Source organism: Hesperophylax consimilis, chromosome 12 (assembly GCF_061612785.1).
Source record: "Hesperophylax consimilis isolate HC1 chromosome 12, BYU_Hcon_1.0, whole genome shotgun sequence".
Taxonomy (NCBI): Eukaryota; Metazoa; Arthropoda; class Insecta; order Trichoptera; family Limnephilidae; genus Hesperophylax; species Hesperophylax consimilis.
The window spans coordinates 37,464,863-38,500,221 of NC_142847.1; the positions used below are offsets into that span (position 1 = coordinate 37,464,863).

The 1,035,359-nt window shown below is 34.0% G+C and overlaps 3 protein-coding genes, 1 long non-coding RNA gene and 3 other non-coding genes across 10 annotated transcripts; 3 read left to right on the forward strand and 4 right to left on the reverse strand.

Moving 5' to 3' along the window:
* Nucleotides 1-14,706: 14,706 nt before the first annotated feature.
* Nucleotides 14,707-14,780, reverse strand: TRNAV-CAC (transfer RNA valine (anticodon CAC)). The gene has a single exon. It is a non-coding gene; the product is annotated as a tRNA-Val (tRNA).
* Nucleotides 14,781-91,470: 76,690 nt separating this feature from the next.
* On the forward strand, nt 91,471-91,543 carry TRNAV-CAC (transfer RNA valine (anticodon CAC)). Its single transcript has one exon. It is a non-coding gene; the product is annotated as a tRNA-Val (tRNA).
* A 6,585-nt stretch (nt 91,544-98,128) lies between these two features.
* On the reverse strand, nt 98,129-99,226 carry LOC149419588 (uncharacterized). Its single transcript, XM_089637609.1, has one exon. The coding sequence runs from the start codon at nt 99,224-99,226 to the stop codon at nt 98,129-98,131; it is 1,098 nt and encodes a 365-aa protein (XP_089493735.1).
* Nucleotides 99,227-104,722: 5,496 nt separating this feature from the next.
* LOC149419589 (uncharacterized) lies at nt 104,723-107,378 on the reverse strand. Its single transcript, XM_089637610.1, has 3 exons — nt 106,863-107,378; nt 106,472-106,697; nt 104,723-106,347 (listed from the first exon to the last, which is right to left on the reverse strand). Exons 1-3 carry the CDS (start codon nt 107,376-107,378, stop codon nt 104,723-104,725), a joined length of 2,367 nt encoding a protein of 788 aa, XP_089493736.1.
* Nucleotides 107,379-126,893: 19,515 nt separating this feature from the next.
* Nucleotides 126,894-126,966, forward strand: TRNAV-CAC (transfer RNA valine (anticodon CAC)). Its single transcript has one exon. It is a non-coding gene; the product is annotated as a tRNA-Val (tRNA).
* Nucleotides 126,967-235,101: 108,135 nt separating this feature from the next.
* LOC149419591 (uncharacterized) lies at nt 235,102-235,938 on the forward strand. The gene is made up of 3 exons (XR_016302885.1): nt 235,102-235,373; nt 235,454-235,561; nt 235,665-235,938. It is a non-coding gene; the product is annotated as an uncharacterized LOC149419591 (long non-coding RNA).
* A 183,329-nt stretch (nt 235,939-419,267) lies between these two features.
* Nucleotides 419,268-973,562, reverse strand: IRSp53 (Insulin receptor substrate 53 kDa). Of its 4 annotated transcripts, none has more exons than XM_089638410.1 (16): nt 973,196-973,562; nt 913,975-914,017; nt 781,696-782,006; nt 667,209-667,284; nt 588,751-588,843; nt 479,904-479,965; nt 471,745-471,816; nt 461,935-462,075; nt 460,785-460,850; nt 454,660-454,851; nt 453,217-453,481; nt 452,056-452,371; nt 443,527-443,758; nt 425,011-425,462; nt 423,119-424,768; nt 419,268-419,945 (listed from the first exon to the last, which is right to left on the reverse strand). In XM_089638410.1, exons 3-15 carry the CDS (start codon nt 781,738-781,740, stop codon nt 423,130-423,132), a joined length of 3,651 nt encoding a protein of 1,216 aa, XP_089494536.1. In that variant the 5' UTR covers nt 781,741-782,006; nt 913,975-914,017; nt 973,196-973,562; the 3' UTR covers nt 419,268-419,945; nt 423,119-423,129. The 4 variants fall into 4 exon arrangements, with proteins under 4 accessions (XP_089494536.1, XP_089494538.1, XP_089494537.1 ...); XM_089638412.1 differs by lacking the exons at nt 913,975-914,017; nt 973,196-973,562 and adding exons at nt 815,954-816,001; nt 817,491-817,907 and having other exon boundaries at nt 453,229-453,481; XM_089638411.1 differs by lacking the exons at nt 913,975-914,017; nt 973,196-973,562 and adding exons at nt 815,954-816,001; nt 817,491-817,907 and having other exon boundaries at nt 423,127-424,768.
* Nucleotides 973,563-1,035,359: the final 61,797 nt, after the last annotated feature.

Consider the following 1,035,359-nt stretch of genomic DNA (forward strand, 5'->3'; position numbering starts at 1 on the left):
TTAGAACAACACAATAATTATTTAACTTTAAACTATTTTATTATTTTAATCGTAAATAATTGTTTTGGAACTGCGCAATGTATTGGGGTGCGGATAATTATGTACATTGAACGGATGGGTTATCATGACAATTATATTTTATACAAAAATACATATCCAATGTTGTTTTTATTTTAGTTCCCATTTTAATACTTAAAAATGCCCGTTAGTTGCTGCTCAAACACATTATTTAAGGATAAGCTGACATTATAATAGATGTTTCAGTAAAAATGAAACCAATACAACCAATTTTTACTATTACAGTACGTACACAGTAAAAGTCACTCACAGAAGGAAATTAATACCATTGTGTGACTTATTTGACAAAAAATGATAGTAATTGTTTTATATTTACTCCACACAGAAACTGTGACTCTAGACCACGAGGAAAATGATTTCCTTCAGGGCCTGTGTGGGTCGACAGAATCTGGAGAGAAAGAAGAGAAACTGGAGAGGTCAAAGGGTATTCCTCAAACGGAATTTCCCGATGTGGTCTGCCACGCAAGTGTAGCTGGTGGGCAGATGAATGCGCTGCCCAAGACCAGGAAAAACCTCACCCCGCGAACCCGGGCACCCCTGCTAAGTCCCCAAATATAGCGAATCACTGGGGTGACCTAAAGAATGTTATCCGATGATTGGTTCCCGGGCTGCAGTACTCATATCCGCCTCCACCAATAATTTTTCTTCATAAATGTATTTTTTTATATGAAAAATAAACGTTGGTGTCAAAAACAAAAAAGGAGAGCTTTAAACGCTTCATGAGAACGCTCATAAGAACGTTTCAAAATGCTTCATATTAACGCTTCGTGTATGATAAAAGGCCAAGATACCTACATGGAAATGTTTTTTTTTTAAAGAAAGAGAAACATTCCCGGGTCACGAATAACCTGACAATATTTGAAAATCTCCTACTACCACCACAGTAAGCGGAAAATGTTGCTTGTTTTGTGATGGAGGACTTAGCCAGCCGAGGAACTGAACACACTACGCCTGGGTGGGACCCAAAAGCGATGCCAACTCGACCACTGACCGGTGTAGATCTATTTCGTTAATATAAATTTGTTACATATGCATATAATTCTAATTCCTTCCATGATGCTACCTTAACAAGTTTTGGGGTAGAGTTTGTGTACAAACCACTCATCGGATAACCAGCACCTCTGCCATAGGTGAAACCAAGTGGTTGGCTACGTTTCGTGATTTAGCAGAGGTGCCCGGGTTCATTAGGTGAGGTGTGTTCATAATTTGCCTGCCGACCAGCTGCGTGGCATGCCAGATTCTATTAAATTCCTACCCACCCTCATACCTTTTTTCCTTCCCAGACCTTCTTTTCCATAAAAGGCCCCCCCACATCATCCCCAAAGATGATATGGGCTTCAAGGGAGATTATGTTCCGCGGGCTAAGTGTAAAAAATAAAAATGATCCGATCCTCTAATTTGGGGCTCAGGCACATTTAAGGCATCTGTTATATAATTTATTGCTGTTTACGAAAGGTTATGAAAAAAAACAAATACAGAATGAAACGGGCCCGAAAAACAATTTATTCCTGTTAAATTAAAAGAATCTCCTAAAGTATTATTTAAAACAGCATAATTTCATTTTAATAAATATATTCCACATAAATGTTAACCCCTCGAGCCTTTGAAAAATAATATCATATCATCAAATATTCATGCTCGACATTCAATTTCAAATAGATTCGCTGTTTTGAACGTACTTCTAAATAAAATAATGTTGTGAAAGTAGATGAAAGATTCTTTAGTTTTTAGTATTACAAATTGATAAACATGCAATTGAACATTCAACATTTTAAAACCACAAACAGTTTTTGTTATGTCTCTACTTTACTTGCAGATTTCTGTGTTGGGAACTCTTTGATAAAGTAAAAGGTTTTTTTACTATAATTGTGTTTATATATTAAAAAATAAATAAGTCTGAATTTAGCTGCACTGTTCATATCATGATATTTTTATCGTGTAACTGTAAATACCACGAAATATACGAAACGAAAAAAACAGTTTACTTAATTAAATATCAGTTATTATAAAATTTGCAAACCTCAACAAATATTTTTAAATTGTCTCATAGAATTAATCAAAGTTTTACACGAGCGTCTGTGATAGGTATGTCTTTTGTAGTTCCATGCTAACTCAACACAGTGACTATTCAACACACCTTTAAAAAGTGATATAAAGTCATTAAAAATAATGAAAAAAAAATAACCTAACCCAACCTACTTAATTAATACATTTTTTTGTTTCATCACTTTCCATGACTTTATATAACTTTTTAATGATGTGATGAATTACAATTTTGATGATTTACCCGATCACCGTCTTTTGTATAAACTGAGAGCGTGGTGTTTTCTCTTTCTAACTCTCTTGAAATCATATATCACCGTACCCAATACAAAATGTGATCATTTTGACACCAAATTAAAATAAAACAGGATAAGCAACGGGAAATTCTTTCTGTAGAAAGAAACATTTAAGTTCTTTGTTATTGCTTTTAACGATCAGTACTTCTTTTAATTTCAGTTCTGTCAAGCAGCCTGTAATGATAAAATAACAAACATGAATGGGACTTTTACAGAACCCGAAAATGAACGTTGAAATTTGAAGCATTGCTCAAATTCTCCGAAAAAACCCGTCTTTAGATGTTGAACGTAGACCAAAACGTCTTTACCCTGGGCGTTTTTCAAAAACAAGTTGAGGAACTAGGATAATTTTCGACTTCCGATGTGGAATGTTTTGGTTCAATATATTAATTCTGACAAGAAAGGGAATGTAGACTCACAATTTTACGAAATACAAAATAACGAATATCAAATAGATAATTTCTCAGTCTATTATTAGTATTGCGAAAACTGTGTTATTTGTGGGTGTATTGTCTCATTTTCGGAACTTCTAAATGTTTATGTCTTGATGTAATGGGGGTCCGCTCGTATATACCCCCATTTGAATCTTGTAAACCCATAATTTTTATTCTTACTGACATGGACCCCCAGAAAGCCAATATTGACCCCTGGGGTCCATATAAATCACTTTGGAAAACTCTGAGTTTGAAAATTCCCGTAAAGAGCTTTGCTTTTTTTTGCTATGAAGCTCGCCACGTTGTAGGATTAAATCTGTTTATCTCAGAAATAAGGGAATATTTTATAATATTACACCTTATCTACCGCTATCGTTTTGCCAAAACCACGTCGTCGCAATATTTTTTATTTAGTTATAGTAAGACATATTCTACAAGATGTCAAATCAAGTGGTCAAATCTATGTAATGTAACATTTTCAGATTTTCGCTGACGTGTATCATATTTTATTTCTATTCGAGCTTATTTAATTAACATGGAAGTATCTTATTTAGTTAACATTGTATCCTATTATTACAGAAAAGGGCAGCAAATTCTAGTATTTTTTCTAAATCTCTCATTGCCTGTTGACGGGAGAGCGGGCTTTTTCGTTCAGCCAATGAGCGTTTGCTTCGCAAGAACAAGATAGTTACTTGCGTTAAGGCGAGACAACTGCTCTTCCAATTGTTGTGATAAAATTTACCACTAAACGGCAGGGCAGGTTTTTAAACATGAGTTACCTATATGTAGGGCAGGTTTATCAACATTAGTTGTGTGGAAGGTTTTACAAAGTTTTCGACAGCGGTAAATATGACGGCATTTTGTTGTGATTGTTATATTTGATGTACATGTTATGCTGATGACGTTTGATGTAGACGCGATGCGAAATTATTATTATTTCTAACAACACGTTTACTGACTTTCTCATAACATATTCGTGCTTTGATAGTTTGATATGAAATTTGTGAATTCATTCGCAATAGGCATCCAGTAACGTTTTTACAGGAAAACGTATAATTTGACTAGATTTTTAATAAATTAACACATTTTCATATCAGAAAGTTTTCTTCGTGCAGGTAAAAGTTATAATGAATATAACAAATGTCGCGGAAATGGCGACACGGCGCGCTATCTCCGACTATATACTAATGATTAATAATTCCTCTAGGCACTCTTCAACTTTACCAAAGGGAATATACATCTCGCTATCAAAAATCAGGTATTGAGCCCAGTACTTCGTTAAGACCTCTATTGCTCTCTACGAGACAGCTACTCTCAGTATGGCCCAGGTGAAAGATCATATTTAGTCACCAGATCGGAATAGCCAAATATTTATTAACCACCCTTTTTCTCACTCCCTTTCCTTAAGCGTCACAACATACCTTAATTTGGGATGACATAATCAGTTGCTGAGTTGGCATAGCGCTGTCCCAGAGGTCCCATCCAGGCGTCAGGAGCTCAATTCCTCGGCTGGTTAAATCTAAAGCAATATTTTCCGCTTAGTATGATGTTAAAGTAGTCCCAGAGAGAGGTCATACGTACGTCATCGGAGATCGTCCTCTTCATACACACACGCCTTGTACGAAAATTTAAAAGAAATAAGGTACTAGAGCGTTGACGTCACGAACGACCACTCTCTCTCTCTCTCTCTCTCTCTCTCTCTCTCTCTCTCTCTGGGCTCAATGTAGTGGGAGATTTTCAAATATTTACAGGTTATTTAACAACAATTTTACCTTTATATTACTGTTCTGAATAGTGAAAATAGTGCGATGATATATACATTGCAACAATTTAAAACTTTTTCACCTCTTTTTACATTTCTGACCGTTGCAAGCTTCATCCTATCACAGCCATTTTCAGACTGTAGAGGAGGAATGGCGAGACGTGATAGGCTGAAACCGGTTACGGTCAGAAATAATAAAAAAAATGGAAAAAAAAATTGTTTTGATATGTTATTACAATGGATCCGACCGAGAATTGTCAGAATCAAAAAAATATATAAAAAATCTTACTTTTACAATGGACGTGTTTTGCTTTCCAGATATTTGGAAAAATTAATAACTGTGAAATTAGACACTAAAACAAACAAACACTTTCGACAGTGTTTCACCATAATTACGAAATTCAAATGGGATGGAGATCTACGATGTCAGGCGAGTTGTGAGTCAGACAGAGTGCATGCTAAATGGTCTAGAATAGAGGAGAGGCGTATTTATCGTCCCCAGTAAAAGTATCGGTTATTTTCATGCGGTACTTTGTACTTGTGATAAATCTCCAAAATACTCACAAGCCTCCTTGATGTGATTTCTCACGAAAACGGCGCTTTATAAATTAGCCAAATATTATTTTATACTGGGACTAAGTATTAATTACTTACAGGTAATATGTACTTTTAACAGGTATTTTTAAAATGTATTTTAATGGGTATTTTTAACAGATATTTTTAGTAGATATTTTTAGTAGATGTTTTTGAAAGGTAATTTTTAAAGGAATTTTTCGACAGGGAATTTTGTATCTACCGCATAGAATTTTTTTGTGGCGAATTATGTTTAACAGAGAATCAATTATTGAGGGAGTCAATTTTACGTAGAAAAATTTGTGGGGAGAAATTATCTGACTAATTAGTACAGTTTACAAATCTTCAGGACAGTATAAAATACTTATGAGTATTTAGTAACCGGTATTTTTACCAGGTATTTTTTGTAGCTGTACTCACTGTACCCAATAACTAAAAGTACTCACAGAAAACATTTCTAGTCTAGAATTTTTTTATTTATATTGAATACCTTGACTTTTTAACGGTCAAGTGGTTTAAGATGCCTGTACAGATAAGACAAGAGATCCTGAGTTCAAATCCTAGTTGTTACCGTTATCTTTTCATTTTTCTGTGTCTTGTTCTGTTTCATGTTTTGTTAAGAATTATTATTATAGTAATAAAATATGTAGTTTCAACAATTTTTTTTAATTATAAATTCATTGGCAAATTTTTTTTTCTATTCAAATTTGTATAAAAATCACTTCTAGTTTTTTTCGATATTCTATGTTTAAACTTAACAATTACGTTTGGTTTATCTTGTTTTCATGACACTTATCATTCCACTTCAGAAGTCAGTGTCCCCGTCCATAATTAATTTTCACTTGACGTTGATCGTTTACCTATTCAGTGAGCCGACGGGAGAACGATAGGAGATGGGGGTTGGAGACGGGAGATGAGAGATGAGGGTTGGTTGCTGTAAGCTCTAGTGACTTGTGACTACTGTTGCCATGGCGACTGTGACTGGAGGCTGTGACTGGTGACGGCTTTACCTTTTGTCTCCGCCGAGGCAATCTCATTCAAACTCGGTAATTATATTGCGATGCGACTCGCAGGATTCTGGATGGAATGAAGATATTCAACAATGGATGTTCTTAGTGGTAAACTTGTCGTAATATTATTTGCATATCTACAGTGAATGAAAAGTATATAAAAATTCAATAATAAAGGTTTTTAAAGAAAAAATCGTTGAATAACTTACAATTTAATATAAAACACTAACATTCATAATACTCGTACATACCCCTATCTACAAATACCTTATTTTAATAAAATACAAATCTCTATCTATGAACACCTTATTTTAACAAAAAACCTTTGTATGAATACCTTGTTTTAACAAAATACGAACCTCTCTATCTATGAACACCTTATTTTAATAAAAAACATATCTCTTTGTATGAATACCTAGTTTTAACAAAATAAAAACCTATATCTATGAACACTTTATTTCAACAACATTCCTTTAAGTCTAAAAAGTTCAAAGTTGGTGAAAATAAATAGAGGTGAAAAAAAAATTACCTGAAACTATTACAAAAGTCCTTTTTGTTATATTATTAAAAATCTTCCTTTTCTGTTATCGATAAATCTTGCATTTTTATATATATATACATATTTTTGTTAATGTTATTATTAACAATATTTGTTTACTTTTAGGACTTTATCACTAGTTAACATATTAATATATTATCAGATTTGATCCCAACATAAGCGAATCTCCTTATTTTTTTTACTTTAACTACTGCGTTCACTTTAGTGAGATCAAAACCATTACTGAGATTAATGTCGTCTGGCCAGAGTGATAGATACTTTCGGTATCACCGTTTTGAAAGACTACCATTCGTAATAAAATAATAAATATTACTTAAAATGACTTTAGCCGTGTTTGGTGACTATATTTGAATAGACAGCTCCTCCCCATTACATCCAGTTTCGCAAAATACCCCATTTGGGGTTTCCATAGTCTCACCGAGAAAAAAATCTCAAAAAAAATTGTATTCAATATAGGTACCATTTTATTTTTTTCTTACACGAATACTAGAGCCAAAAGGTCAGTGGCGATATTGATTTCCATTCAAATCTACATGGAAGGCATTTCTAGTGTGGATTATTTAGTCAGTGTATAACACGTATGTTGATTATTATCTTTACAAAAACGATCTTCATATTCATATCATTGTTTATATTACTTACTTTTAATGACATATATTATATTATTGTGACAAATCTCCAAAACACTCACAAGTATTTTATACTGGGACTAAGTATTAATTACTTACAGGTAATATGTACTTTTAACAGGTATTTTTGATAGGTATTTTTAATAGGTACTTTTAATAGGTATTTTAACAGATATTTTTAGTAGGTATTTTTAGTAGATGTTTTTAATAGGTAATTTTTAAAGGTATTTTTCATACCCGTAGTCACTGTACCAAGTAACAAAAAAAAAGTATCGGCAAAACCTTTTTTAACCGTTACTTTTTTTCGTTAAGGAATTTTTCGACAGGGACATTTGTACCTACCACATTGAATTTTTTTGTGGTGAATTATGTTTCACAGATAATCAATTATTGGGGGAATCAATTTTACGTAAAAAAAATTGTGGTGAATCGTTTTGGGCAGAAATTATTTAAAAACGATCTTCATATTCATATCATTGTTTATATTAAACAAAGCTGCTTACTACCTACATCATCAGATGTACATGAAAGTGGGCTGTAAATAATTTAAACGAAACGAAATGATTTGGTGATTTTGCTTGAATTGGGTGATGGTATAATATGTAGGAATAAGGTAGGTTAATATGGAAAGAAGGAAAACGGGATAAACGATCACCTACCACTGTATCCCTGCAAAGGAGCAAACAACGCATCATAATGTAGAGAGGTCCACCGCGATTCCTTGATGTAATTATCACCACAGCAAAACGAATGAGTACTCACAACTAAATTACACATTTCTAAGATGGTCAACTTTTTTTTTAACTTTATAACGAGATTATGTACACGAAAAACAACAAAAACTTGCTTCCAAGATAGTAACAATCCTTCTTCTGCTGTCGAAACAAATGCACTCGAATTCGCACTATTCATTCTCCAGCCATTGTTCCAAATTTCAAATACTTTTCCAGCAAGGGAGAGGTAACAACTGGATAAATGACATCCCTTAACTAAGCATATTCTCATTTCAAAACTAAACAATTACTTTTGCCATGGATAAAAACGTCTTGTTTTTGGAATTAAAAAAAATTGTTTGGTTGCAACCGCACATTACTCTGAACTCCACAAAACCTAGCGTTGCATGTTTTCGCTAAGTGTCTCTTAATTGGGTGAGGTATTTTATCGAACGCTTTCTAATTTGAGAGAAGCAACCTACCTACTGGGTTTCCTTTATATTAAGTTGGAATTTCTGCTTTGAATCAGCCCTTTGATAAAATGCCAACTTGTATAATATTGTTTTGAGGAACTCGGATGCAACTTATGGAGGGCCTAAATAGGGGAAAGCACGTATTCAGGAGTAAATGGTTTGGGAGTGTGTTATTAATCAAGATTGTATTTAAATGGAAAAAGGTAATCCACCATAAATATTCTTAATTAGGTATGTACGCAATAAAGTATAATATCCATTCGCTATCACTGCATTTCAAGTTGGTAATTTTCTTGAAGAGAAAATAATAACCGCATATAAATCTTGGAACCCAAAAAAATAATAAGAGAAAAGTTTTTGTAGTTGAAAAACAAAAATTTACTAAACTGAAGTTTTTTTTAACATTTTTTTAATTACAAAGTAAAAAAAACAATATCCAACCTTTTACTTAGATTTAATCCATACGATTTATGCCTTGAGGAACATACTTTCACTCAGGGCCTATTACATCTTTGAGGATACTGCATGGAGGGTGCACATAATCTCGTCTAACCTCAACGAACTTAATCTATACTAAACACAAGTAAAACCTGGAAAACCGCTCAGCAACGAATCGACTAGTAATGTAATGTACAATTGTTATATTCTGTAAGTAAAATAAAATAAATGTCAACAGCTACCATAAGCATTTGGCCTGGTTTAGCACTCACTGCATGTGAAAGAAACCCATTTTATGTACTTCGAGCATTTTTGTCAGGATCCGCAACTCAAAGATGGCAGCGAGAATGCCATCAAGTTCTGAGAATCCAAAAAGAGCTTTCAAACAGAAGGTATGTTTGACGTTTTCCAGAACAAACTCTTTCACTTTCCTTTAGGGTTATTGATGTGTAAACATCTTACTCCCATCCTCGCAAACGTTGATACGAGTACCTACACACACTAAGTGTAATTCTAAAAAAAGACATTTTTAAGAATTTTGTAAACAGCTACTATAATAAAATGTCATCCATTCTTTCCATTTCAATTGGCAAGAATCTAACATAAAAATGGCGATGCCGATACATATACATTACAGTACAAGATTATCTTACATGATTTTTTTTATCTGACACCATGTTAGCTTTTTCTTCAAAACTGCTTTCAGAAACTGGTCACAATGTAAGTGCGATAACGAGAAAGAGCAACTCCGGATAGTGTATAAGCAAATCAAAAAGACAGTAAAGAAAATAGTTGCCTCTGCACAACATGAGGCATTGAGAGAGCTGTATGATGACCTAGAAACACCCAACGGAGTGCAAAGAATATACAAAATCGCAGCACACAGGAGAGAAAGGGCCAAATCTATTAGAACACCCAAATACATAGAAAACACTGACGGTGAGTTGATCACAGACGAAATCAAAATATGTGAAAGATGGAAAGATTATTATTCTACATTACTGAACAAAGAATTTCCAAGAACAATTCATGTGTCAGAGAAACCAGTGCTGGGGCCAGTTGAAGAAATCACTCCGACAGAAGTTAAAGTAGCCATATCACAAATGAAAAAGGGGAAAGCAGTGGGGCCAGACAATATTCCAGCCGAATTATGGAAAGAGTGTGGGGAAGTGGGACATAAATGGCTGTGCAACCTGTATAATAAAGTACTGACCGGAGAACCAATGCCAGAAAGCTTTAGGAAAAGCTATCTTCTTCCATTTTACAAAAATAAGGGAGACTCTAGGAAGTGCGACAATTATAGAAGGATAAAGCTTATGTCTCACACCATGAAAATATATGAGAGGATTATAAACACACGAATTAGGAATATTGTAAAAATACACGACGATCAATGCGGCTTTGTATCGGGGAAATCAACAATAGATGCTATTCAAACAGTCAGAATCATAGTTGAAAAATATCGAGATGCAAAAAAAGATTTACACATGGTATTTATAGACTTGGAAAAAGCATTTGACAGGGTACCCCGAAGCCTGATATGGGCGGCATTGAGATCTCATAACGTACCAGAAGGATATGTGCTCTCCATACAAGATATGTATACAGACGTAGAAACACAAGTAAGATGCACATCAGGGATGTCACCAACATTTCCAATTAAAGTGGGGGTACACCAAGGATCTGTCCTCAGCCCATTGCTATTCATAATGGTCATGAATTACCTAACGAGTCAAGAAATGAACAGTATTCTCAAGACTATGCTTTTTGCAGATGATGTAGTACTGATAGAAGAAAATCATTGTGATCTACAAAATAGCCTGGAAAGGTGGAGAAAGATCCTGGAGGATAATGGACTAAAAATTAGCAGGATAAAGACGGAATATTTGTATTTACCATTTGAAGACCCAAATGCTGTAACTCCTTCGATGCAATTGGATGGAGTAACATTAGCCAACTGTGACTCATTTAAGTATCTGGGCTCACTCATCCACAGAGATGGAGGATGTGCAGCGGATGTCAACCATAGGATAGGAGTGGGATGGATGAAATTTAGATCCGTAACAGGAATTTTGTGCGACACAAAAATGCCAATAAAACCTAAAGGAAAGACATACCAGACTATTGTTAGACCCGCGATAATGTATGGCTCCGAATGCTGGACTATGTACAACTCCTACTCTAGGCAACTCGAATCAGCAGAAATGCGAATGCTTAGATGGACGGCAGGAGTATCATTAAAAGATAAAATTAAAAGCTCACGCATTCGTGGTAGCCTGGGTGTCACTGACATAAACAGTAAGCTAGAGGAACGACAGTTAAGATGGTATGGGCACATAAGACGGAGACCACCAGACCACACAGTGAAGCAGGCAATGTCTATAGAGCTTCAAAGACAGTCATCCAGAGGTAGACCAAAGAACTCCTGGATGACCCAATGCTCCAAAATCCTACAAAGAAACGGCCTAGATGAAAGAACCGAAGAAGCTATAACCTGAGAACGAGAAGAGCCGACCCCAACAGCCTACCTAGGCAATGAGTTAGTAGTTAATAGTGCTAGGAAGAAGAAGATGTTAGCTTTTTCTTCAGTGAGGCTATTTTTTGGCAGTTTACAGGTTCATGTATTGTATAATTTCAGTTTATTTTTTTAAATTCTGATTTCACATTTTATAAAGAATGTAAATCAAAATTGAGAGCAATTTTTCCTAAAAGTTTTTAGGTACATGCCTAAATTAATGATAATTATGAATTATATCTTCTTGATTTTTGCGTCAGTTTCTCTCCAAGATTAAGCAGTATTTAGTCAAAAGAGAAATTATTTTTAAAGACAAAATAAATAAAAATGTCGTAAGTTTTCAACAATTTGTTTGGTTATCTAGAGTCTAGACGGTGGGCTCGATCCCTAACGAAAGCAGAGTATACCTTTGTTATCCCTTCCGTTATCTTGTGTTTGGCCTGACTCAAGTATTTGGTTCATACGATCGTGCCATTTCTTTCTCGGGCGTTCCCGACTTGATTAATTAACTTCTTCTTCTTCTTTCGTATGGTGGAGGGTCAGAGGGGGACATCTAGATCTGCGAGCCATTTTAGGGCCTCAGGCGTCGCCATGTGAACCTCATCAATCCCGCCGGGGAATGAATGGAGCGGGCATTCGTTGACCACATGTTCGGTAGTCTGCACCGCACCACATTCACACATCGCCGATTCTTTAAGGCCCCATCTGTGCATCATGTGGGCAAAGCGGCTATGGGAGCACCTTAACCTATTGATGGCGGACCAGGTTTTGCGAGGCAGTGAGAACCCAGGCTGTCTCTCGGTGGGGTCCTGTATGAGATGGGCATTTCCCACGTTGGCCGTTTGCCACTCAAGTTTCCACCTATCTTCTGGGATGAGAGGTAGTCGGAGGAGCCTCTCTCCTTCCGCCCAGAAGGGCTTTCGGGACTTCAAGCGGCATGCCGGGTGGGAGACGACATCTTCGTGTAGAGGTATTGCGCTTTTTTGCAGAGCCTTCTTGTATTCCCTCAGTGTTGCAATTTCTCGCCTGATGTTTGGCGGGGTTATGTTTGCAAGTACGGGGAGCCAAGGGAGAGGAGTAGATTTTAAAGTCCCGCTGATGGTTCGCATTGTGGCATTAAGCTGAACGTCTACCATGGAAGTGTGGGCGCTTCTAGCCCATACTGGAGCACAGTATTCAGCCGTTGAGAAAACCAGGGCAATGGATGCTGTTCTGAGCGTGTTGGCGTCGCATCGCCAGCTAGTTCCAGCTAGCTTATTAACTAAGTTAAGCCTTGTCCTGGTTTTTTTACGCACTGTTTCCATGTGTTGCCGGTAGTTCAAGCTCCTGTCCAAAGTAACTCCGAGATAGCGGGGGTGGGGGTCATGGTAAATATTTTTTCCATCAAACTGAACACAGAGTTTGGCATCCGCTTGTGAATTGCTAAGATGAAAAGCTGTCGCAACTGTTTTCGACCCATTTGGCTTTAGTCGCCAATTGAGGAAATATTCTTCCAAAGCCTTTAGGTCAGAATTGAGGATATCTTCTGCTGCTTTAAGGGTTTTTGGCTTGAGCTGTGACGGCGATGTCATCTGCGTAAGCAAATTTTCTGCCTTCAGTGTGAGGGAGGTCTCGAGTGTAGATATTAAATAGCGATGGGGCCAGCACTGAGCCCTGGGCAAGACCATTATTGAGGGGTATTTTTTTGCTTTTTCGCCCTCCTAGAAAAACCCTGAAGGTACGGCCAGTTAACAGTTGCTCAATGAGTCGTACTGTGTTGCCATCCTCTATGGTGTCGTACAGTTTAACAAGGAGGCCTTTGTGCCACACCGTGTCGTAGGCCGCAGAGAGATCAATGAACGCTGCCGCAGTCTTCAGCCGTTTCTGGAAACCAGATTCAATGTGTGTTGTCAGTGCTAACACCTGATCGCAGCAGTTACGGCCTGGTCTGAAGCCAGCTTGCTCTTGTGGGACCACTTTCTCCAAAATTGGAGTAAGTCTGCGGAGCACAACTCGCTCTAGAAGTTTGTACATGGTACTTAAAAGTGAGATTGGCCGGTAGCTGTTCGGATCCTCTGCTGGCTTGTTGGGTTTGAGGATCGCAATAACTTTAGACTTTCTCCAGGTATTTGGTATTTCTCCAGTTTTGAAAATTTCAGTAAATAGTTTTGCGATCCATATTTTTGTCCGTGGTCCAGCATGTTTCAGAAAGTCTGGGAGAACTCCATTACATCCAGCTGCTTTCCCAGCTTTTGTTGAAGTGAGGGCAATATCTACATCGTCAGCTGTAACGGCGACCACAGTGTTGGGGTTCACCGGCCATTTTAGCCGCGCCGCCTTCAGAGATTTTTGGACCTGGTGGCTTATGTTAGACCTTGTTGTCGTTTTTGAACTACGGAGTAGTTGCTGAGCAACAGCATTTGGTGACACTTTAGGCATTGTTTTAGTTGGCTGATCTGCAGCTCCAAGTCGCCTTAGGGTTTGCCATGCTTTTCTGCTCGAGTGCTCAAAATTCATTTCCTCCATTAATTCATTCCACCGTTTCATACGCCCGTCGTCCAGAGACTGGAGAAGGTCAGAGGCAGTGTCTGGGTCATTCGTCCTCTTGAATTCGGCTAGAAGCTGTTCACTTTCTGAGCTCCATGTTGGAATATACACTTTTCTGTAGCCTCTAGGTATAAATTTCTTTGCGGCTATAAATAAAAGGTTTGAAAAACGGTCGTAGGAATTCGGCTTTGGTGGTATGTTATCCACAACCCTGTCAACATATTCCGAGAAGTCTCGCCATTCTGCCTTTCTTAGATTCCATCGCGGCAACGGATTGCTGTAAATACACGGAATCTGTATGCCTATGCTTAGCATGACTGGCCTGTGTTGGCTATGTGGGAAACTGTTCAATATAGTTCTCGAAGCCCTCATAGGTTTTCCGTCCGACGCTGTAGAGACAAAACACAAGTCTGGCGTATATTCACTAATTAACTAATTACTAATTAATTAATTACTTTCTCTTTCCATTGTACATTATATATAACTATTCTGTCATAGTAATTATCATTATACTTAATTTGTACCCTGATGAAGAAACAACTGGTTCTGAAACTTGTCGGTATTTATAGTTAAAATAGTGGTCAAAACAAAGTAATTTATAATAATTTCGTGAAAATAATAAATATTTTTTGCAAAAATTTAATAATATAGGTATTTTGTTTCCGCCTGGGATCGAACCGGGGGACCTTGTGCGTGTGAAGCACACGTGATAACCGCTACACTACGGAAACCACACCGACTTGCGATTAACGTCTAAACCAATTGGCTTAGGAAACTAATAAAGTTAGCAAATCGTCAAAAATAAATCAAGGCCATAGCAAGATTCTAAATGTGAGGAAGTTACAAAAGTAACAGAACAAATAAGTTTGCTGGAAATAATTTTAAAAAGGCTGTCTCTGTTCTCTGTATTATTAATTATTTCATAAGCAGACAGCATTCTGCTAATGCTTTAGGGTAAATTATAGGGAGTTTACATCTCCCGAAAATAATGACAACATTAATTTTACCCACATTCTTGTGAGGTTGGTATCACTGTGAACCTGCGCGCGATACCTCGCGCGGCAAATAATAATTCATCTTACCTCCAGCGGTCTATCCGCCGGTTTAGCCATAAATCTCCTCTAACGTACGCGATCTGTTTTGTTCATAAAATTATTGTAACGTGAGTTTTGTTAAAATAAAAACTAAATTGAAGATATCCAAATTATCATTTTTGCACACCGAGAGTAATCACGCATCCTTGAATTATGCGGATTGGAGAACCACAGAATCATTCAGCCAACAACCAATTTTAATTGGCGATAATCACAATCAATAAGAAGTACTTATTGAGTTGTTTTAAATAAGTTAAAACTTTTTCCTCTTCAAATAATAATCCAATTGAGCATTAAATTGGTTTATATTAGTAGAATCGTTGACATGTTGTGGAAGTTAGTTCCGTGCGATCATTATTATATTTGCAACGAAGTGTTTCCTTGGATTGGTTGCAAAAGGTGTTTTATTTTTATTTTTTTGATGTCCACGAAGATAAATATTTTTGTTGGTGATGAAGATTTCTCGGATACGAGGGCAACAATAATTTCCAAATAGAATTTTGAAAGTCTCAATCAAATCACCCCGTTCTCATATTTCTATTAACGTTGGTAATCCTAGCACATTGAGTCTATCTTCATACTGCCGGTCATTTAAGGTTCTTGGTATTTTTGTAAATCGTCTTTATACTATCCCTATTTGATCTATATCTTCCCATATTTCGAAAGCATATTCCGGTGTTAGGTCAAGGAAGGCTTTCCTGATTAAATATGTTATCTAATTTGCTTCTTTGACAAACCCAGCGATATGCGGTTCCCATTTTTTTCCCTCGTCTTTTTGTAACGTCATAGTTACAGAGATGTTTCATTAAGTTTGTAAGCAAACTTATTGTTAGATTTTCAAATATGTAGAACAATGCCTTTTCAACATATAAACATTAAAAATGTTACGGGACCGATTCTAATATTTTTTTATTATCAATTTAAATTTGTTTTACAGGTTTTTTTCGATATCTCTATCACAAGGATATACCTGTGTCGAGAAAAATTATTAATTATTAACTTCGTCCAGACAGTCCACATTACGCGAAACTCACATACCCAACTAACAAATAAATAATTAAGCAGTCAAAAGGCCAAACGTTCTGCATGAAATCATTATGTTACTGCAATTATTATATTCGGACCATAATTGCTTGAAACTTGTTTGAACTTGTCCAGCCCATACGTCGCACGCATCTCGGAGTCTTGACAAAGCAAATGAAATCCAATGATGCTACAGGGAGAAAAATAAATGGTGCTAATCTTTTATATAAATAATAATGTTCGTTTGTTCAAAAATCTTATATCTCCAAAATTTCATAACCCATTGCTTTGAAATTTTGACATAATGTAGCATTTGAATACGCGTGTGTTTTTATATATATTGTAAATATTTTAACTGTGTCAGGTAAAAAACAGCGCCATCTGTTGGATGTAAAAGGAACATGCGCTATTGTTTATCTGTCTGCACATACAGACTAAGCCACATCAGTGTCTTAGTAGTTTTTTAATAATATCTTAAAATGATTTGTAATCCGGTTAAAATCTTTTATCAATTTCTTTTAAATACATTGGAATACGTGTTCACGCACCTGCATTTGCCTTCATAATATATAATGACGAAATGCGAATTAGGATTTTTATAGCGAAACAGCTCTTAGTTATAGCGAAACCGCTGTCACGCGCAGTAATAATTATACTGTTAAATCATAAAAAATTAAATTGTTAATCAATTTTTTTTTATATAAATTGATACGATTCTACAATTTAAACTTGATAACAATATATAACACGTTTAATGATCTCAAATTTTCATTGAACTTAAGTGTCATTTTCAAAATTCGAACTGATTGTTTGACGAAAAATTCAGACAAACGATAATGTGTGTAACCTACCTAAAGTAAAATATAATATATATAATAAAATATAAAATATAATATATATAAAGTATAATATTTTAACAGAAAATAATTTAGATTGTCATTTTCAAAATGGAATTATAATATTTCGTGATTTTTCACGGGTCTGCGGTAGTATTATTATTTAAAATGATATTTTATGTTAAATAATTTTACGAATATTGTGGTTTCCCGTTAAATTAATGTACAAAAGAGCACCATAAAGGATAACATTAAAACCTTCATAATAAAATTACACGTGGGATTATGAATTAATCACGTGTATCTACTACAAATCACAATACTTACCTATCGAATTGAAACGTTGCTCCAAATGGCTTTAGCCGTGTTTAGTGACTAGATCTGAATAGCCAGGTACTTCCCCACCTTCCTCTTTCCCTTCCCCACTTACCTTCAGCCTCACAACATCCCCAATTGGGGATGCCATAGTCTCACTGGCTCCAGACGGGAGCAGTTGGGACTCTTGTGATGTATTCACTAAAAAAAAAAAAAAAAAAAATCTACGGTCAAAAACATTTTATCGTGAGTAATTAAATTATTCTTGTAATTTGATAACGTTAAACGAAAGATTCCATAGTCAAACTCCAGGCAAAGTGCATTATAATAATGCTGCATTGAACCTTATGTTCCCAGTAAAGCAGTTCTGTTGCGAGGAGAAGACAATGCGATTTGATGCGGTCGCCGTCAGAAGTGCTTTACCGGAATACTATGAACCAGATTTATCTTTGGAGAAGTATGGTGCAAATGTCATACTACCTGCTACCTGCTACCTGATACCATGTACCGCGGTTTCATATGCACCTAAGAATTATGTGTTTGTGCGTTATGCAGTGATGCGGTGAAGTGTTGTGCACAATTCAAGAGTTCCCTTTGCATAACTGGAAGATTTAAAACAAAATTAAAAACCCTTTAAATACTTTTTGTTTTCGTGAATGAATTAATGAAAATCTTGGAAATGAAATTTACCCACTTGCCGACTGCCGATCTAGGTGAAACTCGGCAGATCAGAAACTTTTGGTGGCAATCTCGCGTACTTACGGGGACATATACGCATTTTCCGAAATTGAATGACATTACAGACGTCATTAGATCTGTATTGGGTAAGACGCACAAGAGCAATAATTTTAAGAACATGATCACTAATACTGAATTACCGTTTTTAAGTTTATTATAGTAAAACGCACTTGAAGTGAAATAACACTAAACTGCGCTATATAAACACTTTTTTACTATTATTGTTACAACAGTCATACAAATTAAATGTTGGTCTTACCCAAATAGGATTTTGTTTGGTTGTTAGCCACTTTCAATCTTCTGTTGAACCAAATGTAAATCTATCATTAAAAATAGACAACAATAGTAAAAAAAATTGTTTATTTTATATTTCATTACTAATATTATTTTTTCAGGTCATATTATTTAAATTTATGTTTACAAATAACTAATTAATTTGCTTTGTATAAATATAATATATTTTTTCTTGCTTGATGTGGCTCCTACACAACATCTTGAACTTTCCAATTGGGGCAGACTATAGATTTTCCTGCAGCGCATTATAGTATTTCATCCCTTTATATAGTATACTATTCTGAGTATTCGCCTTATATATAAGTGTATCATCGGCAAATAGTCGTACTTTGCATTTTGAAAATATTTTCACCATGTCATTAATATAGAGTATGAACAATAGAGGTCCAAGGACTGATCCCTGTGGTACTCCTAATTTATTTTCCATTGGTTTTGAAAATTGATTATTAATTTTTGTTACCTATATTCGGTCTTTCAAATACTCTTTTATTAATTTAGTGGCTACAGTTGAGAAACCAATTTCTTTAAGCTTTCTTATCAATATTTCTCAATCTATAGTTTCGAATGCCCTTTGAAAATCCAAGAATATTGATAAATTAAAGATAAATTTATTACCATTCATTCCTTCATTCCATTCTTTAACGATTACATTTAACGCTGTTTCACAAGAATTATTAAATCTGAATCCCGATTGTTGTGGTATAAAATATTGTGTTTATCTGTTCATATTTCGGCAAGGTGTTAATTGTTCGAAATTCTTCACATTTTCTGGGATTTTTAACCTCTGGAACCGGTATAATGGTAGATAGTTTCCATGACTGTGGAAATTTTCCCTCTTCAATTGTCTGATTAATAATATTTAATAGAGTAGATTCAATTACTGGAAAATCATTTTTTATTAAACTAATAGTTAATCCATCTGAACTATTTTTTGATTTAATTTTGTTTAAAATGTTAAATAAATATTCTGCAGTTATTTTTCTGAAGACCAATAATTCTTTGTTTGAGTTATTATTATCATTTGTGGGGTTGACAACAATGTTAGGTATAAATATGTTAATTTGAGTGAGGCTTTCTATAAAATATTTATTTAAGCTATTATTATATTATACATTATCGTAGTTTATCTTCAAATATTTTTTTTGTTTTTGTTTTATTGGTTTGCGTAACACATATTAAATAAATGTATGCTAGTGGGTACCGAATTTGGAATTTATATATTTTATTTATACCAAATGAGGTTATTATTAAGATTCGATGTTAATCATAGTATTAATATTTGTGTTAATTTTAAATACCTAGTTATTCTGCGTACAAAAAATAAATTTATTTATTCTATTATACATACACACTGTAACTGTTAATTTCCTTGTAAAAGCTTAATTTATTGAACTACATAAAATAAAGGTGCATAAATAAATAAGAAATGAATCTACTTGCTGTCTGTGCCTACAGCTTCCGAATTCAGTTTAATTCCGTTAATATTTTCATAATACGTTCCACATCTATCTATTCTGTATCTTAACATTTTGGTACGTCTATATTTCAGTCTCTTTTTTTCTCGTGTACCTACGTACCTACCTATTCTGTTCACTAATAAATTTTACTGACCTATTACTACTTACTTAATTAATTTATCATGTTAATTTCACAAATCGTTCCGTTTATATTTTTGAAAACAAATATAAATAACAAAGAATGGAATGACCGTACACCACTGGTACGAGGAATAGGCAATACACAATACAATACACCTGAACGGTGTACACGTGTAGCTGTAATTTCGCGGTGAGTCGGGTTTGTTTCCATATATTGTGTCTTTGAGGGAAGCGACTTACATTTGTACATAATTAAATTGGAATGGGTTATCCTTCCAGAACTTTACATTGCAAAAATAATTACTGGATTTTATGGATAGCACGATGTATCTAATTAATGATATGCTATTTGTTCATACTCTTTTTAATTACAGTATATTTAATAATTTTGGATATCATGTTTCTTTTAAGATAGCGTCTGATAAATGTTCTACTTTCGCCCAAGCGAGGGAAAGTAGGAAAGAAGTATAAATACTTAAAATATGATTATGCGCACAAGAAAATGCCCAATAAAGCTAAAATATATGCTCCAAACATCCAACAAACACACGAAAATGGTCATCGAGATTGCAAGTTCAGTTCATTTTTTTAAATGTTTAACCCTTAGAATCGCTCGCTATTTCCAACTTATACAAATACAAATGTGTGAGATCTATGTCCCCCGGCGCGTATACCATATTTGTAGTTAGGAAACTAACTTTGTATTTTTTTCTTATAATTATAAGACATATATTATTTAAAAGAAAATATTTTTTTTTGAATTTGAAACGTAAAAATGACATTTATAGCGTCAAAATAAAAAAAATACCATTTGGACATGGCGGGTTCTGACGTTTCAATTTTAGTTGACCATCTCGATACTTGAAAGCATCTCGAAAAGTGTGAACCTTATTTCAACAAATTTGATCAAGTTTTTAGTTAGAAATCTCGTCGATCAATAAAAGATGATCAACTAAAGTTGAAAATTCTGAACCGGCTAAAAGGGTTTACTTACCCCAGTAAACCGCATAACGGACAAGGAACATATTATTATGGAATGAAATAGGCTGAAACTTGCTGACGTGAAAATTCTTATGTTTATTTAGAAAGCCTCAAGTACGTCATTCGTCATTCATACGATACCTAGATATATAATGTTAATTGACACTTTTTTTCCTTTCCTGCACCAAACTTATTGGTACACGTCGTGTTAATTGTTTTTCCAGTTAAGTCATTATGTACATATATAAATGTCTAATGCTTAACTACATGAGCACAGAAAACACACCTTATGTCTTGTATCCAACCGGGCAAGTTTTGGGTAAATAAAATAAGGTAAATGTAAATATATTTATATATGTAGAATAATGTTCTCGGTTTACCCGCGTAAAGTAGTCCTTAAAAGGACTTTTTAATTCCTGACGTTTTGGACAGATCTCACTGTCCATCTTCAGAGGCCTTATGTCCTGAATTTCGTCTCAAACTGAACGCTTTCGCGTGTCTGTTCGGTCCAGAAGTCAAGATACAAGTGGGTGCTTATCAATTCTTATGTCTAGGACGAAGTATGCGTGTTGATAGTGATTTGACGGTAGAGGGGGTGGGGGCGGGGTTGGCAATATCAAGCAGTATGTGTGTAGCGACCTAATTGGGTTGCTTTGAACTTGTTGGAAGTGCTTCTAAAAATTTTTCAGAAAATTCTCAGAAGCACTTCCAACAAGTTCCTTCTACCGTCAAATCACTATATATATATATATCGCCAATCACTCGAGTGGGTATACTACAATGATAATCAAGAATTTTCTAGACACAAGCATGCAGCAGGTATGAAATGAATACAAGCTTTCGAGAAGATCGTGGAAGTATGAGAAATGATACTCGACATATCGTATGTTTACAAAACCTATATCACTACTCACTATTACTCAGGATATAATAAATTACCGACTTATAATAAAGTTAAAACATGTGCATGTCGTTCTTATCTAAAGCGTCGCACTCACCTGCGGTAACCGGTCTCTAGTGTATATGCTAGGGCAATACACAATATCGCAATCGCTTTGTCGCGTCGGAAGTGGTTCGCGAACAATTTTTTTAGTAATGGTATTGTCTTACGGGTACAGCTCGCAAGTAAGCACGCCGCTTAAAATACTGAAAAAATAAATTCAAAAGCAAATTTTTGCGAAATATGTATTTGTGAATGAAAATGTCATAATACATAAAAGTCAAAGTAAGGGCGCGCGCGCTTGTAGCTAAAATCGCTCATAGCTTTCGTTATTATTGTGAATGGTAGATAGGTAGGTAGTATATATTTGAATAAAGCAATTCCCGTGCCAATATACACCTAAATATAGGTATAAGAAGATAGAAAGAAGAGAAAGGTTTTATGAGAATACAATGAGAAAGCGCACTAGAATCTGCAATAGTTCAATCACATCATGTTTGATACATACATAAGTGAACCTGAAAGTTCACGGGAAAATTGGTGAAAGACGAGGTTCCTCTATGAAACTTATATGGCTTATACGAGCTTAGATACGTTGAGTTATTCTGAACTGAAGTTTAGATCAGTTTCAACATATCTTCTTAGGAAGATGAAGAAGAAGGTTCATACCACATGGGAAGCTTTGCTTCTAACCAGAGGTCGTAAACCTTTTGGAGTCCATTGCCCACTTTCAGAATTATTTTTTCTTCATTGTCCACTTACCCCCATTTAAGATAAACAACATTTTCCCTGTTCCCCTGTAAAACGGAACCCTCAGATAATACAATATTTTCTACTATTAACCCGCTACCTATTTCTACCCATTCAAAAAAAAATCGTAAAACCAAAGTTTTTAATTGCTAAAATACAATTATTTTTAATTTTAGACACAGTTGTTCCATCTGTTGGGCCAGATAGTAGCTAATTTCTAAGTTTTTGTTGTTGTTTTACTGACGATAGAACCTTCCTGCCCAGGGACTAGAACTCAACACTGCCATCCTAATTGGATAGTACCTAAATTTACTAACTCATTCATTTTTTTTGTTATTTGTTTTTGGGGTGTTATGCCGTGTTTTGCTAACTCCTTCTTTAGCCAACGTTTCGGACAGCATTGCAGTGTCCATCATCAGGGTAGATGTGTTGCCAACACATCTACCCTGATGATGGACACTGCAATGCTGTCCGAAAAGATGTGTTGCCAACACATCTACCCTGATGATGGACACTGCAATGCTGTCCAAAACGTTGGCTAAAGAAGGAGTTAGAGAAACACGGCATAACACCCCAAAAACAAATAACAAAAATACTTTTGGCCGTGAAAATCTTAAATCATATTTAACTCATTAACGGCTGTAAATTTTAAATACAATGTCAACCACTTTCAGACAAAGCGGAAGCTTTTATTTTATGGAAGCGGCGTTATTGTTCCGTTATTGTATGTTACGTAATGTTTTGGAAATGTAAAAAAAAAACATGAATGATCTTAGGCAGTCTTTCTTAAACTGGGCGATAACACCCTCTTGTGGGCGCTGGAGGCTTTCGGGGGGACAGGCTTAGAGAAAAATTAGGGGGCGTTAAGGAAATCTAGAGGGGCGCAAATTTAGAGAAACGACATTAAAAATTCTATGTTTTAAAAATCGGACGGAATCTGGCTGAATTAAATAATAGTGGTTTGTTTTATTTTCTTCAATAAAACTTTGAAAACTTCCACAATGATTTTCAGGAACGATTCCAGGACATTTTAAACATGGACATACCAGAATGGGTGTAGAATCCTTTTTTAAATGTCAACACAGCGGGATCATCAAAGTTAGAAGAACAACTTATAGAACTGAAAAAAAACGAAAAATTTAAAAATAAATTTCCAAAATGGTTACCAAGAATTTTGGGTGGGGAAGCAAATCTCCTAACTGTTCCCTGGCTTATGGTTATGGTCAGTTGTTTAACCGTTTCTGATAGAATTCCCATCATCGTTTTTTTTTATATATTCAATAATATTATATTTCCCACCATCGTATTTGTGTGAACATGGATTTAGTGTTGTAGCAACGATGGTAACTAAAAAGAGAAATCGGCTGCAAGTTAGCCTAAATGCGGTGACGTACGGCTGTTTTTATGTGAATCGAGAAATCGTGTAACGAACTCGTTAAAAGATTAGATTAATCATTCACATAGAGAAATTTTTAAATCAAAACCTTCTTTTAATGTTAAAAAATACTTCTTAACGTGATTAATAAATTTGTTTCATTTTTTACATTAAGTCCTCACGAGAGTCCCCGAGAAAAACAATTGCCCTCAAGACATATGTCATCTGTAGGGTTGCTGTGTGGCGGGTATGTTTTGAGGGGATTTAGGATTATACATGGGTCTTGAAGAGGCCCATGTTGTAGAAGGCGGGAAACACAGAGGCCGGTAAATCGTTCCACAGCCGAGCTGCTCATGTGGCATGACATGTACATATTGTGGACGCGCCTCTGGCGTGTTTCACGACTTTGCACCTAAGACAAAGAGATCAATGACGCAAGTCCCTCGGATCATCTTCCATTGTAATACCGGTAGAACAAGGATAGCATACCCACCTGACGCTTGTGCTCTGAAGATTGCAATCGGTTTGATATGATAGGGAAATTTATCAAACGGACCGCTTTTTTATGCTCATTATCTTTGTATAATTTGTGAGTAAATTATTAAAGCTGGTTAATAATTGCAGTAAATTAATTCAATTGGCAATTTCCTACACTTTGTTCAGTTTAATGGTACTTGGTAACGTCCTTACTCCATCTTCATGTTCTTGGTTACTATCTACATGTATTCCAGGGTACTCTCTTATTAGATATTCTATATCAACTCTGTTCTAGCCCAGATTCAGGTGGTTATACCGCAATGGATATCGCTAGCACCAAAAGCCTTCAGATTTACCATGTTCCTCCTAGATAGCAATAATTATGCAATTAACATACATAACATACACACAAATTTGTTGTATTTTATTTGTATTGAAAAGGCACGGTTTCTTCTAAAACTTTGGCTTTGAAAGGCATTTGTGAAAATAATTATTTTTTTACGTTAACCTCACGCAGGAGGCCCTAAGGAAAATAATTTCCCTCGGGTCCTATGTCATCTTTTGGGATGCTGTGTGGAGGTCCTTTTTGAAAGGAAAGCTGGGAGGGAAAGTTCTGGGAAGGTAACGGGTATGAGGGTTGGGTAGGAATCTAGGGATCAATGTGTCCAGGAATGACGGACATATGAATGGGTCGAGATACCAGTTAGAGAGGTCTAAGGGTCTCCCTTACCACCAACCAGCCTCTTCAGATCTGGCATGCCGCGCAGCTGGTGTGCAGGCGCATCTTGAATACACCTCACATGTTGGTTATCCAATAAATGAATCCATTCTTCGCTTGATCTACAAGTTTTGTTTTGGCTTAATTATTAGGGTAAAACAAAATAGATAGATAACATTCCTTGAAGATTTATAGATTTTGCTGCAAATATAGTAGTACATTGCGTAAACCTTTCGTTGCAAGATGCCCAATTACGTTTATGGCCAGTGAGATGAAGTATTTATCAATGGCTAGTTATGTAAATAATACTTCTTGAATTATGGTTTTCGAATCGCTAATCCAAATTGTATTTTTAAACCACTCATTTTATTATAATGTTTTGTTTAAGTACGCATGACTTCTTAGAAATTTTCGATTTAGTGCATCCACTCTCCGCTTCAATCCAGGTTCTCATTGTTCGAGTGGCATGAAGACGTAATTAAGTTTACCACGGATCATAAAACGCCATAGTTTCCTGGTTAATGCAGTTGGTTCAATGTTTACCTCTTCAGTTCCTGCTCTTCACTTATTGGGTCTCGCGTTCCCTTAGAGATTCTGAGATTATCAGAAATACATCATACGATTGAATTGCTATAATGCCTGTTGCGGCTTAACTGGTCCATACATCAAGTCACAGATCATTTTTTTAAATATTTAAAATTAAGTATCTCTAGTCAGAGATATTTTTAAAATTATATTTCAGAAATCATTTTTCATTTATTAAAATTATTTCATTGTCATTTTTCGTAGATCAGTCTTTAATTTTTTTAATATTTTACATTTTTAAATATCTTTGACCAGAACAATTTTTTAATAGCCGTCATCTTTTTCGCAAGGTACCATTATTAATGTTTGCAACATATTTGAGATTATTATGTAATACCTATTTAAAGATCTATTTAAGACTTGATTATGTATTATTTTAAGCTTAAATATAGGTATCCCTAATATATACCATGGTCAGATGTCATCATCAGGTTTTACATGGAGAAAATTTACCGATATAAAATATTGCTTATTTATTAAGAATCTCTCCAAATAATTCATAAACTGGTTAAAAACGGAATTGCAAGGCTTATCGAATGAATTGATATGTTTCCTATTAAAAATTTTGTGCAAAAAACAAAAGCCCTATCGCTATGTCGGAACATGTGTTCGTAAAAATCATAACTTGTTCGGATTTCGTCATTATATATTATCGGCGCGAATGCAGGTTTATGAACACGTTTTTCATTTTATTAGTAATGTACTAAAAGTTGAACAAGAAACGGCATGCAATCTGGATTTTGATAAATCGGCAATAGTCATTTTTTTGGTGTACACTTAATATAAAACGCAGAATTATAATGTCACCACAATACTTTTCGTTCCTTTCCGTTATTCATCTACCTCTGATTGCTTTTTTAAAATTATTCCGATTGAATATTATGCATAGCTAGCTGAAGTCCCGGCGTTTTTCGTTCCTTTCCGTTATTCATCTATCTCTCATGGCTTTTTTAAAAATTATTCCGATTGAATATTATTCATAGCTAGCTGAAGTCCCGGCGTTCTCGGGTTTTACGCGAGATTTTCGAAATCAGATGTAAACCTTCTATTGAACGTCTGGTGTGTGAAATTTAAAAGAGGAAGGGGGGTGATTTTGGAAGTTATGTGCAGACAGTCAGCTTCATCTTGCTTTGAAGGTCAAGTGTCCATAATTTAAACAGTTTGGGAATAAAACTGTAGATTTGTATAAAAACAACTGACACACCGCCGCCAAGTATTATATTACGTATAAATTAAAATAATTACGCCTTTTATTCAATATTGAATCCAGAAAAATAAGTATTGATTCTTCAAAATCTCTTCAACTTATTGGCAATCCGGTTAAAAACGGGACTGCAGGCCGTTTTCTGATAAACGTTTAGTAAAATCCTAATATATTGGAACACGTGTTCATGCACCTGCATTTACTTTGATAATATATAATTTATTACACAGAGTGGAAGATACTACCAGTATCGCCCTGGTGTAAGACCACCATTCAGAATTGAAACGTTGCTCCAAATGGCTTTAGCCGTGTTTAGTGACTAGATCTGAATAGCCAGGTACTTCCCCACCTTCCTCTTTCCCTTCCCCACTTACCTTCAGCCTCACAACATCCCCCAATTGGGGATGCCATAGTCTCACTGGCTCCAGACGGGAGCAGTTGGGACTCTTGTGAGGTATTCACTATAAAAAAAAAAAAAAATCAAAATATTTATTTTAATATAAACGGTATAAAATATACCATATACAGTAAATTATAAACAGTGACATCAGAAAATATAAAATTAACAGAAACTCTAGATGGATATGCTTCTATGGAAGAGGGGTCCTGAAATATTTTATCATATATTGTAACAAATAAACAAAAATGTACTTATGTAATAAATAATAATAATAATAAATATAAAAAGTTAGAGATACAAGTACATGCAAAACTTATAGGTAAACTAGGTTAGATTAGTATTGATTGAAATATATGATAGTATAGATACATGATATTATAATAGCTAAAATGTATGCATTTATTATTAGGTTTTGGTTGAAAGTAGGTAAGTGCCAATCAAGCTGTTGGTTCACCGTATCGACTATTATTATTGAGCCAAGTTTCCTCAGTTGCCCCAGGCAGTTAATTTTATATACATAAATTTATTTGACTTTTTTAAGTATGAGTAGACTTACATTTTATTGGAAATTAATTAAAATGATTTAATTTACGAAATGCAAAAATATAAGGATTTTCCAGTCCAGTTATTAACCAGATTGCCAATAATTTGACGATATTCTTAATAAATTAGCAAATTTTCTGCGTGTAGTTTTTTATAATACGTAGGGATTATAACTAAACACCACGCTTTACATGTCAGACGTTTCAACTTACCCATTATCCATCTCACTAAAATCTGTACAAATTATATGTCAAATATATTACAAAACAATTTTCAGGAACAATTGCACTTTGAAACTTTAAAATATCTTTTCCCAAAGCTTTCGACACGCCCGAAGAGAATTCTGGCTGTGTGTGTGGACGCTTTCAGATGCCTCGTGGCCTCCGGGCTTCCCGGGCGTCTCGGCGTCCCGGGCATGCATTAACTTCAAACAAGATGTTTTATCATGAAGAACTGAGGAACTATGTACGACTTTTCTATAAACTTCTCTTTTTAAATCCTCTCTCTTCCAGTTCGTGCTAAAGTGTCAGCTTTTGAACGGGGAACTGGGAACTTGTTTGATATTGCATTGAAAATGAAGTCTTTCATTTGTGAAAGTTCATTTAGTAGTCCTTCTGGAAAAGTTTTATAAAGATTGAACTAAGAACTATGGGATACACATAACCGTCAACTAAAAACTATGGGATACACATAATAATCAACCAAGAACTATGGGATACACATAATAATCAATCAAGAACTATGGGATACACATAACCGTCAACTTAAAACTATGGGATACACATAATAATCAACCAAGAACTATGGGACACACATAACCGTCAACTAAAAACTATGGGATACACATAACAATCAACCAAGAACTATGGGATACACATAACCGTCAACTAAAACCTATGAGATACACATAATAATCAACCAAGAACTATGGGATACACATAACCGTCAACTAAAAACTATGGGATACATATAATAATCAACCAAGAACTATGGGATACACATAACCGTAAACTAAAAACTATGGGATACATATATAATAATCAACCGATAACTATGGGATACACATAACCGTCAACTAAAAACTATGGGATACACAAAATAATCAACCAAGAACTATGGGATACACATAATAATCAACCAAGAACTATGGGATACACATAACCGTCAACTAAAAACTAAGGGATACACATAATAATCAACCAAGAACTATGGGATACACATAACCGTCAACTAAAAAATATGGTATACATAATATAATAATCAACCGAAAACTATGGGATACACATAACCGTCAACTAAAAACTATGGTATACACATAATCAATAACCAAAAATAATGGGATGCACATAATCATCGACCCGTCGCGACGTCTGAAAATGTACCTACTTCTAAATTAAGGTCCCCCATGCTGCTTTCATTCTTCGTGAGTTAAAATATATTTACTTGTTTTATAGGACCGAAAAAATCTTTGGAATTAAATAATAATCAAAATATTTTAAATATGATTTAAGATTTTCATGGCCAATAGTATTTTTGTTATTTGTTTTTGGGGAGTTATGCCGTGTTCATCATCAGGGCAGATGTGAGATGTGACGAGATGGACACTGTTACGTTGTCCGAAACGTTGGCTAAAGAAGGAGTTCGCGCAACACGGCATTACACCCCAAAAACAAATAACAAACATATATACATAAGTTTTGTGGACTAGAGTTATACAACTACGTTTTGATTGAAAAATATTAGCGAGATATTTAATTTTTTTGTAGTATTTATAGTCAAAATTTAAAACTCGCAGATTCTATAAAAGCCCTAACAAAATGGTGAATGTTCATTATTTTGGAATATTCGTACCAACGGAATTTAATTATTATATGTACTCACTTTTATGGAACAAAAACGTTTCACTCTGCCGCTTAACTTGTTTTATTACAGAAGGAATTTTTACAGTGGACGTGGAAAGTAACAATTTCCATAGCTTCATTCAAGGTAAGCCAGTGAATAAATTTCACCGAGTAACACATTAATTTCTCATTTATTAAAATATGGTGGGAATTTATTATGAACTGACTTTTAATTAATAATACAGAAAAACCCCATGGCAGTGTTTTTCGTTTTCAAAAACAATGAAAAAAGTCTTTCGAATGTCATCACTGGTCTCTCAGCCGAGTAACCGGCCATCCCACCCCTAACTATCCAATAATACCTAATGATTTTTTTGTTAGTTTTTGAAGAGAAATATGTCATCTACATGTAAAGTAAGCCAGGTACGTCTCTTAACACTCTGTATATATTTAAAATAACCAATCAACCCCATGCATGAATCCCGGAATAAAACCTTTATCAGCTAATATTATTTTGTCACGAAAATACGCGTGGAATCACAGCATCAATTGATTCCAGTAAATGCAAGTGGAAACGTAGAGTGATAACTAATATTTATTAATCACATTCATTCAATGGGAACATATCACAAATACGGCAAAAAATACCTGGCACGAAAATTCGATGTATTCATGAAAATTTGAAGAAATATTATTACAATGGAAATAATATAGGTATGTAGTCGAAATATTCGAAAAGAATTCCATATTTTTTGGGTAAAGTATTTACTCTATCACTAGAATTTTCCCAAATTGAGGGCAGCTGTATACAAATTTGCGATTATGAAACTACTTTTGAAATTTAACAGTATTTTAGTCACATTTTGAAACAATTTTAGATTTTTTCCACGAGTATGTTTCACTTGCTAATAAAAGCTTCAATTGAGTTGGGAAAATTGAAACAGTCTGAAGAAGGCCATAAATTGAATGAAACTGGTAACGTTAAAAAATAAAATAAGTTGAATCAACAATAGTTTTTGCACCAGACGCGTGGGCCTGTACAAGAAAAAAAACTGTAATTAATAAGCAGCGGCACACATCAGCCCTTGTAACGTTTTCACCTATTCCCTTCATATTTTACTACGCATCTGTGGGAAATGAAATTAAAGATTATGACAATTTAAATTTTGAAACATACTCGTGTTTTTAAAAACTGATAAACTTCATAACCAAGACTCTATATTTTATGAAATGAACCTACCTCGGGGTGTGAAAAAGGTTTCAAGAATCCTTGTTAGTTGATAAGAAATTGCAAAGCATTTACTTCGTGACATGTGACATTATTAACGTGAAATACTAACCTTACAAGAGATAGTCGGGCGCCATGTGTGTTATATGATTGACATCACAGTGAGAGTAATTATAACTAGAATTAAGATAACCAGTATAAAGCGACAAGATAACTCTCTTTACGTGTCGACTAAAGATTCACCCATCAGTCCTTCCCAGGATTCACCACATTTCAGTTGTCGGCCGATGCCGCTGCTCCTTTTCCTTTCATACGAGCGGCTACACTCTCGCTAAAGCTAGGCGCTCGATGAAGTCAATGTTCTGTATCAGTAACAGTCAACATTCAAATTACCGGAGTTGCAAGTATAACTGTTACACCCTCGACCTGTGTAATGATTTAAGTAAAACACCCAGAGGTTTTCTGTCCAAAACATTATTAAATTAAAGACTATTCAAATGAGAATTCACATGTTGATTAAATTTAAAAAAAATTATACATTATTTTTTTATTTTTTTAAATATAATTATAATCAAATTTAATGATAAAATTATTTAGTTCTGCAAGTATTTTTTGGTTTTCGTTATTGTTACAACTGTTTCAGCTTTCAAGGCCATTTTCAAACCTTGAAAACCTGGAAAGCCGAAACAGCTGTAACAATAACGAAAACCAAAAAATACTGGCAGAATTTAATAATTATAAATTATCAAATTTGATTTTAATTCAATTTAAAAATAAATAAATAGAGTTCTACGAATTAAACACAGAAACAATAAATAAATACATTTATTTTACTAGTGTACAGAAGGAATAAATTATTAAAGCCTATAGGTACTTCCTATTTTTTACAGCCAACCCAATGTGGAAGAAGTAGAGTGTGTATATATATATATATATATATATATACTATTGTGTTTGAATACACAAATAGAAATAGCGGCAATCGGTTTGTGGACAGCATTTGTCCAAGGCACAGTGACGCCTGTCTAAAATGAATGCTTTGGTGATGATTAAAATTGGAGAATATCGTGCATCTGTTTTGCTTGATCAGCGTACCATACGATACAGCAGATTGCCAGAATTAGATCGTCAACAGTCGGTAACCAGCAGAAATTGGCCAGTCTTAGGTGGCTAACTGCGGTGGCAAGGGGCCGGTAGCAGCAATTGGCTAGCTTTAGGTGACTATCAGTTGTGGCCAGCAGTAGTTTGTCCCAGGACGTCAGCGGCGTAATGTTCATTTGATTATAAGGTCCGGCACATGGAGACGCCCAACTATTGTAATGCCTTGATAGAGATGCGTCTGGCTCAGCTATCTTGGACATCAGCGGTGAAAAAGAAATTCGCTTCATCAACTGTTGGAGTGCCGGCAGTAGCTCGTTAAATGTTGTCAAGCAGCGGGCGGTCCCACTGTGCTTCATATTAATGATTGTTACAATTTGGCGTCTTGTAGTTTTGTTAAGATTTTTGCATTAAGTTATGTGATAAGAATCCTCACACGAGGACAATACTTTATTTTCTAAGCAATGAGGCAAAACCATCTATAAGTATTGTCACCTCACGAATAAATAAAGATTTCCATAAATTCTGGCACAAATCCTCTTCAATATTGGAAACTTATATGAAAACTCTTCTGTCATTGGAATAAGAGGAAAGGAAACTATCGCCAATGAATTTAGTAACGTCTTCTCTATGACTGGTGAAGAAGCAGCAGAAAAATCTCCGAATATTTTTTTTTTTGGTGAAAACCGACGGTAATATTATCACTATAGCATTACTCTGCAAATTAAGATGGAAGAGCTTTAAGAATCGGATAGGAAGGATATGACAGGATAGGAAGAATAAGTTAGGCCATTGGAAGAGCTATAAGAGAAATAGTAACAGGAGAAGCCACAGGAAATGACAGCGATTTATATTATCCTAGTAAAACTGTTTTCAAATAATGTGCGTTATAGGTACATACCAAAAGAAATGACGAAGACAATTATTCGACTACGTCACCGACGCGTTGTCGATATTTGGTCTGGGGAATACGCCACCGATCGTGTCCACCAACTGCGTCGAGCATTGGTTCGGAGTCTTCACTACGACCTCACTGCATTAATAAACTGTGATTCTACACAACATCTTTCATTTGCGTCTCAGATCATTTTGTTTATACGTCCTTCATAATTCGTCAGTGAAGAGTCAAACAGTCTATTATTTGAAGCATTTTAAACCAGCCATAATATATTTTTTTAATCACCGATTACTTTTACGTTTTAAAAACCCATCCGGCTATTCTGAAAATTCAAATTAGATTTTTATTTGAGTCTGTGGTGGATATGTTATCAGAAAAATTTCATTTCGTTTAATTTCTCCTCCCATTGGCGGAACGTTCCTGACCAAACAGTTATTAAAATTTACACGGACTGTTAGCATAAACTTTTAATTAAATCACCAAAACCGTTCAAATTTATAGCAATGTAAAACGGCTCCGGCTAGGTGACCTTTTTGTATACTCTAATAATATCGTATACCTACCTAGTTACCGAGTAGATACGTACATTATTTTTGCTTTGTCCGAGCTCGTGTATTCGAGATTACTTTTGAACTGATAAAAAGGGTGACTAGAAAATCATGAGAAATACAAAGTTTTTAAATGATCTACTTCCTGTCCTTCTGAACGCTTGCTTCTTTCGTAGTGCATGATAGAAATATCTTAAACTTGTAATTTACGCCTAAAAAGTCAGATTTAAAACTGTGTTACAAATAAGGAGATCCGGAAAGAATGTGTGTAAGTGAATGGTAGAGATTAAAAATGGAGTTAAGATGGTTTGGGAATGTAGAGCGGATGAACGAACAAAGGCGTACAAGGACGTGGAATAAGATGATACACGGAGAATTATGAGTAAAGCTAATTTATTAGGAATCCCTTAATATTATTGGTAATCCGGTTAAAAACGGAAATGCCTTTAACGAATGAATTAACAGGTTTCCTGATAAAGTTTTAGAAAGATACGTTATCAAGACGTCGGAACAAGTGTGCAATCTCATATTTAACCGGATTAACAAAAATATGAAGAAATTTTTAATAAATTAGAAAAACGCATTTTTCTCCGTTTAGAAGAAGTCGGAGTAGCCCAAAGTGGACAATGTGGACATTTACTCGATCAAATTAATCAAATAGAAACTCCAGTCGGGCGAGTCTAGTCAGAATAAGGTAGGCGACACATTATGCTATACGTATCATGGCTTGGCATATTTCAGCATATAGCTCGCCATATTCTACCAATGGGAATGTTTGGCGAGCATGTGCTGAAACAGGCCAAGCCAAGAGAATATAGCGTGGTCTGTCACCGACATAACATAATGTTTATAACAGAATACGTTGTGCGAGATGATTATATGAATGTGAATAAACCAAGGATTGTGTGTCGAGACAGAGTTGTGTGGCAGTCTATCCTCTCTGCCTACCCCTGCCGGGAAACGACATGATTGTTAGTTAGTTGGTTAGGACTTAGATTGTATCTCTGTTAACTAAGTAACTACTCGCTATTTTCTACCAATTGTTCATTTCAAAGCCCACGACAAAATAATCATTTCCGTTTTAAGTACGAAAGTGCTCAAAAGATTATTTTGTACCAAATTGTACGAGATACGAGAAACCAAATCACCAGTTAGAGGGCGAGTTCTTTTGTCTCCGAGACAATCTCTCACTGCGTTTGATCATAATTTAAATTTTATGTAAAACTTCATTCAAAAATATAACATAAAAATATTAAGCTTGATTCTGTTTATTTTCAAGAAGATATGATTTACTAAAAATCTATAGATATCCAATCGTAATAATTATAAAAAATATGCTATTTTGAATTATTTTTAAAAAAGAATGTAGTATCTTTCATACAATCAAAAAAAAAGTTTTTATGTGCATATTTCACACGTTTACAAATTAACATATCATTAAAGATAAAGACAATATTACACGGAGAAAACTACCGTTATAAAATACTATTAATTATTAAAAATCTGGTCACATTATTCGTGTTCCTATAAAAAAACGGGACTGCAAGCCTTTAGCGAATACATCGACTACATTATGTAAATATTGTATGCGACATACTATAATACAATACGCATAATACAATAGAATATAATAATATAATAGAATATAATATAATAGAATACAATATTGTATGCAACAATATTTACAGTATGATATTGTCGCATTCCGTCTTGAGATTTATTAGGAAAAAAACACGTGTTCTCCATATACTCTGAATGAGTAATATTTTATCAGGAAATGGGCGTGTTATCATCTTTTTAACCAGATCATTTTTCTCCGTGGAACAAATCTAAACGAATCATGAAACAGAACAAGACAGAGAAAATAAAAAAAATAACGATCTGAACTGGGAATCAAACCAACGATCTCTGTCTTACCGGGACAACGTCTTTATCTACTCGAGCAATTGGACTTAATTATTATTTGTAATATATTGGAATCTTTTTTTTCTATCTTGTTCTGTTTTATGTTTCGTTTAGATTTGTAAGTATTATCTTCTTTGATATATTCCATTCATGGATATATAAACTTATAGAAAAGTAATTAAAATAAAAATAAAAACTGAAATTTATATATTTTAAACATGTTTCACTCGTTATATTATGACATGTTCATTTGAATGCACTCCATGGGGATGTGTCGGATTCGGATTGCACTAAAAGACTACGGAATAAATTACATATTTATTTATTTATTTATTTATTTATTTATTTATTTATTTAGACGCCGTAAAAGGCTTTTACAATATACATGAGTTATGTTTACAGTGGTTCACAGGAGCGAAACAGTATTATGTTAAACAGAATAATTACTGAGAAATTATGTTGAAAATTAAACAAGAATAACATCTGGTATACATAGGTACAATAGCATTTTTATTTTCAATCCGTACAGTAATTTAGTATTGAGGTTATTGTTACCTTCAATATTGGATTTGGTTGAATTTGCTGAGAACTAAGAGTTAGCTCTATTGAAACAGGGCTGTCAGTAAGACATCTCAAAACAATTTTGGGTTACAGTTAGCTAGTGTAATTTCTTTTCAATATTTAAAAAATTAAATTTTCTTAGGCTTGGTTCAATAGAGATGAAATCAATGGTGGATCTGATGTTGTCGGGAAACTGTAAACCAAATGAATTTCAATATTTCATTGTAAATATTTATGACCATAAATTATCGAACAACATTTTTTTACGAAAGAATTATTATTTAATATAATTTACTATTTTATTCGACTACAGCTAATTTATTCTTCAAAATAATTGGTATTTCCTGTTAAAAATTTGATTGCAGGCCTTACGAATGAATTAACACGTTTCAAGATGAACTTTTAGTAAATTACGAATATATTATGATTGCTTTGGAACACGTGCTCATGAGAATTTGAATATTTTTGCATTATAAAGAAAATTCTCTGCATTCTAAGTGAACCTTGTGTTATGTTTATTGTAAACTCTTTACTTACACAAGAAACCAGACAATATAACATGTTGACTTACAATACTTAACTCAAATTAGTAGAATCTTTCCTTACACAAGGAATCAGACAAAATAACATGTTGACTTACAATATTAAAATTATATTAGTTTTAACTCTTTCCCTATACAAAGAATCAGACAATAAAACACGTAGACTTACAATATAAAACTCAAATTAATATTCAAATGTAATTTTAGTGTGAAAATCGGTCATTAGACTTTATTTGTACTAAATTTTTATTTTCCGACTTTATATTAAACATTCGAAGCATTGATAAGAACTATAATGACCTTCTTGTAACACTTGCCGATTTGAATAATATTTTTGACATAATAATTTTAACTGAATGTTGGATCAAATCAAATTACACTCACAAAAACATTACAGGATTTACAGTTTTCAATACACAAAATAATAAGACACAGTCAGATGGAGTAATTGTCTATGTAAAATCTGAGCTGGACCCGATTATCTCTGAATTAATCATTGATAATGCCAACTGCCTTAAAATAAAAACCATCCAAACCACAATTCTTGCACTATACAGGTCACCTAAACACCAAAATATTTCATCCTTCCTTAAATCCTTAGACTTGGCCTTATTTAACTGTACACCAAATGAAGAGCTAATGGTGATCGGTGACATTAACATAGATTTACTTAAACCAAAAGCATCACAAACTCTCGACTATAAAAATCTCATGACTCAACACGGGCTTATTTCTTATATTAATGCTCCTACTAGAGTAACTGATACTAGTAACTCATGTATTGATCACATATTTCTACGAACAAAAAAAAATGCAAAGGGAATTATATATCAATCAACCATAACGGACCATTTCTCAATAGCAATTGGTCTTATGCATAATAAACCCACTACCGGAACGTCACGTAGTAATATAAAAAAGAAACACATTAATCTCGAGAAACTAACTTCTAAAATTATTTTAGAAAATTGGCTCTCCACTCTAAACTCCACAGACGTAGACATTGCTTTTAATACCTTCTCTGAAACTCTCTTGCAACATATTGAGGATGTCACTGAAGAATCCCATGTGAATAATTCAAAAAATAAAAAACTGAAACCATGGATAACAGATGGCCTAATTTTTTGTATTAAAAAACGGGACAAGCTTCACAAAAACTTACTCAATAATCCAGACATTCAAGCCCAAATTTTTTATAAAAAGTACAGAAATATATGTAATAATATCATTAAAACCACAAAAGAAAACTACTACAAAGAAAAACTGTCCAGAGTCGGTAATAATAACAAACAAATTTGGAATATCGTCAAAGAAATATCTAACACTGATCACCCAGTACAACCAATCAATAAATTAAACATCAACGGCCAAGACACCTCCCTAAATGACCATCCAGACACTGTGACCAATCACATAAATGAATACTTTTGCAATATCGGTAAAAATCTAGCATCAAAGATCTTAAATAAGACATCAACCGATGAAAATGCCCTTGCCGATATTATCAATCAATGTGCCAGTGAAACAGATAATATACTCTCCTTAAACCCGACCAACTACGATGAAATTTCTCAAACCATTAGACAATTAAAGCCCTCTCATTCGTGCAATCATGACAAAATTTCCTCAACTATACTAAAAACAGTTGAACCCTTTATAATCCATCCATTAGTACATATCATCAACCTCAGTCTCACTAAAGGTGAATTCCCAAACAAACTCAAACTTGCCCTAGTTCAACCAATTTTTAAGTCCGGAAATCCTACTGACATAACAAACTACAGACCAATTTCTATATTATCATCACTATCAAAAATTATTGAAAAAATAGTAAAAAAAAGACTTATCGACCATCTTACAAAATATAACATACTCTCGTCAAACCAGTATGGCTTTAGAGAAGGACTCAATACAGATTCAGCTATTTTAGAACTAACATCACATATAACACAAGCCTTAGACAAAGGTGATAAATGTCTGGCAATATTTCTGGATTTAGCTAAGGCATTTGATACAGTATCTCATCCAATCCTTCTAGCCAAGCTCAAAAAAATCGGAATAAAGAATAAGGCATTTGATTGGTTCAAATCGTACCTCACAGACAGAAAGCAATGTGTTAAGCTACCATCGCATAAACCATCCCATTCAACTAGCATTAACTTTGGTGTGCCACAGGGCAGTGTACTCGGTCCCACACTTTTTCTCATTTATATCAATGACTTATGTAAACTATCTATTATTGATGGCAATATAATCACTTTCGCCGATGACACTGCCCTAGTACTAAAAAGTAAGACATGGGAAGAAACATTTCACAGAGCGGATCTAACATTGCAAATTATTAAACAGTGGTTGGATGATAATCTACTCACCTTAAACATAACTAAAACGAAATATATAACGTTTAGTCTTAATATTCCGAGTCAGCCTTCAATCAATCATACACTAAAAATACATTCTTGTAGAGATAACTCTAGTTGTCTGTGCAATCCACTAGAACGAGTAGATTCCATTAAATATTTGGGTGTAATAATTGACAATAAACTACGGTGGGAAGATCACGTAATAAATGTTACAAACCGTATACGGAAACTGGCATATATCTTCAGGTCATTACGAAATATTCTTAATAAAAATACACTAAAAACGGTATACTTTTCTTTATGCCAATCAATTATATCTTACGGTATAATAGTCTGGGGAGGATGCTCTAGCACGATATTAGATCCATTAATTAAAGCTCAAAAATTGATAATGCGGACTATTTACAAAGTAAACTATATTCACCCCACGAAGGACTTATTTAACGACTTCAAAGTACTCAACATAAAATCCTTATACGTCAAAAACATATCCTCCTACTATAAATTCAAACATACGAAAAAAAATATTTTTGAATCGACCCATAATACAAGATATTCCAACAAATCGAATTATACTATTCCCCCAATAAAAACCTCAATGGCACAAAGACAATTTAACTTTCTTGCTCCAAAAATATTCAATAATTTAACGTTAGAAATAAAATCAATAGCCAAATACGACAGTTTCAGGAAAGCGCTCGGGGATTTGTTGATGTGTGATTGTTATAGTGTTAGTAGCCTATTCCAAGTACTCAGATAGAGGTGTATATATTGTTTATATGCGTGAGGATGCGTCATATGGGTGTATGTATACATGTGCTGTTATATGTATATAGGTATGTCTGCTGCTATATACACATGTGTGCTTGCATGCACACATATTAAAAATTATATATATAATTATGTACATTTTTACAATCTAATGCTAATTTACTTCTTTCTCCTTTCTAATTTCTATCTTCTACTTTTTATTACAATTTTTCCAAAATTTTAGCTTCATCTATAGTTACTAATTTCATATGTTTACACTAGATTTCATATTTCATACAAATTAATTACACTCAATTGGTCACCATGAAACAGGCAGCCGCCTAGTATGGTGATTCATTATATCTACTTTATGTAAATTTCATAATAATGTAACATGTATTAAATAAATAAATAAATAAATAAAATATCCGGGTTTAATTTTCCCCACGGGAAAAACTAAACCCTTTGTAAAAAGCGCAATTTTCCCTGCGAGAGGTCCATTGCAAAAAGGGTGCCTTAGTACATATCGGCGTTAGCTCAGGTGGTAGAGGTTGAGTTCATGATCATCAGGCGTCAGGTCAGCTACGGCTTTTACACGGGGAACTAATTGCCAAACAAACCACTCCGAATTGGTCAAAGGAAACGCAAAAATGGGGTATGAAAGTATATTCACAAAGCACAATTACAAACAGATACATAAATGAGATGGGTCATTTACATCCTAAATATTCCTAGCGTTTCGTTAGGAACAATCTCCCTCGATAATTTAGGTTCTGGCTGGCAAGCTTGTATTTAGGCATGATTCAAGTCACAAAAAGGCACATAAAGGGTAAAGATAGTTAATCCGCTTACATGAATTTGTAGTAGGTTTCGCGTACATGTTGAACCACAAATGGAGGGTTATCTTCCGTACTGTACGCGCTATTACGCGTACATTTCTCCATTGTGAGTAGGCACAGCAATTAGGTACAGGCTTCGAAAATACTTGTACAAAGCGGGCCGTTAATTTAGGCGCGCAACGATGGCGTCCTGGTTGATAGCAAAACAGACATGTTGACAGGGCCAAGGCTAGATTGTGAGTGTGGGCGGCCGTTGGTGATTTGAATGGCCGGCGTGTGTCGAGCGTAGAGCAGTTTACCAACTTGGCCGTGCACAAAGCGGGCGCACGCGCACAGCGAACAATGGTAACAACTGACCGCTGACTAATTTGAATTCGCGGGAGTTTTGAACGTGTCCGATTCGTTACGTGACACATCCCCGCCCGCCCGAGAAAAAGCGACGTGGCAATGAAGCAACAGGCTTAAAGAATCCTCTTTTACTTAAAACATGCCACTGGCTTCTCAGAGAGATGGCTTGCGAGAGAGAGAGAGAGATTGTTGGGTGTGCTAGCTAATTGATGACAAACATAAAACACATAGTGACATGACAAGACAAGACAAAATACAGTGACATATGACATGACAAGACAAAATACAGTGACATATGACATGACAAGACAAGACAGAACATAGTAACGTATGACATGACAAGACAAGACAGAACATAGTAACGTATGACATGACAAGACAAGAAGAACATAGTAACGTATGACATGACAAGACAAGAAGAACATAGTAACGTATGACATTTTGAAGAAAAAGGACTCTAAGTTTATCATTGACTAATTTGAATTCGCGGGAGTTTTGAACGTGTCCGATTCGTTACGTGACACCTTCCACACACTTTTTCACAAATGATCATCTAGTCAATCCACATTATGCAAGTGCATTATATACTCATAATAAATACAAAACAATACAAGAACAACACGTCAAATCACCGGAGATAAAATGAGGAAATAATTCACCGACTCCAGATATTTTCATATCAGAGGGTTTGGCTCGGAAGAACTTCTAATTGGACATATAAATCATACTGATCCCTCAATATAAATATTTAAAAAATCTTTCGTAATCCTACAAGTATTTAAAATGACTGGTTTTTGCATTTTTACATATAAATTCTTTGACAGATCTAATACGCCTAAATTTTGAATGAGAGAGTTAGGTATAATGCCAGTAGCCGAAATAACAAATGGTAATATTTTTATAGTCTGAGAATGCCAAATTATTTTAATCTCGTTTCCTAAATCTGTGTATTTTCTTATTTTTTCAGAAACAGATTTTTGAATATTACAGGAATTTGGAATAGCGACATCAATGATATAAGTTTTTTTTTTTTAATTTTGTCAAATAATAATAATAATTCATTTTTATAATTTTATTATTTATGCATGTAAGAAAAACTGTTGGTCCTTCGAAAATATTATCAAGCCAAATGATAAAAAATTCTTAAATTGATGGTTTAATAATAAGCCTGTTATATCGTTAGGGCAAAAATCGGTTTCTCTCAGTATAAACATTGGGATCGATCAAATGAAATTTTGATTTAGGCTTTCGATTCACATTTTTCATGTTGTAGTTAATCTTGTTTGCCTATCAAACATTCAAAAAAAGGCTTTTTTTATATTTTGTTTGACGTAATATAGATTTTTTAATTCCAATCAGGCAACCAAAATATCCCTTAAATTAAAAATATCACACAAACATATAACGATAACGAATTTGTGACACAAAAATACAATTTTATTTCTCATCTGGTAAACGTAGAACCGTAACAAGGTTATCTCTCTGCGGAGGTAAAGTAAAACAAACTCCAGTCATTTAGTAAACAGGAGTAAAGGTATGACCGTGGTTTATTCGCCCAACCTCGTGTAGATTAACGTTTGTTCGGTGTTTCTATTACCCCCGCTTTACGACAAGGCAGTTTAATTTTGGACTGAAAACTGGTAAAGTTTTGAAATGCTGAAAATCAAAATCGTTATAACTAGTTTTAGCTCTAATAATTGCCCCTTTAATATTTAAATATTCCACCATTCTAAAAGTATTTATTATCCTTGGAAAGTGATCCCAATATATTTTGGCAAAAGTTATTTTTTTCTTAATTATCATTCAAACCTGCTAACATAATTTTGTAGTTTGTCACAGATACTTATTATGGACAACATTTAACAGCAATAACATGGTATATTTTCATACTGTATGTATATACCACATTATATACATATAATCATGATGAAGGTAAATTAACAGTCAGATCAATAGGTGAAATTAACAGAATAGTATTATACAACAAACAAGTACAAATGTCACATCAATAGTATCATGGGTCCAGGTACATAGATGATGTCTTATACATTAAAATACATGATTTGTATATAATATCTATACGGCCTCCTACTTACTGTTAGGTAAGTATTAAGCCGAAAGTCGCGGATTGACATCCCGTAGTGGACAAGTAAATTTTATTTGATAAATTTGTGGCACATTCCAGAGTGGAAGGTACTCTCAGTATCGTCCTGGTGTAAGACCACCATTCAGATTTATAACGTTGCTTGAAATGGCTTAAGCTGTGTTTGGTGACAAGATCTGGATTACCGGGAACTCCCCCACCCTCTTCTCTTCCAACTACTTCCCCTACCCGCTACCTTTAGGCTCACAACATACCCCAATTGGGGATGCCATAGCCTCACTGGCTCCAGACGTAAAAACAATATTTGTCGACTTTGTCCCAGCAGGCCTAGAAAATCTATCTTTCTGTGGGGTTTATTTTAAGTATTTCTGATGAAAGTATTGCTAAAACCTCAGATATTTTTAGAGAGATCCCTCCTGAAGTTACTAATTCATCTACTAGAAAAAATAAAATCTTGTTAAAACTTTACCGCAAAATTTTATATTTGAAAAACTTCAATCTATAATACGTTCATCTGAAATAATTAAAATGCGTCCAGCCTACCCAAACCTTTTACCTTTTACTGTCTCAGAACTTCATTTTCTTAAAAAAGACCCTATACACAGCATCCTAAAAGATTACATGGGACCGGAAGGAAATTGTTTTCCCTAGGGCCTCCTGTGAAATAATATATATAATCAATTATATTCATTTTAGTGTTGGTAAAAAGTTACCGTGTGATGTAATAATACTTTAATCAGATATTTTTGTGCCGGTCACCTTTTTTGTTTTTTACTGTATTTTATTTCATATAATATATTACAAACAAATTATTTTATTTAGGAAACTTCTCAAAATAAAAGAGTTTTGCTTTGAATTGCAGTTTGAAAAGTGATTTCAAGATTTATAAAAGCATGCGTTAAATTGACTATTTCCGAACCCAATCAACCCGACCAACTAATTGATGTGAGTTTTGAGTACCTACTGATTTAATCGATTGAAAAGCTGCATTTCGCTCACTTGACTGAAAAAACATAGCCGGCTATTTGTGACAGGAAAAGTTTCGTGAGGCAAACCCTCGCGGGGAAATTTGCACGCTGGTTATACGGCCGATGTTTATTCACAGGGTTTGTCAATCTAGGGCCCTATTTTATTTGATTTAAACTTATTAACGTCAAAAGAGGTAGACTTGCCCTAACATGAAATCCGGGTATCATTTAGAGACAAACTACATGAAGGTCATTTTGGAACCAGGAGAGTTCCAGCATAACTTCAAAATAACTCACCTTCCACAGAAAATTAAAGTAATCTTATTTGAGGTAGCGGTTTGCAGCGCACATTGTGGAACTTTTATGCGCAGGGTCTGAATACGCGTGTATAACCGAGCCGACTAATACTGTCACATTGGGTTGTGTTGGTTGTGATATAAAAAACCATTAAATTACCAGAGATTCAAGGATATGCATTGTGCGCTTTAGTAAAAGGATAATTGTTTCTTTTGCCTTGGTAATGTTATGTATTCCTATATGGTATTATTTATTTTAAGTTGCTTTATTTTATTTTTTATTTATTTATTCACAGTAACTATATTGTACCCTAAATAAATTTTTTTTTACAAATTACATATCAATTTTTTCTTGCTTAAAATTATCTCTTAACACTGATGTGTGAGATAATTTACATAAATGAATTATATTTAAGAGGTTACGGAATATGCCATCTCCACTCCCGGCTATATTGTGTGACTGGAGGTAATGATGACGAGTACCTGGCTAAGCATCTCTGGTCACTAAACACGGCCAAAGCCATTTCAAGCAACATTGGCGATACTGATAATATCTGCTACACCTTGGCATAAAGTGTCTACCATATTATAACAATTTATTCGATTTTGGAAACAAGTGGAACTTTTTCGCGGGGTTTGGAATTTGCAATAACGTTCATCACTACTGCTAGCAATTCTCGCGCCATTATATAAAAATAAGAAGTAGGAAAAAATGTTTATTTTATCACTGTGGACAGGTTAATGTTATATATTCAATGTATTGTATTGGACACAAAACTAATATTAAAATAATTACTTAGTCAAGTTATTAACACAGTTTCTGGCAGATTGGTTGATTTGATTTACATGTGCCATATCTACCAGTCAGTACACTTCAGAAATGATATTTTTAAAACGCATACTTTCAATAATAAACCCGCAAATAAAATTGAAAAAATGAATATAGTGAAAAGACCTTTTGTTTCGTACCCCAAGAATAACTTAACCACATAACACTTCAATTTCGAATTAAAATACAACATCGCTCCCAAGTGCTCAGCGGTCCCAAACTGAGCATTGTTTTCATCGCTAGTACCCGGAGATTCTAATAAGTTTATAATTTAAGTCAATGACTTTGGCTGTTTGAGTCGTATTGAAATAATAAACGCCTAAATGCCACAGCCCGCAGATTTCCCAGACCTGGTCTTTAGGGATTACCAAACACGGTTGCTACACTGGCTTACAAATTGCCAAATTGCCTGCAGTAGGGCTAAACACACGCCACCCTCCAACATGTACAGAAATGACCAAACGAGCTCCAGCAAAACGCTACGGAAAGTTTTTAGTCAAATATTCTAATTTTATGCAAAACTGCTGCAAAGATTAAAAACAATGTTTTGTAATGAATAATGGAAACTTAATACGTAACCTAATGAATGTTTTGAAATAATATCATTATATCATAAGGCAATATTACAAACATTTTATAACGTAGAAGAATAAAACGTGCATACGTGAAACAGACGCAATACACATTAAATATATACAACCAAAACCTCACAATATTTGCCGATTTTTAAAATTATTTTGTTTTTAATTGCCGCCTTTATTGTTTTATTTTATTTCATATTATCTTTTTTATTAAGTTGCTAACATACTGCGCCAGGTATGATTTGAGATTTTCACGGCCAAAAGTATTATTGTGATTTGTTTTTGGGGTATTAGACCGTGTTGCGCTACTTCCTTCTTTAGCCAACGTTTCGGACAGCATTGCAGTATCCATCATATGGGGGCCAACTCTGTATTTTTCGGGTTAACAAACCAGTGAACATCGGCTCTAGTTAATATTAATAATATCTCTCTAAATATACTAAACACAGTTCAAATTCTAGTTTTTCCTCAGCAACACATTTATGTATTGTATTAAGTAATTACAACATATAAATATTTACGATTACATAGTACCGGAAGACGAGGAATTTTTAAAAACGGTAAGGGAAGGGTTAATATGGGTTTATGACGTGGCTAAACCGGCGGCAGGAAAGTTTCGAAAGATACAGAGTAGGCCCCCGGGGCAGATGTGTAATCTGATTAAATTTGATCCAGATTACACATCTGCCCTGATGATGGACACTACAATGCTGTCCGAAACGTTGGCTAAAGAAGAAGGTAGCGCAACACCTCACAGTACCCCAAAAACAAATCAGGGTAGGCAGAGTGGACGTACCGCCAAACAACTCAGACTCTGCATACACTTCTTGCCTAATTCACATTCATTCATCGTCACATACTATATGTAATATGCATGTTTATTAGACTGTTACCTAGGGATATAAGTTATAAATATTTAAAATTAATAAAAACAGTACCTTAAAGTCCAAATATTTCATGTAAAACGATTTGACAATTTTATAACTTTTTTTAATTATAAAATTTGCTTAAAGCACCAGATTTTATTTTTTAGCCGATAAATTAGTAACTTCCCGAGTTATTCGTACACAAACATCTGAGATTTTAGTAATAAATTTATCAGAAATTATTAAAATTATCTCTACGATACTTTTACGAGGCCTGCTGGGGCAAAATTCGACCGTAGGCCGCTAGTAGTACATTATTGTACATCGCTTCTTGACTTAAGTCGTTAAGATTCTGAATTTATTTTAGAGTATCGTCTTAATAAGTCTAGAGACTGCTCGATGAAGGTTAGATATAGGGAGATCAGAGCATCATTATATGTAAAGATACTTTACATACTGTTTTTGTTCATTTTTCTTCTTGATTTATTGTTATGAAGAGAAAATATTAATTCAGGTACGAATTAATTTCTCCAGACGGTTGAGAGAAGTAGGGACTCTTACGCGGTTTCACATTTAAAAAAATAGATATTAAAAACGATAATCAACATGATATGTTAAAAAAGATCATGACACCAGATTTTACTGTTGAAGCGTTTTTCTCGCTTTTGGAAAAAACATTTACAAAGACAGTAAATTCATTTAAAAATAATAAACGAGTACATACACTAATTCGAGTGTTTAAAATTGGTGGGTTGTTAATTTATTTTAAATATATAACAAAGATCGCCAACCGTTTGTTATTCTTTACTCAAAAATAAAAGTGGTGTATTACAAAGTGTGTTTTTTTTCATTTAATATATAATGTCACAACACAAAGTTTTTTCTTCTGTCAAAAAAGTATAAAAATCTTTATTCAAAAAAGTAATGTTTCTACAATTAAAATAAAATAAATAACAATTTAATAATTATCACACAATAATCAGATAGTGTTAGTATCTCAAAGCCTAAACATTTTTGATTGTTGTAGACGGAAGTGGCGCCCTCTGTTCAATAAGAACCGTTGAAGTTTTCAAACTGGGTATTGGATAAGAAAATGTCAAAAAAATACTTTTTTCATTTTCAAGAACTTCTAGACAATTTTTCCAATTCAATTCATCAATTTTCACCGTAGATTTTTTTTCTGAAAAATAAATTTCCCCAACATTTATTATTATTGAACTTCACATAAGACAAAAAGAAAAATTTATGTAAATAAAAATGTTCGTTTTTTCAAAATTTTAAATTTCGACACAATTTTGACACAACGTTGCATTCGAATTCGCATGTTATTTTTTATACCAATATTACATAGTTATCAACTGTGACCGGTAAAAACATGTTGTTTTTTTTTAAACAACAAAACAGCGCCATCTGTTGAACGTGAAGCGTGGCGAATTATACAAGTGTTTTTATAAAAAAATAAAACGTTTCAAAATTACCAAACTTCATGAAATATCAAAAAGACAAATCGTTTCATAAAAATTTCCTGATTCATGTTCCGAGCATAAAGTTTCTAAAATGGTGTCTTTAAAAAAATTCCCGACCTATTTTCAGAAAAAAAAAGTTTTCCAAGATCAAAAACATGAAAAATTTACAAAAAACTTAAATCAAAAAGATAAATGTCTTAACAAACAAATATTTAAAATGTCAAATGTAAAAAATTAATATTGAAAAGAAAAAATCTGACTTATTAACTTCGTGTACGACGATATTCCTGTCACGATTTTTGTCCCGATGAGTTTGTTGCCACTGTACTGAGCTGTGCTTATGAACAAAAATATGTTTCTAAAATTATGTATGTCACGTAGGCATTCGCATTTGTTTTTATTTGGATAGAATTTTTTTTTTTTTTTTTTTTTTTTTTTTTTTTTTTTTTTTTTTTTTTTTTTTTTTTTTTTTTTGTTACATACATGGTTTTAAAATACAAATTATGTTTTTTACATACATATTAAAAAAAAGAAAGAAACAATGCGAATTACAGAAAAGTATATGTACACATGCACATATGTATACATATATAGTGTATTACACACCATACATAACATACACACACAATACACGTACACACACACGAGTTCATAAACAGCATATACATAAAAATAATAATATGCATAAATGTATGATAGCAAAAAAATCCCACATAGGCATCGCCAGTTCGTGGGTATACTTGTGTTTCTTTAAGGCAGTTCAGTTAAAATTACTCTAAATATACATATTTTATCTTTGTAGAAAATTGAAAAGAAAAGAATGAAAATATTTATAGTAAAATCATTATTTACTGTATTTACGGGATTAAATATGAAAAATAAAAGTTAATAAGGATTTGTTAAAAGTTAATAGAGATTAAGATCAGATGTTACAGCAGGTAAATATTAATATCTATGGTATTTATCCAAGACTTTATTACATTTTTATGTTTCCTGTAGGATGATATATTTTCACATTTGATTTCTGTATTGGTATAGAGTGCATTATAAATTTTTGGTGTAATAAAATAAGCATGTCTTTGCGCAAGCCTTGTTTTGCACAGTGGAACTTTAAATACATTATTTACCCTATTACTAGACCGATTTTCATTTTTTATAAAAAGAAAATTTCGAGCAAATATATATTTTAAACATTGTGTACAGTAAATTTTTCTTATCTCTAACAATTTAGCCTCTTCGAATAATTGCAAGGAGGGGTAGGTCATATCTTTATGCAACATTATTTTTAGTATTAGTTTTTGTGTTATTTCTAGTGGCTTAATATGGGTGTTATAAATCCCCCCCATGCAATTATTCCATAAGATACTGATGATTGCACCAATGCATGATACACCAATTTGATTCTTTTGATATCTACTATGTTATTTAAACGTTTAAAAATATAAGTTAAATATCTAAGTTTATTAACAAGCTTTTCTACATGATTTGTCCATTTGAGTTGGCTGTCTATTATAATTCCTAAATATTTAACTGTATTCCCCGATTTCATTTCTGTACAGTTAGTGCATAGGACAGGATTGCAAGTATTTTTGTGAAACCTTATACTTAGATGAGTTAAGGGTGCCGCTTTTTTGGTATTATAAAAAGGAATATATATAGTTTTTTCACAGTTCAGAGTTAGAAGGTTTTGATTGAGCCATTCTTTGACAATAATTGTGCACTTATTTGCATTTTTAGAGACCTCGTCCCAGGATTTACCATGAACTGTGATTGCAGTATCATCAGCATACGAGAAAAGTTTTCCCGGAATACTAATATTACATAGGTCATTAATATAAATTAGAAACAAAAGCGGACCTATAACTGTTCCTTGTGGAACCCCATGTCTCATAGATGCTGGTTTACTAATATTTACGCCAATTTTTGTGGATTGTCTGCGATCAAGTAAATAATTTGTTAAAAGTGACAGACAATTGTTTTTGATTCCCATATTATTAAGTTTTCCAAGCAGTTTATTATGATTGACGGTATCAAAAGCCTTTTTTAGGTCTAAGAATATTGTTAAACTTTTCATATTTGAATCTAGATTGGTGTATAATTTTTTTGTTAGATTAAATAAAGCATCATCAGTACTAAGACCTGATCTGAAACCATATTGGTGTGGTGACAAGAGTGCATTAGATTCTAGAAACTCTAGTACTTGTATCTTTATGATTTTTTCTAATATCTTTGCAAGTTGGGATATCAGCGATATTGGTCTGTAGTTGTCAAGTTTAGAGATCGATCCAGATTTATGTATGGGTACAATAATTGAGTGTTTAAATGCATTTGGGAAAATGTTTTTTTCAAGGCAGGAATTAAAAATGTGTTGTAAGGGCATAGAAATGTGTTGTTTAATAGACTTGATTGTGATACAGCTTAATTCATCTGGACCATTGGCTGTATTTGTTTTAAGATTGTCAATGTGTTTTATAATTTCAGATTCAGTTATCCGTTTAAATTGAGATAAATTAGGAGTATATTCGGGGGTGGGTATGTCTATTTGGGTTGATTTATGTATACTGTTTTGAAATGAGGGATTATTATTTATTAAATCTGCGGCAACGTTTGTAAAGAAATCATTGAATTTATTTGCGATTTTTCCTACATCCGTTATGACTATTTTATCGTCTGTTACAATTTTTTCGGGAAATCTTTTTATTTTGTGTGTTCTATTCGTTATTTCATTTATGACTTGCCATGTTTTTTTAGAATCATTATCAGCTTTTTGCAATTGGTTTGCATAGTATTCTTGTTTACATTTCTTCATAAGAATATTAAAAAAATTTCTATAGATTATGTATTGCTGACGTAAATTTCCATTAGATGGTACACCTTTTACCATACAGTAATTCTAAATGAATAGGTACCTGTGTGACAAGTAATCTTTTGCACACATTCTAATAATTGCTGTTGCACATACAAAGAGGCTAAACACCAATATCAGGGAACATGACTAAATTGGGCGAAGTCCATAAAAAATCCGCCTGGAGGGCCTTGCAGCAAAAAAATGCTGTTGGGTTTTTATCTGCTAGTATATAAGATTAATTTAATTAAGTTCAGCATGGAAGAGGTAATGGTTCTCTACAATTATGTTCAGCTTATGATAGCAAATACACAAGTGTACATTATTAGTGTGTTTTTGATGAAGAAATTTTAAATAGTTGTATACATTTACGAATCTTTCTAGTAATAAAATTAAAAAATGCAGAACGATATTTAGAGTTGAATTGCCTTCTTGTTTTTTTCGCTTTCTGGAGTTGGAAGAATTGATGTTAGTCTAAGAATGGATTGTTTCGGAGAATTTGAACAATTCATCAAATTTCAACATTCATTTTCGGATTTTGTGAAAGAAAGTCCTATTCAAGTTCTGTTATAATATCATTATAGGCTAGTTGCTTGACAGAACTGAAATAAAAACAGAACTTAAAAAAATCTTTCGCAGAACTTGAAAGTGAACGTTGAAATTTGATGAATTGTTCAAATTTTCCGAAACAACCTGTCCTATAATTTTTTTTACAAATTGGTGCAGTTTTATTTAGAATATTCTCTTTGTAAATTTGTAATGTTGCATGCTAGAAGTATGATTCATTTAGTTTTCTGGCTTTCAGATCTTTAAACAGAAGTTCTGTGTGTGATTTTTTAATAAGTTCCACCCCGTCCTGTATGGCATATTACATTATTAGTTTCTAGAAAGCAAAGTAGATCAATGAAAGTAAATCTTTTTTTTTAAATATGTCTTAGGCATCTACAGATGTTTGTTAGATTATTTACTGTATGTTTATGTGTTAGAGCCATTTTATGCATTAGTCTACCAAAATGCCTAGGTATTTTATTTTGGTTTTGCTTTCTATTGCTAATCATGAGATATTGTATTGTGTGTTAATTCGTTTGTGATATTACGTTTGCTGTTGACACAATTTTAAGTAAAGTTTAGAAATTGGTTGGACAATTGGACAGGGTATTATTTAAGATAATTTCAAGCTTACTAAACGAAAAGATGCCCACTTAGCACCCTAACATAACCTCGTTATTATTTTTCTTAGTAATATTAAAGTTATATTGAAATTTGACATTTTAATAAGATACTTCTTTTAACTATAGCTAACTTTACACAAGTCACCTAAAGTTACCTTTTTCTCCACTCGGGTATTAGTATATCTATTGACAACACTAATAAAACCCAAAAGCTGAATAAATAAATGGTTGTTATTTATTTTTATGGTATTTTTTTTATTTAAAGCGAGTAATAATATTTTTTTATAAAACTTTTTTCGTTCAGTTTCAAAACATATTTTGAATATCTGTTATGGCGAAAAGATACATGTGCCTTTGGTTCTTTTGCAACACATCACGTTCAATGCCTTTTTCAGATGACATTTAGTTACATATTTTCAAAACTTCGCAAATTTTTAAATTGCAGCTCTGTTAAATTCGCCTAATATACTTTTTGGAACATTTTTATATTGAACTTATAAATGGACAAAAATTAATCTACAACCCTTTGCCACAACACTACCACTTTATGTTTTTGTGTATTTGTCCCCTAGAGTGGATTGTACTACATACTAAAACACTTTTATAAATGCTAATGACAGTATGTACATAATCATCCATATGAATTTTCTATGCATTTCTGTTAACTGCAGAACGGCTTTCAGTTATCCATGCACCTTCACGTTGTTTGTAAATTTATCAAAAACCCAAGTGAAGAGCAAACTTTCGGCACGCGAATATAATAATAATATAACCGTTCCATATGATTATCCAACGCAGAGCCTTCCAAAGCCAGGGGATTAACGAGGCTTTGACAGTGGGGATATATGATATCCTTGGTCGGCATGGCGACTGGCGACACCATCTTTTCAACATAGTTATTGTGAGATTGCCGCCCTCATTACAATGTGATATATGATATCATCCAACCAACGTATCCCGCCCGCAGAAAGCGAAACATCGGCAAAATGTTTTCAAAAGAAAATTATCTTTTTGTAACATACTGTGCTTGTAAAGGAATTTTTGATCATTAACCAAATATTTCATGTAAAAAATATCCAATCTTATTATATTAAATATGAACTTTACAATTTTTTTCAAGGAATGCTATTTTTTTAGACGGAAAACCGTTCCCTGATAACGAATAACTTGATAATATTAATTAAATTTCTTCTATTAGATAGCCTCTGTATGAGCGGAAAATCTTACTTATTCATATTAATGGACAATGATGCACGGAGAAACATGAATATTGCAAATTATTAAAAATGTCTTCAAATTTTTGGTAATTCAGTTGAAACTGGATTGCAGGCCGTTTTCTTAAAAATTTTAGTTAATTCAAGATTCTTAATAAATTAACAATATTCATTATTAGTATTTTTCTCCGGGGGTGGAGGAGTAGAAGACAGCGAGATCTTGAGCCCGTGATGCGTTGTTTAGAAACATGACGCTTTAAACCAATTTGAGTCTGACAGGAAATGACAAAATAAATTGTTTGAAAAGCTGTCAATAACACCATGATATAGATCAATAAAATGGAGACTCACATTTGCAGAGTTTGTAATGTTTTCACCTTTTCACCATTTTCTTTTACTTTGTTTAAAACAATATAAAAGTTTCTTCTCTCTTGGCTATGACCGATATTTAATTTTTTCTCTAAGGCTTTGCATATGTGTTCGCAGGGATGGAAAATTCCTCCCCTACAACACATAAGCCTCCATGAAAATTGGACCCTTTTCTTTGATATCTACAGAAAGCTACTTAAAGCTCTCTTGTACTATATATCTTCATAGACATATGTACTCAACTAATTAATACGTTATTTACGAACTTGAACGCAAATATTTCCGTATTTATATTGTAATTAAATTCCATCAAACGTTGTGTAATTTTTTTGATTTATGATATAGGATTTTAATTACCTTCATTTTTTGTGGTAACCCCCTTGGTTCTGATCGAGGTGTTGAGTTTCACAATTTTATTGGTCTTTCCATTGCAAACCTAGACTTAAATGAATTCTCTGGATGAGCTAACTTTCCTATTGTAATTTTCTGATTCCCTGCACCCTAACAAAATCGTAGTTAAACGCTGATAAAAGATATTATACATGTTTATTTGGACAGGTAATTTGATATAACTCAAATGGTTAATTGTTAGTAAATTTGATTTTGGTAAACTCTTGGGTCTGTTTGGCGCCACTCCTTTTTGATTCTGCTGCTATAAGGTACATGTAAAGATTGATTTAGTAGGTTAATTTAAATTAGTTAATTGCATATTTGACAAACTCGGAATAGCCTATTTGCTGGCATAATTTGGCTCCAAATCCTCCTGCAAGTAAACGAGATGATCGTGAGTCAACAAGAAATTTGCACAATCCTTTGACACGGCTCTTTGATTGATACCTAAGTTATCGCGTCCCAAAGAGCCTTCCACGTCATCATGTACTGCATTCAAGTTTCCCCTCGGGTCTCGATACCCCCAAATTCCGACCCCTCCTTGGACTACAATTTACTTAGGGCGAACCGGTTTCGTCCTATATACAATCATATACTCACGGTTGGTGTGGACTTACGGGTCGTGAATCCTCATTCCACGTTTAAAAGAGAATGCGATAGTGGTCTATAAGACCTAAAATGCAAGCTGTATGCAGGTCCGCATTCTCCAGTAAACAGTACATACGAATAAATATATGTATACATACAGTTTGGGAAAGGTTTATAACTCGCAATACGAGGCTATCTACCTCGCATTCCGAGCTCGGATCTCGCGCCAAGAACTTTGCGAAGCTCTAGGTCTGGTAACCGAATATATACGTACTAATAAGGTGATACTAATAAATACTAGTAGAATAAGGTCATATTTGATAGTTTGTTTTGGAGAGCTATCGAACTCCAGGCTTTTGTTTGTTTGGTTTTGACGTTTTTATTTAAGAGAATCGCCATCTCTATTGGATTTGGTTAATGGTCTTGTTATAGGAGCGACCACTGCCTCCTATTGATGAACTGTATTTGTTTTAAATTTTACCTCCAGGGTTCAACATTAATTTTTGTTCATCCTATCCCGTGATTTTCCAATTGTTTCAAGTGGTTGATTGCCACATTAGAGAGTACTCGACCCTCAAATATCTCAGGCAACTGATGGGGTTTTGTATGAGCACCCAATCAATAATATTCAAATGTTTCGTATAATTATTCGATATAAATCTTCCTACTAACCCGTGATTTTCCAATTGTTGATTGTGAATGATAAGTATTTGTAAGCACGCATCTTCCAGCTGTTTCAAGTAACTAATAAAAACTGTGCGATTATCTAATCAATGGTATTCAAATGTTTCATGTAATTTTTTGATATAAATCTGGCTAACCCGTGATTTTTCAATTGTCGTTTGTGATTGATAAGTATTTGAGAACACGCATCTTCCAGCTGTTTCGGGTAATTTATAAAATCCTTTGTGACTAACTAATTATGGCCAAGGTCGTTTCCAAACTATGCGGTTGACCCAATTCTCCAGTGATCTCTTTATTTGTAAACAAATAATATAAACATCTCCTGACACACTAACCTAAATGTGAGATTTGTTTATTTTAAAATTCCTTAGAAGTCATTTGTGCCTCTTTACTTTTATTGTGCACTATTAATTTAAATATTTTTAAATCCTTTATTGAAGTTAAACTATTTATTTTTCATTTTCCGAATTTAGTAAATTTACTAGGTTTAATTGAAGAATAAATATACATATATATTTAAGTACACATATCTCTATTGTCAAAATATGTTAAATAAGAGTACATATATTAATAAATAAATATAAAATATATGATTCTACATAGTCTGGAATATTAATAAATACATATTTTCTTTTTCAATAATATAGGTATGTCCTCGGGTAGGTATTAAAATCGCTACCATTTCGATGCTTCGATTAATAAATAAAATACATATATATAATTACATTACTCATATATATATTCTTTATATACAATATTTTACTTTACTTTTATATAGATAAATATATATACAAATATACAATATACATATATTAATGTGTAATTCTTTGTTTTGTTGTTTTAATTTAATATTCAATTGATATACTTCCACTTCACAGCCCTTCTGTGTCTCCTGGGACCTGAAAATTATTTATAAAAGGAAAACTCACCCACGTCAAGGTATTTCCGGTCGGGTAGTACACAACAACCTTGATGAAGAAATCCTACCTAATTAATTGTATTTTTCAACTAATTTCAAAATAAATCTTTTCGACTATTTATTCCTATTTAATATTTTATTCTCGCTTGAATCGTATAAATTAGCTGATATTTAATTTTTCTTCCGAACGAAATCCTAATCCAGAAAACCCGTTGATTTAATAACACCTTTCTAGTTTAGGCTTTTGAATGATAGCTGTTTCAAATTCTTTTTCGAAATGATAGACTGATGATTAAAATTCCGGTTAGAACGACAAACACTTTTAACACTGTCGCTATACGCACGATGGATTTTAATTGAACAATTTATTAATTCTAAATTTCTTTTTATATAAATTGATAAGAAAATTTTTTCCGAATTGCGCAGACTTTTAATTATCTTTATTCTTAATAAATTAATTTCTTTTCCGAACTGTTACTTTTAGAACAAAGGTTTGAGCATTTGTTGTTATTTCTTTTCGAACTGTCTAGATTGTGTTTATTTTAAACTAAGACGTAAATATTTATTACTATTATTATTATTTTTTTTTACCAAATTGATGTTAAATTATAATCTATTTTTAAATATCAATCCGCGAACCCGTTCACTCTAGATTAACGATAAAACTCTCCACTAAATTCTAATGTTTTCACTTTGAATGAAATAATTATTTTTAAATTTTAATAATTCACTTTTAACACTTTTTGCACTATCCACTTTTAACACTTTTAAGCACTTCACACTTTACTTTTAAAGCACTGAGTTTAAACTGTATTTATTTTCACTGTTTGATTTAAATTAACTGACTTATTAAATTTCACTGACTCTAGCACTTGTATTTTTCACAAAATTTTCCTAAGTCCAGGGGCTTATTTAAAATTTAACACTTAAAGATTTTTCACTGTTAATCCTACCAAAGACGTAGTACTGCCACGTAACAACTTTTCGAATCCTCGGCGCGACTGTCTCCTGACTGATGTGTTCCATCTTTTATACCCCTCTCAGGTTCCAAAAGACGTATCTGAATTTCTCTTGATGCTTAATTCTATCTCCTATCAACTCGTAAATCCGAACACCCCTTCCATCAATATCGATTGTGCTTCCATAAGATGTTCTGCTTTCCGGCTCAAGGCGGTGGTCAGTTTCCATCTCACAAATCTAAGTCGATAGGGTCCGAATCGGGTAAGTCTGCGTTAATCGCCCAAGCTCCCTTTGTCCTCTGTTCATACAAAAATGTAGTTAAAATCTCATGATTTTGTGTTCCTTTTTTTTCTCAATTCGCGATAGGTCCATCCTCAATAACATATATATAGATCTCAATTTTATGCATCTCGTGCGAAATTGTTTAAATCCATGCTGAAATCTTTACTACGCATTTTTGAATTTCGATTCGTCTAAATTCTACTCAATTTTATTGTCTCTTATATGGGCTTTTCCATTTTCACCAGTACTTTCTCTCTTAATGCCGCAGATTTGAATTTTTCCTTATCTTCTTGGATTTTCTTTTATCCGCGACGTTTTCTTGCACAATTTCTTCTTTTTTTTCTTATGTTATTTCTCATAACTCTATAATTAATTATTTTCCAAGTCGTATTTATTTATTTCACGGATAAATTTGAATTGTATCACTTTTCTCCACTTGGATTATTCTTTATCTCCATTCTTTACCCTTTCTTTTATCTTTTCTCCACTTTTCCCGATGTGTGTGGTCTCCAGGAAAATTTCATACTTCATCTATTATTAATTAATATATAATTTTCCACACTTCTATGGGAGATATACCTAATTAGACTCTGGGATATCTGTCACTTTTATTGCCTGATCCAATCTCCGCCCCATCCTCCATCCCTCACTTACAAGATTTCACATAAATTATATGTCTGGACACCTGTTTACGTTTAAAATTTTGGTACTAGACTCGTAAATTTAATTTAATTTCAAACCTATTAATTTTAATCTCTTTTGCTTAATCTAAATACTTCATAAGGTCCACGTTAAAGTTAATCGCTTTTCTAATCGTTTATTACCTTAACGTAAATAAAAATCATGTTCGGATTTTGATTGTTTATCCTTCAAAATATACATGAGACCGCCAACCTTTTCTCTTGTTTCGATCCCTCCGTAATATTGGGTAACTCTAATATATATCTAACCTAATAATTATGTAAAATGTCTACTTTTCCTGAATCTAATCTATCGCTATATGTTTAGTTTTACTGTCTTCTTCTGATACTCGATTTTCACGTCCCTAGGACCTTCGTAGCAGTCCAAAATCTCTGTATTATCCTTCCATTCGATCGCCGCACTTTTCTAAAATGTGTATTTTTTTTGCGAGATTTTTCATTCAAAATTGATTTACCAATATGTCCGTTTCATCTTAAATTGATAACGATTAATTTCCATTGTTTCCAAAACTCTCACCTCTCTTTAGTACGATTTTTATCGAACATGACACCCTCCTTCTATCATAAATAATTGTACTACAGTTGAAAATTCTGCCAGTGATTTTCCTTCGCTTTTCCCGTCCTTTTTTTATACTATCACGTTTATAATTTTTTTCATTGCATTTTTGTGTGTGCGCTTTACAACTTGTAAAACTTCCAAGCACCCGATTTCAATGGTTCGATACCCCATAAACGTCTCAGTTATTGTAAACATTCCCAGGAGTTTGTCACCTTGAAAGTCGATGTTGACCCTAAAGTGCGTTCACCTCTAATTTCTGTGAGAATCGAAATGTCGTTAATTATCTTTTTTTATTGCCCGATCCACAGTTCATTCCTTTGTCTGTATTTGGTGTACGCCTCTCCGTTCACTGATTGGTTACTCAAAATTTTATAGCTCTTTGTTCAGATCTAATTGGTTGACAAAATTCAATGTTTATTTTTAGGCCTAGGAAAGGGGAAGTACCAGTCGTCCTAGACGATTTTACGACCTCTCTGCTTTCGTCCCGGAACCTTGATTTAATTTCAACTATTACAGGAGTCTACTGCAAGCAAGCTGGATCAATTCTTTCTCCGCCAGATGTCGTTAGCATGTCCGTTTTCATAAATAATTTGCATATTTTCTTGCAGCTATGGTTTATCTGTTTTTTCTTTCACTGTGATTTAAAGCCTTTCATCACAGTTCCCCCCTCTGAACTCAATTTGCTGTGGCTAACGTTGTATACTACTTTAGACATCGAAATTGTGTTCAAATGTAGTCTAACTACTCTCCCCCCCTCGTTCTGTTATTCCTTTTCCTACATCACTTCCTGTTATTTCCTTTCTCTACCTCACTCTATCATTCCCTATCTCTCTCTCCATTCTGTTATTTCCTTTCTCCCCCCCCCCTCATTCTGTTATTCCCTATCTCTCTTTCCATTCTGTTATTTCCTTTCTCCCCCCCCTCATTCTGTTATTCCCTATCTCTCTTTCCATTCTGTTATTTCCTTTCTTCCCCCCCTCATTCTGTTATTCCCTATCTCTCTTTCCATTCTGTTTGGATTGTTAACAACCTTGACTTTGAATCACATTGTATTTTCTATTTTCTTTTCGCGTAGATTTTATTTTATGGAATTTTCTCTAATTTTGATAAACTCAAAATTAATCTCTTTTTTTTTCTGGGAAAAAAACACGCCCCTCGACTCGCGTGTTTAGGTGGTCCTCAACCTGGTTGGACTAAGACCTCCCTCACAATGATTCAGGTAAAGATTGTTTGCAATCTCGCGGTCTATTGACCAACTGAAGGGCGGGTGGTCTCTTGGTGTGCAAATAATTGTTTGTTTTGGTTTTTTAAGTATTATATTTTTGTGAAATGTATATCTTTGCACGACCTCACCCAATCCGACAATCAGTGGTATACATGTTTCATTTAAACTTTTCCAGCATTTTGTTTTTTTTTTCTCTTATTCGCTAAAAATTTTTTTTGTGTAATTTCTAATTGTCTTTTCATAGATCATTCAAACAAGTTGTTCTAGCCTAGGTGTTGTCCATCCTAATTTTTTTTATTTCATAACTGTTCTTAACTAACCTCCAATTTTCTCATCGTTCCTGTTTCCTTTTAAATTTTTTTTTTTTTGAAAATTTTAACCTAACCATATCGTAATTTCTAATGTTCCCTTTTTATCTTTACCTAATGTCTACTCTAAATCTATAGATAACCTTATTTCAAGTTTTCAAAAAAAATTCTAACTCTATGCATTGTCAATTTTAAATCTTGTTTTATAAAACGTACCCTATCCTATTTATAATATATGTATTTTTTTTTTGTTCCTTTTGTGGGTATATAACTCCCATACGCTTTCCTTCTGTGTTCTTACTTATCTAACAAAATTTTCCTACACACTAACACACAATTTTTTTTTCTAAACTAGAAAATCAATATTATCGAAAAATTTTTCTCTTACTCTATTAGTAAATTAGAATATGATTGTCGCTTATTAAAAAAATTTGTTCACTCAACCTTAAAGACTTAAGGACGACCCGCCCCTCGCAAACAAACTGATAGTCTAATATTTCAGTAATTTTTTCTTTCTCCCTCCCTCCTTAAATTCATATCGTATTCTAACAGATTCTTATTTGTATTTCTCAATCGTTTGTTTATTTAAAGTTTCAAATTTTTGTAAATTTCGCATTTCATTCGTTGATTTCCACTATCTCTAAACTCGGTTTTTGTTCCTTATTACATGTATAATATTTCGCTAAATGAATTGCGCTATAATCTCCTTTTATTTCCCGAGTTACCGGATCAATTAGCGTATACGTGTTACTATAAACTTCTGACCCAATTACATAAGGTCCATCGTAAAGCAGATTGAATTTTTTTATTTCTTTTTTGAGTAGGTTTGATTGTGTAATTTTTTTCAACTTGACCAGGGTCCCAATCTCATAAGTTATTAATCTTTTGTTGAGATTATAGTATTTCTGTCGATTTGCAGCGCTTTTCTCTAAATTTTTCCGTGCTGCTAATCTTATTTCATTTATTGTTTTCGTAGATTTTCCGCAGCCTTGAGTATACCTGTCTAAACTATAAGTTGGTGATTTCCCAAAAGCTATTTCATTAGGTGAGAATCCTGTTGAACAGTGTATCGAATTATTGTAGGTTTGTTCTATTTCTTTAAGGAAAACCGCCCACTTGGTATGTTTTTCGTGACAATAAATACGGAAAATTCTACCTAATTCTTTATTCACGCGCTCTGTTATGTTCGGTCCGGGATTTCGTATTGAAGTATGTACGATTCGTATGCCCATCCTATTTAAGTTGCTTTCCCATTTCTTCGATGTAAATTGAGATCCGTTGTCAGTTAACAAAGCATTTATTTGTATTGTTTTATTAAAATCCTCTACACAATTTAACACGGTCTTAGTACTTGCTATCCTCAACTTATATAATTTTACAAATCTACTGAATGAATCTTGGATCACGAAAATGAATTTAACCCCTCCTATTCCTCTCGGTAAAGGTCCGTATAAATCTGCCATAGCTAATTGTCCTACTTCTTTGGTAATTATGGATTTACTCGGCCCTACAGTTGGTCGAATTTCGCGCTTCGCCAGCTGACATAGGTGACACCCTCTCACTATGCGTTTTATATCTCGGTGCATGCCTGGCCAATAATACCTATCTCCCAAAGCTGTCCCTGTTTTAAAAACTCCTCCGTGTCCAATTTCTAAATGTATCATTTTTATTAGTTCTTCAGTCAACTCTTGTGGTACTGCTAACACCGTTTTGTTTAGTCCTGTTGTGTAATATAAAGTCTTGCCTATTTTTTTGTAATTTTTCAAATACCTATTAACATCTTTTGTCGGCGGCCCAAATTTTCCCTTGCGCAAATATCCGGAAATTTCTCCCAAAAATGTGTCTTGTTTCTGTAGTTCAGTTATATTTTCTAAGTGTTTTCGAATCTGTTGTCTACCTTTCACTGCAAAAGCTGCTATCTCTGGGCACGTGTTTTTCTCCTCCTGTACATTTTTTGCATCACAAGAATAACGAGATAAAATATCAGGCCCTATATTTTCCTTCCCTTTGACGTACTCTACAGTGAAGTTAAATTGATTTAAATACAAAATCCACCGTGTTAGGCGGCCACTGTACATCTTCCAGCTCTTTAAAAACGTCAATGCTTGATGATCCGTTCTAATTACTAAAATACTCCTCTTAAATATGTCTCAAATTTATGTAAAGCATATATTATCGCCCATAACTCTTGTTCTGACGTGGTCCATTTCAACTCCGGTCCTCTTAAAGCTTTGCTAATAAATCCAATAACGTGGTGATTCCCTTCCTCATCCAACTGATATAATTCTCCTCCTATGGCGAACCCCGAACTATCTGTCTGTAAATAATAAGTACTATTTGGGTCATGATGATGTAAAATAACTGTCTCTAAAAATAATGTTTTCACCCTCTCAAATGCGCGCTGTTCTGAGTCACCCCATCGCCAGGTTCTATTTTTCTGAAGTAAATCGCACAAAACCCGTGTTGTTTCCCCATATTTATTCGCGAATCTACGGTAATAATTACAAAGTCCAAGAAAGGCTCTAACTTGTTTTATTTTCTTGGGTACCGGAAAATTTTTTATGGCGTCAATCTTTTCCGGATCCATTTGAACTCCCAAAGGCGTTATAATATGTCCTAACATACGTACTTCTGTGAATAAAAATTGACATTTTTCGAGTTTACAAGTCATGTTTGCTTCCTTTAACCTTTCAAGCACTGCGTTTACATGTTCAAAATGATCTTCTTGACTACCACACGTATATATTATTAAATCATCTAAGTAATTAGCGCAGAATTCCCTCACCCCTGGTCCTTGAATTTTGTCCATTCCTCTTGAAAAACTCCCTACTGATGTTTTTAACCCCTGCGGTAATACCTTGTATACGTAAGATTTTCCATTGTATACAAACCCAGTATACTTGCGACTTTCTGGACTGATAGGTATTTGAAAGTAAGCTGAATTTAGATCTATTGTGGTTATGAATTTTACACCATGAAAACGCTGTATAATTTCTGAAGTTAATGGTGGTTTTTCTACTTCCGCCTGCATTCTGGTGTTTAAGAATCTAGCATCTAAGAGTATCCTAACCGTCCCATCTTTTTTCAAGGTAAATGTTAGAGGACTAGAAAACTGCGTGGCCTCTCTACTGATGATTCCTAATGACTCCAATTCTCTAATTTTTTCATCAATCTTATCTCTGTAAGCAAATGGTACTGGGTAGGATCGCTTAACGAAAGGCGTCTCGTCCGTCATCCTTATTTCGTGAGTGTACAAAGTAGTTAGACCCGGTTTGTCTATAAATACATTCTTATGTTTAATTAAAATCTTTTCTAACCTTTCTTTTCCTTTTGAATCTAAATTTAACTCAGACACAAAGGTCGTTATTCTACGCTCGAGGCACGCCGTATTATTTATTTCAGGGTTTACTTCAATACTAATTATTTTTCCACTTGTGAAATTTTGATTTCTAACCTCCTGTTTAGGTTTCCTATGAATTACGGTTGAATTTACTAACTCTATTTCCTTCTTCCCATTTCCTGTTTTTATTTTTAACTTTCTGTTTTCTCCACATTTAAATTCAACTGTATATTCGTCTAACCAGTTGATACCCAATATAATTGGCCTAATTAACTTTGGTATTATTAAACACGGCGTATTTATTATAACATCTCCAAATCGCAACGGTACTAGAACCAACCTAGATATTCTCTGACTTTTGTGTCCTATCGCTACTTTAATCTGTATAGTCGTTACAGGCATAATAGGATAAATTGTTTGATCATTTAAATAATTTTCATAAAACTCTTGAGAAACGCACGTGATTTGACTTCCGGTATCTATTAAACAGTGAACTTCCGTGTTATCTATCTGTGCTTTGGCTTCCGGTAATAACGGTAAAGTGCTACCCTTTTCTACTTCCTCATAATCTCTGTCTTCGAAAATGTTGTTGAACCCACTAATTTCCCTGCTTGTTTTCTCTTCGTTCACTTTCAATTGATTCCATTCATCCGTTATTTGTTGTAAGGAATTGACACATACTTCCACATCTATTTCCGCTTCCGTTCTCGTTTCTTCCGCTCCATCCTTTCGTCTTCTCACATTCCTTTCTGCTTTTATTGGAACAGTCATCCCTTGTTCATTTCTTCCCAATCCTTTCATTGGATTCCACCCCCATTTCATCATAATCTTCAATGCAGTGTTGTGTTTTGGTGCCGGCGTCCCTCTCCCTGTGTGAGTCGTATTCATGAGGGCTAATGAATCAACCCTCGGCCGTTTCCCGAATTGTTTGCGATGACTAGCTCCGTGCCGCTCGTAGTTATTGTAGAACCTCCCTTTGAAGATGTCGTAGTTTCGGCACACTTGCTGCAGCTAGCGCCTCCTTCCACACTCTCTATTGCGTGAATTCTCTTCTTTATAGCGTGGTAACGGTCACGGTATTTGTCCTTCTTGAACTCCTCCCCACTCCTTTTCTTTGTATTCCGTTCTTCCGGTGTGCAAACCATTGTATCTAGTTTTCGAAGAAACTCAGCAGCGACAATCTCATCTCCTGACTGCCCTGAAAACCATAGCGATTGAACTTCTTTAGGGTAATGTCTCATAATTTCGTCAACTACGCTTAACGGTGCTTCTGTGATTTTTAATGCTTTCGCTAAATCCCAATAATTCGCGAAATGAGTGAGCATGGATATATCTCTCTTGGCTTCATATACCCCTTCTGCAAGACGACGGCGAACCTCATTCTTCTTTATGTCTCCCCAATAGGTAGCTAAAAAATCTCTTTCGAAATCCAACATTGTTTCCCATCGCTTGTTGTATAGTTTGGCCCACGTTTTTGCTTCCCCTTTCAAATTCTCCCGCACGACAATTAATGGATCTGTACGTTTCACTTTTCTAGTGTATTCTTTTATATCTTCTAAGAAACTTATGGGGTTTTGATTTCCACCGGAAAATGAAGGTCGTTCTTGCTGCGGTAGCATTTCCACTACTTGGAGAACGTTTTTCGGCGCACTATCCTCTCCTGTCACCGCCACTGTTGTTGGTCTTCCTAATTGTTTCTCAAGTTCCTGCATTTTATTAACAAGTGGTGCTAAAGCTGCTTGAATTATTGTAGTAATATCTCCGATGTTCACTGCTGACGTCCCAGCTGTAGCATTTTCCTCGATTGCCGTCACTAAAGCTTCTGTTTGCCTCCCCATTCCACGTTTTCCCACCATTTTCTTAGCTCTTCCGAGTGTTACCGGCTTATGTATCTATATTTTTTTCTTACTAAGCGACAACCTTAATATTCCTATTTTAATTGTCTTAATTATTTATATATATGTTGCCTTTCTTATTCTATATTTTTTTTCAAATTTTCTCGTTTTTCTTATTTTTTTTTTGTTTTTCTAGATTTTTCTTGTATTTCATCACCTGACTGTTCCTGTAAAATTTCAAGTTCGTTTATGATTTTCACATCACTCTCTTGTATACCCTCGTCTTGTTTGATATCCGAATATGTTCTAGCCTCCCCCTCTGACTGACCCATATTTTCAGGTGCCTTCAAATTCTCGACTTGTAACGAACTTTTTCGCGATCGTTTGAATATCTCTCTTAGTTCATCAACTATAGGAACTGTTTCGGTGCTTACCTTCGCGTCATCGATTTTTCTTTTCTCCGCCATATTGATTTTTGTTTAAGTTCAAATCTATATTCAATTTGCAAAATTTGCAAAATCTATTATGATTTTTTTTTTTTTCAATGCCTAACATGAATTTCTTTTCAATAGGTATATATATACACATATATATATATCCCATCATAAACATTCGTCAACGACATTAAAAATCTCGAGCCAACTCTGAATTGTTTTTTTTTCTTTGAAGTTGAAACTCGAATTCTCAACTAACACTTTGTCTTTTCAAAACAACGTTTATTTGTTTGGCCTATACTTGAATTCTTTATCGAATCCATTGACTGGGTTCTCCGTGTCTTAAAATATGTCTTAATAGTCAACAACCTGATCCGAATGTCAACAAAATTATCATGAGTAAATCTTACGTTATTTCAACTTACCCGTTTATATGGTAAATTATATTATGTAAGATTAATCTTACCTCACAAAACATCAAATGTTTCACCCTCATTAATGTCTCTGTCGATTATCGAGATTTGTGATCCTGACAACAAGTATCTACATTGGCGGCACGTAGCGTGACCATTTGAATCTAACACGTGGTCCTAATGATTAACTATGATGTAATACAATTACACTTTTCTATATTGATATTATTGTTATTATAGATCTATCTATCACATGATATGGGTGTAATATTTCCGCTATTTATTATGTTACAACATGATCATAATAGATTACACCCCAACATCTCAAAATAATTGTTTTTCTTTTGTTTTATAATGATATTAACGTTAATCAAAAAAAAAATTTTTTTTTTTTTTGTTAATCAATTGATATTAATCAATTTTATATTTTTCGTAATTATTGTTTTTGCAAAACCAATGATATCTAGTAAGGTACATTGGATATTGCAAAACATTAAATCAATTTAATTTCTCTAAACCTTTCTATCCTTCTAATAAATCTGTCGAATGTCTAACGATGAAATAATAATTTCTTTTCCTGACTTTGTGAATAATTTGTTAAATTACCACAGACCGCCGCTGGTCTGTATTTTCGGATATAAGATAAACAATAATTGTTTACGTCAATACTCCACGATATCCGAATGCAATGTTTATGTTATATTTGTTCCAGCTATCTCGTTTTGTGTCATTGTTTATTTAATCTCGACGTTTGTTATTTAATTTTTTGTTCCTCGGAGTGATACGTATTATTCAACGATGTTTCCGACTTTTAAAATCTCGATGTTTATCTTATCAATTTTTAGATGTTCTTTGTTGTCCCAATAAGTTCGATGTTTTTCGGGTTTGTCTGTTTATTAAACTTGCTTTATATCAACATTCCGATTTGTTCGATGAACCCAAAACATAAACAATGTTTTTGTTTACGGAACGCATTCCTCTCGAGTGAATGACATCATTAACCTACTTCTTTCATATTGTTTATATTATCGTATGAAAGGTATTTTTATTGACTCTAAAGTTCACGGTCATTTGAATTAACACATTTTTATTTATAAGGACACTTTTTGTATTATAAGATTTATTCGTTAACACTTTCTTTTTGGATTATTGTTTGTTTACGTTAATCTATTATTATTTTTAAATTTTACTGTATATTTATGTAATGTCGCACTTTTCTGATAAAATTTTTTTTTTTGTTAACTCCTTAATTAATTTCGTCCTATTTATTATTATTATTTTCTCCGTTTTTGCAATAGGTTGACCAATAACTTTGTTTTTTTTTCTCTCAAAGACTTATAAAACCTGAACCTCCTGGACACGGCTATTCAGTTGTAATGTTTTCACCTTTTCACCATTTTCTTTTACTTTGTTTAAAACAATATAAAAGTTTCTTCTCTCTTGGCTATGACCGATATTTAATTTTTTCTCTAAGGCTTTGCATATGTGTTCGCAGGGATGGAAAATTCCTCCCCTACAACACATAAGCCTCCATGAAAATTGGACCCTTTTCTTTGATATCTACAGAAAGCTACTTAAAGCTCTCTTGTACTATATATCTTCATAGACATATGTACTCAACTAATTAATACGTTATTTACGAACTTGAACGCAAATATTTCCGTATTTATATTGTAATTAAATTCCATCAAACGTTGTGTAATTTTTTTGATTTATGATATAGGATTTTAATTACCTTCATTTTTTGTGGTAACCCCCTTGGTTCTGATCGAGGTGTTGAGTTTCACAATTTTATTGGTCTTTCCATTGCAAACCTAGACTTAAATGAATTCTCTGGATGAGCTAACTTTCCTATTGTAATTTTCTGATTCCCTGCACCCTAACAAAATCGTAGTTAAACGCTGATAAAAGATATTATACATGTTTATTTGGACAGGTAATTTGATATAACTCAAATGGTTAATTGTTAGTAAATTTGATTTTGGTAAACTCTTGGGTCTGTTTGGCGCCACTCCTTTTTGATTCTGCTGCTATAAGGTACATGTAAAGATTGATTTAGTAGGTTAATGTAAATTAGTTAATTGCATATTTGACGAACTCGGAATAGCCCATTTGCTGGCATAATTTGGCTCCAAATCCTCCTGCAAGTAAACGAGATGATCGTGAGTCAACAAGAATTTTGCACAATCCTTTGACACGGCTCTTTGATTGATACCTAAGTTATCGCGTCCCAAAGAGCCTTCCACGTCATCATGTACTGCATTCAAGTTTCCCCTCGGGTCTCGATACCCCCAAATTCCGACCCCTCCTTGGACTACAATTTACTTAGGGCGAACCGGTTTCGTCCTATATACAATCATATACTCACGGTTGGTGTGGACTTACGGGTCGTGAATCCTCATTCCACGTTTAAAAGAGAATGCGATAGTGGTCTATAAGACCTAAAATGCAAGCTGTATGCAGGTCCGCATTCTCCAGTAAACAGTACATACGAATAAATATATGTATACATACAGTTTGGGAAAGGTTTATAACTCGCAATACGAGGCTATCTACCTCGCATTCCGAGCTCGGATCTCGCGCCAAGAACTCTGCGAAGCTCTAGGTCTGGTAACCGAATATATACGTACTAATAAGGTGATACTAATAAATACTAGTAGAATAAGGTCATATTTGATAGTTTGTTTTGGAGAGCTATCGAACTCCAGGCTTTTGTTTGTTTGGTTTTGACGTTTTTATTTAAGAGAATCGCCATCTCTATTGGATTTGGTTAATGGTCTTGTTATAGGAGCGACCACTGCCTCCTATTGATGAACTGTATTTGTTTTAAATTTTACCTCCAGGGTTCAACATTAATTTTTGTTCATCCTATCCCGTGATTTTCCAATTGTTTCAAGTGGTTGATTGCCACATTAGAGAGTACTCGACCCTCAAATATCTCAGGCAACTGATGGGGTTTTGTATGAGCACCCAATCAATAATATTCAAATGTTTCGTATAATTATTCGATATAAATCTTCCTACTAACCCGTGATTTTCCAATTGTTGATTGTGAATGATAAGTATTTGTAAGCACGCATCTTCCAGCTGTTTCAAGTAACTAATAAAAACTGTGCGATTATCTAATCAATGGTATTCAAATGTTTCATGTAATTTTTTGATATAAATCTGGCTAACCCGTGATTTTTCAATTGTCGTTTGTGATTGATAAGTATTTGAGAACACGCATCTTCCAGCTGTTTCGGGTAATTTATAAAATCCTTTGTGACTAACTAATTATGGCCAAGGTCGTTTCCAAACTATGCGGTTGACCCAATTCTCCAGTGATCTCTTTATTTGTAAACAAATAATATAAACATCTCCTGACACACTAACCTAAATGTGAGATTTGTTTATTTTAAAATTCCTTAGAAGTCATTTGTGTCTCTTTACTTTTATTGTGCACTATTAATTTAAATATTTTTAAATCCTTTATTGAAGTTAAACTATTTATTTTTCATTTTCCGAATTTAGTAAATTTACTAGGTTTAATTGAAGAATAAATATACATATATATTTAAGTACACATATCTCTATTGTCAAAATATGTTAAATAAGAGTACATATATTAATAAATAAATATAAAATATATGATTCTACATAGTCTGGAATATTAATAAATACATATTTTCTTTTTCAATAATATAGGTATGTCCTCGGGTAGGTATTAAAATCGCTACCATTTCGATGCTTCGATTAATAAATAAAATACATATATATAATTACATTACTCATATATATATTCTTTATATACAATATTTTACTTTACTTTTATATAGATAAATATATATACAAATATACAATATACATATATTAATGTGTAATTCTTTGTTTTGTTGTTTTAATTTAATATTCAATTGATATACTTCCACTTCACAGCCCTTCTGTGTCTCCTGGGACCTGAAAATTATTTATAAAAGGAAAACTCACCCACGTCAAGGTATTTCCGGTCGGGTAGTACACAACAACCTTGATGAAGAAATCCTACCTAATTAATTGTATTTTTCAACTAATTTCAAAATAAATCTTTTCGACTATTTATTCCTATTTAATATTTTATTCTCGCTTGAATCGTATAAATTAGCTGATATTTAATTTTTCTTCCGAACGAAATCCTAATCCAGAAAACCCGTTGATTTAATAACACCTTTCTAGTTTAGGCTTTTGAATGATAGCTGTTTCAAATTCTTTTTCGAAATGATAGACTGATGATTAAAATTCCGGTTAGAACGACAAACACTTTTAACACTGTCGCTATACGCACGATGGATTTTAATTGAACAATTTATTAATTCTAAATTTCTTTTTATATAAATTGATAAGAAAATTTTTTCCGAATTGCGCAGACTTTTAATTATCTTTATTCTTAATAAATTAATTTCTTTTCCGAACTGTTACTTTTAGAACAAAGGTTTGAGCATTTGTTGTTATTTCTTTTCGAACTGTCTAGATTGTGTTTATTTTAAACTAAGACGTAAATATTTATTACTATTATTATTATTTTTTTTTACCAAATTGATGTTAAATTATAATCTATTTTTAAATATCAATCCGCGAACCCGTTCACTCTAGATTAACGATAAAACTCTCCACTAAATTCTAATGTTTTCACTTTGAATGAAATAATTATTTTTAAATTTTAATAATTCGCTTTTAACACTTTTTGCACTATCCACTTTTAACACTTTTAAGCACTTCACACTTTACTTTTAAAGCACTGAGTTTAAACTGTATTTATTTTCACTGTTTGATTTAAATTAACTGACTTATTAAATTTCACTGACTCTAGCACTTGTATTTTTCACAAAATTTTCCTAAGTCCAGGGGCTTATTTAAAATTTAACACTTAAAGATTTCTCACTGTTAATCCTACCAAAGACGTAGTACTGCCACGTAACAACTTTTCGAATCCTCGGCGCGACTGTCTCCTGACTGATGTGTTCCATCTTTTATACCCCTCTCAGGTTCCAAAAGACGTATCTGAATTTCTCTTGATGCTTAATTCTATCTCCTATCAACTCGTAAATCCGAACACCCCTTCCATCAATATCGATTGTGCTTCCATAAGATGTTCTGCTTTCCGGCTCAAGGCGGTGGTCAGTTTCCATCTCACAAATCTAAGTCGATAGGGTCCGAATCGGGTAAGTCTGCGTTAATCGCCCAAGCTCCCTTTGTCCTCTGTTCATACAAATGTAGTTAAAATCTCATGATTTTGTGTTCCTTTTTTTTCTCAATTCGCGATAGGTCCATCCTCAATAACATATATATAGATCTCAATTTTATGCATCTCGTGCGAAATTGTTTAAATCCATGCTGAAATCTTTACTACGCATTTTTGAATTTCGATTCGTCTAAATTCTACTCAATTTTATTGTCTCTTATATGGGCTTTTCCATTTTCACCAGTACTTTCTCTCTTAATGCCGCAGATTTGAATTTTTCCTTATCTTCTTGGATTTTCTTTTATCCGCGACGTTTTCTTGCACAATTTCTTCTTTTTTTTCTTATGTTATTTCTCATAACTCTATAATTAATTATTTTCCAAGTCGTATTTATTTATTTCACGGATAAATTTGAATTGTATCACTTTTCTCCACTTGGATTATTCTTTATCTCCATTCTTTACCCTTTCTTTTATCTTTTCTCCACTTTTCCCGATGTGTGTGGTCTCCAGGAAAATTTCATACTTCATCTATTATTAATTAATATATAATTTTCCACACTTCTATGGGAGATATACCTAATTAGACTCTGGGATATCTGTCACTTTTATTGCCTGATCCAATCTCCGCCCCATCCTCCATCCCTCACTTACAAGATTTCACATAAATTATATGTCTGGACACCTGTTTACGTTTAAAATTTTGGTACTAGACTCGTAAATTTAATTTAATTTCAAACCTATTAATTTTAATCTCTTTTGCTTAATCTAAATACTTCATTAGGTCCACGTTAAAGTTAATCGCTTTTCTAATCGTTTATTACCTTAACGTAAATAAAAATCATGTTCGGATTTTGATTGTTTATCCTTCAAAATATACATGAGACCGCCAACCTTTTATCCTGTTTCGATCCCTCCGTAATATTGGGTAACTCTAATATATATCTAACCTAATAATTATGTAAAATGTCTACTTTTCCTGAATCTAATCTATCGCTATATGTTTAGTTTTACTGTCTTCTTCTGATACTCGATTTTCACGTCCCTAGGACCTTCGTAGCAGTCCAAAATCTCTGTATTATCCTTCCATTCGATCGCCGCACTTTTCTAAAATGTGTATTTTTTTTGCGAGATTTTTCATTCAAAATTGATTTACCAATATGTCCGTTTCATCTTAAATTGATAACGATTAATTTCCATTGTTTCCAAAACTCTCACCTCTCTTTAGTACGATTTTTATCGAACATGACACCCTCCTTCTATCATAAATAATTGTACTACAGTTGAAAATTCTGCCAGTGATTTTCCTTCGCTTTTCCCGTCCTTTTTTTATACTATCACGTTTATAATTTTTTTCATTGCATTTTTGTGTGTGCGCTTTACAACTTGTAAAACTTCCAAGCACCCGATTTCAATGGTTCGATACCCCATAAACGTCTCAGTTATTGTAAACATTCCCAGGAGTTTGTCACCTTGAAAGTCGATGTTGACCCTAAAGTGCGTTCACCTCTAATTTCTGTGAGAATCGAAATGTCGTTAATTATCTTTTTTTATTGCCCGATCCACAGTTCATTCCTTTGTCTGTTTTTGGTGTACGCCTCTCCGTTCACTGATTGGTTACTCAAAATTTTATAGCTCTTTGTTCAGATCTAATTGGTTGACAAAATTCAATGTTTATTTTTAGGCCTAGGAAAGGGGAAGTACCAGTCGTCCTAGACGATTTTACGACCTCTCTGCTTTCGTCCCGGAACCTTGATTTAATTTCAACTATTACAGGAGTCTACTGCAAGCAAGCTGGATCAATTCTTTCTCCGCCAGATGTCGTTAGCATGTCCGTTTTCATAAATAATTTGCATATTTTCTTGCAGCTATGGTTTATCTGTTTTTTCTTTCACTGTGATTTAAAGCCTTTCATCACAAGTTTTCACCGAGACCACCGAGGAAGATTGTTTTAATAAGCCTGCAAGAATAAGAGGTCTAAATGAATGCCTGAGAGGCAAACATTAAATCCTTACGATCAAGAAACTGAAGTTATGCACATTAAAGCTCCCAATAGACAACAGTAATTTAAGCAGTCATAATGCTCATACATTCCATCATGAATAATTATGTACTGACAACATTGTCTACTTCGAACCACTGTATCGGGCTTGTCGTCTGTAGGCACCTACAATGCTATTAAATAGAGGGAATCTCGCAATTGAAAACATGTCTAGACTTAAAAATACTTACACTTAACATATCAAACACAAAATTCACAACATACAGTATAAATAGCACGGGACAGCCAAAAAACAACACAAACACCATAAAAATACACGAATGTTTAAACACCAACATCTGCGATTGCCCTCTTCTAGAAAAAACAGAACAAATAAAGTATCTAGGAATCGTAATTGACCATAACCTTAGATGGATACCTCACATCAAACAAATAAATCACAAATAAACTTCTCAAAACAATACACATTTTCCTAAACATAAGAAACATATATAAAATAAAACAATTGAAAACAATATATTTTGCACTCTGCCAATCAATAATAGAATATGGAATTATTGCTTGGGGAGGAGCAACAAACTCGGCTATCAATTACATAGAAACCGCACAGAAAACGATCTTAATACTAAAAAAACATAGACTGACTGATACAGACCAAATATTCAACAGCTGTGACGTACTAGATATACGGCAATTATACGTTAAAACACTACTAAACTACATTTTTGACAAAAAAAAAAAAAATTTCAACATACACAAAATAACACTAACAGACCAGTTAGACAAGCGTACAAAGAAAACATAAAAACTCCTACAGTAAATTCAAGCTTTGGACAAAGACACTACCAATACCATGCTATAAAAGCTTTCAACAGTGTAAAACTTGAAATTAAAGTTGAGGAAAATAAAAATAAGTTCACACACAAAATAACAAAATGGATTAAAGAACAAAAAGACAATATTACCAAAATGTCATAGCATAAAATAAAAATAAAACCTACACGTAACACACAAAACCAATATAAACACACATTACTCACAAACACACAAGATTATTTTCAATGTATTATTTTTTAATTTTCAATATATTATTATGTATTATGTATTTTTAATTACAAATGTATTATTTTTTCTTTAAATGTATTATGTAGATTATATTTTCATATTATAAAATGAAGGCCTCAGCACGGGCAAGCCACCCAGTGAGGCCTACATTACTGGAAAACTTAAAATGTAAAAAATATTGTACCAAATAAAAAAAAAAAAAACGTTAACACAAAAATATAAAAATTAAAATACATCTATAAAAACAGTCTCACATATTTTTAAAGGCAAATTAACCATCTAGTGACACATCATGGAGAATAGTGGTTTTTCTCTTTCATTATGCTTTATATTTTAATTTTTTCTTCATCTTTATTGTGAACATATTCACTGGATTGTTAATACTTACGCTCTTCCCAATGCTAATCTTATAAATATATTCATTTTAACTCTGTTAATGTAACAAAACAAGAAATAAATAAATAATAGAGACGTTTTATAAATCTAAATAATGATGAATCAACTTAAAATAAACATGAAATATTACATTACCTTATCATAAAGTTTCTTGTACGAAGCCTAATTTTTTAAACGTCAATCATTTCATAACCTACATTTCACCTTCATAACCCCAGGTATCTGAAGGGATGAACCTTCTAACAAGTTGTTTTGCTTGATTAACACAAACTAAAGGACGGATTAACGGGAGAAGGGTTGGTCAAAACCTTTCAAGTAATCAATCAACATTAACTAAGAAACAAGTTGGTTTGACTTCAGATTTGTGCTCTTATTAATTAGGTATTCGACGTCAGGAATAGACTGGAAATTAATCTTTGAAGACCGAGCCTGACTTACTTAACTCGAAAATGCCCAATAAACGGACAGATTTTTCTTTCATCCTATCCGAGGATCAATTTGTTGATTGATCTAAGTATTTATTGATATTTAAGGGGATTTGTAACCTGTTCAAGTTGATTATTTTAAAAGTACCGAAGTTTGGTAGAAATCATTATTTGATATTTCGATTCGGTGAATTTTCACCAGAAAGCTTGTTCAGTGGTTTTTTACTCAACCTTCTTGGCAACCTTCTTCAAATCTTTTTTGACATAATTTGCTTTTTAAGGATTTCTTAAACTTTTTATAAAGTTAAACATAGTACCGTAGTTACCGTTAGTTGTCAGATCATCTCCCTGAACCAAAAAATCATGTTCTGTCAATTATTTATTATTGAAGAAAAATATAACTCTAATAGATCTTAATGAAACATGAACCGGTCGGTGGCCGAGTTGACATCGCACTTGGGTCCCACCCAGGCGTAGTGTGTTCAATTCCTCGGCTGGCTAAGTCCTCCGTCACAACACAAGCAACATTTTCAGCTTACTGTGGTGGTAGTAGGAGATTTTCAAATATTGTCAGATTATTCGTAACCCGGGAATGTTTGTCTTTCTTAAAAAAAAAGAAATAAAATCAAAATAAACAAAATACAAAAAAAATAAAAAGGCGACGGTATCAACTGGGAATCAAGCCAAGGATATCTGTCTTACCGGGACAAAAACTTTAACCACTCGACCATTGGGACCTTATTATGTTCCGGCATGTTGGTCGATCTCATATTTCAAATTCAGAATTAACAATGTTTTTCTCAACTAATTTGTCCCATATTTTTGGCTGCTATCTGTCATGAATGATTCCAATGTATTTATTTATAACCTAGTTAGTGTCTCGGATAAACAGTGCAATTAATTATTTAACTTGCCTATCATTAAGTTATAATGATTCTGTCTTGATTTATTTTTAGTCTATTGTAATAATGCCAGGTTGCGCTACCTTCTTTAGCCAAATTTTCGTACAGCGTTACTTGGTCCACTGTCCATCATCAGAGCAGCCTATGTGTAGATTGTAACGAAATGTGTATTTATGTAATATGCAGAAGTCACACATTTCTCGTGCGTCAATCCTCTTAAGGCCGGTATTTCAGTGCAATAATAATTGATTAAATTATTGTGGTTTTCGGTGTTCAGTTTTGGCGTTGCCACCCAACACCGACATCTATATTATATATGATATTTTATTTAATATTATTTCAAGAATAATGAAAAAAATATATTTTGCAATTACGAATATAACCTGAAAACATTTTAACTCTTCCTGCTACCGTAATTAAAGTCGTACGCGGAATATGTTGCTTATGCAGCCGGTCAGTGGCTGAGTTGGCATCGTACTTGGGTCCCTACGCCATGCGTCGTGAGTTCAATTAATTGATTATCTAAGTCTTCCATCACGACACAAGCAACTTCCTTTTCCGATTACTGCGGTGGAAGTAGAAGATTTTAAAATATTGTCAGGTTATTTGTAACCCGGGAATGATTGTTTTTCTTAAAAAAAATGTTACTAGCAAAGGATTGAACCCACAACGCCTGGCCTAAATTCACCTCCTCGTCAATTCATCTTCCTATGTTAAAAATAAAGTTTTTTTATTAATTTCAATATATAAAAATCTCGTGTTACTGTATTCGTATACGCTAATCTCCGAAACCGCCAACGTTCAATGAAATTTTGTATGGTTGGTCAACTTGAAACAAAGTATAGTTTTTAGGCGCTGTTGTCGAGATCAAAATCAGTTTTTTGTTTTACTTTTCAACGAATTTTGTTTTTTTTTCAACTTTATCATCGAAAAATGCATACAACCACTATTTTTCACTTCTCTACACCCCCCCCGTCAATATATTTAATGAGATTTAAAGATTTTTTATAAGAAATAAGGGATCTATGAATCGTATTCGAACGGAAATCTGTCATTTTTTTTGGGAAATCGACAGTTTACATTTAATCAGTTTGTACACAAGTATTATATAGTAAAATAAAACCAATTATGAAAGACATATAATTTAAGGCAATTTTAAGAGAGCGGTAGTATTTTTAATTATTTTCTATCGTACTGAGCAATAATCACAATATGCTGAAATGATCGATATCAAACGTTAAAACAATATCAATGATGGATGTGACTTGCGCATGTATTCTATGTATGTGAAATGCATTAAATATCCGACAGCAGCGAGAACAGATAAAAGGTGGTCTATTAAATGAGGTCTACATAGAAGGTGGTCTGTGGCAGGACAACGTCCGACAGGGCCCATTAGTTTCTTATAGTTAGTTTACTAGCTACGTTATGGCACGCCATAGCGTAGCTAGTGAACTAACAAGTACATTAATAATTAAATAAGAAATTGTTTTCTTCGACGATCTGAGTTCTTCCTCTTAGAAGAAGGTTCGTTTTAACAAGCCGAATCTCTTTAAAGTAGGCGGCTTCAAAAGTGCAACGTTATAGTATATTTAACCTATATTAGTAATTAAACCTTATTAAATCTTCGCAATAATGCAGCTGCACCATTTCTCAGGAACAGCCTCCAGCGAGAGCCGCAAGACGCCACTGGATGGGGGTTTGTTACGGCTTGATTTTATTAGCAAAATACTTTGAAAAACATCACTCTAGGTGAGCCATTCTCGGTACCTACCTATACAGGCTGTTAAGGAACGTACTTGAAAAATTAGTTTCTTCTTTTTTTTATTTTCAGTATACTTTGTATCGCGGTGTATTAGGTTTTGAAATTTGTTGATTACATTTATAAAGTAGTGGTTTTAGTTGGTAGAAAAATTTTAGTAAGCTGTAGTTTTCGTTGGATAGAAAAAGTTTATTGAGTACTGGTTTTGGTTGGATAGGAAAAGTTTATTAAGAAGTGGTTTTGGTTGGATAGACAAAGTTTATTAAGTATTGGTTTTGTTTTGATAGAAAAGGTTTATTAAGTATTGGTTTTGGTTGGATAAACAAAGTTTATTAAGTAAATGTTTTGGTTGAAAAAAAAAGTTTATTTTTCGTATTAAAATGATGCCAACAAGTGATTTTGCAATTACTCATTAAGTTCTTTGTTTTTGTTTTGAAACATAATTACACCGAATAACAAAAATGCATTTTTAAATGTTTTTATTTTATTAAAATAAATCTTATTGCTTTTAACACTTTGTCAACTTTGTTTGTTTCAAGTGAAAGAAAGTTTTATCTTTTAACGGGTCAAATTTTTTGAGTGTGAGTGAATTAATCATAATACATCTAATATTTACAGATTTAATTTTCTCGCATGTAATTAGTAAACGCAATGAATATTTTCAATAATAATCTTTAAAACACAAGCTTTTCACAAAATGTATGTCACCTTCATAATATTTTCCTTTCGTGTTCTTTTGGCGGAGCAATTAGAGTCGATGCGAACAACATATGCCTACCAAAAATTAGAAACGATGCGAACAACATATGCCTACCAAAAATTAGAAACGATGCGAACAACATATTCCTTCCAAAAATTGAGTGTATTTCACAATTTTGTGTAAGTGTTGTCGTTGAAAAGTGTTATTCAGAAACCTAATTCTGTCTTGCTTAGGCATACTTATTGTTTTCAGCGAAAAAGGGACAGCAAGTATCGTAATTAATTATTAAGTTTTACGGTGGCCTTTTAAATATATATATTAGGAAAATAACATATTGATTTTTCACCATTTGAAATATAATGTATGCAAGTAATGTAATTTTTTAGATAATTTCTATGCATTTTCCGAGTTGAAAACTAATTTGTCACTATTTTCGATCAATTTTTAGGACAAACCGGCCTATATTCCTTGCTTTTTCCTAGCTTTCAATGCCGTTTCGTTTAAGTTGAATTTAAATAAAATATAATTTGAAGTGTATGAACGCATATAAGAAACATCTTCTGAAAATACAATTTTATGATTGTCTGTGATCTTCTGTGAGTTCACTTGAATTAATTTTTTTCTTATAAAATTATTCATTAAATAAGTAAAAATCACTTTTACTCTTTTTTCTATACATCTTTTATCTAAATCGTTTAAAAGACGATTTTTATTCCTATTACCTGTATTTGTGGTGATACAAGGACCACTAAGATAACGTATTAACTTACGTAGTACACATCTGGGAACGGTTCACGTGCTTTGTGTAGATTTATTTTTTTATTTATTTATTTATTTTATTTATTTAGTACAAGTGATGATACAATGACACATAAAAAATACTTTGACTGCCCAACTAGGAGGAATTCCCGTTTTAGGACAGTCAAAATTGAGTTAGTATTCATGCGCGCATACATATTTTGTAAGAACAAAAACAAAAAAGGAAAAAAAAAGATATTCAGGATAAAGCTACTCACTCTTTGTTTTTGAAAAATTTATGTAGTAATCATATTATAAGTTTAAGGTCAGCACTGAGATGATTCGAGGAAGAGGGTGATGATATGGAGACTTAATTTAATTTTCAATGCCAAACTTACAACGAACCTGATCGGTATTTTACGATTGGCGGAGGTTGGAGAGGCTGTAATCTGATCCACAAACTTATCGGATTCAGGATAAGTGGGCCAATCTGGAGTGTCCAATTTCGCTGGCTAAAACAGTCAAGAACACTCGTTCTTACAAAGGATAGCATGAAAACAATACACTTCGCTGGTTAAATTTAATTAGCTCCTTGATTCAGGCGCGACAAGTTGTGATATTGTTAAATTTATACAAAGCTCTTGTTTCATTGATTTATGACTTCGTCTAAGAACTCGAGGTCTCTAGACTAATAATAGAAAAGGAAAATAATTGTAAGATAAATAACATTAATTTTAACTTATTTGGAATACCAAAAGTTATACACAACATTAATTATGGTAATCAAACCAAGATCTAAAGCAATTAATGGCTTCCATTTGTATACGCCAAGATTATTACTATTTTGAAATAATTTTTCAAAATATGTTCTAGCATTTATTTTAGTATTGAAGTGATTTTTCAATAACTGTCGAGCCTGGAGGAAAATTATTTCCCTTGGAACATACGTCATCTTTGAGAATGCTATGTGGAGATTCTTTATAAGGAAAGGAAGTAGAGGAAGTAAGGAAGTTAGAACAAAGGAAAAAGGTATGAAGGGTGAATAGGAATCTAGGGGTCAGTGTGTCCAGTAGTGACGGATAAATGATCTATCCCTCCCACTGCAGCGCAAGGTGATGGGTCGAGAGAGCAAGTTGGAGAAGTAAAAGGGTCTCTCCAAACCAGCCTCTCCCGATCTGGTTGGCAGGCGCATCCTGAACACACCTGATGAACTCGGGCACCCCTGCTAAATCGCCAAACGTAGCGAACGACTTGGGGTGACCTATGGTGGATGAACTGAACACCTACGTCAGTGAGGTCGACTGTAAAATGCCGGTTTCCTCTCGGGGGTACCTTGGGGAAGAATTTGCAATAAAACACAACTTCACGAAAGTCTTCGGACAACTGAATGACTGGGCCAGTTGTTTTTTATGTATTTATTTTTTTTAAATTCAACAGTTATACAGAGTATTATAATGCGTCATGGCGCCGAGAATTAATTACTAAGGTCCCACCGTTTTGTCGTGCGAGTAATTCATTCTTGAAATACCGATAAGACACGTGTACGATGATTTAAAATCTTATCAAGATTAGACATTGTGCGGGATAAGCCTCGAAGCATTCGGCATCTTAAAATGTGTGGTAAATAAATATTCATTTGCTTAATTATTTAGGTACCTCCACCTGCTATCCGGTACAGTAAATATATTATTGTTAAAACTAAAGCTGTTAAATGGTTTTTCTATTCAAAATAGATAAAAGGAATATAGTTCCATTTTAAAATACTGATGTTCGAGCTTGTTCAGTCCAGGCAGTTTACCTCTTCGTAATCTGTCTCCAGGTATGGTCGCTTCCACTGGGGCACCCACTTGGTCATGATATTTGGTGTCCTGTCATCGGCCATAGACGGCCCAGTGCATCCTTTGAGAACTAAGTGGTCTATCAAATAAATCCAAGTTCAAGTTCGTACTTCATTTTAATTCTGTAGGATCAATTACCAACATATTTATTATAATATACTCGTGTGTGTAACTAAAAAATTGCAGACCATTCGTACATATATATATTTTTTTATGTTCTTGTAATAAAGTCCTAAGATATTATGTGGCGGGGGGAACTCGTATTGAGATGCTCGCCTGTAGATCGGCTAGCATCGACAATACTTGTAAGCATTCGGGTATTAGACCCAAACGGCCGACATGTTATCTCTGTCATGTGGTATGTCTACTGCCACCTATGGAGACATCTTAAAACTCAATAAACTAAATACTCTATCTTAAATCTATAAAATCTAAGGATATCTGTAGAGCGATATTAAAACTCCATATATTAACCAAACTTCTGTAGGTTACTGTTAACATAAATTTTATTTTAAACGCAAACGCCAATACTTATTTTCTTAATCGAAGCCTACGACGTATTTTTCTGCATGCTATCAGAATTTTATGCAAAATGTAGGTGAGCCAAAATATTTCTGCTTACTGCTGCTGTTGCCAATAACAGTACACCAGGGTGCAATTTTTAATTACCGATATCGAGCCAAAGCAAAGTGCCTATTTTTAATGCATCGACGAATCTGATGCGCAAACTTCATAAAAACATTTTACTATAATAATATTTTTTGTTTATGTCGTCACCGATTTTATTTTCATTTTATAATATAAGACATAATATTATGTAGTTTTCATACTCCAAATTTTTGTGAAAAATCAAACAAGATTCCACAAGAGACATAGAAAATGCCTGGTTTCTCAGATCTGATCACTAAACTTGTTGTAGCGTTTCGAATCATAATAATAGGTTCTCACCAGCGCAGTACTCAAAGCATCTACCATTCTATCACTGTATTTGTAAATAAAAGAAAATAAATTTAAATTTGGACTACCAACTCGGAATTTTGGGACACATCGGTTGCCAAACCTGTGATACAATCTATACAAAACCTGAGAGTACAAATCGAAACAGCAAACCATTTTCTTGTTCAACAGCCCAGAGTAATGGGCGCCCTCTTCAATGGGGACCAACGAGTCCTTTCGATAATTTCGACATCATATTTCATTTTCAAATTTAAGAATCCAAATATATCCTGGAAGTTTACAGGCTCTAGTCTTCGGGACAACTTTCAGAAGGCCATTCTAAAACCATCACGAGGAATATTTATGGAAATCAATCTGAAATAATTTGCTGTGTACGAGATGTATTCAACTACGCTTCAATCATTTTATAACTAAGCAAGCCCTTTTTGCCAGTTTTAATTCACGATACAATATTTTTTTCAATATAAAAGCGTAACTCTTTCGTTCTCTTCACAAAAAAGCTATCCTTTACATTTCAGATGTTAATATTTTGCATTGGAGTACTCAAGGTTTTATTTTAGCTAGCCTTGACAAAATAAGTATTTTACGTATTAATTTTATTTAAACTTGTTGCCACCTAATCCCATGGTAACATCTTTCTGAATCATTTTTAAGATTTTTTTGAGCAAAGTACGAAGATAGTAAAATTACATCCGAAGCCGCCAAATTAGGATTTTACAAATCACGTTTGGATGGCGGCGGCAAAGATTTTATATTTTGAACCTTTCCGAGTGAGGCGTAATAATAACGACTTCCTACAATGCGACATGTGCCGTCACCGGAGGCCTACAGCCCTACACCCCTACAGCCCCGACCGCCTGTCTACTATATCTCCCAGTGGCAGGTTCGATACATGCATACATAAGTTCCAGCCCATTATTTAGTATTCGTCCCGCGACATATAAATCGCTTTGGGGTGGCAAAATGAATGAGGGAAAAGCTAAAAAAAGGGGGTAACGGGCTGAAGAAATGTCAAGTGGAAAATATCACCGCTTAAGCCTGGGTTTAGGGAGGGGGAAGTAGTTTTAGTGAGTGCGTGGATTGGATGGGTGTGCCATGATCATTTTGGAGATAGAATGATAACATGGACGTGTTAAAGGCTTCTAAGTAAGCGTTCGACTAATTCGAGGAACATTGTAACGGCGTTAGTAACTGACTGCTAATATTGTCTTTTTAGGGTAGTTGTTTTTAATAAACAACAAATTTCGAGTAATACAGGATGTCTGGGGGTAAAGTGCGCTTACTTTGGTGGGTTATTCTAAATGATTTTAGAAATAAAAAAACTTTTTCGAAGTTTCGAAGTTCTAAAAAATGTTGAGTTGAGTATGGGAAAATAAATATTCTTCTACGGAAAAATATTTTTGTATGGGAAAATAAACAAGGAAATTTCTAAAATAGTTATTTATCTTTTACATCTACCATCGTGTTGAATCACTTCCCAACGTTAGCGCTCTATTCCTCCGGATACCCTGTATATCCCATGCAAAAAAAACTTACGTACATTTTTTCCACGTGTCGAACATCACCCTAATAATGAACACTGCAAAAAATATAATTTGTAAGTTTATTTACGTGTTTTGTATATCATTATAAATAACTTTGTAAGTACCTAAGTAATTTTTGCACAGTAAATAAACCATGGTCTATATAATATGTATTAAAGTCACTAATACTAATTATGTAAATTATGAAAATTAAAGTTGTATTTTTTAAAAGGTTTTCTAAAAGAAAAATACTAAAAAGACATTTAATTTATTTTTTAAAGACATCGAAATGGAATGATTCGAGAAAAGCATTGGTAAAATTTTCGAATCAAATATTTTAGTAAGAATAATATTTTCACACATTTTCGAGGAGCTGATAACAGCTTGAAAAAAGAACGAAAAAGCTTTATCCAAAATGTGATTTGCATATCTTGCGGTTGGTGGGCATGTTTTTCCGCTGATCACGCGTATTTTCGATCATATTCTATTTTTTAGCCCACACATTTCGTAACCCCTCACCCCCGTTCGGCGTGGCTTAATGGCGTAGTCTATCAGGGAAGAATATTTTATCCGGAGCAAGAATCGGGAGTCCATGAGGAGAGAGGAGGTCGCGCGTGTGTAAAGTTCGAAAGCGTCTTCCCGTGCGTGAACAGTCGGAACGCGTCAGACATTGTCTTCCGCACTACGGTACGCTCGATATCATTGGCGTGCCTTGAAATTTGCTCGTACTCATGTTTCACAATAAATTGCAGCTTTTTTATGAGCAAAACTTCTAGCAGAGGTTTTAATCTACGATAAGCTAAAAGTTAAGTTAGGGTGCTTTAAACTCTATAACATTTAATGACCATTAAAAATCGAAGAGCACCGCCATGAATTTTCGACGAGAAATAGTATAATTATATTTTTGTGGCATTAATTTGGCCACAAAAATATGTTAAATAAAATTAACATAACTTTTTTAAGATGCAAGAGACGTACTATTGTGATTTTTTCTAAATAGGTCGTTTTCAATAACACGTGAAAAAAAAATAAGAAAAACAAGAAGTTACAAAACTTTAACTAACTAACAAACACGCTATTTCTCCGCAGAGGTAGGCCTACAGGACAGAACACACGGTAATGATATGACACGATCTTGGCATACACTGTTCCGAACTTGGCATACATGTTCCTAACCCAAACTAAAACTTACGTCTGACCAAATAATTTGAATTGGGTGTTCAAAAGATTTGTAAACTGGTTGATGGTAAAAGAAAGAACAGATATTAGAAATACTCTAAACATCTAATGCATTTTACAAACCATACTGCACACAAATTCTAACAAAATCACAAAATTTTATAATTAATTATAATACGAAATACTCATTTCATATTTTTATACATAATTTTTCAACACATATAGTACTACACTTATTTTTCTATTTGTATATTACTCATTTTTTTACTATTTTTTTTCTTATTATTTTTATTTTACTATTTTTTACTAAACATTTGGTTTATATATAAATTGTTAATTACCAGCCTCAGAACAGACTCTGTCTAGTGAGGAGGGTAATGAAAAAAAAAACATATGTACAGAACCAACCTTAAATAAACGCCCGGGTTGACGGCACTGAAACTACATGCCTCATTCACACGCATACATAGTCTGGTACACACTTTTCTGTTATTATGACTCTTGACATGACCTAATACAAGTATTTGGTTCAATTTATTGCACCATGTCTTTCTCGGCTGTTACCATTCACAATCGCGTTATATATTCTCCTTTACTCTTTTCTTTGTTCATTTGCTCTACATGCCCCAGTTATCTAAGTGTTTCTTTCTCAATCTTTCATTATATGGTATTTTATTTCAATAAGCGTTTTTCTTCTTTTAAAATAAATTAACATTAAAATTAATTTTAAAACATTCATAAAGTGGCATTGTTGTACTGTCTATATAGGTATAGTAGTGTTGTGTTCCCACAAACAGTTATCCAGCTCGTCGTGGGAGGAGATATTAAATAAAAGGTTCTTTGTGTTAAATCATGGATTTATTAATACTTCACTTATTACAATGGTGACTAGAGATCTGAAAACACCAAGTTGTCTGACAGCGTTCTAACTGGCCCTGGCGACTACTGGCTACTAGCTGCCATCTTGCGGACTTCCAAGCAAGCTCAATGCACTGCCTTCTATGAGTGCATCTGTGAAGCTCTTCCTTCCCAACAAGTAATAAAGAGAATATTTCAGTTTTTTCAACACAATTACACCATCAAAATTAACTCTCAAATCATCAAACTACAAATCAAAAATTCAGAATTGTTTAGTGTATGAAAACATTAAAATGTAGAGCTTAGTTCTCAGTGAAATAAAAAAAATGTATCTAGATGAAGTATATTTAAGGAATAATTATGAATTTAATACATACAAGAAATAAGAACAGTGTTCATTAAAATGTAAAAATATATGTTAATATGAAGTGACCATACTAAGAGAAATTATTTAAAATTACATGAATAAAAAAAATTGTAGGTTTTTTGGATAAATTGTTTCTTCATAACCTGCTTAATAATAAAATAATTAGACAGTTCTGAACAATTCAATCCTTCATTGGTTTAAATGTGCCAACGAGACGTACCAACGAAGCCAACAATACAATGCAGCAGAGAACTCACCAATATTTAATACAAGCGCGATCAGAATATGTTTAACAAATAAAGCAGATGTTTTATTAAAAAAAATTACTAGCGTGTTACATGGCGTATTGCATTATTTTTTTACTGGCGTATCTAGCATGTGCATATTGACCTACAAGCACGCGAGTAGGTAGCATGCCAGCTACTCACCAAAAGCATGCCTTTTCACTGGCATGTGTATCCGCGGCATAAGCGATGATTCACGTTCTAGTGTCATAAACGCATTATTTTGTTCAAACAAAATAATTTTATTTTATTTCATTTTATTAACGCCTAGAAGGCTTTTACATATTATACATGTTATGGGTTTTGTTGTTCAGTAGCATTATAAAATATTTTAATTACATAGCATAATAAATTGAGTATGAACTTACATAACAATGTGTAGGGTTATTGTTATGGTGTTATTATTTTATAAACATAAGCAAGCAAAGTTTATTGTACAAAGTACGTCGGTTGAATATTTTACAGAACATAGGTTAAACTAATACATAAACTTGAGAAAAATATAACAGATATAGGTAGGTAGTTAAGTAGATACAATTCAAGTATATAGTTACGGTGTTATTGGAATTTGGACAATGAGTTCGATAAGTTTATATAAATATAGTGTAGTTACAAGAGTACAATAATATAAGTAGGTAATACACACAAGACAAGTAAGTTTGTTATTATTATTATAAAGATAAACACTACAGTTTGTTGTAAACCATCTTTGTAATCATCAATCTTTATTTTGCCCGATTGGGAATTTTACAAAACAAAGCTTAGTTAATGAAACAATAAAATATGCGTTTGATATAGAGCGGTCTGTCGAGTGTCGCGCGTAGGTACACGGAGCGATATAAGACTCGTCAAATCAATGGCGTCCAGTCTGCCATTCGAAATTTTGAAAAGAGATACTAAGTCGCACACTGTGCGTCTCAATGATAAATCGGTTAAATTTAGTAAGTTCATGAGGAAAGTGAATTATGCGTCCTGTGTCAATAAATATAGCTTTAAAATATCGATTAAAAGAATTTCTCCAAACATTCTAAAAGTCTAAATAAATTAAAAATTCAGACTGTTTTCCACTAAAATTTGATTCATATGACATGGATTCCGTTGGTCCATAGTAACCGGACTCCACTGCTCAATATGTAGGCACACTATATAATTTCACAAAGGCGACATTCTGCGCTCCGGGTTATGTATATTGTATATATTTTTTTATTGCAAGCATTTGCATAATATTCTTATTTTATTCATATCCGAGGAAAGTGTTCGTTGAAGGAACCTCGCATTAAACAAATACGTAGGGCAGGGATGTTTAAAAAGCGTTTAAGACTTTATTTAGAACTTTTACGAATCTTGACAACGTGCCAGATTATAATTCTAATAAATTCTCGATAAATATACCTTCCAGGAAAAAATAAAAATAATATTTGAATATCTAAAGTTTATGTTAATATCGCACAATATTCCAAACGGTTCGGAGCGGGTACGACTATGGTATCAATGGGTGTATATTTTAAGGCCGAGAGTGAAAATGAAAGTGAATAAAATGGGGAGAAGGAAGGTCGAAAGTACCTGGCTTTTAAGAAGCAGCCACCAAATACGGCTAAAGCTATTTCATGCAGTTTCGATTCTGAATGGTGATCTTTCACCTGGGCGATAGTGAGGGTATCTACTACTCTGATGGAGGTGTTTCAACATTTTCATTTCACTAAATCGTCGATCAGCGCCATTCTTAATTTCGGACATTTAAACGGTTCCTGTAAAACACCCATTTCAGTTTTCCTTCAACATGTGATCAGTTGTTAAGCCTAACAGTAATGTACTTGATACTAAAACATCAAACTATCATATATTTATATGTCCTTTAATTTCATAATTTTTATTGCGGATCTAGTTATTTGAAATAAGAATTATTTGTATCACGTTTTTTAATTTTATTCAATGAACTGCTATGTTTTTAAAAATGATTCCTTCTATCTAAAGATATTATAGATATTAGACCTTATCATTTTGAAACCAAAATTATTAGATTTACCGGACCATCCTTGCGTCTGTAAAAGCAAGAGAAACAAACAAATATATCAATTTAGATGCAGAACAATAAAGCAATCTTAAACAATGGTTTTCTTTGAACCTGCCATAATTTGTGGAATAATCGCCAGTATCTCGGAGAGAGAAGATACGGTCTGGACCTGCAAGTGCCATGTAACGTGATACGTTCCTGAAGACAACAACTATGAAAGTTACTTGTTATTTTGTAATTGTTTGAATCAGAATTTTTCTAGGTTACTAAACTTATGATGAAAGAATTTTTTTAAAGGACTGAATCTAGGTGAATCCAAAATAATTTTTTTTAATTGAATTTTTATTTAATAATTTACTGTTATTTAGTGGATTTAAAAATACAACTAATCAAAAACTTGTACCTTTGTTATTTTTCTGTCAAACATCTTATGGCACGCACATTGGCTCAACCCTTTTTTAATTCGATTTTTGAATTAAAAAAAAAATCAATCAATTAATTATTTATGTTCTGTCCGCACCTAGGTAAAAACCTTTGAGGTCAGCCCACTGTACTGTATTGTTCCTTTAGAAAAGATAATGTTTCATTTGAATTCTTGTTGACGTCTAGTAAATTCTACTATTTTCTACTTCTAGCCGAGAGCAACAATCCACCATGTTTTAAATGCTGTGAATTTTGGCACTCGCTTTGCGAAATAAGTAATAAGACGCCAAGTGGTGTGAATTATGAGGGTATTTAGCTGCTAACGAATATGATTTTCAACTTTTTAGCTGTTTTTAACATGAAGAATGATACGTTTAAACTGAAATATTTTTTTTTAATTTTTATTATACGTGCCTGGTATTTACATTAAAAAGTGCCACGTATTAAATATGATCTAAGAAAATATATTTTAAAATAGATATACAAGATTGCGCAGAAATAATTTTTATTAGAAAGACATTTTCCTTATAAATTGGGCACTGTTTAGTTAAGTGTTGTGAATTTAATTATAATATTCTTATGACGGGTTGTTTCACAAGATTTGAACAATTCATCAAATATCAAAGTTGAATGAAAAAAAACAATCGTTAGCAAAAAATTCAAATATTAACGAAAAAATGATTCAACACATGGTAGAATCACAATGGAGAACCATAAACAAGGGCGTGCCACAAGGAAGCATTCTTGGGCCTTTCCTCTTCCTTGTGTACATAAAAGAACTTCCAATAATTTGCTGGCACAGAATGTTCAATGTTTGCTGATGACACTGCTCTGTTATTTGAATGTACTGGAGACGTTGGCGAGTTTAATGAACATGTTAACGAGACTTGTCAATCAATAGCAAACTGGCTGTTATCACAAAATCTGTCGCTTGACACAAACAAAACTGAACTTCTAAAATTTTGTCCAGTACAAGCTACACCTATAAACATAATTGTTATCTTTAATAACAATCATATCAAACCTTCCCAAACTTGTTCACTGCTGGGAATACTACTAGATGCAAATACAAACTGGAAAGAACATGTATCTTAAACATCGAGTGAGTAATCACCGCATACTATGGATACGTATTTTGGATCAGCACCTCTTTTGGATGATAAAAACATCTTTGGCGTTTACTGAGTTTAATTATATATATAATTATTATTTTTTTGGTAAACTAATGTTTAAGACAAGATTTTTTTTATGCAAAACACAAAGGGTAACAATTATTTTATAAGCAATAATTATTAAAATAAAATCCTGCCTTTTCTAGATGTGGAGGTGATGCGAAAACACGATGGTAGCCTAGGGCATACTGTATATAGGAAACCAACCCATACGAATCGGCACTTACACGCTGATTCGCACCACCACCCAGCGCAGAAGAGAGGACTTATCCATACATTGGTGACCCGAGCGACCAGAATATGTGAAGAACATAAAATCGGAGCGGAATTTACGAAGCTGACCGATGCACTGGAGCTTAACGGTTACCCAGAAAGTCAGACAAGGCAAATCAGCAAATCTGCACCAAACGAAGACAGAATTGAACAAGAGTCGAAAGGCTGTGCCTTCCTGCCTTATGTGCACAATGTGATAGACAAAATCGCCAGGCTATTGAGAAAGGAAAGTATCAAGACTGTCTTCGGAACAACAACAAAGATAAAGGACTTATTGAGGTCTGCTAAGACTAAGTTTCCTCTGGAAACAGATGGAGTGTATAAACTCAGCTGTTCTGGATGTGACAAGGTCTATGTAGGCCAGGCAGAGCGGACTATCTCCAAAAAAATTTCAGAACACTCGAGAGCTTGTAAACTCGGCCACCCTGACAAATCGGCAATTGCCGAGCATTTGATTGACACTGGGCATTACTTTGGATTTTTCCCTGAAATCCTGGGGAGACCCAAAACTTATAGAGCACGGCTGATTACGGAGGCCATTGAAATTCATAAAAATCCCGTAAACATTAATAGAGACGATGGAGCTAAGCTCAATAGTTCTTGGTATCCGGTAATTGACGGCTACACCAGAGCTAAACGAAGAAAACCACTTTAAATAAAAAATGATACGCTAATGTTAGCTCAGAGGGTTGGAGCTGGCAACACGGTATCACAACCCCATACATAAGCTCACTTTTTGACACAACCTCAAATAACACATCTGCCCTGATGATGGACACTGCAATGTTGTCCGAAACGTTGACTAAAGAAGGAGATAGCGCAACACGGCATAACACCCCAAAAACAAATAGCAAAAATACTTTTGGCCGTGAAAATCTTAAATCATATTTAAATGGCACTACACTTTAAATGAATACCTTACATAAATTAAATACCTATGTTTTTAAAAAAATTTAATACATACATTTGTTAACATGTAATTGTTGGGTTATTTAATATAATGTGTATGTGTTGGGTTAGCTGGAAGAAATAGGATGTAACCCATAAGCTATACCCTTTTTACTCTGTATTTTTGTGCAGTACATGTTTTTTTATATTTTGAATTACAAGTACTGTTGAGGTTTTATTCAATTTCTATGATTATATCATTATTGGTCAGTTGCTACATTTCGTAGAAAATATGTACTGAAATATTTCAGCGTATGTTTCCGTAGTGTAGCGGTTATCACGTGTGCTTCACACGCACAAGGCCCCCGGTTCGATCCCGGGCGGAAACATTTCTTTTTTTTTTTTGAGTGAGCTCAAATTTACATGATTTTTTTTGACAAGGGGATAGAGAAAATTTTGTCAGTTTTGGTTTCACAAAAATTGAAGATTTAAATTATGAGTTTAAGTTGCACATATTTTCACACAAACGTCGTGTCTTGTTACAAAAAATCATTTTAAAATACACGTGTAAGAAATTGTTAAATTAAGAATTATAATATATTGAGTTAATCGATTTTACACCAAATAAAGAAGTATAAGAAATAGCTCTCATTGATCATTTTTTTGCGTCCAGAGATAAAAAACTGATAGAACATTTTGGTTTCTATAAAGCTGTTAAAAACGGTCACCATATTTGATATTGATTAATTTTTTGGGTTACTGCGCTTCCCACTCTTTACAGTTTAGGACAGATGGACACGGTGCCCTAAAAATTTTTTCTTCAAAGGGATAAATGTATCACGGCATTTTAACCCAAAAATGAATAATACTTTTGGCCTTGAAAATCCTATATCTAATATCTAATCCTATATTGAAATACCATATATCTCATGACATTGTTTGTCTTGGGAATTTAAATAGTAAAACTCTAAAGAGAAGGCTTTCAAAAGCTGTGTTGTAGTAAAGCTTGCACAAAAAAAATCTTTTGTGGCGATAAATTAGTTAAATATCATTATTTCCAGTTTCGATATTAATCGAATAGAATTTGTTAAATTTAGTTTCAAGTTTCGAGGAAGTGTTATCGAGTTTTACATTATTTAATGCTAGAACCGATAATCAATTTTCCAGTTTACGCAGACTTTCTGGTTAACAAAAACGAAGTTTTCTCGTGTTTCGATATTGAATATAATAAATTATGTTGTTTGTAACTAACGAGAAACTAGGAGGCGTATGACAAAACTTTTACACGTACAAACTTGGAAGTTCATTTTATGGTTTGGGTATTAAATTTGTTCTCCGTGTCTTATGAATATGAAAGTTATTATACGGTAATGTAGTGGATACTATCTCTTTATCGGTTTTTAGTTTAATTTGTTCAACTCCGTTTTAATTAAAATATTATTTATAAAATTTTTATTTATAAACAAACTTTACTGTGTTATTATTACTACGCGAGACGTCTTTTTCGCCTTCCGAAGACATTTTCGAACTGTGGTAACTACAATAATAATTAAACAGTAGAATTTTTTTATAAATAACCTCCTTTTTTGTTACTAATTCAATAATAACAATATTAATCAACTTTTTCGGTTAGTTAACGTCAAAATTAGGATATACTAATACCATTAAATTTAACCATCAATTTATTTGAAAAGCTGTGTGGACAGTATTTTTGTTATTTGCAGTGTATCGAGGATAACTATGTTGTACAAGAGAAGAGACAAAATAAGATATTCTCCAGTCAGTTTATGTAGGAGAAACAATCGTAAAATAAATGGTCCACTTTCATTTAACAGATTTATTTATTTATTTGTAAGAAACAAACAGCTTTTATATAATATACGAGATAAATATACAAGTTAACTGAAGTCAAGCCACAGAAGTTTCTTATGTTAAAGTGCATTAGAAATGAAGTTTTAGTATCTTAAAATTAATTTGGTGTTAAAGGAAGGGGAGAGGAAGAGGAAAATAGGAAGAGGATAGGATGATGTAAAACATGTTTGGTATGTTTGGCTTGTCTCCCTTAGACTTAAATGTCAGCATGCAGTGTCATTCATTGAAATGTCAGTTAAACAAACGTACCAGTACGCAGTAGTAGTTATAAGCAACAGTTTTTTTCGGATCTCTAGCTAGTCCAGACTCTAGACCAGAAGTGGCTACTAACATTAACAGTTGTGATTTTTACCCGGGACAGTAGACAACGATGCTGCAGCGCAGCAGACCCTCGTAGAATCTCGAAGTATTATAATTTATTGCAGGATTGAAACCTCATGTTAGCTAAAAAAATGCAAACCCTTTGATAAATCACGTAATTGTTACCTTACCTGTCAAGATTAACCCTAAGAAATGTAAATAAAAGATATTATAGGTACGTTTTTCAAATATAGAATAAAAATAATCGGGAAAAAATATTGTAGGTACGTACGAGTACTAAATCATTTATCTGAATTCTTGACACATCAGCTCCAATTTTGAAAATGATCATTAATTTTCTGTTAAATATTATATTAATTTTAGGAACGTACCAAATAATAAAGAATAACAAAAGAAGTGCCTTGTAGGCGTGTTTCGTGGTCCGAATATGTGCCTAATCGAGGCTCACGTTTCCAATACAAAACTGTGTTTCATCACGGTTACGTTATTCAAATGGGATGGCGATGAGCAGTATCAAACAAGTGTAAAAGAGACCGACGGCAAGTTTCTATTCAAATGTGTTTATAAAAGATTATGTTCAAAGGGACTTATAGTTTTCTCTTTTATTCTATGGTTACTTTATACTATCCTTTATTTATTATTTATCATCGCTTGCCTGAATTTAAAATTGCAATAGTTTCAGCAGCACATATGCTGCTCGATGGACACATTTTAAATCCTAATGTTCTGGAACGTATTACGATTTATTTCCCTGATAACTTCCCCAGAGATAGGCAGCAAAGGTGAATATTTTTTAACAGGCGAAACCAACCTACCAATGATCATGGCTCTGGCAAATGACTACGCTATTAAACCACCTTTCTTCTAAGATTTTCAGCAACATTTCCCAGTAAAATCTCAGTGAATAAGCAATTTATTTAACACAAGGCTGCATTGCAACTGATATAATTAACGTATGCAATTGATTTATATACTCGTATGTAAGTTATTAGTTGTAAATGTTGTGGAATATTACTAAAATCACTGTTTTTTACAATAAAAATAATACATAAATTCTTGAAACTATCAGTGTGTTGTTTTAAAATGAGAATATGTATAGTTCCTACTGAAATGTCATTTATCCAATTCTTACCTATCTCTAGCTCACCTTACTGGAGTTATCATGTTTCCTTATTTCCATAACTTGCTTCATCCTTGCATATATGATCACCCAATTCCAACAAACATCATTGATTTCGTACTCATTTTAAATTCATTTACAGTCCTGAATTCATGTTCATCTGAGGCTGTAATTAGTTGTAATTCGGATGCAAGAATTAGTTTCAATTTAAAAAATGACACCTTAATAAAAAAATCCGAGTTTATTGATGCAGAGTTACACATACACAGACCCAAAACCAATATTAGAATTTTCGATAATGAATTGAAAATTACACTTAAAATCATAACAAATCCGAGTTCATTGAACCAGAGTTACACATAGACGGACCCAAAACAGAAATAATTATTCTGTAATAATAGCCTTAACATAAGTATCAACTAGTAAGGAGTCACATTTAATTTGGTATCCACGATTTTCGTATGTATTGTAAAGAGGAAAAAAGTTTAGTTTTAGATAGGATACAAAGTTACCAAATAAAATGAAAATGAGATAAATCAATACAAATTAATTGCATTTTAAACTACTAACAAAAATCCAATCATAGTAAATGTTCAACATTAGTGTCATTAAACATATTAATTTAAGTAAAACAACATATTAAACGAACGAAAAACATAATTTAAACCTTTATTTACGTTCGAATGATCTGGTTAAAGGCCTCCCTGATTCCGGATTCTGGTTTAATTTATTAACAGAGTAATGTATTATTATCGCTGCTGTCAACATTGTTAACACACGGCTGTCATTCCCCAAATTCAAGTGTTGCCAGCAATAAATCAGGGATTAATCGCGCGAGAAGAAAATTGTTACATTTTTAAATACATTTCACAGAAGAGATTGAACGAAATAAATAAGTGATTTGCAAATTAAAAGCGTAATTTTGAAGGGCCGAGTTGGCTCAAAAGTATGTAAACAAATCAAACAAATAATGCTAAATGATATCTTGCAGCTGAGACGATAAGCTTAATCCCTTGGATATAATGAAAGTAGAATGTATATTAAAGTGGGTCATTTAAAAAAATATATAATTTTAGATTCTGTTAGCGATAAAAAGGTGCCAAATGGGTTCAAACCGACGTGTTTAAAATTTTTTAAATTTCTGATACGATCTTTTTCCTCCGGATTTACTTGAAAGTTTTGAAAATTTTCATTTTTAGAGGTATTTTCTAGTGTGTATAAAAGTTACTACGAATCCTTTATACTATATTTTTTATAATATTCTATATCAAATATGGTACGTATTTACGAATTCATTTACAAAAAATCCGAGTTTTGATTATTAGTGGCTCGAGGTTAGTGCGGGGGAAGCACCGATTGCACTAAGCGCAGCGACTCTGCGCAACCGACGTCGGAGTTTGGAGTCAGTATCGCTACGGCTCTTTAAGCTGTAGGTCGCGTTGCAGAAGTTTTCGCAATGGAACGTACTCGGAATGCGTTAAAAAGTCCCATATTTGGTGAAATTTGCGACGTTAAAGACAATGTTTTACCAACTTATTGTGATGTTATGAAGTTTTTTGAGTGGACCAGGCATCAAATAAAATTAAATCAAGAGACCAAACTAGAACCCAAATTTCAGCAAATAGAGTGTACTGTGACAGCACGAATTGAAGAAATATGGAGAAAGGCTTCTATTTCCATCGTTACACACTCGCGAGTAGCACGCATGTTGAGGTCATATCATTTTAAATGCAAAAACCTTCTTAAGTCACATCCTAAAATACCGGAGAAAAAAATGGAGGAATTCCGTCGCATTAGTAATGTGCTGTTTGATATTTCGTCTTGCAAATGCAAAGATTTCAGTAAATGTGACTGTCCTAAAGATAAAAAAATACCTGTAAATGAACAGAGTTTCATTAGTGACTAACGTACTACACGAAAAATGATTATAGGAAATGAGGATACCGCTACAACAAAACGAATGAAAACTGCGTTGAAAAGAAAACTTCTGAAGCAAAAATCCTTGCGTACGTCTAAAAAGGAAAGCACAGGTAAGCCAACTACCTCTCTAATCGATATTGTACCCGACTAAATGTCGTGTGCATACAGACTGAAAAAAATAGGGGTTAGTTACACGACTCAAACGACTTTGTAAATGCCAATCAATTGACTTTCGTCCTGAAAAGGACGTTTCTGGAATATACACGACTTTGTGCGAAATGCAAATCAATTGAACCTCGTCCTGAAAAGGACGTTTCTGGTATATAGACGACTTTGTGCAAATGCAAATAAATGAAAGATTGCCTTTAAAAAGGCAGTTAAGTATGTCAGCTTCTTAAGCCACGTGGTGCCCGCCGGAATCTTGTCGATGCAGGATTCTTCTGTTGAAAGAGAAAGGCCAATAAAATTCTCAGAACTCGGCAGAAAGGGGCAGCGGCAGGTAGCTCGTAGATGCGAAGGTCCGAGGCGAGGGTGATCCAATGGAGAAAGAGAATTTAGAATTTAAAAATGCTGCTTTTTGTCAAAGTTGCGACTCGGCAACGGCACATAAAAAAAGGTCAGCCAAGGTCCAGCGGACCGTTTTATGGCTTCTCATTGGTCGGATTTCTATAGCCGTTGGAGCGTACCAGCCAGCCTTGGACCCCACACTTTCTAATTTGCTACCCGCCGGCCAATTGTTTATTGTTTATTTTTTTACAAGTTACATTTTTTACATTTCAAGGAATTTGACAATCTTAAAGCTAGGTACACAATGCAGAGTTCCGTGAATGTGGACAATTTCAAAATAGTTTATTAATGTCACATCCACGGATTAACATTATACGCAAACAATATTTATTTATTTCTTATAGTAGTAAATAGTAGCGAAAGATGTAAACAAAAACAATATAAAGTCATTCTTAAATTATAATGAACAAGCGTCCGATATACTCCCCCCGGTGCAGCCCTCTGCGCCAAGCTATTTGAGAGGACGTGAAGTGTTTCGACGATCTGGACAACCGGTACCCCTTGTTCGCAGTTGGACGGGCCGTGTTGTAGATGGTTTTGGAGTGGTGGATTTTGGGGCTGGCAGCAGTACGGCAATCTTAACGGCTGGCCGCACATATATCCCGGAAGCTGTTTGAATGCGGGCGGTCCTCACTTGACCATCAGCGGCGGGTTTTGCATCGATGACTCGGCCGCGCGGCCAACTGTTCCGGGGTAGCGCAGGATCCATGATCACCACAAGGTCATCCTTTTTGATGGGCTCGGCCGGGTGGTGCCACTTCTGTCGGGCGCCCATAGTGGGGATGTACTCTCGGAGCCAGCGCCTCCAGAACATATCTGCAAGTTGTTGCCCGATACGCCATTGGCGGCGGAGACATACCTCTTCTTCTTTTTTGTCATACAGGGACAAATGGGGGCGCTTTCCGACTGACCCCAGAAGGAAGTGGTTTGGTGTCAAGGGGTCTTCATCTCGTGGGTCAACAGAGACGTGAGTCAGTGGTCGGTTGTTGACAACAAACTCAGCTTCTGCCAGTGCTGTGCGCAGGGTCTCTTCCCTCGGCGCCCTTTCCTTTAAGGTAGCTTTCAAGGCCCGTTTCACCGACCGTACTAGTCTTTCCCAGGCTCCCCCCATGTGGGGACTGAGTGGCGGTATGAAACGCCACTCAATGCCTTTGGTAGCCATGGCGTCCATAATTCAAGAATCTTGTTTTAGTGAATCCAAGGCTTCCCTGATCTCAGCGTCTGCTCCATGGAAATTCGTTCCGTTGTCCGAGTACAGAACTTCGGGCTGACCTCTTCGGGCGGTCATTCTTTGCAAGGCCATAATGGCAGAGTCGGCAGTCAACGTAACAGCAAGTTCCAGGTGAATAGCGCGGGTGGAAAGGCAGGTAAAAATTGCCCCATAGCGCTTCTCCCGGTGTCTGCCAACTGTGACCTCCATTGGCCCGAAGTAGTCCAGCCCACAGTGAGTAAAGGGACGCACATGATGTAACAGGCGGTAAGATGGTAGCGCCACCATTAATGGTGGAGAGGGCTTGCTTCTTCGTATGCGGCAAGTGGGGCAGTCGTGTGTTATTTTCCGGCTGATAGTGCGGAGCCGTAGAATGAAAAAACTGCAGCGCATCTCCGCCACTGTCTTCTCGGTGCTAGGGTGGTCTCCCTTCTCATGGTAGTGGCCTACCAGCAGCCGAGCGTACGGGTCGTTGCCATCCAATATGATGGGGGTCTTGGCCACGCTCGTGGTCTTTGTCAGGGCTCGTAATCGGGAACTCATCCGCAAGACATCATCTGGGCCGAGGAAGGGAGTCAAGGAATTAAGACGACTGCCAGCAGGTAGCGCCTTTCCATGTCGTATGGTATGCAGATCAGCTGCGAAGGCGTCTTCCTGGGATTTCCTGACCCATCTGATCTCTGCTTCTTTCAGTTCCTCTGCTCGTAATGTGCCCTCGGCGGGTTTGTGAGACCCCAATCGGCACCGCCTGACAAAACGGAGTATCCATGCTGTAGATCGAATTAGCCGGTTCCAAGATGAGAACCGTTTGATTAAGGGGAACGCCTCTCCTGTAGTGGTTATTAGGCCTACATAATGGGGCCTGACCTCCAATACGTCGTTGTCGGGTTTCTTGGTGGGAGATCGCTCCTTTGGCCACTCGCTTTCAGGAGCAGTAAGAAATGCAGGGCCACAAAACCATCTTCCTTTTGGTGATAGATCAGGCACTTCAGAGTCACGTGTTCCGATGTCGGCGGGGTTCAACTTCGTCGGCACCCACCTCCAGTTAGGTATGCTGGTCATCTCATCTATTTCACCCAATCTGTTTGCCACGAATGCAGAGTAAGCGCGTGGATCAGTACGTAACCATTGAAGGTTACACCCACCCTGTCCCACCCCGGTATAGGTGACTTATGGTCACCCCTTCGGAGCTCTCGCATGAATCTAATTTTTTTGAATAAACGGCTCTACGAAGTACAAAATGAAGCTAGACCTTCAATGTCCCCGCATACGGTGTTAGGAAGCGGTAATGCGAGCGCTTACAGTTACTAGTCTAAGAACAACACAGAACAATAAACATCAAACAATCAGGTGAAAAGTGTCAGGCAAATAGTTGGTGGAGGGAACCCACACTCCAGTACCTGTAAACACAAAGAAGAAATAAGTGACATAATAGAGTGGCGGGGGAGTTTCGCCGAACCACGACTGGCAGTCCTGTTGAGAGATTGGTGGTGGTTGGGGCGACTGGCGCAGGTCAGGACTTCCACACCCCTTAGCCAACCACCCGGTGGAGCCCTGAAGATAAGTATGGGAAAAAGAGGGATAAACCCTAAAGAACCTAGGGGAAAGAAGCGTCAGGAGGTCGGAGGCAGGGTGGAGGTTACCCCAACCCGCACAGTCGCCCCTCTGACCACCAACGCTCCTCAGGGGTGGCGCAGGTGATTGGCGGAGTCCCCCGGTAAAAAAAAAGGAAATAAAAGAAGCTCCAGCAAGGTAATGCGGGGACGAGGCCCGTTGTCCAACCCCTATTGGGGAGAAGTAAACAATACAAGACAAACAACGGAGTTCAGTTCTAGCCTGTAAACTCGTTGCCGTTACTGAAAAAAGAAAAAAAAATACATATAAAAGAAGAGAAAAGAAAAGAGAAAAGGAAAACAATAAACAATCCAAAAGTGCCAAAAAAACAAAGTTGAAAGTGTAAAAATAAAATCTGCATAGTCTGTAAAGAGGACAGCATGTGAAGTATAAGATAACAAAAAAGTAAAACATAAGAAAAGAAAACTGAAAATAAGAAGAAAAATAAGAGACAAGTTATTTAAAAGAAATGTAAACGAAAGAAAAATCATCTGCAGCAGCTGGTACAGTAAGGAAAGAAAAATAATAAAAATAAGAAGAACAGAATAGCATAAACAATAATCGGAGATTTGTAAAAGAATTAGTCATGGAGCAGGAGCAATACACCAGGGGTTCTCAGTTATCACGCTAGTCAGCGACTCTAAGCTCAGACCATCTCTCAACCCAGATCCTAGTAAACTTCCTCAGACATTCGAAATTAACTCTGTTAGAAACAAGATCGGTGTTCCACACCGGTCTAATGGGGACATTCAGACCGTCTATCATTTCGTCTCTGGCATCCTTCAAGATCTCACAGTGCCACAGAATGTGCTCGGCCGACTGGTAAGTATTGCCACAAGCGCAATTGGGATGGGTAGACAGGGCAAGGCTGTGAAGCCTCCCCCTGAATTCCCCATGTCCTGAGAGGAGCTGCGTCATGTGATGGTCCAGTTTGAGGAAGGCCCCTTCCATTCTGAGTTTAACTGATGGGAAGAAGGAAAAGGTCCATCTTCCCATGCTCGACCTATCCCAACGGACCTGCCACTCTTTAAGCGAAAGGTCCCTCATCGTCCGAAGCAGTCCAGGGAGAGTTCCCGGTCCACCTGGTGTCAGAACGACACCAAGATGGGTTGCCGGGGATCCTCTGGAAAGTCTCTGCTTGGTTAAGACTTCCCTAATCTCCAGATCGATTGGCAAAATGCCGGCCAAAACTGGCAAAGCGTCCGAAGCAACAGTACGGTATGCGCCAGATAGTGCCAGCAAAGAAGTTCGCTGGCCCCTAGTAAGAGCGAGGAGTATAAGGCAGTTATCCAGGCGGTGCTCCCAAACAGAGGCAGCATACGAAACTTGCGCAACGTATACGCCCCTGTACAGAGCACGTAGTGCCGGACTGCGTAGTCCCCATTCAGCGGTGGAGAGTCTCCTCAGCTTTAGGAACAGCGCCGGAGCCTTGCTTGAAACATCTTTAACATGAGCCAGAAATGAGGACGATCGATCGAGTGTTACACCTAGGTACTTGACCGTGTCTGCAAATTTGATGTTGGTGTCTCCCATCCGGATGGTAGGGTTTCTTGTTCTACTGAGAGAGCCCTTCATCAGGAGACCCTTTGTCTTGTGGGGAGCGAAGGTCATCTTATTCCTCTCCCCCCATTTAAGGAGGGTGTTCAAACCATCACCAGCCTTTTCTTCAATTTCCTTTCTGCTGTTCCCCGAGACAAGATACATTTTATCATCCGCGTAGTCGATCATGATACATCCTTCAGGCAAGGGTAACCTAGAGGAGTCGTCAAAGTCAATATTCCAAAATTCAGGTCCCAGAACGGAGCCCTGAGGACAGCCCATATTTACTTCGCGTTCTATAGTAAAATCACCATAGGATATCGAGACAGTTCGTCCCGATAGGTAGTTGTCAACCGATTTAAACAGGCGTTTTGGACAATTCCTACTTTTAACCTTTGTGCGTATCATGTCCCACCACGCGAAGTCGAAGGCACCAGTTATATCTAAGAAGATTGCTACAACATACCTCTTTGTGCAGACCTTCACCCAGTTAAGCGCAAACGAAATGGCGTGCACAGTGGATTTACCCGGGACGAAACCAAATTGAAGTTCACTGGGCGGTGATAGTGTACTGCGAAGACGCTGCCGAATAAGTAATTCCAGGATCTTACCGAGGACTGGGAGCAAGGTTATCGGGCGATAAGCCTTTACATCGGTGAGTGGTTTGCCGTTCCCTTTAGGTATAATCCTGAGCACGCCCCTCTTCCATTCAGAAGGGAAAATTCCTCTTCTCAGGCACGATTCCATCACTTGAAAGAGCTCCTCTTTAGCGTGGACCCAGACATACTTCACTATTTCGCCGTTGAGTCTGTCATGCCCTGGTGCCTTCTTTGGACCCAAACCCTTAATTATAGCATCTATTTCAGCTCTAGTGACGGGAGTGATTCTATCCTCTTGGGCGAGGTCTCTAGGTGGAAGCCGTGCTAGATTTCTAATCTGTTTTTGGTGGTCACTTTCCCCAATTACTGACTCTACAGGGACTAACTTGCCCAAAAGTGTGTTGAGAGTAGAGGCCACGTCCACAGTCTCAGCGTCCCTCCCATCAATATTCCCAATTAAACTTGACAAAAACCGATCCGATCCCTTGCCGGATTTTTCAATTGCGCTGTGGATTTCCCACGGGTTGGCGTTGCCCACATCTTTAACCCAATTATGCCAGACAGCTCGTTTCGCAAGGAGAACCGCATGTTTGAAAGTTGCCCTGGATCTCCTGAGAGCGGCCTGAAGGGCAGCTGTCTCCTCCTCCGTACAGCTTCCCCTCCTGGATAGTCCCAAGGCCCTATAGGCTCCTTTGTAGGCCCCCTTTAGCGAAGTCAGCTCAGGTGACCACCACGGCGTTCTAATTTTCGTCTTTGGGTTTGATCTGCCCAGAGAGGAATCAGCCGCAGATACAACGGCAGAATTGAAAAAGTTCCCCAAATTGTCCGGATCATTAGCTGCTACGTGATGAAAATCCCTTAATGTATCTCGTAGCGCCTCCCCAAAGTTATCCCAATTCGCCCTGGAGGTGTTGAAATTCCAGGAGGATCTCGGAGTTTCAGTTTTCTTAACACCTATTGTGAATGTGATTAATCTATGATCCGAAACTATTGCGCATTCATGGACTCTCCATTTAGATATCCTGGCCGCAACTGATCCAGAGCAAAGAGTTAGATCAATGTTGCTCTCTCCTAGTGTGTTTGAAAAGGTAAAGAACGAACTCTGTTCGTTAACGATACAAAGGCCTTGCGCAGCAATCAGGTCTTCGACGGCGTCAGTCCGTGATCGTACTGAATGGGTTTTATTATTGTCAAACCAAAGAGGAGAGCGAGCGTTAAAGTCCCCTCCGATAACTACGTTACGACCTTTAAGCGCGTTTAGGGCGCGCGTCAGACTCAGGATATGTGGTCCTACCGGGTTCCCCCATTTAAAATAGACTGAGATCAGATAGATCTCAGTATCAGCAAACTTAATACATACACAGGTTTGGTACTCATTAGACAGCCCAGCCAGAAGGAGGGGGCTGATCAATGATGTATTGACCAGAACACCCGCCCCTGGGGATGAGCCGACTTCGAGTACCGCTCCCGGAAATTCAATTGGTGTCTTACCTTCCCGGGTGTACTGCTCCTGAATAAGCAAAATGTCAATGTTGAGGTCAGACATGACCCGCTGAGCGTCCAGGGTGGCCAACCGGGATCGCTGCAAGTTAATCTGACCTAGGGAGAGTAAATTATGCGGAGCCATAATCGGTCATACGGACTTGGGCGTTTATGGCGGCCAGGTGGGCAGGACAGTCCCTGTCTCCCGTTGGATGGTCGGCAGTCTTCTTAAATCGGGTGCAGGTAGCGCAGACAGCGGGGAGTGCCTTCCTGGGGCAATCCTCATGATTGTGTCCCACAGCGGCGCAGTGGCGACAGGTTTCTTTCTCCTGGGAGCAGGACTTACTAATATGACCATACTGTTGACACTTGAAGCATCTGGTCGCACCTGTATAATCGCGAGTGCGGCAGGCGTTCCACCCAAGGAAGCACATTCCGCTGTCTAGTAACACCTTACGGGCAGCTGGATGACATGTCACCACCATGTTCATGGTAGGAGTGTCGCGCTTGCCAAACAGCGAGACTCGCCGCATAGGCCGAAGGTGATCTTCCAAAGACAATGTGGTCTGGCCAGATAAATTATTGGAGAAAATCTCAGTGAATAATTCCTGATCTGCGGATTGTTCGCCCTTTGGCACGTTGTAAATCACTATTTTTGGAAGACGGCCCAAGGGATTGATCATCTTCAGGCCATTTGCAGTAAGTCTCGCTTCGGCTTTCTTTATATTCTCCAGATCCTTGGAGTCCTTGGCTTGAAAGGCCATTCCCGCTCCTTTGATTTTCCTAGATCGGACTATTTGGAAATCATCCTTCTTGGGGTTAAGGATTTTCTCCAACGCTTTCTGAGTTTGCTCCGAGGTTTTTCCCTCAGGAGCCTCAGGGTAAACCAAAATTGTAAGTGGCTTTTTAGGAATCGGACGCTCGAACCCATTAATAACTATTTTTTTAGATGCAGGCAGGGACGAAGCAGCCCTGCAGTACGTAACCAGCACAGAACGGTTGAAGAGTCTGTCCAGAAGATAGTCCGGTTTATTAAAGCCTGGCTTTCTTTTAAGATGGTCTTGGCTAATCTAGCCGCCATGAGTGCGGCTTGCAACTCAAGACGGGGAATGGAGAGGGGTTTGAGTGGAGCCACTTTACACTTGCTGGCTAGGAATGTCGCGTGTAAAACTCCCTGCACGTCTTCTGTGTAGTATGCGACGGTGCAGCAAGCTTGTTCGGACGCATCGCAGAATAGGTGTAAGGTGACGCTGCTCTGCTTGTGCCGGAGGGAGCGCCTCGGCACCAAAACGCTGCTCTCGTGAAGCAAGCTTAGCCAATCTCTTCATCTCTCGGCGTGCTCAAGGGTGATCAAGTCGTCCCATCCAACACTCGACCGCCACACAGCTTGTAGCAAGATCTTTGACCGTATTGTGAGGCACGCGACGAATCCAACCGGGTCGAAGATCTTCATTACGATGGAGAGAAGCTGCCTCTTGGTGGGCCGTACAGCTTCTTCGGGGCTGACTGCATTTTGAAAAGAGTAAAGGAAGCAGTCAGTGGATGGGTCCCACACTAGCCCTAGTACTCGCTCCATCTCTTTGTCCCCGCTGCTGATGTGAACTGTGGAGCTCGCCCGGTCTCCGGAAGGAATGTCAACTATGGCTTCCGGACTGTTAGAGGCCCAGTTCGTCAAGTGGAACCCTCCCTTTGCAAGAAGGGCACTCACGCTTTGTACTAGTGCGGCAGCCTCGCTAGCAGTATCTACCGCATCCAAATAGTCGTCCATATAAAATTTGGAACGAACGGCTGCCGCGGCGGCCGGGTACTCGTGTTCGTATTCCCCGGCAACCCTGTCTCGTACGTACTGGGCGCTACTCGGCGAGCATGTGGCCCCGAACATCATTGATGTCAACTGGTATGTGTCAGGTTCGTGACATGTTGGTGACTTCCACAGGTACAGTTGTGACTGCAGATCATCCCTCCTTATCTTGATGCGCAGGAACATCTCCTGAATATCGGCTGCTATGGCAATAGTCCCTTCTCTAAAGCGAAGGATGTTCCCAAGAAGAGAAGACAGCAGGTCAGGACCGGTGAGCAGCTGGTCATTTAGCGAAGTCCCTCGGCATCGACTGGCAGCATCAAAGACTATTCTAATCTTTCCGGGTTTGTTTGGATTGAGCACCGCAAAATGTGGGAGATACCACTTCCGAGGGGCAGGTGTTGATATCTCGCGATTAGACAGTTTCCTGGCGTAACCTTTAGCTACCAGCTGACCCATTTTGTCAGTATAGGCCGCTGCTAGGCTTGCATCTGCTGCCAGCTTTCTCTCGAGGGACTGTAAACGTTTCAGGGCACAGTGGTAATTGTCGGGCAACGTGACTTCCGGGTTTCGCCATAATAGCCCGGTTTCCCACCTGCCGTTTGGTAGAGGACGGGTGGTCTTTTCCATCAGGGCTGTGGCTTTGAGTTCACTCGCATTGACTCTGGCCGCAGATGTTACGCCGAGAGAGTCGACGGCAAAGTTGGATTTCACCAACTCTCTCAGGCGGATGTCTGCGGCTGTCTCCATCTGCAGGGCCAGGGTGGTAGCTGGGCCGTTGCTGCCAGGATCGGTACCACCGTGGGCAATCCACCCTAGTGCGGTCCGCGACACTATTCGCGTGGTGCCGAAATCTTCCCGCACGTCTCTTGATACTATCAAATGAGCATTGTCTTGCCCGATCAGTATCCGAGGGGTGACGCGTCTTCCTGGGACACGCTGCTCCGGTAGACTGAGGTCAGTCACTGTGTGAGCCGTAATATGATACTCATCACTGCTACCTGCACCTCTTATGGTTATTTTCACCCGGCGGGAGTGCAAGTCAGATGTGCACATTCCCTTTGCTCCATGAATTTTTAGCCCCTGGACTGGGCCGCTCGCGCCAATTTGTGCCGCAGTGTCAGCATCAATGAGGGTAACCGTGGAGCCTTCGTCAAGAAGCGCGAACACTGAAGCTTCATTTTCATACGAAGTGCTCAGTACTACTGGCACGATCTTCAGTAGTACACGGCAATCCGTACTCTGGCGTCATAGATTGACGGCACCACTCACGACGGTATTCACTGGCGCGGAAGCGGGCGCGGGGTTGTGTAGCAGCCTGTGGTGGGGGGGCGCGGCAGCCTCCTACTCCACACCACACTTTAGAGGTGCACTCGCGGGTATAGTGTTTTTCTAGGCACTTGCGACACAAAGTACTCGCGCGCACTGTTTCCCAGCGGAGATCAACTGATTTCGCAAAGAATGCCGGGCACTCACGAGTTTTATGGTTCCCGCCACACTGCGCACAATTAATGTTTTCACTATTGTTTTTGTTTTTATTGTTCACTCTTGAGTTAGCGGGCACATTTGCATGAACTTGTTCGCGGCGCGGGGCACGTGCAGACCGTGCGGGGTCAACCATTCCGCTTAAGGGGATCGCGTTTGCAAAACTTTTCAAAAATACCGCGAACTGAGTTATGGTGGCGGGAACTGTTTGTCCGCGCACTTCCGCCAACCAGGCTAGTCGCAACGTGCACGGCATTTTAGATGTGACGTCAGACAGCAAGGCAGGATTAGTGAGGTACCCGTCGGTCCGCAAGATTCGCAACGACGCCACGAGGTTCTGGATTGTTCCAGAAAAATCTGCCAGGTCTTCAAGTGATGCTTCGGCGGTGAGATGCGGCAGTTTTTTCACCTTCTCCAGCATCAAGGCAGCAATTGAACCCGAGCCGCCGTATCGCTGCTCAAGGACGGCAATTATCTCGGGGACTTGCGTTGGATCCATCAGCAGGGGGCCGACGGCCTCTCGGGCTTTGCCCTTCAGTGCACGCTGCAACCGAATGAAATTCTCGCTCGAAGTCATCTTGCAGGTGGCCGTGGATTGTGAATATTGGGCCATCCACGTAGGCCACTCGAGCGGGTCCCCCGAGAAGGAAGGTAGGTCCTTGGCGGTAGATTGCCTGGCTATTAGGGCAGCCATTCTTATGTCATCCTCTACGGAGGGACGGGGGCTATCCTCGGATCGCGAGGCACGAATTGCATTTGTAATTGCAGAAGCAAGTTGCGCCACGGAGTCCGCGCCTTGGTGTGCCCACTCACTCGTGTGTCTAGAAGTCTCATCGGCAGTAGGTGGTGGTGGAAATATTGGTGAGAACTCCTGGCTGGAGGAGGTTTGATGCTGGTAACCAGGATGGAGCTGCCGATTGAGGTGCACATTATACCCTGGCTGAGTAGGTATATCCGCATGGGACAGACTGGCGGGCTGCCCATTCTGCAGGTTGACAGACCGCGGCTCATTGTACGATGCGGCAAGGTGTGTTTGTAGATCAGGGCTCGGCGCATATAGTGGAGGCGCTTGCTGTGGGTGACCGATGTTATTTTTTTTTTTTTTTGATTTTATGGATTCTTTCGTAATCCTCTAACTAGCTAGGGCTTATAACAATACCCTTCATGTTTCTAACTAACTAGTACTGCGGCTGATTAGCCTTATTACTATCACCATCTGATGGTTGTATTTAATTGACTGAATTTATGTTACATTAATAAGTTTTATGAGGAAAAATTCTTAACTGGATAAAAAACCTCATACAAATGACAAGAAAAAGAAAACAATAAGTTCTGAACTTTTTACGCTGTTTGACTTTGTGATTTACTGAATTTAAGTATTTCATTTTTTTCATGTTTTGGCTGCGTCCTTTTCGCTTCGGTGGTCCTGCAAAAAAGTTTGTTAGAGAATTCCTGTGGAAGAAAAAACATATTTTGTTATATTAAAAAAGGATACTATTTCTTCGTCATCGCTGTTATTTTTCTCATGGAGCTTCACGGTGTGATCTCCTTGAGGAGCTCCATTAGGATAATCAGTTTCTCTGTCTTTGATGAGCAGGAGGCCAATTTTTCGCGTACCCTGATGAGGCCTCGCAGTAGGATCATTATGTCCTCGTCATCAGAGGATCCGGTGTTTGGCGCTTGGCGTTGTTCTGGTGTGGTTCTTGGTGGTTCCTGTTGTTCAGGAGCCTGTTGCTGGTGGTTGCTTCGGCCCGCTACGTCCGCCCAGGATCGGCCGTCAACTCTGGCCGCGGGTCTCTGTGCCCGGGGCTCTGCCTCTTTGCGCCTCTGGGCGTTGGATTGCTCCTGTCTGTGCTGGAGAGCAGCTACGTATGCCACCCTGTTGGGGCATTTGCCGTAGTTTGCGGGATGGGCTCCGCCGCAGTTGCAGCAGACGGCCGGCTCTTCTCGATTTGTTTTCGGGCACTCCGGTGTGGCGTGACTTCCTTCGCATTTGACGCAGCGAGCGACGTGTGCGCAATTTCTGGACCCATGTCCGAAATTTTGGCACCTGTGGCACTGTGTTCCGTGTTGTAGATGGTTGCTTCGGTACTTTCTTAATGTAATCCTGCAGTGGCACAGGTAGATCACCGCGGCTCTCAGGTGGCCCATGTTTGTTTCCTGGCCAAAGTGTGCCAGGTAAAGCGGGTATTCTGTTCCCGGGGTGGTCATCATGACCACAGTCCTTGCCGGGAAGCCTTGATTCTCAAGGTCTTCCATTATGTCACCTGGTGACAACTTCGGGAGTCCCCTGATGACGGTCTTCTTGAGTTTCTCTGCTTCTGTGGTGAAGGTGTGGAAAGGCTTCTCCTCTCCACGTAGGGCTGCTGTCAGTTTTTTGTGGGCTTCTACCGAGCTCACCACAACGCTGATTTTGCCTCCTTTGGCATACCGGAAGTTGAAGTGGGCACTTCCAATGTGCCTCTGAACTTCCTTCGTGATGTCTCCGTGCGTCATTGACCCTATGGTCATGATTACGGGCGGGACTCGTGTGCTCTTCCCAAGAGTCGGTGCAGTCGTTCGGCTGGTGGGCGCCTGGTCTCTGCTGGTGGACGCCACTGGTCTTGGTGGCGTCGGGCGTTTCTTCGTCGGTGGCGACGGGATATCCTGGGCTGGTTCGCTTACTTTATGTAAGGGTTCATATTTGTTTTCGTGAACCAGACGAAAAATGGGCTTTGGGGGGGAATGGGGGCGCTTTGAAGCCGTAGCCCTCGTCCATTCCTCTACCATGGGTGATGTGGCTCTTGGTGATCCGGTTGCCGATCCGGAGCCGGTCTGTGATGATCCAAACACGAATTCCTGCTCGTGTGTATCTGGATTGAATCTCCAGCCTGTGGCACCCTCCGGGAAATCCATGGACAGGGGCTTGTTGCGCTTAAAAGTCGCTATTCCTCTTGGCGTGCGGTGGTACGGCATTTTTGGGTTGAATTATTCTGAAACGAGAAAAATTTGGATTAGTTGCGTAATTTGCTGAATGCCTTGAGAAAGGCAGTTGGGACGACGTATGTGAATTGCGAAGATTGCCTTGAAAAGGGCAGTTGGGGCGCGTGCGCCTGCTCCAGGCCGGCTGAATTTCTCCGGCCGGCTGTAAGGTGTTGGGGCCTGGCTGTGTGAACACAAGCCAGACGGAAGCAGTTTTGTGGCTATATTACAAGCCACGAAAAATCCTCAAACTGCGCAAAATCCACAAACTACGCAATCAAAAATTCCATATCTCTCATATCATCTCTATCTCACCTATCGTGACCGATGTTAGATACAGGTCGTTCAACTATGGCAGGCTGCAATACCGTGTGGCCGACTTCAGGTGCCGGCTGCATGCCGTCGTTATAGCCGTAAACGGGCGTAATGATTGGGGCCGAGTTGTAGGCTGGCATTGTACCCCCGTGAGACACGAGTCGCTCGACTACGGTAGGCTTCGATACCGTGTGGCCGACACAAGCTACCGGCTGCATTCCGACGAATGCCGGGGTAGGGGCCGGGATGTTCACCGGCGTAGTTATTTCATGAGACGCCGCAGCCGGGACGATCACCGGCGTGGTTACTCCGTAGGACACCGTGGCCGGGACGATCACCGGCGCGGTGGTTGGTTGCACAGGCCTCAGGGCCGCCAGCAGGTCTGCGATCTGCTGGGCGTGCTGTTGTTGCATGGCACGCATTTCTCGACGTAACTTCTGGACGGTGTCATCGGTTGACGTAAGCCCAGGCGAAGCGACATCATCGGAGCAGATAGATGCGTGGCTCGGGGCCAGGGGAGCCGGGATAGCAGGGCCCGTGGCAAGGGGGGCCGGGACAGCGGGGCCCGTGGCAAGAAGGGCCGGGACCGCGGGCGCGGCAACATCGAGACCTCGGTTGGAGACAGCGTGCTCAGAAGAGCCCGAGGTAAGTGGGCCCAAGTCTAAAGGTGGCGAAGGCCCATCTGGAGCAGCGGGGACAGCGGGGGCGGGCTGGGATGTCTCTGAGGAGCTCGAAACGCCGCGCCCGCTGCGTAGAGTAGGTGACATCCTTCAAGAAGGCGTGAAGGCGTGATGACCTGAAGGCGTGTAGGCGTGTGGACCTGATGACCTGAAGGCGTGTAGGCGTGTGGACCTGACGACCTGAAGGCGTGTAGGCGTGTTGACCTGATGACCTGAAGGCGTGTGGACCTGAAGGCGTGTAGGCGTGTGGACCTGATGACCTGAAGGCGTGTAGGCGTGTTGACCTGATGACCTGAAGGCGTGTAGGCGTGTGGACCTGAAGGCCTGAAGGCGTGTAGGCGTGTGGACCTGATGACTTGAAGGCGTGTGGACCTGAAGGCCTGAAGGCGTGTAGGCGTGTGGACCTGATGACCTGAAGGCGTGTGGACCTGAAGGCGTGTTGAATCCGGTTACCAGAAGGCGTGAAGGCGTGTGAACCCGGTTACGAAGGACCAATTATGTACCCGACTAAATGTCGTGTGCATACAGACTGAAAAAAATAGGGGTTAGTTACACGACTCAAACGACTTTGTAAATGCCAATCAATTGACTTTCGTCCTGAAAAGGACGTTTCTGGAATATACACGACTTTGTGCGAAATGCAAATCAATTGAACCTCGTCCTGAAAAGGACGTTTCTGGTATATAGACGACTTTGTGCAAATGCAAATAAATGAAAGATTGCCTTTAAAAAGGCAGTTAAGTATGTCAGCTTCTTAAGCCACGTGGTGCCCGCCGGAATCTTGTCGATGCAGGATTCTTCTGTTGAAGGAGAAAGGCCAATAAAATTCTCAGAACTCGGCAGAAAGGGGCAGCGGCAGGTAGCTCGTAGATGCGAAGGTCCGAGGCGAGGGTGATCCAATGGAGAAAGAGAATTTAGAATTTAAAAATGTTGCTTTTTGTCAAAGTTGCGACTCGGCAACGGCACATAAAAAAAGGTCAGCAAAGGTCCAGCGGACCGTTTTATGGCTTCTCATTGGTCGGATTTCTATAGCCGTTGGAGCGTACCAGCCAGCCTTGGACCCCACACTTTCTAATTTGCTACCCGCCGGCCAATTGTTTATTGTTTATTTTTTTTACAAGTTACATTTTTTACATTTCAAGGAATTTGACAATCTTAAAGCTAGGTACACAATGCAGAGTTCCGTGAATGTGGACAATTTCAAAATAGTTTATTAATGTCACATCCACGGATTAACATTATACGCAAACAATATTTATTTATTTCTTATAGTAGTAAATAGTAGCGAAAGATGTAAACAAAAACAATATAAAGTCATTCTTAAATTATAATGAACAAGCGTCCGATATAGATATTTCCACGTCTTCTGCATCAAATGAATCCGATTGCAATGATGTTTTCAAACCAAACGTTGTATCTCAAATGCCTCAGAAGCAGGCTGCGGTCACTATTGATTATTCTACACTGTCGAAAACTTGTGATAGATATGGAGTTTCGGATAGAGCAGCGGCAGCCATTGCCTCAGCAGTTCTGTATGACATCAAGTCTAATATTCCAGTTATTGACAAAAGTAAACTTCGCAGAGAACGAAAAAAAACAAGGGAAAATATTAAGGCACAACACATAGTTTTACAAATACCCGCATTATATTTTGATGGCCGGAAAGATAAAACATTAATTATCAGGGAAAAGGGGGGGAGGCATTACAGAGAACTAATCATTGAAGAGCATATTTCAATGATAAAAGAGCCAGACTCAATATATTTGGGTTATATTGCACCAAACTCTGGCACGTCGAAAGTTATAGAAAGAACAATTGTCGATTATTTTTTAAAGGAAGAAATACCATTTGAACCATTAATGGCTATTGGATGTGACGGAACGAACGTGAACGTTGGAAAACATGTAGGTATAATACGTTTGCTTGAAAAACGTTTGGATAAACCATTGCAATGGATAATTTGCTTGCTTCGCATGAACGAGTTACCATTTCGTCATTTGTTCGCACATCTTGACGGTAAGACATCTGGACCTCGAACATATTCAGGGACAATAGGACTAGCTTTAGAAAACTGTGAAAAAAAGCCTATTGTTCATTTTCAGAAAATTGACGGAGAGTTGCCTTAATTATTAACTAAAGACTAGTACAGATCAGTTATATTTGTATAAAATCGTATCTGCAGTTACGGTGGGGGAATTACCTGAAGATTTAGGCCACAAATCTCCTGGAAAAATGTCTCATGCCAGATGGCGTACGCGTGCTAACCGAATTCTTCGTCTGTATGTTGCAACGGAAGCTCCTACAGAGAATCTTATTATTTTAGCAACGTACGTTGTTAAAGTTTATGCTCCGACTTGGTTCAGTATTAAAACTCATCCCACCTGTAAAGATGGAGCACGTTACCTATGGCAGCTAATTTCAGCGTCTAGATACTTATCCCCTGAATTAAAAACTATAATTGATCCAGTCATAGAAAGAAACAGTTACTTCGCACACCCCGAAAATTTATTACTTGCAATGTTAACTGATCCTCACAAGCATATCCGGGAATTAGCTGCGCGTCGTGTTCTAAAAGCACGCAGTAAGAAACTAAGTAAAACAAGGCTGTTCCAACTTCCAAACATAAACCTCGATGCATCATATTACTACGACCTTATTAATTGGCAGCAAAATGTAACCGAACCCCCAATACTGAAGAATATATCGGATGAAGATCTTCAATTATTTGTAGCACAGGGGGGAGAAGGTAAATTGCCTCTTCTGCGTCTGCCATGTCATATTCAAGCAGTTGAAAGAGCTGTAAATACTGTTACTGAAGCCTCGACTACTTTATGTACGAAGTCTGCAAGAGAAGGTCTTATTAAGGCAAAGATTGAGTCTCGCAAAATAATGCCGAAATTTGAGAGTAAGAAGGATTTTGCTGGTATTTGAATACACTGTCTTGAGATAATGTTAATTATAATCATATATTTTTTTAATAAATAAGTCAAAATATTCTCTCTAATTTGTGTTTTATTGAAAAAAAGTTCATTTTTAATTGTTTATCTAATATTTTAAGAGATTTAACAAGGGTGGGTTTTTCTCTATTTTGTGAAATTTCAAACTCAATCCGGAGGAAGAAGATGATATCCAAATATTATTAAAAAATTACGTGATTTTATATCTTCATTTAACACCCTTTTATCACTAACAGACAAACCAAAACAAGTTTTTTTTTTTCCCCCATACAATCGTGACCCGCCTTAATGTATATTTCATTGTAAAGACAGAGGAACTAATGTCGCCACCCTGTTGGCCAGGGTTGTGAGACGGGCTAAGGTAGGGGATGTAGGAAGGGATTTATTGATGCGGTTCTTGAAGAGGCCCGAATTATATGATGATGAAAAAAGAGATACAACGACTTACACAGAAACGTGCCGAAGAAACGATTCGTTCTCACGAAGCCAACATCAACTGTGAACGGGTGTTCCGCTGGTGTCCGTCAAGTTTCATACACCGGGAGTCAAAACCTCTAGCTCTTTTGAGTAAACTCCATTAAAATACCTGTATAAGAGACTCAGATGAACCGCTTTCATCTGCACAGAATTATGGGTATTATTGGGTTCCAGCCCAGAGGTGGCTCACAAATTCAATTGTTGGGTCAAGTTTTTGAGAAGCCAGCTTTACTTCATAGGAGCCCTGATACTTGAGCCTACTTGATATTTACTCCAAACATCTCAATGGAGTCATGGCAATAATTAAATAAAAAAAGATATATTTTCATGATTTACTTTTGAGGTATATTGCCATGTTGCATTTTACTATTCTTTAGTCGGCGAAGTTTCGACCAGAATTACATTTTAAATCATCAGGGCAGAGGTTGAATCGTGTATTTATGTATGTTGAAGCGTTACCGTATTGCGCGCTCCAATTCTCTTAGATATTAATTTCGGTATAATTGGTAAAAGTTAATATTTTTTTTGTTTTGATATTCTAGATTCTTATTTGCCATGAAGTGGTGAATCATTTAAATTGACTGAAAAAATTAATGTTCTGTATACAAATAGAACGACATTGTAGGGGAGCCACCCTTTCCCAACGACTGTCAAGAAACCGATTGTTTAAAGTCGAATATTTTAAAGACAACACGTCGGGACTTTAATTTTTTTGTAAAAAAAAGTTACATTTATTTACAATGTCCTTGCACGCGTGATTGATACAAATAGAACGGCGTAAAATGCGCCCCACAATTTTTACTTCATATGGGTGTTTAAAATTTTACCTGTATAGTTTTCGGCCTTGTTATGGATGTAGCCATCAAGTACCGGATAACATGAACTATTAAACGTGGTCAGTTATAAGCCAGTGGTAAGTTATTAGGGTTTTTGTGGATTTCAATTGCCTCTAAAATAACGTAGTAGTCTAAAAATATATGTATTAAATATAAAATCAATATTTCATGATAATAATATACATATTTAGTTTTTTTTTTCAGATGACAAACATACATTTTTTTCACTTTGATTTTGGTTCAAGATTTTTGTTTATGATAGCCGGCGATCTAAGTCTGAGATGGAGGTATGAAATCGTTGGACAACGACACAATAGAAGAAATTGTAATTTTTAATTTTTTTTTAGATTTTTATTTTTTTTAGGTATTAGAGCAAAGAAGAGGCAAAATAGGCTAGGATAAGAAGACAGCTATAAGACAAAGGAATAGTGTAGAAGATGAACCTAAAAGGGTCGAGAAGATGAAGTAAGTGGCATAAATAGCTAAAGCGTGTCTAAAAGAAACTAAAATGGACTAGAAGATATGAGGTGATTTTGCACATGGACGGCGCTGTGTAAATCATCCAAATATTATTATTAATAGATACTATAATGTTGGACTCGCCGAACGTCACAGCGGTGCTGCCACGGTCTGTAATCTATGTGAGGATATTGTGTCAGCTCTTTATTAGCAGCAGACACACACCTCGTGCTGGCACTGTTGGTGGACGCGGTGGACTCTCGCTGCAGCAGCTGGTCCAGTTTCTTCACCACCTAGAATTCTTGCTGCAGAGTCTCCATCTTCTATCTTCGTGTCACCTGTTCCTGTTATTCATTTTACTTAACTTAACTTCACTTTATTTTTGTAATATTTATATTTTTTGTAATACCTGCATCAACTGTAAAGCGCCCCTGAGGTGATATCTTACAAAAGCGGCGCTATACAAATTATCCAGTAAATGAATTAATATAAAATTACATAACATATTAATATTTGGGTTAACGTCCCGCTGGGCTTTTGCAAACAATATTAACAGTCTGTAAATTTGTTTGTTCGTTCCGCTTCCGTTTAAGATGGTGGAAATATTGATGGTAAAGTAATGATTACTTTTTTCAAATGTTAGTACCTACCTGCTTGATGAAAATTTGAAAAAATAATTGTCATAACATACTGAATTTTCCTTGGAAAAATTGTGTAATTCCTTATTAGAAATATAAAATACATGGTGTATAATTAGGTATGCGGATATTACCTATCTACTTACAAATGTAATCATTTCACAGGAAATTTCATATTAAATAAGCGACAATCATTAGAAATATACATTTTTGGTCGAGAAGTCTATATTATTCACAGAACCACACAAGTATAATGTTATATCAATAAATACGGCTAAATATTCTTCATAATAAAATATGTTTTGACGATTCAGTTTATTTTCATTTCTTTAGTTTTATATAATAATATGTTTTTCTTTTTTTACTATAGAAAACGCACTTCCACTGCTTCAAATTGCTCTTGTGTACAGAAATATTGGGCAGTTCAGCAGGCTGACAAGCTTTCTCTTAATAAATACTCTTCGCGCCTTTTCCCCCATAATCTTGTTATCATTTCGTCTTACGAATGTGTTTGTTTGTCGTACACCTTGTCGCACACCTTGTCGTACACCTTGTCGTACACCTTGTTGTACACCTTGTCGTACACCTTGTCGTACACCTTGATGAAAACAAGTGGTTTACTTTGAATTATTTACCATTCTACATCACATAGTCAAAGAATTTAAGTTTTCTACGCTTAACAAGCATTATGTCATCTTGTTATATCTTCATATGTCTTCGAATCTCTTTAGATATATGTTTTTCTTTCCTTTCAGTAAAAATATTATTTTAGGACTAATCAAACATCAGATAACTTATGGAAACATAAAAGAATCTTCTTTGGGAGGGCAACAATGTTTAAAATAGATATTTTCTGCAAAACCGTGTTTCCTTATACTGACCTAGATATTATGTATGTAAATAAGGACAGGCTTTATATAAATAGATTGGGAATTTATTATAAATCATATTTCATATCATTCGTTTGTATTTTCTGACTTTTTCCATACAAAATGCTTTTGAGAATTTTATTTGAACCCACATTCACGGAACCTTCACAGAAAAATCCATTTTGAAAATATAACTTTCGTTTTAGATAGGAAATTACATAATTTTATTTTTGATTGTTGAAATAATGAAGCATTGTAAACTGAATAGTTATCCTTTGGTCCAAAGAAAACTAAATAGATAATAGAGTTAGGCAGGACAGATTCAGAAAAAAAATCTTACTTTAGTGTATTACCTTTAGGTAGGTTGATACTATAAAGTAAAAATAATGAAAATATGTACATTTAATTTGAAATTACTATATTATTTAACATTATTTAATATTACCATTCGTTATTTCGGCTACTGGCATTATACCTAGCTCTCTCATTAAAAATTTAGGCGTATTAGATCTATCAAAAAATTTATATATAAAGATGCAAAAATCGGTCATTTAGAATACATGTAGGATAACGAAAGATTTTTTAAATATTTATGTTGAGGGATCAGTAGGATTTATAGGCCCTGTTAGAAGTTATACCGAGCCGAACCCTCTGATATGAAAATATCTGGAGTCGGTGAATTATTTTCCCATTTGATCTCTGGTGAGTTGACGTGTTGTTCTTGTATTATTTTATATTTATTTTGCTTATATAATGCGCTTGCATAGTGTTGATTGACTAGATGATCATTTGTGGAAAAGTGAGTGGAAGGGTTTAGTTTTTCCTATGGGGAAGATTTAACCCGGAAATAAAATCGGAAGTAGAAAAAATAACTATATAAACAAAATAACACGACTCCTTCAAACACTCTAATGATTTCAATTACACTATTTAATCATAGCCTTTTTTCTTTTCATTATTTTTTTTTTGTTTTATAATAAATAAATAATTTCTTTCTGCATTTAGTATTTTTAAGTAGCAAACACAATTTAAAAAAACTATTTGATCTTATATACCATTATTTTATTATTATTATAAAAATGGAATTTTTATGATATCTTATTTACGTTTTACAATATGGCTTCTTTAAGATATTTTCCACTGTACCCTAAAAACATTTAAAAACAAATTTACCTTACAATGTAAATTAATCACAACGATTTTTTTTATTGTTCGCCTATTAAATATATATAAAGAAAACAATTTTAAACTTTTTTTACTAATTGTTTTCTTTATATATATTTATAATGGAATTCCACCACGAAATAACAGTTTCAAATATTAAAATACTATGTTCGCCTATTCTTTTTATTATTTTTTTACCAATGTCTTTAAATATCTACTATCTTCCTCACCTGTAACCATAAAAAGTATTGTTAATGGAAATAAACTGGTTTATCTTATATTCAATTTAAATGTAAAATTAATTCATATTTACAACTGTCTGTTTCCTAAATAAACTAAAATTAAAATTAAAAAATAACAATATACAAGAAACTAACTAAATTAACTGTAATTTTGCACATGATAAGATTAGTCTGTTAGAACAGGCATCTGCTTAGTTGGAAACTAATGTTGCATGGGCCTTAGCGTAATCACACCTTTATTGCAGCTTATCCTCATTGAATGTATGATATTTTATCCATTATGCATGTTACCATGACTGTATTATTTAGTTTAATCCTGTCAACTTATAATTTTTTTGTATCACGCTGTATTTAATAAATAAATTATCAGAAAATATCACAAATAAATGATTTTTTTCCAAATTTTTTGCTCAAATAAAATTATTGAAATATTATAAACTAATCCCTGGCAGAATTATTCCTGAAGGAAGATACTCTGGTGACAGCTTACCATTCGGATACCGAAATTTGGTATCTTAAATGGCTTTAGCTTAAGCGCCCTTGAGGTGATTTTCTCACGAAAACGGCGCTATATAAATAATCCAATCATTATTTAGCTATAACAGTGACTAGTTACAAACAGCTAGATGGTTTTTAAAAACACCTCTTTCTTTTTTACTTCCCTCCCAAATGAAGTTTCCTTAGTTGTAGCAGGCGGAAGCGATTGGAACTCTTACATAAAGATAAAAATTCAAAAGAATGAATTTAAAAGTGATTATTTTGTAAAATTTCAGTAGACTCATAAAGTATTTCTTTTTCTGATCTCACCCCTTTGGGAGAAGAAGCGGGCGTTTGTGTTAGTGAGCACGAATACGAAATTTAATAATCAAACAAAAAGACCAATTCCAAACAAAAAAGTTCGAAAGACCAAAAGCCCAAATTAAATTTGTAACATTTAAAAGCTTGTCGCTGCGTGAATAATTTGAACTGGGGCCATATCTGCCGTACAACGTACAACGGTAGAACGTACAACGTACATCCGCCGTATTCCGGCTGGCGTTGATTTCCTACGGGAGGAACGGAGCTCGTTCTAGTTTCATGTAGATTTGTGTATTGTGCTCGGACCTGAAATTAATCAAGGCATAGGGCCCCGAGGCCCCGGCTTGGAAAAATGATATCAACTCCTAGCACTGACTTATCTGCACAGAAAGTAAATCATTATTCTTACATTTTGTGAGTTTTTTGCACACTTTTGAAAGAAAATTTTTACTGTCATATTTTAGTTATAATCTAATCATGTTGCCAACTTTGCTTTGGACTGCGCACTTCACCTGTTATCAAAATATAAGAACATTTTAAAAATACGCTTGGTTTTAATGACTACTGATTGATGAAAAACCATGTAAATAATAAATAAATAGAACAATATTGACATGGCAATATGGACTTGGACAAGGTATTAAAGATAATTTCAAGCTTCTTATACTTATCATTAGCATCTCAGCGCTACTTTTATACAACAAACACACTTGATTTACAGAGGTAGCGCAAGAATAGCGCGGTAGTGTGTAGTTCACGCATGAAGGAAATCTTATTTACCAGCTCTTGGAGTGTCGTTTTGGGTTAATCAAATCCCATTTTTCAGACGTCACAGTTTAGTTGTTAGAGTATCGAGTTGACTTTTGATATGATGAAATGGCATTTTAAATTTCTTTATGTTGTTCATGCCAGTCACTGAACATAAAATCTATAGAAATGTGATTAGTATGTGCTGATTAGAAATAGAAGTAAAGTCGCTAAATATTTACATCAGTCTTCTTAGGCCCTGGACAGGCCCATAAAATTAATGGTGTGTTCTAGAAATAACCCGAAGTAAGGTAAAATTGACCATTCTTTTTTTACATGTACACCGCACAAGAAGCCCCAACTGCTCACAAACGTCTAAAGCCTGTGAGACTATGACTTCTTCTATTGGGGTTGTTGTGAGGCTGAAATGGAGTTCCTGGCTATTCAGAACTTGTCACTAAACATGGCTAAAACCATTTCCAGGAACGTTTCAATTCTGAATGGGGGTCTTACACCCAGTTGATATTAACAGTATCTTCCACTCTGGAACGTGCCACAAGTATACTAAATATTATTTAATTGAATAAATTGTGAAATAACACAAATTAATCAATAAAATTTACTTTTGCACGCCAGGATTTGAACCCGCAACCTTCGGCTTGCTAGTCGAGAGCCACCCCTCAACCACGGAGGCCGTTTCTTCGGACATACATACGGTATGACTATCCGTAGACATCTTGTGTCTTGTGTCAACAGTGATTTAAATAAAATGTTTTGTATTCAGTGGAAAGTTATTTTTAGAATTCGAGAACGGAAATAACGCAAAAAATGTCAACCTCCATCAGCCTGACAATACAGAATTTTAGTTTAATTTTTCGGGTCAATGATCAATTGTGTAAACAAACAAAACCACTTGCGATAGGAATAATGTACGCCATTAACCTGTGCGCCTTTAACCGGAAAATGTAAAAGTTGTCCGGAATTTAAAGGGAATTGTATTTTATCCTTCTCCTGAATATTTGAAGGGTCCCATCAATCAGAACGGGGTAAGACGTGACGCCAACAAGGACATGCCTGTCTTTCTCAATCGGAAAGGATATTTAAATAATGTTGGATGTTTATTGTGATTTGGATCTTGTTGCTTGATTATTTTATTACTATTCTTGTCAATGTCAATTTTATGCCAAAAGACTTTTTCAAAATAAAAAAATAGCTGTATCGAACATGAAAACATGATTTTATTGCATTTGATATTATAAAATTTGCCACTTGAAAAATGTATCAAAACAATCGGTTACTAGGCGATTCAAGCCGGAAAAAAAAGAATATTGAACACCTGACGCTGACTCATACAAACACCTGCGTTTAGAATAGTGAAAAAGTTTTTTTATGTTATTGATGTTGCAAGAACGCTTGTTGGAAAAATTATAAATAGCCAGTTAAAAAAAAATATTGCGGCAGTCAAGTTTAAAAATTACCACGAGTGGACAGAACACCTCCAGTTAAATCACAATCTGTTAATTATAATTGAAAATTATAAATTCCTGAGTGTCAACTGAAATCTGTAGTCCTTTCTGTTCCTCCATCACGGCACAATCATTTTAAAGATTACAACTACATATTTGCAACGAGCTGTTTACGGCTGGCACTCTATCAGCTCAGCCAGACGCATCTGTCATCATTACAATAATGGTATGTGCCGTGTGCCGGCTCTTAAAATAAAATGACCATGCCGCCGCTGAATTCCTGCGACTGAACTGCCCACTGTCGCTGATCACCTAGAGGCTGGCCATTCCTTGCTGCATTGATGATGACAACCTAAGTACTGATGAATTTCTCCTGGCTACCGACTGAACTGCCCACTGCCGCTGATCACATAGAGGCTGGCCAATCCCTGCTGCATTGATGCTGACAACCTGTAAACTGATGAATTCCTCCTGGCTACCGACTGAACCAGCCACCGATGCTGACAACCTAAAGGCTGACGAATACCTGCTGGCTACCGACTGAACTGCCCACTGCCGCTGATCACCTAGAGGCTGGCCAATCCCTTCTGAATTGATGCTGACTACCTAGAAGCCGGCCAATTCTTCCTGGCTACCAACTGAATTAGCCATTGATGCTGATAACCTAGAGGCTGACCAATTCTTCCTGGCTACCAACTAAATTGGCCATTGATGCTGAAAACCTAGAAGCCGGCCAATTCTTCCTGGCTACCAACTGAATTAGCCATTGATGCTGACAACCTAGAAGCTGGCCAATTCCTGCTGGCTACCAATTGAACTGGCCACTGCTGTAGCAGTCGCCCACGCCATTTACTGTATCGTATGGCGCGATGATGCACAATGTGCTCCAATCTGAAATTATCGCTGAAAGATTTCCGACTGTCTCAGTTTTCTATCTGTGTATTAAAACACAGTTGTATTGAAATACATATAACTATTTCTTGTGAATTGGGTCGGCTGTAAAAAATAGGAAGTACCTATAAGCTACACCCCTTTGTACGTTCTGTATACCAGTACAATACTTGTAATTAAAATGTGAATGTTGATTTGAATCGTCTTTTTTTAATGATGGTTTAGATAGAATACCTCCCGGGATTTTACTTAAATCATTACCCAGGTTGAGGGCTGATGTGTGCCGGTGCTTATTATTTACAGTCTTTTCTTGTTCTGGCAAACACGTCCCGTATACTAGCAACGTATTTTTAAAGAGAAAAGTTTTCTGGACAGCATTTAAGTTAGCAAGTATTTTGATGTTAGGTCATATTTTAAAGTCAGTTACTTAATTTCTTCATAATAATTTATCTGTCGATAACTGATAAGATTGGACCAGTCGAATTGGCAAAATCTTTATACTAATGCTTACAAAGAGAGTGTTCTTAATTCTGTTATTTTGCAGTTGCAGTCCCGTAAATGTGTCAAGCCGTATTTGATTTTATGTTTCAGTTTCAATTTCAATTTTTGTGCGGTTATGACTTAATTGGAGTTTTTTTTTTCATTTTTTTTATGTCATAATAACGGCTTTTACTTTTTACTCTTTTTCTTTAGCAGTTTTTGATAGTGGCAATACTTTTTTGCTATTCGTGCCCTCATTCCAACACTTCTGCCATTGCTGACACTTTATTGGCGACAAATTTTTAAGTAAAACTTACTTCGTAAAAACGTGGGGAAAGATTGCCTCGTGTTCACTTGGTTCACATGTGTATGCATATCTATGTAACCTACTTGACAGAAACTGCAATAATATTTCACTAATATAGTTTCAGTTTATTGGAATATTGTTAACAGTTTCATACAACGTAACATAAGTATCTATGATAATTCGCTACATAATTTAATTTTCCTCACATTATTTTCTCATATTATTATACTATAAGTTTTATTACTTTATTTAAATTTTTTATTATATTTCCTTTCTTGCTACGCTAGCTTGAACCGTGTTGTAGTAAATTATATTTCCCTTATTTCTACGCTAGCTTGCGTCGTGTTGTAGCAAATAGTCTACTAATTCATTTTTAGTATGTGAAAAATAAAACTTGCAATTAAACCTGCACACTACTACATATAATTACGCTCAATACAGGAATAATATTGAAGACATCTAAAAAAATAATTTACGTTTTATGTTATGTTGTGATTTAAAGTAAACAATGGAATAGCTACCTCATTTATTCGAATATAATTTGAAATACATATGTATAAAAAATAAGAATTTAATTTAATATTAATTATCTGTCCAGAGTAAAAAATAGATTAAATTAACATGATGGAATGTGTGATTTTTTCAACATTGGAAGGGACCCACCTTTTCCCAACGGCTGTGCGAGGAAACCAATTGTTTAATCTCCTTAGCCGCACACGTCTGGGCTAATTTTTTTTGTTTAAATAAGCTACATTTATTTTTAAAACGATTCTAAGCCCTCCAATGTCCATGCATGCATGATTGTTAATGCGAAATAATATTTGTTTACTTCGGTTAATAGTAACTCAAAATAAGGCCACATCAGAGACGTGACGCCTGATGGTTTGGCATCTAAAGTGAAATAATAAAGAAAAAAAAACAATATTTACAGATATCGAGGGCAGTTTTCCCCACTGTCGTGGAGCAGCTCCGGCAAGAATGAGCGTGGCGAGCGACTTAGCCACAACGAGCTCAATCAACCGCATCCCTTAGCCGGTTTCCCGAGAGTACCTACCCTCGAAATATTAACGGGAGGGGGGAGATACTTCCAAAGACACTAGGGAATAAAGTGAGCCTCAATTGTATTTTATCATTCTCCTCTATATTAGAAGGATCCCATCAATCAGGACGGAGTAAGGCGTGACGCCAACAAGGACATGCCTAAATTTCTCAATCGACAAGATCAATGAGCCTCAGGTCACCGGGGGCAGGACGAAAGGGGATTGGCCTAGCGCAAACATTGCCCAGGCCCGCTCATGATGCCGGGGAGGCACTCGTGGTTCGTGGGACTGCTGCACCTGATTACTGTCACCTGACTGGATGCAGGAACAGGGTCTATCCGCCCCCGTGATGGGGAAATGAACAATACAGTACAATGAAGTTCAATACGACAACCTAATCATAAATCAATGTGTTAGTCACATATTAGATAGGCAAATAATAAACGTAGAAAATAAGTTGTGATGAAAAATAAATTGACCGATCATAATTGAGGAAAAGAAGGAAAAATAGATTTAAAAAGTAAAAACCGAATATACACCATAAATTAGTCAAAATAATAAAACAAATAAATTATAAAAGCATTGCAATCATGTCATAAGACAAGGAAAATGAAAACAAATCGTATATCAAAAACAAAAACCAATGGGGCATAAGCAATATTAAAGTTATGATAGAGACGTAACCGTGAAGGGACAAGAGCAATACACTCGGCATCTGAAACAAAGATGATTTTAATCTAAGTCAACAACTTTAAACACAGGCCATCTCTCTACCCATGACTTAACAAACTTTTTAAAGCATTCAAAATTCTCTCTGTTCGACACGAGATCGGCATTCCACGCCGGTCTTGTAATTCCTCTCAGAGAGATCACTCATTGTAAGGTTTTTCTTAAATCTAATATTGAATACCTTTCATCAACAAGATGTTTTTAGTTGGGATCTGGTCTATTTTATATGAAGGGACAAAGGAAATCTCTGGTATCTCTGTCTGAAGGCAATACAAGTAGATGGTACTTGCAGAAGACCCGTTGTCGCGCTCCTAGTACTGCAGTCGTGGGACACATCTGCTACGTTGGGGCAGTCTTTATAGTATTTAATTAAATAATACATAAATAATTCCTGGACCGAGATGAGTTGGAATTCTTTATATATTGAATTAGTGGAATATCTGTAAGGTGTAAGAGAGTCAATATGGGCGAGGATGATAGAAACTTAATTTTATGCATATGAAAAAACTTTAAATAAGAAAACGAAACATGAACCCATTTCGTAAGTTCAACCCGAACTGACCGCATTACTGAAAGAACATAAAATAGTGTAGTTTCAGCTATTATTGATCTACAGTTAATTCGTTTACGTGTTTTCCCGGAGCCGCTCGTACGTTTTAAAAGAACGTAAAACTCGGCGGTAAATTTACTTGTCCGCTCTTTAAATGAATACTCTGACCCTTTATCTTTGGCTTTTGCAAGTTGCAACCAACCAACCAACAGGAGCAAATGGGTCACATCTTGTATTGGGAAAGAGTTACGGTTTAAACTAGAGAGGTTGTTAATTTTTTTACTATGTACTTTTGAAAGTAGCTATAACTTTCTGGTTATCCATTATAAATAAATGAAACAACGTAACTTTGTTTCATTTATTTATTATGTGTATTCATGTTTAAATAAAGTATGAATTTCAGTCTGAATAAAAACAAAATGTAGTTTATCTTTGCCATTGAATAATAAATAAATAATTTACATGTGATCACTTCAGCACAGGTCCTCACGATTCACTATTACCTAATAAATAAATCATTTACATGTAAAACTATTTAAATAAAATACCTCATTTTCACGATTTGTGACTGTAAAACCTATAATTTGTTCATTAATATTATCATTTCGGTAAACAAAATATGTAACAACTCTTACAGCGTTATCATTTTCAAATTGTCAATAAGAACAAACGAAGTGTAGTAAAGTCAATCCGATAAAAAAAATTCTTTATCATTATTTAGTCAATGTTACTCAGTTGCGGCAAGCTGCTCAAATTAAATTACGTTTTTTGTATTGCTTTCGCTGGTACAAGAAAAATGAACAATAGTGATTTTTTATTAAATCTTACATGTTATGGAGATTGACCAAAATAATTTCATTTTCATTTCACATACATAATTTTAGTAGATACAGCGCTATACAAAGTGGGGTAGGGAAATAAAATAAAAAATAAGTAGAAATAAAAGAAAGTAATACAATTGTAATAGTTTGGTAGAATCCTTAAGAAAACTATTATTGTATTTCTTTATGGCTTTTGTTTCATATTTGTGATAGGCAATTCGTATTTTTTATTATTTCTCTCTTTGGGAAGTTGGGGAGTGAATAATTTATTTTATAGATTTTATTACTTAAACAATATAAGTTCAGATGTGATGTATCTACGTAATATTCATAATTTAGAAAACACATAATTGTTTTATTATCAGTTTTTTTACATTTTTAAATGAATTTACGCCGCCTTTCTTATCAAGTTGGTAGTTTAGTTGGTCAGCAGAGTTAACTTTGAAGCAGCTGCTTGGGGTTTGACTATTAGCGGAGGCAATTTAAAAAATAAAATCAAATTTGTATTTTTTTTTTCTTAATATTTAAATAAATGTTTCGTTTTGTTAAATTCTCATATTTTTTTACGGGAGAAGAGAGACAGATACATAGTTATTAAAAGATTTAATATTATTTAAAAATACTGAAAACCTAATAGGTAAAGTATTTTTCATTCATCCACCTATAATGTTAACATACAACAATGATAATATAAGATACTCGATTCGGTGAAATTATCTGTACTGATGACGTCATGCACTTGTGCTCGAAATATAATGAAATATTTCAGTATCTGTTATCAGTTTCCGTAGTGTAGCGGTTATCACGTGTGCTTCACACGCACAAGGCCCCCGGTTCGATCCCGGGCGGAAACACGTTTTTTTTTTTTTTTTTGATGTCAAAGTAGTTTTTTTATATCATTTCATCACTTAGAGGGAATATTCATAAAATATTTATATTATTTCAATAAATATTGAAATATTAACATAATAAAATATTAATATTTTATATCCGTTGAACCAAAAACACACCTTGGTTTGTGCGCATTGGTGCATATGTGTATATACACAATCGACATTGATGTTCTTGCGAAACGTCGCTGATAAACAGCATTTTGTGTTGCTTACCCCTACTTATTGTTTTAGACGAGAAAGGGACGATAAGGGTATATGTCCGAGATTGATTGAGTCGGCTATTCAAACATATTATTACTATAGCTATTTTTTTATAATTATGTAAGATATTACTAATCAAATTTTAGATTTCAGATTTTCCTCTCTTTCTGACACCCCTAACATCTGGGAAGATAATCATATTAAAAAGACTATTCCAAGAGGAATTAAACACATTCACAATTTCAGAAATTATGTTCTACGACACTATTCCTCGTGTCATGCTATCATGTAGAAGAACATTTGTTCTGCGAGTGGTATCTTGAAGAAGTCGTGGCGATGAATACAGTTAAGTTTAATGACAAAGTTTTCGGGCATGTATAGGACATAGCATTCCTATAGGAATGGGCTAGCTAATAAGCTAAAGCGTTATTAATTATAATAAAGCTACATATTACAAGATTTGAATAACCTCTGATTTCTTCCATGGAACATGAACCTCGTATAAGTTCCAAATCTCCCATAATTTTTCTGGAATCGTTATAACATATTTATGTATTTTGTTTGGTACAAAGTCCACCTGCCACTGTATGCTACCGGCTTATAATGGAAAATGACAATGATTTTTATTTTTAACTTTACTTCGGGCAGACGATACACTTATATCAAACTAACTATTTAGTTGCCGAGTATAAGATATTGTTATTAGTCACAATTATTTCAACGACGAGACATACAGGAGGCCTTTGTTCAGTTTTCACGTTATCATATCGATAAAATTTCTCACATGTTTTGATACAAATCTACCAGTATAAGGCCGCTAAGAGTCTAACGACATCTGGCGGGCGGCGTGCGCCCTGGTGGGGAGGTAAAACAACACTATGAAAGTTCGCTCCGGTTCTCTATTTCAACTGTCAGAAATGATTTGATTAATTGGGCGGGCAGGCCCCCGGGAGTGCGGTTTCGTGTGCGTCTCGGGTGATGGTCACCCTACCCCTGGACGGTGGCCGCACCACGTGCCAGGGGTGACCCCGCTGCGCTGAAAGGGTGACCAATGCTCAAAGTGTTTTGGGAATGGCTTTTGGTAGCATGCAGTAGGCGTTACGTAAGTGTTTGCTGACAAACCGGTTTTAACTTTCTAAAATTTGAGAGAAGTCTATAAATAATTATTCTGTTTTGCTGAAAATTGTGAAACATTCATAAAATCTATCAGTTTAAAGAACATTTTTGACACTTTCTCCGTACAGTTTTATAAAAATAAAAAATAAACATTTTTCATTATTATTATTTTTGTTTATAGATACATTAGAACTATCTTTTTTATAAAATATTATTTCTTAATGTGAGCTTCACTGAGTGTAGACGCCTCCATTTTAGAATTTTATATGACTAAATATAATGGACTGAATTGAAATTATGTTAAATTATACGAATTTAAATGAAATATTAGAAATAAAATCATGAAGGCAGTTACAAAAATTCATTGATTATTGGTCCGGTTGTGTATATTGTTTATGCGTTTTAGATAATTTTGTAATAGGGCTTTTGGTTTTTAAACCATATTGTGACGGACGTACTGCTCCGGGCTCGGCCGCAGACACCCACGTTAGAATATATAAGATGAATTTAGAGAATGTAGAATTATGGAATAAAATTAAATGAAGCCTAACTGTCCTAAAGAAATAAAATTGTATAAAATGTATGTAATAATGTAAAGATGTAAATGTATGAAGCAATGTAAAATGAGAATGTAAACAATAAATGAAAACGTCGGAGCTTGGATAGAGGTATACGGGCAGGGAAGTATTGTTAGAGCTGGTACAATCATGAGAGCATTTAATTCGGGCACGATTATTAGAGTCGTGCTTATACGAGAGGGAACGTTCGGCCCCGGCCCGAAGCAAGGGGCCGTGCGCCGTCGTGGCGTGCGAGGTGATTCGCCGTCAGAACGTTCCACAAGCGCGATTCTAAGGATCGTGCCTGAACAAAGAGAGGCCGTGGTCGCGTTCGACCACGAGCCCGAAATTACCGGCCGAGAGGCGGTAGCCAACCCGGCGGCGGGCCGCGCGTGCGTCACAAACACGGGCTTCGATTCCAGGAATCAAAGAGAAAGCGAGCCCGTGTGAACGTCGCTCGGCCAGCGAAGGCCGCCGGGGTCCTATAAAACGGGCAACAGTCCCTTGGAAAGGCAGATATCCAGCAACCTCCACCAGCTCTACACTTCTCTCTGCTCTGCCTTCTACCTCGCTCCGACTTCTGACTCTACTCGCCTTCTCTTCTTCTTCTGACCCTCGCCTCACCCCGGACCTCTCTGCCCCTACGAAAGACCCGGACTCTACAGCAAGGACGAGTACTAGCATCGGACCAGCTACAACGGCTACAGAGACGCCCCGCTCGACGCCCCGACGCCACTGAAGGAAGACGCCTTCTGCCTCCATGGATTGGGATCACCGGCCCTATTTACAGTCTTGTGTGTCATACACTTCTGTCTGGCACACATATCTTTATTTTGTTCCTGAAATGTTTTTTTTGTTTCCATCATTCTTGTGTCGAGTGTCAGATTGTTGAATGCTTTAATTGCATGGTATTTTGTACAAAGCTTGTCCGTATCGACGGAGTTTGTGTTTTTTTATATACGCTCGTCTAATTGGTGTATTAGTTTGTGTTTGTTGAAATTTGGTTTTTTGGTTAAAATTTTACTTTAGTAGTTTGTGATAATTTTTGGCTTATATGTAGTACGTCAAACATGTTGAATATTTGTTCAGTGTCATTCTAGGTTTTTTTAGTACTACCCTTAAGGCGAAGCTTAATGCCACTATTTTGATTAATCTTTATAACGAATCGGTGTACATTATGAATACCAAAAATATGCTTTAGATAAATTTAAGGTTTTCCTATCGTTTCATTTGAGTATATTACAAAAAAAATAAATTACTCAGTAAAAATGTAAATGTAAACTACCAAAAAAATATTTTTTCAATAGAAATGAATGAACGCGTAAAGGAAACAACTTTTAAAAATACAATATTATAGCTATGATTATCTGTGACAGTATTCACTTGATTAACTTTTTTGCTTTTTTATAAAATTACTTCATTAGTATTACCTACAGTATAAGGTATACCAAGAATATACACATGTTTGGCTTATAGCTTCCTCTTAAGAAAGTTTTCTGTATAATTTACCAACGACCGATAGCTGAGTATGTTGCTCCGCCCCAAGCAATTATACCGTATTCTATAATGGATTGGCAAAGTGCATAATATATGTTGTTTTCATTTGTTTTAGTTACATAAAATATCTTTCTTATTTTCAGGAAAATGCGTATTTTGAATAGTTTGTTTGTGATGTGTTATTATGATTCCTAGATATTTTATTTGGTCTGTTTTTTTCTAGAGGAAGGAAATCACAGATATTGGTGTAAATGCATTATTGTATTTTATGTTGTTTGTCTATTTTTTTGGCCTAGTTTTTTCTTAAGTTGTGACTGACTATTTTGAGGTACACGCATTAAAGTAATCAAAAGTAAGTAGTGGACTTAGAAGAACTTTTTGAATTGATTGTATTTGGAGTATTTAATATGTACCTATATTACGTTATCTCAACTAATTTTCCCAGTTCCAAGTTACAACGATGGCGTCGTAACTGCACAACAGAAATCTGATAGTAGAATTCATATAAATTGCTTCAACAGTAAAATTCTCAAATGGTGCTCTTCCGATACCATGAAATATTGGCAGATTATGTTTCATCTGGTCAGTTGCCGCAGATTTTTCAGCAGAAAACCTAATTTAGCTAGAAAACACGTGTTATTGCTTGTTCAATACTGTTTTCTTTAAGAGAAATAAAGGTTTTAAATATTATGCTTTAAGTAGTGAATAAAGGGAATAAGATTTTTTTCGCCTGCCTACTTTTTTCTTTATGTATATTTAAAGATAGATATATAAATTATGTTAATTTCTCAAGAAATAGAGTAGGAATTTGACACAGAACACTTTTAAAATCTGACTAACTATCTAATTAAATTGTTAGCTTAGCCACAAAAAAACTGTTTAAAAAAATATATTTTTATGACGATAAGCAAGTTCAACACCAGTACAAGTCATATAATAAAAGTTTCGTGCTGCCTTCGGCGATGTTTTGCTTTAAACGGCATTGTTATAACCAGGAAACAAGCGTCGAGGGAAACTGTTTACAATCCCAAAGATATCCCATAAATCCAGGGTATAGTTTGCCGTTTCCTCTAGTAGAAAATTGTTATCTCTTTTTTCTCCCAGTCTCTTCCATACAAAGCTTTTTATTTCATTGACCCCATTCGGGTTCCCAGCGGGGGTTGCACTACTAGGACTGTGGCTGTATTCCGCCAGGTGTAGGGTGGTCATAATTTATGGTATCGTTTATTTCTTCTTCACAATGAGCATAATAGCGCCGCGGAGGATTATAATTAATAATATGTATTGCGTGAATTGCATTTGTCGTGTTTAATATGCAAAGCAAATGAGAACCAGTATAAGAAAAGATATTGTCACAAAGCAGAAGGGACAATTCGGAAGTTTTGTATATTTGACGTGTGTTAGGTCCGAAACGACATACGAATTATACAGCTTCAGACGAACTTGAAAGTGGACTGTAAACAATTTAAACGAAACATTGTTTGATGGATTTGGGTGATAGTGTTTGTAAGCTATACGAAGATATGGGAAGGGGAAAGAAAGACCAATCACTTACCACTATACCATATCTGCAAAGGAACTCATAACAATATGTTGACTTGAATACAGTTAATTCCAGGGCGTTACCTCGAGGTGATTATCGCCAAAAAAATTAGTACTAAAAACGAGATTATATTCAAAAACAACCTGCTTCAATGATAGTCCGAATCCTTATTCTTGGTAAACAACAAAAAAATCGTGAGCTTTGTCCTGATGATTGAAATGATTTTTGAAAGGTATCTTGGATTTTTGCTAAAGTGAACTTTAAGTCTTTATACTTATCTTTATCAGACGTATGGAAACAGTAATGTAATATTTTGGTTACATAAAAACAAAACGCATTACGGCTAACAAATTTTGTTAAAAAAATAAATGAACGACCATTAACTTTTGTTATTTAATATATCTGTTTGTCATTAATAAAAGAGTTCTGGTTTTGGAATAGGAACACATCAATTTATTAATAATTATTAAAATAACCAATTTTGTTATGTTATGTTAAGCTAATTACATAATTATTCACATTTTACAATGATGACATATTTTACACCAAGTTATCTTTGTTTCATAAATACTTTTGATGCTTCATACGTCCTACTTAATGTACAGCTCTCGCGAAGGTGGAATAAGTTGAAAGGCACGCTTACACTAATAAAATGACCTCATCATCTATATTCGTTTATTACCAGAACTGCAGTTGTATTAAGACCAAAACTCAAGAGCTACTTATTAATATTTCATCGAATTACTATGATTTTATAGTTGTAGTTGAAACGTGGCTTGTAGCAAGTGTAAATACGGCCGAATTCATAGATTCACGGTACACGGTGTTTCGAAGAGATAGGGACCGTATTATAGACTATACCGATATTATAACGATTACTGGTAAGATGGACGGAGGCGGTGTGCTAGTAGCGGTGCGCAAAGAGCTCTCAGCTTCTCGTCTCGATGACTGGGAAAAAAATCAGATGGAACAAATCTTCGTTTCTATTCCGGTAAGGTCTCTCAATCTCATCATATATGCTGTATACATACATCCTGTCTCGCCAAAAACGTGTTATGATATTGATACTTCTGGCGTACCACAGGGATCAATCCTAGGTCCGCTGTTATTCATACTTTTTATTAATACTGTTACTGAATGTTTCATGCATTGTTTATTACTCTTATACGCCGATGACATATAAATATTTGCCATTGTTAGGAATTTAAATAATTGTCTACTAATACAACGAGAATTAGTAAGGTTCGAAGCGTTTTTCAATGAAAACAAAATTTACCTACGTTACAACAAATGTAGGCAAAAAATTACTAAAAATCATAACGCTATCATACACAATTATTTTATTGGTAACTATTCACTAGAGCGCGTACCTGCATACTATAAGAGATTTTGGGGTACTTTTGATTCCAAACTTAATTTCGATGCGCACATTAAAAAAAATGTCAATAAAGCTTACTACATGCTGGGCTTTGTTATCAGAAACAGCTGCATTTTTCGAAAACCTGAAACCTACCTTCTGCTTTACTATACGCTGGTCTATTCTCAACTTGAATAGTGCTCCTCTATATGGACTCCACTTAACGGTATCTATAAAGAAAATAGTGAAAGTATCCGGAAGAAATTTCTGCGTTACCTCAATCACAGAATGAGGGCACCTAAACGGGGATACACAAATATGCTATCGAAATATAACGTCTCTACTCTTACTAACCAGCGAACATACCTTGACCTAATGACCTTGTACAAAATCTGTAACTATTTTATCGAATGTAATGGTTTATTCAATCTAATAAACTTTAAAATACCATCCGGAACGACTAGGCTTAACAACTTTTTCCATATCAGCCGGACCAATCAGAAGAATGTGCGATTTTAACATATTTTTTGATACATATGGTACTTTTGATAGGAAATTAAAGTCTGTTTTCTTATAAAAAAAAGAAAATTTGTACATACTTCATTCACTATACTCTATATTTGTTACATTTGTGGTACATATTATGGGTAGAGGTAGTAAGGTGGAAGACATCTGGAACAGATAGGGAGATCTTGAAATCTACATAGATGATTTGTAGACATAGTATATTTTATTGTAATATAAAGAAAATGAGTACTTGATTAAATTTTACAAATTATTAAATTTAAGATAAAATTATTATTGGTTACCTTTTAAAAAAATCAAAAATCTTGTGTCCGATGAGAGTCACGATTCTTACTTTGGTGCTATATAATAATATGTTTGGTATAAAAAATATTTTTTTTTTTTTTTGGGGGTCGAAGGGTTGGTAGGTCGTGGCGGGACACATCAAGCTGGATGATGCGCGCCTCAAGAAATGCTACAAATGACATAGCTGCATCAGCAGCACTACCAACAAGTCCAACTCTCTGGCGTCCACGAGCGGTCATCATGGCCCCGCGATCCCTGGGCAATGTGATCACCGGTGTGGGACGACCATCCCACCATCGAGGTCATAGCCGACAGAGAGGGGGCGAATGGCGAAACTTTGGCGCCATAAAACCAGAACACTCCAGCTAAGGGAAGGAAAACCCCTACAGAAAAACCCTCGCCTCCAGTAAGGGGTTGGGCGAATGGCTAATAACCACTCCCTGTAAAAACAACATTATTACGAAACCGGAAACTAAGCCTCGGACAGCGAAAACACCCGGCAGACAACTTGGCAATCGAAATATGGACTTGAGAATGGCAACATGGAATGTAAGAACGATGTATAGAAGTGGGGCCCTCGGAGAAGTACTTGGAGAAATGGAAAAGTACAACATAGATATACTAGCAGTGCAGGAAACTAGATGGATAGGCACTGATACATTTGATACTAGAACGCATACAATAATGCACAGTGGCAATGAAAAACACCATGAGTTCGGAGTAGCCTTCATCGTTAATCAAAGATTAAAGAATCAAGTAATTGGTTTTAAGGCTGTAAACGAAAGAATATGCATACTCCGCATAAAAACCAAATTCTTTAATATTTCCATCATAAATGTTCACGTTGAGACAGAAGACAAAGATGAAGCAACTAAGGATACATTTTATAACAAACTGGAGCAGACATATGACACCATACCATCCAATGATATTAAAATGGTTATTGGAGACCTTAATGCTAAAATCTGTCAGGATCCGGCACACCAACAGGTTACAGGAAAAAACAGTCTTCATATGGAAAGCAATAACAACGGATCAAGGGTGATTGACTTTGCAGAATCACGAAACATGATAATAGCTTCAACACAGTTCCCAAGGAAGAATATACATAAATGGACATGGACATCACCTGGCGGCAGATACCATAATCAAATAGACCATATCTTAATTGAAAGAAGAGGGGCGACCAGTATCACAAATGTAAGAAGTTACAGAGGAGCTAACTGTGATTCGGATCACTATTTGGTAGTAGCCAGCTATAGATGCAGAATAGCAAGAGATAGAAGAGGAAATCAGCCAAGTATCCCAAAGCTAAACATCGATGCTCTTAAAACACCAGAAGGATTGGATAGATACCACGACTCACTGTCAACAAACCTACCAAACCAACTGAGTGATCAGCTCTCTTCAAACGATTGAGAAGAGGATTGGACCAGTCTGAGAGATGCACTGCTGACAGCGGCAGAATCAGGCATTGGAAATAGACCTAGGCAGGTTAGAAATCCCTGGTTCGATGAGGAGTGCATACAGAGCGTCTGCAAGAAAAATGAGCTAAGAAAATTATGTATAGAAAGAGGAACAAGATCAAAAAGACAAGCCTACGAACAAGCACGAAGAGATGCTAACCATTTGATTAAAAGAAAGAAGAGACTATATTTTAACAACATATTGTTGAAAATGGAAAATGATTTTGTTAATAACAATCCACGTGAGGCATATAAAGGCGTCGATGTATTTAAAAAGGGCTTCAAACCCAACACATCCCTGTGCAGAGATAGTAATGGAGACATAATAGGAGATAAGGAAAAGATTAAAACTAGGTGGAAAGAATACTTCCAACAGCTCTTGAATCCCAATAACAACCTGACAGTCGAACCAACTCACATTCCGGAGGAGCTAAATAATGATGAAACGACTAGAGCACCATCGGTGGCAGAAGTAAGGGCTGCCCTAAATAAATTGAAAAACAATAAAACACCGGGAGGAGACAATATCCCGGCAGAGCTCTATAAATATGGAAACGAAGATCTGAAAAACCTGCTACACAATCTTATTGTTAAAATATGGACCGCCGAAAGAGTACCAGAAGAGTGGCAAACTAGTATAATATGCCCCATACATAAAAAGGGAGACAAATTGAAATGTGAAAATCATAGAGGAATATCGTTACTTTGTAGAGCGTATAAAATCTTCACAACAATTTTGAAAGAAAGACTAGAACGTCATTTAGAGAACTTGCTGGGAGAGTATTAGGCAGGTTTTAGGAGGGGGAGATCCACCACTGATCAACTCTTTACTACTCGACAAATCCTGACAAAATGCTGGGAATTCGATATAGATATATATCAACTATTTGTTGACTTCAAACAGGCATATGACAGTATAGATAGGGAGAAAATATATGAAATACTCCTAAATTTTGGTATACCGCCCAAAATAGTCAAGCTTGTAAAAGCAACGATGGTTGGATCACGATGTCGAGTAAGGATAGGAGGTGAAACAACGGAGGATTTTAACGTCTTCCAGGGGCTGAAACAAGGTGATGGCTTAGCTCCCACTCTCTTCAAAATAGTTCTGGAGCACGTCGTGAGGAAGACAATGATTGCTACCGACTCAAACATTTGCTACAAAAGCAATCAAATAGTTGGATATGCAGACGACCTTAACATTGTTGGAAGATCCTTACAGGCTGTAAGAGAGGTGTTTGACCCTTTGGAGACTGCAGCAAGAAAGGTGGGCTTGCAAATCAATGAGAACAAAACTAAAATCATGATGCAAACCAGAACCCCACACCGCAGAATAAAAGATAAAGTGAATTTTAAAAACTCCTATAACTTTGAAGTGGTCGAAGAGTTTGCCTACCTGGGCTCCATCATAACGCAGGACAACGAAGACCCAGTAGAAGTAAGAAAGCGCATCACAGCCGCTAACAACACTTACTTCGCGTTGCTGCCAGTGTTCAAATCCCGAAACGTCCATAGGAAAACCAAAATAACCCTGTATAAAACAATTATTAGAACGGTCTTGGCCTATGGATGTGAGGCGGGAACACTGACAGCAAAGTCTGCGGAACGGCTGGACACCTTCGAAAGAAAGGTACTTCGAAGAATCTTAGGAGCGGTGCGAGAGGGAGAGGCATGGAGAATCCGCCACAATAAGGAGCTATATGACATCTACCAAGCTCCCAGACTCTCTACTCATTTACGGCTCCAAAGACTAAGATGAGCCGGACATGTGCACCGAATGCCAAGCACACGTGTACCAAAGAAGGTTCTAACAGGACACCCGGGAGGCAAACGAAAGGCGGGCAGACCTAGGCTGAGATGGGAGGACGATGTCAGGAAAGATGCCAGAGGACTACTCCATGTTGCAGATTGGAAGACGACGGCCGAGGACAGAGGGCGGTGGAGGCTCATGTTAAAGGAGGCCAAGGCTCGAAATGGGCTGTAGCGCCATTGAAGAAGAAGAAGAAAAAATAATTTTTTAATTTTGTTTTATTGTATTTTTTATTCTGATTGGTTGATTCAGCGCAATTCAGTAAATAGTGTGTTAAAATTCGGCGTAATACATTGATTTTCATTTGTCGTTCTAATTCTTGATATTCTTTGATATTTCGTTTCTTTACACATTTCGATAAATGAAACTTGCTTAAATATGTTATCGACATTTGGTACTGAAAACAGTTTAAAAGGTGAATTTGTTGAGAGGATAGATTTTTGTTTACTTTAATGATTTCTTGCGAAACTTTAAGTTTAGATTACTTTCTGTAAGATCCTTCCCAACTTATAATATCATAGTAAAGCGAAGAAAATATTTTGGTGTAAATAATAATGAATCATTTGTGAGCCCCCTGTAGATATTTAGTGGCTACTAGGGAGGATACAAAAATAAAAAAAATACTGAAATAATCATATTATATCTCCCGAATTTTATTGATTCATTTCTAATGCGAATTGTTTCTGTGATGTTGTACGTTGTACCCTGATAAATAATATATTACCTTTTTTATTGTCGAAAATTTTTGGCGTTTTATTTGAGGCGTAATTTTCCCCGGATAAATGTCACTTTTATGTCTTTAATTCGATGAAAAAGAGACGTAAAATAACTCTAAAAATGGCTGTGATAAAGGTTCAATAAAAAGCTATATTGACTTAAAGGGTTAACTAGATTTATAAACACACAGCGTGGGACCATTGACATAGGATTACACTAGATGATATACCTACTCTATTCACTGAGAAGGCCCACATTTTATAAACACAAAGCTTTGGACCATTGACATAGGATTGCACTAGATGAGATACCTACTCTATACTTTAAAGCGTGGGACCATTGACATAGGATTACACTGGATGAGATGCTCTATTCACTGAGAAGGCAGCATTTGATAAAGTAAGTAAAGAACATAACAATTTCAAATTGTGTAGTTTTTCAGATCTCTAACGGTTCAACCCAAATTAGTCACTAATATAAGCTATTTTTAAATTAAATTATACCACTGTTGTCTGCCTCTGTTTTTGTTTTAATTATTCAAAGTATGCAGGACTTAGTAACAAAGTATACAGTATTTAATAAAACCTTTACATTTACTAGCCAATGTAATAAATCACATTATTTGTCTATTCAGCAGATTTGCCACCTGATCAGACAATCTTGCGTATTCCACCCCAATGCGTGTGAACCACCCACTCTGTCCAATGATCAGTGAAGCCTCCTTAACCAGCCCCCACCCCCCACCTCAACCCACCCAACCCACCTCCCCACCCGCCCGTTAATATCCTCTGCTAATTCGTACAGTAGTAGCCAATTAAATGCGAACGGTCGCCATTTGTATTCTTCACAGTTTGCCAAGTCTGACGTTCGCACGATGGGGTGAGTACTACACACACGCGTCGCGGAATGTGTGAACTGTGAACCCGTGCAGGTACTGGCTTACCGCCAAAAGCTCCGTTGTAACCTCTCCCTCCCTCTCATTAACATCATATGAAACATCAGGGAAGTTACAGCGTAGCTCTCGGCGGCAGCACCACACGTGCGTAAGTCAGGAATAAATCCAGGCGATAGCGCTAATTAGAACGTACCTAGTAATGGAAAAGGATTAATTCTGTGTTGGGCGTTCACGGCAACGCTGTGAAATATTTGCGAAGTTCAGGGTCAAATTAATGGAGATTAATTGATATAAATTTCATTGTAATCTGGCCGCTTTATTCGTGAAAACGGGGAATCGTTCCAATTAGGGATCGCAAGGTATTTTATTCGAAATTAAATTATAACATAAACCGTTTGGCATCTGGCTTCTAAACCTATACATCTGATATGAGAGCATAACACATTCCCGAATGTTCCAGGATTTAGTAGTAGTATGCATGGTGAATAGTTATATGATGATAGAAAACCTCCAATACGACAGGATACCATCACAAAAAGACGTTGGTATTAATATGGTAGTTCTAAGACACTTGTAGTGGATATAACCAAGAGATTCCCAATAGGTTGAGAAATAATAAATCTTGCTAGGAAAATATATTTAAATCACAGTTTCAAGCATTTTGTAGTCTTGTCAGCTTTATTACGCTTAGTTAGAAATACCCGCAATTACGTTAGCGATTATTAACGGTTATTTGGTTATTAGGTTATGACGGTTGTGGCGGTTATCGGGTATTTCACTAGCTAATCGAACTACGCAACTATTTACCTGCTATTTGCAACTCACATTGTGACAAAACCATAACCTGCAATAAACTCATAAACATGATAACTACTAATAACTGGACAACTAGCGCACGAAATTACTATATAGCGAAATAACTAAACAAACAAAATAACCGTTTTATAACCAGTTATTTAGATGCTCACAAGCAGTTGGTTATTTTATTGAAATTAAAATTTTGGGACACTTGTGCGGTTTCACATTAAAAAAATAAATAGTCAAGTGTCTTCATGACCGGTGTCGGCTTGTACTCACAAAAATGGGTGGTGCGATAAAACATTTTCAATCTATTTATCTCCTAAGCCAGGTACAGAATATAAGCAATTATGAATCCTACTGGAATTATCTATATACGAACTGTGAACTAAAGTGGTGCCATCTCAGCGCGACAAATAAATATGTTATGTCTTTGGGAATTTCCGCCTCGCTGAAGAGTTTCATAGAATTGATGTACCCCGCTCATGTTTCGGAGAAATTCCAAAACAATGATCAGCATCCACGCTCAGAGCTTATACACGGTGTCCGGAAACTCGTAGTACAAGCGGGAAACTGGAGAATCTACACCATATGGGGAACCCAAAAAAACATAAAGTTTTTTGATTTGAGCATTTTCAAAAAAAAAAAAAAACCAAAAAAAAATATTTTTCGCATATTTTAGGGTTAAAGTTTTTTCTGGTGTTTAGGGTTGAATAACAGATGTTTTAACCCTGCAGAGCAGAAATATTTTATGATTACACCGGGTTAAATGAAGGGTGATTTCAAAATAATGCTTCAAATCCGAGTTTCTTCATTTGTTTTACTTTCAAATAGTTTTAATTAGTTGGGTACTTTGATCTTCAGTAAAAATTTATAAGAATTTGATTAAAAAAAAAAAAAAAAAAAAATCAACTTCAAACTCGATTTACTCGATAACGAAAGCTCAAATAAAAAAAAAATATACTACAAAATCGACTCCAAATGTGATGTAGATTCACCAGTTTCCCGCTTGTACTACGAGTTTCCGGACACCCTGTATACAGTTGATGTTCCCAGGCGACACTTCTCAGTAAGTGATATGCAATCTTTTTATGGCACCTATAACTTATATGACTGTTGTTTGCTTTGATTTAGGATGTAATATTATTGGTTGGTAATAATAATTATTTTTATGTTGACTGAAATTTAGGGAGTGCGTAGATCCAACGCTCTTTATCGCTTGCCGCCAGTGTTCATGACTTCCATGTAAACATGGCCGTTTTTGAAATGGATTTGTAGCAATATATTTAATACAATATTGACTTATAAATGATTTTTTAAGGCCATAAACTATTACTAGAAGTTCGGGCTGAACATATAGATTCTCTATTCTATAACAGGCCTTAACCTTTTATTTAAATAATAATAAATTATTTATCATCACATCATGTCGGAAGACATGTTCATGAAAATCTAAATATTTTCGCATTTACACATTATATATTATCAAGAAAAACGCGCGTGGATGAATATGTGCTCCGATTTATTAGAAATTTACTAAAAGTTTATCACGAAACGGCCTTCAATCCCGTTTTCAACCGGATTTCCAATAATTTGATTCTTAATAAATTACCAATATCAACTTTACTAGGTGTACTTAAAAAAAAAACTAGCTACTTTTTAACTAGATTTTCGTAAGCGTCATTCACGTTAAAAGTTTGTTTTTAATGTTGGAACTTATATAACAGGGTGACCACAAACTGCCTCCGAAGTCCAGTAAATTATGCTAAGAAAAGGCAACATGGGAAACTTTACGGCGGTCGTAGGCAAATAAAAAGGCGCTAGGGATGTTTATACTTTGCGCAAAGGAAGAAATATTACATGGTTACCCTTTTTATTTATGTAATGGATATTTGCGGACTTGATTCGTATTTAACAGTGTGTACAATAGTGACAGGATTTTAAAAAGGTTTGCTAGTAAACAAATTAGATAAACAGTGAAGACGTAATAACAGAAAAAAGCATCCAAAAACATCCTTTCTTTGATAGAACTTCTGGAATTTGTTTCTGAAGCAACAAAAACCCTCAAACCGCGAGCTCTGGCAATATCACAGCTTCTTGGTTAAGAATTTTAGTGTCAGCTTTTTGTTTGGCAAAAGCATTTCCATTTTAAGCAATGGAGCTTCTAGATATCAATACTAATTTAAATAATTTAAAAAAACTCGTTTGTTTCATATGTCTTAATATTTTAATAAGATAAATTGGGTTAAAACTTCAGCGCAGATTACATAGTAACTACTCGTTGAATTCGTAAAATAATTGGAACTTTGATATAACGTCACTACCGCCATCGGCTTTTTCACACAAACCTTTTGACATTGAATTAGTGGCGGGTCTTTACTTTTGAGCGTGCTAGAATGCTAATAATGCGATTTTATAGACGTCATTTTAGCCATAAAAAGTTAACCCAATCACTTATTAAAGATTCGTGCATAAAAAAAGTTAAAATACGTTATGAATCGTTTTCTGAAATCGGAAAGATTAAATTCTAGTACTTCTTCATATTGGCTGCACATCGCGTACAATGAGCACAGGGTGTTATACAAAATAGCACATTGAGTTTATTGCATATAAATAGTCAAGCTATGCACTCACTATGCAGTATTGTTAGACAGCTTTCCGAGTAATTTGATTCCAAGTACAATTGCCTTATGGCCGCAGACACATTAATGTTATGGTTCACAATTCTGGTACATACTTGTTTTGAAATAAATGGCGCCATATCAGAAAGTCTGAAAATGAATGCCAATCCATGTATTCGTAATAATTCATTTGTTTTTTGTTGTTTAGTTATGAAAAGATGTATAGCGTAAGCGCTTTACTGTTGACTTTAGAAGCCACCTCTGATCTAAAACCTTATGTCCATTTCTAGAAAAGTTTATCAGCAGAATGAGCATTATTTCTATACGGCCGACATGTGAATAGATAATTATTTTTTTCAAATTCTGCTGTGAAAGGGATGTGTTGGTTTATTCACTTCTGTTCTAATCCTTTTATTGTTGTCGTGTTGTTGAATTTACTCATTTTTCTTATAATAATGACCACTCACCAACTTCCCAAAATAGGACTTTTTAAGGTTTCCTTTATGGAAGTCTTCCATGTGGAGTTACTACAAACATAGTGAAAGCAACTGTGATAACAATATATTTCACCGAGTTAGTTATAATAATTTGCTTGTGCCTTATGTCCAAAAGAGCTTTTTGAGTGTAAAGCAGCAGACCGGGTGTATTTGTACTTAGTGTTTAGTGTTAACAGGCTCAGAGCAGCTGTTGTCCGATAATGTTTAAATCCCGGTCGCGAAAATATCACTTTTTCTAATGGGCGTAAATAATTGATGTAGTTGTATTTAGTCAATGGCGTAAATACATACTATTATCGTTTAATTATTTGATTATGATTTTTTACAGTACGGTAATTTCCACCACTATAAATCTTGTAAAATAATAAGTATCTGTTCAATAAATAATCTGAATGTGATATAAGGCGAATCAATTATTACACATCTGCTCTGATAATGGACACTGTAATATTTTCCAAAACGTTGACTAAAGAAGGAGGTAGCACAAAACGGTATAATATCTTAAAAATAAATCACTTTGAATTAATTATTCTTTATATTGTAAATAAATGTAGAGAACGCTGCTCGTGAATTACATTTCTTGAAATATTATCCTTAATGTTTCATGATGAAATATGAGTGATAATAGTTTTGAAAAATAACGTTTATTGTCGAATAAAAGGGTTCATCCAGTATTATGTATATCAACGCACTCAGTGCATAATTTGGCTGTAACGGCTGATATAACGCCAGAACAAAGTTTCAAATATGCAAATCAGCCGTCTTATCGTGTAATAACTGTATTATAAGCCTTCTATCCTCTGGACCGTAAACACTAGATTAAACTTCCCGGGGAATAATAATTGTATTAATGCAGCATTTGAGTCGTTGTTCTGAGAATCAGCCAAGAAATCTGTGTTCGTGTTCATGTTCGCTATTCACTCCAATAATTATTATTATCTTAAATTGCTCCAGAGTTTAAGACGGATTTTGAGTTTGCTTTTAGCTATGTTTATTGATTTAGCATTACATTGAGGCTTTTTAGGTGAGACTTAAAAACTATTATGATATTTTATATTTTTTTAGTTTATTTAGTTCATGTGTATTTTAAAAATTCATATATGGTGGTGTTGTCACACTATTGTATGTGATACACAGTTTGTGGTTTTATTGTGGACTATAATCAATATTAATTACTATTGGGGTATTATATATCGTCTTATCGATTGATATTATGGCCTTGAGGGACACTGCGTAGTCATCACTGCACAAGCTTCCGTAATAGATTCGAAATAAACACACCAAGGAACATGTTCACTTTAATGGTTTTCCTAACAGTAATGAAAAATATTTATTTATTATTCATACCCCAAACAGAATAAAATATAAAAACATCATCACTTTTGGCTCTACAACCCCTGGTGGGTCTTGGCCTCCTCAAGAGTAAATATAAAAACATGCATAAGAAAATATAAAAATAATAATACAATGTTGTACAAGTATCGGTAATTCGAAAATAGGGATAAGGTTAATAATACATTTTTGCAATGTCACTGAATGTAGGTACTCCACGCTGTCAAGCAGAGACATGTAATTGAGTAACAGTTTGGGTGAGGGAATGCAGGAATACTCGTATATGTTAGAAGAAGATGCGTATAGTTGCGTCAACGCGTAGTGTTCTTAATTTATGAATTATACTGCACAACAATCTCACTAATTGGTACCAGTGTGACTGTTGCACCCAAACATATAAAAGTATGTTAGTCGTTGACACCTCACAATGTGTACATTACATTGTACACTGATTTTTAATATGAAAAAACAAGGTTTATGATCACTACTGCGAGTTTATAAGAGGCCCATATAGTAAATAATTATTTCAGAAGTATCCAAGCTATTCAGAAAACATCAGGACCCACTGTATTACACCAATTTCCATATTTTTGCTATTAACAATATTCTCAAACAAATCTGATTTTTAAATGAAAACTGCACCAAATAGTGATTTCTTCAATGATTGATCTTTTTGGTCTTCTGACAGGATCCCACTTACAAGCATCAAAAAAATCTTGATATCTTAGATAACTAAAAGCCGCAAATTTAGATTTTTAGAAAACAAATACTTGTGTCCTACAAATATGTAAAAAAAAAGTATTTATATTTTCAAGGAATTGTATGTGAAATTGTAAACCTAACAAAGTTCTGGAATACAGATTCAAAATACTATATACATTGATTTTAAAATTAAATAACTAATAAAATTAATTTTAATAAACAAATCTTTTTTTCAGTTTATTTTTTTATAAATTTAACATAAAACAACTACAATTTTAATAAATTCAACTTTAATATATTTAATTTAACAGAATATAATTTTAACAAATTTAATTTAACAAAATATAATTTAAACAAATTTAATTTAACAAAATATAATTTAAACAAATTTAATTAAACAAATTCAATTTAACAAAATATACTTTAAACAAATTTAATTTAACAAATTTAATATTAAGAAATTAAATTGTATCAAATTTGATTTTATGAAAAATCTTTAATTAATAAAGTTTTAATTTCAATAGATTTACTTTTATTTTCATACCTATTAATTATGTATAGCAAAATACCTCAATCAAAGTAAGCTGGACCCAAGTACACTCTTCTCGGCTACACTAGGCCCCTCTTATAGTTGGATATAGATAAATTATTACGGTTAATTTATTTATAGGTACACGTGGACTTGTAGGAAATATTGGCATATAAAACTAGGAAAAACACTGACCTATTCATTTAATTTGCTCCTTTGAAAACAACTCATTAAAGAAAAACATCAAATAAAACCCGTTGATCTCCCGCTACCAAGTTAATTCGTGCAATCCTCGCTACCCTCAGCAGCTACTTCTGTTCTGTGCACTGTAGAGCGGCCCTAAGCAGGCGATTTGTATTCCAGTGGCGTAGCGCGGACTTTCCGCACGCCCCGAGTCAGGTGGTGCGTTGTGTGACCCGGGGACGTTTCATATTCCTAGTACAGAAAGGTAGGGGCTGCTTTCTGGGCTAGTTGGTACGAAATGGCGCAGTAAAATGATGATTTTATAAATTACTGTGTTTGTTTATTCGTGGGACCTACCATGATATTGTTTTAACAGTGTTATTAATAGAAGTTTTTATGGAAACATCTGCAGTGCTGTACTATACTTAATTGGCATTAACTTTGGTGCCAAAAATTAAAAATATTAATTTAACCAACAAAATTTATGAAATTAACGACAGCCGGAGAAATCAATTATTTAGGAAATTTCCTGAAATGTTACCCAGCAGCCAAGTGTTTTAAAATTTGCTTACAATGTAAATTTGAAATATTGATATTAATAATTTCGTTTGCAATGGCATAGTTAGTTAATTTTTATTTTTGAGAAATACTAAATATAGGCTTAGTTAGTAGAGCAATGGCGGCTCGTGACTTTTAAGTGAGCTGGAGTGTAAAAATACGACTTTATGGATATTGTTGTAACTGAAAATGTTTTTTTTTTCAATATTTTAAGGTACCTTTGAAGAATTTTCATAGTCAACATACAAAAAAAAATTTCAGCTACAATATAAAATTAAAAGTCAAGCGTCACCACTCTGTTATACGTTTCGTTGTGTGGTAAAGTTTACGCCCGAATAGCGTAAAGTTTTGAGTTCTAATCCCTGTCCTACCAAAATCATATGTTTTCTATTTAAGTATATTTCGAAAGAATGTGAAAATATTATTCAATTTCATTGCCGGGAAACCGGGTGTTGTTAATGTTTTTCGTTTTAAAATAGTCAAATTTTGAAATGTTAAACGTCTATAAACGCCTGAAATAGGTGATTGACAAATGTTGTCTTAATATTTAATAAAGGCACTTATATTTATTTCACAGTACATAGTAATACTATTGACCTCAATGTGGCCTGACCCTTGAAGGAATAATATTTATTTCTGCCAAGCGTATACCGGAGCTCTCAATTACTGAGTCGGTTTAAAAATTAATTTCTTTGTATACACCGTACAGATAAACCAATAACGCACTTACTAAATAAAATATATTCCATTCGTTTTTATAGTAGAACATAAAATAATATAGACACTTACCAGATGAAATAAATTCGAGCCGAGAAAATGTTTTACCGATTCAATCATTTATAAATCTTTTATTGATGTGTTCGCCACTACACACGATAATCAATTCTTTTGAAGCTTACAAAGCCGCCCAAATATCGTTTTTTCGTGTATTTTTCTAGCCTTAACGAGTCGGCCGACCCCAACCGTTTGGTTTAGTTTAGCGAACACTTAAGGGTTCACTAAACGACCCCAAAACAATAGCCAGATGGGATTCTGACCGATAAAACGCCCTATAAACAAAATATCAGTGGTATTATATTATGCGCATTAGTCTGTAATAGAGCAGTTTCTCATTTTATTGAGTGTGTGATGTGCAAAAATATAAGCCGGGGAGTGAGATTCGTTTGTAACTTCCTTATCAAGTTTTAAAAATTAATTGATTTTATTTCCGTAAGGGTTTTCTCTTTTAGGAAGGAATAATGACTTTCTTATCTTACTCGTTTAGAGTCGTTGATCTGGGTGAATTGAAAAAAATTATTGTCAGGAAAATAAAATGCGTTCACCCTATTAAAAATAAAAATATTTTCGAACAACAAATTAGAAACCGAAGAGATCTTGTACCTTAATATACAAAGCTTGCCTGCACACCATGAAGAGTTACAAATTTTACTCGAAGAACGAAAACCTCAAATGATCATGCTCAGTGAAACGCATGTCACAGAAGAAATAGAAGAAGTTGAAATAAAATTTACGAACTATAAGGTAATAAGATGTAATTCGAATAGTCGGCATACAGGCGGAGTAATAATGTTACTGAAAGATAATATAAATTTTGAAACAATTTCTAACGAAAATTACAAAAACTGTACCTGGATCTTAGCAATAAAAATTAAGAAAGGATTTAGACTAGGAGTATACTGCGTAATTTATCACTCCCCAAATGCCAGTAAAAGTGACTTTATAAATTATTTTGAAAACTGGTGTTCAAATTTTTTAAAAGAAACTGATCTCAATATAATCATTGGAGACTTTAATATAAACATGAAATGCGAAACAGATTTTTATACAAAGAAAATGAAAAGCATCATCAACATTACAGGAATGAAACAGTTGGTCAAAGAATACACTAGGATAACACAATCAACCTGTACACTCATAGATCTTGTTTAATCAAATGATTATGAACTAAATGTAAAAATATTAGATACACCTAAAATAACAGATCATAGCATCATTAATATAGTGATGGCAAAAAATAAAAACATCAAAAATATCGAAAAAGTTATTAAAAGAAGAAACCTGAAAAGATACGATAAGAGTAAAATGATTCAAGAATTATTGATTCAAGATTGGAAAGATGTAAATAACTTAGATTTTCACAAAAAAGGTGAAACTATAATAACCAATATGACTGATGCAATAAATAAAATAATGCCTGAACAACGTATAGTAATTAAAACCAATAATCAATGGTATTCCAAAAAACTAAGACAAATGCAATATGAACGAGATACTTCTTATAAAATAGCAAAAATTACAAAGGATAACGAACATTGGAATAGATTTAAAACAATTCGAAACAAGTACTCAAAACTTATAAAGGATTCAAAAAATGAACATTTCATCAACAAAATTCAACGGGAAAGGGGAGATCCAACGAAAATGTGGAAAACTCTTAAGTCAATGATGAAAAATAAATGTGAAGATGTGGAAAAAGATATCATATTCCCAACCGAAATGGCTGGCGAAAACAACATGGCTGATAAGTTTAATAAATATTTTGTGACAAGTATAGAAGAAATTAACAAAAATATCCCAATCATAGAAGAAGAAGAAATTTTCAATTTTGAAGAAAAAACTTGCGAATTAAAGTTTAAGAAAATAGACGGCCAGAAACTCCAAAGAATACTGTCCAAAATCAAATCAAAGCCCAGCCAAGATGGGATCACTATTCAAATATTAGAACATGCATTACCTGTAATAGGAGAAGAGTTTCTTAGTTTAATAAACGAATCGTTAGAAACAGGGAAGTATCCTGAATCATGGAAAACGTCTATGGTGATACCGATTCCAAAGATTTCGAACACAAAAAAATGTGAAGACTTTCGACCTGTAAATATGTTACCAAAATATGAGCAAGTGATGGAATACATAATTAAATCTCAACTTGAAGAATACTTGGAAAATAATAGCATCATTTGTGACGAACAATCTGGATTTAGGAACAATAACTCATGTGAATAATAACTCACTCAAATATATTTTAAAGGAAAATATTCAAATATTTTAGAACATACGAGTACCTAAACGTGCAGATAGACCACGTGCAACCTGCTAGGGCTTCATTATTCATTGCCCGAGGATCTAACTAGATTTCTCTAATGCCCTTCCAAGATAGGCCTGCGTTATAATTAAATTTGTTCGACTAAAATATTTTACACAAGATTGAACGAGGAAATCAGAAAATTTTAAATAGATTACTAGAACTCGTCTTTGCAAACTTTCATACCTCAGAACATGGTAAGGCGAAGTTAAAACCGTATACAACCAAAGTGACGAACCACTACGCCTCGTAAAAACTGTCAGATAGACACAAAACGTCAATTTTCTAAAGGATCAAAGTGATTTTAAAACCTTGTAAAATAAAAGGAAGAGTATAAAACTTGATGTTAGAACTTTGTCATATAGATAAGTATCTAAGTAGATACAATATACATGGCACTGAAAGTTATTTTGTTTATGAAATGATCAAAATAAATGGTTTTGCATTCAAATGACTTTTTAAAATGTCAGTTAGAACCTTGTGCACATATGGTGACTATAAAAAATGATTTAAAAATTCGAAATTATTTCATGTACATTCATATTCAACTGGCCTGTCTACGGCTCTGGCGTCGAAAGTTCTTATTCAAGTTGGCGACATCAGTTTCTTATCAAATCGGTTGGTGTTAATCACACTTCTGGATATGACTTGTTCAGTGCCCGCAACGTACTTCTATCGGTTCATTTCTTCAGTGTGCTTTAATGAAATAGGTTTTATTTCGCACAATGGAGTTCGTTAGAGGTAATCGCAGGTTGGTCCGGGTTAGGCCGGCACAGAGCCATTAGCTCTAAGAGTTTGGGGGTTGTTTCTAGGCCAGATGGACAAAGCTGCACGGCCAAAATAAAGTAGGGTTAAGTTAATTTTCCTCTTTATATGCAGAATCTCTTGGTATCTTCATTTCGCTTCCTTACAGTTCTCTTCTGGCCTTTCTGCCCTTTCTTACGTTTTATTTGTTTTTTTTTTCATAAATTTATTTTCTAGTATGTACATACGGCGTTAAAACAACATTTTCATTGTTATAATTATAAAATACAATTTTTACTTTGACTGTACCTGTGAAACAAAACTAAACTGTAAATTAACATTTTAATAGGGGTTACTAGCTTTACTATCAAGCTTCGCAAAGGAATTCGACCGAAAAATTGGGAACAAACAATGTGGCTTCATGTCTTACTATGTTCTGAACAACAGCTAATGTTATATTTGTTTCGCAGCTACATAGATCACGACGGAAAAAAGTTTAAAAGAGTTGCGATGGCCAGAATTTTCGAGACAGAAAAGCTGTCCACATTTCAATACATAGATATTATAGACAATATACGCTTATCAACTTAACAATAATAATAAAATAGTGTAATAGACAAAAGGTAACAGGCAAAATAATATACCATTTTGCAACAATTTTGACATCTTTGGTATATATTATTAAATTAGTAAAATTTGATTTAATTTCATCAGGTTATCATTAGATTATTGAGTGTTCTTGACGTGATTTTACACCAAAAATGGCGCTATACAAATCAGTATTTATAATTTTAAAAAATATCATCTGCATAAAAAAAAACTGATTTCTTGAAAGCTGTGAATACATCACCATTTAACAAGGAAGCTTGATAAGTAATAGCATTCGAATTTCATTCTAAATGCTAGAAAACAGCGAAAAATTCCCTCAGTTAGATCAAAAACATTGTTTCCGGCGGCCGGCACCAGTGCCAACAGCATTCGGTTAAACTTTCTTCGCAGCCTTATTTACGAGTGATGCCTTAATCAGAAGTTCGCCTCTGCTTAACTTTTGATACTTGTTTCTACGGGTTTTCAGTTCTCAGGCAAATGCCAAGTCTATCGCCAGAAGGCTTCCTTCTTCAGATACGTGGGTTCTTGGAAATAGCTGAAAGCATTCTTTTATTTGTATTCTTTAAGATCGTTCCACAATTATCATAAAACTGAAATTTTATTTATCTTTCTCACAAACTAGCACTAAATGTAAACTCACGACACTATGCGCTATGCCTTGGTGTTTCAGAATAAAAACGTTGTTTGAAATGGCTATAGCCGTGTTTGGTGACCAGATCTGAATAGTCAGTCACTTTCTATTCCCCATATTCTCTTCCTCCCTACCACCTACAGCCTCACAAAATACCCCAATTGGTGATTCCATGGTCTCACTGGCTCCGGACGGTGGAGAGATTTGATTTGAAAATCAAATGTTTCTATTTAAACACATAATAAAAACACACTATAAATGCCATTTAGGTTTTAATGGAAACCATTGTTGAAGCTGACTGGTAACTTTTGGTTCTTGCCCATCCTCTTTCCGTCATCGTATATCCCATTCAATAATAATATCTATAATAATTATAACAATGATAATTTCATAATTATGATGAAACAAAAATCTGCATACGAAATTTAAGAAAAAAATTGTCAGACTTTTGGATCACGAAAAACAACCACATCGCATTTCTTGTGTTTTTTTTTTACTCAACGTATTTTAAGACATTCATTGAACATTTTGCCTATTTTACTTGAACATAATATCAAATAAAGTATCCAGTCATCATTATTTATACAGGTTCCTTCTTGAAATACACAACTGAAACCGAAAGCCACGATATGGGAGTTCTAGTATCTGCTCGAAAAACTATTACCCCCATTTTTGGCAGCCTCTGAAACACCCCGCAATACAAACTACCCTCGAGTTTCTCCAACTCCGGCCTTGGAAAATAACGTTGCCAGCACTACTAAAACTTTAGCATTCACCGTCGGAGATATTTGTATAAATACCAGGACGGAATGTTCACCCTCTTCCGAGCAGTGGCGGTTCGTGGTTATTCTCAGGGATTAAATCAGAGTTTACATATATACTAAAAATAATTTCAGTTTAATCTAAGTTCATTTAAAAATCATCTTTAAATATTTTTAAAAATGTAATAAAAACGACTCAAAAAAACCCACACAATATTTTTTTCTAATAAAATATTTTCTGCCTCTATAATAATTGTTTCTTATTTATTGTGTTCTGCGACGTACACATTTATAAAGTTGCATGTTGAATATTATCAAAGTTCGGGGCGCCGCACCAAAATATGAATATTTCAGCTATGAGGATAGAGAGGTATGTGCCTTTCACTCTACGAGACAACATTGTTTGTATGAAATATTCCACAAGAATTATCTATCCATAGATGCGTTCTTTATTCCGCTCAAGGACGGATTTTCATTCCGTCAATTTTCCACTACATTACGAGTTTTAGGACGGATTAAAACAAGTTCTGTGAATGATTTTTTCAAGTTCTGTTATTATTTCAGTTCTGACAAGCAACTAGTCTATAACGATATAATAACCTAACATCAATACGACTTTCACAGAACCCGTAAATGAACGTTGAAATTTTATGAATCGCTCAAATTCTGTGAAAGAACCCATCCTTAGTGACGTGCTGTTCCGAATTTAGTAATATTCGTGTTTGTCTTGTTTGCCCCATTGAGAAAACCGCCACTGCGCTATTCGGAGTCTGCTAGCCTAGGTGTGTCGTACGTTTGGCGAGCACTAATATATTGTTAAGTTTTAAGAACTTTACTCGGTGGATATTTCCTATTTCTTGGGTTAAGATGTTGTGGAATTTGCTTTCGTCTCTGGAAGTCGATGCATTAAACTAAATTTGCTTTTAGACGAACCACTTCCAGCAGATATTTTAATAATTTTCTGTCAACATTGTATGTTTCGTCTTTATTAAAGCCTGCGAATATATTTATTTTCTCACTTGATATGTAGGTATACTGCTAGGGTTTAATTTCACTGTCACTTTCATTATTATTCTTTCCCTTCCCTATATGAATGCAATTATTACATTTATAATTACACTTGTAATAAGCCCATCTATAATACAATATTATAAATAGGAAAGGCATAATTAATTGAAGTTAAGACCAAATAAAAGTATGATATTTTCGAAGGCATTTTCAAATCCGTCGTGAGGAAATATGTTTTAAATTTATCAATCTCATCGTATAAAGGCTGTTTCTATTGTGTTTCCAAATATTGAAAGGTTATAAATCAAAATCAGATTTAGTTTTAAATTTATTGGTTATTTAATCAAGTTATTATTCTCTATTGATAGCATGACAAATACAATATCATAAGACTCACCACTGTGCGAAACCGCTAGTACAAATCCGTCTATTAATTGAATAATTTTAACGGAATACGAAGAGAAATATTAAAAAAATACATTATTGCACTGCGATACCAAAGTTCAAATCCATCGAGGATTCCGTCCCTCGACGAAGAGCGCACGCTACATAATGTTATACAACTCTTCATAACGCGAAGAAAAACAACCCAATTCAAAACTCGCTGGCCGTAATAAGGGATGAATTGCATAGAAACGATTTTCTGGGTTTCTTTTTTGCGGAGACATATTTCCCATATATATGGTAATTTAAATAAAACCATACAGCGACCGCCCTCTTCCTCGGCTCTTTGAGATATTATAGAGGAAAGGAAGGAACTCGTGTTAGATAAAAAATGATGCCGTCTTAATAGACAAGTACCACTACCTACCCTATCCATAAAACTTATTTATAAGCAAAAACCTCCTCACTGATACCTACCATTAAATTGAATCTTGTGTGAGAATTATATAAAAGGGAATTGATTATAATATCATTATAAAAAATTAACTATTCCACTGCAACACACATAAGCGCAATTACATTGCGAACTCCCCAATACAACGTTTTCACACTATGGGAAACCAATACTTAGGTGATGTCGATATATTTAATATTAACTTTGCGAATTTTGTGGATTACGTTCAAGACTTATTTCAACACTATTCCTAAATGGAAGTTATATTTTTGTAAACCAGTCAAATCGCTATATATTTTTTTTTAATTTATGTTCTTGTTATTTTAATTTTGTTTCTTGCATATATTATTTTTTAATTTAATTTTATTTTTATTATTTCTTTCCCATTTTTCAAAACTGTCTGTCATTAAAATTGTACCACGTACGTGTAAAAGCCCTCTGGGCGTTAAATAAAAAAAATATATAAAAATTGCCTTTTATACTAAATTTTAGGGGAATATTACCCCCTGGCGGGATAAGGTTATTTTTGTCAATCGTAATTGCTGAACGGTAAGAACAAGACTAGCTAAGCAGGGTAAGAGACTTAAATTCTGGTAAGGACAAATAATAAATAAAAAATTAAGATATAGTTTAATTTTGGATTTGAGATTTTCACGAGTACTATAGTGATTTTTTTGGGATATTATGCCGTGTAAGCGCTACCTCCTTCTTTAGCCAAAGTTTTGGACAGCATTACAATATCCATCATCAGTGAAGATGTCTTAAATTTAAATTTTGTATAAGTTATTTATTTTACAGTTAAATTAAATAAATTTTTACGTAAACATTACATTTATTTTTTTATTTTAGTTTATTTAGGAAACATACAGTTTTACAAAAAAAAAATAATTGAGCATAAAATATAGAACATGATTTAAACCAGTTAAGTTCCATTTATAATATTTAAAAAAACTAGAAATTAATTAAAAGTAATAAAGTACATAGTGTGTGTGAAAAATGATTAAAAAGATAATACTAAACAATACAGAAGTAATATTTTTACTTAGGTACATAGTAAGGTTAATTTGATTTAAGGGTCCAGTGGAAAATTTTAATGTCGCTTAAGGAATTATAAGATTTGCTGATACACCCGAGCAAGGAGTTTTGTGCGTATTTCGATTTGAAATGTTGTATATAAAATAAGGTATTTGATCTGGTATTGCGTTCAGGACAATGAAATGCAATCCTTTCTAACAGGGCTGGGGAGTCAATAAAGCAGTTCACAATTTTGTACAGAAACAATACGTCAATAATTTTTCTTCGTTTGTAAAGAGTAATAGGATTACATTGATGATTTTCAAAACGATATGACAGGTGTTTCAGGAATTTTGTTTGAATATTTTCAATTCGGTTAATTTAAGTTTGGTATTGTGGATTCCAAATGACAGATGCAAATTCAAGATGAGATCTTACGTATGCCATATACAGTAGTTCAAGTTTAAAAGGTTTATTGAATGGTTTTGTGATTCGTAGAATGAAGCCCATTTATAGCAATGAATACGAATTGTATATAATATAATGTAGCGTAAAGTAAAGTTGATGTAGGTATTCAATATATGTATAGTTTTTGTTGTGATTTATTTTTGGAGTTTTATACCATTTCTGCTATCTTTTTCTATCGCCAACATTTCGTACAGTGTTACAGTGTCCATCATCAGGTCATATATGTACTAAGTTATGACAAATTTTATGTGGGTACATTTTGTTTTTACCGAGAACAAAACATTGTGTTTGATTATACATAAAGGTGTCTTTTATGTGGGTTGTATCAATAAACGGTAGGTACCAATAATACTGTATTTTCAATCGTTCTACTTTTAAAAACCCACTTCCTTCAGTCTAACAACAATTTCCATATTTATTATGTCGTAGTCTCATAAGTACCTACTTGTGAGTCAAAGCTATCGGAATATACAAAAGAGTTTTGAGATAGTATACCTTTTAATTATTTCTGGCATTGAAATAACAAGAAATAGACGAAAAGTGTTAATAGTTATATTAATGATGTCAAATAAAATAAAATATATTCAGTTATTGACAAAATTACAAAAAAAATAAGAAATTAATTTAAAAAAATATATTAATATGATAAAATCATTGGTCGGGATTGTTTCTGATTTAATCCACATCGAAAATATATGAAACGAGCAAATAGAAGCGCCGTTGCCACCCTAACGCCACAAAAGGTCTTTGATAAATGCGACGTTGCAAAAATATTATTATTTGCCGGGAGCTTTTGAAAAATACTTCATTCTTCGCCGTCTGATTGTGTCCATATTTCATGCAATGTTCGAGCGAATATTTGATGGTTTCAGGATAAAAAGATTGTTTTCGTCATCTTATTTTACTTCATAATATGTTAAGTCGCAGAGTAAATGCATTTTACAAATAATATTCCTTGAAGGGGAGCTCGATATAGTAAATTAACATTTATTTTATAAAGAAAAACAAAAAATATGACAGGAGCTACAAAAAAACTGACGTACTTCAACTATTCCTTCTACCTTCATTGAAAGCTGTAAGCACACTGTGGCTAAAGGACTTAGCTTGTGCAGAGATAATGTCATGTCAACTATTAAAAACTGACGTACCTACTTCAACTATCCCTTCTACCTTCATTGAAAGCTGTAACCATACTGTGGCTTAAGGACTTAGCTTGTGCAGAGATAATGTCATGTCAAGTATTAAAAACTGACGTACTTCAACTATCCCTTCTACCTTCATTGAAAGCTGTAAACACACTTAGGCTAAAGGACTTAGCTTGTGCAGAGATAATGTCATGTCAAGTATTAAAAACTGACGTACTTCAACTATCCCTTCTACCTTCATTGGAAGCTGTAAGCACACTGTGGCTAAAGGACTTAGCTTGTGCAGAGATAATGTCATGTCAAGTATTAAAAACTGACGTACTTCAACTATCCCTTCTACCTTCATTGAAAGCTGTAAGCACACTGTGGCTAAAGGACTTAGCTTGTGCAGAGATAATTTCATGTCAAGTATTAAAAACTGACGTACTTCAACTATCCCTTCTACCTTCATTGAAAGCTGTAAGCACACTGAGGCAAAAGGACTTAGCTTGTGCAGAGATAATGTCACGTCGAGTATTAGGATTTCCGAGTTAGTTAAAACGTTTAAGCTTTCGGGTATTTTTAAATTTTGGCGTCAAGTCACTTATAATGAATAACTGGTCAGATGTATGATTTAGTTTGAATTATTTCCGGTCGACACACAATTTAAAATAGATTCACTGTTTTTTTAACGTATCCCAAAAATTAAGACTATTTTAGAAGGCAAGTGGAAGACTTTCAGATTTTAATATTAAAAAAGGACAAATGCAGCTGAAAACACAATTTGTTTTAAAGAAAAAAATAGGGCACAATAATACCCAAAGGTAACAAGTTAAACAGTTGAATCCGGTGTTCAAATCCATTGTCGGCTGCAAACACTTTGCTTTGTGATTTTCAGATTTTCATCTACATCTTATAAGTTGAGTGTTAACCTTTTTTTAAATTTTCTATAATGTACTAACTTTTAAGTTATCTCAGTAGGGATAAGGATTGTTATCCTAACTGTGATTATTATTATCAATGTAGCGTCATGTAGGTATCGAATAAAATTTTCCTCATCTCATTTTTAATTTTATCTAAGTGATTGTATCTTAAATATCAATTACGTTTTCAATCTTATACCGTTTAAATCGTCTTAATCGTCGAGCTTAATTGACATTAAAGAGAAAAGGATAAAGATGACATTTATTTCAAGTAGCAATAAAACTCCAAAAGGTGGGACCTCTTGAAACATAATATGGAGATTTCGGGTGTCTGTCAAAGACCTGTATTTTTTGTCGATCGACAGCCTAAGTCTACCTATTTATGAACTCTTTTTTAGAATCTTGGCTTTTCCGATCTGGTCACAAAAAACTCTGGTGGTCTTTCACCAGGGCTATACTGAGAGTATTTTCCACCGTATAACGTGCCGCAAATTTACTATGCATTATTTTAAATACGAAATCATTGTTTAGGAAGGAGCAACAAACTCGTGTATTTTTCAAATGAAAATCGCACAAAAACCTTGTTAAACCAGCAATGGAAAATATATATTGACTGACAGAGATCAAATATTCAATATGTTTATAGCTGAAAACATTACTAAACTACACTTTTACAAGAAAAAAATTCCTACAAACACAAACTATCATTAGACAAAAAACTGTACAAAAACAAAAAGAAAAAACTCCTAAACAAATACACCAGAAATATCAGGCACTGAAAGCATTCAAGAATCTTGAACTCGATAAAAAAATGTTGGAAACAAAAAACATTTCAGATACAAAATAAATGATGGACTAAAGATCAAAAATTAAATATTACAAAAATTTTATAACGTAAAAGAATAAAACACCAATACGTAATACCGTATAAAACCGTACCTCAAAATATTTGCCGATTTTTAAAATAAATTTATTATTAAATATCTATGGACGATTATTGGTATCATCTACGAATACATTATTTTATTAACACTTCAAATTACAATTCTGGATTAAATTAACAGGATAAATGTTTGAAGTTACCGTGATTATGAATTAGTAAGTGATTAAATGGTTAGTTTTTTCATTAGTTGAGGTTTGGTTAAGATACTTTGCAACAAAATGTTGAAAGGCCCTAATTCAACGGATCCCCACTACAAGACGTAACATTCGGCAGACAATGGTTTTAATATTATCAACATGAACGATAGAAGGTGTAATTTGCAGTGTATCCTCTCTTCAGCAGCGAATTGTTGGTAAGAGATATCATTGCTTGTTATTTAATTTGTACTCGGAGAATGTGTATTGCTAATTTATTAAAAATCTCTTCACATTATTGGTAATCCGGTAAAAAAACTGGATTGCTGGCTGTTTCCTCAGTTCCTAATAAATCGGAACACGTGTTCGTGCACCTGCTTGTGCCTTGATAATATAAAATGAAGAAATGCAAAAATATTATGGTTTTTATGAACACGTGTTCCGACATCGTGATAACATATTCCAATTTTACTTAATGTTTACTAGGAAATTTATTAATTCATTCGTTAAGGGCCTTTAATCCCGTTTTAAGCTTATTACCAATAATTTGAAGAGAAAAACGATATTTTTTAATGATAAACCAACTTTTACATAATATGCTATGCATAAAAACCTTGTCTTACAAACATTAGTTTATCATTAAAAAAATAATAATATATGACAATTCAAAATACTTGACCAAACAAATGTAGATATAATATGTCTCATATGACGCCATCTAGTGGGAAATTTAGCACGAACAAAGCCTTTCCTACAAAAATAAAATTGGTTGTTTTCCAGATGGAAAAAAACATAAGCAGTAATTGTTGATTGAAGTACTAGTACATATTGAATTATTTGGCGTGTTGGAAATAAGCCGATGTAGCTCACTGGTCCAGAGCGTCTGACCGGACATCAGAAGGTGCAGGCTCAGTTCCCGTCGGCGGCATTTATTTTTACTCGGGAGATATTTTCAATTTATATTACAGGCGACTAATTATTGCTTATAATAATATTCTTAATAAATTAGCTATACTCATTTTCTCCGTGTAGTGACGTGTTGCCAGGTGTTCAACGTTCCCATAACATTGTGCGCACTGAGGTTTTATTTGTATCAAAACAAAAAACAGGGAAACCTAGCTTTTTTATCCTCGTTGCCAAAATCTAAGCCGATATGGCGTGATGATTAGTCAGTAATTTCATAGCTCCTTATTTCATTACTTCAAAGTGCTGCCAGGTGTATCTTATTTCAACGGATCTCCCTACAAGACGTAACATTCGGCGGACTAAGGCATTAACATTATCAATTGAGGTTTCCCAGTCCACCATTAATTCAAACGGTTACTATCCAAGTTGAGAGCCGAGATATTTAAACAGCACTTGTCCCAGTGTTGATATTGAAATTATTGTCTCATTCCGTGAAGTTGTTAAGACATTAACGTTGTCAATGAACGTCTTGTTCAATAATTAATTATTGTTAGATAACGGAATTTAGAACTAGCTGAGTATAATTGAATAATGCTCGAGACATTTAGGACAATTATAATATTACTTAGTTTGTACATTTATATTAGATTTATATCGCGCCAACTTTACTATAAAGAAAATCTATACAACCAGTTGGACTATTTTGCGGTATTTAGCTATTAAAGTAAAAAAAAAACGACAGTAACTATTTAATCACTAAGGACAATGCGTCTCCCAAACGAAAATCTGAAACAGAAAAAGATTCGGTCGCATCTAGGAACTCAGTATTGCCGGGACTTTGCTCTACCACTGAGCTAATTCGACCATATTACATTCGGTCATATTTAACTGTATCATTCTTCGACTAAGAACTACCAACATTATCTTCATTTTCTTAACGCATATTTTCACTAGCAGCTATATTTATGTATGATTGCAAGATTCTTCCCGAACTTAATTTATTCTAGATAGTGTCTTGAATAAACATATCCATTTTTATTTTTATTTATGTTGGAATAACTTAATGAATAAAACCTTTAATTGTAATATTTAATCATTGAAGACAGTATGAGCGACTCTCAAACAAAAATCTTTTGCAAATTTTTATGTTTCAGATTTTCGTTTGAGAGTCGTTAACAAAGCCTCCAGCGGTTAAATATTACAATTTGTTATTCCATAAATAAAAATAATATTAAATATTCATCCCGGACTTGTTAAAGTTAACACAGATGTCACATGTAGATGTAGATGTAGATGTCACACATTACAATTAAGAGGTTTAACTTATTCCAATAATAAAAAAGTAGCTGTTTAATTAATTTTATTATGAATACCTTCCTTTCACGAATATGTTATAATTAATCTCCCGGTATGCAAATCTCTTCGCTAACATTCCTTGATTCGTATTGCATTCTTCATTTAAGACCGAATTAGCAAATCCCTTATTTCAGCCCCTTCCTTAACCTTAACCTATATTTCAACGTTGTTCAATCGGCTAGCGACATCGTTTCGATTGAAGTACTGTATAAAACCAGGGGAGATCTTATGAAATTACACTTAAAAATATATACTTCTACAAAAAGTCACAATAACTTTTTATGAATGCCACCAGAATATGCCTTCCAAAGATGTGCCGTAATATAAGTATATACAATCATAGACCAATACATCAATGTATACAATATTATATTTATATAGGTTCTCCTGAGTTAAAATTTGTGGTATTTTTAAAAGGAAAATGTTTTAGTGCTTACCATTTTTTCAAGAAAGAACTTCTAGTTATTTGAGAGAGTAGTCTTAATCTGTTGCACCTTTTGCATACCAGCATTACAAGAATAATACAAATACCTCCAACACTAAAGCAATGTTTTGTAGGGAAGACAGTCACGGAACGCTGTTTCTGAACCCCATCTTTGTTTCTACCTTTTTAATATCGACTGAAAAAATTCAAAAGGAAACATAACGTGTTTTTAACTAAGGGGACTGAAAAAACTCCTTTATTTCTAGCAGTAAATAATATTTGTATAGCTCAGAAATAATTGATCGGACATTACGTTTTTGGTATTATACAAGAGAAATAAAATTTATTTTTCGGAATAACTTTATTGAGTAAAACCTCAAATTGTAATAGTTAATTATTGAAGACAATATTAGCGATTTCTAAACGAAAATCTGAAACAGAAAAATCAGAAAAGGATACGGTCACATATAGGACTCGAACCCAGGACCCTTGTCTTGCCGGGACACCTTGTGTCCCAGCAAGAAAGCAATGGTAGATTGCATTAAGTTCGGGTTGAATCTTGCGATCATACATAAAGATAGTTGCCAGTGAAAATGTGCGGTGAAAAAATGAAGACAATGTTGGTAGTTCTTATTCGAAGTATGATACAGTTAAAAGTGACCGAGGGGGATAGGGTCCCATTAGCTCAGTTGGTAGAGCAGTGTCCCGGAAAGACAAGGGTCCTGGGTTCGAGTCCTAGATGTGACCGTATCCTTTTCTGATTTTTCTTTTTCAGATTTTCGTTTAGAAATCGCTAATATTGTCTTCAATAATTAAATATTACAATTTGAGGTTTTACTCAATAAAGTTATTCCGAAAAATAAATAATCATTCTAGACTTGCAGAAAAGTCAATAGATGTCGCAAATTAAAAATAAAAAAATAAGATAGGTTTATTTAAAAAGACGCTGTCTAGATTGCATTTAGTTCGGGTTGAATCTTGCGATCATACATAAAGATAGTTGCCAGTCAAAATGTGCGGTGAAAAAATGAAGACAATGTTGGTAGTTCTTATTCGAAGTATGATACAGTTAAAAGTGACCGAAGGGGATAGGGTCCCATTAGCTCAGTTGGTAGAGCAGTGTCCCGGAAAGAAAAGGGTCCTGGGTTCGAGTTCTAGATATGACCGTATCCTTTTCTAATTTTTCTGTTTCAGATTTTCGTTTAGAAATCGCTAATATTGTCTTCAATAATTAGAAATAAAATTCATTAAAGGGGTTACAGATAAATCATTAAAAAAATAATACTAAAATATTACATTTAGGTGTGACCGAAAACATGAACCTAAAAAGCCGTGGACGGAGTTATTCAAGAACTATTTTAAGCGGGTGAGGGAGAGGATGTATGAAAAATGCCAACTTTATTCTTTTAATGACAAATCCCATTCATTGTCTCATCAAATATCCAAAAAAATCATAGGCCGTTATATCTGTATTAACGACACACACATAAAATTATAATTATGACCCACTTTGCAAAGAAACTACTTCAAAAGTTTGTCAAACAAGATGACTGCCAGACAATTTCCCCTCAGCTTAGATTCGACTTCTATGCCATTCATACAAAATCGCACAAATGCTTTGTCCAGGGGTTTTTATGTCCATGAACGGAATAAGAAGGTTATCAAGTTAGTTTTATAGATTTTTATAAATTAAAATAACAGTTTAGTAGAAACATTGGGAATTTATTTTTTGCATTTATAGGGATTGTGTTTTTTAATTAGACTTTGTTATTTATCCAAGTAAAAATTAAATAAACTGGAAAAGTTGTGATATGAACATTACCAATGTTTTTTTTTATAAATATGTTTATTTAAGCGGAAGAAAATTCTTAGAATTTGGAAATTGCTAAATACGATTCTACTATTTTGGTGTATAATTTTGAAATCAACTTGATATTTTAAGCTAGTCCTGCAAATTATTGAATATTCCTTTTAATTGAATGCTTATGGGAAATACCACCTGGTCCCAATCGGATTCAGAAATCCAAGAAACTTTTAATTTTACTTATTATATATTGAATTTCCATAAAATATTTATCGATTTGGAGTTATTTCAAGTAATAGTAAAAATCATTCCATAAAAAAATAGTTTTTAAAAATATATAAAAGTTTTTTTTTCATTGGTTTTACTGAGAGTCAAGCCTTCCTCACCAGTGACTGACTCCTAACTGCTGTGAACTTTTAAGATGCCTTTTAAAACTTTAAAAAAATATATTGGACTGAGGATTTAACCTTATTCTCCTGGGTCTGGAGTAGACACAACTGAACTAAATCCCGTAAAAAATAGGTAGCACCGGCATTTATTATGTATATCAGCTGCTGTAATGTCATCTTGCGGGCATCTATTATGTATATCAACTGCTGTAATGTCATCTTGTGGGCATCTATTATGTATATCAACTGCTGTAATGTCATCTTGCGGGCATCTATTATGTATATCAACTGCTGTAATGTCATCTTGCGGGCATCTATTATGTATATCAACTGCTGTAATGTCATATTGCGGGCATCTATTATGTATATCAACTGCTGTAATGTCATCTTGTGGGCATCTATTATGTATATCAACTGCTGTAATGTCATCTTGCGGGCATCTATTATGTATATCAACTGCTGTAATGTCATCTTGCGGGCATCTATTATGTATATCAACTGCTGTAATGTCATCTTGCGGGCATCTATTATGTATATCAACTGCTGTAATGTCATCTTGTGGGCATCTATTATGTATATCAACTGCTGTAATGTCATCTTGCGGGCATCTATTATGTATATCAACTGCTGTAATGTCATCTTGCGGGCATCTATTATGTATATCAACTGCTGTAATGTCATCTTGCGGGCATCAGTGCCACGAACATTTTATTGAATGCTTTGTTATCGACAACGGGTCTGTCTTTCGGGTTCCAAAATAAGATAACTTTTAATAGATGTTTAAAAATCCCTCGATGTCAAACCTTTTTCTTTTTTTCGTTTTAGTACTTCATTTAAAACACCTTAAACCTATTTAAAAACATATTTTTACGTATTATTTAGATAGGTGTATGCTCACAATGTGTATTTTTGTACATGTGTAATTCTGGCAGTGAAATTTCAAATACCATTATTTGGTCTAATGACCTTATTGTACTCATTCATGACCATATTATCTCTTCAGAACCAACTTATGACACTTTTTAAAGTTTTCAACGGCGCTGCAACACTTAAGTTATTTCTCGATTATAGTTAGACTTGTAACTAATGACTTCCAGCTAAGCTTTATTTTATAGCTTGCATCTAACTACTGATATTTAAAACTATCGACTTAAGGTAGGCGACACATTACGCTATACGCATCATGGCTTGGTCGATTTCAGCATATAGCTCGCCATACACTATCTATGGTAATGTATGGCGTATGATACGCTGAAATAAACCAAGCCACGAAACTATAGCGTGGTGTGTTATAAGCTTAACGAATGCATATTATTATAACCAAGTGATCTTAATACTTACTACACGGTGAAAAATAAGTATCGCTAATTTATTAAGAATGTCTTCAAATTAATTGTAATCCTTAAATGTTTGTATGCCTTAAACGAATGAAATAACAGGTTTGCCCGAATGGCCTGAAACCCCTTTTTAACTTGATAACTAATTAATTACTCATTTGAAATAAAATAAATTTGCATTTGCGACACGTTCCAGAGTGGAAGATACTCTCAGTATCACCCTGGTGCAAGACCACCAGTCAGAATTGAAACGTTGCTTGAAATGGATTTGGCGGTGTTTGGTGACCAGATCTGAATTGCGAGGTACTTCCCACCTTCAACTTCACCATCTCCTTCCCCTCCCCATTACCTTTACCCACTGGTTCCAGACGGTTAAGAGCAGTTTGTGTATCTTGTATAAAAATAAAATAGATTTTTATTAAATTAGCAGTACTCGTTTTTGGCGGTGAGGGTACACGGAGAAAAGTTGCGGAGAGGAACTCAACTCGAAGGGACGGAACCATTTTTTTTTTTTTAAAGAGAGACAAACATTCCCGGGTAACTAATAATCTGACAATATTTGAAAATCTCCTACCACCACAACAGTAAGCTGAAAATGATGCTTGTGTTGTTATGGAGGACTTAGCCAGCCGAGGAATTGAACACACTATGCCTGGGTGGGACCCAAACGCGATTTCAACTCGGCCACCGACCGGTCTCAACTCGGCCACCGACTGATATTGTGGCATATTTCAATGTACGTTCGACGAATAACTATTAAATATTAGCTACACTATCCGTCCACGGTGTTAAAATGCACCTTTAAATATAAAATTCTAATTCTATCATCCGCCCGAATGCTTTATTTAATGTACTAGGTACTAAGGACCTCTAAACAATTAACCATTCTGATTCTAAAAATGTTGGTACCATGCCACTATTTAAGCGTAATAATTCAAAGCACGATTTACCTGTGGTGTAGGTAATCGATCTTGCTCTAAAGGGGTGAATTCCACTGCATTTACTTTACGCCAAAATACAACAGTCAACGACACGTCACAGCTCACGGGCGCTGTTCCTTGTATTCACGGCGATGCACAATAGAAGCCAAACATGTTGGTAATGACTGCGGGAGTAATTACTTTTCTGGTTAGCTTCTAGTATAGACACTGAACAGAAAATCGCTAGAATGGTCGCTCCATTGCTCGCTCTCTCTCTCTCTCTCTTTAGGGTCTTGCGCTGCATAGAGAACGTGGACACCGACGCTCTATGTTATACAATATAATCATAACAACGCATCGGTGATCTTAATTTGTTTCTCCTGCCTTCCATTTTGTCATTCATCATGGTTCGAGTTCTCAATTTGACGAGCAAGGCTTCCCAAAGTATCATTGTATACATTGTAGGCAGATAGCACATATCTCTTTCAGAACGGGTATATTGATGTGTGCGTGTGTGTGTGTGTGTGTGTGTCCACACACCCCGCCACAGACACTCTTCTTTATATTGTTAGCAATAATAAAACGCTAAGTAAATTTTCATGATTAAATATAGTATTGGCTTCACGGTCTATTACAATAATAACATCCAGTTATCAACGACCGTCAATACGGATTCCGGCGGAACCGCTCGTGCGGTGATCTTCTCGCGTATGTGTCGCATGTTTGGGGGCGGTGCCTGGAACGTCACGGTGAGACCCAAACGGTCGCACTAGACATATCCAAGGCCTTTGACCGGGTCTGGCACCGAGGACTTGTCAACAAATTGCCTTCTTACGGACTTCCCGCATCCCTGTGTACGTGGATTGCTGACTTTTTAAGGGATAGGTCGATTCAGGCAGTTGCTGACGGTTTCGCCTCATCCTCACACTCTATAAATGCTGGCGTCCCACAGGGATCGGTTCTGTCTCCGACTTTGTTTTTGTTGCACATCAATGACCTTTTGACTTGTGCACCGATTCATTGTTACGCGGATGACAGTACAGTTCATGATAGCTTTTTGTTTGACAAGCCCCCAAAGGGCACACAAACTCCAACCGCTCGGAGGGCTTTGAAGCAGAGAATGGACGGTTATCTCCAGAGTATTTTCTCCTGGGGTAAAAATAATCTCGTCGAATTTAATGTTTCAAAGACCCAATCCTGTCTGATTACGTCTAAAAGGGATCTAAATGATAACCTAGTCTCCTTCAACGGAAGCAATCTTCCGAACAGGCCTTCCATTGATATGCTTGGTGTAACTATAAGTGACCAGCTCAGGTATGGGGGCTCCATCGAAGCCAGAGTAAAGCTGGCCTCTCAGAAGCTGGGCGTACTGTACAGGGCCCGCAGATACTTTAATAGTACACAACTGCTGACCCTGTACAAATCACAAGTGCGCCCTACTGTCGAATTTGGCAGCCATCTCTGGTCCGGAGCCCCTAAATACCTGAAAAAAACCCTTGACTCTGTGCAAAAACGGGCGGTCCGTTTGATAGATTCCCCAATCTTAACAAACGGACTGCAATCTTTAGAGCACAGGCGTCAGGTAGGTATGCTGTCCTTGTTCTATCGGTATAACAATGGAAGATGCTCTGAGGAACTAGCGTCATTGATCCCTTCGGCACCGGTACGTAGTTGGGATACACGCCAAACGCGCGCCCAACATTTGTACATGGTTGACATTTGTCACATGAGAACGGGTCGCTTCTACGATTCGTTCTTAAGTTCAACAGCTCGGCTGTGGAACGAACTGCCGGCCTCTGTGTTTCCTCCCTCCTACAACATGGGACTCTTCAAGACCCATGTTCACTCCTTCCTCTCCACAAAAAGACCCTCCACACAGCATCCCTAAAGATGACATAGGCCCCGAGGGAAATTATTTTCTTCAGGGCCTCCTATGTGGAGTTAATGTAAAAAAAAAATCCAGTATTCAGTAAGGTTATATCGCACATTGCGCAGTTCAAAATCCCAGCCGTTGGCTGTTGACCGTTCGCCCCGCGGGCTGCTTCTTCCTCCGTGTACAGCAGGTCAAATCCATCCCTTCTTTACCGGCAGATACGCACGGCAGCTGTAGTAGTTTCTCTGCTGACTCACAGAGCACATATGGCGGCATGAGAGCGAACTAATTGACTGGCGCTAATATTTAAATATGCAGCTAACAATATTTTATATGAAGATTTTGACTCCTATAAGGCCAAAGATGGCCTACATCTTTGAACAATTTCATCGAAATTAAGATACAAATAACCTTACTTTGAACACACGCACGATCTATCGGTTCTATCTCCCCAGTGGGTGCAATATATAGCTGGCCTATCTAGGGGGCAGGTCGTGGAAAAATAGCTTAGTTCAAATCGTAGTTGAATGGTAGTAAAGTCTTTGAAAGAAAGTTTTAATGGAGCTTTTGGAGAATTTCGTGCTGGGTAAGAATCACGATAAGGGTGAAGAAGAAAGGACGAGTTTTGGGGAACACGTAGATATTCAGACCCAGTTATCTTTCGTTAATTAATAAGGTTATGTACCTAGGATCTTATGTACGTCGGTGGTGTGAGGTCAAAAGATCGGTTTGGCTCAACACTGAGAAGTCACTAGTTCGGAACCCGACATAAAGGTATCTTTCGTTAATTAATTAGGTTATGCACCGAGTATCTAATTTTCGTCGGTGGTGTTAGGTAAGAAAATCTGCATGGCTCTGCACTGAGGAGTCACTCGTTCGGAACCGGATACACAAAATATCAAAAATAATATTAAATATGAGAAATTAATAATCGTATTAAAAATTAGACTTTTTAACGGCAACTGCCCCACACAATAAAAAAATTGGTAGAATTTAAATTTTTCTTACAAAATGATCCAATTTTTAAATAATGTTTTCCCTAAAGGGTTCGACAACTTTCAAATTACTACTTTAGGGTTACTATGCTTCAATTCCAAATGCACCTAAAACGTTCTTTTGCAAATTAAGCTTTTCCTATGGACAACTCTGACGATTTTCCAACGATGTTCAGAAAAAAATCATTATATTTTTCGAGTTTCCAATAGTTTTATCAATATTTAAAAAATCTAAACCAACAAGCATAGCATTTTTTAAAAGAAAGTGACAAAGTAAGGGAACTCTTACGGTATATACGTAAAAATAACTATTTTTTCTTAAATATTTCTAATCGGTATTAATAACCAATAGCCCATCTTAGCAAAGTATTTTCTTCCTTATTTTCACAAGATGGCATTGTTATTTTTATTTTATGACTCCAAACCTAGCAATTATTATCAATAATATCTAGTTTTTTTAAGAAATTTGCAAGCCAGGCAATATCACGGCATAAATATTACTTATCAAATACTAACAAAAAACACATTAGTGGTGAAATAAATCAACCCCGCCTTTCCAAACTACACAATAACTGGTCGCATAAATTCGGTGAAACGAAATCGAAAACACGAGATTCTACCTGGAAAAACGTAATAATTAATTGAGAACCTTTTTAAGGGGGAGATTAAATTATCGCTCTAGCTGGTGGACTGTCAAAAAAGTATTGTTTTATCGACTACGTGCAGAGCGCGGAAACACACGCACAGGTTTTGCTAGCCTGTTTCCGACAGCCGCCATCGTTAGTTTGTATTGCAAAGGTCCCTTCCCAATGTGCCATCTTGTGTTGTTATATTACCATGCAAATTAGCACCGGACGTCAAATACCAGTGTGTGTGTCTTCGCGTTTTGTTTTGGGGTGGATGATTTATTAGGAGGGCGGGAATTATGGTCGATCGAGGCGGTTTTCACTGTACCTATCAATTTTTATCAACGGAAGGCAAATAAATATTCATATCTGTGTTTTTTGTTTTTGATTCAATGGCCTTGATATGGGCGAAATGGGAAACAAGGATTAATTGCTACAATGATTAAGTGGTTTTTAGCAGTGTTCTTCAATCATAATGTATATTCATAAATTGTTTTTGTGTTTACTTCGTGGATTTCGATTTATTAATTTTTGTAATTTAACATAAGTCAAACTTAATAATGTTCGTATTAAGTCCCATAAGTATTTTAGTTTGTTTTATTATTTCGACAGCTATTTTAGCGTTAAAGACCATTTTCACTTTAGGCCACGTTGAGACGATTTATTGATTTCAATTATATGATGTCAAAAATCATTTATTACCGGTTAAACCAATTTACTTTAATTGAGAAAATAGATTATCTATTCTGTGAGATACTTCGAAATCTGTTTTCCCCCATTAAATGTTAATGTTTTCTAAATTTTTTTAATAATCATGTGACTGCTATTAGCTTATTTAAATGTGTTATGTTGTTCAGGACTTGTAAAGATACTAAAGATACTGTGAAAGAATTTTTTTTCGTTACTTATATTAATGATATATTAGGATCATTCGTTCGTTTATTAAATTCTAATTGTTTAAGTAAATTAAATCTAACTCTTTTTTTCTATATGTGAGGGTTAACGCTCGTTGTGAAATCCTTCTGATGCTCGTCAAGCGAAATGTGGTTATTCACTAACAGAAGTTCTGCGAATTTTAAAGAACTGCTTTTATTATCATCATGTTTATATTACATAAACAAAGTAGACTAGGTATTGGTGAGTTTTCAATTTTAGTTTTTTGTACTCTTTGAATTCTGCCCTGATGATATACTATAACACTATTAAATGTTGGCTAAAGAATGAGAAAGTCCAACAAGACATAATAACCCAAATTAATGCTTTTGGCCGTAAAAATCTGAAAGCCATTCTTGTTTTCAAGTCAGTGCGAAAAAGTGTTTCCAAAAAAATATGGTTGTTTACCGTGAATCCAATTACAGTATTGTCTGAAAAACTGAGGCGTTATACTAAAATTAGGTTTCGGTTTTGGTTTCAATGTTTGGTTTTTTCATTTGCATGGTCAAAAGAGGCCTACCTCACTAAAGGGTGATTGGAAAAATATAACTCCAAAACATTACCTATATAACTAAGGCGATTAATATTTTTCTACTGATTTCCATTAATGAGATTTTTTTTAATTCTACACCAGAGAGGTATCGGAATAGTTATTTTATCATCAGTCAACAACAAATCAGGAATTATTATAATTACATATCCCAGAATTTAAAAAAATATATATTTAAGTTCCTCAATCTCCGCCCTACATAAATGTGTGAAGCAAAAACACCTTTACGGAGAAACCGGAAATGTCTTCTGACTGGCCTGATTCGCGTGTCGAATTTTTGTTGAAAACCACTGGTATAGGTTACTCATTATAAAAGGCAAACTAAACCTAACATATTTTCACTTTTTATCGTATTGTATTATATTTTCAATCTAGAACACCGATGTGTTTTTTGCACCGAAACACTTTTTGCGGAAGATGCTACTTACCGCAAAATATTTTCGCTTTTGAATAATTTTGTAAGATTGGAACGGAATTAAATCATAGAATAACTATACAATGTAGGTATTGTATAGATCCGTCAATAAATACGAAATAACTATGAAGCAATTGATCGCTTCTGATTGTCCCACACCAGAGAATTTATTTTTTATTTATTTATTTAACGCCCGGGGGGTTTTTGCATGAAGGTTGTGCAATTTGATAAAAGACAGTTTTGAAACATAAGAAATAAATAGTAAAAATGATATTACATTAAAAATACATGCAAAAAACAAAAATAAAAAAGAATTACAGAAGAATTAATTAAAAAATACAGCAATTTGACTGGTTTACAAAAATACAACTTCTATTTAGGAATAGTGTTGGAATAAGTTTTTTACGTGATCTACAAAATTCGCAAAGTTAATATTAAATATTATGTCGACATTACTTAAGTATTGGTTTCCCATAGTTTGAAACCGTTGTATTGGGGAGTTCGCAATGTATGTGTGTTGCAGTGGAATAGTGTATTTTTTGTATTGTTATTGTAGGTATTCGTAAGTTTATGAGTTGCAGAAGTTCGCAACAATCGAATTAAGAGTTTAGAATTTTGAATAATAACGTTAAGTCGTTTATTTAACGCCTGTCTTCCAATATGTATATTTTTAGAGTATTAATAAGAAATAATATTATTTATTGTTATTAAGTTTAATTTGTAGAACTCCATTTTATTTTTTTATTTTTTATATATACAATAATATTATTATTGGGTTTATAAAAACAGTTTGGCTAAGTCCTCCATCACAACACAAGCAACATTTTCGGCTTTCTGTGGTGGTAGTAGGAGATTTTCAAACATTGTTGGGTTATTCGTAACCCGGGAATGTTTGTCTTTCTTTTAAAAAAAAAAAAAAAAAGTTTATTTTTAAACAAGTTCTGCTGTGTAATTATTATTACGCGTGACAACTGTTTCGCCCTCTGAAGGCATTATCAAACTGTGGGTAGCCCACTTACTATTTATAAATGTATCGTCTGTAAGTGGGCTACCCACAGTTTGATAATGCCTTCAGAGGGCGAAACAGCTGTCACGCGTAATAATAATTACACAGCAGAACTTGTTTAAAAATAAACTGTTTTTATAAACCCAATAATAATATTATTGTATATATAAAAAAAAAAAAAAAAAAAAAAAAAAAAAAAAAAAAATAATAATAATATTGTAAGTTTTCCAGTGGGATATTTAATTTAAAATTTATAAAACGTAGAATATTTTTTGTGTTCACTCAATGTTATAAATGTGAATTTTGTAAAGGGGAGACCAAACTACTGAGTTGATAATAATTATGCTTCTAACTAGAGATATGTATAACAGTTTAATGGCTTGTATGGAGTTAAAGTTTTTAGCTGTTCTTAAGTGGAAGCTATAAGCCAAAAATGTGTATATTCTTGGTATACCTTATATCGTTGGTAATAGGCATTAAAATCGCTTGACAAACGGAGTCTAGGAACGTACGATTTCAATCACAAAACTATTTTTATTTGTTTTGTAAATACTTTTATAAGAAAGCAAAAAAGTTTATCAAGTGAAACTGTCGCAGATAATCTTAGCTATAATAATGTATTTTTTAAAGTTGTTTCCCTTATGTGTTCATACATTTCTATTGAAAAATATTTTTTTTGTAGTTAAAATTAATATTTTTTTATTGAGTAATTTATTTTTTTATTTGTATTCTACTCAAGAAAACGGTAGGAAAACCTTCAATTTATCTAAAGCATATTTTTTGGTATTTATAATGTACACCAATTGGTTATAAAGATTAATCTAAATAGTGATTTGGCATTAAGCTTTGCCTTAATAAGAAACCTAGTTATTTTCATGCCTTTGTTCACAATTTGGTGGATATTTTTTTTTATTATCAATATAAAGTTTTTTTACAGGTTTTTTTATGTCTGTCTCACTAGGATAAACCTGTGTCGATAATTGGCGAAACTTAGTTTTTCATTCCAAAATAATTCCGAGATCTCTCATTTCCGTGACTCTTTCTAAAGCTGTATTGTTAATGGAATATTCAAATAATACAGGATTTCTATTTCTGCAGAAAGTCAAGGTTTTGCATTTTTGTACATTCAAAAATAGATTATTTTGTAGGCACCAATCTTTAAACATACTAATTTTTGGCAATGATTTACATCAGTTTTATTTTTGAATAGCTGATGTCATCAGCAAATATCAATACCTCGACATCGTCGAAGCAATTTGTTATATCGTTTATGAAAATGAGGAACAAAACCCAACCAAAGTGACTACCTTGCAGTAGGCCACTGGTCGCACAGAAAACTTTCGAAAGCGAAGATTTTATTTTAACAAACAGTTTACGATTTAATAAATAGCTAGTAAACCATTTTAGTAAGTTATCTCTTATTCCTAGGGCAAATAGTTTTCGGGTTAGTAGTTTATGGGATACTTTGTGAAATGCCTTCGAAAAGTCTGTATATATGCAGTCGACTATTTTTTGAAAAATATTCTAATACCTATAGAGTTTTGAAATATTGTTTAGGTAGTTGCGGTTGATCTGCTTTTGATAAAACTGTATTGTTTTTGGTAAAATAATTTTATTAATTTGGGATAGATTTCATCAAGGACCAGTTATACAAAAAGCTTATGAAGTGATAGAGATTAAGGAATACATATTCCTTTGTGGAATTAGATAATTTTTGTCGCTTAACCTTTAAGTATGGACAACTATAACACTACCCTGGATGTGGAGTCTCACAGGTTCCTATTGCGACATATACATTATACATGCAACTTTTTTAGATAAAATGATTGCGAAACATTTTGAAATCATATCGATATCAAATTACAGGTTTCTATTGCTACAATACTGTGTATGTATAACCAAATTTATTATTAAAAGCACATTTATGAAAAATCAACAATTTTTGCACTTTTCAGGTTACATACTTACAGGTATTTTAGTCAAACTCACAGTTTTATTAAAAACAAAAATTCCTAATACAGACGGTATGTACATTATTAGCAGTCATGCACAAAAGACGAGAACATTGCAGGCACCAAATACAAACTAAGAAATCGTTTTCAAATTCTGCCTTCTCTTCCAGTTCCTCAAGTAACTTTTGTGATGATAAATCAGTTCCGACTATACAATCAACACTAGTATCACAAAAACTGTAGTCCGACAGACTCCGGCCAAGTATTACTCAGGTCGCATGCATTAAGCAACGCAACTTCCTCCTTCGTTGGTCATTTTGCTACTGAAACTGAACCTCGAAGCTCAGTAGCCGCTCAGTCACAGGGAAGAGTGCGAAACTAACGGCCGTTTTTCCCAATCCTACTGATTAACAGTTGATCCAAAATTTTGGCTCAACACTGCTCAAACGCACAACTACAACGGAAATGACTAAGCCATCAACCAATTTAAGGAAACCAAACTACTGGATTAAGCTTGCCTCATTAAATGAATAGTTATAAAAAGTGTCAACAGTTTAAAAAAATATCGGTTAATGTATTACAATATTATAAAATGGGTAGGGCCACTTAAGATAATCAACCATAAAGATTATTATTTTTTAATGATAAACTAATGTTTATAAGACAAGGTTTTATGCATAGCATAAAGGATAACAAATAAAGAAAAAGGATAACAAATAAGCCTCAATTAGTCGCCCAAAATACTAATATAAATTGAAATTATCTCCCGAGTAAAAATAAATGCCGCCAACGGGAATCAACGGGTTTAATTCCCGTTGTCGGCATTTATTTTTACTTAATTACAATTTGGCGTCATGTTTCTTTTATCAGGAGATTTTTCAATGTGGATGAGCGTTTCAGGCGAATAATTATTGCTTGTAAAATAATTGTTTCCCTTTGTGCTATGCATAAAAAAATCTTGTCTTAAACATTAGTTTACCAAAAAAAATAATAATTAATATTTGACAAGTTCTAGTATTTCACCTAAAAATGTAGACAATTTGTCTCGACGCCATCTAGTGAGAGAGTTAGCACTTACAATGCCTTTCTCATATAAAATAAAGTTGGTTGTTTTCAGGTGAAAAAATGTAACAAGCAATAATTGTTGAATGAAACACTAGTATATATTGAGTTATTTCGCGGATAAGAGATAAGCCGCCATAGTTCAGTGGTCAGAGCTGTCGACCGGAAATCGAAGGGACACGGGTTCGAGTCCCGTTGGCGTCATGTATCTTTTATCAGGAGATTTTTCAATGTGGATGAGTGTTTCAGGCGAATAATTATTGCTTGTAAAATAATTGTTTTCCTTTGTGCTATGCATAAAAAAATCTTGTCTTAAACATTAGTTTACCAAAAAAAAAAAAATTATAATTAATTTCATATTAAATCAAATAAAACACTTTGTTTATTAACCACGACTTTATTATTATTACATCTACCGGTTTCGCTACGGTCGAGCTTCATCAGGATGTGAAATATAACTAAAAACTAAGACAGAGGTGATGCATATTTATAGGAAAACAGAGGGAGACAGAATATAATACATTATAAAAGTGGGAGGAGTCAAATATTACATAGGCATAGTGAATTGAAGATATATAATAACAATTAACATTTTTACATGAATTATACATATAATAATACATTTTAAAGACATAAGAAAAAGCATAAACTTATTATTTAAGAGTGGAAAGGATTCTGGGAAACAAGTTAAATATAGGACTATAGAATGTGTTTTTTTGATTAGATAAATTAACTTGTGTATTTAATAAATGGTCTGATAAGTTACTGTTTATAGATTTCCTGATTTCTAATGATTCTAAATTGTCTAACCTAATGCCTATACTATTTTTATGTAAGAGGCTAGTACCTGTTATTTTATCAAATCTATGGTCTGCTGATATTAAGTGGTTGGCGAGTTCCGAAAAACCTTTACCATTTAAACACCGTACATGTTCCTTCACTCTGGTGTTTACATTGCGCGATGTTTTACCTATGTAAAAGGCGGGACAATCACTACAGTTGAGTTTATAAATACCCGAATGGCTTAGTATGTCATCCTTGTCTTTAGTATTAATCAAAAATTTTCCTAGGGTATTGTTTGTATAAAAGGCAGGTTTAATATCTAAAGGAAGGTTCCTAACGCTTTGATTTGAAAAATTATTTATAAATAAAATCCTACGCCAGTGGTGAATAGGGGTGTTGATATTAATTGGCGGAATACTGCTATATAGAAATTTGTTTGTGGAAATATGTTTTTGTTTTTTATTAAGCATTTTATCAATTAAGGCCGAATCATAGCCATTATTTGCTGCTATTTGTTTTATTATTGATAATTCATTTGAGAAATTATTGGTAGATAGAGGGACGGAAATTAACCTATGTATCATTGAATGGAACGCTGCATGTTTATGGGAGATGGGATGATTAGAAGTATTGTGGATGGTTATGTCTGTGTAGGTCGGTTTTCGGTATATGTTAAATTCAATTCTATTATTTATCAGGGTGAGCGTGAGGTCTAGAAAATTTAGAGAAGCATTGACACCTACTTCTAGGGTAAACTGAATTTGGGTATGGAAAGAATTTAAAAGCTGGAGGAAGATATTTAACTGTCGATCCGTACCTGACCAAATACAAAATATGTCGTCAACATATCTTTTCCATATTAGCACATTTTTTAGGAGCGGCGATTTACAAGTAAAAATTTTATTTTCTAAATTATCCATAAATAAATCCGCGATCAAGGGTGAAGTTGGAGAACCCATCGCCAATCCGGTAGTCTGATTATAGATGATGTTATTAAATTTAAAATAATTTTGGTTTAAGCAGACATTAAACAAACGAGAGAGGTCATTACTAAAGTCACATGGTAATTTAGAGTTAGTCAGTAATTCACTAATTAAAGATTTACATTCTGTTGTTGGGATATTAGGGAACAAGTTCACTACATCAAAAGAAATGAGTTTACTGTTACTAGGAATAGTTAGGTCTTTTAAGTCGTTAATTAGTTCTAATGAATTTTTAATAGTATGTTTTTGGGAAAACACTTTAGAATTATTGAACACATTAGTAATAAATGATGCTAATTTAAAATTTGGTGACTCACAGGAAGAAACCACAGGTCTAATAGGGGTGTTAGCTTTATGGATTTTTAGAACTCCATATAACTTGGGGACTTTAGGGTTTTTTGTCAAAAATTTTACTTGGTTATGTGAGTTATCTATAAAGATTGGGGTTTTACATGATTTTAAAGCATTTTTAACATTATTGAGGAATTTATTTGTTGGATCTTGTGATAGGGTCTCCACATTACCATTATTAATGAAATCACCCATTTTTGAATGATAATCACATTTATTCATAATAATAACAGTATTTCCTTTATCGGCTTTAGTTAGAATTAATTGGTCTTTCTCTAACTTTTTACGAATGTTTAACAAGTGGCGTGTTTCTGGATTAGGCATGGGTTTAAATTTCGGTATTAGATTTTTTAATAAATCAGCACTTTTATAAAAGAACGGGTTTGGACTGTTATGCAGGGCGGTCTCTATGTCGACGGCAACATTTTCAACTGCGTCGTTGAAACTGGTTTTGTTATAGTTTAAATTATATTTTAGGCCTTTCGACAGAAGGGCCAGTTCATCTGGAACAAATTGTGTAGACGACAGGTTCTGCACTCGATCAAAGAACTTGTGATTTGTATCAACAGGTATGTTATTGTGGATATTATCTACGAGGCACAAGTTTTTTAGTTTGTTTTCTAAAATTTCACGTTTTTTAAAAACTTTTAAGGATGCAAAGTATCTGACTTTATCGTCAAACATATCCCATTCCACTGGGTGAAGTACATGAACTAACTCCGTGTGCAAGACATGTAATTTTAGTTTAATGCTGTTTCGTTCTTTGTAAGCATTTTTTAAATCTTCTTTAAGCCATGCTATTTTGGCTTTTAACACTGAAGATTTCGGGGTTAATTTGATATTTATGCGGTTGAAATGACCACTTAAATAGTTAGGGAACACTTTGAATTTTAAACACTGTTCCACAAACAAATTTCTATATAGCAGTATTCCGCCAATTAATATCAACACCCCTATTCACCACTGGCGTAGGATTTTATTTATAAATAATTTTTCAAATCAAAGCGTTAGGAACCTTCCTTTAGATATTAAACCTGCCTTTTATACAAACAATACCCTAGGAAAATTTTTGATTAATACTAAAGACAAGGATTGTAACGTTAGGTTATTGCCACATTGGGCGTGAGTGCCTCAGGAATGTATGTAACAACAGTGTATTAAATAAAAGATAAGGGAATTGAATTCCATGACACAACATTTATTTCTACAACACTTCATTAACCTTTAAATAACATGAGAACTCTATATTTAGTGACATTTATCTCAGGCGTGTGCTACTACCGAAGTTAGAGAGCACGATTGCTAATTTAAATATTGCATTGAAATTGACAAAAGGATGGTGACATTTATTATAAACTAACCTGATGAAAGTAATAATGGGCGCCAAGCGATGCGGTGAGCATTGCTGTTATTTTTATGTAGAACGAAGGATGACCAAGGTAAATTATTAAACTGAGGCGTCATCACCGTTCGTAAATTTTGTCAGCTCATTGTGCGGTTCGTGTCCTCCTCTGCTAAGCGATGTTCCGGAAGGCCAGCCAGTTGAATACTAAATTGTCCAGGTGCGCGACTTGACGGCGAGCCCCGGGTGAGCCTCGTTGTCGCAGAGTTGCCATAGTTGCCGTTGTAAATTAGAGATGGCCACTGAATAATGCTAAAACTCTGTAGCGGGCAGGAAATGACTGCTACAGGATGACATACTAAGCCATTCGGGTATTTATAAACTCAACTGTAGTGATTGTCCCGCCTTTTACATAGGTAAAACATCGCGCAATGTAAACACCAGAGTGAAGGAACATGTACGGTGTTTAAATGGTAAAGGTTTTTCGGAACTCGCCAACCACTTAATATCAGCAGACCATAGATTTGATAAAATAACAGGTACTAGCCTCTTACATAAAAATAGTATAGGCATTAGGTTAGACAATTTAGAATCATTAGAAATCAGGAAATCTATAAACAGTAACTTATCAGACCATTTATTAAATACACAAGTTAATTTATCTAATCAAAAAAACACATTCTATAGTCCTATATTTAACTTGTTTCCCAGAATCCTTTCCACTCTTAAATAATAAGTTTATGCTTTTTCTTATGTCTTTAAAATGTATTATTATATGTATAATTCATGTAAAAATGTTAATTGTTATTATATATCTTCAATTCACTATGCCTATGTAATATTTGACTCCTCCCACTTTTATAATGTATTATATTCTGTCTCCCTCTGTTTTCCTATAAATATGCATCACCTCTGTCTTAGTTTTTAGTTATATTTCACATCCTGATGAAGCTCGACCGTAGCGAAACCGGTAGATGTAATAATAATAAAGTCGTGGTTAATAAACAAAGTGTTTTATTTGATTTAATATAAAATGTCTAACCACAAAGTGATTGCTTCCTACGAAAAAATAATTAATTTCAATTTGTATTAGTATTTCGGGCGACTAATTGCTGTTTATAATTATTTGTTAACCGTATAAGATGTTTGGAAACGGGTGAATTGCACGTTACTGTACAAATCACTTGGCTGATCGGAATCTGAGATTAATTGTTCGAAAAGTTAGGAACAACGGCCGTGAGAAACCGAAAATGTTGTGGAGCCGGTAAGACTCCAATTCCATACTCAGGTTAAATTCTTTTTTTTTTTTGATATTACCATAATATTGTATCAACATGTCTTTCGAGCCAATCATGGACCGGTTATAAAAGCATTTCTATAAATGTTCAATATACAATATAATGTTCTTTTTGTAATAATATAAAACTAGCTAAATCGGAACAACAACTAAGATGATTTGTTTCATTTTGTGAAACATTATCTCAAAATCAAGCAAAAGTCTTCAGGCAGTATTTTAGAACCACTCAACTTTATTAGGAAATAAATACGGTAATAATATTCAACGATTAATCAGAGTATTTCATAATGATTAACTCTCAAAACATTAATATCTGGTTCTATAAAGCGGAAGCATTAATCGAGCGCTTAAAATTGAAAATCACTCAAATTTATTCTATATTCTAGACGAAATCTGAATCTTTGATCCGTTTGACAAAAGCAATAATTTATCAGATGATTAGGCAAAAACCCTCTTAGCCGATATTAATTTCTGCTTTCATTACTCTTTGACAACTTAAATCAAAAGATTCTTCCTTAAATTATTGCTTATCTGTGTTCAACAACAAAAGCAAATCAAAAGCTTAGTATCTAAAAGTTTCTTCCTGATTTTTTTTGTAAGAGCCTACCCACCATGTGCGGTCCTTCCATACCTACTTTTGATTATGTTCTAGATTGCAGAGTCAAAAGCTCCATTCTATCTTCAGTGCTTTGAACTTATTTTGTTCTTGCCATAAACAGTAATTCACGGCACGAATGAATCGAAATACTTATACATTCTCAAAACTCGAAAATACACACATACAAACTAGCAACAGCGTCATCAAAGTCTGACTGGGTTTAACACACTCAAAGCGTACGAACTACGAACACAAAGGACGCGGGTTTCGGCTTCCCGGTTCGTCGGCGCGTAGGCTGCCGACTGGCGCAGGGGCGCCGACGAGAATGTTTGTATCTAAACGTACAAGACCGCACATAGTGAAGGCAGGTTCAGATTTCTGTACGCGCGTAGCGGCGCCGATAAGCTTTACCGAAATGATTTATTAATTCCTACTCGCCGGTGACGCCGGTTAGTGACGCTTATTTTGTTAAAATAAGTGTGAAAATGAGTGACCTGTTAATTGTCGCTGTTTTCAACAAATCGCCGGTCAGAGATAAATGAAACACTCTACAAACTGTACATATATTTTATTTCTGAATTTCAATGAGGATTCTCCAAAAGTAAAATTGTTTTGTCTGACGAGCTCGACATTTTGTTAAAACTGAGAGCTGCTGGCGCGCAGATTGCGCAGATTTTACCCGCGTTCTACATGTCCACAACTCGGCGCCAACTGCCGCTGACAAACTGAGACACTGAGCACCGACAATTTCAAATCCGAAACCCGGGTCCTTTGTATTCGAACACAACGACACGACCGTCGCGACGTTTGAATGCTATCATGTACCCAGTACCATCGTAAGCGTATTCACTCCCGCCTGTGTAAGTCTTTCAAGGCCAAGTACGACGTATTTTGCATAGGTATCCAACGTGCATTAAACAACTTCAATACCCATGCTTACAATTCTCAGAATCTTATTACGAATCCAATGGATTATTTTTAGTTCATCTTTTTTTTATTTATTTTATATTTGAAAAAAATATTTTTTTACATACATAAATACAGGATATTAACAAAATATAAAACAATAGAAATTAAAGTAGCCTTTCCTCACCATAAAGAGACAATGCTCTTGTGTTTGGTGAGGGAATTCTAGTTCAATTATGTACATGTTAGTATTAAGGTAAATAAATTATTAAGAAACAACACAAGATTTAAACAATATTACTTCTAGATGTAAGTAGTGAACGTATTTCGGACTTTAATAGTTTAAGGTAATTTTTTAATTTAATGTGAAATTCCTGAATGTTTTCGATATTTTTTAAATTTAATGGAATGCTGGATGCATTTGTAACAGTTTGGCTCGAATAACTAACTGTAGCTGAAGTTGGAAATTATTGAAACATTTAATATTTTTTGATTAGTTATTTAGTTTATTGTCTGAAATTGATGTTTAGGGGCGTAAAGGATTTATATAGCTAATTTAATATGCTGTTTGTGTCTAATTAATTGTAATCGAGCCTTGTTCGTGGACTAATTTGTATATTTAAAAGAAGATATATATTATATACCCAATTATTGTCCAGCATCCTATCTACAGAAAGTCAGCAACCTCTAGTGCTACCTAACTCAACCTAACCACGGAAATATATTATGTACATACATAAAAAAGTTAAAAGAGTTCGTTTGTTAAAATACTTAAATCTCCAAAAGTTCTTCACGGATTGGTTTGAAATTTTGAAACAACGCGTTGTACTCAAAATTATACAAAACCTCTTGATGAGCCCCGCATATGCCCCCGCAGAGCCGAAAAAACCAGTGTTTGGGTTGCCAAACCCAGGTTTTGGTTTATCTACAATTAATCCCATTTCACTTTTAAACCGTTCCTGTAATTTTTTTTTCCCTTTTTTCTAGTACTTAAAATTAGTTTATTTGCATCCCCTCTGACTTGCCAGAGTTGTATTCGATAAGCGATATGCAAAAAACATTCAAAAGTTTTTATCCAGGCATGCAATGTAGATAAGCCAAAGGAATAAAATTCTTGTCGTGGAACTCTATTGATAACCGTAGTATTCATTTCACTGGGTTTGGCACCACAGATATAACACGACATAGTCGACTTGTTTCCATTAAATTGCAAATTTTGCCATCTACCATAGTTAATAACATTTTAAATTTTACATTTTCAAATCTACATCTTCAATGTTAATTCTAAAATTTATCAAATCCGAGAAACTGCGATCCACTTTTTGGTTATATTCAAAGATATTAACTGTACTTGGCTTTTCAAATTTTTCACTGCTTGCACTGAGATTTTGACGTTTAAATTTACTTAAAATATGATTATATATTCCCTGAAACCTTTCTTTCTTGGGTAAACTTCTCCACGTCTCGAACAATTCCTGCCTGGAAATCTGGTATGTGGTGCCTGTGAAATGACAAATTATGATTGGTGAGCATTAATGAGCAAAAATATCGAAACTGATTTGAATAGAAAATTAATTGTTTAATCTACAAAAAAAAAATCACGGAACCTTATTGATACTTTATCCGAAAAAAATTCTCGAGAAGTTAGAAATTGAATATTTTTAAAGCACAAAAAAATACACAAGTTAAACATTATTTTTTTAAAAAACTGTAATGTTTTATATTAAAATTTTACAATTATAACATACTACATACCTTCCAAAGTAGCCTCCATTTTTTTTAGAACCAAAACACATTATTTTAACCACATAAACAACCTTACAGCTCGCGCGACAAGATGCGAATAAAAGCAACTGATAATTCATTAATTAATTTACCTAACTTTAGGGCTCTGGTATGAGTCAACCCGTGCATTAATTACCCCAATTCCAAAAGAATTTGTCACACTAACTACCTGTTAATACCCCCATGACGTCATTTTTCAAGAATTCCAAAGTGACTTTTTTCCGTCTAGCTATATGAAACGAAGCACAGTGCAACGTTGCATTCGAATACGCGTGTGTTTTTTATATAACTCTATATATTATATAGATGTCAACTGTGTCAGGAAAATATGTGTTTAAAAAAAACAGCGCATTCTGTTGGACAAAGATTCTGTTTTGAAAAACAGGGCCAACTGTTGGATGTAAAGAAACACGCGTTATTGTTTCTCTATCTACACAGACAGACTGAGCTACAGCAACGTGTAGCGGGGTGCAGCTAGTATTTTAATGAAAATAAAACAATTGCTCTGTTTACAACCACGTAATTTTATTTATTGAATTTCCTTTCGCTTAGCACAAGAAACTTACACAGGGTAGAAAATTAAACTAATCTAAAAATATGATGTGTTTGTTTATAAATTCATATAAAGTGAGACAAAACATAAGGTGAGATAGCAGGAATTTTGAATATAACATAGTAACAGAGAGAAAGAAAGTAAACAGGTAGTGACATGTACATAATGGGATAAATATTATATGTAAAGAGACAAAGTGTCACTTGAACAGGTGATTAAGGATTACTGGGAATTTTATTATTTGTTTGGAAATATAACTAATATTCGGCTATTGGACACATTTAATTCCATATTGAGAAATTGGGTCCTGGCTTTTTTATTTCAAAAGATTCTAAATAATTTAGTCTGTTGCCATGACCATTTTCGTGCAGAATATTAGCACCGGTGGTTTGATTGAAGGTATGATCTTTATCGATAAGATGATTGTCGAATTCAAAAAAGCCAATGTTCGTAATTACTAAAATTTTAAAGCATTTATTCCCAAAATATTGACGGACTAGGTCTAGGTATCCGCATAGCAATATAATGACAAATAATATCAAAACAAATAGTTGCTGCATTAAGTTTTACTAATATTTCTACCTCTCCGATTATAAACAAAACTCAATTCGTCCTAGCGGTGGAAAACCTGCAAAATCGAAATAACTGGAAAGTATTCCCATCATTTTCATGCGGCTCCGACCAATTCCATTTCATTATAAAACCGTATTATTTTTCAGCGGCTCGGAAAAACGAATAAGCGAAAGATGAAGCCTTTGAAAATGCATCGGCTGCCAAATCTGACGCAGACAGCTCAGACAGTCAGGGAAGCGTGACTTATTAATTAAATATTCCATTATGGCTTGCTATCGCTGGGATGCATTCCAATTACCAATAATTCCTTCTCCAGACATAGCTAATGGACTGCAGAATAAGACTTCGATTCGACGGTTTGAAAACTAACTTCATTGCTGGAGTAACACATTGAAGTAGGTCCTGTTCATTTTCATGCTATTCTAAGGCCTTATTTGTGGGTAGTTTTAATAAGTTGCATACCATCTGTAGTGCCTACCTCATCATTGGCGGCTCGTTACTTTTGTGCTGTAGTAGCAGACTAAACTTAATTTTACTGTATCTGAACACGAAAATTACTACATCCGATATGCAATTAGATTGTACTAACTATTATTATTCAATTATTCATTATTCTCTAGAGACACAAACAGGACATTTTTGAAACATGCTGATTCAAAAATAGTTGATAAAGAGTATAAATGTAATAGACTAATGCCTATACTAATGCGTCTAAATATAAAATAAACATTTCATACATAAAAATTCAGCGAGTGAGAGTACTGCGATGGCAAACACACAGCGTACATTTATCATCCACAAGTACATTAACAGTGCCGACAATAAAAATATCTGCAGTCAATTCGCATTGCACTTGAAAGTCTTTACATAGGAAAACGTTTGTACATACCATGTCAGATACTGAATGTTTTAAAATTGAATATCTAAGAATTCAAGGACATGTTCCACCCTGACCCAACCGTTAGGGGCAGAAAAACATCACTTGAATAACTTGATCATTTTTGACAAAATCAGATAAAATAAAACGAATGAGAGTGAAATAAAATTGGAAATTGGAAAATTAGTCACAACCCTAAATGCAAGAATATACCATCTTCACAAAACCTCTAAATTATATTACCTGTAGTCACCCCACATGTGTGCTAATGATATTAAGAACGCTTTGGATGAGAGGCGTCTAGTTTCGGAAAAAAAAATGATTTTCATTTTTTTTGCATAGACATCCAAAGCTATAGTATACCAGCCCATCAGGGAGAAGGAAATGGAGAGGGAGGGATATGGAGGGAGAGGGAGGGAGAGGGGAAGAAACCAAGTTACGCGGCGGGTAGGCGGCCTGACCGTCTCGCTTTCTGTGATTTGTCAATAAATTAATCTGACAGTACACAAGCAACTCGAATTGTAATATCACTATTTTGTCGTCGAAATTAAAATCTGCTTTCGAATTACCAGTCCTTTTTACAATAACGCGCAAATCTGGCCGCATAAAAAACTTGACAACAAAACAAAAATCGAGTAAACAAAATATCAGACTTATTTCCAAAATTGACTATTTTGTAATACTATTAGTTACACACTTTTACTAATAATGTATTATAATTTACCCATCACAGATTTTATTTCAGGGCAAGTCTATAGTTTTTGCATATTTAATAATATAACTATTATTGAAATGTAAAAATCGATTTATTTGTAAGCAAGTTTAAAAAAAAAACTTCATCACAGTTTTATGACGCCTTCGGAGGGCAAAACAATTGTGACGAGATAAATATAGATAAATAAACCATTTTTTTAATCGAATAATGAAAATACTATTAAAACTAAAACCTTAAAATTGAAATTTATTTCCAAATATAATAAGCAAAAACCAATTTAAAAAACGATTTTATGAATGTTCACTACCAGGCACTGCTCATTTGTGTTTCTCAGCGGGTAAATTAATTTGCGAAGAGAATAAACAAACAACTTCTGCTTTGTGAAATTCCTATGTAACACATTATTGAAAGTATGTGGTAATAATTTTAAAATATTTTAAATATCTCAAGTCACCGCCTATTCTACTCGGAACTGGTGTTTTCTTGACCACCAACGAATTAAGAATTCCATGTATTGTGGGACGTTTTAATATTTTTTCAATATTATAATTGTTTTGCAGGATGGTCTCTATAATAACGGTGTTTGTGATTTTAAATTCGAATGTTAAAGAAATGCTTCGTTCGCGAAGATTATTTTTTTCGAGAGAGACAGCGGATTAGCAGAATAAGAAAACTGGTTAAAAAATGAATATAACGAAAAATAAACACGATCTACAAAAATCCTACGTCAGGGAAACGGAGGATCCAATTTGGTAAGTTCTAAAAGACGTTTTTAATTTACTGAAAACACAAAAGGAAGGAGAAAGGACACGATATTAATTTGGAAAAGGGACTCCGGAGCCTATATTCTATCGCCGTATGTTACATCATGTCACGGGGATTAATTTCTCAAATTTTATTTATTTTTTATAGACCATTTTCAATACATATTATTATATATCATTAAAAATCATCACTACATATCTTAATAATAAACACAAATACAATATTTTAAAAAATTATCTGAGATCAAAAGTGGTTCAATCTAAGCTTAACACTAGCATAGTGAAAATAAAGTAAAAACAAAGCAAAGCGAAATAAAGTAGAAATCTATAATAAAAGCAAAATTTAGAAATAACTAGTGAAATTTAACTAAAAACATAGTGATTATCCAAAAATAGTAGTTTATAAATTGATTAACGAAAAGGTCGTTTAGCTAGCCAATTTAAATTAAAACGACATCATTAAAATATTTATTCGATAACTTCTACTATAGAAGGATGTAAGGTCAGACAGACGAATAGGTAAAATTCGTTTAATATAGATACCCATATTGATGTAACAATATATGTAAACTTAATGCTAGATTTCAGGTCACTTCTACTATATCATATATAACGTGCGTTTTTGTAAATCATTTTGCTTGAATATTAAAAATGTTAATAATACTAAGTTGTGTATAATTCTTTGTTGACTAGAAAAAGTGGCGAACTTCGTAAGCTTTAAAAACCCAACATTAATTCACTCAAATTTAATGTGTTCGTAGATTTCATACTAGTGAAATATTAACCCAGCATAACCTTTATCAATGGTTCAATCGCTCCTATTTGAATAGGAATACAACCTTTCCAACTGCTCCTTGAAATAACAAAACAAATAATGAGGGACTCTGGAAAGTTCGTCCGCGACTGAACAAATTATGAATAAGGAAGTCGATTGGAAGAGGGATATTAAAAAGTTTGTTTGTTAGGAACAAAAAGCAATAACTCAAATTGTTATGGTATGGAAGTTACCTGCTAGTAATTTTATTAAAACGAAGTGTGATGGATTCAAAATGAGTTTTGCCGCTTCCCAGGGATCTATAAACTAGAGTGAGTCTCAGGACTGGAAAATGATATTGTGCGTTGTGTAATGATTTGTACGCAAAAGCCAATGACTCAATAAAATAGGCGAAAGCTTCATTACAAGAAAATTATATTGTGCGTTGTGTAATGATTTGTACGCAAAAGCCAATGACTCAATAAAATAGGCGAAAGCTTCATTACAAGAAAATTATATTGTGCGTTGTGTAATGATTTGTACGCAAAAGCCAATGACTCAATTAAATAGACGAAAGCTTCATTAGAAGAAAATGATATTGTGCGTTGTGTAATGATTTGTACGCAAAAGCCAATGACTCAATAAAATAGGCGAAAGCTTCATTACAAGAAAATTATATTGTGCGTTGTGTAATGATTTGTACGCAAAAGCCAATGACTCAATTAAATAGACGAAAGCTTCATTAGAAGAAAATGATATTGTGCGTTGTGTAATGATTTGTACGCAAAAGCCAATGACTCAATAAAATAGGCGAAAGCTTCATTAGAAGAAAATTATATTGTGCGTTGTGTAATGATTTGTACGCAAAAGCCAATGACTCAATTGAATAGACGAAAGCTTCATTAGAAGAAAATGATATTGTGCGTTGTGTAATGATTTGTACGCAAAAGCCAATGACTCAATAAAATAGGCGAAAGCTTCATTAGAAGAAAATTATATTGTGCGTTGTGTAATGATTTGTACGCAAAAGCCAATGACTCAATTAAATAGACGAAAGCTTCATTAGAAGAAAATTATATTGTGCGTTGTGTAATGACTTGTACACAAAAGCTAATGACTCAATAAAATAAGCGAAAGCTTCATTAGAAAAAAATTATATTGTGCGTTGTGTAATGATTTGTACGCAAAAGCCATTGACTCAATTAAATAGGCAAACGCTTCATTAGAAGAAAATGATATTGTGCGTTGTGTAATGATTTGTACGCCAAAGCCAATGAGACAATTAAATAGGCGAACGCTTCATTAGAAGAAAATGATATTGTGCGTTGTGTAATGATTTGTACGCCAAAGCCAATGAGACAATTAAATAGGCGAACGTTTCATTAGAAGAAAATGATATTGTGCGTTGTGTAATGATTTGTACGCCAAAGCCAATGAGACAATTAAATAGGCGAACGCTTCATTAGAAGAAAATGATATTGTGCGTTGTGTAATGATTTGTACGCCAAAGTCAATGAGACAATTAAATAGGCGAACGCTTCATTAGAAGAAAATGTGTTTTAATTGGGTTAGTAAGTACTTACCTGGTTCACAAAATTTACGTTCGCATGCCTCAAGTGATTTAAACCTTACTTGGTTTTTACTATATGTAAAGGTAGGTTATAAAGTATTACACATTTAGTTGTTTCTTTGTCTATGTTGTTCTCATAAAACTTCAATCAAGAAAAATTTTGTGAAGAACACTGAGTAAAGTTTTTAAATTTAATTTGTCGATATTTTCAAATTATTTGAACTGTAAAAATTTTAGAAAAAAGTGGTATTAAAATCCCGAGTGAAGTCGGGTAGCGAAGCTAGTGAAATATACAAGTATAACTCAAGATGCCATTTGAGATTTTAATTAAGTTTTAAATGCGCATCTTATTTTACAGAACAACTCTGTATAAACGATACAAAACAAATAAAAAAATATATTTTGTATCATGGTACCTAGGATGTACATTTAAAAAGATAGTACTTTGAGATAAAAGCATTATCCAGTCGACTAATTTTCTAGGGTTAAGATTTTGCTTTGAACAACACTGCAAGCCAGAGCGATTCAATCTTTGGCTCTCTGTCTAAAAATATTAAGTTCATAGACTTGTCATTTGCAAATAATTTATTTTAAAATAGGTTATATTTAAAAGTATAAGTTCGTAGAAATACGATCCTCCAGAATTGAAACGTTACTATAAATGGCTTTAATTTTTAAGATAATTTATTATCACAAGAAACATTGTAATGGGTACTTACAGTCTGTTTGAAATATTTTGTTTCATCTTCCTAATGTAATAATCTCTCGTTACGTTTGTTTTGATGCCGTAACTCCAATCAAAATGAAGTCAAAGGCCTAAAATCACGAAGAGTGTCTTCAACCCTCCCACTGCAGCTAAGTTATCTCATAAGTTTATTCAATTAAATACAGTAGCGGGGAGATCCGGGTAAAACAGTCAAAGTGGCTTTACAGAATAATTCTGCAAAGTTAGTTTGAAAGGGGATTAGAGGGGTAAAGCGCACCCTGCTGTCGCAAACAACAATATTCTTAATAAACACTTTTACTGTGATTTAATGGGACGTTATTTAAACAGGAATTATCTTCTCGGAGACAGTAAGTCCACTGAATAAATACTTAAGTCCTGGTTGAAGGATTTATTTTACGGCTTGTCCGCTTAAATTAATATGTAGGTTCGATTTTTAGAATCACTTTTTTCTCAACAACCAATCTTTAAGAATTATTATTTTTTAGTTATGTATGAAATATTAAATATGATTATTTTAGATGATAAAAAAATAACGTTTTGCTTCCCTCTGCCATCGGAGGTTAGCTATCATCAGAGCAATCTTCACCCTTAGCTCAGTCACTTAATTTTAAAAACAATATTATAATTTGTATGTCTGCAACTACTATTTTTTTTTTATATTTCTCCTCATAATATAACCAATAGTGTCTAGTTTTATCCGATATATACGAGTATATTTATTCAATTTGAATTGTTCATTCGTAACTTTAAACTACAAATCTAAAACCTATTGACAGTCCGCGATGCATCTAATGTTTACATAAGAATCAGTTTGTTAAAACCAGTTCGGTAAGGCTCTCGAATAGCAAGCCAAAGGTCGCGGGTTTAAATCCCGGCGTGCGCAAGTCAATTTTATTTAATTTTTTTAAAATTATTTATTAACCAATAAATTAACATACATTTTTTTTGCTATAATCCACCTCACTAGGCTGAGCCTGTTCCGAGGTGGCGGGAGTTTGATCTTATTTTAGATAATGCGAATTTACATAGAATCAAAGGTATAAATAAAAAGATATACATATAGAAAAGATAAATAAAAAAGATAAATAATTAGATAGTTAAACAATTAAAAAAAACATGAGAAATAATGCAAATACAAATAAATTAATGAGAACAAAAGAAAAAAATTCTGGCGTGGAGTGTGCTATAATTTATGGTATTGTAGATGTTATTTGTCCAAATGTATCTGTAAAAATGCTCAGAGACTGTAAAGTTATCCCTGGTGAACCCCTTGCAACACAACATCGCCTACTATTGCTGGAATTACATTTAACTAGACATAAATTGTATAAGGACAAGATAAAACCAACAACCAAAATTAAGTGGTTCAATATCTCAAAAGAAAACGGAAAACAATTAACGTCAAAACTCCAAAACTGGATGCTTGAAAATCTCCAAAATGAAGAGACACAAAACCCAACTAAAATGTGAAAAGCATTTGAACAGGTATGTTTACAGGAAGCCAAACAACATCTGGGAGTCTCCAAAGGTAAACTGAAAATAAAGAAGGAATCATGGTGGTGGACAAACGAGGTGCAAAAATGTGTAAAAGAGAAGAAAACTGCTTTCAGAAACTGGTCACAATGTAAGTGAGATAACGAGAAAGAGCAACTCCGGATAGTGTATAAGCAAATCAAAAAGACAGTAAAGAAAATAGTTGCCTCTGCACAACATGAGGCATTGAGAGAGCTGTATGTGACCTAGAAACACCTAACGGAGTGCAAAGAATATACAAAATCGCAGCACACAGGAGAGAAAGGGCCAAATCTATTAGAACACCCAAATACATAGAAAACACTGACGGTGAGTTGATCACAGACGAAATCAAAATATGTGAAAGATGGAAAGATTATTATTATAGATTACTGAACGAAGAATTTCCAAGAACAATTCATGTGTCAGAGAAACCAGTGCTGGGGCCAGTTGAAGAAATCACTCCGACAGAAGTTAAAGTAGCCATATCACAAATGAAAAAGGGGAAAGCAGTGGGGCCAGACAATATTCCAGCCAAATTATGGAAAGAGTGTGGGGAAGTGGGACATAAATGGCTTTGCAACCTGTATAATAAAGTACTGACCGGAGAACCAATGCCAGAAAGCTTTAGGAAAAGCTATCTTCTTCCATTTTACAAAAATAAGGGAGACTCTAGGAAGTGCGACAATTATAGAGGGATAAAGCTTATGTCTCACACCATGAAAATATATGAGAGGATTATAAACACACGAATTAGGAATATTGTAAAAATACACGACGATCAATGCGGCTTTGTATCGGGGAAATCAACAATAGATGCTATTCAAACAGTCAGAATCATAGTTGAAAAATATCGAGATGCAAAAAAAGCTTTACACATGGTATTTATAGACTTGGAAAAAGCATTTGACAGGGTACCCCGAAGCCTGATATGGGCGGCATTGAGATCTCATAACGTACCAGAAGGATATGTGCTCTCCATACAAGATATGTATACAGACGTAGAAACACAAGTAAGATGCATATCAGGGATGTCACCAACATTTCCAATTAAAGTGGGGGTACACCAAGGATCTGTCCTCAGCCCATTGCTATTCATAATGGTCATGAATTACCTAACGAGTCAAGAAATGAACAGTATTCTCAAGACTATGCTTTTTGCAGATGATGTAGTACTGATAGAAGAAAATCATTGTGATCTACAAAATAGCCTGGAAAGGTGGAGAAAGATCCTGGAGGATAATGGACTAAAAATTAGCAGGAAAAAGACGGAATATTTGTATTTACCATTTGAAGACCCAAATGCTGTAACTCCTTCGATGCAATTGGATGGAGTAACATTAGCCAACTGTGACTCATTTAAGTATCTGGGCTCACTCATCCACAGAGACGGAGGATGTGCAGCGGATGTCAACCATAGGATAGGAGCGGGATGGATGAAATTTAGATCCGTAACAGGAATTTTGTGCGACACGAAAATGCCAATAAAACTTAAAGGAAAGACATACCAGACTATTGTTAGACCCGCGATAATGTATGGCTCCGAATGCTGGACTATGTACAACTCCTACTCTAGGCAACTCGAATCAGCAGAAATACGAATGCTTAGATGGACGGCAGGAGTATCATTAAAAGATAAAATTAAAAGCTCACGCATTCGTGGTAGCCTGGGTGTCACTGACATAAACAGTAAGCTAGAGGAACGACAGTTAAGATGGTATGGGCACATAAGACGGAGACCACCAGACCACACAGTGAAGCAGGCAATGTCTATAGAGCTTCAAAGACAGTCATCCAGAGGTAGACCAAAGAACTCCTGGATGACCCAATGCTCCAAAATCTTACAAAGAAACGGCCTAGATGAAAGCGACACTAAGAACCGAAGAAGCTATAACCTGAGAACGAGAAGAGCCGACCCCAACAGCCTACCTAGGCAATGAGTTGGGATAGTGCTAGGAAGAAGAAGAAGTAGATGTTATCTGTCCGCAGTATACAATGCCTTTGTTGACTATCCATGTGTGGATTTTGTGTCTTATATTTACACTTGTTGCCAGGTCTTTAATATCTTTTTCCATTAAATTGAAAATTTTTGGGGCCAGATTATAAAAATGTCTTTATCCATAGGTGGTATTTATCTTCGGGGTCATGTGTTGATATCTGTTTCTTGTTTCGTAATTGTGTTGTATAGTATGATGATTAAGTTTGTCTTTTTGGTAATATAGAGTTATAATTTTTATGTATAGTTGCTGTATGTTTAGTACGGTGAAGTCCTTAAATAACTTTTTTTGTCGAGAATCTGTAAGGTTTTTTTGTGATAACTTTAATTAAGGCTTTTTGCGCTTTGACAAGAGGGTCCATATTAGTTTTAGCAGCACCACCCCAACCAATCATACCGCGAGTGATAATTGATTGGGCTAGTGCCTAATATATATTTTTTAGAGTCTTCGTTTGCATTATGTTTCGTATGTTCTTAAAGAAATATATCAGTTTTCTAACTTTACCCGCTGTTTTATTTATTTTTTCTGTCCATCTAAAATAGTTGTCAATGTAAATGCCTAAGTATTTAATTACCTGGGTTCGTGTTAATGGGATGCATAGGCAGTTGTTTTTAGATGCGCAGTCATGAATGATTAAGTTTTCATCGAGTCTTGGTTGTCGTCTGGGATCTATGCTAAATGTCATGTACTTTGTTTTATCTATATTTAGTGTCAGCAGATTATTGTCTAACCAATATTTAATCTTGTTTATTCCTTCAATTGCATTTGTATATACACTTGTCCAAGAATCCGAAGTAAAAACAAAAACAGTGTCATCCTCAAAGCAAATAACATCTCCACTTATGTCAAGCTGACATAAGGAATTAATATATAGTAAGAACAGGATGGGTCCTAATGTACTTCTTGGGGAACTCCGTAAGTTATGTATCTATTTGTGCTTGTTATATTGTCTACTTTTAGTGAGTGGCTGCGGTCAGTTATATATGATTTGAACCAGTTATAAGCTGAATTTTTAATACCTATGTTTTCCAGTATTTTAAGGAGGATTTTGTGGGACACAGTATCAAAAGCTTTGCTCAGATCCAGAAATACCGCAATGCAACTTTTTTTTTGTTTAACATTTTTTAGAATGGTCTCTGTTACTTTTAATATTGCATTTGTGTTCCCATATTCTTTCAAAAACCATACTGGTTTTCTGATAAGAATTTATGTTTGTCTAAGTAGTTTACAAATTGGATTTTTACTAGATTCTCGAGTACTTAAGCGAGCACATTTAAAAGAGAGATAGGCCTGTAGTTTGTGGGATTATTTTTGTATCCTGATTTATAAAAAGGCACTATGTTTGCACTTTAAAAATAGCTGGGGAATATATCGCTAGTAATACTGAGATTACAGATATATGTGAAGGGAAGAGCAATTTGATATTTTATTTCTTTTATAAGTTTGGTGTCAAGTTTGTCGAGTCCAGTCGCACAATTGTTTCTCAGTTTGTTTATGTGATGTATTATGTCTTTGGTTTGGAAAGTTTTAATTCTAAATGTATTGATATCTTGGGCATTCGTGATGTATTTGTCAGTAAGTGAATGTTCATCAGTGTTCATTTTATTCAATAGTTTTTGGGCTAATGTTTGACCAATTTCTGCAAAGTAATTATTTAATGTGTTAGTAATATCAGTCTGGTCATTTATTATTGTATCATTATCTTCTATTTGTTTAATTTGTTCTGCTGGTTTCTACTTTATGTTATTGATTTCCTTTACTGCGTTCCATAATACCTTCGGATCTTCTTTTTTTTCTTCAACTTTTGGCTATAATATTCTTCTTTAGTTCGTTTTACTATCGATCGGCAGATATTCCTATATTTTTTGTAGTAATTTTGGAGCCTTATGTTATTCGGCGAGTTTGATGCCTGTTTATGTAGCTTATCGCGTTTATGTAAACATTTCACCAGCTTGTCGTTGATCCAAGGTTTAATTTTTTTTATTTTTGTGAACCAGCGTTCGGAAGGTTGTGTATTTTATCACATTCATATTTATTTGTTCGGTGAAAATCTTCATTGACGCATTAACATCTGTTTCATTCAAAATATTTTCCCAGGTTATGGAATCAAGAGATGATCTAATAGAGTCATAATCTGTGTATTTTAGTTGCGTTTTATTTTGTTGATTGTCGTTTATATTGACTATCGTAATTAAACTGTATAATTTAACAGTTTAATAATTAAGAATAATATATTGTATTTGCGGAATGTTTCAGAGCGGAAGATACTAGTATCGCCCTGGTGTAAGGCCACCATTCAGAATTGAAGCGTTGCTTGAAATAGCTTTAGCCGTTTTGACCAGATCTGAATAGCCAGGTACTCCCCAAACTTCTATTTACCGGTCTCTTTCCCCTCCCCATTAGTTTAAGCCTCAATACATACCCCATATGGGATGCCATAGTCTCACTGCCTTCAGACTGTTGGGAGCAGTTGGGAGAGTGCGGTATTTACATAAAAAAATTAAAGTTTCGTTCAAATCACATTTTTGAATATTCTCAAGACACTTGTTTTTTATTAAAATAAACAATCATTGATGATATTTTGGCTTTGCTCCGAGGCATTGATATAACATTTCACAAAAAGGTGCTTTAAAATCAGTCAACGATTTTTATCCTTTTTAAAATTGACAAACCCCTGAACACTCAAAACAATAAAAAATAAAACTTTCAAGGCGTTTTAATGCTCATCATATTCATTCAAGACGCATTACTTTTGCTCACTTTCTAACGTTAAATCCTCGCACGGCTTCCCAACTCGTAACACTCCTTAAGCTTCGGTTGACATTTAGCCCGGTGCTTGCTCCGCCACCTCTTTCCCCGCCGAGAGCTGCCCGCGAAAGAGGGAACAGTCCTTAACAAGAGACGTGTAATGAGGAAACCGGGGACACTTGACGCAATGTAAAAGATAAAAAATATATATTTTTATGAGAGTTATGAATAGGCCTTTTATAATTGGGAGAGAAAGAGGTTAAGAGTCTGTCTTTACATTATGAGATCTGCTTTTTCAATATACTTAGGGCTCTCTAGAAAAACAAATGTTTTTTTTTTGATTTTTTAATAATACCTGAATATTGTTATTTAATAAAAAAGCGGTTAATTTATAAACAGCTGTGACAGCTATTTAGCCTATCGAAGGCATTATCAAAGTTTCGTATTAGATTATATGTATTATTAAAAATAAAATAAATTTGATTTTTAAATTTTTTATTAGAGTTCTACAAATTAAACTTGAAAAAATAAATACTCGTAGGTACTGACAATAAGATGACTCCATCAAATACACAGACATTTTAGATTTTTGTCAACGCGATTTCGTCATGTTATTATTTATTTATTGTAAAGGAATACATGTTTATCATATATACTTTATGTATGTACCTATTTGATGCAAATTTATTGATCTAAATCATAAATAGTGGAAATATGCCAATAGGCGAACCCGCTACCACACGTGAAAAAAAAACTAGATTTTTAAAACCTTTTTTAGTGACTGCCTCCGTGGTCAAGATGTTGTTTTTTTCAAAATTAATTCTTGGAAAATAATATATTTATGTACAAATATATATTTACGTAAAATCTATATTTGCGGCAAGTTTCAGAGCGGAATTTAGTCTCAGTATCGCCTTGGTGAAAGACCACAATTCAGAATTGAAACGTTACTGAAAATGTTTGTGACCAGATCTGAACAGACAGGTATCCCTCATCATTCTCTCCTCCATCTACTCATCAGTACCCTCCGCTTTACTATATACCCCAATAATTGGTCAATTTCTCCATACGGTTGGGAGAAGTTAGTTCTCTTGTGCGCTACTCACATAAAATTCTTGTAATGGAGTTTAAAAATGCACATTAATTAGGCAATAGCAATAACAAAAAATATATCACAGTACAAAACTCACATGTGGTATGGTTGGCCAATAAGTTGGGTTAATAATTTACGGAAGGATAAAACTAATCTACTTATCTACTTGTAATTAAAATGAAACGTGAACCCAACAACAAAATACTGAGGACAAAGCTACCTTGACGTGCGCTCAAGAAGAAATAACCAAGTTACGACCAAATGCGGACTTGATTTATAAAATTTGTAATACAATGTTTTTTACGTTTCTTGTGAACCAATTTGTTTAATATTTGTGCCAACCCTGTGTTGGTTAGAGAGGTTTTGATGCATTATTCATAAAGCTTGTTCACTACCACTACACTACAGTCACAGCGTCTAGTTCAGTGGTTCTTAACCTTTTTGGGGGTACCGAACCCCACCAGTTACATATGCACATTCACCGAACCCCTCCTAATTTGAAAAATTAGGAGTAAATGTCTATGGTCCGTATATAATGACTATGGTCATTTTCGGGCGGCCATCTTGACCGGTAATCGCAAGCTCTATCGCTGCGTGATCACCTTTAGCCAATGATGGACAAGCGGGGCATGTCACCACGAATCATATAAGTCGGGGGTCTTGACCTCCACCGAACCCCCGAGACTGACTCACCGAACCCCTGGGGTTCGATCGAACCCAGGTTAAGAACCACTGGTCTAGTTGGATTCAAGACCGCGACTCGCGTTATTTCAGGGCTCTTGACAACACTTCACCGCTGTGCTGAAGTAAAACAAACTGTCCGCCAGGATGAAAATGACAAATGCTCATTCATTCATTTTCAACGTTTTCACTTGACATCTACACTTTTAATTTTGTATATATTTATATTTAATAAATCCTCCGTTTAGAAATAACATGTAACTTGAAAAAAATATAGCGTTTGGGGAAGACAAGAGAAAGAGAGTACCTGCTTATTCCGATATTCTGATAGAAAAATTTTCTCCTTCAATAATTGCAAAATCAATTTCTGGCTATACTTAGTACTTATTTGTATATTTTTAAATTAGTTCATTTTTATTACGGTTAGTTTTCATTTTATTTGATTTTCAAAATCATTGGTTTTGAAACACCTATTAAATAGTGTTTTTTTCCTTTTTAATTCTACAATTGAAACGTTAGATAACATTGCGTTTATATGTTATTAATAAAAATTACCTACTAGAAGAAGTAAGATTAAGAACGAGACACTCAGGTGGTTTGGGCATGTTGAGCAAAACGAAGAAAGGATGGTAAGGATCATATAAAAATGTTAATGGTAGGGGAAGAAGATATTGCACGATCAAGCTGTTTATGAGATGACTTGAGGACAAATGACGAAGACTCCCGATGCAAAAGGTGAAGTGTTGATAAATGTGCGGGTCAGTGAGTTGACGCCGCTGCTGATGACCGGACTCGTAGACATGTCAGGTACTGGTAAAGAGCGTGGGTCTTCCGGGTGCTCCAGTGCTGAAGAGGGAAGCCGAAGGGTGTGGTGGACCTGGTCGGCGGTTGTGCTGGAGATGCATAGAATACCGCTTGGTCTAGATGCGTGGATGTAGCGCTGGTCAGATGTGCTGAAACCAGGGCGCTGTGTGATCCGATGTAGCGTTGGCCCCAGAATGCTGGGGCCAGGGCGCTGTGATCCCATTGAAGTCCAGGAATGAACCGTGCAGAGCCGGGTATATCGTCCTGCTCGCAGCGGAGGTGCGCGGGTTGTCACTTGCAAATTGACTTGCAAATGACTGACTGACTGCTCGCTGCGTCGGGCCTATTTACATATACCCGCTGGTGGCGGTAGTAAGTACGCGCGACTGCTGGTAAAATGGAGGCAACTCGCTCAGTCTGGGTGCTTCTGGTACTTTGGCGCTGGAATTATGCCTAGACAGTAGGCTAGAACCTTTTAGAAAATGCGCGTAATGTGATAGTCCAACTTGCAACGTGTCGACGAAGGTAGTTCGCTCGCATGTAGGTAGCTCGTAGGCAGGTAGGTACGTAAAAACGCTTCGCATTGTCTGGAGTGTTTCGGTTACGATGCTTTTTGTATTGGCAAGTTCGACGTTATTGACATTCAAAGTTATTGACGTTCTAGTTTTCAAATTATTGGTAATCCGGATAAAATTGGAATTGCAGGAATTGTGAGAGAATTAACAGGTTTCCTGATAAACGTGCAAATGCACTCCCATTTGCCTGGGTGGCGAAATGCAAAAAATATTCGGACTTTCGTGAACTCCTGTTCTGACATGTTGATGATAAATTCGCGATTCACTTTAAGTTTATCAGGAAACCTATGTATTCATTCATAATTCCTGCAATCCCGTTTTTAACCAGATAACCGTTAATTTTAATAGATTCTTAATAAATTAGCAATATTCATTTTTCTCCATGCACCATAATTATCACGTTAAGTATGTATGTATTACAAAATACAAAGGTACCAACGGTGTAGCAATGTTACAATGTGCACATCTGTGATCTTTCGGATCTCAAGTCGGATCAAATAAAATATGTTATCCCTTAACATAAAACTTTCAAAAAGTTAAATATCTCTGTCGAACCGCTAAGAGCGTGGTTCTGAGAAAATAATCACAACTTATAAAATTAGGTCACGATATTAAAATAATAAAACGCCAATTAAATTTATGTTCTAACTCATTACAGAGCCACTCAAGGTTTGGCTCGAGTATGGATTTCCTCGTTGGGAAGTTATCGATGGCGCTCATAAAAGTTTCCCGAGTTGGTACGTCTAACACGAACAGCACATACTGGAAAGCTTTCAGGAGCTTTCTGTAAATTAATTTCTCATGTGAGTTTGTTATCCCGGTGAATTATTACCGTAAATCCCAACTGCTTTAAGTTATGATTGGAGATTTAATGTCATAATGCAAAATAAATTCATCCATAATTTTGTTCAGGGCTGCAGATTTTAATATAAAACGTTTATTAAAATATCAGATATAAATATAACCACATCTGTTAGGTGTATTAATTTTAATTCATTACAATTGTTGTCGTTCATTACAAAATACAATAGGCATGTATAAAATATGTTTTTTTAATGTCATTATAAAACCATAATATTTATTGCACCAGGATCAGGGATGGAGTTTGAATCTAGACTCCGCTTTTAGCTTTTTAATAAATCGTATAATTTAATTAGATAGATAACATTACAAATTACTTCCGTACTAAAATTGCAGATGTTTCATTCAGAATCAATTTGATTGTTAAAAATTATATATTACCATGGGTAAACCCACCCTCTGTCAAAGCTAAAAGGTTACAAATCATTTTTTGATGTTTGTCAAAGCATCTAAAAATCTCACTTCAGATCAAATTACATACGAAGCTGGGGTTTTTGAAAACATTACAAATTAGACTGTAATCAAAATTCAGATATTATTAAATTCAATTATACGGTACCTACATCTTTCAAAGTAATGAATTAGATTCCATTAAACCTAAAAAATGAAGACACTTTTTAGAAATGCTGCTAATAATAAAACAATACTGGAATTATTAAAGAACTGTTTTCGAGAAAAAAACGTCTCAATGGTATTTTAATAGAATTATCGCGTCAATAATAAAAATAATATTTGGATGACTCTTATATCACCGTTTTGCATACTATTTTTTTTTAATATATTGATTAATTATTTATAATATATTGATCAATCCTATTACTAACTTTTTAGTAAAGAAACTATTATCAACATACTGCTAACAGATTGCACACACCGGTTCGTCATTCACTAATACAAAACTAAAAATGCATTTGACCAATGAAGGTGATGCTGCATTAAAATATACATATATTATTCTGTACAGGCTGTAATATAAGAAGTATCTCTGTGGTAGCGACGTGGCTTTGTCTTTTTTGAAATATAAATCTACAGTTTTATTCCCAGATTGGTGACACTTTTCACATTTAAAAAAACCACCCCGTCCTCTTTTTCCGAATCTTAAAGCAGAATTTTGATGTTCCTGGATGAAATTTGTACACTTTAAGTTCAAAAGAAAATGATTTCTGTTCACATTCAGTTTCGAAAATCTCTCGCTTTAGCTAAAGCTAGCTAGTTGCATATAAAAAATATGAACATTTAACATTTGTCGTTATATTTTATTACGCTTACTCAAAATGCAGTATTCTTATTACACTCTTCTATTCTTTGAATTTTTACGAGAAAACAACAATTTCAGAGTGCGAAAAACAATAAAAAAACAACTTTAGAGTATATTATTTGTAACTTGAACGGTTAATATTACTATTTTATTCTTTGTTCATTACTATGTTCATTACTAATGTTTCCTTGAGTTCTGGAAACACGTACCATTATTGCATGAAAAGGTTTCACATAACTCATGACTCCCTCCTATTGTATTCTTTGTGAGTGTTGTAAATGTATTTCAAGGACTGCGAATCATAAAATGCCAGATTGGACTCTGTGAATAGAGTTTCTAGCACATTGGTTCTGGATCCTAGAATCGCAGGTTGAAATCTTGGCGTAAGTGAATAAAAAATAGCATAATTTAGGATACACGTTGAAGTATTCTTTAATGGAAATGTGAGATCGATAGAAAATAATGTAGATATCATTGGCTTAATTGGTGGAGTGTTGGTACCGGTAAGCTAAGAGGATCTAGGTTCGAGTTCCACTTGCGACCGTTATATTTGTAACTTAATGACAGTGATTAATAATTAATATTATTTATGACTGTTAGAATGTCGTAAGAGACAACAAAAGAAATGGTAGTATCACGGTGACTTTATTAAGTAGACAGTGTAGTTGTATCGGCGTGCACCACGATAGGATGCATATAGTTCACAAACGGCGGGATATAAATCCATGCTCGACGCGCGTTGGGTGTAGACTGGATGATGAACTCTTCCAAACGATGCTCGACAGGATGGTGGTGGAGATAATCGGTGGCTTATCCTCCCGGTCAATAACTCGAAACCGTAGATAGTGGAGATAAACGGAGGTAGACTTTGGTCGTGGCGATGTAGTCACTAGCTCGTCTCGATGCGGGCGGAGACTTGAATTTAATTTGATGTTTATAACTTAAAAAACCACGGGTCTTCTAGGTCCCCCAGTGCGATATGGTTAAATTCTCAACGCCATGCGGGCGGAGGCTGGCCGAAAGGCTGGAGACTCGGTGGACCTCGATGGCGAACATGGTGACGCGCGTGTCGCGTTGCCGCTGAGAGCGAATGAATACTAGACTGAAGGCCGGAGGCGCGAGCGGGCTTCGACGGTGGTCACGGAGTAGGTGAGTTGTAGACAGTACTCGACCGTAGTATAGTGAACTGTGGCGCGGCGCGTCTTGCTTTATATAGGAGGGCGCGCACTGTAGAGCTGGGATTGTTCCAGAAGTCGCAGATAGACTGGCACGCTTTCGTCTCGAGTCTAGAGGCTTCCAGGTGTAATGCTCACTTCCCATACTGAAAATCTCGAACATTCTAGTGGAGTGCCGCTACATTTTTTTTTAAATTTTCGTATCTAAATCTATTTTCATATTTTCGTTGCAGGTTGTTGAGATTATTTTCAATTATAAAGAGTCAAAAAACTGATTTCGGTTGTCTGTGCGTCATGCGTAATTCCGGTTCAATGAATGAAGCATAGGTTTATTTAAACAAAAAACGAATTTTAAAAGCGAGCACATTTGCGCTTCGAGTGACATAAGCCTTCAGTTTCGTCTTGAAAGAGATACATAATTCAAAATTGGATCGTTACTTGAAATGACTTTTGATGTGCTTAGTGACTTTTATCTAATACGCTAATAGCAAGATATGTACTGCCAAAACCATATTTCTCTTTCTCTTTCGCCTTTCTCCATTTTTGTCAGTCTCTTAAAATGTATTTCTCAAATAATGGGATTTCCATCACAAGAGGAAGAAGTGAACCTGTTCTTTGAAACACCTTGAGGTAATATTTCACAAAAAATGGGGTATTAAAATTAAAAGCATTATTTTTCATGAAGAATCTTAAGTTGCAAGAGGGTGAAAACACAATAGCAAGAAAGTCGTAGTAGCAAGGAGTTGCAAAATAGACCTCATGCGGAAAATGTTAACCACTGAGACGGCTTCGACTGACGATTCTGTCTGTTGTGCAACAGTGTCGTAGTAGCAAGGAGTCGTAAAATAGACCCCTTCTCATGCGAAAAATGTTAACCATGGAGGGGATTTCGACTGGCGATTGTGTAAAAGTGTCGAAGTGATAAATAACGTTCATATTTAGAACTGAAGAAATGAAGAAATAGCGGTAGAACAACCAAATTTAATGTAAAGGACACAACGGATCAATAGGAATCGATTTTAACTAGCAGAGGGATAATCTGGTGTATTTTATTTCAATGAATAATTTTATAAACAACCCTTCTGAATGTACCGCTCCACTTCTTTGTTCGTCCCACCGTGTTAACCTTTGGGTGGTAACGTTAATTTAACACCTTTCCTTGTTAACACGCGGGGGTTAATGGTAGCCGTTCCCGGGCATTATCTTAAACAATTAAATTTTAAGCATTTCATTCCAAATATTACTTTTACTTTATTGCGCAATGAAATTTAAAACTATGCTTTATACATTCGTAGCACAGAGATAAGAGTAGACCTTGGCTCAAGGTCAACGATTCAATTATCAGTGGCGTGTTTAGTACTTATAAAAACATTACATTTATTTAAAGCAGCTTAATGACATTTCGCACAAGGTTATATTTATCCCTAATCAAAAAACTTTTTTTTAAAATCGAAATAACTTGTTAACTCTTCAAAATTATTTCCATTCTTTTTAACTAGTATTTTATTGCTCAAAAAATGACACGTGCAATGCTGCAATGGTGTTTTAGACCAATTTCCTTGTTTTAAGGTCTAATTTCCCCCTTATCCTTCTTAAGAAGTTAACTTGTGCAGAAGTTCAGGTGGGATGCTACAGTGGTGTTGTAGACCAATTTCTTCGTTTTAAGGTCTAATTTCCCCCTTATCCTTCTTAAGAATATAACTTTTTTTGCAATTTTTTAGTTGAGATTTCAGTTTTAATTTTTTATCGATAATGATTCCCAAGTATTTAATGTCTTCTACTTCTTCAATATTTTGATTATTAATGAGTACCGCCGCTCCAGGAACCATACATTGGAAAATCAACATCTCTATTCATTTATGGGTTGAGGTCATTTCAAGGTCTTAAATTATGAAGGCATTAAACACGTTTTATTTATAATAACTTGTTTTTATAATTGAATTATAATATTTGGGGTAGCGAAACTGCGACTCCACTGTATGAGTTGGGGTTAGAAGACTTAGAAGGTGCTACTGGAATAGGCCCTGTGCAACTCGCTCGAAGGACCAGTCCCATTCGATGGAATTAGTATGCCTCAATGTTTTAAATCTGGGCTTCTAGACCATGTCCAGATTGGAGTATAGGAAACAAATGATTTATCCATCACAGTTAGGGCCACAAAGTATTCCAGTTTATGGATGCTTAATTCATGTTAAAATATAAAATTCACAATATTTTATTCCACGGTCTTCTTTATGTTATGCATCAAACCTACCTGTCTGAGGTATTATTTTACAGTGAGCTGCGCTGAGCACACTGTCACTTTAGAAGGTAGGTTTTAAACATGTTTTACATCCTTTTTCTTATTGCGACGATCATTTAAGTCATGGTTACTTTTAAGATGGGTCCTTAAAATTAAGTTTTTTTTTTAATTTAATTAAAATCAAATTTAATAATATAATTATTAAGTTCTGCAAGTATTTTTTGGTTTTGTTATTGTTACAGCTGTTTCGGCTTTCAATGCCATTTTCAAACTGTGGTTTTAGCCACGTTTTGACGACTTATTTATATGATTCTATTTTACCCCCTCCCAATTTAAAATGATTTATTACCGGTTAAACCGATGTACTGATAAAATAATTGTGACAATAGATTTCATATTCTGTGGGGGTATTTTTAAGTCAGTTTTCCCCAAATTAATGTTATCTGAATTATTTAATAATGATGTAGCAGTTATTAATTTATTTAAATGAGTTATATTGTTAAGGTTTTGTGAACATACGTAGAAGCGGGGAAAAAATAATTTTCCTTACTTTATTAATTAATGTTATATTAGGGTCATTAGTTCTTTTATCGATTTCTAATTGTTCAAGTGAAGTTAATCTAAGGCCCTTTCTTTCTGTTTGTAAGGGTTTAAGTTCATCGTTGTCAAGCGGAATGTGATTATTTACCAAGAGATGTTCTGCGAATTTTGAAAAAAGTGCTTTTATTATTATGACATCTTATATGTTCTTTGAATCTAGGTGAGAAAGCCCTTCCCGTCTGTCCGATATAAGTAGCGTTGCAGTCGCGTGGTCACATTTCATATATGACACAATTAAAGAGTTTTTAAGGTTTGTTCCTATGTTATATTTGGTTTTGAAAGCTTTATTTTGTCCTCATTTTTTGATTTCTTTTGATAGTTTTATGGATATTAGACCGATGAATTCGAGACATGTAATTTTTTCTATATTTCTATTATTTGCCGGATATATTAAATTAATTTTATTTTTTATAATTTTTTCAATGTTATTTATGTTCGAACATGTTCGACTGTGAAGCAGATTTTATTATGAGGTCATTCAATGTGAGTACGCTGTCATTGATTCAATGGTCACGTGTGAGACCCCACATCTGTGTGTCATCCACATCAGATCAAACACCTGAACAAAATTTGTTAGAGCGCCTTAACGTGAAATAGCATTTCGTCGTAAATTTTTGGTGTTCGTCCTGACGCACTTTTCCTTCCAAATCTAACATGTCTTGCAGATTTTGCATAAAAGAAATGACCACTTGGAATTTGCCGTACCAAAACGTTACGTAAATAAGTGCAACCGGACTACTAGCTACGATCACAGAGATTCACTCTCGCTGACCAGGACCAAGGACTGCACTCTGCAAGCCGCCGTATGTTGCCGTCTCTATTTGTCCTTCTATTTAACATAAGTGCAACCGGACTACTAGCTACGATCACAGAGATTCACTCTCGCTGACCAGGACCAAGGACTGCACTCTGCAAGCCGCCGTATGTTGCCGTCTCTATCTGTCCTTCTATTTAACATAAGTGCAACCGGACTACTAGCTACGATCACAGAGATTCACTCTCGCTGACCAGGACCAAGGACTGCACTCTGCAAGCCGCCGTATGTTGCCGTCTCTATCTGTCCTTCTATTTAACATAAGTGCAACCGGACTACTAGCTACGATCACAGAGATTCACTCTCGCTGACCAGGACCAAGGACTGCACTCTGCAAGCCGCCGTATGTTGCCGTCTCTATCTGTCCTTCTATTTAACATAAGTGCAACCGGACTACTAGCTACGATCACAGAGATTCACTCTCGCTGACCAGGACCAAGGACTGCACTCTGCAAGCCGCCGTATGTTGCCGTCTCTATCTGTCCTTCTATTTAACATAAGTGCAACCGGACTACTAGCTACGATCACAGAGATTCACTCTCGCTGACCAGGACCAAGGACTGCACTCTGCAAGCCGCCGTATGTTGCCGTCTCTATCTGTCCTTCTATTTAACATAAAAATCACTTTTATTTGTAATAGATGTTGCTAAAAAATTACAGTGTGGTGTGGAAAGACGTTGAAATAATGTAGTGTAATTTTTTCTAACTAAATTTATCAAGAATACTTTAAGTTAATAATAACAGTTGTATCATAATAATAACAGTTGCACAGAAAAATATAAATAGATTTTCATCTTCTTTAAGTGTGTCTTTCTTAAAGCCTGCCATACGCAATTTTGTTGTAAAAATAATCAAATTCAAATTCAAATTCAAAAAATATTAACTGCACAAAAAGAGTACAAAGGGTATAGCTTATAGGTTACATCCTATTTCTTCCAGCTTACCCAAAAAATACACATTATATTACATAATCCAACAATTACATGTTAACAAATAAATAAAAATAAATAACAGTAAATAAAAAAATAAAAAAAACAAAGGTGTTTAATTCATGTAAGGTATTCATTAAAGGTGTAGTGACATTTGTTTAGAAGAAATGTTTTACGTGTTGATTTAAAATTAAGTGTGTCGGTTATTTGTTTGATGCTACGTGGAATAGGAATTATTTTGAAAAAAAAAACTATTTTGGACCTTCCATCCAAGATGGCTGATCGCGCTTCCCCCCTCTCCCAGGTCTATTTTTTTCATCATTGGAGACCTGATCTAGACTCGTATATCAAAATCGTTACAACTTCTTTAACGCAAAACTCCCCACTGACTGAACTAACCCGAGAATAGTAGGAATTTAGTAAGACATGTTATTTGTTATTCGACTTTGAGAACCTGAAAAAAAATCCCGATATTTCCAGAATTAAAACCAGTGTAAGAAGTTCTGTCAGCATTGCGACAAATGAACGCGGTAATTATTTTTCAATTATTTGTAAATTATAATTCAATAATTTGTGTAATTTAAATCATTTTTATATTGATACTTGTGAGTGTGCAGTGAATCTATTTATGGATGCATTTCAAATGTTTTCAATAAAATTATTATTTTTAAAACTTTTAACTAATTTTGGATCATTTAAAAAAAAGTGGTATTCTAAATAAAGCTGGTAGGTACATTAATGGATTTATTTTACACCGGTAACCCAATAACTATACAGTTTTCAATATCAAACTCTAAAATGAAAAGTTATAGATCGGTTGGAGGTTAGAATAGTGTTGTCAAAATAGATATCAAAATAACTGGAGAGAAAACGAAATCATGAAAATATTCAAAGTTGGTAAAACATACGTTTTTTGAATGATTGGTGAATATTAGTGATTCTCAAAAGATAGATATATTAAAGACGGATTTCGTTTGAGAATCGCTAAGGTTGTGTCCAATAATTAAAAAAATATATATATGACTTAAGTAGCTCCGTAATTGAAAGTTTTCGTCATGGCTTTTCAAAAATTCTACGTAGTAGGTACTTAAATTATTATAAATATCACAGTAAGATATCGTACGTGACGTCATCGTTCTAGTATATTCTGTCTTTTTCGTTTACAAACAAGAGACGTTAAAAGGAAGAGTTTACTCACAGTCATATCTAATAACCTTCAAGCGTTGTATTTTATCCTGAGCATTGACTCTCGATGTTAGTAACTTACAAGTGTAGTATTCTATTCTGAGCATTGACTCTCTATGTTAGTAAAGTACAAGTGTAGTACTCTATCCTGAGCATTGACTCTCAATAAAAAAAAATAAAACCTGGATGACTTTTATAGCGCCGTTTTTGTGCAAAAACACCTCAAGGGCGCTGAAAGTTAGTAACTTACAAGTGAAGTATTCTATCCTGAGCATTGACTCTCAATGTTAGTAACTTACAAGTGAAGTATTCTATCCTGAGCATTGACTCTCAATGTTAGTAACTTACAAGTGAAGTATTCTATCCTGAGCATTAACTCTCAATGTTAGTAACTTACAAGTGAAGTATTCTATCCTGAGCATTGACTCTCAATGTTAGTAACTTACAAGTGAAGTATTCTATCCTGAGCATTGACTCTCTATGTTAGTAACGTACAAGTAAAGTATTCTATCCTGAGCATTGATTCTCAATGGTAGTAACGTAAAAGTGTAGTATTCTATCCTGAACATTGACTCTCTATGTTAGTAACTTACATATTAGAGTAAGTAAAATTATGAGAATATCATTCCCCACCTACAAACGAAACTCCTCCGGTTTAATTACACATTGCCTAAAAGCTGAAATTATGGCTGAGATATTAAAATTAACGAAGTGGAATTACTTGCTGGAAATGAATCGTAAACTTAAATTGTTTAATACGCAAATGGAATTTCTCTGTTTACCTATAAATTTCCTAATATATTTTTGTGACTTAATGAGAAAATAAATATCTTTTTTTCGACGTTTTTTCAGCGCGAGACATTTATTTTCATTAAAATACTATTTGAAGGCATTCATCTGAGATATTTAAATGCGGATCCTTAATTCTAATGGCGTAAAAGTAAAATATTTGATATCTTTATCACACTCGAGAGCGAAAACAATGGGAAATTAACATTAAGTAGATGTGAAAAAATAGATAATAAAAAGAAATATAGTTTTTTTGTGAATTACTCAATTATTAGCATTTTATTGAGACTATCATATTTTTCCTAAGTCATGCATTATTTTAATCTGCACAAACAATATTCGCGTAGGTAAGTTTTTAGATTCTCACGGCCAAAAGCATTTTTGTTGTTTGTTTTTGGGGTGTTATGCCGTGTTGCGCTAACTCCTTCTTTAGCCGACGTTTCGGACAGCGTTGCAGTGTCCATCATCAGGGCAGATCCGGTAGATCCTAAGATGTGTGCACATGTGGCTAAAGAAGGAGTTAGCGCAACACGGCATAACACCCCAAAAACAAACAACAAAAATATTCGCGTACATCACTATCATCGTTAAAAAACACCGCATAATTCATAACGGTTTTTTTCACTTTTGTTCACCGAATGGGTATCTTTTACGAGCATCACGAGAAATATAGGGACTATATAAAGATAACAGAATTGTATTTTCTAAAATCGTATTCAGCGGTATCGATTAAGCTAATTAAAGATCGATGAGATTTTTTAACAATTTGAATTCATTTGATTTGCAGACATGTTTTGCAAATTTTCTTAACTTGTGATGAAAAGTGACCAGAATGATGATAGCTATGTATTAATGTTCTCCTACAAAGGAAACAACCTTTCTAACTTGCTTTCATGTAACTTCTCTGGTCTTCGTTATAATTTGACAGAAGGTCAGAGTATTTCCGCTTTCCAATAAAATCCAAATAAATCGAATGTTTCTGAACATATCCAAAACTTAAAACTGCTTTTGAAATGTGATAAAATACGCTTTCAAATTTTATTATTTTCCGACCCTATGTCCAAGTTAAATCTTCCCCATAGGAAAAACTAAACCCTTCCACACACTTTTCCACAAACGATCATCTAGTCAATCCACATTATGCAAGTGCATTATATAAGCAAAATAAATACAAAACAATACAAGAACAACACGTCAACTCACCAGAAATCAAATGGGAAAATAATTCACCGACTCCAGATATTTTCATATCAGAGGGTTCGGTTCGGTAAAACTCCTAACTGGACCTATAAATCCTACTAATCCCTCAACATAAATGTTTGAAAAATCTTTTGTTATTCTACATGTATTTAAAATGACTAATTTTCGCATTTTTGATAGATCTAATATATAAGAATATAATTTTCGATACATTAAAATAATAAATGAGAACACAAAAAAATTATATGGATCGCATTAATTTTTTTGAAACTAAAACTACTGATAACAAAAAATATATAAAAACAAATACATTTTACTAGACAATAGTATAAGAAACGTTAATGTCACATCCTTTTGTGTCGTTTCACATAAAAATAATTAATGAAAAAATCACGAAGTCTTATAATTTTTTTTTCAAATTGCGTTTGGAACTTTTGGTTTCATAAAGGTGTACATTTTAATCTTCTGTGGCTGACTATAAAATTAGAATATAAAGCGTGGCGCGTTCTCTTTCTAACACCGTTTAGATAATATTTCCATGGCCATGACACTAAGGGAGAGTGACCAGCTCTGCCAAAAGGGCTCCAACTAAACTAGAATTAGCTAAGAATTTGACAAGCTGGATTTACTATATAAAGCCAGTACTGTACACAACTGCTATATATGTATATGTATATATCTGTGTACAGTCCACATTTTGGCTCTATTCCTGTTGAACTACATTTTCTCTGGAGCCTGTGGAATGGCGTAGAGTCCTTTAGATATCCTTTATCTTAACCCTAGAAGCCTAATCTATTTTATAGGTACATAAAGCCTTAACATACGTCTCAGAGGCGTGCACATGTAAATGACAGCCTGTTGGCCAAAATATACTTACTTATGCCTTATTCTTTGATGGAAAGTTAAGGTTGGTATATAAACTAATAATAAATCACAGTTTTATCAATGAAAACTACTATCACAGGTATTTAATACAACGAATCAAATCATTATGCTTATATTCAAACAAAAAAATCATCATCTTCTAAAATCAACTTAAACATATGTTTTTTTTTAATAAATTTATATTTTTTTAACATTAATTTCTTATTCACAAGGCAAACATTAAAAGTAATCATGCTTTTAATTACTAGCTTTACTTTTAGAGCAATCTACATAGACATCAACTTTGTGCTCAGAAAATACTGACTTTTTGCACTTACAGCACACTAATTTCGACATTCTATTTTTTTAGCAGCAAAAAGCTCAGTATTTATGTTTGTTTGGGCTCTGGTTCTCGTGCCTGAAGTTTATTACCTGAATCAGTAGGTTTTGAGAGAATTTGGCTTATATTTTGTCTTTTTGTCTATATAAGTCGGAGTTTCAAGTCTCATCTCCATCCAAGGCTTAACCGAATCTGTGCTGAGTTGTTTAATGAATTCTCTTTTGTTTGATGGTTTATTTGATCATTTTGTAGCAATAAATTACAGCAGAATTGACAAAAGCCATGTTCAAGATGCCATAGAATACAGTCATTGACCATCTATTAGTTTTGCGGCTGCACCACATTGAGGAGCACATTTGATCAAATTTATCTACTCCTCCTTTTGTTTGGTTCTAGAAATGAAGCATGTCTGGTTTTCCACTTGAATTATTAATTATTGCATTTTCATCACAAGATAAAAGGTAAACCATATTTGCAGGTGGTTTGTACAATAGAAGTGTCAGAGGGCCATCAAAACAAAACGTAGAATTGCCAACAGGTCGAGATATCGAGTTCTTCAATTTTTTTGTGAATTTCCCGCTTATTTGATCAAATATTGCCCAGTAGATTTAATTTGTAATTTGAGCTGGTCCTCGAGAGGTGCGAACTTTATTCATAGCTGAAGTTCTGTGCGATGATTGACCCCTATTTGTTGACCAAACATCCCGCGTCCATTCTTACCGCGAAGAGTATTTCTAGGAACACGATAATTTTGCCCTGAGTTGGCAGATTGCAAAGCATGAGCAGCATCAAATGCTAGGTCAGCTTTTGAAATTTTGAGTCGGCTTCTTCAAAGGGAGCAGATTCTTGTAAAGGGAAAGATTCTTCAGTTACATAGTTATTCTCATCTTCGCTTTGAATGTCGTCCAAACAGGCTGTCCTCGTCTTCAGGAGCTGATTCTCCCAGAGAAATACTATCTTCTTAGTGTAAGATTTTCAAAATATCGTTACTGTTTAATATATTAGACCATGACATATTGGTATCTGAAACAATGCCAAAATAAACATAAAATGGATGAAAAATTAACAAAAGTAAAAACATATAATCTTAGTTAAAAGTTACACAAAGCCTAAACATACGTCTCGCAGGCGTAATATACCTCAAAAACTCAAAAATGGCTGGACTTACCTTAGTGATGCAGGTACCATCGGCGAGCTTCTGTCGGCCACTGAGTTGGTTAAAGACCACGAGGCGCTAACTTCAACCGTTAGAAAGAGAAATAGAATTTAAGATTGTGTGTACGCCTCGCAGGCGTAGATAAGGCTTCTAGGGTTAAAAATGGTTGACCGTCTTAAATACATACAATCTTCCATTGCTAAAATATTATGGATGTATTTGAATCACAAACGTCTCGGACAGAATCTATTGATTGTTAAAAGTGACGTTCAGTAACTTCAAACAAATCATCGTCAGATAACATGTTTACAGAAAACTAACCTTCCGCCTAATTTGATGCAACCGGACTTACCGGTTAGGTAGATACCGGCAGGTACAACCGGTAGATGAAATGAGCATGTATATTTTGTCAAAAAAAACCTTCTTACTTAGATACCAGCTACCAACATATGATACTCTTTCGAAAGAAAGCCATTTCCAAGACAAATAACATTATATCATAAAACGTCTTCGGGTTCATTTCCTCTTCCTCATTTTTCTTTTTTTCGAGGGATTGGATTGAATAGGGCAACAACATTTGCACACATTGACATAGGCAATACTAGTTTTTGCTTTAGTGTTTGCCACTCAAGAACGTCACAGTTTTTATTAAGTTTTAAGAACGTCACAGTTTCATTAAGTATAAGAAAACAAATGCACCAAAGTTCTTACATAATAACTTTACCTGCTCATAATTAGTATGTATGTTATTAAAAGTGCACAAAATATGTAGCAAACAAAGTTCTGCACATTGCGTAGGCCAAAAAAATATATCCTTCGGACGACATCCAGTTTTCAAGACAAAGAGTTAGTAAAAAGTTACCTGATAAAATCTATAGATACTGGATACATTGTGTAAAATGCTTATTTTTATTTAATGTAAAATATACATGATAATGATAATATAATAAGCTTGAAATTGTATCCATGTCATGTCTCGTTGGAATTTTTGTTAAAAAATTACTATTTTGTAATCTTGGTGTTAAGTTTGTTACGGGTACAATAATATAAAATTCCGATGTAAAGTAAAATATGCATATTTAAAGTACCTACAAATTGGAATGGTTCTAGGATTAGAAGAGGGCTCTAGAACACAATATGTACACACCTTTTATACCTTCTCCCACATCTGCAAATTAATTAGACACGTGTGTTCACGTTCATTATACATTATAAGACGTGTGTACACCAACGCGTCGAAACTGGTAGCGAATTATAGAAATAAGTAACAAATTTCGAAATGCCTTTGTATATTAGTATATCAACAAGGACTACTCCATCTAAAATTTTATTTATTGATTATTATTTCATTATTATTCTATTAAAATTACATTGTTTAGTATTTATATATATTAAATACTTGCTTATACCCAGATTACTGGATTGTACGCAATTTGTAAAGTTATACTTTCGCTGAATTTATAGAAGATTTTTTAACTGTACGGAATTTAAATTTAGCAAGGTTAGCATAGCACACCTCTTCAATATATACTAAGATATACAAAAAAAAACATGTAAAATGAAAAAACACACTGTAATTCATCACTATTTTATTGATTTAATAACTGACAGACAACCAGGTTTCGCTCAAGACTATTTAACTTAATTTTTAAGTAAAGCTTAATATAATATCCCTTATGAAGCTTGAGATAAGCGAAACCTGTCACTGTCGACTGTCAGTTATTAATTCAATAAAAAGGTTGTGTATTACAAAGTGTTTCTTTTCATTTAATATATTGTTGTAGCACACAACGCAAAGCATTTACTTCCTTCGTAAAAAAAATTAAATCTGTTCTCTTTGCATGAGCCAACCGTTTATTTAATTACGTAGTAACTTTAGTTAAGTTAACATAAGTTCTACAAGTATTTTTTTGGTTTCTGTTATTGTTACAGCTGTTTCGGCTTTCAAGGCCATTTCCAAAGAACAATTTTTATTTATTATATTATATTATTATATTTGATTTAATTAAGTTAAAAAAATAAATAAATAGAGTTCTATTAGTTTATAACTATTATATTATGTATCGTCAAACATTATGCAAAGCCCGTGTAAACACATGTAATAAATAAATAAATGACCTCTTCAATTGCTTATGTATAGGGTATCTTCTGAAAGAAGACGCGGTTGTTTACGGGTCAGAGATTTGATTCTCATCTCGAACATCAGTGATCCCCGACGCAGGTCTGAATGCCGCACACAAAAGTAGAGTAATTAGATGACAAAACGTTCTCACGGCAGCAGGTCTCCGATGATGGTTTGATAAAATTCCGAATCTTAGCATTGTCTTCTCTTGAATGAAAATTGCTCATATTTTCTGAATTAATTGGGTCAGAGTTATGTCAGGGTATGGTTAACATACTCAGCCGACTAATCATTAAAAGTTCATTTATACCTTGAAGACCAACCTCGAGTTTATTATGTCAGCACATCTTCTCACATGTCGTTGGATATTGTTTTGCTCCTGGTTTATTTAAGGCTTCTACTTCCGGATTTGGATAACAAATGTAACATATTTTTTTCCGCTTTCGCTTCCGAGTCATCGCCTCTCTGAAAGTCTAATGGGGCGCCGCGCTTTCCGCAGAACCCTCTATAATGGAGAATTATAACTTTCAGCTTTTCGTTGTATAAAAAAAAAACTGGAGCATGTGTTTAGTTAATCAAACATGGGCAAAACACTTTTAAGATATCCATCACATATAAAAATACAAGCTGAAGTGTTGGGTAACGGTTAAGTAAACATAAAAGTACACAGTCAATATACAGTAAGTACACAGTAAATACACAATAATTACACAGTAGGTACACAGTAAGTACACAGTAAGTACAAAGTAAGTACATGGTACGTACACAGATAGTATACAGTAAATACACAGTAAGCACACAGTAAATACTCAGTAAGTACATGGTACTTAAGAAAGTACACAGTAAGTACATAGAAAACAGAAAATTATATATACGTCTATTTTAAGTGTCTTATAATTAAGGTAAATCAGAAGGTTTTATTTAAAAATATTTCATATAATCCTTGTCCAGCGATTCCGAATAATTATCATTTTTTGGTTTGACTAAGGATTGAACCTTTACTAACCTCACCAAATACCGATCCGGAGGTACGACGTTTATTTCGTATGGTTAATGGTTATTAATAATATGGTTATGTGTACGTGATTGTCATCAAACGTCATTCATCTTCTTTGACAAGGAGTCTACTTGCCTAGTTTTAGCTCGAGCCTATGTCGGAAGTGGGTTGATTTCCGAAAACAATAGTGAAATTCAAATAGATGTTTTATAACATTATACAATTTTGTTTCAATTTCAAAGACTATTTTTTCTGAATTTGTTATTAGCATTACTATCTGACGATGGTGAACTTATTCTTCAGAAACCGGTCCACAGATGAAACATAAAAAAGTTTTATTTTGCTGTCAATCACTGTGTATTTAATTAAAAATTCTCGGATTTGTTTAGGATTTAAATGTCATTTTAAAAATTAGAATTGACTGAGTGAGGAATTCAGGCAAGTGATAAAGTACTTATTTATAATATAATATTTTAAGAGAAAATTGTTTTATTTGTCATTTCTTCAAATTGTAACTGATGTGTGATGATCAGACAAGTAATATTGTAACTGCATATAAAATATTTTTTGCTACAAAATTATTTTAATATTGTTTATAAAGTGTGTATTTCTTTTGATTAAAATTCTTATGGTAAATCTTGACAAGTAAAGTCAGATTTAGTGATTTCCAAGAGTTTTCGAAGACACAGTCATCAATTCTTTATAATATCTCGTGATTTTTACGGGTAAGCTCTACTTTATTATAGTTTTGCCGGTCAATATGTATTAATAACACATATGGACACATGATTTACTACCGCAAGAACTGATCCGTTGGCACTGCAAGAATTAATATATTGTCATAATATGAATATATACAGATATACATACGAGTTTGTATATATATTCACACGGCATTACATTAATTCATGCAGTAAAAACGGTTCTTTTCTTGCGGTGGTTAGAATTAAGAACACTACTGTATTCACTAAGTCTTCGGACATAAATCAACGTTGCCAATATCGTTGGAATAATGTGATAAGTTTTCCAACAAAAGTAGTTGATCTTAATCAAAACAACAAAATACAGGGTTCTTTGTGAGCGAATCGTCGACCATAAAAAGGTTTCCAATGGTCGATACAAGTTATACTGTAAATCAGGTAAGCTTGTACTGATAGCAATGATATAAAGTGTACAAGATTAGCGCTCTTTCCGCAAGTGTGACAAATTTATAATAAATCATGCTGGTTGAGGAATATTTGACGTCAATGCTCGGAAAAGTAACACAGATTGCTAGAATGTATAATATGCAGGATTTTGGGACATCGATACCTGATTTTCAGTGATTCCTGACATTATTATGAGTAAAAAATGTTAATTAACTTTTGGTCTCTGGTGACTTGATATATATTTTTATTCCTGGCATTATTTTAAGTTAAAAATGTAAATGAGGTTTTGGTCCTTTTTTAATGAACATTTTTACATGCAGTCACTAGTTATTCTGCCGAGAAACCGCCCAACCCCACCCAAACTCTCCAATACCTACTGATTTTTTTTACTCCACACAGCATCCTTGAAGATGACACATGCCCTCAGGGCATAATAATGTGTCATAATAGGAATACTTTCCGCAGGGCCTCCTGTGTTGTAAAAAAGGTCTAAATAACATCAGGAATCACCGATTAATGTAAGTCTGGTACGTCTTGTAACACTTTGTAGATACCTTCATATCTAACGGATACACATCCGTGTATGTAAAGAGGAAGGACCGCCACACAAGTCTATATTGGAAACTCACTCCTTGCTTCATTCGCATTCATACATGGTATCACACATACTCTTCTATTACTCTGACTTCTGTCATGGCCCGACTTGAGTTATTGATTTACTTGCTGGTGCCATGTTTTCCTCGGGCGTCTCGATAAAGATAGTGTAGTCAAAAAACGGCGCTATATAAATTAGACGAATATTATTTACTAACAAATAACACAATTTCTTTACGGCTGTTAAGCAACAAAATATTAACTGCAGATATATTATTAATTATTACTTAGATACGGTATAAAAGTATTTACTCAACTTGTATGTTCATTATTTATTCACCTAACCACTGCAATTACTAAAAATAACAAAACAATACATAGTTCCCTTGCAGGCTACGAATCAATCACTGATTCAAAACCAATCGGATTCCTTAAAAAATACTGTATTCCCTTCGTCAGAGCCATGGATGCCTCTTATTGTAGGGCATCAATATACTGCGAAAACCAATCTTATGGGTTCTGTACCAACGCCAACACCGGTGTTCCAGAAAAGTGAGTTAACTCTTGTTTTACCATTCACTTTAGTTTTCCAAACTTTTCTAAGAGCAGAGATCGTAAATCAGTTACAGATACAACTTATTTTGGCCTTTTGTTTATTTTCTAATACTGCAAAAGATTCCCAATAAGAGGAAAATTACTGTCTGCATCTGATTTCGAAAAACTGCGCTTGAAGTGTGGGGAGCTATACGTCAATTATAATGCTACGAAACAGTTTTCCGACAAAACTTAGTTGAAAACTTCGGAAAACTGAATGAACTTAAACGACACATACTTATTTTCGTGTGCTGTAGCTTTTTAAAGATGCGTAATTTGAATGAGAATCATAACTTAAGTGCGACTTCCACGCGTAGTTAACCCTTCTGTACCAGGGGGGGGAGTAATACACATCCCCCAAATAAGAGTTTAAGGTATTTGAGTCATGCTCGATTTTTTAATATCTTTTTTCCTGTTTCAATAATTTCAAAAGATGTCAGTGGAATAAAGAACTAGCCATGTTTTAAACCCGGGTTGAGTACCATTTGACCTATACTTTCTGCGAAATTTTGATTTGAATCTTGGGTGTCGCTCGATCACACACATGCTTCGCAGCTGCACCACACTCTTGACTTTTCAAATCACATACGTATGCGGCAAAACTCACAAGACACGATCGTCCCGAGATATAAGCGGGATCCTAGTGACCCCTAGTGATATGTGATTTTTATCTTCAATTACGTAAAGGTTAATAAAACGTTATAGTACGTATACATTTGCGAACCGAAACGTGAACCGAGCCACAAATTACGGGAAAAGAACGAAGCAACTGCAAACTGCGTATCGCGCCATTTGAGTTGGCTTCGTTCTTTTCATATAAGTTGAGGTTCAGTTCCGCAGTTCGGCTCGCGTGTGTGTTCGTGGCATAAGTCACCATCCAAGTGGTTTTTGTTATTTTTTAACCTTTTTTACCTACTTTACACAACATTTAGCACACTTGTTTTACGTTGACGATTCCTGTCTTAGAGAAGCATAAAACTTTTCTTGTACCCCCATCGGTTTCTAATATGTTGTTTCATGTGTGTATCATGGTTAGTAAGAAAGGAGAAGAAAATAACACATTAATTTATTTACCTAAGCTGTAAAATAATCCCTTTACATTTTGTAGTGCCGGTAATATTATAAAGTTATCACTAATCATTGTTAATACGATCGAATCAGCTTTTATGAACAATGCGGCACTTAGGGCCGGTCCTGTGCAAGGGCAATTGGAGCAGTCCGCTCTAGACGCTGACATTCCAAGACGCCAAAGAGCCAAGAAGCCAAGGGGCTGACAATACCATTGCACCTAACACAGCGCCCTTGAGGTTTAGCTGGCGCCGGGCGCCGTTTGGCTCAGAGCCGGCCCTGATAATACGTTTTGTCCAAGGTTTTCTTTCACTTATCACACCAATAGTTTTATTACATGGACTTTTACCAAATTAAATATTCTAATTTCAATATTCGGTGCATGGATGCGTGGGCGATTTAAAATATTTGTAAAACGACTCCAGTTTTGATAAAAAAAATGGATCTGACAGTAGGTAACATTTGTATTTGCTTTACCTACATTTTTGACAGATTTACCTGGCAGTTCAATTCAAGACAAACACACTTTTATTTGAATGTTAAAGCTTGGAGATGATATGACTTTGCACAAGCTATATTTAAAACATTACATATAGCATTATTTACGTTTGTTCTCCTCATTCAAAAATTATACTAACACATTTATTAGATCTCTCTAATTTGTTTTTTTAAGGTAATGAGTTTATGATCGCCTGCTCACTATGAAGAGTTATCCGCCAGAGCCGGAAAAATATTCGAAATAAAATCTTAAGAATTAGAAAATATTTTGTGTAAAAATATATCGACGTTTTTTGTGCTAGCGAACGCTGGTTACAAAAGGATGAAGCGACCTCTATCAATTTTAAGGGTTTTAAATAAGATTCAATTTTTGTCGAGAGAGCCATATTCATGGAGGTGTCTGCATTTACCTAATCGAAAACATTGCTTTTACAGAACAAGAAAATGTTAAACAAATAACGAAAGAATTTGTATTATGAATGTGTTGGTGTATCGAACATGAAAACACGAATTTATTGCATTTAATATTATAAAATTTACGAGTTGAAAAATGCACCACAATAATCGGTTACTAGGCGAATCGAACCGGAGAAAAATCAAAATATTGATAAACCAGTCGCTGTGCAAAATTATTATTCTCACCTAAAAACACCTGCGTCTGAAACGAAAACAAGTTGTGGTAAAGATATTGACGTCACAAGAGGGCTTGCTAGAGAAATTGTAAATAGCTAAAAAAACTACAATATTCGGCAGTCAAATTTCAAAAATTAACACGAGTGAACGGAACACCTCCAGTTAAAACGCGATCTGTTAATTATAATTATAAATTCCTGAGTGTTAACTGAAATCTGTAGTCGCTTCTGTTCGTCCATCACGGCACAATCATTTTAAAGATTACAACTATTTCTAACGAGATGCTTACGGCCGGCACTCTATCAGCTGAGCCAGACGCATCTGTCATTATAACAATAATGGGGCGTCTCCGTGTGCCGGCTCTTATAATCAAACGGCTGAACTGCCCACTGCCGGTGATCACCTAGAGGCTGGCCAATCCCTGCTGCATTGATACTGACAACCTAGAGACTGACCAATTCTTCCTGGCTACCAACTGAATTAGCCATTGATGCTGCAACCTAGAAGCTGGCCAATTTTTCCACGGTACCGACTAAATAAGCCATTGATGCTGAAAACCAACAGGTTGGCCAATTCTTCCTGGCTACCGACTAAATTAGCCATTGATGCTGAAAACCTAGAAGCCGGCCAATTCTTCCTGACTACCAACTAAATTAGCCATTGATGCTGAAACCCTAGAAGCCGGCCAATTCTTCCTGGCTGAATTAGCCATTGATGCTGAAACCTAGAAGCTGGCTAATTCTTCCTGGCTACCGACTAAATTAGCCATTGGTGCTGAAAACCTAGAAGCCGGCCAATTCTTCCTGACTACAAACTAAATTAGCCATTGATGCTGAAACCCTAGAAGCCGGCCAATTCTTCCTGGCTGAATTAGCCATTGATGCTGAAACCTAGAAGCTGGCTAATTCTTCCTGGCTACCGACTAAATTAGCCATTGGTGCTGAAAACCTAGAAGCTGGCCAATTCTTCCTGGCTACCAACTGAATTAGCCATTCATGCTGAAAACCTACAGGCTGGCCAATTCTTCCTGGCGGCTACCGACGAAATTATCCATTGATGCTGAAAACCTAGAAGCCGGCCAATTTTTCCTGACTACCAACTGAATTAGCCATTGATGCTAAAACCCTAGAAGCCGGCCAATTCTTCCTAGCTACCAACTGAATTAGCCATTGATGCTGAAACCTAGAGGCTGGCCAATTCTTCCTGGCTACCGACTAAATTAGCCATTGATGCTGAAAACCTAGAAACCGGCCAATTCTTCCTGGCTACTAACTGAATTAGCCATTGATGCTGAAACCTAGAGGCTGGCCAATTCTTCCTGGCTACTGACTAAATTAGCCATTGATGCTGAAAACCTAGAAGCTGGCCAATTTTTCCTGGCTATCAACTGAATTAGCCATTGATGCTAAACACTGAGAGGCTAGCCAATTCTTCCTGGCTACCGACTAAATTAGCCATTGATGCTGACAACCTAGAGCCTGGCCGATTCTTGCTGGCTACCAATGAACTGGCCACTGCTACAGCAGTCGCCCACGCCATTCACTGTATCGTATGGCGCGATGATACACAATGTGCTCCAATCTGAAATTATGTCTGAAAAGATTCCGTTTGTATCAGTTTTCTATCTGTGTTTTAAATCCCAGTTGTATTGAAATACATATAACTATTTCTTGTGAGTTGGGTTGGCTGTAAAAAATAGGAAGTACCTATAAGCTACACCCCTTTGTACGTTCTGTATACCAATACAATACTTGTAATTAAAATGTGAATTTTGATTCGAATTGTCTTTTTTTTATGATGGTTTGGATAGAACACCTCACGGTGTTTTATTTAAATCATTACCCAGGGTGAGGACTGATGTGTGCCGGTGCTTATTATTTACAGTCTTTTCTTGTGCAGGCAAACACGTCCCGTACAGTTGGTATTGAAATACCACAGCTTAAAATGATAATTTGTACAGTTTACTACAATGACTCTGATTTTAATTTTTTTTTTGAACAACTTCAACTTTTACTAAACAAAATTTGCAAAAATAACAAAAAACAAATAATACTGTGCGGAGACATTAATATTGACACAAGCTACAAAAACAAAAATGTTGATTCACTCAAAAACACATTAAAATCTCACAATATACGTTTGATCATTGACAAACCTACTCGTATACAAGGAAATAGACAAAGTATAATTGATCATATAGGTAAAAATATATCAAAAAGCTTTTACACATGGGAAGTCACAGAATTAGCTGTATCAGATCACGTGGCACAGTAAATGCACATAAAATCAGTTCATAATATAAAACAAACATGGTATACAAAAAAACAATTGTTTAACAAAGAAAATACTAAAATGTTTAACAATTACTTATCATGTGTATGTTGGGAAACACTAAAATCATTTGAATCCATTGATGACAGTTACGAATACTTCATTAATGAAATATAAAATAGGACGGAACTTTGTTTCCCCTTCAAACAATTGAAACATCCCCAAAAACGCCAAATAAATTGGATAACACCGGGTATTATCGTGAGACAACAACACAATCATACACTTCAGACGACTATTTGAATGCCCCAACATTAATTTAATCAAAAGTGTAGTAAAAAAGTTAAGTGGATCACTTCAGTTTGTGAAATACAGTGTAGTTTTTTGCGCACTATCATCGCATGATCTTAGATCCTCAACTGTAACACCAGGAAGTATCATAATAGTGTTTTGAAATTAAAACAAAAAACTGCCTACTAGATTTCACAGTTAACTCATTAAAAATTAAAGTTATAAAGACTGCATTTCGATAAGAAGCAAAAACAAAACAAAGAGAACAATAGTGAATAAATCACAGTTTTTCGGTGAAGATAAAAAGTGAAATAACAGAATAAAAAGTGCTAAAACCGTAACAAGTGCGACAATAAATTAATAAAGACAATAAATAAATTAATTTTGAACTTTACACAAGTATATTTAAACGTATCCCACAGCTCTCACCCAAGGCTTCATAGCTCAGTGGTCTAAAGCGTCGGCATCGCTATTCTGTCGATCCTAATGATCAAACAAAAATAACGATTAATTTTAAGGATACCACAAAAGCACAAACCATGTTAGCATCCAAACACAGTGACCCGATAAAAAAATTCAACGGAGAAGGAGCCAAATATGTTTATCTTAATGCGGCATTAACCCAATATTATAAAAATCTGCACTGGAATACCAGAAAAAGAGCCCAAGAAAAAGAATACAAATATGTTTGGGTAAAATCGGGAAAAATTCTTGTCAGAAAATCCAAAGACTCAAAGGTTGTGGAAATAAAACACCTAAACGATATATCTAATAAACTGACATAAACACTACTGTACATCTAACACAACCTCACATCATTTACTTACACAAATACACACCAAAATGGCAGATTACATGGAATATATAGACTCGAACAATCAACACTACTGTGAAAGAACAAATGATATTAACCTCTGGACCAACTTCACAAAAGAAAAACATACAATCAAAATATTACACCAAAACATTAGATCGATCAACAGCTAGATAATAATTTTGATGTCATTGTGCTGACAGAATGCTGGTTGAATGACAAATATATACCAAAAACAATCAAAAACTATAATACACACCATACAAGAATACACAAAAACCAAAATGATTGTATAGTTATATACATCAGTGATAAAAATAACACAACCATTCAAGAAATAAACATCATAGACTCCAACTGCATACAAATTACATATGAAAAAGAAACATGTATCCTAGCTATGTATAGATCTCCATCCAAAAACAACATCACAAATTTCTTAACTGAACTTAACAATACATTAAATGATCTCAACAAATACAAAAATATCATCATCATAGGAGACCTTAATATAAACACTATATAAAACGGACACCCACAAAACATAGAATACCTAGCAATACTAGCACAGCATGGACTGGAGCCAATAATAAATGTCCCAACACGAGTCACACAAAACACTAAAAGCTGTATAGTTCATATAATGATCAAGACAAAACTAAAAACCAAAACAGTAGTACTTGAAAGCACAATCACTGATCACTACATGAATATGAAAGCAATAGACACCGAAAACACTATTTCGAACCAACATAAAATATTTACAAAAAAAATAATTGTCTACTCAAACTTAAAAGAAAAACTCCAAAAAATAGACTGGAATACAATATACCAAATAGATAATGTCGAGGAAGCCTGGAATACATTTACAAATACGTTAACGCAAGAAATAAATAATTACACGACAATAAAACATATAAAACTTACACACAAAGCAAAAAAAATAAACTATGGATAATACAAGAAATATTAAACTGTATTCGTAAATGAGACAAAATTCACAAACACCGTATGACATGGAACAACTTAATTACTATAAAAGATATAGAAACATATGCACGAAAATTATTAGAGTAGCTAAGGAGTTGTACTACAGAGAAAAATTTAAAAAAGAAAACAATTACCCAAAGGAAATATGGAGAATATTAAAGGAAGTTACATACACACAAAAATACAAACAAAAAAATACTATCAAACATCTAAATATTAACTCGAAAAAAATAGATGCCAAAACAAATATAGAAATTATGGCAAACCACGTCAATAACTTTTTTGCAACTATAGGGAAAGTTTTAGCGAATCGTAAAAAACACAACACAAACACACTAACACAAACAAACAGATCAAACATCGATACTCAACCAACACAACACAGATTTATATTAAAAACAACTTCGGAAATGGAAATTAACAAAATAATAAATACATTAAAAAACCGGATTGCTCCTGGATTAGATGAGATAACAACGGATTGCATTAAAATAATAAAAAATGAAATATTAAAACCTATAACACACCTAATCAACCTTAGCATAACACATGCCTGCTTTATTAATACTCTTAAAAAAGGACTGGTAATCCCTATTTATAAATCCGGAGATAAAATGGAAATAACTAACTATAGACCAATCACTTTGTTAAACTCACTATCAAAGATTTTCAAAAGACTATTAAAAAACCAAATAATAAAATACCTGGAAGAAAACAAATTAATCTCGGACAAACAATATGGATTTAGAGAAAAAAGAAGCACAAAAGAAGCTTTGGCAAGTACAATAGATTATATACATAGCAATTTAGATCAAGGGTTTAAATGCATAGCGATATATCTAGATTTGGCTAAAGCCTTTGACTCAATCTGCCACAAAATACTTTTTAAAAAATTAGAAAATATGGGTATCAAAGAACTCCAACTATTGAAAAGTTACATAAGCGACAGAACACAGCAAGTCAAAATTGATAACTATACTAGCAAACCACTGCCGATTACACACGGAGTTCCACAAGGAAGCATACTAGGGCCCGTTCTTTTCACAATTTACATAAATGAACTTTGCAACATGGAAATAGAAGGAGAAATAATTAGTTACCCAGACGACACAGTTTTACTATTTAAATCTAAGGATTGGAATAAGGTATATAACATAGCGAATCTAGAAATCACGCAAGTGAAAAATTGGTTGGACTCAAATACACTTCCACTAAACATATCAAAAACCAAATTCACAACGTACAGCATAACTAACACAGGACAGCCAAAAAACAATACAAACACCATAAAAATACACGAATGCATAAACACCAACATCTGCAATTGCCCCCCTATAGAAAAAACAGAACAAATAAAGTATCTAGGAATCGTAATTGACCATAATCTTAGATGAACACATCACATCAAACAAATCGCAAATAGGCTCCTCAGAACAATACACATTTTCCTAAATATAAGAAATATATATAAAATAAAACAATATATTTTGCACTATGCCAATCAATAATAGAATATGGAATAATTGCTTGGGGAGGAGCAACAAACGCAGCTATCACTCAAATAGAAATTGCACAGAAAACGATATTAAAGGTAATACTAAAAAAACATAAACTAACCGACACCGAAACAAATATTTAAAAGCTGTGACGTACTTGATATACGCCAATTATATGTTAAAACACTACTAAACTACATTTTCGACCAAAAAAACAAACCCCAACAAACACAAAATATCACTAATAGACCGGTCAGACAAGCGTACAATGAAAACATAAAAACTCCGACGGTAAACACTACCTTTGGACAAAGACACCATAAATAACACGCTATTAAAGCATTCAACAGTCTTCCACTTGAAACAAAAATTGAGGAAAATAAAAACAAATTCAAACACAAAATAAAAAAAATGGATTAAAGAACAAAAAGACAATATTACCAAAATTCTATAACATAAAAGAATAAAACATACACGCAATACAAAAAAATATAGAAAACACGCAACACGCACAAACACATAAATCATTATAAATGCCGATTTACATTCTCTTTTAATGTTTTTCTTTTAGTGTGATAATTATATTTAAATTTTTAATCTTTATTTTTAGTTTAAATTTATATTTATTTTAATGTTGTTTTTCTTTTTTTCTAATGTATAAATTCTTATATTATAAAATGGGGGCCTCAGCACGGGTTAACAACCCAGTGAGGCCAACATTACTGAATTAAAATATGAAATATTGTAAAATAATGTATCAACAATAAAAAAAAATTAAAATATCTATTAAACAAAAAAAGCAACTGTACATGAAAAAAAATTCTAAGCAAAGTAAAACATATAGCTAAACAAAATAACAATAGTCAACGTATTCAAAATGCGCAGAATAAACCAATCAAGTATCATGGAACATAATAAAAGAAAACTTAAGCAATTTAAAATCTAAAATAAAACCAAAAATCTGTCTTAAAATAAATGATAACATGGTATCAGAACCAGAAAACATTGCAAATGAATTTAACATTTTCTTTGCACCACCGCCACCACCACAAAATACATCACAGCGTCCAAAATCTGCTAAAATTTTTTATAATTCCTATAAGCAAAGAGGAAATTGTCAGAATTATCGAAAAATTGAAAAACAAAAGCAGTTTCGGCACTAACAAAATTCCTATAAAAATTATAAAAACATGTGCAGAAGCTTTAAGTTACCCATTAGAAATACTAATAAATAAATCATTTGAATCTGGAACTTTCCCAGAACACTTTAAACAATCCGTTATTGTGCCGCTGTATAAAAAAGGCCCTAAAAAAGAAATTTAAAACTATGGGCCAATATCCTTATTACAAAAATTTTTCTAAAATATTTGAAAGAGCCATGTATTCCTCGAAAAAATTGAGATGATTTGTCCACAACAATTTGGATTTCGTAAAGGTCGTTTAACAACACAGGCAGTCTTTAACTTCAGAAACAAAATTCTGGATAATATAAATGTTAGCAAAAAAACCGTAGGCAATTTTCTCGACCTCTCAAAAGCATTTGATAATGTTGACCATAAGCTTCTTCTAATTAAACTTGAACACATAAGGGGCTTAGCCTTAAAATAGTTTTAATCGTACCACAACAATCGTAAGCAGAAAGTTCAAATTTAAAATATTGACGAAAAAATTATGCAACACATGGTAGAATCACAATGGAGAACCATAATCAAGGGCGTGCCACAAGTAAGTATTCTTATTCTTGGGCCTTTCCTCCTCCTTGTATACATAAACGAACTTCCAATAATTGCTGGCACAGAATGTTAAATGTTTGCTGATGACACTGCTCTGTTATTTGAATGTACTGGAGATGTTGACGAGTTTAATAAACATGTTAACGAGACTTGTCAATCAATAGCAAACTGGCTGTTCTCACAAAATCTGTCGCTTAACACAAACAAAACTGAGCTTCTAAAATTTTGTCCAGTACAAGCTACACCTATAAACATAAATGTTAACTTTAATAACAATCATATCGAACCTTTTTAAACTTGTTCACTGCTGGGAATACAACTAGATGCAAATATAAACTGGAAAAAACATGTATCTAAAGTTGTTGCAAAAATCAGCAGCTTTTCTTTTATTCAAGGCACCCTTAGAAATATCTTAAGCATCGAGTCAGTAATCACCGCATACTATAGATACGAATATAATACGGAATAGTTTTTTGGGGAAACTCAGTAAACGCCAAAGATCTTTTTATCATCCAAAAGAGGTGCCTACGAAAAATTACAAACTCTGATCACCGGGATTTATGTAGACCAATTTTTAAAAATCTAAAACTTATATAATGGAGTTGTTATATAGCTTGTTAGTACGATCCTCTCCAGAAAAGTTCCCACAAAAAACTAAACACATAAACACGCTACAAGGTTCACAGAAAACTTATTAATCCCAAAAGCAAACAAAACTATATTTCAAAAAGGGCCACACTACATGGCCATTAAATTATATAACAACCTTCCCACGTAGCATCAAACAAATATCCGACATACTTAAATTTAAATCAACACTAAAAAAAATTCTTTTAAACAAATGTCACTACACCTTAAATGAATACCTTACATAAATTAAATACCTCTGTTTTTTTTTATTTTCACACATTTGTTAAAATGTAATTGTTGGGTTATGTAATATAATGTGTATTTGTTGGGTTAGCTGGAAGAAATAGGATGACTCCTTTCAGCTATACCCTTTGTACTCTTTTTGTGCAGTATATATTTTTTTGAATTTTCAATTTTTTGAATTTTGATCTATCTATATAACGGGATATTATAATCATACAAATATAATAATACGTGATTTTCCACGTGTCTGCACTAGTAAGCTACAGTACTTACGCACAGCTTCGTCAAAATACTGGCAAAACGCAACAACCCACGCCGCTAGAGGCGCTATTGTAGCATGTTGCCATTCCTTCCGAACATTGCGGCAAAATAATTTATTAAAAATAAAGCAAATATTGATGATATTGATAACGGATTTGTTATGGATTCCTGAGTTCCTGAGGAAGTTTATTCCAAGCCTTCGGCCCAGATGCTTCGAAAGCGCGTTCACCAAACTCAGTATTTGGCTTGCTTAGGTTTCATCAGACTGTAGGCGCTAGTGTTGTATGTGGTCATCCCAATGTATAGAAAATGTCAAATTCTGGACGTATCATTTTCTCTATTGTATATTTGCTTCTTTTAAGAATCAGCAGAATAGAAAACAAAATATTTCGTTTTACATTTTTGTCTAAAGAATATTTCTAAGATTTGTGATTATTACTTGTAAATCAATGAGAAACTTTGATGTTTAAATTTTTAGTAGGTAGCCGTGGAAGAAGTGATAAGCTGTTGGATTCTATTTCAGAGAAACTTTTCACAAAGTAACTCAATTTCAATAAGTGACTCTCATCTATCCTGAGGGAGACTGGGGAGGCTGCGGGGCTAAGGGATGACCCTGATCACAAATCCATCCCCCGGCAGCCTTCAATCCTTCCCATGAATACATTAGATCCTTACAAAATATCTCGTGTCAAAACGCCTCCGTGCTTCTAAAGGGTTTATATCGAAGATACATATTACATCAGGAGGGTTGGACACGTTGGACAGGAGAAAATTCTCTGAAATCGTCCTTTCTCATTATCTTGTAGTTTATTAGTTATTTTTTTTTATTTACAATTTTTAGAAAATGTTTGTGTACATTTATAATGAAAAGCAGTTTGATAAATTAACTATAACAAATTAATTTATTTATCAAATAGATTTGTTTGCATGAGAGCTACCTCCTTCTGAATATACTGCTCTCTAAATAAAACAATCACAAAATATATGAACTTTGGTAATAAATAATGTTTACTTTCTTGCTCTTACCGAACTTTAACACACCTTCATAGATTAAAATATGGTATTATTATATTATGATATATTTGCAATATATGAAAGAATGTATTATATTTCCGACATCGATTAACTTCGTTGAATGCATTTGACAAAATATCTTTGCCTTAAAAATATATCACGGTCACATTTCCGATGAAAATATCTTTTGCTATTTCGATGATTTTTGGCTCGAGTCTTTTCGAATGAAAAAGGGTTCCTTGAACGCAATGTTTCCTTTGAAAATATTTGATTCAAGCCTTCATAAATCATATTTCAAAGTTAGCAGAAATCACTTATTCAAATCGTGTTAAATGATTTTCTTAAAGGTTGTATAAATCTTCTAAACACAAATTTCGTTTCGTAATATTGCGATTATTCATTTTAATAATTGTATAAGTAGGAGAGAGACCAATGTAATCTCAGAAGAGTTTGGGTGCGAGTTTAACATTGAATCGGAACATTACTGAATTGATTCTTGTCGCATAAATATACTTTCAAGAATATGTTTTCATTGGTTAATTATTTTGAAGTTTTCTTCCAAACTTGGCGGGGGCTAGAAGATAAATTTTATTAAAATAAATAATATAATACCATTTAGACAAGCGTACAAAGAAAACATAAAAACTCCGACAGTAAATTCAAGCTTTGGACAAAGACACTACCAATACCATGCTGTAAAAGTTTTTAACAGTGTAAAACTTGAAATTAAAATTAAGGAAAATAAAAATAAATTCACACACAAAATTACAAAATGGATTAAAGAACAAAAAAGACAATATTACCAAAATGTCATAGCATAAAATAAAAATAAAACCTACACGTAACACACAAAACAAATATAAACACACATCACTCAAAAACACACAAGATCATATTCTAAATGTATTTTTTTCTCTTTAAATGTATTATGTAGATTATTAGATTATATTTTCATATTATAAAATGAAGGCCTCAGCACAGGCAAGCCACCCAGTGAGGCCAACATTACTGGAAAACTTTGAAATGTAAAAAATATTGTACCAAATAAATAAAAAAGATAAAACTCAGATGGTCTTAAGAAAGTTTCGGTATTGTCCACTACCGAGGGAAAATATTTAAAGTCAAATAAAGCTTTTTATATTTTTCTTGATTTCTTTTTTTTTCTAATTGCAGAATTTTGCGGTAATGTTTTTATTGGAGATGCGAAACAGGTGAGATGTTCAGATGTTTTTAAAACCAGTTAAAAATCCGGTAAAATGTAAAGATATTTTTGTGTGATTTTTGCAGTAATTTAAAATTTTTAAAGGTGAAAAAATATAAACTTTCGTAATTTCATTATTAATTTCGTACCTACGTTTTCTTTGTACAGACGGGGCCACACGACGCACATTCTCCGCTTACAACTAGCAAGTAAGTTAATACATTTTGATTATCAGCTTCGTTCAGACGGGGCAACATGACGCACATCCTCCGCTTACAACTAGCAAGTAATTTAATACATTTTGATTATCAGCTTCGTACAGACGGGGCGACATGACGCACATCCTCCGATTACAACTAGCAAGTAAGTTAATACGTTTTGAAATTCGATGGGAAGTTCCTAATGCACCAATATGATCGCAATTGATTTCATGAAATTTATTTTGCCCTTTTGACTGCTGAATTATTTATTTGCTAGTTAGGATCGGCTCACGAACTTTGCGCGGCCTGCATAAATAAATAAATAGAACCTGAATATTATCTAGTATTAAATTATAATACTTATAATTCAGTGTTAACTGTGATACATTCCTCCGAAAAAAACTCACGCCACTTAGATAAAGAGGAAGTGAAAAAATAAATATAAATCTCTCCACAGGGAATATAATGATAAAGGTCTTAGACATATATGCCAGCGCCGTTATTATTCTGGAACATTATTGTTTCTTACGCACTTTCCTCCAAACTTATATCGCCTTCTTAAAATCAAATCGACCTAAGCTCCACTTGTGCCAGCTTTTCGATGACCTCGACTCTTTTTTTTCCATTCACTTTCAGCTCATAAATCTTATTCGAATTCTTATTCATTTATGTTTATGAAATTGTTATGAATACAAAGGAAATACAGAAATAATATACTTTCTCATACAAATAATAGTAGAGAAACGATTATCATTTTATTCCTTACATAATGGGCTATGTTAATTAAAAAACTCGTATGATATCCGATTACTTGTGCCAAATCATCGTTTCCTAAACTTTATAAAAAAAATAAAATACTTTGTGTACACCATTATTTTCTGAAAGGAACGAAATGTTTCGAAACCATCGGTTTCTTCGTCAAAATAAACAGAGTATAGAAAAAATTAACAAATTTACAAATTGACAAGTAAAAAGAAATAAATACCTACAGATAAAATTTTAAAAAATCAACCTGAAAAGCCTTTGTATTAACATAAGTAATATTGTAGCTGTTTCTCATACAGAATGCAAGTAATTTGATGTTCAATATAAGCTGGTTTTGCATAAGTTGCATCAGAACACTCTAATCAACAAAGCGACTCAACTGCTTTACTATTTTATATTGACCATCGACGTTAGCAACGTCACTTACAGACAGTTCAGCTTATTTTATACTCATCCTTGTAATTTTCTCTTTAATCTCTTGGTGTATTACCGTTTTATGGAGGGCAAGAAGAATAATGACCAGACGGTTTGTTTTAATTTTATCTAAGTTTGCATCGCGTTTGGGTCCCACCCAGGCATCGTGTGTTCAATTGTCTTAGTCCTCCATAACGACACAAGCAATATTTTTCACATACTGTGGTGGTAACAGGAGATTTTGAAATATTTTCAGGTTATTAGTAACCCGGGAATGTCTGTCCTTCTTTAAAGAAATTATATTTTTAATACCGTGTTTCCGTTGAACATGCAAGGAGAATTTATTCCTTTATAAACATGTTCATGATGATCGAAATCTGTTTTTTTTCACTGTCGTTTTAGCAATTGATTGAAAAATGTTTATATACACCTTCAAACTGAAACTGTTTACGAGAGTTGGGAAGGCTGACAGAAATATTGAAAGAAGGCAAATGCAGGTAACTCCATTAATGAAGGACTGAACGCAGTTGGCGCTAACAAAATGTCCAAAGAAGCGAAACTAGCAGTCCACAATGGAGTGCTGGTAGGTAGGTACCATGTTGTATGGGAGTGAGGCATGGAACTGGCAGAGAAAGAATGAAAGCAAAGACTGAATGCTGTCAAAATGATATCCCTGAGGCGTGTGTGTGGTAATACAATGTATGATCGTGTGAGGAATGTGGTTATCCGTAAAAAATGCAAGGCTGATGTAAGCGTTATGAGTAAGATTAAGAAAGGGACGATTAGATGGTTTGGGCATGTAGAGTGAATAAGCGAAGAAAGGAGTGTAAGGAGAATATATGACCCAAATGTGAATGGTAGCAAACGTTGGGGACGCCCGAGGAAGACATGGCACGATAAAGTGAATCAGATACTTGATTGGGCCATGTCGAAAGTCAAAATAATAGAAGAGTCTGTATGAAAAGTGAATGAGGCAATGAGTGTGTGCCAAGACCGAGTTTTTTGGCGGTCCGTCCTCTCTGCCTACCCCTGCGGAGAAACGTGGTGATGGTTAGTTAGTTCAAACTGAAAATCACTTGGTAAGTTAATAAATTTTACAAATCTTGCTAAACCTCCTCGATTGCTGGTTACTGTAACAAAACGCTGTAGGTATCATGAAGTAACTAAAATAGGAACCAGAACAAACGCAACCAGAGTTGTTCCAGACACAGTACTCAGACATTTGCATTGCTTGCATCTTGTATGTTTTAAACGCGTTATTATATATTATACTAGCGTAGTCCCCTTTACGGGATATTATAATTGCAATTTTGAAAATACTATAAAATATTTTTTTGTTAAAATATTATAATATTATTGGTTGGTTGGTTATCGCTTGTGTGAATTATTCTTCACAAAACCAGTTTCAATATTAAAAATGACGTGTCAATTTAGATAAAATTTGAGATCATTGAACGTCAATAATTTCACACAGAAATACTTAATTCACAACACAGAAAATATAAATCTGTAAGTTTGATGAAATATTTCGTAAAAGAAAATTGAAGTGAAAAGAAGTAATTTTTAATTTAAAGAAAAAAGAACAAGCTGTGAAACTATTCGAAGAAATAATATGAAAAATATTTTTTCATTAAAAAGTGTTAATTTGGAACGCACACCTTTGTCCCTTTAAGAAGGAGTAAACCAATGTTAAAGATGACCCCAAAAACAAATAACAAAAAAAAATAAAAATGTAAAAGATTGTTTCTCAGTAACGTTTTGAAGATATTGCATCAATTCACAAAATCCTTAGAATGTGTTGTTTGGGTCAGCTCTAATTGCGCGACCTCCTATGATCTTGCTGCACAGATACTGAAACACTGTCAAATCGAGCCGAGACTAAGACCTTATCAAAATACAATAACCATTTATTGATATTATATTTCAAAGCCTCCATACGAGTACATTTGAAGACCCCAAGGCAAGAAGTTGTTAACTTACATTTTCGTAAAAAATGAGTTAGAATGCTCTCTAAACTAATTCGCATACGCTCTTTCCAATGAACACCATGCCAGAGCTTAAAAACGGCAAGAACATGCTTAAATCAATGTGATGAACATGTTAACTACGTGTTTCTGTGACATTAAGTTGATAAAATCAGGGCAAGAACTTGTTAACTACTAAGTTAGCAAGTTCTTGCCGTAATTCTGTAATTAACAACTTCTTCCCATCTACATTGGTTTAAATTTTTATGGTTAACATGTTATTCACTCACTTTGACGTTTACCTTGGTGGTTTTAAAAAGTTTTGCAGTGCGTGTTTTTTATTTAAAAATCATCGAAAATGAGTTCCAGAGGTGAAAAAATGGTGAAGATGTGTCAAAAATTGATCAGGGAATCAGGTAAGCTGTATAAAACATTATCATTCATCTTAATTTATCCTTAAAGTAGTTTGAAAATGGGTGACTCATTTTTGTTTTGGTGTTTTTCTGTCTAAAATTCAACAATTTTTTATTGTAATGCTTATTAATTTGTTTCAGGAAGTGTTCAAGAGTCCACTAATTTAGTACAACCTGAGAAGCATTTAGAAATACCTCAAAATAATGTAATTTTAATGGATGGTAAATGCAAAAAAAAAGTTTTACTCTGTGACTCTGAATATTCTTTTATGTTTTGAATTCCTTCATTAATGCTTTACAATATCGTGTTTCAGAAAGTGTTCAAGACTCTTTGACTGGTGTTGAGTTTGAGATATTATTAGGAATACCTCAACATGATGTCATGTTAATGGAAGTTAAACTTAAAAATACTTTATAGTGACACTAAATTCTTTTGAACATTGAACTAAAAATGATTATTTTACTGTACTTTGTATTTTCAGAAGATAATCAGAGTAGTCTAGAGTCTAGAGTATATCGCTACTACCACTGGTACAGGAGATATAATTTTGGAATACGTACAACAAGATGAGATACTCAATACTTTAAATCAAACTGGTGAGGATAAGGCTTTATAACTTGAATTGAATTTTATTTTACTGATTTGCATGTAATGAAGATTAAATTATTATTTTCAGATGCAGCTCTTGCTGTGGAAAGCAGTGTAGGATAATATACTGAGGACGCTGAAAGCGAAATTGAAAACAATGTAAACGTTTCTGATGTAGAAAACAGTCATTTAGAAGGTAATTTGTCTTGCTGTACCTAGGTATATAATTTCAGATTAACTTTAAAAAAAATCATTTTTGACTGTTCGCTAACTGATATGAATGTGTGTATTATTTTCAGGCACTAAAAAGAGTAGGAAGAGGCCCAAGCTAGGGCGAGCAAGAGAAATAGCGCGGGACGCTAGGATGAGAGGTGATTCTTATGTTAATTATAAAAAAAGCCTTAAACCTGCTAAAACACCAAAACTGGAAGAAAATCTTTGTGTTAGCAACTGCAGATTGAAATGTAATTCAAGATTTAATGCCGAAGTTAGGCAAAAACTCTTTCTAGAGTTTTATTCACTACATTCAGAAGCCCAATCAACTTTGTTATTGAGATCGATGAATATTAAAAAGATAACCAGGATCACTTCGACCAAACGATCCTGAAATATTACGTACTCTGTTTCAATACAAGGAAATAATGAACAAGTTTGCAAACCAGCCTTAATCCATTTGCCAAATAGGTAGAGGTAGATTAGATATTTCGAGGAGAAAAGTAGCTGCAGGAGTTTCATCACCAGCAGTAAGTCACAGAGGTTGCCACTGCACGAGGCCTAACAAAACACCAGATAACCAGCTTAAAGAAGTAAGAGAACACATCAATATGTTCCCTGCAGTAGCTTCACATTATTCCAGGAACAAAAATCCCCATAAATTGTACCTCGCATCCGATTTGTCAATCCCAAAACTGTATGAGCTCTATAATATGTTTTGTGGAGAAAAAGAGTATGCCCCTGTTTCGTTGAATCGTTACGTTAATCGTTTACACGTTTAACTTGTTGTTTGGTGTGCCTAAGACAGACACTTGTGGGACTTGCGATAGCAAAAAATCTGACCAAATTCATGTAAATATGCATAAAGCTGCATTTGAAATGCAAAAACATGATAAGAAAAAGGCATCTGAACTTTATACACAATACAAAAAACACTATCGGAAAAAAGGTTAACTTTCAAAAAGGAATTCGCTGGATAAGAGTGGAGGAATTCGGGATTTATAAATATCGAAAATCACTCTCCGAAGAAGAGCCTTGGAAAGAAGTGGATCTTAAAAAAAAAGGTGTGAAACATTATCTTCCCTGCCAATGCTGTCATCAAAAGTGAGAGATAACAAAGAAATCGATGCGGCCAAATGGAATGATATCCAAAAATTGTTACCATACCTGGATGAGTTTTTTCGTGGATTTTTTAAGTCTCAAAAAAAATTTACACATGCTCTGCTACCTTTTCTTTTCAATAATAATTATTATTTAGTTACTTTATATCAAAAAAAAGTTTAATTTGTTTGATTAAATAAAACAACAAGAATTTAACATGTTCTTGCCTTTCAATTCTGTATCTTCCTCACCTATCCCTGAAGATGGCATGAACATGTTAACTACATTTTTTTGTAGAAAACATGTTTATTTTAACTTTTAGACTGCAAAACTACTTAATATTACTAGATGTAATGTAAATTTGGTTTGTTTACTACACCATGAAGGATCAGTACATTGTATATGACATTCAAATAAAAAATTATAAGGCAAAACGCAAAAGTCTAAATATCTCAGAATGCCTTCAATGTAAGTTAACAACTTCTTGCCTTGGGGTCTTCATTTGATTTCATTGTTCGATATTCAATTGCTCTAGTCGAACATGTCGATGTTTGTTTTATTTTTTCGTCGTCAAACACGTGCCAATTTCCACAACACACACGTGGCCTATAGAGAAATCCAAATTGATCCTTCCGACCACATATGCTGGCTGATCCTTTCGGAATGGAAAAGACAACCATAACGAGATGATCCATATTCAATTCCTTTCCTCGTCCAAATCCAAACAGATATATTTATTCGGAAAACCTTCACGGAGGATCTTGTTACCTTTTCAGAAAATAATAAGATGAAAGATTCATGTATTCCGAGACTGGGATGGCATCGCATTCAATGATACCTTTTCCGATGTGATCTTGAAATGATGTTCGAAAATAAATATTTTGGCTTCGTGGTTTTTTCTTTCTTCATAAAGTGAATTACGATAAAACGTTGTTCTCCAGAAGTATTTTATTCTATCAGTATGTATGTTTTGTGTGAACGCAAATATGTTGACCTATTTCATATTGATTAATAATTTTTATGTCTTGTTGTGGACGAATAAAACATAATGCATTGCAAATAAAATTTAAAAAATTCAAGAATATATTATGGGTGAACTTAAATTATCAGATACAATATCTTGACATAAAAACATGTCTAAGTACGTTTTAAATATCGAATTTCTTACATTAAAAACGTCGATGTAATTGGTACCTGTCATTTGCTTAACTATGTCGGCGAGTTATTGGCGAGTTTACTACGTAATTTGTTTGTGAATGGTGTCGTTCAAACATGTCGTTATGTCTAATGTTTCGAGTAGGTACTCTTAAATTGACTAGATTTAGAAGTCAAGCAACAGTCGAGCTTCGATTTTACATTTTTGAAAATAAACATATAAGTAAATAAATAAGTCTAGGAGTAAATACAGTATATGACTTTCAATACTGTAAGCAAAATAAATTGAATACGTTTTTAGTAAGTAAGTAGGTTCGTGAGACACGGGTTGGCTGATAAAAACATTGACAGAAGGGTAAATGTAGGAAACTGCAATGTATGTAGTAATGAAGTAACGAATAAAAAACCTAAAAAAGAAACGAGGCTGGCATTCTACAATTAAGTAAATACTGACATCAACCCTGCTGAGAAATAGAACAGGCAGAGGAAGAACAAGAGTTTACCAAAAGTGTTAGAAGTGAAATCCCACGGTGTAGTGAAAGCTTTTTATAATCATATGCAATCATAGGTAAGTTATAGAAATAACAGTTCCGTTAACCTGTAGTAATGAATGCACTTTACAAGTTAACGTTACTTATTACAGCGAACCAACGGTTAGAATGAGGAATATAATGAGTTAGTGTGCACTACTGTATATAATACTTTATATATTGCCATCTCACTCTTACACTACCACAGAGAAAACATGCAAGTGAATATTCGGGGTTGCCCTAAGAAGACAAAGTATGATGATCAAGTCATCATTATCAAAGAATCAGCTCTGAAGTTGCTCTGTTTGAAAAGACAAGCTATCTTGCATTCTAAGTTCTCTGCTTACTCCCGAGGAAAAGGTGTAATAGTTAGTTAGTTGGTAAGTAAAATGTAGAACGCAAGAACTTGAATTGGAGACTGCTTCAGTTCGTCAGTGCGATTGACTCAACGATTACGATCTTCAGCAATCAGAGAAATACTCAAAAAAAGCATTACTCCTAACAAAAGTTTCATCCTTTGTATTTATCTCTATGTTTTCATGCCACTATGGTTTTTAGTGTCGCGGAGTTGGCAAACTTTAGTTTTTCATATCAAAAAACAGATATTTACTTTGCCATAAATCAAGATAGTTCCGCTTTGAGTTTGTGCCAGGCGGATTTGTTCGCTTCTCCTCAATATGTTTGTTTTATCGCATTAGAAAAATAATATGCCGCCTTCAATGTGATATTGAAACGCCTCAGTTCAAAAAATCAGGAGAAAATATGAAATAAAGCACATGCAACTTGAAACTAAATACAAAAGTTAAAAATCTACAGCCCGCCTCAGAACAAGAAACCCTATTGAGGACTGTGAAAAAATTAAAATTTATAATTTAACCTATATCATGTAAAAGCTTTGCAATAAATAAATATTTATATGTACCTATATATATTCATATGCAAATTTAAAAAAAAAATTTTTTTTTAAAGACAATAATCTATATACCTACATAAATATTAATGTTTCATTGTTTTCCCTATGTACTAAAAAACTTCTTCTTCTTCTTCAATGGCGCTACAGCCCATTTCGAGCCTTGGCCTCGTTTAACATGAGCCTCCACCGCCCTCTGTCCTCGGCCGTCGTCTTCCAATCTGCAACATGGAGTAGTCCTCTGGCATCTTTCCTGACATCGTCCTCCCATCTCAGCCTAGGTCTGCTAAAAAACTACAAGACCGAATTTGCTGAATATTTCAAAGTTTATTCTTATTAGTATCAGGAGTATTTAGAAAGTGGTTGATTACTATTAGGTAGAAGAAGTTGGGGATGCCTGCAGTAGACTTAACACATTAAGTTTGTATTGGAATGAGATACTCGTATCGTATAGATAAAACTCGAAATGATGTTGTTTTTTAATGGTAGCAATGTGGTACACAGTAGTGAATGGTGGAAGTCGGGTACGCATGATTAAGACATGGCTCGATCAAGTACAAACAACCAAAAAATGTATAAAAATTAAACTTTTTCAATTCTTTAGAATAATATTATTTCCATCTTAAAAACAGACCCAGTTTTCAGGTACATTAAGATTCAAAACCTCAAAACTTAACTCCAAGCCAATCATAAATCCGAGCAACGCCCTACACGTTAACTAGTAATAATAATAATATAGACTGTGTATGTGTGTATGGTATTGTTTACGCAGAAAATATTGTGTTTATGAAACATTTGTCGTGATGACTATCAAGAACAGCTCCATCAGTATTTTGGGAATATTGTATCTTGGACGAACTAATAATTGTGAAAATTTAATTCTGACTACTCTATGCCAAGAAGGCTGTAAAAATACTAAGGTAAGTCTTTGTCCTCATTTCGAATCGACGCGTCGCGACGAACGCAAGTGGCTTTTCAAATATAATGCATTTAAATGAAGAAAAAAAAAGTTCATTCGATCGTGTTAAAATCACTGGGAATACAAGGAGATATGAAAGAAATCTTATCTTATGATAAAATTGGTTTCTTTTGAGTCCTGTTACAACAAATTACACATAATCATGTTAATAATTAATGAATATCACTGGCTTGAATCTTTTTTCTTCCGTTCTTATCAGATAAGACTGACTTATTGGAAGGACAGGAACAAATAAAATGACAATTTGACATTGGGAATGGTCACAAAACTGTTTCAATATTAAACACATAGCTTTTTCTAATTTTTGACGTCAATAAAAATGTAAATTACCTTAAAATAATAAATATTAAAATAAATGCTTCATTAAAATATATTTGGTGTACTTAGGTTATAAACTTCCAGGAAAATAAATCACGTGCAAGTGAATTAAGTTGATGATGCCCGAGGAAGACTTGGCTTCACTATACCATATTAAAAATCACATTACTAATACTTGTATGGTGTTTTCAATTTCCAACACACACAATTTCACTCCATTCTAATAGAAATTAATGATGAATCAACAAGACAGTTTAAAATTTCCAACATACACAATCTCACTCCATTTAAATAGACATGATGAATCAATAAGACAGTTCACAATTTCCAAAAGACACAATTTCACACCATTCTAATAGACATGCTCAATCAACAAGACGATTCACAATTTCCAACAGACACAATTTCACTCCTTTTTTTACAGACATGATGAATCAACAAGACAGTTCACATTTTTTTTTATAAATCATCAGTGAATTTTCTTACGTTTACAAAGAGCAGTGGGATTACATTAACGATGACTAAAGAGATACAAATACAAATGCGAAATATTATTTTCTCTATTATGTGTTATTACTACAAAAAAATTATATTTTCTTCAACATACTCGTGTTAAAATAATTACACAGAATCCTGAACATGGCCATTTTTCTTATTTCACTACGGACGCCGCTCAGTAGCTAGAAAAAACGCCATTAATCTTCTGCCGGAATGCGTGCGAGGGGAGGTGGGAGGGGGACTGAAAACTCATTAACCCTCGAAGGTCAGGGCGTCACTTGCACAGCATTCTTACACACGATCCTACACTTTACACCCCACACCCAACACGTGGGGAAGGACTGATGGGTTTATAATTCTGTAATTAGCAGCCATGAAGACATTTGAGAAATGCTCAAATATGTACGAATTTCATGTTATAACAATAAGTCGTAAGCGTCAAAGGAAATTATTACTATTCGAGTTATTCTTTTGATAATTACTGTCACAGAGTTGTTATATTTAATATAAAATATAAAATATTTATTTATTAAGACATACCCAGAACAATAAGATAAAGTTAAGGATATTTTTCGTTATTACATAAATATAACAATATGACGAAACACCTATCTCGCGTCAGAACTTGTTTAAAAATAAAATACTTTTTCGAAATTTAATAATAATAACATTAAAAAAATAAAGAAAAAAGAATTTGGCATTCTCAGACTACAAAAATATAACCATTTGTTATTTCGGCTACTGGCATTTTACCTAGCTCTGTCATTCAAAATTTAGGCGCATTAGATCTGTTAAAGAATTTATATATAAAAATGAAAAAATCAGTATTTTTAAATACATGTAGAATTACGAAAGAATTTTTAAGTATTTATATTTATTTATGTCTATTCTTGAATACACATTTTACAAATGATTACCGTGGTTTTTTATTGTAGTAGAGAAAAAAGTACAGAAAAAAGGTATAAAAAATAAAGAACATAGGTTGAAATAGGTAAGACTGTGTGTGGGTGATATTGTATGTTACGTAAACACCTCACTAGGAGAACCTGTGCTGAGGTGTTAACGTTTTTGTGATTAAGGATGACAGGTATTTGTGTTGTGGTAGAAAGTTATTATTTTTTTTTTCACAAACATAATTATATTGAAACATGAAAACACACATTTATGTATTTTTTGATAATTCTTGAAGAACGTGTTTAATATTAAATTTTACTTATTATATTTTGGTCATGTTTGGTTTGGAATTATAATCTTTTGAATAAAGTGAATATCTTGAAATCATTCACAAAATCTGCATAAAGTTGTATTTCCAGAAAAATCAAGATTCCTACGGGCAATAATTTCAGACTTGGGTTCGAACTTTAAAAGCCATTTTTTTAGATTCTATTTGACCAAACGAGCTGATATTTTGGAATCGTGAAAAAAATAATGGTCAAAAACGAAATCATTCTAAATATCTGCATAAAGTTGCATTTCCAGAAAATTCATTATTACTTTGGGAACAAATATTAAACATGGGTTCGAACTAAAATAGCCATTCTTACTGAACCGTCAGAAATTTTGTAATCGTGATAAAAATCATGGTCCAAAACAAAATCAGTCACAAAATCTGCATAAAGTTGTATTTCTGGAAAAATCATTATTCTTATAAACGCTAATATAAGACTTGGGTTCGAACTAAAAAAAAAAAAAAATATTCTCTATATCACCAAACGAGCTGAAATTTTAAAATAAGGATAAGAATCATGGTGCAAATCAAAATCAGTCCAAATAACTGAATAAAGTTGCAATTTCAGACTTAGGTTCGAACTTTAAAAGCCATTTTTTTTCAGAATCTATGGTACCAAATGGGCTAAAACTTTGGACTCTTGATAAGAATCAGGGTCCAAAACGAAATCAATCACAGAATCTTCAAAAATCTGCATTTCTGGAAAAATCATCATTCTTATGGGCACTTATTTCAGACATGGGTTCGAAGTTTAAAAGATATTTTTTCAATCTTTTTGGTACCAAACGGGATTAAATTCTAGAATCTTTATAAAAATCATGAAATAAATCGAAATCATCCATTAAATATGCAAAATTTGCATTTCTGGAAAAATCATTATTCTGCTAGTAGCCGGTTACAAGACTTGTGTACGAACTAAAAAAACCATTTTCTTATGCTCTATGGTACCAAACCAGCTGAAATTTTGGAATCGTGATGAGAATCACTGCCCGAAACGAAATTATTTTTAAAAATCTGCATGAAGTTGCATTTCTTGAAATATTAAATTTCCTAACTGCAATAATTTCAGACTTGGGTTAGAACTTTAAAAGCCATTTTTCAGACTCTATGGTACCAAACGAGCTGAAATTTTCGAATAGTGATAAGAATCATAATACAAAACGAAATCATTCTCAAAATCTACTTAAAGTTGAGTTTATTTAAGAATCATCATTCATACGGGCACCAATTTCAAACTTGTGTTTGAATTAAAATAGCCGTTTTTTCAAACTCTATCGTGACGCGATGAAATTTTGGAATCGTGATAAGAATCACTATCGAAAACGATATAAACCACGAAATCTGCATTAAGTTTAATTTTTGTAAAAATCATCATTCCTGTAGGCACTAATTTCAGAATTGGGTTTGAACTTAAAAAGTTTATTTTTCAGGGTCTTTGGTACGAAACCGTCAGAAATTTTGGAATCGTGATAAGAATCATGGTGCAAAACGAAATTAGACACACAATCTGCATAACGTTGAATTTCTGGAAAAATGATTTTTCCTATGGCCACAAATTTTAGACTCGGGTTTGAAATTAATTAGCCATTTTTTTAGCTTCTATCTTACCAAACGGGATGAAATTTTGGAATCGTGATAAAAATCATGATCCAAAACGAAATAAATCATAAAATCTGTATTAATTTGTTATTGTGGAAAAATCATCATTCTTATAGGCGCTTAATAAGACTTGTGTTCGAACTTTAAAAGCCATTTTTTCAGACTTTATGTACCAAACGGGCTAAAATTTTGGAATCTAATTTGCACTAATTTCAGACTTGGGTTCGAACTTAAAAAGCTATTTCATACTTTTTGATATCAAACGGGCTGACATTTCGAATCATGATAAGAATTATGGTGCAAAAAGAAATCAATTACAAAATATGCATAAAGTTCTACTTCTGAAAAATCATCATTCTTAATGCGCTTAATGCGCTTGGGTTCGAACTTTAAAAACCATTTTTTCAGGCTTTATGGTACCAAATGGGATGAAATTTTGGAATTGCGATAAAAAATATGGTCTTAAACGAAATAAATCATGAACTTCTGGAAAATTCATCATTCTTATAGGCGCTAACATAAAACTTGGGTTCGAAATTTATACGCCATGTTTTAGGCTCTATAGTACCTACTAAACGGGCTGAAATTTTGGATTCGTGATAATTTTGTTTGTTGAGAAGATTTAACCCACCTGTATCATACGTATCCAGACCTCCAGAATATTTCAAGAGAATTCATATTTACGCCAAAATCACTAACAAATCACTAATAACACTCAAACCCCGAAACCGCTTGATACCGTGTCGCCGACACAATTGGAAATCTTTACATCACGATAAGTAAATCAAATGATGTATTATATGTGATTAATCAAGATAATTACATAGCAATATAATAGCAGAACCTGAAACACATCTGAAAATAACCATCCACCACCTCACTCGGAGTCACCAACCCACGGAATGACCGCTGCTAGGAAGGCGACTCAGTATTTACGTAGAACCCCCTCCACTACACCCCGGATGGAATTTTATGATGGCCGCCGTCTTCAACCAATCACAGCCCAGCATGTCACCATGAATTTCTTATCAAACACTGATTACAGATTCAAATGTGATTAATTGTGATATCATCAGACTGAATTTACGGAAAAATTATGCAAGATATAACTACGGATTAAATATCAACATCGAGAAATGATTATATGCTAACATAATAAAATGAATAATTATACCTAAATATATTTGTTACTCTTTGGGAAATGTTCAAACCAAAGATATTTAACTTCAAACCCAATATGAAAATTTGTATAATTATTTATAAAATAAATAAACGGGACTGGGGGAGATGGTTTTGGTAGATTGAACTGACTTGGTCAAAGGTATCATATTAAAATATAACTTTCCTCTCAACAAGATAATTACAGAGAAGAAAAATACCTAACCATTTTACTCCTCACGAAAGAGGATAGAACACCTCCGAGAGGGCTCGATTTGAAAACGTTCTATAAATAGAGAATCGAATCCCATACAAAGTCAGTTCAACAACTACCTCTGAAAGGGAATCCTCTCTCCTGAAAAACCATCTCCAAGTCTCCAAAGTCTCAAGAAATATTTTCAAGTGTTTTATTCAGTATTAAATTCAGTTTTTGCCAATAATAAATTCTTTTCGTCAGCTCAGATCTGGAAATAAATTCCTCTCTGATCGTGGCTTTAAACTCCACTACAAACCTCTACAACATCTACCAAGACTGAAAACGCTGGCAAGTGTACCCAGCTATCTTCGTATCTACAGTTATTGTACGAACGGTATATTGTCTCGTACACCACCTATAAAGTTGTAAATATAAAAGGAAAACCAAAAATTTAAATTCTTCAAATGAAAGTTGATCACAACAAATAATAACATAAAAATCTTCAAAGTAACAAAACTATAATATTTATTCATACGAACGGCATGTATTTTGCAATATTGTCAATTAAATGATTTTATTAATATGAATATTTGACCACCATGCAGAATCAAAACGCTACTTGCAACTACTTGCGTACTTTGCATTGAGGTACATAACTCCTATCTCATAAATGTTCCTTTGTGTCTATATCTAATAGCCAGATACTTATCTTTCTCTTCAGCTTATTTTTCATCCTCATTCCGCAGTTCCACTTCCAAATTATTCCATACGGATTAGTGCATTACAACGCTTATACATAATTGTTTGTGACCATTTTTCATTGTTGTTCAAAACGTTCTGATTTGTTTTAAATGGTCACAATAATAAAGATTTTTAGTTTTCATTTTAAACTGCGTTTCTATCATGTTAATACTTTATTTCCAGTGAGCAAACTTACTACTAGCATAAAAGAAACAATTCTTTCAGTTTTTTATTAATCTAACAGCGCAGTTTCAGCAGTCACTATTCCATGGAAATGTTCACTTTAATGATTCACCAGCTTAAAAGACTATGCTAGATTGGTATTTGCTGTAGCGAAAATCTCTATTTTATCATTTATTTTTTGTCACAATTGATACACTGTTTTACAAAAATACGTTAGTTACATTTTTTTGTTTGCATTATATAAAATGTTATATTATATATAAATAATGCCACTTAAAAGAAGGCCGATTATTGACAAATTCTACCGCAACAGAAAGCCAAACTTACAGAAAGAAAGATTTTTACAGTTCTGAACTTTTTGTTGTTGTTGTATTGTATGACAGATTATTTATTAAACCATTTACAATACAATCTTCTCATTCTCATTATTTATTAAACCATTTACAATACAATCTTCTCATTCTGAGACTCTTAACATCTGGGATGATAACTAAATAAATGATTAAATACTTCCACTGTTTCGTAAATTTCATTCACCAGCACCATTATTTGTGTCATGCTGTATTGTGCTCTGCTAGAACATGTTTTCTGCCGTGTGTTATCTTGAACAAGTCATAGCGACGACTATGGCTTAAGTTTTAGGGCACGTTTAAGAAATAGAATGGTGTAATAGACGTTTCTGAAGATTTTTTTCTGAATTTGCTCCAGCATTTTTATACATTTAGTTTGGTGCGGAGAACTAGAATACTTCAGCGTACTTCTAATAACGCTATCAAACATGGTCATCATTGCATCCTTGTCATTAAACTGTTCACATGTTCTGATGATAAACCCCAAGAGTTTGTAGCTTGCTGGAGTGAGCCGTAATATGTGGTCCTAGAACGTCAGTTTGGGGGCTGTTCAATGATGCTGAGTCAATACTCAACGCTTAATGCTTTACTCAACAACTATGGGATTTTGGAAGCGGGTATAAGTTATTGTTACGTTTTTTTAAATATTTAATTCTAACTTGTTTTTTCCTCCATCAGATTCATTTCAGTTCTTATGGTGGATCCGATACCACAAAGCATTTGAGCACTCATGATTTGAGCTTAACATAGAGTAAAGACATAGTGTTATCTGAAGGTAATATTAAAAATTAAATTTTAACTAACCACCTCTGCCTAAAAACACTTAATAAACCTACTTGATTCTGTGCAAAGGAGGGCGGTCCATGTGATTAAACATCCAAAATCCAACCGATTGCTATCTCTATTGCAGTGACGCAAAGTGGGCATGCTGAGTCTGTTCTAGAGGTATTTTTATGGAACCGGCTCTAAAGAACTATCAGCTCCGCAGCTCCCCGGCGCACTGTTGCACGTTCCTGAAACTCGACATACACGGGCAGAAGACCCGTTCACAAATGATGTTGGCAGAACGGCCGCTTCTTTACTCGTATGTGGAACTAGCTACTGGCATATCTTTTTTTTCCTTCACATAATCGGGGCCTCTTCAAGACCCACATTAATATATTCATTACTACAACCCCTATCTCAATCCACCTCACAACACTGTCCAACCGGGTGGCAATATAGCTCCCCTAAGTGAACACTCTACAGACAGGGGCGCTCTGTCACATTAAAAAGAAAATTAAATTTGGCTTTTGTCTGTACAAAAACAATTGACCTTTATGCCTGCAAGATACCTTAAAAGTACACGCTACATCATTCCCCCTTATCAACAAATATGGTAGAGTAAATCTCTTAATGATGATGTACAAAGCAATCCTATTCGGTACAAGGCCTTAGAAATGTACTGATTGACCTGAAGGCATTAAGAGAGCAAAATAAATTTCGGGGGATAAAAGCAATGAATCTTCAAAGTAGCAAAAACTACAAATTAACTTAAGTAAGTGAAGCTTATCTAGTAATGTCAGTTGTGAGTACCTAACTAAAGAATGATCTCACATTCAATGAGAAGAATATCTTGCGTATTCAATTTCTATGATACCTATCTAGTTGTACTTTTTTACCTTCGAAATGAATGTGTTTTGAGAGAGAAAAAGCCAAGGGAAGAATATGGATAGAGTATTAACCTTTGAAAAGAAAGCGTGTTAAATTCGATCGATAAGTCTAGACTGAATGTACAGATTTTCATTAAATTCACTCAGTTATATTTGTGTGTTTACACAAATGTTTGCTCATTACCTGTCAGAAGAAGACGCTATGGAGAAGAAAGTACGTGCCTTGAAACTAACGAGTCACGCTTAATTAAGGAAAGAACGACATCAAAAGAATCAAAGCAATTTTGGGCCTAGACATGAGATCGAGGGAATAATTTCACTCAATCACGTGTAATGTATTATACATGTGTATACCTTTTAGAATCCTAAGTATGAAATAAAACATGCGTTATGGTGTTGAGTCACCGTTTTTACCAAATATGAATATATCAAATAGATATATTTTGGCTGTAATACTTGTCAAACTACTTAGTTTTCCATTAGCTTATCGAAGAGTTTAAAAAATTTGTTTGTTTTGTTTGTTTGACAGCATCAGCTTTCCAACCCAAAACCAGTAGATCCAAGATATCCCCAATTTGGGTATGCCTTGTGTTGAGAACAAATAGACACGAGGAAGATAAGTATCAGAGAGTATTGCTATTCTGATCTGGTCATTTAAACATAAGTCATTTCAAACAACTTTTTATTGAGAATGGTGTTCTCTAATCGGAAAAATAATTTATTTTATTTTGGGGATATCAACAGTTACACTATGGTTGATTTATGCATATACAATTACTTTACTGAGAAACCAATTTTAGATTTCCTCACTATATTTTTGCATTATGTATTAAACAATTAAACAGTATATTAAGAAAATTACCATATATAACATATAAAATAAAATACAATTAAAACATATAAATTTGTTTTAGACCACTTTAATTTTAATTGCACTCTACCGGTTTCGGAAGCACTCTTCCTTCGTCAGGAGAATATTAAAACTAGGAGACTTATGAGAATTATGACGAGCCACAAAATTAATGCTTATTACAAATATGTATAAAATATTTAATTATAACAAGACATACTTAACTCTTAAACCCTACCTGGGGTACTGGAGTACCCCCCTGTTGTTTAAAATATCAACAATTTTAACAATATTGCACTGTTGCAAAAATCGCTCTAGCTAATCTACTCTCGATAATTGGTGCGTCAGTACGTCAGTAAGCCATGACCGCCCGGCAAGTGCAGTCGCGTCCACAGGTGTTCCGGGGTACCCCAGTACCCCGTGGTAGGAATAGTGTTAGTTCTTCCTTCCAGTTTTACTTGAGTTACTGAAGTTATTTTTGGACATCTCTCCGGTAAGTTTACACATTATTTATGATTTACTTTTCTTTGTGATAATGGTTAGAGTACAGTGTTGATAGGCAGGGCATGAGGTGTTGTATTGTTTTCAGTTATGGGGGGGGGGTGAAATTGCAGCTGCTTTGTTGGTTTCTGATGACGAAGAGCTAAACTTAGGAGAAGATTCAGAAGATGAACAAGTCACATCTCACGAAGAATGTGATCAACATAGTGTGGAAGGAGATGAAGAGTATTTAGGTAGGCACTTGGTTCGTGTGCTAGATTCTCCATTAGTTCTGTACGGAAAATGTCATAATAATCGACATAAGTGGACTGGTGTTAAGCCTTCTCGCTCAAGAATTCCTCGCCGCAATATTTTGTTGCACCCAACTGGTAACGTTTTAACAGAAACCTGACATGTGACAATTGGTTTACGTCTATACCTACAGCCAAGAAGTTACTGGAAAAAGGTATAACATTAGTTGGAACTGTAAAGAAGAATAAACGACAAATTCCTCCTGTTTTCATGGACACTGAAAATCGAGAGAGATGCACATCAATGTTTGCCTACGACGGACCTCTCACACTTTTGTGGTATTGTCTTCTGAAGTCAGCTAAGAAAAAAGTTGTAATCATGCTGTCTACCATACATGACAGCCCTGACAAGAATAATGAAGTCTAACTTCCAGAAATAATACATTTCTATAGTAAAACCAAATGCGGGGTGGATGTGTTCGAACAACTTTGTAAGAAGTACTCGACGTCCAGGAAGATCAAAATGTGGCCCATGTGTCTCTTCTATGGGATGGTTAATGCCGTTTGTGTCAACTCGTGGGTCTTATTTAAGCTGTGAACTAACATTGATAAAGAGAACATAACCAAGCGGCGTGAATTTCTTAAGAGTTTGTCAATGGCACTCAAAGTGTTATATGAGAGCAAAATTACAATAGCCAAGTTTACCCCGGGATATCAGAGAAACTATACGTGCAGTCTTGAATATTCATATTGAAGATCATAGGCCGGTCCCTGATAATCCCAAACCTGGTCGCTGCTGTTTTTGTCCGGGCACAAAGGACAGAAAATCTCGATCTGTCTGTAACACTTGTCGCCGCCATATTTGTGTTGACCATCAAAACAAAATCTGTCCTTCATTTAATGTCCTTCATAAAAATGTCTATTACTTTTTATTAATAAATTTTTTTGTCTTTTCTTATTACTTTGTCATAGTAAAAATAATATTAAAAAAAATATCAAAGACTTTTATTTTATTCAATTTGTTTGCGTGGGGTACTTCAGTACCCCGTGATCGGAATAATTACATTCCCAGAGTGGTAGGGTTTAAAAGTTAATTACATTATATTTTATGTAGTTATTTTAGTTGGTGTAAGTAAATACATTTTTAATAGAGTTTTTGTAGATTTTTTAAGATGTCTACATCAGAGAAAAATGAATAAGTTTTACATTGTTTTTCATCAAAAAGATTGTATGAGCGTACGTGACGTGTAGGCAATTTCAAATCAATTTTGTTTAATAAATCCGGACAGTCAGTAATGTTGCTTACGGTTTTGTATAGCAACATCAAAATTTATTTTACGATTTTTTTTTGAATCGATTCACTTTTAAAAATATATAATGTATGTGTTCTTGTTTTTACTTCGGATTCTTGGACAAGTGTATATAAAAATGCAACTGAAGGAATAAACAAGATTAAATATTGGTTGGACAATAATCTGCTGACACTAAATATAGATAAAACAAAGTACATGACATTTAGCATAGATCCCAGACGACAACCAAGACTCGATGAAAACTTAACCATTCATGACTGCACATCTAAAAACAACTGCCTAAGCAACCCATTAACACGAACCCAGGTAATTAAATACTTAGGCATTTACATTGACAACTATTTCAGATGGACAGAACAAATAAATAAAACAGCGGGCAAAGTTAGAAAACTGATATATTTCTTTAAGAACATACGAAACATAATGCAAACGAAGACTCTAAAAACAATATATTACGCACTAGCCCAATCAATTATCACTCACGGTATGATTGGTTGGGGTGGTGCTGCTAACACTAATATGGACCCTCTTGTCAAAGCGCAAAAAGCCTTAATTAAAGTTATCACAAAAAAACCTTACAGATTCTCGACAATACAGTTATTTAAGGACTTCACCGTACTGAACATACAGCAACTATACATAAAAATTATAGCTCTATATTACCAAAAAGACAAACTTAACCATCATACTATACAACACAATTACGAAACAAGAAACAGACATCAACACATGACCCCGAAGATAAATACCACCTATGGACAAAGACATTTTCATAATCTGGCCCCAAAAATTTTCAATTTAATGGAAAAAGATATTAAAGACCTGGCAACAAGTGTAAATATAAGACACAAAATCCACACATGGATAGTCAACAAAGGCATTGTATACTGCGGACAGATAACATCTACAATACCATAAATTGTGGCACTCCACGCCTGAATTTTTCTCTTCTGTTCTCACTCATTTATATGTATTTTCATTATTTCTTATGTTTTTCTTTTTCTTTTTAAAATTCTTATCTTTCTAATTATTATCTATCTTTTTTTATTTATATTTTATGTATATCTTTTTATCTACATCTTTGATTCTATGTAAATTCGCATTATCTAAAATTAAATCAAACTCCCGCCACCTCAGAACAGGCTCAGCCTAGTGAGGTGGATTATACCAAAAAAAATGTATGTTAATTTATTGGTTAATAAATAATTAAAAAAAAAAAAAAAATACTAGTACAATGGAGACCACACAGTTGACGTGAACTCTAGATGGCTTAGCACGTACGCAAAGAACAGTTGTTTGATAATGATAATGTTTCTGTGAATTCTTTTGTATTTCTTATAATGAAATCAAGCATTTTAGCAGCTTTGTTTGTGATTTGATTAATATGACATTATAATTATAATGATCGAGAATCAAACTAAGATCGCATATATTGGAGCTGGTTACAATTTTATTTACCTTTAACATTTATTGATGTACAATAGACAGCTACGCTATTTAAGTCATCCTTCAATTTGATAAAACCATTTAGGTTATTTATCTGTTTGTACAGTTTGGCATTATCGGCAAATAATTTTATTTGGGAGTATTTTACTACATTCGCTTAATCATTAATACACAAGTATAAATAAAAATAATAACGGACCGAGATGAGACTTTTGTTGGATGCCTGAGGAGGTTTCTTTGAAATCAGATTTAAATACCTTTATTTCTACGGCTTGTGATATATTAAGTATATATGAAGTTACCCAATTAAACAAATTAGCACGTACATCAATAAACCAAAGTTTCTTTATCAATAATTTTTGATTGAATGCTTTGCAGAAATTAGTATTCACAGCGTCTACTTGAGTACGGTTGTCCATGTGATTAACAGTAAAATCGGTAAATAAAACGAGATTGCAGATATACGATACGCTAATGCACAATTAATTTTAATTTTACATAAGCGATATTTTTTATTTTATTTTTATAAGCAGATTCCATTTTGAACCCGCGACTTATACCGGAGCGTAGGATCTTACTGAACAGCTATGAAGTAAATACTGTGTGTTTCTTATTTTGCATCTATATAGTAAAAAACCCACTATATAAACTTCATTACATGACATTTGAATACGATCTTAGGCGTACTATCAGTATTACAATTAATATATTTACGTCAGTTCACCCACACCCGTACACCAACCGTATCTAATTATGTTCAATATGTTTCCACAGGCTTTGTTTTGCGAAACACTCCGATTGTGTTGTAAAGTTTCTGCTCTATACACAACATGTTGCCATTGAAATTTCCTTGAAGTGTTCATTGTAAATCGTAGCTATCATTTCAACGATAAACCGAAGTGAAACTTTGAAATTTAACGTACTAATAATTTCAGGAACAAATCAATAGCGAGCAAGGCTCACTTTCAGCGGGGAACTTATTCAAGACGAAATTAATTATTGAACTTTCGTTTTGAGTAAAGTCTTTGAAATCCCGCAGCTGTGGGGGTGTGAGATGATACAGGTGTTGTTGTTAGCGTCGAAGCCCCCGGGCGGCCCAAGGATCTGTAGCTACCGTGGCCATAGGATGATACGTGGTACTGGGTGCGGCAATGCAAATTATTAACACAGAAATATGTTTTTTGTATTATGTGATTCCGCACGGTTGCAACTGCTTAGAGCTAAGGGGACTTACATTTAATTAAATTTAAGTTTGGGAGAGCAAGAAGATGTGCAGAAAAGTATCCAAATAGATTAGGTTAAGATGTATGTGGAAAGTTAAGGTTAGAGATTTCAAGTGTGTCAAGTATGGCATGTTTTAGCTATGGTGTTCAGTTAACGTGAATTAGTTACTACACAGAAATATTTCACATCACGACAAATTACTTCCATGATTATTACAAAACAGTTCGCAAATAAAGTCACATTCCGTTTTTCCTGTGAATTTGTAATTTAGGTTTAGTTAGGTTGAATGGTCTATGAATTAATTTTTCACTTGTAGCAAACACTTTGTGGGTATTCATTATTATAATAATTAAAATAAAATAATTTTGTTTGAATACTTTATTATATATATTTATGAACTCTATGAATTCTATGAAGTCTATGAATTATCAAATTATTCTTATTAATTTAATCCTTCGTTCAGCGTTTACGTACTATTCAATTAAAATATGGGAATGTTTACTTGTTAAAGGGACTTTTGGAATTGTATGATTTTTCAAATAATTGACGTGTATTTAGTCAAATGATATATTTAATTACTAAGGAACACAAGCCCACATTGCGTACATCGCCCCTGTCTATACAGTGTAAAGACAAGGGAGCTATGTCACCACACAGTTAGACAGCGTTATGAGGCGGGTTGATATAGAGGCTGTAGGAAGGGATTTAATAATGCGAGATTATATGCGTAGGTGAGTAAAGTAGGTGCCGGTATCTCGTTCCACATAAGAGCCGCCTTACACAAAAACGAGTAGAAGAAGCGGCCCGTTCTCATGAAGCCAACATCAACTGCGACCGGGTGTTCCGCTCGTGTACGTCGAATTTCACGCACGTGCACCAGTAAACTAGGGATCAATGCTGCTAGCTCCTTAGAACAAGCTCCATTAAAATACCTGTATAACAGTCTCAGCATGCCTATATTTCGTCTGTGCATTAGAGATGGCAAATGGTATGATTGCACGAGAAGAATTGTCATAAACATGAAATGGTAACTCACCCTTTTTCAATCTCTTGGTGTCGATTTTTTATTCCCTTGTGCTCAATTTTTTTAAATTTAGCGATTGGTAAATGCAAGCGGCATAATAGCAAACAGGGAATGTCGAATGGCGAATAGGGCATAGCGAATAGCGAATACCGAATAGCGAATACCAATGGCGGACAATTTCATCCGTTTCTTGCGGTAACTATTTTGCTTTTGAAGGGTGGACCAGAAAAACTGCAAACATCACAAACAGATTATGTATATTTTGGATACCGCCGCCCCGGAAATCATGTATTGGATAACAAACTCCTCTACCATAGGTCACCCCAACTGGTTTGCTAGGTTAGGTGATGTAGCAATGGTGACCGACTTCATTGGGTGATGTGTGTTCAGGATAGGTTTATTTGAGGAGACCCTTTGACTAGTACGAGGGATATATTTACGAGTATATATCCGTCACTCCTGGACACACCACTGATCCCAAGATTACAACCCAACACTCATACCTTTTACCTTTGCAGAACTTTCTCTCCATTCTCTTCTTAAAAAAGATTCTCCACAGTCCCCACACTGCATCAAAAGATAACATAATGCCTTGGAAATAGAAATTATTTTGCTCAGGGTCTCCTGTGTGGGGTTATTTAAAAAAAATGTAAGGTCAGTTTGTAGTGTAAATCGAACACTTGACGACATCTGGCGATTTTTCTAGAAGGAGCTGCACAAATCCATATTCAGATATCGGTTTGAGTCCGAGACAAAACACAAACTTCTGCACTAACAGGAATATTTTGAAATGCATTCTTTTTTGTCTTTTTTTTTCTTATTTCTGCACGATCTCACTTAGCTTCTTCAAAGCTTTGACATGAAAAACGTTTCTTATTGTATTCACGGTGCCTCAGAAATATTGGTCTTTTCCCGTACCCGGTACAAAGTACTGGTAACTGGTAACAGTGTAACACTTCCAATGTTTGTACCCGAACCGAAACACGGAGGTTTACATGATGTTCATAGTGGATTTACTTAGGATGCTGAAGACAAATAGAAACAGTGTTGAAGCCGCCGGCTGTAATTAAATCTTTTCTTGGAAGGTAGGTGGGAAGATGTATATAAGCGTGGAAATTCCTGAGATAGATTATTATATCTGCAGGTAATTGAAATAAATTTATTAAATTGTTGAGAGCTTTTTATATCAGAATTGTAACAAAAAAATCTCAATAAAAAATAGGTTTTTTAGCTTTAAATTTTATTTATTTTCAAAGGCCAAGGAGGTCGAGGGGTATATCAGGGGCCGAATACGAATCCGGAGGTCCCAAATTCGAATTCAACATACGCAAGTAAATTTGTTAAAATTGTGCAACGCCGGGTACACGTCAGCTAGTTATTAATACGATGCAGTGTTGTTATTAAAAAGTTACCCATTATGGGTCAGATGTTTCACAGAACCATAGTAATAATAGAACTTGAAAATAAACGTTGAAATTTGATAATTCGTTAAATTTTTGAGAAACAACTTTAAATAAGAAAATTTAGGATTTTTTCTTACCTTAACTATGTGTGCTGAAAAATACTCAAAATAATAGTCTAATCTGGTGTCATGAAATTATCTTAACTAAAATACCTCCAACATCTAACGTTTCCCATACATTCTGATGGCAACATGCTACACTAGCTCCCCCTGGCGGGATGAGTTGTGCGCCTTGGTTTGTTCTCATAAATTTTAATGGATTTGACGTTAATAATAATAATAATATTTTATTCCAGGATGTGGGGAGGTTAGTGCAATCCCACACGTCCCATATAAATATACATATAGATTTACATTGTATAATACATATAATAAATTTACTAATAAGGACAACTATGCAGGGTGTGGTCTTGAGTGCGCTTGGGCCCAGCGCTCAATGAATTAATAAATTATAAAAATCGTAAAATATTAGTTAACCTACATACGACCTTGCTTTATTTGCTCATGCATAAAAAATATTAAAGCGGCGACTAACGCCGTCTTGGGTGGTATTAATATTGAATAACACATTGAATAATATATAATACATTCCGAAAATTGTATTTATTTATTTATTTATTTATTTATGTATTACTTTAATATTGTCCTCATTATTTAAATATATTTACTATAATCGTTAATTCAAGCAAATACTAAAGTGCGTTTTGAAAGTTGACGATTATTAAAAATATATATATATTCTTATATTTTTAATGGTATAATCCACTTTTACGGAATCAAGAATATTTTAATTATTAGGATTAAACAAACTCATGTTATATATACTCCAACAGCTAATCTGTCAACGCCTCCAACGGCCAGAGTTGTTGATATTGACAGTATTTCGCTGGAGTTAGACGTATTATTAATATTATAGGGTATTTGACTAAACTATCTTTCATCGGAATTTGTAGATTAATATAAAAATGTTCTAATTGTTGTTTAATTTGTATAATGATCCCTTGACAATCAATTTAACATAAAACAGAGAAAATTTTTGGAATATTTTTTAATATTTCATGTACGAAAAAATATTGTTAAATCTTAATATCTTACTAAGGTAACAATTAAGTACTTTTTTGTACAAAAATGTAATAGCTTTTCTACTTAAACCTAACTCCGATAAAATCTATAATCCCTTTAATAGATAATATAATAAATCTAAATATTTGTTAACAAACATCACCGCCGCGATGCTAACAAGTATTTATATTACAGCGTGCATTTTGGGAAAAGTTTAAAAATTGAAAACACCGCTAGAAGAAAATTGCATCTCGCATCGCCTCGAAATCACCCCATAAAACCGCCATAAAACTCCCCTGCAATGTTTCTGTGGCAAGTAGAGGGTTGGTCTTACGATGGCTGTGGGATGTGCTTCGTACATCGCAATGGGGTGCGCACAGCCTTACAGAAAGAGAGCTGCAGGGAGGTTGTACAAAACAGGGATGATTATTAAAAACCAGGATTTGTTCCACCCCCGACGGTGTATTACGTGCGTTTTCCCAGATTCGTTCATATTGCACACTGTGTGCTTGAGTCATAAAAAAGAAATTGTTTTTTTACTTACTGCCTTTAATGTTTCTTTTTCTAGAATACGTACATATCCAGCACCCATACCGCTTTAATATCTACCTATATATCTAACCTAACCTAACCTAAACTACATGACTTTTACGCTACTGAAGTAACAACCTACCTTCCGTGTACGGAAGTGTACCGTACCTACCAAATAGATTAAAGGGTCCTTACATAGTTACTACCTACCAAATGAGTATTGACCCTACTGAAGTACTTTCCTGAGTATCTACTGGGTCTACTTTTGCAGTAGTGTGCCTAATCAGTACGTACATATTTATAAGTTACTATTTACGACAGTTAGTTACTACTTAACAAACAATTATCTACGCCACTGGCGTAACTACCTACCTACTGTGAACTCATCCATCCACCTCCTATGTGGGTACCTTCCTACCTTGCGAGAACCAACACTGGAGTAACTACCTATCTAACGAGTATGCGCTTGCACTAGGTTCTTTGGTTCCTACCATGTGTGCGAGAGCATTGCTGGAGTATTTGCCTACCAAACATTTTTCAAAGTAATGAATACCTTTTTTCTCTTTTGGTATAGGAATTACTGGAGTACCTACCTTCCTATCTACTAATAAATATATACTAACGTTTATTATATGTTACCATCACCGAGCACTTCATGTACCAAATAGCAGTATCTACCACGCTTTCTATATACAGTATATACAGTTTTAGAGTACCTACACTACTGAGTACTTCTTGATTACCCATCTACCAACCTACTGAGTACTACCTACCAACAAACTCCATACCTACTTACATCAAAGGAAAATTAAAATAATAATAAAATTATAATCAACAGGCAAATCATAATTTTGAATATTTAAATGTATTGTAGCACACCGATGGCAGTTCAAATTGTTTCTATATAATTTGGAACACCCGTCCGCAGTCCTCTCTAACCCCATAGTAGTCCTACAATAAAATACACCACTATGCAAGTAAGAATCATTGAAAATTATTCAACTTTAACTACTGCTTACTAACTGTGGTGATTGCTGGTTTCTTGAAATGAGATCGATCATCAGTAAAATGTATTTTGATGTGCAGTAAATAATAATTATTTGTCTCGTGGGTAAATTTAACTGTTGTTATTAATTTGTATTAGGACCCAAGTTACAATCTAGGAAGGTACGAAGGTAAATAAAGGCGTGGTTCACAGCAGTCACACTTCTGTTTATAAATATACCCTGTATACATGCTAACTTATTAATACACGGTTGTCCCTTTTATACATTTAGATACACGTTCTCACACTTACATAACTTAGTAGTATCGGAATACTCGGTACACTTCTATAGTAACTACCTACCAGCTGAAAATAAGAAAAATGAAAGCTCTAGAGCAAGTTTAATGCAACAGAGCTAGATTCATAACAATATGCAAATATGTGTATATGGATATGTTATGCAAGTAGAAGTATAAAATGGTTCTAGAAGTTATTGCTCCACGCATTACGGTATATGACTGCTTAACTCTTAAAATAATATCAAAGTCATACCTACTACAGAAGCAAGAATTTTATTTGTATTTCTCCGCAGCACGGACCACGCTGCTAGAACTGCAAAAAAAATAAGACAAAAGAATAATCCCCATGTTAATATTGCGAAGAGTGAGTTGTAAGTATGATATATGTTTGGTAGTAGAAATCTGAGACGCCCGAGGAGGATATGGCACGATCAAGTGAAAAAAGTATTTTATTCAGAAAAAAATAAATTATGTATTTATGTGAATAAAGCAAGGGGTGTATGCCAAGACCGATTTGTTTGGCGGTTCATCCTTTCTGCCTACTTCTATGAAAAACGGCACGATGGTTAATTAGTTAAAAGCTCATGTATTTTATACTATAGGAGAAAGATTATTATTATATTTATAAATGTTTTTTATCATATTACATTGCACAAAGTGGTTCCATCCACGAATTGTAAAAGAAAACTGTAACCATTGTTTCAGATGGGCTAACATTACAGCAGATGAAACTCGTGTCGTGGCTTTCGGATAGTTAAACGAACTGGTTCTCAGGAAACACAATTATACTTACCTTAGAGAAGAGGACTTCTGTAAAAGGTCAATAATATTATTGTTAGATTTTATAGTGACCGTGGAACGATACACTTACAAACATTAAACACCACTTTGAGAATATCAGTTTTTATAGTTTTCGGAATCATGCTTTCACTGTTAGACTTAGATATCACAGCGGCAAAATACTTGATTCTGGTTAGAGTGGTCACGATTTAAAAACCCAATACATGCGTCATTTTATGTAACCGATTTACAGAGTGATTATTTAAGAAATTTTATTTTAAATGAAAAAACACAATTTGTAATACACCACTTTAATTAACAAAGATCGCCAACCGGGTTTCGCTTTTCCCAAGCTTCGTCAGGGCTTATTATTAACTTAATAGTTAATAATAATAATATATTCTTAATATCGAACTGGTGAGTGCCATCATTCATGAGCATATTTATATTCAATTGCTTATTTATTATTTACATTTGTTTAGTATTGAAACAGCTTTTGAATATTACCTACTATTTTCCTTACTATCCATCTCCTTCCCTAAAAACAGCCCTACCCACATTGGACATTATGAACATTTATGTTGCACTAATTGTTGCAAATGTCAGTCGAATTCGTGTCGTTCAACAGGAAGGTGACACCTTGGTTTTGTCGTCGTATCATATGTGGAAATACCAAAATAAATTCGTTTTGTTGTTCGTCTCGTTGTGGAGGAAAATTCACCAGTGCAAAGTGCATCGAGAGCCCGTATTTTTGCCCGGATTCATGGGAGTTCAGGTAGGCTGTTTTCCTTCTTCCAATTATTCCCGTGATATTCAGAACCAATTGAATGAGCGTCTAATTATCGTTTTTTTTTACAGTTCACTCAAAGTGTAATAGAACACGCTACAACATTCTTCTCTTCACTTTTTTGAATGCTAAAATGGTATTTCTTGGATTGTAATTGCATCTGCATATAGCCAGAAATGACAATTTGTGTTATTATATACTTATTATGCACTTCGATACTCTCACTGTAATGCAATGTGATACATCTATTCATTTCTTACTTGGAGATATAAATCTAAATATGTTCAATGAACAAAATAATATCACATATTTGTAATAAGCATTTACTTTGTGGCTCGTCATAATTTACAATAAAAGATATAAATTTGTTTTTGACCACTTTAATTTTAATTGTACTCTACCGGTTTCGGAAGCACCCTTCCTTCGTCAGGAGAATATTAAAACTTTATAAATAATATCATATGAAAAACTACTTACTAACCATTATTTTAAGTCTAACAAATGATTATAATATATGTATGGAGTGCGAATTGTGTATAAAATATGCAATAACTAACTATGTAGAAGAAGACTCTGAAGTAGAATTTATAAGGACAAATGATCTCCAGCGGTAGATTCAAATTAAAAAAAAAAAGAGATTCAGGGGATTTAATTTGTATTCATGTAAATTTTAGATCAATATGTAAATATAGAGATGTTTTACATTTTGCATAATTAAATACTTGTTGGGAGAATGTAATAATGCTTAGCGATACGAACATATAAGCTGACCTAATTAATATGTACGAGATTCTGGGTTACACAAGTTGCTGCCGTGCTAAAAAAATCAGGAGGAGGCATTGCGCTTTATCTTAAGAATAATCTGGTATTTAAACAAAAACTACAAGAATCTTATTATTTTGAAATTTTTTTTGGAGTAATTACTTTTGCAAATAAAAAGTCTTATTATTTTAGCAAACAATCGCTTACTAGGGAAATATAATCTATTTTGACGGATTTCATAGGCAAATTACAAATGCATAGATGATGTGACACGGGAAGCAACTGTTAATGGACGCGTAGCACGTTCGTGTACAGATCATATATACGCTAGGTACAGTACCGGGACTCTCTATCAGTGTGTGTCTGCGAGATTGCTATAGTAGATCATTATATTACAGCCGTTAGTATTAAATATGATGTGCAAAAATAACCCTTAAATTACACAGAGAACGTAACTATTTTGTCACATAAACGTATTTGTACGGGACGTGTTTGCATGTACAAAAAAAAAGACTGTAAATATGAAGCACCGGCACACATCAGCCCTCAACCTGGGTAATGATTTAAGTAAAACACCGTGATGTGTTCTATCCAAACTATCATAAAAGAAAGACGATTCAAATCAAAATTCACATTTTAATTTTATTTATTTTTATTTTATTGATACATGATTTAGAGTACATGTGGTTTTTTGTGATATTTCACCCTCCATGCTAGGGATGACCCTGTGTTATGGCGGGTGAAATTAGATGTATTGTACTGGTATACAGAACGTACAAAGAGGTGTAGCTTATAGGTACATCCTATTTCTTACAGCCAACCAATACACAAGAAATAGTTATATGTATTTCAATACAACTGGGTTTTAATACACAGATAGAAACTGAGACGATCGGAATTCTTTCGGTGATAATTTCAGATTGGAGCAAATGGCGCAGGCAACTACTGCAGCAGTGGCCAGTTCAATTGGTAGCCAGGGAGAATTGGCCAGCCTCTAGGTTGTCAGCATCAATGCAGCAGGGATTGGCCAGCCTCTAGGTGATCAGCGGCAGTGGAAAGTTCAATCGGTAGCCAGGAGGAATTGGCCAGCCTCTAGGTTTTTTTTATTTATTTTTTATTTGTATAAAAATAACATACAATGTTATTCATACCCGCTAAGCTACTGCAAGTAGCTTGTCAGCAGGAGATTAGTTGCACATATAATAATAGTACAATACATAAATGAAATAATCATCAACGCTTTAGCGTAGTAATACATACATATCTACAAAAACCAAAAAAAACAATAATTGTGTTATACTTTAAAGTTGAATACAGAAACAATGTTATGGGGAAAAACAGTGTATCACAGTAGGGTGGTTACAAAGTATAAGATGAAAAAATATTTTCGTCCTAATGCCAGCCTGACCCCCCTAATATTTGCCATTTGTCTAGAAAATAAGATTTGTAAAATTTTAGCTCAATTGGATAATTTTAACCCGTGCCTCATCGAGATTAAATATGAAAAATCGATTTTTTGCAAAAAAAAAACTTAATTTAATCAATTTTGATCAAATTTTGTTTCTTTTGAACATTATACATTATTAAACAATATAATAAACAACATTACATTTAATAAAATAATACAATAAAACATAAAACAAACATTTTTTATCAACGTGCAATTTTTTTTTTGATACCACTGCGGTAAATACTGGTCGCTTCAACGGAACCTGCTTTTTATTGGAGCAATTATTAGAGAAAATTTTTCTTTATTTAGCATGTCGCACAGTGGGCTGAAAATCGGCTTTCATAGACATAGAGACTTGAATTTTCAAGGGTATTTTTTTTGGCTAGAAATGGATTCTGCTGATCATTACTATGCTATAAAATGTCGTACGAAGCAATTGCGTGTACAAATGAAGGAGTTATAATTTTTTTAAGAAAAATTTGTATGGCGCTGGCATTAAAAATGAGGCTATCTCTGGAATCATAAGGTTGGCCGTTCTATCCTTACATACAGATAATACTACTATTTATTTGTATTTTTTTTACATACTTCATATTGTGGCGCAAGGTGCGATTTTTTTTTTTTAAATCCTCAAAGTTGAAAAAAACCCTTTTTAATGTTGATGATTCATTTTAATGCTTAAATGCTTTTAGGCTTGCAGTGTAAATAAAATATTGTAAACTAGACAAAGCATACTCATATGTAAAGCATTTAAGCATTAAAATGAATCTTCAACATAAAAAAGTTTTTTTTTCAACTTTGAGGATTTTTTAAAAAAAAATCACAAGTTTCGCCACAATACGAAGTATGTCAAAAAAATACAAATAAATAATAGTATATTTGTGTGTAAGGATATAATGGTCAACCTTATGATTCCAGAGATAGCCTCATTTTTAATGTCAGTTCCATACAAATTTTTCTTAAAAAAATGATGACTCCTTCATTTGTACACGCAATTGCTTCATACAATTTTTTATAGCATAGTAATGATCAGCAGAATCCATTTCTAGCCAAAAAAATACACTTGAAAATTCAAGTCACTATGTCTATGAAAGGCGATTTTCAGCTCACTGTGCACAGTGTTTTGGCTTGGAGTGTAAATAAAATATTGTAAACTAGACAAAGCATACTCATATGTAAATCATTTAAGCATTAAAATGAATCATCAACAAAAAAAAGATTTTTTTTCAACTTTAGGATTTAAAAAAAAAAAATCGCACCTTGCGCCACAATATGAAGTATGTCAAAAAAATACAAATAAATAGTAGTATTATCTGTATGTAAGGATAGAACGGCCAACCTTATGATTCCAGAGATAGCCTCATTTTTAATGTCAGCGCCATACAAATTTTTCTTAAAAAAATTATAACTCCTTCATTTGTACACGCAATTGCTTCGTACGACATTTTATAGCATAGTAATGATCAGCAGAATCCATTTCTAGCCAAAAAAAATACCCTTGAAAATTCAAGTTTCTATGTCTATGAGAGGCGATTTTCAGCCCACCGTGTGTCGCCACCATATTTTAGAAATTATTCTCAAATCAGTTTTTGATTTAAAAATGGGCACAACTACTGGACCCCACTCAAATATTTTTAAAAACTTTCAGACTAGATGGTCGAAGCTAGACAAGACAAAATACAAAACTGCTATTGAAGATAAAAATATTAGACATAAAATAGGGAATTCAAAAATTAAAAAACCAACAGCCAAGGGATGATTACAAAGAATTAATTCAACTTTCGTTAGTTGTGTTAGGACGTACTCCCCCAAAAGATACTTTTTTTCAAAGTTCCTGGTGCCATTTATCACGCTATATAGATGGCAAAGGCCAAAGTATCAAAGTATATCTTTTCAGGGATCAATTTACGTTAACAAATGTAGAAAAAAAGCTATCACTGACATTTGTTTATTTTTAATAAACATTTATGTAAAAGCGTGGTTTAACGCCCCCAAACCCACTTTCGCCCCTAACCAAGACCTACAATTTTTAAAATCTCTTGTAAAATATAGAGAAATCGATAAAGAACTTGCAGACAAGGCACTGTCTCAAATGATAAATCATCTGTGGTACCTCAATTCTGAGCAAGTCGCATTTTCTTTCTTCGATGAAAAGTTAGAAAAAAGTGTCAAAACAAGCATGGCTGTAAAAAGTCTACAAATAATTCCAATTGAAGAACAAACATATGATAGGGAGGTGAACGCAAAACTCAGTCTCCATCAAGTGGATAATTTATTGGACAAAGATATCGTTTTTTTTTGTTTCTCATCAAACTTTTTCAAAAGATTTGATATTGATACAGAATTTTTAAATACGGATCCTGATATATGGTGTGAAATAGCACATTATTTAAAAGCAAAAAAAAATTGTGAACGGTTTCAAGGTTGTCAATGACACAACTGAAAGAGGGGTAAAATTAATCCAAGACTTCAATTCCTGTTTGACATAAGACGAAGAACAACGACAGTTTCTGTTACAAGTTGTATCGGAATGTCGAAATTTTTTTCCTGACTCTTCAAAAGCCACGTTATCTAAGCCATTACCACCTTAATCTGATAATTAATTGTAAATGTAAATAATAATAATAATAACTTCTTTCTTTCGTAACGCTTTCTTTTGTATATTTTAAATAATAAAACTTTGAACATTATTTCTTCTTTGTTTTTTATACCTTTTTGCATTTCTTTTCTCGTAAATCCATCATTTTCAATTTGGATTGTGCTGTATTTACTTTGAAAACAGTTTTAACTACACCCTTTTTTATGTACCAATTGAGAAAATAAATAAAGCAAAATCTGGACATAACATGTAATTAAATTTTGCAATATTGTTAGGTATTTTATAAAAAAAAATTTTTTTATAGAAAGTTAAGCTTCAACCTTGATGAGGCACAGGTTAACCTTATCCAATTGTGCTGAAACTTCACCAATCTCATTTTTTTAGCTAATTGGCAGCTTTTAGAGGGGTCAGCACAACAAAATTCCAAAATTGATTTTTTGTAACCACCCTAGTATCACAGTCTTAATACATGAGGTTACTCTTTAGTAGCCATGATTTTAATACTAAAGAGAATTTAATAATGGAGCAATTAACTTTTAATTCATATGGCAATTTGTTAAAAATTAAGGGTATTACCTATTCAATAGTTATTTGACCATATTTGTTTTGGAACACAGGTACTTTAATTCCTTTATTTTGTATGAAACGTGTATTGTGTACATGATCCACAATTGTTTTATACGGACTGTCAGATATATGCTGTATTACAATTTTTCGCCATATAAGGGCACGAATCGGTAATACATTTATCGATTTATACATGATACAAATGTCTCGCCTATGGTTAAAAATGGTTTTGCTTACTAACAACTTTACCATGGCGTTTTGAATCATTTGTGCATGTTTTATGTTGGTTTTGCACGATTGACCCCATGAAGTTATCCCTTATCTAACGGTAGATTTTGCAAGAGACAAATAAATCAATTTCATAGTTTTTAAAGGCACATAATATTTTATTTTATACAGTCTACCTACAATAGACCGAAGGCGCTTACACAGTTTTGAAATGTGTACATCCCACTTCATGTTACAATCTACTGTAACTCCTAGATACACATAGTGGTTAACCAGTTCAATATTTGTACACGCACAAGACTGTGTGATATTGTTGTGAATGCAGTCAAAAGAGTGAGATATGTTTAGAGGTGCCTCGCTATACTTGGCATGTGGTGATCTTATATGCATCAGTTTTGTTTTTTTAGAATTAATTAGTAAACCATAATAATGTGACCACATTAATAAAGAAATAAAGTCTTGCTGCAACAACTTCATTGCGATAGATAAATTTTAATGGGATATGACAAGTGCAGTATCATCAGCGTATACATAATATTTAACAAGCCGGAAAAATTTTGTCATAAGAGATACAAAGATAATATAAAATTTTGGTCCCAAAATTGACCCCCGTGGAACTCCAGTTTTGACATTTTTTATTTCACTAAATTTATCTGATATTTTTTCCTTGATTTGGCGGTTGGTTAAAAAGTTTTTGAATGGTTTGAGTGTATTTCCTCTTACCCCCATTGCCTCCAAACAATTTCGTCCTATGTATGGTATCAAATGCCTTAGAATTGTCTATGAACAGTACCAAAACATTTCTTCTGTTATTCAATTCATTATTTATATAGTAATCCTGTAGTAACATTTCGGTACTTTTTTTTTGGAAACCATATTTATTGGGATCTATTATAGAAAAGCAGTCCAAGTATTTAGTTAGTTTTAAAGATAAGTATTTCTCGAGAATCTTTTCTATAGCTGGTAGTATACTAATCGGTCTATAGTTGCCTATATCGGTATGTTTTCCACTTTTGTAAATAGGCCTGACAATACTACACTTTAGCGCAACACGGCATAATACCCCAAAAACAAACAACAAAAATGCTTTTGGCCGTGAGAATCTAAAAACTTACCATACTACACTTCAGTTCATCCGGTATTACAGCCTGAGTTAAAATTGTTTTAATCTGATGTGTTAAGATAGGGCCTAGGATATCTATGTGTCTTTTAATATCAAACATTCGTATGTTGTCTATGCCAGGAGACTTTGAATTTTTGAGGAGCTTCACTATGCTCACTATGTCTGCGAGTGACGCTCGTGGTATATATAAACTATGTTGCAATTCTAGCGGGACAATATTTGACGCTATAAAATCACATTTATGTATCATTGAAGAAATGCTGTCTGAAAAATAGTTTACAAATTGGTTTGTCACAATTTCCACGGATTGATCTTTTAGCATATATCTAGATATTACATCATCACAGTTACTCTTTGTGCTACGTCCTAAAATTTTATTTATTTCATCACATGTTTTTTGCTGTCTGTAAAATGATGCTTAAATCTATCATTATAAAATGCAGTTTTATTTTTGATTATTAATTTTGTGACATAATTACGAAAGGATTTATATTGTTTTTCTTAAATTGTATTTGTTGGTGAATTTTTCCATCGTTTAAATAATAAATATTTTTTTTAGTATGTGATAAAATATCTTCAGTCTATATATAATTCTATCCATTATTTTATTATACTAGGTCGAGCTTTAGGTTTGACGTCAATTAATCTACTGTTTTCATATAATTCGTTAAATTTGGATTTTATTTCATTATATAAATTAGTGCAATCGTTTGCCTGTAGTAAAGCACTCCAGTTATAATTTCTAATAGAGCAATCTATACATTTTTGGGTTAAAATTGAGACCTTACGTACTTCATTTAAAATACGTTTATTCATTTTATAATATGGAATGCTCACACCTGTTGTAAAGTGATCAGCAATAATGAAGTCACATACACAAGCACGTAGCATGTCCGTGTCTTTGTGCTTATTAATATACCTAACAAATATATGATCCAGGCACGTACGTGTCACTGATACATTTTGTAAAATAATTATTTGAAAGAGTGTTTTCATAGTTGATCATTATAGCGTCAATATAATTTAGCAAATCAATATTTATATCACCAAATATTAACATATTTTCATTATAATCACATTTATTTATTGCTGTTTATGGTAGGCATATTATAGGTTTATCGTTTGTTGAATTTACATTCGTATTATTATTTTTCTTATTTGCTGCTTTATTCTTTTTTTTTTTCTATTTTTATTAAATATTCTAGTTTACAGGTTATTTTAATGTTTCTGAATATCTATCTGTAAACATTAATAATTGGTCTGTTTTTTTGTTATCCTCTTATGTATATTGTATTACTAAGACTGTTTATGTTCCTCAAATAAATAAATTACGGTTCGAATGTTTGGTTAGTAATGAAGAAAACTCATTTATAAAATATTGTTTACTAAGATTTGGTGGTCTATAAATAGCAAGAACACTTAGTGTTGTATTATTAGGTAATGTAATAAGACATGAGATATTTTCGAATTATATTGAGAATTTTGTGTAAAAATTAAAGTATCCCGGATATATAAGCTTATACCCCCTTCCGATTTGGATGTGCGACAGTAACTAATGCTATTATAACCTGGAATTTCGAAAAGATAAGTTGTTATGAATTGATTATATTATGTTATGCTCTGGATACAACAACTACGTTGCGGCGCCAGTGTTATATATTGTTATATTCTCCCTGGGCACGTTGGCGCCAGTGTTATGTATTGTTATGTTATGCAGTATTATGTAGAGAAGGCCCTATCATACTAGGGCGCTTCTATTATGTAATTTAAGTTATATGTAAGTTATAAAGTATTAATATGTGAGTTATAAAGTGTGTCATAGAGTATTATATACTCACAGCACTATGGTGCCGGTTGAGGATAGAACTCCATCTCAGGGGGTAAGGCTCTACAGTACGATATCCAATTAGACAGGTACTTCGATAAGAATGTTTATTATCACATACAAGCAGTGGCGGTTCGTGGTATTTTTAACAGGGGGTTCAGAAATTCAAGAGAAGATAAACATATCTAATTAAAATTTACTTACTGTTGTCCTTCGTCAAATAGTCGAATACGGCAGCAGTCACACAACTTAAATAAAGTTAGTGGGAGAGGTACCTACATATTATTGTTTTTAAATCACTTTACACTAGACACAATTATTAGATAATGAGAAAAGTTTTATAGGAATTAAATTGTTTAATGTTTTATAGCACTCAATGTAATTGCTAATTATTACTGTTTTTTCGAGAAGAATAATTTCGTAGAATATATATAATAGATATTTAAAAAAAAAAAAAAAAAACAAAAACAAATAAAGGTGGCACGAAATAAATTTAGTTTTTTTTTTTCACTTATACAAAAAATCCATGCGCCGACTTTTTTTCATTTGAAAACACTTCAATTACGCGGGTATTAAAATCAGGTATAGAGGTTATCAGTTCCTTCTCTATACTAATCATACACCGGGCATTTAAACAATAAACGCAAACGCATAAATAAACATATACGCAAACACTTTCAATTTGAAATCTGAAAGAATACTGGAGATGGAGAACTGGAGAAGACAAAACACAAAATTGCATAACTAGCGACGACAATGGGGCGTTTGCCGAAACTTTCGCAAATATAATTAAGGAATATAACGACTTATCTAAAAAAAAATTCGAAAACAGAAATCAAAATCGGTCTACTTCAATAGGTAGTAGATTTACAAATGCCATAAGAAAACGGTTGGAGAAATGCAGAAACAAGAAAACAAAAATATGTACAAAAATGACTACAAAGTTAAATACCATAATATAACATAAAAAATAGCATTGCATCCCTATGGTTCAAAGGTCAAACGTCGGCCGGTCAGTACGCGAAGTTCTCGGGTTTCTTCGGTTACATTCGTCAATGTTCGGAGGTCACGTGATATCATAACGCGTGTTCGACGCACACAATTTGTCTTAATATTGCAAAGAAAGACCAAATTTTGTATAAGTCACCGTCATAGGGTCTGTACCGGCTAAGATTCTTTTGTATGAAGAGTTTGGCGCGGATTTTAACTCGCACAAACTTGAAATAGGTATCGTAATTTTCGGTGGCGCGGGTTTTGAAGGCGAAATTTTAATAGCGTGCTATCTATAATGTGCTTATATTATTATAAAACAAGTTTTTTTATTTTCTCATCTTTTTAATGGGGGTTCGCCGCACAAACGCACTTTAGAGAAAACCGCCACTGCATACAAGGGGTAATACTAGACAGTTACAGTGAACCAGTTTAAGACTTGAATATACTATGGCAAGCTAGGAATCTAAGGCTCAGACGGAATTAGGTATATTAGAATCTCACGTGTTAGCAACGAGTGTAGTATGGGTGGCATGTGTAGGCGGGACGGTAGTAGGCGGCCCTGCGCGGGAGCAAGGGCTCCCCGCAGCAGGCGGTTGTAGGCGGCTATGGGCGGACATGGCGCAGGCAGTTGTGGCTCTGGGCGGGAATGGCGCAGGCAGTTGTAGACTCTGGGCGGGAGGCAACGAGTTCACCGCCTCAGGCTGATGTAGGGCGGCAAATAGGGCACAGGCAGTGGTAGGCTCTGGGCGGGAGGCAACAAGTTCACCGCCTCAGGCTGATATAGGGCGGCAAGTAGGGCACAGGCAGTGGTAGGCTCTGGGCGGGAGGCAACAAGTTCATCGCCTCATGCTGATGTAGGGCGGCAAGTAGGGCACAGGCAGTGGTAGGCTCTGGGCGGGAGGCAACAAGTTCACCGCCTCAGGCTGATGTAGGGCGGCAAGTAGGGCACAGGCAGTGGTAGTGGTAGTCTAATATTCCATATAAGGTAATGCTTCCTGTCTTCGTGCTACTATTGGTTGAAAGCTCGTGGCAATATTGTTGATGACATGCTTCGACCGCGTGATCGACATCCGGCCGCGCGGATAGGTATATAAGTCTATGTTTAAGTAGGTATGTAAGTAAATATATGGGCAACCCATAACAAAGATTGTTCAATTTTTATAGATGTTTCACAAAACATTAATATATCTATATTTTTCTAAAAATTTTGGAGGTTAGCATGTAAAACATCCCAATATTTAGAGATTGACCTATATTAACTTGCACACATATAAAACTTCCCACTTCACTGTTTTTTTCTACTATTTCTTCCGTCCATTGGTCTAACCTTTTAGTTCTCTTAAAGTCAACATCATTGTCTTCATCTATGTAGTTAGACGCCATAGCTGATCGTGGAGAAATCCCTCGAAAGCGCTGCTAGGTATGCTGGGCAGTTCTCCCTGTCTCCGGTAGGATGAGTGGCGGGCTTTCCAAATCTGATGCAGGTGGCGCAAACTGCCTTCGCAGCAGTATTAGGGTAACCTTCGCGAGCGTGACCATCCTGGCCACAGTGACCACATCTTGTTTGATCTTTACAGAACTTGAAAGAGTACAGATCATTTGGCACTTGGAACATACTGTGAGGCCAATAAAATCACGTACGCGGCACACTGTCCAGTCCACAGAGACCTTTTCCTGTTCCACTAGGATGTGTTGCAGGTTAGCAGGCACCTCGTAGACCCGGTGGCAAGTTGATCCTGTGCGAGCACCAGCTAGGTGACTGAGCCTGCAGCTCGCTATGGTGCTCCCAACGTCAGTTATCCCAGAGATGCTGGTAAAAGCGCTCTGCAGGAAATCTTTATCAGTCAGTTCACGGGGAACATTAAAATAATATGACTCTCGGTAGTCTTTTGTTCGGCAGTTGGGCACTCAGGGTTGAAGAATTGACAAGAGCTGGGGCATTTAAAATTTTTTTACAGTCTTCTTTTGTCGCCGTCTGCAGTAACACACCATTATATTTTTTTTATTTTTCGGACCCCCGTCACGCGTACACCTAGATCTGAAGGTCGGATAGTGTCCTTTAGTTTGGGAAAAATGCACACCGAAGGCTTTGGGCTTCCCACTTGAATCCCTGTGCGTGTGATTGGGGGATTGGATGCTTTTTCAAGACGATTCCAAACAGCGTCTTCCGAGATTGGGCGTCATTTAGGATTTCCACTCCGGAGGCACTGGGAGACACGTCAGGCTCATCTGAGCATCGGGATACCTCATCATCTGAGTCATCATCTTCATAATGAGGGTTAACTGTGATAATCTCTGGACATGTTTTTTTGGCATTAGGGGAAAGCGTCCAGTTTTTTTCTTACGATGACCGCATTCATCGCGAGAAGGTTTTGTCGCATCACAAGACATTTAAGGAATTATAAATTAATTTTTAAAAACAAATGCTACGAGAATCCGTATTCGGTTTTGTTATGAGAGAAATGTCTTGTGATTGGTCACTAAAATAGCACTAGCCAATGGGAGCACTGGAAAGTGAGCTCATCAGGTAAGATAACCAATCGATGTTCTCGGTGGTTAGTGGCACTTTTGTTTGGAATTATCTCAGAAACTGAAATGTTTACACCAAAATTTACACACACAAAAGCATCCAAATCAATAGATAACTTTTTCAGTATGTAAATCAAGGCTGATTTACATGCCGAAATAGTTTTTTAAACGGAAATTGAAGTATTTGTATGTATAATCACTACAGTAAAAAAATAACTTTGACAGTTCAACAGGTGTTATTGTCGCGTTTCTAAGACTCACCAGTCAGCATCAGTTGCTAATTCAGTCAGTAGCCAGGAGGAATTGGACAGCCTCTAGGTTGTCCACATCAGTGCTGTTTCAGTCGGTAGCCAGGATAAATTGGACAGCTTCTAGGTTGTCCACATCAGTGCTGTTTCAGTCGGTAGCCAGGAGAAATTGGACAGCCTCTAGGTTGTCCACATCAGTGCTGTTTCAGTCAGTAGCCAGGAGAAATTGGACAGCCTCTAGGTTGTCCACATCAGTGCTGTTTCAGTCGGTAGCCAGGAGAAATTGAACAGCCTCTAGGTTGTCCACATTAGTGCTGTTTCAGTCGGTAGCCAGGAGAAATTGGCCAGCCTCTAGGTTGTCAGTATCAGTGGCTAATTTAGTCGGTAGCCAGGGGGAATTGGCCAGTCTCTAGGTTGTCAGCATCAGTGCTGGTTCAGTCGGTAACCAGGAAGAATTGGCCAGCCTCTAGGTTGTCAGCATCAATGCAGCAAGGATTGGCCAGCCTCTAGGTGATCAGCGGCAGTGAACAGTTCAGTCGGTAGGGCCGGCACACGGAGACGCCCCTTTATGGTAATAATGACAGATAAGTCTGGCTCAGCTGATATATTACCCGTAGTAAACTGCTTGTTGCACATAGTTTGTAATATTTTAAAATGATTGTGCCGTGATGGAGAACAGAAGCGAATACAGCTTTCAGTTGACACTCAGAAATTTTAAGAACAGATTGCCGTGTTACCGGCGTAGTTTTAAAACTTGAATCCCCGAATATTTTGTTTTAATGGGCTATTTATAATATCTCCTACAAGCGTTTGTGTTTACGTTTCAAAAACATGTTTACGTTTTCAAAATGCAGGTATTGTGGTGCCAATAATATTTCGCCTAGCAATAACTTTTGGCTTTGTCAATATTTTAATTTCGTTTTAGAAAATGTGGTTATCGAACTGTTTCATGTTCGATCCAGTCGTTTTGCTGCCTGGTAACAGATTGATGCATTTTTCAACTGGTAAATATTATGATTTGGAAAAAAGAGTCATCAAACATGCAGGTGTGCAACTTTAGCCGCAATTGATATTAAATGCAATAAAATCATTTTTCATGTTCGATACAGTATTGATGGTCAAATACATCAAATACATTGGAATTCTTTAGTTAATGAGCAAGACGGTACATTTTTGTATCAAAATTTTTAAAATAATTATGTTAATTTATACGAAAAATGCAGTGTGTAATTTTTTGAAAAGCCAAATAAAAAATGGTACGCAATGAAAAAATGAATTACCACTGATGTTTTAGAGAAAATTAAAAAATGGATGTATTGCTTCGAAGATGGAAGAATTCTCCTACTAATAACAATGATGAAAATGATAACAAGCTCATATGAAATAATGTCAAAAAGTTGATTGTTTTTTTTTCTAAAGATAAATTCGAAAGTAATTTTAATGATACTAAGAAAACGTGGGATGAAATAAATTTAATTTTGGGAAGAAAATCTAAAATTAATTGCGATGAAGTCATCTTGCGTAATGCCTTGAAGGAACAGACAGTGGATAGTGTAACAAACTAATATGTTTACTCTTTTATTTTGAAATGGTATAAGCCAATGTGATTTTAAAGCATCTCATGTCGATCCCTTAGAATTACCTCATAGCATGTATTTACCCAAGACGACGCTCACTGAGATTAAAGAATTGATAAAAGAATGAAAAATTCCAAATCTGTAGAATGGACAACATAACAACGTACGATATAAAAAAAAACATGTAAATGTTTTACGCACTTAGTTAATAGATTTATTACACAAGCTGAAATGCCTGATAAAATATGCTATAATTATATACAATGGAGGAAAGCACTCAGAAATTGGAAACTATAACTAAATATTAGTATATTGACTGCAATTGAAAAATATATTTCTTTAAAATTAAACAAATAGAATAAAAACAATATGGCTTTCAAAAGAAAAAAAAGCACAAAAACATCACTACTGGACTTCTTGAATTATATTAATTATGAATTAAACCATTAAAGGCATGTGTTTAAAAAAAAAATTATTTTATATTATAGAAACAAACCGTTCAAAATTTACAGAGATGAAACAATATAAAGGAATAAGATACTTCATACTGGGTATCTATGATATGTTTCCTTGTAATGTCTGCTTAGTGGTATGTTTATTCCTTAATTAACAGGTGACGTGTGTAGTATATAAGTGTGTGTGTGACTTGTGTAATGTATGTATGAGTGTTTGTGTGTGTGTGTGTGTGTGTGTATGTATGCGCATTGAACAGTTTGAATTATTGACACGATGCCACGTTTGAATTTGGGCAGTGAATCCGAAAAAATGTCAATGTTAGAGTTAAGACAAATATTATTTAGAGTATTAAGAGCTCGGTTAGTTGGCGAATTAGATGCTGCATTTTTTTTTTTTTTTTTTTAGTAAAAGATTATACATTTTTATACATTATTTAAGAAATGTTTTGACTGCCCAACTAGGAGGATTCCCGTTTTAGGACAGTCAAATTAGGATGAGTATTAACATTTTGATAAGTTGTTTGATAAGTATAGTGTTAAAATAATAATGAAATAATAGGTATTTTTACTTTAAACTGGTGCCTAAGCCTACTAACATGTTTGTATAAATATGAATAACAAAGAGAAGAAATACCATAAAATAAAATATTACATTAAACATAAGATTAACTGCTGCTTGGGTAGCATTCTAATTATATCATAATCTTTATCATTATATGTATATATGGGTAGCATATATACATATAATGATAAAGATTATAACATAAAGGTATCTTTTACTGTTTTGTTGGAGTTTTTGTTGTTGTTTTTGGTTTGTGTTTGATTTGAGTTTTTGTTGTTGTTTTTGGTTTGTGTTTGATTTCATTTTTTGTGTAGTAAAAGTTCACTCTCCTTTCTACCTAATTGATGAAACCAATTAGTGGTCAATTTATGAAGAATAGCTGTGTTTTCCATTTTCCAAGCATCAGGCATGAAGTTGTATAGTTTCGGACCTAAGAATGAGAAGTGTCTTTGAGCGAGAGATGTTTTAGTTGTGAGTGGTACAATTGGATTTCTCCGTGAGTGGCGGGTGTCGTGAGAGTGGTTAATAGATGGGTAGAGGTGGCGTTTTTGATAGGTGTTTAAAATTAATTTTCTCATGTATAGTTGTCTAACATCCAGAACTCGGAATTCTTCAAATAGTGCATCGCTATGATATATAAATGGTTTTTTGAGGATTACCCTTAGTAGTGATTTTTGAGCTTTTGTTAATTTGTCCAAAACAGTTTTTGCACACCCACCCCAACCTAAGGATGCATAGTCTAGAAGTGACCCACACATAGCATCATAGATGAGTTTCAATTCTTTTTTACGTAAGATATTTCTGATTGTCATAAACATGTACGTAAGCTTTCTAACCTTTGTGGCAACTAGATCTATGTGTCCGTCCCATCTAAGATATTTGTCTAATATAACACCGAGGTATTTTATACTGTCTACGCATTCCAATGTATAGCAATTACAGTTAGTGGAGTCAATGCATTTATGTATAAAAATATTATATGCTTCCTCGGGTTGGCCCGCTTCTGTCGCACTAAATCGTATAAATTTAGTTTTTTCCGAATTGAGTGTCAGCAGATTATAATCTAACCAAAGTTTTAGCTATTTTATTCCACTTTCTGCTTTGCAGTGTACATCATTCCATGTTTTTCCTTCAAATATTAGGACAGTATCATCTGCAAATGTTATAATATGATTGGAAAAATTGCTGTTACACAGATCATTGATATAAATACTGAACAAAATAGGTCCTAAGGTACTCCCTTGGGGTACACCAAATTCTACAAGGGTTGGATCGTTAACAGTATCATTAATTTTAACTTTTTGGTATCTGTTAGTTAAGTAACTATCCATTCATTTGTATAGCAGTCCCTGAACACATATAGCCTTTAGTTTTTTTAGAAGTATTTTATGCAAGATGGTATCAAAAGCTTTGGCAAGATCTAAAAAGAGAGCGATGGATTTATTACCCCGGTCAATATTATTGGAAATAATATCCGCCAGCTTAGCAATAGCATTTTCTGTTCCTAGACCTGGTCGAAAGCCGAACTGGTTATTAGATCAAATTTTATGTCTTTCAAGATAGAGGGTGAGACAATTTTTTACGATTTTCTCGATAACTTTTGAGAATGAGTTGAGTAGAGATATTGGCCGATAATTATGTATATCCGATTTGTTTCCATTTTTATGAATCAATTTAACAACTGATTGTTTTGAGTGGTTTGGGAATGTGCCTGTCTTGAAACTAAGATTACAAATGTATGCAATGGGACTCGCTATAAGTGGTTTCAATACTTTCAGCAGATTTGAGGAAATTTTGTCTGGCCCACAAGCATTCGATGGCTTCAGCTCATCTATTTTTTATGACTTCATTAATCGTTGTTTGAATCTCGTCTGTTTTAAGATCAAGATCAGTTGAAGGTATGTTGGCTAGTTCAGATTCAGTTTTCTTACATTTTTCAAGGATTTTATTTGCGAGAGAGGCTCCTACTGAAGTGAAATATTGATTAGCAAAATTAGCCATCAATTTGAGGTTAGTAGTACTTGTGTTTTTCATATCAAATGATTGTATGAAAGACGATTTGCTGTTTTTTGTTTTGGTAATTTGACGAAATATTTCCCAGAAACGTTTTGGAGTTATGGTGTTTTCGAATATATGTTTTTTGTAGAAATTTTCTTTAGTGGAAATAATTAGTTTTTTACATATGTTTCAATATTTCTTATATTTTTCTTGAACTAGAATATTATCTGGTTGTCTTTTAGCATTTTTATGTATTTGATTACGTCTGTGGATGGATTTGACTAGGCCAAGGGTGATCCATGGCACGAGTTTAAATTGTTTGTTCGGTATAACTTTGTTATTAGTGTGATTAGATATGTAGTATTGTAATTTAGTGATAAATTGCTGCATTGCTTGCTCAGTGTCAGTCTAGTTTATTTCGTTTTGCCACTTTTCTGTTGTCAGCTCCTCAATTAGTGCGTGATAATTTATTTTAGAAATATATTTGTTTTTAGGAGGAGAAGAAGGTTTATTTCTTAGGCCGAGCGCTGTGGTATAATGATCTGAAATTGTTGTGTGTATAACAAATGAGTCTGCGAAATCAATGTTTTTAACGTTGATGTGATCCAAGCATGATTTACTCGCACTTTGTACTCGATTGGGGGTGTCAATTATCGAAGTAAAAGCGTTTTCAGTGAGAAAACATAAATAATCATTGGATTGGCGATGATTGTCAAGAATAGTATTAATATTCAAGTCTCCAATGATTATTTGGTGTTCTGGGTTTTCTGTGTTGTTAATGATAGAGTGGAGTGAATTTAAAAATGAATCGATGTTGTGAAATGATGGTGATCTATAGATTGTAAAAATGCATAGTTTTTTGTTAAGCACAATTTTTAGACAATTTGCTTGTGTTAAAATGAGTTCATCAACTTGCGTCTGTATACCGTCCCTGACATAGATTACTATACCACTAGCTTTATTTATTATACTGGTTGTGTGGTACTCAGTATAATTTTGTATGTTTTTGGCAGTAAAGTATTTATTAATCCAGCACTCAGTTAGAACTAGCAAATCGAATGTGAAATTAAGTTGGTCAAGAAATACGAGAAAGTCATCAATGTTGGTAATACTTCTAATGTTTTGGTGAATAATTTTCAGACCGTACGATTCCCAACAATATTTATTCATGTCTTCGGGATTATCAATCATATTTTTGTTACATGTGAGTGTGGTTTCTTCGCGGATATCAAAAGATACTTTTATCATTTATATTTTCATTTTTAAAGTTATTTAAGTATTCCCACAATGATAAGATTTGGGAACGTACAGATGTGTGTGTGGTATTTGAGTAAAATAATGTGTGTATGCTTGTATTTGTGAGTCATAGTGTGAGAAGAATATTTTCCGAGGTAATGTGGATAGCTCGTGATTCTGTTGTTTGGCGTACGTAGACCCGTCACGCTTTCACCCATACGTAAGCTAGCTTTTTTTCCGTAGCCGTCTTTTTCGCCAGGTAAAGTAAGCGTTTATTTGTTGTTGTTAAGTGTTCTGATATATAGTACGTGGTCCGGAGAGGCCTATGGAGCTCGTGTTAAGTTTGTCTTCCTTTGGTGTGGCGTTCAAATTGTATCTTTTTACACAACTTAAGAATTCATCTCTTAAGTGAATGTCTTTGAACCGTACAATTATAGGCTAGATTTTTGTTGGGGTTGGCCTACCAGGAGCTCTAAAGGTTCTCTCGATATCATTTTTAGTGGTGGTTGTGCGTATTTCTTGACTTATGTTGAAAAGAATGTTATGTAAATTTACTCCTTCAGCCTCCGATATTCCTCTTATTTCGGCAACGAAATTTTTTTGTTGGCGTTCTTGATCGTCGAGTTTGAACTCGAGCATTGTTACTTTTGCTTCGAGTTCCATATTTTTCTTTTCGACGTAATCTATGATTTTCATTTTATGCATTACTTTTTTCAATTCGTCCTCAAATCCCTCCATTTTTGAGTTGAAAAAGGTCATTGAATTCTTGAATTCTTTGAATTCATCATATAAAACTGTCACTTTTGATTGGATGCTCTTGAACTCTTGGAGTTCCACCTTGATTTGGCGGAGTTCCTCCATTAGAAGAGTTTCCCCTGGGGTTAGTCCTGGTTTGCTGACGTTGGCAGTAGGAGGTGCGTTCTCTTTGCTCGATGTGGAAGTTGAACGCGCCGTTTGACGAGGTTCCGTCTTACATCCGCTGCATTTGGTGTTGGCGCGTTTTTCTTGGGAGAGCTTCCGGTATTGACCCTCAGTAATGCCGCCGCAGGCGAAGTGAAGACTCTCTTAGCAGGAAGAGCAGCAAAACATTGACTCCTTTGTGATTATTGGTTCTGGACACTTGCTGCAGGTGAAGTTCTCCATATTTATTTTTGTGTCGATAGGTGTTAACCTTTCCCTTACTGTCCTAAAAAAATACACGCGTTACGGTGCTGTGTAGTCAATACACATCTTAAAATAAGCGATTTTAAATCGGAAAAATATGAATATTCATAGCCAATCGCTTATGTTTATTATATTTTATGTCAAAAGTGATAATAATTGTAATTTAATAGCTGAAAACATGAAAAAACCATCGGCAGATGCAAAAAAAACGTGCGAGGAGTGCTTATCTAACGACGGTCCGTGACCGAATGGCGGCTGATTCCGCTGATGGGCGCTGGACTATACGCACACAGCTTTGCGTGTTTACGCTGCCAGTCTTGCAGGGGTTTCAAACTTAAATTTTTTTTAAATGAAATAAACAAATGTGTAAAAAGAAATATTATATTGAGAAACTAAACATTAAAAATTCCACATGCATTATATTTAAATATAACAGCAAAATTATGTAAAAATAAAACAATACAGCGAAATTAAAAATAATAAAAATTTAAAACCAAATATATAAAATTGTTAATCTAAATTGCATCGCAATTGTGACAGAAAATATATTTTTTTTCTTTTCTGTGGCTTTTGCATACAGATTTTTGACAAATATGACAAACTATGGTGCTTCTTTTTTTTGTGTTGTATGGGCAAAATCTGCAAGTTTTCGACGGTGCTCGGGACACTAGTACATTTCTTGAATCACTCGTAATATCATTCGTAACAGCAGTTGCGGGTGGTGTTTCTTGATAATATGACAAAACTGTCTCGAAAGCATCTTGTTGTTGTTTGTGAAATTTGACCGTGCTGTTTTTTCTTTTCATTACATTGGGCTTAGCCAACTCTAAACCTAGCTGTCTTATGAATAATTTCCTTTTACTTCTATTATTTTTTTTCCACTCCGGATACTTTTGAATCCATAATAATATGTGTTCAGTTTAGCAATGTCTAACATTTCCATGAACAAGCGAAACGGCCATCTTCTTGTCGACCTTACACATGAATACTCGGAGGTCATTTTGTCCCCTGTGTCAACAGCACCTTTGGTTTTATTGTAATGTAAAATAATATCTGGTTTTTTTGTATCGGTTTGGCTTATTTCATTTCCAAGGAATTGAGTTGATAAGAGCAAAACTGCTTTATTTTGCTGAGGCACATATGATACAAGTGTTTTATTTGATGTAAAACCAAACTGGCTACTATACAATGGCCTTTCTTTTGATGGCAAAAACTCTTTAGGGATTTCCCTCTTATTTTTGCGAAGAGTGCCAGTTATGGTCAGATTTTTAGACAAAAGATTGTCCGCCAGTGGTACTGACGTAAAAAAATTATCTGTGGTTATGCCTCTATTGGTGCCATATTGAGGTTCCACCAATTCCATAACGACACTATTGCCTTGATTTATTTCTCTTTTATTATTTTTCATACCGCTGTATATTTGCATGTTACATATATATGCGGTTCTAGCATCTGCAGCGATCCATATTTTGATGCCATACCTGGCTGGCTTTGACTTCATATATACCCGAAATGGACATTTACCTCTAAACGCCGCCAAACGCTCATCCACGGTTATATCAAGCGATGGAGAGTAATTTGATTTACACGCATCTACCAATTTACTGAAAATCGACTTAATTGGCTCTAGCTTGTCTGAAGAAGCTTCAAATCTCTCTCGTCTTGTATCTCTATTATCAAAACGGATCTGACTATAAATATTTATGAACCTGTCTCGAGACATAGCTGCCGTGAAAAACGGCTGACAAAATGGACTTTCACTTGTCCACAACTCATTCAAACTTAGTTTTCGGGTGCGATTTCTGCCGGAAGCAAGCATTATACCGATGAAAGCATATAATTCATCTTCGGATAATTGCTCAATCATATTCCCGGGTAAACGCCTCAATTGACGATTCGTTTCTTGGCATATTTCTGTCACCATATCTGCGCTTATAAATAAGGCAAACATTTCTCTTATTGTGTTAGATAATAAACTACCATTTTTCAGGCCGGAAGTTTCATTGACAATATTGCATTGCCGACGTCTCGATGATGATGGTGGTAATACACTCCATTCGAATCCGTGTTTTGAAACTAGTATTTCTCCCTCGTCTTCATTTTCATTAGTCGATTCCGAGTCCGATTCTTCTAAATATTCAACCAAATCTTCAGTATCTGATATGTCATTGTTCATTTCAAACTCAATATCACTATCATAATCAAGTTCTTGCGCTATCTCTTCTTCTGTTAAATTTCTGTCAGTCATTATTCTTCCTGAAAATGGAAGGGTTTTTGTAAATAATGTAAAACGCAGTATTGCTTAACTGAATATTATAACGAATAAGAAAAAAAATCTAAAATGTGAAATAAATATTCAAAAATAAATCTTAGATCAATGATTAAATGACGAAAGCGCACGAATAAATAGTTACGTAATACACACTTTTCAATACTATAATATAAGGTAATAGTATAACACAGTATTCGGAAATAAATGAAAAAGTACTTACAAAAAATTATTAATTTAATTATCGAACGGAAATAATGATTCACTTTAGTACCCCTGCACAAGTTGGTCACGAGACGAAGCTACACAATGCGGCCGTAGGTATCGATGGTCTAAATAGAAAAATAGAACTGGGGACAAGTGGATTTCTCATGTGCACGCATAGCGAAGTAAAGCGGGACATCAATAGCGTGTCATTTCCTCGCACACTCTTCGCGTAGCAATGGCACACGGTTGATTGTATTGGTATATTTGCTCCCGATTTCTTACAAAAAACTCTGATTTTTAATTGAATTTGAAAACTATGTTAAATATTATTTTTTAATTCAGTGCATAAATGTATAACGGAGGAATACCTAAAATCTGAACCCAGAATTTATTATATTTATAGAGTTATTAAAGATATTAGAAGCAATGTGTAGTAAATACACACCACAGATGAGGAAAGGTTAAATTGATTTACTGATATTATTATTATTGACAAAAAAAAATTATTGTTATGAAGATAGCTTAGTAAAAAAAAAATTTTTGTATTATTATTATTAAAAAATAAAATTTATTATTATGAATTTAGCTTATTATTATCAAAAATAAAAAAAAATTAAAAAGTTAGTTTCATTGTCTTCGCCGGTATGAGGATCGAACCGAGGGCGGCGCCTTGGGAAAGATGCGTTTTAGCCCACGGAGCTATCAACCCCTTTCGAAGAATGGTGAATATTAGTAATATGTTATATATTGGTGACATAGGATTTATTTTATTTTACAAGTTTTTGTTTTATTATTATTTTTTATAAGTTCACTATATTTTGCACTGTTATTTATTAAATGTTCGTTGAATGGTGCAGAGAGGTGTGTCGTATAAAACCTTTTTGCAGCACGATATAAGTTTCTTTGTTTTGCTTAAACTATCACGATGACAAGCATATTTCACATTCACGATATTTTTAAATTTAAGGGAATGTTCACAGAGCTACTTCGTCTTAGCGCCGAAGGGCAATGTTGTTTAATCACTTAACACTATAGTTTACTAGGAAAAAGGAGATTATATAAACAAAAAATGTTTTTTTTGACGGATCACGTCAATAACGCGTTTTCGTGTGTATTACACCCTCTGTCGACTGAGTTTTATAATCAGTGTCGCCAACTCAACTACTTCAAAATATGCTAGAGTGATGGGAAAAATATGCCAGAAATATGCTAAATTCCTTTAATAAATGCCAAAAAAAGCCAACATAAATTTAACTTAGTATTTATTGAGAAATAGAGTGATGGGAAAAATTTGCCAGAAAAATGTTAAATTATTTTTAAAAATGCCAAAAAAAAGCTAACATTAATTTAACTTCGAAATAAAACCAGTGAAATAAAATATCAATATCTTCATCTTCTTCTTCTTCATTAACAGCAGCTGATGTGGAAGGCTGAGAGATGGAGTCGTAACTTTCTTTGGTCCCAATGCAGCGTAGTACTTCGTCAGGAACAGTGTAAGAATAACAGCACTTTCCTGCTCTCTTTAGGCCAAATCTCACGTACAAAATGGCATTCAGGGTTCTCACCGCCAAACGATTTCGGAGTTTTGTTTTGACCAGACTCATTTGACTAAATACACGTTCAATGTCTGCATTTGAATGCGGCAATGTTAAAATAGACATTGCAAACTGACATAAATCACCGAATGGGTTATTATTAGCTGCATCTTTATTTTGCATGACTTCATTCCAAAACTCTACAGTGGAAGTCAAGGAACTATGTTTCTCCATTGAGTCACCAGTTTTTCAATCGTTGGTTCATTTAGTTGGAACTCTTGAGCTATTTTTACAATGCATAGTTTTACTACTTTAAAAGTATCTTGGACTGAAAACATGGATATCATCTGAAGGGTTTCAAAATGAAGTGGTAATCTCGAACGTAGTTCTGTCACAAGTTTCAGTGTGAAGTTAGTACAACGTGGACGTAAATGGCTAACTACATCAGGCTCAAGATTATACTATTGTATTTTATTCTCAAAAGCATATCCCATGTATGGTTACCGACAAAGTTATCGATATCATTTTTGTTAGTTAAAAAATAGGTTTTTATTGTTTTCGTGTTTCTGTAAAAGTAAGCCAAATAAATATGCTATATGCTAAAAGCATAATAGTTATGCTAAACATGGAGTAATTAGGCCAAATTTAGCATATAATATGCTAACTTGGCAACACTGTTTATAATTAAGCGTGTGGAATAGCACTGTATGTCGTATACGTCTCAAAGGTATGTTAAAGTTAACAAGTGACAGAAGTTCGGTACAGTCTATGTCATTGTTTATAATTCTGTGTAAAAATATTGAGTCAGCTGCTGCTCGGCTTTGCTGCAAAGTTTCAAATGTACACTCAAAGTTATTGTTGAATTTTTAGGTAATATATTTTATAAATTTATTTCGGATACGTTATATACTATCTATGTAAATTTTATATTGTTGATTCCAAATTGGCGATACATATTCTAGTGTATTTCTGACTAATTCAAAATATAACATTACAATTGTACGCGGATTACTGAATACTTTACTTACATGTAGCACAAAACCAAGCATTTTATATGACCTAACGATTGATTCAATGTGCTTATTAAATATAAATTTGCTATCAAAGTAAATGCCGAGGTCTTTGCATTCCGTTTTAGAGATGACACGTTCATTATTGAGTGAATATGAGTACTTAATTACGTGTTTATTTCTGGTGAATGTCAGAGTGTGACATTAAGAAACGTTTATATATAGACAGTTAACTTTGCAATAATTGCAAAGCCTATCTAGATCACTCTGTAACGCTTTGCAGTCAGAAAGAGAACGAACAACTTTGAATATTTTCATGTCATTGGCATGAAGTTCCTATTTGGAATTTTGAAAACATGATCTAATGTCATTTATATAAATTTTGAACATTAGCGGACCTAGGTGAGACCCTTGGGGGACACCAGATTTTACCTTGATAGATTTTGAGAAGACAACGTTGATTAAGCTTACCTGATTACGGTTACTAATGTAAGATTTAATCCATCTAAACAGGTCACCGTGTATACCAAGTAGGACGAGCTTTTTCAAAAGAATTGAATGTATTACGCGATCGAAAGCCTTAGAGAAGTCTGTATATATAGTATCAACCTGCTCTTTGTCATCCATTTTGCTATGCAAGAAGGTAATGAAAAGGGCCAGGTTAGATTTCGTAGACCGACCTCTCACGAATCCTTGCTGATTCGGTGATTGTGGAAATAGCTGAGTATAATTGATCAAAGACAATTTTTTCTAGAACTTTGCTTAAAATAGGAAGTTTGGAATTTGGAAGGTAGTTTTTAACGTCATGTTTACCACAGGTTTTATAGATGAGTGTAATAACTACTGTTTTCCACTTGAGGGGAAACGTTCCTTCTGTTAGTGATTTTTTTTATAGATGGCGCAAACCGGAAAACAGATATACTTACTACATTTGCGTATAAAAACTCCAGGTAGCCTATCAATTCCTGGTTCTTTTTTTAATATCTAGGCTTGAAAGGTATTTCAAAGTGATCTCTTCATTTATTCTAATTAAGAATATTAATGTGTAGTTCAGAGGATATTCCTTATTATTAACATTGAGTGGTGGAAATTCATTTCTAAAGACCGTTGCCAAGTAATCAGCAAACAAATCTGTAACTTCTTTCCTGTCGTGTGCCGTCGTCGAATGATAGGTCATATGTTCTGGTATAGTGGGAGATTTTCTTTTTATCTGACATAATTCCATATATTTTTAAAATTGTTTTGTATATCTGATTCCAATCTAGTATGACTAGAAAATTTCTTTTGACTTTGATGAATACTAGTTGTATCGAACGTGAAAACATGATTTTATTGCATTTAATTTTAATTGCACCTAAAGTTGAACAACTGCAAGTTTGATGACCCGTTTTCCAAATCATAATATTTGCCCGTTTGAAAAATCTATCGATCTTGTTACCAGGCAGAAAAAAGACTGAATCTAACCTGAAACAGTTCGGTAACTCTATTTTCTAAAACGAAATCAAAATATTGACAAAACCAGTCGCTGGGCGAAATTATTACTGACTCTATAAATACCTGCCTTTTGAAAAACGTAAACATGTTTTTGCAAGCTGACGTCACACAGACGCTGGTTAGAGACATTATAAATAGGCCATTTAAACAAAATATTGGCAGTCAAATTTCAAAAATTCACACGAGTGGACGGAACACCTCCATTTAAAACGTGATCTGTTAATTATAATTTAAAAAAAAATTAAATTCCTGAGTATCAAATGAAATCCATAGTCGCTTCTGTACTTCCATCACGGCACAATCATTTTAAAGATTACAACTATTTGAAATGAGCTGTTTACGGCCGGCATTTTATCAGCTTTGCCAGACGCAGCTGTCATCATTTCAATAATGGAGCGTCTCCGTGTGCCGTATCTTATAATCAAATGAACTGCCCACTGCTGCCGCACCTAGAGGCTGGCCAATCCCTGCTGCAGGGATGCTGACAACCTAGAGACTGATGAATTCCTGCTGGCTACCGACTGAACTGCCCACTTCCGCTGATCACCTTGAGGCTGGCCAATCCCTGCTGCATTGATTCTGACAACCTATAGGCTGATAAATTTCTGTTGGCTACCGACTGAATTTCCCACTGCCGCTGATCACCTAGAGGCTGGCCAATCCCTGCTACATTGATGCTGACAACCTAGAGGCTGATGAATTCCTGCTGGCTACCAACTGAACTGCCCACTGCCGCTGATCACTTTGAGGCTGGCCAATCCCTGCTGCATTGATTCTGACAACCTATAGGCTGATAAATTTCTGTTGGCTACCGACTGAATTTCCCACTGCCGCTGATCACCTAGAGGCTGGCCAATCTCTGCTGCATTGATGCTGACAACCTAGAGGCTGATGAATTCCTGCTGGCTACCAACTGAACTGCCCACTGCTGCTGATCACCTAGAGGCTGGCCAATCCCTGCTGCATTGATGCTGACAACCTAACCGGCCAATTCTTCCTGGCTACCAACTGAATTAGCCATTGATGCTGAAAACTTAGAGGCTGGCCCATTCTTTCTGGCTACGGACTGAATCAGCCATTGATGCTGAAAACCTAGAAGCCGGCCAATTCTTCCCGGCTAACGACTGAATTAGCCATTGGTGGTGAAAACCTAGAACCCGGCCAATTCTTACTGGCTACCGACTAAATTAGCCATTGATGCTGAAGCCTAGAGGCTGGACGATTCCTGCTGGCTACCAATTGAACTGGCCACTGCTCCAGCAGTCGCCTACGCCATTTGCTGTATCGTATGGCACAATGATGCACAATGTGCTCCAATTTGAAATTATCGCCGAAAGAATTCCGATTGTCTCAGTTTTCTTTCTGTGTTTTAAATCCCAGTTGTATTGAAATACATATAACTATTTCTTGTGTAATTGGGTTGGCTGTATAAAATAGGAAGTACCTTTAAGCTTCACCCCTTTGTACGTTCTGTACAATACGTCCAGTACAATACTTGTAATTAAAATGTGAATTTTGATTCGAATCGTCTTTCTTTTATGATGGTTTGGATAGAACACCTCACGGTGTTTTACTTAATTCATTGTCCAGGTTGAGGACTGATGTGTGCCGGTGCTTATTATTTACAGTCTTTTCTTGTGCAGGCAAACACGTCCCGTACACTTGTATTACTCGTTTTCATCGATAATTCCAAAACGTATGACAAAATTGATCCGCATAAATTATAAATAATTTTAGAAGCAATTGGAATCACAGAAAACCTACTAAATTTGATTGAAAATTATTTATTTGATATGTGTAAAAGTATTAGAAAAAATGAATGGGAAAAAATGTGTGCTGTTGTTTTTCAGGGGTCAATTTTGGGACCCACGCTTTATATTATATTTGTATCATTAATTTAAAAACTTATTTCACATGTTAAACACTTTGTATATGCTGACGACACGGCTCTTGTCATATCTGATGAATAATTATCCGTTGCTATAAAATGTATGTAACAAGACTTTACGTCTCTTATAAAATGTTCACATGACGTAGGCCCACTCATAAATACAAAAAAAAAACAAATTGATGCACAGAAGATATCCACATGCTTCAGTTTCGATTATACCTGAAATAATATCTCACAACTTTACATGTATTCATCAAAATATTTTGCAGCCAAGCAAATGCGATAAAATTGAAATGATAAATGCATACGCTTATTTGGAAGTTTCTGTTGATTGCAATTTTAAATGGGACATACCAATAAACAACACGGACGGGTTGTTTCAGAGAATTTGAACAAATCTTCAAATTTCATTAATTTAAGTTCTGTTATTATTGAAATGATGAAAAAAGTAAAATATCAATGAAATAATGAGTTTTCTGACATTTTAGATCGAAAGTTATTTTTTTAGAATGTTATGAATTTAGTGAGGTTCGTGTTAAGCAATCGATATCTGAACATAATCTATTAAACGTGGTACAGCTTCTTATTATGTATTTTTTATTAATTTTCGGGAAATCGGCGGTTTACATTTCATCAGTTTGTACATAAGTATTATAAAACCAACTATGGATTTCCTCCTTGTGACTTTACTTCTACTGAGGCAGCATAATATGGAAAAAGTAAATTAAATTTGTGAGAAAGGAATATGAATTAAAAAATGTACAAAACAATATTCCTATACATTTTCAATGAATACATAATTCGTTTTGCTCTTAGGAATATAAAATGTGTCCTGAGATCGAGTAGCTTTTAATGGACATCTGAAATTAATATTTTGTAATAGGTACGGGCTATCAATCAAATTGTAAATTTTCTTGTTAAGTATTACTAGGTATCTTATTTTTCGGTGTTGATCAAGAGTTGTAAGGTTCATGGAGACATAGTTTTCATCATTTTGAATACAAATAAGCAACATTTTGAGACATCATAAAGTTCCATAAGAGTCAAATCAAGATTTGACAAAGAGCTGTAATATAAAATCGCATTTAAATTGTGTTAAAATTACGTTAAGAACAAATCCCTCCCGAAAAAACTGATATATAAATAAAGAAAACCAATATATTGCGAGGAATGTGTGAATAATAACGCGAGTGACAGTTTTTATGGAGTAATCAATTAGAATCCTGCTTCAAACCTTACAAATAATAAATTCTCTAGTTTAATATATTTTAAATGGAACCTTTAATTTTGAGGACGAAGGACGTCCATTTAATGGTCCATTAACGAGTAACGACCCTTGCAGAGCCCGAGGGCTTGGGCTGAACCTTTCTAAACATTTGGGCCCATTTTTCACCGGAACTGAAGAGAAAAGGAGAAAGTAACGAGGGAAATGTTGTTCTTGTATTTGACATCATTATAATATAACATTTTGGGGTGTCTTGAAATAAAATAAAGCATATTATAATCCATTGTAATATTATATTATAATGATATCCTTAAGATTGGAATATCCTTAAGAAGGGCGTTTATTTTATTTATACTATGTTTATTTACAGTATTAGCAAATATATATAGTAGCCAAAAGGGAAATGATTTCTCTCAGGGCCAAAATCGTCCTTTGGGTTGCTGTGTAGGGGGTTTCTTTGAGGAAAGGAGGAAGACCCCATAGCCGGTCTGTTGAATACAATTATTATTACTGCTTGTTATTTACTTATTTATTCACTTATTGCCATTAAGTCACAAGTTAGTATAAAGTATAAAATAACAAATAAAAGTAAAAGAGTACAAACAAAATTTTTAAATTCATATTTAAAGGGAGGTATAAGAAGTTAGAAAATTTTATTATTTAAAATATTATGAAGGTTAATTAGGTTAAGGTAAGTTAATCAACGCTAAGATAGAAATATAGTATGCTTATCTGTTGATACTTATATACAAAAAGCATCTGGATCTTTTTTTTTTTTAGAGTTTAATTTTGTATGAGAATGGATCGATTTTAGATTATTTATTACCTAATTTCTGCATTGTGCAAACGATGTTTTATTAAATTTTGTTCTGTATCAAAGCCAGTATTGTTGCAATAATAAGGTGAGTTCAGTCGAGTCGATCTACTAAATATCTAATTGATCTACAAGATAATTTATTGACAAAACTAATTCAGGGGAGCTAAACCAGTTACTGTTTATATTAAATTTAAATTATTGTTGCAAAGAGGAAGTTACATCAAGTTCAGTGAACCAATTTTCACAGTATTAAAAAAAATAAGATCAAAAATAAAAACCTTACAGATTTCAAACAATCGAGAAAACATTAAAAATTACAGAACCTGGCTTTGTTAAAAATAATTAAAAATGCGTTTATATTCGCAAACTTACTAATAATTAGAATAATCTCCAGTTGATACTACCACCCATGTTTCTACATACTTCCAATATGTAAGTAATATTCATAAAAACAAATCACAATCGATCCTTCTAACAACATTTGTGAAAAAGATAATACACGAGAAGTTTTAATTGTTGTTTACTTCCTGATCATGCAGATGAAAAGTGGTGAAAATAAATTAATAATTATAAGAAAAAATAGTTCATGTTAGTTAAATAACCTTCCTACATCTCGTATTGCTTAGTAATTGATCACAAGAATGAAAACTAGCCGAAAGTTACATTGTAACTGAGTTCTGTATCGCACCCAATGAAATGTAACCAGCAAATATTTTAGGTTGTATTGCACAGTAGAAACAGGCTCTAAAACCCGCCACAGATAGCGAGAAGTGCCTAGCGAAGACCCAAAACCAAATGCCTCTGAAATGCTTCCCACAAATATCTTCCCCGAGATGAATTAAAATTTCCACCAAGTTAGCAGTTACCCGCTAGTTCCAAGGGACGTTTATTGGATATTTTAGCTCCCCGCATTAATATAATTATTAAGTTTGTCATGTTTGCTTCTCAATTAAGGCAGACTCCCAACTTAATGAAGCGTGTAACTTTGGAATGAGGAATTATGGTTTTGGGATGTTTAATAAAAGTACAGCTTCAACTTAATACTATTGGGACTGTTTTACTACCAGTTTTAGCCACGATCATTTTCTTCCTAGTCTTTACAGATTGTTAAATTATTTAAAAAAAAATAAGCATGCGATAAAGAAGTTAGGTACTTACAGTATATTGTACAGAAGGCTATTTTAATTCTAGAAAGGAATAACACAATTTCAGTTAGGTGTCTTAGACATTTTTTTTCTGAGCTCATCCTGATTTTGACAATAAAACATAGACAATAATTTACTTTGGTATGTTTGCAGGAAGGCATCATTTTTCCCTTCATAGTTTTCTTTACTGCCATTCGAGGATTGGCAATTCTCACATAATATTTCATAAATGTGAGGAATTCACAAAGAAAATGATAATTTTATGAAAAGCTTATTTTAATAAATGCTATCCTGAATTATGTGGATTAATAATGTGACTCTGGGGATTACGTTTAAAAATTTTTGTCATTGAAAGTCTTCATTCCTCCAAAGCTAAAAAATATCATCAATTTTTATTAAAATAATTTCTCTCCTTAAAGAAGTTTTACTCATCGGAGACGTGGGAATTAAAATTGTTTTCATCATAATCTCCAACCCTACTTTTGGGTTAAAGGGTGGTCCGTGGATCAGAGAACACGCAGAATACTACCCATTGATAAAATAAAATAGTTCACAAAACAAATTAAAGAATTCTTGTTTTTGTCAAACGGGTATTTTTTGTTAAGATATTAAGAAGTAAACAATATGCAACATGAAGAATTCTGTTCTGTTAGTTAGGAAAAATTACCGAAGCGGGATTGTGAATAATATACATTTTAAAATTCATTTCTAAGCTTCGTAACAATTTATATGTTAATATAATACCTAGATACAGTGCACATTTCTTCTTGTCCACCATTTTAGTAAAAAATCAGATCACACATAATTTCGAAAGCTAGCTGAATGACAAATTAATAATTTTCGAACTATAAAGATTTTTTCAAGTCGAATTTATTACAAACAAAGTGGAAGCGCCGTAATATTCTAGAAGTCGAGAAGCGCAAGGAGGTAATATTCAAAATAAAATAAATTTTGTATATATATATATCACAATAGCTAATGGGTTTACATTCGCAGATAGAAAAATCAACATTCAGGACTACTCAAAACTACTCCCTACATTTTTATTTATGTTTTCATTCAATATCATTTGGCACTCTCCACAGATATAATAATACTTTTAACAGTTAATTAACACAAATGTCAATTTAATTATCAATAAATAAAAGAGATTTTTAATAAGTCAGCATTACTCATCTTTCTCCGTGCATGATTACAGAATGTAATGCTTCATGAATCATATTCCTCCGCGCATGCTTACAGAATGTTATGCTTCATGAATCATATTCCTCCGCGCATGATTACAGAATGTAATGCTTCATGAATCATATTTCTCCGTGCATGATTACAGAATGCAATGCTTCATGAATCATATTTCTCCGTGCATGATTACAGAATGCAATACTTTATGAATCATATTTCTCCGTGCATGATTACAGAATGCAATGCTTCATAAATCATATTTTGACTCCCTTAATATTATAACAACATAGAGCGAGCTTAAACCACAACCGAGACACTTTACTATCACATCTTCTTCTTCTACAATTTAGCTACTCTATCTTCAATAACCTCCTCCTTTTCTAGGTAGGACACAGTCTAAACTCAAAGAAAGTTTAATTCTGGGTAAGCAGCTTTTCTTTTACGACATATTTCGTGAAAGCAATAGAACCTCCCAGGAGATGAATCAAGGATCGTTTTTCCAAAGTTGTGAAAAACTTTCTGAGTGAAAAGTTTAATTTCTATGATAAAAGGCTACCGGAAAGTTTGGCTCTTCATTTTTTACGACAGTACCTACTTTGTATATAATACCTTGAATGCATAACTTACAAAGAAGGTTTGTTTATGAAATTATATTCGATCACATTATCATTAGGTACCTACTGTCACTTTTGACGCTTTCACATAAAGCTTTTTTTATATTTAAATATTATTTGTTTTTCACTTCTAAAAAAATTATATCAATTAAATAAAATCAAATATTTCGAAGGGCTTATTATTATTTCTTGCTAGATTTTGTTCCTTTTTAGGTAAAGCAATGAGTTGGTCGAGGAGTCCAAAGCGTTGAGGTTCACTGAACTGATAAGTCCTCCACCATTGCGACAAGTAATATTTTCGGTTTATTACAATGATGAATAGCTTATTCGTAAGCGGTTGCTTACTAATGTGTAATCATTAGGTGGGCGGTACACATAAGGTTGGGTTTGCCTAAAATAAAATAATATACCTGGTACCACTGAATGATAATAATCTTCGTGTTCATAACCAAAGCTAAATTTAAAGTTTTACTCCACATAAATACCGAGAAGTCGGGGACGCCCGAGGAAGACATGGCACGATCAAGTGAATCAGATACTCGAGTCGGGCCATGTCAAGAGTCAGAATAATAGAAGAGTATGTATGAGACGATGTATGAATGTGAATGAGGCAAGGAGTGTGTGCCAAGACCGAGTTGTTTGGCGGTCCGTCCTCTCTGCCTACCCCTGCGGGGAAACGGCGTGATGGTTAGTTAGTTAATTAGTTAAATACCGAGAAAATAATTGGGGGATGCTGTGTGAAGGGCATTTTTAAGGAAAGAAAAGAGAAAAAGTTCTGGGAAGGAAAAAGATATGAAGGGTGGATAGAAATCTGGGGGTCAGTGAGTCACGCACTTGATGGGTAGGCACAACCGCCGCCAAAACATGATATGGACATTTTGGACAAACCTCACTCTATGCCCCAGGGCACTCCTGCTAAGTCAGCCAACGTAGCGACTCACCTGGGGTGACCTATGGCAGAGGTGCTCACCCGCTTTACAAATTCTAAAATCAAATTGACTTATTGCTTCTACAAAGTTACATCAATTTGGTACCTACTACCTAGTTAATTTCACATTTTCAATTGTGCCTGGGTTTGAAATTAATGTTGTGTTATTTTTGACGCAGAACTGTGTAATATTTAAAAAAATAATTACAAAATTAGGTAATTAAAAAATTTTTTGCAATTCGTATCGGCAACGAAACACAAAACCCTTGAAAGTGACCTTGAACTTTCCATTCCAATTGCTTTATTTATTGTTATAAACGTGCCGATGGACAATAATAAATAAGGTATATTTCTACAGTACTGATCAGATTATCTGACCAAGTTACACCGTGTTAAGGGGCTGTTTACCATGGATATTTCATTCTACAGTACCGAGCAATTTTAAATCTATCAAATTGCAGGAAAATCACGTTCGTTTGATGATCTCTACTGCAGCAACCTTTATCACCTGATGAAGTAAATTTTTTTTAAATTTTGAAATGTCCCATATAAGGAAATAAGGATGGTTTTATTTTACTTATTTTTACGGGCACATTAAGGTAGTTGTACTGGTAATAGTCTGTAAGCACCTCTAAAAAAATATTAATCTTATTGGATCAAACAAATATATACTCTCAAAGCGTTAGTGCGATTTTACATCAATGGCATTGAAGCCATATCTAGGTTGTCAGGAAATCACCTGGCAGCCATCTTGTATGATACAAGTTTTAAATGATTTAAAGTTATGACGCCTCATGAGTTTTTGGGCATTTTATGATATAAGAGATGGATACGTCTTAAAAAATTAAGAAGATTTTTTATATCCATGCATCTTTCCCCTCACCTTAACTTCAAATCGTTCTCGAATATCTCCGTCCAGAGCTTTTTAGGCCCATGTTTCCCAAATAATTTATAAAAAACATTTACAATTTCCTATTTTAAATTTGTCAAAAGTGCATAAAAACTTAATTTCCAAAGTATTTATTTGGTCATTAAATAATTGCAAATCCTCTATTTTACATTATCTTCGTACGAAACAACCCGACTAAATCGTTCGACATTGAATAAAATAACAGCGTGTTTGGTGATTGTGGATAAAATTTATGTAACCCTTGGATAAACTGAAAATTTAAGTATGTCATGGTTATTCCATTTTTGTACAATCTGTTTTATTTACAACCCTTTGATAGTGAACAGCATATTTGATGTACGGTGCTTACAAATTAAGGACTCTTGGAGAAGATAAAAATTCACGTAACTGCCTATTTTTTCCGTTCTGTCGGTTTAATAAGTTTGTTTTACTATTTATTTATTTTAAAGTCAGCAAACAGACACTAAAGGTTTTTTTAATATTTTTTCACCGAAACTAGTTCCAAGCAGTGGGGTAAAATAGTAAATATAGAAATATTAAACCGTATACTAGTTAAGAAAACGATGTTATGTAGATTGGACAAAACAACGAATTAGATTTTACAAATGATGATTTACCTACCAAACGCCCTGTACGAATATTATGAAATTTCAGGATTCAAATTGAAGGTAATTTGTACGTGACATAGTTCTGTTTGTGTAAGTTTAATGAAAACAATATAAAAGCAGGACATTGCTCATCGGGAGATCATTTGGTCCGCGGCTTCCTGGTGCAACAGTCGATCATCTTGTGCAGCTTTATTCGTTTCTATTTGGATTTTCACCAAACTAAGAAGGTAAGCTTCATATTAGCCTTAAAACATCATTACGTTTAAATTAAATTTAAAAATGTTATTATTAAATTCTGCAAGTATTTTTAAATTATATTTTCTACAATTATTTATAACAATTTCAATTTTTATGATGTCTAAAATGATTTATTACCGATTAAACCGATTTACTGAGAAAGTATTTGAGACAATAGAGTATCCGTTCTGTGGGGTACTACTTTCTATCGTGTGGGGTAAATTTACAAATTCAAAATATGAAAAGTATTGCAATGTTCTATCCCTGCAAACATTCTGGAATAAAATGTTTTTTTTCCGACTTTATGTCCGGTTTAAATCTTCCCCACAGGAAAAACAAAACCCTTCCAAACACTTCTCTATAAATGATCATCTAGTCAATCCACATTATGCAAGTGCATTATATAAGAATAATAAATAACAATACAATACAAGAAAAACACGTCAACAAACCAGAGATCAAATGGGAAAATAATTCACCGAATCCAGATATTTACATATCAGAGGATTCGGCTCGGTAGAACTCCTAACTGGACCTATAAATTCTACTCATGCCTCGTGATATATCCCTCATATTTATACTTCCGATTTTATGTCCGGGTTAAATCTTCCCCATAGGAAAAACTAAGCCTTTCCACTCACTTTTCTTCCACAAATGATCATCTAGTCAATCAACACTATGCAAATGCATTATATAAGCAAAATAAATACAAAACAATACAAGAACAACAAGTCAACTCACCAGAGATCAAATGGGAAAATAATTCACCGACTCCAAATATTTTCATATCAAAGGGTTCGGTTCGGTAGAACTTCTAACAGGGCCTATAAATGATACTGATCCCTCAACATAAATATTTAAAAAATCTTTCGTTATCCTACATGTATTCAAAATGACCGACTATTGCATCTTCATATATATTTTTTTGGTAGATCTAATACGCCTAAATTTTTAATGAGAGAGCTAGGTATAATGCCAATAGCCGAAATAACGAATGGTAATATTTTTATAGTCTGAGAATGCCAAATTCTTTTTATTTCATTTCCTAAATCTGTGTATTTTCTTATTTTTTCATTAGCAGATTTTTGAATATTATCTATTATATTATAATTATTATTAGATGTACATTAATTATAAAAAATGAGTTTTAAAAATTTAAAATAAAAACAGTGAACAATAAATTAATCACCTGTGAATACCATCACCACCACCGAATGACCGATGCTCTGGTGCTAAGTAACAAAGATAATTCAAATTAATCAGAATCATATACCAAACTTGTGAGTTGTGAGGAAAATTTAATTGCCTTGTGTGGAGGTTCACAAATTTCCGTGCCAGGTTTTTTTCTGCGTTACGTAATTTTGTATCTTCATAGGCAATCACTAAAACAGGTGTTGTGGATGCTCGGAGTAACGCGCCTTAATACTGACTACAAAAGAAGCTTTTCGTGTCTTATCGAAGAAAAAAAATGTAGTTTAAATTGTAGTTTTGAGCCCTTTTAATTAAATACCAGTGAAGCTTAAATTACCACGATTTTAAGTTTTGAAGCTCAGGCGTGATAGGTAAATCTTTGTTTTGCTGGCAGAAACTTTTAACATTTCTTTCTATTTTTCTTTCAGAATTATCGTACGTATTGCAAAGTTAGTACTATTACCCCTTCGTATCAGCATTTAAAAATATATATTCGTGTATTTTACAGAGCTAAATCTTCCATCATCACAATGCAGAGAGGAAGTTGTTGCGATGACGTCATTCCAATGCATATCCTGCCACCAGCAAATGCCAGAGACTACCAACCACCTGCACTAGTGAGAAGAAGCGTGGACCACGAAGCCAGACCCTCGATGTCACCGCTCAGGAGGACTTTCATCGTCCTGCTTACCACCACGATCTTCGTCATCATTCTCCTGGCCGTGGTCATCGCAAACGTGTACTTCTTCCACAACTACTTTCGTGTCTTTATTTTGCTGGTGGCTTTACAGTTGTTTGCTGTGTTTCTGTGTGTATTGTTCATTTTGTATGTCTGGTGTTGCTATGAAATAGAAGATGATCTACCGCAGCATGATCATGACTACCCCAGTCGCGTTTCGTTCTCTATTTAAACCTCTGCTCAAATCTCCGCATGATTTCTGATTACGTTAATCCGAGTCTCGTCAATAGGCACTGCCACACGTACACTTCGGAGCGGCGGGACCAGCGGCTGGAGCTGCGCGTGGTACCACCGCACCGCCCCGAAGTGTACGCGTGGCAGAGCCTAATCGGTTTTTTCCTTTATTTAATATAATATATTACATATTTTTATAGATAAAAAATCATGTTAATGTTTTATCACATTTTAGTATAAAGAAAACCATACTGAATCAAGATTCGTGTTACAGTGGTTTATTTTTGGGGTACCTTATATGCCGTGTTCTGCTACCTCCTTCTTTAGCCAACGTTTAGGACAGCATTACAGTGTTCATCATCAGGGCAAATGTGTAAAACTAAATGATTCTTGTATTTGGTGAGGGAATTTCGGTCAAATAATACAATCAGCAAAATAAATTAAAACAATTTGAGAAATATATGAAGCGCTAGGGTAAAGCGCAATATCCACTGCGAAAAAAACTCATTTCGATGCGAGCTAAGCTACGCTAAGTTAGTACTAGCTTAGAATCGTTCGCGGTGGATATTGCTCTTTAAATTTGTTAGAGTATTAAATTTAAGTAAATAAAACGCAAAGATTGTGGAAAACAGAAAAAAATACAAATATTTTGAGGTAATATTTCAATTTTAGCTAAATTTTTTCTATCGAGCTTGAACTAAAATTGCCTCTACTCCATTCAACATCTCATCTCTTTTAAGTCTTCCATAAACTTTTGAAATTTTCCAATTTAAACAAAATGAATATACAAATTCACCTTCCTTCTCTCCATAATTTGAAATGATGACCTAGAACACCCTCGGGTGAAAGGGTGAAAGCCAGAAATATTTTGTAAATATTATTAGACGTTTCGAGGGAATGCTAAGAGTTTAATTTTGGGATTTTAATGCCATTGTCATATCTTGCTGACATATGAATTAATTGTTATTACAAGAGTCCGAACTGTTCCAAGCCGGTGAAACTATGGCAATCCCTAATTAGGGAATAAGTTATGCGGCTAAAGGTTGGGGGGGAGGGGAAATGGAGGTGAGGAAGTATCTGCCTATTCAGATCTGGTCACAAAAGACGGCTAATGCCATTGAAAGCAACGTTTCAATTCTGAATGGTAGTCTTTCACAAAGGCAATATTGAGAATATCTTTCGCTCTAAATAAAAGTGCTTGAAAAAAATGAAAGGGAAAATAATAACTTAATTTATTACTTTTTGACTGATTCTTCCCATCAGATTTAAAAATATATTAATTAAATAAGCAAATATTTCTGATAGGTAACATTCAAAATAATTTTTTTGATATTATATTTGTTAAAAAAATAATTATTTTTAACAAGTTCAAATAAGATTTTTCCAGCGATCGTTTCATTAACAGTTCAATGATTGTGGTTAATACACCTGAAAAGGATAATACATATTTCTGACATGTGTTAAAAAGCTTTATTCAAGATATTTATAGTTGAAGCCCCATTATTTTTTAACATTTTGAAGTTAGAGAATTGATGTTTATCTGAGTTTTCTATTAATTTTAAATGGTGAAAGTTTTATTCAGAATATTATATTTACAATTTTGTAATGTTGCGAATGCATTAAGTTTTCTGACATTAAATTCTTTAAACAGAATTTGTGGTGAATTTGTATGTGTAATTTATATAATGGCATATGTATAATTTTTTGGCAGAATGCAAAAGTACGTTATCTTTAGAAAATCTTTATTAAGGATATGTCTTTGACATCATTTACTGTATGTGTTTTAAATTTGTAATTTGATGTACGATGTATAGGTAGACGGTGAAAAATAAATAAATATATAGTCTTGTGTGGTACCAAATTTTATTTAAAAAAAAGAACGATAAAAACGTAAGCGTGTTTTGTTTTTCAACTTCTATTTCCGCTTATAAATATTCTCAAATGTTTTTATTTAGAAAATAGACAACTACCTGCTATCACTTATTGTACGTCACAGGTACAAAATTGTTTTGAAATTTCTCTTCTTCAATAAAAGAAACATCTAGTACCGACTGTTTAAAAATTGTACTCTCTGTAGGGAGGACTTTTGAGTTGTTCAAATTCTTGAAACAGAGCTGCTATCTGAGGTCGTTTGTCTTCCGGTCGTAAGTAATACCATCTGCCTCCCAGGGGAACGCTTTGTATCTCAGATCTGCGGCCAGTATATTGCTCCGGTAAATGACTTGCAATTATTATTGTTACAGATTCAGACAAACATACGTCGATGGTAGAATTTAATTATGTGCGTTATGTTATTTAGTATTTAGTACATTATTTAATATGTATGTTATCTATGTATGCTAACCAATTGTACATTGGATCTATCACATTTAAAAAGGGCTCTGTTTTTCTTACACTCATATATTATGCCGCCATTCCATTTGGTGAACCACTTGGTGTGACCTCTGGCAGAGGTGTTGGTTATCTAATAAATTGTTTTCGGGGTGACGGTAGCCAAATTCGCCTCCCAAATCGATGATGAAAATTTCATAAATTTATGAAGAGAATAGTCTGAATTTTGGATCGCGAAACTAGGCCCTATTTACGGATTGTCGTTCAAAAGACACATTTCAAAAAATTTCATAACAAGTCAAAACTCCTGGAAAATCCACCCATAGACTTTGCCTGATCAATTTAAAGTGTTCAAAATAAGATTACCTAATTGAAATTTCATCCAAATATAACATAATAAATCCCTTCGAAATTCTTCAACAATAAAATGTTTTATTTTTATTATTTTCATCCATCCATCCATTCGAGTTAAACTCAAATAATATTATGAGTGAATAATGTAAGTGTGATGTATAGGTAATAAATAATGTAATACGTAAGTGGGCAGACATATAATAAGCAACAGTTCAATTGATAATTGTTTCAGGTAATAAATTGCATTACGATGTGTTATTTACTTTTTTACGGCTGAATCTCTCGAACGTTGTGGTTGGGCAGTTTTTAATTTGAACCGTTTTCAGATCGCATGACCGTTTTCCAGATAACTGTAATAGTATAAGATAACATGTTTCGTCTTATTCATATAAGTCAATATTTCAACAAAGAAAAATACTGCAAAATCTCGTGCGGTTCCGTGTAGTTACTAGTAACAACTATAAACCATACGAGAATATGTTTTCGAACGGGTTTTATTCTCTCTGATACGTACGATAAAATAATGAGTAGGCACATTTATATCCGGGCAAGGGGAGCTCTAGACGTCCGTGAGGGCGGGGTTTGTATATTTTGCTCAATAATCTAGAGTGCAACTGAGCTAAATTAGTAACGGTTGACATTCAATACACTAAGTATGTATTTGAATAAGGTATTGGTGGCAAAGGGGAGATCCTGTTTAGTGTGGTTTCTTAATAACTAGGACTATATTATATTAGATCAGTCAAGGAATGTAGAATTTATTTAAAAAAATTGAGATTTTTGAAATTTAGATTTATGTCCGAGATTGGATAAAAAATATTAAAATATCGGGTACTGACATTTAAAGGAAGCAAACACTTTGGGTGTAACATTACATATTAAATGAAAAAAAACACACCGCTTTGTTGAATCAATAAATAAGTCGGCAGTCAATAGAAACTCCAACGTAATTAATAATCAAATAAAATTAACTGTCATATATGAAACTGTTTCTTCCTCCCTTTACCTTACCCTCCAGAAATAATTTGTCTCTGTCTTTTCTCTTAATATCTCTTTCTGTCACCAATAAGGTGTCTTCTTCTCTATTATTTGTCTCAATCCATCATATTATTATTTTCGTATAAATCAATGCGTCTGTATGTAATTCTGATTAGCTAATATATATAAGCCCTGATGAAGTTTGAGAAAGTCGAAATCTGGTTGGCTATCATTTATTAATTAAATAAAAGTGGTCTAATTACAATGTGTGTCTTTTCATTTAATTATTGAATACTAATTAGAAAAATATGTTATTTTGCTCGGGCAATAGTTTTACTACATCAATTGAAATCAGTTTCAATTATGAAAGAATTATTTTAGAAGAATGCCGCAACGGAGTATTGACTCACAGACAATGGCATTCCGATTTTACTTGTGGTATGCTTGACGCCTTAAGGCTACAGAAAGTGGGAAGAGGAAATAGGCGGTAAAGAGGAAATTTTGAAATCATATGAATCTTGCCAATTGGACGCTAAACATGACGAATGCCACTATTTAAATGTTTCGAAATTGAATGGTGGCTTTGCATCTAATACACGTAAAATAATCGCAAAATGCACAAAATAAATGACGAAATTCATGAAACTTTACTCATATATTCTTATTGGCAGTATCACTGAAGATATGCAGTATCCATCAATAAAATAGTGCTACACCCCCTAGAAAGGAGGACGGGAGGAATTTTCGTAAAACACAAAGTGGACTGAAGTATTTTATTTATTTATTTAGTATAGGATATGCATATTGTACATTTGTAAAATGTTTTGACAGTCCGGCTAGGAGGAATTTCGGTTTTAGGACAGTCAAATTTTGGACGAATTAGCATACATATTTTTTGCAAAAAAAGAATAAGATAAAGAATAAAGAAAGATTTTGATAGTATTGTTTACTATGTTTTAATTCGTGCTAAATAGAATGAGACCACTCTCAAATCGATGGAATCAATATTTGATGAGATATGAAAGGTTTTTAGTAAAGAAACATGAAAATAACGAGGGGATGTATCATCACTTCATGTTGGACTTCTACAGATAAATGAAGGACCAAAGTTTGAAGAATGCAAGAATTTGTTATTTATCAAAACCCATTTCGCGGAGCAATAATATTACCGAGAGATAATATCAATTTTGAAACAATTTCCAACGAAAAACACAAAAACTGTACGTGGTTGTTAGCAATAAAAAATAAGATAGTACATGTTTTGCTGATTTTCCCGTTTCAAATTTTTGTGTGGGAACCGCTAATATTGTCTTTAATAATTAAATATTACAATTTGAGGTTTTACTCATTAAGTTATTCCAAAAAAGAAAATAATTTCCTTTTTTAGTTAAGGTCTTAAATATTGTGCTTAATTAATATGATGAATATAAATATCAAGGTTATATAATATATATTATCATTGAATTAATTAAAAAAAAACACTGTTAAACCAAAAAATTTAAGCTCCCGGGCGCGCGACATTTTCGCCGAGCCTCTGTATTTTTATTGTTCACTGAAAACATTTTAAAGACGACTGGCCGTTTAATAGGTGAAATATAAATTCGGCCAGTTTTACTACAAAAAGAATAAGATCCATGGTAATTACAATAACTAACAACATACTTATATATCGTACGCCAAAAGAAATCTAAACTATCAAATAAATGTTTGACAGGAATGCTTTCCCAATTTTCCAATTATCTGTGAAATTAAGCTTTACATTGATTTTAAGCTCATATTTTATAATGAGCCGACTGACAGTTTGAAAGAAATACACTATCAACAATCGCGTTAGCACGTTATACTGGACAAAGAATTGAAATTTGGCAATATAGTTTTATAAAAAGGAAATAGGCGATGAAACTATTCTAGTCTCATTTTAAGAAGTCTCAAAAGAAGAGTGAAACTATGCGGTGCTAATAAGTAATTTATTTGTTTTCTCTCTCCATAATTATTATGGCACTTCCTGTTAATTTATTATCAATGTTGAGAATCACTCTCGAACGACATGCAAACATTCTTTCTTCTATTAGTTCTGTCATCTATGTCGAAAAAATCAACATATTCCGCCTTACTAATAAGAAATCACTTCACAATGGTCAGACGGTGTTTTTGTTCCACATTGTAGAAAAATTTTACTATTTAAAATTCAAATTATAACGAATAAAACGTGTCTTTAACTGCCTGCTTGAGATCTGACAATATAGCCTTTTGGCTAACGTTTTCGTTTCAACATTTTTTCGTTAATAAATTCTATTCTAATGACCAATTCACTATAATATTAGTATAAGTCGAAATATTTACTATGATTTTTGTTATAATCCGTCAGTTTAAATCCAGTGCCATATTGTGAAAATACTTTCATGTTACCGGAAAAAAGAGATTATTTCATGCATACATTTTTTAATTGACTTTTACCGCGTTTATTTAACAAAACTTCAAAAAAACTATTGTTTTTTTTAAAACATAAATGCCTTCTCCATCTATATATTAATACAAGTTTAAAAAAAACTATTCTATTGAGCCAAGATTTTTTTGGTTATACTCATCCTTTTTAATTGTATGAATGAGATAAAAAGTGGAGTGATAATTTTCTTGCAATATAAGTAATACATATTTTGAAAATTGAATTTGTTGAAATCAATTTTTATCAAAAATGTATGTGATAAGCTTTTTTTTCAACTTTTTTCATATATGAAACTAAAATTTTGCATTTTTTTAAATATGAACGTGTATTTCAAATATAAATACGATTATGTATTTAAAGTATTCTTGTTTCTATCTTGTTTTTTTGACACATCTTCAAAATGAAACACATAGAACATTTAAAATACCTTGGAAAAATTCCGAAATTCGATGAGAAATTATTATTATTGCAAGTTTATACAACTGACAAAAAATCCCCTTTGACTGGATACGCAATGTTTATATCTTATGCATCTTTGCATAAACTATTTTAAATCAGTTTTTATATTCGTTTCAATTAGTAAGGTTTTCATATACACGGTTGTTATCATATTCATTCATTTAAACAAACATACCAATTTGGGAGGCGAGTATGGGTAACGGCGCCCCGGGAACCATTCGGTAGATAACCAACACCTCTGCCATAGGTCACACTAAGTGGTTCGCGTTTGATAACTTAGCGGAGATGCCCAGTTTTATCGGGTGAGGTGCGTTCTGTGTTTGGCGGTGGATGGGCTTGCCCACCAGTATGCTGGCCCGATTTAGAAAGACCATTTGACCTCTACAGCTAGTCTCTCTCGACCCATCGCCTTGCACCGCATTGGCAGGGATGGATTCGTACTTCCGTCCCTCCTGGACAAACTGAACCCTAGATTCCTACCCAACCCTCTCACAATTTTCCTTCCAAGAACTTCTTCTTCTTTCTTTCCTTAAAATGACCCTCCACACAGCATCCCCAAAGACGACAAAGGTCCTGAGGAAATTTATTTTCCTCCAAGCGTCCTTTATGTGCTTAATATAAAATAGTTGTTGAAAGCAACTTGCGGCAAGTATTTTCAGCCACGGGCGAGCTCAACCGTTCGATTAATAATTATCGAAATGTATGATTGAATCCGGTGTTAACATAAATTACCCGGTCGTTTTCGCAAGAAATAATTAAACTTTTCACTTACCGTGTTGGCCAAAGTTACCCTGGTGAACTTCGTGATTTATCTCCATCGATAACTTTTATCGGACCCTTATCGAGCCCCTGCTTCGGGGGTAACTTTGTTTCGCACGGCCAACTTTGAGAGTTGCCTGAAAATTGAACGCGGCTAATAAACTTGCTAGAATAATATCTTAAGTTGGCCGTAAAGATGGTAATAAAGAGAGATTTATGCGTGTTTTCAATATGTCAAACTGAATATATTTTACCTAATTTGATAAGGAGTAGAGCCTATTACATTATATGGGAGCATTTATTAAAGATAAAACAGGTTTATATTTTCAGATACCCAAACATTCTATTCAGAGTGGAAGACAGTGACAACCATCGAACCTAAATGTGCTTGGATTGTTTAAACCTATATAATGTGTTTTGAAACTTAGGTCTGAAAACTCGAACTCTCCCATTTCATCCTCTCCATTCTTCCACTAACTTCTTAGAATATTGGGAAGAGCTCCTTATACTGAGTCTAGTCAACATAAGAGTACCAGTTCGACGCAATAGGCAACAGAACCTTTTACAGTGTCACCGTTCACAAACAAACTCGCCAATTATTCCTCGTCTATATAATTTAGCAATCGAATATACGAAAAATGATATGGAAATTTTTAACATTAACTAACTCGATGTTTAAAACAGACCTAAACGATTATTTTGATTCTCTTTCTGATCATTTCGGATTTAAACTTTTTATTTAAATAAAATATTAAACCATTGTGATGTAATTGTTTTATGCAACCTGTACGGGACGTGTTTGCCTGCACAAAAAAAATCTGTAAATGATAAGCACCGGCACACATCAGCCCTCGACCTGTGTAATGATTTAAGTCAAACACTTTGAGGTGTTCTATCCAAATCAACATAAAATTAACGATGATTCAAATCAAAATTCTCATTTTAATTACAAGTATTATACTAGTATACAGAAAGTACAAAGGGTGTAGCTTATAGGTACTTCCTATCTCTTACAGCCAACCCAATTTACAAGACGTAGTGTATGTATTTCAATACTACCTATTTTAATACACAAATAGAAACTGAGACAAATACGATACAGCAGATGGCGCACGTGACGACTACAGTGCAGGCGACGGCTACAGTGTTGGCCAGTAGACGTCAGCCAGCAGTAATTGGCCAGCCGTAGGTGGTCCGCAGCGGTGGCCAGCAGTGGGTAGCCAGCAGTATTTGGCCAGTTTTAGATGGCCCTCAATTAGCCAGCAGGAAATGGCCAGCCTTGGGTGGCCAGCAGTGGTGGCCAGCAGTCGGTAGCCAGCAGGAATTAGCTCCTTTCTATGATATTTACATTAATCATATCGAATACGTACAGCATCGCTTCGTAAAGGGAATTAGTTTTAGGTTAGGGCTCGAAAGGGGCGATTACTCACGATCACTCATTGAGGTAAAACTAATTTTATAAGAAATGTACGAAGGACTTAGATCTCATCTGCATTTTTAAAACTATTAACAATATGATTGACTCACATACTTTGTCACAACTAATCCCTTTCAATATCCTTTCCCATAGACTCAGAAATAAAGATTTGCTTTTCCTCAATTATCACTCCATAAATTATGGATACCATTCACCAATGTCTTGTCAACTCTAGTCAGGACCTTGATTTTTTTATGCAAGCCTAAATCATTTTTGACAGTCACTACGCAAGAAATATTTTGTTAGTGTGGCAGAAGTCGTGAAGTCCTATTTTTGTCAAAGCTGAATTTATAAATAATCCTTTATTTTAACATTTCTCATTGAATTAACTTCGCGTCATATGTAATTTGACATCGTCCGATAATAAATAAATAAAATGTATGTACTCAATATAAAAGACCTAGAAATTTTATATAATATGATTCGCATAAAAAAAAACTATCCGTTGCAAAACACTCCGCATCTAAATCCTGTAATTTTGAGAGAAAAAACTAAATGTGTTTGGTCGGGCATGTACTCAAGAGACCACCAAAATAATTACTGTACGATATACATAAATGTTCACACTTCAAAATATTTTAACTTACAAGCCCCAAAGACACGGTGAAATTTCATAGAATTTCGGGAATGCTTTCGAGGTATTTAAAATGTTCTATATTATTCTTATTTTTAGAGTTGTCGTAAAAATAAATTCAATTTTAGAAACTCGATAACATTATTTTTAAGGTGTTTTATTGTTATTGTTATTTTAAATAAACATTATAATTTCCAAATTAATAAATTTTTAATATCAATCATGAAATTGCTAAAAAAAAATTAACCAAACATTTTCACTCGAAATTTCCACAATTTTGAAAGAATATGATGTGTAGAAAAAACGTTTCCTTTATGCAGGGAATTAATATGATGATCACATGACTTTTTATGCCGTTTCTACAATAAAACAATATAAATAATTTTTAAGCTTTTAAATATTTTAGACAAACAGCGATGAATAATTGTTATTTGTCTTTTAAACTACGAACAAATCTCTTATGTCTGCATTACAGAAAGTTTTATTGTTTTTGGACGCCCTTATTAGATCTGTCCTTAATGTCTCAAACAGAATTTGATGTTTATGGCTATTAATGTCCTTTGTAGGCTCGAGGGGTTAATTATTCCTGAAAGCAGAGGCTGTGGGTAGGTCTGCAATGGACACAAGCATGGATACAAGTAGCACACGGCAGGACCGTCTGGATACTATTGATTACCTATATGTGCACTAAAATACATGTCACTAACCGTCATTCTGCTACCAATAAGTTACTATGAAAGGTGAATATATTATTTAAACAACAATCCAATATAACACGGCTTCTTTGATAAGATCTCATTGAACAATAACCGTAGTCTTGCTTTGTTTATTTCCAACTCTAAATATACTAATAGTAAATATACGTTACATTATATAACATTCTTCTACTTCATTACCGTTCTTAAATACATTTTTTCTATTAGCTGCTGTTCTCATATAAAACTAAAAAATAATTTGTAAAATTGCATTAGATTTAGAGATAATCTCTCATATTTTATAAAAGTCATAAATTGTAGTAATCTACTGTCTAAATAACGAAGTTAATCTAAATTGAGACTTCGAAATAGTTTGTGTATATTCCTGATATTTTTATGATAAGAATAATTGCAAATAAATAATTGCAGTCAATACGCAATGTCTAATTTCTAATGCCCTTTGAACCATCTTCATGCTTTGACTTATTATTATCTCCCATTCTTACTTTTATATTATTATTGTCATTGTTATTGTCTTCGCTCCTCATTTATATATGCTCTCCTTTCACTGTCATCTCTGTTATACTTATTCGTGTAATTAATATGTTGTTAATGGACTATTTGTCCGTAAATAAATAAATAAATAAATAAATAAATAAATAAATTGCTATAAATGTAAAGTTGTAACTCTCTCTTGTTCTGTATGTAAATTATTATATTGTGACTTTAGTTTCCGCACTCCCAGTTACACATAGCCAAAATACTCGTAGCGTAATTAAAATTGGGAAGTTTACACTATAGGTACAGGACGTCACGAAAGCTTTGGATCAAACGAAGTCGGATGATATAAGATGTCATTTGCAATCACAATGACCCCGTAATATATGTAACTGTCCGATTCTTAACTCTTTCCATGAAATATCTTTAGTAAAAATCATGAAAAAATCATTTGCAATAACTTGTTAAATGAAACCTAGCAATTGAATGAAGTTGAGTTGTAACGAAAAAAATCTATTTTTTTGCTGTTCCCAGCAAAGTATAACTCATTGGTCACTCTATAATAAACTACACATGGGGTCATTTTGATTTATTATTTATTTATTAATAAATAAAAAAAATTTATATCAAAATGTTTAATTTGAAAAGATTGAAAATGACCTTTCCTCTCACGCCACTTCGTTTGGTTCATAGCTTACGGTACACGCCGTAGCGTCCTAAATATTTCAAATTTCCCATTCGACTGCTTTAAACGTACCGACCTTATAATTTTTAACTGAAAATTGCAATTGAACAGCCGCACTTACTCCGGATCGTAAAACGTTTTCGGCAAACAGAGTTATTTAAACTTTGGTAATGGGATACCGATATGTTATTTGTAAGTGCATCCATTTAAGGGGCCATTTCTCGCCACCGATGCACCACTCAGTAATGCAGCCCAAAAGATTAAACAAAAGTAAAAGATATGTTGCACTGCAGAGACATGGAATCACTTTTAAATAAAAGATATGTTGCACTGCAGAGACATGGAGTCACTTTTAAATAAAAGATATGTTGCACTTAAGAGACATGGAGGCACTTTTAAATAAAAGATATGTTGCACAACAGAGACATAGAGTCACTTTTAAATAAAAGATATGTTGCACTACAGAGACATGGAATCACTTTTAAATAGAAGATATGTTGCACTACAGAGACATGGAGTCACTTTTAAATAAAAGATATGTTGCACTGCAGAGACATGGAGTCACTAAAGTAACCGAGTGTAAAATTTAGCACTGCCCTAGTATTTAATTGTCTTCAAAGTAACCGAGTGTTACATTTAGCACTACTCTAGTATTAAATTGTCTTTAAAGTAACCGATTGTTACATTTAGCACTATCCTAGTATTAATTTGTCTTTAAGGTAACCGAGTTTAACATTTAGCCCTACCCTGGTATTTGTCTTTAAAGTAACCAAGTGTAATATTTAGAAATGCCTGCCCTGGGAAAATAAGAAAATTAAAAGATCCTCTCATGATTTTTTTAATGAATATTATTTTTAATATAAATAACATTCTTTTCACTTCTATAACTGTTTGTCTATTCTTAAAATGTTCATTTTCGTTACACCTTTATCCTGAGAACGAAATCATTCGTTTGATTTTTTGATTGAATAGTAGTCAACACAAAGTTATTTCTTTTATATAAATAAAATGACATCACAAATTTGTAATTATTGGAGAAATATTTTAAAGGTTAATAGTTATTCCTCAATAATGTAATGGTTTTCTACAGTTCTACAATCTAAATGCACCCTAATGCACATGACTGCAACTTCGAAACGATGCGATATTTCTGTGTAAGATCGTTTACTTCATACATTATTATGAACGAGAGTTTATGTTTGGAACAAATTTCTGTATGAGTTGATAAGGTGGTCATACTTAGAACTTGGAAGCATGGAACACAATAAAATATGGAAATGCGGTGCGGAAATACAGTTTTGGAAAAGTGGGTTGTATTGAGTAAACATCTTATTTTATATCAATATTGAAAACATAAAATATAATAAAATAATATAAAACACTTTGTTTTTACCAGGATTATCTTTTTAGAAAACCGACATGTTTCGAGAACGATGTTCTCTTCATCAAGACATAAATTGTACTCGAAAAAATAAATAGTACATAAAATACATGCATTTAAGAGATACAAGATTGGAAAAAAAGCTGATACCACAAAATTACGAGATATGAGGGAGTCGAAAAACAAGTATCGGTGATGTGATGGTTTGAACAATCACATAAATAAACGAAACGAACGTACTCAAAAATTTTTTTTGTTTAGACTAACAACATAAGATACATTACAGGCAGGCCTTTTAAGTAAACACGTTCCCACGGGAAGGGAGAAAGAGGAGATCGCAGGACAAACAGTCTGGGTTTGAATTTGGAGATAAAGAGAGCTCCAAGAAATGAATTAGAATCATTGGTGATTTAAAAGAATGTGTGAAATTACGCTTGGTTAGTGAATTCAGATGGTGTTAAGAAATTGTTAAATACTAAATTAAAGTGAAATATTATTGAACCGGTGAAGTGAAAATGATTGGACTCAGTGAGGATACAATTAATAATTATAACAATAATAATAATTGGATAAGTTGTAAAGCGCCGCGTTTTGTGAAAAACCACCTCAGGTGTTGTGCGATCGCGATTATGTTATAAAATTGTGTTAGTTTAAACGTGATGTCGTAAACAATTTGAACTAAATTGCTTGCCTTAAAAACATAGAAATAATAATAATAATGATTGCGTTTTAAAATAAAGTGAACGTATTTAGCAGTAGGAAGTGTTCACCGTGTCGGTTAATCGAGCTAGGGAAGAATAAAATAGTTATCCAGATGGCGTACTTTCCACAGAGACCATAAACCAAAGAATCAGACAAATTATTAAATAAGAGTTTATGTAACTCTGAGATAAATCATAAGATTGCGGGTTCGTATCCTGACAGAGTTTTAGGGAGGTACAATTTTGTTTACAGAATTATTTAATTACTCTTTTATAGGTGTAGGGAGGAGACCATAAAACTAAACTGATTTAGCTATGTGGTGTGTAACCAGGTAAGCTTCATGCTGAGATTGGGAGATGACTAACAGGGTGAGTTTTTTATATTATTTATTAAATTCCAGAGGACCCTTTAAAGGACGGATGCAACCGAAGGACAGGAACCAAGTTTACAACTCCTGCCGCCCAAATTAATGTTTTCATTAAAAAGAATGTGCTAGACGAGATTGTCTATCGGCTGTAAGGAGGAGACGGGCCAATGACCTTTTCATATGTGGGCCGATAACGTTTGTTTTAGGGGAATTCCTCGATCCCGGGGGTCATGTTGAGAATTTACCTACTGCAGATCTGTTATTCTTTTGAGAACTTTACGAATCAAATCGTGGCGTCGTCCCTGCGATAGTTATTGAATAGCCAACGGAAACATTAAATACTTATTACAAATTAGGCCAACCAATATAAATTCGCAGTATAAAAAACACCTGTCTACAGAGTACCTACCACAACACTGGCGTACCATTGAAACAGCGATCACCACCAGCCGGGACAAGACGCAGGTACACCCAGTCGAAAGGGAAGTTTTGCTTGCGTATGACCGCCCGAATAGAAAGCGATCGGATGCAACCAAACAGAACAAAACTGAATACTTTTCATCTGTTATTTGACTTTCTAATTTAATACTTTTCATCTATTATTTGACTTTCTAATTTACAAATTGGGATACACAAGAACAAATCTAGAGTCAAAAGGGGAGATGATAATCTCCGAAATAAAACTACCAACCGAACAACTTTTCTCAACAGGTCCCTTTCGAGAGGTAGGCAGCCTCATAAAATTAAATGCCAAAATCAAACCAATTATCCGTTTATACCTACCTGAGAGGATAGGTATTCAATATAAGTTACCCATACCTAATACACGAGGGTTCTAGTAACCTCATAAAATAATTACTGGAACCAAATATTAAAATACAGACAGTCCTCATCCTGAATTTGGCATTTCGAGTAAATCTTACATATATCTCACATGAAAATTGGCTGAATGGATAAGCACACAACTTATCGATAGAAGCAGACTAAATGTCGACAAGATCGTCGTGTGTTATCTATGTTATTGACCTAGAAAGAGATGTAGGTTCCCGACGACGTGGAATTTACAGCGTTTTCTGGAGGTGGCATGTAACTTGAGACCTTACGTGTCACATTTTAGCGTAGATAATAGATTATAATAGATTCGTGACAAAAGATGTCATGTTTTTCCCCTTCTACATTCAGTAAAGTAGATTTTCCTGGAGGTGCAATGAGGTTGGGGCATTTCTGAAATTGGTGAGGAGACCTGGTTTTCTTTATTCTGGCGTGACGGTTGCCAACTTGGAATAAGGGGAGGCCAAGCGAAAGCTCGTCAGATCCGGCCGGTTCGGATATCCTGACACGCAGATATCTATCGCCTTGTTCAAATTATCATCCCTCAGATTTTTTTGGTAAAGAGGAGGAGCCAACTTAGTTTGAACAAATTCATTTCCGTTCCTCTCCCTTCCCTCCCAAAATATATACATGGATGGCGCCGACAACTAACACCATAAATTTATCGTATGTATATCACATATATAAAATCTAACACTTTATTATACTCACATTACCCTACGACAGGTAGAATCACGTAGTTAGTTGGAGAGCAGGCGAGTCAGAAAATGAGGTTTATGAAATGGCTTTAAAACACAGCGGTAATGAATTCAACTCGCTCTATCTCAAAAGAACCGAGGGATACCACACACATACATAGATAACTAGGTTTCCATACCGAGAAACAAAAAACCAACACAACGTTCGGTGAAACCTTTTTATACTGAACCGTCACGTGAAATGATTACATTCAAGGTCGTAAAACACGTAGACAAACTAGAATGCGCACACTTAAAAGGGATGTGTAATAAAGAGAGGAGCAAAGGCTTGTACAGACGGCAGGGAGGATATTCCTACCCTGGATATATACATAATCAAAGCCTTATGGAAAACTTACCTATGGGACTTAAAGAAAATTTATCGTAGAAAGAAGAGAAGGAAAAGTTTGAAAATTGCAGATCATTACAGTGCACATCCGCTATTGCTAGTACCGAGCTGTTCCGAATTCATCAAACTCAAGAAGCCAATGTCAACCAATATGCTGATTTATAGAATTAACTGGGAAATTCGCTGGTTCGACCAGTGGCTGTCCATCACCTAGAACCTAGATAGAGGAATTTTCCAGTAGTTAACCTTTTCATTTCGTCACGAAAGTTAAAAAAAAATCACGTACGATCCAAAGGGGGGTCAGTAGTCATTGTCTAAATCATTTTATAAATAAAGCCATAATTAATATTCTACACTATATTCAAGCGTCTCTGACGTCAGCATAATTCTTCAGCATAGAACGGAGCCCCACCTTCTACATATATATCGAATCTGCTCAGAGATGAAATTCATTTGTATGTTTGATATTCACCTGAAGTAAGGTAAAATTCAAGTTTCTGCGGCCACACGGACACGCCCACTGCACACTTCGATCGGTTTATTTTGACGAAAAGTGAAAAAAACAACCACCCAAATAGACCATTGAGTGAAAATGTCCCGGAAAACAAAAAAAATTGTATGTAGATTATTGTTGACTTCGCGTAGCGAAGTCCTGTTTTGACTTTAGTACTCTGTTTTTCATCTTCATTCTTCTTTTCATCTATAAATTTGTTTATGGTTTCCATGTCCAGTCAATCTTATCAAGATAGTACCATTTTATTCTGGCAGGGGACGTCGGCGACTTTTGCGATTCTTTAAGTCCGAGTAATCAATATTGCGCGATGTCTAATATAATATATAGCGACATTTCAATAACCCAAGACACGGTTTTGGGACCAATGTTATTTATGATATATGTCAATGATATATTCCATATTTCCAAATATGGAGACATTGTCCCTTACGCTGACGATACAGTCCTACTACTAAAAGCAAACACCTGGTCTGAATTAAATAACATGGCAAATAAAGATATCAATGAACTAAAATTATGGTTTGATGAAAACCTGTTGACTTTAAATTCTAAAAAAACTTATTATTTACCATTTTTCATTAAAAAAACCAGAAACACCTAAAGAAATAAACATAATTATCCACTCTGTGAAAAATACAGAAAACCACAAATGCAATATATTATGTACAAACATAGAAAGCAAGACAGATATTAAGTATCTATGCATAACAATAGACCAGCGTTTAAAATGGTCCCCACATATAAATATTCTGAACGACAGAATAAGGAAATTAACATATATATTTAGATGTTTAAGAGATATTTTAAACGAAAAATTACTTAGAACCACATACTTCGCTTTTTGTCAATCAATTATACAATACGGCATTATAGGCTGGGGCGGTACATATAAAAATCAAACACAAACAATGTACCTACATATCACAAAAACTAATAATATAAACTATATTTAAAAAAAAACCTATTCATATTCGTCCGAACTTTTATTCAAACAATTTAAGGTCAGAAAATTAAGTGCATTATACTTCTACCAAGCAACATTACAAATTTATAAAAACAATATTCAAAATAAAGTTGCACCCTTTAAAAATAACAGAAATCTTAGACAAACGTCAATACTTCCTACTCTTAAATGTAAAAAAACAATAGGACAGTTCAACCATGAATATCTCGGAGTTGAATTTTTTAATTCATTACCAGAAAAAATTAGAAACATGAATGTAAATATAAACGAATTCAAAAGCCACCTTAAAAAGTATTCCGAACACTTGAACTGAATCATATCAAATTTAAACCAAAATAACAACACCCCCCATACTCACAAGCCTTTATGGGGGTACATCAAATACTTATATTATATCATATTATAGTATGTAATTAAAAACTTTATTATATTATGTAATGTAATTCGTGTATCTTTTTTTATTGATAAATAAAAAATAAAAAATTATTAAAAAAAAAAAAAATTTAAAAAAAATGGTGAAAGTTTTTCATGTATTTTTGTACGTTAATATTATCTTAATTCGCAATTTTTAGAATGTAAAAAAAAGTGGACCCTTCTAATGTGCGCATGAAAGAAGAGTGGGGGAAAGAAGCATAACTGCTTGACTGTTTACCCTTTTCCCTCACTTATTATACCAGATGTTTCTATTTGGCTGAATATGGCATAAAGTTAGCCATTTTCCCGTCAATTCAACTGGCGCGGGCCTCCTGAGGTGCAGCAGCCTTTACTACCAACATGCACTCGCCAGTATCAAATACCGCGAATCACATTTTTGGATATGGCCGCGTAACGCGCCATCTGCTCGCGAATTTCAAACACATTTTTATTACTTGCAAAACTTGTTTTAGTAGTGTTGCCTTTTGCTATTCTGATATCTTTTTCATCTTAAGAGCTGATTTTTACTTTTGGATTTAGTTTTGAATAGGTATGACCTGTCACTAAAATTTGTGAATTATCTTACTAGGTCTCTTTGTGAATTTGAATTATCGTCTCTAAATAAGGCGATACTAAAAGTAGTTACACAAGTTGTGAAAACCGTTTATCACTGGCAAGAGAAAAAATTACAACAAGTATTGGAAAAGATCTGAGTTTTTAGTTCTTCGATGTTTTCAAATGTTGTTAAATTTCTTACCGGAAAACCTTAATCACTTATTCGAAAATATGTAAATGAAAAGTCAAAATATTCAGCAAACGCAAGTTACCCAGCAAAAATCTAGAAAAGGGAAAACGAAAAGATACGTGAAAACCATTGATAAAATCAAACCAAGCATGAATATTAAAAATGGATTGATTTCTTCATACCGAAACAATGATTTATTTATCAATTTGCTCATCCGTACGCAATAAAGACTTGGAAATCAAACATGTTCTGATACATCCTTATACATGTATCATTTACATTTTATCAAAGTAAGGTTTGTTATTGTTATTTAAATATGACGTATTCATAACGTCAACCACAATGGTAAGTAAAAGTCTGTAAGGATTTTGCTGAAACAGTTTTTTTTTGCAATCCTGATGAGTTAAAGAACTAACTTTAGTATGAGAGTAACTTATAACACATGGCTATAAGTTAATATGTATAATTTTACATTGGTAATTTACAACGGGGTAAATTAAAGTCTTGGACACTTTTGGAAGTTCGTGAATTATTTAAGCTTTTTATTATTTACACTTTGAAAATGGCGGGTGATATCAAGAGATGCGTATTCGTCAGAGATTGCGTCGAGAAGAGACCGCTAACCAAGGGTAGAGAACCTAGCTACCCTTTTAGCCGGTCCAGTGTGGCCACCCGCAGCATATTATGAATCTTCCCAGTGTGTCCGGGGTCGGTTGTTGCTTTTACAATTTTGATATGTATTTTTCTAAATTATAAGTTTCTCAAACAAAACTGTACACAAATAAAAAATGGCAGGTAAGTAGTACAAACAAGAAAAAACAAAAAAGTACTTATCCACTAACACATTGGTAAAAATAGTTTTTACTCGATCGCAAATACAGAAAAAAGGAAGGAAAAAAGGAGAGAAAAAGAAACAAGACAAAACAAAGCACGAAAAGAAAATGACACATTTTCGATTTTGAATGTACATAAAAAATATTAAGCATTACTGTGATTTTTTTTTATACGCTGGTTGTATGAATACATCTGGAAGAGAGTTAAAGAGTGTGTAGGCAATATAGTTCAGAGATGGTATCCCATAGTGTGTGTTAGAGGAATGTGGATTTTATTGTTGTTAGGAGTATTGTGTCATAGCCATTAAGCAGTAGTTTTGTGAACAAATTTTTGTATAAATTACATGACGTAGAACACATATGAATACAAAAAACGAGAAATAAATTTTAAAAAAACAAACACAGTAATATCAAACAGCAGCAGAACGAAAGTAGTCAACATTCGTCGTTAATGTGTTAAATAGTATTTGTGAATAATACGGAAAATAGCACAATATGATGTATAACCTGAAGAAAATGTTCCATCACGGTGAACATCCAGATACGAGTAAGATGCTCCCCGTACACCTCAACGAGGCAAGAATAAATACATGTACGAACATAAAATACTTGGGGTAAATTATTAATCAAGATCTCTCAGGCGATGGAGATATCTGACGACAAAGGAGAAGCCTAAGCAAAGTGTCTTATATGAATGCCGGCAGATTTTGCAAATGGAGCAATTCTGTTAAAAAACACTGTTCAACGCATTCTGTACCGGCCTGAATACGTGTGAGACATGGTGTCACTATCGAACTTGCTCGATAGAACGACTCCGAATCCAATAAATTGACGCCTGTATAATCATATTTGGATACAAAAGATACAGCAGAGCATCGACAATATTCACGGAATTAGGACTAAATGGATTTGCCGGCCTCATAAGACACCGGGTCACTGGAGCCAGTTGGGGCTAATAGCCTCCGCCAACTCGATGGTGACCGCAGCCTACCAGCACCGAGTGCCACTTCTGACTGAGCGTTGTGCCCAAGCTTAAAAGAGGGCCTATATCATCTCTTGAGATGCTGTGTGGAGTGTTTTTTTAAGGCGAGGAAGGAGCGAAAGTTCTGAGAAAGTAAAGGGAATGATGGTTGAGAGTGAATCTAGGGATCAGTGTGACGGATATATGAATATAACCCTCCCACTACGGCGCCAGGTCGAGGGACCCGTTAGAGCTACCAAATCAGCCTTTCCCGATCTGGCACGCCACGCAGCTGAAAAGCACAGATGAAACCGAGCACCCCTGCTAAATTACAAAACGTAGCAAACCACTTGGGTTGACCTATGGCATATTTTGGCTACCCGATAAATTGTTCCCGGGTGGAGGTACCCAAACCCGCCTCCCAAATTGAAAATTATTGGTAATCCGGGAAAACGGGATTTCAGGGCGTTTCCTGATAAACTTTTAGTAAATTCTTAATAATATCGGAACACGTGTTCACGCATCTGCATTTGTTGTGATAGTATAAAATGGCGAAAAAGGGGATTTTTATGAACACGTGTTCTGACATCGTGACAATACATTGGTATTTTACTAAAAGTTTACCAGGAAATTTACTAATTCATTCTTTAAGGATCTGCGATCCCGCTTTCAATCGGATTCCGTATTATTATTCAATTTATTTTAATTATTATTTCAAAAGATTCTTAATAAAATAGCAATATTTTTCGACACTATTTTTTCACCATGTAATAAAGCAGAAGTTATGGCTTTTAGCGGCTTCGGACCATCCAAATTTAGTTGATCAACTTTTATTGAACGACGAGATTTCTGATCAAAAACTTAATCAACTTTTTTTAAAGGAGGTTCACACTATATGCTTTCAAGTGTCGAGTTGATCAACTAAAATTGAGACGTCTGAACCCGCTTTTTCGGAGTTCTATGTTTCGCTTTACATATGTTTCCATGTGCAGAAATTTTATAAATATTCTCTTTTTACTATCATAAAGCTTACCTTGTGTGTTCCATTTCACAGGAAGAAACCCACAAGTTTAGTATTTGCACTCATCAATCATTCGCAACATTAGCATAAAATCAGAGGCAGGGAGACAAAATGAAGGAAAAGAAAAATGAGGAAAATAACATAATATATTATATTTCCTCAGGCCGACCTTACTCCCAACACCGCTAGTCAAGAGGCAGTGAAGCAATACAACTTAAAAAGCAATCATTCCATTTTCCGCCTAGTTTTTCTGACTTTTCCTTTCGTTTTCTGCTGCCTTGGTAAGAATCGATCAATCCTTATTTTCCGAATGGAAGGGAAATTCATTAGGCATTTCTCAGGTGCTGCGATGGACTATTTTAGATAGATACACGAGGGACGCAGACATACACAGATTAGATCGAATATTTCAGATTGAAATTTAGGATTTGAACTGAGCAAATGAAAAGTGTCATTTAAAAAAAAGTGTAGTTTTAAAATATACAATGATTTATTGCGTATTTACACAGACATAGGAATTAATAGACGAGAAGATAATGGCGAGGGGTAAAATCAACTGTTGAAGAACGAAGGGAGTAAGGCTGACTGTGATTCGTCAATAAATCAATCTGACAGTAAATAGGCATCTCGCATTATAATATCACCATTTACTTCTTAAAAGTAAAACCTGCTTTTGAATGAATAGACATTTTTACATGGGAGCGCAAATTACTCGCCACGTTATGAACAAATTTGCGAAGTCCAAATTCGGCAAAAAAATTCGGTTGTATTTTCAGAGTCGAATATTTCGTTTAAGTATTTAGTTAAGACACTTTTATAAATGTTCATAATTTACTTCCCAGCAACCAACCAGCTTTGTGTTTCACGTCCAGACGTTTCTCGATGTGATAGTATATGTTTCTAAAACTGATCTATATTATACGATGTGAATATGCTTAAAATAAAGTAAAATAATGCTTATATATGGAATGTAATAAGACAATTGGGTTTATTCTCTTTTTCACATCTATTTTTACAAGTTCTCATAGTACAAGTCAACATTTTGCCGTGTTATTTCGTAAAATGAACCGATGATGCCTCGACCATAGTTCGCACAAGAATGATGACGTCACGTTTTCAAATTTCACTTGAGGCCATACGCGAGCACAGCCGGCTCCAATGGAACCGGTATGGGGAGTGGGGATAATACGCTTTTAATCACTTAGGGCAGGTCTACTAATATTCATATGTCTATGCGTATTTAGAATTTTATCTGTATAAATAAAAAGCAATGTTCGAAGGTGTGATCCCTATAGACTCAAAACTACTCGATTTCGTTACAAAATTAAAAGTATGTTCTTATTACTTTCACGGGTGTTTAAATAGTGATTTGAATGGTAGAAAAAGTCGGGGACGGCATGAGATTTCTAAAAACTTTTCATAAGGTCCTGGTCACGCCGGAAATTTCTGCTAGTTCTTAACAAAACATTAATCTTATTCAAAAAAATGAGTCAAGACAAAGAACTTTCTAAAAAAGTTAATTTTTTTACGAAAATTTCATTGATAATTCTTGATAGTAAATGAATATATCAATAAACTACTCAATAACTTAAAGCCTGAGTAATTTATTCCCCTAATGGCAAAAATTAGCAAAGCGCCGCCACATGAAATTAACATATTGCTTACATTATCATATCCCTCCATCCCAAGCCACAAAATCTTCACTATTTGCTAGCAGAATGGTCATTTCGTATTTCACCCCCGGCACTTTGCAGCAGAGCGTCTGAGCATCCCCGGGGAGCAGAGAGTGAGGGGGTAACCCGCCCCCGGCGAGGACTTGTCAGGGGGGAACATTTATCACATTTGACCGCGTCCAGGGGACTGAGGCCGGATAGCATTCCCTAAAGTATCGCTAGAATTCGCATGGCCAACTCCCCGATGCGTGGCTAACTTGGACATGATAAATGATATTATATTCAAAATAATTCTTAGAATTGAATGAAGGCATAACTGAATAAAGGAAAAAAAAATTTGAAAAAAGTTTAATAATGCCTAGATATTAACGGACCAAAACTAGAAGATTCAAAAATGCACGGATCATGAAATTCAAAATACATCATCCTTAGACTACCACAAAATATAATAACAATAATTATTTCAAAAATATAATTATTACTACGTAGGTAGGTATAGGTATAGTTTAATTTCCGTACCAGTTACGCAAGGAGAAAATGTGACATCATGCGAACTTTTTGGTGAAATATTAGTTATTATGAATTTATCAAGAACACGTTTTCTTTTCCTAATAGATATCATGACACAAAATACAAATCATGACAAAAAATCCGACAAATCTCCTTGGCTGTCAGTTAAATTTGGGTGACTGTTGATATACGCAACTTTTTAAATAATATCGTTCTTTATGCAAAATTACCGGTTTATTAATGAAAAGTGGTAGATCAACGAAGCTCGTAGAATTGAATGACATCATTTATGCGATCAATTAAATCCGTTCGAACTTGGACAGACGAAATTCAGACACTTGTTACGTACGTATATCTTGTATTACGGTTAAAGATCTCATTGACCAATTAACTAGTTGTGAGTAAAGACTTCGTTAACCTTTTAATATCAAAAAGTAAATACGTACTGCCAATGCATATTACGATATGTATTTAAATTTAATATTCTTAATGTATTTATATTTTCGCATAAATAAACCACTCGATCGATATGTTCGGCCTTTTTGTATGAAACAAATGGGTCCCAAAAAACCATAGATATGCCAATATATAAACAGTGCAATTCTCATTCGGAACCTACATAGGTACTTATTATAATATACATCAATAAAAACTTATTATACTTATTATTCCATGGGGAATAAACTTTCAGAGTTTTTAATTGGTGGATATAGTCAGGCAATCATATGAAGTAATAATATTTCGGTTCCAATTTTCGATCGGAGTTATACTCCCCCCCCCCCTGGTTTGATGATTCGGAATGCCAAATTACTCTAGTGTTGCCAGTACATATCAATAACTTTACAATATCGGATCGATAGGTGGAACTACCGACAAATTTGTAGAGATTTAGTCAGCACGGTCGAAGCATTGATACGCCAACCGATATCGGTAATGCAAATCGATATACGCTGGCAATACTGGCAGCTGGCAAATGAATTAAAAGTAAAAAATACTAAATAAATGTGAATTGACAATGTCGATTTGAAATAATAACTTTAATTTACATTGGCAGTGAACTTTTTGACTCTAAAAAGGGAGTTAATTAGTTCATGAGGTCTTTAGTTATGACTGACAACTTGTATTCCTCCAAGTTAGAACTGAATCAATTGATCGCGTTTCAATCATTCATGGGTCGTGTATAAGATTTTTTTCAACTAAATTGCTTAGTTAGTTCACCTCCATTTATTAATTAGCCAGTTATTTTGCATAACAAACGACATTATCCAAAAGCCGTGCATATTGACAGCTTATCCGAAAACTTGGAGGCCTCGCTAAAAGCAGCGGCTTTTGTCTACCGATTCTCGGAATCATATTCTGACTGTCCTCGCGAGCTTAGCAAACTAACCGTAGATGGCGCGGATTTTGTCAATATCGTATTGACATGGGACTTTATGGATCGGCGTAAAATCAACGGTAGGTACACCTATACCCAGTGTGCCCCATGAACCCGGGCACCTCTGCTAAGTTACCGAGCGTAGCGAATCACTTGGCTGAGCATATAGGAGAAGCCTTGGTTACCCAATATATGGTTCCCGGGCGGAGGGACCCATACCCGCCTCCCAAATTGAATGTTGAATATTCTAGGTCTGAAATCACGGGTAATAATATTAAAATTACTCCAATTTTAAAAATATGTAAAATGAATACCTCACTGGTATGGAATAACACATTTCATAATCATTCTTTCAGAAATATTATGTTACGTTACATTACTTCCTTTTATAAGGCTTACATTATATTATTACTTCTGTTCCATATCAAAGAAAATTCGCGAATCAATACATTCATAATAATTATTGAAACTCATGATTTCGAAAGCTTTTATAAATGTTTGTGGGTATCTACATGAGAGATTTAATAGGTAGCACCGATAGTAAATGTACTCATATTCCTTTGAAAGCTTTTACACGAATAGAGGATGAAACGAATTAAAATGCACTAGATTTCCATAGTAATGAATGTGGAATAATAAATAGCATAGTTAATACCGTTTGTTGACGCAAAAAAAATTTTTTTCTTCTCTCATTTTTTAGCATGTATAGGGTATTTTTGTTATTTGTTTTTGGGGTGTTATGCCGTGTTGCGCTAACTCCTTCTTTAGCCAACGTTTCGGACAACATTGCAGTGTCCATCATCAGGGCAGATGTGTTATTGTCCGAAACGTTGGCTAAAGAAGGAGTTAGCGCAACACGGCATAACACCCCAAAAACAAATAACAAAAATACTTTTGGCCGTGAAAATCTTAAATCATATCTATAGGGTATGTTATTTTAACAAAAAACCATTATTTTCACATAAAGGTTTTTTGTTTTTGTTTAGATGGAACTTACAAAGGGGGTATCCGCCAAAACGAGCAACCAATAAATATAAAGCCCACTTTTGACATTACCAAATCACCCATATTCGTGCAACTTATGATGTTTTATTGCAAAATTGTGTTCAGACATGAGAATGAGAGACATGGCTCAATTTATGGTAAATGGGTTTGTTAAAAAGCAATATTGACGTTAAAGGTCTGAGAAATAAATACATTTATAAAAAAGCAACGTTTTTTGGTATATTATTGGACCTTGTTTCTGAAGAAATGAGGCCGGAACTCGCTTTACGGTCAATTGAAAATATAGATACCATTGCATTGATCCGAATGAGATGTGGTTTCAACGGATGGCGCTAGGTGCTATACAGCATCCATTTATTGAAATACAAATTTGACAATAAGCTGACGGGACGGGCGATTTGTACCTCTCAATTATTTAATAGGAGCTGCGCTATTCCACTGCTTTGAGATAATAAATAATTGACGCCTTGTAAGTCAACATTGTTAATTTTATTCGTGACATATTTATATTATACCAGATTTTTTTACTAATTTTCTTGTCAACTTTTTTAATAAAGGAAGACAAACTTTCCTGGTTAACGAATAACCTGGCAATATTTAAACATCTCTTTCTACCATAACAGTAAGCTGAAATGTTGTTTGTGTCGTGATGGAGGCCAACCGCGGAATTGAACGCACGGCTCCTTGGTGCAAACCAGATGCAATACCAACTCAGCCACTGACGAGTCTTTGAATCGTCGATTAATAATCATTTGAAATTTTACATACTCGTAATATAGGGTTTCCGTGCTGATTTGTGACATAAGCAACAACATGGGTAATCCAAAATCACCACTCTCAGCTATTATAGAATTTGTGACAATTTTCTTGAAACATTCAGTGTACCTTCAGTTTTTTTTTTTTTAACTTTTACTCGACATTTTATAAAGCAATGGAGCTTTACAGATAATCTGTAGTGTGTACAACTGTCTTACTGTCATAATTTTTCTTTCACTATATAATAACTGCAACGAAAACATAAAACTTTTCTTTTGCATTATTTTTTAAATAAATTTTTGTGCAACGTTGGTTCTAGGATAGGTAGGGATAGGAATCCCAACATACAACATTATATAAATCATCGATTGAGCGAGGGCTTTAAATACAGTTTTTAGTGTAACTACGAGTATGCCCCAATATATTTTTTATAGTCTAGAGAAGATGTAGGCTAGATTGTTTCGTTTTAGATTTTTATCCATAATTAAGCCAAGAAAGTTGATATTCTCTACTCTTTCCAAGCAACTTGACAATTACACTCCTGTAAACAACAGTGGATTTTCAAAGAACGGTACAAAGATGGATGATTTACAGAGGAAATCCTAAAAGTTACATATTTAGTTTCGGCCATGTTTAAGGTTTACAGATTTTGATCAAGCCAAATTTGGACTCTCCTTAATCTCGCCTCGCACTTTGCATATGTTTAATCCCATGTATCACAAGCAAACACCAAAGAAGTTTCATCTGCATATAGAACTGAAGTAATGCATAACAAAAATAAAATTAGACCTAGAGCACTACCCTGATGAACACCATATACAATTGATTTATTTAAACTATTTTTTTTTATTTTTTTTTTATTTAATATTTGAAAACATATATTTTTACATAGATAAGTATACAGGATAAAAAAAGATATAAAACAATAGAAATTAAAGTAGCCTTTCCTCACCATAAAGAGACAATGCTCTTGTGTTTGGTGAGGGAATTCTAGTTCAATTATGTACATGTTAGTATTAAGGTAAATAATTTATAAAGAAACACCACAAGATTTAAACAATATTACTTCTAGATGTAAGTAGTAAACGTATTTTGGACTTATAATAGTTTTAGGTAATTTTTTAATTTAAGGTGAAATTCCTGAATATTTTCGATATTTTTTAAATTTAATGGAAGGTTATTAAAATAAAATTATGCCTAGATAAAGATAGGTATTTTGAATGAGCTTAGTGTTAAATTTTGGGATTTTAATAGTTTTCTGGTATCTTGCTGATGTATTGAATTGCAAGTTATGAGTATTTGACTGCATTTCTTTGTAAATTTGAAGTATTGCATATGTTTGATACATTTTGTCTACTGTAGGTACTTTGAAAATTGTAAAAAGAATTTCTGTAGAAAATTTTGATGGTTTTTTCAAAATTACTTTGATTACCAATCTTTGAACTACTTTAATTGGGTTCAAAATTTTATTATATGTTCCTCCCCAACCAATAATACCATATTGTAATATAGATTGAACAATCGCATAGTACACTCTTTTTAGGTTTTCCAGTCTAAGAATATTTCTAAGTCTTATAAATATATAAATACATTTCCTAATCCGTTTGACGAGTTCACAAATGTGTGTTTTCCATTTAAAATATTGATCTATATATACACCAAGATATTTGATTTTGGATGTTGGACTAAGGATAGGACAAGTTTGATTGCAGTTAGTTCTGCCACATTTGTGTTAGTGTATTATAATGTTTAAATCTGGTTCTGATTTAAATTTATTTATTGAAAATGGGATAAATTTTGTTTTTTCTGTGTTTAGGGAGAGAAGATTTTTATCGAACCAAATTTTCAGTATATTAATATCAGCATTTGCCAAGTTATTAACAGTATTCCAATCCGTACCTTCGATTATTATGACAGTGTCATCAGCATACGATATTATTTTCCCGTTTAGTTTTTGTATGAATATGTCATTAACATAGATGATAAACAGTAACGGACCCAGTACTGTACCTTGCGGTATGCCGAATTGACTCGTTTTTGGCAAGCTAAACACATTGTTAATTTTTACGACTTGAGGTCGTTTGGAAAGTTGGGTCGTTTGGTCGTTTAAACTACTTTCGTTAATTTATTAATTTAATTACTCTCTGTGATATTTTCCAGGATAAGTTCTGAACCAATCTAAACATATGTATATTTTTTTAAAGCTGAGATTTTTTAAGTGTTAACCATGGGATACGGTATCAAATGCATTAGACAACTATTGTTTTGTTTCCAGTACTAAGTAGACACTGACTGATTCATTAACAATAATGAATCAATTCAGTCTTTTTCACCTGGTCAAGTGAAGTAATTCATTTAATTCCTTGCTTGGAAACTTCCTTTTGGTTTTGTACCTAGAATGCTCACATTAAAGAACCTCAAAGAAAGCAATAAAGAAGGATTTTTCGCATTCAAATAAATGTTTTCGTTTTGAAAAAAACATTTTAAATAAACACACAAAAATATCAAATATAGGGATTTATTTTGTACATTGCAGAAGTACATTTATAACTTTACTTAGAAAACCTGTATTTGTAAGCTTTACACTTTATGGCACAAAATTCTTAAACGAGGAGGGCTTTGGAGTAACTTTAGTAAAAAAAAGTCGTACCACAAAATAAACATGTTACAAACATTTTAATAAATATGTTATTTTACGAGCAAAATTAAAAAGTTATTTTACAAGTCACTAATAAAATCGTGAATAATATTAATATAATCACTAATAATACGTAAACAATAACAATATACAGTATATTTATTTATTTTCATGTTTGTGGGTACTTGCCTCAATGGTAATGTTAAATCCATGCGCCAAATAAAAATTGATTGAAATTCTGAAATTGAGTGACATACATTACATAGTAAAAGAATACAGAAATAAAAAAAAATATGTTATTATCACACACAATTTGACAGCCAACTGATCTCGTTTTACGTCTACAAGTAGGCAGGTACATAAAAAAACATACTTATAAAAACAATAACGTAAACATCGTTTTGTTTCTAAACGTATTGCATAATTTTCGCATGTGGAAGGGAGAAAAATACAGGAGATACTTTCGCCTTTTTACTAAGCTTCAGATTCCGAAGTAGAAAAATTTCACCTGACTAGATACTAAATCGAAAGTTAAGCCACGCGGGGACTAACGACGAACTCATTGACAGCTGGCATAGTGCAATGAATTTGGAACTAGTAAGTGTTTTGTGTCTTGCTGTGACATTAATTACTTGCGTTCTGCAGACGGTGCGGAAGTACCAGTAACTAGTAAGGAAAGGGACTCGATATTTTCAACGAATAGGGAATTGGAAACTTCGTCTCGAGTCTCTATGTGTCACTGTGTCTCTGTTCTGTTTCACTTATTCCCTGAGACTGGGATTGATCGCTTGTCCGGACAGACTCGGTACATGGGACATAGGATTTGTGTCTACGACGCGTGACGTCACAACTGACTATGGAATAAATTCACTAATTCCTTGACTGGGGACTCGACGACAGTCTTTTGGATTTAGTGCGACAGGGCAAAGTACATATAAACTCCGCGGCGCGCCGCCACAGTACCGTAATAATATTTAATTAGATTTCAATGAAACACTTTAATATTTCAATCATTTAAAGTGCACATAATTATTAATTATTACCTTATTATCATGAAATAATTGAACTGTAAAATATATAGAAAAAATGCTAAAGATAAGAAATGAAGTTTCAATTCCTTTTGAAAATGAGAATCAGATCCAGTGTGTTACAAGATTGATTTAATTCAATCAATTTTTCCCACCTCTAGTACCTAGAACTTCTACGACTGAGGTAATCATTTTTAATGCCGTATCACTGGTTCCCATGTCCTCCCGGACACCTAACTGGTTATCTGAAAGAATTTCATAACTTTATTTTTTGGAATAACCTATTGAGTAAAACCTCAAATGGTAATATTAAATTATTTAAAACATTATTATCGATTCTCAATCAAAAATTGGAAACAGAGAATCAGAAAAAGAAACGGGCCCCCCGGCAGGGCGTATTTCTTGGGTTCAAGTCCTAGATGTGTATTTTTTTCTGATTTTTCTATTTCAAATTTTCGTTTGAAAATCGCTAATAAAGTCTTAAAATATTAATTTCATACCTTTTTATGTAACACGTCAACCTAATTTAAGCTAGTTTCTCTAGTACCTTTGATAAGATGTTGGGCAGAGAGATAGGTCGATAGTAATTATATTAAATAATATATTTAGATAACTACAAACAAATAGATAAATATATGAATGAAGAGCGGTTTTAGGATAAACACTAGATATAGCGTCCTGTTATCATATTGCGAATATCTTAAAACATAATATATATTTTTACCAGCTTAAGAACTTGGTGTTCGAAGGAAATGTGTAAGATATACATATATATTTTTTTATCAAAGAAAAATATTACAAGTACAATAATATGTTATATTTTTGCATACCTCCGCCTGATATAGCTGATGCTATATGCTGATGCTTGGGAGAGAAGAGCTTAAATATTACAACAAATTGTGAATATTATTGTATAATGTTATAAAATGATAAGACAACGTGTCCTAACTCTTTTTATGTAGCTATATACATTAAGGTGGAGTGAAATTTTTTTTTTGAGAATTTCGAAATCGGCATAGTTGGGAAAGATGCTCCATATATTAACAATTACAACAAAAATAATTAAAAATATATATTCACAATACCTGGACATCGCCAAAACTTTATACTTTATCATTTTCACGATTTTACCTAAGTATTTATAGCTCATATACGCGAAATAATACTACAAAATAATTGTATTTTACCATTTATTTTACAGATAATACATTCGTAGATTGTTAGAATGGAACAAATAGTGGAAATAAAAAATGTACATATATTATTTACCGCATTGAAAAACTTGGAAATAACAAAAGTTACTATGAACGGTACTTCATTTTGGTGGTAAAAATAGGCATAAGGTGTCGTGACTCTAACCTTGTTTTTATTAATCCATCTCGCCTCAAGGATCCACAAACAACGGCTGAGGCTTCTGTTACAATTTTCACACATATCTCTGTAGTTTGAGTGTGGCAAGGAAAATTCTTTATCATTGGTAGTATGACATCCTCAATTATCGTGTGATCGGTAATGGCTTGTAAAATTGTCTCGTCACTTACAAATTTGGTTAGTGGTGGCTCGGTTATATTTTCCCACTTCATAACATCAATATAATCATCTGCTGAAAAATCAAAAACAGGCACTTTGACGGTACGAATAAAGTCTGATTTCATTTTCATTTGCCGAGCTTTCAATATTCTTCTCAACGCCAACTCTCTTCCGTATTTTCGGTTGTCGTTTAACATGGCTAATAATATATTTTCGTGATGCCCAAAAAAGCCATTACGCTGGATTACTGGATCAATGATATCTTTTAAATCACTGGGCAAATACCGTGAAAGCACTTTTGTTTCGTGTAAATGCCTTGCACCGGAAATACATAATGGTTTGGTCTTAATGTTGAACCACATAGGTGCGTAAACTGTTAGTAAAAATGTCGTTAAAGTTACCATATTTCTTATGGTTTTAGGGTAGAAATGTAAAGCCGAAGAATACGATTCGCTGTAGTGAGCCACCTGGATTGTACAATTTTACCGGGATTTGTTTTTGATAAATTTTCATTGCAGAATCCGGAGTCAATAGTTTTACACATTTTCAATAGATACATTTAATCTGTACTTAAATCCTGTGTATTTGTCATACCTGGTAATAAACATTGAATGATTTTAAATTTCACGACAGGAAGTTGTTCACACTTATTTAAAGATTTACCAATAATTCCAGTGAAACTTTGCGGTCGCAAAATGAGTTCGTTTGCATGTAATTGACAGACAATCCACTGTAAAGGCCGTTTGAGATGTGATTCAAGGCGCCGAATAACACCTCCTTTGTACCCGTATTAACTGCAGTTCCGTCGCATCTAATTGCAACAATTTTTTCCAAAGCAATATCTTTCGAAGACAGTTATGAAATAATTCCATTACTTATTGCTTCAGATTTTCCGGTTTTCAATGAAATGTGTCCCATGTACTCGCTACCTGGTTCTTTTACTAAACTAACGTGTTATTCAGTTATTATTTTTCGCCGGTTGTCCTCCATGCTTAAAGTTTTGTCCTTCCGTCATAAACCAAATTGATTGGAGTCGCTTACTAGTAAGGGCAGTTCTTTTCTTCATTCAAGCTCGACGAATTTTACTCCTATCCACAACGCGAGATGTATCGTTCTGTGGAATTAAGCCAACATCTTGTAATACAGCGGAAACAATTGCAACTCCTGCTCGATCTGAAATACAATATCTGTCTAAAGTTCTGGCCACAACAGGGAAATCTTTCACCTCATGGTGAGAATTATTTGGTTGTGCTTCACTTTGCATTATTTCTTGAGGAATTGAAGACGAAGCACATTTTTTTGAGAGTCTAAAGTTTAAACTACAAGAATGATAGCGTCAGTTAATTTGTTTTTGCACTCAAACTCATCATGATGACGTTTCCTTGTCAATAAATTCATGTTTTTTTTGTAGCATCTCGGTCCAGACCTCCTATCATCATTTTTCGATCCGTTCGCTGATCCAGTAGGAATTTTTGTTCTTTGATATTAATTTTTAGCTTCTTTTCACACGAACATAAGTCAAAAGATGTGCATCTGCATGTCGCTATACCAAAAAGAAACGGGGTTTTTTCTAGCGGATCGGAAACTTCGCCAAGATGATACGCGATACACTTCACTCTGTTTGATACGCGTTTGGGGTATAAGGATTCGTTACTGTGTGGGAATAGTTTAACTGTTCCTACAGTCCTACTTTATAATTATATTATAAAATAATAATGTAATTATATCATAGGTAATAAATAAACACTCAAATTTTTAACATAATTATAAGCATTTCTAAGAATCGGGAGAACATTATTGGTGTTTTCAGTGTTTTTATCAAAAATTCAAAGTGGTGGCGATGTCGTATTTATAAACAAATATTTTTTATATTTTTTATTTAAGATAAGTACATAACGGAGCACCAATCCCGGTATGCCGAATTCTATATTACGAAAAAAAAAATTCTCCATACTAGACCGCTCCACCTTAATATACATGTATATAATATGTTATTATATAAATTATTTACATCTTATCTACATTGTTTATTACGTTTATTGTCTTTAAAAAATCTCTTAATCTCTTAATTATTTACATATATATATGTAAATAATTTATATAATAACATTTCTTATACATTGAGTGCATCTTATCTACATTATCGTCATAAACAATGTAGATAAGATGCACATAATGTGTAAGAAATGATAAACAAAAAAATAATACATATATCAAACACAAGTAAAAATTATCTGTTATGGTTTTTTCTGTTCGTTTATACGAACAAGGGGTAATTAATTAAATAATTTATTCCCATATATACAAAGTGATGATGTGCTTCTATAGTTTGTACCAGAAATCAGTAATAGCTGTATGATTTAGTATATTAATTAATTTTTTTAATGTCAACACTATCAAAAGCTTTACGGAGGTCATTAAATACATGTTTTTCTTCTATCCAATTTTTTCTGAATCCGTATTGACTATCGAAGTACATTTTTGTGTTCCATATAATCAACAATTTGTTTATTTATCACTTTTTGTATTTTTTTTCTATATTTGTTTCTAATGATATTGGGCGGTAATTGCTTACTTCTTTCGAATCTCCGGATTTATACACAATCGTTGTAGTGGATATTTTTGCAGTTTTATGTTTACATTAAATCGGTTGTGTTAGTAAATTATGGTATTTTTTAAAAGATTTCTGTGGTAAAACAACGTATTCGGACTATCGACACTTGCGGATCTTTAATAATTCCCTAAAATTCTCTCCATAGAAAAAAAATCGCAAAGTATTATTTAACATGATATGAAAAAATATTAGTGTTTCATTAAATGCTACCACAGGAGATTTTTTAGTTTGAATTTTCGAAATATTTGCTCTATTTTATAAAAATTCTAAATGAAATATTTTCGCTCCCTCTAAAACTCTTTTTTGCATAATATCTCTCTTTCAAACCACCTTTCAACTCTGTTTGAACCCTTACAAAAAATAATTGACTGCATAACTAAATAACAGTTGCGTTTTGAAGTTATTAAAATTTCAGAATCGTGAGTTTATACAACTCGTGTAGCTTCAGACAACAAAAGCACGCTTGTCCCAAGTATTCAGTAATTTTCATTAAACGAGGGAAAAATTGAATGAATGAATTAAATAAATTAATTGAATCTTGTGACACAATTGATCTGATTCTTTACTTAAAACGGAATTGATTCTTCATTTCTGACATTTGGCCTCGCATCTTACGATTTTTAACGGCACCATAATTTTTTCATTTCTATTTTACAGTTAAATTATTGTTATTCATTATATCATAATTATAATTAGTCATTATTACTTAATATAAATTAAAGGAATAATGACGTGTAATTACTTATGCATTGTAAACGATTTAAAATCAAAATGAATCGATTCACCGCTGTGATTAAATCTGCCGATGTCTAATATGCGAACTATCAAAACTTTTATAAATAAATCATGTTTTTTTTTAAATAAATGTAAAATATATTAAAAATATTTTTTTTCAGTTTAATTTTGTACCCTGACGATGCTCGAGTGAAGCGAAACCGGTCGGTCTTAAAATTAATAAAAATTCGTGCTTTTAAACAAAAAATATTGTTTTATTTCATTAAAAATAAAATTATAATAATTAAAATAAAATAACTTTGTTTAAATACCACTTTATTGTATATATTTATAACCAACCGGTTTCAGTTCAGCCCGAACCTTCATCAGGGTCAATAAAAACATATTAAATTAATTACAGAGGTGTATGGGTACTTATAGTTAAGCTGGAAGAGGGAGAGAGAACATCAACTTTGGTGGGGGTGGAAGACTTAGGTAGGAGAGAGGGGGTAAACATAGGTGCAGGAAATGGAAATATATTTAAAATGGGGCTGTTTGTTAAATCTAATTGTTTATTTAGTAAATTGATTTTATTGACTTTAAGGGATTTTTTTATCTCGAGTGCTTCTAAATTGTTGAGGCGTAGACCTATAAATAAATAAATAATAAAATAATTTAAGCCATTCTGGCATCTATAAACTTAAATGTAACGACTGCGAAGCATTTTACATTGGTAAAACTGCAAGAAATGTTCAAACGCGGGTAGTTGAGTACTTGAGATGCTTAAACAACATAGGTTTTTCGGAATTTGCAACACATTTAATAGATAAAGATCACTCATTTGATAAGCCTTCAGGTGTAGAAGTATTACATAGAAACGGGATAGGTCTACGCCTCAACAATTTAGAAGCACTCGAGATAAAAAAAATCCCTTAAAGTCAATAAAATCAATTTACTAAATAAACAATTAGATTTAACAAACAGCCCCATTTTAAATATATTTCCATTTCCTGCACCTATGTTTACCCCCTCTCTCCTACCTAAGTCTTCCACCCCCACCAAAGTTGATGTTCTCTCTCCCTCTTCCAGCTTAACTATAAGTACCCATACACCTCTGTAATTAATTTAATATGTTTTTATTAACCCTGATGAAGGTTCGGGCTGAACTGAAACCGGTTGGTTATAAATATATACAATAAAGTGGTATTTAAACAAAGTTATTTTATTTTAATTATTATAATTATGTATACCCACAAAGTGTTTGCTACAAGTGAAAAAAAAAAAAAAAAAAAAAATTCTTAAGGTGCCGCGGCCGAAAATCGAACACTTAGGTACCATTAGATAACTAATTATTATAAATATTATATACACAGGTAAGGGACAGTATGATTTTCATTTCAATGGTATGAAAGGAATCATTCCGGGAAGACTAATTTGAAATATCCAATCACGGAAATACTATTAAGCAAGAATTCTTCGAACATCCTTGCGTACGGGTGAGTACGTGGAATCTGAAACCATCAAAGCGAATGAAATCAAGGCTAATTCAAAAGCGAAATATGTTGCGCAAGAGGTCCTTTGAAAGAATCTGTCAGGACACGTTTGACCCTTTTCTCCTAGGGTTAATTACGAAACTGCATTGTTGGGTTTTGTTTCTAGTTGCTCAACTGCGACTAATTATTTGAATTTTTGCGATTTTCCTGCTGGTATTTTTATACACCAAATTTATCAACTGCCAAGATAGGGAAGATTCCTGGTAAAATTTACGGATTAAAATTTTCATAATATGCATATAATAATTTTTATTAAATTAAACCATTCAGATTCAGTTATATGATAATTTAACTAAGAAAATTGGCCAAGAAATATGAGAGATGTATGAAGAGAGATTATGTTTGGGTGTTGTGATTGAAATGTATTACATTTGTAAGATCCCAGAGAATTATTTATGTTTTGAAAGGAGTTGGGTTTCGGTTTTTAATTTATCAGGAAGAAGGTTGAAGATAGATTTTAGGAGAGCTATGTAGTATGTAGTTTATATACATCGTATTGTCGGTTGGTTATAGTTATGGTGGAGTGATTATGTTTTTATTATATTTGTATTAGAAATGTGTTAAATTAAAACTTTAATGGAGTTGACGTATATTTTAAGACATTTACTCGATTAATGCATAATAATACATGTTGTTAAGACGTATTACTACTTATTATTTATGCTTTTTGTGGAGGACCAATAAAAGTTTGATCACAGCCACCCAAACGATGAAGTCGTATGCTAATGGGGATTGGTAGAAAGCATAGTAAGTATACTGATTTAAGTGTTGTGAAAGTAAGGATATTTCTAAGAGTTCGAAACACATAAGATAGCTTTCGAATGCGGGGAGTTTTGCTGGCTAAGTACTGATCACAACATAGATTGAAAAAATCATTATTTTGTGGAGTATTTCTGTTAGTTGCCAAAACCAAAAGAAATAATTCCACGCAAATTATAATTATCTTTGCTATATTTCCCCGCCGTATAATTAAAGATGAACTGAGGAGAGTTTAATATTATTGTTTTATAAATTTTAAAAGATTACAATTTTGGTGATTTTCTCAACTACCATACTAGGCTCGTACCTGTATTATGGTAGTCGTACATGATTTATGAAAGAATAACAAAATACTATTTTGTAAAACAAATAATAAAACATAAGGGGAATAGACACGATCAAAAAATAAAAAATAAAAATATATATTTTTTAAACCATACTAGAAATACAAATCAAGATAAAACTGAAAAATTGTAAAGAAAATAGAAATAAAAATATTAAAAGTAACATTAAAATAAAGGCAAAATTATAAAAAAATATTTTATATCATTTTTTCTTCCACACAGGTCAATCGTGGTTCGCACTTACCTAGAAATGTACCTATTTACGGTTACATTGTCACATTTACATTTACCGATATAAAAAAATAAATTATATAGTTACAGCTTTTTTTAACAGTGTATTCAACAAAGACGGCTCGTTCTCTTTCAAATAGATAATGTTGAACACGGATAGTAAAGACGGCTCGTCCCCTTTCAAATAGCCAATGTTGAACACGGATAGTAAAGACGGCTCGTCCCTTTTCAAATGGCTAATGTTGAACACGGATAGTAAAGACGGCTCGTCCCCTTTCAAATAGCCAATGTTGAACACGGATAGTAAAGACGGCTCGTCCCTTTTCAAATGGCTAATGTTGAACACGGATAGTAAAGACGGCTCGTCCCCTTTCAAATAGCCAATGTTGAACACGGATAGTAAAGACGGCTCGTCCCTTTTCAAATAGCCAATGTTGAACACGGATAGTAAAGACGGCTCGTCCCTTTTCAAATGGCTAATGTTGAACACGGATGGTAAAGACGGCTCGTCCCCTTTCAAATAGCCAATGTTGAACACGGATAGTAAAGACGGCTCGTCCCTTTTCAAATGGCTAATGTTGAACACGGATAGTAAAGACGGCTCGTCCCCTTTCAAATAGCCAATGTTGAACACGGATAGTAAAGACGGCTCGTCCCTTTTCAAATAGTCAATGTTGAACACGGATAGTAAAGACAGCTCGTCCCCTTTCAAATAGCCAATTTTGAACACGGATAGTAAAAACGGCTCATCCCCTTTCATAAGCCAATGTTGAACACGGATAGTAAAGATGGCTCGTCCCCTTTCAAATACCCAATGTTGATGAAAAGGACGAGGTTTGATAAAAATCGGGTGTGTGCTTGATGCTGTGTAGACATCAGCGGGTTTTTTTCCGTGCAGCATAAGCTTGGCGTAGTAAATAACTGGCGAATATCTAAGACGCTAATTTTAGCAAATAGTTCGTTTGAGGGGTGGAATTAATAAATGCGATAAATACAATGAATCGTGTTCCGACCATTTCATCAGATTACTTCATTACTACTTTCAGAAAGCGTTATTCAACGAATCAATAGTAAATATAGAATCCTTAATAAAACTATTCAATGTTTATACTATTTCATAATATTGAAGTCAGGTATATGTTAATTAATTGTACCTATGATCTGTACGCTTTTAGAATCCACTCTAAAGCAATACACTTTAGCTCTTGATACCCTCATTAGCAAACGAGCAACTGAAGATTGGAAATTGCTTCCAAACGCAATCATTTGTTCCGCCGAGTAGTCGATTTGTTTGCGAACAACTTGCCCCGGGTGGGTAGCAACCCCAGCAACCCCCACAGTACCTACCCGGCAAACTATCCCTGGACGTAGATTTTAGCTTATGCAGCAGATTAAAAGGTTGGCCAAGCCTTCTCGGTTATATTGCTGACGTTTTGGTTATCATAATAATTGATGCAGTTAGGGAATCACTAACTCAGTAAAAAAATTAAATTACACATTTTTCTTGTATCTACTATTTATATATTCATGAGTTTTTTTTATGAAGGTGAATTGAAGAATTAAAAGGGAAATGCCTCTAGCAATACTCGTGTGATAAGCCACGTTCAGACGCGTGCATTACAACATGTAAAGCAACACGAATTGTTTGGACGGTACATAACTCTACAAATTCTGTAGCTGTTTGTGTTTATCCATGTGTAGCGCAAATGAGTTGCGAATGCTGTTGTTCGAATTGCATAAACAGGTTTTCCTGGGGTAAAGTGCGCTAACTTCGGGGGTGATTCTACATGATTTTTGCAGTAAAAAAAAATAATTAATTTTTTAGAAATTAAAGGTAGTTTTTAGGTAAATAAGATGAATTAAGATAGATGAATCCATCAAAGTCATTATAGCATCTATTTCAGGCAAGTTCTCGGATTGCAACCAGGAACATGTCATGAATTTTTAGACTTTTGATGATAACACGACAACGAACCATTGGAAGTCGGCGGCCGTGACGTCGTGGTTCGATCGACCAGCCACGGGCCGTTTACAGCTGGTCGTTTTTGAAATTAATAATTATGAATGAAAATTGATTTGTAATAGTCTTTAAATCTTTCACATATTTTTAACGATATCCCTTGTGAAAATACCCTATTAGCTCCCTTGAAGTTATTTTTAAATATTTAAATAAATGTTTATTAGACATGTTTTTATGCACAGTACTTGGGATAACAAATTATTATAAGCAATAATTATTCGCTCGAAATATTCATCCAATTAAAAAATATCTCCCGAGTAAAAATAAATACCACCGACGGCAATTGAACCCGCACCCTTCCGATTGTCGGTCAGGTGTTGAATGAAATACTAGAACATATTCAATTATTTGTCTGGTTGGGAATAAGCCGACATAGCTTAGTGGTCTAGAGCGCCTGTTATTGTTGACATCGAAATATAATAAGTTACTTACTGCAAAAAATATGCACTAGAATAAAATAAAACAACATATTGTTATCTAGAATTAAAAAGATATTCATTTTGTATAGTGAAGTTTTGATTGGGCTATTATTGCTATCGGATATAATTTGTCTCAGTAACATTAAAAACAATAGTTTTTATAACGACATTTAGAGTAATTCTCCTACTGTAACAAGCTTTGTACGGGACGTGTTTGCCTGCACAAGAAAAGACTGTAAATAATAAGCACCGGCACACATCAGCCCTCAACCTGGGTAATGATTTAAGTAAAACACCGTGAGGTGTTCTATCCAAACCATCATAAAAGAAAGACGATTCAAATCAAAATTCACATTTTAATTACAAGTATTGTACTGGTATACAGAACGTACAAAGGGGTGTAGCTTATAGGTACTTCCTATTTTTTTACAGCCAACCCAATTCACCAGAAATAGTTATATGTATTTCAATACAACTGGGATTTAAAACACAGATAATAAACTGAGACAATCGGAATTATTTCAGTGATAATTAAGCACATTGTGCATCATCGGGCCATACAATACAGCAAATGGCGTAGGCGACTGCTGGAGCAGTGGCCAGTTCAATTGGTAGCCAGCAGGAATCGGCCAGCTTCTAGGCTTCAGCATCAATGGCTAATTCATTCGGTAGCCAGGAAGAATTGGCCAGCCTGTAGGTTTTCAGCATCAATGGCTAATTCAGTTGGTAGCCAGGAAGAATTGGCCAGCTTCTAGGTTGTCAGCATCAATGGCTAATTCAGTTGGTAGCCAGGAAGAATTGGCCCGACTCAAGGTTGTCAGCATCAATGGCTAATTCAGTCGGTAGCCAGGAAGAATTGGCCGGACTCTAGGTTGTCAGCATCAATGGCTAATTCAGTCGGTAGCCAGGAAGAATTGGCCGGACTCTAGGTTGTCAGCATCAATGGTTAATTCAGTCGGTAGCCAGGAAGAATTGGCCAGCCTCTAGGTTTCAGCATCAATGGCTAATTCAGTTGGTAGCCAGGAAAAATTGGCCGGTTTTTTTGATTTTCAGCATCAATGGCTAATTCAGTCGGTAGCCAGGAAGAATTGGCCAGCCTCTAGGTTTTCAGTTTTAATGGCTAATTCAGTTGGTATCCAGGAAGAATTGGCCGGCTTCTAGATTTTCAGCATCAATGGCTTATTCAGTTGGTAGCCAGCAGGTATTCGTCAGCTTCTAGGTTGTCAGCATCAATGCAGCGGGGATTGGCCAGCCTCTAGGTGATCAGCGGCAGTGGGCAGTTCAGTCGTTAGCCAGCAGGTATTCAGCAACGGTATGGTCATTTGATTATAAGAGCCGGCACACGGAGACGGCCCATTATTGAAATTATGACATATGCGTCTGGATCAGCTGATAGAGTGCCGGCCGTAAACAGCTCGTTGCAAATACTTGTAATCTTTAGAATTCTTGTGCCGTGATGGAGGAACAGAAGCGACTACAGATTTCAGTTGACACTCAGGAATTTATAATTTTTAAATTATAATTAACAGATCGCGTTTTAACTGGAGGTGATCCATCCACTCGTGTTAATTTTTGAAACTTGACTGCCAATATATTGCTTAAATGGCCTATTTATATCTGTCTCTTACCAGCGTTTGTGTGACGTCAGCTTTCAAAAACATGTTTACGTTTTTAAAAAGGCAAGTATTTTTAGTGCCAATAATAATTTCGCCCAGCGACTGCTTTTGTCAATATTTTGATTTCGTTTTAGAAAATAGGGTTATCGGACTGTTTCAGGTTAGATTCAGTCTTTTTGCGGCCTGGTAACAAGATTTTTCAAATGGTAAATATTATGATTTGGAAAAAGGGGTCATCAAACTTGCTAACTTGTGTTCAACTTTAGTCGCAATTAAAATTAAATGCAATAAAATAATTGTTCGTGTTCGATACTGGCGTATTTATTACCAGGTGTTAACTTTATCCTAAAACTCCGGTTACGAAATGCTATTTAACATTTGAATGAAAACAATCAATCGCTCAAATCCCTTCCTATCCTTTCACCCAGATACTAGTAGCAGTTCACCGTGCAATTCCCAGTGCGCGCCGCTTTGCACTTCTCAAGTTTTCTGATCCCAGTTTGGGGGGTGAATGCTTTTCACTGCAGAACTTTAAAGAATCTCACGTATTCCTGACGTTTGAAATACGAGGATGACGCCGAGCAGTGTCGGTGAACGTCTCATCTTATTATCTCGGGATTTTAATCAAAAGTTTCCACCGGTGAAGAGTAACTCACTGCGTTTTCATTTTAAAGAAGGCGATGGTTCAGACGATATTCTTGTTATGGTTTAATGCTTTCAATGCTTTGTGTTTTTAGCACCAACAGTTTGAGAATAAAATTTTCATTTTGTTCTCCAGTCAGTTTTTAAAAAAGAAAGACGAACTTTCTCAGGTTACGGGATAACGAATGACATTCGAAAAACTCCAACTACCTTAATATAAGCAGAAAATTTTGCGTGTGTAATGACGGAAGACTTGGCTAAAAAGGGAATCCAACCCACGATGCCTGAGTTGGGACCCAACCCATGTGTTGACTCATCTGATTTTCAGCCAGATCTAGCATTTCAAAATGAAAGTATTTTGGTCAATTTGTAATAAAAAAGTGTGTCTTATTTCTGTAGGATATTAGATATTCAAAGTTAAAGCTAAGTACCAAATCCTGGACGAATTAGACAACTACTAAATATGGAAAAAATACAGAAACTCAGTGTGAGAAATGGTAAGACTACTAACGGGACACTGCCACCTCATCAATGCCGCTGTTGGGATGGAAAACAGAAAAATTGAAGAAGATGAAGAGACTCTGATTTCACCTTCATGTCTGGTTCCAATGTCCCGCCCTGATGGGAACAAGTCTCAGCTACCTGCGAAGACACACTGTGGAACCAGGAGACAATCCTGGTAAACTAACTTTATCAAAGCGACCGTGTTACTGGCAATGGAATTAGGTAAACTGAAAGATAACACAATGTACCATTTGCCTGAGTGCTCACGGGAACTATTCAAACCGACTCAGTATTTATTCAAATTAAAATTGATAGTCGGTAAACAGAATTTTCAAATTGTTAAGGAGTGAGGAAATAGTCAAACATGCGTTTTGCACACTGTGTGGACACAATTTATTTTTGTTTAACTACTTCGTTAAAAAAAATTCGTAGGTCAACCGCTGTTGTACCACTGCAGGTTGTCATTCATAACTTTCCTAAAAGGTGTTCAACCGACCTTTAGCTTCTGAGATACAGTATATAAAAAAGTTTCCTAGATTTAGAGTAGGTACACATGTGCATAATCGATACTGATAAGTAAAGTATCTTTGACAGACCGTTAAAAATGGTTCTAATAAGAAATCTTTTTTTTAATTTTTGCAATTTAATAGTTCCACTTCATGTGGTCTAATATAAACATACATAAAAACCTGTTTTAACGTTTTAATTTAAGTATTGCTTATTTAAGACAAATATATTTTAACATAATTTTTTTAAATCTGCTTAATCTAGGTACATTTTTTTATTTTGTCTTTTCTAACCAAACCCATACATTTGGAGACAGAAAACTTTTTTTGTTTTTTTATTTGTTTTGCCAAATATATTTTTGTCTTGTATGGTGTGTGTGGAAGTCTTTAGTGCAATGTTGTTTATTTTGTAAGTAAATTGGTAGTAAATGATAAAAAAACTTTTTAGTTGTAAATTAAAACTTTTTAGTAAATTCTTTGTTTAGCTCACATTTTTTGTGTTGATTTGTATTTATTACGCTTCGAAATGTGTCCCATCGTTCTATTCTGGATTATTATAAAGATATCAAATAACAAATTCACACACTACTAAAGTTTACATACTACCCAACTATAAAGGGGGTTACTTATCTTTAAAAAAAATCAATGCAGCATCAAACAAATTTATCTGACGGAAAAACGCCTCTAAACAAATTGTAAGCACGTAGTAGACATTCTTGAATGTTTGATACATATATCGGATTGGATTATAAAGAAGAATAACATCCAGAAGATCCTAGGAACGTAAAAAAAACACAATATCTGCAGTGCTCTCGTTCTAGTAGCATAAAGCATCCGGTGGTTTTGTATCTATTTGGTCATTACAAACCCAGTGGACATAACACACTTCGAAGATTTGTGATAACTAACGAACAGTTTGTAAATAAAAACTGAATCAATATTTCCTTTTCTATGTGAATATCGCAGAAGAAACACAACTACTCCAAGCTGAACCAATGGGATCATGGCATTCCTATTAGGGCTATAGGTTATGGGGAGGGGAAATAGTATGAAAGATGAAGGTGGGAATGGGGAATCTTCTTATAAAACGGTAGAAATTAGTCGGGATTTAAGCCCGCGACATTTGGATTCGTAGTCGAGGATCGACCAATCAAACTGAGTAAGAGCGATGTGTACAAAGTTTAAAAGAAAAAATATAAATAAATCAATAGGTAGTCAAATTCGTTCATTTTATAAACTTTGATAGAATTATATTTCTCATAAGTACAGTATTATGAACGCAAAAAATAAGTATGTGGATTCTCAGTTTTGCACTAGTGAAAAGCAACGAACACGTTCACTATTCAACCGATCAAGTATGTATGTAATTTGCAGCACTAGACCTTGTATAAAGTGTATAGGATATTGTTATAGCTCAACTGTACGCATATGTGCAGAAAAGATCCAACTGACAAAGCTCACTTTTGAGGTATTTCAGGAAATATAAGATTTCATAAATGTAAAAACACGATAAGCCGACAGCTTTCAATTTCTACAATATGCCATTATTTTAGAACGGCACTCCTAACAAGGATTTTTTTACCGGGGTATCTTTTCTGCTAATTCATAAATAATATATTCTCAAACGATTTTTTAAATAAATTTATAAAAGTTTCAAAGTTAGTTGGATCTTTCTGCATAATATACCCGTTCAAGTAAGGAGAGTTTGTACGTTCTTTATTGCTTCAATAAATATTTTCGGCGTACTTTACCGTACGTCTATTGGTGGAAATCTCGTAAAAGTGCATTATATTATGCCTTTGATAACATCTTATCTTTCTTCTTGCTTTGATAATTATGTGCGCCGTTCTCTGTAGTAAGGAATAACATTATTCCTGTTTCAAGCAAACTGCTGAGTTAAAATGTTCTACTAACAAGAAAAAGCTGTTGAAAGAAATTATATTACGATCGTAAGAAAAGTGGTAAAAATATGTATGTAATCTACAATCAAACAGGTTCTAACAAGCTTAGATGTTTCTTGGAAAAGTCAGTGTTCTAATGGTGAACAATAATATAATTACTGTATTTTATTACATTACGCAGAGCTTTACGGCAGAGCATTCAAAACATGCATATTTAATTTATCTGGATAACAAACAACGTACCTCAACCCTTAAGGCCTCTGGCATATTGACCATTACGTTCATTAAATGTTATAATGTGGAAGAATTAGAGTTTATTTCTGATTTGCAATAAATAGAATATATCTTAACTTACTCGAAACTAAAAACTATTTTAGAAATGTCATCATTTCATAAAATAAAATGTGAAGTTTTATATTATATTTTAATAAATCTTTGGTTACTTTCTAGATTTTACTATAAATAAACAAGCCGTTCCGAAAAGCGAACAAAAAGACTATACGGGTAACAGCTGTTTGTTCCCCAAAACGAACAATATAAGCCTGAAGAGTTAAAAAAATAAAACATTACTGAAAGCTTAGCTGAATGAAAGACTCGTTCCACTTTCCATTGTTCTTGTTCCAGCCTTACCAGCTCTGCCAACACGTTATCAATGAAGGATTGTTGTATTTTGGTGATCAAATCAATACAACACGACACCACACTTTACTTATAAAAATGATACATTATGCTGTTGAAGAACTCTTCAACTAATTTTGATCATAGGATTTAAAACATTGCTGTAAAATCAGATATTTACTTGACGGGTAACGAAACAGATAAATTATGAGCGGAGCGGACGTCCGTTTTTCGGTAGGAACGTTTCAAATTTCGAAAACAAAAAATGATTCAAAATAAATATTTATATCCTATTTCTGCGAACGCTAATTGCGTGAAAAATCATTGGAAATTATAGTTGTAGGATTTGTGAACTTGAACATATTTTGCCTCAGGATTGCTTTTCAAAAACAAATATTGTCATTTTTCAAAAACAATATGATTTTGGTACCTACTTTATCGCTTGTGTCAATAGTTCCGAATCAGTTTCAATTTTTAAATTTATAAGTTCACTGGACGTAATTAATTTCACGCAGAAATATTTCACATCAGAAACTACCGAAGTTAGTATGTTTGATAGAATTCATTCATTTCGATGAAGACCAATTTTTTCTTTAAATAGGCTTCGAGAATATCTGGTGAAGATCGTCTACAGTGTCCCTTTGTGAAGAACCATCACTGTAGAATATTGGTGCGCTTCTAATAAAACTGATTATATTTGGTATTGCTGTAATTAATTAGGGAATTTTTAGGATTTTTTGTGTTTTCAGGTAAAATAATTGGATGTCTTCATTATAAAAATTTTGGTCAGTAAACATTATATTATTAGTACCTAAAAAAATATGTACCTATTCATAAAACAAATATTGTTTTTTGATTTTTGATGGTTTGATATTTTCTATTTTATACCTAATTTAAACATATTTTAAAAATTATTATGTCTTGTAATCTCTATAATTTTGGGCTTTGTATAAAAACATAATGATATTGTTTTGATAGTGAATGTGCAAATGTGATTGCTGCAGACACATTAGTCTAGGGACATTTATATTTGTATGTAAATTTATTTTATACTATACAAGAATGTACTTTAAATGTCCTGTTTGTGTCACAAATAAAAATAAAATTGGAAAACTACGAAGGTTTAAAAATCATATTTTTTTAAATTGCAAATTAGTTATCCCACTCTTGTAAAAGTTGAATTTTCTAATAATTGAAACAACCCTTTAACTCTCGAGGAAGCACGGCTCATCTCCAAGTCTTGAGAATTCAACAATAATACTACGGGAAAAATACCTCCAGAGAAAGTTCAATTTCCATAAGAGCTATGTACTACTTCCAGTACCCCGTGTACTCAGGTTCACCGCTACCGAACAATTTGTTTAAGTGCTTTCCCAACAATGAAGTCCCGTAATACAAATGCCGGGACCGGAGCGATTGCGCTCTCCTTCAAACTGAGTAGGTACCCATTACTTCGTTTTTATGGTCTGCTTATGATTGATATTTATGATTATATTAGAGATGTGAGTCCTACGTCCAGTATGATTGTATTTTATTATTATTTTATTTTGTTATTAGATACAATAACTTTACGTATTTTAAAACATTATTTGATAAGGTGGGCCTCTCTGGGTGCTTTACCCGTGTGGATTACGGTGGGCCTCAATGGGTGCTTTACCCGTGCTAAGTACCGCGGACCTCACTGGGTGCCTTACCAGTGCTGAGTACTGTGGGTCTCACTGGGTGCCTTACCCGTGCTGAGTACTGTGGCCATCACTAGGTTCCTCACCCGTGCTGAGTACTGCGGGCCTCACCGGGTTCTTTACCCGTGCTGAGGCCCCGTATTTTTATGGTATTTTTCACTTTTATTCAAAACTTCTTTGTAAATTGGTTAACATGTGTACATAAATAAACATTTGTTAATGATCACATTATATATTATTAGATAATTGCATCGAGGAATAATAGTGCATGTAGTTATTAGGAAGGTAAGAAGAGATATATCTAAACATGGGTAAAAAGTACATATGAAAATGGGGATAAATTTGTACACTTGGTAATGAAGATGCACACAGTATTTTATTTATTTAATACATGTTACATTATTTTGAAATTTACATAAAGTAGATATAATGAATCACCATACTAGGCGGCTGCCTGTTTCATGGTGACCAATTGAGTGTAATTACTTTGTATGAAATATGAAATCTAGTGTAAACATATGAAATTAGTAACTATAGATTAAGCTAAAATTTTGGAAAAATTGTAATAAAAAGTAGAAGATAGAAATTAGAAAGGAGAAAGAAGTAAATTAGCATTAGATTGTAAAAATGTACATAATTATATATATAATTTATTAATATGTGTGCATGCAAGCACACATGTGTATATAGCAGCAGACATACCTATATACATATAACAACACATGTATACATACACCCATATGACGCTTCCTCACGCATATAAACAATATATACACCTCTATCTGAGTACTTGGAATAGGCTACTAACACTATAACAATCACACATCAAAAAATCCCCGAGCGCTTTCCTGAAACTGTCGTATTTGGCTATTGATTTTATTTCTAACGTTAAATTATTGAATATTTTTGGAGCAAGAAAGTTAAATTGTCTTTGTTCCATTGAGGTTTTTATTGGGGAAATAGTATAATTTGATTTGTTGGAATATCTTGTATTATGGGTCGATTCAAAAATATATTTTTTCGTATGTTTGAATTTATAGTAGGAGGATATGTTTTTGACGTATAAGAATTTTATGTTGAGTACTTTGAAGTCGTTAAATAAGTCCTTCGTGGGGTGAATATAGTGTACTTTGTAAATAGTCCGCATTATCAATTTTTGAACTTTAATTAATGGATCTAATATCGTGTTAGAGCATCCTCCCCAGACTTCTATACCGTAAGATATAATTGATTGGCATAAAGAAAAGTATACCGTTTTTAGTGTATTTTTATTTAGAATATTTCGTAATGACCTGAAGATATATGCCAGTTTCCGTATACGGTTTGTAACATTTATTACGTGATCTTCCCATCGTAGTTTATTGACAATTATTACACCCAAATATTTAATGGAATCTACTCGTTCTAGTGGATTGCACAGACAACTAGAGTTATCTCTACAAGAATGTATTTTTAGTGTATGATTGATTGAAGGCTGACTCGGAATATTAAGACTAAACGTTATATATTTCGTTTTAGTTATGTTTAAGGTGAGTAGATTATCATACAACCACTGTTTAATAATTTGCAATGTTAGATCCGCTCTATGAAATGTTTCTCCCCATGTCTTACTTTTTAGTACTAGGGCAGTGTCATCGGCAAAAGTGATTATATTGCCATCAATAATAGATAGTTTACATAAGTCATTGATATAAATGAGAAAAAGTGTGGGACCGAGTACACTGCCCTGTGGCACACCAAAGTTAATGCTAGTTGAATGGGATGGTTTATGCGATCGTAGCTTAACACATTGCTTTCTGTCTGTGAGGTACGATTTGAACCAATCAAATGCCTTATTCTTTATTCCGATTTTTTTGAGCTTGGCTAGCTATTATAACTAGGTTTTTGTTGATACAGGATACTCAGTAAAAGGTTGCATAATTTTCATGTACCCATACCTACACTTCTAACAGTGATTTGTTTGCCAAATACCATAGAGATCTGGTAAGCAGGTTTTTGTATAACTTAACGAGTAAGTGACAACAAGTGTTTACGATTACCGAATTAAATTTTTTTAGAGCTTATATAATTACTTGAAAATAACTGGAAGAAATTTAATTATCTCCGGAATTTCTGGAGACGTATAACAAGTTGAAAGCATTCTATTCCTACATATATAGGGTATTAAATGACGTACTTGACTTACATTAACCAGTAACTCATGACAATATTTGTAAAAAAACGTAAATGAAATGTTGGTCTCCGGTGAATTCTTCACAAAAAGTGAGTCAAGTACGTCCCTTAACACCCTGTATCCGCAAGCAATGCATATGTGTAAGTACTGCGTTTGTTTCAGCTCTCGTTACCTATTTTAAACAGCAGAACTAAGAAGTGAATATTAAAAATGTGTATTACGTTTTTATCCACTTTCTCAGACTTGTCTTTTGAGTCATAGGTAGGGGAAACTTTATTTTGTGGTTTTGTCTTTACCAGTTATTATTGGCAAACTAGTTTTTAGACTAATTTGGGTGCTCCACTTCACAGACCATTGCAGATACAATATATTGCATATATAAATACGATCCGTAGTCCGGAGATTGCATAACACCATTATCATAATAGTAGTCAAAATGTCTACAAGACTTAGTACTTATCGAATTTTATTTAAATTATTTTCACTGACGAGTAATTAAAAGACTATTCAGAAACCAATAGATAATTAATTAATTCACCCATTTTCGATCTTAACAGTAAACGTAAAAGAAAAGGAGCAGCTGATATACCTACTATAATATGTTTGATGAAAGTCTTCGAGGTACGAAAGATACTCTGCTGTCATTCGAAAAATTTCTGATGAAGTTATTACCATTCTCAGATTAGTAGATACAAACCCGTGTGATACAGTATCTTAGCATTTTATTTTTATTTATAAAATATATGTTTTTTTAAAAGACGTTGATCCATTGAATCACCATACTAGGCAAATAACTGCATGTTTCACGGTGACCAATACATTATAATTATTTTGAATAAAGGGTAAAAAATATAAAGTAAGGTTTTGGACCTTACTAATAAACGTGTTTCAAACCCTACACAACTGATAACCAACCCTTAATGTAGAGTAAATTTTTGTTTCTTTAGCTGCACAAAATCTAAAACACACCCTTTAAGTAAGGACGTAAAAACATAATATATACTCATAGATGTAGTTTTGAGTTAACGTTGAAATTTTTTCGTAAAAACGCCTTTGTCCAAAACTATTTATCTAAATAAAATTTATTTTTAAAAATCTGTATTTGTTCTCATTTATGGATTATAATGCTCAAAAATGATAAGTATTTATAAAGACAATTGGTGAATGTAATAATCAGATAAAACAAGATATGTTATCACGCTGAAAAGAAATTAATGCAATGAATATGTTAAAACAAAATGAGATATGAAGTATACAAAAATTGAGATCACAACAGACCATTACCATTTCACTAAAAAATAAATTTGAAAGTTTTATATAGTGTTGAGAGATATATTTCAAGGTGCTGCAAGTAAACCTTGAATGAAAATACACATGTTCTTGCTAGTGAGGAATATTTGTATGAGAAAAAGAGATGTTAATTGCTTATGTGGTGAGAATGTTGAATATTAAAGTATGAATTTACAAATTGTCACAGTAATTGTGTTAAAATTAGAGGAATCTCTTCAAGAAATATACATACATACATACCACATACCAGAGTACAAGAAACAGTCTACTAACATTATCACAGTCACTCATCAGGAAGTCCCCAGGCGCCTTCTTGAATCTGTGGTATTTGGCCATTGACTTTATTTTAATTGTCAAATTATTGAAGATTTTTATATTATTAAGAAAATTAAACTGTGACTGGACCGTGGAAGTTGTTGTTATTGGAATAATATAGGTTATTAATAATAATATGGGTTTGATTGGTTTGATCGTGGAACGGGATTTCATAATGGTTATTTCTAATATATTATCAAGAATCAATTTGTCTCGAAGTGTGCAGGCACGAAGTTCACACTAACCCCGTACCCACGGGTCGGTAAGCAATCGACATAAGCCGAATGCTGCAAGACCCTACGCAAAAAAATTCCAACTGTTACCTTACTAGAGCGAACTTAATTTTCTGTGTAGTGTAGTTTCTTTCTCTTGCAGCATTCGGTTTATATAGATAGCATTCCGACTTGTGGAACGACGGGCTAATTTTTTACCTAATTTATTTAAATAAAGATATGTTTAATCAATTGCTCGTTTTATTTAATGCTTACCAAAATATGTATTTTATATTTTTCCTATTATTGCAAAGAAAATATTTTTTTTTAACACTTGTTGCATGAAATAATAAAAATAGCTAGAACATGCTGTTACTTCGACATATACTTGAACCAATCTTTATGTGCCAACTTTCTTCTAATATCTTTGGTGCCAACTTTGAATTTAGCGATTTCTTTTCTTCCGGAATCGCTGAAAACCTTCTTGATTTTGGGATCGCAGCATCAAAAATGTTCTTGTTCATTCCTGAATTGTCAGTATTTCATCATTTATTCAGTTTGCTGTTATGAATTTGGTTAATTATATTCATATATTTTTATCAGATGTATCATATGACGGCATATCCTAACTATTGAAGTGAAATGGAAAGGGGGAAGACTATGGTTAAGAATTACCTGAATATTCTAATGTAGTCACTAAAATGTCTGATGCCGTTTCAAGCAACCATATCGCGTCTATTCTGAGCGGTTGATTCTTACCACGTTTATACTGAAATTATCTTCCACTCTAGAACGAAGCGCAAATACTCGTATATCGTCGGCTTAACTATTTACGCCACGCTAGGTCAATAGAAGCTATTATGTGGAGTATATTTTGCCTCATCCATTATTACCAGTTAAATTTCAAAAAATATATTTTTGAGCAAATATATGAATTAAAAAATGCAATTTTACAACGATTGATATAAAAAGGTACTCATTATTTTCACTCACACCATTTTGATTGTTCTGAATAAATTTTCCGAATGAAGATAGATAACTAGCAGTCCACAATGGAGTCTTGACATTATCCAATGAGACATGCAACTAGAAGAGGAAAATAAACGGATTACTGAAGAAATGAGATCCCTGAGGCCTATGCGTGGTAAAAGTATGTATGACCGTGTGTTATACGTGAAATCTTTAACGAATCTAAGGATGAATAAGGTTATAAAAGAGACTCTTGGGTACAAGTAGTCAGGGATGCTCAAATAAAACGGCACTAGTATTTGTTTCATATTACTTTCACACCAAAGAAGTATTGAATTCCGTAAGTGTAAACTTAAATTTATTTGGATTAAGAAAATAAAACATTACCAATTGTTAAATGACTAGCGAAGAGCCTTGAAAAATCACGGGTTATTCTGAATTCCTCCCACATCGGTTCTAATTTGGAAAATGACATTTAAACAATTTTGTTGTTAAAATATATAGGCACTTACATACTTTATCGCTCATTATCTGAATTGTTGTTAGAATCAGTTCCAAATTTAATAAAACTTAAATTCAAAACAAATCCGAGTTCATCGAACCAGAGTTACAAATACAGGAAGACAACAGAAATTAGAATGATGATATATTACGTTTTATATTGAGAATCGCCACAAAGAGAGCTGTTGACCAAGTAATCGAAACGTTTGCTTTCAAATCACTTTAGTTATACATAGTTAGTTATGTTCCACACTCCAAAATATATGCAAATAAGTGCAAAAGTTGGGACTCCCAAAAAAAATATTGTGATGTAATAAATTGATTCAGCGAAAGGTATTATTCCTCGTTTGGACTTAAGTACAGCAGACGTATCTAAGTTCTTTTGAGAAGATTTTTTTATATTTACTCGCGGTATCGTATCTTTCTTTTTTTCTCTCACTACAACACTTCGACAACGTGAATTATTAAGAACAATCCTCTTAACAACATACACCACCAACTTGTCCATACATTGCGGTTTCATCAAAGATAAACAACAACTAGTAACGATGGCACCACACAAATAATACATTCTCAAAAAGAGGAAGAGGAAATACCATTGGTCACTTTTTGATGAAGTGCATTTACATTGCAGGAAAGTAATTTTGGTGCATGTTTTTGGAAGCTTCCGTCATGTCCAAGTGCACTTATGTCTGATGCATAATGTAGAGTGCATTAGGTCAAGCCGTAAACTGCTTTGTGGATACTCTATCGTCACATTCCACCCTCTCGCTGCAGTGTGAACGCACAAAGAGAAATATTAGAATGGTTGGTTACCTAAATAACAAGGACTAGGCAATACCCACAGACAAAGGAATTAATAGACGAGAAGATAATGGCGAGGGGTAAAATCAACTGTTGAAGAACGAAGGGGGTTAAGCTGACTGTGATTCGTCAATAAATCAATCTGACAGTAAATAGGCATCTCGCACTATAATATCACCATTTAGTTCTTAAAAGTAAAATCTGCTTTTGAATAAATAGACATTTTTACATGGGAGCACAAATTACTCGCCACGTTATGAACTAATTTGCGAAGTCCAAATTCGGCAAAGTAAATTTCTTCTGTTTGCAGAGTCGTAGTTAGTTTCAGAGTATTTAGTTAAGACACTTTTACAAATGTTTCATAATTTACTTACCCCAGTAAACAACGATGAGCACACTTGAGAATCGCTACATTGTGATGTGATAGTATATGTTTCTAAAACTGATCCATATAATACGGTGTGAATAAGCTTAAAATAAAGTAAAATAATGCTTACTTATGGAATGTAATACGACAATTGGGTTTATTCTCTTTTTCACATCTATTTTTACAAGTTTCACATCTATTTTTACAAGTCAACATTTTGCCGTGCTATTTCGTAAAATGAACCGATGATGCCTCGACCATAGTTCGCACAAGAATGATGACGTCACGTTTTCAAATTTCACTTGAGGCCATACGCGAGCCCAGCCGGCTCCAATGGAACCGGTATGGGGAGTGGGGATAATACGCTTTTAATCACTTAGGGTAGGTCTACTAATATTCATATGTCTATGGCAATACCTGATACAATGGTGACCGTTATCCATAACAATGTATTCTTTATTATAAGCACTCCACTCAAAGATATGCTGTATCATTTCATTGTTCCCAATGAATGAGAATTTTTTTCAATGGATCTCTAAGCGGCAGGTCGTTGCTTAGTTTTACCATTATGTTTTTTTTGATGTTATAAAATAATAATAAATAATTTTGATTTTCGAAAATTCACTTTATGAATTTTTTAACCGGCACTAAAGTGTGCACTTAGATTAAAATATTGTCCCGTCATACAGATTTTTATATACACTTGATATCTACGTAGTGACGTCGCTGTGTAGATTTAGAGGTGGTAAAACTATAGATTTCGGATTTTCTTTGGACTGTCTGCAAAGTTATATGTGTTAAGCTGCATGCATTTAATACATTCCATAAGCTCCACCAGACAACACTTTAACCGTGAAGCAGAAAAACTGATGAAACATTGGCTATCCATAATTAACTCTGGCGTCATCAAATATTCTGCGCGTTTGTCTGGAATACAATGTCTACATAACGCAACGTCATTTCAATTATGAGCTAAGGAGATTTGTAATATCAATTGATTTTTGCAGAAATGAGATAAAACAACATGTTTTGTAATTTTTGTTCTACAGGTATAAAGATTTGTAGATAATAAAAACTAAGAAATATGTCATGATCACAGTATTTTATTAATTTCGTACCTACTTTAAATATATTTTTTTAGTATTCAATTAATGTACGCTTTATGAATTCTATAAGAATGCGGTTAAAAAATACAACTTTTTTTATAAAAGCCACAATATGTCGCCCAAAATAATTGAGTTAGTTCTGACGCGGCAGCGCGCACGTAGTGATGTAAACAGACATACCATCATAACATACGCAATAAATTCTGTAAATTACCTCTATGACGTAAACGAAACGAAACAAATAGTTTCACGAGTCATGCCACACCGTACACAACGCTCCCCCATTTTCCGCAAATATTTTTCATATCCAGCTTTATTAATGTTTGAATAAGGCACAATGAGAACGGATAAATTCAAACAGAGGGGAGGCTTGGTGCCATTGTTACAAAAGTCAATAAAATCGAAAAAATGATTTATGACCCGGTTTGTGGCTGTGGCAGACCTATATTTTTCTGCGTTTCTTTTATTGTTATTAATGATCTAGAAAGTACCGAAATATTGGCAAAATGTTACGTAAAACATGTTTAAGTGGAGGCTTCTGTTAGGAACACGTGGGATTGGATTTATTCCCAGAATCATAAAGGATTTTTTTTTAAATCCCGAATTTATTGATCGCTTTTGTGTAAATACAATATTTACGACGGGACATGCCATATTAGCCGATGCTTTGCTTTCCCAAGGAGCGTAAATAACAAATATAAAACCTCCCTTTTGTATTTTTTTATGCAGAATTTTTCGTAAAATTCATGAAATACAATATAATTTTACTCAGGAACAACTCGTCGATTTCGATTTTATATACTATGTGTGCGCGCGTAAACCAACTCCAGATTTGTGTTACAAGTATTAGGTATCTATAACCACTCGAGCGATACAGATTTGTGTTACAAGTATTAGGTATCTATAACCACTCAAGCGATACAGATTTGTGTTACAAGTATTAGATACTCGTATCTATAACCACTCTAGCGATACAGATATGTGTTACAAGTATTAGGTATCTATAACCACTCGAGCGATACAGATTTGTGTTACAAGTATTAGGTATCTATAACCACTCGAGCGATACAGATTTGTGTCACAAGTATTAGGTATCTATAACCACTCGAGCGATACAGATTTGTGTTACAAGTATTAGGTATCTAGAACCACTCGAGCGATACAGATATGTGTTACAAGTATTAGGTACTCGTATCTATAACCACTCGAGCCATACAGATTTGTGTTAAAAGTATTGGGTGCCTATAACCACTCGAATTATACCGATTTCAGTTAAGTTTTCAATTGGGCCATTCGATTTAACTAATTACTACCATACCTCCAAATATTAATACGGAATCATTTGAACTGCCTTAGTAGTGTGACATGAAGCCAATTAATGTACCTAGATTTCTCATAGTTTTAAGGGTAAAAAAATAATTTTAAAAACCGTTAAAAAATTTTTAATATATTATTATTTATAAACTTACTCGAGTGGATCACAATTCCAAATTATGTGTGGATTAGGCTCCATGAATATTTTTTTTAATTTTAAACCAGAAATTGTAAATTTAAACACCGTAATATTGAATAATGAACAAATCTTAATATCAGCACATCCATACCTGAGGATTTATTAAAAGAGTGATCTTTATCTATTATATGTGTTGCAAATTTTGAAAAACCTACCCTATTTAGGCACTTCAAGTGTTCACCACCTTCGTTTGATCATTTCTTGGAGTTTTACCTGTGTAAAATGATTTAAGATTTTGATATGGGTCCTCTTTTCTCTTACCTATAAATACATTATAACTCTGTTATTGATTTAATATGTTTTTTTTATACAACCCTGATGAAGGTTCAGGTTGAATCGAAACCTATTTCTTTTACATATTTAAAATGCATGCATTAAAGTGTTATTAAAAAAATATTCTAATTATCTACACACACAAAGTGTTAACTTTATATTTTGTGTCTTTTTCTGTTTCGCGATTCAAGTTACACCGTAGATTTTTTCTAAACCTCACTTGACTGATTGACAATAACCCTACTTTAAGTAAGTACCTGTAGAACCTCTTATTTGGATTGTTTTGATAACATGCTTTGTATTATCAACAGGGTGCAGAAAAGCAGAAGTTGCAGTTTTGATAAGCTATTAAAAAAGTTGCGAAACTTACAGAAATTGGGTATATTTATTCGGTACATCATATCGTTTTATCCATATCCTGAAGATGACAGCAAGAAATGATTCCCCCCCGCAGCGATACATTGATAAAGTGCGATTTCTACCGCATTTTGGAATTTCTCGACGAGTATAGCGGCGATTTCCTCCCGAATCAGATCCATGAGTTCTTCCAAGGTGTGAGGTAGATGTTTAAAAGCATTTTACTTCAGGTAGCCCCACAGGAAAAAATGCTCAATTTGTGAGGCGGGTACCGCCGTCACGGGAACCATTTATTGGATAACCAACACATCTACCATAGGTCACCCCAAGTAGTTCGCTACGTTTGGTGATTTAGCAGCGGCGCCCGGGCTCATCGGGTGACGTGTATTCAGGATGCGCCTGCTGCACCAGCTGCGTGGCGTGCCAAATCGGGAGAGGCTGATTTGAAGATCCTTTGACCTCTCCCTTGGTCTTTCGACCCATCGCCTTATGTTGCAGCGGGAGGGATAAATTCATACATCCGTCACTCTTGAACACACTCATCCCTCGATTCCACCCACCCTCATACCTATTTCATTCCCAGATCATCCTCTCCTTCTATTACTTAAAAATACTTTCCAAAAGTATGCCCAAAGACAACATAGGCCTAGAGGAAGATTATTTTCCTCAGGGCTTCCTGTGAGGGGTTAAAGTTTTAAAAAAAGCAGCCTAGCGTGCGGGACACCTCACGACTTGTGAGGTAGCCCTTCAAAGAGACAAGGCGCGCAGTTTTGTCATTAAAACTGGAGCAGTTTAGGCAGTAGCACCGTCTGGCGTCATGTTGAAACCAAATGTCTCTCGAATAGAATTTGAACAATTCATCAAATTTCAACGTTAATTTTTGGATTCTGTGAAAGTCCTATTAAAGTTCTGTTATTATATCATTATAGGCTAGTTGCTTGATAGAAGTGAAATAATAACAGAACTCGAAAAAATCTTTCACAAAACTTGAAAATACACTTTTCAAGTTTTGAACAAGATTTGTTCAAATTTTCAGTAACAACCCGTCCTAATATTGATTAGTTAAACCTAACGTAGAATGACGTGATTCATGGTGTGCATATTTTTTAATTATTTTTCAGTTTTTAAGTTTTTTTGTAAACTAGCTGAGAGAAAATTTTTCTCGAATTTATAACCTCGATAAAAGTGAATTTTTAAGCAAACTTATGAAAAATGATCATAAATTAACAACACACGTACGTAAGTCACGGATGCCGGCATCCAATTAATAACTGATAACCCCGAACCCTTTCTTCTCACAATGTACATGTCCGAAGTCACTGTCCCTGTCCGAAGTCCCTTTAAAAAAAGAAGCTGCCCTTTAAAAAAAAAATGAATTTTAAGGCTGGATATGAAGGAAACATACTTCAATGACATTTTACTAACTACACTAGCGATGACATCTACTTCAAAGCTAAAGTATCTCAACCTTTTAGTAAGTTATTTGAATGAAAACAGACATTATTATCAGACCAGCTCAAGTATCGGGGATCCATAGAAGCCCGAGTAAATCAGGCCTCCAAAAAGTTGGGCGTCTTGTACAGGGCTAGGAGATTCTTCAACAGTGACCAGCTGCTGACCCTGTACAAGTCTCAAGTCCGCCCAACTATTGAATTTGGGAGCCACCTTTGGGCTGGTGCCCCAAAATACTTGGTAAACCTGCTTGAATCTGTGCAAAGGAGAGCGATCCGTCTGATTGACAATCCGTTGTTAACAGACCGATTGCCTTCTCTAATGCATAGACGCAATGTAGGCATGCTGTGTCTGTTCTACAGGTATTTCAATGGAGCCTGCTCCAAGGAGCTAGCAGCATTGATTCCTAAAGCACCGGTGCACGTGCGCGAAACTCGACGGACACGAACTGAACGCCCGTTCACGGTTGACGTTGGCTTCATGAGAACGGGCCGTTTTTACGACTCGTTTTTGTGTAAGTCGGCTCGTATGTGGAACGAGCTACCGGCATCTGTTTTTCCTCCCTCCTATAATCCGAGCCCCTTCAAGGCCCGCATTAACAAATCCCTTCCTACAGCCCCTACCTTATTCCGCCTCACAACGCCGCCCAACCGGGTGGTGACATAGTTCCCCTGTCTGTACACTACACAGGCAGGAACACTCTTGTGAGGTGTCACATAAAAAAAAATAAAAAAACATGAAACTGCTCATTTAGTAGTGGAATATTTTATTACTAATATTGATTATGTGCGCAGGAGGGCTGTGCGTCTGAACAATATTCCGTTATTAACATACCGATTACCATTTGTAGTAAACAGACGCGATGTAAGCATGTTGAGTCTGTTCTACGGGTATTTTAGTGGAGCTTGATCGAAGGAGTTAGCAGCATTGACTCCCCGTGTACCGGTGCTCGAGCAAAAAACCCGTTAACACTTGACTTATGCGAACGGGTCTTTTCTTCAATTCATATTTGTGTAAGTCGGCTCACATGTGGAACGACCTACCAGCATATGTTTTTCTTCCTTTGTATGATCCGAGCCTACAGCCTTATCTTGGTTAAATGCAACGTACGTAATCTACGCGTTCATACATGACGTAAAATTAATAATAAATAAATATTTAGGTGAAAGAATGAAACTGTAAACATTGAAAGCAAGAGGATATTATAACTAGTTCTAGTGTAATAATTGTACGGAAACGATGACGTTAATGAAATAATTTCACATCCCAGCCACCCGGTTAACTGTTGTTAACTTTATTCCAATAGCACTTTTCCGCCGTTCTTCACGGTCCCAAGAACAAACGGGCCAAAAGGAACTCTCAAAAATGTCGTCAACCGAAAAAAGGGATTGTTTTTGAAAAGGAAACCCTTTTCGTTGTCCTGACAGGAAAGACAATGCTTCAATTACGACCATTCTAAAGAGACACCACTCTTCCCAGCACAAATAAATAAAATTAATCAAATATTAAGTATTGTTTCGCCTTTGTTCGTTTGATTCGAGAATATCCGTTCTCTTGTTTTATAAATTACGGGAAATATATTATGATCACAAATGAATAAACGAATACATTTATTACAACAAATTTGAAGACAAATACAAATCTATTTTGTAAACCACCAGCTTTGTGATTTATATTAATTAAATCAGAATGAAATTAATATTTTCATACCACTGAAGAGATGAGCCGATCGAAATTTGTAGTGAGTGTGGTTGGTGCCTGAATGAAGTAAGGTCAAATTTATCATACTATAGAGAATCATTCAGACTTCTATGGAAAATCTAATTAATTTTTTTATGCACCAATTTAATAATTTCAAAATGGCAACCAGTTTCGAAAAAACTTAGGGGACGAAAGTCAAAATTATTAATATTATGTAGATAATTATATAAGTCTGTAAATTTGTTTATTACGTTCTAGTTCCGGTCAGTATGGTAGCCGTGTTCGATACACTTTCAGAATTCGCATGATCTCGGTTCCTACCGCGAGCTGTCAAATCGTAATAATATTATGGTACCTACTGGCCTAAAGAAAGTTTAAAAAATAAATTGCCATTGAGATAGTGACATTCCTTTGGATAGTTCCTCATTTGAAATTTAAAAACATATTATGAATTACAATTAAGCAAGTAGGTATTTAAGTATCTACCTACAAATCTCACGATTTCGGAGAATATTTTGACTTTGTTTATTATTATATATTTAAATTATAGGAGAAAATTAGAAACATACTTTTTTTGACTGTTCAGAGAACTACTAGTTATTGTTATTAGAATTTCATTTTTCTGGGGAAAAGTTGAAGCAGAGTCATTAAATAAATAACACGAATTTGAAAACATTTTGCCATCCATTGCTGTCCATTAATTTCTCCTCTTCATAAACGTTTGAAGTTTTCCTTTGATAATAAACTTATTTCAAGTTTTCTGGAAGGGACTAAAATATTTCCAATAAATAATTTAGTATTAAAGTGTCCTTACAGAGATAACTCTAAACGATTTTATGTGTAAAATATAGATAGTTAATTTTCAGTAAATAACCTATTTTTAGACACATTTGTAGGTATTGGTATTTTTTTACTTAAGATCATTGGGAATCGCAGTAGGTGCTATGTAAAAACAATAAATTTTTTAAAAAAATCCCGTTATGCCTTTCCTTACAATAGAGATGCAAGGCTCTTGTCTTTGGTGAATCCGAATTAAATTATATACATTTTTTTAAGTGAATACCGCCCCAGAGTCCCGATTGCCCTCAACCGTCTGGAGCCAGCGAGACCATGGCATCCCCAATCGGTGTATGTTGTGAGACTGAAGGATGGGGGAGGGGAAGGAGATGGGGATGGCAAAGGTGGGAGAGTACCTGGATATTCAGATCTGGTCACCAAAAACGTCTAAAGCTATTTCAAGCAACGTTACAATTGTGAATAATGGTCTTACACCAGGGCAATTGAGAATCTTCCACTCTGGAAAGTGCCGCAAGTATACTATGTACTATCAACAAATTATAAAATAACACAAATTAGTCAAATAAAATTTACTTGCGCACGACGGAATTTCAAACCGCAACCTTCGGCTTGAAAGTCAAGAGGTTTACCCCATACCACCACGGCGGCCGAATATAAAATCATATAAATGAGTCATTCATAAAATATTGAAAATAATTGTAATAAAATATTAGAATTGCAAAATTTGAATTGATTTAAAATTTAGACGTATTAGATCTATCAAAAAATTTATATATAAAGATGCAAAAGTCGGTCATTTTGAATACATGTAGGATAACGAAAGATTTTTTAAATATTTATGTTGAGGGATCAGTAGGATTTATAGGCCCTGTTAGAAGTACTACCGAGCCGAACCCTCGGATATGAAAATATCTGGAGTCGGTGAATTTTTTTTTCCCATTTGATCTCTGGTGAGTTGACGTGTTGTTGTTCTTGTATTGTTTTGTATTTATTTTACTTATATAATGCACTTGCATAGTGTTGATTGACTAGCTGATCATTTGTGGAAAAGTGAGTGGAAGGGTTTAGTTTTTCCTATGGGGAAGATTTAACCCGGACAACAAAATCGGAAGCATAAAAAAAATAAAATTGATTGAATTAATTAATTAAAATTATTAAAAAGAAATAAGATTGAAATTAAAAAATATATGTTAAAATAATAACCTTGCAATGAAACTAAACAGATATATTAAAATTAACTATTTTCAAACCATATAAAAATAAACAGGTAAAAATAGGCAACGAATTATTATGAATTTTGATTGATGTGTGGATATTTTTAAATCTCCAAACTTAGGGCATTCGATTCAATTCTGTTTAATCATTTAAAAAACATTACAAAATTGTTAATTTTAATGCCTTTTTAAAATTATTTTTGTAATAAGAATTCTTAGATTAATATTAACAGTGTGTATATCAACTAAACCAGTAATAATAGAGCTTGCCTTTTAAAGGAAGATTCATTGATGCTAAAAATGTCCATATCCGAATTGATTCTGTTCAACAGCAAGATTGCTCTCCCCACAGGAATGACCATTGGCAAGTTAGTTCTTCAGGTCGGGAGATAAAATAGTCTATGTTGTCGGTGATGTAGATAACCATCGGGAACATAGAAATGAATGCTCTCCATGATGACCGAGAATGGGTGACTGGATTTGATTGCAGTCTTCTAAAGTTAGTATTTCTAAGAAAAGTTTTAAGTCGTCAGCAAAGAGAAGAAACCTAGAATGCAGAATTACTTCTGAAATATCGTTTATAAATATGAAAAAGAGGAGTGGGCCTAAATTACTGTCTTGGGGTACCCCGCATGAAGAAGTCGATGCGACGCCGCGAATGCGGGCTCCTACAAACAGTGCTGTAGTGCTATGGTCCAAACAGCATTAATTTCGTGTATAAAATGAAAGCATTTATCTTTTCATGTTTCTGAATGAAAATCCAAAGTAAACAGAAACCTTATGATTTAGTTCGCGATTTCACAAGCCTTCATAAAAGTCCCGCAGCAAATAGGGTGTAAAATTTGTATAATTTTGTAGCACGGAGGCTCTGAATGAAACCCATTAGGGTGGCCTCTTTATACCGATACAAATCCAGCATTCAGCCCTGAACACAAAAGACGCCCTCGACTTGATGTTGGAAACGAAAACGGGTGTTGCCAATAGAGGGCTTGTCACTTTTTTTATCTCTCAATATTTCTTGCGAGTTAGATGGGGATTTGATTTTGAAATGCCCACGAATCATTACAGCATGAAATCGAACCAGCAATCTTTCGGCTTAAATCAAATGCGTATTATTTACAGAATTATTCACATTTATATGGACCTAACATCAAATTATGAAAAATGGAACATTTAAGAAGCCAGGTTTGTCAAACATTCCTGTGCAGTATTTACTTTTCAATTTAATATTCACAAATATTGGAAATACCGCACTGTCATTCACTGGTTCCTGGCAGTTGACATTGGCGTTGGTATATTATCGGTATACTTTTTCTACGGAACGGGTAGGTAGTGATTTTTTTACATTAATTGAGAAGCTTTTCTTTAAAACTCAACAAATTCTTTACCAGGTTTCAGAAAAATAAATTTTAGAATTTTAAGTAAAGATTAAAATCGTATTTATTAATTTTGAAGTGTTAATGCTTCCAAAATAATATCTACTATTAAAAGTTTTGAAAAAACTGCTCCTGATTTGTAAGAATACCTTTTAATTGCAACAACATCAAAACAATATAATGCGTAATAAATAATAAATGTAATAAATTTTATTTTGAAAAAATTCGACTAGTTTTCATTGCTCAGAATGATTAGAGATTTCAGTTGAGCTCAAATCCTAGCCGCCGCAATAAGTATTAATAGAAATCAAAACTGTTTCAATTTTCTATGTTTGAAAAGTATATTTTGTTCTGTTTTTTCCAATTTCAGTCAATGTTTAAAACCTCTGCCAGTGTGTAGTCCCGTCGCAAAAAGCATAAGATCAAATACTCTGGAAGCATTCTCGAGGAGGGTTTTCTCGGCCCTTCAAGTCAAAATATACCTTTTATTAATAATACACCCCTATGTCGCCAATATTAGACGGTTACATATATATTCAATTTCCTCGCTGAGACGTTGAAATATGACCTAGATCAATTTGCAAGGCAAATCGACATGGCTCGTAGGACTTAATTTTGAAATGTGGAACTTTGACTAGTTACTATTTCATATTTAGTTACTATTTCATATTTAGTTTTTATTTCATATTCAGTTATTATTTCACATTTACATACCATATTTCAAATGTAGTTACTATTTCATATTTAGTTGCTATTTCATATTTATTTATTATTTCATATTTAGTTACCATTTCATATTTGTTACTATTTCATATTCAGTTACTATCTCATATATAGTTATTATTTAATGTTCAGTAATTATTTCATATTTGGTTAGTATTTCGTAGTCATGCTGGAATACTGTGTTTATATGTCAGGTATGTGTGAAAATGAAAAAAGTAATTTATTCTTTTCATATTCTTAGTATTTTTGGTTTTAATGTGATATATAGCAGTTGCTTAACGTTGTACGAGTATATTGTAAAAGATTCGGTTTGGTTAAGTGTGATCAAGTTTAAAATGTGTGAAACCGGTTTGATTCAGCTTGACGCACTTATCTGTGCGGACGGCCAAAAGCGGACCTGTCTTCCATAGAAGGGCCTGCAGTCATGCGTAATTATGATTTATTGAGACAGTTTTTAGTCAATTTTTCATTTTCTTAGTTGTGTCTATTAGTACAGCCACCCAAAGTAAAAACCATTTAACTAAAAAAGATTAAGAAATTAAAACATTAATATGAAAAATTCATAAAATGTTGTTTTTCTTCGTACTTTTTTGTATGCAACGTTATTATTTATCAGCAGATAGAATGCAAGGGTTGAGGGGTACTCCGTTTACTCAAAACAATCCTTGCAGTTCTTTCTTTACTGCTGCCTACGTAATATAAACAACCTACTTACTGCCACGTGATTTAATCATTGATTTAAACATGCACCGCATTAATCAAACTACGCAATATGTCACTGTCAACCCTAACGGGTCTTATTAAAATAATAAGTCTTCGAATTTCAAAAAAAATAGTGGTAATAAGTTATAACACTAATTGTTCTTACTATAGTACATAGTACTACCTTAAACAAGTGGAACAAGCGAAAAACTCCATTACGTTTGGAGTAGATTTTATGGCAAAACTTTATTTTTAATGTGTTCAGCTGTTTCCAACATCTCCCTGAAGGTGTGAGGAAGGGTAGGAGATGGGTATGAGGAAGGTGAGGTGATTTGATTGATACTCGTATGTCTTTTGGGCGGCAAACTTATTTTTACATCTTGACTATTTATGTTATTTTCAGACAATAATTTTCCAGTTTAATTCATAGCTATTATTTCCATTGCGTTCTGCATCGAGAAAACTGATTAATTACTGATATAAAATATTGATAATTTATGAAAAAAAAATTCTTCAAATTATTCGTATTCCGGTTAAAAACAGGATTTCATTCCTTAAACGAATGAATTAACAGGATTCCTATTAAATTATCACTAAAACACGAATGTGTTATGGCGATGTCGGAACACGTGTTTCGTTACTGTATACTATAGGATAAACGCAGGTGCATGAACACGCGTTACTACATATTATGAATGTACTAAACGCTTATTAGGAAATGGCATGCCAAAATTTAACAAGATTTTAATCGTTTCAACAATACCGATTTTTGTCCGTGGAAGCCAAAACGACAAAGTTTTTATAACTCATTATAGAACTTTAAATTTATGGAAACATTTTGATCAAACATTCAAATTTTAAAATAATGTTGTGGCCTTTCCGCAAGTCAACCAAACCATTCGACATTTAATCTTTAGATTCTAGCAAAGCCTTTGAGTATTTTTTAAAATTTTATTTCTTATTAAATCATGCTTTAAGGCCAAGAACCACTCCTTTTGAGAAAAAGATTTGATTTACAGACCAGTAACTATGGAAAATCAAAAATCATAACGTCACAAAAAGCCATCAAAGGCAAAACCCGCCATTTGAATAAAATAAATTCTTCAATCATTCATTTCTAAGGGCAAAACTTTTCTTTAACTCGGTGATTTTGACGATTTCATAAATAATACTTCAAAGACTAATGAGCGGAACACGAATAGGATTAAATTGAGAAAGGGAAAAATCAAACGGTTATGGAATTAAAAGAAAAAAGGTCAAGCCTTACTAAATTTTCAAATATGATTTCTGAAATAATTTTTTAAAAATGTTACGTATTGGATTCCTCAAATTTCATCCTACGCAAATTAATACAACATGGAAATGAATCGCTGTGAACTCCGCCGTGGAGCAGGATATACTGAGGGCATTCCTGGAAAATGGTTGAAAATTAAATTTCTGATATATCCAACGGCAGCATATGTGAACATGCAAGAAGCAATGGGTGTACGGTACGTTATTAAAATACTCGCTTTTCCTGTACAGAACACTGAAAATATTTATTTTAAATCCTTGAAAAGTCATACACGAGCGTTTTACTCCGCTGTCTACATATTATTTTAACGGCACGTGAACCAAAGAATGTTTATTCAATATTACCATAGACATATGAATATTAGTAGACCTGCCCTAAGTGATTAAAAGCGTATTATCCCCACTCCCCATACCGGTTCCATTGGCGCCGGCTGTGCTCGCGTATGGCCTCAAGTGAAATTTGAAAACGTGACGTCATCATTCTTGTGCGAACTATGGTCGAGGCATCATCGGTTCATTTTACGAAATAACACGGCAAAATGTTGACTTGTGATATGAAAACTTGTAAAAATAGATGTGAAAAAGAGAATAAACCCAATTGTCGTATTACATTCCATAAGTAAGCATTATTTTACTTTATTTTAAGCTTATTCACACCGTATTATATGGATCAGTTTTAGAAACATATACTATCACATCACAATGTAGCGATTCTCAAGTGTGCTCATCATTGTTTACTGGGGTAAGTAAATTATGAAACATTTGTAAAAGTGTCTTAACTAAATACTCTGAAACTAACTACGACTCTGAAAATAGAAGCTGCCTTACTTTGCCGAATTTGGACTTCGCAAATTAGTTCATAACGTGGCGAGTAATTTGCGCTCCCATGTAAAAATGTCTATTCATTCAAAAGCAGATTTTACTTTTAAGAACTAAATGGTGATATTATAATGCGAGATGCCTATTTACTGTCAGATTGATTTATTGACGAATCACAGTCAGCTTAACCCCCTTCGTTCTTCAACAGTTGATTTTACCCCTCGCCATTATCTTCTCGTCTATTAATTCCTATGTCTGTGGTGTAAGCCAGTATTAGAAGATACCACGACTCATGTTAACAGCACTGCCCCCAATGACATTATGAAATACAAGATGCGTTATATTCTTACAAATCGAAAAAATGTACCACCGCTTACGTAAAGGATAGCCAATCAAAGAATATGTGTGTACGAATGAAATAGCTATATGAACGGCTAGCTAAAGTATTTTCACTGGACCTAGTTGATTGAAAGCACGCGCGTTGTCTCAAACATCTATCTTCACTCTATTAATTCATCTAAGACAGCACCCCGGTTATACAGAGTTTCTGTGTTCGTGTTTAATTCTGTGTCTTCTATTATCATCGTACTCAATGATTTAATTTCACAAAAACATTGAGGGTGAAGTGATGTGAAATTTTGGCTAGCGAATTATTGCACGTTTTGACGACTTCGCTACTAACCCAGTCTAAGCATAAATAATACATGGTAGTCAGTAGGAAATTCATTTTATTCAAATTTTTCACTAAAATATTGATCACACGAGCAAATATCAAATTAATTAAGTAGAAAAAAATACAAACAGTGTAAATTTAATAATATTTTTTAAACCTAACCACCTTATTCATTCTTTTTCTGAACTAGAATATTGTTCATTATTTAAAAATGAACAGTGAACAATTGTTTCCAATACATTTTACTTATGAGAAAACTGTATAATTTCCGCTCTAATGAAATACCCTTCAAAATGATTCCGATATTCGTCAAACTTGCAGCCCGAGATATGAATGATTAATCAGTGCTCCCTTTGATTATGATTTGAGAGTCTTTGAATAAAAAATACATCTGTCCGTCACAGCAACGCTGCAGATGAAACGTGCATATCTCCGAGTAGGCTGATTAAAATTTTACCATAGTCAGCCAGACTCCCCAGACCCCTCCTACCTCCGTTCCTGCCTGTTTCCCTGCTCCCTGCCCGAGGCGGGCTCTGTATAAGGGTGGAAAAATCTACCTTGAAGTAATCATTATCACTCTCCCGATGCCAAATTAAATTGTGTTTTAATCACAGAATTTTAAAGACACGATCTCAGATAATCAAATCAAATTAATTCGTAATTAAGAAATAAAATCTATCAGTTGTCCATCATTATAGCGTACTGCCCCAATGATGGACACTGTAACACTGTCCGAAACATTGGCTAAAGAAGAAGGAAGTGCGACGCGTTGCGATGCATCATAACTCAAAACCCATATAATAATCGGGATCAAGTGTTTTTATTTTGTGTATTTTAGTATTATAGATTACCTGTATTTTAATGTGTGTTCTTGAATGAATGTTTGAAATATGTAAAACCAATTTTATTATAATGTTGGTTTAAAAAGGAGTTCAACATACAACCAAAATTTAAAACATCAAATAAATATATGGAAAACTACTACTTTTCGATTTTTTTAATTCACCTTAACTATGTAGTATCAACGAATATTATAAAACTTTGACATCTCAATCTCAATCTCACTCTAGAGCCCGGTATATCGGTTGATTTAAAGCTCGTCTTGGTTGGAATTTGGAGCTCAGCGCGGCTTGGAATATAATCTGTGTACAAGACGGAAGCCTGTATATCAGAAATATTTCACGTACTGTCTATGATTTTATTAGATGAAAGTACTTGATTTTCAATTCTGCGTAAGTGGTATATCTGTGCTACTACGTCATGGGGAGATCGAGAGCTTTCAAAATGTCCAATGTTTTAGGCGGCTAATTTACAAGTTGAAGTTCCCCACTTCAATCAGCATGGTGATGTACCGTTATAAATAGTATTTTTTTATTTTTTTTTATTTTTTATTTTTTTTAATTGTACAACAGAACATTCGTTCCAGTTACAGTACAATTTTACAAACAGTATAATTTTACATCATATCAGCATTTGGGTAAGTGACTCTTCAATAATTGTTTTAGGTCGTTTAAAGAACAGTCATTTACATCCAAATTCTTTGTTAGTTCGTTCAACAGCACCACTCCCCTCGTCATGCTATGCTTTGCCAGGACGTTGGTTTTGCCTTTTGGTACTCTAAATAAGTTATGGTATCGACTTCGGCTGTAGTGGTCTGGTTTGTTTCGCTGGAGTCAATTAAATTATAATTCATGAAATTATGACAAACAAACACTGTTGTTGAAACATTCCTCGTATAATACCTTACCAGACTATTTGACTAATTGATTATAGATTGATTATCAATTAATAAAATCAACATCCCCCATCGCTCAATGAATGTACCAGTCCATACTGATAATATTAAACAATTTACGTATATTTCGGTACTTTTAGAGTACGTAAACGTCATATTTGATATTTTTACTGCTAGCGCCTTAGCTCCTATAGAGGGAACTATTCTGCGGCTTATCAAGGCTTAAACGGCAGATTTAGCCCGCTTAAATTTGCGAAGAAACGGACTGACTGATATACCGCACCATAGATGTATTATTATTTTGTGATCATATCTTCAAAGAACTTGATGCGGCGCGCGTTTCGCGCCATTTGCGGTTACTCCGATCCTTTCCCATAATTCGCGGCTCGGCTCGCAGAAATTTTGTCCTGTTTATGCGTAGCGTTGTTATATTAGTATTTCAAATAAATCCATTTCAAATGGAAATGCAAAATGGGTATTTTCCATTATGCATTTTAAATGCTTTTCTAAAAGCCATTTTGCATTTTAAATGCTTTTCTCAATGCATTTTCCATTTTAAATGCCTTTTTGCAACATTCTTCCTACTATCTCCATTCATATTTTTTTCATAAGCCCCAAATATCAGTCGGTCCTCAACCTCGCTATGAGAGATAATTTACATTTGTCAAGTTGCTCCCTGGTAGGAGCCCTGGCAACTGAGTGATACCATTACAAAAAATACTGATTCAAAAACTGAACATGGGGCCATGACGCTGTAATATTAAATGTTAGATTCTAAATAAAAAGTAAAATTTCAATTTTATAAACTCATATGTCGATAATTTATTACTATATTGCTATTTTTGTATTATCATATTTGAATATTCTTTTAGTCTATTCTCTACGTTTATATTATTTAAAATACAAGTTAGCAACTTCTTATATCAACCAAGAAAACTTTTCCTATTATTTATAAAGTGCAATAACTAAGTAAAAGTCAATATACTAGACTAAACATGAATCGCTTTTAGTAAATATGCCTATTTCTGACTGTCCTAAAACAGGTAATCTCCTAGTTGTACAGCCAAAGATCACTGTAATATGTCATGTTTTTTTTTAAATAATAAATAAATAAAGCTTCTATGTTTTAACGTAGGCAACATTAGTCCCGCGCAAATTTTTTGTGGTTTCATAATCTGTAGTCGTGGTGTTTTTGGATTTACCATCATGTAATATGTTTGTTCTACAATGATGTCCATTATTAAATGAATAAATTCTATAATTATTTTAATTGTTTGACCTGAGAAACCATTTTGCATTTTCAATGCATTTTGAAAATAGGTATTTTGCATTTGAAATGCTTTTCTAAAAACCATTTTGCATTTTCAAATGGAAAAGTTTTGACCCATTTCCATTTTGCATTTCAAATGGTTTTTAGTACCCATTTTGCACATCTCTGGTATTGACATTATAAATTACACACGAAAATTTGTGATTTCTGAAGGACACCAATTAAAATTTTTATGATGATGAATTTTTGCTGATATCTCGAAGTTTATTAGTATGAACATTTATTAAATGCGGCAGTTACGATAACATTTTTTGACATAACATGAAAACGTTTACAGTTATTCAAATAGGGAAAGATTGCGTTACTGCCATCTGTGAAGGAATTTCTGAATCTTGTGCACCGAACTGAACCGAGTTGACTAAATTAAACTCTCAGCTTTATAGTTTCACCGCCAGGTACACGAAATTACGTTAAGTTTATTGTTTTTTTAAAAATAATATTGATAATTTAAAAAATAATCCACTCATACATGCATCAGGTAATTAATATAAAATCATAACAATAATAATGATTGATGAGTAGTACAGAATAATATTATCTCCAGTGTTGCTGTCTGTCTTCGTCCTGGGCGAAAAGGGAAGATGCAGAGGAGATGCCTCTGACCATCTGGAAAGAAAATTATTATTATTTAAATTGATAATATAGATATGACAAAAGGTTATAAATTAGTAGGCGAAAGCTCATTCGGGGTAAAAAATACGTAGGTCAGATGTGCTCAAAATAATTGTATTTTACTGTGTTTTTCATATTTCCACTTTTCAACCAACATAAAATATTTGACATCAGTGTTTCTCAACCTAAGTAATTGAATTCCATGCTCCACATCAACGCTTCAAAAATATCCATGCCTTCCCCACCGGATTTCAACACTAACTGTAAAGCTCTGCAGGCAAATGCAAAGGCAGTGGAAGTTTCATGTTTCCAAGAGGAAGCCCTCCACGTTTTTAATAAATTACGAATAATAATTAGATTATCAAAATATATGGTTCATATAATATGTACTTGATTAATGCAGTGTCAGGAAAAAAATTCCCTTCGCCCCCCACGGCAGGCCTCCTGTGTATCCCTTCGCTACTCTAAAACACCCCCTAGAGAATAGCCCACAAATACACAATTTACCTATACGTGTTGCCATTTTTTTCTCTCTAAGTTTAATTGTTGCAATAAAAAAATCGACATAAATGATTGGTGTTTTTAAATGATACGAAGATGTATTTTTATAATTTGGGTATTGCCAGCCAAATATTGGAACTGCCCTACCAACGTTGAGAAACACTGTTCTAAATGTGACTTACCTTGGAACATATATGTAAGATTTATAATATTACTTACCAGTCTTAAAACTCCTCTGGCGCCTTTCAGAATTCCTCCAAGAAAATCGTCATTGTTCTGGAAAAATGATGGACCATTATAGTATATTATTATTTTCCATTTAAAAATACAATAACATATGAAAAACGGTTTTATGACGAAGATCTCAGAACTTACATTATTATTAGATTTGGATTCGTATTGGTTTGACGAGACTGGATAAATCTGCTGAAAAGATAGAAACCTACTGTTAGGAAGATGGTCTAATAAAAAAAAAACAAGAAATGTAGAAATACTTCATTGGAACTTACCACCGAAAGAGGCTGTTGGTGGATGTGCTGAGATGCAACAGCGGGATAGTTCTGAAATAATGAAAAGACATTATTCTCACAAAATTACATCACACTAATTTGGGTTGTGGGTCTGTTTGTGCTGTAACTATGCATGGTTCAATGAAGTTGGATTTGTTTTGAATTTAAAGGACATTTTCAAAATTGGAACTGATTGTGTCAAGAATTCAAATAAGCGATAAAGTAGGTATCTGCCTGTGATGTTATATTATTTTACCGGAGAATTATTTTTATTTTATTAGTAGGTATTTCAATTGTGTTTTCTTTTGGTAAAATTTATTCGGTGGAATCTTGATAAGTAAATCGATATTTATGATTTTCAATAGCCTGCGCTATTTAGCTAAGCTGCACTGTTTTTTTTCATTCGCGAAAAAAATGCGAGCAATGGTATTGTTATTTTATAACTATTTAAAATGCGCCATTTTCGATTTACGGCCAAAATGACATGTTCGTTTTTATTCGCGAATTCGGGGGCGTTAACGTCACACCGTGCGGCATTGGTTGCAGCCGTCTTTGGTTTATTTTTTAAACTAACTCCTATTAGGGCCTATGTCATCTTTGTGGATGATGCGTGGTGAGTCATTTTAGTAAAAGGCAGAAGAGAAAGTTGGGAAGGAAAAAGGTATGAGTGTTGGATAGGAATCTGCGGATCAATGTGTCCAGGAGTAATGCAAGGTGATGGGTCGTGAGAGAGTCCGGCTGGAGAGGTCAAAGGTCTCCCTCAACCAGTGTCACCCGATCTGACCCGCCAAGCAGTAGGGGGGAAAGTGCATCACGCCACCAAGACTTAAACAAACCTCACCCTGCAACGTACCCACCCGGGCACTCTGTTAATTCTCCTTAAGTTGTTAAGTCGAACCACTTGATGTGACCTATGGCAGGAGTGTTGTTTATTAAATAAATGGTTCCCGGGACCCATATCCACCTCCCAAAATTAAAATGATGTCTCACCAGCCAGTCGAGTTTTCTATGACATAATGACTTTGTAGCCATTTGGAACCGTTTCGGAATGTGCGATTTTAGGCCATTTTTAACTCTTGAGAGGCTTAGATGCCAAACAAAACGTCTGTAAACAAGTGGGTCTTCCGACGACCCCACGCATTTTTCTGTCTGGGCTTTTAAACTAGAGAAATCCCAATTATTTAGTCAATTATTCACTGTAACTTATGTAAATGCGCAGGAATACGTAAAATATTAAAATGATATGTCTAGTATTTAAGCTAATATAAGGAGGATAGTAATTTTGGGTAATGCCTACTCCCCCACTTGGCTGCGGGATAAGTAAAAGCAATAAGTGTTAATGAAAATATTAAAATTACACAGTTTTAGTACAAAGATCAGAATCAGAAAAATACATTTTAACGATATTCATCGATTGTGAAAATACTCCACAGCAATCCTACAATTTATTATTATAATATTCCGTTATTTTGAACGGGTCTGTACTAGTAGAACATAACAAGTGCCATTACATCTATTAATTTTTGATCCATTTAAACAGACTTACCCCAAAAGTACCAGAATCCTGATCATGTAAATAATATGAATTTATTGGAGACACTCCGTAGTGGCTTTCATACCCCTGAAAAATTAGAACACTCATATTTACTTGTTGCAAGTGTGTACAAAAAACATACATATACATGGTCTACATGCTGTAAATATCTATTGACATAAGCACACATAAATAACGTAGGTAAATACAGTAAGGAGAAGATTCAATTTCAATACTTACAGCATCACAAATAATTGCAATAATGTACTGTACACTAGTCTTCCAACCATAAGCTAACAATTCCATGGAAGAGTAGCATTACAATCTAATATTATTCAATGAACACTCATTAGCACTTGCAGATAAACTATCACAAAACATCGCTACATAAATGTACTGTAATTTGATTGCTACACACCCCTGAAGACGGAGAAGGCCAGCTGGATTCAAACGTAGGAACAACATGTGCATGATTCACGTCGAAAGTGTGGTAGTGGTGTTCCTGCAACATTATATGTACATGTATTATATAATTGGAAATCGACTTTAAACCCGACATTATAATTCGGAAAGTGACAATCGTGCATATATTTATGTTTTAACAGGTACAACATTATGATACTAAACAAAAAAAACCGATAGGACAATTTTAAATAATACGTAATTACATTAAAGTATTAAAAAACGATACTTTGCTGCTATTTTTTAATAAAACCTTTCAACGTATTGTGAAAATGGTCTCACTTGAAATTCGAAATTCGTTTTCCATTATGATACTTACATTATGTTAATATGATCCCATTCAAGTATAAAAACAATCACACAACAGGTAATCTTTCTACGATAAAAAAATTATCAATTCGAATAGGTATGCATTTTTTATGTATTTCTTATACAACTATTACAAAAAAGTTTCACTATTCATTCACAGGCATTACTGTAATCAGTTACAAATCTTTTGACACGAATAACCAAAAAATATATTTTTTTCGAAGCCACCACATCATTTATTGTCCAAGTATTTTTAATATATTTTTAGTTTTAATCAGCAATTTTAGTGTTTACGGAACTAATAAGAACACTTCGAAATAATATCAACAACTCTAATGTAAATATGAAAGTGAAAAAGACACATGAGATATAAAAAGGTAGCAACTGGTACCCAGATCCAAATCACAAAAAAAAATCGGAAAAGTATTAGGTGGCATTAGTTCAGTTGGTAGAGACGCCACTGTCTTTATTATTTTCATATTTTTATTTAGAGTTGTTGATAATATTTCAGTAAATTAATCCTAATAAAATGAACTTCAGTTATTGTTTGCAACTTCAAATAATTGGACAATAAATATTAACAACGCGGATTGGTGTTGCCTATTTGATATTTTTGTTGTATATGATTATGTAATGTAATTATATATTCACATGTAAATGTTACATATATTTTTTTGTAAATAACCTTATTTTTATTTTTTTATTCTCACTCCACATTACGTTTTTTACTCTTCTTTTTCCTTTCCGCTCGTAAAGAAGGCTTGTTTTCATAATTTATAAATATTATACATGTAATAAAAATATATTAATTTTAAATTAACGAAATAAAAAATCACTGTTATTATGTTGGTAACACTAAATTGTATTATTCAAAATAAGCCAACCAGATGAATTACAAAAACGAAAAGATGATTATTGATAAAACTTACCACTTCGACGCTTTCGTGTTTCTTATCATCAGTGTCCCTCTGTTCCCAACCGCTGTGGTCCACAGAAGCAACAGAGTTTTCCCATACAGACGGTTGGTGGACTATGGATGCATGGCTGAAGCTTGGAACTGGTACAGCTGGCGCTTGTATTATGTGATATATGTACTAGAAATACCATACTACGTCAATTGAATACTGGACAAATTTCAGAATATCCCTCGAGATGAATGGAAAACTCATGTACAAATATCGCAGTGCCATCTTTTGATTTTAAAAAAAGTTGTACCAACGATTTCTAGTGAAGCGTGTAAACATTGAAAATCTAAAAATGTTTTTGAGGACGAACAATAGATGGCAGTGCATTTGAATAATTTTAGCTCTTGATTTTAAATTGACGGCGAAACCTGATGGACAAATGTATAAACAAAAAAATATGATAAGATATGCAATATATATATTGCCAGCCTCAGAACAGACTTTGTCTAGTGAGGAGGGTGATGAAAAATAAAAACATCTGTACAGAACCAACCTTAAATAAACGCCCGAATTGCCGGCACTGAAACTGAATATCTCATCTCTTGTACTTATTTACAATGAATAATGCAATTAATTATTACATGAAACGGTTTGATTTAACTGCACCAGAAAAGCCTTAATAAAAAGTTTGGGAGGCGTGTTTAGGTACCGCCGCCCCGGGTTACCATGTATTGGATAACCATCATATCTGCCGTAGGTCACCTTAAGTGGTTAGCTACGTTTGGTGATTTAGCAGGGGTGCCCGGGTTCATCGGGTGAGGTGTGTCCTGGATTTGACCTCTCTAACTGGTCTCTCTTGACCCATCGCCTTGCACCGCAACGAAAGGGATAGATTCATATATCCGCCACCCTTAGACACACTGATCCTTACATTGTTGATTAAAACACCTTATAATTATAATTATTTCACTCCTGGACACACTAATCCCCTCATACCTTTTCCTTACCAGAACTTTCTCTCCTTCCTTTCCTTAAAAATACCCTCCACATATCATCCCAAAGATGACGAAGGTCCCGAGGAAAATTATTATTCCCAAGGCCTCCTGCGTGGAGTTAATGTAAAAAAAAATATTATTCACCTTTATTTCCTTTTGAGGCTGTGGCGAGAGAGCTTCAAATAAAAAAGGTTTTGCCTGAAATTTAAAAAATATTAATTGCAGAAAAACTATCTTCAATTTTAATGTGAAAATAAATAAAAACTGTCCTCTGAAAAGGACGCGTACCTGCACCAACTTGAACGGACAATCAAATGCATTCGAAAGTTATAATTATTGTAGATAATATAGTTAGATATAAATAATTATAAGCAATGATTAGTCGCCTGAAATATCAATACAAATTGAAAATATCTCCCGAGTAAAAATATACCTTCTGATGTCATCAGAAGGTACGGGTTCAATTCCCGTTGGCGGCATTTATTTTTACTTTTTATAATTATTTGTTATGCATAAAACCTTGTCTTATAAACATTAGTTTATCATTAAAAATAATAGTTAGATTTAGCTCGTACCGATTTAAAAAGATTATTGAACTAATACATACAATACAATAATGCTTACAGAACAATAACGTACATGCTTGCAATCAAGGGAATCAATTCAAACGTTACTTCAAACTGGACCAACTTCATAAACCGAACTCCACTGTGTGAACAATAATAGGTGACAAGTCGGATTCATTTCGTACCAAAGCTCTCTCTAGGATATTATTATTTTATATTAAGTATTAACTGTTAGCTCTTATAATAGGTTACCTACAGCATATATGTGCGTATTGTACATATTATTTTCTGTCAGCCTCATCATCACTACCTGCTACCTCCTTTATAGTAATATTCCCGATAATATCAACTAAGTATTGATTTCCCATAGTGAGAAACACCTGTCGGAGAATTAGCAATGTAATTGCGCTTTTGCACACTGCGGCGGAATATTATTGTGTCTTGTTGTTATTGTTAGTGTTTAAGTTCATAAGTTGCAAGAGTTCGGAACAGTTAAATTTAGATAAAAATATATATAAATTTGTTTTAGACCACTTTTATTTTAAATTCACTTCACCGGTTTCGGAAGCACCCTTCCTTCATCAGGAGAATATTAAAACTGTTTTAATATTCTCCTGACGAAGGAAGGGTACTTCCAAAACCGGTAGAGTGTAATTAAAATTAAAGTGGTCTAAAACAAATTTATATTGTAAATTATGACGAGCCACAAAGTAAATGCTTATTACAAATATGTTAAATTTAGTGTTTTAAAATATAATGTTTAATCATTTATGTGGCGTCTGTCTTCTGATGTATGCATTTTCAGAGTATTTAATAGGAAGGGATAATTTATGTAATATATTAGTAAGTAAATAATTTAATAGAACTATTTAATTACCTGTGTCATGTTAAACAGTGTCATTAGCATACATAACACTCTCCGTGTGGTCATTTTGGTTTCCTTTATTAACAACCTAAAAACAATTTGTTATAATATAATAACATATCAAGTATATTTGAACGTTTATCGATATTTTTCTAGAATCATGATTAATAGATGGTTACTAAAGTAGGTATCAAATTTCTTTTATTCAAATTAGTTTTTTCAACTATGGTAATTAGATTCATCGATACGTAGATTTTTTATCGGATTTTATCCAAAGATTAAAATGTAACCTAAATCTTTCTGTCAATGTGACCTATGTACTGTATGTATGTACCTGTAAACTGTATTCACGAAAAAACCTGTCCGTGCGAAGCCGGAACAAACTGACTGCATTACTTTTTTGATATTGATCTATTGATTTTTATAAAAGGACAATCATTCCTGGGTTAAGAGGTACGAATCACCTGTAGATATTTTAAAATCTCTTAGAACTATCACAGTAAGCGAAATATGTTGTTAGATATGTACTAATATAGTTTTGTCTTTTTTCATTTCTCATTTTGTTAAAATATCTTAGTGGGAATCATTTAATACAATAGAGTAAAATAATTTTCTAGACGAAAGTCGCGCCAATCGCAAAAATAATCGTTAACTGCCACAACATATTTATTATAGATAGTGATAATAATAATAAAAATGTATTGGCAAATAATTGATAAACAATTAATTTCACCAATTAATATCACCTTGGTCCTAACATTAAAAAAATTGTATTTGTTTCTTGGCACAAAAAATGTCTTTCACTTGCCTGAACATATATTATACGTTCCGGTACTAGAAAACGCAACATCAAATGTACCAGAAGTAGATAGCAGAAGCAACCCTAATCTAATAACCAATGGGATGAAATAAGATAATTCTTGTTTTTTGTCCTTGTTTACAGTAACGAACATTTTTTGTTTCAGTACAGGAAAGATTTTTATGTGGAATTAAAATGCATATGGTACATACCTCGACGTAATAAAATATATATTTAAAACAACTAAATGATAATATAGAATTGAAGGTTGAGGTTTCTAGAAGCAGACACAAGAATTCACTAATGATTCAAAACAATTTTATCTAAACGAACACAAAAATATGTAACTGTGACTGTTTCACTGCGACCAGTGTGAACTGCGTCGTGAAGAGATTATAATTGACTGAACAAATATAACTTTAAGAGCCTAAATTACAAGTACCCACCTAAGCAAAGACATGTATGTTTTTTGTACCTTTTAATGGTAATGTTAATATTGTGCCGGAAACAAATAATTCTGGGACATTAGAAATTAACCGATTGCATACTGACACATGCCAAGTTCCAATGTTTTTGTAAAATACCTCATGTAAAAAATGATGACCTACTAAGTTGGTGCACATGAAGCCAGTGTCGAGCCGTGTTTATTTTGATTAACTATATTTTTTGTAAAAATATATTCCAATTAATATTAAAAATGTAATTTTTTTTCTTATCTTTCTGATAAACGTTATATAGTATTGTAAACAATGTGTAACGAAAAATATTTTAAAATCTTCGTTACACCAGTTGTGTAAGGTAGAAAACACAGAGACTGGCAAATCGTTCCACTAGTTGATCTCAAAAACGAGACGTAGAAACGACCCGTTCGTTCAACAAATGTCAATGTTCGGCGTGTTCCCGACTATGTACTGGTGCCATCGAAAATGCAAGTTTCACGGAGCATATTTCATTAAAATACCTGTAGGACCTGAACAGCATTCCCATGTACCGTTTGTGCTCTAAAGCTTGCAAACCGTTTGTTAACACGTTGAACGCAATTGTGGAAATGAAGAAAAATTACCATTTTAAGTTTGAAAAATAAAAATTACTCAGATGGCATCTGCGACCAAAAAAATGAATTCCTTTTTTTTGACAAAAATTTTCCATGAAAATCAAAAAAATTAAATGCGGTCACCGGTGACCGTCATGGCGCTATGGGAGAAAAATGAGGATTTTTGTTATGAGGTCACCGGTGACCTACATGACGTTCAACATGTTAAGATATGTAGGGGAACTATCAATCAGGGTTATTCAAGTAGTTTGGGGCTCCAGATATCACTTGTGTGCAATCAGTAATATCTGCGGCCCTGTGCAGTACGCCCAGCTTCTCAGAGGCCAACTTCACTCGTGCCTGAGCTGGTCACCAAGTAACACCAAGCATATCAATGGAAGACATATTGGGAAGATTTATGCCGTTGGAGGAGATAAGATTGTCATTTCTATTCCTTTTAGACCAAGGCTGCCCAACCTTTTTAACAGTTGGGCCAAATTGACGATTTTGAATCACTGGCGGGTCACTGAATACCTGACGGTTCCTATGTGCTCCCCACAAAATATTTGAAATCCATGAGGGGGGGGGGGGTTGTTACGGAACTTCGCTGAGAAAAAATTCCGCGCACCCAAAAACATCATATGTGATTCCCCACAACAATTTTTCGAATTCCATGGGGGGGGGGGGGTAAAAAATATTATATCAAAAACCGGTGTATTTTTGTTTAAAAAGTAAGTTCAACAGGTTAGATTTTTTCGTCGCTGATTCTCGTTCTGAGTAGCCTAAATAGCGATAAATCGCCTTCGTTGGCAACACTGGTGACCGCGCGCGCGCAAGCTGCATTGTTTGTTTTACCGCGGGCCCGCGACACTTTTTCAAATTGGCGGATTGGCGGGTTTTTTGAAAATGGTTCACGCGGGCCACTTATAATTCGTTCGCGGGCCACATTGTGGCCCGCGGGCCTGGGGTTGGGCAGCCTTTAGACGTACTCAGACATGTATTTCAATATTTGAAACTGTTATTTCGTGGTGGAATTTGTGTGAATTTGAATTGTGTTCTTTATATATATTTTACTCAGACATGATTGGGTCTTTAAACATTAAATTTTACTAGGTTAATCTTACCCCAAGAGGAAACAATCTCGAGATAACCGGTGGATGCTATATTACTCTTAATGAGTAAAACCTCAAATTGTGATATTTAATTATTGAAAAAAATATTAGTGATTCCAAAACGAAAATTTGAAACAGAAATATCAGAAAAAGATACGGTCACATCCATTTACAGGACCATTCTTACCTGGGAGGTCACTTGAGATTAACACTGTTCATTGTTTACTGTTTATAACGTTAATGCTTATATCATCTATTTATAACTACTTGTGTTATTAGTACAACCACAAATATACCCATCCACAATTCAATTTGTTATCATTTTCTTTAACCCTAGAAGCCTTATCTACGCCTGCGAGGCGTACACACAATCTTAAATTCAATTTCTCTTTCTAACGGTTGAAATTAGCGCCTTGTGCTCTTCAACCAACCTAGTGGCCGACAGGAGCTTGCCGATGGTACCTGCATCACTAAGGTAAGTCCAGCCATTTTTGAGTTTTTGAGGTATAGTACGCCTGCGAGACGTATGTTTAGGCTTTGTGTAACTTTTAACAAAGATTATATGTTTTTACTTTCGGTAATTTTTCATCTATTTTATGTTTATTTTGGCATTGTTTCAGATACCAATGTGTCATGGTCTAATATATGAAACAGTAACGATATTTTGAAAATCTTGGACTAAGAAAATAGTCTTTCTCTGGGAGAATCAGCTCCTAAAGACGAGGACAGCCAGTTTTGACGATATTCAAAGCGAAGATGAGAATAACTATGTAACTGAAGAGGCTTTCCCTTTACAAGAATCTGCTCCCACTCAAAATTTCAAAAGCTGACCTAGCATTTGATGCTGCTCATGCTTTGCAATCTGCCAACACAGGGCGAAATTATCGTGTTCCTGGAAATACTCTTCGCGGTAAGAATGGACGCGGGATGTTTGGTCAGCAAATAGGGGTCAATCATCTCACAGAACTTCAGCTATGAATGAAGTCAGCACCTCTCGAGGACCAGCTCAAATTACAAATTAAATCTACTGGACACTATTCGATCAAATAAGCGGGAAATTCACGAAAAATTGAAGACCTCGAGATCTCGACCTTTTGGCAATTCTACGTTTTGTTTTGATGGCCCTCTAACACTTCTATCGTACAAACCACCGGCAAATATGATTTACCTTTTATCTTGTGATGAAAATGCAATAATTAATAATTCAAGTGGCAAACCAGACATGATTCATTTCTAGAACCAAACAAAAGGAGGAGTAGATAAATTTGATCAAATGTTCTCCTCAATGTGGTGCAGCCGCAAAACTAATAGATGGTCAATGACTGTATTCTATGGCATCTTGAACATGCCTTTTGTCAATTCTGCTGTAATTTATGGCCACAAAATGATCAAATAAACAATCAAACAAAAGGGAATTCATTAAACAACTCAGCACAGATTCGGTTAAGCCTTGGATGGAGATGAGACTTGAAACTCCGACTTATATAGACAAAATATAAGCCAAATTCTCGCAAAACCTACTGATTCAGGTAATAAACTTCAGGCACAAGAACCAGAGCCCAAAAAACATAAATACTGAGCTTTTTGCTGCTAAAAAAAAAGAGAATGTCGAAATTAGTGTGTAGTAATTGCAAAAAGTCAGTATTTTCTGAGCACAAAGTTGATGTCTGTGTAGATTGCTCTAAAATTATAGCTGGGAATTAAAAGCATGATTAATTTTAATGTTTGCCCTAAGAATAAGAAATTAATCTTAAAAAAATATATGATTATTTAAAAAAAAACATATGTTCAAGCTGATTTTTAAGAAGATGATTTTTTTTGTTTGAAAATAAGCATAATGTTTTGATTCGTTGTAATAAATACCTGTGATAGTAGTTTTCATTGATTAAACTGTGTTTTATTATTAGTTTACATACCAACCTTAACTTTCCATCAAAGAATAGGGCAAAAGTAGGTATATTTTGGCCTACAGGCTGTCATTTATATGTGCACGCCTCTGAGACGTATGTTAAGGCTTTATGTACCTTTAAAATAGATTAGGCTTCTAGGGTTAAAATTTCTACAAAAATTTATTTTTGCAAAACTGGACTTTGCACTGGAGATTGCAAGTATACCTTAACACATAGTTAATTAATACGTTAACCATGACGATGTTCACTCCAAGGATTAATTTTCTTATTTTTATTCATAAATAAAGATAGCTGCCAGTAAAAATGTGCGGTGAGAAAAATGAAGACGATGTTGGTAGTTCTTATTCGAAGTACGATATAGTTAAATATGACCGAAGGAGATAGAGGGTCCTATTAGCGGGGTGCTAGATTTGACCGTATATATTTCTGATTTTTCTGTTTCAAGTTTTCGCTTAGGAATTGCTAATATTGTCTTCAATAACTATAGTACTAACCTTATGTTATACTGGAAGCAATTTAAAACAACACAACAACAAATATTCATATTGTATATTATCAACTTACACTCGATAATAACAGCTTTCAACACCTTCCTTAGGCAAACGAACACTTCGAAAACATTATATTCCTATCTACGAGTATTTTAGGAAAATGCTAAAATAATTGCTAGACGCCACTGCTCACAACTTACACGGTTTTACCAAATTCGTAGATTCGTAAGAAGATGATAATTTTTTTGTCAAAAATTTGGTTTGGTAAGATAACATAATTAATTATGATGGGAATGAATAGATTTTTCATCCTAGAATTTACTGCACAAGTGGTGAAAATATTTTGTCGTAAGAACTAAAAAAAACACCCATTATTTTAAGATTTAAAAAAAACATATATTGATGTAGATACATAAAGCAATATAACGCGGAAAGTAGGTAGGTATATAATACTGCATAGTTTTGAGTAAAAACGTAGGGATATAAAAATAATCTCATAGATTCAACATTATAACATGATTGCACCTTGTTATGAAATTTTTTTAACATTATGTAATAAGTTAGGTATATTATTATTCTGTCACTTATTAAGAGCATAAATAATTTTTATTGGCCGCTTTCTTCGTCAGATGAAAAACGTATTTTGGTCATTTCTGTTACGTAATTGTAATTTTCTTACGAGGGGTATCAAATAATAAAAATGTATTATTCATATTAAAGTTTATGTAATTTATCAATTAATCATACTTTATTATTTAGAATAAGACCTTAAAAAGATTTAACTCTGAAAAAATTCAACGCCCTTTTCTGATAATTTTACAATAATTCACTCAAAATAAATATTTTTTTTACCAATTTTAAGCAATAATACTAAAAGCATCAACAACATCAAAATAAATATCTAGACTGCTTACTAAGTATTTAGCAATTATTAAATTAATTTATTTACATTTACTAAATTACAACTAAAAAGTTGACAAATCAGCTAATCTAAAAAGAAAACTTAAGATTTTTACTAGCATAAAAATGTATAAATTATAATTCCTTTTTCGAATGAGCAACGAATTCTGATATTATTAAAATTTCGGTATTTTTCAAAAACACCATATTCAACACAATACTTTTTCGGGATTGATGTTGAATTTACGCAATATAGGGGAGGCTCGTCATGGCCGCTGCCCCTTAGATCACAGCCCACATATCGCAGTGGTATATGGCAAGCTTGCTTGTTCAATCCCTTTAGTATGTATTATTATGTAGTCAAATGTTCAATTTTATTATATTTTAAGAATAGCTAACCTGCTGGCTTTAGCCGATATTAGTTGGGATTGCCTAAGCCATATCAAACAACCGCTTCATTTGTGCATATCACAATAATATCATTGGATTACATACAATTTTCACCCATATTTTTATTTTATTACTTGTGGTCGTTTGCGTATTTATTTCCTGTCTTTGATACCTTATAGTAAAGTGAAATCTTTTGAACGTGTACGTTGATTTCTTGCAAATATTTATATAAGGTGGGGTAACACCTTTGCAGATAATATTGTTTTATATATAATCATATATTAAAACATCTGAATGTAATGCAGTTCGTACGTATGCAGGTATACATACTTGAAATCGTAAATTTTTTTGTTTTTTGATGTTAGAATACATCTGTGGTATTAGATCAACTTGTACTAGGTATGTTTAGTGGAAGAATGGAATTTCTCGAAAAGTTAGACAAATTATGTTTTGTTCCACTGGCTTTTTGGTTTTGATTGGTGAATCACTTGTTTGCAAAATATTGTTATCATATTTTATCAAATGTAATGACACAAAACTTACGAAACTAAATAACACCGTTACATATTAATGTAACTCCCACAAAAATACCAGTTAAAAATGTTCATATTTTGACCCTAGATTTTTGATTGCCAACAAGATTATGAATTAATAATAGTAAGGTGCTGGAGATTTAGATTCCTCGTGCTCTGGTGTCTCCACTTTGATGTCCAGATGTTTCCTGAAGGTAGTCAAGGCACCCTGCAGCAGCTCGGAGCCAGTGGAGACGCCGCTGACAAACTGAAAGTAGAAAATAATGGCTTTACACTGAGGGGCAAAGTGTAAACATAACAAAAAAACTGTGAGTGATTTTACGTTCGTGGTACAATCATCGTGAAGGTAATGTTATTATGATCAAAGATAAAAATTTAGTTGACAAAGGTTATCTGTACTTTATATGTCCCCTTATTATTTAACTCAGATGCAAATCATTACCGTTTCATAAATCCCTGGACTGACCATTGTAATGGTAAACGTATTAAAATGATACCAGGTATAGTTGTAATCTCCAGTTCGTGCAGTTTGACTAATTTCAGGTACTATTTTTTGAAAGAAAATGATAACAAACTGAATTGTAGGTATATTGGGGTTTGTCATAATACTACCAGTAGTTGAATAGAAATGGATGAAATAAGCATTCACATAATAATCAATAAACAATAAACCGTGTTAATCTCAAGTGACCTCCCATTAAGTACGTATCTGCCTATACAGGATATAAATAAATAATAATATTTGTACATTCTAACGGAGCATTACGTTCATTGGTCATTGGTAATCGATAAACCGGTGGCGGTGGATGCAATTTGTTGCCGTATATAAGTTGATAATAATATTTCTACCCTGCAGTGTAGATGGTGGATGCAATCTGTTGCTATATATAACTTGATAATAGTATTTCTACCCTGCAGATCTAGATGGCGTTGTAGAAATATATTATATATTCAAAGAGCGCCTTTGAGGTAATTTTTCTATTTTTATTATTAATCAAGGAGTTTTAACAAAATATTGTTGGACTTATTGGCATTTGAAACTGATGTTGATTTTACCTACCTATGTTAAATACCTCTTACGGTGTTCATTTTCTCTTTTCCACAATTTTTTATCAACCGATGTTTTCCTGGAACTTTTTCTACTTTTTCACCAGCTTTTAAAAGATCGGTCATTATTTCACTCTGTTTTTTTTTACATACGGCAGACAATTCTCAGACATATACTTTGATTCAACGGTTATATGGCGGCCACATTAAAATTAAGGAAATACTCGCCTTTCATTGGCTGTTCAACCGATCTTGTGAACTTTGAAATTGAAACTCATTAGTGGTCTTATCACTGTTTGAATCTTATTTTGCTTTTTAAACCAGAATTACAGCGGATTTACGGCTGTTGGTTTACTTACTTCTACGAAAATACAGTGTGGAACTGGTCACAGGCAATTAGTACTTTCATTTTCGACCCTGGTTGACTTAAAAGTGAAGTAGTTTGGAAAAGCAAATACGACTCACCTACACGGTTGAAAATTAACAGCAACGTAGGTTACCTGTAGGCAAGTTACGATAGTTTTTTTAAACTTAAGACATTTTATGATTGTGACAGCACATTTGTAGGACTCTCAACTTTTTTCAAATTAATAAGCGATTGCCATCGTAATTTAAAAAAAATCTTTGATTGTTTTATCTGTTCAGACTTACCGTTGTTGATACTCCTTTAACCAATCCCGTTGCGGAGGAGATACCATTGACGAGCTGAAAAATAGAGACACCACACATGAATGTATATATATATATATTTAAAAAAAAACAGCTAAAAAATAAAGTGACAGATTCCGATATAAACGCGCTATATTTTCGTGGCTTGGTCTATTTCAGCATATCGCTCGCCATACATTCCCATTGGTAGTGTATGGCGAGCGATATGCTGAAATAGGCTAAGCCATTATGCGTATGGCATAATGTGTGGCCTACCAATCCGACGTAATTGAATTTCTGTTTCTGAAGTAGGTACTTACCACTCCTAGTAGTCCTCTTGCACTCTGGGTGAGTCCGGCAACGATTTCCTTGGTCTGAAAAAAAATTTTATTGTTCGTTTTAGTTTTTTTGGATTTTTATAAAAGCACTCATATACAGGTCATTTTTTAAAATATTATCATGCATAAAATATATAAATATTATTACCTATGTATTAATGGCAGAGTGGCTGTGCAATATATATAACTTTAATCAGTGATCTGGGCTTATTAAATGCTTTCCATCTTCGGATATTTTAACCTATTATTATCCAAAAGTAATGAAAAGAACGCTGAATTGCTCTCTTATAACCAATATGTTTGCATGAAAAGACATATAGAAAGAAGAGGCAGATGGCCACAGCATTCATTTGGGAAATGTCTGAAGTTCCTCGTCATAAACTTTATGCAATAAAAATAATATTTATTTTGTTTTATGCAAGGGTTACGCAATTCAACATATATACCTAATTCATATTAGTATTTGGCACATCATACAAAAAAAAATAATAGAAAAGGAAATATTTTTTTACAGAGGAATTACAAGAGGAATAACAAAAAAAAGATAATACATAAAATTGACATTATAATATTATATTACTTCGTAATTTCCTCTCAGCGAGATGTTTTAGGCATCCGTTTTTTTTTTTAATTGCGTCTTTTATAAGACCGATTCGATAATTAAATAGCTTGCATCGGGAGCATAAAAAACAATATACTCCACCTGAAGTAAACATTTCAGTGGCATTGCAAGACTCGGTTATTTAATTAATTTACTATTTTTAAGCGGTAATTGTTAGCCTGAAGCAACTTTATGAATTAAAAAAATCTTCCTTTATAATTTATAATTTCAATTCCCGCGCCGGCATGTTTTTTTTTCGGAAGATTTTTTCAATTTATTTAGGTGTTTCAGGCAATAATTATTGCTTAAAAATAATACGTTATTCTTTGTGCTGTGCATAAGAAACCCTGTCTCTTAAACATTAGTTTATCATTAAAAATAACTTATATAATTGTCCATAAGAGTTGTTGTATTGAACTCTTCATCAAGGCATCCCATTATGTTTGGGTATGTTGTATCCACAGTTCCACAGATCTGCCGTATTAATTAATAAATGGTTAGCTTACGATTTTTGCTTGATCAACAGGTATGGCTTCCTTTACAGGCGCTGGCGTCGTTTCGTAAGATGGAACCAATAGTTTGAAGAGCGTCTTGAGTGGATGGAATCCTTCAGGTGCCTCTGTTACTGGTTTTGGCCTTCCTTTGACTACCTTTCGTCCTTTGTAAATAATTTTCTTTGGTCCTTGGTAAATCGGCTTCCGTCCTTGGTAAATCGGCTTGGATCCGTGGTGAATTGGTTTTGGTCCTTGGTGAACCTGTTGAAATCAATCAAATATATGTAAAGGAAGTGAAAAATTATATTATGATAATGAAGCTAATGGAGAATTGGGATAAAAATGACTTATTCTGAAACTCAAACAACAGTATTATTCGCATTCATTTTTAATGCCAGTCTTCAAGTTTTTTTCAATATTCTTGGTGGCTTTTGCAATGAACTATATTTTACACTGTTTTTGTAAATAAATTAATAAATGTGATAGTAAAAGTGACAAAATGTCAAAGTCACCCAAAATATTCCTAAATTTGCCAACGACCGCATACGACACATATATGGATGGTCCATTGCAGATACAATAATGGTTCAGTAAATCAATATTAAAGTAAAAACAGTTAAAATAAAAGATATAAAGAAAGTTTCATGTTAACTTAACACCTAACTGGGAAAAGTTAGAGCCGGGCTGAAGCCACACCTCCTAGATCCCCGGGGGTACCGGTTAGAGCTGGACTGAAGCAATACCTCCTTGATCCCCGGGGGGTACCGGTTAGAGCTGGACTGAAGCAATACCTCCTAGATCCCCCGGGGTACCGGTTAAAGCTGGACTGAAGCAATACCTCCTTGATCCCCCGGGGTGCCGGTTAGAGCTGGACTGAAGCAATACCTCCTAGATCCCCGGGGTACCGGTTAGAGCTGGACTGAAGCAATACCTCCTAGATCCCCGGGGTACCGGTTAGAGTTGGACTGAAGCAATACCTCCTAGATCCCCCAGGGTACCGGTTAGAGCTGGACTGAAGCAATACCTCCTAGATCCCCCGGAGTACCGGTTAAAGCTGGACTGAAGCAATACCTTCTTGATCCCCCGGGGTGCCGGTTAGAGCTGGACTGAAGCAATACCTCCTAGATCCCCGGGGTACCGGTTAGAGCTGGACTGAAGCAATACCTCCTAGATCCCCGGGGTACCGGTTAGAGCTGGACTGAAGCAATACCTCCTAGATCCCCGGGGTACCGGTTAGAGTTGGACTGAAGCAATACCTCCTAGATCCCCCGGGGTACCGGTTAGAGCTGGACTGAAGCAATACCTCCTAGATCCCCCGGGGTACCGGTTAGAGCTGGACTGAAGCAATACCTCCTAGATCTCCCGGGGTACCGGTTAGAGCTGGACTGAAGCAATACCTCCTAGATCCCCCGGGGTACCGGTTAGAGCTGGACTGAAGCAATACCTCCTAGATCCCCCGGGGTACCGGTTAGAGCTGGACTGAAGCAATACGCAGATCCCCGGGGTACCGGCTGAAGCCAATTTGTAGGCCAGTTTTTTTGGTTTCTACAAAATATTTATAAAAAAGGTAACTTACGCTGTTGGTTTGGAGGTAGTTATTATAGTATTGACGATGTGCAGCAGGATATGGCTGAGAAAGTAAAAAAATCTAATTAGTTTTTTGCGGTATATCTATATTTAGTAATGATTCTTGTTTCATTGTGATGTTAAGAAGAACGGTTGTTGTTGCCTTTTCATACAAAACTTACATTTTGATTTGCGGCCAAATTACTTGAAAGAACTTAACAATTCATTTTTAATCCAAACATTAAACAAATACCTAGTACGGGTATGTGATACTTTGTTTCTTTATTTTTCAATTTTGTAAAATGTATGGCATTAAAGAAAGCGATTTTTTACGATTTTACAGGCAACTTTGGCAATTATTTGTGATAATTTATTTTTATACATTTTTTTCCTCCGCTGCTCATCTCACTAGGAAATCCTCTGTCGAGACGAGCAGCAACGCAATTATATTCAATCAAATAAGTAAATCACGTAACACGTACACAGATGGATCACATCGAAAATTGGGCCCCTAAAGTGATTCGTGACAGAAGCCACGACACGGGCAATCCAAAATCACCACTCTCAGCCAGTATGGAATTAAAATTATGATATATTTGCTAAACTTTTTGATTAAAAAAATATTTATTAAGTTTAGTTCGGTCAAGCATTGTGGCCTCAAATCCAAATTAAATGTTTGTATCAAAGAGATCGCGTTGGTCGTTCCACTTAAATATGAAAACAAAATGTGAGATTATATTCAAACAATGCCCATAATAAATTTAAAAGGAGAAACAATTTCAGGTGTCACCGGGATTTGAAAGCGGAACTGCCGCTTGTGGGCGGCCGTATTACCAAATGGTTCTTTATTACGCATTTCTATAAAATCATTAGTAATGAGTTATATTTTTTCTATGAAAAGCATCCATCCTTATTTTTTATGCTAAGAACTAAGCCTCAATTTCTAAATAAATCATTTATGAGGGGGTGGTGTTGGGATATATCCACCCACTTACGTAATTGCTGGCAAACGTAAGAATTATTGTTTGTTGGTTAATATGAAAATATTCATCTATTTTAGTATTGATATCATTCTTGGTTACATAGTAGAACATTACCCCAGCTCCGTCTAGACCCGGATCGGGAAAGTAGGACATAGCCAAGTCGTTCCCATTGAATAACTGAAACAAAAAACCACAGTGAAAACTCTTCAATGGAGAAATATTGAACCAATTATAATTGATACATGGACTTTCAAAACTTCCAAATTAGAACAGTAAAAAAATAATGCGCTTAAAAATTACAAAACACTAGAGATAGATTCATTTGGCAGGAACCAGTGGATAATTAATAATAATTATGAAATGGACGAGAGAATTTTAAAATAGCCGAATTTTTCATAGACTAAGAGAAAACTTCCACATAAAATTGCAAATAAGATATATAATATTATTATTATTGAACTTGGCTGGACGCCGGGTTTTGAACCCGTGATCACTGGGTCGTGAAGGGGTTATTATAGTTTTTAATATTTTTACTTACGATAATGAGTTCATAATACTCCTCCCCTAAGCACAAGCGTCAGCTTTATCAGGAGAGTTTGTGTAATATACTATAAATTTTAGTTAATAATATTTTTTTTTAAGTTTGTAGTAAAAGTCAGGGAGAAAAAAAAATTATTTTCATATACAAAGAAAGATAAAGGGTCTTACATCTTTTGGCTGTGGATTAACAAACTGATGGTAATTGTTCTGCATAGCTGGCAGGTATCCCTGGAAATTATAAGAAACAAGATTAACACCGGGTCTATTTCACGGAGAAAAATGGTCATTGCTCAATTGCTCATTGAATCTCTTCAAATAATTGGTCATCCGGTTAATAAAGAGATTTACTTTCATCGCTTCTCTTCTGTTTGCAATGTTTTCTATGAATTTCAAATGCGCAATATACATCTTATTTTTTAATTGCGAATAACGCACATTAGCCCCAATTCCTCAATAACCTCGGAGCCTGAATTTTTTTCTCTGTTATCGCCAATTGGGGTAGATGCCTCGTGGTGTGGGTGAATGTAATGAAATGTGGATTATAACATTTAAAAGCGGACGAAATAAACACCGCAAGCGAAAAATTTTCTAGATCTAAGGGCAAAGGGCATTTTTCCAAAATATTTAGACCAAAACATCCATTAGTAATTTTTATTATTTTTACTGTTATTACAAAATTTAAAAAAAGATTTCTAATTATAACAGTAATTTATTTATAATTCAAGTAATATTTTTGTATCGTTTAATATGGAATCTTTAAAAACAAATCAGTATAACCGGCTTGTGTACCATTTTCACACCATCCCAAAAGATGACATGTCTTGCCCTATGAAACTTATTTCCTATCGAGCCATAATATTAAAAAATAAAATAAAAATCGGTCCGGGCCATGGCCCCACACCTCAAGGGGGCCTAGGCATCTCAGTAAGGCTAAGTCCGGCCCTGGCCGAGATGACGCGTTACGTCTTTTTAAAGCACTAAATTGTCACATATATTATAAAAAATAACAGATTTAGTTTTGCCGCCAGTCATAAACGTCTTTTTTAAAATTTATTTTTAATGTCCCTTGCCCTCTCCTCCAACCACTCTCATCTATAGTATGTATTTTTAGTGTGCCACTAAGAGTTCCGTTGCCATTTTGTCTCTTGCGTAGTTTGAGAAATTTCGTTCTTATAAAAACCCAAACATCTAACGATTTAACATACTGCCATCTTTGAATGGTTCACGAAAGTCTTGTTTCTCGAGTATTGGTTTAGATACAAAACTAAATGTGAAAGTTTCCCTCTGTTGATCATAGATGTCACTGTATGAAATTTTCTCTTGAACGGTGGAAGATATTCACTATCGTGAAGCAATGCCGGGTCCGCCAGATTAAAATAAATTGTACACGCAAGTAAAGTTTAATTCTTTAATATTTTATTTGACTTACCGTGTTAATCCCTCCTCCATGGCCAACTGGTGCGTCAGCCTGGAAATCAATCCAAATAAATATATCATTCTTAAAAATATCAACGATGTTATCGGCAATACTTTAATACAGTAATACTTAAATGCGTTTTTCTTACCTGAACAATGTAGAATAGGCACCCAAGGACCAAAGTTATGCCATATGTTACCATTATGATTTGTTATTTTTTCCGGCTGAAAAAAATGTTTAAATTATTTTTTTTTAAATAAAAAACAAGTCCAATAAGAAAATATGTGGGTGGAATGATATCTGTGAGGGGATGGAGATGGTTTGTGGAAGGTGAGGAGAAACAGTTTTTGCTTCCATAACAAAATTTTCAAAAGATTTCATTTTATTGAACGGAGCTAAACAAATGAATAAGTATTTTGTAACTAACTTAGTCATCCGAGGAATTGAACGCTAGGAAGGTGAGACCCAAATACGATACGAACTCAGCCACTGACCGGTCATATATTATTATTTTAATTTAAAAACATTGCTTGCTTCGAAAACGAAATGATAATTCAGATATTATGTTTTATTAAAAAAATGTATCTATGTTATATATGTAAGAGACCAATGGGCGTTTAAGTAAATACATAAATTATTATTTTGGAAACACCAATGGACCCACTTTAACGACCTTTAGTCTAATTTAAAAATGGTAGACTTTATAGGGTAATAAGCTTCTTTAATTTACTCTGAAACCATTATGCTAATTTGATTTTAAGTGCTTATTTGTCAAATGACTTTTACTGTAACTAATTTTAAATAAATAATGTAGGTAAATTGAATGTCTCTAGGTGGCTTCACCACAGTTTCATATTGATTCTGTAGGCGAAACAGCTTTCAACAACTACTATTATAATAATAATAACATAGCATAACTTGTTTAGAAAGATATCACATAAGAATGTTATCTTGGCAAATGCAAGTACCTACATGAACACATGTTCCGATATGTTAAGAAGATGCTAAACGTTTATCATGAAACGGCCTGAAATCCCGTTTTAACCGGAATACCAATAATTTGAAGAGATTTTCAGTGAACTAAAAATACTCATTTGTACTTCACTGGACTTGGAATGTGAAACTTGAGGTCCCAAATCCAATGATAACCTTTAACGATCTCCCCAAAAGCCAAAAACTATATGTAAAGTTATTGTATCTAATAACTAAATAACTTTTAGCGAGACTGCTGACAAACTATATGTAAAGTTATTGTATCTAATAACTAAATAACTTTTAGCGAGACTGCTGACAAACTATATGTAAAGTTATTGTATCTAATAACTAAATAACTTTTAGCGAGACTGCTGACAAACTATATGTAAAGTTATTGTATCTAATAACTAAATAACTTTTAGCGAGACTGCTGACAAACTATATGTAAAGTTATTGTATCTAATAACTAAATAACTTTTAGCGAGACTGCTGACAAACTATATGTAAAGTTATTGTATCTAATAACTAAATAACTTTTAGCGAGACTGCTGACAAACTATATGTAAAGTTATTGTATCTAATAACTAAATAACTTTTAGCGAGACTGCTGACAAACTATATGTAAAGTTATTGTATCTAATAACTAAATAACTTTTAGCGAGACTGCTGACAAACTATATGTAAAGTTATTGTATCTAATAACTAAATAACTTTTAGCGAGACTGCTGACAAACTATATGTAAAGTTATTGTATCTAATAACTAAATAACTTTTAGCGAGACTGCTGACAAACTATATGTAAAGTTATTGTATCTAATAACTAAATAACTTTTAGCGAGACTGCTGACAAACTATATGTAAAGTTATTGTATCTAATAACTAAATAACTTTTAGCGAGACTGCTGACAAACGCTAAATCTAACCAAAAATATTTGCCATCGACAACTTACGACCAAAACAATAAAAAATTCCTTTTAAATAATCTTAAAAACAAGAACCAAAAACCAAATATAAATACACCTAATTCACTGAAAGTAACGTATAAATACGAAAAATATGTACGTAATTACATTAATAAATACGAAAAAACGCGTTGTCCAGTCACTGATTGGTATTTTTTAGTAGCTAATATTTTAATTTGAGTTTTACCTACCAGTAGGTACAATAATAAACTGAATATGGACAATAATTAAGTAAAGTGAATATTGTATCTCAAAATTTAATTAAACTAGAAAATAGACGTTTCGTTCCTAATGTAACTTACGACTTTTAAAAAGCTATATTGGCTGCACTCCTAAGAGCCTGGAAAAATAAAGTGGAACTACGTAATTCAATTTTTCAAACTTATTGTAGCAATCCACAGTAGCCGAGAATTATTCAAGAAACAAAAATAAAAAAGTTTGCTTTAATCTTAATATTTAAAAATCATTTGTCACTGTATTCGTACTCACTAATATCCGAAACCGCCAAACCGATTTCAATTCAATTTTGTGAATGCGTATGGCTGGTTCCAGCTTGTAAGATAGGATAGTTTAAGACAGATTTAACTTCCCTACAACCCCCCCCCCCTCATTTAAAAAAATGGTTTCATTGTAAAAAAGGGTCGTAATTAATGTTTAAGTTGTGTTAACGATAGCGACAATGTCTGCTCGGCCCACTAGTTATAATTATATACTTGTTTGTAAAGCATGTCAATTTGATTTAATAATTAAGTATAAAGTATTTTAAAGATTAGTCATCGAACTACGGTAGTGGATAGTCGTGCTCTGTGTTTGACGAATTGCCTACCTGCTGTCGCGGACTTCGTACAGATAAGAAATTATTGTTACATTTTTGTTTTCTATTATTTGTTTGTTATATTTAGGTTTTGATAAATTAGTGTGTACAGTCAATCAAATAGACTGTATTATTTTTTTTTTTTGTTAATTAATTAATTATAAATATGGAGGAAGATGAAAATCGCCCTCCTGACCCCGAGTCCATATTTAATATTGGAGATGAGTATGAATCGGATGTTTCTATAATACTCCCTTCCAGAAAACGAAGACCATCGCTCTGTCTTAATGTACCACCCAAAATTAAACCTTCGCAATCCGATGAAACCTCAAACCCTAAGGAAAGTCGTAAGGATACCATATTATCAGAATCTAAAAATACTGATCTAAGTTATTCCCCATCTTCCTCGGCTCCATTCATTGTCAATGTCCAAAGTACTGAACAAGGAAAAATCATTCATCCTCTGGATTTCGGGAAATTCATTTTTAGTTCAAAAAACAGTAACCTTGGCATAGTTAACGGATCTATTAAGCCGGAAGGCCGCTATAAGTTATCCCTAGAATTTAAATCCGCAAACTTTGCAAATGAATTTGTCCAAAAAATAGATACGCTTTCACACCACAAATTTAAATCTTATATTCCAACTTACAACCTTACTAGAATGGGCCGAGTGAGAGGTATACCAACCGATCTCTCAGAATCTGAAATTGTTGATGCACTTAATGATTCTCAAGTGACCCCCAAGGTTTTAAAAGCACGTAGATTAAATTACAAAGATACATCTAATGGAACCACTACATGGAAACCCTCACAATCGGTTGTTATTACTTTTGAAGGCCAAACTTTGCCATCTCGGGTATTTATTTATTACAACGCACTCCCTGTGGAAGTATATAAATTCCCGACGATCCAGTGTTTTAACTGCTGCCGTTTCGGACACTCAAAACCCATATGTCGTTCCCCTCCACGTTGTTTTCATTGCGGAGAAGACCACCCCTTTGATCTTTGCCAAAAATCATCGAATGATCCACGTTGCATTAACTGCAAGGGAAATCATACAGCGGTTAGTGTGGCCTGTCCAGAATTGACCAGACAAAGGAATATTAAACAATCAATGGCTTCAGATAACATTTCATATTTCCAGGCATCAAAATTATTCCCACCTGCAATAAAATCGTTTGCAGAGGTAACATCTACCTCAATTCCTAGCAATCTATCTTACTCTAAATCTCCTCCATCATCTTCTCACAGGGAAACAATTTTTATACCACAAAAACCAAAACCAAAATTTATTGCTTCTATTGATAAAAATCAACATAATGATATTTTGTTTAACCCAAATGGGAATTATAAATCTCAGACACTCAATGGGAGTGCTTTAAATAGTTCCCAATCTTCCACTAATTTAGGGAAAGTGGTGAATGAAAATTCTGCTTTCATTCAGACTTTAATTACCCTCTTAATTTCTATTCTTTCAAACAACAATAATATACCGTCCAACGCTGCCGATTGCATTAAATCATTATTATCCTGTCTTCCTAATGTCTCAGAAACTGAACAGAATTCTTCAGTGGAATATCAGAAGTCTAATCTGTAATAAATTTGAACTTGTAAAATTACTCGATGAACATGAAATTTCAGTTGCCGCTATTTCTGAAACGTGGTTTAAACCCTCGTATCTATTTAAGATTTCTGGATATAATTGTCTTAGACATGATAGACTGGATGGTAAAGGTGGCGCTGCCTTAATCATCCATGACTCTATCCCTTTCAAACCAATCATGTTTCATACTCTCTCCAACAATTTTCAGATAGTAGCAGCTGTTGTATGTGATATTACAATACTATCAATATATGTCCCTCCCTCCACTATTTTTGATGAAAACGAATGGTCATCATTTATGTCTCAGATCCGTCCCCCGTATATGTTACTGGGCGACTTTAACGCTCATTCTACCTCTTGGGGTAGTGAATTAACGAATCGTTCTGGCCGTAATCTTTTAGATTTTATTGATTCCCATAATTTATGTATTTTAAACGACGGATCTCCAACCCGATTCACCCCCCCTCAACAAAGGAAAAGTGTTGTTGATTTATCTCTCTGTTCATCTTCGGTGATACGTAAATGTTCTTGGAACATACTTAAAGACCCCCTTTCCAGTGATCATTTCCCTATTATAATCCTCTTTCACTATCTAACCACCTCGCATTCCTTTACAATTAACAATAATTTTAAATTTAAAACGAAAGATGCGAACTGGAGATTTTTTTCTTCTGTATTAGACTCTCTTGTTCACTCTGTAAAATCTTCTCTTGGGAACATCAGAACACAATGTGAATTATTTCCTAGTATAGTTATAAAAGCAGCAGAAAAATCCATTCCAAAGCGTAAAGTTAACATTAAAACTAAACATTCGACTCCGTGGTGGGACGAAGAATGCACTCGTGCTGTTAACTCTAGAAAAGAAGCAGTTTCCATTTACCGCAAATGCATGTCTTTTGAAAATTTCTTATCAGTGAAACGCGTCCAATCAGAAACTAAACGTATTTTGAAAAATAAAAAGCGGTCTGGATGGCGAAAATTTTGTGAAAACTTGTCTCCTGAAACTCCCCAGTCATCTGTTTGGACTAATTTAAAAAAATTCGGTTCGTCATATGCTCCGGAGCGTACCAAACATATTCCGGAGGAAATTATTATGGGTTTTGCTGATAAGATTGCCCCTCCTTCAGTTGCCAGATGTGAAGAAATGCCCTCTTTTATTTCATATCCATCTCACTCTAACTGGCTAGACTCTCCTTTCTTAGTTAGTGAACTAAAACGAGTAATCAAATCTCTTTCTGACTCTTCTCCGGGTCCTGATGGAATATTATATAGCTTCTTTAAAGTATTCTCCGACATGTCGGTTGAATATTTCTTATCCTTAATTAATAACATGTTTGAAACAGGATTTATTCCGGATGTCTGGAAAGTTCAAAAAATCCTCCCGGTTTTAAAACCAGGGAAAAATCCGTCCGAAGTTTCATCCTATCGTCCTATTGCTCTTTCGTCGTGTTTAATTAAAGTAGTGGAACATTTGATAAAGAACAGATTAGAATGGTTTGTTGAAAATCACAGTATTATCCCTCCTAATCAATACGGCTTTCGTAAAAAGAAATCTACTATGGATAATTTAAGTTTGTTAACAACAGATATCCGTATTTCTCAATCCCTTAACTCTTGTACATTGGCCACATTTCTAGATCTTTCTTCAGCTTACGACGATGTATTAATTGATGTTTTGAAGGAAAAATTAATTAAAATAAAAATCCCCATAAAATTAGTTCAATTTATTATCAACTTGCTAACAGACAGAACCATTATTATCCACTCTTCCTCAAACATATTGAAGCGCAAACTTTGGAAAGGGCTACCCCAGGGGTCTGTAATCAGTCCATTATTATTTAATATTTATATGAGTGATTTAGACATTGTAATCCCTTCGTCTATTAAGCGACTTTATTTTGCGGACGATTTTCTCATATATTTATTTCACAAAAATTTATCGCATGCTGCGAAGGAATTAAATTTGGCTTTACATAATATTAAAGTTTGGATGTTGACAAATGGAATGAATTTAGCTACCTCTAAAACCAAGGTAGTGGCTTTTACTCGCAAAAGAAAACTGCCTAACTTTACAGTCTCTTTTGATAATTTCCCCCTTCAAATCGTTAAGCAAATAAAATTTCTTGGCCTGCTTTTGGACCATAAGCTTTCCTGGCTCCCGCATATTCAGAACGTTTCTGCTAAGTGTGAAAAGGGGCTTAATATGATGCGAGCTGTTTCCAGAGTATGGTGGGGATCCCATCCTACTACTCTTAAACTAATGTATAATTCCCTCGTTCGAAGTCACTTGGATTATGGCACATTTCTTTTCGACCCACTTCCTAAATATCTGGATAAAAAACTTGAAAGAATCCAATCAAAAGGGCTTAGAATGATTATTGGGGCAATGAAATCTTCTCCAATTAATGCTCTTCAGATAGAATGTGTAGATCCTCCCTTGTTTTTGAGAAGACAATACCTCGCGGATAGATATATCTTCAAAGCGTTATCTTTATCGCGTCACCCATTGGAACAGAGTCTCGATCGTTTGTTAAGTAATTTAAATAGCAGAAGGAGGGTAATAGATAGAGATCGATTCCCTCTCTTATTAAAAAGTTTTCTATCATTTAAATATCTGTCTTCTTACCTTCAAAATCTACAAGATGATCCAATCCTTCCTATTTACAGTACCCCGTTTAATGCTATTAATTTTATCCCAAACGTAATAATTTCTGACTTCCGGACGAACATTTTATCATCAGCTAATAACTTTCAAAATGTTGAAGAACATTTTAAAAACTTTATATTTTCAAAGTTTCCTGGATTTTCCCTCATATACACAGATGGTTCCAAATCCGACCACAAAGAATGTGGCGCATCGGTATATATTCCTGAATTCAATGTTAATCTGTCTTATAAATTGCCTAAAGAAATTTCCATATTTACTGCAGAATGCTTCGCAATTGAACAAGCTTTAATTCAAATCCAACTCCTCAATATTCGTCGAGCCTTAGTGTGTACTGACTCTCTAAGTGCAGTATTAAAAATTTCCTCTAATATCGTTCGATGTCCAGAAGACTATGTTATTTGTAATATTAAAAAAATCCTCGATTCTTTAAACGAATCTATGTTTGAGACAATACTGGTTTGGGTGCCTGGCCATCTAGGAATTGAGGGTAACGAGAAAGCTGATTCTCTCGCTAAACTTGGAACTGTATCTGGTTCTATTCCTTTAGATTTTAAAATTCCTGTCTCTGACGTCTTCTCTATTCTTAAATCCAACATGTCTCGTTCCTGGGAAGAAAATTGGACAATCACGAAAACTCAAACTGGATCTTTCTATGCTGGAATACAAAATCATATTCCAAGTAAACCCTGGTTCCACGGCAAAAAAAAGTCCAAAAGATTTATTTCCTGTATCTCGAGAATGAGAATTGGCCACTGCTCTATTGCAACTCATTTGTTTAAAATTCGGGTGCTCGAAAGTTCATTATGCCAGTGTGGTGTGGAGGATGAGACTCTTGACCATGTCTTCTTCAATTGTAAAAACCATTCTTCTTTCAAAGGCATGTATCGATTGCTTATTAAAATCACCCACCAGTCTCCCCTTAGTATTCCATATTTGCTGTCTCTCAACAACTCTCGCGTATATTCTATTCTTTATAAGTTTATAGATTTGAATGACTTTAATATATGATATGTCCAGTCCCCTTATAGATAATTCACATCAGTTTAACCATATATCTTAACCCAATCGGCACAAAGCACTCTCTTTAGGGTGAATTGCCTAATACAAAAAAAAAAAAAAGTATTTTAAAAATGAATATAATGTCTATAGCAAATAATAATTCTTCTTCATAAAATAAAATAAACATATTTTCTGAAACTTTTCAAACACGAAAAAACAATTTAATAAATCACCAAATCGTTAGGTCTATGAACTTTCCAAAGTTCAAAGAATTTGTAGAACTTTTGTGAAGATTCCTTGTAAGTAACCTGCCTACCCAAATAGTAGTTTTAAATATTTATAAAGCGTCGTCTTTTCAGTTTATTTCTCAACTATTTATCACATAGATATTTTTACACAAAGCCCCAATCACTCACACACAAAGCTGCTAGAAAATGAAAACTTTAATAACATTTATAAAAGAACTCTTTCGCGGAAAAAAACTATTTTTAAATAATCACTCACTTTGAAACTCGTATAAGTTTAGCCAAAATATAAATTTGTATTAAACGCTTGCACTTTTTGACACGGTTAGGACTTCCTGCTAGTGACACAGTTTGGTTGACAAGTTCTTATCTAATGTCGCTGAGATTAGCGATGTCTAACGTTTTGTAAGTGAACCATCTCCAAAGATCTTTTATTAAAAATGGTGGGAGCAAGGTATTATCGAAAGTGAAAATGATTCTTTTGCGACACTCGTTTTCTATTCAGGATTTCTTGATTTTCTTAATCCTACTATTTTTTAAAAGTCTACATACCTACGTTAGAGTTCCATACGCTGGATATAATTTGATGTCGGGTATGCTTTCAAATCTAAAACTTGCGGAAACGATGACAGATACAGGTACTGGAAATAAGACGTCTGATATAATATCAATCTTCGCTGCCGTACGTAATAATTAAGGAATCAAATCTTGAACCAATGATGACATAATGTATATTTATAATTTCGGGATTGCGTTTGAACGAGCTCGGACGAGCGGGAATAGAAAATATGACTTGTATTATGCAAAATCGAGAGAAAATTTTACGTACCTTACATACTTAAGGTGGAAAACACAAATGATCGGCTACAACCAATAAGAAGACAGAAATGATTTTAACCTAAATTATTCTTATTCCTAAACGGGACTGCAGGCCTTAAACTAATTAATTGACAGGTTTCCTAACAAATTTCGGTAAAACACGAATATGCTAAGGGGTTTTCGGAACACGTGTTCGTGAAAATTCTGATATTTTCGAATTTCGTCTTTATTAGGATAAACGAAGTTGCGTTAACACGTGTTTAGATATTTTTTATTATTTTTTTTTTAAGAAAGTCAAACATTCCCAGATTACGAATAACCTGACAATATTTGAAAATCACCTACTACCAACACAGTAAGCTGAAAATGTTGCTTGTGTTGTGGTGGAGGACTTAGCCAGGCGAGGAATTGAGCACAGTATGCCTGGGTGGGACCCGAACGCGATGTCGACTCGGCCACTTAATTATATTCTTAATGTACTTATAGTTTGTTAGGAAATGGAGTGCCATCACGTTTTTGACAGGATTTTAATAAATCCTTCACGAATTCTTGGCAAAGCACCAATGAAAATTTGGTACCAATGCAACCAGCTCCTGAAAGCACACATTCTGTTTGACATATGTGAGATTGTCAATTAGAAGTTCTTTTAACTGTTACTAGAGCTTTTCATTTATATGTTTTAATTTATTTTGTCGAATAATACAAGAACATAATTATTTAATGTGATTATTCCACAATTTCGTGTCAGTGTTTTTTAGGAATAATACAGGTACATTAAACCAACATTGAATTCCTAAGAAGCATATAAAATTATCATTGAAATATGAAATATCTACAAAATGTTTAAGGGCACTATTCCCGAGCTTAACCTTAAAATATCTAAACTCTTCATGCTACAGTTTTTTCCAAATGTCCTACCATTTGCTTATAATAAAGTATATTTGTACTTAGGTTTGGTGACTTAGCAGAGGTGTACGGAATAATGGGGTGAGGCCAGGTGTTGGCGGTGGACGCATCTTCCCACCTACTGCATGGCAGGCCGGCTCGGAAGAGGCTGAAGAGTAAATGATAATCCACGAGTTAATGTAAAAAAAATTGAAATTTTCATTAAATTTGAATAAAACACTATTTTTTAGTCAAAAAAATATGGTTTTCCATCATTTAATTCACTGTCGCGTAACAAAATGATGATTTATGTTTGTGGGTGATTTATAATCACAAGTTTTGGTTACGTGGTGAAAAATGCATAATATTTTGTTTAATATAACCATAATTTGTTGATGAAATATGTTACCGTGCATTTCTAATGCTATTTCGTGCATTCATTTCTGGCTCACGCGCTAAAATAAATAAATAAAAATCAAATTGATTGCGTTGTAACACTTATTTTTTACGAATCTACTTGACGACGCATCTAAATATTTTAGAAAATTAGTGAAAGAACTTACGTAAATTAATATAAAATAAATAAAACGCAGTAAACAATAATCGTTACATAAATAATCACCTTTCTAGGTGTTGAAATTTTGCATTAATTCATGGAATATTTTAAAAAATATATTAGCGAATAGTTTTAATGAAATGCTTTGATGGCCTACGTGGTCGAAGAGTAAGACTCTAGACTAGCAATCTCGAGGTAATGGTTTCAAATCGCATCATGAAAATTTGATTTAGTTAATTTTGTGTTATTTCACAATTTTTTCATTTGAAAAAATATATTTTAGTATATTTGCGATTTGGTAAAAGACCGATATTCTGAATTAAATGTTGCTTGAAATAACTTTAGATGGGTTTGGTGACCTGATCAGAATAGCCAGGTATTTTCTTACCTTTCTTTTTCCCATCTCCTTCCCCTCCCCACTTCCTTAAAAACATACTTCAATTGGGAATGCCATAGTCACACTGGTTTCAGATGGTTGGGAGCAGTTAAGACTCTTTGCGGTATTCACATAAAAAATAAAAAAAGCAATCATTTAGAAAATACAGGCCAACTTAATATTAACACCGTTTCAGAAGGATGAACTACTGAACAACTCTGTTTTGGCACACACCCTTCTTATTCATCACCCTTGTATTATAAGTCTTGCATTCTTTCCGATCAATTTGTATCACGATCATACATGATTTCAGTTGACAATGAATTATTACCAACATTTAGCATCCACGTAGCGACGTGCGTGACCTATGTAAGGAAGTGAAATACATTGAAAATTTCACAAAACACAAGGGTAGAAGTTATGGTAGGTATGTGAAACACGCTGTACGCCCAACTGAATACCCGAAAACCCCAGAAAAGTATTGAAATATTTTTTATAAGTCGATATATCAAAACTCTCTGATTCCTTCACAACAAACTAGACATTTTTTCTGGCTCCAGAAGTTGGACATGTGGGAAAACACATAAATCTTTCGCTTTTGAACTGAAACTCAACTTCCATCTGCCGTTGTAAACATTTCTTCTCGCACAGTAAGTAGTAGGTTGTCCTATAGTGTACTTTTCTCTCCATATTTAGATAAAACCTCGAATGAAAACTTCAAAGCGAATAAGTAATAATTTAACAAACAAAAGTTTGTTGGTAAACGTAGTTTTTCAGTTAATTTGCAGTTTTGGAAGAGTGATAATGGGATAAATATAACACAAGTTTTTAATCAGTTAATATATGCTATACAATCATTGGAGAGATAATCCCTAGATCTGTTTTTAAAATAAACCTCACCCAAAGTGGTTCTCTAAGTTTTGTGACTTAGCAGGGTTACCTAGGTTCATGGGGTGAGGTTTGTCTAGATGCGCCTGTCCACCTACTGCGTGGTGCCGGATCGAGAGAGACTGGTTGAGGGAGACCTTTTGACCTCTCCAGCCGGACTCTCTCGACCCATCGCCTTGTACCGCAGTGGGAAAGGTGAATATATACGTCTGTCACTCCTGGATACACCGATCCCCAGATTTCTACTAACGGCTCATCTAAATTTCCTTTATACTCCCCACACGGATAAAAATGAGCATTGTTAATTTATCAAGAATACCTTTAAATTATTGGCAATCCAGTTAAAAACGGGATTGTATTTCTTAAAGAATGAATTAACAGGTTTCCTGATTACTTTTAGTAAATTACGAATATGTTGTCACGATGTCGGAACATGCATTCATGAAAATTGGAATATTTTCGCTTTTCAAGCCAAATGCAAGTTCAGGTGTCGGAATAATATATTCGTAATTTACTCCAAGGAAACATGTTTATTCATTCGTAAGGCTTGCAATCCCGTTTATAATCGGATTGCCACTAATTTCAAGAGATTCTTAATTAATTGGCAACACTAATTTTCCTCCGCGCATGCAGCATCCCCAAAGATGTGTGAAGCTAATGCAAAACCAAAAAAGAATAACAAGCCTATATGGTTTCTCCTTTTTTCAGGTATGGAGATATCCTTCTTCGTTAATAATCATTCTCCTTTATTTTGTGTGAAACAAGAATCTTTTCTTATGTCACTTTTGTTCAAGCTCACAACAAGAACATGCAAACACTTTTGACCCCACGGCGTCCAGAGCCCAAACACTTCCAGTTCAGGACCGTAGTAAACAGAAAGTTTAGTCTGTAAATCACTTGCTTACACAGTAAGGAAGCTCTCAGCGGAGTTGGCTCTCTGATCTCTTCGTAGCGGCGTTTCACCCAGTTTGAGAAAGCCCGTAGCATTAAAAAGACGTCAGGAAGGAGATTTTGTTGCCGCTAGAGCCTTGGGAGTGGGCATCGCTTGGGAAAACTTTGGACCCAGTTACACATTCAAGTATTCAACGCAAACTTTTTAAAGTTGTATTTGTATTAGATGTAGCTTTGGGGAAAGCGTAAACATTAACAAATGTAAAGTTATGATTTTTATTTAGGTATGATTTGATCCAACACAACTGGGAAGCAAGCAAATTCTCTCATATTACACGAGATATAAATGAAAATTACATTTAAAGACAAAAATTATTAAAAAACATGATACGTTAGAAGTGACGACATAACAAAAAAATATAATAAAAAACTAATTTAATTTAATTTAATGATCGTACCTCCGGGAGATTGCCGCTTCATCTGTATCCATCGCTCATTGCTCAACAAGTGTTAATCTCAAGTGACCTACCAGGCAATTAGTATGGTACTGTATATACAGTACCATACCATAATCTGCCTGTACAAAATATAAATAAATAAGAACAATAACATATGTACATTTGTAGAAATGATTTACATATTTGTACAGCGCCCTTGAAGTGATTTTGCACAAAAATGATGTACAAATCATCCAAATATAATTATTATTATTATTGGGTGGAGAACTGAGCCACTCCGATGCAACTATGACAATGCGTTTACTGACTTGCGTGTCATGCCCCAGAAGCTGGCTAGTCGGTGGTGAAGTAAGGTGGGGAATGTAGGTAAGTACTTTATTTTTATTCACCTATTTTTGTAAAATATTATGAAGCTCAAGGAAATAAGAGAGGGGTTGAAATGTAAAGGAAATGAAGAATGTTCCTTTTTTAAAATTATTTAACAAATAATATATTTTTACAAAGAGATATAGCGTAGTATAAAGTAAACATATTAGCTGTTCTTTATCATAAAGAATGAAAGTTCTTGTGTTTGGTGAGGGAGGTTCACTCGAATAATAAAATCATACATAATATAGTAAAATAATAGTTAATTTTTACAATACAGCAGAGAAAATTCATCGCAAAAACATTAAAAAACATCGCAGTAAATAAAGAAAACACAAGGTTCATGGGACACTGTAAGGACTGAGGTAGTATTTTAATTTGCTAAAATTAATGCATATTTTTTTTAATTTTATGATTTGAAGGAAGATATTCTTAGATAGAGGTGGTATTCTGAGTATGCTTAGTGTTTAATTTTGGGATATTAATGTTATTCTGGTATCATGTGAATATCCAAAGTTTATTTTTTTTGTAGGGTTGTGTTCCCGTGGGCTCTTAGGTCCCATTGTGCTATCTCCCATTTTACCCCGGTCCCTTTTATAAAGTTTACCAGGGTTGTCGTTGGCTATGTGGTCATGTCTTCTGGTTCTACAATGTGTCTTCCCAGGTAGCTGAGCCTTGTTCCCACCAGAGCGGTACATTGACACCAAAGGCGAATTGGAGTCTCTTCATCCTCTTCACATTTTCTGCATCTATTGGTGCTTTCCACTCCCAGTAACTACATGTGTCTCCTGAGATGGCAGTGTCCATTAGTAGTCCTACAAGTTCCCTCACTAAGTACTTTGTCCATATTGAGTACTTGCCTTATTCGTCTAGGGCTCTAGGGTCTGGTCAGTTTATGAGTACTTTGGATTGCCTCATTTGGTGTACCTCACTGGTGAGACACTGCCATACTGAATGGCTTTAACTCTGTTTAGTAGCCAAATCTGAGTAAGAATTAACAAACCAACTTTTCTCCATGTGTTTCTTTTCCCTCTTCCCCTAATACCTACCAAATTGAAGTAACTTTAGTATAATCTGGTGCAGCAATACATAAAATCATATTTTCAGAGGCTGAACTTTCAGAATGCAAGTATCATAATTAAATGGTATCTGAAGAATTCATTATCTAAAAATGAGAAAGTTGCCGAAATATCAAATGACAAAGTTCTAAGCTTTGTTAATTAAGGTGCTCAAAAGTGCATTGGTATTTAAATACCAAAGGAACCGGAAACTGTGACATGACCTTGATTGAATCGGAGAATAAGAAACTTGATTCATGTTCCTTACCTCATGTGTATGAAAGTTGACATAAAACTATGAATATGTATGGTATTTTAATTACTGTAACCAAACCAAACTAGCAAAGACTCGAACCTTTGAGAGAAAATAAATTAATTTTTAATCCTTTGACACCCCGTTGTTTAATGTATTTGAAACGCGGAATTTCTTTAATGAATCTGTGAGTTTTATTTGTAATCCTTGACCCTCGTGCTATTGAGAATAAAAATATCTAATACCGAACTGAATATCTTGTTTTTACTTCATGGAATTAAACAATTTGTACTTAATGTTCACGAACGAGTTTTGCAATTGTCTATCATCGGGGCAGACAGAACCACAAACATTGGCCATGAACATCGTAATTTGACGACCATATTACGAAACTATGATTCTAATTCTGTATCACAATGTTATTACTTAAAAGAACTTATTTAGTTTTTAAATTTAATGTACTTAATTTCAATGAGAAAAAACATTTTATTCCCAGTGTAACCATTGTTGTGAAGCCTTTAGCATATCTTTATGGTTTTTCTATTAGGTTGGGTTTAAAACAATGATTTTAAATATTACATATCAATAGTTTCTAGAGGTAACTTTATTTACAAAGAAAAACAAACCTTTTCTCAATATAAGTTTTTAGTTTTTATTTTTCGGAATAACTTTATTGAGTAAAACCTCAAATTGTAATATTTAAATATTGAAGACAATGTTAGTGATTTCTAAACGAAAATCTGAAACAGAAAAATCAGAAAAGGAAACGGTCACATCTTTATTTATTTATTTTATTTATTTATTTATTAGATACAAATAATTACATACATATTAAGGAAGCTTTGGCTGTCCAACTAGGAAATTTTCCCGTTTTAGGACAGCCAAATTGCCTGGTTTAGTTAACATTTGTACACGCTGCTGTTATGAATTATATTTCCATACTTTACATTAATAGTTACGCTAGTAATATAGTCTATATACATATATATTTATCAAAGTAATCAAAATAAAAACTTTTTCAGACATATTTGTACACCCGAATATTAGTTTTTTTTATGAAAACACCTGATAAATTTTATCAAGGTACATGTAATAATATGCAATTAAGGAACACTGTATCAGGGTACATGATAACATATTGGATTAATTCAATTTATAGTTACAATATAAGAAAAATATTAGGTGGGTTTCTTAATTTGATCGCTGTTACTGAGCTGTGTATTAATTTACATAATCAAGGTACATATAATATAATATACATAATCAAGAAACATGGGACATGGGACTCGAGTCCCAGATGTGACCGTTTCCTTTTCTGATTTTTCTGTTTCAGATTTTCGTTTAGAAATCACTAATATTGTCTTCAATATTTAAATAAGTTTTTAGATTTTCACGGCCAAAAGCATTTTTGTTGTTTGTTTTTCCTTTTCTCAATATATTTATGTAAATAATTAAGTAGGTAGGTACCCACTAAATTTTGCATCAAACTAATGTGCATTCGCAAGATTTTTATTGAAATTGTTGCTATTTTGTGTAAATACAAATAATTACATGTATAATCTTTAAATATTTGTACGGTAAATTTATAGTTTTCCAAAAACCACGATGACTTTATAGCACTGCTGGCTTATTGCTTCTGCCGGAGTAAACACTAATACCGATATGTGTCAAATACGTTTCCAATTCGGCAAGTATTAGAACTTTAATCAATTTCTACATTACATTCATAATTATTAATTAATGATATTTCAATTAGCTGTAAACTACGGTGTTTACAGCTCTTTATCTTGATCTTCTTAATATATCCTTCTGCTGGTTTGGAGAGCAAAATATATTTTAGAGCAATTCATTATTTCACTTTTCCTGAAATATGTCAACAACAAAAGCATTAGACATGTGTCTCTCTAAGCTTAAAGCTCGGTAGTAAGCTTTCAAAAACAACTCACATCAAAACACAATAAAAAGAAGAAGAAGACGGTTTGAAATGCAGATATGGAAATACATATATACGAATGGATTGTAAAAATATTTAATAAAAGAACAACTCATTTACAATAGACCAACTGAGGCATTTGCCTCAGATGCATTTATGAAAATACACTGTGATTTTTTCATAACTAAATTAAATACAAAAACCAAATATGATTTTCTTCTGCCAGGGAATTTCATATAATTTCCGTTTTGGTTCTACTAAATATACGGATAATATCTTAAAAAAAAGGATTTTTTAGTACCTTAAACACTTTATAAAGTTCAACATAAATATGTTATAAATCGGTAGAAATTCGAAATGTGGGGCTAAAGATTTAAATTATTTTTTAATTAAATTAACTCGTATTTTCAAACTTCATGTACTCGTAATATTGTCAAGGTTTTCCTTTTAAATTTGCCCACAACAAATCTACATATAAACAATTATTATTATACTACGACTTAGAACGGTAATAGTTGCTGGAGATGACATAAATTAATTTGGTACTTAAATATAAAACTATTCCAAGTTTCCAAATTGCTCTGACCGATAAATTAACATTACGTTTATACAGGGTGTTAAGGGACGTACTTCACTTATTTTAACCAGTGATTCTTGATATTATTAGAGTAAAACAAACATGAAATTTTGGTCCCCGGTGACATTTTTGACGTTTTTTTCTACTAAAAACAAAGAGGTAGGTAGGTGTTGGGCGGTTACTCGGCAGAGTAACGAGTAACGAATTGTGGAAGATTACAACAAAATGATTATGATTTTTTATTAAATTAAAAAAAAAAAAACATTAAAAAAGTCACCGGAGACCGAACAGAAGTTCGCATTTCTTACTCCAAATAATGTCAGCGATTACTGGTTAAAATAAGTCAAGCCCTTTAATATTATACTTTCCTTATGCGAGGTTGGTTTTAATTCCTGATATCTAAAAGCAAATACTTTGTGGCTTGACATTATACAAATGAAAAAAAATCTTTGTTTTAAACCACTTTATTGAGTCATATAGGTCTACCTGATAAACAGATTAATTTCTATTGTCACGAAGAAGATGGAGTGCAACCGAAACCGGTCGATCTATAAACCTCAATAAAGTGTTTTTATTGTTTGTTTTTGGGGTGTTATGCCGTGTTGCGCTAACTCCTTCTTTAGCCGACGTTTCGGACAGTGTTGCAGTGTCCATCATCAGGGCAGATCCACATCACGGCATAACACCCCAAAAACAAACAATAAAAATGCTTTTGGCCGTGAGAATCTAAAAACTTACCTCAATAAAGTGGTTTAAAACATTGAAAAAAAATCATTTGCCTTTTTTTAGTTCACAAACTACTGGTTGCTGAAGTTGAGTTTACTTGTAAATTACAACTCTATAAAGTACCTACCTACATTCATTAGGAACTTAAGTGCTAGCAAGTACCAATCAACCCACACTCCTTACACGTTACAAGACTAAGCTCCTTTCCAGAATTTATTTACAAATGTTGAAGAAGTCGAGACGACTCTTGTAATCTCCAATACAAAGGACACGAGACAGTCAGATCCTCTCTAGAGCTCGTTCCCATTTCCAAGCGTCAACTCGCATCAAAACACAATAAATGTTATTTGGAGTTAATTGACAGGATGATAGATTAAGGTTTTTTCCACATTTTATCCGAATCGGGAGACTTTACCAGTAGAGTAGAGCGTTGGCGGTAATAGATTTATTTAGGTATGTGAATTTTTGTATCAATCGTGTTAGCAGTTACCTATCGGAATATGAATGCTTTTTCTTATGCAGAGTGAAAGATGCTTTGATCATATTACGGTTATTCGGTATTTTTCTTGAGTAAAAATAATATTTATTTACTTTGTCATCTTTAGGGATGCTGTGTAGTGGGTCTTAAGCTTCAAGAAAAGGATGGAAGGAAAAAGGTATGAGGGATGGGTAGAAATGTGTGTCCAAGAGTGACGAATGATCTATCCCTCCTACTGCGGTGCAAGGCGATGGGACAGAAGAGACCAGCTGGAGAGGTAAAGGGTCTCCCCAAAGCAGCTCCCCCCGATCCGGCTCGCCACGCATCTGAACACACCTCACCCGATGAACCCGGGTACCCCTGATAAACACCAAAAACAGCGAACCATTTGGGGTGACCTATGGCACAAGTGTTGGTTATCCAATAAATGGTTCCCGGGGCGGCGATACCCAAACCTGCCTCCTAAATAAATAATGACGAAATGCGTAAATGCTAGAATTTTTCAAAATCTCTGCATACAGAGGTTTTTTTTCAAAAAGATGCTTAAGAGGAAACTACAAGCCAAAAATGTGTATATTCTTGGTATACCTTATATTGTAGGTAATAGGCATTAAAATCGTTCGACAAACGGAGTCTAGAAACGGTCGATTTGAAGCACAAAACTGTGTTTTTATTATTTTCTAAATAATTTTATAAGGAAGCAAAAAAGTGAAACTGTCACAGATAATCTAAGCTATTATACTGTATTTTTTAAAGTTGTTTCCTTTACGAATTCATACATTGCTATTGAAAAAAAAATTAGTAGTTCACATTTATATTTATTATTGAGTAATTTTATTATTTTATTTATATTCTACTCAAGCTAAACGATAGGAAAACCTTCAATTTATCTAAAGCATATTTTTTGGTATTCATAATGTACACCAATTCGTTATAAAGATTAATCGAAATAGTTATTTAGCACTAAGCTTCGCAAAAAATAGGTACTACTTATGTGATATGTATGTATAAAGGTTATTGCTACGACTAGTCGTAGGATTTATACTTGAAAGTGTTTACTTTCAAAATCAAAATAAACTGCCCGTGTCTTTCTATCAACAATAATGTACGTACTTACAAGGTCCAACAATTAGTAGGTAGTAGTGGTCTACCCACTTTGCAAAATTGCAGACAAATTGGGCAGTTGTTCCTATTTCACCCAAATGTCCGCGACAAACCAAAAAGTGATACAAACAACTCAAACGCCAAATTATTCCTCAAACTTTCTTCTTTACCGTTCTTTCTAGAGATCGAAATTTAATATTTTAGCAATAAAAATGAATATTTAGCCTCCAGACCACTCATATTTAGGCACATTCGTATTCATAATTGCTCAGATTATTGGTTTTTGCAAGTTTTGCAATATTTTTTAGATGATTATTAAGTTTTTAACGGGTTTCGTATGCGGACGTCAAAATTCCATAGTTACTATTACTAGTGAAAAAGATTCTTTGCAATGCTAATTTGCGAAATCGTCTTGAATAATTTAATCTTATTAATCCATCATAAGTAGTTTGGTGAGCGAATGAAAATATCGTTATAATCAATAGGTAGAGGAATAATTAAAAACATATTAAAGTTATTACGGATTTTGCGGATACTGCGAATGTTGGCAGGTACCTACCCACTTCGGGCACAATATTTTTGGTGAAAGTGATACTGGAAACTTAACTACGATATGTAAATGTGCTTCATTTCTTTGAGTTGTTTGACGTAAATTCTCCTCCCAACCATCTGGAGGCATTGAGACTATGGCATCCCCCCCATTCAGGCTTACAGCTTACTTCAGTCTTACACCAAGGCGATGCTGTGAGTATCTCCCACTTTGGAACTTACCGCAAATATACAACATATTATATTAAATAAATAAATTGTAAAATAACACAAATTGATAAGATAACGAGGAGGGCGTGGGAAGCTTCTATTGGATATCCAACACCACTAACATAGGCCACCCCAAGTGGGATGCGGTTTGTCTAGGTCTTGGCGGCGGATGTGTTTGCCCACTTACTGACCTGGAGATATTGGTTGCACCAGTGATGGATTCATACGTCCGTCACTCCTAGACATATTGAATCCCAGATTTCTATTTTCTAAAGTTTCCTCACACATATTTCCTTCTCAGAACTTCCTCTCCCACCTTTTCCTAAGATGACCCAAAGCTAATGTAAGAAAATAATCCAATTAATAAAGTGCGCATTTGAAGCAAGTGTTAAATATTGTACCAAAAAAAATTTAACTCACCATATAAATTTATATGTTGAATAATGTTGTGAGGTGTGAGAAAATTGGCAAAAGGAAGGAGAATCCTGGGATGTCAGGACAGGCATGAAATTCACATACCAATATTACACTGCCAGATCACGCACGGACGAAACTACACATTGTGAGAATTATACATTTTATTTGGTTTTACGCCCAACCGGGCTTTAAAATGAATTTTAAAAATAGAATACTGTTGTAGTCGTAATTCTATCCGTGTTTAATTCCGTCCGTGAGTAATTATAGCAGTGTACGATTTGTAGACGTTTGTATAATTTCATCGTTACTGTATAGCGATACTAAATATAAATAAGCTATCTCTAGCAAATTGTCTCCGTTTGGACAATAATGTTGGAATAATATGTTATTCCATTTTGTAGCAATATTGTTTACCATATATTAATAAGTACTTTACATTATTTATGTATATTGTTTCCATCTCCATTATAATTAATTGTTATTTTATATTGATTTAATGTATACACAAATTCAGTTTAGTTATAAACAAGTTCTGCTCAGAAGGTATTATCAGACTGTAAAAAATGTGTCACAAGGCAAAATCTGCCACGCTTAATAATAATTAACTGTTTAAAATTAGTTCTTTATTTTATAAATTGAATAGTAAAATTATTAAACATAGAGACTCAAAATGATGTATGTTATTTAGTAACTCAGCAAAAGAAAAGTTAAAAAGGTTTTATTTTTCTGTTTACTTCATCAAAAATTATGAGAATCTTTTCCTATAAGATAATAAGTGGGTATACGGATTCCTCGGACGATTTCGTTCGAAACCGTTTTCCAATTATTTGAACTGTTATTAGTTGCCATTTTTGCTGTTCCCGTAGAGTCTAATCGTTCCATTCAGGTTTCTTCTCTCACCCAAAGGTAAACAGGGGAAAACAAATGCAAACAGGCAAAGACAAGCAAGCAAAGGTAAACAAGTGACCAGAAACAACTTGATTCATATTCTCAGAGATATAGACGAGAGAGTATGTTTTCGTCATTTTGAGATATTTTGATCGAGCAGTAATTGTTGATTGAAGTACTAGTACATATTGAATTATTTGGCGTGTTGGAAATAAGCCGACGTAGCTCAGTGGTCTCAGAGCACCTGACCGGACATCATAAGGCGCAGGTTCGATTCCCGTCGGCGGCATTTATTTTTACTCGTGAGATGTTTTTAATTTGATATTTCAAGCGACTAAATCATTTTTCAGTTTTATTTAGACATGGGCACATCTAGCATGCCCCCAGAAGAGAATTATTTAGTTCCATTTAGACATGGGCACATCTGGCATGCCCCAGAAGAGAAGTATTTAGTTCCATTTAGACATGGGCACATCTGGCATGCCCCAGAAGAGAATTATTTAGTTCCATTTAGACATGGGCACATCTGGCATGCCCCAGAAGAGAATTATTTAGTTCCATTTAGACATGGGCACATCTGGCATGCCCCAGAAGATAACTAATTAGTTCTGTTTAGACATGGGCACATCTGACATGCCCCAGAAGAGAATTATTTAGTTCTATTTAGACATGGGCACATCCAAAGATATTTGGGCACATCTAACAGGCCCCAGAAGAGAACTATTCAGTTCAACTTTGGAAATGCCAATATTTGTAATAATAATTGTTTTCTTCTTTTGTTGTTGGACTACTGTATTACATTTATTTTTTATTTTTTTATATATACATTAATATTATTATTGGGTTTATAAAAACAGTTTATTTTTAAACAAGTTCTGCTGTGTAATTATTATTACGCGTGACAGCTGTTTCGCCCTCTGAAGGCATTATCAAAACTGTTAAAAAATAAATAAAATGGAGTTCTACAAATTAAACTTAATAACAATAAATAATAACAATAAAAAAAAATACTGTATTACATTTTACCTTTTTGTGTCATTGCATATATTATGAAAAACCGACGTGTTTCAATATTGGGTTTGTTTTCTGTGTAGTCTGTCCTCCAGAAAATGGCTCATTAATAATAATTGTGGCAACTATAAATGAATATGAATTTGTTTGTAATATCATACGAAATGGCGATCAGTTAGTTTTAAATAGTACAAATAAGTAGGAGTAGTTCTTGCATGGAGTTTTAGTGAATACAAATTTTACGTAACTTTTAGCTTGAGCGGCAAACCAGGAGGTAATTACATTGTTCCTGATTATTGTAAAATGTTGCACATCCTTCTTACATATTATTATGTACATACATATTTCGTCTGTGTGATGTATGATCTGTCTCGTTAAAATGTATTTGATTAACACGAAACTTTAAAAAGCAGAACGTATCAAAATAAAAGGAAAATGCCCATCTCTTCACAGAATAAATCGCGCAATTACTTCATTTTTGGACGTTTAAGTGGGCAGTCTTTCATTTTTACGTTATTAAAAGCCTTTATTCACTCGCCCTGTCTGCGTCGGGGCCTTTGCGGTGGACGTAGGTCCACAAATCACCCTGAAACAAAGGGAAGATCTTACACTCACGCACGCTTGGAGGGCTGTCATACCGATGAAAAGGGCCTTCCTTTCTTGTTAAAATGACAAAATACGCCCCATATTATGTTTTTCTATTGCATGTGATTTTTAATAACTTTTGCATTATGTTTTTTTACCTCTTGTAAAAAAGATGGTTTTTTTGGCTTTTGTGTCAGGTGATTTATTTTAAATGTTTCCTGACACGATATCAGTCATAGAATAAAGTAAAACTTAAGAAATGTCGTGTTGGCGTGTTTTGTGATCCAAAAGTCTGGCCAATCTGGCCTTAAATTTTCAATACAAAACTGGGTTTCGCCAGGGTTTTGAAATTCAAATGGGATGGCGATGTTCGACTCAAATCCAAAGAATCTACTTCTCCGGTCAGATACACTCTCCGTCTTCAGCCTCAAGTAGCGGTCTCTAGTCTCCGTCTCTAGTCTTGGTTTCAGGTCTGTCACAACGCCAATCGCCACCTTAAGAGAGCCACATTTAACGCGTGCTAAATGGTCGAGAACCAAAAAGTTCCAAGTCAGTGGCGACAAATGTTTCCGTTCAAATTTGTATGGATGGCACTTCTAGTGTTCTTCTTTATTTTAAGATATCAGAGGATATCTTTAAAAAAAACAAAAGAAAAAATCAAAGAAGGTAGACGAAATAAAACAGTTTCACTTGTAAAATAGTAACGAAATTTTGAATGATATCAATATTTTATTTACTCAACCCAATTACAGGTAATATCATTTATTCATCTTAGTGGTCAATTATTAGCACCTTAAAATGGAAGGTACATAAAGTGTCTTCAACAGAGTAGAAACACTTAAATATTTTTTTTTTTTCAAAAAAACAGACAATCTTTTTATTGTTTATTTTTGACCGTTCTGGTTAAACCCAGATACTGGCATTTTCCGAAATATATATCTTGTTCACGTAAATAAGGCTCTCAACATTGAAAACATATTATAATCAAGTCAACATCGCATTCTACTGGAAATAGATTTCAAATTGGTTACCTCCGCCCCGTGAACCATTCGTGGGAAAACCAACATCGTTGCTGCAGGTTACACATTTTTAGGTCGCTACGTTTGGTAACTTAGCAGGGTGCTCGCGTACATGGAGTGGTGTTTGTTCCAGGTCTTAGTGGCGGATGCGTCAGCACACCTAATATGTAGCGGATCGGATTAGGAGAGATCAGTTGAGGGAGACCATTTGACCTCTCCAGCCGGACTCTACACCTATCGCTTTGCACAGCAGTGCGTGGTAGGAATGGGTTCATACATCCGGCACTCCAGAGATCTACTTATTCACACCTTTTTCGCTCCTTCCTTTATAATAAATAATAATAATATTTGGATGATTTTTATAGCGCCGTTTTTGTGCAAAATCCCTTCAAAGACGTTGTACAAATAAACGATACACTTATACAATTATCTATGTTATTACTAACTATATATGGTGTCACGTAACGAATCGGACACGTTCAAAACTCCCGCGAATTCAAATTAGTCAGCGGTGAGTTGTTACCATTGTCGCTGTGCGCGCGCGCCTGCCTTGTGCACGGCCAAGTTGGTAAAACTGCTCTACGCTCGACACGCCGGCCATTCAAATCACCAACGGCCCACACTCACAATCTAGCCTTGGCCCTGTCAACATGTCTGTTTTGCTATCAACCAGGACGCCATGATTGCGCGCCTAAATTAACGGCCGCTTTGTACAAGTATTTTCGAAGCCTGTACCTAATTGCTGTGCCTACTCATCATGGAGAAATGTACGCGTAATAGCGCGTACAGTACGGAAGATAACCCTCCTTTTGTGGTTCAACATGTACGCGAAACCTACTACAAATTCATGTAAGCGGATTAACTATATTTACCTTTTATGTGCCTTTTGTGACTTGAATTATGCCTACACACACGCTTGCCAGCCAGAACCTAAATTATCAAGAGAGATTGTTCCTAACGAAACGCTAGGAATATTTAGGATGTAAATGACCCATCTCATTTGTGTATCTGTTTGTAATTGTGCTTTGTGAATATACTATCATACCCCATTAATGCGTTTCCTTTGACGAATTCGAAGTGGTTTGTTTGGCAATCAGTTCCCCGTGTAAAAGCCGTAGCTGACCTGACGCCTGATGATCATGATCTCAACCTCTACCACCTGAGCTAACGCCGATATGTACTAAGGCACCCTTTTGCAATGGACCTCTCACAGGGAAATTGCGCCCTTTACAATGGAGATAATATACAGTACCATACTTACCTGGTAGTTCACTTGAGATTAACACTTAATTAACATTAAATAATGGTATATTAGCGAAATTTAGATACAGGACTCCGACCATAATTGGAAAATTAGACATAATTAGACTTTCCGGTATTTATTTTAATAATGCATATTTATGTTATTAAATGAGCGTGTTTAAGAAAGAAAAATCAAATTTTATGCTGGGCGGCACTACAGTACAAGTTTTATATCAGAATCCTAAATGTGATTCGTCCCTTGGTGTAAGACAAATTTCGAATACACTAATTAAAAAAAAAACACTACATATAGCATCCCCAAAGACGGTGGAGGCCTGAAATATTTTCAGAATAACTGACGTTATTTGTCTCTTTGTGAACTTGTGCTAACCAATCTGAAAAAAGGAAGATGTTCAAAATAACTAACGTTATTTGTCTCTTGGGCACTGGTACAAACAAATCTGAAAAAACATTGCTTTTAGAATGGAATTGGAACAATAAATTTAAAACTTCTCACGCTGAGTATGGAGTAGAGTCTAGTTTAAAAAAGTATTTAGGTATTTAAATTTTACAAAACTGAACATTCAGCTGATCAGTTCATTCGGCATATTATCTATTAAGAGTTGTGATCATCAGCAATTGAACTAAATACTAAAACCTATATAATTACATATAAAATAAAATGACCGCCCTCTATTAAATAACTTTATTGGATAACCATTCTATAAAGAATAAAATTACACAAGTAAATAAAATAAAAACATTGCCTTAAAATATACTTCAAACATTCATGGTGTCATAAAATAATTCATAATAAGTATTATGGTATTCGTTATAATAATATGGTTCATAATGTAAAATTGGTACAGTAATAATAATTCATTTCAACCCCGGACGGTTCTTTGAATCTTAAACATATAATATTTATATAATAGGGAAAGGTGTTTATAACGTGCTGCATTACGGGTATATTATTTGATGTCTTAAATAAAAGTTTTCAAACAGGTATAATACCTAACTAGTATTTTCTAATTGTTAACGCATGATTTTGATTTTATTTTTACAATATATTAATAACATCCATTAACGGTTTTATATTAAACTACCGAAAAGCGATTAGAACTCAACATAATCCACCTACATTATATAAAAACATTAAATTATAATGTTACTTGTAGACCATTTCCCTACTGGTTATAATAATTCGCAGGCTTACTACGACAAAGCTCTAACGGCAGAAAAATATGGAGTTCTTTTTTTAAATTCAGAAACTCAGTAATTATTACAATTTAAAAAGTTATGATTTTCACAGGGTACAAATAAATGTGCTCTTCTTTTTTTGAGATGAAAAACATATTTTTTGTTCTCTCTGAGTTAGCACCCTGTCATAGCAAGGGAACGAATACTATTGGTTCCTTAGATCTACGAAAAACAAATTAATTACCTAACACGAATTATTATATTTCTATTTTGAAAAAGTATCAATCCTTTTTTAACCTGTTTCAATTAGTTAGTATTTTTGCACACATATCTGAGTTGGTTGTGATTTAAAATATGTTTTAATATTTACAAAGCAATTACAATTTTTAAAATAGCACCTTTTAAAAAATTCAGTCAAATGAATATTCCGGAATTGGCATACTGAGATAATGAATAAACTGTCATTAATTATTACGACTAAATATTAGTCATCTCACTCTCAAATAATTATTCAAAAGATGACGTTTCGCAAAATTTTTGTTCGTACTGATAATGATATTTAAAGAATTTGTTCATTTTGGTAGATGTTAAAATTAATGGGATGTTAACAAATGTTCTTTAAACATTTTAATGTAAGTCAAAATATATGTTTAATATTATTTTTTTCCTAATATTATAAACAATATTTCATATTTATGGCTTTACTTTAGATTAATTTTAAACGATATTATTTATATAATTCACAAATTACTTGAAGAATTATGTTAGTGTACATTTATTTTTACCTGTTCTGTACATTCTATTAATTGTTAGTTTGGCAAAGAGAATTCCGAAGAAAAATAAAAGAAACCATTGCACCAACACCGGCCAGAAATAAGCATGCAAATATAAATGAAATACTTAATACAAAACGATAAAATATGTAAAATAAACACCTTATATTATTCTTTAATCATCTAGCTTCATGAGCAAATCTGGTAATAGTTATTCAAATATTTAAATGTAATATTATAATTACGAAACTATTTTATCTTATCTTGATGTTTAAGTACTACCATCATTTAAAAATAATATGAAATTAAGTAATTAAGCCCAATAATAATTGACTTTTTTCCTGAAAATTCTGATGCAAAAAAATATTTCCCCAAAAATATTTAGTGTGATTTTTTTTACATAATATTTTTGATGATTAATCTGAGCATTACAATATAATACAAAAGTAAAAATTCTTCAAGTTCTCATTTTTTCATAAACTCATTATTTTTTCTCACCTTATCCCACGTACAAGTATTTATTATTTATTTGATATAATTTAGTTTACAGCAATATGGAAACCTTCACCGATATAACATTTATATAATATACACTTTATTATAAATATATTTAACAAAAACAATAAATTTCCCTTAAATATTAAAGTAATAATTTTGAATATTTTGTATAAACTAAGTGTTGTATAATATTTGATATTGTTGGTAATTTATGTTCATTCCAGGGTTGGCGCTGATCTGTCGTTTGTCATCGTTTTCCTCAGCTTGACAGTTGCAAATTGGTTAACCCTGGAAACAAAAACAAATAAATGAATTATATTCTGACATTTAAAGCAAACGGTTTAATTGTTCTCGAATCTTATTGTAAGTTGGTTGGCTCTTACTTCACGTAACAAATTTTATCATAATGATGGTAAGCCAATATTATATTGTGTATCTATAAATCTTTATTACTATCGACATAAACTAAGTAAAAATAAAATTGTTTTTAATGCTTTGACAAACGTACTAATAACATAATAATACTTTTGAAACAGTGCGAGTTAAGGATCTCATATATTTAGGCGTAAAATTTTTGATTCCCCTCAGAATATTCTCCTCTGATATGTACTCGTATATATTTAATGATTTTCTCCAAAAGTGGAGACACAATATCAATATCTTAACTTTAAACAATTGGTAATTGCTCGTTTAGTGACGTTCTGGATCAACATGTTAATTTATCTTCTGATGGGTTTTACATAAATAATGCATCGTAAGCTGATAATTGTTTAATTGTATTTGCACAAGATTGTTGCTAAATTGCTAATTTCAAAGAAAATAATGTAAAAAACGAGATGCAAATCAGACATGCCCATTTACACTTCTACATAACCACGCTATCTCAACCATACACGAATATATCGTTCATACCTTTAGACCTAAGGCAAAGATAGGAGAAGATAGGTTACTGAGACAACGCTCGTGATTAGGTCGAACTAGGTCCAGTGGACGCACTTGAGATTGACTGCGTTTAGTATCGCTTTAGCTGCCACACGGATGTCGTTCTGGTCTCTTTTTTGTGAAAAAATGCCTTCCTGTGAGAGGTGCGAGAGCAAAACACAAATACGATGGAGTTTATTTCCATTCGTAAATACACACAAATCACCTGTAATTTAAATTATCGGTGTGTCGAAATAAAATAGAACGACAGAGAACGCAACCATAGTGACAGTACGTCGTATTTTACTAAGTCGCTCGCCGTCGGGCTGCAGGGGGCGGGCTGTTGATAATACAGCTACTTCATCCGTACGCACACAATCTTTAAATTGCTATACAGTTTACGTAAAAAGATGGAGGGACCGACGATTTAATTTGAGATTGACAGTTTATGTGAAAAGACAGAGGGACCGACGTTTTATGTTGAGATTGAAAATTTAAGTAAAAAGACAGAGGGACCGACGTTTTATGTTATGTTGACAGATTACGTAAAAAGACAGAGAGACCAACGTTTTATATTGAGATTGACAGTTTACGTAAAAAAACAGAGGGACCGACGTTTTATGTTGATATTGACAGTTTACGTGAAAAGACGGAGCGATCGACGATTAAAAATATTTCTTCAAAAAGTACGTCTGGTAGGGATTTACGCGCTCATTTCTACATTAAATCGGTAATTCATGTGAGAAAAAAATATAGTTTACACGTGAAAATTGTTTATTTCTATTTAAAATCGCCCGTTTTACTTATTCTGCGTCGCGTAAGTTTGAATTAGCAAGACAACCGTTATTTGTCTCAATAACGCTGTCATATTAAAGGGTCATTTGTTATCCCATACAAGTCTGCACGGTGGCCAAGTTAGATGACACTGGCTTAAGTTTCCCGCCCGCTATTATTTCATGAGAAAATTCAAAGCCATAACAGGAAGATCGGTAGTTTGTTTTATGCCGCCCAGTACGAACGGGCAGCAGTAATTTATGACATCGTTTGATTCGGATTGTATCGTGTTTTCATTTTTGATTTTCCTCGAAGGAAAATGTTTTCGGAGAAGGATAAATATAAATCGGTTGAATATCTTCCCATCTCGTTGATATTATGGAGGTCGAGTATTTGAATAAGAATTTGAACGTTTTTCTGATTTTCAGAATGCCTTCTCTCAAGATCAATACTGTTATATAATACTGACAGATCATATCAGCAGGCTAGGTATAAAAATTACAACAACAGTCACATCTTCTATTTTTCTAGGCATGTACTTGCTTGTGCAATAATGAATTTAATTTGAACATGTTTACGCGTAAAATATGATTTAAGATTTTCACGGTCAAAAGTATTTTTGTTATTTGTTTTTGGGGTGTTATGCCGTGTTGCGATAACTCCTTCTTTAGCCAACGTTTCGGACAGCATTGCACCTCAGTAAGTCCTGTATCTTTGTCTTGCCTCAGTAAGTCCTGTTTCTTTACGCTAACGTTACGCTAACGGTTACCCAGCAGGTCAGACAAGGCAAATCATAAGAGCCAAATCTGCACCAAACGAAGACAGAATTGAACAAGAGTCGAAAGGCTGTGCCTTTCTGCCTTATGTGCACAATGTGACAGACAAAATTGCGAGGCTATTGAGAAAGGAAAATATCAAGACTGTCTTCGGAACAACAACAAAGATACAGGACTTACTGAGGTCTGCAAAAACTAAGTTTCCTCTGGAAACAGATGGGGTGTATAAACTCAGCTGTTCCGGATGTGACAAAGTCTATATAGGCCAGACAGAGCGGACTATCTCCAAAAGGATTTCAGAACACTTCAGAGCTTGTAAACTCGGCCACCCTGACAAATCGGCAATTGCCGAGCATTTGATTGACACCGGGCATTACTTTGGATTTGTTCCTGAAATCCTGGGGAGACCCAAAACTTATAGAGCACGGCTGTTTACGGAAGCCATTGAAATTCATAAAAATCCCGTAAACATTAATAGAGACGATGGAGCTAAGCTAAATAGTTCTTGGTATCCGGTAATTGACGGCTACACCAGAGCTAAACGAAGAAAAACCACTTTAAATAAAAAAAAATGATACGTTAATGTTAGCTCAGAGGGTTGGAGCTGGCAACACGGTATCACAAACTCATACTTAGGCTAACATTTTAACACAACCTCAAATAACACATCTGCCCTGATGATGGACACTGCAATGCTGTCCGAAACGTTAAAGAAAGAGTTAGCGCAACACGGCATAACACCCCAAAAACAAAAAAATGTTTACGCGTGGTCAAACACAATATATCACATGAAGATTTTGTTTACATACAAACATAATTTCGACAATAAAGGTAATTTAATTTTTTTCATTCTAGCATGATCATTATATCTAATTTACTATGACACGTACGTAAATACTATTATACTTAAAACGATAGCAAAAATAAATTCGTAATGCAAAATTAAAATATGAAAAGGGAGAAAATAAATTGAGCTACAATAAAGCTTACCTTATTACTTTTTACTTCCTGGGGCTCTGCTCCCGACCCCAAAGGTCAAACCAAGGTCCGTAGGTGTGACCAGGAGGGGGCCCAAACTCACTATTCTCGTGTCCCTTGGACCTCTCCCGCGGCGGTGATCTGTACTCCATTAGCCCAATTTCCTGCTCAAACTTCATCACTGTCTGCATTGTTGGCCCCACGTTATTGGCTTTTAGCAGTTTGGTTCTGGGCAGTAGTTGCGGTTTTTGCTGCTCGGAGCTCTCGTTGTACTTGTGGTCATCGGATTGTTCTGTGTAATAACTTTGATTATGTTTCCCGTTTGTGTTCGAGTGTTCGCTGTAATGACGACTGCGTTGTTGCTGCTGAATTTCTTCTTTCTGGTCGTAGTACTTTTTGCTCTTTGCTGCCTTCTTGGAATCTGTTTCGTGGTTTTGATAGTACTTGTCTTCTTTCCTCGAGTGCTCCGAATACTTTAGGGTCTCATTCGAGTCTGAATACATTTTCAATTCACTTTCATTCTCTTTGAAAGTTTTGAAAGTACTCATTCTCTGGGGGGCGTGATCCACTTGCGATTTAGGGGTTGTCTTTTGTCTCTCGGAAGAAAGAGTTGCTCGGAGATGAGGTTTGATGGGACCGTTGTTGTCACTGTCGCTGATTTCTGACATGTACGTAGTTCGGTCTCTAGATTTTTCTGAAGCTTTGGTGTTGTATTGGGCTTGCTGAGCTTGCAATCTTCTGTTTTCCAGTTCTCTTTGCTTCCTCAAGGTCATATGATCATCCACTATGATGCAATCGTAGGGATCCGTGCTTGAAGCGATCGAATTGCGTTCGGTCTCACTACCGCTGACAGATTCCGCATCGTTATATTGCTGCAGAATTTCCTTACGCTTTACGGTTTTGACTACTAAGCCTTCGCCGCTCTCGTCGTCATAAAAACTGTTTTCAAAATTTGTTTTAATTGTGCTTGAGTTTGTCAAGTCCGAGTTATTCGATTGCCGTTCATTGCGAGAGTTGTACTCATCGTCCATTATTTGTTGCGGTGATGGTTTCATATTTTTAATATTTTTCGCTTCAATACGATTTTCTCCCCCAGACTGAGGTTTCTTTTCACTCTTAACGAGACTCACGATAGCGCTAGAACTTTTCGACTTTTGCATTTTGTATTTTTCCAATCTGTCGAGAGTTTTGTTTTCATCGACACTTACTTTGGGCATATTGCGTTTGAGAGTCGTGTCACTGCCTTCTGACATATTGTTCATGTTCGTGTTCATATTAATGAGGTTTGGTTGATACTCAATGGGAATATTCATATTATCAACATCAGTATACATTTTGCGCTTGTACTGTGGGACAATATCAACCAGATCCCTGTGCTTCCAAAGAGCCATGCCCTCAAGGATATCTTCAGAAGTTGTGCGACCAAACTTCCAGAAGGACTTGGTTCTCTTCACTTTAGTTCCTTCTTTGTCTTCGATCATGGACCGCAGAATGATTTGCTGGTCATCAGTAAGGTAAGAGTTCCTTCCATTAGTGTTACTACCGTAGGTCTGTCCATTGCCATTCTCCATCGGCCTCGGTCGCTCGCGTTGCAAGGTTTGAGTTTGATTATGTCTGTTAGATTGCCCTTCAGTGTATCTTCTTGACCGGTCTTGACCGCCTCTGATAGTTTAAAATAAAATGAACTGATAAAAACACAATACAAAAAAAAATAAAATCCAAGATGAAATCAAATAAAAAAAACAACATGATGACTAAATATAGAATGGTATTTAAGCAATTATTTTACAAAAATAAAACTTTATTAAAGATACTGTACAGTTATGTAACAAATCTATTGCTTCTATGGAAATACTTTATCTACAAAACAATTATAAAAGCTTCAATATAATACATTACTATACCTGATTGGAATCCTGTGCCGTGGAGCATTTTCATCATCGGAATAGTCAACCTCAGGCTGTGGAGGAGGTTCGTTGGAAAATCCACTGTCATTGGAACTGTGAAGGGACACATTTCCTACTGGAGCCACTCCCTTAGGGATAGCCCTTGCTGCTTGTCCCTGGACCCTTGCAGGTAGAGTTTGAGGTCCGAAAGACTTGGGGTCTGGAACGGACGGGAACCCAGAAGCGCTAGATGTTGAGTTCTTCATGGTGGCAGACTTGTTGGGTTGGCTGGGCGTGGATGACTGGAAGGTGGCGCTCTGAGACTGCGTGATCTTCTTCTGGACTTGTTGCGAGGAGTTCTGGGAGGGGAGGGAAGAAGGGACTGTGGGAGTGGGAACGGGTGCAGGGAGGGTGGGGGCGGGGCCATGATTGGCTTGCTTAGCGGAAGTGGAAGCCGTAACACGTCGAATCTGAAAATAAAACACGAATTTAGTTCTTCTCTTAATGCAATAACACTTTATCGACCATGAATGGGAGCTTGGGATAGTGGGATTTTTTGAAAGCACGACAATATTTTCTGCCATTTATTTGTATTTTTATATGATACCGGATGGGTGTATCATATGGCTGGAGTGATGATATGAAATTGAAGTAAAGAACTGTAGGAGATTGGAAGTACATTACTATTCAGAACAAGTAGATAAAACCATAATCAAGAAACAGTATAGACATAGTATCACTCACATTTCAACAAAGTATTGTGTACATTTAACATGTAATTTAAACGTAAGAATATATATAATTTAAACATGAAATTAAAAAATATAAGAATGTTTTTCCTGAAAATTTTGTATTTTTTATGTTCGTATATCTGTGGGAAGATCATTGCATAATTTAATTCCTTCATAAACAAAATGATGTTGGGCGGCTATTTTTTGTAACCTTGGTATTGTTACTTCTCCTATAGTATTATTTCTAACACCAATATTTATTTCTGAGCATATATTGTTCCTGAGGTCTTTATGTATCTGCACGAAAGCTATATTGTTATTTGTTTTTGATGGCGGTACAAACGAAAAGAGTGTTAAAATATTTTTTATTATCAAGTAATACGGGTTTTTAAGAATAGTTTTCATTATTATTATTTGTATTGTTTCAAGTTGTAATAATGAAGATTTATAAGAACCCCCAACCAATGATCTCGTATTGTAATATTGAATGGGCTAATGCAAAGTAAATCTTTTTGTATATAGTATATAGTATTATAGAATATAGTATTCTGTTATATAGTATTTTTGAGTCTAAAAAATTAAATATTAATTTTCTCATTCTGTGTAGAGTTGAATTTATTTGAGGTTTCAAATAAATCTATTTTATAATTCATAGATATTTTATGTTTGATTTACTACATAAATCAAAACAATTTGAATCGCAACTTGTAAACTCTTCTAGAATTTCAACTTGTAGACAATTTATATTGTGAACTTTAAATGGGAATATTGACATGTGCAGCCTTTAACGTTGGGCTATAAGGTATAGTATAATACGTTTTACGGTATATAGTGATAACAGACGTATAACGAACCAAATTTTCAGAATATTTATTGCTTTAGTAGCTGATACTTCTAATTCATTCCATGTGGTTTCTTATTCAAGTTATAATATCTACGTAGGAAGTTTTCATTTAATACGTAAACGTACAAAATAAAAAGTAGGGGACTTAATATGGTACCCTGCGAAATTCCAAAGTCTATTGATTCGGTTTCACTTAATTTATTATTTATTAAAAGGACACTTGTTGTGTCCTTTGGTGTATCTTCTTACCCATGATTTGGCTCTGTCATTTATTCCTATAGTATTAAGTTAATTTATTAATTTTGAATGTAATACACAGATAAATAAGCTTAAAAATGTATTCCCTTATGAAAGGATTTAAAAATGTTTCTAGTCAATTCTTCAGTCGCGTTTTGCGTGCTTCGCTTCTGTTATCTTATGTTTCTAGTTAATTATTCAATCGCGTCCTGCGTGTTTAGCTTATCTTATCTTATGTTTCTAGTTAATTATTCAATCGCGTCCTGCGTGTTTAGCTTATCTTATCTTATGTTTCTAGTTAATTATTCAGTCGCGTCCTGCGTGTTTAGCTTATCTTATCTTATGTTTCTAGTTAATTATTCAGTCGCGTCCTGCGTGTTTAGCTTATCTTATCTTATGTTTCTAGCGGTTGCTACTCTTATGTTGACAGCAACTTAAAATTATTTTTCAATCTATATTTCAATCTATATTTCCAAATCTATGCGGGTTTTCCTCTGCAACAAGTATTAATTTAGGAGAAAAAAATAATTATTTATTACAGCGGATAGTACAATTTATTTTTAATTTTCGACTTCATTTTATGCTGGTCAAAATCATAAAACCAATTAAGGGGTCCAATAATTCAAAAGTAAGCAAAATTTATTTGTATTATATCTATTTCACAAATTCATAAGCTTTAAATTCAATACCCCCGGAGGACGTGAAAGGCTTGAAAGGCTGTCACGCGTTTGATAAAATAACGTTACAGCCTTATGTCACAGTGCCGCGTTAATAAGTTTACTGAACAGCGCTATCGTTTTCATTAATCAATTTTCATAAATTATCGTTCCCGTGCTGCATTAGTGAATGATGTTTGCAATTATGCAAGTACGTCGCTAGCTTTAAAATACACGTCTTATATATTATAAGTAGGCCAAAGACTTTCCTGTAAAATGGCACAAAGTTTAGTGAATGTCTATGGTAGTTAGCGAATTCATAAAAAAATGCTTGTCAGTAAAATAAATGACCATGCTCGAAAACTATCAAAATATAATGGAACAAATTTATCTAGGTTTTCTGCGCAGTGCGTTAGTTAGTCATGCGTACATTTTGGTTAAATTTTGAATTAAAATGTCATTTTCAAAATTGTAACTGATTGTTTGAAGAAAGGTAATAAATAAATATGTATATTTATACAGAGTATAATTGTATACGATTTCTGTGCCTCGAATCAATGTACTTAGAAATTATTTATTTTTTAGTGCGGTTTCTTTTAGCTTGAGTACATGATAATATTATAAGGTGATGTGTTAGGTGTTATACTCAATAAGATTGTATTTTTGAAAGACGAAACCGTCAAATCTGTATTTTTTTTCGTGCAAGATGCTGCATGATAATCATACTACACCGAATGAAAATAAGAATTCCGTATAAGTAACAAATCTAGATTGAAAATTTCGCATTAACATGAGTAGTGAATTCATCTATTTCAAATTATCCAAATTCTAATTCAATGATTGTACCTATTTATCCATTTACATGTGGAGTAAATTCATCTATCTCAGTTCATGCAAATTCTAATTCAATGATTGTACTTACTTATACATTTACATGTGGAATAAATTCATCTTTCCCAGTTTATGAAAATTCTAATTAAATGATTGTACCTACTTATCCATTCAGCATAAACAAAACTTTGATTTTCCGCGAAGGTAACCCATAATATCTATTCATTCAAATCTTATATTATTCCAGAACTTAACGTGGTTGTTTGCATAAGGCATTATGTAAATTGTTTATTTTGGTAGCAATTCTGTTATACTGTTGCCTAAACATAACTCGCTGCGCATTATACCCATTGAGTACTGTTACGTAATACAATAAAAATTAAATGATATATCATTCGTAATAACATTTAATGCAAATAATACAACATTTATTAGGGAAGAGCAAGCATAAATTTAGCACAAATAAGATAGTATTTGATCAACTGTAGGGAAAATAACCCAAAATCTTTTTTTGAAAATATATATTTACAATTTCAAAGTCGGTTTCTAACCATGCAAGAATGCTGTTACCACCCTGAACGATAATAACATAGTGCCGTATATAATGTAAGTAATTGTCATTTACGCGGAGAAAAATGAGTATTGCTAATTTATTTAAAATCTCTTCAAATTACTGTTAGTGGCCTGCAATCCCATTTTCGGATACAAATGGGATTGCAGGCCGTTTTCTGATAAACTTTTAATTAATTCCTAATATATCGGAACACGTGTTCATGCACCTAAATTTGATTTGATAATATATAATGACTTAACAGGTCACCGAAAATCTGACTGATATTGGATGGATCATTATCTAGTAGAGGAATTGAACCCACAAAGCTTGGGCGGAAACCCGACGCTTTGGACAACTAGGTCAGTAACTGTGTACGGAGTTTCATTTTCTGTATTTGTTAATAATCAAAATACATTAGAACCGTGGGTTCGGTGTTTGACGCATTTTGACAATCGAATAAGTATTAGTAAATTTGGATATTTACGTAATTTTCTAAGACCAAATAAAAGTGTATGTAAATCAAATGTGTGCTTTCGGTGTTTAACTTATCAGATAATCAAGCAATTTCTGATTCATTAGCATTAAAATATCGCTGATGCATCGGGACTGATTAATTCCCAGTAACCATTGCGAATTATGAGCATCTCCGTGCAATTGAAGGCACTTCAGCGGCCGGGGTAACAGCGCAAGCGTCTGGCCTGGGAGATGGCAGCTGGGAGCACTGATCACTTTGAACAATCAGCGTAGATTGCGTTAGAAACCGATGTAATTGAATCTACCGAATTGAAGCTGCGGGTCATATTATGCAGACGGCGTTACATTCAAATATCCTGTAGTTCCTACTACGTTCCTATTACGAGGTATTAACGAATTATATACAGGGTCCACACTGAGAACGTTATATATTATAAACTAGGAAATATTAACATAGGATATTTCGTTGTTAATTTTGCTTGCTTTGTTTACGATTTGGAATCTTTTTAAGAAAATGAAGAAGTGAACCCGATCCTTGAAGACGCTAGTTGATAAAATATGATTTATTTTCTCAAAAACAATCATTTTGTGGTAAAATATAAAATTAATGGCATCTTAGTTTTTTTTAAATTGTTTCTTTCTGTTTAATCATTATTGGTTAGTTGTTTCACAAAACTGGAATAGTAACAGAACTTGAATTGAATCTTCACGGAACTTAAAAATTAATTTTTAAATTTGATGAATTGTTCAAATTCTGTGAAACAACCCGTTCTAAATGTAATATAATTTACGAGAAATATTTATATTTCCTCAGCGCACCATCCGCACTGTCTTCAATCTACTTTGCTTAACTATCATAACTGATTGGAAACAAGTGTTGTTTTTAAATGTTTTTTGTGTGTCCTTCCTTCGTGGAGTGGATAAAAGATTCAGAGATAAAAATGCGAAAAATTTTGGGTGACAGAATAATTAAAACCTTTTTCATTTCGTTTCAAGAAAACAATTCGAAGGGAAAACAAGGTCCAGAAAAAAGGACAACGTCGAAATTAAAATTGATCAATAAAACATACACTTTTTGAAACACGCCGCATTATCATGAACACCGTGTAGCGTAATGTGCATTTGGAGGATTGCGATTGTTCTCAATAACAACATATGCAGATTTTGCGAGTAACGCTGTTGAGTAACGTGTGTTCATCATATTGCATGTGCACTAATGGATAATGCCATAGTAAGATTCTCACTTCAGCAATATTGTATTCGTGTTAACAGCCAAATAGTCTGTTTCCAAGATCTCATCTCAGGTAGCATCAGGTTATTCCCCGAAAAGTGTTCAACGTATATAATTACTCAGTTATTATAATGTATTTCACAATAATGCATAATGTAGCCGATTGAAAAATTCATTTAGAGTTTCGATCGTTTTGAGCTGAAAACAAAAACCGAACTTACAATTTTAAATGTCAGCACATTCCCTACTAAAGGCTTTAGTGAATCTCTGAGATCCGAAAACCTTAATCCGTTACTTTTGCAGGGCCGATAAAGGATGTATTATTAATCACTGGTTAACTCGTTAAAATATTTCGAAGTTTATCCTAAAACTTACAGCAACATCCGTGGTATGGAAGATTTCCAAAACAAAAAAATGTCAAAAGTGTTCAGTTTCCTTAATCCTATGTTTTAAAAGCCCTATAATACTTCTAATAGTAAACTTTATAAAACGTCACTCGTGTTAGTTGCCTGACAATTTTTACTTTTTCAGAGTTTTGATAAGAATTCTCAAATACGGAAAAATTTTCATTTAAAAAAAGTACATGTATTTTTCAGGCTGTGTGTCAGCTAATACCTATTACTAGTCATAAACTTGCAGTTAATGGCTTAATATTGCTTTTAGCTTTCACCAGAAAGAATCTCCTTGTTCTGAGGTGCAATACGGCAAAATATCGTATTAAACTTATATCTGCAACCGAAAATATATATTAACCCCCCTGTTTAATTTTGTAAAAGATAAGTTTTTAATTATTCTGGATATAGTCGCCATCTATGGATTGTTTGAATAGTTGATTATTAGAAATGGTGTGAATCTGTGCTAAAATTTTAGAGCTCTAATTTGTCGATAAGCAGTTGCCTTTTTTTCACTGTGTATATCAACAAGTGTCAATGGATTAGTATTTTAAATCTATAAAGGGCCTGTTCCCAGTAAAAAAGTGTTCTTTCCTTCAGAAATTTATTACAGTAAACAGTGTTTAGCTGTACAAGGGTCGGGCCCGTTATCAATAAATTGTTATTGTCAACGTAGATATTATAAAAAGCATGTTTTGTGATTCAAAATAAAAAAGTTAAAATACGACACAAGTGTTTTCAGTAAAGTCCATAAACCAGAAAAATATACACCCCCCCCCCTTTCTTTATCTCGAGTAGGGGGATTCTGAAAATGGTTAAGTAATGTAACTTAGAATGTTTAATCATTGAAGACAATATAAGCGACTCTAAAACAAAAAATTAACAGAGAACAAAATACGGTCGAATTTAGAATGATTCATATTCGTTAATGTAGACAATTATTGAACAAAAACAACAACGGGCTAGGGCATGTGCCTAGCATGGTCGTCGTAAAATTCTCAATTACTGTAATAAACAATGAACTGAATAAAGAAAATAAAAAATGGATAAAATTACCAACACCACACACAAATGGAGCATTTTTGTAAAATTGTACATTTTGGTTCCTTAGAACAGGCAATCTGCCTAGCTTATAACTAATCGACTACCATAATACGGACATGTGTCTAGTGTGGTAGTCGAAAAGCATGTAAAAAACCTGTATCTAAATATATTTTTATGAATAAAGAAAAAATAAAAAAAATAAATACAGACCTGACGAGGCTGGCACGTGCACACTTTTTTTTAAATATTTTCAGTTATTTTTTAAATTTCTCGATCATTATTAGTTATCACACAATATTATGTAGGTACTTCCTTTAACAATATTTAATATATAAATGTATCCACGTAATGCTACACATAGCTATGTGAAAAGGCTATGTGTAGTATTACGCTGTACCCAGTAGAAAATGACAGGTTAAAATTTTGGTGAAATGGTTTTCAAATCTCTGGGCTCCGGAAAGGTTAGGCCATAAGCCCCATCAGCTTTCAGTGCCCATTGATTGAGCTTTTGGCAGAAGTTTCGTTTGATTTTCAATGCACCAGAAATTAAGCGCCTGGAGAATTAGGAGAGCTTCCTGACTGCAGCTTTGCAGTGTAAACAGCCGGGATTTAAGGCTTCTGTCGGAGCTTTTACTTTAATGTTTCCTTTTTGAGTGAATACAGATATTCAGGTTGTTTGTGAAAAAATATTTTATGTCTATTAGTGTTTACGTAACAATTTTTCAGCCTTCCTTGCTAGCGGGTTAAATTCAAGTAAAATCATTGCGTATTATTAAAAGCTATTGATTTAACCGAAGATTCAAGCCAAAATTGTTTAAATATAAAAAAATACAAAATATTTTATAATTAAAAATGTTAAAATAACACCTTGTCATTTTTAATATTTTGAATTGTGTGAGCTAATTACCTCATAAAATATATCCTAAAGCGATTTATATCTTAAATTTTCATAAATAATAACTACGTCAATTTGGCGTCCAGAGCAGGGGCCGTTAACTTGTGATTTCGCAATAACATTTTTTAATTGATCTAGCAAGATATCTCTTGAAAATGGGAAAACATGAGTAGGTGTATAGTTATTACGTCATATAATCTATTTTTCACCTCCAAATAAAGTATTTCTACGAAGAAAAGACAGTATAATAAACTTCAGTAATCCCAATAAAGATAGCGAGATAATTTTATAAATCTCTCAAAACGTAGCTGACCGACAGGTCTACAATGTTTATTTTTGTATCAGCTCATAACTTCTCTGATAAGGACTGAAAATACTAATAATAACGGTCGTTACTGTCCGCGACGGAATAATTACAAAGTTCATTATTATTTATCTGCGAAATTTTAGATAGCTATTACAGAGGAGTTCTTGGTTAAGCAACATAAGAATAATATTTATGAATATAATGTTATAATATAAACTTGAATTGATAAAATGATCTGTGAAAACAGGTGTAAGAAGTGTAAGAATGATCCAGAGTGGTAGATTCTACGAGTATCGCCCAGGTGAAATTGTTTAGTTTTAGTGACACAATCTGCATAGCCACGTACCTACTATCCAACTTACCATTTTCTCATCATCTTCCCCTCCACACGACAGCCACACAAAATACCCCATTTGGGGAATCCATTTGGGACTCTCAAAGCAGGTGGAACTTTTCTGCGGTGTCCATATTTATATTTAATAAACTTTAGTATAAAGAATCCGTTTTCAGTTGGATCAGTTTTTATTTGGATCGAAGGGATTATTGATTACATGGTAGCTAGTTTTAAAAAAATGGGTTACATAAAACTAAAGGAAAATTATTATGTATTTTAAGCTAAATATGTGGAATACTACTGGTAAAAGGAGCTATTTCTTAAAGGCTAAAAGGAAGCTTACTTGCAAAGACTATACTGTACATAATTATTGTGATCTATAATATTATTACTCTAGCGTCTGGACGGTCTAGGCCCTCTGATCGGTCGAATTTAAATCGTGTGTTTGGGGTAAATTCCGCATAAGGGGTCTGCAGGCAAAAAAATACCACTCTGCCCCTCAATTTTAAGCAACCGTAAGGTTCATTTCAGTTTGCAGGCGACCGGATCCAAAAAAATAAGACTTTAAAATTAAGACCCGATTTCAAACAGAAATAGGTTCGCCACATGTTATACGAGATTTCTTCAAAAACATCGTTTCCGTTCATATAATTTTTGGATAATATCGAAGAAAATATGTTTTGGAAAGTTCATAATTCATTGGATTAATTAATTTACAATAAAAATTATCCACAATTACGTGATTATGTTTGACGTTTATAAAAAATGACGCGTTCCTTGAATATGGCCGATACGCACGGCGGCTATAGATGGCCGACAGAGCGCACCTCTGGCTTTATAAGAACGAACCAAATGACTGGCGCGAATATTACAGCTCACAATACAGATAGTTATGCAAAATGACTTGAACATTAACAAGCGTTTAATAAGAAGATTTCTTCTGGAAGCTTATCACTTTGTGATGTCATTATTTATTTTGTTAAAACACAAATAACTTTGTTTACATCACTTTATTATATGCAAACCACTACATGTTTCATGAACGAGGTTCACCTTATCAGGAGTATACACTGGAGTCAAAAATTAAATAAAGATTACAACGGGAAAGAAGAAGTGGAAAGAAGGGCAGGGGTAAGAGTGGGCGGAGTTTATTAGAATTGAGAATTACAATATCGTTGGACGGGAAAGACCAGTTGAGTGGGAAAATATTTAAAATTGGGATTATAATTTTTTTTTGCTTATTAATTATATCTGAATTTATATTGACATGTTTTCTAATTTCTAAAATTTCAAAATTATTTATTTGCGATGCTTTATATCCTGAGTATTTTAAGACCTAAATTTGTATCGAAAGTGTGATCATTATTCAAAAGATGATTTGCAAACTCAGATTCACTATTTCCATTTAGAGCCCTGAGATGTTCTTTAGTTATGACTTCAAAGTTGGTTCTACCTTTGTAAAAGAAATTACAATCGTCCCCATTGAGTTTATAAGCTCCTGATTTTTTTGTTATACTTTCGCTATCTATATTTATAGAATATATTTCTTCATTCTGTTATTAGAAACGCCGGTTCAATAGTACCAGGAATGTTTTTATATATAATTTTAGAAGTATCGTTATTCACAATAGAAAATTACGCCATTGTTATTTCTATTTTAAGAAATAGGGTAAATATACCGTTTGAAGAGAATATGTTTAATTTTTTTATTTATTATTTCAACTTTCAATTTATTAGAATAACCGTTATTAAATGCTATTTCTTTTATGAATATATTGTTTTCTCCATGCCTCTCCCTCTCGCACCGCTCCTAAGATTCTTCGAAGTACCTTTCTTTCGAAGGTGTCCAGCCGTTCCGCAGACTTTGCTGTCAGTGTTCCCGCCTCACATCCATAGGCCAAGACCGTTCTAATAATTGTTTTATACAGCCCTTACTTCTGCCACCGATGGCGCTTTAGTCGTTTCATCATTATTTAGCTCATCCGGAATGTGAGTTGGTTCGACTGTCAGGTTGTTATTGGGATTCAAGAGCTGTTGGAAGTATTCTTTCCACCTAGTCTTAATCTTTTCCTTATCTCCTATTATGTCTCCATTACTATCTCTGCACAGGGATGTGTTGGGTTTGAAGCCCTTTTTAAATACATTGACGCCTTTATATGCCTCACGTGGATTGTTATTAACAAAATCATTTTCCATTTTCAACAATATGTTGTTAAAATATAGTCTCTTCTTTCTTTTAATCAAATGGTTAGCATCTCTTCGTGCTTGTTCGTAGGCTTGTCTTTTTGATCTTGTTCCTCTTTCTATACATAATTTTCTTAGCTCATTTTTCTTGCAGACGCTCTGTATGCACTCCTCATTGAACCAGGGATTCCTAACCTGCCTAGGTCTATGTCCAATGCCTGATTCTGCCGCTGTCAGCAGAGCATCCCTCAGACTGGTCCAATCCTCTTCTAAATCGTTTGAGGAGAGCTGATCACTCAGTTGGTTTGGTAGGTTTGTTGACAGTGAGTCGTGGTATCTATCCAATCCTTCTGGTGTTTTAAGAGCATCGATGTTTAGCTTTGGGATACTTGGCTGATTTCCTCTTCTATCTCTTGCTATTCTGCATCTATAGCTGGCTACTACCAAATAGTGATCCGAATCACAGTTAGCTCCTCTGTTACTTCTTACATTTGTGATACTGGTCGCCCCTCTTCTTTCAATTAGGATATGGTCTATTTGATTATGGTATCTGCCGCCAGGTGATGTCCATGTCCATTTATGTATATTCTTCCTTGGGAACTGTGTTGAAGCTATTATCATGTTTCGTGATTCTTCAAAGTCAATCAACCTTGATCCATTGTTATTGCTTTCATATGAAGACTGTTTTTTCCTGTAACCTGTTGGTGTGCCGGATCGTGACCGATTTTAGCATTAAGGTCTCCAATAACCATTTTAATATCATTGGATGGTATGGTGTCATATGTCTGCTCCAGTTTGTTATAAAATGTATCCTTAGTTGCTTCATCTTTGTCTTCTGTCTCAGCGTGAACATTTATGATGGAAATATTAAAGAATTTGTTTTTTATGCGGAGTATGCATATTCTTTCGTTTACAGCCTTAAAACCAATTACTTGATTCTTCAATCTTTGATTAACGATGAAGGCTACTCCAAACTCATGGTGTTTTTCATTGCCACTGTGCATTATTGTATGCGTTCTAGTATCAAATGTATCAGTGCCTATCCATCTAGTTTCCTGTGTTTCCGTGTAGATTAACCAAACATAAAACAAACGTTTTGACTCCTGCGAGAGATCGGCCTGTTCTTTGTTCGAGTGTTGTTGTTTGGTGAGATTAAAATATACAATCAGTTATTTGGAGTAAAAAATGGTTTTATTTGCGAGTGTTTTGAAGTGTAATTCCTTGTAGACTGCACTTGATTGCCCAGCATGCTGTCGGCGTGACACAGAGATGACTCATTATTGTCCCCGCGTAGCCTGCAAACGTTCAATGGATGCTGGTTAATTGAAAATGGCCTCGCGCACTCCTTCCCATGAATCTCTACCCGGCGCAAACTGGATTTCGCGGGGGCCTGTCGTCCTGCTCACCGCTGGCGGACTCTCCAAACACCTTCAGACATGACAACATGATCAAGGTTCTTCAATGCTTTCACACATTCTGCCTCTTTGCCTTAGCCCCATCATAGCCCTGGTGATTGACAAGGGTCCATGCTCTTCAGATGTGACAATGTAATAATCTATTATTTCAGTCAACTTTTTTATAACTATCGTTAATTATTGTGACACATTATAGGATATTGATTCAATTTATAGACATTGACGGTTGTAACACATATTTAAGCACTGCAAGTCTCCTATGAGCAAATTATATCAGATACGATAACAGTTAGTATCGGTTGTAGACATATATTCAATAATAGTGTTTCATTTGAAATAATCCACCACAATTACGTTAAATTTCATTTATTCAAACAACTGTCATTCTTATTATGCCTAAATTTTGAGCATGTAATTATTCACAAACTCCTTCCTGTTCCGTGTTTTAACAATATACACTCTCCTTCTCTCTATGAATGGCCTAATGTCTACCTATTACATGTAACTGTTGTTAGTACCTATCACTTAAACTGGGCGAAGCCCAACCAAGTGCCGCCCGCAGGGCCTAGCAGCAAAAACCCGCGAAACGGGTTTTTAACTGCTAGTTAAAAATTATTGTGACTAAATAACCAATAAACTTAATTCAGAAATTAAACTTATGCTTGCTAAAAATAAAAAAAATAAAAAATAAAAAAAAACGAAAAATAACTACATTAAGAACATCAAATCTTGGTTTAAGGAAATATCGGAAGAAGAACTAGCTAATATATTTAAAACATCATCTTAGTCACTGAAAACGTATACTTACATATATAGTCCCCCTCAGCACAGGATCTCCTAGTGAGGAGGACTTCAATGATCTGTTCTAATTTTATATATATATTTTATTTCATGTGCCATACAAAAATGTACCTAATTATTTTAAAAAGTAACAAAATAAAAAATAAAAAAAAATAACTAACTAAACGTATTGAAACAGATGAATCAGTGACTGAATAGAAAACCGCCAGAAAAAAAGTGGGTATAGTGTTGTTTTTACAATGATCTTAATAAAATTTGTATCTTGGAATAAAATGTGGACAAATTCATAACTAACTAAGTAACCATCACGACGTTTCACCCTAGTAGCAGGTAGTGTAATGCTTTTAAGTTTCCGCCTTGGTTTTTATATCGATGAATTATATCAAAATTGGATTATTTAATTTCTTCCGTCAGATTTTCAACTTTTCGAGGTACATCAACCCTTCAATCTTAACGAATTAATGTGTCACGTTGTGTCAATTTTTTGTTTCGACAGGGATTAATTCATTGAAGGATCCTTTTAATTGGTTGTGGTAACTTTGGTTCTTTTTAGATGAGGCGTTTTACATTCTGTATGGTTTGAAAATAAGACAATGACCGACTACCCTGATTTTAACTACCTTTTCCTACCTTGTTTGCTCGCCCAAACGTTTCAGGTTGCTGCAGTCGGTAATGTGCTAATATAATGAGACAATTAATTACAAGTACATGAAATTTTCTATAGACAATTCAATTCAATATGCACAAGATTCTAGGTTAATGATTTGACTATGGGTTATTAGTTTTGTGAGTAATTTCTATGAGTAGGTATTTTTGGGAGTAGCTAGAGACAAAACATGTGTTGCTTTCGATTGGTCTCCGTCCAAATCCCACCCATCAACGTGACCAGCTCGAGAGCAGCCAAATTGATGGTCCAATCCCAACACCTCCAGAAATTAATTGAATATCGCTCAGCGACAGATGAAATAATGACATGTTTTGCCTCCTGCCGGAGGGTGATGAAGGTAGGGTTCCTTTGAATTCTGATATGTGAGTCCTTGTTGGTAAATGATGATGTTGATGATGATGATGATTGATGAAGATTCATCTTATACCGTTAGGTACAAGGAGCTGCTCCGGTCCGGTGGCATGACAGCCTGATGTCAGGAACCATTTGGGCCACGTGGGTAGCGCGAGGTTTAGGTCGCGTCAACCTCCCCAAATCGATGATGAGTTAAGCTTCGCCAGTATGCCGAAAGTTAGGAGTCCACTCCACTAACCTCAAACATAAACATATACTGAAGTGGTTTGCATCAGCAACGTCAGGAGTTCGGAAGTCCCGTGAACACCCCTCTGGTTTGCGCTTGTAAGTATAAGTTAGATCCAGCTCCAGTTCGTTCGCCTCCGCCTCTGCAGTCACGTTACTCCAAATAGCTCCTGGCTCCAGTCTATGCAGCTTTTCGTTCCAGTAGGGGTAATGACACATGTTTACCATATGTGCAATACAGAACATACTTCAAGTCTTTCTTCCACACTCAAAATAGTCATGTCAATATTTAATTTGAATGGGGGCGTCCATCCGACATAACGAATGTTTCCGGGACGGGAGATTTTACCCCACTTTAAAGTCATGGTCATTCGCTCTATCGTTTGTTAGATCAAAGAATGGTAGAAAATGATATCCTCGACTTCCGGCGCTAAGGATCAGGGATACTGGAATCATCAGGTCGTGAATCTGAAATCATCCGATCTCCGTCAGCTCAAACGGTTTCAGTCGGAGTCAATTCCCAACCTAATTCTGGATGACTTCTCCTCCTATAGTGGGGTAAGTATTTATTGAATTTGACAGGAAGGACGTCAGAAATCGCCGAAACAACTTCATATTCATCACGATCCCTTCGTTCTGTCAGCGAGAAAATCCTCCTCATACGTCAGAGAAGAATAGCATAGCCATTACCCACTTTGTTCTTTCGTCTACCAAGCTAACTCAAGTAGGAAAGCCCATTAGAAATCTTCGTTCCCTTCGATTGGGACTCCGTGAAGCGTCCTCTCACCAGCTGAAAATACTCAGAGCAGGGGTCTATCCAGGGTAACCATCTTAGGCTGGTCCTCCAACACCTTCGACAGAAACCGATGCTTTTACGGGAATAACTCAACCACACCAAGAGCACGGGAAAAGCCGGCGCTGCCCTACTGAAATAGACGCTCCTCTGGTATCCAGGGTTATCGACTTTGCTAACACAAAAGTCCCTATTAGGCAAGCCAATTACAAATTTCGTTCCCTTCGCTTTTGTTACCTTGGTAAGATAGGACAGCCTACGGAAAATTCGTACACTTCGTCCCCAAACTAAACTTATGCGAATGAAAATCTCACTTGACAGAATAGGGAAGCAAGACAGATGTGTTCTCTCGGCGGCTACTTTCTATCCGCTGTGTTAATTCCGTGAATAACTTAATAATACCAAATAAATTGGATGTACAAGGAGAATACGATAACTTATTGTTAAATAACAGGTATTGAAGCATATAAATAACCGTCCTATTCGTTACCATTCCGCCTATAGGTATCTGATTGCTTCGACTAATAACCGTTCGCCGGACTATAAAAACACCGCATAAATACAATGGTTTGTATTTTATAAATCTTGGACGCTAAAATAACTACTGGAGAATTATTTATCATTTTAAATTGCAAAAAATAGTCTAACTCGTAACCCAAATAATGCGCATTGTTCGATAATCTAAAGTGTTAAAACTAACCAAGTGCCCAGGCGGCTTTAACACAATGCGTGATTTATGGCCCCTTTTGCTAAAAGGGCCCGAACCCTATTCTTCTGTTGAAGATTTTAACATAATTACCTATAGTATTCAAGTTAAATACTCTTACTTCAAAATACAATTGAATTATTTGGTTTACCTAAGGGAAATAAGGGTTAATAATTAGATTATAATAGACTTACCAATTCATCTTAGTGTCAACAATCCAAATAATTATAAGAAACAACCACACTCACATGCAGTAAAATACTCATGCTGTTAGAAAACCACACCTTCTACACTAAATGACTGTAGCCGTGTTCGCGTCCCGATGATAAATTCTTTGTTGGCGCGCCTCGTAGCTTTTAATCGCCTTGACTATATTACAACGTTGACCGATGCTGGCTATGCTTGACCGTCTCCCAAACTTTGAATCCCTGACCCCCTTGACTCTATTTTACCACCTTCCAACGCTTTCAAAACCTGACTCCTTGAACCGCTCTTTCCACGCTGACCGTCTCTTAGCTCTCCCCAATCTAGACTATCTTGATCATCTCCTTGCGCTCCTCAAGCTAGACTATCTTCCCCACCCCCTTGTCTCCTCACCCAGCCACCAAATCAACTCCGCCTTCTCCATATGGCGACACCTAATTTATGCTCTTTGAATTCTGAAAACTTTGTGCATTCAAAGACAGAAACGCACTAAAAGACCACATCAATTATGAGCTCTAGAACCCGTCACATTAATTTAAATCGTTTCAAAACCAATAAATTGTTACTTCCCAAGTAAACTGTCCAATTCTTTGTTCAAAAGAATGAAACAAGACCCTTCCAGTCCAGTGGCGTGTCGGCCTACCAGTTTTTTCGGCTCCCAAATTATCAACACGGTCTAGGATGAATTAAATATATTTTATTTATAAGTTTTATTATTAAATCTTCTTGCAGGATTTTAATTTAATTAGGCAACTTCCAACCTCGTCCTGATAAAATGTGATTTACCTCGCTAGTCACAATTATAATTCGTCTTAATCCTTAGAAAATTACGTAACTATATTTAACGGCGTATTTCATACTTAGAAAGTCACTTAGTAGCATTGCTCAACCTAGTTGAATTGTTTCTTATTGATCTTGTTAGGGTTTTTTTCTATCCGCCCCCTACACTGGCAAATCCGCTACTACTGCACTGAACTAAATCTGAGAATTTTAGCACCACCTCAGAGTATACCTCCTACCATAATAAATCTAAGCACTTGTTTTTAAATCAGTTGTCTAACATCTGGCAATTCCCTAAGTCGTGAGATCAACTGAAAAATTCTTTCCCACCATAATCAATATTTAAAAAAATTTATCCCAGGGCAAGTTTATCACAGTAGTGAGGACAGATCGCCAAACAACACGGTCTTGGCACACACTTCTTGCCTCATTCACATTCATATATCGTCTTATACATACTCTTCTATTATTGTGACTCTTGACAAGGCCCGACTCGAGTATCTGATTTACTTATAACACATGCAACACTTTCCTCATACAGAGACACAATTGCATGAGTGACATTCGTGTATTCACTCCATACTTGGACAACACCTTCCTTCCATTTTTGCTGTCGACTCCTTCATGTGCTTTTTGTAGATCTAAAAAGCCACCGAAAAGTTTCTGGTTTTTAAGAAACTTCTCAGTGAGCAATGAGAAGATCTGGTCCATGCACCCCCTTCTACCTTTACACATGCCATATTTTATCCTTTGTTTCCTTTCTTACTCTTTCAATCAACATTCCACCATATAGCCTGCCAACTGAGCTTAGCAGGCTAGTAGCCCCATGATTACCACATTCCATATGTGACCCTGTACCTTTGTATAGCGGCATGATCATAGACCTTCTCCAATCTAGAGGCGTGTAACCCTCCTTTAAACATTGGTTAAAAAGATTGCACAAACATGTGAGAATTATATGGCTTTATTATTTTCTTTAAAATATTCACCAGAAATATTATCGAAACCGACAGCCTTACCATTCTTCATACATTTAATCGATATTTTTATCTCATGCATTCTAATTTTGGTAACATTCAACCTATCATCATTCATATCTGATTTTCCGCTGGAATAACTGTCACTCAGGTCACTTTCGAAGACTTCCTCGAAATACTTCATTCATACCTCCCAGCAAAAATTGCGAGGTAGTATGTAGTAATGCAGTAATTTTTTACTATGGGAGTTGTGAAATGATGGCGACAAAACGAATAAGATGAGCAACTCTTATTGGTTGAAAAGAAAGAAACCACTTTTGAAAATTAAATCGGTTGAACGAGGCGTTTTTTAAAGCTTTTTAAGGAGTAACTTAGTAGTTACTGACTTAGTTCCTTTTGGCCGTACGCATAGACACGGCCATAAACATAGGCCCAAATTGGGCTTATATTTTGATCGCAAAAAATGCTCACAAGGCACTCCTTGTGGTATTCTTTATTTATTACCTTTATTCAATATTTCATACAGTGAATTGGACTTATCCAACTCAGCACCTTACATATTCAAACCTGAAGTCAATAAATAACATTCACACAATACATACTACATCCATCCTCTTCTCCTCCCTCTCCTCCCTCCGACCATCCCATCCCATTCGGTATTGTTAAAACTTTTTTCTTAAGTATTCACTATTAATTAAAATCTGAAAACCACTGTCAATTATTATATTTATTTACAATACCTTTTTAAAATTGTAAATGTTGGTTTTCCCAATATCATAAAATTAAATCAAATATAAAAGAAAAAAAGTTTAAAAATAAATAAAATACTGTGGTACAGGAATGGGAGACCCGTCTTTTAAAAGCGTCTAGAAGCATGTGAGGGGAGGGGGCCTAGCTACCTGCTTCGAGCTCCTATGCGCTAGCAGCGTGTCGCCAAACATGCGGGTCTGAAGCTGGTGGGGGGGTTCGGGCTGTGCCCGAGGCGCAGGAGCTGCGGGAGCACTCGGTGGCGGTGCCGCGGCGGGGGGGCCCTGGCTACCGGAGCGTCCTGAGGAGGCAGGAGAGCCCGGGGCGGAGTCCGGCGTGCTGGGGATCACGGGTGGCTGGATTATGCCCCAGCGGTTCGGAGATCTGAAATCAAATTTAAAGTTAAGTTCCTCAGATTTTGTCGTGTGGTATGAAATTTATTAATTTAACAACATACTAAAAAACGATTGTATATTTAGAATTGTTTTGTTGGATTGTGATGTGGAATACCATTATCATCCCGGTAGGTATACTATGCATTTTAAATATTTCCACAAATTAAAAATTCACTTAAAGGCGAAAAACTACGTAGTAATCCAAAATCATGACGTATTTTTCATTTGTAAATTTTATAGTTTGGAAATATTTTAGATGATTGAATTAAATACTGCGAGCAGAACACATCTTGGCCTTTGAAATAACTGAGCATTTTTTTCTGTCTTTTTATAAGCCCAGGAAAAAAAATATCAATCCTATGAAAACTGCTTTAAAGTTCATACCTACTTATCTATCGATGTCTAATGTCATTTTTAGATATTTTTAAATACATTACCATAAAATATACGGTAAGGAAAAATGCTTACGTATATGTTATTTTTTTTTTACTAAATTCAGATACAGATGTCGATGATGGTAAATTTAAAACTGCTTGTGTACTTACTTTATTTGAAAAACTGTGCCAAATTTTACGATCGATTACTTTTTTGATTCTTCACGCAACATCACAAACAATATTTTATCACCACCGTCATATCTAGCGCAATGGATTGTGTCTAGCTTTTGGCCATGAATTTGAAGGTTGCGGTTTCGTTAGTAAATCCAATGCTATAAATGGTACATGATTTTTTTATACGTAATTTAAAAACATGATTAAAAAAACTACTTACCGTAAATTTTACACAGTAAATATCGAAAATGTTAATTGTAAGCGTTTTGTTATTAAGTCATAAAACGTATACGTCAGCATTCAGCAATCATGTGTACTACAAGCATTGTATCATGAGTATCGACTGACTACGAACTCGCGCTACGACTGCTACGGGCTATGTGCCTTAGAGGCGTAGTGGTAAATTCTTGCGTAGGAGAGGAGATATTTCACCAAAAGAGGAGTCGTTATGATCTTATCTGAATTATAGTCTCCGAGGCTTGAAAAAGAAGGGAATACAGAGTTATTACTTCGATAAATAATGTGGTAACAAAATATCAATATTGACTTGATCAGTTTAAGTGGATTTATTTGTTTGTCGAACCACAAAACCAAACAATATAATAATGTAATATTTTATCACTAGAAAACTGTTTTATTGATTTCTTGTATTTCAAATAATATCATATTATACAAAGGCAAAGCAAAAAATAGTTATACTAAATAGGCACAAACTACTTATTGGTAAATGTAAATTATTGAGTGTACAAATATTTTGTCTTAATCGCCAAAAAAATGGTGGTTTGCCAGACTTAAATAAATTCGAAATCAGCAATGGACTTAATGTACTTGGAAGTCAAGAGATTTACGATTTTTAATGAATTTTTTAGATTTTTTGTGGATGCTTTGTTCTTTTGGGTAATGATAATATTTATTCCGGCAGACATCAAACGATGACAGTAGTGTTAGGTAAAAAAATGGGAACGCCCGAGTAAGATTCCAGAGTTGGGCCATATCAGGTGTCAAAATTATAGAAGAGTATGTATGAGACGATGTGTGAATTTGAATGAGGAAAGGAGTGTGTGCTAAGACCAATTTGCCTGGCGGTTAGTCCTCACTGCCTACCCCTGCAAGGAAACGGCGTGATGGTTTAAAAATTACATTTAAATCTACAGGATGCTTATTTTAAAAAGTTATTAATGAAAATACTAAAAAAAAAATCATGTAAAAACATCATCCTGTATCTTGATGAATCCAGCGTTCTACGTATCATTCTCAATGTAGCAGTTTATTTTATCGCGGGTTTTATTTACAGAATCCCTTTTCTTCCCCCTGAGAAGAAACAGGAGAGGAGAGAAATAAGAAACGGGAGAAGTCAGAAAGACAAACGGAAGAATAGAGGGAGATAGCAGCTAGTAGTCGAGTGGCAGACAATTTAAGAGTGGAGATGAGTTTTGAAATAAAATGCCTACTTTTATGTAAGAATGAGGGGGCACTTGACTCGAGGAAATAATATGTACATATGTATGGAAGAGAGGAGAAGGTTGTTATGCTCTTCAATGTATGGGTTAATTCCTATTTCCCTTTTTATGCGAATGTTCTTTTCACAAAGAATGAAGGAACTTTTATCCTGGTCCTTACTACTACTACTTCTGTTTGTGGTTTAGAGGAATAGGGTGGTTTTATCTCACTATGTGTAAAACTGAACAAGTTTTTAAAAAAACTTTATTTCAGCAAATTAAAAAAAATTGCATTTGAAAGACAACAAATAAAACATAGCTAAGAACAGATTGCGGACAAGACTGCGGCGAGCAAACATTTTGATTTCGAAATGATAGTTAAAAGAGGTGCTTTTACCAGGTTTTTTTATCAAGTTTCTTAAGGATAAATAAAAATTTTTGAGAAAAAAATCCTACAAAATACACGAATAGCATGTGCAAGATTTGTGTTTTCGACAAAAGAAAACAACATCAAATAAATGAATGTTTAAAATTGTAAGAAAATAAAACACAAATCAGCAGTAATTTTGTAATATAAAATCTAAGCTTTGAGCTTTAAGATTTTAAATATCTTGATTAGTTAAAATATGTATCGTGTTTTTTTCTCGTTTGACTCCTGCGATAGAGAACCCTAATCTTTTAGATTTGAGCTTTAGGTTTTAAATTTTGAACTTTGAGTTTTTAGGTTTATGCTTTGAGCTTCAAGCTTTATGATTGAGATTTGAACTTTAAGCTTTGACTTTGGGTTTTGAGATTTAAGCTATGAGTTTTGTGAATTTTAAATTTATCTTGTCCACTAATCAGAGCTAAACATAAACCTCCCCTATTTAGTAAGTCATATCCATAAAATCAGACACCGTTCACCTTCACAGTTTGCGACATTGTAAATATATAACTAAATGAGTTAAAAGTGTAAAAAACTAAGAATTTGTATAAATAATATTCATTAAAATTCTCCAGTCCCGAAGAGTCCCAAATCCTCCAGACTTTTGCCACTAATCATCTAACAAATGTAATATCAATAATAATGGGTAAAGTAGCAAATGTAAAATGAATTTCGAGTGTTTTTAGTTCAAGTGTAAAGTCGTAAACATTTAAAAAAAGTTTTTATCTGAAGGGTCCCTGTCAGGTAAGTATATTTCTCTGTATGTGTTTAAATAGTTTATTTTTCTGAATCTGTTTGTAAATAATAAAATTAGATAGAGCCTGGGGAATTCATAAATTTTACAGCGCCCCCTGCTTCGTTCCTTTCCCGTAATTCGTGGCTTATTTTATTTTTATTTTATTTTATTTGGAAAACCAACAGTTATAATCATTACAAGGTATGGTGTAGTAAGTGTTAAATTATTTAACCAATAATAGGTTTTCACTAAGGTATTTTAATTATTTAGTGAACATATAGAATATTTATGTTAGAAAAAAAGTTACAATTAGCCTATAGGGATGGGATGGCGGAAGGGAGGGGGATGGGATGGATCTAGTCTGTGTAATGTGTAACATGTACGTATGTGTATTAATAAAAACATAATAATGATAATATAATTATTTATTGATTTTAGGTTTGAAATTGTGGGGTGCTGAGTTAAATAAGTCTAATTTACTGTGTGAAGTATTAAAATTGTATGAAGCACGGTGAATAAAAGCATTTTGTTTTGAGTTAGTGTTACATTGAGGGATGTTTAATGTGTGATTTTGTCTGGTTTGTCTGATGGGTACTCTTAATTGAATTCTTTCTAGTAATTCCGGGCAATCTATCACAGAGGTGGCAATTTTTTGTAAAAATAGTACGTCTGCGGAGTTTCTACGACTTTCCAGTGACGAAATCCTGAAAAACGCTGCTGACTCCTCGTGACTCAGATGAGGACGATAGGCCCGAAAATCAAGGTATCGTAGAAAACGATATTGCACTTTCTCAATCCTTTCTATGTGTGACTTATACCTGGGATTCCAGACTTGAGAGGCGTACTCCAGAGAACTGCGTACATACGCAAAGTACAGCATTTTCATGGTATTTACTTTTTTAAAATTTTTGCAAGTTCTGAGTACAAAGCCAAGTACCTGGGAAGCTTTTGCAACCATGGATTCGATATGGCGCTCAAAAAGTAATTTTGAATCTAACACTACTCCCAGATCCTTAGCCTCTGTCATTTTGCTCAGTATTGTGCCGTTAAGGGAGTAATTAAAAGAAATGGGATTTTTATTTCGGGTGAAGCTGATGGTGCCACATTTTTTTACATTTATTTGCAGGTTGTGTTCTGCACAATAAATATTTAGGCGATTTAGATCTTCTTGCACGCGGGTACACTCATTGATACACGTGACAGGGGAGAATATTTTCATGTCATCTGCGTATAATAAAGTTCTGGAGTGGTGAAAACATTTCCCAATGTCATTAATATATATATTAAAGAGTAATGGTCCCAATAATGACCCCTGGGGTACTCCCGACGGCACGGTTTCCCAGTTCGATTTATAGCCACCGACAACTACTGCTTGGCTACGGTTTTCAATATAGGACGAGAGCCATCTGAGGAGGTCTCCGTGTACACCGATTTGTAAAAGTTTTCTCAGCAAGATATCATGAATAACTAAATCAAAAGCTTTGCTATAATCTGTATATACTACATCTACCTGTATACGCTGATCCATGTTATCTTGTAAGAATTCGGTGAATGCCGTTAAGTTAGTGGTTGTAGATTTCCCCCTCATAAATCCATGTTGGTTATTATTGAGTGACGATCTCAAGGCCGAAAACATCTGGTCATACACAATTTTTTCGAAAACCTTACTAAAGATGCAGAGCTTTGAAATTGGCCTATAATTTTCGACGTTAGATTTTTGGCCATTCTTGAAGATGGGAGTTACAAATGCCGTTTTCCAAGTGTTTGGGACTATTCCCTCTTTAAGGGAGCGACTAAAAATTATGGATAGCGGTTTAGATAGGCTGCGGGCACATTTGTTTATGAAGAAAGGGGGAATTTTATCTGGGCCTGCGCCTTTTTTGAGATCTAAATCTTCAAGGTGTTTCTGTATATGATGCTGGTCGACTTCAATATTATTAATGCTAGCAACACAGAGCTCTTTGGGGTTGTCCGGTAGGATCTGGATGTTTCGAGCATTATTGTTGTAGACAGACATGAAATATTTAGAAAATAAGTTACAGATGGCAGACCCATTTTCAGCTTTTTCGTCTTTAAATGTCATAGTGTTCGGAACACCGTGGGATTTGGAGTTGGATTTTATGTAATTCCAAACTTTTTTTGGGTCGGAGGATATATCACGTTCGATTTTTAATAAGTAAATATTGTGGCATTCCCAATTAAGTTTTTTGTGGCGTGATCTTAGTAAAGAGAAAGTGGCGTAGTCAGATGGGTTTTTGTATATCTTAAACTTTTTAAAGTATTTGTATTTTTCTGATGTCAATTTAATGAGGGCCGAATTATACCATGGCGGGTATTTAGAATTCCTATATAGTTTTTTGGGAATGTGTGCGTCTATAAGATTATTTAATTGTGAATAAAAAAATTTTAATGCCGTGTTTACATCACCAATCGAAAGGAGCTCATGCCAGTTTACCTGGTCGAGACATGTATTAATTTGTTCGTAATCACCGCGCCTAAAGACGTAACCGCTTCTTAGTTCCTCCACTAGTGGATCGGGTTCAGAAAATGAAACTTCTATGATTAGTGAGGTGTGATGAGGGTCTTCTGAAATTAATGGTTCATCACATGCAGAGACCGTGACGAAGTCATTACATAGGACGAGATCAAGAAAGTGACCGTTGGTATTTGGAATTCCATTATATTGGCGCAATCCAGAAAAATGCATGCAGTCTATAAATGATGTGCTAACAGGCGATAAGCGATCACTGGGTATAAAGGACGTGTTATTGGGAGACTTATTCCATGAAATGTCAGAGAGGTTGAAGTCACCTAGGATAATGAATTTGTCTGAGGGAAATTGCAACGTAAGTGCAGAAATTTGGGTGAGGAAGCTTTCCATATTTTCACGATATGTTGGTCCTTTAGGGAGGTATACACAGCATATGTGAAGATTTGTGTGTTTGGATCCCTTGGATTCTAATGATATCCAGATGTCCTCAGCTCGCGAATGCCACCCTGGGCGCTCGTGAGCTACCAGTTCACGACGAACAGCGACTAAGATACCCCCGCCCAAGCGCTGCCCTGTGCAAGCGTAGTCCCGATCTCGGCGGTGTACATCGTAGCGATCATCAAATAACTCTTCGTTGCAGATGCCATCAACAAGCCACGATTCGGTCAGAGCGATAACGTCATACTCGTTGGATCGAACTGCCATCAGCAATGTGTCAGTCTTTGTGCGTAGCCCTCTTACGTTTTGGTGATATATATTTAATTTATTTAGAGTCATTGGACCGAGAAAAATCGATAATTAAGTTTGTAATTATTTTTATATAATTCCCAAATATTTTTGCAAAATGTTTAAAGAACGAAAAGTGTGTTAGTATGAATAGATCCTTAGGGTAGGTGATGGGGATGAGGGAGGGAAAGGTACATTTAGAGTAATATAAAACATTAAGAATAGTTAGTTGAAATACGATAAATTTGAATGGTCTTATCTTGAGGCTTGGCTCGGCTGAGGGCCTGCTGCATCTCCTCGGTTGGGTCCTGTGGCCGGAGGCTCGCGGTCCATCTTCTTCAGGTCTGCCTCCTTTGATATTATGATGGGCGCTGATGACGTATTTCGTCGAGCGTGAATTATGCAGTTTTTTGTCCATACAAACTGAAAACCCTTTTGTTTCGCGAGAAGCCTTGCGCGGTAAAATAGCTGTTTGTTTATGCTAGTGAGATGGTCACCTACATAGACGTTTTGCGGGAATCCCGTAAATCCTAATTCCGTCGAGGAGATCCCTTTGCGGTCTTTTACCGCCTGCAGAAGCTGGTTTTTTAAGTTTCGGCTGGTAAATTTCACAACTATTGATTTTGTTTTCATCTTCCCAGTCTCGCGGCCTCTGGGAGCAACACGTGTTACGAACTCCATGTCCCTTTCGCCGATATCCACGTTGCTCAGACTAGCGATTTTTGAAATAATGGTTACTAAGTTTTCACCCTTCTTATCCGGGATACCCCTTATTTCTAGGTTTTGCAGTCTTGCCCATTGGTCCTTTCTGTTTGATTCCTCGACCATGTTACGTACTTCTGTTCTCAGGTGGGAGACTTCTGCCTCCAGATGTTCGACTTTTTGAAGTCGATTTTCCATATCGGCAATCTTGTTTCCGAATGTTGCTACATCATGGTGACAGCTCTCAACCGACTTTTGAACGCCTTGTACTTCTTCACGGAGGATTTTAATATCGTCGTGCAGTGCCTTGAATGACGACAAGTCCATCTGAATCCTTTTGATATCTTCCATAATGGTGGTCAGATCGTGGACGCCGACGGCAATATTTGAAGATTTGCACCTGCTGCATCGCCAAGTACTTCTCAGGTCCAGTTTCAGCTTTTTATAATTTTCTTCCGACGTACCTCCACACTTGTAGTGCAGATTTTCTTTACAGGACGAGCATTGCACGCCTTGAGTTATAGAGGATTTGCACACGCCACAGTTCATTTTTAAAAATGATGTATTTATTTATTATTATATTAAGTATTTATTTATTTCGATATTATTTCAAAATGCGACCTCTATGTGGTGAATAAACTAACAGATCTGCAGTATTTTGTTTTGGTAATAATGTTATTTGCATGCAGACACAGATGGCGTTAAATAATCGTAAAAAATAAATAAATTAATAATGTAATGCTTTTATTTATTTAACAGATCTGATTTAAGCACTAGACGTGAGTATTTATTTTATCAATATTTATTTTTAATTTCACTGTATTTTTAAATGTCTTTAGGAAAAATATTATTTACGTGGGTAGAGTAACAAAAAATATTGATACGCTTTGTTGTAACTGTTTTTGTTTAATATTCACTATAAACGACAGAATTCACTTGTGCAACGTCACTAAAAACAACAGGTTTCTACTGCTTAATATTAAATATCACTAATTTATGATTAATGTTGATGTTTTTAGGCAGTTTGGTTATTTTTTACGGGAGCGAAGTAAAGACGTGACCGTTGTCGTAGATATTGTATAGTAATTGATTAGTTAAGTGTAAAGTTTCGTTCCCGATCTTAATACAGGGTTTCCTAGCGAGACAGGCACAGTGCATCACCCATGTACTTATGTATTTTCAAAAGTTGTTAATTTAAAAAAAAATAATGTTCTTACCCGACTTCTGTCTCAATAGTTTCAGTATAAGCCAGCGGGAACCAGCCGGTGAGCTGCGTCCTGAGATTCTCCCCGTACTGCCAGCCCTTGGTGCGCTCGCCCAGCAGAGCGAGAACGTCCCCCTCGAGGAAACTGAGCTGATTGTCGCCCGAGGACAGGTAGGCGTAGAGCGCTCTGGCCAGCGGGGGCGGGGCGGCCGGCTGCGGGGCGGCGTGCACCGGCATGGGCGGCATGGGCGGCTGCTGCCAGGGCGGGCGCTGCGAGGGTGGCAGGGCCATGGAGCGTGGGCGCCTGGTTGGCGTGGCGTTCAGAGACTCTAAATAATTAAATTTAATGTCAACAACTTTAAAATAAGACACGTTATTTTGGACCTTCTCCTATCTGAACAAATGGATTGCAATCTTAAGAGCACAGGCGTCAGGTGGAGGGCCCTTTTGTGTCGGTATTTCAATGGAAGATGCTTCGAGGAACTAGCGTCGTTAATTCCTTCGGCACCGGTGCATAGTTGTGAAACACGCTAGACGCGCCCTACATCTATACATGGTTGCCTCTATATTCAATATTTATACACGGTTGACGGATCTCTTCAAGACCCATGTTCACTTCTTCTCCCTCCAAAAAGACTCAAATCAAAAGCACTCAAGCATCCCCAAATATGAAATATGCTATCACATCTTGTATAGAGTTAATATAAAAAAAAACTGAATTGGGGAGATCAGAGAGGATAGTTTATGTCAGGAAACAGTAAGTATTTGGATATCTAGAACAGTATAAGTTTATCTATCGACTACCCGTTCAGCTACTGAGGCATTAAAGTGTTGCGGAAATGTTTTTGGAAAACAAGTGCAGTCTTTCAGAACATTTATCCGACATTGCATAGGAAATCAATCAATCCAACAACAACAAAAATTGCATACCGTACCCATATGCCATTGGATGGAGTCTCTCTTTGTGGCCTTCTGGAGACCATAAAATATTCTCCATGAAAAAGCTTTTGGTATTTCAAGTAGTTAGTAAATTGGTTTTCCAAATTAATTGGTGTCTAGCGAACGCACGTCCAGGCACGAGGCGTCCATGCTGCGGGTTTGCGCGGAGATCCGCTCGAACTCGATCGAGCCGAGTTATGATTATAAGTGAATGAAAATGAAAGAATGACGATACCTATGAACTCACCGTCCTCGAGCGAGTGAGTGCTCGAGTTGATGTTGAAGTCCGACTTGGCCCTTGAGAGATGAGCGGGCGAGGGGCTCGCCGCGCGGTCCAGCGAGCGCACGTCCAGGCACGAGGCGTCCATGCTGCGGGTCTTGCGCAGCTGCGAGCTCACGGACATCCGTTCGAGCTCATCGGCGGACACCGCACCGCGGTCGCCTCCACCGCGGCCGCCCGGGCTGGCGTACACATCCTCGTCGGCCCAGAATGAAACTTGCTGCAGCGAACAAAGAAAATCATCAATTCAATCATATTAAAATCGGTTAGTCTGCAATTGATTTTGAGGAAATTTTAATCGCGGTTTGGTGATAAAACCGCGGTTGATAATAGTAGGCAATAAAACTATACAAAATTAAGATGTGGAAGAACAAAAAATGCAATGCAAAACAAAGTTTATTAATATAGGTGTAAGGTAAAAAAAAAATGCATTTCAAAACTAACCTACAGAAAATATACAACCATACCTCAACATCGATTGCCTATATTGTGGTATCCCATAACAATAAAGATTTTATTCAAACATATTTTTTTTAATAATAATTCAGGGCATTTATAATGTTTTTTTACATTGATATACATTGGTTGAAAAAGTAAATAAATATTACTTAATTTTCTAGGCAATGTTTGTTTGAATAAGTACTCATGTCATGCGACGCACTTGTGTCGCAAAGCTACAGATAAAAGACAAAGTATAGGATGTATGTTCGATCAAAACTCGGCATCAAATCTTCCTATACGAGGATGTTTTATTATTTATTACGCAAAAATTTCTCCGAAAAAACCGTTAGCACCTCATTATCAACCAGCGTGTTTATGCGGTTAGTACAATATGTAACAAACACATTTCAACGTACGTAAACCCCGAGTAGATTTATTCTGAAACCCAAACCATCCCCTTTTTCCACATTTTGTTCAGAGTACCGTGAAATTTACGCTTTGTAAATGACGTTACGATTAAATATTCATTTCGCCGGCAAATCAATGTGTCAATAATTTGCAATGCACCACATTCAACTGTAACAATTACATTTTATCTTGTTGAACTGGATACATCCAATACCAATAAATGTTGCAGTTAAATTAATGGTTATGTTTGGAAACGAATCAATCGATGATTTAAATTTATAATGAACTTGACCTGTAATTTTAAAATTATATTTCTAGGCAAGTGCTACTGTAAATTAATGCGTTTTTGGTAGAGTATGCTGCAAACAGAACAGAGATGATTTTTTGTGACTTTTCAACACTTTCAATCATTTCTGTTATACTAAAGCAAATGTGGTTAGCCCTAGCCGGCCACGTAGTAAGCTATCCAGTGGCGAGCCATCGAGCACTGCCGCTCCGTAACTCAACTACATACTAGACTAGACAGGTAGAGAGTTGATAGCGACTTACCCGCATCTTGCTAATGAACATGGCGTCCACAGCGGGCGGCAGACCCTCGCGGGACCGGGCGGCCTCCTGCCAGTCCTCGATGGCGTTGCGGTAGGCGGCCGCGCCGGCCACGTGGTAAGCCATCCAATGGCGGGCCAGCGAGCACTGCCGCTCAAGCACAAACCCGTAGCGGCGCCTCTCCTGGGTCATGGCCTGGGGAATTATAACAGCGTCAAATTTATTTATATAATATGCGAGTACATTTTATTCAATATATATTATAAAAGTAAGTGTACAATGTGTGTGCCGCTACATCTCAGAAACGAGTCCCGGTACGATCAGTTAGTTATATGGTGTGGTAGCCCTCTATCTCCCAACTATGAATAAGGTTCTCGTTCTTAACTGTAGAGCGTGTTTTTGATGATATAAGGACCGGAAGTTTCACCCTCTAGAAATTTCTAGAACAATCCAGAACAATCGAGAGTATTCGAGCACATTTAACAACATTTCAGAACATCACAGATCATAATGAACTAAAAACGGGATTACAGTCCGTTTCTTGATAAACTTTTAGTAAATTCGTAATCGTGATAATAAATTGGTATCTCTAAATAGTATAAAATAAAGTCACTATCCGTGTCTGTCTGTTTATGCGCTTAGTTCTTCCAAAGTATGCAACGGAGTTTGATATGGTTTTCACTATCATTAAAAAAAAATATTCCGGAATATAGAATAATTTTTATTATATTTATTGAAAGTATAACAACGCCGGGTACACGTCAGCTAGGTTATATATTAAATCATTAATATTAATAAAAATTACAAAACAATTATTTAGTTATTTGTAAGAAACAAATAGCTCATTATAACCAATATATTTATAGAAATAAGGTTAAGCCAAAAACTTTATTATAATCAGTAGGTAAAAGGGAGAGGAAGAGGAATGTAGGATAAGGATGGTAGATGATCCCAATACATTCTATACTAATGCTTTAATTTATTACACAGGTCTGCAAATTGACATTTTTAAATTTTTTTTTAAATGGTAATGGTTGAATTATATGTATTTCGGTATGCTGAATTCGAGAATGCCATCCATTTCGACCCATCACGTAAGGATTTTCCGCAAAAGTGGAAATTAAAATATAGGCAAAACCCGCCTTACACCTTCTATAGGGAATGTTCAAAAGAAAAAAATCATAAAATTATACAAATTTAATTAATTTTAAGTCATAATATATTTTATTTACATTATATGCAAAATAAAATCTGCTTTTTTTAGTTTGGAAGCTTCATTTTGTGCTTTTTCGTTTGTGGGACGTTATATTTTCCCTATGCAGCATCCAGCAGTAGTCGCCCATCATTTTTGTATCCCATCGACCTTGATACCTTCTCTCTATTTCTTTGATATCTTCGTGAAACCTCTCACTTTGCTCTTTACTAACTGCACCAAGATATTCCGGGAAATAATCCAAATGGGAGTTTAAAAAATTGAGTTTTAATCTCATTGAGCATCCCAGATTTTTTAAATTGAACAACATATTTTCTACGTAATTTTCAAAGTCCGGGTCCTTCTGATTCCTTAGAAACTTCTTAACTTCATCTTTAAAAGAATTCCATGCTGACCTCTCAACATCGTTCATCACATTTTCAAAGTTGTTGTCTTTCATCAGCTTAGGAATGTCAGGACCAACAAAAACTCCCTTCTTCAGCTTTGCTTCAGACAGACCAGGAAACTTGCTTGAAAGGTATTTAAATGTCTTGCCATCTTTTGGCAATGCCTTCACAAACTGCTTCATTATCCCAAGTTTGATATGGAGCGGTGGTAGAAGAACCTTTTTAGGATCAAACAAAGATTCAAAATGCACGTTTTTCTCTCCGACCTTCAATGTTTTTTTCGGCCACACTTTCTGGTTCCAGTGTTTAGCTTTGTCACGACTATCCCATTCACAAAGAAAACAGGGAAATTTTGTGTAACCACCTTGCTGTCCAAGTATCATAGAAATTACTTTAACATCCCAACACACTGTCCACTCGAATTCCTTGTAATTTAACTTATCCAAGATCAATATCAAGTTACCATAAGTTTCCTTTAAATGCACTGAGTGACCAACGGGTATTGATGCGTACCTATTCCCGTTGTAAAGTAAAACAGCTTTTATACTTCTTTTCGAGGAATCAATAAACAGTCTACAATTTTCAGCTATATGTTGAACTTTGAACGTGGATATTAAACCATTAATATCGGAACAATATACTAGCTCACCATCTTGAGAAAAATAAGGCTAAAAATGTTTTTCTCTATTTCTATACCAAGCAAAAGAAGTTCCAGGTGTCGATAAATTCTTCTCTTGCAGTCTCGATTCTAGTAATTCAGCAGATTCTTTTGGGAGTCCCAAATCTCGGATCAGGTCATTTAATTCAGCTTGAGAAAATTGTTGAGGTCCACTGGAGTCGCCTACTTGAAACTCGTCACTATAACTTTCTTCTGATTCACATTCTGATGATGGCAATCGTCCAGGCTTTGGGGTGCTTGTGGTGTAGGAATGTCAGGTCCGTGAGGGACTGGGCGGAGTGCTGAATCCATGTTTGGGTAGCAAATTTGTTTTTTTTTTTTTTGGGACTATACCCTTGCACATTGCACGAACAAAAGTAGCAGTCATCGCTGTGGTTTCGAGGCTCTCTCCAAATCATGGGAACACCAAAAAGAAAAGATTTAACTTTACCTTTCGACCACATTCTAAATCCTTCAACACACCCTGAACAAACTCCATGCGGGGCCCAAGATTTGTCCTGGTCCCCTATCTTCACACCAAAATACGCAAAATATACTATTTTAATAAAATCAGTAATATTTCTTTTTTGTTTTTTCACTACAAATTCACCACAAATATAGCAAAAACTCTCAGAAAAATTTACACAACCTCTTGTAGTCATTTTTGAAATGCACGTTACGAAAGTTGGAACAGAAATAAATTAATGAAAGGGCATAGAAGGGAGTGGGCACCTTGGGAATTCCGGCATTCTCTCACAATACTTACTATGGAAAATAATAATATATATGATTCAAAGCTGACTAATTTTATCGTCATGAGTTACTAAATGTTTTGTTTCAGTCTATAAAACTTAATATTATCTAATAATAAGTTAAATAATAAAAAAAATATATATTTCGGAAATAAACCCCGTTTTGCGCCTTAAGATAGGCAATCCCACAGTATTTTGCGTTTTTCGGAAAAACCTTACGTGATGGAATTTTTTTGATAATTTTCCCGAATTCAGCAACCAAAAATACATAGGAATTATTTCTTATTTTATTTCAAAGAAAAAAAACGTTGCAGACCTGTGTTATCATACGCGATACTTCTGTTCCACATTTCAAAAAGTTATTGCTAAGAATGTCTAAATTTTTATTTTTTTTTAATTTTACTTTGCACATGTACGGGAAATTGAGGATTTTTTATTACGTTTATGTGCACGTATATTTATAGTATATGTGCATGTAACATGCGTCGTTTGTGTAAAAACGGGGGAGGTTCTGATGGATATGTTAGCGGTATAACTGTAGATTCATTTTGTTACCTAATTTTTAGCTACTGGAAACATCCTCATATGTTTTTAAGAAACCAGGAAGAAATTACTTTAAATGATTGATATCACGCAAGAGTTGAAATGCTGTTATCCCATCAATCTGTCGTGATGACATATTTGCAATAAACCTCAAAAAGTATATATTTCTACCATAAATACTTGTACACATCTATGTGCTCTCCGTCGGGTATAAAACCTTTAACACTTTTTCAAAAAGTGCCCCGGAGTACGCAAGTAAACAAAATTAAACTGGAATCTAGTTAAACGTAACGTACAAAAAGCGCAATTATGTTTAAGTTAAAAGCAATGCGTTTTAATGAATTTTTGTTGCCTTGTAATTTTAGGTGAAAACATTTAAAATTTTTATTTAAAAAACTTCCATCGGATTTGAATAAATATTGGCTTAAAGACGATCTTTCCAATTTCGCGAAAAAAAGCAGGCATATATTATTATCAAGGCGGAAAGCGGCGAGGAACGTCGAAAGCTGATGAGACTTCCAAAGAAAGAAATTGTAATCCACCGTACTAAAAACAAGGGCGGTTCTCTTAGTTTTTATAGCTCCAGGTAGGTTATTTGGTTTTTACTACCATCCTTTGAAGATCGGAGCTCGAGTTAACGGAATTATTTTTCTCGAGACAACGCTGTGGATTCACCAAACATTATCTCGGAGCGGAAACAGTGGAGCCGAGGCTAAACTGACTAACTATTTACCCCGCGGCTGAATTAACTATGGTGCACAAATGTTCAATCTCATGAAAGCAAATATAAAGTGGAAACATCTTTAGTGTTTGGTGTTAAATGGTGTTAAATATTCAGGTGCATCGGTTATGAATAAGAGAGAAAACAGTTTTTCTGCTTTAAAGTTTTTTTTTACATTTAAATGAAAATTACATTTGACTTATTTAACTAGAATTACCTAAAAATAATACACTTTTTAATTTCATTACGTTTTATTGACAATTACAATATAACTTTACTTTAGGTACTCAGTGATATCAACAATTGAAAAAGGTTCAAAATTCGAAACAAATACATAAACATAAACAAATCTATCTAACTTTTTTTTAATACGATCATATCTACAGGGCATTGATGTATTATTATTAGTCTATGCTACAGGGTTTTACTTTTTTCAAAAAGAGGCTACTCCGTAATGGTATATTAGTCGAAGATTCGGCTCGAATTACCGCTTAACTGAAGCCAATTTAAGATTAAAAAAGTAACTGCTTAAGTATGGTAAAATCGCTCTCAAGACATTCCGTATAAATTGACCAACTCCGTGAAGTTCCGGTCTCGGGCTCAGCGGAACCGAGAAATTAGCCAAATTTAAAACAGGGACTAAAAGTTAAAAATAGAATTCTTTCGCCTTGTGGTTTGTTTAAAAAACGGCGGTATATTCTCGCGATGTGACACCCGGGAGATAAATCTTAGAAATTTAAGGCGTACAAAGACAAATTATTTTAAGTGGTGTGAACGGGAATTTTTTGTAATAATTCTTAAGAGTCTGCTTTTAGTCTTAAACCTCTTGGTGCTTATCTTTAAAGGGAATTTAAAGTCAAACGGAGGAAACAAAACATTCGTACAGTTTTAATTAGATTTAGGAAGAAGTGAGGTATGATATTATTTATGCGGCACATTATTTTTATGTATAATTACGGCGAATCTTTCAAGGAAAACTTCCCGAAGTTTCGATGTCTGAAATCCCAAATGACGGCAATTTTAAAAATCGAGATCTTAAAAGACGAAACCAAAGAAACCAAAAAAAGTATTTGAAAAACCATTGATAAAGTGTAGGTATTACCTACAAAATTACAAAACCTGAAATATGTGTTTCCAGTAGAGTGATTACCTGAGAATGCGGTTTGATGTTTATCAGAAAAAAGATTATTTTTTCTTGAATTTCGTCAATTTGGAATGAGGGATTTAATAAGCTTAGCCATTCTTAGCGAAAATTTACCACATACATTTAAGATTGTTTATAATGCCTGTTCCGCTTTTATCCTATTACCTACCCTAATTAAAAACTATGTACATGCCATTGTGTATGTATGTATATATGCGCGTTTGTGTGTGTGTATATGTGTGTGTATGTGTAAATGTATAAATATATATATATATATATATATATATATATATATATATATATATGTGTGTTTGTATTTGCGTTTATGTATGTGTGTATGTGTTTGTGTTTGTATAAGGGTGTGTGTATGTGTGTATGTGTGTGTATGTGTGTAAGGGTGTGTATGTGTGTGTGTGGTGTTTATCTCACCGACGTTTTGCGTTTTGTTTAAACCTCATGAACCGCAAAAACAACGATAAAGTAAAATAACGGACAGAAAGTTGTTGCAAAATATTCGTACAATAATAAATGTTTCGAGAAATGTCTACAGCATGAACAACAAACAAACAACCAACCAAACAACAAAAGTTGAACCCAATGTCTGAACACAATAACTTTATTTCGAGAACCAACAACAAGCAATTTGTTATTCTTTTAAAAAATAAATTTAATGAAATATATTATGTTTTTACAACAAAAAATATGACTTACATTCTTTAAGCTCTGTTCGCAGAAAGCATCCAATTTGGTTTTCTCCTCCTCAAGAATTTGCATGTTCTGTGAAAAAAACGAAATTCATGTTTAAATTATTTATAAGGATTCTCATCTTGGGAAAACATTTAAAGGGAAGCATCTCCTTAAATAAACAGAATAAATTAAACAATACGAAAAATTCGGCGATAATTAATCATTTCGAAAATTTTAAAAAAGGTTATTGATACGTCACAACATTTTTGTAATAATATGACTTGTAAATTTGACAGAAGACATTAACTTTAATGAATGGGTTGCAATATTTAGAGCAAAAACGTCAGGTGGGAATGTACGGTAGGCTTGTTTTATCAGTATTTCTTTATAACCCCATTTGTATTTTTATTCCAACAACGTTTTATTTTAGAAAATTGCTCACACTCACATAATATATATCAATTGGAAGCTAATCTAAGGAAGGTGTTGTGCTTTCTAACAAGTAAACATATCCCACGAACTAATGTTCACAATCTACTCGACCTTATCAAAGAGCAAGGGAGTGATTAACGACCACAGCCCTCAAGCTCCAAGGAAACCTTCCACCACGTAAATGTTTTAAACGGAAGAAAACTGTTATTGACGGTCTATTAATAACACGTGTCTGTTTTTAAACTCGATTGTGGTTGCTAATCCCAGGCCCTGCCAGCCGCTTCGTTGCGATGCTAATTTCGATATTATAGTTTGACATATCCTCTTTTGTGGTGATTATATGCGAATTTTTCTAAGGCACCCGGGCATGTGCCCTACCAAATGATAAGGCATTTTTCTAATCTGATAAAAATAGTATTATTTATCAACAAAACTTGTTAACGTCCAATTATTGCATAATTTATGATTTACAAAAAATCCTGCCTTTATTTAACGAAAAATATTGCGTATGGCCGTGTACGAATGATTGGTCAAACAAATATATTTTATGATTATTACTGCTAATCTGACACGATTATACTTTAATTTCTAAAAAAAATTCAAAAATTGGTCCAATAACATATCAATTCATTGGATTCGGATAATATATCTGTACAAGTTTTAACCACTTGGCCTTAATAAGGGAACCATTTTCAGAGAATAATAACGAAATGAATTTAGGAGGTATGAGTTAGGTTAATACCTTGAGTTCCTTGTCCATTGCCATCCCGCTCGTCTTGGTGCTCTTGGTGTTCTTCTTTCTCTGTCTCTTCATGGCCGCCGCTGCCTTGCTGTAACTCTCGGAGCGCAGCTTATGTTGCTGCAGGAACCGCTTCTGCTCGGACTGAAAATAAATCATAAATATATAACACAACACTAAAAATTGGGAAGGTGAAATAATATTCAAGAGAATACAGTTATTAAAATCTTATAACGGGCTGAAACTTCAAACATCGTTATAAATAATCAAACATCTTGCGAGGCCAGGATAATTTTCTCGCTGCTCGACGATGTGATGAACTTGCCCTGGGACATTTTTTTTTAGTATTGATTTATTATGGTGGGAAAGGAATTTTTCAGTTGATCTCACGAGATGGAGACTTCCAGATGTTGGCCTTAAAGCTGTTTTAGAAACAAGTGTTTAGATTTATTAGGGTAGAGAAAAAAAAATGGGAACATGCACTGTATCGTCAGAGACCTCCGGGATGTGGTTTGAATTCTTAGATTTTATTTCAGTGGAGAGCGAATTTGGGCTGGGAAACTGGATCTAGGGGGGTCGTGTTTCATTCTTTTGCAAAGAATTGGATATTTTACTCGAGAAGTAACAATTTATTGGTTTTCAAACGATTTAAATTAATGTGACGGGTTCTAAGGGCTCATAATTGATGAGGGTTTTTAGTGCGTTTCTGTTTTTGAGTACACGAAATTTCGAGAATCCAAAAGAGATAAATTAGATATCGCATACGGAGAGAGGCGTCGCCACATGGGAAGGGGGGTCTGGATTTGAAAGCGCGGGGAGACGGTCGGGACAGTCAGCGTTGAAGAACGGAAGAAGGAAGTCGATAGTCGGTGGTTAGAAAAAGCGGTTCAAGATAGTCAGTTTAAAAGCGTTGGGAGACGATCAAATACAGTCAAGGGGGTCAGAGTTTCAAGGTCTGGGAGACGGTCAGGAATAATCAGGATCGGTCAGCGTTTTAGGATAGTCGAGTCGGTAAAAACTGGGAAGCGCGTCAACAAGAATTAATCGTCGGGACGCGAACGCAGCTAAAGTCATTTATTGTAGAAGGTGTGGTTTTCTAACAGCATGAGTATTTTACTGCATGTGACTGTGTTTGTTCTTTATAATTATTTGGATTTTTGACACTAAGATGTATCGGTAAGTCTATTATAATCTAATTATTAACACTTATTTCCCCAATGTAAACCAAATAATTCAATTGTATTTTGAAGTAAGGGTATTTAACTTGAGCACTATAGGTACCCGTTAGCAAAGGAGGCCATAAATTACGAGACCTGGCCATTAAAAAAAGGACGAAGAACGGTTACCCTGAAACCGCTTTAGATCATCCAACAATAGACATTGTTTATGAGTTAGACTATTTTATGCAATTTAAATGATTTAATAATTCTCCAGTAGTTATATTTAGCGCCAAAATTTATAGAACACAAACCATTGTATTTATGCAGTGTTTTTATAGTCCGGCGAACGGTTATTAGTCGAAACAATCAGATACCTATGGGCGGAATAGTAACGGATAGAACGGTTATTAGTCGAAACAATCAGATACCTATGGGCGGAATATTAACGGATAGAACGGTTAATTAAATGCTTCAATGCCTGTTATTTGACAATGAGTTGTCGTATCCTCCTTGGGAATTCAACTTATTCTATACGGAATTCATAAAATATATTTAATTACATATAACTTATTCAAACATCATAATTTTAATTCATTTTTGAATCGGAATAACGCAGCGGATTGAGGCTAGCCGCCGAGAGAATGCATCTGTCTGGCATTCCTATTCTATCAAGCGAGATTTTCATTTTTCATAAGTTTGGTGGGGACGAGGTGTACGAATTTTCCGTAGGCTGTCCTATTTTACCAAAGCGACAAAAGCGAAGGGAACGAAATTTGTAATCGGCTTGCCTAATAGGGACTTTTGTGTTAGCAAAGTCGATAACCCTGGATACCGAGATAACGTCTATTTTAGTATAGCAGCGCCGGCTTTTTCCCTTGCTATTGGTGTGGTTGAGTTATTCCCGTAAAAGCACCGGTTTCTGTCGAAGGTGTTGGCGGACCAGCCTTAGATAGTCACCCTGAATGGACCCCTGTTTCGAGTATTTTCAGCTGGTGAGAGGACGCTTTCACGGAGTTCAAATCGAAGGGAACGAAAATTGCTAATGGGCTTTCCTACTTGAGTTAGCTGGTAGACGAAGGAACAAAACGGATAAGGGCTATGCTATTCTTGTCTGGCGTGTGGGGAGGATTTTCTCGCTGACAGAACGAAGGGATCGTGACGAATATGAAGTTGTTTCGGCGCTTTCTGACATCCTTCCTGTCAAATTCAATAAGTACTTACCCCACTATAGGAGGAGAAGTAATCCAGAATTAGGTTGGAAATTGACTCCGACTGAAACCGTTTGAGCTGACGGAGATCGGATGATTTCAGATTCACGACCTGATGATTCCAGTATCCCTGATCCTTAGCGCCGGAAGTCGAGGATATCAATTTCTACCATTCTTTGATATTTGAAGCGAACGGAGGGTAACAAACGATAGAGCGAATGACCATGACTTTGAAGTGGGGTAAAATCTCCCGTCTAGGAAACATTCGTTATGTCGGATGGACGCCCTCATCCAAATTAAATATTGACATGACTATTTTGAGTGTGGACGAAAGACTTGAAGTATGTTCTGTATTGTACATATGATAAATATGTGTCATTACCTCTACTGGAACGAGAAGCTGTATAGACTGGAGCCAGGAGCTATTTGGGGTAGCGTGACTGCAGAGGCGAAGTCGAACAAACTGAAGCTGAATTCATCATTATTTTTACGAGCGTAAACCAGAGGGGTGTTCACGGGACTCCCGAACTCCTGACGTTGCTGATGCAAACCACTTCAGTATATGTTTATGTTTGAGGTTAGTAGAGTGGACTCCTAATTTTCGGCATGCTGGCGAAGCTTATCTCATCATCGATTTGGGGGAGGTTGACGCGACCTAGACCTCGCGCTACCCACGTGACCCAAATGGTTCCTGACACCAGGCTATCATGCCACCGGACCGGAGCAGCCCCTTGCACCTAACGGTATAAGATGAATCTTCATCATTCATCATCATCATCAACATCATCATTCACCAACAAGGACCCACATCCCACTTTCATCACCCTCCGGCAGGAGGCAAAACATGTCATTATTTCATCTGTCGCTGAGCGATATTCAATTCATTTCTGGAGGTGTTGGGATTGGACCATCAACTTGGCTGCTCTCGAGCTGGTCACGTTGATGGATGGGATTTGGACGGAGACCAATCGAAAGCAACACATGTTTTGTCTCTAGCTATTCCCGAAAATACCTACTCATAAAACTAACTAACTAACTCACAAAACTAACAATCCATAGTCAAATCATTAACTTAGAATCTTGTGCATCTTGAATTGAATTGTCTATAGCGAATTTCATGTACTTGTAATTAATTGTCTCATTATATTAGCACTTTATCGACTGCAGCAACCGGAAACGTTTGGACGAGCAAACAAGGTAGGAAAAGGTAGTGAAAATCAGGGTAGTCGGTCATTGTCTTATTTTCAAACCATACAGAATGTAACACGCCTCATCTAAAAAGAACCAAAGTTACCACAACCAATTAAAAGGATCCTTCAATGAATTAATCCCTGTCGAAACAAAAAATTGACACAACGTGACATATTAATTCGTTAAAATTGAAGGGTTGATAAACCGCGAGAAGTTGAAAATCAAATGTCAAAATATTAATTCGTTAACAAGGAGGTAGGGGAGACCTTAAAAAACATTACAACGAGTTCGATGGAACAGAACCGCGGTCACGTCAGCTGCTCGGTGGCGGTCTTCGAGTACAGACGTACCAGCAGCGGGATTGTAGAGAGAATGGCTTCGGTTCTGACTTAGTTTGTTTGTTCAATCGTACTTCATATATTATTTACAATAATTAGTTCACTTTCTTCCATAAATTAATTAACCAAGAGTTAATTTGTGATAAAACAGAAAAATATCAAAATTGAGACTTTACAATATTGGCGAAGAGAAATTTGAAACAAGTTAATGGAGAATTATTATTAAGGATCGATATCGGTCTTTGTGTAATATTTAAAATCGCAGTTTTTCGTTGTTTTGCCTAATTTCTTTAAAAAAACTAACGTATTTTCTCTTCCAGACGCAGATGTCTCTCGCCACCACGTGCTGACCATCTATTTCATTTTACGTGCCTATAAATTTAAATAATAAATGCGGACCCATGTTAAGGATTTCACGCCAGATCATATAGGCATTCTTCCTTCTTGGGTATACTTCCAGAACGTGGTTAGCTGTTATTGAATTAATGATTGCTTAACTGATGGAAAAGTTAACCAGGAGTTATTAAAACCAACGTCAGTTAGTTAAAAAGTCAAGACGTCTAGGAAACTGAATATTTTTGTGTCTACCTTGTTTTCTGTTCCAAGAGCTAAATGCATTATTTCTTTAATAAATTAAACGCCTGCCTATAATATAGACGAGGGTAGTTACTTTTATATAAATATTATTGTTATATATTATATTTGTATATTATTATTGTTGTTTTACTATTCTAGTTATAAAATTAAGTAAACAAAATCAATAAATATTTGACCGGAAATGGCAAATGGGTGAGAAAGGGAGAAAGGTTTCTTCAGAACAATGTTCTGTGTAGTGAGGTCCTACTTTATCACATTTCCCTTCCATATCTCCGCGATAAAGATGTATTATTGTTATGTACTGATGATCGCCAGAGGTCGACCATTCGGGTTTCACGAATACTTCCGAATAGGACCGAAGCATCGGCTGGAACGCAGTTAGGCATCGCGGCCGCTTCAGACTTTAGACGAATTCTATCTCGAGGACGGCCGTATTATGGCTATTAGATATTCATTAGATATTGGAATACTGAAACAAAAAACAATATTGTAGTCAGAAAATCCACACGTCTTTTTGAAGTGATAACCTTAACGACAAACCGAAGAAACCACTATCCAATCCACATAACATTCCATTACAATGGGCGCATAATATGGTAGATAATAATAATAAATTCTCTCAGTATCGCCCATGCGATCAGAATTGAAGTTCATCATTCAGAATTAAAACTTTGGTTAAAATGGCTTTAACTGTATTTGGTGACCAGATCTGAATAATCAGGTACATTCCCAATTTCACCATCCCATCTCCTTCCCCTCCTCAATACCTTCGTCATCACAACAAACCCCAATTATTGGGGATGCCATAGTATCGCTGACTCCTGACGGATGGGAGCAGTTGGGACTGTTGTGCGGTATTTACATAAAAGGATAATCTTGAAAGTAGTTTTAATTATAAAAAATCTCCCCAGAAGCGCTATACAATTAGTCTCATTAACCAAAATTTATTGTAAAATTAAATTCAAGCGTACTCTAAGATGCAATCCAGAATTATGAATATAGAAAATAGCACTACTGTCTTGCACTTTTAACTAAAATCTTGTATCTATAGAAGCTTTGAATAATGACAAAATTGCAAGTACAATTAAGTAAATGCTCAATATTATAAAATATTTACACATTTTAAAATGCTCTTACGTAACAAAAGCAGCTACTAAATTGTAATTTGAACAAGAATAAAATTTTGATGTTAAAATTACTTTTCTGTAGAAACTATAAAAGATTCGTAATTTGTGCCAGATATAGCTAGAAAATACAGGAAAAATTGTTGACATCTTGAAATGCAATGTTCATTCGAGACAAGCGTCCCAGCCAAGACAGGTAATGCGGCTTCTGTGTAAAGAAGAAAGAGGTATGGAGGTGTGCTCGTTGGCTGCCTTTGCGCCATGGTTATATTTGCGGTGCTAGTTTTATTCAAACGAACGCAATAAAACATCCCCTTCCGGCACAATCACGACATTCAAAGCCTACGCTTTGTCGCAATCCCTTGGCACTGAACCTCGAGAGGTTAGGGCTGGTTCAGTCGATTTATTTATTAAATTGTGGCTTAGGAATTTTTTCACAAAATTTTGTGTGGCAAATAATGTTACAAAGTGATTATTTTTGTTTGGTCGATTAAGTGCAACAAATAATTTAATTAGGTAGATACATTGATATGCTTTGATAGAGTTTTAAAGCATTTTGCTTGGGTTTTAAAACGACTTGTTTACTACAAACGCTAGGTTTTGAATTATTCAACCTACGTATTAGTGATAAATTCATTAAAAATTTTTATTTTTATTTATCCTATTTACCTTTATGTATTCACAAAGTTTCCTAGACGAATTGGTGTATGTATTGGTTTGTTACAATCACAGTAACCAGACGAAGGTTCCTAGTAAATAAATATAAATGTTCATAATAATTACAAAATAATACACCACGCATACCTGGAGCATTTGTTCCCTTAGAACAAGCTATCTGCATAGCTAGGAACTAATATGGAGTTTGTATTATTTAATGCTATATTATGTACTTCCTATTATGTCAATTGCTATATAAATATATCAACGTTGTGTAATAAATAAATATAATAAAACGTACAACAGTCCAAATATTTGCCAAGGCAGCCGTCACTTTTCTACCTAGATAAAAAATCTAGTAATAAATAAATCTCTTCGCTCCTGTGGGACCACGGGATTTCCTCTTCTGCCATGAACAGAAGTGCGGATAATACTAAAGGACTTCTGAAGGACAAAATAGGAATGGTATATTTATTTTAACATTGTGCGCTTAACTTTTTGTGCAATCCCTTATCCATTTTAAATTCATGTTAAATCTGTTTTATACAATAATTCCACTGTCATAAAAATATTCGTCCTGTAATTTAATTTCAACAAAGAAATTGCTGGATATGATTTGAGATTTTGACGGCCACAAGTATAATTTAGATTTATTTTTGGGGTATTATGCCGTGTTGCGCTACTTCCTTGTTAAGCCAACGTTTCGGTTAGAACATGTAAAACTTTTTTTACATATCTGCCCTTATGATGGACACTGTAATGTTGTCCGAAACGTTGCCTAATGAAGGAGGTAGCCCAACAAGGCATGATATCTTAAAAATAAATCACTATAAAAAACTTAGCCGTTTTTATTCTAAGGTGATCGTTATGTACACGCATACAGTAGGTACAATAATTATACATTGAATAGTAAAAAAATATAATTTAAAACTTGTTTATTTTTTTCTCTTTTAATATATTATGTAGATTTAAATGGAAAATTATATGTACCATGTGTAATGTTAATTTTTTTAAATTTTCGGCTATTTATTTTGTTGATTTAAAATAAAAACCTTCCATAGACAGCTTATTATGCAGTAAATCTTGTAAAATACGTATCATGTAAAAGCCTATCAGAGCGTTTAAAGTAATAAATAAAATAATAATATTACTTGGAAAATGTGCAGTTACAACTTTTCAACGTCAGCTTATTTATTAATTTGTTGTGAATTTATACAAACCGTATATTTTATAGAGGTTTTGAGGTGAAATGCTTACGGTAAACTTTTTAGTCGTGAAGTTGGGACCCACAAAGTGCAAATTAAACGTGAATATTTTTTTATGGTCACTGACAGGTTAATAAACCAATTTTAATAACATAAACACTATACTTTAATTCGATGTTAACACTACATATTAATAAATTTAAACATGAAAATGAATACGGGATCACATTTCAAACTGTTAAATAGCTGCCAATCTGGAAAGGAACGGTTCTCCTTCGGCTAGCTCGGATCGGTGGTATAAACGGATTCTAAAGTAGTTCTTATACGTGCTCTTTATTTCCGTGATCAGATCGGAATAAGCAGGTACTGCCCAACCACCCTCTTGCCCACATTTTCTTAAGCTTTTTAGAGATCATTAAGATCGTTAAAATTTGAGGATTATTTAATAAGGAATGCAGTAGTCCCAAAAGCTCCGGGTAGTTGAGAACATTGTGGGATGAAAGAAAGGTAGATAAATAATACGATGACCATAAAGATCCTAAACTTTATTGTGTTCACTTAAGATCTTCGTGTTATTGTTGCCAGAGAGAGGTCAAAGCCGGAAATGACGAAGGATCGTACAACCTGTCGGACCGGAAGCAGTACGCAAACATCCGGTGGACCGATTTCGTGTCCAGACCGGAAATCGATGATTTCCCGTGGGTGCAATAGAGGCGGGTGCTTCAACAGCTTGCCGCCAGATTTCAAAGGATATTTTATAAATCTCGTTTTAGAGAAATAGGATCAACAAGATTTGTAAGATATTTAACGTTATGGTTATGATGTGTTTGATTTGGGCAGACAGTTGGTAAACGTTCAGAAGTAATTGAATTTAAAAACTTATTTGATTGCAAATGATGTTTATTATTAGAAGTTATGCATATCAATGTTAGATTAATTAACTATCGCTGTAGTTGTACATCACAGATTCATTTGTTTGGTTAAACAATCGAGTAGATACTGAAATAACGGGCGATGTTTGCATTTAGAACACGTTGGTATGGCTGTATAAAACACAGTCTTTGCGTAAAGATACAAAAATAGTTTCAAACTAATTTACTGCATAGGAAGTCAATATAGATATAAAAATTAGAAAACTCAGGAAAAATACATGTTTTAAAGTAATAACTAAAATTAGACTATTATGAATGATAAAAAAATCGCAGGTAAAAGATTCAAAAACGTTCAGGTAAATAGATATTTTTTTCACCTTGTAGGCAAAAGTTTTAAAAAACCTTTCTAATTTAATTAAAAGGCAAATCTACTGCTCCAGAAAACTCGAGCTCAGATATGTAGTGGGTATTTTATTAAAAGTTATATAAAAAATTTGTATTTAATTGTTTAAAGAATTTTATATTATGTAACATTATCTTTTCTAGTAGTTCTGAAAAGAAAATACTTGTGAAACCGTATTTGAATGAAAAGGTTTGACAGGTGACAACAATCAACTTTCAAACTCCGTGGATTTAATTCAACAAATTTGTCTAGCCATGATCGATTGTCCAATCACAAAAGCAAAAAATTGACCCTCCAATATAATGCAGGATTTGTAAAGCGTCCCGCCAAATACCCATCAAGACCACAAAAGGCTAGCGGATTGAATTCCGGCGCCTGCTGGTGACGTCACAACAGACGCCGGCCACAAACGACACCGGGCGCCGCAGCGGCCCAACTCTATTCACAGAACCGGCGGCTACTGCCTTTTAAAGGTTCAGCATCGTAATGCACTTTATTATTCTAAAAAACTTATTTATTTACCCACATGGATTCGTTTGCTAGAAATATACCATATTATTTTATTACATTCGCCTTGAGTTTTTCTAGAGAATTTTATAAAACTGTTTACATGTTTTTAAATTCTAAAAACATTCAGTCTCTATATATTAAAAATCGTCTTAATTTTTTATGTTTAAAATATATTTGTAAAGCAGACAAATAAATTTGGAAATATTTGTAAAATATTTAACGGAAAATCGATGGTATATGAAAACAAAGAGACATTGACTGAATACATTGCTGAGTAAAGGTTATCCCGAGCAACTCTCGTTTATAATATTATATTTTATGAAACCTCTGCGAAGAGTAAAAATTCTTATTTCTCTACCATAGTTAAAATATATCATATTCAGTTATTTAATGATTGTTAACTTCACTTTAAAATATACTCGACATCCACAAAACAACAAAACGCACTGTGCACTGCTCACTTTGAATAAAGAATTAACATTTCAGGGAAATTGCGTAAGTTATTGTTAGCGGAATAAAAGAGAAAAGCGGGAAGCAGGTGAACTTACTTGAACAACTTTAGTATCCTTTTCCAGGTTGGTTTCCAGCGGCACCAGCAGGTCCACGTAGAAAGCTTTGAGCTGAAAACAAAATAAAAAAGTCATTTTATTAAAGTCTAAAACACCAATTACATGTCACATCACCATTTTTTCGTGGAATTTAAATAATCGTTTGATTAATCTGTATTGTATCGAACATTAAAAATGATTTTATCGCATTTAATATCAATTGCGGCTAAAGTTGCACACCTGCGAGTTTGATGACCCCTTTTTCCAAATCATAATATTTACCAGTTGAAAAATGCATCAATATAATCTGTTACCAGGCGGAAAAACAACTGCATCGAACATGAAACACTTCGATAACCCTATTTTCTAAAAACGAAATTAAAATATTGAAAAGCCAAAAGCTGTTGCTGGGCGACATATTATTCGCACCATAATATTTGCATTTGCAATGCAATGAAAACGTAAACATGTTTTTGCAAGCTGACGTCACACAAACGCTTGTAGGAGATATTATAAATAGCCCACTAAAACAAAATATTGCAGAATTCAAGTTTTAAAACTACGCCGGTAACAACGCGATCTGTTCTTACAATTTCTGATTGTCAACTGAAAGCTGTATTTGCTTCTGTTACTCCATCACGGCATAATCATTTTAAAATATTACAAACTATGTGCAACGAGCTGTTTACTGCGGGAACTCTACTAGCTGAGCAAGAAGCATCTGTCATCATTACCATAATGGGGCGTCTCCGTGTGCCGGCCCTTATAATCAAATGACCATGCCGCCGCTGAATTTTTGCTGGCTACCGACTGAACTGTTCACTGCCGCTGATCACCTAGAGGCTGGCCAATCCCTGTTGCATTGATTTTGACAACCTGGAGGCTGGCCAATTCCTCCTGGCTACCGATTGAATTAGCCACTGATGCTGACAACCTAGAGGCTGGCCGATTTCTCCTGGCTACCGACTAAATTAGCAACTGATGTTGACAACCTAGAGGCTGGCCAATTCCCCCTGGCTACCGACTGAATAAGCTACTGATGCTGATAACCTAGAGGCTGGCCAATTTCTCCTGGCTACCAATTGAACTGGCCACTGCTGCAGCAGTTGCCTGCGCCATTTGCTGTATCGTATGGCGCGATGATGCACAATGTGCTCCAATCTGAAATTATCGCTGAAAGAATTCCGATTTTCTCAGTTTCTATCTGTATATTAAAACCCAGTTGTATTGGAATACATATAACTTTTTCTTGTGAATTGGGTTGGCTGTTAGAAATAGGAAGTACCTATAAGCTACACCCCTTTATACGTTATGTAAACCAGTGCAATACATCTAATTAAAATGTGAGTTTTGATTTGAATCGTCTTTCTTTTATGATGGTTTGGATAGAACACCTTGAGGGCTGGTGTGTGCCAGTGCTTATTATTTAAAGTATTTTCTTGTACAGGCAAATACGTCCCGTACATGTATTTTAGAACAAAAATTACGTGATCATAGAATAATAACATCGGTTGAAAATTTTGAAAACTCTGCTCTGAGATGAAGAGCTACGAAAGAAGCTACTAGGGAGATTATCTCAGGACAGAAAATGAAAAATTGTTGTTCAAATACCGAATAACGAAAGCTGACAATACAAGGACGGAAAAGGCACGTACTGATCGTTGTAAAAAGTCTACAGATTACCGCTAAATGATTTATTGTGAAAAGCATTTGTGTAAGCTCAATCTAATTTATGGGAAATAGATAACGTTTGCTTTCGGGATTATTAATAATTCTAGGAAGAATTCTCAGAAGCATCACCATTTAACATAGCACTCATGTAATTAAAAAATTCAGAAATATCCATGGATTCACCAACATTGTAAAAATACCACGTCTACCATATATTTAACTCCGCCGTTTTTGTTAGATTTATGTTTATTCAGAATTACGAAAAAATATTTTGATAAAATGTATTTCTTTTAAATAAGAATCACTTTTACACTTTTTTTTTTTGTTTGTTTTTGGGGTGTTATGCCGTGTTGCGCTAACTCCTTCTTTAGCCGACGTTTCGGACAGCGTTGCAGTGTCCATCATCAGGGCAGATCCGGTAGATCCGAAGATGTGTAAATTTTGGTTGTCGAGTTTGTGCTAGTTTTTTGAGCAAGTGGAGGGAGTTGCAATGGGCAGTCCGTTATCGCCAGTAATAGCCAACTTCTTTATGGAGAAGTTTGAGGAAGTGGCACTCGATACAGCTTCAGCTGTCCCTAAAGTATGGTGTCGCTACGTCGACGATGTCTTCGCCATTTGGCCTCATGGAACGGAGAAACTTAACGAATTCCTGGACCATCTTAATTCTCTCCACAGCAAAATTAAATTCACAATGAAGCTGGAAAACCAAGATAAAATCCTGCCTTTTCTAGATGTGGAGGTGATGCGAAAACACGATGGTAGCCTAGGACATACCGTATATAGGAAACCAACCCATACGAATCGATACTTACACGCTGATTCGCACCACCACCCAGCGCAGAAGAGAGGACTTATCCATACGTTGGTGACCCGAGCGACCAGAATATGTGAAGAAACAAAACTTGGAGCAGAACTTATAAAACTGACCGGATCGCAACAGTTACCCGGCAAGTCAGACAAGGCAAATTTTAAGAGCAAAATCTACAACAAACGAAGACAGAGTTGAACAAAACTCAAAAGGCTGTGCTTTCCTGCCTTTCGTTCACAATGTGACAGACAGAATTGCCAGGCTGTTGAGAAAAGAAAACATCAAAACTGTCTTCGGAACCACCACCAAAATCCAAGACCTACTGAGGTCTGCAAAGACTAAGTTTCCTCTGGAAGCAGATGGAGTGTACAAACTCAGCTGCTCTGGTTGTGACAAGGTTTATATAGGCCAGACAGAGCGGACGATTTCCAAAAGGATAGCAGAACATTTTCGTGCTTGTAAACTTGGCCACCCTGATAAATCGGCAATCGCCGAACACTTAATTGAAACCGGCCATTACTTTGGATCAGCTCCTGAGGTCCTGGGAAGACCCAAAACTTATAGATCACGCCTGATTATGGAGGCAATTGAAATCTACAAAAATCCATTTAATATCAATAGAGACGACGGAGCTAAGCTCAACAGCTCTCGGTATCCGGTAATTGACGGCTACACCAAAGCTAAACGCAAATAACATGTCTAAGTATACTCCTATACCATATAATAATACAATATAAAACCATTGTATTTATACCTTGATACTGGGTACATCTACTTTAACCGCTGTCAATCGGTTTTCTAATTCTAGAATTCGCCACAAGATGTCGCCACTTCCGTTGGCATTTCGCACTTGGACGGGCCCCAGGCTAACATAAATACTGTGCTTTCAGAATTCGCCACAAGATGATGCCACTTCCGTTGGCATTTCGCACTTGGACGGGCCCAGGCCACAAACAAATAAGCACAAACTCGACAACCAAAATTTACACATCTTCGGATCTACCGGATCTGCCCTGATGATGGATACTGCAACGCTGTCCGAAACGTCGGCTAAAGAAGGAGTTAGCGCAACACGGCATAACACCCCAAAAACAAACAATAAAAATGCTTTTGGCCGTGAGAATCTAAAAACTTACCATTCCACAAAACAGTTTAGTAACATGTTCAAAACAATCTAATAAACGGTTTCTGTCTTTTAAAAAATCAAAATAATATCTTATTCACATCTGGGAAAAAATCAAGACAGTAGTTTTTTAACGTCTGGGAAAAATTTAGACAGCGGCATATTTAAGTTTCAGTAGAATAATTATTTTTAGAAACAGTTGATATATTTTTGCTATGACAACAAATGTATTTTAAAATCATATTCTATCAGCCTTTTAAAATTATTAAAACGATGGAACTGAATTAGAAGCGTTACATCGCTGATAGTTAAATTTGAGAGACTAATAATATTTTAATCAATTTGGGAGGCGGGTATGGAAACCATTTATTGGAAAACCGATACCTCTGCCATATGTTTGGTTTACTAGCAAGGGTGTCCGGGTTTATGGGGAAAGGTTGTCTAGCTATTGGGTCCGGTTGCGTTTGCCCACCATGGAGGTTGCGTTTGTGCATGGCGGGCCAAATCGGGAGAGGCTGGTTGAGGCCGACCTTTTGACCTCTTCGGTCGGACTCTCACGACCCATCGCCTTACACCACAGTGGGAGGGATGGATTCATACGTCCACCACTCTTGGACACATTGACCTCAGATTCCTACCCACCCTTCCAACTTGTTTTTCTTTCCAGAACTCTCCTTCCTTTCTCTAAAAACACCCTCCCCACAGCATTCTTAAAGATAACAAAGGCCATGAGAGATTTTACTTGCTCCGAGCATCCTGTCTGAAGCTAATGCAAAAATATGTATTTTAGTTAGAAAAAATCAAGTAAAACAAAAAACAGGAGACAAAACGCAACAACTTTGGAACCTTTTGTGACCCGGGTGAATGAGATTCAATTATGAAACATGGATTATTCAAAAGTTCATTCCTACTCCAATTAAAATTTTTATTGAATGAAATTTAAATATCTATCCGAGATTGACGAATCACAATGCAGACGGAACAATTGAAAAACTCGTATTGTTGCAAGTTTGACATTGTTTCAAAATAATAAACGTAAAGCTTAAGCGTTAAAATAAATTTTATTTAATTAATTAATTTCACTTTTTAAAATCATTATCCATCGAAAATTAAACATAAATTTCGTGTTAATTTAAATTATCCCTTGGGGTGAAAGAATCACCTACGTTACGCATTATGCATACGATGGCTTCTTCATTAGTAATACCACATTACCTGTACAGGTTTTGCATTGAATTCATTGTATTTTTTTCTTCGTATATTATTTAATGTCTCATTGTCAAACATCATACTCAGCATCAAAAGTTCACTGTGAACTGCCAGTATTAAATTATTTGTAAAGCAGTGCAATTAGCCTTATCTGATATATTATGTCTATAAGTTTAGGTTAAGTGTGTTAAGAATATTTCTATGAAACCTTTATTTCATACTCTCCGTGTCCAGTAAATTCCCGCGATGGGAGGAATTATACAGAGTTCAAAGGCTTTCAGTTGCGTTTCTATATTCATCGATGAAGTATTGCAATATTTGAATATTCGCATACTGAGTTGCGAAATGATGCCTATACTACAGAGTTACGGTACACAGCTGAAGGGGTTTTTATGTTTAAAAATATTCTATTTCTAGAAATTCAAATATAATCGTGTAGCCTTTTCAATGAACCTTTCTTATAATTATGGCCGTAATATCATCTCCGGTAGGTTTAGGGGTTGTAAAATGATAAAATAACAAAACCTAATGTTTTAGAAACGATTGGTTGCGTAATTAGTTCGGTCAATGGATTTCAAATAACCATTTACGTAAGAAAGGGTCTAGGCTGTAAAATACGTTTAAAAATTGCTTTGGCTTATCTTAATTATCAATTTGATTCAGTGGGTCAAGGTTTTAACATAAGTAAGTAGTTAATAATACACACTTCCAAGCTGTATTTAAAAGCCATTTGTATAGAAGGTACGGTATAAATAATGCTTGTAGTTGTTTTATAAAAAAATATATAGTACGGTATTTTTATTTGGAAGTAAGAGCAGCATTTAGTAAATTTAAAGGTTCTTCAAAAATATTCAATACTAAATATTATTACGCTTTAACATCAAAACATAATAGTCGTAGCAGGTCAGCAAACTCAGGTTTTATCTCGAAAGGCAAGGAATACATAGAAACACATTATTAAATTGCATTTTTATACTGGGCTGATGATCTATTTCAGCTAGTCTAATTTAGTGTTCATTATTCAACTTTTTGACCGCTTCGCCGAAAAGTAAAGGTTAACCCATACATATAAGTGAAGTTTGACCCATACGGATAAAAGAAAGTTAACTCATACATATAAGTAAAGGTATAACCCATACAGATAAGTGGATTTTGACCCATACGGATAAAAGAAAGTTAACTCATACAAATAAGTGAAGGTTAACCCAGACAGATAAGTGAAGTTTGACCCATACAGATAAGATCAGGTTAACCCATACAGATAAGTGAAGTTTAACCCTTACAGATAGATGACTTCGATAAATACATTTGAAACATTTAAACTAAGCAGCCGTTTATTGATTTATACATATTTACTTATTTTAACTTTGCTTGTCGCACGGTGGATATCCTGTGTCGGGTCAGCTAGTGTGCAAAAAAAAATTTCAAATAATTTTATCTGATTTTTGATTTAGGTTCAAATTTGGACGAAAAGTGATAAGTAAAATTTCAGAGCCGAAATCCACCACATTACAGAGCTAGTAAAGAGGGGTTTTCCAATAAGAGGTGATATTTTGCATAGCCCGCTATTTCAGTAGATGTTACTTTTGAAGCTGTCATTTTTTGACATTTGACAAGTAGAAACTATTAATAAAAATGGAACGATACACGCTTCTACAACGCATTGAAATTGTTAAAATTCACTATAAAAATGGTGAAAAATTGGCAGAGACGGTTCGTAAAATTCGAACATTTTTGGGTCGTCGTGAAGCACCTTGTTGGACCGCAATACAGAAATTGGTGGAAAAATTCGAGCTGTTGGGACAACTTAGTGATGTGAAGAATAAACCCGTGCACGTCGCTTAAGAACAGCCGAGAATATTGCTGCTGTAGCCGAAAGTGTTGAAGAAAACCCAGGTTTGTCCATTCCTCGTCGTTCTTTGGAATTAGGCATTCCACAAACGTCATTACACCGTATTTTGCATAAAGATTTGTGTCTTATGGCTTATAAAGTTCAGTTAACACAAGAAATCGAGGCAGCCGATCACCAACAATGTCGTGTCTTTGCTAATTGGGTCCTTGAAATGCGTGAAAATGATCCGGAATTTCACCGAAAAATCATCTTGAGTGATGAGGCCCATTTCCACCTCGGTGGCTTCGTCAATAAGCAAAATTGTCGCATCTGGGGCTCGGAAAACCCAAGAGTTATTGTTGAAAAGCCTCTCTATCCTCGACGTGTGACTGTTTGGTGCGGTTTATGGTCCGGCGGAGTCAATGGACCTTACTTTTTCGAAAATGAGGCTGGAGCAACAGTTACGGTGAATGGATTGCGCTATCAAGAGATGATTAATGATTTTTTATGGCCGGAATTGGATGGTATTGATCTGGACAACGTTTACTTTTAACAAGACGGCGCTACGTGCCACACAAGCAACGAAACCATTGATCTTTTACGGGAAAAGTTTCCGGATAGTGTTATCTCTCGAAGAGGTGATCACAATTGGCCACCGAGATCTTGTGATTTAACACCTAGTGACTTCTTCCTTTGGGGCCACGTGAAAGAGAAGGTCTACGCCAATAGCTCAGGATCCATTCAAGACCTCAAAGATGAAATTTGGGAGGCTATAGAGGACATAAGGCAGCCACTTTGCGATTTGGTTATAGAAAATTTCATGAAAAGGATATGGTCCTGTAGGCGTGGTCGTGGTGGTCATTTGACTGATGTTATTTTTCACTGTTAACGGCATACCTTCCTCTTTATAATGAAATAAATATTTGATCATTTATACTAAAAAATGGCATTTTTATTTGAATATCAAAATAACACCTCTTATTGGAAAACCCTTTAATGATACAATTGAATTGAATTGTTGATGATTTAATGTTTTGTCAAGATTTTAAATTTGCTTAGATTATTTCATTGTTTTGTTTTGTATTTATTTTATATTTTTTGTGAATAAAGCACAAGAGTCTCAACTGCTCCGAACCATCTAGAGCCAGTTAGACTATGGCATTTCCAAATGGGTTATGTTGCGAGGCTGGATGTAGTGGGGAGGAGAAGGAGATGGAGAAGAGGGGGGTCGGACAGTAACCGGCTATTTAGATCTGGTCAGCATAAATAAAGCCACATAACTCATAACCTTAGAAGCAATGTATTTGAAATTTCTTTGTCCAAATTTCGTGTTTGTAAGAGTTCATTGATTTGCAATGTGTTTTTGTAAAATTTACATTCTTGCTTTTAAGGAGATGAGTTAAAATTATTTGATTAAAGCAGCCATCGCTGCTTGGTATACTGCCAACAGTGGGATTTACTTAAAAATATGCTTATCAGAATGATGTAACCATTAAATAAAATAAGAATCAACTTACAATGTTCATCTGCTGCTCCTGAATTTCTCGGTAGACCTCCACCACCTTCATCAGAGCGGTTCCTGTAATAGAGAAACATATCAGAAATTAATTTGGATACTAGAATCAGCCTAAAAATTACGCAGTTTTCAGATAACCTCTTGAGTGGTTTTCAGTATATTATGCCAAGTTTTGCAAAACGTCTTGAGTGATCGCACGGCACTTTTCTTTTCCTTTTGTAAAATATTTATTTGAATTTTTTGAACATTTTCATTGGTAGAAAGCTGATATAATGCTTTCCAATTTTATCAATAAATGTCTAAATTCCCCTGCTTACAGCCTACAGTAGACTACTCTAGAAATCATAGATTATTTATTATTTCTAAATTGATGTTTGTTTACGAATGCACGGCTGTCAAAATGACGCAAATGTTTGTTTTATTCAATGTTTATCAGCGTATTCATAATTGAATTACCCACCTATTTAACGTGTTTTTAAATCACGTGAAATGATTTTTAGTCAATGTTTTTCTAAGCGAAGTGTAAATTCTCTGCCTCGTATCTTTTACATTGTCAAATGTCGTGTAAATGGCAGTCTATGTAAAACGTTTTATCGAAGTTAATAAAGAAAGAATCGAATATTTATAATAATTCTTATTGATAATGGTACGCCAATGCATATCAAATATTCAATAACATATCTTTTCCAAACAATATAAGTTCCTTGTGGTAAAAGTATTAAATATCCTAATTTATTGAATTCAATTTTGATAGTTCTAAAACAATACAAATTCCTTGTGGTAAAAGTATTTAATTTTCTAATTTAGTTGTTAAAAATTCCATACAACACTTTTAGAATAGCTGCTTAAGAATAACAATTACGTCTTTTAATATATATTTTTATCTGTGATTATCAAGTAGCCCATAAACAATATACAAAAATAGAAAATATTCAATATTGACCCAAATTAGTATTAATTATGGCAATTTTAAAAGAACTAATGTGTAGAATTCACGATGAAGGTTTCAATGTGAAAATATATTGTAGCAGTTCACTTTTGCGCCGCTACCGTCTTAAGACAAACTTAAACAAACTTTAACAAATTCCATCCAAGACCGCCTTCGTCTATGGGAATCGTGCTCTATAGGCTTTCCTTGAAGCAGGGGTATTTCTCTCAGCTTTGGCCTTGAAACTCATTTGAAACCGCCACGCCCACCTCAAAATTCTTATAGAAAACGAATAATATGGCTAAAAGCTCAGATCTCATTGGTGAGAGCAGAAGGATTGGTTTGATCTCTCACTCTCTACCATAATGACTCGTGTAACAGAAAGAGATGACGGAATTTTGCCGTTTGACAGTTTCAAATCATTCAAACAAAATGAGAATGGTTTATTTATGCACGCGGGTTGTCATTTGCTGCCGAAATACTATCATTTCCGTCGAAAATATTGCGTGTTAAAGTTGTTCGTGATAAAAATACAATATAAGCCAGTATAGTGTTAGTGAGTTACAAACATATATTCAACCTACCTACGTAAGTTCAAGTTTAAAGTGAATTGACAGTTTTTAGGTTATTCGTTCGGTTTTTTAAACAATGCTAAGAACGTATAAATGTTATTTATTATATCGATAAACTTATTCATGTTATTGATTAGTGTTATCCTGTATTATCTTATTGTTTTAGTGAAATTAAAGATTTTTAAACATATGTAACCATGAGTTCATGGGGCTGAAAAATGTCGGAATTCTTCGTCGTACTGTCGGACAATCATGTTTTGGAAATTTTCTTCAGTGTTTTTGCAAATTTCTTGTCATTTTGGGTTTCTTCTCCTCAGATTAACAAGTTTCATCTTAAGGAAATGCACTGTAAAAGTTTATTTTCTTAGTCAGATGAACCTTGCCCTTGGAAAACATTTCGACATTTTTCTGCTTCAAGGACATTTTTATTTTTATAATAGTTTCTTTGGGCTAGTGAATGGATAGAGTAGGCTGAGAGCAATTATGTTGTCTATGGTCGCATCTTTTTTTAAATGGCCTTGATTTTCCTCTACCTTGTCTACTGCTCTGCTCCGCACGGTAGGTACTGATTGTATATCTGTGGTTAAGTACTGTATAATTCCGTTACATACAAAAAGCCCGAAGATATCGATCTAGAGAGTGGTATATTTATGCCTTGAAGGAAGCAGAAGAGATAATTTCCTAAAGCGAGTACCAATCGGACAGCCTTGCGGAGAGGGCACGCCAACTGATGTGATACGAGCAACTGCTCTAGTCGACATTTTTCACGGTAGACGCTGATGGCGGACATAGCTAGATATATTTAATCGCTGGTCATCATGTCAATCTCTCACTTATTTACAATTATTTCCCAAGAGTTGTATGGCGCCCATTTTCGGTGAATCAAGGTCAGATATTTATGTTATACACAATGTCACACTTTTAACTATTATTGCTACTTTAAAATTCCTTCCGTGCGATCAATTCTTCGAATTGTCGCACACCCCTTGAGATCATGCTAATGACACCACAAATTAATTTTGAAACTAACGAAGAACTAATTTATTTAAGTCTACTACAGAGTTTATTTTTTTAACATTTGGAGTACGAGTAATATACAAGTTTCTGTTTTTGGCTTATTTTTTATGCTAGCCAAAAAAAATAAGCTAATCCATATTTTAAGTCAAAAAATAACTTTGTGTAAAAATCGACAAGAATTTTAAAATGACGCCACTAAGTAAATTTGAAATTTTTTATAAAGTGATAAATATTTCTTCAATTGTATTCTTTAGTAGAATGAAATATTATACAATGGAGGGATCATAAAGTTCTCATCCGTGACCAAGAGGTCATTCAATCTTTGACCATTCTTTTTGTGTCATTAATTAAAGTTTTGCATTATGATCTTTTGCACACTTTTTTTGTTTATACATTATATGCACAGCGAACTTATGCACACATACTCTAAGCGGGTGAGAGATAGAATTATTATTTTAGTTTTATTTTTAAGTTATTTTTGACAAATCTGATAATTAAGTGTGGGTGGAACAATTATATTTATTTTTTGTATTTCTTTGGCATTCACTATGTAACAATTTCTAGACATTTTTTGTTTTTAATGAGTTTTTATTATTCACAATGTACACTTGTTGTACACAAAAAAAAAGCACATTGTGAATAATAAAAATTATATTTATGATTGTCTTTTTAGATAAGTAAGAATTTCAAAGACAAGGGAATATAAGAAAACCTTGATTACTTCCATTAAACTTAATAAGAAGACGTTAGAGAATTCGTAGAAAAGGAAAACAAATCCTTCCGTATCGGAATTAACACGTAATACCCGGAGGTTCAAAATAAAACACATGCGGCGATGGTGGATCCAGATTGACCCGGCTGAAATTATGAAATTAAAAGGCTTTTTATGCATTTTTCGTTCATATCCTTACTTTTATATGATATTCGTATTATGTAATTCCTCATTAACTCATAACATAACTCATATCACATATGCGCGGGACTGTGAGAGACAAAGACGTAAGGACAGAGCAAGAGATATGCTGTTTCGTCGGCTGCTCGAATTCAACTGAGAAGAAATTAAGTTTTTGCGTGTTTTTATACACAATTATTATAATAACTTTTTTAAAACGTGTCCGATTTTTAACATTTTTGAGTCGAAATGTGGGTAAATATTTGATGAAAGAATAGACAAAAGGAAATTAGCCTAAGCGAGATATTTGCGGCAAAATCTTTTATTTAAAAAACACTGGGTCAAATCAGACCCATCACCGGAGTCGAGGTGTTAAACTTAAATATTTATTTATCGATAGGGAAATACAACAGCTGTTCGTAGAAACGATTTGTTGAATAAACAAAATACTCCAAACGGAAGAAAGTTTATTGTACTCAATTTAATTACTTAACTGGTAAACATGTAGAAAAAAGAGAAGGAATTTGATCATAATGAAATAAAATCACTGACGAAAAAGCTTTCCTGGATAATTAGCTACATATGAATTGCTACGAGTATACCTAAAAATATCTTACCGCTGATATTAAGGTGCTGTTACTTTGTATAATATGTATAAATGTATGCTTAATGTGTTTTCAAAATATATGTATGGAAATCTTTTGAATAAGTCGTATTTGAATGCATTTTTATTTATTGGTTAACACAACCCCACGTTGGGCGCCAATTTAAAACGACTTTTATTTTTATCACGGCACCAGTTTATAACAAAATTTGTTAGTTATAATTCATTAATACGGGTTCGAACAGAGATTTTAGGAAATGAAGAAAATAGGATTTTATTTATGTAAACAATATACCTAACTATACTCGCGGGAAAAGCGACATGGCACGTTATTTCCGACTTTATTCGAAAAATAAAGAATTCCTCCAGGCACATTTCGCTTTCAGTATCAGGTATTCAGCCTAGGGTTTCTTTACGACCTAGCTGGAAGGGACGACACATCTCGCTATCAGTATCAAGTATTCAGCCTAGGGTTTCTTTACATCCTAACTAGAAAGGACAACGCATCTCGCTATCAGTATTAAGTATCCAGCCTAGGGTTTCTTTACATCCTAGCTAGAAAGGACGATGCATCTCGCTATCAGTATCAAGTATCCAGCCTAGGGTTTCTTTACATCCTAGCTAGAAAGGACGATGCATCTCGCTATCAGTATCAAGTATCCAGCCTAGGGTTTCTTTACGACTAAGCTGAAAGGGATGACACATCTCGTTATCAGTATCAAGTATCCAGCCTAGGGTTTTTTTACGACTTAGCTGTAAGGGACGACACATCTCGCTATCAGTATCAGGTATTCAGCCTAGAGTTTCTTTACAACCTAGCTGAAAGTGACTACACATCTCGTTACCGGGATCAGGTGTTGAGCCTACCAACGGCTCGGGATCTCTACTTTGTTCAAAGCAGTGCACTTGCTTTTATAGGCTGTCTACAGCACATCTTTCTATAGTTGGCGGGTGGGCGAGGCTCTGATTGGTAAACTGTGAGCAATGTCCAATAGGAGTTCTACGATGACGTCCGTTTGTGGATAAGGATTCCATATTAGGTGTCAGCGAGAAAGGATTCGGGCTCTCGCGGTTTCATGTTGTTATAATGGTCAAATATATAAATAAAATAACTGAAATATGTGTCCATCGCTCGGCACTTTTAACCATTCGTTTTGGAAATTTTCCGGCCTCATAAAAAAATCTTACCTCGAATTTTAATAGCCGATAAATTCACCTACATTTTGCTTTTTATTCCATATTTTTAGGATAGATAAAAGAATATTAAGCTACTGATAATAATAATTTCAATTTTGTTTTATACATCTTAGTTACTCCTTTATTATTTTATGTAAAATTATAAAAAATTTCAATGAATACAGTGTTAGTTTAATTTTTTATTTATTTAACAATTCACTATTATATTTTTTTTCACTTAGGTACATAAATGTAATAATTTACCATTTTATGATTATTTAATTTATTTTACATAATATTTTATAATAAAAACTGACAATTATATAATATTTTTGTCTGTAGGTACTAATTTATCAATACTTATTTCTTTTTTTAATTTTTTTATCATTCTGACGAAAAACAATTGGTTTCGAAATTTGTTGATTATTGATTAGCAGTGGTCCAAAATATTAAATTTTTACAAAAATAAAATATACTGGCACATTTTTACGTTGGGCATATTTGGCCAAATTATCACCTCGATATCATGTAAAGCTTTTTCCCGGATATTTAAATAATGAGAAAAAAATGTTTCTCTTTTTTCCCTGTATTTCTCAAGACTAGTACGACATACATTTTTATGAAACTTATGAGACAGAAAAGATTTAAATTTAAGATCAATACAAATTACAAATTTAAGACCAAAGTCCTCCACAACACAGGTGAACTCCAAACGTGGAGGAAAATGTACTATACCTTTGTAATACTAATTTATTTGAGAATAAATAAAAAAATAAAAATAAATTAACACAATTGGTTAGAAGTCTTCGTGCGTGAAAACATAATTTTCAATAAATCATTTCGAAAGCTTTTAAATTAAAACGAAAAGGGAGAGAGCTTGAAAAGCACAATAAATTGAAACCTTCTAAAAATCTGAAACCTTTGACGTTCCCACGCTAAGCCTCGTTTTAACATAACAATTAAACAGAAAAAGTCGGAAACGTTAAGTAAGCTTTCCGGGTGCCATTTTTACAGTACGGTAGGTACCTACCTACATCGGGTGGACAGAGCTTATTTGGAAGCACAGATATTTTTCACTGTTAAGTTCAGCTTTACGCCTACATAAAATATTACGGGATTTTTCCTGAAAACTCCCTCGTTAAAACGGCGGCTAAAGTGCCTGCGTTTCGAGGGGTACCAAGGCCCAATTAAACTTTAATAGTTACAAATTGCTTATGTTAAGCACGGTACTTAATTGACGAATTTAGTCAAACTGCTAGTTATTTAAAAATGTTAAACAAATATTTTAATGAAAATTAACAAAAAAAATTGCAGACTTAAGAACATTATAAACCATTAAATACCACAATTATTGAATTTGTCCTTTTCTGTAATTTGTAAAATTAGGGGTTTGATTCCAGCAACAGAGTAAAGTAATATAAAATTAGGGGTTTGATTCCAGCAACAGAGTAAAGTAATGTAAAATTAGGGGTTTGATTCCAGCAACATAGTAAAGTAATATAAAATTAGGGGTTTGATTCCAGCAACATGGTAAAGTAATAGTAAATGTACTATAAATTAGTTAGCTGTTAACATTGTTAGTTTCCATCTTCTATCTTCGTGTCACCTGTTCCTGTACATCATTTTACTTAACTTAACTTCACTTTATTTTTGTAATATTTATAATTTTTATATCAACTGCATAGCGCCCCTGAGGTAATATCTCACAAAAGAGGCGCTAGACAAATTGTCCAATAAATATTGGTTTTAAAGTTGTTTAAAAAAGACTTTTAAAGAATTTTTAAAATAAAAATGTTTGTTTTAAAAATAATCCAAATACCAATTAGTTAAAAATGTTAGATACACGAGCTCAAAATGGCGAGGAATTATCCGTGTCAATATTTAAAATAAAATAAAATGAGCAGTAAATTTAAAACAACGCTACCTTTATTCATTCTGTTAATCAGTGACGAGGTAATAAATTCTACAGGCATTTGAATCAACGAAATTACACCTGCTTTTATTTGGCGATATCATTTGCCAAACAGAATTCCGGAAGAGGAAAAGTGCTAATGAAATTAGGTCTCGCATAACTTAGTTACATTTACAGGTAAAACAAATTTCTTCACACTTCTGGAAGACGTGACTAGACAGCTAAGTTTCGGAAAATTAAAAGGTTTGAGTTATTGTGCTCAAATGCTGTAACGATAGTTGTGACCGCAGCTGTGGTCATAACGCCAAATTACATGTTCATAATATTGCTATATTAGCATTAGAGCAAAACTCGTGAGACGGTGTTTTAAATCATCACGCCTCAACCACATTCTGTCAAACGGTCGAATACGTATTTCCGGTTAGTAAAAAAACCAAAGGTATCCGAAAACTAAAAACTGTTTTTGAAAAGTACACTCTCATATTTTATAATTACAATACGTTTTCAAATATAAAATTTACATAAAAATAAATAATATATTATGAAGGGCATTAAAAATTAAGACAATGTCGATAGTTCTTATTCGAAGAATGATACAGTTACCCCTTACGATAAAAAGTCTCCAAATACATACAATACAATATTTAACCCGCAAAGATTTATGCCAAGCAAATATGTTCTTGTACAATTACCACTTAAATGGAAACACCCTTTCCGAAGGTCATTTCGATATATAATTGTTGTGATAAGATGGTGCGTTAGACAGATGAATGGATTGTGGAAACAGGCCGAATACCACTCAGCCCAACCATTAATCGACAATAACAAGTAGTAGTCGTGTTAACAATAACACGCGGGGAAATGAATGCCGGCCATCTTGGATTCTGACGTTTTGGCGGGAAACCGACAAATGGAATTATGCCAAGTGGAGATTTGTACACAGATAAATTATTATGTAATTAATGCTATTGATGATTCGACTTATGGAAAATAAGAAAAGAAATGTATTTTATCTATCTATGAAAACATGTTGTATGTTAATATAATCGTATATCTGTGAAAATGTGATATATTTTATTTTATTTTTATTTTTATTTTATTTGGAAAACCGACAGTTATAATTATTACAAGATATGGTGTAGTAAGTGTTAATTATTTAACCAATAATAGGTTTTCACTTAGGTATTTTAATTATTTAGTGAATATATATAATATTTATGTGAGAAAAAAAGTTACATTAGCCTATAGGGATGGGATGGCGGAAGGGAGGGGGATGGGATGGATCTAGTCTGTGTAATGTGTAGCATGTACGTGTGTGTATTAATAAAAAATATGAAATAGCAGGAGATGGTCATTTCCTACAGTCCCTCTCACATCGATACAGTACCTCCGGGAGAAATAGCGATCAGTGACGGACTTGTAGACATCTTCTGTGCGGATGGAGTTGACGATATCGGGAACTATATATTGAACTACCTCCTCGTTGTTCTCGTTGGTAGAATTGGTCATCTTAGCGGGTTGAGTCGTGTATTACTGGGCACTTTCTTCTTTGTAGAGCTTGGAGAGTCGCGCGTGTATGGCGGCGTGTTTAGCGGCGGATTCTTCTCGGTTTCTGGCTCGGTGTTGGAGTCGTTCTTTCTTTAAGCACTTTATCATCTGACTATCTAATGAGTTGCATGTTCCCAAAATTTTTTTGAAAGGATTCTCTGAATGGCAATGGCTGAGCGCCCTTATAAGTAAATTGCATTCATCAGTATGCAAATGTGGCGACAGATCCGTATGCATATCTGTTTAGTCAAATATGCAGGAAAATTAAGTACAACTTTATTGTTCAACACACAAGATAAATTAGTAATGATAATATAATTATTTATTGATTTTAGGTTTGAAATCGTGGGGTGCTATGTTAAATAAGTCTAATTCACTGTATAAAGTATTAAAATTGTATAAAGCACGGTGAATAAAAGCATTTTGTTTTGAGTTAGTGTTACGTTGAGGGATGATTAATGTATGATTTTGTCTGGTTTGTCTGATGGGTACTCTTAATTGAATTCTTTCTAGTAATTCCGGGCAATCTATCACAGAGGTGGCAATTTTTTTGTAAAAATAGTACGTCTGCGGAGTTTCTACAATATGTTAATAATAAGTTATATGCTATGATGTACAATGATGTAAATATGATGTAGGTATGCAAGTACCGGTAAAACGAGATGCATACAAGTATGGTTATAAACATAGTGTGTGCCAGTACCGGTAAATTGAGCATAATACATGTTTATAGGTATCTACGCTTACGCAAATATGGTGTAGGTATGCAAGTTCTGACAAAGCAAAATGCAAACGTGTATAGTTATGCAAGAACCGGTAAATTGAGCATGATGCTTGCAGGAATGATGTGTACGCAGGTGTGGTGTATAAAACTGTTGTTTTTGAAAAAATAGCGTTCGAAAGTATTTTGAATAACAGAATGGTGTATGATATGACGGTGTGTGGACATACAGGGTTTTCCAATAAGAGGTGTTATTTTGATATTCAATCGTAAAATATCAATGGTTTCGTTGCTTGTGTGGCACGTAGCGCCGTTTTGTTGAAACTAAACGTTGTCCAAATTAATACCATCCAATTCCGGCCATAAAAAATCATTAATCATCTCTCAATAGCGCAATCCATTCACCGTAACTGTTGCTCCAGCCTCATTTTCGAAAAAGTAAGGTCCAATGACTCCGCCGGACCATAAACCGCACCAAACAGTCACACGTTGAGAATAAAAAGGCTTTTCAATAATAACTCTTGGATTTTTTGAGACCCAGATGCGACAATTTTGCTTGTTGACGAAGCCACCGAGGTGGAAATGGGCCTCATCACTCAAGATGATTTGCATTTGATTCACTCAAGTGAATTTTAATAATTACAAAGCGTTGTGAAGCGTGAATACTCGTCAAATGTCAAAAAATGACAACTTCAAAAGTAAAATCTACCGAAATAGCGGGCTATTCAAAATATCACCTCTTATTGGAAAACCCTGTATTATTGTCTCTAACAGTTTATTTTTCTGAATTTTAACTAAAATATACAATAACCAGGCAAATAAAAATTAGCAACCAAAAATGACAAAGAAAAGGTTTAATAATTAAAATGATTCATTTATTAATCCTCATTCAACAAACATAAGTAAATAGTAATAAGAAACCGACATTTTTTTATTATCCGTAATTTTATTTTACAGAGGTTAAGGGGAAACTGTTTAATATACACAATATTTCATTAATTAACATATTAATATACTATTGATATGGTATAATATTTATAACAAAAGTTATGGTCATCATTACGAATACGACAGAATCTCTTTCACACATCTCTACAAAACAACATTGTAACCACAAACTAGGCTGCGTCATAAATCTCCTCAACTCCACTGCTCTCCGTCCTATTTGCAAACGGAAGCAAGTAACAAATGAAGCCATCTGGCCATCCGGAAGGGATGATCTTCCGGTAACTAGAACCTTAAACAACCTAGCTACCTCCAGCCAAACAAAAGCCTCCAAGTAGTTGGTAGTAGACTTCTAGTTTTAACGTATTATACCGTGGTGCACTCACAACGCCCCAAGCGATTATTCAGCTCGCAGATAATGGCGTCCCGTAAAATACCCCAAGAGTTATAATACGGAGAGTATGAAATGTTGTAAATGTGTTTCAGGGTGAGGAATTTATAGTCCGTTCCGGAAAAAGGGTTTAAGGATCAACAATCGAATTCGAATTTAAGAGGAATCGAAAAATTAACTTGATTGAATTGCTCCATACTCTAAACCGTATAAAATTTATCTCGAGCATTACTTTATATAATTTATTGGGTTAAATTTGTTTATTGTTAAATTGGTTTAAATTGAAATCGTCATATTAATTATAGCATGCTGAGGACATATATTTTTCTTTTTTACACATAATAAAAAACCTAGTACGTCAAATTTGTATAAAGAACTCGGGGTGATTTTTTCACATTAACGGCTCTATTATAAAATAATATTCATAGATTTTTTTTACTATTGTTGTAAGGTTACCAATGACTAAATAAAATACCCTATTAGGATTTTACATAAGGATTACTATGAAATTAAAAAAAAAAACCTTTAAAAATAAACCCGTGGAACAACTTTAATTCAAGAGCGATTGAGAGATTAACCAGAAAGTTTATTAGGTCAGGAAGCCTATTTAAGATATTTTTTATTGGTTAAAAATTAAACGTTTCCCAAAAGAACGAGGTTCCGATCTGTTTACCGCAGCGGGTTGGTGACGCTAGTTTCCCGCAGCGGGTTGTTGACGCTAGTTTCCCCGCAGTTGGTTGGTCACTCTAGTTTCCCGCAGCGGGTTGGTGACGCTAGTTTCCCGCAGCGGGTTGATGACGCTAGTTTCCTGCAGTGGGTCGGTCACGCTAGTTGCCCATTAATTATAAGCACGAAGTCTTAATTCAATTCTAATAAGATTCAAATTGAGTTCCCAAGATTAACATTGTTTTTTGTATGTCGTGGTTTTGGTTTTGAATATTATTAGGAAAAATGTGAATGTTTAAAAAAGAAATTAAGTAAAGAAATAAAAAGAGTTTTTCGATATTTCCTGAATTGAACGGGTTATCGAAAATGAGCTACAAATTAAGTTCAAGTCAAGTTAATAAAAGATAAAGAGTAATTGAATTCAGTGTAAAGTTTCAGTAGTCGCACAGGTGCATCTCGTATATCTGATGATTATTTTATTTATTTTAATTAATTCTGTAATTTTACGTTGGGGCGAACCTTCAAGTTGAAATCCATGATAACTGACAGGGACCATTTATTCAATATGGTAAATTATTCAAAATAATCTTGAAATGTCGTGTTATTTCTGGAAAAGTTATTTTAGCAGCAGCGGCTGAATCGAGGGATTTCAGCTCGTAAAGTAGAAAGAATATCATAAATCATTCATTGAAACCTAAAAAGTTTCTTCCAGAACATTGGTAAAAATAGTAGAGTCCAAAAATAAGTCACATTTCGCAGGATTGTGAGTATTTGAGGAGAAATAAATTTTCGCCTGCTGAAATAGTTAAATTAAATGAATGAATTCTTTCAGTTGGGGACGTTTTCATAGGAGTAACAGTATAAAATACATATTGTGTTAAAAAAACGGTTCAACCCCTGAGAGAATGTGGCGCTTGTCGTATAAAATAATCGAAATTTAAGAATATTTGGGTAATTTTTAATGCGACCTTTTTGTAAAATTCCTGAAACCACAAGTTCCAAGAATTCCATGGAGATGGAGATGACAAAAATAGGTTTGAATAAAATCGTATGATTTCAAAGAAATAATCATATCTTCTTGTATTGTTGTTTTGAATTATAGTAATGAATTTTAATTTAACGTAGTGCAATTTGGTGAATAATATTTTTTGTCAATCCGTCTTATGCCATTATATAAATATTTTTTTAATGATAAACTAATGTTCATAAAACAAGGTTTTATGCATAGAACAAAGGATAACAAATTATTATAAGCAATAAGTAGTCTTTAAGGCATTTATTTTTACTCGGAGGATATTTTCAATTTGTATTAATATTTCAGGCGACTAATTATTGCTTAGATATAATAATTTGTTATCATATACAAAAAGCTTAAACAACTTAAAAATGAATATCGCTTTTTTTTCTATAAAATTCAATAAAATCGCATTAAAAATTATTGAGGGGGAAGGGGTGTAGAGAAGTTGAAATTTTCGCTTTTATGTTTTTTGAATGGTAAATCTGAAAAAAATGGATGCAAATAGGGGTAGCCACCCTCTCCTTCCTCTTCCCAATGAATTTGAAAATAATATGTGGAATTGAAATATTCAAAAAGGGCATCATACTTTACAACAATAACTTACGTCTGTCAATACGTCTTACAGAGAGAACAGAGCGAGGAGCAACTTTACAGGGAGAAGGGTTTCCAGAAGAAAAACCAGTACCAACTTAGTTTATACAGCAATAAACAGGCTCTTCGAGAGTATTTTAGGAGTTACGAGAGGTCTAGTTACTTTATTCTGCTCCTTGCTTAAAACTCTTGCTCGTATATATTTTGCCAGAAAATATCATAATTACTTTAATTAAACAGTTTGTTGTTGTTATGGAAGACATTAACCTAAAATTTGATTGTACTTCCGTCACACGAGCGGAAGCATTGTTCAATTTTGAATATTTCTCGGAAACAATTTGTAGTCGGTATTTTATAGAAAATTTACCTCATAATGAGGGCCTAATGCTTCGATTTTCATGTTATGGTAAAAAAAATTACTTGATGAAAGAATTCATTTATTTAACGCCCAGAGGGCTTTTACATGTAGGTGGTACAATTTTGGTGACTAGAATACAGCAATTATTAATTTTGTTGTGAAAAATAATACATCTCAGATATGAGATATAATTGATCATCTAATGCTTCAAAAGTATCTCGAAACACTAAATAACTGGTGTACTGTCAATGATATGCGCTTAAATGTTGAAAAATGTTACATTCTAAACATTACTCGAAATAAGGTTATAAAGAATTTTTCATTATAAAGAAAGTGTCTTCTATAAGAAATCTAAGAATTACTCTTGACTCTAAATTCATATTTGATTTACACATTAATGACATTAAGTCCAGATCACTTAAAATTATGGGATTTATTCACAGAATAACTAAACCTTTCAAATATCCTCAATCAAATCTGACCCTTTACTATGCCTTAAATTAGAAGTAAACTTGAATATGGAAGCACTATTTGGAATCCACATTATTGCAAGTATGAAAAAATTATAGAATCGGTTGAAAAAAAATGCTTAGACTATTATCTTTCAAATGTGGACTACATGACCATCTGAGATCATACGACGCACGTCGTGAATACTTTAAGATTAATACACTTAAAATAAGAAGGCAATTGACTGACCTAATATGTTTGCATAAAATTATCCACGGCCATCTTGACATCTAATTATGTCTTAGCAATATTGAAATAAATGTCCCCAATTCCCATTGTTTAAGACACCGTAGCATTTTTCACCTGAATATTTCCAAAATAATATCGCCTATTTTAGCCCTCTGACCCAAATGTGTCGACTGTATAATAAGATTGAGTGTGCTGAATTAGATATTTTTATTGATAATTTATGTGGATTCAGGCAAAAAAATCTGCTTTTGTTAAAAAATATGTTGCACTGATTATATTATATATTGGTAATTGTTGTACCTATTTTTTTACTAACTGGACTAACTAGAGTTTTTACAACTGGATTGTTCCCACGTAAATGAGATCGTCTGTAAAAACCCAGTATAAATAAATAAACACATACATAAATAAATACATGAGCTAACTTCATGAATATTGAGAATGGTATACTACGATCAGAAAAGGTACACTGGAGTTCTGATAATGATGATAAAATATTATTTTGAGAAGAAGCATAAAATAATGCTGAATGTGCTAGAGATGAGCTCCAATGCATATTTATGATAAAGTGAGTAAAATAATGCTAGATAGAACTACAGATAATAAACGATAAGCTTACGACCAGAAGAAAACAGTCCACCCAATCAATAAAATACGTCCGGTCTCAAAATTAAATGTTTAAGACAGAGTATGAATCTAGATGAAGCGACGAATGTGGCATTTTTCTGTGTTTTTCCCTTGGCGCAAAAGGCGTGATTTTGATTAGGAACTTTTAACGATCCAAACGAGAATCCATTTATTATAATAATAACTTTCAATTAGTAAACCCCTCAAATAGTACCATAATTCCAAATGGAATCCTCAATATAATATTTACATAAATCGCATTGAAGCCATCCAAAGAAAATTTGTCCATCATTTAAATTTCAAACTAAATTCAAACCTTGACGTAAACAGCTCGATGGACCTTTATGGACTTAAGCCATTAAAAACTAGAAGAGACTCCGCAGATATAATATATCTCCATAAAATTATCAATGGCTTTATTGATTGTTCTCCCCTTCTGTCTGAAATTAATTTTAGAGTTCCGAGCGTTAGAACTAGAGAAAAATCACTTTTTCATCTCCATAAATGTTCTACTAATATAAGACAAAATGCGTTTATATTCAGAGCCTGTAGTATATTTAATAAGAATTTTAATGATATGGACATATTCTCAAGTAATTTAGGAACCTTTAAAAGATATGTAATAACTAACATTAAATAATTTTAAATATTCTACTTGAAGTTATCATGTTATTGCTTTGAATCCTTTCCAGTTACTTACCTTCCAATTTATACTCATGTGTTCAATTTAGTTGTAGGTATACATTTATTATATTGTTATTATTGCTATTGTGTAGTGTTATTGATTGCTGCTGTGTTGAAATTTTACAATACATTTTGTTTTGAATTTTAGTTGGTTATTAGTATATCAGTTAAATTTGAATTTTTGAAATTTAGCTGGTTATTAGTATATTATTTGTGTTCCTAGATCTGTTATTATTTTTTATTTATTATTTACAATTTTGTATTTTTTGTAAATTTCTCAGGCCACGGGTACAGAACCCTTAGTTTCTTGTTTTAATATTTTTTATTATTATTATAATTTTAAGTGAAAATCTGTTATTGGATTTTATCTTTATTATTTAGTTTATTCTTATATATGTAAATAATCTGTTGATTTTCCCAAATAAATAAAATAAATAAAAAAATAAATAGACACAAATCATAATAATACAGCCATAACCAAACAGCGCCCTTAAGATGATTTCACGAAAACGGCGCTTTATAAATTAGCCAAATTTATTATAATAGTACATTGACAAAACGCTTGAATTGTTTAACAAACAATTTCAGAGACCGCAACCGCAAGCCCGAATCCGTGGCTTTACAGTAAGGAACCACTGCAAGCATCGACCACATCGACCAATATAAACTGAATGTTACATCAATGACTGCAAGGCTTCTTTGTGTAGGGATCGGAGTTTACAGTCTCCATAATGTAGAGGCGTGCTGTGCCTTTGCCAGACCAAAAAGTGAATTCTAATTGTGTTTTACCTCACCTGGATAATATGTAAAATGGAGCTATTTATAAATGATCAGTATGATTACACTTCTTATATTTCCTCCGCAAAACGCCTATACCACGCATAGTACAAAATTAAAAGCAGGTACACGTATTTTCGAATCATGTTTTGTGGAACTGTGAATTTCTTAAATATAATATTAATATTGGGATTTACTAATTGAAGTTTTACACTTCATAATAATCTTAATTTTTTTATTTTTTCGATATTACCGAAAGCCAGTGTACGCACCCTTATATCTCATAAAATACTGTAGATTGGCCTATCATGACTCCGTATAGAAAATAGATAATTACATGACGAGAGAACGTTACGTTTGTGATGACAAAGTGATACTTTTAGTTTCTGACACGACATAATTAAAAAATATGTATTTGGAATCTCAACTTTTGATAAAAACATGAGTAATAATAATTATAAATGTGTCAGAAAAGAATCTCGTGGTAAGTTTATGATTAAGAAAAATTCTATTTTTAATTACTTACTTAAATACTCCCATATTCCTTGTAAAAGCCCAATAAATATATTCCATCAACCGATTAAAAATCTTTAGATGGTTTCTCGACGATCTGAACACGATCTATCGATTATTATCATGAAAAAATGTAAGAACTTGTAAACGTTTCCGATATTTTGAAAGTTTGGATAGTTGATACCTACTATTTCAATGGTGCTCGCAGTGAGATAGGGAAGGGGTCCATCTAGTATTCTCGAGACCTTTGGCCCTAGCCACCGAGGGCCCATCTAGTATCCTCGAGACCTTTGGCCCCAGCCACCGAGGGCCCATGATCCCCTGAATTTATAACCATTATCCCTAATTAACTTTCAGACCCTTTTAACCCTAGACTAATTATACATTTTATATAACCACCAAAAGAAGGACGCACATACCCTTCTGTACTGTGTACTGCCAACTTTAAAAGTTTCAAGTTTTTAAGCCATTGTCCAATTGCGCGGTCGTTCTCTAAGGCTTTAACTGCGGTAAGGCTTAGTACTTAAGGGAGGAAATGGTGAATATGATGGCCACCTGTAAATTGTACGTAGGTATTTCTAATTAAGTCAGTAGTAATGCGCATAATCACTTCAGTGGGTAGTTTTTATTTATTATTCAACCATAAAGAAAGTCTCCAAAGGCTTGTTATACATTTATACGTGTAGTACATTCGAGTAAAATGTAATATTATTATTTAAGGATCAGAATTCATTCGGTAACGCTAGAGATTTCAAAACCTTCATTCATTTTTTTTTATAAATATCATATACATAGTACGACTTTTTCAGTTCTACGTTAACATTGCATTTCTAGATTTTATAACCAAATCGTAGATTATTTCATTTTTATTATGCATGCAATAAGCAATAAAAGAAACAAATATTTATATTCCACAAAACGAATAATGGTGGCTGAGCATAAAATGGAGGTTAAAATTGAACACAAAGACTAAATGAAAATTTACAGAGCAAAATAAAAATTTCATAAAGAGGTGCTTCTGAAGTCAACGGCGGACGGCGGAGATTTGAATACGTGGATTGGTAAGGGAAAATTATTATGTAACTTTCAACTACTTTTAATTCAAATAAACCTTACATTTCTAATCTCACATGAAATTGGGGAGCGGAAAAACCATTGCGTTTAAAAAGCCAGGTTGAAATATGTAATCACGATAAACTTAAAAATCAGTGAAATGAATTAATTTCCATTTTATGGTCCTGTTTATAAAGTTACGGAGCTATAAATTATTTAAATTTTAATGGTATCTTCATACACAGGTGGTGTTTTATGGTCACACGCACAGACTAATGTCATTATTGTTTGGGTATGTAATATAGGTCTCCCAGACATACCTTCATACACAGGTGGTGTTTTAATGGTCACACGCACAGACTAATATCATTATTGTTTGGGTATATAATATAATTCTCCCAGACATTCCTTCATACACAGGTGATATTTTATGGTCACACGCACAGACTTATATCATTATTGTTTGGGTATATAATATAAGTCTCCCAGACATACCTTCATACACAGGTTGTGTTTTATGGTCACACGCACAGACTTATATAACTATTGTTTGGGTATATAATATAATTCTCCCAGACATTCCTTCATACACAGGTGATATTTTATGGTCACACGCACAGACTTATATCATTATTGTTTGGGTATATAATATAAGTTTACCATACATACCTTCATACACATCCAATTCTTTGAAACTTACTCATACAAATTTTTTTTTTTCAAATATTCAGTAACATTCAGTAATATCTATCCTAAATAACCAATTTCAAAAATATGCATTCATTACATAAAAGTCACTTACTCAGCCAAACAACGTTAATTTTGACAGGGTTTAAAAAAGAACAGAGTATGGAAAAAACGAATATGATAAATTACACCAGTCGGTACTAAAGTCCAGTGACGTTCACAAATTTGTCCAGTGGCGCGAGGAGGCGGGGTCACGTGCCGGGGCGGCGATAAAAACTCTAATAATGCAGATTGATGGCGAAACCATGACGAGACGCCCCTGACATAATATTGAGCGGAAAGCGGCATCCAAAATGAAGTGTATGGGGGCCACAACCCTCGTACGCCTTTGGACTTTTAATGTGTACCTGTAGGTTATGCTTTTTCTCAGAGGATTTCCAAGGGCTCCGGAAACCTGTTAAATAATAACTGCAATATTTTAAATTGTACTCGTAGGCAGTCCTTTCACGCAGCTGGTTTTCAAGTATTTTCGAAAACCCGTTTACTTTAAATATCCGGAAATCTGTTTTTTACATCTCATCAATAAAATTATATTTATTCGGGTGCTATGTATATTAACAATGTAAAAACACTTTTTCAATGTAGCAGCATTAATTAGACTTGCATAAAGTATCTTGATCGAGATGTGTATTTCAATGGGAACTTTGTTTTCGAAAAATTCAACGCTATTCATCACTTGTGGGCGTCAAACGAAATGGGAATTTTTTTTCCATTTACAATTCTATATCGCGAATACTAAACATTTCTTATGAAGAACTTGTGCTACAACCATAGCAAAAAACTTAAAGCAGAAACGAGTATTGCATTATTAGTCATAAAATTCTTCCAATAATATCAAACAATTTTCAAAATCGAACCTAAAAATTGCAAACTAAAATATACTTCCATTAAAAGAACCAACCTCTAATTTACAAAACAGAAAACCGAGAAATTCTTACCGACCTAAAATTTACAAAATATAAATGTACCTACCGACCTGAAATTAATACACGTAGAGATTTTATTGTAAAAACTGAAATAACTTCATTGATTGTTGGTCGCAGCAATGAACTGAACGTACCTAGAATTGTGATTTGTACCGATTTTAAAGAAACTAAATTCGCTAATGTTCATAAAACTTTTCAATTACAGTAGCATCAGCATTCTGGGAAAGAAATAATTACGTATTTTGATAATGTTTGATCAATTGCACCAAAAGTAAGGAAACATAGAGCTTACTTACAACACGCTTATATCGCATCAACGAATCGGAATATCTTGTGTTCTTTTGGTGTTTCACAATACAGATAATGTTTCCGCGATAATTCGAAGCACTCAATCAATTCAATTAAATTTCAGTTGGTACAATCTTAAGCTTGCTTAAAATCATAAATAAACAAATTTTAATATCTGATCTAAAATAAAAAAAATATTTTCGATTAATATTCTGTATAACTTGCAATACTAACTGAGCCACAATGTAGGATTAAGTATTACATTCAAAATTAATCCATATTAGTCTATACTTTCTATCACAATCGGCGTATATTGCCTCGTCAATATTGATGTCATAGTTGGTTTAATAACGTCACAAATAAAAAATTCAATTGATTATTAAGTTTTAAAGTTTAAAAAATATATATTATTTAGATTTTTCCGTTATTGGATAACGTACATGGAAAATAAAAAAAAAATCAGCCCACTAAAAAAAACATAATGGAAAATGGTAGCAATCTTCTTCAAATGAATAACGTATTTTGTAAAGAGTTTCACAAATTCATAAAATTCATTGTAGTATCATCAGAATACTATTTGAATAAGCGCAAGAATTTGTTGTATCTCTGTGATTTTCTCGCAAACTCTGTTAATCAATAAAACTCTGGTTCAACAAAACACTCTTATTATCAAAACAGACTATTTTTGTGACAAATGGCTCGGATATCTTAATTAGCGGATTGAATAATATAGACCCCGACCCGAGGTACTAACCTTATATTATTATCCTATCATTCTCGACAGTTAACTCCATCTATGGATAACCGAGAAGACATTAACATCTATGGGTCAGCTCATATACCAATATCAAGGATATTACAGTATTGTTCTTAAATCAACTAGATTTGGTAAAATTTGTCAAAATAGTTTAATGAATCTACTACGAGCACCTATAATGAGTCCCCGTCTTAAAAAAATAAGCACCTCCTTTGGATTCGTGATTCCAGTCATCATTCATATGGCGTTAATAATGTTCCAGAAGATTGTTTCTAAACGATCTCACTCCGTCTCGCGCCTATCTCTTATCCTCTCGCGCTAGATGTGTGTGGAGGCGCATAAATAAAGAGGCTGATAAAATAAATGAGCCATCATTTGGTGGCGAGTGACGGGGCGGGGAATTGGGGAAGGGTGGTCCTGGGTGGAAAATTACCAGGGGTTGACAAACACTGCCTCACAAATTAAAATTTTCAGGAACAAAGCATTTTTTGCGAAAAACACAAATATTTAAAAAATATAAATTGGACATCAAGTCTTTAATTACCAGCCTAGACAGATAAAATATTAACGATATTTTTGAACATCGTTATTAAATATCCTATAACTGGAAATTTTACCTTAAGGCAGACATTAGATAATCATCTAATTTGCAATACACAAACACGTTATTTAGAAACAAAAATATATTTTTTCATTTCAACTGACTTTTATAAAAACAACGGACTTGAACTTTAACTTTTAAATTTTACGCCATGTAAGATGTATTTATCAAAATGTATTTATCCGATTATTTTATAAATATAATTTCATCCTTCAATTCGAGTCATCATAATGTTATTTGTAATTCGGTTAAAAACTGGATTGCATGCCGTTTCCTGATAAACTTGGAATATTCCCAATATATCGAAATACATGTTCATGCACCTGCAATTGACTTGATAATATACAATGACGAAATGCGGAAATATTAGGATTTTCATGATAATACGTTCGTACTAAAATTTTAACAGAAAACCTATCGATTCATTATTTAATCTAGTCTCCTTCAACGGAAGCAATCTTCCCAATATGCTTAGTGTAACTCTAAGTGACCAGCTCAGGCACGGAGGTTCTATCGAAGCCAGAGTTAAGCTAGCCTCACAGAAGCTGGGTGTACTGTAAATTGTACAAGGCCAGCAGATAGTACAGTATAGTGCTGACCAAAGATATTAGAAGAACGAGATATGCTATGTTGGCCGCCGGACCGTAGCCGGAGTACTACCTAATTAGGGTACTTTGAACGGTATCGGGACGTGTACGCACAGAAATCTGTTCTATGTATTAGTGCGGATACCTTAGCGCAAGCGAAGGTGTGCAGTAGTATTGGTGAACAAAACCGGCGACACTCGGCAAAACAATTCCACTCAGTACGAACTGCGCATAGCACATCTCGTTCTTCTAATATCTTTGGTGCTGACCCTGTGCAAGTGGGCCCCGAAGTTGAATTTGGCAGTCACCTCTGGTTCGGAGCCTTGACTCGATTCCCTTATCTTAACAGGCGGATTGTAATCTTTTGAGTACAGGCGTCTGATAGGTATGCTGTTCTTGTTCTACCGGTATTACAATGAAAGATGCTTCGATGAACTAGCCTCATTGATCCCTTCGGCACCGGTGTATAATCGGGAAACACGCCAAACGCACGCCTAACATTTGTACAGGGTTGACATTTGTCACGTGAGAACGGGTCGCTTATACGACTCGTTCATGAGCTCAACAGCTCGGCTGTGGAACGATTTGCCGGCCTCTGTGTTTCCTCCCTCCTACAACATGGGTCTCTTCAAGAACCACGTTCACTTCTTCCTATCTTCAAAAAGACCCTCCACACAGTATCCCTAGAGATGACATAGGCCCTAAGGAAAATTATTTCCTCAGGGCCTCCATTGTGGAATTTATGTAACACAAAACAAAAAATACAATCCTATTTTTAACCGGATGACGAATACTTTGAAGAGATGCTTAATACATTAGCAATACTCTGTTTTCTACGTGTACTTGAGTAATTTTTGCACCAAACCGATAATTCCTAGACGTGTGATATATAATCCATACCGATTTAAAAAAAGACTTTTGTGACCAATTTACATACATAAGACCTTTTGACTCTCAGTCCCCAGACAGGCTAAAGAGTGTGCATGTCCTTGGAAAAAAGAATTTCAATTACCTCAAGAAAATGTTGAATTAATTTCAAATACAATAAGATAAAATGGACCCTATTTCGGTCACGCCGACAAGCCCATAGCACACCAATATCTTTAGACTGTATGTATTTTAAATTAATAGTGTATTACGATATACACTGTAAATATAATATGATAGGTAGGTCATAAAGCCGATCGATCACACCATATTCTTGTTTGAATTATCTTCCGTGAAAACCAATCACATTTTTTTTAAATCCGCTGTGACATTTTTTCATCCCTGGTTAGGGAGGTACGGTATATATGAAGTGGAATTATCTTCTTGTCACGTAGATTGGGGGAAGGAGGTGCCTTACGGAGGATCCGCATCAAGCGAATGATGTGCAGTAAGAAAAATGAGAAAAAAACTTTATACAGTTACCTAGAAGTTTTAAGTTGTTTACTAACTTAGTCTGGAAAAATCAAACGTTTTATAGGTAGGTGAAATTAAATTGATAAACAAAAAAATCCTGGTTAAAATAATTTTGATGACTGATAATTTGAAGACGTGAAAAAAATTCGGTTTTCGACTGATCAACGACATAATTTTATTTTCTAAATGCAATCTTAATACCTTCCTTTAAATTAGATAAAATTGTTCGTATATTAGGTTTCACTAAAAACATTCGATCGTTGATATCTGGCATCATCCAATTTTCACAGCTCTTTCTTACTGAAAAGTTCTGGATGTTGAAACTGTTCCACAAGAAAAAAAATATTAGTAACTTGAAATCAGCCATTTGGTAGAACTAGTAATAACTAGGAACCTACAATACTCAATCACAAAAATACGGACGGAATGGTTATAAAATATTACTATGCCAATTTTAAATAAAATTAAACCCTTTTTTACGACGTATGAGAACACTGGTTACGCAACGTGTTTATCATACGACAGGTGTTTTAAAATGGCGACATATGACGTGACATGTACCTTTCGGGGATTAATCATTAATCAAACAGGAAATAATACATTTGAATCATATCCGTGGATTGATTTATTAACAATATCCCACCGGCATATCCCTGTTCAAATATTGCGCCCTTATTGATATTAATTGTTTCAAGAATTATGTCCCTGAAAGCAATCACACGATATGCTTTGGAGGCGATCCCTCTCCTCTTGAGATCGGGTACAAATTATATATAAATATACTATTCTGTAGTATCAATATATTGGGGTATTGTATCATGAAAATAAATACAAACGCGATCCAAACACAGCTGACATTTTTGAGTGTGAGAAAACTTACAAACGATCAGTTCAAAAATCAGAATTTATCATTATGTTGTATACAGGTAGTCAGATTTGGAAATGTTATCTTACATTACTTTGGAGATACAAAACATAATATTAACCGGTAGAAATATAATTTTTGAATTTTTTTTTTATTTCTAAAGCTCACATTTTTACCCTGTAATATTGTCTACTACCTGTAATGCGACGTTTAGTTGACGCATGAATCCGAGATTTATTACAAAACGTTTTTGCAGTGATTCTGAGATTAAAAGGTCCTCGTGGGAAATGAAAAGCCTATCGCGTCTCTTGGCGTGCTGTGCGGATGCTGTGCGGATGTCTTACATTGGGAGGATAGTAGGTATGTTTTTAAAAGGAACGAAAATTTAAATCAGCAGGTTTGGTTGCAAAGGAACTAGTCTATCCAACTAAACAGTACATATTATAACATGAAATGATAAAAAATAAAGCAGCAGAAGAGTAAATACTGTACGTACCTATCTAGATACATAATAATATATGGATGAAGCAGAGGCGAACAGAACATTATATAAAAACACATATTTATTCTGTAGAGAATATTCAAGTCTAAACCTGAACAAGGTGTTAGTAGATTCTATGATTTAGAGTTATGATGTTTTAACGCTGAATTTATTGTGGATTGGTGCGAGCTTTTAATTCCGCTACAGAAAAATTAGCCTCGAAACAATTTTATTTTTTGTTTATTAACCCCGCACAGGAGGCCCTGAGAAAAACAATTTTCCTCGGGGCTGTCATCTTTGGGGATGCTGTGTGGAGGGTCTTTTTAAGGAAAGAAAGGAGAGGAAGTTCTGGGAAGGAAAAAATGTATGGGTGTGATGGGTACGAATTTAGGGATTCTTTCCCACCAGCGTGTTCAGAAGCTGCGGCGAAAGGCGAAGTGTCAAGAGAAACAAAGGGTCTTCCCAAACCAGTAGGCGCATCCTGAACACACCTCACCCGATGAACCCGAGCACCCCTGCTAAATCACGTAAAACCACTTGGGGTGACCAACGGCGGAGGTGTTGTTTGTCCAATAATTGTTTCCCGGGCGGGGTCCCAAACCCGCCTCCCAAATTTAGAGGTACAGTTTAAATTAGTTATTATTTATTTAAATTCGTATCTACCCAATAACAAACACAACAGAAAAATGAATTACATGCACCGTAATTTTTTTCATGTATAATTTTTAGTTAATTTTTTATTTTTTTTTTAAAAAGAAAGACAAACATTCCCGGGTTACGAATAACTTGACAATATTTGAAAATCTCCTACTACCATCACAGTAAGCTGAAAATGTTGCTTGTGTTGTGATGGAGGACTTAGCCAGCCGAGGAATTGAACACACTACGCCCGAGTGGGACCCAAGCGCGATGTCAACTCGGCCACCGACCGGTCGATATCGGTGTTAATATAAATGTATTTAGGTCATTGTGGCTTCTGCCCACTATAAAGTTACAAATACGAAGAATAAAAAGCAGGATAGATTTGTCCGATCACGCTCCTTATTTCGGCCTACAGTCCCCGAGGAGCGATTGGCAGCGCATGGAGATACTAATACTCTCTCACGCCAACTTCATAAATCCACCGATATGTCATACAAAAGTATAATATTGTGTTCGTAAATTTTTTTTAATTTTTTTTATTTTTTTTATTTATTATATAAGTACATTTTTATTTATTTGTTACAATATATGATCAAATATTTCAGGACCCCTCTTCCATAGAAGCATTAGCTTGTGGCTGGAAGAGGAGTGTACATTGTTTTATTACAATAAGTAAGTAATTAAAAATAAAATGATTTCAAACTTATTTGAAGTGAGTTCTTAAGATTAATTCAATTGGAAACATTTTTATTTTTTGTAAGTTTGTCTTTAAAATATTTTTTCACGGTGTTTATTATTTGGATGTTATCATTAATGTTTCTAATTTTTTCAGGTAGTCGATTGAAAAAAATTCTTGCCCGGTAAGTGTAATAATTTTGTGCAAAGGAAGTGTTTAATTTTGGGCATGGAAAAATATATTTAAGTCTAGTACGGTTTTCAGTTAGAAATTGATACTTTTCTTTTTCTTTTATGATTTGAATTAATGCATTTTTAGTATAAAGATCTTTAAATGAAGGCACTTGAAATTCTTCGAATAATCGATCCGTTGGGTAATCGGAAGGTTTTCGTAATATTATTTTAATTATGATTCCCAAAAATCCTTACTACTCTTTGCTATAGGCCAATTAAAATAAACTATGAAAATAATATTGTAAAATATTTTTTGACACTATATACAACACATTATACTGATATAAATGTACAGATACTCAAAAACACAGATATTCAAAATTCAGCCTAACAGACCATAGACCACAGATCGGTTGGAGAATAATTATTTTTTAGGAGGTTATTTTTAATAAAAACAATATTATAATATTTTTTAAAAATTGACACGTTAAACATATTGACAATATTTAAATATCATAGACCCGAAAAAAGCGAAATCTCACAACTGCGAGCTAATCAAAGTTACGTTGCGCAGTAAATATTGTATTGCTTGTGCCAAAAATACTTTCCACCACCTAAAATAAATATGTAAAAAGAAGTTGCGAACACCTCAATACAAGTTTTTACTTTGACGTCTAAATGCAAAAGCTCTATTTTATCCTGATAAAAATAACCTGCTAAAATATCTGCAGTTAATGCACTATTTCCAACATTTAAGTTCGTCCATCATCAATGCCTCAACCCTTCCGGGACACATGACGGGATAAAATGTTTGAACACGACGACAAGCCTTCTTTTATATTTTTTTTCATTATCAACAAGTGCCTGCTGTCCAAAAGACAAAAACACTCCAAACATCTCCCTGGCGACAGAAATCCCAAGCTCTGACATTGTCAAAGGCCAGACTCCGCATGTACCCTATGTGCCACTAGCTACTACATACAACAAACACGTGCGGAACTAAATGTGAAAGGAACTAAAGAGGATAAGTAAATATGATCACTTGTGAAACATTATGTTACCCTCAAAAAACAACCATTCGACGTTTTGACGAACATTTTTATCCTTTTATTATAATATTTTTATAATTTTAATTATTAACGCCCTTTTTAAGCGCTTTTACTAGGTATGGTAAAGTATATGGTTTTATCTTTCTTTATATAAATAACTGAATTTTATGAGTTACTAAATCACATATGTAACTACTTTTTCAAATAAATTTCACCTTCAAACTTAATTTAATTCGACAAAATCATAAAACCATCAAAACCATTGAACTAACCATTCGATAAAATGATTAGAAATAAGTAAGTATCCCGACAAAACCGTTTGATACGTTGTTGTTACAACGCATCAAGCTTATTTACGTACACACATGGCATCTCTTCACCTATCCTCCAAGTTGTCAAGCATTATGGTTATGCTGTTATGCTTGATGGTTTATCATAGTATGCCCAAAAGTTTGAATGGGCCGAGAATCAGCATTTAGCAGGGACCGTTCAAATACAAAAAATAAAAATGGCTGACTTTCGATTTGATCATCAATCAAATAAGACGAGGATACTCAATTTTTGATCAATCTGGATCATTACACTTCTTAGAGCAAGATTCGCTATTTTGATAAGAAATCGGCTTATTTTCCTACATAAACTGATGGTTTCATTAAAGCACATACTAATGAGTAACTTAGTCAATGCATAGTGATAATCAGAAATTTATTTAAAACATTCATCCTTAACAAGCGTCTTTTCATCCTCTACAGTTAATATCCGTCCAAATAAGGGATGGGTATATTTATTTTTCCTTCCATTTCGAAATCCGAAAAGCCATCATCCATAGAATGACGCCCCTGGGACCCTTTCTCTCTGACTATTTTTGTGGCTAGAGTTAGTGAGGAAGTAGTTATTATTTATTAACTCCCATGCATTGGTCTAAGGAAAATGCTTAAAAAAGACACACTTTTTTCATGAGGTTATTGGTAGTCTGTTAAACCATTCCTCCTAGGATCATAGAGGTTTTGGTAAAGCGACGGGAGACGGGAGATGGTTAAGGTCCATATAATTGTCAATTGACGTGTTTACTCAGTTACGAATCCGGAGGTCGTGGATTCAAATCTGTATTACCCGGGGAAATGACCAACGTTCAGATTCGAAACGTTGCTTTATATTGCTTTAGATGACCAGATCTAAATTGCCTTGTATTTCCCCACCTTCCATTCCCCTCCTCTTTTCCTTCCCTCCTACCTTCAGCCTCGCATGTACCCCAATTGGAGATGCCATAGTCTCACTGGCTCAGGACAGTTTGGGAGAAATTGGAACACTTGTGCGGTACTCGCATTAAAAAATAAAATAAACAATTTTTTACTGGTTTCGTAAAAAAAAAATTCTTCAAGGTGCTTAAAATACCACCTACTAAGATGTAAGCGCGCCAATCACTTTCACAGTCAAATCTATATACATCTGCCCTTATAGTGGACACTATAACCCAGTCTGCAACGTTGGCTAAAGAAGAAAGAAGCGCAACACGGCACAGTGACCCGAATCGCATAGAGATCCGGAAAAAATAAAACCTGATTTAAACGTTACGAATAAGATTCAGAAAGGGATACTTAAACCGTTTCGACATATGAATTCAACTAATGAGGAAAGTAGTGAAATTATAATTTATAATGCGAAAGTTAGGAAAACCCGAGAAAAACGTGACACGATCAATTGAATCAAGTACTTCAGTGGATTCATGTCAAGGGTCAGAATAATGGAAGAGTATGTACGAGAATATGTATGAAACTGAATGAAGCAAAAAGTAAACAATTTTTTTTATTTTAGCACATTGGGCTTTATTTTAAAATCTTTAAAGATCTTAAATAATTAGAACTAGAGGTAAAACTGGTTTCCATTTATTCGTTAGTGGTAGTGGAATCAGAGCATAATTACTTTTCGTTTTCAAAAAACACAGAATTTCAAACAAAAACATTTCCTTAAACTTGCTCCCCACAAAAATTCTGAATAAGAAAATAATGTTTCCAACAAAAAATTCTTTCCTAAGATGATTTATACAAACATATAAGGTACCCACTATCCAAAACACAAACAATCTAATATAAACGACAAGTGCGACTTTCGTCAGAGTATTTTCTTGTTCCGAGACAGCAACTGCCAATTGCTTATTGTCTCAAGGGTTTAGCCCCGAACCCCGAACCCCAAACCAACGCACGTCACAACAGTTTGATTTATTCAGCCGAAGGGATCGCATGTTGCGATATTATTAGTTTCAGATTTGGCCGGCAGATGCCGCACGAAGCGGATGGTGTCATAAATCAGTGTTGACGAAGAAGGCAATTTTATTTAATATTGTGTTCATTTTTTGACGTATTTTGTGTGTTTTTTAAGTATCTACCAGATAATAATTGAGTGAAATTAATTTGTGTTTAAACATAAAATGCAAGTATATAAAAATATATGAAAGGTGGGTAAAAATACTGAAAAATGTGAAAGGGTGGGCAAAAATATTAAAATGTCCATCATCATCTGCCCATCAGGTGGGAATGGGATCTGGACAGATGATGGTGGATACTGTAATGCTGTTGGTTTTAGAAGGAGGTAGCTCAACTCGGCATAATACCCCGAAAATAAATCGACATAATACTTTTGGCCGTGAAAATCTCAAATCACACTTTATTTGTGTTTAATTTAAAATCTTTACGTTGATAGATGATGTTAATTTAATTATTTCATGAAAATACACTTTTTGCGAGTTATTGGTAGTAGTATTTTATTGATTATAACGTATGTCACGTTTATTCTCAAAGCCCAGTTTAGGAAACAATGGTAAGTATTTTTTTGAGCGATTAATTAACAATTTTCAATGATACACAGACTATTTTTTTATGTTTAGCGCAAAAGATAACGTATGTATTTTTAAAATATAAACTTCTTAAACTGTTCAGTTCGTAATAGCAATTTAAACATGATAAAGCAATGTATGTTTTAAAGGACGAGTTGTTTCAATTTCAAAGTTAATTTTCAAGTTCTTTGATTATTTCAGTTTTGTCAAGCAACTATCCTATAACCGGTTCCAAGATAACTCAACACAGTGACAATTTAACACACTTTTAAAAAGTGATATAAAGTCATTAGAAACGATCAAATTTTTTTTTTTAACCTAACCTAACCTACATAACCCAGTTAATAAAGTTTTTGTTTCATCACTCTCCATGACTTTATATAACTTTTTAAAGATGTGATTAATTATCATTGTGATGATTTATCCGGTTACCCCAATAACGATATAATAACAGAACTTGAATAGGACTTTCATAGAACCCGAAAATGAACGTTGATTTGTTTTTTTACTACATTAATAGTGAGTGGTTGACAATAGAATATTGGTGAAGAGGTCACGGCTTCGAATCAAGGCGTTTGCAAGTAAATTTAATTGAAAAAGAGATCTTTAACATTCGGCATCGGGTGAAATCACGAACTCACGCAGATGGCGTGATGCTGAAACTCTTTCTTGATACACATTGATTAACGAAAAAAAAAACATCGCCAAAATAATGATTAATTTTTTGAATCTTTGCCAAAAAAATTTCCACATAAACCACATCCGAAAAGGAAATTATATACTTCGAATCAAATGTTATATAAGTCAAATACTTTATATTTAATAACGTTAAAAGTCTTTTAAAAATGCTAGATTAAAGCGAAGGCCAAGATGTGTTCCACTCGCATTACTTTTGATGCATCAGTCCATTCAACATCTCATCTCCTCTAAGTCTGAATCTTAAATATAATTTCAAACTTTTACCATTAAAACTAAATAAATATATCAATTCACCTTCACTCTCTCCATAATTTTAAATGATGGCGTAATACTTATGTATCTGTAGAAAATCAAATTTAAGAACCAAAAAAATATTATTCCCCATTGATATGTTTTATTTACACATCTATATTTTAACACTTGTCATTTAATATGTGATTTATTTATAACATTCCAGTACATTCCAGAGTGAAAGATACTCTCAGTAACGCCCTGGTGAAAGACCAACGTTCAGAATCAAATGTTGCTTTAAATGGCTTAAGGCTTATGTTGTGACCGGATATTCTAAAAACTTGTATCTTCGCTTTCTTTCCTTTCCTCATTCGTTCAACGTACAATCTACCTGATTTGATATTACTACAATCGACAATTGGGACCAGTTTAGGACTCTTGTGAATTATTATTAAAAATGTATATTGAAATTTTGGGCATTTTTCCATTCAATTCTATTACCATTTTCAATATCATTTCATTAGATGGAGGTTTAAAAAATTAAAATGTAATTTAACCCAAGATAAGCTGATCGTATTATATACCCCAAGTCTAGAAGGCTTCTATTGACTACCTACTTACTTTCCTCTTCAACAACTCATCCGACGAAGTTTCTGATTACAGAGCCAGCTCTCAGAATCTGGAGGCTATCAGGTTTCTTCTTATTATCACATAAGACTACCAGCAAGGGTGAAAGAGCCTAATTCTCCCTGGATGGGATGGGGGATGATATTTCATGGAATTTAGATTAAAAAATAAAAAGAGATCAAAAAATTCGGATTAAAGGAAAATAATTTTTGACGATTTATTTTTTCTCGGAGCATTATGTGATATTTATAGCGAAAATATAATATTATAAAGTTCTGATGAATTATATAAGTCATGTAAAAACACCCAAATTTTCATAAAATATAAAGTTTTCGTAACAAATAGTTACTCTGTGGCCTGTCATAATTTTGCAATTATTTGTAAAGTTAAAAAGTTGGATAACTTAGAATCAATAAATAATCATAATAAAATACCATAATAATAATTTTAGTTTATTAAATAAATAATAAAATATAAGTAAATTTATTTTTTTGTCCTATTATAGAAATATTTTCAGTAAACCGCCTAATTACACCTTCTCCTTTTTTCACCCCCCACTCCAACACCTAAGTATTTTGTTTAAGGCGAAATAAGACGCCAAAAAATATCAGTTATGGGCGTGAACACTGAACGCGCTTTAAATGGGCGGAGCCAGATACCGAACGATTTCGTATCAAGTTTCATTTGCTTGCCCCGCCGGACCAAATATTGCACAGTGTGACATGGTTTGATTTCACACGGACAAGTTTTATAAATATATAATTTCTGTACGATATAATAATAATAATTATTGTTAGCATTAGTTAATGAATTGCAAAATTTGCATGGTGTTTGGAAATTCATGGTATCTACGTACAGTGAAAAAATTTGTAAGGGATCCCAAAAAAATATAAATCACAAATCCTTTTTTGGTTAGTAAATGTAAATTTATTTGAAAGACACTTTTGATAGAAAGCTAAAAAAATTTCGCATGTTGTAATTTATTAATGATTTTTTTATTATTTCTTGCTAAAGCAATTCCGATGAGTTACAATACTTACTGTAGGACGGGAGGAACTTACAATACATAGGTGGGAGTTAATAGGTACAATTTTATTTTGGTATTTTGATATCAAAATTACAAGTTTCACATACGAAACAGTACAAAAATATAATATTTTTACTAATAAAACTTTTGCTCGAAAAATAGTTTTAACATTACAGTTATCTTACATGTCAGATTGTCGCCATAGATATCATGTCTCCGCGATCACTGTACGAGTAAGTTTTGCGTGCGAGCCCACATACAATTTAATATTGAATTTCATTTTTTCTCATCACTTTTTTAGTTAATAAATGTATATTTATTTTAAAATACAACTTGACAGGATTCACTTTTGATAGGAGCCAATGAAAGTGGGAAACTCACTGTGGGAAGGGAAGAACTGACAATACATAGGTGGAAGTTAATAGGTACAAATTTACATTGTTATTTTGATATCAAAATTATAAGCTCTACATACGGAACAGAACAAAAATAGAAAAATATAATATTTTTACAAATTAAACGCTTACTTTACTTTCACCACCAATTCCTTAGCTTTCCTATTTGGTGTAAAAAATGCATTTCGGTAAAAATAAAAAAAATTCACCGGAAACCAAAGTTAATCTACTTCTCATACTCCAAATTCAATTTTCTCAATTCAAGTTTTTCGACTGCGCATATATGTATATACCTACATATATATGTAGATATATAAAATTATTTAAACTGAGACTGTACAATTATGTTCTGTAGAAAACCCGAAAATCTAATTTTATGTGTGTATTTCAGTAGTACCTTCTCCAATCCGTTAAGGCCAAGTATAATAGGTACCCTGTTCAGAACGAAACTACAACAATGCCCCCCAGCGGAGGAACTCGGTTTCACTAGCCATTTAAAGACAGTTCTGTACTAAAAAAGTTCTGTTGAAATTCGTAAGATGTCACTAATTATAAGTGACTTATATTGTATGTTGTTATTTGATTTTTTAAAACACTTTCCCACTGCAGAAGGCTCCGCGCTGACACAAAAAATACAATAGGTAGGTACATCAATGGGCTCTGACCGTAATAAAAAAAACGTGCTTGAAGACTATTCAAGAGTAAAAAATGCATGTTTTGAAGGATAACAAAAAAAATGCTTTTTGTTAGCTTTTTAATAAGGATCATAGAAGAAAACAACGGTGCCCAAGTAAATAATATGTAATACTTTATTAAAAACAATTTCATGACACAAGTAAAAATAAATTACTACTAAATTGCTACTTACAAATTCACATATTTATAAGTAGCATGTGATAAAAAAAATTAAAAATTATAAAAATATGGGATTCGAACCCGGGTCCTGCATAACGAGTGTCGAACTCTCTGCCTCTAGACCACGAAGAGAGGTATCTTGCGCGACGAGAACCGCGTATACGACGTGTACTCCTCAATTGACTTGTCCCGCGCAATTTTAAATTTTGAAAAACTCACTTACGGCTGTGTTTTTTACTAAAAAAACTTGTCACGCACGTCTGCGAGGGTAATTAGTCGCGTTATCGGCCTTGAGTCACTTGACGGTCAAGAGTCGGTTTTACTCCGGTCCTCGAAAATGCATAACGCGCGTAAAGAAGTTTCACTTCAATATATAAAAATCGTATGTAAAGTACATTAAATTTGAAATAAAAATTATGAACGTATATAGCATGTACCAAATAAGAATCAGCTAAGCACACCTCACAATAAATGTAATATTATTTTACTTATACAATAAAAAAAATGTGAAGACGAATCGTATCAACCTAACTCGATGAACATCTCTGATGCCTGTCCTCAAAATCAATGACAAAACATATTTACATAATATACACAAGTGTGTGTGCGCATGTCCACGTCGAAAACTAACACATGTATAAACACGTGCACAGCAAGACCGTTCGTCAATTTATAAAAAAATACTGGCAAACTTCTTCGTATATACAAGTAGGTATTATCTTCGCTGACTGATGACACGCAAGATTTTGTTGAAAATTCCAAGGGTCGTTCCGTGATTAATGCCATCTGTTGACATATTTAAAAATAAGCCTTCAGTTCTAATTTCTGCCGTGGTAGCTGAATTAATGTCGCCACTTTACGGCAAAATAATTTATTATTTTAATAAACTCGAAACTCTTAAACAAATGGTAATTTAAAAATGTGAAAATAATTTTAAAAAGTGGACAAAAATAATAGAAACTATTCCTCGTTCCTTTTTTTAGAATAAATTTAACCAAAGTTTAGTAAACCGCATTTACAAAAACATTAAAGATAGTGCCTAGGAAATAATTATACCACAACCTTATTTTTTTTATTTTTTTTTTATTTCTGAACGAAGTCTTGAAGAAAAACCTTCAAGGTATTTTTTGAGGATATTCAAAATTTAAAATATTTTTTGAACAATACGAAAGGACGGCCATAAAAAGGTCATATTTCTGATTTAATTTTGATAAATGCTAAGTCTGTATTAATAATAAAAATAAATAATATTTTTTTTTCCGGCTAAGAACATCATATTTACCGTATTGCGTAATAATATTTTCATTATTTCGAATTGATAAATTACTAGACACCGCCTTAAGCATTTTCCTTGGTACCGTAATTTTTTTCGGGATAAAACTCCTTTTGTGTTCTGCTTTCCCATATTTACTTAAAAAAACTTTCGAATATTTAAAATGTTATACTTATCACTTTGTGAAATATCTTATACTAGGACAGAACCTGTGAATTCTTGAAAAATCAACTTGCAATTTAAAGTAAGGCATTTTTTTGTCAAAATATTATATCAGCTATAGATAGGTATTTATGGCATGCGTGAATTCTTCACAATTACTTCCAATTTTTCAATGCCCAAAAATTGGCATGACTGAAAGCCAAATAATATAATTTGTATGTAAAAAGAAAATATGTACATTATTTATAATAATTATATTTGAAATATTGTTTATATGAAAAAAAAGTTCTAATTTATAATCATTTTTAGGCGTGACAATTACAAATAACAATCACACATAACAGCGAAACTTTTTATTGAAAATAATATTTAAGGTAATATTTAACTATTGAAATAAAGAAACTTAAGAATTTAAAAATTTCTAAAAAATAAACTGTTTCCATATTTTTTTATCAATGTCCAATTTTATCTGGAACTTGAACACTGTGCACATTTAAAGTACAAAACATTTCTAAAAAATAATTTATGCTTTTGTATTGGTGAAACATACAAAAAACCTTTAATTAACTGTGGAAGAAGTCAAATTATAAAAAACAGAAAATTTTACTAATAGATTTAAAAGCAATCGTTTGATTAAATAAATAAATACATAAAAGAAATCACCGTACATTCGGGCCGGGAAAGACACGACCTTTCCGGCTTAAGATCTGGCCGAGACTGAACTATAACGGTGTAAATACTTTAGCACCTGCACACGAATACAGTTACGTGCGTTGCAGTATTAAAGTAACTTTCGGCGGAGTTTCCTTTAGCGGTACATAAATTGGATATTTCAGAGTGGTATATTTTAATTAATTCTTATGATTGCATTAATAAAATATCCAATGTTTTTAGAGGGATTCGTCGGAAAGTTACTAATTCATCGTCTAGAAAAATAAAATCTGGTGCTTGCCGCTTATTTTACAACATTTTACATTTAATAAAATGTACATACCTTTTTACATAATATATTTAATGATAAGGTCCTATTTTTATTAATCTTAAATATAAATAACTTGCATCCCTAGGAATCCCTCTTGAAACATTTTAGATTTTAGTAATAAGCTCATCAGAAATAATTAAAATGTGAGCGTTGGGGCAAAGTTAGTTTATTTATTCTTAACTTTAAATAAAGGCACTTCTGAAACTGGTAGAGCATTGCGTTAAAATAAATTATTTCATTACAACTGTGTGTGTTTAAATTACAAAATAATTTTGTTTATTAATGAGAATAATGACTACAATGTCACAAATATCCTTAAACAAATTCATACACATAAAATGTAAAAAAATACTCTAGAACGGAGCAGAGGTATCCGAAAATGTTTTTGTCACAACTTAGAAATATTTTGATTTCGCAATTTAATTTCCATCATGGGCTATTATGGAGCTGTGAATTAGTCATTTTAATACGCGCCGTATCGAAGGTTTCTTTATTTTTTACACTAAATCTAGAGTAGTAAGACTTAAGACGTAAGACTAAGTAACAGAATTTGTAAATATACTAACTGAAGTCCCTGCCGTTGCCCGGGCTTTACACGGGGTTTCTTCTTTTGAAGGTCAAGTGTGCAAAATATCATTAAACTTGAAATAAAACTGTAGATTTGTACAGACATCAAAAAACGCCACCTGAACAGACATCCTACTTTATATAAAGAGAAGATTTGGTTTAAATCTGACAATTATAGCAAGAGACTTATCCTATGTCATTCCTTAACCGAAATGAAGACAAAGCTCCGCTGTTACCCGTAATGGTCATCCCTTCACTGTCCGGTTGTGAATGCATTGCTCCAGACTAAACTTGAAGCCCGTCCGTTTCCCCAACCATTCCACCAGATATACTGCAATTGAAACCACTCACGGAGGATGGATAATCCTGGGTAGATGTCTCCAAGATTATGTCGGAGAATTCTGATACTAATTCTGAGATTATTTAGATAAATACATTAATTTGTTTCAATACGATTTATCAATACTTTAGGAAAAATCTTGTTCTTAATATTTTTAAAAGTATCGCAGCCCTGTGAAAAATTACGAGATGTTATAATTTAAGGATCTGTGAATTGTGATTGTATGTACTAACTTTTATGTAGGTAATATATTGCTTGTCTGAATTCTTCACACAGTCAGTTTTAATTTTCGCATGTAATATATCGAATATACAGATCATTATAAAAATAAAACTATAGTTTATAGATATACCTAGTTAAAATAGGATTTTAACTCACGATTTCTAACTTGGATCAACGCTCTGCCATGGAAGCGTTCTTTGACAACACGAAAACTGGTTTTTATGATTGCTGACATCTTTCAGAAAATATCTGTTTTATCTTCCCTTCTGAACTTTCACATAAATTTATGGTATACAAATATGGTATACAGCCTAAAACTTAAATTCACCCTTCGTACTTGTCGCCACGTGTTCCATACTAAAACCTCCCCTGCAAGACCCGCAACTTCCAATGCAAGATCGGCCTCTGAGCCTGAACTGTGTGTATCTGGACCACAAGGGGCCAAAAAGGTGACCCATTATTGATATTAAATTATTCGATCTACATTTTACTTGCGGATTTTGAAAACGTAACATTTTTTCATGAGTGTGATTTTTATAAACTATAAAATGTTCATGACTTAATTTTGTTAACTGAAATATATGCTATTTCTTTGAATTTTGTATAAGATAAATTTTACGACGGAAAAAAATAAATGAAAATTTTTTAATGCTGACTTAGAATTTTTACCAGCAATAAATAACTAACAATCGCGCAACTTTCCGGCAGACATGAACAAAGAGAATTAATTGTAGCACGCAATAATCGCATATACCTACTCGTACGTCATTCTGGTGCATCGACAGTCTTGCATGCATTTATTTTATACCGTGATTTCGACTATTGAGTAAAACCCGACGTAAGCATTTTAATTCTCGGCTTATATTCCTGGAAAAAATCGAAAGAAACTTAAGTTACTGATTTTCGAATCGTACGTGTAATAATATAATATAATCTTGTACTATTCCTCTCCACATCCATGTAGAAACCATTTATGGTTCCCACTTGATGATTTGAATAAACCTTGTGGATTAACAAGTATTCATAAATTAATGTGACGTTTTTTGGTTAACGGCTTTTTTAAATGTGAAATTTAAAGGGAATTTGTAGCAAACATCAGAGTGAAATTTCAATTGAGATACGAATAAAATTGATATGCAACCTTTTTGGTTCTGACAACTTCTTGGACAAACCAACCCTCAGAGTTTTAATATTCTGTGACCATATTTCTATCGCATATGGGGCCACAAGGCAAACCCATTCTTTGCCAGAAGTCAATACAATGTCTTCTTTTTATTGCACTTTAAATAATAAAGAGCTCTTTGACCTGACCGTTATGCTTGAATACACGAGATTTTAGCCGTGATTTAAAAATGTATTTTAATTTGAAAACGTGAGGGAAGAAACTAAGCATAAGATACGCCTTTCCTTTGCTTTGGGTTATTTAGACTCTTTATGGCTAATTTCAATAGTAAAAAATCATTTTGATTTGTCCATCAGACCGAGAAAAAACCAAGCAGCAAATATTATAGAGATAGATAGCTGTTTTGGTGAGATTGTAATATTTTTAGACAGGTAAATTCATTGATCTTTTCAACGCCGCTAGAGGGTCTGAGACGAGCAAAATGCTTACCCAAAACACGTGTATAGTAAGTTGAATGTAGAAGTTTTGGCAAGAAAGGGGTATAAAAAAATTTCAGCCTGAAAAGTAACATTTTTACAACCTTATTTTGAGCTTAACTGGAATGACTGTGGGACGTTTTCGGCAGTTGAGTCTCCTTTTTTTCTGTAATGTCATAGTTCACGGGTATTATGTTGTTCTTCTTCATTCACCATCACAAGTATAGTTCCAATAAAAACCACGCCGTGAAGTTTTCAGTAGAACCTTGTTTTATTTTATTTTATTGTTAAAACTTAATTTACGGTAGTTTTTATGCTTGGAATATAGTTAGATACAGATACAAAGTCAAAGATAGCTTTGAGTGTTGGACATTTATACGGTTGCTAAAGCAGTTAATCTACTTATCGATAGGATCAACTTATAAATCTATAGAATGATATTAATTTATTAGGTTAGGAAATATTTTAAATACAAAAATAATCAAAAATGTGTATGCCCTTGTTCACTATTTGCATATCTACGGCATTATAGATTGGGGAGGGTCTTACAAAAACAATCTTAACCCAGTAAAAGTTTCGCAAAGAATCATCATAGAAGTAAGACTAATAAAAAATCCATATCAAATTTACTTTTAAAACATTTTCCAGTACCAAATATCGATGACATATTTAAACAAGATTCCATTTTCAAAATGTGTGAAGAAAAAATATCAAGAATTCTATTAACTAATGAGAAATGTAAATCAATTTATTTTACCTAATTTTAAATAAATCCTATAATCTCCATTCTCAATTGCGCTGTAATATCAATCAGAAAAAAACATTTACAAATTCATATATTATTCCAAACATATTATAATATCACACTAAAGTAAGAATCTTGGCTCCCTCGTCAGATACTTATATCAGGAGTTACTCGTTTCTATAATGTGTACATGAGGAATAATAAATTATTATTAGCAATAATTAGTCGCCTGTAATAAAAATATAATAAGCAGTGATTGTTGATTGAAGTACTTATTGAATTATTTGGCGGGTTGGAAATAAGCCGACGTGGCTCTGTGATCCAGAGCGTCTGACCGGACATCAGAAGGCGCGGGTTCAATATATACTTTCAGGGAGATACTTTCAAATTGTATTGATATTACAGGCGACTAATTATTGCTCATAATTATTTATTATCCTTTGTGCTATGCATAAAAAACCTTGTCTTATAAACATTAGTTTATCATTAATAAAGAAATATAATGACCATGCATATAGTAGGTATATTGTAAAATATATGCGAACGATTATTTATATTACTATAATTATATTAGTCATTAACTCATTATTTATATTACTATAATTATATTAGTGATTGTTCTATCAAATATCAGTCTCTCTCAATAATATCTTGGACCAGAAAGTATCATTTACTCAGAGGGAGCACCAGACGCAATTTATTATATTCAGTACTGATGTGCATTTTTATATCATTGATTGTTATTTAATAATTGGAGTTTCATTGAAGACCCTGTCCAAGTCACAACACCGCTTCACTTCATCCTCTCTATAAGAAGTCTCTAAACACAACATCGCCAGAAATAACGTAGATAATAATATATGAAATGTAGTGAAGTAATATGAAGTAGGTAAAAAACTTATACGAGTACGTTGCAATATTAAGTATGTACTCGGTGTTTGTTTATTTATTGAATGTTACCTACCAGTTTATTGAAGACATTTTAAGAGACGCTTGTATTACTTATCTAGTGAAGTATATCTCCGTAGATACAATACAAGTCTGTAGCCGAATGTAAGAGCCAGTTTTCTGGATTTATCGCAACATTATGTCGGCGCGAAGAGCGGGTCCGGCCGACAATAACGAAATGTTGTAACTCACTCCAACCTATCTTATACGCCACGCCGCGCCATCCAGAATATACAAAGACAGCGATGACATATAGAAGATAAGATGGACCCCACATTGTCTAAATAAGCGTAATACACAAATAATAATACATTTTCCGTAGTTCGAGTAGGTAGGTAGGTAGATTTTGGAAAAGGGACAATTCAAGAGGTATAAGGTATTTTAAAGATATAGAGTTCCGGCACAGAAAGATTGAAATTATTCGAGAATAAGAACTATTATTTTCACTATTCAGAAGATTATTTTATAGAAATAAGTCCACCCGGCGGAATTTAAAATCAGTCCGTCCGACAGAGCCTGAAATCTATGTATATAATATTAGAAGCTTGAATTCTTTGTTGGCTCGCTTTTCCAACGGATTGAAAGTTGAAGGTTTTCGATATGATTTGAGATTTTCACAGCCAAAAGTATAAGGGTATTGTAATTTGTTGCGTCACATCCTTCTTTGCATTCATACCAAGTATCAAAATCAGAGGAAATATAATTTGTTTATGTGACTACCGCCCAAGTGTCCCAACTGCCTTCAACCGTCTGAAGTCAATGAGGCTATGGCATACACAATTTGGGGTAGGTTGTGACACTGAAAGTAGTGGGAAGAGGTATAAGATGAGAAAGAGGAAGGGGAAGGCGCCGACGAACCTGACAATTCCGATCTGGTCACTGGATACGGCTAAAGCTATTTCAAATACCTAATCATTTCTGAATGGTTGTCCTTCACCCGGGCGATACTGAGAGAATCTTCCACTCTGGAACATGCAATTTAAATGAATTAATTATGAAACAACACAGACATCTATTTTAGTATGATAATAATTTGGCATGGTGATAAACGCTTTTGTATTATTATAACAGGCTTAACAAACTTCCAAATTTACAAAATGCTTCAGAAACACTCTTACTTTAACTTCTTACCCCATAAACGAAAATCCAATTCTTACCTCCGGGTTCATGTTAAGTTAAATGTTAAGTATCTTACTTGATTAGGGAGTTGTCGAGTTAGGCACACAAATTCCTCCCTTAAGCAGTTCGTAACCTTAACTCTGTTTCTGAACTAGAATTATTAACCTACATTAGGACTTTTTGCTGAGAACGTTTCACTTTCGGGTTGGGACGGATCGTTTTAGAAAACGTTCGTTTCGCTTCAGTTTCAGTTGAAATCCAAAACGCTGCTATTTATCATTTTGACAAAAGATTAATGTCAGAATAGTTAATACTAATTTGATTAAAAAACAGAACATGTTTCTTTGTAATTTGGACTGCAAGAAAGGCCGATCTTGCAACTCTTTAACAATGGCTAGGCACTGATGACATGGGATAGCATGAAGCGACATAGGGAAAAACGAATGAAATGTACGAGAATAACCGTTTCTTTTGACCTGGAATTGAATGGACAAATTTAGATTAGAGTAGACTGTCTTTGTGGTAAAATAACTTCAACCAATTCTGTAATATGAAACATAAGAGGCGTTTTCTTTGAAATAATGACGACCGCAATGATTATCAATTGAAGAGAACAAGTAAATATTGTAAAACCTTGCCAATGTCTTTATTGAAAATTCAGAATCAACTTCCACTCAAAAGATTTTTGTCATATTATGACAAGTTTACAAAAACATTTTCAGTGATCGCTTGCCACAATATGCCAAATTCATAAAACCTAAAAAGACCAATCCAAATAAACAGTGAAATGTAGGTGGATTCATTGCTTTTACCGCACTAAGCAGTTTCATCTCTACATATTCACATTTTGAGGAACGGTATAAATAAAATAATATGGAAGATGTATATATACTCGTATACGACACCAATCGCTCTAATCGTTAAATCATAAAACGTTCAGAAACTTGGATATTTAACACTAAAATACGCACTTATGGTGTGTTGACAATTAATTGTTTCAAATAAAAGTGATGTTTTTGTTTTTTCAACACTTACCTTGAAATGGCAATGACCAAGATGTTTTAAAATAACAGGAACTTACCTGTGAATAAAGAAAAACATTTGTCAATTAATTTTATTACTATAATTTAAAAGTAGGTAGATAGGTTATTAGGTAGGTAGGGAGGAAGGCAGTGAGAGAGGGAGGGAGGGAGGGAGGAACAGAAATAAAATAAAGTTATTTCATCCAATTTGGTTAAAAATCTTATACAGTTCTAAATTTAAACGATACTACAAAAACAGATTAATTACAACAAATTGACGACCATAAAAGAACACGTTCTTCCAATCAACTTTCAATCTAGTTTTTGTAAAGATTTTCAAAATGTACATTTCTCTTAAGTCAAAGGGGATACGCAGAGGGGTATTACAACACGTGAATATTTAAATTTATGACATGAACTACGATATTTAAAAAAAAACCTCGGGCTTTTTCTTGGATATTTGTATTGTAAACAAAGGACCGTATCCCCTTGAGACGGGCTTAATAGTGGACATAGATGGCACTAGATTGGCCTTTATCGACGTACAAAAAACACGTAAAAAATATTATATTCTTCACGAAAGAAAGAAACACATGCAGTTGAAAATATTTCATATTCTTTACTCGTAAATATAGAATTTAATTACATTAAGCGTTTATCGCCATAAATCTAAATATTTAGGTATGAAATAAAATAAATAAATAATATAATGATGTAGTGAAAGCCATTCAAACGCATCATTTTACCAGATTTCTTGACTTCTATTTTTCTGTATTTTATATCAAAAAATATCTAATCAAAAAAGATTCAACCAGAAACATACAAGATTCTATATACTATTGACATCTTAATCATGGCATGACTAGTTTTAATTCCTTTTATTTAAATAAACTCACTTAAGGTATCTACAAAACTGAACCTACTCCATTTTAGATAAGATGCTGACAAACTGCTTTGGCAGTTTAGCGGGTGTTTATATTAAAGAATAAAAAATAACAGAAAACATTTTTACGAGAAAAATAAACATAAATTATAAATAATTTAAAAAATATATATTTTCAAATTCAAATCCCACTTGTTCGGTATTGTAAAGTTTGGAAAGTATTTTAATTCGTCAAATAATTGTGATATATTAGATATTAGTTTGAGGTGTTATCCACAGGTGGAACTTATAGCAGTAAGATATAGCTGTCGATAATCAAGAGATAGATAAATACCATTAGTACCAAGTTCAGGGGTAAGAATGATTGCTAGAGCCTGCTAATTAAGGTCACTGGCGTACCAGCTCAATAATAATTATAGTCCGCAGGGTATTGTTTGATTCCGGAGGTCTGTTATGTTGTGACTCTTGGTTAATTAGACACTGAGAGTCACAACAAGTAATCTAGTATGTGACATGTCAACGGGTTGGATAAAAAAAACAACCTTTCTCACGCCATTGCGCCTTTTAAGTTCTACGACCCTTTAAGAGTGATTTCACGCCCCGGGGTAAGTTTATCCTAAGTTTATTCCGGGAGCTTCCCTCCGTAGGCCTCTGGACCCCCCTCGCATAATGTAGGCGTAGTGATGAAATTCCTCCCCCAGCCCACAAACACCTTACAGGTACTCTACTCATACACCGAGTATTAGCCGCACAAGCTTTATCGTTTGTTGTATTTTAAAAAAGGTCCTACACGTGTATTTTTATGTAGGTATAGGTGTATTTTAAATAGGTCAAGATAAGTAGGCCCTTATTGAGAACTTTAAAAATATTGTCAAAAAATCAATTTATCACCTTGTTGTCTAAATGTAGGTACTTGTAACATATTTGGAGGGAGCATTTAATTATCTCTTTATGTGTTTATTGTAAACACTATATAGATACCTAATACATTCTATAAATATCTTCCATGTAGATTTGTCTCCAAAAACTTAATACGTTTTGGTTCTAGCCCATTTAGCAAACATCTGTCTCTCTTAGACTTGCTTGAAATCGTATATCACCAACACATTTGAGTTTCATAGTGATAGTAAAACTCAGTTTGGCATAGGAAGTTTATGGCCCGATTGGCCTGACTTTTGGATCACGAAACACTCTCAACGTCACAATTCTTGTGTTCTTCTTTATCACATGTTCTAAAACTGTCAATATTCTTCCACAGTCAGTCCTGGCGTTATTTTTAGGTATCGAAAATTTAGCTAATTAGCTAATAAAAATACTTTTTTCTTCTTGTCTATGAATGTTTCCTAATTTTGGACAATTGTGTTTGCTTATAAAGCTAATTGTTCTTGCTGTCTCCAAATCTAATTTCCTTTTATATTTAAATTAGAAAGAACAATCTGAATTCCCAAATTCAATTAGATAAAAACTTCCATTAATATAACACCGAAAGTAAGTAATGAAATTATATGTTCCATGATTAAAGGAAACAAGTTTGCGAAAACAAATAATACCCATTATTAATTTGGAATTGATATCATTAAAACAAGAAAATGAAGCAAAATATTTAACCTACGAACGACTAAGATTTGATTAGATTTGACTGAATTGTATTTTGGCTTTTAAAACAAAACACATTGATCAGATTCCTTAGAAAATTTGCGAAAAAAATATTAATTGGGAGTTATCGAAAATAATTTAAAAATTAAAACAAAAACGGATTATGTCAAGATCATAAGAAAAAAAAACTCAATTAAGTATAAAGCATTTATTTTTTTTAAATGCAAATAAAAAAAACAGTCAACAAATATTCCCTTCAGTCTCACAGCGGACCTCAATTTGGGATGCTTTAGTCCCACCGGATATGTACAGTTAGACTCAAAGATATTGTTAATATCTTTGGTTAGACTCATGAGAAAAACGTATATTTTTTTAATTATTTATAGTTCTCTGCGGAGAGGTAAAAAATGACTAATATAATACAAATGTGGGCAACCGACCATCAATTCCTGCCTACCTACATGGACAGAGTCACTTTTAATATGGACTGATGACTGTAGATACTTCTATTTTGCTTCTGTAAAAAAATACATGTGATTTGTTATCATTCTGTTAAATGTTCCTAAAAAAAATAATATTTTATTTTCTTTATCGTCGATTGAAATTTGATAATTTCCCGAAAGATTAAACGATCCGCTATTTAATTACCTAGTTGTTTATAAGGGGGAAGCACGTTTATTAATTTAAATTATTAGCTTTTTGAATAAAGGACTGATCGTGGAACGGTTTATGCAATTAGCAATTAAGAGAAACTCAAAGGAAACTCCTCAGCTGCTGCTCTATCATTAATGAAAAAATGTCTTCCTTCAAATCAAAGAAGAACAAATTAAATTAACTCAATTTAAGCAGTAGGTATGCGAAACAAACAGATATTGCAATTAAGATTAAATATTCTATCTTTAATTCTAAAAGTGCAAATAATTAAGTTAGACTCCATTCATAAAAATAATTAAATGTTCCGGAGATGAAGCCACTTTCAGTATTGCCCTGATGAGTTATTGGTAGCTACTAACATTAATCTAAACAATTAAAAAGAAAAACACACTAATCAATTTTTTAGTAAATGAGCAAAATTAATAACAAATGATATTCAGTGTTGAATGTAGAGTTGACTTGAAATTACAGCCAATTTTGTGGTAATTAGAGTGTCAAATTGTCCACCGCAACATTTCTGTATTTAGCAGGCGGACAAAAGTAGCAAAACGCAATAATGTATTATTCTAGTACAAAGTAAATGCGAAATGAACTTAAATTGTAACTTCGTTGCCATAATTATTGTCTCCGTGGCACTGAATTTGGTTGGGTTCATGTTCTGCGGACATTTCCTAAGCAAGAGGTCGTGGTCGCATTTATTGTCGCAACTTTACTTTATTTAGGTTAAACATAATGGCTATTTCTAAACTCTAGGCGTGGGTTCATATCTACACTAACTTCAAAATACCCAACTTACGCAAGCATCATTTATAGCAAAAAAGTATATTTTTTTAAATATTGATAGTGATCCTTTCTACAACAGAAACTTCCTAGTAGAGGGGAAAAAACGAGATGAAGGTACATAGGTAAGAACTTTTCATATCTAAGTGACAACGACTTTTTGGTACGTTCTACAAACGAGGTGAAGGTACATAGGTAAAAACTGTTCAGATGTAAGTGACAACGACTTTTTGACATGTTATAGACTTTTAGTTACAATCATCATTTGAAAACGAACCGTTCTTGAAATGCCATTGTTCGTGTTTGGTGACCAGCTCTGACTAGCCAAGCACTTCCCAACAATTCTCCTCTCGGCTTCTTTACCTCTCCAGTCCCTTCAGCCACACAACAAACCCCAAATGGATATTCCATAGTCCCACTGGTTGGGACTCTTGTGCTGAACTCACACTTAAAGCAAACTTTATATTTGGCTAAAGGAAGTCATTTCAAGCAATATTTCGATTCTGAACGTTGGTCTTTCACCAGGGCGATACAGAGTGTAACTTCTACTCCGATGCAATATTATAATTAAAACCAAAGTACATTTTACGTTGTAGTAATTATCAAAATTAAACCCACTTTCAAATCACTCCGAATGAAGTCTGTTTAGTGTTTAAATCACGCTATTTTCGGTGCGAATATTATGAACATTTCGGCGAACTCCCGGGTACGCTAAACCGCCGTTTTCATTTATGAACGACTAAAACCGTGGATTAAGTTGACCAGCTATTAATCGCCCTGGCCGCCGCCGCCGCCCGGCGCAACTTTAATCGAAAACGGAGTTGATTTAAACCGCGGTTTAACCTTTGCTAATGGACACTTTGAATAGCGATGTTTATGAAAACTGTACGGTTTTCACCGGGGGTGGAACGGTTGATGATTGTAGCGAAATCGTCCAATATTGAACCGAATAAAATGCTTTCGAAGATTGATTTTGATGTTCGTTTTAGCTATAAACTGTTCTTAATCAATTAATAATTGTCATTAAGTATATGCAATATAAACTTACATTATCATACTAGCTGACGTGTATACGGCGTGGGTCGTGATTTTTTGAGGTAGTGAATTCTAGTTAAGTATGTGTATTTTTTTGTGTAAATAATGATATTGCTTATTACTGTTTTTAAATTAAATTATAATGCAATGAATTTATTTGTTTTCTGGAAATCAATATATTATTATTGTTTATTAAGTATTTCGTTAACTTGTTCGTGCTATGTCATCTTTGGGCATCCCCGAATTCTTCTACCACGTCGTATAATCTCATTACACTCCTTTCTTCGTGTATTCACTCTTTATGCTCAAACCATCTAAGCGTTATTTCTTAGTCTTATCCGTTATGCTCACATAGGCATCATCGTACCACACATAAGTATTTGATTCGCTCGATTGTGCTATGTCTTCCTCGGGCTTCTCCGTCGTCTTCAACAATTCACTTCCACGTTATATGTTCTCCTTATATCTGGTTCCTCGGTCATCATATAGCCTAATTTTATCAGTTTGATTCACTTGATCATGCCATGTGTTCCTCGGGCGTCCTCGACTTCTACCATTTTCTCATACATTATCCTTTTACCCCTTTCTTCGTTTACCACATACGCCTAATTCTATTGCATTTAATTATTTGTTTCATTTGATCGTGCCGTGTCCTTCTCGGGCGTCTACGACTATTTCTACCATTCACTACTGACCCGCCCTATTGTTGATTTGCACAATAAAAGAACAGTTAGAAGAATATCTCAGGCACTTCTGCACAATGATCATCTCCGGCGAAAATACTACTTGAGATATCAAATTATTTTATTATTTTAACATAAAATAACTTTAAATTCTTTCAATTTACACAAAATTAAATTTAAAATCATAATATATATACAGGGTGTCCGGAAACTCGTAGTCCAAGCGGGAAACTGGTGAATCTACATCACATTTGGAGTCGATTTTGTAGTATATATTTTTTTTATTTGAGCTTTCGTTATCGAGTAAATCGAGTTTGAAGTTGATTTTTTTTAATTTTTTTTAATCAAATTCTTATAAATTATTACTGAAGATCAAAGTAACCAACTAATTAAAACTATTTGAAAGTAAAACAAATGAAGAAACTCGGATTTGAAGCATTATTTTGAAATCACCCTTCATTTAACCCGGTGTAATCATAAAATATTTCTGCTCTGCAGGGTTAAAACATCTGTTATTCAACCCTAAACACCAGAAAAAACTTTAACCCTAAAATAGCCGAAAAATATTTTTTTTTGGTTTTTTTTTTTTTTTTTTTGAAAATGCTCAAATCAAAAAACTTTATGTTTTTTTGGGTTCCCCATGTGGTGTAGATTCTCCAGTTTCCCGCTTGTACTACGAGTTTCCGGACACCGTGTATATAAATATGTGTGCAAGATTTTATCATTTACATGTTCAATATTGAAAAACACCTAAAAATATTCAAAATAATGTCAACATATCGCATTTAGCGATTTTTTGTTTACGTAAGCGGGCTGGAGGTTAAGAATTTTCACTGTCAAGTAAAAGCATGACAAGGAAAACAAAGTGAATGTGTGATTACCTGGTAGAATTCCAATTTTAACTGTCAAGTAAAGGCATGACAAGGAAAACAAAGTGGATGTGTGATTACCTGGTAGAATTCCAATTTTAACTGTCAAGTAAAGGCATGACAAGGAAAACAAAGTGAATGTGTGATTACCTGGTAGAATTCCAATTTTAACTGTCAAGTAAAGGCATGACAAGGAAAACAAAGTGGATGTGTGATTACCTGGTAGAATTCCAATTTTAACTGTCAAGTAAAGGCATGACAAGGAAAACAAAGTGAATGTGTGATTACCTGGTAGAATTCCAATTTTAACTGTCAAGTAAAGGCATGACAAGGAAAACAAAGTGGATGTGTGATTACCTGGTAGAATTCCAATTTTAACTGTCAAGTAAAGGCATGACAAGGAAAACAAAGTGAATGTGTGATTACCTGGTAGAATTCCAATTTTAACTGTCAAGTAAAGGCATGACAAGGAAAACAAAGTGGATGTGTGATTACCTGGTGGAATTCCAATTTCATTAACAAATCATTATTCCATCTTTTCAAGGCCAAAATAATTATTGACGGAGCCTTTACAACATTTTGGAGATAATCCGCAAATTTGAACTCGCTAGCACTATGGTTTGAATTTCAAGACAAAATCCAATACACAAATTCTGTCACTAAAAAAGCAAGTAAATTGTACTTTGTGCGTTTCCAAAACGATAAAGCCTATTATTAACAACATGAACTTCCTGCTCTTGCTTGCTTTGTGCTTTAGCATTACATTTTCGAATTAAAGTTCAAAACTGTTTGTTTTACAAATGGCGAATGGAGATCGACTATTTTCTGTCTCGGTGCTATTTCGCTATAAACTACGTAAGTACCTACAATTTAAAATATTTATATTCAGACAAGCGAAAAAGAAAGCTCATCAATACGGACAGAGAAATATTTTTATCAAAATAAGTTTCAGTTAATATGTAGACATTTATGTTAATTTCTTTTATATCATTAGCTCTCGTTAGAATATTAAACACGACTCAAATTAATATTTTTTTTCAATAATTATTGTAAATTCACATTGTGGCATCATTTAAATTTAGTATTTAATTTGGAATAGGTAGAATTCACAGTGTTGACATAGTGAAAACATTGGTATTACAGATAATATTAACACTATTTTGTGCAAATCTATCGGATATTGCAAATTGAAATCGGATGTGGGTTTCGAATAGCGGGCAGCTACTTAACTAGGTGCTTCTGAAATCCCCGGGCATTTAGCAGATCAAACATTTACGATGGTCATGTCATGAATTTTGAATTACACGGAAATGACAGCCCGGCGCTCATTACAGATTTTTTTAATGGAGTTTATTTTACAGTTTTATTTACTCTAATGTTGAATGTGGTTAGTTAAATAAATACTGAATACAGAATGTTCGGTACTTCAGTGTACCTAATTAAAAAGAAATTTATAAAACTAGCTACAATAGGGTACAACAGATATATAATGTAATTGTTATGTAGGTGGGTACAACAGATATATAATGTAATTGTTATGTAGGTGGGTACAACAGATATATGATGTAATTGTTATGTAGGTGGGTACAACAGATATATAATGTAATTGTTATGTAGGTGGGTACAACAGATATATAATGTAATTGTTATGTAGGTGGGTACAACAGATATATAATGTAGTTTATATGCAGTTGTTAATCTATCTTATTCTGTCCTATATTAATAAAAATGTAAACGTTCGATTGTTAAAAATCGAATTGAATCTTTAATTGCTTTGAAATTTTGACACAATGTTGCATTCGAATAGGCGTGTGTTTTTATATTCCTATATTATATAGATGTCACATGTGAAAGGTAAAGGCATTTCATTTTTGAAAGAACGGCGCTATCTGTTGGACGTAAAAGCAACACGCTCTAATGTTTTTTCTATCTGCACAGACAGACTGTGCCACAGCAACAGTGACGGGGTACAGCTAGCAAATGATTTAATAAGTTGATTATTAATTTGCAGGCAACCAGTTTTTAGTAGGCGATGTAAAAAGGTAAGCAAGAAACATTACAGTGCACAGTGTATGATGTTAAATTTAAACGAAAACCATTATAATTTTTTTAAATCTTTTAAATTTAATTCATTACTTCCAAAGAAATTTTTAATTTTTGTCAAATATCATAATATTTTTTTTGGAAACTATAAACCACTTGGTTCCTTTTCGGTTTGTAAAGTTAGTATGCATCGCTCCAAGCCTTTGCGATATTCCTAGTGGTCATGTTTATAATACCATTTAAACCGAGATTATCACATCGAGAAATCATGGCTCTGGTACAAAGCACCGCAGCACCTTATGACGCGTTCGAATAATGCTAATATACATATAAGTAGATCACTGCGATAATATCTATAATAAGTATAGCAAGTGATATATCGAAGTTCTTTCGAAACTTGTATATCATATTATTGCCCTGATGATGGACGCTATTACGGACTGTCCGAAACTTTGCTAAAGATGTAGAAAGCGCAATACGGCGTGGTAACCCAAAAAATAATCACGAAAATTTGTTGACATTGAAAATCTCAAATCGTTTAAGAATTGAAATAGCACCATTTAGTATAACGTGTTTGTAAAATATACAAATTAATTACATTGCAGTGCAATATAATATTACTTATAAGTATTCAATATTAAATGAAAAAAAAATTGCAAAATATAACGTAACGCATTGAATATGGAATAACATAGAATTGTTAGTTTCGAAATATAGTTGCACACCACAATTCATTATCTATTTGAAATATGGAAATAACAGGATAGTAAAATGAATGACATATAACATGTTTGTGTTACACTGCTGTAGATAATAACGTGTTTGTGTTACGCTCTTGTAGATATTAACATATTTGTGTTAAACAGTTGTAGATAATAACATGTTTGTGTTTCACATTGTTGTACATAATAAAATTTTTGCGTTACATTGTTGTAGAAAATAACATGTTTGGGTTATACTGTTGTAGATAATATTTTAAAATAAGTATAGGTATTAAATAATACAGTATGTAGAGTAAGAAAATCGTGAAGCACAATATTGTGAATTATAATTATGGAAATATAGCAGAACAATGTATTATTTTAGTAGTAATACGGAAATATACAGCCCGACTGAATGTACATGTCGATTGTCTGCGTTTATAAAGTTCGTGCATTGTTGTATTATGTTAACAGTAGAAAATTCAATAGATTGCCTGGAACTAATTTGCAATCTGAATTAATGTTCATTTTAGAACTAATTTCATAATTTCCTGTAGCACTATTTATTTTGAAACCAAACACAATAGCCGCTGGGCTTATTTACCTATTTCATGTTGTTACAACAACAAATCATTAAATTAATAAACCGTTAATAAACAAACATTTTCAGATGTAATTTGTGATTTTCAGTATGACAGAGATTTATTTTTGTAGCATTATGCCGTGTTGCGCTACTTTCTTCTTTAGTCGACGTTTTGGACAGCATTACATGGTCCATCATCATCTACCCTGATGATGCACACTGTAATGATGTCCGAAACGTTGGCTAAGTAATGAGGTAGCGTAACACGGAAAAATACCTCATAAATATATCGTTATAGTAATTATTCAAATTAAATTAATCTTTATTAGTATGTATTGAAGGTAAACATCGATTTTTGAGCACAGTAAAATGAACAGAAAATGCTGGTGGCGGTGGATTGATTTTGTATAACTGCAATGAAAAAGATTATGTATGCAAACGGATTTTTCCAACCAATAAATTGGCGGGTTAGGTTAGGTTAGGTTAGCTTAGGTAATTTTAAGTGTTATAGGGTTAATCATTTAAAAAAACCTTTGGATACGGATACGTTCAGGTAGGTAGGTACTATTTTTTTTACATTAATTCCACACAAAAAGCCCTGAGGAAAATAATTTCCTCGTTGAACTCAACAAAGAGTAGTAGAAAAAACCCGTTTTTGGTGAAAAAATGTAGACCGTGTACAAATGTTCGGCGCGTGTTTAAACTATTGTACAAATTCATATTAAAAAACTAACGTCTCGCTTGCCAAACTTATGTAAAAAAATTGGAACACATCTGAGCGAGACTGAGTTATTTTTCAGGCTAATAGAACATTATCCAATTAGAATCTAAATATCCGTGGGGTTTCGGCAGGACTGTTCAATTTGTAATTAAGCTGCCAGCGGTAAACTTGCTCGGTTATTACAGCACCTACAGGGCACTAGCAGTGCTACCTCTACTCTCTACCACCTAATACCCCACAGCTTCATACGATTTAATTACTGCCAAAGCGGTCGCAATCCAATCATTTTGAAGGTTAATGAACTCCCCAAAAATATATAAAAAAATAAATATAAACATATATCAATGTCTGTCGGTGACTTTTTAATAAGGTAGGGTGGTAAGATTGGCGAATTACTGATTTTGTTGTAACCGAAAGTGTTTTTTTTTTTTAATTTCCGTTTTTGTATGAATATTATTAGGGTTCTTTCATTTTAACATTAACCCCATATTAAAATGATTTGCCTCAGAGCCTATCTCATCTTCGAGGTACACAACATAGTTATTTATAAACCGACCAACTTGTGTTGGAGCTTATTTTAGATACACTGTATCTGAAATTAGCTTAATTTTTCCTTACTTTTGGAGAAATTGGACTGGTTTGTAACCGAGAGGTTCCCATCATTAAAAAATTTACCCATGTTGTGTTTGGGATGCTGGGTGGAGGGTCTTTTAAACAAAAGGAAGAACACGAAGTTCTGGAAAGGAAAAAGGTAAGAGGGGTGGAAAGGCATTTAGGAGCCAGTGTGTCCAGGTGTGACAAATATATGAATCGACCTCTCTCGCTGCGGTGCAAAACGATGTGTAGAGAGAAACCAAGAGAGGGCAAATGGTCTCCCTAAACCGTACCCCCCCAATCTGGCCCACCACGCATCTGGCGGGCACGTGCATCCACCACTGAGACCTGAACATGCCTCGTGAACCCGGGCACACCTGCTAACTTATCAAATGTAACGATCTTCTTAGGGTGACCGATGGCAAAGGTGTTGGTTATCAAATAAATTGTTCTCGGGGCGGCGGTACCCAAACGCGTCTGCCAAAATTGCTCTGTGGGCCTTTGTTCAGATGGTTTTCACGGCAATATATTGTAAAAAATGGTGTTAAGTTGTCAACTCACTCACAAGCAATCCTGATATACTCTCGACAAGACAGGTTAGTGGCTGAATGGAAAATTGCATCTGGTTCCCACCCAGTAGTGCTCGGTTCAATTCCTCTGCAAACCTCAATTTGTCTGTCCTGCATCATTATTTTCACAATTTCTTAAAGGAAAAGAAAAACATCTTTACCAAGGAATGTTTCTTCCAAACTGCTGTAAAAGACAGAACAAATATTGTACTATTAAATAAACCTTTAAATATCGAATATTATCCATGTATAAAAAGTAGATGTTCGCGGGCTCCAGTTACCTAGAGTTACCTAAAACGCGATCCAATTGATGCACAGCACGACCCAACCCTTTAATGTGAAATTTATTCCAAGAGGTGTTAATTAAAAATGTTTCACCCGATTTAATTGTCATTTTTGAGGTAGCTTGAATTAAAATTCGCCCTTTACGACAGGGGAGCAGTCGATAACACCGCTAATAGAGCCATAAATATTCATGCTCTTGTTAAAGAATATTCGAGTGCACTTTTAAGGCAGATCTAATTAGAAACGCAAATACCGCAACACGGTAATTGTAACGAATATTTGAACATTTATTTGAACAGATAGACTTTTGTACAAATTTGTGTCAATAATTTTAAATAACAATTGAAGTTTAGAGGACATTTTCTAAACCTGAGAACGTAGCATGAAAGTAAACATCCATATATATATTTTTTATTATAGTATTAGTAATTAATTGACATTCTCTAGCACAAAAATAATTATAACATTTGATTGACAGATATCTCGTTTGAAATACGGTTAGTTTGTCGAGCGCCCTTGAGTTTTTCTATAAATCAATTAATAATGGGCCAAATCATCTTACTCAGGCTACTTTTTAGTAGACGGACATAGTTGTGAATTTGGGGAAATGGAGTTTCAATAGTTATTATTCCTCACGGTAATGGCTTACTCGTATTCCTAAGAAAAATCACATTCTTTGAAGAGTTACATTAGCCGGTAATCTCAAAAAAAAGAACTAGTAATATATGCTTATAGGCCGTCAGAATTAAAAATGAATAATAAGGGTTCCTCCTCCTATTAGCTAATGACAATGACTAATGAAGTAATGAATAATACGTTTAACAACGGTGTAAGCCCGCTGTCAGTCAACGTCAGACATTTATGTCGTGTGAACCCTCAATGACACTTGTGTACAGTGTGTAACACTGACAAGAAGAATACATTTGTTGATTACAATAACATATTCAGGAGGAAATCACTGTCAGATGATGTTGTACAGTGAACGTGTATAGGGGAATTAATGGTAACAATAATCCCTCAACTGACACCAATGAATATTTGCTTTAAATATTATGATTAAATAAATACGACGATGTCCAAGATAGGAAGCAAGTACATGGCACAATAAAAATTCTAAACAATGAAATCTTAATAAAGTTACACGTCTAACCTGTGTATCTACTATTAGAACAAAATAATAATAGAAACATATGTTTACCCTAAAAGTACCCTCTTTTTCCAGTTGCAGGAACAATTTATGTTAAAAAAATTACATTATATTTAAGCAGAATAGGATAGTGGAAAATCTTCACAAACGTGACGACGCGACATGGAGTAGATACATGTAGTTATGAAGTTTTTCAGGTATTTGTATAAAAAAATACAGCTATAATAAAAACCGATTCTAAACTTTTTTTAATTTTTCAAAAAAAGAAACTTTCCCGGGTTACGAATTACTCAACAAAAAGCGAACGAATTAACCGGTCGAATTTTATTCTACTTATTTATTTTAACTGACAGGACCAGTTTCATACAATCAAGGCCATCTTCAGACTTAAACTGACAGGACCAGTTTCATACAATCAAGGCCATCTTCAGACTTTAAATGACAGGACCGGTTTTAGACAATCACGGCCATTTTCAGACTTTACATTTTTTGCTGAAAGTTATAATATTTATACATTTTGTGATAATAACTAATATAAAATTCTCCTTCCCCTCCCCATTCTTCTCCCCTCCCTTTTGAGGTATTCACAAAAAAACTTCGCCGTTTGAGAGTTTTTTTCGTCTTATAAACATATTTACCGTCTATTATTTAATATTACTGTTGAAAAATAATTTAGAACAATAACTAAACAACGTTCACATTTATCTTGACCAAGTATCGGGAGTACATAAAGTGAAAGGTTTATGAGACAGCGTGAGGCTGGGGTAATAAAACGTTCTTGAATGTAGGTGAGCTTATTTCACACGTGCGAAGTTAAATGCGCCCTGAAGGATATGTATTATATAGGTAGCTATATCCCGAGTATTAGATTCTTTTTAGTCTGTCACGTAAAGTGAGCTATTTATATGCAAATACATCAGAAATCTTGCCGTAAAAAACTTTATGAGTTGATACTTCGTCGCGGGGTGGTTTTTTATAAGTCAAAGGAGGGGAGTCGTCGAGAAATTCGCCATCTTAGTGAGGAAAATAAGACGGTTGGATCATTCTTATTATTGCTCATTTCTGAGGTTTTGATTTAATTTTATTTAGTGTGAAGGGGACCCCACCAGTTTCCAAACAGCGTTATAAAGAAACATATATTATGGTTTCCTCCTTCACCGCATACGTCAAATTTTCTTTATTTAACGAAACTATATTCTTTAAGGACTCTAGACCTTTCAAGAACCTGCTACAGTAGAAATTTTGAGATTCAACGAATTTGGGAGAGCTCGCAATTGTTACAAATAATGGAATAGTAATGAGTTGTATTTGGAGGTATATTACTGGACCACAAACTTTCATAATATATTATCATACAATCGAGAAAAAAAAAAAAAAAAATTAAAAAATCCCGTTTCGTTGAAATTTCAGATGAGTATGAATAATAAATTAATGATAACACAGCGCCCTTGAGGTGATTTCTCACGAAAACGGCGCTATATAAATTAGCCAAATATTATTATAAACAAGACGTTGCAAAGTGAAAATAGCCGTGTTGACTTATTCGAAATGTGCAAATTTTACTTCGATAATTTTCACTTCTGAACACGTAAAATAAACAAATGGTATAATTTGATTTTTATTAGTTACTAGTGAAAAAACACGGGATATTATAAATTAAATTTTGAAAAAAAAAATACTTTTCGGGAAAATATTATACTAAATACATAACTACTTTATCGCTGGTCTAATTTGTTCAAGCAGTCAGTTAAATTTTTGAAAATGAAACTTAAATTGACAGCAAATCCGAGTAATAGAGTTCTTTGAACCAGAGCAACAGGCAAACATATATATTTATTATGAGCTGTTTTCTTAATCAAATATAAGATGTACAGCAGTAAAACGAATTAGACAAGTATTAAAAATAGCACCACCATAACACGTTAGTGCCTTCAAAATTATAATTACGACGTATTGATAGAACGATGCGTAGCATTTCAGTAACGGGGTATGAGGTATAAGTAAGTACATAGAAGTCTCCGTCTCATCAATAGTTAGTTTGAAAACAATCTAGATGGGCGGATAGGATGCAGGCTGCATATTGCAGGGTACAAGGCTCAGGTGCAGGAATTCCCCGCATTCGATTTGCTGCACAGAATACCGCAGTGGGGAGGCTGCCTCCTAGCCGTTGTTACGCAGTTTCATACAATAGGGTGGACAATATTTTTAAACACATCCTTTTACAAAACAAAAAATGTTGAATGAGTGTAGCGTAGTCCTTTTCTAACTCGACCGTTTTGCACTTTGTGTACGTTCCATTCAGTTTCAATATGGTGGCCGTTTTAATGGTTCAATAAAAAATCCTTTTTCAAATGTGAAATCAACGTGTTTATTTACCGCCTGGAGAAAGTTTGTTAAAAGAATTGTCATTTAGATAGTGACGTTTTTATGGATAAAGAATATAATTCTTTATTTTAAAAGAAAAAGTTACATAAAACATATTACGGTTTATTATTGAGTATGTGAGTATTCATTAACCCACTTACAAATTTTATGATTTTATAGGAATTTTGGTTTTGATTTATTTAATAAGAGAAAACGAAAACATGCTTGTTTGGACGCGAATTACATACTGTTCACAGAACTTATTACTAGTTAGAGTTATTCTTAATTGATTAAACAAGTTCCAGTAGCGTTGTAATCTAGATTGCCTCGATTGCGGACCCACGCGTGCATTCTGTTATAACTGTTTTTTTGTTGTATTTCCAGAATCGTTATGGAAATTATGATGTTGTAACAGAATAAGCTTTAAAAAAACAAATATCAACAAGAAAATAACAAATCGAGTTCGAATGGTTATCAAATTCATCAGTATTACATAACATTTCTAGACACTTGCACGAGTGTACCGCTTTCTGCGAAAAATCTGAGTATATACCTAGTATGTTATATTACCTTGGAGTAAAAGTATATTATTCTCCCGAGTTTATGGGTATTTTCAGTTTTATTGTAATTACAGAAACAGAGTAAAAAGTTGTCTCAAGGATTATAGATAAATACTATGTATATAAATAGGTAGCAGTAGGCGATGGTGTGCAGATCACTGAACATGATTGTTGTCAACGAATGTCCGCTAAATTCATTTATTGATGAGATCCACAAAGCGACTTCTAATCTGTGATTCTAGACTGGCTCACAGACAACATCGGATCAATATACTACATTAAAATGCGAAATCAAAAACACAATATACTTTTTTCATGTGTTTATCCCGTTGGAACAAAATAAATTTACTAACCACAGTTTGGGTATTTTATTATTTTTACATTAATTAATTAATTTTAATGACATCAGTCCACCCTACATACCGTCCACAGTGCGCATTATTCCGGTCGTCGCTAAATTTCATTAGTTTCATTCCACTATGCTTCCCCATCGGATAACAATTAGCCAATAAAAAATATACTTAAAATATAATACCTCCGCAAAAAAGAAAAATGACACTTCCAAGTGATATGACCTGGAGAATCTTCAGTTTGCACATAACTATTACTTTCCTCTATCTTAATAAAAAAACTATCAGTAAACATAAATAATTGTACTTGGTACAAGCACATTTTTATAGTATAACTCATGAAAGGTTAACATATACGTATACTAATATTGTCGTAAAAAGTTTTATATGTAGGTTCTCGCATATGAAAGATGCCTAGGATGTATAGAATTTGTGAAAATAAATCATTATTTCACTTGACCCAATGAACACTAAATCAATTTATCTCTATCGGGGTTATCCGGGAAGTAAATTAATCAAAATAAAGGTCATTATGAGATAACCACATGTCAAAAGAGGTCAGGAGTTCATTAAATTTTGGCACTTGCAATGAATTCGAGGAGAAGTTCAACTGATGAATTAGTATCCGCAGGGAAATTAAATGAATTTAACTCGCTCTACTTGCAACCCTATTTAATATTATTAATTCAAAACTTCGCGTTGGGATTACTCTTGTAAGTTTTACTTAGTTGGAGTCTTCATGTATTTCTTTAGATATTCCATCCATAATTTGAAAACTAAAAACCTGATCAAGAAACTCACCGCTGTTACTTAAAATAATGTTAGTAATATTTACCCACCAACATACCAAGACGTTTTAAAATAACTGGAACTTACCTGTAAACAAAGAAAAAATAAATTTCAAAAAATTACGTAAACGAAGAAAGAAATGTGGGAATTGGTTGAAAAATTGATTGTTGGAAAAAATATTTGTGCAAACAATCAAAAAATATGAACAAAAACTAGCTTTACTACACGAAGTTGCAAGAAATTGTAAGAAGTGGCGTAGTAATGGAAAAACATGGGTTTTTGTTTTCAAAATTTGATGCCTAGAAATATCATTGAAAATTAAACATATCTTAGCTTTTTCTTAAATCTAGTCTTTTCAAGTATCAGGCCGATAAACAAATGTTTCAAGAATAAGTTTACAACCACTTTTCGGAAAAGTTTTATTGTATTGTGTAGTTTAGTAAATTAAGTCTTTTAGATAATTAAAGGAATACATTTGAATATTTGTGACTGAACTTCATAAAATAAAAGAAGTCGTGCATTTCGGAGATGTTTTTTTTGCACAAATCGAAAATGGCAACCGGTCGCAGTTTTAAGCTGTCGTTTCAACCTTATCCATCCGCCATCTGCGCAAGGAGTGAACAAGAGGTGCGCAAAGAGTGCACAAAGAGTGCGCGAGGAGTGTGCAATGAGCCCGATTCCGAATTTTACAATTTTATTTGGTGTATTGCTTTAATTGGAGATTTCAAAGGGGCCAGGTGAAAAAATGTGGAAACCACGAAAGAACTGTGTTGACTCACACACCGAAAAAGCTGTGCCATAAATCCAAATGGTTTACAGTCAATAAGTGTCATATCAATATTTGGTTTAGAACTAGTGCCGGAATCTCGTGTCTCTAAAACCATTAGCATATATAAACTAATAGAATATATTAATTCCCACCGTATGAGAGCAGTTGCCAGGTGTATTTAGAACACATTGTGGTTAAGTTCAATCGTTGCAGTTTATTGGTTGGGGGTGAATTCGATTTCGGTATAGCCGCAGTCCCCGCCAGCCAGTGCAGTGATTCCCTCCTCAATACTTTGTCAAAAATAGATGTTCCACACTGAACAGCTAACCTCTAGAAAGATGGTCTACACAGATTTGAAAGAATTTAGTACCTTTCGAATCTTAGGCTCTAGGCAGGCAATTCAAATTGTTTTTTTTCAATAAAAAAAGAATTCTGGGGACGTGACATTACAGACACATAGTGAGATTGGAAATGAGCACAATCGAAATATTGTAGGCCTTCTAATGATGGGGTTACCTCTGTTTATGTATTTTAGTCTAATAAGGTTGCATTATAAGATTTTACATTCATGGTGAAAGGATGTAATGTCATTTCAGAGTATTTGTAAACGTGTATCGAATGAACATTAAAATATTAAATATTTTTATTTATGTTGAACGAATTATAATAATAATTTCTTAATTGAATCGATTAACTCTATATTTCAGTTATTTTATTATTTTTCTTTCAGATATTAATAAAATATATAACCGTAAAGGAACTTAAAATATTATAATTTGTTATTCAAAACGAACAAAATTTGAAGCAACTGTTGAATTTCATTATGTGATAAATGATATGAAATAAATGTCGAACCGAAAAGGCACTGCATAACCATAAGCCAAATAATCTTTCAACAACCACAATGAAATTTGACCAATATTTTTTCCAACCAGAAAGGGCAAGTTTATGACATTTGCCCTTAGAAATTCGATAAATATGTTAATTCAGGAAGAATCATGAGAAAAACTTTCAGAAGGTTGGCATATTAACGACCAATAAAAACCTCAAGGTTCGGTTAGAACTTTTCCGCCCAGGAAAAATATGGAAGTTAAATCGATTTTATTTAAACTTCGAATGAAGAATAAGACTGGTTTTCCGAAATCAAACCAAGTTTATTCACACTTTCTCTTAACTAGAGCTTTAAGCAATAAGCACATTATTCAAACTTACCCCTAACTAGAGTTGTACGCAATAAGCACATTATTTAATGCGCTCCCAAACGCTCCGAGAAATAGTACATCTCAAATAAAAGAGTAGATGTATGGTAAAGAGTTAGTATTTTAATGTTACTAATTGTAGTTTCACACCTAGTGAGATGGGCAATAAGTGATTTCTGTAACTAAATGTAATATTAAAATAATGATGATGTTAAAATGTTCACATTTTTTATGATGTTTTTCAATTCATAATCTTTTAGGCATCCTCTCTTAATATGACTCCGTGGCCAAGGGTAAGACCGGCAATCCAGAAGTTGTGTACAAGTATAATATATTTAATTAATATTGTATTTTTTCACAAATAATTAATTAAAAATAATATATAGAAGGTATATTTGTATCACTCTAGCGAGAAAAAGCCAGGTTCTTTTCCTTCTCCATACTCCCCATCGTTTACCCTGCTCTCAAGATCTATTTTTTGAATCTAATTCAATTAAGAAATTTCACGTTTTCTACGCAAAATATGACAAAACGTAAAAGTAAAAAATAAATATTCAGATTTCAAGTAAAGTTTTGCCACAACCAAAAATTATCTAAAAGTTCCCTTTCACCGTCCCCTTTTAGTTAACCAGTTTCTTTTTTCAATCCGATAGGTCCAATTTATTATACAGGGAATAGCGATGGACCATAAATAACCGTATCGTGAAAGCGGGGATCAAGTTTTATGGAGAACTGATACATTAATTATTTGGGAATATCGCACGGTTAATGAACGTGTCAATGTACTATGAGGACTCGTTTCATTTGTAGAATCGTAAAGTGTACCATACAATGACTATTCAATACGTCGATTGGATCTGTTTAAATAAGAGTGAAATTCAAAGAAAAAAAATAAAATCAATGGTAAAATAAAAGATTTGTGACTTAGCAGGGGTGCCCGGGTTGATGGGGTGAGGTTTTTCTAGGTCTTGTCCGCGGATGCGTTCGGATTGGGAGAGACTAGTTGAGGGAGACTTTTCGACCTCTCCAGTCAGACTCTCTCTTGACCCATCGCCTTGCACCACAGTGGAAGGGATGGATTTATACGTCCGTCATTCGTGGATACATTGACCCTCAAATTCCTACCCTCCCTATGATATCGCCAATTCTAGGCCCAGTCAATTCAAATAGCAATCGCTAAACAAGCAACATTTCGATTCTGAATGGTGGTCAGACACCACATCGATTTTGAGAGAATCTACCAATCTAACACAGAACGTCCCGGCATGTTACAATCCCTGTACTATTTTGAGAGCATCTACCAATCTAACACGGAACGTCCCGGCATGTTACAATCTCTGTACTATTTTGAGAGCATCTACCAATCTAACACGGAACGTCCCGGCATGTTACAATCTCTGTACTATTTTGAGAGCATCTACCAATCTAACACGGAACGTCCCGGCATGTTACAATCTCTGTACTATTTTGAGAGCATCTACCAATCTAACACGGAACGTCCCGGCATGTTACAATCTCTGTATTATTTTGAGAGCATCTACCAATCTAACACGGAACGTCCCGGCATGTTACAATCTCTGTACTATTTTGAGAGCATCTACCAATCTAACACCGAACGTCCCGGAAATGTACCTTTTTTATACAATTTTCCATTGAATTTATGAATTAACACACATGTCTTAGATAAATAATGTTTAAATCAGCGCCCCATGATATTTGTAGTCGGACCCTGTTTGTACCATAATTGCTCGACAATGACATCATTCAAAGTTATAAATCATCAAAAAATAATAATTTTGGTTTTCTCTGTTTTGTAGGTGAGTAAATGAAATTTTCATAGTACAAATTCAAAGTGATTTTGTTTAAACCTACATGTAATGTATTATTTAAATACATATATATTTCAACTGCGTTACTTTAAAAATAAAAGATTTATCAAGAATTCAGACAATCCCGTAATTTTTCACGAATATGCGCTAGAAAAAGAATTAAAATACTTTTTTCTTTTTTTTTGTTGTTTGTTTTTGGGGTGTTATGCCGTGTTGCGCTAACTCCTTCTTTAGCCGACGTTTCGGACAGCGTTGCAGTGTCCATCATCAGGGCAGATCCGGTAGATCCGAAGATCACATCTTCGGATCTACCGGATCTGCCCTGATGATGGACACTGCAACGCTGTCCGAAACGTCGGCTAAAGAAGGAGTTAGCGCAACACGGCATGACACCCCAAAAACAAACTACAAAAATGCTTTTGGCCGTGAAAATCTAAAAAAAAAAAAAACTTTTTGTTTATGAAACCAGATAGCAATGTAGATCAGGTCACAGTTAAGAAGGTATCGTCAATTATAACAATAGTGAGATGTAGAGCAGGTCACATTTAAGGAAGGGCCGTCAGTTATAACAATAGTGAGATGGATTTTATTCAGGGAATAATAAAATCATCTTTTGGAATTTGATGTGTGAACAAAGGAAAGTAATAAAAATATCACATTAACAGTACTTTGTTAGCACAAAAGCCTAATCATGCTCATTCGTCCAAATCTAATTTGGCACCGGGGGGCGTAGGAAAAATAATACATTTCTAGAAATACTAGACATTATTATTTTTTCCCATTCACATGCGTTTCATCAATATGGCCGGTTGCCGCAGATACATGATCAACTGGATTGTCATAATCAACCTTTATTGTCATTAAAGTAATCGTTTCAATGAGTTATGTACTAAGAAATGTGTTTTAGATTTTACAGCACTGATAAACAAATACTTACGATGTATCAATGCTTATTTGCCAATTGTGTGAATAATAATGAATACACCTTTATTAGTAAGACCATTTCCGTCTAAATCATGTTTTTAATGTAAGTTTAGCGTTGGTATGGTAAAGCTGGCCTTAAGTTTTAGGCCATTTTAATCATGCAAACATGGTAGTGATAATTCAAGTTTTTCGCTGTTCTGACCTTAGGCTTAAGTACGGGGGTTGTCATTTAATGGCCTACTTGGCAGAGCAGTAGTAATCTCAAAGTTCTGACTCAGATCTCAAATCAAATTATGGATTACCTATGTCAAAAGTCTTCCAGAAGAGTATGAGACGATGAATGAATGCGTGTGCTAAGACATGTGGCTTTCCATCCGCTCTCTTCACTCCTCCGAGGGAACTTCGTGAAATAACCATTAGTTTGTTAGCTAATTTAGATAAGTTTTAGAAAACATCTGCTAGGTACTGAGTGGAAGATACATTCAAATCACCCCGGTAAGGATACCACCATTTAGTACCACATGGTTGATAAAATTTTTTGGGCTTTACTTAGTGACTTTATTGAAAAGCCAAAAAGTACGCTCCTCTTTGTTTACCCTCTTCTTACACTCTTTTTACCCTCGAAACATAGGTACTAAAGTTTCCAATGTAACTACATATTCCTGGCAAATTCCGTTTCTTCCCAACCCTCATTAATACCACTGGATTCAGACAGTCCACTTAAACGCATTCTTGTAAAGTTGAAAAAAAAACGTTGTATCTAATTTCTCTATAATAATTGCTAATAATTTATATTTTGTAATTGCGTTACTTGATTATAAATATTTTTATACACTTTTTATTAAATTGTGATCGCCAAACGTTGAATTTCCTTCGCTCCTTTTTTAATCCTGACATAATAATGCAATCCTGTCAAAAACTGGTGCAGAATGGAAATAATATGATTGATGGAGCCTTACCTTTATTTATGTCAGTGGTGAATTCTTACCAATAAGTCTCGTTAATCACAATTATAGTAAATCTTATTAGCTTCGTGAAAGAGGAAAATTCTATGGCCATAATATTATGTCAAAGAAAAGGTATTCATCAAAAAATAATGTCTTTTTATACGGTCTTTGGTCTTAGGGATGCAGTTAAGAGATGTTTTCTTTCAGGGGGAGAAATAAGTTATTGTACTATTTCAGTGCGATCGAAATTCGATGACGTGTGCAGAATACAAAGTGATTTATTTTACAAGGGGTCTCTTGTTCGAGGGTTGAAATAATTCAATAAGAATAATAATATTACTACCCGATCTCTTGATATACGATTCCGTTTTGGACGATAACTTCGGTGACGTTGTGCGTTTATTCCACACAATATTACGTTGCTTTATTGGCTTTGAAGAAAATAAAGTTATTTATCTATCGATCTATTCTGACGATTATAAGATTTTTAGCGTCCAATATAAACATCCATTCGTAATACACTTGCACATACAACATATAAACTTAAGGACGAAATACCTGTGTTTTGGCTAAGTTAGAGAAACTTTTAACCGTTTACATTTTGTTAGGTAACATCACAAGTTATTTACATACTATGTTAAAATGGATTTCGTAAATGTTAAGCTAGTCCATAAGGAGAAAGGTAGATAGGTATAATAAAGCACAGGGTTGGTTATTCCCAAATTGACATTTCCATCATCTTCATTGTGTTATAGTGATTTATTTTAGGAATATTATGCCACGTTGCGCTACCTCCTTCTTTAACCAACGTTTTGGATATCATTAGAATGTCCATCCTCACTTTATTGTGGATTTCGGACATCAGGAAAAATATTGAATTTAAACTAATATAAAAATTGAGAAATTAATCATTAATTATTAAAATGGTACAAATAGTAGGGTTTGTTATGGCTTATAACGTGTAACCCCCTAACCTCTGTCTGTGCAGGAAAAACAACGGTTTAAAGAGATTACATTGAGTTTTGAAATCAGTCATTGGTATAAATACTTTTTATGTTAAAATAGATTATTTTTGCTTTATTAAGAAAGGAAGTTTACCACTGACAGAAAAAAAAAATTCGTTTTTGATATAATTTATTCATTTCAAAAATTCTTAATTCATTTCCAAAGCTGAAATATATAATATAAATCGTCGTTCGAATTTCAATATCCGCCAAGAAATTTCTGTTCGAACACAAAACAGTTTTTAATATCAGTCACAGAACAAAATGTTTCACAGCGCGCTTTATTAAAATTCATTTTCGAAATTGATGTTTTGTCAGCGCGAAGGGAAATTGGGACACGAAACAGCTGCTAGAAAGAAAACATTTTTTTGGAAAATTGAATTGTTTTGCTTTTCAAAATTGTTAGGATTAAAAAAAAGAGTTGGTAAAAAAGCAGAAAATGACATCATTGTATTGTTTTAACTGTAGCGTATTACATCTGGTGACTCTAGATTGAGTATATGAGAAAATTAATGATTTTTAACAATTAATTTAATTAAATAATAATAAAAAATATATAAATACGTAGTTATTTTCTTAGTTTGAATATCACAAAGCCCGATAAAATGATCGGAATCTAGCAGCGCGTCATATTTGCTTACAATTGTGATTTAACACCAAAAATAAAAAAAAGTTAACAAGAATTACAAAATAAAAGAGACCTGAATACTTTTGATATAAATTTATATACAGCAGAGGAGGGAAAGAGCCCCGTGACCGAGTTCCCAGCTTTCTTAATGCACACGACCGACCGATCCGTGATGGAATGGCCTTGGCTATATCAAAATCCCCCGACCAATCATAGGACGTTTGAGTATCTTCAAGTTTTAATCGTTTTAGAATTAATTTATTCTACATTTACATTGATAAATTATATATTTGTGAAAAAATACAGTATTCAAAAACAGCGTTTTTTGATGTATTTAAATATGAATATTTTTTAAGCCATAATATTTTTCACCGGAGTCCTTAGTCATATACGAGTATTAAAAGAATGAGACGAAAGCTTAAATGTCACGGAAAACTGATTTCGTCCAATGACACACTCTTAATAATCATCAGTTTATCTCTTCAGTGATTCGATAATTCGTTTGAATAAAACGTAATCGTTTTTTTTTAAGAAACTAAATAATGTGATTCAGGAAAATTAACCTAATTTCTATGTCGCACATTGCCCTAAACATCCCTCAATACGTATTGAAAACTACCTGCAGCGTTAACTGAGTGTAAGCCGATATATCTGAATCCAATTTCACATTAAGTACGACCCTCCCCTGCGCTAAGGTGTAAATGCAGGGTCCTTAGCGTCCCTTTCCACATCCGGCCGGGAACTCACCTTTTCATCCCTTGAAGAGAGACCGCACTCGGGATTGATATGTCATCCCATCACTCAAATAAAAGGTTCTTTAACTTTAAGGGTTATTTAAACTCATATGAAAATTTGCATTATTATTCATCTTCAATACTATATAATTACAGCTTTCAATTTGATACAGATTCAAAGGGGTGTTTTCTATAAAATGGTCCTATGTAATATACACGCCTTAAGAACTCCGTTAAATTTCCTTTTTTCGTGTTAATCTGCCTCCTTTTTATCTCATATATCCACTCTGTTAAGTGATGATGAGTATCTATTATGGTCCTGCTACTGAGAGCATCAATGCAACTTGACTTTCTTTTACTGGCGTTATTTATGACAAGAGCGATAATTTACAATAAAGCTATTTTTAATACGAGTACAGTATAAGAGTAACAACTGTTCCCAATCGTCAAGAGTCAGTGAGACTATGGTATCTTCATGCGGGGTACGCTGTAAGGCTGCAAGTTTTGGGAAGGTGAAAGAGATGGGGAATATGAAGGAAGTAAATCTCTCTTCAGATGTGGTCACCAAAAACGGTTAAAGCTATTTCAAGAAAGGTTTCAATTCTGAATGGTGGTTATAGATACAGTAAGTCTCCATCACTTTGGCTCTAATATCTGAGTGATTTGCCAAATTTTTTAATAAAATATAATATTTGTCCACATTGTATCTTTTAAGGTATGCTTAACCTTCAATCACGGCGACATACGGTCAGCCGAAAACGTGTTAAGTAACAATAAAGTATTTTGTATATTATACCTAGCACCCAATGATGTGATAAAATTTAGGAAAATACAAAAAAGGTTATACAAACAATTAAATTCCAATAAAACAATTTTGTCTAATCGAAAAACACGTTGAGCACCTTTAGCTTCAGAAGCTGTTAACATAACGTCCTAGAGCCGATAGCGTGTAATAGATTTCCTTTAGCTAAGAGATTGCTAAGACTTGGGGGGGTTGAAGAATAGATTTCAGCCGGGCGCAGATTCGATCCAATTGATTTCGCGGCAGACAGTGGTGAGTTAGATTGGAAAAGGTTGCGATGCTACCCTCTAGTTTTCCACCCCTCCCCCACTCCTATCATGGAAAAACTTAAAATTTTTATCCATTCGCGGTAACTAAACACACGTGGTGTTACCGTTAACTAAACCCACGTATTGTGTTAGCGTTAACTAAACCCACGTATAGTGTTAGCGTTAACTGGATTGCCGTAAATGTCACGGTTAAATGTATTTATTGAATGGATTTTTATAAAAATAGTCAGAAACGTTTTTCAATATTTAGTAAAAATTTTTGTAATCATTCAATTGGCTTGTTATTTATATATAAATAAGAGAAAACAACTAATAATAATTCGAAGATAAATAATTACCAGGTTATTTACGGTCGGTGGCCGAGTTGACATCGCGCTTGGGTCCCACTCAGGCGTAGTGTGTTCAATTCCTCGGCTGGCTAAGTCCTCCGTAACACAAGCAACATTTTTAGCTTACTGTGGTGGTAGTAGGTGATTTTTAAATATTTTCAGGTTATTCGTAACCCGGGAATGTTTGTCTTTCTTTTAAAAAAAAAAGCCAAAAATGGTTACGGAAAGAAGTTTTATTATAGCAACTGTATAGTTACTGTGTATAGAAGTTTTATTGAGAAGGTACAAGAAAAAATTAAAAGGAATATAGGATAAGCTTATGATAAAGTCTCATGAATGGTTTGATATTTCTGAACTTTATTGTTAAAAAATTCGATGGGTGAATATATGTACGCATATATCCGGGAATTGTGGATTTTTCAATATTTGATTCTGCATGTGGACAAATGAAAAAAAAAAGTTTGTCTTGTTGGTCTTAAGGGTATGTAGATTTTAATAAAGGTCAGGCGAGTCCAAGCCATAAAGTTCAGAATTTTTAATGAAATATTTTGATCAAAAATTAAACGTCGTATTTGAAGGGAGGATTTGGTAAATTTTATTTGAGAGTTAATAATACGTTTTCTTCATACAATAGTCCCAGTTGCAATCAGATGAAGAGTGATTTTAGATTTACACAAATCTCATTTAAAGATTCATTAACTAGTTTTAATCAATTTAGAAATATTCTAATATTGAGTAAAAAAATATCTTTCTTAATAGAAAATTCTCAAAAACCTGTGTTGTTTAGTTATATTTTTTATTTAATTTACTCTCGATAAAACTTCGTAAAAAAGTGTTGGTAAGATAATTAATTTTTAACCTTTCACACTATTTTTATTAACCGGTTAGTGGCCGAGTGGACAAATGCCTCGGGTTCCCACACATGTGACGCGGGTTTATTATACTAGGCAAACAGTTTCCCCGAGTAGTGATGAATTAAAATTAACTTGAAAATGAACTTCGAGATAAATTGTTAAAATTCTGTGAAACAACCCGTTCTCAGTATGCTTTCTATGCAACAATAATTTATTACATTGCGCAATATCAGTAATAATATAACTAACGTCTATTTTGCTGAAGAGTTGGGATGCAAAAGAGAGAGAGAGATAGAGAGTGAGCAGACGGAATCGAATGTAAACATAAGACTGTTGATGTTTCACTCAAACTCTGACTGACAATTTAATTATCACACCGTACCTATATCTCTCTTTCTTATTTTTATAGTAAATTAATGTTTTTTTTAATTACACTTCAATGGTGATTTTAAATGCACCTAACACATAGTAAAATGTACCAAATAGTACACACTCTTCGAATTAATCCTGTTTAGTATTTTATAACATCATATTTTAGTTTTTTTTATTAATCAGAATAATAATCAGTTCAACAAAGGAAACTGAATATCTGTGAGTATATTTGAGTTGACTGATTGAGTGTTGAAACGTATTACACAGTAAAATGAAGTTGGGCGTTATGACAGAATACCAATATTTAATCATTATCCCGAGTATCATGGTTGTGAACATAACCCTCGAATGCCTACATCATAATCATTATGGGAGCTGGTTAGAGGATATATTATTATTAGGTATGACAAGCGATTTCCGCGTGTAATACATTATTACGCAGTGTTTGGCTTAGGAAAGATCGAGGCAACGTGTAATAATAGTTGACACCCACATGGATATACAGTGAAAAGGAAACGAAGGATATAATATGGGATGTGCATGTGCAAGGTTCTTTTATGAGTGGAAGGGGGTGCATGGACCAGATTTTCTAATTGCCTATGCTCAGTGAGAAATTCCAGGCAAAAAACCAGAAATTTTTCTGTGCCTTCGTAGATCTCCAAAAAGCATTACTTAATCAACAGCTATGGAGGATGTTGTCCAAGTATGGAGTGAATACGAATCTCACACAGGCAATTGCGTTTCTGTGTGAGGGAAGTGTTGCGTGTGTTAGGGCGAACGGTGGTTTTACGGGGTGGATTGGTATCACAAAAGGTGTTAAACAAGGCTGCGTAATGTCACCGTGGTTATTCAATCTCTTCATGGATAATTGTATGCAAGACTTGAAAGTGTTGAGATTGGGCGCGAATTTGAGGAATCTGAAAGTATATTGCCTGGTGTATGCTGATCGCTTATAGTATGAACGTGTCTAGGATGAACGAAGTATGTATGAAAACTGAGTTAATGATGAATGTAGGTGAGTCTGAAGTCATTGTGTTTAAAAGACAGTGTACGAAAACACTGTGCAATATAGTTGTTGTTATGAGGAATACTTGGAGCCGGTGGATGAGTTTGTGTATGTAGAAAGTATGTTTAAGAGAGATGGGAAAGCCCAAGACAGAAGGACAAAGATATTGAAAGAAGGGTAAATGCAGGTAACTCTATTAATGGAGGACTAAACGCAGTTAGCGCTAACAAAAAATGTCCAAAGAAGCGAAGCTAGCAGTCCGCAATGGAGTGCTGGTACCAACTCTGATGTATGGCAGTGAGGCATGGAACTAGCAGAGGAAGGATGAAAGTTGACTGAATGCTTTAAAAATGAGATCCCCGAGGCGAATGTGTGGTAAAACTATATATGATCGTGTGAGTAATGTGGAGATCCGCAAAAAATGAAAGGGTGATGGAAGCGATGTAATAGTGTAAGTAATGAGTAAGATTAAGGAAAGGGACGCTTAGATGGTTTGGGCATGTAGAGGGAATGAATGAAGAAAGGAGTGAAAGGAAAATATATGACGCAAAGGTGAATGGTAGCAGAAGCCGAGGACGCCCGAGAAAAACGTGACACGATCAAGTGAGATACTCGGGCCATGTCAAGAGTCAGAATAATAGAAGAGTATGTAAGCTACTGTGCCGCTCCGTTGCGGAGCGTCTGAAGCTACACGTCAATACTTAAAAGTTAGTAAAATATAATAAAAGCAAATTTTTATAACTTTATTTCACTGTTATTATTTTCCAACCGGACCGTATATGCACAATCAAGTTCACTCATACATTTTTATAACTTTATTTCACTGTTATTATTATCCGACCGGACCGTATGCTAACAATCAAGTTTACTCAGACATTTTTGCTTAAAACTGTGGTTCCTAAAAATTGTTTTACAATCAAAGATTACTACCCATTCATATACTAATTTCGGTGTATTATGTCATGCTACATTCACACCTATCCTATCTCTGCTGTATCTGGGGCTTTGCTTCAAAGAAACTGATAGCTGACCTGCAGGTGCAGGTGGTCCAAAACCGAGCTCTCAGAAATTTTCTTGGTATTCCATAGGACACAAATGTAAAGGACATCTATCCAATTTCCGGTATCCTTCCAATCGCAGTCCTTCCCACACATGAAATCACGACCACGTCAAGCTACTTTACAATCAAGACATCTGCAACCACAATACTCGGAATAACAATAAAATCCGCATTCCTCTTAGACACACTACAAAATATGGAATAAAATCTCTTAACCATATTGCCTACATACTCTAACTCTCTTCCAGATATGAATAAAAACAGCCAGAATAATCAAAAAATTCAAAGTAAGGCTTTAAAAGAATAATGTTTTAAAAACATATAAAAACGAAAATAAAATTAAATAATAAAATTCTTGTCGTGTTTTACTTTATTTGGTTTCTCTCTCTCTCTCTCTCTCTATCTTTTTCTATCCCCTGTATTTGTAATCGAGCATTATCTATTTTTACCAAAGTATTAGTGGGTAAATACCTTCTTCTAAATTTCTACCTTGGCTCTATGCTTATTTGTTTATCAGTGTCTATTTCATTTTTTCTTTCATCTTGTTTGTTCTACTTAACCTCCTTTTTTCTGTCAGTAGACTGTTTTGTATGTGAAACTTATAATTATGATATTTTTGTACTGTTTCGTATTTGTAAAATTGTACTTATTAACTCCCACCTACGTATTGTATGTTCCTGTCGTCCTACAGTAAATTTTGTAACTCATCGGGACTACTCTAGCAAGAAATAATAAATAAAATTTAAAGAACCAACAAACAAACAAAGTATAATAAATACCATACTGATGCAAAAATGTACCATTGTGGAGATGGACGAAGTGAATTCTGCAAAAAAACGTTCTGTTATAGTTACTTTTATTAAAACACAGACAAGTGCAAGAGACTCTTCATGGAACTAAAGTAGGTAATATTCAACATTGAAATTTTTTTTAAACAATGAGTGTAATTATATTTATCATAATGTGTATCTTTTTTTTTTTTAAAGCACTTGATTGTCCGGTTAAAGATATCTTCAAATGAGAAGTAAGAAAGTATATTATAGCTTAATTACATGATTTTGAACAGCTTAATGTTGATTTCAAAACCTATTTTGCAAGTTGGTAAACAAAATTTCTCATGCAAAAGGCGAAAAGAATACGTGCCTACTAGAAATTCACTTTGTCATAATTCAGAAAGTTTTTCCACTTCCGACAAGGGAGAAAGTTGGGTGTCAAGATGACTGATAGAACAAAACAGGGTTCTGGGGATGAAAAAAACTTTCCCGGTATTTTGTTCAGGGTGTGTATCTTATTAAATGTTCGCAACAATCCCAGGGTCGCGAGTAGATACAAATTGATATAGTTAACTTTGCAGAGGCGCCAAGAAGAGATTTTTTATTGCTGTGCTGTCAAAATATTTAAAAATTAACTTCTTCAAAATTGATAATCTTTACTCAAGGGAATAATATACATATACAAAAAAGATAAGTGATGCACGAAAATTAATACTTGAGATTTCAACTTGCATTTCAACGTATGAAATGTTTCGATAATTTCAGTATTTCAGTCAACTTTGAGGAAAATAATTACGAAAATTAATACTTGAGATTTCAACTTGCATTTCAACGTATGAAATGTTTCGATAATTTCAGTATTTCAGTGAACTTTGGGGAAAATAATTACGAAAATTAATACTTGAGATTTCAACTTGCATTTCAACGTATGAAATGTTTCGATAATTTCAGTATTTCAGTGAACTTTGAGGAAAATAATTACGGAGGAATTAATTATTTCTGATTGGTTTCTGCATATATATTTGATAATGTGTAATTATTAATCACTTATGTGAGCAATGAGTATATTATTTATGTTTATTTATTCATTATAATTATTATTTTTACTGTTTTTTTCCAAAAACCGCACATGAGTTCCAGCTGCCCGAGGCCTGCAGAACTATGGCATATAGAGTTATGGCTATTGAGGTTTGTTCTGAGGGTGAAAGAGGTAGGAAGAAGGGAAGAGGAAGGTCGGTAAGTGGAATGTATGATATCAGAAGATAAATAATTTTATTCTAAATATTGCTTTCGTCCAGGCTTTTATTTGGCAATGGTATCCCCAAACATTCACTGCACAGTTAACCACGTCAAGTTCGTAAATTATTTAGTTTTTAGCAGAAGTTCAAATACATTATTTTGCTAACCACATTCACTTGTTTTTATGACCCAGCTGCAGTTTTCCGCAAACAAACGAGCCGTTCTTTGTTCAAGCAGCTTACATACTTGGGATTTCCCATTCAGTGCAGGTTTTTACTACCGAAGTAGAATAGTTTTCGAGAAATACAGCTTTATGGACTTTGAAGAAGTTGGAAGTAGACGAACAATAATATTTGTTGTAACTTCGGGTTTTTTCACAAAATCTTTAAATAAAAAAAAAAACAAAAAGCACATTATTTAAATTATATTTAATAGAAATAGAACATTCTCGACTGAATTGTTAAACAAATAAAATAAAATAATTAACATTCTTAAATTGTTTATACTGCAAACTATGAACCAGTTGGAGGGATCAAATGTTCCACCCAAACCAACCTTTCCCAATTTGGCACACCACGCAGCTGTCCAACAAAAATAAATAAAAAAGCAAATCCTACACAAATAAAAAAAAAACTCCCGGCCAATAAAACACTTTGGACATTTATTAAGCGATAGATTACAATAAGTTCGTATTGCTTGTTAACAGGCGGTAGGAATTGTGAAATTTGATTTAATTGTATCACGAATCATAAATTGCATAACCAACACCTCTGCCAAGTGGTTAGCTACGTTTGGTGACTTAGTAGGGGTACCCGGGTTGAGGTGAGGTGAGCTGTGTTCAGGATGCGCCTGCCCACCACCTGCGTGGCGTGCCAGACCGAAAGAGGCTGGTTGGGTCTCTAGACACATTGCCTTGGGCCGCAGAGGAAGTTATATATTTACACATCGCTCCTGGACACACTGATACCTTTTTCAGCATCCCATTGTTTTCCTTAGGGCCTCCTTTGTGGAGTTAATCAAAAACAAAAAGTGGGGGCGGGTTTGGGTACCGCTGCTTCGGGCACCATTTATTGGATAACCAACACCTCTGCCATAGGTCACCTTATACACATACGTATTTAAGAAATCCGTTGCAAACTTACTAGACGAGGAAATGAAAATTGATTCATTTAAAATAATTATTTTACAGATTGTTAATTATACAGTAAATAGCATTTCTTAATGCTCCCAAAAAAGAAATAATCTCATTAAATTTAATGCAGGAAAATAATCGATTCAATAACGAGTGAAGAAATGATGTAATGGTTTTACATGATTCTGATAGAGGCTGAGAGATTCTGAAAGAGACTCTGATAGAGGCTTAGAGATTCTGAAAGAGACTCTGATAGAGGCTTAGAGATTCTGATAGAGACTCTGATAGAGGCTAAGGACGGGTTGTTTCGGAGAATTTGAACAATTCATCAAATTTCAACGTTCATTTTCGGGTTCTGTGAAAGACTTATTCAAGTTCTGTTTTTATATCCTTGTAGGCTAGTTGCTTGAAAAAACTGAAATAAAAACAGAACTTTAAAAAATCTTTCACAAAACTTGAAAATGAACGTTGAAATTTGATGAATTGTTCAGATTCTCCGAAACAACCCGTCCTTAGAGATTCTGATAGAGGCTTAGAGATTCTGATAGAGGCTAAGAGATTCTGAAAGAGACTCTGATAGAGGCTAAGAGATTCTGATTGAGGCTTAGAGATTCTGAAAGAGACTCTGATAGAGGCTAAGAGATTCTGAAAGAGACTTTGATAGAGGCTTAGAGATTCTGATAGAGGCTAAGAGATTCTGAAAGAGACTCTGATAGAAGCTTAGAGATTCTGATAGAGGCTTAGAGATTCTGAAAGAGACTCTGATAGAGGCTTAGAGATTCTGATAGAGGCTAAGAGATTCTGAAAGAGGCTCTGATAGAGGCTTAGAGATTCTGATAGAGGCTAAGAGATTCTGAAAGAAACTCTGATAGAGGCTTAGAGATTCTGAAAGAGACTCTGATAGAGGCTTAGAGATTCTGAAAGAGACTCTGATAGAGGCTTATATATCTATAAAAAAAGAATTTCTTGAGTCTGATTATATTTTTAATTCAAAATATACACAGCTAATTATGTAATATCAGCGTTTTTGTAAAAATCAACATTTCGGAATGATTGTTCAATTTATGTTCCAAGTTTTTGAATCTCTGCTTCATCGTGTATGAATTTGTGTGAGACAATAACATTTTGTATTGACGTGACATTATTAGTGAATAATAAAAGTGAAGTATCCCTTCAGAAAAACAGTGGCCCGCCCGCGCGCCCGGGGCAAATCCAATTTGCCATCGGCCGGTCGTTATGCAAGATGGTCGATAGTTGGCTTCTGATGTCATGGACAGGGGCGGAGGACGAAATCACTATTTTATCATCCAACTTAAAAATGCTTATTATAAGACAACGTGTTTTAGATACTTCAGCTGATGATAATTCACAATAAATTAAGTAAAACATCCTTATCAAAAACATTTTTTTAAATTTCATGTAGTGAAAAAAATCTTTAACTTTAACATAGCTTATGCACGCCAGTTTAATTATTACGAATTCGTTTAACATTGTAGCTTGTAAGATCGGGAGTATTACAGAGGTACCTATGTTTGCACAATTTCTCCCGCATCTGAGGGGGTTACACGCATCACCCGAACAAGAATTGTGTGCGATATCTATGTTCTTTACTCTTAAATTTAGTTAAAGTGAAATTGAATTTTAAAAAAATTCGTTTCACTGGAAAGGGCTACACTAAATAGTATTTGATAACTATTGATTTTTTATCATCTCTTTTACCGTTTTGCATTACTCAGTTAACTTCTGTTAGTTAGTTAAAACGGTAGATATTACAGAAAATAGTCCGTCATATTTATATAATAACATTGAGCGAATACAAAAAAAAATCTACATTTTATGAACTTTAAATTAAATATCCCACTAGAAGACTTACAATATCATTTATACAATATCATTTCTTATTAAATACTATAAAAATACACACATTGGAAGACAGGCGTCAAATAAACGACTTAACTTTTTTATTCATGATTCTAAACTCTAAATTCGACTGTTGCGAACTTCTGCAACTGATAAAATTACGAATACCTACAATAACAACACGACAAAATACACTATTCCACTGCAACACACATAAGCGCAATTACATTGCGAACTCCCCAATACAACGGTTTCACACTATGGGAAACCAATACTTATGTGATGTCGATATATTTAATATTAACTTTGCGAATTTTGTGGATTACGTAAAAGACTTTTTTCAACACTATTCCTAAATAGAAGTTTATTTTTTTTAAACCAGTCAAATCGCTGTATTTTTTTATTTATATTCTTATTATTTTTAATTTTGTTTCTTGCATATATTATTTTTTAATGTAATTTAATTTTTATTATTTCTTTCTTATGTTTCAAAACTGTCTTTAAAATTGTACCACCTACATGTAAAAGCCATCTGGGCGTTAAATAAATACATAAATGTTTGAGGTTTTTTTAGACACGATCGCTCTGCAAAATACACGTGGATCCGTAGGGACTCCATTTCAAGTGATCCGTGATTGAATTTCAATGTTACAAAGTAGTATTAAGGTTAAAAAGATATTTCTAAATAAGTCTTATTTATTATTATTCTTTTTTACTTCTCTCATATTGTAGAATAACGTCTAGAAGTTAGTGGACTTTGCCCCTGAACATCCTATTTAATGTATTGCATTTGTACTGAGGGTTATAAATAACGCATCACATTGATTGAAAAATACGCTTACACGATAAACTTTAAAATCCGCCCTCTGAGCCCAGCTCCGCTCGCCGACCTAACTGTCTAGTAACTAGCGCCTCGTTACGTCGTTACGCCTTGGGTCGGATCCAATATAGCCCTCGCGCTCGCCGCTCCCGTAACGGATTGTTAACCGTACACTCGGGCGAGGGCGAGGGCGAGGGCTAGGGCTTAGCAACGCGCAGGGCTTCGCTAGTAATACGGCACCGGAGCAGCCTTTATCCACACAGTAGGTACTACGTAACACATAGATTCTGAAATGAACTGCAAATGTGTTTCCTGCCTACAACAGCGTGGGTCTAAAAAAATGTTCTTATTTTATTAATAAGCCCTCTGACGGTAAGCAGTGTCATCTATTCCCACGAATCCTGAGATAAATTGCCTCATCGCTCTCGTTAAGGTAGGTGATAATAATATACGACATATTAAAATGTGTGACATTACGCGTCTTATACTATTTCTCGTCCTTTATTATTATGTGAAACTATGTCCAATGGCATTATAAAAATACAAGTCCCGTTATATTCATACTAATCGAACAAAACATTTAGTTCGGCTTATGAAAAGGGAAACCATTCAAAGCGTAAATGAACGGACCAGTAAATTATGTCCCATGGACCTAGTTCAGAAAAATCATTTGCGTTGTCTAAACGTAACTTTACTCTTTTAATTCATGAACAAAACGAATGATTAATAAATAAAACAATGTTGATACCTACTTTATCGCTTGTCTGATATAATTTATACCTATCATTTTGAAAATCTAAGGTTCTTGAAATTGAATAATTTTACGCATTAAGCAGGAATACATGTCACATCATGTAATGTAGTAGTTTAAGAATAGGTAAAATATTTTTTTCTTGAGTAATAGATTCATGTTAAACCATAACCTTCTACATCTACAACATCTTCTTCATAGGATGTAAGAGGTTTTGGTTAAGTCCGGTACAGATTTCTTAATTTTTTCACAGTCCACACAGGAGGCCTTGAGGAAAAACAATTCCCCAGGGCATATCTCGTCTTGGGGATGCTGTGTGGAGGGTAGGAATCTGGGGTCAATGTGACCAGGAGTGACGGACATATGAATCCATCCCCACCACTGCGGTGCAAGGCGATAGGTCGAGATAGAGTCTGGCTTTTCATACATTTTCAATGATTGAGGCTAATTTCAGCATGAGAATTAAACAAATTAAATCAAAGATCCGGTCAGTGGCTGAGTTAACATCGCGTTCAGTCCTCCATCACAACACAAGCAACATTTTCCGCTTACTGTAGTGGTAGTAGGAGATTTTCAAATATTATTGGGTTATTCGTAACCGGGAATGTTTGTCTTCGTTAAAAAAAATATATTTATCTGCCTTACCTTATTTTATTTTAATGTTCAAAGTTATTATGAATAAAATACGATATCTTCTTTCAACGGATTCGTAAAGCAGTCGAGAAATACGAAATATGTTAATATTTTTTGTCTGAAAATTGGTTTCAAATTTATTCACAAAAATCAAACCAGGGCCAGAGAATTTCTTACCGGGAATGTTTTATTTATTTCACCCAAACTGGCTCATATCTGAGGCATCAAAAGGCTTTCTGTTTTCTTATATTGGCTGAGAGTAAATAAATTCAAATGTGTTTTTGTTTTGTTTGTGTCTCCCGCAAATATTTATTTACGACATGTTTGCCTTTATACGGTATCTTACAGGCGGAGCTTTCATTTCGTGTCCTTTTAGTAAAGGTATTTAGTTTATCAACCGTTAAATAAATAAAATCATGGAAGTTACAGCTGAAATTTGTTGTTTAGATTATCGTACTATAACAGTTTCAAGCTTTCTTGCATTCAAGTTTGAATGTTCCTGGCAACAATTTAAAGGAAACCAATTTTCATTTTTATTTGTTCAGATACATAGGCTTAAATAAAAAAAATAAAAATGTTTCAATAGTTCGATATGATTTGAGATTTCCACAGCCGGTTTTGTGATTTATTTTCAGTTACTATGTTGCACTTCCTACGCCTTGCCGGTTCGCACACTATTACGGTGTCCATCATCAAGACAGATGTGAAGATTGGTGTGAAGAGTATGTTTATGTCTACACTAGTGATGAGCCCGTGTTCAGCAAGACAATTATCCTAGGGCCAGTTACGTTGGCTAAAGAAGAAGGAAGAGAAACACGACATAGTAACCCAAAAATGAAGTTTGCACAGGGCTTTTAATTTGAGCTCCCAGTTAGGTTATACGTAACACTCGAATTTATTTAAAGAAAACCTTATTGTTAAGAGAATTGGCTATAAATGATAAAATATTGAGACAGAGTGAATGTTTTATGCGAATACCACACGAGAGTCCCAACTGCCCGAAGCCGTTGTGAGGTTAAAAGGAGGGGGGGGGAAGATAGCGGCAGTTTCTAAATTTTCAGATCTTGTCAATAAACATGGCCAAACACATTGGTGGTATTTTAACAGGGCGATTCTGAGAACATGTAACTTTCAGTAAATATATTTTTTTGTTTGATAACGCCTTATTGGGCTTTTTCAATGAGATTATAAATTCAATTGAAAACAACAGTTAAACATAAATAAATAAAAATATTTTAAAAATAAAACAAAAAATACAATTATTACCGTAACTGAAGAATCTTTGAAATACAATACACATATAAAGATATTAACAATACTTGAATTGCTTAATTAAGCATATGCATAGATTATGATAACTCATTTTACATTTAGTAAAATGTGCTGAATTAATTTGGCTATAAATGTGTCAAAATTAAAAACGAAAATATCAGCGACATCTATTAATTGATTGCCAAACATATTTTGTCAATGTTGCCAAGTCAATGAATTCTCTCCATGTCAGAATGGAACACGAAGTTATTGTTTTTATTATTTTTATTTAAGTTTTTAACAACTATTACATTTTATTACACTATTTATTACAATTGAAAAATTAAATAATAATTAATATTAAAAATTTATATAATTAAATTTTTAATTCAGTGGATTAAAAACACAAATAAAAATTGCAAAAATAACTTCGTGTTCAATTCTAAAATAAAATTTATAATATTTTTAATTAAAAATGATCTAAACAGGCAGGTGTTGCTAATGATATCATAAATTTAAGCCATCATATATAAAAATTAGTAAAATGAAATAAAAACATGAAATGAAAGGATCGGTCTTCACCATAAGGCAGAATTAGAAATGAATTAAATTAATACAGATTAAACAAAGGTAGTTTTCTACTTACATTGAAACATATGTAGGTACCTACACCCTGGAAATAAATGAAGACCTACACGTGGCAAAACCAACATCACTCATTATATTTTGAGGCTTTTACTCAATTCATTAACCTGCGACCGCAATGTTAGGTTCGGTACCTCAAACATGGCCTTCACCTTTATTCATTAATCACTGTGGTTACTTTGTTGAACAAATAACCCCATTTAAGAAACCAAAATCTGAGCTCAAATGAGGTTACGAATAATAGTTAAGTGGAAATAAATGGTTATATGATAATTCAACACAATGAACATTGAACACACCTTTGAAAAGTAAAAAGTCAATGAAAGCGAAGAAAAAACTTATCTAAAATCATAATCTAACCTACCTAACCTAACTTACCTAACATACATATCCTATGTAACCTAGTATTTGTTTCATCACTTTTCATGATTTGCATATCACTTTTGAAAGGTGTGTTGAATTAAGAAATGAATACACACAGAAAAGTAGGTAGATATTTAACTAAATTTGTAACTTAACCGCCACCATATTTCACCGCAGGGTTAGAGAGTTAGGTTAACCCGCTACACCACTTCGTCAGGGCATACGCTTATCGCTTCATCACATATATTATATTTTCTATTTGTTTGCGCCACAGTGGGCTTTTACGTGAAGTACAGGGTTTTCCAAAAAGAGGTGTTATTTTGATATTTAATCGTAAAAGATCAATGGTTTCGTTGCTTGTGTGGCACGTAGCGCTGTCTTGTTGTAAGTAAACGTTGTCCAAATCAATACCATCCAATTCCGGCCATAAAAAATCATTAATCATCTCTCAATAGCGCAATCCATTCACCGAACTGTTGCTCCAGCCTCATTTTCAAAAAAGTAAGGTCCAATGACTTCGCCGGACCATAAACCGCACAAAACAGTCACGCGTTGAGAATAGAGAAGCTTTTCAACAATAACTCTTGCGTTTTCCGAGCCCCAAATGCGACAATTTTGCTTGTTGACGAAGCCACCGAGGTGGAAATGGGCCTCATCACTCAAGATGATTTTCATTTGATTCACTCAAGTGAATTTTAATAATTTTAATACGTTGTTGAAGCGTGTATCGTTCCATTTTTATTAATGGCGTAGCTTATACTTATACTTAAATTTAAAAAAATGACAGCTTCAAAAGTAACATCTACCGAAATAGCGGGCCATTCAAAATAACACCTCTTATTGGAAAACCCTATATATATAAATAGATAAATGTAAGTAATACAATTACTATAAACTATATTAAATGTAAGCGTGAACCAGGTAACCACATACACAGTATAGATTTATAAAATAAATATATAGACAACTCTCTTTTTTAAAACATCAAATAATATTAACTAATTTAATTAAATTGTGTAAGTTATAAACAAATATAAAAGTATATTTAAAAATTAAAAAAAGAAAGAAAATATAATTATTCACTCCGTAGAGGTAAGTTCGTACAGTTCAGAAAAGTAATTATGAAGATTTATTTTTATCAAAAATACTTAATTTTTAAGCATGTCTACAAGATTCCAAAATTATGCAATCTATTTATAAGTATATAAGCCTGACAATTTGTTTTAAAATTGTCACAGAAAAGGGTAGCACTCTGTTTCGTATTTATGGTAGGTACATAAAATTTAAAATTTAAAAATTTATCTTTATAATAATTAAAATAAAATAACTTTGTTTGAATACCATTTTATTGTATTTATTTATAACCAACCGGTTTCAGTTCAACCCGAACCTTCATTAGGGTTAGTAAAAACATACTGATTTTATTTTAATTATGTGTGCCTACAAAGCGTTTGCTACAAGTGAAAAAAACATATAATTTTATTTTGGCGAGATTATCAGGACAGTCAATATAATAATTTAACTTAGCAGAACAAGGTCAAAAGTAATCCGCCTACTGCCAGCGTAGTCAACTTGCGTTGTTTCATCAGAAGGATATAGTTAATGTCTTAAATCGGAATATTCAGCTTAAAGTTAATAAATCGAAGAAATGAGTGCTGTACCCTTTATATGTTGTTGAAATGTATTTTATAGAATGGAAACCAAATAGGTGAATTATACTCTACCTGACTTCTTACTAAAGAAGTGTACAGAGTTTTCAAGCATTTTAGTGACTTGAAGTCACTTGCAGTTCTTCATATGAAACCTAGCATTTTTATAGCTTTATTCGTTATTTCATTTACGTGTAGAATAAATGTTAGTCCCAAATTTGAGCAACTGGTGTTAATTTTTCATTATTTAAAGAATATTCATAAATTATATGGCTTTAAAAAAATAATTAAGTTACATAAAGTAGATCTACCCGTGATAAAGCCGTGCTGATTGAGTACAATTATATTATTGATTTGTATTATAATGACATCTAAATAGGGCTAACGATTCAAAGAGTAGCGGAATAGCGTTATCGTAAGCGTTATCGTTATAGCGTATCTTTATTCGTTTTGTTTAAAATTTTATTAGCAGTTCAATTCAGATAAACAAACTTTTATTAGAATGCTTGAGCTTGGAGAAGATATAACTTTGCAAGCAGAGGAAACTGTATTAAAACACTTCATTTTCTACTGTTTTACACTGTACAGTTGAACAATTTATCGTTGTGACTATTGATATTATTACAGATCTCTGTAATTTGCAAAAAAAAACTTTAAAAATTTAAGAAAATGGACAATATTTGCTTTTGAAGGGCAATTAGATTCACAAATCTTACAATTATAATTTCCCGTGATTTTTCACGGGTTTGCGCTAGTAATGAATTAATTTTACCGATTTAAAAAAAAAATAAAAAAAAAATCGGATTCTTTTTATCTATTATTTCGTTTTAAATGCAAGCGAGTAAAGTGTACCGAGTTGTACGTACTAAAGTTGTTTTTTCGTTAAAACCTTTAAGTTCACAAATGAAGATTGCTAGAAATCCCGAAGTTGTTCCCGTTCACCCTTTACACGCCAGTCCGTAACACTTTCCCGAACTAGGAGTAGGAGATAGCAATTATCTGCCATTGTCCCTTCAGACAATAAATCTCCCGGAAGATTCTGTCCCAATGAAAACTTATTTAAAAGCCGACAAAGCTATTTGATTATATTATATTGATGCGGACTTCTGCAAGAGTCCGACCTATTTCAGGATTCGCCAAATCTGTTAAATTTTATTCGTTGCATTTGTTGAATAATGTTTTCTAAATCTGTTGCTTTATGAGCAAAATTTGTATTTAATTTCTTCACATGTACTTTGTGGAAAAACATAATAATAATAATAAGAATAAAATAACTTTGTATATAATACCACTTTTTCATGTTATCACTTCAATATGTTTTTTATGTAACACTGATGAAGGTTCAGGGTGAACCGAAACCGGTTGGTAATTATAATATATTAAGTGTGAAATGAGTGTCTTAATATTTTAACTTGGAGTGCATATATTTTATGTTAATTTTTATTTGTTACCGACATATAAAATCTTCTGATTATTAAAAACATTTTGAAGTTATTAAAAAGTAACGCCCTTATATCATTGGGTTCTGCTAGTTAATGGACTATATATACTGTCAGTATAGCCCTGGTCAGAATCCATTACTAAGAAGTGAACTGCTTGAAATGCCTTTAACCACATTTTGTGACCAGTTCTGAATGGCAAGTTTACTTCCAAACCTAGCTCTTTATCGTCCTTGCTCTCTTTTCTCACATGAGTATCCAAAATTAAGAATGCTATACTTAAAATAGCTCTGAGCAATTGCAACTCCTGTGACGTTATCGATTTAAAAATAAAATTGCAGACACTGTTTAATAAACTGATAACTGTTTCACCTTCCGAACGCGCTATGCTTTCAAACCGCGAAGAACCAAAGGAAAGTAACTGACGGAAGATGAAAAGTTTCACTCATATTTTTTTGCTAAGATTATTTCAGTTGGAAATCCATGTATCCAATTACATGTGAAAATAAACACACACGCTTCGAACAATGATTTTCAGAGCATAGAATAACTACTGTAGAATTTTTACCAGTTGAATTGTTGACGACTTCTGTGCTTCGGAATTTTCATTTACGGGGAACTTGGAAATCACTTCTCGAAATAAGCAGATTTTCTCAAGATATAAAGGAGTTGGTGGTACCTACCATTTACTTCTATCTCGAGGTGGATCCGATCCGTAGAACTTGGAATGAGAATGTCTGTTTAATTTCAACTTAAAATTCTACGAAAACAAGTTAACGGACATGATTCAACAAGAAAATTATCTAACACTTTCTATTGTATTACTTTTTAAATTAGAGAGTTTAAGAAAATAAAGCACTAAACTCAATTTACAATTAAAATTTTGAGATAAGGAGATTTTTATAAAACTAAATCAAGTTTTAAAATATCTCAGATCTTTCAGTGAAAAGGTGAGTACTCTCTCAAGCAATCATGGCTACAATATTTGAATATATTTGGTTTGTTAAAAATAAAGATAAAGCTGTTTTGCTCATCAGATTTTATAAATAACTGTATGAATATTTAAAACGAAAGAGGTTTGATAATTGTATTTGTGTAATATTATTAACAAATTAAGCGGTTTTTAACTCGATGAACTTATACATTAAATTGTTTAATTTATAATAATTAACCTTCTTGGATGAATTATTTCTGCATATTGTTCGTACGAATAAAACTAACGAACGAAAAGCTCTGTTTTCATGAAATTTTATACGATTATTTGTCTAAAATTAATACGTCAACGCAATATTTTTTACTAAACTAAATAAAACTGAGACAAAACGCCTTAAAATAAATTGTTAATTCCAAGTCTGTATTTTTTCAAAAAGATCTGTATTTTTAATAAAACATTGCATTTCGCCACCAATTATTTTTATATACACGTGTGTAAACCAAAAAGTGTGTATACAATTCTTGGAAATCTAAATCGTTCTTTTCCAACAACACAACATTACATTGCACCCCTTGAAATCGTAAAACCAAAATCCTCAAACTAATGAACGATATTGTTCGATGATTGATCGTTTCATTAGTGGCTCATACAAGCGCTCGTACAGCGCAGGAAGGATGCTCTCGAGTGCTGAAATAATATACTACCTCCAGGGGGGTGGATCGTGGAGGCTCTATTATAGCATCCCTATTGCCTTCCACCCTCTCCGACCCGCGTGGGCTGACTCCTGATGTTAGGCAGCTGAGGTGAGGTCTCTGATGGATCACGTGGTTATATTCACGCCAAGAATTCGAGTAATTTCAGGTTCTTGCATCTAACGTACCTTGTTTTAGGAAGACGTATTATATTGTTAATTGGTGAATGTTTGGAATGGATTTTTCAAAAATATTGGAGGTTAATGTTGAATATTGGAATATTTTTTAAATAAATTACTTAATTATTGAAGACAATATTAGCGATTTCTAAACGAAAATCTGAAACAGAAAAATCAGAAAAGGATACGGTCACATCTAGGACTCGAACCCAGGACCCTTGTCTTTTCGGGACACGTCCCGTGTTCCGAGACACGTCCACGTGTCCTGGAAAGACAAGGGTCCTGGGTTCGAGTCCTAGATGTGACCGTATCCTTTTCTGATTTTTCTGTTTCAGATTTTCGTTTAGAAATCGCTAATATTGTCTTCAATAATTAAATATTACAATTTGAGGTTTTACTCAATAAAGTTATTCCGAAAAATAAATATAAATTACTAATTTATCGAAAGTTTTTTTTCTTCATATTTTAATTTACGCAGTACGTAGTTGAAGTAAAAAATATCTGAAAATTTTCAAGTAGCACAATTGCAGATGATTTAATTTTTTGTGACTTTACCAAAAATAAACTTAAACACATTTAACTCTTATTTTATTTTGTACCCCAGTAACTATTATTCAACTAGCTGTACCCCGCCACGTTTCTGTGGCTCAGTCTATCTGTGCAGATAGAGAAACAAGAGCCTGTGTCGCTTTTACGTCCAATAGATGGCTTTTTTTTTAAAAAAGCATGTTTGTCAAACAGGTGGCGCTGTTTTTTGAAAAAAATAATGTTTTTGCCTGTCATAGAACACAGCCATTTATTATAGGTATATAAAAACACACGCATACTTGAATGCAACGCTGTGTCAACATTTCAAATCAATCGCTGAAGAACTTTTGGAGATTTAATATTTTGAACCTACGACCATTTACATTTTTATTTATACAGATCATTACTGTTCTAATAATTTTATAATTATATTAAAATATTATTTTCGTGAGATTAATGCCTTCGTTTATTGTCTAAGAATGCAACTTTTTGAATTTTAAATAAGTTTTTAAATGTTGCTTGTACTGTTTTGTGTTTTGCATACAATTGTTACGTCATGCTTTATGGTTTGAAAATTTAATTTTTAGGTTGAAAATAAATTATTTCAATTAAAAAAAATTATTTATTTTTCGGAATAACTTTATTGCGTAAAACCTCAAATTGTAATATTTAAATATTGAAGACAATATTAGTGATTTCTAAACGAAAATCTGAAACAGAAAAATCAGAAAAGGAAACGGTCCCAGATGTGACCGTTTCCTTTTCTGATTTTTCTGTTTCAGATTTTCGTTTAGAAATCACTAATATTGTCTTCAATATTTAAAAAAAATTACTCCCACGCATAAGCTTCATGAGTTTTAAATAGAGCTATAGAAGATAAAACAAGAAAATCATTTTAAAAAAATCTATATAAATGGCCATGATTATGAAGATGTAAATTTGATTTCCATTGCTTCAATAATTAGGTATTCAAAAGGTTCAAAGATGTAATCATTTACAGCTTTTAAAGAAAAAAAGTGTTTTGGGTTTGATATTTATTTTTTGAATTCAAGGAGATATATTTTCAAAAAGAAGTTTATAAATTCAGACACCCCTACAGACTACAGGCTACAGGCATAAATACCCACCCAGCGACACATTAGGATGCGGTACTCGAGTAATTTAGTGGCGCAGCCTCCAAGAGGGGCAAACGTACCCTTAAAGACGCGAACAAAGGCAAAATGCTATTACTTCATATTCAAATTCGGGTAGTTTTATTACCGAGGAGTGGGGCGGGAAAACGCACCCCCTTTGAGAAGAAAAAGCCTTTGAATTTTAATATCTTTTGACGGCAAACATTTTCATTTTCACACGTGTTCTTCTGATTTTCGCATGGAACAAATTTATTTATGAATAAAATATGTCTTTTCTGATTAAAACAGACAGAATTCTTGAATTGTACGTTTTGCTTAAGTTGGTTAGATATCTTTTCGCGCTCATCTCATATGGCATTTGTAATTATAAGATTTAATGTACATTATACAAATATTATCCTACTGGAATTACAAACACAAGAAAACCTATTCTAACCTAACCTACTTAACCTAGGTTTTGTTTTTTGTCAATGTCAATATAAAATTTATTTAGCACACGTAAATAATTTTTGAAGTGTGTAATTCCAGTAGGTATAATCTAAGAAGATGTAATTCTAGAAGTGTAATAACGGTAAGTGTAACGCATGTGTAATATTCTATCCTGACCATTTTGAATTATATTTTCAAGCGTATCTATGTTTGTAGTAGGTACGTAAGATGCTTACATAACGAATTTGTGAAATCTGCCTTTTTACTACTTTATTACCTACAAATTAGTTATATGTATTGATCTGTTGGAGGTACTTAGTCAAATAATATTTGACACGTTTCAAGGACGTAATTGAAATTCTCGAAATGTTTCATCAAGAGGAACAATTTAAATTATATTGCTACTTTCAGATTACCTTTGTAATGATTTTCAGTATTGTAAAGCACATACAATCCTACCGAATTGGAATTATAATACATTCTTACACTTAGAGATTATAAATGTTTGGGGATGGATGATCAATGAAAGATGAGGTGTTGTGTCACAGCGATTATTGAGTTAAACCGATGCTCGACACTGAAGTGGACATAATGGGTTGCGAATTCCCGAGGCCAAAGATCAACACTGCGTCGCTGGATGTAGTCGACGGCTAATCCTTCGGGCCGAAACGGAGATGAACGGTGGTGGGGTGGTCGTAGTGATGAAGTCTCTAGCTCTGTACCGCCTTGGTGGAGAGCGGACTTGTGGACGATGTTCAGCACTGGTGAAGACCATGGGTCTAAGTAAGAAAGCCGGAGGTACGATGAACCTGGTCGGCTGGTGGTGCGAGCGCGAATGGACTCGCTGCGCGGGGACCGCATGCAGGAGCGTTTATATGGAAAAGATTCTTTCGAGAACATTTCGGCAGTCGCGAGGAGGTAGATGTACTCTACGCACTTTCGACGCTCATCTCCTAGGTTACAAATGCGATGCGCGTTGTTTGTATTAATGTTCTAGAACTTACTACAAGTAGCTTGCCGCTACAAATCATGAACCTTATTACTGGGAAATGTTGTTGTGCACTTCAGAATAATTTTCACGTTATTATTTGATGTGGAAACAATAAATTATTATCGGTTTCTAATTTAATAACCTGTTTTAAATATTTCATTTCATGGGAATTGAGGCATCGGTAAATTACCTACATATACTATTCCACACATTTGTTACATGTATAATTATAAAGGTAAGTACGCACTTACCATGAAATCATCATTAAAGAGTTTTAATTTTGAAGAGTTTACATCAGAAAACCACTCTCCATAGTAAGGATGATAAATAAATAACGGTTTTTCTTTCCTTAACGAATTTGGGTCAAATTAATTACGGGTCGGTGGTGCTTACGAATGATCCCTATCAATATTTTTTACCTTTATATAAATACGCCGGGCTTCCGTTATTCCTTCGGTTCCCCCTAAACCTCCGTATTTACCTTTGATTAGGCACTCCGAGCTTAGTAAGTCCTAAGTAGCTAAAGCACTTGTACGATTTCACTTTACGGTTGGTTAGTTCTGATTCTATGTTGCTGCAGGGTTCCAAATATTAAGCATATTCTCAAACATGTCTCACCAATTATCCTTATCTCTTTATTAATTAAAAAAAATAGTTAACAATTATTCATGTCTACAAAAGAAGAAGATAATCTGTGGATAAATTTCTACTCACGTAGATTGATATCGTACGAAGCTTCTTGCAGTAAGGCTTAACTTTCTACTGACATAGATTGATACCCTACAAACCTGATTGCAGTATATCTTAACGAATTTTCTAAGCATTACATTTATATATAACATATTTAATAATGTATATTCAGAGAATTTCTACTCACATTGATTGATATCTTTCAAATCTGCTTGCAGTAAGGCTTAACAATTTCTCTAAGCATACATTTATAAATTTTATATATGTTAGAATATAATAGTATTATTTTTGAATAATTGAACATTTAAAAAATTGAAATAAACTCAATTTACTTAGTAAATTAAAAACATCGGACAATGTTTCAAAGTTTTCACATTGAAAACTCGATCTAAATTCGTGCATCACAAATAACCAAGATGAATGGTGAATTAAGGTTTGCCTTCACTCATCGAAAAACTTTACTGCTTAAACACTGCTCAGTAGGGCCATTGAACAAATAAACCGATGGAAGTGTATAACTAAGTAAGCTGAATATTTCTTTGCCTCTGGTAAAAATTATCATAAATTGAACATTGAAATTATTTCTTAAACAGAGGGCAATCAATTTCATTAACCCGTCTGGGGCCCAGGAGTCGATAATTCTCGTGGGTTTTCTTGAAAATAGATTATTTTTATGTAAGTACCGCACAAAATTCAAAAAAAATATTTATTGCACAAAAAGATTACAAAGGGTATAGCTTAAAGGTTACATCCTATTTCTTTCAGCCAACCCAACAAATACATATTATATTACATAACCCAACAATTACATGTTAACAAATGCATGTAAATAAAAAATAAAAAACAGAGGTATTATTTAATTTGTGTAAAGTATTCATTTAAGGTGTAGTGACATTTGTTTAAAAGAAATTTTTTAGTGTTGATTTAAAATTAAGTATGTCGGTTATTTGTTTGATGCTACGTGGAAGGTTGTTATATACTTTTTTTTAAAATATTTTTATTCTAGATAAAAGAAAATTACATTTTTCACTTATTTAACTAGAAATAACATAAATATTACACATGGATATTATTCTTTTTCATTGTTTTGTTGATGGAGCATAAAACTGAATATTTTTTTTTTTAAATGTACCTATACTTTTTTCATTTTTAATTTCGTCTGGGAGGCAATTATATATGTTGCTCCCCTCGTAACCAATGGATTGCTTGCCATAATTAGTATGTATAGTGTTTAAATGTATTTTATCGTGTTGCCGTGTAAAGTGTGAGTGTACTTGGGACGTTTTAATGGCCATGTAGTGTGGTCCTTTTTGAAAAATAGTTTTGTTTGCTTTTGGGATTAATAAGTTTTGAATCCTAACTGCTCTTAACCTTCTGAAGCCATTGAAACTATGGCATCCCCAAATGGGGTATAGGTAGCTGGTGTGCTGGTGGAGTGAAAAGAGATGGGCAAGAGAAAGGTGGGGAAGTACCTGGCTATTCAGGTCAAATAACTTAACCCGGTCAAAGCAATTTCAAGCAACGTTTTGATCCTGAATTATGGTATTTCACTAGGGTGATCCTGAAAGTATCTACCACTATAAAGACATAAAAGGACATCATTTTTGGGATTGTCTATGTGCCCGAAATATGCTCAATTTTTCCTACTTCTGGTCAAATAACTGATAACACGTTTTAAAACATCCGATTTCCTTGTTGGACAAATAATCGAATTCATTGGCCTGTCTGGATATCTCTAGCACAATCAATCGACAAATGGTTTATTGATAATGGCATAACTGCAGATCATAAAGGAACAAAAAAACTTAATTTAGTCGATGTGAACTGTTATTTGTACGTTATCGATCTGGAGTCTTTCTCTGGAGCGATGAAAAGTTATCCATATTACCGATAAATCCTTTATCCATCGACAATGAGAGATACCCTGGAGTCGAAAGTCCCTGTGTAATTTGGCGATATCGTTTTTTTCCAAATCGGTATAGATTACAGTTCTAGTGTCCAGTTCTTTAGTACTTGGACTAATTTGTGATTAAGGTCAATGTAAAAGGGATTATCTGGTCTTTTCTATGGCTTATTGGCTAATCAGGTTGAAGAGAAGCCACGTATAATACTAATGGCTCTCATGGTCACGTCATGTAACGGAAAGAAATCGCATTTACTTTTATAATTTAATAATGAGTCAACACGCCAGGTTACTGCCGGAGTTAGCCACGTTGTGGAACGATGATAACCTTCTTGGGAAGTTAATAATATGACGGTTCGTACATGCTTTATGCAGCATACGTCTTCAAGAAGTAGCAGTTTATTACTGAATTCAGGAATAGTTCTTTCAACAACACATACCTACACGGAGAAAAATGAAGAAAAAAAACAATGTTAAAAATGTGACTAAATGATCATTTTCTAATAAAATAATCGTATCGAACATAATTTTATTGCATTTAATATTACAATATTTACCAGTTGAAAAATGCATCAAAATAATCTGTTACTAGGCGATTCAAGACGGAAAAAATGAATACTGAACACCTGACGCTGACTCATACAAACACCTGGCTGTAGAACTGTAAACAAGTTGTTTTGATGATATTGACGTCACAAGAACGCTTGTAGGAGAAATTATAAATAGCCCATTAAAACAAAATATTGGGGGATTCAACAATTACCACGAGTGGACGGAAAACCTCCAGTTACAACGCGATCTGTTATAATTTCAAATTGTAAATTCCTAAATTTCAACTGAAAGCCGTATTCTCTTCTGTTCCTCTATTACGGCACAATCATTTTAATCAATCATTTTAGCGCACTTGAAGTGAAACAACACAAAACTGCGCTATATAAATGCTATGTTATTATTATTATTAACTGTGTGCAATGAGCTGTTTACTGCCGGCACTCTATCAACTAAGCCAGACACATCTGTCATCATTGCAATAATGGGGCGTCTCCGTGTGCCGGCCCTTATAATCAAATGACCATGTCGCCGTTGAACTTCTGGCTACCGACTGAACCAGCCACAGATGCTGACAACCTAAAAGCTGACGAACACCTGCTGGCTACCGACTGAATTAACCAGTGCTCCTGATCACCTAGAGGCTGGCCAATCCCTGCTGCATTGATGCTGACAACCTAGAGGCTATCCAATTCCTCCTGGCTACCGACTGAATTAGCCACTGATGCTGACAACCTAGAGGCTCGCTAATTTCCCCTGGCTACCGGCTGAATTAGCCACTGATGCTGACAACCTAGAGGCTGGCCAATTTCTCCTGGCTACCGGCTGAATTAGCCACTGATGCTGACAACCTAGAGGCTGGCCAATTTCTCTTGGCTACCGGCTGAATAAGCCACTGATGCTGACAACCTAGAGGCTGGAAAATTTCACCTGGCTACCGACTGAATTAGCCACTGATGCTGACAACCTAGAGGCTAGCTAATTTCTCCTGGCTACCGACTGAATTAGCCACTGATGCTGACAATCTAGAGCCTGGCCAATTCCCCCTGGCTACCGACTGAATTGGCCACTGATGCTGACAACCTAGAGGCTGGCCCAGTCTTCCTAGCTACCAATTGAACTGGCCACTGCTGCAGCAGTTGCCTGCGCCATTTGTAATATCGTATGGCGCGATGATGCACAATGTGCTCCTATCTAAAATTATAGCTGAAAGAATTCCGATTGTCTCAGTTTCTATCTGTGTATTAAAATCCAGTTGTATTGAAATACATATAACTATTTCTTGTGAATTGGGTTGGCTGTAAGAAATAGGAAGTGCTTATTAGCTATACCCCTTTTTACATTCTGTATACTAGTACAATACATCTAATTTAAATGTGAATTTTCATTTGAATTGTCTTTCTTTTATGATGGTTTGTATAGAACACCTCACGGTGTTTTACTTAAATCATTACCCAGGTTGAGGGCTGATGTGTGCCGTTGCTTATAATTTACAGTCTTTTCTTGTGCAGGCAAACACGTCCCGTACAATATTGGTCATTCGGTTTTTATCTGAACACTTGTTCACGCAGGTGGCCGTGTTCGAATAAATGCAATGGACAAGATGCGAAAATGTTATAATTTTTAAGAACACGTCTTCCGAATTGCTCATGACATATTCGTGCTTTACTGAAAGTTTGTTATGAAATTTGTATATTCATTCGTTATAGACTTACATTCCCGTTTATAACAGGAAAACGAATTAATTGACAAATTTTTAATAAATTAAAAATATTTTATATCAGTAAGTTTTCTCCGTATGCATGAAATCCCTAACACACTTGTTCTTATTAGGGCGCAAATTATCGGAAAAGGTGGTAATTCTTCAAAATAATGCATTTCAACTATCAAATCATAATATACCACAATTTAATAAATTGCATTTCAACTGTCGAATCATATTAAACCACAGTTTAGTAAAATTGCATTTCAACTTTCAAATCATATTAAACCACAATTTAGTAAAATTGCATTTCAATTGTCGAATCAAATTAAACCACAACTTATTAAACCCATTCAATTAGTGCACAACACGCAATTGTAAATATATAATTTATTTATTTATTATTGGATAATTTGTATAGCGCCGCTTTTGTGAGATATCACCTCAGGGGCGCTTTACAATTGAGGCAGGTATTACAGAAAATATAAATATTACAAAAATAGAGTGAAGTTAAGTTAAGTAAAATGAAGTAAAGGAACAGGTGACACGAAGATAGAAGATGGAGACTCTGCAGCAAGAATCCCAGGTGGTGAAGAAACTGGTCCAGCTGCTGCAGCGAAAGAGTCCACCGCGTCCACCAACAGTGCCAGCACGAGGTTCGTCATCCGTCCAGGTATGTGTCTGCTGCTAATAAAGCGCTGACACACTATCCTCTCACAGATACCAGACCTTGGCAGCACCGCTGTGACGTTCTACGAAGATAGAAGATGGAGACTCTGCAGCAAGAATCCTAAGTGGTGAAGGAACTGGACCAGCTGCTGCAGTAAGAGAGTCCACCGCGTCCATAACAGCGTCCAGGTATGTATCTGCTGCTAATAAAGCGCTGACACCTCACATAGATAAGAGACCCTGGTAGCACCGCTGTGACGTTTGGCAAGTCCATCATTTATCTCCATGTAATCCTGTTCCTGGTAATTGTTGAAGTGGTGCATTCTGTCCGCAATAAAAAGCGACGGTTGGGTAATAACTTACCCTGGGCTTAATAAAAACTTGCCAGTGTCCAAGCTTGCCCAGTTTCCGAGAATTTTGTTGAAAACATCTGGAGTGCATTTACCGGTCGCCGTTCGTTTCGAAAGTCCAATATTTTTGAGCAAATTTCAGAATATTCACTTTAAAACACTGCACTCAAATCACATATTATAAAGTTCTAATAATTATTAAGTTTATTTTTATTTAAGTTCAAATGTTGATGGATTGATTTTAAAAATAATTTCAATGGGATGTTGCCTCATTTCCCTTGAAAATACTAAAGAAACACAAAGCGGTTGGAGGAAGCGTTAGGACGCGTCCTGCTGCCACGAAGGGCGCTACATAACTAAAATGTAAACGTAAATATCAACAATGCGGAACATGATTCTCATCTGGTCCTAACCATTGGAAGCCAGTGAGATTATGGCATCCCCAGGAGGGGAAGGAAAAGGGGAACAGAAAGATTGGAAAGTACCTGGCTATTTAGATCAGTGAAATTATTAGATTAATGAAATTGTTCTGAATGGTGATCTTTCATCTGGGCGATACTAAAAGTATCTACTTATAATAATAACATTTGGATAATTTGTATAGCGCCGTTTTATTGCGAAAAATCACCTCAAGGGCGTTACTACTCTTTCTAATCTAAAACTAAAACTAAATCTAAACCACCATTCAGAATTGAAACGTTGCTCCAAATGGCTTTAGCCGTGTTTAGTGACTAGATCTGAACAGCCAGGTACTTCCCCACCTTCCTCTTTCCCTTCCCCACTTACCTTCAGCCTCACAACATCCCCCAATCGGGGATGCCATAGTCTCACTGGCTCCAGACGGGAGCAGTTGGGACTCTTGTGAGGTATTCACTATAAAAATAAAAATAAATAATCAAAGTGAAAATATCTCATCAATCTCGAATCTCACCTCAAATGCATCCCGCGGGAGAGTTTGAAAATGGAAAAAAATAAAAAATCTCAAAACATGTGACGTTAAATTTTGAAATATTATTCAATGTGATATGATTTAGAACTTGATTTTATTATATTTTGTAACACAAATATACCTTTAACTAAATATTAACCTTCCAGATATCATCTCAGTTGTTCCGCAAAGCACACACCCTAAGTTAGGACTCAATCCATTCAATAATCTGCTTGGTCATCGCTATAAATCTCCTACAGAATTCATCTAAGCAGCAGAAGTAGCGACTCGGGAGTAAAAACACAATATAAACACAACGCAATATTATTATTTATCAGTATTTTCAAAATAGAAATCCGTAAGCTACAAAAGTGTACAAACAAATTTTATGTATATTTTACGATTAAATCACGATTATTTATAGGAAGTCGGTTGGTAACGGCAAGCCTTACATTTTAACGGTACAAAAATGTTGGTAAAATTAATTACCCAATCATAAATTATTTTGCTTTCATTTTTACTCATTTTAAAATGCTGTGAATATTCTGTTTAATGTTTATTTTAATTAATGTCTAATGATCTCTTGAACGCGTAGTCTAAACTGTCACAACATATTACTTCTCAAAAGAAAGTTAACATCGCTCATTTTAAACTCGATTGGCACTTTCAATGATAATGAATTCAATCGCATTACAATCATCATTAACTAGCTCCTCTCGTATTTATATTAAAAGGCGAAACATATCAAAACATTGCCAATCATAAGTTAGATTGACGAGATATATTATAAATGTTTTAATTAAATACTATGAGTATTTTAATAGCATACAGTTAATACAGTTACAGGTAATGGGTCAGTTTTGTTTGCGAGTTTCTTTGTGAGTGTAAATTAAAATTCAATATTATGCTTCTGATAAATACTTTTATGTGTAAAATCTCCAAATGACGAATCTTTTTCAGATTTCGCCAAACAACTCGGTCTTGGCACACACTTTTTGCCTCATTCACATTCATACATCGTCTCATACATGCTCTTCTATTATTCTGACTCTTGACATGGCCCGACTCGAATATCTGATTCACTTGATCGTGCCATATCTTCCTCGGGCGTCCCCGACTTCTGCTACCATTTCAGATTTTACATTATTGTTTAATGTGGTAAATAGGTTTTCGAGCATGATAATCATTTGTATTAATTATTTGGGTCTACGTTTCATAAAATAAGAAAAAAATATGACGTTTGGCTTTGGGGTAGTCTTTGTGTAAATCAAAACCGGCGGACGGAATTAAATGGCAATTTCAATTTCTCGGCATCGTAAGGAGCACGTGATTTCGTTTGAAATTGGTTAGTAACATTATCACAATGTAAAAATTAAAGGTGTATTTTTAGTGAATTAATAATTAATTTTGCGCAATCCTTTGTTGGAAATGAATACCATGGAAGTAATCAACTAGGGATTTAATACACCAGCTCTAGAGTGGAGTCTAAAGGACTGAAAGATAGAGTGCACAAAGTGCTAAACTGTAATATAAACATGAAAAATTGCATTTGATAAATTCATTTCAGTGTTCCGGTAATGGGATTGCAAGGTTTTTGTCCAAAAGAAAGGTAAACGACGGAGGGTTTCCTTCCTTCCTCATCCCCTTTCACTTCCTTTCTCAACCCTTCCTCACCCTTCTATCTCTCCTTGGCTCTATAATATAATATGAACAGATAAGAAGTTCGGATCAGGGCTAGTTGAAAAAGTTAAATGAAATTTGAGCCCCCACGAAGGTTTAAGCCGGTGGCCGAGCTCCGTTACGAAATATACTGTTGGCACCTTTTTATCAGAATCATATCGGATTGAATGTTGCTTTTCTTTTCGAAGAGTTCCAACATCACCAACTGAATTTAGGCAGATCAGGTACCTACGTATTATAATTCAGTTATTAGAACCTTTACCTCGACAAGATTCAGTTCAAACCAAAATCATTTACTTTTATTCGATAAATGGATTTCAAATTTAGGCAAATATAATATATATTTTTTTTAATTTAATTAAAATCAAATTCAATAATTATATTATTAAATTTAGTTAAAATATATATTTTTTAAATTTAATTGAGTTCTACGAATTAAACACAAAAACAATAAATATGATTTTTTTCTGACCAATCCATAAAACGCTACCAATCTGTAATGACCAATCCATAAAACGCTACCAATCTGTAATGACCAATCTATAAAACGCTACCAATCTGTAATGACCAATCCATAAAACGCTACCAATCTGTAATGAACAATCCATAAAACGCTACCAATCTGTAATGAACAATCCATAAAACGCTACCAATCTGTAATGACCAATCCGTAAAACGCTACCAATCTGTAATGACCAATCCATACAACGCTACCGATCTGTAATGACCAATCTATAAAACGCTACCAATCTGTAATGACCAATCCATAAAACGCTACCAATCTGTAATGAACAATCCATAAAACGCTACCAATCTGTAATGACCAATCCATAAAACGCTACCAATCTGTAATGACCAATCCATACAACGCTACCAATCTGTAATGACCAATCCATAAAACGCTACCAATCTGTAATGAACAATCCATAAAACGCTACCAATCTGTGATGAACAATCCATAAAACGCTACCAATCTGTAATGAACAATCCATAAAAAGCTACCAATCTATAATGAACAATCCATAAAACGCTACCAATCTGTAATGAACAATCCGTAAAACGTTACCAATCTGTAATGACCAATCCGTAAAACGCTACCAATCTGTAATGACAAATCCATAAAACGCTACCAATCTGTAATGAACAATCCATAAAACGCTACCAATCTGTAATGAACAATCCATAAAAAGCTACCAATCTATAATGAACAATCCATAAAACGCTACCAATCTGTAATAAACAATCCGTAAAACGTTACCAATCTGTAATGACCAATCCGTAAAACGCTACCAATCTGTAATGACCAATCCATAAAACGTTACCAATCTGTAATGACCAATCCATAAAACGTTACCAATCTGTAATGACCAATCCATAAAACGCTACCAATCTGTAATGACCAATCCGTAAAACGCTACCAATCTGTAATGACCAATCCATAAAACGTTACCAATCTGTAATGACCGACCCATAAAACGCTACCAATCTGTAATGAACAATCCATAAAAAGCTACCAATCTATAATGAACAATCCATAAAACGCTACCAATCTGTAATGAACAATCCATAAAAAGCTACCAATCTATAATGAACAACCCATAAAACGCTACCAATCTGTAATGAACAATCCGTAAAACGTTACCAATCTGTAATGACCAATCCGTAAAACGCTACCAATCTGTAATGACAAATCCATAAAACGCTACCAATCTGTAATGAACAATCCATAAAACGCTACCAATCTGTAATGAACAATCCATAAAAAGCTACCAATCTATAATGAACAATCCATAAAACGCTACCAATCTGTAATAAACAATCCGTAAAACGTTACCAATCTGTAATGACCAATCCGTAAAACGCTACCAATCTGTAATGACCAATCCATAAAACGTTACCAATCTGTAATGACCAATCCATAAAACTTTACCAATCTGTAATGACCAATCCATAAAACGCTACCAATCTGTAATGACCAATCCGTAAAACGCTACCAATCTGTAATGACCAATCCATAAAACGTTACCAATCTGTAATGACCGATCCATAAAACGCTACCAATCTGTATTGACCAATCCATAAAACGCTACCGATCTGTAATGACCAATCCATAAAACGTTACCAATCTGTAATGACCAATCCATAAAACGCTACCGATCTGTAATGACCAATCCATAAAACGCTACCAATCTGTAATGACTAATCCATAAAACGTCACCAATCTGTAATGACCAATCCATAAAACGTTACCAATCTGTAATGACCAATCCATAAAACGTTACCAATCTGTAATGACCAATCCATAAAACGCTACCAATCTGTAATGACCAATCCATAAAACGCTAGCAATCTGTAATCACCAATCCATAAAACGTTACCAATCTGTAATGACCAATCCATAAAACGCTACCAATCAGTAATGACCAATCCATAAAACCTTACCAATCTGTAATGACCAATCCATAAAACGTTACCAATCTGTAATGACCAATCCATAAAACGTTACCAATCTGTAATGACCAATCCATAAAACGCTACCAATCTGTAATGACCAATCCATAAAACGCTACCAATCTGTAATGACCAATCCATAAAACGTTACCAATCTGTAATGACCAATCCATAAAACGTTACCAATCTGTAATGACCAATCCATAAAACGTTACCAATCTGTAATGACCAATCCATAAAACGTTACCAATCTGTAATGACCAATCCATAAAACGCTACCGATCTGTAATGACCAATCCATAAAACGCTACCAATCTGTAATGACTAATCCATAAAACGTCACCAATCTGTAATGACCAATCCATAAAACGTTACCAATCTGTAATGACCAATCCATAAAACGTTACCAATCTGTAATGACCAATCCATAAAACGCTACCAATCTGTAATGACCAATCCATAAAACGCTAGCAATCTGTAATCACCAATCCATAAAACGTTACCAATCTGTAATGACCAATCCATAAAACGCTACCAATCTGTAATGACCAATCCATAAAACCTTACCAATCTGTAATGACCAATCCATAAAACGTTACCAATCTGTAATGACCAATCCATAAAACGTTACCAATCTGTAATGACCAATCCATAAAACGCTACCAATCTGTAATGACCAATCCATAAAACGCTACCAATCTGTAATGACCAATCCATAAAACCTTACCAATCTGTAATGACCAATCCATAAAACGTTACCAATCTGTAATGACCAATCCATAAAACGTTACCAATCTGTAATGACCAATCCATAAAACGCTACCAATCTGTAATGACCAATCCATAAAACGCTACCAATCTGTAATGACCAATCCATAAAACGTTACCAATCTGTAATGACCAATCCATAAAACGTTACCAATCTGTTATGACCAATCCATAAAACGTTACCAATCTGTAATGACCAATCCATAAAACGTTACCAATCTGTAATGACCAATCCATAAAACGCTACCACGCAGCCAAAAAATGGTTCCACTTTTTACCACCAATTAGTCCAAATTCGACCTCCAAGGCTCGCAACGCTCTAATACCAAATGTTATTTTAATACCAAATGCTATTTGCGTGATATTAATATTATTTTTCACAGGTCTTCGCCAGTTTATAATAATTCCTAAATGTAATGAATTCGTTATGTACGTCAAAAAAATAAATCTTTATAAAATAACATCTTAAAATTAATATTGAGCGCAGTTTGGGCAAATTCTAACTTAGATCTCCGTACACATAAATACGAGAAGACAAAATAAATATATACATAGTTAATAAATTCCTTACAAAGATATCAAATGTAAGCCGGTGACATTAGTTTTTTTTTCCTTTTCTGTTATTAATATAAAATTTTTCCTTATTAAAAGCGATTAAAAAAAATAACGGGAAAGCCCTACGTTGTGGGTATTTCTCATTTCTTTTCGTTGTCAAATTAAATATATATTGAACTATTTATAAGATGCAATTATTTAAATCTCTTTTAGAGATTTTCTACGCAATGCTTTAAAAAACAACATACGTCCTGTCTGCACGCAGCGCGACATTTGTTTCGAGAAATTTAATCCGGCGTGTCAGTTTCACACGGCGAGGGAATGACGAAGTGGGCCGATGAGGGAGGAAGGTAAAAAAAGGGAATGAGATGGGAGGATACAGGAAAGGGGTTTTCTGAACCCCGCCACCTCTGGGGGATGAAAAGCCCACGCTATACGCGAGAAAAGCCTCCGGTTTGGTGTGGCTTCTCAAACGCAATGGAATTATTTGTAAGATATTAGTGGAAAAATATGCTTTGTTTAGTAATATTTAAGACTCCAGTTTCAAATCACAATAAATGAATTTATTTTGCTTTAAAAAAAGGTGTGTAACTGTGTATTTACAATAATCGTAACAACGGCAATCACCTCCAAAAAACAACAGAATGTTCGATAAATGTCAAAAATGCTATAACAATAAATATCGTACAAACCCAAAACTGCTCAGAACAGTGGGATTATGCCTTATCAAAATGGGGTAGGTAATATTATAATAATGCATCGGCAGACTGCAGACTTATTATTATTATCATCACGTCTTGTATAATTTAATTTTATGTTCTTTAGCTTTCTAATGTTTTCCTTTAGATCTGGAAATAACGAGAATAAAATAGTTAAATTGTTATTTATTAGTATATTATGTAAATTTACACTGATGTTATTGAGTGTAGATGTTTACTAATAAAACCTAATTTACAGGATCAGTAGATTCTTGAAATAAATGACGAAGGGGGAACACAAACAGTTATCTTATATCGTCGTTGGAAGTAGTGGATGGTATAACTCAATTAGCCGAATGACTTTGGCGTACTTTACGTTACAGAACTGTGCATTCTTACAATTTCCAATCGTCTATAATCAAATCTTAGATCAGCAACGTCGTCAGCTATCGGAAGGTTGGAGGAACCAAAGCGCACTCCAAACAGTTCGGTGAGAATGGCTTTCGCATTATTAGTATGAATACCTAATTCATGGTTTAAGGTATCTCCATTAAAATTCTTGCTTTGATTTTTTAAAGCTTTTATTTTCATCATTATTTTCACTACAGAAAACATTTTTTTGAATGAATAGAGTATTTTTTCGTGATGTTATTTTGGTGAAATTGAGAATCCGCCTGTGCAACGAGGCATTAACCCTAGAGGAAGTGTTTTGTCCCTCCGCGGTGCATTTTACATTTGGATATATTAAAATGCACCGCAAAAACTCATGGCAAATGGAAAAGAATCTTCAGCCTCGTAAAAAAGTGAATAACTTTTAGGGGTGAGATGTATGTAATACTATTTATTTTGTTTGGTAAAAGCTCTCACGCAGAAAATAGCTAAAAAAACTTGTTTTGATGGGAATACAAAAATATTCCACCGTAATACGAGTACAGAACAGTTAATGAAAAATTGAACAATTAATCAAATTTAGTATTTTATTTGTGATTTCGATACAACAAATTAAAGTAAAAAAGGGTGTTTGAAGATTGCAATATATTTTAAAGAATGACAAACGTTTCTTGGATACAAATAACCCGACAATATTTGGATAACTCCTACTAACAAAATAAATAGCGGAAAATTCGCTCAAGCAATGGACCCTCCATACAGCATCTCCAAATATGTTTTAAAAGCTGAGATAAATTGTTTTCCTCGGGTACTCCAGATAATGGTGGAGGTTGGCAGAGGAATTGTTGCCTGAATGGAAACTACTCGGCTACAAACTGGTAGAATTTCTCCAGAAGTGAGGACAAATGGAGCTTATATTAAATACACGGTTACGTTCACAACACACTTTAGTCAGTTAATAAATATTTATAAAAACTTTATTAAGTGTTTATTTCCAATCCATACCATAGGCCAATATAAAACAGATCAGAAAAAGTACACTAAGCTTCCATTTCCACCGTTAAAATCCCTCCACACGGGGTTTAATGCTCAGTTACACGATATTGCCCTTAACATGAATACGTTTCCTTGTTCGCCCCATGAGGGCAATGACACGATTTCTTGCTCTCAACCAGCTTTAGGGTTCAGACAGGATTTTTTTCCCTCTATCTACCCACTACCCTTACTCTGTTGCCATACATCCTTCTCAATTTTATTATTGTACGATACTTCGTCTAAGTAAGCTCTCTAGAAGACTTTGACAGACTTGATACGCCAGGAGGCTGCGCACAAGACAGGGAGATTTAGGTTGTATGGTCAAAGGAAAAATTACTTGTAAAAGATGTTTTTATGGAAAGAAACATCAGAAAAATCCTCGATTTGTGTAGCAATTGAAATCAATGAAAACAAAATATTTTGTTTAAAATGAGTTCACTTTTATATATGAATATCCCACAACGATTTTCAGATGAGCGGAGCCAGTGGGATTATGGCATTCCCAATTATCGTAGCAATTTGTGAGGATGAAAGGAGTAGGTAAGAAAAGGAGATGGGGAGAAAGAAGGTTGGCAAATACCAGATCTAGCCACTTAAGTCAGCTAAAGCCATTTTAAGAACGGAGTAAATGAGTTATGCTGATTTATTAAAATCTCTTAAAATTATTGGTAATCCTATTAAAAACGGGGCTGCAAGCCGTTTCCTGATTAATTATAATGATAATATTATAGGAACACGTGTTCACTGACCTGCGTTTTTCTGAATAATAATATCATGACCGAATGTAAAAATTTTCATCGTGACAAAACATTAATATTTTACTCAAAGTTTAACAGGATACCTATCAATTCATTCGGTAATGGCTTGCGATCCCGCTTTTAACAGGAATACGAATAATTTATAGAGATTCTTAATAAATTAGCCATTTTTATAGCGTAATCGTTTTTAGTTTAATTGTGGTCTTTCACTAAAGTAATAGTGAGATTATCTACTCATCTTAAAAATAATAGTTCTCTAATAAAAACCTAACTATTTCCGAGTATGAATTAGATACTAATTATGAAAATTCCGTTGCTTGTTGTATACAAGTACCTAATAATAATGTAGGAAAAAAAATCCAAAAAATATTTTTATCCATAGAACACTTAATTGAAAGGTTTTCGATTATTATTATATATTTACGTATGAAAGAAATACCGAAGGTCACTAAACCCTCACCGGAATAAAACCGATCTTTATGCCGGTCTTTTTACGGACCTTTTCCGAAGGACATTTCTGAGATGTTTCGCCAATTTCCGTTTCCATGGTGTCCGCCTAGTAACCCGTAATGATACTTCGGTCCCTAATCGAGAGACAAGTTATCTACAAATATCAAACGTGAACAAATTACTGGGAAATATTTTCATCGCAGTTTATTGTATTTTTTATATAAGACGACATTATTACAATCATATTAGTCTTTTCATTGTTTTACTTTATACGAAGCAAAAAATTTACAATCCATGTAGTTTTTTTCATTGTTTCACTTTGTACGAGACGATATTATTACAATCTATGTAATTTTTGTATGAGACGACATTATTTCAATCAATGTAGTTTTTGTATGTGACGACATTATTACAATAAATGAAATTTTAAAATTGGTTCACTTCGTGGTTTGGCTATACTGATGAAATGAAAAGTTCGCTTTGTAATAACTACAAATTTAATGAAAAATTGTAGTCTGTAGGAGTAATACAAATTATATCGCAAAATTATTTTTTCCTACTATTTATTATGACATTCAGAGTGTCCGGAGGTAAAGTACACAGACTTTAGGAGGTGATTCTACACGATAGTTTTTAACGATTTAAGGTAGTTTTCAGGTTCACAATTGTTTGTACGGTGAAACTAATATTCTTCTATGGGAAATTATTTTTGAATACGAAAAAAAATAGCGGAATTTAAATAAGTTATCATTTTTACTTCTACCATCATGTGGAATCACACTGCACTCTGCATACCATACCAGTTTAACAATGCTTAAACATTAATATAATTATTTTAACTGACGTACATGTTTAGGAACCGGTCCGCTTGAGACAATATTATTATATATTTAATAGAAATCCAATATGTTGTTGGAGTAAGGTCACAATTTACGGTAAGTATTTTTTTTGTTCATGTTAACAGAACGAACGTATTTTTAATATTAGACATTATTCCAGACATAAATTTGCTGTGGTGTAGATAATATAAATCAGGATACATTATTTATCAAGTTTTTTAAAGCTTGATTTGTGTCTTGTGTATACCGATTAATAATGTTTGTGTCTTGTATCTCGTGTATGTATACCGATTTATAATGTTTGTGTCTTGTATCTCGTGTATGTATACCGATTTATAATGTTTGTGTCTTGTATCTCGGGTACAAGATACGAACAGAAATCATTCCAACTGTCATCCCATACAATGAAAGTGAATTTTCGATTTACGTAATTAAAAATTAAAATGCTAAAATTAAAAATATCCCAAATACAGTCAGATTACTTATATAGTAATTACGGTAAATCAGAAGGTTTTATTTAAAAATATTTAATCCGTGTCCAGCGATTCCGAATATTTACCTTGATTTCTAGTAAGTACGTTATTTTAATTGATGAATGGTCGATTAAATCAGTTATACAAATCTACATTGTTAAAATACTGCAGTATTTACTTTTTCGGAGTAAAATAGTTGTGGATTTCATATTACTTTTCTGAGGTAAATGTTAACCGTTGATTAAACCTTAGGTAGGAAATAGACAAGTAACCTCTACACGTCGGCAAAATAATTGAATTGGATTAAAAAGTTTACCAATAGTTTCCAAACCAAGCATAATGATAAACCTATAATCGAAGAAACCACTGGTTTCGAAACACGTCCATTATTTTGGTTAAATAGGGGTACATACAAAGTGATTTATTTCCATTTAGTTAAAATGAGGTCGCAAAGCGAATTTGTGATTTTTGAAGAAGTAACATAATTTTATAATTATTGTATTACAAAAAATAAGTTATTAATGTTATTTATTTTTATAAAGTCTCCAGTTAGAATTCCTCACAAATAGTCTCTTCCTGTCGACAAGTTTCCAGTCGCCTTTTGTAAAAGCTCTCCATCTTTGGAGAGAATTGAAATTAACAAACTTTTTAATTTCTTTTTATGTCTTTTTGTATGGAATAATTCCTAGACGTTAAGTCGTGAAATGGTAGTTAGAAAGTTAAGAAAGTGTCGCCTTAACGAATCTTTGAGTTAATTATAATTATTTTTGCTTCCCTTCGTTACAATGCTAACGTTACGGTTATTATCGTTAAGGATTAAGATGTGCTCTCATCCCAGATTTTTAAATGGCATCATTAATGTATTCAGTAGAATAATCTATTTTTAATCTGATAACAACTGATTTGTTGATTGTTGGTGGGTTTCATCGTGTTGGATTGTTTTACATGTTATTCAATAGATACAATGAAATTAGGTAAATGCCTTCTTTATCGAGTTTGATATTATAACAGCACATAAACATAGTTAACAGAATAAGTATTTATGCAACCATTCGAAGGCAGATCGAAATAATCTCTACTTTGATTAAATCAGCTTAAATGTTTTTGTGATTCTGTTTAATGTTTTCTAAGAATCTACAGAAGAGGACTAAAATAGTTTCAAAAGTTATTAAGAACTAGAAATTCAAAACAAATATTTTTCCCAAAGACTTAATTTTTTATTTTTTTCAAAAGCAAACGCCGAAAACTAAATAAATGTAATTGTAGTGAAATACCGGCACTAAGAACGTATGAAAGCCAGTATCACTTCTACACACTTACATAAACACACATTTCATCACAATCTGCCATTTCATCTGCCCTGATGATGTCCCTGCCCTGTCCGAAAAGTTGGCAGCGTAACGCTGTCTGAAACGTTGTATAAAGAAGGATGAAGCGCAACACCACGCAATAACCCAAAAATTAATGGCGATAAACATATAAATATTTTCACGTTGTCTACAGTAATTTTCATTCCCGATTTTAGAAATAAGAAATAAGTTACATCCAGATTTTTTGTAGTTTCTGTTAGACAAACTAGAAAGTATTTTAACAACCGCTTAAGACTACTTACATGTGAATATATTTTAACAACCGCTTAAGACTATTTAAATGTGAATATATTTTATACACAATTTTAAATCTGACGAGTTTTCATATTTATTTGTTTTACTTGTAAATTGTTACGAAAGGGGAGTAAGTTGGTACTTACTGTGATTATCGAATAAGATCTACCCACACGCTACCCAAATTCTGGGCATCCCTTACACAATATATGACTTTTGGCTGTAGGAACCACATTATTAATATTTAAAAACAAAAATTAACACTCAAATATCAAATATTGATGAATATTTTCATCCCAACTGATGAAAATTAGATCTTTTATAGATTTCACCTCAAATCAGGTCATTTCACACCGATGTTTATATCCAAATCAATACAAGAATGTGAAAGTCTTTATTTTTCCAGCGCAGTGAAAATGGAGGTTGTAGTTAATATACTTCGATCGACTTACCAATATCGGCTGAACCACCCCAAGTCCCTTGCTGGGCTTGCCGCCCCAACTTGGTGATGGCCTCTACGTAGAGGCGGGAGGCTGCGGCGGCTCCTGAAATAAACATAAGGGGGATATTAATAGGGGATGATTATAACAAACATCTTTACAAGGCTTTATTTGAACAGTTAAAAGTTAAGCGTTTATTATTATTGTCTCGTCAAAGAACACTGTATTGAGATACGTATAACGGGAGAAAAATGAGCGAGCCGAACCACGAATTATGGGAAAGGAACAAAGAAACCGCAAAAGACGTTTCACGCCTGTTTAAACGCAGCCCTTCTTATTGAAGAAGGTATCTAATAAAGTAGATTTTCTTAGAAGACTAAAAATACTATGTAGAAGACAAATTAGAAACACCACAAAGCTAATTTTTAAATAGTTGCTTCACATTTAGATTACTGCTGCACAATATTATATTTGGCTAATGTAGGAAACAAACAAGCTAGAAGTTATTCAAATGAGAGAGAAGCTGAATTGGATTCTTATCATTAGATTTTTATACAGCAAAATATGAATAACTAAATACCCTAAGGATGAATTAGTATTTAATAAAAAATATACTTCACAAAGTCTGAAGAATGAAGAAAAAATGAACATATTTAGAAAATATGTTATGTTTACTGCAGAAATACAATTTTATAAATAACGAAATGAAGTCATTTACATATTAGTTTATATACGTAAATGTTAACTAACTCGATATAAAATGAAAAAAATAAAACTGAGGAGTAGATAGCAGATACAGGAGTAGTTGTAACAATCTGGAATTATGTCATTATAATAGGATAATGTTGTGAGGTTAAAGAATATTAAAGGAGGGAGATGAGAAGAGCAAAGGATTTTTTTTAATATTATGAATACGGCACAAGAGTCCCAATTGCTCCCTACTAACCAGAGAGAGTGACATTTTGACATCCCAAAAGATGAAAGAGATGGGAATGAGGAAGGGGAGAGTACCTGACTATTCAGATCCGGTCACTAAAAATAGCTAAAGCCATTTCAAGCAACGTTTCCACTCATAATGATGGTCTTTCACTAGGACGTTAGTAAAAGTAGCTTATACGATGCTAATTTCAAAACGTGAATTATAAAAATTGGGAAAACTTGAGATATATACAAATATCTCGTAGATAAGTTTTAGCAAAAAATACCATATAGATCAGAAATACAAAAGAACAATTAAAAAAAATGTAAATTAAAATAAATCATTAATTATTAGTTTCTAATATCAACTAAAAAAACTGATAGGTATGTGAAATAATCCATTTTTAAATCAAACGATTTGACATTTTCACGGCCTCATAACTAACATCTCTATTACCGTGATTTATTTTTGGGTTATTATGTCGTGTTGCGCCACCTCTTTAATAAACGTTGCGGACAGCATTCGAATCAAGGCAGATATGTAAAAATTACTCCAAATTCATTATTACATAACAATACAACGTGTGATAATTACATATAAATAATACACCACAAATGAAAAATATTAAAATGAATAAGGTTGAAATCACTTTAGAACCGGTTTTGAAACTGTGACCTCTTGTTTTGGAGACAGAGTGTACCGCTCTGTCACTTCGTTTTGAGCATTATATTTTTTTTTAAAAGGCAGAACAAACTTGTAAATTCGGTTTAGTCGTAAAAGCCATCCATGTTATTTATTTTCTCGTAATAAACTTTTCTTTCGCATAAACTAACCGTTTTTATTATATTTTAACGTGAAAAATACATACAGCATCTGTTGACTACCAAAAGTCCCCAAGATTATCGCTTTAATTTCTTGGAATCCTCAGGCCAACTGTTACAGCGGAAAGTAGAACTTCCACTAACTGTGGAACAGTGGAACCATCTGCCCAGTTTCAAGCCTTTTAAGGCATATTAAGGTCACATAGACTTTTTTATCGCGTGGGAAGGACAAAAGTATTATACCAACGTTAAATAAAGTTGTCTCATCAGCTCAGAACAATTACAATACAAAACATATTTTTAAATGAGATTCAAAACAGAGTGCACTTACATACAATGGGTAACTTATTATCATCTACCGTTCCTCAGTGTCAGCTTTTAAGGAAAGTAGTAGGCAAGGATGGACCGCCAACCAACTCGGTAACAACTTGGCAAACAGTCCTTGCTTCATTTACATTCAAACATCGTCTCAAACAAACCACTCTTCCACGACTTCTTCTACCATTTACATTCGCTTCATATATTTCTGCTTACACTCCTTTCTACGTCCATTCGCTCTACATGCTTAAACACTCAAAACATCACTTACTCAATACGCACAGTACAAAATTATTTTTTATTCAAAACATCTATTTCTTTTGTTAATGTTTGACAGATGTCATCATTTTTCAAGTCTACTAACATTCGAAAGGCCATATTTAAATTATTTTATTTAAAAGGCAATATTTTTTATAAATAAATTTAACATCACAAATTCTACAATTATAAAATCCCGATATTATTCACTGATCTGCGCTAATACCTGTAGTATAGTATGGATAAGACGAATGTGTGCATGAGAATCCCGCGCAAGAGTCCCAGATATTTAAAACCAGTGGGGAAAAGGTATCCCTAATCGGTGTATGTTGTTGGGCTGAAAGAAGCGGGAAGGGAAGGAGATGGGAAGAGAATTGTTGAGAAGTACCTTGCTATTCAGATCTGGTGGTAGTATCGCCAGGGTGATACTGAAAAAATCTACAACGGCCTTTATTGAACAGACACGTTTTAACATCAATAGTGTATACATTACTATTACAACACTTATATCTATAAAATGAAATTCAAAATAATGGTTTAAGAATAAGAATAACGTTAAGTTATTTTAACCGCGTTTATCCCGGGCTAAATTAACATCACCTTTTACAACATTACCCAAAAAGGGAAGATTTTAATGCCCGCTCGAAAGTGAGGGCTAACGAATGAAATATAAAGTCCCAATTATCATGGCATTAAAATAAAACGGGAAGTTAATTGCCTCGCCCGCCGGTAGGGGCGCAAGAAGCGCTGGTAGCGTATAATTTGCTCGTAAATAGTAACCTAATTCTGCGAGGAGACATTGTCTATTCCATTCTATCCGAGACGTGCACTTTACTTACTTTAGCCTAAATATTCCAAAATTCATTCTCTGGCTTCATAATGTGACTTTTTGTGGTTCACAAAAGTAATTTTATGTCAACTTTATATGCATGAATCTTTACAAATCCACAAACCAAACAGGAACATACCAAGCAGATGCATTGACTGATGGGAACTTCCTCACTACCTTCGTGTATTCAGGATTTATCATTATTTTTGCAGTTTTCAAAGTCAGTAGTCCATTAAAAATCTAAAAGGGAGAATCCCGCTAATGGTTCTTCCATCACAACGAAAGCATTTTTCAATATCTGAAACTGATCTTAAATGTTTTTGGATATTAAAATTTTCAGCGTTGTCTGATAGACATAATATTATACTACGTGTCTAACAACCGTACATATACGAATAAACACGCAGCTGTTTAACAATTAAACGAGGCTTAAACAAAATTTTCAAAAATAATGCACTGTTACAAATTCACAAAGACCACTCCAATTTAACAATTTCTACAAAAATTAGTAACCGATCAAGATCACGTGATAACTTAGATATCCCTAATAGGGTGGAACACTTTTATATGAAAACATTTTTTTTTAAAATTCGAATTGGAATACCAGGTAAAAGTGGCTTTATGTAATTGTAAATAATACTTCTCAATTTGGAAGTTCAATCTCGTTTGGAAGTTTAAGCTCGACAGCTTGAGGTCCCGCTATAGACTTGAAATTTTATTTTTTAAGGTTATATAGACGTTTTGTATTAAACACCCTATAAACAAAATAATAAGTAAATATAAGATATTTTGAATTAAATGATAAAATAAAAGTTCATTTTAATTAATAAAATAATACATTTCAAAAGTAAACTCAGGTTCAGAAAGTAAGGTTGGTATGAATAACATCATTTTTTATAGCAAAAATCCTTTTTCGGCCGAAACTTTGGCATGAGTTTTCGAGATGCTAATTTAGATTTTATGAATCTTTCTCGTCTTGTCTTGTCGAATACATTTAGAGCTGCTTCTGTCACAACTATTACAAATCTTTCCACAGCCTGGGTGTGGCAAGGCAGTCTCACAAACTCCAACACTGTATCTTCTCCATTTTCAATAAGATCTTGTAACTCCTAATCGGAAGTATTCATCGTTCGTATATATTTTGTTGCCAGTCAATCATCTCTATGTAAGAACATGTATTTAAGTCCATTTTGGCATCGCAAACACGCGCGAAACTGAATTTTTATTAACTTGACGAGCCTTTAAAATGCGTCTTGCAGCGAGTTCTCTAATGTGTTTACGGGAACAACAACAAGTTTTCTGGATGAGAAAAGTAACTGTTTCGAATTATAACATGGTCCACTATCGCTAACAACTCGGTGGACAAATATCTAGTGCTTTTAATGAGCTTCCATAAATGATTTGAACCATCTTTGCAGGATGAATGTGTTTTGATAGCAAACCAAACAGGAGCGTATGATTATACGACAAACGTTGCTTAAGTCACAAGTTTTTTTTGTGGATTTTCTTTAGAAATATACAAATGCAGTATGCGATTAGCTCTTGTCAACCAGTTAGAATGGAATAGTTTACCTGGGCTTCTCTGTAATAAATCAGGAGAGCAGGATTTATTTATGACAGCAGTAGTAATTTCTTGTAAATATTTCTAGTCTGTACTTAGATCTGTTGATATTTGTGGAGGTAGTTCACCTTCTATCTTCTCAAAGTTGGCCAACGGTAGCGTCTCGCATATCTCTAATGCTTTACCAATTTGACCTGCAAATTATTTAGGTCCTGCAGTAGAGCCATCCAAATATGTAAACAAATCCCTCAATGGTAATTCATTGGCGTGTAAGAGACAAATTATCCAGTACAATGGTCGAGATCTGTTTTCCAGAAGACGAATCACGCCTCCCACTTTCCCTGTATTTGTGTTTGTTCCATCACAGCCAACAGCCATTAAACCCTCTAGTGATATCTTTTCAGTCGTTTAAAAGCTGTGGATAGCTCTTTCAATATTTTTTGCACTGCCTGATGTTGAAACCCCTTACACAACATGAACAGTACCTGATTCTTTTATAATCGAAATATGTTCTTCTTGTACAGTCACTTTAAGCCTCTTCAATCTTTTTAAAACAGTTTTAGCAGTCTTGTTTTTCCTTCCATCGAAATATAATGATGAAATTTCTGTTACTCTTTCTTCGATTAAAATTTGCTCGCGTACTTTCTGTCTTATTCTTCATAGTTTCATCCTATCTATTACGGCTCATTTTTTGTTTTAGAGTGCGTAATCTTCTATTCAGCATTTTTTTACTCTGAATAAGATCCGTTCTTCGTAAAGCCATTAGTCAGTTAGTTCGTTGGTCTTCTAAAAACATTTGTTCCTCTTTTGGCACTTTTTTTTTCTCTCGAACAAGTACAGCTTACAAATTCTTTACATTACTTGCAGCTATGTCAAAAATCTTTCTACTTTGTACTCTTTACTCTTCTAACTTTTTCCTTAAGTTTCTTAAAAGACTTTTTCAAATTATAACACTTTTAGTGTTATAGTATCAGTATCACCTTTTTTTAACTGTAAGATTCGTTTGTGTGTGACAATTGGAATAGAACATTTTATCCACGATTCTTCAATTTTCGTTCAAACTATTTTGGCAATTTCCAAAAACGTAGGTTCTTTTGTTGTGTTATTCCTTACTTTTAAAGTAAGTCGAACCCATTTGTAGAATTTCATCACATTTTCATACGTAGGTAGGATATTCTCTTTCAACTCTGCACTTACACCAAATATCGGACATTTTAAATTTTGTCTTCTAGAAGTAATGTTAATTCACTTAAAAAACGTTTATCTATAAGAACTCGTGAATATAATTGACGCGCGACCTTTCACCTTGAGACAATTATCGACAGTAGTTTAAACAAAACACTGCATTTCGTAGATTGTCACGTGCCGCCCCCCGCTTCGTCCCGCACTTTGCTCCTCTGTCACAGCGCCAAAGTATATTAAAATAAAGAAATATTTGATAGCACAGCTAGTTAACTATATTTGAATATGTTATTAAATAAAATAATCCTATTTTAATAAATTCTGTACTATTTTGTAGGCCGCGCAAATAGCCCCTAAACTGTCGTTTTTGTAAATGTTCGATGTTTTGGGGGGGGGGGGGGCTTTAATTGAGGTATTTGATGGCAATTGGCAACTTAATACAAGTATTCCAAATAAAAATTAGAAAAAAAAATTTCGTTCCGCCCTAATCCCTAAATGTAAAACTAGTGCTTATCAACACCATTTTACTTATCAAGGCATACATTTTTTGATACACTTCCCGATAAAATCAAAACTGAACAAAAAATTATAAGGCTTTTAAATCACAAATCAAATAACTTTTAGTAAACCCAACAGCGATTACTAGTTTTAATTTCATTCAATAAATTTGTCACATATTTTGAGTATACGGGCCCATTTGTAATTTGATTGATTAAATCGTGTTATGAGCCTAAATCAATAAAATAATAAGAAATTGAAATTATTTAATATAAAAAAACACAAGATAAGTATTAACATATCTCTAAAAATATTTAACTATCATTAATTACTATACTATTGCGTTCCGCGAGTAAATTATAGGTGATTGAGTTTACTAGTATGCGTTTCTTGTTGTTGTATTTTATTATGTACCCATTTCTCACAGTTTTGCCAGCTCTGTCTTTCCAAAATTAACAACCATCTCTGTACCCACGTTCTATTACTACCTACCTAATAAGTAATTTTATTTTTATTTCTATTTATGTTTTCTTGTTCTTATATCTGTTATATTATTCAAGTTAATTTTATAATGTTTGTAATTATCTTTCTTATTCTAATGATATTTGTATAAAGTAAGTTATTTTTTTTTTTTAAATTATGTTTTGTTATTGTCTCTCTGTTTGGTGTCGATATTTGTGTTATGTCATCATCCACCGAGGTTTATTATATTTTGTACATATTAGTTAACATCATATTATGTTATTTAAATTTATAATCTAGGTTTATAACTATTTGTTAATTAATATGTACTTCAAATAATGATTTTTAACACCGTATAAACCATAATGACGACACTCCCAAATTCAAACACAAGAAATCATTTCTCAATTAAGTTGGGCAGTTTCGTTAAAAAATACAATTTTTTTTGCAATTGGCCTCGAAATATCTTTATTTGTAAATCAAATATTTTTGTATATTCAATAAAAAAACAATGAAAATTAAAACAAATATTAATTAATTATTTGGGCTCCTGATTTATTGCAGCGCTTTGACAGTGTTTGCTGTAAGGTTACGTTTTAATCGTCTTATTTTTACTATCACTAAGAATGAAATTTCGGTTGTTTATATGCTTGTGTGAAGGTAGGTAAAATTCTAAAATGTAAAGTAACGTTCTAAAATTAAAATATAAATCATTATTATTTTCAGTACAACTAAAGAACTCATGCGATCGTTCTCAAAAGAGTTGGCTGTGTAATGGTTAGAATTTCTTATTACGATTCTTATTTTTTTATCTATCCCATAATTTTTTACAGGTCTACTTGAAAATGAAACTTCAAAAATACTGCCACGGCCAAACCGAAAGTATTATTGGAAGAGATAAAAACTAATTACATACTACTAAAAAAGTAGTCAGATACTCTACTACTTGTTTGTGTGCTAATGTGCCCTAAATAAACTCACGGCGTGCCCCCTACTGCATTGTGTCCCAGTGAGTTCTATTTGCTTCTCCTGATCCTATGTTCTCCTTTTGATCCAGCGATGGGCCTGGCAATGCATTGTTTGGCCCGTGAGCCAAAAACCCCTATCGTTAGAGTAGAAAGATATCAACCCGCTTGGCAACTGTATTCACTGGTTTAAAGAGAACGTATATTAACAAATTAATAGCAAATAATTGCCTCATTGCATTGCAAAAAAAATGCAAACGAGAAAATTAAAGAAAAAAGAAACTCTTAAGAATGTCAACGCAACAATCAATGTTCAGCTCCGGATATTATTTGTATCCCAAGCGACGAGTCTTGAGATGAGAAATGAAAATTTCGCATGCGAAAAACGACAACAATGGTTCATAACTCAAATAAAGAGAAATTTCTACTGTCAGAAATATTTGTCTTGAAATGTTTTATTGCCGGGTAGGTACCTACCACATTACAGTATAACAGTTAACATAGTAAACAGTAGTTAACAGTAAACATAGTTAGGTATGTTTCTAAGACTAATCAAATAATATAAAGCATACGTGGGTCATAGACTCTGGTTTTTTATAGGAAACCTCAGTTTTATTCCGAGATTATTGACATTTTGCGAACTCGATCTTCAATACAAGATGATGTCTGTCTACATGAGTTTTCAAAAAACCACCCCCCATCCTCTATTCTCACCCCTGAAGGCATAATGTTAATACTCCTTGATGAAACTTTACAACCATTGTACAATAAAAATAAGAGGAAAATTAGTGTCATCATTTGATCTGAATTAACTCTGCGTAGAGCCCGGGCTACTTCAACCTGGGGACTTCAGCTAGTTATTAGTGTGATCATCTGATCTGAATTAACTCTGCGTAGAGCCCGGGCTACTTCAACCTGGGGACTTCAGCTAGTTATAAGTGTGATCATATGATCTGAATTAACTCTGCGTAGAGCCCGGGCTACTTCAACCTGGGGACTTCAGCTAGTTATTAGTGTGATCATATGATCTGAATTAACTCTGCATAGAGCCCGGGCTACTTCAACCCGGGGACTTCAGCTAGTTATTAGTGTGATCATCTGATCTGAATTAACTCTGCGTAGAGCCCGGGCTACTTCAACCTGGGGACTTCAGCTAGTTATATATAGTGTGATCATCTGATCTGAATTAACTCTGCGTAGAGCACGGGCTACTTCAACCTGGGGACTTCAGCTAGTTATTAGTGTGATCATCTGATCTAAATTAACTCTGCGTAGAACCCGGGCTACTTCAACCTGGGGACTTCAGCTAGTTATTAGTGTGATCATCTGATCTGAATTAACTCTGCGTAGAGCCCGGGCTACTTCAACCTGGGGACTTCAGCTAGTTATTAGTGTGATCATCTGATCTGAATTAACTCTGCGTAGAGCCCGGGCTACTTCAACCTGGGGACTTCAGCTAGTTATTAGTGTGATCATCTGATCTGAATTAACTCTGCGTAGAGACCGGGCTTCTTCAACCTGGGGACTTCAGCTAGTTATTAGTGTGATCATCTGATCTGAATTAACTCTGCGTAGAGCCCGGCCTACTTCAACCTGGGGATTTCAGCTAGTTATTAATAAGTAAAAGTTGAACAAACAAATATTTTAGAGTCAATCAATTTAGTCACTTTATTCAATTTAAGATCATTACAAAATATATTTACAACTCGTTTTTAAAAGATAAGGAACACAACAATAGGTTTTCTAGAAATAATTAGTTTATTAGAAATGATTGCTTGCACCAAAAATCCACGAAAAATTTATTGAGAATCTCTTCACAGTATAGGTAATCCGGTTAAAAACGGGATTGCATGCACTTATCGAATGAATTGAAAGGTTTTAAGTAAGTATTCGCCGTGCATAAAAAAAGCAAAAAAATATTGTCAAGTGCCAAAGGATACGATGAAGCTGGAAATAATGCGAAATCTACTGGAAAAAAAGATACTGTGATGTCACGACTTTAGGATCCTATGAATGTTGAATGATGTACAAAAAACGATACGATATTACAAACTATCAAAAGATCAATGTTTTCGTTTATACCAGACACAATGACAATGACAATTCTCACAAAAGAATCAAAAGACCAGACAACAGCGCTAAAAAGTTCCTCGTCCGACGTGAATCTGTATTGTTATTTCAAATATCCGTACATTACGACTTTTGTGTTGGATTTGCGCCAAAGTATCCAGTATTAGGCTGACATCAGAGGGTAAAACGGTGGAAATTGAATTGAAAACAGGAAAGTTTGGCATTGGGGCGTCAGATCGGGGACTTGTAAGATATGGAAGGAGAATGGCTCAGAGCTGGAACCTAATTTCGACTGAAAACTTACAATGGGTAAAAGAATGTCTATTTTTATCGGTGCAATCTAAAACTTAAAGCGTTTTAGATAAAATCAACCTTTTATCAAGTATTTGGAACTCGAGTATCAATGTAAGTGTATTTACTTACGAACCATCTAACTTGTGCTAAATAAAAAGTATAAAATGTTAAATAACTCAAGTCATGGCACACTATATGATTCAGGGAATCACGTTCATTCATACTAAGGACGGGTTGTTTAGGAGAATTTGAACAATTCATAAAATTTCAACGATCATTTTCGCGTTCTGTGAGAGTTCCATTCAAGTTCTGTTATTATATCATTTTAGGCTAGTTGCTTGGAGATAATAACGGAACTTGAAAAAATCTTTCACAAAACTTTAAAATTATCTTTTACATTTGAAGAATTGTTAAAATTCTCAGAAACAAGCTATCTTAACTTACTTGTGCTAAATAAAATGGACGGAATTTCAAATAACTCGTATCATAGCACATTCTTTATATGATTCACGGAATCGCGTTAATTCATCAACTCACAAGCATTCACATACTCTTACGATTCTTGGCATGGATTTTTGTATTAATAAATCTTTTATTTTTACCCAGCTAGCTATCAATTTAATTAGAATTAAATAATTTACTTTTAACATAATTTTATTTATATTGGTATTAAAACTAAGTTATTTCATTCCTATATGAGTACTAATATTTTTATTATGTTATTTTCAGAAAGATTTAAATATTGTATGGATGCAAGCGCCTTTATTTAAATGAACTACTCTTAATAAGAGACCAATCGTATTATTACATTTTAAACATGCTTTGAAACTTAGATGCTAAGAACATTCCTGATGATTATTATTTGCAAAGAAAACAATAATGTGTTTCGAGCGGCGAACATTTGTAATTGTATTTGCAAACTAAGTTAAGAAGAATAATGGTAGCGACAACGCGAGTTGAAATTTATTATTTCATTATTTGTAGATGTTATAGAATTCGTTTTACCAGCCGCTATACGACTTGACACCAGAAAGAGATATTTTATTATTGCATACTGAAATTTTATCAGAACAGTTTTCAGGTAGAAGGAATTTCCACAAAGCTCTAAACAGCTTGAAATATTTTGTGCAGTCGCCATATGAGAAAAGTTTATTTGAAAACACGAAACAATACTCAGAATAGAATATGTTGTTCCCAAACGTTGCAATACAGAGTGTTTATTAATTTTGTATACGTTTTGATATGTAATTATTTTGTTTCTGAACGTAGTTCAGAAATGTTCTAACTAATGTTCATTCAATTGCCAAAAGTTCATTAGATTTATTGAAATTATAAAATACTAGTCCAATTTTTGTCAAAAATCGCGATCAATATAATGCAACAAAAAAATTGTTTGAACTACTAATTAGGAAATCTATAAATTCAGTTTCAGAAAATTCATCATCGGAGCATTAGGAGGGCCGCGCAAGATCTTTATGTATTTGACGGCAAAGCGTGTACCTATATTTTTAACAGTAAAAAGGGGAACAGAAAAGTAATAAGATGCAGTTAGATTGGGGGTTTGTTTACATTTTCTATAGATACCTTCATAAAAATAAAAAATAAAATCGCTCTGGTTTGCAACATTATGTGAACAATATTTTATTTCAATGTTTGTTACCACTGATTTTAAGTACTATTCAACTGCTCAGGCTGGCGTTATCAAAGTGAATTTTCTGATGATCCGTGATAAAAATTAGCAAGATGCTGATCTATGCAGTGCGGTCTCCAATGATGTGCAGTGCGGTTTCCATAGAAACAGGCAACATTAATTTAGGGGCTCTTGAATAATAAAAGAAAGCACTGCCATTTCTCGATAGCGGAAACGGAAATATTATGCAACTTTTAAAAGAAAAATCTTTATCACTGGTTTTGAAATATCAGATAAATCGTTACTGCAGTAATACTCTAAGAATCATCATATTATAGATTGGTCAATCAGGGTGAAAGCAATATTTTAAAACTCAGTATATACAATAGGAATGATTTATATTGTAATAATTACCAATCACATATTGTGGTTTTGCTTCAATGATAAGTATGTATTTACACAAAAATGTTGTCTGCGCAAATGGAACGATATATTACTAATCGGAAAATTATTTATTTATTTGGATATTGTATACTATCATAGGTATAGTGTGTAAGGATAAGCTTTCACTAAATACAATAAGTACCTACTTACCATCGATATTTAAACAATGTTACCTACTTGTAATAAACTTTTCTTGAGATTTTTGCGGTCTAAAGTATTAGAGCGATTTATTTTTGGGGTATTTTGCCGAATTGCGTTACCTCCTTTTTAATTTGTAATGCTGTCTGAAACGAGATAGCGCAACACGACATAATGCCCCAAAAATTAATCACTCAAATTAAAAGCGGTTTCATATCTCAACACGCGCTAGGGTTATTAAAGTACGTAAAAGCTTAACCTTTGATATTATTGACCTACTCAATTATCGTATTACAAAATAAGGATATTTCACTCCACTCTATTGCAAATATATTTTATTTGCGCAAGTGCATTCAAATACCACAATACCTACTGGAAAAAAAATTAGTGAGATAAAATAGAGTTGATTTATTTAAAAAAATCTAATTTTTGTTTTCCTGTTAAAAATGGGACTACAGGTTTTTAACGAATGAATTGACAGAGTTCCTAAAACAGTGAGGACCGTGTTTTATAAGGACCGTGGCACATGTGTTCATACAAATACTGATAGTGATATTGTCACATTCTGTCATGACATTTATTAGGAAAAGAATACATCTTCTCGATATATTTCTAATGAATAATAATTTACCGTAAATTGGCATGCTATGATTTTATTTAAAGGATCATTTTTCGCCGTGCAATAACGCCATAAGAAGCAGAAAGATTTCAAGTACCGAAACGAAAGGAACGATTCCACGCAGATTACATATAAAGTTAAACTTTTTGATTCCCGGATAATTTAATTAATCCCATCAAAACAAAGATCAGACGATATAGAATTTCGTTGTGACAGCTTCTGTAAAGTTAAAATGTTTGGCACAAATGTATTTTAAGAAACATTCCGTAATGGCGTTCAGATCATCTCGTTAAAACTGAGTGCTAGTTAAGAGAGTAAAATCTTATCCGGGGGGAATTGAAGTTAAAAGTGCTTCTGCTTTTAAGTCATCTTATTTCATGAAGGGCTGGACCAGGCAAATATGAAATACTAGTACATTGATTAATTTGTAGTAATTTTTTCTAAGAACTTAGGTTTATCAGGAAAAAAATTACAACGCATGTCACCCGTGAAAAATCAAAAAAAACAATCGCTATAAATGGCGATAATTTTTTTTTTATGTTAAATTAAATCGATACGCTTTAAAGCTTGTCTCAATTCTCCAAACAAATACTACTTCCAGTTTTGAAATGACACTTAAAATCAAAGCAAAAATTCTAGAGTTTATTGAGCCGGATTTACAGACAAAACGATGGAGTCAAAACTGAAATTAGAAATTTAATGACATTGTTTCGAGTCATTTTTCAAAATATTTTTTTTTCTAACTGAGCAATACTCCAGTATTAATCGAACAACACGGAGTTGCTCAGTTAAACAAACACTTCAACGATTAATAAAATTTAATTTATCAACCCGTTTCGCTCGGCTTAAGATTAATTTCAGTTTGAACCGATGAAAATATTTAGGTAAATCAGTGCTATAAAGTACAACTTTGTTTGATTAAATAATATATTATGTCGAACCACATAGTGGTCTTTCTACAAATAATATATTATGTCGAAACACGGAGTGATTTCTTTCTACAAATGATATATTATGTCGAACCACAAAGTGGTTTCTTTCTACAAAAAAGTACATAAAATCACAACACATGTTTTGAAAAATTATCAGTGATTCCAAAGTCCCACAGGTCTTGATAGAAATAATGTTATGATCTGAAAATAGTTGCATTGACCATGATAAACCAACGAGCTGTACAAATTTCATGACATCAATGAGTCAAGAGATTATTGCTGCCCAAAAAATTTAGATTGTTTTCATCGTAATAAATATATCTGTATAATTTATTGGATAATTATAACATTGATACAAATGTTTGAATAAAACACCATTTTATCAGGATTGATTACAGAGCGTTTTGTAAGCTTAAATTTTAAATTTTTTATATTGTACTAACATCATAAATTTTCCATGAACTATTATTTTCGTGAATTTCGTGTGTGATTTGATGCATTCACTTTGATGCTAGTATTTAAGTTCACGATTAAAATTAAATTCTCTGAAGAGAAAACATTTCTGATATTGAACCTCATTTTAATATACAATATTAAACAGTTGAAAGCTGAAACTGAACATTAAAGGTGACGAGTAAACTGGGAAAATAACGATGTTTTGGAGAAAGTCTGTTAGGAAAATGATGAAAATCATATTGCTGACTTAATATGTAATATAGAAGACGAAGAAAACAGGATGTCGGGGGGGGTAAAGTGCACTAATTTTGTGGGATGATTCTACTTGATGGTAGGAGTAAAAAAAGTCAAAAACATTTACCAAAATTCTGTTTTTTTTTTGATTATAGAATGACATACCTACTAAAAATCTATAAATATAAACTTACTCTACAAATACGCTGGGAGCTTGCCAAGAGCGAGTGTGGCAATGTTGCATATTTGAGATTGGCCCGTATCCATGGAAACCGTACGTAAACAATAACATAAGACCGATAGTTTGATGTTTACAATATGCTACAAAATTGTATGATTTAAGCCAACTTCTAAAAGAGAACTACATTAAAATAACAAATTTTAGGTACACTTTTAGATCCCGGAGTGCATTTCCATCACATAGCTCGTAAACATAATAAATGTCTGCCCGTTATTCGTGAGGAAATCCATGCACTGTCACAGTAATTACATAGCAAATTTAATTGTACAATTAAATAAACAAAATGTTAAAAGTAAGCTTTAGAAGAAAACACGCACTGAGTAAAGATGTAATATTTTAAGTAAGTCTTAATAAATAGACACTAGGTTAACATTTTTCGATTATAACAATCAATTTTTTCATGTAAAACTCTGCTCAAATCAATTTTATTAAATTATCAGATCTAGATTTTACGTTTGCGAATAAAATAAAAATTATCAGCGCGACGCACGGCAAGTAAAACTGCATTCAAATTCAACACTGACTGACGCAGAACGGTAGATTTGGTAACAAAGCAAGATAATAATGTCGGCCGCACACAGCGGACCGATTTTATCCATATTTATGAAAAGTACTCGTAAAAGTTGGAATAAGGAAAAAGGTAGTTTTCCTTTTTTATTTGTACTATTACGTAGATTTACCTCCCAAAGTAAGTGCATTCTACCCCTGAATATCCTGTACATTTTTTTACACACTACACAGATAACATTTTACGTGCCGATTAAATATTTTCAAACAAACATAAAAGAATAGAAACTTTATCCCAACTTCTAATGAATAATGAAGTCTTCTTCCTCGGATATATTTCTAAACGAATACCATTCCACAAGTAGGTACACTCAATTTCCTTAAAAACATTTGTCTCATTTCCTGTCAGATCCTCTCCTGGCATTACAACCTCGTCTATCTATCTTCTTTAATACAATTCTAAAACTTATTTGTTCGAAGTTACGCTTCTGATTTTCACCCCAACGCCACCCCTTCCCCTTGTGCCCCGGTCTCCTACCTTCCCCCAACCCCTTTCAATCCCATGCACCTACAGCCCCCTTACCCATTCATGAGATAATTTCATTTCCACTGCAGTCTTGCTGCTAGCTACTCTTGAATTTAAATTGTATTTCGTCTGCCTTTCAGTTTTTGCGCCGATATTAAAATTAGTGGATTTATTACTCTCGTCAATGGAGGAAACACCATTAATTTGAATTTTATCATATTGCGTGAAGTTATTGAGTGAATAGATTACTTATTTCCGTCTTGTAATCGTTTTTTGTCTTCCTTTGGGGGAGTGGTAATGCAACTAATTATAAGATTTCATGTACGAACTTTATGGTAAAGTGAACCAACGTGGCAAGGAAAGTGGGAAAGGTGTTATGCAAAACCATTGCACTAAATCATTAAAAATGTAACAAGCATGACTTTTTTAATTTCGATAAGTTTACACCTAAATCATTAAAAGCGTTACAAAGGGGAAGTGGTAACTACATAGATTCTTATAAATAGGTTGTTTCTGCGTATCCTAACCGTAGTTAGAAAATGACTGAGAACGCTGAAATAGCAGGCAAACAACAAGACTAAACAACACTATTTGTTTATTTGAGTATAAATACATACCTCGCCACGTTAAATGGCAATACGCAAAATTTTTCGTAAACTCGCGCCATAGAGGAACTCACTCAGCAATAAAAAAATAACGCTTTTCACGCCATAATTTGATATCTGAGCATTTTGATTCAGCTAATTAAAAAGTAAAAATGTGGATTGTAAGTTTTAATAACACTAATTCGGCTTGAATTACTGTAAAAAAGTGTATCTGTACCGACCGCAAAATGATATTTTCTTGGCACCCCTGACAATGAAAAGCCTATTAACAGTGTAGGTCGTCCCACTAACCTATATGTATATTAGTTGAAGCCCTGCCAACTCGCATATTACATAATCGATGTACTCCATACGTTATGCTCGTAAACTATTAGGATATTTGGCATCATTCCTGGAGGGCGCAGCCACAAATTATATGGAAATCCACGGAATTTGCATATTTTTGAAAGAAACCATAAGTTAGAGGCTAGTAGATGAATCTTTCATTGGATTATAGACAATTTTAAGGTATCGTCGAGTAGATCTTCAAAAACTGTTCACTCAAAGGAAAAACAAAGCATTTTGGTTGCCAATTTAATAAAATCTTACACATACAAAACATTGCTATGAAAAAAGAGTTCTGAAACCCTATTTTTTCTTTCTGCACCTATTTTGCGTATTCTCAAAGCATGAGATGAGCTCCTGGAAGCCATTCTGAAGGAAGGTTCTGAAATAAGAAACTGAAAGTCGTACTCGTCAAAAACATATATTTTCAATACAAAAATGTAACACCATTTTGCTCAACATCATTACATATATCTAGGGAAAAAAAACTTAGTTAACATTAATGATTATACTCTGTAAATTGATTAATTTTTTAATAAAAAAATTAAAATTAAAAAAAAGATTGTACGATATATTACCTAAGATAAAAGGATTTTCGTCAATTAAAAGCACCCAGAATATCAAGGATTTATGTTCATTTATTTTTTTGTTGTACGGGATAGCTAAAAAAGTAACATTTCTAAGCTGGTCGTTTTAACACACTTGATGCGGGCAAAACAAGGGTCCCATTCGACAAAATCGATTCTGTTTTGCACACTTATATTTAATTTTGTATTTATTAATTTAATGCAGATTTGATTTGCTGTATTATTTTTAAAGCAAGTATTCTGGACTAAATAAGCTGTTTCTAAACGCCGGAAAGTTTTGAGAAAGTTGGGGGAAACGATGGTGTGTTGTTTACATTAAGCCATCGGAAGTTTAAATTAGTTGTAACCGTCCGCGGCGTATAGTAAGTGGCTAAGCTTGCAGCAAATAGTTGGAATAGTTGTAAACTGGATTATTTTAAAGGGATTGTCAAATAAGTGCAAACCACAAACTTGACTGTATTTACAGGTTAAATATTGTAACTAATATGAATTTGCATTCTTTTTTGTTAGAAAGAGTTAGAGAGACACCACGTAAGACTTCTAATATCCCGGAGACAGTGGAATAATGGCAATCATTTTATCACGTTGTAAGGCTGAATTAAATGAGGAAAAAGAGAAGAGAAAGATGACGGTTGGAAAGAAAATGCATATTCAGAATGCTCAAAAGCATGGCTAAAGCCATTCAAGCAACAACAAGAACAGAAACAAAAGTTTCTGTTCATGAGAACCTAACTACAACGCTGAACTTGAGGTGAACATAAATAATAAGCTATATCTTATGTTATTTTACACCAATTAAATTATAATATTACATCTACGTGAAAAAAACAATCATTTGAAATGATTGCCTTGACCGGGTTTTCGTATCTTTCCCTGGGCCGGTGGTTCTTACCGTTTTTCCTCAATCCTCAAGAGTAATGTAAAATATTGACAACAGAGTTCGCATTCATAAAAGTAGCCTTTCTTATATTGTCATTTAAAAATAGTATCAAAACATTTTTTGTCAGAGAATGTGACAATTCATTTTGCCACACAAAATACACACCTTATCGAAAAAATATAAAAAGGAATTCATTTCTCCACTTTCTCGTAAATACTAATGTACATAATAATTTCATATTTCGTATCTTTGTTTTATGATTCATAAATTGGATGATTGTACACTAAACAGTTTACAGTAAGGATTCAAACCATTCGCATTAAGAAAGTCTTAAATGGGGTCAAGGTGAAATTAATTCAATCATTATTTAGAATGAATACTCAAAGATTCCATCACATTACTTCCGATAAAACCTTTGTGTTTTATTAAGATTGCTCAAGTTTTTTATTTACGAATTCCCATTAGGTATAATTGAGCTAATCTCAACAAAAATAATTATTTTATGTATCACAATTTTAAAATTATCATTTTTATATGTGAAATTTTATCCTAGGATTACCAGAAAACTATAAACATAGTGATTTCCATAAACAAAACAAACAACTTACTGTTTCCAAATAATAGATAAATTAGATAAAAAATAGTAATATTAGCTACATAATCGGGAATCATTCAAATCTCATTTATAAGAGCATACAAACCATAAAAACGGCATATTATAATAGTTATCTCACGTAATAATTAATTTGTTATTATGTTGATGTTCTATAATTGACGTGATTTGTGATCGTGATTTGTACTATTCTATTCTGCGTACAAGTTAATGATTTGAGCAGTATTTTCGCTAATTCAAAGCGGATAAAAAAAAATTAAGAAACTTCCATCGGTTTTAATTGCTTTGTCCAAAATTTAATAATAAGCAAAAGGCATTAAATTGAAAATAAAAGAATTCACCTTGAATTGCATTCAAATTTTTCGAGCAGAGTCAAATAAATAGTTGATATGAAAACACAGTTTTACATAAACGTCAGATAAATTTCATTTCAGGTTTGCATTTATATTAGAAGAGACTGCGCTTTAGAATACTGAAAAGCGTACTTTTTCCGTTTTTTATAGGGCACTTTCAGCATCCAATAACGGGGCGATATTAACTTCGTAACCCTTCGTACTTTCTGCCCAAGTCGGGGCTTTTTGTAATGAGTAATGAGCATTACCTTCTGCAAGCTCTTTTGTGCTTAAGTTTTTTATAGGGCTAACTTCATGTGGGGTTTCTATTTGCGGATATGACAGATACACAAAGCGATGGGTTTTAAATTATTTCGACAACGTAGACGCAACAAGAGTTAGGCTTATAATTAGTATTTTGAGATAATATATTAAAACGTTTTTTTATAAAACTTCGTGACTGTTTTAAAAAAAATAATTTACTTGACCAAAGGAACGGAAAGGGTATTGATATTAAAAGTAATAAAAAATCATACATCAAATTGTATATTATATAAATCATGCTATCGATGAAGATTTTTTCTTTACTCCTGTCAGTTTTTAAGGGCATCTTTAAAACCGTGATAAAAATTTCCTTCCTTCAACCCCCTTTTAAACCCACCTAAAATATGTCCACCGGCTGGCGAAATAGTTCCCTTGGTTCTACGATAGTTCAACCAGGGGACCGATTTGTTATATATTGATCGCGTAATGCTTTTAGAGGGAGCTGGGCCAGTTAAATTAAGTAACTTCAATAAACCCAGGAAGAAGAACCATTGCTTCCAATACTTGTATTTTAAAAAAAATATAAGTCATCAACATATTGGTAGTTCAGCTACCTAAGTAAAGTTAAGGAAATCTTTAGTAAAAATTTAAACTTAAACTTTTAAATTACCATAAAATGAAAACATTGTAAATCAAATGCTCTTTAGGTTATATCTAACAAACCAGCATATTTGGATATTATAAATAAAATTGTATGTTATAATTTCTACTTGAACATTAGTAAGCAGTATGGCCTCCTTTATAAATATTTTTTGTTGGCTTATTTATCTCTTCATTGTTTAAAAAAATTATGCATTTTCTATGTATGTTTAACCCTCCTATCCGTGTCTTCCAAAGTGAATAAAAGTCAAGTTCTCTCTCCTTTGACATCATATTATAATAATTTGCAGCTTTAGCTTTTGAAGTAAAGCACACTAGGGTGATTTTTACCGTATTTCTAATTATCAAATATCCATTTATAAATTGAAACATCTAACAAAATTGGTATAGCGAAAAAAACCAATTATCTCCCAATTTGAAACTTTGGAAACATATCGTCTGATCTCAGTTGCAGTTTCATTGATTTGCGTATTTCCTCGGAAGCAATCTCGGTGAACGCCTCTTTCTAGGAACCTTATCAAAGGAAAAGAAGTTGCGCACAAAAGATGTCCTTTTCGAGAATCGAACAGAAAAGGAAACCAATGAATACTTCGCGGGTCTCACTGAAGTCGCCTTTTCCTTCGACTATCGGAAGTAATTACCCTTCGGTATTGTTAGTCAGTGCGCTTTGAAAAGATAAAATTTTAATATCACGGTTCAATGAAAGAAATATGTATGAATAGAAATAATTCATCATTTATCCACCATACATACATCATTGGCAATAATATAGCTTCTCGATCTCATCTGTTATGTTAAGTGAATATTATGTATTATGTGTTTTATTTTCTGAGATAAGTTGCATGCGTAGGAGAATATGAATTTAAATATAAGAAGTAAAAATAAGATATGATAACAATTTTTACAAAATTGAGTGTTAGTAAATGGGGAGCACAAATAAAATGTACAAATGCTTATTAACCACATGAATTATTGCCAAAAGAATTCAAAAGGAATTTTTTTCTCGCTTATGTATAAACAGAAATCTGCATAGAACCTTCATTAAACGCAAATCATGCCATTCTCCACCCTCGTGTAATTACTCATTTCTCCACAACCAGATTACGTTATTTATTTATTTCAAACAACCCTACATCATTTTCTATCACAATGTTGAACCGAAACTTTTTACGACTATTCAAAGTATAAAATAAACCCCTACTCTCTGACCAGCCACCCTGTACCTGCGATATAGAGTGTATCGTGTTGAAAAATATAATATCTTCAAGATTTTGCTCAGTTTCACTCTACGTAAAAAATTTGAAGTATTTCCCTTACGAAGCCCTCGCTTTGTCTTGACCCAATTGTGCATACGTCATTGGCCTTTAGAGTGGGCATGATAATATGTGAAACGTGAAACAAAGGTTCTATTAAATACAACCTTAAAATGTTGCCTTTTCTTAGTTTCAGAAGTATACGTTATAATGGAATGTTAATTTTTGACCTGTTTGATATCACATTGAATACATAGATATTTACATCATAAGAATTATTTTTAACAATTTTTTTTCCTCAGTCACATTCCATGCAAAAAAAAACACAAAACCAATTAAAGCAACGAAATAATGTTTCTGTGGGTTTTTGTAAGATTTAATTGGGGAGATCATCAAGATACTAATTTAAGTTGTTTTTTTGAAATATTCCCGCGTGAAATTATTCACGTTCAATGAACTTTTAATTTTCGAAATTCGAACTCATTGTGCGAATAATTAAGACAAGCTATGAAGTAGGTACCAAAATTATTTTATTTTAATGAATTAAATGATAATTATATAATTGAAATGTGAATTTATTTATTGTAATTTTTGATAAATGGTATTTCTGGTTTACTAACAGTGGTTATTTGAAAAGTAATTTTTTTTGTCTCTCTTAGTTTTCAACGGAGAACACCGGTTAAAAACATTAAAGTCAAAAAGTATATATTCATTTAGGTCAATAAACGCTGATTCTGAATATATGAGTATTATGATATATAAGAATGCGTTGAATTAATAATTTTTTTTTTTCAAAATGAATAAAATACTATCTGTTCAAAACGCCCTGCTTGGTTGGCATCACAGCATCCGCTGTTTCCAGAGTCACGACGCAGATCTCCGCGGATTTTAAAACGCCCTGTTTGTTTAGCATCACTGCATCCACTGTTTCCAGAGTCACGGCGCAGATCTCCGCGGATTTTAAAACGCCCTGTTTGTTTAGCATCACTGCATCCACTGTTTCCAGAGTCACGGCACAGATCTCTTCAAATTTTAAAACGCCTTGCTTGGTTGGTATCACTGCATCCGCTGTTTCCAGAGTCACACCGCAGATCTCCGCGGATTTTAAATTCTCGTATTGTATTAAAAATATTATGTTTTGCTATCGAAAATTTGTGAATCTAATTGATTAGCTGTATTTGAATTTATACCCAAATGAATTACTTGTTTTGATAGCAGATGTAAAATTCTTTAAGATTTTACTACTATAAACGGAAAAATGCGATTAAAAATACTAAATTTCTAATTTCAATTTTTTTACGATTGTTTTGTCGCTTTCGTATTGTTTTTTTCTTGTGATCTGTAGAAAAACTACTTTATATGAATGTGAAAAACATATTTAATTACACAGATATAATATAAAGGTTATTGTCACTTCACTTTTTCGTTAAATTGAAAAATAATAAATTAAAATATTCACAAACTTTGGCAAACATGTAAAGTTTTACGGTCATTGACTTTTTGGAATATATTATAATTATTTGGAAGAGCATTGTAAGATTTTAGATGCAAATACAAACCGTGGTGCGTGAACAATGTAAGCAAGTACAATACAAGCCTTAGTGATCATAGAGAGTTCTGATGTACAAAGGAGTTTAGTAATTATATATTATATATATACCATGAAAGTAGTCACAGAGCAATGTGTATAACTTTGTTGATATTAGTAAAAATAAAAATGAAATGTTGGTTGTAAAGCATGTGTGAATTTAGCAAACCTTTATTAAGCCAGATTGGATATTTTACAGAACATAGCTAAAGTTTGATGATTGTATTGTAGTATTTCTATATTCAACTGAAATGTAAAATGAATTCACACGTACAGTGACGTCACTTATGTTTACAAGTGACGTCACGGGCGTTTTACAGAATTTTGGGAAGTTAAAAATTTGATAATTATTTAACCTATTAAAACTAACTATAAAAATTTACAGATATTAAAGTTAGAATATCATTTTTAATTTAAAAATATCTCTGTTTGTTTTTGAAAGACAGCGATAATGCGGCAAATATTGTGGAGATAGCTTCACAAATCCTGCAATCCAGTGATTTTTAACACTTATTTTTTATATATTTTCACTTTGTGCTATTCCAAAGAAAAACTTTAATTATTAAAAGAATTATAAAATATATACTTCATGTAAAAAAAATGAACAAGCCATCAGTTTAATATAACATTTACAGTTTGTTTCACTTGATCTTAACATGTTTTCCTCGCGATGAATTATTTACTAGGGTAAGATCTTCATTTCAGTCAGCTTTGGGAAAGTCTTCCCCAAAATACGCACACATTGTTTCAAAAGAATTCCAAAAATCTTCCCGTTAGAGATCCGCCTGCTTTATTTACATCCAGAAGGATATAAACTATTTTACGAGGCCTGCTTTACGGGATTTTCCAGCCATCAATTTACCTTTTTTATATGGCGCACGATTTGAAAACAACCCAACTCTCGCACGCTAAATTCCTTGATATCATTTATGCCGTTTATACCATACTGTCCTGCGACACAATAAATACTAGAACATATGGATGTACATAATCGCAAAGATAATCGCTAACCAGGTACTTTATATTATAACCAGGAACTTTCCAACCCTGGCGACCTTTTTTTCCCTACATCATTGATGGCCCAATAGGGTAGTTTAACAAACTATGAATACGGTTAAAATGTGTGGAATAAAATTTAAATATTTTAATTTAAAATTAATGATTTCAAAAACGATCTAACCACATATAACCACACATTCCGGAACGGTTTTAATTGGCTACAACGTCATGATGACATAGAAAACCCCAATGTCTGGCAAGACGGTTGTCACCAACGTCGCCCGGTGTGACGTTAACGCCACCAAATTCACGGGTAGAAATGAACATTTCGTTTTTGGAGCAAATGCAAAATAGCACGTAAAAATCTTTGTAGAAAATTTATTCAGCAAAAAAATTATTTAGTCAACATAAAAACAAAATAATAATACCTAAATTTTGGTATTTTTTTCTATAAAAAACAGTAAAACCCCTATTGGGTGTGGCGTAGTCTGCTGGCTCCGAACTCCGAAATGGTATTTAACTGATTAATAATCGCTGAAAAGACAATATGATGGAAATGTATTGTGATCGTGTATGGTGTTCCCGGAGTAGGGAAAAGATTTCCTCACCGAGTGAAAATGATAAAAGTTTTTTTCAAATACAGCGATTTTTGTCTTGACTAAAATAATGATTAATTGGTCAATGTTAAGATTTTGTGGGCTATATTATAACTAATAAAGGGATAGCTAAGAAAAAATATACGTCACATCTCAAGAAAATCCAAAAACAACGCTTAAAGCACATGTCAGAAGTCAGAATACACAATTTTATTATCTGCCTAATTAATTTCGGAATCATCTAGTAAATCTGATATCTCTGGAGACAGCCACTCTCAACAAAGGGTAGATCGTAAGTTTTCACGGGGAACAAAGGGATGTTCTGAGTGATAACTGCCTATCCCTCTCAGGCCATTTATTAAATCCATCTTTTATTATGACAAGTAATAACAGGGTGAATTACTTCGTCATTACCCCTAATGATTGCGTGATTGCAATAATGATCCTAGTAATCATTCTTTTGTCGGATCTCCTTTTCACGTTTTAAGATTACGCAAGGAAACGAGCCCGCTTTGTCTGAAATAAGTTTTAAAATGTTTGAGTGTTTTAAAGTACAGGTATCTTGCACTACTATTTCTTTAAAGTTAAAATTTTGAAACTAATGAATTGTTGAATTAATGAAAATACACCTTTGCAAATAGCGCCCAATTAAAGAAAATAACTAATCTTGGATACAACTACGCATTCTTTAAATACTTAACTCTTATAATAAATTATTCAAACCACTTCAAATCATCAACGTTATTGTTTGAATAAAGTAATTTGGTGAAAACCTATTTACACATAAATATATTACTAATTTCTCCCGTGATAATTAAATATTAATTTTTTCATGTTGTCCAAAATTTGATGGAGAAAACTTACTGACATAAAATGTTGCTAATTTACTAAGAATCTCTTCAAATTATTTGTAATAAGGTTAAAACGGGATTTAAGGCCTTAAACTGATAACACTGGTCAACATTTATTTTTTTAAGTGCAGTCCCTTAAGCATAGCTATTTTTTTTATATGTATTTAGTATCCATAAACACGAAATGAAACAAAAAAAAATTTTATAGGTCAGTTTTTTTTATCATTTAACAATGTTTTTTTACATAATTCTTCCATAGTAGGACGGGTACTTAACAAAATTTCAAAACTAATTCAATTTAATTTTTTTTGCTCCTGATTTGCGCTTGTGAGTATCTTGAGAGTCTTTCTGCAGGGTCCAGTAATAGCCTGTTAGCATAGATGGACTTCACTTTCCTTAGTATCACTTTTCCATAGCCGCAATGTCCTGGTGAAATCGTTCGCCGTGCTCGTCACTGACATCTCCCAATTTTCGGGAAAAAAATTCAAATGAGAGTGAAGGAAGTGTATTTTTAGTGGCATGTTACATCCCATATTTTTATAGGCCATGAGCATTTCAGACACAATGCTGATATAGTCTTCACTTTTATGACTTCCAAGAAAGTTCTCGACAACATTCTTGAAGGCTGACCAAGCGGCTAGCTCGACTGGTCTCAACACTGTTGTAAAATTTGGATCAGTCAAGACCTCCTTTATTTGTGGTCCCACAAATATTCCTTCTTTAATTTTTGCGTCGCTGATATTAGGAAACTTTTGCTTTAAGTAAATCATGTCATTTCCATCCTTAGACAAGCCTTTTAAAATTTTTTTCATCAAACCCAATTTAGTGTGTAAGGGTGGAAGTAAGATATCTTTAGATTTTACTAAGGGAGCATGTTGAACATTCTTCGTGCCAGGCTTAAGGTGTTTTCTAGTCGGCCAGTCCTTTGTCTTTTCTGTCTCTGCTGTCCCACTCGCACAGAAAACAACAATACTTTGTGTATCCCGCTTGCAGTCCTAGTAGGAGCCCTATAACTTTTAGATCACCACATATTTTCCATTCGTATTTTACATATTTAATTTTTGTTAACCGCAGCTTCATATTGTCATAATTCTCTTTCATGTTTGTGACATTTAAATGACATTCGAGCCTAGTGTTGCCATATTATAAAAAAAATCAATGATAACTCACTAATAAATATGAATTAATACACATTTTAGTAAAACTAAAAACCCATAAAAACCTGACGTGATAGAAAAAAACTAATCACATATCTGAAATCAGCGTGAAATTTCCTGTCAGATTTGACTACCTTTATTAAAGGGACAAAAATGTGTTGACCAGTGTAATCTTAGTACACTTAGTTTCCTAATAAACTTAGTAAAACACGAATGTGTTATCGCGACGTCGGAACAAGTATCCATAAAATTTATAATATTTTCGCATTTCATAATTGTATTTTATCGAGAGAAACGCAGGTGCGTGCACACGTGTTCCGATATATTATGAATGAACTAAAAACTTACTAGGAAACAGCCTGCAATCCCATTTTTACAGGATTTTGGATTATAATAAATCAGCAATCCTCATTTTTCTCCGTGCATAAAACGGTTATACACCAATATATAACGGAGAAGATTACAAATTGAGGTATACCTAGGTTTTGTATATTTTTAGAAGTGAACAGACTGCCATATTTTGTCTTGTCGAGCGCTGGAAGGTCATACAAATTTTAAAAATATTAAATACCGTGCTAATAGTATGTTTAAAATGTATGTTAATATTATTTTAGGTGCTGCGTCTTAACTGATACTCGATAATTAGCAAAGTCTCAAACCAAAGGCAGTATTACCACAATACAGATTTCAAGCATAGGTGTTAATTATCTTACTGTTTTACCGACACAAAACCGAAGTACTGATAACAATAAAAAAGGTTCCAAAATATCACGCTCTTTCATTTAAATAAAGAGATGGAGTGAGATCTCTTAAAAATGGTTCCTTTAAAACAGCACTCGAGTCGGTATTAACTCTATCTGAATAAAGTGTTGTGTAAAAAGTGAATAGAACATTGCGATATAATATTACAAAAGCGTTTTGTATTGCAAAATGCGAGTAGCCTAGACAACCCCAACCTTACAGAAGAAAAAACAAGATCTCAAAGCAATATACTCGTAGATATTATGTTATTTCAATCATACTTTTGGGAACAACATTTTAAGGTACGAGGTTTTTCTTTTAAACCTCATAAAAGTAACCCTAGTAGATTTTAATCGTGATCCGATGAATTGAAGTAATTTATTAAGTTCAGTAGATAATCTGTGCCTGAACATAACAACTCCCGGTCTCTTGAAACAATTATCATAGAATAAGCATATTGACAAACACCTGCCAAATCATCTTGACTTCAACAATGAAGCAACCGTCCTACGCGCCGTATGGAGGAGAGTTTGTTGTATAAGCATAGTTCCTGGCATCAAAACCATCTGCTAGGCTTTGACAACACCTCGAAGGCTGTAGTTTACGAGCGGTGGGCGGTGTTTGGGAGGGGTGGAGCGGGTGGGCAAGTGAGCACTGTACAGGCAGTGAGGCAGTGAACAGGGGCTGTAAAGGCTTGAGCTTAAAAGGGGTCGCGAGATCCCATTGGCCCCGGAAGCTAAGTGAAAAGCCTGCACTTGGCATTCTACAATAAAAGTCTAAACCTTTTCTAAGGCGGAGCAATGAATAAGCACATTTGGCTCATATAAAATGGTACGCAAAGCAGTTGTTTATGTCCTCTATAGTCAAAAACAAGGCAATCCGCTATATCCATCTTCCCCTGAATGCATATCAAATAAAATACTTGAATACCTACAGATTCAAGTCATTCACCACTTACGTTTGTTTGAAAGATAACACGAGTTCCAACTGTCCACAGAGAGTAAAGCTGCACCTTCAAGACGACGCGTCGTGATGTGACGGTAGCGGAGAAGGAAAGAGAAAGATAGATAAGTAACAGGCTTTTTCACATCTGGTTACTAATGGTACCTTTGACTCTAGAAAATGATGCAAAATAGACTTTTTATTATCAATATATTCTTCATAGTTATTTTTTTATAATTTATATGTTGGGTTAATAATTTGGAGAGACATAAAACTATATCCATAACGTAACACGTAACAGTGAATTTTCTCTAGGGCCATTTGGCCGATCTGTGTAATAAACGATATTTTATTAATAAAACCAACGACCCGATACATTATCCTTTGATGAGATCAAATCTAGTTTGTGATTCAACAACTGAACCATATCGATAGGTTGTTAAAATAATTCGTATTTAATTAAATATCGGCGCGGCAAATCACACGCAATTCGATCATTTCCACGAGAACAACACGCAATAAAATTACCGAATTAACAAAATACATTCAAATTTGCCTGACATAAAAATACAAAAATATTATTATTACATTTTAAACACAATGTTTTTAATCATAATTCTATAATAATAATTCTTTGAAATAAAAATAATCTCTTTATTTCATTGTTTATTTGAGATGCTGGCGTTCATAGCAAAATTTTCATATTCTTGGTTCAGAGGGTTTAGGCTCAAAGGCAAACAAAATCAACAAACATATTGACACTGTGTCATTGTTTTTCAAAATCGAAAATAATATTTTAAAAATATTATTCTAATATTAGCTCCACACAGAAGGTCCTGGGGGAAATAATTTCCTTCAGGGCCTATGCCATGTTGAGAAATGCTTTATTTAGTTAGCCTGAAGAGCCAAGTACACCCCCTTCTCTTCCACAATTTATTCAACTTCCCTGATTGACTTCAGCTATGTTTACTTAGCAGATTTGAACAGCGAGGTACTTTTAAATCTTTCTATTTCATATATCCTTCCCTCTCCCACGTATTTTAGCCTCACAACATTCAATCGGATGCTATAGTTCCACCGGTTCGTGCTAGTTGAAACACTATACTTTACTTTTAAAGAGTTACGTAAAAAAGCATTACACAACGGAGGCCGTAATTTGAATTCCAGGAACCTTGATTATCGCTCTTCAGCCCGTTTCGAGCATTTTGCTCACATGTGCTTTCTCTTTAGAAATGAACTTAGAAAGTGTAGCTGTTCACTTTGTTTATAAAAGTCTCACACACGGTTTCGGTGCTGCTTGGTTCACAATAGATGCCGATCTACGTAATATACTCGTATTTATACCATCCAGTGACACAGAACGCTACCACACAATATAGGCACGACCATACAATACTTATACCACTGTATAAGCAGGGTAGTGCTTAAATCAAAAGACGCTCCAGTCATTTGATGTTTTCAATTTCAATTCCAATTTAAACAAAAAAATACAGATAGATGAAGAGTCAATGGCCGAGTTAAAACAGGACAGAAATTTATGTTTTACCTTGTGACCGCAATTTGGAATCAACGCGTTAATTTTTTTATAGTACAATTCGTTCAAAGTAGGGATGATTAAATATATTCCACCAAGGGCAATTGACTGTATTTCCAACGCCTAAATACGACCCTGTATTCAGGTACAGCACAAGCTGTATGCAAAGTGTTTGGGGGCGCGAATAGTTAGAAGTTGCAGACAGAGTTGTGCAACTAACAGGATATTCGGCGGGTCGGTAATAAAGTCACCTACAGTCGGCGTGGTACCGACCGATATGCCTGTCGTGTTAAAAACTAACTTCAACACACACGCCGTGTTAAAGGCTGAGAATTGTAAGCTGTTGTAGTTAAAATTATTCAGCGTGTTTATGTTCAGTCAGAAAGTAAGAAACTATGATTAAAATAATTTTCGTCTTTATGATAAACAATTTTCGTCTTTATACCTTAGAAGTAGGCATATTCTTATTTTCTTACAACAGCCTTATACCTACAAATTATTATGTTTAAATTTGCTTTTTGCTTGATTAAAATCATATAAATATGTCAAATGGTGAAGGTTATATTATTACTTTTACTACTCTATACTTATAATCTTCACAATATTTTTTTTATTTAAACTATGTCAAATATGTATGTAAAATGGCAGACCGAACGCCCTCGATTTAACAGGCCACGATAACCAGTCAAACGTTTTATATTTTGTTAACAATACCGCCAATAATTATTTCATTAACTTTCTAATTCAAAGGCCTCATACACTATGTGTCGTATGATATCAAGTTACTGCTGCCACTACCTAGTATGTACATATAAACTTTACATTTATTTTTAACTAATTTACGTTTGTATACGTTAGGAGTAGGCATATTCTTATTTTTGTGCAACAGGTTTGTACCTACAAATAATTATTGTATGCATTTAATATTTACTTGCTGTTATAATATGACAAATTGATATGGTTACATGTATTATTACTGTTACTATTGTGAACTTACAATCTTCAGAATAAATATTTTTTTATGAACTATTGTCATGTCTGATGAGCATGGACTCTTGTCAATCACCAGGGCTATGATGGGACTAAGGCAAGGAGGACAGAATGTGTGATAGCATTGAAGAACCTTGATCATGTTGTCATGTCTGAGGGTGTCTGGAGAGTCCGCCAGCGGTGAGCAGGACGACAGGTCCCCGCGGAATCCGAATGAGCTCCAGGTAGAGATTCATGGGAAGGAGTGCGCGAGGCCATCCTCAATTAACCAGCATCCATTGAACGTTTGGCAGGCTACGCGGGGACAATGATGATTCATCTTTGTGTCACCCCGACAGCATGCTTGGTAATGCAGTGTAGTCTCCAAGGAATTATACTTCAAAAACACTCACAAATAAAACTATTTTATAATCCAAATAACTGATTGTATATTTTAATCTCACCAAACAAAAACACTCGAACAAAGAACAGGCTGATCTTGCGCAGGAGTCAAAACGTTTGGTTAGTTTACACGGAAAGTCTGTATCCTTCATTCTCCGAAGGATCAGTTCATGGTATCCGCGTGCTTTTTTTTTTTCATTTTTTGATAAAAATTTGTCTGGCAAAACGCAACGCACATACTCAATTGCCCCAATGGCGCGTTTGGAACTCGTCTCAACTAGTCTACCTTTTAATTAATAAAATAGTCAAGCCAATCTCAGCGCCGTGGAATCGTCCTCCAAAAAAACCGCGCGTCGGTTCGTTTCCCCCCCCGTATTGTCACCCGTCCTTTTTATCCGCGTTATCTAGCCCGCTCCGTACAACCGATTGTAGGGCAGTCACCCGAAAAACTTTCAACAAAACAATAATCGGGCACTACTTTGGCAATTTAAATTTGCATAATTTTTAACGTTACACTATGTATGTAAAAGCCCAATGGGCGTATAAATAAATAAATAAAAATAAAAAATATACTCTTTCCCTATCAAATAATATGCCATGAATCAGACAATATGACATATTTACTTATATTATAGAATATTAGACAATAACTTAAAATAAAAATACCATTTTTGATTGTCTATTCGTAAGTCCTTCGTGATATATGGTTCAATAAATAAAAAAATATATATATTAAAAATAAGAAATGATAAACGAAGACTTAATAATTTTTACAAATTTTGGAAAACGCTATACATGTACATAAAAAGTATACAAGTTACTTGTCCTATAATGTTCGTATTTTTTAACGTCGTCATCTTTGGGGACACTACGTTGAAAGTTCTTAAGTAAATAGTCCAGGAGTGACGGGATTGCATTGCATTCATTAATATCACTGAGGTGCATGGCAATGGATCGATAGAGTCCGGCTGGAAAGGCAGAGGGTATTCCTCAACCAGAGTTTCCCGATCCGGCCTGCCACGCAGCTGGTAGGCAGATGCATCCACAGCCAAGACTTGATCAAATCCCGCCCCATGAACTCGAGCATCCTTGTTAATAATGATTGAATTATTTGTATAGCGCCGTTTTCGTGAGAAAATTACCTCGAGGTAACTCTCCAAACGAATGTGACTTATTGCAGTGGTGTTGGTTATACAGTGAATGGTTCCCGGTGCAGTTGTACCCTGACTGTGTACCCTGAGTCGTCTCCCTAATGACAGAACAAGATCGCATTGCCCGAAACCAGAACGGAATCACTGTGACCTATGGCAGTGGTGTTGGTTATACAGTGAATGGTTCCCGGTGCAGTTGTACCCTGACTGTGTACCCTGAGTCGTCTCCCTAATGACAGAACAAGATCGCATTGCCCGAAACCAGAACGGAATCACTGTGACCTATGGCAGTGGTGTTGGTTATACAGTGAATGGTTCCCGGTGCAGTTGTACCATGACTGTGTACCCTGAGTCGTCTCCCTAATGACAGAACAAGATCGCATTGCCCGAAACCAGAACGGAATCACTGTGACCTATGGCAGTGGTGTTGGTTATACAGTGAATGGTTCCCGGTGCAGTTGTACCCTGACTGTGTACCCTGAGTCGTCTCCCTAATGACAGAACAAGATCGCATTGCCCGAAACCAGAACGGAATCACTGTGACCTATGGCAGTGGTGTTGGTTATACAGTGAATGGTTCCCGGTGCAGTTGTACCCTGACTGTGTACCCTGAGTCGTCTCCCTAATGACAGAACAAGATCGCATTGCCCGAAACCAGAACGGAATCACTGTGACCTATGGCAGTGGTGTTGGTTATACAGTGAATGGTTCCCGGTGCAGTTGTACCCTGACTGTGTACCCTGAGTTGTCTCCTTAATGACAGAACAAGATCGCATTGCCCAAAACCAGAACGGAATCACTGTGACCTATGGCAGTGGTGTTGGTTATACAGTGAATGGTTCCCGGTGCAGTTGTACCCTGACTGTGTACCCTGAGTTGTCTCCTTAATGACAGAACAAGATCGCATTGCCCAAAACCAGAACGGAATCACTGTGACCTATGGCAGTGGTGTTGGTTATACAGTGAATGGTTCCCGGTGCAGTTGTACCCTGACTGTGTACCCTGAGTCGTCTCCCTAATGACAGAACAAGATCGCATTGCCCGAAACCAGAACGGAATCACTGTGACCTATGGCAGTGGTGTTGGTTATACAGCGAATGGTTCCCGGTGCAGTTGTACCCTGACTGTGTACCTTGAGTCGTCTCCCTAATGACAGAACAAGATCGCATTGCCCGAAACCAGAACGGAATCACTGTGACCTATGGCAGTGGTGTTGGTTATACAGTGAATGGTTCCCGGTGCAGTTGTACCCTGACTGTGTACCCTGAGTCGTCTCCCTAATGACAGAACAAGATCGCATTGCCCGAAACCAGAACGGAATCACTGTGACCTATGGCAGTGGTGTTGGTTATACAGTGAATGGTTCCCGGTGCAGTTGTACCCTGACTGTGTACCCTGAGTTGTCTCCTTAATGACAGAACAAGATCGCATTGCCCAAAACCAGAACGGAATCACTGTGACCTATGGCAGTGGTGTTGGTTATACAGTGAATGGTTCCCGGTGCAGTTGTACCCTGACTGTGTACCCTGAGTTGTCTCCTTAATGACAGAACAAGATCGCATTGCCCAAAACCAGAACGGAATCACTGTGACCTATGGCAGTGGTGTTGGTTATACAGTGAATGGTTCCCGGTGCAGTTGTACCCTGACTGTGTACCCTGAGTCGTCTCCCTAATGACAGAACAAGATCGCATTGCCCGAAACCAGAACGGAATCACTGTGACCTATGGCAGTGGTGTTGGTTATACAGCGAATGGTTCCCGGTGCAGTTGTACCCTGACTGTGTACCTTGAGTCGTCTCCCTAATGACAGAACAAGATCGCATTGCCCGAAACCAGAACGGAATCACTGTGACCTATGGCAGTGGTGTTGGTTATACAGTGAATGGTTCCCGGTGCAGTTGTACCCTGACTGTGTACCCTGAGTCGTCTCCCTAATGACAGAACAAGATCGCATTGCCCGAAACCAGAACGGAATCACTGTGACCTATGGCAGTGGTGTTGGTTATACAGTGAATGGTTCCCGGTGCAGTTGTACCCTGACTGTGTACCCTGAGTTGTCTCCTTAATGACAGAACAAGATCGCATTGCCCAAAACCAGAACGGAATCACTGTGACCTATGGCAGTGGTGTTGGTTATACAGTGAATGGTTCCCGGTGCAGTTGTACCCTGACTGTGTACCCTGAGTCGTCTCCCTAATGACAGAACAAGATCGCATTGCCCGAAACCAGAACGGAATCACTGTGACCTATGGCAGTGGTGTTGGTTATACAGCGAATGGTTCCCGGTGCAGTTGTACCCTGACTGTGTACCCTGAGTCGTCTCCCTAATGACAGAACAAGATCGCATTGCCCGAAACCAGAACGGAATCACTGTGACCTATGGCAGTGGTGTTGGTTATACAGTGAATGGTTCCCGGTGCAGTTGTACCCTGACTGTGTACCCTGAGTCGTCTCCCTAATGACAGAACAAGATCGCACTGCCCGAATCCAGAATGGAATCGCCTACTTTGAAAATGTTGTTCTCAAGTCAGGCTCAAGTAATATAAGAAGAAAGTCAGAAAGGATCGGACTGTTCAGAAGTAATCACTTAACATGTGATTTACAATGATGTCCAGAACTATCGACCGATATCTAAATTACCAATCTTTAGTAAAATTTTTGAAAAAATTGTTCATGAACAACTATATAACTGCATCGAGTCTGTAATACTCGTGAACCAACATGGCTTTATGAAAAAAAGATCGGTTGTATCTAATCTTGCCATTTTCATTGAAAATATTACTAAATCAATGGATGATCAAATCCAAGTTGACGTAATCTATACAGACTTCTCAAAAGCGTTTGATAAAATTGACCACAGTCTTCTTTTGTCCAAATTACTAGCTTTGGGAATTCATGGGGATTTATATAGATGGTTATCTTAATGGGCGCACTCAGGGAGTAACAATAAATGGCTTCATCTCTGAGATTGTAAATATACCCTCAGGTGTGCCCCAAGGATCTCACCTGGGACCGTTACTGTTTACAATTTTCATCAACGACATTATAAAATGCTTTAATTATGCAAATGTTCTACTTTTCGCTGATGATATGAAAATATTCCTGCCTATTAATTCTATAATTGACTGCTTTAAACTACAAGAAGATCTGTATAGGCTTAATGATTATTGTATCCGCAATCGTCTCAACATGAACACTTTTAAATGTTATGTAATTACCTTCACTAGAAATAAAATTAAGTTTGACCATAATTATCATATAGCTGGCCAACTACTCAAAAAAGTTACACAAATTCGTGATCTAGGTGTTATACTTGACAGTAAACTTACATTTGAGGCTCATATTGATATGATTGTTAAGAAAGCCCTTAGAATGCTAGGATTCTTATTCCGTATTGGAAAAGAATTTAATAATATCATAACACTTAAAATATTGTATTTTTCTTATGTTCGCAGTCATCTTGAATTCGCTTCTCCCGTATGGAATCCTCAATATAATATTTACATAAATCGCATTGAAGCCATCCAAAGAAAATTTGTCCATCATTTAAATTTCAAACTAAATTCAAACCTTGACGTAAACAGCTCGATGGACCTTTATGGACTTAAGCCATTTAAAACTAGAAGAGACTCCGCAGATATAATATATCTCCATAAAATTATCAATGGCTTTATTGATTGTTCTCCCCTTCTGTCTAAAATTAATTTTAGAGTCCCGAGCGTTAGAACTAGAGAAAAATCACTTTTTCATCTCCATAAATGTTCTACTAATATAAGACAAAATGCGTTTATATTCAGAGCCTGTAGTATATTTAATAAGAATTTTAATGATATGGACATATTCTCAAGTAATTTAGGAACCTTTAAAAGATATGTAATAACTAACATTAAATAATTTTAAATATTCTACTTGAAGTTATCATGTTATTGCTTTGAATCCTTTCCAGTTACTTACCTTCCAATTTATACTCATGTGTTCAATTTAGTTGTAGGTATACATTTATTATATTGTTATTATTGCTATTGTGTAGTGCTTTTATTGATTGCTGCTGTGTTGAAATTTTACAATACATTTTGTTTTGAATTTTAGTTGGTTATTATTATATCAGTTAAATTTAAATTTTTGAAATTTAGCTGGTTATTAGTATATAAGTATATCAGTTAACTTAAAATTTTAATTTATTTGTGTTCCTAGATCTGTTATTATTTTTTATTTATTATTTACAATTTTGTATTTTTTGTAAATTTCTCAGGCCACGGGTACAGAACCCTTAGTTTCTTGTTTTAATATTTTTTATTATTATTATAATTTTAAGTGAAAATCTGTTATTGGATTTTATCTTTATTATTTAGTTTATTCTTATATATGTAAATAATTTGTTGATTTTCCCAAATAAATAAAATAAAATAAAACATGGTGCAGCCATTGTGTATGGTTTTTAGGGACTTTTGTGTGTAATATGGCACTAATTAAAATCCAAAACTGATTGATTTCTAAAAAAAACTAAATGCTTGATTTTATTGTAACAACTTCATCAAAATGGATGAATATTACAAAAGTTTGAAAATCTGTTACCTTTATGACAAGAAAATTTTGAGTTGAATTTGTTCCAACGCATGTACAGGGTTTTCCAATAAGAGGTGTTATTTTGAATAGCCCGCTATTTCGGTAGATGTTACTTTTGAAGCTGTCATTTTTCAACATTTGACAACTAGAAACTACGTCATTAATAAAAATGGAACGATACAGGTTTCAAAAACGCATCGAAATTATAAATATTCACTTGAGTGAATCAAATGCAAATCATCTTGAGTGATGAGGCCCATTTCCACCTCGGTGGCTTCGACAACAAGCAAAATTGTCGCATCTGGGACTCGGAAAACTAACCAAGAATTATTGTTGAAAAGCCTCTTTATTCTCAACGTGTGACTGTTTGGTGCGTTTTATGGTCCGGTGGAGTCATTGGACCTTACTTTTTCGAAAATGAGGCTGGAGCAACAGTTACGGTGAATGGATTGCGCTATCGAGAGATGATTAATGATTTTTTATGGACGGAATTGAATGGTATTGATCTGGACAACGTTTATTTTCAACAAGGCGGCGCTACGTGCCACACAAGCAACGAAACCATTGATCTTTTACGATTGAATATCAAAATAACACCTCTTATTGGGAAACCCTGTATTATGTGTGCATCGGACTTTTGGTAGGAAAAACATTCGGCCAAAGCTTAAAGCTTTGCTGAAATGTGCTGATAATGGGGGCGGTCGAAACTTTTGCAATTATCAGTGCGAAAAACAGGAATATAGACAGCGGCATTCCGCTTCCGGATAAATATACATCCATCCGTATTAGAAATATCTGAATATGCAAAGTAACCATGGACCGCTGTTGTTATTTTGGAAATCCGATAATTCTAAAATTATAATAAATTATATTTTTTTTCAGAACAAGTTGTGTTTATACGGTAAAAATTTTACAAACGTTTCATCTTGTTTTTTTGTTTTGATTTTGTTCATAATATTTTGTTAAGTAACTGATCATGAATGTAACAATTAATGTTGCTTTTCCGAGTTTTATTTAATATTCCATTTTAATTCTACTTTTTCAATGGTCAATCAGAACGTTTTTCAGAACCAAATTAATTTAATTTGAAGTTATAATTTATAAGATAAAGAAACGGCTTGATATGATAGACTTGAAGTCGGGAGAGAGACAGGAGATGAAGAAGGTTTGGGAAACACCGGTATCTTTAGATCTGGTCACTAGACACGGCTGAATTCCGAATGGCGGTTTTTCGCCAGGGCAATACTGAAAGTATCTACTTCTCTGGAAGGTGCCGCAAATATACCAAGTATCAAAATCACGCAAATCTATCCAGTAAAAATAACGTGCGCCGCCGGAGTTTGAACCCGCGATCTCCGGATCGTAGCCAAGGATCTTAACCACCCAACCACGGAATCCGTAAAAATAATTTGAAATATTTAAGTTTAAATTTCAACTCGAAAGTCAATTCGATATTGTGATTTTGATATTATTATTGACATTTTTTGTTTCATTCTTCCGTTCCTTATTCCTATTATTTTATCCATACCACACCACTACACAAGCAAGGGTCTCTTAAAAATGATTTATCTACATGTACCTTTCTTATTTCTCTTCATCTTCCCTATTTATTAAATATACTATTAAAGATGCCATAGATTTCTACTGGTTCCGAGCAGTAGGATTCCTGAGATTTGGTATATTAATGAACCCCAAAAATTCCTTTCAAATTGCATTTGATTTTGTTATCTTTCAAAAACAGAAAGTGCAATAGTATTTTTATGTAATTTTTCCCTTTTTGTTCCCAGGGTGAATACAATGTAACATAATATAAACATTAAAAAATGAACAAAATTTAATGGTACAGGTTCCGTTTTGCAAAGCATGATTGCAACGCTTAGTTTGTTTCATTTTCTTGGTACCTATAATATATTTTCCTCTCACGAGTAAGTTAGAACTGCCGAGCACAGGTGGCGTTGGTTGGGAAACGGAAACCGAATATTTCCATATTTGAAATTCCATTAGTTTCTTGCAGAATGGCGCCAAATCTGCAATTCAAACACGTGACGCATTCCGAATCACGTGATAAAGACACTGGGTGTGTGTCGTTCGCGATACTTTGACAACTTATTTAAATTTAGAACCTTTGAAAGGGCCATTGGAATGAATTCCATTTTGCAAGGAGGCGTAAAAAAGGTTCCAAAAATGAAATTATTCTATAAAATATGTCCAAAGTTTAAGAATACAAAAAAATTATTTGCCTAGTTCAATATCGGGAGTGCCAATAAAACTTTTGCTACGTCTCTTTTGTATCTTCGATTGTAAACGCACTTCAATTTTAGAATGTTTCTAAACGTACTAGTGATTTCAATGTTTTTAAAAATTTATTTTACGTTTAATTTGCAGGTGTTACGAAACATAATAGTAAGTGATCTTAATTAGATTGAATACAGATTTATTTTTATGCGCTGCCCGAAGCTGCATTCCCATTTAGAAAAAATATTGAAAAAATATATATATAGGTATATGAATATATATATTTTTTTATCTATGACATCAGGATTTGGCTCCATCGCTTGTAAATAGGTTCCTGCCAGAAGTGCAGTGCTGCCATCACAAGACCGTTTTCGCTCGTGACTAGTCGTGTTCGAAAGCTGGTGAGCCGTTTTTTCATTAGTGCTCGGAATCCGGGAGCACGCCCTTCTACAAACATCTCAGTGGCACTGCAGTACCAGGACAGCCCAAAAAGTATTCGATAGGAATTGTTGTACTGTACTTCCATTCTTTTTAGAGATGCTTTGTTGAAGTTGGTCCACAGCTCCGAGGTATATAGGCTCGTGCAGTATGTGTTAAAAAGTTGTCTTTTTGCTTTTGGGCTACACTTCTACTACACTATCGTCGAGAAATCATATTTGCTCTGATGCACAATGATCTCCTCTGTCGCTCAATATCCATATCATCTTTATCGCTTAGTGATTTTTATGTATGTATTATTATTATAAAGACTGGTCAGTGGCTGAGTTGGCATCGCGTCTGTGTCCCACTGAGGCGTCTTGAGTTCAATTCCTTAGTTGTGGTGCTCCAACACGATACAAGCAACATTTTCCGCTTACAGCCTGACTAGACGACCTCCGTGTTCGAGGGGCATGGCTCTCAACTAGCGATCCGGAAGTCGCGGATTCAAATCCCGGCGTGCGCAAGTAAATTTTATTCGATTGATTAGAAATACTTCACAATTAAGTTATTATAAATAATAGGGTATATCTCCGGAAAATTCCGGCACGAGTGGATACTCTCAGCGTCGCGCGTCGCCCTGGTGTAAGACCAGCATTTAGAATTGAAAAGTTGCTTGATATAGCTTTATCCTTGCTTGGGGACCAGATCTGAGTGGCCAGGTTCTTCTCGCCTTCATGTCTGTCATTTTTTTCCTTTTAGAAAGATTTTTTGAAAATATTAATCCTCAACCTATTTCTTTGATATTTTGTGCATGTGTATGTTTGGTTCCAGCTTGAATCATAGGTTAGTTTTGGACCCGATAGGTGGCACTGTTGTCGAGATCTAAAATATTTTGTATTTTATCAGCTTTATCATCCAAAAATACACACAACCACAAATTTTAACTTCTCTACACCCTAAAATATATTGAGGGAAAGGCCGCTCAATATTTTTTAATGCGATATTACGATTTTTTGTAATTGATTTTCAAGTTGTGTAAATTTTATCTATTCATATTAGCAAAAGACGGATGGACAAAAATATTGTTGCAAAAAATTGTACACAATTAAATTAAAAGTCATTACTATAATTAAAACAATCATATGGTTAAAAAAGAATCTATATTTAGGTATGTACCTCAGTTATTTATAAAATTTAATGTTTATCCATTTTCAACAAAGAATTTTCATTGTATTTATTACACTTGAATATGACATGAATAAGAAATTAAATAAAAAATATGTATTGAAAGTGTTTTCTATGGGTTGAATTCGTACGGCGATCTGTTACAATGTGAAAAATAAACACTTCAGGGCTGTTTAAAGAGCAAAGAGCGGTACAGGTCGCATTTTTACTCATTTTCTATCCTACTGAAGAATAATTACAATATGCTGAAATGATCGATATCACACAAAATGTTAAAACAATATCTACAATGGATGTGACTTACGCATGCATTCTATGTATGTCAAATGCATTCAAATCCGACAACAGATAAAAGGTGGTTTAAATAAAATGAGGTCTATATAAAATGAGGTCTATATAAAATGCGGTCTACATAGAAGGCGGTCTGTGGCAGGACAACGTCTGCCCGGCCCACTAGTATTATTTAGTGACAAGTACAAATATGCTTTTTTTTAGAAAACAGCGCCATCTGTTGGACAAACATAATTTTTTTTAAACAGTGCCATCTGTTGGACCTAAAAGAAACATGCGCTATTGTTTCTCTATCTGCACAGGCAGACTAAAAAAGATGGGTATTTATTAGTATTCTTATTGTATTGATTTTCAAGATTAGATATTGTCTGTATATTCCACGTCAATGGATTTCAATAAGTAAATAAACAACCCTAAAACACCTTCCCATGAAGATAATATGCATTTGCTATCAATAAGGTGAGTAGAGAAGGCAATTTTCATTAAAATTAATATTCCATCAATTCTTAGCATCTCGTATTGATTTTCAAGATTAGATATTGTCTGTATATTCCACGTCAATGGGTTTCAATAAGTAAATAAACAACCCTAAAACACCTTCCCATGAAGATAATATGCATTTGCTATCAATAAGGTGAGTAGAGAAGGCAATTTTCATTAAAATTAATATTCCATCAATTCTTAGCATCTCGTTATCCTTCCCGGGAGCACCTGCCGCCCTTAAATATTTACTGTGTTTTCTCTTGGTACTAATAACCCCCGAATAGGGTGACGTTTTCACAATAATTCATTAACGTCAGAACTTTTGTATTGGTTGTTTGTTAGAGAAGACTTTGGACTAAGACGGTGTTGATTACTTCACGTTAACACCAACTTTACGTATATGTTAAGGTGATTATTGTGTTTGAAGATTGTTTGTATAATGCTACCGATTCAATAAAACAATTTGTATGGGCCTTTTTACAGATATTAATGAAAAAAAATGACCAATATCGTAAAATAATATTAAATTATGTAGCTACATAAAGGCCTAAAGATCTTGTTTAACGCGTTATAAAAGACAATTTTTAATGATTTTCGCTATAAATCGGTGTCAATACTATAAAAAAAATATGTTGAGTTTCTATTTATGGAGAATGAAGAACAATAAAAAAATTATGTTTTTTCCTCCGTTAAACATACATTTAATAGAGTTAAACAAAAATTTTCAAAATATTTAATTCGTTACTTTACGACATTTAAACGGTTAATAAATCCTCGGTGAGATTTTTATCGGCAATTTCAAGTTTGAACGACCAAATTTTATTAGTTTCATAAGAAATAAAATGACTTCACCATCCGTGCTTTCTGGTTTCCTGGTATACCTTAAAAATTAGTACATTTTAAAATATGATGTTCCGTCGAATCACCCATAACTTTTTTGGACTTTAAAAAGCTCTGGTAGCTCTCTTGAAAACAGATCGTGAATATTTACGACCAAAATTTGAATATAATAATAACTTTTGTAAATTAAGGCGAGATTTTCACTAAAATTTCCAGATATTAGGTATTATGATAAAAGAGATTATAATTTATTGAAGTATTTGCATTTTAAATGGGAAACTTCCCAATCTCGTAAAATGATTTTGACGTGAGAATATAAATTCAATCACGACAGACCCGAAATATTTCAAAGGTTTAAGGCTCACTTACGATTACGTATATTATCATATTGCTTGGGTGTTCTCTCGTGGTATTCACAAACCTTTATTGGTTAGGAACGGGGTGAATAATTCATCAAATTCTGAAACAATTCATACTCGACCACGTTCAAATAATTTATCAAAAGTAAGTTGACAAAACGTTTGGCTTCACTATAATTATTTGATATGCATTTAACACTTTTGATAGACCACCAATAGGTGGTATTTTAAATCATTTCAGAAGTGATTTGAAAAGTAAACCGTCAAATAATTGATTAAATATCGTGACTCGACTGCATCGATGTAAATTAACTTACCCCATCACAGGAAGGTTTGTAACGTTTGTTTTAAATATTTTCAATGGGATAGATTTCTTACCTGTAGCAAAAATAAAATACTGATAACGTGGGGTGTAATGAAGATGATCAATTTTAAAAGGCAAAAATTGTAAACTCAAATATGTAACAATGTATTCTGATTCACAACTTGGTGTTTTATTTTATGAAAAAATGTGAAAATCAGTTTAATGTATTGGACATCTGCCCTGTCTAGTGGAAAGTTGAAAGTTGAGAAATTCTATAATAATAAAGAGATTTGACGATATCCAAATAAAGCAAAGAAATTGTGATAATTGACGTTATTAAAATAATAAAAAAACCGGAAATGTCGAGAGTAGTATTACACGTTTGAAGTTTTCCATCGAAAGATATTGCGAATAAAGGAAGCAACTGATTGTTACAAATGTGTGCCATTTCATTGATCGCCCACTCTGACAATCGTCCGCAGGGGTCCGCAGGGGTCCTGGCGGAAGCTGCAGCTCTGTTAGATACCGACCCCGGCTCTATCCTGAAATATGCCGAGGATTATTGAAATTTATTCGGTTTAGGGGTGCTTTCCCACATACAAATCGGCTGACTTCATACAAGCCATTACCTCGGTGCATTGATTTCGTAGTGCCTTTCCTAATTTGTTAACGTTTTTAATGTATTTGTGAAATTTTAGATAATATACCCTTTACCCCTATTTACTGAACAAATCTGAATTCTTAGATAGGCATTTCTAGTTATTCCATATCTTTACCCTATCATTCTATTCAGCCTCACAACGTACCCTAAGCGGAGATGCGAAGTCCGGAGATGTAAAAATAATAAATATAAAATAAGATGTCCAGAAGTCGCGAACAGTTGCGACTCTTGGGTGAAAAATAATTTCATGGAAAAATTTACCTCATTTTTTGTGTAACATCTTTTGGCAAGTCAAGGTGGGGTAAAACCGACTATTGCTTAGCAAGCGCGACAAAACAGATTTGCATAGAACAACGATTCATTCCGCCAGCCTAGTGACTCGTCGGCTCTTTTCGCCCGACCGCCAAAACTCTGTGCGGGGAAGACTCATCGAAGAGAAAACTTTGTGGAATGTTTTTGTCATGGATATAATATTTTTCGTCATTCCAAAATAAAGTTTGTTGTTGTGTAGTAAGTTTTCGAAAAATTCACACAAAATCATCAATATTGTGTGAAATTTATTCGTTTACGAAAAAACTGATGATGCAAGTTAATCTGAATTTGTAATATATATCTTTGTCTAAATTTTAAAAATAATAAAATTAATATTTTATTATTAAAAATGTAAAGGTTTGTTTACTTTCAATCAATTTAGATGTTTCACATCTGTCAGGCGTCCCGTCCCGTGACGGCTAATACGTTTCACATCTGTCAGGCGTCCCGTCCCGTGACGGCTAATACGTTTCACATCTGTCAGGCGTCTCGTCCCGTGACGGCTAATATGTTTCACATCTGCCAGGCGTCATATTTTCGCATATTCAGTGGAACTACGACAATCCTTATTTGAGTTCTGTTGTGAGGCTGCAAAAGGCGCGGGGAAAGTCCCTGGCTATGCAGATCTTGTTACTAAGAACAGATAAAACCATTTCAAATGACTATTCTGAATGGTGGTCATTCAGGTCGACATTGAATGTTCCCGTAACGAATTTTAATCCAAAGATCCTCCAAATTATATAAAAACAAGAACATATTAATGTTTGATAATAATAATGGTAATATTTTGGTAATTTATATCAAATCACGTCAAAGGCGCTGTACAAATATATTTACTACCTAAATAATAAATACAGATGGCTTTCGACTAGGATTCGTAATAACTAGTGACTTATATCTAAGACTTCATGGTAGCGAACCTTCGATATGAGATGGTTCCAGAAGGTACAGATACCATAAGTATTCTTTTGACAAGTTTTCGATAAGTTTTTAAAATAAGAACAAGATAAGTAACATAATAAGTTCGAGAGCTACAACTCAGACAAACACAGACAACACTTTTGCTGAAAGCAATTTTTCATTTTATCTGAATTGGTCATAAAATTTATTTTGAGGTTGTGACCAAAATTTTACTCGTAGCCATTGTCTAGTGAGGCGAGTAACATGTATTAAAAAAATAATAAACGTGTTGCCGTCAATTAAATACGTCTCAAATAATACCATTTGAATTAAAGAGAAATGTATTTACTCTAGAACTTAAGTGGAACCATAAATAGAAAGTAATCCGCATAAACATAAGTAATAGGAACACATAAATATTGATTAAATCGTTAATATGAAAAACGTCCTGAATTTTTTCACAGCACAAAAAGCGGCTTGTCTGCACGGACGTAATTTCTACAACAAAACGGGATATTTTTGAAGATAACCACAGATGATAATGCATTTGCATAATTTGGCTAGGCAATAAAAAACAAGCAGTTTGTTGATTCATATTATTAAAAGCTAAATGACCGAGAGCGGAACACGAAAGATAAATAATATGGCGAGATGAAAAAACCAAACGAAACCCTTCCGAACATTTAATGCGACTCCATTTGATTTAATCAAATAATCCCCTGCTAAATAAACAAGCAATATCTTTTCCGCCAACACGGGGCTAACCTCTAAACATCCGGCATATTTTAATAATTTTATATATATTATGTACTGTTTTGTCTAAATATGATAACAAAAATATCAAAAGAAGATTTATTTTGTTATTTGGTTGCGGTTCGTTCTGTAAAGGTCTAATTATCTGAATGTATTGTTTTCTCTGGACTTTTAACATCATTCCAGCGGAAAACAGAGAATTTTCAAAGTTAGTAGGCCATATTATAATGTTTTATTGACAAATGTGGATACACACTTGAGAAAACCTAACTTTACTAACTTAACTAATCACGGCACACGTTTCTTTGTACACCTATTCGAGGAGTTCAACAAAAAGCGTCTCTTTCTTGATCTTATGCAATACGCTCATGTAATTACATTATGTAATATGTAATTACATTACATTATTTTATGATTTTCAGTTTTGTGAATCAGACAATGGTTTTCTTCAATTCATTGATACTGCTTTTCATTCGCGAAGGGATCGAAATAACACTATTGGGGACTAATCATATTATTGTTTCGTCATGGTTTATTAAATATTTAAGTTATTTATTTAAATACCATAATATGAGCCTCTTTGTTGAAATGTCTGCAAATAATGAATTAATATCGAGGCTTGAACGGGTAAAGAGTATAATGTTTATACACACAGGGTTATTTACGACGCTGTCTCTAATTCGGCATTTAAATGTGGAAAGGGAGAAAGGGCATTGGGGGACACTTCCGGTCACCGCGGGGCGAGCTCCCGCCAAAATCCAATTACACTCGGAAGTATCAAAACCTCTCCAAATTACGCCATACGGAAGACGGATATTTTGCGGAGATACGACGACCACTACAAGCTGATTGAATGGAGAAAGGTTTAGTTTATTGTATTCCTTAATTTGTATGTGGGAATAACAAATGGATTGTAATTCAATGAACAATGAAACCACAGAAAATAGATTATAATTTGACTCGACGTAAATAAATTAGATTTGATCCCAAAATAAAAACTGACATAAAAGAGCAAAAATAATTAGATTTTGAAGTTATTTTAAAAACGATGATCTAAGTTTTAAAAAACAGTGTGTGCAATAAAGACACAAAGAAAATGATGACTAAGTATTATAAAACAGAGCGTGCAATAAACACACTTTGCAAAAGATAACTAACTATTATAAAACAGTACATGCAAAAAAGACACTTTGAAAATGATTGCTAAGTATTATAAAAGAGTGTGTGCAATAAAGACACTTTGAAAATGATGACTAAGTATTATAAAACAGTGCGTGAAATAGACAATTTATACTGATTAATTTATGTAATTTAAAACTTTAATAACGTTTTTCTCAAACTTTAAATTTCGACTTAACTGTTTAGTATAAATGGAACATTTTTTCAAGAAAATCATATTAAAATTTGGTGTTCAATTTTAAACAAAACAAGTGCAAATCGAATAAATATTATGAAAATTCGAACATTTTTTCCAAAACCCTGAAAAGAGGGGTTTAAAAAAAAATTCAAAAACAGACAATCACCTCCACTGATTTCTTAAATAATTAAGTAACAAGCAATAAAAACAGACAAACTTCCATTTATTTCTTAAATATGTAAGTAACAAGCAATAAAAAAGAAAATCACCACCAATAATTTCATAAACATGTAAGTACCAAGCAATAAAAACAGACAATCACCTCCATTGATTTCTTAAATATCTAAGTAACAAGCAATAAAAAAATATTTTCATGTCCAGATATTTTTCTCAGCTTAGTGGATAATTCGATTCATCGCCTATTTCGAAATAATAATTATAATGGAAAAATAAATAGTGGTTGTCTACGTGAAATCTATAAAACTCACCTACTTGACGTTAAAAATATAAAAGAAAAATTACTATTTTCATGTGATAAAGAAAAAGTTGCGTAAAGCCCGCTAAATGCCGGGGACCTTAGCTAGTCTCATATAAAATCGAAATCATCTTCGTAAAAGCACCGCCAACTAAAATAATATCTAAAATAAGATGCGGGGTTCTTGGATCACAGGTCACGTGTTCGGGAATAGACTGGATTCCTTCATCGGCTGCATGCGCGAGGAGATTTATCTCCCTGCACGGTCGTGCACCCCCCGCCACGTGTTGGGAGCTGCGAGCTGCGAGCTGCGAGCCCGGTGCCGGGGCAATCTACACTACCGTTGTACTGTGGGAGCAGCGGGGAGTGGGGGGAAATGTGTCACTTAATTGTTTGGGAGAATTTCCATTGTGGGATGTGAGCTCGCTTGGACGGGTGAGAGACAAGACTTACAGTCGGGTGGGAGATTGAGAATCAAAAAATCTTACACTACTTTTTGTAAATAATATATTATAAGGAATGTATGTGTATAATGAGCATGATATAAAATTCTCCCCACCAACATAATCGTTATTGAAATCACGCAATGTTTCTGCACTGCATCTGCCCTGAAGATGACCACTGCAATCCAAATATCGCACAAGAGTCCCAACTGTCGAGGGCCAGTGCGACTTGGCATCCCCAATTATTGGGGTATGTAACGAGACTGAACGAATACAAAGTAAAAAGATAAGGGAGATTGAATGTTGGGAAGTACCTGGCCGTACCAAACATTATAATTAAATAAGCGCAGTACGATTTAATATCCCAAAACTTATTCACGAAAATAATATAATTAATGGATTTGAAATATACGATAACGTTAACCTAACTTCAACGTTTACCTAATATCTTTTATTTTAACTTGCAATCTTGTTTTTTGCACACGTGTATTCTACAGAGGAAACTTAACGGTTTCTGCACACGTGTATACTATACAGGAACCTTGACGTCTAACCTAATCAACCATTTTAGATTCGGTACACAATTTCAATTGTGGTTAGTTATTTTTTGATGAAAATGTAGTTTAAAAGTTATTTTTTAATGCGTTTCGAATCCGAGATCTATTTTTCGCTAAGCTAGCTTTATGGATAGTGCCAGGAAAACATTACATTGTTTTTATTTTATAGTGGAATGTAATATGAATGTGTAATTATTGAAGACAATATTAGCGATTCCTAAACGAAAATTTGAAACAGAAAAAGATACGGTCACATCTAGGACTTGAACCCAACACCTTGCCTTGCCAAGGCACCGGTCTACCAACTGAGCTAATGGGACCCTATCTCCTTAGGTCGTTTTTAACTATATCATACTTCGAATAAGAACTACCAACATTGTCTTCATTTTCTCACCGCACATTTTTATTGGCTGCTATCTTTATGTATGATCGTAAGATTAAACCCGAATCAAATGCAATCTAGAACGTGTCTTAGATAAATATATCTTATTTTTATTTTAGTGTGCGACATCTATTGACTTTTTCTGCAAGTCTACGATGAAAATTTTATTTTTGTTGTGTACCTACCTATTTTGTTATGTAATTTATTTAAAAACAAAATCTACTGATCTTATAGAAATAATTTACCAAATATTGTTAAGAAATCAATTGGAAAAGCTGTTTCTTTACAATGCATATTACAGTAGGTACGATTGTAATTTTAACGTTCGTAATGCGTGAACCATCCAAAACGGAAAATTTCCCGCATTATGTTATAATACCGTCATTATTATTCCTGATTAAATTTCCACTCCCAGCCCAGGTGCTTTTAATAGTTGCGTAAAACATAAAACATTATTTTAAACGTCCACATTATAGGAACAATCCAAACGGCACAGGCTCTAGCCTACAGCCTATGGTACGCATTGCCTACATCCGCATTCGGTTCCGTACAACCCATTTGCTACGGCGCGGCGCGGCGCGGCGCGGCGCGGCGCGGCGATCATACGGGGATTTTACTATAAAGGATGTCAACCCTGTGAGACCAACTACGTATTGAGAAAATACACACACATTGATTTTATACGTTTTACGGTTGTTGTTTATGTTATATCGGTGCTGGGATTGTAAATCATGCCGTCTCTGTGATGTTTCATTTTGTTTCAATAAGGAAAAACATTAGCCTTATCATTTTGTTTAACTTACTTACCTGATAATATTCTATTGTAAAGGTTTGTTAATATCTTCAACTTTAACTCGTAAATATTACTAGTAAACGTTTTCTTAATTTTCATAAAAAAATCTTCACAAACATATAATTTTCCGAATTGTACACAATACACTAGAATAATGAATATATTTTTTAATTGTTTTAAATAAGTAGTGGACTAGAATATTTTATTAAAATAGGTAATAATGTATAAGCATAACTTGATTGCAAATTTAGTATTACCAAAACAATGAAGCTTTTTGTATGCTTTTTTCTACAAAGAACGCTCCTCACAAACGTGAAAGTGAAACTATCCTTTTTTTAAATCACTTTTTATAAAATTATCACTAGTTTTGTTTTAAATGCCACCAAGTCAAGGTAGAATGAACCTTTATGAATGTTAGGGTTAATGCTCTGGGGTAGATGAGATAACCAGTAACCACCCTCGCATCACTGTCCCCTGTTCATCCCCAACATACGACGATCACAACCTGACATGACGCTTAATGCCACCCCTACGTAGTACTAATGGCCCGTTCAGTCGTTCTTTCAATTCATTGTAGCGGGCGGAAACCGACAAAAGGTAATTAACATGGAAATTGTTTTGTTTTGTAAATACACGAACTACCTTTGAACTTTCGATTGCAATGTCTGTTTGTTTTAACCAGTGCTAAATTAATGTTTTGATTTACACAGTGTTAGGGTGAAATGTGAGGTACAGAACTTGGTAGATTAGGACAAAAAGCAATGGATTCATTTGTCAGTTCTACGAAATAAAAATGGTTAATGTCATGTTGTCACAATATATGTATGACAATAATAGAAGTTGAATGAAATAAAGAAACATCAGGGTGGTGAACGTTTTAAGTGTGGCCCTGATGAAAGAAAACCAATCGGAATCGAAACGTTATTTAAAATGGCTAAAAGTTATGTTTTATTAGATCGAAAAGTAAGGTATTAATTACCCCTTTTCAGCTGAAAGAATTATTGTTGTTGATGATAGAGAAGTTACTGTCAATTCTCTCATACTGTTCCACAGGTTATGTGTCCTAAAAATAGTCGGATGAAAAATTGAGAGATTTCTTCACACGCAGCTGTCACCATTCCAATGTCACTATTTACCGAATAGGGATTGAGAAAGGGCACTAAATCCTCACTATATTCAGCATTACAACCTGTGAACTTTGATGAGAAGCAAGGAATAACGAAATTTATAAATAAACAAAATAGATACCCAACAGATTCTGCCCAAAAAAGCACGAAGAGCCTTGCAGAGACTTGCTGAAAGCAAAAATGGAAAACCATAATATTTGAGAACTGCAAGCAGAGGAAGATGCTGACAGGCTCATCATCACTGCAGCCGTCACTCTTGCCTCTTCTTACGATGTAGCGTCAGTGGCTGGTGAAGACATCGACTGCGGAATGTGGAAGAAGTAGAGACACGTTGATTCTATCATCTTCTCCTCAAAGTAGACTATAAAACATGAGACTGTCCTTTTCATCAATGCTGAAAATAATGTCCAAGGTTAATTTTTACCTTGCCTACATTTACGCTAGCTTCTTTATTATCTCGATTTCTTCAGCCTTGTGAGACATAGATTCAATTAACTACTTACTACAATTCAATGCATTTTTTATTATTAAAATAATATTTTGAATGTCAAACGTGAGAAGTTTTTTAAAAATATTTACAATTATATAAATGAAGGCATACAATAGTAATAGGATTCTTGCTGCAGATTCTCCACCTTTGTGTCACCTGTTTCTGTACTTCATTTTATTTAACGTAATTTCAATTTATTTTTGTAATATTTATATTTTTTGTAATACCTGTATTAACTGTAAAGCGCCCCTGAGGTGGTATCTCACAAAAACGGCGCTATACAAATCATCCAATAAATAAAATAATAAATAAATATGTAGAAGCTAATTGAAAAAAGGTACTCTACTAGCTGCAAAGAGGGTTGCCAGTTAAAAGCAGCCTCATTGATGTTAAATATGTCGATATTCGATTTGATTCTGTTCAATAGCATGATTGGCCTCCCCACAGTCATGACCATTGGCAAGTTAGTCCGGTGGGCCAAGAGATAAAGCTGCCGGTGACGGAGATAACAAGCGTAAATATAGTGAATGTTCTCCATGACATCCGACTTTTCAAACTATCCACGATTTAGTTTGAAAAACTATGTAACAATGTGCAAATCTCTTCTGACCCAAAGATGTTTCATTTCAAGAGATCGTCAGTAGAATACAGCCACGGGTAGAAGCCGTACTCGTTCAGGTAGAGACATCTCATAAAGTTCGTCTGGATTCGCTGGGTAAGTTACTAAAATATTGTCGATCGGAATGAACATTACTTAGTACTTACTTTTTTTTTTTTTTTTTGATAATGCCTTCAGAGGGCAATCATGTTTGATAATGCCTTCAGAGGGCGAAACAGCTGTCACGCGTAATAATAATTACACAGCAGAACTTGCTTAAAAATAAACTGTTTTTATAAACCCAATAATAATATTATTGTATATATAAAAGAAATAAAATGGAGTTCTACAAATTAAACTTAATAACAATAAATATTACTTAGTACTTTTTTCATATGGTTTCGGATATATCTTGAAAATTTTAAGCAAAGAATAGCGAATTCAGACGTTTCAATTTTATTGAACGACAACTAAAAACTTGATCAACTTTTTTGAAAGATTATTCTCACCATTTGTAAATTTGCTTTCAAGTGTCGAGTTGATCAATTAAAATTGAAACGTTTGAACCCGCTAGAACAGATTCTAATTCGAAACTATCGACGATTTTTATGCTGTCAGTAAATAAACGAAGTTCGGAAAATTCTTCTACGATTTGTACCTCTGACCGGATGTTCGCACTCATTCTTATTCCTTAGCGCGGGAAATGTGTGTAATATCCGCTTGGAGTCGCCGGATATCGTCACTGGGCGCCATCTTGCTTAATAACTGAACTTCCGTGCAAAAATATGGTTATACTTAACAACGTGCTCTGTTCGTGTCTGTAAGTTTTGTATCGAACCAGAAAACAAGTTTCATAATGGATTTTCTGTACATGCTTAGTAAGTGACTCATAAAAACCGCGAACCAGAACCATTTTAAGATATTCAAATTAATTTCATTCATGAAACCAATTTGAATACCAGTTGGAATATCTCTGTGAGTGTGAAAGTTGGTTTGGCAATATAAACTAAAAACAACCGATCAAAAATACTAATTGGTGGTCTGTCTGTAACTCACAAACAAGGTTCAATGAACTCTACAATTTTTTTTTCTCTTACAAAGTTTTTCTTTGGATTTAAGTGTCATTTTCACAATTCGAAGTGTTTGTTTGGAGAAGTCAGTCAACCGATAAAATACGTACCTATCGTTTAATACTTTAATTGCCATTTTCAAAATTGGATTTATTTTCTCAAGCATTAGGCTATCGGTGATTATCACGAGTCTGCTCCGAACTAGCAATACACCTACTGTTGACCGGTTTTATAGGAAAATGGCTACTACAAGTTTAATTACTTAAATCAAAAACATGTTTAATTACAAAAAATCATAGTTATTAGCACGATCCTACGAAAATAAGGTAACAATTTAAATAATTCGTTCAAAACAGAGAAAGATGATTTCATCAAGTGAGCTTAGAATCTTTAACATTAACATTCAAATTCTTCTGAATGAAATGATTTTTTATCAGTGGGTCGTAAATCAATAACTAAACCCGTAAAATGAAAAGTTCTTTTTGCAAGCATACTTTCGACGCCTTTGCAAACAAAGCTTTAACAGGGGAGAGTCGGGGTTAGCCAAAAAATACAAAGATTTACATTTTTCTTAACGAATAAGATGTTCGCTCAATTAATCTTAGACAGCCTCCTTAATGACCATCGAGCGTTGCGTGATATACCAACCTCCGCCATTTCATCCCGTTTGTCCGCCCATTGTCCAGGGGCGCGTGGACGGGGGCTGTCTTATATCCGCAGAAGCCTTCCGTCTCACACCCTTTCACACAACCCTTCTTACATTGAAATCAGAATTAATGCGGTTTCCTTTAACGCGGTCATATTATCTTCACACATTAATCAAATTAATAATACAATGATTATTCTTGCGGAAATGTATTATTTATTGAAAATTTTGTTGAGGTTTAGAATAAGTGCACAGATTAATTTATTTATTTTTATATTTTGGTACGCCTAAAAAGGTTTTTACATAAAATTGATACAGTGCACATATGAGAATATCTGTATTATACAGAAGATACTGACAGTAAATAGATTTAATCCATAGTAAAGTAGGTACAAAATACACAGTTGTAAAATTGTGATAACAAGTATAATGAGAAAATATTAAGAAATGATTTTTAAAAATATGTATCTAAATACGAATTAATATTAGTAAAAGTAAGAGTAATTTTTTGAACGACATCAGCATCATCAATATAACATGTACATCAAATATAACAAACACAACAAAATGCCGTCATAATATATGCTAATGTGCCGTCATAATAAATAAAAATGCAGTCACCACTATAAGAGATCTAGGAATCACTCTTGATTCAAAGTTTATGTTTGATGTACACATAAATGATATTATAAGTAAATCAATGAAAATGATTGGATTCATTCATAGAATATCGAAACCATTTAAATACCCCCAATCCATTATAACATTATACAACTCGTTGGTCAGAAGCAAATTGGAATATGGGAGTGTTATCTGGAACCCACATTATATAAAATATTCTAAAAGTATTGAATCTGTGCAAAAAAATTCCTAAGACTGTTATCATATAAACTTGGATTAAATGCCTCACTCAAATCTTATGAAGAACGTCTACTTAACTTCAAATTTACGACATTAGAAAAAAGAAGACAATTTGCAGACTTAATATGTTTATATAAAATTATTCACGATAAACTTCTTACCACTAATTGTCTGAGCAATATTCATATTAAAGTCCCTAATTGACATAATTTAAGGAGCCAAAATATATTCCATATTGATATATTTAATAACAATATTGCATATTTCAATCCACTATCTAGAATGTGTCGTCTGTACAATACAGTTGAATGCGACCTTATAGATATATTCGCAAACAGTCTCGCATATTTTAAAAAACAAATCAACCATCTTCTTCAACCATGATATGTTATGGAGAACAGTTAAGAGATATAATTGCTTTATTATTTTCTTTACTTTTCTTCCTTATCCTTTCTCTGTACATTTAACTATATTGTATATTTCATACTTAATATTCATGTTTTATATTTCTTTTTAATTATTATTATATTTGTATTTTTTTTCTTTCACTACTAGCATCTCTGCCTAATATCAACTAAACCTTGTTTACGCATGCTGTGAACATTTTTAATTGGGGTGCTAATATCTGTGCACATTCCCACCGAAATAATATAAATGTAATAATTGTTAACACTCTGTAAATGTTTCAAACAATAAATAAATAAATAAATAATAAATAAATATCCTGCCCTGCCGTTTAACGGTAAATTTTTTTCACAACAATTGGAAGAGCAGTTGTCTCGCCTTAACGCAAGTAACTATCTTGAAAATGTTACAGAGATTTGACCACTTATCTTGTAGAATATGTCTTATTATAACCAAATAAAAAAATATTGTGACGACGTGGTTTTGGCTAAACGACAGCGGTAGATAAGGTCTAATATTATAAAATATTCCCTTATTTGAGATAAACAGATTTAATCCTACAACGTGGCGAGCTTCATAGCAAAAAACAGCAAAGCTCGTTACGGGAATTTGATATGACAAACAAGGGTTGGAGACGCGGTCGTAAAGAATCTTATAAATACGCCGCAAAAACCGGTCCCTGGACCATTCCGCTTCAAGCCTTGGACCGAGCAACATCTAACGCTGTCCGCTCTGCTCATACTCGTTTCGCTACCTGGGAACTAACTCGCTGTGTTTGATTTCAACCGATTCTCCCCCCCCCCCACGCTCCACTTCCGCTGTCTACTGAACCTGCCTACTAGCCAACCTCGGAGAGGGGATCTACTGTTGCCTACTGAGCCGGCCTGCTCACTGGCCCCGATGTCGCAGACTCGTTGCTGACTGAGCCTTCCCAACAGCCAGCCTGAGAGAGAGGATCTGCCATTGCCTACTGAACCAGCCCGCCAGCCAGCGCCCCGCAGAGCCATTACCGACTGAGCCTGGAAATTGAAAGAAAAAAATTGCTGGAAAGAAATTGCACCAGCAATAAAAACCAACCGTCTTTATAAATGCGTTCTTTTAAAAATGCAGATTACAAATGCCAAATATATCGTCTTTAACGATAACATATTACAAGAGTCGATATTCCCTGCATTTTATGATATTTTAAATAACTCTGTAACGATTCAAATGAAATACCTCAAGTGCTTTATTTGAATCATTACAAAGGACAAAGGTGTGGGGGGGGGGAAATATATTACAGTTTTTTCTTGTGCAGCCAAACATGTCCCGTAAAAATTGGTCCTATCGAGCCGGCACCACACATCACGCCTTCAGTCCTGCTCCGGTGGAGATGTTATCGCTTTGCAGTGGCCGAGAGACCCGGAAGTCATCCAAGATGCCGGTTTCCGGCCCTGGAAGCAGACACACGCTGGCTCCCAACCGCCTTCCCGACAGCGCGCGGTTCTTCTCGCTGGAACACCAGCTGATGTCGGCTGGTCCAGGGGCACCCCCCTCCCACCGAGCCCTGAGTGATCTGAGCCTTCTTGGCTCAGGCTCCACCAAGAGGCCAACCTCTGCCCGATGTCGCTGCGCCTCTGCCCCGGGCCCACTTGCCCCGGGCTTTCCTGAGCTTGTTGGTGACCGAAGTCCCGATGACGCAGCGCGTCTGCCCCGGGCCTACCTGTCTCGGGCTTCCCTGAGCTCGCTGCTCACCGTGGCTCCCATGTCGCTGGATCTCCACTCCGGGCCCACATGCCCCGGGCTTCGTTGAGCTCGCCGGTGACCAAGGCCTCGATGTCGCAGCGCCTCTTCCCCGGACCCACTTGCCTAGGGCTCCCTGTGCTCGCTGCTAACTACCCCCGATGTCACAGCACCTCGGCCCCAGGCCCCACATGGCTCGGGTTTATTTGAGCTTGTTGTCGCTCACCGAGGTATAACCAGCAGAGGACTGCGCAACCAGTGACATCCCGGCGGCGGTGTTACACGCAGTCACCGCTCCGGTGAGCAAATAACGCCCATACTGCTTGCACCTATCTGTCGAACTCTACAGCGGACAGCCCAATAACCAGCCGGCATAGTCCAGTGGTAACGCATTGGACTGCCATTCCGAAGGTCGCGGGTTCGAACCCGGCGTGCGCAAATAAATTTTATTTGATTAATTTGTGTTATTTCACAATTAATTAATTTAAATAATATATAGTATATTTGCGGCACGTTCCAGAGTGGAAGATACTACCAGTATCGCCCTGGTGTAAGACCACCATTCAGAATTGAAACGTTGCTCCAAATGGCTTTATCCGTGTTTAGTGACTAGATCTGAATAGCCAGGTACTTCCCCACCTTCCTCTTTCCCTTCCCCACTTACCTACAGCCTCACAACATCCCCCAATTGGGGATGCCATAGTCTCACTGGCTCCAGACGGGAGCAGTTGGGACTCTTGTGAGGTATTCACTATAAAAAAAAAAGAAAAAAAAAGTATACCAACTCAGCCAATGTATAACGCGCACGAGGCCTGCGCAATCAGTAACGTCGCCGGTGACAACCAGTACATTGCTGGCGACAACCAGTGACATCGCTGGTGATATCCCGGATGCAATGTCTTACATACTCAGAGCCGCACAATGAGCCACTGCCTGTCAAACTCTACATTGGACAGCCAACCAGTATATCTACATAGCCGAGGTATAACGCGCACGAGGCCTGCGCAACCGGTGACAACCAGTACATCGCCGGTGGCAACCAGTCCATCGCCGGTCACAACCAGTACATCGCTGGTGCCAACCAGCAACATTGCCGGTGACATCCCGGATGCGGTGTCTTACATACTCAAATTCTACAGTGGACAGCCCAAAAGTCAACCAGTATACCTAATCAGCCAAGGTACAATGCGCATGGGTCGTGCGCAACCGTTGACACTGCTGGTGATAACCAGTAACATCGCCGGTGACATTGCCCGGGTGAGCAACCAAACAACGCCCACAACACCAGCCGTGAGAGGTGTCAGCCTGCCCGCCAGCCAGCCAGAATATCTACTCTGCCGGGGTATAACATGCACCCCGAGCGCGCTAGCAGCCAGAGACCTGTGCAACCAGTGACACCGCCTACAGACGGGGTACCCTACTACCTCATACGATGTGCCAGCCGTACCGTGATCCGTACCCCCAGAACTCTGATAAGATGACGACATACAATTCGAGTACACTGGGGATCATTACGTGCGCTTTGCCGGGGAATGCATGCTAAACGGCACGCAAAACAGATTGCAGACCTATAAAAATAAATACTTTGCCGCCAAGCTGCCGAGTTCGCAGTACCGCAGCCCGCCTCGTTGGAAAGGCCCCCTACTACACTGGGCCACCTTCACCTCCAGAGCCCCACCGAGCACGCATATGATGGCTACTTCTACCCACGAGCGCTAAATGATCAATGGTTTCGTTGCTTTTGTGGCACATAGCGAAGTCTTGTTGAAATTAAACGTTGTCCAGATCAATACCATCCAATTCCGGCCATAAAAAATCATTAATCATCCCTCGATAGCGCAATCCATTCACCGTAACTGTTGCTCCAGCCTCATTTTCGAAAAAATTAAGGTCCAATGACTCCGCAGGACCATAAACCGCACCAAACAGTCACACGTTGGGGATAGAGAGGCTTTTCAACAATAACTCACGGGTTTTCCGAGCCCCAGATGCGACAATTTTGATTGTTGACGAACCCACCGAGGTGGAAATGGGCCTCATCACTCAAGATGATTTTCATTTGATTCACTCAAGTGAATTTTAATAATTTCAATGCGTTGTTGAAGCATGTATCGTTCCATTTTTATTAATGGCGTAGTTTCTACTTGTCAAATGTCAAAAAATGGCGGGCTATTCAAAATAACACCTTTTATTAGAAAACCCTGTAGTTCTCCATTAAATAAATGTCGGATGTCAAACGGGAATAACTGAAAATAATAAGATTTAAGTAGCAATTTCTTCAAACGAACCCAAACTCTCAGGAGAAAAGATTTACCGTGTAAATTTGATCGATAAAGAACGGTGTGCTATGTTAAAAATCAATACACGTAGATAGTAATAACAAAAGTAAAATTAAATTTGTATTCAGGGTAGAAAGGGCAGGGAAGGGAAATAAAAACTTATTTTAATTTTTTGCTTTGACAATGGCATTTGATAGAGTATCATGGTCAACGGAGAGAGCTAATTCAGTAGAAACACGTTTCTTGAATTAAAGATAGACATTTAATTTTATTTTATGATTAGTTGGTATTTTCGGGATTTTCATTTGTTCTCTCGTCATTTTATTTCTCTTATCACGGAGAGTATTCAAATTCAAAATTTAATAAACGTTTATTGTAGAAATATACATGGAAATATAAGTTCTAGAGGTATAATATAGCTCATGGGTACATTCTGTTTCTCACAGCTAACCCAATTCGCAAGAAGTATGGTACATATTATAATATTACAATATTAAAATAATTTAGAAGAGCCATATTCGAAAAAAAAAATGTGAGTATCAACGGCCAATTGTAGGCATATTTTATATCAATCCCGGTACACGTAAATCTGTGAGTTTCTACTGCCAATTAAGGCCATATTTTATGACAAGCCCGGTACACGTAAATCTGTGAGTTTCTACGGCCAATTATGGGCATATTTTATGACAAGCCCGGTACACGTAAATCTGTGAGTTTCTACGGCCAGTTATAGGCATATTTTATGTCAAGCCCAGTACACGTAAATTTGTGAGTTTCTACTGCCAATTAAGGCCATATTTTATGACAAGCCCGGTACACGTAAATCTGTGAGTTTCTACGGCCAATTATGGGCATATTTTATGACAAGCCCGGTACACGTAAATCTGTGAGTTTCTACGGCCATTTATGGGCATATTTTATGTCAAGCCCGGTACACGTAAATCTGTGAGTTTCTACTGCCAATTAAGGCCACATTTTATGACAAGCCCAGTACACGTAAATATGTGAGTTTTTACGGCCAATTACAATTAAGGGCATATTTTATGTCAAGCCTGGTACACGTAAATCGATAGTCGGTACAACAGTTTTTAACTAAAAAAGGATCATCTTATTTTAGCGTTTGCTCAGTTTTAATTTAGGGCATTGGATTATGCTCTGTAAGTAATAGTCCGATTAAACTGTGTTCTCTTAGGAAATTCCCATTATTCTTGCGCTGATTACAAATTAATTACTTTCTCAACTACTGAACTACACAGAGCTGTATGGATATAGCGAATAGAACAAAGAACAGAATACAGTGTCCAGAATCCAGAGCAACGTCCAAGTGGATAGTAAATCTGTTTATTGGGAGTTGGAATAGCTTATCCCGTCGCCAGTGTCGAGGGTAAACAGTTCTAATTACCATGAACGTTTCATATTAAACTACAAACGAATGGGCGGTCGTCAGAGATAGCGACCTCTGACGTACAATAATAATATTTAACTAGCTACTGACTACAGATGCAACCAAACTTTGTTGGCATATTTGCTGTGTTATGCTCTGGAAGTTTCAAAGTAACTGACACGTAATTATTAGTTTAATGATAGAATTAATCTTTTAAATTTTGTAAAGTAAAACTTTTTGTTACTTTCATCAGATGTATTTTTAATTAACTTTTTCATTAACAGTTCCTGGTTTACTGCAAAATCATCTTACCTATCTTATATAACCTTAGCGTCATGAAAATTTCCCTGTTGCTATATCTGTCTGCAATGACAAGAGCAAATCAATAATTTCCAGCGTTTTATCTTATTAAGATTAGACATGTTACACTCTTGAGCTACATGAGACATGGCAATTCGAGTATTGGAAAATCCCTTGCCACTCAAATAAGTATTGTCACCACTTATCGGGGTGATACTGGGGTTGTCTTCAAATTTTCTTTTCTATATTTTGTAACGTTCTCTTAAGCAAACTGTCAAAATCTTTTTGAACATAAATTATAGACTCATTTATATTTTAATATTTACAAAACTAAAATTTAAAAAAAAACTATAAATTGTGAATGCAAATACAGTTAAAGTTAACTTTTATAAGACTTTACTTGAAACAACAACAAAAAAAATTTTCAATGAGACAAAATTGTTATGAAATTAATAAAATTTAAATCAAATACAAATTCACTTAAATTATATGTTACATTTACGTTTAATTTTGCGCGCGTAGGCCGTCGTTATCCTAAAACGTGCCATTTTTTTTAAATATCGAACTGCCCAATAAAATACGAGTTTGTATTTCGTCCCACAACAGTAGTTATCTTCCTTGGCTACCTCAATATTTGAGCAAAGTATCGTCATTTGCGCAAGGGATATAAATATGTACATTTGAATAATATAAAGAACTGTAAAAGAATTCTTTATAGAATTTTTTTATTTGTTGGCAAGGCTTGATATTCATAGAATATCTAGTGATTTTATTTGTTGGCAAGGCTCGGTATTCAAAGAACATCTAGAGGTTTTATTTGTTGGCAAGGCTCGGTAATTATAGAATATCTAGAGAATTTAACGCTGTTAGAAAGTTTAAAATCGTGGACGTTTTATTTATAAAGGATTGGGATAAAAAGCACCTCTCTTGTGAAAATGAATAAAAAATAAGTGATTAAACTGTTCGCAATTTTAATATTTGTTAGCAAAAACACTTATTGAATCATTTGGACACCATACCATGTTTTTGTTGGACTTGGTTAGGTTAGGTGATGACATCATTTAGTGACCGATCTCGTTCTACTTGGTGACGACAAGTGGCTGCTCTACTGACTATATTTGCGGACAGAAATCTTTATATATCTGACCAAAACTGAATTTCGACTTATCACCTAAATGATAACGTTAGAGTAACGATCATAAGTTAAATCATTTTTCAGTGAAATATCTATTTTTAATACATTTTGTGTAAATATATATTTAATATTTCTTTAAAAAGTAACTTATTAATAACCACGAACTTATTTATTTACTAGGCCTGACAGGTTTGGCTTAACACAATGGGGTCACAAAATGGAAATGAATAATAGTTTCTGTATTGAACATGTAAAATGATTTTATTGCATTTAATATCAATTCCGGCTAAAGTTGCACACCTGCAAGTTTGATGATCTCTTTTTCCAAATCATAATATTTACCAGTAGAAAATGCATCAATCTGTTACCAGGCGGCAAAAAGACTGGATCGAACATGAAACAGTTCGATAACCCTATTTTCTAAAACGAAATTAAAATATTGACAAAGCCAAAAGCAGTTGCTGGGCGAAACATTATTCGCACCACAATACCTGCATCTTGAAAACTTAAACATGTTTTTGCAAGCTGACGTCACACAAACGCTTCTAGAATATATTATAAATAGCCCATTAAAACAAAATATTGGTGGATTCAAGTTTTAAAACCTCGCCGGTAACAACGCGATCTGTTCTTACAATTTCTGAGAGTCAACTGAAAACTGTATTCATTTCGATTCCTCCATCACGGCACAATCATTTTAAAGATTACAACTATGTGCAACAAACTGTTTACTGTCGGCACTCTATCAGCTGAGCCAGACGCATCTGTCATCATTACAATAATAGGGCGTCTACGTGTGCCGGCCCTTATAATCAAATGACCATGCCGCCGCTGGCCAATTCCTCCTGGCTACCGACTGAATTAGCCATTGATGCTGACACACTAGAGGCTGTCCAATTCCTCCTGGCTGCCGATTGAACAGCACTGATGTTGACAACCTAGAGGCTGGCCAATTTTTCCTGGCTACCGACTGAATAAGCCATTGATGCTGCCACCTAGAGGCTGGCCAATTCCTCCTGGCTACCAACTGAACCAACACAGATGCTAACAACCTGGATGCTGGCCAATTCCTCCTGGCTACCGACTGAACCAGCACTGATGCTGACAACCTAGAGGCTGGCCAATTCTTCCTGGCTACCAACTGAATTAGCCATTGATGCTGAAAACCTAGAGGCCGGCTAATTCTTCCTGGCTACCAACTGAATTAGCCATTGATGCTGACAACCTAAAGGCTGGCCAATTCTTCCAGGCTACCAACTGAATTAGGCACTGATGCTGAGCACAGATGCTGATAACCTAGAGGCTGTATTTACAGTCTTTTCTTGTACAGGGAAACACGTCCCGTACAGTTTCACTGTTTTAACTTAGTTAGAGCAGTTATCGAAGTTTTATTTCTTGAATATGTCAAAAAACGGACTTTTTTAGGTAAAACCGTAAAAAGATCCCAACTGCTCCCAATCGCCTGGAGCCATTGAGACTATGGCGTATTCAATTAGGATATGTTGTAAGACTGAAGCTAGTGGGGAAGGGGTAGAAGATGGGAAAGAGGAAGGCGGGGAAATGCCTATCTTAGATGCCTAGTTTATGCAGTCTGTCAAAAAGTTCTGAGTGCGATAAGGCAATTACATCGGCGATGGAGATTCCAAAACATTAAAAATGTTCCTCGATGTTTTTTCATACGGTGACGAGTATTTTTAAAAAGTTGGAATGTGTAAAAAAAGACTTTAAGCTGAAGCTAAAAAAACTCCAACACCGAGAAAAAAGGCTCTAGAAATAACAGACAAAAATGCTTACGAAAAAAATAAAGAGAAGGTACTGCCTCGTGGTGCGAGTACCGGAAACGTGATGCAACAACATCTGTCGCAGGATATACGCTTCCTCCTATTCACTTTCAAGAAGTGCAAGATATTTTAAAGCGGATTAATGAGGACTTAACGAGAAATGATTTGCTGGTACATTTTAAAATCAAAACATCACTCACAATAGGCATATTTTCGTAGACTTTTTTTTCAAAAGCCGCCATTTTTTTAAAATAAAAATTCATAATTCCACTTTTGCGAAAACTATAATGAATCCAATCTCTTTGGTTATGTGATCAAAGAAATCTCTTTTTTTCGAGGGGCTATGCGGATGCTGCCAGCAGGGATAGATAAATTATGTAAAATAAACACTAAAAATATCATATATTTCAAGAGATATTTTATGAAGCTTAAAAAGATATACGTTCATATCTTTAATATAAACCATACAAAAAAATCCCAAAGATAACTAATTTTTCAGCCGTCTAAAGTCCTTGTAGTGCGCTTTGAAGGAGTTACCATTTGTTACTTATAACAGGGCGGGATGGTGTTGGGTCCCCTCAACTGTTTTACTTTATTCTATGGTTGTGAATCTGAAAGAAGCGGCAAAAAGACCCAAGAAAGAGATGGGTGGATGGTGAAGTATTTGATTAACTGAAGCACAAAAGACATCTAATTCCATTTGAAGCAAAGTTTTGATTCTGATCCCTTGAGGTGATTTTCACAAATACGTTGCTATACAAGTTATCCAATTATTATTGTTATTGAATGGTATTTTTTACCAGAGTATCTTCTACTCGATAACCAAGCAAAGAAATTTTGTGACATTTTCACTAGAAGGAGGTAATTAAAAAAATACTCTACTTCAGGCACATTTTTAGCAGCATTTAAACACATTTCTACAATTGCATTTATTCAGTGGCCGCAGCTTTAGCTATCTTTCGCTTTTGGCCACTAACACTGTAATGAGCTGTTTACACAACACTTTTGGAACTTGACAAAAACTTGTGCGGCGTTTACATTTGCATTTTCCTGCAGGGCAAGTTAACGATGCGGGAACAGGGGAACGGGGGGGCAGAACACAGAGGAGGATCTGAATAATGACCACCGTTACACCAGTGCAAATGTGTCTGTTCTCCACAAATTTAAGGGATACAGGGTGATGGGGTATTTATGGGCCGTTTTAAAAGGAATGCTGAAAAATCTTAAACCGCTTATTGCATCGTAACTTACGGATTTTTTTTAATGCCGGCAACCAGGGCGTTTATTGCAATAACATAATCATAATTACAAACATGAAAGTAACCCACCTCACTAGAATATTTCTGTCACCATTTTTAAATATAATTTGTTCGAGCGAAATAAAAAAAAATGCTAAGCACAGTAACTCTCGAACAGCGAAATTACGGGTTATAAAGTGCCCAGCTCTTACTGTCTGGAGTAAAACATGGAACAATGATATGTTTTACTTGCATAATCGTTTCGTAACGATCTTGGGGGATATTTGACTGCCAAAAAAGAAGAATTTTTTCAATCGCTCAATGATCAAAAGACAATTTGAATAAAATTATTTTTTTCAAAAATATAATAGTGCCACATTGCAAAGATAAAACAACAATGAATCTAGTTTTTAATTAATTTATTTTTTTCCATTAAATATACTGTTTGTAAGTGGCTTCACCGCAGTTTAATAATGTCTTAGAAAGGCCAAACAGTTGTCACCCGTAATGATTGCAAAAAATCACAGAAATACTTTTCCTTACATGAAACATTTTTTCCTAAAAAGCCGTTTTCTAAAGCAGAATTATAACAATATTAATATAAAAACTTCAAATTAATATCGAGTTCCACAGATTAAATTTGATAGCAACAAATAAATTGAGTATTGTCTGTGGGTGTGTACCATCAAAATAAAATAAAATTTCTTTAAAATTCCCCGGAGTTTTCCCGAAGAACATTTTTCAGAATTTATTCATTCATTGATTTTCCAGTGAAAAATATTTATTGCACCCCTTATGCAATGAATACGGCGGCCGTGTCTAATCTGCATCCTTTAACGCACACACAGCCTTTGTGACCGGGACGCCAAAATAGCAGAGTACCAGGAGAGCATGAGCCTGCAAGGTAACCTGCCTGGTCGTCAGTACATACAGCGGGGGAGGTTGCGGAAATTCAAGTAATGTGTTGACATTATGTGATCCCGGAGCATCCTCACGGCAAATACTGCCACCAAGCTATTACCTGTTCTCTACCCATACCCTATATCTACCTTAGCGGGAATCTAAAGCCAATGTTGACACGATTTCATGCTATCAAACGGACACGCCACGCCCAACGCTTTTCACATGTGCTAATGTTTGATGGGAATTACACCTTGGTAGCTGATTTTTAATTAAAATTGTTAGCATTGGCAGTAGGTACGATTATGCATTTAGATGTTTGATAAAATTTGAACATATTAGTTGATTTTAATTTTTTGATGTGTTGGACAGGGCAATCTCCAAAAAACGCTTGTTATATAGCATCATATGACGGCCTCCGTGTTTGAGTGGTTATGATCTAGTGACTTTGAATCCATTTGGCTAATATCAGGGCAATCAATTTCTTCCAGTGATTTTAAAAGACAGTTACTATATAAAAGTAAACATTTACTTCTACTGGTTTTGGAAAAAAAAACATTTTTTCGTTGAAACTAAACAGCTATCCGCTGTTAATTTTGTCTTTATAAAACAAGGTTGTTTTTTTCAAAATCCTACCGATATAAATAAATTGGGTGCAATTGTTTCACAGAATTTAAACCAACCATCCAATTTGAAACATGATTTTATGAAGTTCTGTGAACGTTCTACTCAAGTTTTGTTATTATTTGAGTTGTGTGAAACAACTGGCTTATGTGATACGATTACAGAACTTGAATAGAACCTTTACAGAACTATAAAATTAACTTCGAAATTTGAAGAGTTTTTCAAATGCTGTAAAACAACCGACCCTTAAAATTTAAAATAAATTATTCGTTTTACCCACAAGTAAAGAAAAATTAAAGAATTTATTAATATTAATGTAATTTTTCAGATGAAGAAAAAAATATTTAGAAAAAATGGTAACTGAGGAGGGGGTATTATTTCTCACAGGGGAGGGTTCAACCCCAGTGAGGTAACTCGGAATAAATCAAATTAAAACAGACTTGGATTTTATTTTAAAAGGCAATAAATATTTCTCTGAAATTAGAAACACCCGAGTTAAGAGGGCTCTTCAAGTACCAACTTACATATGGATCTATCTATATTTTATCTTGATAACATATTTTAGAAAAGTTTTTAAAAGTTGATGTTTGTCAGCAAAACGGTATCGAGAACCATAACGTATATAACATACTTTCGTGTAGCTCATTCACACATGTGCTGAATGAAATTTATAAATTCGATTTATTAGAATACTTCAGGTTATTTATTTGATGTAAAACAACAAAATAATGTGAATATTCGCTTTTTATCCAATCTAGATTAATAAAGTAATGTAAACTTCCTACGAAACGTCTATTTTCAAAGTAATTAAAATTGATCTCAAAACACATACTTCGGTTTACAAAGCTGTACTTTTTACAGGCTTTTCCCAAATATACCACGGTTATAAGTTTTATCCAGTTTGTAAAGTGCCCATCGAGCAACATAAAAAACCACAGTAAAACAACCCGAATACAAAGACTTGTTTTATAAGGATCAATCTTATTTCCAGAGAAACCTACACAAATGAAGTAGGTGCTTAAACTGGGACAAGATAACTGTAATTATCTTCGGTTAACCATCCAACATCTGAGAGCCTCAGTACGGCTTCACGTCCAGCCATCCTTTCCGATTAAAAGTTTCCTCACTTGCACCTCACTCGGGCCAAGGTGAACCATCTAATTAAAAGTTTCCTCACTTGCACCTCACTCGGGCCAAGGTGAACCATCTAATTAAAAGTTAGCAGTTATACGTTTTTTACTGCCAAACTTAATGACGATTTAAAAGTTAACGTCGTAGAGTTCATCTTGGGAAAATCAATTTCACGTGAGTGCCCATTTTGATTGTGATGATAAGATTAATTTAAAGATTAAATTGTGCGCATCTTTTTTATTTAAAAAATTAACAATAAGTTCGTACTTTAAGAAAATCTTCACCACACCTAAAAACAACGGTTAAAATAAAAAGGAACAATTATATTCCTTTGGCAAAGTGGGGAAATATTACCTAAAATATAGATTCCATTAACACATTTCTCAATATTTCTATGGAACCAATATAAGATTTTAAGGTATTCTAAAATTGCACGTATTTCAAAATCTAGAGATAGTGATTCACAGATACGGAAAAGAAAATTGAATACTGTTTTAGGTAATATCATGCAACTAAGCAAAACGTTATGGGATACGAACATCATCCATCTAGTTGCAAATCGTGCTTATATCCCATTTCAACCACCTCACACCGGGCTATCAACTTCTTCCGCATTTCCACTAAATTCACGTAATTTTTCTTCACACAATTGTCATGCAAGAAAACATTTACGTGAACATAATAATGATCATCCTACGTAACGTTTAGTATTATCTCGCTAAAGAAGAACAGAGGCACAGAAATGCTCGGTAAGTATTAATCTCAATCTCCACCACGTGAGGGGGCGTAGATAGCGCCTCCGAGCGGTTATTACCGTAAATAAAGTTACAGAATCGACGCCATAGCAGCCTACGAACATGTCTGCTTTCCTAGTATCTAGAGGAAGGGGCTGCTACGAATCTACGGCTCTACGAACGTAGAGTGAATCCGTAGACGCTGAAAGGAATTGTTTATTGTAATACGTTTTGCATTATACGGCGTGGAGGGAAAATAAGTTACCGCCGAATGAGATTATCTTTTCAAAAATGCTAAAAGTAAAATGTACGATGAATATTCCGGGAGTGAAATGAGCACTGTTAGGAGATAATGGAGGCGCTGATTTAGAAAACGGAGGGAAAACACGTGAGTAAATTACCTTTTCGACGTGAATTAGATATTCTTTGATGCCAAAAATTGTTGTAAAATAGCCGCAATTTTACTAAGGAGTGATAAATGTGTATAAAAACAATTACTTTTGAAATTATTTCCATAATAATAGCCATATTTTATTCCAATTGAATAGCTGAGAGAGTAAATGCGTTGGGTTCTCAATTAAACAGTGTTACTCAATTAAATATTTTCTTCATATAACTTTAGTAGTATGAGGACTTTAAATACTTTGAGGTTATTCAGGTTATCAAGGTTTGTTTTTTTTCTTTATGAAAATATAAAAGTAACAAAACATAATCAGTTTTTTTTTTTAATCCGTTTTCTTCAATAAAAACCTTTCTGAAGCATTAAATTTGATATTCTATCTTCTTATTCCTTTGCATTATCAAATCAATAAATAGTTGAATTTCAATAAAACATAAGCGGGTTATTTACAAAAATAATAATGAGTAAACTCTATCCGCAACAAACAATGTTTTGAAAACTTCTTACGCAGGTTCATTCCACCAACGTGGTTTGCGCAAACGGGTCCATTGACTTTTCGGTCTAGTTAACAGATTTCTAATTAACATTTAAAGCTTTTTCTCTCATAACCATCCCGTTTCTTGGATCCGGTATATAACCAAATTAAAGCTTCTTTATTTAAAGAGATTGTTATTAAAGTACTATAGACCAATTATTTAAGATAAGTACGGAAGTTAATAGTATATTTATTTGTTGAATTAGGATCAAGACTACATAACTTTTTTATATTTTTGGAGGCGTAAAACATTGTGCTATTCTCAATGGATATCGGGATGAATGAATGATTGTAGTTTTTCATGCAGTAAATAAAATACGTTTCAAAATGTATCTTTACTTTTTGATCTATCTTGTAGAGTTTCCTGCGTTTGATACGAGCTAAAATGACTTACTTGTAAAAATATATCTTTTTGTACAAATCAGTTCCAGATCACAACAAAAAACCGAAAAAAACAAACAAAAAAGTAAAACAAGAGGCTTCCTTCCTGTAAATATATCACAGAAATGCTACCGGGAGTTGGTGGAGAGTGGGAAGGAGAGGGGGAAGGAGAGGGATGGAATGGCTTCACGGGGATGAAATGGTGCGTGCTCAGAAGCACTCACTACCACTCTTCTTTTGCATAACATTTTACGATCCTTATCCGAAACAATAACACCATGGATTTGTTTGATTTAGGACCCGCAGGAAAGAGTTGTGTATCACTAAAAATATTAGGAAAATATAACTATCAAAACATAACACCATGGCTTTGATGTAGGACCCGTTGGAAAGTATTGTAAATTTCTAAAAATATTAGGACAATATTACTATCAAAACATAACACCATGGCGTTGATGTAGGACCCGCAAGAAAGTATTGTGTATCACAAAAAAATTTAGGACAATATTACTATCAAAACATAACACCATGGCGTTGATGTAGGACCCGCAAGAAAGTATTGTATATCACAAAAAAATTTAGGACAATATTACTATCAAAACGCCTACTAAAATACCGGACGAAAATAAAGAATTTTTTCGGGTGCCACGCTAGTTAATATATTGTTATTATTGGCATTATTAGCAATGCATCCAGAATATTAATATATTGTTATTCAATATTAATAATTCAAGTAGTATTAATAATAATCATTAATATTCCAACAATAACTAATTAATATATTGTTATTATTGGCATTATTAGCAATGCATCCAGAATTATATTGTTATTCAATATTAATAATTCAAGTATTATTAATAATAATCATATTCCAACAATAACTAATTAATATATTGTTATTATTGGCATTATTAGCGATGCATCCAGAATTATATTGTTATTCAATATTAATAATTCAAGTATTATTAATAATAATCATATTCCAACAATAACTAATTAATATATTGTTATTATTGGTATTATTAGCAATGCATCCAGAATTATATTGTTATTCAATATTAATAATTCAAGTATTATTAATAATAATCATATTCCAACAATAACTAATTAATATATTGTTATTATTGGCATTATTAGCAATGCATCCAGAATTATATTGTTATTCAATATTAATAATTCAAGTATTATTAATAAAAATCATATTCCAACAATAACTAATTAATATATTGTTATTATTGGCATTATTAGCAATGCATCCAGAATATTAATATATTGTTATTCAATATTAATAATTCAAGTATTATTAATAATAATCATATTCCAACAATAACTAATTAATATATTGTTATTATTGGCATTATTAGCAATGCATCCAGAATATTAATATATTGTTATTATTGGCATTATTAGCAATGCATCCAGAATATTAATATATTGTTATTATTGGCATTATTAGCAATGCATCCAGAATATTAATATATTGTTATTATTGGCATTATTAGCAATGCATCCAGAATATTAATATATTGTTATTATTGGCATTATTAGCAATGCATCCAGAATATTAATATATTGTTATTATTGGCATTATTAGCAATGCATCCAGAATATTAATATATTGTTATTATTGGCATTATTAGCAATGCATCCAGAATATTAATATATTGTTATTATTGGCATTATTAGCAATGCATCCAGAATATTAATATATTGTTATTATTGGCATTATTAGCAATGCATCCAGAATATTAATATATTGTTATTATTGGCATTATTAGCAATGCATCCAGAATATTAATATATTGTTATTATTGGCATTATTAGCAATGCATCCAGAATATTAATATATTGTTATAATTGGCATTATAAGCAATGCATCCAGAATATTAATATATTGTTATTATTGGCATTATTAGCAATGCATCCAGAATATTAATATATTGTTATTATTGGCATTATTAGCAATGCATCCAGAATATTAATATATTGTTATTATTGGCATTATTAGCAATGCATCCAGAATATTAATATATTGTTATTATTGGCATTATTAGCAATGCATCCAGAATATTAATATATTGTTATAATTGGCATTATTAGCAATGCATCCAGAATATTAATATATTGTTATTATTGGCATTATTAGCAATGCATCCAGAATATTAATATATTGTTATTATTGGCATTATTAGCAATGCATCCAGAATATTAATATATTGTTATTATTGGCATTATTAGCAATGCATCCAGAATATTAATATATTGTTATAATTGGCATTATTAGCAATGCATCCAGAATATTAATATATTGTTATTATTGGCATTATTAGCAATGCATCCAGAATATTAATATATTGTTATTATTGGCATTATTAGCAATGCATCCAGAATATTAATATATTGTTATAATTGGCATTATTAGCAATGCATCCAGAATATTAATATATTGTTATTATTGGCATTATTAGCAATGCATCCAGAATATTAATATATTGTTATTATTGGCATTATTAGCAATGCATCCAGAATATTAATATATTGTTATAATTGGCATTATTAGCAATGCATCCAGAATATTAATATATTGTTATAATTGGCATTATTAGCAATGCATCCAGAATATTAATATATTGTTATTATTGGCATTATTAGCAATGCATCCAGAATATTAATATATTGTTATTATTGGCATTATTAGCAATGCATCCAGAATATTAATATATTGTTATAATTGGCATTATTAGCAATGCATCCAGAATATTAATATATTGTTATTATTGGCATTATTAGCAATGCATCCAGAATATTAATATATTGTTATTATTGGCATTATTAGCAATGCATCCAGAATATTAATATATTGTTATTATTGGCATTATTAGCAATGCATCCAGAATATTAATATATTGTTATTATTGGCATTATTAGCAATGCATCCAGAATATTAATATATTGTTATTATTGGCATTATTAGCAATGCATCCAGAATATTAATATATTGTTATTATTGGCATTATTAGCAATGCATCCAGAATATTAATATATTGTTATTATTGGCATTATTAGCAATGCATCCAGAATATTAATATATTGTTATAATTGGCATTATTAGCAATGCATCCAGAATATTAATATATTGTTATAATTGGCATTATTAGCAATGCATCCAGAATATTAATATATTGTTATTATTGGCATTATTAGCAATGCATCCAGAATATTAATATATTGTTATTATTGGCATTATTAGCAATGCATCCAGAATATTAATATATTGTTATAATTGGCATTATTAGCAATGCATCCAGAATATTAATATATTGTTATTATTGGCATTATTAGCAATGCATCCAGAATATTAATATATTGTTATTATTGACATTATTAGCAATGCATCCAGAATATTAATATATTGTTATTATTGGCATTATTAGCAATGCATCCAGAATATTAATATATTGTTATAATTGGCATTATTAGCAATGCATCCAGAATATTAATATATTGTTATAATTGGCATTATTAGCAATGCATCCAGAATATTAATATATTGTTATTATTGGCATTATTAGCAATGCATCCAGAATATTAATATATTGTTATTATTGGCATTATTAGCAATGCATCCAGAATATTAATATATTGTTATAATTGGCATTATTAGCAATGCATCCAGAATATTAATATATTGTTATTATTGGCATTATTAGCAATGCATCCAGAATATTAATATATTGTTATTATTGGCATTATTAGCAATGCATCCAGAATATTAATATATTGTTATTATTGGCATTATTAGCAATGCATCCAGAATATTAATATATTGTTATTATTGGCATTATTAGCAATGCATCCAGAATATTAATATATTGTTATAATTGGCATTATTAGCAATGCATCCAGAATATTAATATATTGTTATTATTGGCATTATTAGCAATGCATCCAGAATATTAATATATTGTTATTATTGGCATTATTAGCAATGCATCCAGAATATTTAAAAATAAACGACCATAACGTACGACAAAGCTGCATCAATATATACAATTATTAAAAAAATGATGTAATTTCATTGCACCAATAAATCAACATATTTTCTCCAGATATACAAATAACATACTTGTGAAAATGGTTAAAAATATAGGATTGGCGATTGACGATCTGCCACAGTTGACTTTTTTATATTGTAACAACAGGTTGTTTCACAGAATTAACAAACACAAAATCTTAAAGTTGTTTTTAAAGATTCAAAAACCCTGCAAAAAATACCTCAGCCTGATTTTCAATTTGTATCCACGCCCATGAAAAAAAAATGTTTTTGTCAATTTAAAGTCAGTAATAAAAGGAAAGTAAATTTTTTATTCAACATTTTATTTACATTCTGTGTTGATAAAAAAGATAAGTGTGGGCATACACGACTGTACATAATCATTTATAAATAGAAGGCAGCGGACACGCTTGTCCACGAATTAAATTTTCGGAGTCCCATTTTCGGAGGGTTCTCGATATAAATCTTCGTTTTACCCTAAAACACGGAGAGACCAACCGCTCTTTATTTAGAGAACAATTTATTTTTCGTTTTGTCGCCCTCTAGATAAATTATAGGTTGAATTTAACATAACATTTCAAGTCTAACTGATAACAAACTGAGAGTTAATTTTGAAATATTGTTTCTGGTATGACCCGTGAATGGTGGCTGAAATCGTAAAAAGGTAAACAAATAATAAAGTGAATTTATTGTAAACGCTAAACAAAATTTTATTTATGAGAGCGGATTTATCCTTCTTACTTTCTACGCAGAATGTCCGGGGGTAAAGTGCACTTACTTTGGGAGGTGATTCTGCATGATGGTAGGAGTAAAAAATATAAAAAATGTAACTATTTTTTCCGAAATTCCAATTTTTTTCCCCATACAAAAGACATACCTACTAAAAGTCCTAAGTATGAGGACAAACTTACCCAAAGACCGAGGTGGCAACCATATTTTGGTATCCATTGAAACCGCAAGTAAACAATAACATTAGGCTGAGTGTTTGAAGTATACAATTATGTTAAAAATTTTATGTTTTAAACCATTTATTTAACAATTAATCACTTTCCACTGCTTTTGACTAATTTAAAGAATTTTCAAAATATCCACTTTCCATATGTATTTACATCATCTAGCCCGTAAACCTATTTAATGTCTGCCCATTCTTCGTAGGTGAAGCCAGATATTGTTGTCACAGTAATTAAAATTACTCACAAATAAACACAACACAGAGCTCCAATATACTTGCTATCGCGACAAAGATAGGAACTCGCCGCAGCGGCTTTTGCGTGCCGAGAATAGTTTTGTTGGAAGTAATTTTTTGAATTACGATATCTTCTAAGGTATTGATTTAAATTACACTTTAATATAAATTAGATGTTCAACATGACAACATATTTAATAGGATAAAAATTAATATTTTATTGGTCAAAATAGCTTCGCAATTAACATATGTAAAAGATAAAAATGATTTCTGTAAGTTATGCTTATGAGATAGTCATTTACTACCGTCAATTTTTCTGTAGGCCCTTTTAAGATATACAGTTCTGTGGTACATTATTTTTTTGTATCTTCTAAGGTTTAGCCAGCGTTAACAATATAAGCACCCGAAAATATATATTTTTTGACTTGATTGCAAAATGTCGACATTTCTATACTTATTATAAATATATATTCATTGAACATTTCAATTACCCAGTTAGTATAGAAATCTCGGGTCTAACCGGGGAGCACGAGCAATAGTTAAGGTGGTCGTAAATAGTAGGCATAGTTATTACAACAAAAAAACAGTATCTAAGTATTAAAAGGACAAAAGTAAAAAATAACACAACATAAATAAATTGCAACAGTGTTTATCTGAAAATCATCGATCATTGTTCAGATTTTCTGTAAAAAAGTAATGTCAGTTGTTTTTTAAATTTTTAATAGTTTTTTTCACTTTTTGGTATTTCGTAATAGTTTCGTAATGGTCTTAAGTATTCATAATGGTGTTGTGCAGCTGTCGTGTTGCATCTAGGTACATATACATTCCCAGAAGTTCTAGGTCTTAAGCTTCTCGTTGAGGACAGTTCAGATTCTTTAAAAACTTTTAACATAGCTAATCTTTCAAGAAATTTTACAATCGGTAGGACTATATATTGAATAGTTCACTTGTTGGAAATTCTCTTGGTTTTTTTGGAATAAATTTAATAATCATTTGTTGTGTTATTATTCTCGGATACAAGTTAGTCTTAAAAATGTTCCCCATGCAATTAAACCATACTGCAACACTGATTGTACAAGAGCAAAGTAAACCATTTTAATATTTGAAAGTTTTAGGATGTTTCTTAATCGTATAAATATATAAGTTAGTTTTCTAATTCTTTTAACACAGTTATATACGAGTTTTTTAAATTTCATATTACTTCCTATAGTAATCCCAAGGTATTTGACATCTGAGGTTTTCTTCAGTAATTTACATCTTTCGTTACATATATCCCCAAATGTGCATGTATTATATATATAAACCTTCCGGAAGAAATTCTCTATACGAGAGTGAAAACCGTATTATTTTTTTTGCGTAGTTTAGGAAAACTAAGCGCACAAACAGACAGACACGAAAAGAGACTTTATTTTATACTATTTTGAGATATTGTGAAATTGGCTTGCTGACTAACTGCGTTGACAGTTTAGCGGGTTCTTGTAGGAGCACGAGGACTTTTATTGCATTTACATTATTGCATAAGTACGAAAATCAATTATAAAAACATTTCCTCAGTAATTATAATATTACTTTGTGGCATCATGTTAATTAAATGAAAATTAAATGCTTTGTATATTTCGAAAAACAATCATTTTCGAAAGACGTCGATCTTATTTGATTAAATATTGGTGAATGCAAAGTATTTATTTTTCATATAAATAAAAACATTTACTATGGATTTAAGAAATTTCAGTTACTTATGGTAACAACATGATTATTAAAGGTTTTCTGGATATACAATATCCTGCCTGTAACTGGTTAGTAAAATATTACCTTTGAGAATCTTTACAAAATATATTAAATAATTCAAAACGCTTGCTCTCAGTAAAAATCTTCCGTAGTACGCGAAAATTCAGGCAATTTCATAAGACGCTTTCATCGTATTGGCTAATCACTCGTGAAATGCAAAATACCCGGCTTCGACACACGCACTCCATTTGCTTTCGCGGCGTGGTGACAGCGGGGCGCGGCATATCACAAACAGAGCCTACTACCTACTACGTTTACGTGTATCGGGCTTTTGCCAAAAGAACCAGTCTCTAATGTGGAGGTGCTTATCGCCCGAAGGAACGCAGAGTTTGTAGTTACCCGGGACGGTATCTCTCGGCGTTATTGAGGGATACAGAATACACGTCCGGGTATTGCAGAACCTTTAGAAACGGGTTTTTACATGCCTTCATATTTCAATATAATAATATTATTATAGCGATTCCTTCTTTCACCGCGAACTAAATGCGCTCAAAGAGGGCCACGGCGAATAGTGAAATGCCTCGTAATGATAAAGAACCTACCGATCAAAATAGCCAGTAGGAAAAGATCATACTCCTAAATGACAGTCAATGTACTCTGAAACTTTAAAAAGTCGTGTGTACATAAATATCGCGAATATAATATTATGAATTAAACAATACGAATGTATTTTCGCTAATTCAATTATTGCATATACGAATTTAATACAAAAAATAAAAATAAATATGTTAGTACAATAATTTATGACAATAACCAACACACGTTTTTTTAAAACTGAATTCACAAATAATAGACGAAATTTTTGGTATTAAAAATATACGCTCTGGAAATTAAAACGCAAAGCAGTGAAATGATTCCATTTAGAATTCTCAAATAGGTAAGTACCAACAAGATACTTTTAGATTTTATTAGGGGCTATCTATTCCGAATTTAAAATTTTCGTTTGTCCATCATAAATTCTTCTTCATATTGAGAGACATTTTTACTAAACCTTTTACATAGTATACAGTAAGTTAGTAATACCACATATTATGATTCTTATAAATCGTAGGTACCTACTCATTCATCACAAGGTGAAGGGGGCCGCTCAGTGTTCACTTTTGATAAGGAATATAAATCCACGAGAGTATTTCGATTAGTGGCCCGTTCGTTTCATTGATTCATTCCATTTCAGTAATCATCTGTCCTCACATGAGAGGAGGCTTAAGTTAGAAATGATTGACAGAAATTATAAAGAACGTAATGGATTTTTCCTTTCTGGATCTTAATGACTTCATGTATAGTATTTATTGTACAAATAGCAATAACACTAAAAAATTTAGTTTTTCCTCTGTCAAAGTAATATTTATAATCTTAATTTTCATAAAATGATATTAAAAGATCGCGACTTCAGAGTACCAGTCCAGCGTGGAATAAACAAGCGTAAGAAAAAAGATGGATACAACATTTCAATTAAATTCAAGAATTCAAACCGCTTAATTGCCAATTATTAATTAGTAATTAACAAAATCTAATTACAAAAGCTAATTTATTTTTAAAAAGCATCATTTTATTTTTGCACTATATTTTTATTTACTTCATATTTTGAATTGTTAATTATAATTATTTCTTTTTTGATGGTAGGTAATGTTTCTCGCATTAATAATATTTGAAAGCCTCTGTTGTTGTTCAAGTCTTGAACACGTACAACAGCCGTACAGTATCTTTATATTCGACAGAAAGCGGTTTTAAAAGTAAGTTAAGTTCCATTACTTTTATAAGACTTTTGACGTTTTCATGGAATTATTAAGAATTCTATTTGAGTGAAGAAACCTTTATCGAAATGGTCGTCATAACACCATTTCAATCTAAAATTGAGGACGTGAAACTTCTTTGAAAAATCCCTTCCCCAAACATACTAAATCTCTAAGCCGCAGCTTTGAACGTTCTCGGTAAAATTGTCCATCAAACAAGTAGTTGAATAAAGGTTCCAATTTCAAAGGATCTGCGGTATTTCTTCGGAGGCGGGAATAAGAGAACAGAGCCAACTTACCATGTAGAGCCTTAAGGTAGGCTTTCCCGGCCGTGATCATCTGCCGGGCTCCTGGATTGAATTTATCCAGGATATTCTGCAAACAGAAAACAATTATTAAATAAACTCCGCAATAAAAGTTACAATTCAGATACAAAATAAACTTGGGTTAGTTAAATGCACGATTATTCGAATATGATTTAATTTAATCGATTATATCAATAAATCACTTAAAACGTCATATAATTAAAAATGGAGTGTTAGTAAAATAATATAAGTCTTCTCCATTTTGTGTAAGCACAGTTTGATAGTAAACGCTTGGACATGGAGGAAGCTCTCACACTAATGAAAACTAAAACAATTGCGAAACTTTATAACACCATTGTTAAATTAATTTAAAAAAATCATCTAATGCTTTATGATGGGTTTGATGGTAGAAGTTGCTGACAGGTAACAAGTCCCACTATTTATATTAAGTTTTAATGATGTGGGGTAGAAGTTGCTGATAGGCAATAAATAAGCCCCACTATTTATATTATGTTTTAATAATGGGTTTGATATTAGAAGTTGCTGACAGGCAACAAGTCCCACTATTTATATTACGTTTTAATGGTGTGGGGTAGAAGTTGCTGAAAGGCAATAAATAAGCCCCACTATTTATATTATGTTTTAATAATGGGTTTGATAGTAGAAGTTGCTGACAGGCAACAAGTCCCACTATTTATATTACGTTTTAATGGTGTGGGGTAGAAGTTGCTGAAAGGCAATAAATAAGCCCCACTATTTATATTATGTTTTAATAATGGGTTTGATAGTAGAAGTTGCTGACAGACAACAAGTCCCACTATTTATATTAAGTTTTAATGATGTGGGGTAGAAGTTGCTGATAGTCAATAAATAAGCCCCACTATTTATATTATGTTTTAATAATGGGTTTGATAGTAGAAGTAGCTAACAGGCAATAAGCCCCACTATTTATATCATCTTTTAAATAAAGGTTTGATAGTAGAAGTTGCTGCCTGGCAAAAAGCCCCACTATTTTAGTATATAATGTGCGATCTTTTCACTTATGAGAAAACATTTCAGTTCCAAAACCTAAATTATTTATGGTTTTATATCTAATACTCATAAGTATTATATTACATAAGACAAAAATGTTCCATAATACAAGTTGAAGCGAGAGATTTAAAGATGAAAACAAGTGGTAGATACCTTAAATAATTAGCCCAATCATTTTTGTATAGTATTACCGACGAATAGTTTGTATTATGAAGTTTTAAAAATATTCATAGTATGTTATAAATATAAGGTGTTATTTTCTTCGATTTTCAGTCATGATAAAAAATCTCGAACGAATAATAGGTATCACTGAGGTTCAAATATTGCACCTATAAGTGTGTAAGAGGAATAGATGTAGAAAAACATTTTTTATAAAATTTTAAAAGACTTAATTTGAGCAGTTGCCTGCGGGGAGAAGATTGCCCTGATGATAACCATTTTGAGCAGTAGCCTGCAGGGAAAATATTTTCCTGATGATAGTCATCCTTCCGTAGTAAACACTTATATAGGCAATAGCCTGAAGTGAGAAGATTTCCCTGATGATAGTGATCCTTCCGTAGAAAACACATATATAAAATACTTCTCAGATCACAGAACAAAACAATTTTGAAATAATTCAAGTAGAATAGATGCGATTTATTATCCCTTCAATCCGGAAAATCACCTCCCAGGTGAACCACCCCAATAACCCCCTCAATCTCAACTATTCTGGTTCACTTTGAACCAAAAAGAAAGAAGGTCCTTTTTACCCTTCAACACTACTTTCCCACCTCTCATATCCTAGCCCTTAGCTGTCAAAGTTCACAAATGTCACAAATTCACCACACTTATTAACTACGCCTTTTCAAAACGTTAATGCAATTCGACGAATTCTCATTATTCATGTTACGAGAGCAAGAAAACGTAAAATAGAAGCTATTTATGGTTAAGGTGTTGCAAACTCTATTACATTTGATGACCAACAAATTGACCATAATTTTTAATTTTTGACTATCGAAACTCCGATTCTCGGCTAGATTCACAATTTAATTTAATTGTGTCTGATTATAAACGATATAAGCATAAGTATGCACATTACAAGTAATCATAGAGAATTCTGATGTTTTTTTATGAAATGATTGTACCTATAGGCAAAACAAGCTTAGAATTGATTTCAAACGAGAACAGTTTAAATGACAAATATTTTAAACGGCGCTGATCGCCAATTTGACGGTTATCAAATGTGATGGATTTGGAAACACGATCCTAAATTCAGTATATTAAGACACATATTAAAAATATATAAGCATGATATTATTTTTGAATAATATTTGGTCTTAGTATTTTAGTGTCATTGGTTAAACGTCCAAGTCCGCAAAATTAATTAATAATCAAATTAATTCCATGTTAATCCAACATTCATTATCAAAACATTTAATCTCGTTAATTGCATAAACATCTGACAATCAGTTGTCTCGCTATTTGCTCAGAATCCGTCTTGTGCTTTCTTCTCTGTTATTGTGCTCTTGTAGACAAGACATAATTTAGCCGAAATGTATTCCTGAATATCAGTTCAACGAACCGCAGCTGTAAATCAGTTTCATGAATACTTCCCAACAATTGTATTCCTGAATATCAGTTCAACAAACCCCAGCTGTAAATCAGTTTCATGAATACTTCCCGACAATTGTATTCCTGAATATCAGTTCAACAAACCCCAGCTGTAAATTAGTTTCATGAATACTTCCCGACAATTGTATTCCTGAATATCAGTTCAACAAACCCCAGCTGTAAATCAGTTTCATGAATACTTCCCGACAATTGTATTCCTGAATATCAGTTCAACAAACCCCAGCTGTAAATCAGTTTCATGAATACTTCCCGACAATTGTATTCCTGAATATCAGTTCAACAAACCCCAGCTGTAAATCAGTTTCATGAATACTTCCCGACAATTGTATTCCTGAATATCAGTTCAACAAACCCCAGCTGTAAATCAGTTTCATGAATACTTCCCGACAATTGTATTCCTGAATATCAGTTCAACAAACCCCAGCTGTAAATCAGTTTCATGAATACTTCCCGACAATTGTATTCCTGAATATCAGTTCAACAAACCCCACCTGTAAATCAGTTTCATGAATACTTCCTGACAATTGTATTCGCCAGAGGAGACAAATAATTACTGATCGGAGATGGATGAATACGGGGTGCCACAAATAAAACGCAAATGTTAATAAACATTTTTCTAATTCAATAAAACACATTTCATAATCAACATGTAATTGTTTACAATTGACCACCAAAGTTCAAGCATTGGTTTAATTCCATTCTCCTGAATCCGTTGTGATTACCTTACAATCGTAGCGAATTACCGTCGTCATAATCGTTAAAGCGGTGAGTAGGATAGTTGCAAGAATAGATTTCCGCAAAATTATAGATAGATTTTCTTAATTACTTTTTTTGAACAATAATTGCAATAATTATTTGTACGAAATAATGCTTTGTCATAAGAATGGCATTTACCTTATATATTATAAAATACATATTATAAAACATAAACATTTTGATTTGTTTTTGACCACTTAGTTTTTGATTACACTCAACAGAAGTTCAGAAGTACACTTCCTTCACCAAGAGAATATTAAAACTGACTTTTAATATATACAATATTAAGATTATATATATACACAAATATTATTCGTGAAAGAAGAAGGGGCAATTAACGGATTTCTGAGAAGAACAGAGCGGTTTACTGGAAATCTAGAATAGGACTAAAAGATAAATTTGTTTGATTGCTTAAATGCTTCACAAAAGTTCTTAGGAATATTAATATTATTTTGTAAATTAATTATTATGAACGGAATATGAAGAAATAACACGGTTTACGTTTTTATGTAGGGAATTTACAAAAAACGTTCTTCAAAAAGTCCGCAATTTTTTCTGAACATCGATCGAAACCTTTCAAAGTAACACAACATTTGAAATACGCTCAGTTTAGTTTGAAAAACAGAATCAAACTGTTAAAGATATTTTTAATAATTCTTCACAAGAATGTGTTTACGGTTTTTTGTAGTTTCATTGCAAAACATAAACTATGTTTAACACTCTTCAATATAGTGTACTTACCGTTCCACCCGTTGAAAGGAAGTATGTAATAGATTGAATTTGACAGGTATCATGAAAAACATAAAAATACCAATAAAAACCGACCGATGCAGAAAGTTCGCAGACAAAAAGAAATAAGAAATATTACAAAAGGTTAGGACGTACCTGAATTTTAAGATTTAGTTACAGAACAAAGCTAATGTCACTCTATCAATATATGTATTTACAGTTTACACAATGCTTCACCCTCGTCAAAGTGCTTCCCGACACAACCTTCTTCCCGGGCCCTGTACTTGTATGTATGTACCCAGCACCAGTTCCACAGACACCAAAATAATAAAAATGACGCACTAAGAAAGCCAAATATGTACGTTCCGCTCAACTCACAAACTTCCGCGTATTTGAACAATAACATGCTCGGTGCGGGGTATATTTCGCCCGGGGTGCATATCTTCCTAAAAATGAATTATTCATGGAGCCACCAGAGGGTTAACTTGGTTCATTCGGGGTTTCCATAAAGTAAACAAAATTTGCCTCAAAGTGGATAAGCACAAACATACATGGGATTTTTTCCCACAAAACACGTGTTATCCTTATTCGAAATTATGTTTTCGACATTGCGTAATTTATGATAATATTGTTGTATATCGCTGGAACGAAATCAATATTGTAAATTATACATTTATTTGAGAAGGGCAACATCGAAAAGTTGTTATTTATCAGGCTCTTCAATGTGTTCATTTTCTTAAACGAGTTTGGTTAAAAAATAAATCGCAAAATATAAAAACAAATGTATTTCTCGAATAATATTTATTTTTAAATTATGTGGTTCAGAAATGAAAACCACTTTGAAATGTTAAAACATTATTATTTATATTACTTATTTTCTTAAACGGTAAGATTTGGCGCACAAAAAACGACTTCAAAAAAGTTTACGAAAGTATGTGACGTGTGACATTCGGCATTAGATTAGCATTCCGAAAATAAATAATTTAAAATATGTACCTATTACAAAATATAAAAATAAAATACTTTTAATAATACCGGGTTATTTTCTGCAGCAATCTGGAGATATTTTGAATCCAAACAAATTCGTAGACGATATAATGGTATATTGAAGTTTTATCACAAGATGCATTTAAAGGTTGAAATGCATTTTGTGATACTGACCGTCCGTCTGTAACTCCGGTTCCATGAACTTTAAAGTATCTTTTTAAATTGGAAGTGTTTGAATAGAATTCACACAAGCGATATAATGCATACCGATCTATGTAAATAAAAATGTAAATGTTCGTTTGTTCGAAACCTTAAATCTCCTAATGTTCTTCACCGATTGTTTTCAAATTTTGACACAACGTTGGATTCGAATACGCATATATGTTTATATACCCATATTATATAGATGTCACATGCGACAGGTAACGCTATCTGTTGGACGTAAAAGCAACATGCACTATACAGACAACCTGAGCCACAGCAAGGCGTGGCGGGATACAGCTAGTTATGTAATATAATATTTTTAATAGAAAATTATTGTAAATGCCGTTGTACATTTGTCGAGTATTCAGACTATTGGAAATTTTTACGAGTCTGCCCTAGTATAAATATTTATATGTTTGTTTACGAACCGAAACTTTCACAAGACACGAAGTAACTAACTAACCATCACCGCGTTTCCCGGAAGGGTAGGCAGCGAGAACAGACCGCCAAACAACTCGGTCTTGGCACACACTTCTTACCTCATGCACATTCATACACCGCCTCAAACATACTATTCTATTATTCTGACTCTTGAAATGGCCCGACTCGAGTATCTGATTCACTTGATCGTACCATGTCTTCCTCGGGCATCCCCGATTTCTGCCACCATTCGCATTCGCATCATAAACTCTTCTTACACTTCTTTCTTCATTCATTCGCTCATTCGCTCTACATGCCCAAACTATATAAGCGTCTTTCTTAATCTTACTCATTCCGCTTACATCAGCCTTGCACTCTTAGCGGATCTCCAAATTTCTCACACGATCATACATGGTTTTACCACACACAAGTCTCAGGGATCTCATTTCAACAGCATTCAGTCTACTTTCATCATTTCTCTGATAGTTCCATGCCTCACTTCCAAACATCAGGGTAGGTACTAGCACTCCATGGTGGACTGCTTCTTTGGACAATTTTTTGTTAGCGCCAAATGCGTTCAGTCCTCCATTAATGGAGTTACCAGCATTTACCATTCTTTCAATATCTCTGTCAGCCTGTCATAAAGTAACAATAGTATTATTTCACAAGCATTCCAAGCGACATAGGTACTGTTCAAAGTGAATCTGAACAATTTCCAACAATCTCAGCCGCATCCATTACAACAGATATAGCACAAGCATTATTATCAACTGTCATTCTCAATGTACAAGATGCGCTAGGATATCTTATCCAGTACACAATTCTAACGCAGGTCGAGGCTTGCCTCAATTCTCGTCCTCTCACTCTCTTGTCTAACGACCAGTCTGTCTTACTCCTCTCACCCCAGGTCACTTCCTTATTGGCGAAGCTTTAGGGCCCGTTCCCACTTCCGTTTTCAAATCGGAGACGGGTCCCGTTTTAAAAACGGATGCCCTAGTGGCTGTAGTGTTTATTGTTTTCTTACTTTAAAATATCGATAGCCTTTATTCAGGACAAATGCACTTTCTCAATTTTGTATTTTGATATGTTAAGCTCTCTGAAACTCATTCCAGTAGATGGTTAAAGGAAGTGATAGACATTCTCTTAAGCCATTAAGTGCCCTTGAGGTGATTTTTCATGGTGAAAACGGCGCTATATAAATAATCCAATCATTATTTTTCTAAAATAATTAAAGAACTTTACTTCATCACTTCTCAACTCACCAATTAACACTTGGAAAATTCCTACAGAAAATCATTCGGCTATGATTGGGTGTACCCAAAATTTTCTTTTCACTTTTTTCCTTCTTTTTAATAAGTACAACATGACAACAAGAGCTTCATCGTCGTCCATTGCGCACCATTACTGAAGAATGAGCAAATAACATGTTTTTGTTGAATCGAAAATTATTTTTTTTCGTAGAGTATGGTCCGTTTTTAAAACGGATCCGTTTTTAAAACGGAAGTGTGAACAGGGCCATTGGCCATCCGTTTTTAAAACGGGACCCGCCTCCGATTTGAAAACGGAAGTGGGAACGGGCCCTTAGTCGTTCCGCCTCAACTGCACTTGACTTTAACGAATCCTGGAAAGTAGTCCAGATTTGAACGTGCTACTCATATCGGTTAATATTTTGGCATTTTAGTGACCTAAAGAGTACTATCTCTTTTGAAGGAACTAAATGGAAGAAGAGTACTTCAGATGTCCTGCAGCCAGGATCGCTAGTGCTTCTTTTGGAGGACAACCTACCTCTTCTTCAAGTACACCCTGGCGCAGATGGCATCACACGAACGGCAACTGTCTCTACCGCTAAATATACGGTGACGAGTGCTGCTAATCGTATTTTTGTTCTACCTATTGACTGACATTTGCATCATCATAACTACAACAACATTCACTGCTTCATACAGTGACATTCACCATCAATTTTTTGAAATTCAAATTTGAATAGAAATTCATCTGTCTCTTTGTGTTAACACACTTGATTTGTCAAGGCCGGGAGTATGTTGACTGTTTATAATATTATCGTACTTAATAATAATTAACTTCGTTTCTTGTTTCTTTATGTTTATGTTTAAACTCATTTTTTCTAAATGTCTCTCTATAGATTCTTTCACCTTACATTTCAAGACTGTGTCTCATTTTACCTAATCATTTCGTCTATGCTTAAAAAAGCGAATATGTCAACTCACGTTTAAAACGAAATTGTATTGTATCAATTATTTCCTAAAACCTGACATTCTTTATTTACAGTAAACATCACTTTTGCTAGTTTATCTAACCTTTAATACGCAATTGGTACAACACACAACAACAGTGTGTGTATCTACGCCTTAAATACAAACACTTTCCCATTATAATATTTGAAAACTTGACATTCACTTGAGAATTTGAGGTATACCTCGGAAATGGAACCTCTACCTTATGAGCGTACTGAGCACGTCTCGACCTCTTGCGAACCGCCCTTGAGAGGGCTCGGAATCCAGGTATTCGATATATCGTAAAAACCTCTTTGCTTCGAGGCATGGCAAGGGCAAACACCAAATACTGTTCGTAGTACACTGTTATGTACAAGTATATAGTTCTCTTACTCTCTTATCTCGTCGGTGTGTTATTTAAACGAAGAAGATACTGGAACATTAGATATTAGCGAAATCTTTGATGCCGATATCAAAGGCTAGGTAAGCGTTCTGTTGCTTTCAAGGGAAAAGGAAAATATATCAGGCAGTTAAATTCTAAACTTTAAGGAATTTGATTCACGTCACAGAGACATTGTAGGAATGTGCATAGATGTAAAGGAAGGCATTTGATTTAGCAATGTAGGATTGTAGGTACCATAACTATTTTCGCCATCATCATTTCTGCAGGAATGTTTGTTTAATGTTAATAATAATAATACTAAGCCAATTTTTAAAGTTTAAGTACCCATGTGAAATATCACCCCTAAAACACCCTTGAAGACGTAATGCCGCTGATGTCATATCTTTTGTCTGTATATAATGCTGAACCAAAACGCTTGTAATTAGACGTGTAATAAATATTTAAACTACTTATCTATTCATGTCAAGTATTTAGGTTCGATTTCATATATTTCAAGATCTTATGGGCACTGAAAGTTTCAAGTTGGCAAGCAAGTTGAAAAAACCCAAATATTACCTATACACATATAAAAATACCGGCCTATTAAACACAATAGTAAATTAAGTAAACATGACAGAGCCAAATACCACTTTTTTAAATAAACTTATTACTAGTGTAGGTGGAAGTTTATTCTAGTTTGAGAATGTGCTTCTCTTATTAACTTAATAACTGGATTGTGCTTCCGTTCCTTTAACCAACCAATAGAATATTAATGAATTAATTTAGTTCGAGTGACAGAAGAATTTTTTTATTTAAAATGTTGCCAGAAATACAAGTTTATCACTACCGCACTATTGCAAGAACACTCCTGGGCATAGAATACAGAATTTAGGTAATATCTATGCATGCTTAACACATATATATTTATCTATCTATCTACGGCTAATATAGGTAATCACTGAGGAAATTATTTTCTGAATTTATAAAACTACATCGACAAAAATACTATACATATTTCTACCTCCTGTAATGATGCATGTTAGTTATTAATCATATGATTTAAAGAAAAATGTAAACCTTACAACATGTTAATATTATAAATTAATTTCGATAACGTTATTAATTATTTAATTTTTGTCATTTCTTGAACCATAAAAATAAGTGGTTATTCTGATAATCGATAGCTACGCTATTTAAGGCATCTGTAATTTTATAATCATTTATTTTATTTATTTTTTTTTTTTTTATTTAAATTTTTTTAAAAGAAAGACAAACATTCCCAGGTTACGAATAACCCAACAATGTTTGAAAATCTCCTACTACCACCACAGAAAGCCGAAAATGTTGCTTGTGTTGTGATGGAGGACTTAGCCAGCCGAGGAATCGAACACGGGACGCTCGGGTGAGACCCAAGCGCTATGCCCACTCAACCACTGACCGGTCAAATTATTATATACAAATTATTATACAAATTATATTATGTATTGTTCTGTACAGCAGATTATTGTCATGTCATATTATTATTTGTTTTTGATTAATAAATGATGATATGATTAATATATCTTATTTTTTTCTTTTGTACTTAAACTTATTTTTTTACTTTTTATACTACATTGTTTATTGTTTCTTTACATTGAATCTTTTTTACGTTAGAATTTTTAACCTCACTAGGACAAGCCTGTATTATATAACTATAATACAGGCTTATGTTTTTGTTAATAGCACATGTTTTGACGTTTATATTGAAATAATAACATTTTATTTAAATAATCTTTCTTTTATATAGTTAAATTGGAGTGTCATTTTTTGTCTTCATACTAGAAGGGCAACAAAAAAAATAATATATTTATTTAGTTAAAGAAATTAATTTAAATTTACAGTCATAATAACAATATAATTTACAGAAGAGGATTAAAAAAAATACCATTTATTCAGATATGTTGAATGTTGTTTCCAGAGCACTGAAGACAAGTTCACACATTTTATATATTTACACGTTGTCAATGGTAATGGGGATTCTCGGGTTTGTAAACAGTTTAATATAATATTTTTTATGAAAAGTAAAAAACTACAATTTCGAATGAATTGATATTTCAAGTTTGTATTATTTTGATAATGATTTCCTTTGGGACCAAAGCAGAGGGATGGTGAAGGAAAATCAACAAAATATACCGCACGATTGCACTTGAAGCGCTTCTTCAAAACCTAAATTTACTATGACAAAGCCGGGGATTCGGCCAAATTTATTTTTCGAGACACTTTATTTGTCCTGCAGAAATACCTGCAATCAATACGATCTGTGTTTTGACAAATTGTACCTTTGCTGATAAATATTGGAACATTACTTTACCTAATTACTAATTAACATACCTAAGCGGACACTTTGCCGAATCAGCTGGGATTTGAATACTTAACCTGGAGTTTGGGCTTAGGCTGTACTATCGCGGAAATCTTAGGACCTGCCAATCAGGTCAGAGGTATCGTAGTAACGGTAAACCAATGCACACTGGTACAAAATTTAATGTGTCACAAATACAGCAACAATGACACAACATCTTGTTACCAACTGGATTGATAAAGTAAATGATATATAGAATACGATAATACAAGGAAAATATACAGGAGAAACAAAATTATTTACAAAAATTTAAAATTTGAAATTTTTTGAAGGCTACACGTACATAAAAACAGATACATTTCACAAAAAAATCGATAAATTGAGTTTGAACACCGCCGCATATTGATGCTTCTATGAACTTCATGCCGTAACGATGTAACGAAGGGAAACACTGCAAAAACACTGAAAACACTTAAGATTGGGGAGTTTGAACTAATTTACAAGAACTATTTTGAACCGTGAATACCTGCACATGCACAATTTGGGAGTCGGGTTTAGGTACCGCCGCCCGGGGAACCATTTATTGGGTAACCAATACCTAATATAATTGCAGGGGTGCCCGGGTTCATCGGGTGGGTGTGTTTAGAATGCGCTTGCCTACCAGATGGGTGGCGTGCCAGATCGAGATGCGATTCTGCCAAAAATTGCCAAAATTTTACTGTTTTGACTAAAGCATGGGTAAAAATGTTATATTTACTCGTATTTTTTGTTGACTATGAAGAATAAATAAAAATAAAATTACATGTGAAAACGCAATTTACGTAAAAATTATGCGCTTTCTATTACTTTTTAATAATAATATGTATACTTCCACCTGGCGACCTTTTTAAATTTAAATTTAAAACGAACCGATTTTACTCTGCAACAGGCATCTTCACACTGATACATGTAAGATGTATTATGCTGATAAGATGACCGTAGCAGGTTGAAACCGGTCCGGTCAAAAACAATCAAATTTGAAAGTTTAAAATAACAATGGAAATTTTATTAGATTGCTACTATTAAGAGCATCAATAGAGAAAATAATTTATTCGTGGACAGACACACACAGATGACAAAAATCTTTTAAGAAAAATGCAACTTACATGGAACGTCGCCGTCGCTAAATGAGTAATAATTAATTATAAACGTACTTTGTGACACCGCCCATGTTTCTCTGTGTTAGTTCCATTGAATTTGTTACGAAGACTTTGTAACGCCGACTTCAAAACAATGAAATGTCACGGGTGCGATCGAACTCGATCATGTAATATTCTGAAAGTTTGCAACAGTGACTAACAGTGGGGGCTAGCAGGAACACATACGGAAAGGGAGATAACATCGCTTTTCATGGTGTTTCCAAAGTTAGCATCAAATCTCCAATCACGTTGCTCGTCCACATGACAACTTCATATTTAGAGTTTTTATATTGAATTATGTCAAATGAAGATAGACTTTGGAAGTTTTGTTTTTTGTGTTGCTTTTAATTTTTACCGTCACAAAAGATACATTTAATTGGATTTTGTAAAGTTATATCAGAAATTACTCATAAAAATAGATGAAACATTCTAAAACGGCGAATAAAGTTATTTAGTTTTTGTACCTACTGTGTCGTTTACTACTCAAACTTTCAGACATAGGTCACAACTTTCAAGTAGTGAAAATTTATATCAGAAATTACTCATAAAAAATAGATGAAACATTCTGAAACGGCGAATAAAGTTATTTTGTTTATGTACCTACTGTGTCGTTTACTACTCAAACTTTCAGACATAGGTCACAACTTTCAAGTAGTGAAAAATTAACATTTTTAAATGTTGTAATAGAGTCAAAATATGCACAATAGATAATATTTTGTCGAAATAACAATAGATTTATGAATAATTTTGCTGCCGGAGCTATAGACTATATTATACCGATGAACCGAACGTCCCAAAGGGTGAAAATCCTTTTTTTATTTATTTTTGAAATTCAAAAGTTAAGACGAAAAAAATTAACTTGGGAAAAGAGTTGAGTGAAAAAAATACCTTGAACCTCACAATTTTCCTGAAAACCTTGGGCCAGAACTTTGGGAAGATTAAACTACATATACCTAATTATAATTAATATTGATCTACGGAAGCGCTAGCAAACTGAACTTTTAGCATGAACAGAGTAAAAAGTCAGTTATTCTTCCCCTAGCCGAGGGGGGACCGTCGGCCGCGGTCGAAACTTTGGAAATCGGGGTGGTTTTGTGAACCGACAGACACGGCGCTGTTTTGTCGGGATCTTTCCTCTGACGCACTTCTGTTCCCCTACTTCTTGTAATGTCTTACTCACCCTTCGTTTCTTTTCTGCTTTCTTTCACAGCTCTGCCATCTTTAAAATCCGCTTAATTTAACCTAATGCAAGTGAATGTGCAATAAAAACTGCACTCGGAAAGCTTTCGTTTGATAAATCTGATTTAGACGTCATTTCGTTCACGCTAATGTTGCCCCGAATTGTGAGCTTTATTCAATTTACGGAATAAAAGGTCTTTTCATATCGAAACTTTTTAGCTTTGTTTTATGAGGAACATAACAAAAACGATTTTGTAACTCGCCTACGTTCTGCATATTTTATTAGAAATTGAAACATAAAAAAATAAATGGGTAATTCGGACGTTATGCTCTGGCGAGATTTATTCTGTTTTGGATGGGTCTAAAATATGTAAATAATCCAAGGCTTTAGGCAGGCAAGTATTTAGTTACATTTATTTTATTTTTTATTAAAATATTTCCAGAAGTTACGAGGTCTAGCGCTATGTTTTCGAAAATTTCGTTACTTTGACTTTAATCGTATAGAAACGACAATATTTGCAATTGCGTGTTTTCTTATTTGTTCATGGGTTCAATATTTGAATATCTCTAATAAGTTCACACGATATTGATACGATCTTAAATATACGATATATACGATCTAAAAGCAATTTTCCTGCCTAAAAAACTGTACATTTTCAAGCAACCGCCGGCTCACCAATCATAGTTGCTACAATGGTAGACTGATTTTCTGCTTTAGATTTAATAATACATTAAAACTATTTTGAGTACTTTGTTATTAATACAAAAACACCGAAAGATCTCAGCTATTCCAAGTAAAGATAAAAGAGATAGGTTTAAACTACACCAATCCGTGCAGTAAAACAGTAATGCATATCTTCGCCAGAACCTTTGTATTTATGTCAACATCCAACCGAAATCAAACAAATAAATGTAAATAATATGAATTTACTGTAATAAATAACAGCTCTGTTTGCAAAGTTCCCTGGTTCTGTTTATGTCGACATAAATCAACGAGTTTTCTCATTGTGCTCCCTTTGCTTTGAGAAAACTGAATGTTATTCTTCCTCCCTATCCCTTTTTGATGGTTAACTTTTAATACAAACAAATAAAATTATCAAGACAAGTTTTGAAAGTCCCTATCTCATGTCATATGAATATTATTTTTATATTAAGGTTATTTATGTCGTTAACGTCGAAAAAAGCCTATGAAATTGTACTCTTTTTTAGGGTAACTTATTCCGTTAACGTCGAAAACAGCTTCTAAAATGGTACATTTTTATATTAAGGTTACTTATAACGTTAATGTCGAAAACAGCCTTTAAAACGGCACATTTTTACATTAAGGTTACTTATGTCGTTAACATCGAAAACAGCCTCTGAAAAAAAAAAGGTTTTTTTTACTAATTTAGAACGTTTAGAAGGACTATTAAATAAATATATTTTATTGCTTTGATGAAGATTGAAAATGATAACATATTTTTATTATTTGATGGCCAGTAAAATTACAATCAATGGGAAAATTTGTGGAGATTCATAATGTATTAAGTTTCGGAAAAATAATATTATTTTCCATAATTGTAATTTCAAAAAACCATGTTGTAGGTAGTATTACAATGATCTATGCATGATTTTCCCAACTATTACATACCTGTTCGATAATGTCTGGAGGTTAATCAGGTTCAAAATTCAAGAATACTTATGAAACAAAAGGTTTAAATAAAATGCCAATTAATTTTAAGACTTTAATAACAACTACAAAATTTTGAGAGAACGTATTCAATTTGATAATAGATCTCGAACAGATAATATCAGTCACGTGTACTAACTACTTCAATAAAATGTCAATCCATTTCACATCCAGTTTATTTCAAAAAATCCGTTCAGAATACGTTCAATAACACGTCTAATAGTAACAAAATGCACACACAACTGAAAAACAGATACGTGTTTGTTCAGAGCGGGGACAGTTACTATAGTAAACTGAGGTCTTGTGAGGGCAGCGACACGATTTGGTGGCGAGATAACCGGACCTCGTTTTACTACGATAGAACTAAAATATACATACGTTGTTAGGAGGATAGCGGATGGTTTTTAAAAATATACGTTCCTTCAAAAAGAATTGTTGTTTTACGGTTGTTGGTTGGTTGTTATTATTATTCGTTATTATTTCCATCGTCAGACGCTTTATTTATATTGTAGTTGAATATTTCATGATTATAAATTAACCAGCGTTTTTAAGGTGATATTACATACCACCTTATCGCAGAAATATAAAAAAAACAAACAAAGTAACAGATAAACTGATAAATAGTATTGGGTACCAACGTTGACACACATTATCATGGGTATTTTTCTACGAGTAAGACTCTAGACTCTAAGAGTAAGGCTAAGACCATGCTTGAATTTATTTTGTATAACAATTTGGAACAAACGAAATGACATCCTGTCATTAGTTAAAAAAAAATAGTTCATAATAAACAAATAAAATCCAGACTGCTTTCCAGAACCACCAAGGTATTAGTGTACAAAATACTAATTAGACCAGTGCTTACGTACGCAGCCGAGACGTGGGTTCTAACTAAGAAGAATGAGCAAGCACTGGACGTTTTTGAAAGGAAAATTTTGAGGCGCATCTTCGGACCGGTCCCAGAAAATGGATTTTGGCGCAGACGTTATAACAATGAGCTCTATACTCTGTTTAAGGAGCTAAACGTCACAAAGTTCATAAAACTGGGAAGACTTTGGTGGCTAGGTCATGTGGAGAGAATGACCGAGCATCAAGAACCAAAGTCCCTGCTGAGCTCAAGACCGATAGGGAGAAGGAGCCTGGGAAGGCCAAGGTTAAGATGGAGCGACAACGTCCTCAAAGATTTGTCTGCCTTGGAGCTTCGAAACTGGAGAGAGCTGGCGCGGGACCGAGATGAGTGGAGGAAGACTCTTGAATAGGCCTAGACCCACCAGGGGTTGAGGAGCCAAAAGTGATGATGATGATGAATTTTAACAAAGGAGCAAGTTTTACAAAAAATGTGCGTTTACCAAAAAAACCTGTTAAAATATTAAATCAAATGCCAGAGCTCACAGATCGAGGGTTTTAACTACTTCCGAAAATCGATTTCTCCTTTATAGTCAAGATACACCCTTGAAACTATGTTTGAAATATGGAAACTACTTGAAAGTTCCCCGGTTACGGAATGCAATGCCTCTCCACAGCCTTAATGGAACAACCCCCACAGGGAGGTGGGAGAACTTTGACAAGACTTCAAGAGTCCCCCAAATTGATACATCGAGATGGCAAATAAAGCATTAAGACACGAAAGCAGATTTATCCGAGTATTCTCTGCATTATTTATTATATTATTGTCTAACTAATAAACAATCACGTTAGATACGATGAACTATCTGCAACTCTGTCTTTGCACACACTTCTTGCTTTATTCACATTGTACCAAATATATTCTTCAGTGTTTCTGAATCTTGACATGAAGCTACTCAAGTATTAAGTCCCCGACTTCTTGCGACATATCTTGCATGCATTATGTTTACGTCAATCTTGCATTCTCTGCGAATCTCCACATCTTAAAAACGGTCACAAATACAACTCGGAGACGCATTCCCACAAAATTAATATTAATTTTATCCTACGATCATTTCTAAATACGATTTAGTGTTGGTTTTATCTGAATTTAATCAATGTCATTTGTGAAATTCTAAAAACACTAATAGATAAATTTAAAAATTATTTTTAGGCTACAAAATTATTTCACCAAATCACACGGTTTCACTTCGGGGAATTAAATGAATAAAATTTCAATGAAAGCATTTAGCCATGGAAACTGATTTAATGAGATTTCGATAAAAAAATTACATATACCTAAAGAAAATCTACTAAGCATTACAAATAATGCCTTCGAAAGATTATACCAATAAGTTTCATATTGAAGTAATTTTTACACAAAAAAACTACTTTTAAAATAGCTTCAGTAGTCAGTGTGGAGAAAATAATTTAGTAAAAGAAGAAAATCCATTTGTATGCGGTCTGAAACACCGATAATTGGTAGTCATTTTAGGCCTTACTGCAAGTCAGTTGGCAGCGCCCCGCCGTTACTCCACCGCGTGGCAACAGGCCATGGAATACTAACCTACGCCCGGCGTTACACGGACATTTAAGACAGGCTACAGATTATCACGGACTCCTCGGGATTACATCTCGGACATGCGCTCCTCACGCGCCCAGACCCTGCGATACTTTCGCCGGTCTGCGCCTCGGCCCCGCGACATCGTCGCCGGCCTGCATATCCCGCACATCTGCCGACCATGTCCATCATACCTTCGGCTATCCTGTGTTTCGCACTGGAGTACCCAGAAGACTCCCCGTCATCCCCAGTGCTGAATACATCCTTAAGTCCGGTCTCCACCAACACGGTGTCGAGCCAATGACTTTACCGCCTCGACCACTTCACCGCCGTCATCGCCGCTTACACCTGGTGTCATCGTCATCGGTCCGGACTCATCTAACAACTGCGCTACTGACTCACTCAAAATAAATGCTGTGAAATCACAACCACCATATTTCACTGTCTTATTACCACATCCCCAAAATTATATGGAAAACTATTTATTTTTAACTATTGAAATAAATAAATGTGAAAATAGGTGTAACAAAACTCTTGCAGAGCTAGTTGATAAATCGAATGTTTAATGATTTAAAAAATATCAAAGCGAAAATATAAACTTAGATATGTACAATAATTACAACATTTATAACGATTACTAAAATAGCAGCATTAAAATTGAAATTTTACGGATCATCGAATTCCACAAATAAATGTAAATTGAAGAGAGCTATTGACAGCAGTTAGTAATTAATTCAAGGCGAATAAAGAAAAATAAATATAACCATTAACATTTAATTCATCTAAAAATATAACACCACAAAATGCATAATTATTATATATCTGTTACCTAAAACAAAAATCTTAAAATCGTTAAAAAAAATATTTATTACTGTTTCGATAGCTCTTGAAAAAACTTAAGCGTCTGTGTCGGGTGCAAATTGATCGATATGGGAAAAATAACGGGAATGGGAATTTGAGGATGCCACCAGAATTAAAGGAAAGTCCTACCTTGTACTGGTATCTCCTTACAGCTTCCGTGATGGCACCAATCTCACACAGTATTAATCTATTTCCGTCACTAGGTATCGACCACGAAAGAAATGTCCAATGAAATGTGACCCGAGACGCGTATCGGTAGGTGGTAGAAATTGTACTAGCGAGCGCCGGGGACCAAATCCCTATATCCCGATGGCAAGGTGGGAACAATAGGATGTAGGTAATAAATAATTATAATTTCTTCGCATTATGCCCGAACATATACCGCCCGCCAAAATTAACAATTTTTCAATAACCATCGAAACTGGTCGAACCCGAAAAAAAAATAAAAACAAATAAGCTACATGAAAACAGTAGGTATATGAAAAGAAACTTAATCCTAACAGTTAGTCTATTACTTACAAACTAGATGCACGCGAAACTAAAAATACACGTGCAAAATACAAAAAAAAGTATATACGAACGTTACTATTTAGTCTATGGGTAAAAGGCAAAGCTTTGTCACAGGCCGTAGATATACCCCGTCGTTGGTTTGAACTGAGGCTACTCTGACGACCCCGTCCGAACCTGGTTTCACCTCCTTTATCCTGCCGAGCGGCCATTTTAAAGGAGGACTCCTGGTATCCCTAATGACTACCAGGTCATTTACTTGGAGGTTACGTGTAGCCTTGTACCATTTAACGCGATTTTGTAACTCTTGTAAGTACTCGGTATTCCAGCGCTGCCAAAAATGTTGCGTGATTTTCTGCAGGTGTTCCCAGCGATTGAGTCGGTTGGTCTTAACCTCGGAATAATTATATTCGGGAATTGAAATTAGCGGTTCACCTATTAAGAAATGACCTGGAGTGAGAGCTTGAATGTCTTCAGGGTCTGATGATAAGGAACACAGCGGTCGCGAGTTTAGTATGGCCTCAATCTTGGTTAAAATAGTAGTAAACTCCTCGTACGTTAACGAACTATCTCCTAATACCCTCTTTAGATGATTCTTTACCACTCTTATGTTACCTTCCCATAGTCCCCCGAAGTGGGGACTGGAAGGAGGATTAAAATTCCATACTATTCCCCTTTCCGAACATGTGCGCATTATAAGTTCATCATCACGACATTTATTTAAGAATTTTTGTGCTCCAATCAAATGGCGTTTAGCCCCAACGAAATTTGTACCACAATCAGAATAAATGGCTTGACAGATACCCCGTCTTGAAACGAATCTATTAAGTGTAGCGATAAAGGCCTCAGACGAAAGATCCGAGAGTACCTCGAGATGTATCGCCTTCGTTGACATGCAAACAAAAATCGCAAAGTAAGCCTTGTATGTTTTAGCCCCTCTGCGTTTTCCTTCCTTTATGGTATATGGGCCCGCTAAATCCACCCCTACACAACTGAATACGCGACTCGGTGTGACACGAGCTTCTGGCAGACTGGCCATGAGAGGAGTTGCTGGTAAGGCTCGCAATCGTGCGCATCTCACACATTTTGAGACTAAATTCTTTATTTTATTGCGGGCAAATATAATCCAGTAATTTTGCTGAATCAGGAACTGCAAGGTTCGTGATCCGGCATGCAAATATATATTATGGTAATATAATATAAGAAGCTCAGCTATTTTACTATTCTTCGCAAGGATTATTGGAAACTTAGTATTGTAATTTAAACGAGAATTGCAGAGCCGCCCGCCAACGCGAAGTAAATTCTCGTTGTCAATGAAAACATTTAATTTTTGAAAAGCCACTGTGGTCACCCCATCTCCTTTGAGCTTTCGGAATTCAGCAGAAAAATGAAACTGTTGATCGCATTTTAACAAGACCATAGTCGCGTGGTTTATTTCTGAGCAGGTTAGAATTCCACGCTTACAACCGCTCTTGCTCTGTTGCCTAGCATTGTTTATGAATCTGAGGGACCACGCAACCACGTTCACGAGACGTGTCCACGATGAAAACCGGAAAAATCCTAGGCCCTTAAAATAGTCATGCGGCTCATGAACCGTTGAGACGTGAGACTTTACCTCTGGCAATTGTTCAACCTTTAATGTTTCCGGTAAAGCTAACGGCCACTTCTGTAACGACTGAACTAGCCACGGAGGGCCTTGAAACCATAATTCATTATCTATTATTTGAGGCGGATATAAACCGCGAGAAGCTAAATCTGCTGGATTCTCCTTTGAAACAACGTGATACCACCTTGCGTCCTCGACTTGATCGAGTATTTTAATTACGCGGTTCGCGACAAATGTTTTTAAGGTATGAGGAGGTGCCTTAATCCATGATAAAACAATTGTAGAATCCGAAAATAATATTATATCTGTAATTGGTATAAGAGTTTCAATCGACGATTTCGTCATTTTTATCAGTTTCGAAAGCAGATGAGCTCCCAGGAGCTCAAGGCGCGGTATTGACAATGTCTTCAGTGGCGCAACTTTAGATTTACTAGTAAGTAATGTCACTTTAGGGTGTGCTTCCTTCGTAACCAAATATACACAAGCAGCATAACCCAACTCACTAGCATCTGAAAATCCTACTAAAATACAGTTTGACTGTTTAATTGTATTGCAATGTCTAGGTATTTGTAAAAAACGTAACGATGGTAATCCATTTAAGAAATTTTGCCACAAAATGATAATATTTTCAGGGAGCGAGTCATCCCAACCTATCTTGATTTTCCATATTTCTTGCAAAAGGCATTTTACTTTGAAAACCACAGGGGTTATTAATCCAATAGGATCGAATATGCGAGCAACACAGCTTAGTATTGCACGCTTTGAAAATACCGTTAACTTTTCTTCCACGGAGTATGAAAAGGTATCCTTTTCTGGATCCCAAATTAAGCCTAAAATTTTTAACGAACCAGATGTTTCATCATTAAATACAACCTGACCACTTGAGTGGATCCGATGTTCACTCGGGATGTCCTTTAATACCGGCAGCGAATTACTCATCCATTTTCTTAATTGAAAGCCTCCTTTCGCAAGTAGTTCTTTCAGCTCCCTCTGAAGCTGAAAGGCGCTGTCTGGCTCCCAATCACCAGTAACAATATCGTCTACGTATGTATCCGACAACAGTGCCTTGGAAGCTTTTGGGAATTGTGCACCCTCATCCTGCACTAGCTGATGTAAAGTTCTGATTGCCAAATAGGGCGAAGAAGTCACACCAAACGTGACTGTGCTAAGTGTGTATTGCCCTACCGGCTGCAAAGGAGAAAAACGCCAAAGAATCCTTTGATAGCTAGTGTCTTCTTCTCTTATTCGAATTTGCAAAAACATTTTTTGAATATCCGTAGTAAATACTACCGGGTATATACGAAACTTTAATAAAATTTGTCCTATCTCATTTTGTAATTTGGGACCTGAATATAAACAATCGTTTAAAGAAATTTGTCGGTCTGATTTACAGGAAGCGTCAAAAACCACTCGAATTTTAATATCATTACTAATTTTTTGCACGACCGGATGATGGGGAATGTAATTGGTATTCCGTATCTCAGTCGATTGGGTAACTCTTGACATGAAGCCTTGATCTATAAAATCCTTCATATCTTTACGATAATGTTCCGCTAAGGTTGGATTTAACGACAAACGTTTTTCCAAATTATATAATCTCTTAAGAGCGATATCATATGTACTTCCTAAATTTACTTCCGATTTATTTTTAAAAGGTAGCGCTACTACATATCTGCCACAAATATCCCGTTTAACCGTTGCCTTAAATATCTTTTCGCATTCACTATCATCTTTATTATGAATAATTTCGTTAGAAATCTCTTCGACTTCCCAGAAACGTCTTACCGCGTAATTTAAGTCGTTGTTTTCGACTGCAGTTAAAGCTGACGTCACAAAAGCCTGTGTGTCATCTTTCATTTGTGCTACACATGAACCCATGACTACGTATCCGAATATTGTATTCACGGCCAGCAAATTACATTTACGGCTTGAAATACATCCTGGTCTCCATATTTTTGATATCAAGTCAGTTCCCACTAAGAAGTCGATATCGCCTGGAAATTGAAAATCTGGATCCGCCAGCTTCAACTGTTTGAATTCTTCAAACGGTTCATGCATATTAACGGGCGGAAGCTTGGACGTAATATTTGAAATAACTATCGCTTGTCCTGACACAAAAGAATGATTCTGAATGGGATATATTTTACAAGTAACTAAACCTTGCACATTGTTGACTATTGCATTATTGACCCCAGTGACAGTACCTAACCATTTCTTCGATTTTAATCCCAAAGCATTATATAATTTTTCAGACATGAACGAAATTTCACTGCCCGAGTCAATTAATATCCTGGCGCGTTTTCTGCGTCCTGAAATGTCAAGGAATTCTGCCAGCGCGGTAGGTAAAATAGAGCGTTTTGTCACTGTGTACGCAGCATTACAGTTTGCTAAATTATTGTTTTCAGAATCGCGGTTCGGTGAAGGTGACCTTTCGTCACTATGTAAAAGGGTATTGTGTGACTTGTTACAACTTCTACATCGAAATTTAGATCGGCAATTTTTAATTAGATGTGGATTTAAACAATTGAAACATAATCTTTCTCTTTTGACGAAGTCCCTCCTACTGTCTACTTGTAATCCAAGAAATATTTTACATTTTGTAATGTGGTGATCGGCTTTGCAATGATTGCAAATAATTTTCTTCGTGTAATCGTTTTTAACAAATAAAACCCGTTTAGACTTACGATTTTCTTTTAAATCTGAAAGCATATTTACGCGGTTTTGCGTTGCCAAGAAATCAATTAATTTTTCGACATTCGGAATTTCATCCTTATCAATCCTAGATTCAAAGGACCGCCGCGTATTCAAATCTATTTTTTGTAAAACAAAATGGCAAATAAATTCCTCGAATAATTTGTGTCGTTTTAGTTCGTATAGACCGGAAAGATTTTCACGTAAACCATTTAATATCTCCACATTGCTAGTGAAATCGCAATTTAAAATAGAGTTTGCATAGTGTATAAATAATGCTCTCGACTCCGAAAATTGATTTAATAATGTTTCCCAGGCTAATTCATAGTTTTCTCGTATTATTGGAATTGTTTTAACCAGGGATAATGCTGTGCCCTTCAAAGAACTTAGTAGGTAGTGAAATTTTTCAATATTAGTGAGAACTGTATTTTCGTGAACGAGACTCCTAAATAAATTAAAAAACGGAGGCCAATCTCTAATGTGGCCACTGAACGATGGTATTTTTATTTCTGGTGCCAGAAAACTTCTACCCGGGCGCTGCAATTCCTCGCCTGATGAGTCATTATGACCATTCTTATTCGCCTCGAGAGTGTCACGCGCCGACGTGACCTCGAAGTACAATTCATCAAAAACACGGGAAACTTCCAAAATATCATTTTTTGACTCAAATTCGGGAAGTGAAACCAGGTCCGACAGTTCGCATTGTATGCTTTGAAATTCCTCATATGTCGACTCGATTTTTTCCATTCTAGCCTTAAATTGACATAACTTTGAACTTATACTTAAATCTTTAATAAGATCATATGCGGCTTGTATACGCCCAAATAATCTTTGCCTTTTTAACTTTAAAGAACCAATCTTGGATTCATTCTTGTCCATTTTGAAATATGTACTGAAATTACTACCCACCTATGAAATGCAACCGCGGCGTGCGGTAAGAAATAATAACTACTTGAAATAATCTTTTAATCGTACGATTATTGAACCATTTACTATTTGAATACAATTTCTACGCATTTAGTATATCATAATAATCTTATCCGGCTGAAGACCAATGTTTCGATAGCTCTTGAAAAAACTTAAGCGTCTGTGTCGGGTGCAAATTGATCGATATGGGAAAAATAACGGGAATGGGAATTTGAGGATGCCACCAGAATTAAAGGAAAGTCCTACCTTGTACTGGTATCTCCTTACAGCTTCCGTGATGGCACCAATCTCACACAGTATTAATCTATTTCCGTCACTAGGTATCGACCACGAAAGAAATGTCCAATGAAATGTGACCCGAGACGCGTATCGGTAGGTGGTAGAAATTGTACTAGCGAGCGCCGGGGACCAAATCCCTATATCCCGATGGCAAGGTGGGAACAATAGGATGTAGGTAATAAATAATTATAATTTCTTCGCATTATGCCCGAACAATTACGATTTTTTTGCAAAATACTTTCAAACTTTTGTATAGTATATGCAATTGAAGTCTTCGATACTTCACCGCGTTTCGTTTTCTAGATATGCACAACGTGAAGTCTTCGATACTTCACCGCGTTTCGTTTTCTAGATGTGCACAACCTGAAGTCTTCGATACTTCACCGCGTTTCGTTTTCTAGATGTGCACAACGTGAAGTCTTCGATACTTCACCGCGTTTCGTTTTCTAGATGTGCACAACGTGAATTCACCGCACGTCTGATCAGGATGTTCTTTCACCGTACATCTCAATACGCATTACTTATTCGATCTAAGTGGCAATATCCGAAGATGGCTACAATTCAATAGCACGGTACTATTCCACGGCTCTATAGCAGGCCTTGCAGCACGCCCTATAGCACTGTACCGTGTCCAGGGGTGGCAACCAACCGTGGCAACAGCTGCATTGCATCCCCTTATTTATATAGTGAAATCACGTCCCGTATTTATTAGAAGATCGTGATCGCTGCACATTTTCAACCCCTTATTTATGAAATTGGTATCATACGAATCTTTCTAATATTTTACAATCGCACCTACGTATGTTAAAAATTATTCTAATGTATCAATAAAAAAATTGAATATATAAAATTAATATTTTGGTACGCGTATTCCGTTTCTTCCAAAGTTCTTGTGGTATGATAAGTAAACATATTTAGGAGAAAGCGATGTTATATAAACAAATTTTTTTTTTTTCTCTGAAGCTATATTTTACTAAGTAAATGAGTACATATTCACAGTAGGTAATTAAAAAATACGTAATTTATAATAAATTAGACGAAAATAAAATACACTGTGTACATCACTAATTAATCAAAAAAGATGGTCATGTTTTGAAACCAATGGTTTCTTCGTCGGTATAAGCATAATATAATAATAGTAATTAAGAAACTTGGTTTCAAATATGTCGTTCTTTTTTATTATATTATTATTTATAGTGGAATGTACAATTTTTTCAATTTAATTTAATCAATTGAAAAAAAACTATCCTCAATGCGCCAATAAGCAATGCAATTACTATCCTTCAAGACAACATTATCTAACCAAACAAAAAAAACAGATCAATTATTTCACAGTTAAGCCTTTCGTTAATTCCATTTGAATCAGCAGAAAAAAGATTGATAACGATAACATGTATTTTAATTTAATTACAATAAATATTAATTATACGTAAAGATTATATTACATTTGTGTAGGTATGTTAAGTTCTAAAGCAAACCCTAAAATACCTAGAGGGTTTTCCAATAAGATGTGTTATTTTGATATTCAATCGTAAAAGATCAATGGTTTAGTTGCTTGTGTGCCAAGTAGCGTCGTCTTGTTTAAATTAAACGTTGTCCAGATCAATACCATTCAATTTCGGCCAAAAAAAATCATCAATCATCTCTCGATAGCGCAATCCATTCACCGTAACTGTTGCTCCAGTCTCATTTTCAAAAAAGTAAGGTTCAATGACTCCGCTGGACCATAAACCGCACCAAACAGTCAGACATTGAAGATAGAGAGGCTTTTCAACAATAATTCTTGGGTTTTCCGAGCCCCAGATGCGACAATTTTGCTTGTTGACGAAGCCACCGAGGTGGAAATGGCCTCATCACTCAAGATGATTAGCATTTGATTCACTCAAGTGAATTTTAATAATTTCAATGCATTGTTGAAGCGTGTATCGTTCCATTTTTATTAATGACGTAGTTTCTACTTGTAAAATGTTAAAAAATGACTGCTTCAAAAGTAACATCTACCGAAATAGAGGGCTATTCAAAATAACACCACTTATTGGAAAACCCTGTATATGATATATGACTTATATGAATTCACTCGTGTAAAATACTCAGACATAACATGGTTGGATGGTTGAAAGCATTTAACTAATACTACGAATACTACGCAGGTGTAAAATATTTGTTTGTTACCTTTAAGGCGCTGATTCGTTATTTTACTGTTCACTCGTAAAACATTTTATTTACATCTCCCACTCTGGGTTCACATTATCTTACCAGTCCTTTTTTAAGGGAACTTTATGACACTTAAAACAAGACGTCACGTGTCTTCTCTGCATACAGATAGCTTTCTCAAGATTATATCTTGTCAATATACATATTGGCACTTTCAAAGATTATAACGACGTAGCTTAGTGGTTCAGAGTAGCTGACCGGCAATCAAGAGGTGCGGGTTCAAATTCCGCCAGCGGCATTTATTTTTACTCGGAAGATATTTTCAATTTGTATGGATGGTTCAGGTGAGTAATTATTGCTTATCATAATTTATTATAAGAACAGTTGGGACTTTTTGGAGGTGTAGAAAGAGCAATAATAAGAGCAGACGGTTGGGTAATTTAGATCTGGGCAAAACGCATTTAAGCTATCAATGGCGTCATTTCACCATGACTTTCCTTTTGTTAATAAAGGTTATCACCCAACCTAACCTGACCCAACTCAGCCCCCACTTGGCGAGTTTTGCTGTGCTTACTGTTGGATTGCTATTTTAACCCTTTAAAAACTTTAAAGGAAGATACTTAAACTTTCAGAAAATATTCCCTGCTCCTCCAAGTAAACTAATTACTGCCCAGACCGGTGGCTCTCTACAACCAGTGAAATTAAAAATATAAGATCAAACATTTCAGCCCAAATAAAGAATCTAAACAAGGAAAATATTGAAAGGGTTGTTAATGGGTGAAATAAAACGACCAAGTTATATTTTGACTTTTATATGATACTGACTAGTGGATCTCCCGCACTTGATTCTTCGTAACTGCTAATGTCTTTCTCGGGCGTCTCCGACTTCTTCCATCATTCACTACATTACATCGACTTTAATTCGACATCGTATCTCATTACGGTGCAGCGATATTCTTCTTCTTTATGTGCCGTATCAGGTCCCCCCGACGTTGGCGATCACTCTGGAAAATGTCTCTTTGTCTTGCGCTGCCCAGAATAGCTCCTCCACACTTCTAATGCCGGTCCACTCTCGTATATTTCGCAGCCAAGACATTTGTCTCCTACCAGGCACTCTGCGACCCAGCGGATATTGCGCTAAGCATTCCTCGGGCTTCGGTTGACTAATTTTTATAAATTAAGATTAGAAACCAGTTAGAAGAATGCATTTTACAATATAAGACGTTGTCCTGCCACAGAACGCCTTCTAAGTAAGTTAGTTAAAATTTGTGGTTGTATGTATTTCGCAGCGTTCCGCCTTTGAACTACGGGCGAATTGTTGTATTTTCTCACTGTCCTGTCACACGCGGTCGGGACTGTTCACGGAGCTGGGAAAAGATATTATAGTTGTATTGTCTTCGTATGAACTCGGCATTACCTTTTTAATTTCTGTTTCTCTTTTATATTTTCATTAAAAGTTGTTGATTATTATCTTCTTCAAACCTTATTGTAATAATTATTATTATATTGAGGGTTTTTCAAAGTTCTTTTAACGGTTTAGACATATTTTTAAAGTAGATAATATCTTCTTCAAACCTTATTGTAATAAATATTATTACATTGAGGGTTTTTCAAAGTTCTTTTAACGGTTTAGACATATTTTTAAAGTAGATAATATTTACGGAAGTTGTTATGTATTATTAAACATACATCAGTAAGTTAGTTTCTCAGCATTATGTGGAAGCAAAATGTGACAGTCCATTTATTTGTATATACAACGGGGTATCATCACTTTATGTGACAATTGCCCAAGCAGTACCTATGCCCGCAATAAGACGAGCCGTTAAAATGATTCTGAAAATTGAAAAGAATTTACCAATTTCACAAGAATTAAAATAACTTTGATCTTACTTCAGGCACAACACGGTGTGTTAGGAGCATTGATAGATTTATCGGATTTCAGTCGAAGGATAAAAATGAAGTCGAAAAGTGAATAGCGGAGGACCGTTTCGTGTATTTCATATCAATGATCTGGGTACAAACTACGTCAGTGAATGCTCTATGTTTAAAATAATAAATAAATAAAAATAAAAAGTAATTAAACTCCTCAAAGGAAGCCAAGAACAGAGTTGGCGGGTTTAATGTTTTTATAAATTCAGTGTTTGTTTTGTAATTTTTTCTTATGTTTTCCCTTGCCGTTTCTGTTTGTCCGAGCCAGGAGGATCAAAGCTTTGAAAAATTAATAGAAAAAGTTAGCACGGAAATTTTTAACTAATTTACTCCGTAGTTTTATCTCAACAAGTTGAGCTTGGTTTAGTTGAGAGTAGAAGCAGTATTATTATTTTTGTAATCAACATTCAGTTTTCGCATAGCTGTTATCCGCCTTGGAATTTAAAAATTCTGTTATCTTTTCGATTAACAATTGCATGGCTCTCTTAGGTTTAGATATTGCTCATAATTATTCTAACGTTTATCACGAAAATATACCTACAATAATAGTTTTTGAAGTGAAACTTCTTTAGGCGCGTAATGGATTTTCGGGGACGGAGTAAAACCGAGTCAGGATCGACACGAAAATGCGGGTACCCCCACCACCGCTCACCGTTCACTGTCCCTCTCTCACCATATGCGCTTGTTGAGGTGGGGGAGCCGCTCACGAACGTTCTCTCTCTTCTCTTCTTTCCTCTCTCTCAGACACCAGCGAACTGCGCCACGCCAAGCATCAGCTGCTTGGTTAGTATACTGCGTCGTGAGTGTAATACGAGTGAAATACGTAATTGATTGTGGTTCATACGGTTAATTTGAAAATAGAGAGAGAGGAATAAATTAAATTTGAAAATAGAGAGAGAGGAATACTAGAAGTTTCACTTCTGTCTTGCGTAGGCTTGACACACCCACTTTTTTTAGGATTACAGGAATGGAGAACGAATGGAAATGGGGAAGAGCAAGGTTAAGAAATATTTATATTTGTTTTAATAAACTGGTCCCGCAGAAAATAATAATAGATACGTAAACCCCCTCTCGAACAGTTTCATTCACTCATCTAATTTTCAAGAAATTGCAGACGGTTTTGTTGGAAAAAAATCTCTCACTCACTACGTGACTCGGGGGTGTTGGTTTCGGGAAAGGGGTGAGAAACGCACGGGCCACGGAGGCTTGATGCGAAAATAATAATATAAAACTACGGAGGGCGGATATTTGGGGGTTGAAATGGGGGTTGGACGCGGAGCTAAGATGGCGGGCAGTAGACGCGGACAGGATGGATGGATAGGGATGAAACAGGGAGGGAAGAGGTATATAAATATATTTTTTGTTTTATTAAAAGTTTATAATTACGGGAAAACCTGATTTTATTTACAGAATAGTAATGTCTAAAACAAAATTAAATTATTACATATTTTTAGGGCGACTAACTGGATGTCTTCCCACCGTAAGTAAGAGGATGTTTCTATTAATTTTCTTCCTAGTAGCTATTTCCCGACAAGGATTGAGCTAGAGCACTCTTTCGCATTGTACAATTAAAATAGGTATGCAAAGAAATAAAATCTGTTTTGCACCATGTCAATGGTAAATGAATATTTAAAAGCGTAGTAAAAATAGCACATTAGCACATGTTGTGACGCCAGACATAACAATTTGAAACTTTTTTCTACTACTTTTTAATAACTAAATTACTGATCATAATTTAGTTGTCTAATCCGACCCTTTTACCTTGGCGCCTGTGTTCCAGGGCCGCCCCCCAAGGTACAGCCAAACACCGGGAAACGGAGCGCGCCGCCTACAAAAGTGCCCTTCCCGGGAAACTCAGGATGCAGTCGGTAGTCCGTACCGGCGGAAGGCACTGAGACTGAGACAGCCAAATTGTGTTTACAAGAAGCGGATTCTATTATTACTCATTCTTATTTGATTTCCTTAACGCGTCAGAAAATAAAGGCATAACAACATATTTATATATATTTAAACACGCTGTACATTGTATTTGTCACTACAAAAATACTTACTATCGACGGTAATATCATTAATGTTGTCACGCAGAGGCGATGTTAATTTGGATTCGGAAACTAAGCATAGCGCCTACAAAATAATAATCCGCAAAACGTGTTACAACAAAACTATGTATTTTGCAGATCGCTTCAATGTAGGCGCTGATCGGTCATAGTAAATGTAATGTTTTATGTTTCTGAATGCATTTTGTTATTATCCTTGAAAGAATGATTATTCAAACAAAATAGATAAATACACACATCGTTATCTATGATTTACTGTTTCGGCAAAGGATGTATGTTTGTTTTAAACGAAATTCTTTGCAAGTGTTTCTGGTTAGTTTGTATTTCGAAAAATATTTTAGTCCAATTAAACCTTTTGTTCTGTTCATCACTGAAGAATTCCATAATGAGTATGTATATGAAGCGCCCCATACAATTAATAATAAAGAGTTACCTTCCAACAAATTAACTATGCGGGGTAATACAAATATAATTTTACATGTTGTTTTGGAATGAATGATTTAATTTTATATTACTTCACCTTGGTTCAGAAATGTACTGCTTTGTCCTTCAGTTTTTGACAAACTAATACTTCTCGACAAAGGACTACTTTAGGCCTGCAAAATGTAACGTCCAAATAGAGATAAATACATCTTTTTATTATCCTTTCAGCAGAATTAACGCTACACGAAGTTCAACTACATTCCAGCCCAGTTTATTTATGCTACCCATTTTCAAACGAAAATATGATATAAAGGTATTTCATCTTCCAAACAGAAAATGTGCAAGGGAAAAGATAAACTGTTGATAACTCCGTTGTAATCTCCCCCTCTTTCTCATAAACGATGAATGTACCAGAGAGAGAAAAAGGTGTAGAAACGGAACATTCAACGACAGGATCATTAAGTGCTTTCATTTTTTCACAATTTCAAAGTTGTATGAAAAGTAAATCTGCAACGTGACTTTTCAGTTGTATAAAATGGCGAAGAGAAACATTTGAAATTGACATGGACTTTGTTACTTAGAAATGATATTCGTACAAAGACAACAAGTTAAGGGTTGTTTTTTACCATCCTATCTTTTAAACCACATGTTTTACTTGTTACAAACTATGTCAGATCTATAAGTTAACAATAATTATAAAATACTAATTTCGATTGCCGGTACATGGGTGCATCCGTGTTTTTTTTATTTTTATTTATTTTTATTTTTTTTATTTTTTTATTTTTTTTTTATTTTTTTTTTTTATTTGGTACATTATTTTTTACAATTTATGTTTTCCAGTAATGTAGGCCTCACTGGGTGGCTTGCCCGTGCTGAGGCCTTCAAATACATTCAAGGCTTTGTATTCATTATTCCGATATACCTACTTTTCTATCACTCTATCATGGTAGAACATCCCCGACTTCTGTTTTCTTCTACGTATATGCTTTATCACTCCGTCCATACGCCATAATTATCCAAAAAATCTTCTCCGCTAGCAAAATCAATTAAGGGTTCTTTTAACCTTTGAAAAGCTTGACCCTTTCCGAGGAGCTAGAAGCGTGAAATCAAAAAGTCTTTCAAGCGCAAACGATCCTATAATTTATTTTTATTCACTTTCTCATGGCATACAGGTTTAAATTTAAAAAAAAAAATCCAGTGCTACCAGCGAACGATCGGTTTGTTGGCGGGTAAAAATTATCGTCACTGGTGCATGAACGGTTTTCCAAAGGACGTGTAAACAACGGTTAAAATTATGATAAATTGTTGGATCTCTGGCGAAACCGGATAGTAAATATTGGCAATTAATTATTAGAAAATATTCTAGGAAAAAAAAACGTTTTGTCCTTCCAAAGTAACCCGAAACCACAAGAGTCAAGAACATTCGGAAAAGTTTTATAAAAAAAAAACGCTCCAATAATAATAACACTATTTTGTGCGTAATAAAGCCGACACGCATCAGCCTGCTTCCTCGTTTCGGGAACGTAATGACAAAGTTGTGCCCTCCAGGCACATCTGTTATATCGCTATTCATCTAGTCTTAACAAGTAACAAAGTCAGCATGGAAAAACGTGTTGTTTGAATTATGCGAGCTTTTCTGCATTGAAGAGAAGCGTTAGGTGCGCTTTCCACTAAATTAATAAACTAGCTTTACACCCGGCTTTGCCCAATTTATAACTCTTAATTTTGAGATATTTTTTTCCAACTTAACAGATTTGATAAGAATTTACCTAGAATCAGTAAATGTGTTGTTTTTACCTTATTTTATAACAAGCAGTTGCAAATTGTGGAGTTGCTTAGCTAATGATGGAAATAATGTCGCGAGCTGAAAATAGTTCAGTAAAGTTAGTAGTTCTAAATAGAAAGGGTTGGCCTAATTTCTTGCTACAAGTTCACTGTTTGAGATTTGTTTGCTGCTTCGGACAAATAACCGCTATTAGCATTATGTAAAACATAATCACGAAGGTTTTAAAAAAATGTTGAATTTAATTCCTTCCGAAACAGAACGTGAAAACTTTAAAAAATTAAAGCTAATAAAATGATTCATTGAAATGTTTATTTAAATTTCCTTCAAAAAAACACGATATTATCTAATTTTATGTTCAAAATACTTCGGTAGCACACAATAAGAAAACTTCACAGAATTTATACAAAATGTTCAAAATGACTTTTATTTTAACTCTTGCATATTTGTAGTAGGGTACTTCAAATTATTTTATTAATTAAGTTTTTTGATAAATCTCCCAAAAATATTTCATGAAACGTCAATTTCAAAAAGAATATTGACAGCGTAGATTGTATAGCGTTTGACGTAGGTAATTTACACGTCAGATCCAGGCTGAATTTATGAGTGATTTATATTATTATTTTAATAAAATCCCAAATCGCCTCCGCCTCGAATCCGGAGTCCGGGTCCATTGCATTATGAAACCTTTTCGTGGAAGGAATGTCTATTACAAAGTGTCATGGAAATAAAATGGACAAATATATTGTGTTCAAACCAGTATTTAAGTCTCAGAAGTTTTTTTTCCATTTTCTAAGAATCACATTTAAATTTATAATACTGTACAATAAATTTATATGTCATTAATTGCATAAATCATCAAATTTCAAAGTTTTATTCAAGTTCCGATATTATCCAAATACTGTTAAACAACCGTCCATGATGAAATAATAAAATAATTTTAATGAAACTTTCACAGAATTTGAATATCAGCTCTGAAATTTGACGAATTTTTCAAATTCTGTGAAACAAACCTTCAAGTATTACGCGATTAGGTGATAATTTCGCCGAAAGGAAATACTACAAATACATGACTAGTACTGTAATACGGGGTGACTTTGTCATCGCGAATACTTACATTATTCTCCATTTATATTCAAAAATATAGTTCGTTTAATTGTGTAGCTGTTAATAGTCTCAAACATGTCTTCAAATACATATTAACTTTTTTTAAATATTTCGACAGTTTAAACAAGTGTAATAAATACCACAATTTTGAAACAAAGGTTTTTTATAAAATGTTATTACTTTCAAAATTGAAAATGGAACCAATCACCCCATTTCACGGTACTATAAAGTACAAAAATTTGAAAGTGTTTTGTGACACGATGATTACCTGTCTACTTCCCCTCCTTACTACTCAAACCTTCAGTCTGTCAGCAATTCCAATGGCCCAGGGCAGATAGGAACCCATCATCAAAACATTAGTTTTTATGAAAAATCAAATACTACGCTAGACCGAATAACGAATGATGTGATTTAGAAAGAATGCAAGGCCAAGAGCTAATGAAATGAATAAGATAAAGATGAGAACGTTTATAGTTGGGACATGTATTGCGAGTTGATTAGAAAAGAGCGTCATGAGAATATACGACGTATTAACTGATATAGGGATATCCCACGAAGACATGGATAGAATAAATTAAATCATTCGCTGTGTCAGGAGCAAAAATAGTTTGAATTAAGATTATTATGAATTGGGTGGAAATAATTCCAACACATTTCAACACATGGTTACTACACAAAAAAGGGCATGCATCAGCAAGTTACTAGCAATCCCTTCTTAGTCTAATTCTCATTCTTTATTTACATACATGTGTTATTTACATTTATAGAGATTTACTAGTGAGACTATGGCATCCCCAATTGGGGGATGTTGTGAGGCTGAAGGTAAGTGGGAAAGGGAAAGAGGAAGGTGGGGAAGTACCTGGCTATTCAGATCTAGTCACTAAACACGGCTAAAGCCATTTGGAGCAACGTTTCAATTCTGAATGGTGGTCTTACACCAGGGCGATACTGGTAGTATCTTCCACTCTGGAACGTGCCGCAAATATACTATATATTATTTTCATTAATTAATTGTGAAATAACACAAATTAATCAAATAAAATTTATTTGCGCACGCCGGGTTCGAACCCGCGACCTTCGGAATGGCAGTCCAATGCGTTACTACTGGACTATGCCGGCCATCAAAGATATGTTAATATTATCAGATATAGACGATAGCATTTATGTAAATTTAAAGTTCCTACGAAATTTCTATTTTTAAGTAACTATAAATGTATGTAACTATATATGGAATGGTCCATGTATATATTGATATATCCATTTGTACATACAGGGTGCGGCAGAGATGACGGACGGTTTTAAAAAAATCATAAAATAATTAATTTTTACTCAAAAACAAATTTATTGATGGAATCAGGTTCGCGAAGAAATACCATTTGAGACAGTCAAGTGTGGAAAATCACATCAGGCATGTGGTGGCCGAAATTGTTGATGGAGTGCTGGGGCTCTATTCCTGAATCGAGGGCGCTCGTAATCGCCGTCGAAAGTACGTACGTTGGTCGTCGTTGCTATTCCCGAAATTGGTCGAAGGTACATACTTTGACGCCAAACGTCAAAAGTCATTCCACACAACATCTACTGGGTGCAACCAGTAGAAACAGGGCAGCGAGTGGTAGGTTGTTGGCGTTTCTATGGAATTGGCTGTCAAAATCTAGTCTAGCTGTCAATTTTCGTTTTACCGCGCGGATTCCGCAAATGTAAAAGTGGGTGAAAATTTCCCACTTACTAAGTCTTTATCGGAGCTTACAAGCTTAATTAAGAGTTGCTTTTGGCAATTTGTAATATGTCCCGCAGCCATTTCTGTTTTGAATAACGAATAACTGTTGTCTGTTTGACAGTCACACCATAGAAATCCCAAAAACATCAGGAAAATAGACAATATTCACAGGGGTGCCAATATAATCATCTCTTCTACCAACTTCGACCGTTCGACGCTCAAGAATACGTAAAATTGAAACATTCGAAAAAGTTAGTCGCGGCGACTAGTAGTTTTTCACTCGAAGACGGCGCATACGAAAACGATTGATCGTTTAACTCCAGAATCGCAGGCCTGGAGGCGTTCTTGGAAGTTTGCGTAGACTCTCTCCAACATCGCTCTCTCAACTTGGGCGACTTCCACGCGAATTGCGTCCTTCAATTCGTCCAGAGTTCGGAGTTTGTTCTCGTATACTCTAGCCTTGAGGTGTCCCCATAAGAAAAAATCGCATATGGATAAATCTGGGGACCGAGGAGACCAATGAACATCGCCAAACCTGGAAATAAGGCGACCAGGGAAGAGAGGGCGAATAACGTCCATTGATGCTCTGGCTGTGCGGGCGGTCGACCCATCCTGCTCGAACACGTCGGATTGGAACACGTCACCGTCGTAATTCAGGGAAAAAGAAGTTGGTGATCATTTTGACGTAGCGCTCTGAGTTCACGGTAACAGCAAGACCATTACCGTCTTCGAAGAAGTAAGGGCCAATGATGCAAGTTAGCGATACAGAGCACCAAACCTTTACTTTTGGGCTGTGCAACGGTCTTTCGTGTAACTGTTGCGGATTTTCACTAGCCCAATAACGTAAATTCTGCTTGTTAACCATATTGTTTAGGTGAAAGTGGGCTTCGTCGCTCATGAACCAAATGAGGTTCTCATTTTGATCGATCAGTGCTTCCATCTCACGTGCGAAGTTCATGCGTTGTGCATAATCTCCGGGCTGTAACTGTTGCACAGTGGCCAATTATAGGGGTGAAAGCGGAGATCCATATAATTTGCCTTACCGAACGATCACTGAGGCGAAGTGCAGCAGCGTGTTTCCGGGCAGATCGAGTCGGACTGCGAAGAAAGGCTTGTCGAACGCGTTCAACATTTTCAGGAGTTCGAACTGTTCGCGGAGCTCCTCTTGGTCTTCTGTTGATCAGTTCACCACGCCTGTGAAGTGATTCAACCCAACGAAAAATGGTGTTTCGAGAGCGAACAGCTCTATTCCGATGAATTTTGAAGTGGCGACGAAACTCATGCTGTACAATGGTGACTGACTCATTATTTCGGACGAAACAATCATAGGCGAAAACGCGGTGCTCCACCGTCCACGGCTCCATGACGATAACTGGTAAAACAATCCTAGGAACTAACGAGTCAAGCGGCACCTCCCCCCCCCCTCCCCCACCTCTCTAGTAGACGGAGGGGGGGAGTACTACCCATCTCAAAAACGTCCGTCCTCTCTGTCGCACCCTCTATATATGTGTATGTGTAAGCATATATATGTACCCGCCTCAGAACAGAAATCTTCTAGTGAGGCGGGTTACTTTCATGTTTGTGATTATGATTATGTTATTGCAATAAACGCCCGGGTTGCCGGAAATTAATAAAAAAAAAATAGTGTTTACCGGAGAAACATATTATCTCTGCATAAATCAATGAAATTAAGATAGTTGGGAAGTCAATTTAAAAGAACTTAGAAAACTTTAAAAAATGGTTTGTAATTTTATATTTAGGTGCTTAACGGTAGGTACCCAGGTAATTTCCAGCCGTTCCATAATTGCCATTTATGATCAAAATCTCAGAATTTTGATAAAAACTAATTACTAATCATCACACATACTAAATATGGTTATCTGTGCGGTGCGTTAGTCCTACGTGAAATCTTGCTCAATGACCTCAATATTGTTTTAAATACAAGTATCTTTAAAAAAAAATTCATGAGGCCAACATTACTAAATTGTAATAAGAAATGTAAGATATTGTATCAGAATAAAAAATAAATAAAAAAAGTGTATGAAGTGATAGTCTGCGCTGGTACCTCTGGTAACTTAATTTCTGAATTAAATTTCTTACAAACTATGTCACCATTTTGGTATTGCTCATTTTCCACAAGTAATAAATCTACCCATCAACATAATATGAAAACCTATTTTAATGTTGGCATTCTGTACCTTTGCCAAAATAAGGGAATTCACTATCTCTCAACCAGTATAAAATATTTGTATTAATTACAGCGCTATTTGTATAATTATATAGAACCACTATTTTCCTCTTTGAATCTATATCACACATGGAAATAGATTTTCCGCCAGGAGTGGCCGGTGACAGGTGTTTGCAAATAAAGTCCGCCGCTGTAATTGCCGCCCATAAGTCAGGCTCGCCCCCGCCCCTCCCCACTGATGGTCGGGCGGGTAATAGTTTTAATTTCTCACATGGCGACATCGTGCCGCCGATGGTTTAAAAGCTCACGAAACGTTTGACACATTCCGCATCTATAAATATGCAATGCCTTTTATTTGATGGTTTTGATAGAGGTGTCAAAATAGGAAAACTACAAATTATAAATAAGAGTTTCGCTGCTTTTTCGCGTAAAACAAGACAATTTAGGTGCGGACAATTAAGTGATGGCCGATTTGTATTGACAGCGCGCTACCGGCTGTCACCATAGACCTTGTAATGCCCAACTTGACTATTGAGAGCGCGCTACCGGCTGTCACCATAGACCTTGTAATGCCCGACTTGTATTGAGAGCTCGCTACCGGCTGTCACCATAGACCTTGTAATGCCCAACTTGTATTGAGAGCGCGCTACCGGCTGTCACCATAGACCTTGTAATGCCCGACTTGTATTGAGAGCGCGCTACCGGCTGTCACCATAGACCTTGTAATGCCCAACTTGTATTGAGAGCGCGCTACCGGCTGTCACCATAGACCTTTGAATGTCTTCATTACTTGAAATTTGTACCAAAGCGTCAGCCGACAAAGGTTCAATCCTCTACCTGGATGAGTCTTCTATCCAATTATGACGGTAAAATCAAATAGTGTCGGGATATTTGTAATCTTGGAAAATTGTCACTAACCAAATGATATACAAATCGTCCCACGCATAAATTAATCGATTCAACAATTTGGGTAACACAGTGTACAGTATAGGTATGTTACCAAGGTATTTAATACTAACGCCTAAGTAATCTTAAGGCATTTTGTAGCTACAAGCTCTTAGGTTACAATTTATGTTAATATAATAAAGTAATATTATTTATGAATGGCAATTCAACTAATACATTTGATGACAATCCAATCAAACATTAGAATATTTCAAATTTACGTTGAACCATGCCTTCATATAGGTACATAGTTTATAATAATTAGTTATTAATAATTATACTTGTTACTTTCAACATCCAATGTATTCAATGCTTATTAGGTCATTTTTGTAAGTTCTTATTCTTCATATATGTTTTTTAACAATGTACTTCAATTAATTATTTGTATAACGTTTGTGTATATCAAACTTTTTCGTCACTAAACTTTACATTGAATATTAATGTTAAAATATTTGCATCATACGAGCTTCGTTTCAAAGAGGAATCTGCTAATAGAATCCCCCTGTCGAGAGACCACCATTCAGAATATAAAGGGAGCTTAAAATGGTTATTGCTGTTTAATCACACGTCCAAAATAGTCTACTTATCAACCTTACTCTTTCTCCATCCCTCACTCAATTGGGGTTCGATTTTCTATCTGCCTCTAAACAGTGTGCACTTTTTCGAAGTTTTAGTTTTTTTTAATTCTAGTAAAAAAACCGTTATTGAACTTATTCAAAAAATCTCTGTTGGAAGGATAAGAAAGGTAGATTAAACCCGGTGGTACTCCAGTGATTATTAAAGAATCTCCGTAAGAAGAATAAAAAGGGTTTATTACACCCAGTGGTACCCTTGTGGTTATTAAATAATCTATGTGAGAAGAATAAGAAGGGTAGATTACATCCGGTGGTACCCCAGTGGTGAATAAGGAATCTCTGAAAGGAGAATAAGAAGTTTAACATTACGGTAATAATCAAACCCAGTGGGTAATTTATTTATTTATTTATTAACGGACATCGTCCAAATTACCAAATAATAACAAGAAAACAATAAAATGAAAAATAAAGGATGAGACAAAGGTACATGAAAGCAAAGACATAAGGCAGATATAATATAAGAAAATAAAGTGACAAGTCGAATCAAGTCAAGACTACGCCGTGGGTCAGGACAACGGGACACTTATAATATTCCGTCACTTGTTTAGCGACCGGCAAAAATCATTCAGACTTATTCCAAAGAAGTTAAGGTTTTGACTTGAGTTGACCAGTCTACACATTCTGGACAGTGGTGAATAATATCCAAAATTTGTCGAATGATGGTTGATGAAGATTAAAGTTAATAAAGAATCCCCTGAAGAAGAACAAGATGGGTAGATTACACCCAGTGGTACCCCTGTGGGTATTAAAGAATCTCTGTAAGGAGAATAAGAAGGTTAACATTACGGTGATAATCAAACCCGGTGGGTAATAAAAAATCCCCTGAAGAAGAACAAGAAGGGTATATTACACCCAGTGGTACCCCTGTGGGTATTAAAGAATCTCTGTAAGGAGAATATGAAGGTTAACATTACGGTGATAATCAAACCCGGTGGGTAATAAAGAATCCCCTGAAGAAGAACAAAAAGGGTAGATTACATCCAGTGGTACCCCTGTGGGTATTAAAGAATCTCTGTAAAGAGAATAAGAAGGTTAAGATTACGGTGATAATCACACCCGGTGGTACCCGGGTGGGTTTAAAGTATCTCTGTAAGATGAATAAAAATGGTAAATTACACCCTGTGGGCATCAAAATTAAAATTTTCAAAATAAACTAAGACTTTAATTTTAAATTATCACCGGTTGTTTTCTTAACATTTAGGTAAAAGCGTAGGACATTAAAAGATCAAATAATTTTTCATAAGATAAATAAGTTTGTGAAGGCAAAATGCCAAGGATTTCCAAGAGTGCTGTCTTTTAATATGAAATGACTTGGTTCAAGATGAAGTCGTGCGTCCTTTTAAATAAAAATGTTTTCCTTTAAATTATCCATAAATTTCCATAAATATCTTAATTAGCTTTATTAATATTTCATTGCTTAAGTGATACGCCGAGAATTCAGCTTTATTTTTACGGAAACAACATTACAGGTGCCGTTTATTTTTTTTCATTTAATTTTAACAGTGGGTATATTCTTATAAATTTAATAAAGTATGTGTATATAAAGCGCCGTCGGCTACGTTAAAGATGGCTCGTAGCACAAATAAGGAACGTCGACCACCAAAGAGGCTTCTGTATGGTGAACCTGCGGGATTATTTGAGACTCCCAAATGTAGGGTGGCCTAAATTTGCTTCATTGGAGAGTGTGAAGACAAACACCATAGTATTATGCATAAGAAACTGGAGATAAACTTTTATTCAGTAAAACCGACGTAACAAAAAAAAATATTTTTGATGAAAAGTACCTACTCACCTAAAAATACTTTTATAATGTTTTTTTATGAAAATATTTTTTTATTTTCCACAAAAGAGGACAAACTGCCCGGAGCCAGCGAGACTATGGCATCCCCAATTGGTATGTTGCGAGGCTGCAAGGAGAGGGGATCTGGTCAATAAACAATAAACATGCTAAAGGTCATTTCAAGCACGCGCTATTTCAATATTTCGCCGGAGCGATACTGAGAGAATCTAACATGCATCTATTTAATTGATTCACCCATTTATAATAAATACAAACATAATTATTCTTATATTTTTCCACAAATACTGAAAACACGTTCTTCTTGATTTTCACAGATTGTAATAACAGGTGAAATAAATATGAAATCTAAATAAAGGTGCATAATGACATAATTATTCCAACAGCACCCACACATCAGCAAATAGGTCATTAACCCTTTCCCGCAGCGTTGTTGCCAGTCTAATAACGGCCTACGTACCTTGCGGGTTATGGGTGCCATAACACCCATAAGTACCATAAAGCTTCTCCTAAAATCTATTCTAAATAACTGTTTAGACCCAGTGTTGCGCGATTTCGCCTTCATCACATTTAACTGCGCTTTGAAACGGCATGGCACCCGCCATTTGGAGGGTATGTCTGAACTTTCGTTGGGGAAACACTTTCAGGGAACAACTTATCATTAATAACACAGTTTTGCATCAATCAATTTGAAATATAGCTAGGGCGTTTTTCATTAATGAATTTTATTAAAAAAAATTTCGTTAATAAATCAATGCAAATTTTGTAGTAAAATTTTCAAATGGAATTTAACCCACTTCCCGACATCTGAAATCCGATCAAGCTCAACTTATATATAACTTATACTTATAAACTCGGCAGATTGACTAGTTGTAAATGCATTCCAAAACTAAAATTCAATTTTTTGGTGGCAATTGTGCATGTGTATGCGATATACGAGTATACGAAATTCTTTGAAATCGGAAATTACAGTTAAGTTACGAAATAAATGTTGGTCCTACCCATTCGGGATACGGCGAAGTTGTTAGCGCGGTTGACACCAGACCTCGGGGAGGAAGTTTCAATACAGTTACACAAAAAAAATTAAATTGCCTCCTAGCCCGCGCAAGAGAAGAAAAATGAATATAAAAAGTTCATAGTAATAAAAACTTTGTTTTTTACGGGTTCACTTCTTTAACTGTGTTTATGGCTTCGTAATCAACGTTAATTCCAGTGCAATTTCTGGTGAAACTTACCCTCATCATAGCCATCTTTGGATAGGAGAGGGATCCGGAATACTGGAGAACATCCTATAATATAAGGTTTCTAGAAGTAGGTACAGTGAAGAGTTCAGTGATTATAGTGCTTGTTTAGACACAAGGTACATCGTTCACTTATAGATAAAACTAATTATTCATTTTTATAACAGTTATGGTAATTTGGGTTGTTAGAACTCAATGAAAGCACTATTTTGCGAGGAAATTTGAGTAAAAATATCACCCATAAATAGATTAAAAAGTATATTTTTTACTTATTCTATTTTTTTGGCTTAGATTCGAATAATAAAAAATATGTTTTTTCTGCTTTTTGGTACGAACGCGCAGCTCACAATGATGAAAATACTTGTAATTCGGGTGCCAAAGATTTTGTAACTATAGGTTGTCAGTTTTCATTATGTGAGAAAATTGGTGACCGGATAAATCATCAAAATGATAATTCATCACATCTTTAAAAAGTTATATAAAGTCATGGAAAGTGATGAAACAAAAACTTCATTGACTGGGTTAAGTAGGTTAGGTTACGTGAGGTTTAATTTTTTTTCATCGTTTCTAATGACTTTATATCACTTTTTAAAGGTGTGTAGAATTGTCACTGTGTTGAGTTGTCATGGAACCGAGAAAATCACTGGGAGATCATCATCATTTGTCTCACTATGAAAATATTCCAGTAAGACAAACTTTATCTTTATATGAAGAGTAATGTTTCAAAATTTAAGCATTCGTGGGTGGAAATAGATTATAATGAATATCAGTACAACCTTCGAAAGAAAATATTATGAAGATGATCTACCGGTTATTTTCTCGTATAATAACTACGTTTATACACTCTGGGTCCAAATAGCCCTTACGGGCGGCTGTAAGGGTAGTATTAGGGGAGGAAGATGTAGATTATACCGGCATTTAGTATGGTACCAATGCAGTAAGGCTGCGCTTTCCTTATTTCCTTTGGGAGCCACCCAGGGGAGGGGTGGGTGGTTATAACTCCCCCTCCCGCTTCCTCCTGTCAACACATTTAATGGAGAGCGGAAAGGAGCTTAGTTGAACCATTTTTAAAACTTTTGACTCAATAATATGGCGATATCGGTAGAGATTTCGCAAGATCGTTCAGTAAACAAGTCAATGAGATGGGGCTCACTTGAAATGCACAACTTTTTAGTTAATAACTAAACACATGCTATAAGTAGTATTTCTATATGTATAAAATCAAATAAATAAATATGTTATAAATTTGCTTTTGAAGTTGTATGGGGTTGGTATTTGTATAAACATTGCACGTTTGAAAATACTGAAAGCCATAGACGACAGTCGTACCGTGTTAGTCCAAGATTTCTTTATGGGCCTTTTGTCTTATCTCGTAATTTACGACGAAACAAAATATTAACTGCCTTACGCCATAAAAACAAAAAACATCTCGTCAGCCTTTCACTTTTGAAACCCCTTTCCCTAGTTGGGTCTGGAACCCATTGTTTACAAGGCGCATACAGGCAAAACTATTATGCACTTCTTGGATGGCGTAACTCTAAGTTCATTGCAGCTTAGTTTACAGCTCTATATTTATAAATTTCTACAATGTGGTCTTCGCACACGATAATCCAATTAATATGTAGTAGGTATGATAAAAGTTATATATTTCTAATTATTAAGTTAGTTACCATAAAATATAATTTTATTTATTTGTATGCCTTATATTATAATGAGATATAAGGCATACAAATATCTCATATAATATAAGGCATATTTGTATGCCTTATATCATAATGAGAGGTAACAGAATTGCACATTATCTCGTTAGGCTTGCGAATGTGTATCGGTCCACAACAATAAATAATATTTTTAACTCGACTGTCTTGCATTTCGGATGTCTGTAAATTTATTCGTTCGTTCCGTTTCCGTTTCAAGATGGTGGTGGTTTTAATGGTTCAGTAAAGACTCGTTTATTATTTTTAAATGGTCGTTTTTATTTGGACTTTTGTATTAGCTATTTTTTCAATATTATTAAGTTTTGAAATATTGTGGTTTACAATTAAGTAGGTCAGTATTGAAGTATCTACCAACAAATCATAAGATTTCAGAGGATTTTTGGTTTTGATTTATTAAAGAGGCGAGGTATACTGTTTACAGAACTGCTAGTTGCGATCAGTACACTTTGTTAAGGATACGAAGTATACTGTTTACAGAACTAATAGTTGCGATCAGTATAGTTTGAGACGCGAGGTCTACTGTTTACAGAACTACTAGTTGCGATCAGTATAGTTTGAGACGCGAGGTCTACTGTTTACAGAACCACTAGTTGCAATCAGTACACTTTGTTAATGATACGAAATATACTGTTTACAGAACTACTAGTTGCGATCAGTATAGTTTGAGACGCGAGGTCTACTGTTTACAGAAGTACTAGTTGCGATCAGTATAGTTTGTTATTCCGTCAGTACACATTTCACACCGACTTTATACATCCAGCGATCCAGCATATAAACAGCTGTTAGCAATAAGTTATGCTATTTGTGATAAATTAGCATAACTTCCTGAGAATATCTCAAGATGTTGATGAAAAAACAGCAAATGGTCTATTATGAATCAAAACAACTGGAGAAGTTCGAAAAGGTAATGTTGACTCAGCACTTGGGTATTATTTTGTGAAAGCAAAATGTTTGAAGATATTGTTACTATCGATTTATTATCTCGATCTTTTTGATTGAATAATTTGTGCATTCAGTTTTATTAGAATTTTTTTTCATGTTTTTTAATGACTAAACATATCAATGTAATATTAATAATCTTTGAAGAAGAAGATAATAGAGATACTAAAAAAATTAAGCAAAACAAGAAATAGAATCAAACACATAAAATAAAAAAAAGATAATGGTCGCAACCAGAAATCAAACACAGGATCTCTGTTTATGATTCCTGAGATTATTTGGAATAAAAAATGTAAAAAAAATTTTGTCTCCGGTGACATTTTTAGGTTTTTTACTTATTTTTTTAAAAACAAAGAATAAAATTTCTCTCACATATCGTCACTGGTTGTCACTCAGCAAAAAACCGCCTGATCCCCCAGACTGACCCTAACACTCCAATACCTAAGTGTCAAATACTTAACTGTCCAATATCTAAGAAAAAACAACCAAAAATTTCACCAAAGTCCAAAATTTCATTAACATTTTTCACATTACATCATGCCAGGAATCATTGGTTAAAGTAAATCAAGTACGTCCCTTAAAACTCCGTATATAAATTATTATATTGCTAATTCTTATTTCAGTTTTTTTTTACTTCAATTTTAATTTTTATTAGACCTCAAGGGGATATTTTTATTAGCAAGTTAAAAAAATATTTGAATCATTTACAGTGTAGCATCAGTAAATTTAAGGATTACATTAAACATGATGTAATTATTAACGTATTCCAGACCAAACACGACTGCCGAAACGAGAGCTGCCACTATATTTGCGAATTTCGTGGTGGGAATAGGGATTACAACCCAACTTAAAAAAGATGCCGATACTAATCTGACTTTCTTTAATCTTTGTGCTTAGAGGAAAAATCACAAAGCTTGTTTAATTTGAATTAACTCGGTAGGTCAATGTTTCAGCATCTAACTTTGAAATGGTTCGATTCCATAGTATTATGTGTATAATACGTGTTTTTTCATTCAATATAAGTTACCAATTTGGGTTCAGTAAACCTTCCTTTACTACCTTTTCCATTCCCCAAGTCACAATGTATAAACACCATCATGTACTCAACACACCATGTGAAGCACAATACGTATTACAGAGACTGTTAAGTCTTGGTAACTCTATAAGTACGTAACTTACTTTTACCTTTTGCAAGAAGCAAAGCGAGAAGGCCATTGTAGACTTTCACAATGAGGCACAAATGAATGACACGAATGCGTTTTTGTTGCAACTGATATCCCCCTTTAACTCACTCGGCACAATAGGGAGCGAGAGTAATGGCGATACATAATTACAGATTTGCTGTCAACTTTTCCAAATAAATAAATAAATAAATAAATAAATAAATACTTGTGCTCTGGATTCACGCTGTTGTTGGCCGTTTGAATTACGACCGAACGAACTCAGAAATAGAAAAAAATAAACTAATTTCAATGGAGCTTCAACTCAAGACGATACTATTGGTTCTTAATGGACGAGTTGAAACTTCGCACATTTTGTTGTGAAGGAAATCCTATACTATTTTGGCTGCATCGTATTCTAGATAGATCATCGAGAGCAACCTCGTTGCAGTTGCTGGACTCTTAATAATGTTGTGATGTATTCCAACTTACTCGTTAAACGATATTGCCTAGAAAGATAATTCGACAATCCAGAAATTAACTAAAGGGAACCCCATTGGATTGATATCGATATTAATAACAGCAACCGGCCGTGTTATCAGAGCTAATTACTGCATCGATGATCATTCTAAATCAGAGGTTCCCAAATCGGTCTATAAGTACTATATCTATAAGGTATTTATTGTTTTGGTGTTTAATTCGTAGAACTCCATTTAATTTTTTGAAATAAATTTAAAATAAATCAAATTTAATAATGTTATAATAATTATTAAGTTCTGCAAGTATTTCTGTTATTTTTACAGTTTTTTAATGTGACAGCTAAGTGTATATAGGTATATCAATCTATTGTGTTGGGTGATAAAAATAGTTCATGTTGTGAAACGGTGTTTAGATGTACAACTATAGACTATAGTGCCTACGAATCTTCATTAAAACAACAAAACTTACAAATGACATGCAAATGATGCAAAAACATTCACAAGGTAAAGGCCCAAAGTTTGGGAACCTCTGTTCTAAATAATTGGTTTGTACTTTCAAAATTTTTAACATTGTATGACAGATATATTTATGGTGGAGTAGTTATTAAAACAATAGCTACTCCACCATAAATAAATCTGTCATAAATTAATTTCTTCAAGAATAAATGTAACCAAGTTCTCTTAATCAAAATGTCTAGATAAATATTAGACGAAATAGCTTTACCAACTTTTGAGTAACCGTTGCAACCGCTGTAAGGTCAAAACGGTATCTGGACAACCGTATTACGTTATTTTTATCATCACTAAATTGCGCTCAAAACAGAACAATTTATAGGATTTTCGATATAGGAATTTCTAATAGCAAAAAGGGCTAGCTATGTAAACTATAAGTAAACTTCACATTTTTTAAACTCATTAGAAACACAAAAGGTTATAAAAGCTAATTTGTAACCCCAGCTACTTCCCTTCCCTACTCCCTTCAGTCTCACAACTTACACCAATGGGGAAAATTTATTTACTATTACGTATTATTTTCAATAAACAATTACTTTAGTCACAATAACGCCAATGGATTAAAGTAACAGGTTGGTACGTAGTAATATTACACAAATAATACATGGAATTTACACTTTCTCACATATTTTCTATTGTATTTGAAAACTCTTCTCATTATTTTGTAAAGCATCAGATTAAAAGTAGGGCACAATACGTAATTTATTACAACCGCTTCTTCATATTTCGTAATATACTAACTTAATTTATCTCTCACGACTTTTCCACAGAATTGAGATGTTCTGTGCGGTAGCTCTAAGGACGTTATGATATGTTTTTAAAATTGAAGGGCCTTTGATCGAAATGAAATAGTAATAATAAAACGGTTGGAATTATTTATAACCAAAATAAACATGTTAGTTATCGAACGAACTGTTTTAGAGACCGTTCTATACAAGATGGTAAGAGAGGTACCTGACTTTGCTTCGAGTCATTCCTGAGCATATTTGGAGTAAAAAATGTAAATGGAATTTTGGCCTCTGGTGACTTTTTTCATTTAAAAATTAGTAGGTATGGTCGGGTAGTAGGTCGGGTTTTTATTCGGCTGCACAGAGCTATACATTTAGAGGCACTATCGCGTACTGATCGAAACGTGTTCTACTAATAGAACACGATAATCGGTGCGCGAAGAGCAGATTTTGTAGTTTTCGGTCGTTGGCGTTAGAGCGTTAAGAGAGTTGGAGGCAATTAGGAGGAATTAGCCGTAAAAAAGTGGGACCTATTTTTTCGCTTCATGTCTCATCTATATGTATATAAAACATCAATGTTTGGCTGAGGGGTCAGTGACGTCTGAGATTTTTTTTTATAGTTTGTATTTGAAAAAAACAACAAAATTTCCAATTTTTAATTTATATTTTGAAAAATCTAAATAAGGTCAGAAATCACTGGTTAAACTTAGTCAGGTACGTCCTTTAACATTCTGCAGAAGTAAGTAGGTAATAAGTAAAATTTGCGTTTAAAACAAGAATAGAAACTTATTATTTTTTAATGATGAACTAATGTTTATAAAACTAAGGTTTTATACAAAGCATAAAAGATAACAAATAAGCAATAATTAGTCGCCTGAAAAGCCTTTCCTACAAAAATAAAGTTGGTTGTTTACAGGTGAAAAAAATATAATAAGCAGTAATTGTTGATTGAGGTACTAGTACATATTGAATCATTTGGCGGGATGGAAATAAGCCGACATAGCTCAGTGATTTCAGAGCACCTGACCGGATATCCGAAGGCACGGGTTCAATTCCCGTTGGCGGCATTTATTTTTACTGGGAGATATTTTCAATTTGCATTGATATTTCAGGCGACTAATTATTACTTATAATTATTTAAGAATCGAAATGTTCTATAAAATGACATTAGCCGTGTTCAGAGATCATATCTGAAATGCCAACATGTTTCTAACTTTCGTCATTCCCATATATCATTTAACAAATAATAATAGCTTTTTATTTCTTCATTCTTATATTTAAGGATGTTGAATTTGATAAATTGCAATTTTGCCTGCAATTTTTCCACAAAATCTCGTACGATTCCTCTCACCAGCCTCGCTTCAGATATCGAGTTTGAACTAGATACAGTATACCGGCCGCAGCGATCCCTACAAACATGCTCACTTTGTGTATCCTTTGCGAGCAAACATATTGGATTCACCCACAACAAATAGAACCTTTGACAGTAATTCAATGTTGTTGAAGTTTGCTCGTTGTGTACACAAGGTGTTCTTATAGAAGAAATCTATATGTGCAGGTACCACAACCAGAGTTCATACGAACACATTAGGCACGTGCTCACAAAATCCATTTACAACATTGCAAAAACACTGACTACAATTTGTAGTTACTTACATAAATAATTATACGGATTTACAATCCCCATCCATTTATAATTTACAATAACTGCTGGGCATGAAAGACTTTTTTGGTCATGGTATAGTCGCAGGAAAATATGTTCATTAGATAAAACTATTTTTGTTAAAAAATTTAAAGACTTCATAATCACATAATCGTCAAGCTGTATTATTTTTAAAAATACAGCATGACAGAAAACAACTGTTCCTGGTTTATTTTCATACAGTTGCTAAGCGACCAGCCATTGTTTACATAGATATCGCGTAGGAAACTCTGAAAAACGTAATGGCATAACTTAAACACACAATACGTTGATAACGTGCCGTTAGTAAAAAGTGACCAAAATATACCTTACTATGATTATTCTGTAACTATTAAGATTCGGATACATAAAAAAGGTTTCTTCCGTTTTCAAATTTGGCCAAAAACCGTAATAGTATGGAAAACAGTCCAACAACTTGCAAGTTTAGCCTCTAAACCAAGTGGCTACTTTTCCTCAAAGGATTCTAGAGGGAGAATTTTATTTACAAAGTTCGGGAGCAGAGGAGACCAGAGAAAGGTAGTAGAATATTTGCGGGTTACGGCAGTTTTGTTACACTGTTTGTCGGATTGCCAGGATTTACAGGATTTGAGAGAAGTTTTGAGTTGTCAGTAAGTTAGGTACATAAATGTGGGACTTTATTCTCACTTTCCTTTACCACTGCTGTTAAAAGTCAACGACTTATCTAATAATGAAGTCGATGGATTTTATGATTATTTGACCTTATTTAAAAATTGCGTTTTCTAGATAAGCGTTTTTAAATAGAAGTTACGTGAAAAATTCGCAAGTTTTACAAGACAGTGTATTGTAAAAACTAAAATCTCACCTAAAACACCCGGCACACCGCAGTACAGTGTTCATCTTTATTATATGAGTGCAAAGGCAAGCTGGTAGTTTAGTGTATTACTTATCCATGGACTTATGGAAGAAAAAATGTGCATATGATACAATGATCAACACATTTGATATGACTTGTTATGAGTTGCCCATATCCTCTGTTAATCAAGAATTCCCACGACTATAAATCATAAAGTACACACCACCAAATCGATCATGCACCAATATATTGTAAAACATGCCTTGGTCACGTACAGCAGTAAACACCTAACGCAAAAATCACGCCCATAAAAGGAATGTTTAACTACGGACTAGGGGAAAATAAGAGGAGGAGAGACGATGAGAGAGATGACGAGTTGGGGGAACTCGGCACTTGAGTGCAGAGAGCCGTGGACTTCTGGTGGAAATCAGGAGACGAGCCGCCGTCCTTTGTGAAGATCACCCACATATAGCTTCAAGGCAGAATGCAGATTACTCTAAGAGTAGAGAAGCAAGCTCAAATGCCCCACATCGGTTTACAGCAGTAAGCGCTTTTAAATATATGGTACCTCTAACAAACGTAATAAAATAAAGCCAGTAACTTAAAGCGTTTCAAATTGTTAGAATGCAATAGATTTAAGATAATTTCGTAATAAATGCATGACTTTGTTGCCAAAAAATGGTTTATCAGTATAACTTTATAAAGTGTTTGCATTTTGATTATTCCTTTAAAGATGGCCTGAACTAGAGATCCCTGTTAAAAAATACAGGTAATAGTTATATTCTTTTATAACAGACTTCAATCTAGAAGTCTTCAATTCTTATGTCCACAATTCATATTTTGAGACAAAATAATCATTTTCAATTTGGGAGGCAGTTTTGGGTACCGTCGCCCCTGGAATCATTTTTGGATAATCTACACCTCTGCCATAGGTCACCCCTAGAAGTGATGGTATGGTGACTTAGCAGGGGTGCCCGGGTTCATGGGTGAGGTTCGTGCAGGTCTTGGCAGCAGATGCGTCTGTCACTTATTTCGTAGTGGGCCAGATCGGGAGAGACCCGTTGAACGGGGCCTTTTGACCTCTCCAGCCGAACCCTACCGACTCGACTTATCGCCTTGCACCACAGTTGGAGGGATAGATTCATACATCCGTCACTCCTGGACACACTGATTCCAGATTCCTATCCACCCCTTTCGTTCCCAGAACTTCCTTCCCTTCATTTCCATAAAAAACCATCAACATAGCATTCTCTAAGATGACAAAGGTCCTGGGGGATTTTTTTTCCTCCCAGCCTCATGTGTGGAGCTAATGTAGAAAAAACATTTTACTCTACCAAACTACGTGTGCAGTACAATTACGCATACAACAAATTATTTGGGCTCCCTCGCTACTACAGCGCTTTATCGATGCTTATCGAAGACTTCATCCACGTCCACAAACATTGCAGGTCACTGGGTGACCCAAGTCAATATATTTCTGATTTTAAGGAAAGATAACGTGATACAAATATAATATTTTATTATGATCATTTTGAAGAATGGTAGCATTTACAGATAGTTTTCTGATAATATTAAAACCAAACTGAATAATTAAAACAATGTGAGCGTTCTAACAGTGGGTAAATGCTTATAATTTATAAATCAAACACTTCTATCTACTAAACGTACCATAAAAATCAATACAATTCAAATAAATATCTTCTTCCATTCCAAACACATTGCCTCCGTCTTACAAAATCAACCAAGCAGCACGATTCTTGACCTAAAAATGTCACTCATGAAAGATGTATCATTTGTCAGTCAATCCTCATTCCTCATGTCATTCATGGGAACTCTTACGCGGGTTCATTCACGATCTTCTTCATTACCTCCAGATCTACTCTGCTGTTTCTGTGGCATATAAGTCTACATAAACTAATAAGAATAACATGTAAGTATGAAGTATGTCCAGTCGAATAATGTCAATCGTTTTTAATCAAATTAAATAAAAGATATCCTCATAAAAATATCAATACGTAAGTTTTCTTAAAAAAATAAGAGACCACTTTAAAATATACAAAAAAATAATATAAAACAAATAAAGCTTACAAAAAATCAATATATTGGGGCATGCATCAACATCTTTTTAAATCATAATCGTTTTTAATTCGTAAATACAACAGTAACTTGCAAACCTTTGGTTTCTAATTCCCTAAAAAAAATTAATTTCATCAAGCTGTTTAAATCTATTTCAGTCTAGAGTTAAATATTTTTTTCCAATCTAAAATATTATAAATTTTATTGGAATAACTGTTTTAATAACATTTTTGGTATAATAATCTAATATTAAGAATCGCGGCTCCCTCAGCAGGCACAAGAGTACCTCTTTTCTGATGAGATATGCATAAATGTAATATTAAGAATCGTATCTCCCTAAGCAGGCACAAGAGTTTCTCTTTTCTGATAAGGAGTATAACAATGTAATATTAATAATCGTGGCTCCCTCAGCAGGCACAAGAGTACCTCTTTTCTGATGAGATATGCATAAATGTAATATTAAGAATCGTATCTCCCTAAGCAGGCACAAGAGTTTCTCTTTTCTGATAAGGAGTATAACAATGTAAATCGTGGCTCCCTTAGCAGGCACAAGAGTACCTCTTTTCTGATGAGATATGAATAAATGTAATATTAAGAATCGTAGCTCCCTTAGCGGGCACAAGAGTTTCTCTTTTCTAATAAGGTTTATATAAATATAATATTTTGACCTCTACCTTTCTAATTTTTCTGTGTCTTGTTCTGTTTCAGGTTTCATGTAGGTACATACTATATTAGTATTATCTTATTCTATTATTCTTCGATTATCAATTCGAAATTCTGATGAGCGTTAATTAATGGCTTAATTTAACAGTTTTCTCATGAAATTAGGAAACAATGAAAACAATTTGTTGTGAATGGTATTATAGTAAAGCACTAATGATTTAATGACTACGGAGTATTTATATTATTACCTTACTTAAGCATCGTTCTGAACACGCTTCATTAATAAAGACAATGTTATTATCAACCACTTCATTAGAAGCACATCATATTTCATCAACGAGTTAACACCTTTATACCCGGCTGAAGGCTGTACGGGCACGGAGTTTCCGGTTAAACACCGCGGGAACCGGAAGGAGGACACAAAGCGACTATATTACCGGAAATAAAAATGTATGATGCCATAATCAAATTCATAACCGCGTAAACGAAATAAAATGAGCACATTGTCATATTATCCAGTTCCAGGGCTTTCTTATGTTTTCGTCAAAGTTGTGGTTTTAAGAACTTTTGGTCAGTTTTAACATCATGTCTTTCAAAATGTGTATACATAAAGTATAAAACTTCATTCAAATCTTGGAAGTGAGATCTGCTATATGTATAAGTGAGTCGATGCAATACACCGGAATCAATTTAATCGAATGCTCTAAACGGACTGTTGAAAAAACGATTCTTTAAACACGTAGAACTTAAATTTTCAAGACAATCCATGAAAATAGTAGTAGATGCAGAGTGTTGAAAAATAATAATTTATATCGGGAAGCAATAGACATCAAATTAAATTTAATTCGAATAGAATCTCGCAAACATACATAAAGATAGAAATCAAAAAAAAACAAATATGTTCACATAAATGAAGATGATGCTGGTATATTTGGTTCCAAGAAGGTATGGTCGAATTAGTTCTGAATTAGTGTTCAGGGCGAAACTCCGGCAAGGCAGAGGTCCTGGATTCAATTCCCAGATGCGACCGAATCTTTTTTTCTGTATTTTCTGTTTCAAATCTTTCCTTTGAGAGTTCTACAGTTTTATAATTAAATATTTCAATTTGAAGTTAAACTGAATATTTTAACTGTTATCAAGTATAATTTTGTAGAAATCCATTTTAAATTAAAGTTTTTCTTTTATAAATTAAATAATATTACTATTCAAATTACAGAAAAAACTCGTTTATTTATAAACGTATTCTGCTCCGTAATTATTATAACGAGTGACAGTTATTTCTGACACAACATACATTTAAAAATACTAAGATTTTTTCGTTAAATTGAAAAAGAATGTTATTTAATATGTAAAAGAAAAACCTAAATTTTAAATTTGACTGAACAAGTTACTCCTCTAAAAAAATAATAATAGATCGTAACTTCAAGAAAATATTTCATCATTAAAATCAATTTTAACAACTCTCAAACGAAAAATGATAAGCCTGAAAATGATTCGGTCGCTTTTAGGAATTATTGTAGAAGATCAAAGCTCCGGCAAGGCAGGGATCCTTGGTTCAATTTCTAGATGCGATCGAATCTTTTTTTCACATTATTCGTGTGACAGTTGTTTATATTGTCAATGATTAAATATTACAAGGTTTTACTCAAAAAGTTATTCCATTATAAAAATAAATTATGTGTAATACGGTCCTTAATTGAAAATTAAGAAACTAACATAAATAATTCGCAAAATAATGAGGCAAATGTCTTTCACACATTAAACTTCTGATACCAGTAATACTGCAGTAAAACGAAAATTTGAGGGAATTTAGCGCCCCATCTGTTCAAGTCTGGGCTGTTGGGCGGTGTTCGGTGAGTACCCCGACAGATGCGTTTTATGCTTTGGTCTTACGGGAAAATCCATAATACGCTCAATTTGCCTTCAAAAGAAGCTTGTGAAGTGTTAGCGCCGATGGAGAGCCCGGCAGTTAACAGTTGACTATATTCCGCTCTATTTGCGTGTTTTACTTGCAGATAATATTTACATGGAAATGTACACATTTATTTATTTGTTTGAAACAAACAGCCTTTACACAATATAAAATGATAAATATAAATATACAAGTTAACTGAAGTCAAGCCACAGAAGTTTCATTTCAGAAGGTTCATTGGAAATGAAGTTTTAATATCTTAAAATTAATTTGGTGTTAAAGGAAGGAGAGAGGAAGAGGAAAATGGGAAGAGGATAGGAGATGCTCCCGATCCATTCCATACTCTCATATTAATAATCGATCGTACGCATTACTTTATATCGATATTTCTTAAGGTTATTACCAAAAATGTCAATGCTGTAAAATTTTGTATTATATTGTGCATATATACGAGGAATTGGGGAATTTTTTCGAATGTTTGTTCTGCACGAGGGTAGATAAAATAAATCAGATTGTCGGGTTGATCTTGACGGAATATGAAGATTTATTAAATTGGTAAGTTTTGGTGAGACTAGACCATTATTTAGGATTTTAAACAATTAGATTTGATCAAAAATTAGACGTCGTGTTTGGAGGAAGTTAAAATTATGAAATTTAATTGATTCGGTATAATTTGAGAAGTGTAAGTTTAGTTTAAAAAAAAAAACATTTTAAATAAACACACAAAAAATATCAAATATAGGGATTTATTTTGTACATTGCAGAAGTACATTTATAACTTTAAATATATATAAAGAACACAATTTTAAACTTTTTTCCACTTGTTTTTTATTTGACCGTGACCGGTTTCAGCCTGTTAGGGCCATCTTCAGACTGGTACAATTTTTGTCTTAAACTAGGGTTTATATACATAGGCAAATTACATTGAGGGGAGGGGTTAACATAGTAGGTTGATATGAATTATGAGGGGTTTTTCGTGAAATATGATATTTCCCAAATAAGTATTGTTATTAAAATCAAATGAATTTATCTGTAGAACTATGGTAATTATGCCTATTAGGGCTATCAATTTAAGGATTTACCCAACATAAATTTATGGGTAATCTATTGTGTGGTTAGGAAACATATTTTAATGGATTTTATATAATTCAAATACATATTTAGGATAGGTGACACACTGATTATAATGGGTATAGCAACGGAGATTTAGCAACTGATTCTAATTTTGTGTTCATAACATTGTTGGGGTTTACTTTTTTAGTTAGGCGGGTTATCTCTAATGACTCTAGCCTATCTAATTTATGACCTTTGTCGCAGGTATGTAAAAATTTTACATCTCTATCCTTGTCAAACGAGTGTTTATTCTCAAGTAAGTGTGCCGCAACATTCGACATCTCGCCTTTGTCATTTACCCAGCTTGAAAAATGTTCTTTTATGCGGGTTTTGAATGATCTACCTGTTTGGCCTATATAGTAAGACGGGCAATTGGCACAGTTGATTTGGTAAACTCCTGAGTTTTCCATTTTATCCCTTTTGTCTTTGTTATTTATTAGGATTTTACCTAATGAATTTACATTATAGAATGCTGTTTTACAATTGTCTTTATTGGTTATCCTAGATATTTTTGTGGATATATTACCAATAAAAGGTATTTTAACCCATTGTTTTTTTGTGACATCATTTTCATTGTTGATTGTCAGACCTTGTGATATGATTGCCAGTGTGAGTTTTTTATTCTTTTTCTTTAATAAACTATCTATAAGTTCACTACTATATCCATTATTATTTGCTATGGTTTTAATAACATTGAGTTCATTATTATAATTTATACAATTCAGGGGTATATGTAAGAGTCTGTGAATGAGTGAGTTAAATACTGATAATTTGTGAGAAATGTGGTGTCTAGATGTGTTATGTATAATGTTGTCGCTGTATGTTGGTTTTCTGTAAATTGTAAATTCTAATTTTTTATTAATTATTTCAATACCTATGTCTAAAAAATTAATTTTATTTCCCCCCATTTCCATTGTAAATTGGATGGCTTTGTTGATTTTATTAATTTCTTCTAGAAAATTATCTAATTGTCTGTGAGTTCCCGTCCAGATAATTAAAATGTCATCTACGTATCTACGATAGAAGGTAACATTTTTAAATGATTTTAATTTTTCTATCTGTTCTTCCATGTGATCCATGAAAAATTCGGCCAGCACCGGTGATATCGGGCTGCCCATGGCTAGTCCATTAGATTGAATATAAAAATTATCATTAAATCTAAAGAAGTTTTGTTCTATACATGTATTTAGTATTTCAGTTATTTCTTTCCGTTCTATCAAATTAGTATTACGTTTTTCCATGTAGTTGTTAATAATTATCTTTAATTCGTTTGTCGGTATGTTAGAGAATAGGCTGACGACATCAAACGAAACCAGAGTGGCATTGTTAGGTATGTTTATGTCTTTGATGAGGTCTATAAGTTGTAAGGAATTTATTATGCCGTATTTTTATTTAAAATTGAGAGTGTTTTTGATGATTCTATTTCCAAATTTTGCTAATTTATAGGCAGGAGCTGAATTGTATGATACTACTGGTCTTACTGGCATGTTATTTTTATGTACTTTAGGTTGTCCATAAAGGCGTGGGCATTGGGGGTTCATAACAGATAGACTATTTTTATGGAATTTATTCTTAATAAGGACTTTGCTAGAGTTTAAGATTGAGTTTACATCAGATGCGAATTTCGAAGTGGGGTCCTTTTTCAATAGGGTTACTTTACTAGTGTCCAGCACATCTTGGACTTTTTCTATGTAATCTGATTTGTTTAAGATTACTGTACTATTTCCTTTATCTGCTTTTGAGATAATAAGGTTGTTTTGTTTGATTTTAATTTTTAATGATTTTATTGTGTGTGCTTCGCTTGAAAATTTACCCTCAGTCGTTGCTTTTTTAATTATTTTAGCGCATAGGTATTTATTGCTATAGTCTGACGTTGCTATATCTGTGTCTATAGCTAGATTCTCGAGATCTTTTAATTGAAGTGGTAAGTTTGGGCAGTATTTTAAACCTTTTTCAAGCATTTTAATTTCGGTATCATTAAATTCTACATCGGTTGTATTTACTACCTTATCGTAAAATAATAGGGTGGGTGAATTTACTGTCTTTTCCGTGGGTGTTAATTTAACTTGTTTTTCTGTCCAATATGTTAGTTTTTTAAGTTGTCTTTGGTAAGTTGCGTGTATTTTATTGTTAACCATAAGGGTAGTATCATTAAAAAGGCAGTCAAATTCTACGGGGTGTAGTTGTGATGTGAGTGCAGTGTGTACATAATATAAATAATTATTTACGTTATCTCTAATGTGGTACAACATTAGAGATAACGTAAATAATTATTTATATTATGTACACACTGCACTCACATCACAACTACACCCCGTAGAATTTGACTGCCTTTTTAATGATACTACCCTTATGGTTAACAATAAAATACACGCAACTTACCAAAGACAACTTAAAAAACTAACATATTGGACAGAAAAACAAGTTAAATTAACACCCACGGAAAAGACAGTAAATTCACCCACCCTATTATTTTACGATAAGGTAGTAAATACAACCGATGTAGAATTTAATGATACCGAAATTAAAATGCTTGAAAAAGGTTTAAAATACTGCCCAAACTTACCACTTCAATTAAAAGATCTCGAGAATCTAGCTATAGACACAGATATAGCAACGTCAGACTATAGCAATAAATACCTATGCGCTAAAATAATTAAAAAAGCAACGACTGAGGGTAAATTTTCAAGCGAAGCACACACAATAAAATCATTAAAAATTAAAATCAAACAAAACAACCTTATTATCTCAAAAGCAGATAAAGGAAATAGTACAGTAATCTTAAACAAATCAGATTACATAGAAAAAGTCCAAGATGTGCTGGACACTAGTAAAGTAACCCTATTGAAAAAGGACCCCACTTCGAAATTCGCATCTGATGTAAACTCAATCTTAAACTCTAGCAAAGTCCTTATTAAGAATAAATTCCATAAAAATAGTCTATCTGTTATGAACCCCCAATGCCCACGCCTTTATGGACAACCTAAAGTACATAAAAATAACATGCCAGTAAGACCAGTAGTATCATACAATTCAGCTCCTGCCTATAAATTAGCAAAATTTGGAAATAGAATCATCAAAAACACTCTCAATTTTAAATAAAAATACGGCATAATAAATTCCTTACAACTTATAGACCTCATCAAAGACATAAACATACCTAACAATGCCACTCTGGTTTCGTTTGATGTCGTCAGCCTATTCTCTAACATACCGACAAACGAATTAAAGATAATTATTAACAACTACATGGAAAAACGTAATACTAATTTGATAGAACGGAAAGAAATAACTGAAATACTAAATACATGTATAGAACAAAACTTCTTTAGATTTAATGATAATTTTTATATTCAATCTAATGGACTAGCCATGGGCAGCCCGATATCACCGGTGCTGGCCGAATTTTTCATGGATCACATGGAAGAACAGATAGAAAAATTAAAATCATTTAAAAATGTTACCTTCTATCGTAGATACGTAGATGACATTTTAATTATCTGGACGGGAACTCACAGACAATTAGATAATTTTCTAGAAGAAATTAATAAAATCAACAAAGCCATCCAATTTACAATGGAAATGGGGGGAAATAAAATTAATTTTTTAGACATAGGTATTGAAATAATTAATAAAAAATTAGAATTTACAATTTACAGAAAACCAACATACAGCGACAACATTATACATAACACATCTAGACACCACATTTCTCACAAATTATCAGTATTTAACTCACTCATTCACAGACTCTTACATATACCCCTGAATTGTATAAATTATAATAATGAACTCAATGTTATTAAAACCATAGCAAATAATAATGGATATAGTAGTGAACTTATAGATAGTTTATTAAAGAAAAAGAATAAAAAACTCACACTGGCAATCATATCACAAGGTCTGACAATCAACAATGAAAATGATGTCACAAAAAAACAATGGGTTAAAATACCTTTTATTGGTAATATATCCACAAAAATATCTAGGATAACCAATAAAGACAATTGTAAAACAGCATTCTATAATGTAAATTCATTAGGTAAAATCCTAATAAATAACAAAGACAAAAGGGATAAAATGGAAAACTCAGGAGTTTACCAAATCAACTGTGCCAATTGCCCGTCTTACTATATAGGCCAAACAGGTAGATCATTCAAAACCCGCATAAAAGAACATTTTTCAAGCTGGGTAAATGACAAAGGCGAGATGTCGAATGTTGCGGCACACTTACTTGAGAATAAACACTCGTTTGACAAGGATAGAGATGTAAAATTTTTACATACCTGCGACAAAGGTCATAAATTAGATAGGCTAGAGTCATTAGAGATAACCCGCCTAACTAAAAAAGTAAACCCCAACAATGTTATGAACACAAAATTAGAATCAGTTGCTAAATCTCCGTTGCTATACCCATTATAATCAGTGTGTCACCTATCCTAAATATGTATTTGAATTATATAAAATCCATTAAAATATGTTTCCTAACCACACAATAGATTACCCATAAATTTATGTTGGGTAAATCCTTAAATTGATAGCCCTAATAGGCATAATTACCATAGTTCTACAGATAAATTCATTTGATTTTAATAACAATACTTATTTGGGAAATATCATATTTCACGAAAAACCCCTCATAATTCATATCAACCTACTATGTTAACCCCTCCCCTCAATGTAATTTGCCTATGTATATAAACCCTAGTTTAAGACAAAAATTGTACCAGTCTGAAGATGGCCCTAACAGGCTGAAACCGGTCACGGTCAAATAAAAAACAAGTGGAAAAAAGTTTAAAATTGTGTTCTTTATATATATTTATAATGGAATTCCACCATGAAATAACAGTTTCAAATATTAAAATATTTATAACTTTACTTAGAAAACCTGTATTTGTAAGCTTTACACTTTATAGCACAAAGTTCTTAAAGCGAGGAGAGCATTGGAGTAACTTTAGTAAAAAAAGATATGTCGTTCCACAAAATAAACATGTTACAAACTTTTAATAAATATGTTATTTTACAAACAAAAATAAAAAGTAATTTTACAAGTCACTAATAAAATCGTTGAAATGGGTGCCGCAAAGGACACGGAAGACAGGACCTGGAGAGGAATAGTCGGATGTTTATTGTTTAACTGCCATTTCTAAATTGTGGAGCAATGCATCCCTCCATCTACTTCAGAAAAGTAACACCAAAGTTCGATCCTTTTTCTGGAAGACATCTTGGCTATTCAATATGTTGCTTTTTCCTATAAAAAACGAAGGTAAAACATCATTAAACGATACCAAAAATAAAAAGTCCCACTCGATTTTTCTTTTTTTGCATAGAAAATTTTTGCTGGCAAACTGAATCCCAGAATAAAAATTATTATTATCTTTCTTCGTAAAACTATCTTTATATTTACTACAAAAAGTAGGTATCGTTTAGATAACCTTTACATAAAAAAATATATTATTTTAGGGGCAATGAGATACGTTCTTTAAGCAATTATAAGAACTATATTATTATTATCCCACTTTTGTATATCCGACCCGTTCACCTGGAATAAGCTTCAACCACATATATATTATATTTATTTATTTTAATGTTTGCAGGTACTTACCTCAATGGTAATTTTAAATCCATGCGCCAAATAAAAACTGATTGAAAGTCTGAAATTGAGTGGCATACAATTCAGTACAAAAATACAGAAATCAAAACAAATTACTTGTTATCATCACCCACAATTCGACAATCAACTGATCTCGTTTTACGTCTACAAGTAGGCAGGTACATAAAAAACATACTTATAAGAACAATAACGTAAACATCGTTTTGTTTCTAAGCGTATTGCATTATTTTCGCATGTGGAAAGGAGAAGAATACAGGAGATACTTTCGCTTTTTTATTAGGATTCAGATTCCGAAGTAGAAAGTTTTCACCTGACTAGGTACTAAATCGAAGGTTTAGCCACGCGGGAACTAACGACGAACCGATTGACAGCTGACATAGTGCAATGAATTAGGAACTTCTGACTAGTAAGTGTGTTGTGTCTATCTGCGACATTAATGACTTGCGTTCTTGCAGACGGTGCGGACGGATCTGTAGTAAGGAAAGGGACTCGATAACGAATAGGGAATTGGGAACTCTGTCTTGAGTGTCACTGTCTCTGTCCTGTTTTACTTATTCCCTGATATTGAGATTGAGCGCTTGTCCGGACAGACTCGGTACATGGGACATAGGATTTGTGTCACGACGCGTGACGTCACAACTGAAAACAGAATAAATTCATTAATTCCTTGACTGGGGACTCGATGAAAAGAGTCTTTTGGATTACGGCGCGGGACGCGGGATACTAGATACCCGATTTAGTGCGACAGGGCACAGTACATATAAACTTCGCGGCGCGCCGCCATAGTACCGTAATAATATTTAATTAGATTTCTATGAAACACTATAATATTTAAATCATTTAAAGTGCACATCATTATTAATTATTACCTTATTATCATAAAATAATTTAATTGTAAAATGTTTAGAAAAAAATGCCAACGATAAGGAATTAAGATTCAATTCCTTTTGAAAATGAGAATAAGATCGATTGTGTTACAAGATTGAATTAATTCATGGAATTAATTCAATCAATTTTGCCCACCTCTAGTCAATCAGTGATAAAGTACGATTACCTACCTTATATGTTATTATTTTGTTGGAAGAAGATTATTACAAATTATCCATCAAGCTAGCAAAATTGACAATAAAGTAAAAACTGTTCATCTGCAGGAAAAATAAATTATTTATCAATTAATAACACTTAATAACACTATTTCTTTGCATTTATTCTTGAACGTAGGCCGATCCTGGAGCTGTCATGTTGTAGATCAGGACCGGTTGAGCTGGAGCCGGTGTTTGTGCTGGTAGATGGCTTAGGAGGTTTGTTCATCAGGGCGGCCGCGGCCTCTAACTGCTTCTGTGTGTTGACGGCGCGCTTGGTGCCATCAAGGAGTATCACCACAATTGTGCCGTCGCTGGTCCAGCATTTGTTGTTAGTAAAAATTGCGCGGACTGATGTGAAGAGTTTCTGCCGTGTCACGGTTAGGGACTCCGTAAGGAGGAGAGATGATCCTTTCAGACCTCTCTTCTTCTCCCAAACGGATCTACGATTAGTCAAGCGTTGAAATTGAAGTAAAATAGGTCTGCTCTTATTAGGCTTCGGGCGACCAAACCTCCTGCATTTCACGTCCTTGATGGCTTCTTCGGGGCATCCTAGGCCGGACAGTACGGTGGTCGCCAGGGATCTTGTGTCTTCTGAAGATTCTTCATTGATGCCGTGAAGTAAGAGTAGATGGTTCCTTGAAGCGGCGTCGATGGAGTCCACTCGGAGCTCCAGACGAGCCACCTCCTCTAGAAGGGCACATAATTCCGTCGTCACGTTTGTCTTAAAAGCGGCAAATTCGCCTCCGAGAAGTTTAAGATCAGGTTGAGAGTGGCCGGGTTTATTTGTAGCTTTATTAAGACGTTTCTCGAAATCATTCATTGTTTCAGTAAATTTTTGGTTAAGTGATTCGAATGACATATTAATTTATTTCGGTGGGTGGGTAAGAATATGTCACTGTCACTGATATATTGTATGTGGGATACAATATCACAAAATGGTGATTATTATTGGTTTTTACGTGTTAATTTATTATACGATCACGCACTGTTATTAAATTATACTATTCAGTTAGTTTCACACAGTGTTAAGATGTTATTGTTATTAAATTAAGGACATATCCTACAGCAAACAAACGACAACACCCGCGCGTCAAAAGGTGAAATGCGTCATATGCACTTGCAACGAATATTTTAAATTTGATATATAATCGACAGCACTGTTTGCGTGATAAATACATAAAATATTTTGTAGGCATAAAATTAGGGCAATTTAGAAGGTAAACTTAATGATTAAGTTAAAAAATTAAATATCAAACATTTATAGAAACGAAGTTTTAAATACGCAGTATTCACTGAAAATAAACAAATGTATTTGATTAAACAGTTATATGCTAATGATTAGAAGTGTGGAAATAACTAAAGCTTATATACTACGTAAGTTAACGCAATATTCCGGATTTGTAAACGGTTCCGTATTGAAATACCTACCTACACTACATAACATAGAGAGTTTAATAAAAAAATATTTTAAAAATCGTAGTTTTTGTATGTGGGTACTTTTATCCAAATCACTTTCAGTCTAATAATATTAATGGACGGTAACATTTCCAAAGCTACAAAAAAAATTAATGTTGTTGAATAAAATTATACTACAAACTTACCATTTTAACATAGATCTGTTACTTCTTGGTAGATCAAAGTAAACTAAGCTATTTGTTGTAACTATACCGACAAAACTTACTGTTAATTTGCCAAAAAAACAAATTATTCGTTTTCCAGTTAAAATGGGTACTTCGGGCCTATAACAAATGAATTGAAAGTGTTCGTAACAAAGTATCAGTCAAAAGCAAGTGTTTTAAATAGAACACGTGATCACAGAAATACTGACATACTTATATTGTAGCACTCCGTCATGATATCTGTGTTTTTTCCAAATATTTTTGCATTTACTTTTCTTTATAAATTCCGTAGCATAAAACTCAATATTTCTTTCTCCGTTTGTCGTATTGCCCTGTTCTGGTTAGTGTTTTAGCAGTTGAGTGTGAAGATTGTTTTAAAAGTTTAAATATAACATATTTTAATAAAGTTTTTGAATATTTATGACTACTTATACAATGTCAACAGGGAACAAGCAAAGTGTTGGGCGCGCGTTTGGTGTGTTTTCCGACTATAGGACTATTTTGCGTTATTCACAAAAAATAAAAATGAATCGTTACCATATATAAATACGATTATATTAATTGTTCTTGAAATAACACGTATAAATTCTATAAAATTAGAACTCATAAATTCAACGTTAAAGAAAACTTGCATTCGTTTTGTGATATATTAAATATAGAAAGTTTTACAAAACTTACATTCGTTTTTCAACATATGATTATAATTAAGTTCTTTTTAAATGTTATCAGATTTTATATAAGTTTTCTTCCAATTAGTAACCCTAGATATTTATTATAGTATATATATTTACTAGTCAGATATTTATTTTCCCCGCGAGGCTAACTCGTGTTCCGGGGCTAATTAATTAAGACTCGTGACACACGAGTAGGAAACAGCGGCGTAGCTACCTAGGGGCTACGCGGGGCAGTGCCCCGGGGCCCTCAAGCTCAGGGGGCCCTCGAATCCTTACCAGAAATCTCGATCGAACTGAACTTTTGGAAAGTTCTCCCATTTTCAAAATAAATATGACAGGTTGCAACTTGCAACTCCACTTTAATCATGACAACTCAGTTGAGAGAAATTCAAAAGTTATGCCTAGGGAACTCCCCTTAATTCTTTCTGTAGGTTGGCAGTGTTGTCAATTTGACGGATAGTGATATGTGCGTCATTTCCCAACGACACTTGTAGCGTATTAAAATATGGATAAAAAAAAGAAACCCAGTTGTGCATTTAAACGCCAAGAGAGAGAAGATAGTGAACAAAAATTGCCCAAAATTGACAAGTTTTTTAGTCAGCCTTCTGGAAGTACATCTGGCCAAAATATTTCTATTGATAGTGACTCAAATAATGTGGTAACTGCAGTGTTGGTTGAGAAGCCTACTGAAGAAGATTCGACAATTATTGCAGTTGGAGATACCTCCGCCGCCGATCATGTGAACGTGGATGATGTTTGCATGACACACATAAGAGCGGAGGGTTTGGAGGAATCACAGACCTCTAAATTTTTCTAAAATGTGTACGACTAATCTTCTTATGACTTGGGAAACTTCACAAACAAAATATTAAGTGATGAAGAAAAACGTCAAATACTTGATATGGGGCCTTTACAGCCTTCAGGACCCTTTTCAACAGACATCAACCAGAACAATAGGTGTTTTTCAAGATTGTACTACTTTTCGTGTTCTAAATATGGGCAAGTTAATCGTTTTTGGTTGTGTTATTCCAAAATACTAGACGCTGCCTATTGTCAACACTGCTGGTTATTTGCTTCACAAAGGAATAATGTTTGGTGTACGGGAATTCGAGATTGGAAGCATTTATCAGAAAGAATTAAACAACACAGTTGTTTGAATGGCCACTCGGAAGCATGTGCTGTGTATGAATTTTGGAAAAAAACGATACTCATACTATCGACAAGGAACTTGAAAATGAAATTCGCAAAGAAGCATCATTTTGGAAAATGGTTCTTCAAAGGTTATGCGATATCATACTTACCCTGGCAAAGAGTTCTTTGGCTTTGAGAGGACATCAAGAAGACTTAAGTCAGGAAGGATACCACGGAAATTTTCTGTCCTTTGTAGAGCTTTGGATATGCCCAAAGGTAATAATAATAATTTCTAAGTTTTTTATTGTTTTATTTTGTTTATAATTATTAACTGTTTAACTTGACTTGACTTTTTTGAAATTGTGTTTTTAGGATCTACAAGATATCTGAGTGCAACAATTCAAAATGAAATGATTGAGAGCTTGGGGACCAAACTCGAAACCCATCTACTAGAACAAATTAGAGCGTCACCGTTTGTTGCCATCATAATGGATACGACACAGGACATATCGAAGGTAGATCAGCTAAGCATTGTTGTGAGGTATGCAGTAATAACCAGATCGGAAAATGAACAGCCAATTGATATAGAAGTAAAATAAGTGTTTCTAGGCTATGATGTGCCAGTGTGATGAGACTGTTCACCAATTATATAAGGAAATAATGAGCAAATATGGAGTGCTGAAATGCGACCTAACGGAAGTATTTACAGCAATGTTATTATTCTTTACAATTCCTGTCACTTCTGCAGCAGCTGAAAGGTCATTTAGCAAATTAAAAATAATAAAAATAATTTAAGAAATAAGATGGGCCAAACTCGACTCCGACATTTATCGCTAATAGCAATTGAAAACAAAACCGCCATTAAGCCTGGATTTAAACTAAGTCATTGATACTTTTGCGAAAACTAAAGCTAGGAAAAAATTGTAAATATAAAGGTTATTTAGTCAGTTGGTAGGCCCGACCTTTATATAACAAACCCTTGAATTTTATCTATTTCGTTTTATTAGCCAAACCTACACCAAGTATTAATTGTAATTTATGTTGTTACTGTTTAATATTATTATTACCTGCCCTGCAGTCTGCAGTGCACAAAAAAGAGCTTAAGTAGCTTAGCATTTTTAAAGTGTTTGTATATTTCATATTTTTATTTGATAAAACCTAATCAGTTTACATAGCAGTGGGGCCCCATTTTTTAATTTGCCCCAGGGCCCTTGGTTACCTAGCTACGCCACTGGTAGGAAACCTGGGGATTTACGTCGGCATCTGGTTCACTTGGTCATATCGTAATTCTGATTAATCTTCCACGACCAAATTATCACTTAATAATAATTTATAATAACGTTATGACCGGTCCGTGGCCGAGTCGACATCGCGTTAGGGTCTCACCCAGTCGTAGTGTGTTCAATTCATCGGCCGGCTAAGTCCTCCATCACAACACAAGCAACATTTTCAGCTGACTGTGGTGGTAGTAGGAGATTTTCAAATATTGTCAGGTTATTCGTAACCTGGGAATGTTTGACTTTCTTTTAAAAAAATAAAAAAATATTGCTTTGGCTGTCTATAACCAAGCACTTCCCAACTTTCGTCTACTCCATATCTGATCATAAAGGCGACAATTTCACCTGATATTGTTTACTTTCAAACATTTCCAGTTGAGTTTTTCGTTCATTGGGTCAGTCTTCTCCAAGCATTTAATTAACTGACAGTGTTATCAGGTTATCGTGTCACGGTGTAAAAAATACGCTGGTCACGCTCGGAGGCGTTCGGCAATCTCCGGAAATCTTCGGCGACTTCTGCGGTTTTTCTGAGGCGGGAACCATCTTCAGCGATGCGAAAAGTCCAGCCGACCGAAACCTATCTTCAAAGTGCAGTAAGAAAGCTGTTTGCTGTGAGATTATACTACGGTTTCAGTGGAAGCCTACATTGGAAAAAAGAGTACATTTTAATGACAAACCCATATTTTAAGAAGAGATACGGCATTGAAAATAGTTCTCCTTAGCCTCAGATATCACAAATATGATTTGTCATATTTAACAAACTTGATGACTTCTTCTTTTTAATATGTGCGATATAATCAGTCCAATAGCAAATATACCATGATATTTTCAACAAACCTAGCTGTAAAACATTGCAGTAAGCCATGGATAGTTGTAATACTCAGTTGTAAAGCATAATTATTATTATACAGCATAGTTCTAAACTATGTTGCAAAACGCGGTGAACTCAAATTGTTGCAGGATGTTTTTTTAAATTTTTTTGTGCTTAAAAACTCTTTTTTATTCGTGATAGATGCTTCCCTATCCAAAGGCATTGAAACAGCACACAAACTGAAAAAAATAAACATATCCTAGAGGTTATTTGCCCAGAATGCATAAAATACCTTTTTTTAAACATGTAAAAATCTACAGGTAGGTATGTAGTTTTAAATTGTGTGTTTGTTTTTTGTATGGAGATGAAAATATGTTCAACGTCATGTTACTCGTTTTTCTCTGTATTGTTGTTTTTTCTATTTTGTTCTATCGTAAGGAAAGCAAATAAATATACAAATATTTTAAAGCGCCGATTTTTCTTCATCGTTTCATTTAATAATATTTAAATAATAATGTTTACCGCTATCCGAAAAACGGTTTCAATAGTTACCAACAATAAATATACAAAAATAAAATGAGAGTATTCCAGGAAAGAACGTTTCGGCATTTCAACAGGTTTTACGCCGTTTTATTACGAGAGCTGACAATAGAACCTGCCGTAGATACGAGTAGTTCTTCAGGTTCGTAAAAACGTAGTATCTATGGAGATACTTACAACTGTAGATTTTTATTATATTGAATAGAAAAGTCCAAGAAGTGTGGCCAATACACGTAGATATCAATTTGAAAGAAACCGGTTGTCGTCAATTTATAACGGCTCTCGCTGATAGTTTTTTTTAAATTCCACAAGCTCGAGTCAGACGGGTGCCGGAGCACGTTTCGTGCGACAACTGCTTCAGATTTTGTGCATAGTGCAACAAGAATCAACGACATTCAACATGTGCAGTTTAACGGAACGTAAATTCACCTGCATATAAAGGCAGCAGGCTAATATAACATTAGAGTTAGCACCAGCGCATAGAGTTTAATATTTCGTTAGACTGACTCGAAGTCTCTGTAGGTTATATGAATTTAAAATCTACCACTCTGGAAAATGTCACAACTCTCTGCAGGTTATATGAATTAAATACCAACCACTCTGGAAAGTGGTCTCTGAAAGTTATATATCTACCACTTTGGAAAGTGTCAGAAGTCTCTGTAGGTTATATGAATTAAAATCTACCACTCTGGAAAATGTCACAACTCTCTGCAGGTTATATGAATTAAATACCAACCACTCTGGAAAGTGGTCTCTGAAAGTTATATATCTACCACTTTGGAAAGTGTCATAAGTCTCTGTAGGTTATATGAATTAAAATCTACCACTCTGGAAAATGTCACAACTCTGTGCAGGTTATATGAATTAAATACCAACCACTCTGGAAAGTGGTCTCTGAAAGTTATATATCTACCACTTTGGAAAGTGTCATAAGTCTCTGTAGGTTATATGAATTAAAATCTACCACTCTGGAAAATGTCACAACTCTGTGCAGGTTATATGAATTAAATACCAACCACTCTGGAAAGTGGTCTCTGAAAGTTATATATCTACCACTTTGGAAAGTGTCAGAAGTGTCTGTAGGTTATATGAATTAAAATAGAAATAATATAATTTAATTCAACAAAATTTACTTGCTGAAATAATTTATCAATTAATTTCTTTAGAAATTATGAAAAACTTAGTTTGATTCGAGCATACGGACACAAACCACTTCTATCGATTCGCCTCTTCAGTGGCAGATACGTGGGAAGTGAATATTTACTTTGTTATTTTTTTCTCTTTCTCACAATGCGAATATAGTGGATTATGGAACCCACGAGCGTCGAGCACATGCTGCGTTATACGTATTATTATGATGATGTGGGCAATAAATAGTAATCATCCAAATGATCCTAAACAATAACGGTTTAGTGCGGTATTATCTGGATTCAAACAATAATTACATGTCAATAAGTTGGACAAGTCGCTTGTTGGTAATATTCGATATAATATATAAATAATAATTGCCAGTAAATACGAAAAAAATGTTTGATACTTTACTTCAACACTCGAATAATCATAATTGGTCGCGTGTATAATCAATAACATGGGTATTTTTTTTCATTTCATCTTTTCTTTTTCGATATCCTGTCGAAGTTCGGACATTGTAATTGTGTTATGTTGCAAGCTGCAGCCAGAACAAGATGAACTGCACTCGTAACACGCACGTAAGTTTCTAAACCATTGTAATTGTGTTATGTTGCAAGCTGCAGCGAGAACAAGATGAACTGTACTCGTAACAGGCACGTAAGTTTCTAAACCATAAAGTGAATGCCTTAATTAAAAGTTAGATATTCCTGTACTTCGATTAAATATCGTTCCTCTCGACATTTACTTATCTGTTTATAAATTTATTGAACCATTTTTTACAGTTCATTGAGGTGATTCTAACAAAAATGGACAAAGTTTTATAAAAGCGAACTCACTGGAAAAAAATGTATGTTAAAAACACAACTTGTAAAACAGTTTAAATCTGGGAACATTTTGAACAGTCGTAGCTTAAGTAAGAAAATATTATACAAGTTCACTGCAGGGCCTAAACTTTCTGAATTCTTAAGAAATGTGAGATTTATGTAGACTTTTTATTTATTTGTTTAATTCGAAGTTTATTATTTTAAAAACGCCTGTGAAATTTTTGAATCATACATTATTTATAGTATCATTTAATGCAATCTCTCGAAAGCTATCCAAGCTGTCTATTATAAATCAGAAGCTCGTTAGCTGAGCCCAACGGGTTACTCAGTAGGTGGTTATCATAAACTTACTTATGTAGGTATTATTAAATTCCACCTAGCCCAAGCCTTCTGCTAACAAAACACATTGTGAAACGCACGAATGTCGATAAATCGAGCAAATTCTATAAATTCTTGATCAATGGACGACGTATTTTACAGTTTCTGTCCGTTACATAAAATAATAACTACTTTTAACATTTCATACAATCTAACTCAATTCACAGTTCCCGAAATCTATGATTGTCTAAAGGTCATTGTTGTTTAGCTAATTTTAATCTTTACGTTTTATAGCCAAGTTCTGATTAGTGCTTTAAACTGCGGCTTAAGAATATTTTTTCCTGTGATTAATACTTGCCAAAAATTAGACTATTTAAACACGCTTCACTAGTTTCTGAATAACCGTGATCATTATTCGGTTTATAATGAAGACATTTTGGGATATTGACTCCACACCTGAGGATAACAATATCCCTAAGGGTCTATCTCATCTTTGGGTATGCTGTGGAGGATATTTTTAAGGAAAAAAGAAGTAGTTCTATAAAGAATATTGGTATGAGGGGCGAGTAGGGAAAGAAGCCGCGGCTCAGTGTGTTAAAGAACGATGGACAAATGAATCCTGCCAATGCGGTGTAATGAGTCCGGCTGGAGACATCATAGGATCTTCCTCAACCGACCTCTCTCGATCAGACGCATCCGCCGCCAAAACCAATCTCACTCCATAAACCCGAGCACCCTTCCTAAGTCACCAAACGTAGCGAACCACTTGGGGTGACCTTTGGCAGAGTTTTCAGATTTTAAATTAACGGCCTATGTGCTCACAAGAAGTCAGCTATACATAGGAAATTACCAGAAATTATGAATATATCATATCTTCACAAAGATGTGTATTTTATTTTCACGACATAAGAGGGTCATAGAATGTTTATGTTGATTTTTTTACCTGAGAAATTCAATGCAGTAGCCTTTCCAGCACCTCCACCGTCATATCCTTGCTGGCATACTACGCTAGGTTCATTTGAAAGTCAACCACTTTTGACATCTCCAAATGCGCTGAAAGCAACCCGAGCATAATCTGTGAAGTATTTTTCGATCGGGGTTTCGGCCACCTTTCGACATGCAATATTGAAAATATTTTTAAAACAGACAAATAGACGTATTTGTTAAAGACGCTTACCGATGGATTGCCCGCCTTCCATATTGAAAACCACTAAAATTGAAATGAATACTTTCAATTTTAAAAGATTTAAAAATTGGGGTTTTTTGATTTAAAAAAAATTATTCCATTTTAATTTTTTGTTTTTATTTTATATTTATTATCAGCAGATAACCCAGTAGGTATAACGTCGAATGTGAAAAGTGGTATTTCTATAAAATGGTTTTACGAGAAGTAATCTATCTAGGCCACTCATTTAAAAAAAAAAATTAATAATAATAATAAAATATATGATAAATTGAAAACTTTTAAATAGAGTGTAAATGCTGTGTGCTGCAGAGCCGGCGCAATTGGAGCAGTCCGCTCCGGGCGCTGAATTGCCAAGGCGCCTGGATCCAAGGATCAAAGGCGCTGATCATGCATAACGCCGCTGTAAATAAATTATATTCATCGAATAGTATTACGACAAAAGTAATTATTATTTTTGAATTCAGTCATTAGTTTAAAATCGATACCAATCGGCAAGCATATAATTTACATTGATGTTTGCAAAACGCAATTAAGGTTTATTACAAAAATATTAATTATTGTTGATTGGGTATTTTTATCAAATTGATACGTAATTATATTCTATAATTAATTTCTCAAATAGGCAATTTTACGGGATTTTTTATCACCGTATTTTTATTAAGAATCACATTTTATAATGTTTTAACGCTAGTAAACTACGTATGAAGGTATCAGCTTAAAACGTCAATCGCTAATGTTCGGTCTTTGAGACAGTGACACGAGAGAAATTTATTCAGTTACCAATTAATTTAGGTATAAGAAGCTTCCCAATTTGTCAGTAGATAATGAATAATTCTATTACACTTGGTTTTAAACGCACGAGTCGGTAGTTTGATGTTTTTATTAATATATTAATCTTAGGTACATACATACAGTTTCTTGACAGATCTGTCAGACAACACGTTAGAAAAAACGTTATTTTACCTCTAAACAAAAGTGAATAGATTATTATTTTTTAATATTCTGAGAACGTTTTTAAGGACCAAAAAATGCCTTCTATATGATCCAAGTAGGTACCTACCTACGCTACAAATATACATAAACATCTGATTTCTCTATTAAATATGCTTTGGTAGATATGGTCGATGAGAAGACGGGTGGATTTTTAGTGTTGAACAATTAAACATTATCTTGGGTTCTTACATAAAAATTTCATTAAGTTACAAATAGAGAGGCATTTGGTGTTAAGACTGGAAACACAGTACAAACTATAGGGACCCGTAAATATGTTGGTTTCTGAAATGCCACATCAGTAGACAAAAGTTAATATCGCCTGATTATTAATAATTTATTTATGATAAAGTTATTGGAGTTACTAAGATTCGTTATTAATTTAATTCTTAAATGTTAGTGTTGTAGAAAAAAAGAAGATCTCGACTACTTTTCTGTAGAGGCATCTAGCACAACTTCAGACAGCGGAATATTATAAATCGTTATATTGCTTTAACAAATGGTTGTAGCTCCGATGCATTTCTGGACTGTTCATTTCATTTAGGTATTTTAAACGCAAACAACTTTAAACGTATCATACTAATGCTAATTCGGTAGCATTAGAAGGTAGATATAATTGTTCCGGGATCAATACACTTCCGTCAGAATTAAAGTAAATCAGAAATCGATTGGCTGGTATTTGGTATACGTGAGAATTAAAGTAAATCAGAAATCGATTGGCTGGTATTTGGTATACGTGAGAATTAAAGTAAATCAGAAATCGATTGGCTGGTATTTGGTATACGTGAGAATTTGGCTAACTTACCCAACCTCCAGGAGGATTTTAAATAATTTTAAGTCAAATTTCCATGGCGGCATTCTTACCTGTAACAAAAAGAAACGCAAATCAATATTGGTAAATATAAATAAATTATCAATCAATAAAATGTTTTATTGATTCTGTAATGAAGGTAGAAAGATCCAAACTAATGGCTACATTTTTATAATAGTGTTTTGACTAGTTTACTTTAGTTTAATTTAGGAATAATGTGAGGCCATAGGTAGTGGCGAGAAGAAAAATATAGGGAAAAGAGTAAGATGGGGGAGTACCTGGCAATTCAGATATAGACACCAAACACGGCTTAAGTCATTTCAAGCGATGTTTATATTCTGAATCGTGGTCTTACACCGGAGCGATACTGAGAGTATATTCCACTCTGGAACGCGCCACAAGTAGTTTAATTAATCAGTTGTGAAATGTCGCAAATTAATTATGATGGCCGTGCATGCCGGTATTTGAACCCGTGACCTCCGGATTGCTAGTCAAGACTCTTACCCCTCCACACGGAGGTAGATGGGAATTTAAAATGATATATCTTTTTTCAATGAAACATATTTATTTATTTTTAAACAGCTATAGGTTTAGGAAGATCCTTCCGCTATTAAAAAAATATTTGTATATTTAAAATGAAATTATAGTTTTAATCAACAACATTGGACCGGCCTAGTAGATTAAAATATGAATGGTACGGTAGCAAGCAGTTTCACGATAATAACTGCTCATTATTAATAATAATGATCCTCACCTTTTAATGATAATTGAGTTTAATAAATAACAAAGCTTTGCATTACTTTATTGGGTTTCACATTTTGTAAAATAAACCGCAACGGTTATGAACAGGCTTTCCATTATAATTTGGAGGAATTGAAACCAAGTAATTACTTAAAACCTATATTTTAATTATAATTCGACTATATTGGCGTTAATAGTAATCGTGGATGTTTTATGTACCTTTGTATAGTGTGCAGTTGGAGTTGAATCGTTTTTGAATACGTAAACTTTGTTAAGTTTTTTTGTTTCAATATATTCAATGTGTTCACTGTAGTGAAAAGGTTATATCCCCATTTTTATCACGTTTTCAAAGAGATACTAATAATAGGTATACTCATATTTCAAAGATACCTGTTTAGAGAATGTCTAAATATGAGTGGGTACACCTACTTTTAGTATCTCCTTAAAAATGTGTTAAATATGGGAACATTCCCCATTTATCGAAAAGAAATTACATCATCTCAACAAATTGTGAGAAAACACGAAATATTTTATTTGTAGGATTTGTAAAATATTTTCCTTAAGATAATTTTAATGAACAGTGAAAGTAAACTCAAAAAAACGTTATTAAGTTTTAGATCTGTCAAAGGTTTATATCTGTTTAAAATGTATCAAATATAAATACACATTTAAAATTCAAGAAAATATATTTTAATAATTAAATGCTTTTTTAAAAATGAAACGTTCAGTAAACTTGATTAAATTTATGCATTACGCAGAAGGAATATTTCACATTACCCATGCACCAGCAGGCAAAATAAGTATTTATAATTGTTTTATAAATAATATAATTATTTTGCAATTTTCACGCCTGCCATCACATTCTTTCAAAATATATTTTTATAGTTATCTCAAATATAATAATATGAGCGATAGTTGATGATGATGAAATAACAAACCCGTTAAAAATATTCAAAGGCAAAAATGATAATAAACCAAATCTGTGTTTGACTGAGTTATACACCCTTGTGGGTTTTCAACAAAACATCACTTGATGTTTTCCTAACTAATTGATTGCTTATCCTTTATACCAGAGATTCCTAAAGTGGGTGGCACCGACCCGGGAGTGCACGGTGGTATAAAGAGGTATGAAGAGGTGTAGTGTAAGCGCTGCGGAACACAACGTCTTTATACAATTAAAGTACACAATTTTAAATATTGAAATGCGGCAATAGAACAATATTAAATGCGTAACACGATTATTGCTTTATATTTTTTTTTAATTTTTATTAATTTATTTAATGTTTCTTTAAATACGGTATAACTGTTTACATTTCAAAATAACCTCTCTAGGACTAACTAACCTGTGTTGAGTTTAGTAATTTTACAAAATAACACAATGTATTTTAAATGAACAATATTGTTGCATGAATAATGGCTACGTAGTAAGCTGAAGAAACCTTTTTCAATAAAGTAGTAAAAATTTAGGGTGACCATATGAAATAAGATATTTTGCTAATAATTTAAAAGAACAAAGATGAAATGTAGAAGAAAAAATGCTATATATTATGCGATTGATTTAGGACATGGATGAGGAAAAAACATACAATATATTTTAACATAACTACCACGAATAACTTTCCACACTCATTTTTTATACATTTTATATTTTTTAGCAGCTGAATTACCATTATGTGATAACAGGACTTACTTCCACGATTCCTCCTTTAATTTGACCTTGATGGTTATCTCTGACGGTTTTCATGTTTTTCATTATCATTGTCTATTTTCTTTAATCTAAAGCTCATAAATATCAGCAATATTACATCACGATCTGTTATATTAGTAGTAATAATCGATACAGCTTGATATGCTAGAAGAAACTTTTGTAAGTTAAATTACGATTGGCTTCAAAACCACGAAAAGTCAAAAGTCAGGTGTATTTTTATTAAGTACGAGTATTAATATTTATGTCCCCATATAAAATGACTTCCTTCCTCAGTAATTCAAGAAATTATCTGTGTGAGCCTGGGACGGAGGTTTTACATATTTTTATTTATTTATTTATTGAAACTTCCAAGTAAAGAAAACTTTGCTAGTTAATGAATGTTTAATTGTTAAATTAGGTTCAGTATTGCCATCCAAATATTTTTTTTAGCTAAATCAATATCCATTTTTAATGCTGTAAATATTTTCGGTGCCTTTTACTATTCAAATGGGACAAATAATTACTACGCATCCGCTAAACATTAAATCTTATCTTCTGGAGCACTAGTCAAGCCCAGATTAGAATAAAGAAAAAAGGACTCACCCGTTACAATTGGGGACACCGAGGACTAGGAGGACGAGGACCAGTTTCAATTTGTTTCACTGGAAAACAATAAGTTATATTCCGAGGTTTCTGATATTTCACACCAATCCGTCCCGTTTGAGGTGTCAATTTACGCTGATTTTGAAAAGGTAGTTTATTTGACATCTCCTTCTTGTAAAAATTATTGCGGTCATGGTGACATTTGGGTACATTGGGTAGATTAGACAATTTCAGGATTTTATGTTGATGCTTTAACGGTTATAAATTTAAAATAAGTGGATAAAAGTTTTAAATTGTTTTACTAAATAACAAAATAAGTTAGTTTACTGAAGATAAGCTTATTAGAAGTACAATACAGTTTGAGAACCACAGTGCATAAGTCTAATAGTTTTCTTTAGTCGAGCTATCCAGCCATGTGATTGATTATGTGAAGTATTTAAGCCTAAGCCGGCTGTATTGTTCCTAATTAATTGCCATAATGGATATATCGTGTACAAATTAAGAAACGGGTAATGTTTTCTTGTCGTTTCCTTTGTTCGCATTAAAACATCTATTTATATTGTGACGATAAAAGTCTGGTTAAACGGTTACTTTGACTTCTACCAATTTATACTAGCTTTATTTTCTAACTTTTGTATTACAGACATCACTTTTGTAAGTGAATTTATTTAATTTGTTGGCAAAACGTTGTCGAACAAAGATGTTCAATCCAGGTGTCATGAACGTGCGACAACTTTAGTGAAATAAAGAGTACTTTCGGAATTTATTATTTTTTACCTGTCATCTGAGATTATACACTGGGCCTTACTAATAAACGTGTTTTTAATTTTACACAACTGATAAACTACCATTTGGAAGTTAGTGTTTTTTTTATTAATATTTTTCAATAAATTACAGAATATATAATATATCAGTAGTAAGTTATATAACTATATGTAAGTTTAAACAATGACATTGTTGACATAATGTTACAATAATAGAGCAGTTTCTGATAGAAGAAAAAGTAAATATTTATAAAAGAGTGTTATATCGAAATGGCATAATATACTATATAAGTTGTGCATAACCTGCCTCACTAGGCAAGCCTGTATTGAGGCAGAATTTTTAGTTAATTATTTCTCGCATTTTGTCTATGGTTTATTTGTAAATGTTTAATATAGGTTCCTATACATATTATCTCGGATGAGAGTCTATTGACTATTATTACGCCCTATGAATATCGCAGTAAAACCTTATCATTGTAAAGGGTATTTATTCGAAAGGCTAAGACTAAGTTACAGAAAAAAATTATTTGTTTATGCATTGGATATTTCATAAATAGAGCCGGGATCTTAGGTATTAACTGTTCGCTAAAAAAACTTTCCAATGTATCGGATTTATACGTCGAAAGTGCAATCCTCTGTAAGCTATGTAGTCTATCATTGAACATGCAACAATTTCAGACTTTTTTTATGGGAGTTGGGATAATTATTTAAAAATTGCAAGGATATAAAATTTAAACCGAGATTTTTTTGTCGTTCTTTTTCAATAATTTCAAATTATACACAAAAAATAATTTCTTCTGCATAGTAATCATACAAAACTCATACAATTTTATCAAAATTAATTTCATTGCGTGCGATAGGTACTATTATATTAGTTGTAGGTGTACTATTATAACTTTTAGTATTAAATCACCTTCAACGAACATTGAATAGTGCTTAAAAGCCCCAATACATAAAAACAGACAACATTCGAATACTAATTCGAACAGGTAGTTTTTTAAAACATATTCATTGAACCAATCGATGGGTACAAATAAGTTTAATGCCAAAGTAAAAAACTTTTGTCTTTGTGAAGGTTATTCCAAACCACTGCTTTGTAACGAAAAAATACGATAATTTGATTAATGTATCATAAGAGCATAGTTTGCAGCAAGGTTAATGAAATTTATAATAATAAATTAAAACGTACTTTGCATCATCATGAATGATGCAACTAATTGCATCACTGTGAATCTTTAATAAGTATCTTCTGTCTGCAGAAAGTTACGTGAGAATTAATGCACAACAACGTTTGACATGAATGGGAAATAATAGTATTTCAAGATCGAAAATACTTTATTTATAATTAAACGAGTTCAGAAAAGACTTATTGTAAGTCGCCTCCCGTTAGCCAAATTGAGCTGCTGTCACGATTATATTATGATCATTTTAAATATTGTTCTAAACTAACTAACTAACTAACTAACCATCACGCCGTTTCTCCGCAGGGGTGGGCAGAGAGGACGGACCGCCAAACAACTCAGTCTTGACACACACTCCTTGCCTCATTTATATTCCCACATCGTCTCATACATACTCTTCTATTATTCCGACTCTTGACGTAGCCCGACACAGGTATCTGTTCAGCTTAATCGTGCCATGTCTTCTTCAGGCGTCTCCGACTTCTGCTACCATTCACATTTCTGTCATATTTTCTTTTTATACTACTTTCTTCCCTCATTCGCTCTACATGCCCAAACCATCGAAGCGCCCCTTTCTTAATCTTACTAATTACGCTTACATCAGCTTTGCATTATTTGCGGATCTCCACATTTCTCACACGATCATACATGGTTTTACCACACGTACGCCTCAGGGATCTCATTTCTACAGCATTCAGTCTACTTTCATCCTTCTTCTGCCATTTCCATGCCTCACTGCCATACATCAGGGTAGGTATCAGAACTCCATTGTGAACTGCTAGCTTCGGTTCTTTGGACAGATTTTTGTTTGTGCCAACTGCGTTCAGTCCTCCATTAATTGAGTAACCTGCATTAACCCTTCTTTTAATATCTCTGTCAGCCTTCCCACCCCACGTTAACATACTTCCTAAACACTATTATTGTGCTTTTCTTATTCTCCCCTAGCACAGCATCTTTTGCACTATAAAAATGTTTTTGTTTCCGCAATGCGAGTCGATACAAATCTACGGATTATCAAGGAAATTGCGCATTGAGAAGAACAGATCATCATTCAATTAGTAAATTGGACATGTAAGACTAGACTCTAGGTAAGTACAAGTATCTCATCTTAATATATCTTCAATTATATCTTCAGTAGTAAAACTTTTGATGGTAAAGTTGAATCAACCTATAAATTATGATTGATTCAAATTAAACAATAATTGCTACAACTTGAAATTCTGGCCGCACCAGACCTGCGCTCGCTTTTTAGTCGATAATGCACTCAAACATACTAGCTTATTTTGGTCATCCTAAATAATATGCCACTTATTCAATTGCAAACATTCATTAATTATGTAAAACCTACCTAAAATAGTGACGAAATCTTGAAAACAAATTTAGTTAATTTAGTCACTATAGCAGAACTGGCAAACAATTTATCATGTTTTTACAGGGACAAAATCAAATTAAAATGAATAAAAACATACATTATCAATTATTGTCCATCCACTGCTGGATGAAGGCCTCCCGATTATTATCCAACCACTGCTGGATGAAGGCATCCCAATTATTATCTTTCCACTGCTGGATGAAGGCCTCCCAATTATTGTATATCCACTGCTGGATGAAGGCCTCCCGATTATTATCCAACCACTGCTGGATGAAGGCATCCCAATTATTATCTTTCCACTGCTGGATGAAGGCCTCCCAATTATTGCCTATCCACTGCTGGATGAAGGCTTCTCAATGTGTTTCTACAAAATCTACAACCTTTGACTCAATGCTCTTATCTCGATGTTATGCTATAAACTTGAATATCTCGTCGATACTTTTTAGATTTGCCTTGGATCCTCTTGGTTCCTCCCAGGCTTTACTGAATTATTAATGATAAGATATTTTCATCGGTTATTCATCTTTCGTAAAATATTTTCTGCCCGTTACCATTTGCTTTTTAGGCTTATTCAAATACGTTGCTTGCTTGCTTCCTCATCCATTCGCTTAATTTCCAATCTCTTTTGCATCCCACTATCAAATAAAAACTTTTTTCAGTCTAAATACAAACCAAAGAAATAAAATGTTTAATTTCTTTTCACTGTGCATTTCTGCTGAAAAACTACAAATTGTGCTTCGAGTTTGCAGGACTTATATTCAAGCACTCCCACGTAAATTTTATACCAGCAAACAGAGAATATAATACAGTTATACATGCATTACGTCAGTCATGCGTAAATACGGAGTGAACAAAAAAATTAAAGCTCTGAATAAAATAGCGACGCGACGTGAACTGAAATGTCGCTAAATGTAGTTTTGAATTTATTCAGTGGAAAATGTGAAAACTTTTTACTTTGTATCCATCACAGAGCTTTTATTTTCGTTTACTATTTGTTTGAGCATCAACATTAATTATAATTTGCATTGCGATTCTTGGATTTATCCAAGTTATGAACGGTTAAATAAAATTAAGACATTTATTTTTTGGAATAATTTTACTGAGTAAAACCTCAAATTGAAATATTTGATTATTGAAGACAATATTAGCGATTTCTAAACGAAAAACTAAGAAAAATCAGAAAAGGATACGGTCACATCTACGATTGGAACCCAGAACCCTCGCCTTGCCGGGGCACCGCTCTACCACTGAGCTAATGGGACCCTATCCCTTTCGGTAAAATTTAACTGTATCATACTTCGACCAACATTGTCTTCATTTTTTCACCGTACATTTAGATAGTTGCCAATAAAAAAAATGTGCGGTGAAAAATGAAGACAATGTTGGTAGTTCTTATTCGAAGTATGATACAGTCAGAAATCAGAAAAGGATACGGTTACGTCTGATTTTTCTGTTTCAGATTTTCGTTTAGAAATCGCTAATATTGTCTTCAATAATTAAAAATAAAGACAGTTTTTTTGGGGAGTGACGAAATTAGTTTGAAAAGTTTTTGTTTGATAACTACAGTAAACGAATTTGTATTGAAGTTTCCGCGTTAGCAATTTTGTGGGTTTTTTGTCATATAGTTAAATAGCGTCCATAGTACAAACACAGTAAGAAGTGAGGTGTTAATACACGTTGATTCCAGAATTGACCAATAAAATGCTAACACCATTGAATAAATAACACATTCTGGGTACTTGAATTACCAAAACCATTACAGACGTGGTCGAGCTTAGTTGTTATTCGACGTCAGTCATTGGACTTCATTTTGTCATTTTGAAAAATTGCCACCATTTACGGAACTATAAACACACCGAGAGAACTCCCAAAACAAGAATGCCCGCCTAAAATACAATTTATAAGTTACCGATGGTTAAAAATGGCTAAGTATTATTTTGCATCGTCGGGCATTGTAATTATTGTTTATGGATTGGCTGACTTCGAATTCTTTATAGAATTAATAGGTGTTTAATTTTTAAAGAGAGTAGTATCTTTAACGGCTCCCATCGAATAAAAGTTAAAAGTTTTCAGACAAAAAGTCGCTCAACGCTTATATACTTGTAGACAAACAACAAAACAAGGTTTTCAATTGTAGAACGTTACCCCTTCAGTCCGGGAAAATACTAAAAATGACAATTTAATAGGCAAGTCTAACAAAACTTGAGCTTTATTGTTAAAATCGTCCTTTGTAAATAGTAAATTTTGACGACTTAAAACGATCTAAAATTTCATACAACGATGGAATTGTACGAATTATTTGACATTGTTATTTGAGCGCTGTTGTGATCTGATTGTGACTGCCACTGATTGTGATTGTGATTGATTGTGATTGATTGTGATTGATTGTGATTGTGATTGTGATTGTGATTGTGATTGTGATTGTGATTGTGATTGTGATTGTGATTGTGATTGTGATTGTGATTCTGATTGTGATGAATTGTTGAAAAGTACGATAAAAATAATATCAACGATCCTAATGTCATAACCAGTTATAATAATGGTAATATGTACTTTAATTTTATTTAATAACCCGGGGTCATCTCTAGCATGGAGGGTGAAATATCACAAAAAAAGAAATTTACTCTCTAAATCATGAATCAATAAAATAATTTTATAAATATTTGTCCCAGTATCATTTCCTTTCAAAAGACAAAAATATACCCATCGAATGAACAAAATTACGACATCTCTCCAAATTTAAATAAAAGAAATACACTTCATTTTTTTTAAGAACCCACCTAATTTAAAACTTGTTTGAATCATTTCCAAAAATAATTTTAAAAATCAAAGCAAATCCAAGTTCTATAGTTCATTGACACAGAGAAGTGTTTGTTTATTCTTTGTAGGTTGCATATGATTTAATTTCGTAGTACTTAAATGTCTTTGACTGCGAGTGGTATATTTTATACATTTAAGATTTTGAATGAATTAGCCTCGGGTATTGAAAGTGTTCCCACTCCTCATGAAGCGAGTGGGAGGTGTCTGGAAGCTTCAGACCGGAACACGCGGAATTATCCAACATTTCAATTATACAACACGGCACAATTGCGCATCGCCATTGGCTAACTTTTCCAACTGTATTCATTGCGAGCTAAAGCGATTTAGCGGGGAAGATACTAATTCTAATGCTGGAGAGTACCACGAAGAAATGATTTATGAATCAGTTTCAAATAAAAATTAATTTCATAACTGGTGATATACACCCGGGAATATTCCCGACCTTATAATTATAATAATCGACATGTCGGGAATTTATTTATTCTCTTGAGAATGTTATAAAGTTCTCGAAAAATGACGATGTTATGAGCTTTCAATGAATTGTGTCTCGTGACGTCACACGAGACACAATTCATAAGTCGGATGGCAGTGCTGCAGTACTGCCATCTCAGTCATTGTATGTTTCGTAATATCACCCGCTTATCAGCTGGCCGCAAACATTTTTATGGCTTATACCATCGACAGTTTAATTCTATATATGCATTTGTGATACAAAATTTCATTTGAGACGACAACCCCGTGGTTAGTCTGGGGATTTCTTAATTTAGATTAAAATGTTCGCAATTTTACCTATTTAAGGAATATTTCCGGAAATTTTCCAAGGAGATGTTTTCTAAAAATAATTTCCCAGGAATGTATGATGGAATAATAAAGTAAGCAAGTACCCACATCACTTTCATCAGCACTATTTATAGATTTTCTTTCTGTAGAGTGATAGTAACGAATTAAAAACAGATTTTTTTAAAGATTTTCGCGGTTTAATACCAGCAACTCTCAGCGAACTTAGATGCAGAGTTACTATGTCAGAGGAATTCTCCTTATAGCAATATTATAAGCCGCGAGACGCAGAGGCAGAACGTGAGAGGACCATGAATAATGGACCGTTATAATAATGATGGCACCATGTGCTGGGTGCTGGCTGGTGGGGCCGCACGTACCGGGGGCTGGCTGTAATTATTATTACGCCACTGAATAACTGAATATATGCAGCGCTTGAAAATGCACGAATTTGCCCTGAACTACGAGTCCTTTCTCACACACATTATTTAACGAAGATTAAGGACGTGTAGATAGCCCAGATGATTCAGAATAGAAACCTTGCATGAAATGGTTTTAGCCAAGTTGAACAGCCTTATATTTCCCTACCACCCCCCACCCCCATCTTTTCCGCAAAGCCCCTTCAGCCACACAACATACCCCAAATTGGGGATGCCATAGTCTTACCGTCATCAGTATCTCGGGACTCCGGTGCGCTATTCACGTAAAAAGATGAAACTAAAAACCGTACATGAAACAATAATTATTCTTTAAATATTGAAGACAATATTAGTGATTTTTAAACGCAAATCTGAAACAGAAAAATCAGAAAAGGAAACGGTCACATCTGGGACTCGAACCTAGGACCCTTGTCTTTCCGGGACAATGCTCTACCAACTGCGCTAATGGGACCCTATCCTCATCGGTCACTTTTGTCCCGGAAAGACAAGGATCCTGGGTTCGAGTCCCAGATGTGACCGTTTCCTTTTCTGATTTTTCTGTTTCAGATTTGCGTTTAAAAATCACTAATATTGTCTTCAATATTTAAATATTATAATTTGAGGTTTTACTCAATAAGTTATTCCGAAAAATAATAATTCATTTCTAGACTTGCAGAAAAAGTCAATAGATGTCGCACATTAAAAATAAAAACAATAAGATAGGTTTATCTATAAGACGCTGTCTAGGATTGCATTTAGTTCGGGTTGAATCTTGCGATCATACATAAAGATAGTTGCCAATAAAAATGTGCGGTGAAAAAATGAAGACAACGTTGGTAGTTCTTATTCGAAGTATGATACAGTTAAAAGTGACCGATGAGGATAGGGTCCCATTAGCGCAGTTGGTAGAGCATTGTCCCGGAAAGACAAGGGTCCTGGGTTCGAGTCCCAGATGTGACCGTTTCCTTTTCTGATTTTTCTGTTTCAGATTTGCGTTTAAAAATCACTAATATTGTCTTCAATATTTAAATATTATAATTTGAGGTTTTACTCAATAAGTTATTCCGAAAAATAATAATTCATTTCTAGACTTGCAGAAAAAGTCAATAGATGTCGCACATTAAAAATAAAAACAATAAGATAGGTTTATCTATAAGACGCTGTCTAGGATTGCATTTAGTTCGGGTTGAATCTTGCGATCATACATAAAGATAGTTGCCAATAAAAATGTGCGGTGAAAAAATGAAGACAACGTTGGTAGTTAATAAGAATTCGAAGTATGATACAGTTAAAAGTGACCGATGAGGATAGGGTCCCATTAGCGCAGTTGGTAGAGCATTGTCCCGGAAAGACAAGGGTCCTGGGTTCGAGTCCCAGATGTGACCGTTTCCTTTTCTGATTTTTCTGTTTCAGATTTGCGTTTAAAAATCACTAATATTGTCTTCAATATTTAAATATTATAATTTGAGGTTTTACTCAATAAGTTATTCCGAAAAATAATAATAATTATTCTGCTTTGACACGTTATGATTACGGGGCGAGTGGGTAATTAAAAATAAACTACATGCATGATGGTACAAATCGTTTCTCCTGCCGAGAAATCCACACAAACTGTTATCAATGTTTTTTACTCGAGCGATTTGATTCAATGCGCACATGTTTTATTTAATTGTATTTGCACGGCAAGCATGTCAAACAAAAAATAAACATGGCGTACAAAGGCCACATAAAATGAAGTAATTAATTATTCAGTAAACTAAAATATAAAAAAAGCGGAACAAAGTATATTAAAATGGAAGTACAACAAATGTAATAAACTCATATAACAACTTGTGTTTAAAACTATACAGGATAGAGTGGGAAACAGGTTTTGGGGTTGGGGCGGGTTAGGGTAAGAGAAGCATCAGGAAATGTTACCGCACAAGTGAAATAAAAATAAATGATTAGTATAAATAAGTAATAAAATTAAATCGAGGGGTAAGGATAGCATTCCGGAGGTCGCGGCTTTAAATCCCGAGTAGCACTGGTTAATTTTATTTGGGATGTTTCACATGAAATGGATGAAGTAAGCGGGAAATTATATAAACAGCATAATGGTCTCCCAATGGGAAATCCCGCTTCTCCTTCGTTTGCTGAAATATTTATGGATTCCTTTGAAAACAAACTTTTCGAATGTGGACTTTCCCTTTTAGCTAATGTATTTGTTTGGTATAGATATGTTGATGACATTTTTGTAATTTGGACAGGTAGCAACAGACAATTAGACAATTTTCTCACTTTTATTGATAACATTCGCCAAAAAATAAAATTTACACTGGAACATAACTATAATAACAATTAAAATTTGTTAGACTTAAACATCAATTTAGATAATAATAAGTGTATTTTTAACATCTATAGAAAACCTACACACACTGACTGTGTTATACCTTCTACTTCACTTCATCCTTTGTCCCATAAACTCGCCTCCTTCAACTCAATGATACATCGAGCCATTAATGTCCCTTTAAATATTGAGAATTTCAATAATGAAATTAACATTTTAAAACAAATAGCTCTAAACAACGGATATAAACCTGACATAATTAACCGTTTAGTAAATAAGAAACAAACCAAAATATTTTCTAAAAAGTACATTTATAGTGGAGATAATAACAATCAATCTAGTAAAAATCTAATATATAAAAAAACTTCTTTATACAGGCGACTTATCCTTAAAAATATCCCGCATGTTACCAGTTAATATTTTGACAGTTTTTACACTAATTCTAAAATAAAAAAAAAACTTAATTAATGACAAGAATGTTTCAAATAAATTAGATTAATATGGGATATACACTTTAGAGTGTAATGAATGTGACTCACAGTATGTAGGTATGACTACTAGAAATTTCAAAACTAGAATCAGGGAACATGAACTATGTTTAAAAAATAATAATTTCTCCGAGTTCGCTAATCATTTGATAGAGACACGCCATAGCTTCAACCGAGATAAAACTAAGTTTAAAAATTCTAACATCAATAAATATTTTAATTTGTGCGCATTAGAAACATTAGAAATTAACAAAAAAAATAATTCAAGCATTAATATAGTTAATAAAATAATAGCACCTTGCAAATCACCTCTATTGACAATGTTCCCCGTTATGTTGACTTCTCCCTCCGTTTCCCTCTCAACCCCCTCCCCCGCCGTCAAATCCTCTCCCACCAAAGAACCAAACTAAATAAAACCCCATATTTCTGCACTTAAAAATTAAGTTTTAAAATAGCTAGTCAATGACACGGACGTGTCGAAACCGGTCGCTAATTAATAAAATTTATACGTAACAAATGTATATTGGAATTATAAAACACATTAAAAACAAAAATTGAGAGTCAGCAACGAAATTTTCAGTAGTTGGCCACTCTCACAGTTCCAATAGATATTTACTTTTTCATATTTAAGTGAAATTCATTCAGATATCATACCTACATTGGTACCTAACTTCCAAAAATGTATTTTTGTTCGTGAAAGTTTTTAATGATATTGCTCGTTAAACTAACTTTGATGTAAAACGAGTTAACAAAAGAAGTATATAACAATAAGTGTATTGGAATAATTTATGAACGTATAGGTAAATAGGTTCTGTGAAGCTAAAATATGTGCCTGACTTTAAATTATCATTATATTTTGATATAATATAGCTACAGTGAGTGGTACACTACGTTATAAGTACAGTGTTCTCGCCGTCTGGCGCCATCTGCGTTAGTGGATTACAACCAAAATATGCGAAATTGATATACAGACATTTTGCGTTGATACCCGCCTCGCATCTAATAATAATAATTGAGGCAGTCATGGGAGAAGCGTAGTAGGTACCTAACCCACAAAATACCTAATTGGAGAGCAAGGGGTTTTGATGGATTGATTTGTTGCATCAATTAGAAGTTGCTATATCAACTACTAATAACAGCAAAATATCTTACACGGTTTAAGGACGGGTTGATTAACAGAATTTAAACAATTCATCAAATTTCGACGTTAATATTCAAGTTCTATTATAATTAAAGTTCTGTGAAGCAACTGGTCCATAATGATATACCAAAAGACCTTGAATGGAACTTTTACAGAACTTGAATATTAACTTTGAAAATTGATGCACTTTTCAAATTCTGTGGACCAAACGGTCCAAAGTAATACATGAATAGTAATAATGTCGCTGGAAGGAAATAATTTCAGGTACGGGGAATACCTATATCAGGTACGGGCGAGAGATTACGGGGAGAGTTTGTAATCGGGCGGCGACTTTGGCCGTAGCGGAATTTTGTGGAACAACAGGTTCATTAAAAATTTTAGCCGGACATATTAATTTTTATTACATTTGTCATCGTTTAGAAAAACAACAGCCTTTCATGATATTATGTTTTACAACGCAAGTTGAGAAGAACACATAAATATGTGTGAATAATACTAGCGCGGAACCGCGAAAGATCACAGGATGGTTTGAATTCGCGACAAAACAGTTTCAATTTTGAAAATGACCATTAAAATAATTTTCTGTCATAATATTATATTACAGGAAAAATATTTTACAGTTCGACGGAGTCCTTCACAAAAGCAGTTTCAATTTTGAAAATGACGGTTACATTTAAAGCAAATCCGAACTAAATGCGATCTTGATAGTGTCTCGGGTAGATATTCCCATTTATACCATTGAAAAATCTTGCAATCATCCATGAAGAAAGCGGCCTATAGTAATATGCGTTAAGAAAATGAAGATAATGTTGGTAGTTCTTAGTCGAAGTAAGATACAGAAATATGACAGAAGTAGATAGGGTCGGATTAGCTCAGTTGTAGAGCGAAGCCCGGGCAAGACTGAGGTCTTGGATTTAATTAATAATTTCGAATCGAATCCTTTCCTATTTTGATGTTTTAAATTTTCGTTTGTAAATTACTAATATTGTCTTCTACAGTTAAAATATTACAAATCAAGTTGAATTCATCAAGTTATAAAAAAGATAGAAACTTTGTTTGCTGTAAAACGTAGTGAAATATAATTAAAATATTTATGTGAATAAAAACCTATATTTATACCCACACATGTGTTTAATAAATATACGGTGAAATTGAAAATGTGTATTTGATATAAATGAAGCTCAGTGGTCGCTCTATCAGGTTAGTGAAAGCGGCCAATTCCCTGGGAATTAAGTAACTTCATGAAAAATAGCTTTGCACAATCCGTTTTTTTTAATATTTTCTCCGCCACAGGTACAAGTTGAATAGCTACCTTCAACCCCCGCCCGGAGCGGCTCAGCCACGTAAATTCCACGCTTAAGGCTGCAGATCGCTGCGCCAGAACGTTTGCCGCACTCTAGTTCAGGGGAAAAACTACACGCAGAGCAGAACAGTAGAGTTTAATGCGGTTCAAACGATTAAAAAACGTGAAGAAATAACGATGAAATGTTTCAATTAGAAATCTTTTAATCCGTTAATGGGTAGAAGGATTCCTTTAAACAACAATTAGCAATATTTAACGTCGTTTATTTGGAAAATTCGTGAGGGAAAACCATTGTTATTTATTTATACGCCTCACATTTTATTCCTGTCAAATAAATGCTACACGTACAAAGTTCGTAAAATAATATATATTGCTGAATTAAATAACATTTAACAGAATAATAAAGTCACCTTGTACTAAGTGCTTCTTTATCAATTTATTTGTGAATTTGATTTCGCTTTATTTTACTACTGTAATTCTCACTGTATTCTGTATATAAATATTAAATTAATACGTTCTTCGGTTACATCTCCATTAAACTTCTTTCAAATCAACCTCTATATTTTTTTAATTTTGAAGAAAAACTATAAGTGCTAGAAATATCACAAAACTAGGAAAAATGTATCTTTGTGATAACAACTACAGATTAAAAATATATTTGTTTGCTTATAGAAAAGTGAAAAACATTTGCACGTTAATTAATTGCAATACTAGTAGTTTCCCAGTGAAAATCACGGCACGTAACTTGCCTTTCATATTTACCTCATCACGTTGATTTGCATAATTCAATTTTAAAAAATGGCCTTCTAAACGATAATTTCAAACATAGAATTAAAATATCAAACTATCTGTTAAAATTCCTACTTAATCGCTTGTCTGGATGTAAAAAATACATCTTTGATATTTTTCTAAATCGGTTCCAATTGTGAAAAGTTAACGGACGCACGAACTCAAAAGGAAAATTACATACGTTCTAATATTTTAAATTTGTAGTAAATTATCAGAATTCGTCTGCGTTGTATTTCTAAAACTTGTGGACGTGTGTAATGTAAGTGAGCTTTATTTTTAAAACAATATAATAATTGTAGTAATATCCTAGGAATATTGTAGGAATTTCACTACGCCTCGTGATAGCAGAGATACTTACCAAATAAAAAATGCTTTTCTTCATTCAAAGTTCGTAACCTTTTTACGTAATACATGACTGAATATTTTCACGATTTTTTCGACCTGAAGGAAAGATTTTTAGCCGACGTTTGCGCACAGTAAATATTTAAAAATAGTCCATGAATACAAAATAAACCTATTCAAATATGCCATATAGTTTAAAAAACTCCACCAAATGTTTATATATAAAATCCACAAAAATGTTATTTTTTACGTGAAATAATATTAAAAAATATTTTTATACAAAAAACTTAACGTTTTCTGCCACAGAGCGCCTTCTATGTAGACCGCATTTTATAGAGACATCATTTTATGTAGACCGCCTTTTATCTATTGTCGCTGTTATCGGATATTTTATGCATTTGACATAAATCATTCCCAAGTCGCATCTACAGTAGATATCATTTCAGCAGATTGTGATTATTGTCAAGTACGATAAAGTTAATTAAAAATGCGACTCTAAAAACTTCCTTGAAATATAGTTTGACAATGTGACAGTTTGCCGTACGAATGCGATCCATAGAAAACACTTTATATTAATTTTTTATTTCATTCTTACTCATCTCATATTCAAGTGTAATAAATATTGAATTTTATAAATTAGGTTCATAAAGATTAATTCTTAAGCCTAAACAATATTGTTGCTTTAAATTATAGTAATGAATTTTAATTTAATGTAGTACGATTTGGTGAAAAGTATTTTTTTGTCAATTCGTCTTTTGACAATATGAATAGATAAATAATGAAAATAATAATAATTGGATGACTTGTATAGCGCTGTTTTTGTGCAAAATCACCTCAAGGGCGCTGTACAAACAGTACATTTCTACAGTGATCTATATTATTATTAACTATTTATGGAGATAACATACAGTTCAATACTTACCTGGTAGGTCACTTGAGATCAACACTTAATTAATATTATCTAATTTATTATTAGCGAAATTTAGATACAGGATTTATGACATAATTGGAAAATTGAATATAACTGGACTTAATATTAGGAATGGTATATTTAATTTAAGGGTATGACAGCTTAAAAAGGTAAGTTGTTAGTTTAGACCTGAATTCTGTTGGACTTGTCATGGATCTTAGTTCCGGAGGGAGTTTATTCCAAGCCTTCGGCCCAGATACTCCGAAAGCGCGATCACCAAACTTAGTATTTGGCTTGCGCTTAGGTTTTATCAGTCTCCCTACAGCTGATGATGTTGCTGATCTAAGAGTTGACTGCTTCAGACCAGTGTTTTTCGGGACGCATAGTTCAGAGATGTAACGTGGGGCCATTTCATTGATGGATTTAAACACCATCCAGCACAGTTTGCTCTGGATTCTTTCAGGGCACTTGAGCCAGTGAAGGTTACGAAGGTGTTCTAAAATGTGCGAATATTTTGAAACCCCGGTTATGAGCCGTGCTGCTGCATTAAACACCGATTGAAGTTTGTCAATTTGATATTTTGGAAGGCTGGCATAAATGCTGTTGCAGTAATCGAGACGTGAGACTACGCAAGAGTTGATAAGTAGTTTTTTTGCTTCTGTAGGAAGGTTTATTCGGACGGAATTGAGTTGTCTTAGGTGAAAAAACCGGTGCTTACAGTCCTATTTATTTGACTTGTAAACGAAAAGTCTGAATCTAAATTGACACCGAGAAGTTTGACTGTTGTTTTGGGGATGATATCGCTGCCGGAAATAGTAATAGGTGAATCGTCTATGAAATATTGACGTTTGTTTGTGGCTGCCCAGAGAAACTCAGTCTTAGATGGATTGAGCTTCAGCTTTTTTGAAGACATCCAACGAGTTATTGTTTCTAGACATTCAGTTATACGGATCTTGAGACTATTGATTTAATTTAGAGCGCAGTAAAAATAAACTTGCTGATCATCAGCGTAGCAGTGAGACAAGCGATCAAATGACCCTATTATTTTGGTGACATCATTTGTAAAAAAAGGATGAAGAGAAGTAGACCCAAAACCGATCCTTGGGGTACCCCTGTAGAAAGTGTTTCGAAGTTGGATAATTTATTTCCAACCCTCACGGCTTGTAAGCGATTGGATAAATAGGATACCAGCCAAGCTTTCACAAATTAAAAATTTAGTACGACCCTTTTTCCTATAAAAAATCCGTAAAATCGAATAAAAAAATATTGGGGGGGGGGGGGTGTAGAGTAGTTCAAATTTGTGGTTTTATCAATTTTTGGATGATAAATTTGAAAAAAAAAAAAACAAAAATCCTTTGGAATTTTTTTAGATTAGAAGGGTCCAAAACTATCCTATGTTTCAAACTGGAACCAACCATACATATTCACAATTTTCATTGAAATCGGATTGGCGGTTTCAGAGATTAGCGTGTAAAAACACAGTTACACGTGATTTTTATATATAAAGATACCCATCCATCCACCCTGAGATGTACGACATGTAGAATTTCGCAGAATTCGTTCCATAGAAAGTGTCCCCGTCTTTATTTTCATCAATGCGCTTTAATTGACCTTGCATTATTTTAGAATATCCGCATTCGTAAAAACTAGAGGTGATTTTTCACATAAACGGCGCTATGTAAATTATCTAACTATTATTATTATTTATTTTGAAAAAATACGGTACAAAACCAATACCTTTTCAATAGATAATGTATGAAACAAGTAATAAGTTAAAGGATACTTCGTACTTAAAGTTGTTGAAGGACACGTGGAAAATATCCACATTTCCTGAGAGGCAGTTAATTTACCCAGAAAGTCTTCCCAGGAGCATCAGCATTGGTAAGCTAGTTATGTACCTGGAATGTTTTAGAAGCCTGTGTTGGCGACCTCCCGTGAAATTATCCAAGACATGGAATTCTATTTTAACTAGAATGTCTGATGTTGATAATAAACCGTTAAGAACCAAAAAGCAAACAGCAGTAATACGACATACCTAACTAAGGCTGCAGATCCCTTTCATTCAGCATTCCCGAGATAAATGTTGGAAAAATCGATGGGCAAAATCCAAAAAAAATGTAGAAGTTTTGTAAATTTTATATTTGGTTTCATCTCGACCATATTATTATTTCTAATGGTAACAGAATAAATCAGAACAGCGCTAAAACAGAATATGATAAAATAATATTTCTAATGGTCTGTTTTATCACTGTTCCATTTTGTCATGGAACCACATTGCTAATTTGTTTGTACATTCAATTTCCAGTTCAAGATGATGGCCGTTTTAATGGTTCAGTAAAAAATCTTTTTTGAAATGTGAAATCGTCGTGTTTATTTGGAATTTCTTATTCGCATTTTTTTCAGTAATATGTACCTACTTGTGTGAAGAAAGTTTAAAAATAGAATTTTCATTGATACGGTGACGTTTCTTAGAACAAATCGTAAAATCTCTAATTATTTTTTAAATGTTACATGAAATTTAAAGTTTATAATAATTCATAACGCAACTATCTATTATAAACTTTATTATATAATTAAGTAATAAATTAAGTCCGTACAAATCTTATAATGTCATAGGAAATTTTGGTTATCATTTGATAGATAAGAGAAAATTAGAAACATACATTTTTGAACGCTAGTTTCACTGTTACCATTATGCAGTTTTATCCTAAGGATAACAAATAAGGAGTTAAGTAAAATTAGGCGAAGTACACGACCCTGGTACATTTCGGTATTATGAATACGAGTCAATAGAGAGAATAGACCCCACTGTGTACTGTACAGTGTGTAGAGCAAGTCAAGACGAATTAGTATTTCCATCACGTGCGCCTACAGTTTGTTTCGTTACGAATAATAATGGCCTTCCGCACACATCACTTAATAAAATAAAAGAAAGACCCAGTGGCCTGTGAGTACCCGTGGTGTGAGAAAGCCGTTACGTAAGGTCATAAACTAAAACTAAGCACACTTTTAACCTACAGAACTTCATAAATACAAAGAAGTATTTGATGTTAATACAGAACACATAAAACTAGCGCGCGTTAGACGCGTAAGAATACCTTCTGACAATTATTCTTTCAGACGGCCTCCGTGTTGGAGTGGTTATGATATTTCACAATTTATTCCAGAGCGGTAGATACTTTTAGAATCGCTTTGGTGGAAAGACCGTGTTTAGTGACCAGATCTGGTTAGCTACTTTATCCCCTCCTTCCTCTCCCCCATCTCCTTCGCCTCCCGACTATCTTCAGCCTCGTAACGTACCTCGATTGGGGCTGTCATAGTCTCGCTGGCTCCGGCGGTTGGGAGCAGTTGGGACTCCTGTGAGGTATTCACATTAACTCAACTTGAACGCGTAATTGCTGCTAGATGGGAGGGGAGATTTTCATTCCACATTCTAGTTTTTAATTGGGTTTTATGTAAATACCGAACAGTGCACGCCACTTTGACAAGGTACGCTGTAGGAACCACTTTGTATATTATTACATTACATTCCAACGGTGACATTTGAGTCTAAAAGTGAACACGTACAGACATAATTGCAAAATTTCAACATTCAGAGTGGAATATACCCAAAGTATCGCTTTGGTAAGAGACAACTTTTCAAAATAAAAATATTACAAAGTTTGGAATGATATTATTGAGTTGGGTACGAAGATTAAAGTGGAAATTACTTTGCTAACTCAAAATATGGTTGATCTGGATATGTTAATACCGCGCCAGAAACCTAACTGTGAGTTTGGGGTATGTTTTTGTACTTGTACATCCCCACCATCCTCTTCCCCATATCCTTCCTTACCTTCGCCACTACCTTCAGCCTCACAACATACCCAATTGGGGATGCCGTAGTCTCACTAGCTCCAGATGATTGAGAGCGGTTGAGACTATTGTGCGGTTTTCAAATAAAAAATATGGTTTTGTTACAGACTGTGCGTCCATTTACAATACACAGGTAACATCAAATACATATATTTAGATTTTTTTTTAAATAAAAATAAAAACAAAACACATAACATACATATTATAACGATCCAATGTTAAAAAAATGTCTTAGAAACGTTATTTGACAGGTTGTAATATATTGTGGGGCTTAAGGGAGTGGGGAAGGGAAATAAATGGGATAGTAAGATTGGAAAGCACTCGACCTAGTAGATCTGGTTACCAGACACTGCTAAAGTCATAACAAATGGTGGTCTTTCATCGGGGCGATTCTGAGAGTCTCTACCAGAGACATTACATTCCATATCGTATCATCTGTCTACCATATCCATGAACAAACTATATATTCCAATTTTTTATCGTTTGCGTGATAATGGGACGAATCATAAAATTAAATTTCATTAAATTTATAATATTGTACGTTACACTTTTAGCGTCGTTATTTAAACTAAGCAAAGATTAATTTATGTAATGTCGCAGTTATCGAACAAATCACGTAAACACTGCAAACATTTCTTAAACTTACTTTGAACCGCTATTTTTAAAATTAGTACTAAATGTCTTAAAATATAGATGAGATCATTAGTTTGAGCTTTGATCTGAACCAATCCTTCACAGAACACGGAGGAGTGAGTTACAGATTCAAAACTATCGACAATGACGCCTGTGCGTTGACGAATCCCAACAAAATGTTCACTTCCCGATGTCGTGTCGCCTTTTCAGTATTAGTAGACAGATTTAAGCTATATCAATACATAATGCACACTGTGCGATCTCATTATGGTGATAAATCACAAGGAATTTACATTACTCCTAGTGGACCTTATAACTAATGTTATAAGTGCAATCAAAATGATATACTGGTTACTGGAAAATCAGTTTAACAAGTATCTAGCTAAACAAGCAATGCGAATCGCCTACAATAATTCCCCCATATAAATTTACAATGTAATCATTTCGTTGACATCTTAGCAAAAGCACCTTAAAAACTATTGATTTTTTACGAGGGGGTTAAGTATGCCATAAATCCAGTCTGCCTGTACTTACTGTATGAAGCCACTTCGCTGTCACACTCTGTGCAGATGGTACGGGGTGCCTGCCGTATTTGGGGACGGGAAGGCAAAATACAAATACAAACCCTAGCTGTACCTCCTGTAAAGCCTTTTTATCGTTCCACTTAATTATAATGTATATTAAATATTTGTAAAAACCCGTATGTGCGTATAATTCAAATAAATAAATGTAATAATTTAATAATATTTTTGAAATTAGAATCATAATATGTGATAGAATCATATAGGTGATTTTTCACGGGTCTGAGGTAGTATTTAATAGGTAAAATCAATAGTTCTAATTGAAGGCATATCCATAACATGTTGTTATTTTATTTTCCCCTTTCACGGGAAGATTAATACTTTGAATATAAACCTAACACTATCAACTTTTCACGAATTGCTTAATTTAAGTTCCTGAACGCACTCACCATGCTTAATGACATGTTTGTTATACAGTCCCATCCAGAATAACACCGCATCAATTACCACTTGAATAAACCTCAATTTCTCCTGCGACAATGGGCTGACAGTTGCGAGCCCAGTCTGCCTGCTGTCACTCTGCCAGGGTGCCAGTCTGCCAGTTTACCAAACTGGCAGCCTCAAGGCGGACTCAATCAGCGGGCCTACAATGGTGGTGATTAATGGTCACCCTGCTCGTCAGCTGACGACCATCTTACGGAACTGTTGATATAGTCCCACATTGATTCTGATGGGTACAAATATCACGATAAAGTCGATAGTTTTTCACATATCGGTAATTAAATTTCCTGACAACCTCGAGCAGCAACTTTGTATAAAAAACATTAATTGCACAACACAGCAGTGGTGTACAAAGTTATGTATATTATATGTTTAAATGCATTAATACATTAAGGGCCTTACTAAGAAACGTGTTTTAAATTTAGTGTAAATGAAATCAAATCAAAGAAGATAAAACCGTAGTCTCAATTAATATAAGAAAGCTTATTGATAAATAAAAAAAAAGGTAACGGTCGCAACTAAAGTAAATGTAAATTTTCAAGACGTCATTTCTATCACGAGTTAAGGAGATTTATAGCATGCATTTAACTGTCATAACATAATACAAAACATTAACACGCGCCCTTGAGGTGATTTTTCACAAAAACGGCGCTCTACAAATTATCCAATTATTATTATTATTATTATTATTATTATTATAGGTATTGTATGGTCAATAATTTTATTTGTTCAATTTGAAAAAAAATTTCGACACAAAAATTTTAAAACTTGTGCGAGACAGAATACATTTCAGGATATACTCGTATAATAAAAGACAGGTGTAAACCTTTAGGAGACGAACACTCAAACAAATTATTAAAATCCTAGTCAGATATTGACTAGCACGACGATTCTATGTCATAAATGGTCGTGACATAGTATTCTAAATAGCTTAGTGGTTAAGAACAATCATCCGGATAGTAAAAGTTTCCGGGCTTCAAATCTCGTTCGCTATAGTAACTTATTTCTAGGTGCGGTTGTTATGATTAATTTATGCATGACACAAATATTTGGCATAAACTAAATATTTCATACTATTAATGTCCTCTGTGCCTTCGTAGTAAAAGCGCTGATGATAAAGTCAGAGATCGAGGGCAAGATTCTTCTTCAGTAGCAGGAATACATTGTCACGGAAAGCTTTTACGGGATCCGTGACAGAGCGGTAATTGCTTTGGCTCTAGGCCAATGGTCGCGACCTCAAAATCCGGCCTTTTTTGTACTTACCAACTCGAAATATTATTACTAAGAATAAATAAACCACTCAAGGACTATGACACTTTCGTTTTTTTTTTTTAAATTTATTTGCTAAACAAAGCTAAAGCTGTTTAAGGCAACGGTTTATCTTTTACCCCGATCAATATTCTCTGAGCAAAGTGGTAAAGTTGGCCCCGGATGGTTCTTAAGAAAGATTAACATTCTGAATCGAAACGTGGTGTGAAATAGATTTTCCACTGCTAAATGATCAGATCTAACAATGACCTTTCTCTTGTTCGTCTAATACTCCACCCTACTTCCTTCGGTCTGGCAACCTCCTACTGAATCAAGTATGCCATAGTCCCACTGGCTCTGTACTGGCTATTCAGAACATAGACAAAGCCATTTAAAGCAACTTTTTAATTCTTACACTATGGCGGTATTGAGAGTATCTTCATCTCTGGAATGTGCCGCAAATATACTTGATATTATTTAAAACGAAAAAATTGTGAAATATCGCAAATTAATTAAATAAAATCTACTTGCGCTCGCCTGAATTTCAACCCGCGACCTCCGGCTTCCTAGTCGAGAGCCTTACCCTTGGACCACGGAGGAAGTCAACGTGGCAGTTAAGACATATTTAAAAATAAGAGTTTAATATGCCAAGAAACAAGTTACCCAACTTAATTGCATAAGTACACGGTCGATGACCCATTGATAAATATGCAATAAAGTGCACCATTGCACTTTCTTTATCCCATCTACGGATGCACATTGAATGCAACCGCATGTCTGTACTAAGTGCTGCAGCATAAATGGCATAGACCGCATGTACGTGTACTACATATGGCACTATATGTCTAATGCACCTACATGTACTTAGTAGAAAACACGACGTTTCATGTTGGCATACAATTTTATCACAGGGAGAAAGTACAAGTAATGTGATGTCTGTAAAGTCAAATTCTCATTTATCACAGGCTGTCTCTTTCTGCAGACCATTTTGATGGAAGCGATAACTGTGGAGATTGTATCAGACCGCAGCGAGATGATGGATTTACTATGTTAATTATCACTTTTACTTTCATTTAAAATAACGTTTCATGTAGGTTTTCATGTATGCGTAAGCCAGTAGAATTTTTAAATTTAAAATAAAACACCACTTTTATCCATACCTACAACCTTTATTCTGTTGCAGTTTTTATTAAAACATTATTTTAAAAGATTTGCTAAAAAAAATGCTAACGTCAATTAATCGGAGAATCAAAACAGCCATACTCAAATTCCTGTATGCCTTAATGCAATAAAGCATGCGACCAATGCAATAAAGCATGTGACCAATGCAATAAAGCATGCGACCAATGCAATAAAGCATGCGACCAATGCAATAAAGCATGCGACCAATGCAATAAAGCATGCGACCAATGCAATAAAGCATGCGACCAATGCAATAAAGCATGCCACCAATGCAATAAAGCATGCGACCAATGCAATAAAACATGCGACCAATTAGAGTCAATAGAGAGTTTATATCGATATCTCCAAAAATGACGAGGTTATGTGCCTTCAAACTGAACTTGGATAAAACGTACGCAATGATGTCTCGTGACGTCATACGAGACACGATTCAATACAATTCATTATTCGAATGGCACTGCAGTACTGCCGCGTGCACTCGTGATGTCACAGGCCTTTCGGCCGGTCGCAAATATCAACAACTATTATGTTCGGCACTATTCGGAATTTTACAAATATTCAAAAAGTTTTGTCTCAGCATGATACGATACATTTATGAAATCCGCTTTGAAAATTTGTCCACCAATCGGAAAGTAAAAGTTGCTTGAAATGGCTTCGTTTTTTGGCTATGTTCTGTAACCAGACACAAAAGTCAGGCTCTTTCGAGCTTTTCTGCTTTCCCATCCCCTTCATCTCCCTTATTACCAGCCGTCTAACAACATCCCCCAATCGGTGTGCCATTCTATTAAGGTTTTTCAGAGTTCATACATTGTCAATGTTCAAAAGAGGGCCTTGCTACATTTTCTATGGGTATTGTTCGGTCTTTTATTTGTTTCGTCGATTTTTATGTCTACTTTAAGGCATTTGCATTGAAAATGGCTCTTTTCATGCAATTTATTACTGACGGAACTTTGCGGCGCTCAATGACTCAGGGCGGGTGCGTACAATTCGGATGCAAGCCACGGAAAAGCTAAAAGCAACCAATAAAACAAAATGAATTGCCCGAGTTTTTCGGAAATTCCCGAATCCCATACTATTTTTAAATTGCTTTTGCAATTTTTGGTTTGTCGGATTCGAAGAAGTTCTACCTTCATCGTATAGTTTACCATATTTTACCTACAAAGGTACCTCTAGATATGAATAATTTTCATATTTTGCTGAGACGTTTCAAATTAAGATGAAAAAAGATATGAGAAGAGAAAAAGTTTTGTTGATTTTGTACGTGTAATAATTAATTCTAATCTATATTTTTGCAAGATTATATTTATTTGTAAAGATTCCATTCAGGTTATATTATTATAAATTATTGGCCATTTGCTTCACATAACGGCAATGATAACAGAACTTGAATTTAGCTTTCACAGAACTTGAATTTTGAAATTTGATGAATTTTTAAAATTTTGTGAAACTTTGTAGATACTTTGACCATATTGCTAGCCAACCAAAAACTGCAACCTCGTCAAACTTGTGGTTGTTGACACATGAAGTTATAGGCATTACGCATGTTGTATAGCTGATATAGTCAAACAAACATCCAAATTTTCTTGTTATAAATGGATATAATTGTAATGGTTTTTTTAAAATGAAATAGAGGCATTTAAAAGGCCTGGATCAAAATATGTCTTAGTCCGAAGATGTCGCCTTAAGGGGAACTTGTGCGCAACCTTTTTCACACAAAACTTAATTGTATTTGAGGGCAAAATACCAAACCGAACAGAAAAACTTAGATCAAAAGGTTTAGCAAATATCTAGTACAGATTTGTGATACTTATTTATTTGTGTTTTATATTATCAAATATGGGCCAATAAATAAGTAGTCCAGTCAGTGGGGGATAAAAAAGGGCTCCACCTTGCAAAAGGTTAGGTAGTAGCGATTTTCACATATGTTGTTAAGATTGGGACTCTAAAGAAAAAAAAAAGTTTTCGACCTTGGGGGGGTCGAGCTCGGTCCGCCATCTTGGATTGAAGGTGCCAAAATTTGGTTTTTTCAAAATAATTATGAAGTGGTTGATTTTACAACCAAATTGTTGAAAGCAAACTTAAAGACAACTAAATTACCTACATTTTTTGTTCCTAGTTATTTTTTGTAAGTCTAATAGGTAACGAGTTACAGCGGTTGAAAGAAGAAAATTTTGACAAAAAATTGTAAAACTCCAGTTTTCTTGATAAATTTTGTACGAACATATTACACAATATCATTTTAACGTATTTCTACGTTACAATATACTTATATAGCATCATCCGTGTACTCGATGATGTTGATTTGTTATAGTGGGATCCTAGTCTACAGCTGACTTGGCAACACTGATTGAGTCCTGGTTACAGGACGTTGCCTGGATGCTCATGTCTGCAGATGTTCTTTTCGATGAAACAATGCCAGTTCAAGTTTCACAAGAACGATTGTTAGCCAATGAAAATAACAAAGTCCGTCTGATTTCGATGCTTACAAAGCAATTTATACAGGATGATTTTACAGTTACAGTTTTACAGTTCGGTGAGCGTGCTTTTGCCGTGTCAGGACCTAAAGCCTGGAATGGACTGCCACATGATTTGAGAATGATCGCAGACTCGACAGAATTTAGGTCTAAACTTAAAACGCACCTTTTCAGACAGTCGTATCCATAATTTCAGAAACCTCCACTTTCACAGTTGACGGCAATTTAAATTTAAATTAACAAAATGTAAAAAATACTAAAAATAAAATAAAATAAATAAAAATAATAATTAAAAATAAATAAATAAAAATGATAACAACTAACAATTTGTAGGCTTTTAAGACAGTTAAAATACATTTAAATTAAAATAAAAACTATAGCAGACTTAAGATCATGCGACGACCAGTGTTTTTTGATATAGTGTCCTCTGCGTGCAGTTCTATCTTTTATAAGCATAAACTTTTTAATATAAGTGTGTTTGTTGGAAGTGACTTGCCAGGTAAGTATGTTTTGGTATCATTTCTAAATAACAAATGTAGATCCTAGGAAATAAATTGTACAGCGCCCTTGAGGTGATTTTTCACAAAAACGGCGCTCTACAAATTATCCAATTATTATTATTATTATTATTATTATCAAGCAGGCTGAAGAAGATGCTGATGAGTTGATTGTCAATACTGCGATTTCCTTGTGTTCATCATATGACGCTGTTTTCATTATTGGCGAAGACGTTGTTCTTCTAGTTCTGCTGACAGTATTAGCACCACCCAAAAGTAATATATATCTTCGTAAACCCGGGAGAGGCAAAACTTTTGAAAGACTGTATTCCGCGAATAGTGTGAAATAAAAGAGGCGGCTGAGAATATTCTGTTTCTTCATGCCTTTAGCGACTGCGATACAACATCGTCCTTCTTCAACCAAGGAAAAACAAAATTTTGTTCGCTTGTTGCAAAACGACACAAGACTCAATGCCATGATAGGAATCTTCAAACAACATGATGCAACACCAGAAGACATAGCAGTTGCAGGAACACGCTTTCTTGTTGCTTTTTACGGGGGTGTCATGGATAAGGAAACCTTGGAAGAAGTCCGCTACAAACGTTTCGCAAAGTCGACAACAAAAAGCAAATTCAATCTTGCCTCTTTGCTACCAACGAACGACGCTGCATGGTACCATGCATTTAGAACTTACCATCAAGTTAAAAAATGGTATGGAATCCAAAAAAATCCAGAAACTGGGGCTGGAAACGTGACACCAACGGGCTTGTTCCAGTAAGAATGACAAAGAAACCAGCACCCGAGACTTTATTAAAATTTATTTCATGCAATTGTAAAAAAGGATGCGGCGTTGCATGTAGCTGCACGAAAGCTGGATTGAAGTGTTCTATTGTATGTGGGTGCTTTAATGGTCAAACATGCTGAAATTCGCTAGAGGTTCACATCGATGTCGAGGACGAAGAAGAGATTTTGTCAATGAAAGCCCAGAATCTCAGTATCACAGGCAATGAGTTAGATTATGACATTGGTGACGAAGACTGTTATTAAGTAACATAATTTATAGTAACATAATTCATAGTAATGTAACATAATTTCGAAATCTACCATCGCTGGTATATCTGTGGAGTAGACCTACTGGAGATACCACAATAAAAAAATGCGCCATGTTCTATACCTCATGGTGGTGTGGAAATGAGTTTATAAAATTATTATAATTATGTAATGAATAACCCGAAAAAATTACAAAGTTGGGAATTTCATCATTTTTTAGAAAAATATTCACATTTCCGCCACTGTAACTCGTTACATATTAGACTTACAAAAAAATACATTTTACAAAAAATGTAGGTAATTTAGTTGTCTTTAAGTTTGTCTTCAACAATTTGGTTGTAAAAACGACCACTTCACAATTATTTTGAAAAAAACAAATTTTGGCACCTTCAATCCAAGATGGCGGGTCGAGCTCGACCCTCCCAAGGTCGAAAACTTTTTTTTTTCCTTAGAGTCCCAATCTTAACAACATATATCAAAATCGCTACTACCTAACCTTTTGCAAGGTAAAACTCCCCACTGACTGGACTAAAGTTGATATTTCACAATTTTAGAGACAAGTTTGGCAATCATTTGGGATTTTATAGTAATTATCAAGAAAAACAATCTTACCTTTTCTACCACGCAAATATAATGAAATATTAAATATGCTTTATTAAAAAACTATTTTGACTGACTAAAAGTTGTTTAAAATTAAAAATAGTTTCCAAAATAGTTAAAAATAGTTTCCAAAGTTGTAATAACACATTTGTCGTACATAGGTATATATTATATTCTGACACAAAAACGCCTTTTTAACGGTGTTTTATTTTAAAATTTATATTTAATTATATTTATATAGTAGTTTGGGAAAAATAAATTTTTAAAATCATTATTAACTCAAAAAATTGTCAAATTTGCCTCTAAAATCGTGAAAAAATAAAAAATTTATTGGCTTATATTTTATAATTTACAACACAAATAAATAAATACTTAACTGGCCTATATTTTATAATTTACAACACAAATAAATAAATTCTTTATTGGCCTATATTTTATAATTTACAACACAAATAAATAAATTCTTTATTGGCCTATATTTTATAATTTACAACACAAATAAATAACAGAGTACATGTCCGTCTTTCCGTACTAGATATTTGCTAAACCTTTTGATTGAAAAAATATATTGAATTTGATCAAGTATTTTGGCCTCAAATCCAAATTTAAGTTTTATATGACGAAGGCCGCGCAGCCGTTTATATGACGAAGGCCGCGCAGCCGTTTATATGACGAAGGCCGCGCAGCCGTTTCTCTTAAGCAGAAAAAAATCAAAAAAGATACTCTTTAAATCCCTGGTGAAAGACAACCTTGGTGTTGTTTAAAATGGCACAACATGTGATTAGTTATCAGATCTGAATAGCCAGGTACCTTATTTCCTCTAACCCAATTCCCCCCTACCTTTCAGTATCACAGAACACCCCAATTCTAACCACTGAGAAAGCCTTTTTTTGTAAGTATCCACTCTTTAGAATCTGTATTTTTGTAAAACATCTGTAATTCTGTACCACTCGCTATATGGCCACAAACCAAAGATATTAGAAGAACAATATCTTTGCCACAAACCTAAAAGCACTGTACACTCGCTGTACACTAGCGCTGTATGCTCGCAAACATAAAAAAGATTATTTGGTTTTCCGAACGGAATCTTATTTGTACTTTTCAATTTCGGCGCATTCGGGAGCCATTATGTGCTTTTTATTTTATTGCGCTTTTATAGGGAAAGTTGTTAATTTATATGAAAAACTTAGATATTTCCGCTTTAACTGCCGTTCGCTCTGGTACTAGGTACTGCAATGCGTACACCAACTTGTGCCATTGTGCCAACTGGTGTTGGTCAAAAACACCCTATTATTCTATCCCACAATGTAAAGGGGACTAAGTGTAAACGTATAGGGAAAAGTAAATTTCTCTTGCTTTTTAACATTCCTCTTCGATCTTTCTAAATTAACAATATATTAGCTATTCATCTTATTATTAATAATAACTTTATTAAATCGAAGGCACCAATCCAAATCTTAAATCTTACCTTAACTAACTATGGTACCGAAGGGATCACGGCATCATAGTATCATCTCTACACAAATAAACCAAAATCTACACATCTGTGCTGATGATGCAAGGCTGTCTGAAATGTTAATTGAAGAAGGAGGAAAAAAATCACGAAAATATTGTAAGGACTTTTTTGTAGAGTGAAAATGATTATGTTTGGGGTGGAAATTAGACAATTTACAAAATACATCTGTAGGTAGATATTATAAGGAATACCTGAACAAGTGATCAAAGGGAGAGTCCAAGTGCCAAGTGCACGAAGCAACTACAAATATCTGCAGCTATACTTATCCAGCAGTATATTTAGAAATCAACAGTTTTTACTACTCCAGTGTATCACAACCAACAATTTATTATAATCTTTAGGAGAATGAGTGCTTGTTGGCATATCACGAACAACAACTGGACACGAGTCACATCTTCTTCACTTATTCATCGTCAGATTGACTAGAAAGTTGATAAACAACAACGGCGAATAGCCCTAATAGCCGACCGGGGATTATTGTTCTACGAGAATGCAAAGAGAAGAGGTCAAACCTCAGCCCGAACCGCAGAGAAGATAATATTAGTCTCTTGGGAAGTACGTCTTTACTTAGATATGTATTAAGTTATTCAAATAACTAAATGGAGTCTTACAGAATATTTACCAACATTATTCTAACAAATTACACCCAACTCAGGGTTTAAAAATGATTTATTTCTTAAATCTTATATGAACCGCGTTATATTGTAGGTAGGTATTACCTACAGTAGCAGTTTTGTTCTATTTTTTAATTATACCATCCAAGAGTTGAACCTCCTCGCAGACAGTGAAACTCTGAAATCCTCTGAGTATTCTTAATGAGAAGGTTACTTAGTTTCTGCCTATTCAGATCTCGTCAGCAAACGCAGCTGTAGCCTTTTGTAGCCATTTTCGTATTATCTTTCATGCTAAAACAAGGTTAAAAAATTCTTGTTTTCCCAATATCTCGGTTTAATTACTAATACTAAATAACCTGTTACCCAATTTATTTTTCAAATAAATTATATATACAACAGGGACATTCACAGCAAGGACGTGCAATGAAATCAGACTAAACAAAAACAGTTTATTCTACAAAGAGATGATATATTATGCCGGAAACCATTACAAATAAACAAAGAAAAAATTCAATATAGATTTTTGCCACATTGAGCCAGATAAAATGTAATAGTATGTAAAATATAATTAGTAGTTTGTAAACATAAATGTACAAATAACTCAAATAAATAATTCGGTCATTGAATTTTTAAACGTTATTTTGAGATATCCCGCTTATTTATTATATGTTTTGCAATAAAAAGATATCGTAAAATAATAAATACACACTATAGATTGTATACCAAAATATCTATTGTTATTGCGTAGTTTTTGTTGATATTTTTCTCCACAGAAACGGTACTGTAGAATGCATGGACAAATCTTTACATTTCTTATTCAAGATACGTAATGATTATTATGTATCATCTGCCAGCCCAAGAATATATGTGGTGGGAAAGTTCTAATGTTTATCAGTGTATGCAAATCGTGGATAATTTATTAAACTTGTTTTGAAAGTTAATGGTTCGTGCATCGCAAATAGATTCCGCGAGATACGATTGGTATAGTAGGAGCATTGCCGGTGAGAGGTTTCCTTACTGAACTGCCTTTCGCCCTTTGTATTGTGATATTGGGATGGTGGAATATTAGTCAATAGACTGTTATAAACACTAATGTGTTTCATTATCTGGAATGAGAGGTGATATTGAAGAGAGACCGAACAACATGCATAGCATACCTACTCTTTATACCTATATACCCGCTCACAGCTGTCTCGCTTTCTCTTGTGCACTTCAGACTATAGTCACATGTTCATTACGGTGACTGGATAGCTTGTCAAAATGAAAATTTAACACACGTCATGAAAAGTGATGAAAAAAAAACTATGTTAAATAGGTTACGTAGGTTAGGTTTATAGGTTAGTTTTTTTCCATCGCTTTTAATGACTTAGTATTACTTTTTAAAGGTGTGTTGAATAGTCATCGTGTTGAGTTATCATGGAACCATTCATTACAATTATCACTATTAATTTATAACTACCAAATTTAAAGGTGTGTTGAATAGTCATCGTGTTGAATTATCATGGAACCATCTTAAAAAGGCTTACAAAAAATGAGCTTAAGTATATGTCTATTTCCTGATCCTAAGGATGACCCCAGCAGGCCAGCAATGCCGCGCAAGGTACACGTCAGCTAGACGAGATAAATGCGTGCCTAACATTTGAACACGGTTGACAGAGAACTAACTTTGTGCGACCCATTATTATACTAAACATCACTGCAGCTAAAGAACGATCTCCCGTCTTTATGCTTCCTTTCTCATACGACCAAATCTTTATGATTCAATTTCACTACGAATTTACTGTATGATACGGAATATCTTCTATTTAAACTAAAAAATAATAGTGTTTGTGGTGGGTGGGCATCGGACGGACATCGGGCGGGAGACAAGGATTTCTGTACAAATCTGCAGATTTATTCCGAGATTGTCCGAATTTTGTACATTTGATCTACAAAACAAGATAAAGGTCACTGTTTAGCATATTTATTTTTTTATTCTTTTATAATATAGTATTGATTACATTTTATTATTTTGACTGTCCAACTAGGAAGGATTCCCGTTTCAAGACAGTCAAATTTACAGGTTTCAAGTTATCCTAGACGAATACAGGATTTAAGACTAGCTAAAATAAGTATATTAAAACTAAGATAGATAAAAAGATACATAAAAAGATACATAGAGGCGTTCGTGATTTCAAATTACATTTTTAGTATCATTTCGGAATCAGTCCTGCCTAGATCCAACAACCATTTTGTCACTCTTGGACCGAAGGATGACAATTCACACAGTCTCAGCTGAGAGGGGATTTTATTATATATTTTAGGACCGAGATATGAGAATATTTTTTGATAAGCCGCTCTGTTGCTTGTTGGAACGGAAAGGTCATTCCTCCCCTTACTTCTGGTTTGATGTTTGTGTTCGGCTGTTTTCATTTTGTTTTTATTTTTATGAACATGGATAATGATATGATATTCATATAAGGTTTCTAAAAACTCAGCGTAAAGCCCGAATAATGCCCGGGACTTCAGCTAGTATATTATATTCCGTAAAAACCCTCCATTAAGCATTCCCAGAGATGATACAGACAAGATTTTAAAAATAATCAGTTTTTCAATATTTCGTTTCTTCGACTACTTGTGCCGCACACAGCCGCTGAAATAATAACAGTTAGTAATTGCATTATAGAAACAGAGACAGGAAAGTGAAAAGTGTTGCCACTTCATGCCACTTGTATTAACTTCACTGTTATTTACTTGAAACGTTAGGTCTTTTGCTCTTTGTTGCGCTCCGGACGCGAAATGGCAACTCAAGAAAAGTAGCTCGAATCGGCGCAATCAACGATATTACATTAAAAAGAGTTGAGCATCTTTTAATTTTGGAGTTAATCTAAAGCACAAATTATTAAAAATAGTTTTTTTTCAAGTTGTCACTATGAACTTTATTTATTTAATACGAACAACGCGGCATGTGCATTTCGTGGCGTTAATTATGAATTGTGTAGTTGAGTAAATGATTTTGTATAATTATTGTGAGATATCTCGTAAAAGGTAATATTCCAATGCTGGATGCAGTGGTCCTGCAGCGATTAGGCTGTATTTGTCCACAGAGGTAGATACCAACTCGCAGTACCGCTCTGGAGAAAGATCCTCACTAAGATTTGGAACTTTACTTAAAATTATTTTTACCATGTTTCGTGACTAGATCTGAATAGCAAGGTACTTACAAACCTTTCTTTATCCCACCTCCTATTCGTACCCACTTCTTTCAAACTCGTAACGTACCTAAAACCCATTTGTTCCGGGCAGCATTGTGAGGAATCCAAATTAGAAATAAAATAAACCAAAGTAGTGAAGTACGAGGCATTTGCGTGCCCGAAATTCCAGTCAGCCACTGACTGATTATCAAGTTATATTTGTATGACGAGGTCTGTGAGCCCGTGCATGAAAGTAAATAAAATTATAACGGTGACGTAATAAAAACCGTTTTCTGTGCTCATCGCTAGCGAAGAAAGTTAAGTAAGGCTTGGCGCTGTCATCGCAAACATTTACGTGATGAAATAATTATGATGGCAGATTCAACGCTATTTCACTTTTAAATTCTGATGCTTAATGCTTCGTTATAACATATTTTGATCACAGAAAGCTTATTAGAATCGTAAATAAAAAAAAATTATATTACGTAGATTTTTTGTATACAGTCGAAACATTCACATAAGACGTTGTGAGATGGTTAAATTGGTCTTTTGGAAAGGAATATGATAGGTTTAGAGGTTTCTTAGTAGACGGTGATTGATATTGACTTTGATTATGGCCAAGAGATGAGATTCTACATTGTTGTTTGTAATTTTTATGACTTTTTCATAACCCAGAAATTTTTGTTTTTCTTTCTAAAAGAAAAATAATAAAACGATTCAAAATAGATCTGATGTTCATTAAGAGATACATAAAGCTTAACGACGGCCTGCATATTAAAAACACAAAAAATATATATAAACGTTTAGCTTTACATTATTACGCAAAATGGCCAGCGTGATTGTGAAAAAACTATGATGTAAATTATTTATAAAAATGTTCGAAAACCTTCAACTTGGCGATAAATTTTGGTACAATAAGTCAACTATATATTATACTACACTGTCCAGAAGGCCTTTTACATATTTAAGGTAGGTTTTAGGTTTTCAATGGAAGGTCTGGTCTGGTATAAACTCTTGACAAACCAGGTGGAGGATTTCCGTCAACTCACAAACTTGGTAATGTCGGTTCTCTGAGCCGAAAGGTGTCGAGAGAAATGGAGGAACCTCTTTAAGGAATTAAACGCATGTTATTCACGATCTTCAGTAATGACAAGATGACACTAACCAAGCGTGTATAAAAGTAATATTCCATTGAGGTTCACCTTATTTCACAACGGGTAATTCAATTGGTCATCAAGACTAGATGCTCTGGGTTCGAGTCCCAGTTCCGACCCTAACCTTTTTTTTTCATTTTCTGTCTTTATATCATATTATATAATGAGAATTGTTGATTTTATCTTCCACTGAGTTAGATAGTTTAGGATACTTTCGGTACCGCTCTAATAAGAAAAAAAAAACTTCCTTTTGCATTACAACATTCTTAAATTTGCCATAATTTCATTGATATCAAACAGTTAAGACTAGTACTAAAGTACACCGGGCGTACCGACGATATGATATTTATATGGCATATGGACAATTTTAAACAACAACGATTTTGTAAAATAAACCTCACTCACAAACGTGAACCTAAAAACATTATTTATATCTTCCAATTACTGTTCTCTTAATTGAATCTGATATCTTTCTTTATTTAATTTTAAAATGTAAAACTTTTGCAACATAATTTAGATAATGTGTTATCAAAGCAGCTTTATGAATGTCAGAAGATAATCGCTTTAGCAATATCGTGTGAATTTCTCATTAATCAAAATTGTTCCGCGTAAAAATAATAATAAAGTTTGATGGATTAAATTTTTATGTAATATAACAACGTTTTAGATTATTACATTATACTTTCTTTCATATTTCTTCTCGTTTAATTTTTAATGTCGATAATATCGTTACCTAATAAACCACTTGAAATATTGTCGGCAGAGATGAAAAATCATTAAGAACATTTTTTGCAACAATAATAATATTTCTATAGATGTTCTGCAAGCCATACAAGTTGAATACATTTGTTTAGCTTATCATTGAAAATGAGTTTTGTATCGGGACAGTAAGTTAAGATGTATCTCTATTTTACTTATCCGTCAGAATGAAATTTGTAGCGGGACAGTAAGTTAAGATTTATCTTTGTTTTACTTTTCCTTGAAAATGAGATTTATATCGGGGCAGTAAGTTCAGATGTATCTCTATTTTACTCAACCTTGAAAATTAGATTTATATCGAGGCAGTTAGTTAAGATATATCTCAATTTTACTCAACCTTGAAAATGAGATTTATATCGGGGCAGTAAGTTAAGATGTATCTCTATTTTACTTAACCTTAAAAAGAGATTTATATCGGGGCAGTAAGTTAAGATGTATCTCTATTTTACTTAACCTTGAAAATGAGATTTATATCGGGGCAGTAAGTTACGTGGTGTCTCTATTTTTACTGCTTACACTAAACATCGAACGTGGGCCGTATTTATACCACATGTTCTCATTAATATCAAAAATTAACAGCGTTACTAGAGTATGTAAGTTACAATTTTTGGATAATAATTTGAAATAGCATCTAGAGTAACTGTTTTGTAGAAAGACAGTTTTACTAGTGATTCCAGAACTATTCTCGATCCAAGTTAAGAACAACCTGCTGGCGTACCAAATTAGGTTTGTTCTGCGCTATCCAACCCCCCCCCCCACTTCGTTCCTTCACCATCGCTCGGCTTCAATTCCTGTCACCGCTCACAATTCAGTATGTCCTTGGCTTTCGTTCTAAGTGCCCGCGCTTAGAGAAATTAACCCATTTAGACCCTGCGATAAAATGAATGTTCAGCCGATATGTCCAAATTCATTATCACCAATTACGAAACACAAAAAAAGACATGAAAACATCATTTTTTGTGTTAATTGTATGACTATTCGATTCACAACAATGCATTTTTATGATTCAAGGATAAAGATAGGTAATATATGTATAAAATTTGTGAATGTTGGTGTTGATCGGTTTTAAAAAAATAAATATGCCGATAAAAATGCCATAAGATCCAAGATTCACACTTTTTTATTTGGAAAAGCATATCTCACAATAAATAAAGTTTTGGAGAATGTCAATAACGATGATTCAAATTTTAAGCGCAGCACTTTCCACAAGAATCAGTAATCAAAGAATTGGGTTTTCCATATTGTAATCGAAAACGTTACAGTTTATTGACGGAGCGTGAAGACTTAATTCTTTGGCGTAGAGATTCCTTTAGGGAAGGTCGTACGATATACTACCTCGATGAAACCTGAATTAATGCAGGTGATGTATCGAAAAAAAAATTGGGTTGCTAATACTGTTAAATAGAGACGAGATGCTTTCGCACGCGGCCTTTCCGTAGGACCCCCTAATCCAGCCGGTAAGGGAAAACGCTTAATAGTGTTACACATTGGAAGTGCTGCAGGATTTGTTCCGAATGGCCTTTTAATTTTTAGCCGATTTGATAAATCTGATGCCAAATAAAGTACAATATGTATTGTAATACTATCATCACCATTATTTGAATGCATAAAATTTTGTGATTTTTTGTTTTATTTGTCGGTAGACAGGTATTAAAGTAGTGGGTCTGAATGTGTTAACGCTCGTCCTCGTAGAAGTGGGGAGAAGGGGCGGAGACATGCGCGTCCACGGGTTGTTCTAATGTCGGACCGAGAATAGGAAGGATTTATTCCAATAGTAAGGAGGGTTTGAAAAAAATTACCCATTTGTTTTGATTAAGTACCTATATTAAAAGTCGAGAAGACCAAATAATAGAGAAAATAACATTTTTTTAGTAGAATAACTTGAGTAAAAGGTCAAAATGTAATATTTAAACATCATAAAAATCAGAAAAAGATTCATGATAAAGATTTGGTTGAACCCACGACCTCGGCACACATGTTTCACATTTTTCATTTGAGAGTCGTTAATGTTATTTTCATTGATTAATTTTTATTTTAGTTTTTACTATCTACAAAGATTCGTAGGTAAAATAAAGTAAAGCATGCATATTATAATTAGTATAACTGACAAGAATATATTAGAAATAGTCGTTTTCATAAGGTAAAACTCCTATCAGAAGAATCTTCGTGTAGTTGGTCCATCGTACGTGGTTAGTGATGTTATCCAGCTGCGATAAGATCGTAACACAAGGAAGAAGAAACGCATAAGGTACAATGGTGTATTTACCAGCTATCGGTAGCTCGAATGTTTGAACTTTGAACAGGATGAACCTTAAATACGGAAGTGTGAAAACCATCTGACACGGGCAACTTGTTCACTGTGCATTCTTCCGATGTTTAAAGATTAATAACTTCTCCCGTACGGGTAAAACTGCTAATGTTTAAATGCGCTACATTCGACAAATGAGCCATTGTCTAAGGCTTAAATAATAGGATTTCTCTAACAAACATCCCTGTATGAGGAATTCACTGTTACTCCGCGGACAATACTGTTTATAAAAACGCGTCGCGTGTGTTCATAACTTTTACTATTGTGATTCAAAATAATTCGTGTTTTTACTCATTCGTTTTTTCTACGTGCTGATCATGCAAGAGTCTCAAATTTTGCGAATCAGTGGTACTGTCAATATGTATTAAACTTTTGCAACATAATTTATGTTTGGTTCAGAAAATAAAGATCCATAGCGCGAAAAGTTTGCATTTCTTAAAGTAATCTACCCTGCGAACAGCTATTCCGATCAGAACGCTTAAATCACTTCTCTGTGGTACAAAAATTAAAAATATTTTCACACAAAAACTTAAAGTAGATTTCGCGCAACCATAAATAAGGTTGACACGTTCAATTCAATCGACGTAGGTATTTAACAATACAAAGGCCGATGAATATTTCAAAATTTATCATACTAACTAAATAAAAACTCATTTTTATATCACCAAATCAAACTCTCAAAGGTTTACCAGCTTTTAATTTCAGTATTCTGAACATTGTTATATTCAATAAATAATATTTCATAGAACAATCATAATTACTGATGGAAAATAACATAAAAATCTGTCAGAATAATCTACTAGTGTTTACATATGGAAGGTCGTCAAAACTTAAAAGAAAGTATATATTTTTTTAAATTATATTCAATTACTTATATTAAGAAGCTCTTACCTTGTATATCCCATCTACGAGCTTCGTAAGCTCCTCCGTCTCCATGATGTCGGGATCCAGCTTATTACTTGCGGAACACCCTGTACAATCGTACCACTTCTACCAACCTCACGCTACTTTCACTGAACTGGCGGACTGAACTTCACTTCACAACAACTAACACCACTACAGCATCAAGCCGAATATTATTTACAGAATGACGCGAATGTCACTGTTACTTCGGTTAGTAAATTTTATTCAAAAATGATTTCCTTGGTTCGATGTTCATTATTTGATTTGGACGATTGCAGCGGTCGGTAGTAATGTCTCATCTGGAACAAAAAACAAATCATTAAAAATAATGTGCTTAAAGGTTTTTCAAAAGCACGCCATTTTTTGGCTGGTGCTCTAACACACATACAAATTTATCTGTCTGTAGGATGAAATACTGAACTCAACCAAATCTCTATGTATGACTTTTTGACTTTTCCGGCGAACAATAGTGAAAAGGATAAACATGACGTGAAAGTATATTATTTCTTGAACCTATTTCGGTTGCGAAAGCACAATAATTATTCATGACGAAAATTCGAAAGAAAATATTTATATATTTAATTATTAGCTGAGCTAAATGCCTAATGTTTTTCTCCACAATGAACATCTAATGAACAATAACATAAAAAAAAAACAAAATACTTAACATTGCGACGGTAGTTAAGATAATAGATATATTCTATAACATTACTGGAAACACCATTAATGAAATAAGTCGATAGACAATCCTTAGTCAACTAAAATACTTCAATGTACAAATTATACTGGTGTCAGTCGCACAATAAATAAATTAAATAAGTCGAAGCAGAGCTAGGGGCAGTTCTTTCAACCAGATTTTTCGTCCTGCTTTCCGAAATGAATTCTATTAAGAACTGTTTATATTTGGTGATTGGCACGTTAACTATGTCAATAACATCGTTATAATTATTACCGAAATTCCGTCTATGGTGAACGGGAGTATGAGCGGGAGTGTGATTCCATCTTAGACATGTCGCAATAATACGGTACATAATGTTGCAATGTAGGTTTGCGAGGTAAATTAAAGGAATCAAGAATAATAAATACTCGTAGTTTAGGGCTGTCAATTGCTGATTTATTTTATATGTAAATAAGTTAAGTCACAAATTATTCCTAGTTCTTTTATTTTTAGTAAATTTAGTTGATATAGTAAATACACATTATTGACACGTTCGCTTATTATACCCATTCTAGATATAATAAATCAGAAGAATTAATTTTGAATTATTTTGTGAATGAATAGCATATCTTGAATGTTGAATTGTACTTAATCTGACTTCTGATAATAAAAGAAATGTACAATTTTTACGGTTTAAGTATGTTTAAATTATCTACATATTCTTAATACAAAACCCAACGTTTTAAAAGTTTTATTTTGATGTTATTTCAATATAATTAATAAAATTTAGTTTTTCATCAAAATATACACCCAAATCATTAACCTCGATTACCGTAAGTACTATATTATTAGTGGGGTAATCATAAATTGATGATTTTTTATCCTACAAAACTTCATAATTACATTCGCTTACATTTAGTTACGAAAAAGTTTTAACAAGTAATTTGATAATTTTTGACGGTCATTAATATTTCTAATAGTTTTGTATATTTTCATATCGTCCTTAAACCTTAAAGCCTGGACATTTTCAGTACGATGAGTACTTATAAAAAAGTGTATTTCACAATCGTGAAATTTACCTCTGGAGTTTGTATTTATTTAGTAATAATGCACAATTCTGCCACTCACTGCAATCAGTGGGACTGGTTTTAGTGAATTGTGCCAAAATATAGTTATATAGGTATAAAGGTTTACCATTTTATGATAACTACATATTAAAAAAAATTTCCTACGAAATATTTATCATAATCATAAAAAAAATTTCCTACGAAATTTTTTTTATGATTATGATAAATAGAGATACGGGACGAAAAACTCAAAAATGATAAGATTATCCACGTGGAAACAATATCACGCAAAAATCAAAAATTAAGAACATATTAAAAAAAATACTTACAAAGAAGGTATCCTAAACTTATTTTTCAAATAATTATCGTTAACTCACAATAATTGCCAAAGTTGCATCCAAAATCATGAAAAATTGGAAAAAACCCTCTTCAATGGCCTATAATTTAAAATTAGAAACACAAATACATAAAATTGTTCATATCCATAATGTATCCACGCTGTATAATTAGAAAACTTAGGACGGGTTGTTTCGGAGAATTTGAACAATTCATCAGATTTCAACGTTCATTTTCCAGTTCTGTGAAAGATTTTTTCAAGTTCTGTTTTGATTTCAGTTTTGTCAAGAAACTAGCCTATAATCATATAATAACAGAACTTGAACAGGATTTTCACAGAACCCGGAAATGAACGTTGAAATTTGATGAATTGTTCAAATTCTCCGAAACAACCCGTCCTAAGTCTTCACTTTGGTTTAGTATTTTGATCTCAAATCCAAATTTAAGTTTTGTATGAAAGAGGCCATGCAGACTTTCCTCTTAATATAAATAGCAAACATTCTTACCTAAAGATATTAAAATGATTGGAAGCAATAATTGATAGTAAAACCTATATAAGTGTTTTACAAGCGCACCCGACAACAAATTCTCCGAAATCAAAATTAAATTTGACACCATGAAGAATTCTTCCTTTTTTCAAAGAATTCAGATTCTTCAATATCACGTTACTAAAAGCTAATGATTGGGACTAATTGCGTTTTTGGCTCATTTCGGCTGTTCTAGCAAAAAATAAATAAGAATTAGAAATAGAAGTAGAAGAGTATTGATTTACGGAATCTTCGAGGGAGAGGGAGAGGGAGAGTTCTCATCCTGTCATTATGATTGATCTGTTCCCAAACTTAAGCGTAGAAAATAACGAAAGAAATGGATAATTTTTTACTCCAATAAAACGAACTCAATCAGGGAACAGTTCACAGAATAGTTTTGTGCTTTTATTCACTGCGGGAAATGTGAGGAAAGGAGAATAAATATCAAACTGTTTGACAGTTGGAAAACTGTTTGGACAAGTTGGATTCATCGTCGCAATCACAAGGTTAAGTCAAATAGCATAATAAATAAACAAATGATTATTTTTCTTTTCTATTAATTCTAAGATAAAAAAGAACCTCTATTATCATCCGGCTATGGCTCTGTTTGTTGGATTAGTCGATTTGATGATGATGAGATAAAACAGCTCCAAAATAAATACTACACCGGTCTGAAGATGTCTTTAGTCGGCTGAAATCAATCTGCTCAAATGGTTACTATTTTAAGTTTTGTTTACGTTAACTCCACCAACTCCTGGGCCCATCATCTTTTGGGATACCTTAGTACAAAACATGTGTAACTTTATTTTTCACACTTCGGTCAGTGTAACTAAATTCACAAAACGTTATAATTTTTTTTAAATCGTCGTAAAAAGTGAGCACACAATTTAAAACTTAAAAAAATTACATATAGAAAATTCTAGTCCCTACCACAATACCCAGTGCTCCTAAAATACGTTTTAAAACTCCCAACTTCTTACGCGAAGAATTCAAGACTGTTGCAGACAAAATGTGATAAATGTGCATTTTATTGCATCCGCAGAGCTCCTTAATAAAGAATTGCAGACGGGAGTGCACGAGCGCAAGAGAAAATAGTGAAAAAATAATATGACTGATGGTGCCATTGCATACGCGCTATATTAGACAAAAATATCTGAAAAAGACCAAAAACTCACTGCAGACAAATGCAGTAATTAACTTTTTTTAAATTTTGAGGTTGAGGTCTGATTAACTAAGGATTGTTAGTTTTTAATGATCGTAACGTTTGGTTCATTTCGTAAAAGGTTGATGAAGCTTTTGTGAATAGCTGAATGATGAAGAAACTGTGTTTAACCTTCAAAATTATAATCATTCCGTGTTTTCCCATTGTTAAAAATAAATATGTAGCTCTTCAATCAACTTATATAATGAAGTGTATATTTTATTAAGATTATAAACCCTTCGAGGTTTGTGTTAACGACTTCGATCAACGTAAAATAAAATAGGGGTGATAAATAAAATAATAGAAAGAGGATAAACATGTAGGTAGGTCATTACTGAAAGTAAATTAAATTGGGGCATTTATTGACCAGATTTTTCCAATAAATTTGCTTGCCTTAAGGACCTTTATACTTAGTAGGTGGTAAGATTTTTAAATGTTTAAAAAAATGTTCAAGCGATTTTTTTAAACCAAAGAGCCGGTTTTAGTAAAATTGTAAGCACCGCAGTAAACTATTTATCTTCGTATTCACCGTTATGTAAATATTATTTTTAAAACTCTGAGAATATTTTAAAGCATGCGACTAATATTTTATAATGAATTTCATTCAATTAAATTTATAGAATACTATAGTATTTGTTTGTTATTTGTTTTTGCGGTGTTATGCCGTGTTGCGCTTACTCCTTGACTAAAGAAGGAGTTAACGCAATACGGCATAACACCACAAAAACCAATAACAAAAATACTTTTGGCCCTGAAAATCATTAAAAAAAAATATACAAAAATATAATTCCAAAAAACACAAGGTAGCTTTAGTAGAAGCGAAAACTTATTTTCCAAACTATTTTGCAAACTAATTATGCACAGAATGTTAAATTAAAATTCTTCGTGAGAAAATCTTAATCGTGCAGTAACGTCAGTGAAATAAATACCTACTACCTTCTACAGCAACCAACGTGCAGCTGGGTGGACCTGCAATTAGCAGAAATAATACTACCTACTACAGCACCCAACTTGCAGCAGGTTGGATCTGCAATCGGCAGAAATAATACTACCTACTACAGCACCCAACGTGCAGCAGGTTGGATCTGCAATCGGCAGAAATTATACTACCTACTACAGCACCCAACGTGCAGCAGGTTGGATCTGCAATCGGCAGAAATTATACTACCTACTACAGCACCCAACGACCAGCAGGGTGAATCTGCAATCAGCAGAAAATACTACGTCGTACATACAGCACCCAACGTGCAGCAGGGTGGATCTGCAGAAATATGGTAAATCATAAGTGATGCATGGACCCTTTTGCGATGCTGAAGTCACGAAAACGCAAGCAAAGCATTTCCCTATAATCCGAGCTATATTTATTTTATTCCATGTGAGTCTCGTATTTTCCCTGTTCTCGTGTATTGCATATTGCGCGACTCTCGATAAGATCGTTTTGTCGGAAATATGGGGAAAGTTTGCACGTACGCTATATAAGGATGACATCGGTTCTATATATTATCTGATATGTTTTTAAAAATTTATTGGGCTCGGGTTAACCGAGAAGCGGTTTAACCGGGAGGCTTTAAAAGAATATTAACCTTAATAATAATTACGTAAATCTAACTATTTTAAATGATAAACAATTATAAATCTGTTTAATTCTTAGAACAAGTGATATGTCTAGCTAGGAATTAATATCGATCAGAGAAACATAATGGCTACATCAACTTACATGTTCCTACCTAAATCATTTATAATAAATTATTATTTATGTTTCGCAAATATCGACAAATGTCAATGTAAAATAAATAAATTTAAATAAAATAACTGCAAGAGAGTGCAATATGCATATTTTTTAACTAAGTTTTTGACATTTTTTTTCATGTATAACAAATATGTACGGTATGTTATTAATTTAGCAATTTTAATAGATTTTAGGTAAACCGGTTAACGTTTCACAACGGATATATAATCGTATATAACCTCATTTATACCGGCAAATCAAAAGTCTAATATGTAAAATATGCATTCTTATTATATTTAAAAAAAACTTTTATGCTAAATATAATAGCTATTCTTTATAACATACATATTTTCGCTCCAAAGTCGTCTTATTTTTTGTTTTCTAAAGTCACTGGGAAAGTTATTATAATTAAACATTTGAAAAAGATAAGCTTTATTTTTTTATTTTGAACAAACCCAACTGATTTGATTACTGGAAATCTTAATCAAAAGGCAAGGCTTAAAACAAATCGCATAAATTATGAGTAGCTTTTTTTAAAGAATTTCTAATAATTATTGAAAGTATTATTTTCAACATTATAATAAATATTATTTGTATCGAAGAGTTTCACTTTTAAATTTATTAGGTTATAAATACAAACTCATTAAAATAATAGTTTAACTTATCCAATTTATCACTTAAAAGTTCTGGAGAATAAAAATACCGAGAATATTAAAGATGTTAATTAAATATTCAGTTTTCGTTGAAGGAAAGATTTGATTTTACGTCGATCTAAATTTAAAAACATCTCCTCATATATTTTTAATACTCCATTTAATTAACATTAATTGCCACCTAGAAAATAAATAACAATTAATTTCGAGTTTCGAAGAGTATCGTTTTTGCCAAATATTTTCTTCTGCTTGTTAACACACTACTTTTGTTTGTAAGCAAACTGATGTGTTTTTACAATATAGTTATAATATTAGAAACAATTAACATTTTACTAGTTAATACTTATCATTGAAAAATATATTTATCTCTATTATTCTAAAATAAAGTCACTCTTCGCGTCTGTCTGCTGGTACGCTTAGTTCTTTTAAACTACGCAATGGATTTTGATAGTTTATTAGTTGTTAGATATAATGAGTTTTCACTATAATTTAGAGAATTTCTTCCGGAAAGCTTATATTATTATTAATGCAGATTAGATTTATAAAATGTAGAAAAAAGCCTACGACTAACGCTGGGTACATTTCAGCTGGTTAATTTTAAATCATTCAACGTTTATTAATTAAAATGTTTTATTTTTAAAACATTTAGTACGAGATATGTTTATATTAACCGCCGAAGCATTGGAAAGATTAGAGAAGAAAAGTGCATCTATTTTTTCCTTCATTAATTTCAAAATCACGATAAGATAAAGGATTGACATCACTTATAAGTGTTATAATGTTTAAGGACCACTTTAAAATAAGTAGTAGGCTAATTGATATAACTCTTTACTAATTAATTCTTTTTTAAATTTTACACAATTAAAAAACAACCATTTACCCTACTGTTACCTACAGGGAGTTTTACATAAAGAGGGTGTTTCGAACCGTTTGCTGTTTATAATTATGAACTCATAATGAAATACTTAAAGAAACGGCACCAAACCGTCTTGCTCGTTGATTATTATGAACTGCAAAGCAATTAGGTACTTCCCGCACTAGCTCAATCGGGAATTATTCACCGTGTTTTCAGTTAGCTGATGGCCGACTTTGAAAATCACCGCTCTTCAGGAGTTGGGAAATGGAGGTACATAAAGTAAAGGGATATTTATAAAATTAACGATTGCTTTATAAATACCCCCTTCGGAGACCTATATTTTAGCAAGTAATTACTCCGCGCTTCTAGGAAAAGCTTTAATCTTTTTGTGGACGAATTTGGAAGTTAATTTACTGATTTTAAATCTATTTCAGCAAAAACAGGTGTTTAAATAAACCAAAACTTGTAACAAAAATTAAATTTTGTTTATCTTTGCATTATTCTACCACAACCAGGACAAGTGACGTGGAAACGACTAGATTTATTTATTTTTTGACTTGATTTATTTCAAGAGAGCGTTGAAACCATATGAAAAAGAAACCATCTGAAACCCTCTTCTTTAAGAATCTTAACCAATGGATAAGAATCTCCGGTTGTGCTATTTCTGACCATCATATTATTAAATGTTTTAACGGAATGATCTTAAAAATATCTCACAGGGTTTTACATTAACTTTCATGAATTTCATTTCATGACACTAAATTAATGTTTGGCTATCAGTTGTGTGAAATTTTATTACTAGGGCTCGGTGTCCTGGTATCCTGGTACCCGAATGCTATAAGCATAATTATTAAGAGACCCAACTGGTACGAAAACAAGACCAAAAAACACAAAATATATTTTTTTAACTTATCAAACGTTTATTAAATTCCAAAAATATGTAGAGAATTGAAATATTGTTAGATGAAAAGCTTTCATTTCTACCTCTTATTGAAAAAAAAACTGAAAAATCATCCTTTCCGAATGCAGGAACTACAGGAAAATTGAAAAAAAAACGACTTTTTTCCGAACCTATCCAGAATGTTCCCTGCAAATGTCAAATGGAGTTCATCAACCGGGAAAATTGACAAAGGAGAATCGACGAACGATGTTTATTGACCAATAAATCACAACACGTCTGTCAACATTCGGGAACGGTTATTTTCGCCTTTTTTCTATCAACGAGAGGCGTCTTTTTTCTGAGGAAGTGAACACGGGCTTCAATGACGATTCCGGATTCAGTAGAAAGAATTCGTTCGTTCTGTTTGTCTTCTAATTTGAGGGCAGCTTTGGAAAAAAATTGGAAAAAATAATGTTCTATTAATAGCGTTATTGTGTTAATTGAAATTTTTGTTTCATACTTTTGTCATCACGTTAAAATGAATCAATATATTTACTAAATAATAACGATAATATTTTACCAATCTCAGAACAGATATTGTCAAGTTATGCAGTAAATTAGATGTCACTATTTGTAAAATTTAATGTCAATAAACGCCCTGGTTGCCGGCAATGAAACCATTTTTGTTGGTCATATAATTTGTCTGGAAGAGTTTCATCACCCTTTCATTACAATGATTTTATTTTTATAGAAAGTCAGTTCCAAAAAAACATATTAATTTATTTTCTCCCGCCCCAGTTGTGCTAATACACTTAATACTCAATAACCGACAATGCTAGGTGTACACATTTGTAATTCAAATTTTAATAAGAAAATAAAACATTTGAATGGACACAGGGAATTATTTTATCTTTTAAAATAAAACAATAACGAAGTAAACGCCACTTTTATATTTTATATTTAAGCTACGGTTGCAGCGAAACCTGGTCAGGTGTAAAAAAAATAAAATTGGTGTTTCATAAGTTATTGTTTTATTTTAAATTAATGTCACATCACAAAGCATTTGCTTCACATGAAAAAATACATATTATATACTAAGATCTACTTTAATATCTATATTTTACTTTTGGTGACTTTGGGAGGGTGTTAATTATTATAATAAATAATAAAACAATAAGAATGAATTAAATAATAGTTAATTATTAAAGACAATATAAGCGATTTTTAAACGAAAATCTGAAACAGAAAAATCAGAAAAGGATACGGTCACATCTAGAACTTGAACCCAAGACCCTTGCCTTGCCGGGCAAGGATAGTAGAAGTTAAAAAGATAAATAGCTTTTTTCTAAATTCTCTTGTTTTTTCCCATTCAAATATCATACAAACAATTCAACTTTTGCACCAGAAACCTGCCATAAAATTTTGAAACTTCGACAAAGTTAATTTTTTACTTGTAATTTTATATTCATACTTGTTTATGCACTTTACCCTAGGACACCTAGTATTTTTTTTACCTTGCTTCCAAATAAATATTTTTTAAGCTGTACCTGAAAAAAAAAATCTATTTTTATAATGAAAAAATATCGAAAAATCATGTCTTACGTCAATTTTAATGGCAACATTGAGAAATGAACTATTGTAATATCTCCTACAGATAAGCGTAATTTAATCACAAAATTCAAAGCTTAAGCCAATCAAAAACATCGATACTATAAATTGCTATCCAAATACAGAAGTGTCCGAACAATGGCTGTAGTTCAATTGATTCTACAGATTGTCTGAAATACAATTCTCCTCTGTTATCTCTGTACAATTTCCAATATCCGATATCAATCAAAAGAATGGAACCTCCTGTTTGCCGACCTCACAGAATGAGAACCAACAGACAAAAATGATGCAAAGAAGTTTTTTTTTTCAATGTTTCTGGCTTTCACCATTTAAGGGGTTCCAGGCCTTTATTTCAAATAATGGACGGAGTGATCGTGAAATTATTTATTAATTTTAATTTAAATGGGCAGTTTTCATAATTACATGGATAATCGAAGGAAAGTTCAAGCTTAGAAGAGATGAAATTTTATGCAATTTAGATATGGCTCGATAGAACAATGAATATTTTTTAGAGTAACCAACAAATATATCATCTGAAGTTTGTACTTCCAAACTATCTGGGGTGTCAAGTGCGTGCATTTTAATAAAAGGAACGAAAAAGGAGAATGGAAATAACTGTTAAATGATAAAACTTCGCAAATACATTATTACTAAAAAGTAAAGTGCTGCATAATGAAACAAACAATTAACTTTCTTATCCACAAATAGCTGCTAGCTGTGTAATGTGCAAACGTCGGAAAAGTTTTGGGTTTGAACTATGTACATTCATTTAGTGATTTTAAACCAAAGTCGATTAGTATTGATGCGTCTATCGGTGGAAACGATGGCAATTACAGTCATGTATTACGGCTTTATATGGAATTGCCAATGATTTCGGTGAAAGTGTGTTGAGCAGACAATCTGTTCGTTAGTTACTGACCTGTGTACTCTGCGTTCCAGAAAAATGTAACATGGTGTGAAATAATAATATATGTTCTGAAACAATCTCTCTTTCCGATACTGTAATTAAAATATTTAACCACATTAATTCTCCGTTTATTTTGCACCGTAGTTTTGCCGCTCTTGGGGAGAATATATATTTTTTAATTAGTGATATTTATCTAGTGTTAATCATTCTATCTGTAATTTAAAGAAATATTATTTTAATACCATTATTTCTCGTTAATGATCGACACATGGTCATGGTTCACATTTCAGGCAAGGCTTATCTGTGATTTTGAAAAATTAAAGACTTAATTAGCGTTTGAAATTCGTATAAATATATATATATATATTTATATTCAAAGAAAATTTAATTTTTTTCAGAAAGAAATCAGCAAAATTTCAATTCAAATACCTTTCAACATTCATATAAACCCTAATTATATAAAAATCATTAAAAAAACAATCGTAACAAAACGAGCAACACTTCGTAAAGTCACCAAATTAAAATAATTGGATAATTGCAAGTTCAAAAGCACCCAATGTTTTCTTATCAATATTCACATTAGTTAAAGTGGACCGTGAAATCTGGATTCTCGTCCATAACGATGCCTATGTCTCGCATTTCCGTTACTATTTCTCAATTTATTTCATTTATTGAATAATCGAAATAATAAAGAGGTTTTTTTCTGGAAAGAGTCAAATTTTTGCATTTAAATATATAAATTTTTGATAATTAAATTTAATTTTTTTGTGAGCACCAGTTATTTTGCATGTCTTTATTACATCGTCGTTGTTAAGTGCTTTGTTACGAGCTGTCAAATCCGAATAATCAATATTATATTACCTACCGGGCTGAAGAAAGTTTGAAAAAAAATTGTCATTGAGATGCTGACATTTCTTTGGACAAACAATACAACTCTTTATCTGGAATTTTCTTATTTGAAGTATAAAATAGGTAGGTAGGTATTTACAAACCTACTTATAAATCTTATGATTTCGTAGAAAATTTTGGTTTTGATTTATTAAATAAAAACCAAAGAGAAGAAACCAAGAGAAATTTAGAAACATTATTTTTTGGATGCGAGGTCTACTATCCACAGAACTAATAGTTAATTTATTACTATCATATTTTGTAATTTAATGTACGTTAGCATACAGGTGATCATATCAATATTGCAACAAAAACATTCATATTCCTTGGTACATGAAGGTATTAGGTAAGAAATTGGACAATTCAAAAAATCTTATTTAGATAAAAGAATAGCTTTTCCAATTGAGAACAATTTCAAATTAAGAATGTATGCACGAGAAGTGCAATACACAATATACAACTTTCAGATAAGATTACTTATAGTGTATTTTTCTTAAAATATTTTTGATTATGTCGGTTCAGAGGTAATTTAAACACAATTTATTCACAACGGTTGAAACATTATTAACACATTATGGCGCTATAAATAACATGTGGTATTCGAGCCAGGACAGGGGCTGCGTAAGTTTAAACATTAATATCCAATGTACTAAACAGAGATAACGTTTCCAACAAACTACTCTCAGTGTTTGTTGGAAACGTTATAACCTCTGTATCATCGTAGGAGTACACAATAGACAATGCAACAATAATTTTAGCACTTTAGGTTATTCCACTGAAGACATGTGCCAGAAGTAAGTTCAACTTTTCCTTACATCGGGTGAGATTGATCAAGAATTATTCAAACATCTAAATATATCGATTAATGGATCTATGGCCGCTAATAAAGATTTGTGGATCTGTGACCGCTAATAAAGATTTGACTTTACTTCAAAATCTACAAGCAAAATATAGTATTATGATTTAATTTTAAATCTCCACAATTTTCCACGGCAATAATTTGACAGACGACTGAATTTTTTTACAGTAAATTGTTGGGACTGATTAATCTTTTAAATTTATGCTACTGGTTTTTTATTTGCCTGAGGCTTTATGTCGTTACAGTTGCACATAGTAATGATTATTTTATCAATTGAACATTACATAATAAATAATCAGTACAATTATTGTCAACTGAGAATAAAGAGAATTTAAAAATTGGCACAGCATGACATGAAAAATATGGTAATAAAACAGGTGCTTATTGTATGATACAAACAAAGACAGGTGCTTATTGTATGATACAAACAAAGACAGGTGCTTATTGTATGATACAAACAAAGACTCGTTACGAAAAAAAATTTAAAATAAGTTTTTATTTTTATTTTGAATTCATTCAATTTGTTGGAGCTTTATAAAAATTCTATTAATTTATTTTATCCACTTTCAAATAGCACTTCTGAAGTTGAAGTCCGAGTTCTGAAGTTAAATTATTGTCATAAATATTTAAAAATGCATACAAAAACAAAGTCCTGTTAGCTAAACAGCAAATTCTTTCAGTTATTTACTTTTTGTATTTATTTTATTGAATTCATTCAATTTGTTGGAGCTTGGTAAGAATTCTATTGCGTTATTTTATCCATTTTCAAAGAGCACTTCTGAAGTTGAAGACAAGTGGGACAACACATTCCTTTTAGCTAAACAAAATAACCTCTCAGTCATTTACCTTTTGTATTTTTTTAAATTACGAAATACAAAATCGTTCTTTTTATGAAATTACCATTGATTTTGAAATAATAGATAACACAATAAATTGGCATCCAAGAGACATTCTCGAATAAATCACATTAGGGAAAGGTAAATAAGTACTTGATATTAAAAAAAATATTGGTAAATTGTAATATACGTTCTAATTCCTGCTTAAAATTCGCATCCAGTAATTTTCTTCTACAGAAATCGTATCTGTGGACATATAAATTTTTCTTTGGTGTCTTTTGCCTACAATTGCTTTTTTCAATGACAAGAAAAGAACCCACCTGCCAAATCCGAATCAAGCGTTACCTAATGTTATAAATAACACTAAACATATATTATACCGACATGTTTATTATTATACTTGGCATGACAATATCTTTTAAATATACAGGTTGTCCCGAAAAATAGTGGAAGTCTAGAAATAGAGCACCCTTAGGGGTACCCAAATCTTCCCCATATACGTATCGCGATTTTTCGTAGGTTTCGAGTTATGATTTTTTTTGTGAAACCTTGGACTTACAAAAGATTATTGGTACATGAATTATTAAGATACATGCATTTATGCATTGTACACAAAAAATAGTGGTGGGTAGATTAACACCATTGCGTCATAAAAAAATTTTAAACCTCTAAAATTTTCGAGGAAGTTTGAAATAAAAAGTCATTAAATAATTTCGTCCAGACCTATCGTTAGAAGTCGGCCGATTTCATCATCTGTTTAACCTGTAAATTTCATTGGGTTATTTCTACATAATATTTGTTCAAAAGCATAATAAGTCCAAAAAAGCCTGTTTAACAGGGTGAGCTAAATAAAACTAAATAATGGTTTATTGTTGAGTCACACAACGAAAAGGTAGCGTAAACATAATAATATATTATTGATAGCCGAAACAATGTACTGTTTCAACACAGTAGATCGGTAAGCCAATTTATGAAACTACAAAGTAGCCAAGAGCTTACAATAATAGTACGTGGGTTTTCACAATTCACAAGAAATTACAAAAGTAATTACCTTTATTCTGCTCTCGTTTAAAGCACTGGTAATTTAAAGCTTTCCTAACTGCTCCTAATTTGCTTCCGACGTAATCTGCTATATTTATTGCGCGCTGCAAAGAAAATCCAGTGTTGCATTTAACCAGAAATGCTTCGGCGTTTTATTTTTTTCCGCGTCAGCGCCAACAGAACTTACAGACCCTTTTGAGCGCCATTCTGTTATTTTCAATCGATGGCATTTATTTTATCGATACAGGATTATTCTCGCCATCGGTATTGCATTGGCAAGTTATAAATCCTGCAGGTCGAGAAATACAACAGTCCATAGTCTGTTGTGTGATTGCATGAATGGCTTTAGTAAAATAGTAAGCTATTAATAAAATAAACAATATACTACGTGTTCAGTGAGACAATGGCAACACCATTTGAGGTATAATATGAGGATGAAGAAAGTGGAAAGGGAAGGAGGTGGGTAATGGACGTTTCGAGGAAAAAGGACGCACGGATGCCGAATTTCCATTAAAAAAAGTTTTGCTTTTTTCATGTCGCCCGATCTCACAATTGGAATGTTTTTGAGGCACCGACCAAACAGATAAATTTGTTATCTTATAAAAAGTGTGCATATTTTTCTGTTCGTTTTTATTAATCATTAAAAAGCGCAACGGATTATTATAAAAATTTCTGGGTCGATCGTTTAAATGAAAAATGTTTTAAATGGTAATTTTAGTATGCCAAACTCTCAAAAATTTGACCACAATTAGTACTGTTCCATGTTCGGAATACTTAAATTCACTGCACGCTGGTAAATTCATTTCACAGACTGCTTTATGACCAATTTGATGATCTTTATAACTTGAATAATTATTATATATAAAGCAGCGTTTTTTTCCATTCGGAGCTAATACTATATATAATCTACCACTGAAAACGTAATCACAAGTGTTATCTATATGTACAAGGATATGAAATAAACCACTGAGGTTTCCGGGTTATTTTATGTAGAAAGATGAATAACTTTACAATATTTTAATTTCTCCTACTACCATCATTATTAACAGATGACGGTTGAACCCCGTATAAGATTCGATTTGAACTACTAACCGCAGTTTTAATGGGACTATTCAAATCCTAGGCCCCATACAGGCCGATGAAATTTATTGATAATCTGTTAAATTAAAAATTCTATCGGTTTATTTCTCCAGTGGGTTTTAGAGTATTGACAGAGAGAAAGTTATAAATGGCTGACTGTAGACCTAATAGTAAAGACGCCCTCATAATAAAGATGTTACTTGTTACTATTAATAGGCAAATGGTCTTAATAATTGTGAATGTATTGTTGTGGGATCAAATGATTAATGTATTTCCTTATTTGTATAATGCGATCTCTTTTGCAACGAAGAATATTGATACAGAATATTTATTGAACATGAACAATGACTCAATCTCCCGGAAAATTTTTCTTTTACATGTTGAAGTCAAATAAAAACATAATGATTGTCTTTTTCGATAGTCCATTCAAAAGAACATTTTTTCAACAAATGATTCTTAGTGAAGAGATACCTATCTAAAAAAACCTTATTAATTTAATGCATTAATTTATTTTTTAACGTCGAAAGGTTTTAAACAGAATAAAATTTCTGGCGCTAACGGAATATAATTTTTTTAAATAGATATTCATGTATGTAGGTATAAAAATATCTCTAAAAAAATAAAGGTTAAGGTACCTTACTTGCGTATGGTCTACTTTTGTGATAATTTTCCCCAATAGCAATCAATTGCATTGTTTAAGCTTATACAGATTGTTAATAGACGTAGGTACCAGACTGACAGCGATTCCTGACATTATTTGAAGTAAAAAATGAGTATTAAATGTTGGTCTCAAAGAAGATTTTTTTTTTTTAATTTTCTTTTCTTTTGAATGTCGTTACTGATTACTAAGCCGAGAACCGCTAAATCCCCCATCCCGACTCTAGCTGTCCAATACCAAAACCAAACAACAAAAATATCAAAACCTTTCAACTTTTTTAACTCAAAATAACCTCAGAAATCCTTGGTTGAAGTAAGTCAGGCACGTCTCTTAAAAAAGTGTACAAAGCAATATCTCGCGTGGGAACCTGCATATTACGGTGTGCATCGTAATCCTCAAAATTCATTTAATGAATAATAAAATATTTTTATTTGTATTACGTGTTTTTCCATAGCCGAAGTAAATTTTCAAATGTCACATAGGAAGATAGATTAAATCGAAAGGCTTCCTTTGATATTTCACTCAAAGTAACAAAGACGACAGATAACTCCACATACGTTTTCATTAAGGTATCGAATCTCCCCCCAACAAAAGACTACTTGTATCTACAGCTCGCCGTATTTTTCCGTATCATCCTGAACCTAATTAGAGTGCATTGACACCTCCACTCACTCACGCACTCCGCCCGATAAATAACTCTGGCTCGTTCCGTTACCTGATGGCGTTTGATTGCCAAGGGCTGTGGAGCGGGAAGATCGCGCCAGGAATGGTTAATCGCCCATCGCCGCTACGTGAGCCAGCCAATCACGTCGCTTCTCTGTGAACCGGACCATTCAAATTAACCCGGTCCGGTTCGGTCCGGTCCGGTCCGGTACGCATGCCCTAATATTGTGACAGAGGTTTCTAAACCGGGAAAGGGAAAAGGCCAACTAGTAAATATCCGTACACGAACAAACAGCCCTTATTCAATATTCGGAACATGGCAGATATATTCCTTTATTGTTCTAAGGGTTTGAATACAAAGAAGAAGTCTCCGACTATGTTTGTAATCATTAAATTTTACATAAAAACTTTTTACTGAAAACTATATAATTTTGTTATCTTAGAAAATGTAAAAAACATAACTAACGATATAATATCGAAGACGGTAAAAGTCTTTACGTCGCGCGTCGGTAGGTAGGTACTATGTTACAAATTATATTTGCATGGTTCCAAACACCTTCAAAAATGCTGTTTTGAATTCAAATTTTTGAAACAATATCTTTAATAATAAGAAAATAAATGCCTTTCCATAAAGGGCATTTATTTTAGCCTTTCTTTTCTTACATGTGGTAAATTTACCTACTCGAGTTGACTTTACCATCTTTGATAATGCAACAACAAAAATAATTTGAAGTTGTCGACAGCCCAGTAGACATGTCGACAGCCCAGTTGACATGATGATCGACGACGAAACTACTACTAAACATTTATATTTGATTAACAAGGTTTTTAACCTCTTTCTTCAATTTCTACTCTTTTCTCCCGAATCCTTAAATCTCACTAATACCCCTCAATGGGAATGCCATATTTCACTGGATTTGGCTGGTTGGGAATCCTGTGTGGTACCACAAAAATTGATTTATTTTTATTTTTGGAATAACTTAATGAAAAAAAATCAAATTGTAATATTTAATCATTGAATATAATGTTAGTGATTCTCAAACGAAAAATTATAAATAAATACGGTCGCATCTAGGAGTTGAACCCAGGACCTTAGCCTTGCTGAGCCTCTGCTCTCAGAGTATCACCACAACTTTTTTCTGTTTAAAATTTTTGTTTGAGAATAGTCTAGGTTGTCTTTATTAATGGATTTAGTAAACATTTAACAAACATTAATATTTAATTGTATTTCATTGTATTTCACTGCCGGATCTAAGGTAACAAAGCCAGCAGTCCGCAATGGAGTGCAGGTACCTACCCTGATGTATGACAGTGAGGCATGGAGCTGGCAGAGGAAGGATGAAAGTAGACTGACTGCTGAAGATATTAAATCTCTGTGGCGTGGTTTAATAAAATCACTTATGATCGTGTGAGAAATGTGTAAATCCGCAAAATTAGAGACTGATTTCCCGAAGCGCAATTACTTACGAGTAAGATCAATAAAAGGACGCTTAAATGGTTTGGGCATATCAATCAAATACATGAAGAATGGATCGAAAGTGAAGAATATGACGCAAATGTGAATGGTAGAAGAAGGCGAGGACGCCCGAAGAAGACATGGCACAATCAAGTAAACCAAATACTTATGTCGGGCCATGACAACACTGCCAACAGTCAGAATAACCGAATTGTATGTGATTGAGGAAAGGAATGTGTGCCGAGACCGAGTTATTCGTCAGACCATCTTCTCTGCCTACCCTACGGTGAAACGGCGTGATCGTTACATTGTTAGTTTAATATATTTTTTTGAATCGATATTGTATTAATACTCATTGTTATGATGTAACCACAAAAGCTATATTTCCAATGTTAGCTAATAAGTAAGTTTCGTGACTTGGCTCGGGCGCAGAGGTCGTGGGTTCAAACCTCGTCGAAATGCCAACAAAGATTACCACATACTCGTAAGTTATTTAAATAAATAATAAATATATGCGCTTAGTTCTTGAGTTGACGACTCTCGTTATCATCCCGTTCACAAGATACTAATGTTCAGAAGTGATGCATTTTATCAATAAATATATGCGCTCAGTTCTTGAGTAGACAGATGACTTTGATTATCATCCCGTTTACTAGATACTTATATTCAGAAGTGATACATTTTATCAAAAGTTTGCTTTTACTCTTATAGCAAATGCGGAAGATATTTCTTCAAGATGTCAAATACTCGTAGGGTGTTTCTGGAGATATATCTCCTAGCCAGATATATATTTAAAAAAGTGTTAGAAAGAGATATTACTACGCTTTCAGTTTCAATACAAAAGTTTACCGTACACTCCCGAAGAAAATGAATAATTCTTTAAACGAACATTTAACATGAGAAATATATTTGTCTAGGTTTTCAATTTTTTTAGTAAATATTTTTATGTGAAACAAAAAGTGAGGTAACAACAAGTTTTATAATAAACACCTTTTCTAATTAAGTTAGTTTTTAAGTTTCGTGTAAAGTGGTCATTGCAGGTTATAGGTACGATAAAATCCATCGGTAAGCGTCTTTAACAAATACGTCTATTGGTCTGTTTTAAAAATATTTTCAATATTGCATATCGAAAGGTGGCCGAAACCCCGATCGAAAAATACTTCACAGATTATGCTCGGGTTGCTTTCAGCGCATTTGGAGATGTCAAAAGTGGTTGACTTTCAAATGAACCTAGCGTAGTATGCCAGCAAGGATATGACGGTGGAGGTGCTGGAAAGGCTACTGCATTGAATTTCTCAGGTAAAAAAATCAACATAAACATTCTATGACCCTCTTATGTCGTGAAAATAAAATACACATCTTTGTGAAGATATGATATATTAATAATTTCTGGTAATTTCCTATGTATAGCTGACTTCTTGTGAGCACATACTCTGGTCAAATCACACGCCAGGATCTATCATCTTTATGACGATGTATTCAGGGCAATGCAAAATGGTTAATAGAAGAGTAGGCTTGTTATTTTACATGTAATTCATCAACAATGTCTCTGGCCAAATGTCTGTGTTGAAAAAGTGTTATGAATCGATCAATTGAAACGAAAATGTGGACACAACCAACAAAAATATGAATTCACTGCATCAATGTTTTCAGGAAGAGTGGGAATGAGTATTAACGTTGATTAAAATGAACCAGAAAATCCAAATTCTGCTGCCGATATCGCGGCTTTTGAAAGAGGTTTCGAGTTCACAGTAATTGACGTATAGACACGACATTACAAACAACAATGTAGGAAAACGTTTTTAATTTGTCATTGATTTCATTTCACTACCATATAATATATATATTTTTAAAAGGATGTTGTTGTTTCATGCTTAATAAATAATTTCTAGGCAGGGTGGTCCGGCCATCTAATTTTCTCTAAGGGAAGCTCTAAGGGAAGATAACTACCCCGCAGTATTCAAGCAGAATATAGCCCATCAGGACTTCAGCTTCTTTCGTCTTCCCGCCTTCACTCCTGAGGAAGTCGAGTGCGTCAAGGAGACCTACCAGCTCACTATGCAACCTTGTCCCTGTCAGGATTATGCGTATTGTGATGCCATTTTGGATCGTAATTATATCATGCAAGGTAAAATTCTATCGTTCTAATACCTTAATGATTTAGCCTATTATGTAGTATATAATTTATTATCTTGCTGAAATAAAAATTATTAACATGTGACTGAGTTTTCATTTTGTGTTACTAGTAGAGAAATTTAAAAATACAATGCTTCAAAACATTTGACTTTTTAATTTTAAAATAAAATAGTTTTTGGAAGATTATTTACCACATCATTCACTTATATAAACGTATGTTTCTCATCCTTTCCTTACTTTAAAACAGGATTTAAAATACTTCCAGCCTCTATCACGCCTTGCAGAGGGTTAATGTGGGATTCAAAAGGAGGATTAATGTGGTATTCAAAAAAAAACCAATGTGCCTATAAAAGGCAAATCAAAAGTCTTCAGAAAAAGCATTTATCTCTTGAAATGTCCGATAACATTAATGAATCAAGCTACTTAATGTCAACGGTTAATTTATTTAACCAATTACTTGGGCTGCAAATGTAAAGCTGTCACATAAAAAACATATTTATTATATTTGCACAAGCAAGATTAAATTATTGCTGCAAATTCTAGAATACTGATCAATGTGGCAAATATTATAATAAAGTAGGTACATATCTGTACATTAATATTATGTTGTTATTGAGGTTTTATCTTCCATATTTATTGATAGAAAGTTAGAAATTAAATATCTTGTACTACAAAATACCGTTGCAATATTATATGTATATATTTGTAGTAGAAAGATAAAACTAAAACAAGCAACTGATTTATGGATGGGCTATGGGCAAGGAAGAAAGTTTGATAGGAAAATAAAATAAACAGTTTTATATTTACTGGGTGATTTAATTCTAATATTTATATATTTATTGTTGTGCTCATTCCATACAAAAACACGAACGCTATAAATAACACTTATTTTACAAATAATAGTAGATTTTCACATTTGTCTATTTTATACGGCCAATTATTTCGGGTTTAATTTTATTTTAGTGTTTTATTTAGCTTTTCTTATGAATACAGAGTATGTGGAATATTAGAGTTTTATTTTTTAATTTCTTTAATTCCTCTCATCGGTTATTTTACACACTGAAAAAAAATACACTCTAGAAATGCTTTCCATGTAAATTAATGGAAACCATTGCCGCCACTGATTACATATTGGTTCTAGCCCATTTAGCACGCGCTCTGTCATTGTTACCCTTGTCTGACATCGAATATCCTATTTGAATGAAATTAATATTTCATAATAATAATATAGCACGGCTCTGTATTTGAAATTTAAGCGGAGAATGATCAGATTGGATAACGAAACACGCCCACATCGTATTTCTTGTGTTCGTCTTTATTATAAGACTCTATGTATAAATACTTGAGCCAAGTTAATGTTTAAGATTCGTATGGTATAATAAACTGTAATGAATCTCTTAACCGCGCATAGATTTTGTACATTATAAAAAGAGAAACACACAATAATATATTTATATAATATATTATAATATATTGTATAGGTATAATAACATGCAGAAAATTAATCATTCGAATAAAAAATTGTAAATCCATGATATGAATCAGCGCTGGGAGGAAACCACAAAGCACCTCCAATTTTAAATAATATGTAATGGTATTATTACGATATACATTCCATTCGTTGAAGGAATGTTGCATAAGAAGTGTTGTTGGGTCACAATCACCACAGATCGGAATGCGAATGAATTTAAACGCAGGTACCGTGATTGTTAGTAGAATTAATATAAGGTGTTCCAATTTAATTATTATTATGTAGGTTTTGTTTATTTTTTTTAAAGTTTTTATTTTTAAATTAACGCCACCCAGGAGATCCTGAGGAAAATTATTTTTGTCGGGGTATATTTTATCTTTGGGGATGCTGTGAGGAGTCTTTTTTAGAGTCACAACTCCACCCAACCATCCTAGCCTGTGAGGCTATGGCATCCCCATTTGGGGAATGTTGTGAGGCTGAAAGTATTGAGGAGGGGAAGGATATGAGAAGAGGATTGTGGAGAAGTACCTGGCTATTCAGATTTGGCAACTCACCAAACACGGCTAAAGCCATTTTAAGAAATGTTTCAAATCTGAATGATGGTCTACTACTCTGAAACATGACGCATTTTATTATAAATTCAAATTATTCTGAATTTATAATAAAAGTAAAAATAACACAAAACCGAATAAAATTTACTTGTGGATTTGAATCCGTGACCTCCGGATTCCCAGCCAAGGGTCGTAACTATTCATCGATTGTGCCTAAGATTTTTTAATTTCGTTTTAAACGGTACAACCTGTATCTGAATCCGTTCGTTCGAATATAAATCTCAGAGAACGAGCAGTTGGAATTTGAGGTGCGCCATCACTATCAGTCGATTAGCATTCATTTTGCATATCGCGCGAGATTGTTAAGTCAAAACAGCGCGAGGTCTTGTATAACAATGCAAATCTACCACATTTTTAACAGCCGTGACCTCTGGGCGGTTGTCGTACGTACATAGCTGTATATTGTGTCAATCATAGGTTACATGTGATGGAATGTTTAACAGATGTTTAAAAAAGCGGAATATTTCTGGGAACATAACGTCAAAGGGACTCAACTTATTCAGTACCGCTTTTGTCAAGATTAATTTTTGAGTTATAAACCTGGGCTCTTCCTTCTTCTTTAGCCAATGTTTCGGACAACGTTACATTGTGCGTCATCAGGGCAGACGTGTATATTGTGTGTGGTTGTGAATTTTAAGGTGATACCGTGTTGCAAGCGTTAATTCACTTGTTGTGGTTTCGTGCGTTTAGTTTTGGTGTGGCCGTCTAATACCGTATACCAAGCACTATTAAACTTACCCCCATTTGCGTCGTCTCTATTACTATTTATGGAGTTTTGTGGATTTCAATAGTAATAATAATAATAATTTCGGTCATTTTGAATACATGTAGGATAAAAAAAGATTTTTTAAATATATTATTTATATTGAGGGATCAGTAGGATTTATAGGCCCTGTTAGAAGTTTTACCGAGCCGAACCCTCTGATATGAAAATATCTGGAGTCGGTGAATTATTTTCCCATTTGATCTCTGGTGAGTTGACGTGTTGTTCTTGTATTGTTTTGTATTTATTTTGCTTATATAATGCACTTATATAATGTTGATTGACTAGATGATCATTTGTGGAAAAGTGTGTGGAAGGGTTAAGTTTTTCCTTTGGGGAAGATTTAACCCGGACAACAAAATCGGAAGTATAAAAAAATTATTATAATAATTGGATGACTTGTATAGCGCCGTTTTTTGTGTAAAATCACCTCAATGTCCTCCGTAATACTCTCGCTGCGTTTTGGGCTTTCCCAGCACATTATGCAAAAATTCAATGTAAGGACCGGTTTCCCCAAAAACCGAAAAAATAATCACGATTCAAATAAAATCAATTATATAACTAACTGTTTGTTTATTTTGTGATAAAACATATTTTTGTCTCTTTTTTTCTAACTGTGCGATCTCACGCGTAGATTTTCAGATGATTTTTTTTTTAAATTTTATTTTCGGAATGACTTTATTGAGTAAAACCTCAAATTGTAATATCTAAATATTGAAGACAATATTAGTGATTTATAAACGAAAGTCTGAAACAGAAAAATCAGAAATGGAAACGGTCACATCTGATGTGACCTTGACCTGATGTGTCTTCAATATTTAGATTTTTTTGAAATTATCATTTTCCAATATTTTATATTGCAAAGTGTTTGTATGTCTCGACACGGGAACTCCTCCGAACAAAGGCAAAATCAAAAAAATGTATTCTTATTTTTAGTTATCAGGCAGTGATTTATTTGCAAGCTGGGGAATAAAACCTTCAAGCAAAAAGTTTTGGCTTAGGTTTATTAATCAGTTCAATTCCATAATATTACATGATTTTATTATATTTGAATAAATTATTAGAGGACGTTTTCAATTGCTTGAATAAACAATACACGTACTCAATCTTGTATCTTAGAAATCAGTACCTACTAACTTTTTATCTTTTCTACGTTCACCATAAAATATTTATTTTAAAACATAACTGTCATCAAGAATATATTTAGTCTTCAGAATAAAGTCAATGTTTTATCATCCGCCGACCATTGATCGAATATTATTCTGTTATCTGATAGTTTTATTATCTGAATGACTGTACAGTTGAGGATTGTTGTAAACGGAGTGGCTCCCATTACTATTTTCAAAAAGAATCGTTAAAGTTTTCAAACAGAATCCCCAATCAGAAAATGTCAAAAAGATAATGTACACATCTTGGAACTGGGAAGTTTTTTTTTAAATAAAACCAAACCACCTACATGGCTTAGAAGCAAAAAACCGAGGTAGATAGTTTTTATCATTTATTTTTTAATATACATATATTATAATACCTACGTGTTTAGTATAAATACAACAATGAGTTGTTTGGCAATATGAATTCAGATAACACAACTTTATAAGAAACCCTCTGTCAATTTTAAGTACTCTATACATAACATGATATCATTCCACATCCGTGTTGTAATAATTAAATTGACATGAACGGTATTACGATGTGTCACATACATGACATTTAAACACTCCAGTTAACCTTGAGGAATTGCAACCATATTATTAAAATTAAGTTGCAAGCAAAAAATAACTCCAGAAGTTATAATTATAACTAACATAACAAACAACAAACCAGACATACTTAAATATTTGAATATATTAACATTTATCTGTAATTGAAAGATAATGAGAACTACTATTATATTAATGCAAATATCACCAATTTATAGCACCTATTACAAAAAGATTGTAGGTTTCATCGTAACAGGAAGCATTCTGGAATTATTTTATCCGTGAAAGTATCTTTTGAGTGGAAGTGAATGCAATAATTTTATTGATAGATATTGCTAATAGTATTTATTGTTAAGGCGATCCAATACCAAGTATTGCAAAATCAGGTGTTTTTGGTTTGAACATTTTGATTGTTTGAACATTTAGAAATACTACAGATGCTTAAATTAAATACTGCAAGTAGAACACATCTTGGCCTTGTCAGCAGACGATCATTTTTTTGATAGATAGACTTTTTATAAGCCTAGAAAAAAATAAAGTATCAGGCCTAAAAAAAACCACGTATTTTTATAGGTGATCGTGTATGTCAATCAGAATAGTTTGAATAATTTCCATATTTGGGTGGTAATACAAGCAATAGGATATTATGTACAAATAATCAAAGTTATAGTGTTTAGGTTTTTTATGCTTTTTGTTGGCATAATATGCGTTTGCGTCACATGACGAAAGTCAAAATTACGATCAGTAAACCGAGTATTTAAAAATCAGTAAATAGGTTCATGGGAACTAAACGAAGTAAAATACGCACGTATTTATAAGCGCTACTAGCTAAAGTTTCCGGCATTGCCCGGGCTTTATTCAATATAATGGGTGGGAAAAGAGGATGAATGTGGTTTTCAAATCTCGTGTAGATAGTGACCTTCATCTTGCTTTGAAAATTGTACATTTATATATAAAAAAATCAAAGTTACACCGCCTGAGATACTCTTCTTTATACAAAGAGATTATTATTATATCGTTAAGGACAGTACCATCTATAATAAGATCAGTTAAACCCGATCACGTGCTTGATGAACACCTCCTTGGTTTTCTTTTTTCCACCTCATCGTTACAGATGTGAACGTAAAAAACTTTCGAAAGAAAAAATCGTACACCAGTTTACCAATTTAGAGTCAAATATCTTTCCCTCGTACAATGACAGTCTTTAATCAATTAAAAGGGACACTCGATTTCAGATTCAAACTCAAAACCTAACCCTGTTAAAAATAAAATGTATTTTATAAAGTCTTATAAATTCATCTCGGTATTGATAAAATATTTGTTATATTTTATTTAATAAGCACTTCTTCAATAATCGAAAATTCACTTTTCTACGCTACTATTAATAAACCGTTAACATAGTTATTCTCATTGAAATATCTTTCAATATTTATATCTGGTACATAAGTTAAAGTGCTTCAGCGAATGCATAAGTTATATCTGGTGCACACGTTAAAGTGCTTCAGCGAATGCATAAGTTATATCTGGTACATAAGTTAAAGTGCTTCAGCGAATGCATAAGTTATATCTGGTGCGTAAGTTAAAGTGCTTCAGCGAATACAAAAAAAATCCCCGCTTATCTCTTCCCAACCAAATCAGCCAATTTCTGTGCACTACCCGACCCATGCCAAATCGTTCGGTAGGATTACATTATAATGAATTCACTCATATAACACCTGACTGTTTGGTTGTATTATTCAAAACTCGATAGCTCATGATGGAAACGTCGTAAATGCTAGATAAAAATAAGTGTATTGACCTAGAAAAAAAAAATGTAAAATTTCATGACGATTTAATTTCTTGATTCAGAGCATAGCAATCGACAGGTTGTAAAAAAACTATTTCTGCTGATCTCTACGTAATTTAATATTTTTTCTAGGTAAATGCAACTATTCAAGCATAGAAATTCCCGGATGTTCGATTTTCGATTCCGCCGCGCTCATTACAAAAATCATACCTCCAAATTAATATTAATAACGGAAACTTGTGTACTGCTTAATGCGGTTTTAAGCCAATGCATCCACATAAATTTCACCGTTTATTCCATATTTTTAGGTTTTACAAAAAACAATTATTGAAAAAACCTTTAAATTTATGGTTAAGTTTAATTCATGAAAATCACTTGCTCAAATTTGCGTAACTATGGCTTAAGTGGAAATCATGTTCTCCGCAAGCGTTTTAAGTTTTTTCCTTTATAACAATAACATTGTCTTCTTTGGAGTACCTATTTAATACATGCAATATTCCTGCGATAAATTTGTATTCAAACTCCGAGTCACACGATAATAATTCACACTTTCGCGGCTTTGTCCTTCTGGCAACCTAATTAAATACCAGCGATAGTAGATATCTGACTGGCCACTACGTTCTGCAACACCGTCCGTACAATAACACTACCTTATGCTTGCAACCAACCACCTACCACCGACTATTACCTCTGGCTAGGTAGCCCGTACAGCACCTTGTGGAATGCACCTTACAGCCTCAACAATCGAGATATTATTCTACTAACGTAACAGGTCGTCCAGTGAAGAAAGACAGAGGTGGGACCCTAGTCAGTCTACTTAGTAGTAGTCAGTCTGCTTTGTGTGCTCAGGAAATAATGATGTTATTAATACGTTATCATCCTACGCTACCGTATACGGAACTACGAACTCCAAGGAAAAAGGTCACTGGTTTTGTGGCATTCGCAATTACCTAGTTAAAGTACCACACAGAAAACTCCTGTGATCTTTTGGGATAGTGTGTGGAAGTGTCTTTTTAAGTATAGGAGAGACACATGGACTGGACAAGACAGCACTCCCACCGGACGCCTGTTCTCTTAAGATTGAAATCCGTTTGTTAAGATAGGGTAATCTATATTAAACGGACCGCCCGTTTCTGTTCAGAAAACCGTTTTTTTTCAAGAATTTTGGTTCTCTGTTTGGGGATTTGTGCAGGGTCATTTGTTGTGTAGGTACTATTAAATGTGAATACCACATAAGAGTTCCAGCTGCCAGCGACTATTTGTATCGAGCGGGATATTTTGTGAGGCGTAAGAGTAGGAGATGGGAAAGATGAAGGTTGTTCAGGTCTGGTAATTGAACACGTTAAAGCTATTTCAGCAGGGCAATATTTCCAAGTATCCACCACACTGAAAATCAAAGAAAACAAAAAGGTCACACACCTCGGGATTATCTATTCCGTAGACTGTCCCCATTGGTACTAAGTCTAATCACTACATGTTTGTTTTGTTCGATCTCGGGAAATAATAATATTAACCATTGATCGATAGGTGGGTCAATACGCGATACGTTAAAGGTTCCATAGACCGAAAGCCGCAAATAAGAGAGGAATTTATGGCTCAAATGTCGGTCGATTGGTAAAAATTTGATTGATTTGAAGGGAAAGTTGATCAAGCCCAGATATTATGCACATTGGCTACCATGAGGAAATTTCGTTGTAATGTTGGAAAATGATAAGATTGTTGCTGGGTTGGTTGAAAAACCCGCCGTTCAACAAATATATATATGTGTATATAAGGTGTTGGTAAATAAGCTAATGGCCTTCACAGCATAAGGGGCCATGCCTTTAACGTTGGGTAGAGAGGAAGCGAACTTGATTTCCGCACATTTCTAAAATGGTTTAGCCGTAGATTTTCAGTTATTTGCATGCGTTACATGCGAACCTTGTCAGAACTGGCCGTTGTCATTTTATTTTAATTTGAATATATACAACAGACAGGAGGTTAACATAAAACATTTATATCAATACAGACGTACAAAAAATAATAAGTATCTAAACAACAAAGGTGTACAGGTATCGAACAGGTGTACAACTAATAATAAATATGTAAAACAACAATAACAAAACAAGAGACATTAAAGTATGGGTAAAGTGAAGTCAAGTCATGAGATTTGAGAAATTTAGTGAAATTCTGGAGGCCTATGCTGAATATATCCGCAACCTTGCCACTAGAGTAGGTGTTATAATAGTAGACACATTTGCAACAGATCTGGGGGCTTACACTGAATATGCCTGGAACCTTGCCACTAGAGTAGATTTTATAATAGTAGACACATTCACAACAGTTCTGGGGCCTTACTCTGAATATGTCCAGAACCTTGCCACTACAGTGGATGTTATAATAGTCGACACATTTGCAACAGTTCTGGCCTGCGATTCTGGAGTTAAACGATCAATCGTTTTTGTATGCGCCGTCTTCGAGTGAAAAACTACTAGTCGTCGCGACTAACTTTTTCGAATGTTTCAATTTTACGTATTCTTGAGCGTCGAACGGTCGAAGTTGGTAGAAGAGATCATTATATTGGCACCCCTGTGAATATTGTCTATGTTCCTGATGTTTTTGGGATTTCTATGGTGTGACTGTCAAACAGACAACAGTTATTCGTTATTCAAAACAGAAATGGCTGCGATAAAGACTTAGTAAGTGGGAAATTTTCACCCACTTTTACATTTGCGGAATCCGCGCGGTAAAACAAAAATTGACAGCTAGACTAGATTTTGACAGCCAATTCCATAGAAACGCCAACAACCTACCACTCGCTGCCCTGTTTCTACTGGTTATACCCAGTAGTTGTTGTGTGGAATGACTTTTGACGTTTGGCGTCGAAGTATGTACCTTCGACCGATTTCGGGAATAGCAACGACGACCAACGTACGTACTTTCGACGGCGATTACGAGCGCCCTCGATTCAGGAATAGAGCCCCTGGGGGCTCACGCTGAATATGTCCGGAACCTTGCCACTACAGTAGATGTTATAATAGTAGACACATTCGCAACGGTTCTGGGGGCTTATGCTGAATATGTCCAGAACCTTGCCACTACAGTGGATGTTATAATAGCCGACACATTCGCAAAAGAGACTCCATATTGATTGTTTAGTTTAATGTGGTGTAAGGACCATTTCTGTAAGTAAGTTTGGAAGAGTAAGATAGGGATACAGGAATGAGAGCGCGAACGTCTGTGCATCAGAGTGTTCAGTGTTATTATTATTGCTGTAAAGTGTTCAGTGATAAATATACAGGGTGTCTGGGGGTAATGTGGGCCGAATTCGGGAAGTGATTCTACATGATAGTACAAGTAAAAAGCAAAAATAACTTTTACGCCTATCATATGAATCACTCCCCGAAGATAGCGCACTTTACCCCCGGACATCCTGTATATTATAAATTGGTGCTGGACTTATTAATTGCTACTCCCTGATTTTCAAGGGCATTTTATAGCAATTATTACAATGGTTTTAGCAATGACTTTCTCTATGGGAGGAGTTACCGTGTCGTCATTTTCTGTGAACAAGTTGATTTACATAAAAAAAACCGTTGTATTCGCATATTGTAACTTGTGATAAGTAATAATTTAAATTACATTAATATTTTGACAGAAAAAATTTGCCCTTCTTTCGTGGGGATGGTAATGCTAAATAAACAGATTTCCTATCCTAACTTCAAGTTTATCGCAAAACTTATGCACAGCAGCTTTGATTTCATCAAAATACTGGCTAATATTGTGTAATTCTTTCATAATCCAAGGACAGGAATAATCTAAATATTCTAAATCATAACCGTTGCAACATCGGAAATTAGTGATTACAAATACGCTTTGTGAATTTCTGTCTGAAAATCTGAGTAGGTTAACATTATAATAACATCTCACGTACCAAACTATTACAAATTATGACGAACCATCATTTCCACAACAAAGACGTAACTTTATTATTTGTTACTGGACAAATTATCATTATAATGGAGATGATGGAAAATACAACGATGATTTGATAACCGGCGATTTGTACAGCATTGTTAAGGTGTTATGTCAGTACACTTTTATTACGTTCCGTTGTCTGTTACATAGAGAAAGATCGTGTGAAAATTACCGTATAGTTAACGAAATGTTAGAAGTTACCGTGACAGTAAAATGATTGTTAAATACTTTAATTAATTCGTATAGTGTTTTCAAATATAATGAGGAATTTTATAATCAGATTTTTTCTATAAGTCATGGAGACAGACACTAAATCAACCATTCTCTATTTTGTTTTAAGACGCCCTGTAACGGTAGGTTCTTCCTTTAATAGCATTAAATGTTAAAAGTGTGCTAAATGAAATAATAAATCTATTAATATTTGGCAATTCATGAAGGGCAAAAAAAACAAGCCAACTGATTCTAGGTGAATATTAAAAGAGGATACCATTAAAAAAATAAACGAAACATAATATTATTAATAAATGGGGGGCGCCTATAAATTATTTTGAAATGCATTTGTATCTACGAAAATGTAATGAAAAATTTCAGAATTCTTTCATGATCAATAAATATTTGTTTTGCCTTAAACAGTAGGTAAGCAAATACGTACGATGGCATGAATTTCCTATTTAAAAAATGAAAATTTGTACATACTTCATTCACTATACTCTTTAAGTACTTTTTTAACAAATTCCTGTCCAATATTAATTATGATTTATCTGTACACTTGTATAGAAAAATATTTGACATTGAGCATTGTCTATACACAAAATAATTTTCTTATTTACTTTTTCCCTATTTACATGCAAAAAATATTTTAAATTGTTATCTACCAAGTCAATCCGTGAGAAATAGTTAGAATGCAGGCGAATTCTCAAGTTATTGCTTAAAAAGATTATCTTTTAATTACTGTCTGTATCTGTATTTTCTCCTTAAATAAATAAAAAATAAAAATAAATACAGATAACTACTTATCAAATTTGTAGAGAGCCCAGGGGCGCTCTTTGCGACATTAAAAATGAACAACTAAAAGAGAAAAGTTTTTTCTGTCCTCCATATTATGCAAATCAGTTGAAGAATTTATGTAAAATTTAACGATTTCATTTTTTTAGACAAGGGCAAATATGATTTTTTTCATCGGTTATAATATAATGTTTTAGTTGAACCCAAAGATACCTTTCGGTTTCCTAAATGTATCGCAGAAACGGCTTCATAACATGGACAACAGTATTTGAAGGCCAGTAGGTGTGTCCGATGTAATCTTAGGTGTTTCATGTGTAACAACCGTACATTTTATACAGCATCCGGGTCCCTAAATTATTACGCCAGTACATACTTTCGATGAAGCATCAATACATAAATTCAAAAATTTATCGAAGGTTCATTAAGATCCCATCGGTCAAGGATGAATTCAATAGTGATGGATATGGAGGGATATAAGGATGTGGGGATAAGTAGACATAAGTGTACAGAATTCGAAGATCTTTTAATTAAAATAATACGCAGGTAAAGTTCTTGAATTTTATGAACAAATTTAAGTGGTAGGTGTCAGTAAGACTTTTCATAATCAAAAAATGGATAATCCGAATATATTTTTTATTATTTTGTCAAAATTCTTGAATAGAATTACTTAATTAGATAAACTCCCAAATCTATAACCCGAGCGTTCAGACGCAAAAAAACCTAAGGCATATTAAACCTCATACTTCTGATCATTATTTAGTTTATTGTGTACAGTATTTTTTAATCCATTGATTTTTGTCGACCCAATACATAATAAAGAATATATGAAGTTTCATTTATAGAAATTTTTACAGCATTCGAAAAATGCCAAATGGACGTAAGCGAAGTAATTAGGTACTTTTCTAAAAAAAAATCTACCAAATTAGTGTGAAAAAAAGAAAAAATATCAGTAGTCGAGACAATTATTAATAATTGTATCACCTACTGACCGACATTACATACCCACAATTCACCATTGAAACCTGTTCACATTCTTTAAAAATAAAAAACCCTAACTTTCAATTTTTTGCTACACATGATGAAAACAACCACACATTCGAGCAGTTAATGGAACACGAGTTAGCCGCGGGGCGGAATTTTATGGGTCTGGTAAATAAATGTTTAATAAATTACATACATACGAGTAAGTATGAAAGAATAATGACGCAACATTTTTTTTTAAATAAAAGATATCGTATTACAAATGACTTATTATTTGTTACAAATATTAAGAATAATATAAGTAGTCAGGCTTAAAAAAACGTACTACTGAAAAACAATACTTTTTAACGTCAATTTATTTCTGATTTGTGACGCTCCGTAATATCCACTATCTTTGGATCAAGTTTTTAGAGTCTAAAAAGAGTATCTTTAAAAGGGTTCTTAATATATTCCAAGGTGACAATGGCAAAATCTATTCAATCAGTTGAAAATGACAAGAATAAATCTTTTCAGTTATTGAAATACGAAATTTACTTTTCTTACCCAGGTTCGCAGTTCTCCCCGTTTTGGTGCTTGTTTGGTTAAGTAATATAAAATAGTCAAACCAACAGAAATTTACAGCAAAAAGACAAACAGATTTAAAGTTAATAATTTAATTCTCACAATCGAAACGAGTATAAAATTAAAACTTTATTCACAAAACACATTGAAGTACTGTTTTAAACCCGGAATCAAAGGGAATAACAATGAAATCTATGCAACTTTAAACATTGCTTTAGAATTGAAAACGAAAAATAGTCGTTATTTAAAATAAATACCTGCATATCCCATACAATTAGTGTCGAGAGGTGACACTTTAATAACGTGATGCTACAAAATGAATGTACTTGACGAAATACGGGTCTTGTAATTTACCTAATGGAAAACGCGATGACTTTCTAGCCTCCGCGCCCCATTCAGGTTGCAGCCATCGGCACTTCGCCCACCAACAAACTAATTATCTGTGATTGAAAATTTTAGCAAAAAATATACAGGACTTTATCTTTTTAACTAGTACTTTTGTTAAATGCAATAAAAAACTGAAACTTTATTTCAGCTAGATTCATAGGTCATTATCTAAAAACTAAAGCATTATTATTAATATTTTAATAGAAAAAAAACAAAAGGTCAGCCTTATGCTAACCCTATCCGGTAAACAGTTTATCTTTCAAAAATACCACACTGTTTTTCACAAATTTTATTATGCAAATTGCCAATACAGACGAATTTCGAAGAAAGCTTTGACATTACAACATTTCAAAGCAGTGTATTCATTCAGTGATTAATTTGTAAATTCTGAATAATATTTAGAATTTCAGGACTAGCGCAAACTAGAATACTTTGAAAATACAATGAAAATAATTTTATTGCCTGCCTGAATTTTTTCAACAATAAGTTTCAATTTTTGAAAATTAAAATTATATTCAAGCACATCCGAGTTCTAGAGTCCATTGAACCAGAGTTACAGACAGACACCCAACTGAAATTGGTATTTTTAATTATTTACATTATATGTTTATTCCCAAAAGAAATAGTGTTAGGTTTGAAAGTAAACTAATGAGTTGTGTCAGTTGAATTTGAAATGCGAATTAGATGTTTATTTTGTTAAGTTCTAAAGTGATTACTTGTAACAGGGTATTTTCTTTAGTAATTGCTTATAACGCACAATACTCCATAGCTTTGAAGAACACTGATTCATTGGATTTGAGTTAAAATTCTTTGGTTTTTCAAAATAACAAAAATGATGTTATTTAGCCTTGTGATTCTAATAACTTTCGAGGAGTCTTTTTTCTCATCTGCTTTAATGCAAATAAGGAATGATTTAGTTTATGAAAATAAATTCAAAGTTTCATAATGTTTTAGTCTATATTAACATTGGATTTGGTTTACTCACAATTAAAGAAAGCAGTCATCTTTTTGAGAAAATAAATTCTTACCCCTCCTGAAAACACAAAAAATACAAATTATTAATAAATCTAACGTTTCATTAAATCTAGTCTTTGTAACATTTGGGAAAATATATGAACATTGTTTATCTTTTACAATTATTAAATAAACATTATCTAAATTAAACAAAAAAACGATAAAGCAATATTGCTTCAGTTTTATTTTGAAATAGATTTAGCACAAAGATTCCCTTCATAAACAAAAAGAAATTTAAAAAAAGTGTAGGTAACGTAATCTTAAACGCTCTCATTTTATCTGCAAACAACAGAAATGCTGTAAAATGCTTTTCATATTATGAAACAATATAAAACCTTTTTAGATATCAACACAAAGGCTCTTGAGGCATGCCTGTCATTACCACCTGTGAGACTAAATGGAGAATTCAAGACAATGTCCCACAAAAAGCGCTTATTCTTCGTCATCAACCTCGTAGAAGTATAAAGCCTTCGAGCGATGGAACGAAAACGCCTTTATTTAAGCCCACTTGGTCATATACCAATATATACGATTGTGTCTCAAGTCTCAACACGCTCGATTTACTCATTAAATCTGGTAATATTTATTAGCAGTCTTGCAAAACACATAATTCATAATGTTAAAAGGCAAGTATATTTTGATGGAGCAGTATTTTTATTCATTTCTAATTCCCATTTTCTGACTTACTACATGGTTATTCACTATCGATCAACTAATATTAAAACTTCGTCATCATAATTGTATAATAATGTAATTTCATTTGTGAAGGATGTCAAAATAGTTGCAAATCAGATGCTAGAGTACACTGTTAGAAATGAATTTAACATCCCACTTTCAAAACGGAGATATTTATGCTTTTCAATTACCCACAATTTTATTGCTTTTCTGCTGGCGAAGGGGAAAAAAGGGACAAGCTTGGGTTCGTTAGACCTCTTTCTTAAATTGTAAGGAAAGAATTGCGATTGAAAACGATTCAGTTTTTACAAGAACCATATTGACTACGGAAAACTACAAGGAAAAAACCCACTTTTTGCTTAAACACATTTTTGTGACTTGATTCAATTCCGATAAAGTGATTAATATGTGTAAGTTCAGTAGATTTATTACCCGACTTAGAACACATTTTATATAACCTTTTAAAAAATATATTGAAAATAATGATCCTTGTCATATTATTAAGTTTTGATAGCAAAATTAGTAAAACGAGCACATCTAAAAGTATTTCTGCTCTATAGATAACAGAAGGTACCTACTATTAAAATATTTATTCTAATTCTTCAAATACTTCACATAAAGCAAAAGGCAAGATAACTGTTAAAAACGTCACCACGTAACGGCAGATAACTTACCAACTAGTAATAGAGTATTTGTAAGTTCTTTTTTAAATGTGTTAATGGAAAAATTTGTTTATCTGTATGCTTTTCAACGATCTGTGAAAATGACATTAAAAAGAGTTTTGCTAAATTCTACACATTAAAAAGTGATGATTTTATAATGTCAGAACTCACCATTCGATATTTAAGCCGCTTCAAAAACACACTGACTTTATAATTCATTAAATGAAAGGGAACACCAAAACACGAAGGTTAAATAAACAATAAACGTAAAAAATGTGTAGACAAGAGTTATGGTGGCGTGTATAAAATAATTGGTTCAAAGATTGAAAGTAAAAATGTTAACAATTCGTTTTATCAACCGTGACACACATCACCTGTATTCACTTTTATTATCTTAATTCCTGCCCATTCGTGTGATGTAACAGTTAGAATTAAAATCTAAAAAACACTTTCACAACAACTACTGTAGGTAGGTAATTCATCACGAAAACTAAGTAAGTAGGTTGGTATGACAGCTCATTGTATCCCAGATACCTGGTAATTATGCTAAACACCTTGCAACACCGAAAACTTCACCTTCTCAATGGAGAATCTCGAACATACTGGTTGTATAAACAACGATCAGACTTGTTATACCTCCATACCGGTACAGATATGTTATAATACCTATGTAATTACTTACATATCTCATAAATATGTAAGCAGGAACAAAATATACGTTGCTATGATCTCTGCGCAATTCCATTGAAATAACAAAGCTAAGACACTAATACATAAACGAGGCAGTTATTTTTTATTGCCCGTTCGACCTTCGTGTATTACGTTGTATATCGTGTTCTTAAAGACAAACCTCTTAGTGCTAAGGCTTTGATTGATTTATATTAACGTGAATACGTTCTACTAAATCATTCAAATCAAAGTTTACTTCACTACTTCGTGTACAACATAACTTATAATCAAATAAAATTATGTTAGCATTTCATAATGTTAAAACGGACGTTCTGTCTAGAGAGCTTCCGTAAAGTTTATAAATCCCAGAAGAGTGGAAAATGGAGCGAAACATGTTGCAAACTAGTACTATACTAATTTAAATATTGTAACAGTTAATATAGTACAAGTCAACTTTATCGATCACTCCCAAATGAAAACTAAAAAATCTGTTTTCAGTAGACAACGTTAATTTCATTAAATTTCATGCATCAATATAAAGATATAATGATAAAGCAGTTAAAATTCAAGGCAAGCGGCAAAATATTTTTTTTACAGTGATGAAATAATTTACAGATTTTATATATTTGAAGGTGGGTACCGACGGTTAATGACATTTCTAGACTTATTATAGATCATTCTGTGTATGTCACCTTGCACCTGTGAGGAATATTCCATCATCCCTCGAGTATTAGGCAAAAACACGCCCACTGCATCCATTCTTGATTCCTTTGATAATTAAGTACAATAATTATACAGATAGTTGCAGGCAGTAGGCATGCGTATAGCTCATTGGGAACAATTGCGCATTAATCTCTCTAGGCCTTGCTTAGTAATGCAGGTATTGCAGATTGCAGAGGCACCTATGTACTATTAGTAGTGCTTATTTACTTGTATAGTAATGCTGTAACAATGCATAAACCCACGCGCCTGAGATGAGTAGCTTTTGCATGCAAAGTTGGCTACCTGTCAGTTCGTATTGCGAATCAAATAAATCATCCAAAAATGTGTGGGTGTCTCTAGGAGTGTTACTTTATTACATCTCTAAAAAAATTGAAGACAATGAGATAAGAATTTTTATGTTCACATTTCACGCAGTTCAATATATTTAAAGAAATAAGGAATTGAATTTTTCTGACATCGTCGAAAAATTCGATCATTTTTCGCAGTATTTTATAGTGGGTATAAATTATTTTTATGATGTTTATGCTACTAAAATAGTGACAAAACGTTTGACAAGGATAAAAAGTTGTAACACGTAAAAATAACAGAATTTAAAAAATGGTAATGTTTAATAATATCTGGAACATTATGGGCCTTACTAATAAACGTTTTTTTTTTAATTTTATATTACTGGTAAACAACCATTAATTAATTTAGAAAATATTTATGTAGTGTAATTACATCTTATTCAATGTGGAGTCGCTCTTTTCACTAATCCACCCTCTTCCTCTTTACCTAAATAATCGTCAATTTGCACTGCAACCTAACCAGCCTGTTCGCTTCATACTGTCTAGTCTCCCGTAGCCGTTTGTAGCGCGTTACGAAAGACGCTCGATAGTCTATTCTGCCTACTAGTCGCTGCGGCTTGCCTGTAATGCCTGTAATGCCTGACGTGCCTGTCGTGCACTCTTGCACACTATTGCGTGTGATTTATCCGAGCCGGCTAGCCGCTAGCAACTAGCAACTACTAGCAACTAGCAACTAGCAACTAGAGGCGTTGCGACACCCAACCAAGCAGGCAACCAGCCGAGCTATTTATTTCGATAACGGTTGTTATTTTTGACTTGTGACTTGTGGCTTATTCTTTCGTGTAGGTTTGCACATAAAGCAATAAAATCAATGTTCCCATAAATTTTTGTGAGCTCAGGAGTATTGAAATTATACAGCAAGTTAATAAGACTAATAGAGTTCATGTTGTTTTTTCAGTTGAATTAGTGATTCAAACAAAAAATACACTTAATAATACATTTATAATTACATTTTTCTTTAATCAGGAGAAACTAAAAAATAATAATTTAACTATTTTAATAATAACACCTATCATTGTATGAGAGCGTTATGGAGGCCATTAAGATAAATACATTTGACGACTTCCACGGTCGAGGAGTAAGGCACTGAAGTCTATTTTATTTGATTATCTTCTGTTATTTCACAATTTACTCCTATAAAATAATATACTAGAAGATACTAATATAGGAAGAAGATACTGTCAGCATTGCCCTGGTGTAAGACCACCATTTATAAAGTTGCTTGAAATTGCTTTAGACGTGTTTGGTGACCATATCCAAATAGCCAGATACTCCACCAACGTCCCCTTCCCCAACTCTTTCCCCTCTCCACTATCATCAGCCTAACAACATATCTCAATTAATTGACGATGCCATATTCTCACTGGCTTCTTGTGGCACTCTTGTGCTGTATTCAGAAAGAAATGAATGGTTGATTTTCAGATTTCATTTTTTCCTATTAAAATTTCACAATTACTAACTGTTGAAAATCGTAACAATAGCGGTCTTTCTCTAGGGCAACTCAGAAACGAGACAAACTAACTACCTATAAATTCATTTATTTAAAATCGAGATGCGAATAATCCCATTAAAAAAATTATAAAATCCACTATCCAAATTTCTTCAAGATAGTTACACTATTTGTATTATAATTAGTAAATACTTAATTGCGTCTTCTCATTTTAACAATCGTTGGTACCTACTATTCAGTGTATATGCGTTCATTATTAATACAAGAAAGACGGTTGGAGGAGCTCGAGCTATGAGAGTTTACGGGAATTCGGCTTCAGATTATATTCTTGTCTAAATGGTGGAACCAGCTTTTTAGCAGGTTAAGTGTTTTTTTAATGTAAAGCGTAAAGTTCTGCGGTTAAAATAAGTACCTTTGAGATAACGGAGGAAAATACCTCAGCGACTTTCTCGTTCTGAGGTGTTTTATAAAAGTGGTTGACAAACTTAGAAGCAAAATGCTCAAGGCAAGGTAAGGTTGATAAGAGACTTAGATGAAAACATAAATGTAAGAATATTTATTTTTTAATTGAAGAACGGGACATCACGATTAGCATAGCGGTTGGAAATAACTTTTTTAGTACAAGGAAGGAATTTCAAGTTCATTGGGTATTTTCACAAACTATAAATACAGTTAAGAATCTGTGGAAGATTGAAAGTTTATTTTTCTGATTCTGATCATTGTACTAAAAATGTGTAAAATTAATATTTTCATTTATAATTATTTATTTTAAAAACGTTATAAAACCGCACATTCCGAAATGGTTCTAACTGGTTGCAACGTTGTGACAACATCATGAGCTATAGAATGCCACTGGTTAGTTAGACGGCTACGGAAATACCCTATCACAAATTCATGAATCCTTTCTTCCAGGTCTCAGGATAGTTTCGCGATAAAGCAGCAAAATTACTTTAAAACGTGAGCAGTGGTGTAGTAAAATTTGGACTCCTTTGGGGGACTTAACAAGTAGACGATCGAACCTGAAATCGCAACGCCTGGGTGGAAACCTGATACTTCGGACAACTCATCCACTAAACAGTCAATTTATTAGAAGTTTTAAGTACTTGGCTACGATATTGAGCTAGGGCACGGGATACCAGCTTTTAATTGAACAAAAGAGCCGGCAGAGTGAAAAAGTTTGTGAATCACTGTATAAATATTATTTACTTAAATATTCACTCGATGGCCTTGAATTTACATAATATTATTGAGGTCGAAAGTTGAATCCCTGCGGAACTCCCGACCTGGCAACAAGTAGGCACTATTAACACTTCAGTCGTAACACACTCCTGGAAATACAACGGAATTCCTAGCTAAGGTCACAATACCTATGCTAAGTGTACAATGTACAATAATCATTAGCTGAACATTGTATTATTTGTCATGTGGGTAAGCGGACTTAACCGTTAAGGTTTGCCAATATTTTGCTGTGTGTGGCCAGACCAAATATCTTTTATGTGGATTTAAATAAGTTTCTAGAAAACACGCAGTTTTCAAAAAAGTTTAGTCAGAGAGCTCTTATTTGCTTCATTCCCAAGGAAACATAAGATTTATAATATTCTTTTATACAGAATCTTGACATCTCCTTATCGTTTCTTGTCTTCCTGGAGCACACTAAACTTCTTCCATTATTTTACTCGGCATGATATATTCTCCTCACACTCCCTTCTTCATCCTATCATGTTCTATCTATATCCTCTCTGTCATACTTACATGCTTACAGTGATTTCCTGGGTCGTTCCTGACTTCTCCTTAAACTGACCTCCTACCTATTAAGGCCTTTTTTGAGGGTTCGACTCATCAATGTTTAGGGATTGTATTTTGTATAATTCCGCAAGACTTCCAACTTTCCATAGCCAGTGGAACTTTCCTTTTTAAGGATATTAATTATTGCATGGATTGTTCATTATTCATTATAGTTTGAAGCCCAATTTAAATACTTGTGAGGCTAGAGAAAGTGTCAGACGGAGTGGTAGAAAGAAAGGAAGGAAGGAAAAGGAGAGAAAAAAGAACAGATTAAAGAAAACTACAAAGAAAAATTGAAGTGTTCTAAACCATTGCAAAAAATGAGCAAAACTACACTTAGGACGGGTTGTTTCGAAGAATTTGAACAATTCATCAAATTTCAATTTGGGGTTCCGTGAAAGTCCTATTCAAGTTCTGTTATTATATCATTATTATCGGCTAGTTGCTAGACAGAACTGAAATAATAACAGAACTTGAAAAAATCATTCACAGAACTTGAAAATTAACTTTGAAATTTGAAGAACAATTAAAATTCTCCCAAACAACCCATCCTCCGTAGTTAAACAGCAGCCTGTACCCCCGTTAAATCACTGTTCTATCTGGAAATAAGTTAACAACTTGTACAGAAATAAGTTAACCGCGACACGGACGGAGGCGTTCTGGGAATATTAAAAAGGGTTACCTACTCCATTGGTAATTTGTTGGCAGTTCCCGTTCTGACCGAATGAATGTATTACCGCGGGAGTTCAAATTTTAAATATTCACGGCGTATTTAGCATTTTTGGTAGATATGCTTAGTCGAATTCAGTGAAACAGCTTTCTGCAATTTTTTTTAAATGTAAAAGCAATTTGTGCCTCTCTGAAGTATATAAATGACCACCAAAGTATTTTTTGGTAACAAAATTGCGTTTGGTAATTGAAGTAATCCGTCACCTGAATAATATCTGGACACCAAAATTTTAAAATGAGCACGACGGGATTACCTAAAATACATTTTAGGGCCTTTAATGTAAAGATCTGGCAGCAATTTTATAATTCCGAAAACGAAATCATGTCGTAAATTGTTTAAAATTAATACTGACATTCAGTTGTAAACAGATTATTTGAAGAATAGATAGACACTTCATAACCTTCATATTTTATATCACCTTCATTATCTTTAGCCTCGCAACATGCCCCAATTAAGTATGCCATATTCCTGCTGGCTCCGGGCAGTTGGGACCCTTGCGAGGTATTCAAAAGTACTGGTAATTAATTAAATATTTTAATTACTTTAAAAGTAAACCTTTTCATTGAAACCCAAGCGTTTTAAAAAAATTTCAGCATTTTTCAGAAAGTCTACAACAGTTAACAGCGATTGCAGAATTTCAAGAAGAAACTGTGGGCATTGAACATTCCTAGGATATATATTTTAAATAACTTTACTTTTCAAAAAAGAAAAATGTAGCAACAAATACTGAAAGGTTTTCACAATTCAAAACCTTTATATTTACAAGTGAACGAACAACTGTTTAGATTCTTCTTTTTGCTGTTTTTGACTCGTTTCTCTGGAACTTTATTCCGCAGTGACGTTTTAACGTGGAAATATTGGCGGCTGTTCCGAACGTATGCGCTATTCGGCTGAAAGGTGTTCAGTGTTCAGTGTAAACACCCGGAGATTTTCCGTACAGATTGAAAGTTAATCGAGTGCAAGTCGGCGTGATACTTTACTAAATTTCTCCTCAACGGGATGGAATATCGGCAAATAAAATGTGGAGTAAATCAATCAGTGCATTGTTGCAAAAAATAATTACATGCAACATTAGGTATACACCTTCTTGGCGGTGACATTTAATTTACAGAGTATTTAAATTCATTTCATTGTCACTTGCTAGGTTGGTTGGCTTCTAGGGTGTTAGATATCAACAAATCGGTTAGATTTAGATAGTCTACCAACATATTTGATTCGAGAATTAATATCAAACCCTTTAATTGCTGATTAAAACAATAACATATCCTTCTAAATCGATTATCTATCTTAGGTTGACCATCATCCAAACATTTTTGTCGCTAATACCCGAGCAACTAATTCGTTAAGTTTTACTTCTACAAGGATTGTAAGCCACGAGAAACAATGCCATCCTCCACTTCGTATTGATCAAATCTTCCTATGGATTAACATTGCTTGACCTTCAATGTTTTTGTGACCAACATTACGCAATGTCCTTTTAAGGTATCGTGGCTTTTACAACAACAATTTTTTGACTATTCGATTAAAACCTAAGCGTGATTAAACCGTCGAGAAACTACACGGATTATTCATCAAATTACTCGTATGTTCAAATACCAATCTATTCGTTTTCTAACTGACCGGGACTTGGTCAAAAATCTTTATTATTTGCCATAATACCAATAATTTCCGCCAACAACCTCTAATCAAAGAACAACTTGATTATTTTGAATTAAAAAAAAAACAACACAAGTCAGAAAATACCAAGTATAAAAATAAGTTCTCTTTTTTGTCACAAACCTCGATCACCTAGATTATGATTGCATTCAAGCATAACTTTATGTTGAGCAATAATTGAAACACGTTCATTCATAATGCCTTTTGAATAAATCATTATTGCTTTGCTTAATTATCCGCTGCTATAGGAACAATGATTTCTATAAAGATTTATACCTTCAAGGACAAAAAACGGTTTTTGATGTTATATTCCGAAGTGGTATTCAATACTATGTTGATGTATTATTTAAAAGCGTTTTACAATAAAATATAACTTTTTTATTCACGATTGATTTCCAACGTTCTACGTAATTTTGGTCCACGCCTCAAGAAATCTGGAGTTTTGGAAATAAAGAATTAAAACAGCGACTTTAAAAAAACTTCCTCTCAGATTTTTGGAAAGAGTGAGACAAATAAATTATTTGGAGGAAAAGGATAATGAGAATAGGACCGATGTGGATTAACCTGCTCTTGAATAACTATTTCCGTAATGTTAGCAGCCGAATGTGATTCTCCTCGTAAACAGCAAATAGATCCTAATTTCCCAACTCATCGGTTGCTCAAACAAATGGTTTTATCGGATATGTAAGTTTTTTTTATAGGTAATCGACACTTATTTAAAGTAACCAACAAAAATTTAAACAAATTGAAACATTCAAAACGTAATTGGTAAAGAACTACTACGGAATTATTGAGATTGATAATTATATGATAGTTGTTTTTAACTATATTATGCCGATAAAATCGCAATCCACTTGTATTATTTCCTTTGAGTTTACGTTTCAAGTGATTCATTTCTAGTATATCTTTGCACTGTGGGGTATGGAAATCATTACCTATGCTTTTAGGCAAATAATGATTGTAGTACATATCTATCGAAGAAGAAATAACCTTGATAAACTAAAAATAACTTTAAACTAAACCAATATAAATAACAGTTCATGGAATAAAAATATTAAACTTTCTGTAAGGAATTCACGACCTTGCACATTATTGCTTTTAATATGCTAATTTTTCAAAATAAATTATTCTTTAAAAAACCATTTCATTACGAATTATTTTGAAAGTTGTATTTTTCAACATCGGTTATTCCATGGTTCAACCTTGAACCAAACAATTTGATTATGATAATTTAGAAAGTTGTTTGAAATACATGTATAATTTATTTGTTTTTTCATTGACATGAGAACCAGCAAATAGCATCACTTTGCTAAGTCATTTGTTTCACAAAGCATTCCAATGCGCAACAAACCTGTTACGTTATTTTCATTACTCATAAAATATTTCAAGGAAGTATCCACCACTTGAGCATTGAAAGTTTTGTATTTTTAAGATGTTGGTTTATTGTTTACATTCCACTAACCAACTTATTAAAATTTTATTAAGCTTACACTAAAGAATGTTTTAAAGAAATGCAAGAGTTGTATCCCAATCCAACAAAACTTTTTTTTCTCGCAACTATTATTATTTTGTGCATGACATTTTGTAGTATCTACCCGATGGTAATGTTCGATTGAAGACCTTGCTTTAATTTAATTTAAACAAATAATTTTAAATAATTACTCCACATCGTATCACCCACTTCAGCGTTACAATACATCCCATAATTACAATAATAGTTATCATATTCATTGTTTGCCTTGTTTCAGGCGTTCTTAGTTCACCCATTAATATTAATCTGTTTAAATTAGCAAGTTATAATACTTATGGGGAAACACCTGCCGGTAAGGCATACCACACCACGCCTTCTTGCGTAATGTTACTCGCGACTCTTTGACATTTAAAGCTGTTTTCTTAGTAGGATCGCGCACCAGCCTGCTAGCTAGCGGATAACTGCTGACTGCGATGCATGGAGGGGATTAGAGCAACATTCCAATCATTACAGTGCCATCCGACTTATCATTAACAGTTACACTTTTAATCCAATCTTCAAAATCTTATACTGCTGACCTCTCTTATTGGAAGTTAGGTAACGAAAATGTTTCCTCTAGAATAATCCTAATAATTGTTGCGTAATTTTGTATTTGTTACTTCCCATGAGTTATTTTTCTACGGTTTCGTATTTTTGGTAATTTAAAAAAATATCCTCCACATATAATGTGTTACTCATATTATGTGTCGAGAGAAGGTATTATGAGATTGCTCCAAAGGAAGCATACCATTTTCAAAAGCTTCGACACCAGATGTATCTACTTATTGAACGCATTAGAATATGATATAAAATGAAAGTAGGTACAAACTTCAAATGAAAGAAATAGATATCAGATAGATTCAGAACTAATTATATATGCTTTAGCGCAATACGTATTGGTATTTGCAGTGAGTTATATGTATAGTTTACGAAAATAATTTCAGTATTTTAGTTTGTGTTGGGGTTATCACAATGGAAAAGTTAGTAGAGTCAAATATAATCTGACAGGGACACGGATATTGATTTATTTAAAAAGAACAAGAATATTAATAAATATGTAGGTAATACAAAATAATATAATAAGGTAAACGATCCAGTCTATTCCTTAATTTCCAAATGCGCTTAGTACTTACGCAAAAGCCTTTTGTTTAACATCCTAACCCCGTTATTTTACATAATTGTTACATTATATCGGTTCATAGAAAACATCAGAACAGGCTCAGTCTAGTGGAAGTGTTTTATACCAACATAAATATATTTGTATCTATTGTGGTTAGCAAATAAATGAAAAAAGCAATCAATTGTGTACTCCAAAGATTTTACACGAATTAAACACATATTAATAATTTGAGAAATTCGTTCTTAGGGATTAATGTGACTGCATTCTTGTTCTAGTAAAGAACCAGCTTTATTTCCGAGGAAAGGGGCTCTGCTGTAATCGGCCTCAACAAACCTGCGCCGAGGAAAGGGGCTCTGCTGTAATCGGCCTCAACAAACCTGCGCCGAGGAAAGGGGCTCTGCTGTAATCGGCTTCAACAAACCTGCGCCGAGGAAAGGGGCTCTGCTGTTATTGGCCTCAACAAACCTGCGCCGACTGCTTCAAAGGGCGTTTGGGTTCGTAACACCAATCATTTACCCTTAACGTTGGAAACAAATTTGATAATTCTGGTTCATTCAAGAAACTGATTACGTTGATTAATATTTCCGGAATAATCGTTGATTGGCTAACTGTTTGAATTAAAATTGTTGAGAAATATACGTACGTTAAGACTTTTGATGACTTTTTTAAGGTTGTGAAATTTGAAAACAGTCGGTTAAGATGTTCTTATAAATTAATATACCTATTTATATTAAATTATATAAGTGCGTAGTAGTACTACGTATGGCAAATGTCGTATTTGAAAATGAAGAAAAGCAGAAAACGAGATAAGCCTGGAATACGAAATATGTGAAAATAAAATAAATATTTTATTTCAACGAACATAAAGCCTGCAAAAGCCATTATTTTATTTATACGTAAAATAAACCTACAAAAGACATTATTTTATTTCGATGAACACAAAGCCTGCAAAAGTAATTATTTTATTTCGACGAACACAAAGCCTGTAAAAGCCATTATTTTGTTTCGATGAACACAAAGCCCGCAAAAGCCATTATTTCTTGTGAAAATTTATAATGAAATTTGAAAATAGTTTTTCGTTCGAGAGCAAAAGAGTTTTTTTTTTATAATCCAAATCGAAAAAAATAATAAATAAACAAAATATATGGCCTTTATTTTCTGTGGTTTTAATAAATATTTTAAAGTAAGTTGCATGATGAAAATTGCGTTACAAACTTAAAATAGAGTATTCATATAATTACCAAAAAAGGCTACACAAATTTCGTATTGCAAAGGCTCAACTTTCGAGGGCAATCGCTGCACATACATTCCCGTAATATCCAGAAAAACGCAAATCATGCGTATATTATCATTCGCAACTTACCAAAAGTTTATCAGGAAACCTGTTAATTCATTCATTACAGGCCTGCAATCTCGTGTTTAACCGGATTACCAACAATTTGAAAAGATTCTTAATAAAACAGCATTTTTCTGTGCGTAGAGGCGTAGGTTCACCAGATTTAAATTTCACTGTAGGACGTTCATTATAATCTGGCTTAACATAATATAAGTTGGTACGTATATATAGGTTAAATTCTCGGCTCTTTCTGTTATGGCAGGAGATAATCATTTGATAGTTGCTTGCCTGCACGCCGCGCTCTGGAAATTGGCACTTGTGATTTTAATACCGGAGTTATTATAGAAATTGTTATGCAAATCTAAGGTAAAATCGCGCATCGATTAATTGCCGTATCACGAACTGCGTTCATTTTACTATCGGCGCAATTAAAGTGGATAGTTGAAAGCAAGAAACTCATTCACGTTGTCGCGTCTAGAAAATAAAAATGAAGTTTTTTTAATGTTATTATTTTAATATATATTATATCATTTAAATAATGTATAATGTAGGAGCCTGTAGGGCTATGGAATCCCTCAATCGGGAAGTGTTGTGAACTGAAAGGAGTTGAACACTTGTATATATAAAAACCTACAATAATACGTCCTTTTTACAATATGCTTATCTTTTAGATGACGTTTAGTTTATTATTAGTGTCGGTACATTAATATTACTATACAACAGTTAATAAATATATAAATAATATGTAAACATGATAGGCCCATCAAAGGTACTTAACTTCGTACATCCAGCCCTTTATATTCAAGTTTGTCTTATAAAAGCTAGTTTTAAATAAATATCTCGTCAATCTCTTTCCGCAGAATCTCCTCTTAAATGGCCATAAACTACGATAGTTTCGTAAACTACCTGTACCTGTGACCGGCAGTGGGTATAAATACTTTCACTAAGGTGTGGTAGGAATACCGTACGTAACTACCGTCTCGTAAGAAATAGGCTGTAGGGGCCTTTTTATATAGCCCCCGTTACAGTGTATAATTTAAAGGTAATCTTTCAGACGGTATGTTTTTTTGCTATTTGTATGTCATTAATTTTATGGTATCTTGGTTGGAGAGTGGAATGCAAAGACATAAGGCTCTGCCACACGTACATTTGGAGCGGGCGGCGGTACCACGCGCCACTCCAGGCCGCCGACCAGAAAAGTCTCACAATGGACTGCGCTGTAGTGGAGCTGTAGGCAGCCTGGAGTGGAGCGTGGTACCGCCGCCCGCTCCAAATGTACGTGTGGCAGAACCTACTATCATTGTTTTTTGGAAAATAAATAAAAGTGAGTAATGTCGAATTCATGAGTGGTCCGTTGTAAGTCGTAGTCTTGATTTGTTTAAAATCTACGTCGAACGGTGGATCTTGTGTAAATAAACCTATTTTATTTAAAACAATAAAAAAATATAATTAAAAAAGAAGATAGGTTCGTTTTTCAATTTCTTCGTTTATTAATTTGATTTTATATATTCGCCGTGCTGGTACATTAGTTTTTGTCGTGTTCATGCAAAACGTGTGAGTAGGGAGAATAGGAAGTAGGAAGAACGTGTGAGTAGGAAGAAGTAGGAAGGAAGAAATTTATGGAATAATTTTGCAGGTAAAGATTAACGGGTGAAAAGAAAAATTAAGAGCTTTTTAAAATAAGAATAATGCACAAGAGTCCCAACTGCTTCCTTGGAGGCAATAGGATAATAGTATCCTCAAATATTGGTTTTGTAGTTTTGAGACTGAGGAAGTGGGGAAGAGAAAGGATGAAAATACCCGTTTCTTGAGATAAGTCATCAAACACGGTGGTAATTTACCAGGGTGATACTGAGAGTAGCTACTATCCTGGGCTAAAATTTTACAAATCATATTTGTTGAGAATGGCGATCGATCGTCACCCATTATCAATGGCTGTATGAGATGAACCGTTATATGAACATAGAAACTAACATAATACGGGCACCGGTGTCAATAATTGATTTATGCATAGAAACATTGGATTTATATCGAAAGATAGCAACCCACAAAACATATAAATTTTTAGAATTCTTTGACTTTGATTGGTGTAATCCTGTGAGAATACTTGCTGATGGAGGTTTGAGAAGCGTTGAAACTGAAATATTAAAATCAAAATAAAATGACTAGGATAAAACTCACTTGAAATATACAACGACTTCACTCCTAACCATCACCGATGTTCTAAATGTGATTCTAAAACCTTGTACAATATTCCGGGTGTATTTTAAACAAAAACGTAGGTATTTACAAACACAAGGTTATAAAAATTCTGCGAATTCCCAGCCGCAAGGTAAACCTGAATATAATCATCCCGAAAAGATTTTAAAGCCGTATTTTCGGGAAAATTTTACGCTGTTGTGTGACTAAATTTCAGCAGGGAGATTATTAGGTACTGCTACCAAAATAATATTTCAGTCTAGAAAAGCTGTTTGAAAGTTATTCATACAAATTTGTATATTTACTCGTGTGGGGAACACGTTATTAACATGCACTTTTATTCGCGTGTGGCTTTAAACGAGTTAATTTCCAGGTGATTATTGCGACCATGAACAACATGCTTATAAGCTTTTATGTAAATTTATTACAATATGTTTTTTTATTTGATTTATGTATTTATTACTTTAGCGTAGATACACTTTTTTAGCAAATCACAATCAGAGTAAAGTACATACTTTTGTTTAATAACTAATAATATTTGAGAAAATTCAAAACAACTGAAAAATGTGTACTAAAATATTATTATGTAATATGTTCTGCCATAACGATATTAGTTCCCAGCGGCAAATTGTTTGATTTGTCAGTTTTAAGAAACCAAATGGTCCTGTTATGTTTTCATAACAGGAACCTTTGAAATTATGGTTTTCCTTTCACCGAGGACCTGACAAATAAATGTGTTTTAAATTTAACACTTTTTAAACTGATAAACAACCGTTCATCAAACATAAATGCTTATTTCTAAGTTGTGTAAAATTTAAATCACATTTACTTGTAAGTAGATAAATTATGAATATGTATGTATAATTTATAAACAGGCATATTATTTTAGTTGGTTCTCACAAACCTTTATTTAATAGTTGATAATTCGATCTGTCGTACACTAAACGAAAGGTAGGTACAGCTCACTCACATTCCAAAATGTAAACTATATTCAGTTCTATCCAAAGAAACCATGATTCAAAAATGAAGCGTTGTTTGAAATATCTTTAACTATGTTACATCACCAGATCGGAAGAGTATCATCCTTACTCTACCCAAATTCACTGTCTCCGGGCAGCAATAAAAAAATTAAAGAAAATGATTCCGTTAAATTAACTACAGAAAAATAATACGTTAAAAATTGGTCAATTTTTGATAAATTTTTTCCATCATTGTCTCGAACTTTAGAATTTATTTTTTAAATCTTAAGATTCTTCAGCAAACATTACCTTTTTAATACACTTTAAATGTTAAATGTCACAAACTTTTAGTTTAAAACATGATTGATAATCGGAAAATCACATTAAGAGGAAAAGTTCTTAAGTTTCTGTTTCTCACGCTTTAATAAATAATTTTCAAAAACAATATTCAACGAAAACTGGCAAAATTGTGTTTTAGAGACCATCTCACTTACATGAGAACAATCAAGTTATAAAAACTATGTTAATATACAAGTAGCTACAACAATTACAAAAATCTACTCAGACATAGGATACATTAATTAAAAATAAAGATTACAATATAAAATTATGTGAAAGAACATAAAAGTAGGAGACACAAATAGAGACGCAAGTAATACATTACATAATCAGTGCAACATATTTTTTTGCAATTGCACATTTGCAACAGAACATTTTTCCGGTATCCATATAAATTATCGATGAAAATGTCTACTTTAGCACACTCTTATTACATAGTCGACACATTTAGGTCAGACGGCTAAAATAGGTGATATTATTTTTAAATGTATTCAGGTAAAACATGTTATGTCGTCTTAAACAATGGGAATAGGAAACATTTATTTCAATATTGCTAAGACATATTGCAATATAAAGATGGCCATGAATTATTTTGTGTAAACAAATTAGATCGGTCAGTTGCACTAATTTCAAGTGTATTCATCTTGAAGTATTCAACTTTTATACTTACGTCATATGATCTATGGTGGTTATGCAGACCACATTTGAAAGATAACAGTATAAGCATTTTTAACGCATTCTACAATGTTTTCATATTTACAGTATTGTGGATTCCAAATAGTACTTCTATATTCAAGTTTACTTCAAAATTTATGCATTTAAAAGGGTAAAATTGATTAAGGGTTTTTGAAAGGTTTACATATTTTGTGAATAAATTCCATAATTTTAAGTGATTTGCACTTCGTTTCATTAATGTGATTCTGAATTTAGATCAAGAGGTATTCCTTGATCTCTTATGGTAGACACATTTTAAGAATATAATTATTGATAAAATAGGAAAAATCCTTTATTATTATATTTCATATATGCAACATTTTTCAACATTTAAGTGCATATCATTGACAGTACACCAGTTATTGAGTGGGACGAGTTCATTTTGAAGCAGTTTCAGATGGATGGAAACAGAATTTATTTTACGAAAACATTTAAGATCATCGGCAAAAAAGCATAATCACAGTTTCATATTGAACAAAGATAATTTTATAAATATTTGAAAAAGCAGGGGGCCAAGATTTGACCCCTGTGGTGCACCAAAAGGTACAAAGATGGGGAATGATTTATATCCACTAGCATTATTTGTGTTCTGTTATATAAATATTAGGGATTTTTTTATAGTTTTTTTCTTTGCCCATGATTATATGTTACATTATAATAATGGTGTCCTTGGTTGGGAAAAGGGAAAAAAATGAACGTATTAATGTTCACCTTAAGAGAATGGTTGGATTCGGTGGGCGAAAATGAAGCTAATTAATGTTTTCTCCTTTTTGCATTTTTTTTCATATTTTCCTATCGGAATTTGACTACCATAAATGCGTCCATATTTCTGAAGACCGCATCGCGTAACAACATTTGTCTTATCCATGTAGTGCGGCGGGTTTTCAAATAAGAAGATGCTTTTTTGATAATTAGCTAGATAAATGTACCTACTTTCCGTCAAAGGAGTTTTAAGAACGCATCAATGTGTCAACATTTCAAAGACTTCTTCCGCATCCAATGTTTGGTTAGTAGCCAGAAAAACGAAAAAACCACACGTAGGTATACTTTTATAAATTACGGAAGGTATCAGATAATAAACCATTAACAATAATATAACAACACTAAGCAGTAAAGATTCATCTAAGACCATGAGGTTGGTTGGTGACTGGCCCAAAATCTTGCTACTGCAGGTTGTTTTTGGTTGTTGTTGTTACAATAATTGATTATGCAGTGCTTCACCTCACATATACATAAATAATATGTTAAAGGTATTTAGGATCCGGCAAAGGCGTGTACAATTAATAACACCAAACACGTTCACAAATCGTTTCACGTACTGCAGATTGCCCCCCTATACCGTACTTTTACATTAATCCATGTAAATTTTCTATATCCGTTTTCCGAAGCAGTTCGGTCCCGCGGTAAGATTGGCGTATTTCGGGGATGAAAGGATATAAGAATTAAGTGGAATATTCGGAAAATGGGGTGGGCTAATATTAGGGGGAGGTTGTTCGGATTTCAGACTTCGGTTTGAAGCTAGGGTTTGTAGGAAAATAGGGTTTTAAAGCCTCGGATTTAAAATGTATTGAGTGTTTATTAAGTTCAAAATAACGAATAGAACGACCATAAGTTTTTTTTTAACTTATGAGGAGTTATACAAGCAGAAGAAAAAGTGCAACTTTTTTTAATTTTCTCTTTAGAACCATGTTCTAAAAACTATCAAATTAACTAATTTTGGTTGCATGTCTGTCTGTAACTCTGATTCAATGAAGCCTAGAACTCGGATTTGCTCTGAATTTAAGTGATATTTTCGATGTGCTTGTTTGAATTCAAAGAAACGACAAAATACCTAGCTATATAATATAATATTTTTAACAGAAAATTATATTAATTTCCATTTTCAAAACTAATTTCTAGAGTTTTTTTTATGGGTTTGCGCTAGTATAAAAATAGTATCTACTATTTTTCACCTTGTGGCTATGAAATATTTTTTTTTATTGGTGCCCTTTTTTACTCATTTAAAGTACGCTCTAGCGTGTTTAAATCGCACTTTATGGAACGCGCGTTTTTTAAAGTTACCATGGCAACATCAACAAATCAACAAAATGTGAAGTCTAAATGTCAACTTTTAACTATAAATCCAACTATTAATCTTATGTGACAGATTGCAAATTAATGTTTGTGTTTTTCATTTCCATGACAACAAGATATTGTGATGTCACATCACGAATTCATTAATAGTTCTTATTTCCAAATTTTTAATAATAATATTTATGTTTTCAAAGTGTTCCAATAAAAAAAAATAGCGTAAAGTATTCGTGGATAACTGGTCTTTAAAACACTTGCTTTATTTCGAGAACTCGGCTACGCCGTCGTGCTCGAAAAAACGCGCGTGTTTTAAAGACCTGTTTATCCACTTATACTTTAATATACTAATACTATTTCCAACAAAAAATAAATTTTATTAAAACACGATATCGATAACTAGAGATGTGCGGAACGTCAAAGTTCCTGATTGTTTGAGGGTAACGGAACCCTCAAATGATGATAGTCGATTCGGAGTCCCCGCATACCTAATATTATCCGCACGAAATGAATAAAAATATATTTAGGCAAAAAATAATGTATAAAGTTTAGATTGATGGCAGTATTTACGGGAGATTTTTCGGAAAAGTGGATTGCACCATCCGAGAGATTGATCGTCCATGGAAACTTTTCCTCGGCCGTTCTCAGATCCCGTGTCGTTTTTAGGCACCTCTCCCGACACTTTGCGAAAGTCCTAATTTGCATACCCTGCCTAATTTAAATTGATTAAAAGATATTTTGGATTATAAGTGAAGCCCCTACCGGCATGTAAAGTGATTTATGATACATTTATAAACAACCCCTTTTTCATAATAATGGTTATTGGCGTATATGTGAATACAGGACAAGAGTCCCAACTGCTCCCGAGTATCTGAAGCCAGTGATACTGGATGTAGTGGGGGAGATGGTGGTAATTATTCAGACCTGGTAACCTGGTAGATTTGATATGAATGAATTCTGAATGGTGGTAATTCATCAGCGCGATACTGACAGTATCTATCGCTCTACTTTTTCTTCAAATAATCACAATTATTATTTATGTATAGTTATAAGGTAGGTAACCATGTCAAAAGTTTATTTCGTACAATACGAATTAAACACAAATGCAAAAGCAAAAACCTGCTGGTTAAATTGTAGGCATTTCATATTTAGTATTACGAATAATGCTTAACCAAGAAAAGTTTCACAGAAAGCCTTCCCTTTAAATCTTTTTATTTCTATCGTAGCCCCCCAATCTCGCAGCGCCCACGTGCACCCCATCAGCCATCCCTGCGAATTTGTATTAAATAGTGAATCGCTGCTTGTGTTTAGTGTTGGTTTGAAGAGATGTGGTGTTTGCATATAGCGGGGTATAATGGGAAACATTGCGGCGAGGGGTGCCGAAACCACCCCGCTGCTTAGCATGCCTGGCGGGCGCGGGCCCCCCGCGCGGCTCAAGGGTTAACACGAAAAGGCAGATATGGGATATACGATATTAGCCAGTGACACACGTCACTAATTATTACTGGTAGTTCTGTGAACAGTAGATCAGTGACAGTAAAAAGTTACTTTCTAATTTTCTCTTATTTAATAAATCAAAATCAAAATTTTCTCCGACTTCATAAGTTAGTATTTAATAACCTACCTACTTAATTAATTTATTTTTCAAACTTGTTTCTGGCAGGTAGGTACCATAATTATAAAAAAGTATAAATAAACACGACGATTTCACATTTGTAAAAAGTATCTTTACGGAACCATTATAAATGACCACCATCTTGAAACGGAACGTGCAAACAAATTTGCAGAACATCATAGTGTTAACATTAGTAACCAGGAGGCGAATTACCGCTCTCCATTCCTAGCCAAGTACATGGCTCTAACATACCCACCTCTTCATTTCAGCCTTGGCACAAACCAGAGCGAGTGAGATAGACGCAATGGCGTTCGGTCACATAACCAAAGATAAAATAACGGGAATCTGCCTCCAGGTGAAAAAAAGATTCCTGGTTGAAAATCGCTGGTTCAAAATTACAAATTATCTGAAGTACTCGGTGGAAAATCAATACTTAAAAGATGACATTAAAAGTCGCTAAACAAAACTTTACCAAATCCCTACTTTGAGACGAATGGAGGCTTCCCTCTGCCTTGGACTGGTTGTATCAAGTCCCGACCGCCCACAGCTCCCCCTTACCCAACTATTGTCCTACTCGTAGTCCTACTATACACCACTACAAAAACAAGAATCTCTTTAAAACGATTTGCCTTTAAGTATGCAATATCGCTCTTGGTTTTACGTGAATACCAGCCAGAGTCACAAGTTGGGCTCCCAACTGTCTGGAGCGTGTGGGACTGTATCATTCGATACCGGGGAGTAGTAAGGGAAGAAGATGGGGGTGGAAGTAATCGGTTCGATTATGAATTGTGGTCCATCACCGGGGCGATACTGAGAGTACCTATCTTCCACCCATTTTTGTAACATGTTGTTACACAGCTCGCACGACAAAAATGATGAGTCCGATAGACCTAATATTTCTGCCAACATTATTCTTTAACATTTATGGAATTGTTCATTATTTATTTATTGTATCTTCACATTTAAAATTGATTGTTAACAAATTCTATTTAAGCCTCTATCTGGGTTAACAAAATGTATGTATCAATAAATTAAATAACTTTGTACCATAGGTACACAATATTGTATTGAATAATATATATGTATTAAAAAGTGGTGTATACAAAGTTAGTCAGCACGCCACACAGTGACATTAATCTCTTTTGCTCATCTACCCAAATAGAATAGTTAGAACTTATTTCTCGTGGATTCTGTAGCAATGCTCGCGAGAGATACTCCGTCTTGGAGGCAATCGCTTAAATTGCTTCAATCACATTTAAACGGATAGGGAAATTTGTTCCTAAACGTGACTTAGTAAAGGTTATTTATTTCGCTGCTTTTCCGCTAACATCCATTTGTATACGGAGGAGGGTAATATAATTTCTTAAAACGTTTGAACCGAACACGGAGCAGGAACTTGCAAACGTACAAACTAAGTACCTCAACGATATCAAGTTATTCCAAAGCGCAGGATTTTAATGTACGTATTATGCAAATTATTATGTTACTGTTCGACTCACTTTAATGTATATCTTTTTTTATTTTTATGTGTATCTTTTTCGTATGTAGTTGTTTTGGGAAGGAACAGTTTTTAACGTATTTCATTTTAGCAAAAAAATATACTGTTGAAAAGACAGAAGACAATCTGATATTTTATTTAGTTTTTCTTTAGGTAGCGTTAAATTTTAAAACTTTAGGATAGTTTATAATGAGGAATTTATGATTCCTACTCAAGTCAAGGTGGTTTGGTCTTGAATGCTAAAAACATAAAGTACATTAAATTTACAAAAGCAAAGCAACAAAATAATTCGATCCCCGGCAGAAGGATTATGTTTTCACATATCCCAGAGTGGCTGCCCATTATGTCTGAATGATCATGACGCTACTGGTTGGGATGGTTTTGATAAAATACACTTTGTTGGAATTTTTCACCGGTTTACTAGAATTTACACATATTGGACTCATTTTCGGTCAATCAATTCACAAGCGAAAAAAATGCAATATTGACAAGTTAATCTCATATAATATGTAAGTACCGAAATTCAAAACATTAAAATATGTCAAATATTCAATATTTTCATGTTCAAACATCATCCTTACTAATAACAAAAATACTTGAACCAACCGTTGAACGGTGTTTTAGTTGCAAATCAGAGCTTATTTGAATAAATACTGAACAAGCTCTGATATGAATACTTACTAATAAAAGAATATCTATAACCTGGCTGCGAAAGTGCGCATTTTGGCAGACCAACACGTGAGATTGTCTTGGAAAAGCTAGGTTGTTTCTGACATATAATTTTTTAAATGACTGTTACCACCATCTCCTTGAATGTTAAATATATCTACGTAGCTCGAGTTTCATTTTTTTAAATTTTCTGAACAGTTTTCTCATTTTATTTCTATTGCTTGACGCACGTTCAAATTTCACGCTACTATGAATACTTTCAATATTTTCTAACAAATTCTTCTTTAAATAAAACAATTTTAACATTTGGAAACCTTAATACCTTTTTTAAGGTTTTGCAAATCGACTAGCTTTCCAGAACTAAAATACATTGCACTCCTTGAGTCAATCTCTAAATAATCTAGTGCAGCAACATACTTAGGTATTATTTAAGTTTATTTTACTTAACCTTCCTTTTCCGATCAGTGGATAAACGTACTAAAGGTGAATAAGTTGTTGCCTGTTCAATATGTTTCAGGCCGCGGTGAACGGCCACAACACAACGTGTGTTTAGTGTTCACCTTCGTCGCCGTGCTCTTATTGTGGCACATTATTCGGGCGTAATTTACGAGGTGGCGCTGTTGTATGTTTGCGCCGTTGTCTGTTGTGTCAGCGGTCGAATTTGCGTGATCCCCGCGCCGACATGTCAACGCGCGTGTAACCACACTCACACTCCCCGTGGCGGCGGAACAACACGCGTCTTCTATGTGATTTCTATATTAAATTCTAGTATAATTATTTGTCTATGGGTGCGGCCTAAGAGCTTTCAGCTACATGCAATGTATCATGTATTTCGATTACCATGCCTTTCAACGATTTTTTATTCTTTGCTTATTTTGGCTAAGTCTGTCTCAACGGGAAGAGCTCCAGCATAAGAATCCCAGTAATACGGAATATTGAAGGCAATGGGTAGGAAAGAGACATGTGGTAAATACCTGGCTATTCAGATAGTTTAGTTTCCAAACACGTCTGATGACATTTCAAGCAACGTTTCAATTCTGAATGGTGGTTTATCATCAGGGCGATACTGAACCACTGTGCATAGTTAGGGTTGCCATATTCGGCAAGGGTCTCGTCGGGACGTTTCAGGATGGAACAAATAAAAAATTTGTAATACTTAAACAATTTCTTTATTTTATAATAAGTAAGTTAATATGTTTGTTTTATAGGTTACTTTAATTGGTACTAGCAGAAGTACTTGGCTGGCCATACTTTTCAGAAGATTTCGCTTTTCTCAACAATTCTGGGTACCTTTCAACATAATTGTAGAACTCTGTACATGTCATGTTATAATTGACTTGACACTGTAAAATCGACTCCACAGTCTCTGGGCTATGGGACGCAAGGAAAATTAAAATTTGCATTGCGTAATTTCAATCGGGACATTTAAGGCTTTTGTCGGGACGTCGGGACAGATAGCTCAATAAAGGTGACAATCCCGATATATCGGGACGGATGGCAACCCTATGCATAGTAGACATATTGTATTATTTGTTAGAGTTCTCGGTATTACGATGGTTACTACTTTTACTTATTTGCAGCCTAAAAAGACGAGTCCAGTACTACAGTCAGTTGAGTTTCTAAATCATCAGTCAATTTTATAGTTTGGCAGCAAAAAAACTTGACCCGTTTATACTTTTGTTAGATAAATACCATCATTAAACACATTCAAAGCATTCCTCCGGTAAATATTTAGAAGAGAAACTAATAAAGAATTATCATTTTGTCATTTTCTAAAATAATAACACTACAGACAATTCGTAACTATCATAATATTACGTAACCGTGACAAGTGCCGAAACTGCTATTCTGTTACTCCCGGAACTTCCCCGAACAAGTTCAAACAACAATTGACACTTGCCGGTTCTCCGCATCCACATCGCCATCGCCGACACCGGCTTCATTTCGGCCGGATTAAAAGCGGATTAGCTCCAACCCTAGTGTGGTAATCGCTCCGTTCCTGGGAGACGAGGTTAACCTCTTTCTACTACAAAACTCTATTATATCTGTAAGGTTTGCAATATGAACGGTCATATCGGTAAAGAGTTTTCTTTTTCTCTTTAAATTTAATATTTGCTGCCAAAAATATGGTCATGTGGTTTTGATTTTTTCTTTGATAGCGAAAACAATCCAGTGTAATGCTTCGATGGTCAGTTCTTCGCCAGCTGAATGGAGATTTTTAAATCCGTACATGGCTGGCATGTCATGCAGATGAATATGCCCCGACCATATTACATGGCTGGCATGTCATACAGATGTCGACTCCCGACCGTATTACATGGCTGGCATGTCATGCCAATGATGACCCTCGACGGTATTACATGGCTGGCATGTCATTGAGATGATGACCCCGACCGTATTATGTAGTGCCATTGCTTATCCAGAATATTGCTTGGTGGAATTTTCAAAGAAACTTTAAGACAATATTTATTAACACTGAAAATAAGATTATTTTTGGATGATTTTTCAAATACAAGTTATCCAATTATTATCATTTGTTGTTTTTGCTATGAAAGGAAAAAATGGTAATGTGAATACCTACCACCCAACCGTTGAACGTAAAAGTATCTGCTTAACACCAAAATAATAATATATGTATAATTTGGAGATTAATAACGTGATTTGAAATCGGGAAGTTTATGGTCCGGTTCGCGTGCAGCAAGGAATGTATATAAGCCCATAAATTACTTTGCTTAGTAGAAAAACTATGTTGTTCCAAGGAGACGTAATTTGGATAACTAACTTAATTATGTTCCTTGAAAGTGGCTAAGTCATCATCAATATAAAAATGGGTGTACCGGACAGCAGGTGGATGGACATAATCATTAAAATAATTAAGGAAATGAATATTTACTGTTATCATGCAATTAACGATGCCGAATCCTTTTTGAAGCTTATCACCGGACATGTATCATGTTTCAAATGGGATTTAACCGTAGTAATTAAAATTTAGTTATTTTTTTATTGGTTCCTTAATGCTCTCATGCATCCTGTTTAGAGATAAGAATATTTGATGTACATTAACACGTGTTGAATTCGAACTCAATAAATACGCAAACAACTGCCACAATCAGTCAGTTGTCCGACGACATTCACAAGTTGTTTATTTGAAAATCCTTACATAAGGTACCCCCGAGAGGAAACCGGCATTTACAGTCGATGTTACTGGTGTAGGTGTCCAGTACAATGGGCAAAGAAATTTTCAATATTTCTCTATTTAATATCCCTACTTCTTGCAATAAAAACCATTAAAAATAGCCGACTTCAAAATTAGTATTAAGGTTTTGATTGATGTTATTTATTTTCCGTGTGTTAGTCTATACATATTTTTCTTCTCTTCTTTTACTTTAAAATTTTTTTCTTGTTTTATTTTGGAACGCTTACAAAACCTTACTTTGAGAACATAAACAAACCTACAAAAAGACTTGTAGACTTGTAAAGAGTACACCTTGAGGTGATTTTTCACAAAAACGGCGTCTTACAAACAATCCAATTAATATTATTGTTACAAAGTGACCTTAGAACGGGGTACCCCAGTAAGATCACATTCTTTTCAACAGTTACAAAATAAAATTAGTATACCAAATTCTTGAGTGGATGTATTATATATTTATTGATTGATTTACTGTATTAATTATTATTTTTATTTATAAATAGAATGGACTTAGACGTTCAGATTCTTGTAATGCCACCATAACATAACTATTTAAATATTATTTACCTTTATCATCCTTCACGCTCGTCGAAAGTTGTTTGTTAATGATTAAACATACCTACATGGATTTCGAAATTCCACTCAGTGTACATTTAAGAGTTGGCTATAGTGTGCTTTATTTTCGTGACTTGGCCAATTTCAGAATATCGCTCGCCATACATTCCCATCGGTAGTGTATGGCAGTGCTCCGCAACCTTTTCTCACCTACGACACACCAAATTTCTTCCTAGAATTCCGCGGCACACCAAAAGCTAAAATATATACATATAAAATTGATACACAAATTTTACAATAATTTCTTTTTTTATTTGAAAACTATACATACATACATATAACTATAAAAGTTTTCAACTAGCAAATTACATACATATAACTATAACATATTTATTTTTACGCAATCTTAATAATTATTATAAAATAATAATAAATTAATGAGCGATTAATTGTTAAATTAACCTGCGATTGTTTATTAACCTGCGCTTGTTTCAATGAATACAAAAGTTTTATATTCGGCTCGATTTTTGACAGCGCAACCCGAAATTCTTGGTCAAGACCTTTTAAGCATGACCGCTTATCATTTTTAATTAATTAGCGTTGAAAAACTTTGCTCACATAAATATGTCGTTGAAAATGGAAGTAGTGTTAAGAATGCTTTGATGGAAATGTGAAGATATTCCTTTTTAACGTAAATCCGGAAAACATCTAATTGATCTTCGGAGAAGTGAAGTTTTAATGTCATGTCATTATTTAAATCTGTAAATTCTACTCGAATTTGCAGAAGCATTGCTTCCGTAGAATTTATTGCATTGGTTGCAAAAGGCTTTCGAATCAAATCGTATTGTTCCGTATTAATGGAATAAAAATATCGACCAAATTTCTGCTGAAGCATACTTAAATGTTGTTGAGCCAGATCCACAGTTAATTGTTTATGTTTAATTGTACGATGGTTGATCCTTTGGTACATTTCCAAACATCCTTTTTGCAACACTTTCTGCCGAAGTTCGTTATTAAGTTTATTCAAATGCTCGAATATATCAGCCATGTATGCAAGTTTGGCTATCCAGTAATTATCATCGAGGTACTGATATAGTTTGGGCATATTTTGATTTAATCGAAACTCACACACCTCGTAACGAAGCTCAAACAATCTAGCTAAAACATTGCCTCGGAATAGCCAACGAATTTCAGTATAAAACAATAAAAATTCATATTCGGCTCCCATTTCTGTACAGAGTATTCCAAAGATTCACGAGTTTGGGGCTCTTGATTTAATTATGTTTACGATTTTAATGCATTCATTCATCGTGTTCAAAAGTTCCTCCGGTAAATTTTTGACCATCAATGCTTCTCGATGTATAAAGCAGTGTGTAAATTGTAACGTTGGATTTTTTTGTTTTACATAAAAGACAAAACCCTTTTTACTACCCGTCATTGCCGCAGCGCCATCCGTGCAAACAGCAATGCAATTGCTCCATTTAATATTATATATTTTGAAGAAATCATCGGTTACTTGAAAAAATTCTTCACCGGTAGTTCGCTCTGGAACCTCCTTACAAAATAAATAATGTTCCTTAAGTCCTCGTCAACGAAAAGTACAATAGCTATCAACTGTGCTTATTTTTAATATCGGTTGTTTCGTTGATCTGAAGCGCAAATTTTTCAGCCAATAGCAGTTTTCTAATCAGTGTTTCTAATATTATTGTGAATACGTCTTTTAACAGTATCTGCATACAATGAAAAATAGACAATATTATGAAAAATATTTTGTCATTGTGTATTAAATACATAATGAAATATTGTAAAATGTCAAATACATTGAATTTGACCGCGGCACACCTGTGACCGGCTCACGGCACACCAGTGTGCCACGGCACACCGGTTGCGGAGCACTGGTGTATGGCAATCTACACACTGAAAAAGGCTAAGCAATGCTGCGTTTAGCGTAATGTGTCGCCTACCTTAAACCAATAGTTAACGTTTATAATGTACATATTCACATATAATAGTGTGTGCTGAAAACGGGGAAAACACATAGGTCAGGCATATAACACAAAATACGCCCATTACTGCCGGCAGACCGCCGCGCCGTGTGCCCCCGTGTACTGACGGCCTCTGATTGCATCGCGGTGAACGCAACCCCACACCCATCTCTTCCACACCACTCGGAAAGTTAGCAATGTACATTATTGTACATGCACTAAAGTAAAATGTTACTAATTTAAAATTAAAAAAATGTGTTGTGTTTACGAGTACTTAAATAATGTAAATATTTTATCTAGTACATAAATTATAAATTCTTAAAACATGAACGTTGGTTTTAGTATTTTTTAGTAGAAGGATGTTTTAACAATAATTAGAGACCATGACAACGCAGTTGACATCACAAAAAAATAATGATGAGCCTTTTAACTCAGAAGGTGGAACCTGAACTTTTACTGGAACTGGAAACTGAAGAGTGGAGCAGGTTAGGTTCAATAAATCGCAGGGAATTAAACAAACGTTCGATTCAATTTCGGCCGTCCGATGAGTTTCAATTAATTTAGCTTTGTAGTTTGATTTGGTATTCGGGCTGCGGCGATTTCGTTCGAAATTGTTCCGAGAAATACTATTTCAGGTGAAATAGATTGTAGTACCAGCAGCGAAAATCTTTTCACTTCACAAAAATCTTTCCAATCAATCCTGTTGATTTATGTTGGGCTTCACGAAGTGTATACAATGGCCATTTTTTATTAAGTTCCAGAGTTTTATGCTGTGTTTATCTGTTACTTATCTTCACATTGGGGAAGGAAAATACTCAAGTGTTCCTTATCTACTGTCATTGAAAGAGTACAAAGATGTATATATATCCCGTTGGCGTCATGTATCTTTTATCAGGAGATTTTTCAATGTGGATGAGTGTTTCAGGCTAATAATTATTGCTTGTAAAATAATTGTTACATAGATGTAATTTTAAATATTTTTACAGAAATTTTACCATTATTTTTTTGACATCAAATAAACCCTTTTCATTCTTAAAAACCATGTATTTTAATAGATTGATAGTATTAATATCGTATATTGAAATTATTCGTTCCTTTGTGACCTGAATGGGTATATTTGGTTTCCAAAGGAAATGGAACACTAATAAAAAAATGTAACTTTCTTACGAAACCAAAATGCTTTCGTGTTATTTTTAAATTACGGTTTTAGAGATCAACACTGAAAAGTACCCTGGCTTGGTTTTGAGTACTTCATATTAAGTAAAAAATTTTGTAATAAAGTCATAACTTTTTCAATTTCGACTTGTAACGCGATGAATAATTTAAATACACCTAAAGAACCGCCAATTCAGCTCATAACTATAAAATTACTCTTCCTCTGTCTTACAACACTCTCCCTTTGTTAAAAATACAACTCTACACTAATTACGCTGCGAAGTAGATGAAAAAATATACCCTTGGAGTGAGAACGGACCAACCATTTATTATGAAGTGCGAAATTACAAGGATACTGAAGGGTTAAAGTCTGAAGGGGTACGTTAGCACCCCTTATTTATGGCCTGGAGTCGTTTATCATTTGAAACTTGGGGTTAATTCGTGCCCCAATATTAGCATAAGACACTCACGATTATAATGCGTAATTTTCAAAGCAACCCGCTTTGAATAGAGGGAAATAAGTTTTCGTTTTCGACAACGTCAAAAGTTCCTTAACCTCGAAAGCCTCCAATTTTAGATCGAAATTCCTTTTGAATAATGACTATATTATGCAATGTCATCCGTACGCGGGAATTATTGAAGTATTCCGGATACGGAAAACATGTTGATGATGAAATTAATGCTATATTTTGGGTTTAGTATGTGTCATTAAATGCGAGCTTACAACGACGATATTTAATGGTTATGTTAAAACGGCCATAATTCCTAGGAATTTGAATGGATAAATGCTGATTTACTGACATACTAACATAAATAATGCTTTTATCCGCGTTCTCTCTAAAAGAGAAAAAAACATTTTCGTCTATGCGATCATTTTAGTTTTGATAACTTTCAGGAGATAAATTTATATATAACTAGGTTTACTTTGCGGTTTCATCCGAGAAATTCTTTCAAATGATTTTTTCTCAATGAATAAAAAAAACAAAAATTACAATATAGTATTCTTCTGTTTTTGACAGTTAAAGACATGGATATATCAAAATTAACTCCCTAGCTCATTATGGAATTGATAATAAAAACGGTAAATAGTATCGTTGGCCTTTAATTTTTTAATTTGTCATTTAAGAAAATATATTTTTTTTATTGTAATATATGGAATATAGATACAAATATTTATTACAATTTTACATTTTAGATCATCATTGGTTATTTATACCTAATCAGAAAAGAGGAGTTCTTGAGCCACGATTCTTACATAGGTTTTATGTCATAATAATATTTTTTGTATAGACTATAGATTTTTTAATGTAATGTTTAATTCAAGTTTTTTTATTTTTTTTTATTTCACTTTTTTGTTCTGATTGGTTGACAATACAGCGCAGTTTAGAAGGGAGATTATTGTAGTTTTTTTATTTCTTGGTAAATATAATGGTTTTTCATTTGTGTTGTTTTAAAATTTGGTTTATTAAATTGATTTCCATTTCTCATTATTTTCTAAATTCTTGGTATTTTTTGTTTTTTTTTCTTTGCACATTTTATAATGGACGCTTGCTTAAACATATCATTGACATTTGGTACTGGAAACAATTTAAATAGTGATTCTGTTGATATTATTGGTAACTTAATCAATGCGCACTCAGAACGCTACCCTAATGATATACACTTATATACATATAAACTTATACACCACATACATACGTACACGATCAATCACCATATATTTCATAAGGAAATCTCATTGGTACCGACCCTTGTAATAATTTCTAAAACCCTGTAAACTATTTACAACTCATTTGGTACTGTTCGTTTCTAAAATAATAAAAATTCAATGCAATAAAAGAAAGATATGTGCAGGATTAATTCGGGAGTTTTTGTGAAAATCAAATATCTCTTTTCTGTTTTACAGCACATATATTATAATGTACTGCACTGTATGAGGTAAAGGTACAATACGGATTAAGAAATGCAAATTAGATTTCTTTCGTGATGTACTTCTCCTACCCTCCGCATTCATTAACGAAAGTACAAACACGGTCAAATTATTGAATTCCCTTTTAAACGTCAAATGAGTATGGCCTCCACTTTAGCAATGCTTTGAAGCTTCTAGTTCTTAACACTGTTTGCATTGGTCTACAGAAATGCAATTACACTTCATCAGCACGAGATGCTTTTAACTTCACCTCGATCCTTGACTCCTCCCAACCTAGCCTTATACCGGTTCACATTGGCTTAATAGAACTTAAGCCGGCTTTACAGCGCCCTATCGTTTAAGTGTATAGGAATTCAATAGACGTAGGTACCTATTGAATATTGTCATTAATTTCCCTGGAAAGGGCGAAGAGATTTGCATAAGTTGCAATCTAAATTCGGTATTTCCGTTTATTCATAGAAAAGTTTTGGGTTTAATCCAATTTCGTTTAGCAGAAATTTATCTGCATAGGAAATTATTACGGAAAATAATGGATCCAAATAATATTATTATAATTTTTTTATAAAATTGAGGAACGTGTAACAAATCAAAAGATTTAAAGGTAAGCATAGATCGAGCAATTAAAGTTGACCCATACAATGTAAAAAAAATTGTTTAGGTACCTACTTGAACAAATGCATTCACTTCTGACAGTGCTGTCTTTACGATTCGTCACTGAGAAATAGATTTTTTAGTTTTTTTTACGCCCAATTATTGTATTTAGTGAGAAAGGGACAGCAGGGTAGGTAATTTAAAAAAAAACATTTTTTTAAAAATTAAACATACGGAAAAGTTTTTACATGTATTTCTATTTCATTGGAATTTTCTTTTATAAATCCATATAATAATTTTGTAAACATGTTGTATACAAGCAAAGCGTTTGTAAAATATTTGACCGGTCTGTGGCTGAGGTGACATCGCATTTGGGTACCACCCAGGCGTAGTATGTTCAATTCCTCGGCTGGCTCCTCAAGTCCTTCATCACAACACGAGAAACATTTTCCGCCTACTGCTGTGGTAGGAAATTTTAAAATATTACCAGGAATTCCGTGACCCGCGAATGTATGTCTTTTTTTTAAATGTCTTTTGATCGTCTCGGGTTCCAATTCATAATTCCTGCCGACAAAATTCTTAAGTATTTTAATATATTTTAAAATATGTTGTAAAACTTAAAATTAAAGTCTTATAAAACCGAGCATCTGTCACTAGGAAGTAGGCTATACAATAAGCATAAGTCTTATAAAACCGAGCATCTGTCACTAGGAAGCAGGCTATACAATAAGCATAAGTCTTATAAAACCCAGCATCTGTCACTAGGAAGTAGGCTATACAATAAGCATAAGTCTTATAAAACCGAGCATCTGTCACTAGGAAGTAGGCTATACAATAAGCATAACTCTTATAAAACCGAGCATCTGTCACTAGGAAGTAGGATATACAATATGCAAAAGTCTTTTTGCCCGTGTCAATCAGCGAGCTTTAAAAATGAAAACTTGCTTGAAAAGGAAGAAAAGGGTAAAGGCGGTCAGCACAATTGCTTTACTAGCAGTTTATTGAGGTTCGATTTCTTTAATTTTTTAAAATATATTTTTTAACTACCCCGTGATATTTCACGGGTCTGCATTTGTTTCACAATAATATTAATATTGGGACACCAAATGTAACAAAGTACTATAACTACATACCTACCAACTTGCTTACTTGTTTGAAAAACTCTTCAACTTGTTCCACGAATGTACGATGACCGGTAGGATTTTATCCTGTTAAAGGATTCTTCAGACTGGGTTTGGACTTGAGACTTCAGACCGGTCGGTGTACATTTTCACAATTAATACTAGGGTAGAATTCTGTCTAAATTGAATCATATTAGACCAAAAAGTTTAAAGTCTATTTTTTATTTTATTTCCTGCCCTTTTCAGAATTTATATCGTTAAACTTAAAACGTCAAAAAACTTATTAAATTTGTAGATTGATGATTACAAATTTAAAAGTCTACTTGAAGCAAAACAGAGTTTAAATAAGGCAAACCAAATGACGTTAATGCTCATTCGTCTAACTGGCATGTTAATTCTGTGTCTCACGTTCAGTTTTGCAGTAGGAAAAGTTTGTAAGCGAATAAATAATAAGCATCCCTGAACACAGAGGCTGACTGGGAATTCTTAATTTTGTTGACCATACATTAAAATGCTATTAAACTAACTGATTTCGGTTTTTGTAATATATATCGTAATGCGTAACATTATTCAAGTTCAATGAACTTTCAATTATCAAAATTGGAACTAATTATCATGAAGTAGGTACCAAAATAATTTTATGAATTAATCATTTTTCATTTGAAATGAGTATTTATTTTTTTCAAATGCTTGAGAGACGCTGAGTTGAATTAATAGAGTGAAGATACAAAACATTTATAATTATCGGTTAAGCCACTAATTTGTATTTAAGTATTTATGTAGTTCTATGTAAGAACAATTATTATTTTTATACATATATCTTCGCGATCTACTTATTATATTTAACCAAATCTTATAACCAAAACTCACCGTTCAACAGTCACAAACTGATTTTTTCGTTTCATGGTTGGGATATTTAGGTACTGTTTGTTTTGAATCAAGAAAACCATTAATTCGCCCTGTTTGCCTCTGCAACCGCCCGGTTAGGAGGGAGTCTTAAGTGAAGCTTCCCTTGCAGGGACTTCAAACCTGATTAGCGCATGGCAATGGTACAACTACTTACCACCGTACATTCCAACATACTCCAACATCCACAAACAAACACATCAACACACACTGCAACATTCACATATTGCCACATCCACACCAATCAACATCCGCACGCTACCTTTTCCACATCCACATCAAGTGACATCCCGTAACCGGGCAACTCAGGACAGTGGCAACTCAACACACTTCAACACCCTCTTGAAAAATGAGTACAATTTCCACTGTCCTGAGTTCGCAAGGAACTGTAACAACCACATATTGCAATACACATTCATCTTAGGCTAGCCGCTAGCGCACAGCGGCATAACATGAAGGCAAATTAGATGAAGCAGATTTGTTTGCGTTTCTAGAGATGTTTCCATAATTTATTAGGAGCGTAACGTACTATTTTCATTGCATCACTTATCAGTTTAAAGAGGATTCGTATGAACGTACGTGTTTACAAGTGCAAATAATACGATTTTTTTTGTTTGTTTTTTTTTTTTAATATTTATTTAGCATAACGCCATTAATCGAACGAAATCTCTGATGGTTACCAACACTTTCCACGTTTTTCCATCTTTTTAAAGAAAGACTAATATTCCTATGGTACAAAAAACCTTTTATAGTGTATGTAATGACAATATTTAGAAACCTCCTACTACCATCATCATAATCGGAAAATGATATTTCTGTAATGTTGGAGGACTTAGCTAGCGACGCGACGCGACGGTTTGAACCGCGAAGCTGGAGCAGGATCCCTACTAACTACACACGACCTCCGTGATCGAGGGGTAAGGCTCTCGACTAGCAAGTTGGAGGTCGCGGGTTCGAATCCCGGCGTGCGCAAGTAAATCTCATATTATTAATTTGTGTTACATCACAAATTATTAAATAAAATAATATGTTGTATATTTGTGGCATGTTGCAGAGTGGAAGAAACTCTCAGTATTACCCTGGTGTAAGACCACCTTTCCGAATTGAAACGTTGCTTGAAATGGCTTTGGTCGTGATTAGTTACCACATCTGAATAGCCAGGTTCTTCCCAACCTTCCTTCTCCGCATCTCCTTCCCTTCCTTACTACCTTCAGCATCACAAATACCTCAATTAGGGATGCAATCACTGGCTCACTGGCTGGCTACGGTCGGTTGGGAGCGGTTTAACACGTAAAAAAATACGATAAGGTATATATTATGCACTCTACATACTTCGAATATAGTGCGTTTTGTGATGATGAGTTCAAGATTTAGTGGTCTTAGGTACCTACAAAAATGCATTTACAGCTGTCGTACCCAACAAACAATACCTATTAGTCAAATAACTTGTGACGCTTTTAAAACAACAAGCCCCAAATTCCGTTACTAATATCGATTCGAAGATCTAGGCAATCGTATTGCTTATATGCTTACCAACTTAATATAATATTGTGGTGACGTTTTGTAAATTAACTCTTAGGAATCATCTTCGAGTTTCTGACCATCCTTGAGATTTAAATTTAAAAAAATAAGAGTCCTTTTTATAACTTCAACCTTAAATAATAAAAATGTATTCGTTAACTTGAACCTTTTTATGATCATTTATATTTTTCTACCTTAATTATTAACCATTACAATTCTTCATTATTATTTATACTTAGCTATTAAAACCATTATTTATTTTTAAATGTTACAAACTAACTCAACTAACTAAATTTCAACAAAAATAGTTAATTGAGCATTATTACCTGAACTTCAATTGAATATTTAAAAACAAAATAGATTATTTGAATGGTTGATTCAGCGACAACTTGTTAAGGACGGGTTGTTTCACAGAATTTAAACAATTCATCAAATTTCAATGTTGATTGTCAAGTTCTGTGAAGTTTCTATTCAAGTTCTGTTATTATATTATTACTGGCAAGTTATTTCACAACACGGAAATAAATGTCAGAGCTTGAATACACAGAACTTTAAATCAACTAACAAATTTGATGAATTGTTCAAATTCTGTAAAACAACTGGTCCTAAGAGTACCCTCTTTTTTTAAGCTGCTTCTCGTTGATATGTAAATTTGAAACACGTTTAACAATTATAGTGATTTGTTTTGGGGGTATTATGCCGTGTCGCGCTACCTCCTTCTTTGGCCAACGTTTCGGACAGCATTGCAGTGTCCATCATCAAGGCAGATGCGTAATTAACGTTTAAAAATTATTTTCAAAACAAACTTGAATATATAAAAAATTGACTAATATGATAAATAAATTCATAAAATGTAAAGAAAAAATTATCTCTTCATATGAAGCGGTTACTTTGTGATGGGATATTATAATTTAAAATTAAACAATAACTTAGTAAACATCGCTTATAGGTAAATACTTGATGCCGACCGGGTTTCGCTACAACCGTAGCTTCATCAGGGCAGTATAATACTGATTGTAAAAGTGATATACTATATAATAAGTATTAAACTGCCCTGATGAAGCTACGGTTGTAGCGAAACCCGGTCGGCATCAAGTATTTACCTATAAGTGATGTTTACTAAGTTATGTTTAATTTTAAATTAAAAAAAAAATAAATTATTCTTTAATCATTTACCATTTTGCCAAGGTTATAATATTTCTCTAAATGCTTATTTAAATCATCAAAAATTCACGGGTAATATATCACATAAAACACAGCTTATCGTCTCGTGGAAGTTACATTGCAAGTAATACAAATGGCGGTGTCACATTAACTTTTGGTTTAAATGGGTTAAAGTTTATCTGATTCATGGGATCTTTTCCGAGATGATTCCCACTTCCAACTCCCGAGATGCAAATGATGTTTGCAGATTTAAGACTAGTTCGACGTTACTGGTTGTCAGCTTAGAACACACTACCTCCAGTCTCCACACGCCGCAGAATCTAAATTGCCAGTTTAATAAGAGTTTTAAACGAATATAAGAGGTAGTCATAATAATTTTAACTACCATTTTTTTTAATTTAAAATAATTGAAAAATATGGTACTAACCAAATTACATCATGATTTTTTTTTTAAAGACCACACAAGAGTTCCAACTGATCCTCACTGTAGGAATGGGACTATACATCAATTTCCACATTGCAATTTCTACATCGATCCTACTTTATGGCGTACTTTTACAATCAATATCATTGCTACATATTTCTATTACAATGCTAATAAGACATGTACAACTCATTTCGATAGTTAACTCGAATGACTGGACAAGACAGAATAGTTATAAAAAAGAACATAATAAAATAATAGGTTGGTTTAGGTTAGGTTAGGTTATGTATGTTTGTTTTTCTTAATTTATAACCAATGTTCTGTTATATTCTATTTTGTTGTGTTACTGCTATATTTTGTCCATTGGTATAAGAAACAATATCTATGGTGTTTTGTTTGGTCATAGAATCATTTTAACAAAATGCGGCAGTTATCTTGAACGAAAGTAGGGTATTGCTACTAACGTGGGTAACGTGATAAAACAGAACACCGAACAGTTAGATTATGTTAGTTTATTTATCTTTTCAACAATGTTCTGTTTTAAACCCTTTCTAACAAAATAAGGCCGGTTAACTCGAGCGACTAGATGAAGTAGTTAAATATCCTTCTTTCGGTAGGTAATATGTTAAAAGAGAACGGTGATAAACACGATAAAATAATAGGTTAAGTACGGTTACGTATGTTTATTTATCTTCACTTTTCGTCAATATTTTGTTTTGTCATGGAGCCCTTTTTCAAGAAAATTTCTTCGGAAGAGGAGGAAATTATCTAACCAGGTGATATAAACTAGTGCAAATTACTTACTGCTTCTAAAAGAATGTAAAACAGGAAGTCCGGGGAGAGCAGCTTGAAGAGAAAATAAGGAAGTTCCTTCCCAAGCTAGGTGACGATTGAGACAAATAATAATGGTGCTACCTGCTTTTTGCGCAAAAAACCGACTAGTTCAGTAAAAGAACGAGAAAGTTTCGAATAATTTTTATATCCAATTTTTTATGGCTTAACCAATATAAATCTGTAATACTCGACTTTAAAGGTTAGTACGAAGTTTTAAAATAAGTATTCGAATAATAATATTAAATATTTCGTTAAATACTATATTTACTTACTTATTTGCAATGTTTTTGTGAATACCGCTCAAGAGACCAAAGCGTGAACTAGGAGCTAGTGAGGATATGCATGACGTACCCAATTGGGTATGTTCTAAGTAACACTTTTTGTGAATACCGTTCAAGAGATCAATCCGGGAACTGAAAGCCAGTACAAATATGCACGGCATGCCCAATTAGGGATGTTCCTAGGCTGAAGAGAGTGAAAAAGGGAAAGATAAAAGAGAAGAGGGAGGTTGGAAAGTACCTGGCTATTCAGAACTGGTCAATGCTAAAATCATTTCAAGCAACCTTTCGATTTGGAATGGTGGTCTCTCCCAAGGGCCTTTTTGAGGATGTCTGCAACTCCGGGTTTGCTTAGGTAGGTGCGAGGGTAATTAGGGTTTCAAGGTTTTTTACCAAACTAAGATTACCTATGATTTAGAAATACAAAGGAAAAATTATTTTTAATAATTTTTATATCTTTTAAAGCTTGAAAATTATTTATCTGTTGTTCTACATAATCGCCATTTCGGTCGATGCATTTGCTGTGACACTTTTTGTATAATCTGACATTGTCATGGCATTGAAGAATCGTTGAACCCCATCTTTCACATTGTCGTCGTTGCCGAAGCGCGTTCGTGGTCTTCTGTGAACGATCAAGGAAGCCATCTCGCGAACACCTTCCGATATTGTTGTATGCCCATGTCATATCTGCTCGCCGTCATGGCATTGAAGAAGCGTTGAACCCCATCTTTCACTTTTTCGTCATTGCCGAAGCGCGTTCGTGGTCTTCTGTGAGCGATTGAGGAAACCATCTAACGCACTCCTTCCGATATATTTGACACTATCGGAAGAAGACCACTTATATAGGTTACCCTCGCATACCGATGACGAAAACATATTAATATGATCTCCACTGTACGAGTAAAGTGGGAAGCAGTTGTCACGCTAAAGAAAGACTTTTTTTGGCAAAGTTTTGGTGGTATAATTATACGTGATCTTCCAAGACAGGTGTGTACCTTGTGGTCTTTGTGATTTAGTTTACGAAAAACATCGGGTAAGTGTGTACGAGTATATCTAATATTAGCCTTGAATGATAGGATGGAATAAGCACCGGGAGTTGTGTAAATCTTTTGATAACTCCGATAATTCAGCGCGTATCGAGTCAACTGAACTGTCGGATTTGTATTCCGGCTAACTTTGCTGACCGATATCCATAAACATCGCCAGGGAGCAGCATTTTCCGGAATCCTCGCACTAGAGCTAAATTATAATTCTACAGCTGTCCAATCGACTGCAACGTGATAAAGACGAGGTTATTTTTAAATATCTCTTTTCACATTAACTTCACACAGGAGGCCCTGGAGAATAATAATTTCCCTCAGGCCTATGTCATCTATGGGGATGTCGTGTAGAGGGTTTTTTGAGGAGAGGGGGGATTGAACATTTGTCTTAAAAAGACCCACGTTGTAGGAGGGAGGAAATACAGAGGCCGGAAAATCGTTCCACAGCCAAGTTAGTTGTTGAGCAAGAACTAATTTTAGAAACGACCCGTTGTGATAAATGTCAACCTTGTACATATATGTCGGGGAGACGTTTGGCGTGTTTCCCGACAGCGCATCGGTGCCGAAGGGATCAATGACGCTAGGTCCTTGGAGCATCTTCCGTTGCAATACCGGTAGAACAAAGACAGCAAACCGATAAGATTGCAATCCGTTTGTTTAGATAATGGAATCCATCAAACGGACTGCACGGTTCTGCACGGTCAAGTATCTCGGGGCTCCAGACAAACTCGACAGTGAGGCGCGCTCGCGATTTATACAGGGTCTGCACTTGTGTACTATCTGTAGTATCAGTACTCCCAGCTTCTTAGAGGCAAATTTGACTCTGGGTTCAATGGATCTCCGTGCACGAGCTGGTCACTCAGAATCACAAAATATCTTATGATAGGTATATTATACCTTATAGGTATAGAGCTTTAAATATATATTTTACGATTTTCATGGTCCTAGATAATTTATTTTCCACAATTAAATAAAAACAAGTATGTTTACTATACAGTTAAATTAAGCACTTTTTTTAATATTCATATTCAAGATCTAAATAACGTTTTTGAATGTATGTCATACAACCCAAGTATTTCAAACAGAAGCTCTATGACTTCTTCATAGTGGGGAAAGGTGAAAAAGATGCGAAAAAGTAATGATGGGAAGAATGTTGCTGTATATGAAGATTTGCTTACACCCCATGTTTTTCGAACGTTATCACATAATATGAAAACCATTAAATCAACGATTAGCGCAACTTTTTTTTAAAAATTGAAACGGTCTGTTTGAAACATTGCTCCTTCAGACTGTGAGAATATTGTGGTCAACTGACTAACATAAAAACGTTTCCGTTGTGATTTTATTTTCAGTCACGGGCGCTCTTGTGAGATGTCACATAATTTTATTTTCAGTCACGTGCGCTCTTGTGAGGTCACATAATTTTATTTTCAGTCACGGGCGCTCTTGTGAGAGGTCACATAATTTTTTTTTTAAATGCTTCACAGATGTTCAAATTTTGGTCAACATCTATAACGGGTCGATATTCGACGTTTTAGGGACCGTTCAAATATAACAAAATAAAAATAGCGCTAATTCTCTATATGCAGGTTATTAAATGTGGCTGATATTGAAACATTAACCTTACCTTAGCACAACTAAGCCATTTCAAGAACCATTGTGAATGAAGACTCTGGAACAAAATGGAAATAAATCAATAAATATATGTGGGTACTTTATACACGAGGCAGACAACAATAGCGTCTTACTTGCATACTAAGACTAAGACTTACAGACGCAAGCAGAAGATAATGTCATTCATTATTTTCTGTGAAATATGTTACTTAGTACGTGCGAATAATCTACATTCACCAAGAAATTTCAAATATTTTATTATTTTTTACTAGATCAGAAAAAAAATATTTATTTTTTCTCGGAAGACTTTTCAATTTATACTTGTGTTTCAGGCTAGTAATCATTGCTTCTAATAATTTGTCATCCTTTGTTTTTTGCATAAAACCTTGTCTTGTAAACATATGTTTAGCTTTAATAAATAAAAAATATAATATTTGACATTGAAATATTTGATTTTAGAATTGCATATTTTATAGTTTCAAAGAAAAGCAATAATTTGCAAGTGTCGTCATTACGATTTAAAATTCCTCACATTTCGAATAGTATCATCTTGAACGAGGTTTCATCAATATAAACTTGCAACGAAATTTAAAAATACCGATGAACTGACAAATGTGATTTATCCTCCATTTTGCTCGCGGGACATAAAAATCGTTCAGCTCTACCAAATATCTGACGCAAATAAATTTGTCTGATATTCTCGGATGCCTTCAGCATAAGTCTGGTGGAGAAGACATGCTCAATTATTGGAATTGCAAAGTGGATTTGTGCATACGCGTCTCTGTAGCTCTGAGAGTTTCTGGGGCCATATTCACAAGCGCCTTTCGATAGATTTGAGATATACCTTCATAGTTGTATTGGAAATATTATTCCAATATAACTACGGAATTAAACTTAACGTAGATTAAACAACGAACACAGCGACCGACCTTCCAAGTGAATAAGGTGATAGAAGTGCTCAAGATGCATTTCACTAGCAATGGGCGTTTCTGGTCCCCATGACTTTTCGATAGATTTGCAATGGAATTAAATTTAACGCGGATTAAATAATGAGCATAGTGGCCGAACTTTCCAAGGAATGAAATGACAAACTGATCGTCACTCGATTCTATAGCACTAATCTAGGCATTGTTGGGGCCACATTCACCACCGTACTTCGATGGATAGGTTGATAGGCAGATTCAACAACAATTAAAGTACAGATTTTACTGTAAAACTGGCTATGAAAGTATAACAGGGTAAATAAATCATAGCAGTACGCAGCATAATAGAACATGATTATAATGTCATACTTTATTCGTCGTATAACGCATAAAATCATCCCCTGTGCATCGGAGCGATGGGATTCAGAGTATTTTTCATTTCGAAGTCGATGGTTTCACAATTGCACGGGATGCAGCTCGCTGCGAGCCCATTCAACGAAGCACTTTTTATTAGAAGTAAGTGGGATGCACCACAGATCCAGCCCCCCTGCAGTAAACAACCTGCATAGGATCTTCAGTTCTAAGCACTTAGAGTTAATCCGGATATCGGATGAAAGGGTTTATTCGTCCAGGCTATATAAATAAAACCATATTCATCCAAGGACTATTTTTTCTCGTGTAATTTTTTACTACTCTTTAATTAATAAAACCATTTTGTTAAGAGAATAATAACTGTCAATAGCATGCTAGTCTAGCCAGGCAGGTAACCGATGTTTTTACCTAAACATGGTATTTTATAGGCTTCAAGTTAAATGCGACCAAATCAGATAATAAAGAAATAGCAAAACAATCAGTTAAAAACAAAACCAAATAAAGCTGTATTTTAAAAAAGGGAAAAACTTTAACCCAAATTATTAACTAACCGAACAAAACAACATAAATTAATTTACGTCATTGTAGAATTTTTTCATCAGTATTTAGGTGGGTACCTATTTTTTGTGTTAGAATAAATACATATTTTAGTCCTACGAATAAAAGACCTTGCCTCCAAAAAATTATGTTTCTAAATTTCTCTGATTTTTTCTAAATCAAAACTTCCTCTGAAATCATACAAATTTTGGTAGGTACTTATAAGTTTTTTTTTTAGTAAACATAAGATTTTTTTGGTAGGTACTTAAACAACTACCTCCTTAATTGAAAACCAACTATGTTTTAGTAACTTTTGAAATATTTTCTTTTCACTAACGGAAATATACGATGTATCTAAAGAAACGCCACCTTTTCATTGAATTTTTTTTTAAACTTTCTTCAGGCAGGTTAGTAATTAGAAGAGCAACAAAAAGACGACAATTTCACATTGAAAAATATTTTTTGCTGAAACTTTAAAGAGGCCACCATCTTGAAACGGTTACGAAACGTACAATCAAATTTACAGACATGCAAAAATGCAAAACGGTCGAGCTGAAACAGAACTTTGCTACTATCTGCCAATTAACACTAATTAACATAAACATAACTATAAAAAACCTTATGTTTTTTTTTAAATAAAACGTATCTGACTCATTTTATATCTAAATTAGAGGATCCTCGAAGGAAGGATTTGATTTTGGCTACAAAAAAAACAATGCAATAATATTCGTATAGGTGCAAGTCTCTTTTAATTAAAAAAGGAATAATAATGAAAAGTCAATAATAATAAATGAAGAGGCAGTTGTTTATAAAAATATTCATGAAATCACATGAAAAGAAAAAATAACAAACTTATTCCCCAAAAATATTCCCTCTTTGTTCAAAATCTCGGGAATGAAAAAATTGAATTATTTAGGTTGTTCTAAATTGATGACTTATTCCGTCACAAGCTTTTTTATGAGACACGAATAAAAAACTTGAGCTCCAGATTATGGTTTTTAACTACAAATTAAATATAACAATAACGATGGTCGTTCAGGAGGCGCTCTTTAAAAAAATCTTTAAAGCGCCTTTTGATGATTTCTTGAAAGATCAAGTAGAAATATGTTTTATTTAGTAAATAAGGCATTCCATTTGATTTATTATAAAATGAGCTAAGCTGGGTTGAGGGGGGACATCCCGCATGAGTCGGGTATTCTCTTTTAGAGAGAGGCTTTCTCGAACACGGATTTAATATAACACGATCGTCTCCTTATCCCAAATGAAACCTACAGTAAGTAGCGCGTTCAGATGCGCGGAAACAAGAGCGGCTACTGCGCCACTTTCATAGGTACATAGGTTTACTATCTTAAGTAGGAATACTTGATAATCCAACTACTACTACTAAACATATCATCTATCGCGTCTTCGGTTATTTTAAGGATAAGTATGGTACCTCGTGTGCCTTGTGAACTTCCTTTTAAGTTTGTTTCTATAAAAACATTGATATTTTGACATTATTTTAATCTATATAAAATAGTTTAGTGCCGAATAAACATCACATGTTCGTCTCCTTTGCAATATTTTTCCTTTATTTTTCCATGCAATGCAGAATAATATAGAAGACATAACAACTAACCATTTTTGAAAACTCTTTTCAACATTGTCTTTATGATCTCTTACCTTACTGTATCAAACATGAAAACACGAATTTATTGCATTTAATATTATAAAATTTACGAGTTGAAAAATGCACCAAAATAATCGGTAACTAGGCGAATCAAGAATGAAGGAGAAAAATCAAAATATTGACAAACCAGTCGCTGGGCGAAATTATTATTCTCACCTAAAAACACCTGCGTCTGAAACGTAAACATGTTGTGGTAAAGATATTGATGTCATAAAAAAGCTTGCTAGAGAAATTATAAATAGCTAAAAACACCACAATATTCGGCAGTCAAATTTCAAAAATTAACACGAGTGGACGGAACACCTCCAGTTAAAACGCAATCTGTTAATTATAATTATAAATTCCTGAGTGTCAACTGAAATCTGTAGTCGCTTCTGTTCCTCCAGCACGGCACAATCATTTTGAAGATTACAACTATTTCTAACTAATGTTTACGGCCGGCACTCTATCAGCTGAATCAAACGCATCTGTCATCATTACAATAATGGGGCGTCTCTCTAATAATCAAACGACTGAACTGCCCACTGCCGGTGATCACCTAGAGGCTGGCCAATCCCTGCTGCATTGATGCTGACAACCTAGAGGCTGATGAATTCCTCTTGGCTACCGACTGAACCAGCCACAGATGCTTACAACCTAAATGCTGACGAATACCTGCTGGCTACCGACTGAACTGCCCACTGCCGGTGATCATCTAGAGGCTGGTTAATCCCTGCTTGTTACCAACTGAATAAGCCATTGATTCTGAAAACATAGAAGCCGGCCAATTATTCCTGGCTACCGACTGAATTAGCCATTAATGCTGAAAACCTAGAAGCCGGCCAATTTTTCCTGGCTACCAACTGAATTGGCCATTGATGCTGAAAACCTAGAGGCTGGCCAACTTCATGGCTACCGACTGAATTAGCCATTGATGCTGACAATCTAGAGGCCGGCCAATTCTTCCTGGCTACCGACTGAATTAACCATTGCTGCTGAAGCCTAGAGGCTGGCCGATTCCTGCTGGCTACCAATTGAACTGGCCACTGCTCCAGCAGTAGCCTACGCCTTTTGCTGTATCGTATGGCGCGATGATGCACAATGTGCTCCAATCTGAAATTATCGCTCCGAGGATTCCCATTGTATCAGTTTTCTATCTGTGTTTTAAATCCCAGTTGTATTGAAATACATATAACTATTTCTTGTGAATTGGGTTGGCTGTAAAAAATAGGAAGTACCTATAAGCTACACCCTTTTGTACGTTCTGTATACCAGTACAATACTTGCAATTAAAATATGAATTTTGATTCGAATCGTCTTTCTTTTATGATGGTTTGGATAGAACACCTCACGGTGTTTTACTTTAATCATAACCCAGGTTTATGACTGATGTGTGCCGGTGCTGATTATTTACAGTCTTTTCTTGTACAGGCAAACACGTCCCGTACACTTACAAATCTTTAGTTTCACCAACCGCGAAGTTATTTTTTACCGTGTTGTTCGGGGGACTTATCACTATACATATTATTATTATACTATACTATATATTGTAACAACTAGCAGAACACGCTCCGGCAGAATTCCCTTGGGAAATGCGACACAATGCGATGAATTTTCGAATTCCTCCTGATGGAACATCACTTTGAATTTAACGTTGTTTGAACTGAGATATCTCGGATGTTTACGGCCAAAACGTTATTTCATCTTGAATATTTTATATCGTTTACAAATGACGGAATTTTTAGTTGGTTGTTGGCTGCGGCAGGTGGGGGGATGGACGAGCGCAAATAATATCTCGCTTTGAGAACCCTGAAATGAAATTTAATTAGACTTTGGAACTTTTAATGGAAATGCTTGCAATGTACAAACGAATTTAATTATATTCCTCCAATTTGTATGAACCTTCTCTCTAGTTAACGGTATTCAGAGTTGATCGGTAATTAAATTTTAAAAAATGTTAGTTACTAGTTAGTGTGATATTAGATATTCACGGCCAAGGTATATTCTTTCTCACAGATTAACACAGCAAACCTTTGAAAAAAAGAGAAAATTTAAGAGAAAAAATAAATTGCAAGACTACTACTTACTACCCACGATAAATTCAAAGTGCTATTGATTTACCCACCCAAAGATTGACGATTAATTTCATAAATTCAGTTCATTTCCATTCACTGTTCCAACTGTGACTTTATTCCATATATTCTATAAAGATTATCTTTCAGATAATCCAAAATATGTGTTTATGTAAGTATGTTAGTTGTAAGTCTCTAAATTTAGTCGCAATGTACAGTCAATGTGCATTAGGGTGTATCGATTTTTAACTTTTTTTTGTTTTCAAATTCCAAGTTGAAAAAAAGTTGCTACTAGGTACCACAACTTACCACAAAAAATTTTGGATTTTTAAAAAAATGTTTAGGTCTCCCGCACAAGGCCTAAAGTTTGAATTTTTAAAAAAAAATATCAATTTTTTTTTAAATTTAAAAAAATTAAATCGTAACTTTTGTGCCTATTCCAAGTTAAAAAACAGTAATATAAGGGCATAAAAATAAGTAATAAACGATTTTTATTTAAAAAAAATGGATTTTAGGTCTCCCGCACAAGCCCTAAAGTTTGTTAATTTTGATGAACTTTTGTAATTTTGTGAACATATATGAACCATGTTTTTTTAAAGTTTAAACCACCGGAATTAATTGTACTCTTCTTACAGAAGGCATAAAATGAGACAATATATAATAAATAATTCATATAAACATATAGTAAAAATATATACCACATATATACGCTATATATAATATGTTTTATACCTGAAAAAAGATAGTTGGACGGTGTAAATTGTATGAGAAAGGTGTTGAAAGTAACTAATGTTATTTGCTATAACTGTTGTTTATTACAAAAGTATAAAAGGTTGTAACATGTCATAAAATGTAGTATAATAACTAAGTACAAAATGTTTCTGATTACTTTCCATACGACATGAGTGGCAATTTTCTTGTTCTACTGCAAATTTACTGACTTGTTTAAGTATTCGTCCTTTCATATTGGCTTCAAAACCTCAAATCAAAGTTATGTATAGTATTTACATAGGCCTAGTGAAAATTTTATAAATATTATAACAGTTCCCAAATGAAATTTCAATTTAATATGGAAGACAGTATGATAAAGACGTTATTTATAAATCTTCTAACTAATTGCTGAAAAGAATCATTTTAAAAAAATGAATGGAAGCTTGCGGGATTTGGGGATAGATGAGCTAAGAAAAGTCGTCTATGCAACGTTACAGAGAAATGCTTTCATGGCTCACCCAGAGCATGTTTTGATAGCTATGCTGTTTGATGAACGAAAACATATCAGAGCCTTGGCTTATAAGAGAATCCAGAAAGCTCGCGCAACCGAAAGGAAAGGAGTAAGGGTATTTAAACCCCCTCAGATCAATTTTGATGCCGAAGACTATATAGATATGATTGACTGGCAATCCACTTCAGTAACCGAACCCCCTTTTGTTACTGATATGAGCCTAGAAGAGTTGGAGTCAATTGCGGAAACTGGAAAAAATGGAAAGGTTGAATTTAGAATTCCTTCTCACACTCAAGCGGTGGAACGAATTGTCAAGGAAGTCACAGAAGCTTCAAAGCGAGTATGTGAGCTGATCGAAAGAGATGGTTTTATCCGTGCCAGACTGGAAGACCGTAAAGAGCTACTTACGTTCGAGACCAAGAGCCAGTACAAAACCTCTGCAAAGGATTAGAATTTAAGTAAGTTTTTTTCGACTATTTTGTAGTTATAATGTTTCTAAATAACGTCTTTATCATACTGTTTTCCATATTAAATTGAAATTTCATTTGGGAACTGTTATAACATTTATAAAATTTTCACTAGGCCTATGTAAATACTATACATAACTTTGATTTGAGGTTTTGAAGCCAAGATGAAAGGACGAATACTTAAACAAGTCAGTAAATTTGCAGTAGAACAAGAAAACTGCCACTCATGTCGTATGGAAAGTAATCAGAAATATTTTGTACTTAGTTATTATACTACATTTTATTACATGTTACAACCTTTTATACTTTTGTAATAAACAACAGTTATAGCAAATAACATTAGTTATTTTCAACACCTTTCTCATACAATTTACACCGTTCAACTATCTTTTTTCAGGTATAAAACATATTATATATATAGTATATATGTGGTATATATTTTTACTATATGTTTATATGAATTATGTATTATATATTGTCTCATTTTATGCCTTCTGTAAGAAGAGTACAATTAATTCCGGTGGTTTAAACTTTAAAAAAACATGGTTCATATATGTACACAAAATTACAAAAGTTAATCAAAATTAACAAATTTTAGGGCTTGTGCGGGAGACCTAAAATCCATTTTTATAAATAAATATCTTTTCTTTCTTATTTTTATGCCCTAATATTACTGTTTTTTAACTTGGAATAAACACAAAAGTTACGATTTAATTTTTTTAAATTTAATATTTTTTTTTTAAATTCAAACTTTAGGCCTTGTGCGGGAGACCTAAACATTTTTTTAAAAATCCAAAATTTTTTGTGGTAAGTTGTGGTACCTAGTAGCAACTTTTTTTCAACTTGGAATTCGAAAACAAAAAAAAGTTAAAAATCGATACACCCTAATGTGCATGTCATTTTAAGTCTTAGTTGTAAGTCACTAGCTATAGTGAAAATAAAACACTTACTTTATTTAATTATTTCTCTATAACCGACCGGTTTCGCTTTGTACAAGCATCTTCAGGGAATAAAAATAAACTAATCTAAAAACACAATGTGTGTGTTTATACATACATACAAAGTGAGACAAAAAATAACATGAGGTAGCATGAACTTAAAATCTAATAAAGTAACAGAGAGAAAGAAAGCAAACAGATAATGTCTTGTACATAATGGGAAAATATTATATCAGCGCCCTTGAGGTGATTCAGCGCCCTTGAGGTGATTTTGCACAAAAACGGCGCTATACAAGTCATTCAATTATTATTATTATTAATTATTATTAAAGAGAAAAGTGTCACTTGAATAGGTCATTATTAGTGAGAATTGTATTAGTAAGGGAAATATACTTAATATTGGGCTACTGGAAACATTCACTTGATTATTGAGAAGTTGTGTTTTGGTTTTAACGGCTTTTTTTATTTCGCCTCTTAATTATTTAATCTGTTTTTGTGTAGAACATTGGCGTTATTATTAGCTATAAATCTGATGAAAAACAATAATTATAAAAACATAGTCATAAGCTTGTTATATTAATTTCATGTTTTATTTATTTGGACAGCGCCCTTGAGGTGATTTTTCACAGAAACTGCGCCATAAATAATGTTGAGAAATAATTTTTAGAAAATAGAGGGAAAATAAATAAATTTGTAAATGTTATTAAACCGAAAATGGAAAAAAAGTACGTAAAATATAAAGGAAGAGAGTTGAAGTTGTCGTTTTTTCTTATATTTTAATAAAAACAGCTTTCAATTGTCTACTCTGTAGGAATCCTTACTCATGTTCTGATTATTAATTCGCACATTCATTTGTGCGCGTCCGGCTAATGTGGAATAAGTCGCTATAACTAGTATTCTGGGTGGTTTTTAAAGTGTACTAGTTTTATTTTTGAGGTTTCTGGTTTCGCAATGTTGGTTATTAGCTTCGTCCGAAATTTCCCGGCATCTCAGAAATTTAAAAAGCTGTTATTATTTATTTTAAAAACTTTCCATTACATTTTCAAATAACATTACTGTATTTTCAGAAAATGCTGCCAAATACGGCCGAATATTATAGCTATTAACTGAAAATATGAAATTTGTTTTCGTAAGTAGTTACTGCCAGGTACGATTTTTTTTTTCTGAATAACACGGAAAAGCGTTGGGAAAGTTATCAGACGACTTAGGGTTTTCAGTATGGTAAACAGAAAATCTGGGAACAATGAAATTTGAAAATCATTTTCTTTTGCACTATTATTTATTCGGAGTATTTCCATAATAAACGAGAGCGGAGTGGGCGAGAAAGGAAAAAATGGAATTACATCGTCACCTCTGTTCGGGTGGTTTTGTATGAATGAGAATTGAGCGACGCGCGACGTGTCAATGTTCTAAATAACAAAACGTTGTCAGGCAGGGGCGCAAGGGCGCAAGGGGCGGAGGGGCGCAAGGGGAGGAGGGGCGCAAGAGGCGGAGGGGCGCAAGGGCGCAAGGGCGCAATGGCGCAAGGGCGCAAGGGCACATGAATTTAGCATTTTTAGAGGGTGCATTTTTTAATATTTGTGTGACGATATTTGCATAAGTTTGTCGTTCGATGGGTTCTGTTATTATTTATATTTCTATAAAATTTGTCGTCAAAAGGCTGTAAGTTTCAAAATATCGATATAACTGTTAAAATAGCAATGCTATTTGTTACATAATAAGTTATACATAATGCATTTGTACAAAATGATGTTTCCGGAGTTGATCCGGGTTTTTGGAAATCTAATGTAGATAGTAACTTTACTCTTTTTATTTTGATCATCAAGTGCGCAAAATTTTTTATTTTATTTTTTTTTTTTTATTCATAAAAATATATTTGGATACAGGTTTTTTACATGCTTTTCGACTACCACACTAGACACATGTCCGTATTATGGTAGTCGAAAATTGTGTATAATTATATAAATGTAATACATGATTCATTCAGTTGTAAAATAGGTATAAGTTAAATAGGTTTAACTGGAAAAATATAAAATAATATAATAATAATATCAACAAATTTCAACTAAAATTCTGCTTTAAGGGTTGGGAAAGGGGGCTGGGTGGTTTTTATAAATATCATGTTGACAGCGAATTTCCTCCAGTTTTTATGGTCAAATTTTTCAAAAATTTCAGAGTAAAACTATATATTTGATTTAAAAACAAACCAATATATTTTAAAACTCCTACTACCACCCCAGAATGTGGACAATGTTGCTCGTGTCGTGATGGAGGGGTTAGCGATCCGAGGAATTGAACTCAGACTTCAACTCAGAACTCAGACGTGATGCCAACTCAGCCCCCTGACAGAAAGTTTTATAGATTACCCAGTTTTACCAAAAATTAACTAACCATCACACTGTTTCGACATAGTAAGAAGAAAGGAAAGACCGCCATACAATTACGCATCGGCACACACTTATTGCTTCATTCACATGCATATGGCCTCATACATACTCTTTTGTTATGCTGACTTTCATGATCGAATTAAAATAAGAACTAAACTTCAATTTGCTTTTCAGTAAATGTAAAAATACAAAGAAAACGAACATCCATCTGAATAAAATATGCGGGTAAATCCGGGAAGTAGAATTGCTTAAGTTATATTCCTGAATGCCTAATCCGCCGCTGCTTAGAAAAAACTTAACAATATGAGGAAGTTTATTTTCTATGTTGATTGATGGATTAATAAAGCGGGGGCGGCCGGGAACCGGCGCCCCACTGGACACACCCTCGGCAGGCCTTTAGACTTTTAGTCTCGACGCCACAGCGAATAGGGGATGCTGAGTTATGGCATTGTTTGGGGATGTGATCTGCATCGGTACTGCTAGTACTGCCAGTTGCTACAGTTACAGTTGCTACAGTTACGGCTACAGTTGGTACCTATTACTACACCGGGTGCATTCGCGCTTGACGGCAGTTAATAATGCGGCCCTAAAACATTGAACTTCAAATAAAAGTGCTTAATTTTATCAAGCATTCGAAAATATAGTAAAAAATTATGGCAGCTTTATTTTTCTATCAGAAAATAACCAGATTGTTAATTTGTTTACTTAACTTTATAACAATATCAGTCAACTTTTATTTTTTTACTGCGTACATTTTATTAGCAAGATGGTATTTTAATAAATCTAATATCAGTAGGTTTTTTTTAACATTAAAAGAACTATAGGGTAAAAAGGTAAATTATAATTTTTCTCACAGTCCTCACAAGGCGGACTATGTTTTTTACTATAGCGACTATTAAAACATTATACATACAAAATATGATGTTAAAGATATGTATAGTAAGTTTTATTTCTTAGTCCTTCTCACTAAGGTGACCTGTGTCGTGTGCTGTGACTTACTCTTTTCTGTTTTACTACTTTTCCATGTCTTTTTTGTTCAGAGTTTTTTCACTAATCTCTTTCAGCCAGATTTTTATTATTGGTTTGTAATCATTCAAATTTTCTTTTTGCTTCATATCAGGGGAAAGGGTATTGTGGAGTTTCGTCGCAAAATAAATATAATTTCTGTGCCCGAATGTAGTTTTATGACCTGGAATATTTTTTATGTTATTGTGATTTGAACTTGTTTGATGAATACACGGCATTTTAAAGGATTCAGTATTTTGTAATAGTTTCAATAATATATTTTTAGCATATATTTGCTGTACATTTGGCACATCAAAACTTTTGAAAATTTCAATCGAATGCGTTCTTATGGGTACTTTCAGTATGGTCTTTATGATTCCTTTTTTAATTGTATTCAGGTTATGTGTATACTTATATACAGCAGATCCCCATCCTATAATTCCATATTCAATACGAGAATGACATAAGGCGTAATCGATTTTTTTCATGTCCTTTTTATATACCACATTTTTAAAGAAATAAATGCTTCGCAAGTTTTTAAATTTAAATACTGTTTGTTTCAGTTCCCTGACCAGATTTTTATTTGTTTTTGAAATCATTTACGTTATCCGTTTTCTTTATTACTGATGGAAGTGAATTATAGAACTGAGTGGATATGTATTTTTAATTCCTGCATTCAAAAACAGTTTTAAATTTGGGTATATTCATGGTGTAATTCTGGTTAGCTCTTGTATTGTAGGTGCGTATTCTAACTATAAATGTTGTGTTCAAGTGGTAGGATGGGAAAGTTGTGTTGTGTTTCCGGTATTTAATTCCATAACTTGCTTCGACATTTTCAGTGTGTAACGGGTCGTTTTGCGACTTTTTTTACACACAGCTCAGCAATGGAACAACTGAAGATTGTATTTCTCTGCATTCTGCGAAACAGGTTCTATAAAATCCCAGTTCACTTTCTCTCTTTAAAACACCCTCTTTACGCTGTACAGCTAATACTAGATGACATTTTTATGGCTTTTACATATGACATTCTCACGCGTTCTCCCAAAGTACCTACAATACCACTCCACCAAAGATATTTTCTAATATCTTTGCACTCCACATTATACTTTTTAAGGATATCAGGACACAAAGTGGTGCATCTAGGTCTCGAGCTCTATGGCAGTAAGGTGGCCAAATGACCAATGCAGGGCCAAACTGTTGAGCATTAGGTACATTGCAAATAATAAATACCCACTGACAATCTACTACGGATGCAGCGTACGCTTTTACGTAAGGAGATAGGAGAGGAAAGGAGTCGGAGAATAGCATGATCTGATCTGATCACAGAATACGGTACCCAAATGTAAATCATAGAAGATTCTGAATGCTGGTATTTCACCAGTGCGATACTGAATTTATCTACCACTTGGACACATTAAAAGAGCTTAAATAAACCATGGCTGAGTTGGTATCGCATTTAAGTCCCACCCAGGCGTCATGAGTACATTTTCTCAGCTAGCTAAGTCCTTCATTACGACCCAAGAAAAAACACGAAAATTAAAAAAAAAAACTATGGCTAAAGCGAATATTTTTTCACTCGTAGCAAACACTTTGTGGGTATACATAATTATAATAATTAAAATAAATAACTTTGTTTTAATGCCACTTTATTGTATATATTTATAACCAACCGGTTTCAGTTCAACCCGAACCTTCATCAGGGTTAATAAAAACATAGTGTGTCAATATGTTTTTATTAACCCTGATGAAGGTTCGGGTTGAACTGAAACCGGTTGGTTATAAATATATACAATAAAGTGGTATTAAAACAAAGTTATTTATTTTAATTATTACAAATATTTTTTCATAAATATTATAAAATATTTGGGTTAATTCAATTAATCTGAATAAAAAATAATTTTTCGAGCTTGTTTTGAACTTTACAAATGAGTATATATTTTAAATAAGGCGTTTAGTTAAATAAAAGAAACTTGTGGAAGAAGCGCGCACTTTCTACATTTTTGTCATTTTTCCCGTCCAGCCAACATGCCAGATTCGAATGTCAAACATAATTTTTGTTATAAAATCGATGTTCTCGTGAATAATTTTAGTGCCATTTTATGAAATTTCGATATTATTTTTTCACACTATGCGCGTCACGTTGCGACAGTTGCAAGGCTGGAAACATTTCTCAAATACTTGCAAATCATCGACGCAAAGTAAATTGATTTCCTTTTTGTATTAATAAAACCTAAATAAATACTCGCATAAGAGAGAACACACATTTCGTGCGAGCGCGGTGAACAATGCCACCCTTTCCGAGTCGTAGATTTATTATTTCCCGCTGTGATTTCAGAGAGAAAAGTATTTATGTTGTCTATGGAAAAAATATTTCGTTTTTAGTTACCTAACAACATACTACATACTACCTGGCGGGTTTTTCTATGGCCTATTTTAGTAAAGGGTAAATTATTAATCGACGGATGGTTGAATACCTGTTTCATTTGAAAAGCGGTGAGTAAATTACATTATTATTCTTCTTAATATTACCACCTGAATTGTTTATCTAGTAGGGTGGGTCATGCCAACCTTGCAATAAATATTTCAATATCACATCATTCGTATTCCGTAATTCCTAGGGATCCAGGCGTCGTAGGTCATTTAAAAAAAAAGTGTGACTAATCTTTATTTGATACTGTGAAAATGCCCATAAATTATTATCTATATAAATTTGTAGGTAGGTCCGTCCGCGACTCAAAATACATATTATGTTAATATAGTAAATTGGAAATAACTACACAATCCAAGTACTCACGGCAAATTATTATGTTTTAATGTAGTTGTACACAACATGAAAGTGAATAAAATAGTTAGTAAAATAAGAGTTTAAAACTGAAACAAAGATACTGGGTGGCGAAGCTAAGAGCATGGTGGTTCCGTGGTGCGAAGCGATGTGACGTTTATCTATTCTATTTAAATTTAGACCTGAAATTCTATTTGACAATGATCTTTTACGTTTTTTGTTATTATTCAGCTTCATTCTACGTCAATAACATCATAAAGAATTACAGTTCACAAAAACAACCATTATTCCACACACGATAAACGTGTAAAATGAAAAACCGACATATGTTTATGTTACCATATCTTTAAAATATATAATATTCATCGTACTGTCTCCCTCACGGCCATGACCGAAGTGTCCTTTAACTTTCTTCGGTACCTAATTTTTACTTAGACGAAAGACATAGTGCCATCTCGTTTATTCTATGGCACGCATAGAGACAGAAGATGCCAAAAACGGGGACATTATTTAAATTGACCCTGCAAATCGTGTGGACTTGTGAATGAAAGCTTCTATTAGAGATAATACATGTCACTGCCAGTGGCGGCTCGTGACTTTTGGGTGTTCTAGAGTGCTTATATTTGTAATATACCATTTTTTGTAATATTACTACTCTAGAACACCAATTATATTTTAAATAAATTATGAATAAGACCTGTTGTCTTGATGCACATGATTTATTATTATTGTTGTCTGAGGGAAGAACCGCCCCTGGTAATAGGTAAACTGTCATTTTCGATTTGCCGCCAAAACGACATGTTTTTTTTTATTCGCAAATTCGATATAATTGACGTTATAGTCAGTTGAATCCGTTTTGGAGTGTGTGGTTTTAGATTGTTTTAAAAATAAATAATTATAAATAAAAAAGAAATTTAATTCTTCCCCACATAAATTTAAAAAGGTACAATATATTGCACTGAAGCAAACCGGGTATTTGACCACATCATAAATAAGGGCTGCATGTGTTTTGTAGGGACAAGACCCTTACAATCTAATTGTTAGTTCATAATTGGCCTGCTGCATGAAAATATATAGTTTGGATGACATAACCCGAGTACCTACATACCTTTGTATCATCTTATAACCCTCATGCCTTTGCTACGCTACCTTTAAACCAATATATTCTTCAAATACTCGGTGTGTCGAATGCATACGTTAGATGCAAACTGAAGTATCTAATTTAGAACCACTTTAGAATACTAAACAATAGGCGTTAGTTGCACCTACGACGTCATAGAATAAAACGAATTTAGATATGCGATTTACGGATGATTTATGTAAGTGACGCTACGACGTTATAGTATGAAACAAACATTTAGATTTACGGAGCTCTTAAAATAAAACCCTATGTGTATACGCGATGTCTAGAATAATATAAAAACCCCGGTTAAGTACCCGGCATATGAGTGATTATTTATTTATTACACGCCCTAGTGGGCTTTTCTTTAAAAATAGTTACAAGCTATTTGAATCGAAGTAAACACTTAAAAAATGATACAATAAAGAACAATGTAAAGATAATAACAAAAAAGGTTGCAAAAAAACACACAAAACAAAATACATATGAACAGTTAAAAACACAACAGAATAATTACAAAAAAATACAGTGTGTGGCAAGCCTACGCACGACGGAAGTGAAACTTTTAGTATTCTTCTCTCTCTCTTTTCATTTCATATTATTATTATTCAGAATGCTGTACATTATAGTATTAAAAAGCATTAATTTATTTATAGGCCTGTTGATAACAAATGAACGTTTAACTAGATTTCTAATATTGACATATTTATAAGTAGCATGTGATAAAAAAATTAAAAGTTATAAAAATATGGGATTCGAACCCGGGTCCTGCATAACGAGTTTCGAACGCTCTGCCTCTAGACCACGAGGAGAGGTATCTCGCGCGATGAGAACCGCGTATAACGTGTACTCCTCAATTGACTTTTAACGTGTAAATTTTCGTTTTAAAACACGGCAAATGAATAATATCACATAACGTCTCGTTAACGCTTTATATAGGGTCGAATAGAAGATATATCGGCAGTGTGAAGTCATATCTGTCGTTTTTAAAAATATTTCCGTATATTTGTCCGTATATTAATTAATAATGGGTGTGTTTTTTACGAAAAAAAACTTGTCACGCACGTCTGCGAGAATAATTAGACGCGTTATCGGCCTTGATTAGTAATTTTAATGATTCAAAATAAAAATAATTAATCAAAATACCGAGCGACTCTACCGGCTCGATTTGTAAGCTATATTTCGACAAAAATATCAAATAGGTACCAACCGTTAATTCTAGCCAATTACTCGAGTGAACACCTGCCGGTCTAAAGTCTCACTAAATGGATTTAGACATTTCGGGAGACTATTGGTTAAAATTAACAAATTTATGTAATTTTTAAAAAAATTATTTAAAAAAATATATATATTTTCTTATATGTATGCCTGATAAAGTCGCAGCACGAGAGCATTTTATCACTTTTCCTCGTATTAAAAAAATCACAAAAAGAAGAAAAAAAGTTAATTGAAGCGGGGATCGAACCTCGGTTCTTCACGACGACAATCGGGCGCTCTGCCTCTAGACCACGAAGCTGAGTTTGGAGAGTGACCTAAACTAGGTATATAATATTAGCTAGGCTTCTATAGCGAAATGATCCCCGTTTTTCGTGACGGTCGTGAGTCGGTTTTACTCCGGTCCTCGAAAATGCATAACGCGCGTAAAGAAGTTTCACTTCAAAAAGGTTGCAAAAAAACACAGAACAAAATTCAAAGTTAAAAATGTGAACAGGAAAAAATAATCTTCACGCGTATAATTGAATTTAAAAGATTGAACAAAACACAATAGTAGAAGTGAAGAAGTTATAGGAGTACAAACGAGTACGTAGGTCTATTTGTGTCTAGAAGAATAAAAGTGATAGAATATGCAACATTTATACCGATTAGTTTTAAGATGATATATTTCAAGTTTACGGTGCCTTCTATTTTTTACATTGTATTCCATGTCTACAATATAAATTTTTATTCATATTTAAATCGGATACAACACAATATTGAGCGGATCACGACAGCGGGTTGGAGCTTATCACCGAGAGAATACATCTGTCTGGCTTCGCTATTTTTTAATTAAGATTGTTATTTACATGAGTTGGGCTGGGGACGAAGTACTACTTTTCTGTGGACTTTCCTATCTTACTGAAGCGACGAAAGCGATGAAAACAATATTTGTTGACCGGTTTTCCTAATTGAAACATTTAGTTTTAGAAAAATTGGGACCCTGAGTGCAGAACCAGCCTTCATTTCAGTAGGGCGGCGCCGGCTTTTCCCGTGTCCTTAATGCTGGTTGATTTATGAATTGATTTCTATCGAAGGTTTTTTTTTAAATTTAATTAAAATCAAATTTAATAATATAAATATAAAGTTCTGCAAGTATTTTTTGGTTTTTCTTATTGTTACAGCTGTTTCGGCTTTCAAGGCCATTTTAAAACTGTGGTTTTAGCCACGTTTAGGTCAAAGGTAAAATAAAATGTTTAGATCTAACAATTGGAAAGAGTAATAATAGACATACTTTTGAAATATTTAGAAAACTAACTTTTACAGACACTACAATAAATGCGAATTCAACTCATCCTTGGTCTCATATATTATCAGCTTACCATTCAATGGTACATAGACTCATTAACATTCCCTTATATGCCTTTACTGGGACAAGAAGCTGTATAAGCAGAATCCAAGAACTATCGCAGAATACTGTGACTGCAGAGGTGAGGACGAAGAAAACTGAAGCCTGATCTAACTTATGCTTACGAGCAAAAGCCTGAGGGGTGTTCACGGGACTCCCGGACTCCTGAAATTGCCGACTGCAAACAACTTCGGTATATTTTTATATGTGAGGTTAGTGGTGCGGTCTTCTAACTTTCGGCATGCTGGCAGAGCTCATCTCATCATTGATTTTGGGGGAGGTTGACGCGATCTAAACCTCGCTCCTTCCACGTACCTCAAATAGTTCCTGGCATCAGGCTGTACCTAACAGTATAAGATGAATCTTCATCAATCATCATCATCATCATTATTTAACACCAAAAACTTACATCTCAAAACTCAAAAGAATCCCACCTCATCACCCTCATATTATGTAAAAATACTCAAATACATAAAAATACATGCCTGCAATTCAGTTGCTTTTTAAGCTAACTATGAAAGATATTTACGTTTATCAAGTTGCTCCTATAGTAAACCTGACAAGATAACCCTACTGATAACAATACATCAACATAACTTTCTATTATAACTCGTACTTTACCTGCTTATATTGTTCAGACTTGGCTAATTATGTTATTTAAAATACACTTATTATTGTACTGAATAAATAAATATATATATAAAAATCTATGAAAAATCACGGATTTTCAGAATTCTCGGCAAACAGTTGCAATTTTCAAACTGGCAATTAAAATAATTTTCACCATTGAAGTAATATTCATGTTTTTTTTTTTTTTTTTTTAATATATTCAATAATATTGTTATTGGGTTAATAAAAACAGTTTATTTTTAAACAAGTTCTGCTGTGTAATTATTATTACGCGTGACAGCTGTTTCGCCCTCTGAAGGCATTATCAAACAGTTTGATAATGCCTTCAGAGGGCGAAACAGCTGTCACGCGTAATAATAATTACACAGCAGAACTTGTTTAAAAATAAACTGTTTTTATAAACCCAATAACAATATTATTGAATATATAAAAAATAAAAAAATAAAATGGAGTTCTACAAATTAAACTTCTTCTTCTTCTTCTTCTTCTTCTTCTTCAATGGCGCTACAGCCCATTTCGAGCCTTGGCCTCCTTTAACATGAGCCTCCACCGCCCTCTGTCCTCGGCCGTCGTCTTCCAATCTGCAACATGGAGTAGTCCTCTGGCATCTTTCCTGACATCGTCCTCCCATCTCAGCCTAGGTCTGCCCGCCTTTCGTTTGCCTCCCGGGTGTCCTGTTAAAACCTTCTTTGGTACACGTGTGCTTGGCATTCGGTGCACATGTCCGGCCCATCTTAGTCTTTGGAGCCGTAAATGAGTAGAGAGTCTGGGAGCTTGGTAGATGTCATATAGCTCCTTATTGTGGCGGATTCTCCATGCCTCTCCCTCTCGCACCGCTCCTAAGATAACTATTAAGATATTAAACTTAATAACAATAAATAATATTCATGTATTGTTTTATAGTGCTTTCACACAAAAGAAGAATTGAATTCCGTAAGTCTAAACATAATCTTTGGGGTGCACAGTTTACACCCGTGCTGTGCAAGCGGGTTCCCCACAGAGCATCGGATCATCCCCTTTTGAATAAAAAACATTACATATAAGTACAGTAAGATACTTAATCAGTTATCTAAATTTTCCCAACAAACATGTCAAATTTTAAAATGACACACAATTCAAAGCAAATCCGAGTTCATTAAACCTGAGTTACAGACAGATAGACTGTAATCCAAATCGAAATAATTCGAATTTTCAATTATTTTGTAAGTATTTTGTGGTGGCAATTGTTTTAGCTTCAGGCAAGCGAAATATATAATGTATCCATTTGTATTTCTTTTAGCTAATGCTATTTTATCTCCAATACAATTCTGCATGGTTAAACTATTGAACCCTTCTATGCTAATGCTAATTTTGTAAGTAAACGAAATAATTTACTTTATCGTGAATTTGCGTATCTAAAAGATGGCAGTTATTTTTTTTTAATTTTCTTCAGTGGTAGGCTTACCCTTAACAATAAAAAAATAATAGACAACAAAAAATAGTAGACACCAATAAATTTTTTATATATAAAATCTACATAATATTGCATAAAATATTTGTATAAGACACAATGAAAAGTACCGAACAATGATTTCTGGTATATTAAGTTTGTACCATCGCAGAACAATAATGTCATTCTTGCATGTATGAAAAAGATCAAAACGTTTATATTTTTTAATCATTAATACCATTTGTTATGGCCACTGCTTGTATATGTTGATTTTGTACTTTTTTGATATACTGAAACTTTATGTAATCTAAATCTGTAATGTCCGTGTAAGACGAGGATGTTGTGACTACGACCGTCTTCGTTCTCCATTTTACCTACGCCCGAACAGGGCTTAGCGAGTTACTGCTCCCTCCAGCCCACATTATGAAATGACTGGTGCGGAGAGCGGGGTGGTGTTTTATTTTTACGTGAGACATCAATACCCGAGCCTAGCTTCCCCGCGCCCCGCCACCCCTCATCAAGAGTAGAACGGGCGGATGGGTGGCCACTCAGGTTTGCTAACCCTGACACTGACAATAAAGTAAAACCTATGACATGAAACTGAAGAATATTATTGTCTGTGTTATGTTTAGGATTAGTTTACGAGAGTTCGGAAAAAGGTATTACAAAATAAATAATTCAGCAAGATAGGATGGACTCTCTTTAACATAAAAATTAGTTAAGTAATAATTTTTTTTTTTTCGAAGAAAATTTCTTCTGAAAGCTTATCACTTTGTGATGTCATTATTTATTAGAATAATACACAAACAACTTTGTTTACATCACTTTAATATATATAACCTCTACATGTTTCATGAACAATGTTCACATCATCAGGAGCAAGTATATACTAAGCAAAGTTGAAAATGTATATACCTCTGAAATAAAAATGTTCCGTTTAGGTAAAAAAGAAATGGATAAAATACGTCCGATCAAGATTGAACGGTCAGACCAACATCAAGTGAAACTGGTTCTTCAAAAAAAAGGCGATAGACTACAAAAATGTCAGTTTTAAAACCAAAAAAGACTTAACATGGGTTCAGCGCCAAGAAATTTATGGAAGGAGTTAGAGAACCGGAAACATAAGGGAGAAAATAATTTAACCATAAAATATATTAACAACTGACCTAAAATTTTCAATGTTCAACAAAAAAACTCCAGCCATATAAACGCCTCATCTACTACCAGAACGTCAGAGGCATCAGAACAAAACTAAAGGAGTTTAGAGTAAATGCTCCATCTTTCTCAAACGATGTCATCATACTCACTGAAACATGGCTAACATCATCAATCTTCTCAGCGGAGCTAGGACTACATAGTCATCATGTCCACCGAGCAAACAGGAGTCAGAATACCAGCTCCAATACAAGAGGAGGTGGTGTCTTGATAGCGGTCCGCAAAAATATTACTTCGAAAGTACTCAAAATCAAAAATACTGATGTGGAACAATTGTTCGTATTGTGAAGTGGTGATTTCAAGAAAACTATTATTGGAACTGTTTATATTTCTCCTAATGCCAACATATCAATCTATAGAAAACATTGTGAATATGTTGAGTTAGTAAAAACAAAATATCCAAATCATCAAATAATTATTTTCGGTGATTATAATTTACCTAATTGCAATTTCAACGTAGATTTTACTTTAGACAGTAATTTTAAATCAATATCAGCAACCGCCTGCGAACGAGTAATTCAAGACATGTCTTTACTTTTTAATTTAACTCAATATAACCATGTACGTAATATTACTAATCGTGTTCTTGATCTAGTTTTGTCAAATGAGAGCAACGTAATTATAAATGAATCAGTAGTCTTTTCTTCCGATAGACAACCACCATCCCCAACTAGCAATATTTATCTCTTGTACTAAAGAAGGCAATAATTAAACTTCTACGTATAACTTTAAAAATTCGAACTATCGGGACACAAATGATCGTCTCCTCAAGGAAGATTGGTCATTTCTTAAAGAAGGCGATATTAATCAAAATATTGAAAATTTTATTATTTGCTGGATAAAATTATTTCAGACCTCATCCCACTTATTCATTTTAAAGAATCGAAATATCCGAGATGGTTCAATAAAGAAGATGTTCAATTAACTACCTTTAAAAAAGTTTTACATGAGAAATATAAAGAAGACAGGTATCAAATTATATTGAATTTAAAAACGTTAGAAAGATTGTAAAATCTTATCGAAAATTTGCTACAATTCTTTTATTGATAATGTTGAACCTTCAATAAATCATAATGTAAAGTATTTTTGAAACTATGCAAAATCAATGAAAAATAAAAACTTTGGTATACCCGAAAATTTGGAATATGGCAGGTAAAAAGGCCAAAAACACTCAAAGTATCGCTGACCTTTTTGTTGATTTTTTTAAAAGCGTTTATGAACACCAGTTTCTGATAGTACAGTATGAAATATTACTACTGATCATAATCTTAATTTATCTTTTATCCACATAGAATACAATGATATATTGACTGAACTAAAATTACTAGATCAAAGTAAAAGTGGTGGACCAGATAAAATACCTCCTGTATTTTTGAATAATTATGCTACTAATCTGGCGTATCCTTTATATTTGCTGTTTAGTCAGTCTCTACAGGATGTTTTCCTACTAAATGGAAATTCAGCTTCTTTAGGCCTATTTTTAAAAAAAGGCGATAAACACGAGGTGATTAATTACAGACCGGTGTGCCTTTTATCAACAATTTCTAAAGTTTTTGAAAAAATTCTTCTTAAAAAAATTATTTTCCGATTAAATCACGACATTTCTCCTAAAAAACATGGTTTCTCTACTGGAAAATCTACCCTTACTAACTTGTTAACCTATTGATACTATAAATCTGATTCCATGTCTAGTAAATGTCGAGTTGACTCTATTTATACCGATTTTAGCAAGGCGTTCGATAAAGTCAATCGTGAGTTATTGCTGAATAAACTCCATAAATTCGGTATAGGTGGTTCACTATATATGTAAGTGGTTTAATAGTTATTTGAACAACAGATTACTGGCTGTTAAAATTGATGGCACATTTTCATACAAATTCACTGCTACGAGTGGTGTTCCCCAGGGGTCACACTTAGGTCCAATCCTGTTTTTATTATTTGTTAATGATGTATTGTATGTTTTCAATGATGTTCAAGTATTAATGTTTGCAGACGACCTGAAATTATTCAAAGCAATCATAAACGTTAACGATTGCCATATATTGTGAAATAAATTGTCAAGATTTGTTATATGGTGTCGTGATAACCGCTTGCAACTAACCATACACAAATGTCAAATTATGAGGTTTTATCGAATAAAGAATCTAATATTTTTTATTATTCCATTAACAATAAGTCGTTAGTATGTGTCTCGGAAATTAATAACTTAGGTATTTTGTCTGACACGAAACTTAACTTTATCAAACATATTAAAATAATAACCAATAAAGCTTTGAAAATGTTGGAATTTATTTTAAGGGTATCTAGTGATTTCAATAATGTCAATACTGTAAAAGCATTATATATGTCACTAGTAAGGAGTCATGTAGAATACAATTCCACGGTTTGGTCCCCAAATTATGAGGTTCATTCACATGCGATTGAAAGAATCCAAAATAAATTTTTAAGATATTAAAATTTTAAAATGGGCATTCCTAGAGAAAACCTAAATTACGGTAACGTACTTTGTTAATTAAATTTAATAGAATTATCTGCTCGTAGAATTATTTCCGATTTAACCTGTTTGTATAAAATCATTAATTCAATGTTTGATACCCCTGATTTATTATATGTAATCTCTTTTCATACTCCAAGCAGGTCGGTTACAAGACAGTAACTACCATATTATTGTAGCAATTCTATATCAACGTCCCAATATCATTCTCCTATGCGACGGATTCAACAGCTAGGAAACAAATACTATGATGTTGTTGATATATTTAGTACATCAATTTCAATATATAAGCATACCCTATTGAAGTTATTTTCATCAAGTACTGGAATATTTTAATAAAGGTATTTAATTTGACTAACACATAATAATTTTTTCAACTGAAATAGAAAAAAATATTTTGGATTTTCTATGTTTTGTGCCTGCATGCTGTGTAGATCAAGTTCAGTGATATTTTGACTTTATATTTATTTTTCTGTAATTATTTTAAATAGTCCTTTCCAGCACTATTTTCGTGTATAATTTCGTAAATATTTATTTATTTATATGTATGTAAAAGCCTTAATAGGCGTGAAATAAATAAACATTTGAATCTCTTTTTGAGACAGCGCGTTGGAACAGTGTAAATTGCAAATATATTGAGTTGAGGTTATGAAAAGCGTTAGAAGAATGAGAAAAAAGTTATTATTGACTAACTATTATTATGTGCTTAGCAGTTCTTAGATTTTGAAGAGATTGCTGGAAACGGTTAGCGTAAATAACGTTATTTTAATGAGTGAGTTTTGATATTTAAAAATATTTTGAGAACAGACCATAACCATTGGTTTAGAAGCCCCAACCTCAAAATGGTATAAAAGTGAGCTATCTATCTAGTTAACAATCAAAAGTAAGTAAAATAATAGTGCTCCTACTTGAATAGCTAAATATGTAGCTCACTCTGATAATAATATAATTCTGAAACTTATTTTTGTAACTCCCAGTAGACACGATTTTAATAAGGAGAGTTTTTTCATTATATTATGTTACTCGGTTGTATAAAAAAGTTTAGAACACTTATTATGTCATCGAAATGAGTAAACTTTCCATGTATCATTATTAAGGCATAGATAAAAACATGACTTGTTTACTCTCCGTCTTCAAACTTCCCGCATTTCCTTGCAAACAAGAGCAAATTATAAATCTCGATTATCGTTAAAAACTTACTAACACTGTAATTCTCCTCGCTTATTCAATTTGAATCTTTTAGAAGGTTTTATATCAGGAACACTTGCCTTAAGAACTCCGCAAAGATAAATGTTAAATGAAGAACGTCAAACAAAGTACTTGCTTGCACCTTGTATATCTCGGTTGATAAAGCGAAGTTCATATCAAATAACGTACCTACTCGAGGAAAACTGACATCCTCACCTGAGGTTGTAAAACTTAAGGGATTGGGGAGGAGAAGGAGATGAGAAGGAGGAAGCTTGGGTAGTACCTACCTGGATTTCAAGTTACGCATCCTATGTGATTTATCGGCGCAAGCAAGTTTTTACTAAGTAAAAAAAAAACACTCGGTGGATAGAAATTAATTTTGTTCATGTTTTTGATTTGGATACTGAAAATTGGAGAAAATTTTTATGAACTTCGTGAAATGGAGATGCTTGTTTTCACCGCGTGAAAGGCGACAAAATTTTACGTTTAATAAAAGTCAACTTTTGGAAAACTCTTGAGTGCTTTTCGATTCATACATCAGAAATTTTTGATATCTGCGTTTCATTAAACTTTCTACAGTTAGAGCCAATTTACGGGTTTATTACGCATTCAAAAAATTTGAAATTAAAACATTTTATAGAAAGACTAGACTTTAAAAAGTCGATTGAAATTTGATTGTTTTTTTTAAGGAATTTCCTAATACTAGATAAAGAAAACCATATTATCAGTAAAAATTTAAAAAATTAAGTTACTGCTCGGTTTCCCTCGAGTTTGAAAACTATTTATTCGAACCTTTTTTTCTTTTTGATAAATTAAAACAATAAAAAATTGTTTTAGTTGGAGATGAAAACAATTTTTTATTGTTTTCATAATATATAATTTCTGAATTTCAATGGAAATTTCAAACTTCATAGCTCATGATAGAAGTCAAGGCTCCCCATTCGAGGGTTATTTGGCAACAAACGAAATTCTGCCTAACTGACTAAGATCCCTGTTGGTTCTAAAAATGCGTTTTTGTTTTGTTCATAACATATTTGATATCAAGTAACCTTTTTATTGATTGCAAGCTTACACGCACGTCTGTGCCACAGAAATTCTAAATTATAACATTTTTAAAGCAATTCTGATACGATGTTGCGTATTTGACGATACAAAAAGTCGTTGTTACGAATTATTTCGTTACTCGTTTCACAGGAATTCGACATCACATCGATGTTCGGAGATTAAAAGAATGGTAACGGGATCGTCAACTTAATTTGAATCAATTTGAATTTAAATGCCATATTTATTGTATGAAATAAGCGAAACCTTTTAAGGACTTTACATCCTAGGGAGTTATTAACATTTTTTGTTTTTAATGAGTTTTTATTATTCACAATGTACATTTGTTACGTATAAATTTTTTATAAAATTAGCGACCGGTTTCGACACGTCCGTGTCATTAACTAGCTATTTTAAAACTAAATTTTTAAGTGCAGAAATATGGGGTTTTATTTAGTTTGGTTCTTTGATGGGAGGGATTTGAGGGAGGGGGAGGGGGTTGAGAGGGAGGGAAACGGAGGGAGGAGTCAACATAACGGGGAACATTGTCAATAGAGGTGATTTGCAAGGTGCTATTATTTTATTTACTATATTAATGTTTGAATTAATTTTTTTGTTGATTTCTAATGTTTCTAATGCGCACAAATTAAAATATTTATTAATGTTAGAATGTTTAAACTTAGTTTTATCCCGGTTGAAGCTATGGCCTGTCTCTATCAAATGATTAGCAAACTCGGAGAAATTATTATTTTTTAAACATAGTTCGTGTTCCCTAATTCTGGTTTTGAAATTTCTTGTAGTCATACCTACATACTGCGAGTTACAATCATTACACTCTAAAGTGTATATCCCATTTTTATCTAATTTATTTGAAACATCCTTGTTATTAATTAAGTTTTTTATTTTAGAATTAGTGTAAAAAGCTGTCGAAATATTAACTGGTAACAAGCGGGATATTTTTAAGGATAAGTCGCCTGTATAAAGAAGTTTTTTATATATTAGGTTTTTACTAGATTGAGTGTTATTATCTCCACTATAAATGTACTTTTTAGAAAATATTTTGGTTTGTTTCTTATTAACTAAACGATTAATTATGTCAGGTTTATATCCGTTGTTTAGAGCTATTTGTTTTATAATGTTAATTTCATTATTGAAATTCTCCATATTTAAAGGGACATTAATGGCTCGATGTATCATTGAGTTGAAGGAGGCGAGTTTATGGGACAAAGGATGAATTGAAGAAAAAGGTATAACACAGTCAGTGTGTGTAGGTTTTCTAAAGATGTTAAAAACACACTTATTATTATCTAAGCTGATGCTTAAGTCTAAAAAATTTAAATTGTTATTATCGTTATGTTCCAGTGTGAATTTTATACTTTGGTGAATGTTATTAATAAAAGTGAGAAAATTGTCTAATTGTCTGTTGCTACCTGTCCAAATTACAAAAATATCATCAACATATCTATACCAAACAAATACATTAGCTAAAAGGGAAAGTCCACATTCGAAAAGTTTGTTTTCAAAGGAATCCATAAATATTTCAGCAAACAATGGAGAAGCGGGATTTCCCATTGGGAGACCATTATGCTGTTTATATAATTTATCATTAAAGGTGAAGTAGTTTTGATTGGTACAAATTTCTAAGAAAGTGGACATTTCCTTCACAATGGTTCGATCTAAATGGGAATTATTTAAAATGTTTACAATTAGGTTTTTACATTCATTAGTGGGAATGCTTGGGAAAAGATTAACAACGTCAAAGGACACTAATTTACTGTTGCTAGGTATGTCTAAGTCTTTGATTTTATTTATTAACTCCAAACTGTTTTTAATTGAACGATGTGATCTGAATAAATTATTAGATTTGAATAAAGATACAAATTTAGAACATATATTATAGTTGGGGCTAGAATATGCAGGAACAACAGGTCTAATGGGGATATTTGGTTTGTGAATTTTCGCTAAACCATATAGTTTAGGAGGCTGTGGATTAGTTAATACTAGATGATTATATTTAGGTTCACCACATAATAAAGGGCAGCTTTTGATTGTCTTCTTGACATCTTCTTGAAATTTCTTTGTAGGGTCTTTTGGAAGAGTTGAAAAGTTATCACTTTTTAAAAAATCTTCTACTTTATTAACGTAGTCTATTTTGTTCAAAATCACTATGGTATTTCCTTTGTCGGCTTTGGTTAGAGTTAAATTATTTTCTTTTATGGTTTTTTTGATGTTGTTTAAGGTTTGTTTTTCAGTATTTTTGGAGGAAATATTGTTATTATTATTTTTATTTTTAAGGTGTTTTTTGATGAGTTCAGAAGATTTATGTTTAATGGAATCTGCGCATTTGAAAAGGGCTTGATCCGTGTCAGCAGCAAGTATTTCAACGTTATGAACTTTGTCATCTTTAATGTTATAGTTAAGTCCTTTGGATAATAAACACGTTTCTTTGACGGATAGTTTATGATCAGACAGATTTATTATTCTTTCATTAAATGTATGATTAGAAAAACTAATTTTATTAGGCAGGGGGTTCAAACATCCATCTGGTTTTTTGGAGGCGAGAATAAGGTTTTTTAGTTTCTTTTGTAAGGTAATTTTCTTTTTGAACGCAACTTCACTAGCACAATTTCTTACTTTGTCGTCGAACAAATCCCATTCTATAGGGTGTAAAGTGTTCACAAGTTCAGTATGTAAAACTTTCAACAAGGTTTGTATGTTGTCTCTTATGTGAAACCACGATTTTATTTCTTCCTTTAACCACATTTTCTTAGCAAAAAGAATCGATTTGGAAGCCGATGAACTGTTGTTTTTAGATTTTATATTTATATATTTAGGAAAAACTTTATTTTTAACACACATTTGATTAAAATATATATTTAAAGACACAATTCTGTACTTGCAAAAAAGTTTTAAATAATATTTGCCTTGGTATGCTGTACTAGCGTTTACAATTTTTTGTATTTCTTTGGCATTCACTATGTAACAATTTCTAGACATTTTTTGTTTTTAATGAGTTTTTATTATTCACAATGTACATTTGTTACGTATAAATTTTTTATAAAATTAGCGACCGGTTTCGACACGTCCGTGTCATTAACTAGCTATTTTAAAACTAAATTTTTAAGTGCAGAAATATGGGGTTTTATTTAGTTTGGTTCTTTGATGGGAGGGATTTGAGGGAGGGGGAGGGGGTTGAGAGGGAGGGAAACGGAGGGAGGAGTCAACATAACGGGGAACATTGTCAATAGAGGTGATTTGCAAGGTGCTATTACTTTATTTACTATATTAATGTTTGAATTAATTTTTTTGTTGATTTCTAATGTTTCTAATGCGCACAAATTAAAATATTTATTAATGTTAGAATGTTTAAACTTAGTTTTATCCCGGTTGAAGCTATGGCCTGTCTCTATCAAATGATTAGCAAACTCGGAGAAATTATTATTTTTTAAACATAGTTCGTGTTCCCTAATTCTGGTTTTGAAATTTCTTGTAGTCATACCTACATACTGCGAGTTACAATCATTACACTCTAAAGTGTATATCCCATTTTTATCTAATTTATTTGAAACATCCTTGTTATTAATTAAGTTTTTTATTTTAGAATTAGTGTAAAAAGCTGTCGAAATATTAACTGGTAACAAGCGGGATATTTTTAAGGATAAGTCGCCTGTATAAAGAAGTTTTTTATATATTAGGTTTTTACTAGATTGAGTGTTATTATCTCCACTATAAATGTACTTTTTAGAAAATATTTTGGTTTGTTTCTTATTAACTAAACGATTAATTATGTCAGGTTTATATCCGTTGTTTAGAGCTATTTGTTTTATAATGTTAATTTCATTATTGAAATTCTCCATATTTAAAGGGACATTAATGGCTCGATGTATCATTGAGTTGAAGGAGGCGAGTTTATGGGACAAAGGATGAATTGAAGAAAAAGGTATAACACAGTCAGTGTGTGTAGGTTTTCTAAAGATGTTAAAAACACACTTATTATTATCTAAGCTGATGCTTAAGTCTAAAAAATTTAAATTGTTATTATCGTTATGTTCCAGTGTGAATTTTATACTTTGGTGAATGTTATTAATAAAAGTGAGAAAATTGTCTAATTGTCTGTTGCTACCTGTCCAAATTACAAAAATGTCATCAACATATCTATACCAAACAAATACATTAGCTAAAAGGGAAAGTCCACATTCGAAAAGTTTGATCTCGCCTCCAAAAAACCAGATGGATGTTTGAACCCCCTGCCTAATAAAATTAGTTTTTCTAATCATACATTTAATGAAAGAATAATAAATCTGTCTGATCATAAACTATCCGTCAAAGAAACGTGTTTATTATCCAAAGGACTTAACTATAACATTAAAGATGACAAAGTTCATAACGTTGAAATACTTGCTGCTGACACGGATCAAGCCCTTTTCAAATGCGCAGATTCCATTAAACATAAATCTTCTGAACTCATCAAAAAACACCTTAAAAATAAAAATAATAATAACAATATTTCCTCCAAAAATACTGAAAAACAAACCTTAAACAACATCAAAAAAACCATAAAAGAAAATAATTTAACTCTAACCAAAGCCGACAAAGGAAATACCATAGTGATTTTGAACAAAATAGACTACGTTAATAAAGTAGAAGATTTTTTAAAAAGTGATAACTTTTCAACTCTTCCAAAAGACCCTACAAAGAAATTTCAAGAAGATGTCAAGAAGACAATCAAAAGCTGCCCTTTATTATGTGGTGAACCTAAATATAATCATCTAGTATTAACTAATCCACAGCCTCCTAAACTATATGGTTTAGCGAAAATTCACAAACCAAATATCCCCATTAGACCTGTTGTTCCTGCATATTCTAGCCCCAACTATAATATATGTTCTAAATTTGTATCTTTATTCAAATCTAATAATTTATTCAGATCACATCGTTCAATTAAAAACAGTTTGGAGTTAATAAATAAAATCAAAGGCTTAGACATACCTAGCAACAGTAAATTAGTGTCCTTTGACGTTGTTAATCTTTTCCCAAGCATTCCCACTAATGAATGTTAAAACCTAATTGTAAACATTTTAAATAATTCCCATTTAGATCGAACCATTGTGAAGGAAATGTCCACTTTCTTAGAAATTTGTACCAATCAAAACTACTTCACCTTTAATGATAAATTATATAAACAGCATAATGGTCTCCCAATGGGAAATCCCGCTTCTCCATTGTTTGCTGAAATATTTATGGATTCCTTTGAAAACAAACTTTTCGAATGTGGACTTTCCCTTTTAGCTAATGTATTTGTTTGGTATAGATATGTTGATGACATTTTTGTAATTTGGACAGGTAGCAACAGACAATTAGACAATTTTCTCACTTTTATTAATAACATTCACCAAAGTATAAAATTCACACTGGAACATAACGATAATAACAATTTAAATTTTTTAGACTTAAGCATCAGCTTAGATAATAATAAGTGTGTTTTTAACATCTTTAGAAAACCTACACACACTGACTGTGTTATACCTTTTTCTTCAATTCATCCTTTGTCCCATAAACTCGCCTCCTTCAACTCAATGATACATCGAGCCATTAATGTCCCTTTAAATATGGAGAATTTCAATAATGAAATTAACATTATAAAACAAATAGCTCTAAACAACGGATATAAACCTGACATAATTAATCGTTTAGTTAATAAGAAACAAACCAAAATATTTTCTAAAAAGTACATTTATAGTGGAGATAATAACACTCAATCTAGTAAAAACCTAATATATAAAAAACTTCTTTATACAGGCGACTTATCCTTAAAAATATCCCGCTTGTTACCAGTTAATATTTCGACAGCTTTTTACACTAATTCTAAAATAAAAAACTTAATTAATAACAAGGATGTTTCAAATAAATTAGATAAAAATGGGATATACACTTTAGAGTGTAATGATTGTAACTCGCAGTATGTAGGTATGACTACAAGAAATTTCAAAACCAGAATTAGGGAACACGAACTATGTTTAAAAAATAATAATTTCTCCGAGTTTGCTAATCATTTGATAGAGACAGGCCATAGCTTCAACCGGGATAAAACTAAGTTTAAACATTCTAACATTAATAAATATTTTAATTTGTGCGCATTAGAAACATTAGAAATCAACAAAAAAATTAATTCAAACATTAATATAGTAAATAAAATAATAGCACCTTGCAAATCACCTCTATTGACAATGTTCCCCGTTATGTTGACTCCTCCCTCCATTTCCCTCCCTCTCAACCCCCTCCCCCTCCCTCAAATCCCTCCCATCAAAGAACCAAACTAAATAAAACCCCATATTTCTGCACTTAAAAATTTAGTTTTAAAATAGCTAGTTAATGACACGGACGTGTCGAAACCGGTCGCTAATTTTATAAAAAATTTATACGTAACAAATGTACATTGTGAATAATAAAAACTCATTAAAAACAAAAAATGTCTAGAAATTGTTACATAGTGAATGCCAAAGAAATACAAAAAAAAAAGTTATTAACATCTCAAATAGATTCATCCTACAGACGAATCTGTTCAAATGAGACCTAGGAGAGTGTGGAAGAGTATTGGAGGAGAAACGAAAAGACTGAAGATTGGAGGCGAATGGTGAGGGACTTCAGCCAGTTGAGAACATTTGCCTAGATGGTAATAGAATAGAGTGTTCCGTCATGATGGTGACAGACGAATTTAATCAAAACAGACCTAGGAAGAGGTGGGTGGACTGTGTGGAAGAGTATTGGAGGAGAAACGAAAAGACTGAAGATTGGAGGCGAATGGTAAGGGATTTCAGCTAGTGGAGAACATTTGCCTAGATGGTAATGAAATGGAGCGTTCCGTCATGATGGTGACAGACGAATTTGTTCAAAACAGACCTAGGAAAAGGTGGGTGGACAATGTGGAAGAGAATTGGAGCAGAAACAGAAGGACGGAAGATTGGAAGCAAAACGTGAAAAAGAGGGACCGCAGCTGGTGGAGAAAATTAGCCTACTTGGTAATGGATTTGAGCGCACTGAGATGATGGTGACGGATAAATTTGTAACTAATTGATCAATTTTTTAATGTGAAACTGTACAAGGGTCCCAAGTACCAACTGCTCTCAACCATCTGGAGATAATGAGACTATGGCATCCCCAATTGGGGTATGTTGTAAGGCTGAAGGTAGTGGGGAGCGGAAGAAGATCGGAAGAGAAAGGTTGAGAAGTACTTGGATGTTCAAATCTGGTCACCAAATATGCAAATAGCCATACAAGCCCTTCCAACTACCCCTTCCTTAACCCGGTTCACATCGGCCCCCTAGCTGGTGGGCATTAACACACACCTTCCAAAAACCCTTCCGTAACCCGCTTCACATGCTGGTAGGCGAATACATCGCCCACAAAGGAAAAATATATACGAGTAAATTTTAAATTTACCTGAATACACACCATCAGTTATACCATTCGTGAAACCAGATCGTGTCTATAGTAACATTGTGTTAATATTGCTTGAAACGCAATTAATTAATAATTTAATTCGTAATCAACTAACATAAATCGTGATCATCTCTCCCACGAAAGCCCAGGCCAAAAAACAGGTTATATTTTGAATACTTCAATATTTAGTTGGTAGACTCAGATGATCAACTTAAAAAAATTAAACAAACTTAATTCGGGCCTTAATTTTAAATATGATTTACTTTTCTGGAAGAATCGTCTGTAAATCTTAAGACTTAGACGAGCGTAAAATTATTTTTGGAAAGATTGAATTATGTTTTATTTTCTTGGAAAGCAATCACTTTGTTGTGACTTAAGATAGGAAATAAATAACAGCAGGACGAAGAAATGTAAAGGGGGATGGGTCAAAATAAGCTTTAACAAAAGTACTACACTCAACCCTTCATCCTTGATCTGTATTGTATAACAAAGAAAAAAATTGTTTTTAAATTATCTCAGATTTATTTTTCAGGATACAAGTACATAAATATCAAATTTTTGATCTAACCCAGATTTTTTTACTCATCCCAGTCTTCCTTTTAACACATGATGACAAATAAGCTTCACTAAAAATCATAACGCTATTATACACAATTATTATATAGGAAACTATTCACTAGATCGTGTATACTGTATAAGGGATCTTGGCGTACTTTTTGATTCCAAACTTCATTTCGATGCGCACATTAAAAACATTGTGAATAAAGCTTACTGCATGCTAGGCTTTGTTATCAGAAACAGCCGCGTATTTCGAAAGCCTGAAACCTACCTTCTGCTTTACTATACGCTGGTCCGTTCTCAACTGCACCATATGGACTCCACTTTACGATATCTATAAAGAAAATATTGAAAGTATCGAGAAGAAATTTCTGCGTTACCTCAACCACAGAATGAGCGCACCTAAACGGGGATACACAAATATGCTCTCGAAATATAACGTCTCCACTCTTACTAACCGGCGAACTTACCTTGACCTAATAACCTTGTACAAAATCTGTAACAACTTTATCGACTGTCCTGGCTTACTCAATCTAATAAACTTTAAAATACCACCCAGAACGACGAGGCTTGACCTGAAGGCTTGACCTGAAGGATTCCGACATATTTTTTGATACCTACATATAGTACTTTTGGTAGGAAATCGAAGTCTGTTTTCCTATAAAAAAAAGAAAATGTGTACTTACTTCATTCACTATACTCTTTAAGTACTTTTTCATGATTTTTCTCTAAACTTGTATAACAAATATTTGTGCACTTTTATTTGACACTGAGCATTATCTATATACAAAATTATTTTCTTTTATCCTTATTTACATGTAAAAAAATATTTGAAATTGTTAACTACTAGTGGGAAATCTACTATCTACTTATCTACTAAAACTGGGAAAATGTAATATCAATAGAAAATCCACATTTAGCATTAGAGAATTTCTATAACACTCTTAGAGAGTATATTCTAAAAAGTGAAAGTAAAATAGTTGTCACTAACAGAAAATATAAAAAAATTAAACCTTGGATTACAGTTGGATTAATTATATCAATTAAACAAAGGGATAAATTATATAGAGAAATGATAAAATATCAAATGGATTGCCAAAATAATAATCTCAGAACAATGCCTTATCTGAAAACAAAATATCTAATGTACCGAAACTTACTAAATAGACTGATACGAAACTGCAAAAAGAAATACTATTGTGAACAAATTGAAAATGCTAAAAATAATACTAAAAAAACTTGGAATATTATAAATGAAATTGCCAACAAAAAAATTATGTCTTCAAATATTGTAAATGAGGTTAAAATAAATAATGAAATAATAACTAACAAATCGACCATTGCAGAATGTTTTAATAACTTCTTTACAAATATAGTAGACGAGGTACTTCAATCTTCTGGCATTAATGTTAATCATGATTATATGGAGACATCTCCTCAATTAGACTCTAATAACGATTCAATTAACTCAATAGAATATTTTTCTCCTGTTACATTTAATGAAATTGAAAAATATATTGATAACCTAAAACCATCCAACTCTAAGGGAAATGATGGCCTATCATGTGATACATTAAAAAAAATAAAACAACATGTATTAACGCCATTACAACATATCTTTAATATATGCCTCAAAGATGGTCATTTTCCAGAACAGTTTAAAATCTCCACTATAATACCTATTCATAAATCTGGGGATACGCATAAATTAGACAATTACAGACCAATATCCCTTGTTTCAAACCTATCAAAAATATTCGAAAAATGCATCAAATTTAGAGTCATGGAACACTTAGAAAAATATAAAATTCTATCGAAAAACCAATACGGCTTTCGTAAAGATCTAAGCACTGAGGATGCCATATATGAATTGACAAAAAATATTTATACATCTATCGATAAAAAAAAGAAATGTCTTGCCATATTCCTAGATTTAAGAAAAGCTTTCGACACCGTTAATCATAATTTACTCATTAAAAAAATAACTCAACTGGGCTTCAAAAAACACACACTAAAATTACTATCAAACTATCTTAAAGACAGAACACAAAAAACAAAAAATGGGAATAATTATAGTTCAGAAACACAGATAAAAAACGGAGTTCCGCAGGGAACTGTTCTTGGCCCGATTTTATTCTTAATTTATATTAATGATTTATGTAATTTTGTAATCCCTGGTAAAATTGTTTCTTACGCCGATGACACGGCAATAATAGTGGATGGTAATAATTGGACAGAAACTTTTTCGAATGCAACTGTATGTATTTCACTTGTTTCAAAATGGTTAAAATACAACAAACTTGTCTTAAACTACAGCAAAACATTTTACTTACCTTTTTATAAAAACATCAAAAACAAACCAAAAGACAACCTTAAAATTAGAATCCATAATACAACTTGCAATCAAGAAATGTGCTTCCTGTGCAACGAACTCGCTAATGTCAAAAATATAAAATATTTAGGAGTATCAATAGATATTAATCTTAATTGGAAATCTCATATTAATCAAACCACTTCTAAACTAAGATATCTAACCTACATATTTTATAGACTCAAGGAAATTTTAAACGCTGAAAAATTGAAAATGATCTACTTCTCCCTGGTGCAATCTGCAATCACTTATGGCATAATAGGATGGGGTGGTGCACCTGATACATTTATTAAGCCTCTACAAATAATTCAAAAGCACATAATTAAAGTCATATATAACAAAAATAAAACATTTTCGACCGACCTATTATACAAGGAATCTAAATTATTTAACATTCGTAAATTATTTATATTACAAACTATGAAATATCTATTTAAAAACAAAAACAATTTCAAAATAAATGAAAACAGAATGAGCAAAAGAACAAATAATATATTTTACACCCCCCAAACCAATACTAAATTAATGCAGACGCATAGCAGTTTCATTGGTCCTCGTACATTTAACCTTCTACCACTACAAACTCAAATGATAAATAAAAAGATAGAATATATTAAAGAGGTAAAATTATGGCTGATTGACGCAGATATTGAAACGCTTTTACTATAAATTTATTTATCCTTTCTACAACTCACTTGCTGAAACTTTATAAACTATTGTACATAATGTTTTCTCTTTACTTTTTATAATAACTATAAACAAAAAAAAACTTTTTCTACTAATGTATATTATACTTTAGGTACTTGAAATATAGTAATCGTTTTATATTACCCACACTCAGGCAGTCAGTGCCTTAGTGGGTTTTCATTTCTTTTGTAAACTATTTGGTATTATATATTATGTTATTTTATATTATCTATTAATATGTATAATATGTGTAAAGAAATGAAAATAAATAAAGTAAAAAAAAAAAAAAAAAAAACTAGTCAATCTGTGAGAAATAGTTAGGATGCAGGCGAATTCTCAAGTTATTGTTTTACAAAATTACCTTTTAATTACTGTCTGTATCTGTGTTTCCTACTTAAATAAATAAAAAATACATAAACAAATGATTGGCATCAAGGAAAAAATGTGATAGAATAAATTATTTAGTCGTATTTTAAAAAAATAAAAAAGTTTATCCAATTACAAATATTTAATAAATGAAGTCAATTTTTATGATAGAATTTCATTAAAATAAATAAATAATTTCAATAATCAAATGGTAAGAACTTGGAATTAATTTAATTAACACTTGTTATGTATTTATTTAAATTAAAAATAGAAACATTATTTTAAATAAATTAATGTTAAATCTTATCTCATAAATATAACCGGAATTATCAGCTTTTAACTGAAAATAATTTGTCAATCAATTGTTATATAATCCCATCATATATCAGAGTTGTGGATACTCTCATTATCAATTTTTGTATAATCCTATCATATATCAGAGTTGTGGATACTATTATTATCAATTTTTATATAATCCTATTATGTACCAGAGTTGTGGATACTTTCGGTATCGCCATGCTGGGAAGTATTTAGCCGCGTTTGATAAATCGATCCAAATATCCCGGTACTTCGCAATCTACTTCCCGTCTCCATATCCTTCCCTTACCCATTCCCTTTAGCCTCACAACATACCCCAATTGGGTGTACCCCTTGTATGGTCTCACTGGCTCCGCATGGTAGGGACCTACTGCTGTTGAGACTGAGAATGATATAATTTTATTGTTGGCAATTATTTAATAATTACAAATAATGAGAATTGTGAGCCACTAAAAAATAAAACATTTACTAGTAAACAGTAACTTTCTCACTTCTCTCCACATCTAAAGAACAGATTTCTCTGATATATCGCACGAGTCTTTCTGCGAAATCGAAAAAATGCCGCATTAAATCCGGCAGTATCGAGTATGGTGGGAATAAGAAAAGATTCGCTGATGCCATTACGAAAAAAATAAGTTCATTGTATGACATAAAAAGTCTGGACACGTTCCGGGTGAAAAGCCTCCGAGATGACGGGAGAGAGAGATTTTGTCGCAAAGGACGTGATCTTTAAGAAGAAAGGTGGAATCATTCTAGGCTAGGAAAAACTAGTTTGAGACCAGTGATGCAGAAATGACTAGGACCTTTTTTACTAAATTAAATGAAAATTAAAAATGGGAATTTTTGTTTTAAACGTGGCATAAAAATTGTGTAAATTTTTTTGTTTGTTCAATTTTACCTCTTTCAGCCAGATCTTATCATTTTTATCAGCTGAACCGTTTTTTGTTTTCGTTTGCCAGCTTACAGAACTACCCATAGAAAAAATCCTCATTTCCTCGTACTTGTGCGCAGTTTAACACACAATATCATAATATCAATATTCTTAACAATTACCTTCAGAAATATAGAACCGAAGTAATGCGTACGATCACAAATTATTGCATGAGTATAGAATGTATCCAGAGCATTTCCTATCCCTATCCTATATTTCTCTTCTTTCCAGTCAGTTTGATGCATCAGACCTAAACGACCAGGGCGTGAGTTGTCTTTGAGTAAGATCAGTTAAGTATGATGGTTCCAGCCCGTTCGCCTTCTCTTTAAATACTGTAAAACAAAGTCGCTACCCGCGTCTGTCTGTCTGTCGCGCGTAGTTCTTCTAAACTACGCAAAGAATTTTGATAGGGTTTACACTATCATTTAGAGAATTATGTCTGGAAGGTTTATATATAAAATACATGAAAGCTTATGAGATACATCAAAATAATGTACTACGGAATTGTATATTTGAAAAAGGCCTCACAACTTCAAAACATTACCCAAAACTATTTGTGAGTCCCCGAGCAACGCCATGTACACGTCAGCTACAGTAGTCTATTTATATAAGGAGAGTGTCTGTGCACTGTGGCAAGCGGACAGGCGGCCGCGTGGCGAACACTGGGAAGGTTTTTGCTAGAATTGCACACAACCTTCAAAATAAGAGGAAGATCACATTCTGCGTCAGATTTCGAAAAACTCTGGAAATCACGGGCAACGCCGGGGACTTCAGCTGGTACACCATACTAAACTGAACTCCAAACCATTTTCAAACTTTATTTAGCGACACTATATATAAAGACGTGCTGTGTTGAACATCGCCGTTCTGTACATTAATCTGAAGAGTACAAGAGCATTTACCAGAAGCCTTAGCCAATATGTTGTTATACCTTCTTTGGATTCGGAGTTGCCCGATTGTTCTAAACTTTTTATAAATATAATATGCATATATTATGAATAAACCTTCCGGAAGAAATATAGAACAAGAAATCCGGTGAAAACCTATCAAACCCCCCGTTGTCTAATTCAGAAGAACTAACCACACAAACAGACAGACGCGGATAGCGACATTATTTTAGTACAATAAAGAAGAAGAGATAGGTACACTAGATTTAACCTTATTGACAAGTTGAGTACTTTTTGAAACAATATTTTGATCCAAGTAGATCCAAAAAACGAACTAATGATCTTAAGGGAACCCACTTAAATTTGATTGAGCCTATTAAAAGACATGTCACTTTATTTTTTAAACTAACTAGTTAAGAAATTATTATTATTACTCCGATAAGTCTTTCTGTTCTTAACTATACCAATGGCAGCTTCGTAAAAAAGGCACTTTTAAGTCCCACTGTAATGTGTTTGTAGGGACCATTCTCGATACTTACGCGTATTAAGCAGAGCGACGGTTACAAAAAAGGTTGGAATGTTCTAAGATGTGTTAGTTTTTCCAAATAAAATAACACCGTATTCTAATATCCTGAGTTATCTAGTTAGTATCTGGGGCACCATTACAAAAAAAAGTTCCGAAATACAAGTCATAGAAAATAGAGCCGTATGGAATATATATAATCTACAATGGGATACACATGTCAATGATATATACTCACAGACACAAATACTTTTTTTTACGATTCTGCCAAAGTATAACATCACAACTGCCACTCTACAAATAATTCAACACTCCTCACACACTAACACTAAACCAGTTTATAATTCTAAAATACACCAGCACAAAACGCGATCACAAAATCAAAAACATTTATCGTCATCTACTTACACGACTAAATTTGGAATTAACTCCTTATAATACATTGCACAGAAGCAATACAACGCATTACCTAGTAATCTAAAACTTCCGGCAACGAACTAAAAAACATTGGCAAAAGCTGTTAAAAGCGATTTCCTCAGCAGTTTTATTAATGACTGACTCATTCTTTATTTGGAACTCCAAAATAAATTTATATACTGCGTTTATTTATTTTAATGAATTTATGTTGTCTTGTCTTTAATCTAATGTTGTCTTTCCCGAAATGAGTTTTGTAAACTCACTGGGAATAATAAATTATAAATTTGTTATCATTTTGTAATGTATTATCTTGTAATAAATAAATAAAATAAAATAAATAGTAAAACTTAATAAACAAAAAGGCAAATAATGGTAAGCATTCGGAATTGAACAACAATTTAATAAATAGCTGGTTTGCGTAGTGTCATGTAAGAATGTATGTAGGTACATGCATTAATTTTATATATGTAGATCTGTAATCTATTTAACTAAAGGAAAGTGTATGTGAGAGGCGGGCGGCCACGTAGTGAACACTGGGCGGGCGGGGTGTTTTTAATTTTTACACAAATCTACAGATTTTTTAATGAAATTTTGCACACTTGACCTTCATAACAAAATAAAGATCACTGTCTACATTTGATTTTGCAAGACTCTGACTTTAGCTAGTATATAATATAAACTCGATAAGATGCGTTCGGGTATTCACAATCTTGCACTACTTCTTTGACCTCGGTCCATTGCAGACGAAGTCTTTCTTCGTCGAGCTTCTGATTTTATTCTTCACAACTTACACTATTGCAACCAGTACAGTAATGGTTAGTATTCTTGGTGGCTTAGCTTATTCTTAGCACTTGCCAAAGACACGGGTTCGATGCCAAACTCATCTTGAGAAAAGGAGCTTCACATTCCTTCCCATAATATGACTAACACAGTCCTGCTCCAACTTACTGACACTCACAAATTGCAAAATAAATTATTCAAGGTGAAGATTTACGATTACGAATAAAACAATAAAGGAGATGTTCAAATTAGTCGCCCACTCAAATACCAGTTAAGGATGTTTGAAAAATCATTTAAAACTGCCAGAGGAAGATTTCATGGACGACATCAGATAAATCTCTTTGATATGATATGGATTCAAAGGGATTTTAAAGACATAGGAAGGTCAAAATAAGTAATTTATGCCATCGTCAGAGAGGATTGAAATTTCGAAAAATGTGAACTTTATTAGCATAGGTTGGAAAATGATTAATATAGGCTTGTGGAAATCTTTGTTGGGGTTGGTATTTTATCATAAAATCATGGGTGCTGGCAATTTGGTCATCGATACGTCAATTGTCCAGATGGATGGCAAATAATGGCTGTAGTAAAAAGATCAACAATTACTACTCATTCGTTAGTTGCGGTCAAATGCGGAAACTCATCTCGTGACATGCGAGTAACCTGCATTGTTTTATAATGAAGTAATATAAGCCAACTTATTTATATGTTATACGAGTCAAGTAGTGGAGGCAAGCCCCGTCTTGAGTTTAATCACGACATAAGTAGCATCATATTTAAAAGCAATCGCAACTAAATAGAATTAGACGCAGAGCTATTAGTCCATCTTGATGTATTTCTATATGGCTTGAGACCTAGACTAATATAGTAACAGAAAAGAACTAAAACAACTTTCGAAAAAATTGTGTTTTGGCAGCTTGAAGTTTTGTTGAACAGATTTGAATACAAGAATAATGCGACAATCGCTAAGGAATTCAGCATCGGATTATCTTCATTATTAACAAAGTCGTTTTTTTTCATATCTTTAACGACGCATTACCTGAAGAGACATCTGCAACTTGGTCAACAGATATAATCATTTCGGAAGCCTAATGATTAGCCTTACGATACGTGAATACCAGATCTAGAAGAAAGTAACAAAACATCAAAAGCTGGGAGACTCAGAAAGAGAGTTATACATCTTAATCCAAGAGTGCACTCTTTGCTTCAATCATAAATATATTACGCTAACATTCTCTTAAACTTTTCTTCAATCTTCAATAGTTGCAAAATTACTTTGTGGCATCATTTTCATATAATTTGTTGAATTATTTTTTAGCCCGCCTTAAATATCTGATTATGAAATAATATATCACATTAGGAAGTTCTCAGTAGAAACATAGTTAAATTTTTATTTAAGGGTAGAGGTCTAATTTTCAGCTGTCACAACATGTTTCAGGGTAGCCGGAGCGTTAGCCTGAAAACAGGCGAGGAATGCGACAATACTGAAATGTGGATTCGGAAGTTGTAATAATCCAATATGTCGCTCGGCTACTCGTTATTCATTCCCATTGCAGTCCTGCTGATGAAAAATCGTAAATATATGTCGAGTTATCAAATTTTAGGTAGATAGAAAAATGTAGGTAGGAATTGGAACCTATCTAATGTATTTTACAAGTAGGTTAGAATTATGTTTCACTGTTGGATTGTCTACATTCTTCTACATATTATTAAATGTACATTCCAGTTATTTAAAAAAAGTAACTAGATCAAACTTAATGATGTTTTTATTAAATTCTCTACTATGGGAAACCTTAGGTGATGTCGCTATATATTTAATATTAACTTTGCGAATTTTCTTTGTGGATTACGTAAAAGACTTATTTAAAGACTATTCCTAAATGGAAGTTATATTTTTGTAAGCCATTCAAATCGCTGTATTTTTTTAATTTATGTTCTTTTTTTAAAAAAATTCTTTCTGATGTTTCAAAACTGTCATTAAAATTTTGCCACCTACATGTAAAAGCCCTCTGGGCGTTAAATAAATGAATAAATAGATGAATTATATGCGCATATGGGCTTTTATAAATTAGGTGATACACTATAATATTGCTATACTATTGCTGTTGTGAAAAATCACCTCAAAAGAGTCCAAAGATGATAGAAATAGAATACATGCAGAAGAATTATGCTAACATTCATTTAAGAATCACCTCAACTGCGCTTTTATAGAATCCATGCAAAAGAACTGCTCACATCCATAATGATTTTAATTATTGAGGTATATCATTGTTGCCTTCTTGTAGCTATATTCCGTGCAGTTGAACACATCTGCGAAAGTATTGCCGACTACAAGCAAACTAGGTACAAGCGAATATCTAAATGATTCCGTCCTGATCTTAAATGTGTATGGTAAATCCCCTTAATATATTTATTTTCATACCTTCCTTCATTTTCAATTAAATCCATTCCTCAATGATGAAATCTAAACTACTGTCTCTGAGAACCAAGGTTCATAGTTATTAGTGTAAAAAAATGCGAAAAGTGGTTGACCTAGGTCACACTTGGCCTGTCTTTGTGGGGACTATACTAGCCAGCAGTGTGTGTGGACAATAATACAGAAATGCCGACTATTCGCGGTCCAGACATGTCTTTTATTCGATCTGATGCCGTGACCGCAGGCTCCGCCGGGGCACGCAGAGAGGTGGCAAGTAAGAGGGTTGTGTAGGCTTAGATTCACCGCATCCCCGGGGTGGAAGTTGGTTGCTGGGCCCACACTGCGCAGGAAATGGACAAGGACCCTCTTAGTAGCATGTTACGCACAGGGCGTACGACATATCATCGGATTTGTACTTATTTAGGTTATGTTTTTTCTTGCGTAGATCTTTGAAAGTGGATTGATACACATACGTAAAATTCAACGTTTATACCTAATACATTCAATAAGAAGACATTATTTAAAGAAAAAAATATTATGGATGAAAAAAAAAGTTGATTTGTAAGTAAATAAATGTTAAAACTAATTTAAGTGATTAATAACATAAGTTAGCTTATAATAAAGATATTATGAATATCCCAAAATTTAAAACTGCTTTTGGACAAAGGAACCATAAATACCTGTCCACTAAGCTCAACAATTAACTTCACATATATAAATGAATGTTGTAGCTATATCCAATACCCAAATGTTTCTCCGTTTAACTGTCTAACTATTTGCCAAATTAACACAAAGATCAAAGATTAACACCCATCATAACCCATATCCTTCATCCTACTGACCTTAATACCGAAGCCTTGTTTTACAAAAATCAATCATGCCACTTTATAAAAAGAAAGCATTCAATAAAATAAACTGATTTAACACTCATGTTGTGGAGATGAAAATAAAGGGCTTAGTAATGTAATTTAACCTGCAACGTGAAATAATTTGAGGGTTATGGGTAAAAAGAGCAAGAATAATCATGGAGTTTTTCTTGCACATTGTAATGATTAGTCTTTTTCCGAGTTTGCGATAATGGTCTCAGGATTTGGTTTATGGGTCTCGTCTTGCACGACTTGAGGCAATTCTGGGCGTGAAATCAATTCCAGCAACAAGGTGAGCTCATTGTGACTATATACTAAACTCCATTAGTCATACTATGGAGAATAACAGCCTTCATCTTGTTCGGTTTACAAGAATCCGCTCTCTTTTCTCTCTGACTCCCGCCAAAATGGTGTATTTCTTATTTCGGTAACTGAAAAATTAAAAAGAGGTTTTTTGTGGATCGTTTAATTTTATTTGTGTAGCGGAGAAAGAAAAACAAAGCATAGTGATTAAAGTTTTACATATATTATAATTTACAATCATTCGATATTAGTTATTGGATGACTACATCGTTAATAAAATACGTTTTTATCTTCCATTCTTTTATTCCCTATTCCGTTGACCGTTGCTATAATACTGTACAAACTCAGTGACAGAATAACAGATGAAATAAACCATTAACTTTTGGAACACTGACTAACAAACAGGTTCATGTATTTGAAAATCTAGTAATGGTCACAAAATCTTCACACATTGTAAAATGATATACTAACAAAACTCAACGCTTTGAACCATTATAAAATACACGTTCATTTGTTCTGCAAAATAATTTAAATTGTTTGATTTTTCTTCATAATATGTAAAATTGATAGGAATCGCAAGATATCACAGTGAAAATGTTTAGAAAAAGGCCCTGCCCATATGGCACCACTCCGTCAAATGGCTGACTATTGATAGGACAAAAAGCCAGTTCGAGAGATGTTTGATGTTTGATGGCAGACGGTGGTGTTGACAGCCACACACGCCGTCAAATGATGTCCGTTCGATTTCTTTCCAAAAGTCTGCAAAAAACCCATTAATCAATGCCCCAACCCGTGGCCGACGCGATCTCTCTGAGGCGGGTTACTTGGACTGCAGGGACGCATTAGTTCACTGGGCCACGCGAACTGGCATTTACTAAGAGACAGCTAAAACAAGGAATTTATAATTAGTGAACTCCTTCCGACATTTTATTTATTTGATGTGAATGGCTTTAATTTACCTTTTAACGAGGGTTCTGGGTCATCGTTTTAATATACTCGTATTATGGAGTATATAGGATTAGTGCTACTTTGTTAATTTGTGTTTTAAATTATAAAATTTAGGTGATTAAGGAAATAGACTTTTCATAATTTTGGAGGCAACCTTGGAAATTAATTGTGAGTTGGTTATCATCAATAATTAGAAATAATAATGTTACATTACCTACTTTGTAAATATAATCTCTAAATAGAATAAAAAGGCGCAATCCGCTTCTGTCTGTTTGTATGCTTATTTCTTCTAAACTACGCAACGAATTTTGATAGAGTTTTCACTATCATTTAGAAAATTTCTTCCGTAAATTTCCTTAAAAACATGTATAATACATGCGAATACATTTATAGAAAGTACAGTAAAGTGAATATTTTGTAATCAAGTCGTAAAAAAATATTTTCGGGCGCTTACATTCCTAACGCTGGCTAAACCTTACGAGATACATACATGAAAGAATGCACGACGTTTTTCAGCTATAATAACATCATTAATGTCGTATTTTTCAATCTTAGCAATCTGCTCACTGAAAATTCACTGCACTCCACTGCCAGTTAGTTTTGGTACCTACATAAAGTCATGATATATAATATTCCTTTAATTTAATTAATGTATTCATATTATTTATTGACAAAGACAATAAGTAGATAAATATACATTGTTATCATGTGAACCCATAGGTACCTACTGAAGTTTGAACTACATTCCTAAAGTTTGGGATTTTCCCTACGCGACCCATGCTGAAAATTCGTATCTCATTCGAAAGTACAGGTTTTTGGTGCCTTGTTCGACATTGTTTTATTGAAAAAACCATGGAGTTAGAAATGACCCAAAATACCATGAAAACATGGTAAAAACCATGCACACGGTAACACTGGCGGGAATCGACGGAGCTAACCTTATAGAGCTTTTCGGCGCGAAAATGTCGCTTTCGCGGCATTTTAAAAATAGCACATTCTAAAGTGTTATAAAAATTTTATTCATCGTCGTAAAAATAAAATAAAAATTACGTTACTTTTGTAATTTTTTACTTAATTTTTTTAGACAATAAAAAAAACTGTGAAAAGACCCTATTGTAACTTACGGACCATTTACTAACTAACAGTTATCACTTATGGCCAGAATCGACGGCGCTGACGTCACAGAGCTATTCGGCGCGAAATTATCGTTTCGGCGGCATTTTAAAAATAGCACATTTTAAAGTGTTATAAAAAATTTATTCATCGTCGTAAAAATAAAATAAAAATTCCATTATTATCGTAATTTTTTACTTATTTTTTTTAGACAATAAAAAAAACTGTGAAAAGACCCTATTGTATGTTAAAAAGGCCACTCAAACTTAAAACTATAACTCAAGACGTTTATATATAAGTCCCAGAGAAACGCCGGGTACAAGTCAGCTAGTGGAAAATAAAATAAAAATTAAAAATGAATTAACAAAGACTTTTGATGGGCACAAATTTAATCCGTGAAAAACTAAAAAATCTGGTGAAGGTATCTTACTGCCCGTCGATGTTTTTACTTTTTATGAAGGTTAAGAAGAATCGTATTTTATATATTTTAGAGCTTAAAGTTCGCCCCTATTAGCCTAATCTCCTATTTCATCGAAGTCATTAAGCGCTACATCGCCGAACTTACGAGCTACGAGGTCACGGCCAAAAGTACACTTCTCTTCGCGGTCCTCAAGGCAACATTCCAGCCATTATAATAATAATAATAAGTGTTTTATCATCTTCTTTTCTGTAACAAATAGATATATTAACTGGCCTATAAATATAAACACACCTTCAAATCTACCCAGAGTGCATTCCGAGTTATCAAGATCAAAGTGTTACGAATTAAGTCTAGTAAACTTGCATCGGGCTCAATAATTGCAACTACTTGTAACACATTGATTTTAAAAATGAATTCAGATTATGAGTTCTAATAGCCAGTGGGTAGATCATGCTGTGAATAGAAGTAAAATTATACGTGCTTCAATGATTGCAAACAACATTTGATTTGATTAATACGTACCTAGTCATGTTGTACTTAGGTAAATGTTAAGAGGACTTCCTTCTATATCTACTATAGTACAACTTGTCTGTAAGGTGGTTGTTTAAACTAAGATGACGTCGCTGTAGAAGTTTTGTCCGCAGATCGCACCTGAATAGCAATTATTGATTAATTATTAGGTTACGCTATATTAAGGAAAAGCCCATTTTTGGGCAAAAATTCTATGCACTACAATTCGAGGTACTATTATCATGTCGAAACGTGTTCCAATAATCGGCGATAATCGGTGCGCACTGCGCGTAGACCGGTTTCGTGTCGGTCGGTAGAGGGAGCGTTTGAGGCCAAATCAGACTAATTAATAAGACTGTAATATAGTCTGTCTCTAAAGTAGGTAATTATTAGACACATAAATGAAATCACCATGAAACTTGTTGGTGCCCACATTTATATAATATACTCAGATAATTTCCCTACAAAACCGAATCATTTTAGAGAATAATTCACCGAACCACGGTGCATCACGTTCATGAATCATTCTTTGACCTTCATGTCAGATCTTTCAAAGAACGTGTCCTACGTACATCATATAAATTGGTGTGACTATTAAGGTAAACTATTCATATTTATGATGCATCCATCATAATAATTAAAATAAATTATTTTTAACGTTTTAAACCTGACCTTGCAGAATTATATCGTTAAAGTTAATAACTGTAGGGTAATATCGTTGCTGGCTTTAAGGTACTCACTCGTATTATTTTATTTATGCTTTAACATTCTTTTTCTCTACAAAGGAGATTGAATTTCAAATCCCCTACCCCACCTGCTACTTTTCGGGGTAATGATTAAAGTTATGGGCAGGTAGTGACAAACCAAGGTTGATCCGTTTGTTTCCGCTATAGCTCAGTAGCTTAGAAAAGTCACTCAGTTAGTCAAATATTTCAGCAATAACGTTACTACTCATTTTATTTTCTAATACACGTAAATTGATAAAAAAACATTCATACAATATATTTCATTACTTTAAATCCCCATGGATAATGTTATGTCCATCACAATGGTAGGTCTTACAGCCCGTTTGAGGTGATTTTTCACAAAAAAAGCGCTATGAAAATAAACTAATTATTATTATTAAATGGTGTGTTGGAATTGAAAAGAAGATTCTAAAAAGGCAAATTAAGTGATCACGTTTATTTACCATATCACTCAGTGTGATGTGTGATGGTACTATTTCAAAATATTCATCAAAACAAGTGTATTTAGCGTGAGAGCCTCGAGCGAAGAAAATCGTTCAAAGAAAGACTGGTGATAGATTTCTCCAATATATTTTATGAAAGTCATATTAAAATAAATCGGTTCATTGCCCAGAATTCCCGGTACCCACTTTCCCTTTTTATATACGTGTTCTATCAACAGAATTAGTTCAACAATCAACAAGTGATCAAGTTTTTATATTTTATCATTACTGGTGTGTACATGTGTTTATTCCTTTCACGTCAATCAAATAGTCAATAAGATCATTTCATATTGATTGATTACATTTGTAAGGCATTTTGAGAAATTTAACTAAGTAATCAGGCATTGTAAAGTAGGTTAACACTGCCTTCGAAGGGCACAATGACGTCCACGCATGCCTAACAATGATTTCACGACTTTATAATAATTTTTTCACCTATATAAATTCCAGTAGTTGTAATTTAGGTAAGTGAGGCCTGTGGGATTTTGTCGTATAATCGTAAAGAGTACACTTCATTGTAAGTATTTGAAAAATTTGCTTATCATCTCAATTACTTTCATGTTTCAACACTGTTAACTTCCAAGCACGTATTTTACCACTGCAATTATTAATATTTCCAACGTGCCAGACTGGTCGAAAATCATCAATTACTGGGGGCATTCCTCTGGGCAACGTGACAGACAAATTTAATAACACATGAAGTTCGGTATTTCTGCTGTTTTTATGGGTACATTCACTTGCACTCAAATAAAATGAATGCTCTTTTTATATCCAGTTTCTGCACGATGTAGTTGTTCTCAAGCCAGTTTGGATGTCATTTTAACATCTAAAGATATGAGTTTTTGGATGAAACGGCTTTAGAGTCTCAACAGCTTGTAGGAATTGGGCCTATGGCGCTTATCATTATAAATATCATGTTAAGTTAATAAGTCAACGAATATGTCATTTTGTCATAAAAGAATATGTTTGTTTATGTATGCCCAGAGCCTTAACAGAATAGCTCCACACAGGAGGCCCTGAGAAAAATAATTTTCCACAAGCCTATGTTAAATTTGGGGATGCTGTATGGAGAGTATTATGAAAATGAAGGAGAGGAGGTTCTGGTAAGGAAAACGTAAGAGCGGTGGATAGGTATCTGGGGGGTCAGCGTGCGGGAGTGACAGACATACGAATTCATCCCTCCACTGCAGTGCAAAGCAAGAGAGATGGCTGGAGAAGTGAAAGCGTCTCCCTTACGTATTAGACCTATTAGCCGCGTGGACGCGCAGACCTGGACAAATCTCCGCGAACCCGGGCCCCATGCTAAGTCACCAAACCTAGCGAACCACTAAGGGTGACCTATGGCAGATATGTTGGTTATCCAATGAATGGTTGCCGGATGGCGGTAACCCACCTCCCAAAAATATGGAGCCAGTGTGACTGACACCCCATCATACAATGGAAAGTTTAGAAGACAAAACGTTTCGTTCCACTTTGGTAGAAGGCTATGCTCTAGGTATATTAAATGCAAATACCTGCTTTTGCGATGATATATGACATGCAAATAACAAACGACGACTTGTAATTTTACTGTTAACTAAACTCATTTTTTATTTTAAATGTAATAGTTGTACATTCACGAAATATGGCAGACTGGGATTGCACTATCTTTTAACGGATAACAAATTATTAAAAACAATCTGACCGGCAGTCAGAAGGTGCGGGTTCAATTCCCGTAGGCGGCATTTTTTTTTCGGGAGATGTTTTTGATTTGTATGTTAACTATTATCTTATTTCTGAGTTGTGAGGGTAATCCAAACACGAATCTGTTATTGGAGCTGTTCGGTTTTTATCACCTCCATAAAGTATGACAACTAATTTTTAAAATATAAAAAAATATATATTTGAAAACAACACTTGCTTCGCAAGCAACAGTGAATTAAATTTACCTACACCAAATGTAAACAAAGGGGTTTTCAAAGTACTCATAAAATATATTTTTAAAAAACTACCACGTAGGTACCTATTATTATAAATGATAAAAACCCGCAGGTAATAAAAACTACGCGTTGATATCTCGTATGAAAATACATTATTTTACTCGGCATTACTCGCACCACATCGATGCTATCATCACACCTACAAGTATAAAATGTACCGACGTATATTAACAGGAAGCAGTCTGGTAAAACTGGATGTCACGTCGCACATATCAGCTTCCTTACAATAAGGTAATATATATATTAAATTTAAACAAGATATTTATCATGATGCTGATTGACTGACTAGCCAATTGCCGAAACATCAGCCAAATCAAAGTATTTTTTTCTGTTAAGAAAATTTTTCAAATATTAAATACACACCTCTGTGGAATACCAATTATTGTCTTGAAAAGACCCATTTTGTAGAAGGGCGGAAACACAGAGGTCGACAAAACATTCCACATTCGTGGAATAATTAATTTACATCAATATTTATTTATTTATTTCACGCCTATTAAGGCTTTTATATATATATATAAAAAATATTTACGAAATTATACATGAAAATAGTGCAGGCGACTATTTAAAACAATTGCAGAAAAATAACTATAAAGTCAAAACATCACTGAACTTGAACTTTTTTTTTAATATTAACTCCACACAGGAGGCCCTGAAGAAAATAATTTCCCTCAGGGCCTATGTCATCTATGGGGATGCTGTGTGGTGGGTCTTTTTGTGGAGAGGAAGGAGTGAACATGGGTCTTGAAGAGTCCCATGTTTTAGGAGGGAGGAAACACAAAGGCCGGCAGTTCGTTCTACAGCCGAGCTGTTGAACTTAAGAATGAATCGTAGAAGCGACCCGTTCTCATGTGACAAATGTCAACCGTGTACAAATGTTGGGCGCGCGTTTGGCGTGTATCCCGACTACGCACTGGTGCCGAAGGGATCAATGACGCTAGTTCCTCAGAGCATCTTCCATTGTAATACCGATAGAACAAGGACAGCATACCTACCCGACGCCTGTGCTCTAAAGATTGAAGTCCGTTCGTTAAGATTGGGGAATCTATAAAACGGACCGCCCGTTTTTGCACAGAGTCAAGGGTTTTTTTCAGGTATTTAGGGGCTCCGGACCAGAGATGGCTGTCAAATTCGACAGTAGGGCGCACTTGCGATTTGTACAGGGTCAGCAGTTGTGTACTATTAAAGTATCTGCGGGCCCTGTACAGTACGCCCAGCTTCTGAGAGGCCAACTTTACTCTGGCTTCGATGGAGCCCCCGTACCTGAGCTGATCACTTATAGTTACACCAAGCATATCAATGGAAGGCCTGTTCGGAAGATTGCATCCGTTGAAGGAGACTAGATTATCATTTGGATCCCTTTTAGACGTAATCAGACAGGATTGGGTCTTTGAAACATTAAATTCGACGAGATTATTTTTACCCCAGGAGGAAATACTCTCGAGATAACCGTCCATTCTTTGCTTCAAAGCCCTCCGAGCCGTTGGAGTTTGTGTGCCCTTTGGGGGCTTGTCAAATAAAAAGCTATCATGAACTGTACTGTCATCCGCGTAGCAATGAATCGGTACACATGTCAAAAGGTCACACAGCATGCAGGCACAAAACATAAAAAATCCAAAATATATTTGTCTATTTCAGTTGACATTGATTCAGATTATCTGTTCTTGACGGCTTCAACAAAACTATACGCCGAAAACCACATTAATTTAACTAATTATCATACTGATATATCGGCCCTAAGATGATTGATACACGCAACACGGAATAACTTCTACTTACATTAACAAACACTTCACCACAATCTACACATTTGCCCTGATGATGGATATTTAACGTTGTCCGAAACGTTTTGTAAAGAAGGAGGAAAGGCCACAAGGCATAATATCCCAAAAATTACTTTATCACAAAGTTATTTTTTTGAGTTGTGACTTCTTCCACCTTTTTGAGTTAACGCTTCGAATAGTCTTAAAGAGTACATTATCGGGGTTAGATTTCGAATGAGTTTGTTATGCTTACGCATTTGAACCAATTGCTGCTATCATTTGATGCGCCTCCTCTAACATTGGTAAACCAGATTGAGACAAATCTAGTTTGAATATTAAGATCATGTAACACTTAAATTAAAGTTGAAACCTGCGTCTAATTTACTATGAACTATTTGACCGCCGCTTATCTGAGATTTAGAACTCCATTGCTATCATATGAACAAACAAGCCGAAAACCGGTCCACACGGTCATTACATAGGAATATTTAAAACAACTCTATATTATGAAATACACAAGGTTGGTCATTCAGAAATGATTGGAAACTTGTGTTCTTTCTAACTCATAAAAAAAAGGCTTTTAATTTTCCCTATAAAAAAGAGGGTGACCGGATAAATCATTAAAATGATAATTCATCACATTTTTAAAAAGTATCAATTTTTTCATTTTTTCATGGAAAGTGATAAAACAAAAACTTTTTAACTGGGTTAAGTGGTTTAGGTTAGGTTAGGTTAAAAAAAATAATTTTCATCGTCTTTAATGACTTTATAAATGTGTGTTGAATAATCACTGTGTTGAGTTATCATGGAACCGATTTTATATTTACTATTTTAACAGATTAGTAGCAAAATCAGAGTTGATATTTATTTTGAATATTAATTTTATTTTATTTTTCAATTTTAGGACTGGAGAATTTTTATGAAATTACCTTAAAAAGCTTATAAATTCAACTGCAAACATTCTAATTCAAAATTATTATCAACAGTTTATTTATTTAGTTATATACATTTTTACACTTTTAGTTATTTATAATATCGCGGGTTGTGAAGATGAGAAATTCCTGTCTTCATGGAAAAAATTTATAAAAAGATAAGTTTTAAGTTTAGCTCTAAATTGGTATCTGGTGCGCGCATTGGTTCCTTCAACCTCCCGATGACTGATGATGCTGCTGACCTAAGGGTTGACTGTCGTGAATTAGCATTTTCACAAATACACAGTTCCGATAAGTAAGTTGGAACCATGACTTAAATACCGATCAGCAGATTTTGAACTGGATTCTTTCGGGACATTTGAGCCAGTGAAGATTTAAGGTGCTCTGAAATGTAGAATAATGTGGAATATTTCGATTCGCCGGTTATAAGTGACAAATTTAAAAAAAATTATCATCAAAAAGAAATTTCTGCAGTGCCCATTTTTATATTGAGCGCACCTAAATGGGAATAACGTCTCCACTCTCTCTGACCGGCGAACATACCTTGACCTCAAGACCATGAATAAAGTCTAGACTGTGCTGACTTATTCTAACTATTAAACTTTAAAATACCACCCAAAACAACCAGGTTTACCTAATTATTTCACATTAGCCGGCCACGCACAAATGCTGGTGTCAGGGATCCAATCAGAGAATGTGTGAATTGTTTAATTAAAATCAAAACCTGAAAGATTCCGACATATTTTTTGATACATGCAGTACCTTTAGTAGAAAATTGAAAGCTTTTTTCCTATAAAAAAACAACCTTGACATACTTACTTCATACATTATGTATTTTCTCATTTTTCTGTTTAAAAACATTTTTGAATTAATTTACTTTACCCTCTATTCTATTATAAATCTTGGCACAGCGTTTAAACGGATTGAAGTTTGTTAGTTTGATATTTGGGGAGACTTGCATTATATATTTCATCGCAATAATCTTAACGAGAAACAACCAAAAATTTTGTGGCCCCTGTTGGGAGGTTGCTTCACACTGCAGAAAACGAAACCCCAAGCTTACAGTTTTAGACTCTTTCCTGGCTCTAATAGCTAAATAAAATCCAACAAAAAATAAAAATTTCTTCTATTGAACGATTTCATACCTCTGTCTCAGACCTATAAGGCTCGCTTATCGCAGGCTATCATAAACAAAATCTTGAACCAAAGTTAAAGTGAAGTGTATGTGTGTCATCTGAAATAAAAAACATAAACAAAAACAAAAATTTTAAATAAAATATGGCTTATCTGTTTTCTAGGTGGATATCCTCGGTTGAAGAGGTCCCGTAAATCCCGAACTAATGAAACCACTTGACACTTGAAGGGCCAAGCTCTAGTCGCATTGAGAGTCTTTGTTCTGGCTTCACTTTCTACATTGTATCGGTTTAAAATGCTATAATAATTGCAAATTCCGGCTAAATGGTTAAAGTTTCGCGCATTTCGTATTTATTTAACGCCTAGAGGGCTTTTACATGTAGGTGGTACAATTTTGATGACGGAAAATTTTAAAACGTAAGAAAAAAACAACAAAACTAAAATTATATTAAAAATACATGCAAGAAACAAAAATAAATATATAAAAAACAAGAAAAATAACAAGAACACAAATTTAAAAAAATACAGCGATTTGAATGGTTCACAAAAATACAACTTCTATTTAAGAATAGTGTTGGAATAAATCTTTTACCTGATCCACAAAATTCGCAAAGTTAATAATCAATATATCGATATCATCTAAGTATTGGTTTCCCATTGTGTGAAACCGTTGTATTGGGGAGTTTGCAATGTAATTGCATGTACGTGTGTTGCAGTGGAATAGTGAATTTTGTCATGTTCTTATTGTATGTATTCGTAAGCTTATGATTTGCGGAAGTTTGCAACAGTCGAATTAAGAGTTTAGAATTTCGAATAAAAAAGTTAAGTCGTTTATTTTACGCCTGCTTCCAATATGTTTATTTTAACATATGAGTATATTTAATTTAAAATTTATAAGACGGAGAATTTTTTTTTTGTATTCGCTCAATGTTATTAATGCGAATTTTGTAAGAGGAAGACCAAACCATGAGTTACTTACTGAGTTGATTCAATTATTCTTCTAACTAGAAATATGCATAACAGTTTAATGGCTTGTATGAAGTTTTTAGCTGTTCTTAATACTAAGCCTAGTGTTTTCATGCCTTTGTTTATAATTCGATGGATATGATTGAAATGAAACTTTTCATCCAAAATAATTCCTAGATCTCTCATTTTTGTGACTATTTCTAAAGCTGTATTGTAAATGGAATATTCAAATAATACAGAATTTCTATTCCTGCAGAAAGTCAAGGTTTTGCATTTTTGTACATTCAAAAGTAGATTATTTTGTACACACCAATCTTTAAACTTACTAATATTTGACTGTGATTTACATCAGTTATTTTTTTATTGTTTGATGTCATCAGCAAAAAGCAATTTGTTATATCGTTAATGAAAATTAGGAACAAAACCGGACCAAAGTGACTACCTTGCGGTAGGCCACTGGTCGCACAGAAAGCTTTCGATAGTAAAGATTTAATTTTAACAAATAGTTTACAATTTGATAAATAGCTAGTAAACCATTTTAGCATGTCATCTCTTATTCCTAGGGCAAATAGTTTTCGGGTTAGGTTAGGTTAGGTTAGGTTAGGTGGGATACGTTGTCGAATGCCTTCGAAAAGTCTATAGAAATGCGGTCGACTTGTTTATTTGTTTCAAAGTATTCGCATATAAAGTTTTGACATATTATTAAGTTTTTATGAAACCGTGTTGTTTTTGGTCAATTAGTTTTATTAGCTTGGGATAGATTTCAGCAAAAGTTGTTTGGCAGTTCGTCCTCTCTGCCTACCCCTGTAGTGAACGGCGTGATGATTATTTTTAGTTTATTATCTTAATATTTCTTTTTTTCTTTTACGATTTCGATTATAACTACGGAGATGGCATTTACATAGACGGCCTAACGGGTTAAGCCTACCAATATTGATTGACACTGACATTTCAATAGTTTTTTTAAAAAACAAATACATGCATAATATGTAGCCACATATCGCATTCAATCTATATATTTAAACTTACCAAGTATGTCGTGAAATATAGAATCTGGCACAATACGAAGAATCTGTAACAAGAAAAATATATTTTATTAAAGGGCACAAAATAATATCTAAAGAATACGTTCGTAGATTTGCCTCAATTGAAATAACTCTGATAAGTATTATTCACACGCGTGTCGAATGAAGCCCCAATCTTCAACGCGTAATTGAGAGGAACTGGTCTCAATGCCGGAAGAGAAAAGAGTACGTAAATAACCTGTTATTTCCACGTGAAATAGTTACTAAGTAGCAGCAGTACCTACCTTCCCATCGCATGCCACTAACACAAGCCGTGGACCGCTTTAGGCCAAACCATTCGTGTCTTCTGCTCCCCTGCTACCCACTTAATTACTTACCATCTGATTCCAGGCACCTGGCACCTGGCACCTGGCACCGTGACAGCTTTCATCAATACCATCATAAGATACATATATGTCTATAACATATTCGGTTGCTTCCACTCGATAATGATGAGAAAGTCTATATGTATAGTGTGGCTTCTCTTCGGGCGTTGTCACATTATTTTACAATGTTTTCACGTGCAGTTTTGTTGTTAGGATGTTCTACGTAGACCGTAACGGTACATCGTTATAATTTTTTTTATTTTTTTTTTATTGCCGGTAACCCGGGCGTTTATTGACATCAATATTTGTTTATAATAATATGCAACTATTTACTGATTTATCCCAATCATACCTAACCGTGAATGGTCCACAAAATCATTGGAATCAGAATGGTGAAGGTTCGATTGTTGCGCAAGAAATTTATAAATTAAATAAATTAAAAAAAATTATATTTTTCTTTTTTTTAAATAAATTTAAAAAAAAAGAAAGACAAACATTCCCAGGTTACGAATAACCTGACAATATTTGAAAATCTCCTACTACCACCACAGAAAGCTGAAAATGTTGCTTGTGTTGTGATGGAGGACTTAGCCAGCCGAGGAATTGAACACACTACGCCTGGGTGGGACCCAAGCGCGATGTCAACTCGGCCACCGACCGGTATATAGTATATTATGTAGTTTATTATGTAATATAGTATATTATGTAGTAAAAATTACAGTTATTTTATTATTTCAGAATACATACTTTGGGAGCTATATCTAATTTGTTTTAAATGCATTGGAAACTGGAATTGCCGGGTAAGTGTTTTTATTTCGTTTTATTTTTGACGAATATTATTCAAGCCAAAATAATTACCGTGATTTCTTTTTGGGGTAACTTTCCATATACAAAAACACTCATTCACCATAATCCCCACATCTGCCCTAACGATGGACAATGTAAAGTTGTCCGAAATGTTAGCTCAAACGCAACACGGCGTAATACTCCAAAAATATATACCGATGATACTTTTAGCCGTTACAATGTGGAATCATAAAATTTTGTAACTTCTAGAATTTTGCGACCCGTTACTACTATGAGGGCGTGCAAGCCCGTTTTACATATTCCACGTATATTTATTATTATGTTAATATATTACATAATAATGTGTATTATTATTTTTTATATGTATCTATTCGTTTTTTACTCCAAATAAATATTAAATTTTTAAAAAGGTTCGATTGCCAGCACGATGATAGGAATGGTCAGCATTGATTGGCTCACGTTTCACTACATGACATCAAACAATTCATGTGTTTTTTACCTAAAAACTCCCTTAAAGCATTGGAATTTTGAAGTTTTTAATATTTAACCCTTGTACTATCGTGTAGAATGACCCTCCCCCCGAAGTAAACGCACTTTAGCGCCTTCACCCTTTAAAATATATTTTTAAACCGATTTAATTTATTAAATCACTAATATCCCACAAGTTGAGAGTTATAGATATTTTTAAATCCGTGCGTCGATGTCGTGAATGGAATAATATTGCTAGCAAGCGTTACCAAGTGGAAAGGTTAGTTTATTAGCCTATGTCACATAACCGTCGGTTCACCCCATCCACTAGACGACCCTTCCTACAGATAAATGCATGGCAACTTTAGTTAATTATACGACACATCGAGACTTTCGTTCTTTTATTTGTAATTTTAGTTTTGGGTGATTTCAAAAGATGTCGCAGATTCAAAATAAAGTACGTTATAATTTCACGTCGTTTAACTTTGAACCCCTTTGCGCAGCTATGGAAACTGTCGGCGGAGGGCGTTTACTAAATTATACATACGTGAGAGTAGCCTAAAAAGCTAAGAATAAAGAAAGGTATTTAGTACGAATATAAGTACCTTTCTTACCCTGAATCTGCTCGCACATGGGGCTTCTTCGGGTCAAGGTACCTCTACCGAATCTAGCGGATGTTACAGAAAACCACAATAATTATTCTACATTACCCGGCCCCGTTGAAGGTAATCATCACTTTCGTTATTAAATTACGCGTTTAACTTGCACCAATTCGACGTCTACTTAAAAAAGACAAGTGTTGAAAGCTGTCAAGCCAATTTCAAGAATACTCGCTTACACTTTGATAACATTTTACGTCAAAGTGAATTACAAGTAATTAAACAATCTAATACCTCACAATCATAATTATGGTACTCGTAGTAGAAGATTTTCAAATATTTTCAGGTTATTCTTAACCCGGGAATCTTTGTCTTTCTTTTAATAAAAAAGAAGATATCTGATGATGAGTTATTACTAGGTAGTTCATTTTAAATTAAATTAAAATAACCAATAAATATCTAGACTTTGTTTTGATTATTTTTAGTGTACTTTGTATTTCGATATTTTTATAATTAAAAATATTGATGTAAACAAAGTTGGTTATTTTCATTTGACCTATTTTAAGTGATTTTAAAACTATTATTTAACTTTTTTTATATTCAAATAATTCTCACGTATAAATGTTATTGATGCGTGCTAGATAGTAAGGCTAAACTTTTGTATCCCTGAAAAGCAATCGAAAGTGGGTGTTGTTTTTTAGAGACCAGATTATACACAGAAAATGTTGAACTAATTACTTTATCAGATATCTAATAAATACATTAATCAGTGAAAATAAACCTTAACCAATCATTTAATAATAGCCATTACCAAAATGAATTTAAGAAAAACGTGACTCTTGAGTTTCAACCCGATTGCCAGCGTTGATATAATCACATTCATTGCTTCTCTCATCCCCGCTTAACACTTCTTACGTTCATATTTCACACTTGCTTGCTTCAACTTGCTTCCTCATACTCCTGTCAATTAAAATCGAATAAAACACATCAATTAGGTACTCACTGACTTGTATAGTGTAGTAAACAGGCCCTTAGCTCTGTGCGCAAGACTGAATACCATATCAAGTTTTAGTAAGTCAGTAACAAGAAAAACTCATTTTAATGACATTACGAGCAATTTCCCTTTTTTGAATATGACGTTCTTTACGGTTCAACTAAATAAATAAATCAAGCACCTGATTGAAGAAAAACACCACAGGTGACGAACAAATGACCCGAAATTATCTAAAATAATTCTTGTACTTTCTCAGAAGATATTTTCATAAGTTAAATACTTATCGATGTGGATGACATAAGGAGTGTTTGAAGGAGGGTCTTATATGGCATTTTATCTATTGTGTCTGCTCTTGTGCGAATGAACTAGCTTTTTGGTTAGTTAATTCGTTTTCTTTCACTCACCATTTTCTATTTCCGTTTCATAGACAAGCAAAACTTTGTGATATTGAAAAAGTAGTCAGAAGTTTAAAAAATAGTCAATCGCCGGGGATAGATAAAATTAGAATGTCTGACATTAAAAAACACTTTAATATCTTAGGACCTATTTTAACTCTATTAATTAATATGATTTTATCGGAGGCAATTATACCTGAAGATCTTAAATGTAGCATAATCCGACCCATCTACAAAGGTGGTAAACACAGTGAAATTGAAAACTATAGACCGATCAGTATTTTACCTGCAATTGAAAAGATCCTAGAAAAATATATATCTGTAAAACTAATAAAGTACCTTGAAAAATTTTCTATTATTGATACCCATCAATATGGTTTCCAAAAAAATAAAAGCACAGATCTACTACTTCAAGAATTTTCAAATAAAATTAATAATGATCTTAACAAAAGAAAACATGTACTCGTATTATTTATTGATAATTCAAAGGCTTTTGATACGATTGATCATAGTAAATTACTTAAAACTCTAGAAAACATTGGAATTACAGGAAACTTACATAAATTATTTGTTAACTACTTTCAAAATAGAAAGATTTGTGTAAAAATTTTTGATCATTTTAGCAAAAAAATATTGTTTTCGCAGGCGTACCACAAGGGTCCATACTAGGCCCTACCTTGTATATAATATATGTTACTGCAATGAAATTTATTTTTTCTCATGTAAAACATTACGTTTATGCTGACGACACAGCATTAGTTATTTCACATGAGGATTTATTAATAGCGAGTAATTTACTGCAAATTGACTTTGTCACTCTTCAAAAATGGTCACATGATGTAGGTTTAATAATCAATGCTAAAAAAACGAAGCTTATGCACATCAGATCTCCTCATAATAACATCACCATAACTCCTAAAATTATTTCTCATGACTTTAATTGCATCCATAACTTTGTAATACAACCATGCTCATGCAAAAATATTGAACTTGTTTCAAAATACGTATATCTAGGCTTAACAATTGATTGTTATTTTAAATGGGATATACATATACAAAAAGTGTGCACACGGCTTAGAGCTATAGTGAGCAAACTTTATAGATTAAAGTTTTTTGTTCCACCAAATACCCTTAAAATAGTATACCTATCATTGGCGGAATCCCTAATAAGATACGGAATAACTTCATGGGGACATTCAACAAAAACAAATCTTCTTTCAGTCCAAAATGTACAATATTCTTTGGTAAAATTATTATTAAACAGAACTAAATACGAACAAAGAAATGACGTACCAAAGTCATTACTATACAACTCTGTAAATGTATTATCTGTTCGTGCTTTATTGTGGCTTAAAATTGCGAGTCAGCATACATTTCAATCTGAACATAATAAAATAGTGACACATGTTCATAATACAAGACTAATTGCAAACGATGGACTTGTAGTTCCCAGATACCTGAATAAATATGGTCAAAGAACTCTAGAATACCTCGTTCCAATAATTTACAACATGTTACCAAACTCAATAAAAAGCTGTGAATTGACTCACAGAAGGAAATGTATGTTAAAAAAATGGTTATGTGAAAGAATTTTTTTGTACTAATGTAATTATGTGTATATGTTATGTACTTGTTAAAATTGTATATGTATTTAAGAAGTAATTGTTAAAAGAACCCGTTGACAAACTGATATCAATCAGTTTAACGGGACTTAAATTGTAAAAAATGTATTTTTGAAAGTTGATAAATAAAAAATAAAAAAAAAGATCTGTCTCATATTTCACATATCTAAATCAAACCAAATATAATAAAGGATCAAATTTCTTCTTGGGAACAAAAGATAATAAACACGTGTCGTGTCTTAAAATGTAAGAACGTGGGTATTATAATTTAAGATTGATTAAATACTAAAACAGTAGTTTCCGAGTAATGCTTAGCAACCGTGTGGTTCAAGAAGCTTTATTGTTCATAGGAATTGTCGGTGTTTAGCTGAGCTCGGATTTTTACTTTTAACTTAGTGTTACTATCTTGAAATTAGATTACATGTTAGGTTAGGTTAGGTTTGGGAGATAATCTACTTGTTTAAGTGTTTTACCGGCGGAAGTTTCTTCGTATTTTCGGTTGTAGCCAATTTTGATGCGAAAACACCACTCACACACTGTTCGCATACAGTATGATTCAAATTGTCATTCGGCCTCCGAAACGAAAATTCCAAGGAAATATAAACCTTCATGCATCTGTAAATAAATTTTATATATATATATTTTTTATTTGTATTGTTTTTACCTCACATTTTTAGGTACCTTTGTTATTGTAATGTAATCATTGTATTGATAACGGTTTCAGCACCACCATCCCATCCCACAATACCACTATATGTTGGTACGGTCTGTACGTCTGTACGGGTCCGCATAAACAGGACAAAATTTCAAGCCGCGAATTCTTGGAAGGGAACAAATCAACCGCAAGTGTCGTTTCGCACTGTTTGCGATTGCTTAGTTTATTTTCCATAATTCTCGGCTCGGCTCGCTGAAATTTTGTCTTGTTTACACGTAGAGTTAGAGTCTGCGCGTCTAAGATAGACCTAAGAGATCAGAACATATGGCAGAGATTTTTTGATTCGGAGTTATGATTAATCCCAAATATTTGAGTTCCTTGTAATAAAAGCAAGTATTTATCGTCGATTCTATTCAGAATAAAATGAATAGTTTATATATAAATACTTACATCGACCACTAGACGATTAATCCTATTTGGTCATAAAGTCTTAACAAATTTGCCTTTTTAAATATAATTTTCTGCATTTCATTACAACGCGACCTACATATATCAAATGAATCAGTATCTACATGTATTATCGATAGTATGAAAAATTATATTTATTTCCTACCATTTTCGGCCATCTATTCAAAACGACTTTGTGTCGTCATGTAACCAGCGCTTACAAATGGACTAGTTACAATAATTTATACATTAGGCACGTGGAATGCCAGAACTGGCAAGATCAAGGCGAACTGTTATGTTATTTTCCTATCCAAGTGGCACAATAAGTGGGCGGAAGTCCAAGCCGGATGATAAATTAAATCTAGGCTCTTGAACTGATAAATAATGGCTTATTTAAATAATATGTTGTTGTGTCATTTTAGATTTGCGTAATATTTTTATTTTTTGTTCCCAGTAATATTATGTTTCACCGTATATATCATTTTGACACTGAAAATTTTAAACTATTTACCCTCTGAGTCCAATATATTATGGTTAAAAAAAATTTTGTTGTTGTTTTCTATCAGTACGATTATTTATTAAATGTTAAACCGCACGAGAATCCCAACCTGATCCAGTGAGACATCAGAGTGGAATCCCCAATTGGAGTGTGTTGTGGTTGGGTGGTGGTCTTACACTAGGATGATACTGAGAATATGGTCTTTTCTGGAACGTGCCGCTAATACACTATATATTATTTGAAAAAAAAAAAATTTTAAAAGTTAATTTCGAAATAAAACAAATTAGTCAAATGAAATTTACTTGCGCACCCCGGGATTCGAACCCGTGAAATCCGGCTTGCTAGTTGAGAGCCTTTCCCTTCGACCGCGGAGACCGTCAAAGTTACTTGGCGAAAGCGGTCATTTCGTGCTTCATTCGTGGAATTAATTATGCACAGTAAGGTGCATAAAAGCTAGTCACTGGCACTTCTCAGTTATTTACTTAGCTTGATCGGCCCAGGTATACATCGTGTACGTGTTAAAAGGTACCTGTTCGTTATTGAGGTTTATCACGGGTTTAACACGTTTTTTTTAAACTTCAGTTTTGATGAGCTGTACGGTTTTGTTCTATTTTTCCCATTTGTCTTATTTCAAAACTAAATATTATTTATATTCATGGCAGTATTAAAAATTCCTATGCTAATACGAGTACATAAACTTGGTTAAATGGCCATTTACGTTTTTACTGAACAGGAATATTAACTCGCGTTTTGACTGAACAAGTAAACATGAATATAACTCACATTTTGACTGAACAAGCAAATAGGAAAGCAAATAACTTGCCTTTTTACTTCTATTCCACATATGTATTAATGCACGAATTCAAATAAAATCGAGACAGGATAAGAGATGCCTGTGAATACTTAATTTGTCTACTGAATACCGATTTCTTGTTCATAAAAAATATTAATTCACTCTCTTTTATAATTTTTGCCTTATTTTGAATTCCAAATAAATTGGAACTTAAAACCAACATGAGAGTCACATTGTCTACACATAAAAACAGGATTTTTATAGAGTTGTTGCTCAAAATTGGGAATGGGCAGCCACCACAAGACAATGGAAGAATTAATCTCGACAGCGAAAACCTTTTGCGTTTCGGTTGATGACCTTGAAGAATTGGTCAACAACGTTTATTCCGAAATTACTGATATAAGTTGTAAGACTACACCTACGTTCAAGGAAATATTGATTCTCTAGAAGATTGATGCACCGACGCAAGCACTGCTACTCTGTAGACACTGTGTTCGTAATTGAATGGGATGTTCATTTCCTCATGGAATTTCTCAATTCCTTGCAGCCCTCTGGAATCCTCCCACATAAATTGGTGTTTAAAGTAAAATTTACTATTATTTTATTACGGAACTTTAATCCAACAAAATTGTGCAATGGTACACGTTTTCAGGTAAAATCTTTAGCAACATTTACAATAGAATGTACAATATTGACCGGATGTGAAACCGGGGAAATAATTTTCTTTATTACCCGGATTCTTTTAATACCGACGGATTAAGTGTTTCAATTTAAACAACTGTAATATCCAGTTAATTGGCTCGTTGAGTATTGTTTACATGGACAACTACATGTAGTCCTTTTTACGTGCAATTTCTAAGCAAAATCTGTTTGTGCTGTCTAATGAAAGAACAGCTGTAAACATTTTACATTAAAACATTCTGTAGTTACTGGCAGTATAGTCTGATTCAAGATAAAAATTGATATTTAAAACATGTATGTTTACATAAATAAAAAATAAAGCACACTACGTTAAGTAAAATTATTGCTAAGCGCACTTTTTGGAACTATAAACTGTCAATGTCAAAAGGCTAAAAATGGATCGGATAGTACATGTGCCCTCGGACTTTTATGATGACATTAGTGCATTGCACCCGTGCGAAGCCGGGGTGGGTCGCTAGCAAAAATATAATATAAAGACACGAGGACAAATATAATAGCACATTTCTTTCAGTGAACACGGTATCAGATATCTTGCGAATAAGTGAAGTAATCTCTTCCATAATAATACTTACTAACAAACTGAGCTGAATCTTTCCCATCAAAACACTATTAGTAGGGGCGGGGTTTTATCCATTGTTTTGCAACGATTATAAATTCCAAACTTTAGTCATATTTTATCCGCTTTGAAAAATAGGTTTTTTTCTTTTTTTAATCTGAGACGTGTCATATGAACAACTCCCAATCAGATTCTAATTTATTTATTATACTAAGTTTGAGCATGTTAAATTAGTTTTTTTTAATACAATAGTGATTATCGTTCGTGTAACCAGAGTGAAGGAGTGGATGTATGCTTAGCTTGTTATCTTTATAGTTAGTTTTGATCATTTTACAGCGCAATTTAGAACGGTCTATTTTGTAAATAATTCCTACTTTCTAATACGATATTTGTGAAAATTAGGTGTTTGGAAGAGGAAAAATGTTGGTTTTCTTAATAGTTACAGTAAAAACTAGAAGTATTTGAAAAATGTTACTGGTAACGTTATTAATAACATCTAGTAGATATTAATTAATTAAGGTAAGATTAGGTTCAGTTATTTTCGGTTAGTTTAGAAAAAGCTTAAAAATTTAGTTCTCGTAGTTATCTCTACCATATTCATGGGTGACATGCCGTCAATTTTAAAGAAATATCTGGTATACCTATATAGCTACCCACTTTAGCGGAACAAGGAATACACCAATTATTTTAATACCCACACTAAGTATTGAGTCACTTATCAGACTTCCAAATTTTTTCACCATTTTTCTTCTCTCATAAATAAGAATCTCATGATTCACAAAGTGTGGTCATATTCGCTTTCTATTTCGCATCTAAAATCAGTTGGTAAAACGGTCTACGGCCGTGTCTTTGAGACGCGCGTTCTGTGTTACCTGTTATACTGGTAAATATATTCATGGTCGGCCTTACAAAATATGTAACTATAATGAATATTTACGAGTATGTTACGGAGATGTGAGAAGTATGGATTCCTTCATGGATTTGCTGCTTTTTACTATTTAAGCTGATATTTTTCCTATTACTTGCAGTTTATTAGGGTTCTACATATTACATTTGAAGAGTTTACTGGTAGTCATCAAAATGATAAATATTAATCAATTATTAAAATAAATAATTGATTAATATTAATTTATATCGATTAAAGATAGATTTCTGGCATGAAAAATTATCTTTGGTGTAGCTTCACTTGTTAACTATGCTTTAAATATCGTATTATATATGTTTGACAATGACGTTGTGTTGTAATTACGTTCAAAAAGTTATGTGCGATAGAAAATCATGATTTGTTTAAAAACCAGTAAACAGTAAGACACATGGGTAGGTACTTTACATAACCGATTTCAAACTAATCTTGTATTTGAGTAATCTTTTTTATAATAATGTTCTTGTGCATAATATGCTCAACATCCTTTTATAGGTATCTTAAGCTACATATTAAGCACTTGCCCTGGAAAAAAATAAAAATGAAGAATTATGCTGTATTATTTGTACATATTTTTATGTCACCCTACTTCTAAGCTTGCATATTGAGTCTTTTTATTTTATATCACAAATAAAAGTGTGTAACTAATATAACTTATTCTTTGTTTAAACTGTTTGTTTCTCATAAATAAATAAACAAATATTTTGAAAACTTTATAATTATATTCTATATAAAAAATCTCACTGGCACGATGAATTTGCGAATAAAAAAAAAGTTCATTTTTTTCCGTTCAAGAACACAAATAAGAAACACAATGCCAGAAACGGATGGATTAAAAAAACTTCTCTGACTTCAAAACGGGCGAACTCCGTGATATTATCACGAGCTCTGTGAAATGCAATTCCTTTTACGCTGTGATCCACGAAGTGAGGTGAATTTGTATATATTTACATAGCTTACATATTACACATCCGTGGTGTTTACATGTATACTCATTTACATACGACATACAAAAACAGAAAAAGCTAGAAAATTCCTCTACATATGATAGGCAGTAACTTAGCTAAGTAAGAAAGGAACCGAACTTTCCAAACGCGCATGTAATCTCAACATCCAAAAAAGTAAACCACCATTCGGAATCGAAGCGTTGCTTGAAATGACTTTTTTTTCAAAATATTCAGGTATTTCATAACCATCCTATTACCTTCGTCCCCTTTCTTCACAATTGTTTAGCCTGGCCACATTTCCTTCGTCCGCGGTACTATAGTCCCTCTGTCCCCTTTCTTCACACTTGTTTAGCCTGGCCACATTTCCTTCGTCCGGGGTACTATAGTCCCTCTGTCCCTTTTCTTCACACTTGTTTAGCCTGGCCACATTTCCTTCGTCCGGGATACTATAGTCCCTTTTCTTCACACTTGTTTAGCCTGGCCACATTTCCTTCGTCCGGGATACTATAGTCCCTCTGTCCCTTTTCTTCGCACTTGTTTAGCCTGGCCACATTTCCTTCGTCCGGGATACTATAGTCCCTCTGTCCCTTTTCTTCGCACTTGTTTAGCCTGGCCACATTTCCTTCGTCCGGGGTACTATAGTCCCTCTGTCCCCTTTCTTCACACTTGTTTAGCCTGGCCACATTTCCTTCGTCCGGGGTACTATAGTCCCTCTGTCCCCTTTCTTCACACTTGTTTAGCCTGGCCACATTTCCTTCGTCCGGGGTACTATAGTCCCTCTGTCCCCTTTCTTCACACTTGTTTAGCCTGGCCACATTTCCTTCGTCCGGGGTACTATAGTCCCTCTGTCCCCTTTCTTCACACTTGTTTAGCCTGGCCACATTTCCTTCGTCCGGGGTACTATAGTCCCTCTGTCCCCTTTCTTCACACTTGTTTAGCCTGGCCACATTTCCTTCGTCCGGGGTACTATAGTCCCTCTGTCCCTTTTCTTCACACTTGTTTAGCCTGGCCACATTTCCTTCGTCCGGGATACTATAGTCCCTTTTCTTCACACTTGTTTAGCCTGGCCACATTTCCTTCGTCCGGGATACTATAGTCCCTCTGTCCCTTTTCTTCGCACTTGTTTAGCCTGGCCACATTTCCTTCGTCCGGGGTACTATAGTCCCTCTGTCCCCTTTCTTCACACTTGTTTAGCCTGGCCACATTTCCTTCGTCCGGGGTACTATAGTCCCTCTGTCCCCTTTCTTCACACTTGTTTAGCCTGGCCACATTTCCTTCGTCCGGGGTACTATAGTCCCTCTGTCAGCTTTCTTTGCACTTGTTTAGCCTGGAACATTTATTTGCTTCCGGATACAATAGTCCTATTCTTTTTCCTCGAACTTGTTTTGTCTGGCAACATTTCTTTCGTTCGCAATACCATAGTCCCCTCTTCTTCACACTTGCTTAGCCTGAAACACGTATTTAGTACCGAATACAATAGTCCCCTGACCCTTTTTTTCAAACTCGTTTAGTCTGGAAACATTTCTTTGGTTCGTAATATTATAGTGGATTTTTCACATTTGTTTAGTCTGGCAACATTGCTATGGTTCGCAATACCATAGTCCCTTTTTTCATACTTGTTTAGTCTGGCAACATTTATTTGGTTCACAATACCATAGTCCCTTTTCTTCACACTTCCTTAGCCTTGCAACATTTCTTTGGTTCGGGATAAAATATTTCCTCTATCAACGTTATCAATTAAATACAGAACTACCAACCTTATTTTATATGTCAATATTTATGGATAGACCTGGATAGACAGTACACAACAACCTGGATATTCAGATAGTTTTTGTAAACTTTTTTGTTGTAGGTGTTTCAAAAAACTGAGACAGTATTAATCGTGGTCGAGGGGTATGGTTTTTGACTAGAAATAGTTGCGGGTTAAAATCTCAAGTATTTTTTTTTATTAGGTTACGTTGTTTCATAATCTATTGACATAAAATAATATACAGTATATTTGAGACACGTTCCGAAGATACTCCCAGTGTTACCCAGGTGTAAAACCACTATTCAGAATTGTAACGTTACTTGAAATGGCTGTAGCCGTGTTTGGTGACCAAAAACAGAATAGCCAAGTACCTCCTCACCTTCGTCTTCCCCACATCCTTCCATCAAAACATTCCACTGTCAGTCTCACTGGCTCCAGATGGTTGGGAGCAATTGAGACCCTTTATTGAGGCTCATTTTAAAACAGACTACATTAAACAGCTGATATTAACCCCCTAGCGACCGAATTTTTTCAAATTTGACCAAAAAAATTCCAACATCGGACTCGATTTTTCCGAAAGCGAAAACTCAAATCAAAAAAATATATTAATCTACTACAATATCAACTCCAAATCAGTTTCTTTCTTGTACTGAGTTTCTGGACACTGCATATATTCTTATATCCTTTATTCAAATAATGTTTTTAAAAATGATTAAAATAAGTGAAAAATGGCAACGATTCAATACTTTTAACTGTTATAAGCATTCTCTTTGTTATTTATCGAAATGAAAAAAATCACTTTCAATCAAAGAGGAAGTACCTAATTTAGAAATACTAATCGTGATTGTGGGCAAAACTCTTCGACATCAGTTCGAATACATTACCGGGTCAGGTTGATTATTGATACGGGTATGTTCGTTAAAGCACTAATTATTACTTCAGATTTACCGCCCGGTTTGAAAGTGTTACATCCTTCCCAACTGTACCGTAGCAGCCATAGACTAAATACATCAATGATAGCAGCCAATATTTAGAATTTATGGTCAGTTCGATGAAAGATATCTTGTATTGTGACGCAAAAGCAAATTTCGCAAAAAAAAAAATTGTTCCGAACAAAAATATTGTTCTTAACTTCTCACGTAGCGTTTTTGGTTTGCAGTTTTTTTGGAAAAATGTCGTGAATTATTTAGTTATTTTCTACCACAAGAAACCATTTCGGTTTAACCGGCTATAAAATATTTCAATGTTTGGACGTATTTTGTATATCAGAAAGTATGAAAAAAGGGAGCGGTACAATGCAGCATAATGATAGGCCAATCATTTGGTCTGGGAGACCAGATACGTAGATCGATTGTCAGGTTGTTATAGCGCTACTGTATCCCAGAATGGTTGAATGTATGTTGCAGTATAAATGTTTAAGTCCGAGAATAATGTGGATCAGATTTAAAATCGGTTTGACAGGGGTGTTTCTTGTTATTTTCTACTCCACTGTTAATTCTGAAAGCGACGAAGTGAAAGATGATTTTTGGACTGGTGTGAACGATGTAATGAGATTAAAAAATATGAACGAAAGGATTATAATGGCAGGTGATTTGAATGGGTGGGTGGGAGTTAGACGTGACGGATTTGATTCGGTCTTGGGTAAGTTTGGGGATAAAATAACGAATGACAACGGGAACCGAATACTTGAAGTATGTTTAGAGTGGAACCGAGAAAATGAGAGGTCAATTATTGATTTTATCTGACCACCTTCTGAAACTGACCACTTTCTGTTAGTAGAGTAAACCTCTATCGCGGTCCACTCCAACTCCAACAAGAGTCAAAATAGAAAAACTGCAAAACGATAATGTGAGAAGTAAGTATGTGAATTGTGCATTAAATTGTGTAATTGTGTGGGTATCAAGATGGTCAACCCTCTTGGCCGCCTACCCAAAATCGTAATATATAACGTCCCCAAAGGTGACCCAACTCAGGATCAGGCTCTCTTTGAGGAGATCTATGTTAACAACTTAGGAAGGAAGGAAGGAGGGAAAGACAAAAATTTCCAAATATGATCATTTGAGAACCATGAGGAGAGCCTCCCTATTTGGAAGAAGGTACACTGGAACCATGAATATGTTTATCGCGTGCCATCCTGATGCCAGAAAAGTGCTCATCGACAGTTGGCTGTGCTATCTTGGTTGGAATGAAATCTTCTTTCCAATTTTCTTTTGGGTATACTCAGAATGCTTGTTAAAGGTTAGTTGGAAATCCAATATAAGTATTTCATATTAGTTACATTTTCAATAATTCCACCATCAATTTCAATTTTGCTTTCACTGCATGTGAAATTATCACATATTTTGTCATTAATATAGATTATAGAGGTTCAAGGACTGATCCCTGCTGTTATCCTTATTTATTCTCCATTGGCTTTGAAAATTGGTTACTTACTTTTTTTGTTCAATTACAGGAGAAACATTTCTTATTATACTAATAGTTAATCCGTCTGAATTATCCTTAGATTTAATTTTGTTTAAGATGTTAAATCAATATTCTGCATTTAAGTTTCTGAAGACCAATTATTTTTTTGTCATAATTATCATTTGTGGGATTAACGATATTGGGTGTTAATTTGTGATGCTATCAATAAAATGTGTAATACTTTTCTTTACATAATAACTATTTCATTTATTTGGATAAAATTAAGTGCAAGACTTTGCACGGCGTTTAGTACCTATATACTTGCATTTTTTTCATTCAATCAGGAATCATAATTAAATATAAATCACTAAGCGAATGAGTCTTCTTCCATGATTTACCTATGCCATTATTTTACAAATTGCGCTGATCGTGTCTGTTTAAGTATGCCAAATACATCGTGGGCATCGAAACCGCAATGGGAGAAGATTCTTACATTTAAATATAAACTTCAGACATCCGCTGCGAATGGGAATCGGCAATCAACGGAGACCTTTAGACAATGTGACCCAAAAATTCTCGCAACGTGCGCTAAGTATTTTTTTATTGAAAATTTCGAGTATAATGAGGCAATGTCCCGTATGGTTAGCTGTGATGGATAGCTGACTGATTTTTTTTAAATTGAGGAAACTACTGAAAAAACAAATTTCCAATTTTATAATTGGTATCCGGCAGCTATTTTTTTAAACCACTGTTCAGCAAGTACCTACCTATTGTTTTGAATCGGAAATATTTTAAAACAAACTAACTAAACTAAATAACTAACCATCATTTTTGTTGTTTGTTTTTGGGGTGTTATGCCGTGTTGCGCTAACTCCTTCTTTAGCCGACGTTTCGGACAGCGTTGCAGTGTCCATCATCAGGGCAGATCCGGTAGATCCGCATCTTCGGAGTTAGCGCAACACGGCATAACACCCCAAAAACAAACAACAAAAATGCTTTTGGCCGTGAGAATCTAAAAACTTACCTAACTAACCATCACGCCGTTTCCTCGCAGGGGTAGGCAGAGAGGACGGACCATCAAACAACTCGGTTTTGTCACACACTTCTTGCCTCATTCACATTCACACATCGTCTCATACATACTCTTCTATTATTCTGACTCTTGACATGGCCCGACTCGAGTATCTGATTCACTTGGTCGTGCCATGTCTTCTTCGGGTGTCTCCGACTTCTGCTACCATTCGCATTTGCATCATATATCCTCCTTACACTCCTATTTTCGCTCATTTGCTCTACATGCCCAAACCATCTTTGCAATCTTTGTGAAAAATTATAATGCTAAATGAATTAACGTGTTTATAATACCTTTGCTGACTATCAATGCTTTTTGTAAGAGTTGATGATGTAAAGACTGATAATCAGGAGGAAGGTATGGTATGGATATTGCATTAGAAAAATTACACGATGTAAACCGAGTGATAAAATTACAAAATGATATAATTTATAGCACTACATTACTCATATTACCGCTCCGTCTTACTCCTTTCTACTTTTTACAGTTCATAACGACTCTGGATGTAGAATTCAATATTAAAGGGACATTTAATAACCATTTCCCGCGAGATTTACTATAAACCGATGAGAGCAAACTTCCATAGCAAACTTAATGAAGAAATTTACATCGTTAACTGCTTTATAATGGATAAAACTTCGGCAAAGTGTAGAGAGATTTCACTTTTATCTCTTAGAAGTTGTAAAAATAAAGAAAAGCCTCTCGAATTGATGAGAATTTAATTTTGAATCGAACTGTAAAAGTATTTGGCTCACAAACATTAAGTACATTTCATCGAATGATTTGAGATAATGTTTTACTTGGTAGGTTTTTCGACCAATATGAGTTTTAAGCTAGTATTTGCTTGATAGCGTTGTCGAATGAACGACCATATTAAATGAAATTATTTGGAATGATAAGAAAAACAAATAACATTATTGCTTATAAATATAGCTCCTCTCAATTCTTATTATAACCTACGTCTGCCACTGCTTAAAACACAATTTTTAAATACAACTGTACCCTAAATTAATTATTTTTAATTAGCATATTTCTGTCCTAAAAATTTAAGAAGTGATTCATCCGAAGACAAATTTTTCCACCACGAGATAACGAATAGTGGTTTATTACGATTTTTTTTCCAATGCATTTTGTAGATCCTCCAAATATTGGAAATGGAACATAGTAGAACAATAGACGCGCAATGAACAATCACTTTTAGTATAAATCAAAAATAAGCTCTCAATAAATCAACTGAAAATTTTCGTAATTTGCAGACTTAGTGGTCAGTTAATTTAAACAAATCTAAAAACATAACTATCCCACAGTAAAACTGTACTGTTACTACTTTTATCTATAATTCTTGGGTATTTTTAGTCCATTGTCTCATATACGAGTAAATATTGGTACTAAAATGAACTTTTGGATAAAATGGTTTCAATGTATTAAATTTAGACGCCTTTATAATGCCATTTATACGAAATGCACTTTGCTCAATTCACGGACGATCAACGCTACGCTAAAAGTATCACGAACTTGTATTATTAAACAAAATGATTATTTGTGTAGAATTTTCCGCGGCGGCATCACGGGCGCTTGAAAGTTTCAGCGAAGTTTTGTTCGGAGCTTTCCTTGCCTCAATAATCTCCCTCCAGTCGTGCTTTTATAAAGCTCGCACAGGAACTACATACAAACTTGCACCTAATACCTCCAGGAAGCTTTCTGCTAAACAACATAGCTTAACTAATGCTTGCAAATTGAAGTTTGCAACGTAACCGTAATTTCTATGATTTCCTGAATAACAAAGCATTATACATTTAATATACACTTGACGTATTTTAAATGAAACATTATCGAAGCTCCTGCAAGTTCCTTAAAGATCTACCAAATTCAATTAGTGTTTAGAGTGGAAAATAAATCACTTTTCTGAAATGTTAAATAGCAGCAAATATAAACCAGCAGAAAACCTTATAAATAGCAAAAAATAAATTACACATCATCAAATTTAAATCACACCGTTTCCTTAGAGGTAAACGAGTATGTAAAGAGGATGTATCGCCTCATAACTCAGACTTGGCAAGCGCTTCTACAGTATTTCTTTACAGGATCGCCTTAGTGAGAGCTCACCAATAAGAATCGAAACGTTGCTTGAAATCGCTTTAGCTGTGTTCGTTAACCAAATCTAAATAGCCAGTTCCTCTTTCCAATCTTTCTCCCTCCTCACCACCCTCAGGCTCTCCTAATTCCACGGTCTCACTGGTTGGGAGCAGTTGGAACTATTGTGCGGTACTCACATTAATAAAACATTTAGATACGAACTATTATTTTATTATGACTTTTGACATGAATAGGCTCAACAATTTAATGAGACCAACTTAACTTAACTTAACTTAACTTAACTTGGTTATGTAATGTCTTCCTCTGGCGTCCACTTATTCGACTTCTACGACCATTCACTTTCGCGGCCCATATTTTTCTGGTCCCCCTTTCTTCGTTTGTCCGCTCTACATGCCCAAACCTTCCAACATCCTTAAAGTGACTCCAGGATTTCCAGGGCGATTAATTATCGACTGTTTCCCAAAATAGTATTCCGTTTAATTTAATTAATAAGACGTTAAATTTCCGGACTCACAAGAACAGAGAGGTTTCCGATTAAACAAAATATAATAATTTCTCGTCCCTATTTTTAATGTAATATCCAATAAATTTACTTCTAACGCAACAAGTAGAAAATAAAAAAATAAATTGCTTTTATGAATACAGAAAATGAGAAATATTCCATGATTTTCTTAATCACTTACACTTTTCCGAATAATTTTGTTCATCACGATAAACACGAAAATGTTTTTAAAAGATAATGTATTTGTGAGATTTAATCAAATGATGTTAAAATATGTTTTGAACAGTATAATAATATTTAGTTTTTTTACTCGGGTACCAATTTCCATTCAACAGACATTAAATTTCGTGTCGGTGCAACTCAATTGAATTACCCCATAAGTTAACAACAGCCATCCTTAATTACGAATGACCCCAAGCGATAAAAACGAATATCTTACCGTGTATAGATATGATAGAAATAACGGCGCGAGCTGAAAAAGTGGCGTTTATAGTGTTTTTGCTCTTCAAATATACAGATGTATATTTTACAGGTGTGATTTCTGTCAGCACTTACTTTAAGCATTCTAGCAAGGATAAAATGTCTTTCGTGACGTTTATTCGAAACGTGATACCAAGTAACATTTGATTAAATTTTGTAAGTAATTTCTATAGAATAGGTAGGTACTAGGCACAAAAAATCAATTTTACTCAAGTCGAAATGGTGATTTGATCGAATACGTTTCATTAAAAACGATAATACAACATTCCAGTACAACTGATTTTTAAGTACTGTAATGAACACCAAACTCGACCGTGTCATTATTCAAGGTGCTTCACAAATTTAATTGCGGCCTAATCGAAAGAGTCAGAGTCGTGGCCCAGTGGCCAACGGCCGCTCCTTTCCCGGATACGGCAGTTTTATGGCTTCCTCTTATCTTATTTACCGCGATATCTTCGTGGCAGGCCATTTCTCTCTCGAGTACTTGGATTGTTACTTTCGCAGGTAAATTTATCACACAATCTACAAGAGGCATTGGTACAAGTTTTGATTCTTTTGTATTTGATGTGATAAGACTGCCGAATGCCAGTCTCAGTAGAAATATGACATTCTTCAATTGGTCAGGCTGAGTGGCAAAGAAGATGGAGAAGACACAGTTTGGGAACCTGTCTGTTCAGAACTGGTCACTTAACATATGCAATTAAAACCATTTTATACGCAACGTTTCGATACTAAAATATGGTCTTTCATCAGGGCGATACTCAGAGGCGGATTTGCCCTTAGGCCTATGTAGGCCCGGGCCTAGGGCGGCCAGATATTAGGGGCGGCCAATCGTGACAAAAAAGACACAGATGATAACAAGAAATTTCTTCCTAAGTACCTAAATATTCTACGTACGAAATAGCGATATGCAAGAGCGTTTTCACACACAGCACACAGCGCGCCCCCACGCCCCGCAGCCGCCCTCGCCACACCTATGATGGGTACTGAGAAAGGGGCGGCTACATGGTCTGGGGCCTAGGGCGGCCAAGACTGCAAATCCGCCTCTGGCGATACTGAACAAGTATCTCAACTTTGAAAAATCTGGATATAATATACCTACATAACGACACCCCTAAGCAACAGTTGGATTGAAAATATGATTTTATGAGTTTTGGGTTTAAGAGGAACGGTTGCACGGCCTTCCTTATACAAAACTTTAATTTGGATTTGCGGCCAAAACAATTTACCAAACAGAATAATTATTTTTTAATCAAAACTTATAGCAAATATCTGGTACGGATATTTTAATTGCTGTTTTATTTATTTGTGTTTTGAATTAGAACATATGGGCCGATAAATAATTAAATTTTTCACAATCTTAGAGGCAACTTTTACAATTTTTTGTGAGATACATTTTTTATTAAAAAAGTAATCTTTCCCAACCTACTAGGTATTTAAAGACAATAAAATATAAATTTGAAAAAAATAAAACATCGTAAAAGGCGTTCTTTGCATGACAATTAAAAACTTATATACCACCAATTTGTGTTCCAACGTAAATCAGTCGTTTGAAAATATAGTTTAAATCCGTCAAAACAGTTTTTTAAGCAAAATTATTTTTTTTAGTAAAACCATTAAATCACAAATAATTGCCAAACTTGCCTCTAAAATCGTGAAAAATGATTTAATCGATTGCCTATATTTTATAATTCGAAACACAAATAAATAAAGTATCAAATATCCGTATTAGATTTTTGTTAAAAAAAATTAAAAAATAAATGTTCAGTTTGGTTCGGTTTTGGCCTCAAAACCAAATTAAAGTGTTGTATGAAAAAGGCCGCGTAACATTTTTACTAAAGCTATATAATTTAATGACATCATGCATGTAGTTTATCTTCTACTTTATCTTTAGTTGTGCTATCTTGAATTAGGAAAGAATCCATGTTGGAAGTTGGTTCCCCTCGGGTAGGTTAGGCAGGCAGGCAGGCAGGCAGGCAGGCAGGCAGGCAGGCAGGCAGGTACTACTGAATAACAACATTTCTCTCTCAATAATTATTGGCCTCTTGCCTTTTGACATTTGGAACTTTTCTCTATTCTCATCACTTTTTCTAAACGTTTGGATGCTGAGTGGATTGTTACTTCCTTCCTATACATCACGGTTCTTGCAATGTATGCACGTCTTTTACATTCCACGTTTTATATCCGTAATACTTTAGTCCTAACTGTGATCATACATTGATCGAAAACTTTCCTAACATCCGTAATGTGTAACACGAAACTTACAGACCAAATAAATATCAGTTAATAATTTCTTTAGAATCTTCCCGATCAATTATATCATTTCAATCGATTATAATAACGTAATATATTGTTTAGTAAAATCATAAAATTCAATAATGTTATGTTAACCGATTGATTTTCTAAATATTCCCGAATGAGATTGAAATTAAAAATTTATATAGTGAATTTATTTTAAAAGAACATTCCATTAATTTTATTTTCGGTCGTCTATATTAATAATTTGAAGCTTCTATCCAAAGTTTTCTCTAATTGGCTGGCGTTAATTTTTGACATCGTGACTGTTACTATAATTAAGTGAGAATAAAGTTGATCGATCAATCAAAAGAAGACATCTCTTGATCAATTAATAAAACGAATTAAGAAATTCTACGAACGGAAGTTAAAAAAAATTTAATGTCATCGTACCTATAAATAGTTCAATTAGGTACCCGAATTCACTTTTGGGGAGAGCGATCCGAGATCCGAATACGGTCGGTGACAAATTCAACGTATTCTTCGAAACTTTTAGTACAGTGAGTTTGCGAGGTTTCCGGAACTACATACCAATAGTATCATCGGTACATCTATAACAAAATAGGTACAATTACCTGTTATGTACATGAATAAATAAAAGTGCTAAAAAATAAGTAGTTGTTTGTTTTTCATTATTTTTCTTTCGCGTTCACATTACTGTATAGAACACACGATATCTTTACGATGGTTTTCATGTGTAACAATTAAGAATGAAAAATATTTACATCAAGTGATCAATAAAGGAGCATTATAAAATGTTGCTAAAATTAGGAGTAAAAGAACTTCTACCACAAAATATAGGTTAAAACGCACCAATAACACTAATTATAATTAACTATATGTGGGTATTGGTGTATAAACATTTAAATCTCTTATTTAAAATAACAATAATTAAAAGTACCTACAATTAATTATCAGTTAACTGTACTACGTAATATCTTTATTCGTTTTATGAGTACTTCTTCAGTTGACTTCTAGTAAACCGTTATTTTTATGAGTATCTAACATTGTCTAGTCATAAACTATCTTGATCTAAATTCCAAATGAAACTTTAAAATGTATGTAAATAACAGCGGATACTGGTTATTTAACACTGATTAAAGACACAACAGAAAGCCGTTACTTCAAAATATCGGAGATTTACAAAAACTAGTTTCATGGACCACCAAGGAGCGAATCTCCGGGGAAATCAGATACTTCGTTAAAATAATTAACTTGGTTTATGGGTCAAGGCAGTCCTGGGGAGTTTTAATAAAATTCTATGGATAAGGTAATATAAAACACTGTTAATAATACAAAGAATTAAAGGTAACAAAGTTCTGCATTAAAAATCAGTAAACTACAGCCTTAGTGAAGTTTCAATTTCCATAACAACTTATCAATTTTAAGCAAAAAGTTTATTTCGAAAATTGACAAATAATTGAATTAGTTCATGTATGATTATTACCGGTACATATAAGTACAAGAAAATGAAGTTAATAAACGTGAAATCTAAATAATTAAAACAACAACACGAAAGCGTTTCAACTCTTATGAACATTTTAATTTTTTATTGGTACCTACATTAGAATATTTTTTTTTATAAAAAATGAATTGGTAGTGTGAGCCTCACTGGGTGCTTTACCCGTGCTGAGGCCCCCATTTTAGAATTTTATGTGACAAATTATCTATGTATTTTAAAATATACTGTACTGAAATTATGTTAGTTAAATTAATTTAAATTAAATATTAAGGAATAAAGTAAAGGAAGTAAAATAAAATAGAAGTAACGTTATAAAAATAAAATAACTAAGGCAGTTATAAAAACTAAGCAATTTAGATAATTGATGGTCGGTTGTGTATAATATTTGTACTAAGTAGGTATATTTTTTATTCTTTTAAGATAAATTTATTTTGTGGTATACCCTTTTTGTTCTTTAATCCATGTCTTCATTTTGTTTGCCAAATGTTTTTGGTTTCCTCATTTTTTGTGTTGACTGATAGATCGGTGAACTCTTTTATTGTCTGGAATTTGTGGTGTCTTTGTCCAAATCTTGTGTTTATCGGCGGAGTTTTTATGTTTGTATGTACGCTCGCCCAACTGATCTATTAATAATAATTATTATATTGGTGATTAATATCAACGCCCTAATAATAAGGTTTTATTATTGTTTCCGAAGCCAATGGGAATATTCAATCACTAATTATTGTAAAATTTTGTGCGGCTCTTCTTTTCTGGTCAGTTGGCCACATAGAGCAAACGTTTAAAATATGAATGGTGGACTTTCACCCGGACGACATTGAGAGTATTCACCGTTATATTGTAAAGTTTTACAAATTAAACATTTTAATACACTTGCGCAGGCCCGTGAGTAGCAGTGCGCAGGGACCGGATTCGGTAGTTTCCGGTCGTTTGACGTCAAAGCGTTGAAGGTCAAATTGGACTTATCGGAAATAAAAACGTGCAACCTATTTTTTCGTTTCATCTCTTATGTAAATATAATACATTGGAGATAGTCGGAAGTTCCGATAAATCAGTTGAAATTTTGAAAATGGGAATTAAAATAACTTTTCGTAAAAGTATTATATTCTACCTACGGTCCTTTAACCCTTGTCAGGATTCTTCAAAAAAACACTTCCAATTTTGAAAATGAAGCTTAAATTTAATGCAAAAGTTCTAGAGTGCATTGAACCGGAGTTACAAACAGAGGCACATCCGAAATTAGTATGCAATGATATCATTGTAAAACCTATCAACAACATTATTGTTCCTAACTAACACGGCTTCATAACGGGTCGCTCTGCCTTAAGTAATTTTATGATTTATGAAAATTACAAATCTAAATCTCTCGGTCTCAAAACAACAAGTAGACACTTTATTAGTAAAGATTTTGACAAGATTCGACCGCACATAATTTATTTTTATATTAACTCCACACAGGAGGCCCTGAAGAAAATAATTTCCCTCAGGGCCTATGTCATCTTTGGGGATGCTGTGTGGAGGGTCTTTTTGTGGAGAGGAAGGAGTGAACATGGGTCTTTTAGAGTCCCATGTTGTAGGAGGGAGGAAACACAGAGGCCGGCAGTTCGTTCCACAGCCGAGCTGTTGAACTTAAGAACGAATCGTAGAAGCGACCCGTTCTCATGTGACAAGTGTCAACTGTGTACAAATGTTGGGCGCGCGTTTGGCGTGTATCCCGACTACGCACCGGTGCCGAAGGGATCAATGACGCTAGTTCCTCAGAGCATCTTCCATTGTAATACCGATAGAACAAGGACAGCATACCTACCTGACGCCTGTGCTCTAAAGATTGCAGTCCGTTTGTTAAGATTGGGGAATCTATCAAACGGACCGCCCGTTTTTGCACAGAGTCTAGGGTTTTTTTCAGGTATTTAGGGGCTCCGGACCAGAGATGGCTACCAAATTCGACAGTAGGGCGCACTTACTTATATATAAACTCCGATTGTTGGCCATCAAAGGTAAATTATTGAGTAAAAATGGTTAGTTATCTTAGCAATAGGGTGCTTAGCGTAAAGATTAATTCTGTACAATCTTATATATTTTTGACACCACAAGTGGCGTTCTTCAAGGGTCGCACTTCTGCCCAATATTTTTCTTACTATTCATCAATGACATTGTTGATCAATTTAATGGTATAGAAGCTCTGCTATTTGCTGACCACTTAAATATATGTAAAAGAATACGCAATGTATACGATTACCAAATTTTATACATTAACTTAGAACAATTTCATCAATGGTCTGAACAAAATGCTATATTTTTGAAGTTTCAGAAATGTTGAGTAATACGATTTTTCAAAACTCATCAACTATATAACTAATATGGCTTTAAAGATGCTTGGCTTCCTTTGCAGAACTGATTTTAAGTCCTTACATCGTATGAGAACCCTCTATATTTCATTAGTCAGAAGTCAAGTGGAATATAATTTACCTATTTGGTCCCCTTTGGATAAAGTTCACTCTAACAAGAAAAATAAAATCACAAATTTCTTAGGTACGTAAATTTTCAGCTCAGAATTCCAATTGAATACATTAATTATGTCGGTTTGATAATAAATTGCATCTAATAACACTGTCTGACAGGAGAATTGTCAGACATGAATGTGTTACGCAGAGTCATTAACAACTTTATTGCCAATCCTGCAATCGTTGCCACTATAAAATTCCATGTGCCGACTAGGAATAGAAGAAAAATTTTACATTATTTTTCAATACATACACAACCAACTATCAGACACACTCACTAATCAATATGAAGCATTATCTGGCCGACAAGTTTGTGGGTACTATTGATATATTTTTTTTGACTCCATTTAGAACTAAGCGTAATCTATATCAGCACTTTGTTGAATCCTACAAATTAGAGTAGCGTTGGTAACATTACCAAATACATAGTTTTAATGATTTGTCTTATATGTAGTATTGTTCTAGTTTCTATATTATTGTATGTTACTTTTACATGCTGTACTAATAAAGGTTTAATTTTTTTGTATCATTTTCGATAGCTCACTAGATATATTCTGTTTTTAAAATCCATTTAAACGCACGGCTGGGCGTAAAAATAAATAAAATAAAACAAAATGAAAAATTCTGAAGGCACAAGCAGCGAAATTAAATGCAATTATTATCACCTTTAAAAAAAGTTAGACACAAAAGAAAGTTTCGTTCCGTGGACAACATTTATAAATGTGACATAAAAAGTAATTTGGCTATAATGTATCGCCTTATAAAATATATTTTATTTGTAAAATTTCACAGCTATTCATTGAATAATTTATGTTATGAATACATTCCTAAGGCAGTAGACACGACTCTTCTAAGTAATGAAATCGATGTAGAAGCATAAAAAATTCTGCCCACGATCTTTGAAATCCGTGACCGTTCCACAACACCACTTGAATTTACTTTCAAGTAATGTTTTGTAAATTCACATCAAAATATTATATTGTGCAGATAATTAATTATAGTCCGATAAAAAATAATAGGCAAAAAAATTGACAAAAATTCTTCGTGAAAGGTTTCTATTGCGGTATTTTAGAAAATGTGACATTGGGTTGCTTTCCATTCGTTAATTGTCGTCTTTGATAAAGTGCTGAAGTTAGACTTATTTTCTGTAAAGTGCCTTTAGAAATAGGTTATTTGAGAAAATTTAATGATTTTTTTGCTAGGAGAGAAGTTCTTGATATAATCCTAAAAAGAGTCGAGATCCTGTGAAACCTGAAGATCTCCGACTCCCCCGAATAGTTGTGATTTTCTTGGGAGACAAATAGGGTATAATAATTAGAGGTGTTTTAGAGAAAGTTGTTTTTATGATCTAGCCATTAATTCATTAACATGCAAAGTTCCGATTCCTGATGGAGTTGGATATCAGTAGGTTTGTGTAATATATAGAACAGTGAGTTTTTCAGTGTGACTTTTTCATGAAAATAAGAAATTGTACTTTGTTCACCCATATTCGTGATATACTCGTATATAATAACATATTGATATCTTCCACAGAGTTTTTAAATATCAAATAATAATGATCAAATCAAATAAGACGATGATTATTTAGTGTGCAATCTCGCATGAAGCCCGGTAATAACTTTAACTAAACGTGGAGTTGTTATTTCATAAAAAAATGAATTTAAACACCAACTCCTACGAATTCGCTGAACCTTTGTACCCGACTGAGAGATGTCAGAAGGGATATAGGTATGTGCGTATATAGCTTAAGATTTAATGAGATGTCATAATTGGCACTGTACACTAGTGTACACCCACCATACACGGAGAGAAGACTCTAATTACATTTTAATTGGAATGATAATCTAAGTATCTCGTTACGTACGTTCGGTACATTCGTATCATGATTAGAAAATGTGAATTCATAAATAATTTAATTAAGGCTTGTAAATGATTACTTTCGCTATCATTTTAAATAAATTAAAATCAAAAACAATTAGTAAACACGAAGACAGTAAATATTTCAATGAAATACCAATATAAGTGAAACAGATAATAACAATAATAGGCAGGTAACTGGATTTTAATTAAAATTTGACACACCTGTATACATTAATGTAGTAGTTAATTATATGATAATATATAATTAAAAAGCTTTGAAACGTTTTAGGTTTTTTTTTTTTTTTTTATTAAATATCAAAAATAATATACAAAAATCAAAAAGTCCCAATAAACTACTTTAAAGTAGTTTGTCATTGGGTGCTTTTAACTTAAACAGATTATATCAAATATATACATTCATATCATGAGAGGTGTAATACAATAAAAATAAAAACAAAAAACAATTAAAGCGTATGCAGTTAGAAATAGTTTGTATTAGAGTCTAGTACAAACTATTTCTTTCAGCTAGCCAATTTTTCAACAAAAATTTTCTTTTTATATTTGTACATTTTTTGATTTCTGCAGGTAACATATTTAAACAATTTGGTATCATGTAGTCTAGCGTTCTTTTTCCATATTTGTTTACATGCTTTGGTACGATTAGTCCTTCATTTAATGTAAATCGAGTATTGTAAGTGTGTTCCAGTCTATTTATGTACATAGGGCTATTTATGTGCTGAAAAATTATTTTATACCACATAATTGCTCTTACCGAGAGGATTTTCAGATTTTGATAAAGGTGTGGAACATTATGCCTTTGTTCATATAAACTTTTATGAGCTAATAATTTAACAAGAGAATTTTGAACTGCTTGAACATGATTTATATTTGTTTTAGAGGAAAATCCCCAAGCTGTAATTCCATACCTTATGATAGATTCAGCTAGTGATAAATAAATTATTCGAAGTGTGCATATTGGAACATAAAATTTTAATTTATATAATCTACTAATAATAGATCTCAGTCGTTCACAGACTTTATTTATCTGTAAATCCCATTTGAAAAAACAATCAATAATAACACCTAAATAAACATATTTTTTAACCAGTTCAATATTTTCACATGTACACAACGCAGGGATACCAACATGTAGGCAATCTGAATTGTGTGTTTTAATTTCGGGTATAATAGTATTTACCTTGGCATTGGGTGATCTAATGTGTATCAATTTAGTTTTTTTTGCATTTATGATTAGGCCAGAGTCGTGAGACCATTTTAAAAGTTCAATGTAATCTTTTTGTAAAAGTTCAATACATAATTGCAAATCACTACAAGAAAACACCAATGCAGTATCATCCGCGTACACAAAGTGTTTTACATGTTTAAAAATAAATTTAATAAAAGATACATAAATTATATATAAAATAGGACCTAATATGGAACCTTGAGGAACACCTGCTAAGATTTTTCTTTTTTTACTTAAAGTGTTCAAAAGCTTTATTTGCATGCACCTGTTGTTCAAATAATTTTCAAATAGCTTTAGAAGTTTCCCTCTTATTCCTATGATTTCTAGTATTTTCAACAATTTTTTATGGTTAATAGTGTCAAATGCCTTGGAATAATCTATAAATAAGACTAATACATGATGTTTATTATTTAAATTATTATTTATCAAGCTGGCAAACTTTTGAAGTAACACTTCAGTGCCCTTTTTTTTTTGGAATCCATATTGGTTAGTATCAATAATAGAAAAATCTTCCAAATATTTTATTAATTTAATTTGAATGTATTTTTCAAGAATTTTTTCGAGTGATGTATTACATATATATGTTGTGAATTCCAAAAGAGATCTTAACCGAAAAAGGTCAAGGAACAAATCAGAACTCAAAATTAATTTATTATTCCTTCGTTAAAATTACTTGAAATTCCGGTTTTTGGCGGAGGTGTGTTTAATCACAATAAATAAAATATAAAAATATTTTCTTGGCAATGAAAGAGAATTTTTATTTTCAAGTGTATTCGGTTATTCAACGCATTTTACGTTGCATGGAATAAATGAAGATATCAAAACATATATATTTTTGTCATATATCGAATATTACAATTTAAATCAGCATAAAAACGAGTTTTATTTGAAACTAGATTCTAAAGCTACTGCTTTGCATCTTCTTGAAAAACAATCCGAAACATTTTTTGACAGTATTGCAAAAAAGTTCCAAATGCCGGAGCCAGTAGGACTATGGTAATTTGTGCCATGAGGTTGAAAGGGTGGGAGGGAAACGGAATGGCAAGATATAGTTTATGGCACTCCCAATCTGTGCCGTGAGGTTGAAAGGGCGGAAGGGAAACGGAATGGGCAAGATATAGGTTATGGCACTCCCAATCTGTGCCGTGAGGTTGAATGAGCGGAAGGGAAACGAAATGGGCAAGATATAGGTTATGAGTTATTAGTAAAGCCTCAAATTGTAATATTTATTCATTGGAGACAATATAAACGACTTTCAAAAGAAAAATGAAAAATAGAAAAATATTCAGTCGCATCTCGGAATTGAACCCAGAACCTCTTACTTGCCGGGAAGAGCTCTTCTTCAATGATTCAATTACTATAATATGTCTTTGCGAAACAATTCATGATTTCAATAAAAGTCTTTCAACGGCAACCTACACTTACCTTACCTTAGGAGATAAACCCATAAAAGGTGCATGTTGGCTTATTTAGAGAAACGGAAGTAAAGAAATTTTATCTAACTTCGAGTGAAATTGATGAAATATTTTCAAACATCGATATTCTTTAGTTTTTCCGGGGCCTAGGAGTCGAAAAGCCATATTTACGTTATGTTAATCAGTTTTCTTTCAAATCAAAACACTAAAGTAATCAGTGTACTAAAGAATATAATAATTTGTTTACCTCTCCTGGTGCAAAGATCAGCAATTAAATAAATTAGTAATTATTCACAAGTTAGCCCTACTTAATATATTTTCTGCCTTGGAACTTGCTTAATGCATTATTGGCTGTCTCACTCCGTGAGTACTTGTGTTGCACCAAGCCCTTTAGCAAGGACTAGATCGCAATGACCTTATTACAGTGGCATTTGAGCTTTCACTACAATGCATATATTTATAATATCTTTATTGGAGATCAACGATATAGAATTGACTAGATGATGCACTTGCGCTAGTCCATAAACCTACTTCCACGTATCAATTCTTGAAATGCGGCGTCTTCCTTTACTACACAATATGTCTTTCATGGATCTTCAACGAGATTATTAGTTTGTTTATTTGTTAGTAAATCTAGTTAGAATTGACAAGATGCTGCACTTGCGCTAGTCCACAAACCTATTTACTTCACGTATGAATTCTTGAAGTGCGGCGTCTTCGTTTACTATATATGTCTTTCATGGATCTTCAACGAGATTATTAGTTTGTTTATTTGTTAGTAAATGTAGTTAGAAAAAAACCCTTCCTTGAAATGAAAAAGAGGGCGGACTCTTGAAAAATCTGTTTTTACTTGTCGAGATTAACCCTAAGAAATGAAATTGTACACTAATTAAATGTAAACTGGGTAACGAATTAGCTGCATATCATTAAAAAGATAATATATTTAAATCATAAATTATTTTTTTGCTGATCAAAACGTAATAATATTAATGGGATAAAATTCTTTAATTTCATTCAAAATTTAATTACATTAAAATCTCGAACGTCAATTTATTTATTTGTTTATTTTATAGCCCAAAGGCCAATCTGCCAGAATCCTCCAAATCAAAAAAAATATTAATAAAAATGTTTAAAATTGTTGTTGAAAATATTTTATAAACTTGGTAGAAATAATTTAAACGTACGGCGCGCGGCGTTCGATTTTTTTCAACCAATTAAACTTAAATTTTACTCTAAGGGGATGTTATGTTTAAAATTCAAGAAGCGTAATAATTTTTTTAAATTTTAACACATTATATGTTTAAATTTTGTATAAAGGTGACCAAACTATGGATTTGTTTCTACTGACCTTCTAACTAGGAATATGTACAAAAGTTTCATGATTTGTAACGATTCAAAGTTTTTATTTGTTCTTAATGTCAATTCCCTAATGTCATCCTTATTCATCATTTGTCAATGAATACGACCTTTAATATTCGTTCATTAGTTCAATTTTCACATAAATTATGGTTTTAGTATGAGACTTCTCCAAACATATTAACATTTTTTTAGGTAATATTTAGCCTAGTTTTGCTATCAAAATGAACACGTTTGTACTTATCAAGTAGTTTGTAGTTTGTTTGTGATATTTTTAATACCTAGTATGTGAATGTATTTCGGTGAGGTGATATTTTTCAAAACAGGTTTTGCACAAATTGCCAAACTGTATTCACACTTGATTGAATTTTTTCTTAGAAATCTAAAAGATATGTTAAAAATGGACGATTTCTAAGAATAATAATATTCAAAAACTTTATAAAATAAACTTGTTGAGCTCTCGCATTTCTGAGAAAATATTCAACAAAGTGTAGAAGGCAACGGAGAAATTTGAAAGCTCAACTTTTATATTTTGTAACCTTTTTGAATTTTATTATTCTTGCAAATCGTCCATTTTAACATAGTTTGACGAAAAATCGAAAACTAATAAATATTAACATATCTGTTTCTTATTCTGTGGGATTTCGTTTTATTGTTTTAACTGATACATTTAACACACTTTAAACAACTATGTCAAGTAGTGATGTCTATTTTCTTATACTAAGGATTCACCTCGTGTGTCATATATCCTTGCTGAAGGTTGTCCCGCCCGCCTTCAGGTAAATGACTCATTTATTTACCGTCTGTCATACAAATCGATACTTGAAAAACGGACAACAGAAAATTAATTTGATTATATATTATTTCAAGGTATTTGATAGTTGCAGTCCGAGTTATACGTATTGTCAAGATTGGATTTGCATAATAATATTAATGAACTATACGACCTTTGATTTAGTGCATCACTTATTCTTCGAAAGGTCGCTCTATTTACAAAGTTAATCATTATAAAATTGTATCTATTTCTCCGCGTATATTTATATATACTTTTATATTGTCTACGACATAGCAATCTATTAATTTAAAAAAGTTTAGACTCTATTATATAGATATTTTGGTACATTTGTCGTACAATAAACTAGATGTAAATACTTAATAAGACTAAGTTCTCAGATAATTGTACACGTGAAGGTAACCACTTATTATTATTAAGATAAATGATTTTTTTAAGAGATGAATCAAAATACGATTATTCAGGGTTCTTTAAAATCCAATTTTCAATAACACAAAGATTTTATTTCAGATATGAACTTTTAACAACAGCCATTTGCAATACATTTTGGAAGTGGGAAAAGCTCTAGTCTTTCCTATTGTTGATATATTATTTTACTTTATATCTCAGGTGCAAGTAATAAGATAAAATGAAACCTTTCATAATAGGAATAATTCACAGTTATTTGAGGTTGGTATTATTTAAAAAAGATATCACATATTACGAGAAATTGATGTTATAAATCAAAATACAATCTTGCAGCTTGGAAATATGTTCATATTCGGAAGAGAATTCATAAAAAATAGAGTTTTTACAATTTTTAGTGTTGAAAATAAATATTCACAATTTTATTATATTTATTATATGAGTGAGTTATTCTGTAAGATTTACAAAACGTTAACATACCACGCACTAAGAAACATAAGAAATTAACCGTTATCTAAATCAGCGTGCTTGAAAACCTAAGCGTATTCACCTTTTCAACATAATAAGGTCTTTAAAAAAATATTAAAATTTTCTAAATTGTTTAGAATCCGATTAGAAGACGCACATCGGTCGCTTCACTAATGAAACCTTCCTTATTTTTAGAAAAGTGTCCATTTGGCCTGGAGAACAGTACCTACTGCCAACTAGTGGCATTGCTGCCGAGTTGGTATTAGGTTTGTGTCGTAACTTAGGCTCAGAAGGCAATTCCGAGGCAGGCTTTAACAATTTGCATCTAATTATCGAGAAAACGCTCGCCTTGCTAAAAAGTCACCAAGCCCAGTGGCTCGTCCGCTCCCGAATGTCTGTTACCTGCCCCCGTTTAATTCTCTGCGGCTTTTCTCATCTTCATCTTTCTAATCTCATGAATATTTAAATACTGCGAGTTTTTGCGATGGTCATGTAGCGCCACTGGCTTCTGACCAGGTCTGTAAATTTTATTCTGGTCAGGGATTTACAAAGCTTCCTTGTTTACGGAAAATGTTTTAATTGTTTTCGGTAGCGTTCTGTACATTGGTAGCATTAACAAATAAGCTAGTGAATTTAAGAGGGTCTGCTAAACCTATTAATTTTTCAGTGTCACTATGCCGAATATTATTTTTTATGACCATTAAACATGATCATAATTTACAGTATGAACCTTTTTCGTAATTTTAAAATGCGATCGTGCTAAATATTCAAATTTTGTAGTTGCTTAAAAGGTTCGAATTTGTGTCAAATGGAAAGAACCTAAGACATTTTTAAAAAGAATTTTACACAAAAATATTCAAGTAAGTATTAAAGTCAAGGTATGAATGATTGATAAATTGAGTTGTTCAATTACTGATGGTTGACTTAGAACAGCCGTACCTCTGGCCATCATATCGATGTGTTTCTATAGACGCAGTATCTGCAGTACCTCGGGAAATATCTGTACTTTATTGACGTATAGTATAATGAGTGGCATTTTTTACATACCCACGTAAATATACCCACCTCTATATTTATTATTGATTAGCCAAATATAATATAACAGTTTTATTTTCATGGATTAAGAGCGTAATAACTCAATTAAATAAAAAAATGATAATTTAAGAAGTCTCGTAAAATTGTCATAATTCAACTCAATGCAGCTTATTTGAGCAAAGTACAGTTTCTCAAAGAGCAAAGTAAAAGTAAATTCCTTTAGGCTTTACTGATACGCCCTTCAGTTCCGATCAATTCGGTTAAGAGGCATTGACTTAAGCTCGATATGGCGTTGTAATGTGAAAACGTAGCGAGATTACTTTTCCTAAAAGCTTTTAAGAATTCCAAACTTTTGCCAGATCTTGCCTAAGCGAAGTTTGATTGCTTTGTAATACATTAATTTTGTATGATTTAAAAACGTTTTAGATAGGAGTTAGTGGAAGGAGAAAGGAGATTTTAACCAACGCCGCACGGTGGGCTGAAAATCGGCTCTCATAGACATAGAAACTTGAATCTTCAAGGGTATTTTTTTTGGCTAGAAATGGATTCTGCTGATCATTACTATGCTATAAAATGTCGTACGAAGCAATTGCGTGTACAAATGAAGGAGTTATAATTTTTTTAAGAAAAATTTGTATGGCGCTGACATTAAAAATGAGGCTATCTCTGGAATCATAAGGTTGGCCGTTCTATCCTTACACACAGATAATACTACTATTTATTTGTATTTTTTTGACACACTTCATATTGTGGCGCAAGGTGCGATTTTTTTTTTAAAAATCCTAAAGTGGAAAAAAAATCTTTTTTTTGTTGATGATTCATTTTAATGCTTAAATGCTTTACATATGAGTATGCTTTGTCTAGTTTACAATATTTTATTTACACTCCAAGCCAAAAAACTGTGCACAGTGAGCTGAAAATCGCCTTTTATAGACATAGTGACTTGAATTTTCAAGTGTATTTTTTTTGGCTAGAAATGGATTCTGCTGATCATTACTATGCTATAAAAATTTGTATGAAGCAATTGCGTGTACAAATGAAGGAGTCATCATTTTTTTAAGAAAAATTTGTATGGAACTGACATTAAAAATGAGGCTATCTCTGGAATCATAAAGTTGACCATTATATCCTTACACACAAATATACTACTATTTATTTGTATTTTTTTGACATACTTCGTATTGTGGCGAAACTTGTGATTTTTTTTTTTTAAATCCTCAAAGTTGAAAAAAAACTTTTTTATGTTGAAGATTCATTTTAATGCTTAAATGCTTTACATATGAGTATGCTTTGTCTAGTTTACAATATTTTATTTACACTGCAAGCCCAAAATCATTTAAGCATTAAAATGAATCATCAACATTAAAAAGGGTTTTTTCAACTTTGAGGATTTTAAAAAAAAAAATCGCACCTTGCGCCACAATATGAAGTATGTCAAAAAAATACAAATAAATAGTAGTATTATCTGTATGTAAGGATAGAACGGCCAACCTTATGATTCCAGAGATAGCCTCATTTTTAATGTCAGCGCCATACAAATTTTTCTTAAAAAAATTATAACTCCTTCATTTGTACACGCAATTGCTTCGTACGACATTTTATAGCATAGTAATGATCAGCAGAATCCATTTCTAGCCAAAAAAAATACCCTTGAAAATTCAAGTCTCTATGTCTATGAAAGCCGATTTTCAGCCCACTGTGCGCCGCCGCCTTATCTGGGAACGATTTCCTGATGAGAAAACTATTCCATCGATTTGGCTTTGTATGGTATTGAGTTTGGCATGTCTTCACCGAACCAGTTTTGCAACAACTTTCAACAAAAATATAATTCGTTCCCGAGCATTGAAGTAAAACATTAATTTCATTAACCAATATTATTTGTAAATAAAACATTCCGATGTTTGTAATTATCTATCTAAATATTACAATTATTAATTCATTCAACATGTAGATGAAAGAGCGACTATAGGACCAGAAATTGAATGAACCCGGGATGTCAAGACAAAGTGTGTCAAGACAGAGTTGTTTGGCAGTCCAGTTTGTTATCTTAAACAGTATTCGTTCTTCTTCCTCTTTCAACCTTTCTGTTGCCAATGTTTGAAAGCTTGTAGATGAGCTGCGAGAATAAATATGAACACTGATAGATATTCCGGATGCTTATTCGACTTGATCAGTTGGACGCATCAGTGACCTTCATCTGTTTTGCCCGCCTTCTGCTTTATATTGTGGTTGACCATGACTTTCTCTGGGTTTAAATTTTCGGTTGAGCAAGTTATGTGTCCAAAACAATATAAGTACCTAGTGTTATGCTCACTATTTAGAATCTACTTTTGTCGGATTTATATACCAGTTCCGTCAATCTAAAATTATTGCAGTTAATGTGTTTCACTATCAATCTAATATTATTGCATTTGATGTGTTTTACTGTCAATCTAATATAATTGCAGTTAATGTGTTTCACTGTCAATCTAATATTATTACAGTTAATGTATTTCACTGTCAATCTAATATTATTGCAGTTGATGTGTTTAATTGTCAATCTAATATTATTGCAGTTCATGTGTTTAACTTTCAATCTAATATTATTGCAGTTAATGTGTTTCACTGTCAATCAAATTTTCACCAAACTTGTGATACATTTTTGGTTCAGTGCTTCATTCTTATTTATGTTCATTATAATATTGTGGTTAGTTTCAAAAAGCAATAAAACCGTGACTGGTAAACACAAAATCAATAATGGTATTCGATTATTCCGCAATAAGACGAACCGCAGAAACTGTAATTCATTTCTGGTTTATACTTTATGTGTCAACAGAATGGTGCCGATTCAGAAATAAGAAAGTTCACAAATAATAAGTTTGTAAGTATGTTGGTATGAGTACTTGATCTTACCTACATACAGCTCGGAATGCCTAATTTATGTTTGATTTTTAAACCAGGGAGTTTTCACAGTATTTCATATTGGTTATGTGTTTGGTTACCGTTAAATTACTTCCACTCCCTTCAGCATCACAACGTACCCCAAAAAGTAACTCCAGTTCAATTTTTAAATCAACATTTGACTTTGTAGGGGTGCCCGGGTTCATGGGGTGAGATTTGTCCGGGTCTTGGCAGCGGATGAGTCTACCTTTCGACCTGTCCAGCAGAACTCTCTCGGAACATCGCCTTGCACCGCAGTGGGAGAGATGAATTCATACGCCCGTTTCTCCTGGCCACAATGATCGACATACATTAACATTCTAACCTTCCTTTCCAAAAAAATATCCTCCACATATCATCCCCAAAGATGACTTAGGCCCTGAAAAGAATTATTTCCCCCAGGGCCTCCTGTGTGGATGTAACGTAAAAAAGGCACGCCAGAGCGCACCAGATATATGGCGTGTTGTGTTTGAAGATGAATTGCGTCATTTAATAGATATCGGATTTTGTTTATCAAAATCGAGACGTTTTTATTATTTTTAACTGCTTTTAATGTAATATCACAACTGTAAAATATCAGCATCTCATCACTATTTTTTTGCAATGTACGACAGTGTACAAAAACAATTAACGCACTCGATTTCCTCAATCTGCAGGCAAATAATTTAAAAAGCCCCCGTTTGAATGTATTCGTGCATACCGATACTTTTGAAAATTTCCAAAATGTTTTTGAAACTAGTTTAGAACACCCGCCTGCCCCAAACTGGGTGCGTAGCAACTTTTAAATAATCCATTTAAATTTAGACTAGATTTATTTCTAAAATGTTTAATCCATCAGCTATCTAACACAAACCTAATAATTGTTTTTTAACCATCCGATACACCTTCACTATGCAAGCAAGGATTTACCTGTTTTGATAAGCATTGTGCCTCTGAATGTTACATAATTCTGTGTACACTCTAAAGCAATTACAATGTGTACCGGCACCGTCCAATTGAAGCCATCGCGCGTCGCGTCGAAGCTTCCTATTTCAAACAACGGAACAAATCAGTTCAGTCAAGAAAAACCCTCTTTTGATTTTACAAATCGAATTGGGACCGGAGAAGCAATCTTCCGGTGTTTTTTCTACCATCTAAATAATATTTTTATTTGATTCCGGTATCAAAAGGGATCGGTTGGCCGTAATGAAATTTTATTGAACCTAAAACATCAGGGGTATTAAATTCATGAAACGTATTTCCGTTAAATTTGAGGCAAAGCTTTTTAAAGATTTCTCTCTCGTTTAATTAAACATTACCTTTATTTTTTCGAATGTTAACTTAAGTTTCCTATAAAAATCAATTGATTAGCAAGTCGTTCATTTAAACAGAATAAGCTTCTGGGAATATTTTCAGTTTTTTGCAATTTAAAAAGTTTCCGTTTTTGTGTTTATATGCAAGAACTTATCGTTGGTTATTATTAAGTGAGTGGCATAACGGCATCACAACTACCAAGAAAAGTTTTTGAAAGTGACAGTCATTTGCCATGCTAGTGCATAGTGCTAAATATATTTCCTGGACTGGGGTTGTGCACAGTGTTATTGTTTTAAGGTAATTAAACATTTTCCTACTATTAATATAAACGCAATAATAATTAATGAAACCAGTCAAAATACTTACACTTTGTCATTCTTTCACTCCTATTGGAGGATAAACAAAGAAAACTCTTTCCTTTGAAGATGACTTGCTTCGGTCAAATCACTAATTGTAGATATAGATCCTTAAACCATGACGCTCGCATTCTGCATCGCAAGCTAAAAACTTGCAAAATGTAGTCGCCACTGGTTCTGCTGAAATATAGAAATTCGTCGAAGCGTTTATCGCTTCGCCGCTTATTGCCCCTTAACAAATATCTAGGTACCTGCAGAAATGTACATAAGTCTAGGTCGGTTAATACAGGGCACAGTTAATTTATGTCTCTTTATCACAATTTAAATGGGTGTGTTGTACTATTTAATAATTATATTTTCCTCTTCATTAATTTCTAATCGCAAATTATGTCTTCTAGATTTTTATTTTTCTTACAATATATATTGTTCATTGTATGATGATTTTAAAATTTTTGTGACGATTCAAATGAAGAACTTTGAGGTGTTTTATATGAATCATTACAAAGGGCGAGGGTCAATTTATGCCGGTGATTATTATTTACACTTATTTTCTTGTGCAGACCTAAACGTCTAGTAAGTGACAAAGTGGTGTATATACTGCTTAATTAATGGAAACTTAATGGGTTTTTCTTGGGTTATTTATATTCAAGAACTTCACTTTTCAAGAAGGTACATGATAAGTCGTGTTTAATCAAGCACAGAACCTACAGAGGTGCTCGTACTTAAAAATTATCAAAACGACAAATCAAATGGATTCTTCAATTCATTCAAACGATCCCTTCGATTTAAAAGACAAATATTGAATGTCAAATGAACGCTGAAAATATTTCAATTGATTCAATAAATAAATACAGAAGAATCTCAAAAATTCTGGAACGAGGATAATTTATTTATCTGCACAATTAATCCGTCAGTATTTATATTTTCCGTATCAATAAACTTATTCAAAATGAAGGGATGTTATTATGTTGATGTCTGGAACGTGAAAAACAAATGACAGATTCTCAATATAAGAGATTATCTTCCTAAAGGCTGAAAAAGATATAAAAGGAAACGCAGTATATTTCTGGCCGCCATTTAAGGTAAAATTAATATTTTCAACCTTGGTATACTGGTTGATAATTCAGTAATATTTTTTACGCTGTACTTTTGTTATGTTTTGTACTAACCTTGTATGTAATGCAAAATTAATACTTTTTTTGTAGGTGAGGAAGAATATGAAACAATGGGGTATTATTTAATTCAAGATACTTACTTACATTTAAAAATCATCGATTGAGCAGTATAATATATATATATGACATACTACTTTCTTTACGTTTACATAAAAAAATACCTGAAGAACATTATTAAAATAATTACATAATAAGTTTTTTTTATACCAAAGGCAAATGTTGGTCTGTTCCAGGGAAATACTGAAAAAAAAAGTATTCATATAAAACAATACGGCAATTCAACTATAAATATCTTGGAGTATTAATTAATTCACTAGCAGAACGTATTCGAAATATAAATGACAACAAATATTTTAAACATCACGTTAAAAAACACACTGAATATATAAACTGAATACTTTGGCAAATTACTTAAAAAATAACGAATACAATGACACATCCCCCATACACACAAGCCTAAATTTTTTATGGTGGTAAATCTTATGTTTTAAAATTAGATGAAATAATTAATATATTTTCTGTAAATTATGTAACATTATTTTTTTGTGAATAAATTAATATATATTTATTAATATAATGTATATCTATAAAGATATACATTAATTTAATTTCAAAGCGCATACAGCACGGTCACTAAATTATAAACAGTTATATTACCGATAGGTACAATGATATAATAGACCGGTTTGCACGTTCCTACCTTCGTAACCCGCATTATAGTTTATTTGCAGGTTTAATGTCCTAAATTCTCAAGCCGGTCATTTGCAAACACGTCTTCCATACGAGTGGGTGTTCGTGTTCATTCGATATTGTCTCGTATAAACAAAGCAAGTAACTGATTTACTTGCCACGATCACAACAATGGAATTGCATTAATTGATACCAGCAGTTAAAAACCCGCTCCGCGGGTTTTTGCTACTAGGCCCTGCGGGCGGCACTTCTTCCACGGCACTGATATTAACTGTTATGGTACCTAATATAATTTGCTCATAGGAGACTTGCAGTGCTTAAATATGTGTTACAACCGTCAATGTCTATAAGTTGAATCAATATCGTATAGTTTGTCACAACAATTAAAGATAGTTATAACAAAGTTGACTGAAATAATAGATTATTACATATTGATTAATTGTACCCGTGTTTATGGATAGAAGGAGGGTAATTGTGCGATGAGATTAACAGTCGGTTTAATTAAAAGGTGTAAATTTTACTCCAACTGGTGGTAATTCTTTACCTAAAACTGTTACTGTATCTAATAAAGTCTAAAGTTAGAATATATATACACCTTCATCAGGAGAATAAAAATCTATATATAAAGGTAGATTATTACAATATAGCGCCCCTGAGGTGATATCTCACAAAAGCGGCGTTATGCAGATTGTCCAATTAATAAATAAATATAATGTTTACATTTTATTATGTACGTATGCATTGATATACAATGGAAATAGATAAAATAATGTTGTCCTATTAAACTTTATTTTATTAAAAAACAAATAACTTTTTAAGATCACTTTATTATATACAACCAATACATGTTTCATGAACGAAGTATACACCGAAGTCAAAAATTAAATATAGATTACAATAAGGAAGTTGAGTCCATTTTTTTTATTTTTTTTTATCAATGTTCGCATTCAAACTTAAATACTGGTATTTTTTTTTTTTTTTTAAAGTTTGTTTTCATAATTAAATTAATTCTCAAAGTTTAAATTTTACTGAGCCCGCCAAAACGAGCGGAATCCGAGCGGTGAGAGGCGGGGTGTGGTGTGACGTCATTCGAACTGTGAAAACCACGTCGCATAAGCATTTTGTATCGAAAAATTTGTAATTCTTCAACAAGGAATTCCAGTAATTTTTTTACCAATGTTAACCGTCTATTAGAATTGATGTTATTAAAAAAAAAGAAAATTGATTAAGATTTCATAGTTAAATTAATATTTTAAGTTAGAATATTTGCTTTTCTCGCCCGGTACGGTACTTGTACGGTATTGCCGTCGCTACTTGTTGACGTTCCCCGCGCGAATTCAGGACCACCACGCAGAAAAGTAAAGACCAATAGTAAAATAACGGTTTACAGCCCAGTTCACTGTTTGACTTTTCTGGGCGGCCGGCGGCCTGAAGTGTATCACATGCTATGTGACATGTATAATAATAAAAACTTCTAAGTTATGCAATAAACAACATATTATTATAAAGCACTATACGAATATGTATCTTTAGAAATCCATTTCATATAATAATAACAACAAATACGTACATATATTTGACAAACCCAAATAAACCTTTGGCCTATACACCTCTCTCATCTAAACCGACCATCTCTCATGTAATAGAAAGAGATCCACCATAGGTGATCTGTTGTACGTACAATCACGACACATGTGACGTCAGAATTCTTTCGACCAATCGTGGAGCGTATACAGTCTATTGCTATTGAATGCTTTTTCAAGAACGTTTAACTAATTCTAAGAATAATAATATAGAAATATATTTATATATTTAGAATCGATATTTTTTGATCTACATGAACATATTTTTTATAAGTCAAAATATTCTTTACTCAACTTCCTTATTGGAAAAAAGAAGTGGAAGGAGGGGGGAGGGGTAAGAGTAGGCTGGGTTTATAAGAATTAGGAATTACAATATGAAAGACCAGTTAAGTGGGAAAATATTTAAAAGAGAGTTTATAAAAAAAATTCTTGTTAATTATATCTACTTTTATAAACATGTTCTCTTATTTCTAAAATTTCGAAATTATTTATTTGTGATGCTTTATATCCTGTGTGAAGTATTTTAAGACCTGAAAAAAAAATTGCATAAAACCATAAAACAATATATTCATAAGACAAATAACATTATATAAGTGTAAGTGTATGTATTTGTGTATACATGTATGCATGTAGGTGCATACATGTACATTATTCTTTACTTATAGTTTTGTGTTCATCAATGTTGTGTTTGTCTGTAATTAGTGATAGTATCAACCTAGTTTAATTAGTGTAATTGAATTTCGAGAACTTTGATATGAATCACTGTTGACAAACCTAAGAAAAAAAAAATAATAATAATAACGGTTATTCTAATAAATTGAAAGTTGAAATACTAAATAAAAAAATTAAACATATTCTCTTCAAACGGTATTTTTACCCTATTTCTTAAGATATAAATAAACAATCAGGATTAAAGCATCGCAAATAAATAATTTTTAAATTTTAGAAATTATAAAACATGTCAATAGAAAATCAGATATAATTAATAAGCAAAAAAAATTATAAATAATAATGAAAAATGCCATTGCAAAGTTTAAATAAACTTCCAGAAGAAATCTTCTTATGAAACGCTTAATGGTCAAGTAATTTTGCATATTTAAATATTCGCGCCAGTTATTTGGTTAGTTTTTACACCGCCAGAAGTGCGCTCTGTGTCGGCCAGCTATTGCCGGCCATATTGAATGAACGCGTGCTTTTTTCGTCAAACGTCAAACGTAATCACGTAATTGTGGATAATTTTCACTGTAATTTAATGAATCCAATGGATTATAAACTTTTTAAAACATATGTTCTTCGATATTATCCAAAAATTATATGTGGAGAAACGATATTTTTGAAGAAATATCGTATTACATGTGGCGATTCTTTTTCAGTATCAAATCGTGTCTTAATTTTTAATGTCATATTTTTTTTTGTATTCAGTCGCCTGCAAACCGAAATGAACCTTACGGTTGCTTAAAATTGAGGGGCAGATTGGTATTTTTTGCCTGCAGACCCCCAATGCAGAATTTATCCGAATCACATAATATGAATTTGACCAATCAGAGGGCCTACATTGTCCAGACGCTGGGACAATAATACTATCAGATTCTTAACATTGGTTTTCCAGGTAAGCCCTTCACCCGTTAAAAGTTTGACAGCCAAATATGCAATAAATATATGTCAAAAATATACTTTTTATTTTATTTATTTATTGTTTCTTTATATTGTATCTCACTAGGACAAGTTTTTGTTGAGCTACTATTGAAACTATTTAAAAAATACGAAATTCGGACAGAGAAACTACATTTACTTTGCAGCAAATCTCCACGATACCCTTCCCACAGATACAAAATGAATACAAATATTTAATGAGTACAATTCAAGAATCAAAATCTGCCTGAAAGATGTTAATGAAAAATCTCAAAAAAAAGACCAAAAAATGCAAAAATGACATATAAGACGCATCTAATTAAATGGAATTAAATAACTTTAGTTCGTCTCTGCACAGGACCCCCTCGCGAGGAGGACTAAGAAATACCATTGTTTATTTTTTATTTTTTTATTTTTTATTTAAGTACATAAAACAGGCATGGTGCCCATAAATTTACATACATGGATGTTTAAATACATAATAATAACAAAATGATAATAACAAAAATAGTAACAAAGGGAAAATGTAAGCAATATTAATAATAATCTATTATAATAATATGTAAGCTAAACATGCAAGTAAATAACAAATAAGAATGGGTAAAAGGTTAATACAAATATGTTCATAAACGATTTGTTATTGTCACACCTGTACTGGTGAGACACTGATTAGGTAGGTACAATGTTGCTTCTCTTTAAATAAAGGGCTTCATCACAATATCAGCTTAATATGATTAAAGGTAATACGTTTTTTTAAGTGTTTAAATTGGTCATTAAAAATGTCTATTTCATTATTAGAGCCATGTATAATGTTATAATTTCTTAATGTTCGCGGTACAGGGGAAAAATATCCTGTATTTGTGTGGTAGGCTTTAATATAGAAAATGTCTTTCATCCTCCTTGTTGATTTTCTTGATGGTATATTGATGTGAATTTGGGATAAAATGTTTGGTGTGTCAACTGATGCATGTATAATTTTGTGTAGGAGCAGTACGTCAGAAAGTTTACGTCTGACCGTCAGTGAGTGTAGTTTATAGTGCAAAATTCGGTCATTATATGTTCCAAATTGACCAGATAAACCTTCACGATAAGCAATTACACGGGTTAGTTTCCTTTGTATGGATTCAATCCTATAATTATGAATCTCATAATTGGGAGACCAAATTGTTGATACGTATTCGAGAATACTTTGCACAATTGATGTATATAATGTTAAAGTTAATTCTGTACTTTTAAAACAATTCGTGATTCTTAGCGTTAATCCTAATACTTGTGATGCACTTTTTGAAATTGTATCTACATGTTTATTGAAGCTAAGTGACGAGTCAAATGTCACGCCTAAGTCTTTGATTGAAGTTGTGTTTTGTAAAGGGATATTGTTAATGTGATATGTGTTTGAGAATTTATTGATGTTCTTTGTGAATGAAATTAAGGCACATTTGTTGTACAAATGTTTGGTTTTGAAAAGACAGTATGCATAGTTCTTTCCGGATTGTTATGTATCCAGTTCCCACCTATCTCCAACCATCACCTTACAAAAAGGATTTGAAATTTAGAACAATATATATATATATATATATATGTACAATATTTTACATTTCATAGTTATCCAGTAATGTTGGCCTCACTGGGTGGCTTACCCGTGTTGAGTAAGAATACTTTGCAAATTTCGAGTGCATTTGTTTGAAAAAAAACAGAAGAAGAATTGAAGCAAGTCGTTGATGTTTATCGTATGTTTAATATTTGAAAAGAAGGAATTAAACTATATTAAAAGTGCTTATACATTCGTTGTGTTTTAGCCACAATGATTAATTCGAGATATCGCGGTTGAACTCAAGTGATATTGTGTTGTGTGCTGCTTCGTGGCGAGTGATTGGCCTACCTTATTTTCTTTTTTCAACTTTTGTTTCATCCCTACACGTATGATCACCCAATTCCAACAAAGATCATTAATTTCTTTTCAATTTTAAGTTCATTTACAGTCCATTATTCATGTTCACCTGAAACTGTAATTCGGAAGCAGTTTCGGATGCAACAACTTAAATGCACAATAATATGTTGCATGTTCACATGTTTTACATAAACGCTAAAAAAAACTTGAGAAGTAAATACATATTCCATAGAAGTTATTCCAATAGCACTTTTTTATTTAATTCTAAGAAGAACTATTTCGAATACATTGAAAGCTTAATAAAGTCAACACGTAAGAAACTAACAAAACTACCACGAGTCAGCTTTCAAACGACTTCTCAGAGGATTCCTCGATTTCCGATAAAAGTTTAACTTTTATTAATTTACGTGTTCTTTTTTTACTAAAATTATTCTTCCTTGCTTTGTTCAAAAAAGCTGTAGGTAGACAATTGATGGAAAAGTGGATGAATTATGGACATTTTGGATATGGAGATTGCAACAAAAAGTTTTCTTCTGTAAAATAATAGTAAGCAAACATATGTAGTTGGTAGCTTAAGTTATATTTTGATAAATGCTTGAGACTACTGTGTATAAGCAATATCTAGATCAAAACAAAAAAAAACCTTTATTGATGGTGTCTGTCTGTAAAGCATAAGGGAATAAAGTCTTCCTGATAATTTAGAATTTAATATAAAAGGGCAATTTTCAATCTAAACCATCAAATCATCTCCACTAAATCTTTAAAATGGAAGTGGAAAATACCCTGGAAAAATTGGCAGAGAGAATTTCAGCTAAAAACGATATTATTTGCCGGCCGCCATCCGTCATTGTTTTATGAAGGGGAAACCTTAATTCTCAATATTGTATTTTTCTCCTAAAGTAAGCGTCAAATTTGGGATATTTTGTGAGTTTCTCAGCAAAGTATAAAACGAAATTAGTTCTAGGCTAACCTTAAATTTGATTTCATTTTATTAGAACAATGATCGGAACATTCTCAAACTGTATTTTTTAATGTGATCACCGCACAATAGCCCAACTGCTCACATCCAATAATGTGATCACCGCACAATAGCCCAACTGCTCACATCCAATAATGTGATCACCGCACAATAGCCCAACTGCTCACATCCAATAATGTGATCACCGCACAATAGCCCAACTGCTCACATCCAATAATGTGATCACCGCACAATAGCCCAACTGCTCACATCCAATAATGTGATCACTGCACAATAGCCCAACTGCTCACATCCAATAATGTGATCACCGCACAATAGCCCAACTGCTCACATCCAATAATGTGATCACCGCACAATAGCCCAACTGCTCACATCCAATAATGTGATCACCGCACAATAGCCTAACTGCTCACATCCAATAATGTGGAGATGGAAATGTCAAAAGAATCTAGCCATTTAGATCTGGTCCCCAAATACAGTTGACGCCATATCAAGCAACGTTTCTTTAACTGGTGTTAACTTAATGTCTTTGAGAACTTGCTAACGTAACACACTTTATTGCCAAATTGTTAAACAGTAGGACATTTTAGGAAACAATGTGATAGTGGAATTGGGAAGAAGTACAATTTAAACAAAGCCTTCTTTATTCTTGAATTTCCGCGTTGTAATCGCTACGCGGCCATCTCACTCGCTCTAGTTTATGCCAAAGCTAAAATGAGGGTAGAGGCATATTCTTAAGCTAAGAATAAATAACGGGAATTCGCTACCAGGACGATACTAAGCATATCAGTTATTGAATTCTGGAATGTGGTGCAAATTTTCGAATTATTTGATGTCTAATACCATTTATTTAATTAACCGTTATTAACGGATTTTGAACCCACCAAGTTTTGCTTTGGCTCTACCAGGAATCTTGTCACACCAAAACCTTATACACGTCCAGTGCTCGAACACGTGTTTCAAAATCGTGATAATGTATTAGAAATTTACAGAAAGTTTATCAGGAAACCTGTTTATGCATTCGTCCAAAACCTGCAATCCCGTTTTCAACTAGATTACCAATAATTTGGAGAGATTCTTAGTAAATTAGCAATACCTTCGTCAGTTAAAACAAAATACGCAGTACGATGCTCGGTTTGGAATTTAAAAGTAAAAATTACATCAAACAACCTAAAAACACTATTGACATTTTCATGTAATGGTCAAATATTTACTGAAATGTATTTGTTAACGTTAAACATTTTTACATAACATTCACATTTGAAGAGTTTGATAAATAAAACTGTCGAAATATTGTAAAAAATTTTGACTGTAATCTCAGAGCAAATGAAACGCTTTATTTTTTTTCTGGCACACACATCTTAAACATTAAATCACAATCTTTGATTTTTTAATAGATTTCTCTTTCGCCATTCCAATCAGAATGTCGATTGGATCGGAGAATGGCATTACCATTATATTGATTGTGTGCAAATCACATTTCATACTTCTCGGTACAGGTTGATCGAAAAATATTCAAGGACACATCTTACGCTCCGTTCACAACGGGATTCTTTTTAAGAAGAGGCACATTTTCAAATCCAGACTGTGTTTGGTATCTGACAGGAGTGTTCACAGGAGATCCCTGGGTTATTGACTAGAAAACTAAGCTGTCGAGCTCCGGTGAAGTTTCATATGCATCCCAACATATATTATTATTTTCTGTAAATAAAACTGCTTACAAATCTATCTATATAAATAATAATGAGTACTTTCGTTTGTTAAAAACCTCAAATCTCCGAAATTTCTTCAATGAGTGCTTTGAAATTTGACATGATGTTACATTCGAATACGCGTGTGTTTAATATACCTATATTATATAGATGTCACCTGTAACATTTAAAACAAGCTTTTTGAAAAATGATTCAATCTGTTGGATAAACATGTTTTTTAAACAGCGCCATCTGTATGACGTAAAAGCAACAGTATCTGCACATCTAACAGTCTGAGCCATAGCATCGCGTGGCGGGGTACAGCTAGTTGAAAATGTAATGGCGTGTATATCTAACCAGGATAACAATTTCCTCCAAACTGGTTTTGATTAAGAAAAAATCTGAAAAATTGATAAACATGCTGGCCAAGAGTATTAATCGTAACAAGCATTCTAGTATGCAATTGTTGCATCGTCTATATTCATACATCTTTAAAAACATGCTGGCAGAGAGAATCAAACGTTACACAACTGTATTCTGGTATGCATTTCTTGCACCATCTACATTCATGCATCTTCCAAAATATGCTGGACGAAAGTATTAAACGTAACACAACTGAATTCTGGAATGCATTTCTCGCATTATCATTCATTCATACATCGTCCTATTCATACATGCAATTTTTTCAATAAATTTTCACTTAATCGGTTTCATCAAAATAGTGTTTTATTTACACATATTTTTCTGGACTTAGACCTAAGTTCTCATATCGTTCCTTTCACTTCGTCCACTCTACGTGTACATGTACAAACCATTTATCTACGGGTTCGTTCCCGGTATCTCGGTCCCTCTTTGGGTTATTATATTACATCGGCGTGGATTTGGTATGGTTAAAACGGCCTTAAACCGTGAACCGGGGAGTGAATCTAATAAGTAAAATGACACATTTGGTAACAAATAAGTTCATAATTGGTGATTAAAGTCGGACCACCCAGTCTTATGAAAAAAACAAAATCTTGCATATCGCGTACATGCAAAAATGCGTTCGATATTAATTTAAAATTACGGAACATCAATAAAATCCGTGATTTGACTCACCGTTATTTTTTACAAATTGTATCCAATTTTGTATTTATTAAATAAACACTGATTTTTTTTATTTATTTATTCAAAAAACAGTTTTTAATATAAAAAACATACTCTGCACATCTCACTAGGGCATTCCTGTATCAAGATGTGCAGCTTTACAATTACATCATTAAAAAAAAATACATATATGTAAACTTAAAATAATAATAAATAACAAATGTACGAAAAATAAAACAAAAATGTCAACAAAAGAAGTATTGGGCAGTAAGTTGTTGGCAACAATAATATTCTTCTATTAACTAAAGTGCAAGGTACCTTATCAGACACAAGCATAGGGTAACCATACTAACAATTACAACATGGGTAGTATGAATAATAAACTATAAGAAAAAATATAATAACTAAATAAAAATAGGTAAATATTTACCGATAGGTAAGTAAATAATAATAATAAATAGAAAGTAAGTAAATAAATTATAATAATTAAAGTAAATAATAATACGAGATTATTGGGAAATATTTGTAATAGGTAATAATTGCCACCATGCAAGAAACAATTATTATTAATTTAACTATGTCCCAATATTGCATTGCCATATTCGGTAGTCAAATGTTTTAAAAATAAAAAGTGATTACTAGTTGTATGTTAAAAATATTTTTTTGTAGCTTTATAGAAAGGTAGGTAAAAATACAAAGAAAAAAAATAATTTAAAATCTATATGTTAAAATCCGTTTGCTCGCATTTCTCGTAGTGCGGAAAGGTAAAAGGTACCTATGCGTTTTCATCAAACATGTATTAAGGTAGGTAACCTACTCGTAAAGAAGTATTATTACTCTAACATTGGAATAACAAAAAGGAGGATAACCATAGACATAGGCAAACCATATATATAGTTATTAGCTCATTGGCTTTGCAGGGCCACCTCTATACATCGGTTATATCATAAAATTATTCATCACTCGGAACTTAGATAGTGAGAGCATTCATTCCCCATTTGAAAACAATGAATGTTTAACAATATTCACACTAAATTAGACATTATTAAGCAAAGATAACACACACCCTTGTCAGGCGAGTATGACAATACAGCGTGATATTACATGTTTTGTTCGTGCTTTAGTTTCTAAAACGGTGTAAACACGCCTGCCTACCAACATAACAAAATCATCTTATAAGTAGGAGCCACACCCCTACGCTCTACGCTACCAACTTAATGGTTGAATTTCTATTGTGGTAATGTTTTATTGGCGTCTTTAAGCTCCCAGCCGTAGTCAAATTTAATGACCGTGAAAGTCAACGTTTCAAATGTACAGGAGTAATATTTTCTGATTAGACAGACTATTCCGTGATTTGTTATGGGTCTGCCCGAGTATTAAACCAAAATTCTTCGGAAGGCTAATTTAAATTATAAACAATACACAATTCAATGTTTTCGAATTCGAATGCAAAGATCAAAATCTATCAAGTTCGACAAGTATGGTTCACACATATTTATTAATATTGTGTATATATCGAGAGGCGTAATTAATGAAATTTTGAGGTTGGAAGATTGAATTTCCAATTTTGACGGTAACCGTATTGAAGGGTACGGATATGATTAATGATTTTCGAGGGATTAATTTGAGGAACTTTCATTCATTTTATTTAATACTTCGTCAAAATGTTTAAAGTTTGCATAATCTTATTTTTCTATGTAGAATATCGACAGCCCTTCCAACTAGCTATATTGTTTTAAATATTTGTGAACATCGAAAATGTTATATCAAACATTGTATCTTAATTTCACGAACAGTATTTTAGCAAAAATAAATAAAATCCCCACCGTTTATTTTTACATGTCAATCGAAGGTAAATAACTTTAACACCAAAAGACCCTAGCTTTTGTAGTGGTATACTGGATATCAAAAAGTTATTCAATTTTAAAACAATTTTGTTTATGTTTTAAAGCTGAAGAACGAAAGAACAAAAAAAGGAAAATGCAACTCTTGAATAGAATCGCGAGTTGGCATTGATAAACGTTACTATACACCCAGTATCACTGGGACAACTTTCGATACTATCGGTGTGTTGGTGTGCACAAAAATATTCCTCTTTTTCACGGGAGACCTTATTTGTCCCAAAACATCATATTTATACCATTATAATCTCAGGAGACCAGAGAGACCATTCATTGAAGAGCTAGATGTCTCTCTTTCTCTCAGGCAAAAATTTTTTTTATGTCGAAAAGAGAACATTTTTTTCTATCCTTCCAATGTCTTTGGAAGGTAAAAAAATAAGTCATTATTGTAAGAGAAAATTATATCCACTCGAACGATCGCGCGTCAAAAAACTTTTTTCGCCGATTGCTTGCGGTTTTTTGGCGACGATTTTGAATATTTTCCGCCAACATTAAAAAAATCAAACCTCCGAATTTTAATACGGAGACATAAAACTGATTGTAGTGCTATACAGCCAATGAATTCACTAATATTTTAATAATTATTCTATATTTTTAGAATTGATAGATAAATTATTAAAAAATCTTAAACTTTATAAATGCGCGAAAATTGCGTTTTGTGATTTGAAATTGCCGCCAGTGGCAGTTTTAAATATCTTTATAGAATATTTTCTACGTTTTTATGTTCTCTATGGCCTGTTTGATAACCACAGATGCAAGAATATAATAGAAAAATAATTTTTTGTATGTTATGATCTCTTAAAAAGTTTGGTCAGAAAATGATTTTGTAAAATTTGAGTGCGTGACGTGTCAAAATTGAAATCACTGTATTATACTATATAATAAATTAACCACAAAAACTGGTATAACGTTAGGAAGATACATTAACTGTCTACAATTATTAATAAGCATAGTCGCCGTGTTGGCTTTATTTTATTCATTTGATGAATTAAACAGAGAGCCTATGCCGATGTCAAAATCATGGTGCTACTTTTTAAATAATTGTAAGTTAGAACTGGAGATTTGTAACCATGTTTTTATATATAAAATACATGTAAACAATTGGGAATTTTGAACGCGAAAGGAGTTTTGGCAAGAGTTTGTTGCTAATATATTTTTATTTTTATTTAAAATAGTTAATGCGCCTAATCATCTTCTTCCAATTATTTCCAAGTAGAAAGCTAATAATGTTTTTAGCATTTTACATTATATTGATTTGACTATTATTATTATCTTATTTTATTCATTATACAATTATTAGGAATGTTTAGACCACCAAGCTAGGTAAGTGCCCGTCTTGTGGTAGTTCATTATACATTTATATATATAGTACATAAAAAGAATATACAAAGTATGAAATATAGAAGAAATTAAAAGAAAAATCAAAAGTATGTTATTTAAAAGAAAATAAAGAGTAAAGAGTTTAAAAGAATATAAGAAGTGTATAGTTAAAAATATATTTATACAAATTCAATATCGCGAAATCAATGTAAGTACTAATAATAAAAAAAAATAACTGTTGAAATTGAATATGTTTCGAGTTAGTGTTTATGTGAAATACATTAAAATAATTTGAGAGAATATATCAAAAGATTGAAATATAGAGGAATTTAAAAATAATAAAAAAGTATAGAATATAAAACATAGTTAGAATTAAAAATAATAAGAAATATTAATTTTCATTTTAGAAGTTATTAATTATTATTTGGGTTGTATACTGGAGTTAGTAGTTTTTTGTATATTGAAAATGAGATTTTGTAGGTTATCCTACTTCATTTCAGAGATCCCCTAATTTCTACATTTTTATCTGTTTTGCCTGTCGATTTGTTCTAATTGACCTTCATTTACGTATTCATTTTCAAATTTGGCTTCAAGGTCTCTGTTCATTTTTTCGAGTTTTTTTTTATTTGTGTCCTCTTGTTGGTAGACGCGGAGTAGAATCTCCTCACACTGTTTGGTCTTGGTCTCCACAGTAGTAGTTTTGATAGCAGTTCGTATCCAAGGGTGTACTACCGCTGCCTTTAACAGTAGGCACGACACATAAGCATTGCTTGACTTAACCTGGGTGCGCCGCTCCTTACTGAAGTGACGGTAGGAGCTCTCATCTACTCCGCCGCAGTGCAGACAATAAGTCCCTTTGCACAGCGTGCCCACAAAAAGAGACTCTGCGGAAATAGTAGGTTCAGAACATGCTTGGCAGGCGATATTCATAAGTGAGGTGAGCTGATTGGTATATCTATGGTAGAGTAGTAACTTCCTTCTGTTTGTTTACACTCTGATGACACTTGTTTTATTTTATTAAGTAGTTGCTATTTAAATTATATAGAACCCATGCAGATATATAGTACTATATTAAAATTAGTCTTCATGTTATTACTAAAATTAATCATTATTATTATATTGCCTTCTTGTAAATATATTCCGTGCATTTTCAATACAGTATTATTTACTAACTATCTGTATTTACCAAAGTATTTACTAACATAATGTCCCCATATATTATAAGTTGCACTTTACATTGTAACATATTGTAAGTTGCATTGTACTTAATTCAATTACCAACAACATAGCAGATTCTTTACATAAAAAATATTGATATCTGTTGATTTGCTAGATAGACGGTGTTTCTTTATAATTAATAAAATCCTTTCAGGTGCAATCTATACTAACTGACGCAGCCGATTAACATAGGACCATTCGACACGTAGGCAATAGATTTTTTAAATTACCTGTTAAAGACAAATTTTTGACATTTGAAAATATTGTGTCAATTTCACCCGAAAAGGGAAAAATGGAGCAGACGAGCAGTGGCGGCTCGTTACTTTTGGATTACTAGAGTGCTAATATTACAAAAATACCGTTATTGATGTTGTAGCTGAAAAAGATTTTTTTTGTTTTTTTTTCGAAAGATTTTCAGGAATTGCGAAATTCTTCTAAACTGAAATTTACTTAAACTCTTCATAGAAAAAATCGATTTTTAGAAAAAAAATATATTTCAGCTAAACAACATCAGAAATGCCATTGTTGTCAACAATGGCATAGCATACTCGGAAACAATATAACCATGATGTTGTGTTTTCCATATATATATTATGAACCGTTAATAAAAATAATCTGCGATTACATAATTCACGTAATAAATTTCTTTACAGATTGAACATGTACAAGTACAATGACACCTTAAATAGGAAACAGCACGAGGCGTTTTTTTGCGAACACAAGATTGCAAATAATAATAATGTTTCATCTCTCCAATGACGAAGTGTTACGAAACCAAATTGAAAACGTGATCACCCCGATCTGATGCGGCGAGCGGGCGACCGAACTACTTAGCTTCGTATTCCAAGGAATGAGACTTGATATAACACTTTTATATTAAGTTCATTTATTTGCATGCAATGATAGGAACGCTTTTTGGGAAAAAAGTCGCTTACAAAAAAAATTTCGAAGTGACGCGAAAAAATGTCAAGTGCCGAAACCCTCCCAGAAATAAACGTTTTTTGAGAAACCTATCTTTCCATAAAACATAGGTATATAAAAAATTGCGTCTGCAAAGACTGAGATGACAAATCTACCGTTTTCTTCCGAGATTGACGGAATTTAGCACACTTGTTCAAAACCGGAGAGTGGTGACTACATGAGATTTTGAAAACTACCAACATCCCTTAAAGCAATATTTTGATAGTGCTTGAGGAAATTTTGCACATACGAGGTTCAAAATAAGAGGAAAATTACTGTTTACACCTGATTTTGCAAAACTACGTGTAAAGCCCGGGCAACACCGGGGCCTTAAATAAATAAATATGTGTAACTAAACTTATTTACCAAAATATCACTGAACTTCTTGAACCTTGTCGATGTTTGTGTAAAGTATTAACGAATGATAATATTATTAGTGGTAGGTAAATAGTCTAAGTATCGCTACGTGAAAGAACCCATTCAGAATCGAAAGACCATCATTCATTGTCGCTTGCAATGGCTTAAACCTATTTGGTGACCACGTCTAAACAACCAGGTACCTACTTCTTAACCTTCCTCTACTACATTTCCTTCCCCTCTACACTCTTTTCAACCTCACAACACATTTCAATTGGCAATACCACAATCCCACTGGCTCCAGTTGGCATTCTTATGTATCGTGATATTCTCAAAAATTAAATAAATTTCAGAAAGGTAAATAAATTTTCGTAAATATTTACATACTTTTGACCTACCGACATAAAAAAACATTTTTTGGTCAATATCACCAAATTAGAAACAATTAAATAAACAAAAAATCAACCAAAAAAATATTATAGTAAAATACATAATCCCACTTTTCTGCGCAGCTCTAGGAACGAAGTATTTTTTTATATAATGCAGCACTTCGAGTTCATCGGACTATTTACTCACGGCGCCGAACACTTTCGATGGAGATTACATTTCATGTGTATGTGTAGTAGAATGCACATGCGTATTTGTAGGTAGCATGTTTTAGTACATTCGGGTATATGAAATAGACTCGTTTAAAATTGTTATAAAATCTTTTAAAAAATATTCAGTTATAGCAGTGATCTAGATGTAGAAATCTCACAACGTTTCACCTATCATGTGAAATATTACGTACATAAAAAACATCAATTAATCACATGTTCGAATAAAGAACCTCACAAAAGTGCAATAAAAGATCACTTAACCTAAAAATCCGAATAGAAGAGAGGTAATGTTGGGTTGTACGTAGTTCTCTGGATTTTAATGTTTCATTTATTTTCACGGCCAATTTTCCAAAAAATTGAGTGGCTTACATAAAAACTTACCTTTTTAACTGTCATACCCTTAAATTAAATATACCATTCCTGAGAGAATGTCCAGTTATATCCAATTTTCCAATTCGTCTATCCTGTATCTAAATTTCGCTAATAAACAATTAGTTAATGTTAATTAAGTGTTAATCTCAAGTGTCCTACCAGGTAAGTATTATACTGTATATTATCTCCATATATATTTAGTAATAACATAGATCATTGTAGAAATGTATTATATATTTGTACAGCGCCCTTGAGGTGATTTTGCACGTAAACGGCGCTATACAAATCATCCAAATATTATTATTATAAAACAGTCGAAGCATAAGCAACTGAAACTTTTCCTCAGTAGACTTTTAGAAAGATTACTCCAATTTCAATATTTTGCATTTAGAGTAATTTTGTGATACAACCCGTCCTTAGTATTTTTGCCATTATTAAACGAATATCTATCGAAAACAACATACATGCGATTCTTACTTTGGATTAGTGATTTTGTACATGGTGAATGTCTTTTCGCAAATTGATACAAATAAATCATTGCGATGCCATACACCGCTGTGCAAAGGATATCCTGCATCAACAACACTGATTTCGTTATCTTCAAGATTTACGCCTTCTAGAAGTTCTGCGAAAACACAATGAGATGACGATTTTGTGCATTCCTTCTTCAAAGAAAATCGACAAACGAAATGGTGTAAGCTCGAATTCAAGGTAATCCTTTAATTTGTCCTCGTATTCGTCTTCGCAATGTAAATTCTCTGTAAAAACATTTAATTAGCGGGTTGATGGAAAAATTTTTCTTTACCGACTTTGATGCTGCTGTTGACTGTACCCATTTCTCTGAATAAATTACAGTTTATTTTTGCATCCCTAACACCATAAGTACTTGTATAAAGAAGTGAATCCATTTTTGGGAAAAGAGGATGTTGATAAAACCTATTCAAAAGTTTTTTAAGTCTTAATCGTCTCGAGTGATACGAGAAGTCCTCTTTTCGACATTTTCTCAAAGGTTGCTGCATACTTACATCTCATAAGGAAAACCCCCAGCAACGAATTTATTTAAAAATCTTTGCACCCATGGTCACATAAATAATCTGCTTACCAATCAATGTTACAACATAGGCGCACTAAAATCCCACTCAACAATGAAGCATACGATCAGGAAAAAAACAAAATTTTAAAGATTGCTAAAAATAATGGTTTCAAGGGAGGAGACAGAAAAAATAATCAATCTAAATGTTTGTTGATATAGACTCCAAAACCACTGGACCCATTTCACTGAAAATATCAGAGTTTGTTCGTATTAGCACAAGGAGTGTTAGAGAGTAATTTGAATGGAAGAAGAAGTCGGGGACGCCCGACGAAGACTTAAAGTATTTTCTCTTTACTGGAATGAGATACGTAGTGGAATTAAATTCGATATAAAGTAGTTTTTAACAGTGACAACACGACAACCCTCATGTGCTGGTATTGGATTGTCCATAAAATTTCCATATTCAAGTTTAAAGTGATTGATTAAAAGGCCATATCCATGACTATGAAAACCAAAAACTAATTACTAAATACATTGAAATAATTTTATGGTTAATGTATTTAAATTAAGGTGTAGATTGGTTCGAACAATAAGGAAAATCATAAAAATATTGAAATTGGTAGAAAATAATAAACAGATTGCAGATAATGCCCGACCAAATTGAAAATAATATAATGATATGGATTCAGAATGCAAGGCCACACGCTACAGAGAATGCCGACTGCATAATACAGAAGATCAAAACTCACAGAATGAGATAGTCCACTAATATAGAGTTTTGTAATCTCGTGTAGGCCAGTTGATCTTATTTATGGTAAAATAAGTCAAGGTCATACCATAAAATTGGATCGGAATCGGTTTAAAATAACTTTTTTAACCACCATAAAGCAGATAATCTACTAGTTTGTCTAGGCGAAATCTCTCTTTAATTTCTGATAAACTGCTTTTTTCATATAGCTATTTAATGCAGTAATTTCCATCGAGATCTGAAGAACTTTGAATTTTTCGTTTTGGAATAAAAATGCTGGATACTTTCAAAATCACCACTATTCAATATTCAATAAGAATATTTTCTAGGTACAAAATTAAAAATATACAATAGGTAAATCGCTTGTCTGGATTGGAAAAGATTATTTATCATTTTCTTAATACAAGTTTTATTAAATAGCAAGTTTTCATCAGATAAGTTCCAATTCAGTATCGCCCTGGTGTAAGACTACTATTCAGAATTGAAACGTATAATCCCAGTTGTCCTAAATTATGATCTCTAGTTTGTTCTGAATTATGATCCCAAGATATATATGTAACGCTTTTAGTATGGGTTGTTTTAGTTTGGCACATTGAGGAAATTTGTTTATCACATTCATGTAATTTCGTTCACTTGTTTTTCGAGAATTTTAGAAATTTAGTTTTATCCACGTTTAATGTTTTAAGTTTGCTTTTAACCAGTTTTCAAGTTTAGCCAGGCCATGCTCTGCCTCTGTATAGGTGCTTGTTTAATATTGTTAATTAAATATAACAACAGTGTTATCCGCAAAGCTCATTATGTCTCCTTTGATGAGAAGATTCATAAACTCATTTATATAAATGAGAAATAGTATTGGTCCTACTACGCTTCCTTGGGGGACACCATACATAAAAGAAAGAGTTTTGCAACTTTTTTACCAAACTGTTCTCTTCCAGATAAGTCATCATATTTTTGTTTAGGTTTAAAAGTAGGATTTCATGGTCAATTGTTTCATAAGTTTTTTGAAGATCAGTAAATAAACCAAAGCATTTTTTACGTTCATCCAGTTTTTTTATAAATTGCATAATCAGTACCCAGGTTTTCCCTAAACCCGTATTGCTTCAATATTTTAATGATTATATTTTATTATTATCCAAAAATTTAATTATTTCACTTTCTTCAATATTTTTGATAGTATAGTTAATAGTTAGTTGTAGTTAGTCGATAATTTGATATATCATTTTTGAAACTATTTTAATATATTAGTATGATCGTAGGAATTTTAAGATTATAGAAAGCACACGAACAACACATATTGCGATTTGTATTTAATGCATCACAGTTATTTTTTTTTATAGTTTAGAACAGTCTTCAAAACTAACAAATATATGTTTTAAATATGAGACTTATATTGCTGGCAGAATAAAATAACACAAATTACTATGTTTTGGGAAAAAGAATAATAGCCCCATTCTTATGAGTATTTTAAATTCAAATAAACAAAATAAAATAGACAGGTAGGTACTTACGTCAGAAAAAATATCCAACAAGAATCCTGCTATGTTGAATACCAAGTTCTAGAATAGCCACAAATTCACTGAATTATTCATGAAAACACAGTACCTATATTATACACAAAACACTCATCTAGTCAAACTTATATCTTCAAATACAATACATCGTGTTATAACCACTTAAAACTATGTTTTCGAAAGTGAAATGTCAGAATTTAAAATTACCGCAAATCGATTTAAATACTATTTGAAACTGCTTAGACTGTTTCGGAAAAAAGATTGGAATTCTTTTTATGAATGGTAAAAAAGTTTTCGGTGATTTTTTAAATTTCAACTCGGAAGTGTACCACAACGGAAAGCGGCGTACGTCCTCCCTCCACAAGCGCTAACGGGCAACTGAATTTACGAACAACTTTCTAAAAGTCGGAACCTACCTACTCTGGGTAGCGGGTCTACCTTATCCACGGAACGCCTAGGGCGCTTGGCTGCATTATGTTGTCGCTGTATTGTGTATAGCGATGGAATATATTTTGCACATTTCGTTATCTTTGCACAAAGCGTTGTCTATGATCAATAACTAACAACACTATACTGATAATTTTGAATACTTAAGTAGACCGGAGACGGTCAAAATCAATTATTGTCAATGTTCTTACGTCGCGTCGTTGATAATGTGCATCGAAGTGCGACTGACGGAACTTTAAGCGACCCACCCACCCACTTTCGCCCCAGTAACTTTTCGGACATCTGCGGAAACATAACCTGGTTTTCCATAACTCTAGACTTCTAGACAATCGTGATATAATGCAGTTTCTAAATGAAACCTGTGAAACTGAATTCTAAAGGGCTTCGTTGATAATGCAATTGGACGAACGATTTTCAATCACACAGCGAAACGATAATACCTCTATTTGTGGGATCTATGCGTTCAATCAAAGCACTCATCATTCCCCCTGTCAATTGCCTCCGTAAACGATCAATTAGTAATAAGGAAGTTGAGTGAAAAATATTTTGACTTCTTTGAAATATGTTCATGTAGATCAAAAAATATCGATTCTAAATATATAAATATATTTCTATATTATTATTCTTAGAATTAATTAAACGTTCTTGAAAAAGCTTTAAATAGCAATAAACTGAATACGCTTCACTATTGGTCAAAAGAATTCTGACGTCACATGTGTCGTGACTTGTACGTACAACGGATCACCTATGGTGCATCTCTTTCTATTACATGAGAGATGGTCGGTTTAGATGAGAGAGGTGTATACTAAGGTGGAGTGAATTTTTTTTTTTGAGAATTTCAAAATCGGCATAGTTGGGAAAGATGCTCCATATATTAACAATTACAACAAAAATAATAAGAAAAATATATTCACAATACCTGGACATCGCCAAAGCTTTATATTTTATCATTTTCACGATTTTACCCAAGTATTTATAGCTCATATACGCGAAATAAAACACACATAAAATTTGTATTTTACCATTTATTTTACAGATAATACATTCTTAGATTGTTAGAATGGAACAAATAGTGGAAATAAAAAATGTGCATATATTATTTACCGCATTGAAAAACTTGAAAATTACAAAAGTTACTATGAACGGTACTGCATTTTGGTGTTAAACATAGGCATAAGGTGTCGTGACTCTAACCTTGTTTTTATTAATCCATCTCGCCTCAAGGGTCCACAAACAACGGCTGAGGCTTCTGTTACAATTTCCACACATCTCTCTGTAGCTTGAGTGTGGCAAGGAAAATTCTTTATCATTGGTAGTATGACATCCTCAATTATCGTGTGATCGGTAATGGCTTGTAAAATTGTCTCGTCACTTACAAATTTGGTTAGTGGTGGCTTGGTTATATTTTCCCACTTTATAACATCAATATAATCATCTGCTGAAAAATCAAAAACAGGCACTTTGAAGGTACGAATAAAGTCTGATTGAATTTTCATTTGCCGAGCTTTCAATATTCTTCTCAACGCCAACTCTCTTACGTATTTTCGGTTGTCGTTTAACATGGCTAACAATATATTTTTGTGATGCCCAAAAAAGCCATTACGCTGGATTACTGGATCAATAATATTTTTTAAATCACTGGGAAAATACCGTGAAAGCACTATTGTTTCGTGCAAATGCCTTGCACCGGAAATACATAATGGTTTGGTCTTAATATTGAACCATATAGGTGCGTAAACTGTTAATACAAATGTCGTTAAAGTTACCATATTTTTTTATGGTTTTAGGGTAGAAATGTAAAGCCGAAGAATCCGATTCGCTGTAGTGAGCCACCTGGATTGTACAATTTTAACGGGATTTGTTTTTGATAAATTTTCATTGCAGAATCCGGAGTCAATAGTTTTACACATTTTCAGTAGATACAGCTGATCTGTACTTAAATCCTGTGTATTTGTCATACTTGGTAATGAACATTGAAAGATTTTAAATTTCACGACATGAAGTTGTTCACACTTATTTAAAGATTTACCAATAATTCCAGTGAAACTTTGCGGTCCAGTCGTGGTTCCGTCGATGTTCTCAAAGAGATGTCGCAAAATGAGTTCGTTTGCATGTAATTGACAGACAATCCACTGAAAAGGCCGTTTGAGATGTGATTCAAGGCGCCGAATAACACCTCATTTGTACCCCGTATTAACTGCAGTTCCGTCGCATCCAATTGCAACATTTTTTTCCAAAGCAATATCTTTCGAAGACAGTAATGAAATAATTGCATTACTTATTGCTTCAGATTTTCCGGTTTTTAATGAAATGTGTCCCATGTACTCGCTACCTGGTTATTTTATAAACTAACGTGTTCTTTAGTTATTATTTTTGGCCGGTTGTCCTCCATGCTTAAAGTTTTGTCCTTCCGTCCGTCGAAGTATAAACCAAATTGATTGGTATCGATTATATTAACGGCTTACTAGTAAGGGCAGTTCTTTTCTTCATTCGAGCTCGACGAATTTTACTCCTATCCACAACGCGAGATGTATCGTTCTGTGAAATTATGCCAACATCTTGTAATACAGCGGAAACAATTGCAGCTCCTGCTCGATCTGAAATACAATATCTGTCTAATGTTCTGGCCACAACAGGAAAGTCTTTCGCCTCATGGTGAGAATTATTTGGTTGTGTTTCACATTGCATTATTTCTTAAGGAATTGAAGACGAAGCACATTTTTTGAGAGTCTAAAGTTTAAACTACAAGAAGGAATAGCGTCAGTACCCCGATCTACTAGATGATTTCTAGCGGATCGGAAACTTCGCCAAGATGATACGCGATACACTTCACTCTGTTTGATACGCGTTTGGGGTAGAAGGATTCGTTGCTGTGTGGGAATAGTTTAACTGTTCCTACAATCCTTCTTTATAATTATACTATAAAATAATAATGTAATTATATCATAGGTAATAAATAAACACTCAATTTTTTTTACATAATTATAAGCATTTCTAAGAATCGGGAGAACATTAGTGGTGTTTTTAGTGTTTTTATCAAAAATTCAAAGTGGTGGCGATGTCGTAATTATAAATAAATATTTTTTATATTTTTTATTTAAGAAAAATACATAAAGGAGCACCAATCCCGCGTATGCCGAATTCTATATTACGAAAAAAATAATTCTCCATACTAGACCGCTCCACCTTAGTGTATACGCCAAACGTTTATTTGGGCCCAATCACAATCCCAGTACCTATATCAAATTATTAATTGTGTTCATTTGTACGTTACGATAAATATAATACATTTTTTACAGTATAATAATCATTGCGTATCTACCCATCTGACATTTCGCCATAACCACTAGTTTTGTGCAGGTATATTTATTGATTTCGCATGACATGATAATTATTCTCTACTCATTATAATATATATTATAATGTAGTGATGGCTTTTAAATATTTCATCTTTTGTTTACCATATAATAAGGCACTACTGAAAACCAGCTGCATTCCCGGAGAAACCCCTTTGTCAATAGGATCTATGTGAAAAAAATAGCTCCCATCTATTGTCAAATATTTATGTAGGTATTTGTTGTTATTATTATATAAAATGGATTTCTGAAGATACATATTCGTATAGTGCTTTATAATAATATGTTGTTTATTGCATCGCTTAGAAGTTTTAATTATTATACATGTCACAGTACATGTGATTACACTTCAGGACTCCGCGCAGAAAAGTCTCACAGTGAACTGGGCTGTAAACCGTTATTTTACTTTGGTCTTACTTTTCTGCGCGGCGGTCAACAAATAGCGTCTTCAATACCGTGCGGGCGGGAGAAGCAAATATTCTAACTTAAAATATTAATTTAACTATGAAATCTTAATCAATTTTCTTTTTTTTTTAATAACATCAATTCTAATAGACGGTTAAATATTATATATATAATTTATCATGTTATATATAATTTAATTATTTACCAGTATATATAATTAATGATGATCGTCAATAATTATAGAAGCATAAATGAGGATCAACATTAATACACGGTAACAATTAAAAAGAAGTACGTTGTCATGGGATAAAATCACTTTTTACTAACCGCTTATTTATTTAACCAGTTTCGCTCATACCCAAGCTTCATAAAATATTAATAATTGGATAATTTGAGAAGCGTTGTTTAGTATTAATAAATAATAACCAACAAAGCAGTACGCAGATCAGTTTTAAAACATAAAAGCATGTTAGAAAACAAAAGACTTTTTTTTTTTGCTAGAGGTTTAAATGATTAATCTGTATTACAATATTAAATTTTGTTTTGGCTTTGTAATAAGGTAAGTAGGACATTACCACTTTTTAATATTTGTGTGTTCTTCTATTTTAAATGGTTCGACTATAAATACTGCTAATTAGAGAATAAAAAGATTATAAAAATTATTAATTTATAAGTTTTACTATGTTTCTAGTTCGATAAAATGTGAATTGACTTTTTCACTAAAACAATTATGCTGTGTTGTGATATTATCACAAATTCTATTAAAATATTTATAATAAGTAGGTATATTTATAAAGGATGTATTTATGACTACATTCTGATAAATAATACAAGATTTAATAATTGATGTTCGTTAAAAATATTTTTGATGAAGTCATTAATTTTGTTTTATTTAAATTCCTCGTCTATCAAATAACAAGGCAATACCTTTCATATCATAGACAGGCTATAACCACTGTAAGTAAGCAGTAGCTATAGACAGGCAGTAGCTATAGACAGGCAGTAGCTATAGACAAGCATAATAAAATCTCTTCTAAAAAGGGGCGGCACCAGGATATGATAATGTAACAACGGAGATCTTAAGATCTTCATACAAAACTTAAATTTGTATTTGAGGCCAAATATCCAATCCAACTGAATTTTTTTTCTTAATCAAAGAATGTAGAAAATATCTAGTAGGGTTATGTGCTATTTTATTTACTATCGATTTAAATTATAAAATATGGGCTATAAAAGAAATAATTTCTTCACGATTTTAGGGGAAAGTTTGGCAATTATTTGTGCTTTAATGACAATTATAAAAATAATATTTTATTTTTACTATGCAAATATAATGAAATATCAAATATAATTATTAAACTCTTTTGTTATGAATATTGTCTGAAAAAGACCGCGTAACCGTTCCCTTTAACACAAAATTGTAAATTAATATCATAACCAATAACATTAAAAAAAAGTATGGAAAGCGGAATATTTCCAAATAATTACAAAAAAATCGTAGTCAAGCCATATTTAAAACGGGAAATCCTCAACAAACCACTAACCATCGTCCCATAAGCCTGATACCAAACGTAGCTGAAATTTATGAAAAGTAATAAAAAAGAACTTGTTTATTATCTTAGAGCAGATAAATTATCTCACTCTGAGACAAAATGGTTTTCGAGAAAAACTGAGAGCGCAAAAAAAATTCTTGTTAATGATATGTGCTTTTATAAACATGTTCTGTTATTTCTAAAATTTCTAAATTATTAATTTCCGATGATTTATATCCCTTGTGAAGTATTTTAAGACCTGAAAAAAAATAGCATGTAACCATAAAACAATATATTCATAAGACAAATAACATTTAATAACGGTTATTCTAATAAATTGATAGTTGAAATACTAAATAAAAAAAATTAAACATATTCTCTTCAAACGGTATTTTTACCCTATATCTTAAGATATAAATAAACAATCAGAATTAAAGCATCGCAAATAAATAATTTTTATATTTTAGAAATAAGAAAACATGTCAATATACAAACAAATATAATTAAATAAGCAAAAAAAATATATAAATCATAATGAAAAATGCCATTGCAAAGTTTAAATAAACTTCCAGAAGAAATCTTCTTATGAAACGCTTAATGGTCAAGTGATTTTGCATATTTAAATATTCGCGCCAGTTATTTGGTTCGTTCTTACACCGCCAGAGGTGCGCTCTGTCGGCCAGCTATTGCCGCGGTGCGTATCGGCCATATTGAATGAACGCGTGCTTTTTTCGTCAAACGTAATCACGTAATTGTGGATAATTTTCACTGTAATGTAATTAATCCAATGGATTATGAAATTTCTAAAACATATTTTCTTCGATATTATCCAAAAATTGTATGAGCAGAAACGATATTTTTGAAGAAAAATCGTACTACATGTGGCGATTCTTTTTCAGTATGAAATCGTGTCTTAATTTTTAATGTCATATTTTTTTGATCCAGTCGCCTGCAAACCGAAATGAACCTTACAGTTGCTTAAAATGAGGGGCAGATTGGTATTTTTTGCCTGCAGACCCCCTATGTAGAATTTATCAGAATCACACAATTTTTAATTTGACCAATCAGAGGGCCTACATCGTCCAGACGCTGGGACAATAATACTATCAGATTCTACAAATTTTCTGTTCTTGATTACACTTAATGTTTATTATTTGCATCTAATGTTTACTTTTCTATCTCTTATTGCAGGTTATTTTGAATATTTCGTAACAGACTGAATCTGCTTATAATTTTCTTAAAATTTTCTTTATTTTTATACACTGCTTTGTATCTTGTTCATTTTTTTCTACTATAGAGTGACCTGCTTGCTGGTAGTAGCACAAAACTGATATTTTTCTTGTGTCAGTCCGGCGTACCTCAAATCTGGGGTGACAGAAGACCTCGTCCGTGCATATCAAACTTCAAGATCAAATCACGATGAGGAATCTGTGTCATCGTCTGCTCGCAGCGCCTCCCCTGAGGTCAGGAACTGGACTGAGGATGGGCCGAACGTGGATTGGCGACCTTCCGCCCTGCCTCCATGTATTCCGACGCTTTCTCCTCGTGGTTTTCAGGATATTCCCAACCCCAACTCACACTTATTGTCAAGGCACAACCGGTTCCCTGGCTTAGGGGCGCGGAACCTGATTTTCGTGAAGCCAATCTAACGCCAAACTTTTTCTCCCTAGGTCTGCCTGTTAGTGGGTATCGACACCTCCTTCACCACAGAAAGAGGCTCATACTTTACCATTTTCCTTTTTTGTTCTTTTTGCAGGTGGCTGTGTATTATTTTAATTTTTCTCTACCTATTATTGAGATTTTGTAAATGTGTTTTAATTATATTAACCAAGTCGAATAGAACTTATTTAAATTATTAATACGCAGCACTTGCATACTGCGAATAACATCGTATGCATGGACATTTTGGAGGTCTTGTTTTAAAATTTTAAATGTAGACTCGTTTTATCAAAAAAATTAGCGTCCTTGCGAGAGCTCTGAAGGGGTACCATCAGTATCTAAAACATGGCGGGGAAGTGGTGGGTCTCCTCCGAAATGCCGCACACACTGCTTCTCCACCTCTAGCATCTCTACAACTACAGGAGGCTCTTCAGCGACATCCACGTGCAAAAAGAGATATCTTTAAAATAAATTAACATATCAAATTGTATCTTAAGAAATTTGATTATTTAGTAACTCATATTATATAAGCTAACAAATAAATTTGTGTTTACACATATCAGGTATTTTGACTCGGCATATCCTCTCTGCCAAAGGTATTTTGTATTTAACCGCTATACATTTCGATACACAATATCAGTTGTGTACTTTTAAACATGATATAACGCCGTACAACATAAATAAACTACGTTCATCGTCATTGGGAAGCACTTTGGGCAGATCTAGTCCTTCAATTGACACTCTGCCAATCAGGACGACTATTTTTTCTTCTAACTCGGTGAGAATTATTCTCACCGAGGTGTTACCAGTTTGCAGGAGGTTTCTCAGCAATTTGGCAACCTCGGTCCTCACGTTAGATTTGAATGTGGTCCACACTTGAAACGAATATTTCATTACAGAACATGCATCAAATGCACTACACATTGTTAAACAAGCACTATTGGATTATAGTGTTGTGTGGACCAGCATTATTTAATGTATCTGTAAGGTTTTAAATGTCGTCTCGGTTTTAAAAGATTGGCTCGGCTATCATGGATCCGCCAGCAGCATTTATCGAATTGTTGTCTTGACCGCGCCACTATGTTGCGGCAAACTTAAAAAGAATTTTCCGACAATTGATGACATGTAACTATTACACACTATTCTTAGGTTTCAAGCACAAACAGATAATAATAAAATAACTGTTTCACTTTTACTTCGTTTTAGTGAAAAATATTATGATATTTGAAAAGGTAACCTAAAAATACAATCGTTTAATTATACACGGACATAATAAGTTGTTAATTACGTTTTAGTCTGGGCTGAAAAACATCTAAATGATATCATGCTTTTACTTACAACACGTAGCATTTGCTTAGCTCATTTTAAACAATTTCGTCAACTTAATTAGCAAACCAACACAAAAACGGTGACAGCATAATTCAACTTGAGTGACAGTTAGAATCGTTAGTTTGGCAGCAAACGTCACTTTAGAAGTGGTGAAAGTGTAACAAAGTCATTACTATCCAGCGAGGTAAGTACTTTTTTACAAAACGTAAATCTTCGATAAATGGCTTATTTATGTCTTTCATAAATAAAATAAGCAGTTTTTAAAATGCATTATTATAAGAAGTATTTTTTTTAAGTTTTAATTAAAAACCTTGCGTCATTTAATTATATTTCACCAATTTGTGTTTTCAAAAATCTCTTAACAATTTCGTAGATGCTCTTAACCACGCTTGTTTAGAATTTTTTACTTTGTTTCTCAAAAAAACGAACTTGTAAGGATATCAAAAGATAGAGTATATCGAGAGACTGCTAGCTTTCGCAAACGATAGTATTCGTTGACAAATGCTATCATTTAGCTTATGGCTAATAAAATGAGAATCGCCCTCCAGATCATTATTGCTAGATAATTTCCAACTTTCATCTCACCTTTCCTCCCCTCCCCTACTCCCTTCAGCCTCATAACCACAACCTATACCAATTTAAGGATGCCAAAAATCTGCCTTTTGCCCTTAATCTTAAAAATTTACTATGATTGCAAATAACTTTATTAACTCTCTAATCTCCAAAAATGTGAAAATATTATTAGTTTTAAAACGCATTTATCGATACTTAAAAATCTGTGTGCGCGTATTATCCCCACCCACCACCCTTGGTTTTAGGTGACACAATACCCTGATAACGGGAAATTGCCCCGACGTTCACATTTTAACTATTTCTGATGAGCTTATTACTAAAATCTTAAATGTTTCTAGAGGGATTTCTAGGGATACAAGTTATTTATATTTAAGATTAATAAAAACAGGACCTTACCATTAAATATATTATGTAAAAAGGTATGTACATTTGATTAAATATAAAATGTTGTAAGATAAGCGGCAAGCACCAGATTTTTTTAGCACTAGATTTCTAGACGATGAATTAGTAACTTCCCGACAAATCCCTCTAGAAACATTAGAGATTTTATCAATGTATTCATAAGAATTAATTAAAATATACCACTCGGAAATATCCAATTTCTATCCCGCTAAAGGAAACACCGCCGTTAGTCATTTTAATACTGCAACGCACGTAATTGTATTCGTGTGCAGGTGCTGAAGTACTTGCACCATTATAGTTCAGTCTCGGCCACAGCTTAAGCCGGAAAGGTCGTTTCTCTCCTGGCCCGACTGTACGGTGATTTCTTTTACGTATTTATTTATTTAATCAAACGATTATTTTTAAATCTATAAGTGAAATTTTCTGTTTTGTATAATTTGACTTTTTCCACAGTTAATTAAAGGTTTTTTGTATTTTTCACCAATACAAAAGAATACATTATTTTTTAGAAATCATTTGTTCTAATGTGTACAGTGGTCAAGTTTCAGAGAAAATTGGACATTGATAAAAAAATATGAAAATAGTTTATTTTGTAGAAATTTTTAAATTCTTAAGTTTCTTTATTTTAATAGTTAAATATTACCTTAAATATTATTTTCAATAAAAAACTTTCGCCGTTATGTGTAATTGTTATTTGTAACTGTCACGCTTAAAAATGATAATAAATTAGAAATTTTTTTCGTATAGAAAGTATATCCTGTGTGGAGTTAATATAAAAAAATAAAAAATATATATATGTATAAAAAATTTCAAATATAAGTATTATAAATAATGTACATATTTTCTTTTTACATACAAATTATATTATTTGGCTTTCAGTCATGCCTATTTTCGGGCACTAAAAAATAGGAAGTGATTGTAAAGAATTCACACATGCCATAAATACCTATCTATAGCTGATATAATATTGTAACAAAAAAATGCCTTACTTTAAATTTCAAGCTGATTTTTCAAGAATTCACATTGTGTTACGTAATACAGTCTCCCTATAAATCAAAAAGGATGATCACCCTACATTTAAAAGGACTTGGTTACACCACTCTACCCACACGCCAGATGGTCACGGCGTACGTGACAGACCCCCCACACAGCGACCGCTCGCGACCGCGCGTCAGTCGAGACCCGACCTTGGTCATAACAACAGTGTCTCTCGCGGAAGCAAACTACATGCCAACATGACGTGCATAATTACGCGATATTAGACGCGATCTTGTACCAGTCTTTAAACTAAAAGCATTGCGCTACCAAATCGAAAACATGTTTCATATCTCCGCTCAAACTGTACTCAATGGAGTCTCGCTTCCGGGTAGATTCCGAGTGCATATCATCACCTCAACAGTACCGCCGCCCTTTCGGGCGCGGGCTATTTCCGGCTCGATACGACATGCCGCTACCCATCATCAGAACCTGGAAACCCGTAAGCTTTATCGGCATACCCTTTCTTGTGTTCAATAGTTAACTTTATGTAAAATCCACGCCCCATCCTGTCGTCACGTTTGAGAGAGAGAGAGTAGAGATCTATTTCAACCCTGTGTTTCTTGAGATGATTAATATACCCTGTGCCTTTTACTCATGTGTTATTATTGTGTGTTAGCCTTTCCAAACTCCTGACCGATGGACGAAATAATGAATAAAGGAGTTCCTCACCCCTGATAGTATCCGAGTTCTCATCTGCCTACCCTTTCACTGAGCTAGCCAATTCATAACCTGGTTCGATTCCAGTTAGTTTTAACCATATTATAGCAATGTTCTGCCCTAGTATAAGATATTACACAAAGTGATAGGTATAAAATTTTAGTTATTCGAAAGTTTTTTTCGTACGTAAACGTACGTTTCAGTTAAATATGAGAAAGTAAAACACAAATAGAGTTTCATCCCGAACAAAATTACGGCACCAAGGAAAATGCTTAACGGATTGGAGAAGGTACTACTTAAATACACACATAAAATTAGATTTTTGGGATAAGTTTTCTACAGTACGTACAATGTGAGTTTAAATAATTTTATATATCTACATATATAAAATGAAATGCATTTTTTACACCAAATAGGTAAGCAGAGGAATTGCTGTTAAAAGTAAAGTAAGCGTTTCATTTGTAAAAAATATTATATTTTTATACTGTTCCGTATGTGGAACTTATAATTTTGATATCACAATAACAATGTAAATTTGTACCTATTAACTTCCAACTATGTATTGTAAGTTTTTCCCTTCCCAAAGTGAGTTTCCCACTTTCATTGGCTTCTATTAAAAGTGAATCCTGTCAAGTTGTATTTTAAAATAAATATACATTTATTAACTAAAAAAGGATTTGTGATGAGAAAAAATGACATTCAATATTAAATTGTATGTGGGCTCGCACGCAAAACTCACTCGTACTGTTGACGCAACTATCTCCCTTTAACATTGTCCTTAATATTTTCCCATCCTATTACCTACAAGTACCTGTCATTATCCGACAATACCCACGTTTTTGTGACATTTACAACAATAAACTTAACTGTAAAATCAGTTTATTGATGAAACCGGTATGATGAACATCTCTTTATGATCAGTGCTTTTATTGATATCAACTCGGGGTAGAATACTGTGCCGTGAACATATTCGGTTTCCTCAGTGTGTTTTTTACCCAACCCAGATGTTGTGGAAGTTGCGTGTGCAATAAATCATCTCCTGTGAGTGAAACCAACCAGCAACATCGTTGACGAACATCAAAGGGGTAATTCGGATTACTTTCTTACTTCCTGTTCACCATCTCTAACCATCGTTGTGTCAACTTCAAGTTCACAATTAATTTTACAGTCCATTCTTGATTCGCCCTGCGATTACATTATTTGGTCCATTTTGAGCAGGATTGAATTAGAAATTAAATTCATTAGATTCAAAATTATTATTGTCGTTGCGTATTGGCTGTTTTCTGTGTAAAATCATTATTCTTACAAATTAATGAGCAAAATGGCAGATAAAAAGGTCGCTATATTGAAGGCTCGTAGAGATCGTATGTTAGCAAGAATTCAAATTACACATCAATTAATTCCTTTTTAGACAAAGACGAAAAGAAAAGGGAAATCTTTTTAAGCCGTTGTCACAAAGTGTCTGAATGGATAGAAGATATAGAGTCATTACATAGTGAAATCGAAGCTATATCAATCGAATCAGACAAAACAGACGATTGTTCGGAGAATACCACAGTTTCCGGGGAATTGGATGTCTTGTATTTTGAAATTTTATCTGAAAAAGAAAACCATAAGAATTTAAACATTAAGTTAGAATCAAGTTCTGCAAATAATATTAACAACTTAAAACTACCCGCAATTCAAATCACACCTTTTGATTCCAATATTAAAAATTGGCATAGTTTTCATGCATTATTTGCGAGCCTGGTACACAATAATGCGATGTACATAAATACTGAAAAATTCCACCATTTAATATCGTCACTGCGGGGAACCGCGTTGAATTTAGTAAAAACATTTCCTTTAATTGCCGAAAATTATCCAATAGCTTGGAATATTCTACTGCAGAAGTATGAAGATAGTAGATTATTATTTACATTTTATGTAGACGAGATGATAAATTTTAAACCGTTACCTAATGAATCGATAAATGGATTAACACATCTCTTAAACACTTTTCAAGAGAATTTATCTGCATTGAATGCAATGAAACATGAAAATTTATTTAGTAAATTTGTTGCCCACATAATTGTACGATGTCTGCATAAAGACACCAGACGAAAATTCGAAACTTCACTTATGCGAACACAATTACCGGAGACATCTCAATTATTTGAATTTTTACACAATCAAATTAGAATTCTTGAAGCATCAAACCCAATAACTACGAACATACCTAATCTAAAGGCGTCGGTTGCGAGAAAGTCCTTATTGACTGCAAGTCCTAGCTCTGACTTGTGCGCTATTTGCAGAGAAAATCACTCCATTTATAAATGTACTAAATTTCATGAAATGTCTCCAATTGAAAGGAAAAATCGGATTAAACAGTTAAATCGATGTTTTAACTGTTTAAAGTTGCATAGATTCGGTGAATGCCAAACACAGTCTAACAGTAAAATTTGCAACAAGCGCCACCATTCTATGTTGCATTTTAAAACACCCTCAACGGGTGAAAATGTGACTACCACGTCATTGACTGCAGTCACAAGGTCAAGCGAACATGTGAATAAAGGCAATAAGCACACACTGTACTATTGAGCACAGCAGTTGTTCACATGCAAAATAAATTTGGAAAGTATGTACCTACTCGAATTATTATCGATAACGGGAGCCAAGTCTCTCTTATAACTCAGGGTTGTGCCAAGAGGCTAGGTTTATCTATACGAAAATATAATATTCCATTAAATGGATTAGGACAGACAGCTGTCAACTCATGCACAGGTATAACATCATGTGTTATCAAACCTGTTAATCATCAAGCACCTACGTTATCCGCGACACCCATAGTGATTCAGGAAATTACTTCATGGATGCCATTTGTTGCACTGGATAAAAGTGTGAAATCGCGATTTCTCAATTTAACGTTGGCCGATCTAAGTTTTGATCAGCCGGGTCAAATAGATTTTCTACTCGGCTACGATCTGTATCCAAATATTTTGGATGATCAATCGCACATCAAATCCAAGGTCGCACCTTTAAAGTCATTTACAATCCGTAGACTAGAGTTATGTGCAGCTCTGCTGCTATCAAAACTTATCAAATATATATTTTCGTCAGTACATTTTGCCACGCAAATTAAAAATGTTATTCTCTTTACTGACTCGATGATTGTCTTATTCTGGCTCAAGACGCCACCACATTTATTAAAAACTTTCGTCGCGAACCGTGTTGTTCAGGTCCTTGACAATACACCAAGAGCAATTTGGAACCACGTTAATTCAGAGGATAATAGTGCTGACTATGGGTCCCGTTCATTTTATAGAACATCAATCTTGGCTTTCAGGTCCGTCATGGCTCCGTAATCCATTCGAGGATTGGCCTACGGCGAGGCCACCATCTATTCCAGTAAGTGAATTACCGGAAATTCAACCCCCGAAACCTACCGTTTTTAGTGTAGAATTAAAATCATCTTCTATTATAGCAATGTATTCCTCATTATCAAAATTAAAGAAAGTCATTGCTTGGATCCTTAGGTTCAAAACAAATTGTCTATCTGACGTTTCCCAAACGGCGAAACAGAGCCTGAATCAAGCGGTACTTACTATTGAAGAACTTGACAATGCACTCATAAATAACTGACAGCCCTGTTTCAATAGAGCTAACTCTTAGTTCTCAGCAAATTCAACCAAATCCAATATTGAAGGTAACAATAACCTCAATACTAAACTACTGTACGGAATGAAAATAAAAATGCTATTGTACCTATGTATACCAGATGTTATTCTTGTTTAATTTTCAACATAATTTCTCAGTAATTATTCTGTTTAACATAATACTGTTTCGCTCCTGTGAACCACTGTAAACATAACTCATGTATATTGTAAAAGCCTTTTACGGCGTCTAAATAAATAAATAAAAAAAATAAAGATGATTAAACTAGAACAGGAAGTCTTTTTTCACAAAGATATTATTCTATTAAGTTCTAATCAAATGTGTTCTTCTGGTCTTCAAAAATTGAAACCTTTTATTGACCACCATGGTATTCTCAGGGTGGGCGGTAGGTTAACAAATTCTGCACTTCCATCCGAAATTAAACATCCCATTTTACTACCTAAATCTAGTCATTTGACCAGGTTGTTAATTGATTACTATCACCGCGCATATCTTCATGTCGGACCGCGCACTCTCCAATTTCTTATTCAACGCAAATATTGGATTATGTCCGGTCGTACCGTTATTCGATCCCAGTTATCAAAATGTGTCACTTGCCGCAAGTTTAGGGCCACCGCACATCCACCTATGATGGCGGATCTGCCATCCTTTCGTGTCCAACCTAGTCGTCCCTTCTCTCGTGTAGGCGTCGATTTTGGTGTACCTGTTCTACTAAAGGATCATAAACGTCGTGGAGCCAAAACCACCAAGGCTTATTTATGTCTATTTATCTGCATGGCTACCGAGGCATTGCACCTTGAGGTCGTGTCAGATCTCTCCACTGATGCTTTCATCGCATCCTTAACCCGACTTACTAATCGACGGGGTTTGTGTTCCGAGGTCTACAGTGACTGCGGCACAAATTTTGTAGGAGCAAAACTATACCTCAGTCAGAATACAAGGTCAGTGGTTGAGTGGGCATAGCGCTTGGGTCTCACCCGAGCGTCGCGTGTTCGATTCCTCGGCTGGCTAAGTCCTCCATCACAACACAAGCAACATTTTCGGCTTTCTGTGGTGGTAGTAGGAGATTTTCAAACATTGTTGGGTTATTCGTAACTTGGGAATGTTTGTCTTTCTTTGTTTAAAAAAAATAAAAAATAAAAAAATAAAAAAATACCTAACTGGGGTATTCAAATATTTTCATTATTCACCTCAAAGTGAAGTAATTTCAGACTACCTTGCCCAAAAGGGCATTCTGTGGACATTTAATCCTCCCGCCAGTCCGCACTTTGGTGGACTGTGGGAATCCGGAATCAAATCGGTAAAACATCATTTAGTAAGAGTTGTCCTTGATACTTTCCTAACATTTGAGGAGCTTACCACGCTTCTTACTACCATCAAAGCTATTCTAAATTCACGACCTCTCAGCCCCTCATCGGTCAATCCAGAAAATGTTGATGCCCTTACACCCGGCCATTTTCTGATAGGAGGATTCCTTTTGGGACTTCCCGAATATGACCTGTCCGATACTGAGTCAAACCGATTGAGTCATTGGCAACACATACAAAAGATGTCTCAGCACTTTTGGCGACGTTGGAAGGTAGAGTACCTTAATACTCTACAACAACGTGCAAAATGGTTGAACGACCGACCCAATTTAAAGATTGGTCAATTAGTGCTAGTCAAGGACGAACGACTTCCTCCCATGCGATGGACTTTAGGGCGAATTATCGCAGTTCATCCGGGAAGGATGACATTGTTCGAGTTGCCACACTCAAAACAAATAAGGGCACCCTTGTCCGTCCAGCGGTTAAATTATATCCCTTGCCCATAGAATAACTCATTTTACTTCAATACTCAGCAAAATTTTTATCATAGAGCCAAAAGTACTAGGTTGCTCTATTAATATGTTTATTTTTTTTTCATTTTTATAATTTTTTTTTTGATAAATACAAAGAGGATAGCCAATATGCTTGCGTCTCGTAATAGTATTCTTTATTTTTTTGGTTGATAACATAGTTTGTGACTATTTGTACCTAAAAGACAGCCGGTGTGCTTGCGTCTTCTAATTTTATTATATTTTGATTGATCTCATATGTACCGGGGCTATTTTTTGTTTGTTAATTTTGTTCCAAAATTAGGTGGGCGGAAATGTTAACGCAACTATCTCCCTTTAACATTGTCCTTAATATTTTCCCATCCTATTACCTACAAGTACCTGTCATTATCCGACAATACCCACGTTTGTGTGACATTTACAACAATAAACTTAACTGTAAAATCAGTTTATTGATGAAGCCGGTGTGATGAACATCTCTTTATGATCAGTGCTTTTATTGATATCAACTCGGGGTAGAATACTGTGCCGTGAACATATTCGGTTCCCTCAGTGTGTTTCTTACCTAACCCAGATGTTGTGGAAGTTGCGTGTGCAATAAACCATCTCCTGTGAGTGAAACCAACCAGCAACATCGTTGACGAACACCAAAGGGGTAAGTCGGATTCCTTCCTTACTTCCTGTTCACCATCTCTAACCATCGTTGTGTCAACTTCAAGTTCACAATTAATTTTACAGTCCATTCTTGATTCGCCTTGCGATTACACGCACAGTGATCGCGGAGACATGATATCTATGGCGACAATCTGACATGTAAGATAACTGTAATGTTAAAACTATTTTTTGTGCAAAAGTTTGATGTAAAAATATTATATTTTTCTATTTTTGTACTGTCTCGTATGTGAAACTTAATTTAACGTAATTTTGATTTCAAAATACCAATGTAAAATTGGACCTATTAACTCCCACCTATGTATTGTAAGTTCCTCCCGTCTTACAGTGAGTATTGTAACTCATCGGGATTACTTTAATAATAATAATAATAATATTTGGCTAATTTATGTAGCGCCGTTTTCGTAAGAAATCACCTCAAGGGCGCTGTACAAATATATTTCTTAAATAGTTAATACTAGAACTACCGACTTATCTCTAAGACTTATATCTAGTGACTTACAACTAAAATTAATATTAACAATCTAATCTTACTAACGCCAGAAGATGAAAGAAGTTATATTATATTAGGATGTTTTTATTGTTAGCGGGATATATATGTTAAATGAATGAAATAAATGAATAAAATCAATCGTCAATCTTAAACCCATTTAGATGATTCATTTGCCAAAAATTAAACCGATTGACTTGTTATGTTCCCGCTGATATTGTCTATTGTCCATTGGTAGGCAAGTCAATAAAAAATTGAATTAACGGAATCGCTAGATAATCTAACAATTACGGTATAAAAAAATGAAAAAATATATTTGGGTAGAATGACGGATTTATGGAAATGAGTGTCTGAAAAAGTGAATTTTTAGTTTCGATCTAAATTCTGTTGGGCTGGTTATACATCTCAATTCCATAGAAAGTTTATTCCAAGACTTAGGGCCGGATACTCCGAATGCACGATCACCAAACTTAGTTTTCGGATTTCACTTAGGCTCTTTCAACCTTCCAATTGCAGATGATGTCGCTGATCTAAGAGTTGACTGCCTTAGACCAGTATTTTCCGGAATGCATAGCTCAGTAATATACGGTGGCGCCATTTCGTTGATAGCTTTAAACACTATCCAGCATAGCTTGTTCTGGATCTTTTCAGGACACTTCAGCCAGTGAAGATTTTGGAGGTGCTCCGAAATGTGCGAAAACTTGGGTACCCCGGTGATAAGCCTTGCTGCGGCGTATAACACTGATTGTAGTTTATCAGTTTTGCATTTAGGAAGATTTGGATAAATGCCGTTGCAATAGTCAAGACGTGATACTATATATGAGTTCACAAGTAATTTAGTTGCCTCTGTTGAAAGGTTCCTACCAACTGACTTAAGTTGTCTAAGGTAGAAGAACCCCGTGCTAACGGTTTTATTTACCTGACTTTTTAAAGAAAGGTCTGAATCCAGATAAACTCCCTGAAGTTTGACGGTTGTTTTAGCAGTTACGTCATTGCCGGAAATAGCGATTGGTGAGTTTTCTATTAAATTTTGGCGTCTATGTGTGGCTGCCCAGAGAAACTCCGTTTTTGAAGGATTTAGCTTAAGTTTATTTGAGGACATCCAGAGAATTGATTGCTTCTAGACACTCAGATATAAAAATTTTTAGGCCGTCGATCTCATTTGGTGAGCAGTAAAAGAATATTTGCTGATCGTCAGCATAACAGTGAGATAAAAGACCAAATGACTCGATAATTTTTGCGACGTCATTTGGACCCAAAACGGATCCCTGGTGTAACCCCTGAAGACAGTTTTGTGAAGTTGGACTGTTTATTTCAAACCTTTACAGCTTGCGAGCGATTAGATAGATAGAATTCTAGCCAATATTTGATGTTAAAATGTAAACCAAACGTTACTCCTGGTCTTTTAATGAGAAAGTCGTGGTCAATGGTATCAAATGCAGCGCTCATATCCAAAAGTGAAATAAGTGCTAACTTACCTGACTCTATGGCGAGGGATATATCTGACAGGACACGAAGTAATCTGGTTTCTGTTGAGTGGAACCTCCTATATGCAGATTGATGATTGGTGAATAATTTATTTATATTTAAGTGGGAGATTATTTGAGAAGCCACAATTTTTTCTAGAAGTTTAGCTACGAAAGGCAAATTTGATACATTTCGATAGTACCCAGTTTGTCGGCATCAAACTGTGTTTTTTTAATAATTAGGGTAACTACAGCAGACTTAAGTGGCTCCGGGAAGTCACCTGTGCTTAGGGACTTAATAAACACGTGAACCAGGAAAGGGGATAACACGTTGCAACATTTCTTGAGAAGCCACGTTGGGATAGGGTCAAGACTACATTGTTTGTTTGGCGAACTAAGGATCAACTTTCCTACTTCTTCCAGCGTTGTAGGTTCAAAAGATGACATTATCCTTGTGGAATTGGCTGTAAATCTTGGCGGAGGGGCAGAAAATGTGGAGGCGCGTATGGTTTCTATTTTTTCTCAGAAAAACTTAGAAAAGTCCTGCGGTGTAATTTCTGTAACAGATGGAACAGTATTACCAGCGATGATAGTTTTGACCGAGTTCCAGAGACGTCCTTGATTTTTCCGCTCAGAGTCAATTTTATTGATCCAATAATCGGATCTTTTGGCACTTATTTTGCTTCTGTACTCATTTTGAGCATTTATCCACTCATCTCGTGTAGTAACATCGGGGTTTCTTCTGTATGTTTTCTCTAGTTTCCTCATTCGCCTTTTCTGGCTTCGGAACTCTTCGTCGAACCAGCCGTCAGACTTACGAAATTTCCGCGTTTTTGAGGTTTTGGCTAGTGTGTCGAGTGTGTTATACTTACCTGTATAACAGCCAATAAATGTGTATAGTGTAGGTTATGATAGAGTGAAACAGATGTAGTTGATAATTTAAGTTTATTGCAAACACGTTACACTATTACACGATTAGAATATCAGAAGGATTTAGTAGGAATCAAGAAATGTCGACCGCCAGGTCAGATCAGAGAAACAGGAATGCTCGTCGGTAATGGATTGGCAGCGAGCTCTGTTTCACGTCGGGTTGCCATCCGCGAAACAGTGTTTCCGTATTAAAATATTATTTTAGGCTGGCAGACAGTTCTTGCCCCCACATACCTTCCCCCCAGTGTCAACGATACATAAAAGAAAAAATTAGGGGTTCTAGAAAAAATATATACATATCACAAAATTTGCATGACGTCGGTTACATAATATAAACAAATTCGGTGTGTGACGTCATCGCAAAATAACATAAGCCTATGCGTTCAGAAAGATATCTCTTAAATGGTGAAGTTACTTTATGAACAATACATTTATATGTTTGTGAACGCATAGTCATGAACAAATTCCTAATAATAACATTATTTGAAAGTTAAATCCTTTTTTTAAAAATGTGTTGATATAATTACATGTTCGGAGCATGTACTGCATCTACGAACTGTATGTTTTTCTTGGAGCATTTACTGCATCGACAAAATTTTACATTTATAATTGGAGCATTTACTGCATCGACAAAATTTTATATTTATAATTGGAGCATTTACTGCATCGACAAAATTTTATATTTATAATTGGAGCATTTACTGCATCGACAAAATTTTATATTTATAATTGGAGCATTTACTGCATCGACAATTGTATGTTTTGTATTTATTTTCAAAACCAAAAGTTGCAAACAGAGTGCATTTAATACTTTAATGTTTGAAAACAATAAATGGTATTACAACATTTGACACAAGTGGTTATTATTTAACTTATCTAAACCTTTTTATATGGTAATGCATCTACGAACAGTGTTGTCGGAGCATATTATGAAATTAAGCATAAGTTAATTATAAAATAAAAAGTAGGAATCTATTTCCATTTGTATATATTTTTAATAATGCGTCTACAAACAGTGTTCGGAGCATGAGTTGTCAATTATTGAGTTATTTTAAAGTTGATTATTCTAAATATTATTTATTACATATTTAAATAACTACAAATTTGTCTTATAATATAGGAACATGATATCAATGTATAAAGTATGAACATAAGTGTTTCTTCAATCTTTGAACAAAAGGAAACGACGATTAATGTCACTATATTATAAAATTATTTATATCCGTGTTATGGAAAAAAGGTGTAAAAAAGGAAAAAAAATACATATTTAAATGTTTTTGTAAAAGTACATTTAGCAATAGCATGGCTGTGAGTACATAACTCTAAATGTTTATCTTTGAGATTACAAGGTAACTAAAAATATAACAAAAAACAACTGTCATATGTTCGTAGAATGTGTTTGTATTGATAATATTATCAAATGGCTATGTTTTCTTACGAACAAATGACAATGGTTCAATTTTGTAAAAAAAATTAATAATAATAATACATATATGTCTCAACGACATGTTACATCAGATGCGTGATCAGTACATTTGATTTAACATGGTTAAAAGCATTTATATTTGTAACAGAGTCATCACATATAGTGGTAAGTTATTTCTAAACAAGATTTATACAAAAGTTGTCGCATATAGCGGAATGGATAATTATCCTAGAAAATATATGTACATGAGTTTGCACTATAATATGGTAAGTTAAAAGTTAGCTAGGTAACTTTGTGCGATTACATGGTATCACTTCATGGTTTTAAAGGATGAAAGTATTCACCGTAATAAGGTTTTTTATAAAATTGTAAAAAAACGTGGTAATTTGCAAACTAATTATAATAAGAAAGGTCAGGTTTTCATCAAGAACTTGAACGCTTAAATATAATGTATGTAACATTAATTTAGAGAATATAATTGTTGGTATATGGAATTCAATCTTTAAATCGATAGCAAGAGTAGATTCTTAATCAATGTTTCTATCATGAGTTGCAGAAAATTTATATGTAAGAAAAGTTGTGTCTTTTATGCATTAGTATGTACCGTAACTTATTGGAAAATGGACTTGACGACCTGATCTTGTTGTTGTCTTTGGTTCAGGTTGGTCTGGAACAGATGTGTGATTATCGCAAGGAAGTCTTCCATTAGTTAGTTCGGCTGGCGAACATTTCAATTCCTCGCGAACAGTAGATCTCAGGCTGGTAATATAAGTGGGAGGGTTTCCATCCAGTTTTGCTCACCACTTGCCATGAAAGATGCTTTTAAACTGGTTATTGCTTGTGGGTAATACGCGGTAGTCGTGCTGAGAGATGATGTGACATATATAGAATTCTCCGGGTGCGGGCGATGGTTTGCTTTGCGGTTTGTTGGTCAAGCGCGGGTCAGTGTGTCGACGCCGGGCGCTGGTGACCGGACTCGATGATGATCAGGCACTGGGGAAGAACGTGGTTCTTCAAGTACGCCAGTGCTGACGTAAAGGCCGAAGGTACAGTGGACCTTGCAGGCGATTGAGCGGGAGTTGTTTGGACCAGTGAGGATTTTGCGTATCCTCGTTGTGGTCGCGATGTATGGATGAAGCGCTGGTCAGATTGCTGGAACCAGGGCGTTCAGATCCGATGTAGGCTGGCCAGGGATGACTGGTTTGATTTGTTCCATTTGAAGGGGCAGCTTTAGTATTTGTTTTTGTAGGTAAAATACATGATGTACATCTGCTTCCGAATGTGCTGCGCGTTGGTCTTCCATATTGTTCAACTTTTCTTGTGAAATTGTTACAGGTTCTTGAAACGATGAAGGTATGTTTGTTTCTTCCGATGAGGTCATTTCCAATAATATGTTACGTAATACGTTATGCAAGACATAAAAAAATCCAAAAAAAAAAACTAGAGAATAATTTGTAAGAATCTATTCTATCTACCGGATATCTTTGCAAGTTATTAGCGAGTTTGCGTTTGTATTGTATTTTAGTGAAGACGCAAACCGCGTCACGTAAGCTATTGTGAAATACCAATATGCCAATTTGGCGCTATTATTATATAGTGCAATAATAATTTAAATTTGTTATTACAAAATAGTATGATGTTAAATTACCTCAAAGTAAGGTTTGGCAATTATTGGACAATAACCTTAATATCACTACAATAATGTATATCTAAAACATGATTATGTAGGTATGCTGAACAATTCATTGTTTTGCGAAATGGCAATAAGAAATCGTGATATAGGTTACTTGATTGAGATATGTGGGTAGGTTGGCTTGTTCAACTGCAAGTTGTCCACGTGGATTGTTGCGTCATATTCCTTGTCCGGGGAGTAGATGCTGCCGTTGTAGGTTGTAGTGGGTAGGTTGTAATTCATCGCAAGATTATGATGCCATGGTTAGCCACGTTGTTGACAGCCTGATTTCAGGATCGTTCTCACTGAAATTAATTTTAACACGCACTTAATTTTCATAAAAATAGTAAAACATTTCAAGCTAGGGATTGATTGACAAAATAGGGTATTGATGGGAACTATACCACGTGTATATTTTCTTAAATTACCGGGACATTTACTAGCATTTATATTAAAAAATTGATTTGTAAGAGATATATGAATTGGATTTTACTTACTGATCTTGCCCGGGATTGCTGTTTCTCTTTTCTGATCCTTGGCCGTGACGGAATGTTGCAAAATGATTTTAAAATACTAAAGTCGGTATATTGTTCTGAGTCGATGGGTCACCAATTTGGCTAGTGTGTCGAGTGTGTTATACTTACCTGTATAACAGCCAATAAATGTGTATAGTGTAGGTTATGATAGAGTGAAACAGATGTAGTTGATAATTTAAGTTTATTGCAAACACGTTACACTATTACACGATTAGAATATCAGAAGGATTTAGTAGGAATCAAGAAATGTCGACCGCCAGGTCAGATCAGAGAAACAGGAATGCTCGTCGGTAATGGATTGGCAGCGAGCTCTGTTTCACGTCGGGTTGCCATCCGCGAAACAGTGTTTCCGTATTAAAATATTATTTTAGGCTGGCAGACAGTTCTTGCCCCCACAAGGTGGTTGGAGCATATTTTATTAATAAATTTGAAAGAGTGGTGTTATACTCCTCGTTGAGATCTGTTACTGATACTTTAGCAAGAAATAATAAAAAAATCCTTAATAATTAAAAACATGCGATTTTTTTTTGCTTTCTATGGCTCCTATCAAAAGTGTCTACCTAATAAATATACATTTATTAACCAAAAAAGGATTTTCGATTTATAATTTTTTGGGATCCCTTACAAATTTTTTCACTGTACGTAGATACCATGAATTTCCAAACACCATGCAAATTATGCAATTCATTAACTAATGCTAACAATATTTATTATTATTATCGTACAGAAATTTATATTTATAAAACTTGTCCGTGTGAAATCAAACCACGTCACACTGTGCAATATTTGGTCCGGCGCGGCGAGCAAATGAAACTTGATACGATACGAAATGGTTTGGTATCTGGCTCCGCCCACTTAAAGCGCGTTCACGCCCATAACTGATAATTTTTGACGTCTTATTTCGCCTCAATAATTGTTATGTATTCGAGTGAAAGAAGCTCGTTTTTTTATTTAGGCAACAACCATTAATGCACGTGTTTTTTCGTAACTGTCAACTGCCGGTAACATGAGTTACTCGTATTCGCAAATGGTGTAACTTTGATTGTAAATAATTCCGAGTTCATTTCAACGAACGAAAAATGCAGTAAACATTCTAGGAAACGTCACGATATTAAATTCAAGGCTATATTATTTTTTACCGTTGGTGACAATCGTGAGTATTCTATGATTTATGCAATTTTGAACAACAAGATGTGATATAATGTTGAAAAATTTTTTTTTATCACAACTGAACGAAGACCTACTAAATGAAAAGTGCTTCAAACTCTCTGGAGGTTATGCGAATGAAGTGAGGGGGGCGGGAATGGAGATGGCAAGAGGATGGTTGGAAAGTACCGGACTTTTCAGATCTGGCCACACAGAGGTCCCCAGGGAAAATAATGTTTCTTCAAATTAAAATAATGGCCTTTATCATCTTTGGGGATGCTGGGTAAAAAATTTTTTTGAGGAGAAGAAGGAATGAACATGGGCCCAGAAAGGCTCATGTTGTATAGAAAAGGAAACCAAGAGACTGGAAAATCGTTCCGAGTCGAGCTCTTAAACACAAGAATGAGTCGGAAAATCGACCCGCTCTCATGTGACAAATTAATGTCAACTTGTAGCAGTTCTTTACTACCCGCTACATTTCAAGATTATTCGGAGTATGGAAACACTGAATTCTGGCAAGAAGAGGTGAGACGGCAACTCGAGCGGGCCGAGCGGCCAGTACCATTACGGCTCCCGCCGGCTATAGACGCAATCCCGGAAGACGCAGCGAACGCGACAAACGACATTGGACGAACATTCGAGACATCGATCTTTTGGGGAACAATGACGCAACATATTATAATCGTCTTGCTGGTCATTGCTTTCTCATCTAAATTTAACGTCATGTAAAATGATGTTTGGCGCCCTCTACTCTTTATAACAGGTCAGAATACTTTTGTCACACACACGCACGTTTCATGTTACTTATTCTTAATTCACTTTTCTAGTCACACCATTTAACATTGCTACCTATTATTAAAAAGTCCGATGCGGAAGGCCTTCGGTCCGACGCACACGCCCTAGGATTAAATTCAATCATGAATATTTTGAGATCTCTTGTTTGCTCTGGTTTTGTACGCTGTAGAAATAAATAATATGTTGTAATTCATAACTCTTTTTATTACTACTTCTTTTATCATCATGTTACCCATTGAGGGATTAAATCCCATCATAATGGCAACGTGCCCCTTAACCTTGAAATCTGGTTATAATGGCGCACCAACGTGGTTTTTTCTCGGATATTTTTAACATTTTAATTAGGTTAGCATTTTGGATTGATTTTTTTTCATGTGTGACATTAGTATTTGGCCTGTTCTTCGTGTTTTTAATGTCGTTTGGAGTGTGTCTTCCTGGATTGCGTCGTCCCCTAGCCGAGTTTCTTTTAGAAATTGTAGACAATTTTAAAAATTTTATTATTACTTTTAACCTTTTAAAATTATTTATTGTCCGTTGGTACTCTGCGAGATTGGTGGGTATCTCGTATTTTTTTTATTGTTGTAAGTTGTTCCAGATTCCCACATCTGAAATTGTAGTATTGGTGTATGTCCATTTCTGAACTTTTGTCCATTAGATGTGTAGGTACAAATAATTTTACACCCATTTTTCCTGTTTTGGGAATTTGATCTTTTTATTATTGCCGTCTTCGGACGTGATTAATGTTGCCTTGCTGTTTTCTTTTTTCCAATTAATCTTTAGGTACATCTAGTCACAATGCCTGATACAAGGAGTCAAGTAAAAGAATCCGCCATGTCTTCCGTCAAGGACTCAGACATTATTGTTCCCACATCTCCGTTGGTTCCACTGCATTTATGGAATATCAAGTATGATGGCACTACTTGCATTAGGAAGTTTCTTGAACGTGTTGAAGAACTCGCCCTGTCTCGCTCTGTAAGTAAGCACAATCTTTTTTTAGGCGCGTTTGAACTTTTTGATGGGATTGCCCTTGATTGGCTGAGGGTCAATCGCTCCCTTTTCGAATCCTGGGATGACCTTGTGGTAGGCCTCAAGGAGGAATATGAAATTCTCGATTATGACCGTAGACTCCTTGCACAGTTGAGGTCAACTATGCAAGCACCTAATGATTCACTTGGCACCTTTATCACTAATGTTCTCATACTAAATAAAAGATTAAACAAGAAATTGCCTGATGTAGAAATTTTGGAAATTCTCCAGTGCAATATGCTTCCCAGATATATTCAGAAACTTGCATTAAACTCCATTCCGGACATAACTACCCTAAAAAGATTGGGCAAACTAATTGAATTGGCAGACAGTCGTTCTGACCAGAGGAAAGGTTCAAAGTCCCCTCAAACCCCTTCAACTGCTAGCGTAAAGGCGCCACCAAATACAAATGCTCCTTCTAAACCTAATTCTTTTAGGCATGTGAATTCTTCTCATAAAAACATGTCTTTCAAACGTTATAACGTGAATTCCAGGGAGGAGATTCATTGCTTCCGCTGTGGATGTCCAGGCGTTAAGACTCCTGACTGCACTTGCGTTAGGTCAAAAAACGCGAGAGCCGGACGTTAGCTGTGCCGCTGGCGGAAGACGTCTCCACCAGTATCACTGCTCTCGATCCGGCGTGGCAAGAATGGCTTTCGGTAGTCAGGAATTTCTACAGAAATTTAGGAGCATCAGGTTACGGAGGGAAGGCTGACAGGGACGGCCGTCCTTTCGTATCCTTTTCTACGCTCGGAACTGTTTTTTCTGGCCTGTTGGACTCAGGCTCACATGTTTCCATTCTCGGTAATAATTTTCATTTAAAACTTTTAGAACTTGGTGCCAAGTTGGCTAAGCTCAATAATTCATTTTCTTTGACTTCTGCGACGGGTCATTCCGTTTGCTGTAACTTGAAAATCTCGCTTCCTATAACATGTAATAATGTTGTTAAAGAGTTTATTTTTGTTGTCATGCCAGATATAAAGACGGATGTTATTCTCGGTATTGATTTTTGGAAATCTTTTAACATTTGTCCGGATATTTCTAAGTTTATGAATACGAAGGTAGTAAAATCTGCTCCTCGGGTTACTTCTGAAGTCAGAGGTATTGTGGACAAACATCACTTATCCAAATATCAACAAAATTTACTTGATAATGTAGTTAAAGATTATATTTCAATTTCTGGGGACAAACTTGGTCGTACGCATTTAGAGGAACATGTCATAGACACTGGTAATAGTATACCTGTAAAACAGCGTTACTATCCGATTTCACCTCACCTGCTCCCGGTTGTACACAAGGAACTTGATAGAATGTTGGAGATGGGCGTCGTTGAACCGAGCAGTAGTGCTTGGAACAGTCCCGTCTTACTTGTACCAAAGAAAAATGGCACGTACCGCCTTTGCTTGGATTCCAGACAAATTAATTCGATCTCTAAGAGGGACGCATTTCCGTTACCATACATTTCAAATATTTTAGACAGCTTGGGGGGAGCTCGTTTTCTATCCACTATTGATCTAAAAGATGCTTTTTATCAAATTCCACTAGAACGTAGTTCAAGGGAAAAAACGGCTTTTACTATTCCTAAAAGGGGTCTCTTTCAATTTACTTCTATGCCTTTCGGTCTTCATGGAGCCAGCTCGAGAATGATGCGGCTCATGTCTAAAATCTTTGGCCCAGAATTTGATGGTAAAGTTTTCTTTTATTTAGACGATATTATCGTAATTTCCAGTACTTTTGAAGAGCATTTAGCATTACTCAAACTTGTAAAACGTAAACTGTTCGAGGCGGGTCTCACGATTAACATTGAAAAGTCGGTATTCTGTAGAGAATCGCTTAAATATCTCGGTTATGTCATAGATAGTAATGGTCTGAGAACTGACCCAGACAAAGTTAAGGCTGTGGTTGATTTTCCGGTACCTACCTCACAAAAGAGTCTGAGACGTTTCATCGGTATTATATCATGGTACAAGCGTTTTATTTTAAATTTTTCTATTATTGCTGCTCCGTTACACAACTTAACCAAAAAAGAGTTCATTGGTAAAAAATTTTCTTGGAATAATCAAGCGCAGGCGGCGTTCTCTAAATTAAAGGAAACTCTTGTCGCGGCTCCGGTCTTAGCATGCCCAGATTTTAATAAACCATTTACTATTTCTTGTGATGCATCAAACGAAGGTTTAGGCGCAGTACTCTCTCAATTAGATGATCAAAACAGGGAACACCCTATTTCCTTCATTAGTAGATCGTTATCGGCTCAGGAAAGGAACCACTCTACTACTGAGAAAGAACTTAATGCGTTAATTTTTGCTTTGGAGAAATTCAGGGGTTACATTGAAGGGTCACCCATCCCTGTAAAAGTAATTACGGATCATTATAGTCTGAAGTGGCTAGTAAACTTAAAATCACCTTCTGGAAGATTAGCTCGGTGGGCTGTCAGATTGCAGCAATTTAACTTTATTATTGAACACAGGAAAGGGAAGGAAAATGTTGTGCCAGATGCTTTATCTCGCGATCCTTTAGTTATTTCATCAATTGTTCAATCTCCCATTATTAGTACTGATCGGTGGTACAATAAAATGTGTCGTGACGTTTTAGCTAAACCTGAGTTATTTTCGAAGTGGAAACTTGTAGAGGGAGTTTTATATAAGCATGTGCAGAGTATGGAAGCCCTGCATAAGCCTAATGATTGGAAGGAAGTTGTTCCTAAGGATCAAAGACAAGAGTTGATTGCGTTACATCACGTACCTCCTACATCTGCCCATTTTGGGATTATGAAAACTCTGAATAGGATTTGTTTGAAATTTTACTGGCCTAGAATGTCCTCAGACGTAAGGAAATTTGTATCTAAATGTCACACTTGTTTAGGACAGAAAAGTTCAAATCAGGCTGCACCCGGTCTTATGGGAGATCCTAAGTTGGTCCAGCGTCCGTGGCAGGTTATCTCGACAGATTTATTGGGACCTCTTCCCAGCTCCTACAAGAAAGGTTATAAATATCTATTAGTTGTCGCTGATTTCTTCACTAAATTTACAAAAATTTTTCCGCTGAGAAGTGCGAATGGGAAAAATGTCTCTGCTATTATAGAGGATGAAATTTTCCTAAAATTTGGCGTTCCGGATTGCATCATCGCAGACAATGGTCCCCAATACATTTCGAAAGAATTGAAACATTTAGTTGACAGATATCATGTACGTCACATGTTTTTTAACTGTAGATATCATCCACAGAATAATCCTGTAGAGAGAATTAACAGAGTTTTAGTTACAGCCTTAAGTTCGTACGTGGGAACGGATCATCGAACTTGGGCAAATCATTTACCTGAAATAGAGCTTGCTATTAACACTGCTGTACATGAGGTAACGGGTTACACCCCTTTCTTTTTAAATTTTGGCAGGGAAGCCATTATTTCAGGCAAAGATTACAAATCACCTGATTTTTCTTCGGAAGATTTAACATTCTTGAAACGTGACACATGGGCTCAAGACGTTTCTGAGCTAAATGACATTTTCTGCCAAGTTAGGACGTGTTTACGTCAATCTTACGAACGGAATAAGGTTCACTATGACCTTCGTAGAAGGCATGTGGAATTCAAAGTTGGTGATATTGTTTGGAGACGCTCTTTCGTGTTGTCCGATGCTTCTAAGCATTTCTCCGCTAAACTTGCTCCAAAATTTTTAAGAAGCAAAATTATTGATAAGGTCTCGGCCGTCGTTTACAAACTGGCAGATATGAAGGGAAAGCCTATTGGAACATTCCATATTAAAGATTTAATTAGGGCAGAAAATTAATTGTTTTTATTATTATTTACAAAGGGAAAAAGTGAACGGGTTTCTGGTACCTACACTGATCACGTGGGTATAGGAAACTTATTTCCTTTTTGATACCTTGTTGATTGGGAGTAATGGTTTTCTTTCCCTGAAGAATTCCATTCCTCTTTTTCAACCTGCTTTGTATGTTACTATGTCATCATTTCTAATGATTATTATCTATTGTTATTGTGTTTTGTCTGAAAATTGTCATACACATCTATTTCTCTTAAGAGGATCCGCTCTCATCGTTATGATTATTGTTTACCGCTGTTTTTCTCAGTATCATTGATTAAGATGTGCTTATTTTGCGCTCGACCTTACTTATTAAGTTGTCATGTCTTGTTGAGTGACCTTATCATAAGCTCATGAGCTTCGTGCTTTTGTTTTCACACATTAGCATACCAGCTCTTCTGTTGTGTTGGAGTATGTTGAAGGAAATATACTTCTATCTTGATGCTGTCACCTCAGCACTTATTTTGGAGAGTTATTGTGGCATTATAATGGCTTAGGCTCTTTAGCACATGATAGCCCTCATCAGGCTTACAATTAAGATATTTTTGTTGATTTTTTTATGAAAATTTCAATATCAATAGTCGGTAAGCCATTATCACTTTCACAGGTTTATGGTGGTTGGTTCTGTAATGGGTTTTATATTTTACATATTTAATTGTAGTGCATGTTTTAACATTTTCTTCGTAATTTGATTCCTTCCCTGCTTTTCCAGAGCTCGGAAAAGTATGGAACGAATCATGTGTTTCGTCAATTTTCTACGGTATTCTTCAGTCATTCGCTGGTTCGCTCTGTGACGGAAGAATAGGTGCTTGAAAATAAAATAATTATGATTAGATTAATTTCTATATAATTGCTCTATAAACTCTAGATTTTTATTCAATATTTTTAACAAGAAAATTTATTGATTTTCTATCTAAAATTTATTTCTACACTACTGCCATCTATTGTCAAGTAGTGCAAAACTTTTAATTACCATTGCTTTTGGTTTGATTATTAGCTTCATTCACTTGTATGGTTATACACTATTTACCTGTTATCTTCGATATTACGGTAAATTCTTCTTATTTAAGAAGATTTTCCTTTGAATATTAATTGCATTTGTCATCATGACGTCTTACTATTATATTTTTTTGGGCCTTGGAATTTATTTTTCATTGTTGGTTACCTCGCCTATGTACAACTGTCACTTTTAATACAAAACAGTTTGTTAGAGTTTTTATTCAGGTTTTCAACTTGAGCATCACCTTTTTCAATTAGTAAATATATTATAATTCTTGCTTGTAAGGTGTGCACCTTCTTTCCTTGAAAAGGGCTTGCTATTTTAATAAATTTTAGCTTCTTTAATCAATGACCAGTTCGGGTAGGCTAGACATCCAACATTCTCACGAAGACTTCTTCTGCTTCCGCTCATCCTACTACATAATGAGCTCATCAGGATCATCTGGATTGCTCTGCTTCTTCTTCATCTCCGTGCTGTGCTACTGAACAAGTCAATCATCATCTTCCCTCAACGTACTACATGATGCGCTCATCAGGATCATCTGGATTGCTTTGCTTCTTCTTCATTTCCGTGCTGGTGCGACTGAAGTATCACTTATCATCTTAGTATGCTGTCCGTCTTTGCTGTCCTTCTCTGGCAACTTCTGAAACTGAAATGGACGGGCCCTGTTTGGACAACTTGGAGCCTGAGGTGCTCCACCACATAGACGTCGGAAACTCATGTCGTCATTTTTGAAGCCCCTTGCTGCCCTCCTTTACGCAACTACTGATTTCTACTGCAGGAGTGGTTTCAAGGCCTGTTGGCCACGAGGTGTCAGGCGAACCTCAGACTTATAGGCATAAGTCTTTTGGCTGAGGGGGCATTGTAGCAGTTCTTTACTACCCGCTACATTTCAAGATTATTCGGAGTATGGAAACACTGAATTCTGGCAAGAAGAGGTGAGACGGCAACTCGAGCGGGCCGAGCGGCCAGTACCATTACGGCTCCCGCCGGCTATAGACGCAATCCCGGAAGACGCAGCGAACGCGACAAACGACATTGGACGAACATTCGAGACATCGATCTTTTGGGGAACAATGACGCAACATATTATAATCGTCTTGCTGGTCATTGCTTTCTCATCTAAATTTAACGTCATGTAAAATGATGTTTGGCGCCCTCTACTCTTTATAACAGGTCAGAATACTTTTGTCACACACACGCACGTTTCATGTTACTTATTCTTAATTCACTTTTCTAGTCACACCATTTAACATTGCTACCTATTATTAAAAAGTCCGATGCGGAAGGCCTTCGGTCCGACGCACACGCCCTAGGATTAAATTCAATCATGAATATTTTGAGATCTCTTGTTTGCTCTGGTTTTGTACGCTGTAGAAATAAATAATATGTTGTAATTCATAACTCTTTTTATTACTACTTCTTTTATCATCATGTTACCCATTGAGGGATTAAATCCCATCATAATGGCAACGTGCCCCTTAACCTTGAAATCTGGTTATAAACTGTGTATACGTCTGCGTGTCTGGCTTGTTTCCTGACTATGCACTGATGCCAAAGGGATCAAGGACGCTTGTTCCTCGAAGCATCTTCCATTGCATTACAAGGTAGAGCAAGGAAAGGGGTATTGCAATTTCAAGCTACGTTTCCGTTCCATTGTGGTGGCCTTTCATCAGAGCAATACTGAATGCATCTACAACTATCTAACCTGTAATTATTATGTACCTAAAAGGAAGTGAATCCTGAACCTTTTCAGAGTTTACGCTTTTATTTAAATTCATGCCAAGGTGATGATCAAATGAAGCACAGGTCGATGACTTGTGCATAATCTTGTCATTAAAACAAATGTTTATATTTCCTTACCAACTTTATACATCATTGAAAATACCATCGCCATAAACTTAAGTTTAAGTGTCTGACATTGGTAGCAAAACGAAATATACATTACCATACTCAAATCGTGAAATAAAATATTTAAGTACAATTCTTTAATATTTTTTACATAAATAACTTTGGTTGAATTGAGTTTATGTGGCGAATTTCTACGTTTTAAAAAATGAGGCCGTTGGTCAATTGTAAAAAGTGATGCTTCCGGAAAGTAAAGTCATCTGATAATATTATTACTCCAGCGTCTGGACGGTGTAGGCCCTGTGATTGGTCAAATTCAAATTGTGTTTAAATAAGACTTTAAAGATTAAGACACCATTTCATACTGAAATAGAATCGCCACATGTAATACGATATTTCTTAAAAAATATCGTTTCTGCTCATACAATTTTTGGATAATATCGAAGAAAATATGTCTTAGAAAGTTCATAATCCATTGGATTAATTACATTACAGTGAAAATTATCCACAATTACGTGATTACGTTTGACGTTTGACGAAAAAAGCAGGCGTTAATTCAATATGGCCGATTCCCGATACGCATCGCGGCTAGGTGGCCGACAGAGCGCCCCTCTGGCGGTGAAGAAACGAATCAAATGACTGGCGCGTATATTAAAATATGCAAAATTACTTGAACATCAAGCATTTAATAATAAGATTTCTTCTGGAAGTTTAGTTCTACTTTGCAATGGCATTTTTCATTATTATTTATAATTTTTTTTTTGCTTATTAATAACATCTGATTTTATATTGACATGTTTTCTAATTTCTAAAATTTCTAAATTATTTATTTGCGATGCTTTAATCCTGAGTGAAGTATTTTAAGACCTGAATTTTTATCGAAAGTGTGATTCAAAAGATGATTTGCAAACTCATATTCACTATTTCCATTTAGAACCCTGAGATATTTTTTAGTTCTGACTTCAAAGTTTCTATTGGTTCTACCTTTGTAAAATAAATTACAAATCCAGCCCAATTGAGTTTATAAACTCCTGATTTTTTTGTTTGATTTTCGCAATCTATATTATTAAGAATATATTTATTCATTCTGTTATTAGTGTAAAACGCCGGTTGAATAGTACCAGGAATGTTTATATATATCATTTTAGAAGTGTCGTTATCCACAAACAGAATTCTACGCCATTGTTTATTTATATCTTAAGAACTAGGGTAAAAATACCGTTTGAAGATAATATGTTTAATTATTTTATTTAGTATTTCAACTATCAATTTATTAGAATAACCGTTATTAAATGTTATTTGTCTTATGAATATATTGTTTTATGGTTATATGCAAAAAAAAATTTCAGGTCTTAAAATACTTCACACAGGATATATTTCACAAATAAATAATTTCGAAATTTTAGAAATAAGAGAACATGTTTATAAAAGTAGATGTAATTAACAAGAATTTTTTTTTATAAACTCTCTTTTAAATATTTTCCCACTTAACTGGTCTCTCATATTGTAATTCATAATTCTTATAAACCCAGCCTACTCTTACCCCTCCCCCCTCCTTCCACTTCTTTTTTCCAATTGTAATCTATATTTAATTTTTGACTTCGGTGTATACTTCGTTCATGAAACATGTATTGGTTGTATATAATAAAGTGAAGTTAAAAAAGTTATTTGTTTTTTAATAAAATAAAGTTTAATCGGATAACATTATTTTATCTATTTCCATTGTATATCAATGCATACGTACATAATAAAATGTAAACATTATATTTATTTATTAATTGGACAATTTGCATGGCGCCGCTTTTGTGAGATATTACCTCAGGGGCGCTATATTGTAATAATCTACCTTTATATATAGATTTTTACTCTCCTGATGAAGGTTTATATATAATCTAACTTTAAACTTTATTAGATACAGTAACAGTTTTAGGAAAAGAATTACCACCAGTGGGAGTAAAATTCACACCTTTTAATTAAACCGACTGCTAATCACATTGCACCATTACCCTCCTTTTATCCATAAACACGGGTACAATTAATCAATATGTAATAATGTATTATTTCAGTCAAATTTGTTGTAACTATCTTTAATTGTTGTGACAAACTATAGGATATTGATTCAACTTATAGACATTGACGGTTGTAACACATATTTAAGCACTGCAAGTCTCCTATGAGCAAATTATATTAGGTACCATAACAGTTAATATCAGTTGTAGACATGTAGTCAATAATAGTGTTTCATTTGAAATAATCCATCACAAATACGTAAAATTTCATTTATTCAAACAACTGTCATTCTTATTATGCCTAAATTGAGCATGTCATTATTCATTAACTCCTTCCTGTTCCGTGTTTTAACAATATATACTCACCCTCTCTCTGTGAATGACCTAATATCTATCTATTAAATGTAACTGTTGTTAATATCACTTAAGCTGGGCGCAGCCCAACGAAGTGCCGCCCGCAGGGCCTAGCAGCAAAAACCCGCGGAGCGGGTTTTTAACTGCTAGTTTTTATTGATTGTCTTTACGCCTTAAATAACGGTTGTATGATAAATATTTTTTTATGATGTTAAAAAAGTGTTCATTTTAAAATGATCGTTATTATGTACCTAGAAAAGAAACATCGCTGTCACAAAGGAACTGGCTTGACTTTTTTCCTATTTAATGCCCAGAGCTGTTGACTGGCGGACACGAGGGTATTCGCTAGTTGCCAAAGTTGATAAGAAGGTTGATGGTAAGTAAAGCATCACTTATTTACAGTACATTCTTGCTTCAGTATAAACTATCTAGGTAGATATTTAAATGTTTTATTATGTTATTATTTCATGTTAATTTCACATTAAAATTCATTTGCATTACATCGACCACTATACTGGGCTAACGCCCGCATCATAACCAAGTTAAGTTAAGTTACGTAATTGTAAAAAGCATTCACTTTGTGGCTCATCATAATTTATAATAAAAACACATAAATTTGTTTTTGACCACGATAGTTTTATTCACGATAGATAGTTTTAAATATTCTCCTGACGAAGGAAGGGTTCTTCCGAAACCGGTAGAGTGAAAATAAAACTATCGTGGTCAAAAACAAATTTATGTGTATTTATTATAAAGGAAAATAATTGTAGAAACAAATGTAAAAATAATATCAAATAAACAAATAAGTATAAATACATCATAACAAGAATGGAAACTAAATTTTTACTGAGTGATTAAAAATAGATATTTCAAAGTAAATGCAAATAAAAAACAAAAAATAATATTAAAACACAATTAAAATACACGCGAAAGTATACATTTTATAAGTCGTCAATATCACGAAACTCATCACAAGTTATTAAAACGGGAAAGTGCTTCCAAGAAATATTGAACAGCACCAAAGAGGAGTAAAATAAATTAAAATTAAAAAAACAAGTAATGAAATGTGTAAGGCGTAATCTTTAAAAAGATCACAAGTTAAAAACATTTAAAACAGTGCGCACGTCAAATAATCGCTCCACAAAAATCGCTCAAATTCATAGTTAAAATCTCACCAAAATCAAACAACCGACGGTTGGTGTTTACCTGAAAAACCAGTGAAGTGATTCATCCAATTTAGTTTAGTCTAAACGGCCTAGTCATTACAATTTTAAGTGATTAAAGTGACAATTTGAAGTGACAGTGACCGCCTTGCAAACTCAATCAAAACCTTTTATTACAACAAATACAAACGGACCTGTGCCCTCACAATTAATATTATAATTATTTATCGATACGTCACAGGCGGTCAGTAGCCTGGTGGTATAAACGTTTCGCCAATTCTCTCCGTGGAATACGGGAAGTCAGTTCAAACCCCACAGTTTCCAAAAAAAAAAAAAACTTTGCTGCTTTTTTTTCAACCGCATTTTTTTTTTTTGTTCTTTTAAATTTAATTTTAATCTGCATTGTAACGTGTGATATTTTTGAAACCCTTTAAACAAAAAAATATAGAACATCTAATTAAACAATAAACTTATTTTAAAAAATACACAATGAGCAGCACCAGAGGCAAGACAACCATTCTGGATAGCGAAGATAAAATCATACAGTTCCTAGAAAAAAAAATGGACGTAATGAAAAAAGACATAATGTCTCAAATAGCTATTCAAAACATTGAAAACCAAAAAAACATCGATAGCTTAAAAAAAGATATGTCGGAAATTATAGAAAAAAAATTCTCTGCTGAATTAAAAGATGTAAAAAACCTCAAGAACCAGCTGTGCGAACTCACCAAGACCATTGACTTTCTTTCACTAAAAATCGATGACTATGAAGTAGAGAGAAATAAACTACACAAAAAAATTAAGGAAGTGGAAAAAGAAAACAAAAATTTAAAATCTGTTGTAAATCAATCTCTACAAAACTGCCTTGAAACATCGCTCGAAATCAACGGAATCGAAACTAAAAAAGAAGAAAATCCTAAATTACCTATTCAATGCATCTTTAAAAAAATAGGGTGTGAAGATTTACTAAATAATAATTCCATAATAAACATTTACACCAACTCACTAAAGAAATGTATAACAATAAAGATGGCTACAAAAGAATTGAAAGACAGGATCCTTTCCCAAAAAAAGAAAGCGGGATATTTCTCCGCCAAAGATATAAATCACTCCACCTCGATAAACCCTATCTACATAAATGAAAAGCTGACGCCACAAAACAAGCAATTACTCTGGCTAGCGAGAGCAACAAAGGCGATGGGTTACCAATACGCGTGGACGAAGAACGGGAACGTCCTTCTCCGCAAAAATAAGGATACTCCAATTATATACATCAGAGACGCGAGCGACATACCCCTTCAATAACCTGGACTCCCTCCTGTACCTTCAAAGATGACCTCCGGACTCAACTAAAAATGGCCCCTTCAGAAGAAAACAGCATCCCTGAAACTCTTGAATGTGACAATTTTGAAGATGTAAACACACTTTTCTACGACACATCTTTCAACATACTAAACATGAACATCAGAAGCATTCGAAAAAATTTTGATGATTTCTGTATCCTTTTAAATTCGTTAACCTTTCAAATTGATTTTATTGCACTCACTGAAACACAAATGCGTGAATGTACCCCTTTCAACTTACCAAACTACACTACTTTTTCAATTCCGTCTAGACACACCTCTCACGATGGCATAACCATATTTTACAATATACACACCATATCCAACATTAGCATAGACAACACTCATTTCAAATATGCAAATGCCGTCCATGCAACCTTCTCCTCCAAAGGAAAAAAATACTCAATTTTAACAGCATACCGCTCCCCTTCTTTATCCCCAATTTTGTTTACACAAGAAATCAAAACTTTTATCAACAATAACAGCTCTAATCAATTCGATTTTGCATTTTTTATGGGTGATATTAACATAAATATACAAAACGCTGTATTAAATCCGACCGCAAACGAATATCTAAATGTTCTATACTCCACAGGATACCTATCATATATAAACAACACTACCAGACCTAATCATCCAAACGATACATGTCTTGACCATATATTTCTAAAAACACACAAAAATTTCCAACATAAATCCGCTACATTAAAAATCGACATAACTGACCACTATCCCACCTTTTACGGCCATCATACACCAAATTTATCCATCTCTGTTGAACCGAAAAACAAAGCAATGATTAAAATCAACTATTCAACTTTAAATAACTTACTGAACGAAGAATCATGGATCGCTGTCCTATCTAATGACAACCCAAATTTGGCTTTAAATACCTTCTATGAAATACTTCAAAATTATATTAAAAAAAGTCAAGAAACAATAGCACCGCCAAAAAGTAAGCACAAACACATAAAACCGTGGATTACGCGCGGACTAATAATCTCAATACAACACAGAAACAAACTTTTTAAGATCTATAAAAATCACGAAAAATATTGCACATCCAAAAACGAAGCACAGAACCACACCAAACGGAACGAATACATTTTATTTAGAAACTACCTAAACTCAATCATAAAAAAACAAAAACAACAATACTACTCTACACAACTACATAATGCTCATAACGACTCCAAAAAAACATGGCACGTCATAAACGAAATCTCAAACAGGAACCAAAAAGTTCATAAAATTCCTCAAAAAATCATTACTGACAATAACACAACCATCGAAGACGCTGAGAGCATTGCAAACAATTTCAATCACTTCTTTACAAACATCGCCTCAACCCTCATAGATGATAATCCCAGTCTTAGCATTCACTCGAATCAAATTCCTCCCGGCCTTTCAGATTCTAATGTCACTACATATGAACTATCTACATTCAACGAAATAACAGAACTTGAAATCTCAAAACAAATTGACAACCTTAAAGAGAAGTCTGCAAATGGCCCAGATAACATTAGCAATACCACAATTAAATCAATTAAAAAGCATATAATCATTCCAATACATCATATTTTCAACAACTGCATCAGGCATAGCATTTACCCCAATGACTTCAAACTCTCTCACATCATTCCAATACATAAATCCGAATCTCAATTCAAAACAGACAACTACAGACCTATAACTTTAACTTCTCAATTATCCAAAATCTTCGAAAAGTGTTTAAAACGACAAATTATGAACTTTCTAGAATCTAATGATATACTCTCAGCTAATCAATACGGCTTTAGAACCAAACTGTGCACCGATGACGCTATCTTTAGCTTAACCAAAAGCATATACTCTAACCTTGACTCTAACACTAAAACGCTAACCATTTTCTTGGATTTAAAGAAAGCGTTTGACACAGTCAACCACAGAATTTTATTAAAAAAAATCTCTAAAGTCGGTATTAAAAACAAAAGTTTCATGTTATTAAAAAGCTATATATTGAATCGCCAACAACGCACAAAAATAGGAACAAGCTTAAGTACCTATGACTTGACAAAACATGGTATTCCTCAAGGAACTGTCTTAGGGCCACTACTCTTTCTAATCTACATCAATGACCTATGCAATATTGCAATACCAGGTAAAATTCTCTCTTTTGCCGATGATACTGCAATAACAGTACAAGGTAAAACGTGGGAAGAAACAACCAGGAAAGCCAACAAATGTATTGCAACAGTCAAAGATTGGCTTGATAGAAATCTCCTCAGTCTAAATTTGAATAAAACTATCTTTATTCCCTTTTACAATTCCCAAAAGTCATCCCCTAAAAATAATCTTAATCTGAAGTTCCACAACCCTAATTGTAACTTTGCGACATGCTTAAACTGCGAAGACGTGAAATTCGGACAATATATCAAGTATTTAGGAGTTACTATAGACTGCCAACTCAAATGGACTTACCATATAGAAAAGACGGTCAATAAACTGAGATACCTAAGTTACATTTTCAAACGAATGAGCAACATTGTCAATATAAGAACCATGAAACTTGTTTATGACGCGTTAGTGCTTTCATCTATTTCCTATGGAATAATTGCCTGGGGAGCAACTTACAATAATCACGTAAAACCCTTAGAAATCGCTCAGAAATCCATCATTAAAATAATGTACCAAAGGACCAAGACATATCCCACCAACCAGTTATTTCAAGAAACAGAAATCATGGAACTAAGACGGATCTATTGTATTCAATGTCTCAAATTTATATTTACGCGTCCTATCAATTTCACCAAAAACACAAATCGCTCGAGCCAGAGACATACCACATGCGTGTTCACAGTCCCTCACTGCAAAACTAGGCTGGGCCAAAGGCACATCAACTATATTGCCCCAAAATTGTTCAATTCTTTACCCAATTCCATCAACATGTCTCAAAACCTGAACTTATATAAGAAAAATGTTAAAAGTTGGATAAGAAATAATTTCGAAGCGAGTAACTTTTTTCTATAATTTAAGCCATCTGTTTCTAAATAACTAAACTACCACATGTCTCTCTGTAAATTAAAGATTAATTTCTTTAAATCAAAGAAATATATACATGCATCTATGTTTTATGTGTGTGTGTGGGTGTGTGTGTGTGTGCGTGAGTGTGTGTGCGTGTGTCTGTGTGTGCGTGTGTCTGTGTGTGCGTGTGTCTGTGTGTGCGTGTGTCTGTGTGTGCGTGTATCTGTGTGTGTATGTGTGTGTGTGTGTGTGTGTGTGTGTGTGTGTATATGTTTGTAAATTTAAAAAAAAAAAAGAAAAAATAGAAACTTCTCTAAAAAAAAAACCAATCACATTGATCTCTATAGATACATTTAACAAGTTTAAAAAAAACTATATTTTAAACACCACTGTTTTATCCTTACACTATAATACCCACGCTCAGGCTTCGCCTTTGTGGGATTTTTTTGTTACTCTTTCATTCTATATTACTATGTATGTACCTGAATTGTATATGTATCAAAAATTTTGTTAATAAAAAAAAAAAAAAAATCACCCCTTTCAAATATCCAATGTTGTACGTGCGATAGTAAATAGGGATTTAGACTTATTCGACTTTAGATGAGTGCTCAATGCAGTGTATTTTAGGAAGATGAACCAGAATAATTGTCGTAAAGCGAATGTGTTTCTAGTTTTAGGGATCACGCATCTCAGGTTTGATGAAAAGCGGGTGTGCGCCTGTAGGTTATGTTTTCAATGTGCAACGCGAGCTTCACTTTTTTCTATAATTTTAGATAATGTGTTAAGTAAAGATATCCGACGGTAGTTATTTACAGATAATTTGTCACCTGTCCTGAGTATTGGGATAATTGTTGCATGTTTTAATGAGTTAGGAAGTATGCCAGTTTTTAAACTTAAATTAATTTTGTATGTTTGTTTTAATGTTACCCCCTTTTTAAAGGGTACAAAAAAAATATTCAGTACAATTATTTTGAGAATTTATTTATTTATACCGTATATATAGGAAGTACGTAGTATTGTGTAATAACTAATAAAAATTTAGAACTTTTACAATAACTGAAGATATTTAAAATGTTTAATGTTTATACGGAATTCTATCAAGTCATAAGAGTGTCCCTCAACCAGTCTCTCCCGATCCGCCGCCAAGACCCAGACAAACCTCAAACATGAACCCGGGGCACCCATGCTAAGTCACCAAACGTAGCAAATGACTTGGAGTTACCTACAGTAGGGGTTATCTGGTAACAGCAATAAATGATTCCCGGGGCTGCGGTAGAATTTAAGCTTTTTGTTACCAGAAGTGCATTTTATGTTTTGTTTTGTTCCTAATATATTGGAATTTAAGATAAAATATTCTATTTTGTTATAAAAATTAGTTAAGATTGTTTTGACAGCTAAACACTTAGCTAAACACTTAAAATACAGTTTAATTAAAATAAAAACTCATCGCATGACCTTAAGTCTGCTATAGTTTTACCAGTGTTTTTTTGATATAGTGTCCTCTGCGTGCAGTTTTATCTTTTATAAGCATAAACTTTTTTAATATAAGTGTGTTTGTCGGAAGTGACTTGCCAGGTAAGTATGTTTTGGTATCTTTTCTAAATAACAAATGTAGATCCTAGGAAATAAATTGTACAGCGCCCTTGAGGTGATTTTTCACAAAAACGGCGCTCTGCAAATTATCCAATTATTATTATTATTATTATTATTATTATTACTAGGGTCAAAATTTCCTAAAAAGTGATATAATTGTTCATTTTGCATGTTTCTAGATTTTTATAAACAAAGTTAATAACATATTCACGTATTTTTGTTAGAACCTATGATTTGATTTAGATATAGTTTTGAAAAGATTTGGAACACCTGATAATTTAGAAGTCTGTGGGGCTACACGACCGTCGACCAGGGTAGTGTTATTAAATACTTAAAGGTTTTGTTTGTTCTATAATAAGGAGTGAAATACTAGAAAATACGCGAAAGTTGTTGTTTTATTCCAGCGTCCGTTTTACGCAAGTATAGCTGAGTCCATGGAGCACTATATTTTGAAATCCATCTGACTGTCTTTTGTTTTCACATAAGATCTGACTTGATCTCAAAGAATGCGTTCAGATATTTTGGCGATGGAGGTGACGATGGATATAATTTTGTAGTTTTCCTATAAAGTTAAGTGTGTCAGTTTTGATTTTGTTATTTGAATAATAATTTTATTTGTAATGTCTTTGGGTAGATAGCCACTCTTTATAATCGCTTCTCCTGCATACTTGACGTGTTCGGTTCTTAGCCCTGCTCATCATTCCCTGCTGATGTTCCGGATTTCATGCTTCTAATGGCCGATTTCATCATATTTGCTGAGACTATGGTGTCGATATCATCGTAAGCAATCAAAGGCCTTTGATCGTTTGAGAAGATGTCCAGTGTGGTGGTAACAGAATGTATTTGTTAAATGTTGTCAACTATTTCTGAATTCATCTCACCGTTTATGTTGCATGACACTTTACAGATTTTTTAAAAGTAGATTATATAAGTCCTCTGCTATTTTTTCCATCTGGAGTTGCATTAAGTTGACATTATTTCAGGGCTGCTTTAAAGGAAACACGCTTTGATTTTCAATTCTCAGCGATTGGACCTTCGTGCAGTCTCTCATTCATGATCCATGTATGCATCGCTACAAAATACATTCCATCCACATATTTGCTTATTTTTTGAGTAGTACGATTTTTAAACGAACAAATGGAACTGCTTCGTTCTTATAATTACGACAGTACAGATGCACTACAAAGAAAAATTCTCTAAGAAACACAGAAACTTATTTTTTTCCGTCTGTCAATTCCTTATAATCTGTAAGAGATAATATGATATCACGTATTACTCGCTAAGTAGGACGCTACAAAGCGGTTTTTGGTTTTTATGCGGCACCAATCGCTACCTACTCATCTTTTTGGTTACTCGCTATTTTACTACCGAAAACGAACTCAGTAGGTCAAATCAGCCACAGTCGATTTATTTTGTAACAAATTTTGCATGCCAATTAAATTGGTCATGAACTGGAGTGGTATTCATATATATAAATCATCTTTCGCTCAAATTGAAAGCAGGAAATTATTATTTAGAGCCATCAAACTTATCCACCAATATAACTAATATGGAATTCCTGTGGTTGCGTACTCGTACATTCGTTCATCTCCAATTTAGGAATGCAGACAAATTGAAGTCGCGAAAAAGAAGATGAATATATTTTTTTAATATTAGGTACTATTTTAGGGTTCCGTGGCAGCTTAGGACAGTGGTAATTCAACACACTATTAAAAAGTGTTAAAAAGTCATATAAACCGACGAAAAAACTGTCATGAAAGTAAGCCTAACCTAACCGTAACCCATTTAAACTAGTATTTATTTATCATCTTTCGTTACCTTATATCACTTTCAACACACAAGTGTGTAGAATTACCACTGTCCTGAGTTGCTCAATTAGGTTGATAGACTTCGATAAGTTATGAACATTGTCGCCACCGAATCTCTTAATACGTAAATAGTATAAAACAAAGTCGCTATCCGCGTCTGTCTGTTGGAGCACTTAGTTTTTTTCTAAACGACGCAAAGGATTTTGATAGGGTTTTCAAGGTTTGGGCCAAGCCTTATGAAATATATTCTCAAATGTATATTAATATATCCACGGAATTGTATATATTAAGCAGGCCTTCAGAAAAGTCCGTTATAGAATGTGTCTATCTTCTAAGGATAGCCCTCTACAACGCCGGGTACACGGCAGCTGGTAGATAATATACACTTGCCTTAAAATAGAAATGCCTTCCATGCAGATTTGAATAGAAACCATCGTCGCCACAACTTGTCATCGCCTTGCACTTGCCTTGATAATATACCAGGACGAAAGATGTATTCAAACGCGTGACTGTAACTTTAAAATTATTTGCCTGTGCTCGTGAATGAAAAGCGGTGTATGAAAATAATTAACGTGTTCGAAAATTTCCAGGTTTTCATCGAGGCGTTGATATTGAGTTTTTCTCATAAAGACGCACTTTAGTCCCTAATTCAATCAGGGACAAGTCCCTTCGTAATTGAGTTGGCAATACGCGCCTGTCTGACATACTTTGTCAATCATGTGACATACAAAACAAGGACATTTAATATCCACACTATTTCGGCGTGCTGTGACAGAAACAAGAATTCTTTGAGAGACTGGCAAAAAGTTCGTAAATAAAAAAGGAGATGAAAGGAATATGAGGTCATTAACATTGGAATAGAATCTCAGATTTCTTTCAAACACCTTCTGCGTAAGTAGTTTTAAAGAATGTAGATGCTGAATGTAATCGTTGTGTGTCGATTTTCTTTCAAATGCCTACTTAACACGGATAGAACATTATTAACTTCACACAGCAGGCCGCGAGGAGAATAATTTTTCTTGGGTCTATGTCATTTTTGGAGATGCTGTGTGGAGGGTCTATTTGAGGAGAGGAAGGAGTGAACATGGGTCTCTTCAAGTCCTGGGAAACACCGAGACTGGCAAATCGCTCCACGGTCAAACTGTTAACAACAAGTCATAGAAACGACCCTTTCTCACGTGATAAATGTCAACCATGTGGACACGCGTTTGATATGTTTCCTGATTATGCACTGGAGCTGAAGGAATCAGTGACGATAGTTCCTTGGAGCATTTTCCATTAAAATACCGGTAGAAGAGGGGCAGCATTCCCACCTGACGCGATGCCTGTGCTCTAAACACTGCAACCCATTCGTTATGATGGGAGAATCTATTAAACTGACCGTCCTTTCCTGCACAGAGTCAAGGGTTTTTTTTTCATATATTTTGGGGCTATATTTGGTGGCTGCCAAATTCAATCGTGAGGCACACTTGCGATGTGTCGTACGGTTAGTAGTCGTGTACGTTTAAAGTATCTGCGTGCCCTGGACTACCGTAGGCCCAGTTTCTGAGAGGCTAATTTTACTCTGGTTTCTACAGATAAATATGGTAAGAAGTTGAAAAATGAGCCCGGTTCCCACCCAACATCGTCCAGATAAATTACTTTACTAGCTAAGCCCTCTCACATTTCACAAGCAACATATCCCGCTCAATTATGGTGGAAGAAGTTTTTACTTATATTGTTAAGTTATTCGGAGCCCGTGAATGTTTGCTTTTAGAAAATAATAAAATAACAGAAATAATAAAAAACCTCAATGTCAACTTTGAATTAATCCAAAAGTTAAGCTTACTGAAGATTTTTATTGTCTGCGGGCGTTTGATAAAGTAATTGATCTTCATAAATTATCCTAAGCAATCCCATTTCGAATCATACGTATTATCGAAATTATTAGGATTTACCTAGGACTGTCACAAGAAGCCAAACGTATTTATGTTTCCGAACACCTGACACAAAAAGGAAAATATCTACTTTCGCAAACAAAAAAAATTTCCAAAGAAAACGATTATAAACACTCCTGGACGGCTTCGGGGCGTATTCTGCTAAGACAAACGGACACTTCCAAAATCATCATAATAAAAAATGTCCTTGATCTCGATCGACAAAAACGTCAATCACTGTGACGGTTGATAAAAGGTATTTCATTCTTCACTGTGCTGCATAATAATAATAATCATTCGGCTGATATCTTTTTTTTAGCAAGTTTTTATATGTGCCGGATCTTTAGTAACAAAGTATATACCCAAAATAATGCCTCTTTACTGTCTTTAGTATTTTTATCTTGTAACAGAACGATTATTGTAATAATTGCTAATCTTGCTACTTACTATTCTTACTATATTTTATCTCCTTTGTTTGAAACTCGAGTTTTTTCAGTACTCTTTAAGCAAAAATTTGTTCATTCCGTAAATATTATTTTCCTTGCAAGTTTCTATTTGTCTCGTATCACCCATAACAATTTAAATACTCAAAATAATGTCTTCTTACCTTCTTTAGTAGATTTCTCTTGTACGAACATAATTTTTGTAATAACTGCTAATATTGTTGTTAAACATTTTTACCATATTTTACTTCTTATCATCCAAACACATTATTTTTTAACATTATTTAGGAAAAAAATAGATCATTCTATAAAATTTTTTTTCCTAGCATGTTTTTGTATGATCCATACAACTATTTTCCATTTATTAACCATTCACATTAACATATTTGTACTTTCTTGTAACAGCATAACTATTGCAAAAATTGCTAATCTATCTTGTAATTACTCTTACCATAGTTTATTAATTTTGGTAAAAACTAAAGCCTCTTTAATATTCTATAAGAAAACAGTAGATCATTCCATACGTATTGTCCTACTCACATGTTTTTATATGATTTACACCACCATCAATAATGTATTTACCCAAAATAATGTGTTCATACCTTCCTTAACAGATTCTTCTAGTTTTGACATAACTACTGTCACAAATTAATAATAATAATAATTGGATAATTTGTAGAGCGCCGTTTTTGTGAAAAATCACCTCAAGGGCGCTATGTTAATTGGCTAATGTTTTACCCTATTTTTCGATATTCTCACCATATAAACAAATAATACCACTTTTATTAATACGAATATTTTTCACCAGTATTAATATTTATTTATTTATTTATTCATTTTTTGGGAAATCAACAGTTTATATTTTTACAGATTGTACATAAGTGAAATAGCCAAAATAAAACCAATTACGGATTTCCTCCTTGTGACTTTACGTAAGACAGCATTAGAAGAAATAATTAAATTTATGAGAAATGTGAAGTTATAATTATATAAAATAAAAGAATTGTATAAAATAATAGAACAAAATAATACAACAAAAATAAAGGGGAAAAAAAAAAAAAAAACTATAATTTATATAAAATAAAGGATTATCGATACATTGGTAACCATAAGAATACAAACAATATTGTGCATATAAATCATATCATAACCATAACCATAAGAAGACAATGTTGTGCATATAAATCATACCATAACAGGATTATAAATATATAAATACTAGAAACATAAACATCAGAAACATCAATTCAAGAAACATCAGTGAAATACTCTTTTAAGGTCATTTTATATTTAGTAAATTCGCAATTGAAGATGTCGATATTGAAAGTTAGTTGATGGAAATATTGTATGTTTTTAGTTTTTCTAGATCATTATAATTATTTATGCAATGGTGATTTGTGTTTTCATTAAGTCTTACATAAATTTTACAATTTTTGATCCAACAGAATTTGAATTTATTAATTTTGGTAAACTCTCTGACCTTTTTGTAGAGTACTTTGTTTTTATGAGTTAAATGTTCATTTATATAGATCCGTTGTTTTCCATTAAAATTAATATCCTCTGCTGTTAGGCCCCTTCTTGTCCGGATTGCTGCTATGATTTCGTCTTTCTGATTCCTGCCCTTTAGTTTTACTATAATATTCCGCGGTCTTCCTTCAATCTTCTCCTTGGGGGTGACTCGGGTAGCGTATTCAATGTCGTCGCTTACTATATTTAATTCTGAATAGATCCTTTTGATAATTTCCGTCAGGTTCTCTTGTTTTTTTTCTGGTATCCCAATGATCTCTATGTAATTAATGCGTGCGTGTTGTTCGTTAGCATCCAATTGTTTTTGTAATTCTTTAAATTCACTTTGTATTACGGCGTTTTGTTCCAGAGTTTTTTCAAGGTTGTTGTTTTTTTCGTATCAATTTTTTTTTCTAGAGTTAATATTTTATTTTTTAATTCCTCGATTTCTTCTTTATACTCGTTTCTGATGATTTCCAGAAATTGTACCTTAAATTCTTCAAACTTTTTGTCAAGAAGTTGGAGGAGTTGGGTGTCCGTAGTATTTAGTGTTTTTGCAGTTGCTCGTGTAGTCATTTTGGCACGAAATATTAATTAGTATAACTTCACTTCACTATTAAAGCTATTAAAATATAGATATTTAGATTTTAGCTAGAATTTTTTATTTTATTTTGAGATATTTCAAGAGTGAAATAAAAACACGACAGCTGTCATTGAATGTTATTGTTGTATTTGCGGTTGTTTCTTGACAACACTTAATACATTTAACTCAATTCTATTTAAATCTTGGAAAGAAAGTTACTGGAAATGCTCTAACTCTGTTCTAATTACATCTTTGTTCACTAACCTTGTTCTTATCTATTTATCACACTTAGCCATACTCTTGTAACATTAATGCCAATGGATGGGTGATGAAAAGATCATTATAATTAATTAATGATGGATCCAAAGATTGTGACATTAATCGGTAATACCATTATAATAATCTGCTTATCTCAACCACGCGCACTGACAACAATGTATGTAGATAGCGATGAGATCTGAGAAGGAAGTTAAATAATAGAAGGTTTTAATTATCGATAGAAGCTTATTTATTAATATTACAATTATTAAATATTTGATCAATAAAAATGAACATGAGACTCTAATAACATCTTATCTCCGGGCGTGTCAAGAATGCACGTATAAACGCCATCTTGATAAAATATGACTAATGAGCAGGTAACATTATTAATTTAAATCTTTAAGTATCTTGTAAAGAATGTCTGAGTGGGCGCCAGCATAGTATATAATTAACTATGCAAGAAGTTAAATCAGTAATCCAAATTTGAATGTTAAGTTAAATATTTAAAATAAAAGTTAAAATAGAAAAGACCTTTCGTGGATTGCAATATAGTCCCTCATGTCCCAGTGTCGCACAAAACACACCGCAGTCTCCCGAGTCCAGCCAGCAAATGACCCAGACGAAGTACGCTCCGCACTGTGAACACGAAACAGTAGTGCCAACCGGAGAAAATTAACCAAATGATTATTCTAATCGGGTAGGAACTCGCCGCCCAGAATAAGCACTGCTACACTCTTCATACATGCTCGTGATACAATGAGCTAGTACAAGTCAAACGAAATGATTGATATTAATCTACAAATAGAAAATCACGGTTACGTGATTTCTCCTGAAACCAATGATGCCTCAAAGTGCAATAATATTCTAAAACCCTATAAACGATTAGAAATATTCTCAACAAACATTCGAAGCATTGATAAGAACTATAATGACCTACTTGTAACACTTGCCGATTTGAATAATATTTTTGACATAATAATTTTAACTGAATGTTGGATCAAATCAAATTACACTCAAAAAAACATTACAGGATTTACAGTTTTCAATACACAAAATAATAAAACACAGTCAAATGGAGTAATTGTCTATGTAAAATCTGAGCTGGACCCGATTATCTCTGAATTATTCATTGATAATGCCAACTGCCTTAAAATAAAAACCATCCAAACCAAAATTCTTGCACTATACAGGTCACCTAAACACCAAAATATTTCATCCTTCCTTAAATCCTTAGACTTGGCCTTATTTAACTGTACACCAAATGAAGAGCTAATGGTGATCGGTGACATTAACATAGATTTACTTAAACCAAAAGCATCACAAACACTCGACTATAAAAATCTGATGACTCAACACGGGCTAATTTCTTATATTAATGCTTCTACTAGAATAACTGATACTCTATGTGATCAATACATGTATTGATCACATATTTCTACGAACAAAAAAATGCAAAGGGAATTATATATCAATCAACCATAACGGACTATTTCTCAATAGCAATTGGTCTTATGCATAATAAACCCACTACCGGAACGTCACGTAGTAATATAAAAAAGAAACACATTAATCTCGAGAAACTAACTTCTAAAATTATTTTAGAAAATTGGCTCTCCACTCTAAACTCCACAGACGTAGACATTGTTTTTAATACCTTCTCTGAAACTCTCTTGCAACATATTGAGGATGTCACTGAAGAATCCCATGTGAATAATTCAAAAAATAAAAAAACTGAAACCATGGAAAACAGATGGCCTAATTTTTTGTATTAAAAAACGGGACAAGTTTCGCAAAAACTTACTCAATAATCCAGACATTCAAGCCCCAATATTTTATAAAAAGTACAGAAATATATGTAATAATATCATTTAAACCACAAAAAAACTACTACAAAGAAAAACTGTCCAGAGTCGGTAATAATAACAAAAAAATTTGGAATATCGTCAAATAAATATCTAACACTGATCATCCAGTACAACCAATCAATAAATTAAACATCAACGGCCAAGACACCTCCCTAAATGACCATCCAGACACTGTGACCAATCACATAAATGAATACTTTTGCAATATCGGTAAAAATCTAGCATCAAAGATTTTAAATAAGACATCAACCGATGAAAATGCCATTGCCGACATTATCAATCAATGTGCCAGTGAAACAGATAATATACTCACCTTAAACCCGACCAACTACGATGAAAATTCTCAAACTATTAGACAATTAAAGCCCTCTCATTCGTGCGATCATGACAAAATTTCCTCAACTATACTAAAAACAGTTGAACCCTTTATAATCCATCCATTAGTACATATCATTAACCTCAGTCTCACTAAAGGTGAATTCCCAAACAAACTCAAACTTGCCCTAGTTCAACCAATTTTTAAGTCCGAAAATCCTACTGACATAACAAACTACAGACCAATTTCTATATTATCATCACTATCAAAAATTATTGAAAAAATAGTAAAAAAAAGACTTATCGACCATCTTACAAAATATAACATACTCTCGTCAAACCAGTATAGCTTTAGAGAAGGACTAAATACAGATTCAGCTATTTTAGAACTAAAATCACATATAACACAAGCCTTAGACAAAGGTGATAAATGTTTGGCAGTATTTCTGGATTTAGCTAAGGCATTTGATACAGTATCTCATCCAATCCTTCTAGCCAAGTTCAAAAAAATCGGAATAAAGAATAAGGCATTTGATTGGTTCAAATCGTACCTCACAGACAGAAAGCAATGTGTTAAGCTACCATCGCATAAACCATCCCATTCAACTAGCATTAACTTTGGTGTGCCACAGGGCAGTGTACTCGGTCCCACACTTTTTCTCATTTATATCAATGACTTATGAAAACCATCTATTATTGATGGCAATATAATCATTTTCGCCGATGACACTGCCCTAGTACTAAAAAGTAAGACATGGGAAGAAACATTTCATAGAGCGGATCTAACATTGCAAATTATTAAACAGTGGTTGGATGATAATCTACTCACCTTAAACATAACTAAAACGAAATATATAACGTTTAGTCTTAATATTCCGAGACAGCCTTCAATCAATCATACACTAAAAATACATTCTTGTAGAGATAACTCTAGTTGTCTGTGCAATTCACTAGAACGAGTAGATTCTATTAAATATTTCGGTGTAATAATTGACAATAAACTACGATGGGAAGATCACGTAATAAATGTTACAAACCGTATACTGAAACTGGCATATACCTTCAGGTCATTACGAAATATTCTAAATAAAAATACACTAAAAACGGTTTACTTTTCTTTATGCCAATCAATTATATCTTTTGGTTTAGTAGTCTGGAAAGGATGCTCTAACACGATATTAGATCCATTAATTAAAGCTCAAAAATTGATAATGCGGACTATTTACAAAGTACACTATATTCACCTCACGAAAGACTTATTTAACGACTTCAAAGTACTCAACATAAAATCCTTATACGTCAAAAACATATCCTCCTACTATAAATTCAAACATACGAAAAAAAATATTTTTGAATCGACCCATAATACAAGATATTCCAACAAATCCAATTATACTATTCCCCCAATAAAAACCTCAATGGTACAAAGACAATTTAACTTTCTTGCTCCAAAAATATTCAATAATTTAACGTTAGAAATAAAATCAATAGCCAAATACGACAGTTTCAGGAAAGCGCTCGGGGATTTTTTGATGTGTGATTGTTATAGTGTTAGCAGCCTATTCCAAGTACTCAGATATAGGTGTATATATTGTTTATATGCGTGAGGATGTGTCATATGGGTGTATGTATACATGTGTTGTTATATGTATATAGGTATGTCTGCTGCTATATACACATGTGTGCTTGCATGCACACATATTAAAAATTATATATATAATTATGTACATTTTTACAATATTATGCTAATTTACTTCTTTCTCCTTTCTAATTTCTATCTTCTACTTTTTATTACAATTTTTCCAAAATTTTAGCTTCATCAATAGTTACTAATTTCATATGTTTACACTAGATTTCATATTTCATACAAAGTAATTACACTCAATTGGTCACCATGAAACAGGCAGCCGCCTAGTATGGTGATTCATTATATCTACTTTATGTAAATTTCAAAATAATGTAACATGTATTAAATAAATAAATAAAATAAAAAAATTATGATAAAGGTGTATAATACAGCAATTACAAAATATCGTTTTATGTATGATCATTTTTAATGCAGTATCGATATATCAAAATGTATATAATAATTGCCCATTATTCATAGTAAGCCTAACGGGGTCATGAGTGTCGCATTAAGACAGTACAATAATTATTAATGAGTGGCAATTATTAAATTACTATCGTGAGCTTTCCACTCTTTGCAGCTGTTTCGAAAAGCCAAATATCTATGGTTGTACATTATTCATACATAATTTAGACCAGTGAACTTATGCGATTGATCAGACATGTGAGTTTTTACCATTTGAACGGTCAAGCATCAGACACGCGAGTTATTACCTTTTGAACGGTTGAGCATCAGACACGCGAGTTATTACCTTTTGAACGGTTGAGCATCAGACACGCGAGTTATTACCTTTTGAACGGTCGAGCCTCAGAAAAACGATTTTTTACCATTTGAACGATCGAGCATCAGACACGCGAGTTATTACCTTTTAAACGGTCGAGCATCAGACACGCGAGTTATTACCTTTTAAACGGTCGAGCATCAGACACGCTAGTTATTACTTTTTGAACGGTCGAGCCTCAGACAAACGAATTTTTACCATTTGAACGGTCGAGCATCAGACACGCGAGTTATTACCTTTTGAACGGTCGAGCACTTCAATCCTTATTCTGAGCATCACTATGCAACATTTTGTTAATTCCTTATTTTTTTCCTTTTTTTTACATAAGATAAGTACATACATTTTAACAAAAAAATGGCAAAAGTAATGGGAACTCACTAAAGCACTACCTGTGTGTGAGTAAAATGTCAATAACCAAAAATTGGCAAATTTTTAAATTTATAATATACTTGTTCTAATGTACTCATTAGAGTAGAGTTAAGGTAAGCTAGGTTAAAATACAAAATAACATGAATTTACACAATGCAATTAGAATTCGATAACACAGCAGCAAGCAAATAATGTTCAATTAATTGTTACCCTTTGTGCTATGCATAAAAAATCTTGTCTTAAAAACATTAGTTTACAAAAAAAAATAAAGTTAAATAATGTTCATTCTATGGATACGGCATAATATACAAGGTGTTAGGACACACTTGACTTGCTTTAACCACTGATTCCTGACATTGTGTATTTGGAGTAAAAAATGTTAGTACAATTTTAGAATTCGTGTGTTTTTTTGATTTATTTTTATTTTTTCAAACCTTGGCAAAAGTAGGTTTCTTCGACATGTCGTTACTGATCACTTATCTTACTAACCGACCAACCCCTCGTCATGATCCTAATTGTCTTCTTAGACATGTCGTAACTGGACACTGTTCCTATTAACCGACCAACCCCTTGCCACGATCGTGATTGTCTTCTTCGACAAGTCGTCACTGGTCACTCATCCTATTAACCAACCAACCCCTCGCCATGATCCTAATTTTCTTCTTAGACATGTCGTAACTGGTCACTCATCCTATTAACAGACCAATCCCTCGCCAAGATCCTAACTGTCTTCTTCTAAATGTCGTCACTGGTCACTCATCCTATTAACCGACCAACCCCTTGCCACGATCGTGATTGTCTTCTTCGACAAGTCGTCACTGGTCACTCATCCTATTAACCAATCAACCCCTCGCCATGATCCTAATTTTCTTCTTAGACATGTCGTAACTGGTCACTCATCCTATTAACAGACCAATCCCTCGCCAAGATCCTAACTGTCTTCTTTTAAATGTCGTCACTGGTCACTCATCCTATTAACCGACCAACCCCTCGCCACGATCCCAATTGTCTTCTTCGACAAGTCGTCACTGGTCACTCATCCTATTAACCCACACTACGCCTGAGTGGGACCCAAGCGCGATGTCAACTCGGCCACCGACCGGTATTATTATCTTATCTTATTCCGGTGCAGAGATATTGCGTTAAGTATTTCTCGGGCGTCCCCGACTTCTTCTAACATTCAAACCAATCTTTAAACACTCCTGACATCAATAAAAACTAAATTTTCAGCGATATCGATTTACTATTTTTCGAGTATTGCGAACGCAAACAAACGCAGGCTGAATTATTAGATTTGAATTTGTTTTGGTAGAAAGTGAAATGTACGGGGACCAATAAAACTGCAAAATTTTTTAGTTAAGTTATTTGGTATTTTTATAATTTAATAATCATGGTGTAAACTAGACGATTAGTAATATTTTAATTGTTGTTGTGTTTAATTCGTAAAACTGCATTTAATTTAATTTAAATCAAATTTTATAACGTTATTATTAGGTTCTGTAAGTATTTAGGTTTTTATTATTATGACAGTTGTTACGGCGTTCAAAGGTTTAAATAATTGCCTTGAACGCCTCAACAACTGTCAGAATAATACAAATCTAAAATATTTATATAGAACTTAATAATAAATAATATTTAATTTATTTTCCTTAAAATACAAAAAAAGATGAATAATCCATTTGAATATTCCATTTTTGTTCTTAATTAATGTTGTTTTTAAATAAGTAAACACTTCATGTTTTGTAGTTTAAATAATTAACTAATAATTTAATTGTAAATTTCTCTGTTTGATAAGTCCTACTATTAACGGCCCTACAAACAAAAGTAAAAATTCACGACTAGTATATATGCACAATCCAAGATTATTTTGCTATGAATTGCCAAAAAAATCATTCAGTATTGCCACGCTAAAATAAATATATTTTTCTATTATGTTTGAATTTCTAGTAATTATTTGGGATCGCTGGCCATGCTTAGTACGATTTTAAAATAAAACCTTTTGATTTACCTTAATTACTTTTTTGTTATTAAAAATTTTAAGAAACTAGGATTTTTTGATTTTCTCAACTACCAGGCTCATGCCCGTATTGTGTTGTCGTACATGATTTAAGTAAGAATTACAATAATAAAACATAAGGGGAAAAGGAAATCGTTATGGTAAAACAAAAAAATTAAGAAAAGCATATTATTATAGAAACCATATTAGGAATAAAATTAAAGATAAAACTGATTGATAAAAAGATATTTTGATAAAAATATTAAAAGCAAGATTAAAATAAATGCAAAATTATACAAAATTATTTTATATCATTATTTTTTCTTCTTTTAAACAGGTATTAGTATTTATCTAGAAATGTACATATTTACGGTCGCACTGTCATATATGAATTTAGCGATATAAAAAAAATAATGATAGGGTTAAAACAATCTAAGGAACTTATGTATTCGGTGAAACCCACATCGACTAGCAACAATAACATTTGACTGTCATCAGTTGTTTTGTTTCGCTCTATCTAAAAATAATTTTTACCATTCTTTTTTTGTTTTCTGGCAAAAAAAATGTAATGTGTTGTGCCTTGGAGTTTCTTCTACCCCTGATCTTCCAAGAGTCACTTTTGCTGCTGATTTACAGATATTTATAAACATATTTTACTTCTGTCATTTTCCATACTATTGCTGTAGTTGTTTACTGTTGTGAATAATGGAGGAAGATTTCCCTCCTGGACCTACAAATCCCCCAGATCCCTCTCCAGACCCCCCAGACGAGGAAAATGTAGAAATTTCTGCCAGTGATTCTTTTCCAAAACAAAACTTAACACGCCTTCGACTTCACAGTCCCCACCAGCACTTTCTGAACATCCTCCAACAAACTTTTACTCTCCTCATTCCCGTTGCCCGTTAATAGTATACGTCCAAAAAACTGAACAAGGAAAAATCATCCACCCTCTTGAATTTGGCAAATTCCTATCAAACAGCAAAAACCTTTCAACAAGCCTGGAGGCGTAAAAGCCGAGGGTCGCTTCCGAATCTCCGTCGAATTCCTCCCAGGGTCAGCTGCAAACAATTTCATCAAAAACATCTTTATTTCATCTAATTCAATGTTCAAGGCATATATCCCTACTTTCAATGTAATTCCTGGGCCTGGTCAGAGTATCTCGACCGATCTGTCTATTGCAGAAATTCTGTCTTTTTTTCAACCCTCAACACATTGGCAATCCCATAAAAGCCAGGAGGCTAAATTACAAGGACTTCTCTGAGGGTATATTTCCTAGAAGCCCTCTCAATCTGTCGTTATCACCTTTGAAGGTCGATCTCTTCCCTCCCATAAATATTTATTATTGAACTCATTATCAGTTGAAATGTATACTTATCTCACAACTCAATGTTCCAATTTCTGTCGTTTTGGTCATACTAAAACTGCATGCAGATCTCAACCCAGATGTTTTAAATGGAGAGAAAACCATGCAGACCAATTTCCTTCTCTTTCCTCACCTAAATATTTTAATGGCTCGGGCACACAAACAGCTATCAAATCTTCTTACCCAAAACAATCTCGCCAAAAAAATATTAAAATTTCTATGGATTCTCAGAACTTGTCTTTTCTGCAGGCTTAAAACTATTCCCGCCCGTCAAAAAATCATTTTCTTAGGCTTTATCTAGCAACTCCTCATCCAACCCTTCTTCCCTCCTTTAAAACAACTTCTTCTCGTTCAACTAAATTTATATACAAAAACCATATCTCTAAAACGGCTCCTGGATACGATCAGCAACAACACAACCCACTGCTCTTAAATCCCAATGGTTCATCTCTATCAAATGTCAAAAATGCATGTGCAAACAGTTGTAATCCGTCCTCAATGAACTCTCTAAAACTTTCTGAAAAACTCTCCCAAAACAAATTTTCATTTATCCAAACTTTTGTTATGCTTCTAATTTACCTTATTTCTTCTCAAACTAATCTACCGTCCAACGCTGCTTCTATTATATCCACAAAAAAATCATTTATTCAAAATTACTCTTCAGGATGTTAGAATATTTCAGTAGAATGGCCGAAGTGCTATTTCTAACAAATCTGATCTTCTTGACCTATTTAATTCAAACCTTATTTCTTTGGTTGCTATCTCGGAGACATGGTTTAATCCATCCACCCACTTTATTATGGGAGGGTATTTTTGTCTCCGCGATAATCGCCCAGAAGGTAAGTGTAGCGGTGCTGCCCTTTTTATTACAAAAAAATCCATACCATTTTCCCCAATAAATAATATCAAACCCCCCCCAATGTTGACTTCTAAATGGTTGCAGCTAAAATAAAGGATACATCCTTTATTTTAGTCTATCTTCCCCCAACAGCCCACTTCAATAAACAAATTTGGTTGCAAATCGTAATTCAGCTAAGCTCTCCTTACTTTATATAAGGCGATTTTAATACCCATTCCGCCGTCTGGGGTTCTGCTTTCTCCGACCGAGATTGTCGAAGTGTGATGGATTTCTTAGATGAATCCAACCTTTCCCTTTTAAATGACGGATCTCCTACTAGGATCTCACGCCTCAGCACAAACTCCAGTGCAGTGGATCTCTCGATAAGATCTACTAGTCTGGCTTCTCTCTCATAAGACAAGTCTCTTATTTCGACAAAGATTAAAATGAAACACACCAAATAGGATGAATTTAACTCTTATATGGACAAAGTCCTACTAAATTTACCCCCCACCGATATATTTTCCGTCAAAGATGAATATCATAACTTCAAATCAATTCTCATAACTGCAATAAATAAATAAAATCGTCCCCCTAAAACTAAATCTCTTAAAACACTCCCTTGTGGGATGAGGAATTTTCCAAAGTAGTAGGAATTTGGAAAGCTACATTTCTTTTCTATCGTTACAATATGATTATGGAGATTTTTCTTATATAAGAAAACGCCGAATCTATTGCCAAATGGGTATTGAACTAAAAAAAAATATCTGAGTGGTACAATTTCTGCAGTTCAGTATCTCCGAACACTTTAAATTCGGAAGTTTTTCTATTATCAGAAGATTTCGATCCTCCTTCAGTTCACCATATCCTCGAGCGTCTCATTCTAATAGATGAATTCTTGGACAAAATTGCCCCCCCTTCTGAACCTAACTTAGATGAAATAACGCCCATCTATAACACTCCTTTGTCTAATCATTGGCTAGACTGTCTATTCACCTTAATTGAGCTAAAAATTGTTTATCAACAGTCAAGGACTCATCTCTAGGCAGAGATGGTATACCTTACAGCATAATCAAAAATAGTAATGATAATGTTCTAAACCACTTCTTAAGCATCTTAAATAAAAATCTTCCAGACTGGCATAATGCCTGATAACTAGAGTTCTCAAATAATCATCCCAATTTTAAAAACAAACAAATCAACAAATTCTGGATCCAACTACAGGTCAATCGCTCTTTCATCCACTCTCAGTAAGCTTTATGAAAAATTAATTAAAAACCGATTAGAATTTTGTCGTAAGTAAACAGCTTCTCTCTCCATCTCAATTTGGATTTAGGAAAAAAATCCACTCAAGATAACCTTGCCATCATCAGCACTGATTTTAATTTATTTATTTCTAAACAGGAAGTTTGTCGTGCCGTCTTTATAGATATAGAAGGCGCCTTTGGTAATGTTTCCATCCCAATCCTGAAAAAAAAACTTTTATCCCTAGGCTTTCCCCCATGTTTGTTCAATCTATAATTAATCTTTTTCTAGATAGAAAATTTTTCATTGAGCTACCAGATATTTCTCCTCAAAGTAGGTCTATTTGGATGGGTTTACCACAAGGCGATGTATCGTTCCCTTTACTGGATTAGGTTAGAATAGGTTAGGTTAGGTTAGGTTAGGTTAGGTTAGGTTAGGTTAGGTTAGGTTAGGTTAGGTTAGGTTAGGTTAGGTTAGGTTAGGTTAGGTTAGGTTAGGTTAGGTTAGGTTAGGTTAGGTTAGGTTAGGTTAGGTTAGGTTAGGTTAGGTTAGGTTAGGTTAGGTTAGGTTAGGTTAGGTTAGGTTAGGTTAGGTTAGGTTAGGTTAGGTTAGGTTAGGTTAGGTTAGGTTAGGTTAGGTTAGGTTAGGTTAGGTTAGGTTAGGTTAGGTTAGGTTAGGTTAGGTTAGGTTAGGTTAGGTTAGGTTAGGTTAGGTTAGGTTAGGTTAGGTTAGGTTAGGTTAGGTTAGGTTAGGTTAGGTTAGGTTAGGTTAGGTTAGGTTAGGTTAGGTTAGGTTAGGTTAGGTTAGGTTAGGTTAGGTTAGGTTAGGTTAGGTTAGGTTAGGTTAGGTTAGGTTAGGTTAGGTTAGGTTAGGTTAGGTTAGGTTAGGTTAGGTTAGGTTAGGTTTAGGTTAGGTTAGGTTAGGTTAGGTTAGGTTAGGTTAGGTTAGGTTAGGTAGGTTAGGTTAGGTTAGGTTAGGTTAGGTTAGGTTAGGTTAGGTTAGGTTAGGTTAGGTTAGGTTAGGTTAGGTTAGGTTAGGTTAGGTTAGGTTAGGTTTGGTTAGGTTAGGTTAGGTTAGGTTAGGTTAGGTTAGGTTAGGTTAGGTTAGGTTAGGTTAGGTTAGGTTAGGTTAGGTTAGGTTAGTTAGGTTAGGTTAGGTTAGGTTAGGTTAGGTTAGGTTAGGTTAGGTTAGGTTAGGTTAGGTTAGGTTAGGTTAGGTTAGGTTAGGTTAGGTTAGGTTAGGTTAGGTTAGGTTATAGGTTAGGTAGGTTAGGTTAGGTTAGGGTTGGTTTGGTAGGTGAGGGTTGGAGTGGTGGGTAGGGGTGGGTGAGGGTAGGTGAAGGGTTCATCTCGGGGCATGCGTGCTAGCGAGGGGTGCAACGCCGAACGCAGGGGGGGGGGGGGGGTGTGTGTGAGTACTGGTACTCGGGGAGGTTAGGTTAGGTTAGGTTAGGTTAGGTTAGGTTAGGTTAGGTTAGGTTAGGTTAGGTTAGGTTAGGTTAGGTTAGGTTAGGTTAGGTTAGGTTAGGTTAGGTTAGGGTAGGTTAGGTTAGGTTAGGTTAGGTTAGGTTAGGTTAGGTTAGGTTAGGTTAGGTTAGGTTAGGTTAAGGTTAGGTTAGGTTAGGTTAGGTTAGGTTAGGTTAGGTTAGGTTAGGTTAGGAGGTTAGGTTAGGTTAGGTTAGGTTAGGTTAGGTTAGGTTAGGTTAGGTTAGGTTAGTTAGGTTAGGTTAGGTTAGGTTAGGTTAGGTTAGGTTAGGTTAGGTTAGGTTAGGTTAGGTTAGGTTAGGTTAGGTTAGGTTAGGTTAGGTTAGGTTAGGTTAGGTTAGGTTAGGTTAGGTTAGGTTAGGTTAGGTTAGGTTAGGTTAGGTTAGGTTAGGTTAGGTTAGGTTAGGTTAGGTTAGGTTAGGTTAGGTTAGGTTAGGTTAGGTTAGGTTAGGTTAGGTTAGGTTAGGTTAGGTTAGGTTAGGTTAGGTTAGGTTAGGTTAGGTTAGGTTAGGTTAGGTTAGGTTAGGTTAGGTTAGGTTAGGTTAGGTTAGGTTAGGTTAGGTTAGGTTAGGTTAGGTTAGGTTAGGTTAGGTAGGTTATGTT

Coding starts and splice junctions, on each gene's coding strand:
- LOC149419588 (XM_089637609.1), bottom strand. CDS start 99,226: ATGACCAGCATACCTAACTGGAGGTGGGTGCCGACGAAGTTGAACCCC.
- LOC149419589 (XM_089637610.1), bottom strand. CDS start 107,378: ATGGCTGCCCTAATAGCCAGGCAATCTACCGCCAAGGACCTACCTTCC. Junction 106,698..106,862: donor CCACCATAACTCAGTTCGCG/GTATTTTTGAAA, acceptor AATTGTGCGCAG/TGTGGCGGGAACCATAAAAC. Junction 106,348..106,471: donor CCGCGCCAGTGAATACCGTC/GTGAGTGGTGCC, acceptor TTCTTGACGAAG/GCTCCACGGTTACCCTCATT.
- IRSp53 (XM_089638410.1), bottom strand. CDS start 781,740: ATGGAGACGGAGGAGCTTACGAAGCTCGTAGATGGGATATACAAG. Junction 460,851..461,934: donor CAATGGACAAGGAACTCAAG/GTATTAACCTAA, acceptor TTTTTTTCACAG/AACATGCAAATTCTTGAGGA. Junction 443,759..452,055: donor ACTATTGAGACAGAAGTCGG/GTAAGAACATTA, acceptor ATTTGATTTCAG/ATCTCCGAACCGCTGGGGCA.